The 1,153,433-nt window shown below is 36.3% G+C and overlaps 4 protein-coding genes and 1 pseudogene across 4 annotated transcripts; 2 read left to right on the top strand and 3 right to left on the bottom strand.

Annotated features, from left to right (window-relative positions):
- Positions 1–111,179: 111,179 nt before the first annotated feature.
- On the top strand, positions 111,180–269,585 carry Oseg5 (intraflagellar transport protein Oseg5). Its single transcript, XM_090410923.1, has 18 exons — positions 111,180–111,700; positions 121,099–121,209; positions 127,411–127,479; positions 140,604–140,713; positions 146,658–146,747; positions 152,234–152,371; positions 167,419–167,543; positions 173,266–173,439; positions 187,192–187,266; positions 198,574–198,737; positions 205,469–205,533; positions 210,442–210,580; positions 229,299–229,446; positions 239,761–239,932; positions 241,297–241,386; positions 241,590–241,762; positions 252,297–252,420; positions 265,942–269,585. Exons 1-18 carry the CDS (start codon positions 111,652–111,654, stop codon positions 266,026–266,028), a joined length of 2,103 nt encoding a protein of 700 aa, XP_090267049.1. The 5' UTR covers positions 111,180–111,651; the 3' UTR covers positions 266,029–269,585.
- A 19,812-nt stretch (positions 269,586–289,397) lies between these two features.
- LOC150094951 (actin nucleation-promoting factor WAS-like) lies at positions 289,398–291,098 on the bottom strand (annotated as a pseudogene).
- A 17,800-nt stretch (positions 291,099–308,898) lies between these two features.
- On the top strand, positions 308,899–330,483 carry LOC150094950 (uncharacterized). The gene is made up of 5 exons (XM_090411156.1): positions 308,899–308,961; positions 317,552–317,632; positions 323,055–323,126; positions 329,926–329,994; positions 330,365–330,483. The coding sequence occupies exons 1-5, from the start codon at positions 308,899–308,901 to the stop codon at positions 330,458–330,460; spliced, it is 381 nt and encodes a 126-aa protein (XP_090267282.1). The 3' UTR covers positions 330,461–330,483.
- Positions 330,484–443,548: 113,065 nt separating this feature from the next.
- LOC150094949 (protein FAM43A) lies at positions 443,549–445,050 on the bottom strand. The gene has a single exon (XM_090411353.1). It carries the CDS (start codon positions 444,638–444,640, stop codon positions 443,693–443,695), a length of 948 nt encoding a protein of 315 aa, XP_090267479.1. The 5' UTR covers positions 444,641–445,050; the 3' UTR covers positions 443,549–443,692.
- A 158,523-nt stretch (positions 445,051–603,573) lies between these two features.
- LOC150094948 (guanine nucleotide exchange factor DBS-like) lies at positions 603,574–1,104,539 on the bottom strand. The gene is made up of 27 exons (XM_090411335.1): positions 1,104,309–1,104,539; positions 1,073,281–1,073,364; positions 1,059,733–1,059,847; positions 1,043,262–1,043,352; positions 1,022,080–1,022,193; positions 1,000,658–1,000,774; positions 975,126–975,400; positions 967,235–967,349; positions 959,833–959,952; positions 950,588–950,779; positions 941,477–941,683; positions 931,338–931,559; positions 844,899–845,029; positions 823,012–823,078; positions 804,331–804,446; positions 774,360–774,429; positions 762,778–762,876; positions 751,445–751,537; positions 751,173–751,298; positions 723,778–723,975; positions 685,354–685,455; positions 668,478–668,556; positions 649,030–649,103; positions 643,368–643,375; positions 637,065–637,311; positions 619,989–620,211; positions 603,574–603,689 (listed from the first exon to the last, which is right to left on the bottom strand). The coding sequence occupies exons 2-27, from the start codon at positions 1,073,354–1,073,356 to the stop codon at positions 603,598–603,600; spliced, it is 3,369 nt and encodes a 1,122-aa protein (XP_090267461.1). The 5' UTR covers positions 1,073,357–1,073,364; positions 1,104,309–1,104,539; the 3' UTR covers positions 603,574–603,597.
- Between the last annotated feature and the right edge of the window lie 48,894 nt (positions 1,104,540–1,153,433).

Genomic DNA, 1,153,433 nt, shown 5'->3' with positions numbered 1-1,153,433 from the left:
GCCGATGCTCAGAAAAGTTGTGGACACATTCGTTTTATTGTTAACGAGGATGTTCATATTTCGAAGGACGATTTCAATTATAGCTTTACCTTATCGGTAACACAAGTCTAGGCCATTTAGTTGTAGCACTAACAAGAGGGGAAAAAAAATAGACAAGTGTCAGGCAATAAAATAGTGTCCAAGGTGCATACGCCCATCTATAGTGTACGACCCTATTTTATAGGCGTCGCAGTGCTCCCAAAACACCCGAACAAAAGATAGACTACAACAAACACTGATTCCATGTCCATAAAGTGTGTCATAGATGGGCCTAGCAGTCAGAGAAACAGATGGAGCGGTACATTTCGGTAGAGAGAAAAAAAAAATAATAAAGAACACAGAGGGGTCGATCGTAGGTAGACAAGAAGATTGGGAGGAGGAGGGGGGGGGGGAAAGCAGGAGAAGCCTAAGCTAGAATACATGTGACTTTTATTACATTTGTATTTCCCCATCTCCCAGTGGTCGCTAGAGATGGTCGCTTTTTATTTCCGCACTGCAACATACAACAGTAAAGCAACCATTGAATGATAGTGGACGCTGTCCATTGTTGGCTGTAGGCCAACAAACGCCTCCAGTTCTCCCACGTGTAGCTGGGTGGCTGTAGTGCGCGCGTCTCCACTATTGTGACGTTTCCGTAGTGGCTCATAAACGACAGCAAAGCGTAGAACCTTGTTAGTTTTTCTTGTTGGCTTCGGGCAGTCCGTTTCCTGTGGGTGTGTGGAGAAAGGCCTATGACGGCCGTTTGTCCGTGTGATTTATCTGAAATAATCCCACGATTGTCGTAGCAATGTCCGTCTAATGGGTATATGGTAAAAGAAGAGGATATGCGAGCCCATAAGCAGCTACAAAAGCGTCGCTATCTTCGCCTCTTTCTCTACCCCCCCATCCACAACCTCTCTCCCTCCCCCTTTTCCAAGACCAGAGAAACTACTGCGGTGCTATCTTACCTGAAAAGCAGACGATAAAGCACGTAGCAAGCACAGCCATACACTCCCGACCGTGATGTGTGTGTGTGTGTGTGTAGCTTCCCTCTTATCAGTCCATTTGTGGGACAAAAATTATCTGCTCGCGATTCACGCGTACAGGCGAAAGGCAAGGCAAAAGGCGGGCGATAGGAAAAATCTCGTCGGTCCCCCTCTTGTTCCTCCCCTCCCCCCTTACCATCGCCATGTGAACGGCACACGTTCGTTGATGTGGTAATTTTTGCCATAATTTGTGAAGTCGGAAATGGCCATTCTTTGTTTTTCTCCCACATTTCCCATAGTGTGCTTCGATAAGAGACAATAATTAAACGCGCCATCGGGAACGCACTACGAGAGAGAGCTCGAGCTCCGAATGCCTGCCCGTGTTGTTTTTAATAGGCACATTAACTTCAGTGGGCAGCGGAACTGCTAATTACGGCCCGTACTCGCTACCGTTGACGAGTGAAGTGAGACGCATCGGTAGAAAATAATATCGGGGGAGTTTTTCCATCACGAAAAGCAGACGGTCGAAGACGTGCTAAACGGGGAAAGGGGGGGGGTAAGGGAGGATGTTGGGGGGGTTGAATAAGAGAGAGAGAGGGAATGTTTGTTTATTCGTTCTTTATCGATGCACACACCTCACCTACTTCAAAGCATGCTTCGTCGACTAGAAGACTTGTTGGAGTTTCGGACTGTGAAGTCGGATGTGTCGGCATATTTTTGCAAGTGCTGATATCTCTCTAGGGATATGACGATGCTTAAAATATGACGCGATGAAGGGGGGGGGGGAGGCGTGGAAATTGGAAATCAGTTGGACACGCACTCATTTACTAAAGCACTGCATTGTAGATGGTGTTGCCGAGACAGAGAACAATGAGGCATTGTACGCGCCTGTGTATGTTGACTAACACCGTACTGATTTGGCTAATCGAGTCTCAAATAACCCGGCGATCATCGACTGTTAAGCTGTTACGATGCACTAATGAAAAGACAATCTCTTTGTGTGGGCAGGCCGGCAATCGGTTGGTGGTTGGTTGGTTGGTTGGTTGCAAGGCTTAATTTTTTTTTTTTCTTTGTATTTGATACTTTGTGAAATTGAATTTGATGAGTGATGATCTCTCTCTCTCTCTCTCTCTCTCTCACACACACACGCGCATGCGCGCACCACATTCTTTAGTCAAGTAGGCATATTTGTAATATATTGAAGTCGACGTCCTTTTAATAGTTATTTAATTGAAGAAATAAGAAAAAGTCGCATACAATCAGTACTGTGATCAAGTACACCCCAAAATTCGCAATATTTCAGCACCTTCGTATCTTGCACAGCTTTCCAACAATTGAAATCATCTGAATTTTTTTCCCCAAATAATAATAATAATAATCTTCTATTCTTTCACTACGCGTTATTCCCGCTTCCTATGCAGGGTCCGCGTGTTACTACTAATAATAATAAAAATACTTAAACCATTTTACATTCGTCTAGTAGATTTGGGTTCTTTCTCTTAACTTTACCAAACTGACTCTTAAATATCTCTATTTTCTGGAAGTACAAGTAAGAAACTGTTAAGTGTCTAAATATTATTTTAACTTGTTTATGCTGTAAAATACATGGGAATTACCGATGCTAGATTGGAGTTACTGGTTTAATTTTTTTTTTTCTCTGATTTCAAGTTAAAATTAAAATCTTTGCGAGCCAGTGAATTATTAATGTTTATTTACATTTGAAAGTGAGGAGAAAAAACCCCGTTAAACTATTATTTTATTTTTGAAATTTATAATGCAGAATTTCTGTGCGCGTACAGCGCTAATAGTTGTGACTGTTTCCAAGTGTATTTTGTCAATATAAACGTACTATATAGAAGTTTTCAAAGATTTTGTGGAATTTTCGAAAAATTTCTTAACTATTTAACTATTTTTTAATTATAGATTATGAGTAAAATAGGTTCCTTTATGATTTCCAAGAGAAATAACGTACATTAGTAAACATTGTGAATTCATGACGTCATTTCCGTCTCAAACGATCACAAAAATGTTTATTGATATAAAGCTAACGGATTACAAATGTGTATTACTTATTCATGTAGAAATGTTTTTCAGAAAAATTTGATTAAAATTCGAGATATGGATTGGTTTTTCCTTGAAGTAACCATCCTCTGTCAACATCAAGTGATATTATTATTTTAATTAATTTTTTTATTTTATTTATTTATTTGGGAAAAGCCTAAATTGATCGCTAACAGTGATTTAACGTACTAATCTATTGAATATATAACCGATTATCCGATGATATTACACAAATTCATAAATCTACCCTATGAACGTTGATCAGATATTTACTACAATGAAGCCAATAAATCAAATGAACGAATGGTTTGTTCTGAAAGTTGATTTGATCAAGTATGAGTGATCATCAGAAAAAAAAAAAATCGAATCAGTCTAAAGAATAAAACTTGTCTGGATTGGGTTTTCCTTTGCTTTGTTTCTGTTCTTTTAACATTGTTGTGTTAATTCCGTAATTTTTGACTTTGATTGCAGTTAATGTTCTACTTTAACTTAATGGGGATATTTACAGAAAAGAAAAACTAGATTCAAGGTTTATAAATGTAATTCCTAATTACATTTGAAAATTAATAGGAGAGATAATAAGACTACAAGTTGAATGTTATGACAGTCTACTCTTTGAATAATCAAAATTTTAATTAGTAATTGCCTTTTAAACTCTTCAACTTACAACACTTCGTTGATTTAAGCACATTCCAAGCGGGTATTAGTGGTTATAACTATGACGGTATTGTATTATGTCTGTTGATTGCTGATTGCGTGTATGTGTGCTTCATGCCGATTTGCCTAACTGCACGATGACCCCCCCCACACACACACACACAGAGCAATATGATACCGATTAACTCATCTTTATTTAAAGGCCCTTCTAAAAGTTCTTCGTATCCTAGATGGGTTTCGGTAGGTCTTTTCAATCAAAGGGCATCTTCTACATCGACTATAACGAGCAAGCTACAAATGCATTGGTGACGATTCTTAAAGGAAATGATCAATTTTATTATTTTAAATCACCAGTTTTATCAATTTAAATGATCAATTATAAAAAAAAAAAATAATAAAAATAAAAAAAAACATTTTCATAAAATTTCAAATGCTATTTAAAAAAGGAATCCATTGGTATTTCCAAAAATATTTGATTTAATAATATTATTAGGAAGAATAGTATTGATGTATTACTACATCAATACATAGTACTAGTAATACTTTGTATTACTAGTACTATTATTATCAAGTTAAAAAATCTAAAAATTACTGATGAGAATTTAAGTCCTAAACTTAAATTCTCATCAGTTCGAATTTTTGATTCGAACTGATGAGAATTTAAAACACACACACACACACACATGTAAACGCAGATCCTCTGCGTTTACATGTGTGTGTGTGTGTGTTTTATCTACTGTAAATACAACAGGATTATATGTCAACTCGATCCTTTTAAGTAATGCGTGCACAGTTTTATTTCTGAAATGTAAAACTAAGCGAAATGCAATTAGTCATCTAGAACAGCGTTTCCCAAACTGTGGGCTGCGGCCCCCTTGGAAGCCGTAAGTTTTGTTGGGGGGGGGGGAGACTGTGAAATAATGAAAACAAATTTAAAATGTTTTAAGACTAAGTAGTTTTTTTTTTTTAATCTTAAAAGAAACGTATTTAATTTTTATTATTTATTATTTCTTTTTTGTTATTTTTTTATATTTTAATGGAAAAAATCGCACATTGGTGTTGGTTTACAAATTTTGCTTCTTGCGTATTTCGGCGATTAATGAATATTAATAAATCTATGCTTATTCAAGTTTCATTTCAAAGGTAAGAAGCACAAAAAAGATTACAAATGCAAAATCTTGAATATAAATTGTATTGAATATAAATACAATAAATATTATAATAAAATATGTCTATATTACGATATTTTTCGTGGGGGCCGTGAAATATTTTAATTTTTCCAAAGGGGGTCTTGGCATCCATAAGTTTGGGAAGCACTGATCTAGAAGATCGACCACCGTACACTTCTGTTTGATGCCGACATCAACGCTATACCTTGCCGCTTAGAGAACCATTTGTCTTCCGGTAAACTTACGGTAAAGTCTCTTCGTATTATTATTATTACTCTTACTTTTAGCAAACCATTTTCTTCTCGGAAGAAAAAATAATGTTTGTTAATGAATTATGTAAAATATGTATAAATAAAATTAAGAAGTATTATAAGTTATTAAAAAATAAACGATAATATTAATATATGGCAATATTTAGAGTGTTAATGCTAAAGTAATTCTAACACCTTTATCTTTTTTAATAGTACTTCTTAGTTATGATTCTGGAACTTTTTTTTTCATTATTATATACTTTTAAAAACTATATTGAAATACTAAAACTATTTCACATAACATGACTCACAGCCTTAAAATATAAATCTTTAAACAGATGTGGATTATATGGATTATATATTTATGAACTTGAGTTCATAAACTGTCTTCTATTGACATAGAATAGAAGACAGTTTATGAACTCAAGTAGTAAACAAATACTAGTTGTGTTGGAATTATGCCGGGAGCAGGGGCGGCTCGTGCAGAACTGCAGCACCCCAATTTTTCTCGATATATAAATATATTTATTAATTTATTTATATTTGCTTGTAATATTTAATTTTATCATCAACAATTCTCTTATTTTATATTTATTAATTTATTTATATTTGTTTGTAACAAACATTATTTGTTTGTAATATTTAATTTTATCATCAACAATCCTATACAATTCTCTTATTTTATATAAAAAATAATAAAAATCCATCTTGTAGCACTTACGAGGGCGAAGGACGCTAGCAACACTGTGTTTACCACAGTGTCATATTGCTACGGCACTATGATTAATGCGGCACTGTCTGTCGAGCAGTTCCACTGTTGTTTATATGCAGTTTGCGCCAGTAGTAGAGTGTTCGTAGTGCTTATCGCGTTTCTCCGTCTCTTTAAATATTTGACCATTACAATTAAAGACATAACATTTGTTATAGTAATTTTGAATTATACCAAACTGTATAATTTTATCGATAATAAACGATATTTTTTCATGTTTAATTTTTTTTAATGTTTACCATAATTTTGATATTTTATCCAAACATGTATACACTTCTCTTACTTACAGTGTGTATGTATATTTCGAAAGTTGCAGCACCCTCACGATTTCAAGCCACGAGCCGCCACTGGCCGGGAGTAACTAAGGATTCGGGTTTTTCGCCTGTTTGCGAGGCAAAAATCCTCTTCAGGTGAAAAAGCCCTTATAAAAGTTATTCGCATCCCAGACTCGATTAGAAAGGAATAATTTTTCTTTCGAGGTATTGGATTGCTTTAAAATCGTCTTCAACAGTAGAACTTATTAGTTCCAAGAACGAAAAAATAAATAAATAAATAAATAAAAAAAAGCTAAGTTAACATTTTTTTTTCTCTGTTTTTGTAAACAGAAACCAGATCTTAGGTTCACGTTTTAACAATACTGTGACGTAGATGGCCCTTTTATTTTAGAAGAATGAATGACTGAATAGTCTGGTTAGCAAAGTGGATTGAGTATTCACATTTTCGGTAGAATTCGAACAGGCTATGGATTGGAATCCTATCGCAGACATCGATGTTTAGAATCGTCTCACTATTTCTATGTGTAAACAACTGCGATCCTACCACGTCTTCTAGCACAGAGTTTGTTCTCAAAATCCTCACCATCACCATAGTGGAGTAACGACATTAGATGAATGGAATGGAAGTATATGGGAAGATACGAAGTTAGTTACAAGAAGAAAAGAAATATTTATATACATTTAAACTTGTATTTTTGTAAATGATTTATTATAAATGTACTAAAATATGCACACAAAATGGAAATGTTTTTTTTTTTTACTAATTATCGATTTTTTTTTTATGATTTGTACAATACTTAAGTCTCTTTTGAGTTGTGGCATAAACAACCCTTTCGTGTTAAAAAAAATTAATTTTTTAAATTGTACACAAAAAATATGCATGACTTAATCCTAGTTACAAAATCTTCTTTGCTTATTGTAGTCTTGATTGGTTGAAAAAAGCCATTTGCCACTTCATGCCTCCAGTAAGCAACAACGAATTCTCAGCGTAGTTTTGCAAAGTAAACGGAAACCGGTAAAGAGAGAAAAATGTCTGATGAGTACAGATGTTGTCCACAGTTATTTAGTTCCGTGTTTTGACTAGATACATAATAAGGGTTTTTACTGAAGAATTTAGATATTTCAACAAAGAGCCTCAGTAGCTCAGTCAGTATAGACGAAGCTCTTTGGTCGGAAAGACCTGGGTTCGATCCCCGTCTATGACGTGAAGAATCTTTATCTGGTCTCTTTCGACTAAAGGTGAGTTAGTCGGTCTCATACGGAGGTAGAGAGTTTTTTCTCCCGAAAAACTCTGGTTTTTCGTTCCTTGTAATAATCAAGTTCCAGTGAAAGCTTGCCTTGTTGTAGTTTCCGACGTAGACTACACACGAGGGTTTGTTCCGATTTGGTGATGGATGGGTGGTGGTTATTTCTTGTATGCTTTAGGTAGAAGCCGTAGATAACGGCCTTGGCGCAGATGAAGAGGAAATTGCATATTCTGTGTTTATTCTCTTCTGTATGGACTAAATTCCAGTATAGAAGTGTACTGGAATTCCAGTACAGTACTTGGCTGTGTGTGCGCAGTTACAGTGCTAGAGGACATAGGTGATCATCACTTTGTTTGCGGGTTAGATATGTGTGTTCCAAGGCACCTGAAACCTCGCAGAACAGACACAGATTCGTTTCTCTAAGTTGAAATTTGTAGAGTTTAGAAGGAGTTGGCAAGATGTTATGCCATAATCTCCACTGAATGTCGGAATCTGGTTTGACATACTTCGATTTATATGGAAAACTAGGTAGTATGTGCAGCATTGTAAATGAGAGGGTTAAGGATGAACATACGAAGAGCGAAGTTGGAGACACTGACATGAGAAAGTTTATTTATTTATTTATTCGCATGGAGTTTCCTCCCTTTTCTCCCCTGTCCCTATTGGCGCGAGTTGAGCTCCCTCATGGGGTGGGGGGGTAAGTATTTATGGCTGTAGATCCGTGTGTGTTCACGGGGCCGGTTTGCTTGTTTGCGGGATGAAAAACGCCAGATAAACTGGCGGAAAAAACCCTACTGCCTGCGCCCAAGGCCGGCTAACTTGGCGATGGTTGACGAAGATCCTTCAGCTCCTCACGTCACAGACGGGAATCGAACCTAGGACACTCCTTCCCCAGGCATATGGTTGCGAAGCGCACAGCCACTAGGCTAACCGCACGGACACACGAGGAAGTGGTATATTTTCTTGTAGTTGGGGGGGAAGAATTGGAAGTGAGGTTTCAGATGATGCAAGATGAAAGGTAGGCTCCCCGCAGTTTCTAGAAGGAATACGGATTCCCTGAGGTGTAGCGATATTTATTATAGGCTTCTATAATAGCAGCCTGCATTCCAACACGCGATTTTCTACAAGTTGCTCCTTCTTGATAGGAAAATAGCTACCTTCCGAATAAAAAATTATGACATCAACTTTAAGATTTTATCGGTCTTCTTAAACTTTCTCCTGAGAAGTTTATTATGCATTTGGTCATTTAGTTTTGAGTATGATGAATGTGATATAAGAATGTGTAAACGCAGGCCCTCTTCATTCATGTTTTTATCGGCCAAAAATTTCGTTTCAAGAACTACAAATATGGCTCGAAAAATTTTGTTTTTCAAGAATCGGTTTTAAAAGATATAATTGAATGAATGTTTTACTCGAGAAATATTGAATTTGTTTTCGAAACAACTTCGTTCCAAAAAGATTGGATCTTTATAATTTTCTCAAGCTTAAAAATCACTTAAACATCTGCATGGATTATCATCACCCAAGTTAAACACAAAGTACAATCCCGTATGGTTCAATAGTTGCTAATACACAGCAGTCGAATTTGATGATCACTTTCATGACCGATTAGATTTGGACAAAGATTAGAATTATAATAAAAAAATCCCTGATACTTTACAAACTTTTTAGACCCCGATCTTCCAAGGAGACTTGGAAGATCGCGTATCTGCAATACATTTCTTAACCATAAGATAAGATAATTAATAGATGCGTAAATATATATATTTTTTGGGCTTTAAATTGCACGTGTTCGCCCTGCTAGTTTGCATGGTTGCGTAAACTCCGAGTTTTGGAGGCAAAAAAAAAAAAAAAAAAAAAACTTCCATCTCCACATAACACCCGCTAACTAACCACAATCAAAAAAGTCCTTTCCAGGTCTTTCCAATCAAATGGCTACTAAACCCCAAACTTTCTTATCATGAAGCTTATTTATATTTATGTGTGTGTCTAAAAATAAAAATGACTAAAAATGAAACAGTTCACAGGTGCAAACAAACTCAAGCCAGATGGGTAAAATGATTAAGGAACTCTGTCTAGGAATGTTTACTGAATCTCAAGTCATTTTTTACTTGATCTTTACAAGTCAGTTGGATTCGACTGTTTTGGATGTATGTTTAAGACGATTAACATTATCCCATCAAGTTAAAAAAAAAATTAAAAAGAATAAAAGTATGGATAAAATCATAATCGGGTCCAATGCATTAAAAATCTCAAGATTAAAAAAAAAAAAAATCCTAATAAAGTAAGAAATACCCGAAAACGTAGATTTATAAAATGACCATTACTGATTGTTTAGATTTGAAACAGACTTTTTTTAAATATTTTGTTGCAAGTCGTTGTTTAGAACTTGAATTATTTGATCAGTTGTATTCAGTATTGGATGCTTTAAAAAATGAACACTATACTTGGCAATGTCTTCCTAACTTTTTCTACTTTTGCTATGTTAACAATTACGTCATTTTGTAACAATTCATCCGATGGGAGAAAAGAAAAGACACGAACTATCACGTGCTATTATTTTTTCCCTTTTTAACTTTTTTTTCATGTTTGAATGACCTAACTTGTTTATAAACTGATAATATTCACTTAAAAAAAGATGTACATCACTACAGTTGGAATTAATTTAGAAAAAAGATCTATGCGAGGTCTTTTAATACATTTGGAAGAAGTTAATACATGGAGAGGTAAATGAGCATAAAAGTATATTTATTTACGTAGTAGTTCACGTATTATTGAAGTCATGCAGAAAAAGAGTTGGATTACGTCTTCAATGGGTGTGTTTCTGCGATGGGAAAAACCCGAGTCACAGGAGGAAAAAAAAAACACGCCATCCCTTATGAGAAAAATTAAAAGAAAGAGAGAAATGGCGGGGAAAGAGGTTGAGTTACGTCTGTTAATTGAGTGTGTTCGTTTTCCCGATTTTGTCAGTTTTGGCATAGGGAAAACCCGAGTTGTCGGATAAAAAAAAAAAAAAAAAAATCGCCACCTCCTTATGAAACAAAGGAACACATAGAAAGAAAGAGACCGACAGAAAGATAGACACAGAGAGCCAATCTGTGACGCCTATTTGGGCTTCAAAATCCCCATTTCTCTTATCCAAACGTTGAAATCGCTGAACGTAGACCAACCTGTAGTTTAAGCCACCGGGGACATACTTCTTTTTTTTTCTTTCTTTCTCTCTTCCATCTAAACAACGAGACTCAATACATCTTCTTCTCCTTGTTTTATTCATCCATTGTCTACATCTTTTACATTTCCCTTCAAGAACTGACAGTAACAAAGTGGCGATGGGGAATAAGTTGGGGGGTGAGCGCGATACTTTCCCTGTGTTAAATGTTGTTTCCCGTCATTGCATTTCTGAGAAGAAACGTATTATGAGCCGCCATGATTTATGGCCACTTGTTACACTCAATTGTGCGGCCATCTTGCTGTCCAAAGACCTTATTCTAATTCCGGATGAAAAAAAACCGTAGAACGTAGCAGGGTCATCCGTCATATTAATTCTTCCTTCGTCGGCTATTAGAAGGCCTTGTTCTCTAGCTCGCCACCTCACTTACAAACGCCGTGAATTAGCCATTTGTTTTGTCTACTCCCCATTGTGTCTGAACACTCAATTAACCTGTCCTCCCCTACGCCATTTAATTCCCTTTGTTCTGGTTCACGCTGGGGTCAGCTCGCCGTCATTTGCTTTCGACGCACATGATCCGGCACACTTTAAAGTGGATCGCTACCCCCCCCTTCGCCTTTTCCCCCCGTCTCCCCCTAGTCTCCCTTCACTCCGTTTGCCGCCACTTCGAGTAGGGAGACGACAAACAATTGGATAGGCTGGAGGCACGCGGGTTGAGTTGCCTCATATCTTACACTAATTACTGATTGTTTGGCTCATGGCTCCGCCTTTCACATGGTAATCCGGAGGACACACAGGGTCTATTGTTGGCTCGCGCTCCGGCTCAACAAGGTCGTTTACTGTTACAAGATGACGTGCCTAGCCTCCGTGGCTGAAACCAGTTCTGGTGGTCAGATGGAGAAGCAGGTCAATAGAGAGCACAGAGGGGTGTTGTTCGGAGGCTGATCGTCGGTAGCTCCGACCGGTTTAGCCGAACGGTCTCGACATCTCTCTCTCTCTCTCTCTCTCTCTCCGAAAATTCTTTGTTCCCGTAATTCTTTGTTTCTTCCTGTCATTCTTTTTTTTTTTTTCCCTAGCCCTTTTTTTTACTCTCTCTCTCTCTCTTCTTCTGCCTGAGTTCTATCCTCGGCAGTCTAGAAGATTCTTTATTCTGTCACCCGAATCTGTGAATTAGTCACATGAAAAAAAAAAAAAAAAGAAAGAAAGAAAGCCAGTGTGCCAATTACTAAACATACTTTTGTGTTTCTTTTAGTATTTTTATTTCAATGAATAGTTTAATCCGTTTATTTCAATTTAAATCTGTTTTGGAATGCGAATCATTAGCCAGTGTGCATGAAATTTAGAACAGTTAAACCAAGTCGTTAGAAATGAATTGCAGTTTAAGAAAACAAAATTAAATTAAAACAGAAAGGAGATTCAAAGAATCGTAAGGGGTTCTATGCTAGGATTATGCAGTCTGGTCTATAACTACGATTCTTTTATTTATTGGGTAAAAATATAAGTTTTTCTATTTACGTTCAGTGAATATGCGTTTTTTTTTAAAACACACTAGCCTTTAAACTTTTTTTTAATATTTTTCTTCATTAACTGCATTAGACGCTACGGTTTTGAATTTCTGATAGATAACACTATTCGCAGTCCGAAAAACCACGCGTGTTAAAAAGAAACAATTTTTCTGGGCCTTTTCAAATGAAATTGATTAACCTGTCTGGGGCGGAGGTAGAAGGCAGATTGTCCGAAAATACCTAGGCAATCCCTGACCGTCCACAGACACAATCTCTCATCTTATTACCGTCGTTCTCTCAACATTAATTTTGAACAACTGCAATCACACTTTCGGCATTTTTGGAGATTTTAAGGATATTTCGTACTCAAGGCTTGTTTCGTTTATGACTTTGTATTCCGTGTACTAACTTAAAAAAAAGGAAAAAAATTGTGTGCTGTAATATAGCATAATACTTGATACTTTCAGCCATCGTCTCTAAACTAGGGTTTCTCAAACTGCGTTCCGCGGAAGGTGAATAGGTGTTCGACGAGAAGTTCTGGAATTTGTCATTTTAGTTTTCTAAGCATTTTTCATGAATAAATATTTTATAGTGGAAATATTCTGAGGAGAATAATATTCGTGAATATGTCGAAAAGCTCAGACCCAGAACGCCTAATAACATCTGTTTATCGTTAATTGTCACACATCGAAACCTTTCAACATTTGGGAAGGGAATAAATACCTCTGTTTATGACGGGTCATAAAAATTGCCTACAAGCAGATTATAACAATGGATGGCATATCCTCTGTTCTCAAAACTGAAGGAAATGACTTCTGTGTAGCAAATGTCAGTGACCAAGCGGCATATTTTTAAACATGTTAATTTTCACACATCGAAATCTTTTAACAATTGGGAAAGAGAATACCTCCATTGATGACCGATCATTAAAAATTGCCTGCAAGCCGATTACAACAATGGGCGGCGTATCCTCTGTTCTCAAAACTGAACGAAATAACATCTGCGTTGCAAATATCAGTGACCAATCAGCAAGGAAGTATAAAGAAACTTTTTCCACTGAAATTGAAGATCAAGGTAGTCTGTATCCGGTTCTCAAATCTAGTAATACTGAATACTTTCTTCGCAAGTTCGTTCTGTAGGATGAAAGTTTCGAAACCGTAGTGCTGTGATTTTTTTATAGTAATAGGAATACAGAATTATGCCTATTAACTCCTGTCATTTCCGTTCCCGTTGACTCCTGTCAACGAATTAGTTATCTTTCAAACTACTTTCGATCATTGCTCCCTCTAGTGAATTCCTCTGGAAACCGTCCCCATTCTTGTGACTTTTCTGGTCACAGAATTTGTTTTTTTTTTACATGTCCATGTTCGAATAATGTACGCTCGCTTGACCTTGTCCGTAAAACCCCTTCTACCTGACTTTCTTTCCCATCCCCCCCCCCATTTTTTCTTGTACCAACGTCTTCCATTCACCACCTCGCTTATGTCGCCCGTAAAGAGCCATTGTTTTCTGCTGTCACTTGAATAAAATACGCCCTCTATCCTTCTCTTATTGACACCACAGAGCTGGGACAATTGTTCGCTACACTCTGTAAGTTTCCGTACAGTAACTCAAGACAATACAACATCCTGCTAGATGTTGCTCCTGTCATTCGTACTATTCAGGTCTTCAAGTAAGCTCCGGATCAACGGATGAGATAAAACCAGTGAAACAAGAAGAGTAGCTCCAAGAACTTCCGTAACTAGAAATTATCACTTTCTTTTGTTATGGCCTGTCCAGCAACAGTTTCTTACACAGAACGTGATGGGCGTTTACTTTGTTAATACAAAAAAAAAGAGAGGAAAATAACACCTGTTAGTCAACGCCACCTATTGACGATTCATCAATGATGTTGATAGTAATGATTACAACATATTAGGAGGTATTCAGGTGTTTCGTTACACCGCCTAAAGATGGCGCCACTATAAATCGCCCTCGAGTGTATAGTTATAAGTACATATTACTAATAAGAATGCTGGAATATATATTAGCTTCCTGAAATTTCGTTTTTTTTTTTTTTAAAAAAAAAAAGCTCCGGCGAACTAGCAAACACATTGAGCGTGTAAAAATCTAATTAAACTATGCCATATTTGAACTAGACTACCGGAAGTGCATTATCTTCACCACGTGACCAGGAAATAGTCATATCGAGGGGATAGAAGAGATGACACAACCACACTTACGCACTAGTTCCACAAACTCGCTACAAAACTTAGCCCAACTTCATTAGAAACGACCATAGTCTTTTAGAATAAACACAGGACTTGGAAATTGGAATGTTGTCTTTCGTTTTTATATTCAACTTGTTCCACCCGCTGTTCCGTAGCGTTACTGCTAAAGTAAACTAAAAGGAGCTACGGAGTTTTCCCAACACAAACACCATTTCTTTTCTTTCTAATATTAATTTATGACCAGCTGTGTTCTTGGATATGAAGAGGAGGTTCCGATAGCAACAGCTTTAGAAAACTCTTAGATAGCATGCGCGCGCGCGTGTGTGTGTGTGTGTGATTTGAACAATCCTACATTTGCTGTTCCGTCCGTATGTTTTTAAATGGTAACGATGAGATAGAACCTGTTGGTGATGATAACAAACGAATGTTCAGGATTTAGTTTGAATATTTTCTAAGATTGGCCCTCCTCCTTCTGATCCCTAACTCCAAATTAAGGACAACCACTCATTTACTTGATTGAACAGCTCATAATGCTATTGCTGATCGGGTAGTCTAACAATTGCACGAGTTCACATCCAGTATATAATTGAATGCGTAATTCACAGTTGGTGATAGCAAATCCATAGTTTAACAAGACCAGCATAACAGTCTATCGTCTGTTCATGATGACCAATAGTAGACAGTACAAATCACGTGATTGTTCTTATATGAGTTTGTTTCCTCTTTCTGTTCCTCCTTTTCCAAGAGCATGAAAACGGGTTATAAATTCTACAGATTTATGGGTTTATTTATTTATTTATTTAGTTAGTTTTGTTTTCGGAATGAACACCAAGGGGCGCCAGTAGTCACATCAGAGTACTGTATTTCTAATTAGTGGTATCTCTATTGATTCTTTGATATATTTGTCTCGATGGACTTGGATAGTGTCCGCTCTGTATGCGAGTACAAATACAATACAAACTGAAAAAGAAATTTCTAATTTACTTCTCTAGGGAAAAACGAGTATGAGCAGATAATAGTAGTTACTTCTCCAAAAATCATTTCTACACTATAAGTTCATGTTCATCCCAGGATCGCTGACCTGTTGGCACATAGATTGTAATGCCATTTTCCATCAATGCCATATAAATTGATTTTCTTGTCCGTTCAATTCTTCTTTAAAAAATAACAACAAACACAAATCGAATTCAATCCTACTAAGGTTCTTTCTAACCCCTCCCCCATCATCGTATAAAGCATTCTATATATAAATGAAAAAAAAAGAAACAAAAAAAAAAAAGAAAGCCATGTCTTAGAGTGTGGTTGACATTGTTAGAAGATGAACAGACGTTCCAAGACAACCCATGCGTGTCCACAGAGAACAGAGATATGCGGAAGAAACTGGTGACCATTGAGTCACATCGGACGCTTCGGCAAAATTTTTTTGTTGTTGTTCTTACATAGAGGGACAGGTCACGTTTTCTCCAACACCATACCTCTATTATTCGATATGGGAATTTGCAGATGTGTCGTGCTATAGTAAGCTTCAATTCCACTGAGTTTTTAAGACAACGAGCTGTCTTAACCTGTCTATGTCTATTCTGATGGAACTTCATCATCCCCTTGTCTAAATCAGATGATTAGTAAGACCTTTGTACAATTCTGGTACTGAGATCTCATTACTTGGTATTCTCTTGTCAAGACTCTATTGTTATAACACCTAACATCTGCTTTTTTTTTTGGCACTTCAACTTCCATTTGGGGGCCCCCATCAATGCAATAAAAGTGACAGGTGTAATGTCATGTGACATCTGCTGTATGGTCATACAACCTCTGACGTCATACCAACCTATCTTTTAAATGCAACCATCCACTAACGAATAAAAGTAATAGAACATTAAGCAAGTATGAAGCCTAAGAATACCATCTGTCATTGCTTTTATGGGACATTGTCTTAGGGTTTATCTTTTTCGTTTAGAATACCTATACAGGAGATGTGTAGTTTTTAATTGATGTTAATAGAAGAGTTTAATGAAGTCCTTGTTTTCGTAGTAATCAATGCACTATTGAATTTTCTCTCAACTTCCATTGTAATTCTAATTGTCGTCAAGTTCCTACGATATGTCTTTAAATATTCATTTTCCAACGCGAACCATTTTATTGTCGGTCTATTATTTTATCTCCTTTCATTGTTGATTCTATTAATAATTGTAAACTATACTGTTAAGTACTTTCTATTGTTGCTAATTGTGCAGCATATGATCTGCAAACAATGATAAATACTATTGTTAATTTCCTTCATTGTTTACTGCATTTCTCTGTTGACTATATGACTAACAATAGACGTTGATTTGCACCGTTTATTATTTGAATAGGCAATTGTTTTCGTATGAAGTGACGTATTCATTACAGGGATTAAACGAAAATTAAAGTCGCCTGGCACACCGCCTTCGTTTGGATTCTATTCAAAGTTGCTTCTGCTTCGACTGCCTTTTGATATGGCCCAGTGCGGTCCCTAGATTGGCAAACACACACACACACACACGCACTGTCTTCCAGTGCGGGTCACAGGTGGCGATTATAAAAGATGCTCACAGCACCGTAAACTCGGGTCTAGAAGCAATTAAAGAAATAGATAAGGAAGGATGATATTCTAAACTGCGGTTCGGAGTTTCATTTTTTTTTCTTTCTTTTTTTTTTCTTCTGCTCCTTCTAATATTGGAAAAGCGTAAAGCGAGCAATGAAGATATAGAGTCGACCGAAGGAGATGGGAAGGGGGACAGAAAGATTGCAAGGGGCCAATTTCACAAATAATTGTTTGAAAAAGGTGAATGCTATTTGAAGAACGCATTCAACCATGACCTATTACGAATTTCAACAAATAATAAGGGTGAGGGAAAAAAAGAGTTAATAAAGTCCGTGGACTAAAAGTTTACAAATAGAATTCTGTTCAGCTAAAAACAGAATATTCATGACAGATGACAGATAAGGAATTTAATGATTTAAAAAAAATAATAAAAGAAAAGAAAGGTGAAGAGTAAATCAATTCTGTTATTAGATCTTTTCATGAGTTTCAACATATCACTTCGACAAGCGCAAAGGTCATTGAATATAAATACTTTTTTTTAACAATCTGAATTAGTCTTCATCTACGACAACATAGTCCGAGTACACTCTAAGGAATTTAAATCATTTCTGGAGGTCAATTTTACAACATCTCATATGTGTGTGTGTTAGCAAATCTTGACTTATTCTATTGATGACGTCTAATACGAGTTTTCATTTTTGGAAAAAGGTAAAAGTCGCATGAAGGACTTGCAGGCATTGCACTTTAGGATTTTGATTATCAAACCTACAGAGACAAGACACGTATACCACATCACAAATACCTAATTTCGGTCGGGAAGGTGGGTATTAACGTAAACGAACAGTCCGCTCCGTTGATTTTATCCCACCAATAGATTTGTCCGTCACTTCATATTTACCTCGGAAAAAAACCAACGCTGTTTGAAGAGGACATTAAACCAACTAAGATCTATGCATTTATGAAATGATTCTATGATTAACCACAAAGAAGATATTCGGTTATTTCAAGTAACTGGCTGCCTTCCTTATGGTCAGTGATTTCTAGTTAGTGACTGCTAAACTTAGGTTTTCTTAATCTGGTCGTGGTTCTTTGAGCAGCTAATCAATTGAATGATTAGTTTCGAAAGGATATGATCCGCGTTTTCCGGTATGGTAAATTATGCAGTGAATATACATCCCTACCCCCCCCCCTCTCTCTCTATCTCTCGCCTTGAAAAACCGTACGTCATTGTGACTGATTGACTGATTTTCTCTTTCAGACGTTTTCGACCGTAAGTGACTTTGTAGGCATTGCCCACAAAGTATTCCTGGTGAGATTTGTACAGGGTAGTTCACCATTGCTTTCCCTAACCTCCCCCAATTTTATCCGGGCACAGAACTGGCATATGACTGGGACGTATGCCGGTATGACTGTAATCCATGTGTGTGTTCACTGAGCGTTTTGCCTGTTCCCGGGGGGAGGGGGACGAAAAACCCGAGTTTCCGGGTGGGAAAAAAAACATTTCCTCCGTATGAGACCGGTTAACTCATCCTTAGTGGAAAGAGATCAGATAAAGGTTCCTCACGTCACTGACGGGAATCGAAACCACCCCCCCGACCAAAGGGCTTCGTCTATACTGACTGAAGTAGAAAAAATTCACAGAGAATGTGCAATTTTATTTGGGTTCGAAATACAAACCCATACGAAGGTGTACAATATTTCATGATATAGAAGCTGAAGAACTTGGTTTAATAAATGTACATTTAAAAACTCTAAGTGCAAGAGCAAAAACCATAGAGAGAGCTTACTCGGAACACAAAGCACGGAGTGCCTATATATAATACACTACATGCAAAGAATAATGCCCCACCAAATAATTTGTTCCCTGCCGTAATCGAATGGCAAAATAGCAGAAATGTTCACTGAAATTGAGGAGGGGTACCAATTCATTAATAATTATATAGCAATAAAAGATTTCCTCAAAATGAAACAAAAAACCGAGAGTTTGAAAAAGGTAAAATTAAAAACTGAAAAAGGCATTCAGATTACCTATAAACCCAAAATTAAAAACATTTTATTACAAAGTTCACCACGTTTGCCTACCCACCAGAATATGGTTCACATACAAAGATCTTATATACACTTCAAGTCCCAGCCAAATGCTACTTCTGCCCTGAACCAGAAACACTACATCACATAATGTTATACTGCCCCATACCTCTCCAATATGGAACCCTGTTCAGAAATTCATAAAACACAAAGAACCGGTCACAGAACACACACTATTCTGGCTAAATGACGGAAACATAACATTATAACAATAATTATAACAACAATGTATTCCATGTGGATGTGATAAAATCGATGGAAGAGATACAGGCCCAGATATAATGCAAAAACTCAACAAACAACTAAACGAAATCATAACAGACACGATAAACAGAAAAAAGATAACAAAACACCAATGGCGGAAGAATATTGTACTAATCTAGGATGTATTGTATGATATACTCCCAAAAATGCATCTATATTTATATAAGGAATAGAAAAATTTAAATATGTTAATAGTAATTCTCACGTAAGATATGTTAACAGCATTGTTATAATTTAATATGTAACATATGATACATTGAAAATTACATGTATATCTATGTGTACATACGAAAACAGCCATTGTAAAGATGACAGTCATTTAATCTTTAAATTAATTTACAGATATAAGACTGAACCAATATGTAACTTATGAAATTCTGACAAATATATGTATATGTAATGTATGTATATATATATATATATATATATATATATATATATGAAAAGGTTGTATATATGTAAATAGCAACTTATCTCTTAAGATAAGGAAAAACATTGTATTATTCCAATGTGTAACTTATACTGAATAGCAAAATAACTGCTCAAAAGATTGTAGAGGACTTTAGGTGGAAATAGACATTGAGTTGTTATCATGTTGTAAATGAAACGTCAATGAAAATTGTTAACTGAAATAAGCATGCTATGTACTTATTGTATATATGTAAATAGTTCGTCCGAATGTACACAGATGCTTTTGAGAAAATAAAATAATTTCTGACTGAGCTACGGAGGCTCTACGTTCAGGCGTGGCCAACTTCATTCTATACAAGGGTCAATATATGATGAGTGGTAGCGTCACGGGCCGCACGCTTTTAGACAGAACTTAAATAAAATAAACTCTGCATTTTTTTCAAGGCAATAGTTATATGTATTGAATTACTATATATTTTAAATCATTTTACTACTGGGAGAACAATATAAAATACTCGATTGATTTAAATATAAGTTGTTAAATTAAACTTAATTACATATTTCTGGTTTTTAATACATGTAACACAACTTAATGAGAACACTGTGGGGTTCACGTGCGGCAACAAGTTCATCAAAGTCGATTTCCAACGATGATGACAATATTCGTAACAAATCCTGAAGGTGTTCATCAGTCAGTTGGCTTCTTTGTGATACGATTTCACTTGCAAACAAACAAGGCACTGTGGTTTGTTGTCGTTATTGTTTATAAACAGAAATTAATTTTCCCATTTCTCCTGAAATGACCTCTTTTCTTCCCACATCTTATTTCTTACTCATAAGTACACATAGGCTGAAGTAACTGACCAGCGGACCAAACTGTGAAACTGAGTCACTGAAACTGAAATGTAACCAGAGCAGAGCAAGTGACTTTCAATGATGCGTCACTCTGGAGCGCATACAAATCTACCACTCCCACTACTACAACTCGCACAGAGAAGCAGTAGATTTTATAAATCGAGTAATCTTTTTAAAGCAATTTTGATTCCGTGTTGAGAATATAAATTGTTTAAATTAAGGGGATATTAAATCCCACATTGTTTTAAAACCGAATAAGAAACTCAAAGATTGGAATCAGAGAGTTTCATGCCGAATATAGTAAACTATAAAAGTATCGGCGACTACTAGCGTGAGCTAATGCAAGTAGTCCTAGTACGTAGTACAATCTCGGGCAACTCGCAGCAAAGGTGGTAAAGTTCTGATCGCTATTCTTAGGTATTCTCCATAATGTAAAAACACATTTCCCAGGAAATGTATGCTGTTATTACATTATGATAGGAGGTCACTACCCAGACCGGTTTCAGCCTTTTTTGAGGCTTCATCAGTGAGTAGCTAGACCAAATTAATACCAAAGTGTATAGCGAAAAGAACTTATATACTCTGCTATACGAGTTGTCAAAAAGGTGCACCCATTAAGTTACTTAAATATAAAGAGCCAAGATTGTTTCCCTCATCAGAAATAATGAGTATATCAATCAGAAAACTCTGGGGTCGAAACTAATAGCTAAATTGATAATACATATAATTTAATATAGTTTTTATCCTGCCGGGGGCCAGCTGTTGGCCACCTATGCTCTACGTCATTGTGATTTAAATAAATACAAATTAACAATAAAACAAGCGTATCATCACCTGGTGTTCAAAATCCTACTCAAAAACACGTCCAAGTTGTCTCGTTGTAGAGAGAGAGAGAGAGATAGAGAGAGATTAAATTTTTTAAGCACGTGTTACCTATATATAAAATAAAAATTTATTATTTTTTCATATTTCTTAGCAAGATCTCGACTCTGCTGCGACAATAATCAGCCTGAAACTGTCAAGAATATCAGCAGAATTTAAAGACTTCTTTACATAATGCAGATAAATATATTTAGAAGATATTTATTGTTAGTACCTCAATGAAAGAATGTCGGAGTGGAATGCAAAGAAAGCATTCCTAAAAGAAATATCAAATGATAAAGTTCTTTTGATTCTTTCCTATACGATAAACCATAATTCAATAGATATACCTGTTTGAAATGAAACAAAAATGATTTTTTCTTCAGGCAAGAAAAGAAAGAAAGAAGGATGAAAAATCGTTAGCAACCGCTGAGAATTGAAATAAATCCCTTGATATACCATGAAGTCTCAGGCGTGTACAGCATCTTTCAATTCTACAAGAAATTAGTTAAGAATTAGCACACCAGGTGGCTGTACTTTTCATCGAATGCTGCAGTTACGTGGTATATGTAACTATGGTAACCAATAAAAGTTGTATATGTAATCATAGTAACATTACGAGTTGTATTTTGTGCTGAATATCGAGTTGAATCCTAATATTTTTGCAGAGCTTTTTGAATCCAGGAATGTACCGCTAATAACAAAAGTTTTGACGGTTTAAAAATAAGAATTATTTTTCTGTTCATTTTGTTATACCTCAGAATGTAGTCGAGAACATGACAGTTGTGACACTAGGTGGCGCTAATAAAGATAAAAGTTTTAGATTTTTATTTTCCCATCGAATTTTTAGTATACGCCTTTCTTTCAGTTACTCATAACTGTACTGTGTGTGTGTGTGTGTGTGTGTGTGTGTGTGTGTGTGTGTGTGTGTGTGTGTGTGTGTGTGTGTGTGTGTGTGTGTGTGTGTGTGTGTGTGTGTGTGTGTGCGTGCAGACCAGAGATTGTACAATAAAAACCTAAGTTGGATCAACTGTTACCTCCCTCACACATCCATGCCCTTAGATAAGCAATGGTAGACAGGTAAACAGCGGTAGATGATCTAAATATAAGCTCTGCACGTTGTTTCACTTAAGACCTGGGGTTCACCAGTTTATGACGTGAGGAACCTATATCAGGAGTTTTAAATAGAATGCTGAGTTATCCGGTCTCGTACGGAGGTGGAGGGTTTATCCTCGCGGAGAGTGGGGTTTTTCGTCTCAAAACAGGTTATTATAGAGGTGTTCAAGAGAAAGATTACCGGAATCTATTCTCTCAAACCCGAAGAACGAGCACGCACGCACGCACACACACGCACACACACACACACAGTATTTCAAAAATTATTATACGAAAATTTTCTACGAAACGTTGATAAATGGATAATGGTACGTTCCTTTATCAAAATGGAAAATGGAAATTCATTCCTGTAATGAAATTGAGTATGTTAGTCTCATCCGTAACGGATGATCTAATTCTTCCCAAAGAGGTATGTTTTGGGTTCATACGTAACTCTGTCCCATTTCTATAATTTACGTTGGCACAATCCTACCTTCACGACTTTCCCAACGATCCATTGTCCAATCACGGCGAGCATTACACCACATAAACTAAATCAACGCATTGTTTATGTAATGTTGTGAAGAAATGAACATCTCTTCTCATCATTCGCTTATCCTTTTGCCGTCAGATGAAATGATCTGTCTTGATTCTTTCTTAGGTTTTATGTTTCTCAATCCTATTTTTCGTGAGGTTGGTGAAGGAGATGTATGAGGGAACAGGTCTAGTGTCGGCATGACAGAAGGGTTCCCCATTGTCGTAGGGCTACACCAAGGGTCAGTTCTGAGCCCCTACCTCTTTGATCTGGTCATGGATGTACTAGTGGAGGATGTCAAGAAGGAGGCACCATGGAGCATGCTGTTTGCCGATGACATTGTTCTATGCGAATCATTCCGAGAGAAGCTTGAAAATACCCTGGAAGAGTAGAGAATGGTATTGGAGGAGAGATACATGAAAATTAACCGAGAGAAGACTGAATATATGTCAACGGGGAGTGACGAGGATATGATCATACGACTTCAGGGTGAAAGGCTAATTTTAGGGAAGAAATTCAAGTACCTTGGGTCGGTCGTCGAGAGGAATGGTGACCTGGATGAGGAAATACAGCACCGAATAACATGCGGCTGGATGAACTGGAGGAAGATGAGCGGGGTGATCCTGTGCGACAAGAGAGGGAGTTGTAAGAGGAAAGCTGTATAAGATGGTGGTGAGGCCGGCGATGCTTCATGGCGCGGAGACGTGGCCTATAACCAAGGCACAGGAGAGGAAGATGGAGGTAGCGGAGATGCGGATGTTGAGATGGATGAGTGGTGTGACAAAGAAGGACAGGATAAGGAGTGACTACATCAGAGGGACGGTTAAGGTGGGACCAATTGGCAAGAAGATACAAGAAAGTAGGCTGAGGTGGTTCGGACATGTAGAGAGGAAGGGTGAGGAGTATGTTGGTAAACGAGTGGAGTATATGGAGTTGGAGGGAAGGAGGAAAAGAGGCAAGCCCAAGCTCAGGTGAAGGGATAAGGTGACAGAGGATCTTAGGGAGAAAGGATGGAGTCCGAAGGACGCCCTGGACCGGAGAACTTGGAAGAGGAAGGTTAAAGATCGGTACGCCGACCCCGTTTAACATGGGATAAGGCATGGTGAAAGAAGAAGAAGCAGAAAGCTGACGTCAGACACAGTGGATGGTTATGTTCTAATTGCGTTGTGATTACATGATTGTGCGACTGCAAACCTACGTTAATACCTCGCTGGAGGTCGGTTAACTAAATCACTCCCCATTTCCAGTATTATAGAGTCACCTGGATGCGTCACAAGTACGCAGTATTCGAGAAAAAATTGGAAAGGGAAGAAGTATGAATAACTTGTAACGTATCGTACAGAAACGCATGCGTACGACATGTTCTATAACGTTTCACACTCTCCCCACTCTCCCACACACGCACATTGTCATTTCGAAAAATTAATATTTTATTATTGTTTATGATAATCCCGATCACGAACTACAGTATTAGAAACCTACGTCACATTGTTGCTATGGGTTACCAGATGAAATAATCTGGAAGCTTTGTTCTAGTAACTAAACATTGTTAAGACTGATACACTCGCTGCAATAATCATCATTTATCGATTTATAAAATACGTAGCAACATTAATATAAGCAGTGTGAGAATACCACGGTCTGGCTTACTGGAGGCTTGAAGTGGCATGGGAAAGTAGCATGTTTGGTGTCTAAAGCAAAGGCTTCTAGATTAACTACTCTTAGTTCTCCCGCAGTGCTAAATAGATTTACGACCTTTAATGTGTGAAATTCTTAAAAAAAACTTAAAAAATAAAAAGAAATAGTGAGCGTTTTACTGTAATTGGAGTCAATTACTCCAATTACAGTAACATAACACGCTCCAATAACAGGGAAATAGCGAACAGCGGCATGTTACTAGAGTGACTGGTCACCCCACAAATTATATCTTTTTCATTATGGTAAAGGCACCTTTAAAAAAAAAAAAAATCACCTGCAGCACAAACATTGGTTAGGCCTCTTCTGGAAAATTGCCATCCATCTAAAACCGCACAAAAAGCATCTAAAATATTAACGGAAAGTAGGATGAGCCACTACAGGACTTTTAAAATGATGTAATAATTATCGGCTGACTTTTCCGTAAAATGTCTGCACGTTGCACCGCGATGCGATTGACCTTCCTAAACGCAACATTTGGCGATATTTGGAAAGCGATGAAAGAGCGATAGCACTGCAAATATTAAGAAGTGATGCGGCGAGTCATAAAAACTTACTGATTCAAACAGAACCATCTGAAAGGAAAACAAGATGCATGATATTAGTTTTTTTTTTTGTTGTTGTTTGTTTCTTTGTTTCTTTCTTCAATACAGTGAATTCCTAGTGGCACAATCTTCTTAGTTGAAGATGCACGTGTCGGAATCACGAACACTGAGAAATTAATTTTTTTTTTTTTTTAAATCGCGCTGAGTTAGTCGATCTCAGGCGCAGGATTGAGAGTTTTCCTTTCATAAATAGACTCAGTCTGAAACACACGTGATCGAAATTAAATCACTTGTGGCCTTAAAATAACTGTTTTGGAGCAGTGTATGCTGTGTTGTAGCTGGATTTAAATTAGAAACAAAAAAGAGTCCTATGGAGCAATGATATTAAATATCCATCTGGTTTAAGATGTTTGATCTTGAAGAATGCATGGAATGATGTAAGAAATATATCGCTTTGTAACAAAGAAATTTAGATTATAAGAACGTATCACTGTGGAATCCTAAGCCAGAAATTGCCTTAAAATTTTGGACAATTTTCTGTTCCTTACAATAGACACAATAGTGTGTGTGTGTGTCCCTTCTGTTATAGTTTTGTGTTATTGTAAATTGTATAAACTTTCGTTAATTTACTATACTATACTATACTTTTAAAAAATAATTAGTTAGCAATAAGGGCATTAGTTTCCTAATTTAAAAATGATTTGAAAAGGGTTCTAATTTAAAAATTACCAAATCTACGTGTGAGATTTGAACCAATGAGTTGTAATCTTCAACAATCAATATTGTTTGACTTTCCTGTTTACTTGCCTCGGTTCTTGAACAATACTTTTTTTTTTTTTTACCTCATAGAGGGGAAAAGTGTTGTACCGGTTTTATTTTAATGATCGAATCGGTCATTTTCTCCATTAACCTCGTCAGACTTGTCTACAGAAAATGAAAAGGCTGCTTGTTAAGTAATTCTGATTGATGTCTTGCTAACATTAATATAAAAATTAAACCCCCCCCCAACCCCTTATTGCCGACTATTTTATACAAAAGTACGAAGGAAAAGTTTTCGTCTTCAAACAGGACAAACTGTTTACTCTTCCACATATTCTGTCCAACGTGCTTTTTCATCTAAACACCCCATCGGACAACAAAATTTGTGTTTTGGAACCAAAACTTCAACTGTACGAAATAAACTATATTAATTTATTATAACGATAACAAACGCCATTATAAAACCATATGTAAATAATTGTGGTGGTTATTTATTCAAAAATAATGAACCAATCCTTATTCCTCAGACTGATTGACATTAACAGAACTGAATCCGTCCCCCCCCCAAAAAAAAAGTATTCCTTACGATGCTAAAAGCCTATTTATCATAAGCTCGTCACCATATCTTAGAACTAGTTTATAGTTCCAGAATCACTACTAGAGACATCATTTACCATTAATACCACAACAAATACGAAAAATAAGCTACCGGTTCTAAATTCAGTTAATACAGGCAAGTGCAACAGTTTACCGGGCATCCAGTATAAGCAATGCGGCATCTCCTTCATACTTATTCGGGCAACCAAATACGACTTCCACCGTCAAATAGATCATCTTAGATACCATCGTCAGTACCATTTCTCAATAGCTATTTTATTTTAAAAAATAAAAAGGGTAGCAACGAAATCCTACCGATTGCTATCGTCCGTTCCTTTCTAATACTCCTATTTCATTCATTGTTTCTTCCTTTCCAGTTTTTCGATTATTTCTTTAACTTTTCATCCCACGTCTTTTTTTTTTTTTTTTTTTTCTTCCTCCAAGTTCTTTTTTTCTCCGATTCAAACATGAAAACCTCCTTATTATTGACACTTCCTAAGCAAGCTCACATAGGCAGGCTTTAATACGTACCTACCCGCCTACTTTTTTTTTTTCACACCTACCTGCCCGCACGAGTGTGTGTGCGTACAGTAATATGGGCTGCAGACTGTTCGTGTACACTCGAAGTCTAAGACGATTGCTTTGGAGTATGGGGAGCACGCAGCCATGCACAGGATGCTGTTGGAGGGTGTGTGTGTGTGTGTGTGTGTGTGTGCAGCGACTAACTCGGGCGGAGAGATTGTGTACGAAGTCTATCGTACGTGAAATAGAATAAGGAAAGGGTCGATTGTGTCTTCTCAGCCCTTATGGGACGAAGAGGGGGGGGAGAGAATCTCTAAGTAAACTGGTGAGGGAGTGCAAACCACAAGAAATATTGATAAAAATTTTACTTTAATTTTCACGCCAAAGTGACAGCATTGGCTTATATCGATGAAAAAAAGACTTAGCTACGTTTTTATATACTATGCAATCTGAATTTTTACTTATATCGATAATTTTTTGACTTCGGAAGCTTTCGGAAGAGTTCGGAAAGTAATCGGATCTATCGTATTGGATAAAAAGAAAAAAAAAAAAAAAAAAGAAATTCATGATTTTCATATTTTTAGTTGGTTCTTGATTATCGGATGTTCCTCTCACCGCTTCGGATATTACGGCAAATAAACGAAGGCCTATTCAACAGACGCAGTCAATGGAATGTTCCCGCATTAAGCAAAGTACGTGAACTCAATCCACAGCTGTTTTGTGAATGTCTTTCTGTATACATCACATTTCAAAAATGACAGAAATCCAATGCTACAAAAGCATTCTGAAATCAACACAGAGCGTGAAAATAATCACATGACTTCGATCGCGCACAAGTTTGTTTTTACATTATGACAGATCACACTAAATGTATTGTTGCGTTTCTATAATAGCCATTACATTAAAATCTTGTCTTTTGTTTTCATATTGTTGCTTCTAACAAATGTTGCTCATAACGAAATTCCGATACAAAAGAAAGAAAAAATTAGTTCGAAAACCCAATATTTTTCCTACTTTAATTGCACATTACCACAACATTGAGTCCCTCAAATCGAAAATGTCCTTTTGTTTCCATGCAATCAGTAAACAGAAGAGAATAACCTTAATTGAGCTACTTTGGATTTTTTTTAAAACTTTTGCTCGCGTTATTAACAATAAAACTACAAAAGACAAACTCTTGTTGTGCGTTAAAAACATTACCGTATCTGCTGTTTAACAAAACAACAGAAATCTGCTGGATATGATAGGATTGAAGACTGCCAAATACGCCATAGAACAGTTAAACAAATAAACTCTTTCATCGGATGCATTAATAACTCCGTATGTCATTTAGAAAAGCTATTATATATAGGAAATGACTGCTCTATATTACTTGTTAACTCGCCTTCCTAATATAAAAACAACAGTAGCTGGCTAATATATCAGTGCTCAAAAGCTTTGGTGCTGCTCATAATGGGAAGACTTTTATTATTTGTTTTTTTTTTTTGACGGAAATTTTGGAGAATTTCCGTTAAATGTCCATTCTCTAGGCTGCACGGAATACATATATGAATAAAAATAAAAAAAAAAGAAGTGGTAAACTGTATTAAAAATATTCTTATATTTCAATGCACCACTATTAGATGAAATCGTCTAGTAACCAATAGTCTCAACTTTTATAATTTTAGGGACTTCAATGTTATTTGGGCATCAAAAACACCAACAATATACATGAAATATTTCTTTTGGTAATAAATTATAGATATTTTCATTTCAGTTCTTTAATTTTCGAGTTGTACCACTTGAAAAGACAGATGTAGTTTTACAAGATGGAACCTATGCTAATATATAGTTGTTCGCGTTATAAGCAGCGAGAACCTTATAAGAGTGGATGATCAACCCTACTATAGTATAAGTAACCTTAAATAAATAAATAATTGGTGCAGAATGTCCGTAATTGGGTTAACTCGTTTTGATAATTTGTTGTAAAGTAAAAAAGGAACACCGTATCTTGTTCCATGGTTAAATTACTATTTATTTTATTATTTTTTTTTTCGTCATCAACTTCCAGATGATCTTACAGCTGATCACGATGCTCTTGTCTTAAAATTTTCTAGAGATAATACCGTCTGTGTGCATCATCTGCACAGATTGGAATATAAGTCATTGGATTCCGTAGATTCTCAACAATTTGCTTCCACCAGCAGTATCTTAGTGCTAAATTGCACACAGCAATAACAGAATGACGTATAAAATGTCAAAGGTTTTCTTTTCTTTTATTTTTACAATCTATGTTGTGTTTTTGACTGGTGAAACATGGATCCATCTGTCAGAGGCTTCTTACTTTGTCAAACGAAACTAGATGGTAAATATTCTACGTGTATTTTCCATTTATTTTCCTGATATTGCTTATAAAAACAAAATAGTTAACATCGCCTAGAGCCCTTGTTGATAAGTGACTACAAACAAATAGCCTTTTTAATAAATAGAAGTTCAAATAATTTTGGCAAGGTAGCATACGTCAGAAACCGAGATGGACTACTAGCACTAAACGATTTATGTTACTTTCTTTTGGAATAATAGAATTCTACAAAGTGTATCGAGCTGACAACAGAGCAATTCGTGTAACAATGAATGTTGAAGAGAAGCCAAACTTGGGCTCATTATTCTTTAAACAATAGCCTATCGATTCGATCTCAGATACCAGACCAAACATTTCTCAGATTGACAGTCTCATTCGCCTTTGGTCTCGACGAACATTAAATCATTTCAAAAACTACACAAAATGGCCAATCGAAAGACTTCAGAACCACATCTGCCGATTGATGATGAAATAAATCTACTTACTTAGGAATTCCTAACATCTGTGGCACTAAAACCTAATCCAAGACCTTTTCTTTACAAAGGAGAGGGGGGGTGGGGGGGAATAAAGTTCGGTGACCCTCAAAGGACATGTGATCATTTAATTTTTTGACACCGTAAAAACTAAACGTTGCGGTAAAAGAGAAATAACTATACGAACTATTTAAATTACATCATAAGTTATTAAAATAGAATATATTATGGATCCGTCCATATTATATAGCCAAATATAGAAATAAAATGACACAAGTATCAAAAATTACCAGAGAGCAACCCTGATGACAAAATTATATACTCATAAGCTCCTGGTAAATGTCAAACGTTTAAGCTATGTTTAAGTTTTTTTTTTTTTGCTATTTGGCTATAAAATAGGGATGGATCTGTAATATTCTTTATTTTAATAACTAAATGAACAATGCATGATTTTTAAGAATGTAATAAATCAGTTTGGTTATAAACTAGACTTTTAGTGGCTATCAGAACACTAAATATGCACTTGCGTCATCAATGGGAGGGGGAAGAATAAGTGACAGATTGTTCAGAGTCTTATCCCATATTTCTTATTTTGTGCTTCACTCAATTTCACTACGACTTTGTCTTAGTCAACAACATACAAAACGAAACTATATTTGTATGGAGAGATAACGTGGAAATCATTATTTCTGTATGAAAATTTATTGCGTGAATTAAATTGTTACCAATAATTAATATGACATAAAAATTGTATTTTTATATACAATTTGTATAATCTCAGTTTATTAAACGACGCGAGAGGGCTCAGAACAGAAACATAACTTTGACATTATAATAATAATTAAATCGTTTAGTAGTATTTTCATATATTTAAAAGCACTTATAAAATAGAAGATTGCATAATTTAAATAAAAGTCTTCGTTTATAAATGCTTTTTTTTTTTTAATTTATGAAAATACTACCATGCGATATTATTATTATAATTTCCATCGAAGTTACGTTTCTGTAATGCGCCCTCTAGCGGCTTTTTATAAATGGACATCAAACAAAGATTAAAAATTAAATAATGTAAATACCATCGTCTGCTTTCAATTAATCCTAAAAGTTGTACATTACGTTTAGTTTCCTTGCAAAGTACATTAGTCTATGGAACTCTCAAATCGAAGTTCTTCGTTAGTAGTATTTTCATATATTTAAAAGCACTTATAGAATAGAAGATTGCATAATTTAAATAAAAGTCTTCGTTTATAAATGCTTTTTTTTTTAATATATGAAAATACTACCATGCGATTTTATTATTATAATTTCCATCGAAGTTACGTTTCTGTAATGCGCCCTCTAGCGGCTTTTTATAAACGGACATCAAACAAAGATTAAAAATTAAATAATGTAAATACCATCGTCTGCTTTCAATTAATCCTGAAAGCTGTACATTTACGTTTAGTTTCCTTGCAAAGTACATTAGTCTATGGAACTCATATCGAAGTTCTTAAATGTCGGTTAAAAAAAAAGGGGGGGGGAGAATGACGGCTTTTTTTTTTTTAAATACTCAAATCTTTCCCTTTCTCACCTATTCACTGGTTCATATAATAGGTACAATACAGGCTATTTAGACTGTGTTCCGTGGCATTTTTCCCCTTTCATTACGAATGTTATTACAACAAAAGGGTATTGTCTCTTTTTTTTTTTCCTTTTTTTTTTCTTCCCGGAGGTCGGGGATGCAAAGACAGGCAGCGGTTTAAGTCTTATAAAGCATGAGCTGTCAGCAACGCTAGATGCAGTAGGCTAATTAAAATTTCTCGGAACTGTTTTTAATGATAGAGTGTGGATAGGTTAGGGTGTATTATGAGCTCGTGTGTGGTGAACAAGTTTTACCCGCCAATGAGCTCGAGGTAGTACGACCCCAGTAAAAGTTCCGAAAATAACGCCACCTATTATTTTGACCCTTGTTTGTGTAAAAACGTTTAACTAGGTCTGTATGAATGTGGGAATGGAGAAGCACAGCCATGTTGAATTACCCTGGATGATTTATGAATACCTCTGTAAAGTGCTTTGGCCATTTCATACTTCGTTCTTTCTTGTTAGATTGAAAGAAGGAAGAAAAAATTAAGTCTGGATGCCAAATGCTGTAGGAAAGAGTTTCATGAACCATATTCCACAGAACCCTAGAGTTCCACAGGGGGGGGAGTTCCCCAGAACATACAGAACTTTATAACTCGTATTAGATGTAGATTCTGAAAAAAAAAAACCTCAATCAGTGGGGAAAATACTAATTTTTATTAAATTGACGTATTTCTAGAACAGCTATGTTACTTTTTTATGTGTCATATGTTTTCTTGATGAAAATATTTTGCAGGGCACGAATTCATTGTCCGATAATTTTTAATGAAAACTTTTTATATGGATTCTGAGAAAATAAATATTTTTAGATAGGGTTGTAGTCTCCAAAAATTTTAAGAGACACTGCTATAGGAGGCGCTTCATATCCGATAACTAGCATTGGTTGTCTGTGCCGATATTCATAAGGGAAAATCTATATTGCTATCTCCCTCCACTAAAAACATATTTACATAGGTGGGGGAAGGGAGTACATTGAGTATGGGTTGCTTTTGGCGATGCCACCCCTTCTCCTTCCAACTATAAAGTTCGTTCTGGGTAAGGTCCTGGTTTATTACACTGGGTGGAATATTATGCCATTTCCGAGCCCTCTTTGAACTTACGAATATAGCTATTATGTTCAACATACGACGTATTTGTTAGTTCCGAGAAAATGAAAGGACTACAAGCAAAAATTATGAATAACATCCCACAACAAACATCCAACGATTCTGTACAATGAGTATGCAAGAAAACCAACTGCAGATGCACAATCACTTTGCAGCACATCAACAATATTACAGATCGTATATCTGAAGGGGGTGGGTGGGGGGGTTGAAGCAATCAAAGTAACCTTCACATGAAAAATATTTCTACAAGGTTAAGATCATCCAAGCAACCTCACCACTTCTCCAGAAATTAGATGTGTATTAAAATATTCTGTTCATGTGATTTGTATTACATGGGACATGAATTTGCTGTTTTAAGGATACTTGTGACATAAGACTGAATGATATATGCACGTAAACACAAGAAAGATATTTAATTCGGTCCGGAAATAGCAGACCATCTTCAGTGGCACTACAAGAACAGTTTTAAAAAATACAAGCTAGAATACTAACAATAGATCGTTAAAAATAGAATGCTGATGTTATATCACTAAGTATTAAGTATAAAATAGAATATTTTGAAGTAGAGACATGATTGAAAAAAGAAAAAAATAATAATGAGTAATCTTGATTAGACTTTCTCAGATTTTTCATATAGATATACAGTCATTACGATTCAGGTTGGGGCGATGGAGCAAGGCCTCCACGTTTTCCTTGAACAAACGTTCGAACCTATAACGGGATCTATGTAAGAGGCGGGTCCTGAACCAAAAGTTGCTGTGGTCAGTTTCAATCCCGTGTTGAGCCAATCCAGACTTTTCAGGTTTGTTGTGAAGAATGGAGGATTGATGTTCTTGGATTCTTTTTTCAAGAGAACGTCCAGTCTGTCCAAAATAGGAAAGATCACAGTTGCAAGGAATTTGATAAACTCCAAGAAGAGATAAAGTTGAGCGTTTGTCTTTAGGAGAAGGAAAATGAGAAGACAATTTGTTAATAGGTGAATACGTAGTTGTTAAATCATATTTCTTTAAAATTCTTGCGATAGGTTCTGAAATACCGGAGATATAAGGAATAGGCACTGGACGTATTGAAACTTTGTTGTTTTGTGCAGGATTATAAGAATTGAGAAGATGTTGAGTACTTTTTTTTAGAAAAGCCATTAAGTTTCATGTGTTGTTGGATAGTAGAAAGTTTGTTCAAGGAACAAACTTTCTACTATCCAACAACACATGAAATATATATATATATATATATATATATATATATATATTTCCCCCCCTCCCAATCATGTCTCTACTTCAAAATATTCCGTTTTATACTTAATACTTAGTGATATAACATCACGCGGCGTGTTCTATTTTTAACGATCTATTGTTAGTATTCTAGCTTGTATTTTTTCTTTAAAACTGTTCTTGTAATACCACTGAGGATGGTCTGCTATTTCCAGACCGAAATATTTGGTTAATTAAATATCTTTCTTGTGTTTACCTGCATGTATCATTCATTACATGGGACAAACAGGAGGTTCGAAAGAAATAAGCATGAAAGAACAAACATGTCAATCACGTAGAGATAGAAATATCAATAACTTGGGCTGACATCACATTACGAAAATTAAACGTAATATAGGAAGATCCTATATTTAATTTTATAACTATATTCGCAAGAAGTCCCAGAAATGGCACGATGTTCGAACCTGTGTAATAAACACCAAGACAATATTCTAAAGTAACCTATATAAGAGACCTGAAATTCATAGAACTCTGTTAGGATGGACATTGCTCAGCGTAGATGACATCTTGAAATTAGATGAACTACCATTTAACGATTCCATTCACGTCAAGTTTTATTTTCAGAACAATTCTGCGATCATGTGTTTTTCAGGTTTCAAAAATAGCATATTCCTGATAAAATACACCACAGAGAGTGAGAAGCTAACAGAATAAAAGAAATCTATTATTATTATTATTATTATTATTATTATTATTATTAAGAGAATTCAGCCCACGAGGGGTCGTAAACCCTGGGTACATTATTATTTGGTTAGTATCACACCGGAGGACCAAAATCATATACTAAGTAAATGTATTTGGTCAGAAAGGACGTCATCCAAGTCGACAGTCAATGTGCAAAATGTTTTGCACATTTACTTTAGATATATAAAAATCTACGAGTTGTAAAAGTATATAAAACTTAATTTATATACTTTTATATTAAGAATATAAAATTATGTTATGTTTCTAACATTTGGATCTGTTGTCATGACAACAGGATAACGTATTTCATGACTCTCCACAGCAAAATAAATACAACGACTTGGAAAAGTTGTGATGTAGAAATATAGAATCAAAAAGTATTTTTTAAATAAGAAACATAAAATAACATGGAAAATTAAATATATTTTAAAATTTATTGAAATAATTAGAATATTTTGAAAAATTTAGACTATTCTTTTAAAAAAACTAAATATACCAATAGTAAAATAATTTATTTTTTATATAAGAATTTCCGACAATCAGATTGCCATGATCAGAGCTTTACTAGCTCAATAACACTTTATCCCTACACTGTCCTCTACAGATAACGAGGAAGATGAAAAGCATTCTCGCTTCGCCCCTTTAAGACAGTCCTTATAAGGACTATTGAATGTACAGCTGTTGGCTGGTGCTTAATACGTTCTCAAATTATCACACAAAAAAAAAAGTTATGGTTGATTAGCATGTGGATTGCATAGTTGCCGATATCAATCACATTTTTAATGTTGTGTCGCCTTTGGCACTTCGCCAGGAACTAAATATAATACTGTACTTTGATTTTCTCACCTTCGACTGTTAGCCTTGTCTGCCATATTAAAGTTGTACTTTTTCAGAAAATTACTCCTTCTGTGAATTCTGGGTGGACTTTTAACACAATGCACGAAGTTGTTGATCGTTTGCCAACTGTGCAACTCATATTCTATATGCTCACCTGCTGCCTCTCTCTTCCCCCCCCCCCTATTTTCCATTTAAGGCGTTCTGTGGCTTTCCTTTTCAATCTTCAGGTTCACTCTATAATTTCTCAAGAAAACAATGTCGAAAAAGAGTGAGGTAATGGCACATTCTTTTTGTATCGCAAACACCTGATTACATGGCTGTGGGTCTCTATCAAGGATAGTTTCCTGTCGTAGAGTCCTCTTGCGGCGGTTAGTGGCTCCTCCCAGCAAAATGGTGTGCCGACTTGCTTTTTCTGTTCTTAGTTCCACATCATTTCTGCCACCTGCCTTGCTTCAAACTGTTTTTTTCTCTCTCTCTCTCTCTCTCTCTCTCCTCATACCGTTCAAGCCTAAGGGCGGATATCTACATCTCCCCCTCCATCTAATTTTACATCCGCTAGTTTCTTTCTCAAGACCCGCTATTTCTTAGCACATGATGCGTGGGAGGAGGAGTGGTATGTCTCTCTCTCTCCAAGTAAGCTCCAAGCCATTTTCAACTTCTCTCACCAACTTGCAAGGTTACAGAAAATCTAATGACCCATTTACACTTGGATATAGACTAGCAATGTCAGCCTACTCCTATGGGGAGGAGGCGGAAGGAGTATGCATCAACACATTTTGATTGCGTCTTTGCTAGAATGGTAATGATTAGCTTAATGACAGTTAGCTCAATAATGTGTAGAATTGGGACACTTCAAAGCATGCCTTCTCATAGCCCTGTAATAAAATCTAAAATGGGTATTCCTGTTTTTTTTTTTTTTGTTTTTTTTTGGCTAGTTTGGTAAATAATTTTTAATTTCCAAATTAAGTTGCTTTCTGGATATAACCTTAACCTTTCCGGGAATAGAAAGAAGAATGTATTAAAATCTAGTTCATGTATCAAGATTGGGCGGAATCCATATAATTCATTACTAATTACAGTTGTGTTTCTAAGTCGAACGATTTAATACGAAGAAGTTAACCTTTCGTGATAGTATGTGATGAATTACGAGGGTGGTCTGAAAAGTTCTCGGCCTAACAATAAAAAAACGAATTTATCATTTCAAAATTATTTTTATTTTTCAACATAATCTCCCTTGAGACTAATACATTTATTCCAGTGATGCTCCAGCGCCATTATCCCATCCCTGTAGTGGTTCTCAGTAAGATCTGCAAAATCTTGATTCGAAGAAAAATTCTGACCAGCGAGGAAGAGTTTTAGTTTTGGGAAGAGATAAAAGTTAGAGGGAGCCAAATCTGGGGAATAGGGTGGATGTCCCAACAATTCATAGTGCAGATCCCTTAATTTTCCCATTGCTAAAACACCTTTGTGGGCAGGTGCATTGTCCTGATGAAAGATGATTTTTTTCTTCTGCAAACCGGGTCTTTTTTCACGAATTTTTTCGTCTGGTCTGGTTAAAAGATCGGAAAAATATTCCCCGGTTATTGTTTTACAATTTTCAAGATAATTAATAACAAAATACCCTTTGTAGCATCCCAAAACACCGATGCCATGACCTTTCCTGCTGATGGAACCAACTTTGTCTTCTTTCGCGCTGAACAACCGACTTCTGTTTTGACTGCTGTTTGGATTCTGGTATGTAATGGTGAATCCTAGTCTCATCCATATAATAAATTGACGCACAAAATCAGTTTTATTCTTGTTAAAAAGCTCCAAGCACTTTTCGGAGATTTTCATGCGAGTGCGTTTTTGATCTGCTGTGAGCAAGCGCGGCAAACATCTTGCGCAAAGCTTTTTCATTTGCAATTCTTCATGCAAAATGTATCCTACACTTTCTTTTGAAATGCCTATAGTCTCAGCAATTTCACGCACTTTGACTCGCTGGTCATCCGATACCATATCGTGCACTTGATTAATGATTTCTGGGGTTGTTACACTTTTTTTGGACGTCCTTCACGTGGATCATCTTCAAGGCTGGTACGGCCAGTTTAAACTCGGCAGCCCATTTCTTAATTATCGAAAACGAAGGAGAAGTCTGCCCATAAACTTTTATGAACTTCAAATGAATTTCTTTTGGCGTTAAGCCTTCTTTTACAAAGAATTTTATAACCACACGATACTCAATTTTATCCATTTCAAGAAATACAGACAACACTTTTGCTTCAGACAGCTGTATAAAACAAACTACTTGATAGAATGACTTGCAATTTCACATGGATGCTTATGACAGATGTACGAACTTAGAAAAAAAATATCATGCCAATAGTGTTGCCATTTATGGTCGAGACCGAGAACTTTTCAGGCCACTCTCGTAAATCAGGTACTGGGACACCAAAATAGGCAATTCTTACAGCCTTATAATGAATCTTATTAATAAGATTGCCGAAACACCAAGTCATAAAATCATGAAATCCAGAAATTTCATGTTATCCTTTACTTTACTTTGAAAGTGTCTCCATTATGTATCAAATAATCTGTTGTTTGTAGACCGAAAAGTCAAGAAACACAAGTCGACTCGATTACGTTAAGAATGTATTTGAAACGCCTCTGTAGAGTACGACTTCGGGTTATGCGGAACACGATGTTGTCATGAAAAACTAAATCTCTCTAAGATATAACTCAAAACATTTGTCCACCCTTCCCAGGCATGGAGGGTGGGGGTAAAATAATAGACTACAACACTTATAGGCGATAAACCGTGATATTCTTTATTACCTTAAGTTTCTCTACTCAGATAATGCGATACTTGTCCTTTGATTGGAAAGGCCTGCATTGAAATCACATCCAATAGGACTCGAAGAACATTATATATAAATATTCTGTCAACTGAAGATGTCGGTCTTACGAAAATAATAAGATTTCGTCTAACGAAAATCAAGTTTTACTCCCGTAAAACAAACACGCTCACTTAGCAAACATCAACTCTTTTTCGCCGCCTTAGTTGACTCTATCTAAGAGCTAATGATCTGATAGTTATCCGTGCCCCCCCCCGACAAAAATTATTTGACGCTGATCGACATATTAATATATTCCTAGACCAATGCTGATCCGATAGCGAAAATAGTTTTAGATTTCTCAGATTATAACGTATATATATGCCATACATTCTCAATAATTTTTTCTTTATTATCAATATTCTTATAATTTTCGTTTGTATTTTGCTGTTTTGAGTCAGAATCTTCTTAAGAATGTGAGGAACTGTCAAATGCTTCACTGAAGTAGCCAAAAATTCTAATTTTTCTCCTTCAAAAAGAACAAACTAGCCTTGCCACATTTTATTATACACAGACGAAATTGTTTTAAGCGTGTCATTCTCATTCACTCGACTACAACTGCTTGTAAACAACAATGCAATGTTAAGATGTCCAAGTATTGGATTTAAACAAAAATCAAAACTTTAAAAAAAGAATTTATCATCTTAAAAGTTATCAATTATGCCAAAAAAAAAAAACATTTAGAATGCTTATACTAAACGCCACAGGGTGACACATACATGAAGAGGAGATCTGATTCTATCAACGACTTCTTATTTGAACTATTAATCGTTGTTTGATTCCAACAATCACTTTCTGCCAACATATCTCGCGCAGTTTGTCACTCCCATCACATACCCAGGGACCTCCCAGTAGAAAAGGAAAACCGTCAGATAGCTTCATGCAAAGAGGATAACGCCCAGACGACATCCAATGACCTTTTACGCCAAGGAAACAAACTGAACGTATAGATAGGAATCAAAACATGTCAGCCAAGACTCTAAGCCTGATCTCAAAAAAAAAAAAAAAAAGAAGAATATACAAAAGTCACTATGTCCGCCCTAAGCAAATATGCCTCCGTTCCTGTAAAGACACCGATCCTCCCGAAAACAACCTTACGCAGTGGGAGATCAACACCAGAAAATAAAAAGGGGAGGGGGGGGCGGATTTTTAATAATTATTTTGATATGGTTTAAGACAATGTGTAGAAAAAGCATTAAATGAACGACTGGACTTGCGGAAGAAGGAACTATGGAGGCAGTTATATGTTGTTTGTTGACTGTGTGTTCCTAGGCTGATTTGTCTGTTTCACGAGAGTAAAAATCAGAATTTTCGGGAATAAAATTTTAATATTGGTTGCAGACGTCGAACTTTATTAAAGAATAAATGAATTATTGTGTACTTAAATTTCTGATCAAAGATTATCTGTCATCGAACAAAATGTCCATTTGGAACATCGTTATGTATGTCACTTGCCTAATTTCCATAACTATTTTTAGAACTACTTTTTTTTTTTTTTTTGCAAATAATTCTAAAAACCACCACCAGAGTGAGCTTACTTTTTCCGTTTTGGGGTATTGTAACAAACTTAATCAGTCGCCAAGGGAGAGGGGGGGAAAGAAAGAGTATTAAGTGCGAAGGAGTGGTAAAGTGATTCTTAAGTATGCCCGCAAGTATCGAGAAATTATGCAGATGGCGCAGCATTAGCTCTCAAAACCGGAAGTAGTGTTGCAGTATAATCAGCCTGCTAGCTGTTTGCTCAGGAAATGTGGAAGCTACGTGCACAGAATGTAGAAAACAACTGTCCCGGCAGCCCTTAGAGAAGAAATTAATTTGAATAGTAAGTTATGGGATGTCTTTGTTAGTTGAAGGGCGTCATACTTTATAGATACTTAGGGAAAGATGTGTTAACGAGATATCAGTCGGATCTTTTTGCTGTTGGCACATTAAACTCTTCTCACAGTTATTTGATGGTTTTTTATTTATGTAACACCTTCATACACGAAAACTAATAAAAATTATGTTTCAACATTGACTTTCTCGTGCTGTAATAACCTGACGTGTACCTACCGAATAAAAGACCTTCAGATGACCAATAATGTAAATAATATTTAAAATATTGGTATGGTGAATACTGTTCAGTCAGAATATGCCTCGCACCACTGCCATCTAGCGGACAAATGATCTTTTAAGTAAATTCCGGTTTGCGAATGATTTAAACCATATTTTGGTGTCAATGGCCTGTAAGGATTGGGGATGAAGGATTACTAACATCCTTAATATATATTATAAATTACACACACACACACACACACACACACACACACCATTTCGCAATATACTACACGTATACTGTATATATAATAATTTCGCCATATGCTTAATGATATCTTATTGGGATGTATTTCGAAAGTTAGGGGACCATACGTTTTTGGTACCCATAAATATTCGAAATATGTTATTTTAGTGTCTATTATGCCTCTGTATATAATCAGATCGTTTTGTTTATTTGACTATGACAAGTACAACGTTATCCTTTGATATTTGCCTAGAAACATTCGTTTAGCTTGTGTATATCACGTGACTGTGTAGTCAAAGTATTTCCATTGTCAATAAATATTACTCCATCTAGATAGAAGACGCAATATTTTAGGAAGCTACGGGCGCCGAAACTGTAGTTTATAATCATTTAATGTTATATTGTTTTATAATTTAATTATGTTATGATATATTTTAAAAATAATACGCCATTTTTAATTTAAGTGTGTGTGCTTTCTCATTAAATGGTAAAAACCTGCTAATATTTGAAAAAAAAAAAAGTCTTTTTTTTCCATAATAGATTATTATTTTATTTTATTTTCTCCGTGGTAAAGCTTGCGAGGATGACGGGGAATCCTACAGCGTTTGCGCTATATTCAGAATACGTTATAACGAAGTTATATTGTATCTACAAACAACACCAGGAAATCTACGATAGCACGAGGCTCGGTCGCACCCGTGTGCTACTTCTGGTCACGCTAAGTCAACAGTAAAGTGATATATGGGACTTTGATTGTTAGGGTGGTTGCCGTCGTGACGGGCTGTTTTTCCGTCTTTCGCTAAATATGATGCTCTATACTCCAAAATTGTTAGTTTGTCTAGTGGACTTTATTGACATCCCTAATCCCATATTTCATGTAGGATTTGAACCCGTATATTATAAAAGTACGATTGCCATTAACAATAAAATAAGATTTAGCTATTGATTTTCAATTCAGTACCGTTGAAAATATCTGTATATTTTAAATAAATCCTTATTAGTGTAAAGCGGGTTTATTTGCATAACCTTTTGCGTATACATTAATCTTCTAAGTTAAATTAATTTATTTAGATGTTTTGTTTCTGTAATTCGAGTATTTGCGGTATCTATCATTAGTTCACAAAACTAAGTTTGCTGAAAAATGTGTGATTTAAAAATAAATAAATAAATAAGATAAAATTAATTAATAAAAATTTGTTATTTATAGTACATCCGAGAATTATCATTAAGTTTATTATATACAACTGGTTAATAACGCCTTGCGGTCCAAGCGAGTGGATACTCGCTTGCAAACCAAAAGTTTGTAACTATTTGCATTTGTAACACCGCTATAGCAAAAGCCTTAATACTATTCTAGCTAACAATAAAGTTAACAATCCCCTTCATTATTGAATCAACAATAAAAATTACTCATTTAATAACATTGTTGAATATTCTATGCAATTTCTTTGAATGGTGTACATTTCTCTATTATTTAATTACATTTACCTTCATTGTTGTATCAACAACAAATTAGTGATTCAAAGACATTGTTGAATTGGTGTAGATTTCACTGTGTCGGAGTCTGCTGTTAAAACTAGGTATAAAAATAATGGAAGGTTTTTTTTATATACATTTAGAATTCTCTAGAAAGAGTTTATTTCAAATACAGTATAGCACTTCCAGCCATTCCATATTCTATTCTAAATAGCAACGTTGCGATCTCTTCTAGATAATTAAAGCTACAAATTTAAATCTGATTACAGTACTCCGAATGATAAGAATATCTATTAAGGAAAACCATCATTAAGTTGACGTCATTTATTCCACATTCGCACAACACAAGACTAAATCGTTGGCTTTAGGGACTAACATTTTGGAAAATTATAAAAAAAAACTTTCTGTAACAACATACAGATTCCGATAGGACACAAGTATTCATTTGAAATTTAGGAGGTGTTTTTTTTTTTTTTTATGATAAAGAAAGTTTCTTTTTCCCAAAAACTCGACAACAATCGACATGTATGTGTGTCGTCCCACTCGTGTCAATAATGAAGAGAGAAGTAGGCCAACGTAGTTGTCGTTTGTCGTGTGGAAAAAAAAAAAAAAAAAAAAAAAAAAAAAAAAACGATATAATGAGTCTGTTGGAAGGATGCCATGATCACAGAGAATCACGTTTGTAATCAACCAGTCGGGTTCAGTTTTCAAAATTTGCATCTCTTCCCGCTGTGAACAAGGGGGAAAAAAGCGATTTATAAGAAGGGATGTGGATACAGTATGTTCTGAGAAGCTTATATATATATATAGGTAGATTAATATAGACGAATAGTTTTTTCAAGCCAATCAGCACACGTTTCCTAGAGAAGCCATACTATTTATGCAGTTTATATAGATGGCAACACAAATGATTTAATTAGTCCGACAGTAGCAAATATGTAGACTCTAATTTAAGCATATATCGCAATATATGCTATTAAACAATATCAGATCCAATCGGCTTAAGCTGGCCCTAGCTTCCATTATCAGATTACATTTATTTTATTCATTATTAGATATACCAAGTCATATATCGGTTCGTTAACTACAAAAGCAAAGTTGTTGTTATCGAGGGTTGAGCAACATTAGCCAAGCAACTTGTTTCTGTAGTAGATATGGCTTAAGGAAAATTGATGATGTTATTAGTTGCTTCACCGCTTTCTTTGGGATATTTAAAGGTCCGTTGCGTTTTAAGGCAATTGATCTTCAGACTATTTAGAGAAGGAGTCTGCCGACAAATAGATGTTCTTTTTTAGTTTTTTTTGCAACTGGTCGTCAATGGATTAAGGAGAATTCACTCTCGAAATATCCAAACAGAAACAGCATCTTAAGAGATTGAGTGGTTCGTTTGACGTTAGGATAGAGAGAGAGAGAGAGAGAGAGAGAGAGAGAATGCATTAGCATTTTTCATTTCTCAATTCGTATTTGTATCTGAAGAGATTTCCCAATGAAAACTTGAATATAGAGAATGGGAAAAAATGTTTTTTACTAGAGTTTCGGTGCGCGTAAAGCAGTGTTTCTCAACGTGGGGCGTACGCCCCACAGGGGGGAAATTTGAATATTTGGGGGGGGGCAATTAGAAAATGTACATAGTTATATGTACATATGGCAGGGTTTTTTTCTCCCGAAAACTCGAGTTTTTCATCCCGCATACAGACAAATCGGCCTTTCAGAACACACGCAATTTACAGACAAAAAATACTAGCGGTGGTGATGGTGGTTGTGGGCCGTAGATGGCGTTGATGTAGGTGATTGGTAGTAGAGGCTCTGTCTAGTAGTGGAGACGAAGAGTTGTACGGTAGGTGTCCTCCCGCGATGAGTCTTCGGACTCCTTGGAGGTGTCACAAATAATAATAATAATATTTATATTATACTTTTTCAGAACTTGGCTGACTATTATGCCAGGGGGGGGGGGGCATCAAGATCTTTGAGATGGGGCATGATTCAAAAAAATTGAGAAACACTGGCGTAAAGTGTCGGCTCTGTGTAGTAGTGGAACCATGTTTTGACAATATACATAATATACTCTACCAAGTGGTAAACGCAATGTCTATAGTTGCTATGGAAACATAACGACGCAGTCGTTTTAGTTAAATAAACAAAAAAAACTTTTTTTTATAGAAAGATATGTGTACCACAAGAAATACAATTATGAACGTTTTATTAATTATTAATTTTTCACTTTTTATACTTTCGCTTTGTTCTTGAATAATCACCAAGAAATAAATATGAATATTAACTGAGTTATGGAAATAAAAACACACACGCACACACCTAAGACTGTTGCTATAATCTAAAAAATTGAATATTTTAGAGGTAATTGTATTTTTTTTTTTTTTTTACTCTTTTTCAAATATATAAGAAAGAATCAGATATTTTAAAGATATTTGTAGTCTAGCAAATAAAGTACGTCCAAGCAAACGCTAGAGGTTGGGGGGGGGGGGAGTGACGGAATTGGGATGTTTGGAATTACTACAGCAGAACCTCACGTATGTTCTTCATTTTGCGGGATGTAAAACTCGAGTTTCCTGGAAGGGAAAACACTGCTACCATTGCACGAGACTGGCTAACTTACCTTCGGTTTAAGAAAGCCTTTATAAAAATTCTTCATATCCTATGACGGGATTTGAACTCAGATCTTTCCATCCAAAGGACATCATCATTATAGATCTACGGAAGCTCGGGGAGGGGGGCGCAAGTTCACCATCGATTGATCGTTTTTCCTCCGATCTTACATTCTTTTCACCATAATTATTTGCTAACATAATATGGTAAATGCAATTATCGATTGGATTTATCAGAAATAGTTCGATGACGAAGTCTGCATGTCATCCTAGCTGATTTCAGTTTCAGAAATGCTTTATATTTCGGATGTTATGAAAGAAAGAATTGCACAGTCAAAGTATTGTGTGTGTGTGTGTGTGTGTGTGTGTGTGTGTGTGTGTGTGTGTGTGTGTGTGTGTGTGTGTGTGTGTGTGTGTGTGTGTGTGTGTTATAGCTTAGTGAGGTTACAAATCGGAAGTCCCTAGGAAGATAAAAATAAGCAGCCATTCTAACTTCAAGTTGATTGTCGTTCAACAAAGGACATTGTAAGAAGAAACAGAAGAAAAATTCATTCTTAAAGCAGTTTAGCAAGTTTTAAATGTCTCGTTTGAAAGCACACATTGACCTAAGAATAGCATCAACAGTACTTTACGTGAAGTATAAAAAAAAATCAACAATCCATGGAAAACTTAGTTTGATGGTGACGTCGCTTACGTAAATCCGGCCCACTAACTTGAAGGAAATTTTTCGATAGGCATTTTCCTGTCCGTTCTGAGATAGATAGATAGTTAAAGGACTTTGTTTACAAGAACTTAAAAGCAGAAACTAAAACTCGTAGGTAAGTTGCAGATTTTGCTTTCTGTTTGTGTTTTAGTTGCAGATTTCAAAGCACCTGCAACTATGATGACGTCATCGAAGTGACGTCACAACGTTACAGTCCTTTTAGAGGCTCAGAGCTATAAGTCATTATCTGAAGTGCCCATAATCGTATTCTATTGACCTAATGAAATTTATTCCAAACAGTTTCGAATTCGGGATTGTGTTATACAATCCGGACTCAAACAGGAACAACGGTCGAAAGGGCTTGTTAGTTTGGGGCGTAATACACCCATTAACAGGAAGGACACTTGTCAAAATCCGTGCGGGCAAAATTAATGGCGAACTCTGAATTATCATGTGGGAACGCATGGCAAGACTAATCGATAATATATTCCGGTTTGACAAACACAACGATGATAAGGATGTGTCCAACACACAGTGGGTGCGAACAATGCCTGGATAATCATCAGAGTGCAACTCACCGTGAAGTGCAATGAGAGCAGTTAAACTGACCACCATCCATACGGTTGACACGGCGAACACAATCGCTGTTAACAGAAAACAGCTACTTAAAAGGGGTAATAGCTGTCATAAGTTGCAGCATCCACACAACAGATTGTCTGTAGGAGTTTCTCGCTAGTGAAGTAGCCTTTAACACTCCATCATGAAAGGGAGAAACGGTTTGAATAAGTCAGATTTATGAAAGGGGGTTTAAATGCTAGCATTTAAGCCCCTAACCGAATTTAGGAAAAATGATACACGTGTCTCATTCTTTTCAAATGTTTATTTCACCACGAGGCACGTGTTTTAGTCTATTTCATCACGAAGCACGTGCCCACTCTGCTATTTCAAGTTGACAACAATGTTTTGATAATGACAGAATTCATCAACAGATTTCAACAATTTGAAAAAAAATTGACTGCTTCTGTTTATCGTGAAAAGAACTATTTTAAGAGACACTGTACATTCTTTTCAGGTATATTTCATCTCCATACACGTTTCTGATTATTTTCCGATGTTTATTTCATCAAGAGACACGTGTGCTAAACGCACTTTTAGTATATTTCACCACGTGCCCATTCTGTTTTTCTGCTATTAGTTGTTATTTCAAGCTGACAACAATGGCATCTGCTAGAATAATTACTTTTTTTCCTCCCGTACATTATTCCATACAGTTACCAACAACACTTAAAGAGTTGCCAACAATGGTGCCTGTGGTTATTGTTGTCATCATCTTTAAACTGTAATTACTTTTAGAGTTGGTTTTTCACCATACAAAGAGCTAAACAACAATGTTCCCACCTGCGGGCATTATTGTCAGCTTAACAGAATAATTCACTAAGTATTTGCATAATGATTTGCTTCACTATTCAGAAAACTTCTATACTTTTTTTTTTTTTCAATGTAACTTAAATAGTTCATCGTTCTAATATTTATTATTATTATTTTTAAAGGTGGTCTGAATATGGCATCTATCTGATTGTTTTCTGTGTATCTATAAATGACCAAGCCAGAATGAATAATTTATAACGAATATCAAGTAAACAATATCTCTTTTTTATATATTTTTGTATATAACAAGTCGAGAAAATGGGGTTTTTGCATGCCATTTACATCCACAGATAATTTAAATAGAGTTTAGTATAGCATTAACTCAGAAAATATTAATTTAATTGAATATAAATGTACTCTTTTATTTCTTCTATGGAAAAAAAAAAATGTTATAATCGCGTATAAATAATAATGATCACCACTACAGATACTATCCGATATCAGCATTATTTTTGACAATGAAAATTATCTTTGAAAGGAATCACGATTGACTGAGAGATGCTGAAGACGCATGGGATGCTAATTTACCATAACTTAAATTATAGCCCAACGAATGATGTAGTGTTAATCTTATAGGCTTTATTTAGAAGAGCCCAATAAATATCCTGGGTTTTATTACAAATTTATAGTAATTAATTCTATCGAAAGTGGTGAATAGATGTTCTGACTTATATTTTAATTTTTATAGATTTTAGAATTTATAGTTTTCATCGATTAATGTCAAAAACAGACAATTTCCCTATGTTTATTTCTACATGACAGTTTCTCAAAGTATTTGCTATCGCATGCGGCAAAGAGAATACGCTTCCAAAAGAAAGACAATAATTTGGAGATTTTCTAAATACAGAGTAGTTTCTTAATCTATCATCAGAATTCCATAAACATTATCATAAATGTATGACTAATTATCTTTTTAAATTTACATACAGATAAATATGGGCGAAATATTTACTGCATCCGCTTAATAAATTAACGTCAATCTGCTACGGAAATTTTGAATTATTATTATTTATATAACATTTATATGTTCTTATAAAGAGTGTATTAGATGTAACTAAAATTTTACAGCTAGTGTTCCTTATAAATGAATAATATTATAGGATTATCCTTAGTTTTATAAATTATTTGATAATTTAAATAATTTTTAAGAAATAGAAATAATAACAGCGGCAAAAAATTACATCTAGAAAGCATATGAGACATTATAACAGACTTGAGTATTATACAATTGATTTGGTGGAGTCATTATATAGCAAATATGTGTTTTAAGGTTGAAAATTTTAGTAATTTTCAAATCCTTTTTTTTTTTTTTTTTCAGTTGTAAGTTCATTTGGCGAATATTTCATCATATAAACCATGATCATTAAGTTTTTTGCCTCGCATCTTATACATTTCGGCAATTTTACAATCACGTCTTTCATTCGATAGGTATGATTTATAAATTGAAGAAATTCGATTTTTTTTTTTCGTTATTCTAGACACATCAATCTATTTTCTGGCCATTTAAAGTTAGAAATAGTGACCGTGTGTTGCTACAACGTACTGGCTTTCCAATATTATCGGGCATTCTCCATTTAATTAGCGCCAGCTAACAATGGTATAAGCCAATAATGAAAATCTGATGACTTAACATTTTTCGTTTTATAGTTCATATTCAATTTACGTTGTGACGTCATCGTTTGATGAAATCATACTGGCAATGGTTTAATACCGATTTGTTTTTAGAACGTAATACTGTATTTAGAGTCTATTGTTGCTGGAGTAAAGTGTTAATTACTTTTCATAATACAAAGCAAACAATTTATATGGATAGAACATTAATGGATATGTATATGTGTACATTTTGTGAATGCTTCAGCAAATTTTCGTCAACTGTCCAGTTAAGTGATTTGTGGGCTTTAAAAAAAATCGACGTACCAGAATTATATTCTAGATAATTTTTAATTACACCATTTACACGTTAATTTACATCTGGAAACGCTACTGATTGGCTACAAAACCTGTCTGGCTAACTCTCAGGCAGTAGGACAGTTTGGGGAAGGGGGAAGACATGCTACTACTCCCGACTCGTAGCCAGTGCAGGGTCAAATACAAGACACTAACCAAAAAAAAATTGACTGGACATGTTTGGGCGACTGATTGCAATTGTAGGGAATCTGTCGCGTCAGACTACACCGATATTTACAAGACACACCTGATAACGGCAGGAAGTCACGTGATCTTCTGTACACATCTACACACCACTGGTCCATTACAACAGTCTGAACAGGTGCTAGCTACAAGTAAGGACACAAAGACTTACAGTAGTCCTGGGGTTAACGATCCGGTCCTGTCCATCGGAAGATCTGCTGGTCGGTCCGGGTCCAGCCTCCATGGAATGGCCCCTCCCTCCGCTACTGTCCAGGGGATGCACTTTTGGATCAGGATTTTTTTTTTTTTTTTTTTTTTTGGAAGTCAAGTGAGATGTTAGTGTCCACAGTTCAGTCATACGTCCACACCATTTTCGGCCGCCTTGGGCCTTCCCAAGCAGGAGTAGAGGCCAAGGAGCTGGCTGGCAGGGAGACCTGATGAGGTGGGAGCACTCGACTGTCCGTCTGACTGTTCTCTGGCGCTGGCCGAGGAATAGGGATGACAATCGGTCACTCGCAGGAAAGGGTTGAGGACTAAAGAGCCAGCCGATGACACCGCCGATGCACCGTGACGAGAAGGGTCAGAGGTCGCCACTGCAGCTGACGGCGAGGATGAAAGACCGTAAGTCGAGGGTCCACATCCACACGGCATGAAGTACGGGGACATGGGAAGTGGGAGTCCAGAATAGAGGGAGGCCGCAGCTGCCGCTGCAGCGGCTGGACTGTAGGCGGTGTAAGCAGCGGTCATGGGCCCGGAGCTTGGAGAACCGAACGACTTGAAGGAGTGCAGCACTGAGTCCGCGTGAGTTGACCCGGCCGACAACTTCACGTCTTGGTCCGTGCGATCTTCTGCAGGGGACAAACGGCTGGCGCTGGCTGCAGCAGCTGCCGAACTGGACGCGGGACTGCTGTGGAACATTGAGTCGGTGGCCCCCGGGAAGGGGAGCAGCCCAGGCACGGGGACGGGCAGTCCTGAACTCTGAGGAAAGAAACTGCGGGGGAAGCTGACCCCCAGATAGTCGACAGGAGCGGACATGTAGGGCAGCGGGAAGGGGAAGCGATCCTTTTTCAGCAGCGTCTTCGGCTTCCGGCGTGGCTTATACTTGTAGTCGGGATGCTCTTTCATGTGCAGCGCTCGAAGCCGTTTCGCCTCCTCAATGAACGGCCGCTTCTCCGCCTCGGAAAGGTGCTTCCACTCGGTTCCCAGCCTCTTGCTGATCTCTGAATTGTGCATTTTCGGGTTCTCGAGGGCGATCTTTCTCCGCTGAGCTCGCGACCACACCATGAAGGCGTTCATCGGTCTCTTGACGTGCACCTCGCCCGTGCTGGTGTGTCGCGTCGTCGACAGGTTCATATCGGCCGGTGCGGCCACAGCGCCCAACTCTGCCTCCCTGTTCCCCTCCACTGTGGCGCAGGGCTGGCTGTCCCACCACACGGCCACCCGTCGAAACGCCACTTTGGTGCCGCGCGTGTGTATGCTGTGAACGAACGTTGGAGTTCACGAGGCCCGAACGCCTGGTCCCTTGTGCCGTTTAGCGGTAATTACGTGGAGATGGTGAACTCCGATTTCACCCGCCTCGCCACCTCCTACTCACTGATTGATTCACATCTGCGCAACCTTCTCGGGCCACTTTATTTACCGCAAACACGTGCGCGGTCTACGGCGCGAGGCGGAGAACCCTAATAGGCGTTCGCGAGCCCACCAATCGCAGACACGTTTACATTTTCCGTATGGCAGAGCGTTCAAGGCGTGAATAATATGCTTGGAGGGACCGACTATTGGTCCTGTTTAGTCGCTGTGTTCTCCGCGTGCATTGCTAACACCCTGTGGCGGGCGTGACATACCGGACTCCATTGTCCGCTCAAGAGGAGACGTCAGGAAGCATTCACATACTATTCTGGCATTGAGGCACGGATTTATTTAGGACTTGGAAAGCAACTGTGGCAAGAGCCAACTGACACTCAGCCCCACCTAGCAGCGATCCAGAGAAACTCACCTGTTTTATGTTGTGGAAAAGTGTGGTGACTCCGTCAATGTTTGATATCATTTCGCACTGTTTCATTCTTTCGCTCCTAACCTATCCCATCTTCTTTGCAGCCTTTATTACACTTTCTAATGTCTGATATTCGTTTGACCTCCTAGATTTGCATTTAGAATTGTGTCTATGTCTGTTTTATTTGGTGTCATCGGCTCTCTATTTTGTTGCTCATTCTTTCTTGAATTTTAACTTTTATCACAATTTATTTTTCTCTACTTTTTTCCTTGATGCTCAGAAAAATTTAAATTTTTAATATTTTCATTTATTTTTCAACATTTGTTGATCTCACTGCCATTTTTTTTTATCTAGTATAGTTCCAATTATAATTTTCTACAGAACTTTCTTGTTATTACTTTGTATATAACTTGCCGATATATGAACTTTCAGGAATTATTTAAATTTTCTTTATAGAGTAGATTTCATTATCCTCGCCTCGACAACTTCCTAGTCTGGACTCTATTTGTCTGACTGATAACTCGTCAAGTTATTTCTTAATTTCAATTACACTCATACATAATTTAATTCTAGGACACTCCGTTGATACAAGTAGTTCTGTGCCCCTATATGTCAGGCATGCTATTCTGTCTTGTTGCTATCTACCATTTTAATCCTTATAATTATTATTTTCTTTCCTTAATATTAATTGTTTTCATGATTTTGTTTTGTATGTTAGAAACTATTTTTATATATTAAATTAAAGTTTAAATTTAAAAACTTTCAATTGTTAATGGAATTATTAATTAAATTTTTTGAGTAATAGTTCTAACACCTTTTTATTTTTATTTTAAATAATCTATATAAGTTAGTTTCATTTCATTTCGTTAGTAACAAAAAGTACTGTGTATTATGTATTATTTTTAGACATTCTTTCGAGACGTTCCAGCATCTCAACTTTGGGAATTGTTAACGCTATATTTCAATTATCTTCATTCAGATATTAAGATGGAAAAGTTTTCTTTTTAAGTAACCAAAAGTTTATTCTTAACACACGCACATACCGGAGATAAATAAGATGGAAGAAACGGAATAGACGATAAATTAAAAAAGGAAAGAGGCGATGTGGCTGAAGACGAATAGGCAATAAATAAGAAAAAAAATGGAATAGACAATAGATGATAAGGAAAAGACAATGCAGATGAAGAAGCCAAAGATGATGAGATGAGGTAGGATAGGAATAGACGATAAATTATAACATATAGGCCATAGATGATGATGAAGTGAAAGAAGAACAGATTGTGGAATAATAGAAATATGATGACGATGAAGAAAGAAGTATACCCCGTGAATGAATACGAAGATGACGATGAAGAGGGAGAAGAAATAAAGCAATAAAACAAATGAGTATCCTTTTATTTGCAAGGATTCATTTGGGATTCTTTTCTTCCGGTTAGGATGTGATTTACTATGTAAATAATAAGTCAGTTATTTTGTTAACTTAATGGCGATCTTACGGAGGGTCTAAATAAAAAAACAAACAAACAAAATGCTATAATTACTTGTGAATCGACACCTCCAGATTCTCTTTTCTTTTTTTGATTCTTAACCCACATAATAAGAACAATCAAAACCTGTTTTAGGAACATTATCTCGCTCCAAATTACCCGAACTTTTAGATGCATGTCACAATCATTGTATTCTCCAGCCGGGAAAAAAAAAAAAAAAAAAAAAAAAAAAAAAAAAAAAAAAAATAGATATCGTACAATCACGTGATCTAGCAGTACACTGGAGAAGATGGATGCACCGACTTTATGAAAGGTTTAAGTGAAAAATAAAAAATTAGGCGAAATTATAAATTTCATGACATCTCAAGGAAATTTATTAAAAGACCGAGAAGAAAAATGAGCATCTCTGTAATAAACCCCTCTAGCAAAAAAGGGGGGTGTTTAGTAGAACGAATATGATGGCAGAAAATGCCATGTTGGAATATAATTAAAGGTTTCGTATGCGACCATTCTAGAAGTACCGCGAACTCCCTCAACATCAAACTATTGTGATCTGCATCTCTTTTAGTGTTCAAAATTCTCACGACAGTATGGCCCCGCTCTGCATTTGTTATCGGGGTTCTATTTCCCTTTATTCTGAATCCCTCGTGCAGTTCAATGACAGCTATCCTTATGATGCTTAAACATAAGCAAATAGTTCTTTGGAGAATAAATAGATTTCTGTAAAAAATACATCTGAAATTAAATAAAAAGTATCTTTACTCATCTATTTAATACGAAACAATTAAAGAGAAAACTGCAATAATATCTCCATGGCAACGAGCCTTCTTCGATCAAAGTCTGTATTCAATAATATGTTTGAATAGTTGATCATTATATTTTTTTTTTAATCTTAAAGAAAACTTGAAGTAGTGAAGTATAAAACTCGTGAGTATCAAGCCCTTAGCATGTTTTGAGAACTCTGATATTTTCAGCTAAGAGATATGCAATCTACTCGCGCTACTGAAGCATCTCTGTGATCTTTACATATTGAGTGTGATCTGTATATAGTTGAATGTGCTATAATGAGTAAATATTTCTCATTAATCTGCTCCTCCTCCTCCTTATACGTATATTAGGCCTAGTGGCCTGTTAGGTTCGTATTAGCTGAAAGCATGGGCTATTACGATCTGAAACCGCGACCGCCTCGAGGATAAAGTGGTTAGCCCTAAGCCTTCCGGTGTGTCTATGATAGATGCGTGTGTTCACGGGGCCAGTTTGCCTGCTCTGGGGACGAAAAACCCTAGTTTCCGGGTGAAAAAAAAACAAACAAACCTACTTCTGTATGAGACCGACTAACTCAGCTTTAGTCGACCAAAGGGCTTCGTCTAATTCGGAGACTCTAATTAATTAAGGCTCTCATTAATCTAGTTAAGATCAAAGTCATTTTTATGCTTTAAGCTAATCTTTATTGTTCTTATTATCAAACATTTCTTATAATAAGGTTCCGCCTGTCAATGAAGACCGAGCCAAATTCGAGTAAAACGTCATATTCGAAACTATCCCTGCTGTTTGAAGAAAAATACATAAAACAAAGATTTGTGTCAACAAGTCGATTATTAATTGAAGAGTGAAATAGTGCAGTCAGCAGGTATTACTGTACGAAATGTCTCGTAAATTTGTGAGGTCAGTAGATTTGTCAAGTAAGTAAATTATCTTAGAATAACTTTAGGAATGTTTTTCTTTTTCTTGCTTTTTAATCATATCATGCACTAACTAAAGAGTATAAATGTGATAATATGATCCATTGAAGTCAGCATTTACGGAATTATTATTTCTGGAAAGAAGGGTAAGAATGTTTTACAATAACCTTTCCGTATGGTAAACGTTCCAATCCAGAGATCAAAAGATTTAGATTTAGATTTGCTTTCACTTGGATTTCGGCAAATGCCCAGTTACGTAATATTCATCAGACACAATTGAGTAATATAAAACATGTATATATATATATATATATATATATATATATATATATATATATATATATATATAGAGAGAGAGAGAGAGAGAGAGAGAAATTTTTCCTCCTCAAAAAAGAATGATTTACTATATATTCAGAATATGGTATTTTTTTATAAAGATCGCGAATTAATAAAGAATGGAAAACTTATTTTAATGTAATCGAAATATCTGTGTCTACTAAAAAAAAAAAATAATACAAGCACTTTATGAAATAAAATAGTGCTTTTAAATGATTAAAGTAGTTTTCTATTTTATTATTATTATTAACCTCAGTAGCTCAGTCAGGTCTATCAGTCCCGTGAACACATCAATACTGATTGCAAGGAAGGCAACAGGAAACCACCTTTGCGTCATATCTCTTTAGTAATTAGTTGCAACCCTGTCAAAGAGAGTAGGCCACAGGATTAGGATTATTATTATATTAGTCCTATCTTATTTTCACTACAAGGAAAGTTAATTTACAATTTATGGCATGTAATTCTGCTTTCATCTTCCCTTTCGTGTTGTTAGGCAATCTACGTGGCTTATTAGAAACCTGATACTGCTTATGATGGGAGGGTTAATCGTATCTGTTTATATCTGTAAATAGCGTGTGTTCTTCTGGCCGATTTGACTGTTTTGTGGAATGAAAAATCCGAGTTTCTAAGCGACTCTGAGGAACAGCTTCAAGTATCCCTTGATATTAATAGATGATCTACGTAACGATTCCAAAGATTACATGCATCTATTAAGTATTTTCAGTCAGTTAATGAGAACTATGCTTTATTCAAAAAACACTTGTTGGCTGAGTCAGGGTTAAGTGATAATCAAAAGATGATTATCGCTAAACTTAAAAAAAAAAAAAAACAGTTCGATCCGTTTGAGAAAAGAGTTCTCATGTCTATTGCAATTTGATCGATCTTTACTTAATCATGTCGCGGAACGATTAAAAAAAATATTTTCTATAATATAATTCCTCGATCTGGATCGTCTTCTCTGAAATCCCCTTCAAAACACATTTTTTTAAATGTATTTCTTTTTATTGCATGCTTTGGAACAATAACTCTTCTTTCGTCTTTGCTTTTAATCCCTCATTCCTTCGATCGTAGAGTACTGTAGGCCCAACATACCTTTTGCATTTTCCACTTCTGTAAAAAACTTGAATTCGGTAAAAAAAAAAAGCGATGTCAGTCAGCAAATAATAAAGCCAGTTAAATACCTCTACATATTTTACATTTTATTATGTATTAATTATCAATATTCATTTTTCAAATGGTCTTTATCTCCTTTTTTAGCCTCTCCCCCATATGTTCAGTTTAGTATTAGATTCCTTATTAATACCGTGTGGTAAAAATGTTCAGCGATAAAAATAAGCATTTGAATTAAGCACATAAGCGTAGGTTGGGAAACAGTTAGAAATAAATTAAAATTATATCAAAGACTAAAGTAATTTAAAATTAGAAATAGAAGAAATAAAACTTTAAAATGAGGCTTCCATGGAAGAAAAGAACAGGACCAACAAAAAAAAAAGAGGAGGGGAAAAAAGAGTAAATACAAAAACGGGAAAAAAACAGAAGAGGGGAAAAAACTCTCTCTTTGTTCATATCCTTCATTTGTTTGTTCTTCTACTTTTTTTTTTTATCTTTTCCTCCTCTGAGCTTTTAGTTATTTATTTTTAGCGTCCTGTTATTACACAATAGTGGGAGTGGGGGACGGGGAGGAAGGAAGGATATTGATCCAAATGGAGGATCCCCAGTTCTAGATTCGTTACAAAGGTACGTTTCTATTCCGGTTCCAGATATTTTTTCTCCGATCCTGCTAAATCTTGGTTTCTGATCCTTTAGACCAGCGCTTCCCAAACTGTGGGCCGCGGCCCCTTTGGGGGCCGTAAGTTTTGTTGAGGGGGGGGGCCCGTGAAATAATGAAAACAAATTTAAAATGTTTTAAGACTAAATAGATTTTTTTTAAATCTTAAAAGAAACGTATTTAATTTTTATTATTTATTATTTCTTTTTTGTTATTTTTTATATTTTAATGGGAAAAAATCACACATTGTTGCAGGTTCACAAATTTTGCTTCTTGCGTATTTCGGAGCTTAATGAATATTAATAAATATATGCTTATTCATATAAGTTTCATTTCAAAGGTATTGATAAGAAGCACAAAAAAAAAAAAAAGCTTACAAACGCAAAATCTTGAATATAAATACAATAAATATTATAATAATATATGTCTGTATTACGATTTTTTTTTCGATGGGGGCCTTGAAATATTTTGATTTTTCCAAAGGAGATCTTGGCATCCATGAGTTTGGGAAGCACTGCCTTAGACTAACTCTAATCACCACCCTGAATTCAGGTTTCTTGAATGAGTGCCAATCGTATGTCTCTTCATAGGTTTTAATTTCTAGTACCTTACGATTCCACTTCGTCTTAACTCTGGACTTTCTTATCCATTTTATCTTTCTTTATTTGGTGGGATGGCATTGTTATTACCGAATCATTCTTCCCAATATATCCTTAGCTTTAATTTCTAATTTTATTTTATTTTTTATTTTATTTTTAATTTTATATTCATTCGCTTTTCTATGAAATTTAAATTTTTATTACTTCTAACTTATCCTAGACCCGTCACTTTAAACTTGGTTTTATCACTCAAGACTTTTGCGACACGACTTAGGAAAAAGGCTTAAGAATGACAATATCATCCCAGAATGTTAACGATAATGTAAATTACAAGTCAGGGGATTGAACTGCCCTAAGAAACTCCTCCCTTTTGACCAATACAATGCGTCAAAACGGCACATTAACAGGGCATCCCGTGGTGTTCAAGGGGGAGGGGTCGCTAAATCATCTTATTGAGACAAAAAGCAATCAGACTCAATGAACCACCCCTGGCCTCTCGAGTCGAACTCTCATGTCTTATATTAGACAGAACAAGAAATGTTTGACATTCTATCCTAATGAACATTCTTAAATATTTAAGGAGGTTTTATCTTCTACACTTGACCGCTGCTCCACCCACCGGGATACGCTGGAATGTTTCTAACATCTGTGAAATTCACGGTGGCTTAATTACATTGGCACATTTCGGACACATCTCTTCAGTTAACGTAATGATCCACACGCAAAGGAATGGTGGAGAGGGAACACACCGAGTCGTGTTAAAGATACCGGGTGGTTATCAATTACAAAATAAGGAGCTATCATTTCCTGCTTGCTGTATTACTGGTCGATGGGGAGGAGTTTATGTTAGTCATTAGTTTGTTTATGGACTGCAATATCTGGTATTGTTAAGTTCGTCTCGATATTCAGACGATGAAAAAGATATATATATATGTGTGTGTGTGTGTGTGTGTGTGTGTGTGTGTGTGTGTGTGTGTGTGTGTGTGTGTGTGTGTGTGTGTGTGTGTGTGTATTATTTTTGGAATAAAATTTAATGTTCTTGAATATATATTCTGAAACCTCAGCATATGCTTTCAGAAAAAGATTGAAAGACTACCTCATTGGACTAAATAATGTTGATCTTTATTTTAACTATAACTTATCTATTATGTCCAATTATGATTCTAACATATTACAAGTATGTACCATGTTCTGTGAGCCTTGATAAATACATTTTTAGTAACCAGTATGGCTACGTCTCTTGGTTACACACATAAAAAAAATTGTAAAAATTCACAACTTATTTTAAACATTTTTATAAACTACGAAAACTATCTGATAATGTATTATACTCTACTTGCATATATAAGGAAAATATTCTAATTTGTCTATAATAAAATAACCAGACAAAAATAAATGTAAAAACCAACAGAAAATGTGATAGTAATACTTGAATTGTATATTTATAAATAGGCACGTGATGAGAATAATAAATTTTGTATTGTGTTGTATTATATTATCTTTATTGCGTTTGTTGTAGCATAAGCATCCTACTTAGCCTTAAAATGCACAAGAGAGAGAGAGAGAGCGTGACAGAACACAACAACGCTTAAAAACAATGTATGATTAAAATAGATCATAAAAAAGAGAAAAAATATATATATAAAAAAAGCATCCAGAAATGAGGATAGAAAGAAATTGAGGAAGTCTATTCTACAATCCATACGGACAGATCAATAATCAAATATAGACAGAAAGATTTATAATTTCCTACAACCAATAGAAATCAAAGCTTTTATGAATATAAAAGAGAAAGTGGAGCAGTGGAAAATAGGTAAATAAATAAACAGCGAAGCACGGAAAAGCTTAAAAATAAATAAACAAATAGACTCCTCAGGAGGATGCTAGAGCATCTTCCAGTTCTTATTAAAACGTCTTGAGATAAGCATCAGTGAACACTGTTTATTAGCATCCAGTGTTGCATATTTTCCCATTGATTAATCAGACTGCCGACAAGAGAAGATTTCACGCCCGATTAGTTCTATAAAGCCCACGTTTGAAAGCAATTATCCATTTGTAAACATCCGTCGAATGAAAAGATAAATGTTTTATGAAAATGCAATAAAAATAAAAATTGTCCCGCCTTTCCTCTGGTCGACGCACATCGTTCCTTGCTATCCGACTTGTCTTAATAAGCCTTTCAAGCATCGGCGCAAAAGATATTTAAGCGAAGAGGCGTTATTGTTGACAAAAGAAAACACTAACAAGGCGAACATAGCGAATGGAAAGCAAAAGAAGGAGAGAAGAAGAAGAGAGAGAGAGAGATAGAGAGAGAGAGAGAGAGACAGAGAAAGAAAAAAAAAACTGTCAATTCCTCTTTCCCTTTTCTCTAAGCTCAATTGACATTCCGCAAACAATAGACACCCAGTCTGCAGCTCCAGTGAAAAGGATTGAACAAAACAAAGAGACAAAACTGGGTGTGAAAGAAAAAAAAAAATAAAAAAAGACTCCCATAATAAGAAACAAGAGATTCTCTCGTTCAAGTCTTGTGAAGTTGAAAGTTGTGTTGAATTCACTATCGTTCAGAAATACAAACACTAATCCGCCCATTCAGCAACTACTATGCTAGCAGAAGTGTGAAAGGAAACACCACTATATACAACTTTCTACGCTTCTTCTTTCTGCTCTCATTGTTCTCATCAACATCTGTAGATTCTCCAATAGTAGCCTCATGATATTCTCATCACAGCGAAACGACTTTGCCAGCACGCACGAAAAAGCCTTCACACGACATCCTAAATAGGGATTGTCTCCAGGGAGGGGTCCGTTTACTCGGCGCGAGTCCAGTTCGTACTAATCTGATGTTTGTGTGTATGTGTGTGTGTGTGTGTGTCGTTGTTCTGTCGTAGCTTGTGAACGCGCGCGCGCGTGCTTTGCTTCTTTTTCTCCCATTACCGTGCGAACGTTAGCTCATTGTTAACAACGGCAAAGCAACTATTGCAAGTTTATCCTCTTTTTTTTTTTTTTTTTTTTTTATTTCTTCTCCCTCTGACTTCATCTTGTCGTTCGCTACATTTTGTTCAAAAAACTTAAACTCCTTTTGCTAGCGTTCGAAATAGTGTCAGCCGGTTTCTGAACCTTTGCATCCACCCGACGGTTTTCACCTTCTATCGTTGCTTCAAAAGGCCTGTTGAAAATTTTGATCTTTCCCCCTCGCTTTTAAGGAAACAGATTGCCTTATAGAGGGCGCTGAAAGTCATGTTTATAGTGAGATAACCGGACATTTAATAGCGAAATTGATTACTTTGCTACCGATCGCTTTCTCATGCTAGATGGATGTTTGTGGGGGGGGGGGGGGAGAAGGGAAATCCAAATAAGCATCTTGATTTGACTGCCTTGAGCGATAAACAGAAAAAGAGAGACAGACAGACAGAAAGACTAGATAAAGTAGGAAAGAAAGAACGTAATAAAATAGGGAGAAATGATTGCAAGGGAATGATGAAGATAGAGAGAGAGAGAGAGAAAGAAAGTGTGAAAGAAGGAACGTAATCAAGGGGGGTGACTGTAAGCAAAAGAGAGAGAGAGAGAAACCAAAGATAATCAGCAAAATAATGAGTTAAAATGATCAAATAAAGTGAAAAAAAAGCAGATAAGTAGATTTTATTTTCTGATAGTAATCTGGAAAGAATCAAAGAATAAGTTACCTAATAGAATTTTTCCTCTCTTTTAAAAAATAAATTTTTATAATAATTTAAAAATAAATTTAGTTATTTAAAATTTAATTTGACTATTAACCACATTGAATTTTTAAGTTTTCAGTTCACACCTTTATTAGAATAGTATATAAGTAGATATATAAATTTCAACAAACGATAAAGTTATATTGGAGGTGATTATGTGAAGAGGCAGAATAAAAAGTCCTTTTTAAGACTTCCAGGGGTAACGAATGGCATTGCTGTAGCTTTAACTGAGGCTCGGCTATTGCCCGTTACACAGCCATGACTGGAGCTTTTAGCTCGATAACACTCCATCCACACAGATTCTCTTCATTCAGATGACTGGATAAAGAGTCAAGGACTCAGTCCATCGCCCAGTTCTTTTAAGAACTTTAAAAGTTACATTGGATGAAGTGTGGTCAATCGCCCGTGAGATGCGGTGATTGATTCATTCAATTCAATACCCTTGGAGGGTAATGGATGGCAATGTTGTACCAATGAGGTTTAACTGAGGTTCGGCTGTTGCTGTTACCTCCTTGGGCGCTGAGATTCGAGAGTTTTGAGTTCGCTCTCTTAAGGTTTTGCCTTAAGGGAGCAATTTGAGTCTCCGGTGAAAGCGTTCTCCGGCACGGCCCGCTGAGCGGCTTTGTCGGCGAATGATTTTCTTCGGAATTTGAGCGGTTCTGCTCGGTGGTGGGGGAGCCCGTCACTGAGCGGAAGAACCAACGCTGAGATATGGACGGTCTTTCGCCCACTGTGGAGTGGCCTAGAGATCGTCCGAATTTTTTTGAATTCACCTTTACTTAAACAGTCGGTGATTGATTCATTCAATCCAAATCCAATACTCTTGGAGGGTAATGGATGGCAATGCTGTAGCCAATGAAGTTCTGACTGAGGCTCGGCTATTTCTGTTACCCTCCTGCCATGATCAGAGCTTTAATAGCTCAATAATACCTTATCCCTACACTGTCCTCTACAGATAACGGGGAAGATGAAAAGCATTCTTGCTTCGCCCCTTTAAGCCAATCCTTATAAGGATAAGGACTAATGTTACATTTTATTATGATCAGTCCTTTTTAGGACTTCCAAGGTAACGAATGGCAATGCTGTAGTCAATGAAGTTTTAACTGAGGCCGGTTATTGCCGTTACCCAGCCATAACTAGAGCATTTAGCTCAATAACACCCCATCCACACAGGTTTTCTTCAATCAGATGAAGGGATAAAGAGTCAAGGACTCAGTCCATCGCCCAGTTCTTTTAACAACTAATGTTACATTTTCTTAAATGCTGAAAAGGCTACTGGCATAAAAAAATCTTGCAAAATATATAAACGCTGAGAAAAAAACACGTCCGTCTCTTACGATAACAAAAGCAGAAACGCTTCAATTTGTTGAAATGTATATGAAACGTGGACAGGAAAGAGCAGAGCACAACTGCTTCGATTAACGCAGGAACGCAATTTGTTCCAAGATGGTCGCTGACTTCTGATAGAAGATTGCACCATAAGAAGAAATGTATATACAGTATATAATATTCTAATAAAGGCGTGAACTGAAAAACATTTTCCCCGTGTGGTGGCCGGGATAAGAATAGCTCAACTGCAGTCCATGCATGTCGTACGAGGCGACTAAAATGGGTACCTAGGGAGGATAATGGATGGCAATGCTGTAGCCAATGAAGTTTTAACTGAGGCTCGGCTATTGCCGTTACCTAGCAATGACCAGAGCTTTTAGCTCAATAACACCCCATCCACACATTTTCTTCAATCAGATGAAGGGATAAAGAGTCAAGGACTCAGTCCATCTCCAAAGAAAAAAAAAAAAAAAGATGTTACGTTTGTTGGGAGATTGTAATATGTGACAGTTCGTGTCAGAAAGGAGGAGGAATAAGATTAATATCATCATAATAATAGATGATAGGAGGAGGTTAATGAATATTTTTAGCTTCCGATTTGGCTATATATATTATGGCAGGAGTTTCTCAAGGAGGAACAACACTGTAAATTTTATTACATTGCCTCCTTATGGTGATTTATATCATAACCCAATAGAGGGCAGCATTCGCCAACCAACTAACAGAGGAAATTGGAGCTCACGACTCATACACCACATTTAGACCGGTATTTAAGTATTGTTATGGACGGTACCACCTGTTCTTTTTTTAACCGAAAAAGGAGGTTGGGAAAAACTGCCTACAGTCATACTACAACTGCATCGATCCAGTAGGTATCCTTCACAGCTCTTTGTAAAGAAAATATTTCCATTCTGAGCTCGTTCATCCTTAAAATGCATTTTGCATAATTAGGATATAAAGTGGTTATAGAAGCTGATTAGGAAGCTTAGGATGAAATTTACGAAGGGCAGGTTGTCATAATCCTTACTGAATGTCCATGTCCATGTTACGTCCAGTTATACAATCCTTACTGGGCAGCGACAACGCATTTTCTTTCGCTTCTTCCTACACGTGAACTCGATCGGGGGAGGCGCTTAATAGGAGAGGTCACAGCCTTCCATGTCAAGTGGACATAGCAGCTGCATATGTGTCAGGAAGTCCAGACAAATAGCTCTCGTGAGGGTTTAAGTCCCTCTCAATCCTTTTGTACACGGATTTGAGCATTCGCCTAATCTCTGCTGACCGCTATCCTAATCGGTATAAGCCTCCGTGTGTGCTCCACATTTCCCAATGCTCTGGCCACGTGAGATTCAGGTTGGCACGTGTCATGGACGTGAAAGCGCATTTAATGTATATTTCCCTAACAATGGAACACGTGACATGCACTAAATGACGTAAGACCCCATGTAGAAAGAACTCACACTGGGCCAGTTTTCCTAATACCTTTCCTACTGAACAAACGGTATTGAAACAAGATCAGCACACCAGTTTGGGAACACTTCGCAGAAAAATATTTCCTAAGGGAAACCCTTTTTCTGTTATAGGCAATACGCTATAAGAAACAACAACAATAATAACAATCTTCACCATAAATAACATTCAATATATATTCTAAAAGACATGATTAGTGCCAAAAATCAGCCTATACCATAATCATATGACCCTCTTTTATATAAGATATCTTAGTATCAGTCAAGATACGATGAAAGACGTCTTTCAAATCAATGATAAAATACTCATGTGATATTAACTTAACGTAACACTCTTTGCTTTTCAAGAAACACCCTTAGAATCGAATACAATGAACATCATAAACATATTATTCATTCTGTGTAAATCTTATTGTAATATTATGATTATAAAAAATTAAAGGGGTTGTTATTCTTTCTTAGTATTTTTCTAAATAAAATTCAATTATTTAAAATGATAATTAAATTTTTTACATAATATAAGTTACACTCTTTTTTCTAATAAGAATTAAATATTTTATTTGAATAAATTGAAAAAACTAAAAATAATATGCAAAACGTAATTCGTCTCAAACTACAAGGACAGTTTTTATTTAGATGCAAAAATATATACTTTCTCTCTCTCTCTCTCTCTCTCTCTCTCTCTCTCTCTCTCTCTGTTTCCTTCTGTTGGTGTGTATAAAGAAAATAAATATTTTTAATGGCTTCTTTCCATATCTTTATTTATTTTTTTTTGTTTCATCAATCTAACATGTGACAAGTTTAAGAACTACACCTCGTTAGTGCAATATGTGCTTAGTTGGAAAGTGCCTAGGTCCGAATCCAGTCTTGGACTCGAAGAACCTTTATTATGGAGAATTTTCTACTGACGGGGAGTTATCCGATCTCATCAGATGTTAGAAGCATTTTTCCAGCAGAATGTGAAATCGGCAGAAGAACACGCGTAAAATATAACACACTGCACTCGTAGCTTTACTTGCTTCGATCCCAATGCCAAACAAATAAACAAACTATTTAAGTAATAATCAGTATTATATCTAAATTCATAATAAAATTATAAGCTTTTTTTTTTCTTATGGCAACATATAAAAAATTCTCTTTTCTTTTTAAAATTACTTAACAGTTTATTATTGAGTGTATTATCATTGTTTTTCTCAATTGATGGTTGTATATAAAATTATTGAACGTGTCTGTAATTAGTATTTAATCACAGGACCCTTCCTAAACTAATTTCTACTTTAGTTCGTGTGTTAACTGTTTGTGACTTGGAATTTCTTTGTGTATGTGTTTTCTCTTTTCCTCAACACCAATATATATGCTGTCACACACACATACAACACGTAGCGTTGACACTCCCACCTAAGCCACGCTCTTGGGAGTCATTCTCTTAGGCATAGATCACTTCAGAGCTGCTAGATAAACAATGCATGGTGTCAGTGCTGTGCGTGTGCCATTATAGCTGCCTGTTTTCAGGCCTCAGTTATTTGTTGTGAAAATGTCCTATTGTTTTACGGGCACACTGTTGTTTCCAATCCATTAGCCATGGCTGTCCGCTGTTTCTCCTCTATCCGTCCCATTAGCCGAAGTGCAGCTTCGCTTACTAAAGAGCCTGTTGAACGTTATTTTACCCCCCCCCTTATCTTCCCCAAATAAACGTGCATCTTCAGAAGCTAGTAGTAGACGGAGTTTGTAAGCAATGCAAGTGAACGCTCTCTCTCTCTCTCTCTCTCTCTCTAGTTCGATCGCTTTCTCAGATTGGAGTCGTTCATTTTCCCGGCCAAAGCCGCCTCTTCAATTAAGCTAAATGAGCCAGGACACTGGCAATTGTTGCATCCTTCCCAGAGGTACAATTCATTTCCATACAGGTGCGTATAAAACCCTCGTGCCAAATGACATATAATGACAGGCACAGTACTGACATCCGTCACTCTTTCAAATCGAGAGAGAGATAGTCCATTGCTGAAGAAAGAAGCTATTTATGGGTGGGGATGATGTCTCCTTCCTCCACCCCCCTTTCAATAAATTCCCTTGGAACAAAGGTTGTTTCCATCTTCCTTCTTACTGAGTCTGTCTATTGTGAACTACAGTAGACAGACGGCATGCTATAATAGACCCACCACTCGCCTTTGTATTTATAGTCAAATTCTTCTTACGGTTCTATATTTGGAATTTCAAAGAAACAGCAGGAGTAAATATATGTCTAAGTTATTTTAAAGCTTTTAAAAGAAGATGGGTATTTACTGTTCTAAAATGCTGTTGTGACGTGGCTAGATTTTAGTTAATTGTGTCAACAAAGCTGAAAACAAAAATCTTATTGAATATATCACAGTAATGCCACTGACATATAATGGCTGAATGCATTCATGTGGTTTTGATTTCTATCAATGCCTGACATAGATTGAGTTCTCAAGTAATCTCCATCTTTTTGTTCTAATGCTTCTGCTTCAATTTGAAGATATTCAATTCTTTTTTCCTGGCTTCTGAGATCAATTTCACTGGTTCGGTTTTATCTCTTCTGTAATTGAAGAAAGGAAATATTATGAAATAATTGGAGAGGAAATATTACGAAAGCAGGATATGTGAACTGGAATGTCATGAATCTAATGCGTTATTGCTTGAACAGAAATTAACTCAGTTACAGCAGGAACATGCAGCATTACAAGAAGAGAATATCAGTTTGAAGAAAAAGCTAGAGTCAGTGTCTGATTATTCATCACGCAAGGCTAAAGTGGAAATTCTGTCTAAAGAGCTAGCGAACGTAAAGAGTCAATTAGAAAAACTCAAACAAAGGGAGTTAAATGAAAAAAATTTAAGCACTCACACTTCAAGCAGAAGCAAAATCCAACACTGTGCCTCCTCCGGCAGAAGATCTTGAAATTAGTTCAAAGGTTTATCAGTTGAATTGAGCTTTATTTCAGCAACATAAATTTGAAGAAGAATTAGAGAGCACAAGGCATTTGTACAGGACACTTATTATAAGGACTGAAGAACAGAGGACAGATATAGACGAGTTGCACAGAATTATTCATCATCTGCGTCAGAAGCTAACTGAAACTCAAGATACGCTCAACCAGGAACATAAAAAACCAAACGAAAAGAGTGTATTTCAACAAACATCTCCTACTCGTAGCTCAGCACCAGACGACACAGGCAAATACGTGCAACACATTTCACCCCTTTTGACACCTACACATTTCCTTCAAAGATTCAATTACAGAAGAGATAAAAAACGAACCAGTGAAATTGATCTTAGAAGCCAGAAAAAGAATTGAATATCTTCAAATTGAAGCAGAAGCATTAGAACAAAAATATGGAGATAACTTGAAAACTCAGTCTATGTCAGGCATTGATAGAAATCAAAACCACGTGAATGCATTCAGCCATTATTTGTCAGTGGCAAGTCAGAAATTACATTCACAGTATTTGATCGAACCACAGAAAAAATGATCACCAAAACATGGATGTTTGTTAGATCTTCATATGAAGCAAAATGAATTGCCAAAATTCTTTTATAATAAAAAATTATCGGATGATATGTGACAATCACCAAAAATGTGTATTTCACTACTGCATTCTTTATAGGAATGCCAACCATTGTTATAGAAACTAAACCATAGACAGAGTATGTCATGTGTTGTAGCTAATTTATTTATTGTTAAGTCTTTTTTTTTTTTTTTCAGTAGAATTGAAAATCACTAGGCAGCTATCTCCACCCTTAGTTATCAATAGCTGAGTTCATCTCTACCGATCATTTGTAAACTTACCGTTGGCGAGAGTAGGCAGATGTTTGCTGCCATATCATGTTCCTTATCCTAACTGGTATTATTGTCTGTAATTATGTGAGTACTGTGATTTTGAGTTGCGGGATTAAAAAACTAGGAGAGGTTTCTGGGATGGGAGGGAATGAAAAGTCCCTCACATTGTGATGGTTTATTACTTCTTTTTGTTTTGTCATTTTCTTCTTACAATATTTGAGACTTGCAAAACACACACACATAAGATACTGACAGGAATCCATTATAAAATGATGAAATTGTGTTATTGATGCAGAAACACACACATGCGCACTGACTGCTATATCATCGGATGTATCTGATGTACACAAGCACAATATAATTAGATAGATGCATCAGATTCATCTTAAAAACAGAACTATTTTATTATAATTATTATTCTATTAATAAATTGACAACCGTGGTCTTTAGAATGGATATGGTTTTTAGGATACTTTAAGCCTTCATTAAACACTACAGTTGTTTCTCATCTGGCGATAAAAATAATCTCTCCCCAAAACAAAAATGGGACGATATCTTAGGCAATGTTTTTATACACTAGTTTGGAAAGTTGAAATATTTTATTTATTATTTAATTTTAATAGACTTGATAAGCGATTTATATGAATAAATATAGCTCATTTATTTATTCGACTAATTTAAATAAATAAAGAATTTATTTAAATTAGTCGAAGCCCATGGGAGGACAATAACAATGAAATATATAATTATAGTCAAGAACTTAAACCGAATTCAAATTATAAGCGTTTGGATTTTTTTATTTCTTTTTATTTTTTATTTCTTTTATTTTTATTGAAAAATCAGTAATTAGAGCCTCCGTAGCTCAATCGATTTCAACGATACTCTTTAGTTGGAAAGACCTGGGTTCTAATCCCGGCTAGAAAGCGAAGGACTTTTAAAAAGACTTTTCAATTGAAAGTGAGTGAGTGAGTTAGCCGGTCTCATACTTAGATGAGAGGATCTGTTCCCGAAACTCGAGTTTTTCATCCTTCAAACAGGCAAACCATCCCCATGAACACACAGATCTACAGATAAAAATAATCATCCCCCTAGCGGGACGCAGAAGAGGAATGGCAACCCCGCTACATTTCTCAGAGAGCTCTTTGAACATATCATGAGCAGAAACGGAATAATCTCCAAACTCAACCACTCCTGATATACATGTACTGTACGCCCACAGATGCGAGACCCTTCGACACTTCTGCGCATGTCACAAGAAGAATCCATTCCGATATTAGGGTAATAAATGTGTTTCGTGGGATGAGTGTTTCTTATATGCGTTAAAGTGGTAACTATTTTGCTTGTACAATAGTCGGAAAATTTACGTATAAAGCACATAATTTCGCGTGTTGTTGACAAATTCGTCCATTCTTTATTTCTTTCTTCCCCCTTCAACATGAATTAACTATTCTTGGCACATTGCCAGTCCCGTACAATATGCGTGTTTCTCATTGACATGACAGTCCCCCCTTCCTCTTTATCCCTACAAATTTTTTCTAAAATATACAAGATAAATAGAAGGAGTAATATTTGAACAGACACTGGTAATTCGAATTCGTATCGGACTATCTTAAACTCATAATTCACTAATATTTCAAATAGGAAAGTAACACAATAGAAAAATAACGCAAGTGCAGAACAATTAGGATTTACTATGAAAACTTATCAACTGAAATTGAGTTAGCAGAGGTTTTACTTTTGTCTAGTTAGAGTTTTTTTACAGCACAGACAAATTGGCATAAGAGCATATAGTGAAGACCATCACAATTATCGTGATGTATAATGGACTCACAATAAATGTCCTGAGTGCAGGAGACATAGTCTAATGGTTCTACGACTGGTTTTAGGAGGCTAGTTAAGGTAGAAACAGGATTTAGGGAATGTAAATATCGGGATTCTGGCTAAACAAAAGGCGATCGGACAGCGAACTTGAAACCTAGAGGTGAAAGAGCTTCATACATAAGATTACTATCTCTCGTATGGAATTATGAATTTATGTAATGAATGAAATAAATGGATTTGGATTTTATTCTCTTTATCCATCACGTAAACAGCGCGCGCGCGCTCGCACTTCAAATATAATAAAAGAATTAATTTTCACCTTTAATCTGGATGTGGAATATTTTAGCAATCTATTGTAATACAGTCTCTGATCTCTTTCAAACCATTGCAAAAAAAAAAAAGTGTGACGTCACTGTGACGCAAGATAACACTATTAAGGTCCAATTCAATTATTAACATAATAATTGTTTCCCGCCACCTACGGGATAACACACGTGCTAGGGAATAAATAGTTTCACTTTCCCACGTTGGGGGGACCCCTTTGTCCTCCATCTGGGTCTCGATAACGCAGTTACTAGCACACTTTCATTGCTCCCTCGGGTGTCATAACAGCCCTCTCGATAGTTTCCAAGGCTCGCACTCTCTCTCTCTCTCTCTCTCCGGTGGACACTACAAATCCGTATCTCTTGAATCCCTCATATAGAGACCGATCTTTCTCCCATGGGTCTCTTTACTCATCTGGTCTTTGTTTAGCGGACCAACTGTGAAGGCGCGTGAAATGTGCGATTCGGAGATGGCTAATTAATGCTACAAGTGGAACGAATTATTTGAGCAGTTGGCGCCGACCCCCGTAGATCAAGATCGATTCGTAGAGTCGATCATCTGGACTGCAGTCGAAGTGAAGTGCATTTGCCTATTCCAAACACTGTCATCTCTTCACAGATAAAGAAAAAAAAAAAAAGTGTGGATCATCTTAAGTTCCGTCTTAAGATTTACATTGGAAACACAAGACGATGTAGACAACACAAACCAACTTTAGGAAAACTAAATACTGGGTATTGGCGTTACATGATATTAGAAAGACAACATAAGGAGTTTCATTGACCACGTAAGATGCATCATCTGCACCTTTCTATTTTTCGAGACCAAGAGTGCGTATCCACTACTTCCATCATAGGACAGAAGTAGAGAGGATGCTCCATCTGTCGTCAGCTCAAAACAAAGTTCAATGTGAATATTGTATAAAGAAACTGAACTTTAACGTCACATGAATAAACAACCCAAATGACATCTTCAGTGAAGATATAGACAGAGTATACACTGCTGATATGTAAATTTCAAAAATTAATTAAATCAACGAAAAAATCCGTGTTATAACATGCAAATAACCCGAGATTACATTAATATAATAATTAATTAACTGTATTGAAAAGTAGATTATAACCCCCCTACTTCCTTACTATTTCATTCTCTCTATCGCGAGTTACTACGAGATAAAACTGTTACGTTTTTCGCATACCTGCTGTTTAAGATCTTGCCTTCAAAAAGATAAAAATGCCTTCCTTTAAGGTAAGGACAGACTCCAATCGAACGTTCTTTCTCTTATTTATTTCGTATGGAGTTCTCTCGTTTCTTCCCCCCGTCTCTTAGGATGGGGTAAGCCTTCCTAATGAGGGATTAAGTATGTATTTTTTGACTGTAGATCCACTTGTTCACGGGCCGGTTTGGCTGTTCTGAGGAACCAAAAACCCGAGTTTCCGGGTGAAAAAAAAAAAAAAAAAACCTCTACCTCCGTATGAGACTGGTTAACTCACCTTTAGTCGAAACAGACCAGATAAAAGTTCCTCACGTCACTGACGGGAATCGAACCTAGGTCTTTCCGACCAAAGGGTGTCTTCTATTTCGACTGAGCTACGGAGGCACATTCTTTCTCTTAGATGCATAGATGGTAAATGGGGGGGGGGGTGAAATCTGTCGCCTATGGAGACGCACTTCTTTATTTTTCTTTATTTGAGGACAAGATATTCTTTCTGTCTTTATTTCTTTCTTTTGCATTTTTTCATTTCAGTGTATCTTTTTTTTTTTTTTTTTTTACTTCGTTAAATACCTTTCGTGCTCTTTCTTTCTTTCTCTCTTTCAATCTTTTGTTTCTGTCATTTTTTTTTCTATTTTTCTCTGGGTTTCATTTTCTTCAGATTTTTTTTCTTTCTATTTTTCTTACTTTTTAATCTGTGTGTGTGTGTGTGGAAGAGACGATTATCTACAGAACTAATAAACCCCCACATGTATTTCGTTAATTTTTTATACGCCCCTTAAACCATCTTAGAAAAATCTGAGTATTTAAAAAAAATGCCTAATTTATTCTTTCCAGTCAAATTAAAGTGTTCGATCTTTTAGTTGGAACTATTGGAAAAATACACACAAAAGTAAAATCACAATTTAACGAAACAGTTTTTTAGAGCACGGTTAAAAATGTACTCATATTTTCATCAAAATATGTCATGGCAACTAACAGGTATTGGTTAATCATAGTATTGATCTCAATAAACTTGCCACTCGGTGTATTTATCGCTTCATCGGCAGGTCAATAAAAACGACACACCAATTGCCTCTATCTTAGGAGTTGATAGAAACTACTTATTGCCAAAGCACTCGAAGTTAACTTTACCCTCGTTTCCCCCTAATAAATCGAAGCGTCTTACAGGGAAGACCAGTCGCCTATTTATTCTGGTCGCGGTAAGAAGTTTATTGTTGCTATAACGGAGATGCACAAGGCAAAGTAAGGCTGAAAATTTTCTGCACTAAGGTCCCTTGCGGACTATTGAGCAATATAACTGGACGAGAAACATCTTCGGCTGACTGCCAGAGACAGTGTTTCTTTAGATGTGGGTGTAAGCCAGCATCAGATAAATCACCTTAATATCCCACATTTTGGCTCGGCCTTTAGTAGGGACGGGGGAGAGGGTGGGAAGCAAAAAAAAAAAAAAAAAGTTAGAGGAGGGGAAAAAAGGAACGTCAGGTCGTTGACGAAGTCGTCTGCGAGGTCATTTGCAGGTCTGATTGAGTCTAAAACGTACAGCGACGGGACTGCCGGTTGCTAGGTAACGCCGAGAAGATGGAGAGAAAGGTAGCCCGAAGAATTGCTCAGTCTTTAACACACTCGAAGCCTAGTCCAGTCCCACGAAAAGGAAAGTGTCCTGATTTACATGAAAGAGCCATTTGGGGAACATTAGTATACAAACTGTGGCCTTTGTGTAGTCAACGGGGCCGAGCTTCAATACCGGAGAAAAAGTGACACTGGAACCGCTTAATGGGACCAGGATATTTTTCTGGATTTTCATCGCACTAGAAGCCGTTAATGCGCCCCTGGGTGCCTGTGACGGAGCCCATTAGCGTAAATTGGGACGATGATACCTTTCACCTGATGCCCTATGCAACACCTTCTAGAGTGTCTTCCATATATATGTATATATACAGCTCATCAATGGGAAATTTATGACAAACGTCTCCTTCTCGCTAGGCCTAAGAAAGGCATTGTTGCTGTCGTGATATATTTATTACGAGATATACTATTAAACAGTATATAGTTCTTGCTTTATATTAATCATACCAAACCAGACCACTTAAAATAACAGTAGCATATTCGAATTTAACATTAAAATAAAGTTACGACGGTTTTTATGATTTTTCCAATGTTTACAGCCTAGAAATAAAATTTGTTTTTTTACTTGTTATTCTGACTTTTTTTCTATATTTCGACAGTTTCATATTCATTTTATATATTTATTTTTTATATATTTATTTATTTTATATATTTTTTTTTGTCAGCATTAGTAGCATGTTGATGCCATGATAGGACTATTGATTCATCAGAACATTGTTGATTCATTTTCCTCTATAATTCCAAGCACATTACAGTCAAGGCCGTCAGTAAAACATTGAATAAATATCTTCGGAGATTTATCTTTTCATCGGATGTTTTAAATCGTTTTTCTGGTGGATATTTAATCCAAACTCTCTCCTGTTCGATGATCCATGCTTTTTAGTTATGAAATAATTTATTCTCGCTTTTATCTTTCATACTCCGTCAAATGCATTGTTCATACTTTCACCCTCCGTGTCGAGTCAAGCGTGATCGCTGACACACTACAGAAAGAAAAGGGCCTTAGTTACGGAACAGGACATCTCTGACCCCTGCAAGTTTTCCGTTTCAAAGTCGACGATAGAAAAAAAAAAAAAAAAACACAACTCATATTGTGGAGCGAGCTAATGATGCATGCTGTGATCATTCATCAACACCCCCTCTCTCTTTCCCTCATCTTTGAAAGGAACAAAAAAAAAAAAAAAAATTCGGTGGGGTGTCAAAGATTATCGAGGAGGGAAAGAGAAGTGAGCGTAATGAATGGACATAGGAAGTTGCATAAGAATGTTGGAGAACAAACGTAGGCGACAATCACCCTTTCCTGAACGTTGTTACAGAAAGACAGGGAAGCATTAGCGAGTCTGGCCCCTTAGGGGGGCCCTCGCCTGTTTCTTACTTCCGTAGCACTACTTCTCATTATGTAGCATCACTTGTCCGGCTCGCCACAGGAGGGCGCCATTGTGGCTCACCACAGCATCACGGGAGCAGGGAGAGCGCTGAGCTTGGAAAAAGGAAACATGCTCTTGTGGTAAGAGTCAAGTGTAATGGGAGATAACAGACCAACAAGCACGCAACCAGCTTTCTCCACCCAAGAAGACGGCTTCCTGAATTTTTGGTGTGCGTGTGCGTGTGTGTGTGTGTGTGTGTGTGTGTGTGAGTGAGAGAGAGAGAGAGAGAGAGAGTAAAAGAGAGAGAGAGACGAGCAGGAGGAGGTGGGGGTATCCATTCAGTGTCGACGCTGGTCGGTGAGCGGGGGCCCTATTTGCCCAGCGGGAACGCCAAGCAATGACGGCGATAGGAGAAAGAGATCTCAACGACGCTCAGAGAGTGAATAGAAAGGAAATATAAAAACATTTTTCAACTTTACAAGTTCCCTATAATAGGATCGCTTTCAGCTCAGAGCATCGTTTTTCTCTCAGTCCCCCAGGGGGCTGAGATGGCTGTCAGAGCTATTCATCAGGACCCTTAGAGGCGACGATATACAGTAGCCAATAAAGTAAAGCGATTTTTGAGGACTTTAGGCACAGAGAAGTCCTCATTTCTCTGATAACTACCATCCTTTTCAAAACGCTATCAAAAGAACTGACAGAACCCGACGTTTTGCCGCGCAACTATAAGCCTGTACTTTGTGGTTATCGCGAGCAAAAGCAATTCCCACCGAAAGTTATTGTGAGTCGGACTCTTTATGATATATCTGTGAATGTAAAGATCTTGGGTTTGAGAGTAGCATCAGTCGGTAGCACTGAATCAACACTTCTGTCTCCAGGTACGGATTTGACAGCTGACAATCGCACTTCTCCGTCCTCCTAGCTACAAACTGCGGCGACAAATGTCATTTCTACACTCCTATTTCAGCACTTAGATGTCTTTTGTAACTGCTGCGTTTCCGGTACGCTAGGAAATTGGCACGAGCCCACGTTAGCATGTGTTACAATACTACAAGTCTCGGTTGTTGTTCGTTCGTTTCCATTATCGAGTGTTATTTACACTTCTGACAAGTGAGTTATTATTAGTGATATTGTCCCTAGATGTCGCTAGCTGCACCTATCCATCAATGACCGAGGACAGCAGAAGGAAAGAAAAAAAAAAAAGAAACGAAGTTTTGCAGATAGGAGCTGTAATTTGGGTACATGTCTTAGATGTGATAAATATCTGTCGGGTTCTCTCGAAAGCCTTCAAAGAACTGTTTCGTGTGCGTCTTTTTGTGGGCGGCTCGCCTGCGTTTGTGCGTTTCACTCTAGACGTCTTCAGCGGGTTGTTCAGTGCCCTATTTCGTTTGGGATTTATTGCTTTTAATTCTTAAACCATCTCTTTCTTTCATTCTCTCTCTCTCTCTCTCTCTCTCTCTCTCCCACTCTTTTTTTCTCATTTGAAAAGTCATAATACCCCCCCCAGGACAAACCCCCTCAAATCTATTACTAAGACCCTAGACATCGGCGACAACGTCGATATAAAAAATACACTATTTATAAAAAAATTTGTAAATAGTGGGGGTGTTCATAAGAAGCCAAACTTCTCTGCATGTGCGTTGAGGAAAGGGTGTGAAGGAGGAAAAAAAAAAGAGTAGGAAACTATCTATTCAACTATTTTCACCCTCATAGTTCTAATGTTCAATAAAAGCTGAAAAATCAGAATATTGGTTTACTCAATTTTGACGAGGACTTTTCAAATGAAGGTGGTTGTCACTAGTTACTTTCATACAAAGGTGGTAGGATTTTTTTCCTGTGTGAAAAGTTGCGTTTTAACTAACACAAAACAGACAATCCAGACTTTAAAAAAAAGGCACGCCATGTACACATGTAATAATAACACATGTCATCTCCTTTCACCTAATCCTAAACAACTAGTACAAACCAAACCTGTTGCTGTTCCTGATTGCGACTACGTTCCTAAAGACGAAATATATTGGGTCAAACTTTGGAAATCACTGATGAAATATGAACGAAATAATGCAACACGCATTCAGCATATAGGGATACACTCCTTTAAGTGGTTTAAGCATTTTAAATTTAAGATAACATCAGGACTGATAAGATGACTCATTTACGTTATCCTTCGCTAACATTATATATTAAGAAAGATTCCCTTAATGCTGGCGCTAACTTAACTAGTTCTGTTTCTTTGATCTTCTACATATTACTTAAAGTAAAATTAATTCGGAGGCTGGTGTTTATACAGGAAAGTTATAACACAAAATACATACACAGCGTTTTAAAAGTAAAAGAATGTATTCAGAAAAAAAAAAAAGGTTTTAAAATTTTAAATTAAATTTTTTTTCCAAATAATGCTGAAAAAATATTAAAGGAACTTGGTGTAATATGGAACATCATTTTGATTTTGCTAGATAGAATGAAAATTGTTAAAGAAAAACTAAATCTTTCCATCATAAGATATAACCCAGAATGTTTTTCCTCAATTGCTGTTTACAAATTTCCTTTATGAATTGTGAAAACCAGGCTGAGAATAAAATTCAGTCTTGGCTCGTATTAGATAGCGAGAACGATTAAGGATATGTAGAATACAGTAATCGATATCAAATGTGAAAAACTTACCTGTAAAATGTTTCTAAATACGACAAAAAAAAAAAAAAAAAAACACGAGAAAATGGATGCGACACTTTATAGGCAAGAAACTGTAGCATCCCTCTACACTCTCTTATTTTTATTATTATCAAAGCGAAAATGACATCAACTTTCACCAATAATGCCGTTTTCGCTTTTGATAACAAACATTGCAAGAATTTATTCAAATAATGATAATAAACCATCGACAGATAACCTACCAAAGAACGTAAAAAATACTGTACTTCTACAATGGATTATCGTTTGTCAACGTTTTAATTTTTGGTTTATATATATATTTTTTTATTTAAACATTTGTAATCGAAGTAATCGCATTCTAGTGGGTGACTATTACATCAAACCGCGATTTTTATTCCAATTTGTTACTCTCTCATGGTATTACAGCAAAGTCTGCACTGCGCAAGTCAAATTCAACCATTATTACAGTAACAGTTGGCTGATAAGCAACTCTGTTTCCATGGAAACTATGAAATACATTACGTAATGTTCTGGCACAAAAGCAACAGGTTTAATTGAAAGATGACAAGGTTAGGATAAGGGAGGAGGGGGGGGGCGAATACATATTCAGTGTCATAATTCGTTAATAACACATTAGAATAAGTCGAAAAACCCATACTCTTTCCGAAGTAAGCACATTCTGATGATGATATTTAAGTGTACAAAAGATGAGTTTTATAAATTTTCACTGTACGACTTATTACAGATTTTCTTATTACAGACTTGATCAGAATAAACAGAGTTGCTTTCAACAGTAACTCTTCTCTTTCTCAAATAAGTTGCATTCAAACCATAATTTAAACATAAAATCCCTATCTTCTATTTTTTTTTCGTACATAAACTTGAACGTAAGGGGGGGGAGGCAGAGTATCTGATAGTCTATAAAATTTCATTTGGTGATTTGTGGGGGGGGGGGCTAAAGTTTAAGTGAATCCACAATAACCAGTACTGGTTCATATATATAAATCAGTAATGTGTATTGTATTCAGTCTCTGATCTCTCTTAATGGTGAGAAAGGCCTCATCCTTTTTCTATTTCTCGCATGGTGACCCAAGTCCATTTTGGGATGAGCATATGTTTTGTATAAATAAAGGACATCAAAAACATCCATGCTGAGATTCGAACCCGCAGCCCTTGGGCTGGAGAGCGGATATGATAATCACTCTGTCCAGACCCGAATGAACCAGTACTATTACTGTACAATAGAACATAAGAATTGAACACCAGAAGTTAGAGAATATCGCACTGCGGAGAAGGAACTTGGATAGCGAGTTGCAAAAGAACCATTATAGCGGCATTGAACAATACTGGCTCATAAACAAGCTCAGTTATCTTTATTTACTATTGAAATATCGAAACAAGTAAAAAATAAATAAGACTTCTAAAAGTCCTAAAAAGAACTGGGAGATGGACTGAATGAAGAAAATCTGTGTGGATGGGGTGTTATTGAGCTAAAAGCTCTAGTCATGGCCGGGTAACGACTAATAGCCGAGCCTCAGTTAAGACTTCATTGGCTACAGCATTGCCATCTGTTACCCTGGGTAGGATGTCCTCAACATCCTTCAATAATCCGCTCGATAAACCTCACAAAATTAAAATAATAGTTCTTAAAAGAACTGGGAGATGGACCGAGTCCTTGACTCTTTATCCCGTCATCTGAATGAAGAAAATCTGTGTGGATGGAGTGTTATTGAGCTAAAAGCTCTAGTTATGGCTGGGTAACGGCAATAGCCAAGCCTCAGTTAAAACTTCATTGGCTACAGCATTGCCATTTGTTACCCTGGAAGTCCTAAAAAGGACTTGATCTTCCTCCTTCTAAAATAAAATATAAAATAAAAGTTATAGTCCTTATAAGGACTGGCTTAAAGGGGAGAAGCAAGAATGCTTTTCATATTCCCCGTTATCTGTAGAGGACAGTGTAGGGATAAGGTGTTATGAGCAATTAAAGCTCTGATCATGGCAGGATGGTAACAGCAATAGGCGAGCCTCAGTTAGAACTTCATTCATTGGCTACAGCATTGCCATCCATTACCCTCCAAGAGTATTGGATTGAATGAATCAATCACTGCATCTTAAGTTCTTAAAAGAACTGGGCGATGGACTGAGTCCTTGACTCTTTATCCCGTCATCTGAATGAAGAAAATCTGTGTGGATGGAGTGTTGTTGAGCTAAAAAGCTCTAGTCATGGCTGGGTAACGGCAATAGCCGAGCCTTAGTTAAAACTTCATTGGCTACAGCATTGCCATTTGTTACCCTGGAAGTCCTAAAAATGACTTGATCTTCCTCCTTCTAAAATAAAATATAAAATAAAAGTTATAGTCCTTATAAGGACTGGCTTAAAGGGGAGAAGCAAGAATGCTTTTCATATTCCCCGTTATCTGTAGAGGACAGTGTAGGGATAAGGTGTTATGAGCAATTAAAGCTCTGATCATGGCAGGATGGTAACAGCAATAGGCGAGCCTCAGTTAGAACTTCATTCATTGGCTACAGCATTGCCATCCATTACCCTCCAAGAGTATTGGATTGAATGAATCAATCACTGCATCTTAAGTTCTTAAAAGAACTGGGCGATGGACTGAGTCCTTGACTCTTTATCCCGTCATCTGAATGAAGAAAATCTGTGTGGATGGAGTGTTGTTGAGCTAAAAAGCTCTAGTCATGGCTGGGTAACGGCAATAGCCGAGCCTTAGTTAAAACTTCATTGGCTACAGCATTGCCATTTGTTACCCTGGAAGTCCCAAAAAGGACTGTTACCTTTTCTTTCACCGCATCTTTTGATTAATTTATATTATATATATAATTATGATAATAACTTAAAAAAGGTGTCTATGATTTTTATAAATTTTATTATATAATTATTATATTATTTGTATAAATAAATTTTATATCAAATCTTTTTTTATAGAAATTAAAGTAAAATTTAAAATTTTCCCTATAGGTTTTTTATAGCTGCTGTTCCAATCAAATGACCACCACCATTTCTTTGGTCTCCTCGAATCATGTACTTAACAGAGGCTGCTGATGGCCAATATTCATACACGGTTCAGCTCCAGACTTATTGGGCCAACTTCTTATTCGCTTCCTTCATTCCGTCTTGTAACAGTCTTCCCCATACAATTTTCTCTAATGAATATACTCACCGCCCCTTCACCAGCTCTTCAAGAAACATATTTATAAATGATTCTTTTCTCCCTTAATCATTTGTCCAAACATGACGCTGTTTAGTAGCCAATTTTCTATTCATAAACGTTATTGAAACCAAATAACTCCAATGGGTTTTATTTGGCGTTGGGGGGGGGGAGAGACAGAAGCAAATGACGCTATGAGGACAATATTAGGCCTTTGTTATTTCTTGGAGGAAAAAAATCTATCACTGTATGTCTGAGATCAATAAATATTCTTAAGCTAAATATGTTGTTTGTCCTCGCTTATCATTTATTCACTATTGAAATATCGAAACAAGTAAAAATAAATAAAGTCCTTATAAGGACTGGCTTAAAGGAGCGAAGCAAGAATGCTTTTCATCTTCTCCGTTATCTGTAGAGGACAGTGTAGGGATAAGGTATTATTGAGCTATTAAAGCTCTGATCATAGCAGAAGGGTAACAGCAATAGCGGAGTCTCTCTTAGAACTTCATTGGCTACAGCATTGCCATCCATTACCCTCCAAGGGTATGAATCACCGAATCTCACGGTAGCGTCACAATACCGACAGACGAAAAAAATCTCACGGCCGATTGATTCCTTCCCAATCTCCGGATCACACTAAAAAAATTAGTTTTGATTAATTTATATATATAATTATGATAATAACTTAAATAAGGTGTCTATGATTTTTATAAATTTTATTAAATAATTTTTATATTATTTTTCTATTTATATTATTTTTATAAATAAATATTATATCAAATCTTTTTTATAGGAATAAAAGTAAAATTTAAATTTTTTGGGCAACTTATTTTTCTGTTTAGACGGAATTCGAACCCAGCTGTTTCCAGTCAAATTGCAAGGCCGTAAACGACTTAGTTATAGATCATTTCCTATTACAATTTTCAGAAATAATTATTCATTTTTTATTTTATTATTTTTATTTTTTTGAATGGATCCCATGTAAAAAAGGTTGTAAACTTATCATACATTAGTATTATAAGTGGATTTATTTGTTTTAGATTTAAGAAGAGGCAACTAAGGATTTGACGCCAGTATGTTATGCCTGGAAATGGCACGTGTTCCTTCTTCTGTTTGTTCTTTTGCAGTATAAGAAGCTGGAATGTCCGGAAGGAAAAATCCTGCTAGGCGGGTCAACAGGTCAAATGTAAAAGGATGTTGAACCTATTTCGCTCGTGTTATTGTGGAATCTGACCTTCTAGGCTGACAGTGGCTGAACAGAGTCTGTGATTAGGTGCTGTCAATCAACCAAACTGTACTCTTCTGAACAGTATCACCAATGTTTAGAAAGGTTTTCAGGTGCACCCACCTAACGTGCTGTTCATTTCAATACCATCGAAGGATGGTATTGAAATCAGAGTTCAGGATACTGACCGTAGATGATCTTAAAGGTTGAAATGTTTGAATCACGGAAGGTTTGTCGTATTAGTAGAAGGAATGGATGGCTATTACCAGCAATAAGTATCAATAATATTTGAAGTCGTTTATGTGTGAGGAAAAGAATAGGTGAAATAAAAAAATCCTGAAGAAGGCCTGCATTAGTGGAAAAATCCGCAAAGAGAACGGCCTTCACCATATACAGCGAACAAGAGGAAAGAAAATTAGTAATCCAGTTACGAATGGTGGGTGACAGAGCATAAGATGGCAATTGTCTTCGATTGCAGATCCTATTGAATGCGTTGGAAATGTCCACAGTGTAACAGCACAGATTTCTCTAAACGTTTCTATGACACACGTGTCTGGTAGTGATGATGTAGGCGAGAAAATCTTTTTTTTCCCCTTTGCTAATGAACCTTCGTAACTCAGTCGATATTGAAGGTGCCATTTGCTTGGAAAGAGTCCCGGGTTCGAATCCAGTGTAGGACACACACACACACACACACACACACACACACACACACACACACACACACACACACACACACACACACACACACGAAACAACTGAATCATAAGATTCAGTTGTTGCGTGTGTGTTAATTGATTTCGACGAAATCAATTAACGAAATCATCCATCGTGACATCTTTGTAATCTCCGGTCAATTCCCAATTAGGCATTGACCGAGATAATATTGGCCGAATCCACCGATATATATTCCGTAACACAGTTGCGCGGGATGACACGGCATTTTCCTCTCTTTTGGAAATACCCGAATTCGAAACTTTACCCCCCCCCCCCGTAGGACGCGAGAAACCTTTATAAGGACTTTTCATCTGAAGGCGAGCTACCTCGGTCTCTTATCTTGGGGACGTTTTCACTTCCGGGAGACTTGGAGTTTTACTCCTGGATAAAAAAAAAAAAAAAAGAGGAGGCAAACTTGTGTAACAAAAAGGCTTAGTTACCTTAATTGCTCCGAACGTAATTTGAACTAAACTAAAACGGAAGTTCCCAGACTACTTCCTTAGACCGACTAACTACGACTTGAGTCAAACATCTCTTATAAAGATTCCTTGAATTCGATTTCAGCTCTTTCCAGTTGGAGGGCAAATGGGGCATACTTTGCTACTACCTACAGGAGGCACTGTAAATCTCTGGAAGTTTCACTCCTTCTTTTATTATTATTATTATTATTATTATTATTATTATTATTATTATTATTATTATTATTATTATAGTTGACATTTGAAAATTAAACTGATTTATACAAAATGGTATAATACAAAATCCTATAGGATTTTGAAAAATAGAGTTTTGCTCTCTACTTGTCTTTCTAATTCATCCTTTTCCCGAAATTTTCGATACCAATAAGATTTAATAAAGATTATAAGTTTAAAATCCTACCTCTCCCATCACGTTAGAAGCTTAATACTTTAATCTCAGAAACCTAATACTGTTTACAATAGAACTGTTAATACTACTACTATGGCTGTAAATTGTGTGTGTTCTTATGGTCGGTTTGTCTGTTTTGAGGCATGAAAAAACCCTTCCACTGCTATGAGACCCGCTAACACGCCCTGAGTTGAAACACCGTGATAAAGTTTCTTTGCGGGATTCAAACTTAAACGGGATTCGAACCCGGGTTTTTTTCTATCCAAAGAGCTTCGTCTATACTCACTGAGCTAGGAAGGCTCCTCAGTTTAAAATTATAACGTATCTTTTTTTCTACAAATGGCACGTATTTCGCAACATCTGATAGAGTCCCATTATTAACATTAGCTTTAAAAAAAAAAAAATTATATATATATATATATATATGCGGAGTGAATTTTATCCTTCCCAGAGACAAATTTATATTAAGCGTCTACTAAGTTAGCACAATACACGCAATTGAGAGATAATCATAGTAATGTAATGATCGTAGAACAGATTTGCCAATTTATATGGCATTGGAAATCCACGACAGAAGAAAACTGCCCGCTGGACCAAATAAACATGGCTAATCTGTGGGCAAACATAATTATTGTATAGATGAGCTTGGAGATCGAACTAAAAAAAAAATAGTTTATTACCCTCCTCCTGCTCCTCCTCTTCCTCCTCCCGTCTCATTCTCTTTCTCCAGTGCCCTACTCGATCCAGTATGTACAAAAAAAAAAAGAGTCTACGACAGCCCTCCATATTTACTGCCGACACTGCCTGCGTCCTAATCCGTATATCAGTTGTCACATATCCCATTTCATCTTGTTTCTTTTTGTCCCGCTTTGTTGCTCGCGAAAATAAGCATTCCAGGCGGAGACGCCCCATTTGCCGTGTATACACTTGTAAAACAAGAACACTATCCATCTAGTAAGGATGGGGAGGGAGGGAGGGAAGCACCGCAGAACAGTGGTCCCTGTATCCAACTGCCACGAACAAAAGTTCCGCCAAAATCGTACCATTGTTTGCAATACGAAAAGGCGATTGTGACGTATGCCAAGTGCACGACCATAGCACGCTGACGGAGGAGTAAGGAAGGTGGCCGCACGCCCCGTCGCCCCTTTTGTCTCACGGCAACACAGGAAGTGGAGAACGTCGACAAGCTAACATGATGCCCGGTAACACGAGACAGTAACGGCTGCCAGCGGAGGCAAGTGGCAATGACAGCGACGACCAAGAAGAAGACCTGTACCTCCCGCACGTGCTAGCCTAGCGACCCTTCTACGTAGACGAGTATTCGCCCACTGCGCCGTTTTGTTTGTCCGCCTCCGAGGAGTCCGCCTTAGAAACAAAAGGATGCGGTAATGAGTGCATCTCTCAAGTTGGCCCACCGCGGAGAGACTGGGCCTACGGGCTATTGTAGCTCGGGATGAAGCCTTCTTGTGTCCCTCTGCACAAAGGGACTAATGAAACGCTATATCCTTCGTTCTATTTCGAATATCTGCGCCCCATCGATTACCGACATCGATTGGTTGCAGCAGCGAGTCGCATCGCAGATGAATTCCGAACGTTAATTGAAATGAGGCTTAAAAACCTCCTCTGGAAATGAACATTTCTGCTTGTCGGTTTGTGGACTCTGTTTTTATCCATCTCTCTGTTTTCTTCTTTCTTTTTTTTATCTATTATAATGTTTTTCATTATACTTATCTTTCCACTTTTTACTCGCTGTCCATGAGGGCCCATCTGTCTTTCGTTCTTCATAGCTTTTTTTTTCTTCTGTTTTTTTTTAATTTTATTTTCTGAATTCTTTCTTTCTTTCTTTTCCAGTTTATTCTTTCTTATTTTTTTTTTACTGTTTTTTCCCATTTCCCTCTTTCTTTTGTCTCACTTTGTCCATTTCTTCATTTTTCATTTTTTTTTCTTTCATTTTTTTCATTCATTTATTTTCTTATTTTTTTCTTTTATTTATTTTCCTTCCCTTTCTTTTTTTTTATTCTTCTTTTTTAATATTGTAGTTTTTTTTTCTCTTTTTATATTGTCGTTTTTTTTTTCTCCAACCTTTCTCACCTCCTCTGTGATAAAAAGTAACCGGGTTTTTACTTTCCAAATTTCGGGTTTTCCACATCACAAAACAGACAACCCGATCAGAAGAACACACGCAAGTAACAGACAATACGTTGGCCAAATAGCTTTAGATGTCTCATGTAGTTTCAACCAACCAATCCGACCCTGCGTAGTGTATTCGTACCGATAACAACACCCTTTAGTTGTAAAGAACAGGGTTGCAGTAAAAAAAAAAAAAACAACTAAGGGTTTTTAAACTAAAAGTTATTTTACAGTGCGCATCAAGGCTTTTATCTCTTATAATAAGCGGGATAAAAGTCCTGCCACACTTCTTATTGACTTAATTGCTTTATTATAAGAGATAAAAGCCTTCATGGCCCGTATGAGATTGGCTAACTCACCTTTAGTTGAAAAAAAAAAACTAAAGCTTTTTCTTTTTTTCTTTTTCTTTTTTTCCCCCGCATTTTCATTTTTCCAACTGTTCTTTCTTCTGTTTTTAGATGTACTAACCAATAAAAATTACTAATATTCAGCCACGATTTATAGTTTTAGCGTCATGCAGAAATTTGAAATATAGGAGCTCTCGTATTATGAATTATTCTCTGAGGAAACCCTGTCTACTTTTCTAAATGAAATAAAAAAAATCATAAAATGTCATAGGCGTTCAAAATCCCATGCTCTGATTTTGATCACCTATAATATTTTGAAATTATGAACTAAAATAAAGTACAAAAGATTATAAAAGACATTTATTAAAACAGCACATTCCTTAGGAAAAAAATTAATCTACATTTTATAGATTAATTTTTTAGGGAAAAATTAATCTATAAAATGTAGGGAAAAATTAATTAAATTTTATTTCATATTTTCTTAAATACTTTATTTAAAAAGTTGGTAAAAGTGAAAGAAGAGTATTTTTTTTTTTTTTTGTTCACTTGCATTATTGGAAAAATTTAAGTAATATTGTCCATGATAATCTGCAAACCTCCAAAGGATCTATGAGGATGTCTTATGAATATCACCGACTCATAACAGTTAACTACGCCTGGAGTTTATAATTACAAATTCTGCAAACAACGGAGTAGTTAACTGTCCACATATAGCAGCTGCTTTCACAATTGACGAATTTTGATGAAATGTGGTATTTGGAATCTTTATTAAAATTTATTGTCCCACTTAACTGCAAGGATTTTGTACATTAATATTAAACCACAGCATACGAATCTTACACATTTATTTTTTACATATACGAATTGAATCCCCGCATCCACGAAAGGCTGTTAACCAATAGAACATTACCGCAGTCAGTAGACTAAGGGTTACACGATCGGGAAATCCTGCTCTAGAAGACAAACATGAAACTTATTCAAGTCACCCCAGGTCACCATGGTGATCTCACACCGTGCGGTGAAATTCATCTCCCAACTAAAAACATTTACCAATCCATGAGCCCACCGTGAGATTCGACCAGTCTGTTGGAGAGTGCATACTCTAATAGCTAGACCACCAGATCGAGAATTTTTTTTATCCCATCGAACCAAAAGACACAACCAATCTGATATGGATTTCGATATTAAATATTTTTTGAATGTTTGTCGCATTCGTAAATTAGTAACAAACTTATATGAGAGAAAAAAAATCCTGCTATTATTTTTTTAAAACACACCATTGTTTTGGAATAATTACTAGTTTTAAAGTAATGAAAAAAAATTGCTTAAACATTTAAAATAATTCCCAAATTCATTAAACAAGGAAAACAATTTAAAAAAAAAAATTACCTGCCGATTTCGACGACAAATAGCTTTTTAAAATCAACAGGTTGTAGGTCTTTGCCCCCCTTTATTTTGTTGTGTAGGGTTTCAACGAATGCAGTTGTGGCACAATGAGGCTTCCGGACTCAAAATGGCCGACGTTGTTATTTAGGTACGTGTATGTCGGCTGTCAGTTCGGTTGACTGGAATTATAGGCTTATGGGATACAGGGGCTTGATTTTAGACCCCTCGAAGAAGATTCTGAATAGTTCTATGTTCTATAATACAGATCACGATACCAGAAAGATATTTACGATGGGAAATGAAGTAAGAAACAAACTCTTAGCGGGGGGGGGGGCAGCTTCTCTGGCTTGGCTCTTCTGGTATGTCGGTTTTGGAAGATGAAAAACCCGAACTTCCTGCAAGGAATCTACCACCTCCGTGTGGAGGGGAGAGAAATTTTATTACTCTTCCTCAAAGAAAATAACTGAGAATAGCAAATACGCTTTTCTATCACAGACAACATTAATCTTTCATCTAGTTATGCTACTCACAATCATACATCGCTCTTCCTCCTCCTCCTCCTCATCGTCATCAAATTCCTGATATGTACTCTCAAGTGATGTGCATACAGGACTATATTACGAAATATTTACATCATTGTTAACTTCCTATGGACAATTTTCTTTAAAATTCGTTTGACACTTATTAGCACTGCATTATTGTCACATCTAATATCCAATCTTCTAGGGTACTTCTGTGTGAATCAATCTACCTGGATCTTAATCTTTCACTTGGTCTTTTTCCCCATCTTGACATCATACACTTGTTTTGCTAGCCTTTCCTCTCCCATTCTGTTTAAGTGACCAAACCACCTTAGATTAGCTCTGCTAACGCATTCCTGGATGCTGTCAATATCAAGTTCTTTCCTAATATCCTCGTATTTAATATGATTCTGCCACTGATGCCATCCATTTTCTCCGCTAATCTTTCTCAGAACTCTCATGTCTATGATCTCCAGTCTTTAAGTGTTTTATTTTTAACCGAGCTCTCGGATCCATAACTCAAACTCGTAGTTTGAACAATGTCTCTTATACAAATAGAGTTTGGGCCAATTTCTCTCTTATTCCATGCAAATTTCTTAATTTTACTTCCTATCATACCAGCTTTGTTAATTCTGTTGTCTATTTCCATATTTAATTTGCCATCTTCACTAACAATTGTGCATAAATAGATGAAATATTTGAATTGTTCTATGGGTTGTGCATTCAATTGATTCTTCAATGTTTCTGCCTATTTTCACCGTCATTTTTTTTATTATTTCTGATTTTCACACCAAATTTCCCACAGCAGTTATTCATTTGAGTTAGGAGATCCTGATGCAGATGATGCTATACTTGTTTAGAAATATAGCATCAGCTGCATAAATTAAAGAGCTGAGATTAACGTCTCCAATTTTGATATCAGATTTAATGAGATTTTGCTTCATGAGCTAATCCATATAGATAACGAATAACAATATATTGTTGATTAATTAATAATAATATAATAATGGATTATGTTATATGTAATAATTAACAGATCTCTCCAACAAAATATTACGAACAGGAAAAATGTCTGAAGATTGGAGAATGAGAAAAAATCATACTCGTATATAAAAAAAAAGGGAGAAGAAAAGAGTGTGCAGAAACTATAGACAAATAAAGTGACTAAGTCATAAAGAATAAAGGCATGCTTAGAATTCTATAAACCTGAATTTATTAAAGAATATCGCAGGTAGAAGAAACTGGGCAATGTTTTTTTCGATTGAAAAAGACCTCAGCTAGAGTCCCATCATAATAAGAATAATCTTTTTAAATGCATTTTTTTAAAGATGAGTTAGCCTATCTCGTATGCCAGTTGTAGCGATTTTCTCCAGGAAACTCAAGTTTTTCATAGGAACCAGCTAATTGACCAAAATATCCACGCGGTTAGGCCTAGTGTCAATGCCTTCGCAACCCTATATCTGGGGAAGGAGTGTCCTGGACTCGATTTTCGTCGCCGACATGAGAAGCTTAAAGATCTTTCTCAGCCATAGCCTAAGTTAGCCGGTCTTGGGCTGAGGGTTTTCTCCCCAGTTTATTTTAAATATTTTAACACACAGATATAGGATATATCTGAAGGCATAGGGCTAGTCACTTTATCCTCAGGATGGGTATGACTTAGAAGAGCTCAAATCAGCTCTGTGACAGGCCAGTACGCCTAATATACGTATTAGGGAGAGAAGAAGAAATACTGTTAGTGGACAGTAGATGGCGTTGCGCGTACATGGAAGATTAAGCAGCATAGAAAGCAGGTTTGCACTCTTTGCAGGTGCACGTAATAATAATTCAAAATAGAATAAATAAAACTGATGAGGAAATAACTAACGAGGAGTATGCTTACTTCAGAAGCACAATTCAACCATTGAGTAAATATATTAAACAAGATCTTGATTCTGTAAACAGAAAATTTTTAATCGATTTATTAAATCTGAAAACCAATAGACAGAATAAACAAGTGTTAATAAAATGCTAATACAGAAATCAAAAAGGTCAAATACCCCACAAATCAAATCAGCATTAAGAAACACGTCTTACTGTTTTACTTATACTCCAGAATTTACCTGTTATTACCACTGACGAATACAACCAGACTAATTACAGCTTAGTCTTGATTCCAGACCCCCCCTCCCCATAAAACCTGTTGACGAAATTAAACGAGGTATTGGTGGAGTTTCAACTGACACAAGCAAGATAAAAATAATACAAATAAGCAAGAATTCCTGATTTTTCCTGATTTACGCTCACGCGTAGACCTACATCTTTTACGGTGTAGGCATTCGGAACCGAAATCCTACGGAATAGGTTGGTTACTCCTTATTCCTGGAGGTATCCTATGTCTGTAGAAGAGTGAGTTCAGGGCCAGTTTGCTTAACTGCGGGAGGAAAAACCCCCCTGTGGAGAAAAACCCTCAGCCCAAGACCGGCTAACTTGGCTATGTCTGAGAAAGATTCTAAGCTCCTCGCTTCAGCGATGGGAATTGAACGCAGGACACTCCTTACCCAGATATAGGGTTGCAGAGCGCGTAACCACTCGGCTAACCGCGCGGCTAAGCAAGAATACTGAAACAATAAAAATAGAAATAAATATAAAATATTGACCAAGTTAAGTTTTGCCAGTTTAGGAACACCGTAATTCATTCAGTAACAGCGATGCCCTTTGACTGAAAAGAGCGGCAGAGGATCCAAAGACACCTCATAAGGGATTTTTAACTAAAAGTGAGTAACCTAGTTTTACAGGCAAGGTTTTCCCTTCCGAAAATTTGGATTTTTTTTTTATCCTGAAAATAGGCAAATTATTCAGGAAAACACGTGCAATCTACAGACACAATATATTCTGAGATGCATAAGACTGACCACCTTATCTCACAAAACTAAGGTTTTGGGATGCTTAATAGTTAACTTACCATTTAAAGAAAGAATTGAAGGTTCTCCCTCACCTCATCCCTTTAGAAGGAAAGATATTAAGAAAGGCCTAGAATTAAGTGGATAGAGACCACAAAGGTCAAGTCAAGGTTTTAGATCGAGAGTTAAAAAAAAAAAAAAAAAAAAAAAACGACGATGTAGAGTGTAGAAATGAAGAACTCAATGGAGAAGAGTTCCACTTAGTAATACAAGTAACAATAAAATAATCATACATGTTCGTTTTTTAAACTAAACATAACAAAGCTTTTTTTTTTTAATTTCATTTTATTTTTAGTGAAATATGTATTTAAATTTAATTAGGCTTGAGGTTTCGCGAAAAATTTAAATTCAGTTTTGATAAAAATGTATATTTCGAACTGAAGATGATGGCATTTGCTTCGGGGAGCATTTCCCAAGTGCGCTTTCCAGATTCGACATCGTTTGAAATATCATTGTTAACCATCCAATCTCTCTCAATCTCTCTCCCTCTCTCTCTCATCCAAATCCAATACATTGTTACTCACGGTTTCCATTCTTCTGCGTGGTGCTGTCATCTATCGACGATAGCCAGAACTAAACTGACTTGCTCGTTTCTCTTAAGAGCTATTAGTAGTAGTAGTAGTAGTAGTAGTCTTAAACGTATTTTGTGTTAAAGATATAAATATTGGAATAGAAAAATGTTTAAAAAGTACACAAAAACAACTTGTTAATAGAACAACAATTTTCTCAATGGAAATGAAATCCGCTTAATCATACTACATGTTATAAAGGGCGTGTGTGGCATGAATACGTTCCGGTTGCAAAAGCAAGAATTAAGAACGTCGTGTTCAGAGAGACTGTTAAAAAAACAAAAACAAAGTGAACCCAAAACGGACTCAGGGGGTTGGTTGCAGTTCGGAATTACCTATTGCTTGGCATATCATGAATATAAATTCATAATGCGAATCCTTACGAGGGTAATATTACGAGAGTGAATTGGAAAAACCAAGTTATTATTATCAAAAATGACGGCCTTTAAAAAATAGGATCCAAAATAATAATCTATTCTTAAAATAGATTTTAGAACTAAAAATAGATTTGAACAGGCGAATTCATTTAACTACCTAGGATGTATGATCACATATGAAAATGAAAAAGATATAAACCTAAAATATGCAAAATACTTAAAAATAACAGATGTAATTAACTCTATATTTAAACCAAACCTAATTCAAAAACAAACCAGGCTAAAAGTATACAATACATTAGCCTTACCGGTCTTAATGTATGGAAGCGAAATCTGGACAATAAAACAAAAAGACAAACAAAGATTAACAACAGCAGAAATTATGAAAAAATTAAACCAGGAGTCAGTAATAGAAAAAATTTAAAAATATAAACATAAATGGATGGAACACGTTCAAAGAATGAAAACAGAAAGATTACCAAAACAAGCCTTAAAGTACAAGCCATTAGGAAAAAGAAAACCAGGACGTCCTCTTAAAAGATTCAATGATGACTTCTAAGGCAGGAACAGGCCATGCTAGGCCTAAATCCTTGACAGGCATGATGACGATGAAGTTATTATTATAATTTTTTTAAACTAATTTTCTTAAAATATCTCAAATTAATCGTCTCATTTCAGTTTCATAGAATAGAGAAATGATATTTTTTTAGTATTTCACTATTAAACAAAATAGTCAAAATTAATGTCCGCTATTCTGGATTGTTACTGGGAAATAAGACACAGTTTCTATCATTTTGTAAAAAAAAATCCTTTTGTAAATCCTTTTGAAAAAAAAATTAATCTGTCATCGAAAATGATATATTTTATATAATATATAAATATAAATGATTAAATAAATGATTTTTAAATAAATATTTCCTTTATTTATAATTATTACTTCAGTTTTAAAAATACACCTTTTGTTTATGAATATGATTTTTATAGTACCCTACTTACTAAGACTCCTCGATTCTTTATTTATATCTATGTGCTTAGATATATATCCAGTGCATTAATGTATCCAGCGCATTAATAATATAAAGTATGGTCATTTTTTGGTGTCATTTAAAATTAACGGACTCGAAAGTCCGTTAAAATCGCGAATTTTTTAAAATAAAAATATGCAGTAACATTACATTATACTGCTCTTTTATCAATATTAGCACTGTAATAACAAAAAAAAATGTTTTACACATAATTTTAGATAAGTTAATGTTCGATGTTGAGGCGCTTGGTTTAGGTAATCCTACTTGGAAAAAAACTATCAAGTTTTTTTTGAACTTTTGAATTCTGCTGTTTTTTTTTTTTTTTTTTTTTTTTGTAATTAACTCCCTAAAATTACGAAAATGTGTGTAATAAAACTGCAGCAGAAAGTCACGCCAGGCGACAAAAGAACCAATTACAGTGCGATTGGTGTGATCACGTGCTAATCATTCGCCGAACGTGTTTTATGAGCGGTGACTCGTTTATGTCGGCTAAATTACTAGTGTTTTTCCAACATATGATGGCCTATTCGCCAATGTTAAAAATAATAGGAAATTAATAACAAAAAAACCTGTTAATTTAATTATATGCAAATCTTGGTTAAAAGCATTTTAAAATTAGCGGGATGTTAATTTTCACATGTGACATACGGACCGGAAATTTTGTCCGTTAAATTTTGTTTTGAACCAGTGTGGGAATTGACTGAGCTAGTTAGTTTGTAAGTAAACGCTGCATTTTCTTTGTTTAATACGATATTGTCGGAATGGCACCAATGCGTGGACGAACAATGGCGGTAAAGACCACTTTGTCGGGCGATTTGAATTTGCAGTGGCGCACCCAGAGGAGCCCCCCCCCCCCCCAAAGAAAAAGGAAAAAACACGAGAAAATTTTCCAAAAACCTTTTCCTAATGAATAAAATTCTTTTTTTTTTTATTTATTTATGTTGTGTCGTGTCTTCTATTTCTATACTACTTATGAATTAGCGATCATTGCAGATGCTCAGTCATTGGTCGTATGCGATGCGTAATGTGTATTCTCAAATCGTCTATTCATCTCTCACCCCGCTCCCCCAGATTAATTCCTGAGTGCGCTACTGGTTGAGTGATGGGGGGACTTCAACTATGGATAGCCTGGAAGGAAGAAAGCTCACATGGCAAGAAGGAAATAGAATTTATATTTTTATTAAATATTACCCACTAAGAGATAATTATTTAAAACAACATGTGATGGAGGGGAGTAGGGGTATGAGAGAGTATTGGACCGGGACATAGGATCAGAGGAGCTGTCCATAATCAAGGTGACCACATTGCCTCCACTTGGTGAAAATGACCATGCGGTCTTGACTTGGGAGATTGTAAAACATGAGGAATATTCTATCAAGAAGGGGTATCTGTGGAACTACAAAGCAGGTGATTATGACTAGCTTAGGAAGAAGCTTAAAGCTGCGCTACGGCATAGAACACTGCAGGGTAAGGATGTTAGTAGTGCATGGATATAGATCAACCTTAACTATGCACTTTTTACTGCCACTTCCCTGACAACCTATTGCTTGTATTATCTTTATATATAATGCAGTGGCGGCTCGTACATAAGCACTGCGACAATGCAGTACTCCCAAGGAAAAAATGAAAAAATTAAATTTTGTTCGTGTTTATAAATAATAACAATGCTTATAACATTATATAAATGTAATACATGTTAAAGGTTACAGCTTATATTTCGACATTGATTGAATAGTTAATAATTGGAATTGTTCGATTAACGCTTTAGATTACGAAACAAATGCACTGCGATCTAACGCCCATATCCGTTTGCTCTTGTCATTGCAAGTTACGTCATTCCCAGTTGTAACTGCTCAAACGGCAGTGTATTTTTAGTATGTTTACGCGCCTTATTTCTGTGAGATATGAAACGTTTATTATTGGTGCGTGTGCCTGGTGAACTATTTTTTGTAAATCTTATTTTATTTTGTTAAAATAACATGTAATTATTTATTTATTATAGATACAAGGCTGAATTATGACAAGTGTCACTGTTGAAAATATGAAAATAATTATATTTTTTCAATTATCGTTACACGAAACAAATGCACTGCGATCTAACGCCAACGTTCGTTTGCGCTTGTCATTGCTATTGATACGAAACTTTTATTATTGGTGTTTGTTCGTGGTGAGGATGAAATATTTTTAATAAAGCAATTTTTAATATGTAAATTTATTCATTAATAAATTCGTTACTGATTCGGGAAAAAAAAGTTTTTTTTTTTTTTTTTTTTTTTTTTGTATATACAGCACCCCCACTTAAAATTTTCACCAGCCGCCACTGTTTTGCACAGAATGAATGAAGATAGGAAGAGAACAAGAGATCATCCCTGGAAGCTGTATAAGGAGAGTGTGAATAAGGGGATGAGGAGCAGGTTTTTGCACGGAGAGTGATGAGTGATTGAAATGGTGTGAGTGTGGTGAGCGCAGAGACAGTGAACATATTTAAAGCGCGGTATGATAAACTGTATGTATAACAGTGGACTTTCCACGATGAGTGTTTGACTCCATGGAATTTTTTTTTATATAATAATAATAATAACTCACTGTTTCGTAAAATGTAATACGAGGATTTAGGATCAGCCAACTGTCTATATTCTTCGAGTAGCAAATATGTCTATACTCTTGCCTCAAGGCTTTTAAAATCATTGGTAGCCACAAACTTAGCTCTTGGTGAAAGCTGGGGAAAGGAGGACTGACAGCCTAATGATTTCGAAAAAGTCAGTTAGGACTAAAAGAGTTACTCCTATTCACCTTGGGGAATAAAACAGCGTTAGATCTTGCATGTTATATTTATCTTACTTACTAATATTACTAACTTTTATATATTATCTGTTTTTATGCGAATTCCACCTACGAAAGGTTGTAAACTTATCATACATTGTACATTAGTACAGTGGGTTAAGCTAAAGGTTACACAGTCTTGTTCTAGGGACCAAACGTGTGACTTTTTTCATGCATCAAGTACCAAATCAGCTGGATAGAGACAGAAGGTCCCACACGGAGCAGTGAAATTCATTCCACCTAAAGACAATCAAAAATATTGAAACTCACGATGAGATTCGGACCCAGAGCCTAATAGGACAGCTGTTTATATTCTTTATTAAATTTTATGACTTTTATAGTGCTAACATATCTTTGCGGATCCTTATGCTATTCTACGAAGAACTATTGCCTTCTTATATCCTTTACGTATTATATATAATCTCTGCGGCCGCTAAGCATATTATAAGATAAGATAAAATAAGTGTAATATATAGTTTAAATATATTGAGGTTATCTTTGCGGAGACTTAAATGTCTTATATATTATCACAGTATGAAAATAAACTGACCATGCAAGCTAAAGGTAATCCAAAATTTTATCATCATGCTGCAAGTAAAATAAATAATAATAATAATAAAAATTAATGTGAAAGAATAACTGAGCCTCCATGGCTCAGTCAGTATAGCCGAAGTCTTTTGGTCGGAAAGACCTGGGTTCGTTTCCCGTGAGTGATGTGAGGAATTTATCTGGTTTCTTTCGACGAAAGGTGAGTTAGCCGGTCTCATACGGATTTAGGGATTTTTTCGTCCCCCAGAACAGGAAACACACGCATCTACAGACATAGGACACGCCTGGAATAGGATTGACCGACCTATTCAGTGGGATTTCCCGTTTCGAATCGTAATAGGCCACTAGGAATACGTAAAGGAAGAAGAAGAATAACTTTAGTGCATACAGCACCAGCGTGGCAGAAGCAGATGAGATTGTTCAAATAATAAGCACTCATTTCGTTGAAATCTATCAGTTTGGTGTATGGAGCACAGCGCCACCACCACCACATTGGATGATGAGGGAAAGAGTGAATAAGAATTCGAATAAGGGACATATGGGATATCAGCATGTATGCTAAACGAACGTTCAGCCGAATTGTTTGAGTCTTAGATCAGAAAGATCTCAAACTAATGGCTGGAATGTATGATAATTCCGTTGTAGAGATGGGAGGGTACAAAAACCGATGTGTCTAACTGCCGACATATCAGTATCTCTGGAATGGTGGTAAAGAATTTAGAAAAGCTGGTGAGCTCACATAGAAATGGGTTGACAGACAAACAAGCTTTGCAAAGAACAGCATGGATTTACTAAAGTGAGGTCTTGTCTGAGTAATTTTGCTCATATTTTATAATAATGTTACGGTGAGTTGGATAAAGGGAATGGATATACAGTACTATGACACTGTTGGACTTTGCTAAGGCATTTCATTCGATACTACATGAAATACTAGTTCATAAAGTGGAGAATATGGAATTGAAATAGAAACTATTGACTTGGATAAGCTGGAATGTTTTGAATAAGCTGGAACTTTGGACAAATAAAGTAATGTACACTGGCACATTACATGATGTACGTGTACGTGATGAGATATCTAGTGATATGTTATATTGGTCAGATTTTGCTTGGAGAAATTGATGAGACTAAAGATCTTGGAGTTGTGGTTAGGAAGTTATCATTCAAAGGTGACACACATAACAAAAATTGCAAATACATGTATAACCGGGAGGATAACTGCAATGATAAAACAAACATTGACAGGTTGGGAAAAGGAAGTCATTGTCCCTCTTTACAATTATGGGATTGAGATTATGAGGACAGATTGAGAATATGTGGATTGCAGACCTCAGTAAACAGGTAAAAGGGAAGTGATATGATAGAGGCATATAAACGTTTGAATTGGTGTTATTGATTGATTGGATTTTTCGCTATATGGAAGGTGGGAAGAGGCGACAAGCGGGAATCTGTGGAAGTTGAGTTTATATGTGGTTAAGAAAAGGATAAGAGCTAGATTTTTCTTTCACAGAGCAGTGAATAAGTGGAACAGTGTGTCTGTTGAAATTGGTGAGTGCATCAGCGTTCGTGAGTTTAAGTAAAGAAAAGTCATGGCTCCTTCGATGAGTCCATGATTCCCTAGAAATCTCTGATGATGATGATGATGATGATAGTAATAATATTCTCATCCAGACCTGGAGTTCAAATTTATTCGTACTACGATTTGATACACTTATATGCAAACGCGACTTTTTAAATGTGATACGTCAGAATAATAATAAAAAATATGTAAAAAATAAAACGTAAACAAATTAGTTTGTGTACAAGTTACTGAGTTTGTTTATATCTCACTAATCCATTAACAAACATCAAAATAATACAACATTTTGCTAAAATATAATTTTTTTGGTAGCATATCGAAATGTACACTCGCCACTGTGGTGTGTGTGTGTGTGTGTGTGTGTACACTCACCACTATGTCATGATTAGGCTTGGTTGCAATTCATGACATCAAGGATTGAATTCATGCATTTTATAAGTGCTTTATTTTATAGTTTCAAACGCATTTTTTGCAAGCCATGTCATTGCTTCGACATACTTGGTTCACTTCAAACATGTTCATTATTAAACATGCATACTACACATCTTTTCGACGAACCATGACGAGTGCTGACGAGTGCTATAAGAACGAATGCTCTTCTTTGTCTACTATGAATATAAACACGCAAATTGCTATTATGTGTGATTCAGCTGCTGAACAATTGTCATCATCATCATCGTGCCTATCAAGGATTTAGGCCTAGAGTGGCCTGTTCCGGCCTTAGAAGTCATCGTTGAATCTTTTAAGAGGACGTCCTGGTTTTCTTTTTCCTAATGGCTTGTACTTTAAGGCTTGTTTTGGTAATCTTTCTGTTTTCATTCTTTGAACGTGTTCCATCCATTTATGTTTATATTTTTAAATTTTTTCTATTACTGACTCCTGGTTTAATTTTTTCATAATTTCTTCATTTCGTTTGTGATCAAATAGGGTATACTTTGCAGTTTTTCTCATAAACTTCATTTCTGCTGTTGTTAATCTTCGTTTGTCTTTTTGTTTTATTGTCCAGATTTCGCTTCAATACAATAGGACTAGTAGGGCTAATGTATTGTATACTTTTAGTCTGGTTTGTTTTTGTACCAGGTTTGGTTTAAATATAGAGCTAATTACACCTGCTATTATTAAATATTTTGCAATTTTTAAGTTTATGTCTTTTTCATTTTTATATGTAATCATACAACCTAGGTAGTTAAATGAATTCACCAGTTCTAAAATCTTGTTATCTATTATTTTGCTTCTTACTGGATCTTGTCGTTTAAAGGCCATAGTTTTTGATTTATCTGTTGATATTATCATACCATAATCTTTGGCTATCTCATTTAGATTTAAAATAGCTTTCTGTAAGTTATCTTCAGAATTTGTAATTATTATTTGATCATCGGCAAAAAGGAGAGTGTTTAAGTTCACAGTAGGAGAAAGTTTAACACCTTGATGAGAATTTTAATTCCATTTTATTATTATTTCATTTATAAATATTAAAAAGAGTTGCTGAGAGGGGACATCCCTGTCGGACTCCTTGGTTTATCTCTCTCGTATATGATAGCTCGTGATTTAATCTTATTTGTATTTGATTATTGAACAATTGTATACTTACCTAATTAACTGAGTAAAAATAGGGTAGATTAACTTAAACAAAAATAAGTAAAATATAATAAAATAATAATAATCTAACGCCTTTCATTCCCTTATAGGGAGTAGGCGAGGCCTTTAAACAGTATCTAGCTTTTGGTGACTAAATGGCAGTTCAATCTCCAGCAGTAGTCAATCAGAGAAAGCTGTCCCATGTCTATCACTAATTATACGCTCACCGATGAAGAGACGAGCAAACAAGTGCTGCCATCTCTTGGTACCTAACCCTAACAGGATATGTTACTGTCTGAAATAATGCGGGTTCTACGGTCGATTTTCTTGAGTTTACGGGATGAAAAACCCGAGTTTCCGGGAAAAAAAACCTCTTGGCGTGACAGTGATCGACTAACTCAGGAACCGGTCGAAGAATGGCAAGAAAAAGTCCTCCAGTCAGTTTGTTTTAGCCTAATCCCACCAACATAATACGACATTGGATATCTAATCACGCCAAAGTGAATGACTTTATATTTACATTAAATTGAAACCTATATTCCCATGCACACAATTCCAGCCCTTTCAAATCATTCTGCAAGTACTTCATATCAGCAGCATTCCTGATTACCCTACCTATCTTTGCATCATCTGCAAATAGCTATATGTCACTTGTGAAATCCTTCCCAATATCATTAATATATAGATTGAATAGCAGTGGACCAAGCACCGATCCTTGTGGTACACCACCACTATTTACCTTAAATCTTGCAGATTCACATCCCCGTATACCACTTTTTTGATATCTGTCAGCAGTGGCGCACTCAGGATTTAACCTTGGGGGGGAGGCGAGCACTGAAGATTTAATCTTGGTAAGGCTGAGTTGAGTAGACGATTTGAGAATAGACATTACGCATTGCATTCGACCTATGACTGAGCATCTGCAGTGATCGCCAATACATGATCTCCTCTGACCCGGCTTGGGCAAACGAAGTACCGCTCGGTCAGCCCGAGCACTACTTCGTTCGCCTTGCATTCACAGCGGCTGTGATTCCCGAGAGCTATATGGTATTCCCACCTTATGTGACCGCTTATTCACAAGTAGTATAGAAATAGAAGACACGACACAACATAAATAAAAAAAATAATTTTAATTATTTAATTAAGAAAAGATTTTTGAAAATTTTTCTAGTGTTTTTTGCTTCTGTTTTGGGGGGGTCAAGACCCCCTGGCCAATCTTGGGTGCGCCAATGTATGTCAGTCAGCCATCCTCTTATCCATGCTAATATTCCATCACCTAGACCCATTTCCCCCTATTTATGCAGCAGTCTGCCATGCTGTATTCCATCAAAAGCCTTAGCAAAATCCAGAAGTATCATGATACTTTTGGATTTTGCTAAGTAAATCCCTTGGTAAACCCATGTTGTTCATTGCAAAGTAGACATTCACTGTCAACCCATTTCTGAATGCAAGCCCTAACCAATTTTTACAAAATCTTCACCACTACTCCTGAGATACTAATCGGTCAGATTAGTATCTACCAAATCGGCAGACTTGGATACATCGGTCTTTGCGGCACCCCGTGTGCAATGGAATTACCATACATTCCTTCCATTCCTGTGGAATCTCCCCTGTTCTGAAACTCATATTAAATAGCCTAGTCAAAGGAATGGCCAGTTCAGCTAAACACTCTTTTAGCACATGTGCGCATATTCCATCAGTCCCTATTGCTGAATTCTTATTCAGTTCGTGCAACAGCTCTAATACCTCGGCTTCACACACCTGTGTTTCTTCATCTAGTGATGAGGTAAAAGTGAGCTTAATGTTGCGTACACAGAGTTGATAGCTTTAGCAAAATGGGCACTCATTAATTGAACAACCTCTTCTGCATCTTAACCCTCATGCCATCAGGATTTAGAAGAGTTACTCTCTCATTTTCATTCTTTCTTTTACTTGCAGCATATCGATACAATTCTTGTGGGTTGTCTTTAGCAAGCAGAACCAGTTTCTTTTCATACTCAGACTTTGCTTTCTGTACAACAGTTGTGATTATTCTAGCCTGCTGCTTGTAACGTTCGTAACGGACGTCATCCTTATGCACATGATATTCCTTCCACATCGTCATTTTCTTACGAATCTCTTGCTTAATTAAGATTACACATCCATTTGACTTCTACTCTGTTTATTCTTCGAACTCTCGGGACACATTCTGATATTGCATCATTCAAGTGTTGTTTAAATGCTTCTCATGCACTCTCGATATTCTTTTCATCCAGCAACGATTCCATTCCACTGAACTCAGTACACTCCTCAGTTGGTCATAATTTCCATTTCCAATAGTTTAGCATGTAACCTTTTCTGAATGGAGCATTCATAAACTTAGTCACTTCCCAAGTGAGTGCCGCATGATCACTGTCACGAACCGGAGGAAGAATAGTTACGTCTTTAACTGAAACGTCCTCTGACACTCTTTGCCCTCGAGTTCCTTCTGTCACATGCTGCTTGAGGAAGTTGTCCCACAACATCTCGATAAATGCATTTTCATTCTTCTCATGAGATTCTACTGCTACCAATCAATATTTGGATAATTAAATTATCCCATTATGATTACTCTTTTAGCGCTCATCTTTTCTATATGGTGATACATTTCTTCATCACTAGCAACCGATCCACCAGGCCTAACAACACTCTGCTATGTAATTGATCTTATTAGATTTCACTTCACACAGATGACTTCAAACTCATTGCCACATGAAATATTGTTAGTAGTAGTACTATAATCATACGTCTCAATCTAACTCGATTCAAGTCATCCGAAATCATTAGCAGCATGCCCCCCCTCTCCTATCCTCTCTATCTTTCCTAAAAATACTGTACCCTTGACACTCGACATCAGTTAGAATGTCTGATTCTGATAGCCACGTCTCACTAATGCCTAAAATCTGAGGTCGCAACACATTGACTAAGGCAACAAACTCTACACTTTGTTTCTGATACTCCTGGCATTCGTGTACAGACATAATAATCTACCTGTTTGTTCTTTTGTATTGTCTTGTCTGCAGTCTGCCTGATACAGTTGGACAACTTGCAGATCTCTATTATTCTCTAATGCCTTACACATGTGGACACATGTGTAAGATATTATGATGGGTCCGAACCGGACGAACACAAAGTCGAAATCGTTCTCTCCTCGTCAACATTTCCATGACAAAGCCCATTCCCGTCATTAACATTGTCGCATTTACACTCACATTCACACAATTCCTCCCTTTATAATTTTGCTTTAGGTCTCATACCAGTTATTAGTATACGAGTATATATATACTAGCTTTTTTATATTGTACTGTATTTTATATTTTATACTGGCTATATACTACTTTATATACTGAGTATATACGTGGCCAGTATATACTTTTAATGGCCTCGTAAGTTAAAAGAAAACGTACTGATCAAATGCAAAACTGTTAGGGAAAAAAGTTTTAAGTGAAACACTTTATTGTTGAAGAAGTTTACTATGTACAGGCAGAACGTGGGATGAAACGTAGTTTAATTGAAGGTCGGTCATTCACAAGTGAACTGTTTCCTATAACATCACCGCATTCTTAATATCTGGGAATATATGTATCACTAAAATAATCTAACTGAAGCCAAAACTGAAATAACTGGCCAAATTAGTAGGCGTTCTGAATGTCGAATTCATTACATTCTGTCTGTGCTGAGCGAAATTTCTGTTAATCTTTCTCATCGTTTGGCCAAATTTTGCACATGATACTACTACACCGAAATGGGTCATTCATGTTTTAATGGAGACAATTCCAAATTTTACTTAATTCCGTCCAGCCAGAGTTATTGTTCCATAATGTCTAAACTTTTACCATATTTAGTATACGCAATTTACTTGATTGAAAGGAAAACTCTGATGACTCATATTTTGTGAGGATTCTAAATTTCAAAACACTTGAGCAAATCTTGTTGAGGTCGATCTGAGACTTGTAGAATTATACGGTTGTTGGGGGTATTGAAAAGTTGCATTTGTATGAAAGAGAAATCCTACTGTTTGGATGCTCAGGAATATGTACATGGGATACATTTATGCCAGTAGAAGTTTACAGTTATTGTTTTCCTAAGTAAAGAAATCCTTTTTTGATCAAGTTAACGTAGAATAAGGTCGCACACTGCTGCCATTTCTTCCCTAACACCAATATTGTATATAATTGTCTGAAATGGTGTGAGTTCTATGCCCGATTTTCTTGAGTTTATGAGTTGCAAATCCTTGCTTGTCCATTCCAGAGATCAGCTAACTCGGAACCGATCGAAGAAAGGATTCGAAAAAATACCTCTACTCGGCAAGTAGAATCACACTTAGAAAACAATCTCTCTTTGGGAAGCTTAGCATTATGGATGCAAACGTAATTTCTTACGATTATCTGAATCTTATTTGACGAACGAATGCAACGTGGCGTCACCGCGACAATTCTAGGAAAGTGAAATCTTTTACTGACGTTAAGCATTAGAGTGTCATTAACTTAAGAATAAGCAGCCTAGGGAAAAATAATTAATATTATTATATAGACATCTCCAGGAGTCAAGACACATTAAGGAAGGCAAAATTAATGGGATGTTTCTTGAAAAATAATATTCCTATCAAATTACTAGTGGAGATAAGAAGTAATCCCTACACATGTTGTCACACATGGAAGGTTGTAGGGGAAAATAAGCATAAAGGCACCAAAAGGAGAATGCCCGGGCTGGATGTCTGTGATATTCAGCTGGATATCATCACCAAAATTATTTAGTGATGATAAAAAAATTATTAATTATTTACGATATTTGCTTTGGTGATGAGAGCAGCGGTGCGAGATGTCATTTCGCTCTGGTGAAATAATATCGAATACATTGCTAATGCTGATTCTTTGTCACGGCAATGTGTATTTAGGGCACACGGATTTCTGGGACACTGCTTGAGATTTCCAGGACAGTTGTTCATTTGTGTGCATCAGTGTCCTTCCAAGATGCAAGTTACTCTCACTACCAACACAAATATCTCTGTTTACTTTGGTGATGAGAGTAGTAGTGCAAGACGTTATTTCACCCTGGTTTTGTTTTTATGTCTGGTCTAAATTATCTGCATAGTCTACTATTTGTACTTCAATTATTACCCATTAAGGACGGTGACTTTAGTGCTTACTTCTTTTGTTACTAGTGCTTCCTCATGTTTGTGAACTTATGTTATTTGGTCAAAAGGTTCTGAGGCATGATAATTATATTATTATGACAATGATAATGTTAATGGTGTTTATGTTTATGCTAAAAGATGATTTGCAAATAATCTTATTTTTGCAAGTTTTTGAGAGAAATTTGGAGGTTAGTTACAATGAAAATATCCTGCATCTGAATGTAGTTAGCTGGTTTTTTTTTGTTACACACTCCTTTTTACTGTATGCAAATTCTCTACATTGGTAGTGGTGATATAAGGAGGGTGCTTCTAACAAAGAACATGTTTTAATAATCTACAGTGTAAGGAATATGGACATTAGACTTCGGCCTTCTTCCAATAAGGGTTTCTTTAGGATGATAATATATGCTGGCAGCACTTACTAGCCGCCTTCTTCACTGCGTGCCGATTAATTAGTGATAGCCTTGGGCCAGCTATCTCTGATTGGCAACCAGTGGAGATTGAACTACCCACTCAGTCTCCAAAAGTTAGATAGGGCTTAAGAACGCCTCGCCTACTCCCTATATGGGAACAAAAAGGCGTTAGGTGATTTTTTAATATATAATATATGCTTTCAAAGTAGAGTATTGGGCGTATAGTGCATGGCGACTAATTACAAAATTCCCTTTAATAACTTACTCTAGCTGGATAGTATTTCAGGACAATTTTGTATTAAATTATGAAAAAGCAAATAATCCTCAAGGACTTTTGTTCACAAATTGGGTAGGTTGAACTCTTTTAGTCTTAACTAACTTTTTGAAGATCATTTAGTAGTCAAACTCAAACTTTGCTGGCCAAAAGCTATGAATGGGTTCATAGGCATCAGAGAGAAGAGTTTATGACAGGCAACTGATGCTACATTGTAGTTCCTAACACATTATTATTATTATTATTATCGTTGTTCTTGTTGTTGTCTGAAATAGTGTTACTGCAACAGTCCATTTCTTTGACTTCTGGAGTTAACCTCCGTTCCGGGGGATTAGCGAAAAATCCTATTTGTCTGTACCAGAGATAGACTAACTTCGGACCGGTAGAAGAAAGGTGTAGGAAAACGTTCATGTAGTAGTGACTAGAATATGTTACAGTTCTTCTCCTTTAGCGCTGAAGTGAAAGTGTTCTTAATAATTTTAACACGAAATATCGATTTTATTGTCTTATATATCACTGAAAATCTAACAGTCATATCTATTACTTTAAGCACAAAATCAAATTGTATGTCAATAATTTATTATTATTATTACGTGACAATTCCAAGGATTCAACGTGGGAGGGCACACCACTTCACTACAGCTCACCGTCACCCTTACGTCATCTTCAAAACTACACTACTACGATCAGCACGCCGCGCCATCTACTGCCCACCAGTACAATTGTCAAACTAATTGTATGTGTTTTCATGGACGATATGCCTGTATGTGGGATGAAAAACACGAGTTCTGAGAGAAAAAACTCATATAAACATTCCTTTCGTCACGACATGACTCGAACTCAGTTCTTTTCCAATCGAAGGAAGTCAAGTACCGTCGTTCTTCCAACTGTGCTACGGAGGCTGGTTTGTGACTGCTTTATTAATCACACATTAACATATACAAATAAACACACTCTCTCAAAATGGAATGGATCGCCATGGGAGAAGTAGATCCAACCCTCCCACATATGGGCGAGACCATCACCCAGCAGTGGGAATTTACAGGCTGAATATCACCTTCGTCATCGTCATTAATTATTTCTTATATTAAGATTTGAGGAACCCAAATAATTTGAGAACACTAGTATAACATTGAATTATAACCATCGTTATCAAGAAACAATCAAATTAAAGGAAGAATGCACAAGTGAGTTCGAAATGATTGATGAGAAAAGCGCCTCTGTAGCGCAGTTGGAAGAACGACGGTACATTGCGCCTTTCGATTGGAATTGGCCTAAGTTCGATTCTCGTCGTGACAGGAGGAATCTTTATCTGGACGATTTTCAATCGAAGGTGAGTTAGCTGATCTCATACGGAGGTAGCAGGGTTTTTTCTACCGGAAACTCGGGTTTTTCATCTCGCATACAGACAAATCGGCCCTTCAGAACACACGCAATTTACAGACATAGAATACCAGTTGTGGTGGTGGTGGAGATGATTCGTAGTAGGTTCGATGTAGTGGTTGAGCCAGTTGTAGGTGTGTCCTCCGGGAATGAGTCTTCGGACTCCTTGGAGGTGTCAGTAATAATAATAATAATAAATAATATTGTACTCGAAATAACAGAAAAAGTTGGAAATAGAACATTTGGGACACAGTTTTAAGACGATCGGTACACAAAATGCATTTTTCAGTCCAGACCTGTTTAAGTTAGACTTATCATTCTTTAATATTTCAATGTATTTTTTGATATTAATTGAATTCTGTAAGCACGGTTTCGGTTGGGCTACTATGGGCTACTATAAACTTACTTGAACAAAATTACAACTCAACGCGCATTCCATTGTAACTTTAAATGTACGTGTATACTAAGAATGTTTATGTGGAGTTATCAAAAATAATTTTGTTTAATGTCGAAATGAATTTTTGTGAATCGCCTGAACCTGTTAAGAAAATGGCATTGTATATGTGAAAAAGTCCATTAGATATTCTTGAGTGTTGGTGGTTGTTGATATGTCAGTTACCATGTGATATTTGCAACACGTGTTTGTTATGTATAAACATTTGGTTCATCATGAGATTTAAAACGTATCTTCATAAAGAGCCTAAACATATCCTTTTAGAAAAATATATAAATGTAACATAACCGTTCATTCGATAGCAGCATGTATCTCTAGCTTTCATCGTAACCAAAATTGAGCCCGCGGTATTCTTATGAAGGGTGGAAATAATTGCTCAAGATAACAAGAGGATAAGGGAATTGAGAATGAAAATGTTAGCGCGGCCAAATAAGCTCTGAAGAGATTTCACGGAAACTTACAGCTTGAAACAAAATTTTAAGCATTGTGAATTGGTATAAAATCTGATAAAGGATTACTGTCCTTTCTAGTAGTCTTCTTATATGTCGAGAGAAATAGAAAATTTCCAAGTATGCATTTTTCGCATTTATGTTAGTATATAGAACTTCATCAAAAGTTTCTGAAATAGAAATACAGCATAACAGTAGAAATTTGCATACAGTATATATACAGTAAATATGTTGGTATGATTGTCAGTATCTTATTGGATAATTTAATGTTGATGTTACTGTATGCTGGAAGCCAACTCAGATGTTAAAAGGCTGAACAATAAGCTTATAGACATTGTAAACACAGATAGTTATTAACTAAAATCATGATTTGTCTGTTAATTTCTCCAGTTACAGGGGCATGCCATGAGGAAATTTTTGAGCCCTTTATCTTGACTTATAATGCAAACGCACAGAATATATATGCATAACATCCTCAAAATGTAGTGCCAGTTCACAGAACTCTGAGAAGGGGGGAGGAGAATATTTCTAATATATGCTACTAATGTGCTACAGATTATGCAATCTCACATCTGTGAAAAAGATTAAAAAGTTTAACAGCCATCTAGAAGGGTAAACCTAGACTAATAAGTAATATACTCATAGTGCCAAATGTTGAACAGTAGCTTTGGGGAACTTACCTTATCTCTCTAAAAATGATCACAGATAATTATTGCAAACTCTATTGTTATTTTATTTTTATTTATTATTGACATTTCCATCCATGAAAGATTATAAGCGTATAGTTCATGAGCACTATGGACAGAAACTCACTTCCAGAGATCAGATGTAGAGCTTTTTCAAGCTGATACTCATTGTATTTCTATGGGTATTTCATAGTATATATCCATAGTATCAGCTTGAAAAGTTGAATAGTAGCTTGTGGGAAATGATTTACCCCATCTTTAACACCATCTCTAACCTTAAAAAACGTATCTTTCAGCCCAACTATTTTGAAAACAATGATCACAAAGAATTATTGCAAACAATATATTTTTTTTCTTTCTTTCTTTCTACATATGAAAGGTTATAAACTTATATTATATTAATACTGTTCAGTTAGAGTTATATGATAGTTTTGAATTAGATAATCCAGAAACATTGCTCTACAGATCAAACATATTTTTTTTCAACCTAGTTTCTAATATTTGTCTGTTACTCTTAATATTTGAATCTAAATCATGTATGAATATATTAAACAACAAGGATCCCACTCCTAACAATCTAACTCTTTAAAGATTCTTCACTAAACACTAATTCTGTCATCTATCAGTAAACCCAATTTCTTATCTGTCTCTCAAGGTGATCATCAGGCTTTGCTAAAATCCAAATAAATCACACCATAGTCATTACCTTTTATTTCTCTCATGACTGCATAAAAAAAAAAAAATGATAGCTTTGTCATACTGAATAATGAGACCATGCTGCATTATGCTCAGTAAGTGAAGAATATCCTGGATATTATTATTATTGTTATTATTATGATTCAGGCCTCCATGGAGTCAAAAGACTCATAGCGGGAGGCCTATCCTAGAAAACACAAAGTCTATCATACCACTCATTAATTAGGAATCATATCCTGGATATGATTCCAGATTAAATTTTCTATTTCTGTGTCTGTAACACCAAGAAGGCTCATTGGTCTATAATTCTCCACTTTGTCGATGAATCACCCTTTCAATGCCAGCAAAGGTTGGTTGATTGGTAGAGTCTCTGCTGCTAATGGCTCACTCAAAAAATTAAGCAAATTTGAGCGCATTGAGTAGTTGGAAGGGATTCAATCATTCAATGCTGTTGGCACACTCTCCCTTGATGAGTCTTTGGACTCCTTGGAGGTGTCACATAATAATAATAATTAGATTAACCCTTCAGCTTCTAATTGAAAGAAACTATTCCCAATTTCAACATTTCATTGAAGATGATCAAAAAGTGGACTCATTAACCCTGACATATGTCTGTTTACTACCATAGGAGAGATATCATCCCCACCTAAAACTTTATCGATTGCCAAGTGATTTAAAGGTATCAAAAATTTTGTAATGTATTATGTCATAAGTAAATCTTGTTCCTCAAGCAGTGTTTTTTTTCCCCTAATTGAAAAGTATATTCATATATACACTTGCAAAATACTTATTAAATTTTTATCCAACCATAGCTGAATCATTTAGAATTGTACCTCATGATCTAGTGATGCTTAATTCATTTCTATTATTCTTACTTTTTTTTTTTTTTTTTTTGCATATCTTCAAGTTTTTCAGACTAATCTTAGCATTCCTAGCCAGTTACAATTAAAATATTGATTTTGTTATTGTTATTATTAGTAACATCTGATTTCCATGGAGTCGGATAATAACAAAAAAAAATATTGGTTTATAGTCTAATGATGTTTTTATATGTTATAAAAAAAATAATAAAAACTTAGTCAATGTCCACTTACATTTCATTCAATCACAGTGTTTGAAGTTGTGTAAAATAAAAAATGAGCATAGTTATAAGAAGCAGATTTTTTACTTGAGAGTGGTAGGTTAGTGGAATGCACATAGGAGTGTGTGTGTGTGTGAGTGCAAAGGCAGTTAGACTAAGTTTAAGGCACAGTATGATAGCATAGAAGTGTTCCTGCAGTGAAGTTGAAGGAAAATGTGGTAATTCCCCCCTTTGGTTGAAAAAGGCTTAGATTGTTGAGAATTGTTTTTTTTTTTCAACTGAAATTAAGTTTACTGGCACTGTATGAATGTGGAAGGAGTTTTGCACTTGGAAACTTTGGTTTTTCCACTTGCAAAGCAGGCATACTAATCTGAAAATGTGTGGAAGAGAATAGCAGTCAATCTGTGAAGTGGCCTTATTGATGAGTCCTGGAACTTCATGAATGCAATTTCAGAACTCATCAGTAAGGACACTTCACAGATTGGCTGCTATTCTCTTTCACACATTTTCAGATTAGTATGCCTGCTTTGCAAGAGAAAAAAAAAAGTTTTCCATGGATGCAAAGTAATAAACCTATAGTACATTTGTACTGTTGGTAGGCTAGATAATCCAGAAACCCTACTCTAGAGATCAAATATGATACTTTTATGCCACTTCAAGGCTCTAATTGAATAGTAGTCTCACACTTAGTGATGAAATTCATCTGTAATCTAAATGAAAAAATATGAAAATGTATTTTCTTATTTTTAAGTTATACATACCTAGTTATTTTTAGTTTTCTACAAATAACCAATGTGTTTATCATTTATCTCTTAAGTAAAGTAGAGGATTTATGTATATGAGAGGTTGTATGAAAATAATACCTCCTGTTCCCCCCCCCCCCCCCTCAGAAAATATAATTTACTTAATGGTTCTTGCGTTGATTTATTCTCAATTTTTTGCAAGCATTCTGTTATTTTTTGATAAAGTCTTCGTATTTCTCTGTACACTTTGGCCATTGCTGAGTGTGATACTATATACCAACCCCATAAGAGTGTTTACTCCAGTATCAGAGCTCTTAACCAATTGTTTGTTTCAACTTCTCATATGCAAAATAGCATCATTAGATTGCATCTTTAAGAGGACCAAACAGATGTTAGTCAGAAGGTACCAGTTTGGACTGTGGTCAGGATACACACATACCCTGTCTTAACTGAAAATTCTATGTCTAGCAATCTAACACTGCATAGTTACTCTTTTTTCAATCAGAGGGAATGTGGCTACCTTGGTTACACTGGTGCTATCATCAGATCTGGCACTCACAAACTTGAGTTCCCCTCCATTACATACTGTGTCAAGTAATTATCTCTTAGTTGCTGTATAAACATAACAACTCAAAGATAAAATCAAAAATGAAGAAATATAAGCTAAATGTTGTGTGCAAAATGAACAGGTAAATGGGGAGGCTCAGGGTGGACAGCGTGAGAAAGGTGGATGCTCCATTTTTAGATATTGGAGAAAACATACTTTAAAAGAAATGAAAATGGGCCGGACACATTACAAGACTCAAGGACAACAGATGGGCAAAAGTTATACTGGAGTGGCAGCCGTATGAAGGTAAAAGATCAGCTGGAAGACCTGAAAGAAGATGGTCAGATGATATAAGAAAAACAATTGGAACTATTTGGCACCAACAAGCTCAGGATAGAAACAGATGGAGAGAATTGGGAGACACCTATAGCTAGGAGTGGCTATAAAAATAATTAAAAGAAGAAGCTGTATAAATTTCCTTTCTCCCCCCCCCCCCCCATGACCATTCCTCCTTCCAGTCTATCCAGTTGGATAGATTGTTAACTGCATCCCTGTAACTAAAGTCCCAAATTACTCACCCTACATTTATTGTACTAATTTACTGATGTATGCCATCCACTTTCTCCCTTGTGCTCCCCCCCCCCCACCTCCATCCTACAGCAGCAGCAACTATATGTTTCATCCTGTTAGCCTCCATCTCACACCAGCCTCAGATATATATCCCTCTGCACTTCTGTTCACCTAAATTCCTACTCTTTTTTTGACTTCATTTCTGCTATCATCAGTAAAACCCTCCCTCTCATCCTGTTCTCACTCAGAAAATACTATAAACCTCTGTTAACCAAGTCTTGCTAATGTTCATAACTTTTTGGCTGTGCTGAATTAATCAATGCCAAAATCTCTCCTTCCCTTATTTCAGATACCCCTGGTATTAGGTTCAGTTTTAGAACCTGAGTAGCTACATTCAGTATCATTTGATCAAGCTCTCATTCACTCACCTCAAGGATGTGCACACACACACACACACACACACACACACACACACACACACACACACACACACACACATACACACACACACACACACACACACACACACACACACATACACACACACACACACACACTCTCTCTCTCTCTCTCTCTCTCTCTCTCTCTCTCTTTCTTGCCTGTTTCCTCCAAAGAATTCTAGTTTTCCTGATCTGCACTTCTAAACTCTCACTGAACAACACTTTCTCATGACACCTAACTCTCAATCAATTCAAATGCATATATGAGCCTTATCACCAGAGTTGTCAGATTATCTAATCCTTAGATATTATCTAATCCTCATACAGTGCTTTTGGTATACAATCTTTCATGGATGGACTTGTCACTTAAAAAAAAAAGGGAGGGTTGTTTTGATGGAGACAAGTAAGCTCCTTTTTCAGTTGATAATGGTATAAAACTTACATAATTGAGTCAGCAGGTACAAAATAATGATAGAATGGATTTAAATATTCACTGAACTTATTTTAGGTATGTGAAAGAGAAAGAGCCTAACTCCCTCTGACTTAGTAAATGAGAAAGGACTAGAATTAACATTTACAATATACATCTGATGCGATCATTAGCTAAATAAATTTTGCATGTCATTGCTTTTATGCTCAGAAAGTTATGTATGTTTTCCTTAATATACTTTACATCATGATCTAGTCAGTTGTGTAACATGGTATACAACAGAAGAAGTATTATCTTGTGGAGATGATCATCTTCTTCTTGGCTGGAATTTGGTAACCAATGAAACAACCAAAATAGCTGACTTTCCTGATGGGCTCTTTCCCACAGATATTCACTGGTTTCCTCGCCATGGAGGAGGTGGAATGAAGAAACAGACTGGAGGGGAAATTTTTGTCATTACATCTACTGATGGTAAACAGAAGTTAATAAGATATGTAGTAGTTTATTTCAGTTAATTTTTTTTTTTTAATATTAAAATGAATATTGCATTGAATATTGAGTTTGAAGGACAAAGTGAACTGTATTGGAGCAATGGACTGCATTTGAGTGGTTATGGTGTGAGTCACTTAGAGAGACTGTTGCTTGAACGTAGAGAATGAATCAGATCAAGTGGGAAGTGATGTGGAAGAGCAGGAGAGTATGACAGGAGAGATTGAGGAGGTGGTTATGAATGAGGAAGTAAGTGGCATGAATTTGGAAAATGAGAGAATGGGTGTTCAAGATGAACAGGGAAACGGGGAGGCTCAGGGTGGACAGGGGTTCACAGCGTGAGAAAGGTGGATGCTCCAAGAGGATGTGAGAGCATGTGTAGACAGGAAAGGAATGGGATGACCTGGGATCAAGAGGAAACAGTTGGAATTGAAGAGGGTTCTAAAACGAATAAGAAAAAAAGGGAAATGGCCTCAGTCGAGCATGGAGAGATTACATCGAATGAGTGTTATCAGTGGAACTAGCTGTAAATCCAGTAATTAACTGTTGTGTTTATATACAAATCCTAGAAGTGTAAGAAACAAGACAGATGAAATGGTTGCACTAATTGAGTCTGTTCACCCAAAAATTGTTGGAATAAGTGAGACATGGTTAGATGAGAACGACATCCTGACATGAATAGAGATGGAAGGATATGATGTATTTCATGAGGATAGAAGGGGTAAAAAGGGAGGGGGAGTGCTACTGATGATAGAGAAAAAGTTATGTCCATACAAAGTAGAGATGTAAGAGGGAAATAGTGCCAGTGTTTTGAGGCAGTATGGAGTGAGATAGAGGTGAATTGAATGAAATACTTGGGTTGGATGTTATTATAGACCAGGAAATGTGGATGGTAGTGACTATGAAATGTATAATCAAATTAGCCAAGCAAATAAGAAAAGAGTGATCATTATGGGCAATTTTAACATGTTCGGCTGCCCATGTTACTTCGGCATAGTTTGTTCCCGTATGCCAAGCAATTTCACTTCTTCAAGGTCAGTATGGGTAATTTCGTTGCCGGTGGTAAGTGTCATACGAGTATACTCGTAGCTGGCTTGTGGGGGCTCATATACGAACTATGAGTATACACAATTTTGCTGCTAGCCCCACACGCCAAGCATTTTCACTTCTTCAAGTTCAGTACGGGTAATCTCGTTCCCCCGGCGGTAAGCATCATACGAGTATACTTGTAGCTGGCTTGTGGGGGCTCATATACCAACTATGAGTATATTCGTAGTTGGCAGTGAATGTGTTAATTATGGCAATATAGACTGGAATGATGAGATAGCAACTGGAAGTAAAGAAAATGAGTTTCTTAAGTTTTTGAGGGATAACTACCTCAGATAATATGTAACAGAGGGCACACGAGGATTGAGGATCTTGGATTTGGTCATCTCATCAGAAGATGTAATTATAAATGAAGTGTCAAATCACCCACCAATTAGTGAGAGTGACCATGAGGTGATTACCTGGGTGGTTGCCAGCAGTGTGAGGACCTCTGTAAGAAAAGGGTATATGTGGAACTACAAGGGGTGATTATGAAGAGCTCAGGAGACAGCTTGCAGGTGTAGCATGGAATGAGGAGTTAGCTGGAAAAGAGATCATTGCAGCTTGGGGGATTTTTGAAAACTATCTAGTAGATGCAATGTCTAAATGTATTCCAAGGATGAGAAGGTTAAATAAGGTAGGTAGGTGTGAAATGGATGAATAAAGAGATTAAGCATGCAATACAGAAAAAAAGGGCATTATGGAGGGCATAAGAGAAGTGGAAATAACCAATTCCATGAGGACTACAAAGACCAGGCAAGGCAGGTGACTTGGTTGGTGAGAGTAGCTAAAGAGAGGTATGAACAGCAGTTAGCTAATGAAGCCAAAAAGAATCCTAAGGAGTTCTTTCAATTATGTAGCCAGCAAAAGAAAGAATGATTATGGAAGGATGACATTGATTGGAGAAAATGGTATAAAGACAGCTGTTGCAGAAGGTGTGGTGGAGATACTTAATGAGCAGTTCATAATGGTCTTTCAATCTTGTGAATGTGACTTCATGGAGAGATTGAGAGCAGTTGATGATGGGGGGAAGAGAGACTGACTGTAAGTGAGCAAGAGGTGTATGGGGAGTTGAGCAAACTCTATGTTAATAAGGCTGTGGGACTTGATAATATATCACCATGTATTCTGAAGAATGTGCCAGAGAGTTGACACTGGCCTTGACATATTTTTTTAATATGAGTCTTGGACTGGGTCAAGTTCCTAAGGAGTGGAAGGAGGGCAAGATTGTGCCACTTCATAAAGGAGGTGATAGAACTCAAGCATCAAACTATAGGCCTATCTGTGTGTCAGGTGTTGTAGTTAAGTTGTTGGAGAAGCTTGTAAGAATTAGGATTCAGAATTGGGTTGACAACAATGGTGTTATCTTTCATGGACAGCATGGATTTACTAAAGGGAGGTCATGTTTTAGTAATCTACTTACTTATTACAATAAGGTGACTGCTTCCATGAACAGAGGAGAAGGATACATAGTAATATACTTAGATTTTGCAAAGGCTTTTGATAGATTACCACATGATAAGTTGATAGTCAAACTGCAGTGGATGGGGTTGGATATTAGATTGGTGCATTGGATCGGAGACTGGCTCTCTGATAGGTATCAACAAGTTGTGTATGGGGGAGCGATATCCAGGAAAAGGAAAGTTACTAGTGATGTGCCTCAGGAGTCTGTTTTAGGGCCATTGTTATTTAACTTTATATTAATGATACTGGTGAAGATTTGGATGGAGATATTCAGTTGTTTGCAGATGATGCAAAGTTGGGACGAACCATGAAGAGCAGAGAAGATGTTGTGGCCTTACAAGAAGACTTGAATAAATTGAGTGATTGGGCCCAGGAATGGGGATGTGAGTTCAATGTTGCAAAATGTAAGGTTTTAAAATTTGGAAAACAAAGATGGGATGCAGAATTTATGCTTGGTGAGGATATATTGTCGGAGGTGGAGGAAATAAGAGATCTGGGGGTGATAGTGGATAAGATCTGAAATTTAGGGTACACATAGCCAAAATTATGAAGACAACACAAAAGCTTCTGGGAATGATGCGGAGGACACTGACTTGTAGAAATAGGGAGATTCTTGTTCCATTGTATAAGGCTTTGATTAGACCACACATGGACTATTGTGCCCAGATTTGGTCATCTGGTTTTCAGAAGGATGAAGAGATGTTGGAAAGGGTCCAGAGGCGACTGACTAAGGTTGTTTCTAAACTCTGGAATGTCGAGTATGAAGAAAGATTGAGAAGATGCAACTTGCAGAATCTTATGGACAGGAGGAAGAGGGGGGATAAGATAGAGACCTACAAGTTATTAAGGGGTTGTTATAGGATCAGTGCTGGAGAGGTTATACAGAAAATAGGGGGAAATTAGGGGAGAACCAGTGGTCATCCCTGGAAATTGTATAAAGAGGGTGTGAGTAGGGGAGTGAGAAGCAGGTTTTTTTTTTTTTCATGCAGAGTTGTGAATGATTGGAATGCCTTGCCTGAGAGTATGGTGTCTGCAGAGAATTTGAGTGTGTTTCAAGCACGGTATGATGAGCTGTGTGTTTAATACAAGGACCTCCTAGATGAGTCTTTGACTCCATGGGGGTCTTGGGTAATAATAATAATAATTGACAGTTCTCGTTCAGAGATAATACTTAAAATACTCAGACAACCTTTATCACAGTGCTCTGATTTCATTAGTGGTACTTGCTGTGATACAAAAGGACACTTGCTTTCCAGCATCTCTGAAAATATAATTGAATATTTTTAATTTTGATTTAGGAAATTGGATATGTGATTTAAATTATCTGATATATATAATCTCTGCTTTTTTATTTCTTTTATCTCTTTTTTTATATATATACATATATATATATATATATATATCTAAAATGATTTTTCTGGTGAGTGATCCTATTAGATAGTCTGAATGGCTGTTTCCATGAACAGACTGTGGATTCAAATTTTACATTGCAATAGATGTTTGTAAAACTCTTTTTCAAATAAGCTGATACTTTTGAAAATCAAGGGCTATATATATATAATTAAAAGAAACACATGTATTAACCACAGTGAAAATTATTTAATTGTAAATATTTCATCCTAAGTATCTTAGGATATCATCAGTACAGTAATTTAAAACAATAATAGGAATAACATACAGTTAGGATGCATGATTACAACAGAATCTCATTAAATGTGCATAACGTGTTACAGAAGTAAAAAAAAAAAAAAAAAATATTTACCGCAATTTTGTATGACAATTTCCCATACTTTAGGAATAGTAAGAACGTTGTTGCGGTTTAAGTTTGGTCTGTGTAGTAGGGCTTCAGAACTTTCTTTGTATAAATGTTCATGTAGTTAATACGTGTGTTTCTTTTAATTACGATTGCACCACAGGTTTCGTTATTTAAAAAAAAAAAAATATATATATATATATATATATATATATATATATATATATATATATAATGGTTCACTCCCATTTCTGGACCTTCGACTAACTAAGGAATAAGGAAAATTAAAAGTCTCTATATTTTAAAAGCCTACACATACTGACAGAGATCTACATGTCTCTTCCCATCATTATAGACATCAAAAATTGGATATTATTTCCATACTAGGAGAAAGATCCCACTGACTCATCACTGACAAGGATGAACTAGCCAAAGAAATTCAACATTTAAAAAACACTTTCCTTCAAAATGATTATAATGACCACATCATCTCCAGACCACTCAACCAACATGAGACCAGAGAAATTTCTAATGAAGAAGAAAACAGAAGATTCACATGCTTCCATATATTAGCTCTGTTTCATAAAATTGGCAAAAATACTTAAGGAATATAAAATCAAAGTAGTATATGCCCCCTTTATCAAGGGCTATGGAGAGATTGCCATTCATCTTACTATGGACAGACAGAAAAATTAATTGAACAATGTATTGAAGAACACATCTGAGATATTGAATAGGAGCGAAGCCTCAGCTTTGTCTCCAGATGTTTACTGGCTGTAGTGAGATTGCCAGTCATCTTACTATGGACAGACAGAAAAATCAATTGAACAATGTATTGAAGAACACATCTGAGATATTGAATAGGAGCGAAGCCTCAGCTTTGTCTTCACATGTGGTTTCTTCAGCTGCCACAAGATGCTTTTCAAATGAGACATCGTGTTATGAGATAAACCAGAACTATTACCCATTGCTGTGATAAAATGGAGAGAAAAATCGAGGAGTCTTTGGAAATATCATTAGATCCTAAACATCTAAATATTAAACCCAAGTATCAACTTGGGGTGCTTAAGGGTCAAAGCTGTATAACTGAGAGGAGACCTCCACATAGCCTTTAAAGGAATGCGGAGAACCGACCAGGGCTTCTGACCTAATGTCCAATCCTCACCTTCTCGTGGTGCACCCTGTTGGGTATCTACTTTGATACTGAACGAACGAGGATGGGCTGGCAATTTGGGATTTAGCCGACCAAATTGTATTCTTATTGGTTAAACCAAAATAAAAAATGATGGTACAACATGACAAAATTTCATGCCGGCTGGGGCGTCGCCCGGTTAAACAAGGCCCCCGTTGTTTTCGCCAGGGAACCAGGGCGAACAGCGAAAAGTCAGCTACGGGAACAAATCTGAAAACAAACCCCAACTCAACATCACCAGAGTTAAAGATCGGTACTATCAATGTAAGAAGCCTGAATGGCAAAGAAATGGAGCTAGCTGAGGAATTAGATAAGTACCAGATCGACATAATAGGGGTGACTGAAACAAAAAAGACCAAAACTGGTGAGATCTTTCTGAGCAATAAATACAAAATGTTATATTCAGGCAATAACAATCAAGGAAAAGAAGGAGTAGCCATAGTATTCAACACAAAATACGAGGCTAATCTTCTTGAATGGCAATCAGTCTCAAGTAGAGTAATCTGGGCAAATATGAGAATGGGGAACTGGACAATGAGACTTATTTGTGCCTATGGTCCCACAGAAGGTTCTACTAAGGTAGAAGTGGAGGAATTTTTTGAGGCTTTAGAAAAAGCAACTGACACAATGAAAAACGAAAAGTTGGTCCTTGTTGGGGATCTAAATAGTAGAGTAGGAAATGATTGTGAGACATACAAAAATATTTTGGGAAAATTTGGAGAAAAGAGCAAAGCTAATAATAATGGCAAATATCTGTTGGATTTCTGCTCAGGACATGGACTGGTTATTACTAACACCATGTTCCAACATAAAAATGTGCACAAATTCACATGGAGAGAAGAGGCTAGGAATAAGAAAAGTCTCATTGACTATGTTATTGTTGATAGTTTCTCCCTGATGCAGGACACCAGAGTGTACAGAGGATTTGAAATTGGAAGTGATCACTATTTAGTCTTGAGCAGGATAAAATTGAATTTCATATTGAAAAGAATAACATGTAAGAAAGTTTTAAAGCGAATAAAAGTTGAGCAGCTCTCAGATGTAAACTGTAGACTAAAATACAGAAATATTATTGAAAAGAAAATGAAAGAGTTTGAGAACAGGAATCAAACCTTGGAGATTCAGTGGCAAACTCTGAAGGAAACATTGATTGATTCTGCCAGAAAGGCATGTGGTGAGGTTGTGTGCAAAGATAAAAAAATCAGAACTCCCTGGTGGACACAGGAAGTTAAAGAGGCAGTGAAGGAAAAGAAGAAAGCATATCAAAAGTTCCTGGCAAATAAGTCAGCTTTTACTCTTACAGAATACAGAGACAAATGTAAGAAAGCTAAACAGTGTGTAAAACTAGCTAAACAAAAGTCATGGGAGGACTTTGGCAAGAATATAGAAAATAAATATCAAGAAGGTGGCAAAATATTCTGGAGGTTGTTGAAGAAGCTTAGGAATGGAGGAAAGAGTGCTGTAAAAGGAATTAGAGATGATAAAGGTGAAATGAAAACCGGAGAAAAAGATATCCTTGAAGTATGGAGTAATTACTTTGAAAAACTGCTAAATGAAACAAGCAGTGATGACAGCACAGTGATAAAAAACACTGACCAGGCATGCAGTCAGGAATACATATCCATACTTGAAGTAGAAAAAGCCATCAAAGGCTTGAAATGTGGAAAGGCAGCAGGAGTAGATGATATTCGACCAGAAATGCTGAAGTATGGTGGTATAAGAGTCTTACAGTGGCTGCACTGCATAGTTCAGAAAGCCTGGACAGAGGGACAAATTTCCGATGATTGGAGTAGAGCTCTCATAGTACCCATATATAAAAAGGGAAATAAAACTGAATGTGAGAATTACAGAGGTATTTCCCTACTGAGTGTTCCTGGCAAGATCTATGCAAGTATACTTGAGAAACGGTTGAGAAGAATTGTGGAAGAAAAGCTTGGTGAAGAACAAGCTGGATTCAGGCCAAATAGAGGCTGTCAGGATCAGATCTTCACTTTACGACAAATAGTCGAGAAAGCATGGGAATATAACAAAGATCTGTATTTAAGTTTTGTCGATTTGGAAAAGGCATATGACAAGGTGCCAAGAGAGAAGCTATTCAATACGCTGCAGTTATATGGTGTCAATGGGGCATTATATCAAGCAATACTTAGTCTTTATTTGAGTTGTGAGTCAGCAGTTAGAATTGAAGGTAGTACAGGAAGATGGTTTAATGTTAAATCTGGTGTGAGACAAGGATGTACATTATCCCCTCTGTTATTCATTATCTATATGGATCACATTATGAAGGAATGTGGTATTAAACCTGATATCAAAATTGGAGATGTTAATGTCAGCTCTTTGCTTTATGCGGATGATGTTATACTTCTAAATAAATCCGCTACAAGTCTGCAAGATTCTCTGACTAAATTGAATAGCTGTTGTAATAGATATGGTATGAAGGTCAGCAATAAAAAGACAAAGACAATGAAAATAGGCAGAATCATTGAAAATGTCAATTGTGTTGTGAATGGAGAACCTGTGGAACAAGTAAAACATTTCAGCTACTTAGGCACAATTTTTACTGAAGATGGTAAACTAAATATAGAAATAGACAACAGAATCAGCAAAGCTGGTATCGTGGGAAGTCAATTGAATAAATTCATATGGAATAAGAAAGAAATTAGTTGGAACACTAAATTAGCTGTATACAAGACTGTGTTCAAACCAATTTTAACTTATGGATCTGAGAGCTGGGTCAGAAGTAAAACACTTGACCAAAGACTAGAGACCGCAGATATGAAAGTCCTGAGAAAGATTAGAGGCGTGAACAGATGGCATCAATGGCAATATCATATTAAAAATGAGGATATTAGGAAAGAACTTGACATTGTCAGCATCCAGGAATGCGTTAGCAGAGCTAATCTCAGATGGTATGGTCACTTAAATAGAATGGGAGAGGAAAGATTAGCAAAACAAGTGTTCTCTGCCAGGTTGGCAGGAAAACGACCCAGAGGAAGACCAAGATATAGGTGGATTGATACGGTACAAAGTGCCTTAGACAGTAGAAATATAAGATCTGATAATGTTGGAGTCTTGACAAGTAACAGACTGATTTGGAGGAAAATTGTAGATAGGAAGTTAGTAATGATGTAATTTTTTCATGTAGTACTGTCATATCCTGTACACCCTTTGAGGGTACATGGCAGGAATTTGATGATGATGATGATGATGATGAAGTATCAACTTGTCTGACTACATCCTAGCCTTAATTAGCCAAATGTGCACGTGAATGCATAAACATGCACAATATTCTGAACATTGCAACATACAATTAAAAATATTTTAAAATATTTTGTCTGTAGTTTCATTTGATATGTGCAGGGAATGAAGTTATTCTTTGAGTCATGCAGCAGAACATTTGTCCTGAAGAAAAAAAAATATTGCAGATTTACAAATAATGTTTGGCAAATGTGGAGAAAAGGACAATGCTAATAATAATGATAAAAGCCTATTGTATTTCTGCTCTGTATAAAGCAAATCATTATTAAAATTTTGTAGTATAAAAATATGCATACATTTATTGGAGAAAGCATACAAAAAAAAAAGTCTTATTAGTTAGATTATTGTTGATAGGAATGTCTTCAAACTCATTTAGGATAGAAAATACTGCAGGAAATTTGAAATTGGAAATGATCACCATCCATTCTGAGCAGTATAAAAATGATTATCTTGCTGGAAAGAAAAAGACCAAACAAAGTAACAAAATAAATACCTCTCAGCGTCATAAACAAAAAATAAAATGTTTCATTAAATATTAGTGATCATTTAGATTTTCATTCATTTCATAATTTTATGTATTATTCCTTATTATAGAATTTTTATGATCATTTAATATTTGTATTTTAGGTAAATTTCACTTAGTCGCAAGAAATGGAAGGATAGAGAGAAGTATAGATGCCCATAGGGGTGCTGTTTTATCAGGACGATGGAGTCATGATGGCATGGCTTTAGTAACAGGTATGCTTGTGTTACAAAAAAATTTTAAATAGTAACACTATTGTTTATAAGAATTTATTTCCTTCTGTGTTATGAAATCAAGGAAGATTAAGGAATAACATCATGGAGCAGTGATGTAGACAATTATAAATCTGGAGTGGAGTGAGATGAATTGCTATCACTTGAGATGAAATGCTAGTTCCTTTCTCCCCCCCCCCCTCTCTCTCTCTCTCTCTCTCTCTCCACACACACACACCATAGATGTTGACAAGCAGGGATGTTTATCCCTTATTATATCATTTGATTTTTTTTTTTTTATATTTATATCTGTATCAATATAAATTGGCAGTGATTCCCATTATTAGATATTCATCATATACAATTCATATGTTCATTCTGTCTAGCATTAGAATCATTTTAACTGTTTTTTAATAATCATGACAACAAAGTGAGGTCTAGCAATTTGAAGGATTTTGAAGAGATTGGTTATAACGAACAAATATTAAATATAATATCAATATAATATAATCTAATCTTATATTTTTATTTTTATGAGTATATTAATTTTTATATTATTTTCATTCAGGCATAGATTTGCTCTAAACTAATATTTTGGAGCTAAGGATTTAATATATTAACAGCAAATGCTTAAATTGTATCTGCATTATGAGCTTTAAAAATTGGTTTTCTTTTTGTTTTGTGGATTAGACAGTATTGCCTATTTCAGCTACAGAATGGATCTTTCCATCATCCCTTTGACCTCTCCAGTCTTGGTTTCTTCTAGGATGGTACTGTAGAACTTCTCTTGGTAATCTTTCTTGTGGTATTCTTTCTACACATGACCTTTCCATCCTTTTCTATATTCTTCTTTTTTATAATTTTGTATATGCACATTTCACTTTTTTCTAATATTCATTACTGATATGAATTTTATACATGTCTGATTTTATACATTTTACTGCTTTTAGGAATTTCATTTCTGTAGTTTGTATTTTAATCTGATCTTTTTTGTTTAGAGTTTGTTTCTGATCCATACATTAATGAATCAGAAAAACAATTCATTCTTCTTATTATTCCTTCCCTCCTCTTCTACCTTACAGTGTTGAGGATTTTTTATTCACTTAACCACAACCATATTGAGGATTAGGTGGTCAGCCCTATGCCTTCCGGTGTGTCCTATGTCTGTAGATGCATGTTCATGGGCCAGGTTGCCTGTTCTGGGGGAGCGAAAAACCTGAGTTTCCGGGTGAAAAAAAAAAAAAACCTACCTCCGTATGAGACCAGCTAACTCAACTTGAGTTAAAAGAGACCAGATAAAGGTTCCTCACATCACTGACAGGAATCGAACATAGGTCTTTCCGACCAAAGGGCTTTGTCTATACTGACTGAGCATTAATATGCATATCAAAGCATTAATATGCATCTTATATTTCATTTAGGCAGACAGAGTAGTAAATATGGCCAGATTACTAACATATTGACATATTATAGTACATACTACAAAACTAATCTCTTCTGAAGATGAGAATTACATGAATTTTTAAGAATATCCAGTTAAAATTATGCTAGAATACTTGAGAAGCTAAAAAAAAATTGTGGAAGAGAAACTCGGATAAGAACAAGCTGTGTTCAGGACAAATAGGAATTGTCAAGACTATACTTTTATTCTGTGGTAACTCTCCTGTTTGGCCTAAACCCAGCTTACATACACTGCCTGGAGGCAGTCCATGTATTGGTATGCAGGGTGCACTGTCGAGGCTATGTTGTGGTTTGGAAACTGGATGCTCTCTATATGGGTGACATGTTCTCAAGTCTATTTTCTCCCATTTTATGTTTCCCTTTTCTTTTCTCTTCAATTTTTGTAACTTTTAACATGAAAGTAAGTCAAAATAGGTATAGTATCTTTGCGGTTCAACAAAAAAAAAACCTCCCTCTAAAATCTCAAATAAAAATTTTAACTCAAAAATGACACAGCAAAAAACTTTCAGATTCACTTTACCAACATCTGTAGCATCAACAGTAACCTCATCATCTTCAGTTATCCAAACCAGATGTTCTGTTTCTGACTGAACTTCAGATTTCTACTAAATCAACCACAGCTCATCTTAACTGTTCAAATTATACCCTATATGATTCCATCTTCCATAAGAGAGGCACTTTTGCTTTTGTATGTTCTGCTATTCCTTGCCTAATCTAGAATCTCACCTTTTTGACCTCCTGTGGCTTGAAATTTCTTTGCAACATTTTTTTTTTTTGTTCATCTACTGCCTCTATTATTCTCCCAATTTTGAAAATCATTCTGATCTGTTTGACTTCCTATCTATAAAGCTCAATTTCATACATTCAAAATTTCCAAACAGTGAAGTCATCCTTCTTGGTGATTTCAATGTCCATAATCTTAATTTGCTTCCTTTTTCAAATTTCACTGACCAAGCTGGAAGAGAGGCAAAGATTTTTTGCTGTAAGCAGTGACTTAAAACAGATCATTCATCTCCCTACCTGAATTCTTGACAATCACTCTCATCCAATACTCTAAATTTTTTTCTTAACTAGTTCTCCTTCCAGGTACTCTGTTCAGGTGACTACTCCTCTTGGCAATTTAGACCACAATCTTATCCAAGTTTCATCTCTGGATGAAATGGCTAAAGGAACACCCTTCCTTTAGCCATTCACAACCTCACATGCTCTAGCACTAGCAATGCCAAATGGAAGGATTTATGTGACTTTTACTCCTCTTTTCGATGGCTAGACTATTCTTTATATTCTTCAGATCCAGATACCTGTTGTGATCTTGTTACAGAAATAATCCATATTGGAATAGAAACTTTGATTCCTCATTCTGTTCAAATTCCCCAACCCATATCTAAACCACGGTTCTCCAAAATGTGGTCCAGGACTGTCAAAGAAAAGCAAACAGCCTTTCATAAGTGGCTTGAGACCAAAACATCAACTTCATTCACAATGTGTATAGTTGCCCACAAAACTTGTAAAAACAACCTTTAAAAGGGCAAAGTCAAAATTCAACAGGGATAAATGTAAAAAAACTCGCTGCTTGTGCCACCAGCAGTCCTTCTAGTCCCTCACCAAAACCATCACACACAACTTTTTTCCATCTGTTCTTCCCTCTCTATCTCATCATAACATCATCTAAAGACAAGACCGATGTTTTTGGCTTCATTTTTATCTTCCAATTCCTGCATAGATGACTGTGACAAATTACCAACTTTCTTGTCTAGAACATTGCATCTTGTGCCTCTTGTGACCTTTTGCCAGAAAGACATCAAAATGTTCTTCTTAAACTGTTGAAGATTATAGTCCTTTGGAAATACTTCATTCCATCAACCTCAATTCTGTGGAATTGTCTCCATCATGAAGTATTTTCCAAAGACTGTAATCTTCGACAGTTTAAGGAGACTATGAACAGATTTCTTTATTCCTAACTAATCCTACCCTCACATGGGATCTGTTTACTATAGGCTCTTCTGCCTTTCTTGTGTGGGATAAATATATATGATAAGATACCAAGAGAAAAGCCATTCAAAATGCATGCTGATGTAAATGGGACATTATACAAAACAATATATAACCTATATTTAATTTTCAACCAATAGTTAGAATTGAAGGATGTACAGAAAGATGGTTTGATGTGAAATCAGACATGAGATGAGAGGATACTCTATTTCCTCTGGCATTCATAATCTATACAGATCACATTATGAAGGAAAGTGGCATTAAATCTAATATCAAAATTAGAGCTATTCAACTTAGCTCATTACTTTATGTAGGTTTTTGTTGTTTTGGCTGAAGCAACTAAGACTAAGGTGGTTATATTATTATGCCTGTAAGTTATGTATATTCTTATGGCTAGTTTGCCTATTTCACAGGATGAAAAACTCTGTCATTTCCATATGAGACCAGCTAACTCACTTTAGCTGGAAAGCCCTGATAAAGGTTCTTTGCATCTTAGACTTTATGTATATGCCATACTCTTAAATAAATCCAGTACAAGTCTTCACAACTATTTAATTAAATTATATAAATGTTGTTTTCCCTAATGATTACAACTCTCAAGTTCTTCAAGAAAGACATCAACAAATTTCTTTCTTTTTTCTAACCATTTTTGACCACACACACACATCACTGCCATGTCATAGGTCTTGGAACTTCTTATATGTAGGGCTGATATAAAAACAAATGTAGTAAGAAAATCAGTAATAAAAAGACACACACACACACACACACACACACACACACACACACACACATAAGAAAGTGTATATTAAGCAGAAAAAAAAGCTCTGAAAGTGACGAATGCAACATATACACTGACAGAAGTAAAACATTTTAGAAAACATTATAAATTCCATTAAAAACCAAAACAACCATGTAGCACTAATACAGCAAACAAGAAATCTGGTAAGGAATCTTACTCTAGAAGGATGGGAAATTAAGTGAAGGCATATACTGGAGTAGCAGAAAAACAAGAGAGAAGGAAGTGGCTATTAACAAATATATAGAATTAATTTATTTCTGGAGAAATTTTTATGAGAAATTTGAATACAAAAAAGAATTCAAAATCAGCTATAAAACACTTGCAAAGAAATAAGCCTAAATTTGTGGGAAGAAGAATGGATCAACCACAAAGGAATTTGTATTATCAAATGCTGACTCCATCTGAAAGTAGATGCCATTTCTCTTTCTGGGTATGACTGTGCTACTAACAGGACATGGAAAATTAAGATACTACCTAGTATCTTAATATTCCAGAATATGGAATCTTATTCTGGAATCACCATTCTGCATCTGTCATCCACATGTTCAACAGATTGTCAACCACCTATTCTTTGACTCTCAGTTACTGGACTCCATCCAGATGCTTCTGATACAACACATCAAGACTTGTCCAAAACTATTATTCAAAATTATTTAATTTTGCTAATAGGATCAGTTTTCAAACATTGTAATATAATATAAGCTACTCATAATATTAGGATAATATACGTGTAAATATATTAATATACATGTGTGTGTATATGAGGGGAGGGGGGGTTGAAAAGTTCTGATAAACACCTAGAACAAAAATGATATTAGAGCAACTGATATAGCCATAAGAAAGAACATACTAGTAGCAGAGTTATGAAGGCAATTTATGTTATGTTCTTTTATCCTTGTATGTTCTTTCTTGTAGTTATATCAGTTGCTTTAATATCATTTTTGTTCTAGGTGTTTATTAGAACTTTCCAGACCCCCCAAATATATATATATATGTGTGTGTGTGTGTGTGTGTGTGTGTTTGTGTGTGTTTATAAATGTTAATTAAATTATGCAAATATATTAATACATGTAATATCTGCATTATATGCAACTGGAGCATACAGAAAATAAAATTACCTCTTTCTAGGGCTACTTACTGGGACAAAACACACACACATGCATGCACACACAAAGTAAAAAAAAAAAAAATTACCACTTAGGAGCATTTCATGTTATAATGTGGTGTGCTAGATGATTGTCTATCATGTCGTGGGAATGCATACTCAACCTTTGTAATGATCAAAAGCTAAAACAAGCTACTGCTTACAACTTTCCAAAAATTAAGGCTAAAAAGGCTGCCACCCATTTCCTTTGAGAAATAAAAATCCATTAGAGGATTTTATTTATTTTTTTATTGTGTCCAGGATAGGACACAATAAAAAAATATGTGTGCATACAAACAAACACACACACTCACAAGAAGTGGAGGGAGAAAGGATTGCATTTTATCCACTTTCAGGGAATAGCTAAATTTCTGTTAAGTTTGTGTATATCCCGAGCCTAGCAGATGAAGATGGGATTAATCACCCTGTCAATCCAAAAATTAGGTTTATAAAAAGCTAATGTGGAATGGATTGAATATAAGAATGTGATATGATGTGATATAATATGATGGAATGTTCACTGACATTAGAAAAAAGATCATATTCAAGCAAATATGATTTTCAATATCTTTATATACTGAATAACATCTATTTATAGTTGGAAAAGTATGCTAAACTTATAAAGATATTGAATATCTTTCTCACTCAAAAGAACACTCAATTGTTATTAGGAATTCTGTTTTGTTGAGCCAAAATGCAAATTTTTAGTTTTCTGAAATAATCCTAACTTTCTGAGTAATAATATTCCTTATACTATATCATTATTTGCAAATTGTAATTAATGTATCTCTCTGATGAATTGCAGCTGGCGAAGATGGACAGATAAAAATATGGTCTCGTAGTGGAATGTTAAGATCAACTCTTTCATCAAACAGTAGGTGCCATTTTTGATAAAATTTTTTAGTAATAAATTGTTACAGAGGTTGCTTGAGGGTCAAAACTAGATAACTGGAAGACCTCCACAAAGCATTGTAAGAAATGTGGATAACTGACCAGGGCTTTTGACCTAATAGCCAATCCACATTTCCTCTGGTGCACCCTCTTTGTAGATATCTACCTGGATGGGCTGACAATTTGGAATTTAGCTAACCAAATTGCATTCTTATTAGCTTAAACCAAAATATATAATGATAGTACAATATGGTCCGTGCAGTTAGCCTAGTAGCTATGTACTTCACAACCATATGCCTGTGGAAGGAATGTCCTAGGTTCGATTCCTGTCAATGACGTGAGGAGCTTAAGGATCTTCCTCAGCCATAGCCAAGTTAGCTGGTCTTTGGAATGGATAGCAGGGTCCCCCCCCCCCCCCCCCCCAGTTTATCTAGGGTTTTTCATCCTGCAAGCAGGCAAACCAGCACAAGTGAAATATTGAACAAGTGTCATAAATCATCATTAACAAATTCAAAATTAGCTTCATCAACATAAGAGACATCAATGGAAAAGAAGTGGAATTGGAAGAACTACAGAAGTACCAGTTTGACATAATTGATGTTTTATTGAAACAAAAATAAGTAAGATTCTTCTAAATAACTATTAAAAGATGTTATTTTCAATAAATAATGATGAGGGAAGGGAAGGAATAGCTATAGTATGTTTTGAACATTAAACACGAGGATAAGTTTTTGAATGGCAGGCAATATCAAACAGAGCAAAGCTAATAGCAATGGTAAATGCTTGGTGGATTTCTGTTCAAGATATGGGCTAGTCATTAGTAATACCATGTTCCAGCATAAAGATGTGAAAAAATTCATATAGAGAGAAGACATTATAATTAAGAAATATCATTTCACTCTGTTATTATTGATAGCAATACCATCAAACTGGTTCAGAACACAAGAGTATACAAGGGGATATGAAATGATCACAGTTTAGTTTTGACCAGAGGAAAATTGAATATCATATTGAAAAGAAAAATGTGTAAGAAAGAAACAAAATTGGGCTGCCTTTTAGAGGTGAACAGTAGACTTGAATGTACAAATATTATTCAAGAGAGAATGAAAAAGTTTAAAGATGAGAATCAAACCTTGGAGATTCATTGGCAAACTCTGAAGAAAACATTGATTGAATCAGCCAATGAAACGTGGCAAAGTTGTCTGCAAGAATTGGAAGATCAGAATTCCATGGTGGACTCAGAAAATTACACAGGCAACCATGGAAAAGAAGAAAGAATATCAAAAATTCATAGCAAGTAAATCAGCATATGTTCTGAGATAATACAGAGAAAAATGTATGAAAACAAAGCAATGTGTAAAAACAGCTAAAAAATTCATGAGGAGACTTTGATAAGAATATAGAGCATAATAGAAATTATTATTATTACACAAGACCCCATGGAGTCAAAGGCTCATCTGGGAGGACCTAAATTGTTCTCTAGACTATTGAAAAAGTTCAGAAGTGGAAGAAAGAATACTGTAAAATGAGTTGCTAAAGGTGACATAAAATTTGAAGATAAAGATATTCTACATGTTTGGAATAATTATTTTTGAAAGACTGTTAAATGATACAGGAGGTAACAGAACAGTGGTAAAAAGTCAATAGAAATTCAACTATTAGAATGAACCAATACTTGAAATAGAAATACCCATCAAAATCCTGAAATGTAGAAAGACTGTTGGAATAGATGATATTCAACCAGAATTGAACAGATATGATGGTATAAAAGTTTTGCAGTGGCTGTGTTGCATAAATCACAGCTAGTCAGAAGGTTGAATTTCCGATGATTGCAGTGGAGCTCTCATAGTATTTACTATCTGTAAAAAGGAAAATAAAACTGAATGTAAGAATTACAGAAGAATTCTTCTACTGAGGTTAGATTTATGCAAACATACTTGAGAAGAGACTAAGAAAAATTGTTGAAGAGAAACTTTAAAGAACAAGCTGGGTTCAGGAAATAGAGGTTGTCAGGTCAAATTTTCACTTTAAGACAATCATCATCTTTATCAATTTCATGATATGTACTGCCAATGGGTGTTCAGGTTACTATGACAGCATACATGATTAAGCTTACATTATTATTAATCTCTTATCAATAATTTTCCTCTAAATCAATCTATTACTTGTGAGAACTTCAATATTGTCATATCTAATTTCATGCTTCTAAGGCATTTCTGACTGAATCATTCCACCTGGACCTTGGTCTCTTTCCTGCCATCTTGGCATCAAATACATGTTTTGCTAACTTCATTCTATTTAAGTTGCCATACCACCTTAAATTAGCTCTGCTGACACATTCTTGAATGCTAATAATGTCAAGTTACTTTCTAATATCTTCATTTTTAATATGATTCTGCCATTGATGGCATCAGTTTACTCCTCAATTTTTTCTCAAAACTCTCATATCTGTGGTCTCTAGACTTTGATCAAGTACTTTATTTCTAACCCAACTCTCAGATCCATAACTTAAAACTGGTTTAAAACACTGTCTTATATACTGCTAGTTTGGTATTTTGGCTAATTTCTTTCTTATTCTATATACATTTATTCAGCTGGCTACCCACCATACCATTTTGCTTATTCTGTTGTCTATTTCCAGATTTAACCTGCCACCTTCACTAAAAACTGTGCCTAAATAACTGAAATATTTTACTTGTTCTATAGGACCTCCATTCGGAATGCATCTGAAGTTTTCTATGCTCCTGCCTATTTTCATAGTTTTGGTCTTTTTATTGCAAATGCGGGAGATGAAATGGTTTCACTGATTTAGTTTATTTTCCCAAATCATTGGAATAAGTGAAACATAATTGAATGAAGATAATATTGTGATGAGAATAGAAATAGAAGGATACAGTATTTTTTGTGAGGATAGAAAGAACAAGAAGGATGCAGTATTTTTTGTTAGGATAGAAAGAACAAGAACTGAGGGGGAGTGCTGCTGATGATAGCAGGGGAATTATGTTCACATAAGGTAGACATGAAAGAGGGAAATTGTGACAATGGTTATGAGGCAGTGTGATGTAAAGTGGAGGTTGACAGGAAGACATATTTAGTTGGATGTGGTTATAGGTCAGGGAATGTGGAGAGTGGCGATAAAGAAATGTATAAAGAACTTTAGTTAGTGATCAAGGAAAGGATGATTTTAATTATGGCAGTATAGATTGGAATGAAAAAATAACATTTTGGAATAAGGGAAATGAATTTATAGAATTCTTGAGAGAACTATCTCAAGATAGCATGTAAAGGAGAACATGCAAGGATCGAGTGTTTTAGATCTGATCATTTAATGAAAGGATGTAATTGTGAACAGAGTTTCACACTTTCCTCCAGTTGATGAGAGTGATCATGAAGTGATTACCTGGGTTGCAGCTAGCCATATGCAGACTTCTGTGAGGAAAGAATATATGTGGAATTATAAGGCTGGTGATTATGACAAGCTTAGGAGACAGCTTGGAGCTATAGCATGGAATGAGGAGTTGAACAGTAAGGAAATAAATGTTGCTTGGAAACTGACAAAGAAATACGTAACAGCATCGATGTTTGAATAAGGCAGGTGTAAAATGGATGAATGAGGGGCTTAAGCATGAAATCTGGAAGAAGGTACTTTGGAGGCAGTACAAGATGAATAATGGTAATAATCAGTTACATGAAGAGTATGAAGAACAAGTCAGGAGAGTGACTCAGTTAGTAAGGAAAACAAAGGCAATATGAGCAGAAATTGGCAAATCAGGTGAAGAAAAACTAGAATTTTTTTAGATATACGGGGCAAGTAGAATGATTATGGTAAGATGATGTTGATGGATGAAAATGGTAGGCATTAATATTATTTAATTATAGCTTAAGTCAGGCTTCTTTTTAAAACATCGGAAGTTTTTAGAATGCTTTTTGATTAAAATATTTTGCACATAATCATTCCTGGTCATAATTTCCTTTCTGATAATTTTTTACGAAAATTTTCATAGGGATTTCATGAAAAAGAATAGATTTGTATAGGTGTAGTCCACAGTCTCAGAAAAGTTTAAGAAACACTGCCTGAGACAATTAAAATATCTGGAAGAAAATTGCCAGGGAGATTGTTTAAAAGTCAAAGCTGGGTAACTGGAAGGAGGCCTCCACATCACCTTTTAAGGAATGTGGAGAACTGACAGGCTTCAGACATAATGTCCAATTCTCACCTTCTCATGGCCCACCCCACATTAGTAGGTATCTATCTGGATACTAAATGAATGAGGATTGGCTGGCAGTTTGGGACTTAGCTGACCAATTATTTTCTTATTAGCTTAAACCAAAATCCACAATGATGTAAAACAAGACAGAATTTCATGCTGGCTGGAGTTTTGCCCTGTTAAACAAGGCACCAGTTATTTTCATCATGATGCCAAGAGAGAATGCTGAAAAGTCAGCTACTCGAACAAATCCCAATTCAACATCTGCAGAGTTCAAGATTGGCACCATCAACATAAGAAGCATCATTAGAAAAGAAATGGAACTCGCAGAAGAATTTGATAAGTACCAGATCATTGTGGTTGGCATTACTGTAACAAAAAAGACAAAAACAAATGAGATTCATCAGAGCAACAAATGCAAGATGTTATATTCAAGCAATGATGATAAGGAAAATGAATGAATAGTTATGGTATTCAACAATAAATATGAGGATAACTTGAATGGCATGCAGTATCAAGCAGAGTGATATGGGCATATATATCAGAATAGGGAACTGTATAATGAGACCTCAATTTCTTCTTCAGTTCTGCTAAGGAAGAAATTGAGGAATTTTCCCAGGCACTGGAGAAGACACAACTAAAAAGCAACAGTTGGTGCATGGAGATCTAAACAGCAAAATAGGAAATGATTGCCAGATATACAGAAATGTTTAGGGAAAATTTGGAGAAAAGAGCAAGGCTAATAATAATGGTAAGTGCTTCCTAGATTTCTGTTCAGGTCATGAAATAGTTATTACTGACACCATATTCCAACACAGATATTATCAACATCATCATCAAATTCCTGACATGTATCCTCAAGGAATGTACAGGATATGATAGTACTACATGAAGAATTTACATCATTACTAACTTCCTATCTACAATTTTCCTCCAAATCAGTCTGTTACTTGTCAAGACTCCAATATTATCAGATCTTATATTTCTATCGTCTAAGGCACATTGTACCGTCTCAATCCACCTATATCTCGGTCTTCCTCTGGGTCGTTTTCCTGCCAACCTGGCAGAGAACACTTGTTTTGCTAATCTTTCCTTGCCCATTCTGTTTAAGTGACCATACCACCTGAGATTAGCTCTGCTAATGCATTCCTGGATGCCGACAATGTCAAGTTTTTTCCTAATATCCTCATTTTTAATCTGATATTGCCATTGATGCAATCTGTTCACGCTTCTAATCTTTCTCAGGACTCTCATATCTGCGGTCTCTAGTCTTTGGTCAAGTGTTTTACTTCTGGCCAGCTCTCAGATCCATAAGTTACAACTGGTTTGAAATATATTAGTCTTGTATATTAGTCTTGTAAAATAGTGTTCCGACTAATTTCTCTCTTATTCCATATGAATTTATTCAATTGACTTCCTACCATACCAGCTTTGTTGATTCTATTGTCTATTTCCACATTTCATTAACCATCTTCACTAAACATCGTGTGGTAGTTGAAATGTTTTACTCGTTCCACAGGTTCTCCGTTCACGATGCAGTTGACATTTTCAATGATTCTGCCTATTTTCATTGTCTTTGTCTTTTTATTGCTGACCTTCATACCATATTTATTTCAACAGTTATTTAATTTAGTCAGGGAATCTTGCAGACTTGTAGCGGATTAATTTAGAAGTATAACATCGTCTGCATAAAGAAAAGAGCTGACAATAACTTCTCTAATTCTGATATCATGTTTAATACCACTTTCCTTCATAATGTGATCCATATAGATAATGAATAACAGAGGAATAATGTACATCCTTGTCTCACACCAGATTTAATATTAAACCATCTTCTGTACACCCTTCAATTCTAACTGCCAACTTACAACTCAAATACAGACTAAGTATTGCTTGTTATAATGCCCCATTGACACCATATAACTATAGCATATTGAATAGCTTCTCTCTCGGCACCTTGTCATATGCCTTTTCCAGATCATCATCATCATCAAATTCCTGCCATGTACCCTCAAGGGGTGTACAGGATATGAAAGTACTGCAGGAAAAAAAATTACATCATTACTAACTTCCTATCTATCATTTTCCTCCAAATCAGTCTGTTACTTGTCAAGACTCCAACATTATCAGATCTTATATTTCTATCGTCTAAGGCACTTTGTCCTGTATCAATCCACCTATATCTTGGTCTTCCTCTGGGCCGTTTTCCTGCCAACCTGACAGAGAACACTTGTTTTGCTAATCTTTCCTCACCCATTCTGTTTAAGTGACCATACCACCTGAGATTAGCTCTGCTAATGCATTCCTGGATGCTGGCAATGTCAAGTTTTTTCCTAATATCCTCGTTTTTAATATGATATTGCCATTGATGCCATCTGTTCATGCCTATAATCTTTCTCAAGACTCTCATATCTGCAGTCTCTAGTCTTTGGTCAAGTGTTTTACTTCTGACCCAGCTCTCAGAATCCATAAGTTAAAACTGGTTTGAACACTGTCTTGTATACAGCTAATTTAGTGTTCTGACTTATTCCATATGAATTTATTCAATTGATCTCCCACCATACCAGCTTTGCTGATTCTGTTGTCTATTTCTATATTTAATTTACCATCTTCACTAAAAATCATGCCTAAGTAGCTGAAATGTTTTACTTGTTCCACAGGTTCTCCATTCATAACACAGTTGACATTTTCAGTGATTCTGCCTATTTTCATTGTCTTTGTCTTTTTATTGCTGACCTTCATACCATATCTATTACAACAGTTATTCAATTTAGTCAGAGAATCTTGCAGACTTGTAGAGGATTTATTTAGATGTATAACATCGTCCACATAAAGCAAAGAGCTGACATTAACATCTCCAATTCTGATATCATGTTTAATACCACTTTCCTTCATAATGTGATCTATATAGATAATGAATAACGGAGGGGATAATGTACATCCTTGTCTCACACCAGATTTAACATTAAACCATCTTCCTGTACTACCTTCATTTCTAACTGCTGACTTACAACTCAAATGAAGACTAAGTATTGCTTGATATAATGCCCCATTGACACCATATAACTGCAGCGTATTGAATAGCTTCTCTCTTGGCACCTTGTCATATGCCTTTTCCAAATCGACAAAACTTAAATACAGATCTTTGTTATATTCCCATGCTTTCTCGACTATTTGTCGTAAAGTGAAGATCTGATCCTGACAGCCTCTATTTGGCCTGAATCCAGCTTGTTCTTCACCCAGCTTTTCTTCCACAATTCTTCTCGACTGTTTCTCAAGTATTCTTGCATAGATCTTGCTGGGAACACTCAGTAGGGAAATACCATTTCTGGTCAAATATCATCTACTCCTGCTGCCTTTCCACATTTCAAGCCTTTGATGGCTTTTTCTACTTCAAGTATGGATATGTATTCCTGACTGCATGCCTGGTCAGTGTTTTTTATCACTGTGCCGTCATCACTGCTTGTTTCATTTAGCAGTTTTTCAAAGTAATTACTCCATACTTCAAAGATATCTTTTTCTACCGTTTTCATGTAACCTTTATCATCTCTATCTCCTTTTACAGCACTCTTTCCTCCATTTCTAAGCTTCTTCAACAACCTCCAGAATATCTTACTACCTTCTTGATATTTATTTTCTATTTTCTTGCCAAAGTCCTCCCATGACTTTTGTTAAGCTAGTTTTACACAGTGTTTAGCATTCTTGCATTTGTCTCTGTATTCTTTAAGAGCACAAGCTGACTTATTTGCCAGGAACTTTTGATATGCTTTCTTCTTTTCCTTCATTGCCTCTTTAACTTCCTGTGTCCACCATGGAGTTCTGATTTTTCTATCCTTGCAGACAACTTCACCACATGCCTCCCTAGCTGAATCAATAATGACTTTCTTCGAGGCTTGCCACTGAATCTCCAAGGTTTGATTCCTGTTCTCACACTCTTTCATTTTTTCTTCAATAATCTTTGTGTATTTTAATCTACAGTTCACATCAGAGAGCTGCTGAACTTTTATTCACTTTAAAACTTTCTTACATGCTATTCTTTTCAATATGAAATTCAATTTTATCTTGCTGAAGACTAAATAGCGATTACTTCCAATTTCAAATCCTCTGCACACTCTGGTGTCCTGCACCAGGGAGAAAACATCACTATCAACAATAACATAGTCAATGAGACTTTTCTTATTCCTTGCCTCTTCTTTCCATGTAAATTTGTGCACATTTGGAACATGGTGTTAGTAATAACCAGTCCATGTCCTGAGCAGAAATTCAACAGGTATTTGCCATAATTATTAGCTTTACTCTTTTCTCCAAATTTTCCCAAAATATTTTTGTATGTCTCACAATCATTTCCTACTCTGCTATTTAGATCCCCAACAAAGACCAATTTTTCATTGTGTCAGTTGCTTTTTCTAAAGCCTCAAAAAATTCCTCCACTTCTACCTTAGTAGAACCTTCTGTGGGAACATAGGCACAAATAAGTCTCATTGTCCAATTCCCCATTCTCATATTTGCCCACATTACTCTACTTGAGACTGATTGCCATTCAAGAAGATTAGCCTTGTATTTTGTGTTGAATACTATGGCTACTCCTTCTTTTCCTTGATTCTCATTGCCTGAATATAACATTTGTATTTATTGCTCAGAAAGATCTCACCAGTTTTTGTCTTTTTTTGTTTCAGTCACCCCTATAATGTCGATCTGGTACTTATCTTATTCCTCAGCTAGCTCCATTTCTTTGCCATTCGGGCTTCTTATGTTGATAGTACCGATCTTTAACTCTGGTGATGTTGAGTTGGGGTTTGTTTTCAGATTTGTTCCAGTAGCTGACTTTTCGCTGTTCGCCATGGTTCCCTGACGAAAACAACGGTGGCCTTGTTTAACCGGGTGACACTCCAGCCGGGGCATGAAATTTTGTCATGTTGTACCATCATTTTTTATTTTGGTTTAACCAATAACAATACAATTTGGTCAGCGAAATCCCAAATTTCCAGCCCATCCTCGTTCGTTCAGTATCCAAGTAGATTCCCAACAGGGTGCACCACGAGAAGGTGAGGATTAGAAATTAGGTCAGAAGCCCTAGTCGGTTCTCTGCATTCCTTTTAAAGGCTATGTGGAGGTCTCCTATGCTTTCTCGACTATTTGTCGTAAAGTGAAGATCTGATCCTGACAGCCTCTATTTGGCCTGAATCAAGCTTGTTCTTCACTGAGCTTTTCTTCCGCAATTCTTCTCAACTGTTTCTCTAGTATACTTGCATAGAACTTGTCACGAACACTCAGCAGGGAAATATCTCTGTAATTCTCACATTCAGTTTTATTTCCCTTTTTATATATGGGCACTATTAGAGCTTTACTCCAATCATTGGGAATTCGTCCCTCTGTCCAGGCTTTCTGAACTATGCAGTGCAGCCACTGTAAGACTTTTATACCACCATACTTCAGCATTTCTGGTCGAATATCATATAGTCCTGCTACCTTTCCACATTTCAAGCCTTTGATGGTTTTTTCTACTTCAAGTATGAATATGTATTCCTGACTGCATGCGTGTTGAGATTTTTTTACCACTGTGCTATCACTGCTTGTTTCATTTAGCAATTTTTCGAAGTAATTACTCCATACTTCAAGGATATCTTTTTTTCTGTTTTCATGTCACCTTTATCATCTTTAACTCCTTTTACAGCACTTTTCCTCCATTTCTAAGCTTCTTCTGATGAAGAAGCTTAGAAATCCAGAATATCTTACCATCTTCTTGATATTTATTTTTTATGTTCTTGCCAAAGTCCTCCCATGACTTTTGTTTAGCTAGTTTTACACTGTGTTTCACTTTCTTACATCTGTCTCTGTATTCTTTAAGAGCAAAAGCTGACTTATTCGCTTTAAAACTTTCTTACATGTTATTCTTTTCAATACGAAATTCAACCTTCTCAAGACTAAATAGTGATCGCTTCCAATTTCAAATCCTTTGTACACTCTGGTGTCTTGCACCAGGGAGAAAACATCACTGTCAACAATAACATAATCAGTGAGACTTGCCACAGATATGATTACAGTATTTAAATTAAGGGGATATTAAATCCCGCATTGTTTTAAAACCGAATAAAACATGCCAAATATAGTAAACTATAAAAATATCGGCGAATACTAGCGTGAGCCAATGCAAGTAGTCCTAGTACATAGTACAATACCGGGCAACTCGTTGCAAAGGTGAGTAAAGTTCTGATCGCTATTCTTTGGTATTTTCCATAATGTAAAAACACTTCCTAGGATATGTATGCTGTTATTACATTATGGTAGGAGGTCACCACCCAGACCGGTTTCAGCCTTTTTTGAGGCTTCATCAGTGAGTAGCTAGACCAAATTAATACCAAAGGGTATTAATTTGATAATTATATAAGGATAATAAAAAGGTAATTACTCACCTTTGCAACGAGTTGCCCGGTATTGTACTATGTATCATAACAAGCTTTGCCTATGTAATTATAGATTGTTTATTTCTGGAATTTTCCATTTAATATTTTCGGACTGGGGTTGACTGCGGAGAACTGAAACTGCGGAAAGCAATTCTCTGGGTAGGGGGGGGAGAGACTGTGGTGTTAAGGAGAAGGAAAGCTGTGAAAGTGACGATTTTAATATATACATTGATGGAAGCAAAACTGAAGGAAACGTCGATTGTTCTTTCATTGCATATTACAGACAGTCCATTATACAGGGATACTGCTCTAGGCTGAATCCTCCTCTGTTCTAACAGCCCAGCAGAATAGCTTGCTATAGTTCATTCGCTTATATATCTCCAGGAATCAGAACTCAGCACCTCTCATCAAAAGACAGCAACAATTTGCAGTGACAGTAGAAGCACTATAGATGGCATAAAAAAACAGAACAACAACATAGTGTTAAGAGAACAGACAAGAAATCTGGTTTGGAATCTCACTCTAGAGGGATGGGAAATCAAGTTCTGCTGAGTGAAGGAGCATACTGGGGTAACAGGAAATGAGAGAGCAGATCAGCTGGCTAAAGAAGCAGCTAGAAACAAGTTACAAAAAGTACTTGAAAGCTGCTAAAAAACACTTGCAGAAGAGATAAGTCTAAACATATGGGAAGAATAGAAAACATCAAAAAACAAATCAACAACAAAAGAATTCTTGCCAAGTATCAGAAGCATAAAAAATATGCCATCTCTCTAGATTTTATCAAGCTACTCATGGGATATGGAAAATTAAGACAGTACCTACCCAGATTCCATATCCTGGAATCACCATGCATTTGTAGTCTGTACCTTCAACAGACTGTCGGTCACATACTTTATGACTGTCAGCTACTGAACTTCATTCGGATGCTCCTAATACAACAATCATCACTTCTGGAGTCAAGTGGCCAATGTCAAAACAGAGACTTATCCAGTGGCACACTCAGGATTTAATTTTTTGGCCAAGTTGATTAGATGATTTGAGAATACACACTACGCATCGCATACAACCTGTGATGCTCCTAATACAATACATCATCACTTCTGGAGTCAAGTGGCCAATGTCAAAACAGAGACTTATCCAGTGGCACACTCAGGATTTAATGTTGGAGGAGGGAGGCCAAGTTGATAGATGATTTGAGAATACACACTATACATCCACTTTTGGTGCCAGGTTATTTTGCCCCCTAGGCACAGTTTACATGTGCACCCCTTATTTCATAAACTAAAATGTTTCTAATTGACATTAAACAAAATAAAATTGTCTTTCGGGTTACATTAATAGGGCTTTTTTAATTAATTTGAAAATTCTTTGTTATAATTCATTTACAAAAAAAGTTATAAAATACCGAAATCTAATATTTTAAAATGTTAACGTTTTAAAATATTTATCTTAACTGAATTTTAAATAGCAGTAAGTTCAAATCATTTAGGTAAGGAACAAAAAAGAACCAAGAGTTAAATAGTAAAATAGTGTGATGTGTGAGGGATAAGGAAAAAGAATCGATACCTAAATCATATATCCCTATTTAATTTTGATATTTTAGTAAAGTATGAATAAAGCATAGCTTGAAGTTTTGTGCCCCTTCACGGCTTGCACCCTAGGCGGTTGCCTAGTTTGCCTAAATGGTAGCTCTGGCCCTGTATGCATTGCATACAACCTGTGATTGAGCAGCTGCAATGATACCCGTTATCTCCTCTGGCCTTGCTTGGGCAAATGAAGTAACGCTCAGTCTGCCTGAGCACTACTTTGTTCACCTTATGTTCATAGCTGCCATGATTCCCGAGAGCTATAGGGTATTCCCACCTTATGTGACTGCTAATTCATAAGTAGTATAGAAATAGAAGGCACGACACAACATAAATTTTAATTAGAAAGAGATTTTTGGAAAATTTTCTAGTATTTTTTTACCTTTTTTCTTTGCCAAGGGCCCCTTCCCCGACTTATCCAAAAGTTTTACTTGTAATTAATTAATTTTGCCAATAAGATCAACTTTTAGTCATTTTGTAATGTAACATAAATTACTGATATTGTGTGAATTATATAGTGTAAATATATGTACATGTAAAAATATAAATATGGATGTAAAGGTTGGAATTGTAGATGTAAAAATATAAATATAAATGTTAATCAGCTTGGAAGCTACTTGTAATATATGCTTTGTATGCAATGGAGCATGTAGGAAATAAATTACCTATGCTGGGAGGGTTACTTTTGGGTGCAAAATGCAAAAACACACACACAGAGAGAGAGTTGAATTCTGTCAATGAAAAAATAAAAATGAAAATTCAGTCAATTGTAAATAAAGCACTTAGATATGTATTTATTATATTTGTTTATGAAATGTTAATCATTTAGCTACTTTTAATATGCATTATATTATATATTTATTATTATTTTATTTTATATATTTTTATTTATTTATCAATTTTTTGTAGGTTTTCCAGTATATTCAGTAGCCTGGAGTCCCAATGGTGACCAGGTGTTATACACAGTTGGCTGTCATCTAGTTATTAAACCTCTTCAACCAAATTCAAAACCATTACAGGTATTTGCATCCTTAATAGATACAGCCCCTACTGAGAAAAGAGGTGTCTGCATTTTTTTTTTTTTTTTTTTAATAGGGAAAAAAAACAAACACTTGGTATTATTGGTAGAAAGTTTTGAAAAATTCACTGAACAAATTACTGATTGAGATTTATGTCGGAATTAGAAAAGTTATGTTATATCTTTTATTATTATACTATTTAAAGGATCATTCAGATAAAAACATTCATCTGTTACAGAAAAAAAGTTGTAATCTCACCATTTATTTCTGTTACTTTCATACCATCATCTCGAACTTATTTGCATTTTTACATATTCTTTATCTATAATTCGGATAGCAAAATATTAAATTAAAAGCTACATATGCATATTCACAACAAAGATTTTTATGCACAATGCATTTATTTGTATTATTTTTTAATATAAATCCTTCTCATGAAAGATTGAAGAACCTATAGCAATACCAGCCATATGCTGATAAATTTTATCAGTTTAGTTTTTAACATGATTTTTTTTTAGAAGAGCTAATGGTTATATGGTTGGTAGGGAAAATTTCACGAAGAAAGCTGTTCCACAGAATAGAGACAGTTAGAATGAAGGAGGAAGAGGAGGAGGTTTGGTATATTTGTCAGCCTAGTGATTAACGTATCTACTCTCCAACCCACTGTCTGCAGGTTTGACTCCTACTGTGCGCAGCATGGATGTTTGTTTTTGTCTTTTGGTAAAGATGAATTTCATTGCCCAATGTGAGACCACTGTCCCGCTTATTCTAGATCTGAAGTGGCTTGGAAAAGTTTGTGGTCTCTAGAGTAGGGTTTCCAGATTATGTAAAAAAAAAAATATATATATATATATATATGATATTAATAAAAATAGAAAAAATCATTAGCTGATTCACAGTTCTAGTAGGTTTACAACCTTTCTTGAATGTAGGAGTCACAGAAAGGAAAAAAACAAACAAACATGAATTTGAAACAATGGAAGAATTATGGATGCCAGTCACCAGAGCAGCACCCATGAAATTACCTGTAGAAGAGACATAATCCAGCCAAAAGGCTGCGACTTTGAATCCTGCCATGGACATGGATATTTGTGATGGTCTGTGAAAATACTAGTGGTGGTGGGCGGTAAATGGCTATGGTGTAGTTGCGGTTCGTTGTAGGTAGTGGAGACAGAGAGTTGTAGAGTAGGTGCCCTCCCTCGATGAGCCTTTGGACTCCCTGGAGGTGTCACGTAATAATAATAAAATAAATAAAAAAATATATATATATCATTGATGATGGTTGCATGAATCACTGAAAGAGGGATCATTGACTTCCATCTTGTCTTGACCTCCTTGCCCTTTCCTCCTTGTAGTCTATATCCCCCATAGTTGAAGTCCCCCCCCCCCCATAATAATTTCTCAGCCTGCACTCATTGTGCTCATCTGCCAATGCATGGTATCCATATCTTCCTCTGGATCCCCAGTTCTATAGTAGCAACCAACAATATATTTTGTCCTATTGGCTCTCTATCTCACATTATATAGACTCAAAATAAATCTCCTCCTTCAGATCTAAACTCCTCCTTAACTTCTATTTTTGTATATTGAAGTTCTTCATTTTATTTTATTTTTGTATATTGAAGTTCAGCTATAAAATAGTAATATCCCACCTTCTGTCATATTCTCACTATTCTCTCTGAAAATACAATATCCTTTACACTCTATCTCTATATAATTTTCTGTCACCTAGTTCTCGCTGATGCCAATAATTTTTGGCCAAGTCAAGCCGACCAATGCCCAAACTTTTCTCCTTTATTTCTGATATGTACATGCATTTCATCATTCCCTTTGGCCTACAGCTACTCTTTCATACTGTCATTACCAACTCATTTAGATTTGAAACCAGTGAAATTGCACCCAGCTGTTCATGATTATTTCTACACTCACACTCATTTGTCCCAGAGATAGCTAGATACATGATTATTTGCATTCCCCCCAATACTTCTAATTTCCCTAAATTTGTACTTCCAACCTCTCACTGAACAATACCTTCTTCAAATACTTGTATATACCTGGTGTACTGCATTCAAATGCAGTACATCATGTATATACAAGTCATTTTGTTCATCAAATTCATTCCATACATCTATAAACTGCACACCATTTCTCCTGCACAATCTTATTGACTCATTTGCAATCATGGTCCTTCTCAATTCTGTCCCATCATACTGAGGCAGCATTCTCACAAGCTTTACTTTGTCACTCTTCGTTTTCACTTCTTTCAGCAACTCACAACTCTTTCATATCCTCTCTCATTGCATATTTGTCACCTTTCAAATCATTTGTGCCTACCAAAAAACAATCAACTCTCACTTTTTACTTCTGTATACTAACAGCTTCGCTAACATCCTTGATCTCTGCACCTGGAAAATATACTTTTGTAACTTTCTCATTAAATACACTTCTTATCATCATATCTCTGTACAATACCTTCTCCTTGCTTCCAGTTTCTCACACTTTTATACTTTTCCCATTCACTTTTTCTTTCATCCACCCCCCCCCCCTGCCCTCTTACTATACCACATGCCTGTCATTTCTCCAGTTGCTCAAGCTCACTTTTTGTCTTGTGAACGACTCTGCAGAAGTGCACTAGTTCTCTCTTCACTCACACTTCATCATTCACGTTACATTCAACTACTTCTTTCATGCTTTCATATTTCATACACTATCATTCACTCCTTCTGCTACATTCTTTACAATGCTTTCTCTATCCAACCTTACATTGTTAATATTAACTAATTCTTTGTCTCACTTTTGACAAAACTCACATTTTATGCATGCACTCATGAAACATTTCTGATTTTCTGTCTCTCTCTCTCTCTCCCTACTCTTGCTCTGTACCACAAACCATTAATCAGCAATGAGCATATTGAACACGTCGCAAAATTGCTTATTTTCTTTCTATTTCTCTCTTCACTCACACTTCATCATTCACATTACTTTCAACTACTTCTTTCATGCTTTCATATTTCATACAGTATCATTCACTCCTTCTGCTACATTCTTTACAATGCTTTCTCTATCCAGCCTTACATTGTTAATATTAACTAATTCTTTGTCTCACTTTTGACAAAACTCACATTTTATGCATGTACTCATGAAACATTTCTGATTTTCTCTCTCTCTCTCTCTCTCTCTCTCTCTCCACTCTTGCTCTGTATTGCAAACCATTAATCAGCAATGAGCATATTGAACACGTCACAAAATTGCTTATATTGAAATTATAGATTATTGTTTTATGCGGACGATGTTATACTTCTAAATAAATCCGCTACAAGTCTGCAAGATTCCTTGACTAAATTGAATAACGGTTGTAATAGATATGGCATGAAGGTCAGCAATAAAAAGACAAAGACGATGAAAATAGGCAGAATCGTTGAAAATGTCAACTGCATTGTGAATAGAGAACCTGTGGAACAAGTAAAACATTTCAGCTACTTAGGCACAATTTATAGTGAAGATGGTAAATTAAATATGGAAATAGACAACAGAATCAACAAAGCTGGTATGGTAGGAAGTTAATTGAATAAATTCATATGGAATAAGAGAGAAATTAGTCAGAACACTAAATTAACTGTATACAAGACAGTGTTCAAACCAATTTTAACTTATGGATCTGAGAGCTGGATTAGAAGTAAAACACTTAACCAAAGACTAGAGACCACAGTTATGAGAGTACTGAGAAAGATTATAGGCGTGAACAGATGGCATCAATGGCATATCATATTAAAAATGAAGATATTAGGAAAGAACTTGACATTGTCAGCATCCAGGAATGCATTACCAGAGCTAATCTAAGGTGGTATGGTCACTTAAACAGAATAGGCGAGGAAAGATTAGCAAAGCAAATGTTCTCTGCCAGGTTGGCAGGAAAAAATCGTTGTCAAGGTCTTGGAGAAAGTAGCCAAGGGAAAAATACAGGAATGGATTGATGAAAATGAGATACTGTACGGGGGACAGCATGGCTTTCTGAAGGGTAGATCATGCCTCAGTAACTTGCTCAAGTTTTATAACACAGTGACGGCTGAACTGGATAAGGGTAATGGGTTTACAGTGATACTGCTGGACCTGGCTAAGGCATTTGACAGGATACCACATGGAATTCTAATCCGTAAACTACACCATATGGGAATGGATATAGGGTTGGTGAGATGGATAGGTGGGTGGTTGATGGAGAGATATCAGAGAGTAGTTTATTCAGGAGTAGAGTCCAAAAGACGGCCTGTGACTAGTGGTGTGCCGCAGGGTTCTGTTCTTGGACCACTGCTGTTTAATTTGTTCATTAACGATATAGGGAAGGATCTAAGATGAACTGTTCATTTGTTCGCTGATGATGCAAAGTTGGGTAGGGCAATAGTGAATGCAGAAGATGTCAAAATCTTGCAGGACAACTTGGATAGATTGGAATTCTGGGCTAAGGAGAATGGATGTCAATTTAATGTGACAAAATGTAAGGTTATGCATTTTGGGGTGAAAAGATTAGCAGCAGTATACCACATTGGTGGAACTATACTCCAGGAGATTAATGAGGCCAGGGACTTGGGAGTGTTGGTGGATAGGGAGATGAAGTTTAGGGGCACATTGCAAAAGTAGCTAAATCAGCTCATCGACTCACTTGGTTGTTGAAAAATACTTTGACGAGCAGAGACAAGCAAGTTATTGTACCTCTGTACTGACCCTTGATAAGACCTCATCTCGACTACTGTGCCCAGATTGGGTCACCTAGGTTTCTTCTTGATGGGGAGGAGGTGGAGAGGATCCAGAGGCGAGTGACCAAGTTGATAGCAGGTCTATGGAATGAACCTTATGAGAACAGGTTGAAGAATTGTGGGTTGCAGAAATTAGTTGATAAGCGGAAAAGGGGAGATATGATTGAGACATAGAAATTGCTGAAGAGTTTCTATGGGATTAATTCAGAGGATATTTATGAGATCAGGACTGGTGGTGGGAGAACTAGGGGACACCTATGGAAGCTGGGAGTGTGGTTAGCAAGGGTGTTAGAGCTGGGTTCTTTACTTTTAGAGTGGTAAATGAGATAAGCTGCCAGAGTCTGTTGTGGGTGTGCTATGACAGTGAGTGAGTTCAAGGCAAGGTATGATAGATACTGTGAGAATGTTGTATAGTTGTTTGGACATGATGTTTAGGGCCTCCCTCGATGAGTCTAAGGACTTCCTGGAGTCGCCCGTAATAATAATAATAAAAAAACGACCCAGAGGAAGACCAAGATATAAGTGGATTGATACTGTACAAAGTTCCTTAGGTGATAGAAATATAAGATCTGATAATGTTGGAGTTTTGACAAGTAACAGACTAATTTAGAGGAAAATTGTAGATAGGAAGTTAGTAATCATGTAAATTTTTCATATAGTACTATCATATCCTGTACACCCCTTGAGGGTACGTGTCAGGAATTTGATGATAGAATATTGAACTGCCATTTTGGCAGTCTCGACCCATTTTTTCATATTCATTGGTGCAATGTAGAATGCTGCTTAGATAATCTCACATAATAAGAATCGCACCTAAACATACTAAACTACACAATCTAAAATAGGGAAAATACCACCAATAATGTTTTATTTTAGTAAATAATTTAATATTTACTAAAATAAAAATGTCTATATAACTCATGCAATGTTACTGTTGCTTCAAAGGATAACATTAGCAACCTCGAAATTTGGATTTGGTCTCTCCAAAAATAAAGAGAGAAAAATATTTGTAAATATAGAAATATTTCCACTTATTTGGATTCTAATCCAAATATTTAGTTTTGTTTCTTTAGAATGCTTTTCACATGTTAATTTCTATCATAATAAAAAATGAAAATTGTAAATGCTGTATGAATTATATTATGTAATGTTATATTAATGATTGATTATATACAGATTTTTTTTCTTGCTAGTGGAAAGCACATGAAGGTGTGATATTAAAGGTTTCTTGGAATGCCAACAATAATTTAATATTGTCTGGGGCAGAGGACTGTCGTTACAAAGTTAGTAAGATGCATCTTAATATTTAATGTAATGTATTAATATAGCTGTTATGCTGGTATATCTATATTTATAAAATGATAGAGATATGCAATTATAGAAATATCATTAGTGCGGTTAATCCTGCAGAGGTCATGGTAAAAAAAATTTCAGTGTAGGTCGCGAGTATCTGCAAAATACATTCATTACCAGTATGTGCTAAAATGCGATAAAACTTTAAAAAAATGCTGCAAATATAATACATGATGGTTTATTCATTTTCAGTTACAATCTAGATATTGAACAAAGAAACAAAGAAAAAACAACAACTAAACCAATACTATACTGACATCGGAGTTCACAGTATCTCTCAGATACAGTTTACTAACAAATATCATTTTCACTTTCGCATTCGACTCTATCATTCTCTTCATCGGACTTGAGTAACAAAATCGCTAAATCTCCTCAACATCTGATGGATTATCCAATCGATGTATTTTTCCAGCCATTTTCAATGGTAAACAAATAAATAAAAAAAACTAAACCAATACTATACTGACATCGGAGGTTGTAAATTGACTGCATAAATTGTGTGGAATATCACTCATAATATATATGCATGCATGACTACTCATGACCTTCAAGCTATACACTCGATATGTGTAAGAATATTTATATTAAGCAATATGTTTGTATCTGTCAGATCAGCTGCGACTCTGCAGAGTTAAAAGTAAGTTAAGAATAATCTTATTTCTATATGGGGTGCTTAAGGGTCAAAGCTATATAACTGAGAGGAGACCTCCACATAGCCTTTAAAGGAATGCGGAGAACCAAACAGGCCTTCTGACCTAATGTCCAATCCTCACCTTCTCGTGGTGCACCCTGTTGGGTATCTACTTGGATACTGAACGAACGAGGATGTGCTGGCAATTTGGGATTTAGCCAACCAAATTGTATTTTTATTGGCTTAAACCAATATACAAAATGATGGTACAACATGACAAAATTTCATGCCGACTGGGGTGTCGCCAGGTTAAACAAGGCCCCCGTTGTTTTCGTCAGGGAACCATGGCGAACAGCGAAAAGTCAGCTACTGGAACAAATCTGAAAACAAACCCCAACTCAACATCACCAGAGTTAAAGATCGGTACTATCAACATAAGAAGCCCAAATGACAAAGAAATGGAGCTAGCTGAGGAATTAGATAAGTACCAGATCAACATAATAGCGGTGACTGAAACAAAAAAAAAACCAAAACTGGTGAGATCTTTCTGAGCAATAAATACAAAATGATATATTCAGGCAATGACAATCAAGGAGTAGCCATAGTATTCACCACTAAATGCGAGGCTAATCTTCTTGAATAGCAGGCAGTGTCAAGTAGAGTGATGTGGGCAAATATAAGAATGGTGAACTGGACAATGAGACTTATTTATGCCTATGGTCCCACAGAAGGTTCTACTAAGATAGAAGTGGAGGAATTTTTTGATGCTTTAGAAAAAGCAACTAACAAATGAAAAAGGAAAAGATTGGTCCTTGTTGGGGATATAAATAACAGAGTAGGAAATGATTCTCAGACATACAAAAATATTTTGGGAAAATTTGGAGAAAAGAGTAAAGCTAATAATTATGGCAAATACCTGTTGGATTTCTGCTCAGGACATGAACTGGTTATTATTAACACTATGTTCCGACATAAAAATGTGCACAAATTCGTATGGAGAAAAGAGGCAAGGAATAAGAAAAGTCTCATTGACTATGTTATTGTTGATAGTGATGTTTTCTCCCTGGTGCAGGACACCAGAGTGTACAGAGGATTTGAAATTGGAAGTGATCACTATTTACTCTTGAGCAGGATAAAATTGAATTTATATTGAAAAGAATAACATGTAAGAAAATTTTAAAGAGAATAAAAGTTGAGTACCTCTCAGATGTGAACTATAGACTAAAATACACAAAGATTATTGAAGAAAAAATGAAAGAGTTTGAGAACAGCAACTAAATCTTGACGATTCAGTGGCAAGCCTTGAAGAAAACACTGATTGATTCAGCTAGAAAGGCATGTGGTGAGGTTGTCTGCAAGGATAGAAAAATAAGAACTCCATGGTGGACACAGGAAGTTAAAGAGGTAGTGAAGGAAAAGAAGAAAGCATATCAAAAGTTTCTGGCAAATAAGTCAGCTTTTACTCTTAGAGAATACAGAGACCAATGTAAGAAAGCTAAACAAAAGTCATGGGAGGACTTTGGCAAGAACATAGAAAATAAATATCAAGAAGGTGGTAAGATATTCTGGAGGCTGGTTGTTGAAGAAGCTTAGAAATGGAGGAAAGAGTGCTGTAAAAGAAGTTAGAGATGATAAAAGTTACATGAAAACAGGAGAAAAAAATATCCTTGATGTATGGAGTAATTACTTCGAAAAATTGCTAAATGAAACAAGCAGTGATATCACAGTGTTAAAAAACACTGACCAGGCATGCAGTCAGGAATACATATCCATACTTGAAGTAGAAAAAGCCATCAAAGGCTTGAAATGTGGAAAGGCAACAGAAGTAGATGATATTCGACCAGAAATGCTGAAGTATGGTGGTATAAAAGTCTTACAGTGGCTGCACTGCATAGTTCAGAAAATCTGGACAGAGGGATGAATTCTGGATGATTGGAGTAAAGCTCTGATAGTACCTATATATAAAAAGGGAAATAAAACTGAATGTGAGAATTACAGAAGTATTTCCTTACTGAGTGTTCCTGGCAAGATTTATGCAAGTATACTTGAGAAACAGTTGAGAAAAATTGTGGTAGAAAAGCTTGGTGAAGAACAAGCTTGATTCAGGCGAAATAGAGGCTGTCAGGATCAGATCTTCACTTTACAACAAATAGTTGAGAAAGCATGGGAATATAACAAAGATCTATATTTAAGTTTTGTCGATCTGGAAAAGGCATATGACAAGGAGCCGAGACAGAAGCTATTCAATATGCTACAGTTATATGGTGTCAATGGGGCATTATAACAAGCAATACTTAGTCTGTATTTGAGTTGTAAGTTGGCAGTTAGAATTGAAGGATGTACAGGAAGATGGTTTAATATTAAATCTGGTGTGAGACAAGGATGTACATTATTCCTCTGTTATTCATTATCTATATGGATCACATTATGAAGGAAAGTGGTATTAAACATGATATCAGAATTAGAGTAGTTATTGTCAGTTCTTTTCTTTATGCAGACGATGTTATACTTCTAAATTAATCTGCTACAAGTCTGCAAGATTCCCTGACTAAATTAAATAACTATTGAAATAAATATGGTATGAAGGTCAGCAATAAAAAGACAAAGACAATGAAAATAGGCAGAATCATTGAAAATGTCAACTGCATTGTGAACAGAGAACCTGTGGAACGAGTAAAACATTTCAGCTACCACACGATTTTTAGTGAAGATGATTAATGAAATATGGAAATAGACAATAGAATCAACAAAGCTGGTATGGTAGGAAGTTGACTGAATAAATTCATATGGAATAAGAGAGAAATTAGTCGGAACACTAATTTACACTAATATACAAGACAGTGTTCAAACCAGTTGTAACTTATGGATCTGAGAGCTGGTCAGAAGTAAAACACTTGACCAAAGACTAGAGACTGTAGATATGAGAGTCCTGAGAAAGATTAGAGGCGTGAACAGATGGCATCAATGGCAATATCATATTAAAAAACGATGATATTAGGAAAGAACTTGACATTGTCAGCATCCAGGAGTGCGTTAATAGGGCTAATCTAAGGTGGTATGGTCACTTAAATAGAATGGGCGAGGAAAGATTAACAAAACAAGTGTTCTCTGCCAGGTTGGCTGGAAAACGACCCAGAAGAAGACCAAGATATAGGTGGATTGATATCTTACAAAGTGCCTTAGACAATAGAAATATAAGATCTGATAATGTTGGAGTCTTGACAGGTAAGAGAGTGATTTAGAGAAAAATTGTAGATAGGAAGTTAGTAATGATGTAATTTTTTTCATGTAGTACTATCATATCCTGCAATCCCCATGAGGTTACATGGCAGGAATTTGATGATGATTATTTCTTTATTTTGCTTGTGCATGGGATCAGTTTCTATATATTTTTATTTAATTGCTAAATATTTGAGAGTATCTGACAGAGAGAAATTATAAAGATATTTTTCCTTCTAAATAGGTGCAAAAAAAGCTAAAATAATTACACTAAATATTGTCATCAAATAAACTATTATATGTTAAATTTCAATAAAGCAGTTGTATTTGTTACTGATTAAAGTAAATTTTAATCAGTATCCATTTAATATTTGTGAATTTGAAGAAGTATGTTTTCAACTTTAATTTCTTTTTAAACATGTAGTTAAATTATTAATTGTCAAACTAGAGTGGATGAGGCTGGATATTAGACTAGTGCATTGGATTATGGATTGGCTGTCTGATAGGTATCAACAGGTGTGTATGGGGGAGCAATATCCCAGAAGAGGAAAGTCACTACTGGTGTGCCTCAGGGGTCTGTTTTAGGGCCATTGCTGTTTTGACTTGTATGTTAATAATGTTGGAGAAGATTTGAATGGCGATATTTAGTTGTTTGCAGATGATGCAAAGTTGGGAAGAAACTATGAGGAGTAGAGCAAATGTTGCGGCCTTACAAGAAGACTTGAATAGATTGAATGAATGGGCATGGGAGTGGAGATGCCAGTTCAATGTTGCAAAATGTAAGGTTTTAAAATTTGGAAAGCAAAGATAGAATATAGAATTAACTCTTGGTGGGGATATATTGTTGGAGGTAGAGGAAATAAGAGATCTTGGGATGATGGCGGATAAGGATCAGAAATTTAGAGGGCATATTGCCAAAATTGTGAGGACAACACAATGAATTCTGGGAATGATGCAGAGGACACTGACTTGTAGATGTAAGGCTATTCTGGTTCCATTGTATAAAAAACTTTGATTAAGCCTCATATGGACTACTGTACAACAATTTGGTCATCTGGTTTTCAGAAGGATGAAGAGATGTTGGAAAGGGTCCAGAGGTGACTGTAGTTTCTGACCTCTGGAATGTCGAATATGAGCAAAGATTGAGAACAAACAATTTACAGAGTCTAGTGAATAGGAGGAAGAGGGGAGATATGATAGAGACCTACAAGTTAGTAAGGGGTTGTTTTAGGATTAATGTTGTGGTTTTTCATAAAATGGTGTGAGATGGGTAGAGAACAACAGGTCATCCCTGAAAGCTTTATAAGGAGGGTGTGAGTAGGTTTGTTTGCATGGAGAGTTGTGAATGATTGGAATGCTTGAGAGTGTGTCTGCAGAGAATTTGAATGTATTTAAGGCACAGTATGATGAATTATGTGTGTGTGTGTATGACAAAAGGGACCTCCTAGATGAGTCTGTGACTCCATGGGGTCTTGGGATGATAATAATAATAATAATGTAAACATGCATATTAAATTCATGTCAGAGCTGGCAGCAGTTATTTTAACATCATTGCTTTTCTTATAGATATGGGATAGCTATGGGCGAGTACTTTATGTCAGTGCTGTACACGAATATCCCATCACATCAGTTGCATGGGCTCCTGATGGAGAACTTTTTGCAGTTGGATCTTTTAATACACTTAGGCTTTGTGATAAAGCTGGAGTAAGTTTTTATTATGACATTTCTTCCTTTCTATTTTAAATATGAATTATTAAATTTCAAAAAAATGATATACTGGTAATTCTATTGTTTAGGAATTTTTTTTAAATAATAATAATAATCATATGATGATACACGGCCGTGAGTCCCCTTTATGGGGAGGTGTGGCACCATCTCATCACCCCCAAATTTTATCCGGACTCCGGAACCATCATAGCTGACAAATCAGACCTATGGCTAGATCAGTATTCCTGACTGTAATCCGTGTGTGTCCATGGGGCCGGTTTGCCTGCTTGCGGGATGAAAAACCCTAGATAAACTGGTGGTAAAAACCTGCTGTCTACACCCAAGACCGGCTGACTTGGCTATGGAGGAAGATCCTTAGCTCCTCGTGTTGTCGACGGGAATCAAACCTAGGACACTCCTTCCCCAGGCATATGGTTGCGAAGCGCATAGCCACTAGGCTAACCGCACAGATTTTTTTAAAAAAGAACACTGACAGGTTTCAATGTCTATCACCATCCTGATGACCATTGAAATGGTGGCATCATCAGGATGAATATATATACTATAACTAAAAAAAAAAAAAAAGTTTCATTGCTAGTAGTGATGTACGATAGATAGACAAATCCCTTGTGCATTGGATCATCATAAAAAACTATGAACACTTACAGCAGCTATGTTTTTAAAATATATAAAACAACAAGAAATAGCAGTTTGTTTGTATGCACATATATGCCCTAGTTAGCATAGTGGACAGCAATATGCAGTATCAAATCCCACCATCAACATGGATATTTGAGTAGGTGATAGCTGATTTTCATTATCTAGTGTGAAACAACTACCTTGCTTATTAGTGGCCTGAGATGATTTGAAAAGTACCATGTTTGTCTCTGCAACTGATCAGTTGCAGAGATAATTGATTTACAGTGCAAGCCATTGCTAAGCTGTTATATAGGTGTATACTTGATGCTATGTCATTTACTGTAATAACATTTTGGACATTTTTGAAATGCACATGAAAAATGTTACAGTAAATCATATCATCACTGGAAGTTTATCAACAGTAGCTGTAGAATTTTGATGGCTTGATTTCCACCACGATACCAACCACAAATGAACTAGGTTTAGTTTAGATAGCAGTGGCTTGTCAGCAAGGGTACTTGAGGAGGTATACCATAAGGGTACCATGGTAAACTTTTTAGTTAAAAGCTTAGAATATTTCCTATTTTTTTTACTTATTTTCCTATTTCCAATATATCCTATATTGGAAATAGGAAAATAAATATATAGGACATATCCTATATTGGAAGTATATGACTTCTGTATTACTTCAATCTTGGTATCACTTCTGGGTCTGCCTCCTACTGATAGAATATCAGTGAAGGTCAAAACTTCCTTCCCATAATGCTTATCAAAAGGATCTGTGCTTTGCATTATGAGATACTAAGGCAATTAATATGAAGTCATTAGCCACTATATACAGCTAGCCTAGTCATGAAGATACTTCATGCACAAACTTTGTTTGCTTACACTTGGATTAAACAAGAATATAATTTTTTGGAATCTTGAATTTAATTTATAACCAATGGGGAAAAACTTCAAACTACTGGTAAATGAGTGTAAGTAATCTCAGTATAGAGTAAGAGTTTACTAATCATTTCAGCAAACTCTCTCACTATAACAAAGTATTGTAAAATCTCAGGGGTGCTTAAGGGTCAAAGCTGTATAACTGAGAGGAGACCTCCACATAGCCTTTCAAGGAATGCGGAGAAACGACCAGGGCTTCTAACCTAATGTCCAATCCTCACCTTCTCGTGGTGCACCCTGTTGGGTATCTACTTTGATACTGAACGAACGAGGATGGGCTGGCAATTTGGGATTTAGCCGACCAAATTGTATTCTTATTGGTTAAAATAAAATAAAAAATGATGTACAACATGACAAAATTTCATGCCGGCTGGGGCGTCGCCCGGTTAAACAAGGCCCCCGTTGTTTTCGCCAGGGAACCAGGGCGAACAGCGAAAAGTCAGCTGCTGGAACAAATCTGAAAATAAACCCCAACTCAACATCACCAGAGTTAAAGATCGGTACTATCAACATAAGAAGCCTGAATGGCAAAGAAATGGAGCTAGCTGAGGAATTAGATAAGTACCAGATCGACATAATAGGGGTGACTGAAACAAAAAAGACCAAAACTGGTGAGATCTTTCTGAGCAATAAATACAAAATGTTATATTCAGGCAATGACAATCAAGGAAAAGAAAGGGTAGCCATAGTATTCAACACAAAATACGAGGCTAATCTTCTTGAATGTCAGTCAGTCTCAAGTATAGTAATGTGGGCAAATATGAGAATGGGGAACTGGACAATGAGACTTATTTGTGCATATGGTCCCACAGAAGGTTCTACTAAGATAGAAGTGGAGGAATTTTTTGACGCGTTAGAAAAAGCAACTGACACAATAAAAAAGGAAAAGTTGATCCTTGTTGGTGAACTAAATAGCAGAATAGGAAATGATTGTGAGACATACAAAAATATTTTGGGAAAATTTGGAGAAAAGAGCAAAGCTAATAATAATGGCAAATATCTGGTGGATTTCTGCTCAGGACATGGACTGGTTATTACTAACACCATGTTCCAACATAAAAATGTGCACAAATTCACATGGAGAGAAGAGGCTAGGAATAAGAAAAGTCTCATTGACTATGTTATTGTTGATAGTGATGTTTTCTTCCTGGTGCAGGACACCAGAGTGTACAGAGGATTTGAAATTGGAAGTGATCACTATTTAGTCTTGAGCAGGATAAAATTGAATTTCATATTGAAAAGAATAGCATGTAAGAAAGTTTTAAAGCGAATAAAAGTTTAGCAGCTCTCAGATGTGAACTGTAGACTAAAATACAGAAAGATTATTGAAAAGAAAATGAAAGAGTTTGAGAACAGGAATCAAACCTTGGAGATTCAGTGGCAAACTCTGAAGAAAACATTGACTGATTCTGCCAGAGAGCCATGTGGTGAGGTTGTCTGCAAGGATAAAAAAATCAGAACTCCCTGGTGGACACAGGGAGTTAAAGAGGCAGTGAAGGAAAAGAAGAAAGCATATCAAAAGTTCCTGGCAAATAAGTCAGCTTTTACTCTTACAGAATACAGAGACAAATGTAAGAAAGCTAAACAGTGTGTAAAACTAGCTAAACAAAAGTCATGGGAGGACTTTGGCAAGAATATAGAAAATAAATATCAAGAAGGTGGCAAAATATTCTGGAGGTTGTTGAAGAAGCTTAGGAATGGAGGAAAGAGTGCTGTAAAAGGAGTTAGAGATGATAAAGGTGACATGAAAACGGTAGAAAAAGATATCTTTGAAGTATGGAGTAATTACTTTGAAAAACTGCTAAATGAAACAAGCAGTGATGACGGCACAGTGATAAAAAACACTGACCAGGCATGCAGTCAGGAATACATATCCATACTTGAAGTAGAAAAAGCCATCAAAGGCTTGAAATGTGGAAAGGCAGCAGGAGTAGATGATATTCGACCAGAAATGCTGAAGTATGGTGGTATAAGAGTCTTACAGTGGCTGCACTGCATAGTTCAGAAAGCCTGGACAGAGGGACGAATTCCCGATGATTGGAGTAGAGCTCTCATAGTACCCATATATAAAAAGGGAAATAAAACTGAATGTGAGAATTACAAAGGTATTTCCCTACAAAGTGTTCCTGGCAAGATCTGTGCAAGTATACTTGAGAAACGGTTGAGAAGAATTGTGGAAGAAAAGCTTGGTGAAGAACAAGCTAGATTCAGGCCAAATAGAGGCTGTCAGGATCAGATCTTCACTTTACGACAAATAGTCGAGAAAGCATGGGAATATAACAAAGATCTGTATTTAAGTTTTGTCGATTTGGAAAAGGCATATGACAAGGTGCCAAGAGAGAAGCTATTCAATACGCTGCAGTTATATGGTGTCAATGGAGCATTATATCAAGCAATACTTAGTCTTTATTTGAGTTGTGAGTCAGCAGTTAGAATTGAAGGAAGTACAGGAAGATGGTTTAATGTTAAATCTGGTGTGAGACAATTATGTACATTATCCCCTCTGTTATTCATCATCTATATTGATCACATTATGAAGTAAAGTGGTATTAAACATGATATCAGAATTGGAGATGTTAATGTCAGCTCTTTGCTTTATGTGGACGATGTTATACATCTAAATAAATCCTCTACAAGTCTGCAAGATTCTCTGACTAAATTGAATAACTGTTGTAATAGATATGGTATGAAGGTCAGCAATAAAAAGACAAAGACAATGAAAATAGGCAGAATCACTGAAAATGTCAACTGTGTTATGAATGGAGAACCTGTGGAACAAGTAAAACATTTCAGCTACTTAGGCATGATTTTTAGTGAAGATGGTAAATTAAATATAGAAATAGACAACAGAATCAGCAAAGCTGGTATGGTGGGAGGTCAATTGAATAAATTCATATGGAATAAGAGAGAAATTAGTCGGAACACTAAATTAGCTGTATACAAGACAGTGTTCAAACCAGTTTTAACTTATGGATCTGAGAGCTGGGTCAGAAGTAAAACACTTGACCAAAGACTAGAGACCGCAGATATGAGAGTCCTGAGAAAGATTAGAGGCGTGAACAAATGGCATCAATGGCAATATCATATTAAAAATGAGGATATTAGGAAAGAACTTGAAATTGTCAGCATCCAGGAATGCGTTAGCAGAGCTAATCTCAGGTGGTATGGTCACTTAAATAGAATGGGAGAGGAAAGATTAGCAAAACAGTGTTCTCTGCCAGGTTGGCAGGAAAACGACCCAGAGGAAGACCAAGATATAGGTGGATTGATACAGTACAAAGTGCCTTAGACGATAGAAATATAAGATCTGATAATGTTGGTGTCTTGACAAGTAACAGACTCATTTGGAGGAAAATTGTAGTTAGTAATGATGTAATTTTTTCATGTAGTACTGTCATATCCTGTACACCCCTTGAGGGTACATGGCAAGAATTTGATGATGATGATGATGATGTAAAATCTCAACCAATGTGCCATAGTACCAGCTCTGTTTAAAAGGGACTTTGCTTCTGTTGCAATGATTTCTTCTTTATCCTAATGGTTTAGTATAGTCAGAGTTGAATGCATTAGAATAACCACGTAAAAAAGATAGAAATAGTCTTCATTGTCAAATATATTGACATTCTAATATAATTTAAAAAAGTTATTTTGTAGTTTATTTATTATAATGAATGTTAATGTAATCCAGTAACCCAGAAAGTGTATGTCTTTTACTCTTGTTACACAGAGACTCAATATAAGTATAGAGATATTATATGTGCATTATAGTATCTTATGATCAGTTGAGAACTACGAGGGGGGTCTGAAAAGTTCTCGGCCTAACAATGAAAAAACGAATTTATAATTTCAAAATTATTTTTATTTTTCAACATAATCTCACTTAAGACTAATATATTCATTCTGGTGATGCTCCAGTGTCATTATCCCATCCCTGTAGTGGTTCTCAATAAGATCTGCAAAATACCCCTCTACAGCTGCAATCACCTCTTGATTCAAAGAAAAATGCTGACCAGTGAGATAGAAGTCAGAGAATTGGGATGTGGAAAGAGATAGAAGTCAGAGGGATCCAAATCTGGGGAATAGGGTTGATGTTCCAACAATTCATAGTACAGATCCCTTAATTTTCCCATTGCCAAAACACTTTTGTGGGCAGGTGCATTGACCTGATGAAAGATGATTTTTTTTCTTCTGCAAACCAGGTCTTTTCTCACAAATTTTTTCGTCTAGTCTGGTTAACAGATCGGAATAATATTCCCCGGTTATTGTTTTACCCTTTTCAAGATAATTAATAACAAAATGCCTTTAGTATTCCAAAACACCGATGCCATGACCTTTCCTGCTGATGGAACTGACTTTGTCTTCTTTCGCGTTGAACAACTGGCTTCTGTTTTGACTATTGTTTGGATTCTGGTGTGTAATGGTGAATCCAAGTCTCATCCATAGTAATAAATTGAAGCACAAAATCAGTTTTATTCTTGTTAAAATGCTCCAAGCACTGTACATAGATTTTCATGAAATTGCGTTTTTGATCTGTTGTGCACCCATATTGCACAAAGCTTTTTCATTTGCAATTCTTCATGCAAAATATATCCTACACATTCTTTTTAAATACCTATAGTCTCAGCGATTTCACTCACTTGGACTCGCCATCATCCAATACCATATCGTGCACTTGATCAATGATTTCGGGTATTGTTACAGTTTTTGGATGTCCTTCACATGGATCAGCTTCAAGGCTGGTATGGCTATGTTTAAACTCGGCAGCCCATTTCTTAATTGTCGAAAATGAAGGAGAAGAGAGTGCCCATAAACTTTTATGAACTTCGAATGAATTTCTTTTGGCATTAAATCTTCTTTTACAAAGAAAGAATTTTATAATCTCATGATACTCAATTTTATCCATTTCAAGGGATACAGACAACACTTTTGCTTCAGACAGCTGTATAAAACAAATTACTTGATACAATGACTTGCAATTTCACATGGATGCTTATCGCAGCTGTACCAACTTAGAAAAAAAATCGTGCCTATACTGTTGCCATCTATGGTCGAGGCCAAGAACTTGTCATACCTCCCTCATACATCCTAGAATATATTGAGACTGTGGCTGGTAGTGGCAAGGTAGTTTTAATTTTGTATAAATGTATTAAGATAATCACATGCAATGTTAAAGTGTAGCTATATGCGAATACTTTAAAATTATCATATTTTTGTAGTAAAATATTCTTGTTCTGGCATTTCAGATATAATGAAATGAAATAATGCATATAATAAAAACTGAAGAATTTAATGTGAAGAAAAGTTAATATTTACTGTGACCTTTTAAAAGGGTACTGAAAATTTTAATTTGAAAATGCTCTGGCATAAGATTTATCCGTGAGTCATCACTGGTTAATTCTAGATAGTACAAGAAAGATGAAATTTATTGATATGTAGAAAGACTTAGATATCAGCTAATTATTCATGCTAATTTTTTATTGTAATCACATGTACACACATCACAAAAAAACAAAATAAATATGATAATCTATTCAGATAATCTTCAGATATTTTGTGGATTTCAAACATAAATGCATTATAGTATTTGAGGACAAAAATACTTTTCCTGAAATATAAGGACTACAGTTAAGTAACTGGAAGAACAGCTACTTGATTTTAGGGCTTCTATTCAAATTGTAATAGACAAAAAGAACTAACATTACATCATGGCATCTTCTAAGATTGGATATAAGGCAGTTTACATACATAGATTGGACTGAAGCTGAAGTTAGTTGTAAGATGACAGACACCCAAAATTTTGGGTATCTGTCATCAACGGGTTACAGTGATAGTTGTTCAGGAAGTAATTCATTGCTGATGCTGATTCCAAAAATAGTCTCTTGGATTGGTAATCTGAGTGACACTATTTTTGTAATTTGTAATGGTCCTATACAAAAGCCATTATGGCTTCTGTCTAGGGCTATAGTTTTCTTATATTTTATTCTTGTGAAGAGATATCCAAGGCATGCTTGCTTGTCCTGACTTGTCATAATGATGATATATGTGTGTTTGTGTGTGTGTGTGATATCATCATATATATGTGTGTTTGTGTGTGATATCATCATATATCTGATAGTTATCACACACACACACATACACACACACACACACACACACACACACACATATATATATATATATATATAGAAAGTATTTTACCTTGGGTATAATAAATGTTAAAGATACCAAGCTATTTTAAACCTGGTTTTACTCCATTTCCCAAGTAAGCAAACAGACAAATAAGTCAAGTTTGCGCCTGCACGTAATGCAAGTCTAGCTGACCCTGCAGGTAGTGCAAGACCAAGGTAACTCATGGTAAAAGTAGAATAAGCTCTGATCACTAATCTTAATATTTACCCATAATGCAAAGCACATCTCCTGGAGGAGATGTATGATGCTTTGTATGAAAGGCAAGAGACCATTACCCAGACCAGTTTCGACCTTTATTGAGGTCTCGTCAGTGGGAGCCAGGCTAGAAATATCAAGATTTTAGTAATACAGAGCTTATAAGTATTTTACCAGAACAAGTTACCATAAGGTGTTTTAACCTTATTAAATAAAAATCTCAGGAGGAGATATAAATGTAGAAAGTATTTTACCTTGGGTATAATAAATGTTAAAGATACCAAGCTATTTTAAACCTGGTTTTATATATATATATATATCTGAAAAAAAATATATATATAACAGTCATCCCTCGACATAGATCTGGGTTCTGTTCCATCCGGCAGGACATAAGTCAGTACATTAAATCAACAGAGTTATACGGGTTAGGGACTTAACCGTAATAAGTATACTATTATTTTAACTTTTAAACTTATTATAAAACTGTACTGTGTGTTACTGCCACTATAAAACAGGAGAATAATCACCCAAATTTTCTTCCACAATCTCATCTTCATTACCTTCCATGTGTGAATGATCAGGCTGTGACTCTTCTGGTGTAACCTTTGTTTTTTTTTGATGAAAATGTCCAATGTGTTTTGCTTATTCCTCTTCTGCTTTTCATCTTAAATTTGTTCATAGCAAGCAAATGCATCATGTATTTTCGTTTCTATTATTAAGTAGCATTCAACATTGGGGTCCATGTCTTCAGTCATTTTGAGAACATTGCTAACTCCAAAGAACATTTCTGCAAGACACTGTAAATTGTTTAACTACCTCTTCCTGTTTCTCTTTTCCCTCTTCCTTTTCTCATTTTTCCTCTTCTACAACAGTTGTTCCTCCAGTTCGACCAATTCTTCATTGGTCAACTCTTCAGGGGAACTTTCTGTGAGTTGAATTATGTCGTCATTATTCACTTTGAGATTCAGATTGTTTGCTAGACCCACTATTACAAACTTCCAAAATCATGCACAAATCTTTTTAATGTCTTTTTCCATATGCCACTCATACATTGAGAGGTCATATATTTTAAATAGTATGATAAATATTGTATGTTTTCCAGAATTGAATGAGAGTCTGGTAATTTCCTTCAGTAGCAGAAATGGCTTATGAAAACGTTCTCCATAGATAATAAGCCTTAAACACCGCAAGAACTGCCTGATCCATCAGTTGGATCGATGAAGTAGTGTTTGGAGGGAGAACACGACCTTAAACTCGGTGAAGATCACTGCTATAAAATGTATAAGACGGATGACAGTAACGTATCTTTGAGAGGATGTAACTCAAACTGGCCTATTCATGAGGGAGAATCAATAATAATACACCCTCTGTCCAAAAAGAAACCAAACTTCATCATCATCATCAAATTCCTGCCATGTACCCTCAAGGGGTGTACAGGATATGACAGTACTACATGAAAAAATTACATCATTACTAACTTCCTATCTACAATTTTCCTCCAAATCAGTCTGTTACTTGTCAAGACTCCAACATTATCAGATCTTATATTTCTATCATCTAAGGCACTAGGTACCTTATCAATCCACCTATATCTTGGTCTTCCTCTGGGTCGTTTTCCTGCCAACCTGGCAGAGAACACTTGTTTTGCTAATCTTTCCTCTCCCATTCTATTTAAGTGACCATACCATCTGAGATTAGCTCTGCTAACGCATTCCTGGATGCTGACAATGTCAAGTTCTTTCCTAATATCCTCATTTTTAATATGATATTGCCATTGATGCCATCTGTTCACGCCTCTAATCTTTCTCAGGACTCTCATATCTGCAGTCTCTAGTCTTTGGTCAAGTGTTTTATTTCTGACCCAGCTCTCAGATCCATAAGTTAAAATTGGTTTGAACACAGTCTTGTATACAGCTAATTTAGTGTTCCGACTAATTTCTTTCTTATTCCATATGAATTTATTCAATTGACTTCCCACGATACCAGCTTTGCTGATTCTGTTGTCTATTTCTATATTTAGTTTACCATCTTCAGTAAAAATTGTGCCTAAGTAGCTGAAATGTTTTACTTGTTCCACAGGTTCTCCATTCACAACACAGTTGACATTTTCAATGATTCTGCCTATTTTCATTGTCTTTGTCTTTTTATTGCTGACCTTCATACCATATCTATTACAACAGCTATTCAATTTAGTCAGAGAATCTTGCAGACTTGTAGCGGATTTATTTAGAAGTATAACATCATCTGCATAAAGCAAAGAGCTGACATTAACATCTCCAATTTTGATATCAGGTTTAATACCACATTCCTTCATAATGTGATCCATATAGATAATGAATAACAGAGGGGATAATGTACATACTTGTCTCACACCAGATTTAACATTAAACCATCTTCCTGTACTTCCTTCAATTCTAACTGCTGACTCACAACTCAAATAAAGACTAAGTATTGCTTGATATAATGCCCCATTGACACCATATAACTGCAGCGTATTGAATAGCTTCTCTCTTGGCACCTTGTCATATGCCTTTTCCAAATCGAAAAAACTCAAATACATATCTTTGTTATATTCCCATGCTTTCTCGACTATTTGTCGTAAAGTGAAGATCTGATCCTGACAGCCTCTATTTGGCCTGAATCCAGCTTGTTCTTCACCAAGCTTTTCTTCCACAATTCTTCTCAACCGTTTCTCAAGTATACTTGCGTAGATCTTGCCAGGAACACTCAGTAGGGAAATACCTCTGTAATTCTCACATTCAGTTTTATTTCCCTTTTTATATATGGGTACTATGAGAGTTCTACTCCAATCATCGGGAATTCGTCCCTCTGTCCAGGCTTTCTGAACTATGCAGTGCAGCCACTGTAAGACTCTTATACCACCATACTTCAGCATTTCTGGTCAAATATCATCTACTCCTGCTGCCTTTCCACATTTCAAGCATTTGATGGCTTTTTCTACTTCAAGTATGGATATGTATTCCTGACTGCATGCCTGGTCAGTGTTTTTTATCACTGTGCTGTCATCACTGCTTGTTTCATTTAGCAGTTTTTCAAAGTAATTACTCCATACTTCAAGAATATCTTTTTCTCCTGTTTTCATTTCACCTTTATCATCTCTAATTCCTTTTACAGCACTCTTTCCTCCATTCCTAAGCTTCTTCAACAACCTCCAGAATATTTTGCCACCTTCTTGATATTTATTTTCTATATTCTTGCCAAAGTCCTCCCATGACTTTTGTTTAGCTAGTTTTACACACTGTTTAGCTTTCTTACATTTGTCTCTGTATTCTGTAAGAGTAAAAGCTGACTTATTTGCCAGGAACTTTTGATATGCTTTCTTCTTTTCCTTCACTGCCTCTTTAACTTCCTGTATCCACCAGGGAGTTCTGATTTTTTTATCTTTGCACACAACCTCACCACATGCCTCTCTGGCAGAATCAATCAATGTTTCCTTCAGAGTTTGCCACTGAATCTCCAAGGTTTGATTCCTGTTCTCAAACTCTTTCATTTTCTTTTCAATAATATTTCTGTATTTTAGTCTACAGTTTACATCTGAGAGCTGCTCAACTTTTATTCGCTTTAAAACTTTCTTACATGTTATTCTTTTCAATATGAAATTCAATTTTATCCTGCTCAAGACTAAATAGTGATCACTTCCAATTTCAAATCCTCTGTACACTCTGGTGTCCTGCACCAGGGAGAAAACATCACTATCAACAATAACATAGTCAATGAGACTTTTCTTATTCCTAGCCTCTTCTCTCCATGTGAATTTGTGCACATTTTTATGTTGGAACATGGTGTTAGTAATAACCAGTCCATGTCCTGAGCAGAAATCCAACAGAAACCAAACTTTTGATTGAAAATAAAACACAGGCCAATTATAATTGCAAAGTGACCATCTGTCTGCATCACGATATTCATGCTGAATGCAACGAATTCTTGCTATCGATTGCTTCAAAACTTCGAGATAAAACTTACCATTGACCATTTGGCAAGGCGGAACGAATTCTTTGTGGATAATGCCCTTGGAATCATAGAAATAAATCAGCATTGTCTTTACTTTTGACTTCTCCAAGCGACTCTTTTTCGGATGCCCCTCTTCTGGTGGTCTCCACTCAGCACTCTGGTGCTTTGTTTCAGGCTCATACTCAAAACACCACGTTTCGTCACCAGTAACGATTGTTTCAAGGACGTTTGAATCTTTATAGACAGTTTTAATGAGGTCCTTGCAGTGTTCAATTCGATACATTTTTTGGTCGTCGTTCAACTTGTGGGGAACAAATTGCAAATTCAGTTTACGAAGGTCCAAACTCTTAGTCAAAATGTTGTGCACAGTTTATTTTGGAATCCCCAATTCATTTTCAATCAATCTCACATATGATTTCGGGTTTTCTTTGATGAAATCATGCTCTCTTTGGATGTTAATTTTGCTCAGCTTTTTGTCGTCCTCAAGCGTCTCATGACCACTTTGAAATCGCTTAAACCACTCATAAACTTGAGTATGGGATAAGCATTCATCACCGAATGCTTTTTGAAGCATTTGATGCATTTCGGTAAAACTTTTACCAAGTTTAACACAAAAGTCAATCGCAGCTCTCTGTTTGAAATTCATTTTCTGACCGTTTGTCAAAACACACTGTTGCTCTTGGCACTATAACTCGTCTTCTAATGAAACAAATGTCATAAATAGTTGACACAACACTAATGAAGGTTACCTCTTTCGACAACAAAAAGATACAATAGTTGGTGCCACTAGTTTCTTCTGTTTTTGAAAAGTTTGGTTTCTTTTTGGACAGAGGGTGTAGTACTAGTTCTATTGTAAATAAGTCTTTTTTTACATTACACTATAAGAAGACCTTTTGGTTAAATTCTTTAAACGTTGATATCTTGGATGCCATTGTCCTACTTTGCATTGGTGCTATGCTATGTAACTTACAAAAAAATACTATATTGCTATATTTAAAACAAAACTTTCAACTTAAATCTAATTAACTCCATAATACAATCTAATTCTAATATAATTTTTAACTAATATCGCTATTTTTTTTTAAACTAAACAACTTAGCTTTCAGAGCTCTCCAAACACAGTCCTACCACTATACACCAACTGACAGGCTTTTGCAAAGTCCAGCAATATCACTACTTTTATTCAACAGCTGTCACTATATTATAAAACTTCAGTAGGTTACTGAGGCATGACCTATCCTTCACAAAACTATGTTGCCCCCATACAGTATCCCATTTCTATGTATCCATTCCTGTATTTTGCTCTTGACCAACTTCTCCAGTACTTTGACAACAACTGCTGATATGCTGATTGGTCAGTAATTTGCTACATCACTCTTGGAGCCTCGTTTACGTGGAACTATTTTGCCATCTTTCCACCTCCTTGGGACTAACTGAAAGCCGAGACTTACATTAAACAGTGTGGTCAAAGGCACTGACAGTTCCCTTTCACTTTCACGTAAAACTCGAGCTGGTATACTATCTAATCCCATAGCTATATTCACATCAAGCTTCTGTAATATGCTATCACCTCCATTTAATACCTCAGTTCCCACATAAGTCTTTGCCTCTCTCTCGTTATTGCAGTATTTCCACCTAGATGATATACTCTTGCATAGTGTTCACTTAGTAATTCTACTACTTTGACTGATTCAGTTACCTCCCTACCATCGGCATTCATTAAAATCATTCTGCCATAAACATTCTTCCTTTTAATTGCAATATATCGAAAGGACTGTTTGGGGTTATCTTTGGCTTGCACTGCTAATTTCCTTTTGCCTTCTAGCCTGTGTTTTGTACTGCTCATGTGTCTGCTGATCACCTTTCTCCTTGAATTCCCTCACAAATTTTTCTTTTTTTTGTAGCTCTTGCTTAATGATAATATTCATTCATTTAACTCCCACTTGATATACTCTCATATTTGTTCCAATGATATATCTCTTAATACTGAACTTATTTATTATTATTATTATTAACATCTGACCTCCATGGAGTCAGACTCATCGTGTGAGTCTGCACCAAACTTCTTTTAACCAATAGCTACAACTTCTGTGAAATAGATAATAGTATTTATCTTGCCCAGTCATCACATCTGATAGTTCTCTTCTCCTATATCCAGGTACATCTGAAAAGATAATATCTTTTTCAATGTACCCATACTAAATAAATATAAATTTCAAAATCAGTGATCTTATCTGTTTTCCTAAAGATGAACTCTGTCCTTTAACACATCTGGTAGTGCACTAAGTGTTAACCATGTTTACAACTTAATTTGTGCTGGACATATAGTAAGAACTGTTAGCATCTACCCTGAAAAACATAAAAAATACACATGATATAATTATGGCAAGTCCAAACTAGTAGACCATGCATCCACATCCTTTCATAACAGGATTAAATAGAAGACAACTGTAGTACTACATCAAGGCTGTTACATGTTTAAAAGACAATTTTTGAAGTTAGCATCAGCAATGAAGTACTTGAACCTTAAAAGGTGTAGCTGCATTAATTTGTAAAAAATTTTGGAGATGGAGATGTTAAGGCACTTTCCACTCAGTAGCTTCAGACTAATTTCAATTCAGACCTAGAGGGCATCATGATAAGATGCTGGTTTTTTTTATCTGGTACAATTTTGAATTGTTTCACAGTTATTTGACTGTATTGTCTTTTGTTCTGTGACAAGATTTTTTTTTTCGACTTTGAGGATGCTGGTTTGAAATCCAGCAAAATATCAGCTTAATAAATTATCATTTTCAATTTAAAATTTAAAATTCCAGTTTTTCATCCTGCAAGACAGACATATCTTACAAGAAGATAGGATTATATAACTACCCTTTCATGGTATAGATTAAGTTTCTGAGCCGAGTTATTTTGCTGTGACAGGTATTAAACCTAACATGCAAGTTGAAAGTGAGATTAGATAATGTATGAAGCACAATCAGCTCCACATTGCTACAAAAAAAAACATGGAAAAATGAAAATTGCAGTGTATAACAGTAGTTTATCTTTATTTTAAAAATTAATGCTATGAAATTTTATTTTATTATTATTATTCTTTATTTCAGTGGTGTTATTCTTTAGATAAACCTCAAACTCAAAGCATTTTTAACTTGGCATGGTCTAGTGATGGCACACAAATTGCTGGGGCATGTGGAAATGGCCATGTGATTTTTGCCCATGTTATTGAAAGGTAATTATAAATTTTCATTAGACACTTATGTTTGTTAATTGATTTCTTTCTTTATGGTTTTACTTCAAGTTGCTGAAGATATTTAAAGGAATCTTTTGGCTATAACATTTATTTTAATACTTTACAGATTTCACTATATATATATATATATATATGTCATCATCATCAGCCATTGTTGATCCACTGCTGGATGAAGGCCTTTCCAAGATTACTCCAAAACTCTCTGTCCATGGTTCTCCTTTTCCATGTCACTCCTGCAATCTGATGATATCATCAATCCACCATGATTTAGGTCAGCGTCGTAGTCATTTTTCCTCTCGTGGAATCCAATCCAGTACTTCTTTTGTCCATCACTGATCTTGTCTTCGAGCAATATGCCCAGTGCCCATTGCCACTTCAGATGTTTCACTCTTCCTATGATGTCAGAGACTTTGGTTTGATTTCTTATCCATGTATTCCTTTTGTGATCCAATCTTGTGATACCAAGCATACTTCTTTCCATACTAAATTGTGTTGTTCTTAATTTTGAAATTTCCTTTGCATTCAGTGTCCATGTTTCACAGCCATATGTCAGTATAAGAAGAATATACTGGTTAAAAACTTTTCTCTTCAGGCATAATGGTAGTTGGCTTTTGAATATTGAATGTAATTTTCCAAATGCTTTCCACCCAAGCATTGTGCACCTTTTAATTTCATCCATGATATTTTGTTCCATTGATATCTGTTGTCCTAAGTATATGTAATGATTTACTTGTTTAATTTCCTCATTATTGATTTTTATTATTTCTGGTTGGACATATATATATATATATATATATATATATATATATATATATATATATATATATAAAATACTCCTTTGGTTTCTACAGCATAGTGAGGGTTGACTGTATGTTTTTTCCCTGTAACATAAGATGCTGCTACAAAATAACATTTTTTTCCTCTTTAAATTAGCTTTTGTTACAAAGTGGATTTGTCAGCGTTTCAATCAGAGAATCATATTAACAATTAATCTTAACTCATCAGATGGGAAGGTTAAAATTAGTTTTGTTGAGTAGCTTTTTATTCACCAAGTTCTCAAATTTTAATTGTGCATGTGCAGTTTGAGTGCAAAGTATATAGAGAGATATTTATAGGAAGAAATTATTATAGTTTGGATTTAGTTAATTTTAAAATCTAAATTTTTGTCTACTTGGATACTGTGTATATTTACTGTCAAATACTACATTCCACTTAATTGCATAACACCAAAAACTGTGGTTTAGGAAATTAATTATAGGAGGACAAAATTTTATTACATACCTTCCTTACTTGAATCATCATCACCATCAAATTCGTGATATATACTCTCAAGGGGTGTAAAGGATATGATAGTACTACATGAAAAATTACATCTTTTCTTTTAGTGTTGCACAATGATCAGCAGCATTCATTTTAGAAATTATGGACTTTACAACCTTGTTATAAATAACTATTTTGATTTCCCGACATTTCGACCTTCATATTAAGGTCATCATCTGGAGTATATACAAATATACTCCAGATGATGACCTAGGACAAGCTGACTTACATTTCACACAGTAAGCTAAAAAAACAATGATTTGATCACCGGTTATTCTACTGGCATGACCTCTAGTGAAAAAAAAAAAAAAACTTGTTCATGCATACAGTTCACAATTGAGATTGAAAATAGAAACACACTTCCATTTTTAGATACACTTGTCACAAGTGTTCCTTCTGGCAGTCTTTCCTTCACTGTTTACCAGAAACTGACACATACTGGCCAATATATATATACACACAAACTCCTACCACCACCCAACACAAAAACTGGGTGTCATTAATACTCTAAAAAACAGGACTTTGAAGATCTGCTGCAATGAACGAGCACTGAAAGACGAATTTAAAGTTATCAGCAATACTTTTCTAAAAATGTTTACAGCCAAAACACTATTAACAAAATTCTCTACAAGACCTCAATAAAAAACAAAGATAAACCAGACTCCAGACTACAATAAAACTATAACCATTCCTTACATTAAAAGGGACATCAGATAAAATAAACAGAATACTATGGAAATACAACCCTAAAGCTACCTTTAAATCTCCTGCAAAATTAAAAAGCTTACTCAGCTCATCCAAAGACCCACTCTCTCCACTGGCCCACCCTGGAGTATGCCATATTTATTGCACCTGTAATCTACCATATATAGGGGAAACAGGATGTGCAATTCCTGTCAGACAAAAGGAACATAAACGACACATTAAATATAATAACTGTGGTGAAGCTGGCCTTTCTGATCATGCCCTGAACATTTTACATGGAATTGACTGGAAAAGCACCAGTTGTTTACATCACACCAAAACATGGTATGAACGCAAATTTAAGGAAGCCTGTGAGATTCTTATCACCCACCCCAATCTGAACAATAATGATGGTCTAAAAAATCCCAACCATATGGAAGGTGCATATTCTACCTTCAAAACCTTTCTCCCTAAGAGTTAACTATAAACAGGACTGCAGATAATCCAGAATCCTAAATCTAATATAACAATTATAATGTTAAAAATAGGACATCATTGTTACTGTAAGAAAACTATCTATAAGAAAGAATGTTTCTCTTATGTTATCTTAAATAGAATTTAGCTTTGATGTAGTTTCTAAATAATTAATTTATAATTTTATCTGTATGTTTTTTTTTCTTTTTTTTCACTAGAGGTCATGCCAGTAGAATAACCGGTGATCAAATCATTTTTTTTTTTTAGCTTACTGTGTGAAATGTAACTCGGCTTGTCCTTGTATATACTCCAGATGATGACCTTAATATGAAGATCTAAACGAACGTTGGGAAATTAAAATAGTTATTTATAACACGGTTGTAAAGTCCATAATTTCTAAAATGAAACATTACATCATTACTAGCTTCCTATCTACAATTTTCTTTCAAATCACTCTGTTACTTGTCAAGACTCCAACATTATCAGATCTTATATTTCTAGCTTCTAAGACACTTTTTACTGTATCAATCCACCTATATCTTGGTCTTCCTCTGGGTCTTTTTCCTGCCAACCTGGCAAAGAACACTTGTTTTCCTAATCTTTCCTCTCCCATTCTGTTTAAGTGACCATACCACCTGAGATTAGCTCTGCTAAATCATTCCTGGATGCTGACAACGTGAAGTTCTTTCCTAATATCCTTGTTTTTAATATGATATTACCATTGGTGCCATCTGTTCGTGCCCCTAATCTTTCTCACTACTCTCATATCTGTTGTCTCTAGTCTTTGGTCAAGTGTTTTACTTCTGACCCAGCTCTCAGATCCATAAGTTAAAATTGGCTTGAATACTTTCTTGTATATGGCTAATTTAGTGTTTTGGCTAATTTCTCTCTTATTCCATATAAATTTATTCATTTGACTTCCTACCATACCAGCTTTGTTGATTCTGTTGTCTATTTCCATATTTAATTTACCATGTTCACTAAAAATCGTGTGCCTAAGTATCTGAAATATTTTACTTGTTCTATAGGTTTTCCATTCACAATGCAGTTGATATTTTCAATGTTTCTGCCTATTTTCATTGTCTTTGTCTTTTTAATGCTGGCCTTCATATCATATCTATTACAGCAGTTATTCATGTTAGTCAGGGAATCTTGCAGACTTGTAGCAGATTTATTTAGAAGTATAACATCATCTGCATAAGGCAAAGAGCTGAGATTAACATCTCCAATTTTGATTGAATTTGTCTTTAAATCTCATTTAATTACATTTCATTTGTATATTTGCATTTCCGATTAATACATTTTTAAAAAGTCTTATTTCATGGATTGGTTGTGGAGTCCTTTTAGTGAAGATGGAGTTTCCTGCATGTGAAACATATAAGAAAAAAAATTCCATAGTTTGCCAGATAACACTACTATAATTAAATCTTCACTATCAAGTGTGGGTAAAAATAGAATCTTCTGGATCATTCACGATTTATTTCAAAGTTTAGCTTGTGTTACTGAGAAGTAACTACCTTGTAGAATGTAGTTAACTATGATATCCTTGTGATTTCCATGCCATCAGAATATGATACATTTTAAAGAATAGGGTGTGTGGACATCAGGTTTTCTGCATAATAGGAAACATTTGCCAGAGAAATTTAAAGACACCAAAACTTACTTTTACAGAGGAAACAGTCAACTGAACTCAAACAGTTGATTGAATCTGTTGATGTCGTTAATGATTCTGAATGGTGGGGATGACCATGGATGAGCAAAATGGAGGAAAAAGAATAAACTGGAAATTGGTTTCTCCATTACTACAGCTCATTTGCTGCTTAGGAATTTCTGACTGAAAAGGCATGACTGTTGTTTTACATTTTCTTTACTCCCCTCATCTGACATTCTTTGTCTTATTTTTTTTTTTATTTCATAACTCATATTGGCAGTTAATGGAAGAAGACCTTACTTTGCAGAGTTCAAAACACAGGACTTAAGCAAATACTTTTAAAAGTGGCACAAATGCCATGTTCACTGGAGATTGCAACTTTGATAATGACAAAATGCAATTGATATACAAAGCTGTTTTTTGCGGATTATTATTATTATTGTTAACACCAGTCAAAAGCTTCATTGCCAGTGGTAAACAGTGTTGCAAACAAAGCCCATTAAACCGTGCTTTAAACTCATTCAATGTTCCTGCATTCACCACATTGTCAGGCAACACATTCCACTGACCAACTCCTTATGTCCCTGCTTACACCCTCCTTATACAACTTCCAGGTATGTCCTCTTGTTCTATCCCCTTCCCCAATTCTACAAAACATTTCATCCACATTAACTGAGTAAACAACCCTTTACCAACTTAAATGTCTCAGTTATATCCCCTCTCTTCTTCCTACTCACAAGGCTTTGCAAACTGCATTCCCTTGATCTGTCCTCGTGTCATATATCCAAAAGGCCAGTTACGATCTTAGTCAGTCTTCTCTGGACCCTTCCCAACATATCCTCATCACCATGAAAAACAGGAGACGAAATCTGTGCACAATAATCCATACAAGACCTGATCAAGGTCTTGTACAGTGGAACCAGAACCTCATTATTTCTACAAGTCCCTCTGCATCATTACTATAATTTGATGTGATGTCCTCACAGCTTGTGTCATGTGACATCTGAACTTTAGATCCTTGTTCACCACCACTCCAAGGTCTCCAAAATTTCCCCATCAAGTGTATACTCTACATTCTGTTGTTGCCTACCAAATTTTAGAGCCTTGCACTTTGCAACATTGAATTGACAGTTCCATACTGTTACCCACTCATACAGTCTCTATTCAAGTCCTGTAAGGCCATAACATCTGCTTGATTCCTCATCACTTTCTCCACTTTTGCATCATTTGTGCTCATAAAACTGATACATTTTCTTGATTTCGCTATTAAAATTAGAGGAAGAAGCTCATGTTGAGATTAGGGATAAAATAAATGTCTTATTTCAGTATTCATAGTTGAACCAAAAGCACTCACTCATGCCACATATTATTTATTTCTCATGTATCTCTTTAAAGTATATTTTGCTAATTTGGTGTTAATTTCTGTTAACTCACTGCAGATATTTATATTGTTTGATAACTTTACTTTTTTTTTTTTACCCACTGTTATTAATTTTGTTTTCTTTGTCTTTCTTCCACCAGTTTTTTTTTTATATATACATTGTATATAATGCAGAATTTTTTAACTTACAGGCGAATTGAATGGAAAAACTTTGAAGCAACTGTAAGAGGAAGAAAGACTATTGGTGTCCGTAATGTAACAAATGAGGTATTAGAGAACCTTGATTTCAGGGACAACATAATTAAAGTTTCTTTAGAATACAATCATTTGGTAGTAGTGACTTCAGCACAGTGCTACATTTACAGGTAAAGTTGTTTTCAAAGTTCATGGCAGCTCTGATTTGTGTGTTTTGTATATCTGTAAACAAAACCAAGTAAGGAAATTATTCTATTTAATCATATAAAAGGACAAGAAAAAAAAAAGTTCATTCGTAAGTTCCTTCTTTTATGGTGACATCATTTATTATCACAACAACTAAACCTAAAATTATTTTCTTGCCATATGTATATATACTTTAGGCCTAATTTTGTTCTAGCTTTGCCACTAAAATGGCCCAAATGTAGCAAAAAAAAAAAAAAAAATATATATATATATATATGTATAATTATTTTTTCCATCATCATCAAATTCCTGACATGTACCCTCAAGGGGTGTACAGGATATGATAGTACTACATGAAAAATTTACATCATTACTAACTTCCTATCTACAGTTTTCCTCCAAATCAGTCTGTTACTTGTCAAGACTCCATTATTATCATTATCAGATCTTATATTTCTATCATCTAAGGCACGTTGTACCGTATCCATCAACCTATATCTTGGTCTTCCTCTGGTTTGTTTTCCTGCCAACCTGGCAGAGAACGCTTGTTTTGCTAATCTTTCCTTGCCATTCTGTTTAAGTGACCATACCACCTGAGATTAGCTCTGCTAATGCATTCCTGGATGCTGACAATGTCAAGTTTTTTCCTAATATCCTCGTTTTTAAAATGATATTGCCATTGATGCAATCTGTTCACGCCTCTAATCTTTCTCAGGACTCTCATATCTGCGGTCTCTAGTCTTTGGTCAAGTGTTTTACTTCTGGCCCAGCTCTCAGATCCATAAGTTAAAACTGGTTTGAACACTGTCTTGTATACAGCTAATTTAGTGTTCCGACTAATTTCTCTCTTATTCCATGTGAATTTATTCAATTGACTTCCTACCATACCAGCTTTGTTAATTCTGTTGTCTATTTCCATATTTAATTTACTATCTTCACTAAAAATCGTGCCTAAGTAGCTGAAATGTTTTACTTGTTCCACAAGTTCCCCGTTCACAACACAATTGACATTTTCAACAATTCTACCTATTTTCATTGTCTTTTTAATGCTGACATCCTTATTCGATTTAGTCAGGGAATCTTGCAAACTTATAGCAGATTTATTTAGAAGTATAACATCGTCAGCATTAAGCAAAGAGCTGACATTAACATCTCCAATTCTGATATCATGTTTAATACCACTTTCCTTCCTAATGTGATCCATATAGATAATGAATAACAGAGGGTATAATGTACATGCTTGTCTCACACCAAATTTGACATTAAACCATCTTCCTGCACTTCTTTCAATTCTAAATGCCGACTTACAACTTAAATACAGACTAAGTATTGCATGATATAATTTCCCATTGACACCATATAACTGTAGTGTATTGAATAGCTTCTCTCTTGGCACCTTGTCATATGCCTTTTCCAGATCAACAAAACTTAAATACAGATCATTGTTATATTCCCATGCTTTCTCGACTATTTGTCGTAAAGTGAAGATCTGATCCTGACAGCCTCTATTTGGCCTGAATCCAGCTTGTTCTTCAACAAGCTTTTCTTCCACAATTCTTCTCAACCGTTTCTCAAGTATACTTGCATAAATCTTGCCAGGAACACTCAGTAGGGAAATACCTCTGTAATTCTCACATTCAGTTTTATTTCCCTTTTTATAGGTGTGTACTATTGGAGCTCTACTATAATCTTCGGGAATTCGTCCCTCTGTCCAGGCTTTCTGAACTACGCTGTGCAGCCACTGTAAGACTTTTATACCACCATATTTCAACATTTCTGGTCGAATATCATCTACTGCTGCTGCCTTTCCACATTTCAAGCCTTTGATGGCTTTTTCTACTTCAAGTATGGATATGTATTCCTGACTGTATGTCTGTTGAGTGTTTTTTTACCGCTGTGCTATCACTGCTTGTTTCATTTAGCAATTTTTCAAAGTAATTACTCCATACATCAAGGATATTTTTTCTCCTGTTTTCATGTAACCTTTATCATCTCTAACTCCTTTTACAGCACTGTTTCCTCCATTTCTAAGCTTCAACAACCTCCAGAATATCTTACTACCTTCTTGATATTTATTTTCTATGTTCTTGCCAAAGTCCTCCCATGACTTTTGTTTAGCTAGTTTTACACAGTGTTTAGCTTTCTTACATTTGTCTCTGTATTCTCTAAGAGCAAAAGCTGACTTATTTGCTAGGAACTTTTGATATGCTTTCTTCTTTTCCTTCATTGCCTCTTTAACTTCCTGTGTCCACCATGGAGTTCTGATTTTTCAACCCTGCAGACAACCTCACCACCTGCCTCTCTGAATCAATCAGGGTTTTCTTCAAAGCTTGCCACTGAATCTCCAAGGTTTGGTTCCTGTTCTCAAACTCTTTTATTTTTTCTTCAGTAATCTTTGTGTATTTTAGTCTACAGTTCACATCTGAGAGCTGCTCAAGTTTTATTTGCTTTAAAACTTTCTTACATGTAATTCTTTTGAATACGAAATTCAATTTTATCCTGCTCAAGACCAATTTCAAATTCTCTGTACACTCTGGTGTTCTGCACGAGGGAGAAAACATCACTATCAATTATAATATAGTCATTGAGACTTTTCTTATTCCTTGCCTCTTCTCTCCATGTGAATTTGTGCACATTTTAATGTTGGAACATGGTGTTAGTAATAACCAGTCCATGTCCTGAGCAGAAATCCAACAGGTATTTGCCATTATTATTGGCTTTGCTCTTTTCTCCAAATTTTCCCAAAATATTTTTGTATGTCTGACAATCATTTCCTACTCTGCTATTTAGATGCCCAACAAGGACCAACTTTTCCTTTTTCATTGTGTCAGTTGCTTTTTCTAAAGCATCAAAAAAATTCCTCCACTTCTACCTTAGTAGAGCCGTCTGTTGGACCATAGGCACAAATAAGTTTCATTGTCCAGTTCCCCATTCTGATATTTGCCCAGATTACTCTATTTGAGACTGCCTGCCATTCAAGAAGATTGGCCTCGTATTTAGTGTTGAATACTATGGCTACTCCTTATTTTCCTTGATTGTGATTTCCTGAATATATCATTTTGTATTTATTGCTCAGAAAGATCTCACCAGTTTTGTTTTTTTTTGTTTCAATCACCCCTATTATGTCGATCTGGTACTTATCTAATTCCTCAGCTAGCTCTGTTTCTTTGCCATTCGGGCTTCTTATGTTGATAGTAACGATCTTTAACTCTGGTGATGTTGAGTTGGGGTGTGTTTTCAGATTTGTTCCAGTAGCTGACTTTTCACTGTTTGCCCTTGTTCCTTGGCGAAAACAACGGGGACCTTGTTTAACTGGGTGATGCCCCAGCCGGCAGTCCAATAGAATGAAAATAATTTAGAATATTTATAATATATAATTTATAATTATATATTATAAACCACTGGCCTGGTTGTCCGAGTGGTTAGCATATCTGTTCTCCATCCAAAAGACTGCGGGTTTGAATCCTGCCATGGGCATGGATGTTTGTGATTGTCTGTGAAAATACTTGTGGTGGAGGCATTGGTGTAGTTGGTGGATGTGGAGATCAAGAACTGTAGAGTAGGTGCCCTCCCTCAATGAATCCTTGAATAAGAAAAGCTAGAAGAAAAAAAAACTTTGTTCAAACAGTCTTAAATCAGAGCTGATAGACTACACTAAGGGGATAATGCTTCTGCTCTCCAGCCACTAAGTCATGGGTTTGAATCACATTTTGGGCACAGATATTTGTGAAAGTATTTAGGTGGTAGAGAGCTGTCACTGGTTGGTGTGAGCCAGAACTATCCTGATAATAAGATCTGCTGGCCTGGTTGGATAAGTTGTAAGTGTATCCGCTCTCCAGCCAAAAGGCTGCGGGTTCGAATCCTGCTGTTAGCATTGATGTTTGTGATTGTCTATGAAAATCAAGTGGTGGTGGTTGGCGGTAGATGGTAGTTGTGGTTGGTAGAGACCGAGAGTTGTAGAGTTAAGTATCCCTCCCTTGATGAGTCTTTGGACTCCTTGGAGGTGTCATATAATAATAATAATAAGTAGCTTGAAAAGTGTGAATGGAGTCTCCATAGCTCAGTCAGTATAAACGAAGCCCTTTGGTCGGAAAGACTTGGGTTCGATTCCCATCAGTGACATGAGGAACTTTATCTGGTCTCTTTTGATGAAAAGTGAGTTAACCGGTCACATATGGAGGTAGGGAGTTTTTTAACCTGGAAACTTACTGTATATTCCGGTGTACGAGTCGACCTGGCTTATAAGTCAATATTGGAATTTTTTGAGTTTATTTGAGTTTTTATAGTATACGTGTCGTATAAGTCGACTCAAAAAATTTCTTTTTGGTATTGACCAGTTGACCAATAGTGAACTAAAGTGCAATGGCTCCTTTTAAAAGAATGAAATATGACACGAGTTTTAAGTGCAAAGTGATTAAATTCACAAAAGAAAATACTGTGTTGCTGCACGTCAGTTCGGAGTAAACGAAAAACTAGTTCATGATTGGCGAACTAGTTTTCGTGAAATAAAACCAGATATAGTAATAAAATCTTTTAAAAAATGTGCTATATCTAACAAATTAGATAGCTTGGAAGATGATTTTGTTTACAATGATGATGAAATTGATGCTAAATCTCATGGAGAAAATGAGTACAATTTATATGACAATATACTGGAAAAAATTACAGAACTAGAGTACAATGAACTTTTTATACATTCAGACAGTGAAAATTAAATTTTAATTATGTAGTTACCTACCTATTTTCTTTTGTAAATAAATAATTATATAACATGTAAATAATTTTTTCTGTAAATAAATTTGATATAAGTTGAAATATTTTTACTTATTTACCCTTTTTGTATATTGCTAATAAATTTAACAGAGTATGATACATACTAGTTTTTTCTTGGAAAGCAATCAATTTTTGACCCGGTGTATAAGTCGACCTGAAAAATTGAGTACTTTTTTTCAATGCTGAAAAGTCGACTTATACGCCAGAATATACGGTAGGTCCCTCCCCTAGAAAGACAAACCAGCCCATGAACAGATACATCTACAGACATAGAACACACCGGGAGGCATAGAACTAACCACCTTATCCTCAATATGGTAACAGTTAAGTGAATAGAAATATCTTTGATACTGCAAGGTAAAAGAGGAGGGAAGGAATAAGAAGAAAAGTGTGAATGAGTGGTTTGAAAAGTTCCATGTTTCGTTGTGGGCGGAATCTGCATAAATACACAGACACACATGCAAGTATGATATTAAGTATTGTTATATTAATCTGAGAATTGTCTATTTTTCTGTTAATTTAATAAGAATTATTATGATATCTGTGACAGAGTTATATTATTCAAAAAAACTATTAAGTTCTAGCACTTTTTGTAAAAATTCAGCCGGAGAGTGAGTTAGAGAGAGACAGTTTATAGCATATTTAGATCACATCAGCATATTTATGGCTTATCTACTCTGGACATATAATTTGCTTTGCCATATTTTGCCACAACAGATGTTCTGCTTGAAACTAAAATTGAATCAATTCAACATATTTCAATAGCAATCCTAAATACCAATTTTTTAAAAATTTCTAATATTTCAGTTACTTGTGTTCAGAGTTAGGCAGTGTTGGCTAATAGATTAAATAATGAACAGTAATGGTAGAATCCATAATCGTCATCTCCAATTAGCTGTTAACACCTGTTATTTTCAAGAATATAGGAGAGAAGGCAATAGAATAATAGTTCAAAGTTTGAATGCTAATAGTGGCATGTTCATTTTTAATGATTCTTCCAGTGATGACATTTCTGTTCACTTCCCTAATTTTTCATGGAACTATGTCTGTGGTCTATAGTCTTTGATCACCTGTTTTATTTCTAATCCAACTCTCATCCATAAGTTAAAATTTGTTTGAAGACTGTCTTGTATATTGCTGTTTTAATGTAATTTCTTTCTTAATCCTCATAATCTTATTCAGTGTTATCTATTTCCATTAATTTGGCATCTCATTCTAAAAGTTCTTCTCTTCATAGAATGTAGTTGAAGCTTAATGTCTGCCTTCTTATTTTTGTTATTGTTATATTTTTATTGCTGATTTTCACACCATATTTGTGATAGCAGTTGTTTAAGAGTCAGCTCTTTATATTATGCCAAAAGTAAAGAGCTGAATTTATTATCTCCACTCTAAATAAGAGATATAATACCATGTTCTTTCATAATGTAATCTGTATAGATGACAAATAACTATGGAGATGAGCCTTCAGTGTCCTCTTATTTCTTCTTTAATAATGTCATATCACTTATTTAAAAAGTAAAGTGATTTATAATATGAATTCACTTACTTATCACTCACTGCAATGATTAACCTTTGACACCTTGCAGTACATGTACTCTGCTCACAAACTAAACTGAGAGGTGTTTGCACTATGTGCTTGTTGTACATGTAGGCTGAAAGTTAAAGAGCCATGCGTTGCCGACCCCTACTCTAAGAGCTTCCTTAAAATACTTGACTCGGTACAAAAGACAGCAGTTAGATTGATTAAGGACTTCTCTCACCAATTCATTCTACTTTCTTTCACAGACATTCAGTTTTTGGTGTTTACATTTTCTACAATCACAATCCATGCTCTTTATCAGAATTGGCATCAGTAATTCCCCCACTCCCCTCTAAATTCATGAAAACATGTAACAGTGACTATTTAGCACTCCTTCATAGTTCAGCTGCAAAAGAGTTTAACTATGAAGAAGTGTTAATATTAGAGTTGATATTTATGAACTATCAAGCCCAGTATTAGCAAATGTCTTCTTTCTCTTCAACTTTTTGCCCATTCATTGTGCTAATTCATGATAGGTTGAAAAAATATATCTTGTGTCTAGCTTACTATTAAAAAAAAAAGCTGTATAATGCCCAATTACATCAGTTTGGTAACGATTGTGGGCAGGGATGCATCTGTCCACCTTTTCATTAATTTTTATTAAATTTGATATCTTAATATTTTGACAATGAACTTGAATTTAGAATCTAAAAAAAAAAAAAAAAGGATTACTGTGGTTAGAATAGAAAATACATAGTTTAGAAGATTCAATGAATTAACTACTGAATGAACTTTGACATATATGAAGGCAACACGGTAAGAAACAGTGGCATGGCAAGTGAAATAATAACATAAGAAGTAGATAGGTTTTTCACCCATCCTTCCTTTATAAGAAAAAAAAATGGAGCTAAAGAATGTAATGAAAGCATTGTGACAATTCATGTTAAAGACAATGATAGAATAAAAATGCTTTAAAGTGGAAGATGTGTACTCGAATTGAATTTAAAGTTTTGTCAGTAGAAACATAGACTTAGTCTAACCACCATTACGATGTTGATATAGGGAGAGAAAAAAAAATCCTTCATATTCTTTTCCCATCAATCCATGTCAGCAGCAGCATCTTACTTATATCTGCAATTTTAATTTCACCTGGCTCTGTTTGTGCCAGTAACACAGGGTTTAGTCTTGAACTTATTGTTTAGCTCTATGAACTTAATCAACCTCTGTTGGTAAAGATTTGTAGTGGTATAACATTAAATGAAAAGTATAATTTTGGTTCACTTGACTCTCATTGTGCTCTTTGCAATGGCTGATTACTCACTTTTATATGAAATACACTAGTTTTCACATAAATACAGAAAACCTTGCTTAACGCAATTAATTAATCCATCAATTAATGTGTGCTAAGCAAAATCACGTTAAGTGAATACAATAAACAATAGTAATAATTATAATTCATCCATCAGTTAGCATAAATTTGAAAAAAAAAAATTTAAGCTATATCATCATCATCATCATCAAATTCCTGCCATGTACCCTCAAGGAGTGTACAGGATATGATAGTACTACATGAAAAAATTACATCATTACTAACTTCCTATCTACAATTTTCCTCCAAATCAGTCTGTTACTTGTCAAGACTCCAACATTATCAGATTTTATATTTCTATCGTCTAAGGCACTTTGTACCGTATCAATCCACCTATATCTTGGTCTTCCTCTGGGTTGTTTTCCTGCCAACCTGGCAAAGAACACTCGTTTTGCTAATCTTTCTTCTCCCATTCTATTTAAGTGACCATACCACCTGAGATTAGCTCTGCAAACGCATTCCTGGATGCTGACAATGCCAAGTTCTTTCCTAATATCCTCATTTTTAATATGATATTGCCATTGATGCCATCTGTTCACGCCTCTAATCTTTCTCAGGACTCTCATATCTGCAGTCTCTAGTCTTTGGTCAAGTGTTTTACTTCTAACCAAGCTCTCGGATTCATAAGTTAAAACTGGTTTGAACACTGTATACAGCTAATTTAGTGTTCGGACTAATTTCTCTCTTATTCCATGTGAATTTATTCAATTGACTTCCCATCATACCAGCTTTGCTGATTCTGTTGTCTATTTCTATATTTAATTTACCATCTTCACTAAAAATCGTGCCTAAGTAGCTGAAATGTTTTACTTGTTCCACAGGTTCTCCATTCACAACACAGTTGACATTTTCAATGATTCTGCCTATTTTCATTGTCTTTGTCTTTTTATTGCTGACCTTCATACCATATCTATTACAACAGTTATTCAATTTAGTCAGAGAATTTTTGCAGACTTGTAGCGGATTTATTTAGAAGTATAACATCATCCGCATAGAGCAAAGAGCTGACATTAACATCTCCAATTTTGATATCATGTTTAATACCACTTTCCTTCATAATGTTATCCATATAGATAATGAATAACAGAGGGGATAATGCACATCCTTGTCTCACACCAGATTTAACATTAAACCATCAACCTGTACTTCCTTCAATTCTAACTGCTGATTTACAACTCAAATAAAGACTTAGTATTGCTTGATATAATGCCCCATTGACACCATATAACTGCAGCATATTGAATAGCTTCTCTCTTGGCACCTTGTCATATGCCTTTTCCAAATCGAAAAAACTCAAATACAGATCGTTGTTATATTCCCATGATTTCTCTACTATTTGTCGTAAAGTGAAGATCTGATCCTGACAGCCTGTATTTGACCTGAATCCAGCTTTTCTTCACCCAGCTTTTCTTCACCCAGCTTTTCTTCCACAATTCTTCTCAACTGTTTGAACACTGTTTCTCAAGTATACTTGCATAGATCTTGCCAGGAACACTCAGTAGGGAAATACCTCTGTAATTCTCACATTCAGCTTTATTTCCCTTTTTATATATGGGCACTATGAGAGCTCTACTCCAATCATCGGGAATTCGTCCCTTAGCCCAGGCTTTCTGAACTATGCAGTGCAGCCACTGTAAGACTTTTATACCACCATACTTCAGCATTTCTGGTCGAATATCATCTACTCCTGCTGCCTTTCCACATTTCAAGCCTTTGATGGCTTTTTCTACCTCAAGTATGGATATGTATTCCTGACTGCATGCCTGGTCAGTGTTTTTTACCACTGTGCTGTCATCACTGCTTGTTTCATTTAGCAGTTTTTCAAAGTAATTACTCCATACTTCAACGATATCTTTTTCCCCTGTTTTCATGTCACCTTTATCATCTCTAACTCATTTTACAGCACTCTTTCCTCCATTACCAAGCTTCTTCAACAACCTCCAGAATATTTTGCCACCTTCATGATATTTATTTTCTATATTCTTGCCGAAGTCCTCCCATAACTTTTGTTTAGCTAGTTTTACACAGTGTTTCGCTTTCTTACATTTGTCTCTGTATTCTCTAAGAGCAAAAGCTGAATTATTTGCCAGGAACTTTTGATATGCTTTCTTCTTTTCCTTCACTGCCTCTTTAACTTCCTGTGTCCACCAGGGAGTTCTGATTTTTTTATCCTTGCAGACAACCTCACCACATGGCTCTCTGGCAGAATCAGTCAATGTTTTCTTCAGAGTTTGCCACTGAATCTCCAAGGTTTGATTCCTGTTCTCAAACTCTTTCATTTTTTTTTCAATAATCTTTCTGTATTTCAGTCTACAGTTCACATCTGAGAGCTGCTCAACTTTTATTCACTTTAAAACTTTCTTACATGTTATTCTTTTCAATATGAAATTCAATTTTATCCTGCTCAAGACTAAATAGTGATCACTTCCAATTTCAAATCCTCTGTACACTCTGGTGTCCTGCACCAGGGAGAAAACATCACTATCAACAATAATATAGTCAATGAGACTTTTCTTATTCCTTGCCTCTTCTTTCCATGTAAATTTGTGCACATTTTTATGTTGGAACATGGTGTTAGTAATAACCAGTCCATGTCCTGAGCAGAAATCCAACAGATATTTGCCATTATTATTAGCTTTGCTCTTCTCTCCTTATTTTCCCAAAATATTGTTGTATGTCTCACAATCATTTCCTACTCTGCTATTTAGATCCCCAACAACGACCAACTTTTCCTTTTTCATTGTGTCAGTTGCTTTTTCTAAAGCGTCAAAAAATTCCTCCACTTCTACCTTAGTTACTTTCTGTGGGACCATAGGCACAAATAAGTCTCATTGTCCAGTTCCCCATTCTCATATTTGCCCACATTACTCTACTTGAGACTGACTGCCATTCAAGAAGATTAGCCTCGTATTTTGTGTTGAATACTATGGCTACTCCTTCTTTTCCTTGATTGTCATTGCCTGAATATAACCTTTTGTATTTATTGCTCAGAAAGATCTCACCAGTTTTGGTCTTTTTTGTTTCAGTCACCTCTATTATGTCGATCTGGTACTTATCTGGTACATTTCTTTGCCATTCAGGCCTCTTACGTTGATAGTACCGATCTTTAACTCTGGTGATGTTGAGTTGGGGTTTGTTTTCAGATTTGTTCCAGTAGCTGACTTTTCGCTGTTCGCCCTGGTTCCCTGGCGAAAACAATGGGGGCCTTGTTTAACCGGGCGACGTCCCAGCCGGCATGAAATTTTGTCATGTTGTACCATCAGTTTTTATTTTGGTTTAACCAATAAGAATACAATTTGGTCGGCTAAATCCCAAATTGCCAGCCCATCCTCGTTCATTCAGTATCAAAGTAGATACCCAACAGGGTGCACCACGAGAAGGTGATGATTGGACATTAGTTCAGAAGCCCTGGTCGGTTCTCCACATTCCTTTAAAGGCTATGTGGAGGTCTCCTCTCAGTTATCCAGCTTTGACCCTTAAGCACCCCATTTAAGCTATATTAGAGGATAAAATCATCAAAGTTGATAAAAATCAATTGCTTAAATTTTTATTTAATGTCTAAACATTTGATTGAGCTATTTGTTTTAAACAAAAAAAAAAAAAAAAAAAATTAAGTAAAGATTATTATTTTAATGGCTAATATAGCCTAGTTTTGTTTAGGAGTGCCACAATTTTTACAATGTCATTGGCTCTTTACCCATAAACTTAGGGCCTTACTGAAGTGTTATAAAACTAATATATGAAGAATAAAAAAGGAGGAAAATTTGGACATACTTTTTTTGGATGTTGTTTTCTGTCTCCTTATCCCGGCGATGTAACTTCATCTGCTGTTAAAGGCAGGTTTTTTTTTTTGTGTGAAAGTGGGGGTAAAGTAATGTGGGGGAATTATTTAAAAAAAAAAACATTTTTTTTATATGTATAATATTTTTATTACTAAGGGTGGGTAGAGAGACGGATCTGAAGGTAGAAATTATTTTTTTTTGTGGAAGAGGAGGAATTTAAGGAAAAAAGTCAGGGGTGGGAGTAACAGTATGAACCATTTCGACCCGCGTTATCTTTGGAACTCGTAGCCAAAATGGATGCTATGTCATGCGGCTAGGTGTTTCTTTCTTTGGTGTGCTTGTGTTGTCTCCTATTGGTCAGAGTTTTGACCTAATTTTTATGTTATGGAGCTTCCAACTCTCGGAGATTATGTAGGGTCAGTGGACGTTTATTGAGTTTTTGTCACATTTTATGGCTATCATTTCCGATGTTCTAAGCATTGTTTCGTTGTCTTGTATGTCTAATATTATGGCCTTGTCGATTTGCGGGGTATGTTTTTGTTCAAAGGCATGGACTGCTATTTCAGTTTTTCCTGTACTTTGTATCCTGTTTTTCTTTTTGTTGTTGCATTTGTTTAAATGTTCTGGAATAGGGATGTTACAGTCACGGAAGTGTTCTTTTAGTCTTGCCCACAAAGACCTGATAGTAGAACTTGTGTAGGTGACATCACAGTCTTGTTGGCAAGGAAATTTGTAAACAACATTGTGGTATTCTAATATTTCTTTATGTGTGTGAGATTTTTTAGGTTTTAGAAGTGTTTCCAATTTTTGGTTTGTGGTGAACACAAGCTTAAAGTCAGTATGTTTAAAAAATTTAACAACAACATGTACATCCAAATTTTCGGACTCCCTGTGGGACAAAACATCAGCAGACATTTAGCTGAATTGTTCCTAGAATCACTCCTACTCAACCCTTCCCTCCCTTCCCCTGGCATAACGTTTTATGGCCAATATGTGGACGATATTCTATGCATTGGAGAGCCCATATGCATCACCACCTTACAAGCATCCCTTAATGATTACGGCAACAACAGACTAAAATTCACCATAGAAACTGAACAGGACAAATCCCTAAACAATTTTCAATTTCCTAAACCTGACATTAGTCAGAATAAACAACAAAATAGTCACAAAAATATTCCACAAACCTACACATATCAGAAACTACCTCCATTTTAACTCTTCCCATCCTTATTCAATTAAAAATATCAGTCATCTTAACACAATTCATTAATGCTTACACGTTTTCAACTAATCGTAATTATCTGAACACAGAAATAAAGAAGTTAACACAAATTTTTCAAAATTGGAATTGCCCAACACAACTAATAAATTACGCCAACAAAACAGCAAAAACTAGGCAAAACCACCCGACAACCAAAACAAACTTCCCAACACAAAAAATTATCAAACTGCCATACATCTGAAACACATGCAAAGCCTACAAATACATTTTCAAACACACTGACTATAAGCTCGTGTTCACCACAAACCAAAAATTGGCAACACAGATGCAATTTGAAAAAAATCCAATCCTTTTCACAATTATTATTTGCTGAGCAATGTGTGGAATATTATTTGCTATGTAGTGATTGTCATCAGGAAGTGGGATTTCCTTTTTCATCTTGAAAAAAAAAGTATAGCCCAAACATTTGCAGTTGTCATTATACCACACTGTTGGCTATTGGGGTTTGGTAGCCTAGATGGTTTATCTGGGATTTTCCATTTCCTAGAACCTGCAATTCTGCTTATTAACAAAATTACTTAGCTTAAAATGAGCTTAATCTATCATTATTTTTCCCAAAAAGATTTGACATCAAGTTTTAAGAGCCCATCTCAGTATATAAGGCACACTTCAGCAGCTGCAAAGATGTTTTGAAATCTACAGCTCAGTAGAACATCCTACAGACATTTCTGAAACTTCTTGCATACTTTCATTCACACACACACTCATTTTCCATGGTCTGAATTGCTCAGGGTTTCCCTGTAAATACCCAATAACCGATTGAACCAAATTCATCACATCAGAAAGTTAATTATATGTAGGGCATAGTCATAGTGGAATATAACTATTTCGTTATCTGTGAAATTAGTACTTGCATACTTTTCTTTGCAAATGCGTTTTGCAAACACATTTTTGCACAGTGTTTGCAAAACACATTCCTTAAGGATACTTGAATAGTACTATATCTTTAACCTGATGTGCAGTTTGAATTTGTGATATAAATTGTTGCATTTTTTTTTAATTGTTTAGTACCAAAAATTGGAATACGCCTCAGATATTTGATCTCAAGGAAGGTAATGTCAGTTTAGTTGATCAAGCTGAGAGGTAAGATTATTTTAAGAAAAATATAATGTTGATTTTAGAATTTCAATTTTCAGGTGGAAAAATATGTCAATGAAGTAGTCAAACAGCAAGCAAAAGTATTGAGAGAGAGAAAAAAAAAAAGAACAGGAGGAACAAGATGTGAGATGACAATGTGGGAAGAAACAAGAGGAGAATAAGCATAGAAGAAGCTGAAGCGTAAATGTATTCAGGAGAGAATTAATGAGATTTAAAAATGATTTATTTGATTAGTTGGCTGACTAGAGAACATATCTACTTTTCAACTAATAGGCTGTTGGTTCAAATCCTTTTATAGGCATGGATGCTTATGAAAGTCTTTTGGTGGTAAGATCATTTTCATTGCCCAGTGTGAGAATCCTTAACTCACTCACTTTATAGAAAAATTAAAGTTTAAAAGTTTATCAGTAACAGAGAAGTTGGAAACTTTATGCTCTGTTTTTGACCCAAAAATGAAACAAAAACATGTAATTATATAAAAATATAAATTATTATATTTATATATTAAATAAAAATACCAGGGGTTCTTAAGGGTCAAAGCTGTATAACTGAGAGGAGACCTCCACATAGCCTTTAAAGGAATGCGGAGAACCAACCAGGGCTTCTGACCTAATGTCCAATCCTCAGGTCAGAAGCCCTGGTCGGTTCTCGTGGTGCACCCTGTTGGGTATCTACCTGGATACTGAACAAATGAGGATGGGCTGAAAATTTGGGATTTAGCCGACCAAATTGTATTCTTATTGGCTTAAACCAAAATACAAAATGATGGTACAACATGGCAAAATTTCATGCCGGCTGGGGTGTTGTCCGGTTAAACAAGGCCCCCATTGTTTTCGCCAGGGAACCAGGGCAAACAGTGAAAAGTCAGCTACTGGAACAAACCCTCCCAACTCAATATCACTAGAGTTGAAGATCGGTACTATCAACATAAGAAGCGTGAATGGCAAAGAAATGGAGCTAGCTGAGGAATTAGATAAGTACCAGATCCGCATAATAGGGGTGACTGAAACAAAAAAAGACAAAAACTGGTGAGATGTTTCTGAGCAATAAATACAAAATGTTATACTCAGGCAAGGAAAAGAAGGAGTAGCCATAGTATTCAACACTAAATACGAGGCTAATCTTCTTGAATAGTAGGCAGTCTCAAGTAGAATGATGTGGGCAAATATGAGAATGGGGAACTGGACAATGAGACTTATTTGTGCCTATGGAAGGTTCTTCCCACAGAAGGTTCTAATAAGGTAGAAGTGGAGGAATTTTTTGAGGCTTTAGAGAAAGCAACTGACACTATGATAAAGGAGGCAGTGATCAGAAATGATCAGATCAAGATTTACCATAGTTATTGAATTTAATATGCCATTTATGTTCCTTTTTTTCTGATAGGAATTGTGCATCCTGTTTTACCTATATAGGGCAAATTACAGGTACAATGTATACATTATACTCGAGAGGGGGGCCAGGCAAGGAAGGGATCCTTGGATGGATGAGTTGAGTGAGTTCTATAATTTTGCAAGAGGTTTAAAGGTTGCATTTCTGTAGTATTCTCTTTATTTTATCTGATATTCCTTTAATGTATGGAATGGTTACAGCTTTATTGTAATCTAGTTTATTTTTGTTTTCAAGTGAGGTCTTGTGAAGAATTTTGTTGATAGTATTTTGGCTGTAGCTATTTTTCAGGATGGTATTTCTGATAATTTCTAATTCATCTTTAAGTGCTTGTTCACTGGAGCAAATCTTCAAAGCCCTGTTTTGAAGATTTGCTCCGAAAACAAAAACTAGGTGTTAATGACACCTAGTTTTTGTGTTAGGTGGTGGTAGGAGTTTATGGGTATATATATTGGCCAGTATGTGTGGGCTTCCTGTAAATAGTGAAGAAAGGCTGCCAGAAGGAAGTGTATCTAGAAAAGGTGTATCTAAATGTTCTGACTTTCAATCTCAATTGTGAACTGTATGCATTTGTGTTGTTTGTTTAGGTGGCTGAGGAAAGTGTCTAATACCTGGCAGCCATGGTACCAGATTGTGAAATCATCAACATATCTAAGCCAAACTTTGGGTTTGAAAAAAAAGCTTCCATATAAAAGCAATTGGGGAGGAGGGATAATGGCTAGCCAATGGCTGTGCCCTTCTTTTTGTAGGTACAAAGTGTTTTGCCACACAAAATAGCCAGAACATAGTACATGTGCAACATCTGCTTTGATATTGGGAGGGAATTTGTCCTGTAAAAGAAGAATCGTATTATTGATTGGGACATTTGTGAAGAGGACAGAGATGTCAAAACTAATAAATCACATCACAGTGTGATGTCTTTAATTTTGTTTCCAAAGTGTTGTGCATTTTTAATATAGGAGGAGAATGACCTACCAACTCCTTGAGTGTTGATGCTAGTTTCTTTGCTAAATGATGATTGGAGCTGTCCCTTCAATTATACCTTCAACTATCAACCGGAGTGCTATGTTCTGCTTGTGAATCTTGGGTAAACTGTAAATTTTAGGACATTGTAATCACTAGAGCTGATAAAGGCAGTGTCACTGTTATTTTAAACTGAACAACATATTTAGAGAAAAAAAAATGAATCAATTAGTCTCAAACAACAGCATCTATCAACTTGTTAACTATAACCCAACCAATCAGCTAAAAAAGAAAACAGAAAAATTACTTAAATCATTCACTTCTTGGACCAAGAATACAGTTAAAAAAGTACTTCCACACTATGCTCGTTCCCCCAGACAGCAATAATTTCCAACACATATACAGCAGTAATTAATTTAACATTTTTTTAATTCTGGTTACTTGTTTGTATGTAACCAAATTTGATAATTGTGAAGTTTTGATAACATATACTATGCATAATTAATAATTTCTAGTTTTTTTGTGTATAACTTTTGCTAGTACCTCTGATGATGTATTTAAGTCTGATGACTTATGAAACTTGTAGGGTTATATTTATTTATTTTATTAAACTCATCTAAAAACATGTCTCCCAGAAACTTTCTACTGAACCGTTAAACCACAGAAACTTGTTTCATACTTATTATTTGATAAATAATAAATTTATTATTATTTTCATATGGTATTTCCATGGAGTCTAGAGGCTCATCATGGGAGACCTAAGCTAACTAATTATACACATAAAACCTATCATATTGCTCCTTAAACTCATTCAGTTTCAGGGAACTCTCAACTAATTCTGGTAATGCATTCTGCTCATTTACCAACCTAGTCCACACATCCCTACTAACTACACTCTTACACAACTTTAGTAAATGACTCCCTAGTTCTCTGACTGTCATATATTGAAATAAAATTTTACATCAGTTTTATAAAATATCTTAAAAGTTTCTATCGTGTCCGCTCTCTTCTGCCTGCAAACTTTGGGTTTCAGGGCAGCTCATCCAATAATTTTTGTCCAATCAAAATCTCTTCCATTACTTTTCTCGTCCAGTAGGACATTTTGTTCAATCTTATTCATCCACTGCTATTTGTACAATTGAAAATAATTGGACGAAATGCCCTGAAAGCACCTGTGTTTGAGGGCATTCAAACCCAGGTGCTTTCAGGTCAGGTCAGAGGGATCAAAGAGTGATCAGTAGTATCCGGAAGCGTTGTGTTCATTAACAATCTGATGATATTCCAGTCTTGAATGTAGTCTATTGCAGAATTCTTACTACTTTTTTGTTTGCAGTTAGAAATTTCATCTTCTATGCTTTTACTTAATTCTATTCACTTCTTTCTATTGTCATATTGGAACAGTTTACATGTAGAATCAGAGTGCATGTAGGTAGTTGTCGTGGGCAAATCGATGGGGATGAAATGCAAAATTTGTTGTGGGGCAAGTTTCATGATTGTGAGCAAATGAATAGGGAAAACAGCCTGTGGGCAGATAAATGGGGATATCAGTGGGACGGAACTGACATCCCAATTCATCTACCCACAACGACGTTTATTTGTAATCCCCATCCATCTTCAACTTTTATATTTCATTTTATATTTCACATTGTTATCCCCATTCCTTCTGCCCACACTCATTACGCTCAGCCCACAACTTGTTTGGTGCAATAGCAGGACAAGACAGCCCTTAACGACGTTTATCTTTAATCCCCATTCATCTGCTCACGGCAACTTTTATATTTTATCTGTTACACAGCAACTTGTAGTAGGTTAGTCAGTTGACATCGATGGGACAAATTGAGATTGGACGAAATGTCCAACCAGGCGAGTTGAGATTGGATGAAATGTCCGACTGGACGAGTGTTCCATTGGACAAACTTATAAAAGGACAAAAAATCTTGGACCAACTGCCCTCAAACCAACTTTGTAATCCACACACCTTCAACCTATCCTCATAGGGAGCATTCTGCAGACCTGCTACCAGCTTAGTCACTCATCTCTGATTCTTCTCTGCCACCTCCTGGTCCCCAAGAAATCCAGGTGACCAAATCTGTGCACAGTAGTCAAGATGCAGCTAGCCTTATAAAGAGGGATAATAACTTCCCCTATCTCTACTTGTTAGCATATTTTTCAAAGTCCAAGTAATCCTTTGAGCTATTTTACCACTTTTGTGATATACCCTCTGAACTTCAACTCTCTGTCCCATTATTGTCAAGTCCCTAGCCTTATCAATTTCCTGCAATGCAGTACCATCGATATGTATGTATTGATGGTATGCAGCCTTTTCAACCTAAATTGCATAACCTTACATTTTGCAACATTAAATTGACGATCATTATATTTTGCCCACAATGCCAATTTATTTAAATCATCGTACAGGATATCTACATTACCTTTATTAACTATTGTTCTTACCAGTTTTGCATCATCAGAAAACAACTGAATATCTTCCCCTTAAATCTTTCCCTATATCATTAATATGCATATTAAAGAGTAGTGGCCCTAATACAGAACTCTGAGGTACACCACTACTAGTCACCCTCATTCTCCTAGATTCCACTCCACCATGTACTACTCTCTGGTAAATGAGTATTTAGGCTAAGGTGCTGGTTTACATTCGTGTTGCACTTTAATAGAATAATCTCAACGTCTAAGGCTGGCCAACAGCACCTATGAGTGCACCTATCATAGGACTTTAGTCTTTACTTATATAGTCTTTACTCTTAACTTCGTTTCTTCCACTTGTTGTTTCTTGTGTGTTTTTGTGTGTGGTGTTACACTTTTAGCATTGTATTCCTGATGATGTCTCCTTGACTGAGACAAAATATTGAAATTGATTAAACTTATGTAATTATTTTTCTTTATGCTGTAAATTATTCCATTAAAGTACAACACGAATGAAACTACTCTCTGGTGTCTGTCAGCCATCCCCACTATCCATGCTACTAACTTCATATCCATTCCCATTTGCTCCAACTTTTGTAATAGTTTTCCATATGTTATTCTGTCAAATGGCTTTGCAAAGTCCAGCAGTATCTATTTTCTTTATCTAATTCCGCTGTCACTTTATTATATGATGTGAATAAATTACTAAGACAGCACCTACCCTTCACAAGGCTATGCTGCCTACTATAGAGTATTACATCTCTATCCACACACTGTTGAATTTTACCTTTAACTAACTTTTCCAATACCTTAACAACCACTTCTGCTATATTAATTGGTCTGTAGCTTGCTACCTATGTCTTGGAGCCACTTTTGTGCAATGAAACTACCTTACCCTCTTTCCACTCCCCTGGAACCCTGACAGAGCTAAGACTTAGATTGCACAACTTCATCAGAAGCAATGCCAATTCTCTTGCACATTCATGTACACAGGGCTGACATGCCATCCTATCCCACTGCTGTGTTCACATTGATATTTTTCAATATGCTGAACACTTACTGTTCATCTACCTCAATTTCGATGTGCATCTCTGTCACATCAGCAAGTGCAAAATCTCCACCTAGATGATACACCTTTGCAAAATGATCACTCAACAACTCAACTATTTCTTTTGCCTCTGTCACCTTCCTACCACAAGCATTGTTTAAAGTCATTCTACTGTAAAAATAATCATAATCTACAATTATGAATCTTTTTATAATAATTTCTCTATGTTTAATATATTATTAGTTTTTGTTTCGTAACACGTGTATCGGCATTGCGATGTGCCCATTATTAATATTATTATTGGCAAAGTGAAATGTAAAACATTTGAAATTTTGATGTACTTACTAGATTCTGATAGTTATGTTACTTTCAACTTTTGTAATTTAAAATTATTAGGTGTTGTGTTTTTGAAAAGACATTCTCGTTACGCTGATGGAGACAACATGTCTGCCATTATATTTAACTTCTCACTTGCCATTTACCATGGAGTGCGCTGCTCTCCGAGGAGATTTATGGGTGATTGACAGCTGACAGAGAGAGCATTCCATATCGGGGTAATGAGGAACACAAGAGAGAGCTAATGGAAGTTTAAGAATGCAGACCTGAGAAATTTTGTTCTTAGAAATTTTAAGTTTTATGTGACAGTCAGGAAAACATTAATAAAAGATTCCGAAAAGGAATCGTAGAACTATGAATCTTTAAACTGGAGGAATTAAGGCTGCCAACAAGTATTTAATAAATAAAAGAAAATATTGCAGTCAGCGTTCTAATTGAATGTTATAGGAAACACTGAATGTAAAATTTCATCTTCTGTCTTAAGGACACTGGATTACTATGGAAAAAGCAATTGGTGAAATTTTAAACTGTAAAGTGGCTTAACATGAAGAACCCTACTAGATATGTTATTTATGAAGTAGTAGAAAAAACTTCTTTCCCTGGTACAAAAATTAGTAAATTGTGCATCAAATACACCCTCTGTCCAAAAAAGAAACTGAACTTTTGATAGAAAATAAAACACAGGCCAATTATAATTGAGAGTATTTCAATCAAAATACTCTCCCTCAGCTTCGATACAGCGTTTGGCATGGTGAATTAATTGTTAAATGAATTTTTTATATCGGTCTTTGGGATGCTGTTGAGGGTCGTGGTTACTGCGCCTTGAACATTTTCAGTAGTGTTGTATCGCTTTCATTTCATCGGCATATGAAGTCGGGGTGAGAGAAAGAAGTCACAGGGTGCTAAATCAGGTGAATACAGCGAGTGATCCAACACACAAACTTGGTTTTTGCTCAAAAACTCTCTCACAATGTTCGAACAATGAGATGGTACATTATCATGCAAAAGTGTCTTCATGTTGGAGGCTTAATGGATTTTTTACAACACTCAAAAAGAATTAAAATAGAATTTAATACTTCCTATATTTCGTCCTAGTCACTAGGACATCTACGGGGATTACAAAAACAATTAATGTAACATATACACAAATAACAAACAATACTAAGCCCAACCACGTGGGTGACACTAAAGTCCTATCTAGGTAGAGCGCCCTCTAAGGGCAGTAGTAGGTAGCCTGGAATGTAAGGTGGGAACTCTGGTGATGAGTGTTTCCCAAATCTTCGGAAGCTTAATGCAACTGTATTTATTGAGATTTGGTTGGTTTTAGAGAGCTGCTGCTGCTTCTAAGAAAAGTCTCTCTTTCTTGAATTTGCTGTGGTGGAGCATGGTGGTTTTCTTCCATGATACCCTGTGGGTGGTGTCCAAAACATGGTTGTGTTTGAAGATGTAAGACTTTTGTTCCTCTAGACGGATGGATGCTGATCTGCCTGTCTGTCCAAAGTACGCCAGCTTACAGGAACAGAGTACTTTGTAAACTCCAGGCAGAGAGAGAGAGGAGGGAGCTGATCTTTCGTAGAACGAATAAGGGTAGCAAGTTTGTGGTGGGGCTTATATGCTGTGTGTAGGTTGTACTGTTTTAGTATCTTGGCTATTTTTTCGGATGTGCCACAGATGTAGGGTATGGTGATGGCATTTTTAAAATCTTGTTGACGAGAAGGACAGGAAATGGGGGAGGAGTTGATTATTTTTTTGATACCGTGATCGCTGTAGACATTGGAGAGGAAAGTGTTGTGTATGTGGTTAAGCTCAGTAGTGAGGGCGGTTCCACTGGAACAAAGATTACGGGCTCTCTTGGTAAGAGTTTTAATAATGCCATATTGTTGAGAGGGGGGGGGAGAGTTTGTGAATGTATCTGCCTGTGTGTGTGTGGGTTTTCTGTATACGGTGAAGGTAAGTGTATCATTAGGCAGGCATGTGACTAAGGTGTCTAGGAAGGGTAAACAATTGTTCTTTTCCTTTTCCATAGTGAACTGGATTCTTGGATATAGACTATTGAGATGACTGAGGAAGGAGTCTAACGTGTCTGGGCCATGAGGCCAAATAGAGAACACATCATCTACATATCTTAGCCAGACAGACAGGCAGATCAGCATCCATCCCTCTAGAGGAACACAAGTCTTACATCTTCAAACACAACTATGACCATTCAGGCTTGGCTGACCATGTTTTGGACACCACCCACAGGGTATCATGGAAGAAAACCACCATGCTCTACCACAGCAAATTCAAGAAAGAGAGACTTTTCTTAGAAGCAGCAGCAGCTCTCTAAAACCAACCAAATCTCAATAAATACAGTTACATTAAGCTTCCGAAGATTTGGGAAACACTCATCACCAGAGTTCCCACCTTACATTCCAGGCTACCTACTACTGCCCTTAGAGGGCGCTCTACCTAGATAGGACTTTAGTGTCACCCACATGGTTGGGCTCAGTATTGTTTGTTATTTGTGTATATGTTACATTAATTGTTTTTGTAATCCCCGTAGATGCCCTAGTGACTAGGACGAAGTATAGGAAGTATTAAATTCTATTTTAATTCTTTTTGAGTGTTGTAAAAAATCCATTAAGCCTCCAACATGATGTCCTCACAGCACTTAAGCCTCTACACACGCATGCAAAAGTTACTGGCTGCCTGCACCATGATATTCATGCTGCGCAACGAATTCTCGCTATCAATCCCTTCAAAACTTCTAGATAAAACTCACCATTGATCGTTTGGCCAGGCAGAACGAATTCTTTGTGGATGCCCTTGGAATCGTAAAAGCAAATCACTCAGCATTATCTTTACTTTTGACTTCTCCATACGACTTTTTTTCGGATACCCCTCTTCTGGTGGTCTCCACTCAGCACTCTGGTGCTTTGTTTTGGGCTCATACTCAAAACACCACTTTTCGTCACCAGTAACAATTGTTTCAAGGAAGTTTGAGTTTTTACGAGCGGTTTTAATGAGGTCCTTGCAGTGTTCAATTCGATACATTTTTGGTCATTGGTCAACTTGTGGGGAATAAATCGCAAATTCAATTTATGAAGGCCCAAACTCTCAGTCAAAATGTTGTGCACAGTTGATTTTTGGAATCCCCAATCCGTCTTCAATCAATCTCACGGATGATTTCGGGTTTTCTTTGATGAAATCACGCACTTTTTGGATGTTAACTTTGCTCAGTTCAGTTTTTGGATGGCCCGGCTTTTCTTCGTCCTCAAGCGTCACATGACCACTTTGAAATCGCTTAAACCACTCATAAACTTGAGTATGGGATAAGCATTCATCACCATATGCTTTTTGAAGCATTTGATGCGTTTCGGTAAAACTTTTACCAAGTTTAACACAAAAGTCAATCGCAGCTCTCTGTTTGAAACTCATTTTCCGACCTTCATCAAAACACACTGTCACTCTTGGCACTATAACTTGGCTTCTAATGAAACAAATGTCATAAGCAGTTGACACAACACTAATGAATTTTGCCGATTTTGACAACAAAAAGATACAACCGGTGGCGCCACTAATTTCTTCTATTTTCGAAAAGTTCGGTTTCTTTTGAGACAGAGGGTGTAGAACTGCAAGAGGTAAGAATATTTATACTTTACTGAGATAGGAATAATATTATATGCTGCATGAGGGAGATAAAAAAGGATCTCATGGAAAAGAAGAAACTTTGTGTATTTTCGGAAAGGGCCTAATAAAGAAACTGACTCCGATGAACATTTTTGTTGTTGCTAAAAAAAAGGTGTTTAGTCTGGTAGACATGATTAAGTATATGTCAAACAATTCCAATAATAGAATGAGTCAAAGAATGAATTATTTTTATTTTTGGATAAGAAAATCTCTTAAGGTATATTTATTTTAGAAGGCCTTGGATCCAATTAATTTTGTAGTTATTTATAGTTATTTAAAATGTATATATTATTTTAGTCCACACGGTTAGCCCAGTGGCTATGCATTTCACAACCTGGGCAAGGAGTGTCCTAGGTTCGATTCCCATCGACGATGTGAGGAGAGGAGTGTAAGGATCTTTCTCAGCCTTAGCCAAATTAGCCGGACGTGGACAGCAGAGCCTCCCCCCCCCCTCGTTTATCTGGGGTTTGTCATCTTGCAAGCAGGCAAACCAGCCCCTTGAACACACAGGCTACAGGCAAAAATACCCCCCTCCCCCCAATGGCAGGCTCGGCGACAGGTCGGTTGGGGGTTGTACTAACAAAAGTCGCATCACTGTAACATCGGACCCTGCATTGGAAGTGGGATAAATGCATAGAGGAAGAAGAAAATGTATATATTGTTTTAGTTTCATTAAATATATATAATTTTTATTTTGGTCTTGAGCCAGTGATTTTCTGGATTCTAAAAGAAATAGTTAAAAGTCATTGCACCAATATCGGAATTGAATCCTTATGTAATTAATAAACACTTGGAGTAAAAATAAAAAGCAATCTCTAAACACTACCATAGTCATTTTTCCTCTTACTTGTTGCATAATGAAATAACCCTTTTGGGTTAATTTTGCCTGCTTAGCTAATTTTCTTTCATAATCTGATTTGGCCTTCTTACTATACTAATCACCCTTCTTGTTTGCATTTTGTACTACTCTTGAGTATGCTGATCACCTTTTTCTTTATATCCCCTCCATAGTATTTTCTTTTTTTGCAGCTTTTGCTTTATATCTCTACTCATCCACTTAATCCTCCCACTTTATCTTCCTGGCCTTGGGTATGCAGTCTGATACTGCTTCTCCTAAACAACCTCTGAAAATTTCCCATGCATTGCTGACAAAAATTCCATTGAGGAGGATTTGAACCACCAACCTATGATACAAATATTATCCTACTGCAGTCTACCATTCTGCTAATTGAGCTATCAGCAGAAGATATATTATTTATATTATTATATTGTAATATACATTATTATATTGTGTGTGTATATACATATATATTATTAGTATATCATATATTATTTTATTATAATATATCATTATGTATGACATTTTTATATTTATAATGATAAGAGATGATACATATGAGATTTCGTTATTATACTGAAAATAACTTTTGTAAATTCAGTTATAGCCACTTATTCAATTGCAGATGTTTCCTACTGGTAGATGGAGGCGGATTATACCTTTACACATATGAAGGCCGTCCAGTAAGTTCTCCAAAATGGCCAGGTATGAGGCCAGATGTCTTAAACTCTTTCAACATTAGTCTGAGTAATGATACTGTAGCAGTTAGAGACAAAGCAGATGAAAAAGGTAACCTTTAATCATTCTTTTGTAAAATGTTTTAGCAAAACATTTCTAGTTAACTTAAATAGCAAATTAGTAATATCATTTAATGTAAAGCATTGTGATCTCCGATCTTCAAAAAACTGGAATTGTAGCATTAAACTAAGAGGACTGTTATTACTCTAATAGTTTTCAAACTTTTTAAACAGACACCTTCCCCTCCAAGAATTTTTTTTGTAAAACTTATTCTTGCTCCCCTACACTTTACATAAAATAATATTGACCTATAGTTTTCTTAGCATGTATTTTTTTCTGGTAAAACCATGATGTTCTTACAGTATTTTGATAGTTCACAATTATACTGTTATAATTCTCGTAGAAAGGCTTAGACATTGGTTATACGTGCTTATTAAATAACTTAAGGAATTCACAACATACAAAGGATATAAATTAAATTAAACTTTAATCTATATTTCTAATATTTCGGCAACGTCATGTTGCCATCTTCACAGGAACTTAAAATAAAGACATATGCACGCAGGCACTAAACACAGTAAATGAGGACGAAGCAGGAAGCTATTGTTTCTCCTAAAAGTCCAGTTGGTGCCCCCTAGGGGGCTATGTAGGTATTCTTGGCCATTGGGCTGAAGGCCTTCTGATGTAAGTCTCCCAAATTTGAGTCAGTCTCATGTCATTGAAGGACCATTTGCGCATGGAAATCAATGACTACATTGAAAATAGAATGGAGAGAAATCAGCGTGGAAACTTTGTGAACCCTAGCCTGCAAGAGGTCATGACTTGGGTGAAGAATTCATGGGATAAAATCACTGGCTTGCTAATGCACTATGAGAAGGCTACATGGACAAGAAGTGCTCATTTAAGGAGAGCTCTGTTGCTAGACATGAGAGATTAGGGCCAATGGTTCTACAGGAAATGGAGTTACAAGAAATTCAGGCCGGAATTTGGGGTTTGGAGAGTTATGACGCTGTTCCAGAAGAAGATGACATGACTGTATTTGAATAAATGTAGATTGTTGTACATGAAAAAATGAGGCATCCCCTGAAAATAAGCCCTAATGCTTCTTTTGGAACAAAAATGAATATAAGACCCGGTCTTATTTTTGGGGAAATATGGTAGGAAGACTAGTTTTTCAATTAACTGATTGCTGCAGAGGTCTTCAGACAAACACAAGATTCTCCTTCCAGCTGTATTGTTGGAAAATGGAACCATTTGAAGTCATTCTACATATGATTTGCCTAGCATTATTTCCACCAAATCATTTTGTGCGGGTAGCCAACATTTCTCCCATCAAATGAGACTTTTTACACTTAGCAATTCTGTAAGCAACCTTCTATGATGTAAGTATTTTTTTCTGTTACAGATGTGGGCTTTAAAAAAAGTTTCCTTTTGCTTATTAAGAACCTCTAATTTTCTCTGGAAAAATTCTCTAATTTTTGCCAGTGTTTTGCATGCACACTTTGAATATATCATCTCAATTTATTGGGCTTGATGCCATCAGCAGATGAATTATTTGTGCAAACTAAACACAGTGGTCTTTCTTCATCATCATCAGTAATAATCCTTGTGAATTCCAATGATAAATATTCTGGATAATATTTTTTTCAGACTTTGAACTTGTACTTTCTGTTCCTGTCTTTTTGACTCTTTAAACAGTTGACTGTTCAAACTTTGAAGTTTGAACTTCAGTAGACTTCAAACCAGTTATGTATTTATCCATGGTGAGGGGTTATAATTTCACTCTGAAAACAGAGAAAAAATAGTTAATTTTAAATTAATTTAAATTTAAATGAAATTAATTATAGCCATTCATAAGTAAGTTGTCCTAGGAACATATGACAGTAGAACTGATATATTATAAATTTATGGCATGTTTTTCAAAGTAGTGCATTGTAATGTATTTCTGTTAACAGAATAATTAATGATCTTCCTTCTACCAAACTATAATCCAATGTGAAAAGAATTTCAATACTCTACCAATAAAGGGGCCTCAGAACAAATATCAGAGATTTTTTGTAAATTCAAACTATATGCTTCCTTGAAACCAGCTGGAAACTGTCTTCCTTCCTACCATCTACAAAGGATACGTTACCACCTTTGATCTCACGAGGTGTCTATCAAGTACCCTGTTCTTGTTATCTTTGCTATTTTTTACAGACTGACCATTCTGTCTTGATTAGAATCGAAGAGCATCAGGACAATATTACACATTTGGAATCTGACAGGTCTAGCCTTGCTTCTCATGCTATTACACTAGGCACAGAGTTCTTTGGAACCAGACAAATTTGATCATCTTTTCCTTGAGATGTGAAATGCTACAAAATCATCCAAACCTCAGCTGATCAGACTGTATGTCAATCTCTAAGTTTTCAGAAGTGATCACTATTAATTGTTTATAAGTTTTTTAATTAATAATTATTTTTAATTGTTTTTTATCTATACAATTGTTTGCAGTTATTTCTTTAAACTCTAATAGTGTAATCATGTACTTCAGCCATGACTGAGACACAAGTTGATATACATAGTGTGACCATTAAGTAATGAGACAACAGTTATTGTGTCAAAATTGTCAATTACACAGATTCAAAACAATCTCCCTCCATCTCCACACACTGTTTACATCTGTCATTCAGGTGGTCGAAGGCATAGTGGAAGTCCTGAATGGGAATCCCCTTCAGTCTCTGGGTCATGCCATGTTGAATGTCCTCAATGTCACCAAAATGCCCCCCCCCCCTTTCAAGGCACACTTCATCTTTGGGAAGAGGAAAAAGTCTGCAGGAGCCAAATCTGGTGAATGGGTGGAGGAGGATATTCGATCACACAGATTGACGTCAAAGTCAAAAACTGCTTCACAAGTGCGGGCACATTGCCATGCAACAGAAACCAATTGTTGTTGTTGAACGGTTATTTCCTGATATGTCGCATACAGATATTGCATTACTCCTAAATAATACCGACCATTCACTGTAGTGCCCTCAGGAACATTTTCATTTGTCTGTGCAGAAACTGGCTGTCCACAGTGTGGTTCATCAGACAGCCCCCCATAAATTTTTTTAGCTCTTGGCACACTTCTGGAACAGTTTATCCTAATTTACAGTAAAATTTTATCACCACTTTGCTTCATGATGCAAGTTCTGACATGCTCCACTCACACTCTTACTTTAGTGGTTGTCACACGAAAACTGCTGCATCACCTGACTCAAAAGTTGCACCTTTTGAAGCTGCAATTACAACACACTCTAGCAGCCAAAACTATAAACACATTTGTTACTTTTATTCAAAGAACTGTCCTGTAAAAAATCAATCTCACTACTTAACAGGCACATTGTTTATGCATGATTTATGACTCATTATTGTGATTCATGTTTTGAACTTAGTTAATAGTCTGTCTATCTGATGATGTCCACATAATGTTGGATGAAATATTGGAGTTTTTGAATAAATTTTTATATTTTATGTTACATGTGAAAGTTATTTAAATATGGAAGTTGCCAGTTTTTCTAATATTGAAATAAGTGGATGGAATATAGTACTTGTGGGAGTTGCTTGAAAGTAAACAGTAATATTGACCATTACTTTATGCCCTTAGAAGGATCTCATGCCCCCCTCCCTTCCTCCAGGATACATCCCACAATTGGAAAACCACTGTTCTAAGGAATCGTTTCACCTCCATCAATACTTGCATACTACAGTATATTGAGCTCAATAACCATTTTGTTTCCACAAAGAATTAAAACACTTCTTTGTTGATTCCCTTTCAGTTAACAGGTGTATCCTGATGTGTTTCATTTTTTTTATCCCACATATTTTTTTGTAAACCATGAAAGTAGAGACACTGTCACTAACCAGGAAACATACAGATTGCCCACCTGGTTGGCCAAGTAGTTAGTGTACCCACTCTCCAACCAACAGAATGTGGGTTTGAATTTCTCACCACAGGCATGGATGTTTGTGATTGTCTTAAGTGGGAGATGAATGTCATCATCTGGTATGAGACCACTTCCTTGCTTATTGGAAGCCTGAAGTGGCTTGAAAAAAGAAGATCCGTTTTGCATGAAGCCTTTGGTTTCACATCAGCTTGGAAATTATGCAGACAGAAATGCACCTCTAACTTACACATCACTATTCCTGATCCAACTGCCAGAGTAAATGGTCAGTCTATTTCCACAAATGGAATCTCCATACTGTAATTGTGACAGTGTAACTCATACCATTGACATAACTGAAGCTTTATTGTGGATTTGGAATCTGACTGTTAAACTGCGATTCTTTTTCTGTTTTATGCAGTAGTTCCACTTGCTTATTCTCTTATCACTTTCTATATGTACATCATTTGCTACATAAATAAATACTTTCACTCATGCATCAGCTGTTCACAGGTCCCCTTCGATCATTGTAGTTATGCTACTGGAGGTGAAGTTCTCTGTATTCATTTGTTATCAAGAAATGAATACAGAAAACTAAGTGAAATGAATTCTAAAATTTTAAATGTAACATGCAAAATTTAAGGGTCCAATCCTATATGTATATATATACTAGGGGGCTCTGGCACCTATGGCACCTAACCCTTCCTTGTTCCAAATTGGTAGGCCAGTTCTCCTTGAATTCTGATGACTCAAATTTCGAAGACTCAACACTCAGAGTTTCCCCCTGAGGCTCGAGTCTTCAAAAGGGGCTACTCTGAGTGTCGAGTCTTCGAAATTCGAGTCATCAGAATTCAAGGAGAACTGGCCTACCAGTTTGGAACACGGAAGGGTTAGGCACCAGGGAGCGGAGTCCCCTGGTATATATATATACATATAGGATTGGACCCTTAAATTTTGCATGTTACATTTAACATTTTAGAATTAAGTGAAATGAATTTCACTTAATTCTAAAATTCATTTCACTTGCCCCCCCCCCCCCCCCGAGTTCTGGACTGGTAGGCCGGTTCTCCTTGAATTTTGAAAACTTGAAAGGGGGTCGCTTCCCCCCCCTCCCAGGTTTTCAGAATTCAAAGAGAACTGGCAGGCCAGTTCTCTTTGAATTCTGAAAACTGGAAAGGGGTTCCTCCCCCTGAGTTCTGGACTGGCAGGCCAGTTCTCCTTGAATTCTGATGACTCGAATTGAAAAGTCGAAGGGGGTTCTGGCACCTACATTGCCCAAGCCCCCCCCCCCCCCCCCCCCCCCCCGAGTTCTGGACTGGTAGGCCGATTCTCCTTGAATTCTGATGACTCGAATTTTGAAAAACTCAAAAGGGGGTCCAGTCCAGAACTTGGGGGGGGGAGACACCAGGGGGAGGAACCCCCTTTTCAGTTTTCAAAATTCGAGTCATCAGAATTCAAAGAGAACTGGCCTACCAGTCCAGAACTTGGGGGGGCACTTAATTCTAAAATTCATTTCACTTCCCCCCTGTCCCCTGAGTTCCGGACTGGTTGGCCGGTTCTCTTTGAATTCTGATGACTGGAATTTTGAAAACTGGAAAGGGGGTTCCTCCCCCTGGTGTCTACCCCCCTCTCCCGAATTCTGGACTGGCAGGCTGGTTCTCCTTGAATTCTGATGACTCGAATTTTGAAAAACTCAAAAGGGGGTCAAGTCCAGAACTCGGGGGGGGGGGGGGGGTAGCACCAGGGGGAGGAACCCCTTTCCAGTTTTCAAAATTCGAGTCATCAGAATTCAAAGAGAACCGGCCTACCAGTCTGGAACTTGGGGGGGGGGAAGAAAAATGCAAACGGGGGTTCTGCACCTTTTGTGTGTCCCCCTGTTGCCTACAGCATCCAACCTCCCAAGTTCTGGACTGGTAGGTCGGTTCTCCTTGAATTCTGATGACTCGAATTTTGAAGACTCGACACTCAGGTTATCCTCTGAGTTTCAAAACGTTTCAGATAACTTGACAAAAATCGTTACATGAAAAGGCTTATCATTTTATATATATATAGGGTAGATATATATATATATATATATATATATATATATATATATATATATGCCTGCTAAGTGTTAGTGCCCAACCAATTAGGTAGCTACCAACCTTTATGCAAAACCAGGTTTTTCATACAGGTTGTGACCAACAAAAAAAAATCGGTCAACATGAAATGTTTAAGTAGTCCAAAAATTTTTTGAAATTTCCAATGCATTTTTTCCAGCTTGTAGAACTTAAAAAACGAATAAATGTGCTCCACTTATGCTGTTCTGTCTTTATTTTCAAAATAAATTAATTCAAAATTGGGGAGAGAAAAAAAATAACATTCTGTTTTTAGAAAAGCCTATATAAACGCTTCACTCATTCTTTCTGTATGTTTTTTTTTATTTCATGGAATGAAATAATTAACGAGATTCTTAAGCTAACCTGGAAAATTTGAGTTTAAAAGAAATATCACCATACTGCTACAGTTTTTGTACTCAGCTAGCACTTTATCTCAGTGCATGGAAGCAAGCACATATTCATTCTAAAAAGAGAGAGAAGTTTGCCATCAAACGCCATCCTACTGCCATCACCTCCAAAATAATTGAAAAAAGTCATCAGCAGTCAGTTTCTCCACTACATAGATGCCAACCAGTTAATCATTGACCATCAGTATAGATTCTGTCAGTCTAGATTATGAATGACCTTTTAGTACATCCTGTTTCAATAATTAAGTAACAGATTTTGCCTTAAAACCTTAAACACTTATTAAAAATTAAGCACTTAAAAATTATCAAGATGTACTCTATATGCTGGAAAATTTTGACCTTTATTTCTGTTTGTTTTTCATTTGTAGCAATATATCTTTTTGATGTGCAGTCTGGAAAACTTGTGGGTGATGGGAAACCTTTTATTCATAAAGTAAGTTTAATTATATATATTATAATTTAATTATAAAAAGCTTAAAATCCTTATATTTAATTCTGTGATATTCAGAATTATTGGAGAAAATGAAGTTCACCTGGCATATGGGGATGGTTTGAAAAAATTGGAAGAAAAAAAAAAAGCAAAACTAATAATAATGGTAGGTATTTGCTAGATTTCTGTTCATGATATGGACTAGTCATTATTCACTGTCCCAACATAAAGATGTACACAAGTTCACATGGAGAGAAAATACAAGAAATAGAAAAGCCTTATTGTTAATTGTGATATATACTAGTTAGGATACAAGAGTGTGTAGATGATTTAAAGGCAAACATCATATTAAATCAAAAATAGTCATAGAAGATATAAATAATAGAACAGTTGACATTGTTTAATTATTTAGGTTGCATAATAACATATCTAAAAAAAACAAAGATATCGAGATGAAAAAATAAATAATTTCAGAAAATACAGTAGATCTGGTTAATTGGTTCACCAGTTGATCATGGCAGCTGTTTTATTGGACAAGTCTGGAAGAACAAAAACAAAATGAGAATATAACAAGAGTCTGCTTCATTTAATTGGGCCAGCCATTAACTGCTACCACATTGAGTGTTAGAAAAATTACGTAATCTTCCTTCAAAAATTTAGTATTTAGAAAGAAAAAAAAAATAGTATCTGCAGTGCTGACAAAACAGGGCTATTTCATCATGTCACATTGGGTGGTTCCCTTTGTTATAAACACACTATGTTGTTTGGATTAATGAAAGTAATGGATTGCAGTGTTAGGCTGTCAAATGTCGGGAAGCAATAAAAGAAAGCTGTTATTTATTAGAATAAGTGACAGGCTTCGATGATTTAAAGGGATTAGAATGGACAGTTTACCAGTTTGCATGGCACTGATACCATGCAAACAAAAAATACATAGATGACATCTGAAATTTTTAAGAATTGGCTTATGAGTTGGGCACATAGAATTATAATCTTCTTCTTCTCTTCCGTTTAAGACGGGTTGAGTCTTCTCTTGAGCAGGATATTCCAGTCTTCTCTATTCCTTGCTGTTCGAAAAAGTTCCTTATATGTTCTGCATCCCGAAATGTTCTTTATTAATTTCAGCCAGGTAATTTTTGGTCTTTCAGGTCTTCTTTTTTCCATTGGAAAAGTATTGATTAGGATGTTAGGAAGTCTGTCTGCATCCATGCATACAGTGTGGCCAAACCATTTCAGTTGTTTTCTAATTTTTTCTATTATTGTCTTTTTATACAATAGTTCTTGTCTGACTGTGATGTTTGTTTTCTTTTCTATCCAACTTGTTCTATTTATTTTTCTTAAGCATTTCATTTCAAATGCCAGCAGGAGTTTTTTCTCCTCTCTTTTCTTAACTGTCCATGCTTCTGCTCCATAGATGACTGTTGGTATAATTATTGCTTCATATAATTTGATTTTGGCCTGCTTAGATATCTTGTTTGTTTTCCAGATATTCTGTAATTTTCCCATGGTTGTCCATCCTATCGCTATTCTGTGTTTGATTGTTTTGAGTTCATCTATTGTTTCTGTTAGTTTTGATGCAAGGTATATGAAGTTGTCTACTTGTTCTATTTATTCTCTGTTTAGGGTGGCTGAGATGGTAGTTCCATTCCTCCCTATTTATTGTCATGTCATATGTTTTACAGGTTTCGTTTAGCTTGTTTATCAACTTTTATAGTTCATTTGGGGTTCTTGCAAGAAGGACGAGATCATCTGCATATTTGATATTATTCATGTTTAAACCATTGACATTGATTCCAGGCGCATTGTCTATTGCCTTCTTTACAACTTCTTCTAGATATATGTTGAATAGGCATGGGGATAATGGGCATCCTTGCATTACTCCTTTTTGGATCTCTATGGGTTCTGTTGTGAGTGTGTCCTTTTTAATTATGGCATTTGTCTTAGAGTAATATTTTATCAGAAACTGTATTATATATTTGTCTATTGCTTTTTCTAGTAAAATTTTAAGAAGGATTTCTCTGTTGATGTCGAAAGCTTGTTTAAAGTCCACAAAACAACAATATAGTTCTTTACGGTCTTCCCAGCTGAGCACTGCTAGTTGGTGCAATGTGAAAATTTGGTCTATTGTTGAATAGTTTCCTCGGAAACCAGCTTGTTCTATGCCTATCATTTCTTCATAGGTGTTTTTTAATCTATTTTATATAATTCTTATGAATATTTTATAGGTGTGAGGAAGTAAATTGATTGGTCTGTAATTTCTGCAGTCTCTTTTGTCTCCTTTCTTGTATATTGGGATGATCTTTCCAGTTCTCCAGTCATCTGGGATCTCTCCTGTTTGTAGTATTTTATTGAATAGAGTTGTTAAATATTCTATTAATATGCTGCCTCCATATGACCACAGTTCAGTAGGGATAATATCAATGTCTGGTGCTTTATTGTTTTTCATCTGTTTTATTGCGTATCGAACTTCTTCTTGTAAAAATTTTGGGTCATCATTATTTTCTTCTATTGTTGGCATTGTAGTTTTGTTTCCTTGGTGGAAGATAGTCTTAAAATAGTTTGACCAGATTTTTCTTATATCTTCAATATTCCTGGTTTCAGTCATCTTGTTGTTTATCATTGTTACTACTTTTGCTGAGAATTCCTTTATAATTTCTCTTACAGTATCATGGAAGACTTTTAGGTTGTTTTGTTGGTATGCTTCTTGGCATTTCTTAGCTTTTTCTTCTAACCATTTTTCTTTGGCTTTTTTGCATAGGTTATCAACTTCATTTTTTAGTGTTCTGTATTTTTCTCTTTTCTCTTCATTGTTTTGTTGGTTTACAAGTATCTTGGCTTCCCTTTTCTCTTCTATTGTAGCTATGATTTCTTGGGTTATCCACTGTTTGTTTATTTTGAGTTTGGAACCTAGAGTGTCTTTTGCAATTGATAACACCGTTTCTTTTCCTTCTTCCCAGTATTTTCAGTATATTTTGTGGTCAGTGTCGAAATCAAAACTTCTTAATGTTCGTACATTATTTACTGATCTTTTCCATTGTTTGTTTATGATGATATAGTCTATGCAGTTCTTTATATTACCATCTGGGGATGTCCATATATATTTATTATTAGGGTGTTGATAAGAACAATGTGTTTGTAATCATTAGATCGTTAGCTTTACAGAAGTTTAGTAATTGTTCTCCTCTGTCGTTAAGCTCTCTGTATCCAAATTTCCCCATCACATCTTTCTTGTCTGCTGTGAACTGTCCTATTTTAGCATTAAAATCTCCCATCACTATCATGAGTTCTCTATTTTTGGGATTATCTATTTCCTGTTGTAGTTCTTCATAGAAATTTTCTATTTCTTCCTCTGAATGGTTACTGTCTGGTGTATATATTTGGATTATTTTAATTATTTGACCTTTTTCTTTTGCTTGAAGTTTGGCTGTGATTATTCTAGGAGACACTGGGTTTATTTCCATTACTGAGTGTGTAAGTTTCTTTTCAATTAATAATGCAACTCCTTCTCTGTGTATGTTATCTTTTCTTCCTGAGAAGTATAGTCTGGTAAATCCATGAATCCATCTCCACTCCAATGTGTCTCCGATAAACCTAAAATACTCCATTTCAGTCTTTTAAAATTTTCCTGGACTAATTGCAATTTTCCAGGTCGGTATAGTGATCTTATGTTGAGGGTGGCTACATGTTTCACGTCCTTGGCTGACCACATTGCTGATTTCTCACCTACTCTATGTGGTCTTCGAGTAGGCGCATCGGTTGTCTCGTACACAGTAGCACTATCTCAGTTTGTAGACTTTCTCCTGCTCATGAAAGTTACTGGCATAATAATATAGCCAGCTTGCCATGCCTCTGCTACATCGTTTGGTCCATGGCTCTTTATTCTTTATTCAGAGCAACCCATTTGGGTTTCCACCATCTGCCACCCAGGGGGACATGCCTAGTAGGAGTGTGGTCTTCCCCAAGGGAGACCAAACTCCTACAATGGTAATGAAAAATTTTACTATATCTTTACATTTGCTAAGGAGGTCCATGCAAAAGTTAATCTTTTGCAGGAAATGCAGTTTGCTGCTGATTGTTGGTGAGGAATGAGCAAAAGACCATTCAAAAGTGTTTTTGCTCACTGTGGTTTTAACATTTCAGTCATGGATATGCCAGATATGGCTGATAATGAAAATGACATCCCATTAAACATGAACCGCATCAGAAACTATGAAGAGTTTGCATCCATTGATATTAGGTTTCAGTACTATTCAATAAAATTAAGGAAATGCATTTCCATTATTCTCATTATAGTAATTTTCAAAAATGAAGATAAGATTTTGAAGAGAAAATAGCAGCAAAATATTAGAGAACATTAGAAGAGCAAGAAAGTGATGATCAATGACACTCTTGAGCTTGAATGAGTATCTACTCAGGATGCGAGGAAAATTTATTACTGGATTACAACTCTATTTTGTGCAGAAAGGCAATGCTATATCAGCACTAAATACCTGCACTGATTTTTTTAATTGCAGTTAATCAAAAGAAAAAAAGAAAAAAAGCTACTCTTGATCAATTCCTATAACATTATTAACTGCATGTTAATATATATATACATGAAATTATTTTTCTTGCAAATATTTTATTCTAATTAAAGTTAATTGTTTAAGTTATTAACTTTGCTATGCACTAAACAAAAAACTTGTCTGAACTGGTATTTTTCTAATGTGCATTGACCATTTAAACTCTTGAAGCTTTGTTTAATTGGAGCAGCTGCTTAATTGGAACAAATTATGCTACTCCTGATGTGGCCCGAATCTACTGTATATAACTGGAACTCACTGTATATATATGTAATATTTTTATAATTCTTTATACTCATGATTGAATAATTTAAATTGTTTTAATGAAATCTTCTATGTATTTAATTAGATGGAAGTCATAGAAGTTGCTCTGGATCACTGTGGTCCTGCAAATGAAAGGAAGTTAGCTTTTGTTGACAAAAACTTTGATCTGTATCTTACCACAGTGCGAGGAATTCCAAATAGTGGAATTAGAACTGTCAAATTAGGTAGGTTTTTGTTTTTTGTTATCTGAAATTAAATTGAATTAAATTGAATATACTTAGATTTTATGAAAGATTTTCATAGACTGCCATGCGACAAGCTGTTAAATAAACTGAAAGAAATGGGATTGGAATGAATGAAAGAAATGGGACTAATGAGTTGGATCAGAGAAGTGGCGCACCCAGAGGGGGGGCCAAGGGGCCCCGGCACCCCCCAAAGAAAAGGAAAAAACACTAGAAAAATTTCCAAAAATCTTTTCCTAATTGAAATTCATTTTTTTTTATTTATGTTGTGTGCTACTTATGAATTAGCGATCACTGCAGATGCTCAATTATAGGTCGTATGTGATGTGTAGTGTGTATTCGCAAAACGTCCAATTAACTCACCCCCCCCCAAAGGTTAAATCCTGAGCGCTCGGCCCCCTCCAAGATTAAATCCTGAGTGCGCCACTGGATCAGAGACTGGCTGTCAGATAGATATCAGAAAGTTGCATATGGAGTGCAGTGTCCCAAAGGAGGAAGGTCAACTAGTAGTGTGTAGTAGTGGCCATGGTCATTCAATTTGTATATTAATGATATTGGGATAGGTTTAACTGGTGATATGCAGCTGTTTGCAGATGATGCAAAATTTGGATTGCAATGCAAAGTCAAACAGATGTTATTGCGTTACAGGAGGACTTGAATAGATTGTATGAATGGGCAGGTAAGTGGAACTGTCAGTTCAATGTTTCAAAGTGTAAAGTTTCGAGATTTGGTAAGCAATGAGAATGCAAAGTATACACTTGGTGGGGAAACTAATAGGTAGAGGAGATTAGAGATCTGAGAGTAGTAGAGGACAAGGACATGAAATTCAGTGGTCACGTTGCACAAGTTGTGAAGTCGTCACATCAGATAATGGCAATGATGCAGAGGACCCTTGCATGCAGAAATAAAGAGGTTATGATTATATTGTATGATGTCGTACATTGTGCACAGATTTGGTCACCAGGTTTTCATGATAATGAGGATATATTAGAAAGGGTCCAGAGAAGATTCACAAAGGTGGTCAGTGGGCTTTGCATTGTGGGTATGAAGACAAATTGAAGAATACCAATTGTAAAGCTTTGTGAATAGGAGGAGGAGAGTGGATATGATTGAGACATATAAGATTGAAACTGTTATCAGGTTGATATGGAAGAAATATTTCATAGAATGGGAGGGGGGGGGGTGCAGAACAATAGGCCATCCCTGGAAACTGTATAAGGAGGGTGTGAGCAAAGGAGTGAGAAGAATGAAAGTTCCTTTACATGGAGAGTAGTTGGTGAGTGAAATACATTGCCTTCGTGTGAATGTAGACGCATTGAATCAGTTTAAGATATGGATGGATAAGCTTTATGTATGTACCTCCCATGATGTGTTTCGACTCCGTGGAGGTCAGATGTTAATAATAATAATAATAATCTGGGAATAAGGAAAGGAAATTTCTTGTGCTCTTTAGTGACAACTATCTTAGACAACATGTAACAGAGAGCACACAAGAATCGAGTGTTAAATATGATCACAAAATCTTCATCATGGATGTGATGAAGATTTTGTGATCTTCGCTTGACCACACAAAGGAAGACTTGGTTTCGAGTCTAGTTGCGACTAGAGGAAATTTTTCTAAGTCTTTTTCGACTGGTTCCTGAGTTAGACAATCTCTGGCACGGGCAAGTGGGTTTTTCTCTCAGAAACTCGAGTTTTTTGTCCTGTAAACTCAAGAAAATTGACCGTAGAACGCACACTAAATCATTAGATTTAATCTAAATCATTCAGACATTAAATATATTGTATTAGGATTAGGGACCATGAGATGGTGGCAACTTGTTGAGCAATTCTCTTCACTGCATGCTGCTTTTATCTGCTTTTATAATCATGATGTCTGGGTTATTTTTTAAGGATTTAAGGGCCAATTTTTCTGTTCTGGTTAGTTTGTTAGAGTTTAATATGTATGATGTTTCCATTTGTATTTTGTCAGCTAAATTGGAGGGGAGGGATTTTAGACCTCTTTAAGTAAAGTAATTATTCTAACATGTGTATTGGGTCTCCATAATTAAACAGCAATTTTCCTGTTACAAATTTCATATTTTCTGATTTTTAGTTTTAATGTTAGTACTACAACACAAACTAAGACTTCAGGCATGGGCTATTCATCTATACAAGTTGCAGTGGATTTTGCATACAATAGCAAAATAAGGTGTAAACACCACCGTAGCAAGTCAGACTCTGTTGTCTTTGGCATTATGTTAAAAATAATGTTCTTTGAATTTCATATGGTACCACAGTCTTGATAGAAGTTAATTCTGTGTATATTGCTCTGTTTTGACCACTATGTTGGTAGTATTGGTTGGTTTCCAGTGTTGTTTAGAACAAATATAAGGACAAATATAAGCAAGAACAAAAGAATGAAGTCATTATCCAATTCTATCCTAATTTATGCTCATGCCTAGACCTACACTTTTACCATGTAGATATTTGGAACCGAAATCCTAAAATAGGTTGGTTACTCCTTATTCCAAGAGGTTATTATACAGTAATTTTATTATTATTATTATTATTATTATTATTATTATGTGACACCTCCAAAGAGTCCAAGGACTCATCGAGGGAGGGCACTGTTTAATTCACCAATACACAGAACTTCTACCACCATCACCACCACTGATATTTTTACTTCTAAATCGCTTGTGTTCTCAAGGCTGATTTGCATATATGTAGGATTAAAAACCTGAGTTTCCAGGAGAAATCACCCTGCTACCTCTAGTGATTCTCCTTCAATCGAAAAAAAAACATATAAAGATTCCTCTCATCATAATGTGCTACAGAGGTGCTTCTTGTATGGTATAATACAAGAAGGCATCAATCAATGCCTGCTCTGGCTAGATGAATTTTGATGAAATTCCAAATTAATTAAAAGATGCCAGCTGCTTTTGATTTTAGTTTCAGAAGAAAAACAATTTTAATTTCAGTGCTTATATTTTAGAATTTTGATGACGTTTTGTCCTTAAAATCTGGAGAAAAAGTTGTCAACTTTCACTATAAAAACATTCATAGACTTGTATGGAATGGTTTTATTAAGTGAAAGGTTTATTGTTAATTTTCTTTAGAATAGCATGAATGCTATTCTAAAGAAAAAGAAAAGAATGTTGTTATAGCTTTCTTTTCTTTTTCTTTATTCTTTAGCATTTTTTAAAATGCTGTTCTAAAACTAACGAGTTTGCCAACTGGATAGCACTCTGCTATTCAGCCAGTAGGCTGAGGGTTCAAATCTGCTACAGACTTGGATGTTTGTGCATGTCTTTAAGCAGGAGATGAATTTTATCATCCAGCGTGAAACCAACCTTCTTATTGGAGGCTTGAAATGGCTTTAAAGATGTCATGTTTGATCTGTGGGACATTATTTCTGAATTGTGTATAAGAAAAAAAAATTAGCCCATCCATGATACTAGTGTGCTATAGATTTCAACCCTTTGGGGGGGGGGGGGGGATCACATAGAAATAAATAATATATATTATATATTAGTGGTGGGCAAGTTTTTCAGTAATAAGAGCCACAGAAAATATTATTTTAAAATTGTATTTATAAATAATAAAAAATACAACTATATAGTAGTTCTACTCACCAAAGAAGAATATGTTTAATCTCTACTCATTGAAGGCTTTGATTGAGTCTTCATTTGTGCAGTAAATAGGTTAAAATCTGGTTGGTAGAATGTCAAAGCTGTTCTTAGAAGCTCAGTGAGGTGGCTGTTAGTGAGGATAGCATGACGCTTTGACTTGACAAATTTCATTGCAGAGAAGAGAGATTAACAGCAGTAAGTTGTCCCAAAAATAGAGAATATTTGGAAGCCAGTTTTCTGAAGATTGGGATACTTTGCTTCTGTGATTTGTGACAAAAGTCAGTTACAGATGAGCTTCAAACCCACGTCTTCTTGCAGCTCAATAAGTTCTGTCTCTATTGAAGCAACATCCATGGTAAAAGGTGCAACAACAGGACATCCATCATTGATGACATCAATCACAAAAGGATTCACAAGAAATTGAAAACATAGCTTCAACTTTTTTACTTTCTCAAACCTATTTTCAAAATCAATATAAAGTGGTTATAAGTTTCCTTTGTATTGTTTCAGTTTACTGTCTTTAATTTCAGCATCAGAAAAAGCAGTTATTCTTAATTTTACACTAGGTTGGGAAAGTGTTCAAATTTCTTTGTTGCCAGATCTCTTTGAAAAAGCTTTATTTCATTCTGAAAACTGTAAGCTGATTGGATAAGTTCTGTAATAACTTTGTTCCTCCCTTGAAGTGCCAGATTTAAATATTGGAGGTGTTGTAACATCTGTAAAGAACATCAGATCCTGTACACATCCACGATATTCTAGTTGTGGGTATTTCTTTTTCTTTTTTTTCATGAAAGTTATGATTGATTCAAAAAGAGCAACAAACGTATTCAAAAGATTGGAAGTTGATAGCCATCTTACAATACAGTAGAATGAAAGGTCACTTGGCTTTTCTTCAAGCTCCAGCTCCTCAATAAAATTGAAGAAGTTGAGCTCAGGCCAAAATAGGGTTGTCAGGATCAGATTTTCACCTTAAGACAAATAACTGAGAAATCATAGAAATAAAACAGTGCACCATATTGAAGTTTTTGCTTTTTTATTGTTGATCTGAAAAAGGCACATGAGAAAGTGCCAAGAGTAAAGCTATTCAGAACACTTATATGGTGTTAGTAGAGCAATATATAGCCTACACTGGTTCAAAAGCTAAGGATGAACTACATTTTTACCTGTATATGAAAACATTTTGTCCGCATGGTTAGCCTAGTGGCTGTGCGCTTCGCAACCATATGCCTGGGGAAGGAGTGTCTTAGGTTCGATTCCCGTTAGTGACATGAGGAGCTGAAGGATCTTCCTCGGCCATAGCCAAGTTAGCTGATCTTGGGCATGGACAGTAGGTTTTTCCCCCCAGTTTATCCTGGGGTTTTTTATCCTGCAAAGCAGGCAAACCAGCCTTGAGAATTCAACACTACAGGACATAGGACACGCTGGGGCATAGGGCTGACCACCTTATCCTGTGAACGATTTGAGGTCCGATGATTAATAAATAACCCTCGACACCACAAAGTAAAAGAGGATAAAAAGGAAGATGATGATGAAATTTATGACCCCAAATGCAGACATCAATTTATTGCCAGCATACTAATAAATTGTATTACATAAAAAAATTGTGTTATAGATTTCATACAAATTAAATTACAATACATTTTGGCAAAAGTTACAAACTTCCTAAGGACATAGTTAAGGAATTAATGTACAGTGCTTACAGAAAATTATGCAGAGAGACATTTCAGTGTGGACTATGTCCACTCTGAACTGCAATGCAGCTCTCACAACGTCATACCATGCTTAGCACCAAGTTATTCAGGAATAAAGCCTTGTTTGTTTTCTGGAGGGGATATTTGAGCAACAGTGGGATTTTGATCTGGAGAACATGCTGACCACTCGATTCAGTTACTATTCTCAGTCTCCAGAAGTATCTCCACTGCTCATGTATGATTTGGTGTGGCATTATCATCCATAAAAGTGAATTCTTCACCTACAGCACTATGGAACAATCAAAAAACAGTCATTGAAGAACTTCATTGTAATATCATTCACCAATCATAGTCCCTTTTTCCCACACTCGGTGCATCCATTAAGCATAATGCCTCCCACCACTATGACCCCAGCACCGCCATATCTATCCCTATCCTTTTCAAGAACATTCTCATGATGTTAAGCTGTACCACTTTCACTCCAGATCAAGTGTAATCTAGAATCAGAGGAAAGACTAAATGACTCTCATCTGTAAAGAGTACATTAGCCTTGGCATCTTGTCCAATTTTTATGGAGACAACACCAAAAGCGTAGAACACATTTTCAGAACACTGAAAATGTGTTCTACAATGAGCTGCGGATAAAGAGACACAGACTACAAGCCTTTGGCATAATAGGCCTACTTGTTGCAGGCATCTTGCTACAGTTTATTGAGATATCCATGTACCTGTGCTTGAATGGAGCCAACTTGCAAACTGACCTGCTGTGATGTGTTGATTACATTTTGTTGATAACCAAAAATCTGTCTTCATGCTCTGTGGTAGAGCAAGAGTGATGTCGTAGCAAATGTCTGGTACACATTCCATTGGTCTGAAATGCTGTCCAGAGCCTGTATTCAATGCTATGTGAGATTCAAAACTCTCTGGCAATATCAGTAATTCTGTGACCTTATTCAAGCTTTCCAACAATTCTTTCCTGCATGAACTCATCTAGATCAGCGATTCTTAACTTTTTTTTCCTGTGTCCCCTCCCCTGCTCAGTTTTACACTAGGTTAAAAAAAGGCATAGTTTCTTCTTATTATTATTATTTGTCACCTCCAGGGAGTCCAAAGACTCATAGACTCATCAAGAGAGAGGGCATCTACTCTACAGCTCTGCTTTCACCACTCACAATTCACCAATTGGCCGCAACTACACCAACGGCATCTACCACCGATCGCCACCACTAGTATTTCCACGGACAATCACAAACATCCATGCCCACGGCAGGATTCGAACCCGCAGCCTCTTGACTGGAGAGCAGACACACTAACCACTCAGCCAGCCAGGCTAGGTTAATAACTCAATAAAATATAATATATTATTAGGTAAACCTAAATTACCATCAACATATTTGAACTGATAGTTAATTAAAAATTAATTACTTTGATACAAATTAATTTTTACTCAAAAAAGATGTAAACTTACTGTATTTAATAAGCCAATGATTAATGGCTACCCTGAGCCTAATGAGATTCTGCTAATTTTTCAATATCAGGTTCAATGTTAGACAAACAAAGTCTCAAGTCTCCTCTTTCACTTATTTGCTTAGCTAACAATTGCAACATGATGCTGAATCCTTTTCCAACCAAGTATGAAGAAGGAAAAGCAATGAGCAGTAATTTTATTTCTTGTCAAAGCTGAGGATACTTACCTTGCATGTTTGGCCAGAATCATTCATACCCAAGCTGTTGAAATTGTACTTGAGCTTCAAATAATTTTTTAAGTCAGTAAACTCTGCACACAAATTTAGATGAACAGAAGTGACATCAGAAAGAAATGGATTTATGACCCAATCGGATATTTTAAGCTCATCAAAGTCTTTGAATCTGATCATTAAGTTTTCAATCTAAGAAGATGGAAACAGTAACAATCTAAATCCGTATCTAATATTAAATCATCATATATTATTTGTAGACTTGGGACTGCAGAAAATCATCATCATCATCATCATCAAATTCCTGCCATGTACCCTCAAGGGGTGTACAGGATATGACAGTACTACGTGAAAAAATTACATCATTACTAACTTCCTATCTACAATTTTCCTCCAAATCAGTCTGTTACTTGTCAAGACTCCAACATTATCAGATCTTATATTTCTATCGTCTAAGGCACTTTGTACCATATCAATCCACCTATATCTTGGTCTTCCTCTGGGTCGTTTTCCTGCCAACCTGGCAGAGAACACTTGTTTTGCTAATCTTTCCTCTCCCATTCTATTTAAGTGACCATACCATCTGAGATTAGCTCTGCTAACGCATTCCTGGATGCTGACAATGTCAAGTTCTTTCCTAATATCCTCATTTTTAATATGATATTGCCATTGATGCCATCTGTTCACGCCTCTAATCTTTCTCAGGACTCTCATATCTGCGGTCTCTAGTCTTTGGTCAAATGTTTTACTTCTGACCCAGCTCTCAGATCCATAAGTTAAAATTGGTTTGAACACAGTCTTGTATACAGCTAATTTAGTGTTCCAACTAATTTCTTTCTTATTCCATATGAATTTATTCAATTGACTTCCCACGATACCAGCTTTGCTGATTCTGTTGTCTATTTCTATATTTAGTTTACCATCTTCAGTAAAAATTGTGCCTAAGTAGCTGAAATGTTTTACTTGTTCCACAGGTTCTCCATTCACAACACAGTTGACATTTTCAATGATTCTGCCTATTTTCATTGTCTTTGTCTTTTTATTGCTGACCTTCATACCATATCTATTACAACAGCTATTCAATTTAGTCAGAGAATCTTGCAGACTTGTAGCGGATTTATTTAGAAGTATAACATCATCCGCATAAAGCAAAGAGCTGACATTAACATCTCCAATTTTGATATCAGGTTTAATACCACATTCCTTCATAATGTGATCCATATAGATAATGAATAACAGAGGGGATAATGTACATCCTTGTCTCACACCAGATTTAACATTAAACCATCTTCCTGTACTTCCTTCAATTCTAACTGCTGACTCACAACTCAAATAAAGACTAAGTATTGCTTGATATAATGCCCCATTGACACCATATAACTGCAGCGTATTGAATAGCTTCTCTCTTGGCACCTTGTCTTATGCCTTTTCCAAATTGACAAAACTTAAATACAGATCTTTGTTATATTCCCATGCTTTCTCGACTATTTGTCGTAAAGTGAAGATCTGATCCTGACAGCCTCTATTTGGCCTGAATCCAGCTTGTTCTTCACCAAGCTTTTCTTCCACAATTCTTCTCAACCGTTTCTCAAGTATACTTGCATAGATCTTGCCAGGAACACTCAGTAGGGAAATACCTCTGTAATTCTCACATTCAGTTTTATTTCCCTTTTTATATATGGGTACTATGAGAGCTCTACTCCAATCATCGGGAATTCGTCCCTCTGTCCAGGCTTTCTGAACTATGCAGTGCAGCCACTGTAAGACTCTTATACCACCATACTTCAGCATTTCTGGTCGAATATCATCTACTCCTGCTGCCTTTCCACATTTCAAGCCTTTGATGGCTTTTTCTACTTCAAGTATGGATATGTATTCCTGACTGCATGCCTGGTCAGTGTTTTTTATCACTGTGCTATCATCACTGTTTGTTTCATTTAGCAGTTTTTCAAAGTAATTACTCCATACTTCAAGGATATCTTTTTCTCCTGTTTTCATTTCACCTTTATCATCTCTAATTCCTTTTACAGCACTCTCTCCTCCATTCCTAAGCTTCTTCAACAACCTCCAGAATATTTTGCCACCTTCTTGATATTTATTTTCTATATTCTTGCCAAAGTCCTCCCATGACTTTTGTTTAGCTAGTTTTACACACTGTTTAGCTTTCTTACATTTGTCTCTGTATTCTGTAAGAGTAAAAGCTGACTTATTTGCCAGGAGCCTTTGATATGCTTTCTTCTTTTCCTTCACTGCCTCTTTAACTTCCTGTGTCCACCAGGGAGTTCTGATTTTTTTATCTTTGCACACAACCTCACCACATGCCTCTCTCGCAGAATCAATCAATGTTTCCTTCAGAGTTTGCCACTGAATCTCCAAGGTTTGATTCCTGTTCTCAAACTCTTTCATTTTCTTTTCAATAATATTTCTGTATTTTAGTCTACAGTTTACATCTGAGAGCTGCTCAACTTTTATTCGCTTTAAAACTTTCTTACATGTTATTCTTTTCAATATGAAATTCAATTTTATCCTGCTCAAGACTAAATAGTGATCACTTCCAATTTCAAATCCTCTGTACACTCTGGTGTCCTGCACCAGGGAGAAAACATCACTATCAACAATAACATAGTCAATGAGACTTTTCTTTTTCCTAGCCTCTTCTCTCCATGTGAATTTGTGCACATTTTTATGTTGGAACATGGTGTTAGTAATAATCAGTCCATGTCCTGAGCAGAAATCCAACAGATATTTGGCATTATTATTAGCTTTGCTCTTTTCTCCAAATTTTCCCAAAATATTTTTGTATGTCTCACAATCATTTCCTACTCTACTATTTAGATCCCCAACAAGGACCAACTTTTCCTTTTTCATTGTGTCAGTTGCTTTTTCTAAAGCCTCAAAAAATTCCTCCACTTCTACCTTAGTAGAGCCTTCTGTGGGACCATAGGCACAAATAAGTCTCATTGTCCAGTTCCCCATTCTCATATTTGCCCACATTACTCTACTTGAGACTGACTGCCATTCAAGAAGATTAGCCTCGTATTTTGTGTTGAATACTATGGCTACTCCTTCTTTTCCTTGATTGTTATTGCCTGAATATAACATTTTGTATTTATTGCTCAGAAAGATCTCACCAGTTTTGGTCTTTTTTGTTTCAGTCACCCCTATTATGTCGATCTGGTACTTATCTAATTCCTCAGCTAGCTCCATTTCTTTGCCATTCAGGCTTCTTACGTTGATAGTACCGATCTTTATCTCTGGTGATGTTGAGTTGGGGTTTGTTTTCAGATTTGTTCCAGTAGCTGACTTTTCGCTGTTCGCCCTGGTTCCCTGGCGAAAACAACGGGGGCCTTGTTTAACCGGGCGACGCCCCAGCCGGCATGAAATTTTGTCATGTTGTACCATCATTTTTTATTTTGGTTTAACCAATAAGAATACAATTTGGTCGGCTAAATCCCAAATTGCCAGCCCATCCTCGTTCATTCAGTATCAAAGTAGATACCCAACAGGGTGCACCACGAGAAGGTGAGGATTGGACATTAGGTCAGAAGCCCTGGTCGGTTCTCCGCATTCCTTTAAAGGCTATGTGGAGGTCTCCTCTCAGTTATACAGCTTTGACCCTTAAGCAAAATCTCATCTTGCAATGCTCTCCTTGTAGAATGTTAATTTGCTGATAAAAGCATTTATAATTCCCTTTGCTTTAATAAGATACATGTTGCTTCCCTGCAATTTGATGTTAACCCTCATTTAATTTGGTGAAAATATCAGAACGATGGGATGTCAGCATTTTCCTTTTTTTTTAGAACATTATTAAATGCTTTTATCATTTGTGAGAGGAATGTTTTTAGCATTAAAAAGTCTTTAACAACCTTAAATGTTGTAGAATTTTTTGTGTCAATTTTCAGTTGTTCAGCAAATAGAAACTCTTGACAGTTTCCATTTGAGAGCCATTCTAACTTCAGTGTGAATCAAAAGATGCTCAAATTCCTCTTCATTTTTCATGGCAAAGTTCCCAATTTTATTCACTGCTTTAATAACATCATCCAAAGTCTTTAGTCTTTGTCAAAACATCTTAGTCTACCGCTAAGATGTTTTGCAGCAAAGTGCTGTCTCTGAAGAATGCAATGAATTGTAAAGATATTTGGAACTGTTTCTTTTAAATGTGCTATATCTAGAGGGACGACCAATCATAGCTGGTGCTCCATCAGTTGCAGATGCAATAATATTTGCAAGAGGAATGTTTTTAGCATTAAAAAGGCTTTAATAACCTTAAATATTGTAGAATTTTTTGTCAATTTTCATTTGTTCGGCAAATAGAAACTTTTCAATCATTTCTCCATTAGTATTTATATAACGCACATAGACCATTAACAGAGCTTCGTTGTCACGTAAAGTTGTCTCATTCAGTTGCACAGAAAATTCTATGGTTTTTAAATCGTCACGAAGTTTTTTTTTTTTTTTTTTTTTTTTTTTTTTTTTTTTCAATGTCCTTTGCCATTTAGTCAAATCTTGTTCATACTGAACTATTGCTGAGAGGAACTGACTATGTCATATTACTTTTACCTGAGTCAATCATCATATCTAAAACTTCATTTATGGCCAGTAAGATGAGAATTCTGCCAGTAGTATGTGGCTTTCCACATTTGGCAATCAATGTTGAAATTTTGTAAGACACAACACTTCTCTTGGTGGTTACTTTGTTTTGCAACCAATCCTTTAAGCCCAGGACGATTTTTAAATTTAATCTTTAATTCGCAAAAGTACTCCACATCCTTTTCTACTTTATTTGGGTGCTTTGTTCTTAAATGTTCAATCATTCTTTGAAGGCTTCATTCCTTTGTCTGAGAAAGTTTTTTCCCATATTAAGCACATTGGTAATTACTTATTATTCATAGATGGAATAACTCCATATTTTAAATATTCACTTTAATATTGACCACACTTTCTTTTTTTTTTCACTAATTTTAATGGGCTTCAGTGCAAACCAGGTTGTCAGATAGGCATTAGGAAAAGTAGCAAATAAAGCTTATAAAACTCATGGATTCTGCTAAAAATAGTCCAAATTAATTATTTTCAGTGTAGAAAATTCAAACCAAAAAGTAGCCCAATTACTTAACTTTCAATGTAAAATTTCTAAAAAATGAGTAGTGAATAAATTTGAACAGTATTACTAGACATACAATGTAAATAGGGATGCTAGATTAAATACAGAATTTTTTGCTTTTATTGTATTAATAGTATTCACTGCTCCCTAAAGCTTACTGCCTCCCCCCCCCCCTCAGTGTTCACAACACCCTCAGGAGGATGCTACCTCCCAGGTTAAGAACCATTGATCTAGATGGTATCTTTGAGACATTAAATGATATCTAAGTTTGCAACTTTATTCCTTCATGAAAAGAGCTTCCTTCAAACACAATTTGCTTAGCACAGCCTTTTATCCTGTTGAATGCTACATGACCACTTGCATGTGACTTGAAAATTTAAATGTGTATCTGCTTTCTACTCGAAATCATCAGTTATACAAATTGCCGCAAGATTACAACTGGATTTGCAAATCTTCAGAAATAGTGTTCACTTTTAGGTTTTGGACACTAGCGTATATTTAAGTCGTAAATCAGCAGTTAAAATTAAAGGAGGTGCAGGTAAGATAGTTTATTGTAAAATTAGGTGTGAGACAAGGATGCACACTATATTTACTATTATTCATCATTTGTATGGATCACACTATGAAGAAAAGACATTAAACTTGAAATTACAATTGAAAGTTTTAATCTCAGCTCTTTACTTTAAGCAAATTGTAATAAATGTGGCATAAAAATCAGCAACAGGCAAGAATATTGCAAACATTAGCTGCATCCTGTAGAATAAGTCAAATCTTTCAGTTATTTAAGTACAATGTTTAGTAAAGATAGCAAATTAAATATGGAAATAGACAACAGAATGAGATGTCTTGGTATGGTTGGAGCCATTTGAATAAATTTATATCGAATAAGAGAGAAATTAGTCAAAACACTAAAGTAGCTATATACAAGACCCTGTTTAAAACAGTTTTAACTTATGAATCTGAGAGCTGGGTTAGGAAGAAAATAGTTTATCACAGATTAGAAGTCATAGATACGAGAAGTTTGAAAAAAAAATTAGGACAGTGAAAAGATGACATTAATCGCAGGATTATGGTAAAAATTAAGATATTAGAAAGAATCTTGACATTGTTAAACATTCAGGAATATGTGAGTAGAGATAACCACAGGTGGTATCACATAAACAGAATGAGTATGAAAGATATACATCACATTCATGTTTTGATCAGAGTCTAAGCACATCGTGGCTAGTTGGGCGGTTAAAAAAGAAGACAGAGACCGTGAAGATTATTGAGCTATAATTTTATTACACCCAGTGTACAAAACATATATAATAATATTTTGAATTCAGACCTAGATATATTTCAGATACTTGAGTTTCAAAAGTACAAAACAAGTTTGTAGATGATAAAAATTATGTGTAACTAATATTTATGTCTTAAAAATTATTGAGAACAGACAAGAATTTTATTTGGAGACAGCATTTGGAGATTATTAAAAAGATTTTAATAAAATACAAAGAGAAAAATTATATTGAAAGAAGATGAAACAACAAGAATATCCAGTACATTAAGTAAAAGCTATAAAGTTTGTATAAAGATACACAAGTAAAGCTCCTGTTAGATGATAGGAAGAGAAAATAATAATGAGGTTACGACAGGAATGTTGTTTGTCTCCAGCTTTATGCAGTATATTCATTATGCATGTATATATATATTGATCAAATTAAAAAATATGTATATGTGTAAAAGGAAAACAAATTAAGATATCCAATTAACAAAAAGAACTATTGTCAATATGTGGAGATGGTCATATATGCTACTAGATAAAAAGATTCAGAAAATCAATTTATGAATTTAATATGTCAGCAGTATAGTGTAAAGTTCTCAAAAAGACATTTAAAGGCAAAGATCCTATTAGATCAAGATAGTCATGGAAAATAAAATAATGAACAAATAAGATACAATTTAATTATTTAGTTTGTATAGTGACATTTAAAAAACAAAGATATTGATGGGGGAAAAAAATTTAGAAAATCTCTCGAACAAGGGGTGGGGGGAATTTATTAGCTAAAATAAAAGTATCAAAACTAGACTGTTGGCCAGCAAGCAGGAAACACAGCTGTGCAATAATGCAATAGCTTTAAACATTTGCTCATTTCAAAACTTAAAGAAATGATAAGCATATTCATATAGGGTAGAAGGATATCAACTATCAAGGAATCAGATAAATATAGACTGAAGTCAAAAACAGTGAGAGGAAGATCATTGGCAAAAGAGAAAGGCCTATGAAGGTGGAACAGGCAAAGGACTTTTTCGTGAAAAGAAGGGCAAAATGCAATAAAATAGTCGCATCATCGTGCAAACAAACTTGCTGTGCACATGATGATGGTGATGCCAGCAAGCAGGAAACACAGCTGTACAATAGCTTTAAACATATGCTCATCTCAAAACTTAAAGGAAATGGCTACACTTTGACACTGCTGGACTTTGCAAAGGCATTTGGAATACCACATGGAAGATGATTACATAAGTTGGAGTAGATGGAAATGGATATGAGACTGGTACCATGGTTAGTAGGTGGCTGATAGACAGACATCAGAGGGTTATGTATGGTGGAGTGGAATCAAGGCAAATGAGGGTGACTAACGGAGTGGCCCAGGTCCCTGTGCTAGGACCACTACTCTTTAATTGTATATTAATGATATAGCAGAAGATTTGAAGGGAGGGGGGGACATTCAGTTGTTTGCTGTTGATGCAAAACTAGTGAGGGCGGTTGATAAAGGTGATGTAAATATCTTACAAGTTGAGTTAAATAAATTGGCAGTGTGGGCAAAGACAATAGTTATCAATTTAGTGTTGTATAATGTAAAATGATGGTACTACTTTACAGAAATTGATGAGGCTAGGAATCTGGGGGTAATGATAGATAGAGATTTGAAATTCAGAGGATACATTGCAAGAGTTGGCAAAATAGCTTGCAGGATTATTTGGATGCTGAAGAACACATTGACAAGTAAAGATAGGGAGGTTATTATCCCTCTTTATAAGACTATGATTTGGCCATTTTGACTACTGTGCTCAGATCTGGTCACCTGCATTTCTTGGGGATTGGGAGGTGTTGGAGAGAATTCAGAGATGAGTGACCAAGCTGGTGACAGGTCTGTGGAATATTCCCTATGATGACAGATTGAGAGAGTGTGTGGGTTGCAGAGTTTAGCTGACAGGCAGAGGAGAGGGGATTATGATAGAAACTTATAAGTTACTAAAGGGATATTATAAAATTGACACAAGAAATTTTTCAACACATGGGTAATAGGGGGGAAACCAGGGATCACACTTGGAAGCTGTCTAAGAGTGTGGTTAGTAAGGGTGTGCAAACTAACTTCTTTTCTTTAAGAGTAGTGAATGAGTGGAATGGATTTCCATAGTGGTTGTGAGCACCCCAACAGTTGAATAGGTTTAAGGAGATGTATGACAGGTATTGTGTTAATGAATAGGGTAGGTCTCACAATGAGTCTTTTGACTCCATGGAGTGCCCATATAAATAATAATAATAAGCTGATATACAGAAGGTATGAATTCAGTATACAAAAAATGGTTATGGTTAGTGTATAATATAAGAAAATGAGATTGTAAGAAATTGAGAATCACCTCTATGTTGTTTCATGTAGAAATGAAATGTTCTCCTTTCTTCTTATTCTTATCTCATCTGGTCAAGTCCCCCATTTAGATTTTTTTTGAATCTTTCTACTTTTTTTTTGTCATTTTCTAGAAATTGAAGAATCTGGTATTTTTTAGCTTATAATTCAACTTCTTGGTCTTTCATGGTATTGCTTATTTCAGAAAATGAAACAAACATATGAAATCCTTTAAATGAGTTTATATGAAAGGAAAAAAATTTTTTTTTAAAATTACAGTAATACATTTTAAAAAATAATAACTAATTACTTTTTTTTTTACTTTTATACTGGAGTTACACTGTCTTGGTTTTGTTGTTTTTTAACAAATCCAACACTCTCCTCTATCATATATACTAGAGAGAGAGAAAAACAAACAGTAGCCTTGTATGGTAGTTTTATTGTGAATTCAGTTGAAACTGAATTCACAATAATTTTTTTTTATGTCACTTCCACCCATGAAATGCTATTGTAAACCTATAATACTTTGGGCTACTAAAGGGCTGTCAATGTGCAATATATAGTTTCTCACAGTCAACTCATCCCTGCCATTCCACGGTATAGCCAATTTCTGGTGAGCCCACTGCAAAAGTATACCTTCTCTAGTTGGAGAAAATGGCAAACTAGACCTCTAGGTAGTTGAGGTCTCCTGCCTTGCTTATTAGAGATGTGAAGTAGTTTCAACCATGTTCAGTCACTGGAGCAAGAAATTTGGTTTCTGTTCTCCCCCCCCCCTCCCATATGCAGTGAGAGAGAGATGCTCTCAATGACATGCCAGTCATACTATAGGAAGCCTGGGACTCATCTCCCATGCAGGGGTACAACAGAAAAACAGTTCCATGGGCCAGCCACTTGTTAGTACAGGATCAAACCAGTTGGTAATGAATCTGGAAGCTTTTCAAGCAACTGAAAACAAATCCTGCAGCCACTTATTTTACCAGTTTGTGACTGGAGGAATACCAGGTACAATGGCTGCAAGGAGAATTGTTGAGGCCACATATGGACAGGACCAGGTTTCCTCTGTGAGTAGTATGTTTGCAAGTCTGTCACCTCTCACTGCATACACCATTTCCTTTATATCTCTTCCTCACCATATACAGTGGATCACAGCCTAAAGAAATGCAATTTTACTGTGGATCACAAAAAATAGTTCACAAAATCATAAAATCCAACCAAAAAAATCCATAAGAAACAACAATAATGAAACAAACAAACAAAAAAAAACACCAACATTAATTCTTACCAATTCAAAAAAAAAAAAAAAGTTTCCTCATCTGCTTCACCAATAACCATGGCCTAACAGCAATATAAACAATGTGCAGTCATCTAAACCAGAACTACTATTCTTATTACTCCCCCCCAACTGACAACTTCAACAACTACTGTCCCCCTCAGCTGCCCAAACTACATATTAAACAGTGCTTTCTACCACAAAGGTATCACTTGTGCATCAGAACTGACATACCATACCAGATATTGCAAAACCTTGAATCCCCCACCTGTTTTATCTGCTTTACTCAAAATTTCTCTACCAAACTAACCTGCCCTTTTCATATGCTCTTTCTATCACTCTTCAAACTCCGTTAATGAGTCTGACCTCTTCAACACTCTCTCTCTCTCCAGTAGAAATACTCTAATGCTGAGGACAGCCTTCTTGGGGACTTCAACATATATTGGCTTCTCTTCTCCAGTTTCACCAATCAAGCAGGCAGGGATACTAAGGAGCTTGCCATTAGCAACGATCTATCATAGATCATCAATCTCCCTACCAGAATACATGACTACCTCCCCTCCTGTTTGCCAGTACACTTGATATTTTCCTAACAAGCTCCACTTCCAAGTATACTGTGGATGTCAGTTCTCCTCTTGATAACTCAGATCACAACATCATACAAGTCTCTTTTGCCACAGCGCAGCCTTCACCCACTAGTTCTCATTATTGTGTCCTTTGGCTCCACAAGGGTGCCAAATGGGACAACCTCTGTGACCTCTATTCCTCCTTTCCATGGTCCAAATATTGCTTCACTTCCTGACCCAAACACATGCTCAAACCAAATAACAGACCATCCTCACAGTTTATCATCATCATCATCAAATTCCTGCTATGTACCTTCAAGGAGTGTACAGGATATGAAAGTACTGCATGAAAAATTTACATCTTTACTAACTTCCTATCTACAATTTTCCTCCAAATCAGTCTGTTACCTGTCAAGACTCCAACATTATCAGATCCTACATTTCTATTGTCTAAGGCACTTTTTACCGTATTAATCTACCTATATCTTGGTCTTCCTCTGGGTCTTTTTCTTGCCAACCTGGCAGAGAACACTTGTTTTGCTAATCTTTCCTTGCCCATTCTGTTTAAGTGACCATACTACCTGAGATTAGCTCTGCTAACATATTCCTGGATGCTGACAATGTCAAGTTCTTTCCTAATATCTTCATTTTTAATATGATATTGCCATTGATGCCATCTGTTCACGCCTATAATCTTTCTCAGTACTCTCATAACTGCGGTCTCTAGTCTTTGGTTAAGTGTTTTACTTTTAATCCAGCTCTCAGATCCATAAGTTAAAATTAGTTTGAACACTGTCTTGTATACAGCTAATTTAGTGTTCTGACTAATTTCTCTCTTACTCCATATAAATTTATTCAGTTGACTTCCTACTATACCAGCTTTGTTGATTTAAATAGAATTTAAATTTAAATTCCTCACAGTTTAAATAGAATTAAATAGTTTGAATGTGATTCAAATTAAGAATTCCAAACCAAGGGCATTACTACCATTGAGCCTTGAAGGCTTGTAAAGGAAAATATATATCACTTTGTATTAGTTTATTATCATGTGAAACCTCCTTTTTATTGTTTTAGTAATCTGATTTGTGATATAGATGCATTTACTACATATTTTGAAGATTTTAAATGAATTCTTGTTCTGTAGGAGTAATGATGCAGTCTATTATGTGGGATGATAATACTAATATGCTTGCTGCTCTACAGGATGGAAGACTTTCAGTATGGTATTATCCTGCAGTAGTGTATGTGGATAAAAATTTGTTACAGTATACAGTCATTGACAGAGAATCTGGGTCAGTGTTATTGTTTCTCATTTCTTTTCAGTTTAACCATTTTGTATTTGCACTTATTATGTTTCTGTTTTCACTGTTTAAACTTTTAAATAAAGCAACTGCCAAACGTTTACATTTTTTACACTGATGTTTAGTTATCTGGTATGAAACTTTTGATCTGATCGTCATTAATATAATCGTGACATCTGCAATTTTAGTATATTGTTGTTCTTCTCTCTCTCTCTCTCTCTCAAAAGTTAATATTTGAATTTCAAATATTAACTTTTGAGTGAGTGGAACTATCCAAGAAAGAGTTAAAACAGTAGCTGGTAATTTTTAGCATATTTTCATTAAACTTTCTTTTAGTGTAACTGCCACCCACGAAAGGTTCTAAACTTATAGTACATTAGTACTGTGAATAAGCTAAGAGATATATTATGTTTTTCTATTTATTTATCTTTTTGTATAGTTTTTTGTTTTACTTAATAAAAAAAAATCCTACCTTAGAAACAAAATCTTATCTTGGAACCTTTACAAGCTTTCCAGGTGCCTCCAACAAGCACAGTGGTGGCTCACACTGGGCAATGAAATCCATCTCCCACCTAAAGACATCCAAAAATTTTCTTGCCCATAGTAGATTTCAAATCGGCATCCTGTTGGTTAGAAACCAATTATGTTAATTACTTGATTAATTAGCAGGCAAGCATGCTTATTAATTTAATTTTTCATCTGTTCACACAGGTTCTTCCTAATGAGTTACATCGCATGGTGTCACTTAAAGTGCTTTTCTTCACATGTGACAAGATTAGTTGACATGGATGATGAATTTTGTAGGATGGCCACCAAATAAATAGAACCTTTTTTTTTTTGTCTGTGTGTGTGTGTGTGTGTGTGCATTTATAAAAGTGATAGTCATATCTTCATAATAAACACAACAGTAAAGTAGATCTGAAATAGAATAAGATATGCTGTCTGTCTTGATACTTAGGAATGGAATGGAATGTATAAAAGATTGGAGGGTACCATTGAGCTTGTTGTTTTACAGTTTTGAAGAATTTTTAGAGAACGATCTAAAGTAGTTTCATACAAAAGTAAAAAAATCTTATCAAAACAGATAGCTTGATAAGGGAAAAAAAAAAACCATAACTCAGATAATTTTGATGAAACATCAAATCTATATAATACAGGTAACAGTTTTTTTTTTTCTAATAACTACTCAAACAAACAATTTCTCATGAAAACAAGAAACCACTGAAATTGCCAATTTCACTAATTATTTTAAAAATATGTCTTATCTTTCATCAGTAGAATCCCCTGTATCCATTATTATTATTATATGACATCTGGATTCACTGTGCGAGGGCACACTGCACATCACACAGCCCATTTTCTACGTTATTTAACCCTTCATCTATACATGCTGCATCACTATCCACCATCTACATGCTATGCCATCTACCTCCCCCCCCCCACTAATAGTTTGTTAATTGCATGTGTTCTCCGACCATTATTTTAGCAAGAACTATCATGACATCTGTGAAAGATTTACATTATACAGAAAACTTGATTGAGTAGTGGCGCTTTAGTAAAAATCCAATGAATATGTCAAAGTTATAGCTTGTTTAGGACACAAAGACCAGTTTTGGACTTATGTACTCTAGGCATGTAATTTTATTTTGCTTACACTTGCTGCTATACACAGTTTATTTGAAAAAGTTTGACAAATTTTAATACAGATTCTAGATATCCAACTGGTGTGAAATTATTAATATCAGTTTCAGTACAGTAATGAGGGTATGAAGCGCCTGTGGCAAGTGTCTAACTTGTGCAAAAATGACAAAAATTTTGAAAAATTTAAATGTAACAAGTTAAATTTTACTAAATGCAATATGTTAAATACTTACTATTAACCCCATCAAAATGAGCCGCAGAATTTGTGTGTCTAAAGCAGCTTATTGCTGAAATTTAAAAATACAATATAAAATAGGGAACTTTTATATCTATTTATTTATTTTTATTTTTCGTTTTGCACCGTAAACCTAGTTGTACTCGTGGAAGGCGCCTCTTTTGCCCCACCCTCGTTATGGCTCTGATCAGTTTGAATCATATTGTCAATAAAATGATTTAATTGAAACTAAAATCGAACTACATGGCACCTGATTTTTTTTCTCCTGTTTTCCTGTTTTATTAAATTCCATCCAGTCAGAGAGTTGTTGCATATATGATTTATGCAAATAATAGTCCAGATGTCGATTCATTTGAAACTGAAATTGAACTACATGACACCTTATGTTGTGCATCCTAAATCTTAGATTTTATTCACTTCACTATTGGATTACCTGTATATAGAGGCAAATGTATATGGACTTCACATTAATTGCCTTAATGTCCCATAATGCAACACACATAATCCCATAATACATAGCATTATACATATCCATAAGGATATGTGCATTGCATTATAGAATACTAAGGCAATTGATGCAAAGTTATTAACCTTTATATACAAGTAGCCCAGTCACGAAGTAACTTCATGCGCAAACTTTGTTTGCTTACACTTGGGTAAAGGATGAAATCAAGAATATAATTTCAGCAACTTTAATTTATTGATTTAGCACATTACATTCCCACCACCCTCTGTTTCCCTACACATAATAGTCCAGATGAACAAAAATTGCAATGGTTTAACAAATTTTTGTAAGGATTCAAAATAAAATTTCAATAAAAGTGGAATATTGTCCAAAAGATCAACTGAATTACCATGTAACTGCGGGTGTGTTGGGGTGGGCAAAAGTAGTATCTTAAATAAAAAAGACAGCTTTGTTTTTTTCTGGAGGCTGAAAGAGCTATTGATGAGATGTATTTGTGCCAAGAGAGACTTGGAGGCAAATATCAGTTCAAGGAGAAACATCACTTCCTACCTGATGATTTGTGTATTACTGAGAGAAAGAATAGATAAGCAGAGATTCCTTTTGAGAGAAAAAAATGCAAGGCTACATTTTGGTAGCATTTAGATGACTGGGTTATCCTTGCTTTGTTGAAGGATGATGTGGAGATCAGTGCTTAGAATCTTTGAGCACTGTATTGTTTGTTGCATGTGGGTGTACTATCATCAGCAGAGCTGTGGATGGGATTACTGGCAATTGATAGTAGGTCATGTGTAGGTGAAATAGAGGTTAGGTGATAGAACAGAGTCCTCAGGCACACTCCTTCATTGGTGGATAAGCTTGATGAGCAGGGCCGGCCATCTCGGGTGGGTGCAATGCACCCGGGCTCCACGATCGAGTGGGCACAGTCAGTACACATTTGCGGAAACGTTTTTTTTTCTTCTAATTTTGCTTATAACTAAAGGGATTTCATTGACAGGATTTTATGGGCCCCGGTAATAATAATATCTCTGTGTTTCTCTATTATATTAGTGTTTTGTGTTCAGTAAACGTTATGTTAACCTGTTATATTTCGAATGTGTTTTTTTTGTTTTCCTGTGCCAAAATCATTTGCAGGTAAGAGGTTTTACAATACGTTTATTTCGAATCCTTTAATTTTTACCTTTGAAAAATAATTTAGGGCCCCAAAAGGTTTCTTGCACCTGGGCTCCTTTATGGAGAAGGCCAGCCCTGTTGATGAGCCATCCACCCACCTACCATCCATGACATGCAATGAATTACCATAGAGCAAGCTAGATACTGAATTATAGAGAGTGGAAGATAGACTGAAGGATGGAAATTTACTGAACAGGCCTTCAGTCGAGACAGATCAGATGCTCTGTAAATGGCAAGAGCAACAGCATGTTTCTTTTCTCTAAACCTTTCCATAGCATGTGTCAGGTGAGATTGGCGACGAAGTGTAAAATATTTTCTGTGAATCTAGATTGGTGGAATCCATGCTAGTTGTTGATTAACTGGGCCTCTAGATGGTGGAAGCACAGGTGAGCAAAACTGCATCCAATGAACTTTGAAAGGGCTTAGAAGGTACAGCTTCCTGGACAGGAAGCCAGTTTGCTATTTTCCCTTGTGAAGTCAGATTTGGATTTATTGCTGGTGGTTTTGCATGTATTGCTTATTTCAGTATCGGGTGAGTAGGAAAGTGGATTTTTATTGTGCTATGCTATTCTTATCTGTGCTATGTTTTTTTTTTTTTTTTTTCCAACTGCTTTGGTAGTACAGCCTTTGTTAAACCATGGCTCGGAAAGTGTGTGAGAGTGAGAATTTTGTATGGAATCAGAAGTGAAGGTCTTTATAATTGGCCTTTTATGCAGCTCTAAATCCACTGGCATCCTTCAAATGGAAAACAACAATTTGTTGTAAGGTTTAAAATTTATTTGTCTAGTGGGCCATTATATTTTACAATTAAATTTAATTTGGATATCTGATTTGAGGCTATTAATAATAATAATGATGTGAAGACGTACTGTTATGAAGTTCCTGTAAGATCAGTGATTTTGTTGATTTATTGACTGTTTTCTTAGATTAATTTCTGTAACTTTAGTATATTATTGTAACTTTTTAGTGTTACAACTAATTGATCTACTTATTTTTTTTTATTGAACTAGTGCATTTAGTAACATATTTTAATAGTCTTAAGTATACCAACAAAATTATTATTATTATTATTATTTCGGGTGACTCCAGGAGTCCTTAGACTCATCGAGGGAGGCCCTAAACATCATGTCCACCCAACTATGCGATTACATTCTCACAGTATCTATCATACCTTGTCTTGAACTCGTTCACTGTCATAGCACCCACAACAGACTCTGGCAGCTTATTCCACTCATTTACCACTCTAAAAGTAAAGAACCCAGCTCTAACACCCATGCTAACACACACTCTTGCCCAGCTTCCATAGGTGTCCCCTAGTTCTCCCACCACCAGTCCTGATCTCAAAAATATCCTCTGAATTAATCCTATAGAATCCCTTTAGCAATTTGAATGTCTCAATCATATCTCCCCTTCTCCGCCTATCAACTAGTTTCTGCAACCCACAAATCTTCAACCTGTTCTCATATGGTTCATTCCATATGTTCATTCCATAGACCTGTTATCATCTTAGTCACTCGCCTCTGGATCCTCTCCACCTCCTCCCCATCAAGAAGGAACCGAGGTGGCCAAATCTGGACACAGTAGTCGAGATGAGGTCTTATCAAGGCTCGGTACAGAGGTACAATAACTTGCTTGTCTCTGCTCGTCAAGGTATTTTTCAACAACCAAGTGAGTTGATGAGCTGATTTAGCTACTTTTGCAGTGTGCCTAGTAAACTTCATCTCCCTATCCACCAACACTCCCAAGTCCCTGGCCTCATCAATCTCTTAGAGTACAGTTCCACCAATGTGATATACTGCTGCTAATCTTTTCACCCCCAAATGCATAACCTTACATTTTGTCACATTAAATTGATATCCATTCTCCTTAGTCCAGAACTCCAATCTATCTAAGTCATCCTGCAAGACTTTGACATCTTCTGCATTCACTATTGCCCTACCCAACTTTGCATCATCAGCGAACAAATGAATTGTTCCACTTAGATCCTTCCCTGTATCGTTAATGAACAGATTAAACAGCAGTGGTCCAAGAACAGAACCCTGCAGCACACCACTAGTCACAGGCCGTCTTTTGGACTCTACTCCTGAATAAACTACTCTTTGATATCTCTCCATCAACCAACCACCTATCCACCTCACCAATCCTATATCCATTCCCATATATTGTAGTTTACGGATTAGTATTCCATGTGGTATCCTGTCAAACGCCTTTGCCAGGTCCAGCAGTATCACTGTAAACCAATTTCCCTTATCCAGTTCAGCCGTCACCTTGTTATAAAACTTGAGCACGTTACCAAAGCATGATCTACCCTTCACAAAGCCATGCTGTCCCCTGTACAGTATCTCGTTTTCATCAATCCATTCCTGAATTTTTCCCTTGACTACTTTCTCTAAGACCTAGACAACGACTCCTGATATGCTGATCGGTCGGTAATTTGCAACCGTAGTCTTGGATCCTCCTTTATGCAGTGAAACTATTTTCCCCTCTTTCCACACCTTCTGGACTAAGCCAGACCTGAGACTCAGATTAAACAACATGGTCAATGGCACTGATAATTCTTTAGCCGCTTCACGCAAGACCCGTGCCGGTATACCATCCAATCCCTCAGATGTGTTCACATTAAGGTTCTCTAATAGACTAGTCACCTCCACTTCATTCATCACTCTTCCCGTATAGACTAATGGTTCCTTCATTTTTTCAATGTCACCACCTGGATGATATGCTTTTGCAAAGTGCCCGCTCAGTAACTCCACTATATTGACTGATTCAGTGACCTCCTTACCATCGTCATTCCTTAAAATCATTTTACCGTGTACAGTTTTTTTCTTACTTGCAGCATATTGAAAGAACTGTTTTGGATTCTCTTTTGCTTGCAAAGCTAGTTTCCTTTCATAATCCGCTTTTGCTTTTTTTACCACACTCGTTACCTTTCTGGCCTGCACTTTATACCGTTCGTGTGCCTGCAGGTCACCCCTTTCTTTAAATTCCCTCCACAGTTGTTTCTTTTTTTGCAGCTCAAGCTTAATGGTGTTATTCATCCATTTAACCCCTACTTGTTTTACTATTCGGACCCTGTAAATGCTCTTTGACCACTTCCCATGATCTATCGACGTCCAGCCCTTGCAGTTGTACATGCCATGGCACTGATCCATGGCATTTACAACTCCTAAGCTTGTCATACCTGCCAGCACGGTAATTCCACATATACCCTGTCTTAATCGAAATTTCCACACCTTTAGCCACCTCCCAGGTGATCAATCTCACCAATAGGTGGCAACATGGTCATATTCATTACAGTCAAATTCTCAGATGCTATTACCAGGTCAAGCACTCTCACACCCCTAGTATTTTCAATTACATGCTGTCTCAGATAGTTATCCCTTAATAATTGAATAAAATCCTTTTCCTTCCTCACATGTGTCCTCCTTCCAATCAATGTTACCATAGTTGAAATCCCTCATAATAATTACCCTCCTTCCACTCATTTCATCAATTTCCCTATGCATACTATCTCCACCATCTATTCCATCACCTGGTCTATAGCAGCACCCAACTGTATATTTTGTTCTGCCAGTCTCAATCTCACACCAAATAGCCTCAAATGAGCTCCTTTCACTATCCGATACAACTTCAATTCTCCTTGGTTGCAGTTCATCAGCTATCATCAATAATACCCCTCCCCCCATTTTATTCTCTCTGTCCCTCCTAAACACACTATAACCTACACATTCTATCCCACTAACTATATCTTCTTCCGTCAGCCATGTTTCACTAATGCCAATAACCTGTGGCCAGGAAGAGCCAATCAAGGCCAAAAATTCTTCCTTCTTGTTCCTAATACTCCTGGCATTAGTATACATGAAATGCAGTGATCCCTTAGTCCCACTCCTATATTGATACGTTATTCTAAATGACCCATTCCCGTTTTTTGTCCTTAGTGCTGGCTCGGGTACATTATATACATTCTTCACTCATCTGTCTCACTGATGTCTACATATCCATCCCCCCCCCCCCCCTCCTTGGTAGTTCTAGTTTCCCTGGTTTTGCACATCCATTTTCACTTCATTCAGCAACACTCTTTCCAGTCTCCGCATACCAAGTCCATTCAAATGCAGGCCATCCATCTTGTATAAGTCCTTTCGCCCTTCAAACTCATTCCACACATCCACGAATTCCACACCACACTGTCTGCATAACCTACGCATAATGTCATTTGCAATTATGGCCCTCCTCCTAAACTCTTCTCTGTCATACCGCGGCAACAGACTAACCATTCTAACTCTGTCACTCTTTTCTTTCGCTACCTTTAACAATACTTTCAAGTCCTCTCTCATAAAAAATTTATCACCTTTCAATTCATTCATACCCGCCACAATTATTAATTCTTTCACCCTCTGTTTTTGCACTCTAATACTCTCACTTACATCCTTAAATTTCGCACCCGGTAAGTACGATTTAGTTACACTGCCATCTATCACCCCTCTTAATAACGAGTCACCATACAACACTCTTTCCTTTATTTCAGAAACTCTCTCATTCTTGCACTGTTTTTTTACGTTATCCGAATCACTCTGGAAAGAGTTTTGCAGGTGCTCTAATTGTCGCTGCGCATTTTGTATCACTGCGCGCAACCTAGCGATCTCACTTCCTACAAATAATTCCTCATTATTTTTATCATTTAAACCATTTAAACCATTAATCCAAAATGCAGCACAACAGGGCAGTATGTAAAACACAAGTTACTACTGAAGGGAACATTTGCCTCAATGAGCAGAATTGTTGCAGCAGTGATGTTGATAATATGACTGAGGATAATCTGATGTTGGAAATATCCCAATTAAAGAAATTAGAAAATTGACCTGAGAATTGAAGAAAAAAAAAAGTGGGATAATGTAATATACTTGACAGGATAAGAGAAATAATCATTATAAGAAGATACAGGAAAGCACTGAACTTGGTAATAATAATAATAACAACAAGGTACTTTGATTAAAATCTAAGAAAAATAAAATTTGCACTTGCCGATAGAGTCACTATTTCTATCCTCCCAGGGGCAAAAATTAAAGTATGACAAACATAATAGAAAAATAAAAAGAAAAGTCAAAGAGATGGTGGTTCTTGTTGGAACTAATAATTTAAGTAGCAACAAATATAATATGAGAGAGGATGTGAAAGGTCTGTTTGAAGAAGCAGGAAAGAAATGTGAGAGTAAATATTGTAGGTTTGCTACTCAGATATGGCAGTATCAAGTTAAGAAGGAAGGCTATGATAGCAAATGATTCAATGTGCAGGCTGTGTAGAAAACACGAATGCAAGATTTTAGACGTGTGGAGTGCATTTGATGACAAAAAAAAAAAACTTTTATAAGAGGGATGACCTGCATTTGATTGGATTTGGCATCAGGAGCCTGGAAAAATTACTTATTGGGATGAGACCTAATACGGAGAGTCAGCAAAATTAGATCGCCATGGGATGAATAGCGAGAATTTGTGTGAAAGGTTCAGCAATGGTATGCAAACATAATAAAGATCCAAATGGCATTGAACATGGTTGTGTATCTGGTGAAGGTGGAAATATCCAATTTGGGCTCAGACATTTTGAGTATGTCTGAGGAGGGAAAAGAGAAAGTTTTACAACAAGGCCAAACAGATTGCATATTTAATTATAAGAAAAGTCCAGGTGGCAATTTGTTATGCCTATATACAAATAGATGACAACACAGCATAAAGTTATGCAGTTTGGCATGATGAGATTTCCAATGGCATGTTACATTAGTGGGATTATTCTACAAGAAACTGACGATGGCTAGCGATCTTGCCATAATGATGGATAGGAATTTGAAATTCAAAGGTCACGTAGCAAAAATCTCAAATAATTGTGATGTTGAAGTGAACCTTGACATGTAAGGATAAGGAAGTCACTTTGCCTCTTTATAAGGCCTTGATAAGACTGCATCTGGGTTACAGTGTGCAGATTTGGTCTCCTCAGTTCTAAGGGGATGAAGAAGCTGTGGAAAGGGTGCAAAGAAGACTTACAAAGATGATATTGGGATTATGGAATGTAATTGCGAGGGCACATTGACTACAAATTCTGGTTAACAGGAGAAAGAGGGATGATATGATAGTGGTCTATGTCTTCTGAATGGATGTTATAGGAGATCATCTGATGAAATTTTTCATTATACGGAAGGTGGAAAGAGAATATAGGGCATCCATGGAAGTTAAGTTTGTTTGTGGTTAAGAAAGAGGTAAGAGCTAGATTTGTTTTCTCACAAAGCAGTGATGAGTGCATCTAGTGTGAATGGATTTAAGGGAAGGTACACATTACCCAAACAGCTGGTTTGGTTGATGTGTAACCTCCCTTGAGTCCCTGGAGGTCTCATAATAGTAATAATAATTTAGAGATACTAGTTAAGTTTAAGCAAAAAGAGAGAGAGAGAAAAAAACCTTATCACCTTATAATTGAGTATAATTGTAATTTGTAAAGAGAGGAACATTCCTAATAAATTAATAGGTAATAATTTTCTAATAATTAAGGGAAGGTACACATCACCCAAACAGCTGGTTTGGTTGATGTGTAACCTCCCTTGAGTCCTTGGAGGTCTCATAATAATAATAATAATTTAGAGATACTAGTTAAGTTTAAGCAAAAAGAGAGAGAGAGAGAAAAACCTTAACACCTTATAATTGAGTATAATTGTAATCTGTAAAGTGAGGACCACATTCCTAATAAATTAATAGCTAATAATTTTCTGGGATTCAATTTACACCAATGACTGCTTTTCTTTCTGTAGTGATTTTGGGAAAAACCCACAAATTGTCAGCTTTGTTGGGAATCATGTTAGTATTCGTCGAATTGATGGCTCACTAGTATCAACAGCAGTGTCTCCTTTCCCTTCTGTTCTTCATGGCTATGTTTCTTCTTCTCATTGGGATGATGCAATCAGGCTTTGCAGATTTGTTAAGGTAAATTTTAAAAACAGTAATCTTAATTGCAAATATTTTAATGCTCATTTTATGTAATATTATATTTAATATTAAATATAATATTAAATAAAATAATAGTAAATTTTAAAAAAGTAACAGGCCAATTTTAAAAACAGTAACCTTAATAGCAAATATTTTGATACTATTTTTATATAATATTATATTTAATAAAATATTATTGTTTTATGTAACAAATATTGCATAATATAAATATTATTTGATATTATTTTCATGTTAATGGACAAGTTTAAAACTTAATCACAAATAAGAGTTTATATTCAGGCATGGAATACTCTCTTTTTAATATTATCATAATTTTATCATATAATCTTCTGATGCTTTATCTTATCTCTATAATATAACTTTTTTAACCATCTTCATCGAAAAGTCATGTATCTTCATGATTGGAGAGATTCTGTTGTTATCTGTTGGACAAGCAAACAATTACTCTTATTTGCTTCTACTTAGGCATAAATACGAAAATGCAAATTTGCCATCTATGATGGCTGATTACTTTTTGAGCCTCTATACATCTTTCTGCTTGGGTAAGTGAAAGTAGCTAGTCAAATAGGCAAGTGAAAATATTTAAAGAATAAAATAAAAGTACTAAAAAAAGAATGTTTAACAGGGAGTGGAACCTTCTAATGTGCATACAGTGCTGAAAATCAAAGGATGTGCGTATTTAAGATTTAAAAAGATGAAATATTATACAGTAATACACACACACTGACATACACGCCACTGCAACTCTAAAAAGTTATCTGTGAATGTTATCTGTATACATGCTAAAAGCATCAGTGATAAGAACTGTACATCCCGTCATATTTAGCATCATGAAATATACCCATGGTTCTCTGGCAGAGTGGCTTTGCTTGCATTTTTCTGGGAAAAGGATTTAAGATCATCTATGATTAGAGACCTTTTGGCCTTTTTCCAGGCTGGACTCAGTCAGCAGATCTTAGATGGAAACAGCAAGGTTTTTCTTTGGCTAAATAAGCACAGTCAACTGAAAATATTTTCAGATAAATATACATAGGCTGCTGAAAACTACAGCCACCAAACAGCTGAATACTTACTGGCCACAATTCTAGTTACATAAAAGTGAAAATGAAGAAATTATCTGTTTATTCAACCATTGTATCATTTTTACAGATATAAGTAACACAATATACACACCTACCAAACCATGTACTTGAATTATAAATTTCTGTAGCTTTGAAAAAAAAAAAAAAAAAAAATTATTATTATGAATAAGCAATACATGAGATGAGATGAGAGTCTTATGAATCTTTATTCTGAGTTTTTTCATTTCTGAAATAGTAATTGGTTATAAATACTTGCAGGATGAAGCTCTCTGGGCATGTTTGGCAGCAATGGGCACAGCAGCACGTGAACTGAATACTGCTGAAGTAGCTTATGCAGCAGTTGATGAGGTAAAGAATAAATATATTTATCTTCTTATATCTCAGTAGCATTATTATAAATAACATTAACACATATAAAGTAGCATAATCAAACTTAAATTTCCTTAAATAATTGATTAGCATTGAGTTATTGAAATTTTATCATAAATCTCAGGTATAAATAGTTTCAGAATAAAATTCCTATTCCACTTCTCTTTAATTTGTCATTACAGGCTGACAAAGTTCAGTATATTCAATTTATTAAAAGTTTACCTATAAAAGAATGGCAAAATGCTGAGATGGCATTATTATGTGGAAATTCTAAAGAAGCTGAGGCTATCCTTCTTCAGGCAGGCTTATTATTTCAGGCTATTATGATGAACATCCATCTTTTCAGGTGGGATAGGTGAGTTAATTATACATTTCTTTTACTAGTATTTTATTTCAGTGTAATCAATGATTACAATAGTGTCATCATTGTAAACAAAGTACATAACATGTTATCCCATTCATGTGCTGTCTCCTATCTAGGAGGTTGACTACCATGATGTGACTCATGGTTAACTATGGGCGTAACGACATGTGGTGAGGACCCTATCTCTTCCACCTATTATAACACATTATAATGATGTTATTTAAGGAAATGATAATATACACTATATATTAATTAAAATAACTTGGAAATCATAGTATTTTCACAGTATTTAAGCAAAGTAAAATTGCCATCACCAGAGAACAAGGAACCAATTGATAGGTGCACACAAGGCTGAACAATAAAGGCAAGTCTTAAATAGCCCCCCCCCCCACTGAGCAAGGATGGATGTTCTTGGCTGTTGTGCTGAAGATCCTTAGAACTTCAGCCCAACAACCTCCTTGAATGCATCTGCCTGTGTGTGTGTGTGCGCGCGTAAGTGCATGCACAGTTGTAGTGGTTGCTGTAAACTCAGAATGCCAGTTATCAGGTTGGTATGTAATCAAGTATCTAGGAAAGGCAATACTTTTTTTTTCTCTCAAGATGAATTAGATCTTGAGGTATTGGCTATTAAGATGTGTTAAGAGCCTTCAAGTCCTATGGCCAAATGGAAAACACTTCATCTACCTACTGTTTGACTATGCTATGTCATGTCATATCCCCACGTGACCCAAGGGCACAGAGGTCTGACATATGTCAGTTTACAGGCTGAAGTTAACCTTGTGAGAATGGCCAGTCCTCAGCAGAGTGACAGCAGCATCGAACAATTGTTCCCCTTCCAACTATTAACCACACTCAGACTTGCTTAACTTTTTGCGTGAGTCATTAGTAGCAGAGACTCTACTAATCAACCAACCTTTGCTGGCATGCTATGCTATATAGATGAAGTGTTCTCCAAGTTGGCCAGTCTAAAGTTAAAACTTTTTTTCTTCAAAGATTTCTATGTAATAGTTTGCCAATAGAGAGGAGAAAGTGCAGATCCTATAACTGTCTCCTCTATTTGTTCATAGAATTTTCCTTGCCAAATAAAATAGCTTGAGTTCATGGAGAACTTAAGAAAAGGCTGAGATATCGGTTGGAAATTCTGCTTGGATAAAGTCTAAGGTCCTTAGGAACATTGCCATCTTAATTTTTGTTTTAATGTGGCTTCCACGATATATTTGTAAACCTATAGTACATTCATGCCATGGGCAGCTAATAATTTTTTCTATTTTTTTATTGATTTCATAATTTTTTTGTATTTTTTTACTTATTTTTTACATGGTTCAGAAATCTTGTGCTAGAGACCAAACAGAGCAGGGGGGGGGGGAAAGGTCTCACACCAGGTGATGGAATTCATCTCTTCCACCTAAAGGTAATCACAAATATCCATGCCCACAGCAGGATTGTGGATAGCATTTATTCATCCACATGAAAACTAGCCAAACATTTAGCAAAAGTGCTTACCCAGTATACTGGAACCTACTCGCTTTAAGGCCAATATAGAAAATCTCATATTCTAACACACTGACATAATGGTCAGTTTTGTCATCGCCTCTCTATTCACCAGTGTTTCCCTTAAGAAAACCATAGACCTTATCCAAGCAGAATTTGCTCTTAATATTTCAGCCTTGTTTAAGTTTGCCATAAACTGAGAGTGTTTCTTTTGGCAAGGAATATCCTATAAACAAATAGAGAGAACAGCCATGGGGTCCACTCTCCCCCCCCCCCACACACACACAGAGCAAACTACTTCATGGATACCTTTGAAGAAAATGCCTTAATCCCTGCCCCACACAGACCTACTGTTTGGCTCTGCTATATAGACAACATGGTCTCCATTTGGCCACACAGCTATGAGGCTCTTAACACCCACCAAAAGATCATCTTTATTGCCAGTTCCTCAAGATCCAGTTCACCTTGGAAAAAAGAAGAAAAAGAAACAAACATCCTCCTTTTCCTAGACACCTTGATTACATGCCAGCCTTAAGGGTACTTAGCATACTCAGTTTACTGAAATCCCACACTCATAGATGGATACATTCAGCAGCAGGCATTTCCCCACCTCCCAACAGTATGGGATTATTAAAAGCCTATACAACAGAGTAAAATTGATTAACTCTGTTATATAAAATATAATAAATTTAGTTTAATCCTTTATCCAAGTGTGAGCAAACAAAGTTTTGTACCTGAAAATGTCTTCAGGACTGGGGTAAGGTAGTACAACACCGGGCAACTCGTAGCAAAGGTGGACCAAGCTAACATCACTCCTATCTCAGTATCTCCCATAATGCAAAATACATTTCCTTGTGGATATGTATAAAGTTATGCATTAAGGGAAGGGCCACTACCCAGACTAGTTTCGACTTTTATTGAGATGTCTTCAGTGGGAGCCAGGCCCAGAAGTGGAGATATCAGTCAGAAGCAATAGCGAGGTCATCTTTACCTATAGGAGTTGCCAAAAGGTGTACCACCTTTTTATTAAATTACAGTCCTGAAGATATTTATACTGATGAAAAATAAACTTTCAACATCTGTTCTATAAAGTTGCATTCACAACACTTTCTTAGCCAATAGATGCAATCAGTCCTCACCAGATCTAAAAAAAATATTACAATATCAACACATTCTTTTTCCATCCAGAACAGAGGCTACACCAAATCTATTACCATCCCATATATCTGTGGTACATCTGAAATACTAACAAAAATCCTCAAAAAATACAACCTTGTAATAACTTATATAGACCATATGGCTACAATCCCCATCAAATCCAAAAATAAAAAATAAATAAATCCTAAAACTGTTTTGTTGTCTCCAAAATAGAGACATCAAATCTACCACCATCCACAGCACATCTGCAAAACTAACAAAAATCCTGAAAAAATACATCCTTGTTTCTGCTTACAGACCATGTAAAAAATTGTCATCCCTTATCTGTCCCCCCCACACACACATACACACCACCATCCAAAGAACAGCCCAGTTCCTAAACCTGCCTGGTGCCTTGCAGCTGTAAGCCGTCCTACTAGGGCCAAACAAGTAGGACTACCAACATCAGCATTGATAAACACAAGGATTATATCCTTTTCCACCACTAGAACCATTCAGGACTTACTGTAGTGGAACCTATGGTTCTAGTAGTGGAGACCCAGCACAGGATACAATGGAAAAAGGCTACCTTATTCCATTTAGATATGCAAGGCTTTTCCAGGAATCTGCCTCGGCCTTGAACTGCCTGAAATGTGGGAGGCACTTATCCATAGAACCTCAGAATAATAGTCAGGAACATCCATCCTAGCCCATCAAGAGATACTATTTATGACTTCAGACTTACTTTCGTAATTCTTCTTCTTCAGTCTTATTTACCCAGTGTATTGCTTGCTTGCACATATCAATTTGATTTTTATTCAAATTGTTATCTGATGATAACAATTTGAATTTGCTGAAAATGGAAATATTAATTAAATTAATATATAGTGTACATGGTAATATCCTTAAATAATATCATTATGGATTTACAAAAATAAAGAGCCAAAGGCTTCATTTCAGTGATGCAAAATTATATAAATTAAGTGGATATTAAAAAAAATCTAACATGATTTCAAAGCTGAATACAGAAACTATAAAAGTTATAAAAATTTTGTGCGAAAATTGACCAGAGAGCTTGCGGGAATACACCACTGCCATACCCGAGTTGCCCTGGCCGGACCTAATAGGAAAAGCATGAACACTAAAAGTGCCCATATATTGCCTTCTGTTGGTCCACTTTGATAGGTTTCACTATCATATTTATCATGTATACCCACACTTCACTGTGTAGGCATTCAACACGAAATCCTATGGAATAGGTCGGTTAATCCTTATTCCAGGAGTGTCTTATGTCCGTAGATGGGTATGTGTGTTCACAGGGCCAGTTTGCCTGTTCTGAGGGATTAAAAACTGAGTTTCCAGGTAAACAAAAACCCTCTACCTCTATATGAGACCGGCTAACTCACACATGAAAGAAAGAAAGTGTTCTTAGTAAGAATACATTGCAAGAATACTTAATAAGCATATATTACTGATTACTATACATAAATATAGAAAGTTAAATAAATAAATATATATATATATTATAGTATACAGCTATAATAAAATGTCGATATTTTTTTAATATTGGCATACTGAAATGTATTTTTAATCCCAGATTTTCTAATGCTGATTTGGTTTCAATGTGATATACACCCTCTGTCCAAAAAAGAAACCAAACTTTTGATAGAAAATAAAACACAGGCCAATGATAATTATTCAAATCATTTATTTCAATCAATATACTCTCCCTCAGCTTTGACACAGCATTTGGCACAGTCAATTAATTCGTTAAATGAGTCTTTTATATTGGTTTTTGGGATACTGTTGAGGGTTGTGATTACTGCCGCTTGAACGTTTTCAGCAGTGTGGTATCGCTTTCCTTTCATCGGCAAATGAAGTTGGGGGAAGAGAAAGAAGTCACAGGGTGCTAAATCACATGAATACGGCGAGTGATCCAACACACAAACTTGGTTTTTGCTCAAAAACTGTCTCACAATGTTCGGACGATGAGATGGTGCATTATCGTGCAAAAGTGACCAGCTGCCTGCATCACGATATTCATGCCGTACCCGACGAATTCTCACTATCAATCGCTTCAAAACTTCAAGGTAAAACTCACCGTTGACCGTTTGGCCAGGCAGAACGAATTCTTTGTGGATAATGCCCTTGGAATCGTAGAAACAAATCAGCATTGTCTTTACTTTTGACTTCTCCAAGTGAATTTTTTTCGGATACCCCTCTTCTGGTGGTCTTCACTCTGGCGCTGTGTTTTCATACTCAAAACACATCACCAGTAACAATCGTTTTCAAGGAAGTTTGAGTCCTTATGAATGACGGGATAATGGTGCTGGAGCATCGCTGGAATAAATGTATGTCTTAAGGGAGATTATGTTGAAAAATAAAAATAATTTTGAAATTATGAATTCATTTTTTCATTGTTAGGCCAAGAACTTTTCAGACCACCCTCGTATAACCTTAAAAGGTTAAAAAAGAAATACAAGGTTAAAAAGAAAAAAAAAAAATTACTGTAAGATTTAGAAAAAAAAAGATCATTTGATATGATCATATATTGAAGTTTCCCAGTGATTAATTTCCCTGGTTAAATATATAGTGTATTTAATATAATATATAGTAAATTTAGTATATAAAAAATATACTAAATGCAGTTATCCTGAACTGCATTTAGTATTTTTTTTAATATTGGCATTGCTGATTTGGTTTCAATGTGATATATGTATATATTGATATAAGAATTATAATCATTTTTAGCTCATACAGCTATTATTGGTTGCTTGTGAATTTCCCATAGTTTTTTAGTCATACACTGATTGTGATATAACTATATGAAATATTTATATTTAGCTTTATTTAGTGAATTAAATTTAGTGCTTTTTAATGTGTGTGTTAAATTTAAGGCCAGTTAATATTGCTAAGACTGATCTGAGTTAATTGGACAGCAGGCAAAAACTGTATCAGTTATTGATATGAAATACAAGAATACCTCGATTATCGCGATTCTCGATAAATCGAGAATCGCGATAATCGAGGTAATTTGATACCAAAATTCCAATTATTGCGCTCCCAATTCAAATTATCGTGGCCACAAGATGTAGCCCACTACATATATGCAACCAGTTCCATTCGCCACTCTCCAGGTATCGCTCTCTTATAGCGCTTCGTTTTTATCCAACGGCACCTGCTCACCGGTAACTGTCCGCCTTTGCCTGAAGTACATGTGGATATTTATTTTTCTTCTTATTTACCCCTACAATGAACTAAAAGAAACAAGGATGATATCAAGTCTACAGCTATCAAGAAGAAACGTGGAGTGATCAGCTTAGAAGATAAGTTGCATATGATAAATAAGTATGAAGCAGGCATAACCAAAGCCAAAATTGCAAGAGAGTACAGTCTAAATGAATCAGCTGTTTGCCATATTTTAGACCATGCTGTAAACTATAAGCAACTAGAACAAAGTGCATCGACCTTGTCTGGGTCCCAAACTATGAGAAATAGAAGCCATCTTATGATTGAAATGGAAACGCTATTGTCAGTGTGGATAGAAGATTTTTAACCAAAAGAGAATTCCTCTTAGTCAAATGACTATAAAAACAAAAGCATTGAATTTGTTTGAAACTTTAAAAAGAAAACAATTAGAAAGTGAAAATGATTTGGTGTCAGTAGTGGAAGAAACTTTCTCTGCAAGTTCAGGGTGGTTTGATTGGTTCAAAAAGCGATTGAGCATTCATAGTGTTCGTGTACAAGGTGAACTTGCAAGTGCCGATGAAAAAGCAGCAGCTAGTTTTCCTGGTGAATTGCAACAGATCATTGAAGAAGGAAATTATACTGATGATCAGATATTTAATGTTGACGAAACAGGCTTATTATGGAAAAAAATGCCCACTAAAACATTTTTAGCAAAAAATGAAAAATAACAGCCTGGCTACAAGGTTTTGAAGGAGCATGTAACACTTTTACTATGTGGCAATGCTTCTGGAGATTACAAGATGAAGCCTCTCTTTATTTATCGTTCACAAAATCCTTGCCCACTTAGAAGTTTAGATAAAAATTTTCTCCATGTTCATTGGAGATTCAATAAGAAAAGCTTGTATGACAAAAACTATTTTTGAGGATTGGTTTAAAAAACTGTTTTTGTCCTGCAGCTGAAAAGTATTGCAAGTCATTAAATATTGATTTTAAAATCTTGTTGATATTAGATAATGCACCTAGTCATCCAACAGCACTGAATTATTTGTGCGAAAATGTAAAATTATTTATTTACCACCTAATACCACTTCCATCATCCAGCCAATGGATCAAGGTGTAATCGCATCCTTTAAGGCATATTACCTACGAAGAACTTTTTCACAAGCAATAGAAAAGACTACAAGAGATGAAGCTATGACTTTGACAGAATTCTGGAAGACATTCAATATCAAAAATTGCATTGAGAATGTCAAGGAAGCATGGAGTGAAGTAACGTCTAGCAACCTGAGAGCAGCGTGGCAAAAGATTATTCCTCATTGTGAAAATGATTTTAAAGGATTTGAAAATGAAGTAACCCATGTTATCAATGACATAACTAAGCTTGGCTTCGATCTAGGACTAAAAGAAATTGAAAAGGTGATGTTCAGGACATGCTTCAGTCACATGATAAGGAACTGGATGATGAAGACCTAATTAACCTTGAGAGAGAATGTGCTTACGATGCTCAAATCGATGATAATGAAGAACAAATTGACGTGGCAATGGAGGAATTTACCCTCAAAGAAATGGATGAAATGTTTAGAATTGCAGAAAATTTTAAAGAAAAAATCTTGAATGACGATCCTAATCTCGAGCGATCAATGAAAGTTTGTCAGGAAATTGAAAATTCCGTCCATTGCTACCGAGTTTTATGCGAAGAAAAAAGAAAGAAAAAATTCCACCAGACAACTCTGCACCAATTTTTATCCAAGAAAGAATAATTGTATGTACTCCTTATATATAAATAAAAATTGAAGAATAATCTTGTTTTTTCTAAATGAACCTTCATTTTTTACTTAACACGTTTAACACATTTCTTTTTTACTTCATATATAAAATTTAATTAATAGATTTCAAAAATCCTTGGCAATGAACACCCATTTTACATGCATTATTTATCCCGATTATTGCGGTATTTTTCGTGGCAACAATAACCACGATAATTGAGGTATTCCTGTATATACATAAATTTACTTGCCATTAATTAATCTGATGACAGTTAAAGTGCATAAAAATATTCTTATGAATTCAGAAGTATCCCCCCAAAAAAGAATAATTTATATATAATTGAATTGGTGATACTAAAGATATGAAATAATCAAATTTTAACTTATTTGATAACTGGTATAAGATCTTTTGATTATTCATAGTATGATGTATGAAATTTAAAATGATTAATTTCAACTTTATACCCAGAGATAAAACTATGTATTTTTTTGTTCAGAGTAAGTTCTGTTCAATGCAATTTGAAGCTTTGAACTCTGTAAAAATTATGCACTTTTCCATGGCAACTGATGACTATTCAGATTTAAGCATTTCTTCCTTAATTAAAATAATTACACATTTTTTATTAAGACAGAATTGAATAAAATAATAAACTGAACTTTCAATAGAAAATTTTTTATTTGTTAAATTAATTTATGTACGTCACGTTGTTTCAAGAAATTGATAACATAGACTAGATAGTAATTTAAAAAATAATTAATTATTACTTCCTGTATTTTGCCAAAGTTAATTATTACTTCCTACATTTTGCAAAAGTGAAATTGGCAACTTCAGGGATTAATGCATTGGCTATCAAACATGTGCATTCAGACGTACTTAAGTAACAAAGATGGAAAAACAGGAGAGATACAGGATGACCACCTATTGGCTTTGGTTGCGCTGAATGTCTTGGGATAGTTGGCGAGCTGCAGCAAATTCAATGAAAAACCTCTCAAATTTAAATTTGCTTTGGTGGAGTAAGGTGGCTTTTTTCCAACAGATTTTTTTGCCAGGTGCCCAGGCATGGTTTGCTAATCCTGAGTGGCCATAATGGTGGAAATGGATGTAGTCCTGGTGCTCTGATATATGGATGTTGCCAACCTGCCTTTTTGGCCATAGTATGAATGGTTACAGCTGCACAGTTCCTGGTTCACTCCAGGTAAAACCAGAATCTCCTTACTCGTAGAAATAAGGAGATTCTGGTTCCAACGTATATGGCTCTGATTAGGCCACATATGGACATACAGATCTGGTCACCTGGTTTTCAAAAGAATGAAGAGATGTTTTCTGATCACTGGAATGTTAAATATGAAGAAAGGTTGAGACAATGCAATTTGCAGAGTGTATGGATAGGAGGAAGAGAGGTTATATGATAGAGACATACAAGTTGGTAAGGGGTTGTTATAGGATTAACGTTGAAGAGGTTTTTCATGAAATTATGGGAGATTGGGGGAGAACAAAATATTTTATTTGTCACTTTTATTTCAATTTTGCACATATTAATTTTTCATTTTTAACAATTTAACATCATCAAAAATGTTTGTTGCTTTTAGAAGGCATTTAAAATTGGTACATCTGTTTAAAATGATGTGTCCACTGAGAAATTTGTGTCTCATTGAAATATCACCATACGATTAATATGTATGCTTCAGTTGCTGCCTTACCATCTTTTCACAAAACTTAATGTACATACACTATGTAATTTTTAACTCCCAGACATCATGAAATACAGCATGCTGTAACAATACACTGATTTTTAGTAGTGATGACAAATGACTAATAGCATAGTATGATGTGATCCTGTTTACAGAAGTAATAACTTCTCAAGACACATAGTGCATGAATCATATACTTCCTAGAACAACTTAATGACAATTTAAAAGTGATAGTGCATTATCATTTGAAAAGATGCTGTGCTGTGCTGAGAAGATTAAATAAAAATTATTTACCAGATTTTCTGATAATTTTTTTTTCTTAGCCAATGCAACAGTTTGTGCAGTTACCTCATTTAAAAGAATAAATCATTTGAAACCTTGAAAATAAAAGAATTTGAAACAGAACATATTCTAAATATGTTAGTAGAAGTCAGCAATTTATTGCTTGCATTTGTAAATTCTTGCTTTCGTTTACTCTGTATTCAGTGCTGCTAAGAGCTTCAAAATAAACCTATACAAATGCTAAGAGCTTCAAAATAAACCTATACAAATGCTAAGAGCTTCAAAATAAACCTATACAAATGCTAAGAGAGAGAAACATACATTTAACCTTGGTAGCCAGTTCAGTGAATAAATAATAAATGTAATTAAATTATTATTATTATTCGTGACACCTCCAAGGAGTCTGAAGACTCATCATGGAGAGGACACCTACTGTACAACTCTCCGTCTCCACAACTACACCGAAAACCTCTACTACCAATCACTTACATCAACGCCATCTACTTCCCACTGCCACCACAGCTGCATGAACATAATTAGAATCTTTTATATGCAAAATATAATGGTAGAAAGCTGGTTCCTGACATAGTGTATTTATTTATTTGTTTGTTTGTTTTCCTTCAAGTGTTATGCACATGTACAAAATACCAGAATTCATTGTTCCTTGGATAACATTTCAGCAACTACAAATTTTGAAGATTCCCTCTTCTTTTCTATATAGAACATATAATACTCAGCTGTGGCCTGAGCTACTTTGGCATTAATTCTAAATGAACTTAACATATTTTGAAGTTAATTTGGTTACTGCTATTTTTTTTCCTCTAAAAGTTGCACTAAAATTTTAAAATTCATATCACATAATGTCTGACAATAGAAATCTAACTACTTTTAAACCAAGATTATTTTAGGTGATTCTTGTTTTAATTTTTAAATACAAAAATTGTCACCTTATCATTGTTTATTTATAGAGCTCTTGATCTTGCACTTAAACATAAGTCTCACCTTGATATAGTATTGGGGTACAGGCAGAAATATCTTCAGAACCTTGAAAAAACAGAAACTAATAGAAGATTTATAGAATCTGCTAAAGAGGTAATATTCATTCAGTAAAATATTTAATTAAGACTATAATAATTTTTGTATTGCATGAAAACTCCTAGGGAGTTTTTTATATTGTAGGAGACTCACTCTGCTCACACATTACCACCCATATCTATCAATGAATTTAAGGAAAGGTATGATAGGTTGTGTGTATGTGAACAAAGCAGTACTCCCATGGTGAGTTCTTGAATTTTCTGGAGTTCCTATAAAATTCTTTTATCACTTTGCCTCTATTATATTACCTCTCTTCAGCCTGTTCACTAGAGTTTATAACTAAATTCCTTTGATCTTCCTTATATTCAAAATCTTGGAGTCCTAATATCATCTTGGTTACCCAGCTCTCTATCCTCTCTACTACTTCCTGATCTCTTCAGGAACATGGAGATGAGATCTGAGTACACTACTTTAGATTTGGTCATTACAAGACTGTGTAAGGAGCACCTGATCTCCTATTCTAACATGTCATTAGTGTCTGTCATTTTCAATATTTTCTGTGTTATTTTTAATACCTTTGCAATGTGGCCACAAAAAATTTCATTTCCTCTTCATCATCAATCTATGCCTGCCAAAATTTTTTCAGCCTAAAATACATAATTTTTCATTTGGCAACATTGAACTGTTATCTATTATCATTTGCTCATTGTTTTCAAGTATAAGTCATCTTTCATATAAAAGTCCTTTCACTCATTTGCTATCATAACTCTTCTCTGTTTATGCTTATAATAATCTTGACTCTCCTGTTTTTTTTTTTGCTTCCTATCTTTTATGTTTTCTCTCATTCTGTTCCTTATCACTATTCAAATCATTTATACCGCTGAAATAATTTGTACCTGCTATTAGCTCTCTCTCTCTCTCGCTGCATTCCAACTCCATTAGCAAAATCTTGAATCTTATCTTTCAGAAGACAATTTTGTTACTTTTTTTTTCAAGTACATCCTTAGTCACAGAATTACCATACTATCTTATTTCTCTCCTTCTTACACTCTTTCATATTCTCCTTTATTTTCCCATTACTTCATCCTTTTTCTCATCTCTATTATACCATTCATCACTTATTTTATGTCTTCTCAGGCATATGCTATATTTGGGTATAAAACATAGCATATGATTGTTATTACTTTCTTGCCAATATCCTTATCCATTTCCACTTTATACTTTATTCATATTGCTGAGGTTTTCTTGCACTGATGCTCACATGTTCATGATGTTATCATAACATATACTATTGGAACTTTTTTTTTTCCAGAATTTTTGGCTGTCTCTCTGTCATCATCCAAATGCTACCACCTTTGTTCAGTAATTCTATAATATTTTCATAATTTGTAATTTATTGTTTATTATATTATTTATGATGTTACTTCTTTAATCTATGTATTTCCCCTCTTACTTCATTATTTTCATAATTGCTTGAGTTTGTACAAAATGACTATATGCTCTAATCTCTAACTCACGTATAATACTATTATTTGACTTTAGTCCTTTCGTAATCTACTTAGCTTACTTCCCCCCCCTTTCAATGTCGTAAAGTATACTCTCACACATGCTAGTATCGTAGCGTTGTGTCCCAATTTACGATTCTACTCTAATCTTACAAATTCCATTTATCTATATTCTTCTAACTTCTATGCCCGAGATTTTACCAAAACTTATACCAACATCTAAGTTATTGCTCCCCGTAGTACCCCTAATATTTGTATTTATACTGCGCCTTTTGGGATATTTAGTTTAGGATATTACATACATAAACAAGGAGAAAGAACTCAGATATATCTGAAAGTGTAACTATCGCAGTCGTGACACTTAACTCGATTCTCAACTTAAATTTTCCGCGTGACTAAGTACAATATTTTCAAGTGGTTATCAACTGCACCATTTATGTTGTCATAAATAGGGAGAAAGTCAATCTCGAATATATCTCTTAGTATTTAAATATTATTGCAGTCGTGACTCTTAATCTCTTTCCTCAACGTTAAATTTCCTGCGTGATTAGGTACGATGATTTTAAGCGGTGCATTGGATTAGCAACACCAGACAACTCTTTTATCATTGAACAAAAGGTTTATTAAATTTCTAAACATGGTACAATTCAAATACTAAACTAAAATACTTATAGACTAACATTAAATCATTACAAGCAATATGGCTATTTGTGATTATGCCGCCATACACATTAATTCATAAATTCACCTGATGTGAACAAATTAGATCAATTCACACTATCTGATTTTTCATACTGAAGTAGATTGACAAATTATTCACTGCTAACACATACTTGTGACATTTCAATTATTTTATACATTACATTAGGCATTCAATTCTTAGGATACGTAATTACTTAATTCACACTATTCCATTATACCGTTATTTGCACCAACACACAATTATGTCATTTAAATATCTTGTGCAATATAATAGACATGCAAAAATACCTTAGGACTCTAAATCATTCACAAATCTTTAACACTAGTCAATCTACACACATACACATTCTAACATATACTAAAGTCCTAGTATAACTTCAACAGTTCTGTATTGGAATCACGATACTTTTCACAGACAAATTTCTAGCTAACATAGGTTATGATTTACAGTACCTTTCTTGAGCTCTTCGTATGGGCCTTTATTCTTTTCCAAACGAATCTCTGGTATAACTTCTCGTAACTCTGGAATACTTTAACACACATATATTTACTCTACTATCAGCAACGAGGACATCGATTTCTTTACAGCTTTCTGCTTTGCGTAGTTATCACTAGCATCGAAACGAAGAAGATCCCTCCTTTTCTAGGACTCTATGGCAATTTTTCCTTTGCTTCCTACTCAGGAAAACGGGAATCGAAATCCCACTCACTTTCGTTTCCGTGTTGTGACGAGGAGATATCACCCCTGTCGCCACTCAGGAAAACCCCGTGAACTCCACCGGAACCAAAACCAAACTCCAAGGCCAAAAGCGACTATCCAAAAAAAAAAAGTCCTTTCCAGGGGATTACTAACCCTTTTATAGCTGCTCCCCCTAACGGCACCTTTTCTTACTTCCTTTCTCCTCCTACTTGTTTTTTAATCATCAACCAATTAGGGTGGCGTTTTCTCGCCAAACGTCATTTAATCGGCAAGCCCGTTCTCAATGTTTCAATCCGGGGATCGGCCCTTAGCGATAGCTTTGCTTTTCTTGTGCTAGCCCGACTTAATCCCCTTTCAAACTTTTTCTATGAATTCTACTTAATAACTTAATCTCTCACATAACGTATTTTATGACTCACCCCTTTCAACTTATTTACTTAACTCTCTCATTTTTAATCGTATTACAATATTAATCTATACTTTCCTTTGTTAGCTACTTATTTAGTTAGAATTCCTTATTTTAAGTCATATTACAATATTAATACATTCCTTCCTTTGTCAGCTACTTTAACAACAACCCTTACATTTTATACATATTACTGGATGCAAGAAATTTTCCATTAAATAATTCATTTTTTTATGCAGGGGTTTTAATTTATGATATTTATTCTTCATGTTACACCATGATAGCTGAGAATACTATATTCCTAAGATATCAGGTGTAACAGTAGGCTTAGGAAAAGCCTCTGGCTGGGACTAAATCCTTAAATCTACGTTGCTATAATTCAAATGTATTAATCCTTAAAAATTTATTTTTTGTTAATGACTGTGCCATGGTCATGTAAAAGAATTTTCTATCTTTCCTTTATGTACAAGAGAATATTTTAGCTAAGCACGTACGATAACCCTTAAGTCAATTTTATCTCATGCAACTCCAAATTACTCAGTTGGGACTATTACTTCACTTAGGTCAGACACAGGTATGGTTTGTTTTTATGAGACAGTGCATTGGCTAACAAAGATCAGACAGGCTATTAACAAAACCAAACATGTTTATTTTAGCTTAGACAATTTATATACAAAAGTTATGAGACATGTCACACACCTGATTCTCCACACATTCATTAAAACAACTCACTTAAAGCATTAGACAAAGAGATTATTTATGCTTAACTTATTAGACACGTGGATGGATTTTAGCACACATAACCTTACTCTCATTACAAATAATATAAGGCAAAATTATACTCTACACATTCTAAGCATTATATAACACAAGCATTATTCAAGTCTACAGTATTCTTTTAAGCACATTCAAACTCACGTTCGGCTTTCTGACCTCTTCAACACATTATGCCATTAGTTAAACAGAATCAACATCTATCGTCTGTACACACACACACACACACAATCTAGGCTATTAACATAAACAATCTACTTACAAGCTCACTATATCATGTACAGTCCTGGATCCTAATGGGTTAAAGGTGAATTCCGCTGGTTCCCTTCTTAAACTTGCGATCGGGCACTATCCGACAGTAGTCGCCTGGTGATTTCCTCCCTTGTAACAGTACTGCATTTCTTCAGCAATGTCTGGAACTCATTCGGCTGCGACAAATCAGCACTCACATGGATCGGTACATTCATTGAAGAATTTTACAGAAGGATATCTTGAAATATGGTCTCTGCTGCCAGCAAATTCTCCATGATCTCCAGGACTACTGCTTGTGGGACCCTGACTCTTCCCCTCCTCAAAAAAAGCTTGCTACAGGAACAAAAAAATAAGAGAGACCTCTTTCGCTACTCAATCTCTGCCTTTTATATCATTTGCCATCCCTTGGCCTTCCTTCCAAAACTTCCCGGATTTTCTGAAGGCTCCCTTACGTCACCCATGCTTACATTAGGTTTTGGCAGCAAAACTCATATAATCCGGTGGCCCTTGAGACTGTTGTTGACCTTCAGTTTACTAGCCTAATCCCGTCTGATCTTTTTTAGTTACAATTGCTTGTGGTTCTACATTCAGTTATTCTAACATTATATTACAAAATTTATTACATCACAGTAGGTTATATACACTTTTATTTTTAAGTATTTTATGGCCCATGTAAAATCTACATACGTGAAAAACTTTCTATATTTCGCCACAAGAGATTTTACAGTTCTGTAATAGATTTCACGGTTTGATATGAACACAGATGATTAAGAAAATAACTATTTATTAACTTAAAAGCTAATATTTTGCTGGTATTATATCCAGCATCTTCAGAGCACACAACACAAAGTTTGTTACAAATGCAAAACAACCACAATCCGGTGTAACAGTGGGGCTAGTAAAAGTAATTGCAGCGTGCAACACAAGACTAAAGTCCTAATATGGCGCCATCTAGGTTTAAAAAAAAAAAAATTCAAAGTTTTGAAATAGTAGTCCAAATGATAGTCTTAGAAAGTTTGAAAAAATGAAATAAAATAAAAGTAATAAATATTGATTTGGTCTTAAGATGACTGTCTCCCAAATCTTTGGTAGATTTATACAGCCATACTTGTTAAGGTTTGGAGTATGTTTTAAGGCTTCTGTTGATTCCAGGAACAACCTCTCTGACTTGTAGAAGCTTCTGTGCATTATTTTTGTTTCTTTCCAATTGATCCTGTGTGCAGGGGTATCCAAAGCATGGTCTGCCAGACCCGACTTGCCATAGCGAAAGTGTCGGATATATTTTTTGTGTTCACTGAGGCGGGGTCCACAGTTCTTCCTGTCTGTCCATAGTAGGCTTGATGGCAAGAACAGGGCACTTCATAGACTCCTGGATGTAATAAAGGAGTGCATTTGTCCTTAGGTGAATGGTTGAGAGTTGCTAATTTTACATAAGGTTTAAATACTGTGCGTAGTTGGTGTTTGTTAAGCACCCTAGATATCTTTTCAGATGTGTGCCTTTAATGTATGGGATGGTGATAGTTTTGTTGTAGTCTTCTGTGGTAGATAGAGGGGATTTCTGGGTAGCATTTAGTATGTTATCTATTTTATGGGGATTATAACCTTTGGTTAAGAAGGTGTGTCATAGGTGAGAAAGTTCAGCAGTGAGAGCAATGTCATTGGAACAGATTGCTCTAGCTCTATGGGTTAGTGTTTTTAAGATACCATATTGTTGAGAAGGGTGATGGTGTGATTGTTTGTGTAAGTATCTCATCATATGTGTGAGTTTTCTATAAACCGAAAATGATAAGGAACCTTCTGGAAGACGTGTGATCAGTGTGTCCAGGAAGGGGAGGCAGTCATTTGGCTTCTAGTTCCATTGTAAAGTGGATTTTAGGGTGCTGGCTATTTAGATGCACTAAAAATGTATTCAATGTGTCTGGGCCATGTGGCCAAATAGCAAACACATCATCAACATAGCGTAGCCAGAGACTAGGTTTGAGAGTGGCTGTGTTGATAGCTAATTTTTCCAGATGCTCTATATAGAAATTGGCTAGGGGGGGGAAGGGGCAAACCCATAGCTGTCCCATCTAATTGTTTGTATATTTTCCCTTTCCAAGTAAAATAACCTGCCTGTACTGTGAATTTAAATAGCTGAAATATATCTCGGGAAAATTGTGAATTTAGTAAGTTAAGTGTTTCAATCAGGTACATTAGTGAATAATTATTATTATTATTATTACTCAGACCTCCAAGGAGTCAAAAGACTCATCGAGGGAGGTCCTTCCTAAGACATAAGTCTGTCAAGACTCATCGAGGGGAGGTCCCCCCCTGAGAAACACAAAGTTTATCATACCACTCTTTAAAGTCACTGACCGTTCTCGCTCCCACCACTCCATCAGGCAATGCATTCCACGGCTCAACCACCCTCCACACAAAGAAACCACTCCTTACCCTCTTGCTCACAGTTTCCTTTCGTAACTTCCAGGGATGGCCTCTTGTCATCACTCCTTCCCGCTGATCAACCAAGCGAAAGAACTCCCCAGTGTCAACCCTGTAACCACCTCTCAACAGCTTAAAAGTCTCAATCATATCACCTCTCCTTCTTCTATCCACCAAACTCTGCAGTCCACATTCTCTCAGCCGATCCTCATAACTATCCTTGTACAGTCCTGAAACCATCTTTGTCATCCGTCTTTGTATCCTTTCCACAGTTAATTTATCCCCTTCAAATCCTGGGGACCAAATCTGAGAACAATAGTCCAAGTGTGGTCTGATCAGAGACTTATACAACGGAATGATAACCCTCTTATCTCTGCAGGTCAGTGTCCTTCTCATAATAGCAGCAATCCTCTGTGTTACCTTCACCACCTTTGCAATATGTCCCCTAAACTTCAGGTTTCTATCAATCATCAACCCCAGATCTCTTGTCTCCCCTACCTCCTCCAGTATAACTCCTCCCATAGAGTATGCAGCATCCCATCGATGTTTCCCAAACCTCAAGACCTTACATTTTGCTGCATTAAACTGACATCCCCATTCATTTGCCCATCTATCTAGCTTATTTAAATCCTCTTGCAGGGCTACCACATCTGCGCTATTACTAATAATCCTTCCCAGCTTCGCATCATCCGCAAACAACTGAATATCCCCCTGCAATCCACTGGCTATGTCATTGATATAAAGGTTAAACAATATAGGTCCTAGTACTGAGCCCTGTGGGACCCCACTTGTAACCCTCTGCCTCCTGGAAACTGCTCCACCATACACAACTCTCTGATACCTATCAGACAGCCAATCCTGAATCCAGTTGACCAATCTGACATCCAGACCCATGTGCTGCAACTTAAATATCAGCTTATCATGTGGCACCCTGTCAAATGCCTTCGCCAAGTCTAAGAAAATTGCAGTATATGCCTTTCCCTCATCTAATGCTCTTGTAACTTTATTATAAAAGGCTAGCATATTGCTAAAACAAGAGCATCCTTTCACAAATCCATGTTGATTCTCACAGATAACATTACCCTCATCTGCCCAATGCTGTACACAGTCCCTCACTACTTTCTCCAAGATCTTAACAACTACTGATGACACACAGACTGGCCTATAATTAGACACTTCCAGTCTGTTACCACCCTTATGCAATGGCACTATCTTACCTTCCTTCCATTCCCTGGGCACCTTTGCCAAAGCCAGACTTTCATTGTAAAGCCACGTTAAAGGTATTGTCAATTCGCTAGCACATTCTCTCAAAACTCGTGGCGAAATACCATCCAGTCCCACATCTTTACTGACATCCAGAGTACTCAGTATCTGAAACACACTCTCCTCCTGTACCTCCAGACCTCGTACCAGTCCTATCCCTCTAGCATTAAAACTGACTCCTCTAGGATGAAATACTCCAATAAAGTGTTCATTGAACAATTCCACTATGTCCTCTGCATCAGTCACTCTATTCCCATTTTTATCCCACAATATCATTCTTCCACAGTCATTTCTCCTCCTACTGGCCACATAGCTAAAAAATTCCCTAGGATTTTCTTTGGATCTTAGGGCCAATCTCCTCTCATATTCCAGTTTCGCTTTCCTTACCACACGAGTCACTCTTCTGGCCTGTGTCTTATATTCTTCATGCATCTTATCTTCACCTGTCTCCTTATATCTCTTCCATAGCCTCTTTTTCGCATGCAGTTCCTGTTTAATGTTGTTTGTCATCCACTTTACTCCAAATTGCGCCCTCTTCTTCACTCGTGGTATACAACTTACCATTGCTGATAACAAATATTCTTTCACAATTTCCCACGCACTGGTGATATCCCGGCCGTCCAATTCCTCCCTCCATGAAACTTCCCGAAGTTGACGTCTAAGACTATTATAATCACCTGCCTTATAATTCCACATAAGTTCCCGTCTCTTTGATACTCCTGCATGTCTATTCATTTTCCATGTCAACACCATATGGTCACTCTCTCCAACTGGTGGGAGAGACGTCAACTCAGTTATTATCAACTCTTCTGATGCTATAACCAAATCCAAAATTTTTGAACCTCTTGTTCCCTCTGTTACATGTTGCCTAAGACATTTGTCCCTCAAGAATGCTAGAAATTCCATTCCCCTATTGTTACATGCATCTTCCTCTCTCCAATTTATACTACTGAAGTTAAAATCTCCCATAACAATCATTCTTCTTGCACTTGCCAAACTTAGCTGTCTAAACATCTCCTGGTCCCCATCCTCTGTGCTCCTGGGTCTGTAGCAACACCCCACTAAATATCCTGTCTTGCCTACCTCTACCTCACACCAAATGAGGTGAATATAATGAGGTGATATCAAAACTCACCATTAGGTTTGAACTATTTAAGGTGTGGTTTTCTAAAATACTTTTTAGGTGGGTAGAATTTTTAACAAAAGAGGAAGAATTGTTTGTATAAGTGGTTAGTAATTTGGCTAAATGTTTAGCTAGTTGATATGTAGGACTGTTTATACTATCTACAATAGGATGCAAAGGGATATCTTGTTTATGTATTTTAGGAGCACCATGTTTTAATGTGCACGGTTTGAGTTTTTTGACAATTTCTTTTGGCCAGGAAGTGACTTTGTTCAATAACTTGCACACCTTATTCTTTTGTGAGTTGGTGGGATCTCGATTTATGATTTGATATGTAGACCGGTCTTGGAGCAGTGTATGCATTTTGCTTTCATATTCTGTTGTATCCATTACTACAGTGGCGTTACCTTTATCTGATTTTGTTATTGTAATGTGGTTATTACTGCATAGTTCTTTTAGAGCTATTATTTCTTTATGTGAGATATAATATTTTTGGGAGGCTTAGAATGGATAAGCATATTGGCCACGTCTAACCTAATATTATTGGCTATAGCTGGAGGCAAGTGGTAAATCCCACGTTCAACAGAAGCTATTATTTTGGTTTTAGGCACAATTTTAGGAGTAACGGCAAAATTGTGTTCAAGACTTAATACACTCAACTTTCTAAGACTCATTTGGACTACTATTTCAAAACTTTGAATTTTTTTTTTTTTAACCTAGATGGCGCCATATTAGGACTTTAGTCTTGTGTTGCACGCTGCAATTACTTTTACTAGCCCCACTGTTACACCGGATTGTGGTTGTTTTGCATTTGTAACAAACTTTGTGTTGTGTGCTCTGAAGATGCTGGATATAATACCAGTGAAATATTAGCTTTTAAGTTAATAAATAGTTATTTTCTTAATCATCTGTGTTCATATCAATCCGTGAAATCTATTACAAAAATGTCTGACGAACACATAAGCCTATCCACGCGTATTTTACAGTTCATTCTCATCCAGTGGCACGATTAGATAAAATATGGATGAAGTTGAACTATAAAAGTTTTGTAACTTTGAGTTACAAAAGTAACCAAAACAGTACATCCAATAAGTACTATTCACCCAAAATAGCCACAAAAATGCACACTGCTTAAATATGCCTAAAAATGATGAACAATGATATTCATAATGGAATACCAAAACTGGAAGGGATGGGTTAGACAGAATTATGATAGTTGTCCTAATTGTAAGGAAAGTTGAACACTACCTTTATAGGTTATGCAGAGAATAAATAAGACAGTAAATAAATACAATAAATAAGACAGGATTCAATTTTACTAATGTTGAAATTAACAAGGTTATCCACTCCATCTGCCAATTATTTACCTTGGTAACACTATTCTAATTTCATTATTAAGAAATTTAAAAAATTTCTGCAACCACTGCTGTATCAAATTCATGGTATCCTGTGAAACTATTCTTCAAGCATCAGTTTGACTTTATGGTAATCTATACATAAAAGAATGTTCAGCCTATAGTATATTGGTATTATAAATGGCAGAAACGTTGACATTGAAGAACTGTTGATTGCACTCTTTAGGAAAGTTTTTCGAGCAGCCTCCCTACATGAGAAGGGAGACTGCTTGAAAAGACAACAGCAGAAGGAATGAATGAAGAGAAAGAAAAAATATTCTGTAAGTTTTGAGTTGAACTGGGAAGAGTATTGAATAGTTGTTGCATGTGTTTTAACAAATTTAGAGGAGGATGTGGGCATTACCAATGTCAATTCTGATGAACAGTAACTATGGAGATATTTGTTGGAAATACAAATATCTCCATAGTTACTGTTCATGTGCAGATTTGTGATTTGAATAGAAGTCAGAAGACAACATAATGTTCAGAGGCAAAATAATGCTTTGAGCAAAAGAGAAAACCTAATTTCTTGAAGGCTGAAGAGGCAATATTTTGTAGATTTGAGTATTGTCAAAAGTAAGTACTAGAAGAAAAGATTGGAGGGGGGGTGGACAATAAATAAGAATAAGACAGGATTCAATTTTACTAATGTTGAAATTAACAAGGTTATCCACTTCATCAAAGGGATTGGGAGATTGGAATTTACACTTGTAGAAATTGATATTCTGGAAGTCTTGTTGATCTAGTAATGCAAGGTTTGTGAAATGCAATGGAGTATCATCAGCAAAATTATGAATTGGTCAAGTGGAAAAGATTGTAATATATAGTAAGAAAAAAGAGCAGTGAAAAGCAGAACATTGTGGATTCCAGCACTGGCAACAGAGTCTGAGGATGAAGATCCATCCATCAGTAAGTATAATCTGTTACCGGAGAGAAAGCTGGCAGCCAGTGGTAGAAGTCGGAAGACAAGATCATATGATAAATGTTTATTTAAACAGGCTTTGTTACCAATCCCAGTTAAATGCCTTAGTGATAATCAAAGTTTGGTTGATAGGCAGAAAAGAGTGGGTATGATAGACACAAGTTCATAAAGGAGTTTTATAGAGTATATGCTAAAGAAATTTTTCAGTACATGATTAGGATAGGAGAAAAACAAAAGAGTCAATCCCTGGAAGTTATGTAATAGTGTGGTTAACAAGGGCACGAAGGCTTTGCTTGTACAATGGTGAATGAGTGGAAGGAGTTGCTGGTGGTGGTAGTGGTCACGAGTGCTTTTTGTTAGGGAATGAATTTAAGGAAAGAGATTATTGATATTGCGTGAATAATAGTTAGTGCAGGTTTCCTGTGATGAATCTTAGGAAACCATGGAAGATCCCATGTAATAATAAAGAAATAGAAAAGAAATTATCTTTTATTTGCCCTTAAATCTATTTATCGCAACTTCTTAAATCTTTTTAGTTGGAAAGATCTTGGTTTTGAATCCTGTCTTGATTAACTGACATAATACTTTGGTCTCATACCCTTAGTTTCTTTAGTGATCATTCTGACCAATAACTCATTCCTAACTTTTTGCCAATTCTCCATATACCTTTGTTCTCTATTCCTATTATTCTTAATAACTTCTAGTTTCATTTCAGCCCCTCTGCAATTCTGCATCAACACCAGCCCAATATATGTCTTATAGGAAAAACCTGGTAAATGTTATAAATTCTTTTTCTTGTAATCTAAAATCTAAAAAGAAGAGTTCTGGAATAAATAATAGCTCAAGTTTGTAAAACAGAGGTGTTGATTTCTAATCTTGTTTCTTGTTCATTAGTAATTACAAGAAACATGCAACATAACAGAAATCCATATACATTAAAAATTTAATTAAACTAAATTGATATTAACAATTTAACACGTATAAAACCAACAGTAATAACTTTAATGAATTAAAGGTACAAATATCTGAGGATTAAACTAAATTGAACCAGAGTACCTAATCACATATACAGGGTGTTCGGGATAAATTTGACAGTTTCGTAAGGAAAAAGAAAATCTTCTTTGTATCTATTAAATTTAATGAATTGACAAAAAAACATTACAGGCAGAGTTAATTACAATACTATCAACAAGATTTACTCAAAATAACCACCATTAGCATCGATCACAGCTTCAATTCTGCTTCGGAACCTCGAACAAGCTGATGCTACAGTCTCCCTGGGAAGGGCCGCAAAAACTGTTTTAATTTTATCCATTAACTGGGCTTTTGTATTACTGGAAGTGCGATTGGTGTCTTTTTCAACTGCGCCCCATACAAAATAATCCATGGGGTTAAGGTCTGGGGAGTTTGTAGGCCAAACATTTGGACTGGTGAAGTCGTAGAAATTTTCAGACAACCATTTTTGACTTTTCCCAGAGGTGTGGCAAGGGGCCGAATCCTGCTGCCATACATACGGCCTACCATTGGCTACCCTTGTTATCCAGGGCTTGACTACAGTTAGCAACTCCACGAACAAAGCCCGAATTCCAATGCCAGGGTTCTTCAGCACCTGTTCCTGCAGATTTGCGAGGAATTCTGCTGTACGAACGCAATCAGATCGTCTGCTAGGGATCTTTCTTCTTGCTACATCCTCGTAGTCACCATTGCAAGTCTCTAGTTCATGCCTGATTGTTTTTACTGTATTCAGGGAGCATTGGGCAGCAGTCGTAATATCCTTATTTTGATGGCGGGCACGAATCATCATGATACAAGTTATTCTCTTCCATGATTCAGGTGGGTTCCAGCTATCCATCCTTTCTGACATCTTGTATATGAATGAAGAAGGGTCCAAACTTTTAAATGAAGAGAAGTGTGTGTTAATACATGTAACTTACCGAAAAATATAATTAATTATAAATATGTCAAATTTATCCCGAACACCCTGTATTGCTAAATATGAAAATTAATTAGTATATTAATGAAATTAAAAATCATATTCTATTAAAAATACATTCATTGTGAATTAAATATTGATTTGGTTAATGTTATTTATTTATTAATAATTTCTTTGTAATAGGTGACTGTTGACTGGGATGCAATTAAAGCAAAAATTAATGAAGAATACGGTAAAGCAAATCAAGCCATTCCATTTGCAAGAAGATAGTTTCTTTCTGCCATAAATGAAAGATTATTTTGCTGTTTGATTTTAAGAAGCATTGTTGCACAGTGAGACTTATTTTGATCCCCACTCAGTGTGTAAAAACTACATAGATTTAATGGAGGTCACAGAAACTGTTACATTTGCCACCTGCATGTTATTTATTTTGTTTATTCATTTGTTATGTCATATTAATAGGGCTAGATTAATATAATTTAGAACAATATTTCAGCTCTAAGGTGGAACAAAACCATGGTGAGGTTATTTTATGTAAAAGAAGAACTGGCATTCACTTTTTAAATAGGATTATTATCATTTGATAAACAAAAAAGAATAATGGATGCTCTTAATACTGTTTATTCATATATTTGTCTACATCGTGATGAGTATGTTGTCCTACTGAGTGCATCCATGAAATAAATGAAATGCCTCTTTGAGGTCAGACCAAGTTGCATTTTTTTCTTATGTGAAGTTTTGTTTGCTGAATTTCTTATATATGTGTCACTAAATGCAGTTCTCAGCTTTTAATTCAACATGCATCACAGAATTTATGAATGTTTAACTTTTTCCCATAGTTTTCTTACCTTGCAACAGTGAGATATTGTTTATGAGATGAACAGGTGGGGGTGGGAGTTGGATATGGAAATATGTTATGAAATGGCTGTTATAAATGGAAATATGTGCAATTAGTTTTCTAGTCAATAACTCTTTTCACTTTTTTGTCAAGACAGCATTACTGCATTCAAATGATGTTATACACTTTATACTTCTACCTTTTTATATCAGCAGTTTATTTAAAACATTGTAACTGCACTTTTATAGCATCATAAATTACAAGATATTTTCACTTTCAACTAATGATCATAATTTATTTATTATATTAATTTCAGTTGAAATGTTTACATAAAAAGTCTGGTATATGAATATTAAAAGAAAATTTTATCTTCATATATAACTGCATATATACATACAAGAGGAAGTTTATAAAATTATTAAAAAGTTTGGGGTGATGAAATAGAATTTATTTTTCAACTTAATCTGTAAATATTTTTACACTAGTCCCAAGATTTTATCAAATTCTGGAAACCTTCTCCTTGAAATATGATATGGGTTGCTGTTTAAACCACTGACACATTTTCAATTGCTATTCACCAGTAAGTCAAATGAATAGAAATCACTCAGGGAAAGGTCAGATTGTGGATGCTCAAGCGCCCTTCCCCTCATCCCCAGTCATCAGTGGTCTCTTGAGTTGTATGTATTTTATAGGAGCTTGTATTGCTAGTCAACAGCAGACTGTACATCTTATTAGCCTGCATTGTTTCCTCTGAATTGAGTTCCTATGCTCTTTCAGAGGTATATAATATGATGCAGCATTTCGTCTCTCTCTCTCTGGCTTTTGTTAAGTGCGCAACAATGCTAGGACATTCTTGGAATACAAACAGTTTCCTTGTTAATTGCATAGCCTACTTTTTCTTGGGGGGGGGGGGGGGGGCAATGAAGTTTATGTTTTGCTACTGACAAACAAACCTATTTTGCAAGCAAGTCCTTTGTGGAACATTTTTTGTTTAGATTTCAGTTTACTGAGAACCCATTCAAAATTGGAGGTGAATGTGAATTGGACTGTGCATTTATATTATAGGCTGAACCAATGGAACATTCTGTGACACATGTCCTTAACTATATTTCAAGTTTATTGATTTCACTTAGGTTACAATTGTGCTAGTTCTGATTTCTACTGTAGGTCCTGACCTGACACTTTGAAAAATTTTTAACCCAGTTGTAAACAGCCTTATGATAAATGGTTCTTGCCATATACCAGAAGAATGTGTTTAAAATTTCTATTTAATTCTCCCACATTGTCTAACCCTCCCCACATACACACAGTAGTTTGGACATCGCAGAAAGAAGAAAAGCAACAACACCCAGAAAAAGGTATGTGTAAACTTCTCTTCCTTTATGCTACATATATTTATTGGTAAATATACATCTACAAATGCCCTAAGAATCCGTGAGTAAAAAAGCCAATGACATTTAAACAGGGGCACTCCTAAACAGAAGCAGGCAAAATAGGTGTAAATATAAGAAGCATTTGGAAATATTCTAGGTTAAATTTCATTTGTCTCATATAAAATGCAAAACAGTATAACTGTTCTCTGGTTGTATGCTCTACTTATAGTTGCCATCCTGTAAAGACTAACTATTAACTGACTAGCTATGAATAATTAATAAAGTGTACTAAATAACTGTTCTCTGGTTGTATGCTCTACTTATAGTTGCCATCCTGTAAAGACTAACTATTAACTGACTAGCTATGAATAATTAATAAAGTGTACTAAATGATCATAATCATTTAGTATTTATGTGACTGTTGTTTGTGTAGGACTTGCTGATTCTCCTCTTATAATCTGGTTGTAAGTAGTTTGCACATCATTCATTGTATCATCTTTATTTGTATGAAAAATATCATTTCTTAGTTTTTAAATTACATTCACCGCCCTCTTCCCACTTTTGTTCATTTTATTTTATTTCCATACATTTACCCAGTTAAATTTTTCTAATTTTTCATCAGTTTATTAAGTCACCAAATCCACTGTTTTTTTTTCTTTCTTCTGCTTAATGTAAGTTTATTTAAAATAAATTCAGACTAATTAATCATATTTATTGATGATTGCTGCAGCTAGTCATTTGAGAAAGTAATTGTCTTTTTGCTGTGAGCACATTTTTTGTAATATTTTATTTGCAATAAAATATGCTAATTTTCAAAGCTATAATTTTAACTTTTTTTTTTTAATTAACGGTTTTGATGTTAATTTGCTAATAATTTAAGTTGTTTTGTTTAGGCAAGTTATTTACTCATCTTCCACACAAAATGTTTTAATAGCTGTCATTAGCTTTCAACTGTGAAAGCTAATGACAGCTATTAGTTTTCACAGTTGAAAGCTAATGCATATAACTGTCAACAATTTGAGGAAAAGAATTCTTGAAGTGGCAAGGTGACAAAGCTCATTTGTTCATAATTAAGCAGTTTATCAATGGTTACAGTGTTCTTGATGTGATAAGTTGTATTATTTAATCATTACTAATTTGGAAAAATGAGAAATCAAAATAGTTACTATGCATCTCTTTCACTTTTCACTTATGTGAATATTATGAAATCTTCTGACATATCAAAATACTTTTACAGCACATTAAATAACTTATGGTAATGCACTGAAGGCAAAAAAGTGTTGTCACTTTCCCTCTGCTTATGTGTGTTTAATTTAGAATTAAAAATATCACTGTACAAGTTTGTTTGAACTATTATTCTGATATGACAGCACATCTGCTATCTTCTAAAAAGCTTTTATAAATTAAAAAAAATTAATATTCTAGGTTTTGAATGAAGCAGTGAAAGAAGGGAATAGCTGTATTAATCCTTAAAAATCACAGTTATAAATTAATGTGAATTTTGAGATAAATGTAGCTTAAAGCAAAATAACATTACTTTTACTGGCTAATGTAAATTAAATAAGTAAATTCTTATTACTTTTTATATTATGATAATCATAATTGAAATTTTTTAAGTGAAAAATTAAATAATATTAATACAACAAGAATGTTGTTGTTGTCTTTTTTAAAAAAGCTATTTAATAAGTATTCATGATTTTTTTCAAAAAAAATTAATTAACAATAACAAAACAACAAGTAATACATTTTATATAACCTATTGTAATAAAAAGTGGAATTCTTACAAAGTGTAATAAATATATATAAAAATATTATAGTGATCATGTGCTCTTAGAGGATATAAAGAAAAATGCAGGAAAGCTATGTCTAAAAGTAGTTAAACATATGAGATTATTTTGGGGGAAAAAACATTGATTGATATCATCATCATTAAATTTCTGCTGTGTACTCTCAAGGGATGGACAGGATACTATGTTAGTACTGCATGATTAAGTTTATTATTATTAGCTTCCTGCCAACAATGTTTTTCCATATTTACATGTTACAGTTAACTATCACAAAGCAAACCCATAAAAACCACAAGAATAGTTTGTTTTAATACACAGTTGGCTGTGTTAGCTTTTCTTTGTAATAGTATTTGTGCCATCAGCACTTTGGGACTTTTCAGTAGTTTATTATAATATGCTTTCTGATGTGAGAGTTGACTGTACTTGTCAGGACAGCAAGTGACCTTACCACCTTAGGTAAGTGGTATGGTTGCTTGAATTAAAAACAGAGATCCTAATTAATTTTAAATAGTGATTCTGCCATTGAAGCTAATATCTTCACATCTCTAATTTTATTCAGAACTCTGATAACTATGATTTCTAATCTTTGATTATCTGTTTCATTCCTAACCAGATTCTTAGATTCATAAGATAAAATTGGTTTAAATGCTGATTATTAATTAACTTAAGGAATTCACAACGTACACTAGAATATAAGTTAAATTAAACTTTGCCAAAATATTGGAAATATATATTAATGTCATGTTGCCATCTTCAAAGGAACTCAAAATAAAGACATGCATGCAGGCACTACACACAGTAAATGAGGATGAAGCACTGAAGCTAATGTTTCTCCTAAAAGTCCTGATGGTGCCACCTAGCGGACTGTGTAGCTATTCTTGGCTGTTCGGCTGAAGGTCTCCTGATGTACGTCTCCCAAATTTAGCACAGTCTCATGGAACCAAATTTGTTGAGGTTTGGCATGTTTCTTAAGGCTGAGGCTGATTCCATGAAAAGTCTTTCAAATTTGAACTTGCTACGGTGTATTATTGTGGCTTTCTTCCACCGTATTCTGTGGCATGTGTCCAGAGCATGGTCTGCAAGACCAGAGTGGCTGTATTGGTGAAAACAAATGTAGTCCTTGTGTTCTGATATTCGCTGTCCTGCCTGTTTGGCCAAAGTAGGACAGCTTACAGCTGCAAGGGACCTGGTATACACCAGGTAGGTCTAGGGGAAGTGGTTGGTCTTTAGTTAAGCGGATAAGGGATGCCAATTTTCTATATGGTCTGTAACAAGAGGTCAAGTCATGTTTTTTTTTTTAAGATTTTGGTAATTTTTCCGAGGTGCCTCGGATGTAGGAAATGGTGATGGATTTAGAGTAATCCTTGTGAAGGGGGAGGGTTGTGGTTTACTGGTTTCAATATTTTGGGGAGGGGGGGAATAGCAAAGTGTTGAGGATGTGATTTAGTTCAGTGGTTAGGACACTGTCATTTGAACAGATTAGTTTAGCCCTGTTGTATAGTGTCTTAATAACTCCATATTGTTGTGGGAGGGTGGGGGATTGTTGGTGAATGTATCTGCCTGTGTGGGTGGGTTTTCTATAAACTGAGAAAACCAAGGTTCCATCAGGCTGGTGGGTGACTAGTGTGTCTAGGAAAGGGAGGCTGCTGTTTTCCTCTTTTTCCAGGGTGAACTTGATTCTGGGAAGTTGGTTATTTAAGTGTGTTAAGAAGGAGAACAGTGTATCAGAGCCATGTGGCCAAATAGCGAACACATCATCAATGTAGCGAAGCCATATAGTTGATTTTTGTGGCGCAGAGTTTAAGGCATTCTCTTCAAAAGTCTCCATAAAAAAGTTGGCCAAGGGTGGGGAGAGTGGCGAACCCATGGCTGTCCCCTCTATTTGTTTGTAGAATTTTCCCTGCCAAACAAAATAGCCTGAGTTCATTGTGAACTGAAATAGGGCAGAGATATCGTGAGGAAATTTAGCTTGGATTAGGTCTAAGGTCTCTTTGAGTGGGATATTTGTAAATAAGGAGGAGACATCAAAATTGACCATTATGTCAGTATGTTGGAGTGTAAGGTTTTCTATGCTGGCTTTGAAGTGGGCTGAGTTTTTTATGTGTGATTGTATGTTGCCAGTATAGTGTAAGAGCACTTTGGCCAAATGTTTAGCTAATTTGTATGTGGAGGAATCAATGCCATCCACTATGGGACGTAATGGCACATTTTTCTTTATGTATTTATGTATTCTCTTTTCTCTTGAATATTTCTCCACATCTGGTCTATCATTGCTTGTCAGGAATGTATATAGCAGTATTTGAAGGTAGATAAAAAGATACCTGAAATGTAAAAAAGACATCTGAAAAGTAAAAATAGATGATCTTGCCATAAATACTGTTACAACTTCTGCATACTGCCCACAGAATTGCGTGGGCCTGGTTCCCTAAGTAGCGCTCTGCACAGCCAACATTCGTGTGTTTATCAGTAGAGAGTTGTCTGTATGGATTAAAATGTAGTAGGGAGATTATGAGAACTGTGTAGCAGTAATAGCACTTCACAAGGTTGGAATGCAGCCACCTGTTATTTTCAACACGCTAAAAACATTTGGGATCAGTAAGATGTTTATGTATAGACTATTATAGTGATACAGAAGATGTATCTGACCACTAAAGAACAGGTCGATATGGTGTGTTGGGATTCAACAGCTTGTAAGGGCTGTCAAGGCATGCCTCCACCATAATCCTGTGAGAACGCAGAAAGTGATGTTGCGAGAGATGAACATTTCACAGAGAACGATGTCACGTATACTAACTGATGACCTGGGGTGAGAGCCTATTTTCCTGCTCAACAATGCGTAAACCGCAACTTATGTGGCAGAGGATTATAAAATCAAAGGCACTTCTGATAGTATACGAAAAACAGACACAGAGATATCTTCACAGGTGAGAAATTTTCATTGCAGAATCATTTAACTGCCAAAACAATTCTATATCCCAGATGATCGCACAGCAGTGCCATAGCACCCAGGATTCAGAGAGGTCATCACCTCGTATCAGTGATGGTTTGGTGGAAGTGATGTATCAGGGGATATCCAAGTTGCATTTCTGTGAGAAAGGGGTCAAAACCTCTGCCAAAGTGTATCAAGACACTGTGCTGTGATATGACCCCTGAACAACATCTTATTTCACAGTAGGCAGTGGACCTTCCAACAGGACTCAGCCTTTGCACCCAAGATGAGGACCACACAGTTGGAGGCAAATGTGCATAACCACATATCACCATCTGATTGTCCATCTGGAAGTCCCGATCTGAATATGCATGTCATGCATGTGCTCAGAGCCAGTGCTAGGGTCTTTGCTGCCCACATGCAATGCCTATCTAAGCGCCCCTGTAACGATCTGGGCTTGTGTGGTTCTTTTACAATAATAAAAATTTAAATTATTTGAAATTTCTTAAATAAATTTTGACAGAACAGCCACACGTTGGTTCGCTAAATGTAATGAACTGCGGGTTTTGACTAAGCAGGATAGTTAAAAACCCGAATATTCAAAAAATTCTCAAAAGTTAAAGCAAATTTTGATAAAGCCACTTCACTTTAATCGTTGAATATAATGATACAGGGATTATAGCCTTCTCACCGACCCTAATTGCTAACAAAATTAAAATGAATTTTAATTAAAGTTAAAATTTATTTGAACTAAAGTTTAAAAAATTCTTTCATTTTACAAGTTACTAAATTCTTAGTAACTTGTAAAAATTCTTTAATAATTTTTATAAGTGAAACTATCTTTTAGGAAAATAAAAGAAACTCAAGATAGAGGAGAAAATAAGAAAAGAATTCTGAAATAATTAGAACATTTAACATAAGTATTCAAAAAATAACATCTGTACAGAATAACAGAAAATAAATTAAATTACATAAATATACTTGACATTTTTTTAAATTAAAATTTTAGGGTTTTTGATTACATATTTATAAATTAGAAATAATGGTCTTAACGTCTAATTCGCACATATATCATTTTCAATAGCTATTAACGCCAAACTAACAAGCCTTTTTTATGACATACTTGTTCTTAAGTAGGTTTTAAATTAAAACCTACTTTTAATCAATTTCAACTTGGAAAAGGAGCATACACTGCTTGCTACACTAACAGGTAAGGTTAATAGTATTCTTAAAGCAATTGAAAAGTTAGGGAAAGATAAATTATTGGACAAAATAAAATTAAGAATATCGAAAGGGTTTTTTGAATATTTAAATTATCCTTCCGAAAAATATCCCAGAAAGTACATAACTCGTTATATAATTCTGTTGCATTTACGTCTTTATTGTCACCGTCCTTCAAGAGAATCTCTAAATCATCATAATTTTTTCATAAATCTTCGTTATTAATTTGTAGTAATCTATAAAGAAATTGAAATTATCATAATATGTTTTTAGTTGTTCAAAACGTTCTATTAACGAACACATTGCAATGTCTAGAAGTGTATAAAACACATTCACTGTAAATTTATCTTCTGGCGATTGTGGCGTTTTGTCATGATGCTTGTAGTCAAATTGCCGTGTCTTCTTTCGTTGTCGGACTTTTAGTACCAGTTTTAAATTCTTGTTCTCCGTCCACTTCTTCACTCAGTTCTTTTGCCGTTTTAGAACTTCTTTAAAATTTGTATCTGATCGATACTCTTGTAAGAATATTTTTAAGTTTTCCATAGATTATAAAGCAAGTGTAATGTTCATATTTTTGTCTTGAAGCATTTTACTCACAGGATTTATTCTGTTAAGTAAATCATTCCCAGTTATAAGAGAGCAAATAAATTTGTAGTCATTTTATTTTAGCACATAATGTTTGTGTTTCATGCTGAGTTTCTTTATTAATATCTTCATTATTTAAAATTTCAAAAAGTGCATCTTAAATTTCTCGTAACTGATATTGTAGAGGGCGGATTGCATTAATTTTACTTTCCCATCGCGTATCTGATGGCTGTTTCAATGTTAATTTTTTTACGAACTTTATTGCCCAACGTTTGTAAGAGAATGAAAAGAAATTGTATATTTCTTGAATAATTGCAAAGAAACTAAATGTATCTGCATTCACTTTGGCTGAATCGTTAATGATTATATTTAGAGTATGAGCAGCACATGGCATGTAAAAATTTGCTCGAGGATTTTTGTTTAAAAGCAAATTTTGGAGACCATATTTTCCCCCTTTCATATTTGTTCCATTGTCATACCCTTGACCTCTCATGTCTTCCATGGGAATGTTCCATTTTTCCAGTTGTTCCATTATTGTTGTGCATAAATCACGTCCTGTGTAATCTGATATATTTGCAAAACGTAAAAAGTTTTCCCTGATTTTAACAATTCCATTGTCACAGGAAACAAAGCGAATAACAATGGTCATTTGTTCTGTTTTACTTACATCAGGTGTGCAGTCTAAAATTATGGAATAATATTTAGATTTTCGAATTGATAATAAAATTGTATCCTTGATTGCATTACTTAAAGTTTCCAATATTTCATTTTAACTGTCTTTAATCAAATAGTGTATTTGATTAAAGACAAATATAAAATGATTAAAGACAAATATAAAGACAAATATAATATAAAATGGAATAGCGGCAATTTAAAAAATTGCCGCTATTCCATTCATATAATTTATCAGATGATCTGCAAAAAGCTAATGTTGGCTACCAAGGAATTTTATAATTACAATCAAGCGTTCTAAAACACTCATCCAATGTTTCTTTTCCATTGAGTCTCTCAATCAATAATAGTTTTGTTTTTTAAATTTTTATCAACTTCCTTCCATTTTAAGAAATTTTTCATGTGAGTTAAACTAGTCTAATGTATATGCAAAGTTGTACTTACATTTCTCCAATCGTTATAGCCTTCTACAAGACTACTTGATTCAGTAGGTGCGAAAGGTTTGCAACAAAAGCAAAAAACAGAATTTAAAGTTTCAGAATAAATGAGCCATGTTCTTGGCACGAGGTCACCGTTTTCCATTTTTCAATTATAATACGTGTCGCCAAATTTATGACCATATGTATCTCTGGGATATATTATATTTTTCTTTTGAGCAGGCCCCATTTCAATTAAAACAACTCGTAATTTTTCATCAATATTTCCCCATTCACTGGATCTTCTAAATTTACAGAGATTAACAATGTGTTAGTTTCGTGGCCAACTACAACTAAATCTTCTCCTAACTGTTTTTCACTTAAATCATGGTCTTGTTATCTTGTTCAATAGTTGCAATAGTACTTTCATGTAAACTGGATGATGTGCACGGTTCTTCGACTCTGATTTCTGATGTATCGAGTTGGTTACAATCTGCATCAGAATATTTTAATATTTTAACAAATTCATTAAGAGCCCCAGTTCGTTTCTTAATAACTGCTTCTTTCGCAGCATGACGCATACGATTTTGTGCACCGGATAACTTTTTTTAAAATTTTTGATTCCATTTCTATTTTATACCCACAAGAAATTATTACACAACACGACACAGAGACGAAATAATAGTCCACATTGTGCTACTGTCAGTAGCCTACTGAGATGCGTAGACTGGTTAACTAGCAACAGATGTTTTGTACAAAAATTCGTTTCTGCACATATAAACCGTTCACCATTTCACTTTAGATAGACTGCAGTAGACACAACATTCTTTAGGCAAGCATTTAGCCTGCTCGCGCTATAAAAGTCGAAGAACCGCTTATGCCGGCCCTGCATGTGCCGATAGAGGAAAGGTTTATTCACTGTTGTTTTATGGTTTGACTAGGTAGATAACCAGCCGGCCTGGTTGTCCGAGTGGATAGTGTATCCAGTCTCCAGCCAAAAGGCTGTGGGTTCGAATTCTGCCATGGGCATAGTTGTTTGTGATTGTCTGTGAAAATACCAGTGGTGGTGGTGGGCTGTAGATGGCATTAGTGTAGATGATGTGGTATTGTAAATGGTGGATTGAGTGGTGAAGACAGAGAGTTATAGAGTAGGTGCCTTCCCTCGATGAGTCTTTGGACTCCTTGGAGGTGTCATGTAATAATCTCATCTCATCTCATCTTCCTTTTCCCTCTTTTTACCTTGCGGTGTCGAGGGTTTATTAATCATCGGACCTCAAACCGTTCACAGTAGAAGGTGGTCAGCCCTACCTTGGTGTATCCTATGTCCTGTAGTGTTGAGTTCTCAAGGCTGATGGTATGAAAGTTTAGCAGTGGATAAACTGTATAATCAATCTAGGTTGCTATAGTACAGATCTCATGTTATTAGATTTATACAAAGGGGAAAGAAAACTGAATATAAAAATTATTTAGGAATTTCTATACTAAGTATTTCCAGGAATGATTTATACAAGCATACTTGAGAAGGACACTAAGGAAATATATTGAAGAGAAAATTGAAGGCAAGCTTGATTATATGAAACAGGGATAGACAAGATCAAATTTTTTACCTTACAAGAAATAGTCAAGACATCTCATGAATGTAATAAGAATATCTGTTTAAGTTTTCTTAATCAGAAAATAAGCATGTGATAGGTGCCGAGAAAAAAGCTGGTCAACTCTGTGCAATGCAAGCAGAATCTTCTACAGTATGTATATAGCTGCATAGCTATATACAAGTTTTTAGTGCTCTTGGCAAATTCTTAGCTAAGCAACTTTTATAGCGTGACAGTTTCAATAATTGATAAAATATCCTACCACTGGCACACTTCTGACACAAGTGTGTCCTTGGAAACTGCCTCAGTGTCAAAGCATTCCTATGCCTCAAACAGTGTGGTTTACAGCTTATTCTTACATTACATGTAATCGATATTGGTCAAATTATTAAGGAAAGTGATATTCAACATGATATTGTTGCTTTGGTAAATGCATTGTAGCCTAAAATTGTTGGCTCTCAGATTTAGATTGTTGTAACTGGAATCAAGTCCATAGGATACAGTATTTTTAGGAATGATAGATGAGAGTAGTGGAGTACTACTAATGATATCAGATAACTTGAGTCCAGATAGGATAGAAACACATGAAAGCAGTAATGTTGATAATGTCCCTTTGAGGCTATATGATGTGAAGTAGATGTTAAACATGATGAAATACTGGGTGGGATGTTGCTACAGACCTGGAAGTTCAGTTGCTAGGAATGGAGAAATGCACCACCAAATTACCCTAATGAGTACTAACAGTTAATTATTACCGTGACTTAAATGATCCGAATTTGATTAGGTAGTTGAGAAAACTCATGATAAGAATGAAGTAAAATTTATTGAGCTGTTGCATTACAACTTTCTCAAGCAGCATGTGAAAGAAGCAACTCATGGATAAAGAGTGTTAGATTTCATCATAGCATCAGAAGGTATCTCAATTAAGGATGCTACTATTTTATCACCAGTTGGTGATAGTGATCATGCCGTAGTGGCTTGGGAAGTAGCCAATTATATGGATGTTCCATTTAAGATAGGTTATATGCTGAACTACAAATCTGAAAATTATCATATTATTCAGTACTTCATCAGGAGATATTCAATAATCCTGATATTATTTAGGAGAATAATATCTTTGGTTCCGTGTTATCATGTGTTGAATGGGAAACTTTGAAAACATGCTTAAATAATGTTGTATTTGAATGTGTACTTAGAGTTGGAAGAACAAATAAAATGGGAGTGAAATGATGTGCAGTCTCAATAACCAAGAGATTGATGAGAAGATGATGGCGTGGAAGGAATATCTTGAGAATAATAGTTTGAAGAGTTATGAAATATATAAAGCTCAGGCGAGAAAAGTTAAGATTATTGTAAGGAAAGCTAAGTGTTGGAATATGAAAAGAAAATTGGCTGCACAGACTAAAGAAAACTCATCTTTATATTGTTATGCTGCAAGTAAAAGAAAGACTGAATGCAGTAGATAACTTTACTGAATGCATATATAAGAAACAAAGCATGGAGACAGGTCAGGAAGTAATGGAAATCAGGTTAGTGACGCTTGTAAAATGAAGGATGTTATTTGGTATGGTGACGCTAATAATAAAACATGCTATTGATGGACGAGTTTTCCTGGAGTGAAAATTAAGAATATAATGGAAGCAATTCAAAAACAGAAAAGAAAAGTAAACAAGATCGTAATTATAATAAGCTAATGACTTAACTAGCGATAAGTTCAGTATGACTGAGGATATGAAAGGGTTGTTGGAAGAGGCGAGAGTGAAGAGTGATAAACTGAAAATCGTCAGTATATTACCTTGATATGATAAAAATGAATTAAGAAGGGCTATGATGGCAAATGATTTGATGTGTAGGCTGTGTAAAGAAGAAATAGATGTGAGTTTTTGGATGTGTGGAGTGAGTTTGAGGGAAGTGTGAATTTATATAAGAGGGATGGCCTACATCTGAATTCGTATGGTATCAGGAGTCTTGAAAAACTAATAACTGGTATGAGACCCAACACAGAGAGTCAGGGAAACTAAATTATAAAGGGAGGAATGGTGAGAATGTGAGTGTAAGAGCTACAATGTTATATAACTGTGTTAAGGATGGGAATGGGCTTTATTATGGAAACGTTGATTAGGAGAGAATGATTTCGACTTTGCGTTTGTCTGGTTCAGAACCATCAAACATGTGCAAAGATGTCTACCTGTATAAGGTACTAGAGAAGAATAGAGATCTGCAAGTTATCCAACTGTGTCATGCACACTGCAGACAAGAGTATACAAAAGAGCATGCAGGTAGATTATTATGTCTGTATATGAATGCTAAGAGTACCAGAAACAAAGGGGTAGAGCTTATTGCATTGGGCAATATGTTAGGACATCAGATTGTAGGCATTAGTGAGAGTTGGCTATCAGAATCAGACATATTAACTGGTATCGAGTGTAAAGGGTACATTATTTTTAGGAGGGATTAGGAGGATAGGAGAGGAGGGAGAATGCTGCTAATGATATCTGATGACTTGAATCCAGTTAGAGTTGAGACCTATGAATGTAGTAATACTACTAACAATATTTCACGTGGCAGTGAGTTTGAAGAAATCTAGTGTGAGGTGGAATCTAACAAGATCAATTACATAGTAGGGTGTTGTTACAGACCTGGTAGATCGGTTGCTAGTGATGAAGAAATGCATCACCAAATAGAAAAGATGAGCACAAAAAGAATAATCATAATGGGAGACTTTTATTATCAAAATATTGATTAGATAGCAACAGAGCCAGTCTGAGAGTATCTAATGCCCCTAGACAAAGAAAATTTAGGCGCCCCTATACATTGTCTCTCTCTATATATTTTCTCATACTCACACGTACACATACCCGAAGTCTTAGCGCCCCTAATGATAAAACTGACCCTGGATAGCAGTAGAATCTCATGAGAAGAAAGAAAATAAATTTATTGAGCTGTTGTGGGACAACTTCCTCAAGCAGCATGTGACAGAAGGAACTCAAGGTCAAAGAGTGTTAGATTTGATTATAGTGTCAGAGGGTATTTCAGTTAAAGATGTAACTATTCTGCTGCCCCTCCTGGGTGGTGACAGTGATCATGCAATACTCACTTGATCATAAACTTGGGAAGTTTATGAATGTGTCATTCAGAAAAGGTTACACGTTGAACTGCAAAGCAAGAAATTATGACCAACTGATGAGTATACTGAGTTCAGTGGAATGGGATCGGTTGCTGGATGGGAAGAATATCGACAGTGCATGGGAAGCATTTAAACAATACTTAAATGATGTGATATCAGAATGTGTTGTCCTGAGAGTTTGAAGAATAAATAGGCTAGGAGTCAAATGGATATGTAATCTTATTAAGCAAGAGATTTGTAAGAAAAGGATGATGTGGAAGGAATACCGTGTGCATAAGGATGATGTCCATTATGAAAATTATAAGAAGCAGGCTAGAATAGTCACAACTATTGTATGGAAAGCAAAGTCTGAGTATGAAAAGAAACTGGCTCTACGTGTTAAAAACAACCTACAAGAATTCTATCGATATGCTGCAAGTAAAAGAAAGGATGAATATGAAAGACCAACTCTTCTAAATGCAGATGGCATGCGGATAACAGATGCAGAAGAGGTTCAACTAACTAGTGCCCATTTTGTTAAAATCTATCAACCTGGTGTACTGAACATTGAGCTCAATGCTACCTCTTCACTGGAGGAAGAAACTCAGGTGTATGTGGACTAGGTATTAGAGCTGTTGCACAAACTGAATAAGAATTCAGCAATAGGGATTGATGGGATAGCAGTACATGTGCTAAAAGATTGTTCAGCTGAACTGGATATTCGCATGTAAAGATAAGGATGTCATTTTACCTCTTTACAAGGCCTTGATAATACCTCACTTGGACTATTGTGTGCAGGTCTGGTCTCCTGGTTTCTGTTGTTATTCTGATATAGTGTAGAGAGTGCAAAGGAGAGTGTTAAAAATTATATTAGGATTGTGGAATACTGATTATGAAGACAGATTGAGAATGTGTAGACTGCAGGCACTAGCAAACAGGAGAAAGAGGGTGATATGATTGGGATTTACAAACTTCTGAAAGGGTCATACAGGGTTACAGTTGATAACCTCTGACCAGGCTGTTTAATATGAGTCTCAGAACAGGGAAGATTCTGCAGGAATGGAAAGAATATATGGTAATTCCATTGCACAAGGATGGTGCAGAGACCAATGTATCCAGCTATCGACCAATTAGTATCTCAGGAGTAGTGGTGAAGATTTTAGAAAAATTGGTTAGGGCTTGCATTCAAAAATGGTTTGACAGTGAATCTCTACTTTGCAATGAGCAATATGAGTTTACTAAAGGAAGGTCATGTTTTAGCAACTTGCTCACATTCTATAATAATGTTACCATTAAACTAGACAAGGGGGAATGGACACACCATGATACTTTTGGATTTTGCTAAGGCTTTTGACAGAATTCAGCATTGTAGTCTGCTGCATAAATTGGAGAATATGGATTTGGATTATAGAATATTAGTGTGGATAAGAGGATAGCTGACTGACTGGAGGTCTCTCTTAATAATAATAATATCCTAGTATCAGACCCAGAGGAGGTAGTTCAAATAATGAATGCTTCACCAAGATCTATCAACCTGATGTATGTAACATAGTGTACAGTGCTACGCTACTCACTAAGTTGGATGAAGAGATACAGGTGCATGATAAGGTTTTAGAGCTGTTGCTTAACCTGGATAAGAATTTGGCAATTGAGACAGATGTGATATCAGCACATCTACTAAAGGAATGTTTAGCTGAACTGGCTAGGCCCTTGAAATGTTTGTGTAATTTGAGTCTTAGCTCAGGAAAGATCCCACAGGAATGGAAAGAATGTATGATAATCCCATGGCACAAGGATGGTGCAAAGACTGCTGTGTATAACTATTGACCTATCAGTATCTCTGGAATAATTTAAAGATTTCAGAGAAGTTGGTAAAAACTCACATACAGAAATGGGTGGACAAACAAGATATACATTGCATGGACCAGCATGGATTTACTAAAGAGAGTTCATGTCTGAGCAATTTCTATATGCTATGATACCTTTGGACTTTGCTAAGACATTTAGTAGGATACCATATAAAAGGCTGTTGCATAAACTAAGGAATATGGGACTGAAATATAAACTATTAGCTTCAATAAGCGAGTGACTGATGGAGACCACTATCAGAAAGTGGTATATGAGGGATGTGAATTGCCAGATTTATGGTGACCAGTGGTGTGCCTAGACATCAGTCCTTGGACATTATTATTTAATCTATACATTATTGATATTGGAAAAGGACTGAAAGGAGATCTTTAGTTTTTTGCTGATGATGCAAAGATATGCACAGCAATCAGAGATGCTACTGATATTCAATTTTACAGGATGATATGAATAGGCTGGAAGTGTGGGCAAAGGATAATAGTTGTCAATTCAGTTTAAGTAAATGTAAAGTTGTGCACTTTGGCATGATGCAATATTCAACAGCATATTTTATTGGTGGGATTATGCATGGAGTAACTGATGAGGCCAAAGATCTTGGAGTTATGGTTGATAGAAAGTTGAAGTTTAAAAGGTCATAACAAATATTGCAAATACAACTCAGAGGATAATTGTGATGTTGAAATAAACATGTAAGGATATGGAGGGCATTACACCTCTTTACAAGGCTTTGATACAACTGCACTTGGACTAATGTGTGCTGAGTTGGTCTTCTGGGTTCCAAAGGGATAAATAAGCTGTGGAAAGGCTGCAAAGAAGAGATACAAAATTGATATCGGGATTATGGAATGTAGATTACAAGGATAGATTAAGAGTATGTGGACTGTAGACAGAAGAAAGAGGGGTTATATGATAGAAGTCTATAAACTTTTGAGAGGGCATTATAGGATATCAGTTAGCATTTTTTGTTATACAAAAGATGGGGAGAGGACAAAGGACATCCATGAAAGTTAAGTTTCCACGTACATCCATGCAGTTAAGAAAGGAGCGAGTGCTAGATTTTTCTCTCATAGAACTGTGAGCAGTTTGCTTGTTGAAGTAGTGAGTGCATCTAGTGTGAATGAGTTTCAGAGAACATATAACAGTTGGTGTGGATGATGTGTGGCCTCCCTTGATGAGTTCTTGACTTCCTGGAGAGCTATTAATAATCATCATCATCATACGTATCAAGGATTTAGGCCTAGCATCATTGAATCGTTTAAGAGGACGTCCTGGTTTTCTTTTTCCTAATGGCTTGTACTTTAAGGCTTGTTTTGGTAATCTTTCTGTTTTCATTCTTTGAACGTGTTCCATCCATTTATGTTTATATTTTTTAATTTTTTCTATTACTGGTTCTTGGTTTAATTCTTTCATAATTATCTTTGTTTCTTTTGTGATCAAATAGGGTATACTTTGCAGTTTTTCTCATAAACTTCATTTCTGCTGTTGTTAATCTTTGTTTGTCTTTTTGTTTTATTGTCCAGATTTCGCTTCCATACATTAAGACTGGTAAGGCTAATGTATTGTATACTTTTAGCCTGGTTTGTTTTTGAACTAGGTTTGGTTTAAATATAGAGTTAATTACACCTGTTATTTTTAAATATTTTGCAATTTTTACGTTTATATGTTTTTCATTTTCATATGTGATCATACATCCTAGGTAGTTAAATGAATTCACCTGTTCTAAGATCTTGTTATCTATTACTATTTTAGTTCTTGCTGGATCTTGTCCTTTAAAGGCCATAGTTTTTGATTTTTCTGTTGATATTATCATACCATAAGCTATTAATAATAACATTCAAATAAGAAGTATTAATCTTAGTTCTTTGCTTGCTGTTGATGACATTATCCTTTTAAATAAATCTATTACACATCTTCAAGAATCGTTAGCCAAATTGAATAATTACTGTGACAAATTTACTGTGAACCTTATCAATAAAATTACTAAAATTATTAAAAATAGGCATGGAAACAGAAAGCATGCATTATTACTAATGAACCTATGAAAGAGATTACACAGTTTATTGGGGGAAAAAAATAACAACAAATAAGACTGGTATGGTAAAGAAGCCTGTTTGTAACCTGTAGTACATTAGCACTGCAAGCAGGTAGTAATCCTCCCATTAAGTGATGAAAATTGTTTCAATATAGGCACACAGGACTGTCGCCAGATTAGATCGCATCCTGAGGCAAACAATTAAACATCACCTCTGATGGATTATAAGACAAAAATATAAGAAAATCTCCAATTGCTGTTTTTGTTTTTATTACAAGAGAAACATTAATGTTGATTAATATTTTAATTATTAATATTAATTAAATTCATAATATTAATTAAATGTTTGCTCTGTGGGGATATTGCGCATTAAAACTGTTTATAAGCTCTTCTAAATTTAAATTATAAGCTATGTCTGCCTTTATCGATATAGTTGCTACACCAAACAATCTTTCTTGGGTCATTGCTGTTTGCAAATAATTTTTAATCAGTTTAAGCTTGGAAAAACTTCTTTCCACACTTGCTGTGCTAACAGGAATTGTTAGCTTAGTGACGGCGCCTACTGCAATATGGCTGAATGAGCATCCTTATTAAGCTGTGCCGTGAGGCAGGCTGCCTCTATGCTACACCTTGTCAACAGTACTGTAAGCACATAAGCTGCTACAAGTTGAAAAATTAAACATAGAAACCTGAACTTGCGGGAAATAAATTTATTAGCTGTGAGAATTTCACCATCAAAGGTGTCTTCAGTAGAATCAGTGGAACACAAAGTAAATTACAATAAAATAATTATTTTAAAAAGTGCCACTAGGACAAAGATGGTCAATAAATTCCCAGTTAAAAAAAGATATAAAATTAATCAGGAATTTGCATAAAAATGATATTATAATATTTCCCATAAAGGGGATAACTGAAAGTCATTAGATCTGTTTAAGTTAGGTTAATGCAGAAATGCCTCACTACTCTCTTTGTATAACCACTGTATAAGGAATCTACTTCAATGCAAAAGTTCAGTTTTCTTCTAAAGAAATCCCAATGTTTAGTTGAAATCACATCTTTTGCTAGTCCAGATCATGCCATTATTCTTATTTGATTATTATCTTATTTTTTAAAAAATTGAGACTTTAACTGATGCTGTAATGGCATTTTTAAAAAATGATTCTTTTATCATAATTTATTTTGTGTTTCATTGTTCTTATGGCACTAAGGATGCCTTTGATATTTAGGCAAACATTTTACAGTTAATAAATTTATTTCGTGTAAGTTACAAAGATACAAAGACGGATGACAAAGATGGTTTCAGGACTGTACAAGGATAGTTATGAGGATCAGCTGAGGGAATGTGGACTGCAAAGTTTGGCGGATAGAAGAAGGAGAGATGATATGACTGAGACTTTTAAACTGTTGAGAGGTAGTTACAGGGTTGACACTGGGGAGTTCTTTCGCTTGGTTGAACATCGGGAAGGAGTGATGACAAGAGGCCATCCCTGGAAGTCACGAAAGGAAACTGTGAGCAAGAGGGTGAGGAGTGGTTTCTTTGCATGGAGGGTAGTTGAACTGTGGAATGCATTGCCTGATGGAGTGGTGAGAGCAAGAACGGGCAATGAGTTTAAGGAGTGGTATGATAGACTTTGTGCTTCTTAAGGGGGACCTCCCCTCGATGAATCTTGACAGACTTTATGTTCTTAGGAAGGACCTCCCACGATGAGTCTTTTGACTCCATGGAGGCCTGAATAATAATAATAATAAGTTTAAGTTTCCATCTTTAATTTGTCATTAACAAAGATCATCTACCACCTCAACACATTCAAAAACATTCATGTGCACTATGAGATTGAAACCTTTAGCCATGTAATTGAAAAGTAGTAAAGACGCAGTCCATTTTGTCAACCATGCTAGCAATTTGTACAAACCTCAAAAAAAAAAAAAAAAGTTAGGTAAGAAATACCATTTTATGCAAATCTAAACTAGTTTTAGAAACACTCAAATATGGAGATTTAGCAGTGTTTCATAATTGAATTTGACAGTGATGAAAATTGAAAAGATCATTAACATTTATTACATAAACTTGCTAAACATATTTTTGAGTTAATTATGAATGTGAGAAATTCTGTATATCCCTGTGGAAATGGCATTTGCATCCATATCTGCCAGGCTGCCTGAAGAAAGATCATTATGATTCTAGTCACTGACTTAGAGGAAATTTTTACATTTTCTTGAGTTAAACTGGTTAAACATTTAATACAGTTAAAAGCACAATTTCTAAAATTTTAATTACTGCAACCTGCGGTTCAGTTGATATAATAAGGCTTCCAGTACTTTCTTTGAACAATTGTTTTTATTTGGAAGGACAATGTTTGTCACATGATAAGGCAAAAAAGATTGGAATTTACAATTATCTTAAGAAGAGAAATCTCATCTTGTTCAGGGATTTAGATGTTGTCATAAGTAAGATGCTGAAGAAATGCATTATTTTCTGAAAAAAATTAGATAGATTGAGTTTTACTAATGTTTAAATTAACAAGATGATTATCAGAACTCCATTGAAGAATGGTTTGGAGATCAGAAATTAGGGTTGTAGAAGTTGAGTTGATTTGTGTAGTACAAGGTTTGTTAAATGAGAGGAGTGTAGTGGACTGTCATCAGCAAAAAAGAAGATGAATTCATAATTTGTAAAGTTGAACTGAAGAATATCAATATTTAAAGAAGGGCAATGAAAAAAGTTCAGTGTGATTGATAGCATTACAAAAATAATAAAGACAGTAGATTAATTTCATTGCATAGAACAGATTTTTATTCAAATGATCCAAAATAATCTGAACATATATATATAGTGGCTGCAAGATTGTTTTCTAAACTCACCTATAAACCTTCTAGTTTACATTACTAATAAATTCAGCCTTTTGTACTAATCCAGTGACTGATCTGCTGAATATAAAAAAAATAATTTTAAAGCTGTAACCTCAAAGAGAAGAAATGTTGAGTTTCGGTGATGTCTCATGCAGCTCTGAAAATATAGCTCATCTTGCATGCCAAAGAAATAAGGAAATATTTAACTGAATTTTTTTTTTTTTGTTACTTCTGTCTTTTAAATTAAGTAATGTCACACTTTGCTATAAAACTCATGAACCACAAAGTAATGACTAGGAATAGAGAGATTGGGCCTTTCCTCTGAGATGCCATAGCTTAACTCCCAACTGTATTATTTAACACTAAAGAGCCTCCAACCTGATGGTATTCCGGACACTGCAGTTATGCAGTCTATCTCAAGAAGAATATCTTCAGTTGCCTTTTAGCACAAGGCAAAAGTATACTTAACTGTACATTGACATCAGTGGTGCACCCAGAAAGGGGTAGGGGGTCCTTCCCCCCTCTGGAAAAAGGAAAAAATACTAGAAAATTTTCCAAAAATCTTTTCCTAATTAAAATTCATTTTTTTAAATTTATGTTGTTTCATGTCTTCTATTTCTATACTACTTATGAATTAGCAATCAATGCAGATGCTCAGTCATAGGTCATACGCGATGCATAGTGTGTATTCTCAAATCGTCTACTCAATTTGGGCTCCTGGCCCAAGATTAAATCCTGAGTGCACTACTGATTGACATACTATATATATGTGTAACTTAGAATCTTGATATCTTATTTACTAACCAAACAGAAAAAATAAATAAAAATAAAACTCCTTTATAAAAGTGCAGAGTTGTGAATGATTGGAATGCCTTGCCTGAGAGTGTGGTGTCTGCAAGGAGTTTGGGTGTGTTTAAGACACGGTATGATGAGATGTGTGTGTGATAAAAGGACCTCCCAGATGAATCTTTGACTCCATGAGGGCTTGTTTAATAATAATAATAATAAAATGTTAGTTTGATAGCATTGTCTTGCAAGACTAAAGTTCCTTGGATAATATGCACAGCATTCAAAGAATACTCTATGAAACCAAAACACTCAATCATGAAAATAGTGTGTTTCATGTTATATATACTTGTACAAGCAAAATGCAAATATTTGTCAGACCAAATTATAGATGGTTACCTAACCTAAGTTAGCTGTTCACCTATTCAATGAATTCTGTGCATATGTACACCCATCCCATTGTAATCATTAGGTGTCAAGATATTGAATTGCACAAAACACTGAGTGGGTTTTATGGTATACAAAATATGAGTAAGTGATCTGTGTGCAATGAGAATTTAGGGACACTATCTGTCTAATCGACCTGATGTTAAATGTATCGAGTAGGGTATAATGAATTTAAATAAATTAGAATTGTCAAGAAATATGAGAAAACGAAATGCCCGAGAACTTTGGATACCCATTTTCTAAATGTTAGCATTATTATCAGAAAGGTTTCACGCCTCCTTATATTAGGCGCTAGTGGCCTGTTGCGTTCGAATAAGGCATGGCATATTATGAAACTGCAACTGCCTCGAGGATAAGGTAGTTAGCCCTATGTCTCCCAGTGTGGCCTATGTCTGTAGATGCGTGTCTTCACGAGGCCGGTTTGCCTGTTCTGGAGGACAAAAAACTAGAGTTTCAGTGTAAGAAAGAAGAGAAGAGAAAAAAAAACTACTTTCGTATGAGAGCTGCTAACTCACCTTTAGTCAAAAGAGACTAGATAAAGGTTCCTCACATCTTGGATGGGAATCGAACCCAGGTCTTTCCGACCAAAGGGTTTCGTCTGTACCGACTGAGCTTTTTTTTCTATAATAAAATCATTTCAATACTTAAATTTACATTTTTTCATAAAATACAGTGATGTAAAAAAATGCATATATACAAAATAACTTTAACATCTTTCTTCTGAAGTGGTATTTGACATTGATTAACAAGTGAAATGTAAAATGCTTAATGAAAGCATTTGCTAAACAGTTTTTTTTCTCCTCTTTATTTTTAATAACATTTCACATAAGAATTCATTTCTCTCTTCTGCATGTGGACATAATTCTTGATGCATTCACTGGAAGTATGGATACACATATCTGAATAAAAAATAAAAATTGGTCATTTCTTTCTTTCCATCTATTAACCAACAAGGGAGGTTATGAACATTTATGCAAATGAGTTACAGGAGAAACATATTGGTAATGTCATTTAACATACAACTATTCGAAACAGTTTCCATGGTGCAATAGTATTTGAAAATATGAGCATGCTTAGATATAAAGGAACTGATCTTCCCAGTCTTCCTCATCATCATCACTTCCACTTTCATCTGAATGTTAGAGAACACGTGACCTCTCTTGTAATGCTCTGGCCAGGGCTCCAGCTAATCCCTCAGGTACATTTGTTTGCTTTGAATCATCAGTTACAGGTTTTAATTCAATTCCTTGTTGAATCTGATTCATCAATGCACCTCTACTATCATAAGTATCTATACCATTTTGGTTTGGTTGGTTGGTTGAATTGGAGTAAGAGAAATGCCTTTTCGAATTGATTCCAGTAGAGCTGATGTTGGATCACCTGTCATGTTTCCAGGTGAACCATTAGATAGCAAAGGAGGTGGTGGAGATGGAACACCATTAGAAGGTGGTGGTGCTGGGTGGAGCAAGCCAGGAAATATTTGCTGCTGGTGGCCAAGATGGCGGAGGTCCACGAGTAGGTGGTGGTAGTGGGGCCCCAAGGTTGCGATGTATTCCAGATGTTGGTGCTGGTGACCTGGGAGAAGGAATTGGAGGAGGAGCCCTTGTGTGTGATGTGACTGGAGGGGTACGTGGTGGATGTATTTTGTTTTCTAAAAAAGCATCTAGGCCTCCATACTTGTCAAGGAAGTCAGAAATAAATTTTTTAGTATCAGCATCAGAGAGATCTTCCTGAGAAACTCCAGCTAGCTGAAGAAACTTCTAAAGATTGGCATCTGAACTAGCTTGTTCTGTACAATCCTGTAACTGGATCCCAGCCTACATGTCTAATATGTACAAAATTTGTTGGTAAACTTATATCTTGTTTCCTCAACCTTGCTTTTTCCTGCTTCTTTTGTTTTTGGGTTCTTTCCCATTTTGTGATGAAAAAGATTCTGACTTTGGCTGGTGAACCTGAGAAGGCAAACTAGGTTTAGGTGGTGTGATTGAGTTCTGAGATGCATTCAACAGAATGCATCTCAGAACTCAATTTATCTGTTGTTCCAATTTACGTTGTCCATTTTGATTTCTTTTTTTTTATTTTATCTTCTACAGCAAATTTGAAAGACTGGGCTTCACTGTCATCTGCAAAGTTAAGTCCAGCCTGACAGTTATCTGCTTCAAAAGTGTGAAAAAATGAACATGGTGTTTTGTACTAGAAGCCTTAATAAAGTTCTTGTTCCCAAACATTTTTTTCCTTATCTATATCAGACTCCGATAAATAATGATCTCTGGGGATTATCCTTGACAAAGCATGCTAGACCACAATAGCTTTTATTCCACTGCTGATGACCAGGAGGTTCGGACAAAAACACTTGCGCCACCGCTGTGGCTAAGCTCACGCATTTTCTACCAAGTAGGCTAAACACAAGTTCATTCTCCTCTTGGAACAATAAAGCAGACGGTTTATTTTGGGGCTGAGGTGGTTTCGTTGAAGCTGAATTGGGAAGATGGGATATTCTGATTTCTAAACTTCCATCTACGCTTTCATGAAAAGTAGTAATGGTTTCTTTACTGAGCTATGGAGGCTCATAGGTTTCACTACAATAGTCCAAAGACTCATTGCTAACTCACCTTCAGATGACACAATTTTAATATCAAAAGACAACCGATATATAAAAGCAAAATCAGAAGCATTGTATAAGACAGCTAAAATAAATATGAATAAAACAAAAGCTCTTGAATTGAACAACGAATGCCAGAATGAAATTAAATTTTTCGAACATACAGTAGAAGTAGTTAAGAATTTCACATACTTTCGCAAACTAATGTTGATACTGATAGTGGTATTGGAAAGGACATAGCAAAAAGATTGAAGAAAGCAAATACTACTTTCAAAAGATTGAATAATATATGGAAATCATTCAAATGCCATAATAAAAGCAGAATAAAGGATCAGAGACATAAATGTGTGAATATATGAATCAAATTGGAATTGCTAAAGAAACATGAAGCCAAATTAGAGTTTTCAAAAAATGTTTTTCCATAAAATATTTAAAATATATTTTGTACCAAACATATAACAAATGAGCTATATATATAAACAGATAAGGCAAAAAAAAAAAAAAAAAAAAAAAAAAAAGTATCGCTAGCGAAATAAAAAACACAGATAGAAATGGATTTGATATGTACTAAGAATAGTCAGGCGGGGGGGGGGGGGATTGAAAGGGTAGCTTTGAAATCGTGGTGGAAAAAAGAGGGTAAAAGTTGAGAACTTTGCCAGGTCTAAACCAACTTGGCAAAGAATAACCGAAAAAGAAAGAAAGGTGGCTAGTTGGAAGCCATTACTAATATTGTAATGATATTATAATATACTCAAGATTTACTTTTATAATAATTATTATCTTTATTATATTATATTATATTATATTATATTATATTGTATTATATGTTTAAAAATATTAAGAGCAATTCTTAAATGTCATTTTCTCACACGTTTGGTGCGTGATTATTTCGGCAAAAAGCTAAATTGTAATTACATCTTTTTATTTATCCCCGCAGTGTGGCGCTAATCCAAGAATCAACAGGATTTGTATACAGTAATTAAATTTGAACTTCATAAGTGTAACGATTTCATCACTGAATTACGTACTTTGTAGTCTAGTTTTAGACCATTAAATTGACTTCATTAAACGCGGGAAATGAGTCATACAGCCACCTATCTAAAAACTCAAAAATTTCTTCACGCGCTGAACGTGACTTTCAAATGACAGATTAACGTTATCTCATTAGGGCCGTTACCTTTTTATTTTTATAAGAACAGTACTTTGTAGATGTTTAAAATTAGTAGAAATAAAAACTCTTGCTATATAGAAAACTACAAGTAAGCTTTATTCCATTTTATTTTTAAAGTATTGAAAAATATTTCTGATAAATGGTTACTATGCGCAGCAACTCAGTCCTTTGCAAAGTAAATGAACTGTATCACGTTAATTTTTTATTATCGTCTGCTCATGTAACTATTATGTTCATATTGCAGCCATGACAGCACTCGTGTTTGTAATAATTAAACGATTATAAAAATAAAATAAATACTATAAATATAGACAAATATAAAAGAAATGCATAAATATAAATAGAATTAATACGCTACTATTAACTTTTTACTGTTTCATTGTACTCCATTAATGCTAATTTGAAAAAGTTGATATTTTAGAATATTGTGTTCATATTCGTTAAATAAATAATTCCTGATAGTATACTGGTTGTGTGTGTGTGTGAAGGGATATTATATATAGCCAGAAAAATAAATTAAATTGTACTGTGTTTGTAGGATTACAGTATATTTGATATATAAATAAATATAATGAATCTGCATGGTATTTGCACTGCGAACATTTTGGCGTTGATTCAGCTGACGAGCATTAGAATAAAAACTTATTGGCCGTCCTTCAAAAAGTTGATTGTTATTTGTCGCGCATATACATGTTACAAAAGAGCTAAGCTTAGTGGAACCATACATGTATTTTTGTTTTCCCATGTTGAATCATACATACATGTCTTGTTAGTCGTCAAAACAACTTGCGTGGTCGGCGGAGTGAATGTCTCTGATCTCCAGCCTACACGCTGCAGGTTCAACATCCATGACTCTGTGGCATAGTGTTAGTGAATGCCTTTAGGTAGCAGATGATTTTCATTGTACTTCGTGAAACATCGCTCTTGATTGTTGGAGTCCTGAAGCTACTTGAATAAGCAGTATATTTGGTCTCTAGAGCAGAGCTTTCTGATTATTATTATTATTATTATTATTATTACGTGGAATCTCCATGTAGCCTGAGAACTCATCCAGGAGGGCACTCCACACCACACCACACAGCTATCTACATTGCTTAATCCATTAACCACTTTCATCTACCGCCTGCTTTCTGGCCGATATACAGTATAGGCATATCAGCCTACTTTCTGATCGATATTCCTGTATCTAAGTATATTCCTTCCAGGGATTGTAGAGATAGAGTACCCTGCCGCGATGAATTCTGAGACTACATTGGACGTGGAGGTGTGGGGAAGGGAGGGGGAGCATCACTACTGAATCGGAAAAGTCTGAATCTAAAAAATCTAAGAATTTATAATCTCTCTCTCTCTCTCTCTCTGAGATGGTTAGTTTCTCACGTATTTTGAGAAGCCATTGCTGGCTTGAGAGCCTGAATGAGTAGCATCTCTGCCCTCCAACCAGCAGACTATGGCATGAAGGTTTTCGAAAGTCTTTCGCTTGTAACAATTTTCGTCGCTTGGTGTGAGATCAGACCATCGTCCCGCTGTTGGATGCCTAAAGTGGCATAAAAACATTATTATTATTATTATTATTATTATTATTATTATTATTATTATTCGTGACACCTCCAAGGAGTCCGTAGACTCATCGCGGGAGGACACCTACAATTCTCCGTTTTCACCACCACTACACCGAACCTCTACTACGAATCATCAACATCAACGCCATCTACCGCCTACCACCACCACAACTAGTATTTTTTGTCTGTAAATTGCGTGTGTTTGAAGGGCCGATTTGTCTGTATGCGGGATGGAAAACCCGAGTTTCCGGGAGAAAAAACCCTGCTACCTCCGTATGAGATCGACTAACTCACCTTCGATTGAAAAATTCCATATAAAGTTTCCTCCTCACGAACGAGAATCGAACTTAGGCCGTCCACGTTTGATCTCTAGCATAGGGTTTCCGATTATCTAACCCCTTGTAAACACGCTGCTAAATTTTACATAGGTTACTAATCTATTACTAACATCAAAAACTTACGCTTAGGTCAACTGATATCAGGATACTAATACTAATTCTAATTAGATACAACTGATACTAATTCTGACGGCTAATCCGTATTTGTAGTACTGTATTCTTTTCAATAACGTTTATTGAGTTAAACGTTATAAGAATAATTTCTATTGGTATTGGAATCTTATTTTGTTGTACAGAAATCCCCGAGGTTGGTGAGTTGGCCATTTCTCAAAAAAAAAAAAAACCTTGGAATTTGTTTATATTATATTTTTAATCCCCATTCACAAAAAATAAGGTAATATATTCTAGAGACCACACAGTATTTTTTTTTTTTACTATTTTAGGTCTCCGGTAAACAATGTGTTGGTGATACCTCTCATATAAGAAAATTCTTGATCTTTATAGAAAAGTTTCCCAAATGTTGATATATATATATATATATATATATATATATATACAGGGTGGTTCAAAATTACACGTACAAACTTTGAGGGGAGGTAGAGAACATCAAAATCAACTATATTCACATAGAAAAGCATGACTGGAAACGTCACCCGAAAGTGATAGGTGGCGCTGTTCGTCAGCTGCAGGTGAGCAATCGGGGCTTCCTCATTCAAGCTTTCGACGTCGTACGAAGAACATGCGTCGTTTTACGAACGCTAAGATAGCAGACATGTACCTCGTTTACCACATTATGTATCCAACTACTATTGAACTGTTCAGTTATGCCTAATAAAGTTTTTTACACTACCTGTGTTATTTCTGTATCTTTGTGTCTCGGTTAGTACCTTCCGGTGGCTTTTCCGGTCATGCTTTCCTATGTGAATATGGTTGATTTTGATGTTTTCTACCTCCCCTCAAAGTTTGTACGTGGAATTTTGAACCACCCTGTATATATCAACATAACATTTGAGAAACTTTCCTGTGCGTGCTTATGAATTTCAGTTTACTAGTATGTTTGCATATCGATATATATGTGCAAATTTGGTATCTGGCCTAAATGGATATTTATTCCAAATTAAACAAGGCGACGAATTACTTGCCAGAAGGCTGTGCATCGATCCTATGTGCCTTTCTTAGAAAGACGCATGCAAAATTTCCTTAAAGTTAGATGAGAACCAATTTTCCCTAAATGAGGTTCATACTCGAGAGAGGTAAGACCTATGAGCGCCGTACGTGTGTGTGTGTGTGTGTGTATGTGTGTGTTCTCCAGTTAGCTCGTGAGAGGAAAACACGACATCCGAAATTCCTGGAGAAAAATCCTACTATCCCCGTATGAAACCGACTGTCGACTTCAGTTGAAAATGCTTTTCCTGACGTTATAGCGAGATTCGAATCCAGTTTTTTTATAAAAAAAACCTAATGGGAGATCGGGTTTTTTCTGCCGGCTGTGTGCTATAAAGAAGTATCCTGTACACCTTTGAACTCTATACAGTTTTGAGTTTTCAAATTTGTACGACATACTGAAAAAAAAAAAAAAAAAAAAATCAGGCCATCCGAGAAAGTGAAAAAAGCTCATTGTGCAGTATTTCGTGAAGCGTACGATTTATGGAGAGGAAGTTTTAATTCGAGAGAGCGCTGTCGTTTCTATTCTTCCGCTAAATGCTTAACGCTATTTCACTGCCTCAGATAGACAATTTTTATGTTATGTCATAATGCAAGATGCCTTCTATTTGAAAATCTGGCCGCTCACTTTTTCCTTAATCACTCGTCGACACATCTCATATGGAGGTAGTAAGGTTTCCACTCGGAAATTCATTCTTTTCATCTATCAAACATGCAAACTGATCAGAAGAACACACGCAATTTATAGGCAAAATGCACTGACTTCATAGCCTTAGTTGCTTTAGTCATGTTCAACCCGAAGCAACTAAAGCTATGCGGGTTGTGGGGGGGGGGGGGGAAAGAGCTCAGCTTTCCTTTCTGTAAGCAAAAAAGTTGGCAATCTTGAATGTAATTTATTGTTTTAAGCAAACATTTTAAAAATGTTGGGGAAGAACATATCTTCGAAAAGATTTTATGCCATGAAGTCCATGGTGGAAAGGAGGACTAGTTCTCTGTTATTTCTGTTAAAATATGCCAGAGACATGCAGAAATGGAATCCGTCACAGAATCAGTGGTGTATAGAGAGAGTTGTTTAGTTCGGTTATAGTTTGCGCGACAATGTTACAGCATATTGTTTATTTTTCCGTACTTTCTAATGCAGTATATATAAGATTTCTGCATATAAATCGATATATAAGATTTCTGTAGGCACCGCCTAAAGTTTTTCTTTGTTTAAGAGGACTCTTTATATCATGAAATTCAGAGTCAAAACGAGGTTCGGTTCTCTTTCATTTTTTGAGTTATAAAATTCAGAGGCACACATGCAGAAATCGGAAGCTGTCACAGAATCAGTAATAGCTTCCGATATATCGATAGAGGGGATGTTTAGAGTCAGTTTCTGTCTGTACTAATAGATGCGGTAATTTATTATTATTATTATTATTATTATTATTATTATTATTATTCCGGGAAACTCCAAGGAGTCGACAGACTCATCGAGGGAGGCCCTAACATCATGTCTGGAACAACTATTCAACATTCACACAGTATTTATCATATCTTGCCTTGAACTCATTCACGGTCGTAGCACCCACAACAGACTCTGGAAGCTTATTCCACTCATTCACCACTCTCCAAGTAAAAAACCTAGCTCTAACACCCTTGTCAACCACGCTCTTGCCCAGCTTCGATGCATGGCCCCTAGTCCTCCCACCACCAGTCATATTTTCAAAAATATCTTCTGGATCAATCTTATAAAAACCCTTCAGTAATTTGAATGTCTCAATCATATCACCCCTCCTTCGCCTATCGTCCAATTTCTGCAACCCACAAATCTTCAACCTATTCTCATAAGGTTCATTCCACAGACCTGCTATCATCTTGGTCACTCGTCTCTGGACCCTCTCCACTTCCTCCCCATCACGAAGAAACCCTGGTGCCCATAACTGGGCACAGAAGTCCAGATGGGGTTTTATCAAGGCTCGATACAGAGGAACAACAACTTGTTTGTCTCTGCATGATAAAGTATTTTTCATAAGCCAAGTGATTTGGTGAGCTGTTTTAGTCACTTTTGCAATGTGCCCCCTAAACTTCAACTCCCTATCCACCAGCACTCCCAAATCCCTGGCCTCATCAATCTCCTGGAGTACGGTTCCACCAATGCGATATACTGCTGCTATTCTTTTCACCCCAAAGTGCATAACCTTACACTTTGCCACATTAAACTGACATCCATTTTTCCTAGCCCAGTTCTCCAAACTATCCAAATCATCCTGTAGAATTTTGACATCCTGTGCACTCACAATTGCTCTACCCAACTTTGCATCATCAGCAAACAAGTGAACACTTCCTCTCAAATCCTTTCCAATATCATTGATGAACAAATTGAAAAGCAGTGGTCCAAGAACAGTGCCCTGCGGCACTCCACTGGTCACAAGACGTCTTTTTGACTCCACTCCTGAATAAACCACTCTCTGGTATCTCTCCTTCAACCACCCTCCTATCCATCTTACCAACCCTATATCTATCCCCATCTGCTCCAGTTTACTGATTAGGGTTCCACGTGGTATCCTGTCAAAGGCCTTGGCAAGGTCCAGTAGTATCACTGTAAACCCATTACCCCTATCCAGTTCAGCCGTCACTGTGTTATAAAACGTGAGCAAGTTACTGAGGCATGATCTACCCTTCACAAAACCATGTTGTCCCCCATACAATATCCCATTTTCATCTATCCAATCCTGTATTCTTTTCTTGACTAATTTTTCTAAGACCTTGACAATGATTCCTGATATGCTAATCGGTCGGTAATTTACAACAGCAGTCTTGGAACCATCTTTATGCAGTGGAACTATTTTCCTCTCCTTCCACCCGCTCGGAACTAACCCAGACCCGAGACTCAAATTAAACAAAATGGTCAAGGGTACTGACAATTCTTTAGCTGCTTCTCGTACTACACGAGCTGGTATACCATCCAATCCCACAGATGTATTGACATTGAGGTTATGCAATAGACTACTCACCTCCACTTCATTCACCACAATTCCCGTATAATCTACTGGTTTATTCGTTTCTGCAATGTCACCACCTGGATGATATATTCTTGCAAAGTGCTCACTCAGTAACTCAGCTATCTCAACTGATTCAGTTACCTCCCTACCATCGGCATTCTTTAAAATCATTCTGCCATGTACATTTTCCCTTTTACTTGCTACATATCTAAAAAACTGTTTAGGATTCTCTGTAGCCTGCATGGCCAATGTTCTTTCGTAATCCTTTTTTGCTTTTCTTACCACGCTCGTCACCCTTCTGGCCTGCGCTTTATACCGTTCATGTGCCTGCCGGTCACCTTTCTCCTTAAATTCCCTCCATAGTTGTTTCTTTTTTTGTAGCTCAAGCTTAATGGTGGTATTCATCCATTTAACCCCTACTTGATTTATTATTCGGACTCTAGGTATACAGTCAGCCATTGCTTCATGCAAGCACTTCTTAACTACCTCCCATGCACTATCAACTTCTAGTCCTTGCAGTTGTACATGCCATGGCACTGAGCCAATCAAACTCCTAAGCTTGTCATACTTTCCAGCCCGATAATTCCACATGTACCCTGTCTTAATTGAAAATTCTACACCTTTAGCCACCTCCCAAGTCAAGACCCTATGATCACTCTCACCGATTGATGGCAATGTGGTCATATTTGTTACAGCCAAATCCTCAGATGTAATTACTAGGTCAAGCACTCTCTGACTCCTAGTATTTTCCATTACATGCTGTCGCATATAGTTATCCCTTAATAACCGCATAAAATCCAATTCCTTCCTCCCGTGTGTCCTCTCCTCACTCCAATCAATGCGCCCATAGTTGAAATCTCCCATAATAATCACCCTCCTTCCACTCATTTCTTCTAGTTGTTTGTGCATACTGTCACCACCATCTTTTCCATCACCTCTATAGCAGCACCAAATTGTATATTTAGTTCTGCTAGCCACAATCTCACACCAAATGGCCTCAAATGTGCTCTTTTCTCTATCCTGCAATTCAACTTCTATTCTCCTTGGCTGTAGTTCATCAGCTATCATCAACAATACTCCTCCCCCCATTTTATTCTCTCTGTCATTCCTGAACACACTATACCCATCACATTCAATCCCACTAGCTATATCATCTACAGTCAGCCATGTTTCACTAATACCAATAACCTGTGGTCTGGAAGTGCCAACCATGGCCAAAAACTCTTCCTTGTTGTTCCTAATACTCCTAGTATTAGTGTACATGAATTTAAGACCTCCATTAGCCCCAACCCTACCTTGATGCCTTATATTAACTATCCCACTCTGGTTTGTTGTCCTTATTTGCTCTAGCATATTATATTCATTCTTACATTCAACTGCAAATATATTACAAAATATTGAGGATCATGCATAATTTCAGATGAAACTTGGGGATAGAGATAAATAACATTTCTTTTGGCACAACATAGAGTTTGTCACACTTGTTGAACAATTTGAGGAAATGAACTCGAGGTTACAAAAAAGTCTCTTCGTTTCGATGGTATGGTATAAATCAGAAAAGCCATAGCATGTTTTTTTTCCTAACAAACGCAATTATGCACTTCTCAAAGATTATTGAGATATTTATAAAAACCGATTAAATGGTTACTTAAACTCTATATCCTTATACCTGCCTAATCAACGTTGGAATTTCGTAAAGCAATTTATAGTGGGATGAATAGAGGAATGTATACGGCAGTTATTTTCTTAATATTTCATGGCTTATTCCTTCCGAAGACGTACAGATACCATATTAGAGTTATTATCAATGATTGGTTTAAATCCTATTTAAATAATAGAAAACATTATATCCGGTATAGTAACTTGAACAGTGGAACAGAAATGATAATATATTAGACCCTACACGCTTCAGTAATAGGATCGGATCAATCCTATTTTTAAGATAGCTTAATAATCCGCGTGAATACAACTTGTTTAGTTGGCAAAATGATATCGTTCACGGCACAGCATTAATTTATATTGAGGCGAACCGTGAGGCTTCATGAAATCGCATTAACCCCTGATATGATGAAATAAGTTGTGTAGCAATAATGGTCTTAAAATTGATACACAAATAAAACTGACTAACTATATATAACTATATAGTTAGTTAGTTAGTTTTATTTGTGTTAATTATATATATACCCTATAATATAAAATGATAAGCTTTTTTTGTAACGTTTTTGTGTCATTTTTTGTCAAGTTATTTGAAACATTTTGAAACTCAGGGCTACCCTGAGTGGCGAGTCTTCAAAATTCGAATCATCAGAATTCAAGGAGAACCGGCCTACCAGTCCGGAACTCGGGGAAGGGGGGGGGGACGGAACTCCCCTTTCGAGTCTTCAAAATTCGAGTCATCAGAATTCAAGGAGAATTCTGATGACTCGAATCATCAGAATTCTGGTAGGACTGGTAGGCCGGAACTCGCGGGGTTGGGCGCCGTAAGCGTCAGGGGGAGGATCCCCCCCCTAGTATATATATAATTGACACAAATAAATAAAATATATATATATATATATATATATATAATTCAGTTTATCAGATAAACTAGATCGCAATCTGAATGGAAAATATCATAACTTTATCATTCCCCCCCCCCTTAATTTACAGCTACACTTTTGAATGTCGGGTATTATGATATTTATACCCGACATTCAAAAGTGTAGCTGTAGATTAAGGGGGGGGGAATGATAAAGTATTTGGGCCTCCACATTAACAGCAACCTGAAGGGGAACTCCCATATCTCCTGTTTGACAAATAAGTTGATATTCATTATTAACAGAATAATTATGTTAATTATTACTTAATATAATGATTAATTATGTTAACAGTTATGTGTTCGTGTAGCATTTTTATCACTGCAGTGTGTATCACCTGGGGCGTCGTAATTTGCTTCCCTTAATAAGAATCTAAAACAGAATGCCATTTTCGATTTAATTGCAACATTCACTTGTGAACCACATGCCATTCTGGATATTTTGCCAATACAGAAACTCTGTTTGCATATTTGTATAGTACATGTATGAAATATCATCATAAATTTTTATATACAAAATATCTGTCTTATATAAACTGGATTATGGCCTGCGTTCTGACAGAAACCGTGCTGTTACTTCGTAAAGCAAACAAATATTTTGAATACTAATCCACAAGCAGCTACAATAAAACTGCCTAATGAAATCAATATTCGTACTTCAGTTTTTTTTTTTTTACATTTAGAACAAGGCTAATTACTTCATAAAACTAATTAATGTTGATTTATGTTTTAAACGCATACTATGAAAATTTAGAATTGATTATAGATACAGTCGATTATATTGATTATAGTCGATTATATTGATTAATTGATTATAGTTATAGATACATTATAGATGCCATTCATTTCAATGGAAACATCTCTACTGCGGGAATACAGAGAGGTATAAGACAGGCTGACACAATATCTCCAAAATTATTCACAGCGTGCCTAGAAGAAATATTCAGACTTCTTGATTGGGAAGGGGAAGGTCTGAAGATAAATGGAAGATATTTAAGTCATTTACGTTTTGTAGATGACATGGTTATCTGCAAAACGTAAATAATGGACACTAAAAAAGAAATCATGGACACTGCGCATGACTCATATCCATGAGCTCTAAATTGCTAGCAAATCAGCAGGCCTAAGGATAAACCTAAAGAAGGTCCAAGTTATGTTCAATAGCCATGTCCAACCAGAAATAATAAAAATCAATAATGAGGAAATTAAACAAGTAGATAATTACATATACTTAGGACAACAGATATCAGTGGAACAAAATAAAATGGACGAAATTAAAAGGCGCACGATGCTTGGGTGGAAAGCATTTGGAAAATTACATTCAATATTCAAAAGCCAACTACCATTATGCCTGAAGAGAAACGTTTTTAACCAGTATTCTTATACTGACATATGGCTGTGAAACATGGACACTGAATGCAAAGGAAATTTCAAAATTAAGAACAACACAATTTAGTATGGAAAGAAGTATGCTTGGTATCACAAGATTGGATCACAAAAGGAATACATGGATAAGAAATCAAACCAAAGTCTCTGACATCATAGGAAGAGTGAAACATCTGAAGTGGCAATGGGCTGGGCATATCGCTCGAAGACAAGATCAATGATGGACAAAAGAAGTACTGGATTGGATTCCACGAGAGGAAAAACGAGCACGACGCCGACCTAAATCACGATGGATTCATGATGTCATCAGATTTGCAGCAGTGACATGGAAAAGGAGAGCCATGGACAGAGAGTTTTCGAGTAATCTTGGAAAGGCCTTATCCAGCAGTGGATCGATAATGGCTGATGATGATGATGATGATGATAGATAGTCATTTGATTTTATAGTGATTTTATTAACTTCATTTATATTTTCTTATAAATACAGTTTGGCCTTAGTTACACACACACACACACACACACACACACACACACACACATACACACACACACACACACACACACACACACACACACACACACACACACACGCACGCACGCACGCATGTGCTGTATACTCCTTTACTAGTCTGTTGGTTTTTTCTATTCTTATTTTCTATTCGTCATCTTCTTTTTATTCTTTATCTTATTATTAGTCTCTGTGTTATCATTTGTATAGTACTTGTATTGTATTTTATGTATATTATTATTACTAATTGCCATTACTATAATACTCCATTGCATCACTACAGAGTGGCAAACTAAGGTGTAGTAACTTATTCGAATGCACATCCCACGATATTTCGATTTTTTTTTTTTTTTTTTAATGTGCGTAATGTTTGTTTTTCAGACCATGACTGCATCGGACATAAATGATATCCGATATCATTTATGTCCTTTCGGAGACAAATTTGATATCATCATCGATTCGAATATTTAATATTCAAGACCGTTATTAGGTTATATGTTGTCCCTAGGCAAGCACTATTTTGTCGTGCCTAAATTCGATATATATATAATAATAATAATAATAAATAAATAAAAAAACGAATTTATGGCTGAGATACAATTTTGACAGTTTTTATCGTCCCTCCAAACTTGCAGCTCCCAGGCATTGGCTTAGTGGGTTACCACAGCCTTGTTGATATTTCTAGTACTGTATTTTGTCATATCCCCACGTACCCTCGAGGGTACAGAGGTCTGACATACGTCAGTTTATAGGCCGAAGTTAACCCTGTGAGAATGGCCAGTCCTCAGCAGAGTGCCATCAGCATCGAACGATTGGCTGCCCTTCCAATTACTAACCGCGCTCAGACTTGCTTAACTTGCGTGAGCCATTAGTAGCGGATACTCTACCAATCGATCAATCTTTTGTATATATATATATATATATATATATATACACACACACACACACACATATATATATATATTTAGATTATTAGATTATATATATATATTTATATTTCCTGAATCAGGGAAACATCTTTGTGACATACTGTCATAACCTTTAAAATCCATTAAATAAAGTCATTAGTCATTGATGGTTACAGGGGAATAAAGCAATATATTACAATTGCTGTGGCAGTTTGATATATATATATATATATATATATATAAACCTTATCCTAACTATACTTTCACTCAACTTCCAGTGATGACCTCTTGTTCTTCGCTTCCTGTTTCTGAAAATTTCCCCCCTCACCCATTCTATAAAACCTTTTTAGCAGCTTATATGTTTCTGTCATATCCACTCTCTTCCGTTCTATCAACCAATTTTTGTAACCCACAAATCTTAAATCTCTCCTCGTACGAAGCATTGCACAGACCTGAAACCATCTTGGTCACCCACACTTGAATCCGAGCGTCCAACCAAGAGCATGGTCGGTTTTGACCATGCTCTTGGTTGGAAATACCTAGGTTCGAATTCCGTTTATGAAGCGAAGAATCCTTTATGAGGACTTGCAACTGAAGGTGAGTTAACCGGTTTCATACGAAAGTGGCTAGGTTTTTCCTAATGGAAACTGGGTTTTTCATCCTGCAAAACAGACAAACTGGCCAAAAGGACACATAATTTAGACATTATACACTGGCTTCATAGTCTTACTTGCTTCGGCGTAAAACACTTAATTAGTTTTTGAATTCTCTCAACCACTTTCACATCTCTCCATGAAACCCAGGCGACTCAATCTAAGCAAGTAATCAAGATGTGAATGTACTAGAACTTTATAAAGAGGGATAATGACTTCTTCGCCTCTACTAGTCAGCGTGTTACTAGTCATCGGATTACATTCAAGTAATCGGATTTGCTGTTTTTAATTGAATGGGTCATTTGCATTATTCTGTCTACATGGATGGCGTTTTTGTAAGGCCTCTGTATAAGGTGATCCGGTGTGTCTTGTGGACTGCACAGCGAGTTCACTATATTTTATCTTTAAAATATACCAGTTCACTGCTACATTCATTCCTGTTTTTGCGGCTGACTTAAAGATGAATATCCGACGCACAGCTAATGCTTCAAGATTAGTTAACTCTGATAAGCTTATTTCTAAGTCAATACAGTGTTCTATTTTTATAACAGCCGCTTTATCCAATTTTATTTGCAGCGTGAAAAATTCAAGGGGTGAAGGGAATGGTACTACTAAGACCCCATAGTTCCAAGCCTCTTAATTAAATGTCAAACCTTTGTAATGTATTATGATATTAAATTAAGTGTTTTCAGCCAACTACTAAACGTAATTAGAAAACACAGATTTTACGTAATCAAGACTGCTTATGAAAGTTTCACAGGGGAATAATTTATTTTACTAATCTGACACAGTCTTAAATAAATGACTGTATTAAAGGTTGATTTTCAGAATGAATAAACGGGAATGTATGATCAACCTCTAATAAAGAATAATAAAAACAAGGTTCCTAAAAAATGTGAAGTGATTATAAAGGTTGCTGTGTTTTGTAATTGTAATTGTTAATTCTTCTTTTTCTTCTTAAACTATTATCAATGATCTCACAGCGAACCAAAATGATCCTTTTCTTTTTAGGTTGCGCCGTCGAGGCTTTAGCCTAAATTTCATCCGAATATATATATATATATATATGTAGAAAGTATATACACACATATATATATATATATATATATATGACAGAATGATCATTGACTCGGTTAACATACATAGTTTTATGAAAAATATTGAATGACTAGAACCGAGATTTAATTAAAAAGGTTTTAATATAAACACACTACTAGTTTCGGCCTGTAACAGCCTTCTTCAGGTGACATTATAAAAGAAAAAACACTAAACATTGAGGGTTAAAAGACTATGAACATCATAGACAGTCTTTATACATAATTAGCATTAAAACGTTGTAGTTGTATTTAATACAACTACAACGTTGTATTTACGTAGATATAGATATGTTATGGACCAAGTGGCTAATTATGTATAAAGACTGTCTATGATGTTCATAGTCTTTTAACCCTCAATGTTTAGTGTTTTTTCTTTTATAATGTCACCTGAAGAAGGCTGTTACAGGCCGAAACTAGTAGTGTGTTTATATTAAAACCTTTTTAATTAAATCTCGGTTCTAGTCATTCAATATTTTTCATAAAAAAAAAAATATATATATATATATATATATATTATATTCAGTCGGTATAGACGAAGCCCTTGGTTCGATTCCCATCCAAGACGTGAGGAACCTTTATCCTTTATCTGGTCTCTTTAGACTAAAGGTGAGTAAGCCAGTCTCATACGGAGATGGAGGGTTTCTCCCGGAAATTCGGGTTTTTCTTCCCTAAGACAGGCAAACCGGCCCCTTGAGCACGCATTTCTACAGACAAAAAATAACTCTCACCCCCCCCCCCCTCACGTCAAGCTCTGCGACAAGTCGGTTAGGATCGCGCACGTAAGGTCGCATCATGTAAAAAAAAAAAAAAAAAAACCCGACCCCAAATAGATGGGAAAAGGCGCAAGAGGAAGAAGATTACGTAGATATAGATATGTTATGGACCAAGTGACTAATAGGTTATTATTCATAATTCCCCGCCTTCATGAATAATGACTAAAACGGCCGCTCACCTAATAAATATTGATTAATTTATTGAATTGACCAGGCATTATGAATAAAGCTACATTCGCTTTGGGCAATTTGATTTGAAAAAAGGAAAAAAAAATACACTTTTTTCATTAAAAAAAAAACCCTCCTAACTTAACCTAACCTAAATTACGGTCATCTCCTTTGTAATATTTTTATATTTCGTACTTAGTTCTTTTTCCATGTGGTTTCTGTGTCCATGGCCAATAGCGATATGGCCATCGTGCAATTTCTGAAATATTTCTTCAGTGTGAACGTAATTTTATAATCAAATTGCCATATGTATATTACTATACCCGTATATGATGTTTATATGTTATGGGCCAAGTCACTTTGGTTTTTGACTCTTTCACTTTTTCTATCATTGTCAAATACGCTGATTTTGTAAAAAAAATTGAGCGACCTGGGCAAACTTCCCTTCACATCTTCCAACGAAAAGAAATCCGAAGAATCTCTCCTCCCTCAACCCCTACCGCTTCTAATACAGTACTGCCAAAAAATGTATTATATTATCACTTTGCCCGACCAGATGATAGCCGTATTCATATTGACCCGTCAGTGTGATAAATTCTGATAAACAACGTGAAATTTATTACAGTGCCCGACATGTAAATTATTAAATTTGATTTTTATTTAAATATTAGCATTACTTTTCTATTTAAAAAATCTTTTTTTTTTTAAATTTTAGATTATTTTTTTTTAATATGGCCACTTTAAAGTTGAAGAGCACCATTTACGTCATTGTATACTGTTTTTGTTTCACCAAGGAAAGAATGCTACCGAGGCTACCAAAATCATTTGCTCAACTTATGGAAACGTATTGAAGGTTAACAAATGTCAGCGATGGTTTAGGAGATTTGCAGGAAAAAAAATTGATCTCTCTGATCGTCCTCGATCTGGAAGACCTCTTACTCTAGATGACGATGCCCTTAAGACTCTCGTTGAATCAAGTCCAAAACAAACCATACAAGAATTAGTAGAGAAACTTAATTCATCATGGTCAACTGTCCAAGAGCACTTACATAAGAGTGGCAAAGTTCTTAAACAGGGTGTATGGGTACCGCATGAACTGTCAGAAAACAAAACACAGAGACGGGAGATTTGCAATTCATTGTTGACCAGACAACAAAATGACCCCCTTTTGGAACGAGTCGTAACTGGTGACGAAAAATGGTGCTGTATAAGAATAACAAACGCAAAAAACAGTGGCTTTCTCCAAATCAAACTCCAATTCCAACACCTAAAGATGGACTTCATCCACAAAAGGTTCTGTTGTGCGTTTGGTGGGATATTCATGGAATTATCCATTACGAACTCATGGAACAAGGTAAGACTATCACAGCAGCCATCTACTGTGAACAATTAGAGCGACTACAGCAAGCATTGTTAATCAAACGTCCTGCGCTTGTCAATCGAAAAGGGGTAATTTTGCAGCAAGATAATGCAAAACCAGATTCTGCAAGAATGACTCAAGAAAAAATTAGGCCGTTACGATGGGAACTTCTACCACATCCTCCATATTCGCCGGATATTGCCCCTAGTGACTATCACTTATTCAGGTCCTTAGAACACTGCATAAAAAATAAAACCTTCCGTTCGCAAGATGATGTCCAAAGGAGTTTGATATCATTTTTTGCCTCCAAAGAAAAAACTTTTTTCAAAAAAGGAATTCTACAATTAGTAGATCGTTGGAATAAGGTTATAATTAACGATGGCGATTATAGAATTGAATAATGTTAATTTGTTCTTTAATAAAATTTATATTAAAAATGTAGTTCAAAAAATTGATTACTTTCCGGTCTCCCGTATATATATATATATATATGTGTGTGTGTGTGTGTGTTACCGGCAAAGTGTGAAAAGCAGGCATTCTTTAGAATACGTGACGTTTTTAGGCAATGTATGAAATATCTGTTTTATTTTAATATTTTACACACTTTCCCTAGACATCGTATAGAATACCTAGGCATTATATAGAATGACAAATACTATTTCGGCAAAGTATGAAAAAGACTTTTATTGAAAAGATGCATGCGAAAATGTAAGAAGTACAAAATGTACGATACCGGATTTTTCTATGGAAAGAGAAAAAGACCAGTGCTGAACTACTTGTTGCTACAAGGTAGACTGGAATGACATTTTGAATTGCACTTAACTGCCTTTTTCATACAAAAGCACTTCAAATTTCGGCACTTGGTCTTGCAAGTAATAAGCCGCTGACCGGAGAGCTATTTCATGGTCAGGAATGTTTCCAACTCTCAGTAAGTCTTTGGGACATAAAGTGAATTGTGATCTGGCATAGAGTTGGTTTAAAATTCCTTCAGCAGTTCCAAGTCGGTAAAAACCATCGTCTGTCGCACTCATAACAACCGCCAGCAGATTGTGTGAGTCACCACGCTGGAGAGCGGATACGCTAACCACTCAAAAGGATTAGCATAACCACTAAAAGGGCCGCTAAAAAAGAGCTAACCAAGCCAATGGCAATTTGTGAAAACAATTTTTGAATATACGCATTTCTACCATTTTGTATCGGGGATTCCAAAAAGTTCCTTCCTAAACTTTGAAATCATTCCACTGTGCTACTGATCCATTTTTTTTTTTAATTATAAGAATCGTATTCATTAAGAACTTATTATTATCTAGATTCACATAGGAAGGCTTGCACAATAAGAATTAAATATCTTTTTCAGCCCAGAAGATATTCTTTGCTCCTCCTAAATAGTCATGGTAGTGGTTAAGCGGAAAGATGAAAGCCCAGAGAATGAGGCCCTGTACGAGACAATGCTGGTAAGACTTGAATGTTCTCTCATCTCTATTAAACAGACCTTATTAAACAGGTCACAACAAAGGATGTATTTCTATTGCTCCATTCTCTGATTTTTGTTTCGTGAAGCGTTTTATGGACAATTACATTTTTTGTCGAACTCTTAATTACTTTGTTATTCGGCTGTAGGATTATTTAAATTAGGTAACGAAAATGCATAACAATGAAAAAAAGCTAAGGAAACTAACAACAAAAGTGCTACAAAAAATGGTAATTCAAAAATATACACAGGTCGAAAAGCCTTGGGTTAACTGTGCAAGAAAACATTGAGCAGTTTGTAGCAGATGGCAAACATGATTTTTAATGGGAGCAGCAGGTATAGTGTATAGGCGACTAGAATTCAAGAATAATATTGACTCACGTGCAAAATTAATATGGTTTACCAATTCACTGTTAGTAGGGTTTCCTTTTATTAGCTTTTTTCAGTTATGCTATTTGAGCTTTTTATTACAAGTTGACAACGATGGCTCAGCTTTTTTTTTTTTTTTTTTATTGTTTGCAGCGATTTGTCATTTCAAAAGCGCATTTCATAATAGTTCATCGGATGACTAAAAATCAACATTGGTTTCTTAGAACATTCTTTAGTCGGAAAACAAAGAAAATATTACAACGACAGCAGTGAGAGATTACAGTGGGGAAAAACGGTGTATGTGTGTGTGTGTAAACGCTGTTGTACATAATGGTTATAATATATCTACGATTTTTAGGGTGCTTAATTTGAAAAACACGTTAATTCGGTGTGACCTGTGTCATCTTATCTTAGGAAGAAAAAAACCTTCGTATGAGACCGGCTAAGCCATTTTCAGTGGAAAAACTCGTATAACAATTCTTCACGTCCTAAATGAGATTTAAAGAGGGAATAAAAAAAAAAAGAGGTAATATTTTTAAGTCTGGCTGAGAACGGTTGGAGGTATAATTACAGAGTTGATGCCAAAAACGCCATTTGTCCATAAGCTTCCAAGTGAAATTAAAATGGATAGAGATTGCAAATTTGCACAGATAGAATTGTCTCAGAAAAATGTGGTATCAGCAATATAGTTCGAGGATTCAATGGCACTGGTTTGCAAATGTTTAACTTCGTAAATATCCAGGTTAGCAGTAGGGGTGGCGATATTAACAAGATCCAGATCAAGATAAGATAAGGAATCGTGACGTCATTGGTTGATAAGAAGATGACGTCATTGTGGGTGTGACGTCATGAGATTGGAATGTTAGGAATTTCCCTGGAGGCATATGTTTGTGTGACGTCACGTTATGTGTTTTGTTCGCGTATGGAATTATGGGTGATGGTAGAGATAAGGATTCGTGTTGTGATTGATGGGACACTGAACAAGATCAAGATAAGATAAGGAATCGTGAGGTGGGTGTGTGTTGTTATGAGATGTAGATAAGTGACGTCATTTGTTAGTTGTAAATAAGTGACATTATTGTTTTGAATGGAAAGGAAGATATATTAATTAGAGATAAGGAATCGTGTCGTGATTGGTGGGACACTTCTGACCAGATCAAGATCAAGATAAGATAAGGAATCGTGACGTGGATGTTTGTTATTAAAGAGTTTGGTATGTTTGGAATTTCGCTGGGGCCCTCGTCTGTCAGGGACATCACATAATGTTTTGGTTTGGCTATGGAATTGTGGGCGATGTTTTTGAGATAAGAATCGTGACGTTATGTGTTTGGAAATTCACAGTTTCGAGGTTTTCTGTATAATTTAATTATATGCTATGTCACTCAAACATACAGTTTTTTTTTCTTCTATAGGTGGTAGTGCTAATTTCCAATACATTTTGGGATATTTCTTTCCTGTTAAAGGGTGGGAGTTCTTAGAGAAAGTCGTGATGGCGGCATTGTTTCAAGCTTTTCTGAATAAATTAATTATATACTGGTGTCCCTCAAACACACATACACATTAGACATGAAAAGTCGCTAATGTATCCATGTTGATACTCTAATATGTACCCTATGATTATTCTTATGTAAAAAAAAACTATTCAGTTAGAATTACGCTTACCAAACATACGAGCAGTGATTATTGAAATTACAATTATCAATTGTTATGTTCAATCTAAAAAAAAAAAAAAAAATTAACTTACATTTCTTTCCAGAATGGGAACATCTTGGTACTATCTAGGTTTTCTGAATATTCCAAATTGTTGATTTTTAACATATATTCACAGAACACAAACACAAGCCTGAAAATGCCTTTCACTTTTTCATTATAGGTTACTGTGGCTAACATATATTCACACCACAAAACACACCGAACATAGGAGTTGAAAGATAGTATTTTACTTTTAAAATTCATATTCTAACAGAATAACTGAACAAAATTAATAAATATATAAAATGTATATGAATTTATTTTCCAACACTGTAGATTTCTCATTAAGTCTTATCTTAAAGATATCTCTCTTATCCGGTCGCTAATTTGTTGTACTTGGTGAGAAATCGTGTGTAAAGGTTAGAACTCTTGGTTCCCGGGGGAAATTATTTCTGTAGTAAATTAATGCTTACATTTATTTTTTTAAAAAAAAAAACAATATGACTATTAATTTTACCTTCGATTCCTTGTGCTCTTAACCTATTTCTGTCCAACAATATGGATTTATTTATTTTATTTATTTTTTCTTTAGCATTAGTAATTTTAAGTAACAGATATGAGACAAACGAGGTTTTGAACTCTCCACAGCGTTTTTCTACAGCAATCTTTTTAAGAGTTTTAGTAATGTGTCGTTGGTTTAAAATATCTAATGGCTCTGTAAAATAACCAAATTCTAATGGTATTGTGACTTTTCAGGTGAAATCTTCTCCACTAAAATTCTGGCTATTAATTTAATACCTGATTATTCCTTTTGCTTCCAAGAGTTGACAGTTTCATGAAATATTTGAGGGCTTGCATGAACAAATAAGACTTTTAATTCAATGAATCAAAAAAAAGTCTCTGGTTACTTTGTGGTATAAAATTTCACAAGATAAAAAAATAAAAAATGTTATCGTGTTTCTTAAATTTGTATAACATCAATGACACCCAATTTGTTCATTTAAATTTACACATTTTATTTGAATGAAATATTTACAAATTGTATTTACTGAATCTAACAATACAGAAAATAAATAAATTGAAAAATACATCAAAGGTTCTTCCCATGCTTGTGGAATTGCCATCGTGTGGTTTTTGACAATGTGACTCTAATCTGAAAGTTAATTTTTCATTTGGTGATCGTTGGGAATTTATTACTGTAGTAAAATTAAGGGTTGCATATGTATTTTTTAGAAACCAATACGTATACTTTTGAGAATTACTTGGAAAGAATTACCTGAAAACTCTTTCAGGTAATTCTTTCCAACTACAAGGTGGTTTTGTCAATGCATATCTTACAATAATTCCATCAGAAACACAAATTTCTTTAGGAAATAAATTTGAACTCTTATTCAAAAGAAATTGGCAATCAATTATCCCAATGATAACTGAACATTCGTATTTTTCACCCACTGTCGATTTTTCATAATCGTTTCCTTCATTCTTCTTCTTCTTAGATTACTTCATATGGCACCACAAATAAATAGTTTATTATTATTATTATTATTATTATTATTTCACTGATTATTAGCTCTGATCGTATATTCAATGGTAACTTTCTGTTACAAAATTCTAAACAATTAGAACTTTTTTTACAAAGAAACTTTCAAAGCATTTGTGGCTCACCCATTATTTTTACATTACCAAACACAAAAGACCACAACACAAAACAGCAGCTGCAGTGGATGAACGATTACCTTAAGTCCAAAGTCACTGGAGTCTATGGTATTTTCTTATAGTACTGTTTACACTTACTATGTCCTACCCTGACCGTTCCTTCAAAAATGAACCTTTTGCACAGATGACTCAACAACATGTTTTCACATGCTGCTGGATATACTGTTGGTGTGTTTTTATCTTACTTTGTGTGGGGAAAGGTAAAATTTGTACAAACATTTGTACAACTGGAGAGTACAAACATTTTTTCTGTACCAAACTTTAAGAGATAAAGTCAAGCTTTGGGTTAATTATCTGTTCTCTCTGTAAAACAACCAAATATTAACAGTTTGGATTATCGATTATGTGAATGAATTGTTTTTCAGATAACTCAAATAATGTCATTAGGTAGCATTAGATAATTTCTAAAATAATCAATACATGGATATCAGTTTTCAACACTTTTTTTCCTGTTCCTGGCATTAATTTCACAGTTGTGCTTTTTTTAAAAAATAATTAAATAGAATTGCATTAAGATATAAAGTTGTAGATTTAAATATCAAGTTCTAATCAGAATAACTGAGTAAAAAATTCACTGTGGAAACACACAACAACAAAAGCACACGTCTTTGTTATTTAAGTTTACAAATGCATATTTTATTTTGCTGAAATACTATTTACAAGTATATTCACTGAGAAAAATTCGAAACATGTAATTATCTAAAAATATTTCACAATATTTAGTTTAGACTCTTAACATTTTCCAAAGAGTTCAATGAATAAAATTTTTGTTACTCACTGTTTCTTGGTTACATTACATCAAAATAGCTGGTCATGCAAAAGAGTTTTTAAATCAGATACCATGGTAACCACACTTCCATACATTTGATATTGTGTCAATCTGGAAATGACAACATGCCTCCCTAAACATTCTGTGTATTCTTTTGTCAGCAAATATACACAAACAGTTTTTGTAAAATGTTCGTAAATGTCCCAAAATAAAGAATCTTTATCGAATTGGATAAAATCTTGAAAGTTTAATTTTACCATTGATGAATTTAAATGATTAGGGATAATTTTCCCCATAATACGAATAGATGGTAATTCAGTTTCCAAAAATAGTAAATGATTATCATTTACTATTTTAATCAGTCTCCATGTCTCTGATCCATATTATAATATGACCTTTACATGACTATTACAAATCTTTATTTTGGTTTTATTATAATATTTGGATGATTTCCATATATTATTCAATCTTCTGAAAGTAGCATTTGCTTTTATCAATTCCACCTTCAGTAATAATAGAAGTTCCCAAGTATATGAAAAATATGTAAAATTCTTAACTTCTATGCATGTTGGTTATTTTTAATTTCTTTCTGCATTTGCTGTTCAGTGTAGGAACTTTTGTTTTATTTAAATTAAAATCTAAATTTTTTCAGCTTTTTTACAGTGCTTCTGATTTTGCTTATATATTAATGCCTTTTTTATGATATCACAACTATGTTATCTGTATAATTTAGATCTTCCAGCTGTGATTAGGATTTCGTTCCATAGGATTTCATTTTATTCCTCTCCTTATACCTGTAATTTTTTTTCATAATCCATTATAGTATAATATTTAAATAACGGCTTCATATGTGTAAGAGAAACTAAACAGAATTTATTATTCCCATATAAGGGTGTTCGGGATAAATTTGACAGTTTCGTAAGGAAAAAGAAAATCTTCTTTGTATCTATTAAATTTAATGAATTGACAAAAAAACATTACAGGCAGAGTTAATTACAATACTATCAACAAGATTTACTCAAAATAACCACCATTAGCATCGATCACAGCTTCAATTCTGCTTCGGAACCTCGAACAAGCTGATGCTACAGTCTCCCTGGGAAGGGCCGCAAAAACTGTTTTAATTTTATCCATTAACTGGGCTTTTGTATTACTGGAAGTGCGATTGGTGTCTTTTTCAACTGCGCCCCATACAAAATAATCCATGGTGTTAAGGTCTGGGGAGTTTGGAGGCCAAACATTTGGACTGGTGAAGTCGTAGAAATTTTCAGACAACCATTTTTGACTTTTCCCAGAGGTGTGGCAAGGGGCCGAATCCTGCTGCCATACATACGGCCTACCATTGGCTACCCTTGTTATCCAGGGCTTGACTACAGTTAGCAACTCCACGAACAAAGCCCGAATTCCAATGCCAGCGTTCTTCAACACCTGTTCCTGCAGATTTGCGAGGAATTCTGCTGTACGAACGCAATCAGATCGTCTGCTAGGGATCTTTCTTCTTGCTACATCCTCGTAGTCACCATTGCAAGTCTCTAGTTCATGCCTGATTGTTTTTACTGTATTCAGGGAGCATTGGGCAGCAGTCGTAATATCCTTATTTTGATGGCGGGCACGAATCATCATGATACAAGTTATTCTCTTCCATGATTCAGGTGGGTTCCAGCTATCCATCCTTTCTGACATCTTGTATATGAATGAAGAAGGGTCCAAACTTTTAAATGAAGAGAAGTGTGTGTTAATACATGTAACTTACGGAAAAATATAATTAATTATAAATATGTCAAATTTATCCCGAACACCCTGTATCAAGAGCTTCATTCAGGGAAAAGGCAGAAGAAGTGGCTTCTGCCTTCTCCCTGAATGAAGCTCATGATATATTAAGCGAAATATATCAAAAAAATCAGCTAACGCCTTTTATTTCCGCATAGGGAGTAGGCGAGGCCGTTTTAGCCCTATCTAACTTTTGGAGACTGAGTGGGCAGTTCAATCTCTACTGGTACCCAATCAGAGATAGCTGGCCCAAGGCTATCACTAATTAAGCAGCACGCAGTGAAGAGAGACAACTCAACAAGTGCCGCCATCTCATGGTCCATAACCCTAACACAATATATTTAATGTCTGAAAAACCCGAGTTTCCGGGAGAAAAAACCCGTTTGCCCGTGCCAGAGATCGACTAACTCGGGAACCGGTCGAAAAAAAGGCTTAAAAAAATTTCCTCTAGGCCGACTAGATTCCAAAGCAAGCTTCCTTCGTGCAGTCAAGTGCTGTGATGTGCAAACGCCACATCCATTGAGCTACACAGGCTCAGTATATGGGAATAATAAATTCTTTTAGTTTTCTCTTACACACATGAAGCCATTATTCAAATATGATACTCTCTAACACGCAAATTTCTACTAAACGTCTCCTCATTACAGTAACGAGGGTATGAAGCGCCTGTGGCAAGTGTCTAACTTGCGCCCCTTAACCCAAAAATTACAAAATATTTGAAAAATGTAAATGTAACAAGTTAAATTTTACTAAATGCAATATGTTAAATACTTACTATTAACCCCATCAAAATTAGTTGCGGTGTGTTGCAGAATTTGTGTGTCTAAAGCGGCATATTGCCGAAATTTAAAAATACAATATAAAATAGCAAATTTTTTTATCTATTTATTTATTTTTATTATTTACATTTTTTATGTTTTTCGCCCTAAACCTAGTTGCGCCGTGGTGGGCGCCTTTTTCGCCACGCCCTCGTTACGGCACTGCGTCTCGTAACTCATTTATTATGGTAAAAAGTAGTTCATATATTGCGCAGTCTCATACCAGTTATCTCAAACCATTCTAATGTTGTTTGCTATGCGATAACAACTTTTACTAACATTTCTTTTATTATTCTCGCAGATTTTTCAGAGATTCCGTAGCGTCTAATAATTATCCATAATGTCTCTCTATCAATATTGTCCAAAGTTCTGGAAAATTCTATAAAATTTCGGTATAAGGAGGTTCTAAATTCTATATTTTGCTTAGTGATATTCCTTAAAATAAAAGTGAGATGTACACTACTTCCAGGCATTCAAATACCGACTTGCAAATTCCTTAAAGCCTTTTTTTTTTTAATTTTTTTTTTTTTATTCTATTAGACTAATTCTCCAATTTTTACATTTAGTGAGATTTCCTTTCTTGGGAATTATGCTTATCATTGCTTCTTTCCACTACCTGCATATCTTTTCAGTCTTCAGCACTTTATTAAAGATTACTTACAGTTTATCAGCAACAAGCATTTCTATTACAATATTAGATTACTACGTACCTTTTCACCATTCTTCTTGCATTTGTCATTTCAGTTTTAAATATTGGTTTTAATGTGATATTTAAATCTATAGTTAAAGAAGTTCCTCCATTACTTAACTTCTTATTATGTCAGCTGCATAGTTTTCTACATTTAAAATCTTATTAAAGTGTTTTGTCTTTCAACAACCATTTTTGACCCTTATAGCATTTACTTAATTACTTCTTTCAGATCATGTTATCATTGTTACTTCATATAGTTTTCCAGTGATCCCAATACTTCAGCCTTCTGCGCTTCTTCCCATGCAACTCCATGTAATTCCTCTTATCTTCTCTTGCTGATCTTTTAAGTAACTTGTCTTTCTCTCTATTCCTCAAATGAATTTTTTAAAAAAATTTCTGAGACAGCATTTTTGAACATCATTTTAATTTTATATATTTTTTCTATGACTTTCTAAGTCTTGTTTAATAGCCAGCCTTTGTTCTCTTTTTCCCTGTCTTAGTTCCCAAACAGTTTTTTACCACTTCATTATATACTATCCTAAAATGTTTCTGTCTCCTTTCTCTCGAGAAATACCCATATACATGGGAGCCGGTATAACTATTTTGAATTCGATCGTACAGTTCTTCTAATAATTTGGAATATGTGTTGCCTAATTCTTAAACTTTACTACTTCTAATCTCTGATGAGTTGGACAATAATGATATCAGCTTTTAAATAATTTAATTCCTGGCTTTTTCTCTCTACTAGGACTTAAGCAGCCTCTATGATTTCGCAACGCAATATATAAATAGTGTTCTGGATCATGCTGTGGCTATTGTGGAAAAGAAGGTGAGTTATTTTTTTAACCTTAAACTTAGTATTGTTTGTTTTTGTTTTTTTTGTTTGTTTCTTGTATAATACTGAAGTAACACTGCTTATGCTACTATGATTGTTTGACACTCTCCTAAAGCAGTGGAACTTGGAACAGAATTAGCTTGGTATCATAAGATTGGCGTTCCAAAGAAATATTTCAGAAGGAAGAAATATTTCAACTATAGAAAGCTATGTTGGCTCCAGCGACCATGATAATTAAGAACATGTATCTCATGTTTTTTTATTATTATTATCATTGATTAAACAGATGATAAATGCCTTTCTCTAAGAATTCCTTTGACTAAATGATTAAATCAATTATGCTTGATCCACTTCAACATCTCCGACTGACAGGATGATTACAGTGATGATCTGCCAAAATCTTGTATGTGTGTGTGTGTGTGTGTGTGTCTTCGAGTAGTCAACTGAGGCGTCATGATCATGTGAATCATTTTGTGTTTGCTCAGATCATGATAATTACACTTGAAAGGCTGATGAAATTTATTGAATTGTATTTTCCTCTCTGATGTGCTACCGTCAGTTTAGGTTGCTTCCGGTGTTCCATGTGATTTAGTACTATTTGGTTTAAAAGATCAAAATTTGAGGTCTCAAGACAATTTGCATTAAGTATAATAGGAATATTTGTGGGCATGTTGTAAGATCCAGAAACATGAAATGCTTGTGTTTGGATGAGTAGTAAGAATTTTTTTTTTTTTTTCCTCCACTGATTCTTTTTCTCTGTGTACAGGCTAGTTCCGGACTTTTAGTGGTGTTGGAATTTTTTTTTTTTTTAGTGATTTTCGTTTAGTAATTTTTTTTTTTTTTTCATCCTAGAAGGTATTCAGTTTTGTTCATTGTGACAAATTTAAATTTAGCTGAAATATTTAGATATAATTTCTTAGACTATTTGTGCATCACGAGAAGGGCAAACCCTTCGAGCTTCTCTAGACGCCTATTCCTGATACCTGGGCAGGTGTTCAAGGATTAACTATTGTGAATATTAACGACAATCACTACCATGCGCTTCAAGGATTTAAGCGTCTTGTGCCTAAAGATTTAAGCGTCTTGTGCCTATCGGAAAGTCTCTTCCTTGGACTATCTAGTCAAAGTCGGCGAACTTTTTTGAGAGTGTGTGTGTGAGCCAAAATTGCCGATAGGTGTATAGAAGAAATTTTGAGGACTTGGCCACAGCTTTTATTGTTGCCTACTTTGCAAATACTAATACAGTATACTGAATTTTTTTTTCTTTTCTGAAACCAGTGAAAGTGAAAAGGAGTACATAATTAGCCATAACAATTAAACATAATCCTCATCACCAAATGGTTTTTTTAATTTGAGCAATAATCTTTGAAACTTCCAAACTAGCAACCACTAAATGAACTACATGAACCATTAAATGAACAGCAACCACTGAAACACATTTTTTGAAAACATTTCATTGAATTTATGGTTGTGTGTAACATCGTTAGGTTTCATAACTTTTATAGCAGCATCCTCAATCCTCAAGAGAACTTGAGGATTTCTTGGCACCCACTGTGTACTACGTTTCTATCAGTAAGCTTTTGGCTAGCTTTAGTTTCTTTTGATTTAACCATTAGATAAAAAAATAATTAATTTAAAAAGTTGGATAGCAGCATACGTTGCGTGTAAAGAAAAACGTACATGCCACAGTTTCTCTGGCGCTGACAGTTGGTCCCCTCCCCCCTCTCTTTTTTCGGATGGTTTGGCCAATGTCTACTTTCTTTTAAGATGCTCCATCCGAAAGTGTTTATATTTCTTTATTCCCTTTATTACTGTTTTTTTGTTTAATTCTTTCGTTATTTCTCCATTTCTTTTATGATCAAATAGAATATACTTTGCCGTTTTTTTTTTCTCTTAAATTTCATTTCAGCTGCTATTCATTTCTCTTCTGTAATAGTGTTGTATAGTTAATGTATCATAAATATTTAATATGGTCTGTCTTTTTACCAAATTAAGTTTAAGAACCGAATTTATTATACCTCTTATTTTTAGGTTTTTTTTTTTTTCCCCATATTTATCTCCTTTTTAACTTCACTTGCAAACTGGCATCTCTAAAAAACTCAAAAGAATTAACATATATATCCACAACTTTGTTGTTTATTAATATTTTATTTCTAATTGGATCTTGACCTTTAAAAACCTTTGTTTTTTATTTGTTTTTGTTGACATTATCATTTTGAAATTTTCGGCTATTTTGTTTAGGTTTAGAATAGCTTTCTAAAAAAAAAAAAGTTGTCTTCGGAATCAGTAATTATCAGCTGGCATCTGCGAAAAAAAAATCAATACCTTGATGGTTCTTTGCATTCCATGTTATTATTACTTCATTTAAATATAGATTCATACAGTATACAGACAGGAGATGATATCCTTGTCTAACGCCATTATTTCTCTCCGACTTGATAGTTTAGAGCTTTCGTATTTCATTATCTTCATATATGCATAATAGTCTCGGAACGCAATTCGGCATGCTTTTCTTTATTATGTTAAATAAATAAAATTATTCTTTTTTTTAGCTTACCTAATACTTTTTTCAAACTCAATAGATGCGATATGTATTTCTAGATTGTGCCCTCTTCTTTTTTCTTTGTTATTTATTTTAGATGGAAAGCTGAATCCATATATGAATGCCCTTATCTGAAATCTAGAATAAAGTATTCTGAATGTTTTGTATTTTTTTAAATTTAATATTATGCTGTATATTTGTAGAAGGAATTCAGAATGCTTATACCTCTGTAATGTTCAGGATTCTCTTTATATTGCTGTTTTCCATTCTTTTGATGGGTTTCCTGTTAAATAAACTTCATTTCTGTGTTCACGTCAACAGTATAGTCTCCATACACGTTTCAGATGGGTATGAATTTCTATCGAAAATAAGTCTCTTTCTCTCTCTCTCTCTCTCTCTCTTAATTTCATTCTTGCATATTTATATAATTATGAGCTTATCTTTTCTTGTTGACATTTTTGTTTCTTTAAAAACTACGGGGTGGAGGCGGTGGTAGGAAAGTAATGCCACCTATTTGTTCTTTGAAAATATAATTTATTTAGCTTTGATTGAATTGATTCTCGTTAATAAATAAATAAATAATGAAAACTTTAACGATTGTGTTTTGATTCTGAATTTGTATTTCAAGAAAGACCGAGTATTTCCACAGAGGGTTCAAGTTCATAGGTAAAGTTACGTTTCTTCACTGGTAGCTGATTTTAGTCTACCATTTACAGCAGGTCTCTGGGAGAGAAAAAAGTATCACTTTTGGAGAGTGCCATTTCTGGCTGTGAATGACTGTCGTAATCAAGTGTCCGCAGAATGTTACTGCACGTCCATTTCATAAGCGCCATGAACTTCAGCTGTCGAATAAGTCCATGCTTGATCGTGTTAATGCTACAGACAAGACGTGACAGATTGTGAGTTGCTTCTCTCGCTTAAATATGTAGACTTATCAGCACAAAATTTTAAACGTATCAGCAAATTATTACTCTCCTCAAGATCTTTTTCCAGATGTTAACGTTGGGGTGGGAGGAAGTGAGGCAAACAGTGTGCATATAGTGCGTGAGACAAAACAATTCTTTAATATGAAGATTAATGTTCTTTTATGTGAAATTTCGTGTGGACATATTATCTTCAAAGTGTCTTGCTAATGCTGATCAAAATTGTTTATGTGTATGGTGAATATGTGTTTACTAAGAATGTAAATATACAACGGAGAAGCGTCTCTTCACTGACTTTGAGTGAATTTTTCCAAGAGAGGATCACAGATTTTAGAATATAATATCAGCGATAGTTTATTTTAAAAAATGTAATTATTTGCCATCAGAAATGGTAGGAAATATGAAATTATTTCGAATAGCCACTTAAATTTGGACGATCTTAGTGTAAAAACGAATATTTAACTCAGTTGTAAACGCCACTGGTTAGTTTAGCATGCGTATATATTTACATGGTCCTCAGTCAGCTTTGTTTTGGCCAGAAGTTAAAAATGGGATTTAAGCGAAAAAACCTGACATATTTTGGATCTCCATAAAGAAAGAATATGAATATCTTGAACTTTCTGGAAAGGCTATGTGCAGAAAATGCTCATACCTTCGAGTTCGAATTACATTTGTGAACTTGTTAAGGGATATTACATCCCATATCGTTTCTTAGCCGAATAAGAAACTCAAGGAGTTTCATGCCGAATATAGTAGAAACTATATAAAGTTCGGCGATTCCAAGCGTAAGCAAATACTTGGATACCGCAGCAACTGACCCTAAAGGTAGTGCAAGCTGAGGCAACTCATGTCTAAGGTGGAGCAAGCTCCGATCACTATTCTTGATATTTACCCATAATGTGAACTTAGCTCGTAGGAGCTGTATTTCTGTTCTACATTATGAGAGAAGGTCACTACCCAGACCGGTTTCAACCTTATGTATAGGTGAAGCGGGCTCTAAAAATAAGACGATCCCGAAAGATCGCCCAACTCAGCGTTGTTCCACTCGATGACAAACTCACCCCGTCACCGAGAAGAACTTCTCAGCATTGGCTCTACCCAGTGGCAGGCTCACCCCACCACCAAGCAGAGCCATAATCTCAGCGGTGACCCCACTCAGAGACAGGCAAAAACCTACCTCCAAGTGGAGCCTCTCAAAGCCAGATCCGCTCCGCACCGGTTTCCACCCTCATTGGGGTCTCATCCGTGAGTAGGTAGACCTAGTTAATATCAAGTTTGTAGTGAACAGAACTTACAACCCTTCTATGAATATTGCCGAGAGGTGTCCTAATAAATTATTAGATAGATGAAGAGCCAAAGGCTTCAATTCGGCGACATATGACTTGGTTTCAACCTTTATTGACCTGTCTGTACTAACCGGTCTGGGTAGTGACCTTCTCTCATAATGTAGAACAGAAATACAGCTCCTAGGAGCTAAGTTCACATTATGGGTAAATATCAAGAATAGTGATCGGAGCTTGCTCCACCTTTGACATGAGTTGCCTCAGCTTGCACTACCTTTAGGGTCAGTTGCTGCAGTATCCAGGTATTTGCTTACGCTTGGAATCGCCGAACTTTATATAGTTTCTACTATATTCGGCATGAAACTCCTTGAGTTTCTTATTCGGCTAAGAAACGATATGGGATGTAATATCCCTTAACTTAAACAAGTCATATGTCGCCGAATTGAAGCCTTTGGCTCTTCATATATCTAATAAACATTTGTGAACTATTTTCTCCAAATTAGCTATTTGGAGAAAATGGCTTTACAAATGTAAAACTCCCCATCGAGATAAACCAAACTCAGAGTAGCAGTCTGGGTATCTTCAAATGCTTGAAACTGTTATTGAACTTATTTTTGTGATGTTTCGCTATTTCTGCCTAAAGTGTAATTTGAAATTCACTGTTGCAGGACACCAATGTTAGTGAAGCTTCCTGTTCTGGTGACGTCGATACAGCCATGGATAACGCCAAATGTGAACTGGTAAGTACAAGTCAGTCGTAAATTTGTGTTTTCCTCTGGTAATCTCTTGCGTTTTATGACTAGAATTGCGAAAATCCGATAGAACTCGAACAAACACTTTCTGCAATTGTTGACAGCAGTGTATTCGTTTCTTAGCATTTTGAATTTTTTTTAGTGTGGTTTTTAAAGGTGTTCGTTTCCTATACTCTATCATCAACATCCTTAGATTGCGAGTAAGGATAAGATAAAAGTAAAACTAGTGATTGATTTCCCAGGCTCACTTCTGGCCTCACCATTCGTTAAATATTACAACAACAACAATAAAACATCGTTTAGTAAACATTTCTTTCTTTTGATTTATGATTTGTTGATGTGTTGTAAAATATGAAGCAACGTTTGAAACGCTTAAAAATGGTCTTCGTAAGAATCTTCCTGAACCGAACAGCAGCAGATTTGAGTGGATAACAAAAAAAAAAAATAAATAATAATAATAATAATAAATAAAAAACCTTTCTTTATCAGTGTTCAGACATTGCTAAATAACTTTCATATTCAGAGCAAGAAAAATTTTTTCAGATGGATTCCTGAAAAGCATACGTACAAAATACACTAACGTCATTCTAGCTGAGCGTTAATAAAGTATATTAGACCTTGTTGGACAGAGCATTGAAGTACTTTTCCGTCGTACCTACCAGAGTTTGGAAATTTGGATTTTCTACACTTGTTGATATTAAAACGAAAAGCCGAAACTGCCTTATTGACGTGGAATCACATCTTCGTTTAAACTTGCGAATGTTATAGTCACAAGTTCTATTCCTCGCATTAAATAATAACTGCTTTTTTATTCAAATTAATTTTTTTCTTGCATTTTTTTCAATAAACTGTATTAATTCCATAAGAGTTTTTATATTCTATAGCTGACTTCTTATTATTCCCCCCCCCGCCTCTAGGACGATGGTGTGCCGATGAGGTAGGTCCACAAAAGTGATATGCAGCTATTACTTTGGGAAACACTATTCTAGAGTAAAAAATAAAATGATAAATTCTTGTGCTTTCAAATACGCGCTTTTGTTCTTCTCACATTTCGATGCATTTAGAAATCCCGAATTCATTACAATCAGATATCCTATCGCTCATTCACAGATGCTAACTTTCACTCGGATCAAGACTAAGTTCGTGCGTTTATTTAAGATTTTCTTACAGGTAGCTTAAAAATTACTCTAATCATGCATTGCTCATACCAGTTTTACAACTTCGTTTATACTCCGTCGACGTCAGCTGACAGGTAAATGTCGTTTTCTCCAGGAAAGGAAGAAGGAGCAAGGGAGTGACGTACGTTGCATTTAGGAAAACCTACACAGTTGGTTACCGATACCCGTTTTCGATGTCATTGTATTTATTCCTACACGACTTGAAATACAATCAACGTGTTCTGGTTGAGAATCGAGTAGTTTTATGAGTAGGTCCATAGAGGGTGGTCTGAAAAGTTCTCGGCCTAACACTGAAAAAACGAATTTATAATTTCAAAATTATTTTTATTTTTCAACATAATCTCCCTTGAGACTAATACATTTATTCCAGCGATGCTCTAGCGCCATTTTCCCGTCCCTTTAGTGGTTCTCAGTAAGATCTGCAAAATACCCCCCTTCCTCTACAGCTGCAATCACCTCTTGATTCGAAGAAAAACGCTGACCAGAGGTTTAGTTTTGGGAAGAGATAGAAGTCTGAGGGAGCCAATTCTGGGGAATAGGGTGGATGTTCCAACAATTCATAGTGCAGATCGCTTAATTTTCCCATTGCCAAAACACTTTTGTGGGCAGGTGCATCATCCTGATAAAAGATAATTTTTTTCTTCTGCAAACCGGGTCGTTTCTCACGAATTTTTACGCAAAGCTTTTTCATTTGCAATTCTTCATGCAAAAATACCCTACACGTTCTTTTGAAATGCCTATAGTCTCAGCAATTTCACGCACTTTGACTCGCCAGTCATCCAATACCATATCCTGCACTGATCAATGATTTCTGGTGTTGGACGTTCTTCACGTGGATCATCTTCAAGGCTGGTACGGCCGCGTTTAAACTTGGCAGCCCACGTTTAAACGAAGGAGAAGAGTGCTCATAAACTTTTATGAACTTCGAATGAATTTCTTTTGGCGTTAAACCTTCTTCTACAAAGAATTTTATAACCGCACGATACTCAATTTTATCCATTTCTTCTGACAGCTGTATAAAACAAACTACTTGATAGAATGACTTGCAGTTTCACTTGGATGACAGATGTACCAACTTATAAAAAAAAATCTTGCTGATAGTGTTGCCATCTATGGTCGAGGCCGAGAACTTTTCAGACTACTCTTGTATATAGAGGAGTAACTATTATTCTTGGAAACTGTCTTTTCTGAAGAATTACTGGCATGCCATACGTATGCTAACGTGTTCGCTAAAATTTTTTCGCTCACTCATGAAAATATCAATCTGAATGACTAGTCGGATTGTATTTAAATCATACGTAAACAAATATTGTTCACAGCGTTGCAGGAGGAAATAATTTATTATTTCATAATATTAATAACAGATGAAATTATTTATTTCAATTTTTTTGTATTATCTCTTTTTTAATCAAGAGACGATAAACGAAAGAGTTCATTGCGAAACTAGTTCCTAATAGCAAACAAAAGCACACTCTTTTTTTTTTATAAGCTGCTCAGAATCGTAAGAAAATGCCAAGGGAAGTACAATGTATCACTTTGCTTTCTGTTACGGTATCATTGTTATAAAACAGTGATTTGTACCAATTTCGTTGTATAAAAATGGCCGTCAGCTGAATGAATATATTTACAGCTCGCGATTCATGACATAATTTATAGCCTGGAAATTAAGATTTCAAATTCCCGTTTGTATATTGTTGACAAACGAACATTTTAACTTAAACAGGTGTTTAATTTTTAGCCATGAAATAAATTCAGACAGACGCTGTAAATAATGTATCTTTTCGTGTTAGAAACAAGATCCGGCAAATTGGGCGATTGTAGTTGTTATTGTTTGGGTTAATTCGAGTTTCCTTGTCACAGATTTATTCCCCCACTAGGGTGAGAGAACAGCCCACAATTTTGGAAAACACTGCTCGAGGTTTTATTGAAAAAGAAAGCCAAAAATGCTTCCATCCTGGCGTCAAAAACTAATATACGAAAATATAATAAATATCCTCTGTTATTTTATATTTTTGTTTAAAGACAAACTGTGTAGCAAATCAAGTTTATAATACAGCCTGTTCCAGACAAGCTTTTAGAAACATGCTGAATTCGAAACCTCACCTGTTTTTTGGTAAACAAACAGTGGCTTTTATCAACTGAGCTACTTTTATCAACTGAGGCAGCCATTAATATTATTAAGTAATGCAGTTTTTAAATAATGCAATACTGAGGCACCTCGTACCAAATGTTTGTATTTTAACAAACTCTCGACAACTTTCGAAATGTTTAAAGTTTCAGTGGCAAATATTGTAATATAAAATGAAGAAATTAAATAAAGAAAAGAATGAAGCCGAATTTATTGAGCTAGCGTGACAACTTCCTTAAGTAGCATGTGACCAAAGACACTCGAGGTCAAAGATTATTAGACCTGATTACAGCGTCAGAGGAGGGTCCGATAAAATACGTGACTGTTCTTCCTCCGGTTGGCGACAGTCATCATGCTGTACTTAACTGGGAAGTGGTTAAGCGCATGGTTATTCCATTTAGAGAGGTTACTTGCTGAACTTCAAGCTGGAATTATACGCAACTGAGGAGAATACTAAGTTTGATCCGATGGTATCGGTTCCTTGATGGAAAGGCTATCGGCAGCACATGGGGAAACAGAATTTAAAGAAGTACATCAATGATTGCAGTGTCGGAATGTGTCCCTAGAGTTCGAAGAATAAACAGGAAGTGGGAGTGAAATAGATGTGTATTCTTATAAAACACGATCATTAGGAAAAAGATAATGTGGAAGGAATACCGTGCGCATAAGGATGGTGTCAGATATGAAAATTATAACAACTATTGTACAGAAAGCTAAGTGTGAGTATGAAAAGAAACTAGCTCTACAGCTAAAGACAATCCAAAAAAATTTTACCCTTATGTTACAAGTAAAAGAACGAATGAATGTGAAAGAATGAGACGTTTGTCAATATAGATGGTATGCGGGTGGCAGATCGAGAAGAGATTATTCAACTAATAAGTGCCCTTTACGCTAAAAGTTATCATCCTGGTGGTGTATGGAATATACAGCTCAATAGTCGCTCTGCACTAAAGGAAGAAACTCATGTGTATGAGAAGGGTTACCTAAGGCGTTGCATAAACTGAATATGAATTCGGCAATAGGGACTAATGTTTTTTGAACTAAACTAAACTGAAGTTTTTGGACATATCTGCAGAATGGATAACAGTAGAATGATCAAACATTGATACTAGGTACAGTGAACGGTATAAATAGAAGAGGGTGGCTAAAGCGGAGTGGGTAGATGATGTGGAAAGAGTTTGCAGGATTTGAGTCACCTGGCAATGAACAGAGAGATAGCAAAGAATGGCGAAACAATTGTGACAATTGAAACAGTGGTGACATCAACGGGCATTGGATCCATGGGCAATGATTATGATACTGATGAATAGTGTCTAATGGATTATTAGTACGGATGTTGAAAGTGTGTTCAGCTGAACTGGCTATTCCTTTCACCCAATTGGATAATTTGAGTCTCAGGCACAGGGAAGATTCCACAGAAGTGAAAAAAATGTATATGGGTAGTGCAAAGACTGTGTGCCTAACTGTTGACCTATCAGTATCTCTGGAGCGATGGTGAAAATTTTGGAAAATTTGGTAAGAGATCGCATACAGAAAGGCTTGACAGAGAATATATGTACTTTGCAATAAACAGCGTGGGTTTACTTAGGAAAGGTTATGTCTGAGTAAGTTTTTCACATTTTATAATAATGTGACTGTTGATTTAGACAAGGGGAATTGGCACACCATGATACTTTTGGACTTTGCTACAGCTTTTCACGGAATCCAGTATGTAAGGCTGTTGCATAAGTTGGAGGATATGAAAATGGCTTTGTAATTTGTAAAGTAATTGTTTGGATAAGAGGTTGGTTGGCTGACTGACAGATATTAAAAAAGTGATTTTGGGGGAGTATAAGTCTGCAAGATTTAAGGCGACCATTGCTTTACCCCAGGGATGAGTCCTTGGTCCATTTGTTATTCAGTCTTTACATTAATGATATTGGTAAGTATTTTACAGAAGATACAGCTATTTGCTGATAATGCAAAGATAGGCATGATAATCCGAAATGCAAATGATATGCAGTATTTGAAAAATAACTTGAATAAGCTGGAGTTGTGATGCATGTGAAAATGTCTGTCGGTTCAATTATATTAAGTATAAAGTTATGCACTTAGATGTAATGAGATATCCAATGGAGTATTATATTGGAAGGATTCTGCTAGAAGAAACTGACGAGGCTAGAAATCTTGGAGGACATAGGAAGGAGTCTATATAGCAAAGACTGCGAATAGAATACAACTCAGAGGCTACTTGCAATGCTGAAGCGAATCATTGGCATGCAAGAATAAGGAAGTCATTTTGCCTCCTTACAAGGCTTTGATACGACCTCATCTAGACTACTGTGTGCAGATCATGTCTCCTGTTTTCCAAGGTGATGCAAATACAGTGGAGAAGGTCAAAGGAGAGCGTTAAATATGATATAAGAATGTGGAATGTAGATTATGAGGAGAGAGAGAGAATTTGTGGATCTGCAGACGCTGTCAGGCAGGAGAAAGAGGTGTGATATGATAGAGACCTACGGGATACCAGACGATGGATTTTTTTATTTTATTTTAATGGAGATGGAAAGAGGACGTGAGGACATTCATTGCAGTCAAGAAAGGGATGAGAGCTTGATTTTTCTCTCATAGAGCGGTGCGTGACCGGAATGACTTGCCTTTGGAGTTGTAGGTGAAGATAGTGTGAATGACTTCAAGAGAAGATATGTGGCCTCCCTTGATGAGTCCCTGACTCCCTGGAGGTCTGCTGTAATAAAATAATAATAATAAATAACAATGTATATTTATTATCCTTTCGCTTAATGACTGCTGTAGAACTTATCAGCAAGATATTTTAAATCATTATCGTTTAATTTAATAATTCTCTTATAGAATGAAATATGATTTCAAAATTATATTAGTATATTAAATTATGTTATATTATTCTCATTCTGAATCAACAAAATATTTTCTGTTAATCCTGAAATTAAAGTTTTGACTGCTAAAGGTATTTTGAAAGAGTACCACCCTAAACTGAGTGGATGATATTTTGTCACTAGATTTAAAATCTTGGTGCAGACGTGAACTTGCCTCTGTTTGTCAAGATCGAGTGAGAGAGATAATTTTTTTCGTAATTTAACCCTTTCATTCCCATAACTCAGCCTGGAGAACAACATAACATGGACACTTTGATTTAAAGACCCTTAGGTTCCAGTAACACAAGACTTTTTCAGCCGTAACTTAGTTGTCAAAAAAATGTGTAAGCAAGTACCAGGCAGAATATACTAGCTTCGTAACCTTAGATGAATCATGATCCTATACAATAACATCAGTTTCTTCCTTATCCTCTTAAAGAGCCCTTTTTTAATTTGGATAACATTTGTTGAAAAAAGAAAGGGTAAAATAAGAAAATAATAAAATCTATATCCTCTTAATATTTGGTGTTATTCTCTTCCCAATGATTTTAGCAACACCATTCTTTATTTAATAATATTTAATATGATCTTCTCTTCTTTTCTTCCAGAAGGAGCGCAGTTTCTCTGATGCCAAAGGAAACACTGATATCGCTGGTGAAGGGGACAAAGAAGCTGAAGTAAGTACCATTGTTTCCATTAGAAACAGAAAAGCTTCATTCATAATCGCTTTAGAAGTAGATAAAAGAGACACTCCTTTTCGAGTTCTGTAACTGGATTTCTTGTTCATTAAAATATCTGACAATTTTCTAATTTATTTGTATATGCTGAAAGTTGATGGAGAAACGGTTTCAAATTTCTTACTTGTTACTATTAGCTTTTCGGTGTGATAACCAAGTGTATAAAATTAGGTTGTGTGCTATATTTGCGATATTATCACAGTTTCATTTTTCTATCAGCCCTCTAGATGCTGAATTGATAAAGTTTCAAATCTCCTAAAATATGTCAACAGTGAAAGGAACAAAGTTGAAATGCTGATTTGTTTTTCAGGGAGAATATCCTGTAAGCTGTGATTCGGGAAGTTCCAATGATTCCGTGGTTTCAGAACTGCCTAAAGAACAAGAGTGCACCATTCAACTTGTCTAACCTTGTTTCCTTAAAGTTAGTTAACTTATGCATTTGAATAACTCCATTAAATCAATTTTTTTTTATTATTTTACACTTTATCGCATAAATTTCGTTTAGAAGTTTTGATTGAAATTAAAATGTTCAATTTTGTGAAAGTTATATAGCTTAAAAGTAAATTATTCAACACCTTTTCGGTTTGATTGTTTCTGATTAAGCAAATAGTAGACATTTTATTTAAGAAGGCAAAAGTAAAACTAAATAATAAGGAAATTATAAAACAGTATACACTACATAATAGCATTTTTCTATAGAAACACCATCTACAATAGTTCTACTTGCAGACAATTTTCTTTTGCCCAATTTTGCTACTAAAATAGTTCTATTGAAATGACAAAAAAAAAAAAAAAAAAACATTATTGTATGATACTTCCAAGGACTCGTCGTGGGGGGGGGGACAGCCGACTATACACATCCCACCGTCTGCACCAGCAATACCCAAACTGTGTTCCATGAAAAATCGTAATTTATAATTAAAAAGTAAAATGTTTTAGGTATGATGCTTTCCACAATTATACCTAAATAATAAACGAATTTGTGATTCAAAGCCACAGAAACGCCAATCCTATTAAAATGCAATTATTATTATTTTTTTAAAATCATAATTCTTGTTATTTTGATATATGTATATAACTTTTTAATGTAGAATATAGCTATTTTAATTTTTAACTCACTTTATAATTTTATACGTATTTTTATTTTGTTTTTAAAAAATGTATTTGAGCATTAATTACATGTATTTTTATTTAAAAATCAAATAGCCACAAAAGCATATAAGTTGTTTCAATAATGAAATACTATGAGTAGGCATATTTAAAATAATTATAATACCGGATATAAACTCACGTAATATATTATTAGCTTGGAAATTTCGCCCTATGTATCATAGGCATCTTCAGTACAAGAACACATAATGGCAATTGAACATTCACAGACAATTTTAAAAAGCGCCACCTAAGTGGCTAATGTAAGATAACTAAAAAAAGGTCAATATATTTCCTAACTTATTAAAAAAAAAACTATATATATTTAGAAAAAAATAAAGTTAGGAAAGATAAGCTTATTTAAAAAGTACTATCTGAATACCTTGAGCCTGAACAGACTGGACTTGAGCATGCTACAACACTAGATATAGAGTTCATTGGAACAAGACAAGAGTTCTTCATAAAAGTCGGTTCCTCGAGGAACGGCTTTTTCAAAAATAAGTTAGGAAATTTACTGACTTTTTAGTTATCTTACATTAGCTGTTTTTAGAATTGTCTGTTAATGTTCAATTGCCATTATATGTTTTTGTACTGAAGATGCTTATGATATGTAGACGAAAATTCTACGCTAATATATTACATGAGTCTATATCCGGTATTATAATAGACTCTCCTGTGCATGTCTTGACTGAGGTGGTATCCTCTCAACCAAGAAACGCTCATGAAAGCCCAGCTGATCATGTTGCTTAGTTTTGAGCGATGCAGTCTTTTACCAATGTCACAAACAGAGGCAACTGATATGGTATTTATGCTTATGGCTACATGAAACTGGTAAGTGAAAAGTACAATCACGATTTCCAGAAACAAATGATGAAAATCTTAACATATAAAAGTTCATTACATAAAGGGCACTACCTGCTTTCTAAGTCTTTCCTTTTTTAAAAAAAATAAAGCAAAAGTAACTTTTCATAATCAAGCCAGGGACAATTATCGTCCTGCTGCATCAAGTATGACAAGGCTGCATGTTCTCACAACATAAATGTAGCTGTATCCGAGGTTTAAGTAGAGAGCAGTTGTGTCTTGTGTGAGAAAACTTGATCCATTAGAGGAGGCCTATTTCACATTGTATCATCATCATCTTCTAACATGAGGAGGAGTTCTGCTGATACTATGACGAGGACTATGAGAGTGACTACGAGAATAACGTCTTCGTGGTGAGACGGGACCGTGATCTCCTGTTTCCTCCATAACCACCGCCACCACCACCACCATACCAACTACAGGTATACCAAGTCCAGGCTGGAAAGCCAATTCAAGGCCTCATCCGTCACCTTGTGAATGTTGTGTAGGCCACCACCGTGAAATTGGCGCCTTGGGCAGTCGTGCACAATATGAGTAATCGATTGCAGAACAATCACAATAAGGGTGATCTGACAGCCCCATTTATGTAGAAGGTAGCCACATCTGCCCTGACTAGTTCTGATCCTGTTTATTGATGACCAGATCTTCCTAGGAAGATCATAACCAGTCTGCGGAGCACAGGGATCTTCTACAAGGAAGCCGTTTGTTGGGAGATTGTTGGACCAGTATTCTCTCCATATGTCAGATATTGATTGCAGCGCAACTGAAGAGAGTTCGTCCATGGACCAGAAAGGCTTTCTAGATTTGAGGCGAAGACTAGGTGGGTTTATGAGAGTCTGGTGTAGGGGTAGGAGTGGGTTGCTCATTGCTTTATTAAATTCCTTAATCAAGGCTTGTCTTCTCCGTATGTGTGGTGGAGCAATGTTAGATAGAACAGGCAGCCAGGAGAGAGGGGTGCTTCTCACTGTCCCACTAATTGTGCGCATGGTAGAGTTCAGCTGGATGTCTATAATGTTAGTGTGTGTACTTCTTTCCCAGACAGGGGCACAATATTCTGCTGCAGAGAATGCTAGGGGTAGTGCAGACGACCTTAGGACTTCTGCACCACAACCCCAGGTTGTTCCAGCAAGCCTTGAAATGGTGTTATTTCCGGTTTTAATTTTATATAATAATAACACTTTTTTCGAAGTCCATAAGTTCACCACGTGCCATTGACAGTACACAGGTGCATAGTCGATTCTCTCTCTCTCTCTCTCTCTCTCTCTCTCTCTCTAAATATATATAATATAATATATATTTATCTTGTATTTATTATATAATATAAATATAATATAAATAAATATAAATAATTACAATATATATATATATATATATATATATATATATATATATATATATATATATATATATATATTCACGTCTGAGCTGCTTGTATATAGAGGCTAGACTTCACATCGCTTGTCTTAGTATGTATCCCATAATGCAAAGCACACACCCTTTCGGACGTGTAAAATGCTATGCATAATGGAAGAGCCACTACCCAAAACTGGTTTCGACCTTTATTGAGGTCTCATCAGTGGCAGCCAGACCCTGGAGAGATACCAAGGTTGAAGTAATGCAGAAGTCATATTCCATATACAAGTAGCCAAAATGTGTCACACCTTATTATTAAAATAATCTGGATTAGAGATAGTTGTTGAAAAAAAGATGTTTGCTTCCCTGGGTAAAGGATTAAAACCAAGTATATAATTTCTTGGCATCTTTAATGTATAGTAGAACCAAGGTAAAAAGAAAGAAAAAAAAACGTTCGATATTTTTCTCTCATCCAGAGATTTTTATCATTCAGGGCCGACTATAAGCCCATGAAACTGTTTAGGCCCAAACTTATGTGATAAAGTTAGAAATTGAGATTTTGCTAACAAAAGGCAAGGAAAATTTCTTTATAATTATTATTATTTTTTTTTTTGTAAAAGTATAGTCAATAAATATATGATGAATTTTAATAATTTAATAACATATATTATTGATACCTAATTATCTGGAATTATTCCCCCCCCGCGTTTACGACATCCTTCACTGCAATGCTACTCATTAAACTAGTAATATCGGACCATTAAAAAACCACTATATATATATATATATATATATATATATATATATATATATATATATATATATATATGATATCTGAGTGGATTTAGCTTAAAATTGCTCTCAGAACAGTGCTTCCATTCACTTTCGATTTCATAGCTTGAGATGAAGCAAGATCATTTTTGAAATTTATGATTCTCTAAATGAATCATAATTGTTTTTTTTTCATTCCCCCCCCCCACACACACACCTTGAAAAATTAGTGCACTTAAGAAAGATATTCCTAAAAATGAAATATTCATGACTCATCTTCATACAAGATTATCATTAACTAAACCACAATTCATTGTTGTTATTACAAAGAGTGGGAAAAACAGTGACAGAGCATTGTTTTACAAGTACTTGCAAAACAACTGCTTATCAAAGTGTCTTTGACGTAAATACCGGATATTTATGCAATTATACTTCAGCTAGGCATTGTTATTTACTGTGAAATGTGTCTAGTATGCTGAATTAATGATCCTATCTCTCTTTAAGCTAGAACTGATATCTCACGTCACAGTTGGGTGATCCTTTCTATTTGTTGTTTGTCAAAAAGTTGTTCCTCCACGAATAGAGAAGTTGGATATTTAAAGTTCTTATCGGAATATCTTTCTTAAGTGCACTAATATTTCAAGGTGTGTGTGTGGGGGGGGGGGGAGATGGAGACTTTTCAGTACACTGCATTTCAACGATAATCGATTCTGTCAATCAAAGAAATTTATATTCACAGGTGAAACGAAACAAATATAAGAAACATCGAAGATTAAGGTCTCTTCCTATTTAAAAAAAAAATAATAATAATTAAATAAAACTCGTGCACTAGAATACCAGAATTAACCAGTCACTCTTAACTCGTGGATTATATTAGTGGTGCAGGCCAGAAATAACAAGATGTGAAAATCACGATATTTTTTTATTTCAATCTTACCCAAGAAAGGATGAAAATATATAATACTCTTGATACCTTGTGTTTCCAATTCCGATTCCAAAATGTCTTTAAATCGACTGTCAGAAGTCACTAAAACTGAAGAAATTGTCGCTATACAGAATGCTGCTAAAAAAAAAAATATAGTTCAAATGACTAAAATTTAATATAATAAACACTTATTATTGTTTATATTCTGCTCGTACTTATAAATGTGCTGTTTATTTAATTAAGAAATTATAAACCTCTGCGCTCATGACTATATATTCGAAAGAAATCATGCTTAAGTAAATTTCTACGATCACTCCCGAAGACGATTATATATATTATTACTTGGGAATTGGAGTAAAACCAGGTTTAAAATTGCTTGGTATTTTTGACATTTATTATACCCAAGGTAAAATACTTTCTACATATATACATATATACATATATATATATATATATACATAAAATACTTTCTACATATATATATATATATATATATATATGGTGTGACTGTAATGTTCCTTATTATGGTCAAACTAATAAGTCTATCGAACTTCGTATGGAGGAACATTAAAGAGACGTCTCCTATAAAAGATCACATGCCAGTGCCTTATCCAGCCATATTCTCTTCTCTAACAATCCTCATGATGATTTTCAAGGTCACTCAATTTCCTGGGATAGATCTGAAATTCATCATGGCAGCGGAAAATGTCATGATGAATTTGAAAGAAAGATAGTGGAATCCAGGGAGATCGTCCTTAATCCTGAACATTTAAACAACAATTTAAGCTATAACATCCCTGATAGCCATACTGCTGTTATTCAGTACTGGCGTTCTCGAGAGTCTACTGTCACGCATACAACAAACAATGGCACGTAAAATAGAACAAATTGAATTAATATAATGTTTTTTTATGTCAATTATGTACTGCAATTTATCTGTGCTTCTCAGTTTTTTAGAATCTTCAGTTTTTATTATTGTTTCCTCTTCCTAAAAAGATACCTGATGAAGGCTGTAGAAAGCTGAAACTTGTTGTGTTTTTTATCATTAAAGCTTTTAATTAATTCTCGGATTTTTAGTCATTAAATATCTTTTTCTCTCTCTCTATATATATATATATATATATGTGTGTGTGTGTGTGTGTGTGTGTGTGTGTGTGTGTGTGTGTGTGTGTGCGGTGTGAGCCAACCTCCCCCTTATTGGAGGTCTGAAGTGGCTTGAAAAAAGTTCATTGTTTGGTCTCTATAGCAAGGTTTCCGGATGATATAAAAATAACATAAAATTACAATATATATATATATATATATAGGCCCTAAATACCAAGGTTTTAGTAATACAGAGCCTTATCAATTTTACCTATACAAGTTGCTACAAGGTGTTTTTATTTTGAATAAGAATCTCTGGAAGAGATATAGATGTAAATAAGCTTTTTTTACCTTGTATATTAGGGTTACCAAATAATTTTATAATTTTATAAAATTTTATAAAGCAAACAGTTAAGTTTGCGCCTTGAACTACGTTCAGGCGCAAACTTAATTGTTTACTTACTTGGGATTAGGAGTAAAATAACCAAGTTTATAAAATTACTTGTTAACCCTAATATACATTATTCCCAAGGTAAAATAACTTATTTACATTTATATATCTTCCAGAGATTCTTATTCAAGATAAAAACACCTTGTAGCAACTTGTATAGGTAAAGTTGATAATGCTCTGTATTACTAAAACCTTGGTATTTAGGGTCTAGCTGCTCACTGAGGAGACCTCAAAAAAGGTTGAAACCGGTCTGGGTAGTGACCCCACCCATAATCTATTGCAGTATATATACATCTCTTAGTGAGATGTGCTTTACATTATGGAAAATACTAAGAATAGTGATCAGAGCTTTACAATGAGTTTTCCAGGTGTTGCACCACCTTTATACATGAACTACGTTCAGGCGCAAACTTAACTGTTTGCTTACTTGGGATTAGGAGTAAAATAACCAAGTTTATAAAAAATTACTTGGTAACCCTAATATAAATTATTCCCAAGGTAAAAAACTTTTATATATATATATATATATATATATATATATATATATAAATTAATGAAATTAGAAAATAATCCTTATCCTATCCACCGTACTGATGTACTATAGGTTTATAACCTTTCCTGGGGATGAGAGTTGATATTACTCGCAAAACATTATTTTGCTTACTTGGGATAAGGATTAAAACCAAGTATAAAATTTCTTGGTATCTTTAACGTATAATATACCCAAGGTAAAAAACTTTCCACATCTTTCTCTCATCCAGAGATTTTTATTAATAAGGTCAAGCACATTTTGTCTACTTGTATATGAGATATATACCGGTATATGACTTTTGCATTACATCAACCTTGGTATCTCTCCCGGGTCTGGCTCCCACTGAGGAAAACTCAATAAAAGTCGAAACCGGTCTGTGCAGTGGCCATTCCCATTATGCATTGCATCATACACTCCTGAAAGGGGGTGTGCCTTGCATTACGGGATACGTACTAAGTCAAGTGATATGAAGTCATCAGCCTCTCACGCGCAAAACATTGTTTTGCTTACTTGGAATAAGAATTAAAACCAAGTATAAAATTTCTTGGTATCTTTAACACATATATATATATTATTTAACATGATCAATTTGCGTATCGAGAAGTTTCCTCTATACTGTATATTAATGACCTTGATATCCTAACTAAAATCTATCATGTTTTAAAAAAGATTAATTAATTGAGCTTTAATGCGCATTCACTGAGATATTGATATCAATGGTCATAATATCATTAATAAATTTCGAAAGTCCTAAAATTAAAAAATTAACTCTATTATTTAATTTATTATCTTTTCTATGATTATTTATATATTGATTTCAGCTTTTCATTTTTAATATACATATGTGTATTTGATATTTGTGAATACCTCCCATTCTCCAAAACACACACACACACACACACACACACACACACACACACACACACACACACACACACACACACACACACACACACACACACACACACAACAAAAAAAATGCTGGGCCCATCTTTGACGCTACTTTTATGGAAGAAGCCATTTAGCACTCGCAAAATGGCCTCTTCCATAAAAGGCCGTTTAGTACTCGCAACCTGCCGCCATCACCAAAGCTACCAATAATGTCACAAACATTAAGACTAGCCAACGTTGTTGCGTACATGTAATGTTCGCTAGTGAAGTGGTAGCTGGGACTTCTTTTCTTTGTTTTACTTTTGCGAATACCACTAATAAAAAGTTGTTAAATATACAGAATATATTAATTGTGGATAAGCAGTGGTGTCCACAGCTAACGTCGGGTCTGGTTAAAACAACTTACCGGGTACTCTGAAGTGGGAAAAAAAAAAAAAAAAAGTAGAATTTTGTAATTTATTGTTATTTTCATTTATAAAGGGAAAAAAAACCTTAATCCCGGGCACGTGGAATTTGACCCCGCCCCTTTCTCTTCGCATCGGGACTGGTAAGCCAAGGAATTAATAAGTCGACTGTCCCTTGTTAGAGATCAAACATGATTCTTTGCCATTTCAGATTTCTAATAACCAAACTGTCTCACGCGATAAAAAATCATCATCCACCTAGAGCGTAAACAGCAGAATTAAAATTTAATACTGAAAGTTCAGAAATTAAGCCTCTTTCATTCCATTAGTTTAACGTAGCTGGATTTAGAGAACTGCATTATATTTTTCGTTACCAAGCAATATTTTGGTTACCAAGCTCGTCTGGTTGGCTGAATGGATAGCTCACCTTCTTTCCAACCAACAGTTCACGGCGGGGGGGGGGGGGGGGTGAATCCCATCCAATGGTTTTTAAAAAACCATTTAAATATGTTTTTTTAAAAACCTGAAATGGCTTGAAAAAGTTCCACATTTGATCTCTTGAGCAAGATTTTTGGATAATCTAATCCTTAACCCATCTTAACCTCTCGTAGGTAGGATTGATATTAAATATATATAGAATTATTATATTTCAGTAAAAGTTAATAATGCATTCCAAGCATTTCATTCTCAGCATAAATTGCCTTCCTTCACCTTTCACATTGATAACAGTCCGACGGAAACAGCCTGAGGAAATCTGATATGCAAAAACGAAAAAATAAATAAATCGAAATTTTATTTAAGCAAAAACGAAATGTACTAAACGTCGATCTTATAAGTACAAAAGTCGCTAAATAAAATGATAAGGACATCTAGTGATAAATCGCAAAATTGAAAATATCAAGGGTTAAATAGCAATGAACTTTGCTCCAAAGGATATTTGCTGCTTTGGACCTCTGGTTGGTTGACTAGTAGTTATACTGGGCTATGAAGCTTTTGACCATTCCGCCATTGAGGTGACAAACGGATTCGCATGTTACTATGAAAATATATACAAGCGTATCCAACAATGGCAGATCACTATGAGAGTATAAGTACTCTTCAGTTACTCGTCTTGCATGTATTTCTTACACATAAATTGTTTTAAGGCATTTGAAATTACTTCTATTTCGCAGAGTGAATGAGGTGTTTCCACGGAGTCATTTCAAAGAGGAGGAATCTGAATTGGTTTTGGAAGGCTGCTTCCGTACTATATGTCTTAAGGAGGAGGTGCTTTATCCCACACATCGTGAGGTTGCAGAACATATAGTATTGTAGTGCCATGTGTGGACTTGCGTTAGGAAAGAAGGAACTTACTGATATTCTTCTTGAATAGCTGTGATCGCAGTCATTGGAGAGTGCTTTGCGATGAAAGAAAAGAGGCATGTTCGGTGGGTTTGCAGTTGGACTGTAAAAGACTTTTCGTGTTATATCAGGCTTGGCAGAAAGTGGAGGGAATGATAGGCAGCAGTTCACTGTAGTAACTATGGAATTATCTGTAGGGAAAAAAAAAAAAAGAGGCACAAATAAAGATATGTAAGATAGTGATTGAAGTGAGTGGGAGAGAGAGAGAGAGAGAGAGAGAGAGAGAGAGAGAGAGAGAACATAATCCATTAGCTGCATTAGAGAGCATCATCCCTTAACAAGAGAAAAGAGATTTGTGCTTGATTAGTAGCTGAAACGAGAAAAAGGTAAAGGGTTAGTTTTTCGGAGGAAAAGGATGCCAAGCATTTTTATCGAATGAGGAAACTATTCATGTGATGTTTTTGTGCCATCAAAGCTAGAGGTTTATATCAGTTCAAGAAAAGCTATCTCTTTCCTTGTGATCTGGGTGTTATCAAATATAAAGGAAAGTAAATTAACTATTTTTTTTTTTGTTTTGCGATAAAAATGACAGGACTGTATCTTGCTAGCATTGAAAATAATGGCAAGTTATTCTCAGCCAATTGTAGAATAGTTTGGAGGTTTGCGTTTAAGACATTGGTTATCTTGAATCTTTTATTTATTTTTTTTTATCAATCTCCTATACCAGTGGTGTTCAACCTTTTTTACTACGCGAGCTACTTTTCTATAAAAAGTTATTCAGTGATCTACTCTCTTATATAGATCACGTTCCCCCAACCTGATATCTGATTACGCACAAATAAACAACTAAACATAAACAACTTAAAAAAATACACAACTAAAAACATTATTTGTGTATTTAAAAATTTAATTATCACTTTTAATTATTTTAATACAACAACAAAAAATATATATATATATATTGGAATAAAATATTTAGTTCTCTATTTTTGAAAACCAAAGTTAGAAAAAATAACAGATTGATTACAAACTCTCACAAGTTACAGGAAATGCTGGTTGATTAAAAAAAAAAAAAAAAAAGTTAATGTGAAATTTGGCATTGAAGAAGTGGTCAATCGCAAACAATCATCCAAATGATCATTTGTAATTTTTGGTTTCTTAATTGATTTTTTATGACGGCTATATTTGAAAAAGCGAATTCTGACAAGTATGTCGATCCGAAACACGACAGAATTTTTCGCGCAATACCAGTTAATATTGGGAATTTTTCATGTGCATACTTCCAAATGACTTCATTTTTTATTGATTTTAAATATAAGCTATTCTGAATGTTTATTATCTCAAGTTCTAATTCAGCTTGGTTTATATCAAACGGCCCACTAATTTTATTTGAAATTTCTGTGATGTTCAAGTTTTCTTGAAATGGATTATTGATAAAAGATACAATCATTTCAGTTTTATTAAAATCTTTAAATCTTGAATTTATTTCTTCGTTAATTAATTCTATTTCACGCATAAATTCTTTTAAATCATAGCGAAGCATTTCTTGATTTTGTTCAAAAAATTTTAATAAATATGGGAGATGTCTAAATTCGCGGTCATTTATATTTTTCTTTAATAAAAGTAAGTATTGTTGGAAAGTTTTTATTGAACTTAACATGCCAATTAAATTTTTATCTCTACCTTGTAACTCTAGATTTAAATTGCTTAATTTCGTACAGAAATCTACTAAAAATGATAACCATCTTTTATCACTCAATTGTGGATAAATATCTCCTTTTTCATCAAGAAAAATTTTTATATTGTTAATTAATACAAGAAATCTTTGTAAAAATTGACTTCTGCTGAGCCAGCGAACATTATTGTCCAACAGAAGTTCCCTATCATCATCTACCTGTAATTTAAATAACCGCCGTTGCAGGGCTTTTGCTCGAATAGAATTTACAATTTTAAATGTAATATCCAAAACATCTTTTGTGTTTAATCTTTTACTACACAGTACTTGTTGGTGGATAATACAGTGTACGTTAAACAATCTGGATATTTGTCATCGTTTTTACATAATGAAATTAATCCTGATTTATTACCTATCATTGCAGGAGCACCATCAGTAGTAATAGACACAAGTTTAAAAAGCGGAAGTTTGTGTTGTTTCACAAATTTATCAAATGCCGAAAAAATGTCTTCTTTCCTAATCCTTCCCGCTAATGGTATACTTTTCAAAAGTTCTTCTTTACTTGAATAATCTTGAAATACCATGCGAATAAATACCATTAACTGAGCAATATCAGTGAAGTCGTTTGATTCATCAAATTGTAATGAAAACGCAACACACTGGTGAATGGCTTACATTAACCTGGCCTGGAAACTTTTCTCCGGCAATTGGAACTCTTCCTTTCGGCAATTTGAATCCTTGTCTGTGGCCTAGAAGTAGTCTCTCTCTAGCGACGTCTCGAACCGAGAAGCTCCTTTCTGGAAGCGGGAAACTCCTCTCAAGCAACGTGGATCCGAGCGGTCTCTCTGACGGCGACCCTGGACCTGGCGACCTCCTCTCTCTGACGGCAATTCTGGAACCGGAACCCCTTCTACTTGCTTCAGTCCTTTTTATTAGGCCTCCTCTGAGACCTCGCATGAAGTTTGGCAACCCCCGAAAGAATCGATGTATGAGTCTTTCATCTTAAGTTTCAAGTTCGGTACGCCTCTTGTTCTCCTCCGCTTTCTTTTGATTGTAAGTTGCTGGCCATCGGAAAGTTGTTTGAACTCTTTCTGACTGACTTCGGAGATGTTTAGACTTAGAGCCTACAAGCCTTTCTCATACATATAAGTTTCAATAATAATCTTTCTAATGCCGCCATGTACAGCTTCGGCAACAAAAACATTGCCTTTGTTTTTAACACTCTAACATATTCTTATTAAAGCAGTATATACAGTTAGCTTCAAAAGAGTTATTTACAAAAACAGCTGATACAAACTATACCGAGACAAACAGTTTATTATTTTACAATATTCACATGGGACTTAACCTAAGTAAAAAATCGATGTAATGTGCTTTGGAATATTTAATATTTAAGCTGCAATCGAGTTTTTACACTTTGCTTTTAATCGTATTCACTCGGCTCGCTGTTTGACTTCCACTGATCCAAATTATTTCATTTACCCGGACTTATAAGAAAATTCCTGATTTGACAATTTTAACGAAAAATAAATCAACAATAGCAATACACTTAAAGCGAATTAAAAATAATACAAAATAATGATAAATAAAATATTTGTTTTTAGTTTTAATTAAATTTGTAAGTAAGGAGGAATACACAAGAGATCGACCAAAAATCGCTCCGCGATCGACAGGTTGAACATCCCTGTCCTATACTATAATTATGTTTCACTACCCGTATAGTACATTAGTCCCCTGGGGGTACAAGTTAAAACAGAAGAAACTATTGATAATCTTTTTGAATAAGTTTTCAAGGTGAAATTTTGCAAAAGAGTTTTCAATTAAGATACTAAAACATAGCTAGGAATATTACAAATCAGATATAAAACAATTTTTTCAGTTTCATGAGTAATGTAATTAACCCAGAAAGAATAAAGTTTGGAGATTTCTCCATAAAGCAAAAATCGTTTGGTACCTGAAATTAAAAATCTCAGTCGAGTCCTTTTCAGAACACGACAGTATGTAACAGACCTAAAGAGCTTTCATGTTATTTTGTTACCCACTGTCATATAACATATTGACATAACGCTTATCGAAAATCATAATTTGTTGCTTACTCGAGCAATTAATTTTTTTCTTGCTTTCCACCTTGCGGTTTATTATTATTATTATTTTGTACTATAATGAAAATAGAAACGTAAAATATTTCTCAGAATTCTAGGAACGATTCTGTGTATTGAAAAAAGAAAAAAAAAAAAAAAAAAACATACGCTTATTGCTAATGTTCACTATGCATGTTTTTGTTGTTGTCACCCTCAAACCGAACAGATTTATTAGTTCTCTTATGAAATGATAAAGGAACTTTGTCAATTACTACTACGGTACCCTTAAAAACTGCTAGTTAGAAGAAAAACATATTTCTTCAGTATCTTGGGTGTGAGTAAATGTAAACGTTGCGCACTTGTAGAATTGGGGGAAACGGAACAAAGATTCATTTATGCCTTATAACAATGATTGGAGTAGAAATTGAAATCCTGTTTTGCCTTTAGAATGTTTCTGACAAGCTAAATCGAAATATGTTATGAAAAAGACGGACGTCTCTACTTGATCACGGATATTTAGTATAATATGCTTCTTTATTACTTTCCCTTTTAATGCTAGTGTCCTTGCGCATATCCTTAGTTAAACTATGCTTTTTCACACATGGTTTGATTAGATACTGAAATAAGAATGTTATTTGTTACTTTCCCTATTTGTAGTTTTCCTCAAACACTAACAGGATGATCGAATAATTATAAACCTCGTTGTACCTAATTAAAATACTGCATTACTAGTTTTCATAACCATATGGTTGTTTGCCAGTGGCAGGTTCACCTTTGTAATCACCCGTATTATATCCTGGTGCACGGCGAACGGTCACATCTGTGCATAATGGATAACTAGCTGCCTTCGTTTAATCATTTCGAATTCCGCATTCCACTATTATTCGTTTAACCCCTTCAGCAGCTTTAAAAAAAAATGATCAATGTTTCCTTACGTTTGCCTCATTTCTTTCCTCGTTTCAAGCAGGAAATAAGAATGTTTCCCTGTAACGAAAGATCATCAAGAAAACGAAGTTAACAAGAGCAGTCACATCTTTCCCCTCCAAGTCACAGCTCGTATGTAAAGGGAAGCGTTATGAGAACAGCTGTTTTATTTAATGAGATTGTATGAATTAACATAAAACTTACAAGGAAAATAATGTACTATAATGAACTGTCACTAACCCCGAATAAAAAAAAATAGTAATAAATAACATGCAAAAACAATTGTTTTGTTATATTTGGCAGAATAATGCTACTAGTGTTTATCTAATATTGGCGCTGCTAATTCAAGAAATATCAAAACGGCTTCCAGATATTCAGGTCGTCCAACCAACAAAGAATGCTTTCAGCAGTTTCCTTATCGCAATAAGTTATTTCTACAAAAGGCAATATTACGGCTGGGAAATGCTTGACAAAACCCTTTTATCTTTTAATAATGTAAGAGATCTATTTATCGGTATTAGATTATATACTGTTGGGAATGAATTGAGAATAACTAAAGGTATGCAGCACAACCGGTCTCTGGACTAATAATTTCGTTACTTGTTTTCAACTCGATCATTGTCGGTTCCTGGTATGCACAGTGCCATCCTCATCACCGTTCACACGAATAGAGAATTTTGTTTTTATTGTTTTCGTTAATGGTCAAGCTTGGAGCCTTTCTGTAGAAAAAGGCAAATAACAAGAATTCCGATTCACTTCTTTTACTATTAAACGTGACCAATAGAGTTGAAAAACTAATACTCTATCGAAGAAGGACCAGATTGTATTTCACCAGTCGATTTCTTTATTATTATTATTATTATTAGCATATTTTCGCTACATCTGATTTTACTTTCATATTAGACAGTGCTGTGAAAACTTAAGATTCATATGCAATTTGAGATTTTGTGACTGATTTGTAACATGAGCAATGAGTTCTTTGCTAAAATATCATCTGATTATTGTGTGTGTGTGTGTGTGTGTGGTGCTTCCTTAAAAAGGGCAGGAAACGTTTTCATTTTAAATTCTTCAAATCTTTCTAGCAACGTCCCATATTTGGTATCAAAGTTATTTGAATAATTTAGAAGTTATTATGTTTTTGCTTGATAACTACTCGAACTCAGCTGTGAGCAAAATACAGTTGAGTCTGAGTAGTTATAGTTTTTAGTTTACAGAACTAGAAAGACCGTCTTAATTTAGGTGATAAGGTTGAAAAAGTTCTTGGAGTTATCAGGAAATAACCTTCTTAATAAAATTTTTCCCTTACTAAAACCATTTTTTCGTATCGTTTTATTTCGAGTAACCTCCATCTCTCCACATGTTATTTGTTCTCTATAAACTCCATGAATTAAATGATTTTCTGCGACAGGACGGTTGCCGAACCTGTTAAACATCTTTTGAACAAAATTCCCCGGCATATATATATATATATATATATATATATATATATATATATATATATATATATATATATATATATATATATATATAATCATAGCTTTGCAAAGAATAAAAAAAAATTAATGAATGTTAACAAGAAAGGTGGTACAAACCTCCTGAGGTGGTTCCCAAGTTGAAATTGTCCCTGTAGAACAGGTCTAATTGCCTATTTATCGTTATTTCATATTTGACCGACTGTTTCTTTACTTTGTTTTGTCCTTGTGTGATTATTTTAGAGTGGTATAATAGTTCTTTTCCTCTTTAATAACCCAGGATCCACATTTCTGAGGAAAATTAAGAATAATTAAGAATTGAAACTAATTTGTATTGCATAGACAAGGACAACAGAATTAACATGAATTCAATAATCTAGAGAAATAGCCAGGCAAAAATTAACAAGAACGAGAATTCTACTAACAAGAACGAGAATAATAATTAAAACGAATCTAATTATTGATGTTTAACGTCCATGTTCCTTTTCAGATGCATTTCACAAAATAGCGCTACCTGAACAGATTTTATTGAAATTTGTATTTGGGATCTTTTACTGATTGCAAAGCGATTTCATGATTTCGATTGAACCGTTTTTAGCAGCAAAATTTTAGTGGCAAAGCCGTGAAGATATATGTTGGGAATGAACTCTATATACGTCAAGCTAAAAACGGATCTAGATTTAGTTACTACAATAATGAATTGCGTCCCTAAACACGAATGTCTGCTGCCAAAAGCACCTCCGAAAAAATCATATTTATGATTTTTGATGGTTATTATTGATGGTTACTTTTGCGCCTATTGCGAGCTTCAGTTTTGTAGGAGTGCAAAGATTGGTGTTTTATCACGAGTTGGGAAAGTATAGATATTATGTATAGTTTGGATAGTCCAAGTGAATAATAGTTATGGAGGTTGTCAGTTGTGGTTTTGTTAAAAACAAATAATAATAATAATAAAAAAGCAGTCTTTTACACATAGATAACCTAGTATCATGTGTACACGACACTAGGTTATTCCCCCCCCCTCCCCTAAATTGGAGGAAAATCGAGTATACTGCTATACTCAGTTTTCTCCAAATGCGATCTGGCAGTGTTCTTGACAACAGAATTATTCGCTTGCATCATCAAGTTCGATCCCGTGTAATATCCAGTAGCCTGTCTGCAGAATCCTCTTTACTACTTTCGAATGGGAGAGATTCATGGTCCACATAGTGTGTAGAAGAAGGGGTAACAGAAATCAGATACCCATGTTCTGAAGACCAATTGTAGCATGAAGTGGCAACAACCCCTTCATTCCCCCAATAAGCAAGGCGGTGGTTTTTCATCAGAGCAATGAAAGTCATCTGTGTAAACCTAGTTGGCAATATGTCAACTAGAAAGGATATGCAACTACTTGGGATTCACATTCTATGTTAGATAACCGACAGCGTGGTACATTAAATTAAACAATTACGGTATCAAGCTAAAAAGGTTCATTTTATTGCTTTGCTTGAAAAGAAATAGTCTCACAATATTATGAGGCCAGAAATCATTTTATTATACATTTTCAATTGAATGAGCGTAAATTGAATTTGGGTTACAGTTAGGGGAGTTTGGGGCCAAGGCAATATGGCGAATTCGTTGTCGTGTTTCTTCAACCACCCAGTAGTTGTATGAACCCGATGACAAGGTGCGTTATCCTGTTGAAAGATGGCGCTGTGGTCGGGGTACCTCTGCAGATATGGATGGAGATTGCCGGCTAGCAGGTCCCTGTAGCATTCACCGTTCAGTGTTTCTGGGGTGATAACCAACGGACCTAGGGCGTGCCAGGAAAACGCTCCCCCAGACCATAACATCACCTCCACCAGCCTGTTGACCTCGAACTGCAACCAGGAGATAGGGCGTCATGCTGTTTATGCCAAATGCGAACCTGGTCATCAGCATGATGCAGCAGGAAACGGGACTCATCCCTCCAGATGACCTTCTTTCATCTGTCCAGGGCCCGTTCCTTGGCTCATTCGAAGCGTTCTTTGCGATGCCTGGTCATCATGGGTACCCTTATTGGTCTCTGGCTGTGGAATTCCAGGCGAAACTAGATACAGCGCATGGTGCATGTGGAAATGGGTCGAATTGCCTCCTCCTGTTGTACTGGTGGGTCAGCTGTGTGATTGTTGCACGTGGTTGCTGAGATACCAGTCGTGACACCCAACGCTGACCTCTAGGATCAACTACGTGTGGCTGACCAATGTTAGCCCTTCTGCTGAATTTCTGTTTATGGTTAATCCAGTCCTGGTACACCCTTGATACAGTAGTACCGGAGTAACGAACAATTGGCTTGTGTCGCCACGTTTCCTCATTACTTGCAAACGTTTACTGATTACTCGTATGGACAGAGGTTAGGTGTGTGTCTATTTATAGTAGCGGCACGTGACGTTTATATTACGTGGTACTTCGTTATTGATCAAAATATCTAATGCAAAGCTAACTCAGTGTATATACTGTTAGTGCTAGCAAGGTAGCTAGCTATCAGTGAGACTGCATAAACGTATTAAAATTTATGAACCAGAGGAATACCGTGACAATATGGAAAAAGGGAGTAACTTGGCCCTCTGGATCATGACTTAAAACCTCCTCACTCTTATTCAGAGACACTGTGATGACTGTGCATTTTCACATAAAAACATCATTTCAAAATCATAATTGTACCGTGATGTCACCTGCAGAAATTTGCACCAGTGTTTCGAATCTGTTTTTGTTTACCAAGTACCACGAGACAAATGTTATTTTGCAAATATAAATAAATTAATAAATAACTTCAGTTAGAAATCCGTCATTATAGTTTCTTCAAAATGTTTGTGTCATTCCGTAATTGGGAAGAGATGCACTGCTTTAATTTATGGAGAGGAAGGCGTGATCGCGCCAAATTTTAGCAGGGTAGTTAAAAAAGAAACTGAAAAAAAAAAAAAAAAAAAAGATAATTCATGTAATCTGATCGAGGAGAATGAATAGTATGTGTTCGGGTGAACGGCTCACGAGGTCACAGGAATAGCATATCCTGAACACACTATAGTCAAAAGAGCAGTTTTCCTGTAGTCTGGGGGATAACAGTACTTGTAGAATGATTGTTTTTTTAGCAATGGCTTCTCTGAGAAGAATGCTACAAGTACTGTTATAATGTCATGTGGTTCTGTAAAGGTGTGTTTCTCGTATCTTTTGCTAAGTATGCTTTGTCAGCTCACGGATATTAGTACTAACACAATTAGTTACAAACTTACAAAATACTGTTGTTTCTTACTAGAATCTGGAAAGCTTTAAATACATATATATATATATATATATATATATATATATATATATAAAGACGTGTAACTTTCTCTGTAGTTCCATAAATCATCTCAATTTTATTCAGTTTAGATGGGGAAGGTTTGAAAATGCATTTTGTAAAAACAGGGTAGAGAACAATCTGTAGAACGATATCACAGCAAAAAGAATTAAAAATCTTTAAAAAAGCATATATATTTTTTAAAAAATTGCTGAATATAAACACATTCAGTTATTGGTTTTTATCTTATGATTTCAACATATATAAATATGACATATTTGTGGTAATTATAAATACATTGATATTGTTTGGGGAAATTTTTGGCATCAAGGAGTCGACTGTTAGTTGAAAAGTGAAACAGTGAATCATTAAGTCTACTTTATAAATTACATTGTAAATGAAAACGTTTACAGTAAATAGAATTTCGCTGTTAGAAAGCTTCTCTAAGAAACAGACGTTTTTTTGTGTGGAATTTTTTCTTGACAATTTTGTATAAGACTATTACACTTTTTATATATATAATGTTTGTCAAGTAGCTTTATTTTATCGTCCTACATGTTTCGCCAATTTTTCTATCGGCATCTTCAGGGAATACAAACTAGTAAGCTAAATGAAGGTAACAGACTAGGTTATAACTGATGGTTCTAATTCATACAAAAAATTAGTGTTGTGAGTGACAATGCGCGTGTCTCGCGAACGTGATTTATTCGTTATGGCTCATGATGTAATTGTCATGAAAGTTCATTTCCTTGATGTTTAATGATCTGATTAAAGCTTTCCAAGTTTCTGGTAAAATTAGACCTTGATTCTTGTTTAGGTTTTCAGTTTTACGGGCGACTGTAGCTGCTTCCTTAAAGGTTCTTGAATGGTAGTTATCTTCTATGTATGGCATAAGTCTCTTATCCCACTCAATGTGATGGTTAGTAGAGGCAAAGTGGCAAGAAAGGCCTGAAATGTCTTGTCTGTTGTTTCTGACATATCCTATGTGTTCTTTCTTTATAAATCAATATAAATGAATTAAATACATAGAACTCAACGCCTTTTGATGATTAAAGAGTGAGATAGTAGAAATCAGTTAATAAGGCCTATTGAAAACGCTAAAACTAATTGTATATATTCATTATCATTATTTATGGAAAGATAACAAAGAATACATTATGACTTTCTGCTTATCATTCAGCAGATAATGATGTCAAGAACCCCTGATAGGGGCTTTTGACAAGTTACTAATTGTGTGATATTGATCAGAGACTGTTGGGTGATACGAAAACACACAATATGTGATAACACAGATGGGAATTCATTTCCTAGATCAGTTTCCTAGATATTTAACAATTTACTGCATTTATGAGTATTCCTGTTAGGCATTATACTACGAGATCGTGAGTTTGCAATTTTTATAGGACCCTTAAGTACTTTTGTGATTCTTATTTGATAGGTCTCATCATCTGTCGGATGATGGGACCTATTTTGCTACTTTTAGTAAAATAATTCCATTATTTACTTAGTGTTTGTTATCTAAGATAAAACGTGTATGAAACTGTATCTTTAAGCTATAAAGCCTTATATCAAGTTCACTGCAGTAGTCCTTACAAGTATGTATTCCACAGGGTTAGTAACTACTCAAATTATATGAATCAGTAGAGTCCAATTTGGTTTTGTTGTAACCATGGTTTCGGATTGAATATTATTGATCCTCCCGTTTATTCGATAGAGGTATTCGACAACAAAAACTTGCCAAATTCAAAACTTAGATCAAATTTGTGTAAAAAACAACAACAACAACAGATTTCTATTGTTTTTCTAGTCTTCATCTTCGCGGACACTTCTACAAATCACATCGTTCAACTGATTTCGACCAGATTTGGAATGCTGTCATTTCCCAAAGATTTCAGAACATTCGAAAACTAAAATGGAGAGAGAGAGTTGATGGCGGAATTACTTCCTTCGCAGAAATATCGATACAAGTCTCAGCATAGCACTACCGATTTAAATCAAATTTGGATTGTAAAATATTAACTCCAGGTGAAGTTTGTAATAATTTCACCTGAACTCAAAGGAAATGGATTGTGGGAGGTTTCCTCCTCCTCACACATCTGTGTAGGTAGCATAATACAATTATACAACAGTATACAACTGATTTCAAACGAAATATGAATATAGGTGGTTTTTTTTTTTTTTTTTTTTTTTTTGCACAACCAGACAAATTGGGAAAAGAAATGAGAGAGATGGTATAAAGTAAGATGCCGCAGTCATTTCTTACAGATCACTTCATTCAGCTGATTCCTGATCAGTTATTCATAGACTGGTGACTTCCTTAAAAAGAAGTAATATTTTTTCAAAAAAAAAAAAAAAAACTCGTGTAAAAAAGAGAGCTAGATGCCGGGAATGGACAAAGTTTGTTGTAATTTAGAAGGATGCTTGGTTGATTTGTTGTAATTGTTAAAATGTAAATTCCTCTCTGAAATTTCAGCAACAGCAGTATGACTTGATGTTGCTAATAAAAACATTAATATAAATAAGTAGCATTTAAGTAGCTGTTTTTTAATATCAGCCAATCACCTTATATTCTATATACTCGACTCACTTTTCTTTTTACATATCAAATGTTATTTAAGAAGAATAATACCGTAATATGCAATTTCTTAGTGACTCTTTTTTTAATTATTGATGTCAAAATGAAATTAATTTGTCTAGAAATTTTAAAGGCGTTTTTGCATATATAGTACTGTATATGCAAAAACGATACTAAACAGGAGTAATTATTACTAATCTTTCTGAACGATCATTTTGATCTGTAAGTGACTATCCTCACCATGCGTTCTAAATTTAATTGACACAATGTCAAATATAATTAGACATTCTGTCAAGTAAGTTTCGTTGATGAAGAATGATAACGCATTTATGTGAAGGTAATGTAATAAAAATTCCTTACTAACATTTCAGAAAGGAGTACAATTACCACATATTGCAGGTTAGATGAGTGTAAGTAAAAGCTCTTCCTTAAATGATGTAACACTGCTTTTCAAGTTCTACAGCACACTCTCTCATATATTGTGCGTGTGTGTGTGTGTGTGTGTGTGTGTGTGTGTGTGTGTGCGCGCGCGCGCCCACTTATTGTGGGAAACATAGCGCACAGTGAGCCTATTTCTTAGGCTCACTGTGCGGTGAGCCTAAGAAACAATTATTCTGTTTGTTTATGAATACTTTTAATGGAACTTGTGTACTAGATATATTTACAGAAACTTTCACGACTTACACATGTAAACAGTATAGAATTTGATTCAAAAACTCCGATATATTTAATCCAAGGTAATGTGGATATCATCAGGGAGACAGAAAGACAGTATGATCATCAGGAATCCAATTGTAATTTGCAATAAAAAATCAAATCAATCAATTTAATAAATTATTGCACAATATACAATCTTGGGATGCCACTATTGTTGAGAGGTTACGAATTCATCATGCTGTCTGCCTTGTCTCTATAGTCTACCTAAAATCTACGATGATGGCAACCCACTACGCTGAACAGTGAACTGTATTGACTCTCCCAGTTTCACTCCTGCTATCTTGCAAAACCTTTTTTCTTGTCATCTTCGGAATCATAGCTCATATTAAAACAGCTTTGACTTTAAAGAGAACATTAAAGATCTATATCTGTTTAATAATGAGATTATGGTTTGATGTACTCTCCCTATTTAGCAACATACCGCTACAACAGACTCTTCAGTTTTTGCAATCTGGTTTTCCAGAAGATATTGCTAGTCTTATTTAAATTCACCATCGACCCAGGCTATTTTCATAGTGGAATAAGTTGTTCAAATAAATTGAAGGAGTAGCAATAGCTGACTAGTTTATGGAGCATCTATAAAATCAACTATTGCACGCTATTTTTTCTCAACCTCGTATATATGGTTGCGTTTTGTTGATGATATATTTACAGTCTGGTCCCACACTAAGTCGGAATTACTTCAGTTCCCGAAGAAAATAAACTCTGCACTCCCGTATCAAGTTCACTATTGAACGTGAATTCAATAACCATCTGCCTTTTCTAGAAACCTTAATAATTCGAAATCATACAGGTCGTGTTGACTTTTCAGTTTATCATAAACCAACCTTTACTGGCAGATGCATTCACTCATCCTCACACCATCATTTATCACAGAAGAAAGGATTCCCTTTTTTTCGATGAACTCAATAAAATTAAAAGCAATCTGATGTCTAATGGATATAACAAAACTACCATTCAAAAATATTTTAATAATTATCATCCGTCTACCAGACTACAATTCGATGTGAAAAGAATTTCAATATACCTTACCTTTAAGGTAAGGTACTCGTATATTGAAATTCTAGCAAATACACGGATTCGTCACAAATTCAATGTATACACTTATTTCAAACCAACTCGGAAACTGTCTTCTCTCCTGCTATCTGCACAGGACACATCACTACCCTCCCCCCTCTCCTTACAGGTGTCTATCAAGAACCCAGCTTTTGTCATCTTTGCTACTTTGGACAAACTGGCCTTTCTGCTTGGATTAGAATCCAAGAACATCAAGACTGTATTACTGGAATCCGACAAGTCTGGCCTTGCTTCTCATGCTATTGACAATTAGCACAGTTCTTTGTAAACAGACAAAGATTCTTCATTCCAGCAGGTTCGAATTTTATCGTCTTTTTTTTTTTAAACATGTGAAACGTTACGAAATCGTCCGAACCTTAACCGCTGTGACTGTATGCCAATCTCTGTTTTAGGAAGTAATTACTGTTAATTGTTTATAATGTTTATTATCATCATCATCATTATCGTTTTATATAACATTTTGAATTTCAGTGGAAGCGCTTTATACCAAATTTTATCGAAATCCATTCAGAGCAGACCTACTGTTATAACACGACGAACATCTTTAATTGCTTATGTAAGACTCTCAGTAAGAGAGCTGAATTGTCAAATGACCAAAAATGTGTTCTCTCCCTGGTGTCCTAGGTTCGATTCTCGTCGATGACGTGAGGAGCTTAAGGATCTTTCTCAGCCATAGCCAAGTTAGCCGGTCTTGGGAGTGGACCGAGGGTTTTTCTCCCCAGTTTATCTGCGGTTTTTCATCCCGCAAGCAGGCACACCAACTCCGTGAACACACTGGCTACAGTCATAGGATATAGTACCTGATCCCTCATTAGAAGGGCTCAACCAGTCCTAAGGGGCGGTCGAGGAACGGGGGGGGGACCCCACACGAATAAATAAATAACTGAGAAGAGATGGTTCATGTGTAACCTATGGAAGAAGAAGAAGAGAGAAAAGAATAATAATAAAAAAAAACTGCACTGTTTATTATTCACTACTAATTTATTGAATATCTATTATTATTTCACCAGAAATTTCTTTCCAAATATTATTTCGCAATTGTTTGTGTGTTTTAGAGTCCGGATATTTGTCTCTCTTCTGTTTGACTTGTTTTCTGTCTGCTGCTTATTAAGGAAATTCTTAATGGAACTAATGAAATACGTTCACAGTTCGTAAACAGACTGTATGCCAGACTGTTTATGAACAGGTTAGGAAAAAGACTGGATTTCATCATTTGATAACAATGGTACGTTTGGAAATTATTTCAGTCGACAGATATTCTGCGGAAAACTAAAAAAATTCAAAATATTTTTGAACCTATGAATGTTGCTTAGTTTTCATAGGCTCGGAGAAATGTCGAAATTTCTGCTTTCACGTCACACTTACTGAGAACTTCGGAACACAACAAAAGAACTATCAGGTAACTGTTGATTTTGTTAGTGCTGGGCTTCTGGTTACTGTTGAAAGAACAAATAGAACAGAAATTGCCATTTAGTAAAATGTATCTCAAAAAGAAAAAAAAATCTGACAAATAAAGCAAATAATGAAAAACAGGAAGTTGGTTATAATATTAGAAGGATACATTAGTGATATTATTTTAAATAATTGCTGTTGTTATAATATTGCAGAAATTTCAGAGGGAATTTACATTTTTTTTAATTGTCAAGAGACAATATATTTTTATCCAAGTACACGCTACTTCTTTTTTCTTCTTAATTGAAGTCAACTTCATCATTTTTCAGTACTTGAATCTTTTTTTTACATAGGAAGTATTTTTTTATCCCATGAGATGTCACATTTTTTGGACGAAGTAGATAAAAGAGTCAACAAATAACTAGGTTGAAATTGGCTGAATGAAGTCACCTATAACAGTGTTTTGTTGCATTTTACCTTCTTCCTGCTTTCAGAACTTCTCCTCCCTTCATTTTGTCCGATTGTACCAATGTTTTTAAGGGAGATTAAAAAAGTAACATATGGTGACGTTATTCAGAGTTGAAATCGACTGAATGATAAAACTTTGTAGACAGTGGCGGCTCGTGGCTTGAAATCGTGGGGGGGGGGGGGCTGCAACTTTCGAAATATGCATACACACTGTAAGTACAGTGTATACGTGTTTGGATAAAATATCAAAATTATGATAAAAATTTAAAAAAAAATGAAATATGAAAAAATATTGTTTATTATCGATAAAATTATAGTTTGTTATAATCCCAAATTACTTAAAAATAAAATCTGTTCTTCTTCTTGTTTTGTTGCGAGCGAAAAGGTCAATAACTTTTCCCTTGATGTTTGTGTGACTGTTGAAGAATTTTTTCTCCGTTGAAATCATCGCAAGTGCATTTAACCTATCCTGATTCATAAGTGCTCCTCAGAAATGTTTTTATTCTCTTTAATGTTGAAAAACAGCGTTCAGGCTCTGATGTAGTCACAGGAATTGTCAAGAGAATTTTTATCAATACAGTAATTTCACTAAGAACACAATCTAAATTATTTTCTATTATAAATTTTAGCAAGTCAATTAATTTAAATCATGCATGTCGGGTCTACTGTAGAATACTCAAAGTTCAGTTTCAAGTTTTTCTTTGTTGATCATGGGATATGCTTCAGTGGTCAATTTTATTTCTTCTGTAGGCAATTTATTCTTAAAATTAGCTCATTTATCCTTGTTAAATAAGTAAATAAATAAATAAATAAAATAAGTAAGACAGAGTAAACACCATAAGCACTACGAACACTCTACTACTGGCGCAAACTGCATATAAACAACAGTGGAACTGCGAGACGGACAGTGCCGCATTACGCTAATATCTTCATCTCGCTATGACGTGCATATGCTTGCGCGCGTAGCAATATGACACTGTGGTAAACACAGTGTCATATTGCTGGCATATCCCTTTCATTTTAGTCTCCCATTCTGTTGAAATACTCAGGAGACTTTAAACAAAATTCAAAACAATTATTGCATGTTCCAGATTTGGTTAAAATGATCTTTTTTATGTTTTAAGATCAAACATCATCATTACATTGAAGATTCTTTGTTTGAACTAACAGTTTGTTTCAATTTTATTCCACCTTGTGAAAGCCTTGTGTATTAGCTTACCGATATTATAAATGTCATCATTAGTGTTTTATTTTTATTAGTTTATCAGTAATTTAATATTTTACTACTCTGTCCTTAGTATTAGTATTTTAATACTAATGTGACCATTAGTACAATATTATATATACTGTATATGCTTGTATTACGATCCCCTTATTTGATAACGCGATACTGGAGATTCGCTAAGTTTTCATCAGTCGAAAAATAACAAGTAAAGTTTTGGGTGGCATATCTCAGGACTGTTGTGGAATGCTGTTGCATTCCTCAACAGCATAAGGCACGAGAGTTTCCGATTTCTGTGTTTAATTCCAGTGAATGAGGACATAGAGATGGAACACGTTTAAAAGAACAAAGGTAGCGTGACTGTCAAGTATGCGTGATGATAGAGATATTTTGAATATCCTGTATATTTTCCAGATCATGTAATAAACAGTTGCATATATATCTAATTTTTATTGTGGGATATGTGTTTAGTTAATGATAAAGCAAACATATATGCCAAATCGCTATTTTACTATGTAATAAATTATACAGAAATGCAGAACCCTGTGATAAAAAGATTCCATATAACCAAGATTAATATGTTGACGTATACAACTGCTGTAACCAAAAGAAGGTAAGGAAAACGAGTTCCCCTGAAAAGCTTACTTTTCTTTCATTACAAGCATTCACCCTTTTCGTTAGGATTTAAGAAGGAAATAAAGGGCCAGGGATTAGGTCTTACATCAGGAACCGTGTCATTCCGTGTTCCCCCCCCCCCCCACCTCTTACGAAAAGAGCAATCCCGTCCATTATTCTTCTGTATCATCAAATTGAGCGTTTTCTTGTAGAATTGCGTCATCGATTGCGTAAGAGATGCGTAGGGGATCACCTGTTCATCCGTGTAGGTGTTCGCAGATGTTTTTAACAGTAGCGAAGGTCGCTGTCATTTTGTAAACAATTTCGGATGTAGGAGGCTCTCGTGCCCTAGGACGCTCGATCCTGACTCGTGATCTTTTAAGAATTGAACAAAAGTAAGGACGTTGCACCTACCAAGTGTGCTCGCGCCAGCAATGCAGTGTGTTTGCTCAAGTGAGAAACACCTTCCTTATTTCTGACTTCATAAACCACCTCTGTCAAGTAGTTAGTAGAGCAGGACCTCCGCTTTTGTTCACTGAACGGTTACACATATACAGGAACTGTTCAACTTTGTTTGACAACTGAATGCACGTTATGACCGGAGTTTAAAAATTCAATAAATGTTTACTTATTTATCCATTCGAGGCGATAGCTCTTCAATAAAAGTGAATGCTTTGTAACTTTTGTTTTTCTCATTTTGCTTCTTTTTTTTTCTGGTTCAGAATTCTTGTGAAGGACTGAATTAAAGGATAGGAGTTTTCGGGTATTGTGATCTCATGAAAGAGACTCTCTCTCTCTCTCTCTCTCTCTCTCTCTCTCTCTCTCTCTCTCTCTCTCTCTCTCTTAACAGTCAAAAGCATCCCTGTTGCAGTTATTTATGCAAATATTTTTAAAATTGCTATATCCGTCCTGATTAACATATTCTTAACCTGTCTTGTAGAACAGTGCTTCTTAAACTTTTTAAGAGTGCAGAATCCTACATAAATATTTTTTATCGCGGATTCCATATGAAAATGTTCATAAAAATTATCGGAAGGAATTATAGTAATGAACCGTTACTACAAAACATTTTAATCAGAAAACATGATATTACACATAAGAAAGTAACATAACTGTTCTAGAAATAGGTCAATTTAATAAAAATAAGTCTTTTCCGCATTCACTAAAAGTTTTTATTTTCAGGAATCGCATCTAAAACAAGTTATAAATGTCTGTATCTTCTGGGAGAACCCCTACGCGGAACAAGTTTAAGAAGCACTGTTCTAGAAGATCCAGATTAAACAAGTTTGTTTGTCTTTTTCCTACATAACCACAAGACGAGGAAATCATACACCAATAATGATATAATGTATAAGATTTCTAGGATGGAAACTTTTTCTTTCTTCCCTTTTCTTTCTAGCACTTCCATAGTTCAGTTAGAAGAATTCATGGTTGGTTGGTTTTCATTGTTTTTTAATTATTGCCGCAGCAACTATGCTATGAAGCCAGTGTATTGTCTGTAAATTGCGTGTGTTCTTCTGGCCGGTTTGCCTGTTTTGAGAGGAAAACCCTGCCACCTACGAGAAGACAGGCTAACTCACCTTCAGTTGAAAAAACTTATGAGGGTTATTCGCGTCTTAAACGTGTTTCGAACTCGGGTCTTTCCAACTAAAAGGAATTCCGTTACTGTATGAGCTACGGAACATTCCTTTCCCCTTGGGAACGTCCTAGGTTCGAATGCTGCGGACGCAACGAACATTTATAAGAACTTTTCAACTGCATAGCACACTTTTCCTTCTGGCAACAGTTTTCGATACCTTCCTTTCAAAAGAGACTAACCAGCCATTGAACAATGCACATCACTTATAACTGTATAATGCTCAGTGAATTGACTATGAAATATTTTTTTGCTGCCTTGTTACCATTTTTTTCCTTTGTCATAAATAGTAACTGGTGTTTCTTAACTCGCTTGTCAGAAATTGGTTTAATATCTTTATTTCTTCGTCTTGCTTGCATGTAATACTGATTTTAACATATCAGTATGTTAAATTTTAAAAATAAATAAATAATAATGAATTATGAATAATTAAAAGAAATAATCCTAAATCATTATGGCAACTATAATATTGTGAAACCTTGGTTATACAAGTTTCCGTTATAGCGCTATAGTAACAGATTTTAACGGATTTATGTGACAGGCTAATATAATTTATATACTTTTTCTTTCTTCCCTTATTTGCATTGTTTTGATTTTATTTGCTCAGAAATGCTGATGAGTAATTTCGTCCTTCATTATTTAAATTTCAATCCCTATCTTTTTTTTTTTTTTTTTGCATTCCAGAGCGCTGATTGTCTTAAAATGGACTTACCTGCGATGCTTTCTCTCTCTCTCTCTCTCTCTCTCTCTCTCTGATAACGGTTTTTGTTTACCATTTTTGCTGCCTTCCAGGTAAAGGTAGGCTTATCTCCCACCTAGTGAGAGATAAGCCTACCTTTCAAATAAGAATGTCAAATAAAAATGTGTAGGTGGTGCCTGTTGAGTTTCCGGCGTGTTGAACAGCGCCCAACTCATTAGCATTCATCTCAATATTTCGGCAAATAAACATAACCTGGGTCAGAATCTGTGCGCGCGCGCGCACACACACGCACGGGTATACTTCCTCATCTTGAACCTGGACGAGAGGTCAGATATTTTTTATTTATTTATTTTTGACACACACTTCCTCATGTCAAGAGAAATAGCATGTGTTTTATTCTTTTCTCAACCTACTTGTCTACTGTTGTAATGATATCTTTATTCGTTCGTCTCTCTTACGATTATTAAACAAAAAGTTTATTGAATTATGTAGAATGGATAGCTAAATCATTATGGCAACTGAAATGCAGCCAACATGCTGACGGATACTCGATTGTAATGGATTTTTGTGTCACTCCCAAACACCTGATTGGCCGTAACATATTCGGAAATTGAAGTTCACAACCATTAATGTTCATTGGCAATATAACAATCTAATGTCACTTAAATATGATCGTTTTGTGTTTTCATTGCGCCCTGCTGATATCGATATCGGTAATGCTAGGATAAAAACTGACCTTTATTAAGCCTCCAAAATAAACAGGTACCGTAACAGAGAAATTTCCACAACTTTTATCCTTATGGGAATCCATAAGGATAAATTTTTTTATCCTGATTTCCATGGAGTACTGGGTGAGAGCATAGTAATGAATGTTTAAAACGAGGAGACCCTTAATTTTGACTTATACCCACATTTCAAAGACAATTCGTTATACATTACTTCCGGAAAAAAAAAAAAAAAATTTAAATAGATTTTCCTGCGACCGTAATCTAGGAGACTACTGATAGAGTGTTCATAGTACCACTGTACATAGTTTCTGTAGTATGAACTGTCTTAAATCTTGTATTTTATTAAATCCGCAACCTATAGCACCACAGTGCTATACGGAGGCAGGTGGTAAAGGGAAGGAAGGAAATTAATATGAAAGAAGAGCCCTCTGTTTCTTGAATAGCTGGAGGGAGAAAGCCTGTTCCAGACCAGAGGTTACGTAGATAGAATGAAAAAAAAAAAAAAAAAAAAAAAATATATATATATATATATATATATATATGTTTAATTTAGAAGCTGAACTCTGTATGGGTGCTAATAGCTTCGTATTTTCACAGACTGAGTGGAAAAGAAAACGGAAATCAGAAACAGAACTGCTATGAGAAATGTTTTTATGTGAATTATACAAAATGATGCTGAAAGAACTAAAGAAAAGTAATTAAATAAAAACAGATTATGCATGAATGCTCAGATCACGACTGAAAATTATAAACAAGACGATAAGTGACAAACTTTTTCCCACTTCGATAGCAGTGAACAACGTTTCATTTGTAAACAGCAAAACCTAGCGTATTGGTTCACAGAACCACAGATGGATTTCTTGGATGCATGGATACATACATGCATACACTAGAACCTTTTTCTTCTTGATTTTGCTATTAAAACTGGTTCAGGAGTGAGTTCAAATTTTTATTTTTTTTTTATTAACGCAGTCAATAGCGAAGACGTCCCCTTAAAAGATCTATTTAAGGGACATTATACAAAGGTTTAAATTCCTTTGTATAATGAGAACATTTAATAAGGCCTAGTGAGTTAGCTGTTATAATATATAATTATTTATCTTTTCTATATATAATATAATAATACAATAAAATAGTTTCATTCATTTGCTGTCGAATAAGACAGATGTAGGATGTGACGATATGCTTTTCTTATTAGTGATAAGTACATATTTCTGCTGTCGTTTGAAATATATCAATAAATGTTTCTTTCTTTTTTTTTTAGTTGCTTTGCTACGTTTGTTAATTGCATCTAATTTTTGGCGATAGGTGTATTTATCATCATCGTCATCAATATTTATAATAGCGATAGTCTGTCCATCTATGCCTTCGCTAATTCTCCAATAATACTACGTGTACCTTAAAATGAAGTTTCTTTGTATCCTAACTTGAATATATCGTCTTGATATATCTCTCATATACGAGGTAATGAATCCGATGGATGATTTGCGACTACTGCTCGATCCAGTGCAGCTTTAAAATCTAGAATTGAATTTTAAAACTATTTTTATTAACTTCAATAGATAATTGCAAACCTATCTATTGAGGGCCGTATAGATGGATCTATCGTTTTGTAGCTGATATAAAATAGACTGAAAAGAATCATCCAGAGTAAAAAAGATTGAAATTTAATTTTTAGTACAATATTTAATAAATAAACAGTTTTTTACGTGGAGGTTTTGTAATTAATATGAAACCTATATATATATATATATATTCGTTGTCCTTTACTCTTACTTTTTTAATCCCTTTTTTTTTCTTCCTTAATTTCTCTCTCTTCTTTCTTCGCTTCTTCATGATGATTGTTGAAATCAAAAAACAACATCAACAACAAAAAAGAAAAAAAAAACATCTCGAGGGAAAAGAAGTAACCCAGAAAAAGTTCACTGAGCTTTTTTTTTTCTAGGTTATTTATGAACAAACAAAAAATCGACTGGAAGGAAAATATTTCAAGGACAACTCGATAAAGACTAAACGATAAGACAGCAAAAAAGGATAAATGCACAAATAAATAAAATAAAACTATAAATGTAGGAAGACTAAATGGCGAGAAAAGATCGTGCAAAATAATAGGGCAAAACTGATAGAACAGAAACATGGAGGGGAATAAGTGAAACGCTTGAAAAAGAAATAGATAAGTAATAATAATCATTTTTTAAAAAAACTGTAGGACATAAATGTAATAAGGAAATAAAGTGAATAGAGGGATCACTTGGGGAATGGCGAAATAGAACCAAACTCATAGAAACGTATAAAGAAAATATTGGGACAACATGAGTCACGATATACCAACAGTTACGACCGGAATGCAAATCGTGCTGCATTCGAACTGTGATTTAGATAATATAAGAGGAAACGGCAAAAGGAGGTGTAGAAAACCGATAAATTCCGAAAAAGTTCCCGTAAGAGGAACATGCATTATGATTGATGACTTTTCTTTTTTTCTTAAACGTATGTTTAGGTTAAAGAAAAATGCTTTATAGATTTCCATTTGCTCCAGTTTGGATGTATCTTGCGGTTAGAAATAAAGTTACTCCATCTTTGAAGCAATACATCGAGATCATTTACGAGCTCTGTTATCAGTAAATAGGCTACGTGGAAATAGTCTCATTTTAAGGGTATACATTTCCGCAATTATATATCAAATGGATCTTGCTGATACTCATGCCATTAAAATAATAAAATAAAAAAAAACGAATAGTGTCTGGTGGTATTTATTTATTTTAGTTTATGCGTATATCATATTATGGTGCTAAGCACATCTGCATTTCCGAAAAAGCTTGCAAATATCGGTAAATTTCATACAATGTTGCGTAGAAAATTCTCAATGAGGAAAGAGTTGTTCGCGACCATTAATGGTTATACACCTAAACACTGTAGTACCGTCAGCCTCCTACAAAATTTCGTAATGACAACTTGAATCGGAGCGATTCAACAATTTCATCCCACGGGCGTGATTTCGATCTTTTTCATGCAATCATTTCATAAAAAAGAAAAGAAAAAAAAAGTGACCTTCACATAAACGCCATTTATCCTCCAGGTAACATTCACGCTTCCGGTTCTACGTCATATTCCAAGAAGAAGAAAAAATATATCCCACCTTAACCAACACCTCATCACACAATGACGTTGCAAAACTTCATGGGAACATCCTGTTTATAAGTTCAACAGGAATTAAACCCCCTTCTTTTCGTTAAAAAGAAATTCGAGCGAAGTTAGATAAGAAAGAAAACCAGTTGACAAAAGGACACAAAGAGAGATAACTTAGTCGTGTTGTCGAGAAATACTATGAGTAACTTGAGAAAATATTGAGGAGTATAAAAATCGAAAATCCAGCTAATCATGCTTTAAATAGGAATGTAACAATTATGAACTTTAGCACCAAATATGTACAGAGTTTTCAAGCTAGATTAATGTGTCACTTTCGGGTGAAGTAAATAGAATTTGAACACACACACACACACACACACATAGTGAGGATGTTAGTGGTTGTTGCCCACAATGCATTCCAAATATTTGTTAAGCAACTTCCGGGGATAACAAATGGATGTTTCATTTCCCGGGAACTCTCTTACAAATCCAGGGATATCGTCGGTCAAATACTAAAATTTTACATTTATATATTTATACTTGTTATGTTGTGAAAAGAATCAAAGTACTGTACAGCTATTTTTTATAATGCATTATGATATTAAAATATTTTAGATTTCACTAAATATGAGTATGTTGGAAAAATATTGGGAAATATCTTTTGAATAGACCTATCAATTTGCTTAGTTTACATGATATTCGTTTACTCTGAACGGAAGAACTGGGTCCTAATAAAAGCCTGTGTTTTCTGTTATATTTAGGCTACAGCGATTTATCATATCTTCGAGTTGTTTTGCAGTAACCTTACTCTCAAAAATACGAACATTCGTTCATATTTGGAAGAAGATTTTGAAAAGTAAGACAAACATTTCCATTATTGTATCAGTTTATTTTTATTTAAAAAATTATAATCAAATAAACTGTGTTTATTCATTGTCTGTAAACAGCAAATGGGATTGTACAATGTACAACTCTCATTTTCTGCCCTCTTAACTATGTCTAATACTTCGGTCTAAACTTCAATCTTCTTTGCCGATGTGGTTATAACACAATTGTATACGTCATTGAGCGATCTCGGTTTTGACATCTTATAATTTTTAAAAAATCTATAAGTCAATGAATAAAAATTAAATAATGGTTTTGCTTTTAAGTTGGTTAAAAATAAAATATATAAAATTTAAATAACATGAAGTCGGAAATCTTATTTTATTATATAGGGAGAGTAATACGCGAAAACTAAATTTTAAAAAAAAAAAAAAAAAAAAAATAATCTCAGAATATTTTAGTTTTTCTTGATTTTTTTTTTTTTTTTTTTTTTTTTTTACCTCCCTCATTATTTGTTTTTGATTTCTGGGATTCTTCGAGTTCGAATCGCAATGTACCGAGATTAGGGAGGAAAAATAAAACGTAAATGACAATCGGTATGAGGTTCTTTAAGTTTCTATGAGATTTTGTTCAATGGCGTGAATGCTATGACTTAAATCAGAAAGAATAGGATGAAGAAGTCGAGAAAAGAAAGTGAAATATAACGAATGCATAAAATAATACACAATAAGATCCTGAAAATAAAGAGGGAAAAAAAATTACAGAAGTTTGGTATTGTCTGCGTGTGGTAAAAATTTCATGCTGCACGCAGTAGTATGCAAAAAAAAAAAAAAAAAAAAAATTGCAATTATTGTCGTCATAAAAACGGGAACGATACACGCAATGCATTCAGCAATTATAACGTATTGCGAGTTTCGCCTGCTTTGCTGCACAGAAGTTGAACTGCTGTAGCAAAGTGGGAAGTGGGGGGGGGGGGTATGAAACGGAAGCAATGCCAAAGGAAAGAAAAGGAAAAGATTGAAATGAGTAAGCACAGTGGTGTGTTGCTCTATAGACAGCTAATGGAAATCAGAGCGAGAAACACAGGCCTAAGGAATAGCTAAGAAAGAGGGCAGCTTTAAGTACAGTAATCATAAAAAGGAAAATGATATAAGTCATAAGGGATGGCGGAAGGAATAAGTAAGATGTGAAAAACGTGAGAAAGCCATTTGCAAAAAAAATCATTCGAATTAATATGTAGCACGGGAGTGAGTTGGGTATTCCATTAACCATGGCTTGTGATATATCTTCTTAAATAAATAAATAAATAAATAAAGAAGAAGAATGGAGGATATTAAGAAAATAGAGCCCCTGTAATCATAAAGAGCATTATGGAAACAAATTGTTATTGAGGTTGCACCTGTAAAAGGAAGAATTTTATTACGTTCACAGTGTATATTTAATGTTTCTCATTTTGCCTGTTACTCTTTCGATGAGTTAAATCTGTTCCGCACAACTCACCATCATCAGGCTGTTATGATATCTGCATTACTGATCGGAACATTAAAATATTTTTATTGAAAGAATAAAAACAGAATTTTCTTTTCAGTGATTTCCTGGCGCGCTGTAAATTATATTGCAGATTTATATTGTGTAGAATAGCATTTGCCAAACTTTTTTTTTTCTGAGGACTGATTTTTCTCAATATTTTTCATTTATTTATTTATTTTGCGGTTTATCATACTCGTTATTTAAATATATGTCCGGGCGGTTAGCTTAGTGGCTATGCGCTTCGCAACCATATGTCTGGGGAAGGAGTGTCCTAGGTTCGATTCCTGTCGGCGACGTGAGGAGCTTAAGGATTTTCCTCAGCCATAGCCAAGTTAGCCGGGCTTGGGCGTGGACAGAAGGGTCCCCCCCCCCAGTTTATCTGGGCTTTTTCATCAAGCAAACCGGCCCCCTCAACACAAACAGAGACAGTCAGGAATACTTAAGACAATCCCTCCAGCCATAGGTCTGAATTTTCAGCGATCCCGAGCTCGGATAAAAATACGGGGGATGATTGAGGTGGTGCCGTACTTCCCCCTAAAAGGGGCTCACGGCCGTTGAATCACCATATGGAATGAATTTACATGTATAATAGGCCGCCCACAGTTACACATTTCTATTGTTTTCTTATATTAATTATTTTTAATAGTTTGTAGCTTGCTTTTCCCTATCAACACCCCACATTTTAATATTTATATTAAAAATATAAAATTGCCATATTTTAATATTTATATTTTCTGTGAAGCTTTTATTTTATTTATTTTTTTTTTTAACCAAGAATTGGTCCTGGCTGCGGATCACACTTTGGGAAATGCTGGTGTAGAATAATAAGTATACATCCTGCCATTTTAATAAGGTTACTGACTGTTAATTTCGAAATGAAAGTACCATTATACACACATTTCCGTGCTTGATGTGATGGTATTCGTCGTCATAATTGATTATTTTTCACAATATCATTCCCATATTTATACTGAACTTCCGTTTAAAGATTAGTCTACTTCAATCTTCTGGTTGAAATAGGCTAATCTTTCCGGTTGAAGCATGGATATTTTATATGGATATGGGTATCTTTTATGGATATCTCCTCAAAGGGTTTATAGATACTGCGACAAGAAGCTCAGATTTCCAAAGTATTGAACTGAAAATTATGCCAACAGCAGACAAAATCTAGTTGGCTGAGTTGATAGCATCTCTGCTTCTCAACCTCCAGGCTGTGGATTCAGATCCTACTGTAGAATGGATGTTCGTGAATGCCTTTAGATGATAGACGCTTTTCACTGCCCAGTGGGAGACCCCATCTTACTTATTGGAGACTCAAGGGCTTGAAAAAATACCATGTTTGATCTTGAGAGCACGATTCAGATTTATGAAATCCTTAGCTCAATCATGATACTAATTACAACCTTTTTTTGGGCAGGATCATCATTAAAAAAGGAAATACAGTTTTTGTTGACATGATTTTAAATAAAATAATGCACACGATTTTGTTAATTTTATACAAACGCAGTCTTTCGATTAGGAGACTGTCGGTTTCCCTCCTGGAAACTCAGTTTATAGTTTCTCGTCATTCTTTTACAAAGAAATATTGCACTGCATATAATCAGTTCCTTTTCCTGAGTTAGTTGAATGAGAAACCACTTGGATACCAAGACAACAGAGTGTGGGTGTATTAAATTTTGTTCCCACCTTAATTTACAGCATAAACTGCAGAACGCTACGTTGTTTAAATATTTCTCTTGTCTTGAAAAGTTTCGTGACCGAAGCGGAGATTACTGCCGAACGCAGCAAGTATACATAACTTGTGACGGGTCCTCAGAGAGAGACAATAGCAAACCAGGGAAGAGAAATGATCGTACGAACACAGGTGTCGGTAGATTGCGTTGTTCAACAATACTATAATAACCTCACCGTTGTGTGCCGCAGCACGTCGGGGACACGGGCGAACAACCTTGCTTTAGCTGAGGTCAGTGAACCTCTCTCTCTCTCTCTCTCTCTCTCTCTCTCTCTCTCTCTCTCTCTCTCTCTTGTCCAACCTTCTCTGAATGACCTCCTTACTTACCACAGCAAGGAGTTATATATCGGACAGCTACTGACCGTCTTGCAAAGGGACGTGAAACAGCTCGAGGCCTTCCATACAGTCAGAACACATACCACGTGTTCATTCCGACTAATGACCTCTACTCTGCTCACACAGGTGTTGCCCCGTGTATATACGCACGTGCAACGAGCGACGCTGTCAATTACGAAGCTATTAAGGTGAAGTTCGAGCAAGCTGTGCAGAACACTGTCATAAACGTTTGGAAGTGGGTGGTGGTAGGATGCGGGTTTGGTTTTTAAGTGCTACACATCACACATCTCGTGACAGCATTATATGAGACATCTGTTATCGGCGATTTAGAGAACTCTGTGTTAAGAATACTTCGTAAGAAACTATTTTTTTTTTTTAAAAATGTCTCTTTATTATCCGCTTTCATTTGTCTGTATTATTACAGTAATGAATTATTTAAGACTCATTCACTCTAACAGTAGCAAACTTCGTACTTTCTTGCGTATGCATTTAGATTGAACGGCTTCTTAACAAATAAAAGAAAACTGAACCAATAACTCGTGCAAAGAGACTAGTTGGAAATTTAACACTATATATGGAAATCTGTAATCTTTTCACAAACGTATTTTTAATTAGGATTAGGCCTTAATTTTGAATGTGATACTCACTTCGGAGCAATCAACTGTGGAATTTTTAAATTCGACTAACTGCAGAGCTCAGAAAAGTACAGACTCGGTAAATTCCCTCAGGATATGTTTTGTCTGGCAATCTGGTCCGTTTCGCTAACTAGCCCTTAGCATTTTTGAAGTCTATGATTAAGTTTTGTTCCGAACTAAGGCGAATTCTTTTCGGACACTTCCTCCATCTTGTTAGAGTTGTGGAAGCCTAAAATAACAGACTCGGGTTCTCTGCTTCCATTAACTGCGTATGCTACATGAGCGGAGAGGAAGACGGCTCTGCTCCTTCAACCGTATCGGAGAGACGTTATTATCGATAATTTGAAGGAAGCACACACTCTTCCCCCCCCCCCGCCTCTTTCTCCCCGACACACTCTACGGTTCTTTTTCGTCATCCATAAGATCGCTTTCAGTGTCGTTATCTGCACACACCGTTATTGTCCATCCCACTATATCTTCACCATTGAGTCCAGGGTTAATGGAAAGAGAAGAAGAAAAAAAAATGGCTACGGTAGAATTGCTGTTCACGCGGTCATGTGAAAGGTCAGCTGAGACACTAAGAAATACCCAAATCCCAAGAGCTTCGACCACCTCCGCGATAGAAAATAATCTCATCACTGAACTTTCACGTCAGAATTTGTACTGCCGACTCCATTCCTTTGGAATTTAATTGAAGGTTTCTTTTTCCAAAGCGATCTTTAGGAGGGGGCTGCAGATACCATAGCTAATATCACTAAATAAGTATTGGAGGAAACAAATGCAACTTTAATGCAAATGCGCATCCTCTGTCGGTAACTTAATGGGTCTAGTAATAATGAAACAAAAAAATCGAAAAAGGAAAAAAAAATTTATTATTATTATTTTTTTTTTTAGGTATACGGTCCTTTACAAGCAACTTTTAAATAATGACTGAACTCTTTCACTGAATCTCCACTGTTTATCAAATAGAAGTTCGCTCAATGCTGCTGTTATATTCCTCCTTTTTCTAGAAACTTTTCCACAGACATGGTTCATTGGCACTGTAGTCACTTGCACGACCTGCTTCTGAGGTTGATAAAGTAGTTGAGACACCATTCATTAACAATTCGAAATTAAAACAATTCAATGTTTTCAACTCTGATTATCACTCTGCTTGTTGGAGGCGTGAAGTGTGTCACAAAAACGATCTTCTCTGATCTGCAGGATGTGGTTTGATTATTTATCACGGTTCACCTACATTACTTAAATTCTCTAGTAGGTTTCCATCCCTTCGCGCTGAGAATTGTTATTAAAAAAATAATCATAATAACGTTGAATCCCTTCTAGAACACGATGGTCCTTTATTAGAGCTTTTCAACTGAAGGTGAGTAAGTCGGTCTCATACAGAGGTGGAGGTTTTTTTTTTTTTATCCCGGAAACTTGAGTTTTTCATCCCACAAAACGGCAAACCGATCGGGAAAATACGCACAGCATTCAGACATAAAATAAAACAGAAACTGGGCTTTTCATTTCTTTACCATAAGTCTTTTTAGACTCATTTAATAACAGCGCTTTATACACACACTTTAACTCAGACCAGAAGAATTTGCTAGGTTGTCATGGGAACAGAATAGTTAATCCTGCGCTGCAACTGACAGGCAGATATAATTTTTATATGATTCTCTGTGTTATTCATGCGAGAGTGATCTTAGCCAGCTTAAATCTGCAGTGAAATAACGGCAATAACTAAAAATACTTTTCACGGTGCTGTCGCCTTTATTTATTTATTTTTTTTTTTACGTTAACATACTTAACTATGGAGTAGTCAGTAGCAATTATGCATACGGTATAATACATTACATGGGATTCCTAATTTTAAAATGAAGATCCAGACGACTCTTAGTATTCATGTGTTACAAAAATGCAGCATTTTGAATAAGTTGAGCACTTTGTTGTAAATTTAAGGACTCTCTCTCCCAGCGGATTTACACAAATTAAGCCATGCAATTGGCACTGATCCAGTATTCGGGACTCTCGCTAGTATATCATATTAATGCCATGTGATTACTTGAGAGACGGGAAGAGAAAGAAAAATTCCAATGTACTTACTTCGCTGACAATCAAAAGAAAAAATTAGTTCTGTTCAGATGTATCTAGCAATCCATGACACGCATACCTAAAATAAATGACATTTTGAATTTCAATTGCATTCTTCGAAATCTACACACGTGTTCTTTATAAATTTTTCTTGTCAAATATTCAGCACGGAATTCAGTTGTTCAGTCTAATTGGACGAGAAATTATCTTCCAAAATCACTGTCCTCGTTAATCCTATTTTGAATATAGTAACCAGGTCGTGTGCATTTTAGACGAACCGTTGGAATTCAGGATATGGTTTGCTTCGATTACATAAGTATGCAGCACTGATAAGAAAGCCTCAGTTTGTTTAAAACTAATTATAAAATTAATTAATACAGAGAGAGAGAGAGAGAGAGAGAGAGTAATTCATTTATTAGCTTAAATAATTTCGTGTTGAAGTTGAATATCTCCACCGCAACATACTTCATTAAAATCAGTCAAGTAGCTTATGTTTCGTCGCACTCACTCATAGATATAACTTTTACGAAAAAAACTGTATGAGTAAACAACTCATAAAAATCAGCGACAAAAAAATTCACGTTATCAAGATATACGTGTAGTGATTTCATTAGTGTGACCTAATGAGAGAAAAAAATACGCATATAGAACAGACACCTCAATTACTAATCATACTTGCAAATTTGAACACAAATAACATAATTCGTAATGTATAAATTTTTATTTCGCCCACGCACTTATTCCAAAGAATATTTGCCGCAAATGATGCATTAATAAGATGATATATTGGAGATTTTCCATGACGTTTAGCAAATTTAGAAATTGCTGTATCATTGATGTCGAGATGACACAGCAGGTCTCTTAAGAGGAAGAAGAGGTATAAGTGACATAATATGGAAAATGACATTCAGTTTAGATACGTGTACATCGCTTGTGGGTCCAAAGATGGAGAAATTATAATCTTGTTTATTTAATCTTATTTATAAATTTAATTTTGGAGATAAGACAATGAATGGATGGATGGAGATTTTCATTGTATTGGATCAATTACGGTTAGAGAAAGGGATAAAAATGAGATTCTAGAGGTCCAGATACATCAGTTAATATTAGATAACAAATTAAGTTACTACACTTACCATTAACAAGATTGCCTAAAAACTCTAAAGACATCATAGGTATCGCAAATCTTAGGAAATGCTAATTTTTTAAGGTGAAATATTTCTCCTCTTCAAGGGAATGTAGAAGCAGTAGTTATTACCATGTGTAAAAAATTATCAGTAGGGGAAAAAAATCAAGTCTAGCTGTTAGTGAAATAAAAGTTATCATTTATTTGCTATATTGCTTGAAGGTCTTTCATAAATTAGACAGAAAGCATGGGATTCAGTCTTCGGTCCCAAAAGAAGTAGCTAAACGGTTTTTTTTTTTTTTTTTTTGTTTTTTTAACTTGAGCTGACTTTTCCCCCCTTGTTTTTCCTTGCTTATGCGCATTCTCTCTGCAGAGTGGTAGGAAATAATATGCCATAATCATCTACTGTTGTCATTTTACTTGAGATGCTAGCATCTCAATGATTATTAGGTATTTTAATATTATTTTTCCCAACAGGAAAAAAAATCAAGTGATATATTTATTCATCATCATCATCATCATCATCATCATCATCTCATCCGCTTGGTAACGGGTTGAGTCCACTAAGAAGAAAGGTTCTCCACTTATCGCGATCTTTGGCCATCTCGGTCATAACTCTATAGCTGGGCAGATGGGAATGTTCTTTCAGCAACTTTTATGCAAGTGTCTCTTGGTCTGCCTTTTACTTCCTATACATCCATTCAGAGCTAAATATGGCAGTCTATGAGGGGCCATTCTCTGGATGTGGCCAAACCATCTCAGCTGATGCTTAATGATTGTATCTATTATGTCATCTGGGAAGTTCAGATCTATTCTGACTTGATCATTGGTCTTGTGTTGCATCCAGTGGGTGTTATTAATTTTTCCGAGGCACTTCATTTCAAATGCTTGAAGTTTCCTGATTGGTTGTTGAGTTAATCTCCAGGCTTCTGAAGCGTAGGTAGCCGAGGGGATGATAATTGTTTTATATAATTTTAGTTTTAGACTTGTTGGGATTTTTTTTATTTTTCCATATTTTATTTAGTTTATTCATGCTGGTGCAACCAAGGTTTAACCTATGCTTTACTGTTTCCATGTTGTCGAGGTTACTGGAAATGAGACCACCAAGATACACATATTTATTAACTTGTTCCAACAGGTGATTTTCGATATTTATAGAAATATTTTCTTCTTCTCTACCCGTCTTCATTATTTTTGTTTTATGAAAATTTATTTTCATACCATAGGTTTTACAGGAGTCGTTTAAGATATTAATAGTTTTTCTAACTGTAATTTAGAATAGATATATTTATTACGCATAGTTAATGATACATAGCATGTATAGCGAATACAAGGATCTTGAATTGTTCTTGTCAAGTATTTATAATACAAGTGTTGGGTTTCTGTTAGCTGTGCTATTTCTGTTTTATTAATAAAGATGTCTGTAGATCATGTGAGTTGTACGTATTTATATGTTGTTTGTGAATGCGTGAGTTGACTGAGCACTAATTGTATATCAAAGAAACAAGCAGTGACCTTCTAATAATAATAATAATGGAGAATGAAAAGGAGACGAGTTTTAACGATCTTGTTGACCTTGGGGTTCACGAGGACAATGTAGTTTTGATTCAAACTTAGTACATTTAACAATTTTTAAAGGCCACGATCGTTCTCTCTCTCTCTCTCTCTCTCTCTCACACACACACACACACACAAATTTTCTTTATAATAAACTCCCTCCCGAATCATTGTTTTCTTCTTGTTCTTCTTTCGTTCTTTTATAATTATTATATCCCTTAGTTGTTTCGTAAGCAGGTGGGACTTCAATTACATCCGATGCACGCTAAAGCAATTTTCAATAAAACCGTGTTTGCCTCGCCCAGATAAAGACTACACTCTAACTCAATTAGATTATTGCGAGTAAACAACGGTACTGATCCGGACTGACAAGGTAATTAAAAATGAATGGGAAGAGATTGTTACTTAGCGGTAAGATTGCTAATGTTTATTGATAATCATGTTGCTCAAACAAGTTACTATTCGTTCATTAATGATAGTTGGTAGTAACTAATGCAAATCGTTCTCAAATCTCTTTGATGAAGTTGCCATTTGCGGACTTCTTTTCTTTTCTACTAGATTAAGAGTCTAGACAGTGACTTTCAAGAAAAGTACTGTAGTGAGACACTGATTGCTCTTATTACAAGTGGCATTAAGGCCCAAAATTCGAAGTGCTGTAATCCCGGCTCTAAGTTTAATATTATCGGTCCTCCACTTTTATTCGACGGAGGTATTCAACAGGACACTGAGAATACTTCCCTGAGAATTTCAGCCTAAGTCGGACAAAAATGAAGAGGGGAGAGAGAAGGCTTGCGTCCTTTGCAGAACCTCTATAAGCAGGCCCATCGTAAGCAACCAAAGCAATGCCTACAAGGCAAATTTGGAGGGCTACAAAAAACCGGCTTTGCATCTCAACCATAAAAACACTTTTATGGGTTTTTATAGCGCAAACTTAAAAAAAAATAACTTTACTTATTTTCTTGAATTTAGGGGTGGCAAAATAGTGTTTGCCTAGGGGAAGCATATACCCTAACAACGGCTCTCTCTATAGGGCGCATCATTCAATCCATTATGACCAAATCTGGAATATAGCTGTTTTTAACATTAAGTTTCTTCCTAGAACAACCTCTGCAAGTTACATCTTTCAAGGATTTCGACCAAATTTGGAACATAGTTGATATTTTTATTATGTGTATGTAAATTTGACTCACGAAAAGCGGATGGGATTTACATAAAGCATATGATTCATTAGTATGATAAGTGGACTAAGAGTTGGATACTCTGAAAACTCTGAAAAATTAGAAAAACAAATTAATTTAATTTAACACATAACATGTTTCGTCGGAATGCCGACTTCTTCAGACATGAGAACATTAAAAGCAAACATAATAAACACCTTAAAGAAACACTGTACCACTACAAAAACAGACTATGAACTGGAATTAAGTTTGAACTGCAGCTACAGTCCGGGCTAAAGTTCTATTGTTAGGCATCTGCGAGCGTGTGACTTCACGAGTGCACCAGTATCTGATAGCAGAGCTATGTGAGTCTGGCAAACTATAACTAAGGTTACTGTTTATGTGAGAAGAGTCTAGGATAATTTCTTTGGATTCAACTATGCGGCGTTCTACTTCATCGTGGCATATATGAATGTTTGATGTTGTATTCCAGTCTATTTCGTGTTGGCGGCTTTCATTATTTGTGTTCACTGAGAACAGGAAATGGCTTGAGAGGGGCTTGCCCTGGTTCTACTATAAGCGATGTCTCTCTGATGTTCTTCGAGACGCAGGAAAATGGACTTCTTAGTTTGGCCATAATATGACTTTCCACATTCGCATATGATTTTATATACACCTGGAAACTGAAGATGGTTGTGAGCCAATTTCCTCCTTCAACCAAGGCTCAGTATATCTTCAGAAGTTGTTTAAGTTAGTGTTTCTCAACCTGTGGTCCGTGACGATGGGACAGGTGGTCCCGAGGCAGACTTAAATTAAATAAATAAATATATTTTTTTTAATTATCCAAGCAAAACAAATTAAAATTGAATAAGTAAGTAAAATTACTGAACATAAAATGGATACTTAAAAAACCCTCAACAAATAGCGGCAGAATGACGAGTAATAAAAGATGGGTGAAGTGAACAACAACATGGTTTTATTGCTTCCGCTCTTCCTTGCTGTTTTGTCAGATTTGACGCACACATGTGTTATCCACATTTCAACCAATTTGCTTATTGTTTATTGATTTTTATTATTGAAGGCTTTCCTCCTTCAACCAAGGCTCGGTATATCTTCAGAAGTACTAAGTGATACTTGGGAAAAGTGTGTCGTGAGTTAACCCCAGTATTTATATATTTTTCGGAAACGTTTTTTTAATACTGGAAAAGTGGCTTAGAACTAGGATTTTGAAAAGAAAAGCAAATGAAACAGGTGATGCTAACCTTGTAATACAAGTGTTGTAACGGCGAGTAAATCTCATACTATTAAAGTAGAAGAAACAAGCAGATCAAAGAAAAAATACAGTAGGAAATATAACAGTTCATATTTGGAATTCGGGTTTACTTGGTGTGGAGATGAAAGTGAACAGAAACCTCAACAATGTGTTTTGTGTGTTATGAAGTGTTGTCGAACGAGTGCATGAAACCTGCGAAACTCTGAGGACATTTAGAAAATAAACGTTGTGATGTGAAAAATAAGCCAATTGAATTTTTTCAGCGACGCTCAGGGACATTAAATCATAAGAAAGATATAGTTTCGGCCATGTGCTCCGTTAATAGCAAAGCACTGGAAGCATCCTATCTCTTAAGTTTGCGCATGGAGAAAACAGAGAAACCTCATTCTATCGGGGAAAATTTATTGCTTACAGCTATAAAAGATGCGGTAAAAACTATGTTTGGCAACAAGTTACTAAAAGATGTTGATTTGATTCCTCTTTCAGATGACACTGTCGGTCGCAGAATTAATGATACGGCAGGTGACGTAGAATCTCAGTTAATCGAAAGAGTTAAGAAGAGCCCTTATTATGCGTTACAAATAGATGAGACTACTGATGTTACAGATGATGCGTAGCTAATATGCTACGTAAGATATGCGCAGGATAACAACATTCATGATATTCTGTTTTGTAGAACTTTGGCATCCCGAACAACTGGAAAAGAAATATTTCACACTCTCAATAATTACATAATACACAAAGGGATCCAGTGGGGAAAATGTGTGGGCTTCTGTTCGGATGGATCTGGTTCTCTTAAAGGCAGGCATAGTGGGGTTGTTTCAAAGGTCAAGGAAGTAGCTCCGGATATGAATCGGGTATATTGTTTCATACATAGGGAAGCGTTAGCCTCCAAAGGAATGCCACCAGAATTTAAAACTGTGCTATACAACGCTGTAAGACTAGTTAATTTTATTAAGGCTAGATCGTTAAATAACAGTACTCTGCGATGAGGCAGTGAATATATACAACTTTTGCTTCCTTCTGAAATTCGCTCGCTTTCCAAAGACAAAGTACTAACTCACTCTTTGTTGACGAAACATTGTTATCAACAGCATCCTATCTTTCAGACATTTTTTTCGAAATTAAATGTACTAAATCTCTTCCTTCAGGGAAATTCTTCAACTGTTTTTGATGCCTACAACAAAATAAAGGCATTCGAGAGAAAAAAAAAATGGTGTTATGGATTAGTTATGTAAAAGACAGACAATTTGCACCTTTTTCAACATTAGAATCCTTTTTTAGTGGAAAATTATATTCTTCTTGATTCTAAGTTTCAGGAAAGAGTTTGTGACCACCTCAAAACTCTGAAACAGAATTTTGAAACACATTTTCGAATAACTTTTATTAGAAATTTCTGCTGGTTCGCGATCCATTTCAAGCTTACAGTCACGAGAACGACCTTTCGTTATCGAAAAAAGAACAGTTAATCGAGTTTTCAAGTGACAGCGGGCTTAAAATGGAATCCCGTGATCTTGGTTTGGCTCGATTCTGGATCTCGTCTTCAGTGAGAAGTGAATTTCCTGAATTATCTGAAGAAGCATTGAAAATCGTCATGCAGTTTTCTACAACCTATCTTTGTGAGATTTATCGCTCCTTCAAATAAAAACAAAATACAGAAATCATCTTTGTGTGTGTGTGTGTGTGTGTGTGTGTGTGTGTGTGTGTGTGTGTGTGTGTGTGTGTGTGTGTGTGTGTGTGTGTGTGCCGATTTTCGACTGAAGTTGATCAATATTGAGTCAGATATCCAGCCACTCTGCAATGGCCGAGAAGCTCAACCATCTCATTAAAAGTAAATAGTAATAACATAATTATATCATATTATTTATTTCTTTAATAAAAATTTAAACTTTGTTCAATGATGATACACTTTTAATCGTTTACTTCCAATTTAATTAATCATGTTTCTATATATATTCAAAACATGCTTTTAGTTTTATTATGTTATAAATGGTACAGTTTTTCCCAAATGTTGGTAATCCCCACATAGGTTTTTTTTAAAAAATTACATAAATTAGTGGTCCGTAGAATTGTTTTGGGAATTTTACTGGTCATTGGGTTGAGAAACGCTGGTTTAAGTGATTTAAAAAATGTGAAGATTATCTATACCGTATTCCCAAATAAGGAATATGTCATCCACGTAACAGAGCCAGATTTTAGGTTTAAGTGGAGCAGTAGAGATGGCCTTGTCTTCGAAATCAGAAAAAATGTTGGCTAGTATTGGAGACAGGGGGCTGCCCATTGCTAATCCCTTATTGTGTTTATAATTTTTTTTTCAAACTTAAAGTAGCCTGAATTAACACGATGTGACAACAGAGCAAACATCTTTTTTAAGATCTTGTTACTTAAAATGTTGAGAATCTCTTGAGTTGGAACATGTGTAAAGAGTGCCACCACTACTTCCTACCGCAGAGGCGAATTTACTTCGCATGGAGGCCATATTTGCGATCAACAGCACGAAACCTCCAGTTGACAACGTTTCTCCTGGTGAAAGACTAGCCATTAAAAAACTGACGAAGAACAAAGATGTTATCATCCTCCAAGCTGACAAGGGTAATGCAACTGTCGTCCTAAATAAAAGGACGACATTAAAAATTCAAAGGACTTCGTCTCTAAAATTAAAAATATAAAGCTCAAGAATTCAGATATTATGGCGAGCTTTGATGAACAAAACTCGCCGAGACACCCAGACATCACACAATGTGATGTCTGGGTGGAAGTTGGCTCACAACTATCTTCAATTCCCAGGTGTATATAAAATCATATGTGACTGTGAAAAGTCATATTATGGCCAAACTGAGAAGTCCATCCTCCTGTGTCTCGAAGAACATCAGAGAGACATTGCTTATAGTAGAACCAGAGCAAGTCCCTCTCAAGCCATGTCCTGTTCTCAGTGAACACAAATAATGAAGGCCGCCAACACGAAATAGACTTGAATACAACATCAAACATTCATATATGCCACGATGAAGTAGATCGCATAATTGAATCCAAAGAAATTATCCTAGACTCTTCTCACATGAACAGTAACCTTAGTTATAGTTTGCCAGACTCACATAGCTCTGCTATCAGATACTGGCGCACTCGTGAAGTCACACGCTCGCAGATGCCTAACAATAGAACTTTAGCCCGGACTGTAGCTTCAGTTCAAACTTAATTCCAGTTCATAGTTTGTTATTGTAGTGTACAATGTTTCTTTAAGGTGTTTTTTATGTTTACTTTTAATTCTCAAGTCTGAAGAAGTCGGCATTCCGACGAAACATGTTGTGTGTTGAATTTAATTAATTTGTTTTTCTAATTCTCGGAATTCAGTCAGTAAATAATATGAACATATGTTCATATTATAATATATATATATATAATAATATGAACATATATATATATATATGTGTTCACCTTTGCAATGAGTTGCCCTGGTGTTGTACCATCTTTAGACTTGAACTATGTTTCAGGCGCAAACTTATTTGTTTGCATACTTGGGATTAGGAGTTAAATAACCAAGCTTATTTAACTTGTTTAACTGCTATATATATATATATATATATATATATATATATATATATATAGCGTATAATAGCGCAATACAGGAAAAAAAAACAAAATATAGTAAATGCGAAACAAAACAACACAATACCATATACAACACAGTTAACATTAGAATAAAGCGTTTGTATTTCTATTTGAAACCAAAAAAAAAAAAAAATCGTCTCTGACTTTAAATTTGTTCTTTAACTGGCGCAGAGGTCAAATTTCCAGTAAACTGGCCTGAGGATAGACTTGACAGGAATACGTTTGTTACTCATGGCCTAAATTGCGACGAAGTAAATTCAATTTAAACTGAAATAGTTAATATACGTATAGCAATCATCTCTGACCTGACTTACTTCTGGATTTTTTTTCGTTATATCTGGATCTCTTCAATCTTCCTGCTGAGTACTACCCCCCCCCCCCAGGTGTGTCCATTGTCTAAGTTAATCCCGTCCTTTTTTTAACGTTATTATATCTCATTGAAGTATTTTGCATCACATTCATTACTTTATTGTTAAAGTTACATTTCTTTCACTGTACGCTGCGGCATTTCAAATCACCTTTCAATTGAATTTATTTATTATCAGTAAAAATATAATTTCTTATGTTTTTTTAAACAAGTAAGCAGAGTTTACCGACAGATCGGTAAATCCTGCTTGCTTGTCAGAAACCACCTTTCTCTTACTGAACGCAGAGAGAGAGAGAAGACAGATAATCAGACGGAAATAGTAATGCTAACTTAAGAATAGAGGTTACCGGCCACAAAAACTGACGTCACGGACAGTACTGAATTTCCGCTTGTCTGGATTCCTCTCAGCGGATGTTGAACTGTGGGGAGGGGAAGGCTTATCATCTACTCACATGATTGACTGAAACCCTGCGTTCGCAAACATTTCTACTGATTCTAAAGCGACAACAAATTTGATTCCCCCCATCCATCCCCAAATTCTGCACTCTCAAATGACAGCGACAGAATTACGTCTCCTGCGTGTTAGGGGTGTTTTAAATAGATGCTTTAAAAGAAAAGAAAAAAAAAAAAGCTGCATTTCTGTAGTGGTGAATTCTGCAAATGAAATTTTCAGCTTCCGATAAGCTTAACAACGAATTAAGATTTTTTTTTTTTTCGCTAGAAATTGGCTTCCATCTTTTCTTTATTTATTTGTTTATTTTTGTTTTGTCTCTTGACAGACTGTTTGAAAGCTTTCAAATAGCAATGAGTGCATTGTTCAGCAGGCTTAGTATTTACAGACAAACGAACTTCCTCCTTCAGACTCTCTCTCTTTGAATATTCAGGCTGTTGTTCTTTTAGATGTCAAAGAATGACACCGGTAAACCTGTCCCCTGTAGCTATGCACGAGAAGGCAATTAAAATAATTATTCCGACGCCACACTAGTAAGAACAAGGGATAAAAGAATATTTTTAGAAGTCATAAAAAAAATTGAAGTTCTGGGCGAGAACAATTAAAATAGCCTATAAAATGTGAAGGGGGTACTTTGAAAAATCTCTGATTATGTGCAAGTATTTTACTTCAATGATAGCATATGTATCAGAGAAAAGCATTGAGATGTTTGGAGCAGCTTTGTCGTAATGTGACAACCAAAAAACGTTGTCTGATTCACATAAAAGAAAATATAATCCATCTTGGAAAGTGTATTGACTGCATGATGAGTTTTTCATGTAGTCTTATTAAAGAAAAAAATAGTGGAAGCTAAAAATTAGATCCTGCTCAGGTTGTTTTTTTTTTAAATTTAAATATAGAGTCATTACTCGTCCTAACTACGCAAGCTCTGTAATTCTACAAAAAATATCTAATAAAAATATGCATATATAATTATTTGGACAATAGTATTTTATTTATTTTATAACGCATAGATAACTATCTAACTATGTGGAAGAACACGAATATAGATGTACTTTTTGTCATCTGTAGAGGTGTCTTCGTTCAAATCCGGGTTAACTTGATATAATTAATATAATGGATACGTGTATATAAAAATAGGTGTGTCTTGCCTATGGTAATATGCAATTCCCTTTGGGCGCAAAACAAGTTAGTAATTGGCTAATATCAATATAATAATGAGGTAGGTGTAAATGAAGTCGTTGATTTGTAAGGAGTGAAATAAATGAGTATTAAAATATTCAAAGAAAAACTTTTACGACCATTTCTTACAACATACATTAATAGTTGTCATCTAAACGAAAGGGTTAATTACACAGAAATAAAATATATCCCAAGGAAGTTTAATTACATTCAAACCAAACTGTCAGCAAGGAATTACAATCTACGATTTATATCATCGTATCATCTTAAGTTTCTAACTCTTCAGTATTTTTACAACTACTTTCTTAAGTGGCGCCCGTTTCCTTCCTACATTCCACGCTCCTGATTGTGCATTACTGTTTAGTATCGGAGGTAGAGCTTTCAAATGTAGGACGAATACTTATGGGGCGAAGGGTGTGTCTATTTCTGAAGGCGACAGCGTTGTCAGTAGATAGAGAACATTAACCTCTCTGTCTTTCTCTCTATTTCTTTCCCATACCCCATCCTGGAAAGATAGCAAACAGTTATCCCACATTGATTGGTCGATAATGACAGGGTGTATGTTCCTGAAAAAAAAAAAAAAAAGGATATAATGAACAGATATACAATCATTCAGTGATGATGCAGGAAAGTGTCTAACAAATTATCAACTTAAGTTCACATTAGCGTTAATATTTAATGGGATTAAATTACATGAAATCGTATCGTGTTGTTGTGTTTTACAAGGCACCAAAAGTTCGTTAAACTGGAATATTTATACTGATCACAAAATTAATACATTTGTGGAAATTTTTTTTTTTTTTTTAAAGAAATTATTTAAAATCATGTAGCGACTGTTTACTGCTTGCCGAACTCATTTTGATTGATGTTATTTATTCAGCATATTCTTAAGATATCGGTTGATTTTAATTATTTTTGCCTGATAAACACTGCTACTTCAAACCAAGCGTAAAAATGAACGTAGCGTTTGTCACTTCACGTACAATTTTAAGCAGACGCCTATCAGATAATCTTGAACGTAAATTTCATTTGGAGACATGATGATTAGTTATCATTCTACAAAATATTGGAAAATAAATACAGATACTATTATTAATAAAAATAAATATTATTATTGTTATTATTTTAAGTTTTACATGATTTCTGTTTATTTTTCATATATTTTGCCAATGTATATGTAAAGTAAACGGGTAAAAATCCTTCATACTAACCTATGAATATGAGCAACAAAAATAACGACGTTCATTGCTGCTTTATGAATTTCTTAATCCCAAAGGGCTAGCTCGTATCCTGAAGGAAACGCAGATAATATTATTTATTTATTTATTCGCGTTTTAATTTATTTGGATCTCATTCTATCTTATACTGCTAATATTAAGTTACCACTTGTTATGTGTATTATTAATCCCACTAATTTAATTAGTACAATATGAAACATGTCGCAATAATAGTTGTCACAATAATTATTGTAGGTCTGAAGCAAGAACAGTGCAGTTCCCAAAGGAACAGAAGCACCAGAGCAAACTAGATCGCATCAGTGATCGCGCTTGTCTTTTGCGAAACGTACATAAATTAAAGATAAACACAAATAATGTTGCAAGTATGCGCTAGGCCTTATTTAAAATATCCATTTATTTAATTTCTGATAAATGAAATTATTTTCCTCGAAACAGTTTTTATATGATTATCAAATTGTTCCTGACATCTGTTTGATTTAATTTATAATAACGCCATTCTGATTAGATAGATTTTGATAAAGTTTAGTATTTAAACTTTTTTAATAAAAAAAAAGAAAATTAGCTGAGATTTCACGGAAGGACTTTTTATTTTTTAAATAATTAATTCAGATTTTCCTGGAAGAGGTAGTTTTAAAGCGTCAAATTTGCACAAAATTCTTCACTATCGAAACGTCTTGATCAACTGAACATTTGTCTGTTTAAGAGCGCTATAGCAGCGACTTGGGTTTTGGTATGAGCATGAAAAACACATTTAGAGAAACTTTGCCGAAATATTAGACAGAATTCTAAGAAATCTCAGAACTCAAAATTCTCCAAGAATTCGATTGCGTTTTTGTCCAATAAACAGTTCAACGAATTAATCTAAATTTTCATAACAGTGATAGTAGAATGTAAATAGGTTGGGTTTAAGTGGTTGATTTGCACTTCCATGTATTACTCGTTATAGTCTCAGCACAAAAGGCACAAAGGCCGTGATGGGCTGACTTAAGCAGGCCTCAGCCATGTGAGGAAGCAAGAAAGAGCATAACACTTATCTCACAATTCTATCGATCATTTCCATACATATTATTTCGTATGTCCACGCGGTTAGCCGAGTGGCTATGCGCTTCGCAACCATATGACTGGGAAAGAGTGTCCTAGGTTCGATTCTCGTCGCCGACGTGAGGAGCTTAAGGATCTTTCTCAGACATAGCCAAGTTATCCGGTCTAGGGAGTGGACTGCGTAGCTTTTCTCCCAAGTTTATCTGGAGTTTTTCATCCCGCAAGCAGGCAAACCTGCCCCGTGAACACACAGGCTACAGTCATAGGGCACTCCGGACTCATAGGGCTAGGCCACCTTATCCGCGGGACGGGTACGGTTTAGAAGAGCTAAGGATAGCTCCATAACAGACCACTAAGCCTAATATGTGAAGAGAAGAAGGTTATTTCGTATGTGGTAAAACAAACTTAATAAACAATTATAATTTAATAAAAGGCGTTCTAAATTCCAGTTAAAATTTATTTGTGGTTTAATAAAAATCAAGTCTATACTCAGAGCTATAGTGAATAGCATACACGATAATATACGGCGTATATTCACTGCTATATTTGAATAAATATCATATACGAATTGCTTGTACAAATAAATAAATAAAAGAGAACGCACATACAAACAAGTGCACCCACTCATCTTTATATCCATAATTTTGGACTATAGTCCAGGCTGCATCACAGAAGCCAGTAAGATTTCAGTTTATAAATTCTCGAAGTATAATACGTGACTTACACTACCGTACCAACCCGTTCAAAGAAGGTTGATTTTAAATCTGCTATTTAGATCAGAATAAACACCAAATGATGGCTAATTAAGTTTCCATAATACAGACTCGTGCAGAATAAATCTTATTTCCCTTTGCGCTAGGATTCTGAATCTGCAGGCAGAATTGATAATGACCGAGGAAGGAGAAGGCGGGCGCAGAAAGAAAAATGCGTAGAAAAAAAAATTAGGTTACTAGATTTATTAGTAAGTTCTTTCATTCTACACAAAAGTCCCCCATCATTTACGGTAGGAGAAATGACCTGCTTTGTTATTCATACAGCAGACTGACATTCATGAAAATTAAACAGTTCCACCACAGTGCTGCTGGTGAGAATACAAGGGATTGGAATATTTCATGGATGAAGTTGCCGGAAGGTGCAAGGAATGGAAAATGAATTCTGTTTACTAAGTCTGGCGTTTCACTTCTGAAAGTGTACAATAGGTAGAAAGATTCTTTTATGATGTCTCCTGTAATTATGTGGCATTATAAAATCAAAATGAACTAAAAAGAAATTCTGACAGCGCACAACGTATAATGAAGGACTATTTTGATAACTAAATTATTCTCTAATGTAATGCATATACGTAATTAAAGTCTGCAAAAAAAAAAAAAAAAATAGACAGGAGAAGGCTTACAAAGAGAACGTTTCGTATTGAGATAGAGAAAGGGATCGTATCTTATTAACAGTAAAATGTTCTGATAGATGTGGTATTGATGGTCGATAGATTTATGACTAAAGAAAACTAGGCCGAATATAACTTACATTATAGAGATGGAGAGTTCCATAAAATATCGAAGCCAGAGTGACCGCTCAGAGCTTATAGTTGACCCGCATCGCCAAAAGTGTGGATTTTTAGCGACGATATTTGACGTAAACGTTGCTGGATTACTCTGAAGAAATTTCTCAGTTATTAAAATAATAACATCGTAGGCAATATACGAGGTCAGAAGGGTGTCGAAAACGATCTGCATTACGAAATAATTATTTTTGATATTATCTACTTTTTTTCGCCTCAAGGGCTCACTTTAGTGAGTACGGACATGGGAAACATGAGGTACCTCATGATGACCATGCCTTACTTCACGTCATATCCATCTGTTATATTATCTGTAGACTGGTCCCTCCCCTTTTTTCTTTCCTTCTTTCTTTTCTTCTTGCTCCTTTCCCTCAATGTTATTAGAGTATTCGAGAGCTAGGGTTGAATCTTTCCTATTTTGCTATTTCATCTCATTTTATGTGGAAAGGGCTTCTGTAACCCCACCACTTTCTTCTTGCGATGACTTCACTCCAAAATGCTAATACGGTTGTGCCTTACAACATATCTCAGGCTGCATCGGTTGTCGCGCAGAATAATCAGAGCCGCGTTCAAGGCTTAAGCAGACGGTCCTGTTCGAGAAGTATATTACAGTCTCCATCAAAAGTCAGTGATACTGTGAATGAGCAACACAGAAGATATAAACTTAATCTTGGAAGGGAATTTTACATAGGCACATGGAATGTCCGGGATTTACAGATGGGTACTCTTGAGATTGTCTGTAAAGAGATGGATAGGTATAAAATTGACATCCTGGGAATTACAGAGACCAGATGGAATGGAGAAGGTCACTTCAAAAGACAGGATGGTAAGCTAGTTATTTACTCAGGTGGTGACTCAAAACATCATGGGATAGTTGTGATACTGAAGACAGCTCAGGCAAGAAGCCTTCTTGGTTATAAACCCATTAATGATAGGATACATTCTATTAAGGCTCAGCCTACCAATATATCAATTGTGGTAGTTTATGCACCCCACACGGATAGGCCTGATGAAGAGAGTGAGGAATTCTATGAAAACTTACAAACTGTTTTGGACTGCCTACCAAGGAGAGACATATTTTACATCTTAGGGAATTTAGATGCAAAAGTGGAAAAGAGTATGAGAGTCAGGCCGCAGTGTGGCATGTTTGGTCTAGGTGAACGCAATACCTGTGGCGAAACACTGTTGGAATTTGCCCGTGCTAACAGATTAGTTATTACCAATACCTGTTTCCAGAAACATCCACAATGGACCTATACTTGGACATCTAACATTGATGGGTCACCGCACCAGATTGATTACATCCTGGCTCTCCAGTGGTGGAAGACGAGCATCTCTGATGTGCATTCTTGTCCTAGAGCAGATTGTGGTACAGGCCATCAGCTAGTAAGAGCCAAAGTAAGACTAAGACTCCGAAAACTTCCAGGTCAGGCACATCCCACTAGACTGGATGTTAGAGTAATTCCTAGTGGATTCACAGAAGAAACATCAACTCGGTTGGATGATTTTTGGAGACCAATGAGGAGAACTCACCAGAAATGCTTTGGGAAGACCAAAGACAAAGAAGCAACTTGGTCTTCTTCCAATAAGAAGACCAAGAGACCCATGGATATCAGATTCAACACGGAAACTAATCAAAAGAAGGCGGTTGGAAAAACAAAGAGACACAGGGACTGAAGAATACAAGAGATTGCATAATGAAGTCAGAAGAGCCATCAAGTAGGACAAGGAAAAGTTCTATACTAATGAATGTAAAGAGATAGAGTTCCAGATGAGGAGGCACAATTATAAAAGGATGTTTTATTTAGCTCGTGACTTAAAGCACAAGTTTAAGCCTAAATTGAATGTCATCAAAGACGGGAATGAAGCATTACTAACAGAAGAGTTGGAAATCAAAAACAGACGGAAAGAATACTGTGAAGAACTGTACAGCAGAGTGGATAAAGAAAATGTGGAGTCCTCCACCAAGAAAATTTTGATTTGGAACCTCCTCCACTTAGGCATGAAGTTGAAAGAGCAGTTAGGCAGCTTAACAGCAATAATGCCCCAGGTGCAGATGAAACCCCAGCAGAGTTAATTAAGGCCACAGGGGACGGAGGGATAAGAGTGTTTCATAGATTGATTACAAAGATATAGGAGACAGGATCATGGCCTAGAGGCTGGAAGAAGAAGTGGGTTTTCATACCACTACATAAGAAAGGTGATATGAAGGCGTGCAAGAACTATAGAACTATTAGTTTAATATCCCATGCAAGCAAAATTTATTGAAGATAATGCTAAATAGGATTGAGGCCAAAGTTGAGGCAGAGATGCCCGAGGAACAAGCAGGTTTTAGGAAAGGTAAGGGTACCAGAGATCAGATCCTTTGCCTTAGACAGATTATAGAAAAATATAAAGAATTCGTTTGACTGTGTTGAGCATGTGAAACTGTGAGTTTTCCTCAACACACTATCAGGTTGATAGCCAACTTGTACAGGGAGCAAGAAGCCACGGTAATAACAGGTGTTGGATTGACTGACTGGCTTCATCTTGGAAAAGGAGTTAGGCAAGGATGTTTACTTTCTCTTCACTTGTTTAGTATATATGTGGAGGACATCATGCGTAAAGCATTGGATGCTCAGGACAGGAATTAGGATAGGAGGTAAATTGATCGGTAATCTGAGGTATGCTGATGATACAGTACTTCTTTGTAATGACATGGAAGAACTAGGACTAATTCTTGACAAAGTTAACAAGATCAGTAATAACAGAGGATTTCAACTCAATCCTAGCAAGACAAAGATTATGGTTCTCAAAGGAAATACAAACAGAGAAGCTCTTGGGAAATAAGTGTACCTTAATAGAGAGAAAGAATTGACGAAGTCAGCAAGTTTGAGTACCTGGGATCCATTATTAATGTGAAGAATTGCTGTTCATAAGACGTCAGAAAAATGTTAGGAACGGCTAAAACAACAGCCAGAGACCTATCTGAAATCTAGAAGGATGGATCTATCTCCATGGGAACAAAGTTGAGGATTTTGGATGCAGATGTTTTTCCAACAGCGACTTATGGATGTGAGATTTGGAACCTAAAGAAGTCAGATAAGAAAAGGATACCTGCTTTTGAGATGTGGTGTTACAGAAGGCTGTTGAGGATATCATATACTGAAAGGCGTACAAATGAATGGGTGTTAGAAAAGATCAGTAGAACTTTAAGGCTCCTCATGGATATTGACAGAAGAAAGTTAAAATATTTTGGACACATAAAAAGGATGGAAGGAGGACTTCTCAGAACAGTAATAGAAGGCAAAGTTCCTGGAAAAAGAGGCAGGGGTAGACCATCAATGAGATGGATGGATGGATGGATGGATGGATGGATGGATGGATGGTGTGTGTGTGTGTGTGTGTGTGTGTGTGTGTGTGTGTGTGTGTGTGTGTGTGTGTGTGTGTGTGTGTGTGTGTGTGTGTGTGTGTGTGTGTGTGTGTGTGTGTGTGTGTGTGTGTGTGTGTGTGTGTGTGTGTGTGTGTGTGTGTGTGTGTGTGTGTGTGTGTGTGTGTGTGTGTGTGTGTGTGTGTGTGTGTGTGTGTGTGTGTGTGTGTGTGTGTGTGTGTGTGTGTGTGTGTGTGTGTGTGTGTGTGTGTGTGTGTGTGTGTGTGTGTGTGTGTGTGTGTGTGTGTGTGTGTGTGTGTGTGTGTGTGTGTGTGTGTGTGTGTGTGTGTGTGTGTGTGTGTGTGTGTGTGTGTGTGTGTGTGTGTGTGTGTGTGTGTGTGTGTGTGTGTGTGTGTGTGTGTGTGTGTGTGTGTGTGTGTGTGTGTGTGTGTGTGTGTGTGTGTGTGTGTGTGTGTGTGTGTGTGTGTGTGTGTGTGTGTGTGTGTGTGTGTGTGTGTGTGTGTGTGTGTGTGTGTGTGTGTGTGTGTGTGTGTGTGTGTGTGTGTGTGTGTGTGTGTGTGTGTGTGTGTGTGTGTGTGTGTGTGTGTGTGTGTGTGTGTGTGTGTGTGTGTGTGTGTGTGTGTGTGTGTGTGTGTGTGTGTGTGTGTGTGTGTGTGTGTGTGTGTGTGTGTGTGTGTGTGTGTGTGTGTGTGTGTGTGTGTGTGTGTGTGTGTGTGTGTGTGTGTGTGTGTGTGTGTGTGTGTGTGTGTGTGTGTGTGTGTGTGTGTGTGTGTGTGTGTGTGTGTGTGTGTGTGTGTGTGTGTGTGTGTGTGTGTGTGTGTGTGTGTGTGTGTGTGTGTGTGTGTGTGTGTGTGTGTGTGTGTGTGTGTGTGTGTGTGTGTGTGTGTGTGTGTGTGTGTGTGTGTGTGTGTGTGTGTGTGTGTGTGTGTGTGTGTGTGTGTGTGTGTGTGTGTGTGTGTGTGTGTGTGTGTGTGTGTGTGTGTGTGTGTGTGTGTGTGTGTGTGTGTGTGTGTGTGTGTGTGTGTGTGTGTGTGTGTGTGTGTGTGTGTGTGTGTGTGTGTGTGTGTGTGTGTGTGTGTGTGTGTGTGTGTGTGTGTGTGTGTGTGTGTGTGTGTGTGTGTGTGTGTGTGTGTGTGTGTGTGTGTGTGTGTGTGTGTGTGTGTGTGTGTGTGTGTGTGTGTGTGTGTGTGTGTGTGTGTGTGTGTGTGTGTGTGTGTGTGTGTGTGTGTGTGTGTGTGTGTGTGTGTGTGTGTGTGTGTGTGTGTGTGTGTGTGTGTGTGTGTGTGTGTGTGTGTGTGTGTGTGTGTGTGTGTGTGTGTGTGTGTGTGTGTGTGTGTGTGTGTGTGTGTGTGTGTGTGTGTGTGTGTGTGTGTGTGTGTGTGTGTGTGTGTGTGTGTGTGTGTGTGTGTGTGTGTGTGTGTGTGTGTGTGTGTGTGTGTGTGTGTGTGTGTGTGTGTGTGTGTGTGTGTGTGTGTGTGTGTGTGTGTGTGTGTGTGTGTGTGTGTGTGTGTGTGTGTGTGTGTGTGTGTGTGTGTGTGTGTGTGTGTGTGTGTGTGTGTGTGTGTGTGTGTGTGTGTGTGTGTGTGTGTGTGTGTGTGTGTGTGTGTGTGTGTGTGTGTGTGTGTGTGTGTGTGTGTGTGTGTGTGTGTGTGTGTGTGTGTGTGTGTGTGTGTGTGTGTGTGTGTGTGTGTGTGTGTGTGTGTGTGTGTGTGTGTGTGTGTGTGTGTGTGTGTGTGTGTGTGTGTGTGTGTGTGTGTGTGTGTGTGTGTGTGTGTGTGTGTGTGTGTGTGTGTGTGTGTGTGTGTGTGTGTGTGTGTGTGTGTGTGTGTGTGTGTGTGTGTGTGTGTGTGTGTGTGTGTGTGTGTGTGTGTGTGTGTGTGTGTGTGTGTGTGTGTGTGTGTGTGTGTGTGTGTGTGTGTGTGTGTGTGTGTGTGTGTGTGTGTGTGTGTGTGTGTGTGTGTGTGTGTGTGTGTGTGTGTGTGTGTGTGTGTGTGTGTGTGTGTGTGTGTGTGTGTGTGTGTGTGTGTGTGTGTGTGTGGAGTGACTGATCTTCAGAAGGTTGAGGCTGCCAGAAAAGCAAACGACAGAACTACATAGCAAGGCAAGGCCTGGCATCACCGAGCATCGGAGGGACCATACGGCATCTGTAGATGCCCAGTGAACATATAGATAGATCTACTTTTTTCCCACCCTAGTTAATACTCATTCATGAATCATAACGATCTTGAGGAAAAGGAGTTATTGTTCTGATAATCTAAAATACATTACGTAGCAGATAAGATTTTATTTCATTATTCGTGAAGAATTAAAATAATTTTCTTGTGTTTCTTTTTCTAATGCACCTTATGAATACTTGAATGACATGCATTGACAAAATAATTAGTTGTTGTTATTTCGAATTAGGGTCGAAGAAACTAAGACTATTTAAGACCGGTTTTCCTGTTCTGCGTGATGAAAAATTCCACTTTTCAGGAACTCACCTTCAATTGAAAGAAACCCTTATAAAGGACGTAAAGCATAAAAAAAAAAACTACTAGGATATAATACAAGATTTTTGTTATTTTTTTCTGTCTTAATAAATGTTAGGCGAAATGCTTTATGGAGCTATCTTATACTTGAGTAGGGCATAACTTAATAATTCCGTCTTATCAAGTTAATATTCTAAGTTTCTAGGACAAACTATATTCCAAGATCAAATGAAATTAGAACACGTTTAATAATGAAATGAAAGTTATGTATTTATTCATAGCAAAGAAAAATAAATATATAATGGCATTTTTAAAAATATGCCTTCTTGATAGGCTGAGTGGATAGCTTTGCCGTTTTCCTTCTGTATGTTGCAAGTTTTACGTGCCATTACAGGCATCAATATTTGAAAATGTCCTTAGGCAGTATATGAATTTCATCACCTGACGTGAGAGTACACTACCATGCTTATTAGAGGGGTTAATTGACTTGAACGAGAAAAAAAAAGCACACGTTTTGTCTTTATAGCAGGATTTTTACATCTTGCGGGTGGTATTGCTAATAATTCTTGCTTCTTCAGAAAATGAAGATGTACGTGTAAAATGACGACAGTAGCTTAACTTTGATGGAGTAGGCGCTGAATCTGATAATTATTTTCCAGAATATTCTATGAATAGCCATTTAGACATTATCTAGATAAATTCAAGATATAAACTAAATTATAATATAATTATAATAATATATTATAATTATAATACCATATTACAATTATATAATATAATAGTATAATTATAATATACTAACTAAACCAAAATTATATAATAAACTAAAACTACGAATAGAAATAATGTTTAAGTTATTTGAAGAAGCATTGCAATATCAAATATTAAAACAACACTTTTTATAAAACGTGTTTTAAATAGGAATGGATCTTCATTCTTTCTTGTGGTATTTTTGAGGATGTGAATTATTATCTGTAACATCTATTGTATAGTTTTAGAGATGAGATCCCTGTTCATTTTGATTACTTCTAATAAGAAGATGGGTTTTTCTCACCATCAAATGAATTAAAAATGAAAATCGAAATGAAAGTTGATAAAAAAAAGTACAGAAATGTTAGAAATATCTTGAAATGATACTCTAGAGACCGATCATGGAACTTTTTAACCACATCAGATCTCTAATAAGAGACCCAATGGTCTTACACCGGGCAATAAAATTCATCTCGTACTATAAGACGATCACAAATATCCATGCCTAGCGGGATTCAAACCTACACCCTCATAGTTGGACCAATCAGGTCGGTATAAATTAATTTATGTATAATTAATGCTTTTAAACTGAAAATGAGTATTTGCTTTCTCATACAGAGTTGGACGGGCTTTATCTTCCAATGGTAAAAAATTTTTGCCATCGTAAAAGTTTTTCATCCTACTGGCTGGTTTTTTTCAGCCAGAGAGAGAAGAACTAAGTAAATATACTTTGTCAAAGCCAGAGTCGCTTGGCCCGTAATTCAAAAAACAACAACAACGTATAAGATGAAATATATAATTCAGATAAGTGCATCCTCCTTTTTTTTACTGCTTTCCTTCCTTTTTAAGTACGACAGTGCTTACTGAACTCCACTATTGCTGAAGTTTGGTATTTTTAATTTTAAAAAATAGTAAAGGAAGATTTTTTTGAGTGGGAATGAAATTTTTAGCTACCTCCTTAACCTGATTAAAATTTCTTGTTCTCTCTACTCTGTGTGTACATTACTTCTAAACAAACACATAAGCTATGCATTCCAAATAGTCTTCACATTGGAATAATGCTGTCATTCAGTGTAGCACGCCCAAAGCCTTCCCAAGATCTTTGAGAATAAGTATCTGATTGATAACCATTCTTTTAATTGACTCACTCCACTCTGTCGCATAGATGATTGGTTTTGCCTTTAGGCCTCTTCTATAGATCTCTCCATGCATACCGATCAACGGAGCGGCCATCCCCCCCCCCCCCCCACCACTCTTTCTCAAAAATACTATCTTAAGACACTGCAAACCAATCGAGCTACCTTTTTGCCATCTCCTCTAAAACTAGAACCTACAATACCTCAAGAATAATATCAATAAATTCCTTTCTTTTCCTAATTTGTATCCCACAGAGGTTCTGCAGCTGTTTATGTGCAACACTACTATGAAATTAATTTTAAAGTTAAATAAAATTTCCCAACAAATTATACTTCTCCACGTATGGAAGCACGAAATGTTGTCACTTTTAATCCTAGGAAACAGGAAGAAATCATGTTTCCTAGGATTAAAGTATCCCGAATTCAGAGGAAACGATTTCACCATATCGCAGATATATAATTGGATGATGACATGGTAGCTGTAGGCCATTCCCCTCAGAAAAAAAAAAAAAAGCTTATGAGAGGTACATTGAACAGTGAAAGGATTTACTGGAATCGCTATATACAATCAGATCAGAAAGCTTGTACTTTGAATGAGAGTAACTTGTGTGTGTGCGCTTTAATTTCTATTAATAAACAGTCGTCTTAATTAAAATTATTAAAAGAAATATCCATCAGTATATTTATTTAATTTTTTTCCAAGGGGAAGCTAGTGGTACCGAGTTCAAAACTGTTTCACTTCCACGTGTAAACTTCTTTTCTTTTTTCTTCATTTTTTTTTCTTTTTCCTGTTTTTTTAATTTTATTTTCCATTTTTTGTGTGAACATTATATAGATTTTTGACAAGTTTTACACCTTTCCAGAATGGCATCCTCGTTTCCCTTCATATTCTACAATTATGTTGCAACTGAAAAATATTTTTACCTCCTAAGCAAAAAAAAAAAAAAACGTTTAAAAAGGAGATGCGATCTGATCACGTCTACCTTCTTTGACGAGAAAGAGAGAGAGAGAGAGAGAGAGAGAGAGAGAAATTTCACGGCTGTCTTGGTCTCGTAGAAAAACATTGTCAGCTATCAAGTGATTCTCAAAAGCTCTTCCATCTACCGTTGTCCTGTATTGTTACCATATTTTTTTTTTAGCTTTATTGCTTATTACTATTCTGTTATTATTGTTAATCGCAGTTGGCTGCCTACCAAACAGAATACGTGACGGACGTGAGAGACAGTTCAACCACTCGTGAAAACTCTAAGATAGAAGATTCTTTTATAGTCTCATCTAAAGACTTTAAACAAAAGGTTCAGGAAACGTGAATGTCCACGCGCCAAGTAATATCACTGCTATTCAAAGAAAGCGTTATTCTTTCTTTTGAGATAAGGTCAAATCATCTGCATTCTTTATAACTCTGACATGTGACTCATGCGGTGAATTCAATAACTCATGCGTTACATTCCATTTAAAAGTGATGAGTGAATATCTTAATACCTACGATACAGGGAAAAGGATATATTTCAGTTTAAAAAAGAGATATTCAGGTTTTTATTTCAAAAGACTGCCAAATAGATAATGAAATTAGCAACAATAATTTAGTCACGCTGATATTACCGCAGTCATTAAGTCTATCCGCCAGGTGGCACTGAAAAGGAAGTAATTTTACGTCCACTTTTTTTTTACCATATTAATATTCACGTGTGTGCAAGATATCATTAACAGCGTTATGTCTTCTGGCTTTTATACAATTAATCCTCACCTGTGTAATAAAAAAAATCCTATCGTAACTAATTACTACATGACGAAGTAGGGGGTTACCGAAAACCCCTGTGGTCCAGTAGATTATTAGTAAATTAACTGTCTTTCTCCTACAGAGCTGTGGATCGTTTGTAACCAGAAATTTCACTTTAAGCCTTTTAACATTCTTCAGTGTTGTCTCCAACTGGGTTGGAATATTCTTCAGGCCAACATTAATGATGTAATGGACTAAATTTAGCATCTCCTGCGGCTGCATAATCCTGGAGCCAGTTTTAATTAAAGACATGTGGGTAAATGCAAAGAATGGAATGAGTGGTGCCTGAGGTCGAAGAATTAATAATAGTTCCTCCTTTAAACCCATCCCAGAAGCAGTTGAGATTTTTTTCAAACGACTGATCGGTTCCATTCGTAGAATATGGTGAATTATTTAAAGTTTGTTTTTCTGGACAAAACACGATGTTTTTCTGCTAGAACACGATGATGAAACGCTTCTAACTAGGAAACAAGTGCAGATGCAATAATAAAGTCGTCCCTCTATTTTATGGAGATCTATCACCGAGTAATTAGAAATATAAACAATTGTTTTTATAATGGTTAAACTATTGGACAAAATCGGCTTTCATTCCAGTAAATCGTGATACTGTTAATTGACCTTGACATTGAAGCATATTAAAGAAAAAAATCAAAACGATTCTAAAGGTTAGGTTTAATGTCTTAATCTCAGTTTTCACCATGGGGTTAGTAGAACGCTACTGTCTCCACCTTGGCGATCTCGTTGACAAGGAATGTTTGGTACTTAAAGGATCTTAGGGTGGTCCAAATTGATTTATTACTCAAACTAACCACTGTTCGCTCTGTTTGGCGTGCACGTAAATTTGATGTAGAAGTTCTCACACTGAGTACGAGGTGCGTCTCTTGTTAATCTCGACAGAAGGTATTTTCTTGTAAACCGGTTAGTTTAGGAAAGATTGATTAACGATGCTGTCCAGTAGAAGCAAGGTCCTGTAACAAGCCGGTTTGTTGGGGATAAAGGGAGGGGAACACAGCAGATCATGAAGCAGAAGTGGGACGGCTAACACGTGGAGGGATTAATGTATCGGTCCCCTTCCCACTTCTCCCGTTTTGTAAACTAGCTTTGATCAAGGAAGCGACATTCCTGGCTCGCGAAGTAGTTGATATCTTCGATAGTGCTTTTGTCTCACGGCAGGAGCGCAAGTACCTCCAGAACCAGACAGATACAAGGAAAAAAAGAAGAGAGAATTGTTTAAAATGATGACGTGTTAAAGACAATGATGAAGCTTCTCCATTGGACATCTGGCCTTGCCAATGTAACAAGACCAATGACTCCATAATGAGATGACAACAGGTTCACTTATATACATCGCCAGTCATGGACTCACAGTGTTTTCTTGTTGGAAATATTTCTTCTCAAGAATACTTTCATTATAGAATACAAGATTGTAAACTCGCAGCTGCTCGAAGAAAACTGGAAGTGATTTTTGAAATAATTAACAAAACAAAAATGCATTATTTAAAGAATAAGTTTATAAATAAAATTTAGAAGACATTTGCGATATCAGAAATCAGAAGTTAATTATTGCGTTATGTCTATCTTTAATCTATTATTAGCACAGCATCCAAACAAGGTTAGAGTGGATGACTTGGATAGTAAAAAAAAGAATTGAAGGATGGCTGTGATGCGAAATACAAAAATCATAATATAAAGAGAACCATCCATCCCACCAATTTAATGCCGCTGGTTTGCCATTTTTCTGCTATATCCTTCTAAGGATAAATATCTATGTTTATAGATATGTGTGTGTGTTGACGGGGATGGTTTTCCTGGTGAAAACCCCGTTATTTCTCTATAGACCGGCTAACTCACTTTCAGTTGAAAAGTTCTGATAAAAGTACTCTTGTCACGATGCGAATCGAACTCAGGTCTTTTCCAATAAAAGGACTTCGTCCATACCACTGAGCACAGAGGTATGGACGAAGCTACGGAGGCTTCATAAAGAGAATATTTCAAATACATTTCATATCTGATTATTCAATGCAGACTTTTGTATGATGCAACTCTGTTAAAAGCACTGTTCCCATTTTGGGATTCAATCACTATACATATATAAGGCTTCGCCTATATGCATGTAGCAATTTCGGAAAGTGGAAAATTAATAAAATATTGAGCTAAATGAATTTAGTAATTTAGTTTTACACCAATAATATTTTTATAGAGCAAGGAATACAAGACTTTAAACAGAAGTATATTTTAAGATTTTTCCCGTGTATCCTAGAAAACCTATGAATAAAAGCAAGATTTAAAATATTGTAATATTATCCCAAGATACGCCGTATTGTTTTTCTTTCCTCTCTCTCTCTTATTTTTTTCGTTATTTACAATCTTAAATACTAAGGGGAAAAAACTCTTTTGCAAGATTGAAAAATAAAAATTAGTGCATGCGTTATAAAGTTATGTGGGAATGGTAACGAAAATGCCATTTATAGTATTGGTAGTATATTACTGTATAGTATAGAATTAACATGTGTGTGTGTGTGGGTGGGTGGGTGTGACACACACACACACATGCAGCTGCATACTTGATTTAAAACATATACATTCTACATAACTCAAAGAATTAAATAATGTAGATTGACATCAAAATACGTTTAAATAATATTTAGAAAAAAAAAAAAAGGTGGCTTAACAGGTACAGAATTAAGAATTTAAAATCTTCCATAGGCAGCAGTCAGAAGAGCAACAGTGCACTTAATTAGAAAGACCTAGGCTCGAGCCAGAGGTTCCGCTAGAACATTTTCGCTGTCTTAAATTCCTGCAATTCAATATCGAGCGTCTACTCCAAAAAAAAAAAAAAAAAAAAAAAAAAAAGGAGGGTGTAAAATATGTCTCAGGCCAAGTCCCTTTGGTCTTAGCATTCTGACGAACGCCACTGATTCTAATCCTGTCAAAGATATGAATAACATTTTTCGAATTTTTTTTTCTACTAAACTGAAACAGCTCCTCTTAGACGAAGATAGAAGCTTTTTTTTTTTTTCGTATTTTCCCTCTCCCTGCTATTTTCCCACTTGCGCACTATCTAATCTGTAAACTCCAAATTTAACAGACATAATGTACTCTCCTCGTGGCCTTAGCAATAAATAACGATAGTCTTCGAAATCAAACAGGTCAATTCTATGTATTTTAGAATATAATTTTTTTTTTCAGCAAGTCGAGACTCTTGTTCCAAATATGCCAGAACATAAAAGCCTGACTTAATGTTATTCAATGATTTAAAAATAAAAATAAAACACAAAAGTGTCAATTGGGGAAAAAAATGCTTTCTTAAAAGGAATATAAACAGGTAAATTCAATTACTTACATATTTTACTATATTTACAAATAAGTTAAAAATATTCAAAATACATTAAAAGTACTTATAAATACTCCGTTTCTTCTTCTTCTCGAAATCACCTTCAGATGTCTATCTTTCAAGAAAACATCAGCAGTCCCCCATCATTACTAGCATTCCATTTTCCCTGTTGCTTTATTACCTTGATATCCTGCTGGAACCGTTCATCCTTCTCGTCACTTGCAGTACTTTGTTTATAAAATTAGAAAAAAAAAACTGGCTGTAAGGTATATTTTTCATGTGACTTCTTCCCTCGAAAGATTGTAAACTTGTAATACATTAGAATCTTAGTTCAAGCAGACCTGTTTTCTGTGTTATTGTTATCTTCCCCAAAATCTTACTATCTGTGAATGATTTCCAGACTTTTAGTTCTATTTTAGTGATACTTTTTTTTAAGTCTTTGCCTTTTAATACTTCTCAAATTTGAAGGCTAACAAATTTATCTGAGTTTTTTTTTTTTTTGAAATCTTGCAGTTAGGCACTAGATGATTGAGATCAAAATGTAGTAGAATAACCGAAATTATTTAGAAAATTAGAAAAAAAAAACCTTGCTGATTAATGTAAGGTATATTTTTTATGCGACTTCCACTCTCGAAAGATTGTAAACCTGTAATACATTAGAATCTGAGGTGGGCTACTGATTTTTTTTTTCCTCTGTTATTAATTTTATATAAATTTTCGTATTTTTCGCTTGAACATAATCCGAAAACCCTGCTTTGGAGACAAAATATGGAACTTTCCCCCAGTTGCTTCAGACCTCCAGTAAACGGGACGTTGGTATCACACACCAGGCGATTTAATTCATCTCCCACTCCTAAAAATAATCACAAGCATCCCTGTCCATGGATGGATTCAATTTCGCAGCCGGTTGGTTGTAGTTCGAGTACTCTATCCACTCAACCACCGAGATCAGCAAATATTCCTAATAAATACAAGTAAACAAGATATAAACATTTATTTAAAAATAATAAAACAGAGAGTAAATAATAATTAAAATGTACATAATACTCAAATATAATACATTATTGTACGTCAGCAGTTAAGATCGATAACAAGGAAATATTTTTAAAAAAAATTAATTAATATATATCTCATTAATTAAGGGGGGGATTGTTGGCCCTCGAGGCAGGAATACTGATCTACACACATAAGAGAGAAGGCTCACTGAACACAGCTGTTATCCCTAGTAGTTTTTTTTCTTATTGCTATTAATATTAATGGCGTGTTTATTTAGCCAAATGCTTATGATTCTATCGTATCGTGACTCTCCTATGAAACTGAAAAGTGATACAGCGCGCAAATGTAAGCAAGTATTGATTTTCAGTGACACACTTACAAGGTTATTGAATACCTATACCATTTGAACAGTACTGTTTGTGCATATTATCATACGGAAATACGACTCCATGATTTATGATTGTTCATGCTGGGTTGTATTCTAGATAATATCAAGAAATATATTCGGAATTCCATCTAAGCAAGGATTGTTTTTATTTATTTTATTTTCAGAGAATCAGGCGAGGTCAAAATCCTAAATTCAATCGTAGATTAAGACTTCGTTTCTTTCTTAATATGACAAGATACAAGCTGGTCCTACTTGTTCGTATGATTGCTGGTAGCGAGTGTTCTAAATAAGTAGACGGACGGGCAACTAATGGAAGCCATTAGAAGTCTTCGTGTTCTTGATCACTGTGGAATGTTCAACCTATCCAATCATAGCCTATTCACCAATCTAATCAACTGCACGTTGTTGGGAATTAAAATGATCGCTGTCTTTATGAATGCTGCATCTTTTCTCAAAGGGGAAGTGGGTTGAAAGACTTGTATTTCAGACGTACTTATCTTCCAATTGTGAGTCAACTCAACAAGAAACTATCATTAACGCTTTTGCTCGATGACGTCTTTCATGGCCGCCAGGTGTGTCTACGCTTTATCATCTGTCAAGGGAAGGGGGGGGAGGGGAAAAAGGGAAGAAAAGGCAGGGAACAACTGCTTTAATACTTGAAAATTATTAGCTTTCCTCAGAAGACGTAGGGATTCTCCTCGGCGAAAAGGGAAGGAAGAACTGTTGTTGACCTCCGAACTGAAGAGGTGGAGCAGCGTATTTCCGAACGCCGAGTGCGTGCAACTTTCACGCGCCCTTGAACAGCAGTACAATGAAGTCGGGGTGGCAAGTCTAGCACCTGGGATCCTTTAAACGCGTTCATCTTTGCGTTCAGGGGGCAAAGAGTCATCGTAAGTTGTATCGTCGCACAAAGACGCAGAGACTAGGAATAGCAGGGTGTTGGTTGAATGACCGGCATCTCCTGACTGGGGTCACATGATCACCTGCCCCGCGTTTTGGATGAGAACACATCCGCGAATCATTTTACTACAACAGTGCAGAGTTTGCTATTTCTTGATGGGACAATTCACTTTTGTTGATATGTTTTACTTTTTTCTTTATGTACGATTTTTTTTCTTTCCTCCTTTGAATTAGTGCTTACAGGTTTTGAAGAGGAGCGAACGGAAGTAGAATAGATCGTCTGTATCTTTGTCCAATTCTACTAACCTAATATTCCAGTCAACAAAGTCACGACTCCTTCATAAACCTAAAGGCACCCAACCAAGCCTATTTAGTCCTCCTAGCTAAGCTCGTTAAGCCTAATCCTTTTAAATAGGAAATTTTAACAGTATAATATCACTACAGTTTGAATCGCATTAATGATTGTTAATCTTGCTTTTCAAAACTAATTTTCGGATAGCTTCCAATAAAGATAAAAATCTGATCAAGAAAAAAAAAAAAAGCGCGTTATATGATGGTTTTGTTACTCAGGAGGAATCGCCATTATGTCTTGCATAATTTATTTTTATTTATTTATTTTTGCGCCGAAATATTTGTTCCATCCATCTATTCATCGAACATCAACAAATGCCATGTGGTCACTCAGATGTTCGGTGACGTGCCACACCAGTCCTCGCCAGGTGGTGCTGTTGTGTGCCCTTCTGTAGGCGTCAACTGTTTAAGGATCAGTCATTCAGGTACACGCCATCCATCCATCTCACTTAAGGTAAATCCCCTTCCTCTTTTTCCAGGAACTTTACCTCTTCTTTTACCGTTCTGAGAAGTCCTCCTTCCATCCTTTCAATGTGTTCAAGTATTTCAGCTTTTGGACAGTATCTTTAAGGAGTCTTAAAGTTCTATCGATCTTTTCTAGCACCTATCCATTTGACCGCCTTTCAGTATATGGCATGTACAGCCTTCTGTAACACCCCATCTCAAAAGCAGCTATCCTTTTCTTGTCAGACTTCTTTAAATCGCTGGTGAAAAAACAGCTGCATTCAAAATCCTGAACTTTGTTCCAGTGGAGATAGATCCATCCTTCTAGATTTTCGACAAGTTTCTGACCGTTGTGTCAGCCATTCCTACTCTTCTTCAGAACAGCAATTATTCAAAAGCTTTAGAGTAGGGTGTGAAACATTTTACAATAGGGAGTCTAAATTCTTTATATTTTTCTATGATCTGTCTAAGGCAAAGAATCTAATCTCTGATACTTATTTCATATTTCCCTTCTTATGTACTGGTATGAAAACCGACTTCTTCCAGTCTCTAGGCCATGATCCTGTCTCCCATATCTTTGTAATCAATCTGTGAAACATTCTTATCCCTCCATCCCTTTAAGTCGCCATTATGTCTCGCATGATCTTTTTTAATTTTAATTTTTATTTATTTATTTATTTTTGTTACCGATGTATTTGTTACTATTCTGAAAGGCTGTTTTACGTCACCAAGAAAAAAAAAAAAGATACCAGTCATTTGTCATTGTAGAGTCCTTCAGCCATTCTGAATTTGGGTTTTGCTATTGTTAATTTGAATAGTTTGCATTCAGGAATAACAGTAATTATACCGGGCTGGTCTGAAAAGTTCTTAGCCTTCACCATAGATGGCAATGCTATCGGCAAGATTTTTTTTTTCTAAGTTGGTACATCGGTCATAAGCATCCATGTGAACTTGTAAGTCATTCCATCTAGTAGTTTGTTTTATACGTATTTGTTTTATCAAGTAGTTTGTTGTCTGAAGCCAAAGTGTTGTCTGTATCCCTTGAAATGGATAAAATTGAGTATCGCGCGGTAATAAAATTGTTTGTAAAAGAAGGTTTAACGCCAAAAGAAATTCATTCGAAGTTCATAAAAGGTTATGGGCACTCTTCACCTTCATTTTCAACAAATAAGAAATGGGCTGCCGAGTTTAAACTGGCCGTACCAGCCTTGAAGATGATCCACGTGAAGAACGTCCAAAAAAGTGTAACAACACCAGAAATCATTGATCAGTGCACGATATGGTATTGGATGAACGGCGAGTCAAAGCGTGAAATTTCTGAGACTATAGGCATTTCAAAAGAACGTGTAGGATATATTTTGCATGAAGAATTGCAAATGAAAAAGCTTTGCGCGAGATGGGTGCCGCACTTGCTCACAGAAGATCAAAAGCGCACTCTCATGAAAACCTCTGAACAGTGCTTGGAGCGTTTTAACAAGAATAAAACTGATTTTGTGCGTGGATTTATTACTATGGATGAGACTTGGATTCACCATTACACACCAGAATCCAAACAGCATTCAAAGCAGTGGACAGAAGCAGGTTGTTCAGTGCCAAAGAAGACAAAGTCGGTTCCATCTGCAGGAAAGGTCATGGTATTGGTGTTTTGAGATTCTAAAGGCATTTTGTTCATTAATTATCTTGAAAAGGGTAAAACAATAACCGGGGAATATTATTCCGATCTTTTAACCAGACTACATGAAAAAATTCGTGAAAAAAGACCCGGTTTGCAGAAGAAAAAAATCATCTTTCATCTGGACAATGCACCTGCCCACAAAAATGTTTTGGAAATGCGAAAATTAAAGGATCTCTACGAATTAAGGAATCACTACGAATTGTTGGAACATCCACCTTGTCCCCCAGATTTGGCTCCCTCATACTTCTATCTCTTCCGAAAACTAAAACTCTTTCTCGCTGGTCAGCATTTTTCTTCGAATCAAGAGATGATTGCAGCTGTAAAGGGGTATTTTGCAGATCTTACTGAGAACCACTACAGGGACGGGATAATGGCGCTGGAATAAATGTCTTAAGAAAGATTATGTAAAAATAAAAATAATTTTGAAATTATAAATTCGTTTTTTTTCATTGTTAGGCCGAGAACTTTTCAGACCACCCTCGCATGATTGGAGAAAAGTGAAGATGTATGGTAAAGATGATCTATCGTGATATGGTACAGAAGAAGCGAGCTCCTATAGTCTATTATTTAAACTTTGTTTCAATTTGAGTTCCTGAATGGAAATATATTGAAATGGGTATTGAAATTGTCTTACGTGAAAACCAATATTAAGTTATATGTGAAAAATCGCATCTGTTCTGCCTGAGGTGGAATGTATACGACTCCATGAATTGGAGAGAAAACGTTCATTTGGGCATATTAGTACACTAATGACTTGTCATGGTTATAATCATAGAGATTGCTTCTTTTATTTTTTCCTTCATGGCTCGTACTCCCGACCCACAGTTCAAGGTCAGCAACAAAAGGAAAAAAAAAACTTGTTTTTAATTTCTGTTCACTTTTTGTAGCATGCCATTTGCTTTTTTACTGCAGTAAATGGATAGGAAAAATTCCCATTGTCCTTTAATAACATATTACTTCGGTAGAAATGATTGCAAGCTGTAGTATGGATGGGTTTTAACATATATCATTTTAGCATATAGGTACAACTCCTTTGCTGTTTATTCATTACTGATTTTGACATTTCTCTTTATATAGCCGTTGGCTTTGTTCCGGGAATTCCACTTTTCTCTTAAAACACACACACACACACACACACTTCGTTTCTTACTATAAGCTAACAAAGGTAATTATATAAATATACAGTTATAATTACTTCCATAATGAATTGAAGTAAATTGCAAAACAATCGTCTTGTTTTTTTTGCTACTGCGATATTCTTGCTGTAACAAAGTTTATAAACCTCTCTAGAGGAAGGGGTCATACCAATGACATTCTCTATATCAATTTGGCGCCGGTTAGTGGCCCTTGTTGTCAAATGTGACCTTGAACTTGTAATTATTTAAATAAACACCGAAGAATAGCTCCTATTTATAGAAACGTCGCATCCCTGGGCAATAAGGGTAGAGCCTTGGGTATAAAATGTGTGTAGTCATTATTAGGATGTTGGAATTTTATTTTTTTTTTTTTAATCTTCTACAGTACTAAATATGGAAACGCGCAGCCTGTATAGAAAACTGCTTGTAGTTGAAAAACAATTACACAAATGGTTTAAATATGCATTCTCAGCATTCCAAGAGCCGAATGAAGTATAAAGTTCGCATTGTCACTAATCTGTTCTTTGAACTGCGACCTTGGAATTCACAACCCAACACCTTACTTAGTACAGGTAGTTCTCAGAACATAGATACGCCGCAAAACATCCAGCGTTGTGTTCCATGTTATTGAAACTATTGAAACATGAATATGGTGATCTGCTGGATACGAAGTGGGAGTTAATGCTACAAAAAATCACCGTAGGAACTGAGAGCTGCATAGACAACGTCTTTCTTTTTTTTTTTTTTTTGAGCGAATACCTTGTTTCCTGCATATTTTCTCATGCTTTTTCCAAATACTTATTGGTAATTTCTAATAGGAACTGACGCAATAAATATCAATGTGTGATTATCCTACACCTACAGATTTAATAATACTATAAGTTTGTTTAAACTGACTTTATGAAACATGAAAACAAATTTTGGATTCACTTCTAACAGCACATTTTATTTAAATATAATTTATTTTATATGTATGTCTATATATATATATATATATATATATATATATTATAAATATAAATATGTACAATGCATTTAAACAATAATATACTGCAGTTAGATTATCGCAGCAGCTAATACACGTATGGTTCCAAGCATCGAGAGCTAATTATGTAGCTGTGGAGAATAAGGAAAGAATTTAGTTTCTGCTAATAAATAACCGTGCTTCATTTACAAAGAACATTGTAATAATAATAATAATAAACTCTTAAACGAGAATCATGTGATATTGGAACTAGTAGATTGAAAGCCATTAATATTTTATTTCATTCTGATCGAAATTTAATTTTAAAACACTTTATTAAAGTTTATATTATCTGATTTTAGAGCCAGTTTTTATAAGAAAAACTTTGTTTTCGTTTTTATGTTTTCAGATTCCAGCAGACAAATGTTTTACTCAAATTGGCCGTTTACAGATCGCAGATAAGTACGTAAATATTGGTGAAATGTTCAACATGGTTAAAATATTCGAGTGCTAATTAGATATCTGTTATAATGTCCAAATCTCTTATTAAGAAATCAATTAATACACAAATTTGCTGTGTGTATTACGTGAACGCTATACAGGAGCATTTTCTTGTTATTGGAATTATCTATTATTGTTAATGTTTCATAGAATTTAGCGAGTACTCTATTGATTACACCACCGAGTGAGGTACGTCCACTAGGAAATGAAGCAGTCTTCTGGCACTACAAACATTTCACTGGGTTACTTGATCCTTCAGCATAACCGGAAGTTACCCCTCCTCATCCGTAGCACACCTGAGTGCTTCTCTCTCTCTCTCTCTCTCTCTCTCTCTCTCTCTCTCTTTCTCTCCGTGCACATTGTCCATAGGTACAATAGCGGGGGTCAAGCAAATGCAGCTGCGATTATTTTTACTGAAAGCGGATATCAGTCAGGGAGTGGGCAATGCGCAGATCCTGGCCATGTGCTGTATGTGACGTCTCGGCGAGTTTTCACAGTGAGGAGGGAAAGGTGGGGGAGGGGGATTCACCGAATGAATGACGGAAGTATGTGGCTAATGCCTGAGCAGGATTATTGTTGTGTGCTAATGTCAGCTGTAGACAGGTAACAATGCCGGACTGTACCTGTTTTGTGTTCTTTGTAAGTGCACATCCCCAGCGATATTTGGCGTTAACTGGAATATTTGAGAATGTTTTTGAATACATAGTGTAAGTGCAAAAATAAAAAAAAACGACATAATTTTGGAATCAATTTATTATTAATTTAAACAAAAAAGAAGTATTGTGCTTAGTTTATGATTAACGTGTGCGTGTTAAGAATACACTTGAGATCTGCTATAATCTGGGTCGATGAATGGGATCGCGACAGATGTCTAAATCTAAATCCAATTTTACGCGATGTAAAGGTACACTGCACATTATAGCAACACTTTCGCTGTGTACAAGTTGTGTACAAAATATATTTGTTGTTTTTCAAAAAAAAAAAAAAAAGGCTTTGTCGATCGACTAGCCAAACTAGGCGATTAACCAAATACTTCGTTCGTTTCGGATATGGAGAATTTTATGCTCTTCCAGAAGCAATTTTTTTCTCTTCCTGCAAATCAGATAAACGAACTTAAGAAATAAACAAATAACATCTTATTACCTTAATTGTCTTTTTTTTTTCTCATTCTGAACAGTCCACACAATCTTGTGATTTTTCGATGGATGGACGTTGATTTGAATTTCGTTTCTTGCCACAAGATGGTTTTTAATTGTCGTTGAAATTTATCCATTGTCAATTTGGGACACTGAAATAGTCTCTCCGACATTGTTAGTCTCAATAGTCTCAATAGTAGCAATAGTCTCATGTCAGAAGCTATATTGTTCATAAGTGAACTATCGGCAGGTGCGTGCATAAACTGTAAATTATAAAAAATAAACGACATAAATGGATTATAAATAAAATTGATGTATAAAATCTTTTATACAAAAAAAAAGAGCGTTTTCAAAAGTGTAATATTAACCCGACAAGTATAAAAACAAGTAAGGAAATGATTGCAATCACAAAAAGGTTCATTCTTTTATAATGGCACCATTCATTATCACCAAAATTGCAACTGGAGCTAATTTTAGATCTGTTTTGGAAAAAATGCGTTAAGTGCTGAATCCTCTTGTCTGTGCACACGTATGAAGTTCTCTTGTTACTGTGGTTAGATGGATTTTATTGATGTTTGATATTGGAAATCCATATACAATTATTATTATTAATTTATTAAATAATAATAGTAAGTACGTGGTAAATTTAGTAAGCGTGTGGTAAATTTAGTAGGCGTGTACTAACCACACGCTTACTAAATTTACATGGATGACTTCTAGTTTTCCTCACATTATTCATCTCCAAGAAACCAGATAATCTAAAACCTTATATAAAAAATAATAAAAAAAACAGATAATCCTATGACTATTTTCGTCCCTTTTGCAGTATACCCTCCGAATTTCAACACCCCCAAACATTTCGCCCACATCTACTCCTATAAACCCCCTAAACAACTTATATGTCTCTATCATATCCCCACCCCCGTTATCTTCCGATCAACCAGCTTCTGTAACTCACAAATATTCAATCTCTCCTTATATGGAGCATCACACAGTCCTGCCACCATCTTAGTTACTCTCCTCTGAATCCGCTCCACATCATCCACATCTCCAAGAAACCAGATAATCAAAAACCTTATAAAAATAAATAAATAAATAAATAAATAAATAAATAAATAAAACAGATAATCCTATCACTATTTTCGTCCCTTTTGCAGTATGCCCTCTGAATTTCAACAACCCCAAAATCCCTGGTTTCATCAAGTTCCTGGAGTACAGTTTCATTGATATGGTAAACAGTTGGTGATCTCTTCACTCCAAAATGAATACACAAAATGCTTACACTTTGCTACATTAAACTGACATAATTCTTCTTTGTCCATACTGCTAGACTATTGAAATCATCTTGTAAGATATCAATATCATCCTTATTGACTCTAGCTAATTTTGCATCATCTGCAAAAATGGTGGTTAGCGTACTAACTCTCCAACCAACAAGTCGCGGGTTCGCCCGCCGTGGACAATCACAAACAACGTGGTTGTTTGTGATTGTCTTTAGGAGGAAGATGAATTGCATCACCCGATTTGAGATCTCCGCCCCAGTTTATTGGAGGTCTGAAGTGAATAAATTGCAAAAATTGCAGAAAAAATATATAAAAATGGAAAAATAAATCCATAACTCATCCACGGTACAAAAATGTACTAAAAGCTTTTAATAACCTTTCGTGGGTGGGAGCCACACACACACACGCACGCGCACGCGCACACACACACACACACACACACACACACACGCACGCACGCACGCACGCACACACACACACACACACACACAAAAAAAAAACTGAACATTTCCCTTTAGATCATTTTCATATATCGTTAATAAACATATTAAGTAGTAGTGGCCCAAGTACAGAGCCCTGCATCGAGTCATTTCAATTTTGGTTTCATTCAAATCATTTATAGTGGCCGCATTGGTAAAATATAAAAACTGATGTGCATTGATTAATAAAACCAAAAAAAAAAAAAAAACGATTGACAGGTCAGAAACGCTCTATAACGTTTTGAAACATTTGTTGGATTTTTACAAAAGTGTCACTACTCGATAGTCTTCTTTGAATAACCTTTGTCGTGGGTGTCATAATAGACTCTTGAAAGCAACGGAAATATCGAAAACTCAGTTGTAATAAAATACTATTACGATTTCTGTTATTATTCTTCCATTAGATCTCCTATGGTGTCAATCAACGGCATAAACTCAACGAATTAAGCGTAAATGTGCATGCAGCTACTACCCAGTGTATTCAGGGGTGGATATATTTGTAAGAAGAAAACCGGAGTATCCGGAGGAAATCAAGTCGTGCCCATAATTCTTGACTAACTCAGTCCGGGGGAGAGGGGGGGGGCAGTAGATGAACCAGTCACTTGCAGTTCTTTTTTTATTAATGATTAGTCACCGTTGTGACCAAACCGATACGAGTACCACTTTTATAAGAAATGTTAACCCTCACCTGAATTTAGTTACCCTGGTAGTAATTTTAGTTGTTAAACTAGTTCAAGACTCTTTCGGAGAATTATTATTATTTTTTTTTTGTTATAATTGCAGTTTTGTTATCAAAATGATTTGAAATTATTATTATTTTTTCTATTTTCACTATAATTGGACCATTTTAATGGCAAAATTAGGTTAGGCAAAATTATGTGTATAGTGCATAAAAAAAAAAAAAACACTCTTAAGGTTCCATTGTTACGATAATGACGTCACTATACAAGTATGCGATTATGAAACGCACCTTTTTTTTTATGATCGTTTATGAGTTGTTATATGTGTAATCTGGGCATATGATTTCGTTTTGCCTAACTTTGCCAAAGCAGATGGTCCGAATTTAAGCCGAAATTGAAACGATTTGACAAATTTTAAAAGGTTTTAGACATAATTAAAGAGTATTTTTTTAGTGATGATCCTCGTCCTAGTAGACAATATGTTATTATTATATTTTCAAGGAGTACTAAAAGGAGATTTCTTCTGTTCTTTAATGTCAGTTGAATGTAAGAGAACTTAAAAAAATATGTCTGCTAAAACCGGACAGCGTCTGCTTAAGATAATGTGTTTAGACTTGTAGTAATTATAAAGTAGCGAACAAGTGGAAAACTAAATATGAAAATCAGGGAACGTCTTCTGATTTATCTGGTTTACATTTTTGCTTTTAATTCCCCCCTCCCCCTCCCCGTAAAATATCAAATACAGTCGTTAAAATTTTGTTTCAAACAGTCTGGAAGATGGAGTAATTATCGATGAAATTTTGTGAAGGTGAATCCCTTTTTTTTCTTTTTTTTTTAATGACGTCGATCTTACTTAATCTCCGACAATGTAATTACATCAATTGCACAAACTGATCGTTGATGAACATAGCTCCCTGTGATAACATCTCCGAACATAGCTCCCTGTGATAACATCTCCATGGACATTTTCCATTTCCAACACTGCACTCATGTTTGTCATTGACACTCATTATACGAGGAACATGGTGGTGTCCTAATAATTTATGCAATATAGTGTATAAATGGAATATGAAGTCACGCAGAGATGTGTAACAATATTGTACAGTGATATAAAACGATATCTAGTAGATTAACTTGAAATCAAACTCCAAAGTAGTCTAAAAAGCCTTTATCAGAAAGGCAAAGGAAAGATAAATACCTCTAAACTGTCTGGAAATATAAAATAGTTTTTTTGGGTTATAAAAAGGATATCGTCATATCATGGGGTTTTTATCTAAGGATAACATTAAATGTTTATATTAAATATTTTGATAAATGGTCAGAGATAGTCATTTCCGTATCCATGTTTGAAATCCACCGGCTTTTAAAACTAATTTAAGAAAATTTCTCCATTTTCTTAAATTATTTGAATTAAGGAAATAGATAGGATCAGAATATGACACGTATCATCTTTCTGGAGTTCTTGCAAAAAAAAAAAAAAAAAAAGCTCAGAATATATTTCTTTTGTCCAAACATCCTAAAATTCATCCTATTAATCCTGTTGTTGATATTTAGCTGATATGCTATTACTTTTATCAGTTTAATGTTTCTTACCAAATATTTCATTGTTTCAAAAGGCATCTCATCTCGTGAGAGATGTGATTTTAATAATGGAACAATCGACGTAATAGAATATTTAAAATCAATTGACATAATTGGATATGTTTCAATTCTGGAATGTCGTATGATGGGAATGTAAACACTAAATTCAATTACGTATTGGTTTATTGATTTATAAATCAATGAATCAAACGTGCAAATTTTATCTACATAAATTTATTTATGTAGATAAAATTTGCAAGTTTGATTTCTATGATTTTTAAGTAATGAAGAGGGGAAATGTTCATATGTTTCCCTTTTTTTTGGGGGGGGGGGAGTTAAAGGAATTCGCTTTATTTAAATTTATCTAAATTTAAATAAATTTAATAATTTATTATTTTTTAGATAAAATTTACATGTTTGATTTCAATGATTTTTAAGTAATGAGAAGGGCGGAAATGTTCGTTTTTTTTTTGGGGGGGGAAATCTATTTGTAAGAACAAACAGACTCGTTTCCTCTAAAAAAAAATCGTACTCTCCATATAGTGATGTGTAGTTGACCATCTCCAAAACGATCCATTCAGGCAGTTGCAAATAAAACTTTTAAACTCAAATGGATGTTTCGAAAACGAATATGAAAAAAAAAAAAAAGAAATTCTCTTACAAGAGTGAAAATGTTGGATATTTCAATCGTTTTATGTGCTGAACTTGATAAAGAATGGGGATTCTGTATAAGTAAATAACTGATTCCTTTTGCTGCGGTTTCCACAAAAGAGGAGGTATGTTTTGAAGTTCCTATCCTGATTTACGCTCGCGTGTAGACTCGCACCGTGCAGGCTTTCAAAACCGAAATCCTACAGAATAGATTGGTTAATCCTTATTCCGGAAGTGGATTACGTCTGTAGATGTGTGTTCACGGAGCCGGTTTGCCTGTTCTGAGGGACGAAAAACCCGAGTTTCCGGGGGAAAAACCCTCCACCGGCTAACTCACCATTTGATTGAAAACCTGATAAAGGTTCCTTACGTCATAGAGGGGACACGAATACGGATTCAGATTAGGATTAGGATTAGGATTCAATTAGGATTCAGACAACTCAGGTTATGATTGAAATGCTTATTGCTCTTTCGAATTAAAAGTTAAATCAAAGATTGGCAAGTTTTCCTCGTAGAAAACCTTCCAATCTCCGCCCGAAATAAACTAATTCGGTAATGAATAAAAAAATAAAAATAAAAAACCTAGATTTTTTATAATCGAAAACTGAAGACATCCCCATGTTAAATGGAATCCAGCAGCAACTAACGATACAGGATGCATCTTTTATAAATAAACAGTAGATTACCTACACGAGATAGGATCGCGATGTGAATGATTTTGAATGGGAACCGCAACAAGATCCAACTGACCAGTAACTGTTTACGAAATCATTGTCCTGCCAGGATGGTGTCTGTGGTATACCGAGAATAGTGTCATAAACAGAAAATACTGTCAACGTCGAGCACGTGATCAGTTAACAACCGTGGATGTTCAGTAAAGTCCAATGGGATATACTTAATTAAAAGAACACGCAGTACAATCAGAAATTGTGAGATAGTTTATCAGAATGTGCTGTGTATGAATAATGCTATTAAGGAATGCTTTCCTGGCATTCCTTGGGTCTCTTGATACTGGTACAGCAAGGGCTGAATGGAACAACGTATCTGAACATGATTGCCAGCCAAGTGTTTTACCATTGCATGGATGGATACTTCTAACAGGATATCGCGTCATATCAAAAGATATGGATTCAAGAACACGATAGTAAGGTTACATTCTCTGTTTCATCAAACATCTTTGATTCGCTGCTAAAATTCATAAAGCTAAGGAATATTGCATTCTGACTTTAGTGCACTGATCTTAGAATGTACCCTGGTCAAGTATTGAATTCATTAAGGCAGAAGCTTTATGCTCAGTACTTTTTATTTATTTATTTTTATAATAATCGCTTACTGGAATAACATTAGAACAAATAGGTAGGTACATTTATTTATCTCGACGATTATCGGAAAGATGATGGATAAGGTATTCGGATGAAACAAGATTGTTCGATGCTGTGTTTTGCTTCAACAAAAATTAGGATTTCGCGAGCGGGATGACCAACTTGTTCATCCCATAGCCGTTCAAGTTCACTTCATTTAATATCTTCTACACCAGAATACCTGGGGCGTGTCAAAAATGGTTACAGATAAACGACACGTGGGTGTTTTGCGGTCATCCAGACAGCCCTCCTACTGGGTGTGATTTCACCGCATCGTTCTCTCACCTGATTTAACCTTAATCATGCGTTCAGCCCTCACGTGAGAAGAGCCGAAGTCTTGCTTCATTAACTGAAAATCTTGCTCACGTTTGCTTGTAGGTGGCGCTGTCTTAACAAATCCCCACTGCATTTAGTTTTACATTAATTTAGAAGATTAGAAGTATATTGTTGTCAGTGGAATAATGACAATAGCAATAGTAACAGCGAACATGATTGCGGACACACCTCAGTCATAAAGAATACGACCTCCCCATGTATAAACAATGAAAGAGCCATAAAGATACGCGTGCTGTAAAACTTAAATAAAATAAAATAAAAGTAGAACATACAGTAAACAGCACACATTGGTAAATAAATAAATCCTCCGAAGGAAGTAGACGACATTTTTGTAGTCCCTAACTTATTTTGGAAATCAGTAGACTATTTTCACCTCTCACCATAGCCAAAGTTGAATGTATTTCTGCAGTTGAGATAGATGAGAGCTATAAAACTTAAATAAATAAATCTGCTAATGCCTTTTGTTCCTCCACAGGGAGTAGCGAAGATCATATATAGGTATTGATATAGAATACTTGATAGCAAAGATTTATATAAATTTGATGTAAGGGGCAGCACGGAAGCTAGTTGGAATAAGTCATCACTTGAAAGACAATTCAAAATTCATGAGACAATGATCAGACCTCCTGTATTGTATGAACTATAGACACACTGAAAGTGTTGAGGGATGGGAGCGATATTTTATGTTCTTTTTTTTTTTTTGCTTTATAATAGGAGTTAAAAGCACTGGTTTAATTTCATCTCTGACTGTTATTGCATGAGATGAAGTTAAACCTATAAATAAAGCTTTTTCTCTGGGAAGACATTCTAATTTTTAATCCCATCTCTGAAGAATGAACCATCAAACACACACGCGAGTGCACAAATATTAATTATTCTTAGGAACATTGCTCTCATTTATCTCAACTGCAGAAATACGTTCAACTTTGGCTATAGTGAGAGATGAAATAGTCTATTGATTTCCAAAAAAGTTAGGGACTGCAAGAATGTCGTCTACTTCTTTTGGAGGATTTATTGATTTATCAATCCTCGCTGCTTTTCTGTATATGTTCTTTTATTTTATTTGTAAGCTAGATTTGTTTTCTTTGGTGGGATACGAAAATATGTATAAAACAAATTTATTTAAAAAAAAAAAGACATTTGCGGAATATTATTGAGTCTTGTGTTCTTTCTCTTGGAACTGTCATCATTACAATTCTCATTCCTGGATAATAGGAATTCAAATCTTTGCATATAACTTTACACTGTTCATAACAATACTTGAACAGGAATGAGTTTGTCGGAGTGGGAAACATCAGACTAGTATAGCATTCAAATATCAGAAAAGAGATAGAAAACAGCTGGATCGAGCACAAAAAATGATCAACGAATCGATAAAATACTGAATATCCTGTACATTTTTCAGTTGAATATCCAACTGATAAAAATTTCTTAACCGAAAATACAAATCACAGGAAAACATCAAGACGTTGCTGCAATACTCGGAAGTGCACTCAAGAAATTTCTAAGAACTGGAATAAGAAATGCAGCCAAGGTTTTTTTAAAAGTTTCGCAACGCATCAATATCGACCCAAGGAAGTTCTTCAACCCGACCTGATAGGACACGGGGAGAGAAAAGAGGGGGGGGTAGGGGAAAAAGATATCGGCGGAAGTACAACCGCCGCCAAACTGAAGACGTTCCTCCCTCCTATGTAGGCAGCTGCTACTCCTACGTGTGTATGTTCAGCAACACCTCCAATCTGCACCGACAGAGAGAGAGAGCACAAGCTTCGCTCAAAACAGGAAATCACTTGTTACACACCGGAAGCTCCCGTTTGCGTTCTGGAAACTCATCCAATCTCCTGAAGGTGCTCCTAACGGTCGTTTCATACTCTTCTTGTTGTGGACTGACACAACATGACATAAACAAAGCTACTACCTGTTCGTATAAACATCTTCCCCACCTCCCTTCTTTTCTCTAGCGTTAAGGGTAACCGTCTATTTGTGTTAATCCAAGATATATGTACAAAGGAAAAAATTGTAGTTTCGTATGTTAACCTGCCTAGTCGGTGCACGTGCTAAAATAGCTTCAAAGCTTTTGACCTTACTGTCGTAGCTATTTTCGCACCAACCTTGGGTATCGTTTACTCCCTACCGGTTTTGGAATGCCGTTTGAAGTTCATTTCCCCCCAGCCCTTCCCTTCACTACATGAAGGAGAAGGGGGAAACACACACACACACACAAAAAAAAAAGGAAAAAAAAAAGCCAGTTGTCCCGGTACGAAATTCTCTGTTGTATTTTGTCCCCTCGGGGTAGCTAGTGCACAGCTAAATGGCTCTTCTCCATTTGATTGCTCCCTCTACTGGAACGATTCCAGTAGCCTACTCCACACAGCCAATCAAACAACAATGATAAACGGGTCAACCTGCAGAGGAAGTATCCTCCAATCTTTTTGTTGGATTTCCCGTTTCCTTTACTGTATACCGAATAACAGGCTAACATTTTACCCCCCCCCCCCCTCTCTTCCCGCCTTTTCATCAGTCAAAATTTTGGTCTCTCTCTTGCAAGTCCAGTTCAAACCGATTAAATAAAAAAAATTAAAAAAAGTATAGGAAAATCAATGAATTATCACAGGATGAAATTCGAGCATAAGATAGTCCTATATGTGTACTGTATGCAATTGCATCTCACGGGAATGTGTTAGGAAAGAAAAAAAAAACTGTATTATACTTGGACGTGTCGTATTTTAGTTTTACATTTTTGCAAGTTCCAATCATAGCTTCCTTTTTTTTTCCTGATGATTGGGGTCTCGTAGAGGTTATAAAGGACACCGGAAAAAAAAAAAAGAAATAATGTAAAAAAAGAAAAGCTAACTGAAAACGCTTTCAAAACTGAGGAACAAACGAGTTCAGATTGGGAACCAAAATTATTGTCAGAAAGTAAACAGTTTTCTTATTAATTGAAGCTCATTTTTTATGTAACTCTTGCTCACGAAAACTAGTAAACCTATTGTATTATACAATTTGTACTGTCGCTAGTGATTTTTTTTCCATTTCTATTAATTTTTGCGATTTTTTTTTTTTTTTGTATTTTTCAGCATAGTCCTGAAACCTTATTCTCTTAGCGACCAAACTTGAAACTTTTTCAAACAATTTACGCCTGCATTTAAGCGGTTGAAAAGCTCCATAAGAGTTTTTCAACGGAAGGTGAGTTAGCCACTCTCATATGGGAAGGAGTGGGGGAGGGGGTTTCTTTGCGGGGATGTTTCTCATTCCACGAAATAGGCAAACCGGTCAAAACGCTTCTTATTAATAAACATGACACTGTAACCTCATAGCCATAATTACTCCATCCGTAATTCTAAACAATCCAACCCAACTTTTATCAAGAATTAGGCTTTTTCTCCTTCTACTTTCACTGGTCTTTCTATGCATTTGTCTTTTTCTCCCCCTACCTTTGGTCTTATTTATTCTCTTCGTTTGGTAGTGGACAGCTTTCCTTTCTCTAATTTTTATACGATCTCGTAATCTCATTTCTGTTACTTCTATTTCACACTTTGATCTTTCTTTTTAAATGTCCATGTTTCTGAACTTAAAAAGATAAAGTGAGTTTCGAAGGTGTTTTTTTATTTATTTATTTATTTTTATTATTATTATTCAAAGCCTTTTTATTGTTTCACAAATTTATAATTATTTATTCTTTCATCTGTAAGTTTCTGTCTTTTAGATGATATTATGTAATCCAAATAATTAAATAGTATCATTTGTTATATTATTTGATTTTTTTTAAAAAATCTTTTATGATTTTATTATATAAAAGAATCTTTGCTTTTAAAAGCCATGAGAGTGAGATCTTATGGATTGTATTGTTGGCTTATTTTATTTACTTCTAAACTGATTTTTGTAAAGTAATTTGATCGGTATCTAACTACTAATAAAGCAGATCTTGTTAATAATTAGATACCTTTTTATTGATGGTTTCAATGAGAGAAAGAGATAGCGAATGAAAAAAGAAAAAAAAAAAAGTGATATAAATAATATATCGCTGATATAAATAATGCCCAAGGAATTAGAGATATAAATTTGTCACGACCAAATGTTTCCCCGCATCCCCACCCACGCCCTTTCTTTGTTTGTCACACATTCCAGGCACTGTTTGGAGTAAACAAGGCTCGCGTTATCAATGCTAAGGTGGCGATAAACACAGTGAGAACAAAAATAAGGTATGGAACTTGTTGATATAAATACAATCGGGAGGGGAGACGTGTCTCTGTGGTATTCTGGCCGTAAACATTAGAGATATTGTGTTCATAAATAAATAAAAATAAAAATTATTTTCCGTGTGAGCAATATTTTGTTTACACTTCCTGATAATCTGAACCAAACTATCTTTGAGTAATCTACGAAGGCCACTGAAGACTTGGAAATAGCTTGATTGACATTAAACTGAAAACTGAAATTATTGCCTTGTTAGTTATTATCGATCCTTCTATGAAAGGTATATAAACTAGTACGCGATACTCCTAATATAATACCAATTTATGTATTATATACAATTTATGTATTATATTTCTGGGTGTGTTTCCCAAAATGAAATGCTAGGACATACAAAACAATTCTGATCGTTTTGTCTGCCCTATTTTTTGTCTGCCATATGTCTGCTTTTTTTTTTTTTTTTTTTGCGTATCCATGACTTATTGTCTGTTCCTTGTAAAATAAAATAAAACAAGTCTCTAACGTCTTCTTATTCCCCAGAATAAGATGGAATAAAGGGAGCTTCTTTAACCCTAATTACTTTTGGAAAGCGTCAGGCAGCAGATCTCCAGCAGCAGCAGGGCAAGAGTACGGTAGATATCTGCCGCTATCTGGGGATCCTAAATCCTAATTGGTATAATGCCAAAAGACGGACTTGCATATCTTCTGGCTCTAACAAATTGCCTTTATCTGTTGATCCTAAAAATAGAAACGAAAGTTAATCCACATCGTCATACAGATGAACTTAACACAAGATATTATCCAACTATTATCGTCCGTTTAGCGAATTATGCCAAATAGATTGCATGGTATTATCATAGCACTGCATTGTCAGATATTTGCATCTTCTATCAACTATCAGAGATTACTACGCATTTGTTTATCGTTTACACGAGAATTTCCGGCAACACCGGTAATTCTCGTGTAAATGTGCATGCCCATTTACACGAAATTTCCGGTAACACACATTTCAGGTATGTGTCTTATTGAAGGTGTGCAAAAGGCGACAAGGAAGCAGGAACCACATGCGTATCGTATTGAAGTTGTGCCCGCACCTGAGACATTCTCATTATGAAAAGAATCGCTCTAGAATCGAGATGTGTTGGCAAATATGAGAAAACAAGTGTGACGTAATAATGGACTTTCGGAATTTATTGTATTATTAGGTTACCTTAGATTTATTAGTATCAGTCAACAACATAACGTGACACGTTCAAGCGTGTAACAATGCACAAATATTTCTGATTTCACCAAGAGTGGAAGAATTTAAGTAGATGAGAAAGACAGAGAGAAATGTGTCATCGGGTGCATCTTTTCAGGCTGACTTTTAGCTTGTAGATACATCTTTGTAGATTTTGGGGAGGTGATGAGAAAACTAAAAATTCTACGAGAAAGTACTCAAGAAATTAAGTCTTCAGTTAATTTCATCTAATCATTTTTGATTGAAAATCAAAAATTCTTGATTTTCAATCAAAAAATTTATAATCGTACTGATTAATAACTCATAATATAATAATATATCAATTAATTTAATAAGGGATTTAAAAATAAGACAAGTACCATTGGGGAGGGAAATACATTTCACACGACCTCTACCTCTCTTTGCTCCTACTTCCGGAAAAAGTTTAATTTTGTAAGTTTAATTTTGGCCCCCTGAGATTGTTTAACATTTTAGTTCAAATCTTTATGGGTGGTATGAGGACGATGTCTGCTTTACGATCACCCGTTAACAGTTTCAGAATAGGATGTGGTTTTACGATATCGTTATATATAGGCCAAGTTTATTGGGTTTTGTAAATAGTGCAGGGGGGGGGCGTTTCTGCAAGGAGTGCGAGGAGTACACTGTCCAAGCAGCCAAAATTAAGGAGAGAGGGATACCGTATTCTGAAGTGAAATTAGATGATTATAAGTAAATTAAAAAAGAAAGACTAAATTAGATTAAAAAAAAAAAGATGCAATACAGCTGTTTATTGTCAACAACAAATTATAAATTTCCTAAACAGTAATAGTACAAGAGAGTTTTGCTCACCGAGAGAAACTTACCAAATATTTAATGGCCCAACGAACAAGTGATTCAATTTACCGAGTGGCGCATGTGTATTAATAATCAAAATGGCGCCTTTCGTAGCACAGCGAAAGTGTTGTTTGTGACTTACTCAATTCAACTTTATAATTATTGTGCAGCAGATACACGGACTATGTCGCTCAGGATCCATAGCGATATAGCGTAGTATAAACAGTGGTTGGAAACTGATTCCAACATGATAATCGGACAATGGATGAGGATCAACTGGAAGCAATACGAAAAGCTTTTTAAAGTGTTCCCTGTAAATTCAGTCGACTACTGTACATGTGCATAAAAACTGCTTTCCAGCGATTACAAGATTCGGCTAGTGCAGGAGTTGCAAGCAAATGACAGACCTAACAGAAACATATTCGCACTTGTAATGTTACTGTGGATACAAGACGGTGCATTTCTCAACCACGATATCTTTTCTTATTAGGACATTTTTCGTGTTTCTGCTTTGCAGCTATGGTATAGCAATATAAATGTCCAATATGGGGAAACAGAACTCCACATAATCGAACAGTGACGATGGCGGTTTGGTCGGAACCACAACCTAAATAACTAAAGCTACAAGAACGGTATAATATATCTGTTACTTACAAGTGTTTGCTGGTATGGAAACAACTGAGTTTTCTGAGGTTTTATATACTTTTTGTTCAAACTTCTCATACGATGGTGGGAGAAGTTTGAACTTCTGACTGACTGACTAACTAATCTTTAGCTGAAAGCCTTTATAAATGATTTTCGTGTTTTTAGACGGGATTTGAACCCAGGTCTTTGTAGTCAAAGAGCACTGATCTTCGAACACAGGAGCACAACGCACAAATTGAATCTAATATGTCCCGATTTTGGGTTCAGTGATGGTACATTACTGAATAAATGCCTAAAACAGAGAAAAATTCAAAAAAATTGGAACAATTCACTTCTAATATTAATTTTTTAAAAGGGCAATAAAGAAGAAATTAAAAATACAGACCTATAAGCCTACTCCCCACCATATATAAAGTCTTCACAAAAATTATAATAGAATAAAATCTAAACTAGAGGGAATGCAATCCTGTGAACAAACTGGATTTTGAAAGAATTACAATACTTTGGACCATATTCACACATTAAGACAGCTCATTGAAAAATCAATTGAATACAATAAACCCTATGTCTGGCCTATATAGACTACGAAAAAGCATTTGATTCAGTTAAAACATCTGCAACAGTAAAAGCACTTGAAACCCAGGGAACTGAGAAACCATATATTGAAACACTAAAACATATTTACAATAATGCAACTTCTGTAATTAAATTATATAAAAACAGTGAAAAGTCCCCAATACAAAAAGGCATCCGGCAAGGCGACACCATATCTCCCAAATTATTTACAGCTACTAGAGGAAGTCTTTAGAAGCCTTGATTGGGAAACAAAAAGAATAAACATAAATGGAGAAAGGCTGCATCATCTGAAATTTGCAGATGATATTGTCCTAATAGAAAGGCTAAATCAGCTAAATAAATTCACTGAATAAATGAAGCCTCCAGAGTAATTGGATTAAAAATAAATAGAGAAAAAACAAAAATAATGATGAATAAATACATAAACCAGGGCTGTCCAAAGCACTGTCGAGGGCCGCATGCGGCCCGCGGTGCGTTTTTGTGCGGCCCGCCTGTGGGTTTTGATTTTCACGAGCGAAAAAAATAAAATAAACAATTTGAATCGAATGCGTACTACATATTTTAATTCTATCACTAATCGATAAACGCGCATGCTCTGGCCGCTCACGGAGAACTTGAGCGGTCGATTAGTGTTGTTCGTTTGTTTAGCTATCGAGGTTGTGTCGCTGCTGCTGACCAAATTACTAGATACGCATTATGATGCGGCCCTCGGGTAAATCTTTGTTTTTAAATGCGGCCCTAGGATTACCAAAGGCTGGACAGCCCTGACATAAACCATAGAACTGTAAAAGTTGAAAACCATTAAATAAAACAATTTACTTCATATGTATATTTGGACCGATTGTTATCCTTTGAGGAGCGCCAAAGAAAAGAGATTGAACGAAGAATTCACCTTGGATGGATGGCTTATAGGGAAATGAGAGATATATTCAGAAGTGAAATCCCTTTTGATCAGTGCATACTTCCTGTCCTAATATACGAAGGAGAAACATGGACTTTAAGAAGCCCTAAACAAAAAGCTGAGAACAACACAACATCTCATGGAGAGAAGTATGCTAAAAATAACATTAAGAAATAGGGAGATAGATACCTGGATAAGATCTCAAACAGGTGTCATGGATATTGTAAAATACATTAAACTGGCTAAGTGGAGATGGACTGGCCATATTGCCAGATGCAGTGACGGGAGATAGAATAGAAAAACAACAGCGTGGAGATCAATGGATGGAGCAAGACAAAGAGGAAGACCGAGAAGAAGGTGGAGGGATGAACTGGAACAAATTGCAGGAGTGAGATGGATTGGAGAGGCAGAAAACCGAGTGGTCTGGAAAATCATGGGGGAAACCTTCGTCCAGGTGGACAGAACCAAAAGGTTGAAAAAGAAGAAGAAGAAGAAGAAGAAGATGACGATGGTACATTTTTACAAGGACAGTGACAATGTACCTGAACAGGCTGCAAAATGATGCAGTTCATTTACAACAAAGATGCTTGTTTCATAAAGACAGATCCGAATTGTGAGAACTGTCCAGTTTAATAATCTTCTTAATCCCTCTAGGTTTCTTTTTATGATTGATACATAAAGGACTTCGTGTAGTAAACGCAGATACAGGAGATGGCTGAGGCGTTGGTGAATAATCGCTATTTGTGATTCCGTCAAAATGGACATGAAACAAACCAGTTCATGAGAGCTCGCACTACTGAAATGTGGTTCACTTTCTGCAACTTGAGCAAGTGTATGCAAGTTTATCTGTCGGTGAAGAACCTCATGATTCGGCGTTACTTTATGTAATATATCTTTTTACTTTTGTTAGCAATTCTGCCAGACATCCTGTTTATACAATTAGCATACCATTTCATTAGAAGCATTTCACTGATGTCATGAATTTTTTTTCTCATTTTCAATGATGCTTTGCGCCAGTAATACTAAGATGATCATGAAAACTATATTTTGTCGCTTCAACGAAAATTTACATATTTTGTTTGTTATTACTTCTCTCCCGTTTTTCAAATACTTTTCATATCTAATGTTTCTGCCATTCTTCTTCTTCTTCTTAAAGTCCTCATTTTTTAACTTTAATGCGTTCCATCCGTTTTCCCGTTATTTTTACTTCCCTTGTGAAATCACGTGATCATCTTCTCCCCTAAAAACTAGAAAAAAGTTAGCCTTTGGGCGAATTCTCGCTTAGACATAAAAAAAAAAAAAAAAAAACTCCACAAAGTTATTAAAAGAAATCGGAACTTGTTCGCTGAGAGCTTACCAGCCTTATCCATGTAGAGCTCCAATTTTCATTCTTATCCTCTGAATAAAAAACGCCCAACGACTCCGTAGGTTGGATCGATATCACTATTGTCAGCATTATTATGTAAATGCATTTTATTTTATTTTTTTAATAAAAATTAAGGATTTAAAATTTTGCGGTAAATTTTTAAGATAGATAAGCATAGTAATTCATCGTTCTATTGTCTTGAATTAATAGTGCATTTTAATAATTTAAATTTAATTTGAATATTTCATTATTTTATGTCAGTTTTAATTTCGTCTCGATTTAATTCTAAATAAAAACTATATTCTAATTTTTAAATTGGAAATTCAAATTTTGATCATCTTAGCGTGAAATGTAAAACAGATCTTTCGTTTAGTTTAGAACTAAAAAAAAAAAAAAAGCAATAGAACAACAGGAGACATATATAATTCTTCTTACTAATAGAGATATTTGCTTCTTTACTGTACAGTCAGCATAATGTTAATTTATGTTGATAGCTGTATGATGGTCATCAACCATGAAAAATAGATCTTGCTATGAACTCCAGTTGACTCTTTAGCATCGGACTGTACGGTACTAATTCATATCGTATTCATTAATGTCTAAATATAAACCATAATAATGTAAAACCGAGTTGAAAGCAGTTGTTAAAAATGTCAGCTGTCCAATGGTTACTGCAGATGAAAACCGGTATAGAGGAGTGCTATATCTTTAGAATAAGATGTACACCTCTATTGTTACATGCTAATATTGGTAGGGAAAAAAAGTTTCGCGGTTCATTAGTAATTTATTTCCCCTCCCATCTATTGCAAAGGAGCTGACGTCAGCATCCATCTTTGCAAATCTGTTACATATCATTAGGTCACACTCGAAACAAACAATGTTTTTTGGGGTTGGATGCTGTGGAGGAGGAAGTTGTCACGGCCATCGTGTATAGGGAGGTCGTCCGACAAGTTTCTATAAAATTCTGCGAATTCCTAAGATAACATTATGGTATCATCTTCGTTTTCTTGTTCTTGCCCCTTTTATGCCAATTCAAAATTAGCGATTAGGAATTTAGTAAGAGTGGAACAATTGAAAAAAAAAACAAAAAAACATTATTGATCAACGTAACGATCAGAAAATAAGTGACAGGAACAACTCCCATATGTTTACAACTTTTTTTTATATATTTTTATAAAACAAAGACAATTTCTGACTGTTTTGGGATTACTATAAACAAACAGACAAAAAAAGCTTTCGAAAAACTGGTCACTAAAGTTCCGCCATTACTTTCACTGAATAAAAATTAATTTTTTTCTGCGTGTTGTATGTTATTAGAGTAATAGTGTTGTTTGATTACGGATGTCTTGTCATGTTTCATTTCTTAATGGATTTTTATAACTATTAAAATATTTACTACTTGGTTTAAAGCTAGTTTAAATTATTAAATATTAAAACATAGTAATTAAAATTAGTAGTTTATATAGTTTTACAGTTACCGTACCGTCCAGTAATCTCCAGACTGGAATCTCTGCTTAGGGTGCGTTTGGGTCCAAATTTTTGGTTAATATACCCCCCTCCCCGCAAGTTCTACATCCAGTCATTTTTATCCGATTTTTGGCTCATGCCATGGAAACTATTCTATATAGGTATAATTTATTTTTCTTTCTGTTTTTTTGTCAAATTTCCTTTGTCAATTGTCATTTTTTATTGGCAATTCGTAATATGTGAAAAATCATATAAAATACTTGGAATTTACGTACCGTTGAATTACATAAATTCCATTAGAAGGAAGTTCTATTGAGAAGAATGGTTTATAGAAAAGGCTACAAAGGCTCATTTCAAAAAGTTCTACACACCAACCATGCGTAGCCAATGGATGATGTGATAGTTTCCAACTTCACATTAGTTGTAAGGTAGAAACTCTGACTACATTTTTTTGTTTCTAGTTACATTTTTTGTTTTTTTGTTTCTTGTTCCCAGCATTAAGATCCAAAAATGAAGGAAAAATCTAATTTTAGATTGAACATCGTTGCTTTGACCCTTGTTTTGAATGTTTCATTCGAAGTATCTGGTCTTATGGAAAAGTTTGGGTGGCAGAGCTTTCTAAGCTCTCCAGACTTCGATCTGCATGGGGAACTCTTCACAACCATTGACGACATTTTTGCTGAAGCGACCCGATTTATCAAATACATAAAAATAAAATAATAATAAATAAATAAAAATAGTTTGCTGGCAGGAATATAAGAGTTATCGAAATGTTGGTCAGCAGTCAGAATGAAGGTTATATTGAAGGCTCATAACTATATTTTGTTAAATAAATGCAGAATTTTTGAAATGACCTTCCCATCTAGAGTACTAAAAGATACTACCAGTCCATTAAATTAAAAAAAAAAAAAAAATTCTAATGAGGATCATTGTCACCACTTGAAAGGTACCTTATCCTTTGGGGTTAGGCGGGTCCACTCACTCTTAACGACATCTGAGGCCGAAAACTAATAAGAAATCATTAATCAAATCATATACGATAATTATTCTACCACTGATTGTAAACTCTAATTATTCTGCGAGCAACCCAAATATCACCTAACGAAGTAACTGGTCCTCAGTGCTATAAAAGAAATATTTAAATAATGTTACTAAGGAAAAGGGAAGGACTCAAAATACCGATAATATTTAAATTTTATCCCCAGCCAACGCTGAGTCGCACATCTAGTGCGTTATTAAAAATTATTCTTCACCTACTGGTTTAAATATTGCTCTCAATAATTTCGCTTAATAAAAATTGTTTGCATATATTGTTAACGACATTAACAAACGTCAGAAATATTTCTCTCCTATCTGTGAAAAAGCATGCCTTTCACCCAACACCATTCCTTCCCAAAACAAAGAAAAACGATACGCAATTTAAGATATTCGCCCATCCGGGATTTTGGCGTTTTTTCAAACTCAACCCAAACGTGAAACATTTCAGCTGACACGCAAAATTATATTTCCTGATCACGTCACATGTTGCCATAGTTACAGCTAACTGTTCAGTATATTATGTCGATTTCAAGTTATTTAATAACACGTGTTTTTTGGTTTCCATGGTTGCACATCATTCTGCGTGCATAGTGCAGAGTTTTAGTACGTGAACGTGCCTCTAATATGAGCTGAACAGAAGTTAGTTTTTTTCCATGTTACTAGATTATGAGGTAGCGTGTTCAGGTATTCCACGGGGTTCTAATATGTGGCATCTCAATGGGAAGTCATTAGAGTTTTATCGTCTATCCGGACATTAAAAATATCCCCCCACTTTTTTTTTCCCTTTTAATATTAATGATGCTCGTAAGAAACATGTTGGCCAATATTGCGATCGACTTTATATGTGAGACACGTACGATTTTCCCCACTTTGCAATCTTCTTGCATCTCACTTGGATGTTTAGTTTGAGAATGCAGTTGTGCATTGTAGATAATCTTATGTGACATTTCCAGTCATGACACTTGCAATACGTTGTACTACAGCCTTGACAAACGATAAAATATTAACAGACGTGATTTTTTCGAACTCTACTATTGTAATTGCCCAAAGGTTCTTGTGTCCCCCCCCTCCCGCAGGATCCCTCGACTTTAATGCAAAATAACTATAAAATACTAGTTTAAAACAAGCCACTCTCACTTTAAAAAGAGGCTCAGAATCCCCGTGAAATCAGGAGCGGGCTAACATACAAATTTAAATATGTGTGTGTGCGCGCGCGCGCTTTATGTGAATCCCATCCCTGAACGATTGTAAATCTATAATACATTATCACACATGTTAGTCCAAGGTTCAAGCCACTTCAGACCTCATTCTTACCAGACACGCCGTTTTTTTTTTATCCCTCAAAACGTGCAAACCGGCCATAAGAACACCAGAATTCTTTGACATAATACACTGGCCTCATACCCTTAGGTACTTCAATATATATATATATTTTTTTTTTTTTTTTTTTAAGGAAACACAAATAAATGCGCTCTCCCAAGATGGACTAGGTCACCATCTTGTTACAAAAAAAAAAGTAACAAAAACACTCCCTCGAAGCAAACTCAATAAAAACTTCCGTACCCTCAGCCAAAGGCAATACAGAGATAAGTTACCTGTACATTCCTGCACTTCCTTCTTTTAGTAGTGCCACTGCGGGGTCACGTTTTTTTTTTTTTTGTTTAATTATGTATTTAATTATGGTGGTCTATAAACAGTTAATTCTCAAAATGTTATTTATAGAAAACAGTAATTTATTGACGGATCAGATTTTCAATTGTTTTCTCAAACACCATCTTAAATCACAATGGTAATATCCTAATTCATTTTCGCAAATCCGGTCATTGAACACAATGTTTATTATTATTCTTATTATATTTCGTTCACTGATTTACCTTCCTTGGTTCGTAAGTGGATAGTGTATGTCTCTATTCTCCAACAACAGGCTGTGTTCGAAATGTTTTGGGATCGATTTTCATTGCACTGTGTGAGACCACACTCTTGCTTATCTGATGGTTGGAGTATCTTTTAAAGTAGCGTGTTTGGTGTCCAAAACAGAACTCCCTGATTAAATTAAAGTTTACGACCGTTTGTGGATGGGTTCTGTTTAAAAATAATAATAATAGGAACATATAACAGTTCAGTGTTTTAACCGACTCAACTCAGGCTATGGAGCCAGTGTGTTGTATCTGTTAATTGCGCGTGTGCTTCTGTTGTCTATGTGAGATGAAAAAAGCCCCGCCTCACCGTACGAGCTCGGTTAACTCACTTTCACTTGAAAAGTCGTTAAAAATGTTCTTTTTTTGTTTGGATTCGAATCCAGGACTTTCCAACTAAAAGGCGCATATTCTTGAAAACCAGTACTAAGTACTCGAAGTATATTCTAAAGTACTTTGCCATGCTCTGGTTATCGCCATTCTGTATCTACTTTACATCTACTCGATATTTATATCTCAACGTATACTATTCAGTTTGTGTGTGTGTGAACGTACTAATTATATTAAGAACGTGCTAATTATATTTCCAGGAATACTTGATTCAGAACTTGGCGTTGAACACAAAACTTTCCCACACACACCTGACTAATTTACTTAAGCATTTTTTTCCCCTTCACATGATTTTCCGGCCTACCTGCATTGACAGCCCAATTAATAACACCACATTATGAATAGAACGTGTGATAAAATATCTTCAACAGGTCAACGAAAACAGGGTATCCATTATGACACATCTTTATGGTTCATGCTGCAATTGACCTGACCTATTTCTCTTCATTTTACATATGTTTACAGAATATTACTACAGTCCCTTTTCCCCCCTTAGGGCTATTGTCTTATCGACACCTGTGTTCCTATTTTAAGTTTCAAGGTTTCCCAATTAAAGCGTTCTGACATTCATTCAATCAATTGTATGTAGTTAACAGTATGACTACATCCATTTCTTATACTACCAATAAAAGCAACGCTCGTGTTCATTTCATGGTACCGTTGCCATAGTGGCCATCACATGACTGGCTCTTGTACTTGTATGTCATAGCGCGCGACAGTCATTCCTTTTAACAATAGCAAAGCGAGTGAAATTTACAACGGATTTATAAATTCATTTTTTCTTTTAAATCTTCTGTTAAAATATTAAATTGCAATCTTTGTTAAAATAAATAAACAAATTTAAATACTACTGAATAAATATATACGTTTCTTTATTTTATCTCGTTATTAGTTCAATATTCTCTCCATTATTTTCAATACAATATTTTAAGCAATATTTTAAAACCAGTTAGAAGTAGTTGCAGCCGTCAGAGGCGAATCTCTTCGTTACAATTTCGTTTTATGATACCATATGTTTAATAAAACTATTCATTGAAATAATCCTTCCTTCCTTCCCTATTTCTTACTGATGGACCTGTCTTCCCACGAGCAACGTGGACTAGGTGACCTCGATCTGCCACAGAGTATGGCGGTGACCTCGAATCGCGAGGCAGGTGACACGGCGCACTACACGGCCACCCTTCTTCGTTCAGCCTACAGCACTCTTCCCACATGTCAGACAGAATCCGTGTTCAAGGTTTGGCCACGATACGAAGCTTTGTTACCTCTTCTTCTTGAGCTAGGAAACACCCCTGAGTGGTCTCGCGTGGATTGACTTTATTGTAGGATTTTTTTTCGTAAACTCCCCAGTTATCTCTGTGGCCTTGCATCACGAGGGTCCAAATACCCCTAATATACTCTCACGATAAAATCTGAGTATTTATTTACTGTTACGGACAATTCCCAATTTCCCAGAGACATTATTATGGTTTTAAAAGGGGAAGTTATATTTAAAAAACCCTCGTTTTTTTTTTTTTAATTATTGTAAGATTTTCCGTCTTCAAAAATAATTTTATATTTATTTATGTGTAATTCTTGTTCATTACAACTTAATATATTTAATTATTTGACTTATGTGGTCATTCAAAGAAGTTCGTGATTTTAGAATCCTATGTTTATTTACAGAATTGACCTAATAATGGGGATGCATTAATTTCTGCTCATTCTGTTGTTTTCCTGGCGTCACGCTAAACATTAAAAATCATGAGTTGGCTGCAGTACGACTACGTCAGCTTAAGGACAAAGTACAGTGTACTTTCTAGTTCGCTATGCACGAACATAGCCGTTAATTGATAGTTACAATCAACGACTATGTTTATGTTTGATATGTTAGAAAAGATTATTTTGCTACGAAATGTTGACATCTGTGATGGAAGATATATTTCGATTGCAGCAAGTAGTATCGAAATTTCTGGTAAAAGGACGCTACTTATTGTAGCCTCCACTGATATGGTATTGTATACAATTGAAGTGTCGTACAATATTTAATAATGATGGCTGTAAGTGCTTTGTACAGCGATTGGATTATACTGGCAAAACAAAATGAAAATAAATTAAAATGATATATGAAACAGGAGTATTTTAAACTGTATTTTTAAAATTAAGATTGTACTCTTGAAATATTGCTAAAATAGCTTGAGCATTTGTAATCTGTCGGATCTTTAAGATATACTCTTATTTGCACTAAGAACAATACAACAGTCCCATAGTTAGTTTTAAAAAATTGGCATACATTTATATGAAAACAGTTAAAAATCTTAGTATTAAATTCATATCAAGACTATTCTAAAAATTTATACGTTATGCTGATCAAATAAGTAGTTCATTCAAAACATTGAGAGAATCCTAGCAGTACGTTTCCATGTTTGAACTTCAAATATATACGAAATCTAATTGAAACTCTCTATGTGCATTACAGGTAGTTCATAGACCTATTTATTCTTTGAAAACTAGAGGGCGCTCTACTGTTAGTTATTCATTGTTGACTCTCTTACTTTTTATATCAGCCATTAAAACGTTTATTGTGTTATTTTGGTTCCAGAAAGATAAAAATAACTCTTAGAATCACAGGAAATAGACTTTTATATCTCTGAACAAGTATTAAATGAAGAAAGATGTGCATATGGTTAAGAAAAATAGGCCAAAACGACCTTCTGCTTTTTTATTTATTGCTAAAATATTGCCCTGAGGGGAAAATATTCACTATTCTACAATTCTGACTTTCTTTCTTTTTCTTTCTTTTTTTTTTTCTTTTCACGATTTCTCTTACGAGGAACGCGGTAGGCCTTGGCCCGCTAATATGCTTGTTTGACCTGCGATAGTGTTCGTCAGTGTCAACAGGTTAAATATCACGTAGTCAGAACCTGTCACTAATACCAGTAAGAAAATTAGCAATGAAAAATTTGTTTGCCTCAGAAAACCAGACTCCCTAAGCGGAAACCCCTCTTCCCCCCACATCACGCTCGTGAGGCACACGCACCCCTCCAGAAGTAAATGGAGGTTCGTGAAAAGATACCTGCAGAACTAATTGAGAAACGTTAATAGCCCGGAACAGCACATTTCTTATCCTCAATCATACCTCTAATTCGACACATGTGCAGATGAAATGGGGTTGTAATGTTAGTACTGTTTAACCTCTAATCCCAAGTGAAGGTGAAAGGCACGTCTATGGTCATTGAGACTGGAAGGGATTCTTTAATATTCTGACAGTTACTTTACCAATGCACTTTTTTCCTGTAGTCGTGTCCATGAACCTGTAGACCAATAGTTCGTTTTCCCTTTTGTGTCAAGCAGCTTTTTCTGTGTTTAGGAGTAGCTGATTTTCCAATACGCTCAACGTTTATACATTAGGACTCACATACATTAGAATATAAACTTTGATGGTGGATGTATACATATTTGCAGCTTGGTTGGCCGAGTAGCTTGGTGTATCCGCTCTCCAACCAATAGGCTGTTGATTTCGAAGTCCACTGTCATGGATGTTTGTGACTGTATTTAGGTGGAAGATTGTTTCCGTCGCCTGGTCTCAGATCACCGCCCTGCTTACTGGAAAAAGCTGTAAAAAATTCTGTTTGGTGTCTTTTTAAAGCCGTATTTCTGGACTATGTAAAAAGCCTATAAAAGTATAAAAAATTATAAAATTATGAAGTTTTTAAAAATAGAAAAAAATCCTTAGTCCATTCACAGTACTAATATATTATAGGTTTACAACCTTTTTGGTGTGGGAGAGTCACATAATATACGCATAATACACGCAAACTTAACAAACAGTAAATGATTAGCATGGTGATTACAAATACGGTATTATGTAGGATTTAGATAGTTCAATTTATTTATGAACATCCGCTATTGTTGGCATGTTATCATGTTCTTGTTTGTCTCTTTGGTTGATCATAGCTAGGAAATATTCAAACATTAATACTAGGATTTATATTCAAGTGTACAGGGTTTAAAAACATCTCCACGGATTCCCAGATTTTTCTCTTGTCTTGTCATAAGTGATGTACACGCGACACTTTTCTAGTTTTAAAAGCAAAAATTGTTTTGGGCAAACAAACTTTCGAAATGAGATAGACGAGGTTTTTTTTTTTTGTGTGTGTGTGTGTGTGTGTGTTTATGGTATTGCAGTTTTTCAAGAAATTTCCATCATTCTCTACAGATTTGCCTGTCGCACCGAGAAAGATTTACAAATCATTGGTGTAGGGGTAGAGAAAAGCCAAACATTGGTCTTCTAATATCTTTATTTCTATAAACTAATTTGAATTGTTGTTTTGATCAGTTTTTAAACTAAAAATCACGTGATATATATTTCAATAATCTTTTTTTTTTCTATTAATGTCGAAGCTTCTGGAACAAAAAACTATGTAGACTGAATTAAAAATTAATCAACAAATCGACGTTTCGCCAACTGAAACTAGCCTTATCAAAGGCACTTTATTTAGCCACACACACGGCTAGAATAAGAGTAACAGGAACAAGTCACGTACGTGAAGGATAACAGTAGCACTCTTCATGATGATTGTTGATAGGAAGATTATTATAGAATAAATATTATAGAATACACAAATTCCAATTTAAAACACAGAAGCTGAAGGGTTTCAAGTTCTACAGAACCCAGTTAATTGCAGTGGAACTGATATGATCCCCGGGAAGATTATTATTTATTATTATTATTATTTGACACCTCCAGGGAATCCAAAGGCTCATCTAGGGAGGGCACCTACTCTACAACACTCCGTCTCCATCACTCAATCCACCAACTACAGGAACCGCATCATCTACACCAATGCCATCTATCGCGCACCACCACCACCACCACTAGTATTCCACAGACAATCACACACATCCATGCCCACAGCGGGATTCGAACCCACAGCCTTTTTGCCTGGAGAGCGGATACGCTAACCACTCGGCCAACCAGGCCGGCAAGGCAGTGTGTGTGTGTGTGTGTGTGTGTGTGTGTGTGTGTGTGTGTGTGTGTGTGTGTGTGTGTGTGTGTGTGTGTGTGTGTGTGTGTGTGTGTGTGTGTGTGTGTGTGTGTGTGTGTGTGCGTGCGTGCGTGCGTGCGTGCGTGCGTGCGCGCGCGCGCGCGCCAAAATATGAGGATCACATCATCAGTTCCACTGCAATTAACTGGGTTCTGTAGAACTTGAACCCCTTCTAGGAACAGCTTCGTTTTAAATTGGGATTTGTGTAGTAGTAGCCTGTTTCTCTTCCACCTAATGAAATAGTCTTCATCTAAGGCATGTTGTGTCCACTTTTAGTTTGCTTGTTCCGAATGTACTTTTCATATTCTATTTCTTCTGACTAATGTATTCGTTCTGTCCAAAATATTGTCCTACATTAACATGGGATGATGCTATAGATACCTGAAGAAGGAGAGAGAATCTTCGCGTTCCTTGAGAAGGTAGAAACTTTGTTCAGAGACTAGCAGACTGTTCTAATTCTATGCGTTTTAGAAAAGGTGACTCTATCTGCTGTAGTTTTATGTATGGTAGGGATATGGTGTATGTATAGTCTGGTTGGAGGGGGAAAAGCTCTTTATTTTTTAGCATTTTAATGAGGATTATTCGTTTGGTTGGAAAGATGTAGGCAGATCTTGTTGTGCAGCGCCTGGTCCTGAAGACGAAAGTTGTTATACCCTGGAGAGAAAAGTTTTGAAAATTCCAAGTTTCCAGGCAGGATGGTAGTATGAAGTTGCATGTAAGTATTTATGTGCGTGTGTGAGCGTTTCTGAGCTACAAAATTCTTCATTTTGCCATTCTTAAATTTAGACTGGTCAAAATATCCGAGATAGAATTTTATTTAGAGAGCTTCGAACAACACCGAAGTTGCAACAATGCAGGATATTTCGCAACATCCCGTGTTTCAAAATTAACATCGCGAGACGTGCACGGTGACAGGTGGAATCAATTGTTTAGTAAACTGATCCAAGCCTATTTTTCCTTTGTTGTACCGTGGATGCAACACTTGTGCATTAGAGAGAGGCAGCCACACAAACACATAAAATTAGAACAAACATTGATTTTGAATTTTAAAGACATTTTAAACGTCAAATTCCATGGAAATGCTTGTAGCTTTTCTTTGACTCAAGGGATCTGTTGCACTAGGAATTTTTTCCCTGAAGAGCCATTCTTCAACATCTTCGATATACAGCTCATTGAAAACAGGTTCACAATTGGATTTTAATTGCCTGGTTTCTGCATCACAACAATACACCATTCCTGGTTGACGTGCATTATTGGTTCGAATCCCACCGGGGGCATGGATGATTGCGAATATCTTTAGTTCGAAGATGGATTTCATTGCTCAACATGAAACTACCACGCTACTTATTGTGGAGTCCTGAAATGGTTCTAAAAAGTTCCATTTTCATTCTCTTGAAAACGGCTTCTGGATTATCTAATTCAGACCCTACCTACTCAGTAGAAGAAGAAAAGCCCATTTATTGTACTAAGATACTAGTTTTATAATTTTTTGAGGGTGAGATTCGTGTTTAAAAAAAAAAAAAATGCCAAGCACAGCATCCTCGTGACAGTTACCTGTTACCTCCAGCACCCCCAATTTCACTCGATATATAAATATATTTATTAATTTATTTATATTTGCTTGTAATTAATTTTATCATCAACAATCCTATACAATTATCTTATTTTGTATAAAAAATAATAAAAATCCATCTTGTAGCCCTTAGGAGGGCGAAGGACGCTAGCAGCACTGTGTTTACCACAGTGTCATATTGCTACGCGTGCAAGCATATGCACGTCATAGTGAGATGCGAGTTATTAGCGTAATGCGGCACTGTCCGTCGCGCAGTTCCACTGTTGTTTATATGCAGTTTGCGCCAGTAGTAGAGTGTTCGCAGTGCTTATCGTGTTTACTCCGTCTCTTTAAATATTTGGAGACATTACAATTAAAGACATAACATTTGTTATAGTTTTTATTTTAGAACATTATTGGGGTTATGATAATGAATTTTATTTTTAAGTAATTTTGAATTATACTAAACTGTATAATTTTATCGATAATAAAGAATATTTTTTCATATTTATTTATTGTTTTAATTTTTACCATAATTTTGATATTTTATCCAAACACTGTACTTACAGTGTGTATGTATATTTCGAAAGTTGCAGCATCCTCACAATTTCAAGCCAACGAGCCGCCACTGGCTGAAGGTCATTCTCAAATGGAGCTATTTAAATCACTCTATAATCAGGAGACTCTTTTGATCTCCGTCAAAAGAGTCTCCTGATTTAAAAAAAAAAAAAAAAAAAATCTGATATTTTTGATCATCCTTTTCCTATACAAAAATGTAAATAATGTCTTTATAATGTGAAGTATTTAACTTTTAATTTTAAATAAATTGATAATGAATTTAGATTAATTTTATTCTAAATTATTCAAATATTAATTCTGTTCATTAACTTTTAAGTTTAGTTATTATTATACAAAGGAAGACAATGTTCTCTCCAAATAAAACATTTTCATCCATTTGCTTTTGGTAACAGTGCGTCTAGAATAGGTTGTTACACATTCATTCGCCGTTCACCTTTGTATCCATCGCACATCGCGTTTCAGTGTCACTTCCTGATTCCAATAAGACGTATTTTCTCGTAAAGAAAATCCTAACAAAAGATCTTTTCAAAGACGTTACCAACGCCCTCTATATTAAATACACGTTCGGAAAATAAAGTCCACTATACTAAGAAAGAAAACGGTTTGATCGTACCTGTTGTCGCCTATCGTAGACGATACGGAAGCTATTATAAGAGGTCAGGGACAAAGGTGTAAAGACAGTACACAAAGGATTCACGCTATTTTATTTAAAGTTGACTATTATGAAGGGCTCATTCAAAAGAAACTTTTAGAGTCAATCTATTTTGTATTTATTTTAATAGTTAAACGGATTGGAGGACTTAAAACGTCTTGAACCACACTGATTCCGTTGGATTTGCTCGAAAACATCTTTTGTTTCGTTGATAACACGCTATAAGTAGAGCGAACTCGGCGGACCAGTTGTTAATTGGAAGCACATCCTCTTCCGTAATAGATTCATTGTGATGACAGTCGGAATTGAATCTGTGTAGAATTAATGTCAAAGTAGCAAAGATCCCGAGGATCTTTGTTTGGTCTGTCATTTGGGTGTATGAAGCACAGCCCTTAAAGTTTTGGAATTTATTTTTAACCAATCATAATCATTCAGTGATAACAGTTGAACCCGATCCGATTTCCAAGCAGTTTCACTGCCTAATACAGCATATTCATCGGTCGTTCTATCTGAAAGCAAAAAAAAGGAGGTTGGCACTTCGATTTAGGGATATTATTTAGTTGCTACTTAATTCTTGTTTATGTTGTAACGACTTCCTTTCAATTTAGTTTTCATAATTTCAAAAAAATAATCAGTTGATAACCAACTGATTTTGTTTCGACGACGCCCTTTAGTTGGAAAGTCCGAAGTTTGAATCCCTCGTAAGAAGGCGGAGGTTTTTCTTCCGGAGACTCTGGTTTTTCATCTCGATACACCTATACTATACTATAGGCATGGGACTAACCACCCTATTCTGGAATACAGTTAGGAAATCTAAGAGTGGTTGGAAGTTTATAAGCACGTAAAGTCCTGCTAAAACCATAAGTTTCAGAAGGACGATATTGCAATATTAGGCTGTATAACAACAAGCCTCGCTGAAATTTGAATTTAATTAAAAAGTTGCAATAATAGTGAGTGTTAAAAAAAAATCAGTCCTATACAAACTATTTTAATAAAAAACAATCTTCCAATAGAAAGAATATCCTGTTTGACTTAAGTCGTTCTTTTGTTGGAAAGTAATTAAAATTCAAGCCATTTTACGTACTAAAGGCTGTTGTAGTGAAAAATAAAAATATGGGTATAATTTTGAATAACAGGATTAAAAAAAAACAAAAAAAAACGAGAATAGTAAAATCTTTTTCGCAAAATACTTAAGCAGTTTTTCTTGTTAGGTTTTGAACCAGGTATTTTCACCGAGATACTAGCACCTTAGCACTCTCTCTCCCTCACGGAGGTACTAGAAAGAATCATCATCATTCTAACAGGCACTTAAGCGCCCACGACCTTTCCAAGTATTCTTGGACTTCGCAACCGTAACTCAAGGATAAGGTGGCTAGGCCCCATGCCTCCCGGTATGCCCTATGTCTGTAGATCCATGTGTTCACGGGACCGGTTTGCCTGTTCTGGGAGACGAAAAACCCGAGTTTCCGGGTGACAAAATTCTCTATCTCCGTATGAGACCGACTAACTCACCTTTAGTCGAAAGAGACCAGATAAAGGTTCCTCACGTCATGAACGGGAATCGAACCCAGGTCTTTCCAACCAAATGGCTTCGTCTATAGCGACTGTGGCACGGAGATTCCATCAGAAAGAATACGGAGTTTAAAAAACAGTTGATTTGATAGCGTTAAAAGCAAGTACAAGACATAATTAGGTAATCTGATTTGTAATTGTCACTTTACATTTCATTAAGAGCAAAAAATTTGACTACTTAATGATGTCCATATTAAGAAACACTGCTTTCGTCGTAGATTTTTTTTTTTTTTTCATAAATCTATAAGATTAAATCAGATCAAGGCCAAATGTAGAGTTGGGAAAGTAGAGTATTTGCCTCAGGCGCCATTTTTTTCTTACAAGCACCATTTACAAAAAAATTAATTAAATAGAGGCACCAGAAACATGCCGGAGGTATGAGTGAAGAGGAAATGAAATTATTGTGCAGTAATTCATGAAAGTAGATGATTAATCAATGATAGGAACAGAAATGTTGTCGGATATTACGGATTGTAAATTGTAATGAACTGCCCCTGGGAGGGAGGCATCTCGGCATTACACGTATCAAAAATCTGAAATTGAGTTCCTGGAGGCATAGATTGATTGAAATAGATCTATGCGTATGTTAGCTCATCACAGGGGAAACATAGCCCCCTGGGGGATTCCTAAGTGAGCCTATGGCCATCGAAAAATCTGTTTCCTCACTCCTGTACCGGAAACTACTCATAACATAGAAGTGTGATGAGTAGGAGAGAAATTTAATCATTCTAATATATTCCACTATTGGATTATTTCGTATGTTGGACTTCCCCATAATCTTGTCTTCAATCTCCACCACTATAACATTAAAAACTGTTAATAGAATATTTCAATTTTAACCTCGTTACATGTTTTTTTTTTTTTTTTTAAATAGGATTTTAACACAACGTATTTACACTCCAGAACTTGATATGCTTTAAAGATGATAAATGCAGGAAAAATTGAAATGCAACTCGTATTTTTAATTGTGGCAGTCGGACTGGTTCAGTCGGTTGTCAAGGGTAACGCAATAGCATTTCTACAAGGTTACTCTAGTCAGTTTTCTTTCAATTAAATCTTATATCGTAGACTTTTCTACCCGTACATTTATAGAGAAAAGGAAAACCGCGATCGCAGTTTGGTAGGTGTAGCCCGTGAATTATTAGATTTCACAACCTGTCGATTTAAGTATGTAGAGAACTGTTATCATCCTCAAACATGTATTATTCAGACTAATATCGCATCATCAATGCTTATATTGCCAGGATTTCAATAACCACCACGTGGCTCGCGTATGTTCATTTCATCATGTTCGCGACACAGTTGTTAACAACAATAGCACAGCACGCACTTGATTGTTGATTTCATTTTCATAAACTTCAATGCTTGTAACTTTCCCATAAAACACTACGTTTATGACGTCAGAGAACGAATTTTAAAAGATATTTTTTATTATTTTATTTTTCCAGTCCTGCCGTTTAAATTCCAAGGAAGTACTTGGGTAATGTAAACTGAAGACATCTTGACGAAGTATACTTCATCGTTTCGACACCTTGAGTGATGCGACCTTGGCAGTGAAAGTACCCTATCTGAAGCGGCACGGTCATCTGTTTACATCGTGCGGTAATTTTTTGCCAGTGAGACTACGAAGTTACATTCTGTAAGAAATGTGAACAAGGAAAGTTCCAAAAATCTGTCCTTGGAGCCAATGGATTGATAATCAAAAAAGTCAGTTCTTTTCCTTGCGTGACGATGCATATTGTACCAGTAGAGTTCCTGGAAAATTGCCGTTTTTAATGTAGGCGGACTCACAATGATCATCTACTAATCTGTAAACGTGCTTGAGAGGGGATGAAAACAGTATATGTTTATGATAATTGGTCACAGTATGAAGTAAATGTTATTTGCCAACAATTTCGCTGCACAGACAAATAAGGATTTAACACTCGTGTGCTATCAAGTGCTTTTTTGTGTGGTTCACTGTGTTTCATGTAAATTTTATAAACCAATATGAAATTGCCATTTTTTTCCTTGAAAAAAAAAAAAGTCCACCTGAAATCTACAAACAGTGTAAGACAAATTAATACGATCTGAGACAAATGAAAAAGTATTATTGATTTGAAAATTGCACTGTTAGCCTTAAGCATATTAATATTAGTTTGTGCGAAAGGAAACTGCTCCGAACCCAAACATGGAATGTTTTCTATCCACTTCAGGTCTCCTGTAAGCATGGTAATAGTATCACTCAACTATAATTTATGATTCATTTAATGCCTGTGCTAAACCTATGAACGTTGGTGTTCCAAGTTATAATACATCTCGGGAAAAAGTGGCATATCAGTTTGCTATGATTCAAACAGTAGCATTAAACGTTATTTCTTATTGCGCATGTCTTCAATATCATTTTTGAATGCTTTGTTTTTGAATAAATCACGCACAGTATCATTAACTGAGCTGTGAAAATAAAGCTGTGTATTATCTCAGTGATCGATACTCTATGACCTTCACCATAATCGAAGCGGGGGGGGGGGGGGGGGGCACCGAAAGCGTAAATAGAGCTTCCACATTCCGTATTTATACATCCGGTGTGAAGGAGGGATCCTTATGGTTTCCCGCACAATATTATTTCAATGTACAAAAATATTTTTGTTTTATTTTTTTCTCTCCTTTTATTGCTGTCTTTAAAAATAGGAGGAAAAAATAATCCTTAGCTTAGAAAATAATCACGGTACAAAATGTACTATAGGTTTGCAAATTACCTTTCGTGGGTGGGAACCACACATAAAAAAATATCAGCCAAGTGAAGTTTAAACGATATACGTTTGGGCAATAAAAAAATAAAAATTAAAAAAAATCACTATTTCATATTGTTATTGTGATTCTTTTTTTTTTTTTTTTAAATGCGAATTTATTCGCATTTGAAAAAAAATTATTTATGAAAAAAAAAATGATTAAAAGAATAAAAAAAAATTAAAAAAATGCCTCTTCAAAAGAAAACATTTGAAGAGGAATTTTAATACATTTATGGATAGTTTATTTCTGTATGCTGCTACTTAATATGAGGAGTGGTAGTTTTCTGGTAGAAAGAACCACGAAGGCTGGAACCGTCTCATCTGTTGCCTTTCTCATCAATCATACTCGATTCTTGTCATGACGAGGGGGGAGTCCTTGTATGGGCTTTTTCAGTTGAAGGTGAGTTAGCCGATCTCATACGGTAGTAGCAGGGTTTTTCTCCCGGAAACTCGGGTTTTTCATCCCGCTTACACATAAATCGGCCCTTCAGAACACACGCAATTTACAGTCAAAAATATGGCGTTGATGATAGTAGTGTCGTAGTTGGAGAATTAAGAAGTAGTGGAGAGGATATGATGTATTTAGCGAAGTAGAGTTGTGTGCCCTCCCAAGATGAGTCCTTGGACTCCCTGAAGGTATCACGTAATAATAATAATAATAATATTTATTAGTGTTGATAATGAATATTAGTGTTGGGTCTCTCTCTCACACCTACTGGTTGCTAACGGTGGGTCTATTCTCTGACTTCAGCAAACTCTGTGTCAAATACTATTATGTAGATGAATAGTTTATCGTTTTTCAAAATAGTTTAGCCATCAGTCTTTAGAGATCATTCTTTAAAATATGGTATTCGTTAGCGAGCACACTTGCTTCAGAATTCATCGGATTTTACTTGTCCTATGAAGAGAACCCAATAGTTCGGAACAGTTGTCAGATGAGTGAAATCTTAAAAAAAAAAAAAAAAAAAAAAAAAAAAAAACGCCAAGAAAAAAGTGAAAATATGATACTTCAAGATAGTTTCTTTTAAGTGATGCAATATCAGAACTCGTGAAAAGGTGGAGCAAACTCCACGCTCTGCTTCACTTTCAGAAGAAGCTTTCTCTTTCTTATCGCAAATGCTAGTTTGCCTGCATCGTTCAAGCATGGATATTTCATCTTTCTTCAGAATTATGTCGTCCAAATATATTACCCCTCAGTTAATGATGCATTATTTATACAATTTAAGCATTTTATTTTTTTGTGTTAATAATATTTGCAGCATAGCTAGCATATGCAATAAGAAAAAAAATGTATGATTCTGATGTCGTGTTAAACTATATATTATTTGCTGTGTGATTCAAAAATTAATAAATGGTACATTGTTTACCACACGACACGGGTATTATCTGATCAATGTGTTTTTATAAAATACACAATTTTTCCATTGTTTGTTTGTTCTATTGTTATCACGTGACTAAGAAATGACTTTAACACAATATTAAAATGCAGTGCATTGGCTTGAAAATACATTTTTTTTTTGGTGGTAGGCACGTTTCGTCCTCCAGGGTACATCCTACTTATTAGACGTCCGAAGGGCATGAAGCTCTCTGCTTTGGCATAGCAGAACAATCATAGTAACAATTTAAAAATAACAGTCAAGTTATTTACGAATAAGCTGTCTTAAGGATATAACTTAGATCCCATACATGGGTCATCCATAATAAAAAAATTAAAAATAAATAAATAAAAAGTAGCCATGCAGCTTTCAAACTTTAAAAGATTGCGAGATATTGCTGGTATGCCCGCAACTTTAAGGCCGTGCCTGTTGCGGATAGAATATTTCGTGTTTCTGAGTCAATATATGTGTTGAAAGACTTTGAGACTGGTGTCGAGGTTCAAGAATGGAGAAAAATTAGTGACTGTTTTTGGTTTTGATATCTCATTTATCAGTTCTTCGTGATTGCCTTCAATAAATATTATTAGGACATAACTGAAAATCACCTTAACTATATCGAAAGCATCTGCGCAAGTACAACTCATTTTCTTCTATCGAAAATATTGATCATAGGTCTAATAGCTTCAGGAAATATTCATATACTTAACATTACCATAAAGTATTCTTTTTTTTTATTTATTAATTTCGTTCAGTATTTCGCTCATAACATTAAAAAAAATCTGTGTATTGTAAGAGAAAAAATTGTAATTGCAGTAGATATTGTTTTTGTTATTTCAACCATTTTCACACTAATTTCGTTGGGGAGGGGCATATCGATCTCTCTCTCTCTCTCCACACACACCTTATTTAAACTTCATTTGTAGAAATTATCCAAGAGCCCAACGATGAGTCCTGGGACTCCAGAGAGTAATCACACAATAATAATTTTCATTTGCTATTTCAACGAAAGTAAAATTTTGTTAGAAATTTCATTTTATTATTATTTTATTCTTCTTATTTTTTCCATGGAGCGCAATTTTTGTTCATATGAATGATAACATTCTACACACCACATAAATCCAAGTTATTTTTTGTGTGTCGTGGAAAAGCTTACACAGACTTTTTTTTAATGTGTTGTAGAAAACCTGACTGAGACCAGATGATAAAAAGAATTACTATCTAGTATTAGATAGTTTAAAAACCTAATTCCTGCTGATTCATTTGGATCTTGTGTCGTGCGAGTAGATAGCTAAAATAAATATAAATAAAAACTCGTTACTATACACTTCTTTGTGCCAAATAGTAGTTGGGTCGTACTCGAATATTATTTTTGTGCATTAGGTTACACTAATCAAATAGGATCAGACTAACAAGGTCCAGAATTTTCTTTCACTACCAATTATCAATAGATTTCTCTTTTTTTATCCTAACTTGTCATGTTAATGTGTTATCTAATCACTATACTTAATTCCTAATCTCTTACATACTTTTACCTCCTGGTTTCTATAAAAATATTCACCATATCGTGAGAAAAAATAAAATAAAAATGTTTATGTAGCAAAAAACATGTTTACTACAAAATATATTTTTTTCCCCTGTTTTATTGTGCAAAGGAAGACAGTCATCTCGGTGATAAATCAACTGCTACATGAATACAGAATATCTCCAGTTCCACAGTGGTGATGTAAGGAAAGAGAACCCCCATCTTTCATACCAGAGTACGTAATATACTGTATGTACTTTCTAAATTATTTTTTTTTAGGTTAGTTTCATAATTATGACGCATTTCATGGTCTCAAACTTAGAAAATGATTAGCTGTTCACGTGTGCTATAAAGATTTGTCATTATTACAAAAGCAAAATATTTTCTATCAAGTAATTGATATTTCACGAAATCAAATGTTTATGAAAAGCCTCGAAATATAAGATTTTGTTTTTGGTAAACCAGAGAAACTAATTCTTATAATGGACAAATTAATAACATTTGTGTTTGCCTAACGGTTTCTCTTAAAATTCATGCTGATTCATTTCTACAAGTTAAAAAAAATAAAATAATATTGTTTCAGAGAGAAATTGACATTTTTTTCCACATCACGTTTTCAATAACCAAAAGAATGTAGAGTGTCTCCCATTGTTTAATGTAACAATAGAAAAGCATTCGAGAAACTGACATTTTTATCTAAATGTCACGTTTTTAATCACACGAACACAATTTAAAAAAAAAATCATTGTTCAAAAATTACCATAAACTTGAACAATGATTTTAATTGTTAAACTTCAATGAATTTAGACTGATAATTCTACATTGTTAAACTATGTATAAAATTAACATTTATTAACATCCTTCATGATGCTACGTATTGTTTAAATTACAGCTCGTTACTCAGCAAAAGTAATTAACAGTTTAACGATAAATAATAGTGCTTCTAGATCATGATACAAAAGTGTCAATTGTTGCAACGATTCAGTGTATTAAATCACCGTTAAACTTAAGTCTAGAAATAAAAACACTCTCACCAATGAACGTAGAACTGTACAATTTTATTACAATCTTTGGTGAATGACGTAGACTAAACTCCTGTACATCTGGATTATCGGGGGGTAGATAGAAGGGGTAAACTATATACACTTACAGACTACGGGTGATTTTTTTTTAAAGATGTTTCACATCCTATACACATAATCTTTCTCTTCGGAAAAACCCGATTCATCCGAAACACTGTCTTCTTCGTCGATGCTTTCGTCAATAGAGTTCAAAGTCTTGAGGTGGCACGGATTAGGGAGGTCTTCAACAGAGTCCGAGTCCAGAGAATCACTTTCTTGACTGCTTGGAACGTATTGATCCGATAGAGAGTCCATGTCGTCTGGAACAATATCGGATGAAGATTCGATTTCGGACATCAGCGAACTGCTTAGTAGATCGTCGTCGTATTCCAGCTCATCTTCGTCGTCCTCCTGTTCTTCCATCTCTTCGATAGAAGTGAGTTTTGGAGCGCTTTTGGATCGTTCTAGAGGTGGTCGAAAATTCGTCGTCCCTGTACTGAGCAACAGTTTCCGCCTAGGTATGGAAGGATTGTCGTAGCAACTGTTAGCGAGTGACAATCGTGCTTTTTGTCGACTCAATTTTTCTCTTCGGAACTCTTGCAAAGCCATGGACAGCCTCTGATTCAACTGATTGGACATCGCTTTAGGTTTATCTTCTTTGCTGCAAAGAACCGCATGACATCGGAGTTCTTGCTTCATCCGTCTTCCTTCGTGCCGATAAATCCAACAGAACACACGTGGGTATTGAGGATGAGCCACGCAGTAGGTGATTCTGTTGGCCCAGTATTCTGTAAGCCCATGCTCCTTGGTGATGGCTTTCAATCCCGAGTTGCCCACCGTCAACTTCATGTTGATCTCGTGTTTGACATTCGCACAGTAATTCTTCCACAGGGTGGCCAACGGTTTGTCCACACACCCGTCTCCTTTGGCCCATTGAGTGAGCACGTTTCCCAGGTAGATGACCTTGTACGTAGGGTCATATTCGGTGATTGTCACTGACCTTTTGTTCCAAAATTTGTTCAACCTTAGTTTGACGTTGTTCGATGTGAACGGGATAGCTACGGACATGGTCGGGACACTTAAGCCTAATGCGCGCGCACACGCGCAGCAACAACACGACACCGACAGTTGTTTCGAAAACTCGAGGGCAAATACACAGAACGCCTGCTACTGTTCTGTGCCTTGCACGGCGACCGACGAACACACTAACAAGGAGGGTAAAAAAAAAAAAAAAAAGGAAAAAAAAAACGAGTATTCCGGAGCTTTCAGGTCACACTCGAATGCAGCGAGCGGCGTCACTTTTTGGGTCGTACGTACATTTTCGCTTTTGTCCGTCAGAACTTGCTTACGGAACGTATGCTGACAAACGGAAGATTCACAGTCACCGAAAAGAAGTCGGCAAAATCGCCGAACTCTCTACAAAGTCCCAACAGTAAACATCGTATCCACACGCATCGAAACAACAACCTGTTAGCAAAATGTGCGACTACGAACTATCGCGAGGTGGCTTTTGTTTCCTTTACCTGTACTCCGGGCTGTGACGTCACCATCCGCTCTCGCTTCTGATTGGTCTCCTGTGTTGTGTGTGTGTGTGGTAACGTTAAACACGGCTGCACACGTAATATTTCTTGAAGATGCCACTCGAGGGCGCTAGGATCACTTGCCACTGATCAGCTGCTTTCGGCGTGGATGGAGAGCTGTCAGTGCGTACCACAGGACAGCAATAATTATCCAACCAGCGGTAACCTTCCTGTAGTGTCGAGTCATTTCTGGGTCTGACATCTAACAGAATAGAGCTCGGTTTCGTTTCGGGTACAGTGATCCTCAACTCGAACTGTCGCCTAAGACGACCACTTCTCGTACATAATTTATTCATAGCCGAGCTGCGTGGGGGGGGGGGGAGATTCTCCCAACTTCGTCCTGGATAGCAAGATCCTTTGTTATTATTATTATACAGTAGCTCCACGGAGTCAGGAGACTATATCGTGGAAAAATTCCATCCTGCCCTGACCAGGATGTTATGTTTCTGTTGAACTATTCCAGTAGATGGGATTGTAAAGTATTATACTTGCAGGAAATAAAAGTCTGAGTACTTATTCGCCTGCCATTAAGGATACCGCAGGTTTACTGTATGAGAAAAATAACTTAAAAACCGATTCGACCTTAAGGTTAAATCTGTCAAGGTTAGTTTTTTAGATATCGAAAAAGTAAGTAAATAAACTACATTAAGAAAGGCGATAAAGTATTATCCCGAAGATGTCAGATTACTCCCGCTGAATTCAGTTGTCCGTTTAGGTTAATAAAAAAAATAAAATAAAAAAAATGTAAACTCGATCTTTTGATATAAATATCCACTAAGAATACTACGAATACCACTTATTAGTAAATCATTAAGTATCGCGTGTGCTTGTAAGTTAATCTTGCCATATATGGTGACAAAGAATGATAAAACCAATTGTATAGACAAGTATACTTCACTCTAAAACATAATAAAAAATACGCCCGGATTCCCGGACGGCAATCTTTACGTAAACCAGCATTGTTAATTTCAAGGTTACTAATTTTACCATCTTCGACAATCCTGTATTGAAAATACTTTTTAGTGATTTTTTCTTTCTTTTTATTGTTATTCTTTTTTTTTTTTAATCTCTCCATGTCTTATTTCCTGCTCCTTATTTGTTCATTATATCGTTTCGATCATATTTGAATGAAATATTATTAGAACCGTTGTGGCCTATTGCTGATTGTATGATTTTCTTTGATCTCTTTTTGGTCTTGGAAAACCTCGTGTTTTTCCGACCATGTGAATTTCTGTTGGCTCGTTATCTTGTTGCTGTGTTGATCATTATTACGTTGCTTATTCTCGATGAGCCCTTCATAGCGTTGCCCTTAGGGATTCCACGTAATGTTTATGTAATATCGACCTCTGTTCTGACACCAACAATCACACCAAGTTCAAAATGTGCTATTTGCTAATTAAGCCCTTGTTCGGTATTTGTGTTAGTCTTTTATATGTTACGATAACTACTTGTTTGTAAAGTTATGGAAAGAGCGAATAATATCGAGTCTGTTTTCACTTTTTATTTTTTCTGTCTCCCATCTACGAAAGCTAGTAAACCAATATTACATGAATACCGTACGGCTAAGGAATTTTTTAAATATTTTTATTTATTTTTACATAGTCAGGAAACCCTGCTTTAGAGACCACGCATTTGTCATATTTGTCAAGTGACGTATTATTAATTATATATCTGTTTCAGTCATTTTCCCAATGATCAGTAGCAAGGACTTGACCGCCTTCCTCCATCATCGCAATAATCGAAGACAATCCGAGGGTCTCAGAAATCGATTATCACAGCGCCCACTGGTGTGAAGCGAATTTGAATATCATAACACAGAATGTTGACACTATGATCAAGAATAAACAATCGCTCACACTGTCATTATTAGTACAAGGGAATCCCATTTCCGTACCGAGACTAATATCCATAACAGTTTTGTTTTTCAGCAAGCAAGCTCGTGGTCTATGAAAGAAAGCACTTTGTGTAACGTATCTTGCTGTTGTAATATTTATAAGACTCGGTGAGATTCTTCGCAGGTAGCTCTGTTTTATCTCGCCCTCGATTCACCCCCCACCTTCGTTTATCCTCCTTAACCTCTCCTGTAGTCGTGAAGGTCACAGACTACGAAGCATTTTTAGCTGATGTTATCAACAGCGGAAGATGAGTTCTTGAGTGGTGCCATCTGGCGTATTAAAGCAGCGTAACATTCATTGAGAAAGTTGGCGTTTATTGAGATTTAAATCAAAATAATCGATTGCAAAAAAAAATCGCTGGTTATTATAAATTGTAAATCACTGCGCAGACTCCTTTTTCAAATAAGGATGCAATCCCATTGGATTTCGGTGTTTATCTGACAGAGCTTCGATTGAAGCTTAACGGCGTGTTCCGAATTTATGACTTTCGTGTTCCGCTAAATATTTCAGATTTTAGGCAAAAATATTTTCTTTGCTTCTGCAATCCGAGTACTGTTCGTAATCGTGACCACACACACACACACACACACACACACACACACACACACACACACAATAATCGGTCTCTTTTCTGACTCATCATTACTTGGAGAAGCCTGTTTGCAATTTATTGCATTGACCTTCAAAACGATAGTAAACAAGGTCACTGGAACACCACCGCCATTGTTTAGGGACCATCTGCAACCATAAAAAATTATAGTGTGCGCAATAGATTGAATGTATAGGACACGAACACTTCCTTAATTTGTGTTTTCCTTATTTTACGCACACTGCTTTTAGTTGCTGCTTATTATTATTATTATTTCGGCTAGACGGCACTTCCGTCTGCACTTTTTCTTTTTTCTCCTCCCCTTCTTGAGACATCCTTCCTGTGTGTTGTGTGTGTATGTTCATTGCACGATTAGTAGGTGCTGCTATAGCATCAGTATAAGAGTGAGAAGCTTGATTCCACTAGAATCTAATCTGGTTGGGGAGAAGAAAAAAAAATCAGTTTATGCAACGATTTCCCTGCCTTATTGTTGCTCGTGTTACGAGAATATTTCATCGTGTTCCCAATTGTTGGATAAGTGCATTTGTGCATGCTGTTGTTAACACATGCTAACAATTCAGTTTCATTGTTCATAATATTTCCCTGTCGTTTCATGATAGTCATACTCTAGTTTTATATTATTACAATCAAGTTTTTATTAGAATGCTTCACTGACTTTACCTACTATGCGCGTTATATTTTAAGAGGGTGACGCACACTAACCACTTGCCTGTATCGTACTATGCACATTTAAAGTTGAGTTCCCATGAATCATTCGTAAAAGAACTGTTGTCAAACCGTTACGTTTTATAAACACCAAGAAAGAAGTGGTGAATGTGTACAAAGAGGATCCCATTTATCATCAGGGATTTTTTATTTTATTTTATTTTATTTTATTTTTTTGGTAGGGGAAAGATGCTGTAACTAGACTTTTCTTTTCCATTAGAAAATAATATAATTTATTTATTTTTTCTTGGTTTGCAAAGTCAGTAATAATAAATGACTAAATAAATACACTCATCCTAAAAATTAACGGCTTACACCAGTAATCCGTTACACCACGCAGTTCACATGGTGATGTAGATCATACGAACTGAAGCTGAGGAAGATGAAGCGTATCGTAGACAAGCGCCCGCTCTTGTTCCAGTAAATAAATACATAAATAACGTTTCATTATGTTAATTTCAGTAAGTGCACAAAAATACTATTTTCTATAATTCTGTTTCGTTTTGGCATTTTGTTTGTTTCATCTTTTTGCAACTTAATTTACATTGTTGTAACTCTATGCTAAGTTAAGCTAATTTTTTTTAGCAATGTCTTGCTTAGAAATTAGTCCGCTCCAAGACAAATTTATTTTTCTGTTGCTTTCATGTACCATTTTTCTTGCATTCACGTTTTTTTTTTTAAATTTCTTGTTAAATGCTTGGTATATTTCCGTTACAGAGAAATGGATCTGAAACAGGACACTATATTTAAAAATCATTCGGATTAAAAAAAACATTCATGTTGCTGATATTTTAAACCAAACTGCCTAACGAATTTTATGTATTCTTTCAGTCAGAATAAAGATTAATAATTGCACTTCGCCGGCCTAGTTGGCCGAGTGATTAGCATATTCGCTCTCCACCGAAAAGGCTGCGGGTTCGAATCCCGCCCTCGGTCATGAATGTTTGCGATTGTCTGTGAAAGTACTAGTGGTGGTAGTCAGTGGCAGATGGCGTTGGTATAGATGATAAAGGTAGTTGCGGTTGGTGGAGACGGAGAGTTGTGGAGTAGATACCCTCCCTCGAGATATCCTCGTGATAATTATATAATAAACGTAAGGAATATTGAACAAAAAAGTCATGAAAATTATACTGAAATTGTTGATACTAAAACAGAGAATATAATCAATCCATCCATATTATAGAGCCAAATTTAGAAAGAAATTTAAGTTTAATGGTAAAAATTAAAAATTATACCATTCTTAGACCACATACTGCACTCAATCATGGCTTCAATATATCACGAGAAAATATAGTGCAGCGTCATCAAAGATATGTTGCCATGCTTAACTTCATAAATCAGTGGTGGTTGAACTTTCTTATATGATAGTTGCTTTTCCATAAAAAAAAAAAGTGTTATAATAGATAAAAATGCATTATCTTTTAGTTTAAACAATCGCCCACAAATGTGCCTTTGTGTGCGATACGTTAAAAAAATTTCAAACAATGGTTTATTACCATTCTTTGAAATTTATGATGCAATTGATGTGAAATTTATGACGCAATTGATGTACAAGTAGCCTAATCGCGAAAATATTTCACGCCAAATTTTGTTTGCTTGGATAAAAAAATTAAACAAGATATAATTTTAAATAAGTAATAAAATTTAAATTTTGAAACAATGACAAATGATGGAAGGTTGAAAGTACAATATTTTGTTCTTCGGAATAGTATTGATAAGTGACTAGCAATTATTAATTCTTATTCTTTATGAGATTTTAGTGCATATAATCTGTTGAACGTGCTGTTGAAGTTATATCCTTCGACAGCTAGACTCTCTCTCTCTCTCTCTCTGTGTCCCTTACTTCCTTATCTATTTTCTATAGGGGCGCTAATTATCTTAAGGTGATGCAAGGTGCAAGACATCTTACAGGAATAACACAAAGGACCGGAACAGTTGGGTGAGTTTTAAACGTCTCTGTTTCCTACAAGGTGATTTACAATTTAATCCTGACTGTTAAAATTACCCGAAAACAACACCAATTGAGTGTGTGTGGTTTCCCAAGACTATCAAGAATGAGAAGTATGTTAATGGTGAAGTCGAGGAAGTTGGATGATAACCAGGAAGGGATGTTTACTCGCACGAGGTAATCCCCAGAATGTATGATAAGTCAATTACAGCCCTTCAGCCAGGCAGAAAAATTAGGACAGAGCTAACGAACCCCGGTAATTGGCTGTAGTCTTTTCCCGAACATGGGAAGTGGGGGTCGGGTGTGAGCTACGAAGAGAGCAGGTGTTAAAAAAAGAACTCTAGTTCCGTGTATGAGGTCGTGCCAGTATTGTTTGGGGTGCATTGGCAGGATAAAAAAAAAAACTGGTTACATTTCCAAGAATCAATCAATCCCGACTTTCTTTGAAACGAGAAAAAAATAAAATAAATTCGAAGACTCTATTTGTGTGTGTGTGTGGCATGTAAAGGGACTTCCCTGTGTTAAGAAGATTGCGTTTAATGTCTGCAATTAAAATGTCTAATGTTGAAGTTAGCTATTGTGGGACGTTCTTCAGCTAGGAATGATTAAGTGTGGTTCGCCATAGGTGAATTGCACTCGCTATGGTTAATTTCCCTAGTAAAATACGTTCCCTTCATCTGAGAATGTTTATTGTGCTATTAGAAGATGCCGTTAGTACTATTCAACTCAATTAGGAAGCCACAAAGTGCGGAGTGCTTTTTATTAATGACACATTTCTAAGAACATTAGCGAATTTGATCACTAGCGAGTTGAATGAGGTTTATTAATCATCGAGGATCAGTTATCTTATATGTTCCACTAATCGGGTCTATCTCCATAAATGGAACCAGTCATTATTTATGTTTATTTCGCGGATACGACGTCACCAATACATAAAATGTTCAATGACCCATCTATAATATCACTTGTCGTATGTGAATTGCATAGCTTGATAATATGAAAATAACGGTAAAAGAGATCAACCACCTTGTTGAGTAGGCCCATTGGTTGCCATAACAACATAATTCTTTCATTACAGTTCTTTCAAAAAGGATTAGAATGGGATGAATACCATTCTCCATCTTTGGTCAAGATGCCACTCTCCTAGTAGACGTTCCACTAAATGTCGATAAATGGACACAGATCGAGCGTGTCTGGTGAACAGTGGAAGTCTCGCGCTCTTATTTCCTCAAACTAAGTTGACGCAGCCTTTCATATGACTCCATGAACTATCTAGGTGATACCCAACTCAACTAAATGATTTAGTTGAGCATCGTGTTGATGGTGAACAGCGTAAGCAACACAGGTTTCTCAAGATTGCCAAGTAGTTCTACAAGGTGTGTTAATCCAAACCTGGAAAGAATATCTATGCTATAATATCATCGCTACCATACTTAACAAATGTGATAATACGAGGGTGGTCTGAAACGTTCTCGACCTCGATCATAGATAGCAAAACTAACGGGAAGTTTTTTTTTTTAACAAGAATAAAACTGATTTTGTGCGTCGATTTATTACTATGGATGAGACTTGGATTCACCATTACACACCAGAATCCAAACAACAGTCAAAACAGTGGACAGAAGCCTGTTGTTTAGCGCCAAAGAAGACAAAGTTAGTTCCATCAGCAGGAAATGTCATGGCATCAGTGTTTTGGGATGCTAAAGGCATTTTGTTTGTTAATTATCTTGAAAAGAGTAAAACAATAACCGGGGAATATTATTCCGATCTTTTAACCAGACTAGACGAAAAAATTCGTGAGAAAAGAGTTTGCAGAAGAAAAAAAATCATCTTTCATCAGGACAATACCCCTGCCCAACAAAGGTGTATTGGCAATGGGAAAATTAAGAGATCTGCACTATGAATTGTTGGAACATCCACCCTATTCCCCAGATTTCGCTCCCTCTGACTTCTATCTCTTCTCAAAACTAAAACTCTTCCTCGCTGGTGTCAGCGTTTTTCTTCGAATCAAGAGGTGATTGCAGCTGTAGAGGGGTATTTTGCAGATCTTACTGAGAACCACTACAGGGACGGGATAATGGCGCTGCAGCATCGCTGGAATAAATGTATTAGTCTTAAGGGAGATTATGTTGAAAAATAAAAATAATTTTGAAATTATAAATTCGTGTTTTCATTGTTAGGCCGAGAACGTTTCAGACCGCCCTCGTACACCCCGATAAAGAACATGCCTCTCAGTCGCTAAACAAGTATCTTTGATTTGAAGAGTGCATAATGTGATTCCTCACTCTATACCACAGTTTCTCAATAGTCTGCTATGCACAAGCTTTGCTTGTGTAGTTATGTTTGATATCTATACCTTTTCGGTGAAACCGAGGCTTTGAAGTTCCGTGCGCCATCCATTAATAGACGTTTTGAATTCTTGGTTGTGAAAATTCACTAACTAATACATATTTGGAAGAGTGCACAACTCCTTTAAGCACTTTCCAATTTACATACTCATCCTGACAGTTTCTTGAATTTCATTTCGAAATGTTCTGATGGTGCCTCACTCTTAGAAAGGACTAATGTGGCGGTCTGATAACGGCTTTGCTGAAGTCGGTTAACGAACTCTTCTTCTCGTAATTCAAGGGTAGGAGAAGTCAAAAGATCTTGTAGAAAGAAGGAGCAAATGTGTGTGAGAGAGAGAGAGAGTCTATCTGTTGCACAGTAGTAGTGTTGTTTTCATTTATACAACGAATGATCTAGAAGCGCATATCGTGATGCAATCTATTTCCACACCACTCTATTTTTTTCTTGTAAACACCAACCCTTCAAGGGTAAGAGGATGTTTTGTAATAGTAGCTGCTATGTTAAAAACATTGTAATTATCAGATGTGATTTCTGTTAGGAAATTGACAGGAAAATCCGCATACGAACAGATGACACGTGTGCTTATTTGTCAACAGTCCACGTGGAAAAGTGACAACTTTTCGATTTTAAATTGTGTGTGTGTGTGTGTGTGGCTCACGTGTAATCGACACGCTTCAGTGAACTCGGAACGGCTCAGTAAACAATCCATCAAAACATTAATCCTCACTTTGCACGAGGAGATAGGAGCAATCACTCCATCTAAAGCGCACCGTTAACTACGTCATCATACCTTTCCAACTACGCCGATATTTCTCATTGCATGCTATGGAAGCCGAGGAAGGAATCTTTAAGACGCAAAATCCCAAGCATGAAGAAGAGATAAAAGCTTATCGATAGCCATAAAGTTCACTCAGCTGTCAAAGTTTTCTAAATATTGTGGATCGACCGCTTCTCGCGAGACTAAAACCGCTTTGTCGAATTACTGACAGACACGAAACCAGTTGATAAATTGTAGCTGACGGCAAGAAGGTTTTGACGGATGCAATGCGTGAGTTGCTTCGGCAATCATCCGATGTTTGTGTCAGATATTTTATCAGACTTCAACTCGTGACCATCAAAACATCCTCGCGGGTGACCTCAAGTCTTTGTTTTCGATTTTTCAATATAGTGGAAGTGCTTTTTAACGTTTTTATTTAGCACACGGACCATCCCTCTTCCTATTTCACGTATTATCCCTCTCTCGCTCTCATTAAAAGAAAAATCTCCTGCACAAATACTTGTCTCTCCCCTCTTCTCCTCATTATAAGGTCCAGGCGAGTGCCTTGTCACACTCTGAATAAGAGACAAGAGCCATTGTAACTTTTACTCATAACGATTGCATCTGGGTCGAGAGTATGAAAAAGTAATCAAGCCGATAAGGAACGTGTGTGTGTGGTAGCTAGGTGACCTGTTTTGGCTTCCGGGGAAGGGAAAAAAAAGTGGGGGGAAGGTGGAGGAAAAGGACATTCAAACAGAATAGTTCATTGGATTTGCTATGCAGATGAGAAATAGACACTAATTAAGCAGGAAGGGTAAGAGACTAAAAGATGAAAGAACATTCCTGATGGATGATTGTTTCACATAATAGACCTTGAAATACAATATTGCAAGGTCTCGCTATTGATATTCATTAACAATAGAATCCATCTGGAATGAAAAGCTATTCTGCTGGCATTAAATCTTTGTTGCATTAAAATGATCATTGTGGATTAAAAATTGGAGAATTAAAACTATTTTATAATGAAATGAAGAATTATAGTTTTGTGATGACATGGAGGAGATCTAAATATGTCACTAACAAAAAAAAATATCTTTTTTTTTTATGTTTCATCGAAACTCTGTACATTGGTAAAATACTTAGTATAATCTGTGAATAAATTCATTCTCTCTTGTTCTTTTAATGCATTATTAAAATGTGTCAAAATCTTGATTAGGATTTATTTGAATTTTCAGATTCTTATTCAGTTCATATAGTTTCAAGAGTCTCATCAGAGGTGGCGAATTCTTCCTAAGCCCTGATTTTTTACTGCCACAAAACAAGCAGACTCCAGTCAGTATCTTAGTTCCTTCTGTGATATTTTTATTTTTTTTTCTAAGACACGCCTTGTAAATTCAAAGGGCTAAAATTATTCTCTAGAGGGAGTTGGTGGAAATCTACATATCTCCTCAAGGATATGTAGATTTACACGTGACGAGAGTTGGACACACTTTCGCCATCTTGTGTTCCTTATTCTAATTGGTATATTGTATGAAACAGTGTGAATTCACGGTCGATTGTTCTTGTTGCAAAGATACAATCCCCAATTCGTGGAAAAAAGAATTTGTCTACTCAAAGATCGACTAACTCAGGAATTCTGCTGAGAAAGGCCTAGAAAAATTTCCTTTAGTCGTGACGGATCGAGTCTGCAATGGTTTTACAGACATTATAAAATCAAGATATAAAAGTGACATTTTTTTTAAATTATGGAAAAGTAAATTCCTGTTTTTACGTACTTTTTAGAGGGTTTTATTATGGATACTAGGTTTGCGGGGGGGGGATAGCATCATTTACTTAATTTTTGGACGAGCCTTTATCTGATGACATCCACAAAAATCATTAAAAATCAATTTTTCATCGAACATATTTTCCACCGAAAAACTACGCATTGGTCTGACAAAATTATCTTTCATCAAAAATCACCATCTTTCATAGATAATTTAGATTATCAAAGAAATCATTTACTGGGTTGCTAAGAATATCGTGAAAGCCATTATTAAAGTCTTTCACTTCCCCTGCGCCAAGAATGAGAACATTCTAAGCAGTTCTAATTTCTGCCGACATACTTAAAAGGGAACGACAAGTAGGTTTGCGAGATAATCCCTTATCACCCATTTCATGAAGATCGGGTCACGAGTTCGAATGTTATTAGGGAAGTCTACTTCCTTACGGAAAGTGTGCTAGCATAAAATAACCGAGTTTGATTTATCAGTTAATATGGATCTAAAAGGATCCATATCATTGTAATTTATATTGTAATAAATACAACGTTCTAATTTATATCACTTTAAAAAAATATGAAAAAATAGTGAAGTGGAGGGGAGAAATCAGTAATAATATATAGCTATAGATACTGGTAGAAAGCCCCAAACCCTTACGGATAATATCAAAACAAACAAGGTAACATACAATTTGATAAACATAGCAGCCTATGTAGATTAGGCTTAACTTCCCCTATCGCTAACATTAATTACGTTTATAGGAAACAATTGAATACTTTGCTGTGACGGGCCATGCAGCTTAATACGTTGAAAGGTGAGGATCTCCATTGCAGGGGGGAAAAAAACTGTTTCATCAATTAACATACCTCTCTGCATTTAAACATGTTGTTTAAAGGAAGTTCAATCAGTTTTGTGTGTGTATCTTACTTGGCGCTAACCAATCATTACTTAAATACTTTCCTACCCACGAAGTTCATGTTATATTGTTGGAGTTGTTTACTTAAGCCTTATCGAATGTCAATTCACTTCCATTAATAATTTCGTGCTGTCCTTATTGTTTTGAATGGTAGATAGGAAAGCTTATCTCCCCACTACCACTTCCAGTTACTTGTCGCTCTCTATTCGTGACTAAATAAACACCTTTCACTCTCTTTCTTCACAGAATACAACTACTGTACTTGCGTTCATGTACACCTCCATAATTCAGTTATAAAAGTGCTTTGTATGCTAGCTGTTTACAGGACAAATAAATAGCATCCAAGTCTATTTGGTAGAGCAGAATTTCTTAACCTTTTCCAATCCAAAGCCCTCTTTTGTAAGAAAAAAAAAAAAAAATCTGCCGCCACCTTTATTCAGTTTCTTGTACTAATTTTCGAAAAGAGAGTTACGTACTGTAATTTTAAGTGCTTGTCGCATAGGTTGATAATTTATCAATTTTGAGTTTCAGTAGTTTGTCCGTATTTAACTTTTTTTTGTTTAACATTTTTTATTGGTATTTCATTTATATTTTAAAGTCTGTTTTCACCGACAGATACCGAAGGAGGAAAAATTCAAACCAATCTTAGAATATTCGTATAATTAGGATTCCTTGTAATGTAAGTATACTGCACGCTGTTAACTTGCTTTCTACGATATTTTAATGTTCATTTCTGTGTTAAATGAAATTTAAGATTGTCATATTTCTGCATTACATAACTTGTATTGTTAAATCATCAAAGAGTCCCAAAAATAATCGGTTTTAATTAAATAACAAATATGTATGTCAGAAATATAGCCATTGGCATTTACAAGTTGCGTTAAGTTGGTATGGTAACACCAATTTTTTTTTTTCTTTGAAATATAGTCTATAAATGACATTAACGGATTATGCATGTGAATAGTACCATATCAGTTTAGTTCAACGTAATGCATTCTATACTACAATCTTCACAGTATTGGAAGATGAAAGATCCAGCTTCATAAATCAGATTTATCGAAATATCACTTTAACACTGCATTGAGTGAAGGGGTGGGGTTGGCATTAAAGGCACAGCCCGAATCAAGAAACAGTCGCATGCTATGATTCTCTTTCTCAAGGTTGACATGTAGCGCGACTTGCCATGCCACGGAACCTATGTCTGTTTCTCAAGAATTCAAAGATCGGTGGACTGCAGTATCTGCTAGGGTTATGATCTTGGGGACCAAGTTTTTCTCTCAAAATCAATTTCCGAAGGGGATATTATGGCTGTTTTATTGGGTTTCATAAGGGATGTCTTCAGATATAGTGTACTCACTCTCCAGGGGTCTCTTCAATGTATTTGCTGATTTTTCGGGCATGTTAAATCGTTTTATAACTACTGTGTGACCCCAGATCTTCCAGTTTTTCAACACTTGCTACTGGAAATCAGACCTCTTTGAACTTCCGTAGGTTCTGTACCCCATGTACTGATTGCTACCGAGTTTGGTGAAAATCGTTCATTACTTTGGAGAGGGCGGGGGGGGGTCCAAATAGTTTTGATAACACATTGTACTCGCATGTACATACGGTAAATATTAGGCTTAGCCATCACTTTAGTGACACATGGATCTATTATCATTACATGCTATGTCAAAATATCACATGTTTTCCAAGTGTTTACTATCTGCAACATAATGAACAGCAGGTGGTGGAAGATATTTATAAATAGACATATTATCGTATGTTTTCTTTTTCTGTGCAATGGGTCTGAGAAGATGGGCGGTTTATCGAGTCACAAAATGATAAACTGATTGCATTTACGTCAATGAAAGTTTTTATCAGTGCACTACATGCGATTTTCCTTCCTAACTCGCCGTGTCAAATTCTACATTCTTGACATTACATCACCCAAGTGACAGAATAAAGTAAACAAAAGCAAGCTGAAGAAATGGAAGCGAAAAAAGTGCAGGGAACACATTTCATCTTCCTTCCGGTATCGTTGAAATCTTAATTCGAGAGTCTTTGGGCTCGTCCGTAATTACATAACGTCTCAGGGAAGATTGTTTTGTGAGAGTAGGGAGGAAAGAAACTGATCTGTATTACAAGAGAATATTTTTTTAAAAAAAAAATATATTTCTCACATTTCATGAACACAATAACTAATCTAGTTTACCAATCACTTTCTCTTTTCAAAATTGAACGTGCATTTACAGATGAATATTGCTTCGTTCGTTGATTAAGCATTACAATGATTAGATTGCAGTTTACCAATACTAGGCTTTGATTCTTATGTGCGACTGCGCAAGTTGTTTTTATTTCAAAACAAGACGCACTGAATCAGAATTGAAATTTAAGCTTGATAAAGAATCGAAAGATTTATATTTACGATAAACAACAAAGGGGAATAAACTTACACACAAACTGTTTGAGATTTCGTAATGTTGGAAGTACATGATTCATTCCAAACCTGTGTACTGCTTAAAGGCCACGTGCGTTTTCTAAAATTAACCTCATTGTTCACGAATGAAATAGCATAACCAGAATGAAGTTGTTTTGATGAGCGTGATGCTATCCTTCCGGTGTATTGTATTCATCGAAACATTCCACAGATGATATTAAAATGAATTTCTACAAAATATTTAATATTAACTATTGTTACAAATATAAATCTAATTATAAATAAAACTAAAGCAAGATCTAAAGCCTGAGTAGGATAGGCCGTTTAGCTATAACTAACTTTTGGAAATGGGACCAGCCAACTGGAATCGTAGCCAATCACAGATAGCTGGCCCAAGACTCTCAGTGATTTTAATGGCATCCGGGGGGAAAGGGGAGGGGGATACGGCAGACAACTGCCGCCATGCAATGGTCTCTAATCATAACACTGTATATATTAATGTCTGAAATAGTGTGAATTCTACGATTGAATTTCTTGAGTCATGGGATTAAAAACCCTAGTTTCCGAGAGACTGCCTAACTCAAGAAACCGGTTGAAGAAAGTCTTAGAAAAACGTTCTTCTAGTAGACTACTAAAATCTAACTTAGAACCGACTTCTTTGGGCGACCTAGCGGTTTGGATGCAAACACCATTTTCACGATTCTAATAATAAATATGCAATCTTTTATCATAAACCCACTAACATTATTCACTTTTTAGGCAACTTGTTCGCTGGAGAGGGATTGCCTGTTTTGTTAATTCTTGAGGAGATAGAGGGTTTGGGGAAGGGAGAGACAGAACAGTTTAACATTATATATATATATTTATATACTGCAAAGCTTTAAAATGTTAAAATTTTAAAGAATTTATAATAAAAATTTTTATAATATTTCAAACAAAGTGTCAAAAAAATATTTATCCCCGGTTTGGTCGATTTTGAAATCTTTATCGACCACTGTTGCTAATACATATATTTATATACCTATATCCAGAACTTGAGGTGAGGGCGGGTCTGACTTGCAAATAGTTGTATTTCAAACCTAATGTTATACCTCAATTTGTAGTCGACATTAGGTATAATTTGCGTTAAACTCCATTCTTTGTCGTCTGTTATTTCCCAAGTTTTTGCAATAATTTACTCTCAGACCGGAACTCTCTTCAAGGTCACTTGGAACTCCCACACGTGCGCTTTCAATGACAAAACATACTGGGGACAAAAACCAGTTTGATTTGCTCTTTCACAATTGAATCTTTCTTTTTTTTTTATGAAAAAAGGTTTAAAGGTTACGTTTTCATTTGCAGTATAGCATTTTTGTTTTGTTGATTAAGAGAATGAACGATGCTAGATGATAAACAGAAAGTCCATTATGTGTTAGGGCCAAGGATGGTTTTTTCCCCAAGGACAGCAATTAATGAATAGAATTTTTTTCTAGAAGAAGTTTTTGACCAACCGCTATGTGCCCATGCTTATATTAATGTTTCAAGGGATTAGTTGAAATGGGTTCATGCGCATGACCAAAAGATTACTAAGCTCAACGTTGGGCCTAGTCTACTCTGTAGCAGAATATTGTTCACCAGTATGGCTAAACAGTCCTCATATTAAAAAAATCGACACACAAATAAATGCTGCGATGAGGACAATAACAGGCTGTGTCAAATCCACTCTCTCCTTTACTGGCAACTTTGAGCAACATTGCACCACCGAACCTGCGTAGACAAGATGCTCTCGTAAAAGAGCACAAAAAAAAAAAAAAAAAAAAAAAAAAAAAACAGCAATCCCCTGTTATCAATATATAAAGATCTCCCACATATAAATATAAATCGCCTTAAATCCGACGATCTCTGCTAATACTGGATGAAGAACTAGTAAATAGCAATTTCAACGTTAATTCGAAATGGCTAGAAACTTGGAAAGAAAAATCGCCACTAGACTTAAACGAGTATTATATCCTTCCCAACCAAAATCCGAAAGGGATTGAGCTTCCACGTCATCTATGGAAAAGCCTAAATAGGATACGTACAGGACATGGTATCTGCGCACAAGTGAGGGAGATCACCTACTATTTCTTCTGCAGCTTCTCCCATTTAAGTGGGGTCACTGTTGATGATGAGTCTCCTCCACATCCTCCTGTCTTGAGCTGTGACCACATCCAAGTTCTTCATCCTCAAGTCCTCTTCTACCAGCTCCCTCCATCTCTTCTTTGGCCGCCCACGCTTCCTCCTTCCTTGCAAATCCATCTGCATGACCCTTTTTCCCACATATTCGTCCTCCCTCCTCATCACATGACCAAACCATCTCAACCTTGCTTCCTGTATCTTCGCTATCCGGCACATTGTGAAGGACTGCAGCATAAGAGCCTATCTAGGTGACCTGAGAGACTTTTTTGAGGCAGATCCTTCAGCTCTTGATTGACTATCTGAACTAAACTTAAAATTTTAGTGACTTTTTATACCTAATATTTGTATATGTACACTACCTGTCTCATTTTTATTGTCTGCACAAATATGTATTTATGTATTTTGATGTCATGTGTCTTTTTATTATTATTATGCCATACGCTAAATAAATAAATAATTACTATGAATTACACGAAATTCACGTTAACGCGATTTTATAGAAAAACTGATAACACAAATAGACATGACACTTTCCCCGTTAATTTTTAATGAAGACTCAATAATCAATTTATCCGATATAAATCACTGGAGTTCATAAACAACCAAACTAAATGGCGTTAAAATGAACTGAATTATGTACCTGCATAGCCTCGCAATGGTAAAGTTCATGACTTGACATCAGCAGAAAGATCGTTATAGGTTCGAATTTTGTCATTGATTAGGGGGAAATTTTCAGTCGGTTTTCCTGATTTAATCAATCCTTGGCGCAGGTAAGTAGAATTTCATTTTTCAGAAATTCTAGATTTTAATCTTTCATCTCAAAAAAATCGATCGACTGTATAACTCGCACTATTTCCAGCAGTAATACCAACTAGGATTAGGAACACAAGATGGTGGCAGTTGCGTTCGGTATTGGGAATTCGTCTATACACACCAGTTAGAGATCGCATTAAATGGGAACTGGCTGCGAATTTTATACCCGATTTCCAAAAGTTAGGGATAGGAACGTCGCCTGCTTCTTTGGATAGAAAAGCTATAGACTATAGTTTTCTATAGAGTCTTGTTTTATTGATTAAGAGAATGAACGATGCTAAAAAATTAAAAACGATTAAAAGAACGATTAAAAAAATCCTCTATAGTATAGAGGATTTTTTTTTTTGTATTTTTAATGAAATGTAAGGCATTGAAACCAACATGTAAAAAAACTAACAATTTCAACTATTTTTTGGATGTGAATTACACCCACGAAAGGTTGTAAGCCAGAGGCATAGCTAGGGGAGAGCAGAGGGGGCGGTCCTCCCCGGGAAGAACCTTGAATCTTTTTTTAACTTTTGCAGTTAATTCTAAAATACAGTCTCGAGAACTCAGTTCCAAATCTTGTAATACTACAGCGAATTTTCCTCACAATTGCTGTAAGCGTTGCCAGTTGTGAGAAGAGTTTTTTTAAATTAAAATTGATTAACAATTACCTACATTACTATGAAATAGACTTCACAATGTCATCGACGATTTTGCTAAGAGAAAAGCAAGAAAAATAACATTTTAGAATGTTGAAATTAAAGTTTTACTTCGTAAAATAAGCATAGTGTTTTAATTTATTTCCCTACACGTCGTTTTGACTTTCTGTAATATTTTTGGTGTGTTTTGGGAGGGGCGGAAAACTCAATAATCGTCCCGGGCTGCAAAAGCTCTAGCTACACCACTGTTGTAAGCCTATAGGACATTAGTATTAGCACTGTGGAAAGGTTAAATAATTGAGAAACTCTGCTTTAACCTCCCAAACGGCTAGGACGTCTATAGACGGCCAGCTAAATCTGTCCGTCAGACCAAAGATAAAACTCTTCAAGCCACTTTAGCCTTCAGTAAGCAAGGTAGTCGTTTCCTACCAAGCAATAAAATTCATCTAGTACCTAAAGTCATTCATGTCAACAGAAGGATTCTGTTGCTTTAAGAATAAATACGCTAGGCACTTAGTCAAGCAGACCGGCATAACGTGTCGCTAATTGCACACTAATTAAAATGCCATTAGTGTAGAATAACAGAAAAAAAAACCTGTTAAAAAAAACGCCTAAGAAAAATCATGCAAGGAGAGGTTCTAGAGTTGCAAGAGTTGGAGAACGTAGTTTGTTATAAGGAACTTCATAAAGAGAAGAAAGAGGAAGTACATACGAACAAATTGAGTTAGACAAATTCTGTAAAGATGAGTAAAAAAAAAAAAACAGCAGCGTATTTGAATCAATTGTCAACTTCAGCTGGAAAATTTCTCGGTAAAAAATTTGCTCTTGGTAATTTTTATTAAAACGATTTGTCTATACAAAGATAAAAAAAAATTTATTTTCTCCGATATTTTCATTTTCACGTATAGCATTAAACTATCAAATGAATCGAATCTTCAAAGATTCAAACACACAAGGGGGGGGGGGGAAGCACACACACACACACACACGCTAGAAATGTATTCACCTCAATAAAGGCTACCTACACATCAATATGGGTAGCCTACTTACAGGACGACGTTCCTATCGACAAAAGAAAAGTGTGCTACAGTATCTATGACTGATAAGCTTATCCCTCCTCCTTCTCTTCACAGTTTGACAGATACAACACGATTGATCATTCTGTCTAGTCACGTGTTACATTATTAGTGCTGATGGTGAGGGTCTTAGTCTGTTAATCTTTACAGATGTGCAAAGATTGGCTGTTGGTATGATTCGAATTGCCATCTGAATATTAATTGAAGGCTCAGAGTGCTAACGATAAAAGAAAAAAAAAATGGACTAAGAATTTATTTTTGAAGCAAACATTAGGTTAAGGCCGCCTTCTCCACATATATTCTCAATAATGTTACATGTGTCAATTAAAAATAGGCGAAGGTAATATTATAATCAAGACACTATTAGTACTGACTATAAATTGGCCCATAGTTCGTTGACAAATACAGGTAAACTCCAATATCACCAAATACCGTAGTTCTTATTACTTTTGTGATTAAAAGTGGTCTTTCTGTTAGAAGCGGGAAATAAGAGCATAACATGTAGGTCACTGAAAGATTAGACTGCAATATAGTACTCAGTGTGCAGGATAGAAACAGCTGAGTGAACATTAGTCTTTCTCTTTAAGTAGAAATATAGAACAACATTTCTTTGATGGCGAAAGGAATAGAAAGGACTATTTCACTAAGTACCCCGAGGTAGGATTACGTGTATGACATTGAAACCATGTTATAAACAAATGATTTTAGATATAAAATCGGTGAGCAGACAGGCAGTTTCCATGATGAGCTGTCACTAATAGTTTAACTCAAGGTTATTTGATGTTCTTCAAGGCATTGAGGTGAAGCGTATACAGCAGACAACTGCTGCCATGTTATGATCCTAAACCCTAACACTCATGATTGTTATCTGAAATAGCATGAGTTTTGCGGTCGATTTTTATTAGATGCGAGGGCGGTTTAAAACTCCCAGTTTTCTGGAGGACGCAACTTGTCTGTGCCTGAAGTCGACGTTCCTCTAATCAGAGACAAGAAGAGAACCTATAGCGGACTTTCTTGTGGCAGATTATCATTGTGGAATTAGAAATGCTACCACAAATCTACGCAGATATATGAGATCTGTTCATCGCAACTAAAACTCACCCTTCCGTCATACATCTAGCGAGGATTTTTACTCTAATCAAACGTAACTTGGTTGGAAAAGCTAAAAAGTCTATTCCTTCACTAATCTTCCTTAATTTGTTAGTTCCCTCTGCAGTTGAAGCTCACTCAGTTACCTTACCCACTTTCATTCAGATACAGCTTTTTTCCCTATCCGAAACTAGCCTCACAAACACATAAAGAGACGGACCAGCTGGTTGCATAGACCTGCTTTTGAATCTCATTTTTCAAGTCATTTTCCATTGAACGCTAAATTAACCAGCCTTGGGATAAATCAGAAGAGTGAAACTAGTTTTTCAATTCTTCTTGACGTTTACGGTCAGAGAAATGCACGTTGCATCCATAATAAAAATGCCTAATTGTGCAGATTTATGTTATTGTATTAGGCACGCTAAAAAAAAAAAAAAAAAGTGGCACCAAATTCTTCCATATTGGGAAGACTCGCTGCCAAAAATAATCACCATAAAAAAAAAGAAAACAACTCTCGTACTTGCAAAAACAAAGCTTGGTAGAGTAATAAGCTGTATTTATAACATAGGCTTGTCGGAGTTGGTAATATTAGTGACTTCGAATTTATCAGCGGTGTTGGTGAAAAAAGGTTTAACAGCCAGGAGTTTATTGGAGAACAAACCATGGGTTGCGATGTTTAATTGTTTTGAACTGCGGTCAAAGCAAGGGTTTTTCGTCCGGAAACTCCGATCCTATAAAACAGGAAAACCGGCCAGAGGAACACACGCAATTTATAGCCATACCAGACAATGTAGATAGAATTAACTGCTTTATCATAAGTAGTATCAGGTGCATAAGGTGCCAAGTTACTTGGTCGTAACAGGTCATTGGGCCTAATACGAAATGGAAGATGATGATGACCCATAAATTGAAATAATGAGATATTTCGCGTTGTTCTTGGATCGAAAAAGCATTGAAATACTCTAAGCGTATGCAGTAATCAATTTAATAATTTCATTCGTTGATTAAAGAGTGGAATAGACTTTAAATTTAGCATACATAAATATTCGTTTATGTATGCTAAACGAAAAGTCCTATTTCAAAAATCTTGTAATGTGTAGACGAACTTCGTGTAAAACGGATTCCCATTTTTCATACAAAAGTATTCCATTACCCGAAGTTCCTGTATATATTCCGCGTGAAAAATACGATTAAAAACGAACTTGTTTTTGCGTGTTATAATACGAGCTCAAACACCTTTTTTGTGTTGTTCTTTGGTAGACCTGTTGATGATGATGTAAGGTTTTGATTGTTTGTTCCACATTTCAATGAGTTGTCCTTGGCCTAAGGCACTAACCGAACTCAGTGTTTACTAGTACCACCGTTACATCGCTAGCACTCATTGCCAAATACGGCATTCTAATAAACAGCAAAAAAAAGGCACTTGTAATAATAACGGTACAATGCACTGAGGAATAAAGCAGAACAGTAAACAAGCACCGAATCGAAGATCGAGATAATAAATACTTGATGAGGTTAATACGAGAGATGAGATAAGTATTGCAGCATTCAAATACAATAAATACAGTTTTTTTATTATATTGTTATTATTTTGCAGAAGTCATTTGCCATTGACGTAGTAGGAATGCAATTTTAACGCCATCTGGCCTTATTTGTTGACTGTACGTTATCTGTTGACCCTGACCGCGATAGTTACAATGTGTATAAACATTATGGTCAGGCGTGGGCCCCCTCCAAGGTAAGAATTCTTTCTTTCGGATTACAAACATGTAGACTGATGACCAAAGGATGTTTTTATGTGCGACTGAATAAACGAGTAATTATTAAGGTGTAAAATGAATCTTTCAGTTGCCATTAATAAAAATGAAGAGAACGCAACAGGGGATGGATTCGATTCTTGAAGAAAAAAAAAATGCTTTTGAACGAAAACCAACTTCAAGTTAGTGTTCATGGAAGAAATCCGATATCTAGTGACAGTGAAACTATACTCTTATTAATTGGGTCATGACCTATCATGTTTAGATGCTGTGACCTACAGTCAAACTGCCCCTCGGTTCATTTTCGTTTAAAGTGTACTTGGAGGTGATATCTGACTCAGGGAGCGAAGGTGTAATAAATGTTGATTGCCTCGGATGTTTGTGTCCTCACTCAGTGTGCTTATTTTTGAATTAGGACACTCGTCGATATTTATATGCCTTTAAGAAATGTTTTGTGTAGACGCAAAGGATGTTATCTTTGATAAAAAAAAATTTAAAAAAATGTTTTTTGTTTGATCGTAGTAGATATTTATATTTATTACTCAGGGTAAAATAGCATTTTCCTTTATTTAATATACATTTCACATAAGCTCTAGAGACCAAACGTGGAACATTTTCAAGCCACTTCAGGCCTTCACTAAGCTGGGCAGTGGTGTCACACCGGGTGATGAAAATCATCTCCCATATTAAAGAGGCAATGACAAACACCCGTGCCCATGGCGGGTTCGAATTCGTAACCTGTTTGTTGGAGAGCGGATTCGTTAACATTCAGTCAACCAAGCCGGCAACTTTTTTTACTTAATGCAATTCCTTATATCGCCTTTGTGAAAGGTAGACGACTTATGACGATCGATTGTGGATGAGCTGGGCAAGTTAGAAATCCTGCCTGAAGCTTTTTTTGCACTATTCCTTTAATAAACAAGTTGTCATAACAGGCGATTAAAATCGTTATGTTATTTGGAGTTTTTATTTTATCATTTATTTATTATTATTTTTTCCAAATTTGGAAACAGTTTTACGGGCATCTATGAGAAGGCTTTTAAACACTCAGCCACCGAAATCGGTAGCTTCATAAAATGCTATCGAAAGTGGAATATTATTAAGTTGGTTGTAAATGCCTGGTAGTTAGTTCATAGAGAGAATCGGGGAAAAAAAAAAAAAAAAAAAAAAAAAAACGCCGATGAGTTAACAACAATGAACAGAAAAAAAGAGCGAGATTGGTATTACATCAACACGATGTAATAAATATTATCACATCGTATTGATGTAATAATATTGTAATATCTTCTAAAATGAAGAACATTATGACTTTTTCATCTGAAGGTATTCTTTGGTTTGAAGGTGGCAGGGTTTTTCCTTTTGCAAAACACACAAATCATCCACGCACGCACACACGCAATATAAGATTAATTGCCTGTCGTAACTAACGATAGGATTATAAGACTTGGGCTGTAACAAGCCACCGAGTCTCATACAAAAATAAAGATCAGAAATCACGCACCCAACAGTATTATAAGAAAAACATTGATGATCTAAAAGGATCATTTGTTTGGTTCATTTCGTTTATTTCGTTCGTTCTATCCTAATCGAAGTGCAGTGATAGTAGGTTAAAAATGGATAACTGGGTTAATGAGATCATCAAGGTGTGTTGTTTGTGTGTCATATTCGATGACGTCATGCAGTGTTACAAAAACTATTTTTTATTTGATAATCGCATTTCTGTGAGTCTACGTAATTTTTTTTATTTATGAAAGTAAGATCTCAAGACTTTTTACTTGGCTTCACTTGTTTACATTTGGGTGGTTAGCGAAACACAAATCTCTTAATTCGTAAACTTCCTAAAGAGGGCATCGGCGAGGATTAAAGGCTACACTCCCGTGATCACAATTGGCACATTGACCTCAATTCTGGTCTTCATCCCTCTTTACCATGTGAGGAGTTCTGGAATAGAAACTTCCCCGAAAAAGTAGGTTTCCCTCATTAGGGAACAAGCTTGTTTGCTGTGGTCACCTTTAAGGATATTTACCCTCATCTCTGTAGTGACACGCTTTCACCACTTCATAAGCATCTAAAAAAAAAAAAAAAAAATCTTAATAATAAAATTCCTTAGGGCTTGACCATCTTAAACCTGTGAACGGTTTGAGGTCCGATGATTAATAAACCCTCGTAAAAGAGGATAAAAGGAAGATGATGATAAAATTCCTGAACTAAGCAGTGGCAAGATGTTGCAAGATATGCAAGGTTTAAACCAGTAGATTAGATCATGATATTAAAAAAATTATCAAAATAATTTTTCCTAATACGTATCCTATCTGATATTATTACGTAAAATCACCTGCTTGCATTGTTGAAATCTAAACGCAGACAAAAGCGCGCTCTGCAACAATAAATGCCAATCTCTAAATTGCATTTATTGTTCATTTCGTCTTCTCCCCCCCCCCCCTTTTACGCACTTTTCTTAGAATGCGCATGTCCAATAGAAATTGCTTTTTATCTGGCTTAAAACAGATCATTTAAATTGGACTTTATCATTCAATTCTCCTTATGATCCGCAGATCTTACAGTTGTAACCTTACTGTTCAAACAAATAAAGAAATAAAAGATGTGATGGCAATTCAATTCATAGTCGAGTCATATTTTCTTTGTCTTTCACAAGTTCAATTGCATCACAAAAGATGTCGCAACTCTTTCACAGCCACTATTACAACAATAAATATTCTTACTCCAGGTCATCTACTGATAATACTTATTGTATAGCCCATAAAAAAAAAAAAAAAGTGTTTGTATATTCAAAGAGGTAGGTTAAAGGAACGGTTGATCTCTTGAGAATGTTTCCCGTGAACTTTTTTGACCACAGCGTATATTCTCGAACCAGCTATCTGCACTGCAGCGTTCAAAGTACGTTTATTTAATCCGCAGATGCTGAAACGGAAATAAAATTAAAAAAAAATAATAATGAGGCGACCCTTAATCGGGAGATCAGATTTTTACCTCCAACCACCGTTGTCTGTAGCTAGACAGCCGGTGTCATAAATTATCCTTGAGCGGCACCTGTACGGACCTCATTGAAGGAGGAGCTACGACAAATTATGGAACCTAGGGGGGGAAAAAAGTGTGGCAGACGCTAGGTAGAATGAACATGTGATGAAAGGGTGGCTGCTGGAAAGCGTACACGTGATTTCTTTCAGACAATAAAAAAAAAAAAAAAAAAAAGGTTAAGTTTAAGTCAAGTTGCAGATCACCAGAATGCATTTACGTAAAAGGAGTGAGATAAGAAAAACAACTTCAGATAGGTGAAATACCAGAAGAGTTAATCAACCTTGAATATGAGTGGATGGAATTGAGAGAATTGTTTATCAATGGAAATGCTTCCCCATTCATCCCCCCCCCACCGACTTGATGTATTTATTTCCCTACGGGTGAACATCATCAGATAGCCCAAACTTGATTAATTGGATGGAGACTTCAAAAAAGGAATTTACGGCTTCACATGAAAGATAAAAAAAATCTGTAGTGATTTTTCCAGGGGGGTGTGCAACTTTGGTATTTTCAGTGAGGAAAAAAAAAAATCGGGCTTTTTCCGCAGCATCGCATTTTGCTTTTTCGCGAAAAACTAGTAAACTGGCATCCCATCTGTAATAATAATTGATGTACACTCGGAGGTCCTTCATACAGAGAGGCCTTGCAATAGTTGTAAACACGTCTCAACAAATCAAAATCTAATTTGATGCCTAAATGACAAATGTCTTGCGATCCTTTGATTAAACGCACTTACACTCACCTCTCTCGCTCTGTCATGGCCCATGTTTCTTCTCTTTCTACACTCTAGTGACAAATTACTCCTCACTAGTTTTTTATCATATTTTGTTAACCTTTTATTTTTTTTTTTTTTGCTAGAAAGAAGTTAAAACAATTATGAACAAGTTAAGATAATTAATGTATTTCTGTTCTGTTGAAGAATTCACCTAACTTCGGTTTTATATCGTCTTTATACACGTTTTATTCTTTTGATATTTGTCTTGTTGCTTGGAAAACCGATATCACATTATAAAGATTTTTTTTTTTTTTTTCATTTTAAGAAAGACCACTTTTTGACATTGAATTATGCTATTGCTCTTACTATCCGATATAATGAGTAGCTCCCATATCTCAGTCGATAACGATGTCCTTTAGTTAGAAAAATCTGGGTTCGAATCTCATCTAGGATACAAAGAATCTGTTAAAGGTTTTTCATCGAAAGGTCAGTTAGTTGGTCTTCTATGAGATGTAAGGGTTTTTAATCTCTCGAAACAAGAAAACTGGCCAGAACCAGAAGGACAATTTACAGACATAGTGTGTGTGTGTGGGGGGGGTCATGAAGTTATGCCGCAGTTTCTCATAGCGCTGTAGTCATCAACATGATGGAAAGATCCATTCAACTTGTACGCTTAAAAGCCTTGTACCGGATGATGGTCCATATGGATTCCATTGCTGTCATCCCCAGCGGATCTTCTGACCACGTATCCTGTCGCCAAATGTTTCAGAAAACTTTAGGAAACTTCAGAAAATTAAAAAGTATGGCTCTTGACATTTTCAGTATGAACATTCGGCTGGGTTTGGCATAAAATATTTTTCTTTCGGACCCGTTTGCTTCCCCCCCCCCAATTAATGATGTTTACAATATTTTCAATTTAAATTTACGTGACATTTCTTTATGGGATAGATAACGGTCGATTTAAATACTAAGGAATCTTCCACTCGGTTTTTTTTTCATCCCCCCCCCCGCACAAAACGAATAGAGGTTTGAAAGCACCCAGATATACATAGTATTGTTGTGGTCTGAGTGCGTTAGCCTTTATTCCCACCAACCATCTCTTTCAAGTATGTAGCCGTTATAATTTTAGTTCTGTTATATATTAGGAGTTTGATTGCTATAGAGCTGGTTTGTTCCAATATAATGCCTATTACAGAGTAGTAAAGCAGTGTATATTGGTTTACCTTCACCTGCATCATTTGGATGGAACATTTGCCTGCTTGGTGAAAGGAAAACTCCAGTTGTCCGGAGAAAACCTCCTGCCACCAGAGCCTCATAAGTCGGTTATCGACGATACTCTTTGATTGGGTATCTCCGTTTGAGTCCCGTCTAGGATGTGAAGAAGCGTTAAAACTTTTCAATTAAAAGTGAGATAGCCGGTCTCAGATGGAGGTGGAAGAGATATTTCCTCCAGCACACACATACGCTGGGCCTTCATCTAGCAAAAAAAAAAAAAAAAAAAAAAAAAAAAAATCCAAAAGAACCACACATTTGAGATATAATATTTTGGCTTCATAGTTTTAGTTGCTTCGACCGCAACTCCAAATAGTCTGCCACCGCTCAAAGCTGGCCTAAAAATTCCTCTCTCTCTTCATGGCCAACATTTTAATGGAAGTGTCTTCTGGTGGCAGAATTACAACCACCATCATTAATATACCGAGGATCCTAGTAGGAGATTCAAAAGCTAAAATAACTCAGGTCTAAACCTGGGTTTACTTCTTTAACCGAGTCAGAATTGTTTTACTTTGTGCAGTGTCTTTTTCTTTAAATAAATATATTTGTCTTCTATTTTACATTGATCCACATGATAATGTGGTAATTATCTCTCACCATCAATGGCGCACTCAAGATTTAATCTTGTGGTGGTGGTGGGGGGGGGAGTTGAGTAGACGATTTGAGAATACACACTACGCATCGCATGCGACCTATGACTGAGCATCTGCAATGATCGCTAATTCATAAGTATAAAAATAGAAAACACGACATAAATAAAAAAAATGAATTTTAATTACGAAAGATTTTTGGGAAATTTTGAATACTGAATCAAACCCTCTCGCTATCATTTAGGGTTATAATATAATAGACTCGAGCCTATTTTCACTAAAGATTAACTATCCTTTCTTCAATATTGTCAGGGTTTCGTAATCAAATATTCATTCCTTGTGTTTGCATTCCGATGTGCCCAGTGCGTGTTTTCAATGGCGAGTTTATTACGGTCATCTGTTTATTTAAATATGTAGAATTTTCTAATACGATAAAACGTTTCTTTCCGTATCTGACAGACTGTTGCTTTATAGATGGAGGTGTGAGCTGCTAATCCTCCGTATGATTGGGAGGATTTCAGTCATGTGGTCACAAGGTTAGAGGAGGAGCCGTGATGCGTCCTAATCGTCCTTGCGATGTGCAACTAATGCTTAGATACACTTGATAATGGTTACTAAGTGAAATAACGTTATTTTGGAATCCGTTATCAATGTGGTGTTACCACACCACATTGCTGGATGCTTGCAGTAAGCACTAATAATCAATTACACAACTTTTGTTTGCGCACGTAATTGCATTATTCGAATACAGGGACGCGGAGTTTGAGCAGTCAGCTTCTGTTGTTTATATATGATCTTTTCAGTGCTCTTTATGTATCACGTCAGCTGCATATTTTTAATCTACTGACAACCGAGCACTTTAAATCACTAATATGGCGTATCTTTTGCTAATACTTTCCATTTTCCTTTATAAATAGTAAGAATATTATATACGCTGAAAGAACCCGGATGTCTGAATTTAAAAAAAAAAAAAAAAATTCGGGAGGGGGAGAAGACTATTTTAATAATTTTATTACAATCCTATCATTTAATAAAAGCTGTTTATTTAAATAATTATTTTTATTAGCTTATTACAGCCGCATCACCAAGGTCATATAATAATTCATCAGTACACCTCGGACCAATAATTATACCTCTCCTTTGTTTTTGAAGCACCGTGGATCTAGATACTTAAATATAAATTAAATGGGATAAATGAATTACATTATAAATGATATAGTGCAGATTTTTCATTGCATTTATTAGGATTCAGAACAATATCTGTGATTTCAGAGCCGGTATAGTGATTAACAATAGATTTTCTTTATTAAGCCTACTTGCTGTGCTCTTGGACGCAAGTCCTGCTCCGTTTTTTTTTTTTTTTTTTTTTTTTTTTTTTTTTAAAGGAGAAATAGCTTTTTTTTCCTTTTTTTTTCATCAGGAGAACTATCAAACGTCAAGACAAAGAAAACATTCCTTTAATGTTACATTCTTGAAGAAATGTGTCTACAGGATTGCTAGCATTTATATGTAACAAACGTTTCATGAAAAAGTGGGAGGTAATTGCCTTCACAGAGCATATAATATTCCTTGATATTGGATAAGGAATGTACAGTTTCGTGGTAAATACACCGTCTAAACATTTTTCTTAGGGGTTAAGTCCTGGGGGTGAATTGAACAATTACCCAGAATGAGAAGAATTTTGCAATCTTCCGGTAGAACTACTGATATACAGGACTTCGTGTTTTTCTAACCATTCTAACATCTTGATGGTAATTCAGCCGTTTTTTTTTAGTTTGCGTGGTATATTATGGTAAATTTGATTGAATCCTGTAGGCCTTTTTTCATCCTCTGCTGTTAATGTCTTTAAAAGCACTTGTCGGCTCAGTTGGATGGAAGACATTAAGGGGAAAATAATAATAATAAAAAAAGGAACCTCGAAATAATACACTTCGCATTTATGTTAAATCCTTAACCACTATGCTAATCTTACTGACATGAACAAATAAAATAAAACGAAAATGCTTTCTATTACTGCACCTGTCCCCATTGCGCCGCACGAAGGAATAATTTGAGGAATAGTTTGCTTCCTCTTGGAATTTTCTAGTGCAGTTTTCATCCAAATCCTATTGGCTGAATATAGTTGGAATTTTAACGAATTTCGATTACGTAAACAACATTTGTTTACATAATCGGAAAAAAGAAATAGGCAAAAACAGCTATGACGTCATCGCCTTCATTCCTCAAAACAGACAAACCAGCCGGAGAACACACGCAATTATATACTATACAATATATTAGCCTCATAATTTCGCTTGCCTTGAGTGTAACCCTGAATATTGTTATCCCATTGAATTACCTGAATTGCATACATGTCCGTTTTGATGTCGGCATTTATAGACAAGGATTCAAAAATGGGGAAAAGCATTTCGTAGGAGGGTGTAAACGGACTATTCAAAAGCACATTAATAAACTATGATAACCTCAGAAACAAAAACCTTTTAATAATGACAAATTAAGAAAATCCGGACTGAGTCAACCTACAATGGACTGACTATGTAATCTTGCTGAAATCCTTTAGCTAAGATAGGGGAGGGGGGGGGGACCATAAGGTTTTCTAGGCTTCCCATTTATTGAAAAATGCTCACTCGTTCAAGGATGAATGTACAATAAGTTCACAAATAACCTTTCGTGCATGGAAGCCATATTAAAAAAAAAAAAGTGTGTTTGTATTGGGGGACGTCGTAGATTGTCCGTTCGATTGGGTTGTTTCGAGTTATGCCGAATCGAGGGCTGAGTGGCTAGTGCAGTTTGCCCGTAAAGTGCGTGTGTTCTTCTCGCCGGTTTGCCGGATGAAAAATCCTACCACCTTACCGACTGAACTACGGAGACGTCTATCATTGTCCGTAGCTCAGTCGGTATCGACGACACCGTTTGGTTGGAAAGAAATATCTGTGTTCGAATTCCTTTCAGGATGCAAAGAGCCTTTATAAGGGCTATTTATCGGAAGGTCAGTCGGAAAGCAGTCGGAAAGCCTATTGGAAAATTTAAAATTTTAAATTCATATTTAAAAGTCAGCTGTAAGGCGCCTCCGTAAGGTGGCGCCTTACAGCTGACTAAGTTCGATTCCCATCGTGACGGGAGGAATTTTTATAAGGACTTTTTCAATAGAAGGTGAGTTAGCCGATCTCATACGGAGGTAGCAGAGTTTTTTCTCCTGGAAACTCGGGTTTTTCATCCCGCATACAAACAAATCGGCCCTTCAGAACACGCGCAATTTACAGACAAAAAAATGCTACTTGTGGTGGGAAGTGGATGGCGTTAATGTTGATAATAGGGGTTTGGTGTTAGTGGTGGAGACGGAGAGCTGTACAGTAGGTGTCTTCCCGCGATGAGTCTTCGGACTCCTTGGAGGTGTGACGAATAATAATAATAATAGACGGTAATCGTTGCCAACGTTCCATATCCGATCCCGTTTGTATTGCAACGAATAACTATCATTTCATTGACGATTTCACCTTCCGCTGAAAATCTTAAATTGTACTTTTTTTTTTTGTGTGTGTGTGTGTGTGTGTGTGTGTGTGTGTGTGTGTGTGTGTGTGGAATTAATCACATTTTTCTGTTATTGTTTGGTATTAATATTCCGGTATTAATATTAGCAACCACGGAATTGCTATTTTCACTGGGTGCATATGTTACGCATAAGAAGATCATAATAAAGCGGAAACCATAAACTGAAACGGATGGGTGAAAGAGGGGGATAAGTTAATGTGTTGGGCAACGTGTGAAACGATGCATGCCGCAGACATTGCATCCCGCCCGATCCCTGGAAGTAACGGGGTAAGATAACGCCATGCAAGATAACATTGCTTCTATAAATAACCTACTCGGCTGGCTACAAGCATGGGCACAGCGTTAGTATCAGCATATGACAACGTTCTTAGATCCCTTCCCCCCCCCCCCGGGTTTTCGAACTCCACCAGGACTACTATTGACCGAGGAAAGGGGGTGTGGGAGGGGAGGCCGTCCGTCTGATTGGACATGATTGAATAGTAGTGCAAAGGCATGCGACATCTATTGCCGGAGAGTCGCCCAGCGCACGCGCACACACGCGAGTTCCGAGACTTCGGAACTACACGAAACCATCCAATATGCGCATGTATTGCTGTGAATGCAACCTCAACCACTGTCATTATCATTACGGTGCGCTCCTCCTCCTGAAAATCAGTAATCTCGTGTTTGTACTTATTATTTTCAAATTCAGTTGGACATCCTCCAACTTTCTTCTGCATGACAAGTCCACAGCTCATCAATCATCTTATTGATCGGATGTCACCTTGACTAAAAGGAAAAAAAAAAGTTCCAAGGTTTCAAAAAATCGTCACTTTTTTTCCACCCTTGCACATCCTTTTTTTTATATATATATATATTTCGCTCTTCTTTAACTACGTCCCCCCCCCCCTTCCTTTACTGTTTGGCGGTCCGTAGTCTGATTATAAGCAGCTTTGATGTAGTCAAAATTTTACAAGCCTTCATTATAGAAGTCCAGTATTGTGTAATGCAGGCTCAAACATCGCAAGTTCAACTTTATATTACATAGTTTCAACCGCTGATCACCCGATTACTAAATACGAATAGTAAATTTTACCGTTTCAAACTAAACTAGTAGGAGGGGATAGATTATATCCACAATTGCATAATAACAGTAATAATAATAATTCAATTGAATGATCGCGAATCATCAATGGTTTTGTAAAATATCTGGGCATTGTATCTCCTGTCGTGACGAAATTAAAATGATGATAAACATTCAGCTGCGTTTAGATAACAGAAGGCTTGCGATGCGATGCGTGTGCAATTCCTTTCTGGCTTGTAGTTCGAAATCAGAAACGACGAAGCTTTGGCCCTCTGAGCAACCAAGTGCTGTTCAGGTACTGTAAATTTCTGTGCTCTCTTTTTGCACGCTTTATCAGTTTTCTGCTCCAGTAGCTTCAATCTATTTTCTGTCTCTCGGTTTCTGTTATTCAACTTTTTCCCGTTTTCTACTCATTACTTTCGTTTACCCTTTCTCCTCTTTTAGCGTCGCCACTACTGGGTTCGAAGCCCGTCATATTTACTCGGAACTTTTTTTTAGCCGAAGATGAGATAACCTGTATCATGCGCAGAGGGGGGGGGGCTGATTTTTATTTTTCTTTCCGACTTTTCGTCATGCAAAACAAAAATGGGCCGTAAAACGTACGGAATTAGCTGACCTAAAACACTCGCCTCGTGGCCTTATTACTTCATAATTTCAAGCATTCGTAGCTCTCTCCATCTTTCTAATTCCTTTTATCCTTTCTTCAATGTTATTCTCTTTCCTTTTCCTTGTCTGCTTTCTTTTGGCCTTTTATTTTAATTTTGCTCATGTCTCTTACTCATTTTTTTCTTCTTTCTTTCTTGAGTTTTTTTCCCCTCCTCATTTCCTTTTGTCTCTAAGCGATCTGTAGCTAATCGCTTCAGTTTCTCTTTCTCTCCCTCTCACGTTAATATGTTTTTCACACATCTATTTCTTAACTGATTCTTACCGCGAGCTGCTGTTTCTCCCCCTCCCCCCCGTTCCAGTTCTATATCACATAACTATTTCATTCCCAACACCAGAGATTGATTGCCAGAAGTGGAGCACGACCTTGCCAACTACGGCCTTGTGTGCCAACCTCCCTAATCATCCATTGTCCAGGTGCAAGTGCTGACCACCCTCTGGAGGTCAACCGTCGTCGTTTTTTAATGCCTGTTTTAACAGGCTAACAACCTACCTTGCTTATCGTACAGAGTATTGTTCAGATATTTTAATACTTTACCCAGATTAGTAAGTGAGACACGTCGATCCAGTTGCACTGATTAGGGTCTGCTCGCTAACGAGCCATTCCTTACTCTGAAGGATAAGCAGACTTCATTTTCCCCGTCTGCGATGTTCTTCCCTCCAACCTAATCAGAGTAAAGCGCCAGCTCACGTAAATTATCGATAAAAGTCTAATCTCGTAAAGCGCTCCATTCATCTGACACTCAGCAGTTTTTAAATGAAGCTGAAAGAGATTTGATCTCCTTCTCTTAGTCTGGAAATTACATCCATGTTAAAACAGCTCTGTAAAAAGCGCTTTTTTTATTATACAAAATTGCTTATTTCAAAACTTTAGTTTTTTTTATTTAAAAAAATTAGTAATTGTTAAAAACGATTAGATTGTTGCGCTTTCATTGTCACAAATCATTGTATTGTTGAAAAGAAAAAGATCAACATGCATTGTTTCAAACCACTGGTTTGTTGCTCGATTTTAATTGTTAGCAATGAACAAAAAAAAGTCACGCGTACAAAAAATGTAGATTTCTTGTTTCCCACAACTGAGCAGGAAACGGTGGCGAATTTATTAGCTACAGCTATTGTAGTGTTGTCAGTTTATTTAAAAGTTAACTGATAGCGGTATGTTTGTATCTGTGCAGGTAGCCATTTGCTGGGGAGGTTCGTGCTCCGTATGTTAACAATCAGGACACAGCGTGCTTTCCGGAGAGAGAGAGAGAGACTCACTTCTATTTCCGCATCGGTCTCTACTGAATAATAAAAGGTGACATGTACCTGTAATCGCGTTTACGTTTCCCTAGCAGGGTGACCTACATTCCACTGTTTGTTTCGGTATTTGCCCTTCCAAAGATGTCATCCAAATGTTTTACTTAAAGCGGGACAAATATTTCAGTGGAAAAAAAAAAAAAAAAAAATGAAAATTCCACATCTGTGTTAACTGTAACAAAGATTAATTAAATTCACTAGCGCGTGCAAAAAAGTAAAACTACAAGTTTCTCTATGCGCATGCGTGAAACTACTGTTATTTCAAAAAAAAAAAAAAAAAAAAAAAAAAAAAAAAAAAAGCAAAACAATTTCAAAAATTGGTTAGAATTCTGATCCCGAGCAGAACCAGAGCCATCAAGGACAAATGTTACAGGATATTTTATTCTTTTCTCCGGTGACTTAATCAGATCCTGTAAGAGCTGCTGCTTTTTAAATCTGTGTGACCTTCCGGTATATTTACCGAACAAATGCGATAAATGAAAAATACTTTTTTTTTTTTTCAGCTGTAAATAAAAAAAAAAAAAAAACGGTCAATTTCATTTAAGAACAGGTTTGACTTCATTACCGCCCTCTAGTGATGTCTTCCTAGACACAAACTTAAGTAAATAAATAATACGAGGAGAAGGAATGACGTCATCGTTTCCCACATATTATTCACGTGAAAAACTCGACAGGAACTACTTTGTTTTTCCCGTGTTGTAAATCTATGTAAATCATAGCCGATTTGTTCCAATAGTATACCTTGGAGAACAACGCAATAAGTAGAAAAATAGGTGACCCTCAAATCTAATTCTATATGCAAAAATGAACGAAAGAGGCCAATAAAAAAATAATAAAAAAAATTATTTGCTTTAGTAAACTGTTTATCATTTATGACAATCCTATTTTCCTAGAAATGAATGAACCAAAATTGTCACTATGTTTCCATTGTTGCGTAGTTCACGAGATTTCATTGTTAGAAGTTATGTGAGTCATTATGAATCACTAGCGCGAGAAATTCACGGTCGATTTGTTTTTGTTCATTTCCTTTTGTTTCTTTCTGCTACGAAACAAAAGAAAATTTCTGTTTGGTTTCGTATAGTAGTATTGTTCTGTATTAGGATATTGTTGAATATCATTTTGACACATTTTCGATTATTTTAATTCTTAGAGCGCAGATGACTGTTGTTAATCATTTTAATACAAATATACATAAAATGTGTTTGTTGTTGATAAGACGAATGGGACATCATGCACCCATGTTTTCGGTGCACTTATTATTTTGCTTGCGTAATCAGTCATTCCATGCATGTTTATATTTATTTACTACAATAAATCTGATGATTTTGAGTAAATTAAGTTATGTATGTTGTCTGTCCTATCGGATGATGTAGTTAGCGAGTGTCAGGGTTTAAAGCCGTGTCCTTTTAATATGAAAATCGTTTGAAACATTCATGTTTTAAAGTAAATAAACAGAACACTTACAGAAGAGAAAAACGCAAACAATAATAAGAAAATCTCAGTTTTTTTCCCCACATCCGCGAGAGTTGACTTAACTTCAATCTTTCCTATCATGTGTTGTCATTGTTAGTGCAGCGATGACTTGGCAACAGAAAACACGTTGTGTTCTCTCTGGTTGCATGACCTTTTTTTATTCCTGTTATAAGCGGCCGAGTGTTGTGGGAATTCTTCCCTTAGAAATCCTTAACGAATCGATGCGTTTGAGTTAAAATTCATGAATGCTTCAACTGACTATAGGTGATTATATGTTGAAAGATTAATGACGCAAAAATCAAAACCCAATAACAGTCAGCCGATTCAACTTTTGCTTTGAAATTAGATGATAAACTTGTTGACATTATTATTATTTTCTGTTGAAACCATTTTTATTTGTTGGAAATCATTAGCTTGCATCATTTGAGGAATTTTAGGCTCTAATAACTCATGAGGAAATCCCCCCCCCAAAAAAGTTAAACTTTTTTTGGGGGGGATATGTTAAATATTCTGTATATATATCGTACCAACTTGCTAACTAATCCCAGTGAGCTAAAAGAAAGAATCGGAACGTTCTCTAGATCACATAATAATGTTGTATCACATAGTAATGCTCTGGCGTCCGAGGCAATTTTCTCCCTTTCTTCGCTTTCTCCCCCCCCCTTCTATTTCCCTGCCTGATCGTCTGTGATAAGAGACAGATATATGACAGCGATCCTCGCTGTAAGCCACCTTAGGAACACATTGCTATAAGATCCTTGATGAGTTGCCAGATCTCATAAAAACGCCAAGGAAACAGTTAAAATCTTAAGCCAAAATGCACCAACTAAATACAATAGTGTATGCACTGCCTCATGCTATACTATACAATTAAAACCTCATTAATGGCTAATTGTAAAGGCCACTCATTGTGTGAACTAGTATCTGTTGTGTGTGTGTGTGAGGGGAAAATAGTCTATATCCGATAGAAGTGCTTGTTTAATACGTAAGAACACTTTGACACTTCCTGATAATACCTATTGCACACTACCCCCCCCCCCCCCTTGACACATACCTAGATGAATACAGTATTGTTTCCACGAGTCGATAACAGACTTTGATATTTTAGAGTAGCTGTGAAAAACCTCCAATTAAGCAAGTAATTACTAAGCCGAGTTGTTGTTTTTAATAGGAACAATGGTAACATTAAAGTGCAGCTAATATACGCGATCACTCATTAGTTGCAAACTGCATTCTTTCAACCCCACTAACTGATCTTATTGCGTGTGGTATATAAGAAAGGCATAGCGTGCACAGTAGCTATTAAGTAGAGTTATTTATATGCATGAATTGACGTATTAAATCAATCGCGAAGACATGCTTTCTTACTGGGGGAAAGGAGGGACTATATCTAGGAGAATGTAAATCAACACTTCGCAAAAAAAAAAAAAAAAAAAAAAAAAGGCTTTTTTATATGAATCTCCCATTTGCGAGTGGCCCTTTAATCTATATTACTTACTATGGATGAGCTAAGGGTAATAGCACTACATAATACGGAATAATAGATGAGAGACAGAGATGGAGATAATTATGTTGCTTAGAAATTAACACTGAAATCTAAGATGGAAATATGTCATGTCTAATTATGTACAGTCACGTCAGTTCTCGACTTACGACCACTCGTACTGATGACGGCCGTCCCATTAGCACGTTCATTGAATACCATCTCGCTCTTTCAAATCCATGGGCTAAGATGTTATTGCTGCTACTGAGGGCAAGCCTGTATCAGAGACTTGTAGAATAAACATATCTTGCATATAAACCATGGAGTGAGGCGACAGCACAGTGTACAAATGGTGTTTGAAAGAAGTTGCTGAAAGTACATGTTCATACATTTATAGGTTTTACAAAGACAAAGCCCTTACGAGAGCATTGACGATGACCTTACAAAATAAAATAGATTAATATTACAAAAAATATTACAAAACAGACTTATTTTAGCATTCGGGTATATTAATTGTTAACATATTTATGCTTAATGTAGCGATTTCCGACTTACGATGGGATTGTTGGAACGGAATCCTATCGTAAATCGTGGACTGACTGCGGAGGCATATAATTTGAATACTGCATACAGAGTTTGCTCTCTCTCTCTCTCTCTCTCTTCAAACTTCCTGATGTACCAATTGTGGTTTCTTCTGCTCCACGGAATGTCGGTGCTGCAATAGAATCCAAGGACCACCTCTAAATCTGCGGTGACATTCACCAAATGGAAACTTTTCAATTCCCTTTGGGACGACTCAGCCGCAGGTTTCAACTCGGCAAAATGATTACCTTTCATTGTTTTCATCTTTTTAATAATGGGGAGGGGAAAGTCATTTAAGACGGAATAAAAGAAATCTCCCTCTAAACGTACAATTCGTGGTAACCATAGTAACGATGGCGTCATCGACTCTCGGTTCATTCGATGGCGCAACATACTTCGTTATTATCATTTGATCGCTGTCTAGCTACCGAAACCCGACTGCGGGTACCACACACACACATCACTGAAACAATGGATACATTTATCGATCGTTCCCTCACCCCTTTCCCTTGGTAATCCATTCACAATAGTGCTCGGTGGAAAGACAGCCCTGCTGTCGCAAGACCACGTGGCTAATATACAACCGTCTAACACGAGAGAACCTCTGAGTGCGTTTGCATAACTATCAAGATATCCCGTAGGTTTCTCCTTTAGGATCATGCAAGCGATCTCATTTGGTGATAAAGAAGATGGAAACGCCATTGGTGTATAATATGTTGCACGCGTTTTATTCTTTTTTTTTTTATATCGAAGTAATAAGGTTTAATTTGGTATTTTTTTATGTACAACTAATATTTCCCATCCCCCCCCATCCTAACTAAAGAAAAGAGAAATGGTTAATCAACATTGCAGATTCTTGCAACCAGAGGGCGTTCTGCAAGTCGTGACTATCTTTTCAAGTATTTATTTCTGGCGGCTGTTCAATGTTGGTAAATCCAAAAAAAAAAAAAAAAATCGATGTCTGAAAAGAAAGAAAACTTCGTTTGCTATTCGTTCTCGCCAAGATGGCAAAGTAACGCGCCTTCTCGCATCATTGACTGTTGATGCTCGGTAGCGGATCTTCGTTTTCCTCTGCTCGCTTCCTCTATAACGAGGGAGGAAATAAGCAGTAAGTAGCATTGTCGAGACGGGCCATTCGTTCTTAGGATTGTTTGGACAGGTGTGGCCGCCAAGAGGCTGTTCTGTACTTGTCATTAATGGTCTTTATGACGTCATCACTATTTCCATTTCCTGATCCATTTGAAGGTCACGAAATCCTGGCTTTCTCTCTGAATAAATAAATGAACAGGAAGTAAAAGGATAAAGAAGCGTAGATAGGAAAAGACAATTGCAATTTTTTTTTCATTCTCTTTCTTCTGTTGTACTCATTCCCTTTCTCGCCCAGGTTTCTCTATCACAGTATCTCTCTCGCCCATTCATTCCGACAACCCTTCTTTTTCACGCAGCAACAGATATAGAATGGATTTATTTTAATGCAGAAAAGCTGGAGAATCTAAATCAATAGTGTATTTCCAGTACTTTAGTACCGCAGGTGGGCTAAGGTGTGTATCATCATCATCATCATCATGCATATCAAGGATTTAGGCCTAGCGTGGTCTGTTCCGGCCTTAGAAGTCATCGTTGAATCTCTTAAGAGGACGTCCTGGTTTGCTTTTTCCTAACGGTTTCTAATTTAAGGCTTGTTTGGTAATCTTTCTGTTTTCATTCTTTGAACGTGTTCCATCCATTTATGTTCATATTTTTTAATTTTTTTTCTATTACTAATTCTTGATTTAATTCTTTCATAATTTCTTCGTTTCTTTTGTGATCAAATAGGGTATACTTTGCAGTTTTTCTCATAAACTTCATTTCTGCTGTTGTCAATCTTTGTTTGTCTTTTTGTTTAATTGTCCAGATTTCAATTTCATACAGTAGGACAGAGAAAGGTAATCGAAATGAATCTGTGGAAAAGGTGTGTGTGTGTGTGTGTGTGTGTGTGTGTGTGTAGCAGTGACGCACCCAGGGAGGGGGCCAAGGGACCCTGCCCCCCAAAAGAAAAAGGAAAAAACCACTAGAAAATTTTCCAAAAATCTTTTCCTAATTAAGATTCCTTTTTTTTATTTTTTATTTCTGTTGTGTCGTGTCTTCTATTTCTATGCTACTTATGAATTAGCGGTTACATAAGGTGGGAATACCGTGTAGCTCTCGGGAATCACAGCCACTGTTGAACGCGAGGCGAACGAAGTATTGCTCCGTTGGACCGAGCGCTACTTCGTTTGCCCAAGCCGGGCCAAAGGAGATCATGGGTATTATGTACTGGCGATCACTGCAGATGCTCAGTCATAGGTCGTATGCAATGTTTTTTTTTTTTTTTTTTTGTTATTTCACTGTTCTAAAATAAAGAAGTTTATGGACTACTTCTCTCTCTCTCTCTCTCTCTCTCTCTCTCTCTCACACACACACCTTATTTATGCACTTCAGTAAATAGGAGAAAAAAAAAACGAAAATAGGAATAGTACAGGAAGGGGGAGGGACATATACATCAGACTAAGGTGATTTTTAAGGGTCATGAGCTATGCGAAAATATATTATTTTCTTCACAGAGTCTTTACAAAATATCAAGACGGTGCAACCAATGAAATTATACTGCGCAAAAGTCTTAGGATTCTATAACCTTATCGTGATGATGCTAAAGCGAGAAAGGGACTCAACAAAGGGTAGGGGGGGAAAATAAAATAAAAAAGTGGAGAAAAGACTTAAAGGGGGGGGAGAGAAGATAGAGGAGGCGCAGATAGGATTTTCTTTCCCCTACTTTCTTTTTCCTCTCACTTTATCATGCGAGAGAGAAGAATGCGCGCTCTCTGTGCACACACACAGACGGAGTGAAGCCATTCAAGTAAGCTAGTTAAGACGCTTGTTGGTTATCATCCGTAATCTGACTCGAGGCCAACAGGACTATTATCAGGGTTGTTTACTCCAAATACTAGCGATTACTTTAATCCCTCTAAGACGTTAATGGGATTACAGAAATCCCATTAATGCTTGTACATGTTTAAAAGGAGGCGAGTGATTGGTCATCGTATGGTGAGCTTGTCTAGCAGAAAACCCCTACAACTTTCCTACTCTCCCACGTGACCGCAATCTACTGAGCTGGAAACAAGATAACACTTTAAAAAAATCTCTGAAGGCAGTCTAATAAAAAAAAAAAAAAAAAAAGAAAGAAAAAAGCAAAAGAAAGATCGGATGACCTATAAATTCTCAATCATGCCAGCCCTGTCTCAGTACTTCACAAGAATCGATTTTAGACTGCAAACGGAGAATACATCAAATATTCAAACTGCTTCATCCCGTTCTTCTTTCAAACCCGGAAATGTCAAACATCACTTCCGGTATCCTTTATACTTCCTGGTTATTCTTTAACTCAAATGCATTTCAGAACACGGATTCAAGATATTACATTACAAAGGAAAACTTTTCTGAGCCCAGAAATTTAAAGTCGGAGAACATTAACGAGACATCATGACGCAAGGTGAGAGTGATAAGGGGAGAGGGCTTAACGGTCGGGTCCCAGCGCCACTAATTCCTGCTATAAACACCGAGAGATTTCAACCGAAATAAGCCTCGCCAGCTATCAGTAGCTACACAAATCTAGTCGGCTGCGTACCCCCTTAAGTGAGTAGGGCGGAATCTGCTGATATCTGTAACAAGATCTTAGCTTTCTATCATTATCTGTTCTTATCCCCGGTGACTTAGGGATTTTCAAAAGAGCAGGCGAAAAAGAACGATGCTAATAGAGTTTCTCCTGTTTTCACCACGAGACGTTTCTATCAAAGTAAGATGGCGTGACGTTTATGTTGTTTATTGACTTCAATTTACTGGAAAAGAATAATCAAGCAATGAAGTTTAAAAAGAAAAAAATGAAGTTCACTTTATCGAAAGATTCTGGTTACATACCAAAACCATTAGGAATGAAGCTTATATCATCTCGATATAAAGAAATACGAAATAAAAATGATGAAAAAAAGTTAAGGTGCATTCCAACAATTTTTTTTTTTTTAAGTTCTTAACTTTTTTTCAGGAAGTGTATATTAAAAAGATGGATGCAATACAATCCTTATTTTCCATGCTAGACGTGAGCAAATAGAGAATTTGTCAGACAAAAACGTGCTGATTTTCAAAAATAAATCAATAAAAGACACAAACCAAGACATCTACTAAAACAATTTGCATAAAGGTGTTCATCCCCCCCCCCCCCATATTTATACACCAGAAAACTCTTTCGATTCTGCATTTAGGAATTATGATCTTTTAAGATGAAATAAATCGAGAATCAAATACATGAAGAGGGTAAGGAGATTACTATAAAGAGTATTTTATACTTTATAAAATATCTTCATTTGCTTATATATGGAGCGCCATCGTTGTTAGTATTAGTATATGATCAGCTCTCGGGTGTTCGATCCCAGATGAAGATGGTTGGTTATTTAAGAGTGCTAAAGCAAAGACTATGAGGCAAGTGTATTCTGGCATGTTAGTCGTTCTGTTGTTTTGTTCTTGAGAGAAAGCAGCAAGACATCCACCGGAATTATGTGACGTACGTATTGATAAAATACAAAATTCCAACAGATGGCAGCACAAGTTCGATTTTTCTCAATGTGAGGTTAGCTGGCTTTTCCGCTCCCCCCCTCCCCCTTTGTACAATGGTAACATACCTTCATGTGCAGTCCCCTCTACTTCTGTTTGCACCACATAAGGCGAGGGGATTAAGTCTCTGACAGGTAAAGAAGTTGTGACTTTTCCCACCGCCTACACAATCAACTGAAAATCGCATCGGGCACTGAGGTTAGGAACAATACCAGGTGGAGTTAACTTCGACGGCAAGTCTTCCTGTGTGAATGGCCTCGTAGCTGATGGGCTTCGTGACTCCCGCCCCGTAAACGCTTTAGCGATGATTACATTAACCTTGATAATCCAAGACAGTGAATGGAAGATGCAAACTTCATTATCTGAGCTGCTCTTGTTTTTCTTCTTGTTGTTTTCTTTTCTTTTTCATTTGCATCACTCTCTCTCTCTCTCCCTCCATGGTTCTTTCTTTAGCGACTTATTTGATATCGGGGGAAATGCAGGTATGAAATTTGTTCTTTTGGAATGTTTTTTTTTTTGGGGGGGGAAGGGTGGATGGGGGAGAGGAAGAAGAAGAAATGACGAGTAAAACGCAATACGATAAGATAGTTTATTTGTTGGATGCTTAGCGTCATAAGATGGATATGATATTGCATTTCCGTGTTTCCATGACAACGTAAGTAGTAGTTTGTGATCAAGAATTGAATAGGCAGGCAATCATGGCTCAATGCTAAGATTCTAGTCACTACTTCCACATTTTTCTGCTTTTCAATGCAGTTTACGTCACAGGTATGCTGACTGCGCTTTTAAACACTAAATATGTGATATTTTCGTGCACTAAGTCTAATATTTTAATTTAAAAAAAAAAAAAGAAGTTGTGAGTGACGTAGTCCGTGTGGGAAGCGGTTCTTTGCACTTCGATAAGCTAAGAATTGATATTTTATAAAATGCTATGTAGAATTTCAATTTTTACTTAATTTTTTTTAATATTTGAAATCATTGAGTCCCTATTTCTAGAAGGTTGGTTATTATACATCGGTTACCATGACAACTATTAAATCATAATACCAATCCTTGTTTGACTAGGGAGCATTCAGTGTACATCCATTTCCTTCCTAACTAGCAAACATTTACAATACTTTCATAATTTTTTAAATCTTATCGACTGGGGAACATAACAACCTTATACGATGATTCATCGCTAAATCATCCTAAGTGTCTGCCTCTCAAAAACAGATCAATACTTCATGGATCGATACTACGAATATATGTCGGAGTGGTACTTACACGAACTCAACATCATCTTATGAAAAACGCGGCACTTTTCATATCAAGGTCTCTTCCACAAATGGACCTTCCCCCTTGGATGATATATCAGACGTTAGTGGCGCCCTCTACGATCGTTTCCTTAGCTTCTAATCTTTTCCTATTAGCGTTTCTATTCTGAGAAAAGACTATAAGCATCTATCAACATCCCCGATGTCATATACAATTCAGAGTGGATAAAAAGAAAGTCTGGAATGATCCAGAGTCTCCGAGACAATCGGCAACTTCCAAGACTTTAAGAAAACATGGATTAACATAAACAAAACAGGATGTCAGAATTTCTCATTGTGTAGTGATGTTTCTGTCGTATATCGCTTTGTTTTGTTTGTGCGTGATGAGCCTACGTGTGAGCCAGTTGTCCATCAAGATTATTGTATCCGAATGCCGTTTCTGGCTATGAAAGGTAGGAAGAAACTCATCCGTCTGTAGTTGTTTTACTAGCCCCGATTCCGGGTGGCCTGCATATCGATGCAGCTACAGATACACACACACACACACACACACAGCGCTGTTTGCCCCGAAGGATCGGACACGCTATTATTGACAGACATCGCGATCTGGTGTCAGCCTGGGGACACAAACCACTTCGTGTCTTGCAAGAACTAGCGGGCTCGTTGAAGGTTTCTGTATTACGGACATGCAACTACACTTGAAGAAAGCTACGGGGCGTACACGCTGACCGACAAAATTATGCAGTGGCCTCTTCTGTATTTATAGTTGTGTGCTAGCAGTTACCAGGCACCGATAGTTCATCACCTGACCCCCAAGTAAACGGGAAGGTAAATACAGCCAAGCAAAGTACTGGTCACGTACTTAACGGTAGTTTATACTTCCTCCATTTTGCTTCACTCCTTCATTCTATTTATATATTCATTTCTTTTCTTTCTCTTATTCTTTCTTTCTCTCTCTCTGTTTTTCTATTTTTCCCTCTCTTACCATCATTTCCCACTTTCTATCTCTCATTCCCTATTCTCTCTTCCTTTCTTCTTCTGTTTTTCTAGTTTTTCCTTTCTTACCATAATTCTCCATTCTCTCTCTTTCATGTAAAAAAAAGCGAGTATTATCGCATCCTTTTAAACTCGACCTTTTTAGCAGACGTCTATGAGAAGTTCGTGAACTAAGATGATGCTTCGAGAGAGCAACGTAGCAACATCCGGGTGACAACGAAGCTACTTAGACAATCATATGAAGCTTTTCAGAGGTGATCTGTTTTTAAATAAATAAACTTCAAACAATAAAGAATATTTAATCGATGACATCTTACAGGAAATAATAATAAGAAAAAAGATGGCCACATGCAAACAGTTTTACATCTGGATTGCCTTGCTTCAGATTTCTTTTTGGCTAGTTTATTTTTCTCTGCTCTCTTACACACACACACACAAACAAATATTTACAGAGACACTCGTCTTACAATGGAAATTCTAATTGTTAGCTGTCGATAAGTTTTCATTTTCTTTTATTTATGTTACGTATTCCTTTTGAAATGTATGTATGATTTGTTCTTTTATACTATTACGATGTCGTTGGGCTGGAATCTCGATGTGATTTCTTCCGAACCAGTTTTATTCTCATGCATAGGTGGGAGGGTTTTCATTATTTCAATGTACTACTGTAAACATATGCAGTTTACAGTAGGACATTGGCTTCAAGTTACTTTAGCCATAATTCTTTACAACAATAGCCATTACGTGTAATACATATGTAGTATTAGACATACTTCTCAACCTATGACAATGCACGGGGATGTCAGCAACACAAACGTATAACAAACAACCGAAATAAGTAAAAGAAACAGTTCATAGGGATTTTGAATACATCGCAAAGAACTATAAATCATTGCATCTTGAGAGACATTATTCTATATACGAAGAACGATGGTGCGCACGCAGCCATTATTCATGTTTTGACATGTTCACGAATACACTTTTTCGATAGTTTATTTCCATATGTATCCGTGGATAAAAGAACTGGCATTCACATATTATGCTGATGGAAAATTGTTGTGTGTGTGTGTGGGGGGGGGGGGGTTAGTAATTAACATGAACAGTTTATTACATTGTTTTATGTTTTGAACGTCCATGGATCCTACTACATTAATAGGATATGCATCCATGGATACATATCCCATTAATGTATCTATTCCATGTCAGTACCTGGCCAGATAGCAACAAGTGCTTCATGAACAGAGGAAGCAGCGTAGTGAGACAGCATCCATTATTATCGTAAAGCTATTTTTACGATAGAGAAACAGTCGTAACATGGAGAGGCCTCTAAGCTTTGCAGTAGACTGTCAGTATTTGGCCAAGGTTGGGACGTGTGAATGAAGACCCATTTTAAACATTTTCCACGCTGCCTATTCACATGAACAGCATGGAATGTTTGGAATGGGAGGTGTTTATCTACATGCATTCTTCTCTCGTCCTGTAGTTTCATCCACGAATTTGTAGGGATATCGATCCATTCAACGCTCTCCTGCTCCATCACATCTGTCCATATGCCCTTGGTCTGCTGTTCGGACGACATGTTTACATTCCAAAAGGGTTGAGTTATCAGCATCATGCACAAAGGCGCACTCTAGTGACGTTCTGTCCAACCAGGACATTGTTACAATACTTTCTTACGTTTCTGGTACTTCAGGCGTTGAAAGCGAGTGTGTTATGGCATGTAGCATTCCTCGATGTCTTTAATCACGCGCATGCGTGCCTGAAATTTTGTGTAAACAGAAGAAAGAATACAACTTAAAATCAGATTCGCTTCTCAAAACCCAATAACAGTTATCATAAAGAAAAAAAAATGTTTCTTTCTTTCTTCCTCAACTAAAAGGAAGCGTGTTTAAGTGTGCAGAAAACTAAAGAATCGATATTTGGTGTTCTTCGATCACGAAATTTCCATTCATCATAATGTTCTCTCATGCCCAATCATTAACCGTCATTTGCATTTAAAGTATTTGAAACATTCGTATGGTGAAATAATTCAACAATTGAAACATCACCATGACAACATTCTTCTTGCACTTCTTAACTCAGCTCGTGTGTTTCAGTTTCTGGTCTGTTTGTAAACTTTGCGCATGCTCCGTGTGACGTTTGTTCTGCCTCACCTTAAGAGAATCATGACAGATAAAAGATTGCGTATACAGTTAAACAAAACGAGAAATGTAATCCTTTAATGATCCTCCATTGGAAAGGTGATTGTAGCAGAATTATGAAAGCAAGTGTGTGTGTGTGGGGGGGGGGGGGTGTACATGAAGAAGAGTCGCTATCTGAAGCGTATTAATCCCCCCCCCCTCACCACCACCACCACCATTCCCCGTGGCTGTGTTTTCACAGCTTCAATCAGCCCTTATGTAGCAAACATACGTTTCAAACAGTTCTCCCTCTCTTGTACTTGCATGTTTTTTCTTCTTAATTTTTTTCTAGTATTTTCTTTCTTTTCTCCACCACCTCTCTTCTTCCCTCTATTGTTACTGTGGTGTTTTTTTTTTAATTTCTTAATCGCCCTCTTTCTTGAACTTTCTCGTCTGTCGTGATATGCACCTTGTCAAGTGATTCACAATTGACAAGAGGAGAACCATTTACCTTCTAAATAGTTTTCATGCGTTCAACAGTAGCGTGTGACTACGAAATAAATCTTGCTCTTAGCCGCAGTGCCAGTCGGAGATGCCGTTTGAATATGCGATTCGCACGACAGTCAAGGATGAACTAACAATTGCACCATAGGAAGCAAGACAGTGAAATACGGTATTCATAAATGAAAGGTTAAACGACTAACTGCGGTATTTAATGCGATTCATTTCCTAGGTGGCGCTATGCTATCATTTAAATTCTAATAAGTTAGGTTTTTGGCGGCGAAAGGGTTAAAAAAAAACAAAAAAAAACACCCTGACCTTCATTATTGAACAAAGAATTTTCACTTTGATACAAGCGCCATCTAGCGAATCATTCGACGTACTCAAGTGTGAATTATGAAAGGTACAGGGAAAAGTCTGTACCTGTACCGTTTCTGAATAGTCCTGTTGGCGTTACAACTCGGGTCAGAGCACACATTCTAAGATTCATAGAAAGGTGTGGGGGGGGGGGAATTATGTTCGATTTCATTTCGTTACTCCCAGGAACCAGCAAAAACCGTTAAATTCATACTCACGCAAAAGCATAAACATGCTACGGCATGGTTACCCTGCATGCACCTTACTTCGCCCTCGTCTATTGGCGGCATGATACGATTAGTATGACACAAGAACCCGTCACGGTTTTGCTCTACGGACTTCCCGTGACATGGAAGGTAACGTCTGGAAGATCTTCCACATGATCGTAATATACGAAAGGAAAAACATCGCCCAGGAAATATTCATTTACATTAAAAAAAAAAAAAAATCTACATATTCGAAGAACTCCCCTCCCCGACTCCTCTACGAAGGTTAGACATTAGTTACATCGGCAGTAATTCGAACAAATCAACCACAATCGTCCATTGCAGTTCTATACAGCTGCATGACACTTTAAATATCTAAGCGAGACGATTTACAATTTCCCTTAATTCAAAATAGCATTGAATATGATCGTAGCGTTCGTTGGAACAGTTTGCCACACAGCGTTATTCTCGTTGTTGCTATGCGTACTTGGAATAACTTACACGGTTCAAACAGAATCTAAAAACATGTCTTTTAAGATAAAATGGAGAGAAACGTTTAAAAATCTCGGTTTTTTTAAACATCGTATGCAATGCCTGCTTCGTTAGATTCCAACTGGCTTGACGTTTTTGTGTGTTGGCATTCTTTAATTAGTAAGGTGAGTGGATTGATGAGTGAGATGATAAAGAATTAAAAGGCTAAAGGATTAAAACAATAATATAATTTATTGTCCAGTATAATATACCCTTACGGTTTATGTTAGGTTTCGTGGGTGGAATTTCTCAATAAAATAAAAAGAATCTGTACGTTGATCTTATGACAAATTAAAGAACCGGCGCATATTTGATTGCAGGAACCAACAAATGTTCTTCTCACACAGCACGTGCATCGATTTATCACATGTTTAGAAAAACACAGAGATTACGTTGAAAAACAGCAATTGAAAGTTTACGTATTTGGTCTTTCTAGATTAATGAAAAAAAAAAAAAAAAACCGTCTTGATTTTCATTTATTTCTATATGTGAAAGGGACAGAGAGAAGCTTGGTAAGGAAGCCATTGAATAATAGTTAACTAATCATATTTTTCAACTCCTCCATTTAAGCGATTTATCAATAAGGTGGTTCTGAGAAGTTTATCTCCATTATCAATAATAAGCACGCAACTAATGCATCGGGTGATAGTTTCAAAATGAACTGCAACTCTATTGCTACAGTTGTTTACAGGGGAAAAAAAAAAGCAATAGAATTGATTTCACAGCAACATCGAAAACAAATAATGGAGGGGTCTCCATATTGAATGATTATCACTGACTCGTAACTCAGAAAGCAACAAAACAAAAACTGCTGACTTGAGTTTCTTGCTGGAAGAAGGCTATTAACCCTTAGCAGCTCTCAAACTAAAGATCAAATGAAGTCAAACAAGTCGCTTGCTCAGAAACAATATTTAAAGAAACTTCTCGCAAACGGAGCATATGGCTCGGGGCCATACTTTGGACATCGTGGACATCAAGAGAAAGAAGGGGTACAATTACGGATGGGGGGGGGGAGTACAGAAATACCCTCTCTGAATAAAGCAGAGCTAAAATGTTAACGGCCTGATAGGGTACAGGATAAGATCGGAATGTCTGATTACCTTGCAAATGTCTTTTTACTTTAACTGTTCTGTGACCTGGCGGAAAGCGACTACTGTTTGTGAGGGAGGGACGAAAGGGCAGAAACCTTCACGAAATAACCACCGATAAACATTGCCTGCTGAAAAGGTTAAACGAGGCCCCTGTTGTGGTCGGAAGAGTTCCTGCAAATTGCTTTCGCACGCGATTTTGTGTCGGTTAGTTGCGTTCTTACGAACGTAAACAAGAAACGACCAAAGAGAGAAAGGAGTGGGGTATTCAACTGCTGCCCTGAACCGTGAGCGAGCCGTTCGCAAGAACTGCTCGTTCGTTTCGCAATACAAAGTAGCAATGCATTATGGGAGTTGTTCGTGATTATTGATTTCCTAAAGGTTCATTGTCCCCCTTGAAAAATAACGCAGTCTGTGTTAATCACATGGACGAAAACAACTGATTTTTGGCGTCGTCTTTTTGCTATTTTTGTCTTTTACTTTTCTTCATCCTCCCCCCTCCCTGCTCTCAGCATGTGTAAGTACGGTCGGATATTTTGATCCGAAAGAACCGGGTTCGAATCTCGTGTACTTGTTTGTTTTAGCTTACTTAGAGATAAGCTGGTGTATGCTTTTTGATTGCTTGTTCTCCGTGCGGTTTGGGTGTTTTGTGGGAATTGGACAAGCAGAGCTGAAGTTTCTAAGGCAGTAAAAACTCGCCTGTCTTCACGTAATGATCAGTTAGTTACTACTGACGTGGAAGAATTGTTCCACTTGGAATGTTAGAGCGTTTTATTCTGCTAAACAAACAATCCAGCCAGAGAACACACCCAATTTATTTACAGACATAATACACTATTAGTCTTTGGGATACTTGTATGGGTTCCGCAGAACCTATAGACATTTATAATTTATATTAGATGTTGTTTTTGAAAAAAAAATCATCAGTCACTGGAGAAAAATACCGATTTTTATTAAACTGACTTATTTCTATAAAAGCTATGCTACTTTATTATTATGCGTCGTACGTTTTTTTTTTTTTTAAATATTTTGCAGATAAAGTTCGTTTTCGTAATTCCTTACCGATAATTTTTTAAGAAAATTTTCATAGGTACTCTGTCAAAAAAAAAAAAATAATAAAATAAAAAAAAAAAATGAAATAAATATGGTTCTACAGTCTCAAAAAAAGTTTCAGAAACACCGCTCTAAATAACCCACCAACGATAAGAACTATGTATTAAATTTACAAGGATTCTCAAGACATTTAATATATTATTATTATTATTATTCGTGACACCTCCAAGGAGGCCGAAGACATCGCGGGAGGACACCTACTACACAACTGCCTCCACCACCACTACACCGAACCTCTACTACCAATCATCTCCATCAACACCATCTACCGGTCGCCACCACAACTAGTATTTTTTTTTTTTTGTCTGTAAATTGAGTGTGTTCTGAAGGGCCGATTTATCTGTATGCGGGATGAAAAACCCGAGTTTTCGGGAGAAAAAACCCTGCTACCTCCGTATGAGGTAGCAGGGTTTTATGTTACTAACTATTATAATAACGGAATTAACTCACGCAAATTATTCTTTATTCGTAGACTTTTCACCTGAGTATCACAGGCATCATCAGTACAGGTACAAGGCTAATTAAACAATAACTGTTATATTCACAAAGCGCCACCTAAGTAGCTAAGGTTAAATTTCCTAAATTTATTTAATTATTATTATTATTTATTTTTTAATTGTTTAAATTTAATTATTTAGTTATTTAATTATTAAATAATAATTATTTAAATATTCAATTATAATAATTTAATTATTATTTTTAATAAATATATATATGTGTATACAATTATATGTTAGGAAAGATTTGCTGCTTTATAAAGTACTATCACCTAAACAGATCCGACGTAGACCATCGGATCTGTTTAGGTTAGGGGAGTGAAGTAATGTTTCACATGTTTCTTTGTATAGCCGTTCCATTAGGAACCGACTTTTGTGAATGACTTTTGTCTTCTGGTGTTGATCGCATGTTCTGCAATTCCAGAATGTTCGGGTTCAAGGTACTGGATGTACGACCGGTGTTCTTCTAACCGGACCTGAGCAGATCTTCCTGTTTGTCCGAAATATGATAATCCACACGAGCAGGGAATCTGGTAGACACCTCGATAGCTGAAATGTGGGAGCTTGTTCTCTGGAGACATTAGGAATGTGGAGATTTTTCTGATGGGTCGAAAAGCCACGCAGATATTTATTGGTTTTAGCACCTTAGCTATGCGTTCACTAACCCCGTGTACATGGGGTATAGGTATACGTGTAGGTTCTTCTGTACTTGAAGAGGATGCTGGAGCACGACTACTTAAAGCTCTCTTAATGAAGGACTTCTTATAGCCATTGGATATGAAGGAGGAATTAATATACTGTAATTCTTTTTGCAAAAGTTCTTCTGAAGAACAAAACGAGTTGGCTCTATGAACTAGTGTTTTTATAGTACCTACCTTTTGGCTGGGATGGTGATGTGATTCAGCGTGGATGTACTGGCCTATATGAGTCTCTTTCCTATAGACTGTGAATTGTAGATAACCATCTGGTTGGCGAAGAATCAAGAGGTCTAGAAAGGCTAACTGCTTATTTATTTCTACTTCTAGGGTGAACTGGATCCTTAGATGAAGTGCATTAACTTCAAAAACAATAACTGGTTTTTGAAGGGAAAATAACCGGACTTTATTACAAATTCAAATAATTTGACAATGTCTGGAGGAAATTCTTGGTGTAGTAATTCTGTGCTGTCCGCCAACGGAACATTCGTAAATAGCGAAACAACATCTAGACTAAGCCTAATCTCCGAATCGTCTAAATGCAAATCGGAAATTTTATTTCTGAAGTCCACAGAATTTTTTTATATATGTAGCAGTTCTTCTAGTTGAAGAAGTGAGTAAATTTGACAGTAATTTTGATATTTTGTAAGTGGGACAACCTATACACTCTACAACCGGTCTTGATGGAATTCCTGGCTTATGTACTTTTGGAAAACCATATAATCTCGGTGGGCGCCCGAAGGAGGTCTTTAGTGTTTTCTTTTTATCTTCATCCCATATCGATATTTTTTCTATAAGGGCATTAAGGTTTTTTATTTGACTACCGGTAGGATCTGAAGTGAGGGGCCTGTAAGTCGAATAGTCGCGGAGTAAAAGTGATATTTTTCTCTCGTATTCTCTTCTTGGATTCTGTCTTGGATGACTACAGCCTTCCCTTTGTCAGCTTTCGTAATAATTAGGTTCTTGTTATTTTTTAGCGATTTCAGTGCTTTTTGTTCAGCATACGATAGGTTCGACCGCGGAGGCTTGGCGTTAAAAAGAATTTTTGCACACTCGAATCTTGTTCTGTTAGCTGTTTTTTTGGCGTAAGGATCGAATACCTCTATCTATACTATGGAAAAAGTCTATTATGGGTACTTTATTCGGAACAATTGCAAAATTGTGCCCTTTTGACAGAACGAAACGTTCGCTGTCTGTCAGTGGGTGGCCTGATACGTTGATCACTACTCTATCTGTATCAATGACAGTATTACTAGATTTGGGGTGGCTCACCAGTGAATCAAATTTTCGTTTCAATCTATCGCGGGAAGTTAAAAACCTTTCGGTATGACATCGATGAAATGCGCAAAACGGTGTTAAAATTTTCAGTCTCTAATACCGGTTCTATAGCGTTGTTTCGCTATTTACGAATGTTCCGTTGGAGGACAGCATAAAATTACTACACCAAGAATTTCCTCCAGACATTGTCAAATTATTTGAATTTGTAATAAAGTCCGGTTATTTTCCCTTCAAAACCAGTTATACCAACAAATGGAAGGGACAGCAATGGGTAATCCAATATCTCCTGCTATTGCCAACTACTTCATGAAGCATTTCGAACAGCGTATCTTTGACAATATTACACCCAGACTTAACATTTGGTTCAGATATGTGGACGACATTTTTTCCATATGGAAGGGCACCTCAGTGATAATGCACTTCATCAAAGGATCCAGTTCACCCTAGAAGTAAATAAGCAGTTAGCCGTTCTAGACCTCTTGATTCTTCACCAACCAGATGGTTATCTACAATTCACAGTCTATAGGAAAGAGACGCATACAGGCCAGTACATCCACACTGAATCACATCACCATCCCAGCCAAAAGGTAGGTACTATAAAAACACTAGTTCATAGAGCCAACTCGTTTTGTTCTTCAGAAGAACTTTTACAAAAAGAATTACAGTATATTAATTCCTCCTTCATATCCAATGGCTATAAGAAGTCCTTCATTAAGAGAGCTTTAAGTAGTCGTGCTCCAGCATCCTCTTCAAGTACAGAAGAACCTACACGTATACCTATACCCCATGTACATGGGATTAGTGAATGCATAGCTAAGGTGCTAAAACCAGTAAATATCTGCGTGGCTTTTCGACCCATCAGAAAAATCTCCACATTCCTAATGTCTCCAAAGGACAAGCTCCCACATCTCAGCTATCGAGGTGTCTACCAGATTCCCTGCTCATGTGGATTATCATATTTCGGACAAACAGGAAGATCTGCTCAGGTCCGGTTAGAAGAACACCGGTCGTACATCCAGTACCTTGAACCCGAACATTCTGGAATTGCCGAACATGCCATCAACACCAGACATAGAGTTAAGTGGAACAAGACAAAAGTCATTCACAAAAGTCGGTTCCTAATGGAACGGCTATAGAAAGAAACATGTGAAACATTACTTTACTCCTCTAACCTAAACAGATCCGATGGTCTACGTCTTTCTCCCTTGTGGGAGATAGTACTTTATAAAGCAGAATATCTTTCCTAACATATAATTGTATACACATATATATATATATATATATTTATTTTTTAAAAAAAATAAATTATTATAATTGAATATTTAAATAATTATTATTTAATAATTAAATAACTAAATAATTAAATTTAAGTAAATAAAAATAATAATTAAATTAATTTAGGAAATTTAACCTTACCTAGATGGCGCTTTGTGAATATAACAGTTATTGTTTAATTAGCCTTGTACCTGTACTGATGATGCCTGTGATACTCAGGTGAAAATTCTACGAATAAAGAATAATTTACGTGAGTTAATTCCGTTATTATAATAGTTAGTAATATGTCTACTCACGGTATTTCCTTACCGAGGTTTATATATATGTATATATATATATATATATATATATATATATATATATATATTTTTTTTTTTTTTTTTTTCTTATTTCAGTGTTTCGCGAGTGAACTAAGGGAGATAAGAGTGTATTCCTCCTCTGATAACGCCATGATCATCAGCAACTCCGAACTAAATATATCTGCGCTCTTTAACAAAATACTAGTTATGCGTCCCCCCTGAAATTTTTGTGTAAGGATGAAAGATTAATTATACGTCTCCTCTAATGCCTCTTACTTTATTTTTTCTTTAGAGATCATTTCTTCACAACCAGTACATTAACACTCCAAATTAACAAACTGTTTATTATTATTATTATTATTTTTTTTTTTACTGCAATGTTTTGATTACAGTCAGGTCAAGAGCCTAAAATTTATATACATTGCATGATAGAATAAATGAGATGAGGTATTCTGTGAAGTCAAATGCATATTTATACCGTTCCAGCATAACCTTAACCACAACACACTGATGGATATCAGAAATCCGTTTGTTCTACACGCCCTTGAGGAGCCGGTACCTCCTTAGCGTTTGTTTCACCTTCGTTGTAATTAAAGGCGGGTCTACAGAAACGAGCTTGAGTGGTGGCGATGCTCCAGAAGCTATGTCAAGGTCACCGTAATGTTTATCCATCTCTTAAAGGATGTTGGGTGTTGTATCCAAGTTACATAACGAACAGTTTATTAAGTGGCATGACGGGTAATGGCTAAAACAAAGTAGCCATGTATACACTATTCTCAAGTCAGTGTTAATGTTTTTATTATTATTATTATTATTATTATTATTATCATAAAGAAACACTAAGAATATTGTAAAAAGGAGATAATATCGTCAGTATCGTTTACGTTCATTTTTAGGTTAGGTTACCGCATTTAGTATGGCGCCATCAAAGCTAAGCCTAATTGATGGTGGCGAAATACGATCTCCGAGCTTTTACACCTTTTAGGAATTCCATGAGTGAATGTCACAGTAAAATCATTTCGTGTGTTCTTTTGGCTACTTTGCGGGATGAAAAACAACCAATACAGATTGATCTACAGAGGTCTCGAAAATGTTATTACAGATGATGGATATACTGTATGTCTTCATCCCTGGGGATGTGACTATATCTGATTAGAGTAACTGTAATTATTTTGTTATTTTCTTTAAAAAAAAAAACTGTCTTTATGACTAACACCATAGTAAACATCATCAGTAACATACAGTACTGTTATGTTTTCGGCACGGGAACATGCCGCAAATATTTGTCTTATTTAATATATTGTGTATAGGAGAGGGATGCAGTCTACAGACGATTTTAATTCTGTCTGTGAGCATGTCTAGACATTGTTTAAAACTTCTGTGTTAAGGTAAAAGTGCCCACGTACACATTAGCATTCAAGGCCACCAACTGTAAGTAACTACAGTATTTAATTTTCACAAATTGTGGGGGAGAGACTGAAGTGGCTTGTGTACTCTTAGAGTAGCGTTTACATGATTATTTAGCTCTGGGAATGGCTAACACAGTCCACGACGGTGCTAATGTACTATATGCTTACAACCTTTCGTTGATGGGAGTCACATGTGTGTGTGTGTGTGTGTGTTGTTGTCAGTGGCGGCTCGTGGCTTGAAATAGTGGGGGGGGGGGGGTGCTGCAACTTTCGAAATATGCATACACACTGTAAGTACTGTGTATACGTGTTTGGATAAAATATCAAAATTATGGTAAAAATTAAAAAAAATAAATAAACATGAAAAAATATTGTTTATTATCGATAAAATTATACCGTTTGGTATAATTCAAAATTACTTAAAAATAAAATCCATTCCTTTAATTACAATTAAAGGAATGGATTTACAATTTTTAGACATTACAATTAAATCCTTTAATTGTAATGTCCAAATATTTAAAAAGACGGAGTAAACACAATAAGCACTACGAACACTTTGCTACTGGCGCAAACTGCATATAAACAATAGTGGAACTGCGCGACGGACAGTGCCGCATTACGCTAATAGCTCGCATCTCACTATGACGTGTGCATATATGCTTGCGCTCGTAGCAATATGACACTGTGCTGCTAGCGTCCTTCGCCCCCCTAAGTGCTACAAGATGGATTTTTATTATTTTTTATACAAAATAAGATAATTGTATCGGATTGCTGATGATAAAATTAAATATTACAAGCAAATATAAATAAATTAATAAATATATTTATATATCGAGAAAAAACTGGGGGTGCTGCAGTTCCCCAGTGCCTATGCACGAGCCGCCCCTGGTTGTTGTATAAGAAATGCACACATTCTCGGTCGTAGCAAATACAGTGTCCAGTTGGGTTTCGAAGTTTCGTGAGGTCCTAATTTAAATTTAATTAGATAGCTCAAATATATGCTGTTAAGCACTGCTACTAAAAATTAACTCTTATTTATTGATATATTTATAAATAAATGTTCTTTCTTTCTTTCTTTTTTTTTTGTTATTGTCGTTCAACAAAAATCTTCCAGAATTCAATCAAATTTTGAATTTCTTGCCTCTAGTTCCGATGAGATCCAATTGGCTTGACGTTGGCAAGTATATATAAATATAACACGACATCGTACAGAGGCTGTAAAATCTACAGCATATCAGTACTAATAGGTAAACAAGTGTGAGACCAGAAGAAAGAAATGACGTCTTGATTTGTTGCTTTAACAGTCAATAGTTGTTGTCCTTAGAGAAATCTGTCTGTTAGGAAAGCTATCAAAGAATAGCGGTAGAAGAGGCTACGGATCAAGAAAGTTACGGATGTTAAGTCAGCCTAAAAATCAAAACGAGAAATCTTATCTCGCCTGAAGATTTGAGTATTATCAAAGTAAAAAGGAATGAAGTGAGATATTTCTTGCGAGAAATAAGACAGGACTGTGTTTTAATAGCATCGAAGTTTGAAATGATTGTCCCCATCTCATTACGGAATGGCAAAGAGATTGGTGTTTAAGACATTGGTTATTGAAGATCTTGAAACTTGGGGATGTTTCAGAGCACCACAGGATCTATATCTATACGGCCTGCTAAACTATAATGCTTATCAAATGAAAAAAAACGTCCTATCATCAACAAACTATGCGATGACCTAAACTCCTATTCGAATTTTAGATCAGTGGGTGGGTGGGGAGAGAGATCGTTTATCTGTCGAAAGAAATGTAGAGCCCTGGGACATTTTTACGTTGGCTGAGAAATCTGAAAAAAAGATGTCCACTGTGAGATATAAAAAAAGCGCTAGACTGGAAATTGCCAATCTAACCGCAAAGGACTGAAAGCAATCGTAAAATATTAGTTTGGTAAGTCGGCTTCTATGTCAAATCTTATCACAGTCACTGGTGGAAATGTCAAGAAGCAACCATATGGATTTCGGCAAACGTTTCAATGGCTTGTATCCAAAAGGGTAATGATGGATGGCAAGGAGATCCTCTGAGGATAGAGATTGCTTTGATCATCTATGCAGTAGAGGAAATACCAATCCATCAACGAACCGCAACTACACCAACTCCCTCTATCGGCCGCCACCACTATTGTCTTGTTACCAAGAAGAGAATTGACCTTTACAGATAAACTTATTATTTAGGAGAATTGGTTCAGAAAAGGTCAAGGGTGTTGGGAGAATGGTAAAGATTATCTGATATTCCGGTGGAGTAGATGAATAATTTCTGATTGCTGACAGCAAATATCTTAGCATTTCTTCTAGGTGACCAGTGAAAATTGAAAAGAAGGCCGGTTTGAATTACGTTCATTAAAGTTCATAAGGAAGATGATCTCGCTGTTTTAGTCATTTTATTACATGGCATCAAGCACCAGAGATTAACAATCGAAGTGCTCAAAGTGATTATCAGAATTTGAAGAGCGATGGAAACGACAAATGAATGTAAGATGTATGTCTGTGTACACTTGTGCCTGGAAAGAGACAGAGTAGCGGCTTGGTGAAGGGGGAGGAACTGTCTAGACCACGTTATATCAGGAAGAGTGGATGCACTCCATATGGGTGACATGTCTAAGAGTTCTCCTCTCACTGCATGTTCCTGTGCTCTTTTTTATTCATCTTTGAAATACTAATAACAGTAAAATGAAATAGATATGTCAATGCTGTTAGAATTAAAAAAAAAAAAAACTCCTCAATCCCCTCCCTCAATTTTTTTTAAAAAAAACTTAAACCCTATCAAATTCCTGGTATGTACCTTCAAGGAATGTACGGAATAATATGACTATCACGTGATTAAGTTTGCTTTTTATTTTATGCAGATTGGATAAGTCGAAGGTCACCAATTTTATGGTTCAGTGCCAATTTCCTAGATAATGTGATCCACATAAATAATGAATAACAGTGGAGATCGTGTGCACCATTTTTTTACACTTGATTTTACATCGAACTATCTTCCTGTACTTCCTTCAGTTCAACAAGATCAAGGTGAACTGATGCAGTTAGTAGTACCGTCGAATACAGAAATAGGACTATATTAGAAACCTGACAAATAACTGAATAATTTGGAGGAAAATTGTTGATAGAAAGCTAGTCATAACGGAAACTTTTAATCATGTAATTCTCTCCTAGTATCCTTTCCATCTGCTGACGATGCATATCAGCAATTGTTGATAATGACGATATAAGAATGACTCTTGGAATGTTTGGAGCGCATTTTGTATAGCAGGTTCTATTAATTAGCTGTCTTATTCCCATTTTATTTTTTCTTTTTAGTGCTTAACGCTTCGCGTGACTTAATTGGCAATTTTTTTAATTGTCAGAACGGTGCTCTAGTGAACAAGTCTTCGTTATTTTGCGGTGCTCACAATGTTCAAAGGAAGCAGAGCAAAACAGTTGCTATGCCAATATGTTTTTCCTGTAGTTAGTTGACTTGGTTATTAAATACACACGTGTTTATAACCTGGAGGCTTTGAGCTATAAATACGGCACTCTTGGAAATTGAACTCAATTTATAGCTGTGGGAAATGCTTCATTACATTTCATACTGGAGTGTATTTGAAACATTCAGTGTTGTGGCACTGCAGCTTTCGATTGCTGAAGAGAACGTACACTAAGTTGGTGTACGTTCAACTTATCCAATCTGCATAAAGAGAACGTACTTTTATTTCAGACACTTGAGAGCTAAACTCAAATGTTTTCATCGATATTTTTTTGCGTTATAATTGATGTTTTCATTAACTCCAAGTTTTCTCAATGTTTTCTCCATCCTTGTATTTAAATTTCGAAGATAACTAACAGAACAGTAAAACTCAGGCTTACATGTAAAATGCTGTTGATATGGTGGCGCCATCTGATACTGAAAAGAGGAAAGTAGTTTGATTTAGTAACAGATATGGGATATAGGAACTTAAAAGGATAGCAAATTAAATAGGAACACTCTGATAGGCATGACCACAAGAAAACCATCTCAGAAAGTCCTTTTTTGAGATGGTTATTTATTTTTAGGTGAAAAAGTTGATTTGAAGAGGGAAGAACATTATAAACAATTATCATCATTAGATCTCATGGAGTCCAGACACTCATCGTGGGAAGTTCCACTGACACACGCACAGTTCATCATACCGTGTTTTCAATAGTCACCGTCTCCACACACTCAAGCAACGCATTCCAATCACTCACCACTCTCCATGCAAAAAACCTTCCTTCCCCCTCTTTATGCAGCTTCCAGGGATGGCCTCCTATCCTTCCAACCCCATCTGTCTCCAACACTTTATGAAAACCTTTTCCATATTGATCTGCTAATAACCCCTTACCAGTCTGTACGTGGATGGTCTGAAAAGTTCTCTGCCTAACAATGAAAAAACGAATTTATAATTTCAAAATTATTCTTACTTTTCAACATAATCTCCCTTAAGACTAATACATTTATTCCAGCGATGCTGCAGCGCCATTATCCCGTCCCTGTAGTGGTTCTCAGTAAGATCTGCAAAATACCCCTCTACAGTTGCAATTACCTCTTGATTCGAAGAAAAATGCTGACCAGCGAGGAAGAGTTTTAGTTTTGAGAAGAGATACAAGTCAGAGGGAGCGAAATCTGGGGAATAGGGTGGATGTTCCAACAATTCATAGTGCAGATCCCTTAATTTTCCTATTGCCAAAACACCTTTGTGGGCAGGTGCATTGTTCTGATGAAAGACGATTTTTTTTTCTTCTGCAAACCGCGTTTTTTCTCACGAATGTTTTCGTCTAGTCTGGTTAAAAGATTGACCAGACTAGACAAAATGCCTTTAGTATCCCAAAATGGATACTAAAGGCATTTTGAATGTCCTTGTCTTCTTTGGCGCTGAACAAATTCTGTCACTGTTCAAAACAGTGGCCTCTGTCTACTGTTTTGACTGCTGTTTGGATTCTGGTGTGTAATGGTGAATCCAAGTCTCATCCATAGTAATAAATCGACGCACAAAATCAGTTTTATTTTTGTTAAAACGCTCCAAGCACTGTTCAGAGATTTTCATGCGAGTGCGTTTTTGATCTGCGCGGCACCCATCTTGCGCAAAGCCTTTTCATTTGCAATTCTTCATGCAAAATGTATCCTACACGTTCTTTTGAAACTTTGACTCGTCGGTCATCCAATACCATATCGTGCACTGATCAATGATTGCTGTTGCACTTTTTTGGACTTTGAATGAATTTCTTTTGGCGTTAAACCTTCTTTTGCAAAGAATTTTATAACCACACGATACTCAATTTTATCCGTTTCAAGAGTTACAGACAACACTTTTGCTTCAGACAGCTGTATAAAACAAACTACTTGATAGAATGACTTGCAATTTCACATCGATGCTTATGACAGATCTATCAACTTAGAATAAAAAAACAATCTTGCTGATAGTGTGGCCATTTATGGTTGAGGCCGAGAAGCTTTCAGACCACCCACGTATGTCTGAATGATATACTCCCCTCCCGTTTCTTCTTCTATGTACTCGACTCTGCAAATTGCATTCCTTCAATCTATCCTCATACTCAACACAATCCAGTGACCATCAATAAACAGAGGTATTTTGGGACAATACAATAAATACTCATCGAAACTCAGTCATTTTTAGCTTTCCTCAGATCCCCTTCACCCACAAAAAAAAAGTCCGCTTTATCCTAACACTGAATTAGATTCAAAGATGGGGCAGGTCATTATATAAAAAAAGGTGGGTGATACTTGATCTATACTCATTATTTATTTAATTTTACAGCATTTAAGAATTTAATTGAAGAAAGACGGTTTGCAAAATATTGAATTTAAAAAAATGCATCAGTCTAGATCCCCGGGCCTCACTAATAAAATATACTGATCTTCCTAATTGGCCTTTCCTTATATCGCACCTGGTGATATTTGCACATGTCTGAATCCGGTTCTTCTTCGTGGGATGCAAAGGTCAGCAACGTACCATAAGTTTTTAGGGAGAGAGAGATAGGCGGAACGGGTATGAACCCTAAAAATGTTTGGAATGGTAATTTTTGATGCTACAAATCTCAAATTTGTTGCTATTAGAAGTATTATAATATAATAATAATATAATAATATCTGGTTTTGAGTTCTTAAGAATTCGAATTGTTAAGAATTAAAAACCCGATAAAAGGTGCGAGTTGGTTCTCTGTATTCTTTATCTCGAAACTGCCTAATTTGCAGATTGTATAATAAAAAGAAGTGAGAAATTATTTTTTTATTTCGTAGATTATTTTATTAAATAAAATTAGAAGCAAGTAAATTTTTAAAATAAATAATAACAAAATTGCTGGCAGGCATTCGTCTGCTTATGGGACGCTTATTTGATAATTTCAAAGCTTGAATCATATCTTTTTTGCTTGTTTTAGAATTTATTATTATTATTTTGATTTGATTGTATTATTTCAAAGCAGCTGTTGGCATTCTGGTGGTAGTTCATTTTATTTCTTTATTCATAGAAATTCGCGTAATAATTTGTATTTCTAACTTGTTCAACCTAGGTTACAAAAATAGTCATTGAGTAAGTAGAATATTGTACATTTTGGGAGAGAATAAGACGCGAAGAACTTTTATAAGAAGTATGAATTGAAGATGAGATTGCTGGTCTCATACGTGGGATGTTTTGTTATCCCTCAGAACAGACAAACCAGCCAGAAGAATACACGCGATTAACGTACATAAAACACCCATCCTTAGTTACTTCGACGATAACTCCAAATATCCCAAATAGCATTTGTTGTCAGCAGGTTTGCTAATAATTGTGTGTAGTATTTATACCATGAGACTATTCACAAGCTTATACAAAGGGTTCATGGGGATCCAGAATTCAACAACGATGAAATGGATCAAAATATTAGGTACTCATTTTCTTGCACTGATCTTTTTAGTCGTTCTTTTTTTTTATGTGAATCCCATTCACTAGAAGTCGTAAGCCTATTCGCATTTAGTACCGGATGGGGTAAGGGTTAAATAATCCGGAAACTGCTCTAGGGAACAAAAACATGGAACTCCATCCACTTCAAACCTCCAACTAGTAGGATGGTGGATTGAGTTGGATTTCGTTTTTCAGAATTACGGCTGAAGCTATGAGGCTAGTAAATTGCGTAAATTTAAATTCCTTAAATGGCTAGTAAATTTATTTTACTAGATGAAGAACTTGAGTTTCTTGGAGGAAACATCCTGTCACCCATATGTGATTGCGCAACACAGGGTGATTGTTTCACATTGGGCGATGGAATTTATTCAATGGCATGAAAGGCATCAGTTATTAATATATTGTTAGATAATAGTAGAAAAAGTTTCTTTAAAGAAAGACATGCTTCATCCATTCGAAAAGTTAAACAACTCCATCATCATTACTTTGAACTTGAAGAATCAGATCTGCAAATATTTAGAGCTTCAGATGCACGCTTCTTCAGAACTCTACAGTCACCGGTATGATCTGCAGTTTCAGCTTCTTGGTCTTCACCTCTCGTTGCACAATTGCTTTATGTTTATTAGTTTCCTTTGTACCGTATTGTACTACCACCTTCTTGCATAGGCACTTCATAAAGCTTTCGATACCACTCCTTAACGGAGTTCTTAGATGGTGCGTTTTTTCAAATTTTGTTCAACTCCGTGTCTGCAGGAAAACATCATGGATTTTATTACAGCGTTGCAACAGAAATAACACTGCATAACACTGAACTTTGCTATCGATCCTTCCCCACAACAAAATTTTTCTTAGCCTCTGCGATTAAAAGAAGAAATGCTGCTTTAGTAAAAACTTTTTGTTGTTTTCCAAGTGCCTCTGTAGCATCATCGCGCAGACATCTCTACATTTATTTTCGTTTGGAATGACTTGGGTTTGAATTCTGATTAGGAAGCGACACGAGACACTTTTTATGAAACTTTTCAATCGAAGGTAAGTTAGCCGATTTCAAAAGGAAGTGGCAAAAAGCCTTTTCCTCAGAAACACTCGAGTATCTACGAAAAACAGACAAACCAGACCGGAGAGCACACAGCAGTGGCAGACCCATGGGGGGAGGGAGAGGGGAACTGAACCCCCAAAAGAAAAAGGAAAAAACACTAGAATATTTTCCAAAAATCTTTTCCTAATCAAAATCCTTTTTTTTTTTTTTAAAATTTATGTTGTGTTGTGTCGTGTCTACTATTTCTATACTACTTATGAATTAGCGGTCACATAATATGGGAATACCCTATAGTTCTTGGAAATGACGGCCACTGTGAACGCAAGGCGAACGAAGTAGTGTTCGTGAGGACTGAGCGCTACTTCGTTTGTCCGAGCAGGGCCACAGGAAATCACGGGCATAATTCTTTTGAAAAAGAATATAATTTTTTATTTTATTTATATTGTGTCGTGTCTTCTATTTCTATACTATTGTATAATAGTATAGAAATAGAAATCTGTCGCAGAATCATACTTGCGATTCAAGCCGATGCTTTCTACAATTGGATGTTATGACAATATACTCAGATACCCAGCATATTTATAATAATTTTAAATTGTTATATCAAATTAAATATTTATATTATATTAAATCTTTTAACATAAAATCTCCAAAAGAATTCAAATATAATTGAAATTTAAATATATACTAATCTCTTTGGTACTGTAAAGAATTGCTTATGTGCAAATAATACGACACTTTCCTAATAATCAAGATGCACCTAGTGTCAAAACTCTGAATTAATCGCATTTATACAACGTTGCCTGATAATTTTAAGGTCTGTACGTTAATTTTGATTTTAAAAGCAAATATTTTTAATTCTAGTAACTGTTAATAGTTTTAGTCTTTTGTTCAGGTTTGTGCTGAAAATTGGGAAGGATGATTTTTCATTTTTCTTTTTATTTATATTTTCTTTTAAACCTTTTTATCACCAAACGAATTCTTAACGTTGTCTTCTGCGTGCGCAACGATGTCAAAAGTAAGATAATGAAGAACTAAGATTCACTAAACTAGCAATAACGGTAAAAGTGACGCACTAAAGAGTTTACTTGGCATTATTCAGGGTAGCACGACACGTTTGAAGGACAAAGGTCATTTATGAGTCTTTTTAAACCGACTGTTTTAACCGCACTTCACGAATTCCTGACAACGCACTTAAGGAAATAGGTTTGATTTAAATGGCACGCATAGTGTCATTTTCGTGCCGATTTAGTTGTTTATGATTTTGTTTAAAGCATGTCTCGTTAACCGCGGCCTTGCTCTCAAGAACTTGTTGCGACATAAAAGACCAGTAATAAAAGCTATTTGCTTGCACAAGTTTCATTTATACAGTTAAACTGAAACCGTTAGTTAAAATTAATTTTCTTATTAACATAATTAGTAAATTAATGGCTATAATATCTTTCGGATTTAGATTTTTCATTTATTTCTTATTAAAACAAGTTTCAATTAACACACAATGCACGCATACTCTCTTTATAATCTAAAGATTAGCATGACTTTCAGCCTTGCTAGTTTTGATTCCTGGTAATATTTTTCTTACGTGATGATTAATTAGGCTGGCCTTAAGATGATTGGGTCGTTTGGACCCAATCTTGCTATGTCACGAAGCAAGATTTGCTAAATGATAAAATTTTGGAAGAACGAAACAAGTATGAAAAATGTATTTATAATTAATTGTTTAATAGTATATTTCCAATAGCTAATTATTTCAAATTAGGAGACTCCAACCAAATGATCTCAGTTGGGCCCTCGCATTTGCTACTGCTGGGATAGACATGTTTTCAATATCATCGCTTAAGAATAAACTAAAAAGCAACATTGGCTCTGTTAAAATAACATATAGCTATTTTAGAAGAGGATAGCTTTTCTAAGTACGGCTTAGAAGAGCTATCCTTAGTCTTCTAAGCCGTACCCGTCCCGAGGATAAGGTGGCTAGCCCTATGCTTCCCGGTGTGTCCTATGACTGTAGCCTGTGTGTTCACGGGGCCAGTTTGCCTGCTTGCAGGATGGAAAAACCCCAGATAAACTGGGGAGAAAAACCCTACTGTCCATGCCCAAGACCGGCTAACTTGACTATGGCTGAGAAAGATCTTTAAGCTCCTCACGTCGGCGAGGGGAAATCGAGCCTAGGAGACCCCTTTCCCAGGTATATGGTTGCGAAGCGCATAGCCACTCGGCTAACCGCGCGGACAGCTATCTGTATGTGATCCCTAAACTGCGTTATAAAATAAATTAAACGCAAAAGCTTTGACAGTAAGGGTGGTCACCTTACTGTCATTGTAAGGTGACCACCCTTACTGTCTTTTATTGTATTTTCCTGGCAGATATATAAATATAGGGGCAAGAAAAATTGATTGAAAAATAAGATAAGCAATACTCCGAAATTCTTAAAGAACAACAGAGGAAAAGTATGAATAATAACATAAATTTATGATGAGCAAAGTAATAACTTACTAATATTTAACACCAGTAACAGAAATCATTATAAATAATTTATTTCATAAAGTTAGATATACAGAAGATAGACCATAAGGCCGCAAGTGAAGTGACCGATTAGAGAAACTTTTTCTAGGCATTTTCCTTTTTACTCTAGAATTCAAATACCCTCTCTACGAGGGTATTTAAACGCACAAAGTAAACCATAGAAACACACACACACACACACACACAAAGCTCTTTCAACTCAAGGCTTCCAGTCTTCATCCTTTGTCATCATTGGGTAGCCATTTACACAGACTTTTATAGACTCGCGGAAACGAGAGTACAGTTGACAACTACACTCATCTAATTTCCTAATCATAACATGATATTATGTGAAATTGGATGTTATACAGTTTTTTTTTTTTAGATTATTTTGAGGGATCATCTGAATAATGGCCTAGAAAAAGTTCATTTCCATTCGGCAACTGGAATCGAACCTTACTTCCGTCGATCTAATGTCATCATGGAAATTAATCCACGAGCATAAGTTACGTGTATTTGTCTATACGAGGGAAAGTCAATAAGTTACAAACAAAAGCAGAACAATTGAACTAGAAGGGAATGGTTTTCCGTATACACAATCATGGATGATGCTAGTACATGTAGCAACTGCACATGTACATGTTTTGTAGCTGTTTTCAGCAGTCTAAAATGGCGACCGTGCTCGAGGAGTGTATAAATAAAGAGATGTATCCTGTTTATGGAGAGAAGTGTTGTCATGTGCAGCAGTTCACAACTGAATCCAGAAACAGGGCCATTCGCCATGAAGTCCGATCTGGTCATCTTGTTGAGATTGCAACAGAAGCCACTGGGGAAACACATGATCCGAGATGGCAGGTGAGCGACGATAGAGAGTGCAATAGATCGTTGTCATGATCTAGTGTACAGCATAATGCATGATCATTTAAATTTTCGGAAAGTGTGCTCACGATGGGTGTCCATAGAACTGGACCGAATGTGTGTGGTCTTGCAACATCTTTTCCACTTACAGATGAAGAAGACATATTAAAGAGGGTTTTTTACAGGGGTGAATTGTCTCAACACTACCAGTCTGAATCAATATCTGGAAAGCTTATACTTACGGTCTTTTGGGATGCCCAGGGAGTACTACTGGTCCATTTTCGGAAGCGTGGTAAAAATATGAACCACATCATACCGTGAAATCTTATTGTAGCATTGTTCCAGCAGCTGTATGAGGTTTCGCATTATCATGCAGGGGAGAATTCAAGAACTTCACTGGAAATTCCTTCAACATCTAATCCCGACTTCGTTCCAAGCGGTTTTCACCTATTTGGCCCGTTGGAACAGCACCTTGGTGGCAATTATTTTGTTGATGTAGGCAGTTTAAAATGAAGTGTTTTGTTGTCTAAGACAGCGCTTCCCAAACTGTGGGCCGAGGTCCCCTTGAGGGCCGGTACGAAATAATGAAAAGAAATTTAAAATGTTTTAAGACTAAGTTGATTTTTTTTTATCTTAAAAGAAACATATTTAATTTTTATTTATTATTTATTTTTTATTATTTTATAAAAAAATAACAAAAAATAAATAATAAATAATTTTTAATGGAAAAAAATCACACATTGGTGGGGTTCACAAATTTTGCTTCCTGCGTATTTCGGCGCTTAATGAATATTAGTAAATATATGCTTCTTAGATTTCAAAGCAGAAATCTAAGAATTGCAGTTTCAAATATTTCACCTGATATTGACTTTTTGTGTAGCAATATCGAAACCCATCCATCACATTAAATTGTTATTAAACTTATTTTATGTTTTTAATTCTTTCTTTATTACTAATCGTTTTACGTTTCATGTGCTTGTACTGCCAATGTACAATAACAATATATCTACTTATATAAAAATATGAGATAATGTGCCATGTCAAATATGTATGTAAGATGCTAAAAATGTAATATTTGCATTTGATTTTTGCAATATTTGCTATGTATGTTTTGTATTGAATATAAATCCAATAAATATTATAATAATATATGTCTATATTACGATTTTTTTTTCGATGGGGCCGTGAAATATTGCAATTTTTCCAAAGGGGGCCCTGGCATCCAGAAATTTCGGAAGCACTGGTCTAAGACAGTAAACAAAAGAATTCTATGCTGCTGGTTTTGACAATTTGTAAATATTGAAGGGACATGTCGAGAAATGTTTTTTCTGAAGTTTGTATTCATTTGTTTTATATTTTAAATAACGGTCTGCAACTTACTAATTTTCCGGTGTGTGTGTGTGTACACGAGGGAAAAATCAGTAAGTCACAAATGGTTATATATATATAATATGATTTTTTTTAAAAAATATTCTTTTAAATTGCGATTCTGTACATAGAGTTCTTTTCATGTGCCATGAAAAACATTAATGGATTATCCTTCTATACATAAAATTAATTTTATTTAAACCACTTGTTATAACTTTCTTCATGTGTGTGTTGGGAGGGGTTCAAGATTTTTGGATTTATTTCTAATTTGTAAAGTTATAAATTTAGGTTTTATTTCATTATTTATTTGTTTTTATGGATCTATGCTGTAGACTGTGAAGCACAGGACTCTTGATATGAACGTATTGATTCAAATTCGGTTAAAGACGAAATGAATTTTCCTAGGATTTTTTGGCCTCCCTTTTTCATTATTCCCTGGGTTTGCAATCTCCTGAAATTGGATTGCTACAATAATATACAGTATATTACTGAACTGACGGATCATGAACTTTTTTTTTTTCCAGTATGAATAGCGAGCGGGTAATGATCAGATTAATTTTGTAGCAAGTCTAAAGCTAAAATAAATTATGCTAGACAAATTATATTATTGTTTTTATCCTTGATCCAAGCGTAAGCAAACAAAATTTGCCCGTAAAAGGATCTTCATGATAGGCTACTAGTATACAAAGCTGTCAGATGAAACATTTATGAAACTGTCAGTCCATCTCATCTGATTGAACAGAACGAATTAAAGGGTCTTGTAGACATTTGAATGTATCTAAACGATCTGGATTTATTAACAATCTGAACTACTTGTTCAGATTGTTAATATGCATCGCGTCTTCCTGTAGTTATTAAATACGGGAACGAAAATATTTAAAAATAAAAGCAAAACCTGGATTTCTATTTTGTGACAAACAATATAATTTGTTATTGATATGATATAACATGGACCTTTTTTAGAGTAACGAATAAACTCATTACAAAAATAAAACAAAATCAAAATAAATAATCGTGGTTTATGGACTTTTTCAAAACGAACTTAAAAGCAGATTTCTTTGCGCAGAGTAAATGAAAGTAATAAGGTACACGACTACTATTGGAGTTTTTGTGGTAATTAAAAAACAATTGTGTTATGTTAAGTGTACGAGAATATTTTTTACAAAAGTTGCTACTATTTTTTATTTTTTGATATGGATGGACAGTATCAGAATATTATCTGAAGTAGTCCTCGAAAAAAAAATTTCAAAACGAAGAGAGAATAGAAATCTCAGCTTCAATATCCCCCCCTTCCCTTATTGATCTCAAGAAAACAATTCTGCCGCCATTGCTCTGTTATTAAAACATTGGCAAAAATAGACTGATTTGCATTCCATTATTTAACGAGATTTCCAAAATTTTCTTAAGTCTTGTTCGGCCTCAAATTAGATAAGCATCGAAAGTCGACGAATTCGAAAATTACCTTGCTAAAATGAAACCAGAAGCTTGAAAGTCGTTCAGAGATATTAATGAAGATTATCTGGATAACAGTAAACTTAAAGCAGCTCTTTTTAAATTTCATTAACGTTTACGTAACATAGCACAATAATGAAGGGGCCAGAAAGTTATTTATTTTCACTTTTTTCTCCTGAAAACTTGGGTCCAGTGAGTTATGATAATGGTTTCACCAGAATACAGGAACAGTGTCAGAGAAAACTGAATGCTAATATGCAGGGCCTTCGTACGTCACTTTTTTCATTCGTGTGGGGGTTCTCCCCCATCCTCTACCATCCCTTAGGACTGGTTGAGCCATCCTAATGAGGGATTAAGTATATATTTTATGACCGAAGATCCGTATGTGTTCTTGGGCCGGTTTGCCTGTTCTGAGGGACGAAAAACACGAGTTTCCGGTGAAAAAACCCCTCTACCACCGTATGAGATCGACTAACTCCTCTTTAGTCGAAAGAGACCAGTAAAGGTTCCTCATATCAGGGACGGGAATCGAACCCAGGTCTTTCCGTCTAAAGGGCTTCGTATATACCGACTGAGCTAAGGAGACTAGTTGTAACCCATTAAGCGAGTTGGGAAGACTGCAAAAACTGGCAAAATTATATTCGATCATATATTTTCTTCAATTGGAGGGACTTAAAAATATAGTGGTTGTCTAGGGGCGGCATAAACCCTAACAACGATACTGTTGAAATGATGGGAGACTTAGTTTCTTCATAAAGGAAATAGCTGAAGAAACTAAATACACTAGTTTCCATAAATTAAGGAACAAAGAAAAAAAATCACGATAAGCCAAAATGAATGTTTATGCAATTCATTGCAAAGCAGTATAATATGAGATGCGAAAGAAACATCCACAAAATTTGCAAATGAATAGTGAAATTCAGTAACAAATTGGATACATGAGGATCCTGGTCAAAATGGGATTGTCAAAGTGCCTCAATAAGGAATGTGGTCACCCCGCACAGCAATACAGCACTCACGACGATGTTTTTATATTGTTTACAATATAAAACAGTTGGTAATAACAGAGCAACAGTTGGTAATAACAACTGTTGCTTCTGCAAAGCTCTCTTAAGTCGCTCAAGGTTTTGGGAAGTGGAATTGAGGGCAGCAATACATCTATCTAGAGCATTCCAGACTGCTCAATAAGATTAAGGTCAGGAGACCTAGATGGCCAGACAAGAGCTATGCTTGGTGAGATTGAGCATTATCGTCTTGTAGGATAACCGTCTCTCTCTCCTATTACATCTGCATATGGACGAACATAGGGGTACAGGACCACATCTCTATAAATTGCAGCATTCATGGCTCCGCTAGGACACATATACAGGTCGGTGGGTCTGCCCAACGAGATTCCTCCCCAAACTATCGCACTAACTCCACCCTAATTGTCCCTTTTACGGATATTAGAGGAATGATAACATGCCTCTGGTTGTATCCAGATCAGCGCATGCTTGGCATCACTTTGTAGAGAGAACCAGGGACACATTTTCACTTGGTTTTTCATCCTGTAATCTTAAGAAAATAGATAGTATTACTCGCACTTTTTCAGACAATAATATATGGTGTTATGGACAACGAGATGACACAGTTGTTTGCTGTACTCTTCTCTCTGGCTGCTAATTAAAGTCTTGGGCCAGTATTCTGCGATTGGCCAAGGGTGGAGGCTAGCTGCTCGCTAGTCTTCAAAATGACCTCGCCTACTACATATAAGGGAAACGAAAGGCGTTAGCGGGTTTATTTTATATAATATGCACTCGTATAATGCTCTTTTATACAACTAATATGTTGCAGTTAGATAATTACAGCAGTTGCTACATAACAAGGTCCGAAGAGTGAGCAGTCATATACAGCAGCAAACGATAAGAAGGGATGGAAAGAATTTCAAGTTTTGGGGTGAGAGATATGAAAAATCGATTTAATATGTTAAATGACAAGAATATTTTCAAGGTGCATTGCGATAAGGACTCTTTTAAAGTCGTTCATAAAAGTTGATTTTATTTAGAGCGCGGTTCCAATTTAAATTAAAAATATTTCATTAAAGCTTTATGGTGGCAATTGTATAACACAGGCTACAGAGAAATAATTATTAGTTAGGATTAGGATCATTCCATCTTTTCTGGCACGCTGATGATGTTGGTGGAAGCTGGACACAAAGTTGCCTATCGATTTTCAAAAATAGTTAAAAACGAAAGAGTGCTGGCTATTCCGTTTGTGGAATGTGAAAGGGCCTCATAAGAGCTATTTCATTTTTTATATTCTATAGTTTCTGATTCTGGAGCCCGTCTAAACGGTTTTCTGATAGTCATAGAACAGTAGCGGTGCGCAGTTTGAGTTTTCAGCGAATAACATCTGTCTAAAGAAAATTATTTGTACAATAAAGGAAAAAGGTAATCGAAATTCTTATTGAAGCGAAAGTATAAATTTAAGAATGATTATTTTTAATGTAAATATTCTTATTTGAATATCAACTGTGTACATCCTTATCTGAATATTAGCCACTTAATCAGGATCGTTTAAAATAATTCCGTCACTGCCACTGCTAAATGCCTTTTATTGCATAAGGATTGATGCAATCTTTCTAATATATATCTATCTGTCTGCCATGAAGCGGATATCAGACGGAATGTGTAAGCGCACTAATAAAACGATCATGGGATAAAAGAAAATCTTTAAGCAGCTTAGTTGCTGTCATCTGCTATTTACAGAAGAACGTATTTATTATAGTTACGTTAGTACTTAGCTTGAAATGGAATACTTTGTACAGAGATTTCGGAATACGTTTTCTTCTCTTTCTTATCCCCCCCTCCCCTTTCGTTAAGAGCCAAAAGTAATTGATGCTGCTAACATTTAATGAAACGTAATATGTCACCTTGATTAGCAATAATGATTTTTATAATGATTTTAATAATCATCATTAGTAATGGCATATGTTGATAATGCACATTCAAATTAATTCAATAGAGCATTGATGTTTAGTTTCGGATTTTTTTTTTTTTTTTTTTTTGCTATATTTGCTAATCTTTAGCTTAGCAAGATAATTTGTTAAATAGATAATGAACTGAAATATTAAATTCGTCAGTTAAATTTCAGTGCTATCTTTTCATTCTCCTCCTTTCTATATCCAGTGCATTTAACACAGTGGTGCAATATTGTTAGAAAGCAAAAGCAGAAATGCTGCTGACTTAGTGATTTATGTAATTTATCATTTCCAGTGGATTTATAAAAATTGTTTTGTTTGTTTATTTTGTAAATAGTTTTTAATATGATGAGTCTCTTACTCCCTGAATGTCTCTCTTAATAATAATATATTGAAGATGGGTTTTGTTTAGTTCAGGGCTATTGTCCTGATGCCATTTATTCCCCTATCAGGAGTAGGCAAGGCACAGAGCAGTGGTATGATTATCACATCACAAAATCCTGTGGTGGGTGTATGTGACAAGATGCCTGTAGAAGTTGACAATAGAAAAGTCAGCCTTTTTCCTCAAGAACCATATTAATTTTAAAAAACAAAAACAATCATTCACCAATATTCAGTATAAGAATAAATAATAAAACATTCTGAATTTCTAAAAAGAAAAAAAAAAGAAAAAAAGCAGCTAGCTTATACTGTAGTATACAAAATAGAGTGCTCCAGAAAGAATTTGCTGAATTGAGACCAAAACGTTTATATCATCATGGATGCAATTTCTAGCTGGTATGAAAATATGGTAGTTATTATATATATAAAACAAGTATTTCAATATAATCATAGCATTTACTCTTTAGTTGAAACTCAATTATTTTAAGAAATGAACATAAATGGAACATTTTTTAAGTTAAGGGATATTACATCCCATATTGTTTCATAGCCGAATAAGAAACTCAGAGTTTCATGCTGAATATAGAAACTATATAAATAAAGTTTGGCGAGTCCAAGCGTAAGCAAATACCTGGATAGTGCAACACCGAGGCAACTCATAGTAAGGGTGGAGCAAGCTCCGTTCACTATTCTTGGTATTTACCCATAATGTGAAACCCAGCTCCTAGGAGCTGTATTGCTGTTCTACATTATGAGAGAAGGTCATTACCCAGACCGGTTTCAACCTTTATTGAGGTCTCATCAGTGAGTAGGTAGACCTAGTTAATACCAAGTTTGTAGCAAACAGAACTTACATACCCTACTATAAGAATTGTCAAGAAGGTGTCCTAATAAATTACTAATAAATGAATTTCACATTATGGGTAAATACCAAGAATAGTGAACGGAGCTTGTTCCACCCTTACTATGAGTTGCCTCAGTATTGCACTACCAAATGGGTTAGGTGTTGCATTATCCAGGTATTTGCTTACGTTTGGACTCACCGAACCTTATATAGTTTCTATATTCGGCATGAAACTCTTTGAGTTTCTTATTCGGCTATAAAACAATATGGGATGTAATATTCCTTAACTTAAATAATTTCATGTCACTGAATTGAAGCCTTTGGCTCTTCATATAATTAGTAATTTATTAGGACACCTTCTTGGCAATTCTTATAGTAGGGTATGTAAGTTCTGTTTGCTACAAACTTGGTATTAACCAGGTCTACCTACTCACTGATGAGACCTTAATAAAGGTTGAAACCGGTCTGGGTAGTGACCTTCTCTCATAATGTAGAACAGCAATGCAGCTCCTAGGAGATGGGTTTCACATTATAGGTAAATACCAAGAATAGTGAATGGGGCTTGCTCCACCCTTACTATGAGTTGCCTCAGTGTTGCACTACCAAATGGGTTAGGTGTTGCACTATCCAGGTATTTGCTTATACTTGGACTCGCCGAACTTTATTTATATAGTTTCTATATTCGGCATGAAACTCTTTGAGTTTCTTATTCGGCTACGAAACAATATGGGATGTAATATTCCTTAACGTAAATAATTTCACATCATCGAATTGAAGCCTTTGTGTCTTCATATAATTAGTAATAAATGGAACAGTTATAATAGTTGCTGAAAAATGTTTTTCCTTCTACTTAGACTATAGACTATATATTGTCCTGTTTGCAAAATTTTATTATCATCAGAACTGCACAGAGTCCAAAGGCTCATCATGAAGGTCCCACCGTCACACATACAGCTCATCTAACTACATCTTAAATGCATTCACTATATTCACACTGCAATTCATTCCAATTGGCCACCACTCTCATAAAAAAAAAAAAAAAAAATTCTTCAACTCTCCTTCTGCTCACACCCCCTTTATACAAATCTCAGGGATAGCTTCTTGTCCCTGTTTGCTTCCTATTATTCTGTGAAAAACCTCATTCACATTGATCTGGTAATAATATCTTATGGTAATAATATCTTACCAGTTTATATTGCTCAAACACATCCCCTTTCCTCTTCCTGTCTACCAGATTCAATGTCTTCATATTGAATAACATGATAATTCATACTGTACGAAAGAAGACACAGAGAGGAAAGATAGTGTGTGTGTGTTGCCTGGGTATGATAATGTTGAGCTGAGCAGAAGAGCGGTGATATTGAATGGCATAATAGTGAGAATGTGTCAGAAGAGAGGATTCAAATATGTGAATGCTTGGAGTGCGTTTGAGAGCAGAGAGGAATTGTATGCGAGAGACTGCCTGCATTTGAATGAGTAAGGATGTAGGCATCTGGAGAGATTGCTGTTCTGAACGAGTCAGTGTGGATGGTAGCAGGGGTGGCCTTTTGTGGGAATGGGTACTTGGGAGAAGGGGGACGACATCACGTAATGCTGAGCCTAGTGGAGTCTAGAGGGGATAATGCTGGGTATAGAAAAATGGCATTTTTATGCTTTATACCAATGCCAGGAGTATTTGGAATAAGGGAGAGGAATTGGTGGCACTGCTAGCATCAGCCTGGCCAAAGATTATTGGGATCACAGAGACGTGATTGACAGAAGAGGATATAATAACAGGAATAGAAGTTTCTGGGTACAGCATTTTTTGGCAGGATAGGAAAGGAAAGCGTGGTGGTGGTGGAGTACTGCTTATGATAAGTGATGACCTATGTCCTCTAAGAGTAGAGGCTTTGGAAGGTTGTGACACTAATGATTTTGAAAGCATATGGTGTGAGGTGGAGGTGAGCAAGACAGGATATTTAGTGGGGTGTTGCTACAGACCAAGGAGCACAGAGGGTGGGGACCAGGAGATGTTGAAACAGTTGAGCATAGCAAGTGCAAGAAGAACAATTGTTATGGGAGATTTTATATATACTGCTGTAGTTAAAATAGAAAGGAAGATGCATGTAGCAATAAGGGAATGGATTTTCTAGAATTCTTGAGGACAGATGTCTTAGGCAACTTATAACAGAGGGAACAAGAGGTTCAAGAGTTTTAGATTTGGTTATAGCATCAGAAGAGCTGATAATAACTGAGATGACATCTCTCCCACGAGTTGGAGAGAGTTACCATATGGTTTTGACTTGGAAAATGAATAGACATGCAGGAGTATCAAAGAGACGGGAACGTATGTGGAATTATAAAGCAGGTGATTATAATAGTCTTAGACGTCAACTTGGGGAAGTTTTGTGGAGGGAGGAATTGGAAGGCCGGGATATCATTAGTGCTGGGGAAATTGTGAAGGAATATTTGTTAGCAGCAATGGTAAGCTGTATTCCATGAGTGAAGAAAAGGCCACAATTTGGAGTAAAGTGGATGACAAACAATATTAAACAGGAGCCACATGCAAAAAAGAGGCTATGGAAGAGATATAAGGAGACAGGTGAAGAGAAGATGCATGAAGAATATAAGACACAGGCCAGAAGAGACTAGTATGGTAAGGAAGGGGAAACTGGAATATGAGAAAAGATTGGCCTTTAGATTCAAGGAAAATCCTATGGAATTTTTTAGCTATGTGGCCAGTAGGAGGAGAAATGACGGTGGAAGAATGACATTGTGGGATAAAAATGGGAATAGAGTGATTGATGCAGAGGACATAGTGGTATTGTTCAATGACATTTTATTGGAGTATTTCATCCTGGAGGAGTCAATTTGAATACTAGAGGGATAGAGCAGGTTCAAGGTTTAGAGGTGCAGGAGGAGAGTGTGTTCCACATACTGAGTACTCTGGATGTTAGTAAAGCTGTCGGACTGGATGGTATTTCACCACGAGTTTTGAGAGAATGTGCTAAGGAACTGACAGTGCCCTTCTCCTTGCTTTTCAATGAAAGTCTGGCTGTGGGAAAGGTGCCCATGGAATGGAAGGAAGTTAAGATAGTGCCATTGCATAAGGGTGGTAGCAGACTGGAAGTGTCTAATTATAGGCCAGTTTGTGTGTCATCAGTAGTTAGTAAGATCTTGGAATAAGTAGTGAGGGATCATATACAGCATTGGGAAGATGAGGGTAATGTTATCAGTGAGAGTCAACATAGATTTGTGAATGGGGGCTCTTGTTTTAGCAATGTGCTAGCCTTTTATGATAAAGTTACAAAAGCATTAGATGAGGGAAAGGCATATACTGCTATTTTCCTAGACTTAGCAAAGGCATTTGACAGGGTGCCACATGATAAGCTGATATTCATATTGCAGCACATGGGTCTGGATGTCAGATTGGTCAACTGGATTCAGGATTGGCTGTCCGATAGGTATCAGAGTTGTGTATGGTGGAGCAATATCAAAGAGGCAGAAGGTTACAAGTAGGGTCCCACAGGGCTCAGTACTGGGACCTATATTGTTTAACCTTTATATCAATAACATTGTCCGTGGATTGCAAGGGGATATTCGGTTGTTTGCAGATGATGCGAAGCTGGGAAGGGTTATTAGCAATAGTGCAGATGTGGTAGCCCTGCAAGAGGATTTGAATAAGCTAGATAGATGGGCAAATGAATGGGAATGTCAGTTTAATGCAGCAAAATGTAAGGTCTTGAGGTTTGGGAAATATCGATGGGATGCTGCATACTCTATGGGAGGAGTTATACTGGAGGAAGTAGGGGAGACAAGAGATCTGGGATTGATGATTGATAAGAAACCTGAAATTTAGGGGATATATTGCAAAGGTGGTGAAGGTAACACAGAGGATTGCTGCAATAATGAGAAGGATACTGACCTGCAGAGATAAAAGGGTTATCATTCCGTTGTATAAGACTCTGATCAGACCACACTTAGGCTATTGTTCTCAGATCTGGTCCCCAGGATTTGAAGGGGATAAATTAACTGTGGAAAGGGTACAAAGGCAGATAACAAAGATAGTGTTGGGACTGTACAATGTTAGTTATGAGGATCGGCTGAGGAGTGTGGACTGCAGAGTTTGGTGGATAGAAGAAGGAGGGGTGATATGATTAAGACTTTTAAACTGCTGACAGGTGGTTACAGAGTTCACATTGGGAGTTCTTTCGCTTGGTTGAACAGCGGGAAGGAGTCATGACAAGGGGCCATTCCTGGACGTTATGAAAGGAAACTGTGAGAAAGAGGGTGAGGAGTGGTTTCTTTGCATGGAGGGTGGTTGAACCATGGAATGCATTGCCTGATGGAGTGGTGAGAGCGAGAACGGTCAATGCATTTAAGGAGTGGTATGATAGATTTTGTGTTTCCTAGGAGGGACCTCCCTCGATGAATCTTGATAGACTTGTGTTTCTTAGAAAGGACCTCCCACGATGAGTCTTTTGACTCCATGGAGGCCTGAATAATAATAATATCCCACATTATGGAGACCTTCAGAAGGAACAGAATCCAGGCGATGGCAGGTGGCTGATGGTGTACTGCAGGGCTCTGTGCTTGGACCACTGCTGTTGAATTTGTACATAAGTGATATAGAAAATAATTTGAAGTTAGATATTCAGTTGTTTTTCTGATGATGCAAAGTTGGTCCTAATAGATAACAGGATAATCAATGCGATGCAAAGAGCTTGCAGGATGATTTGAATAGGCTAACAGTACGAGCAAAACATAATGGATGTCAATTTAATGTGAAAAAATGTAAAATTATGCATTTTGGGATATCAAGATGGTGAGTGGTCTGTGGAATTCTCCCTATGAGAATAGCTTGAGAGTTTATGGATTGCAAAAGTTAGTCGACTAACAAAAAAGGGGGGATATGATAGAAACATTTAAGATGGTTACTGAAAGGAATTTATAGGATTGATCCCAAGAACTCAACATATTCATTATTTTTATTCCCTGATGCTATTTCTTCATGCAGTCAATATTACCTTAATTGAAATCACCCATAATAATCCTCCATTTCCTCATTAAACCAGTTCACTTAAGTCATTTCATTGTCTCCATCCTTCACTTTCCCTAGTTTATAGCAACATCCAACTATATATCTCATTCTATCAGCCTGTGCCTCACATCTTGAAAACTATTGCCACTATTTCCTCATTATATCTCAACCTTGTGTAGACTATTTTCCCCTACTGTCATCAGCACCACCTCCCATTCTTTTTTTTTCCCTTTTTTTTCCCCTCCTTTCCTATCCTCATGAAAAATATCATCTCACTCAACTACTCTCCATGCATTCCATGCCATCTCATCCCTTTGGTAACAATCTCATAATTGTTCATCACCGTTTCCACAATCCATGCTGCTTACACTGAGCCTCCCTGACCACATTATCTTCTCTACATTTCTCTGTCTAGCTCACATTCCTTTTCTCACATTCTCATTTCTTCCACTATTCTCTCTCCTCTCCATTTACACATATTTAGTCCGATGTGTTCCACTCTCATTCATGCTCACATCACTTCTGACTTCCTCTGATTGCTTGTTCTTGTCACATTCCTCTTAGCAATAGACTCCATTTAAATGGATTCACACAGAATCCATTTAAATGGAGTCCATATCTTTTATAAAATTTCATTTGTCCCTCAAATGCATTCCGTACTGTAACAAACACTGCAGTTTATTCTTCGCACAGTATACTCTTCTAGCATACCATTCAAGATTTTTGCTTGCCTTCTCAAATCGTCATTTTAGACAATTTTAGATGATCAGGAGATTATTGAAGAGAGTGAAAAGCAACTCTCCTCAATAATCAACTGATATCCATCCTTGTGTTCAGATATAACACCAAGTGATTAATTTTCCTTGGATGTTGCTGTACATCAATCAAAGCTTTATTAGGGAGAAAGCTTTTTTGATTACAAGCTTTAATAGCTGTTGGGTGCAACTTTTGTCCATCGGTGCTTCCTTCTCTATCTCACTGTAACAGTAGCATTGTAACATCACCTAAAGATAAGGCTGATGTCTTGGCTTCATTCTTCTCTTCCAACTCCTACTTCCAACTTCCTACATAGATACCATGGTAAATTATCTCCTTCCTTGATAAAACATTGCATCTCATGCCTCATGTGACCTGCTAGAAAGACATCAGAAGAATCTTGAATAACTTGGATACTACAAAGGCAGCTGGTCCTGATGGAATTCTACCCATTGTGCTCAAGAATGTGCTCTTGAACTAACACTTGTTCTCTGTCATCTATTCACTAAACTGTGCTCAGCTAGTAGCCATCCTTCAGCATGAAAGAAAGCTCATATACAACCAATTTCCAAAAAAGGAGATAAATGTTTACCATCAAGCTATCAACTTATTGCTCTTACATCAGTTTGGTTTAAAGTAATGGAGAAGGTTATCAACAGTTAGCTTCTTCAACACCTTGAGAAGTGCTATCTAATTAGTATCCACCATTATGAATTTTGCCACTCCAGATTCACAGGAGATCTCCTAGCCTACGCCACTCACATTTGGAGCCATTCGGTGGAAAGGTTTGGAGAGACCTGTGCTGTTACTCTTGATGTGTCCAAGGCTTCTGATAGGGTCTGGCATCGAGGGCTTCTCAACAAGTTACTATCATTTGGACTGCCTTTGTCCTTGTGTAAATGGATTGCCAGTTTTCTCTCAGATCAATCCCTACATGTAATGGTGGATGGGCTTCTTTCCTGTCAATGCTGGTGTTCCTTTGAGCTCTGTCATTTCACCTACCCTCTTTCTGATTTATTTAAACACCTACTTTCATTGACTGGAAACCATATTCATAGCTTTGCTGATGATAGCACCCTCTGCTCATCCTACTCATATGACAGGCCTTCGAGTGCTCAATATCTAATGTTTCATGATTTTCACAGTATCCATGACTGGGGTGAAAGCACCTATTCAACTTCAATGTTTTCAAAACACAGTTTTGTTTGCTTTCCTGTAAAAAAAAAAAAAAAAAAAAAAAAAAAAAAAAAAAAAAAAAAAAAGATCTCAGATCTTCTCCACTTACTTTTGATAATGCTAATCTCAACAGTCAAGACCAGATCTCTCTTATCAGACTGACTCTTACTCCATTCCTGTCACAATTATCACTTCTATAGCATCATCAGCTTAAAATTTTGGCATCTTTTTCCAGTCAAGACAATACTATTCTGTTGAATAGTTACTTATTCTGTACAAATTCACCAACATTGGAATACTGCTCTCATATATGAGTTGGTGCACCTAAGACCTCTCTAAAATTTTTTAAGGCAGTTCAGAAAAGGGCAGTATGATTGATAAATAACACTTATCTTACAGAGGCTTTTCAGCTACTATCCCATAGAAGATCAATTTCTGCATTTTGTCTCTTCTACAGATATTTCCATGGCTATTGTTCAGCAGAACTAGCATCCATTATGCCTTATATTTCTTCTAGATGTACAGGAACTCATACTATAGCCTTAGCATCCTTTTTACAGTCAAACCGCATACTCACAGAACCAGGTACTCCCAGTCATCTTTCATTCCTTCCACCTCAATTCTGTGGAACAGTCTCACGAAGCATCTCCAAATGACTACAATTTTCAACATTTCAAGAAGAATAACAACAGATTACTGACTTCTTGACCCCACCCTCACATTGCATCTATTTGCTATAAGATGTTCTGCATTTTGCGTACAGGAAAAAAAAAATCACTCTTACTTTTAGTATTCTCGCACAGTAGCTGTTGTGAAGCTGATAGATGCAGGAGAGGTTGTTCAACTAATGAATGCCCATCTGGTGTATGACACAGCTCACTGCTACTTCTTCACTGAATGAAGAAACTCAGGTATATGAGGAGGAGCTGTTGCACAAACTGAATAAGAATTCAGCAATATGGATTGACGGGATATCAGCATGGGTGCTAAAAGAGTGTTCAGCTGAATTGACTATTCCTTTAACTAGGCTATATAATTTGAGTCTCAGAACAGAGAAGATTCCGTAGGAGTGGAAAGAATGTATGGTAATTCCATTGCACAAGGGTGGTGCAAAGACCGATATATCCAACTATTGACCAATCAGTATCTCAGGAGTGGTGGTGAAGATTTTGGAAAAGTTGGTTAGGGCTTGCATTCAGAAATGGGTTGACAGAGAATCTCTACTTTGCAATGAACGGTATGGGCTTATTAAGGGAAGGTTATGTTTTAGCAACTTGCTCGCATTCTGTAATAATGTTACCATTGAACTAGACAAGGGGAATGGATACACCATGATACTTTTGTATTTTACTAATGCTTTTGACAATACAGCATGGAAGACTGTTGCATAAATTGGAGAATATTGGTTTGGATTGTAAAATATCAGTATAGATAAGAGGATGGCTGACTGACAGATATCAAAAAGTGGTATATATACAGGGATGTGAGTCTGCAAAATTTAAGGTAATCAGTGGCATAACATAAGGAAGTACTTGGTCCACTGTTTATTCAATCTGTACAGTAATGATATTAGGAAGGATTTGACATGTGACATCCAGCTATTTGCTGATGATGCAAAGATGGGTAGGATAATCAAGAATGCAGCTGATATGCAGTACTTGCAGAATGATTTGAAGAGGCTGGAATTGTGGGCATGGGAAAATGAATGTCAGTAAAAGTAAAGTCATGCATTTCAGCATGATTAGATATCCAATATTGTATTATATTGGTGGGATTATGATAGAAGAAACTGACCAGGCTAGGAATCTTTGAGTGTTAGTGGATAGGAAGTTGAAGTTCAGGGGCCATGCAGCACAGATTGCAAATACAACTTAAAAGATAATTGCAATGTTGAACTGAATGTTTACATGTAAAGATAGGGATGTCATTTTTGCCTCTTTACAAGACCTTGATAAGACCTCGCGTGGACTATTGCACAGGTCTGGTCTCCTGGTTACCATTGTGATTCTGATATATTGGAGTGCAAAGAAGAGTGTTAAAAATAATATCACGATTGTGGAGTACTGATTATGAAGACAGATTGAGAATTTGCAGGTGGTAGCAAAGAGAAAAAAGAGGGGGTGATATGATTGAGACTTACAAACTTATGAAAGGGTCATATAGGATTTCAGTTGATGGAATTTAATTTTATAGCAGGTGGGAAAAGGGCAAAAGGACATCCTTGGAAGCTGAAAATGAATGCTGCTAAGAAGGGGATGAGATTTAGATTTTTCTCTTATAGAGTTGCAGTTGATTGGAATGGATTGCTATTGGATGTTGTGTGTGCAAGCAGCGTGAATGAATTCAAGAACAAGTATGATAACTGGTGCGTGTAGTATGTGGCCTTTCTTGATGAATTCCTGACTCTCTGGAGGTCTCTCTTAATGATAATGATAATAAACAAAATGAATGTCAGCATACTACCATTCAAAACTTAGTTGGCATCTTATCAATAAAAGTATGCAGTTAAACATGGTTAACCCCATAAAACTCAATAGAACATTGTTGACAGTTTCCTAGAATGTTTATAGAACTAGACTAAGTACTTAATTAGACCACAATCCATGCATCTCCAGCTGCATTGTGGTCACTAATGACCAAATCATGAAATGACATATTTTTCTAATTGTTCATAATCAGAAATGATATTACAGATGCTTTTTCTGAAAAGAACTTCAGAATAAAGGAGATGTATCCAGAATAAAGGAGATGAATTGGTGGCGTTGATTGCATCAGCCTGGCCAATGATTACTGGGATTTCTGAGATGTGGCTGACAGAAAATGATATAATAACAAGGAAGTCGCAGGGTACAGTATTTTTCGGCTAGGAATAGGAAGGGAAAACATGGTGGTGGAGTACTGCTTATGATAAGTGGTGACTTATGTCCTCTAAGAGTGGAGGCTTTGGAAATCAATGACACTAATGATTTTGAAAGCATATGGTGTGAGGTAGAGGTGGGTAAAACTATTTAGTGTTATGTTGCTACAAGCCAAGGAGCACAGAGGGTGGGGAGCAGGAGATGTTTAGGCAGTTGAGCTTGGCAAGTGCAAGAAGGATGATTGTTTTGGGAGATTTTGACTACAGCAGTATAAGTTGGGAAGAGGAAAATGCATGTAGTAATAAGGGAATGGAATTTCTAGAATTCTTGAGGGACAGATGTCTTAGGCAACATGTAATAGAGGGAACAAGAGGTTCAATAGGTTTGGATTTGGTCATAGCATCAGAAGAGCTAATAATAACTGAGATGACATCTCTCCCCCCCCTGGTGGAGAGAGGGACTATGTGGTTTTTACTTGGAAGATGAATAGACATGCAGGAGTATCAAAGAAAAGGGAACATATGTGGAATTATAAGACAGGTGATTATAATAGTCTTAGGTATCAACTTGGGGCAGTTCCATGGAGGGCAGAATTGGAAGGCCAGGATATAATTAGTGAATGGGAAATTATGAAGGAATATTTGTTGGCAGCAATAGTAAGCTGCATTCCACGAGTGAAGAAGAGGACACAATTTGGTGTTAAGTGGATGACAAACAATATCAAACAGGAACTGCAATGAAAAAGAGGTTATGGAAGAGATATAAGGAGAGGTGTGGAGAGCATATGCATAAAGAATATAAGACTCAGGGCAGGAGAGTGACTAATATGGTAAGGAAGGTGAAACTGGAATATGAGAAGAGAATGGCACTAAGATCCAAAGATAATCCTAGGGAATTTTTTAGCTGTGTGGCCATTAGGAGGAGAAATGATTGTGGAAGAATGATGCGGGATAAAAATTGGAATAGAGTGACTGATACAGACGAAGTGGAACTGATAGTGGAGTTGTTCAATAAACACTTTATTGGAGTATATCCTGGAGAAGTAGGTTTTAATTCAAGAGGGATACGGCGGGTTTGAGATTTAGAGGAGAGAGTGTGTTCCAAATACTGAGTACCCTGGATGTCAGTAAAGCTGTGGGACTGGATGATATTTCACCATAGGTTTTGAGAGAATGTGCTAAAGAACTGACAGCTCCGTTGACCTGGCTTTTCAAATGAAAGTCTAGTTCAGGGAAAGGTACCCAAGGAATGAAGGAAGGTAAGATAGTGCCATATACAGCATTAAGCAGATGAGGGTAATGTTATCTGTGAGAGCCAACACGAATTTTTTAAGGGGTGCTCTTGCTTTAGTAATATGATTGCTTTTTATAATAAAGTGACAAGAGCTGTTGATGAGGGAAGGGCATATACTGCCATTTTTTTTGGATTTTGCAAATTTGACAGGGTGCCACATGATAAGCTGATATTTAAGCTGCAGCACATGGGGTTTAGATATTGGATTAGTCAACTGGATTCAGGATTGGCTGTCTGATAGGTTGTGTATGGTGAGAGTTGTGTATAGTGGGGCAGTATCAAGGAGGCAGAAGGTTACAAGTGGGGACCCACAGGGCTCAGTTCTGAGACCTGTATTGTTTAACCTTTATATCAATGACATTGTCAATGGATTGCAGGGGGATATTCAATTGTTTGCAAATAATGTGAAGCTGGGAAGGGTTATTAGTAATAGTGCAGATGCAGCAGCCCTGCACGAGGATCCGAATAAACTAGACAGATGGGCAAATGAATAGAGATATCGGTTTAATGCAGAAAATGTAAAGTCTTAAAGTTTGGGATACATCGATGGGAGGCTGCATACTCGATTGGAGGAGCTGTACTGGAGGAAGTAGGGGAGACAAGAGATCTGGGGATGATGATCGATAGAAAATTGAAATTCAGAGGGAATATTGCAAAGGTGGTGAAGGTAACCCATAGGATTGCTGCAATGCTGAGAAGGACACTGACCTGCAGAGATAAAAAAGTTATCATTCCATTGTATAAGACCCTGATCAGACCACAACTTAGACTATTGTTCTCAAATTTGGTTCCCAGGATTTGAAGAGAATAAATTAACTGTGGAAAGGGTACAGAGGCAAATAACAAAGATGGTTTCAGGATTTTACAATGTTAGTTATGAGGATCACCTGAGAGAATGTGGACTGCAGAGTTTGGTAGATAGAAGAAGGAGAGGTGATGTGATTGAACTTTTAAACTGTTCAGAGGTAGTAACAGGATTGACACTGGGGAGTTCTTTCACTTAGTGGAACAGCGAGAAGAAGCGATGACAAGGGGCCATCCCTGGAAGTTGCAAAAAGAATATGTTGTGAGCAAGAGGTGAGTAGTGGTTTCTTTGTATGGAAGGTGGTTGAACTGTGGAATGCATTGCCTGATAGAGTGGTGAGAGCAAGAACGGTCAGTTAGTTCAAAGAGTGATATTATAGACTTTGTGTTTCCTAGGAAGGACCTCCCATGATGAGTCTTTTGACTCCATGGAGGTCTGAATAATAATAAGAAGGAGAACTCAAGGAATCAACTCTTGGCATAACCCTTGTAGGAGACAGCCAACATAGAGTAATTTATAGTATGAATAAGTAGCAAGAATGTGCTATTATTAAGGACATTCCTTACTACACCCACTGTATACTACTTAATCCACCATCTACATCTATATGCTATGATATTTACCATCCACTAATACACTACTACAATCCACTATCTCTCATGTCTGTTAACTGTTTGTGTTTATCTGGCCTATTTTTATTATTATTATTATTATTCCTGACACCTCCAAGGAGTCCGAAGACTCATCGCGGGAGGATACCTACAACTGTCTCGACCACTACATCGAACTTCTACTACGAATCATCTCCATCAACGCCATCTATCGCCCACCACAACTAGTCTTTTTTTTGTCTGTAAATTGCATGTGTTCTGAAGGGCCGATTTGTCTGTATGCGGGATGAAAAACCCGAGTTTCAGGGAGAAAAAACCCTGCTACCTCCGTATTAGATAGGCTAACTCACCTTCAATTGAAATCGTCCAGATAAAGATTCCTCCCGTCGCGACGAGAATCGAACTTAGGCCTATTCCAATCGAAGGGTGCAATGTACCGTCGTTCTTCCAATTGCGCTACAGAGGCGACTTACTTGCATATATGAAGGATGAAAACCCAGGCTTCAAGGAGCAAAAATCCTGTTATTTCTGTATGAAGCTTGCTATTTTTATTTTTTGTAACTTTGCACTGCATTGAGCCACTGAACTAAGAAATTTAGAGAGTGTCTTAGGATGCCAAATTACTTTTTTCTCATACAGCAGGAAACAAAGGCAGCTCTACTAAGATTATTATTCAAAATGCAGAGCTAAGAGTCTTTTTGGCAAAAATGAAGGTGATGTTTTCATCATCTACATTGATTAACCTAATGATGTTGACTGCAAATGTGTTTTGGGCTGAAGGGCAACATATAATCTCCACAAGTTGATTCTATCTTCCTTCAGCATGTGCCCTATTTCTGTGAACAGGGCTTTGAAAATTATTACCATCATAAAAGCATACCATCCTTAGGTGCACAAAATGCTGTTTGAATCCATAATGAGTGGTCAGTGAAAGTGAAATAGACTACTACCTTGCTTCTTGAAGGACTGAAGTGGCTATTGATATGTTTGGTCTCTAGAACAAGGTTCTATTCCTATCCTGTTACATGTTATTCCTATTACTGTTACATGCAGTTGTGAACACATGTTTGAAGGACATGTCAGACATATTGTAGGAATGCAGAACCTTCCCAATAGGTACAATGCAGTTACTCAAGTTGACTACTACATAGCATATACGGGACTGAAATTCATGACAGTGTATCACAGGCTCTTCTAACCAACTAGCAAATTGTTCTCCTGCCACCTTGTATGGCATGCATGGACAGGAGACCAGAGGCTTCCTGTATATGTTTGAAAGAGAGACATGTTTCCAAATCTTTTACCCCTACCATGTTTCTACTGAACACTAACCATGAAAAATCATCATTTCCTGATATGTACCTTCAAGGGTACAAGATACTGTGATGCTACTTCTACTACATAATTCAGTTTGTTGGCCAGAACTTGTAATAATATAGTTTTCTTTCAGATTATTTGTTATTAGTTAGGTACTAATAACTTCATTCTAAGGTACTAATAACTTCATCAAACTATCTAAATCTTGTACCTTCTGGATCTTTTTTCCTGCCATCCTGGCATCACATCACCATACCAGCTTGGTTTATTCTGTTATCTCTTACCATATTTAATTTGCCGTTTTCACTAAAAATTGTGTTCAAAATCATAATAATAACTGAAATATTTGGTTCTCCATTGATGTGGATTCAATCTACTGAATATCCACTGTACCAATTTTTTACAGCAGTGTATTCAATGTAGATAAACTTTTCTGAAGACTTGTGTAACATCATCTGCAATAAAGAACTGAGCTTACTATTTCCAATTTTGATATAAGAGTTTCATATCACTTTCATATTTTGCTTAAACTTGATTACAAATTTGTTGTTTTTGGCCCTTAGAGTAGTAACCGGCAGAGGAAAGATGGCGGCAGCATTGCCAGTGCATGATTTTAACTTAGACTTCAGTCGTTTCGTGAAGTGCGAGGTGTGCTATATGTATTCTTTTGATTACATAGATAGTTTGTGGATGTTTGGGACTGATAGAAGGAGGGTGTGTGTGCAAAGTGTGAGCTGAACGAGGAATTGATGAGTGCCAATATGAATTTGATGACAGAAAGTGTTAGTAGCGAGTGTGTTGCTGGAAGAATGACTCATTCGGAAGAGAAGCATGGTGTGAAATAAAGGCAAAAAATTGTTAAGAAAGCATTGAAAAAGTAAATGAGTGATTTGAAAACCATAATGGATGGTAAAAAGGACAAAAGTGAGGCGAATGTGGTGGAAGGAAACAAAATTGAGAGAACGAAAGAAACTGGAAATAGCATGACAAAAGAATCGAAAGTGGGAAAAATGGAAAGAATGAATGAAAGCAAAAGTGAATGCATGGACTGAAGGTAAACTCAAAAGGATGAATTAGAGTGAAAGTGTGAAGCAGGAGTCGAGAGTTCGAAAATCAGAAAGATTGAATGATAGAGAGAATGTGGTGCGAGATTCGAAAGATGAATTGGGTTGGATGAGGCAAGAGATGAAATGGATGCGGAGTGAAATTAAGAAAATTTGGGTTAAAACGATTATAATAAATCAAGTAGGTACGAAAGAGTTAAGGAAAAACAAGCAAGTGGGGTTGTATGGCGACTCTATTATTAAAGGTGTGCTGGATGAGAGGATGCACAAGGTATGTTTTCCAGGCGGTAAAATGAGTAGAGTGATTGAGTCATTGGATATGAGGAGGGAGCGAGCGAAGCAGTTGATGGTTTTAATAGGTACAAATGACTTGACAGAGGACAAAGAGCACGTCAGAATGGATATCAGGAGGCTGCTTAGACGGATAAAAGAGAATAGTGTGACAGGAAGGGTAGTAAGCATCTCACCACAGTAAGGTATGACTGTGGTGAGATGAGGCAGAGAGCAAAGATTATGAATAGTATGTTGGCTGAAATGTGTAAGGAGAAGGGATTACAATTTGTTAATGTGTGGAATGAGTTTGAAGGACGAAGCAAACTGTATGGGAGCGATGGACTGCATTTGAGTGGTTATGGTGTGAGTCATTTGGAGAGATTGTTGTTGGAGGTTAGAGAATTGAGTATAGAGAATGGATCAGATCAAGTGGGAAATGATGTGGAAGAGCAGGAGAGATTGAAGAGGTGGTTATAAATGAGGAAGTAAGTGGCATGAGTATGGAAAATGAGAGAATGGGTGAGAAAGAAGAACAGGGAAACGGGAAGGCTCAGGTGGACAGGGGTACACAGCGTGAGAAAGGTAGATGCTCCAAGAGAATGTGAGAGCATGTGTAGACAGGAATGGAATGGGATGACCTGGGATCAAGAGGAAACAGTTGGAATTGAAAAGGGTTCTAAAATGAATAAGCAGAAAGGGAAATGGCCTCCAGTCGAGCATGGAGAGATCACATCGAATGATTGTTATTAGTGGAATTAGTTGTAAATCCAGGAATGAGCTGTTGTGTTTATATACAAATGCTAGAAGTGTAAGAAACAAGGCAGATGAAATAGTTGCACTAATTTAGTCTGTTCAACCAAAAATTGTTGGAATAAGTGGGACATGGTTAGATGAGGATGATATCCTGACAGGAATAGAGATGAAATGATATGATGTGTTTCATGAGGATAGAAGGGGTAAAAAGGGAGGGGGAGTGCTATTGATGATAGAGAAAGAGTTATTCCCATACAAAGTAGAGATGCAAGAGAGAAATAGTGCCAGTGGTTTTGAGGCAGTATGGTGTGAGATAGAGGTGAATGGAATGAAATACTTGGTTGGATGTTGTTATAGACCAGGAAATGTGGATGGTATTGATAATGAAATGTATAATCAAATTTACGAAGCAAATAAGAAAAGAGTGATCATTATGGGCAATTTTAATTATGGCAATATAGACTGGAATGATGAGATAGCAACTGGAAGTAAAGAAAATGAGTTTCTTGAGTTTTTGAGGGATAACTACCTCAAAAGGTAGTTATCAGACAGTATGTGACAGAGGGCACACAAGGATTGAGGATCTTGGATTTGGTCATCTCATCAGAGGATGTAATTATAAATGAAGTGTCAAATCACCCACCAGTTGGTGAGAGTGACCATGAGGTGATTACCTGGGTGGTTGCCAGCAGTGTGAGGACCTCTGTAAGAAAAGGGTATATGTGGAACTTCAAGGGGGATGATTATGAAGAGCTCAGGAGACAGCTTGCAGGTGTCGCATGGAATGAGGAGTTAGCTGGAAAAAAGATCAATGCAGCTTGGGGGATTTTCAAAAACTATCTAGTAGATGCAATGGTTAAATGTATTCCAAGGGTGAGAAGGTTACATAAGGTAGATGTGGAATGGATGAATAAAGAGATTAAGCATGCAATACAGAAAAAAAGGACATTATGGAGGCAGCATAAGAGAAGTGGAAATAACCAATCCCATGAGGGCTACAAAGACTAGGCAAGGTGGGTGACTTGGTTGGTGAGGGTAGCTAAAGAGAGGTATGAACAGCAGTTAGCTAATGAAGCCAAAAAGAATCCTAAGGAGTTTTTTCGATATGTAGCCAGCAAAAGAAAAAATGATTATGGAAGGATGACATTGATTGGAAAAAATGGTATAAAAACAGCGTTGCAGAAGGTGTGGTGGAGAGTCTTGCACTCGGTCAAGTTCCTAAGGAGGGCAAGATTGTGCCACTTCATACAGGAGGTGATAGAACTCAAGCATCAAACCATAGGCTTATGTGTGTATCAGGTGTTGTAGTTAAGTTGTTGGAGAAGCTTGTGAGAACTAGGATCCAGAATTGGGTTGACAACAATGGTATTATCTTTGATGGACATCATGGATTTGCAAAAGGGAGATCATGTTTTGTAATCTACTTACAATAAGGTGACTGCTTCCATGGACAGAGGAGAAGGATACACAGTAATATACTTAGATTTTGCAAAGATTTTGCGTAGATTACTACATGATAAGTTGATAGTCAAACTGGAGTTGATGGGGTTGGATATTAGATTGGTGCATTGGATTGGAGACTGGCTATCTGAAAGGTATCAACAGTTGTGTATGGGGGAACAATATCCAGGAAAAGGAAAGTTACTAGTGGTGTGACTCAGGGGTCCGTTTTATGGCCATTGCTATTTAACTTGTATATTAATGATATTGGTGAAGATTTGGATGGAGATATTCAGTTGTTTGCAGATGATGCAAAGTTTAGACGAAACCATGAATAGTAGAGAGGATGTTATGGCCTTACAAGAAGACTTGAATAAATTGAGTGATTGGGCACAGGAATGGGGATGTGAGTTCAATGTTGCAAAATGTAAGGTTTTAAAATTTGGAAAACAAAATTGGGATGCAGAATTTATGCTTGGTGAGAATATATTGTCGGAGGTAGAGGAAATAAGTGATCTGGGGGTGATAGTGGATAAGGATAGGAAATAATTTAGGGGACACAGCCAAAATTGTGAAGACAACACAAAGGCTTCTGGGAATGATGTAGAGGACATTGACTTGTAGAAGTAGGGAGATTCTTGTTCCATTGTATAAGGCTTTGATTAGGCCACACATGGACTGTTGTGCCCAGATTTGGTCACCTGGTTTTCAGAAGGATGAAGAGATGAAGCGGGTCCAGAGGCGACTGACTAAGGTAGTTTCTGACTTCTGGAATGTCGAGTATGAGGAAAGATTGAGAAGATGCAACTTGCAGAGTCTGGTGGACAGGAGGAGGAGTGGAGATATGATAGAGACCTACAAGTTATTAAGGGGTTGTTATAGGATGAATGCTGGAGAGGTTCTACAGAAAATAGTGAGAGATCAAGGGAGAACCAGAGGTCATCCCTGGAAACTGTATAAAGAGGGTGTGAGTAGGGGAGTGAGAGGGAGGTTTTTTCGTGCAGAGTTGTGAATGATTGTAATGCCTTGCCTGAACGTGTGGTGTCTGAAGAGAATTTGAGTGTGTTTAAAACATGGTATGATGAGCTATGTGTTTGATAAAAGGACCTCCTAGATGAGTCTTTGACTCCAGGGGGACTTGGGTGATAATAATAATAATAATGGTACAGGTAATGAAGTGGAGGTAGTGTTGCACCCTTGACTTATACCTGACAGTACATGAAACCATCTTTCTTTATATGCTCTTATTTTAACTGCTGAATTAACAGCATAAATATTGCTATGTATAATGTTTCATCTCCACCAATGTCCCCCTCTAAGCTGCACATGTGTTGCATGCACATCAGTCAAAAAAGGGAGTGCACATGCCAAGTAACTGACCTTACAAAATTTTTGCTTTTGGAGTTTCTGATTTACATTAAATAATTTTTGAACATACTTTAAAATTGAATTATATGAAAAATTATATTTTCCACTTAATTTATTTAGTACTTTCTTCAATGTCTCCACTCCAGTATTACTCTAACCCATTCCAACTTAATAATACACTTTTTAATTAGTTACTTTTAGAATGCACTATGGGGCTGACACTGACATCAGCTAGTTGCAGGGGAATATCTGTTTAGAGTGTCTATTGTTTAAACAGTACAATCACTTGAACTCATGCAAACATTAATGGATTTTTGTAGCTACATAGATTTATACAAATAAATTTAGTGCTTACAATTTTACAGTTTAATAGCTCGATGAAAAAAAGGCAACACTAATATGAGAAATATTACATTAGCAGTTTAGTTAAGTAGCTGAAAGAGTACATATTTATGCTCTTATTATAGAAATATATAGTATTCAGTGTACAAGATTTTTTAACAAAGATGTCATCACAAATTTTAGTTGTATCAAATTAAGAGTTTGTGGCTCACGACTTTTGCTGTTGTGAGCACAGGCTACCACACACATCGAGTCTGAGACTGGAAATTTGAACACAAAATGTTTTCTTTCACACATAGGTCAGAAAACTTAAAGGGGGACATTGATCTCCAGCATATAATTGTAGAATTTTGAACAGCTTTTTTACTCTTGGTATTTTATCATATGCTTTTTCCAACTCTACAAAACTTAAATAAGATCACCTTGTTATATATTTTTATGTAACTCATATTCCACAAAAAGGTTGTAAACCTATCAAGTTACAACCTAAAGGTTGGCTTCTTAACCATTATTATTGCACCCTTCATGCAGTTGGCAGATTCATCATTGGAGGTTCATTCAATTGACAACATATTTATCACACTGAATCTTAAAATCCTTAACACTCCTTGCATTCTGGTAATGCATTCTATTCACCGACAGTTTTCCATGTAAAAAAATCTACTCCTCACACCCCTCTTCACTACACTCTTAGATAACTTCCAGGAATGACTTGGTTTTTTCCCCTCTCGCCTTCAACTCTGGATTAATCTGATAAAATCTTCTCTAACTTAAACATCTCTATCATATTATGTCTTTTCCTCCTATCCACTAAACCAGTGTTTCTCAACATGGGGCGTATGCCCCACAGGTGGGCAATTAGAAAATGATGTTGCATTCATCACCTCATCACCGATATACTTAAAACATTCACCATTGTCAGCAAGGGGGGGGGGGGGGGGGCATCAAAATTTTTGAGGCGTTGAGGTGGGGCATGATCCAAAAAACGTTGAGAAATACTGCACTGAACTCTGCAATCCATATTTCTTCAACCTTTCTCCATAACCAGCATTCCAAAGTCCTGATATTGTCTTAGTCAGTTGTCTTTGGACCCTCTCCAATGTTTCCACATCACATTGAAAACCAGGTGACTAGATTTGAGCACAATAGGCCAAGTGTAGTCTGACCAGTGTTTTATACAGTGGCACAACCACTTCCTTATCCCTACATGCTAGAGCACTTCTTATCATAGCAACACTATGATGTGCAGCATTTGTAACACTAGCAATATGCTTATAAATATCAGTTAGAAATCTATTCAAATCTTCCTGAAGGGAAGTTGAAAGTTTAAACTTTCAACTGAAGGCACAGATGAAGGCACAGAGGTGGAGAGATTCCACCTCTGTGCCTGGCTCCCACTGAAGAGACCTCAATAAAGGTCGAAACTAGTCTGGGTAGTGCCCTTTCCTTAATGCATAACATTATACATATCCGCAAGGAGATGTGTTTTGCATTATGGGAGATACTGAGGAGTGATAGTAGCTTGCTCCACTTTGCTACGAGTTACCCGGTGTTGTATTACCTTACCCCAGTCCTGAAGATATTTTCAGGTGCAAACTTTGTTTGCTCACACTTGGATAAAGGATTAAACTAAATTTATTATATTCCTGAAGGGAAGATCAGCAGTGCGACTTATAATTCTCCCTAGCTTTGCATCATCAACCAACAGCTGAAGATCTCCAGTCAGTCCACATGATATATCATTTATGAACAAGTTAAGCAGTATGGGCCCAAGAACAGAACCCTAGGGCATGCCACTGGTTACCATCCGTTTTTTGAGACACTGCTCCATCATATACACAACCTGCTGGTATCATTCAGAGAGCCAATCTCCAATCCATCTAACCAATATACCATCCTCTGCAGCTTTACATCAACTTATCATGTGGTAATCTATCAAATGCTTTTGCAAAGTCCAAGAATGATTATCCCTTATCTAGCACACTTGTTATCTATCAAGTAAACTGCTAAAACAGGACCTACCCTTTACAAATCCATGCTAACCATCATAAAGAATGAAATATCTATCAACACAATCCTGTATTCTATTCCTAACCAATCTCTCTAACACCTTAACCATAACTGCAGTTATACAGACTGGTCTATAATTGGAAACTTCTGTCCTAGAACCATGCTTGTGGAGTGGTACTATTTTGCCTTCTTTCCACTCCTTAGGAACCCTACCCACTTCAAGACTTGCATTTAATAACCAGGTCAAGGGCACAGCCAACTGTGGTGCATATTCTTTATGAATATGTGGTGATATGTCATCCATTCCCAAAGCCTTATTAACATCTAAGCCAATCACCTCTGATTCTTTCACTTCCTATTCTCCTAATACTTGCCTCCCTTTCATATATTGCACCACATCATTTACACCAGTAAGATATACGATGAGAAAGTGCTTGTTCAATAATTCCACTATATCTTTGCAATTGTTATTCTGCTGCCATGACTATCCACTAGTGTTAACTTGCCATAATTATTCCTTCTCTTGCAGAAAAATTTCCTTGAGTTAACCTTGGCCTGACCAGCTAATCTCCTCTCATATTGCACCTTTTCTTTCTTTACCATGCTCATTTTTCTAGCCTGTACTTTATACTTTTCATGGATCCAGTCATCACTAACTGTCTTGTATCTCCTTGATAGCATTTTCATCATTTATTGATATGGCATCATTGATATTCTACAGTAGACAAGTAGATATAGTATCGGGGTGCCATTCACTCCATAAGATTTGAGTACAGTCCATGCTGCTTTCTAATTTATGCTGTCAAATGAATTCTGAAAGTCAACAAACAGGCATGAATAGTTATATTTTACATAGTACTTTCTCCACAATTAATACTGTATTTGGTGCACAGGACTCTTATCTCTTCTGAATACTGCTTGCTCATTTTCTAAATTTTCTTCCATTAGTTTCCTTATTCTTTCTGTTAATATTATCATAAATACTTTTCTGAAATGAATCATTAGAGCAGTTGTTTTTTTCTTCCTTATTTTTGTAAATGGGTTTGAGTTGATCTTGGCCATTAATTTGGTGCTTACTCTTCATCCCATACAATGTTACACTATCAGCATAGTTCATCTGTCATCATCTCACCACCACGCTTCAGCATCTCCCAGGTGATCTCATCATTGCAACTTTTCTTCAGATGCTTTACTTTCATTCCACCTTGTCCTCCTCCTCTGTGTGCTCTTGATGATGATGTTTTCTCTAATTAATCAGTTAACCTCTTTTGGACCTCAACTCTTTTCTGTGTCTTATATAACTTGGGGTGGTGTCTTCTCTGTCTCTTTCCTGTTTCTTCTCTGTTCATCCTTTTTATTTTTTTATGGTTCTCTGCTCCATTTTTTGTTGTTTTTGATCATCTTGTATACTCCTCTTGTTCTGTGTTCATCATAGTATTTATTAATATCCTCATATTGTTCTAGAACTACTTTGATTTGTCCCTTCTGCCTTCTTTACTTCATTGCATTTTGCTTTATACTGTTCATTTTCACAGAACTTTTTCTCCTAATTTTTTTTAGAGAATATGTTTAGATTACTAAGTACTTTGGATGTCAATCAGGCAATGGGACTGGATGAGCTTTCACCTGCTTTAAGAGAATGTGTATAGGAAAGAAATTACAGCCCTGCTGATTTGGCCTTTCAATGAGATTCTGGCTATGGGAAAGATGCTAATAAAGGTGATAATAGAATGGAAGTGTCAAACTATAGACCAGTTTGTTGGAAGTTTTTCCACTTGGTTATACTATAAATTAAGGATACCAAGAAATTATATACTTGGTTTAATCCTTTATCCAAATGTAAGCAAACAAAGTTTGCACCTGAAGTATTTTCAGGACTGGGGCAACTCGTATATAGAAGCTAATGACTTCACATCACTTGCCTTAGTATCCCATAATGCAAAGCACATATACTTGCAGATATGTATAATGCATTATGAGAAGGGTCACTACCCAGACCAGTTTTGACCTTTATTAATCAGTTAACTTCAACCACCTCAGTATCACCTCTGAGTCTGGCTCCCACTGATGAGACCTCAATAAAAGTCGAAACTGGTCTGAGTAGTGACTTTCTCATAATGAAGAGCATTATACATGTCTGCAAGGATGTGTGCTTTGCATTATGGGATACTGAGGCAAGTGATGTGAAGTCATTAGCTTCTATATATGAGTTGCCCCAGTCCTGAAAATACTTCAGGAGCAAACTTTGTTTGCTTAAGCTTGGATAAAGGATTAAACCGAGTGTATAATTTATTGGTATCTTTAATTTATAGACCACTTTGTATTTCTTTAGTAGATGTGAAGATTTTGGTGAGAGATCATATAGAACATTGGGCAGATGAAGAGTAATGTTATCTATTAATGTCAGCCTGGATTTGTTAAGGGACACTCACGTTTTAATAATAGGCTGCATTTTATAATAAAGTAACGGGAGTAGTTTATGCGGGAAAGGCATATACTGCCATTTTTATTTGATTTTACAAAGACATTTGATAGGGTTCCACAATGATAATCTGATATTTAAGTTACAGCATATGGATTAGATATCAGGTGGGTGAATTGGATTGGAGATTGGCTGTCTGATAGATACCATAGAGTTGTGTATGAAGGAGCCGTGTCAAGGGAGTAGAAGGTCACACAATTGGGGGTTCCACAGGGTTCAGGTACTGGGATCCCTACTGTTTAACCTTTATGTTAATATTGTTAGTGGATTACAGGAGGTATTTAGTTATCTATATATGATGTAAAGCTGGGAAGGGCTATTAGTAATATGGTGGCCATTCCAAAGGATTTGAATAAGCTGGACAGATGGGCAAATGAAGGGATGTTAATTTAATGCAACTAAATGAAAGATCTTGAAATTTGAGATCCACTGTTGGGAGGCTGCATACCCCATTGGTGGAACTATTATTGTTATTATTATTATGAGAGACCTCCAGGAAGTCCAGAACTCATTGAGTGAGGCCATACTATTTACACCAGCTGTCATACCTGTTCTTGAATTCATTCACGCTACTTACACACACAACGTCCAATGGCAGTTCATTCCAATCATGCACCACTCTATGAGAGAAAAATCTTGCCCTCACTATACCTTCTTGATTCATTCAAGAAGGTATAGTGAGGCATTCATTCTCAGCTTCCAAGGATTCCCTCTTGTCCTTTCCACACCTCCATAAAATTAAAAATTCCATCTACTGAAATACTGTATAACTCTTTCAGAAGTTTGTAAGTCTCAATCATATCACCTCTTTCTTCTGTTTGCTAATGTCTACAAATTCTCAATCTGTCTTTGTAAATCAGTAAACCACAATCCTGATATCATTTTTGACACTGTCCTTTGCACTCTCTCCACTGTATCAGAATTACCATGGAAACCAGGAGACCAGACCTGTACGCAATAGTCCAAGTGAGGTCTTATAAATGCCTTGTAAAGAGGCAAAATGACTTCCTTATTTTTACATGTCAAGGTTCATTTTAGCATTTCAATTATTTTTGAGTTGTATTTGCAATCTTTGTTACATGGCCCCCTGAACTTCAACTTCCTATCTATTAACACTCCAAGATCCCTAGCCTGGTTAGTTTCTTCTAGCATAATCCCACCAAATAACACAACATTGGATATCTAATCAGGCCAAAGTGCATGACTTGATATACTAATATCAAGTCATGCACTAATATATTAATAAAGACAATATATTAATGCTTCATTTACTGACATTGAACTGACACCCATTTTCCCATGCCCACAATTCCAGCCTATTCAAATCATTCTGCATATCAGCAGTCATTAATAATTACCCTACCTATCTTTGCATCATCAGCAAATAACTGGATGTCACATGTCAAATCCTTCCTAATGTCATTAATGTACAGATTGAATAACAGTGGACCAAGTACTGATCCTTGTGGTACACCACTGGTTACCTTAAAGTTTGCAGACTGACATCCTGTGTATACCAATTTTTGATATTTGTCAGTCAGCCATCCTCTTATCCATACTAATATTTTATAATCCAAACCCATATTCTCCTATTTATGCAACAGTCTTCCATGCTGTATTCTGCCTTAGTAAAATCTAAAATTATCATGGTGTATCCATTCCCCTTGCCAGTTCAGCGGTAACATCAGGGGCAAATATTCTGGGTGTGCGGTGCTCATCCACGAAATATCAGTATCATCGATATTATATTTTTGCATTTATTCTCATTAAAGACTCCCCCTATTGTTTGTAGACTTCGAGCGATTCCTAAAATTGAACACAATATACTAATGCTTCATTGTCCTCTTCACGAGGATAATAAAGCATTTCGAGCCTTTCGAAAAAATGTAAAGAGGGTGCAGCGGGTCAAATTCTTAGCTTTCTAATATTTTTAAACAGCTGAGAAGGTGGGGCTGGGTGAGCTAAAATTTTGAGCTCACTCAGCACCTAATGTCTGTGATTGGTTATTGTGTCAACCAATCCAATTGAACGTTGTCACTTGTCATGAGTTGAGCGCTTTTGGTATCCGATGTATATTACAAACAGTTGTTACGCATGTTTTCTGGAACTGAAAATTTGAAAGTGGATGTTAGGAGAAAAATGCTAATTGTTTTTTCTTTTGCTTGTGCAGTATAGCATCTGTTGAGGTTGCAAAATTTTTTTAACGGTATATAGAGACATTTTTATTCTAGTCTTCGGAAACAACAGACAGTAAGAATATCTATTCCTGAATAAAAATGAATATTTTGTGTATTATAAGACGTTGTTGATCTACAACAAAATATCAGCATATGTGAGATTGATAAGACAGAAGAACTGCTGATACTAAAAAAAAAAAAAACTGATGAATGTAGGATTCTCGAAAGTGTGGATAACGATCGGATGTTATGTATAATGAGTCTCAGTAAACAAAAGAAATTTCATGGAAAATGGAGCAAGATATACACAAACCAGAGAGATACACATAACATGGGCAACAAATTTTACGAGATGATTTGCTGCTCCATCAAACGATATTTATTCCTGCCATTCTCTGTCTCGTAATTTTTTGTTAATTATGCCATCATAAATTCTTATTCATATCTAGACTTTATAGGATCGTGCTAATAATAACAGCAACTTATAGGACACACATATCACCAATGTTAATTATTAATAATTCGTTTACCATTAATGAAAGTATTTCTACTCACATTTATTCTTTCTTTTCATTTCCTATTCTAACATGTCTTATAAATGATGGTTCACATATTTTCATCTTTGAGTATTTCAAATATACCAACTATAGCATTCTCCTTCATTGTTTTCTAATAAATCTTAAAGCAAACAGATTGTTCTCCCACTCTACGCAGAAGTATTCAAAGTTATCCTGCAATTAATTGCATTGGATCAATTAAGATGAGCATTGATGTGCAATGCACTCTCAAAACTTTCATAGATCGATAAAAATGCAATCATACGGTCATGGTTGTCTGCAGAGGGAGGGGGACAAGTGAGGAACTTCCCTCCTGGCTTGAGTAAAAAATTCCACAAATTATAATCGTAAAAGTGATTGAAATATGTAACCTTAAACCCTCGACCATGGAAAGTTTTGTCTGTCTTAAAATTTTATTATGAGTTGGCCTGTTTCGGCCCACGCGGGGTAGCTATAGAATACGTGTTTTATTGCAGCAATAAAACACGTGTTCCTGTTTTTGGTTCATCTTTTTCTGATTTGTGAACAGTGAGACCAGTTCGTTTGTCCTCTGTGTCTAGTGAGTCACTGAGTGAAGTGTAAATTGTAAATTTATAGTGAAACAAATTTAAACAGAAAAATGCATTTTTAAAAGGTATGTGTATGTAATTTAATATTATTTTACTTGTTAGTTTTATGATTTTTTTTGCTTTTAAACTGAAGTAATTTAATTTAGGATTTTGGGATTAATTAATTAGTTGATATTTTTAATAAAAGATGCCGGTCAATTTTTTAATATATGAAATTGTGCTAAAAACTGTATTAATTCTGAATATTTTTTTTTTCCCCAAGAATTAAAGATCATTAAAATCGATGTAAAATGAAAATAATGTACTGTATTTATAGTTTACATCGATAAAAATGCTAAAAGACGTTTATTGATGTAATTATTTAATTAAATCAATAATTATAAAAATTTATTGATGTAATTATTTGTCTCCCAGCTTTGCCCCTCCTCCCCGGAAAATTTTCTGCGGACGCCCGCCCATGCATACGGTCAAATTGACGTGAAGTTTGTAGCACGTGTTGCATAACCCACATGACAGCACACCCAACCAAAATGAGCACGCGATGCCACTGGGTAACATTATTATAAAATCTGACGTTGCTAAAACATGACTTTCCCTTAGTAAACCCATTCTGTTCCTTGCAAAGTAGAGATTCTCTGTCAACCCATTTCTGAATGCAAGCCCTAACCAACTTTTCCAAAATCTTCACCACCACTCCTGTGACACTGATTGGTCGATAGTTGGATACATTGATCTTTGCTCCACCTTGTGCAATAGGATTACTATACATTCTTTTCACTCCTGTGTAATCTCTCCTGTTCTGAGCATCAAATTATGGGTGAACACTTTGAGCATTTGTGCTGATATCCCATCAGTTCCTATTGCAGAATTTTTATTCAGTTTGTGCGACAGCTCTATTATTTCTTTCTCATACATGAGTTTCCTCATGTTGCATATACTAGAAGTGGTGAGGCAAGGTATCTTAGGGGTAGCAATTGATAGGTTTGAAGTTAAGATGACATACTACTAAGGTGGTGAAAAAACAACACAAACAAGAAAAAAATAATAGTGAAAATTAAACCAAAAAACATGAAAACAAATGTGCAGACTAAAAAAAAAAGCTTTTGCATTCACCTCGGTATCACACAAAGCTCGTTGCACTGTGCCTTCATTCACTGTTTCTACACCAACACTTTCAGGCAGTGCATTCCTCTTTGCCAGCCACCCTCCAAGCAGGAAACCTTCTCTGCTTTACTTCTCTGCATGCACACACCTTATACAGCTATCAGAGATTGCTTATTGGTTTATTCTTGTTTTTTTACCCCCTCCCCCATTCTGCAAAAAAAATCATTTCCACATTTATTATTATTAACAGCTGACCCCATGGAGTCAGAGACTCGTCGTGGGAGGTACACACCAAGCATATCCAACTGTGCCGTAAACTGATTCACCGTGTCTATATTCACAACATACTCAGGCAATGCATTCAATTCACCAGCCACTCTCTATGTAAAGAATCTACTTCTCACTCCCCTGCTCACACCCTCCTATACAGTTTCAGAGATGGCCTCTTGTTCTGCCACCCCTTCTCCCATTCTATGAAAAATCTTTCATGTCAACCTAATAACAACCCATGACTAAAGCCGATCACCAACAAACTGAATGACATTACGAAGTGCCGCAGCTGTGAAACCGAAGTCAAAGAAAGGAAAAAAGGTATATTGTGCAATTTCTGTTGCAACTGGCTACATATTTCCTATGTGAAAATAAATGAATCTGTGCACAAACTTTGTACCGATCTAAACCAGCCCTACTTCTGTACGACGTGCCTCCCTTCTGTAAAACAAATACTAAACCTAGGCAAAAGAGTCAATAACCTTGAGCAACTGCTTAATACCATGATCGATACCTTCGCCTCCAAAATCGGAAAGTTGGAAACAAAGCTTGAGACGCTCAACGACCAGCGTCCGACCGCAAGTGCGCCCGTGCCTGCTAACGAACTAATCACATCATCAGTACACGAGTCGCTCAAGGCCGAAAATAGGAAACTCAACACTGTTATCCTGAACTTTCCTACAGAAAACGGTACATCCTTAAAAGAAGATGTCGGCAAACTTGCAGGAGAATGCAATTTCGATCCCAGAAATATCGTCAAATGCCATCGTATCGGACCTATTAACAAAAGAAAGGATGGAACAAACTTTCCACATCTCGTGAAAGTGACCTGCGACTCACCAATAAACACAATAAAATTTATAACAGTAATAAACAACAAGCTAAAGGACGCATGCCCCCAGTCGCGCATACGTGCTCGACCTGATTCAACCTTTGCCCAGAGTGAACAAAGATGCCAACACCAAAGACAACTAGAAGAAAAACACCAAAATGGAGACAACAGTTGGGTAATAGACTACAAACAATCCAAACTAGTACAAAAACCAAGTGACGCCACTAGCAGCCACGAAGGACACCAGTATGCAGGCACTGCATAGGAAACATGCAAGACCCTTGGGATCAAATCCATGCCTAACAGAACCTTGCATATCCACTTCACATCCGTGGCCTCAACTCCAACCTTAATAGCATCCACTACCATCTACAGTCCACCAAACCCCACCTACTCTTTTTAACAGAAATTCAAATCTCTCCTTCCCCCAGCACTATTCATCTCAACCTTCCTAACTATACACTGTTTAACTCCTTTCGACCCAAGGGTGGCATCTGTGCATATATCCACTCTGACATACCCTGCCAGAGAGCAACCAACTTAGAATCGCCTGACTTTGACCTTCTTTGGCTGAAGATATCCTTCCTCCACTCAGACAAATTCATCTGCTGTCTCTATCGCTCTCCTAATACCACCAATCATTCTGAACTCTTCCATTTCCTCTCCTTAAAAGTTGATTTTCTGCAGTCCCACTCTCCCAACAGCGAAATCATCCTCCTGGGTGACTTCAACATCCATAACACCAATTAGCTTTCCTCTTCCAGTTATACAGATCCTGCAGGCAGAGATGCTGAAACATTTGCAGTCACTAATGACCTCACACAAATTGTTCAAAAACTGACCAGAATACCAGATAACCTAAACCACTCCCCAAATACCCTAGATCTCTTCCTTACTAATGTAGTGAGCTCCCTGGGCAATTCTGACAACTTAGTGCTTATCTCCTCCCCATGCAACAACGCTTACACAGTCTTACACAGTAGTTTGGCATTATAACAGTGCCAAATGGGACAGTCTCTGAGACTACTATGCTTCATTCCCATGGTTAGACTATTGTTTCCTGCCTTCCAGTCCAAACATATGCACTGAATGCATCACCAAAAGTGATCCTCACTGGCATGAAAACATATATTCCCCACACTACTCAGACCTGCCATCCCCTAACTAAACCGTGGTTCTCCAAAAAATGTGCCAAGGCTGTATAAACAAAAAATAATACCATAACTGGCTCAAATCAAGAACCCCATCCTCATTCAATACCTATACTGAAGCCCGAAACAAATGCAAGAAAATTATCAATACTTCCAAAACAGAATTTGAACGGGCCAAAAGCAGGAAGCTTGCAGCCTGTCCAAACGGCAGCCATGCCTTTTGGTCTCTTGCCAAGGCAATTGGCCATAACTTTCGCCCTACACTATTCCACCTCTGTCATACCCAGATGGGTCAATAGCAACATTACCCATAGAAAAAGCTAATCTCCTGGCATCACACTTTGCCTCCAATCCTGGCCCTGACGGCATTCCCCCAATTATCCTGAAGGTCTGTGCATCGGAACCGACTCCTATCCTATGTCACCTGTACACACTCTCTTACTCCACTGGTATATCCCCAAACCTGGAAATTGGCTTATATTCAACCCATTCCTAAAAAGGGTGACAAATCACTACCATCTAATTACCATCCTATCTCACTCACTTCAGTCCTATTTAAACTAATGGAGAAAATCATCAACTCTCAACTCCTAATTTACCTGAAGGTACCTGACTATTAAGCGACCACCAGTACGAATTCCGTCAAAGCCATTCAACAGGAGATCTACTCTCATACATCACCCATCACTGGATAAACGCCATGGAGAAATTCGGTGAATCCCAAGTAGTTGCACTCGATATCTCCAAAGCCTTTGACTGAGACTGGCACAAAGGCTTACTAAGCAAACTCCCATCATTTGGACTGCCTCAGGACTTCTGCAGATGGATTGCCAGCTTCCTGTCTAGATGCACACTATGTGTGATGGTAGACGGCTCCCTATCCTCTCACCATCCAACAAATGCTGGGGGTCCCACAAGGTTCAGTTCTTTCACCGACCCTCTTCCTTCTATATATCATTGACCTACTTCAGTTGACCTCTAACCCAATACACAGTTTTGCAGATAACAGTACATTACATTCCTCCCTTTCATTTGACAAACCCTACTCTACACAACTCACCTCAACCCACAGAACATCAACCACCACTGCCCTTAATTCTGACCTCCAAGCCATCCGCCAATGGGTCTCAGATAACCTCGTCAACTTCAATGCTAGTAAAACCCAGTTCTGTCTTATTTCTCACAAAAAAGAACCATTTTCCCCCAGCATTGTTTTCGATAACACTCAAATCCTCAGACAAGATGAAATTTCTCTTCTCGGAATTACCTTGACATCAAGCCTCTCCTGGCATAAACACATCACAACCATTGCATCCTCAGCTTCCAAAAAACTAAGCTTCCTCTTCCACTCAAGATGCTACTTCACCTGTAAACAGCTGTTAACACTATACAAGTCACAAATCCTCCCAGCTTTTTGAGGGAGCTTTTTTGGATCTGCTCTCACATCTGGAGAGGGGATCCAAAAAAGCTCCCTCAAAAAGTTTTAAAACCACTGCATATTTTTGTAATATATTATTATTATTATTATTATTATTATTATTACCACCCCAAGACCTCATGGAGTCAAAGATTCATCTGGGAGGTCCTTTTATCACACACACACAGCTCATCATACCGTGTTTTAAACACATTCAAACTCTTTGCAGACACCACATTCTCAGGCAAGGCATTCCAATCATTCACAACTCTGCACGAAAAAAACCTGCCTCTCACTCCCCTACTCACACCCTCTTTATACAATTTCCAGGGATGACCTCTGGTTCTCCCCTGATCTCCCACTATTCGCTGTAGAACTTCTCCACCACTGATCCTATAACAACCCCTTACCAACTTGTAGGTCTCTATCATATCTCCCCTCTTCCTCCTGTCCACCAGACTCTGCAAATTACATCTCAATCTTTCCTCATATGCAACATTCCAGAGGCCACAAATTACCTTAGTCAATCTCCTTTGGACCCTTTCCAACATCTCTTCATACTTCTGAAAACCCGGTGACCAAATCTGGGCACAATAGTCCATGTGTGGCCTAATCAAAGCCTTATACAACGGAACAAGAATCTCCCTACTTCTACATGTCAGTGTCCTCCTCATCATTCCAAGAAGCCTTTGTGTTGTCTTCACAATTTTGGCGATGTGTCCCCTAAATTTTAGATCCTTATCCACTATCACCCCCAGATCTCTTATTTCCTCTACCTCCAACAATATATTCTCACCAAGCATAAATTCTGCATCCCATCTTTGTTTTCCAAATTTTAAAACCTTACATTTTGCAACATTGAACTCACATCCCCATTTGCTTGCCCAATCACTCAATCTATTCAAGTCTTCTGGTAAGGCCACAACATCCTCTCTACTCTTCATGGTTTCATCCAAACTTTGCATCATCTGCAAACAACTAAATATCTCTATCCAAATCTTCACCAATATCATTAATATACAAGTTAAATAGTAATGGCCCTAAAACAGATCCCTGAGGCACTCCACTAGTGACTTTCCTTTTCCTGGATATTGTTCCCCCATACACAACTTGTTGATACCTATCAGATAGCCAGTCTCCAACCCAATGCACCAATCTAATATCCAACCCCATCTGCTCTAGTTTGACTGCCAACCTATCATGAGGTACTCTATCAAAAGCCTTTGCGAAATCCAAGTATATTACTGTGTATCCTTTTCCTCTGTCCAAGGAAGCAGTCACTTTATTGTAATAAGTAAGTAGATTACTAAAACATGACCTCCCTTTAGCAAATCCATGCTGTCCATCAAAGATAATACCATTGTTATCAACCCAACTCTGGATCCTAGATCTCGCAAGCTTCTCCAACAACTTAACACAACGCCTGACACACAGATAGGCCTATAGTTTGATGCTTGAGTTCAATCACCTCCTTTATGAAGTGGCACAATCTTGCCTTTCTTCCACTCCTTAGGAACTTGACCGAGTGCAAGACTCATATTAAAAAAATATGTCAAGGCAGGCGTCAACTCCGTGGCACATTCTTTCAGAATACGTGGTGATATATTATCAAGTCCCACAGATTTATTAACATCTAGTTTACACAACTCTCCATACACTTCTTGCTCACCTACAGTCAGTCTCTCCTCCCCATCATCAACTGCTCTCAATCCCTCTATGAAGTCACATTCACAAGATTGAAAGATCTTTATGAACTGCTCATTAAGTATCTCCACCACATATTCTGCATCAGCTGTCTTTATACTATTTTCTCCAATCAATGTCATCCTTCAATAATTATTCTTTCTTTTGCTGGCTACGTATCGAAAGAATTCCTTAGGATTCTTTTTGGCTTCATTAGCCAACTGCTATTCATACCTCTCTTTAGCTACCCTCACCAACCAAGTCACCCTCCTTGCTTGGTCTTTGTAGACCTCATTGAATTGGTTATTTCCACTTCTCTTATGCTGCCTCCCCAATGCCCTTTTTCTCTGTATCGCATGCTTAATCTCTTTATTCATCCATCTCACACTCACCTTATTTAACCTTCTCACCCTTGGAATACATTTAGACATTGCATCTACTAAACAGTTTTTGAAAATCCTCCAAGCTGCATTGATCTCTTTTCCAGCTAACTCCTCATTCCATGCTACACCCTCAAGCTGTCTCCTGAGCTCTTCATAATCACCCCCCCCCTTGTAGTTCCACATATATCCTTTTCTCACAGAGGTCCTCGCACTGCTGGCAACCACCCAGGTAATCACCTCATGGTTGCTCTCACCAATTAGTGGATGATTTGACACCTCATTTACAATTACATTCTCTGATGAGATGACCAAATATATTACTCCTTCCTTTTTATCTAATGGATATAAGAATTCCTTCATCAAAAGAGCAATGAGTAGTTTGTCATCCTCTTCAAATACAGAAGAAATAATGTGCATTCTTATCCCTTATATAAAAGGCATTAGCGAACGTATAACAAAAGTTTTAAAACCACTGAATATTTTTGTTGCCTTTCGACCATTCAGTAAAATCTCCACCTTTCTCACTTCTCCTAAGGACAAGCTTCCACATCTTAATTATCCAGTTGTTTACCAGATTCCTTGCTCTTGTGGATTATCTTATTTTGGACAAACAGCAAGATTTCCTCTATTCGGCTAGAAGAACACCAGTCTTATATTCAATACCTTGAACCTGAACAGTCTGGACTTGCAGAACATGCCATCATCACTAGCCATAGTTCATTGGAAAAAGACAAGAGTCCTTCACAAAAGTCGGTTCCTCATGGAACGGCTTTATAAAGAAACATGTGAAACTTTACTTCACTCGCCTAACTTAAACAGATCTGATGGTTTATGTCTATCCCCTTTATGGGAGATAGTACTTTATAATTCAGCTAATCTTTCCTAACTTTTTATTGTATATATAATTTTTTTTTTTTTTGGAATTGTCAGTTATTGTTTAATTTGAGCTTAAAATGTACTGAAGATGCCTGTGACACACAGGCGAAAATTATACTAGTAAATAATCTTTTTACATGAGTTTTTCCATTATTAATTTTGTATTTATATGGCTGCTCACGGTTTGCCATTATTAAAACTTAATAATGATAATTATTATTATCTGGACCCTTTTCAGTATATCTTCATACTATGAAAACAATCAGATATGCACACAGTAATCTATATGTGCCCTCATCAAGGCCTTATGAAATGGAACCATAACCTCTTCTACTATATCTTCCTAAGTTTACTAAGTCTTGATAATGCCTGTAATTTTTGTCAAGTTGAACTAACCCATGTCAAAAAATCCTTCTCCTTATTTCTGATGCTTCTGGCATTAATATCTTATTATTATTATTATTATTATTATTATTATTATCCAGGCCTCCATGGAGTCAAAAGACTCATCGTGGGAGGTCATTAATATATGAATTGTTATTTCCTTGGGCCTCATAGATGACCTTGCATCTTTTAATGATTATCCCATTTGGATTTGAGATATGAGAAATTACATTCGACATCCTTTATTCATTTCTATCTCACTTAAGTAGTGGACAATTTGTCAGAAATTGTCTGCTACCTAAAAACTTTAACAAAGATTGCTACACTGGAATTCCTAATTCCTACTCTCAGCCTGTTTGGTTTGACACCGTCCATTCAGCCAGCCAGGCTAGCAGTGTGTGTGTGTGTGTACGCATGCATGCATGCATGCACGCACACACACAGAGTCAAGAAGGGGGTTTAAACACAATTTTATTTATTTATTTTTTGTTATAATAAAAAAAAAATGTCCTGTCATAGAACAGGCCATTTCTGTGGCATGTTCTATGACAGCTGTTAATGTTTCTGGCTACAGTGCCTTAATTTCTGTACAGATATTCTCCTTCAGCTATTGGATTGTCTGGAGCTTGTTCACATACACCTTTTCCTTCAGGTAACCCTATAGGGGAAAAAAAAAAGTCTGGAGCTATTAGATCTGGAGAATGTGATGGCCAATTAATTGTGAATCTTCACATAATTATTGCAGATAATCTTAAAATTGTGCAATTTTGGTTCATTGTTGGGTTGTGAAATTTTTCCATGATTCATTTCCCAAATGTTCCTTAGAATATCAGAAAAAAATAAAATGAAAAAAATAATAATCAAAACAGTTATTCACATTTTAAACCTCTTCTTGACTTATGTATAGGCTACCCTGTGTAATGTTATTCTTCATTTGGTTATTATTATTATTATTAAACAAGACCTCATGGAGTCAAAGACTCATCTAGGAGGTCCTTTTATCTCACACACATCTCATCATACCGGGTCTTAAACACATTCAAACTCCTTGCAGACACCACACTCTCAGGCAAGGCATTCCAATCATTCACAACTCTGCACGAAAAAAACCTGCCTCTCACTCCCCTACTCACACCCTCTTTATACAGTTTCCAGGGATGACCTCTGGTTCTCCCCTGATCTCCCACTATTCGCTGTAGAACTTCTCCACCACTGATCCTATAACAACCCCTTACCAACTTGTAGGTCTCTATCATATCTCCTCTCTTCCTTCTCTCCACTAGACTCTGCAAATTACATCTTTTCAATCTTTCCTCATACTCGACATTCCAGAGGTCAGAAACTACCTTAGTCAGTCGCCTTTGGACCCTTTCCAACATCTCTTCATCCTTCTGAAAACCAGGTGACCAAATCTGGGCACAATAATCCATGTGTGGCCTAATCAAAGCCTTATACAATGGAACAAGAATCTCCCTATTTCTACACGTCAGTGTCCTCCTCATCATTCCCAGAAGTCTTTGTGTTGTCTTCACAATTTTGGCGATGTGTCCCCTAAATTTTAGATCCTTATCCACTATCACTCCCAGATCTCTTATTTCCTCTAGTTCCAACAATATATTCTCACCAAGCATAAATTCTGCATGCCATCTTTGTTTTCCAAATTTTAAAACCTTACATTTTGCAACATTGAACTCACATCCCCATTTGCTTGCCCAATCACTCAATTTATTCAAGTCTTCTTGCAAGGCCACAACATCTTCACTACTCTTTATGGTTCGTCCCAACTTTGCATCATCTGCAAACAACTGAATATCTCCATCCAAATCTTCGCCAATATCATTAATATACAAGTTAAATAGTAATGGCCCTAAAACAGATCCCTGAGGCACTCGACTAGTGACTTTCCTTTTCCTGGATATCGCACCCCCATACACAACTTGTTGATACCTATCAGATAGCCAGTCTCCAATCCAATGCACTAATCTAATATCCAACCCCATCTGCTCTAGTTTGACTGTCAACTTATCATGAGGTACTCTATCAAAAGCTTTTGCAAAATCCAAGTATATTACTGTGTATCCTTCTCCTCTGTCCAAGGAAGCAATCACTTTATTGTAATAAGTAAGTAGATTACTAAAACACGACCTCCCCTTAGCAAATCCATGCTCTCCATCAAAGATTATACCATTGTTGTCATCCCAACTCTGGATCCTAGTTCTCACAAGCTTCTCCAACAACTTAACCACAACACCTGACACACAGATAGGACTATAGTTTGATGCTTGAGTTCGATCACCTCCTTTATGAAGTGGCACAATCTTGCCCTCCTTCCACTCTTTAGGGACTTGACCAAGTGCAAGACTCGTATTAAAAAAATATGTCAAGGCAGGTGTCAACTCTCTGGCACATTCCTTCAGAATACGTGGTGATATATTATCAAGTCCCACAGCCTTATTTACATCTAGTTTACTCAACTCCCCAAACACCTCTTGCTCACTTACAGTCAGTCTCTCCTCCCCATCATCAACTGCTCTTAATCTCTCCATGAAGTCACATTCACAAGATTGAAAGATCTTTATGAACTGCTCATTAAGTATCTCCACCACACATTCTGCAACAGCTGTCTTTATACCATTTCCTCCAATCAATGTCATCCTTCCATAATCATTCTTTCTTTTGCTGGCTACATATCGAAAGAACTCCCTAGGATTCTTTTTAGCTTCATTAGCTAACTGCTGTTCATACCTCTCTTTAGCTACTCTCACCAACCAAGTCACTCTCCTTGTCTGGTTGTAGAACTCATGAAATTGGTTACTTCCACTTCTCTTATGCTGCCTCCACAATGCCCTTTTTCTCTGTATTGCATGCTTAATCTCTTTATTCATCCATCTCACACCTAACTTATTTAACCTTCTCACCCGTGGTATACATTTAGACATTGCATCTACTAAACAGTTTTTGAAAATCCCCCAAGCTGCACTGATCTCTTTTCCAGCTAACTCCTCATTCCATGCTACACCCTTAAGCTGTCTCCTGAGCTCTTCATAATCACCCCCCCCCCCCCCTTGTAGTTCCACATATACCCTTTTTTTCACAGGGGTCCTTGCACTGCTGGCAACCACCCAAGTAATCACCTCATGGTCACTTTCACCAATTGGTGGATGATTTGATACCTCATTGATAATTACATCCTCTGATGAGATGACCAAATCCAAGACCCTTAATCCTCTTGTGCCCTCTGTTACATACTGTCTGAGGTAGTTATCCCTCAAAAACTCAAGAAACTCATTTTCTTTACTTCCAGTTGCTATCTCTTCATTCCAGTCTATATTGCCATAATTAAAATCACCCATAATGATAACTCTTTTCTTATTTGCTTGGCTTATTTGACTATACATTTCACTATCACCACCATCCACATTACCAGGTCTATAACAACATCCCACCAAGTATATGATTCTATTCACCTCTATCTCACACCATACTGCCTCAAAACCACTGGCCCCATTTCCCTCTTGCATCTCTACCTTGTATGGACATAACTCTTTCTCTATCATCAATAGCACTCCCCCTCCCTTTTTACCCCTTCTATCCTCACGAAACACATCATACCCTTCCATCTCTATTCCTATCAGGATGTCATCCTCATCTAACTATGTTTCACTTATTCCAACAATTTTTGGGTGAACAGACTCAATTAGTGCAACCATTTCATCTGCCTTGTTTCTTACACTTCTAGCATTTGTATACAAACACAACAGCTCATTTCTGGATCTACAGCTAGTTCCACTGATACCACTCACTCGATGTGATCTCTCCATGCTGGACTGGGGCCATTTCCCTTTCTGCTTCTTCATTTTAGAACCCTTTGCAATTCCATCTGTTTCCTTTTGATCCCTGATCATCCCATTACTTTCCTGCCTACACATTCTCTCACCTCCTCTTGGAGCATCCACCTTTCTCACGCTGTGTGTCCCTGTCCACCCTGAGCCTCCCCGTTTCCCTGTTCCTCTTGCACACCCATTCTCTCATTTTCTATACTCATACCACTCACTTCCACATTCATTTCCACTCCTTCAATCTCTCCTGTCTTACTCTCCTGCTCTTCCACATCACTCCCCTCTCGATCTGATTCATTCTCTCTATTCACTTCTCTACCTTCCAGCAGCAGTCTCTCCAAGCGACTCACACCATAACCACTCAAATGCAGTCCATCGCTCCCATACAGCTCACTTCGTCCCTCAAACTCATTCCACACATTAACAAACTGTACTCCCATCTCCTCACACATTTCAGCCAGAATATCATTCATAATCCTTGCTCTCCGCCTCATTTCACCACAATCATACCTAGGCAACACACTGACCACCCTTCCTATTACACTATTCTCCTTTATCTTTCCAAGCAGTCTCCTGACATTCATTTTGACATGCTCTTTGTTCTCTCTCAAATCATTCGTACCAATTAATACAATTAACTCTTTTGCTCGTTCCCGCCTCATATTCAATGCCTCAATCACTCTACTCATTTTACCGCCTGGAAAACATACCTTGTGCATTTTATCCTCTAGCACACCTTTAATAATGGAGTCGCCATACAACGCCACTCGCTCATCTTTTGTTAACTCTTTCATGCCATCATGATTTATTTTAATAGTTTTGACCTGAATTCTCTTAATTTCATTCCGCATCCATTTCATTTCTTGCTTCATCCAATCCAATTCACCTTCTGAACCTCGCGACACATTCACTCTATCATTAAATCTTTCTAACTTTCTAACTCTCGACCCCCTCTTCTCACTTTCCCTCTCATTCATCCTGCTTTGTTTCCGTACTTTCGGTCCAACATACGTCCAACTTTCACTATCATTCTTCTCACTTTCACTCTCACATATCTTTCTTTGTTTCCGTAATTTCGGACTAACATGCATCCAACTTTCGCTATCATTCTTCTCACTTTTACTGTCATTCATCTTTCTTTGGTTCAGTACTTTCGTTCCAACATGCGTCCAACTTTCGCCATCAGTCATTCTTTTTTCGCTATCATTCATTCTTTCGATTTTTTTTACTTGCGATTTCTGCACCACGCCATTTCTACTTTCATTCGTTCTCTCAATTTCGTTTCTTTCCACCTCACTTTCGTCCCTTTTAACATCCGTTACGGTTGTCAAATCGCTCTTTTTCTTTTTTCCTGATTTTTTAACATTTTTTCGCCTGTCTTCCTCGCCATCCTTCTCTTTCAAACGTGCACTCGCGACACAATCGGTACTAGCACTTTCTGTCATCAACTTCATATTCGCATTCATCAATTCCTCGTTCAGGTCACATTTCGCACACACCCTTCTTACATCCGCACTAAACATCCACAAATCATTTATGTAATCGAAGGAATACATATAACAGACTTCACACTTAACGAACCGACTGAAATCCAAATTAAAATCATGGAATGACAATGCCGCCGCCATTTTTTTTTTTTTCTCTGCAGGTTACTAGGTCTAATATTAACGTTTTCGTATTTAGTTTAAGCAAGGAAAAAAAACCCCACACTAATAATATCGGTAGCGTACAACGTTTACAGCTGCTCTTACTTAAACAATTACGCATATATACTTAATTATTCCTAGTAAAACTTATCTGAATCAGGAGCTCTTCAAAACACGTTCGTAGCGCTTGACCGACTAGAAATATATGCATTATTTGCACAGTGGTGGTGAGAGTGTAATTTTTGTATTGTACATATTGGAGAAGGAAAATGGATGATTTCCATGGTTTAGAACAGAAATGAATTGTGTGGGGAAAAAAAAAACATACTAATATGAGAAAAACTTTGATTTTGTCAATAGAACATAGCTGGTTTCAAATGAGTGGTTGAAGAATTCAAGTGCATAAACAAATGAACTAGGACTCATTCTGAAGTTAGGCAGTGCTATGCATATTTGTTGGCTGACATGTCACCCCTCTTTCAGAAATACATGATTACCTGTTACATTTAGCTAGGAAAATTATTTTTGAGGTAGCCTGGGAAAGACTATCAAGGCAGATAAAAATGATATCAGGGCTGTAGCCTGAGGACATGCAGATTGCAGAGTTTGGTCAATAGAAGATGAGGAGGAGGCGACATGATCGAGGCATTTAAACTGCTAAGAAGTATTTACATGGTTGACACTGAGGAGATTTTTCATAAAGTAAAACAAGGGAAGGAACGAGCACAAGGAGCCATCCCCAGAAGTTGCAGAAGTAAGTGACAGTCACCTTCTTCCGCAACAAGCAGTCATTGTGTTGTCACAAGACTCCTACGATGAGTCTTGTGACTTCATGGCTGCCCTGAATAGTAATAATGGTAAAAATAAAATGTAAATAGTAAGATTATACTGAATAATTAAATGAAAATGGATGTTTTTTTTTTTACATGATTGCACAAATCCTGAATACATTTTTAGTTGTTTATTATAATAAAAATAGGATTCAGTCAATTTTGTGTGTGCATATTTCCTTTCCTCCCAGTAGTAGAGTCATCGTCGTCCGGTAGCATCCTCTAGCAAGAGGGTTGCAGCAGATGAGCAGCTCTTCTCCATTTCTCTCTGTCTGTCGCTTCCATCATTCTTAAACCAGTCCATTCCACGATGTCATTAAACCACTCTCTAGGTGGTCTTCCACGTCTTCTCTTCCCCTCAACTTTCCCTTGTAATATAGTTCTTGTCAGGTGTCCCGAAGAACCTCTCAGAAGATGTCCTGCAAATCTAGTCTTTCTTTGCATAATATTCTTTAACAGTGTTCTTTCCATCCCAACTTGTCTTAAAACTTCTTGATTTGATATTCTTTCTGTATAGCTAATCTTTTCCATCTTTCTATAACACCACATTTCCAATGCATTAATTCTTTCCATATCTCTCTTTCTTAGTGTCCATGACTCACTTCCATAACTTGCAATACTCCAAACTGTTGCTTTAACTATTCCAATTCTAACGCCTATTTTAGTGTTCTTGTTTATTAAAATTCTCTTCATTTCCATAAATGCCGATTTAGCTTTGCCTATTCTATTTCTAATGTCCAAATTTTGAAGTTCCTTTCTCTGAGATCCAGATACCTAAATATTGAAATCTTTCCACTTCTTCTAAAATCTTTCCTCCACATCTTATTTTTACATTATCTCCTATTTTTCTACCCATTATCATTATCTTGGTCTTTTTTGTGTTAATTCTTAGTCCATACTCTTTACAAGAGTTTTCAATTCTTTGAATAATTTGTTGTAACCCATTTTCACTTTCTGCCATCACTACTACATCATCCGCATATCTTAAGTTATTAATGATTCTAATTATTATTAGTAGTAGAGTACAGAACAAATAGTGGATCATATAACTTTCAGTCTGTTGGATGTCACGTGATTTAACCTTAATCATACCACTGGTTAATAAAGTCAACCTGTATAAAAGCACATGTTTGTGTAGTTATAGTTAACAATAAGAACTCAGAGCACCACTAGATGAATATTTTAATAGGACTCATCAGAAGAAATGTCACAGTGCTGCCAAGAAAAGTGGTAATTGCCAGTCACAAGAAGTAGAAACATGTAAATGTCTCCAAAGGTTTCTTACTGAATACTTTGAGGGAAACCTTGTTAATATGCAAGACAGATAAACCTTTTATGCTTTTTCTTTCAAATTTTTACAAAAGCTGGTTGGTTTGAAAGAACCTGAGCTAAGATAGTATTTATATACAGGAAAAGGATTAAAGCTACATCATCTACTGACCAGCTGTAGAAATTCAAGATTTGTACTTTATTTATTTTCATCATTGAAACAAAGTCATACAAATTTAAAAAAAAAAAAAAAAACATTTTGTGAGTAATATTCCCACAAGGGAACGTACCAAATGTGCTAGAAGCTGAATGGTGACAATAATAATCATACAGTTATGTACATTTTAGTGGCTGAGTTACTTTGTACATAATGAAGTCAGCCTAAAATGGCATAAATTTCAAATTTTAGCTGAGTATACAACTGGTGGTGAAACAGCCATGCAGCAATTTTTTTTCTTTTTCCTCCCCCCTTAACTGCAGGCAGTTTCCAGCCATTACCTAACAAGCAAATATTATATCACTAGTTTTAACCTCTTTAGTATAGTAGCCAACAAATTATCAGCTGCCAAGTAAAAAACATAATAACTACCCTATATATTTTTGAAAACAAATATTAATATACTGCATATCACAGTACTTAATTTGAGTTTGGAGAAAATTTATATAGAAACAGCCAACATTTCTTTCTTCCTTACAAATACTCAGAGAATCTTCTATATATTTAGTTGACAAATATAAATGTTAACAATCCCTGCCAATTTTCTTTTGTAAACAATGCTATAAAATACACGTAATGTCTTTCTTTGTTCAGAAAAAGATATTCTCTTGAAACTCAAATACTGCACAGTAGGCTTTGAAACTTAAAATGACAACAGCAACAATCTACATTTAATAACACATTTCATGAAATATTATATACAAGATTACTTTATAGTTGACTGTTAACCCATTATTCACAATATAGGTGCTTCTTACATGTATGTATAGGAATGAGTAAAGCTAAATACTCCATACTAATGCAGATAAACCAATATATCATTCAAGAACCAAACCATACTGTTTACGTTACAAAATATATATGTACACTGTAATTAATTCTATAGCTAACACAATGGGCTATATAAAGAAAGTTCAACCCATTCAGTCAACCATTTTAACACAATGATGAAGACAATAAGATGCACTCTGAAATGGATAAATATTCCAATATGGCCAGACACATTTCTGATTAAATGAACAATGAAGACTAAACTCTTTTTTGTACTTTTTTTTTTAAGGTTTCAACTGCTACTTAACACCATTAAATAACCATGTAGATTAACATGAACAACCAAGGAACAATTACAAAATTAGTGCTTTATAGGCTATTTCAGAGATGCTGAATACAATTTTGCATTGGTACAAAGACTATATTAAGGCAGTTTGCAAGCCACTGATAACAAGGCTTTTATAAAATTTAATTTTGACCCTTCCATATCGTGATTTTTCTTTCTGCAGTGTGATGCCAGTTTTCCATTGATCAAACACTGCAATCTTCTAGTTATCACTAAATAACTATTTGCAAGAAATTTCACTGCTTTAGCAGCCAGCAGCAGATTCAAAAAAAAGCCACTCTAAACAGAGTAAATGTCACATACAGTAAACGTCTAACAGTTGTACGTATCATTACTAAATCGAAATATTATCAACTAGTATAGGATTATTCACAACATGCATACATCTATTTAGAATATAACAGAGGAAAGGGAACACGAAACTCTAAAGACCTTTATGGTGTTTTCATATTATTATATATATATGAATACATGCAGAGGATAAAAAAGTTAGTGTTAATGAATTTTTTCAAACCAGGGGATAAGCTACTGTAGGTGTAATGTATTCTACAAAATATAATTCTTCTATTATTTCTTTAGCTACAGAAGGAAGAGGAGAGGAAAATCTGTTTAGGAAATGCAGTGGCGTTGCTAGAGCTTTTGCCGCCCCTCTCAATACACACCAAAAATACTATAAAAAGTCAAACCGACGTATAGGGTAAGGTTCAAAGTGCTGCCTGGGGCAGACTGCCCCCCCCCCCCTCTAGCTACGCCACTGGGGAAATGTTTAGAATAACATGAACATGCGACAATCTGAAAGAAAGGGGAAAATTTTTTTTGGAATAACTACATCACGAGTTCACAACAAAAATGGCTTTTCAATACTTTTCAAGCTGCTGGCACAGAGGTAAAACCAGCATAACTGGATAGCTTTCTTCATTACCATTATACAGTATATAAAATTTTATGATGAACAAATTTAATATATTTAGATTTTAGCAAAGCATTTCTATCATTTAAATAATTATCATAATTAATAAAATCACATCACAATATCATTGAGAAGTTTAACATTAATAAACCGAGTAGTTTCGCAGCACTTTATTTTGAAAAAAAATTCATGAATATAATTTTTCAAAATACTGTGCTGTGAAACTACTCAGTTTATTATTGTCGTTTTATAGAAATCTGAAATCAGTAAATCAAAATGATATTTCTTCACAAGTCAGATTAATGACTTAAAATTGCTTATGTTATTTTTATGCATTCACACTTTCAAAGCCAGCAAACATTACAGGAAGTTGTTGTTGTTCAAATAGCTGGATAAGTACCTGACTGAAGAAAGAATTATAGTTTTGAGCCTGCTGAAACTTTTAGACTCTTGTGTTTTGGCTCTTATATTCTTCAAGGTTTGCTCCATTTTGCTAATGTATTTTAGTACTTCTAAATTTGAATAAGTTGTACCAAATAAAGAACAATATATAGATATAAAAGTTGTGTTAGAACAGAAATGTAAGAAAATATGACAGATGTCAATATCTTGTATCACAGATTTGTATACATAGTATAACAAATGAACTTCCATTTTTGAGATGGAAGAGACTATTATATTTGTATTATGTATTTTGTTAAAATTTAAAATTCACACTCACACATAACTATGAACCCTAACAGACCATTTCAGTTTTTTTTTTCTTTTTTGAGCACTTTAAGTAGGAATCTGTGCAATGAGACAAATACATACAAAACCCATCATTTTGAGTGCAATAGGAAATTATCTCTATGGCTTAACTCCAAATTTGTAGCATAATTTCTATCATAGCACTAATCAATAAATTGCTAAAAACTATTAGTCATTAATTATTATATATATATTCTGTGAAATTATATATCTAGAAGAGCATTTGGAATCTATAACAATTTCTATTTTTATAACATCTTATCAGATCTCTCTGGCATGGAATTTATTTTTGTTAAAATAGTGAAATTTAATTTAGATAATTGTGAAGTTTAACATAGCTATCCATTCAGTTAAGTGTGAAATAAACTAATGTTATGTATAACGATGTATTGTTAGTGATGCAAACAGTCAATTTTCAGAAGACAAGTGCTAGTTTGTCTTCTGAAAGATTTTTATTTTTTCACTTAGGAAGAAAATAATATAGTTTTTAAAAAACTGCATTCAACATTCACTATAACAAACTCATAAAGACCACAATAATAGTTTGTTTTTGGTAGGCCATTTGCTAGCAAATTCTCCTCAACTGCATCTTTTCTATGGAAATTTAGTCAAGACTTTTTTTTTATAGTTTGTTATAGTGAGTATGTTTAAGCACATCCCAAGTGTGTATATGTTTGGTAACTAGAATCCTACTAACAAATGATTGTAAACTTAGAGTACCTTGGATAGTTAATATGGAAACTTTGCTCTAGAAACCAAGCATTGAACTTTTTCAGGCTTCCAATAAGCAAGATGGTGTCTCACACCACACAATAAACTTCATCTGCCACCCAAACACATTTGCACATATTCATGGCTGAAGTGGCATATGAATCTGTGGTTTGAAGAGTGGAAGTGCTATCTCCTTGGTCAACCAGGCTGGCTGATATTCTTGTTTCATCCATATTATATGCACCAGGCATATCAAATGAAGTATATGCTTAAAATAGCAACTTCACACCCATACGTTTTGTATGCTACCAGTAATTGACTTACTACAAGTTACCCTAATTACCCACTATGATGGAAAGCATATACTGCCAAGCAAACAGGACATGTTAGTGATCTGCATAGGATTTTCTAAGGTGGGTTTTCCTAAGGATTCAGGGGATTGATTTTATTTTTTAATGTTGCTCCTACCCGTGAAAGGTTATTTGCAAAATTATAGTACATTTTGTACTGTGGGTGGGCTAAGGATTTTTTCCCTATTTTAATCAATTATATATATATATATATATATATATATATATATATATTTGTAGTTTAAATTTATTTTTTACATAGTCTGGAAACCTTGCTCTAGAGCCCAAACATGCTTTTTCAAGCCACTTCAGGCCTCCAATACTGATTTTTCTAAAAGTGGTGGAAGATTAACTTTCTTTAAATTTCTTTTTTTCTGTTATTTTTTATTGCCAGGTTATGAATTAGAAACCACTTTCAATACAATAATAATATCTATTAATATCAGTAATGATTATTATTTTGGTACTGATCTTTTGGCACAATAGTATAATTCCCCTTAAAATAGTGACCTGTTGATATTCTCCAGTAATAAGAGCACATATCTGTAATATTTCTTGCATCTCTCCTACCTATGCTAAGGCATATATGTATTGCTTTTCATTAGAGTACTTAAGAGTTATCATTCAGAAAGTCAAGTCCTTCTTAGGACCATAATCAGTGGGAGGAACTAAATCCTTGAAGATACTTTGAGTTAATTTAATAGTTGAATTGAAATCACCTTGCAGTATATTTTCTTTACAAAAAGGAAGATAGTATAATACCATATTTTAACTTGATTAAGAATAAGTATGAAAGTTTTTATTGTATTGTTTTATTATCTGTGCATCCTAATGGAATCCATAAGACTTATCAAAGGAGGCTCACACTAACCATTATTCACACAATGTGTAGCATACTTCTCCTTAAAACTCATTATCAGCCTGGTTGGCTGAGTGGATGGTGCTTCTGCTCTCCAGTCTCTGGGCCAGATTGGGATATGTTAGAGGCAATAAGTTCAAATCTCACAGCAGGCCTGGATGTTTTGAGAATGTCTTCAGGTAGTAGACAAAGTTCATTACAGGTGGATGACCACAACTCTCCTTAATGGAGGGCCTCAAGTTGCTTGGAAGAGTTCTATGTTTGGCCTTTAGAGTAAAGTTTCTAGATGTTGTTCCTATGCTACTATGATAGGTTTACAACCTTTCTGGGTGGGATTCACATAAAAAAAAAATTCATGAAGAATATATATTCAACAACTCCCTTTTGTATCCACTTATTGGGTTCATCACTCTCTAACAACAACAAAAAAAAAGTCATCACATTCTTGCTCTGGATTTCTAGAAATGACACCTTGTTTTTTTTCCCCTTCTGCCATATATAAAAAAAATTGCATCTATGGCTCTCATATAAAATCTCCTTAGCAACTCATATGTTTCCATCAGAGGCTCTACCAGTCGACCAACCTTTGCCGGCAAAGGTTGGTCGATTGGTAGAGCCTCTGCTACTAATGGCTCAGTTAAGTAAGTTTGAGTGCAGTTAGTAGTTGGAACGGGACCAATCGTTCAATGCTGTTGGCACACTCTCCCTCGATGAGCTTTTGGACTCCCTGGAGGTGTTAAATAATAATATCAATCTGTTCTGTTTATTAACTAAATTTTTCAATCCACAGAGTTCAAAGAGAAGGATATGGGAAATAAACTTGTGCATGGATAGGAGAGTGACACTGACAGGTATCAGAAAGTAATCGATGAAGGTACTTAATCTAAGAGGAGAAAGGTGACTAGTACTTAGGCCACGATACCAAGTTGGGATGAGTGATAAGGGACATATCTGATTTGGAACAAAGCAGGTTGACTTGAACATGATGTAAGGGCAACTAAGTGAAAATTTAATGAGTATCAGGTTAATTTTCTAAATATGTATTATAGATGAAGAACATTGCAGTCGGAGTATCATATTAATGAAATTTTCTGCAAGTAATCATTGAAGTTAGAAACTTTGGGGATACAGTGGAGAGTGAGTTAAAGTTTAGGGCTGCATTGCTAAAATTGGCTATCATTGCATTGGATAACTACACTGTTGAAGAGAACACTACCTCGTAAAAAAAAAAGAAAGTTATTTTCCCACTTGACAAGGCTTTGATAAGATCACATTTGGACTACAGTACACAGCTAGGTTCCAAAGAGATGGAAAAATCCTAAAGCGGGTGACCAAACTGATATTTGGTCTATTAAATTGTGCAAATGAGGAGACACATTGTGGGAATTTTGTCTTCAGAGTTTGAGGAATAGACACAAATTAGTAAGGGGAAACTTACAGTATTGGATACAAGTGGGATTTTATAGCATATGGTAGATTCTTTTCATGCTGAGTGGTGAGTGTGTGGAATGGGTTACTGTTAGATGTTGAGTGTATCTTTGGTGAGTTGTGCAATGAAAGATGTGATAAAAATGGCTCTTCCACAATAACTTCTTGGACTTCCTTGAGGAACATATATAATAATAATAATCAGTCTTCCTTTTACTCAGTATATAGCAAAATAATTCTCTGGGAATTTCTTTGGTTACTTGGCTAATTTCCTCTGATAATCTGATTTTACCTTCCTTATTATTGCATGAGCACCTCCATTGGGAGACCCAAACTATCTGTACCGTATCTACTATATCTTTTCCTAAATCCATTAACAGACAAAGCACTCACAACTGACTCACAACACATTCCATTCATTCACCAGTGTTCACGCAAAAAATCTGGTCTTCATGCCCTTGCTAACTACACTCTTACCCAATTTCCAGGTATAACCTCTTGTCCTGCCCCCCCTCTAGCCAAGTACTGAAATATTTCCTCTGTATTAGTCCTATAAAATCCTTTAAGTAACTTAATTGTTTCTATCATATCACCTCTTTTTTTCTTATCAACCAATTGCAACCCACAAACCTTCAATCTATCCTCATAGGTAGCATTCTACAGACCACTTGCCATCTTGGTCACTTGCTTCTGGATCCTTTCCACCACTTCCTCATCCCCAAGAAACTCAGGTGACTAGACCTGAGCACAGCAATCCAGATGCGGTCATATCAAGACTTTATAAAGAGTAGTGAAAAAGAGGAATATCAAGCCTGTCATTCTCCTAGATTGTTCCACACACTTCTCCTCATATATTTATTCCATAGTTTTACTCTTCCTAACTCTGGGAATGTAGTCCAATACTGCCTTTCTCAAATACCTCTTGACTGTTTAGGCACTGCTGACTTCTGATGCTATTGTCCTTATTTTGTAGTTTTCCATTTCCTTCTTAACTTAGTAGGTAGATAAGCATGTGAAAATGAATATTTTCACAAAACCTATCGAAGGATTTGATTGGGCCCTGTTATCCTAATTACCTACTGAGTAGGTAATTAGGATAACAGGACCCAAGAAAATTCTCTGATAGGTTTGCTTATTACTGAATATACTATCAAGAGATTAAGCATTCTTCAACTTTAGATTCCCTACATCATGCACCGTGTCAGGTAATTATTTCTCAGTAACTCTCTCTCTCTCTACACACACACACACACACACACACACACACACACACACACACACACACACACACACACACACACACACACACACACACACACACACACACACACACGGTGTCTGGGCTAGAAGTATCCAAAAATAACAGCTTATAATGTGAGAACCGCTCATTATATTTTCTCAAACTAAAGCTCACTTGATGCATAGTTGCACATGTGCAAAAATGGCATAAGAACATCCATTTCCTGGACTTTGGATTGAAAGAGAAGGCCCAACTTCCTGGGTGTCTATAAAACTCCATTGAACTTTTTTGCATGGGGCTTTATTAACCCTGCGGAGGTCGCACTCGAACAAATTGCAGCGTAGGTTGCGTGTATCTGAGAGATACACTCATTACTATTACGTGCTAAAATGCAATAAAACTTAGAAAAAAAAACACTGCAAATATAATACATAATGGTTTATTTATTTTCAGTTACAATCTAGAAATTATTGAACAAAGAAACAAAGAAAAAACAACTAAACCAATACTATACTGACATCGGAGTTTGCGGTATCTCTCAGATACAATTTACTATCAAATATCACTTTCGGACTCGGGTAACATTCGCTGAATCTCTTCAACATCTGATGGATTATCCAATCGATATATTTTTACAGCCATTTTCAACGGTAAATAAAAAAACAACAACTAAACCAATACTATACTGACATCGGAGGTCACGGTATCTCTCAGATACAGTTTACTGTCAAATATCACAAACCTTTACATAACACGTGTTAAACCAAACTGACAGCGAAAAACAGTGTGGAATATCACTCGTAACATACGCATGCACAGCTAGTCATGGCCTTCAAGCTATATGCTGAATTGTGTAAGAATATTTATATTAAACAATTTGCATGTATCTGTCAGATTAGGTGTGACCTCCACAGGGTTAAAGACTGTGTGTACTACCAGAGAAAAGTTTGAGATTTGGACAATTTGAAACAGTGTATTGTTGCAGCAGCTGCTCTAATAACACTTCAGATGCTGGAAACACTTGGCAAGAGCTCGAGTAAAAAAGATGCCCACATTAAACTTTACTAATCTTCATAAAAATCTGAATAATTACTCTGTATAATAACAAAATATTTTAATAAAACTTACAGATGCTGAGATATGTGTGTGTATTTTTGGATACCTCTAGCCTGGACACCCTGTGTGTGTGTGTATACACACAGTCCACGAGGTTAGCCGAGTGGCTTTGTGCTCCTTGCAACCATATACCTAGGGAAGGAGTGTCCTAGGTTTGATTCCCGTCGATGACGTGAGGAGCTTAAGGATCTTCCTCAGCCATAGCCAAGTTAGCCAGTTCTTGGACGATGACAGCAGGGTTTTTTCCACCAGTTTATCTGGGTTTTTCATCCAGCAAGCAGGCAAACCAGACCTGTGAACATACAGGCTATAGTCATAAAAATACGGCAAGGATGGCAACAGGAAACCACCTTGTGTCACTATCTCCCTAGTAATCAGCTGCAACCCTCTCAAGAGAGGAAGCTACAGGATCAGATCAAATAAACACACACACACACACACACACACATAAAAAAAAATTTTTTTTTTGTTCCATTACTCAACAATTGCAGCTCTTCAACATTTCTCTTTAAACCCCTTCAAAACCTATTCCAATACAACTGCTCAAAATAAAAACATACTATGAAGCAGAATGCAGATGTGGATGAAATGATAGTGGTAGTGATTGATACAATCGTTGAAGGCAGCCTAACATGTGAAATGTTAGGGATAGTGCATCAGAAGAGCAAAAGGATAGCATTTTTAGGTTTGATTGTTTTGAATTGAGGAGAAGAATAGAGATTATGGAAATGAAAATATAGTCAGATTGTAAGAAAGGCTTGGAAAGAGAGAGAGAAAGAGTGTGTATGTGTGTGTGTTTGGAAGAAGAGGTCTTCTTGTTGTCAGAAGTTTAACAGTTTTACCAAATAGAAAGAAATGAAACTAAGTGATAGTCTCTTAAAAAAGAAAGGGGTGGGGTAGGGTAGGGTAGAAAATACTTTTCCTCTATTATACTATTTGAATATGAATGCATTTTTTTTTGCAGTTGGGGAGAACAATAATTAGAAAAATGAAATGATTCCAAAAGCTAACTGTCTAAGAAACAGTTAAGTTGACATAGGTGATTCACATTCTGGTAACTGCATTCTGCATAATGTAATTCTGTATAATCCACAGCATTACCAGAAAAGATACATGCTTTACTTTATGGGATACTACAGCAATTAACGTGACGTCATTAGTCTTTATATATACACAATAGCCACATTGTGAAGAAACTTCACATGCAAACACTGTTACACTTAAATAAAGGATTAAACAAGAATATAATTTCTTGGTATTTTTAATTTAATTTATAACCAAGTGAAAAAATCTTTTTACAATTATGTTGAATTATAATCCAAACAGACTGTAGTGCAAATTTGGTTGCATCAGACCACCCAGAGTCTGGAGGAGAAGACCCTCATAGTGCAGCGAAGTTCTGTCATACTGACCAAGGCCACTATGTAGCCTGCTATCCAGAAGTTCCCAGACTGGCTGAAAATAATGTCCCGATGGTATTGTTTCATTACGAGTTAATCTGTTGAATGTCACAGTTATAGCTTGTACGGATTCTGTGGTTTAATTGCCTGTAAAGCAATTAAACCACAGTAGTAGTCCTTCCAATAGTAGTTGTAAAGCACAAATTATTTCTTTGTGCTTTGCAGGACTACTATTGGACTACTGTGCACAGATTTTGTCGCTTGGCAGCTGACCAAGATGTTACCGGGTTTGGAATGCTTCCTAAGACTGAAGGTTTGTGGGTTGCAAAATTTGGTTGGCAGGTGGAAAAAGAGGAGATATGATAGAAACATATGTTACTAAGAGTTCTTATAGGATAGATCAGTGTTTCTCAACCTTTTTTGGATCATGCCCCACATCAACGTCTCAAAGATTTTGATGCCCCCCCCCTAGCATAACAGTCAGCCAAATTCTGATAAAGTATAATATAAATATGTATAAATATGTGCATGTACATTTTCTAATTTCCCCCCAAAATATTCAAATTGCCCCCTTGTGGGACATATGCACCATGTTGAGAAACACTGGGATAGATTATTATTATTGTTCCGGGAAACTCCAAGGAGTCGACAGACTCATCGAGGGAGGCCCTAACATGTCAAGAACAACTATTCAACATTCACACAGTATCTATCATACCTTAACTTGAACTCATTCACGGTCGTAGCACCCACAACAGACTCTGGAAGCTTATTCCACTCATTTACCACTCTCCAAGTAAAGAACCTAGCTCTAACACCCTTGTCAACCACGCTCTTGCCCAGCTTCCATGCATGGCCCCTAGTCCTCCCACCACCAGTCATATTTTCAAAAATATCTTCTGGATCAATCTTATAAAAACCCTTCAGTAATTTGAATGTCTCAATCATATCACCCCTCCTTCGCCTATCGTCCAATTTCTGCAACCCACAAATCTTCAACCTATTCTCATAAGGTTCATTCCACAGACCTGCTATCATCTTGGTCACTTGTCTCTGGACCCTCTCCACTTCCTCCCCATCACGAAGAAACCCTGGTGCCCATAGCTGGGCACAGAAGTCCAGATGGGGTCTTATCAAGGCTCGATACAGAGGAACAACAACTTGTTCGTCTCTGCATGTTAAAGTATTTTTCATAAGCCAAGTGATTTGGTGAGCTGTTTTAGTTACTTTTGCAATGTGCCCCCTAAACTTCAATTCCCTATCCACCAACACTCCCAAATCCCTGGCCTCATCAATCTCCTGGAGTATGGTTCCACCAATGCAATATACTGCTGCTATTCTTTTCACCCCAAAGTGCATAACCTTACACTTTGCCACATTAAATTGACATCCATTTTTCCTAGCCCAGTCCTCCAAACTATCCAAATCATCCTGTAAAATTTTGACATTCTGTGCACTCACAATTGCTCTACCCAACTTTGCATCATCAGCAAACAAGTGAACACTTCCTCTCAGATCCTTTCCAATATCATTGATGAACAAATTGAAAAGCAGTGGTCCAAGAACAGAGCCCTGTGGCACTCCACTAGTCACAAGACGTCTTTTAGACTCCACTCCTGAATAAACCACTCTTTGATATCTCTCCTTCAACCACCCTAAGATAGATGCAGAAGAAATTTTTCGTTGCATGATTAGATGGAAGAAAGTAAGAGGAACATAGTTAGCCATTTTTTTTTTTTCTTGGAGAATGGTGAATTCAGTAGATTAGGTTGTCAGAGGCAGTGAGTGAATGAGCCTTTGCTTTGTTAGTGAATGAATTTATGAAGAGGTATGATAAGCATTATTAGTGTGAGCTGACTATGATAAATTTTTAGACTGTTGTGATGCTTATGTGATAATAATAATAATCTGTGTTTTTGGAATGTACTTGCCTGCTGGTTCTAAAATCATAGTTACTTGGAGGGAAAAACCTTCCAACTTTGTACGAGACCAGCTAACCCATCCATCTTTCAGTCGAAAATCTCTAGGTAAATTTGTCAGCATTACTAGTATTCAACTCCAGATACTTTTAATTATTATTATTATTATTCAGGCCTCCATGGAGTCAAAAGACTCATCATGGGAGGTCCTTCCTAAGAAACACAAAGTCTATCAAGACTCATCGAGGGGAGGTCCCCCCCCCCCTAAGAAACACAAAGTCTCTCATACCACTCCTTGAATTCATTGACCATTCTCGCTCTCACCACTCCATCAGGCAATGCATTCCATGGTTCAACCACCCTCCATGCAAAGAAACCACTCCTCACCCTCTTGCTCACAGTTTCCTTGTCATCACTCCTTCCTGCTGTTCAACCAAGCAAAAGAACTTCCCAGTGTCAACCCTGTAACCACCTCTCAACAGTTTAAAAGTCTCAATTATATCACCTCTCCTTCTTCTATCCACCAAACTCTGCAGTCCACATTCCCTCGGGCAGTCCTCGTAACTAACATTGTACAGTCCCAACACTATCTTTGTTATCTGCCTTTGTACCCTTTCCACAGTTAATTTATCCCCTTCAAATCCTGGGGACCAAATCTGAGAACAATAGTCCAAGTGTAGTCTGATCAGAGTCTTATACAATGGAATGATAACTGTTTTATCTCTGCAAGTCAGTGTCCTTCTCATTATTGCAGCAATCCTCTGCAATATGTCCACTAAATTTCAGGTTTCTATCAATCATCAACCCCAGATCTCTTGTCTCCCCTACTTCCTCCATTATAACTCCTCCCATTGAGTATGCAGTGTCCCAAACCTCAAGACCTTACATTTTGCTGCATTAAACCGATTCCCCTATTCATTTGTCCAAATATCTAGCTTATTCAAATCCTCTTGCAGGACTACCACATCTTCACTGTTACTAATAATCCTTCCCAGCTTTGCATCATCTGCAAACAACTGAATATCCCCATGCAATCCACTGACAATGTCATTGATATAAAGGTTAAACAATATAGGTTCCAGTACTGAGCCCTGTGGGACCCTACTTGTAACCCTCTGCATCCTTAAAACTGCCCCACCATACACAACTCTCTGATACCTATCGGACAGCCAATCCTGAATCCAGTTGACCAATGTGACATCCAGACCCATGTGCTGCAACTTAAATATCAGCTTATCATGTGGCACCCTGTCAAATGCCTTCGCTAAGTCTAAGAAAATGGCAGTATATGCCTTTCCCTCATCTAATGCTCTTGTAACTTTATTATAAAAGGCTAGCATATTGCTAAAACAAGAGCACCTCTTCACAAATCCATGTTGACCCTCACAGATAACATTACCCTCATCTGCCCAATGCTGTATACGGTCCTTCACTACTTTCTCCAAGATCTTACTAACTACTGATTACACACAAACTGGTGTATAATTAGACACTTCCAGTCTGCTACCACCCTTATGCAATGGCACTATTCTCGTAGACAGGCTTATACGTTGATTATGCATTTCTAAATCACTTAGGGAATTGAACAACGTAGATCCGAATATAAATTAAATTATACTTTAATAAATATCTCTGATATTTCGGCAACGTCATGTTGCCATTTTCAAAAGGAACTTACAAAAAAAGGCACATGCATGCAGGCACTACACAGTAACTGAGAATGAAGATATGAAGCTATCGTTCTCCTAGAAGTCCTGATGGTGCCCTCTAGCGGGCTAAGTAGGTGTTCTTGGCCATTGGTTGAAGGTCTGCTGATGTAAGCTTTCTTCCACCGTATGGTGGAAGAAAGCTACAGTAATACACCGTAGCAAATACAAATTCGAAAGACTATTTATGGAATCAGCCTCAGCCCTAAGAAACTCCCCAAACCTCAACAAATTTGGTTGTATGTGACTGCCCCAAATTTGGGGGGCATACATCAGCAGACCTTCAACCCAACAGCCAAGAACACCTACTTAGCCCACTAAAATCATGAGGACAACACAAAGGCTTCTGGGAATAATGCGGAGGACACTGACGTGTAGAAGTAGGGAGATTCTTGTTCCTTTGTATAAGGCTTTGATTAGGCCACACATGGATTATTGTGCCCATATTTGGTCACCTGGTTTTCAGAAGGATGAAGAGATGTTGGAAAGGGTCCAAAGGCGATTGACTAAGGTAGTTTCTGACCTCTGGAATGTCAAGTATGAGGAAAGACTGAGAAGATGTAATTTGCAGAGTCTGGTGGACAGGAGGAAGAGGGGAGATATGATAGAGATCTACAAGTTGGTAAGGGGTTGTTATAGGATCAATGCTGGAGAAGTTCTACTGAAAATAGTGGGAGATCGGGGGAGAACCAGTGGTCATCCCTGGAAACTCTATAAAGAGGGTGTGAGTAGAGGAGTGAGAAGCAGGTTTTTTTCGTGCAGAGTTGTAAATGATTGGAATGCCTTGCCTGAGAATGTGGTGTTTGCAGGGAGTTTGAATGTGTTCGAGGCACGGTATGATGAGCTGTGTGTGTGATAAAAGGACCTCCCAGATGAGTCTTTGACTCCATGAGGTCTTGGGGTAATAATAATAATAGATATATGCAAGCATATTACTATTAAAATGAATAAGCTCAAAACTTTTGCTATATTGATATAGTTAGAGTGAGTCCGTTACATCTTCTGTTGAGATTTAAAATACACACTGAGTACTGTTGTTCCATATAGTATTGTACATGTTACCTTATATTCAGATAACCTGTAGATACTAATATTCATATTTAATTCAACTATTTGTCAAATATTTGTCTTTCATATATCACTCTTTCTTTTTGTCTTCACTAATATCAATCTTAAAAAATCTTATATGGCCTCAATAGCACAACTGGAAAGTTGTGCTACTGAGGCTGTATAAGATTTTTCTCTCTGACTCCATGGAGGTTGGATATTAATAATATCAAGAGAGAAATCTTTATATGTACTTTTTTTTTTCCATTTAAGGCGAGTTAACTGATTTCCTATGAAGGTAGCAGAGTTTTTCTTCATCCCACAAAAACTGGCCAGAGAATACTTACAATTTATAGACTGAAATACAATCAATGGTGGTAGCTGGAATAGAGTGTAGATGGTGGATTATGTAGTGTATTGGTGGATGGTATGGTATGGATTATTTAGCATGTAGGTGAAGCGTTTCCCTGCAATAATTCTTTGAACTCCATGGAGGTATCATGTGATGATTATAATAATAATATCTGTTCTCCAACTAACAAGCTATGGGTTCAAGTTTCACTGTAGACATGAATGTTTTGTGGATGCCTTCAGGTAGTGGATGAATTTCATTGCCCAGTATGAGACTACCATTGCATGCACACACACACACACGTATCTATACTAACTTACGTTGTGCTCTTCGATCTCTCTCTCTCTCTTTGACAAAATGAAAACAATCGAATCACATACATTATGGCAAAGGCATATGTGCATGTCTGAATATTGAAGTTCTACTGCATTAACAGTTACTTGCTCCTCGTGCTGAGAAGTGCATATAGTGTTAATGATTTGCTTGATCAATTGCTTATAACTTATCATATATACAACATGCATTCATCGGTGTGAATGATTTTCTTTCACACTATGATATCAGTAATAATCAAAATATCTTAGATGAAACTGTTTTTATATATATATATATATATATACAGAGTGGCTCGTAAGTCATGGAACATGCCATAGAAAGGGCCTGTCTTTGTGAAGCGACTGCATAAGCTTTGTAATATCACTAGATTTTTTTATTAGTTATGAAAAATCACATCACCTAAATGCTTTCTATTTCCAGCTTCACTAAGACGGCTCTTTCTATGGAATATTCCATAACTTATGGGCTACTCTCTGTGTGTGTGTGTTATGTGTGTAAATAGATAGATTATGGTATTATATCAACAATGATTTTGTAACTAAGTTCAAAACGGTCTAGAATTTAAAAATGAAACTTGTTTTTTTCAAGCACATTGGGTTCTTTATCATAAGTATGTCAAAACCTAAGGTTAGCTAAGTATTGTTAATGTAAAAAAAAAAAATGAAAAAATGTTTAAAAAAATTGTTATTTTTTAAAATGAACATAAACTGCCAAAATTTGAGTATTTTTATATTTTACTGTATTTTACAATAAGAAAATTAAAAGAAAAGGGTTGATATGTACAAATTTAAAAGTGCTATAATAAATTTAGTTTAATCCTTTATCCAAGTGTGAGCAAACAAAGTTTGCGCCTGAAAGTATCTTCAGGACTAGGGTAATGTGGTACAACACCAGGGCAACTCCTTGCAAAGGTGGAGCAAGCTAACATCACTCCTATCTCAGTATCTCCCATAATGCAAAACACATCTCCTTGCAGATATGTCTAATGTTATGCATTAAGGATAGGAGCCACTACCCAGACTAGTTTCGACCTTTATTGAGGTCTCTTCAGTGGGAGCCAGGCCCTGAAGAGACCTCAATAAAGGTCGAAACTAGTCTGGGTGGTAGCCCTACCCTTAATGCATAACATTAGACATATTTGCAAGGAGATGTGTTTTGCATTATGGGAGATACTGAGATAGGAGTGATTTTAGCTTGCTCCACCTTTGCAAGGAGTTTCCCTGGTGTTGTACCACCTTACTCTCGTCCTGAAGATACTTTCAGGCGCAAAGTTTGTTTGCTCACACTTGGATAAAGGATTAAACTAAATTTATTATATTCTAACTAAGTGAAAAATAAACTTTCAATAAAAGTGCTATGTTTCTCTTCAAGGAACTTTGTCAATCTTTCTGAAGAAACCAGTATAGTAGATTTTAAGTTTGGCTCTCAAAAGAATCAGCTAATGCTTTTTTGTTCCTGTATTGGGAGTAGGCGAGGCCGTTTTAGCCCTATCTAACTTTTGGAGACTGAGTGGGCAGTTCAATCTCCACTGGTAGCAAATCAGAGATAACTGGCCCAAGGCTATCACTAATTAATCGGTACGCAGAGAAGAAGGCAGCTAACAAGTGGCACCATCTTGTGGTTCCTAACACAATATTTTTTTTTTTATGTCTGAAAATAGTGTGGGTTCGTTGGACGATTTTCTTGAGTTTACGGGACAAAAAAACCTGCTAGCCCATGCCAGAGATCGACTAACTCAGGAACCAGTCGAGAAAAGGCTTAGAAAATGTTCCTCTAGTCAGTGACTAGATTCAAATGTTTTTCGTCATGCGGTCAAGCACTGTAGAGTGCAAACACCACTTCTACTGAGCTACACAGGCTCGTTAAGTTTGGCTACAATGTCAAAATTTTTTTTCATAGAATATTCAGATACATTAGATAAACAGAAGAAACAATCTGTTACATGATTTTTTGGTATCAGAATCACTGGAATCATCGGACAGTGAGTTGCGTGGTGTGGAGTACCCTCTTGCTATGAGTCCTTAGAGGTCTCATTGCATGTAATAATAATGTCTTTTTTTTTAAATCTAGCTCTCTTATATGTCACTGCTTAACACTTAACTATATGTATAATAAAAGCAGTGTGTCCTTTTACAGCCTCTTTTAAAAGTGACATAAAATAAACAAAACAAGAATTTCATAGATGTCTAACTGACTGGGTTTCCATTGCATTATTCTTGATACAAGGCATGTTTTCAATCTTTTAAGAATGTGGCTGTTAAACAGATATTAAATAACTTGGTGGATAGAAGACCAAAGGGGGAGGGGAAACTGGAGAGATTGGATTGATACTGGATAGATTTTTCATATAGTAGAACAGGGGAAGGAACAAGGATAAGAGACCATCCCTGGAAGTTGCAAAAGGAAATAATAAGTAAGAGGGTATGAAGTGGGTTTTTTGAATGGAGAGAGTGGTAGGAGCATGAATTGTCCTTACCACTCTTTATCTGCTCCACTTATGAGTTGGCCTGGTTGGTCAATTGTATAGCATACCCACTCTCCAACTAGCAGCTTGTGGATTCGAATCCCACCTCAGGCATTGATGTTTGTGAAAGCCTGTTTTCGATGAGCTTGTATAGTTCTTTGAGTTTATAAGCTTGTCTTAAAAAAAAATGCATTGCTTGAGAGGGTATTAAGGGCACAAATCATGAGCTTAAGGAGTGATATGATTAAACTTCTTCCTCCCACAACGAGTACATGCATATGACTTATTGTGGGAATTCAACAACTCCATGGAGGTCAGGAAAATAATAAAAGAACACTGTATATGATGGAGCAGCATCATGGAGAAGAAGGCAGGTGTTAAAATGGCATGCCACAGGTCCTATACTTATATTGATGCTGTTTATTTTATATGACACTGGGAATGATTTTTTTTGGGAGGGGAGTATCCAACTGATGATGCCAAACTGGGGAAGACAGTAATTAAGGTGAGGGCAGAGATCCTGCAAGATGATTTAAATAGAATGGTTGGGTGTGCAAAGGATAATAATTACCAGTTCAATGTGGCAAGTTATGCACTTTGGAGTGCAAACATTACCAGCTGTGTATTACATTGAAGGAAATGTATTGCAAAAAACTGATTAGGCTGGGGATTTAGGAGTTATGGTAGATAGGAATTAAAGTGCCAAGGACGTACTGCAGAAAGTGGCAAAATAGTTCAAATGATCACTTAGGATGTTGAAGAGCATACTAATGTGGATAAGGAAGTTGGTAATTCACTTAAGTTTATGACTGTATCTGGACTGCTGTGCACTGACTTGGTGGCCTGGATTTCTTGGAAAAGAAACCCAGGCAACCAAATCGGAGATGAGGAAAAGGTAGATGAGAAGATCCCAAAGTGATCGACAAAGATGTAACAGGTCTGTGGAATTCTTTGAAGATAAATTGCTATATTAATCACTGTATGATTAATATAGCAATCTGTTACATGATTAATATAGGGATTTTATGATTTTATATAGGGATTTTATAGGACAGATACAAAAGAAATTTTACAATATATGGCAAGAGGAAAAAAAAAAAAAAAACAAGGGGGGGGATCATCCCTAGAAGTTATATGAGAGCATCTTAGAACATGAAGGCTAGATTTTTTTTTTTTTTTTGCTTGGAGCAAAACAAGTGGAATAAATTGCTAGAGATTGGATTGTTTGTTTGTATTTTGTCAGGGAATAATATAAAGTGTTATAGGCATCATGTAAATGATTAGAGTTTCTCATTATGAATCTTAAGACTGCAAAGTTATCCATGTTATAATAATAAAGCCACACTTGCATTAATTTTCAAACTATCACTACATACCTTGGGCATCAATAACAGCTATTGATGAGCAGTTAAGTGACAAAAATATAAAAATATTTGAATTACAATGGTAATCAATTTAAGATATTTCATAATCTATGAAATCTGTAAGAGAGAAAAAATAATCTTTATTTGATAGGATTTTTGGATTGCATGTTTAGTTCAGCTTCTTGAAAAACATTAGCATGTTTTAATTTGCAACTCCTTTTATCTGATATATTACTGATTGCATCACATAACCCACTATGGGAAGCCCATTCTGTTATTGCACTTCTTCCCTTCAATTAATTTAGTCAGTTATTGTATAAAATTTTATAATGAAGTATTATACAACATCGTATTAACTATCCAGAAAGTGCCTAATCTTGTAGTAACTTTGATAATACTAGATCAGCGGAATAATATATTATAGGTTTGATTCTAGTCACCAATCATGGGTATTTTTTCAAGGTTTTTTTTTTTTTAGCTGATTCCTGAATAATTTGACCTTTGGCACTCAGCTGGATTTTTTCCCTCTAGAAACTTGAAACTCTATAATTAGAAAAATCAACCACAAAATTCAAGATTTTAATCAGTATTATTATTTTAATCATCAGACCACCATAGATTCAAAAGATTCATCACAGGAGATCCACACTTTCTCCTCCAAAAAGTCATCAAACCATGCCTTAAAACTATTCAGGAATCAGCTTTAAAACTATTCAGAAGGGTTTGAACTCCCTTCCCCTGTTCAAACCCTTCTTATACAGCTTCTAGGGATTGCATCGTGCTCTACTCTTGTCTCCTCCTTATTGTTTATGAGGTTGAAACATTTTTTGAGCACTACAGATTTGATAACATCAAGGTCATTAAACAAAATTTGATAAAGATACTTTTGAATAAAGTGTGCTGTTATTGCATTAGGGAGAGTACTTTGAAGGAGATACTAAACTCCAGTTCATGAAAGTGGGTTTAATGGTATGATTCTGAAAGTCAGCAGCAATTGTCATTAGTGAAAGGGTCTGGCGACCAAAACCAAAGAACACTGCAAATGTTGTCATTAAACAAAATTTGATAAAGATACTTTTGAATAAAGTGTGCTGTTATTGCATTAGGGAGAGTACTTTGAAGGAGATACTAAACTCCAGTTCATGAAAGTGGGTTTAATGGTATGATTCTGAAAGTCAGCAGCAATTGTCATTAGTGAAAGGGTCTGGCGACCAAAACCAAAGAACACTGCAAATGTTGTCTGGATACTTTAACATACCTTATATATAGTAATCTTATTAGTATCAGACATCCATGAATGAGAGGTTCTCACTGTCACAAGCATAATGCTCACCAAACTGTGCCTTAAACCCATTCATCATTTCTGCACTCATCACACCACTCTCAGACAAAGCATCCTGCTCACCAGCCACCTTCCATATAAAACAGAGAATACTTGCTCTACTTGCTCAAAAATAACATTCAGCTATTAAAAGAAGGCATCTTATAAAAATAATATAAGAAATTCTATATACAGTATTAATATAATACAAAACTAAGCCATTTTTGGGGGAAAAAAAAAACTGGAAAATTTACCCAAGCATAACTGGAAAAATTATACTGGTCTCTTAATCATTATAGCATCTTGTAAATTACATGTAATATATAAGATTAATTCCAAGTGGTTGCACTAGATATCTCCAAGGCTTTCAACCAGGTCTGGCACAAGGGCCTATTAAGTATGCTTCCATCATTTGCTCTGTCCAGTGACTTCTACAAGTGGGTCGCCAGTTTTATCACTGGATACATATTGCATGTGATGGTTGATGGTCCCCTGTCTTCTAACAATGCAACTAATGCTGTGGTTCCACAAGGTTCTGTCCTCTCACTCACCCTGTTTCTTCTATACATCAATGACCTACTCCAGTTAACCACCAATCTAATCTTTGATTAGGCTTGGATAACCTTGTCAATTTCAACTCCTGCAAAACACAGTTCTTCCTTATTTCCGACAAAAAAAGAACCATATTATCTCAGACTTACCTTTGCAAAAATCAAAAATCTCCAGGCAAGAGATCTCTCTTCTTGGGGTTACTTAACATCAAGACTCTCTTGGCATAAATACATTACAACAATTGCCTCCTTGACATTCAAAAAATTAGGATTCCTCTTTTGTCCAAGGCATTACTTTACCCAAATAGCTATTAACTTTGTACAAATCCACCTATCCATCGAGTACCGCTCACACATTTGGGGAAGTGCCCCTAAGAGCTCGTTAAAAATACTCGATGCAATACAGAAGAGAGCAGTCAGATTGATTAACGACTCATCTCATACCAACTCATTTCAACCACTCTTGCACGGTGTCTTGTATCTACTGCATGCATCTTCTATAAATATTTCCTTAATAAATGTTCAAAAGAACTATCATCAATTCTCCCCCTCCCTCTCTACTAAATTTATTGAAACATGTGCAGCTATCACCCAACATCCCTTCATAGTTAAACTCCATACTCATAGAACAAGTTTCTTTTCCTTCTCCTTCCTACTGCTACTGCATCCTGGAACAGCTTTCCCTCCTATGTGTGCAATGGAGGGAAGGAATACAGTGCATAGGCCCTTCAAATTCAATGTGAACAAGTTCCATGTTTCTCAATTCTCTTTCCATAACAGAATGTACCTAGTATTATAGGTTGACCAACCAACCTCTTGTGTATAGGCCCAACATAAAAAAAAAAAAAAAAAAAATTAACATAAAGCCTGTCATAGCATATTTTAAAGACAAATATCATTGAGGTATGTTCCTACCCTCTAAAGAAATTGAATAATACTGTAATGTTATTATATAACTGAGTTTTTTATGAAGATATGTTGTGTGATTGTGAGAGAGATATTTACAAGGATTCATTCATTCATTTGGCAAGAATAAATTTTCATAAATCAATACAATTTCATTATTAGATATCTGAAGAGCCAAAGGCTTCAATTCGGCGACATATGACTTGTTTAAGTTAAGGGATATTACATCCCATATCGTTTCTTAGCCGAATAAGAAACTCAAAGAGTTTCATGCTGAATATAGTAGAAACTATATAAAGTTCAGCGATTCCAAGCGTAAGCAAATACCTGGATACTGCAGCAACTGACCCTTAAGGTAGTGCAAGCTCCGATCACTATTCTTGATATTTACCCATAATGTGAACTTAGCTCCTAGGAGCTGTATTACTGTTCTACATTATGAGAGAAGGTCACTACCCAGACCGGTTTCAACCTTTATTGAGGTCTCATCAGTGAGTAGGTAGACCTAGTTAATATCAAGTTTGTAGCGAACAGAACTTACAACCCTTCTATGAGTATTGCCGAGAGGTGTCCTAATAAATTATTAGATATATGAAGAGCCAAAGGCTTCAATTTGGCGACATATGACTTGTTTAAGTTAAGGGATATTACATCCCATATCGTTTCTTAGTCGAATAAGAAACTCAAAGAGTTTCATGCCGAATATAGTAGAAACTATATAAAGATCCAGGTATTTGCTTACGCTTGGAATCGCCGAACTTTATATAGTTTCTACTATATTCGGCATGAAACTCTTTGAGTTTCTTATTCGACTAAGAAACGATATGGGATGTAATATCCCTTAACTTAAACAAGTCATATGTCGCCGAATTGAAGCCTTTGGCTCTTCATATATCTAATAATTTATTAGGACACCTCTCGGCAATACTCATAGAAGGGTTGTAAGTTCTGTTCGCTACAAACTTGATATTAACTAGGTCTACCTACTCACTGATGAGACCTCAATAAAGGTTGAAACCGGTCTGGGTAGTGACCTTCTCTCATAATGTAGAACAGTAATACAGCTCCTAGGAGCTAAGTTCACATTATGGGTAAATATCGAGAATAGTGATCAGAGCTTGCTCCACCTTTGACATGAGTTGCCTCAGCTTGCACTACCTTAAGGGTCAGTTGCTGCAGTATCCAGGTATTTGCTTATGCTTGGAATCACTGAACTTTATATAGTTTCTACTATATTCGGCATGAAACTCTTTGAGTTTCTTATTCGGCTAAGAAACGATATGGGATGTAATATCCCTTAACTTAAACAATACAATTTCAGTTCAGTTATGCACGAAGTTAGTTAGATAATGTAAATGATTCTCCCTGCTAAAGAAACGTACATGGCATTATTTGCATATGCAACAAATGCTACAAATTCTAAAAATTGCTTATTGCTAAATTATATCATCTGTGTATGAGTCAAATTATCCCAATTAACACTTCCACTGCTGGACAGAGATATCATGCTCATTTGTATAGTGGATTATTATTATTGAGATCTGGCTTCCATTAATCAAAGGATTCATTGTGCGAGGTCTTACAAAAAAATCATCAAACCATGTTAAACTCGTTCACAGTTTCTGCATGCACTACACCATCAGGCAATGCATTCCACTTACCAGTTACTTTCCATGCAAAGAACATGTTTCTCATTCTCCTGCTCACACCCTCATTATACAGCTTCCAGGAATGGCCTCTAGTTCTACCCTTTCCTTCTTCTGCTCTATGAAAATTCTCCTCCAAATCAATTTGGTAACAATGCCTCAACAACTTATGTCTCAATCATATTCCCCCCATCTTCTTCTTCCTTTATTCACAAGGCTTTGCAAGTTTCATTCTCTCAATCTCTCTTCATATCTTACATTCCATAGAGACACTGATTTGATAACCCTCTCTGGAACATCTCCAATACCCCCCCCACCCCAAAAAAACAAGGTAACAAAGTCTATGCACAGCAGTCCATATGTGGCCTGATCAAAGCATCACACAAGGAAACCATAACCTGTTTGCTTCTGCATGTCAATGCCATCCTCATTATTACCATGATACATTGTGATGTTCTTACAATTTTAGCAATGTCATCACTAAACTTCAAGTTTCTGTCCACTCACTCCCAGATGTCTCATCTTTTCCACCTCCATCAAAATTTTTTCATTAATTGTATACTCTGAACCCAACCTTGTCTACCAAATTTCAAGATCAAGCACATTGCAACATTAAAACTGAAAGCTCCACTTATTTGTCCACTCAAATAGTTAATTCAGATCCTCCTGTAAGCCATAATGTCTGTTCTACTTCTCATAGCTCTTCTCAACTTTGTATCATTGGAAAACAGCTGCACATCTCCAGTTAAGCCAGTCCAAATGTCATTAACATAAAGTCAAACAATAATAGTCTCAAAACAGATCTGTGGTACTCCTCCATACACAACTTGCTGATACATGTCTGACTGCCAATCAGCTATCCAACTTACTACTCTGTTATCTAATCCCATCTGTTTCAATTTAGCTACTAGCTTGTCATGTGGCAAGTCTACCAGAGGCCTTTGAAAAATTGAAGTACACCACTGTATATGCATCTGTTTTATCGAGTGAATTTGTCCCCTTGTAATACATAAGCAGATTGCTAAAAGATGACTCCCTCTAACAAACCCATGCTGACTATCATGAAGAATGCTACTATAATCAACCTATTTCTGAATCCTAACTAGTCCTCACCAACTTCTCTAACACCTTAATATATTATTTTATGTATACAGCAATCCCTCGATTAATGCGTTCTTTAAAACAGGCATTAATTGAAAACACACTAATCAAATATAATAACCTAAGGGAAAATGCATAATTCATTCCTCAGATTTCTTTTTTGACCCTTAATTTTTTTTTATATAAGAATTAAGGTATGTCTCAGGGCCTAGTTAAAGGAAAAACCATGAAGCTGAAAGACAATAAAATATATTCAGAATATAAATTTATTATTCTGCTTCTTAACAAAGAATTGAGCTAACATAGTTTGGTGGGCATGCTGCATCTTTTTTTCATACAACATGGTATGGCCCTATTGCCTCTTCTGCAAATTTTACCGGTTCTCTCTTCACCAGGGTCAGTCTCTAAGCATTGCTGCTTAAAAACTTCAATTGTATGAAAACTATTTTCAAATTGTTTCTGTGAAACCTCTTTGGGCTTGTCAGTGATTAAATTTTCTTCATATTCTTCAGGATCTTATCTTCCCACTGTGCATCTAAATTTAGCAGGTTCAGAATCACTCAACTTCTCAGAATGAGATTTAATTAACTTAGATTCATTTGAAAAGCCTCTAAAATCATTTGCACAATGTGGAAGAATGTGCATCCAAATAGCTCGCATATTGCTAGCAGTGATTTCATTCAACTTTGCGACTTTATAAACAGGCTGAGATTTCTCTGATTTGGCTAGAAAAGTCTTGGAAGGCATTTGCTTCATCGACATTAAATATTTGTTGATCACAATAGTCCCCTTCTTACACAATTTTCTTCAAAATCTCTGGATATCTACTTACTGCACTTGCAGCTTTGCCTGTGATTAGAACATTATGTAGGCTATTTCTCTTTTTGAAACACTCAAATCATCCAGCACTAACGTTGAATTCTTCTTTTCCATCATTGATAGCCCTTTCTTTCCAGGTTACAAAGAGACAATGCTTTTGATTTAATAAGGCCAGTATATAGCAGGATCCATTTTTGGTTATAATCTTCGATTCATGTAAAAAGAAGTCTCTCTAATTCAATCATTATATACTTTGATTTCGAGTGCATGCATGAACTTGAAGTAGCCTTACCTTTCTCTTTGTATTCAGCAGTTGATTCACCCATTTTTGTGTTCTTGTCCTATCTTTGCTATGGATTCGCCTTGTTCATTTTTCTTTATTATTTCAAGTTTTTCTTCCAATCAGATTACTTTTAGAATCATTTTCACACTTCTGTTTTTTTTCTCACTGATTCTTTTACTCATGATTAAAGGTTAGGAAAATAATTTAAAATAAAAAAGTACGGAAAAACGTGATATGATCAGCAAAATGCTATGTAATTAGCAGATGACATGAATTTTGGCAGTAAATTTGGAACATAGCGTACGTGAAAATAGTGTAGTATGTCATTAAAAAATAACTTTGTAAAATGTTTCAAATCGTTAACTAAATTATTTCATCCTGGTGAGTGATTTTTTAAAATAGTTAGCCATAAAAAATGTATAGATCAAAAATTTTTAAAATCTGTAACATTTATTTTTAAGATGTATATAGACGCACTAATTGAATTTGGGTATCGAAAAAAAATGACGCACTAATCGAGGGGGGCGTGCATTAATTGAGGGATTGCTGTATATAATATACAGTTATATATTTATTAATTATTTTTAATATTAATTATAATTTAATTTAAAATAACTTAAAATAGATATAAATAATATATATTATTTTGGGTAATTCTTGTATTCTTAGTTATATCTTCATATTTATTATAAAAAACAGTAATAGGTGCCTTTGTGATGGTGATAATGATATTCAGCCTGTAGAACTCCTCTTACTGGGTATGGGCTTCTTCTCCCACGGTGTCCCCCATATGTTTGTACTTACAAATGTGAACGACTGAGACAATCACAAACATCTATGCCTATGGTGGGATTTGAACCTGCAGCCTATTGGCAACCAAGCTGGTATAGCCCTGAGGAAATGGTTTTTGCTCCCATAGTGCTAGACCAGAAAAAAGTTACAAGCTCAGTTCTAGTTCCTGTAGTTGCCAGCTACAGGAACGTTTTCTAAGCCTCTTTTTTTTTTAGCGCACAAGTTCCCAGGTTAGTTGATCTTTGGCACAGGCAAGTAGGGTTTCCCCTCCTGTAATCCCAAACTTTTAACCCTGCTACTCAAAAAATCAACAAGTATAGAACTCATACTATTTCAGACAGTAATATATATACACACACACTTGCAATCAGACAATTATATATATATATATATATATAATATAAAATAATAATAATAATATATATATACTCACTATTCTTAGAGTTTAGAATGATGATACAACAACAGTTGTGTGCAATATACTCTCTCTCTCTCCTGATGCCTTTTGAATCATTGATAGCCTTGGGCTTATCTATCAGCGATATCTAAGAGCAGAGGCTTGCTGTTTGTTGATTATCCAACAGTTAGGGCTAAAGAGTTCCATGTAATCTTTTTTTTTTTTTTTTTTTTTTATGGAGAATAAAAGGCATTTGAGAAGAGGAAAATAGAAATAATGTATTAAAAATATTTTTCATGAAGAAAAGTTCAAGTTCCCATAGGCATGCATAATGTTATTCTTAACTTTTAAGTGTTTTCATATTTTTAGCTTATCTTTATAAAATAAAACAGTTCAGCAGTTATATTCCTTTAATTTAGAAAAAATAAATAAATAAAAATTTTAAAAAATTAAAACAAAAATGTCATTTATCTAAATGTCTGTTACTTGCTAGCAGCCTTCAGATTATGGAAACACATTGTTGACATAATTGGGATGAACAAGACAGAAAATTAAAACAAATGAGATCCCTGTGCCCATTTTTTTTAATCTTCTTTGTCTTCTTCATGGGAAAAAAACTATATGAATGTTGCATTCATTTGAAAAATGACTATAAGATGACTTATTCGGGCAATATGGATCTGGGAAAGGAAGGGGTGGCTATTGTAGTTAACACTAAAAACGAACTTCTTCAATGGAAGGCATTTTCACGTGGAGTCAGTTGAACAAATTGGATGTTCATTGTAACAGTTATGCTTATGCTCCCATTAAAGGTTTGAGTACTGTTGAAAAAGTAAAGAAACTCTGAGTGAATATAAAGAGTAACTGATATAAAAAGTAAAGCACTGATCCATGCTGGAATCAGTAAAATTCAAAGTTGAATCCCAGACATACAAAAATGTTGAGGGAGAATTGGAGCAGAGGGAAGTTAAATTAAATTATTGTTGATATCTTCATATTGGTCCAGGATACAACAACTTAGAAAGGATTTGAATTTAAAGAATCAAGATCTATTTCTGAGCTGGCTAAAAATAAGTTTCATAATGAATAGGAAAACTTTAAAAAAACAATCAGAATTAAACAGCTTTGAACATTTAAACTTCAGACTGAAATATACACACCAGGAAAAATAGAGAGTTTGAAAATAACAACAACCAAACATTGGAGATTGAGTGCAAAACCCGAACAAGACATTGATAGAGTTAGAGAGACATGTAATCTGAAGTTGGCTGTAAAAGCAGAATTCTTCCTCCTCCCCCTCCAGAAAAAGAAATTATATAAGGAAATTACAAATATCAATGTGAATACAGCAGCATGATAATATGAGATATCTGCACATATATCTCTTAGCTCATCAATAGTAATTATTGTACTATATAGGTTTCAACATTTTGTGGATTGGATTGTCATTAAAAAAAAGTGTGAGACAACTAGCAGTGACTGTGATCAGGGCATGCATGCGGGCGCCGCTACGAAGGGGATGCCGCCGCCTCCGCTAGGGCACCGTTCATAAGTTCATTTTTAAGAAACAAAATTTTTATCATGAAAACAAAAAATTCTTAGAATGATCAATATTAAAATAAACAAGGCCGGATACACCGACTGGTGTATACCAGGTCCCTTGCAGTTGTAATCTGTCTTACTTTGGCCAAACAGGCAGGACAGCGAATATCAGAATTTCTGAACACAAGGACTACATCCGGTTTCACAAGTACAGCCATTCTGGTCTTGCGGACCATGCTCTGGATACACGCCACAGAATACGGTGGAAGAAAGCTACAGTAATACACCGTAGCAAATACAAATCCGAAAGACTATTTATGGAATCAGCCTCAGCCCTAAGAAATTCTACAAACCTCAACAAATTTGGTTGTATGCGACTGCCCCAAATTTGGGAGGCTTACATCAGCAGACCTTCAGCCCAACGGCCAAGAACACCTACTTAGCCCGCTAGAGGGCACCATCAGGACTTTTAGGAGAACAATAGCTTCATCTCTTCATTCCCAGTTACTGTGTTTGTAGTGCCTACGTGCACGTGCTTTTTATGTAAGTTCCTTTAGAAGATGGCAATGTGACATTGCCGAAATATTGGAAAATATTTATTAAAGTATAATTTAATTTATATCCTTAACTACGTTGTTCAATTCCTTAAGTGTTTTAATAACACCGAATAAAAATTTAAAAAAATTGTATATTGCCTCCTCTTTGATCAGCCGGCTGTTTACAATTTTGCAGTGAGAGCAGGCTAAATGCTTGCCTACAGAATGTTGTGTCTACTGCAGTCTATCTAAAGTGAAATGGTGAACGGTTTTTATGTGCAGAAACGAATTTTCGTACAAAACATTTGTTGCTAGTTAACTAGTCATATGGTACGCATCTCAGTAGGCTACTGACAGTAGCGCAGTGTGGACTATTATTTCATCTCTGTGTCGTGTTGTGTAATAATTTCTTGTGGGTATAAAATAGAAATGGAATCAAAAATTTAAAAAAAGTTATCCGGTGCACAAAATCGTAAGCATCATGCTGCAAAAGAAGCAGATGTTAAGAAACAAACTGGGGCTCTTAATAAATTTGTTAAAATATTAAAATATTCTGATGCAGATTGTAACCAACTTGATACATCAGAAATCAGAGTTGAAGAACCGTGCATATCATCCAGTTTGCATGAAAGTACTATTGCAACTATTGAACAAGATAACAAGATGCATGATTTAAGTGAAAAACAGTTAGGAGAAGATTTAGTTGTAGTTGACCACGAAACTAACACATTGTTAGTCTCTGTAAATTTAGAAGATTCAGGTGAATGGGGAAATATTGATGAAAAATTATGAGCTTTTTTAATTGAACTGGGACCTGTTCAAAAGAAAAATATAATATATCCCAGAGATACATATGGTCATAAATTTGGCGACACGTATTATAATAGAGAAATGGAAAACGGTGAGCTCATGCCAAGAACATGGGTCATTTATTCCAAAACTTTAAATTCTGTTTTTTTGCTTTTGTTGCAAACCTTTTGCACCTACCGAATCAAGTAGTCTTGTAGAAGGTTATAACGATTGGAGAAATGTAAGTACAACTTTGCAAAGACATGAGACTAGTTTAACTTACATGAAAAATTTCTTAAAATGGAAGGAACTTGATAAAAATTTAAAAAACAAAACTACTATTGATTGCCAGACTCAAAGCATGTATGAAATGGAAAAGAAACATTGGATGAGTATTTTAGAACGCTTGATGGAAATTATAAAATTCCTTGGTAGCCAACATTAGCTTTTCGCAGATCATCTGATAAATTTTATGAAAGGAATAACAGCAATTTTTTAAAATTAGTAGAACTGTTTGCAAAGTTTGATTCCGTTATGGAAAATCATGTTGAAAGGGCCCTACAACGAAACAATAGAGTACACTATTTGAGTAAAGATGGTCAAAATGAAATATTGGAAACTAAGTAATGCAATCACGGATACAATTTTATTATTAATTTGAAAATCTAAATATTATTCCATAATTTTAGACTACAAACCTGATGTAAGTAAAACAGAACAAATGACCATTATTATTTCTTTGTTTCCTGTGACAATGGAATTGTCAAGATCAGGGAAAACTTTTTAGGTTTTGCAGATATATCAGATTCCACAGGACGTGGTTTATGTGTAACAATAGTGGAACAACTGGAAAAATGGAACATTCCCATTGAAGACATGCGAAGTCAAGGATATGACAATAGGGCAAATATGAAAGGGAAAAAATATGGGCTCCAAAATTTGCTTTTAAACAAAAATCCTCGAGCTTTTTTGCATGCCATGTGCTGCTCATACTCTAAATTTAATCCTTAATGATGAGCCAAAGTGAATGCAGATACAATTAGTTTCTTTGCAATTATTCAAGAAATATACGATTTCTTTTAATTCTCTTACAAACGTTGGGCAATCGTTTTAAAGTTCGTAAAAAAATTAACATTGAAACAGCCATCAGAAACACGATGGGAAAGTAAAATTAATGCAATCCGCCCTCTACGATATCAGTTAGGAGAAATTTACGATGCACTTTTTGAAATTTTAAATAATTAAAATTTTAATAAAGAAACTCAGCATGAAGCACAAACATTATGTGCTAAAATAAAGGACTACAAATTTATTTGCTCTCTTATAACTGGGCATGATAATTTCCAAAAATGCATTCGGATCACCGTGCAAGCCTAAAAGAAAGGAATGGGCATGATTTACTTAACAGAATAAACACTGTGAATAAAATGCTTCAAGACAAAAAATATGAACATTACACTTTCTTTAGAATCTATCGAAAACTTAAAAATATTCTTAGAAGAGTATTGATCAGATACAAATTTTAAAGAAGTTCTGAAAGCGGCAAAAGAACTGAGTGAAGAGGTGGATGGAGAACAAGAATTTAAAACTGGTATGGAAGTTCTACAACGAAAGAAGATACGACAATTTGACTACGAGCATCATGACGAAACGCCACAATCGCGGAAGATAAATTTAGAGTGAATGTGTTTTATACACGTCTAGACGTTGCAATGTGTTCGTTAATAGAACGTTTTGAACAACTATAAATATATTATGATAATTTCAATTTCTTGTATAGATTATTACAAATTAATAACGAAGATTTATGAAAAAATTGTGACAATTTAGAGATTCTCTTGAAGGAGACAGCGACAATAAAGACGTAAATGCAATAGAACTATATGACGAGTTATGTACTTTCTGGGATATTTTTTGGAAGGATAATTTAAATATTCAAAATCCTTTCGGTATTCTTAATTTTATTGTGTCCAATAATTTATCTCTCCCTAACTTTTCAATTGCTTTAAGAATACTATTAACTTTACCTGTTAGTGTAGCGAGCAGTGAACGTTCCTTTTCCAAGTTGAAATTGTTTAAAACCTACTTAAGAACAAGTATGTCACAAAAAAGCTTGTTAGTTTGGAGTTAATAGCTATTGAAAATGATATATGTGCGGAATTAGACGTTAAGACCATTATTTCTAATTTTATGAATATGCAATCAAAAACACTAAAATTTTAATTTAAAAAATTGTCAAGTATATTTATGTAATTTAATTTATTGTCTGTTATTCTGTAAAGATGTTATTTTTTGAATACTTATATTAAATGTTCTAATTATTTCTGAATTCTTTTCTTATTTTCTCATCTATCTTGAGTTTCTTTTATTTTCCTAAAAGATAGTTCCACTTATAAAAATTATTAAAAAATTTTTACAAGTTACTAAGAATTTAGTAACTTGTAAAATGCAAGAATTTTTTAAACTTTAGTTCAAATAAATTTCAACTTTAATTAAAATTCATTTTAATTTTGTTAGCGATTCGGGTTGGTGAGAAGGATATAATCCTTATATCATTATATTCAACGATTAAAGTGAAGTGGCTTTATCAATAACTTTTGAGAATTTTTTGAATATTCGGGTTTTTAACGATTTTCCTGCCTAGTCAACACCCGCAGTTCGTTACATTTAGCGAACCAAACATGTGGCTGTTCTGTCAAAATTTATTGTAGAAATTTCAAAGAATTAAAATTTTTATTATCGTAAAAGAACCACACACGCCCGGATCGTTGCGGGGTGCTTAGATAGACATTGCATGTGGGTGGCAAAGACCCTAGCACCGGCTCTGACTGTGATCATTATTTATGTCAGAACTGGCAGGGTCCCAAGAGAGTAGAAAGAGGGCAAGAGAATTTCATTAGGGGCCCTACCCCATATGTGAGAGCAGTATTCAATAGCTGGCCAGATTTATGATTTGTATAAGGTTAACACTGTTCAAGGATGAAGTAATGTCTTGAGTGAAAGAGAGATCCTAGTTTTTTTTGAAGCTGAGGATGCAATGGTCGTGATGTGTTTATACCAGGAGAGGCTTGATATCAGGGTAATTCCAAGAAGAGAAATCTAATTGAATGGAAATTTGGGTATTGTCAAAAATAATACTGGGAAAAAATTGTTCTTTTTTATGAGAAATAAGACAGAACTGGGTTTTATTAGTATTAAAATTGATGAGGTTATATGAACCCGATTGGAGAATGGCTTGGAGATCAGAATTGAGGGCAGTGGTGGTAGATGTTCTGTAGGTTGAGATGAGTTATGTAGAGTAAGGTTTAACAAATGAAAGGGAGGAGTGCAGTGTGCTGTCATCTGCAAAACTGTGTATAAAGTTGATTTAGTCATTTAAGTAGGTCATTGATATATAACAGAAAGAAGGTTGGTGAGAGAACAGAACTTTGTGGAACCCCGGCATTAGTTGAATGGTGAGAGGATAAGGAACCATCCACTAAACACCTAGTGTGCATCTAGACAGAAAGCTGGCAATCGAACTACAGAAGTCCTGAGACAGACCAAACGATGGTAGTTTGCTTAGTAAGCCTTTGTGCCAGACCCTGTCAAATGCTTTGGAGATATAAAGTGCAACCACTTCAGATTCACCAAACTTCCCCATGGCATTTGTCAAGAGATGGGTGACATGCAAGCAGATCTGTTGATCAGCAGTGATGGAATGAATCCATACTGGCAGTCGTTTATTAGATGGGTGGCTTCAAGGTAGTGTAGGAGTTGGGAATTGATGATTTTTTCCATTACTTTAGACAGGACTGAGGTGAGTGAGATAGGGCAGTAGCTGGTAATTGGCTTATTTAAGCATGACTGTTCCCTTAACTGACTCTTACTGGTTCTCACAAATATGAACTATCCATCCAAATTTTAAAAAATGATTAAGATTAAATTTATAATGACCTTAAATTGTAATTAATAATTATCATTTAAGAAATGGTTTGTACAGTAAGTAGTTTTATCATCTTTCCATAATACTGATTTCCTTGACTTTGACTCTCATTAGCAAATGCTATTATAACAAACTTACTGAATGTAACAAATTACCTAAACTCCTAAGCATTACAGGCACAGCAATTTTCTAAAGGAAATTCACTATAAGCAAAACTATCTACTATTGGCTTTCTAAGTCAAGTATAATTTATTATTATTATTATTATTACTTAACACCTCCAGGGAGTCCAAAGACTCATCGAGGAAGGGCACCTACTCTACAACTTTCTGTCTCCACCACTCAAATCCACCAACTACATCAACGCCATCTGCTGCCCATCACCACCACACTAGTATTTCCACAGACAATCACAAACATCCATACCCACGGCAGGATTCAAACCTGCAGCTTTTTGGCTGGAGAGTGGATACGCTAACCACTGGCCAACCAGGCTGGCAATTTTTATTTCACTAACCCTTGAAACCACTGTTACCTCTGCAATACCTTCACTGTTATCTCCTGCACCAATTACTTTATTTATCATCAGCTCCATCCAAGAAATAATTCTTCTACAATAATTTCTTTTCCTACTGGCCACAAAGGAAACATGTTTGTTGAATACTTTGTCTTTACTTTCTCCTTAATAAGGTAAGGCTCAGTAACTTGGTTTCACAGAAACCTAATTAATGTCTTGATAGGTAATTTAATCCTTTCAGTATTATTACTATTATTATTTCGGGCAATTCCAAGGAGTCGACAGACTCATTGAGGGAGGCCCTAACATCTTGTCAAGAACAACTATTCGACATTCACGCAGTATCTATCATACCTCGCCTTGAACTCATTCATAGTCATAGCACCCAAACAGACTCTGGCAGCTTATTCCACTCATTCACCACTCTCCAAGTAAAAAATCTAGCTCTAACACCCTTGCTAACCACATTCTTGCCCAGCTTCCATGTATGGTCCCTAGTCCTATTCTCAAAAATATCTTCTGAATTAATCTTATAGAAACCCTTCAGTAATCTGAATGTCTCAATCATATCACCCCTTTTCCACCTATCAACCAATTTTTGCAACCCACAAATCTTCAACCTGTTCTCATAAGTTTCGTTCCATAGACCTGCTATCATCTTGGTCACTCATCTCTGGATCCTCTCCACCTCCTCCCCATCCCCATATGCTGCAGTTTACTGATTAGAATTCCATGTGGTATCCTATGAAAGGCCTTAGCAAGGTCCAGTAGAATCACTGTAAATCCATTACCCCTATCCAGTTTAGCCGTCACTGTGTTATAAAACGTGAGCAAGTTACTGAGGCATGATCTACCCTTCACAAAACCATGTTGTCCCCATACAGTATCCCATTTTCATCTATCCAATCCTGTATTTTCCTTTTGACTAATTTCTCCAAGACCTTGACAATGATTCCTGATATGCTAATCGGTTGGCAATTTACAACAGCAGTCTTGGAACCTCCTTTATGTAGTGGAACTATTTTCTCCTCTTTCCACCCCATTGGGACTAACCCAGACCCAAGACTCAAATTAAACAAAATGATCAAGGGCACTGACAATTCTTTAGCCGCTTCACGTACGACACGAGCTAGTATACCATCCAATCCCACAGATGTATTGACATTGAGGTTTTGTAATAGACTACTCACCTCCACTTCATTCACCACATAATTTCCATATAAACTATTGGTTCATTCATTCCTGCAATGTCACCACCTGGATGATATATTCTTGCAAAGTGCTCGCTCAGTAATTCAACTATATCAACTGATTCAGTTACCTCCCTACCATCGGCATTCTTTAAAATCATTCTGCCATATACATTTTTTCTTTTACTTGCAACATATCGAAAAAACTGTTTGGGATTCTCTTTAGCCTGCATGGCTAATGTTCTTTCATAATCCGTTTTTGCTTTTCTTACCACACTCATTACCCTTCTGGCCTGTGCTTTATACCGTTCATGTGCCTGTCGGTCACCTTTCTTCTTAAATTCCCTCCGTAGTTGTTTCTTTTTTTGCAGCTCAAGCTTAATGGTGTTATTCATCCATTTAACCCCTACTTGATTTATTATTCAGACTCTAGGTATACAGTCAGCCATTGCCTCATGCAAACACTTCCTAACCGCCTCCCTTGCACTATCAACATCTAGCCCTTGCAGTTTTACATGCCATGGCACTGAACCAATCAAACTGCTAAGCTTGTCATACTTACCTTCCCGATAATTGTAAATTCCACACTTTTAGCCACCTCCCAAGTCAAGACCCTATGATTACTCTCACCAATTGGTGGCAATGTGGTCATATTCGTTACAGCCAAATTCTCAGATGCAATTACTAGGTCAAGCACTCTCTGACCCCTAGTATTTTCCATTACATGCTGTCGCAGATAGTTATCATCCCCTTAATAATCGCATAAATCCAATTCCTTCCTTCCATGTGGCCTTTCCTCCTTCCAATCAATGTTACCATAGTTGAAATCACCCATAATAATTACCCTGCTTCCACTCATTTCTTCTATTTGCTTATGCATACTATCTCCACCATCTATTCCATCACCCGGTCTATAGCAGCACCCAACTGTATATTTTGTTCTGCTAGTTTCAATCTCACACCAAATAGGCTCAAATGTACTCTTTTCTCTATCCTGCAGTTCCACTTCTATTCTCCTTGGCTGTAGCTCATCAGCTATCATCAATAACACTCCTTCCCCCATTTTATTCTCCCTGTCATTCCTGAACACACCATATCCCTTACATTCAATCCCACTAGCTATATCATCTTCTGTCAGCCATATTTCACTAATGCCAATAACCTGTGGCCTGGAAGTTCCAACCAAGGCCAAAAATTCTTCCTTCTTGTTCCTAATACTTCTGGCATTAGTATACATGAATTGCAGAAGCCCATTTGTCCCATCCCTATTTTGATGCCTTATACTAACTATCCCATTCTGATTCATAGTCTTTCATACTCGCTTGGGCATATTACACACATTCATACACTGAACTGTCTCCCTAAAGTCTGCATATCTACTTCCCCCCTCCCTTAATAACTCCAGTTTCCCTGATTCTGCACATCCACTTCCACTACATTCGACAACACCTTTTCAACTCTCCGTACACCAAATCCATTCAAATGTAAACCATCCATCTTATATAAATCCTTTCGCCCATCGAACTCACTCCACAAATTCCACACCACTCATCCTGTATAATTCAAGCATAAAGTCATTTGCAATTATGGCCCTCCTTCTATACTCCTCACTGTCATACCGCGGCAATAGACTCACCATCCTAACTCTCTCACTCTTCTCTTTTGCTACCTCAAGCAATTCCTTCACATCTTCACTCATAGCCATTTTGTCTCCTTTCAAATCATTTGTACCTGCTACCACTATCAATTCTTTCACCCGCTGCTTTTGCATTCTAATTGACTCGCTTACATCCTTAACTTTCGCACCAGGTTGGTACGATTTTGTTAAACTCTCAACTAACACACCTCTTACTAAGGAATCTCCATACAACACTCACTCTTTCATTTTGTTTGCACTCACTAGCATACTCTTATTTTTTCTATCATACATTATAGTATAGTATATCATTCAGTATAGCTGGCTTTGCTTTCAATTATGTGTATTCTCGGGTCAGTTCTGTTTTTTGTGATGAAACTAGATTTTCTAAAGCAAAAAACCTTTTCACCTTCATATGAAGCAGGCTAGCTAACCATCAGTTAAAAACCCCTTATAAAGGTTCTTCACCTTAGACAGAATTAAAAACAAAATCTTACCAATTAAAGAACATCATTGATCCCAGCTAAGGCACAAGTCAGAAATCTCCCAAATGTAATGATTATTACTGTCCAGAAACTGATCTAGAGAAAAATATGGAAATTTTTCAAGCTATTTCTGGCTTCCAATAAATAGGGTTGTGGTCGCACACTGGGTGATGAAATTGATCTACCGCCTAACTAGTATTTTACATACTTGCTTCTTTTATGCCTCTGACCTCAGTAATTGGAGGTGAAATATTGGCCATAAAGCACTTCTTTTCCTGTTGTTGCAATGTAGTAATCTATAAAACTTTCCAATAAAGGCAACATGTTAACCAACACATAAATCTAAATACCAGTATGTGTGTATGTGGTTAATTATTTTTGTATATTTGTAGTTCTTTTTGTGTATTTCTGTACATTAAGATACTGAAAAATAAAATTATAGTAAATTTGTGTAGACCATATTAAGTCAACTTGGTTAATTTTTCATGCGAGTTAATCAGCAGAGTCTAACGAAGCACTCTGTTGAGTTAGAATTTAAAAATTAACTTGTAACTGCTAATACACAATGATTTCAGTAGTAGTTAAAATATCCTTTTTGAATATACAGCATTTAACAAATAATAATTCATGATATGCCTCAGGGTTCTGTTTTAGGGTTTTTGCTGTTTAACCTGCATGTTAATGATATTGGGGAAGATTTGGATGGGGATATTCAGTTGTTTGCAGATAATGCAAAGTTTGGATGAACTATGAGGAGTAGAGCAGATGTTCTAGCCTTACAAGAAGACTTGAGTAGATTGAATGAATGGGCATGGGAGTGAGGATGTGAGTTCAATGTTGCAAAAATAAGGTTTTAAAATTTGGGGAAAAAGATGAGATGTAGAATTTATGCTTGGTGTGGATATGTTGTTGGAGGTGGATGAAATAAGAGATCATGGGGTGACAGTGGATAAGGATCTAAAATTTAGGGGACACATTGCCAAAAATTGAGATAACAGCACAACAAAATCTTGGAATGATGTGGAGGATGCTGCCTTGTAGAAGTAAGGAGATTCTTGTTTCATTGTATAAGACTCTGATTAGGCCACATATGAACTACTGTGCACAGATTTGGTCACCTGGTTTTCAAAAGGATGAAGAGATGTTGGAGAGGTTGAGAAGATGCAGTTTACAGTCTAGTGAATAGGAGGAAGAGGGGTGATATGATAGATATGTACAAGTTGGAAAGGGATTATTATAGGATCAATGTTGAAGAGGCATTTTTCATAAAATGGTGGGAGATCAGGGGAGAACAAGAGGTCATCCCTGGAGGCATAAGGACGGTGTGAATGTGAACAAGGGAGTGAGAAGCAGGTTTTTTGCATACAGAGTTGTAAATGATTGGAATACCTTTCCTTGAGAGGGTGGTGTCTGCAGTGAATTTGAATGTGTTTAAGGCAGGGTTATGATAAGCTGTCTTGACAAAAGGACCTCCTAGATGAGTCTTTGACTCCATAGGTTCTTAGGATAATAATAATAATTTATTTATGAGGATTTCTTATTGCACTACAGACTACTGTAATAATATTATAATCATGTAAATGGTAAAATATGTTCTTTCCTTCTCTCTTTCACCCCCAGGAATTTCTGTTACTTCGGCTTTTCTGAATCCAACACTTTATGAAACCAAAACTTTTTTGTTGTATTTCATTTCATGTAAATTTTTATCTCCTATGTTTATCAGTTTATTCTTTCTGAAGAATCACTAGTGTTCTGAAATCCTGCATAAATATATGCACTCGCTCATCTGAATCTGAAATTTCAGTTTGCCCATTTTATTTATTTTTCTAGTAAACAAGCAAAATATTTAATGAGTGAATAATTGAGTGTGAACATAAATAATGATAAAAGAACATAAATTCTAATATAATTTACATTTTTGAATAACACACTGTAGAATTCCATTTCCAAATGAATTTTTCAAGGGTTTGTCTATTCACAGGAAGGTGCTCTGGATGCCACAGCTCCTTCCTTTTTAAAAGAGAGAGAAAAAAATGATTATTATTCAGAACAGAAACTATTACATTAAAATACTACTGCCAAAAATTCTGATGTTCATTCTCCTACTTCCATTCCCTTAAGTGATTCTAGGATCCATTATTAATTCAGTGTATGTATGGAATACATGAAGTATGAGTAGATCAAATAAATAAATAAATAAAAACTGATCCTCCCCTAACACACACACACACACACACACACACACACACACACACACACACACACACACACACACACACACACACACACACACACACACACAGATATTCATATTTCAACCATATAACTTTTTTAAAACAATAAAGCAGAATAAAAGAACTTGATCATTTTATGAAAATAAGAATAAAAGATAAAAAATGATGCTATAGAAAAAAAATTGAAATATTATTGACATCTAGCATAATAATCTTGGAAAAGAATCTTAAATATTTGTACAATACCCTAATAACTTGTTAGATATATATTTTATGGCAGGAGTAAGCAGTAGCAAAAAAAATCCAGGAATGTATGAAATTTTGCTTTAATAAAGAGATTTGAGCTTAACTCAGCTTTAATACTGTCAACATTCAACCACAAAAAAAAACTCTTTATGTAGCTTTGTTTTATTTATTGAAATAAAGTATCTTATGCGAAAGCTATAATTATCAGCCATTTTTAAATGCTTGCTGATTAGTCTAATATAAGAAGCTGAAATTGCTCTTTACCTAAGATTTTCTCTGCACTATGAGTCCTATGATTTCTATAGTAGTAGTAGTTTTGAAACTTATGAAACTTCACAGGAAATTTAATTAATTAAGAATAATGTCATACTTAATTGCAACGCAATTAAATGCATTATTCAAGTGATTATAGTGATCAAAATTTTATAAGTTTCATAATAGCAGAAAAAAAATTACCAAACAAGTTGAATCCTAGCGATATTCAACTCCTCCTCCTCTTCAGTTACTTAAATATAACTGAAGCACTTCTGATGGCAATATCCACTGCTGTTAGCTAATTGCTATGCTGAGTAAGTGATCTCTAGGTGCATTTACTATATTTAAATGGTAAAAATTTGTTTTTATTGAAATACCAAATGCTTTTTGATATCTGCAGAAAATGTTCACAATCATTACATGCTGTTTTTTGGGGGTAAAATTACCCCTGCCTAAAGAGGACTGTCCACAATCTACACAAGGTTAGAAAAGTCATGACTAATACTTCCATAAACTCCTTATTGATAAAATCCTTAGAAAAAAAGTAAAGTCTGATAAACATATGACTGAACCACATACTAAGTGATAACTGTTGAAAGACAGTAATCAAATTCCTTTATGATTTAAAGCATTTTAAAAAACCGTATAAAATACTAGAAAAAGGAGATCAACAATCATCAAAAATAGTTATTTTCTCTACAGATATCAGAACATTGTACTGAAGAAGTATCCCATATTTTACTCATGTACTGAAATAATTAATCCAGAAAATAAACTTTGTTAAATTCACAGTATTTTTAACAACAAATAAACAGAATAGTATCTCTATGATTCATTAAACAGTTTAAAACTGTTTGAACGTACTACACACATTACAAGATAGTTTTCTGTCTAAAATCAGTTCCAAATTCTAGCAGTTCCATTTAATATCTATAACAGAAAATTTATTTTCTAATTACCAAGTATTGCTAAACTTTGTTCTTGTCATTTTTGCATCTAGTAATACACAGTTATAATTACTAAAATTACTCTTCTTCTTTTTTTTTTTTTTAAATCATAACTGCCAACACAGGCATAATTGCAACTTTTGTAAAGAAGATAAGAGGAACAAAAATAGTCATCAGTGAAATACATTAAAATTGGCCAATGTGCAATATATTAATATAGAAAAACACACAATATTAAGAAAGTGAATTTACAGACTAATGTAGAGAAGCTTTGAACTTCAACAAGCTTACATTAAAAAATCGTTATTTAACAGAAGTATCTTTGAGCATGGCATTCATATACTTAAGAATTTAAATCTTGGCACATTTGCAGCCTACGATAATTTGACTAATCTTAATTAGGAAAGAAAATAGCTCTCTCTCTAATAAACAGTCTCTCTAAACCAAGAATATTTCCATGCATGATAAAGATACAATATGTATCTGTCTATATATATTGAATATTATATGACACCTTACACATCTAAGAACTAAAAAATACTATGAAATTGCATTTTCAAAGTGTCAGAGGTTTAACACTGTGTGATTTAATACAAATGGGCTTGTTTGATTTAATTCAAATTACCACAGGGACTGGTATTCTGAGTAATCTTTATAAATATTTTTTGCCTTGCAAAAATTATAATTTATTTTTGAATATTTTTTATAAAGTAATAAATATTATTTCCAGATAACAGTATTGGAGAGAGACTTCAATGAGAACAGATTTCTCAAATGATTAATCTGTTTAGATTAATATTAATCTCTGTGGTAATTTGTACACAGTATATTGCTCAACATGTATAATTGTTTTGTACAGGTGAGAAAAATCTCATACTTAATTAAAAATTCAAAAAATTATGATTTAAAGGATACCAAATCTCTTTCACTTGTCCAAGAAAAAATGAGAGAAAACTGAATCTGTCTGAGATAACCTCTTCCTCAGGCATTATCTTATATATAAAAAAATGTACTTTGGTCTAAGAAAAAAAAGAAATGCATATGTTTTACTTAGACCAGTTTTGTTGCATATATTCCAGGACTAAAGGTAATCCAAACACAGTATAACAAAAGAGTTCTTGTGAGTAGTATTGTGTTTTTATGAATGCATGATTTTCAGTTCTCATCCACTACATGTTAATTTTACGGTACATGTAGTCATACTGAATTCATAACTTTTATGATGAGTAAGAACATAATGAAGTAATATGGCCGGAAGCCAAGGAAATGAATCATTTAAGCTGCTGTGCCCTCTAAACTTGCACTGCTAATGTTGCTGGCCACACTGGTCTTGCTTGGAGCATGTTGCAGACAGCCAGGAATGGAATCTAAATGGAAAAGGAGGAGATATTTTAATATTTGCATTTTTATAAAATATAAGTATCAAAAATGTTTATATTAAAAAAATCCTTTATATTATTTAAAAAATATCAAATTACCAAATTATTTTTCAAAATGCAGTCGTACTTAATTGTAAGGTAGTTTATATTTACAGTTGGGTGTTCAGTAAAGTAATATGCCTATTGAAATCAGCAGCTATATTGCTTCAGTTCAAGAACATTCTGATCCATAAGAGGGAAAAAAAATTATTAAACTCACTAATATTGCACTACTTTTCTAACCAGTATCATCATCAGAGCACAATTATAACTGTGACACACAGCACTAATGCCTTTGGGTGGAATAGCCACAAAACTAATTCAGAGAAGTCAAGCTATCAGATCTTAAAATGATAATCTTCCAGATCTTTGGTCAATTAATACAACCATACTTACTGATAGTAGGAGAGTGCTTCATAACTAATGCTGATTCTCAAAATAGTCTCTCAGACCTATAATGACTTCTATGTAATAAAGATGCTTTCCTCCATCTGATCCTCTGTGAATGAGTATCCAGAGCATGGTCTGCTAATTCTGACTTGCCATACAGGTGATTGTATATGTAATTATTGTGTTCCTCAGGGTGGATGTTAACCGATTTACTAGTATGTCCAAAGCAGGCCAAACTGCAGACACAAGGAACTTTATACATTCTGGGATGTTCAAGAGAATGCACTTAATCTTTAGGAGAAAGTATGAAGGTAGCTAGCAAGTGACATGGAGATCATATTTGCAGAGAACTTTGGCTATTTTTTCTGATATATCCTTAACGTGTGGGATTAGAATGGTTTTGCAGTGCTCCTGTGTGTTGATGATGCAGTCCTTAAAACTGAGCTCAGAGACCTTTATAGCAAATGTCTACAACCCATATAAAATATATGAAATACTGCATACATCTTAGCCATTTGCTAAAAAGGTGCTATAAATGTCTCTGAGCCCAGTTTTAAGGACTGCATCATTTGAACAAATAGCCTTGGCTCAGTGAGTAAGTGTTTTGAGGATACCATACTGTTGGGAAGGGTGGTGGTGTGATTATGTAAATACTGTCTTGTAAGAGTAAGTTTTCTTTAAATGGAAAATGATAATGAGCCATTAGGAAGTCATGTCACTAGTGTATCTAAAAAGTGAAGACAATTGTTACTTTCTTTTTTATGGTGAAGTTTATTTTAGGGTGTTGGCTGTTAAGATGAGCCAAAAATGTATCTAATGTTTCTGGACCATGGGGCTAAAGAGCAAACACATCATCAACATAGTGCAGGCAGACTATCAGTTTAAATGTGGCTGTGTTGAGTGTTTGGTTTTCAAAATGTTCCATATAGGAGAAAGATGGGAACCCATAGCAGTCCGATCCAGATGTTTGTATATTTTTCCTTTCCATAGGAAATAATCTGCATATACGGTGAATCTGAATAATTCAATTATGTCAGGAGGGAAAGGTAGCTTAATGAGGTTAAGGGTCTATGTCAGTGTTTCTCAGCCTTTTTTCGATCATGCCCCACCTCAGTGTCTCAAAGATTTTGATGCCCCCCCCCACCTCTAGCAAAATAGTCAGCCAAGTTTTGAAAAAGTATAATATAAATATGTACATGTACATTTTCTAATTGCCCCCCCCCCCCTGTGAGAAACACTGGTCTATGTCAAAAGTACATTAGTGAAGAGTGAAGTAATATTGAAACTGGCTGTGATGTCAGAATCTGTCACTTAATGTTTTCAAAGTGCAGATAGTTTTTAATAGATAAGGGAGAGTATCCAATAAAGAAGGAAATTGATGTGGATAAATGTTTGGCCAGTTTGTGGTTGGAGCATTCCCCCCTTCATCCTATAGTAGGATGAAGGGGGAATAATAGGTTTGTGAATTTTAGGGGTCTTGTATATCCGTGGTGGTTTGGCAAGACAGGGTTTCAGTTTTTTGGTAATTTCTTTGCACCAAGATGTATTTTTTTTTAATAGGCGTTGCTAGTTTTGCAAGTGAACGTAGTGGTAAATTTCAGTGTATAGTGTTGCTTTTTATTGCAAATTGTGCTGCATTTTTTTCATTTTGGATACAAGTGTACTTCAGTAGTGGTGATGTTGAAATTTTTTGTTCTTTATATTGTGTTTTTCTACTTGTTTGTTTGTACTGCTTCAGCTTCTGAAGATGGCGAGCATAAAGAAACGTTGGGACCATCGTAGAAGAGCTTAGGCAGGAGTTAGTAAAAATGAAAAGCAAAATGAAACATCTGGAAGAGGATATTAAACATCTAAAGGAGAGATTGGCTGATGATAATGAGAAGGAAGGAAGTTAATATTATGAAGAAAGAATCGAAGGATAGTCATATATCAGTGTATGGGGATTCAATCATTGGAGGTGTGATTACTAATAAAGTGTACAAAACATGCTTTCCTGGTGGAACAATGATACATCAGTTATTTGCTTCATCACCAGGCATCAAAATTAGTGGTAGTCATGAGCACAAATGACTTAGTTGGAGAGAAAAAGAATGTTAATAGAAACTTGAGGAAGTTGTTGCAGCAGGTAAAGAAGAATAGTGTTGTTGGGAAAGTCATAGGCATCTTGCCCAGTTTTGACAACAGTGAATTGAGAAGGAGAGCAAAGATAATGAATAGTAAGATGGCTGAGTTATGTTTGTGTGAGGCAAAGAGGGTTCAGTTTTAAATCTGTGGAGTGAATTTGAAGGGAAGTTGGAATGGTTTAAAATTGATAGATTACATTTGAATGAGTTTGGTGTTGGGCATTTAGAAAGGCTATTGTTTTCTGAGAAGGCACAGAGTCAAGAAGTTAGTGTAGTAAATGATCAGAGTCTACTTGTGAAGCAGGATAGCACAAATAAATGGATTGTATGACAGGAGGAAGATGGATATGAGGTTGAAGATGTGGTTGCAGCACATGATGATGGAATGCATAAAAGTGAGGATGAGACAAGTAGGAATGAAAACCAGAGTCAGAATCAGAGAAACAGGAGTGGTCAGACCTCTCTGACCACTCCTGTAGTTATACAGACAGAAGTCGTCAGTCTGTATAACTACAGTTGTGGTCCAAGTGTTGGAGAGATTGGCAAGGAATAGAATACAGGAATGGGTTGATGAAAATAGCATTCTTTATGATGGTCAGAATGGATTTATAAAGGGTAGGTCCTGTTTTAGTAATTCACTTGCATTTTATAATAAGGTAACAAGTGGTGTCAGATAAGGGAGAATCATATACAGTGATATTTTTGGACTTTGCAAAAGTGTTTGATAAATTACCACATGATAAGTTGGTGTACAAGCTGCAGAGGATAAAAATAGATAGTGTATTGATTAGATGGATCAGAGATTGGTTCTCTTAAAGATACCAGCAGGTTGTGTATGATGGAGCAGTGTCTCAAAAAAGGAGGGTAACAAGTGGTGTGTGACAGGGTTCTGTTCTTGGGCCCCTGCTGTTTAACTTCTTTGTAAACGATTTATGATGTAGACTGACTGGGGATCTTTAGTTGTTTGATGATGATGCAAAGTTGGGAAGAATTATAAGTAGCAATGCTGATGTTAATTCCCTTCAGGAAGATTTGAATAGATTTTTTACTTGGACAAAAGAATGGGGATGTAGTTTTAATATCAATAAGCAAGGTGTTGCATTTTGGGGTGCAGAAATATAAGACTGTGTTCTATATCGATGGTGTGTATTGCAAGAAGTGGATAAGATTAGAGATTTGGGAGTATTGGTTGACATTAGACTGAAGTTTTGAGTGCATGCTGCTAGTGTTGAAAAGGCTGCACATCATAATGTGCAGCCTTTAGGTGTAAGGATAAGAGGTAGGGATAAGGGAGTGGTTGTGCCACTGTATAAGGCACTGGTCAGGCCACACTTGGACTATTGTGCTCAGATCTGATCACCTGGTTTTCAATGTGATGTGAGACATTGGAGAGGGTCCAGAAGCGAGTGACTAAGATAATATCAGGAGGCAGGAGTTTGGAATGCTGGCTATGGAGAGAGTTTGGTGGATAGAAAGAAGAGAGGTGATATGATAGACATTTAAGTGACAAGATTTTATCAGATTAATCCAGAGGGGATTATAAAAAGAGTAGAAGGTGAGAGGGGAAGAACCAGAGGTCATTCCTGAAAGTTATGTAAAAGTGTGGTGAAGAGCAGTATGAGGAGTAGATTTTTTACATGGAGAATTGTCAGTGAATGGAACTTTTAAGGATTTTAAGATTCTTCTTCTTCTTTTCAGCCATTTTCTGTCCACTGCTGGACGAAGGCCTCCTCTTATAGATTATATATGATAAATATGTTGTCAGTTAAATGAACCTCCCACAATGAGTCTGTCGACTCCATGGAGGGTGTAATAATAATACCTCTATAATTTTTAGGGTCATCTCTATTACCTTTTTTTAAAGATAGGGATCACTATTGTTTTTTTTCCATTCTATTGGTGGGTTACTTGTTGAACAGATTTTATTTAAAAATAATAGGAGGCTTTCTTTGAATCTCATTCCAGCATATTTATGTAATTCTGATCCTAACTTATCTTCTCCAGGTGATTTTCCATTTCTTGTTCCTTTCAGGCTGATTTCTAATTCTTCTTAGTTATTTCCTTTTCATTAAATGTTTGCCAGTTATCTTTTTTAAAATACAGTAGAATCCGCTTATTGTGATCATGGACAATATTATCAGTTGGATATTGTTATCAAACTCAGTCGGTCCTAAAATATACCATTTAAAATAATCCATCTATTATAATCAAAATTCTGGCTATTGTTATCAAAATCCTCAAATATTTAGCCTTTTGCATCTTCGAATTAAGAACTTGAAGGGTTAATCAGGAGAAAATTTGCCAAAGAACATTTGTTGAAATCTGACTTTTATGTTATGTTACATGTTTCAAAATCTTATATCCATTGGGTCCTATTTTATATACATCATGTTCTAAATTAGAAACAAATTTGTTCCATAATTCTCTGTCTTTTTCTGACTTCTCTTTTAGCTATGGGTTTTATTTTATTATAGTAGAATAATATTAAAAGAAGATTCTATCCATAAATCTTGTATCTTCCAGGCAAATATAGGTGGGTTAGTTCTTATAATCTTAATCTTCTTATACTGTAATCTTAATCTTTTTTTAAATCTTAATTTTCCCTAAATCTTAAATCTTCGAGGCAAATGCAGGCGGGTTTAAATACAGTCGAATTGTGATTTTTTGAGTTTATTTTCATGCTCGCTTTCAGTAAGTGAAGTGCTTGTTAAAACATCCCTTAGTATTATGGCAGAAGCAAGTAAAAAACAGAAAGATTTATCTTTTCAAGAAAATCAAAGAATTTTAGAGTGCTATGATAAGTTGCCTAAAATGAGTCAGCATAGTGCAGCTGTAGGTTTAAAAATTTCACGACCACTCTTGTGTAAGATCTTAAACAGATCAAACATTGAAACTTCAGTTCTTATAATGAGAACATGAATCGGAAATAAGTCAGATCTGGTAAGGATACTCAAATTGAATCAGCATTAAAAATTTGGTTTAATAATGTTCATGAAAAGAATGCTTTGATTAATGGGCCTTTGATGTGCCAAAAAGCAGAACTTGTAAAAATAATGGGCAAAGAAAATTTCACCGCAACGATAGATGGTTTAACAGGTGAAAAAAGTAAGAGAATATTGTGTACTAATTAAATTAAGGGGATATTAGATCTCACATTGTTTTAAAACTGAATTATTCAGTTTTAAAACAATGTGGGATCTAATATCCCCTTAATTTAATTAATGTTTATATCGCCGAAATGAAGCCTGTCGGCTCTTTATATTTAAGTGTACAAGCATATTCATGGTGAAGAAAAAAGTGCTGGTTTTTTTATCAGCTGGTGTGTGGATTAAGACTGAGTGGCCAAAAATTATTGCTGAATATTCTCTCGAGGATATTTAAAATGCAGATGAAACAGGACTCTATTTTCGTGCAATGTCTGAGCATATTTATTTATTTAAAAATGAAAATACTAAAGAATTTAAATCTTCAAAAGAGCAAGTGACAGTTCTTTGTTGTGCTAATATGAAAGGTGAGAAATGAGAGCTCCTAGTGATTGGAAAAAGTAAAAATCCTCGGTGTTTTAAAGGTGTCAAAAGTTTGCCTGTTGACTACTGTTCTAGTGTAAATGCTTGGATGACTAATGCCATTTTCAACAATTGGTTAGTTAAATGGGATCTTAAATTAAAGTGTAAAATCATGTTGTTAGTAGACAACTGCACTACACACACAAAATTTATCATTAAAGAACATCAAAGTAATCTTCGTGCCTTCAAACACCACATTAACTCAACCATGTAACCAAGCTTTTAAAGGTTATTATCGCAGGGAAGTTTGTGCGAGAATTATAGCTGAACTTGATATAAAAGACCCAATTGCAAAAAAAAAAAGATTTCCTTTCTTGATACATTGCATTTGGTAGCAATGTCATGGAAGCAAGTCTCTGAGAAGACTATTGAAAACTGCTTCTAAAAAAGGTGGATTTTTTAAAACAAACTCTGAAACTCAAACCCCAGATGGTATGTCAAAAGAAGAATTTGAAAATTGGTTGGATATTGATAACAACACTGATGTGGCGACTACAATGACAGTGTCAGAAATATGTCAAGCTGCTTCCAATGAGAACTTTAAACTGGTAGAAGAAAGTGAACCTAATACAAGTATAGAAGAACAAATTTTAGAAGCTTCTCCAACTGATGCCCAGATGCAAGAAGCTCTATGAATACTTCGTCGTGTCATACAACATACAGCAACAAACTTCGAAAGGCATTATGAGTATGAGCAATTTATTCATGAACGAACTATATTCAAACACATGACAGACAACACTAGATAAGTTTTTAAAATAAATTTTATGTTGTTACTTATTAAAAAAGTTGTTTATAACAATAAATTAAATTAAATAATGTTCATACAAAAAATTAAAATAAACGATACAAATTTTTATATCCTTTGCTTAATGTTATCAGTGGTTATTGTTATTGAAAAGTGACTGTCTCAAAGTGGTCTCAACAAGCAGTGTCCACTGTGTTCATCTGTCCACAATTCTGTGGACAGATAAACATAGTATACAGTATAGAAATTCTTCTAATTTCAATTCAGTGTTTAATTTTACACTTTCTTTAATATCCGTACTTAAATGTTTCAAAATCTTATATCCATTGGGTCTTATTTTATATACATCATGTTCTAAATTAGAAACAAATTTGTTCCATAATTCTCTGTCTTTTTCTGACTTCTCTTTTAGCTATGGGTTTTATTTTTTTATATTCTATTTCATCTTCTAATCTTTTACTGCTTAACCATTTATGATATGCTTCTTTTTTCATTTCTTTGATTGTATATTAAACTCCTCAACCTCTTTTTCACATGGAACTGCATGTGAAAAAGAGGCTATGGAAGAGATATAAGGAGACAGGTGAAGAGCAGATGCATGAAGAATATAAGACACAGGCCAGGAGAGTGACTAGTATGGTAAGGTAGCCAAAACTGGAATATGAGAAGAGATTGGCCCTAAGATCCAAAGAAAATCCTAGGGAATTTTTTAGCTATGTGGCCAGTAGGAGTAGGAGAAATGATTGTGGAAGAATGACATTGTGGGATAAAAATGGGAATATAGTGACTGATGCAGAGGACATAGTGGAATTGTTCAATGAACATTTTATTGGAGTATTTCATCCTGGAGGAGTAAATTTTAATACTAGAGGTATAGGGCAGGTTCGAGGTTTAGAGGTGCAGGAGGAGAGCATGTTCCAAATACTGAGTACTCTGGATGTCAGTAAAGTTGTGGGACTGGATGGTATTTTGCCACAAATTTTGAGAGAATGTGCTAAAGAACTGACAGCTCCTTGACATGGCTTTTCAATGAAAGTCTGGCTATGGGAAAGGTGCCCAGGGAATGGAAGGAAGATAAGATAGTGCCATTGCATAAGGATGTTAGCAGACTGGAAGTGTCTAATTATAGGCCAGTTTGTGTGTCATCAGTAGTTGTTAAGATCTTGGAGAAATTAGTCAGGGACCGTATACAACATTGGGCAGATGAGGGTAATGTTATCTGTGAGAGAGTCACCATGGATTTTTGAAGGGGTGCTCTTGTTTTAGTAATATGCTAGCCTTTTATAATAAAATTACAAGAGCAGTAGATGGGGGAAAGGCATATACTGCCATTTTCTTGGATTTAGCGAAGGCATTTGACAGGGTTCCACATGATAAGCTGATGTTTAAGTTGCAGCACATGGGTTTGGATGTCAGGTTGGTCAACTGGATTCAGGATTGGCTGTCTGATAGGTATCAGAGAGTTGTGTATGGTGGAGCAGTTTCAAGGAGGCAGAAGGTTACAAGTGGGGTCCCACAGAGCTCAGTACTTGGATCTCTATTGTTTAACCTTTATATCAATGACACTGTCAGTGGACTGCAGGGGGATATTCTGTGGTTTGCGGATGATGTGAAGCTCGGAAGGGTTATAAGTAATAGTGCAGATGTGGTAGTCCTGCAGGAGGATTTGAATAAACTAGACAGATGGGAAAATGAAAGGGGGTGCCGGTTTAATGCAGCAAAATGTAAGGTCTTGAGATTTGGGACACTGCATACTCTATTGGAGGAGCCATACTGGAGGAAGTAGGGGAGACAAGAGATCTGGGGTTGATGATTGATGGAAACTTGAAATTCAGGAGACATATTGCAAAGGTAGTGAAGGTAACACAGAGGATTGCTGCAATAATTAGAAGGGTGCTGACCTGCAGAGATAAGAGTTATCATTCTGTTGTATAAGACCCTGATCAGACCACACTTAGACTATTGTTCTCAGATTTTGTCCCCAGGATTTGAAGGGGATAAATTAACTGTGGAAAGGGTACAAAGGCAGATAACAAAGATGGTTTCAGGACTGTACAGTGATAGTTATGAGGATTGGCCGAGGGAATGTGGACTGCAGAGTTTGGTGGATAGAAGAAGGAGAGGTGATATGATTGAGACTTTTAAACTGTTGAGAGGTGGTTACAGGATTGACACTGGGGAGTTCTTTTGCTTGGTTGAACAACGGGAAGGAGTGATGACAAGAGGTCATCCCAGGAAGTTACGAAAGGAAACCGTGAGTAATAGGGTGAGGAGTGGTTTCTTTGCATGGAGGGTGGTTGAACCATGGAATGCATTGCCTGATGGAGTGGTGAGAGCGAGAACGGTCAATGAGTTCAAGGAGTGGTATGATAGACTTTGTGTTTTATAGGAAGGACCTCCTGTGATGAGTTTTTTGAATCCTTGGAGGCCTAAATAATAATAATCTCATACATTCAGTTTTTTCTTTTTATTGAATTTTTTGGTCTTTCCTAAGCTTTTATTTACTGCTGTATTTAGTATTGTTTTTATATTAAGCCGTTTTATTTTATCTAAATATTGGTTAATTCTCTGTTCATATAGACACCTGTATATTTGTGTCATTTAATAATCTAGTTTTATAAACAAATGTTTTAAATTTTCTTCTGTTCTTGTTATTTGTAGCCATTTAGGTGGTATTCTTAATTTTATTTTAATGAAGAAGTGGTCACTACTTATTTCATGTCCTTTGTGAACTCTAACATCTAAAGAGAACGTTGGTGTCTTTTCATTTATGATGAAGTAATCTAAAATTGATTTCCATCCTCTTGCTGCTCAAGTAATTTAAAATATTACTGCCTGAAAAATGTAACCAAACATAAATAACACATAACACTCAATCTAAAAATTACACAATATTGTCACACATTCAATATAAAATTAACTTATCTTGCTGCAGGTCATCTAGTTACTGAGTTATTTTACAAATAAAATATTTTATAAATAAAGTTCTAAAATAAAAATTGAAGCTGACATTGATATATATATATATATATATATATATATAAAATAAGTTTAATGACTATTACCGAGAGAAAAGATGGCAAGATATATTTAACAATATACTACTAGTTTACTAGTTTCGTTACAAGAACATCATCAGGTATCATACTCAAAGAAGTATATAAAAAACTACAGAGACTTAACATTGTACTAACAGAACAAGTGAAAAACAGTAGCATGTTTGAAAAAATGCAAGTATGAGTTCCATACAAACGAATACTACGCGCTGTCGCGAGTGCGCCAGTACTGAACAGAAGCAACGTGTGCGTCCGAGAGATTGTAACTTAGGCTATTATTGATATGAGATTCCTCTCATATCAATAACAGCCTAAGTTACAATCTCTCGGACGCACACGTTGCTTCTGTTCAGTACTGGCGCACTCGCGACAGCGCGTAGTATTCGTTTGTATGGAACTCATACTTGCATTTTTTCAAACATGCTACTGTTTTTCACTTGTTCTGTTAGTACAATGTTAAGTCTCTGTAGTTTTTTATATACTTCTTTGAGTATGATACCTGATGATGTTCTTGTAACGAAACTAGTAAACTAGTAGTATATTGTTAAATATATCTTGCCATCTTTTCTCTCGGTAATAGTCATTAAACTTATTTTATAATATTCCAACCGAGTTAAAATGAATTGTCAAAATATATATATATATATATATACACACAAGGGGGGGGGGTCTGGTTAGTTGTGATAAACACCTAGAACAAAAATTATATTAACCATGCTACCGGCCAAGATGTCTATAGACATCAAGGTTTATCATGGATGCGAAATGCATATTAAAATTGTAATACCATTGATGTTACAATCAAATATATGATGGATACAAAGCATATGAGGATGTGTATTTGTATCCATAATGGCAGGTAGGGTGGTTAAAGCAACTGATATCACCACAAGAAAGAACATATGAGAATATAAGAACATAAGTTACCTTCATAACTCTTCTACTAGTATGTTCTTTCTTGTGGTAATATCAGTTGCTTTAATATCATTTTGTTCTAGGTGTTTATCAGGACTTTCCAACCCCCCCCCCCCCCCTTCCACACTGAACAGAAAATATCTGTTCAGTGTGGAAGGGACATGGCATATGGTCAAGCAAGTTCCTGCCTAATTTAGAACAGACATGAGATATGTCCTGGTGTATATATGTTACTGCCCAATCTTAGAAAAATTAGTTTTAATAAAACAAGGTTCTTGGTTGAAATAAGCCAAGAAATTGGTTTTGATAAATCTATAAGATGAAATAATTTAATAATTAATCAAAGAAATATCAAACTCAATAAATTGAAAGTTAATAATTTTTCTACCTCACCCCCATACAGTGATATATGAAATATGTCTATAAAATATATACAGCAATCTCTCAATTATCTGACTCTCAAATGAGTTGGCATATCAAACAACTCTTTGTTCAACACTATGTAAATGTACATTCAGTTAACTGTACTTTCCGCAAACTGACCAGTCATCTGATTTCTCATAACATATCATGTGAACTGATTGAGGGTCTTCAGTTGTTTGCTGATGATGCAATGTTGGGGAGAATTATAAGTAGCACTGCTGATATTAATTCCCTTCAGGAAGATTTGAATAGACTTTTGACTTGTACAAAAGAGTGGGATTCTAGTTTTAATATTAAGAAGTGCAAGGTGTTGTATTTTTTTAAATACACCTGGACCTCACTGGATAGAGAAATACAAAATTGTATAGATTATATCCTAATTAGAAATAAATGGAAAACCTCAATCAAAAACGTAAGAACACTCAAAAGCCTAGTCTGGATACAGACCATGAACTCCTCTTTGCAACAATTAAGATAAAATTCAAAGTCAACTATAAAAGAAATAGAATTGATAAACTCCACATGGAAAAGTTAAAACATAACCAAATAAGATTAGACTACATTATTAATATTGAAGAAATAAATAGGCCTCAAACAGATGAAACCGAAAACCTTTGGAAAACAGGAAAAGAAATATTAATATTTAAATTAATAAATATTATAAATTCCTAAAGTTTGCCTCGGCAAGGCAAACTTTAGGAATTTATAAGAAACCCCAATAATAAATGGATAACATCTGAAATATTAGAAAAAATGTGAAGAAAAAAGAAAACTAAAAACAAAAATAAACAGACATACCTCAGAAGAAAACAAGAAGAAATACAACTCAAAAATGAAATTGGTAAACTCTGCAGACAGGCTAAAGAAAACTGGCTTAATAAAAAAGCAGAAAAATGCAATGAGTCATATAAACACCATAATTCAAAAATATTACATAACACAGAGAAATTACAAAAAACTTTTCACCACTACCTCTAACAATGCTCAACCATCAAGGCAAGGAAACAGGAAATCCAAATGCAATAAAAGCAATTTGGATGGAACACTACCAAGAAATCTTTAAGAAGGAAAGCAATAACTACCTAATAACAAAGCCCCACACTAAGTCAAGACATGATGCCTTAATGATCCTAATAATCCTTCCATCAGAAGTGGAGAATGCTCTAAAGCAATTGAAACCTCTGACTAAGCACCAGGGATAGACCAAATTCCATCAGAACTCTGGACAGAAGGAAAGCAAACAACTTTAAAATTCCTTACCACATTTTTCAACAAAATCATTAAATCAGGAGAAATACCAGAAGATTGGAGAACAGGAATTATCATACCAATTTACAAGAAAGGCGATAAGAAAAATTGTAAAAACTACAGACCAATCATTACTCAGCCATGCTCACAAAATATTTACAAGAGTCTTACAGAACAGAATAAAGATCACATATGAGATTATTCTTAGTGAAGAACAGGTAGGCTTCAGAAAGAATCGCTCCACATTGAATCAGATCTTCATAATACAAAGACTAGTAGAATTATACTGGGAACATAACAAAAATATCTATTACTGTTTTATAGATTTTAAACAGGCATTCACTTAAATAAACAGAATAACCTTATTAAGAATATTAAAACAGAAACAAATCAATGAATATACCCTAAACTTCTTATAAAAATATTATAGTCTCACAGAAGCAATAATTAAATTCAATAGTATAACAACAGATAAACGTCAATAAAGGAGGAGTCCAAGGATGTCCCATCTCCACATACCTTTTTAGCATCTACCTAGAGCAGTGCTTCCCAAACTGTGGGCCGTAGGTTTTGTTGAGGGGGACCATGAAATAATGAAAACAAATTTAAAATGTTTTAAGACTAAGTAGATTTTTTTATTTTAAAAGAAACGTATTTAACTTTTATTATTTCTTTTTTGTTATTTTTTATATTTTAATGGAAAAATTCACGCATTGGTGTTGGTTCACAAACTTTGCTTCCTTCGTATTTCAGCGCTTAATGAATATTAGTAAATATTGCTTATTGATATGTTTCATTTCAAATCAGTGGTTAATTGTATTTACTTCGAATGCTCTCCAGGGAAGCTCCAAATCTTCCTGTCCCTTTCATCACATGTTCGTAATCAGGGACTGTTGATATTGACTTTATATACATATCAAAACTCGTTTTATATTATCACTGTCATCCAAGCTAGTTTTCTGTCATTTCTGTCACCAATAAAAGTTTCGCATATACTTCACACATGAAAAAAAGCTTAAACAAGTTCATGTGGGGAGATAGTAACTCCCTTGCAGTGGTAAACAATCCCCCTCTCTAACAGCCACTATACTGCAGAGGCAATAAAAACAAGTACTTTTATTATGCTAGTGAATAAGGTATGAGGAGTCTGTGTAATATATTTCTCAACAAATAGTGCAATTAGAGACAACTGGGATAAAAACACACTAATTAATGAATCGCATGTCCCCTCATACAGAAATTATGCTGTATATATAGATAGAAACAAAACCATATGTTGCATGGGCAAACACAGTATCTAACTAAAAACTATTGTTATTAATTAGATGTGTGTGAGTTTGATTTCCCAAGGCAGTAAAAAAATTCAACCGAACATGTTAAAATTCATAAGTGTTAAAACTAAGTAATAATATATATATAATGAATGTTATGGCAGTTTCACATATGGAATTCGGTTGAAGAGAGTTAGCATTTCAACTCAATTGTCAGCTATGCTTTTATCTTTTGATTGCACGATCTTTTGTTAATACCGCACCAATCATATGCACGTTTTAATAACCTGCCTTTGCTGTCTGTTTCACGTTAGGCTTAATTACCATAAAGGGAGAAAAGTCACAAAAGAGAAAAATGTTCCTGGTCCGGGGATTCCCTTATTCATGTAATATTCACTAATTTCATGTTATCAGTCTGTGGTTGTATCGGTAAGTGGTGATATTATTCGATGTGTTCTACATTAAAAAATTTAACCCTGAGATGGATAAGTGGCTGATAAAAAATAAAAAAAAAATCCCGCGAACAATCAGAAGAAGCAGAAACAGACTCAAAAAAAGGACAGTATTTCATATTTTACCAGAACAGCCTGCATCGTCTTCAGAACCAAACGGTAAGAGGTAAAAAATGTAATATATGCATTTGATTTTTTGCAATATTCGCTGTGTATGTTTTGTATTGAATATAAATACAATAAATATTATAATATTATAATAATATATCTCTCTATTACGATTTTTTTTCGAGGGGGGGGGGGTGAAATATTTTAATTTTGCAAAGGGGGCCCTGACATCCAGAAGTTTGGGAAGCACTGACCTAGAGGATATGGTTAACCAAGCCTTGGAAGGAGGAAAAAGGGGTCAACCTAAAATGGTTATAATCTTAATAACATAAAATAATAGCAGACACAAAAGAAAAAAACCTAATAACCAAACTAAACAATACCGCTAAAGAATACAGCATGACTATAAATACAGACAAAACAAAAATATTGATAATTGGAAAAAACAAAGAAAAATTAAACTTCTCTTTGAATGGATCAACAATTGAACAGGTAAAACAATTCAACTATTTAGGAACAGTAATAACAGAACACCTAGATACCATGACCACTATTAAACATGGAATATCGACTGCATGGTCACCATTTAATAAGCTAGGTAAAATATGGAAAAATAATAAAATCTCCAAATCTCTAAAAATAAAATTATATAATGCAATTATAATACCCACTGTGCTATATGCTTCAGAAACTTGAACACTCAAGAAGACAGAGATACTAAAACTGGAGGCTTTTGAGATGAAATGTCTCAGAAAAATAAATAAAACAAAATGGACAGAAAAGAAAACAAATGAAACTGTAAGACAAGACCTAAAATATACAGACTCATTAATAGAAAATATCAAAAGAAGACAACTTCAATGGTACGGACATGTCGAAAGAATGCCATCAAAAAGACTACCCAATCTTGCTCTGTATTCAAGATTAAAAGAAATAAAGACAGACCAAGAATTAAATGCATAACATCAATAAAAGTCAACTCTGGATTACAAATATATAGACAGCTCACCAGCCATGCAAGAAACCGAAATCCCTGGAGGTTGTTGTGGAAAAACAGAGGATTCAATCCGTCTCTGATGGAAGAGGACAGTAAATAAGTAAGTTGTATTTTGGAGTGAGAAATATAAGGCTATGTACTAAATGGCGATGCTGTGCTGCAAGAAGTGGATGAGATTTGAAATTTGGGAGTGACAGTAGACCGAGGTCTAGAGGGCATATTGCTAGCGTTCTAAATGCTGAACATCGAAGTGCTGCTATGATAAGGACTCTAACGTATAGGGATAAGGAAGTGGTTGTGCCACTGTATAAAACACTGGTCAGACCACACTTAGACTATTGTGCTCAAATTTGATCAACTGGTTTTCCGTATGATGTGGAAACAATGGAGAGGATCCAGAGACAAACGACTAAGACAATATCAGGACTTTGGAATGCTAACTATAAAGAGAGGTTGAAGAAATGTGGATTGCAGAGTTTTGGTGCATAGGAGGAAAAGAGGTGATATGATAGAGACATTTAAGTTAGTGAGAGGATGTTATTGGATTAATTCAGATGGGATTATAAAAAGAGTAGAAGGCAGGATGAGAAAAACCAGAGGCCATCCCTAGACGTTATGTAGGAATGTGGTGAAGAGGGGTATGAGGAGTACTAATAATACCTAAAATTATTAGGTATTATTAGTACTCCTAAAATTATTAAAATCCCTAACATTCCTAACCTAAGGAATGTTAGAGATTTTAAGATTTGGTATGATAAATATGTTATCAGTTGAATGAACCTCCCACTATGAGTCTGCTGACTCTATGGAGGATTCAATAGTAATAATAATGGATAACTGAGAGATTACTGTATTAAATTAATTTTAAAACTAAATATTTCATACAAAAACTAAAATTATAGCCAGACAGTAAGCAGTTCATTGAGGAATCAATTTAAAAAATCTTTATACCTTGACTGCTAACTGAAGGTGAAGAATGAGAACCACATTTTCCATTTGGTGGGCCAAGGTAGGAAGCTGGCACCCATCCACGGCAGGCAGTATCTAAAACCCGCACATACCACCATCCTGCACATCCTACCTTTACCACTTCAATAACCTCTCCCTCTTTCAAAGAAGCTTCTCCAACATCAACAGCTTCATAATCCCCAAGTGCCATGTAGCGACTACCAACCTGTACAGCAGTAAAATATTTAAATTGTGAATTAATTGAACTTTAAGCCACCAAGATTCTAAAATGAGAAATAAATTATAATTTTATAAGTTAAGCTTAACTCTTTTCTTTCCTTAGCAGCTAATAAATGGTAGCATTTGTAGCATACATATGTATATATATATATATAGCTGGATATCGAGGCATCTAATTAATGTGGCTGTTTTTCTTATTGAGTAAAATTTCTTGTATATTAATATCATTATCATTATTACTAGTTGAGCCAAGTTTACTGTCTAATCACAGTACTGACATTAGTGAATTGTACATTGATCTTGTCATTTTAAATGAGTGAATAGAATAAGTAGAAAAATCTGAAGAAAATGTTCATTGATTGATCAGCCAAGAAATCATGTGGTGAATTAAGTTTAACCCTTTTCTATATGCAAAGAAAGAAAATAGAATTTCCTATATCCACCATGATGGTGGTGGATTTAGGAAGTTAAGGAGGCAGTCCACAAGAAGACATCACATTTCCTATCTAGTAAATACACCTAATAGAAAGGCTCTGGGAAGATAAATATCATGAAAATGGCAAAATGTTTTGAAGGAACTACAAAAAGAACCAAAGATGATAAAGATGTTATAAAAACTGAGGATAAGAATATTCTATATGTCTGGAGTAAATATTTTATAAAAATATTAAACAAATTGAACAGTGACAGAAAATGGAATCATTGTGAGAGATCCACAATCTCATGCAAAAAAGATCATTGAGTAACTTAAACCCTTTCACAATTTTCACACTAACCACACTCTCAGGTAACACATTCCACTCACCATGAAAAGAACTTATTCCTCACTCCCTTGCTCACAACCTCCTCATCATGCAGCTTCCAGAGATGGCCTCTTGTGTTACCATTGTAGCACAAGAGCTTTCTATTCACAAGAAGCCTCTGCAATTTGCATTCTCTCAATTTGTCTTTATATCCCACATTTCAGAGATCTGACGCTGACTTAGAAAATATTCTCCGGATCCTCTCTAAGATATCCTCATCCACTTGAAAATCAGGCAACCAGATATACATATAGTAGTCCAATGCAACTCAAGGCCTCATACAAGAGAACCATAACCTTTTGGCTTCTGCAATGTGATCTACAAACTTTAAGCCTCTCTCTCTCTGCCACCATTACCAGATCTCTCCTCTGATCTTTCCATCCCTTCAAAATTTCCCCATTTATTGTATATTTTATATCTCACCCTTGCTTATCTAAAACTTTCAAGACCCTTACAACCTCTGAAACATTAGAAACCAGTAGCTCCACTCACACAGTCTTCAGATCTTCCTGTAAGGCCACATTTGTTCTACTCATAGTAGAACAGATGTGGCCTTACAGGAATTTTGCATCATCTGCAAACAGTGACATATCTCCAGTTAAGCCTGACATACTAGCTAAACAGTAACGGTTTCCAAACAAAACCCTGTCGCATGCTGCTGTTGACTTCCTCTTTTGGGATACCACTTCCTCAAACATAACTCACTGATACCTAAATGACAGCCAGTCACCTTTCGAATTCGCTAGTCTCTTATTGAATCCCATCTGTTCCAATTTAGTTATCAGCTTGCTGTGTGGCAATCTGCCAGAGGCCTTTGAAAAATCCAAGTACAGTATATCACAGTATATATGCATCTCCTTTATATATACAGGGTGTCCGGGATAAATTTGACATATTTATAATTAATTATATTTTTCCGTAAGTTACATGTATTAACACACACTTCTCTTCATTTAAAAGTTTGGACCCTTCTTCATTCATATACAAGATGTCAGAAAGGATGGATAGCTGGAACCCACCTGAATCATGGAAGAGAATAACTTGTATCATGATGATTCGTGCCCGCCATCAAAATAAGGATATTACGATTGCTGCCCAATGCTCCCTGAATACAGTAAAAACAATCAGGCATGAACTAGAGACTTGCAATGGTGACTACGAGGATGTAGCAAGAAGAAAGATCCCTAGCAGACGATCTGATTGCGTTCGTACAGCAGAATTCCTCGCAAATCTGCAGGAACAGGTGTTGAAGAACCCTGGCATTGGAATTCGGGCTTTGTTCGTGGAGTTGCTAACTGTAGTCAAGCCCTGGATAACAAGGGTAGCCAATGGTAGGCCGTATGTATGGCAGCAGGATTCGGCCCCTTGCCACACCTCTGGGAAAAGTCAAAAATGGTTGTCTGAAAATTTCTACGACTTCACCAGTCCAAATGTTTGGCCTCCAAACTCCCCAGACCTTAACCCCATGGATTATTTTGTATGCGGCGCAGTTGAAAAAGACACCAATCGCACTTCCAGTAATACAAAAGCCCAGTTAATGGATAAAATTAAAACAGTTTTTGCGGCCCTTCCCAGGGAGACTGTAGCATCAGCTTGTTCGAGGTTCCGAAGCAGAATTGAAGCTGTGATCGATGCTAATGGTGGTTATTTTGAGTAAATCTTGTTGATAGTATTGTAATTAACTCTGCCTGTAATGTTTTTTTGTCAATTCATTAAATTTAATAGATACAAAGAAGATTTTCTTTTTCCTTACGAAACTGTCAAATTTATCCCGAACACCCTGTATATATGCATCTCCTTTATTTGTTGCCTTGTCATTGTACATAAACAGATTGCTAAAGCATGACTTTGTGTTAACAAATCCATTCTAATTAGAATAAGGGAACAAATTATAGACCAGTCTGAAGTTCAGGTTAAAATGCCGGAGAAGGTAGATTCATGATACAGTTTAATGGAATACACAAAGAGAAATAATAATTATTAGTAGTATTGCATGAACACCTCCATGGACTTCTGAGGCTCATCGTCGAAGATTCAAACTATCAACACTATCTATCATGCCTCTCCTTTTAACCATTAACAGACATAGCACTCACAAATGACTTGGGCAACTTGTTCCATTCATTCGCCACTCTCCAAGCAAAAAATCTAGTCCTCATGCTCTTGCTAACCACACTCTTATCCAATTTCCAGGGATGACCTCTTATTCTGCCCTCTCTAGCCAAGTGATAAAACATTTCCCCTGCATCAGTCTTATAAAAGCCTTTCCTTCCTTCCTTCCTCCTTATACGTATATTAGGCCCTAGTGGCCCATTACATTTGTATTAGGTGTGGACTATTATGATTTGAAACTGTGACCACCTCAAGGATAAAGCGGTTAGCCCTATGCCTCCCGATGTGTCCTGTCTGTAGATGCATGTGTTCATGGGGCCAGTTTGCCTGTTTTGGGCGATGAAAAACTCAAGTTTCCGTGTGAACCCCCCCACCCACCTCCGTTTGAGAGCTAACTCACCTTTAGTTGAAAGAGACCAGATAAAGGTTCCTCACATCTTGGATGGAAATCGAACCCAGATCTTTCTGACCAGAGGGATTCATCTATACTGACTGAGCTACAGAAGCTCATAAAAACCTTCAAGTAACTTAAATGTTTCTATCATATCCCCCCCCGTTTTCTTTACACATATCAACCAACTTTTGCAATCCACAAACCCTCAATCTATCTTGATAGTGAGCATTCCATAGACCACTCACCAACTTGGTCACTTGCTTCTGGATCCTCTCTACCACTTCTCATCTCCAAGAAGCCCAGATGACCAGACCTGAGCACAGCAGTCCAGATGTGGCTGTATTAAGACTTTGTGAAGAGGAACGATACCTCCCTTATCTCTGTTTGTTAGTGTGTTCTTCAATAACCAAGTAATCCTATGAGCTACAATGGCTAATTTAGAAATATGTCCTTAAAACTTCTGCTCTTTATCTACCACTATCCCCCAAATCCCTGACTTTATCAATTTCCTGGAATACAGCTCCCTCAATCTGATACACAGCTTGTAATCTTTGTATCACAAATTGCATAACTTTACACTTTTCCACATTAAATTGACGTTCATTATGTTTCGCCCATGTTGCGTGCCTATTTAAATCATCCTGCAACATCTCTACATCACTTTGTTCATTTATATTTTAACAGTATAGATGTGAACACAGATTGGTAAGAAAATAACTATTTATTAACTTAAATGCTAATATTTTGCTGGTATTATATCCAGCATCTTGAGAGCATACAAACAAAGTTTGTTACAGTAGCAAGACAACTGCAATCTGGTGTAACAGTGGGACTAGTATGAGTAATTGTAGCATGTAACACAAAGACTGAAGTCCTAATTAGGCGCTATCTAAGTTTAAAAACAAAACAAAACAGATATTAATTTGGTCTTAGGATGACTGTCTCCCAAATCTTTGGTAGATTTATACAGCCATTTTTGTTGAGGTTTGGAGTATGTTTCAGGGCTTCTGTTGATTCCAGGAACAACCTCTCTGACTTGTAAAAGTTTCTGTGCAGTACTTTTGTTTTTTTCCAATTGATCCTGTGTGCAGGGGTATCCAAAGCATGGTCTGCCAGACCCGACTTGCCGTAGCGAAAGTGCGGAATATATTTTTTTGTGTTCACCGAGGCAGATGTCCACAGTTCTTCCTGTTTGTCCATAATAGGCTCGATGACATGAATAGGGCACCTCATAGACTCCTGGATGCGATAAAGGAGAGAATCTGTCCTTAGGTGGATAAGGGAAATGGGTTTACAGTGATACTGCTGGACCTGGCAAAGGCGTTTGACAGGATACCACATGGAATTCTAATCTGTAAACTACAACATATGGGAATGGATATAGGGTTGGTGAGATGGATAGCTGGGTGGTTGATGGAGAGATATCAAAGAGTAGTTTATTCAGGAGTAGAGTCCAAAAGACGGCCTGTGACTAGTGGTGTGCCACAGGGTTCTGTTCTTGGACCACTGCTGTTTAATTTGTTCATTAACGATATAGGGAAGGGTCTAAGTGGGACAGTTCATTTGTTCGCTGATGATGCAAAGTTGGGTAGGGCGATAGTGAACACAGAAGATGTCAAAGTCTTGCAGGATGACTTAGATAGATTGGAGTTCTGGACTAAGGAGAATGGATGTCAATTTAATGTGACAAAATGTAAGGTTATGCATTTCGGAGTGAAAAGATTAGCAGCAGTATACCACATTGGTGGAACTGTACTCCAAGAGATTGATGAGGCCAAGGACTTGGGAGTATTGGTGGATAGGGAGATGAAGTTTAGGGGGCACATTGCGAAAGTAGCTAAATCAGCTCATCAACTCACTTGGTTGTTGAAAAATACCTTGACGAACAGAGACAAGCAAGTTATTGTACCTCTGTACCGAGCCCTGATAAGACCTCATCTCGACTACTGTGCCCAGATTCGGTCACCTCGGTTCCTTCTTGATGGGGAGGAGGTTGAGAGGATCCAGAGGCGAGTGACTAAGATGATAGCAGGTCTATGGAATGAACCATATGAGAACAGGTTGAAGATTTGTGGGTTGCAGAAACTAGTTGATAGGCGGAAAAGGGGAGATATGATTGAGACATTCAAATTGCTAAAAGGATTCTATAGGATTAATTCAGATGATATTTTTGAGATCAGAACTGGTGGTGGGAGAACTAGGGGACAACCATGGAAGCTGGGCAAGAGCGTGGTTAGCAGGGGTGTTAGAGCTGAGTTCTTTACTTTTAGAGTGGTAAATGAGTGGAATAAGCTGCCAGAGTCTGTTGTGGGTGCTATGACAGTGAGCAAGTTCAAGGCAAGGTATGATAGATACTGTGAGAATGTTGAACAGTTGTGTGCACATGATGTTTAGGGCTTCCCTCGATGAGTCTAAGGACTCCTGGAGTAGCCCGTAGTAATAATAATAATAATAGGTGAATGGATGAGAGTTGCCAATTTCACATAATTTTTAAATACAGTGCATAGTTGGTGTTTGTTAAGCATCCTAGATATCTTTTTAGATGTGCCTTTAATGGATAGGATGGTGAGAGTTTTGTTGTAGTCTTCTGTGGTAGATAGTGTGTGTGGGGGGGATTTTTGGGGAGCATTTAGTATTTTATCTATCTTATGGGGATTATAGCCATTAGTCAGGAAGGTGTGATGCAGGTGAGAGCAATGTCATTGGAACAAATTGCTCTAGCTCTATGGGTTAGTGTTTTTAAGATACCATATTGTTAAGAAGGATGATGGTGTGATTGTTTGTGTAAATATCTCATCATATGTGTGGGTTTTCTCTAAACCGAGAATGATAAGGAATGTTCTGGAAGACGTGTGATAAGTGTGTCCAGGAAGGGTAGACGGTCATTGGCTTCTAGTTCCATTGTAAAGTGGATTTTAGGGTGTTTGCTATTTAGATGCACTAAAAATGTATTCAATGTGTCTGGGCCATGTGGCCAAATAGCAAACTTATCATCAACATAGCGTAGCCAGAAACTAGGTTTGAGAGCGGCTGTGTTGATAGCTAGCTTTTCCAGATGTTCTATGTAGAAGTTGGCTAAGGGGGAGGGAGGGGGGATCCCATAGCTGTCCCATCTAATTGTTTATATATTTTCCCTTTCCATGTAAAATAACCTGCCTGTCCTGTGAATTTAAATAGCTAAAATATATCAGCTTCACATATCAGCTATCCCCCTTCACAAAACCATGTTGCCCCAATAAAATATCATATTCCTGTCCACATAGCCATGAATTCTGTCTTCTCTTTCATTATCCTGATGTGTATCTTCAAGGGGTGTTTAGGCTATTATGACAGCTGCATGATTACATTTACACTGTTATTAATCTCTTATCAACAATTTTCCTCCAAATTAGTCTATTACTTGTCAGCACTAAAGTATTGTCATATCTAATATTTTGTTTTTCTATGGCATTTCTGACTAAATCAATCCACCTAGACATTAGTGTCCTCTGGGTCTTGTTTCCTACCATCTTGGCATCAAACACTTGTTTTGCTAACCCTTCTTCTTCTGCTTAAGTAGCCATGTCACCTTAGATTAGCTCTGTTCACAGATTGTTGAATGCTAACAATGTCAAGTTCCTTTCATTTTCATTTTATTTCTAATGCAACTTTCTCTTCTCGGTAACTTAAAACTCGTTTGAACACTGTCTTGTGTACTGCTAGTATAGTCCAACCACAGAAGCAAGAGCTGTTGTTGGCAGACTGCCAAGAAGAGTCAATTCATGTTGAAGGCCATTGAAATAAGGAAATGTCAAATTGGCCACCAACATGTGAAATCATGTGCTTTAGATGTAAAATTTTCCAACTGTTATACAAGCAAAATAGTTACCACTTTAAAAACTACAATGATCATAAAAGAGAAGTTAATTTTCCGACGTGTAATAATAATACGGATTGATTACCCTATTATCGGAACGGATTCTCCTTCTTTTGACATGCCGAAGTGTTGAACGGTCTCTTATCTGTGGGCATACTATATAGTGTTTGGACTAATTTCTCTCTTATATAATATACCTTTATTCACCTGGCTCTCCACTATACCAGCTCTGCTTATTCTGTTGTCTATTTCCAAATTTGACATTTTCATTAAAAACTGTGTCTAAATAACTGAAATATTGAAATTTTGCTTTTTCTATAGGCTCTCCATTGAGAATGCAGCTAAAGTTTTTTTATGTTCCTACCTATTTTCATATTTTTGGTCTTTATATTGCTTATTTTCATGCCAAATTTGTTACAGCTGTTATTTAATTTAGTTAGAAAATCCTGGAGACTTGCACTGGATGTGTTTAAGAGCACAACATCTGCATAAAGTAAACAGCTCAGTGAGTGTGATATCTCCAATTCTAATATTAGGTTTAATGTCCCATTCTTTCATAATGTGTTCCATATAGATGATGAATAAGAGTGGAGATAATGTGCATCCTTGTCTTACACTTGATTTTATATCAAACAATTGTCCTGTATTTCCTACAATTCTAACTGCTGAACAGACAATTTAAATATAAACTATATACTGTTCTGTACAATGTTCCATTTACTCCATATAACTGTCGTGTTTAGAAAAGCTTTTCTATATGCACCTTGTCATATGCTTTTTTCCAGTTTTACAAAACTTAAGTACATATCCTTTTTATACTTCCACGATTTCTCAACTATTTGTCATAAAGTCTTGTAAAGTGATTTTGACAACCTCTGTTTGGCCTTAATCCAGATTGTTCTTGAAGTTTTTCCTCCACAATTTTTCTTAGCCTCTTCTTAAGTATATTGCATGTATATTTTATTTATTATTATTACCCCAAGATCTCATGGAGTCAAAGACTCATCTGGGTGGTCCTTTTATCACACACACACACATCTCATCATACCGAGCCTTAAACACACTCAAACTCCTTGCAGATACCACACTCTCAGGCAAGGCATTCCAATCATTCACAACTCTGCACGAAAAAAACCTGCCTCTCACTCCCCTACTCACATCCTCTTTATACAGTTTCCAGGGATGACCTCTGGTTCTCCCCTGATCTCCCACTATTCTCTGTAGAACTTCTCCACCATTGATCTTATAACAACCCCTTACCAACTAGGTCTCTATCATATCTCCCCTTCTTCCTTCTCTCCACCAGACTCTCCAAATTACATCTTCTCAATCTTTCCTCATACTCAACATTCCAGAGGTCAGAAACTACCTTAGTCAGTCGCCTTTGGACCCTTTCCAACATCTCTTCATCCTTCCGAAAACCTGGTGACCAAATCTGGGCAGAATAGTCCATGTGTGGCCTAATCAAAGCCTTATACAATGGAACAAGAATCTCCCTACTTCTACACATCAGTGTCCTCCACATCATTCCCAGAAGCCTTTGTGTTGTCTTCACAATTTTAGCAATGTGTCCCCTAAATTTTAGATCCTTATCCACTATCACCCCCAGATCTCTTATTTCCTCTACCTCCAACAATATATTCTCATCAAGCATAAATTCTGCATCCCGTCTTTGTTTTCCAAATTTTAAAACCTTATATTTTGCAACATTGAACTCACATCCCCATTTCCTTGCCCAATCACTCAATTTATTCAACTCTTCTTGCAAAGCCACAACATCTTCACTACTCTTTATGGTTCGTCCCAACTTTGCATCATCTGCAAACAACTGAATATCTCCATTCAAATCGTCGCCAATATCATTAACATACATATTAAATAGTAATGGCCCTAAAATAGACTCCTGAGGCACTCCACTAGTGACTTTCCTTTTCCTGGATATCGCTCCCCCATACACAACTTGTTGATACCTATCAGATAGCCATTCTCCAATCCAATGCACTAATCTAATATCCAACCCCATCTGCTCTAGTTTGACTGTCAACTTATCACGAGGTACTCTATCAAAAGCTTTTGCGAAATCCAAGTATATTATTGTGTATCCTTCTCCTCTGTCCAAGGAAGCAGTCGCTTTATTGTAATAAGTAAGTAGATTACTAACCTGCCTTTAGCAAATCCATGCTGTCCATCAAAGATTATACCATTGTTGTCTACCCAACTCTGGATCCTAGTTCTCACAAGCTTCTCCAACAACTTAACCACAACACCTGACACACAGATAGGCCTATAGTTTGATGCTTGAGTTCGATAACCTGCTTTATGAAGTATCTTAAAACATATACCAGAGAAATGTTTCTGTAATTGTCACATTCAGCTGCTTTATTCCATTTTTTATAGATTGGAACCATGAGAACTCTACTCCAGTCATCCAGAATTTGAACTTCTGACCATGACTTGAAATTTTTCAGGAAATGACAACATATACTAAAATATTAATTAAAAAACTTTAATCAATACCTTCCTATATTTCGGCAATGTTACATTGCCATCTTCTGGAAGCATAAAAGACCACTAAAGACCAGCCACTTCTTCTAGACCTACTTGGAGTATACCAGGTCCTTTGCAGTTGTAAACTGTCCAAGTACGGCCAAAAACAGGTAGGACAGCTAATATCAGGATATCTGAACACAAAGACTACATCCGGTTTCACTAATACAGCCACTCAGGACTTGCTGACCATGTTCTAGATACCCACCAGAATATGCTGGAAGAAAACCACTTTACTATACTGCAGCAAATATAAGTATGAAAGATTATTCTTGGAATCAGCTTCAACAAATTTTGGGTGCATGAGACTGCCCAAAATTTGGGAAGCTTGCATCCTAAGAACATCAGCCAAGATAACCCAATTGAGCCTGCTGGGGGGCACCTTTAGGACTCTAGGACCAACTTCAGTTGCCTTCATCAGCCTCATTTGCTCGTTGTTAGTGCCTGCATGCACATATCATAGTTTTATGTTCCCATTGCAAAGATGGCAATATAACATTGCCGAAATATAGGAAGGTATTGATTAAAGTTTTTTAATTAATATATTAGTATACTTTGTCATTTACTGAAAAATTTAAAGTTGTGTAATCAACGTATAAGTTTATCTACAAGAACTTCTGACCAGACCCTCTGAATTATGCAGTGGTGTGAGTACAAAACTTTTATACTTCCATATTTAAGCATTTCTGGTCGAATATCATCTACTAGAGCTGCCTTTCCATATTTCAAGCTTTGATGATTTTTTTAATACCTCATGTATTGAAATAATGTACTCCTGTTTGTATTCCCTCTTGAAAAATTTCTACTGCTGTTCTGTCATTGTCAGTTTCTTTTAACAGAGTTTCAAAGTATCTACTCCAGGCATCTAGGCAGTACAGTCGACAGGTGTAGTATAGAGGCAGCCTGCCTTCATGGCACTGCTTAATTAAGGGCACTCATTCAGCCATATTGCAATATTAGGTTGGCACCGTATTAGGGCAACAAGATATTTTACAACATCTGATGTAGATGAAATAGATTTACTTGAAGAATTAAAAATTCTCTCAAAAATAATACAAGAGAAAAGTGGTCCTTGCCAAATTTTATCATATATATATATATAACTAAAATCTTGTAGAAATTTATCCCAATGTAACCACGCCCTAAATATATTATTAACAATTCCTGTTAGTGTAGCAAGTGCAGAAAGAAGTTTTTCCAAGCTTAAACTGATTAAAAATTATTTGTGAACAGCAATGACCCAAGAAAGATTGGTTGGTCTAGAAAGATTGATTGTGTCTGACTGACTGCCAAAGCAATCAATCAGACACACTTTTGAGTACATGGACAATGTGAGAATGGATATCAGGAGATTATTGAGGAAAGTGAAAGACAGCAATATGGTAGGAAGGATAGTTTGTGTTGCCCAAGTATGACAATGATGAGTTGCACTGTAGAGCAAAGATCTTGAATGGAATGCTAGCAGATATGTGTGAAGAGAAAGGAGTGCAGTTTGTGAATGTGTGGGATGAGTTTAAGATATAAATGGAACTGTATATGAGGAATGGACTGCAGTGAATGATGTAAAAAAGGTATCATTGAAAATCAGAGATGTGAATGAGCAGGAGAGTGGACTAGATGATACTGATGTGGTTGTCAATAGAAAGGAGAATGCGAGTACAGGAATGCTAGTTGGACAGGGAAATGGGATGGACCAAGGAGGTCAGGGAGATATGGTGTAAGGAGAGTTGATTCTGAAAGTAATAATGAATGCATGTATGTGGATGGTCACATAGGAATAGAACAGCCTGAAATGCATGCAGGGTTAAGTCTTGGGCAGGGACATATATGAGGCAGAAGTTGAGCACACAGGAGCAGGTGAGGAGAAGTCACAGATGGAGGGTGGCATGAGTAGGACTGGTTATAGACCAAGAATGAATTATTATTCTTATTTATGAATGCATGGCGTATCAGAAAAAAGGGAAAAAAATTGGTGCATTGATTGAATTTATATGCCCCAAAATAGTAGGAATAAGTTAAACATAATTTGATGAGAATATCTTGAGGGGAATAGAAATGGAGGGATATGATGTTTGTGAAGATAATAAAGGCAAGAAAGGGGTGGGTGGGAGTGCTGATGATAGCAGGGGAATTATGCCTGCATACAATTGAGATACAAGGGGGGAGGGGAGAAAGTCACAGTGATTTTGAAGCAGTATGGTATGAAGTGGAGTGGAGGTCAGAATGAGATATTTGGTGGGAGTATTGCTATAGACCATGAAATGTGGAAGGTGGAGACAAAGAAATGTATAGGCAATGTGGCTTAGTGAGCAAGCGAAGAGCGATCATTAACCCCCCCCCCCCCCCCAACTGGCCATGACGTCTATAGGCGTCCAGATAAATCTAGATAGAATTCTATAACACCCATTGAATAACATGGATAAGAAGTGCAATTTGGTCTCACTATTTCATCCGCCTTGCCGGTAGGGAGGTTAAAGGTGATTTCAATTATGCCTATATTGATTGGAATAAATGAAGAGATAGTGTTAAAGAATATGGAGAATGAATGTCGTGAGTTCTTCATACACAACAATCTTAGACAGTATGTAATAGGCACATGAGGGTTAAAAGTCTTACATCTGGTTATATCATCAGATGATGTGATTGTGAATTGTGTCTAATCTTCCCCCAGGTTGATGAGAGTGATCACCTGGGTTATAGCCAGTCATATGAGAACTTCTGTGAAGAAAGGACATGTGGAACTACAAGGTTGGTGATTATAAAAAGCTTAGGAGACAACTGAGAGCTATAACATGAGGTAGAATGAGTAAAGTGACTGAGGCATTGGATATGAGAAGTAAGCGAGCAAAAGAGTTGGTAGTTGTAATAGGTACAAATGACTTGACTGCTAACAAAGAACATGTCAGATTGGATATCAGGAGGTTGCTTAGACAGATAAAAGAGAATAGTGTGATAGGAAAGTATGTTGCCTAGGTATATGACAGTGGTGAGATGAGGTGGAGAGCAAGGATTATGAACAAGATTTTAGCAGAAATGTGTACAGAGAAAGGAGTGCAGTTTGTTAATGTGTGGAATAAGTTTGAAGGATGAAGTGAACTCTATAAGAGTGATGGAAATTTGAGTGGTTTTGGTGTGAGTCACTTGGAGAGATTGCTGCTGGAAGGTAGAGAATGAGTGCAGATAATGAATCTGATCAAGTGGGAAGGATGTGGAAGAGTGAGGCAGGAGAGATTGAAGAGGTGGTTATGAACGAAGAAGTGAGCGGCATGAGTATAGAAAATGAGAGAATGGGTTTGCAAGATGGACAGAGAAACGAGGTGGCTCAGGGTGGACAGGGGAACACAGCGTGAGAAAAGTGGATGCTACAAGAGGCTGTGAATGCATATGACCTGAGATAAAGAGAAAACAGTTGGATTTGAAGAGGGTTCTAAAATGAGAAAGGGAAAAATCACATTGAATCAGTGGTATCAGTGGAACTAGCTATAGATCCAGGAATGAGCTGCTGTGTTTGTATACAAATGCTAGAAGTGTAAGAAACAAGGCAAATGAAATGGTTGCATTAATTGAGTGTGTTCACCCAAAAATTATTGGAATAAGTGAGACATGGTTGGATGAGGATGATATCCTGACAGGAAAAGAGATGGAAGGGGATGTGTGTTTCGTGAGGATAAAAAGGAAGGGGGCATGCTATTGATGATAGAGAAAGAGTTATGGCCATACAAAGTAGAGATGCAAGAGGGAAATAGTGCCAGTGGTTTTGAAGCAGTATGGTGTGAGATAGAAGTGAATAGAATGAAATACTTGGTTGGATGGTGTTATAGATCTGCTAATGTGGATGGTAGTGACTACGAAATGTATAATCAAATTAGCCAAGCAAATAAGAAAAGGGTGATCATTATGGATGATTTTAATTATGGCAATATAGACTGGGAAGATGAGATAGCAACTAGAAGTAAAGAAAATGAGTTTCTTGAGTTTTTGAGGGACAATTACCTCAGACTGTATGTAACAGAGGGCACACGAGGGTTAAGGGTCTTGGATTTGATCATCTCATCAGAGGATGTTATTATAAATGATGTGTCAAATCATCCTCCAATTGGTGAGAGCGACCATGAAGTGATTACCTGGGTGGTTGCCAGTAGTGTGAGGACCTCTGTGAGAAAAGAGTATATGTGGAACTACAAGGGTGGTGATTATGAAGAGCTCAGGAGACAGCTTGCAGGTGTAGCATGGAATGTGGGGTTAGCTGAAAAAGAGATCAATGTAGCTTGGGGGAATATTCAGTGGTCAGAAGGTTAAATAAGGTAGGTGTGAAATGGATGAAGAAGATATGAAGCATGCGATACAGAGAAAAAGGGCATTATGGAGGCAGCATAAGAGAAATGGTAATAACCAATTCCATGAGGATTACAAAGCCAGGTGACTTGGTTGGTAAGGGTAGCAAAAGTGAGATATGAGAAGCAGTTAGCTAATGAAGCCCAAAAAAATCCTAAGGAGTCATGATACGTAGCCAGCAAAAAATAAGAATGATTAAGGAAGGATGACATTGATTGGAGAAAATGGTATAAGGACAACTCTTGCAGAAGATATAGTAGAGATACTTAATGAGCAGTTCATGAAGGTCTTTCATTCTTGTGAATGTGACTTCATGGAGAGATTGAGAGCAGTTGATGATCGGGAGGAGGGACTGACTAAGTGAACAAGAGGTGTATGGGAAGTTGAGAAAACTTGATGTTAATGGATGCAACTGGTGATAAAAATGCCATCACCATACCTTACATCTGTGGCACATCTGAAAAAATAGCCAAGATACTAAAACAGTACAATCTACACACAGCATATAAGCCCCACCGCAAACTGGCTACCCTTATCCGTTCTACGAAAGATCAGCTCCCTCCTCTCTCTCTGCCTGGAGTTTACAAAGTACCCTGTTCCTGTAAGCTGGCGTACTTTGGACAGACAGGCAGATCAGCATCCATCCGTCTAGAGGAACACAAGTCTTACATCTTCAAACACAACTATGGCCATTCAGGCTTGGCTGACCATGTTTTGGACACCACCCACAGAGTATCATGGAAGAAAACCACCATGCTCCACCACAGCAAATTCAAGAAAGAGAGACTTTTCTTAGAAGCAGCAGCAGCTCTCAAAAACCAACCAAATCTCAATAAATATGGTTGCATTAAGCTTCTGAAGATTTGGGAAACACTCATCACCAGAGTTCCCACCTTACATTCCAGGCCACCTACTACTGCCCTTAGAGGGCGCTCTACCTAGATAGGACTTTAGTGTCACCCACGTGGTTGGGCTTAGTATTGTTTGTTATTTGTGCATATGTTACATTAATTGTTTTTGTAATCCCCGTAGATGTCCTAGTGACTAGGACGAAATATAGGAAGTATTAAATTCTATTTTAATTCTTTTTGAGTGTTGTAAAAAATCCATTAAGCCTCCAACATGATGCAGGGGTCTGTATTGGACCATTGTTTTTTCAGTTAGCATATTTAATGACATTGGAATGGGTTTAACTGGTGATATGTGACTGTATGCTGATAATGCAAAATTGAGGGAGAACAATGCAGAGTCAGGAAGATGTTTTGGCCTTACAGGATGACTTGAATGGATTGTATGAGTGAGAAAGAATATCTAACTGTCAGTTCAATGTTGTAAAGTGTAAGGTTTAGAAATTTATAAGCATTGATGGGATGCAAAGTATACACTTGGTTGGGAAACATTAAATGAGATAGAGGAGATGAGAGATCTGGGAATAGTGGTGGACAAAGACCTGAGATTCAGGGGCCACATTGCATAAGTTATCAAGTTATCACATTGGATAATGGCAATGATGCAGAGGAGCTTGACATGCAAAAATAAAGAAATGACGATTCCATTGTATAAGGCCTTGATCATCATATGGATTATTGTGCACAAATTTGGTTGCCGGGTTTTCATGGTAATGAGGTTATTATTATTATGTGACACCCCAAGGGAGTCCAAGGGAAGGGACTCATTGAGGGAGGGTACCTTCTCTACAACTCTGTCTCCACCACTTGATCCACCAACTACAGCAAACCAGAATTACCATCATCATCTACATCAACATCATCTACCACCCACCACCACTGGTATTTTCACAGCCACTCACAAACATCCATGCTCACAGCGGGATTCAAACCTGCAGCCTTTTGGCTGGAGAGCAGATACGCTAACCACTTGGCCAACCAGGCTGGCATATGTTGGATAGGGTCCAGAGAAGATTCACAAAAGTGGTCAGTGGTCATTGGAATGTGGAGTATGGAAACAGATTGAGAGAAGAATGTAAGTTGCAAAGTCTTGTGAATAGGAGGAGGGGGAGGGAGGGATATGATTGAGACATAAGTTAGTCAAAGGTTGTTATCAGATTAACATGGAAGAAATTTTTCATAGAATGGTAGGGGGGGGGGTAGAACAAGAGGTCATCCCTGGAGGGTGTGAGCAGAGGAGAGGATTCTTTACATGGGGAGTGGATTGCCTGAGTATATTGTGAATGTAGGCACAGTGAATTAGTTTAAGGCACGGTTGGATGAGCTTTGTGCGTGATAGTGTGTACCTATCACGACGAGTCTCTGACTCCATGGAGGTCATATGTTAATAATAATAAAAAAGAAACTTAAAATTTCTTGCTCAGTATGATGAAAATTGTATCAATAATTAATCTTTACTACTTTTCAATAAAATATTTTGTTTGGCTTCTCAAAAAATATATATATTAATTTCTTGGCAGTCTATGAAATGGGCCTTCACCATTCATCTTTCATTTATCTTCTATGAATGTACAAGATAAATAAAAGTGAAGAGTAGTAGAATAAAGCTTTCACCCAGTAGGGTATAAAATAATATACACATAATGATGTATTCACTAGGTAACTAACTGTCCACTTAACAAGAGCATGAATATTTATTATGAAACAGAATTAACTTTCTGTTTGCAAATTTTGTATGTCAGAAGTTGCTTTGAAGTACTAGTAACTTATTCCACAATATGATGGAAATGCCAAGACTAGTATATCTTGGCAGTTTTCATCAAATTAGTATACACAACGCCAATATAAATATTTTAAAAAAATAATGCAAGCTGAAATACTTACTTCACTAATTGGTGCAAATACATCCCCCTCATCATCCTCATCTTCTGTTTGTGAAAAGTCATCTGCACTTGACCACCCATCATCATGATTATCAGGATAAGATCCTCCATTTTTCTCATTGCCACAGTATGGCAAAGAGGCAAGTGTGGCTCGACGACCAAGTTCTCCTGATTTAGAATTCGGAGAATTATTTTTATATGAGGTAGGTCCATTATGCCAACTAAGGCTACTTCTAGAATTACGTGACCTAAAAGTAAAAAAAAAATAATAATAATAATTGCTGCATTATAAATCAAAATTATGCAAATAGTGATATTCGTACTATCATGACCAGTTGGAAAGACCTGGGTTCCAATCCCGTCTAGGATGTGAAGACCCATTATCAGGGTTTTTTAATTGCAGGTGACTTAGCTGGCCTGGTAGGAAGGTGGCAGGGTGTTTCCTCCCAAAAACTCAGATTTTCATTCCTGCAAAGTAGGCAAACTAGCCATTAAAATGTACACAATTAACTGGCCTCATAGTTTGAGTTGCTTTGGCTGTAAATTCAAATAAACTCTACTATCATCATCTAATTTCTATGAAATGAAGATTTAAAGAAAGGAGGTCACTTTAACCATCCTAATGTTCACTATGTTTGGCATAATCCAATGGATTAATGCAATAATGAGGAAGATATTCACATGCAGAAGCAAAGATGTTATGGTTCCCTTGTACAAGACTCGTATAAGGCGGATTTGGTCACCTGGTTTTCAAGGGGATAAGGATGTTTGCAGAGGGTCCAAAGCAGGTTTACTAAGTGAGTGTCAGATCTATGGAATATTAGATATGAGGAGAGATTGAGGGAATGCAACTTGCAGAGCCTTGTGAATAGAAGAAGAGGAGATATGATTGAGACATATCTCCTCCACTAATAGTCACATATTAGTGAGGGATTGTTACCAGATTAATAGGGAGCAGATTTTTCATAGAGTAAAGGGAGGAAAGAGTAGAACTAGAAGACTTTCCTGGAAGCTGTATAACGAGGATGTGAGAAGCAGGTTCTTTGTTCAGAGAGTGGAATGCATTGCCTGAAAGTGTGGTGAGTGCTGAAACTGTGAATGGGCATAGTTTGATGATCTTTTGCACAAAAGAGAGAGTATGAGCCTTTTGTGATGAGTTCTTTAACTCCATGGAAGTCAGATTTAATAATAACAACAACAACATCTAACATTGGCTGATACAGATTTAAGACAAAACTTCATTAAGTATCTGTTTTTCACTCACTCCTCACACTTTATGCAGAAAATCTATTTCTTAGTGTCCTTTTTTTTCTCAACACATCTTTATGCAGTTTCCAGGGATGGCATTTGTTCTTGATTCCCCCCCCCCCCCCTTTAATTCATCTTTCTCTTTACCATTTGATAAACTGTGTCTCAATTAAATCACCTCTTTACTTCCTAAGTAAGTGCTCATCACTAATAAGGCTATAAATCACAATTCCTCAATCTTTTCTAGTTTTTTTCCATTGCAGTTCATTTTGATATTTGAACTTAGCAACACAGAGTTGGTCCCCATACTAATCCAAAATGAACTGGCTATCCAAGTCTTTTCAAATCCACTAATCATTAATTTTATCAAATTAATCTGGTAATCCCTTCACCATGATTTATATCTGTATTCATTATCTTTCCACTCCTTTGGAACTTGGCCCAGTGCAAGACTCATGTTAAAAAGATATGTCAAAGCTGCTATTAAATCTCCGAATCATCATCGTCAATTCACGTGGCGAAATGTCATCAAGTCCAACAGCCTTCTTAACATCAAATTTATTCAATACCTCTTGCTCACTTCCCCTTCAACAGTTCCTTCTCTTCCCTTCCCATTGCATTCAAGGTCTGCACATGATGCCGCATTCAGAAGAATGAAATATCTTTATGAATTGCTCAGTAAATACCTCAACTATATCATCTGCATTCTACCATTTTCACCAATCAGAGTTATTCTTCCCTAATCATTCTTTCTTCTATTGGCTACATATCAAAAAAAACAAACAAAAAAAAAAACCACTGAGATTCTTATTTTAGTCTCATTGGCTAACTGCTGTGTATACTGTACTTTGATACCGTTATTGAGCAAGTCACCATCATCACCTGCTCTTCATACTTATGCAACTGGTTGTTACCACTCATCTGGTACTGCTTCCATATCTTCTTCTAGGTTATATGTCTTATTCCTTCATTCATCCATTTCACTTTTGCTGTATTTTACTTCTTGGCCTTTGGAATACATTCTGATATTGTCTCCACAAATAGTTCTTGAGTAACGCCTAAACAGCATTGGTACCTTTCCATCCAGTTTCTCATTACGTGATATTGCTGCAAGTTGTCTCCTGAGCTTTTCATAATCACCTAGGCAACACACTATCTTCCCTCTCTCAGTCTTCTTCCATACAACCTCAAGCATGAACCTCAGATCTCTTGCCACCCGATTCGCACTGCCTCTCAAGTCTTTCATACCCACCATCACAATCATCTCATTCATTCTTTCACCTCGCTTAATTGCCATAGTAACATTATCTATCTTTCTTCCAGGTAAACAAATCTCTTGTATCCTATCTTGTACACCATGGATCATCGAGTCTATATACATCACCCCTGTTACCACTTTATTTCTTCTTTGCTCACCTGCATCTCTCCATCCATGGTTCTTGCACTGTCAAAAAAAAAAAAACTTCCAACATTGCCTTTCTCTCTTTCACTGGTTCTATTCTTTTCTCTACTATCATTTCCATAACTCTGTCTCACTCCTACTCTGATTTGCTTCATATTCATTGTTTCCAGTCTCCTAATCTCTTCTTTCATGCTTCTCAACTTGTTTCTGATACAGTCCGCTTCTTCTTTCAGCACATCTCTCTCTCTGGAAGCTATCTACTCCTGTTCAACATTCATCCCCCCCCCCCCCCGATCAATGCCAGCTTCAAAAACTTCATGATGTTTCAAACCTACTACACTCCCTAATTTTATATTTTCATTTACATGCCACTCGTTTTTTTCATCCTTGGTTGCTACTCTCTCTCTCTCGGTCAGTATTCACCTGTTTCTGACGTAATGCTGCTGAGGTCTGTTATGCTAATTTCTAAATCACAAAGTTGTTCCCATTTTCTACATTTTCCATAGACATGCACCCAGCGATCTCTCACCTGCCACATTTCTAACCGCCAAGATGTATACATACCACAAACTCCCATAGTATGCTGTGCAAAATGTAGTCCTTAAATGAGGCAGACCTGGTGATATGTCACTGGCATACTGAGTTGCGGTTGCCATGATTATTTAAACACTGCACAAAGAATACTACAAACTATAGTGAAATATTACAGTTAAGTATAAATACCCCAAATGCAAACTACCAACAGACTATACATTCTATCTAGTTCAGATTCCCTGTAATTTAAAGTGCAATTAGAAAAACTGAAATAACAATGAAACTTTTTTTTTTTTTTTTGCTGCTGTCCCATAACACATCTGACTATAACCTCATCTGCTGGATTTGTAAAACATGAAGTCCTGTTAAAAAACCCATGCAGACAATCACAAAGAATACTGATGTTATCAACCCACTTCTGTATCCTAGCTCCTGCCAACTTCTCCAATACCTTAATCAGAACTGCAGATACACAGATCAGCAAGACTTGAAAAATTTTGTGCTGGCTCACTAATTAGGAAAATATCTCTTATCAGATGTTAACCTGGATATACTCTACCATGATCACTAATATATCGTAATCGCATGTTTATTTCTGGATTTGTCAATTCTAATCCTGTATAATTAACAGTTCAAGCAGATATATTAATTTTATGTATTTGCATGTTTATCAGTCTGTGAAAGACACAGTGAAAACTCTAGAAAACAATCAAAAATCATTTAGGTTAAAATCAATATGATGAAATTTTGGGGAAAAAATACTTCGCAACTTTCCAAATTTTAATATTTACTCTTAATAGACAAATTCTGCATATCTGTTTTAAGTTGCTGTGTAATAGCTACCTTATGAGAGACAGGAAAACTGACCACTCTTATAAGAGAAAATGAAGCATGCATAATCCTATACTCTCAATGGCGATATTCTATTACAACGAAATTTTGATAATCAACAAAAAAAAAAAAAGGTATTGTAATGATCATTATGTGTTGTATGAAAATTTCTAAATTTCTAGGGGAATGATCTATACTGTATTAATATGATTTGAAGACAAAACATGAAACAGAATCAGAAACGTGTAAATAAAACTGACGATTAAACCAAACCTCATCAACTAAAAATTTTCACTCATCATGGAGCAGTAGTACACAAGCACGTTTTCAAACCTTCAGATCAGCTTATATAACTGGTAATTAGCTTACGGAATTAACGATATATAAAGAATATTAATTAAAGGCAACTTTAATGAATAACTTCAATATTTCAGCAACGTCGCATTGCCATCTTCAGGAACATAAAAATATGGTATGTGCAAGCAAGCACTAACAAAAGCAAATGAGGAAGAAGGCAAGAAACTAATATTGTTCTTAAAGTCCTCATGGTGCCCTCTGGTGGGCTAATTGGGTTGTCTTGGCCATTGGGCTGAAGTTCTCATAATGTAAGTCTCCCAAATTTGGGGTAGTTTCATGCACCCAAATTTGTTGAGGTTTGGAACCTTTTTTTAGAGCTGCTGATGATTCCTTGAATAATCTTTCATACTTAAACTTGCTGCAGTGTATTATTTTAGTTTTCTTCCAACGAATTCTATGGTGGGTATCTAGGGTATGGTCTGCCAGCCCAGAGTGGCTGTACCCGGTGAAACTGGATGTAGTCTTTGTGTTCTGAAATCCTGATATTTGCTGTCCTGCCTGTTTGGCCAAAGTAGGACAATTTGCAGCTGCAAGGGACCTGGTATACACCAGGTATATGGTATATAGGGGAAGTGGTTGGTCTTTGGTAGAGCGGATAAGGGATGCCAACTTTTTATATGGTTTATAACAAAGTCAGGTCATATTTTTTGACGATATTGGTTATTTTCACAGAGGTGCCCTGGATGTAGGGGATGGTGATAGATTTGGTGTAATCTTTATTGTGGAGGGGGGGGGTTGTGGGTTACTGGTTTTAGTATGTTTTGGGGGTTATAGCCATTGGCTAAGAAAGTGTTGAGGATGTGGTTTAGTTCACTGGTTAGGGCATCATCATCTGAGCAGATTAATTTTGCCCTGTTATATAGTGTTTTGATAACCCCGTATTGTTGTAAGGAGGGGGGGGGGGGAATTGCTGGTGAATGTATCTGCCTGTATGGGTGGGTTTTCTGTAAACAGAGAAAACCAAAGATCCATCAAGCTGGCAAGTGATTAAAGTGTCTAGGAAGGGGAGGGTCTTCTTTTCCTCTTTTTCTAAGGTGAACTGGACTCTGGGGTGTTGGTTGTTTAAATGTGTTAGGAAGGAGTGGAGTGTATCTGAGCCATGTGGCTAAATAGCAAACACATCATCCACGTATTGAAGCCAAATAGTGGTTTTTTGTGGGACGGAGTTTAAGGCTTTCTCTTCAAAGGTCTCCATAAAGAAATTGGCCAAGGGTGGGGAAAGTGGTGAACCCATGGATGTCCTTTCTATCTGTTTGTAGACTTTTCCTTGCCAAACGAAATAGCCTGAGTTCATTGTGAACTGCAATAGGGCTGAGATATCAGGAGGAAATTTGGCTTGGATGAGCTCTAGGGTTTCTTTGAGTGGGACATTAATGAATAGGGAGGAGACATCAAAACTGACCATTATGTCAGTGTATTGGAGTGAGAGGTTTTCTATACTGGCTTTAAAGTGGGCTGAGTTTTTTATGTGTGATGGTGTGTTGCCAGTATAATGTGTGAGCGTTTTGGCTAATTTATATGTGGAGGGAATCAATGCTATCCACTATGGGACGTAATGGCACATTTTGTTTATGTATTTTTGGGAGTCCATATAATCGAGGGTGTCTAGAGTTATAAGGCTTTAGTTTGTTAGTGACTTCCACAGGCCAAGAAGTGACTTTCTTAAGGAGTCTGTGGAGAGTTCTAATCTGAGAGCTGGTAGGATTATATTCAATAGGGAGGTAGGTAGTACAGTCTAGTACTAAAGCATTAAGCTTACCTTTGTAGTCCTTTTGATTGAGCACCACAGTGGCGTTTCCCTTATCTGCTTTGGTGATTACTATTTTTTTTGTTTTTCTTCATTTCTAGTAGCTGCATATTCGTCTTTGGATAAGTTCGTTTTTGGAGGTTTTGCTTTGGTGAGAACACCGGCTACATCCAGTCTTACCTGACTTACCTGACTCCTTATATGTGTTTACTCACCAAGATGTCATCTTTTCCCATTACTTCTACACTTGAGCTTCTTGTGATTTCACACTGATGAGGATAAAATACCCTGATCAAGTGCTCATCAAATATCTCAAATATGTTCTCTGCAGCTGTTATCAATTTACCATTTTTATTCAATAACATCATCTTGCCATAATGATTCTTCTTTCTACTTCCCACACATTGAAAAAAAAAACTTTGTAGGATTTTTTAGCCTGATTTGCTAATTTCTACTCATACTTCACTTTTCGTGTCCTTACCAGTTGATTCACCTTCCCTGTCTGCTCTTTATACTCTTTGTGTAACTGATTATTACCATTATTTATATTGTGCTGCCTCCACAATGCCTTCTTGCAGATTTCATGTTGAACCCTTCATTCATCCATTTGACCTTTGGAATGCATTCACACATACTGATGCTTTGAAATACCTCTTTGTAAATGCCGAAGCAGCATTTATCTCCTTTCCACTTAACTCATCATTGCTCCCACTTGTTTCCTAATCTTTTCATCACCAACCAGTCTTCCATATTTACATTTCCATCCATATTCCCACTCCTATAGCAACATCCAACTAAATATCTCTTCCTGCAAACCTCATTTCTCAAAACACACTACCTCAAAACCTTTGCTACTATTTCCATCTTGCATCTACACTTTACATTGATATAATTCCCCTGCTACTGTCAGCAGTAACAGGGGAATGTCTCTTCTTGTTTTTTCTATCCTTGCAAAGAACATAATATATCCTTCCATTTCTATTCTCCTCATGATATCATCCTCATTCAACCATGTTTCACTTGATCCAACAAATTTTGGGTGAATAAACTCAGTCATTGAAATCATTTCATCTCCCTTATTTTTGATGTGCTGCTGCCATTCATAAATAAACACAGCAGTTCACTTTTAGGTTTATTACCAGTCCCACCCATGCCATCTGTTGGTTGTGATTTCCCTGCACATGCCCATGCCACATTGCCTTTATCCCCACTTAACATATATCCTCAGGCTCAACTACCCCATCCCCAACATTCCAGGCCATCTCATTCCTATGCTGATCATCCTAATGCACATATTCACTCCTACTACTTCTGATGTACACTCTCTTTATGTCTCTCTGTTCACTCGAACTCTCTCCATTTTCCTGTCACTCTTGCATTCCTTTTCTCTCATCATCTATTATCTCTCACACTACTGCTATTTCCATTAACAGGAGCTTCAGTTTCATCTCTTTTTTTATTCTCCTGACTTTTCAACTTCATTGCTTACTTCCTCAGATCTCTTGATTGCATCACTCATTACGCTTCCTTGCAACAGTCTCTCCAGCTGACTCCAAGCAAAGCCATTCAACTGTAGTCTTTCACTATTGTACAAATTCATTCTTCCCTCAAATACATACCACACATCTATAAACTGCACTTCCTTCTCATGCAGCTCTGCTAGCATGTCATTCATGATTCTTGCTCTCCATATCAACTCATCATTGTCATACCTTGGTAACACCCTAAACACCTTTCCTCCCACACTGTTATCTTTCACTCTCCTCAATAACCTCCTGATATCTATCCTTACATTCTCCTTATGTCCAACCAAATCATTTATTTCTACAACCACCAATTCTCTTGTTTCTTTACTTCTCATATCAATGATGCTGGGGGATAATTATAAGGATGTAGGCAGATAAAGATGGCTACTTATTCAGCATTTATAAAAAAAGGTATAATTTTACAATTTGGAAGGCAGAGATGGAATGCTATTAATTTATTTGGTAATGATGAACTGATGGAGACAGAAGAGATATAGAATCTATAAGTAACAATGGACAAGGACCTGAAATGCAAAGGATACATTTAGTAAAGTTGTGGAGACAAAAGCAAATAAGTGTAGTCAACAAGGAAGATAAGTTTATGGTTTCTGTATGAAGCCTTGATCAGTTTCATATCTGGACTCTGCATAAACTTTCTTTGTGATTGTCTGCACGGGTTTGTTAACAGGACTTCATATTTTACAAATCTGCAGCAGACGCGGTTATAGTCAGATGTGTTATGGGATAGCAGGAAAAAAAAAAAAAGTTTCATTGTTATTTAAGTTTTCTAATTTCACTTTAAATTACAAGGAATCTAAACTAAATGGAATGTATAGTCTGTGGGTAATTTGCATTTGGGATATTTATACTTAGCCATAATATTTCACTATATTTTGTAATATTTTTTGTGCAGTGTTTAAATAATCGTGGCAACCGCAACTCAGTATGCCAGTGACATATCACCAGGTCTGCCTCATTTAAGGACTACATTTTGCACAGAATACTATGGGAGTTTGTGGTATGTATACATCTTGGCAGTTAGAAATGTGGCAGGTGAGAGATCACTGGGTGCATGTCTATGGAAAATGTAGAAAATGGGAAGAACTTTGTGATTTAGAAATTAGCATAACAGACCTCAGCAGCATTACATCAGAAACAGGTGAATACTGACTGAGATAGAGAGATGAGTAGCATGACCAAGGATGAAAAAAACGAGTGGCATGTAAATGAAAATATAAAATTAGGGAGTGTAGTAGGTTTGAAACATTGTGAAGTTTTTGAAGCTGGCATTGATTGGGGGGGGGGGGAGGGGGATGAATGTTGAACAAGAGTAGATAGCTTCCAGAGAGAGAGAGATGTGCTGAAAGAAGAAGCAGAATGTATCAGGAACAAGTTGAGAAGCATGAAAGAAGAGATTAGGAGACTGGAAACAATGAATATGAAGCAAATCAGAGTAGGAGTGAGACAGAGTTATGGAAATGATAGTAGAGAAAAGAATAGGAGAACCAGTGAAAGAGAGAAAGGCAATGTTGGAAATTTTTTTTTTTTTTGACAGTGCAGGAACCAGAGTTTGAGAGATGACAGGACTGCAGGTATGGGGAAACAAAGAAAGTGTTAGAGGAGAGCGAGAGAGAGAGAGAGAGAGAGAGAGAGAGAGAGAGAGAGAGAGAGAGAGAGAGAGATGCAGGTGAATAAGGAAGAAATAGAGTGGTAAGAGGTGTGATGTATGTAGACTCGATGATCCATGGTGTATAAGATAGGATGCAAGAGATTTGTTTGCCTGGAAGAAAGATAGATAATGTGACTATGGCAATTAAGCAAGGTGAAAGGGTGAATGAGATGATTGTGATGGTGGGTATGAAAGACTTGAGAGGCAGTGTGAATCGGGTGGCAAGAGATCTGAGGTTCATGCTTGAGGTTGTATGGAAGAAGATTGAGAGAGGGAAGATAGTGTGTTGCCTAGGGGATTATGAAAAGCTCAGGAGACAACGTGTAGCAATATCACGTAATGAGAAACTGGATGGAAAGGTACCAATGCTGCTTGGGCGTTACTCAAGAACTATTTGTGGAGACAATATCAGAATGATTTCCAAAGGTCAAGAAGTAAAATTCAGCAAAAGTGAAATGGATGAATGAAGGAATAAGGCATACAACCTAGAAGAAGAAGAAGATATGGAAGCAGTACCAGATGAATGGTAACAACCAGCTGCATGAGTATGAAGAGCAGGTGATGATGGTGACTTGCTCAATAACGGTATCAAAGTACAGTATACATAGCAGTTGGCCAATGAGACTAAAATAAGAATCTCAGTAGAATAATAAGAATCTAGCCAATAGAAGAAAGAATGATTAGGGAAGAATGACAATGATTGGTGAAAATAGCAGAATGATAACCACTGCAGAGGATATAGTTGAGGTATTTACTGAGCAATTCATAAAGATATTTCATTCTTCTGAATGCGACATCATGTGCAGACCTTGAATGCAATGGGAACGGAAAAGAAGGAACTCCGGAGATTTAATAGCAGCTTTGACATATCTTTTTAACACGAGTCTTTCACTGGACCAAGTTCCAAAGGAGTGGAAAGAGGACAAAATTGTTCCACTTCATAAATAAGATAAGACCAAGATGTTTCAAATTATAGGCTAGTCTGTGTGTCTGGAGTTGTGGTTAAAGTTCTAGAAGGGTTAGTTAGGATCAAGATTCAGAATTGTTTTGAAAACAGCAAAAATGTTCTTTGATGGTCAGCATTGGCTTGCTAAAGGAAGATTGCGATTTAGCAATCCGTTTACTTATTATAATAGGTGACAAATGTATTGGATCATGTATTGGCAAATGTAATGCATACTGAGTGGTACATTTAGATTTGCCTTTTATAATTTGCCACATGATAAGCTGGTAATTAAATTGGAATAGTTGAGGCTAGATAGTAGATTAGTACACTGGATTGAATACTGGATGTCTGAAAAATATCAGCAAGTTGTCTATGGAGGAGTAATATCCCAGAACCGAAAAGTCATTTGTGGTGTTCCCTAAGGGTCTGTTTTGGGACTGTTGCTGTTTAACTTGCATGTTAATGATACTTGAGAGAGGTCTGAGTGGTGATATGCAGGTGTTTGCAGATGATGCAAAGTTAAGGAGTAGATGCTGTGGCTTTGCAAGAGGACTTGAATGCACTGGCTGAATAAGCAGATGAGTGGGTGATCAGTTCAATATTGAAAAGTGTGAGGTTTTGAAAATTGGGCAGCAGAGATGGAATGTAGAATACACAATTGGTGGAATCTTGGATAAGGTGTCAACCATAATCACTCACAGAGATCTGTGAGTGATTGTGGGTAATACCTTATCCAAGCTAAAACTGTGAGAATAGCACAGATTATGACAATGATACAGAGGACACTGACGTGTAGAAGTAAGGATATTATGGTTGCATTGTAGAAGGCTTTGATCAGGCCACACTTTGACAGTGGGACCTCCCACAATGAGTCTTTTGACTCCATATAGGTGTGATGATGATGATGATAATAATAATTTGTCTCAGTAGATGTACAAGTGAACTACGCTTGTTACTTTTGGTTTATTCATTCATTTTGTATGGTGATTCAATGGCTGTGAGCCCCTTTTTTACGGGGAGGCAAGGCACCACCTCAATCCCCCCTATTTTTATCCAGGCTCGGGACCGGCATAGCTGACAATTCAGACCTATGGCTGGAGGGATTGTCTCAGGTATTCCTGACTGTATTCGTGTGTGTGTGTGTTCATGGGGCCGGTTTGCCTGCTTGCAGGATGAAAAACCCCAGATAAACTGTTAGATGGCTATGGCTGAGGAAGATCCTTAAGCTCCTCACATCATCAACAGCAATCGAACCTAGGACACTCCTTCCCCAGGCATACGGAAGGAATGTAGAATGTGTATTCTACATTCCATCTCTGCTGCCCAATTTTCAAAACCTCACACTTGCGAAGTGCATAGCCACTAGGCTAACTGCGCAGACATTACTTTTGGTATAACTGCCTTAGTAAACAGCCATACAGTATTTTTCTGAATGCTTTTGAAAAAATCCAGAAATTCTGCCATATGTATGCACTTGGCCAGAACAGTTCCTGTCTTATAAAGTATGAGGAAAATACTAACAAAGATTACTTTGGATATAAACTGAATACAAAATAAGTTAAATAATAACTATTCAACTAATTTTATAAAACCATTGATTTTATTCTAGCACAATAGCAAAGATTAGAAAAACCCTGTCATTATATATATATATATATATATTTATATTAAAAAAAAAGCATTTATTCTCACCTGTGTACTATCACAGGAGGTTGTAGGCAAATTCCATTAATCATGCTCAATTTTTGAATCTTATCAGAATGCTGCTTGATACTTTCATCTAAAGAAAAGTAAACTTGTAACTGCATGTTATATATATATATATATATATATATATATATATACATATACACACACATATCACATATATATATTTTTAAATATTTAATTTTTATCCACTTCTATATTCCTTCAGATCACATTTAGTCAGAAAAATATGTCTAGAAAAATACAAAGAGATTTGTTCTGTTATCAAATTTATTCATATTTTAATCCAATATGGATACCTCAAGTTTAGCATACAGCAAAATCTTATTAATTTTGAATGTTTCTGAATGATTAACATGACTACCCTTAAATGAATAGACATGTCCAGAGCATTTAAATTAATTATATTATAAAATAAATAATGTAGCTATTGTAATATAATTCAAATGCCTATTCTTTAATTATTATTATTATTAGCAGACCCTCCCGAGTCATTAGACCCATTGCCAGAAGTTCTATTCAGTCTCCCACAAAACTGTCATGCTATGTGTCATTCGTTTACATTCTTCAGAATACAATACAGCAAGGCATTCTGTTTTACATTTTTTAAACAAAATGAAAAGTTATTCTGTTTAAAAAATGCCTTCTTTCCCCAAAACGCTTACATGCAATTTTCAGGGATCGTCGCTTATTTTTCTTCTCCTCTAACCCCACTGGATGTATTCTTTCTATATCATTATTATTATTAATGTCAGTCATCCAATGTGTCCGTAATCATCACATTCTCATGCAATGCATTCCATTCACCAGTCACTCTTGATGCAAAGAACATTTTCCTCACATCCTCTATATACAGTTTCCAGAGATGGCTTCTTGTTCTTCTGCACCACTCTCCCATTCTATGAAAAATTTCTTCCAAGTTAGCCCAGTAAGAATTCCAGACTAACTTAGACATCTCAATCATATCCCCTCTCTTTCCTCATCCTATTCACAAGGCTTTGCAAATTGCATTCCTTCAATATGTCTTCATACCCCACATTACAAAGACCAGTTACCACCTTAGTCAATATTCTCTTTACCCCTTCTAATATATCCTCATCACAATGAAAATAGGGTGATAAATTTGTGCCCAATAATCCATATGAGGTCTGATCATAGCCTCATACAATGTAACCATAACCTGCTTTATTTCTGCATGTCAAGATACTCTGCATCACTGCCATAACCTGTTGAGATAACTTCACAACTTGTGAACTTCAGATCTGAAGAATCTTCAGATCTTCAGAACTGCCCATCACCACTCCCAGATCTGTTGTCTCCTCAGCCTCCTGAAATTTTCTTTTAAATTTCCTCACCAAGTGTATATTTTACATCCCATCATTGCCTACCAAATTTCAGAACATTACACTTGGAAGATTGAACTGATAGTTCCACTCAATTGCCCACTTATAGAATTTATGAGTGGGCAATGCTACACCATTTGCTTGATTCCTCATTGTTCTTCCCAATTTTGCATTGCCTGCAAACATTTGCATATTTTCATTCAAACTGGTCCCAATATCATTATATACAAGTTGAACAATAACAACATCCCTAAAATACTACTAGTGACAATCCTATTTCAGTATACTGTACCCTCATGCACAATTTGTGATAACTATCTGACAGCCAGTCACCTATTTAACTCACTAGTCTGTTATCCAATACCATCCATCTGAATTTATTTATAGTTTGTCATGTGGCAGCCTATTAAAAGCCTTTGCAAAATTTAAGTCATCATTATCAGCCATTGTCAGTTCACTGCTGGATGAAGGCTTTTCCAAGATTACTCCAAAATTGTCTGTCCATGGCTCTCCTTTCCCATGTCACTCCTGCAAATTTGATGATATCAATCCACTGTGATTTAGGTCGGTATCTTTCTCTCGTGGTCATTTTTTCTCTCGTGGAATCCAATCCAGTACTTCTTTTGTCCATCGTGATCTTGTCTTCAAGCAATATGCCCAGTCCATTGCCACTTCAGATGTTTCACTCTTCCTATGATGTCAGGGAATTTGGTTTGATTTCTTATTCTGGTATTCTTTTGTGATACCAAGCATACTAATTTGTGTTGTTCTTAATTTTTGAATTTCCTTTGCATTTAGTGTCCATGTTTCACAGTCATATATCAGTATAGGAAGAATACATTGGTTAAAAACTTTTCTCTTCAGGCATAATGTTAGTTGGCCTTTGAATATTGAATGTAATTTTCCAAGTGTTTTCCACCCGAGCATCATGCGTCTTTTAATTTCGTCCATGGTATTTTGTTCTATTGATATCTGTTGTCCTAAGTATATGTAATGATCTACTTGTTTAATTTCCTCATTATTGATTTTTATTATTTCTGGTTTGGATATAGTTATTGAACATAACTTGGGTCTTCTTTAGGTTTATCTTTAGGCCAGCTGTTTTGCTAGTAATTTGGAGTTCATAGATTCATGTAATTCATGAATCTGTAATTCATGTACAGTTGAAGTAAAGATAACTATGTCTGCAAAGCATAAATGGCTTAAATATCTTCCATTTATCTTCAGACCTTTCCCTTTTCAATCAAGAAGTTTGAATATTTCTTTTAGGCACACTGTGAATAATTTTGGAGATATTGTCACCCTGTTTTATACCTCTCTGTATTTCCACAGTAGAGATGGTTCCATTGAAATGAAATGTTGCTGTGGCATTGGTGTATGCTGATTTGATGGTTCTGACATATGGTTTCTCCGCTTGTTGGTTTCGTAATGCTTTAAGTATTGCACAAGTTTTTACTGAATCAAAGGCTTTCTCATAATCAATAAAACCAAGACATAATGGTAACTGATATTCATTACACCATTCAATAATCTGTTGTACAACTTGAATATGGTCCATTGTACCAAAGCCACTTCGAAAGCCTGCCTGTTCTTTTGGTTGTGCTAGGTCTAGAGTCATACAAAGCAATCCATCCTCACCTGCAGCTTTTCTGTTTTGCAAACTTTGGATGCTCCACATAACTTCTTCTGGTAGAATTTGTGGTACTTCAGCTATTTCATAGTTGTCTTCTTCTAATCTAATTTGATTAAGAGAAAAAACCTTTCAATCATAAGACTGAAAATTAAATAATCCCATGATAGAAATAATTCTACACTACCAGCAAATACTATATTTGAACTACTATAAAAATGTGGCCATGATACAACCAAAAGTAATCCCATAATCAGGACCAGCTCTACCAATGGTGCAACATGTGTATTTGCATGAGGTGCCAAGTTTTTTTTGGTGGCAATATTGGCTTACACTATACAAAAAATAAATTATAAAAAGTCATTTACTTCTTCTCTGTTGAAACCAAACTTCAGGATGTCGTTAGTTAAATTTTTACATAATAAAACTTCATTGTACTGTATATTTTAAAAAAAATCATAATCATTTAAAATAATGTAGTATTATGCTGCATTTAATATTGCACTCTCAGTGTTAATATCAGGCGACGTGACAATAGCAGAACACCTTCTATCTTGCATTTATTTCTGATTCCATTGTTTGCTGTGAGTTGACTTTGGCCTGAGGTTAAATCTCATTTAACCAATGAGACGAAACGATCATTATGAGATAATTGGTTAAGAGTAAACCAATTAAAGAAATAGAATTAAAATACATAAATGCAGTTGTGCAGTAATTGTTAATAATACGTTTTTTGATACAGTTATTAGGATTTGGCTTTTAAAATAATTTTGACATTCCAATATGTCTGATAAAAGAAAAAATTATCAGGCACAGAATATTGCAAAAGAAAATCGGAATTCAGAAACAAAGCAGGGCTTTGCATAAATATCTAAAAACTGAAACAGCTAATATAGTAAGAGAAAATAAGTTAAAGGACCAAAACTTCTGAATGGCAAGTACTTTTAATTGCGATCCCAGTAATATCAATATTAGTAACAATTAGGGTGAAAACAAAACTGATCTAACATCTTCCTCTTCAAAAAAAAAGTGATGAACTTGAAATGAACATTAATCCAGCAAGATGGAATCCCTTTTTAGGTGATGATGATGAAAAACTGGAAATTGCAATGAAAGGTCGGCCGGTGAGATCAAAAAATTCCATAAAATTATTGATTTTTCAAATAAACTAATTTTTAATAATTGCCACTTTGTTATGATTTAATAAAAATTCACAGCAGGTGCATTTACTATGTGTTTGGTGAGTATACTCATCTTCACTTGTTTTTAGTTACCCATGCAAAAAAAAAAAAAAAAAAAAAATGTGATATTCAGAAACAAAGCAGGACTTTACATAAATATCTAAAAATATCATTTTTTGTTTTTTTGCTGGTCTGGTTGGCTGAATGGTTAGTGTATCTACTCTCCAGCCAAAAGGCTGCAGGTTTGAATTCTGCTGTGGCATGGATATTTTGTCTGTGGAAATACTAGTGGTGGTGGGCGGTAGATGGCATTGGTGTAGTTGTGGTTAGTTGTAGTTGGTGGATTGAGTGGTGAAGACAGAGATGAGTCTTTGGACTCCCTGGAGGTGTCATGTGATAATAATAATAATGTAGATGCACATTTTCAGAACAAAAGTCCACTGTTAAAGGGTTAATTGTCTCTCTCTTTCTGTAAAAAATATATACTTTATGATCATTTTTCATTAGCTAATACTATTTTGAATTTATGATCAGACATGTTGAAGCCTAGCTTAACATCATGGCTTTTAAGATGTCATTAAGAGTTTTTTTAGGGGGAAGGGGCATCAAAATATGCTATTGCATGGGGTGACTAAATTCCCAGGGCTGGCTCTGCCCATAATGCAAATATCAATTGCACTACCAGCAAATCTTAATATTTATTTAAAAAAACCAGTACTGGTGGGGGAAAAACCACCACTAGCACCAGTAAAATAAAATCAAAATGAAAAACAAAGGAAAGAAAACCGAAGCACTTATCTTGCCGAAATAATTTCTGTCCACCTAATAAGAATTTTAGAAAACTATAACCTTAAAAAATTCAGACATAACGGTGAGTTTTGATATCACATCACTATTCACAAATGTACCGTTAATTGAAACCTTTGATTTATTAAAGTCACACTTTTCCCCAGATATATTTCAGCTGTTTAAATTCACAGTACATGCAGGTTTATTTTACATGGAAAGAGAAAATATACAAACAATTAGATGGGACAGCAATGTCCCCACCCCCAGCCAATTTCTACATAGAACACTTGGAAAAGCTAGCTATCAGTACAGCCACTCTCAAACCAGTGCTTTGGCTGCACAATGTTGATGATGTGTTTGCTATTTGGCCACATAGTCCAGACACACTGGATGAATTCTTAGTGCATTTAAATAGCCAACACCTCAAAATTCACTTTACAATGGAACTGGAAGCTAATGACTGTCTGCCCTTCCTGGATACACTAATCACATACCTTCCAGATGGTTCCTTATCTTTTTTTTTGGTTTATATAAAACCCACACATACAGGGAGATGTTTGCACAAACAGTCACACCATCACCCATTTCAACAGTATGGTATCCTCAAAACACTAACCCACAGAGCTAGAGTGATTTGTTCAAATGACAATGCTCTCACTGCTGAACTCACTCACTCACAAAATACCTTCTTAGCTAATGGCTATAATCCCCATAGGATATAAAAAATACTAAATGCTCCCCAGAACCCTCTTCCACACACACACACACACACACACACACACACACACACACTGTCTACCACAGAAGACTATAGAAAAACTGTCACCATCCCATACGTTCAAGGCACATCTGAAAAGATATCTAGATTGCTTAATAAACATCAGCTATGCACCGTATTTAAACCTTATGTCAAATTGACAACCCTCATCCGTTCACCCAAGTACAGAATCTCTTCTTTAGCACATCCAAGAAGTGCCCTGTTCGTGTGATCAAGCTTACTATGGATAGACAGGAAGAATTGTGGACAACTACCTCAGTGAACATAAAAAATACATCCAGCACTGTCGTTATGGCAAGTCGGGTCTAGCGGATCATGCCTTAGATACCTCTGCACACAGGATCAGTTGGAAAAAACAAAAGTGCTACACAGAAGTCGTTATAAGTCAGAGAGATTGTTTTTGGAATCAACAGAAGCTTTGAAACATACTCTAAACCTCAATAAGTATGGCTGTATAAACTTACCAAAAATTTGGGAGACAGTCATTTTAAGACCTAATTAATACCTGCTTTTTCTCTCCGTTTTTTTTTTCAACATAGATGGCATGCCTGGTTAGAACTTTAGTCTTTGTGTTATCCTTGTAATTGTTGAAACTAGTCCCATTGTTATACTAGATTGTTGCTGTTTTGCATACTGTGACAAACTGTTTTTGTGCTCTGAAGATGCCGAATATAATATAATACCAACAAAATATCCGCAAATAAGTTAATAAATAGTAATTATTTTCTTATTAGTCTGTGTTCTCATCAATACTGTTAAAAATAAATTAGCAAAATTTCATGTTCTTGTGGCAAGTATACATTGGTCAAACTGAAATAAGTTTTGAAATCTATATAAAAAAAGAAAACCCAAGCGACATAAAAATTTAGCATAGATAAAAGTGGCCTCAGTTGACACATCTCAAAGCATCATGAAATTAAATCAAATGCCTTGATGTACCTTACCTGGATGACAATCATAGGTTATGGACATTTAAGAAATCCTCTGAAGTAATATAGTTATATGGCATTTTAAACAGGAATCATGCTTCATACTTCATGACATTTGGAAGTCTCTTATATGACTATGCAACTTATCAGACCTCTGTGACATCAGTAACCATCTAAAATCCTTGCACAATAATGAACGGCTTGTGCTTCATATGTCAAATGACTCATGTGACCTGTTATTATTAAACTTGTACAATTACAAAAAAAAGCTGCTGCTGCTGCTATGAATTCTCAGAACTTTTTTTTGTATATTCTCTAGTACGTTAATCATCTTGATAAAGCTGTCAGACAGTAGACAGTAAAACATGTACAAGTTGTTTAGTTATATATTCAATAAGTGGGTGGTAGATGGTGTTGATGGAGATGATTAGTAGTAGAGGTGCGGTGTAGTGGTTGAGATAGTTGTAGGTGTCCTCCCCCGATGAGTCTTCGGACTCCTTGGAGGTGTCAGGAATAATAATAATAATAATAAAAGTAAAATCGTGTGGTTATATAGGTATTATTACTTTTTGTAGCAAAGATTATTTTTATCATTAAAGAATTTCTCTTCTTAGCATTTTAGTAAGTTATATTTTAAAGTCCTGAAGAAAAGATTAAGGACGACTCAAATAGAAAATTATTGGATGAGATCCAGTCCAGTACAGATTAGAGCAGAAAGAAGTATCAGGAACACATCTTTACTATAAGATAACTGAATGAAAAAAAACAATTAATTTGATGAGAGAAATGCATTTTTGTTTCTTATAACTTGAGAAAATTTTGATAAGGTCCATGAAAAACCCTTGTGAAGAGAGAGGTATTCCAAAAGATATATTTGAGGAATACAGAGCTTCTGCAAGTGCTGTATGTACTTATTTACTTTACTTATGGATGATCCCATTAATAAGATAAGACTGCAAGCTAAAATCTAGAAAATTTAAAAAAAGGAAATTGGCAGAACTAGGTTTTAGAGATGGTAGTTTAATTGCCAGATCAGAAGACACTCATCAGTAAAATTTAAATGTTTGGAATGAAAAGATGAAAAAATGAGAGATGCAAACAAGTATTAGTAAAATTAAGATACCACAATGTCAAAGGCAGAAATTGTCTAGAGTCAATAAATACTATAGACAAATTCACACCATAAAAATGCATTACTTAAGAAAGTGGTGAAAAACATGAAGAGGCAAAGTAAGAAATCAAGCAATCAGGAAAAAAATTGGGATGAAGTCTATGCAAATATGATTTGTGGAAGCTCAACTCAGGTAGTATGAACACCTCAATGGGCTGTACATGAATAGAATGATATGTAAATTGTGGAAAGCAAGATGCAAAGGAACCATATTAAGAGGATGATTCCAGATAATATTACAAAATAACATGAAGAATCTTCGGACTATTGTGCTCAAATCTGGTCACTTGGTTTTCAATGTGATGTGGAGATATTGGAGAGGATCCAGAGGCAAGTGACTAAAACAATGCCAGAACTTGGGAATGCTGGCTATGAAGAGAAAGAGGTTGAACAGATTGGATTACAGAGTTTAGTGGATAGGAGGAAGACAGGTGATATGATAGAGACATTTAAGTTAGTGAGAGGATTTTATCAGATTAATCCAGAGGGGATTATAAAAAGAGTAGAAGGTTGAGAGAGGAAGAACCAGAGGTCATTCCTGGAAGTTATATAAATGTGAAGAGAGGTGTGAGGAGTAGATTTTTTTACATGGAGAATTATTAGTGAATGGAACGCATTACCAGAATGTGTTGTTAATGCAAGGAGTGTTAAGGATTATAAGATTCTATATGATAAATATGTTGTCAGTTGAATGAGCTTCCCATGATGAGTCTGCCGTTCCATGGAAGGTGTAATAATACAAGGGTGGCCTGAAAAGATCTTGGCCTAACAATGAAAAACAAATTTATAATTTCAAAATTATTTTTATTTTTCAACATAATTCCCTTAAGACTAATACATTTATTCCAGTGATGCTCCAGCGCCATTATCCCTGTAGTGGTTCTCAGTAAGATCTGAAAAATACCCCTCTAGAGCTGCAATCACCTCTTGATTTGAAGAAAACTGCTGACCAGTGAGGAAGAGTTTTAGTTTTGGGAAGAGATAGAAGTCAGAGGAAGCCAAATCTGGGGAGGTGGGCAGGTGCATTGTCCTGATGAAAGATGATTTTTTTATTCTGCAAACCGGGTCTTTTCTCATGAATTTTTTCATCCAGTCTGGTTAAAAAATTGGAATAATATTCCCCGGTTATTGTTTTACCCTTTTCAAGATAATTAATAAACAAAATGCCGTTAGCATCCTGAAACACCAATGCTATGACCTTTCCTGCAGATGGAACTGACTTTGTCTTCTTTGGTGCCGAACAACCGGCTTCTGTCTACTATTTTGACTGCTGTTTGGATTCTTGTGTGTAACAGTGTATCCAAGTCTCATCCATAGTAACAAATCGACGCACAAAATCAGTTTTATTCTTGTTAAAATGCTCCAAGCACTGTTCAGAGATTTTCATGCGAGTGCGTTTTTGATCTGTTATGAGCAAACGCAGCACCCATCTTGCGCTAAGCTTTTTCATTTGCAATTCTTCATGCAAAATATATCCTACACGCTGTTTTGAAATGCCTATAGTCTCAGCAATTTCACGCACTTTGATTCAGCGGTCATCCAATACCATATCGTGCACTTGATCAATGATTTCTGGTGTTGTTACACCTTTTGGACATCCTTCATGTGGATCATCCTGGATCATTCAAGGCTGGTACGGCCGTTTAAACTTGGCAGCCCATTTCTTATTTGTTCAAAATGAAGGAGAAGAGTGACCATGAACTTTTGTGAACTTCGAATGAATTTCTTTTGGCTCTAAACCTTCTTTTATACAAAGAATTTTATAACTGCACGAAACTCAATTTTATCCATTTCAAGGGATACAGACAACAGTTTTGCTTCAGACAGCTGTATAAAACAAACTACTTTATAGAATGACTTGCAATTTCACACGGATACTTATTACAGATGTACCAACTTAGAAAAAAAAAACTTGCTGATAGTGTTGAAATCTATGGTCGAGGTGGAGAACTATTCAGATAACTTCTCATTCGAATAATCATAAAAATAAAGAGGACCAGACGGAACACAGAACCAACTAAGTAGGACAAAACTAGAAGTCCAGTGGCAGCAGAATTAAGAAATTTTGATCTGAGAAAGAACAACTTATTCTGGATTATTATTATTAATATATGACACCTCCAGGGAGTCCCAAGACTCATTGAGGGAGGGAGGGCACCTTCTCCACAACTCTCCATCTCTGCCACTCAATCCACCAACTACAACTATTTTCATCATCTACCAATGCCATCTACTGCTGACCACCACCACTAGTATTTTAACAGACAATCACAAACATCAATGCCCACGGCATAATTCAAACCTGCAGCCTTTTGGCTGGAGATCAGATACACTAATCACTCAGCCAACCAGGCTGGCATAAGTTTTTTTTTTTTTTTTTTTTTGTTGAGTTTTAGATTATTATTATTATTATTACCCCAAGACCTCATGGAGTCAAAGACTCATCTGGGAGGTCCTTTTATCACATACACAGCTCATCATACTGTGCCTTGAACACATTCAAACTGATTGCAGACACCACACTCTCAGGCAAGGCATTCCAATCATTCACAACTCTGCACGAAAAAAACCTACCCCTCACACCCTCTTTATACAGTTTCCAGGATGACCTCTGGTTTTCCCCTGATCTCCCACTATTTTCTGTAGAACTTCTCCAGCACTGATCCTATAACAACCCCTTACCAACTTGTAGGTCTCTATCATATCTCCCCTCTTCCTCCTCTCCACCAGACTCTCCAAATTACATCTTCTCAATCTTTCCTCATACTCGACATTCCAGAGGTCAGAAACTAGTCCATGTGTGGCCTAATCAAAGCCTTATACAACGGAACAAGAATCTCACTACTTCTACACGTCAGTGTCCTCTGCATCATTTCTAGAAGCCTTTGTGTTGTCTTCACAATTTTGGCAATGTGTCCCCTAAATTTTAGATCCTTATCCACTATCAACCCCAGATCTCTTATTTCCTCTACATCCAACAATATATTCTCACCAAGCATAAATTCTGCATCCTATCTTTGTTTTCCAAATTTTAAAACCTTACATTTTGCAACATTGAACTCACATCTCCATTTCTGTGTCCAATCACTCAATTTATTCAAGTCTTCTTGCAAGGCCACAACATCTTCACTACACTTCATGGTTTGTCCCAACTTTGCATCATCTGCAAATAACTGAATATCTCCATCCAAATCTTCACCTATATCGTTAATATACAAGTTAAACAGTAATGGCCCCAAAATAGACCCTTGAGGCACTCCACTAGTGACATTGCTTTTCCTGGATATTGCTCCCCCGTACGCAACTTGTTGATACCTATCAGATAGCCAGTCTTCAATCCAATGCACTAATCTAATATCCAACCCCATCTGCTCTAGTTTGACTATCAATTTATCATGAGGTACTCTATCAAATGCCTTTGCAAAATCTAAGTATATTACTGTGTATCATTCTCCTCTGTCCAAGAAAGTAGTCACTTTATTGTAATAAGTAAGTAGATTACTAAAACATGACCTCCCTTTAGCAAATCCATGCTGTCCATCAAAGATAATACCATTGTTGTCAACCCAACTCTGGATCCTAGTTCTCACAACCTTCTCCAACAACTTAACTACAACACCTGACACACAGATAGGTCTATAGTTTGATGCTTGAGCTCGATCACCTCCTTTATGAAATGGCATAATCTTGCCCTCCTACCACTCCTTAGGGACTTGACTGAGTGCAAGACTTGTATTAAAAAAATATGTCAAGACCGGTGTCTCCCTTGCGCATTCATTCAGAATAAGTGGTGATATATTATCAAGTCCCACAGCCCTATTAACATCTAGTTTACTCAACTCCCCATACACCTTTTGCTCACTTACAGTCAGTCTCTCCTCCCCCTCATGTACTGCTTTCAATCTCTTCATGAAGTCACATTCACAAAATTGAAAGACCTTTATGAATTGCTCATTAAGTATCTCCACCACACATTCTGCAACAGCTGTCTTTATACCATTTTCTCCTATCAATGTCATCCTTCCATAATCATTCTTTCTTTTGCTGGCTACATATCGAATACATATAGGATTCTTTTTGGCTTCATTAGCTAACTGCTTTTTGGCTTCATTAGCTACCCTCACCAATCAAATCGCCCTCCTTGCTTCGTCTTTGTAGACCTCATGGAATTGGTTATTTCCACATCTCTTATGCTGCCTCCACAATGCCCTCTTTCTCTGTATCACATGCTTAATCTCTTTATTCATCCGTCTCACACCTACCTTATTTAACCTTCTCACTCTTGGAATACACTTAGACATTGCATCTACTAGATAGTTTTTGAATATCCCCAAGCTGCATTGATCTCTTTTCCAGCTAACTCCTCATTCCATGCTACACCTTCAAGCTGTCTCCTGAGCTATTCATAATCACCCCCCCCCTTGTAGTTCCGCATATACCCTTTTCCCACAAAGGTCCTCACACTGCTAGCAACCACCCAGGTAATCACCTCATGGTCACTCTCACCAATTGGTGGATGATTTGACACCTCATTTATAATTACATCCTCTGATAAGATGACCAAATCCAAGACCCTCAATCCTCGCGTGCCCTCTGTTACATACTGTCTGAGGTAGTTATCCCTCAGAAACTCATTTTCTTTACTTCCAGTTGCTAACTCATCATTCCAGTCTATATTGCCATAATTAAAATCACCCATAATGATCACCCTTTTCTTATTTGCTTGACTAATTTGATTATACATTTCATCATCACAACATCCAACCAGGTATTTGATTCCATTCACCTCTATCTCACAGTAAACTGCCTCAAAACCACCTCTTCCATCTCTACTTTGTATGGACATTACCATCAATAGCACTCCCCCTCCCTTTTTATCCTCACGAAACACATCATACCCTTCCATCTTTATCCTGTCAGGATGTCATCCTCTTCCAACTATGTCTCACTTATTCCGACAATCTTTAGGTGAACAGACACAATTAATGCAACCATTTCATCTGCCTTGTTTCTTATACTTCTAGCATTTGTATACAAACTGCTCAGTTCTGGATCTACAGTTGGTTCCATTGATACCACTCACTCGATGTGATCTCTCTCCATGCTCGACTGGGGCCATTTCCCTTTCTGCTTATTCATTTTAAAACCCTTTTCAATTCCAACTGGTTCCTCTTGATGCGAGGTCATCCCATTTCTTTCCTGTCTATACATGCTCTCACTTCCTCTCGGAGCATCGACGTTTCTCATGCTGTATGCCCTTGTCCACCTTGAGCCTTACCGTTTTCCTGCTCCTCTTGCACACCCATTCTCTCATTTTCTATACTCATACCACTCACTTCCTCATTCATAACCACCTCTTCAATCTCTCCTGCTCTTCCACATCACTTCTCCCTTGATCTGATTCATTCTGTCTCTCACTCTACTCACTTCTCTACCTTCCAGCAGCAGTCTCTCCAAGCAACTCATACCATAACCACTCAAATGCAGTCCATCGCTCCCATACAGTTCACTTCTTCCTTTAAACTCATTCCACACATTAACAAACTGTACTCCCATCTCCTCACACATTTCAGCCAGCATATCATTCATAATCCTTGCTCTCCGCCTCATCTCACGACAGTCATACTTAGGCAACACACTGACTACCCTTCCTGTCACACTATTCTCTTTTATCCTACTAAGCAGCTTATGCATAATAGGAAATGATATTCTTGACTTCATCTTTATTTTATCTAAGCATATGTAAACAAAAGTTTGCATATGAAATATCTGCACAACTAGGCTATTGCAGGGCCGGCAGAAGCTGGCATGCGGGCGCCGCTACGAAGGGGGCGCCGAGGCACGGGTTATAAGTTCATTTTTAAGAAACAAAATTTTTATTATAAAAATAAAAAATTCTTAGAATGATCAATATTAAAATAAATAACGCCGGATACACCAAATAAAAATTAAAAAAAAATTGTATATTGCCAGCTGTTTACAATTTTGCAGCGGAGCAGGCTAAATGCTTGCCTCCAGAATCTAAAGTGAAACGGTGAACGGTTTTTATGCGCAGAAATGAATTTTCGTACAAAACATTTGTTGTTACGTAACCAGTCATATGGTACTATAAAAACTCGATTGTAGCTTAAATGTTCCAAGCACATTACATTCAATTGTTTACTTAGGTTAAGTCCCATGTGAATATTGTAAAAATAAACTTTGTTTGTCTCTGTATAGTTTGTTTTAGATGTTATTGTAAATAACACTCTGGAAGTTAACTGTATATACTGCTTTAATAAGAATATGTTAGAGTGTTAAAAACAAAGGCAATGTTTATATTGCCAAAGCTGCATATAATAGATCTACATGGTGGCATTAGAAAGATTGTTATTAAAATTTGTTTGTATGAGAAAGGCTTGCAGGCTCTAAGTGTAAACATCTGCTAAGTCAGTCAGAAAGGTTCAAACAACTTTCCGATGGCCGGCAACTTACAATTAAAAGAAAGCGGAGGAGAACAAAAGGCGTGCCGAACTTGAAACTTAAGATGAAAGAATCATAATGATTCTTTGGGGGTTGCCAAACTTCATGCAAGGTCTCAGAGGAGGTATAATAAAAAGGGACTGAAGCAAACAGAAGGGCTGCACAGATCCAGAGATTGCTGCAGAAGTAGAGGGGGGCCGGTTCCAGAGACGTCCATAGAGAGACAGGAGAGGCTTCCCGGTTCCAGACATTGCTAAAGCTGCCAAGTCCCAGACGTTGCCGAAGAGAGACAGAGCTGCTCGGTTCCAGACATCATCAGAGAGCATCCCAAATCCAGACGTTGGTTGAGAGAGGAGTTTTCCGCTTCCAGAAAGGAGCTTCTCAGTTCGAGACATTGCTAGAGAGAAACAACTCCTAGGCCATAGACAGGGCTTTCAAATTGGCGAAAGGAGAAGTCCCAAACGCCATAGAAGAGAAAAGTTTCCAGTCCAGAGGGATCCTGATTGACAGGTGACAACAGTTTCATTTTTCTTGGAGGCGGCAATTAAAGCTACTTGAGACGGCAGTCGTCCAAGCATTTTCGGTGCAAACCCAAGTAGAGGAGAAAAGGTGAGGCAAATTTCCCGAAGTACCTTCGCTTGTAAGTTTTTCTTTTTGCCGTGGAAGAATAACAGTTTTCCGGAACTGTGCGAGTCCTGCTACATTTCCAATTGATATAGCTGAAGCCAAAATTCCAGATGAAAATCTGAGATGAAAGATTGCCATAGAACTTTTAGTGAAAGACTTTTGACTAATTGTGAGATACAGAGCCTTTGTAAGTTCAAAACTTACAAATATATAATTCCTCTTATAGTTGCATTAGAAAGACTTTTAAGATATATGTTTAATGTTTAGTAAGGTTAAGAAGTGTCCTTAAGAGAATCAATTGGCATGTTAGAAGTTGATATCAAATTTGTAAATATAACTTAACAGAGAGATTTAGGTAACCTCTTTGCGAGCAAGCTTGGAGTTTAATAAGTAAAATTTGTAAACTGCGAGTAGATAACGTTTTGTGTTAAAGAAAGTATTTTAAAGTTGAAGAAAAAAGGTTCTAAATTTTGCTAAAGAATTTTTATAGAAGGATAGAGAAAGCAATCTCCCTAATGTTTAAATTCATGTACATTTCATAGTAATGTAAATAAATGTTATTTGACTTTCTTGTAAACATAGCATGTAATAATATAAACAGGAGAGATTCTGAGAGAAAGTGCACACAGCTACATTAGAATAACGGAAAATAAAGTATAAAGTAAAGAAAAAAGACATCACAAGTAATTAATAGAAATTACAAGTATACAAAGTTAAAATAATAATAAAATTTTACAATGTCGCAGTAATGACAGGATAGCAACAGTAGATTTATAACAGTACGCATCTCAATAGGCTACTGACAGTATTTCAGTGCGGACTATTGTTTCGTCACTGTGTCGTGTTGTTTAATAATTTCTTGTGGGTATAAAATAGAAATGGAATCAAAAATTAAAAAAAGTTATCTAGTGCACGCTGCAAAAGAAGCAGATATTAAGAAACAAACTGGGGCTCTTAATAAATTTGTTAAAATATTAAAATATTCTGATGCAGAATATAACGAACTTGATACATCAGTAATCAGAGTTGACGAACCGTGCACATCATCCAGTTTGAATGAAAGTACTATTACAACTGTTGAACAAGATAACAAGACACAGGATTAAGTGAAACAGTTAGAAGATTTAGTTGTAGTTGACCACGAAACTAACACATTGTTAGTCTCTGTAAATTTAGAAGATCCAGGTGAATGGGGAAATATTGATGAAAAATTACTAGTTGTTTTAATTGAAATGGGGCCTGATCAAAAGAAAAATATAATATATCCCAGAGATACATATGGTCGTAAATTTGGCAAAACGTATTATAATAGAAAAATGGAAAACGGGGAGCTCGTGCCAAGAACATGGCTCATTTATTCCGAAACTTTAAATTCTTTAAATTCAAACTTTTCGCACCTACTGAATCAAGTAGTGTTGTAGAAGGTTATAACGATTGGAGAAATGTAAGTAGAACTTTGCATAGACATGAGACTAGTTTAGCTCACATGAAAAATTTCTTAAAATGGAAGGAACTTGATAAAAATTTAAAAAACAAACTACTATTGATTGCCAGACTCAAAGCATGTAAGAAATGGAAAAGAAACATTGGATGAGTGTTTTAGAACGCTTGATTGAAATTATAAAATTCCTTAGTAGCCAAAATTTAGCTTTTCGCAGATCATCTGATAAATTATATGACAGGAATAACGGCAATTTTTTAAAATTAGTCGAACTGTTTGCAAAGTTTGATCCCGTTATGGAAAATCATGTTGAAAGGGTCCTACAAGGAAACAATAGAGTACACTATTTGAGTAAAGACAGTCAAAATGAAATATTGGAAACTTTAAGTAATGCAATCAGGGATACAATTTTATTATCAATTCGAAAATCTAAATATTATTCCATAATTTTAGACTGCACACCTGATGTAAGTAAAACAGGTCATATGACCATTATTATTTGCTTTGTGACAATGGAATTGTCAAGATCAGGGAAAACTTTAGGTTTTGCAGATATATCAGATTCCACAGGACGTGGTTTATGTGCAACAATAATGGAACAACTGGAAAAATGGAACATTCCCATTGAAGACATGCGAGGTCAAGGGTATGACAATGGGGCAAATATGAAAGGGAAAAAATAGGGGCTCCAAAATTTTCTTTTGAACAAAAATCCTCGAGCTTTTTATGCGCCATGTGCTGTTCATACTCTAAATTTAATCATTAACGATGCAGCCAAAGTGAATGCAGATACAATTAGTTTCTTTGCAATATTCAATAAATATATAATTTCTTTTCATTATCTTACAAATGTTGGGCAATCCTTTTAAAGTTCGTAAAAAAATTTAACATTGAAACAGCCATCAGAAACGCGATGGGAAATTAAAATTAATGCAATCCGCCCTCTATGATATCAGTTAGGAGAAATTTACGATGCACTTTTTGAAATTTTAAATAATTAAAATTTTAATAAAGAAACTCAGCATGAAGCACAAACATTATGTGCTAAAATAAAGGACTACAAATTTATTTGCTCTCTTATAACTTGGCATGATTTACTTAACAGAATAAAGCCTGTGAGTAAAATGCTTGAAGACAAAAATATGAATATTACACTTGCTTTAGAATCTATCAAAAACTTAAAAATATTCTTACAAGAGTATCGATCAGATACAAATTTTAAAGAAGTTCTAAAAATGGCAAAAGAACTGTGCGAAGAGGTGGATGGATAACAAGAATTTAAAACTGGTACGGAAGTTCGACGACGAAAGAAGACACGACAATGACCACGAGCATCACGATGAAACGCCACAATATAAATTTAGAGTGAATGTGTTTTATACACTTCTAGACGTTGCAATGTGTTCGTTAATAGAACGTATTGAACAACTAAAAACATATTATGATAATTTCAATTTATTGTATAGATTACTACAAATTAATAACGAATTGTGACAATTTAGAGATTCTCTTGATGGACGGTGACAATAAAGACATAAATGGAATAGAACTATATGAGTTATGTGCTTTCCGGGATATTTTTCGAAAGGATAATTTAAATATTCAAAACCCTTTCGATATTCTTAATTTTATTGTGTCCAATCTTTCCCTAACTTTTCAATTGCTTTAAGAATACTATTAACCTTACCTGTTAGTGTAGCGAGCGGTGAATGCACCTTTTCGAAGTTGAAATTGATTAAAACCTACTTAAAAACAAGCATGTCACAAAAAAAAAAAGGCCTGTTAGTTTGGCGTTAATAGCTATTGAAAATGATGTATGTGGGAAATTAGATGTTAAGACCATTATTTCTAATTTGGTGAATATGAAATCAAGAACCCTAAAATTTTAATAAAAAAATTTCAAGTATATTTATGTAATTTAATTTATTTTTTGTTATTCTGTAAAGATTTTATTTTTTGAATACTTATATTAATATTAATAAAATGTTCTAATTATTATTTCTGAATTCTTTTCTTATTTTCTCATCTATCTTGAGTTTCTTTTATTTTCCTAAAAGAAAGTTCCACTTATAAAAATTATTAAAAAATTTTTACAACTTACTAAGAATTTAGTATAATGCAAGAATTTTTTAAATTTAGTTCAAATAAATTTTAACTTTAATTAAAATTCATTTTAATTTTGTTAGCGATTCGGGTCAGTGAGAAGGCTATAATCCCTGTATCATTATATTTAGGGATTAAAGTGAAGTGGCTTTATCAAAATTTGCTTTAACTTTTGAGAATTTTTTGAATATTCGGGTTTTTAACAATCATCCTGCTTAGTCAACACCCGCGGTTTGTTACATTTAGCGAACCAACGTGTGGCTGTTCTGTCAAAATTTGTTGAAGGAATTTCAAATAATTTAAATTTTTATTATCGTAAAAGAACCACACACGCCCGTATCGTTACAGAGGCGCTTAGATAGACATTGCATGCAGGCAGCAAAGACCCTACGCCGGCTCTGGCTACTTGTATATATAGGCTGACTTCATATCAAGGGAGTGTGCTGTGCATGATGCATAGCACACTCCCTTTTCAAGTATGCATAATACTATGCATTATGGTGAGTAACTAGCCAGATTGGTTTCATTCATTATTGAAGTGTCATCAGTGGTGACTGTGTTAGTCAACACAACATTTTCTGTGCTCTAAATGATGACCACTGTAGTATGTCAAATCATTAAATTTTGACTTAAAGTTATTATTCTTAAAACACACAAAGCCTCATAAACTTCTACAGTATGAGCTTTGTGTGTTTTAATAATAAGTTTAAGTCAAAATTTAATGTTTTGACATACTACAGTGGTCATCTTTTAGAGTACAGAAAATGTTGTGTTGACTAACACAGTCACCACTGATGACACCTCAATAACGAATGAAACCAATCTGGCTAGTTCATAATAAATTAGATTTAAACAGTACTTTACACAATGAATTAATCAGACAATGGTTAAATAACAGTAAGGAAAAGCTTGATTATTTCACAACTTTATGCTGAGCTTACACAAACTGAGAAATTAATATTAGACAGATGAGTCGGACAGAGGTATTCTTACCTTTTAAGTGTTCAAACTGTTGTAGCAATACCCTTTTTATCTCCTTAACCCACACATCCTTCACTTCAATTGATGGAGCCTATAGTGTTTAAAAGGGTGGCTGATGGATATTTTGTTTTGTCAGTAACTTAAAAGTTCAACTTTATAGTAAATAAACTGTATATAAAGTACAGGTAATATATAAATTTTGATTCAGCAGTAACCATTGATTTATATGCTTTTCACCTGTCATAAATAAATTTTAACATACTCAAAAATGCAGTAACAGAAAGTAGTTGGGCAATGGAAACTTATTGTTATACTATTTCATTATTATTAATCTGAACCTTCATGAAATCATAAGACTCATCATGGGAGGCCAACACAAAATCTATCGTACGCCCCTTAAACTCATCCACTGTTTGCACTATCACCATGGAGGGGACTAGAGGTGGGAGAGTATTGGACTTGGGTCATATGATCATATGAGCTATCCATAACCAAGGAGACAACATTGTCTCCATTTAGTGAAAGTGACCATGCAATCTTGACTTGGGAGATGGTAAAACATGAAGAATATTCTATCAAGAAGGGGTATTTGTGAAACTACAAGGCAGGTGATTATGACATGCTTAGGAAGAAGCTTAAATCTGTACCATGGCATAAAACATTGCAGGGTAAGGATTTTAGTAGTGCATGTGATATAGTTAAGGGTCATTTAGAGGAAGCTGTATTAAATTGTATACCTAGGATAAGGAGAGTTCATCTGGTAGGAGTTAGATGGATGAGTAATATCATTAAGCATGAGTTGTAGAAGAAGAAAATGCTGTGGAAGATATATAAAGAGAAAGGTGACCATCATGACAAGGAAGGCAAAATCAGATTATGAGAAGAATCTAGCCAACAAGATCAAAGAAATTCCAAAGAGTTCTTTTCCATTATGTGGCAAGGGCAAGTAAGAGAAAGAATGATTATGGAAGATTACCTTAATGAGTGCTGATGGTCACAAGGAGACAGAAGCAGATAAAATAGTTGAGTTACTGACTGACCATTTTGAAGAGTATATCGTCCTAGTGAGGTTACTGCTTTAACCTATGTGACAGACACTAATGTGGGAACAGAGGTGGATGAATTGAAGGTTCTTAGGATATTGCAGAATCTTAATATAAATACAGTTGCGGGATTAGATGGGATATCATCTTGGGTTTTGCGAGAATGTGCAAGGGAACTGGCAATGCCTCTGACTAAGATGTTTAAGTCTCAGCTCTGGTAGAGTTCCAAGGGAGTGGAAAGAGGGCAAAATAATTCCCTTACATAAGGGAGGTTCTAATACTGCAGTAGCAAATTATAGACCAAATCAGTGGTATTCATGGTCAGTGGTAAAAGTAATTGAAAAATCGGTCAAAAAGATAATTTAAGAATGAGTGAATAAAAATATTATATACTGTATGAAGGGCAACATGGCTTTATGAAGAGTCAGTCGTGCCTTAGTAATTTACTGTCTTTTTATAATAGAGTAATAGCAGAGTTCGATAAAAGAAATGGCTACACAATGATTCTGCTGGATTTCGCAAAGGCATTTGACAGAATAACACATGGAACTCTATTATGCAAATTAGAACAAATGGGATGGATATGACACTGGTTAAGAGGGTGACCGCTGGACAAGAGTAGAATTGAGACAAAAACAGGTGACTAGTGGTGTGCTGCAAGGCTAGGTGCTGGGACCATTCTGTTTAAGTTGTACATAAATGATACAAGAAATAACATGAAAAGAAATATTCAGTTGTTTGCTGATGATGCAAAATTATGGAGTAATAGTTAATCAAGGCGATGTGGAGAGTCTGCAGGAGCAATTTAAATAGACTGTCGGCATAGGCAAAAGATAAATGTCAAGTTGTGCATTTTGGAATAAATAGGCTACAAGTGTATCACATTGATGGCACTGTAGGCCAGGAAATATATGAAGCTAGAGATTTAGGGTAGGAGTAGACAGATAGTTAAAGTTTAGAGAACATATTGCTAAGGTAGCCCATAAAATTAATTGGGTATTGAAGAACACATTAACATGTAGAGATCAGGAAGTTGTTATTCCTCTTTATAAGGCCTTGATACGTCCACATCTGGATTACTTTGCTCAAGTCTGTCCCCCTGGGTTTCTTGGGGATGAGGAAGCGATGGAGAGGATTCAGAAGCGACTGACTAAGAATGTTCCCCATGAGGAGAGATTGAAGGTGTGTGGATTGTAAAAGTTGGTTGATAGGAGAAAAAGAGGGGATATAAGTTGCTTAAAGGGTTTTATAGGATAGATGCAGGGGAACTGTTTCAGTACTTCGCTAGAGGGACCAGAACAAGTGGTCATCCCTGGAAGTTAAATAAAGGTGTGGTTAGTAGAATTGCGAGGACTAGAATTTTTGCTTAGAGAGCTGTGAATGAGTGAAATGAGTTGCCAGAGAGTTTTGAGAGGCATGATAGGTTGCAGGGATAAATTGGGTCTCTCGAGATGAGTCTTTGAACTCCATGGAGGTGCCCACATAAAAATAATAATAATGGTAATTTATTTATTCGTGTGGGGTTTCATCCATTCCTCAACTGTCCTTTAGGACTGCTTAAGCCTTCCTAATGAGGGATTAAGTATGTATTTTTATGACTGTAGATCCGCATATGTTCACGGGGCCAGTTTATCTGTTCTGAGGGACTAAAAGCCCGAGTTTCTGGGTTACCCCCCATCCTCTCTATCTCCATATGAGACCGGCTAACTCACCTTTAGTTGAAAGAGAGCAGATAATTTTCTCAGGTAACGCATTACATGCTCCTATTACTCTCCACACACACACACAAATTACATATTAATCTTATTTGAGGGTTTTAGATTTTTTTTCATAAGCTAAATGTTGACCACTATTTTAAATATTTGAAATAGCAAATCAGTTTTTCTAGTCATTTTTAATTATTGTTATTAAACAAGAGGAATGTTTGCTTAATAATTCTTAATAAAACTTTAATAATTAATTAATTTAATTTCATTATAAATTAATTTGTGAGATTGAGTGGTGGAGAAACACCTAGCAGATGGTATGACACAGAAGAGAAAGAAAGAGGAGATGCCAGATAAAAGAAAGCAGAGTATGGATGAGAAAATGTGAGAATAAGGATTGAATTTTGTGGGTGATTCATTGATAACTGTAGTGCCTGAGAAAAGTGTGACAAAATCATGTTTCCTGGTGCCAAAATAGATGTTAGTGATGGTTAAAGGATGTAGAGAATGAGGTTAAAAGAGACGTTTATTTTAGCTATACAAATCATTTAGTAGATGACAAGTGCAGCATGCGAGAAGATATGAAACAGTTGCTAGTGTATGCAGAAAAAAAGTATGAGAAAGTAAAAGCTGTCTATTACCACAATATGATAGAGGTGAGCTGAGATGGAGAGCTATGATTGCAAATGAATCACTGTGCAGATTATGCAGGAGAAATGGGAGTGAGTTTAATGGAAGGAAGGGTGGGTTTAGGATCAGGAGCCTTGAGAAGGTGTTGTTCAGTGCGAGTTCAGAAGTGCAGAGTCAGGGAAACTAGGATGTTTTTTTTTTTTTTTTTTTTCTTTTGGGAAGGGGATATGCAGGTAAGCATAGCTCCTGGCAACCTAGAAGTTATTAAGTGGAAGAGTGATTACATGATGCCAAATCTAGCACCCAAAGTTCTTCACTTTAGTGGACTAAACAACAAAAGGTGTAGGAGAGATTATAGAATACAGAGGGGGGGGGGGGTAATGCAGTTTATGTATACTAATGTCAGAAGTATTCGAAATAAGGATGAGGAGTTTTTGGCATAGGTATGACAATTTGGTATTAGTGAAATCAAAGTTATAGGTATTAGTGAGACTTGGTTGAACAAGGATAATATAGTCATAGGAACAGAATACAAAGGATATAGTATCTTCAGAGAGGACAGAAGGAACAGGATGAGAGAAGGCAGGGAGGTGTTTTGCTAATGACAGCAGAGGAATTGAAGCAAAAACAGCAGAAATAAACCTGGAGGACAGTTCATTTGAGACTGTCTAGTGTGAGATATAATCCAACAGGATGAAATATGTAATTGGTTGCTGCTATAATCCTGGTAGGGGGGGGTATAAAGGAGAATGTAGATGACATGCATTGGCAGATTACACGAGTATCGGCTGAGTGATTATTAGATTTCCATTAGGGGATATATATATATACAGGGTGTTCGGGATAAATTTGACATATTTATAATTAATTATATTTTTCCGTAAGTTACATGTATTAACACACACTTCTCTTCATTTAAAAGTTTGGACCCTTCTTCATTCATATACAAGATGTCAGAAAGGATGGATAGCTGGAACCCACCTGAATCATAGAAGAGAATAACTTGTATCATGATGATTCGTGCCCGCCATCAAAATAAGGATATTACGACTGCTGCCCAATGCTCCCTGAATACAGTAAAAACAATCAGGCATGAACTAGAGACTTGCAATGGTGACTACGAGGATGTAGCAAGAAGAAAGATCCCTAGCAGACGATCTGATTGCGTTCGTACAGCAGAATTCCTCGCAAATCTGCAGGAACAGGTGTTGAAGAACCCTGGCATTGGAATTCGGGCTTTGTTCGTGGAGTTGCTAACTGTAGTCAAGCCCTGGATAACAAGGGTAGCCAATGGTAGGCCGTATGTATGGCAGCAGGATTCGGCCCCTTGCCACACCTCTGGGAAAAGTCAAAAATGGTTGTCTGAAAATTTCTACGACTTCACCAGTCCAAATGTTTGGCCTCCAAACTCCCCAGACCTTAACCCCATGGATTATTTTGTATGGGGCGCAGTTGAAAAAGACACCAATCGCACTTCCAGTAATACAAAAGCCCAGTTAATGGATAAAATTAAAACAGTTTTTGCGGCCCTTCCCAGGGAGACTGTAGCATCAGCTTGTTCGAGGTTCCGAAGCAGAATTGAAGCTGTGATCGATGCTAATGGTGGTTATTTTGAGTAAATCTTGTTGATAGTATTGTAATTAACTCTGCCTGTAATGTTTTTTTGTCAATTCATTAAATTTAATAGATACAAAGAAGATTTTCTTTTTCCTTACGAAACTGTCAAATTTATCCCGAACACCCTGTATATATGTTAAATATTGTTTAATGACTGAATTCCGAGATAATAGAGAAACAAGTAAATTTAATATAATCACACAACTAGTTTCGTCGGAATGCTGACTTCGTCAGGTGTGATAACATAAAAAGCAAATAAAAGACCGTAAAAAACATTGCACCATTACAACAACAGAGCATTAAAAACTGTGGTTATGTTTGAATTAGAGTTCAAGCTACAGTTCTGTCGTTATGTACATGCGAGCATATTATTATTATTATTATTATTATTATTCAGGCCTCCACGGAGTCAAAAGACTCATCGTGGGAGGTCCTTCCTAAGAACATAAAGTCTGTCAAGACTCATCGAGGGGAGGTTCCCCCTAAGAAACACAAAGTCTATCATACCACTTCTTAAACTCACTGACCATTCTCGCCCTCACCACTCTATCAGGCAATGCATTCCACGGCTCAACCACCCTACATGCAAAGAAACCACTCCTCACCCTCTTGCTCACAGTTTCCTTTCGTAACTTCCAGGGTTGGCCTCTTGTCATCACTCCTTCCCGCTGTTCAACCAAGTGAAAGAACTCCCCAGTGTCAACCCTGTAACCACCTCTCAACAGTTTAAAAGTCTCAATCATATTACCTCTCCTTCTTCTATCCGCCAAACTCTGCAGTCTACATTCCCTCAGCCGATTCTCATAACTATCCTTGTACAGTCCTGAGACCATCTTTGTCATCCGTCTTTGTATCTTTTCCACGGTTAATTTATCCCCTTCAAATCCTGGGGACCAAATCTGAGAACAATAATCCAAGTGTGGTCTGATCAGAGACTTATACAACGGAATGATAACCCTCTTATCTCTGCAGGTCAGTGTCCTTCTCATAATTGCAGCAATCCTCTGTGTTACCTTCACCACCTTTGCAATATGTCCCCTAAACTTCAGGTTTCTATCAATCATCAACCCCAGATCTCTTGTATCCCCAACTTCCTCCAGTATAATTCCTCCCATAGAGAATGCAGCATCCCATCGATGTTTCCCAAACCTCAAGACCTTACATTTTGCTGCATTAAACTGACACCCCATTCATTTGCTCATCTATCTAGCTTATTCAAATCCTCTTCAGGGCTACCACATCTGCACTATTACTAATAATCCTTCCCAGCTTCGCATCATCTGCAAACAACTGAATATCCCCTTGCAATCCACTGGCAATGTCATTGATATAAAGGTTAAACAATATAGATCCTAGTACTGAGCCCTGTGGGACCCCACTTGTAACCTTCTGTCTCCTTGAAACTGCTCCACCATACACAACTCTCTGATGCCTATCAGACAGCCAATCCTGAATCCAGTTGACCAATCTGACATCCAGACACATGTGTTGCAACATAAATATCAGCTTATATTGTGGCACCCTGTCAAATGCCTTTGCTAAGTCTAAGAAAATTGCAGTATATGCCTTTCCCTCATCTAATGTTCTTGTAACGTTATTATAAAAGGCTATCATATTGCTAAAACAAGAGTGCCCTTTCACAAATCCATGTTGACTCTCACAGATAACATTACCCTCATCTGCCCAGTGCTGTATACGGTCCCTCACTACTTTCTCCAAGATCTTAACAACTACTGATGACACACAGACTGGACTATAATTAGACACTTCCAGTCTGTTACCACCCTTATGCAATGCCACTATCTTGCCTTCCTTCCATTCCCTGGGCACCTTTGCCGAAGCCAGACTTTCATTGAAAAGCCAGGTTAAAGGCACTGTCAGTTCCCTAGCACATTCTCTCAAAACTCGTGGTGAAATACCATCCAGTCCCAAAGCTTTATTGACATCCAGAGTTCTCGGTATCTGAAACACACTCTCCTCCTGTACCTCTAAACCTTGAACCTGTCCTATCCCTCTAGCATTAAAACTGACTCCTCCAGGATGAAATACTCCAATAAAGTGTTCATTGAACAATTCCACTATGTCCTCTACATCAGTCACTCTATTCCCATTTTTATTCCACAATATCATTCTTCCACAGTCATTTCTCCTCCTACTGGCCACATAGCTAAAAAATTCCCTAGGATTTTCTTTGGATCTTAGGGCCAATCTCCTCCCATATTCCAGTTTCACTTTCCTTATCACACTAGTCACTCTTCTGGCCTGTGTCTTATATTCTTCACGCATCCTCTCTTCACCTGTCTCCTTATATCTCTTCCATAGCCTCTTTTTCACATGCAATTCCTGTTTAATATTGTTTGTCATCCACTTTACTCCAAATTGTGTCCTCTTCTTCACTCGTGGTATACAACTTACCATTGCTGCTAACAAATATTCTTTCACAATTTCCCACACACTAACGATATCCCGGCCTTCCAATTCCTCCCTCCAGGAAACTTCCCGAAGTTGACGTCTAAGACTATTATAATCACCTGCATTTTAATTCCACATAAGTTCCCGTCTCTTTGATACTCCTACATGTCTATTCATTTTCCAAGTCAAAACCATATGGTCACTCTCTCCAACTGCTGGGAGAGATGTCATCTCAGTTATTATCAACTCTTCTGATGCTATAACCAAATCTAAAACTCTTGAACCTCTTGTTCCCTCTGTTACATGTTGCCTAAGACATTTGTCCCTCAAGAATTCTAGAAATTCCATTCCACTATTGCTACATGCATCTTCCTCTCTCCAATTTATACTACTGTAGTTAAAATCTCCCATAACAATCATTCTTCTTGCATTTGCCAAACTTAGCTGTCTAAATATCTCCTGCTGTCCCCATCCTCCGTGCTCCTGGGTCTGTAGCAACACCCCACTAAATATCCTGTCTTGTCTACCTCTACCTCACACCATATGCTCTCAAAATCATTTGTCTCACTTCCTTCCAAAGCCTCCACTCTTAGAGGACATAGGTCATCACTTATCATAAGCAGTACCCCACCACCATGCTTTTCCCTCCTATCCTGACGAAAAATGCTATACACAGCGACTTCTATTCCTGTTATTATATCCCTTCTGTCAACCACGTCTCAGTGATCCCAATAATTTTTGGCCAGCCTGATGCTATCTGCGCCTCCAATTCCTCTCCCTTATTCCGAATACTCCTGGCATTAGTATAAAGCATATAAATGCCACTGTTTCTATACCCAGCATTATCCCTTCTAGACTCCACTGGGCTCAGTGTTACCTGACATCGTCTCCCTTCTCCCAAGTATCCATTTCCACAAGAGGCCATCCCTGGGACACACTGACTCGTTCAGAACAACAATCTCTCCAGATGCCTACGTCCTTCCTCATTCAAATATAAATGGTCTCTCACATACAATTCCTCTCTTTCCTCAAACGCAATATACAGGGTGTTCGGGATAAATTTGACAGTTTCGTAAGGAAAAAGAAAATCTTCTTTGTATCTATTAAATTTAATGAATTGACAAAAAAACATTACAGGCAGAGTTAATTACAATACTATCAACAAGATTTACTCAAAATAACCACCATTAGCATCGATCACAGCTTCAATTCTGCTTCGGAACCTCGAACAAGCTGATGCTACAGTCTCCCTGGGAAGGGCCGCAAAAACTGTTTTAATTTTATCCATTAACTGGGCTTTTGTATTACTGGAAGTGCGATTGGTGTCTTTTTCAACTGCGCCCCATACAAAATAATCCATGGGGTTAAGGTCTGGGGAGTTTGGAGGCCAAACACTTGGACTGGTGAAGTCGTAGAAATTTTCAGACAACCATTTTTGACTTTTCCCAGAGGTGTGGCAAGGGGCCGAATCCTGCTGCCATACATACGGCCTACCATTGGCTACCCTTGTTATCCAGGGCTTGACTACAGTTAGCAACTCCACGAACAAAGCCCGAATTCCAATGCCAGGGTTCTTCAACACCTGTTCCTGCAGATTTGCGAGGAATTCTGCTGTACGAACGCAATCAGATCGTCTGCTAGGGATCTTTCTTCTTGCTACATCCTCGTAGTCACCATTGCAAGTCTCTAGTTCATGCCTGATTGTTTTTACTGTATTCAGGGAGCATTGGGCAGCAGTCGTAATATCCTTATTTTGATGGCGGGCACGAATCATCATGATACAAGTTATTCTCTTCCATGATTCAGGTGGGTTCCAGCTATCCATCCTTTCTGACATCTTGTATATGAATGAAGAAGGGTCCAAACTTTTAAATGAAGAGAAGTGTGTGTTAATACATGTAACTTACGGAAAAATATAATTAATTATAAATATGTCAAATTTATCCCGAACACCCTGTAACTTCACAAGTTTTCCAGTACCAAATAGCAGAGCTATGTGAGTCTGGCACACTATAACTGAGATTTCTGTTCATGTGGGAAGAGTCAAGGATTATTTCTTTTGATTCCAGGATATGACGTTCAAAAGTCACGCCGACATGGTTTACGTTGATCGAAAACAGCGACATGGGCTGAGGGTTAATAAACTACTATAGCACCATCATCAAAACACTGTCAAAGCTTTTATTAACCCCAGAGCTTACATCTCCTTATATTATATCAATTTTCTCTCCCCCCTAAACTGGCAAGAATTTTGAAGAAGTTCAATATCAAAACGTGTTTCTCCACTCTACCTAAACTCCAGTCAATTCTAAGCCACCCCAAAGAAAATCATCACCATCTTCAGTTTCCAGGTGTTTACAGAATAATATGCGATTGTGGGAAACTATATTACGGCCAAACTGAAAAGTCCATCTATCTACGTCTCGAAAAACATCAGAGAGACATCTCACACAATAGAGCCAGTGCCCTCTCCAGCCACGTCTTGTTCTCACTTAACTCCAATGATGAAGGCCACCATAAATGTTACGATGAATTAGAACGTCGTATCCTGGAATCAAAAGAAATAATGCTTGACTCTTCCCACATGAACAGCAATCTCAGTTATAGTCTGCCAGACTCACAAAGCTCTGCTATTTGGTACTGGCGAACTCGTGAAGTTATACGCTCGCATGTACATAACAATAGAACTGTAGCTCGGACTCCAGTTCAAACATAACTACAGTTTTTAATGCTCTGTTGTTGTAATGGTGCAATGTTTTTTACGGTCTTTTATTTGCTTTTTATATTATCACACCTGATGAAGTCGGCATTCCGACAAAACTAGTTGTGTGGTTATATTAAATTTATTTTTTTCTTTCTCTGTTATCTCAGAATTCAGTCATTAAATAATATTTAACATGTCTAGAAACCGAGTCAATCTGCTTACCAATATATATATATATATACGAGATTACAAAGTAGGTGATTATGACAAGCTAAGTTAGCTTTCGGCAATTATGCCATAAGAATTTGGAGAGGTGGTCAAGAGGTGTTTGAAGAAAGCAGTCTCAGACTTGTATATACACAGTCAGAAGAAAAATCTAGTTAGGAGTTAGATGGATGAATAGCATCATTAAGCAGCAGTTGCAGCAAAGAAAAAGTTGTGAAGTACAAAGAAAAGGGTGATCAGCATACAAGGCACAGGCAAAAAGGGCAAAGCTAATTATGAAAGAAAGCTACTTGATGAGGCCAAAAGAAATCCTAAAGAGTTCTTTGGCTATGTAGCAAGTAAAGAGAGGAATGACTATGGAAGAATGACTTGTGCTGATGGTGGGGAGATAACAGAAGCAAATCAAATAGTTGAATTACTGAGTGAGCATTTTACACCATCACCACCATCCAGCTGGTGATAGGGCAGTACTAGATGTGACAGTGACTGATGGGAGAATAGAAGTTGAAGAAATGGAGATGCTCAGAATATCGCAGAACCTCAATGCGAACACATCCATGGCATATCGACCCATGTATTATGAGAATGTGCAAGGGAATTATCAGCTCATCGTACAAAGTTGTTTAATTTAAGCCTCATTACTGAGCAGGTACCAATGGAGTGGAAAGAGGGCAAAATGGTCTCTCTCTCTATATAAAGGAGTCTCCAAGACAGAAGTAGCAAATTATAGGTGAATCAGCATCTCGGGAGTGGTGGTTAAGATACTGGAGAAATTGGTGACAGGCGGAATTCAGGACCAGGTAGATAGGAATATGATACTTTATAAGGGACAACATGGTGTTGTGAAGGTAGGTCTTGCCTTAGTAAGTTGCTTATTTTTTATAATAAAGTGACAATGGAGTTGAATCAGAGAAATGGCTACTCGGTGATACTGCTAGACTTTGCAAAGGCATTTCACAGGTTTCCACAGAATTTTGTTGCATAAATTGGAGCAAATAGGGATAGATATGAGGGTGATTTGAATTAGATGGACAGATATCACAGAGTGGTTTATGGATGAATTAAATCCAGGAGAAGGCAAGTGTTGTTTAATTTGTACATCAACGATACAGGAAATTATCTGATGAGAAATATTCAGTTGTTTGCTAATGATGCAAAACTGGGAAAAGTGGTGGTAACTGAAGGTGACGTAGAGATCCTGCAGGAAGACATAAACAGAGTAGCTGTATGGGCAAAGGTAAATGGCTGCCAGTTTAACATGGCCAAGTATAAGATGGGAAGAAGAGAGCACAAGTTATGTACTATATTGATGATTCTGAACTACAGGAAACTTATGAGGCCAGAGACTTGGGAATGATTGTAGACAGGAAGTTTTTAAATTTAGAGGCTATATTGCAAAGGTAGCAAAAAAAAAAAGCATATCAGATTACGTTGTCAAAGAACATACTAAGAAGGGATAAAGAGGTATTGTTCCCCTCTACAAGGCTTTAATAAGGCAGCACACACACACATCTAGACTAATGTGTGCAGATCTTGACACCTGGATTCTCTGAGGATGAAGAAATGGCAGAGAAATTTCAGAGGAGAGTGACAAAGATTGTGGCAGGTCTAGGATGTTCCCTATGAGAATAGATTGAAGGATCTGTTAAAAAACTAGCTGATAGGCAGAAAAGAGAAGACATGATAGAAGCATATATGTCATTAAAGAGGTGTTACAAGAATGACAGACATTTTTCAGTATATGGCAAGAAGGGAGAGAATGAAGAGTCTCCCATTGAAATTGTGTAAAAGTGTGGTTAGCAAGAGTATTAGGACTAGGTTTATTGCTTGGAGTTTGGTGAGTGGGTGGAATGGGTTGCATGAGATGGTTGCTTCATCAGTGAATGAGTTTAAGGAGAGGTATGATAGGTATTGTGTGAATAATGGCTCATTCCATGAAGATACCTGTATAATAATAATAGTTATAAATTGCTTATGGCTTATAATTCCTCTGCATAATCAAAAGTTTTTTTTTAAATTTTAGTTAAATTGATAATTTTGATAAATCTAACACTTAATAACACATTTGGTTAGTCAAAAATATTAAAAAAAGCTAAAATTAAATGTGATTTAAAATGTTCCATAAAAGTAATTTAAGCTTGAAGTTTTTAGGAATTTGATAATTATGTACATGATGATTAAACTTGATGAGAAATTATATTCTTGTTTACTCCTTTATCTGAGTATTTATTTTGTGTGGGGTTCCCCCCCCTTTCCTCAACTGTCTATTAGGACTGGTTGAGCCTGCCTAATGAGGAATTAATTATGCATTTTATGACTGTAGATCCATGTGCATTCACGGGCCAGTTTGCCTGTTCTGAGGGATGAAAAATCCGAGTTTCCAGGTGAAAAAACCCTCTACCTCCATATGAGACTGGCTAACTCACCTTTAGTTGAAAGAGACCAGATAAAGGTTCCTCACGTCATGGACAGGAATCAAATCCAGGGCTTTCTGACCAAAGGGCTTTGTCTATACCAACTGAGCTACTGAGGCTCCTTTATCTGAGTGTAAGCAAACAAGGTGTCTGGTTTCCACTGACAAGACCTCAGTAAAAGTTGAAACCAGTCTGGGTTGTGAAATATCTTCACAACTAGGCTACTTGTATACAGAGGCTAACGACTTCACATTAATTGCCTTAGTATTCCATAATGCAAAGCACACACATCCTTAGACATGTATAATACTATGCATTATAGGAAGGATCACTACCCATTGGTTTCAACCTTTACTGAGGTCTTGTTAGTGGAAACCAGACACCCAGAAGAGATACCAAAGTTGAATTAATGCAGACGTTACATGTTATGTACATGATGTAATAACCACAAAAATTAATGTACTTAAAATTAATTATACTTTCCAGTATTTCACCAAACTTTGTGTTATCATCAGGGGTATAATAAACTTGTGTGTGTAAATTAACATTTCTCTAACCATATTGTGCCTGCATGCACTTATTTATATAGAAGCTAAATGTTCCTCTGATGAATATTATGAGGGAAGCAAGCAAGGATGAATGACAAATGATTGATAGCATGAAAAGAAAAAAAGATGGATGAGAATAATGAATTGTAAATGGTTAGAGAAGAAAACTCACTCTTCAACCAACAGGTTGTGAGTTCAAATCACACCATGGATGTTTGTAAAACTCCTGTTCTGAACGAGTTTGCATAGTTCTTAACTTTATAAGGCAAAAGAGAGAGAGAGAGAGAGAAGAAAGAGCAAAAGGAGTGTAAGGAGAGTTTTGTATTAAGACCCCATGATAAGAGGAATGCTTGAACAGAGTATAATGATATTGTGTTTTCAAAGGACAAAGATTAAGGATATGAGTGATGATGTTAGGATGCAGAGAAGGAAAGTGAAAGAGATGATTATACTGGCAGGTTACAAGTAGTGTGCTAGAAGATATGAAGGAGTTGCTGGTACCATCATCATAAATTTCCTGATATGTACCCTTAACCTTTTTCTCCAAATTAGTCTACTACTTGTCAGCACTCCAATATTGTTATATCTAACATTTCAGTCTTCGAAGCATATTTCACTATATCAATCCACCTATGCACCATGATCTTCCTCTGGATTTTCTTCCTCATTTGCAATATGATATTGTCATAGATGCCATCTCTCCCTTAATTTTTCTCAAAACTCTCATTTCTGTGGTTTCCAGTCTATGAACAAGTGCTTTATTTTTAAGCCAACTTTGAGATCCATAACTTAAAACTGGTCTGTCTTGCATACAGCTAGTTTAGTTTTTTGGATAATTTCTCTCATATTCCATATAAACTTATTCAGCTGACTTCCTACCATACTGGGATTATTATTATTATTACCCCAAGACTTCATGGAGTCAAAGACTCATCTGGGAGGTCCTTTTATCACACACACATCTCATCATGCCGAGCCTTAAACACACTCAAACTCCTTGCAGACACCACACTCTCAGGCAAAGCATTCCAATCATTCACAACTCTGCACGAAAAAACCTGCCTCTCACTCCCCTACTCACACCCTCTTTATACAGTTTCCAGGGATGACCTCTGGTTCTCCCCTGATCTCCCACTATTCTCTGTAGAACTTCTCCACCATTGATCTTATAACTACCCCTTACCAACTTGTAGGTCTCTATCATATCTCCCCTCTTCCTCCTCTCCACCAGACTTTCCAAATTACATCTTCTCAATCTTTCCTCATACTCAACATTCCAGAGGTCAGAAACTACCTTAGTCAGTCGCCTTTGGACCTTTTCCAACATCTCTTCATCCTGCTGAAAACCCGGTGACCAAATCTGGGCACAATAGTCCATGTGTGGCCTAATCAAAGCCTTATACAACGGAACAAGAATCTCACTACTGCTACACGTCAGTGTCCTCCGTATCATTCCCAGAAGCCTTTGTATTGCCTTCAGAATTTTGGCAATGTGTCCCCTAAATTTTAGATCCTTATCCACTATCACGCCCAGATCTCTTATTTCCTCTACCTCCAACAATATATTCTCATCAAGCATAAATTCTGCATCCCGTCTTTGTTTTCCAAATTTTAAAACCTTACATTTTGCAACATTGAACTCACTTCCCCATTTCCGTGCCCAATCACTCAATTTATTCAAGTCTTCTTGCAAGGCCACAACATCTTCACTACTCTTTATGGTTTGTCCCAACTTTGCATCATCTGCAAACAACTGAATATCTCCATCCAAATCTTTGCCAATATCATCAATATACAAGTTAAATAGTAATGGCCCCAAAACAGACCCCTGAGGCACTCCACTAGTGACTTTCCTTTTCCTGGATATCGCATCCCCCCCCCCCCCCATACACAACTTGTTGATACCTAACAGATAGCCAGTCTCCAATCCAATGCACTAATCTAATATCCAACCCCATCTGCTCTAGTTTGACTGTCAACTTATCATGAGGTACTCTATCAAAAGCTTTTGCGAAATCCAAGTATATTACTGTGTATCCTTCTTCTCTGTTCAAGGAAGCAGTCACTTTATTGTAATAAGTAAATAGATTACTAAAACATGACCTCCCTTTAGCAAATCCATGCTATCCATCAAAGATTATACCATTGTTGTCTACCCAACTCTGGATCCTAGTTCTCACAAGCTTCTCCAACAACTTAACCACAACACCTGACACACAGATAGGCCTATAGTTTGATGCTTGAGTTCGATCACCTCCTTTATGAAGTGGCACAATCTTGCCCTCTTTTTACTCCTTAGGAACTTGACCAAGTACAAGACTCGTATTAAAAAAATATGTCAAGGCAGGTGTCAACTCTCTGGCACTTTCCTTCAGAATATGCAGTGATATATTATCAAATCCCACAGCCTTATTTACATCTAGTTTACTCAACTCCCCAAACACCTCTTGCTCACTTACAGTCAGTCTCTCCTCCCCATCAACAACTGCTCTCAATCTCTCCATGAAGTCACATTCAGAAGACTGAAAGATCTTTATGAACTACTCATTAAGTATCTCCACCACACATTCTGCTACAGCTGTCTTTATATCATTTTCTCCAATTTCTATTCATTAATAAACATAGCATTTCACTTTTAAAAATAAAAAAAAAGGTTAACAAAGGTTTCCCTCTGCTAGTTATCCTTGAGATTCATTGAGTCAATGAGTACTGCAACCTCAGCTTTCTTCTTTCATACTCCTCCTTCAAGGAGTATGCAAACAAACAAACAAACAAACAAACACAGCAGTTTGTGTAAAATCTCATAAGTCACAATCATGCCATTATTATGTAGTACAGAAGGATAATAAGAGAAGACTGGCATGATATCACCAACCTTCCTTTACTATATTTCTGTACTTCTTCAGATGTGGCCAATCCCAATTTGCTCAAAGTGATGCCATTCTCATTCTAGTTACTAAAGATCTGTCTGACTGCTTGCTTTTTCCTCACTCTCATGCATTCTGTTACTGTATCCTACCATAATCATTCTCTCACCATTATCCTCACCTGTCCTTTCAGAAGAACTTATTATGCTTCTCAACCTTTTGCTCATTCTTACTGACTATCTTTTTTATTCCAATTAATTATACAGCAATTGCTTGAAATGTCTAATATCATTTAAAGTTTTTCTTTTTTTTCAAATGTGTTCCGATATCTTCACAAATTGAATGTTTTTTGCCTTTTGCATAATTCGGGCAACATGCTATTTATCATCCTTGTTTTCTCCTTCTCAATTGTTTTTAATATTTAGGTAGCTAGCTTACCATTTTCCCAACTACATTATTATCATCCTTTGTCTCCTGCAACAACTTCCTCATATCCTTTTCAATAGTCTTTCATTCCTATGAGAATGCTTTTAGTAAGGCAACAATATGATCATCAAAGTATGAGACCAGCTATAGCTACTATCAAGCAGAAAGTATTCAATGAATGTATTGCTTGTTGAGAGGGGGTACATTGTTCACTAATATTATACTGGGGTTTCACAGTAAACAAGAAAATATGTTTCATCAATAAAGGAATAGTGATTCATAACTAAGCAACTGACCTGAATAATAAAAACTTGGGATCTTCCATGAAGCCATAGCTCAAACTTTTTCCTGTCTCCCCTGTAACCCTTAACATTCTCTGTTAATCCAATCTGTGAGGTCTGGTTAAAAATTAATTTGGTCAGAATTTGGATTGTTACATACATGATATTTTAAATATAATATTTAGTTTTTATTAATTGAGTAAAAGATATATTAATGCAATTTTTTTTTTACTGTGAGCAGGAGCATATAAAATAGCTAAAATTTTGAACATGAACAGGAGTTTGGTCAGATTAGCAACTGAAATTACATACCAAAAAATTGCAAGATCCCCCATTCCCCGACAATTTCTCGTGGATATAACATTTTTCAAGTTGAATTCTTTACTACTAATACATTAACAAAGAATATATATATTAAGGCTTAGGTTTTAATAGTTATTCTTAATTATTTTATTTGATATTGACTGACCATACCACAAGAAATTAATATGATTTATTAAACTACTGTTTTGCTAAATTTCAAACCAGTATCCATTGAGCAGGAAAGCAAAACACTTTGATAGAACACAAGGCATTAATTATTTTATTATTATTTCTCGAGCATGAATCTCCATAGAGTCAAACACTCATTGTAGGAAACCTATTCAACCTTAGTTCACACAATATCTGTTACTTATTTTATTTTTGCTACGTAATTTTGTCTTATCGTAATAATTAGTACTCAAGAAAAGCTGGATTTTACCAGCTACAGAAAAAATAAAAAGGAAATTAATTTATGCGGAGTGGAACAGTGGTTTTTAATCTAAGGGTGGTGAAATGTGTTTAGCGTTTTGCACAAAAATATTGTCAGCCTGGTTGGCTGAGTGGTTAGTGTATCTGCTCTCCAGCCAAAAGGCTGCAGGTTCAAATCCCGCCGTGGGCATGAATGTTTGTGATTGTCGTTGTCTATGAAAATTCTAGTGGTGGTGGTGGTGGTTGGCAGTAGATGCCGTTGTAGTTGGTGAACTGAATGGTGGAGAGACAGAGTTGTAGAGTAGATGCCCTTCCTCGATGTGTCTTTGGACTCCCTGGAGGCATCACGTAATAATAATAATACCTATCCTTCAAATCAGTCATCAGTGAAGCACTCACAACCACTTTTGTCAACCCATTCACCTCCAATCAAAATATCTAGTCCTGACACTCTTGCTAACCACACTCTTATACAATTTCTGGGGATAATACCTCTTGTTCTCTTCCTTCCTGCCATGTACTGAAAAAACTCTTCAGTGGCAATCCAGTGAAACTCCTTTAATAAATTGTAGGCTTCTATCAATATTTTCTTCAGGGTCTACCACTGAGTCTTCAGGGTTTGGTTCTTGTTTCAAAACTATTCCACTATTTCCTGAATAATATTTGTATGTTTGAGTCTATAGTTTACTTATGAAAGCTGATCCACTTTGATTCTGTTTAAAACTTCTTAGACACTTTTCTTTTTAATATGATATTCAGTTTCATCCTGCTCAAAACTAAATATTGATCATTCTATTTGCATTTTATTACAAATTCCCTGTATATTCTTGCATCCTTTAACCCATGTGAAGATATTGCTATATCAGCGATATCAACAATCAAGGAAACTATTATTTCCCTTGTCTTCTTTCCAAGTGAATTTGTGCACACCTATATATGTTGAAACATGATGTTAGTAATGCTCCATGTCCTGAAAAAAAACTTCAGTGTCAATCCTATGAAACTCTTTAATAACTTATAGACTGAGTGGTAAACTCAGCCTACCACTGAGTCTTCAAGGTTTGGTTCTTGTTTTCAAAATGATTCAATTTTTCCTACTACTTACCATTATTATTATTATTTTATTATTATCTGACCTCCATGGAGTTAGAGACTCATCGTGGGCAGTGCACACAATGCTCATCCAACTGTGCTTTCAACTGATTCAGTATGTCTACGTTCACAACACATGCAGGCAATGCATTCCAATCACCAACCACTCTCCGTGCAAAGAACCTTCTCCTCACTCCTCTGCTCACACCCTCCTTATATAGTTTCCAGTGATGGCCACTTGTTCTACCCCCCCTCTCCCATTCTATGAAAAATCTCTTCCATGTCAGCTTGATAACAACAACTGACTAGCTTATATGTCTCGATCACATACCCCACCCCCCCTTCTTCCTCCTATTCATGAAGTTTTGCAACTTACATTCTCTCAATTTGTCCCCATACTCCACATTCCAAAGACCACTGACAACCTTTGTAAATCTTCTCTAGATCCTTTCCAACATATCCTCATCACCATGAAAACCCAGCAACCAAATCTGTGCAAAATTCTCATATGCTATATGAGACCTTTTTATGTTGAGCCCATACATGAGAGGTTGGTTGATCAACCTATAGTACATTAGTACTATACATAGGTAGCGTGTTCGGAAAGGAGGAACTTGTTTATATTTGATGTAAAAGACTGTATATTGCAGGGGTGTTCAACCGGTTGATCGTGGAGCGATTTTTAGTTGATCTCTTGTGTATTCCTCCTTACTTATAAACTTAATTAAAACTGAAAACATAATATTTTATTTATAATTATTTTGTATTATTTTTAATTCGCTTTAAGTGTATTGCTGTTATTTATTTTTCATTAAAATTGTCAAATCAGTAATTTTCTTATAAGTCTGGGTAAATGAATTAATTTGGATCAGTGGAAGTCAAACAGCGAGCCGAGTGAATACAATTATAAGCAAATTGTAAAAACTCGATTGTAGCTTAAATATTAAATATTCCAAAGCACATTACATTCGATTGTTTACTTAGGTTAAGTCCCATGTGAATATTGTAAAAAAATTAACTTTGTTTGTCTCGGAATAGTTTGTATTAGATGTTTTTGTAAATAACTCTTTTGAAGCTAACTGTATATACTGCTTTAATAAGAATATGTTAGAGTGTTAAAAACAAAGGCAATGTTTTTGTCGCCAAAGCTGTACATGGCAGCATTAGAAAGATTGTTATTGAAACTTGTATATATGAGAAAGGCTTGCAGGCTCTAAGTGTAAACATCTCCGAAGTCAGTCAGAAAGAGTTCAAACAACTTTCCGATGGCCGGCAACTTACAATCAAAAGAAAGCAGAGAAGAACAAAAGGCGTGCCGAACTTGAAACTTAAGATGAAAGACTCATACCGATTCTTTGGGAGTTGCCAAACTTCATGCGAGGTCTCAGAGGAGGCCTAATAAAAAGGGACTGAAGCAAGCAGATGGGGTCCCGGTTCCAGAATTGCTGTCAGAGAGGAGGCCGTCCAGTCCAGAGTCGCTGTCAGAGAGACTGCCCGGATCTACGTTGCTTGAGAGAGGAGTTTCCTGCTTCCAGAAAGAAGCTTCTCAGTTCGAGAAACTCCTTTCTGGAAGGGAGCTTCTCAGTTCGAGACGTTCTAGAGAGAGAGAGAGAGAGAGAGAGAGACTACTTCTAGGCAGCAGACAAGGTTTCAAATTGCTGAAAGAAAGAGTTCCAATTGCCAGAGAAAAGTTTCCAGGCCAGGTTAATATCAGACATTCACCAGTATGTTGCGTTTTTATTACAATTTGATGAATCAAACGACTTCACTAATATTGCTCAGTTAATGGTATTTATTCACATGGTATTTCAAGTTTATTCAAGTAAAGAAGAACTTTTGAAAATTATACCATTATTGGGAAAGACTAGGGGAGAAGAAATTTTTTCGGCATTTGATGAATTTGTGAAACAACACAAACTTCCGCTTTTTAAACTTGTGTCTATTACTACTGATGGTGCTCCTGCAATGATAGGTAATAAATCAGGCTTCATTTCATTATGTAAAAACGATGGCAAATATCCAGATTTTTTAACGTACCACTGTATTATTCACCAACAAGTACTGTGTAGTAAAAGATTAAACACAAAAGATGTTTTGGATATTACATAAAATTGTAAATTCTGTTCGAGGAAAATCCCTGCAACGGTGGTTATTTAAATTACAGGCAGATGATGATAGGGCACTTCTGTTGTACAATAATGTTTGCTGGCTCAGCAGAAGTCAATTTTCAGAAAGATTTCTTATATTAATTAACAAGATAAAAATTTTTTATGATGAAAAAGGAGATATTTATCCACAATTGAGTGATAAAAGATGGTTGTTACACTTATCATTTTTAGTAGATTTCTGTATGAAATTAAGAATTTAAATTTAGAGTTACAAGGCAGAGATAAAAATTTAATTGACATGTTAAGTTCAATAAAAACTTTCCAACAATACTTACTTTTATTAAAGAAAAATATAAATGACCGCGAATTTAGACATCTCCCATATTTATTAAAATTTTTTGAACAAAATCAAGAAATGCTTCGCTATGATTTAAAAGAATTTATTCGTGAAATAGAATTAGTTGAGGAAGAAATAAATTCAAGATTTAAAGATTGTAATAAAACTGAGATGATTGTATCTTTTATCAATAATCCATTTCAAGAAAACTTGAACATCACAGAAATTTCAAATAAAATTAGTGGGCTGTTTGATATAAACCAAGCTGAAGTAGAACTTGAGATAATAAACATTCAGAATAGTTTACATTTAAAATCAATAAAGAATGAAGTCATTTGGAAGTATGCACATGAAAAATTCCCAATATTAACTGATATTGCGTGAAAAATTCTGTCGTGTTTCGGATCGACATACTTGTCAGAATCCGCTTTTTCAAATATGAACATCATAAAAAATCAATTAAGAAACCAAATTACAAATGATCATTTGGATGCTTGTCTGCGATCGGCCACTTCTTCATATCAACTTGACTATGAAAATATTGCGAAGTGCAAACAACGCCAAATTTCACATTAACTTTTTTTTTTTTTTTTTTTTTAATCAACCAGCATTTCCTGTAACTTGTGAGTTTGTAATCAATCTATATATATATTTTTTTTATTGTATTAAAATAATTAAAAGTGATAAATAAATTTGTAAATACACAAATAAAGTTTTTAGTTGTGTATTTTTTTTTAGTTATTTAATTGTGTGTAATCAAATATCAGGTTGGGGGAACGTGATCTATATAAGAGAGTAGATCACCGAATAACTTATATATAAGAGAGTAGATCGCCGAATAACTTATTATAGAAAAGTAGCTTGCGTAGTAAAAAAGGTTGAACACCACTGGTATATTGTATACCTTAGGAAACACAACAGGGGAAGACTGTTCCACAATACAGCAGTTGCAGGGATGAAGGAGGAGACAAAGAAACCTGTTCTGTGGGTTTCAAGGTGCACTGTGAAGGGATGTTGAGCAGCAACTGCACATGTTCCAATGGGCTTAGTACTAAATGGGGGAATTATTGATGCTATTTCAGATAAACATTTCCCATGGAAATATTTGTAGAATACACATAGTGCAGAAACCAATTGTCTGTGCAAAAGTAAGGAGAGTGAGTTGGTAAGAGATGGGTCATTAATAAGTCTAATTGCTCTCCTCTGTATTGAGTCAAGCATTTTGAGGGAGTTTTTAGGGCCTCACTCCATATGTGAGAACAGCATTCAATAGCTGGGTGGATTTGCAATTTGTATAAAGTTAACAGCTATTCAGGGATTAAGTAAAGTCTTGAGTGACAGAGAAATCCTAGTTTTTTTAGAAGCTGAGGAGGCAGTGGTTGTGACATGTTTATGCTGGGATAGTCTTGATGTCAGGGTAAGTCCAAGAAGAGAAATCTCAAACTTTGGAAATTTGTATGTTGTCAACAATAATACTGGAAGAAAATGGTTCTTTTTTATGAGAGATAAGACAAAACTAAGTTTTATTAGCATTGAAGTTGATGAGGTAATCTGAACCCCATTGGAGGCTTGGAGATCAGAATTGAGGGAAGTGGTGGGTTGATGTTCTGTAGGTTGAAGTGAGTTGTGTAGAGTGAGGTTTATCAAATGAAAGGGAGGAGTGCAATGTGCTATCATCTGCAAAACTGTATATTGGGTTGGAGGTCAACTGAAGTAGGTCATTGATATATAGCAGGAAGAGGGTTGGTGAGAGGACAGAACCTTGTGGAACCCCAGCATTAGCTGAATGGTGGGAAGAAAAGGAAAGGAACCATCTACCACCGCACATGGCATGCATCCAGACAGAAAGCTGGCAATCCAACTACAGAAGTCTTGAGACAGACCAAATGATTGTAGTTTGCTGAGTAAGCCTTTATGCCAGACCAGATCAAAAGCTTTGGAGATATCAAGTGCACCTACTTGAGATTTGCCAAACTTCTCCATTGCATTTGTCCAGACATGGGTGACATATGTGAGCAGATCTCCCGTTAATCGGCAGTGACAGAATCTATACTGGCAGTCATTTATTAGGTGGGTGCCTTCAAGGTAGTGTAAAAGTTGGTAATTGATGATTTTTTTTTCCATCACTTTAGACAGGACTGAGGTGAGCTAGATAGGGTAGTAGTTGGATGGCAGTGACTTATCACCCTTCTTGGGAAAGGGTTGAATATAGGCCAATTTCCAGGCTGTGGAATAGATACCAACCAGTGGAGTAAGAGAGTATATATATATATAGGCAACATAGGATACGAGTCAGTTCTGGTGCACAAATCTTTTGGAGAACCAGGGTTTAGTTAGGGAATGGCAGTTTAGCATAGTGTGGGGGATGTATGTTTCCATGCTGTGAGGATTATTTTGGTGATAAGTTCAGTGCACATGTTTCGGTTGGAAGGCTGGAAGTAGTCCAACCATGGGAATGAGGCATAGAAGTTGCAGAGGTGTCCCACTTCGCACTGTTATAATGCTGATTATGGTCAGACTTACCTAGATTCACTGTGTATTTGGAAGGGTCGTTGGTGAAGAAGAGATCTAGGGTGTTTGGAGAGTGGTTTTGGTTATCTGGTATTCTGAACAAGTTGTGTAACGTTGTTAGTGATAGCAAATGTTTCAGCATCTCTGCCTGCAAGATCTGTACAACTGGAGGAGGAAAGCCAGTTGGTGTTGTGAACATTAAAATCATCCTAGGAGGATGATTTTGCTGTTGGAAAAGTGGGACTGGAGAAAATAAATTTTTAAGGAGAGGAAATTAAAGAGCTCAGAGTGGTTGGTTGCATTAGGGGAGCGATAGAGACAGCAAATGAATTTGATTGAGTGGGGAGTGATATTTTCAAACAAAGAAAGTCAAAGTTGGGCGATTCTAGGTTGCGTGCTCTCTGACAAGGTATGTATGTGCAGATGCCACCCTTGGGTTGAAAGGAGTCAAAGAGTATGTAGTTTGGAATGTTGAGATGAATAGTGGTGGGGGGCAGGTTAGATTAGATTTGAGTTTCTGCCAGAAAGAGTACTACCATAATACCATTCAGTAACATAAAGTAAAAAGAAAACAACAGGCATTTACCAGATATGTCCACCACTTAATTAAAAAGAAAATGTCACAAGCAATACAAGAAAAGAAGAAAAAAGAAATACAAAGTAAAACATAGAGAAGAAAAGCAAAAACAATCCACATCAGAAGATGCACTAACAATATCATCACCATCTAAAAGACTCTCCACACAATAAACAACAGCAAGAAGAGAAGAAATACAACCAATACCATCCAGATCAATGACAGTAACAACAGAGCCAAAAAGAAGAATACCAGTAAAATATTTTGTCATCTGCTTAGTGCATTGTCATGTTGTTGATGTTACTAGATGTGACATAACTAGGTCACACAGTTTTGATTTTCTCAGTTCTTCTGGTGGGAAGGATGTTGGTTACCCACAATGATAATACATAAGGATATTCATAACATATACCAAATAATAATAATCAGAAACAAAGTTTTAATTAATACTTCCAATATTTCAGCAAAGCCTAACTGCCTTCATCAGGAAACAATGATCAAACTGATATATGTATGTGCAGATGAACAAAGGTAAGTCTCAAGTCCTAAATAGTACTCCTAGTGGGCTGCAGTTCTCAGGATGAGTGCTTCCCAGATCTGAAACAGTTTTATATAAAACTTTTAAAAGTTTTATATGAAACCACATTTATTGAGGTTTGGGTAGTTCTTTAAGGCTCAGGCAGATTTCAGGAAAAGCCTTTGGAATTTAAATTTGCTCCTGTGAAGTAAAGTGGCTTTTTTTTCTATTGTATTTTGATGGATGTTTCCAAGGTATAGTCAGCAAGCCCTGAGTGACTGTAGTGGTGGAACCAGACATAGTACTTATGTTCTGGAATTCTGATGTTGGCTGTTCTGCCTCTTTGGATATAATAAAACAGCTTACAACTGCATGGAACCTGTGTCAGATCCAGGGACTGTAGCTGGTCTTTGAGGGAGCAAATAAAGGATGCAATTTTTTATATGGTGTGCAAGTGGTTAAAGTTTTATCTTTCTAGAATTTTTGTCAGTTTTTTTTGTACCTTGAATATCTGATTTGGTTTAATTTGTACATTAACAAAGAATCTGAGAGGAACTATTCAGTTGTTTGCTGATTATGCAAAATTGGGGAGAGCAATAGTTAATATAGATGATGTTAACATTTTTCAGGATGATTTGGATAGATTGGCAGGCTGGTCAAAGGAGAATGGATATCTGGGTGTGCATTTTGGGATGAAAGATTACCAGCTGTGTACGACATTGATGAAAATGTACTCAAGAAAACTGATGATGCCAGTGGTTTGGGTGGGTAGGGAGTTAAAGTTAGAGGGCATATCACAAAAGTGGCTAAAACAACTCACCATATTACTCGGTTACTGAAGAAAACCCTGATGAGCTGAGACAAGCAGGTTATTATACCTCTTTATAGAGCCTTGGTAAAACTCCCTCTTGATTAATACTTAATCACTTGGAAAGGCTTATGTGTTCGTCACACATGGTGGTTGGATTTTCACGGCATAGATGCAAACACAGATTGATAAGAAAATAACTATTTATTAACTTAAATGCTAATATTTTGCTGGTATTATATCCAGCATCTTCAGAGCATACAAACAAAGTTTGTTACAGTTGCGAGACAACCGCAATCCGGTATAACAGTGGGACTAGTATGAGTAACTGTAGCATGCAACACAAAGACTAAAGTTCTAATTAGGTGCCATCTAAGTTTAAAAAAAACAAACAAAAAAAAAAAAGATATTAATTTGGTCTTAGGATCACTGTTTCCTAAATCTTTGGTAGATTTATGTTTCAGGGCTTCTGCTGATTCCAGGAACAACCTGTCTGACTTGTAAAAGCTTCTGTGCAGTACTTTTGTTTTCTTCCAAATGATCCTGTGTGCAGGGGTATCAAAAGCATGGTCTGCCAGACCCAACCTGCCATAGCAAGAGTGCCAGATATATTTTTTGTGTGGCACTGAAATTTACAAGGTTGTCGTTATCCCACTGGGATATAGCTAGGAGATCTGAGTTTAGGTTCCTCGTCATGATTAGATCTTGAGGATTGTAATACTTAAGCACTACAAGGTTTGTTGAATGAAAAGGAGGAATGGAGTGTACTATCATCAGCAAAGCTATGGATAGGGTTGGAAGTCTGTGAGAACAGGTCATTTATATACAAAAGGAAGATATTGGGTAAAAGAACAGAATCCTAGGGTACGCCTGCATTTGTGGGGAAATCTGAGAAAAATCGTCTACCACTGACCTTCAGAGATAAAAGGGTTATCATTCTGTTGTATAAGTCTCTGATCAGACCACAATTGGACTATTGTTTTCAGATTTGGTCCCCAGGATTTTAAGGGGATAAATTAACTGTGGAAAGGGTACAAAGATGGTTTCAGGACTGTACAATTTTGGTTATGAAGATTGGCTGAGGGAATGTGGACTGCAGAGTTTGGTGGATAGAAGAAGGAGAGGTGATATGATTGAGACTTTTAAACTGTTGAGAGGTGGTTACAGGGTTGACACCGGGGAGTTCTTTCGCTTGATTAAACAGCAGGAAGGAATGATGACAAGAGGCCATCCCTGGAAGTTACGAAAGGAAACTGTGAGCAAGAGGGTAAGGAGTGGTTTCTTTGCATGGACGGTGGTTGAACCATGGAATGCATTGTCTCATGGAGTGGTGAGAGCGAGAATGGTCAATGAGTTTAAGAACTGATATGATAGACTTTGTGTTTCTTAGGGGGGGGGGGAGACTTCCCCTTGATGAGTCTTGACAGACTTTATGTTCTTAGGAAGGACCTCCCACGATGAGTCTTTTGACTCCATGGAGGCCTGAATAATAATAATAATAATAATAATAATAATAATAATAATAATAATGGCATGTAGTCAGGACCAGTGAGAAAGTTGGCAATCCAGTTGCAGAGTGAGGAAGGTAGATCATAGGATGGCAGTTTGTTACGTAGGTCCCCTGTGCCAAACCTGATCAAATGCCTTTGAAATGTGAAATGTTGAGGTCAACCACGTGAGTTTCTCCAAATTTTTCCATGTCTTGAGTCAAGTCCAGAGGTGGATGGTGAAAGCAAGAAGATTAGATGTAGATTGTGAGTAACAGAATCCATACTCGTGGTCACTGATTAGTTGGTATGACTGTATTTGATTCAAGAGTTGGTTGTTGATGACCTTCTCATTAATTTTAGATAGAACAGAAGTGAGAGCAATTGGATAGTAGTTTGTGGTTGACTTTTATCTGAACCTGTTTCCATATTGTAGGGTAGATTGAAGAGGCAATACAGGATAGGTGTTAGTTCTGGGGAAAATTTTTTTAACACAATAGGTGGGATACCATCCCACCACACAAACTAGATGCCTTGTTTGTGTTCAGGTCATTAAGAATTTGGATTTTTTTTTTTTTTTTGTCAGAAGATTATTGGAGACATGAAGGGACCGTTCTTGATGTAGTGGAGGTAACTTTGTCCAGGTCTTCAAGCATGTATTGGAAGAAAAAAGAGATGCCAGTAAGTCGGTCTTGTCTTTATTGGAGGTAACTATAGTACCATCAGGATGTGAGAGTGGTGGAAATCTGGGCAGGCAGAAGTTTTACTAAATAGCCTTAGCCAGGGACCAGAAGGGGTGGCTGCCATTTGGGCAGGAGATGAGTTTGCAGCATTTGGCCCTTTCAAAGTCCGACTTGGACTTGGTGATGATTCTTTTGCAACTGTTGCAAGCTGCAGTATAGAGAGAGCAGGCAGCTGGAGTTTTGTTCTTGAGCCATTCATAGTCTGAATGGCTCAAGGAAGAGGTTTTTTTCTTTTATAGCATTGGCACACTTTTTTGAATGAGTTGAATAGGTTGCCAGAGTCTGTTCTGGGCACCATGACTGTGAATGAGTTCAAAGCAAAGTACGATAGTTACTGCACGAATGTTGGATAGTGCTTGTCATTATGTTTAGGGCCTCCCTTGATGAATCTAAGGACTCCATGGAGTAGCCTATAATAATAATAATACAGTCATCCTTCGACTTATGTCTGTTCAAGTTACGTCCCTTCGAAGATATGTCCTTGATCCCATAATGGAATAAATAACATTTTTGACTATACTTTCAAACAAGATGCATGCAAGCGTAAAGTAAAAAGTTTTTATTTAACAACAATGCATCATGCAACAATACAGTGGCAACAGCGCATTCAGTGGCAACCTCCCTCGCAATCGGCACGTGGCTTCAACAGTTCCTCTGTTGATTTTGTGTTTGAAAAATATGTTATTTGTGTATTTATCATTAAATATTTTGTGCAACATGGCCCCTACATGCCCAATTAAAAAATCTAGTGAAGAATTACAGAAAAAGAGGTGAGCAATTGATCTTAAAATGAAGTTGCAAGTTCAACGATAGTGACGAAGCAACGACAAGGTCCTATCAATGATTGGAAAAGTTACTTCCATCATGCATGAACCAAAAGCGCATGCCTCTTAGTACTATGACCATAACAGCTAAGACACTAAGTCTCTTCAACATGTTGAAGGAGAAAGCAGGACCTGATTACAACTACGAATTCAACGCTTGTTCCGGTTAGTTCATGAGATTCAAGCAGCGTTTTACGCTGCATAATATCAAAATAATGATGAATCTGCAAGTTCAGATGAGAAGGCTGCCAAGGAGTTTGTGGAGAAATTGGATAAAATAATTACGGAGCAAAATTATTTGCCACAGCAAATATTTAATATGGATGAGATCTCCTTGTTTCAGAAAAAAATGCCTGAGCAGACAATTCATCCTCAAAAAGCTAAAATCTATGCCTGGTTTCAAAGCTCTTAAAGACCATGTTATGATTCTGTTAGGGGGCAATGTGGCTGGATATAAACTGAAACCATTTGTGATATGGCACAGTGAGAATCCACGAGCCTTCAAAAACATTAAGAATCATACTCTTCCAGTTCATTAGTGGAGATATAAGAAGGTGTGGATGACTCAAAAATTGTTTGCGGATGCCTTAATCAACTGTTACGAGTGAAATGGAAAGCTATTGTGTGAAAAAAATGTAGAATTTAAAATTTTATTAATTTTAGATAATGCTCCAGGTCGTCCATCTTATATCGGCGATCTTCACCAAGTTCAAGATCATGTTTACCCTCCAAACACTACTTCATTGATCCAACCGATGGATCAGGGAGTTCTAGTAGTTTAAGGTTTATTATCTATGGAGAATTTTTTCACAAGACATTTCTGCTACTGAAGGAAATGACCAGACTCTCATGCAATTCTGGAAAGCATTTAATATTATTTCTGGGAAAACTCCCATGTTACTCCTCTTAATAAACTATTATAATTACGACTATTTTGCCGAGAAATTTACACATACCTTTTTCTGGGTGTTGCGGCTTTTCTTCTTTCTGCGATGTCCAAAAACTACTGAGTATGTGGAGGGGGGGGTAGGCAATTTGGGAGAATTAAATTAGAAAAACCTGGGTTTTTTTCCAGTAATATATATATATAAACATATATATTATATTATATAGGGTGGGGAAAAGGTGAAAGGGTTGATTTTTTATATAGGGAGGGGGAAAGGGGGTTGACGGGGTGCGGTCGGTTTCGACTATTCTTGGTCGTCATCTGAACACATTGGGAAAGAAGAAAAGCCGCAACACCCAGAAAAAGAGGTATGTGTAAATTTCTCTTCTTTATGCTACATATACTTTTTGGTAAATTTACATCTACAATGCCCTAATAATCCATAAGTAAATAGCCAATGACATTTAAACAGGGGCACTCCTAAACTGAAGCAGGCAAAATAGCCGTAATTATAATAAGCATTTAATATTTATCATGCTATTAAAAATATTGCTGTGGCTTGGGACGAAGTGATCTCTCAATGTGAGAGTGGCATATGGAAAAAGACATTAAAAAGGTTTGTGCACGATTTTGGAAGTTTTGACGAAATAAATACCTTTGTAAATTGAGTGAAGAAATAGTGGGCCTAGCAAACAATCTAAATCTCGATGACGACATAGTTCGACTCATAGGAAGTATCCCTGAAGAGTTAACCAACTAAGAATTGGAGGAACAACGTATTACAGAAGAGGAAGAATGAGAAAAGGAAGAGGAAAAAGAAAAGCAAGGAGAGGTAGTTAAACAATTCACAGTGAAAGATCTTGCAGAAATGTTCTCTGCAGATAGCGATGTTCTCAAAATGGTTGAAGACATGGACCCAATGTTGAACACTACTAATTAGTAGAAAGGAAAGTACATGATGCATTTGCTTGCTATAAACAAATTTATGATGAAAAGAAAAAGAGGAATAAGCAAAGCACATTGGAAATTTTCATCAGGAAAAAACAAAGATTACACCAGAAGAGCTGCAGCCTGGTCCTTCGCATAGGGAAGGTAATGAAGAAGTAATTGTGGAGGAAGATTTCGATGATTATTCTCCTGTTTTATAGTGGTAGTAATGCACAGCACAGTTTTATAATAGGTTTAAAAATTAATATGACAGTATACTTGTTAAGTCCCTAATCCCTACCTATAACTCTGTTGATTTAATGTATTGACTTATGTACTGCCTGATGGGAAGAAACCCCAATGTAATTTATATTACAGTCGAGGGATGACTGTAATATTAATGCTATATGGGATGGTAATAGATTTAGTATAATCTCTGTTCTTAATGGGGAGGGTAAAGTTTAGGGTTTAATATTCTTTGGATTTGGTGGCGATTGTAGCCATTGGCTAAGAAGGTGTTGTGAATGTGTTTAAGTTCAGAGCTAACCAGTTATTATTATTTTGTGACACCTCCAAGGAGTTCAAATACTCATCAAGGAAGGGCACCTTCTCTACAACTCTTTGTGTCTGCCACTTCCACCAACTACACCAAACTGCCACTAATGTCACTTTAAAAAGGTTATCTCCTGGCATGTGGAAATTATGAATAAATTTAAACCTCCCCCACCCCGCTTCTCCCATGATATATGGACTACCTAAAATCCACAAATAGAATGTGCCATTAACCTTATTATGGATGGCATTAATTCAATCACATACAAACTAGCCAAACACTTAGCTAAATTGCTCACCCAACATACTTAGAAACACCTCTTCACACATAAAAAAACCCTGCCTGCTTTAAGGTCACTATAAAAAATCTAACAGAAAAAACTTTAGGTAGAATATATGCAGGTGGTCTGAAAAGTTCTTAGACTAACAATGAAAAAATGAATTGATAATTTCAAAATTATTTTTATTTTTCAACATAATCTCCCTTAAGACTAATGCATTTATTCCAGTGCCATTATCCAGTCCCTGTAATGGTTTTCAGTGAGATCTGTAAAATACCCCTCTACAGCTGCAATCACTTCTTGATTTGAAGAAAAACGCTGACCAGTGAGGAAGAGATAGAAGTCAGAGGGAGCCAAATCTAGGGAATAGGGTGGATGTTCCAACAATTCATCGTGCAGATCCCTTAATTTTTCCATTGCCAAAACACTTTTATGGGCAGGTGCATTGTCCTGATGAAAGATGATTTTTTCTTCTGCAGACCAGGTCTTTTCTCATGAATTTTTTCGTCTAGTCTGGTTAAAAGATGGGAATAATATTCTCCGGTTATCGTTTTACCCTTTTCAAGATAATTAATAAACGAAATGCCTTTAGCATCTCAAAACACCAATACCCTGACCTCTCATGTTGATGGAACGACTCTGTCTTCTTTGGTGCTGAACAACCGGCTTCTGTCCACTGTTTTGACTGCTGGTGTGTAATGATTCTGGTGAGTAATGGTGAATCCAAGTCTCATCCATAGTAATAAATCGACACACAAAATCAGTTTTATTCTTGTTAAAATGCTCCAAGCACTATTCAGAGATTTTCATGCAAGTGCGTTTTTGATCTGCTGTGAGCAAGGGTGGCACTCATTCTGTGCAAAGCTTTTTCATATGCAATTCTTCATTCAAAATATATCCTACACATTCTTTTGAGACTATAGTCTCAGCAATTTCACACACTTTGACTTGCCTGTCATCCAATACCATATCATGCCCTTGATCAATGATTTCTGGTGTTTTTACACTTTTTGGATGTCCTTCACATGGATCATCTTCAAGGCTAGTATGGCCACGTTTAAACTCTGCAGACATTTTCTTAATTGTTGAAATTTATTATTATTATTATTATTATTATTATTATTATTATTCAGGCCTCCATGGAGTCAAAAGACTCATCGTGGGAGGTCCTTCCTCAGAACATAAAGTCTGTTAAGACTCATCGAGGGGAGGCCCCCCCCCCCTAAGAAACACAAAGTCTATCATACCGTTCTTTAAACTCATTGACCGTCCTCGCTCCAACCACTCCATCAGGCAAAGAAACCACTACTTACAATCTTGCTCACAGTTTCCTTTCGTAACTTCCAGGGATGGCCTCTTGTCATCACTCCTTCCTGCTGTTCAACCAAGCGAAAGAACTCCTCAGTGTCAGCCCTGTGATCCCCTCTCAACAGTTTAAATGTCTCAATCATATCACCTCTCCTTCTTCTATCCGCCAAACTCTGCAGTCCACATTCCCTCAGCTGATCCTCATAACCAAAACTGTACAGTCCTGAAACCATCTTTGTCATCCGTCTTTGTACCCTTTCCACAGTTAATTTATCCCCTTCAAATCCTGGGGACCAAATCTGAAAACAATAGTCCAATTGTGGTCTGATCAGAGACTTATACAACGGAATGATAACCGTCTTATCTCTGCAGGTCAGTGTCCTTCTCATAATTGCAGCAATCCTCTGTGTTACCTTCACCACCTTTGCAATATGTCCCCTAAACTTCAGGTTTCTATCGATCATCAACACCAGATCTCTTGTATCCCCTACTTCCTGCAGTATAACTCCTCCCATAGAGTATGCAGCATCCCATCGATGTTTTCCAAACCTCAAGACATTACATTTTGCTGCATTAAACTAACACCCCCATTCATTTCCCATCTATCTAGCTTATTTAAATCCTCTTGCAGGGCTACTGCATCTGCACTATTACTAATAATCCTTCCCAGCTTTGCATCATCCGCAAACAACTGAATATCCCCTTGCAAGCCACTGGTAATGTCATTGATATAAAGGTTAAACAATATAGGTCTATATTGTTTAACCAGATCTCTTTTGAGCACCCTTTCACAAATCCATGTTGACTCTCACAGATTACATTACCCTCATCTGCCCAATGCTGTATACGGTCCCTCACTACTTTCTTCAAGATCTTAACAACTACTGATGACACACAAACTGGCCTATAATTAGACACTTCCAGTCTGTTACCACCCTTATGCAATGGCACTATCTTACCTTCCTTCCATTCCCTGGGCACCTTTGCCGAAGCCAGACTTTCATTGAAAAGCCAGGTTAAAGGAACTGTCAGTTCCCTAGCACATTCTCTCAAAACTCGTGGTGAAATACCATCCAGTCCCAAAACTTTACTGACATCCAGAGTACTCAGTATCTGAAACACACTCTCCTCCTGAACCTCTAAACCTTGAACCAGCCCTATACCTCTAGCATTAAAACTGACTCCTCTAGGATGAAATACTCCAATAAAGTGTTCATTGAACAATTCCACTATGTCCTCTGCATTAGTCACTCTATTCCCATTTTTATCCCACAATATCATTCTTCCACAGTCATTTCTCCTCCTACTGGCCACATAGCTAAAAAATTCCCTAGGATTTTCTTTGGATCTTAGGGCCAATCTCCTCTCATATTCCAGTTTCGCTTTCCTTACCACACTAGTCACTCTTCTGGCCTGTGTCTTATATTTTTCATGCATCTTATCTTCTCCTGTCTCCTTATATCTCTTCCATAGCCTCTTTTTTGCATGCAATTCCTGTTTAATATTGTTTGTCATCCACTTTACTCCAAATTGTGTCCTTTTCTTCACTTGTGGTATACAACTTACCATTGCTGCTAACAAATATTCTTTCACAATTTCCCACGCACTAATGATATCCCAGCTTCCAATTCCTCCCTCCATGAAACTTCCCAAAGTTGATGTCTAAGACTATTATAATCACCTGCATTATAATTCCACATAAGTTCCTTTCTCTTTGATACTCCTGTCTATTCATTTTCCAAGTCAAAACCTTATGGTCACTTTCTCCAACTGGTAGGTGAGATGTCATCTCAGTTATTATCAGCTCTTCTGATGCTATAACCAAATCTAAAACTCTTGAACATCTTGTTACCTCTGTTATATGTTGCCTAAGACATTTGTCCCTCAAGAATTCTAGAAAATCCATTCCCTTATTGCTACATGCATCTACCTTTCTCCAATCTATACTGCTGTAGTTAAAATCTCCCATAACAGTCGTTCTTCTTGCACTTGCTACGCTCAACTATCTCAACATCTCTTGGTCCCCACCCTCTGTGCTCCTTGGTCTGTAGCAACACCCCACTAAATATCCTGTTTTGCTCACCTCCACCTCACACCATATGCTTTCAAAATCATTAGTGTCACAGCCTTCCAAAGCCTCCACTCTTAGAGGACATAAGTCATCATTTATCATAAGCAGTACCCCACCACCACGCTTTTCCCTCCTATCCTGACGAAAAATGCTATACCCAGCGACTTCTATTCCTGTTGTTATGTCTCCTTCTGTCAACCACGTCTCAGTGATCCCAATAATTTTTGGCCAGGCTGATGCTATCTGTGTCACCAATTCCTCTTCCTTATTCCGGATACCCCTGGCATTAGTATAAAGCATATAAATGTCATTGTTTCTATACCCAGCATTATCCCTTCTAGATTCCACTGGGCTCAGTGTTACCTGACATCGTCTCCCTTCTCCCAAGTATCCATTCCCACAAGAGGCCACCCCTGCTATCATCCTCCCTGGGACACACTGACTCGTCCAGAACAGCAATCTCTCCAGATGCCTACGTCCTTCCTCATTCAAATGTAAGTGGTCTCTCGCATACAATTCCTCTCTTTCCTCAAACACACTCCAACCATCCACATATACCAGTCCTCTCTTGTCACACATTCTTGCTATTATGCCATTCAATATCACCGCTCTTCTGCTCAGCTCATCATCATATCTAGGCAACACGCACACTATTTTTCCTCTCTCTGTCTTCTTCTGTACAGCCTCAAGCAAAAATCTCATATCTCTCGCTGCCCGACTTACATTACCACTCAAGTCATTTGTTCTTACTATCACAATCATCTCATTCACCCTTTCATCTCTCTTAATTGCCACAGCCACCCTTTCTATTGTTCCTCCTGGCAAACACTCCTCATGCATCCTATCTTGAACACCATGGATCATTGAGTCGCCATACATTATACCTCTTACCATTACCTCTCTCCTATTGTTTCCATTCTCTCCTCTTCTTTCATTCCCATAGGTCTCTCTCATTCCCTCTCCTCTACAATGAAGGAGAAGAGTGACCATGAACTTTTATGAACTTTGAATGAATTTCTTTTGGTTCTAAACACTTTTGCTTCAAGCTGATAAAACAAACTAATTGATATATATATATATATATATATATGAGAAGATGAGGATTCTGATCATATGTTTCTTTTCTTTCTTTTTGCTGGGTTGCCAAAGAACACCGGCAAAAAACAATAACAAATAAAAAAACAGATATTCAGAATCCTTATCTTTTCTTTTTATGTCATCTTTATCATTTATTTCTATCCTTTTACTTGTGTTTGCTTCCTTTTTCAAACCTCCAGAATATTTATTCGGTTCCCATTGGCATGAATATTTGCTGATGTCCTCAAATATCAGATGACTTTCATTTCATAATGTGAAATCATCACCCTGCTAATTGAAAGCTTTAAAAAAGTTTCAAGCGTAGTCTTTAGAGCAGGGTTTCCTGATTATCTAAACATTAGCTCATCCATGGTACAGATAATAATAATAATAATAATAATAATAATAATAATAATAATAATAGTAATTATTATTATTCATAGCTTACTTTAGTTGTATAACAACACCAAACAAACTAAATCATAAAAAGATGTACATTAACTGGCTTGTATTTTGCTGGATTTTAAACCAGCCTCTTCAGAGCACAAAACAACATATTACAGTTTACAAGCAACAATTTCACTTCACAGTAGAAAAGTAATCTAATAACTGTTTGCCCTTTCTTGACACATTAGTCACCCTCCTTTCAGATGGCACACTATCTTTTTTTCATTTATAGAAAGCCCACATACACACAGGAAGATATCTGCATAAACAATCACATCATCCAGCCCAACACTATGGTATTCTAAAAACACTTACACACAGAGCTAGGACTATCAGTACTAATGATGTAGCTCTTTCCACAGAACTTAAACATCTTTGCCATACTTTCCTGGCCAGTGACTACAGCCCCTACAAAATAGATAATATACTGCATTGCCATACTTTGATCTACTTTCCCCTCCAGAAACACACAAAAACAAAATACCACTATTCCCTATGTCTAAGGTGTATCTGAAAAGATAGCCAAAGTGCTAATAACATATGACCTTCAAACCACATTAAATTCACAACTGTGATCTGCTCTCCTTAGGATAAACTCCATCTCCTAGCATATCCTGCTGGAGTATGGACAGACAGGACAGACAGACAAGAAGATCTGCTAACATCTGCCTTGAAGAACATAAGAAATACATTTGCTACCATTATTATGACAAGTCCAGAATGGCAGACCATGCTTTGGACACCCCCCCCTTCACACAGGACTACTAGAAGTTGTTACAGGTCAGATAGATTATTTTTAGAGTCAGCAATGGTATTCTCCTAACCTGAACAAGTATGGTTGCATTACTTGGTAAAAATTTGGGTGACTATTATCTTACAATCAACTCCTACACAACTGTAGTACTTAATTTCTACAACATTAGAGGGTGCCAAATTAGGACTTTAGATGTTGGAAGTTTTTTCCCCACTTGGTTATGCTATAAATTAAAGACACCAAGAAATTATATACTTGGTTTAATCCTTTATTCAAGTATAAGCAAACGAAGTTTGCGCCTGAAATATTTTCAGGACTAGGGCAACTTGCATATAGAAGCTAATGACTTCACATCACTTGCCTTAGTATAACCAAGTGGAAAAACTTCCAACAACTATCTCTAATCCAGAGTATTTTAACAATAAGGTGTGACACCTTTTGGCTACTCATATATGAAAATGTGACATCTGCATTACTTCAACCTCAGTATCACCTGGGGGTCTGGCTCACACTGAATGAGCCTTCAATAAAGGTCAAAACCAGTCTGGATAGTGACTCTTCCTATAAAGCACATATCCTTACAGACATTATTCATGTCTGTAAGGTGCTTTGCATTATGGGATACTAAGACAAGTGATGTGAAGTCATTAGCTTCTATATATGAGTTGCCCCTGAAAATACTCCAGGTGCAAACTTTGTTTGCTTACACTTGGATAAAGGATTAAACCAACTATATAATTTCTTGGTATCTTTAATTTAAAGGACTTTAGATCTTTTGTATGTTACAATTTGAATTGTTTCACTTACTTATTATTGCATGCAAACTGTAATATGTTGTTTTGTGATGCTGGTTTGAAATCCAGCAAAATATAAGCCGCTAATAAAGATCTTTTTATAATTTAGTTCATTTGGTGTTGTAACACAGCATAATATAAGTGATGTAAAACACATAAAATAAGTGATGAATTATCAAATGTGCCTTATTCATTCACCATGTCAGGACTCACCACCCTTTCAGACAATGCATTGCAATCATCTGCCACTCTTCATGCAAAAACCCTACGATCCTCATCTACATGCCCTCCTGAAACAGCTTTGAACAATGGCCTCTTGTTCTTCCTGTCTTCCTCCATTATGAAAAAAATCTCTTCCACATTAATCTGTTAATAATCCTTTACCAACATATATATCGCAATAGTCATATCTCCCCCTTCTTTTTTCAAAAAATGTTTCTCCAGTCTCTCTTCACACCCAATTCTTATTAATATCTTCATTCTTCTAAAAACCAGGTAGGTAATTAAATCTGTGCACAGTAATCCATATATAGCTTGATCAAGACTTTATACAATGGAACCAAAACCCCCTTACTTCCACGTGTCAGTATCATCTGCATCTTTACCATAATCCATTGCGGTAGTCTTCACAATTTTAGCAATGTCTTCCCTAAATTTTAGATCCATAACAAACCATCACCACTAGATCCCTATAATCTCCTCTATCTCTAGTAATATATTACACAAATTGTATACCCTGCATCAATATTTGCTTTATAAATTGAAAAAAAAATTACACTTTTCAACCCTCGAACTGAATGTGCACTTCCTTGCCTACTCACGAAACCTTTTCCAGTATCACTAACATTCAAGATGAACAACAATCTCATAGTTTCCTATCTCCAATTCAGTGCACTAATCTGTTATCAAACCTGATCTGTCCCAATTTATTATTATTATTATTATTACGGGTATCTCCATGGAGTCAGTAGACTCATCGCGGGAGACCCAAACTAGCAAAACAATATCTGTCATATCTCTTCTTGAATTCATTTACAGGTGAAGAGCTCACAACAAAGTCAGGCAATGAATTCCACTCATTCACCACCCTCCAGGCAAAAAACCTTGTTCTGACACCTTTGTTAACCACACTCTTCTTTAATTTCCAGAGATGACCTCTTGTTCTTCCATCACTATCACACAGCTGAAACATTTAATGACCAAATTGTCATGTGACAATCTACCAAAGGCGTTTGCAAAATATAAATATATATTTTGCATATATAAATAATTACAAATATTTTGCATCTTTATATAAGAAATATATTTGATGATGATGATGATATTTTACATATATAAATCACCCATTATAAATGCTAAAATGCTAACACCCTTGGGTAAAACCATGCTGTCTAAAAGAGAATACTGCTGTTATCAACCTGATTCTGGAATTTGGCTCTCACAACTCCGGAAATAGAGACTACAACTGGCTTGTTATTCAAAGCCTTGGTCTCACCTCCTTTATGAAGTGGAACACTTTTGCCCTCTTTGTGCTCCTTTGGAACTTAGTTCATTATAAGATTTGTGTTAAATGTCAAGACAGTTATCTTACCAAGATTTCCTCAAAACATGTGGTGATATGTCATGAAGTTTGATTGCTTTATAATAGCATCAAGCTTACTCAATTCTCCATATAGCTCCTCTTCACTCACCATCAGTGCCTCCTCCTTTCTCACTGCACTAAAGCTTGGCATAATGTTACATTCATGAGAATGAAATATCTTTATGAATTGCTAATTTAATACTGCATAATCATTTTTTCTTCTGTTGACTAAATATCAATAGCACTCTCTGAGATTGTTTTGGCTTAATTAGCTAACAGCTGTTTATAAATGTACTTCTATTATCCTCATCATGAAAGGTCAAATGCTTATTCATCCATTTCATGCCTACGTTATTTAACAAATCCCCATCAGCAGAGTTCAAGATTGAAACAATCAATAAAGAGCATCAATGGAAAATAAATGGAACTAGTAGAAGAACTGGATAAATACTAGACTGACATGATAGCCATTACCAAAATAAAAAAGGCAAAAACAGGTGAGGTTTTTCTCAGCAACAAATTATTAACATCAGACCTCATAAAGATGGACATCAGACCTTACAAAATGTAAAAAGTGGTCCTTGATGGAGATCTAAACAGCAGAGTAAGAAATGAATCTCACCAGGCATATAGGAATGTTTTGGAAAAATTTGGAGAAAAGGGCACAGCTAATAACAATAGTATGTATTTGCTGGATTTCTGCTCAGGACACTGACTAGTCATTGCTAATACCATGTTCCAACATAAAGATGTGCACAAGTAAATGTGGAGAGAGGACACAAGAAAATAAGAAAAGCTTCATTGACTATGTCATTATTAATAGTGATATATTCATGCTGGTTCAAGATGTAAGAGTATACATAGGATTTGAAATTAGAAGTCACCATTACTTGGTGCTAAGCAGGATAAAAATGGATATTACATTTAAAAGAACTGTAGGTAAGAACGTTTTAAACAGAATTAAAGTTGAGCAGCTTTTACAGGTAAACTGTAGACTCGACTATATAAACATTATTGAAGAAAATCTGAAGCAGTTTGAAAACAAGAACCAAACCTTGCAGTATTGGTTGACAACTGTGAAGAAGAGATTGATTGATTCAGCTAGGGAGATATGTGGTGAAGTTGTCTGTAAGGATACAAAAATAAGAATCCCCATGGTGGACAAGAGGTTAGAGAAACAGTTTTGGAAAAGAAGAAGAAAGCATACCAAAAGTTCCTAGCATATAAGTTGGCAGATGCCCTAAAAGAATACAGAGAAATATGTAAGAGAGCTAAACAAAAGTCATGGAAATACTTTGGTAAGAATATAGAAAATAAATATCAGGAAGGTTGCAAAATGTTCTGGAGGATATTGAGGAATCTTAGAAATGGAAGAAAGTGTAGTGTAAAAGGAATGAAAGATGATAAAGGTGAACTGAAAACTGAGGTAAGGATATCCTAGATGTCTGGAGCAATTACTTTGAAAGACTCTTAAATGAAACCAGCAGTGGCAGAACCATATTAGAAAATTTTCAAGAGGAATACAAAGAGAAGTACATATCAATATTTGAGGTAGAAAAAATCAACAAAAACTTGAAATACAGAAAGGTTTGCTGGAGTAGATGATATTTGTCCAGAAATTCTTACGTCTGTAGGTATAAAAGAGTTTTGCAGTGGCTACACTGCATAAATCGGAGGGGCTTGGTCAGAAGGTTGAATTCCAGATAATTGGAATAGTGCACTAATCTGTAAAGAAGGGAATAAATTTGAATGTAAGAATTACAGATGAATTTCTCTACTAAGTGTTCCTTTTCAAGCATACTTGAAAAGAGCTGAGAAAAATTGTGGAAGAGAAAGTGGGAGAAGAACAAGCTAGGTTCATTCTAAATTGAGGTCATCAACATCAGATTTTCACTTCACAACAAATAGTTGAGAAATCATGGGAATGTGACAAGGTCTGTACTTAAGTTTTGTAGACCTAGAAAACGTATATGACCAGGTGTCCAGAGAAAAAGCTTTTCAAAACACTACAGTTATATGGAGTCAATGGAGCATTATATGAAGCACTACACAGTCTATATTAAAGTCATAAGTCAGCACTTAGAACTGAAGGAAATACAGGAAGATGGTTTGATGTAAAATCAGGAGTAAGACAAGAATGCACATTATCTCCACTCTTGTTTATCATCTATATGGACTTTCTTTCATATTTCACAATATGAAAGAAAGTGGTATTAGGATTGGAGATGTCAAATTCAGTGCTTTGCTTTATGCAGATGATGTTGTACTCCTAAACATATCTAGTGGAAGTCTCTAGGACGAAACTGAATAACAGCTGTAAGAAATTTGATATGGAAATCAGCAATAAAAAGACCAAAACTATGAAAATAGACAGAAACATTGAATACATGAACTACATTCTGAATGGACAGCCTATAAAACAAGTAAAATATTTCCACTATCTAGGCCAAGTTTTTAGTAAAGATGGCAAGTTATATTTGGAAATAGGCAACAGAATAAGCAAAGCAGTATAGTTGGTACTACCAGCTGAATAAATGTATATGGAATAAAAATACAGAAATTAGTAAAAATACTAAATTAGCAGTCTAGGAAGTTGGTCATAACTTAAAACTGGTTTTAAGTTGGTCATAACTTAAATAACATAACTTAAAATAAGGCACTTGTTCAAAGACTAAAGACTACAGTTATGAGGGTTCTGAGAAAAAATAGGGAAACGAACAGATGGAATCAATAGCAAAATCATATTAAAAATGAAGATATTGGAAAGGAACTTGACATTGTAAGCATTATGGTATGGTCATTTAAATAGAAAGGATGAGGAAAGGTTAGCAAAATAGCTGTTTGATGCCAAGATGGCAGGAATGGGACCCCAGAGTAACATCAAGGTCTAGGTGGATTGATTCAGTCAGAAGTGCCTTAGAAGCACAAAATGTTAGATACGAAAATATTGGAGTGCTGATAAGTAATTTGGAGGAAAATTGTGGATACGAGAGTAATAATAATGTAAACTAATCAGGTAGTGCTGTCATAGCACTACCTAAGTTAGGTGGTAAAAGTATTCGAAAATTTTGTCAAAAAGAGTATTCAAGAATGAGTAGTGGTACGAAAGAAGACACAGAGAGGAACGATAGTGTGTGTGTGTTGCCTAGGTATGATAATCACGAGCTGAGTAGAATAATAATATTGAATGACATAACAGCTAGAATGTGTGACAAGAGAGGACTGGAATATTGGGATGCTTGGAGTGCATTTGAGGACAGAGAGGAATTGTATGCGAGAGACCGCTTACATCTGAATGAGGAAGGACATAAGCATCTGAAGAAATTGCTGTTCTGAACGAGTCAGTGTGTCCCAGGGAGGATGATAGCAGGGGTGGCCTCTTGTGGGAATGGATACTTGGGAGAAAGGAGACGATGTCAGGTAACACTGAGCCCAGTGGAGTCTAGAAGGGATAATGCTGGGTATAGAAACAATGGCATTTATATGCTTTATACTAATGCCAGGAGTATCCGGAATAAGGGAGAGGAATTGGTGGCACAGACAGCATCAGCCTGGCCAAAAATTATTGGGATCACTGAGTCGTGGTTGACAGAAGGGGACATAACAACAGGAATAGAAGTCGCTGGGTATAGTAATTTTCGTCAGGATAGCGTGGTGGTGGGGTACTGCTTATGATAAGTGATGACCTATGTCCTCTAAGAGTGGAGGCTTTGGAAGGCTGTGACACTAATGATTTTGAAAGCATATGGTGTGAGGTGGAGATGAGCAAGACAGGATATTTAGTGGGGTGTTGCTACAGACCAAGGAGCACAGAGGGTGGGGACCGGAGATGTTGAGACAGTTTAGTTTGGCAAGTGCAAGAAGAATGATTGTTATGGGAGATTTTAACTACAGTAGTATAAATTGGAGAAAGGAAGATGCATATAGCAATAAGGGAATGGAATTTCTAGAATTCTTGAGGGACAAATGTCTTAGGCAACATGTAACAGATGGAACAAGAGTTTTGGATTTGGTTATAGCATCAGAAGAGCTGATAATAACTGAGATGACATCTCTCCCAGCAGATGGAGAGAGTGACCATATGGTTTTGATTTGGAAAATGAAGAGACATGCAAGAGTATCAAAGAGATGGGAATGTATGTGGAATTATAAGGCAGGTGATTATAATAGTCTAAGACTTAAACTTGGGGAAGTTTCATGGACGGAGGACTTGGAAGGCTGGGATATCATTAGTGCATGGGAAATTATGAAAGAATGTTTGTTAGCAGCAATAGTAAGTTGTATACCACGAATGAACAAGAGGACACGATTTAGAGTAAACTAGATGACAAGCAATATTAAACAGGAATTGCATGCGAAAAAGAGGCTATGGAAGAGATATAAGGAGACAGCTGAAGAGTATAGTTGCATGAAGAGTGACTAGTATGGTAAGAAAGATGAAACTGGAATATGAAAGGAGATTGGCCCTAAGATCCAAAAAAATCGTAGGGAATTTTTTAGATATTATTATTATTTGACACCTCCAGGGAGTCCAAAGACTCATCGAGGGAGGGCACCTGCTCTACAGCTCTATCTCCACCACTCAATCCACCAACTCACTACAACTACACCAACGCCATCTACCGCTGACCATCGCCACTAGTATTTTCACAAACAGTCACAAACATCCATGCCCACGGAAGGATTTGAACCCGCAGCCTTTTGGCTAGAGAGTGGATACACTAACCACTCGGCCAGTCAGGGAAGAAGATTATGAATTCATAGAGGGGAAAATGGCCAGTAGGAGGAGAAATGACTGTGTAAGAATGATATTGTGGGATAAAAATGGGAATAGGGTGACTGATGCAGAGGACATAGTGAAATTGTTCGATGAACACTTTATCGGAGTATTTCATCCTGGAGGAGCCAGTTTTAATGCTAGACGGATTGGGTAGGTTTGAGATTTAGAGGTACAGGAGGAGAGTGTGTTTCAAATACTGAGTACTCTGAATGTCAGTAAAGCTGTGGGACTGGATGGTATTTCACCATGAGTTTTGAGAGAATGTTCTAGGGAACTGACAGTGCCTTTGACCTGGCTTTTCAATGAAAGTCTGGCTGCAGGAAAGTCATCCATGGAATGGAAGGAAGGTAAGATAGTGCCATTGCATAAGGGCGGTAGCAGACTGAAAGTGTCTAATTATAGGCCAGTTTGTGTGTCATGAGTAGTTAGCAAGATCTTGGAGAAAGTAGTGAAGGATACAGCATTGGGAGGATAATGTTATCTGTGAGAGTCAACATGGATTTGTGAAGGGACGCTCTTGTTTTAGCAATATGCTAGTGTTTTACGATTAAGTTACAAAAGCATTAGATGAGGGAAGGGCATATACTGCAATTTTCTTAGACTTAGTGAAGGCATTTGACAGGGTGCCACATGATAAGCTGATGTTTAAGTTGCAGCACATGGGTCTGGATTATCAGATTGGTGAAATGGATTCAGGATTGGCTGTCCGATAGGTATCAGAGAGTTGTGTATATTGGGCAGTTTCAAGGAAGCAGAGGATTACAAGTGGGATCCCATAGGGCTCAATACTGGGACCTATATCATTTAACCTTTATATCAATGACATTGTCAGTGGATTGCAAGGGGATATTCTGTTGTTTGTAGATGATGCGAAGCTGGGAAGGATTATCAGTAATAGTGAAGATGCGGCAGCCCTGCAAGAGGATTTGAATAAGCTAGATAGGTGGGTAAAGGAATGTCGATGTCAGTTTAATGCAGCAAAATATAAGGTCTTGAGGTTTGGGAAACATCGATGGGACACTGCGTACTCTATGGTAGGAGTTATACTGGAGGAAGTAGGGGAGACAAGAGATCTGGGGTTGATGATTGATAGAAACCTGAAGTTTAGGGGACATATTGCAAAGGTGGTGAAGGTAACACAGAGGATTGCAGCAATTATGAGAAGGACACTGACCTGCAGAGATAAGAGGGTTATCATTCCATTGTATAAGTCTCTGATCAGATCACACTTGGACTATTGTTCTCAGATTTGGTCCCTAGGATTTGAAGGGCATAAATTAACTGTGGAAAGGGTACAAAAGTGGATAACAATGATGGTTTCAGGACTGTACAATGATAGTTATGAGGATTGGCTGAGGGAATGTGGACTGCAGAGTTTGGTGGATAGAAGAAAGAGAGGTGATATGATTGAGACTTTTAAACTGTTGAGAGGTGGTTACAGGGTTGACACTGGGGAGTTCTTTCGCTTGGTTGAACAGCAGGAAGGAGTGATGACAAGAAGCCATCCCTGGAAGTTACGAAAGGAAACTGTGAACAAGAGGGTAAGGAGTGGTTTCTTTGCATACAGGGTGGTTGAACCATGGAATGCATTGTCTCATGGAGTGGTGAGAGCGAGAACGGTCAATGAGTTTAAGGACTGATATGATAGACTTTGTGTTTCTTAGGGGGGGGGGGACCTCTCCTCGATGAGTCTTAATAGACTTTGTGTTTCTTAGGAAGGACCTCCCATGATGAGTCTTTTGACTCCATGGAGGTCTGAATAATAATAATAATAATAGAAATATGATACTGTACGAGGGTCAACATGGCTTTGTGAAGGGTCGGTCATGACTTAGTAATTACTAACATTTTACAATAGAGTAACAGCTGAGTTGGATAAAGAAAATGGCTACATGATGAATTTGCAAAGGCATTTGACAGAATACTGCATAGAACTCTGTTACGCAAATTAGAACAAATGAGGATGGACATGAATTTGGTTAAATGGATAAGTGGGTGGCTGCCGGACAGATATAAAAAAGTGATATATGGAGGGGGCAGAATTGAGGCAAAAACATGTGATTAGTGATGTGCTTCAAGGTTCAGTGCTGGGACCAGTCTGTTTAATTTGTACATAAATGATAAAGGAAATAACATGGAAGGAAATATTCAGTTGTTTGATGATGCAAAATTAGTAATAGTAGATTAATAGCTAATTAAGGTGATGTGGAGAGCTTGCAGGACAATTTAAATAGGCTGTCAGTATGGGCAAAAGATAATGGATATCAATTTAATGTTGAGAAATATAAAGTTATGCATTTTGGAAAAAATAGATTACAAGCTGTGTATCATATCGATGCTACTGTACTTCAGGAACTAGATGAAGCTAGAGAGTTAAAGTTTAGAGGACATATTGCAAAGGTAGCCTATAAGATTACTTGGCTATTGAAGAACACATTAACATGTAGAGATAAGGAAGATGCTATTCCTCTTTATAAGGCCTTGTTACATCCACATCTGGAGTAATTTCTTAAGTCTGGTCCCTCTGGGTTTCTTGGGAACGAGAATGCAGTGGAGAAGAATCAGAGGCAAGTGACCAAGGGATCATCCAGGGTTCATCCCTAGATGATCCCTTGTTCTAGAATGTTGAATGAAGGTGTTGTTATCAGGAGTGTGAGGACTAGATTTTTTGCTTGGAGTGTTGTGAATGAGTGGAATGGGTTGTCAGAGTCAGTTGTGAGTGCTTTGTCTGCTAATGGGTTCAAGGAGAGGTATGATAGATTGGGTCTCCTGCAATGAGTCTTTGGACTCCATGGAGGTGCCTGTATAATAATAATAATAATAATAATAATAATAATAGCCTGAACACCCCCCCCCCCCCTTGAGAGTACATATGAGGAAATTGACGATGATGATGATATCAGACCTCATTGTGATAAGCACATACCATCACACACACAAAACTTATCAAACTTAAACTCATTTAATGTTCTGCATTCACAACACACTCAGGCAATTCATTTCACTTGCCAACTACTCTCCATGCAAATAACCTCCTCACTCCTTTACTTGCACCCTCCTTATAGTTTCCAGGAATGGCTTCTTGTACTTTTCCCCTATTCTATGAATAATTTATTCCATGTTAACATGGTGACAACTTATGAACAACTTATACATCAAAATCATATCTCCCCTCCTCCTAACATATTCTCAACATCATGAAAACTAGGTGACCAAATCTGTGCATAATAATCCATTTAAGGCTTGATTAAGGCCTTATGCAATGGAATCATAACCTCTTCATTTCTCCATGCCAAAGCTCTGCATCATTGTCACTATCCAATGTGATGACTTCACAACTTGTGCAATATGGCCCCTGGATTTCAGATCCTTATACAGCACAACCACTGCCTGCTCTTTCATCGTCTCTACCTCCTTCCAAGTTTCCTTGCCGAGTGTATACTTTGCATTCCATCGGTGCTTACCAAATTTCAAAACTTTACACTTTGCAACATTAAACTGACAGTTCCACTTACCTGCCTGTTCATGCAATCCATTCAAGTCCTCCTGTAAGATCAGATCTGTTTGACTCCACATTATTCTCCCCAATTTTGCATCATCTGCAAACATTTGCATACCTCCAGTTAAACCTGTTCCAATATCATTCATATACAAGTTGAAGAACAATGCCCCCCCCCCCCCAATTCAGACTGATGGAGCACACCAATAGGGACTTTCCTCTTTTTGGATACTGTGCCCCCATATACAACTTTCTGACAACCAGTCACAGATCTAACTCACTCTGTTATCCAATCCTATCTGTTTCAATTTATTTAATAGCCTGTCATGTGGTAGTCTATTAAAAGCTTTTGCAAAATCTAAGTATACCACAATATGCACCTCCCTTTTCCAATAATACATTTGTCACTTTGTTATAGTACATAAGTAAGCTGATATAATCATAATTTACCTTTTAGAAACCTGTGCTGACAATCACAGAGAATACTGCTGTTATCAATCCATTTCTGTATTCTAGTTCTGACTAATCTCTTCAATACCTGAACCACAACTCCAGATATACAGATGGGCCTATAATTTGTAATCACAATATTATCACCACCACCTTTATGCAGTGGAACAATTTTACCTTCTTTCCACTCTCTTGAGACCTGTGATACAGTAAGACTCTTTAAACAAGTATTCCAATACTATTGCCAACTCCCTGGAACATTGACATCAGTCTTATTTAATTCCATGTATACCTCTTGCTTGTTCACAGTTAAGCCATCCTCTCTTATTTGCTCTACGCTTATGCTTCTCATGATTTCACCCTGATGAGGATGAAAAACCCTTACAAATTGTTCACTGAATGCATCAACTATGTCGTAGCAGTTACTATTCCACTATCTTCATCTATTAACATCACTTACCATAATCATTCTTCTTTCTTCTTGCCACATATCTGAAAAAATCTCTAGGGTTTTTTAAGCCTTATTTGCTAATTTCTGCTCATGCTGCACTTTTGCTGTCCTTATCAACTGAGTCTATTTCCTGGCGAGGCTTTTTATACTCCTCATGCAATTGATTATCATCATTATTCATCTTGTTCTGCTTCCACAGTATCCTCTTCAAGATTTCATGCTTAATCCCTTCATTCATCATTTGACACTTATATTATTCAATCTTTTTACCTTCAGAATACATTTCCACATACTGATGTTGTTAATATTTTTTGGTCAGTTCCCATACAGCATTTATCTCCTGCCCACTTAATTCCTCATTATATGTTACAGCTCCAAACCATATCCTAAGCTTGTTATAATCACCAACCTTGTAGTTCCACATATATCCTTTCCTCATAGAAGTCTTAATATGGCTGGCCACCATCAAGGTGATCACCACATGATCACTCTTATAAACTGGGGGGGGGATGTGATGCCCCACATATAGTTACCTCCTCTGATGAAATGATCAGATCTAAGAATCTTGATTCTCATCCTCCCCCCCCCCTTACATACTACTAAGGGAGGGTACTCTTCCTTTGTTCACTAATCCAGATTACTTATGCATTTCTTCATCGTCACTTTCCATGTTCTAGCCTATAGGCACATCCGACTGAATTCTTCCATCAATCTCCACCTCACCATGCACACTTAAAAAAAACCATTGCCACTATTTTCCTCTCCCATTTTCACCTAACATGGATGTAATTCCCCTGCTATAATCAACAGTACTCTCCATTCCTTCTTGTCCTTTCTCTCCTCGTAAAAAACGTTGTTCCATTACATTTCTATTCCAATCAGGATATGATCCTCCAACTATGTTTCACTCATTCCAACAAAATTTTGGGTAAATAAACTGAATCAGCAAACCATTTCATCTCCTGTATTTCTGATGCTTTTGGTATCTGTAAATAAATGCAGCAATTCACTTTCAAGTCTATTATCAGTTCTATCCATGCCACTTGTTGGTTGTGATTTCCCTATGCCCAACCATTCCTAATTACCTTTATCACTCCTCTCTTTCTCCTTAGACTCAACTACACCACTCACATCCAAGGCCATCTGATTCATATGCTGACCATCCTCATACACACATTCACTAATACTTCCAACATCCACTCTCCTTACTATCATGTCTTCCTGTCCACTCTTGACTCTCCCTTTTCCTCTCCATCTTGCATTTTTGCTCTCTCATCATTATCTCTCACATTACTACTATCTCGTTTACAGCCACTTTAGTCTCACCAATTACTCTTACTTACTTTATCCTCTTGAATCAATCATTGCTCTCCTTTGCCAACAGTCTCTCTCTCTCTCTCTCTCTAGCTGACTCACATCAAGTTCATTTAAATGCAATTCGTCACTTTTGTACAAATCCATCATTCCATCAAATGCATTCTACATATTTATGAACTCTATTCCCTCCTTCTCACACAGCTCTGCAACATACCATTCATGATCCCTGGTTTTGAAACTCATTGCTATCATACCTCAGCAACATGCTGACCATCCTCATACACACATTCACTAATACTTCCAACATCCACTAATACCTTTCAAACCACACTTATGCTCTCCTGAACAACCTTTTGATATCCATCCTCACATTCTCATTATGTACATTAAGTCATCTGTCCAAACATAAGGTGCTGCTTATCTGCTTCTCATATATAACACATCCTGCTAATTTTCCCTCCTCAAAAGCACATTTTATGGAATCTCTTATTTCCCACACTGTAATAATGAAATCTCCATACATCCCTATAATAAATTTAGTTTAATCCTTTATCCAAGTGTGAGCAAAGAAAGTTTGCGCCTGAAAGTATCTTCAGGACTGGAGTAAGGTGGTACAACACTGGGCAACTCGTTGCAAAGGTGGAGCAAGCTAACATCACTCCTATCTCAGTATCTCCCATAATGCAAAACACATCTCCTTGCGGATATGTATAATGTTATCCATTAAGGGAAGGGCCACTACCCAGACTAGTTTCGACCTTTATTGAGGTCTCTTCAGTGGGAGCCAGGCCCAAGTGGAGATACCAGGACGCAGGATGCAGGACATATATGGCGCAGCTTTCAGAGGGTGAAGCTTGACGCTTTTCATATTCCCTGTTGTCTGTTTTGGGAGCAGTGATGGGAGAGATATTGAGAGTGATGGGAGAGAGGGTGAGCTATTTTAGCTCGCCCTGAGTGGGCAGAAGTGGTTATTCATTGTTGAGTGTTAGGATGGCTTTCGGTCTTTTATGTTTCCAGTGGTCATTACCATCATAGTTTCCGGCTTGCTGTATTAGTTGGTTTGGATGCGTAGATGTCTTCATAAAGAATTTTTCTGCTAGGGAGCGTAGTAGTGGAGAGATGTAGGGGATATTTATGTCCTGGTGGATCTGGGCGTTCGTGATGAACCACAGGGCGTCCAGTATCATTCGCAGGCACTTGTTCATTGATGTAGTCTTTGTAGCTTGAGGATGTTTGTCTTGGAGGTATGGCTCCAGGCTGGGGAGGCGTATATAACTGTGGGACGGTTATATACTTGTACAGTAGCATATTGTTTCTTGAGTTTAGTTTGCTGTGTCTGTTGATCAAGGGGTATAGCTGGGCGATAACTTTTGAAGCTTTGGTGCATGTGCTCTTGATGTGGCTGTTGAAGCATAATTGCTTATCGAGAAGTATTCCGAGGTATTTTGCTTCAGTTTTCCAGGGAATTTTAGAGTTGAACAGGGTGATGTCTCCTTTGGGGGATGCTCGTCTTCTTGTGAAGAGTATCGTTTTTCTTTTCTGGGGGTTTAATTGTAGTCACCAGTCTTCAGGATGATTCAGATTCAGGATGGTGTTTTTTAGTTTTTTGGTAACAAGACGTGGTTGGCGAGATCTGGCTAGAATAGCTGTGTCATCTGCATAAAAGGCAATGGTGGATGTGAGAGGATTTTGAGGGATGTCTGCCATACAGATGTTGAACAGGATTGGGGCTAGCAGTGATCCTTGAGGAACTCCAGCGAGGATTTTCCATTGGGTTGAGACTGTTTCATTGATTTTGACTTGCATCTTCCTGTTGGAGAGGTATGATTTGATCAGGTGTATCATGTTTAGTGGAAGGTTAGCGATGATAAGTTTGTAGAGGAGGCCTTGGTGCCAGATGTTATCGAAGGCCTTTGAGATGTCTAGGAAGATGGCTCCTGTGTGTTGATTCCAATTAAATCCTGTGGTGATGTATTCTACCAGTCTATTGATCAGTTGGGTGGTGCTGTGATTTTGACGGAAGCCAAATTGTTCTTGTGGAATGATGTTTAGTTGGTTGACATGATCTTGGAGTCTGATGAGGATGATTTTCTCAGCTATTTTCCCTAAATTGGATAGCAGGCTGATGGGATGGTAATTTTCAGGTAGGTGTGGGTCTTTGCATGGTTTGTGAATTGGGATGATGTCAGCTATTTTCCATGACTGGGGGAAGTGCTGCCATTTGAGGATGGAGTTTATGATGTTTGCCAGATGTGCTATGCTTTGCATGGTAGTGCCTTGATAACTTGGTTAGTGATGCTGTCAGGACCTGGGGATTTTTTGATCTTGAGATGGTTGATGATGCTGATTATTTCAGTAGGTGAGGTAGGCATTATAGGGCTTGGATTGACATCGGGACGATTTACTGTGAACCTGACTTTACGAAGGATCTTGTATACATGGCTGATGTTTTGGTTCTCATATGCAGGACTGCATTGTTTCTCTAGGTTTCTTGCTATGGCTTCGGCTTTGTCAGCATCTGTGTATGCAAGGTGCTGTTCTGCTTGCAGAGGGGGGGGGATTTGTGCTTGTTCCTGAGGTTGTTTAGGAATTTCCATATGGAATGATCTGCTGTGGAGATGGAGGTGAGCTTGTTGTCCCATTGTTGGTTCCTGTGGTTCTGGAGAGCTTCTCGGACAGATTTGTTTAATCTGTTGAGGGCTGTTTTGTCCTGGGGAGCACAAGTGTTGTGATATCTTTTTCTTTGTCTGTTTTTTTCCCTTATTAAGTCCATGATTTCTTCCGGGAGACGATTTTGTTTATGGGTAATCGTGGATACTGTTGGCTGCTGTTATGGCTTTATTGATTTGATTGGTGAGGTTCTTCATTGCCGTGTCTATTTCTTCCTTGGCTTTTATATGGGGAACCGGACCAATGTGTTCTGGTAGCACTTTCCTAAGTTTCTCCCAGACAATGGAGGTTTGGGGGAGAGGTGACTGGTCTTTGTTCCCTAAGTGAAGTAGGATTGGGTTGTGGTCTGATGATAATTCGTTCAGTGCTTGAATGCTGTGCTGGTATTTGATGTTGTGTAGGATGGCGATGTCCAGGATGTCGGCTGTGCCAGTTGGGCTGTGGTGGGTTGGTTCAGTGGGTCCTGTTATGACAGCGTTGTTTAATCCTGTGCAGCTGAAGAGGATACGGCCATTTTTATTTGTGGTTCTGCTGTTCCAGGAGGGATGTTTCGAGTTTAAGTCCCCAGCGACGATGATGGATTCATTTGTGCATAGTATAGATCCAAGTCAGAAAATAGCAGGGTCTTAGCGGGGGAGTTGTAAGCAGCGTAGATTTTAAGTCTTCCAGTTGAGTTTGTGTGGACTTCAACACCAGTGAGTTCTAGGTTGGAGGTGGGGGGGGGGGTGAGTTCCTGATAAATATGGCTGTACCACCACCTCTGTAGTCCAGTCGGTCATTTCTATATAGTGTGTAGCCTCTCAGTTTTGGATTGTCTGCAGGTCTTAGATGAGTTTCATTAATTAGGATGATGTCAGGGTTGTATCTGTGAGAGAATTCTTGAAGCTCCAGTGTCTTGTTTTTTAGGCCATTGGCGTTCCAAGTGGCGATCTGTAGTGAGTCTGGGAGTAATCTAGTTTTATTCATTAACAAGCATTGATAATATGGTTTGAGTTTCTTTTAGAAATCTTTTTGGGGAGTTTGGTGAAGGGTTTGACTTACTGAAGTCTTGAAGCATGTTTGCCAACGAGGCTGTGATGACTGTTGTCATGTTTGGAAGAATTTAGTCCTGCTGGATATCTTTGGATGAGCGGTCTACTTCGCCGTATGTCCTGCTTCGACGGTGGCTTTCCAGACTGTTGGTATTTTCCATTTGTGAGAGCTGGTATTTTGTTGTCTTTTGTTGGGTGTCAGGCAACTGGGGAGCCGTCAACTCTGGTGCCTGTGGGCAGGGTTGAGAGATCTGTTTCCTTGTTGTCTGTTTTATTCTTAGGGTAGTAACTGCAGCCTCTGTAGTCTGCCGGGTGGGGGCCCCCCGCAGTTCACGCATTTGGCTGGTGAGTTCCTGGGTTTTGAGCAAGTTGCTGTGGGGTGGTTTTGCCCACATTTGAGGCATTTGTAGTCTGCTCTGCAGAGTTTCTGTGCATGTCCGTACTTCTGACATCTGTAGCACTGGCCTGACGAGGCTCTTTTCTTTAGTGGTTCTGTTGTGATTTTCAGACCACAGATCGTTGTTATGTTGTACATGTTCTTGTGTGTTTTGGGTATCTCAATGAGTACTAGGGGCATTGGACTCTTGTCAGCCCATAGCATTCTGCTAACCTTGACAGGTGGGAGATCGTGGAGGCAAAGGTCTTCAGCAATTTCATCTGTGCAGATGTTTTCTGTTACTCCCCTGAGAACAACTTTTAGGTTTTTCTCCGACTTCAGTGAGTAAGTATGATATTTAATATTTGACTCATCCATGGTTTTTGTGAGGAGTCTATAGTCGCCTACTGTGGAGATACCAGGCATAAATATTAGCAAGATCATCTCTACCTATAGGGTTGCAAAACAGTGTGCCACCTTTTTATTAAATTACTCTGGATTTAGAGAAAGATGTTGAAAGTTTATTTTTCACTTGGTTAGATTATAATAAATTTAGTTTAACCCTTTATCCAAGTGGTACAACATTGGGCGAGCGCCCGGTGTTGTACCACCTTACCCCAGTCCTGAAGATACTTTCAGGCACAAACTTTGTTTGCTCACACTTGGATAAAGGATTAAACTAAATTTATTATAATCTAACCAAGTGAAAAATAAACTTTCAACATCTATACATCCCTATTCTCAAGTCAATTTTTACCTCTTTTTCTCTATTTTCCTACATCCTAACCTTTTGCATTCTTTCATTCTAATCCACCAAACATTTTGTCACTGCGCATATTTTTCATCTTACTTCTCATTCTGATAAACTCATTTTTTAAGTCTTGTAATGACAAACACTATCTACCAGTCTGTCATTCCTACTTTCCTTTGCATCCATGGTGTCACTCAATTTTGTTTCATCACCTATATTTTTTTGCTCCATCATTCAATTTCACATTTTACCGATAACTCATAGTTGAACAGAATATTACACTTTCAACACATCCATCCCTCTGTCTCATATCCTATTTAGTCTCTCTGCAAACACATTCTGTCATGTATACATGTTGAACTCATCATAAAATATTAAAAGAATTGCCTACATTTAATTTAATGTCTTTATTTGTAAAATTTTTGGCTAAGTGTCATAGCCATTGTCAATACAATTATATTATATAAGAATGCATTGTTAATGCAAGGAGTGTTAAGGATTTTAAGATTCTATATGATAAATATGTTGTCAGTTGAATGAACCTCCCACGATGAGTCTGTCAACTCCATGGAGGGTATAATTATAATAATAATTCCATGGAGTTTTATTATTAATATTAAAAAAAATAATACATTTTTGAAGAATATAGCCATAAGTGATTAAGATAATGATACTTGTTTATTAAAGAATATGACAAACCTTTAAAGCATTTTTAAAGGCATAACTGGGATTATCATCTCTTCCATATTTCTTGGTGAGAAGAACAAGTTGTTCATATAAGAAAATGTACCGTTGTCTTGGCTTGAAACGCAGCTCACGAATTCTTTCTTTTTTCCTTTCCATCCAAACACTAAAGGCTCCTTGAAGCAATAAGCGTCCATAGTCTGCTAAACTGCCCTGCATATGATACAACGAAGTGTATGAATAAAAATGAACAAAATTTATATCTGTATACTATATTATCATATATAAATTAAAACGTGTGTGTATGTATGTATGTGTGTATATATATATATGTGAATATTAATATAGTTTAAATGACTATAACACTGAGAATAAAAAAGAATAAGGTTTAATCGTGAGACACTACTAGTTTCGTTGAAAAAATCAACTTCAGGTGTCAAATACAAAGAATTATATAAAAAATAATAGAAATATTATAAAATAACAACAACAGACCTAATATAAAAAACTGTGGTACTACAGTTTTTTATATTAGATTAATTGTGAGGCACTAATAGTTTCATTGAAAAAATCAACTTCTTCAGGTGTCAAATACAAAGAATTATATAAAAATAACAGAAACATTATAAAATAACAACAACAGATCTAATATAAAAAACTGTAGTACCACAGTTGTTATTTTATAATATTTCTGTTATTTTTTATATAATTCTTTGTATTTGACACCTGAAGAAGTTGATTTTTTCAACGAAACTAGTATAAATGATATAGGAAACGGCTTAAAGGGAGATATTCAGTTGTTTGCTGATTTGTTGTGTAGTGCAATAAAAAATCAAGCTGATGTTGAAAGTTTGCAGGAGGATTTAAATAAGCTGGTAAAATGGGCAAAAGAAAATGGATGTCAGTTCAATGTGGAAAAGTGTAAAGTCTTGCATTTTGGGATTAAAAGATTACCAGCTGTGTACTACATAGATGGAAAGGTACTCCAAGAGATTGATGAGGCTAGGGACTTAGGGGTATTGGTAGATAAGGAGATGAAGTTCAGAGGACACATTGCTAAGGTGTCCAAGATTGCACATAGGATTACTTGGTTGTTGAGGAACACACTGACATCCAGAGATAAAGAGGTTATTATTCCCCTTTATAAAGCATTGATACTTCCACATTTGGATTACTGTGCTCAGGTCTGGTCACCTGGATTCCTTGGAGATGAGGAGGCTGTGGAGAGGGTTCAGAGAAGAGTGACCAAGTTGGTGAGTGATATAAAAAATGCTCCCTACATTGATAGATTGAGAGCTTGTGGATTGCAGAGATTGGTTGATAGGCGAAGAAGAGGGGATATGATAGAAACATTCAAATTACTAAAAGGTTTTTATAGGATTGATGCAGGGGAAATGTTTCAGCTGTGTGATAGTGATGGAAGAACAAGAGGTCATCTCTGGAAATTAAAGAAGAGTGTGGTTAACAAAGGTGTCAGAACAAGGTTTTTTGCCTGGAGGGTGGTGAATGAGTGGAATTCATTGCCTGACTTTGTTGTGAGCTCTTCATCTGTAAATGAATTCAAGAAGAGATATGACAGATATTGTTTTGCTAGTTTGGGTCTCCCGCGATGAGTCTACTGACTCCATGGAGATACCCGTAATAATAATAATAATAATAATAATAATGTCTCACGATTAAACCTCATCATCATCATCATGCATATCAAGGATTTAGGCCTAGCATGGCCTGTTCCGGCCTTAGAAGTCATCATTGAATCGTTTAAGAGGATGTCCTGGTTTTCTTTTTTCTAATAGCTTGTACTTTAAGGCTTGTTTTGGTAATCTTTCTGTTTTCATTCTTTGAACGTGTTCCATCCATTTATGTTTATATTTTTTAATTTTTTTCTATTACTGGTTCTTGGTTTAATTCTTTCATAATTTCTTCATTTCTTTTGTGATCAAATAGGGTATACTTTGCAGTTTTTCTCATAAACTTCATTTCTGCTGTTGTTAATCTTTGTTTGTCTTTTTGTTTTATTGTCCAGATTTCGCTTCCATACATTAAGACTGGTAGGGCTAATGTATTGTATACTTTTAGTCTGGTTTGTTTTTGAACTAGGTTTGGTTTAAATATAGAGTTAATTACACCTGTTATTTTTAAATATTTTACAATTTTTACATTTATATCTTTTTCATTTTCATATATGATCGTACACCCTAGGTAATTAAATGAATTCACCTGTTCTAAGATCTTGTTATCTATTACTATTTTAGTTCTTGCTGGATCTTGTCCTTTAAAGGCCATAGTTTTTGATTTTTCTGTTGATATTATCATACCATATCATATCATCTTTGGATATCTCATTTAGATCTAAAATAGCTTTCTGTAGTTTATCTTCGGAATTTGTAATTATTATTTGGTTGTCGGCAAAGATGAGAGTGTTTAAGTTTACTGTAGAAGAAAGTTTAATTCCTTGATGTAAATTTTTATTCCATTTTATTATTATTATTTCATTTAAGTAGATATTAAAAAGAGTTGCTGAGAGGGGACATCCCTGTTGGACCCCTTGGTTTATCTCTCTCGTATATGATAGCTCGTGATTTAATCTTATTTGTATTTGATTATTTTCATACATACTTGTGATAGCCTTTAGGATGTTATTTGGTATTTGTCTTTCTTTTAATATGTTAAATAATATGTTTCTTTTAACTTTGTCAAATGCTTTTTCAAAGTCATTAAATGCAATATGTGTTTCTAAATTGTATTCTCTTCTTTTCTCTATTATTAATTTTAGGCAAAAGGCTGGGTCTATACATGATCGTCCTTTTCTAATTCCATTCTGTACTTCTAAAATAAAGTTTTCGGAATATATCATTAGTTTGCTATTTAAGATTCTGCTATATATTTTGTAACAGGAATTTAGTATACTGATACCTCTATAGTTTTTAGGGTCATCTCTATTACCTTTCTTAAAGATAAGAATCACAATTGCTTTTTTCCATTCTATTGGGGGGGGGGGGATACTAGTTGAATAAATTTTATTTAAAAATAATAAGAGTCTTTCTTTGAATCTAGTTCCTGCATATTTATACAGTTCTGAACCTAGTTTATCTTCTCCAGGTGATTTTCAATTTCTTGTTTCTTTCAGGCTGATTTTTAATTCTTCTTTAGTTATTTCCTTTTCATGTTCGTTAATTGTTTGCCAGTTGTCTTTTTTGAAATATTTGTCTGTCCACAATTCTGTGTAGTAATTTAGAAATTCTTCTAATTTCAATTCAGTGTTTAATTTTATGTTTTCTTTGGTATCTGCATTTAAGTGTTTCAAAATTTTATATACATTGGGTCTTATTTTATATAAATCATGTTCTAAATTAGAAACAAATTTGTTCCATGATTCTCTATGTCTTTTTCTGACTTCTCTTTAAGCTATGGCTCTTATTCTTTTATATTCTATTTCATCTTCTAATCTTTTACTGCTTAACCATTTGTAATAGCCTTCTTTTTTCTTTTTGATTATTTCTTTCATTGTATCATCCCAGATCTTTAGTTTTTTCCTTTTATTGAATTTTTTGGTCTTTCCTAAGCTTTCATTTGCTGCTGCATTTAGTATCGTTTTTATATTAAGCCATTCTATTTCTTCAATCTAGACAAAATAAAATTTCTTCAAATTTTATTTTGTCTAGATATTGGTTAATTTTTTGTTCATATAACCATTGTACATTTGTGTCATTCAATAGTCTAATTTTATAAACAAATGTTTCTAGCTTCGCCGTAGCACGTGGCGGTGAATTTGAGCTGTGCAGAAGAAAGTGATTTTTAATCGGTGAATAGTCCGTTTTTTTCCCGTTTTTATACGTTTTTGAGTGCTGAATTGTTTCTCTGAATACGAGTGTACTTCAGTGGTTGTTTTTCGGAAGTTAGTTGCTGTCGCGATATAATATATGTTGGTACCGTCAGAATCGAACGCGTAACGGTGGAAGACAAAACGAAGCTAAGTTACTTTGTATTTAGTTATATTTCATTTTATTTAATTATATTAGTACTTAAATGTTCTGATGTTTGTACTTTTTTCCCCTCTTATTTATTAATTGAATAATTATTAAGGATTACGCTACTCGGCAGTAAGGAATGATGGTGGATTCAGCAGCAGTCGCAAGTGACGTAACGCCAAGTCCTCCGCCATTTAAGAACTCGATTATTAGCAATATCATAAGGGACTTTGTGGCATGCAGTACTTGCGGCTTGTATGCTTCTAAGGAATTACATATGTGGTTTGTTAAAGAGAGTGGAGAGCGTATGTGCGCAAAATGCAGGCAGTTGGAGGAAATAACTACATTAGATATATCGATATCCGACTTTGTTGCTCCAGGAACGGAGAATGAATGTAGGAAGACGAGTAGTATGATAGGAGAGAATGAGAAAATAATGGTTGATAGTGTGGAAGGTGTGAGTGACTGTGGAAGTTTAGGAGATGGTTTTGTTTGGGAGAGTGAATTTAGATTAAGAGTGACTGACCTGCAGCGGGAGATAGATGAGTTGAAAGAGGAGGTGGAATGTCTAGTGAATGAGAGCAGAAGTATGAAAGATAAGATTAGGAGAATGGAAGAGATGAATGCAAGGCGAATCAGAGTAGGAGAGAGAGAGAATTTAAGGAGTATGAGTGAGAGGTATGGGGGTGCTAGAAGAGGAGAGATTGGAAACAGTAGAAGAGAAGGAATGAGAGAGAGGTATGGGAATGCTAGCAGATGAGAGGATGAAAACAGTAGGAGAGACGGAATGAGAGAGAGATATGGAAGTGCTAGAAGAGGAGAGAATGGAAACGGTAGGAGAGATGGAATGAGAGAGAGGTATGGGAATGCTAGAAGACGAGCGGATGGAAACAGTAGTAGGAGAGACAGAATGAGAGAGGGATATGGAAGTGCTAGAAGTGGAGAAAATGGAAACAGTAGGAGAGAGGGAATGAGAGAGATGTATGGGAGTGCTAGAAGAGGAGAGAATGGAAACAGTAGAAGAGAGAGGTATGGGAATGAAAGAAGAGGAGAGAATGGAAACAATAGGAGCGATGGAATGGTAAGAGGTATAATGTATGGTGACTCAATGATCCGTGGTGTTCAGGATAAAATGCGTGAGGAGTGTTTGCCAGGAGGAACAATAGAAAGGGTGGCTATGGCAATTAAGAGAAGTGAAAGGGTGGATGAGATGATTGTGATGGTAGGAACGAATGACTTGAGTGGTAATGTAAGTCGGGCAGTGAGAGATATGAGATTTTTGCTTGAGACTGTACGGAAGAAGACAGAGAGAGGAAAAATAGTGTGCGTGTTGCCTAGGTATGATAATGATGAGCTGAGCAGAAGAGCGGTGATATTGAATGGCATAATAGCGAGAATGTGTGACAAGAGAGGACTGGTATATGTGGATGCTTGGAGTGCGTTTGAGGAAAGAGAGGAGTTGTTTGCGAGAGACCGTTTGCATTTGAATGAGGAAGGACGTAGGAATCTGGAGGGATTGCTATTCTGAACGAGTCAGTGTGTCCCAGGGAGGATGATAGCAGGGGTGGCCTCTTGTGGGAATGGATACTTGGGAGAAGGGAGACAATGTCAGGTAAGACTGAGCCCAGTGGAGTCTAGAAGGGATAATGCTGGTTATAGAAACAATGGCATTTATATGCTGTATACTAATGCCAGGAGTATCCGGAATAAGGGAGAGGAATTGGTGGCGCAGATAGCATCAGCCTGGCCAAAAATTATTGCGATCACTGAGACGTGGTTGACAGAAGGGGATATAACAACAGGAATAGAAGTCACTGGGTATAGCATTTTTCGCCAGGATAGGAGGGGAAAGCGTGGTGGTGGGGTGCTGCTTATGATAAGTGATGACCTATGTCCTCTAAGAGTGGAGAATTTGGAAGGTAGTGAGACAAATGATTTTGAGAGCGTATGGTGTGAGGTAGAGGTAGGCAAGACAGGATATTTAGTGGGGTGTTGCTACAGACCCAGGAGCACAGAGGATGGGGACCAGGAGATGTTTAGACAGCTAAGTTTGGCAAGTGCAAGAAGAATGATTGTTATGGGAGATTTTAACTTCAGTAGTATAAATTGGAGAGAGGAAGATGCATGTAACAATAGGGGAATGGAATTTCTAGAATTCTTGAGGGACAAATGTCTTAGGCAACATGTAACAGAGGGAACAAGAGGTTCAAAAATTTTGGATTTGGTTATAGCATCAGAAGAGTTGATAATAACTGAGTTGACGTCTCTCCCACCAGTTGGAGAGAGTGACCATATGGTTTTGACTTGGAAAATGAATAGACATGCAGGAGTATCAAAGAGACGGGAACTTATGTGGAATTATAAGGCAGGTGATTATAATAGTCTTAGACGTCAACTTCGGGAAGTTTCATGGAGGGAGGAATTGGAAGGCCGGGATATCACCAGTGCGTGGGAAATTGTGAAAGAATATTTGTTATCAGCAATGGTAAGTTGTATACCACGAGTGAAGAAGAGGGCGCAATTTGGAGTAAAGTGGATGACAAACAATATTAAACAGGAATTGCATGCGAAAAAGAGGCTATGGAAGAGATATAAGGAGACAGGTGAAGAGATGCATGAGGAATATAAGACACAGGCCAGAAGAGTGACTCGTGTGGTAAGGAAAGCGAAACTGGAATATGAGAGGAGATTGGCCCTAAGATCCAAAGAAAATCCTAGGGAATTTTTTAGCTATATGGCCAGTAGGAGGAGAAATGACTGTGTGGAAGAATGATATTGTGGGATAAAAATGGGAATAGAGTGACTGATGCAGAGGACATAGTGGAATTGTTCAATGAACACTTTATTGGAGTATTTCATCCTAGAGGAGTCAGTTTTAATGCTAGAGGGATAGGACTGGTACGAGGTCTGGAGGTACAGGAGGAGAGTGTGTTTCAGATACTGAGTACTCTGGATGTCAGTAAAGCTGTGGGACTGGATGGTATTTCTCCACGAGTTTTGAGAGAATGTGCTAGGGAATTGACAATACCTTTAACGTGGCTTTTCAATGAAAGTCTGGCTTTGGCAAAGGTGCCCAGGGAATGGAAGGAAGGTAAGATAGTGCCATTGCATAAGGGTGGTAACAGACTGGAAGTGTCTAATTATAGGCCAGTCTGTGTGTCATCAGTAGTTGTTAAGATCTTGGAGAAAGTAGTGAGGGACCGTGTACAGCATTGGGCAGATGAGGGTAATGTTATCTGTGAGAATCAACATGGATTTGTGAAAGGACGCTCTTGTTTTAGCAATATGCTAGCCTTTTATAATAAAGTTACAAGAGCATTAGATGAGGGAAAGGCATATACTGCAATTTTCTTAGACTTGGCGAAGGCATTTGACAGGGTGCCACATGATAAGCTGATATTTAAGTTGCAGCACATGGGTCTGGATGTCAGATTGGTCAACTGGATTCAGGATTGGCTGTCTGATAGGTATCAGAGAGTTGTGTATGGTGGAGCAGTTTCCAGGAGGCAGAGGGTTACAAGTGGGGTCCCACAGGGCTCAGTACTAGGACCTATATTGTTTAACCTTTATATCAATGACATAGCCAGTGGATTGCAGGGGGATATTCAGTTGTTTGCGGATGATGCGAAGCTTGGAAGGATTATTAGTAATAGTGCAGATGTGGTAGCCCTGCAAGAGGATTTAAATAAGCTAGATAGATGGGCAAATGAATGGGGGTGTCAGTTTAATGCAGCAAAATGTAAGGTCTTGAGGTTTGGGAAACATCGATGGGATGCTGCATACTCTATGGGAGGAGTTATACTGGAGGAAGTAGGGGAGACAAGAGATCTGGGGTTGATGATTGATAGAAACCTGAAGTTTAGGGGACATATTGCAAAGGTGGTGAAGGTAACACAGAGGATTGCTGCTATTATGAGGACACTGACCTGCAGAGATAAGAGGGTTATCATTCCGTTGTATAAGTCTCTGATCAGACCACACTTGGACTATTGTTCTCAGATTTGGTCCCCAGGATTTGAAGGGGATAAATTAACTGTGGAAAGGATACAAAGACGGATGACAAAGATGGTTTCAGGACTGTACAAGGATAGTTATGAGGATCGGCTGAGAGAATGTGGACTGCAGAGTTTGGTGGATAGAAGAAGGAGAGGTGATATGATTGAGACTTTTAAACTGTTGAGAGGTGGTTACAGGGTTGACACTGGGGAGTTCTTTCGCTTGGTTGATCAGCGGGAAGGAGTGATGACAAGAGGCCATCCCTGGAAGTTACGAAAGGAAACTGTGAGCAAGAGGGTAAGGAGTGGTTTCTTTGTGTGGAGGGTGGTTGAGCCGTGGAATGCATTGCCTGATGGAGTGGTGGGAGCGAGAACGGTCAGTGGGTTTAAGGAGTGGTATGATAAACTTTGTGTTTCTCAGGGGGGGGACTTCCCCTCGATGAGTCTTGACAGACTTTATGTCTTAGAAAGGACCTCCCTCGATGAGTCTTTTGACTCCTTGGAGGCCTGAATAATAATAATAATAATAATAATAATAATAATAATTTTTCTTTCTGTTCTTGTTACTTGTAGCCATTTAGATGATAATCTTAATTTTATTTTAACAAGGAAGTAGTCACTGCTTATTTCATATCCTCTGTGAACTCTAACATCTAGTTAAAAGTTTGATGTCATTTCATTTAGTATAAAGTAATCTAATATTGATTTCCATCCTCTTGCTGCCCGAGTATATTTATGTATGTCTTTATGTTTATAGAAGGAATTCATTATTTTTAGGTTATTATAAACTACAAAGTGAATCAATTTTTTGCCATTCCTGTTTAGAGTATATTCTCCATGTATTCCTATATTATTATTAATTTTCATGTTTCCAATTCTTGCATTTAAGTCTCCTGCTAAAATTACGTAATCATTTTTATTTATTTTATTATATATGTTTTGTAGCTGATTATAAAAATCAATATTATCTTGTTCTCTTCCCTCTTCTGGAGCATATAAACCAATTATTGTTAAATAGCCTCTATCTATTTTTATTCTAGCGTCTATTATTCTTTCATTCCATAATTTATAATGTTTTAACTGTTTTGAAAGGGAGTTATGAATCCAAATCATGACTCCTGCTTGTGCTCTTTGGTCTCTGTTGACTCCACTGTATATCACATTAAAAATTTTGGTTCTCATAGTTCCTTTTAATTTCTTTTTTGTTTCAGTGATTACTGCTATTTTAAAATTTCTTTCATTTAATAACTGGTCTAATTCTATTTTTTATATGCTATTCCTCTTACATTCCAGTTTACTATGTGTATTATATTTTGTCGTTTCCATTTTTGTTTTACCTTTTCCATTCCATGGTCGTTTCCCATAGATTCAATCCGATTATCTTTTTCTGTCAGCTTACAAGTGGAATTATGTTCTCTATGTCAGGAGACTAGCCTGACAATGGAATAGTTCAGTGGTATTAGTCGAATTTAAACCCATAGGAGGAATACGGTATATTGAAGGGGGAAAGAGTAGATTATAGAAGAATTATAGTAAGGTTTATAGAGAGGGCATAGTTGTAAGGCCAGAGATGAAAAGACCCCATGGTCCTCGAGTACTCTAATAGCATAAGGATCATAAAATAAGAAGAGTTGGCTGATAAGGCCTTATAGGAAAGATTAAAGTAAGTGGATCTTCCTCAAAGTAGAAGAAGGAGAGGATAGATCCAGCTAGGGGTCCATGGGAGTGCCGCTTCCCTTACAATCAAGATGATTGCCCCTTATAGCCCTGTTGGTCCACGAGTCCTTATTCAGTATATTCAGACCATCCCACCATATACACGCACGTGCACACACACACACACACACACACACACACATGGTGGGCTCCCCTATCCGCCAACCAGGGGATGCGCTCTCTAGGTGTTACAGGGTCCCCCGAGAGACGCGATTAAACCTTATTCTTTTTTATTCTTGGTGTTATATATGAACTCCGATATATATATATATATATATATATATCGATGTTTTCAAATATTTCTAGATATGTACGTTATAATTACAGTAAAACTTTAGTATCACATCTCCTGGATATAGCTGATTTTAAATTAAGCCATATATGTTCAAATCATTACATTTTCTGAGGCACTTCTGAAAAAGTCCTATGTTGTTCTTGGTATAACAGAAATATACACAATTTAATACCAGTTTTGTTATAATGGCACTTTTCTAATGCTCTGGTGTGACAAACTTTGTGTGATTCATTAACCCTCTTGATAAAAATTAAAAAATAAAAATAATTACTATTATTATGATTCAGGATCTCTATGGAATCACAAGACTCATCATAAGAAACAGGAGGCTTACCCTATAAAAAAGCTAATACTTCTGATTTTCATACAATTGATAAAATTCATTTTAAAAAGTCTTCTTAGTTGAATTAAGTGGATCAAATACAAAGTTAATTTTACATTTATTAGAAGAGAGAGATAAAAATGTAAGGGCACCAATGATATATATATATATATATATATATAATTGAAATTATAATTAATTATTATTTATAATTGAAATTTTATAAATATATATATAGACAGGAAGAGAAATACATGGATATATATAATCTTCTAGGAATAAGGAGGGAGAGAGAGCATACTATTAATGATAGCAGAGGAATTATGCCTGCTCAAACAGGAAATAGAAGATGGCAGTATATATGTGATTTTTTAAGTTCAATATGATGGCTTTGAGTTTTTTTAATGTATTTTTTTTAATGTTTATCCCACACCTGCTCTAGAGACCAAACATGGAACTTATCAAGCCACTTTTCAGGTTTCTAAGTGCAATGGTAGTTTTGCAGAATGTGATGAAAATTATCTATCACCTAACCTAGATCCAAATATCAATGAGGGAGCAGGGGGATAACCTCGCAGACTGTTGTTGGTTGGAGACTTGATAGCATCTATTCTCCAACTAGGTTATATGTTGTTATAGGTCAGGGGTGGGTAACCTTTTTAGTATCAAGTCCGAAAATTGCTAATTTAAAAACTTCCGCAGGCGACTGGCAAATTTTAACTCTTATATATAGCGTATGTAGTGTGCTGATGTACATACGCTTACATCAGCAAAGGGGCAAATTGAAATAGACTCGTGGGAGAAATTTTGCCCGTGGGTGAGAGGTTCCCCACCCCTGTTATAGGTCCAGGAATACAGATGATTACAAAATTTTAGACAAATTGGTTGGGAAAGTAAATAGAGGAGAATTGATCATCTTGAGGATTTTAATCATGGGAATATGGATTAGAAGGAGGTGCTAGTGTATGGAAGCAAAGAATAAATTTCTAGTTTGAGGAATAACTATCTTAGGAGGCATTTGGTTGATGTTATTCAAGCTTCTAAAATATTGGATTTGATCACGGTATCAGAGGATGCTGATTGTAAGTAAGATATTAATTTTTTTCCCAACTATATAAATAAGTAGAACGGATTAAACTTATAGATTTTTAAACTAAGAGGGTGGTCTGAAAAGTTCTCGGCCTAACAATGAAAAAACTAATTTATAATTTCAAAATTATTTTTATTTTTTCACCATAATCTCCCTTAAGACTAATACATTTATTCCAGTGATGCTCGAGTGCCATTATCCAATCCCTGTAGTGGTTCTCAGTAAGATCTGAAAAATACCCCTCTACAGCTGCAATCACCTCTTGATTTGAAGAAAAACGCTGACCAGTGAGGAAGAGTTTTAATTTTGGGAAGAGATAGACGTCAGAAGGAACCAAATTTGGGGAATAGGGTGAATGTTCCAACACTTCATAGTGCAGATCCCTTAATTTTCTCATTGCCAAAACACCTTTGTGGGCAGGTGCATTGTCCTGATGAAAGATGATTTTTTTCCTTCTGCAAACCAGGTCTTTTCTCACTAATTTTTTTGTCTAGTCTGGTTAAAAGATCGAAATAATATTGCCTGGTTACCCTTTTCAAGATACTTAATAAACAAAATGCCTTTAGCATCCCAAAACACTGATGCCATGACCTTTCCTGCTGATGGAACTGACTTTGTCTTCTTTGGCACTGAACAACCTGCTTCTGTCCACTGTTTTGATTCTGGTGTGTAATGGTGAATCCAAGTCTCATCCACAGTAATAAATCGATGCACAAAATCAGTTTTATTCTTGTTAAAATGCTCCAAGCACTGTTCAAAGATTTTCATGTGAGTATGTTTTTGATCTGCTGTGAGCAAGTGCAGCACCCATCTTGTGCAAAGCATTTTCATTTGCAATTCTTCATGCAAAATATATCCTACACATTATTTTGAAATGCCTATAGTCTCAGCATTTTCATGCACTTTGACTCACCGGTCATCCAATACCATATTGTGCACTTGATCAATGATTTCTGGTGTTGTTACATTTTTTGGACGTCCTTCACTGGATCATCTTCAAGGCTGGTATGGCCACATTTAAACTCAGCAGCCCATTTCTTATTTGTTGAAAATGAAGGAGAAGAGTGCCATAAACTTTTATGAACTTCGAATGAATTTCTTTTGGCATTAAACCTTCTTTTACAAAGAATTTTATAACTCTAAGTACTCAATTTTATCCATTTCAAGAGATACAGACAACACTTTTGCTTCAGACAGCTGTATAAAACAAACTGCTTATGGAATGACTTGCAATTTCACATGTTTATGACAGATGTACCAACTTTGGAAAAAAAAATCTTGCTGATAGTGTTGCCATCTATGGTCGAAGTGTGAACTTTTCAGATCACCCTCATATTTCTCTGCATGTTTTGATGCCTTTCATTGTCTGACAGCATCATCTTTCAGAACATTTACAAGGAACATACAGAAAAGATCTAAAACACTTCAAACAGCCATTATTTACAAATTGAAAGATAATGAATAGTCAGTCATATTAATAGCCACATTATGTCTTTATATTGTTGTGTAAAACTTGTAGGTGATTGCTGGCACAACAGAGGTTTTTGAATGTTACATTCACAAATTGAGGACTTCTAAATGTCATGAAGGGTATATGACATCTGAAATGTGTTTAATGTGCTATGTGAGTGAATTATATTAGCTTAAGCTGTCAAGGACCACAGGTGTTTGATTCTTGGTGTCTGCATTTCTGGTATTGTTTTTTTCATGTTTTTGGATTGTTTTTTTGTTTTGTTTTGTTTATATTGGGATGGTGATCAGTTCACTGAATTTAAATGATCAGCTGAGTTCTTGAACCAATCGCCACTCCAACACAAACAGCAAAACATCCAAAAACATGAAAAAAAAATTCAGAAAACCAGGTACCAAGAACCAAAAACCTCTGGCCTGTAGCTCTTGAGCTAACCTAATGTACATCCACCTTCAATACCTCAAAAAACATACCCACTCTACTCTCCCCCATCACAAATGGCCACCTTGCTTGCCATCTCAAACAGCCATCCTGCCCTCCTTTTTTTTTAAAAAAAAAAACAGACCCTCCTACCCTGCTGCTAGCTAAAAAACACACATCTACTCATCGTACCTCCACCTCAAAAGCACATACAGGGTGTTCGGGATAAATTTGACATATTTATAATTAATTATATTTTTCCGTAAGTTACATGTATTAACACACACTTCTCTTCATTTAAAAGTTTGGACCCTTCTTCATTCATATACAAGATGTCAGAAAGGATGGATAGCTGGAACCCACCTGAATCATGGAAGAGAATAACTTGTATCATGATGATTCGTGCCCGCCATCAAAATAAGGATATTACGACTGCTGCCCAATGCTCCCTGAATACAGTAAAAACAATCAGGCATGAACTAGAGACTTGCAATGGTGACTACGAGGATGTAGCAAGAAGAAAGATCCCTAGCAGACGATCTGATTGCGTTCGTACAGCAGAATTCCTCGCAAATCTGCAGGAACAGGTGTTGAAGAACCTTGGCATTGGAATTCGGGCTTTGTTCGTGGAGTTGCTAACTGTAGTCAAGCCCTGGATAACAAGGGTAGCCAATGGTAGGCCGTATGTATGGCAGCAGGATTCGGCCCCTTGCCACACCTCTGGGAAAAGTCAAAAATGGTTGTCTGAAAATTTCTACGACTTCACCAGTCCAAATGTTTGGCCTCCAAACTCCCCAGACCTTAACCCCATGGATTATTTTGTATGGGGCGCAGTTGAAAAAGACACCAATCGCACTTCCAGTAATACAAAAGCCCAGTTAATGGATAAAATTAAAACAGTTTTTGCGGCCCTTCCCGGGGAGACTGTAGCATCAGCTTGTTCGAGGTTCCGAAGCAGAATTGAAGCTGTGATCGATGCTAATGGTGGTTATTTTGAGTAAATCTTGTTGATAGTATTGTAATTAACTCTACCTGTAATGTTTTTTTGTCAATTCATTAAATTTAATAGATACAAAGAAGATTTTCTTTTTCCTTACGAAACTGTCAAATTTATCCCGAACACCCTGTATCTGTCTAGCCTTCACCTCTAAAAGCACACTACCATACATGCCTGCAGCACAAAATATCTTCAATATTATTTTTTATTTATGTTTGTGTGCATTTTTTTTAATTATGTTGGATTACTTTTATTATCGGTTTAAATGTGTGGTAGTTGCCATTTTTTTTTTTTTTTTTTTTACTTGTTTTGTTTCTGATTTTTGAAATTTGATATATTTTTGATTGTTGTGTAATGGTTACTAATTTTCTGCATGGTGGCACATTGGTTTCCAATCTTCCGTGTGGCACGGGTCAATCACTCGAATGATGTCACTTCTGGTGATGTTGCTAATGTATTGCCCATATGGTCAACTGGTTTTGCTCTTGATTATCAGAGAAAGGGGCTGTCATCATATACTTTTACCAGATTGTGATCAAAGTTACCAATCAAGAAGAGCAGTCACCTCAACAATGTATTTGGGAGGAGAACTGGTTCAGAAAAGATTCAGTGTTGGATTAGTGAAGAAGAAAGTCAGGAATTCTGGTTGAGGGATGACTGATTTGCTTTGGATTACTGTTTACAGCATATAGCTCTACTTCTCTTCCAGCTTCATCAGTGAAGTTGGAGAACAAGAGCCTGTTTAGAGCTTTGGATATTAAAATTACCATGGAAGATGTCTTTGTTAGGGAATTTGTATTGCAGGAAATCAAGCTTTAATGATAAGAAGTCAAAGAGGTCAGTATCATTTTCAGAATTGGAGGCACACTACAGATAGCAGATGAATGATATACAATGAGAGAAGGAAATCTTACAACACAGATGGTTAAAAAAAGGGGCATTCAAAATTAGGCATCCTCTCGCAAGGAATATCAGATCAAACAAAAGCATAGATATCCAACTACTTTTGTGGTGTCCAAATTATATGGATAGGATTTAAGTCAGTGAGAGAAGGGCATTTATGCATGAGTAGTAACATCACCCAGACAAGGCTGACCTGCTGTCTCATTCCTTTGCAACTCCTGCAGAGGAATGAGGTAGCAGGTCAGCCTTGTTTGGGTGATGTTATAGTACCATCTAAATTTGAGGCAGGTAGAAACATATATGGGCCAAAACTGCACCCATTGGTGACAGCAAGTACCAGAAGGCACAACTGCTATTTGAATAGGAAGAGAGTTATCTACATTTGACCTATCTGAAATCATATTTGGATTTTGTTGATGGGTTTTTGTAATGTTGCAAGCTGCAGAGTGGGCTAGGTGTGCAGCTGGAATTTTGGTCTTGAGTCATGTGATATGTTGAATTTTTTCTTGGACTACCTTGGCACACTTGTAGAAATCAAGGCCTGGATAATGGTGGAATGTGAGGAATGGGGGGGGGGTGAAGGTTCCTGTAATTTGATCTGAGCAAATGTGTGAATCAGGACAACAGAAACAGTAATCAGACTATAGAAAGGAGAAATAGAAGTTGAGGTCATCCTATTTAGCACCTTTCTAATGCCAAAGGATATGAGTGGGAATGGCTGTATGCAAGAAAGGAGTTAAGAAAAATCAGGGGTATTAGCAGAATGGTGAGGATTTTTTGCTATGCTGGTAGGTAGATGGATTATCTGCATTAGGTTGTTGCTAATAATAAATACGCAAATATTCCTACCAACTTGATCAGGGGAATTGAAGATGGAACGTCTCCATTTCTTCCAGCATGGATAGATGAAATTATACTTGAGTTGTAAAGATAATTGAAAAATGAAGAACCACGTTTTTTAGAGCCATAGATATTTTCAAAGCATGAAAAGACAATGGGATTTTATGTACATGTTTGGTGTCTAGGAACAGAACTCCTAATCCATAGGCAGCCTGTGGTTTTTATTTATTTTTATTATCCCACAAGAAAAGGCAGAAGAGCTTATAGCAAATAGATGTCGTATGAGGGAAGAGTCAGGAGTATAGTAATATGTTGATATTCTTCTTGAACTGTTGAAGATGCTTTGGATATGCTTCAAGAGAGAGAGAGACTGTTCCACAGAACTGAGGTGGAAGGAATGAAAGATGACTGGGAATAGCAGGTTTGATGAGTATGCAGTTTAAATATCAAAGGATGCTGAGCAGCCATAGTATGAGTTCTTGTAGATCTAGCAGAAATATGAGGTAGAATAGATGCTGGTTCTGCTGAACAATGGCAATGGAAATATCCTTAAAAGAGAAAAAATGCAGAAATTGATCTTCTATGGGATAGTGGCTGAACAGGGTCCGTAAGAGAAGTGTCATTTATTATTATTATTATTATTATTATTATTATTATCCAGGCCTCCATGGAGTCAAAAGACTCATCGTGGAATGAGTCTTTTATCAACAACAAAGACTCATTTATCAACTAGACTGCTCTTTTCTGAACAGCATCAAGAATTTTTTTGGCAGTTTTAGGTGCACCATCCCATACATCAGAGCAGTATTCCAATGTTGGTTGAATCTGGGATTTATACAGAGTAAGTAACTGTTTGGCAGAGAAGTACCTTCTTGACTAATAAAGAATGCCAAGTTTTTTGGAAGCTGTTACTGCTATAAAAATGATATGATTGTGGCAGGAAAGGTTTGAAGTAAGAGTCATTCCAAGAAGAGAGATATGGGCTTGACAGTTGAGCTGAGCATTATAAAAAGTAAATGGAGAAGATCTGAGGTCTTTTTTTTATGGGAAAAGAGGCAAAACTGTGTTTTGGAAGCATTGAAGTTGACCAGACTTTCACCACAATCAATTATACTGTGGAGATCACTGTTCAGGGCACTTATTATAGATGATCTTGAAGCTTCATATGTTTGAGCACTACAAGGATTGTCATATGAGTGAGTGAGTGGAGTGTGTTATTATCAGCAAAACTATGAGTAGGGTTTGCAGTCAATGAGAGCAGGTGGATGAAATGACAGAGCCCTGAGAGACACTTGCATTGATAAGAAAGTATGAGAGAATACCATCCACCATTATATGTAGGATAGACTGAGAGAAAACGGGTAATCCATTTATGCAAGGGCAAAGGCAGTCCAAATGATGGTAACTTGTTGAGAAGCCCCCTTGATGCCAGATCATATCAAAAGCCATGGCATGGCACAAGTTTCTTCGAACCTTTCCATAGAATGGGTCCAAATGTGAGTGACGTAGGCCAGGAAATCAATTTCGAATCTAGAGTGGTGAAATCCATACTGGTGGTCACTAATCAGACAGCAGTTCCCAAAGTGAGAAGTTAACTGTTGATCACCTTCTCCATTACTAGAGACTGTATACTAGCTTTCTTCCATGCTGAAGGGTGGATGCCAGATGAGTACAGTTTAGTGAATAGATGATAGAGAACAGGCGTTAGTTCAGGATCACATCTCAAATGCAATGGATGGAATTCCATTGGGATTGGCTGCCTTTGTAGTATACAATTTCTTCAAGATTCTTCTGATATCTTTCTGGCAGAAGATCACAGGAGTAATGAGATGCAATATTCTAGGCAACAGAGGAGGAATTTACCATGTTCATCTATGTAGGTGTTGGAAGAGAAGAATGAAGTCAAGACATCAGCCTTGTCTTTAGGTGATATTACAATGATACTATCAGGATGAGATAGAGAAGGTAGATAGATGGACAAAAGTTGCACCCGACTTTTGTCCATGTTCTTTGGTGAGGGACCAGAAGGCAAAACTGCCAGTGGCACAAGCAGCGAGTTTTCTACATTTATCTTTGTCGAATTAAGACTTTGCCCTTTTATTGGTGGTTTTACAAGTGTTGCAGGCAATTGTGTAGGCCAAGTTATCCAGTCTTGGGCATGGACTGCAGGGTTTTTTCCCAGTTTATCTGGGTTTTTCATCCCACAAGCAGTCAAACCGGTTTTGAACTCAATGCTTCTACAGACATAGGATACATTGGGAGGCACAGGGCTAACCACCTTATCCTTGTGTACGGTTGTGGTTAAGTGAATAGAAAACCCTCGACACCGCAAGGTAAAAAGGAAGAAGATGATACATTCAGTTCCATTAAACTAATATCCCCATTCATTTACCAATCTGTCCAGCTTATTTAAATCCCCCTGAAGGACCACCACATTGGCACCATTACTAATAACCATTCCCAACTTCACATTATCTGCACAACTGAATATTCCCCTGAAATCCACTAACAATGTCATTAACATAAAGGTTAAACAGTAGAGGTCCCAGTACTGAGCCTTGTGGAACTTCATGTGACCTTTTGCATCCTTAACACCATTCTTTTGTACACACTCTCTAATATCTATCAGATAGCTAATTTCCAGTCCAGTTCACTAACCTGATATCTGAACCCAAATGCTGTAACTTAAATATCAGCTTACCCTGTGGCACAGTAGCACTATCTTATCTGACTTCCACTCCTTGCTTAGCTTTTGTGGAGTGAGATTCTCATTGAAAAGCAAAGTCATTGAAGTTATCAGTTCCTTAGCACATTTTATTAAAACATGTAGTGAAATCCCATCCGGTTACACTGCCTTATTAACTTCTAGTTACAGAAGTTCTAGTACTTAGTATTTGAAACACATTTTCCTTATTATTACCCAAGCCCATGGAATCAAAGACTCATCTGGGAGGTCCTTTTATGAACTTCAAAACCTTGAACTCTCCCCATCCCTCTAATAATAAAAGTCACTTTTCCAAGATGATATACTCCAATAAAGTGATCATTAAACAACTCCACTATGTCTTCTGTATTAGTTACTTGACTCCTATTTTTTATTTAGAATAAAAAATAGGAGTCAAGTAACTAATAAATAAAACCATGTCTTTCAGAACCTCCAAATGCACTCCAGTTGCTTCTTTAACTCCATCCACCCATCTAATTCTTGGTCTTCCTCTTCTCCTGCTTCCATCAACTTTAGCAAGCATCATCATCATCATCTTGTCCAGACTGTCATTTGCTTGCATAATATGTCCGAAGTATGACAATTTTTTCTTGATGATCATAGCTTCAAGGGAGCAATCTGGCTTTATTCTGTCTATCACTGATTTATTGGTTTGCTTTGCAGTCCATGGTATTCTTAGTAAGCGTCTCCAAACCCATAATTCAAATGCATCTATCTTCCTTCTTTCACTCTTTCTCAGGATCCAACTTTCACATCCATACAGCACCACAGGGAATACCATTGCTTTCACGATTCTGATTTTTGTTGTGAGACTGATATCTCTATCTTTAAAGATCTTGCTTAAATTTGTCATTGCTTTTTTCCCGAGTAATAATCCTCTTCTAACTTCTTCGGTACAATAACCATCTTTATCAATTCGGGATCCTAGGAACACAAAATTGTTAACTGCTTCCATTTTCTTCTCATCTACTTCAAAATCATTAAGTTCACATGTTGCTATAACTTTTGTCTTTTTGAGATTAAGTTTAAGACCATATTTAGCACTTTCTTCTTTAACTTTCATAATAAGTTCCTTCAAATCTTCTTTGCATTCTGTTAGCAAGGTGGTATCATCTGCATACCTCAAATTATTAATATTTTTTCCACCAATTTTAATTCCAACTGGAGACTCCTCCAGCCTTGCCATTCTTAAAATGTATTCGCTGTACAAGTTAAACAAGTACGGAGATAAAGTACATCCTTGTCACACCCCTTTACCTATTGTGAAATACTCAGTTTCTCCACGATCTGTTCAGACAGTAGCTTCTTGTTCGTAATAAAGATTCCTCAGAAGGATAATGAAATGCTCTGGGACTCCCATTATTCTTAACACATTCCACAGTTTCATATGATCTACAGAATCAAAAACCTTGCTATAATCAAGGAAACAAAGGTAGACATTCTCGTGATATTCCTGTGCTCTTTCTATTATCCATCTCACATTGCCGATTTGATCTCTTGTTCCTCTGCCTTTTCAAATCTTGCCTGTTCATCTGGCATTTCTCTCTTCATGAATGGTTCCAGTCTTTTCTGAATGATCTTAAGTAAGACTTTACTTGCATGAGAAATCAGCTATAGGTCTGTAATTTTTGCACTCTCTTGCATCGCCTTTCTTCAATAAAGGTATATAAACTGATTTTTTCCATTCCCTAGGCCATGTAGTTGTGATCCAAATTTGCTGACATAGAGCTGTTAAAATTTTAACTGCCTCTTCTCCCAGGGCTTTGAGCAGCTCAATGGGTATTCCATCTCCTCCTGGTGCTTTCTTACTGGACAGCTGTTGCAGTGCCCACCTCACTTCACTCTCCAGTGGTACTCTGGCTCCTGTGTATAATCCTGCTCTTCAAATTTCTCAGTAATTTTGGAGTCCTTTCTGTAAAGGGCTTCTATATACTCTTTCCATCTTTCTTTGATGTCTGCAGCTTCTGTAAGATATCCTTTCTGTTTACTTTTCAATACTGTCGCCTCGGCACTAAACTTCCCTGTTAGTTCTCTGATCATTTTGAAAAGATCTCTTGTTTTTCCTCACTCTCACTTACACACAAGGAAAAAATGTGAGTGGTTTGCTCTGTTATCAGTTCTCATACAAAAACATTATACTTCCTATGATAACCATCAATTTGGTCCATTAAATCATGATTATCTAAAACAAAATTCACTTCTATTTTGAAAATAAAGTTGTCATTAATTATATTTTTAAATCAGAAGAATGTCACCTAATCAGCTCCATACTAATATTTGCAACTTGAAAAATAGCCAAACAGTGCCCACTAGTTACCCATCACTTGAAACTTAAAGGATATTAGAGTTCCTGCCCAGGGGCGAATACCGGTCTTGAAAATCACGCTTGCTCTTGTTATCATTCAGGGAATGAGAGGTGCAATTGAAGTCCGATTAGCAGAATAATGAATTACTGACCATTTGAAAACTATGTACAGGTAACCCTCATATAACGCGGATGTTAGGTTCCACAGAAATGCCGTGTTATATAAATCGCGTTATGCGAGTCTCAGATCACATGAAAAAAGTAGGGTTATGTTCCGAAATCGTTTTTTTTTTAAATTATATAAACAACAATGACATATCCAACAAATAATATATTTTTATTTAATTCAGGTAATTCATGTAAATTAAGAAAACATAAACTATGAAACAAATACATAGTATAAAAATTACAAATTGTACTTAAACTTCATTGCACATAATGCATAAATGTTTTAGGCAAAATAAAATAGTGCATATTTTAATCTTTCATAGCACGAGGATTTGAGGATTGGTTAATAAACACTGGTTTTGTCATGTAATCATCTGATGCATTACTACAAAACAGTAGAGTAATTCTATCTTTGGAAACTATGAATCCAGGAGCTGATCTTTCATTTTTTGAAATATAGGTGCGTTTTTGCACTTTTTTTTCCAATATAACCCGGATTCATCCGCATTGAACATTTCATCATGGTCTACGCTATAAATGTTTATAAACTTTGAGAGTTTTTTGTTTAATAAGATTTCCATCCATAGGAATTTTCTTTTGAGCTGCAATATTCTAGCGAAATCATTTGAGATTTCTCCATTTTTCCATTAGAATATCGCGTACACGAGCAACGTGCTTTGCACTTATCATTGACCAAGCAATAAACACTTTCTCAAATTTTATGTTCATTTTGTTTGATTGTTCGAATTGTTGATTCATTTAAATTCAAAGTCACTGCAAAAACTCCTGGTTTTTCTCCATTTTCCAACCGATCCAAGATTTTGAATATTTTTCTTCGAAAGAAATTAATTTTGTTTTCAATGTTGGTTTTTTTCCTTTTGTTGCAGTTTGTGGCAATTACTATAAAAATAATTTTTTACACAAAAAGCAAGCATTACATATTGCATGTAACTCACCAGAAAATAAAGTGCTCAGCTTGAGATGAACACAGTTATGATTTTTAATGCACTTTCCAGGCAGAAACGAGGACAACTTTCAACAATAATAAATTTAGTTTAATCCTTTATCTAAGTGCAAGCAAACAGTTTGTGCCTGAAAATATTTTTGGGACTGAGGTAAGGTGGTGCAATAACAGGCAACTCCGAGCAAAGGTGGACCAAGCTCTCATCACTCCTTGTCTCAGTATCTCCCATAATGCAAAGCACATTTTCTTGCAGACATGTATACTGCTATGCATTAAGGAAAAGGGCCACTACCCAGACTGGTTTACTTTTATTGAGGTGTATTTAAATAAAGACCTCTCTAAAAATTAGACGATCCTGAAAGATCGCCCAACTCAGCTTTATTCCACTCAGTGACAAACTCACCCCATCACCAAGAAGAACTTCTCAGCGTTGGCTCTACCCAGTGTCAGGCTCACCCCACCACCAGACAGAGCCATAATCTCAGCAGTGACTCTACTCAGAGACAGGCAAAAACTTACCCCAAGCAGAGCCTCTCATATATATCCAGCATGAGAGGCAGACCCAAACGTGGAGATACTAAGGCAGAAACAATAGGAGAGGTCATATTTACCTATACGAGTTGCCAACAGGTGTACCACCTTATTATTGAATTACTCTGGATTTAGAGAAAGATGTTGGAAGTTTATTTTTTTATTATTATTTTTTTTTTTTGCACTTGGTTAGACTATAATAAATTTAGTTTAAACCTTTATCCAACTGTAAGCAAACAAAGTTTGCACCTGAAAATATCTTCAGGACTGAGGTAAGGTGGTGCAACACCAGGTAACTCCGAGCAAAGGTGGACCAAGCTCTCATCACTCCTTGTCTGAGTATCTCCTATAATGCAAAGCACATCTCCTTACAGACATGTATACTGCTATGCATTAAGGGAAGGGCCACTACCCACACTGGTATTCAACCTTTATTTTGACCTTTACTGGTTTCGTCAGTGGGAGGCAGATCCAAACGTGGAGATACTAAGGCAGAAGCAATAGGAGAGGTCATATGCTTTGCATTATGGGAGATACTGAGACAAGGATTGATGAGAGCTTGGTCCACCTTTGCTCGGAGTTGCACCACCTTACCTCAGTCCTGAAGATATTTTCAGGCACAAACTTTGTTTGCTTACACTTGGATAAAGGATTAAACTAAATTTATTATAGTTTAACCAAGTGCAAAATAAACTTCCAACATCTTTCTCTAAATCCAGAGTAATTCAATTATAAGGTGGTACACCTGTTGGCAACTCGTATAGGTAAATATGACCTCTCCTATTACTTCTGCCTTAGTATCTCCATGTTTGGGTCTGCCTCCCACTGATGAGACCTCAATAAAGGTCGAAACCGGTCTGGGTAGTGGCCCTTCCCTTAATGCATAACATTATACATATCTGCAAGGAGATGTGTTTTGCATTATGGGAGATTATTATTATTAAACAAGACCTCATGGAGTCAAAGACTCATCTGGGAGGTCCTTTTATCACACACACACATCTCATCATACCATGTCTTAAACACACTCAAACTCCTTGCAGATACCACTCTCTCAGGCAAGACATTCCAATCATTCACAACTCTCCATGAAAAAAACCTGCCTCTCACATCCCTACTCGCACCCTTTATACAGTTTCCAGGGATGACCTCTGGTTCTCCCCTGATCTCCCACTATTCTCTGTAGAACTTCTCCACCATTGATCTTATAACAACCCCTTACCAACTTGTAGGTCTCTATCATATCTCCCCTCTTCCTCGTGTCCACCAGACTCTGCAAATTACATCTTCTCAATCTTTCCTCATACTCGACATTCCAGATGTCAGGAAACTACCTTAGTCAGTCTCCTTTGGACCCTTTCCAACATCTCTTCATCCTTCTGAAAACCCAGTGACCAAATCTGGGCACAATAGTCCATGTGTGGCCTAATCAAAGCCTTATACAATGGAAAAAGAATCTCCCTACTTCTACACGTCAGTGTCCTCCACATCATTCCCAGAAGCCTTTGTGTTGTCTTCACAATTTTTGTTATTTGTGCACTAAATGTCAGATCCTTATCCACTATAACCCCCAGATCTCTTATTTCCTCTACTTCCAACAATATATTCTCACCAAGCATAAATTCTGCATCCCATCATTGTTTTCCAAATTTTAAAACCTTACATTTTGCAACATTGAACTCACATCCCCAATCTCTCAATTTATTCGTCTTCTTGCAAGGCCACAACATCTTCACTACTCTTTATGGTTCATCCTAACTTTGCATCATCTGCAAACAACTGAATATCTCCATCAAAATCTTCACCAATATCATTAATATACAAGTTAAATAGTAATGGCCCTAAAACAGAACTCTGAGGCACTCCACTAGTGACTTTCCTTTTCCTGGATATTGCACTCCCATACACAACTTACTGATACCTATCAGATAGCCAGTCTCCAATCCAATGCACTAATCTAATATCCAACCCCATCTGCTCTAGTTTGACTGTCAACTTATCATGAGGTACTCTATCCAAAGCTTTTGCGAAATCCAAGTATATTACTGTGTATCCTTCTCCTCTGTTCCAAGGAAGCAGTCACTTTATTGTAATAAGTAAGTAGATTACTAAAACATGACCTCCCTTTAGCAAATCCATGCTGTCCATCAAAGATTATACCATTGTTGTCAACCCAACTCTGGATCCTAGTTCTCACAAGCTTCTCCAACAACTTAACCACAACACCTGACACAGAGATAGGCCTATAGTTTGATGCTTGAGTTCTATCACCTCCTTTATGAAGTGGCACAATCTTGCCCTCCTTCCACTCTTTAGGAACTTGACCAAGTGCAAGACTCGTATTAAAAAAATATGTCAAGGCAGGTGTCAACTCTCTGGCACATTCCTTCAGAATACGTGGTGATATATTATCAAGTCCTACAGCCTTATTTATATCTAGTTTACTCAACTCCCCAAACACCTCTTGCTCACTTACAGTCAGTCTCTCCTCCCCATCATCAACTGCTCTCAATCTCTCCATGAAGTCACATTCACAAGATCTTTATGAACTGCTCATTAAGTATCTCCACCACACATTCTGCAACAGCTGTCTTTATACCATTTCCTCCAATCAATGTCATCCTTCCATAATCATTGTTTCTTTTGCTGGCTACATATCGAAAGAACTCCCTACGATTCTTTTTGGCTTCATTAGCTAACTGCCGTTCATACCTCTCTTTAGCTACTCTCACCAACCAAGTCACTCTCCTTGTCTGGTATTTGTAGACCTCATGAAATTGGTTACTTCCACTTCTCTTATGCTGCCTCCACAATGCCCTTTTTCTCTGTATCGCATGCTTAATCTCTTTATTCATCCATCTCACACCTACCTTATTTAACCTTCTCACCCGTGGTATACATTTAGACATTGCATCTACTAAATAGTTTTTGAAAATCCCCCAAGCTGCATTGATCTCTTTTCCAGCTAACTCCTCATTCCATGCTACACCTGCAAGCTGTCTCCTGAGCTCTTCATAATCAACCCCCTTTTAGTTCCACATATACCCTTTTTTTCACAGGGGTCCTTGCACTGCTGGTAACCACTCAGGTAATCACCTCATGGTCACTTTCACCAATTGGTGGATGATTTGACACCTCATTTATAATTACATCCTCCGATGAGATGACCAAATCCAAGACCCTTAATCCTCGTGTGACCTCTGTTACATACTGTCTGAGGTAGTTATCCCTCAAAAACTCAAGAAACTCATTTTCTTTACTTCCAGTTGCTTTCTCTTCATTCTGGTTGAGATACTGAGACAAGAAGTGATGAGAGCTTGGTCCACTTTTGCTCGGAGTTGCTGGTGTTGCACCACCTTACCTCAGTCCTGAAGATATTTTCAGGTGCAAACTTTGTTTGCTTACACTTGGATAAAGGATTAAACTAAATTTATTATAGTCTAACCAAGTGCAAAATAATCTTCCAAAAAAATGTTCAAGAATAAACGTTTTATATGGTAAACAATTGAGGTACATGCATGCTATAGGGTATTTCCCCTAATATAAATTCGCTACTCATAATTACATGAAGGGATACGGGCAGACACAAATTTAATGAAGATAAAATTTGATTTTTAAGTTACGCGGTGAAAAACATATGAAAAGATAAAGGGTTACTACAATTTGTAGACCATGTTTTTATCGGAACTGTGTTGTATAAATACTGCATTCAACAAGGGTTACTACAATTTTAGAACTGCGTTATATCGAAACCATGTTGTATAAGGGTTACCTGTATTTAGAAATTTATGTACATTTATTTTACAAATGTATTCTATCTTTTTCAGTTTAGCTACTTGAATACAAATTGTACCCTATAGTTTTTTTTTTATGAACTGGTCAATAGCATCATCATAAAAAGTTGGTTGTAACTTAATTTTCGGAAGCAACACGCACACTTGTAAAGGCTGGCTGAAGCTCATTGGCTAGAGCTACTTTGACTGCATATGGCCCGTGTTCAAGCAACAGGGTGAGATGATGTAGCGGGAGCGGAAATGGCTATGTGCATGCATGAAATCACAGTGCCGAAGTGAGAACCTGGATGCTCCCACAACCAAGGAAGCCAAGGTAGCTTGATTAGCGTCAGCCTTCGATACACAATGCAAAGCTCAATTACTGCCATGCAAGCTTAAAACATCTTCTGTCTACAAAAATAAAAGCCTAAATGGAATGCATTTATTAACAAATAAATATTACTTCTTTCTCAATTAATGAGCTTGCACAGCAAACATAGCAAGCATGGAGAATTCGCCACTGCTCCTGCCAAACAACAGGAACTTGCATAAGATTCCGTACAAAATAAACTAACAGATGAATAAAGCAAACCAACTAAACTGACCTGATGCTTCTAGCTGTCCATCACCTTTTCACCTCGTCACATGACATTCACGTATATCATATAGCTTCAAGAATAATCACTTGCATCAATATACAAATAAAATTTTAATTCGAGTACACAGTTTTACTCTGGAACTATAAAGTTTCAGAGACATTATACTCTGAGAATGTTTAATAAAATGATAGGGACATAATAAAATATTTCTTTATAACAGAAGTTATTTAAAAATAAAATTACATAATATTAATATCACTCTGAAAGAAATTTTACAGTGATTCTGCTGTTCAGATTCTTAAAAGACAGATGAAATTATACTTACATGAAAACCTGTAATAGCAATTTGGTGCATACTATCATTTACATATTTCAGTACTTCCAACATAGTATCTACTGCTTCCTGTAACTCTTCTTGTATTGGACCATCTTCAGAGTACTTAAGTAAATCCTGGGAGGCATATACAATAAATGTTTTACAACATATATAATCAGAAATAAATTTCAATTATTAATGAAATACAGATTCAGATGTTTCAAAATTTGAAAATACATCACTCAAAAAAAGATAGTACCTAATCTCTCAGCAACACTTACTTTAAGCAGCAGCTGGTATTTGGTTATCCTTTGGACAGGTTTTAGTAAATAAGCTCCTAGTGGTAATTTGTGGCCAAGATTTTTTTGACATTCCTGGAATGAGGGATTATTAAAAAAATCACTAGTTTCTATTACATCTTTAAATAGTTTAGGTATTTATGCAAACAACTATATACAGCTTGATGAAGATAATACCCAATGAAATGAAAATAAGAAGAAAGAGGAATTATATATATATATATATATATATATATATATATATATATATATATATATATAATTGTGTGTATGTGTGTGTGTGTGTGTGTGTATATATATATATATATATATATATATTTCTTGATGAAGAAGAAAACCCACAATGAATGAAGATAATACCTAACCCCAGTGAGGGAAAATTCTTTTATGTGAGTGCAAATTTGACATAATTAGCAATGATTTATAATAAAGATTTGAAATAGGTTAAATCTCACATATTTTTAGTATTAACATTATTTCTAGGCTTTTGTGAAATTGCAAAAATCAATACAGGAGGCACAGCTCTCAACAGACCATAACATAAATCATACCTCACCTAGAACACATACAATGTTCGTGCACCCACCTGCTCTGTCAATGCATTCCACTCATTCTTCGATCTTTATTTCTTCGTTCACATGACCCTTCTTTTACAGCTCCTGGAAATGGCCTCTCCCACCACCTGTTATCCTAGACAGTAATGTCCCCATATCTATTTGATTGGCTCATATCAACTTATATCCTAATTGCATCATTCATTCTTTCACATCCTATCTGATTCTGCAGAGCAGTGTGTCCACTTAATTCAACATTCCACAGTCCTGAGATAGTCTTAGTCACTTGATTGTAGACTTTCTCTAAGATTTCCTTATTACGGAAATATCCAGATGAACATACTGCACACAAAAATTCCAGACATTGACTGTCCAGTGCTTTATACAGTGGTGCTATCATCTCCTTAATCCCTGTTTTTCAGTGTCATTTGCATTATGGTAATTTATGGGTAGCCTTACAAATTTGCAATATGTCCCTAAATTTCAAATCACTATTTATCAAAGATCCCGTGCTTCCTCTGCTTCCTGGAGCAGATTTCCATCAATGGAATAAGTTCCATATCCTCTTAACAAACAAAGTGCATGAATTTATATTTGGCAATACTGCATGAATATCATCATCTTCCTAAAGCATTAATATATAAGACTCTGATCAGACCACTTAGACTATTGTTCTCAGATCTGGTCCCCAGGATTTGAAGGGGATAAATTAACTGTGGAAAGGGTACAAAGGCAGATAACAAAGATGGTGTCAGGACTGTACAATGTTAGTTATGAGGATCGGCTCAGGGAGTGTGGACTGCAGAGTGGTGGATAGAAGAAGGAGAGGTGATATGATTGAGACTTTTAAACTGTTGAGAGGTGGTTACAGGGTTGACACTGGGGAGTTCTTTCACTTGGTTGAACAGCAGGAAGGAGTCATGACAAGGGGAAATCCCTGGAAGTTACGAAAGGAAACTGTGAGATTGCTTAAAATGCTATTAAACCATTACACAAATTTACAAGTGAGAAAAAAAAAAGGCAGGATTTGCTATACGATTAAATTTGCTATACACTTGTGGTCTAGAATTTAATGTGTTGTATGACCAGGATAAGCCTGCAAGGATAAGTTGGTAATTGTGCATTGGATCAGGATTCTGGAATGTCGGTTATTACAGTACTCTCCTTATTCTTCCCAATTTTGCACCATCTGCAAAGAACTGAAGATCACCAGTCAATCCACATGAAATATCATTAACAAATAAGTTAAATATAGCAGTGGCCCCAAGAACAGATCTCTGGAGCATATCATTTGTTGCCTTTTTTTTTTTTTTTTTTTTGAGATGGCACTTTCTCATACATAACTTGTTGGTATCATTCTGAGAGCCAGTCTCTAATCTAGCAGCTGACCAATCTATTATACATTTACACTCTGTGCATGTTGTACACCAGTGTATCATGAACTAATTGTACAAGAAAAATAGCAGCCAAGGCTTCCTTATTCACTGATCTTAACATGAAGAATTTCGTGTGATGTTGTGTGTTTGTTCGTACTCGCTGTCAAGAGTGAATGGTTTATGGCAGGGTTTCTCAAACTGTGTTCCGCAGAAGGTGAATAGGTGTTCCGCGAGAAGTTCTGAAATTTGTCATTTTAGTTTTCTAAGCATTTTTCATGAATAAATATTTTATAGTAAAATATTCTGAGGAGAATAATATTCGTGAATATGTCGAAAAGCTCAGACCCAGAACACCTAATAACATCTGTGTATCATTAATTTTCACACATCGAAACCTTTCAACATTTGGGAGAGGGAATTCTGCTGTTTATGACGGGTCATAAAAATTGCCTGCAAGCCCATTACAACAATTGGTGTCATATCTTCTGTTCTCAAAACTGAAGGAAATGACATCTGTGTAGCAAATGTCAGTGACCAAGCAGCATATTTTTAAACATGGAAGTATTCATGAATTATCGTTGATTTTCACACATTGAAATCTTTCAACAATCGGGAAAGAGAATGCCGCTGTTTATGACCCAATCATAAAAATTGCCTGCAAGCCGATTACAACAATGGGCAGCGTGTTCTCAAAACTGAACGAAATAACAACTAATAACAACTGTGTTGCAAATATCAGTGACCAATCAGCAAGGAAGTATAAAGAAAATTTTTCCAATGAAATTGAAGATCAAGGTAGTCTGTATCCGGTTCTCAATTCTAGTAATACTGAATACTTTCTTCGCAGGTTCGTATTGCAGTGTGTAAGTGCTTGTTCTGAAACCGAGTGCCGTGATATTTTTAAAAGTAATAGGAATACAGAGTTAAAATCTGATATGAATAAGAGACAAGGCACTTTGTTTAATTTTGGTATTAAGCAATCTCTTATTGAAGGTGTTTGTGACGGAACAGATAGTAAGTCATCCACCTGAAGCCTATAAAGATCTCCAGGATGTACAAAAGGAGGGGAAAACTACCAGCACACAGGAGAAAAAGTCTGCATTCACTCGTAAGTACTTATAATAATATTATAAATATATTTCGTGATCAGAATGGGATATGTAAATGAAAATCAGCAGAAATTAATTTAATGATGTTTGCCTGAATAAACTACGACATGCTACAACATTTCATTAGTCCAGTGATTGATAACGAATTTAAATGTAATTTATATTTGTTAACATGCCACACCGAATACATAAGTGTCCTAATAATCTTTATGATTATGCCATAATTAATTATTAATACTTATGTTAATGTATGAACTTTAAAAAAATTTGGAAAGGTATTTACGAGTAAATTTGTTGGGACTGGGCCCTCGGAAAAAAAAACCAGCTAACGTCTTTTTATTCCCGTATATAGGGAGTAGGTGAGGCGACTTTTAAAAAAAAGAATTCTTCTTACTCTTTTAACTAATTTTATAATTAATATCTGATTTATTTCAAACTGTTTAATTTTTGTTACTGAACATTTTATCAAATCATTCTTTATTACAATTGCTTTTACATTATTTGATACGGTTTAGTACTTTTCTTACAAGTATTGTTATAATTCATATTTACTTTTGTGTGTTGCAGTCTTTTTTTACTATTTTGCATTATTCATTTACTTTTATATTATTCGACATTTCTTATTTATAATCTTATTGTTTTTCATACTAAAGTTACCTTTACAACACAATTCTATTTGTTTTTATTATAGCTCTGACAAATATTGGAATTTGAATATTATTGAAAAAATACCTATGGATTCTTGTTTAAAGACAGGAACTTTAACACGAGGAGGAGCAAGTACTTCTGCTGACACATCTACTCATATGATTGAAGAAGATATGGAATTGCAAACTGTGGTTTCTTCAACAGCTAATATTAAAGAACAAGAGTCATCTAAGAACAGACCAAAACGGAAGTACCATGAAAGTTATTTAAATTATGTATTTACGTGTATTGGCAATACACATGCTCCTGATGTTTTATGTAATAAAATACTAGTAAACAGTTCTTTGGCTCCAGCTAAATTTTGTAGGCACTTAGAAACGAACCACACTGATTACAAAGGAAAAGATATACATTTTTTCAAGAGACGACGTGACTTGCTAGAAAAATCTAAACTTCAAATGGCTACAATTGCTATAACTGAAAATGCAACAGAAGCGTCTTTTTGCGTGAGTTACCGCATTGCACTTTATGTTGATGCTCATACAATTGGTGAGACACTCATTAAGCTTCGTGTGAAAGACATTGTATCATGCATGTTAAATGAGCAGGTTGCTAAAAAAATAGATGCAGTACAATTATCAAATGATACTGTTTCATGCCGCATCAAAGATCTTTATGCTGACATAGAAAAAGAGCTAATTCATTGACTTAGACTGCAGTGAATATTCATTGCAAATGGACGAATCTACAGATGTCACAGGACTCGCTGTATTACTAGTGTTTGTTCGTTACATATTTGATAAACGTATTGAAGAAGGTTTACTCATGTGCGAATATCTACAAGAAAAAACTACCGGAGAAGATATATTCAACTGTATTAATAATTATTAATACAGTTGAATATATCTTCTCCGGTAGTTTTACAAAACAGGAAATCGGTTGGGAGAAGTGTATTGATATTTGTACAGATGGTGCTCAAGCAATGGTAGGAAAGATGAAGGGAATTGTAACACGTATCCTGCAAGTAGCTACAAGAGCCACCAAAAGTCATTGTGTGTTACATAGACAAGCACAAGTAACAAAAAGAATTCGTACATATTTAAAAACTATTTTGGATGAAGCCGAAAAAATGATCAACTATGCAAAATCTCGACCACTTCAATCCAGATTATTTAAAATTTTGTGCGATGAAATGGGTAGTGCACATAATGCACTTTTATTACATACTAAAGTGTGATGGCTATCCAGAGGAAAAGCATTATCGAGGCTTTTTGAACTTCGTAGTGAGTTAATGGTCTTCTTGATGTCACATAATTTAGGACAAAATTTTATTGAATTATTAAGAAATTCTTCATGGTTGATGGGTCTTGTGTATCTGGCAGATATTTTTACAAAGTGCAATGAAATTAACTTATCATTACAAGGAAAGAATATTACAATTTTTAATACAAGAGATAAAATTGCATCTTTTGATAGGAAGTTACAATTCTGGATTTCTATAGTTGAACAGAATAATTTTGATTGTTTTCCCACCTTGCATGAATTTTTGACTGAAATAAATTCTAAAGTAAATGAAGAAGTATCTAACGTAATTTTAGAACACTTGCATGACTTGCAATCAACCCTTTTGCAATATTTTCCAAAATCCAATGAGGAAAATTCCTGGGTTCTGAATCCATTTACAGTGACAGCTAAGCCAGCAGGCTTCAGCGCAAGTGACTATGAAAATCTAATTGACTTAATTAGTGACTCTGATCTAAGACAAAAATACAAGGAACTGCCAATAAATGATTTCTGGACAAGCGTGTCGAAACTGGCTATTTTTGTTTTACTTCCTTTTAAAACTGAACAGCTTCGCCCTGTTAAGAGAACAAATTACCGCGACGCGCGTTCTCCTTGCCGATGAAAACAAAACCTTACGGGTGCTAGAGGAAGAGCTTTCTAATACACTTGGCCTTGATCTATGGTCTATACTTCATGACATCTCATGCGCATCGGCAAGAAAGGAATTCGAAAAAATACGTAGTCGGCACGTGAAAAAATACGAAAACCTGACAAAGACTTCTACTTCTATACCCCAGCCACCACTCAACACTGTAGTCAACCTCTCGTCGGCAGTTTTAAAGCCTGAAGCACTCACCGCACTTTCACGTGGTCACAATTTCGCCCTAGCTCCTAAAAGGATACCTGCTGAAGAAATCATGATCCAAATAGAGCGTGGAATTCGCAACCTGCCTAACCATATCACCAACAACGTGAGACTGGATGTAGTCGGTGTTCTCACTAAAGCCAAACCTCCAAAATCCAACTTATCCAAAAACGAATATACAGCCCTACAAGAATTGAAAAACAACAAAAAAATAGTAATCACCAAAGCTGATAAGGGAAGCGCCACTGTGGTACTCAATCAAAAAGACTACAAAGGTAAGCTAAATTCTTTAGTACGAGACCGTACTACTTACCTCCCCATTGAATATAATCCAACCAGCTCTCAGATTAGAACTATCCACAGACTCCTTAAGAAAGTCACTTCTTGTCCTGTGGAAGTCACCAACAAACTTAAACCTTATAACTCTAGACCCCCCCCTGATTATATGGACTCCCAAAAATACATAAGCAAAATGTGCCATTGCATCCCATAGTGGATGGCATTGATTCCCCCACATATAAATTAGCCAAACATTTAGCCAAAACGCTCACACACTACACTGGCAACACACCATCACACATAAAAAACTCGGCCCACTTTAAAGCCAGTATAGAAAACCTCACACTCCAACACACTGACATAATGGTCAGTTTTGACGTCTCCTCCCTATTCACTAATGTCCCACTCAAAGAAACCCTTCAGCTCATCCAAGCCAAGTTTCCTCCCGATATCTCAGCCCTATTTCAGCTCACAATGAACTCAGGCTATTTCGTTTGGCAAGGAAAGTTCTACAAACAGATAGAGGGGACAGCCATGGGTTCACCGCTTTCCCCACCCTTGGCCAATTTCTTTATGGAGACATTTGAAGAGAAAGCCTTAAACTCTGCCCCACAAAAATCCACTATTTGGCTTCGTTATGTGGTGTTAAATTGTGAATGAAACTATGTTGTGTAATTTAATTTTTTTCATTCACATTTAACATTGTTTATTATATATTAATCATAATTTGTATAAGAATTATTTATTGTTCCTTAATTAAGGATTACTATTTAAATATTTATTCTAAACTTAACCTACTATTAATTTATTAAATAATAATATGTGTAGAAATTTATGATAACTAAAATATATACAGGGTGTTCGGGATAAATTTGACATATTTATAATTAATTATATTTTTCCGTAAGTTACATGTATTAACACACACTTCTCTTCATTTAAAAGTTTGGACCCTTCTTCATTCATATACAAGATGTCAGAAAGGATGGATAGCTGGAACCCACCTGAATCATGGAAGAGAATAACTTGTATCATGATGATTCGTGCCCGCCATCAAAATAAGGATATTACGACTGCTGCCCAATGCTCCCTGAATACAGTAAAAACAATCAGGAATGAACTAGAGACTTGCAATGGTGACTACGAGGATGTAGCAAGAAGAAAGATCCCTAGCAGACGATCTGATTGCGTTCGTACAGCAGAATTCCTCGCAAATCTGCAGGAACAGGTGTTGAAGAACCCTGGCATTGGAATTCGGGCTTTGTTCGTGGAGTTGCTAACTGTAGTCAAGCCCTGGATAACAAGGGTAGCCAATGGTAGGCCGTATGTATGGCAGCAGGATTCGGCCCCTTGCCACACCTCTGGGAAAAGTCAAAAATGGTTGTCTGAAAATTTCTACGACTTCACCAGTCCAAATGTTTGGCCTCCAAACTCCCCAGACCTTAACCCCATGGATTATTTTGTATGGGGCGCAGTTGAAAAAGACACCAATCGCACTTCCAGTAATACAAAAGCCCAGTTAATGGATAAAATTAAAACAGTTTTTGCGGCCCTTCCCAGGGAGACTGTAGCATCAGCTTGTTAGAGGTTCCGAAGCAGAATTGAAGCTGTGATCGATGCTAATGGTGGTTATTTTGAGTAAATCTTGTTGATAGTATTGTAATTAACTCTGCCTGTAATGTTTTTTTGTCAATTCATTAAATTTAATAGATACAAAGAAGATTTTCTTTTTCCTTACGAAACTGTCAAATTTATCCCGAACACCCTGTATATGTAAAGTAACGAAAGGTGTATTATAAATAATTGTATACGTAATGAAAGAGCTGATCAAGTAGCTCAAATATTCTATTTATTCTTATTTGTGAAAAATTAACATTATGTAATCACTTATGTAGTAGTAGAGCATTGTATTACATTAGCGAAATGTTTGCGTTCATTTGTTGTCATGGAGACGCATGAAATAAACAAGCACGAGTTGAAGAGAGCGTGACCTTCGGACTGAAAGGAGAAGAAAAATAATAGAAGATTTTTAATTAGAGAGAAGGGAGGAAGTTTTTGCGGAGCGGAAAGGAAGGTAGGATACAAGCAAAGGAAGTGGAAGAAAATTATAAGTTCTCTAGGGCAGAAATTCATGAGAATAGTGTTTAGAAGTGAGCCAAAACATAGTGAACCATATACTTAGCTGTAAGTGAAATCAGCTGTGTTGTAAAGGAAGATTAATGCCATAACCGGATGAATAAAGAACTGGACATTCAATGTAAAAATTCTGATTAGTTCCAGTTAGTCTAGGATTACGTCTTAATTCTATGTTGCCCTGAGAAGAATTATATTGAAATTAACTAGTTTGAGAAAAGTAAACAAAGAAAGATATCAGTGCCTTATTGATATGTTTTTTTTAGAGTAGTGAAGTGCAATTAACAGTAGTTCAGTTAAATCGTTGGAGAATTTTTATTAATGTGTTCCGCTAACGTAAATAAGTTAATTCATAAGTGTGCTCACAATTAACTGATGTATTGAAGATTGTATCTGGTAAGAGTAGTCATACTTGTTTGTTTATTCTAACATTAACATATCTTCGAAGTTCAAAGTCCGAAATAAGATTGCTTGGAATATTGTCTACCTTGATTAGTGCTTCCTGTGAATATTAAACATTAAGTACAGCTGATAGATATGTGGAGACTGATTAAATAAGAAGTTTCATTTTATTAACTTGAGTTAAGAAAGCTTGTGATTTTGAAACTGTGAATTGTATGTGAAAGTTTAGAACATTGAATTGGCATGAGTGACTTAGCAAGATGTACTAAGTTGATTGTATTGTTTCGTTTTAAAGCAGAATTCTTGTATTTGTTATATATATCATATATTAAATGTTTTATTTTGTTAATCTAAATACTGTGTTTGCCTGAATTCCTTTTTATTGCACCGTTCATAAAAAAATTTGAATCTTGCGGGTGCCCCAAGTAGAATAATGAATAACTCGGCCTAATGAGAAGACTGCTAACTTAATTAAGAATTGATCCTACTATTTTATATAGACTAATCTAAAAATAGGGTGGCGCAGTATAATTATAAATTTCCCTACTTTTGGATCGGTGATCAATTTGCAATTAGTTGTTTTATTTATAAGAGTGACTTGAAACAAGATGGTAAATTAGAACACAACATGAAAATAGAACGTCACGACAGTGGATGATGTGTTTGCTATTTGGCCACATGGCTCAGACACACTCCACTCCTTCCTAACACACTTAAACAACCAACATCCCAGAGTCCAGTTCACCTTAGAAAAAGAGGAAAACAACACCCTCCCCTTCCTAGACACTTTAATCACCCGCCAGCTTGATGGATCTTTGGTTTTCTCTGTTTACAGAAAACCCACCCACACTGGCAGATACATTCACCAGCATCCCCCCCACCCCTCACAACAATATGGGGTGATAAAAACACTATATAACAGGGCAAAATTAATCTGCTCAGATGACAAGGCCCTGACTATTGAACTAAACCACATCCTCAACACTTTTTTAGCCAATCTCAACACTTTCTTAGCTATAACCCCCAAAAAATCCAAAAAATACTAAAACCTGTAAACCACAACCCCCCCCCCCCTCCACAATAAAGATTACACCAAGTCTATCACCATCCCCTACATCCAGGGCACCTCTGAAAAAATAATCCTCAAAAAAATGAAAAATCCTCAAAAAATATGACCTTACTTCCTGTTACAGACCATATAAAAAGTTGGCATCCCTTATCCACTCTACCAAAGACCAACCACTTCCCTTAGACCTACCTGGTATATACCAGGTCCCTTGCAGCTGCAAATTGTCCTACTTTGGCCAAACAGGCAGAACAACAAATATCAGGATTTCAGAACACCAAGACTACATCCGGTTTCACCAGTACAGCCACTCTGGGCTGGCAGACCATGCCTTAGATACCCACCATAAAATTCGTTGGAAGAAAACAAAAATAATCCATCGCAGCAAGTTTAAATACGAAAGATTATTCAAAGAATCTTCAGCAGCTCTAAAAAACATTCCTAACCTCAACAAATTTGGGTGCATGAAACTGCCCCAAATTTGGGAGACTTTCATTATGAGAACTTCAGCCCAACTGCCAAGACTACTAAATTAGCCCACAAGAGGGCACCATTAGGACTTTAGGAACAATATTAGTTTCTTGCTTTCTTCCTCATTTGCTTTGTGTTAGTTCCTGAGTGCACATACCATATCTTTATGTTCCTGAAGATGGCAATGTGACATTGCCGAAATATAGAAGTTATTCATTAAAGTTACCTTTAATTAATATACTTTATATGCGTTGTTAATTCTGTAAACTAATTACCAGTTAAGCAACCTTATGGGCAACTCGTAGTAAAGGTGGAGTAAGCTCCAGATCACTTTCCTTAGTATTTTCCATAATGTAAAGCACATCTCCTAGAGGACATGATGGTAAATATTGAATCCAACATTATTTCATAGCCGAATATAGAAACTACAAGAGTTTCGTGTCGAATATATAGAAACTAAAAGTTTCGGCAGATGCAAGCATAAGCAACCTTATGGGCAACTCGTAGTAAAGGTGGAGTAAGCTCCAAATCACTTTCCTTAGTATTTTCCATAATACAAAGCACATCTCCTAGAGAACATGTATGATAAATAAGCCTTTGGCTCTCTATTTCAGTAATACATGATGGTTTATTTATTTTCAATTACAAGCTAGAAATTATTGAAAAAAGAATGAAAAAAAAACAACAACTAAACCATACTATACTGACATCAGAGGTCGCAGTATCTCTCATATACAATTTACTGTCAAATATCATATTTCCTTTACATAACATGTGTTAAACCAAACTGACAGCAAAAAACAGTGCGGAATATCACTCGTAACATATGAATGCACAGCTACGCATGACCTCCAAGCTCTACACTGAATTGTGTAAGAATATTTATATTAAACATTGTGCATGTATCCGTCAGATCAGCTGCGAGCTCCACAGGGTTAAAGGCGCATTAATCAAAACTCTTGCCACGTATATCATGGAATTGCCGCATTAATCAAATCTGCATTAAGCAAGGGATACCTGTGTGTGTGTATATATATATATATAAATATAAATTTCAACAGATCAAATAATATGTACCATAAATTCAATTCCATTTATAATTTAAAAGAAATTGTAATCATTACTAACTTTAAAAAATGGGTTGTCATCCCCACACTGTCTACGTAAGGCCTCCGATTTGGGCTTGTTCAGACAGTAAGTAGTGTACAATTTGTGGAAGGCTTCTCTCTAGTTAAAAAGTAATAATAATAATAATATATATATAATATTTTGCAATTCATTCTTATTTACTCAGAAAATATTTAAAAAGGGTTAACAATAGCTGGATAAAAATCCTTCAACTTGTTTTCAAGATGAGGCAAACTAATATAGCCCAGAATCAAGTCAACAGATTTTTTATTCAGCCTTCTAATCTTATAAAATTCACATAACATTGTTATGTGAATATATAAGTTATTCACATAGCTTATAAAATTAACAAAAACACAGTTTCACTATTACCCAAATATCTGGCATTGTAAGGATTACTGGTATAAAAATAACATAAAATGCAGTGAAAATAGCTGTACAGTGATATACATATAAACAGTTGTTAACAGTATGAACATTGTAAAGCAATTATGTTGTTGTAACATTAGCAAGATAAGTCATGTTGCTAATGTTATGTTTGCTATCAGCTTGCTTGCATTCTTTTTAGAATAGATGAAGTCTCAAGTATGATAACATCTCAACCAACTTCCACATGTCATTTTAAATCGAGTCCTGATTTCTATCAAGGATTCCATGTGAGCAAATAACTTCACTAGTTTCCTTAAAAATTATGTGATAAGAAAATTTTCTAAATGTGCCATAAATATGACTTCTCATTTCTTTTATGGGTGACATCACTAGTATTCACCATCCCTAATCTCATAATTTTTCTGTGTATGATTAGTACTTTTGGAATATAGTACTTTTAAAATGAGCCGTTTATCATTACGAGACCTTGGAAGGCCGAACAGATTTTGATTGTCTTATTAGCCTTAGAATTTCTACAGTTACTAAGGGGGATAATTACCTGAAACAGCATGTGTTGAAGGGGGACCAGGAATTTGAGCATATTAAATCTATAGAATTATTATTGCATTTATAACTACAAAGCAATTCTACCTCCAACTGCCAAAAGCGACCATAAGGTCTTGTCCTGGTAGGTTGTTCAACATATGGAATCATCAGTCAAGACAGGATTTATGTGGAACTACAAAGCTGGCAATTATGAGAAATTTAGGAGGAGGCAACTTAGAGCAGTGCCATGGCATAAGAAGCTACATGGAATGAATCTCATTAGTGCAGGGGAAGCAGTCAGGAACTGTTTGAGTGAGGCAGTATCAGACTGCATACCCAGGGTTAGGAGGATAAACCAAATAAAGATTAAATGGATGAGTAGCAATATAAAGCAGGAGCTGCACAAAAAGGAAGCATTATGGAAGGAATATAAACAAAAATGTGATCAACATGTTCATGAGCAATATAAAGTGCAAGCAAAGAAGGGTAACAAGTATAAGGAAGGTTAAAGCAGACTTCAAGAGAAAATTAGCTAAGCAGACCAAAGTAAATCCAAAAGAGTTTTTTGTTACGTAGAAAGTAAGAGAAAGTATGATTATGGAAAGATAACTTTACTCAATGCTGATGGTAGGAAAGACACAGAAGGCAGAAGAAATAGTTCAGTTACTAAGAGATCACTTTGAAAGAGTTAATTTATTTTAATGGTATTAATGAGACCACAGATGGATAAGAAAATAATAACTATTTATTAACTTATTGCTGATATTTTGCTAGTATTATATCCAGCATTTTCAGAGTACAAAAACAGTTTGTTACATTATACGTGAAACAACAATCTAGTATATTATTATTATTATTATTATTATTATTATTCAGGCCTCCAAGGAGTCAAAAGACTCATCGAGGGAGGTCCTTTCTAAGACATAAAGTCTGTCAAGACTCATCGAGGGGAAGTCCCCCCCTGAGAAACACAAAGTTTATCATACCACTCCTTAAACCCACTGACCGTTCTCGCTCCCACCACTCCATCAGGCAATGCATTCCACGGCTCAACCACCCTCCACACAAAGAAACCACTCCTTACCCTCTTGCTCACAGTTTCCTTTCGTAACTTCCAGGGATGGCCTCTTGTCATCACTCCTTCCCGCTGATCAACCAAGCGAAAGAACTCCCCAGTGTCAACCCTGTAACCACCTCTCAACAGTTTAAAAGTCTCAATCATATCACCTCTCCTTCTTCTATCCACCAAACTCTGCAGTCCACATTCTCTCAGCCGATCCTCATAACTATCCTTGTACAGTCCTGAAACCATCTTTGTCATCCGTCTTTGTATCCTTTCCACAGTTAATTTATCCCCTTCAAATCCTGGGGACCAAATCTGAGAACAATAGTCCAAGTGTGGTCTGATCAGAGACTTATACAACGGAATGATAACCCTCTTATCTCTGCAGGTCAGTGTCCTTCTCATAATAGCAGCAATCCTCTGTGTTACCTTCACCACCTTTGCAATATGTCCCCTAAACTTCAGGTTTCTATCAATCATCAACCCCAGATCTCTTGTCTCCCCTACTTCCTCCAGTATAACTCCTCCTATAGAGTATGCAGCATCCCATCGATGTTTCCCAAACCTCAAGACCTTACATTTTGCTGCATTAAACTGACACCCCCATTCATTTGCCCATCTATCTAGCTTATTTAAATCCTCTTGCAGGGCTACCACATCTGCACTATTACTAATAATCCTTCCAAGCTTCGCATCATCTGCAAACAACTGAATATCCCCCTGCAATCCACTGGCTATGTCATTGATATAAAGGTTAAACAATATAGGTCCTAGTACTGAGCCCTGTGGGACCCCACTTGTAACCCTCTGCCTCCTGGAAACTGCTCCACCATACACAACTCTCTGATACCTATCAGACAGCCAATCCTGAATCCAGTTGACCAATCTGACATCCAGACCCATGTGCTGCAACTTAAATATCAGCTTATCATGTGGCACCCTGTCAAATGCCTTCGCCAAGTCTAAGAAAATTGCAGTATATGCCTTTCCCTCATCTAATGCTCTTGTAACTTTATTATAAAAGGCTAGCATATTGCTAAAACAAGAGCGTCCTTTCACAAATCCATGTTGATTCTCACAGATAACATTACCCTCATCTGCCCAATGCTGTACACGGTCCCTCACTACTTTCTCCAAGATCTTAACAACTACTGATGACACACAGACTGGCCTATAATTAGACACTTCCAGTCTGTTACCACCCTTATGCAATGGCACTATCTTACCTTCCTTCCATTCCCTGGGCACCTTTGCCAAAGCCAGACTTTCATTGAAAAGCCACGTTAAAGGTATTGTCAATTCCCTAGCACATTCTCTCAAAACTCGTGGCGAAATACCATCCAGTCCCACAGCTTTACTGACATCCAGAGTACTCAGTATCTGAAACACACTCTCCTCCTGTACCTCCAGACCTCGTACCAGTCCTATCCCTCTAGCATTAAAACTGACTCCTCTAGGATGAAATACTCCAATAAAGTGTTCATTGAACAATTCCACTATGTCCTCTGCATCAGTCACTCTATTCCCATTTTTATCCCACAATATCATTCTTCCACAGTCATTTCTCCTCCTACTGGCCACATAGCTAAAAAATTCCCTAGGATTTTCTTTGGATCTTAGGGCCAATCTCATCTCATATTCCAGTTTCGCTTTCCTTACCACACGAGTCACTCTTCTGGCCTGTGTCTTATATTCCTCATGCATCTCTTCACCTGTCTCCTTATATCTCTTCCATAGCCTCTTTTTCGCATGCAATTCCTGTTTAATATTGTTTGTCATCCACTTTACTCCAAATTGCGCCCTCTTCTTCACTCGTGGTATACAACTTACCATTGCTGATAACAAATATTCTTTCACAATTTCCCACGCACTGGTGATATCCCGGCCTTCCAATTCCTCCCTCCATGAAACTTCCCGAAGTTGACGTCTAAGACTATTATAATCACCTGCCTTATAATTCCACATAAGTTCCCGTCTCTTTGATACTCCTGCATGTCTATTCATTTTCCAAGTCAAAACCATATGGTCACTCTCTCCAACTGGTGGGATAATTTGCTTGCATAGTGAAGAATTTTTTTTTGGAGAACAAAAACAAGTGTTGGAGTAATTACTTATAATTCAAAAATAATACTCAACCTCTTAATTATAAGTAAAGTAATTACTTCACCATGTGTATAACAATGGGACTAGTTTAAACAATTGCAATGGACAACACAAACACTAAAGTTATAATTAGGCACCATCTATGTTGAAAAAAAATGCCGGATACAAGCAAAATATCAGCAATAAGTTAATAAATAGTTATTATTTTCATATCAGTCTGTGTTCTCATTAATACCGTTAAAAATAAATTAACATGTATGGCGAACACAAGAATTTCCAAGACTTTCAACTTTGAAAGAGTATATCATCCAGATAGTGACTCTGCAGTTACTGATGTGAGAATTCCCCAAGCAGCATTTCTTTCTTTCTTTCTTTTTTCAACTCCTCATTCCATACTATAGCTTCAAGCTTTCTTTTAAGCTTCTCGTAATCACCAGTCTTGTAATTCCACATATATCCTTTCCTCACAGAAGTCTTCATATGGCTAGCCACAACCCATGTGATCCCTTCATGATTACTCTCACCAACTGGAGGAATGTGCAAAATCCCACTTACAATCACATGGAACAATTTTTCCCATCTTTTATTCCTACAGGACTTGTTCTGTAGGAATAAAAGGTGGGAAAAACTTGTTAAACAGGTGCACCAAAGGTGCTGTTAATTCTCTCAAATTCCTTCATGATGCACAGAGATATATTGTCAAGTCCTACTGCCTCATTAACATCAAGTTTACGTAATTCCTCATATACAAGAGTGGTCTGAAAAGTTCTCGGATTAACAATGAAAAAACAAATTTATAATTTCAAAATTATTTTTATTTTTCAACATCATCTCCTTTAAGACTAATACATTTATTTCAGTGATGCTTCAACGCCATTATCCTGTCCCTGTAGTGGTTCTCAGTAAGATCTGCAAAATACCCCTCTACAGCTGCAATCACCTCTTGATTTGAAGAAAAACGCTGACCAGTGAGGAAGAGTTTTAATTCTGGGAAGAGATAGAAGTCAGAGAGAGCCAAATTTGGGGAATAGGGTGAATGTTCCAACAATTCATAGTGCAGATCCCTTAATTTTCTTATTGCCAAAACACCTTTGTGGGCAGGTACATTGTCCTGATGAAAGATGATTTTTTTTTTCTTCTGCAAACCTGGTCTTTTCTCATGAATTTTTTCATCTAGTCTGGTTAAAAGATCGGAAGAATATTCCCCGGTTACTGTTTTACCCTTTTCAAGATAATTAATAAACAAAATGCCTTTGGTATCCCAAAACATCGATGCCATGACCTTGTCTTCTTTGGCACTGAACGACCAGTTTCTGTCCACTGTTTTGACTGCTGTTTGGATTCTGATGTGTAATGGTGAATCCAAGTCTCATCCATAGTAATAAATCGACGCACAAAATCACAAAAGCACCGTTCAGAGATTTTCATGTACGTGCGTTTTTGATCTGCATGGCACCCATCTTGCGCAAAGCTTTTTCATTTGCAATTCTTCATGCAAAATGAAGAATTGCAAATGAACACATTTGCAATTCTTCAAATTTCAAAAGAAAAAGAATTTCAAAAGAACGCATAGGATAGGCGTTCTTTTGAAATCATCACACATAATCTCTTAGATATCCTAGATATCATCACACATAATCTCTTCATTCATTCATTTTACTCATATCTTGTTTAGTCTTTTCACCTTTGGAATACACTCAGACATTGAGGCTATTAAAACAGCTCTTGATAAATGCTCAAGAAGCATCTGTTTCATTTTCACTCAACTCCTCTCTCCATGTTAGAGCTCCTAAGTTTTTCATAAACACCAGTGTTATAGTTCCACATATATTCCTTTTTCAGAGAAGTTCTCATATGGCTGGCTACAACCCTGGTAATCACTTTATAGTCACTCTCATTAACAGGGGGGAAGCATGCATTCATCATTGCTTTCAGAATCCAGTCTTTTTACATTGTCTCCCTGACCTTCCTGGCTCACCCTTGTCTCCATGTCCAATTTTCATTCCTGTTTTCACATTCCTATCTGTATTTACAATCACACCAATCTCATCTGGTATACTCTCCTGGTTTACATCATCTCCGACTTCCACTGATATGTTGCTTGCATCATTGCAAACAACATCATCATCATTACACTCCTTCCAGCAGCATCCTTTCCAGATGACTCACTCTCCAAAACCATTCAGATGTAGTCCATCACACTGATACAGTTTCATTCATTCCTTTCATTCCACACATGCACAACTGCACTCCTTTTGCTTACACATTTCCGTTAACATTCTATTTAAGATCTTTGCTCTTTCCCGCAGCTAATCATTATCATACCTGGGCAATACACAAACTACTCTTTCTACTGCATTGTCTTTCACTCTCTGTATAATCTCCTTATATCCATCCTCACATTCTCCCTATGCCTATCCAAATCATTTGTTACAGCCACAACCACTAACTTCCTTGCTTACCTGTGCCAGTGCCTCAATCACCCCCATTTCTCCTCCCTCCTGGAAAAAAAGACCACGTGCATCCTCTCATCCACTACACCTTTTATAATAGAATCTCTAGAGTAGCACTATACTTAGTGCTACTCTTGAGTCATTTGCTACTTCTTTTTCTCCACTATCTTTCTTCATTTTATTCTTTTACACTCTTTGTTCATATCCACCATCCATCTAATTTTACTTTGTATACACACACCTCATCTCAATTTCATTCTTCAATTCTTTCATTCCAGCAGTCATTTTTCACTATTTCTCTATCAGTCAAGCTTTGTTCCATTCTCACAGTCATGCCAACTGTTACTCCATCAAGTCAGGCTCACTTCTGTTTCTACATTTACACTTGCTTTTTCAATCATTTCCATATTCACTCTCACATTCTCTGCACTCATATTCTCACACTCATTCTTCTGGCTATCATTCTCAGTCTTGCACCCATCACTGCCTTTTGTCTGGTATTCTTCAATTCCCACTCACAACTTTCACTGAAATTCACAGTCCATTGATGCATCATACATCATACATGACACATCGCCAAAATTGTGAAGACAACACAAAGACTTCTGGGAATGATGAGGAGGACACTGACGTGTAGAAGTAGGGAGATTCTTGTTCCATTGTATAAGGCTTTGATTAGGCCACACATGGACTATTGTGCCCAGATTTGGTCACCTGGTTTTCAGAAGGATGAAGAGATGTTGGAAAGGGTCCAAAGGCGACTGACTAAGGTAGTTTCTGACCTCTGGAATGTCGAGTATGAGGAAAGATTGAAAAGATGTAATTTGCAGAGTCTAGTGGAGAGAAGGAAGAGGGGAGATATGATAGAGACCTACAAGTTGGTAAGGGGTTGTTATAGGATCAATGGTGGAGAAGTTCTACAGAGAATAGTGGGAAATCAGGGGAGAACCAGAGGTCATACCTGGAAACTGTATAAAGAGGGTGTGAGTAGGGGAGTGAGAGGCAGGTTTTTTTCGTGCAGAGTTGTGAATGATTGGAATGCCTTGCCTGAGAGTGTGGTGTCTGCAAGGAGTTTGAATGTGTTTAAGACCCGGTATGATGAGATGTGTGGGAGATAAAAGGACCTCCTAGAAGAGTCTTTGACTCCATGAGGTCTTGTTTAATAATAATAATAATAATAATAATAATATACTTTCTGCAGACCCTCACTCCCTCTCGTTTAATCTCTCAACAAACACATCTGCCCAATTCACTCACACATCACACTCCTGACAACAAACCAATTTAGTAAAATCCACATATATTCTACACACATTTATGCACATACATATTTATATTCAGGACAAAGAGTAAGAAGAATTAAATACTTTGGTCAGTGTTAGAAGAAGATGGAGATATTAAAGGAGAAGTGAGCTGCAGCATGCAGACCAGATGGAATCTGGATGGAGGAAAATGTCATGTGTACTTTGTCATAAAAATGTTGTTAGCAAGTCTGAAATGTGAAGTTTTTAATACCATGGTGAGACTAGTAATGCTGTATGGTAGTTAAACTTGAAAGAAGGCATAGAGTATAAATTAAATGTGACAGAAATGAAAATTTGCAGATTAATGTGTAGTGTTACTAGAAAATACAAACTTGGGAATGAGATTATAATAGCACTTTAATCAAAGTGCTGGAAACCCCAAACAAGACCTAAGAAACAAGATTGCACCGAGCAGGACATGTATTAAAGACAGATGAATATTATGTTGAACATAGAGTTATGAAGATGGAGTCATTTGGACAGGCATAAAAAGCAAACCTAAGTTGAGATTGAAGGGCTTTATAAGTATATACGTACATTAAATGTAAATAATAGGAAGCCCTGAATGATTTCAATGTTAATATCACAGATTTTGGTAGTGGCAGAGTGCACTGGAAATGAGTAAGTGCTGACTAAGAGATATAATAGTGTGATTGAAAGGGAAGAAGGTGTACAAGTATGACTGGGAATTTAGCACTTCTGATGAACAGTGTTGATTATGTTGGTGAATGTCAAGTGAAGGTTAGGATGCTTGGAGAGAGAGAGTGAAAGGCCTGAAGACTGAGTTGAAGAGGGTGAAGGAAGAAATTAGAAGATTTGAGATGTTAACTGATGCCCTTAGAACAATAGTAGAATTTATCAAACGTCATTAGAATGAGAGAAAAAGATGAAAGATTGGAAAACTAGGGAATGAGGAGATGAAGTTGATAGAGTACAGGAACAAAGGATCGAGGGAGACAAGAGGAAACAAGAAAAGAGAGAGTGAGTGAAGGATACCAGTAAGGCAGGAATAAACAGGGCTGTGTTGAATGATGATTCAGTGATTTGCAGTGTGCAGAGTAGAATGGTAGTCTATTAAAAGATAAAATTGCAATTCAGTTGAATAGAAAAATTCAACACTGAGAAGAGTAGAGGAATTTTTTGGGGGGGGGAGGGGAGGCAGAGAGGATTGTCCAACACTGAACAGAAAACGGATAATGAAAAAGAAGAAGAAATAACCAACAGTGAGATCATTTCCCTTTTCTTGGGAATTTGTCTCATCTAGCCACTCTGTCTCATGTCCTTTGGCAATACAGTGGCACCCAATGGAATGACCTTCAATTTCCGCTCCTCCTTTCCACGATCTTATTAATGCTTCCATTCTCTTGATCCAAATAACTGAACACATTTCACATATCACAAGTGGCTCAATGCAAAAACTCTAGCTTTTCTTCAACAGTGCAGCTTTTGAAAGATCAACAAATCCAATCCCTACTCTGAAGGGGCCAGAGGCAGAAACTTGTTTCTCCCACTCAAGAAGTCAAGCATTTTTGTTCTCTCACTAAGACAATCTGGTACAACCTTTGCTCTCCCATGCTGTGTTTGTGCCATTGTAACAGCAGCCAAAGATAAAAGTGTCCTCTTCCATTACTCTTCTATTCTAACATCAGTACAGATGACAAGGCAGTTACCTCCCACTATACCAGCCATAGCCTCTGGTCTTTTGCCAAAAAGACATCAGAAGAACGCTGACTAGCTTGGATTATCAAGTATTCTATGCAGTACAGGGGTGGCAAACCCATGGCACATATGACCAAAGAGGCATGTACAAATTTTTTGTACATGGCACATGGAATTCAGAGCATCCAAAAAAAAAAAAAAAAAGAAGTCAAAATTCAAAAAAACATCACTACAGAATCCATCTTGAGTTGTAACCTCATACCATTCTCTCTCTTTTTCTCTTTGACAAGCATGTAGTGCTGTAACATTATTCAGTAAACTGTATTCATGCAGTAATTTGTTTGAAGTTGGAGCAGTGAGATGTATTGGCAAAACTGTGTGATTGCATTCTATTATGAAGGATTTAATTTTAATACCTTTATTAACACATCTTTGAATTGATGTCTTATTTCTATATTTTTTTTCGTTATGCTTTTATAAAGCAAAATGTGTATGAAAAAAATAATGGCGGTCATAAACAACTACATTTCTACTACCTTGAGTCCCGCCAATTAATCACTGACTAATAATACAGACTTCATCACTCTTGATCTATAGTGAGTTAAGGGATCTGCTGGAAAGGTTTGGAGAACCTTGTGTGTGTGTTGCTCTTAACTTCATCAAGACATTTGATTGGGTTTGGCTTAGAGGCCTACTTAGCTACAATCTTATGGTCTGTTATTCTCTCTCTCTTTACCATCATTTGCCATTCCTCTATGGTCATTCACCACGTCATGGTGGATGGCTTCCAACCTTCATATTTTCTCTCCAAAGCATGAAATCCCAGGGTTCTGGAGTTTCACCCATGCACTTCTTTCTCCTAATGATCATGATTGATATCCATAATTTTACTGACAGTATGTTCCAATCATTTTTTTCACTTGACAAACCATATAAATCATGTAAACTTATGTTCTGAAACATTACAAGCTCCTCAAGAATCAATATCTTACACATAATCTCCTTGTTTTTTCTCAAGTGGGGGTGAGAAGAACACTGTTGTGAATTTTAGAAGTACCAAAACAAAACTGTCTTATTTTAGCCTCCAAAAATTTTGGTCTCATTTTCTGCTCAAGGCACTACTACTCATATAAAACTGTTTAATACTATATAAATCCCAAATCCATCCAAATGTAGAATACTGCTCTCATATTTGGGATGATATAACAAATACCTCATGAAAATGCTTGTTACTGTCCATAATAATGAATCTAGTTAATAAATGACATTTTTTTTTTTCATAGACTCACTTCTGCCTTATGTGCTTTCTACAAGTATTTTCATAGGTTGTGCTGATCATCAAACTGATCACATCATTGCTCCTTTTTTTTCCCTTAGTCCAGTACAAAAAATATAAGCAGCTTCTGAGTCAACATCTAACTTCTCATTCACCTCTTTTTTTCTTTCTTTTTTTTTTAAAGAAAGAAAGAAAGAAAGAGCTTAGGTTGAAATTGTTGGGAAACACATGGGGAAAGGCTGTTCCAGAGGACAGAGGTAGATGGAATAAATGAGGAAGAGGAGAAGCAGGTACAATGAGTTTGCAGTCATACTGTAAAGGGATGTTGGACAGATGCTGCTCTTGTTTTAACAGGCCTAACAGCAAGTGGAGGAATGATGTTTGCCAGTTCACTGGAGAAGTGACCATGGAAGTACCAGTAAAAGAGACACAGAGCTGAAATATTGCTCCTGTGAGATAGAGATTGAAGTGAGCCTATAAAGGAAGGTTCATCTATGAGCCAAATTGCTCTCTTCTGGACAGCATCAAGAATTTTTAATGAGGTTTTAGGTGCACCATCCAAAATGTGTGAACAGTATTCTAAGTGGAGTGAACAAGTGCAGTGACTTGTAAACTCATGTTGAGGGAAGGCGAGCTAAGATCCCTTTTGTGAGAGAATTTCATCTTTCATTCCATCCATCTCTGCTCTTTGTTTTCTCTGAGGATTATTGAGCTCAAGAAAAACATCAATAGTGCCTTCTCAACTTCAAAATTTATTGTTTTGGTTCAGTTTTAAATTACAAATTTTTACCAGAAAATTCATACCTTACCCTGTTTACAAAGCAGAGCCCTACTTGTTCAGGTGTACTGCTATAGGCTTGGAGGTCTCTAAGGAAGACGCTATACAAAGAAAAAAAAATCTTGTGCATTAAAAAAGGTAATAATAAATGCAAATTGAAAAATTCAGTCTATGTACATAAACTGGCATACCTTTGAAACTGAAACTATTGTTTCAGTTTCAAAGGTATGGATAATGATAAATCTAACCTAAAGATGCAACAGGTTTTTGATGAATAATCATATTTGATAGATTGCATGACTTACAAATACAACATACACACACACACATGAGATGCAAAATCTATTTAAATATTAAAATTTTCATAGTTATACTATGGAGACTTATCCAAGGTATTTATGAGAAAGGTACTTTTTTTTTAAATTCAGTATTGTTTTTCCATTCTATTTACATACTAGTCAGTTGATGTTTAAAAATGAGGAAATGCTCTTGAACAAGTATCTGTAGCATGTAAAGGATGCTACAGATCATCTCCTCCACCTCCTTCAAAATTTTTTCACCAATTTTATACTTTGCATTCTTCCCTGCCAAATTTCAAAACATTACACTTTGCTACACTTAACTGGAAGCTCTACTCACTTTCCCACAGTCATACAGTCTATTCTGATCTTTCCTGAAGAGCTCAAACATCTACTCGACTCATCAACACAAATTTGCATCATCAGCAAACAGCTGCATATCTCCAATTAAACCTGTCCCAATATCATTAATATACAGGTAATCAATAATGGTTCCAAAACAAATCCTATGGCACACCATAGTGACTTTTCTCTTATGGGATATCTACTCCCCAGATACACAACTTTCTGATGCCTATCTTACTCAATAATCTAGTATCTAATTTCATTCATTCCCATTTAGTTACCCATCCTTTGGCAATCTATCAAAGGCCTTTGCAAAATTTAAGTGTACAATGTATGTGCATCACTTTTGTCTAATGCATTTCTCACTATATTATAGTACACTGGACAAGGGAGATGCACAATACACTGATATCCTTGCAAAGGACTATGATTGGTCATGTTCAAGAAAAACATCAATAGTGCCTTCTCAACTTCAAAATTTATTGTTTTGGTTCAGTTTTAAATTACAAATTTTTACCAGAAAATTCATACCTTACCCTGTTTACAAAGCAGTTTAATTGATAAATTACAAAGCCCTGTTTAAGTGATAAAACATGACCTCCCTTTAACAACCTATACTGGCCATTCACAGAGACAGTGCTGCTCAACTATCACCAACCTTTCCAATACCTTAACCACAACTTCAAGTAGTTTGGGTTGGTGCATATAGTTTATAGCATCAGTTTTATCAAATGAGTTCAAAGAGGGTAAACCATCAGTATATCAGTAAATCAAACATCTATATCGAATGGGTGGAAAGTAAAATTGTTCCACTTCACTTTCATAAAGTGAAAGAATTCTACTTTCTTTTCACTCACTTGATATACTTTCCCTGTTGCAAGAGTCTTGTTAAACAGATACACCAAGGCTACCATTTACTCTCTACAATATTCTCTTAAGACAAGTGGTAATGTCATCAAGTTTTACTGTCTTATTAACATCAAGTTTTACTTAATTCTGCACATATACCTCTTGCTCACTCACTAGCAGTCCATTCTCTCCCATTCCCTCTAAACTCAAGCTTCTCATGATGTCATACTGATGAGGATGAATTACCCTAATGAATTGCTCACTGAATACTTATTCTCTTCTGCAGCTACATCTGTTATTTTCATCCATTAACATCATCTTACCATAATCATTTTTTTTATTTACTTGCCACATATCAAAAAGAACTCTCTAAAAACGTTTTTGGAGTGAATGCCTAATTTCTGCTCATGCTACAGTTTTGCTGTTCCAAACCACCCCAAGTCACATTTCTAGCCTGCTTTTTGTCTCTTCATGCAACTGATTATTATCATTATTTAAATTGTACTGCCTCCACAGTGCCTTCTTTCTCTAGCTGCATGCTTAATCTCTTCATTTATCCATTTGACACCTACCTTATTCAGTCTTTTGGTGAAGCTTATTCAGTATTTTGAAATAAATTCACATACACTGATTGTGTTAAATAGCTATTAATCAGTGTCCCAAGCAGCATTTATCTCCTTTCTGCTTAACTCCTCATTCCATGTCATAATTCATAGCTGCCTCCTAAGCTTTTCATAGTCACCTGCTCTGTATTCTCACAAAAGTCCTCATATTGCTGGCTACCATCCAAGAGATCACCTTATAATCACTCTCAAACTAGTGGAAGATGTAACATCCCATTTGATCATATTCTCTGATGATTGATCAGATTTAAGACTAGACTCTCTTGTGATCTCCTTTACACACTGCCTAAGATAGTTGTCAGGAACTCAAGAAATTGGAGTGTCGAGTATGAGGAAAGATTGAGAAGATGTAATTTGCAGAGTCTGGTGGACAGGAGGAACAGGGGAGATATGATAGAGACCTACAAATTGGTAAGGGGTTGTTATAGGATCAATGCTGGAGAAGTTCTACAGAAAATAGTGGGAGATTGGGGGAGAACCAGAGGTCATCCCTCGAAACTGTATAAAGAGAGTGTGAGTAGGGGAGTGAGGGGCAGGTTTTTTTTGTCCAGAGTTGTGAATGCCTTGCCTGAGAGTGTGGTGTCTGCAAGGAGTTTGAATGTGTTCAAGGCACGGTATGATGAGCTGTGTGTGTGATAAAAGGACCTCCCAGATGAGTCTTTGACTCCATGAGGTATTTATCCATAATGATCACTCTTCTCTTGCTCACTAACCTGAGTTGTCTGTACATTTCTTCATCACAACCCCCCCCCCCCCTACATATATTCTCTGGCTTATAGCAACATTTGACTAAATATTCCATCCTTCCATTTCATACCACATGCAGCAGATTTCTACTTTATGATCACCTGTTTTTTTGACTCTCCAATTTTATGACCAGTATAACTTCTATTATGACTGTATGGAATGCTGAGCCACAGAAGGAAGGCAATCATGATGCCCATATCCATAGTAGATTGTCAAGAAATTGAGACCACACAGCACAACTGAGAATAAATTTTCAACTAGTATGAGTGATTTCTAGTTCAAATTGAACCACATGTAACAACTTTTTTGCTCAAAAATAAAGCAGATTTCTTGAAATATAGCACTCTTGAAAAATCTTCCATTGATCTTAAACTTCATAGACTTCTCCAAAAGCTTTCGATTCATTCAATAGACAAAGGATGTTCACAATTCTCAGTTATTATAGCATATCCTTGAAAATAATCAAATCAATAGCAGAACTATAACTATCAAGCTGGGGTAATGGTTAATGGAGAGATGACTAAGAGCTTCCCTATTTCCACTGGAAATCTTCAGGGAGACTCTCTGGCACTATATCTTTTCATTATTATCCTTATGTATTCAGACTCACAGGAAATGAGTATGGAATAACTCTTGAATATTCAGCAGGACAAATTTACATAAGCAGTCTCTATTTTGCAGATGATGTTGTACTGATTGATTCTAACATTCTGCCCAAAAGACTGCAGAAAACCACTTAGATAAATTATGTAAAAATGCAGCAGTGATCAGATTGGTGGTCAACAGCAGTAAAACTAAAGTCTCAAAGAACAGAATAGAAGGAAATATTAGGCTAAATGACCACATTCTTACATTCTTAAAGTAAAGGATTTTCAGTACCTTAGTTCCTACATCGATACTGTAATTGACATAGTGAAAAGAAAACACAAAGCTCTTCATTTCCATAAAAATCTAACTAATATCTGGAAATCCAATCTCATCATCACAAATACCAAAATTTGTCTATAGAAAACCACCAGTCAGGCCATATTTACATATGGTGCTCAGACATGAAACATCGCTTCTCAATGAGCAGTTAACATCATCAGTAGCTTTAGGACAACATGCCTTCAAACAATACTAGGATATACATGGCAAGATCACATTCCTAATACTGTCATTCTTGAAGAAAACCAGCTAAGACCCCTAACAGAAACAATTTAAAAAAATCAACTGAGATGGTTGGGACACATCCACCTTCACCTACATTCAGTGTTCTTGCTCTGTATAGGCCAACTAATGGACGGATGGACGGACGGACACACACACACACATACACACACACGCGCGCACACACACACACACAGGAAGAGGAAGACTAAGGAAACAGTTTTGGTAATACATAAGAAAACTTCTTTTTTGAAGAAGGGGCTCATGAACCATCTAACATTTACCATTTGGCACAAAAACAGAGCAACCTGGTTCACTTTCATCTAATAGCTTTTAACTCCATGAGTTTTTCCTACATGAATAAATGATGAGTGATTTCTAATGACTGAATCAACATGGTTTATTTTTTCCCCAATAATTAAGTTTCTTGACGATATATTGTATATATATTTGCATTAAAAAATTGTCATATGAGTTGCTGCAGGCAAATCACTTCATAAATGTATTAGAGGGTATTAGAGGGGTATCAGCTTTAGCAAATTCTTCTAATTTGCCTTACTCTTCATTTATTATTAGTTTAATTTAAAATGATTTGTGGTACTGTGTACATTTTTTTTTGTTCTCATAAATATGCACAAAGAGGAAAACTGAATTTGAGAATCCAAAATATGGTATGAATAACCTAACCTTATCTATAAGTTTACATTATAAAGACTAAGATTCAGCTTTGGAAAAAGTGATTTCAAAATCTAAGAAATTTGGAAAGTGATGATTCAAATTTTGAATGATGCTCAAAGATCTTTATCATGGTCACGAATGTCTTGTCATCCTATAGGAAATTGATCGAATTGAAAAGAAATTACATGTAGATTATTATTATTTTTTATTTAAGAAGCTCTAAAACTGTAAATCCCATAACATTTTTAATATATTAGGGTTTAATTATAATGGTTCACTTGACAATGGATTTCCAGGAACCAATTAGGTCACAAGAGGGGAGTGAGTTGTTACTATTTTCCCTTTGAATCTCTGCTTTGTGCACTCATAATTCAACTGCACTTTTGCTACCTTCTTGTCCTTCCTATCCTCACAAAAAACACTGTTATCTCTCCATTTCTATTCCCACCAGGATATCAATTTATTTTTCACTTATTAAACAATTTTTCAGTGAAAAAACTTGATCATTAAAACAATTGCATCTTCCTTAATGTAAAGAAATGCAGCAATTCATTTTTAGGTCTATAACAAGTCTTATCCATGCCATTACTCAGCTATGATTTCTCCACACTGGCCCATTCCCATTTTCCTTTATTACGATTTACCTCATAATTATTCTCTGAATCAACTGTCTTCGTACATCCTAATCATGTTGAAGTTCAAAGGAAAAAAAAAAAAAAGACCTGTCTATTTACACAGGCAAATTAGAAAGAAGGCAAACATGGACAGAGTATGAAGGTGGGATCTTATAATCCTAATTGACATCTTCTATGGGTGCTGTGATGGATAACACTCTCCTATATTTTAGGTAGAGTGAGGCAGCTAAATCTGTTCAGATTTTATGAATGCTGTGGCACATTCTAGAAATAATTTCTTTGATTTATATTTGTTCCTGTATAAAAGGGAAGTTTTCCCCTATTGGATTCAGTGATTTATATCCATGGCATGGTCTGCTATTCCAGATCAGGTGTAGTGCCTGCACCACACTTCTCATTCACTCCTTGTTTCCTGCTCTCATTTAATGATACCACACAGTTAGAATGTCTGTCCTGGGAATTCCCTGATATATAATTCCCAGGAAATTTAATCTTTTGTTGTATCTCAAATCCTGACAAAAACAACTCAAGATTTGAAACCTTTCATACATTTAAATTAATAAACCTGAAACAGAAAAGTGTCTAATTTATTATAATTTTTAATTTTAGTAAAATGAGTATTGTATCTGTATCATATAGATTATAAACAGATAAAATTTTATTGCAAATTAATGAAACTATTCAATGACTGCAATAAATATAATATGGTACTATCATTATATGACATATGACTATAAATCAAGTGTGCAACAAAACAGTCACACTTAGTAGACATTTCTGTTACACTTATCTGCTCTGAGTTGGTTTTTCACAACATTACTCCTCTTATCAGATAGCTCATTAGTTAAATGAATGCCAAACAAACAAACAAAAAAATCACTACAGTAGCCAACAGATTTTTATGTTGCAATTTATAGTGAAGTTATCATTTTTATTTTTAAATTTGAATCACATTTGATAACTTATTGGTAAGGTAAAAATTATTTTATAATATTAATTTTTCTTAATTTTATAATGTTAATATGTAAATATAGAGGATTTTATAGATCCTTCCATATTTTATAGTCAAATATAGAAAGAAACTTTAAAAAGTATGAAATTTACCAGAAAGCTTATGAGAATACAACCTTTGGCATTGGAGTTGCCTTGGTTTCCATTACTTAAAAGCCACGAGCTCTGCTTGGAGCCCATATCATCACTTTTATTAGTGCTTCAGTTAGATTTCACTGGCCTGGCAGCTGTTTCAAACTGATGGTTCTCATAAGCGACCTAAAGAGAGCAAAAATCCTGTCAATATGGTAGCAATTTTATGTCAAAAACTTAAACTGAAGCTCTATACTTCAGTAATTGTTTATGCACATGTCGAAAATTAACTTATGATGAATTTATCTCTCTGACATAGAGCTGCTAAGGTATTCAGAGGACTTTTGCTCTCTTTAGGTTTCTGCCTGGTCTGTGATGAGAACTACAAGCAACACTTCAAAGAAGCTGCTAGGCTAGTGAAACCTAACTGATGCGCTAATAAAAGGCAAACATGGGCTCATGAGCAGAGTTTGTGTCTTTTAAGTAGTGAAAACCAAGGCAACTTCAATTCCAAAGGTTATTATTATTTTAACACCAGACTTCCATGTAGTCAAAAGACTCACTGCAGAAGATGAACACTGTTGCACACAAAGCCCATCAAACCATGCTTTAAATTCATTCAATATATATGCATTCATCATAATGTCAGGCAACACATTTCACTCACCAACAACTCTCTATGCAAAGAAATTGTTCCCTATGCACCTGCTCATGTCCTCATTATACAGCTTCTGGGTAAGTCCCATTGTTCTACCTCCTTCTCCCATTCTAAGAAAAATTTCTTCTACATTAACCTGGTAACAACCCTTTGCCAACTTAAATGTCTCAATCATATCTCCTCTCTTCCTCTTATTCACAAGGCTTTGTAAACTGCATTCCCTCAATCTTTTCTCATATCCCACATCTCAATGACCAGTTACAATCTTAGATGGTTGTCTCTGGACCCTTTCCAATATATCCTCATCACTGCGAAAACCAGAGAACCAAATCTGTGTACAATAATCCATATGAGGCCTGAACAAGGACTTATATGGGTGTGCCATATATACAGCATGCCTCCATAGCGCAATTGGAAGAATGATGGTATGTTATGCCATTCGATTGGAAAAGGTCTAAGTTCAATTCTTGTTGTGATGGGAGGATTTATATGGGTTTTTTCAATTGAAGGTGAGTTAGCAGATTTCATATGGAGGTAGCAGGGTTTTTTCTCTTGGAAACTTGGGTTTTTCATCCCACATACAGACAAAATATACTAGTGATGGTGGTGGCCAGTAGATAGCATTGGTGTAGATGATGATAGTAGTGGTTGGTTTAATTGGTGAATTAAGTGGTGGAGATGGAGAGTTGTAGAATAGGTGCCCTCTCTTAATGAATCTTTGGACTCCTTGGAGGTGTCACAAAATAATAATAATAATAATAATTATACGATGGAACCAGAACTTCTTTATTTCTACAAGTTAAGGTCCTCTGCATCATTGCCATAATCTGATGTGATATCTTGTGCAAGGTGACTTCTGAACTTCAGATCCTTGTTCACCACCACTCCAAGGTCTTTTACAGTATCTCCTCAACTTTCTCCAAAATAGGTAACATTGTTACCTACCAAATTTCATAATCTTACACTTTGCAACATTGAATTAACAGTTCCATACTGTTTCCCACTCATATAATCTAGTCAAGTCCTCCTCTAAGGCCACAACATTTGCTTGATTTCTCATCTCTCTCCCCAAAGTTTTGCATAATCTGCAAACAGTTGTATATCACCATTTAAACCCATCCCAATATCATTAATAGACAAATAAAATAACAATGGTCCTAAAACTAATCTGTGCAGCAAACCACTAGTGACTTTCCTCTTTCAAGATCGTGCTCCTCCCAACACACGCACACATAACTTGCTGATACTAGCCTGATAACCAGTCACCTATCCTCACTAGTCTATCATCCATTCCCATCTGCTTCACATTAGTGACCACCTTGGCAATCCATCAAAAGCCTTTGCAAAATCTAATAAAAGCTAATCTTTATAAAAGCCTTTGCAACATCTAATATATGCATCTCTCTTGTCCAATACATACTGTGTTGTAGTATAAAAGCAAGTTTGCAAAATGCAACCTCCCTTTGACAAGCACAAAGAATACCACTGTTATCAACCCACTTTTGGGTTGATAACAGTGGTATTCTCATATACTCTGCTAAAGCCTTTTGATTTTCTCTCCAAACCATGAAAATCCCAGGGTTCTGGAGTTTCATCCATGCACTTCCTCCTACATATAAATGGAGACTTTCTCTTACTGATCACAATTGATATCCATAATTTTATTGACAGTATGTTCCAGTCATCTTTTTCATTTGACAAACCATATAAATCTTGTAAACTCATGTTCTGAAACATTGCAAGCTCCTCTGGTGATATACAACGGTTTGCAGATTATGCAAAACTTTGGGGAGAGAGAGATGAGAAATCAAGCAAATGTTGTGGCCTTAGAGGAGGACTTGACTAGATTATGAGTGGGCATCAGTATAGAACTGTTAATTCAATGTTGCAAAGTGTAAGATTATGAAATTTGGTAGGTAACAATGTTACCTATTTTGGAGAAAGTTTGGAGAAAGTTGAGAAAATACTGTAAAAGACCTTGGAGTGGTGGTGGACAAGGATCTGAAGTTCAGAGGTCATCTTGCACAAGATATCATATCAGATTATGGAAATGATGAAGAGGACCTTAACTTGTAGAAATAAAGAAGTTCTGGTGCCATCGTATAATTATTATTATTATTATTATTAATTCACCCACCAATGCCATCTACTGCCCACTACCACCATCACTAGTATTTTTTGTCTGTAAATTGTGTGTTCTGAAGGCTGATTTGTCTGTATGTGGAATGAAAAACTCAAGTTTTCAAGAAAAAAAAACCCAGCCATCTCCATATGAGATCTGCTAACTCACCTTAAATTGAAAAAAACCTATATAAAAATTCCTCCCATCATAACGAGAATCGAACTTAGACCTTTTCCAATCGAATGCTGCAACATACCATCATTCTTCCAGTTGCGCTACGGTTTTATACTTCAATAATTATAATTGTAATATTTTCACTTTAGCTTCAAAATGAAAATAAAACAATCCAATGTTTGGAAACATTTTAAGAAATGTAAATATGAAGAAGCACCAGTGCAGTTATTGTTCAAAGCAGATTTCATATAAGGAATTGAAGTGGACTGATAAGACATTTAGAACATATGCATAAATCACATTTTAAAGGAAGGGCTGATAAAAATATGAAACCTTCAAGTAGTTCAAAAGTATATTAAGGCTGATCAATCAATTTTAAAATTTTGTAAAACAGTAAAATTAAGTGAGATCATATCTAGACTGGCTGCCAAGGATGAAATCTCAATTTGAACAATTTCCAATAGTTCTTTTATATATGCACATCAATATCAAAGTAGAATTATGTGTTACAAAAGACCCATTCAGATATCTTAAGGTTAATTTAGGACGTCTATGAACATAAAACAAGATCAAATATCAAAAGTTAAGGAATTACAAGAATTGGATCACCATTTTAGGTCTAACTTTGGATGAGTGGATCAGTATTGGAAATAAAATATATTTCAGTATTGTTCATTCAGAAGATGCAAAAAATTTTAATTTAGGATTAGTTCATATACATGGAAAAAATATTCAGCTGTTGATGTTCAGAATCTCTAAATGAAAGAATTTGGGATAATTTTGAAAAAACACAATATGGTATAACAACAGATGGATGCAGAAATTTGGATGTGAAAGCTTAGTTAAAAATCTACTCTGCATTATTTGTTCAATGTTGATGTATTATTTAAAAAACAACAAAAACATTTAAATATTTATAATATATTTTTTACAGATTTAAATCTAAAATAAGAATTAACAATGAACCATCCTTGAATAATTATACCATTAACCATATTTGATTTTTATTCTGCACAACGATGTAATGACATCGTTCTTACTGCCATTTTGCTTCCATACCACTTTGCTCACTATCAGCTGATCCTCTCCCATTCCCTCTATACTCAATCTTCTTATGTCACACTTATAAAGATGAAGTCTGTTATATTTTTCATGTAATTTTTAGTGAGCTAAAACTTCATGAAAAACATAACTAATAATCTACAGAGCTCCACAAACACTATACTATCAGGCTCAAATATAAATGAAATTATACCAAAACACAAACAGTATTGCTAATTCTTACACAAAATAGCACAACACTTATATTTACTTGAAATGTTCTCCAAGTCTTCCTCTCAGAGAGGATTACATGATTATGTAAATGTTTATTTTATAGAAACCTTGTGTTGTAAATTATTTCAAAAGCATAAAACAACCAGAATATCAATCTCAATGTTCATAATTGTAGAACTGATCTAGATTTGGTGATATTTTACAGGAATACACTAAAAAACTAATCTGACAACAGCAAGCACCTCCAAGAACAGTGTCTCACTGTTCTGGAAGCACTATAAAGGTGTCTCTTAAAACTCACAGGATAATACAAGAAAAGGATGAATAATATTTATTAAAAAAGCTATATATTTTGATCTGAAATATTACAGATCATCATCAGTGGTAATAGGTAATAGAATACAAAGCAGAACTAGAACAGCAGACTAATTTTAAATGACGCATGATATTATACATAAAACAGTGCAAAGCAAAAAACTGAGGAAACATAGGAATATTGGCTATTACTTAATTCTATTATTAATAATTAAAAAAACTTTAATTATATATAATTAGAATAAGACTTTCTCATATTTTTGAAAGTGATAGTCATTCTGAATCAAGTTCAGATAATGGAGTGACCTGTTTCAAACCATAGGATATTGTGGGCAGTATCTACTCCATGTTATACAAGGCCAGATTTCTCGGGTTTTCCATTGATGATGTAGGACTGGAGTTCTTTACATTATTCATCCTTTTCTTGTATTATTATGTGAATTTTAAGAAATGTTATGGTACAAGTATCAAAGCAATAAATACTCTAAAGGTGATACAGAAGCCTTTTTTTGAAAAATAACAGAAAAATATGGTGTAGTTCTCATATGAAGCACTGTGAAATTTTTCAAGACAACTAAAAATATAATATTACTAAAATGTAGGGAGAATATTAAAAAAAAAAAAAAAAGAAATTAAAATGCTCTATGATAATGCTTTTTATTTATTTATTTATTTTAACCAAATTCTCAAGAGCGAAATATCTGACAGCTCATATAACCACTAGCAATAAAAATAGTATTCCAGAGAAATAAAAAAATATATGCTTCACAATTAAGGTATTGTACTTAAAACAATAAACCATCATTCCCAATAAAAGTATTGTAATTAAGTAAAAACTGTGCAGAATACCAAGTTATACTAAATTAGTCACTTGGCCTGGTTGGCAGTGTGGTTAGCATATCTACTCCAACTAACAGGCTGCGTGTTTCAATCTTGAGATGGATGTTTGTGATTGTACTTAGGTAGGAGATAAATTTAATTATGCTGTGTAAGAACACCACTCCACTTACTGGAGGTCTGAAGTGGCTTTATTAAAAAGTTCTGTGTTCAGTCTCTAGATCAGAATTTCCAGATTCTACAGAAATAAAAAAATACTGAAAATAAATAATTTATATAAAATTAATAAAGAACAGAAAAAATCCTTAGCACACTCATGGTACTAAAGTATTACAGGTTCTCAATCTTTTGTGGGTCGGGAGTTACATAAAAAAACAAAAATAAATTCAAATACTTGTCTAGGGCCTCACTGAATTTATGGTATTGGCTGCTATGATACCTACCAGAAGTTTATTCCATTAGTTTATTACTCTTTCACTAAAAGAATATTTTCTTAAGTCTAATCTCCTTGTGACCAGTATGTGATTCCTGGGAAAATTTTAAAATATCCTTATAATTTACCTTATTCATTTCCTTACTAATTTTGTAAATTTCAATTGAATGCTGGAAAAGCAAGTCTTTCTGTATAAGAATAACCATGGCCATTTCTGATTTGAAACAGTATTTTAAAAATAAGGCCTAATTATTGTTTTACACAGGGGCCTTGTTTAACCAGGGAAATTTAATATGAAATTCAATTTTATTCTGCTCAAGATTAAATAGTGATCACTTAATTTCAAATCCTCTGTACACTCTGGTGTCCTGCACAAGGGAGAAAAAAACATCACTATCAACAATAACATAGTCAATGAGGCTTTTCTTATTTCTTGCCTCTTCTCTCCATGTGAATTTGTGCACATTTTTATGTTGGAACATGGTGTTAGTAATAACCAGTCCATGTCCTGAGCAGAAATCCAACAGATATTTTCCATTATTATTAGCTTTGCTCTTTTCTCCAAATTTTCCAAATATTTTTGTATGTCTCACAATCATTTCCTGCTCTGCTATTTAGATCCTCAACAAGGACCAACTTTTCATTTTTCATTGTGTCAGTTGCTTTTTCTAAAGCCTCAAAAAGTTCCTCCACTTCTACCTTAGTAGAATCTTCTGTGGGACCATAGGCACAAATAAGTCTCATTGTCCAGTTCCCCATTCTCATATTTGCCCACATTACTCTACTTGAGACTGACTGCCATTTAAGAAGATTAGCTTCGTATTTTGTGTCGAATACTATGGCTACTCCTTCTTTTCCTTGATTGTCATTGCCTGAATATAACATTTTGTATTTATTGCTCAGAAAGATCTCACCAGTTTTGGTCTTTTTTGTTTCAGTCACTCCTATTATGTCGATCTGGTACTTATCTAATTCCTCAGCTAGCTCCATTTCTTTGCCATTCAGGCTTCTTACGTTGATAGTACCGATCTCTAACTCTGGTGATGTTGAGTTGGGGTTTGTTTTCATATTTGTTCCAGTAGCTGACTTTTCGCTGTTTGCCCTGGTTTCACTGGCGAAAACAACGGGGGCCTTGTTTAACCAGGCGACGCCCCAGCCGGCATGAAATTTTGTCATGTTGTACCATCATTTTTTTATTTTGGTTTAACCAATAAGAATACAATTTGGTCGGCTAAATCCTAAATTGCCAGCCCATCCTCGTCCGTTCAGTATCCAAGTAGCTATCTACTTTTCTAGTAGGTATAAATATGTAATAAATATTGCATATTTATACCTACTAGAAAAGTTCCTGAAAAATTAATGAAAGAATCTTGTTTACAGTTTTGGATGCCTTACTATACACTAGTGTAAAAGAAATTTCATTTTAGAATGTACCATTTGTTCCTAGCTCTATACCTGGTGGTAGCAAAAATTCAATAGTAGTCTGTTATTTGAGTTTATTTATCCTTACCCAAATAGTATGCTAACATTGGATTTTTGCAATCCAAATGTAGGAATTTACATTTAAAATTAAACAGCTCAAAATTTAAGCTGATCAATGTTAATTTCCATTTCTTAAACCAACAAAATATCCAATTTAAGTCTGTCTGAAGCAGTAGTCTTTGCTCTTTATTATTAATACTTTTCTTACTTGGATGTTATGAATAAATTTAGACATTAAACTTTTAATTTCATGATCAATATCACTGATAAATATGCAGAACATGAAGAGGTTAATTCAAGACTTGTATCTCACCAATTCACTGTCTTTCACACAGATATTAATCCAGCTTACATTTTCTACAAATATTTCCATGGAAGTTGGAAGAAGTAGTGAATATATATGGGGATGAGGAGCATAGAAATGGAATAGATTGGAGTGTGAGTGAGGTAGTTGTGACTGAGCGAACATATGAGATAAGCAGTGATAAAGGTGATTAGGCACGGACAGAACAGAACACATTTTGGATGAACTAATTTTTTTGATCTGTTCAAAAAGTCCTTCAGTATAATTGGCATTGTCAACCTGCTTCTATAACATAAATTACAATTGCTTCTATAACTTTGGAGTGAGTGAACTGGAGAAACTGTTGGTGGATGGAAGTGCAGTGGGTGATGCAAGTGAGAGATCAGAAGAGATGAAGTGAAAGATCAGGAGAGTGTTACAGAAAAAACTAAAGTGCTTAGGACTAAAAAAAAGTAGAAGTGTGAAAGATTAACAGAGAATAACTATGGGGGGGGACTCAGTTGGATAGGGAGACCAGCACTGGAAAAGGTAGTAAATATGTATCGGGATGATCAGCATAGAAATGGAATAGATCAGGATGTGAGTGGGGTAGTTGTGACTGAGTGGATATATGTGTTATATAGTGATCAAGGTGATTGGGGAGCCTCTGTAGCTCAGTCGGTATAGACAAAGCCCTTTGGTTGGAAAGACCTGGGTTAGATTCCTGTCAATGATGTGAGGAAAACCTTTATCTGGTCTCTTTCGATGAAAGGCGAGTTAGCTGGTTTCATATGGAGGTGGGGGTTCACCCAGAAACCTGGGTTTTGCATCCCCAGAACAGGCAAGCTGGCTTCTTGAACACACACACACACACACACACACATCTACAGACATAGGACACCCCACGAAGCATAAGGCTTAACCACCTTATCCTCAAGTACGTTGCGGTTACAAGAATGCATACCTCGACACTGTAATGGGTAGAAGAGGGGAGGATTAAGAAAGAAAGTTCTGTGTTCGGTCTCTAGATCAGAATTTCCAGATTCTACAGAAATAAAAAAATACTGAACAAAAAAAGGCTTAACCACCTTATCCTCAAGTACATTGCAGTTACAAGAATACATACCTCAACGCTGTAATGGGTAGAAGAGGGGAGGATTAAGAAAGAAAGTGATGAAAGTGATTGGGCAGGTGTGATGGTTTAGGTATATAACCTTGAGTTTGGACAGGTTATACACCTAAAAGTGAACTGCTGTTTATTTTTTATTTATTTTTATATCTGGTCCACACAACTATTTACCTCATCACAAGATCTATAGCATACTAGTGCCATGTGTGAGCAAGAGGAATAAAAGAAAGGAGGAGTCTGCTCACATTTTGTTTGAACAGCTGAAGGTTGTAATCTTTGGAGAAGGCAGTTCCAAAGGACAGAAGTAGATGGAATAAAAGAGGAGGCAGTGCAGTTGGTTCAGTGAGTTTCAAGATGGGCTGTAAAAGGGTGTTGGTTAGCAGTGGCTCTTAATGATTTTGGAGGAGAGAAGAAGAATAATAGTGGCCAATTCAGCAGACCACTGTCCATGAAGTATCTGTAGAAGAGGTACAAGGCAGAAACTGAATGTCTATGAGAGAGAGAGAGAGGGAGATTGATATGGATCCATGAGAAATACTCATTACTTAGCCAGATTGCCCTCTTCTGGATAGAATCAAGCAATCTTAGAGAGGATTTTGGTGCACCACCCCAAATGGGAGCAATATTCCATGGCTGGGCAGATTTGAGCTTTGTACAGAGTTAGTAGGTGTGAAGTACTATCTTGTGCAGCTGCAGAAGCTATACTTGAAAGAGGGTTGTGCCATGAAAGATCATATGTGCAAGTCAGTCCAAGAAGAGAAATCTGATCATGTTTGGATATCTCAGTATTACTGAAGTTAATGGAGAGGGATGAAAGCTCTTTCTTGCAAGAGATCAGACAGAACTGAGTTTTGGTGGCAATGAAGTTTACAAGGTTGTCCTTGTCCCACTGGGATATAGCTAGGAGATCTGAGTTCAAGTCCCTGGTCAAGTTAGATCTTGAGGATTCTAATACCTGAGTTTTACAAGGTTTGTTGAATGAAAAGGAGGAATGGAGTGTACCTTCATAGGCAAACTATGGATAGGAAGATTGGAAGTCTGTGAGAGCAAATCATTTATATACAAAAGGAAGAGAGTAGGTGAAAGAACAGAACCCTGGGGTACTTCTGCATTGATGGGGAATTCTGAGGAGAGTAAGCCATCCACCATGACATGTAGTGAGCAACCAATGAGAAAGTTGGTGATCCAATTGCAGAGTAGCTAAGGCAGACTGCAGAATGGCAGTTTGTTAAGTACACCCTGTGCTAAACTAATCAAATGCCTTTGAAATGTTGAATGCAACTACATGAGTTTCTCCAAAATTTTACATGGCTTAAATCCATAGTTGAGTGATGAAAGCAAGAAGATCAGCTGTAGATCCAAAGTGGCAGAATCCATACTGCTGGTCACTGATTAGTTGGTATGTCTCTAGATGGTTCAAGAGTTGGTTGTTGATGACCTTCTCCATAATTTTTGAGAGAACAGAAGTAAGAGCAAGTGGATGGTAGTTCATTGGTTGACTTTTATCACTTTTCTTTGGGATGGGCTGGAAGTGGACCTGTTTCCATATTGTTGGGAAGATGGCAGTTGAGTAGGATAGATTGAAGAGGCAATACAGGATAGGTATTAGTTCTGGGGCACAATTTTTTAACACAATTGGTGGAATAACATCAGTACAAGATGCCTTGTTTGTGTTCAGGTTGTTAAGGATTCTTCAGATTTCTTTTTGTCAGAAGACATCATTTATATTATTGTTCAGGTCACGAATATTGGTGAAGTGGATGTGAAAACTTTTTTTTTGGTAAGAATTAGTGTTGGTGGGTTGTTTGGTTGTATTTCCATTGCCTTTTATGTTGTTTTTTGGTTGGATTTTTGATGTTTTTGTAGTTTTTTTTAAAACTATTTTGTGTGGGAGAAAAAGTTTTGAGATCTTCAGTAAAAACGCATTTCTTTCAGTTGTGGTTCATTCACTGTTTGATGAAGAAGAGATAAAAAGGAAGTTGGGCATGCAGTGAGAGGTGACAGACTTGCCAACATACCTCTCACACACAGAGAGGAGCAGGTCTCCTGTTTATAAGTGGCTTCGACAGTTCCCCCCTGCAGCCAGAGTATTTGGTCTCTCTCAAGTCATGAACTTGCAAAATATGTGATTGCAGGATTTTTTGCTAGCTGATCAGGAAGTCTCCATGTTCATTGCTACCTGATCCAGTCCTGTGTACCAACCAGCCTGCAGAACTGTTTTACTGATGCCCCCTCATTTGAGAGTACTAGGTTCCCTAGAGCCCCAGGAGTATCAGACACAAGAGAGAGGAAATGGTTTCACTGACTGAATTTATTCTCCCCAAAATCATTGGAACATGACAAACATCGCTGAACGAAGCTGATATCCTAGCCGGAATAGTAATGGAAGGGTACAGTGTTTTTCGCAAGAATAGAAAGGCCAACAAGGAAGGAGGAGTGTTGCTGATGATAGCAGAGGAATTATGTCCACATAAGGTAGATATGAAAGAGTGAAATAGTGGAAATGGTTAGGCAGTGTGGTGAGAGGTCAAGGTTGACAGGAAGACATATTTAGTTGAATATTGCTATAGGCCAGGGAATTTGTAGGGTGGTGATGAAGATATGTATAACAACTTGGGTTAGTAAACAAGTGAAGGTGATTATTATGGGAGATTTTAATTATGGCAGTGCAGATTGTAATGAAGAGATATTATTTGGGAATAAGGAAAATGAATTTCTGGACTTTTTGAGAGACAACTGTCTGAGGCAGTATATAAAGGATGGCAACCAAGGATCAAGAGTTTTAGAGCTGATCATTTCATCAGAGGATGTAATTGTGAGTGGAGTTTCGTACTTCCCTCCAGTTGCTGAGAGTGATCATAAAGTGATCACATGGGTTGTGGCTAGCTATATGAAGACTTCTCTGTGGAAAGGGTATATATGGAAGTACAAGGCTGGTTATTATGATAAGTTTAGGAAACAGCTTGGACCTATAACATGGAATGAGGAGTTGAGGGGTAAGGAAATAAATACTGCTTAGGAACTGACAAAGAAATACATTACAGCATCAATGTGTGAATGCATTCCGAAGGTCAAAAGGATTGAATAAAGGTACGTGTAAAATGGATGAATTATGCATGAAATCTGGAAGAAGGAAGCACTTTGGAGGCAGCACAAGATGAATAATGGTAATAATCAGATGCAGAAAGAGTATAAAAGGGAGGCCAGGAGAGTGACTCAATTGGTAAGGACAACAAAAGTGCAGTACGAGCAGAAATTAACAAATTAGGCCAAGAGAAGCCCTTATAAGTTATTTCAAAAGCAGCAAGTAGAAATACAGAATGATTATGGTAAGATGATGTTAACAGGTGAAAAAGGGAGACTAGTAACTGCTGCAGAGGACATAGTAGAAGTATTCAGTGAGAAGTTCATCAATGTGTTTCATCCTCAGCATGAAATCGGAAGTTGAAATATAGAGAATGAAATGAGAGAAGACAGCAGTTAGCAAGCAAGACATATATGAGGAGTTGAGTAAGCTAGATGTCAATAGGACTGATGACACATTACACATCTTAAGGGAATGTTCCAGGAGTTAGCATCAGCCTTCACCTACCTGATTAACAAAAGTCTTGCAATAGCATGAATCCAAAAGGAATAGAAGAAAGCAAAAATTTTTAAACTTCACAAAAATGGTGATAAGGTTAAGACAAGAAATTATAGACAATTTGTATATCTGGAGTTATAGTTAAGGTATTGGAGAAGTTGATGAGAGATAGGATACAAAAGTGGATTGATAACAGTGGTATTCTTTGTTAGCAGGGGTGTGTTAAATGGAGGTCATCTTTTACCAACTTGTTATTTACCATAATAAGGTGACAAATGTCTTTGACAAGGGAGATGCATATACAGTGTTATACCTAGATTTTGCAAAAGCTTTTGATGGACTGCCAAATGACAAGCTGTTAAATAAACTGAAATTAACGGATTGGATAACAGACTAGTGATTTGGATCAGTGACTGGCTGTTGGATTAGTATCAGAAAGTTGTATATCATCATCATCATCATCATCAAATTCCTGCCATGTACCCTCAAGGGGTGTACAGGATATGATAGTACTACATGAAAAAAATTACATCATTATTAATTTCCTCCAAATCAGTCTGTTACTTGTCAAGACTCCAACATTATCAGATGTTATATTTCTATCGTCTAAAGCACTTTGTACCGTATCAATCCACCTATATCTTGGTCTTCCTCTGGGTCATTTTGCTGACAACCTGGCAGAGAACACTTGTTTTGCTAATCTTTCCTCGCCCATTCTGTTTAAGTGACCATACTACCTGAGATTAGTTCTGCTAATGCGTTCCTGGATGCTGACAATGTCAAGTTCTTTCCTAATATCCTCGTTTTTAATATGATAGTGCCATTGATGCCATCTGTTCACGCCTATAATCTTTCTCAGGACTCTCATATCTGTGGTCTCTAGTCTTTGGTCAAGTGTTTTAGTTCTGACCCAGCTCTCAGATCCATAAGTTAAAACTGGTTTGAACACTGTCTTGTATACAGCTAATTTAGTGTTCCGACTAATTTCTCTCTTATTCCATATGAATTTATTCAATTGATTTCCCACCATACCAGCTTTGCTGATTCTGTTGTCTCTTTCTATATTTAATTTACCATCTTCAGTAAAAATCGTGCCTAAATAGCTGAAATGTTTTACTTGTTCCACAGGTTCTCCATTCACAACACAGTTGACATTTTCAATGATTCTGCCTATTTTCATTGTCTTTGTCTTTTTATTGCTGACCTTCATACCATATCTATTACAACAGCAATTGAATTTAGTCAGAGAATCTTGCAGACTTGTAGCAAATTTATTTAGAAGTATAACATCATCCGCATAAAGCAAAGAGCTGACATTAACATCTCCAATTTTGATATCATGTTTAATACCACTTTCCTTCATAATGTGATCCATATAGATAATGAATAACCAGAGGGGATAATGTACATCCTTGTCTCACACCAGATTTAACATTAAACCATCTTCCTGTACTTCCTTCAATTCTAACTGCTGACTTACAACTCAAATAAAGACTAAGTATTGCTTGATATAATGCCCCATTGACACCATATAACTGCAGCGTATTGAATAGCTTCTCTCTTGGCACCTTGTCATGTGTCTCTTCCGGATCTACAAAACTTAAATACAGATCTTTGTTATATTCCCATGATTTCTCAACAGTTTGTCGTAAAGTGAAAATCTGATCCTGACAGCCTCTATTTGGCCTGAATCCAGCTTGTTCTTCACCAAGCTTTTCTTCTACAATTCTTCTCAACCGTTTCTCAAGTATACTTGCATAGATCTTGCCAGTAACACTCAGTAGGGAAATACCTCTGTAATTCTCACATTCAGTTTTATTTCCCTTTTTATATATGGGTACTATGAGAGCTCTACTCCAATCATCAGGAATTCGTCCCTCTGTCCAGGCTTCCTGAACTATGCTGTGCAGCCACTGTAAGACTCTTATACCACCATACTTCAGCATTTCTGGTCGAATATCATCTACTCCTGCTGCCTTTCCATATTTCAAGCCTTTGATGTATGGATATGTATTCCTGATTTCAAGCCTTCAAGTATGGATATGTATTCCTGACAGCATGCCTGGTCAGTGTTTTTTACCACTGTGCTATCATAACTGCTTGTTTCATTTAGCAGTTTTTCAAAGTAATTACTCCATACTTCAAGGATATCTTTTTCTCCCATTTTCATGTCACCTTTATCATCTCTAATTCCTTTTACGGCACTCTTTCTTCCATTTGTAAGCTTCTTCAACAACCTCCAGAATATTTTGCCACCTTCTTGATATTTATTTTCTATATTCTTGCCAAAGTCCTCCCATGACTTTTGTTTAGCTAGTTTTACACAGTGTTTAGCATTCTTGCATTTGTCTCTATATTCTCTAAGAGCACAAGCTGACTTATTTGACAGGAACTTTTGATATGCTTTCTTCTTTTCCTTCACTGCCTCTTAAACTTCCTGTGTCCACCAGGGAGTTCTGATTTTTTTATCCTTACAGACACCCTCACCACATGCCTCTCTGGCAGAATCAATCAATGTTTTCTTCAGAGTTTGCCACTGAATATCCAAGGTTTGATTCCTGTTCTCAAACTCTTTCATTTTTTCTTTAATAATCTTTGTGTATTTTAGTCTACAGTTCACATCTGAGAGCTGCTCAACTTTTAATCACTTTAAAACTTTCTTACATGTTATTCTTTTCAATATGAAATTCAATTTTATCCTGCTCAAGATTAAATAGTGATCACTTCCAATTTCAAATCCTCTGTACACTCTGGTGTCCTGCACCAGGGAGAAAACATCACTATCAACAATAACATAGTCAATGAGACTTTTCTTATTCCTAGCCTCTTCTCTCCATGTGAATTTGTGCACATTTTTATGTTGGAACATGGTGTTAGTAATAACCAGTCCATGTCCTGAGCAGAAATCCAACAGATATTTGCCATTATTATTAGCTTTGCTCTTTTCTCCAAATTTTCCCAAAATATTTTTGAATGTCTCACAATCATTTCCTACTCTGCTATTTATATCCCCAACAAGGACCTACTTTTCATTTTTTATTGTGTCAGTTGCTTTTTCTAAAGCCTCAAAAAATTCCTCCACTTCTACCTTAGTAGAACCTTCTGTGGGACCATAGGCACAAATAAGTCTCATTGTCCAGTTCCCCATTCTCATATTTGCCCACATTACTCTACTTGAGACTGACTGCCATTTAAGAAGATTAGCTTCGTATTTTGTGTCGAATACTATGGCTACTCCTTCTTTTCCTTGATTGTCATTGCCTGAATATAACATTTTGTATTTATTGCTCAGAAAGATCTCACCAGTTTTGGTCTTTTTTGTTTCAGTCACTCCTATTATGTCGATCTGGTACTTATCTAATTCCTCAGCTAGCTCCATTTCTTTGCCATTCAGGCTTCTTACGTTGATAGTACCGATCTCTAACTCTGGTGATGTTGAGTTGGGGTTTGTTTTCATATTTGTTCCAGTAGCTGACTTTTCGCTGTTTGCCCTGGTTTCACTGGCGAAAACAACGGGGGCCTTGTTTAACCGGGCAATGCCCCAGCCGGCATGAAATTTTGTCATGTTGTACCATCATTTTTTTATTTTGGTTTAACCAATAAGAATACAATTTGGTCAGCTAAATCCCAAATTGCCAGCCCATCCTCATCTGTTCAGTATCCAAGTAGATACCCAACAGGGTGCACCAAGAGTAGGTGAGGATTGGACATTAGGTCAGAAGCCTGGTCAGTTCTCTGCATTCCTTTAAAGGCTATGTGGAGGTCTCTTCTCAGTTATACAGCTTTGACCCTTAAGCACCCCGAAAGTTGTATATGAGGGTATAATATCCCGAAAGATATTGTACCCCCACTATTGTTATGCTGCAGCAGCCTGTATTGGGGCTATCGTTGTTCAATTTGTATATTAATGATATTTGGATGGGTTTAACTGATGATATACAATTGTTTGCAGATGATGCAAAACTGGAGAGAGTGATGGGGAATCAAGAACACATTGTTGCCTTAGAAGAGAGCTTGGATAGATTGTATCAGTATGAAATGTTCAGTTCAATGTTGCCAAGTGTAAGGTTCGGAAATTTGGTAGGCAACAATGGGATGCAAAGTATACACTTGGCAGTGAAATTTTGAAGGAAGTTGAGGGGATAACAGACCTTGGAGTAGTGGTGGACAGGGATCTGAAGTTCAGAGGTCACACTGTGCAAGTTGTGAGACATTAGATCAGATTATGGCGATGATGTTGAGGACCTCAACTTGTAGAAACAAAAATTTTCTGGTTCCATTGTATAAGGCCTTGTATGGATTATTGTGCACAGATTTGGTTCCCTGGTTTTCATCGTGATGAGGATATATCAGAAATGGTCCAAAGAAGACTGACTAAGGTTGCAACTGGTTTTTGGGATATGAGGACAGATCGAGAGAATGCACTTTGCCAAATCTTGTGAATAAGAGGAAGGGAGGTGATATGATTGAGATGATTAACTTGGTAAAATTGTGACCAGGTTAATATGGAAGATATTTTGCTTAGAATGAGAGAAGGAAGTAGAAGAAGAGGACATATTTGGAGCTGTATGAAGGGTATGAGCACAAGCATAAGGAGCAGGTTCTTTGCATGGAGAGTGGTTGGCGAGTGGAATGTGTTACCTGACATTGTTGTGAATGCAGATACACTGAATGAGTTTAAAACACTGCTTCATTGGCTTTGTGTAAGACAGTGCTCACCTCCCATGATGTTTTTGACACCATGAAGATCTGGTGTAATGATAATAACAACAAACCATTCCAATTAATATTGAATTGTTAAGTTTAATATTACACTAAACAGATTCAAAAAGAGAGGTATTGAAAGGTATTTAGTAGTTTGACTGTGGGAAGATTTTTCATATGGCAGAAGGAGAAAAAGGAATAGAGACAAGGAAATCCCTCGGCAAGGGTTCATTTGAGGTGTATTGTGAGATAGAAGCCAATAGTACCATATATTGTTGGTTGCTGGTATATACCAAGGGGTACACAGGACGATGTAGATGCCATGTATTGGCAGATTAGCACAATGAGTGAATGAATTACAATAGTTGCACATCGTTAACAGTCACACATTTAAACTATTACATTATTTATTTATTATTACATTAATCAGTACATTATTATATTTAAATTTTTTTATAACTCCATGAAATGGATTATAAAAAAATTACTTTTAAGCACACTGTGATTGAGTATGCAAAAAAGAATGCCAATAAGGCAGCAGAGTTGCACTTTGGGCTTCCGCCTACAGAAAAATGGTACAAACTTGGAGGAAACAAGAGCATCAATTAATAGAAGCAAATTCTAAAAAACACAATCTCCACAGAAAACTGATAAAATGGCCAGAAATTGAAAATAAATTAAAAACTTGGATAATGGATCAAAGATGTTTCGGTTACTGCTTATCTACAAAAATGATTATTCAACGAGCAAAATTATTTCAACAGAAAGAAATATTGATTTTACAGGGTTACCATTATGGTGCATTAGATTTATGAAGAGAAATGATTTATGCATAAGTACAAAAACGAAAATATCACAAAAAATTGCCTCATGAATTCGAAAAAAAAAATTATTGAGTTTCACAGATTCATCATAAATGCTAGAAAACAAGCCAATTTCGAACTTTCACAAATAGCTAATATTGATGAAGTGCCCTCAAACAAGACTGTTGACTACAAGGTAAAAAAAATATCATTGTTAAAACTTCTAGTCATGAAAAAACCAAACCCACTATACTGTTATTTTGTCGTGCTGTGCAGATGGAATGAAATTGCCACCTTTTTTAATTTTTAAAAGAAAAACAATGCTCGAAGAAAAACTTCACAAAGGAGTATTCATCCAAAAGAATAGATGGATTAGGAAGGGTTGAAATTATAAAGAAGATGTGGTCCGGGTGTCCTGGCAGTTTACATCAGAAACCTGGTATGGGATCAGTTTAGATGCCATAAAACTTAAACTGTTAAGAATGAACTTTGCAAAAACCATTTAAAGGATTTATGAGGGAAAAATGGGTAATTTGGATGCAATCTCCAAATTTTAAGGAAACATCTAGAGGTAGGAGAAAGAAGGCAACAATTTTGCAGATGTGAAATGGGTAAACAGTTCATGGAATGAAGTGAAATCCGAAATTATTATAAAATCTTTTCAAAAGTGTGGCATTGTTAATTCTCTTGACAGTACGGAGGATGACTTATTATTTCATGACAGCAATGACTCGGTTTCTGATGAAGAATCAAATTCAGAAGATTTTGAGAGTGAAGATGAATAAAGATTTGAAAAGAAGATTAATAAAATTTATAAAAATGATTTTGTTTATATTATATTATATATATATATATATATATATATATATATATATATATATATCTTATAATATGTTAGATTTTTTAATGATTAGATGATTTTTTTAAGAATAATTGTTTTTTTTAATCTAATAAATGGATAATACATGTATTAAAATTTTAAATAAAAAAAATATTTACACGAAAAAATTTATGCATAATTTGCACATCATGCTGTGAACAATATTTTTTTTCCAAAAAATTCAACATGAAAAATGTGATGCATCTTATAAGGCAAAAAATATGATCATCACATTTATAACTATTGCCCTCACCAGTTTAGCATTATCAGCAAAAGATTGGATATTCCACCTCAAATCATCCCTGATATTATTAATGCACAAATGGCACATTAACATTGGTCATCATGTGGGCTTTAAATGTGTGCTGATATTCTCTAAATTGTAGATTAAGTATTACTGTGAGATATTTGAGTTTAGAATGCAGTGTTTGGATCAATTTCTTAGGCAATATTATTTTTATGGCTATTAGGCTATTTTTGTTTAGGAGTACTCCTTTTTTTATAATGTCATTGGCTTTTTACTCAAATTTTAGGGAATTACTTATGTTTTATATGGACAGATATATGAAGAATATATAGGAAGAAAAAACCGGACATACCTTTGTGGGATGTTGCTGGCTGTTTTCTTTTTCAGTTGCAATATAACATATGCCGATATATATTCATTGTTGAAGGAAGTTGTTGAAGTTTGGGATGGGGTGAACATAGAAATTTTTGGGGAAGGAGAAGGATGTTATGGGATAAGGGTGGGAGAACGGGGTGTGAGCTGTTTTGACAGTGCGTTGTCTTCAGAGCTTGTGGGAGAAGTGGAGGCTATGTCACACTAGCTTGGTGTTTCTGTCTTTGGTGTAACTGTGTTGTATTTTACTGGTCGGAGTCGTGATCTAATTTTTATATTATAGAGCTTCCAACTCAGAAATTATGTAGGGCTGGTGGACGTTTATTGAGTTTTTGTCACGTTTTATAGCTATCATTTCTGATATTCTAAGCATTGTTTCATTTTCCTGTATATCTGCTATTATGGCCTTGTCAAGTTGTGGGGTTCAAGGGCATGGACAGCTATTCCTGTTTTTCCTTTATTTTGTATTGTTTTTCTTTTGGTTGTTGCATTATTCTTTAAACAATAAATATTTAAACAATAAAAAATGCAACATATAAACTTTTAAATGGGTATTATTATAGGATATTGTGTGATGAATTTTTTTGTTATATATGGAAGATGGAGAGAGAAAGAGAGAGAGCAATGGAACATCCATGGAAGTTAAGTTTGTTCAGATTCAAAAAAGGGGTGTGAGCTAGGTTTTTCTCTCACAGAGCAGTGGGTGAATAGAATAGTTTGCCCTTTAGAGGGGGTAATGAATGCATCTAGTGTGAATGAATTTAAGGGAAGGCATGACAGCTGGTTTGGATGATTTATAGTCTCTCTTGATAAGTCCTTGACTCCCTAAAAGTTTTAGATAATAATAAAAGAGTTTCTTGAGGTTTTGAGGGACAACTATCCCTCAAAAGTATGTAACAGAGGACACACAAGGATTGAGGATCTTGGATTTGATCATCTCATCAGAAGATGCGATTAGGTGTCAAATCTCCTTCCAGTGAGAGTGACCATGAATTGATTAACTGGGTGGTTGCCAACCATGTGATTACTTCTGTGAGGAAAGAGTATATGTGGCACTATAATTCTGGTGATTATGAGCAGCTCAGGAGACAGATTGCTGCTGTAGCATGGAATGAGGAGTTGGTGGAGAGGAGATCAGTGCTGGTGGGTGCTATTCAAGAACTATCTAGTAAACTCAACTCTAAATATATTCCAAAGGTCAGAAGATTAAATAAGATAGTTGAAATGGATGAACAAAGAGATTAAGCATGCAATACAGAGAAAAAAGGCATTATGGAGGCAACATAAGAGGGGTGGTAATAAACAATTCCATGAGGAATACAAGAAGGGTGAATCAGTTGGTAAGGGCAGCAAAAGTTCAGTATGAGCAGTTAGCTAACAAAGCCAAAAAAAAAAAAAAAAAATCCTAGGGAGTTCTTTTGATATGCAGCCATTAAAAAAATGATTATGGTAGGATGACACTGATTGGAGAAAATAGTATAAGGACAAGTGCAAAAGAGGATATAGTTGAGATATTTAATGAGCAGTTCATAAAGGTCTTTCATCCTTGTGAATGTGACATCGGGGAGAGTTTGAGAGCGGTGGATGAGGAGAAGATGAGACAGACTGTGAGTGAATAAGATGTATATGGGGAATTAATCAAACTTGATATAAATAAGGCTGTGGGACTTGATGATATATCATCACATATTTTGAAGGAATTTGGAAGTTGGCATCTGCTTTGATGTATTTGTTTAACATAACTCTTACACTGAGTCAAATTCCAAAAAGGTGGAAGGAAGGCAAGATTGTACCACTTCATAAAGAAGATGACAGAATACAAGCATAAAATTATAGGTCAGATGTTGTGGTTAAAGTGTTAGAGAGGCTGGTGAGAATCAGGATTCAGAATTGGATTGACAACAATGGTATTATCTTTGATGAACAGCACAGATTTACTAAAGGGAGGTCATGATTTAGTAATCTATTTACTTATTACAATAAGGTGACAGCAGCATTGGACATGGGAAATGAATACACAGTAGTACACTTAGACTTTGCAAAGGCTTTTGATAGATGCATGATAAGCTGATAGTCAAACTAGAGTGGATGGGGTGGGACATTAGGCTATTGTATTGGATTGGAGATTGGCTGTCTGATAGGTATCAACAAGTTATGTATGGAGGAGCAATATCCCATAAGAGGAAAGTCACCATATGTTAATGATGCAAAGTTGGGACGAATTATGAAGAGTTTAGCAGATGTTGTGATCTTACAAGAAGACTTGAACAGATGGAGTGAATGGGCACATGAGTGGGGATTACAGTTCGATGTTGCAAAATGTAAGATTTTAAAATTTATTAAACAAAGATGGGATGTAAAATTTACTCTTGGTAAGAATATATTGTTGGAGGTGGAGGAAATAAGAGATCTTGAGGTGATAGTGGATAAGGATCTAAAATTTAGAGGATATAACTGCCAAAATTGTGAGGACAACACAACGAATTCCGGGAATGATGCGGAAGACACCAGACTTGCAGAAGTATGGAGATTCTGGTTCTATTGTATAAGGCTCTAATTAGGCCACATATGGACTGCTGTGCACAGATTTGGTAACCTGGTTTTCAAAAGAATGAAGAGATGTTGGAGAGGATCCAGAAGCGATTAACTAAAGTAGTTTTTGATCTTTGGAATGTTTAATATGAAGAAAGGTTGAGAAGATGTAATTTGCAGTGTCTAGTGGATAGGAGGAAAATGGGTGATATGATAGAGCCGTACAAATTGGTAATTGGTTATTATAGGATTAACGTTGAAGAGCTTTTTCATAAAATAGTAGGAGATTGGGGAGAATAAAAGGTCATCCCTGGAATCTGTATAAGTAGGGTGTGAGCAAGGGAGTGAGAAGAAAGTTTTTTGCATGGAGAGTTGGGAATAATTGTAACACACTGCCTGAGAGCATGGTGTCTGCAGAAAATTTGAATATGTATATGACAAAACAGAACTCCTAGATGAGTCTGTGACTCCATGGAGTCTTAGGATAATAATAATAAGAAGAATTGCAGGAGGACACTCAATAGAATGTACTGCCTCTTCTATGCTCAATACATTTAAGTTTACACAATCCATTCATTTACGTCATATCACTCACTTTCCCTTTTTCTCACTACATTAAAAAAAAAAAAAAAACTCTGGTAGGGTTTCTTTTCACCAGCTCAGCTCTCAGCTCATTTACTTTTATTATCTGATTTTGTCTTTTTTTACCATGCTGCTTACCCTTGCCTCTACTTCATATTACTTGTGAGCTTGATGATTACATTTCTCTTTATATTTCTTTGACAACATCTTTTTTAACAGCTCCTGGTTAATGATGCTACTCATCCAATTAATTCTCACCTGATTTATTCTCCTGGCCCTGAGCATGCAGAAGGATACTGCCTCAAACACCACTTGACCATTTCTCATGCAGTGCTAATGTTCTTCCCTGAAGTTTCTTGGCATGGAACTGCTCCAACTGCTGTTGGCTTATACATACTCATGCATTCCATATATGTACATATATCTTATGTCTGTATGTCATGTCTCTCCTCATACATGATATACCCACTGCTCAAAGTCATTAAAGTCCTACTGACTCAACATGTCTGTTCACTTTGTGCGAACATGTGTTTTCATGTCTCTACTTAAGAACTACAGTTTCTTTCTTCTGATCCTTCACTTCCTCTCATACTGACAAATAGTTTCTCCAGATATCTAATTTCAAAATCCTTTAAGTTCAAGCCATCTGGCATGTATATGTAAATCCTTTTGTGCATGCAAATTATTCCATACACTATTCCTCCTCCTGTGCAACCAGTGCATTGGCCTATTTCTTATCATTGGGCTTCTCGACTTGCTCATAGTATACTACTGCAGTTTTACATATTCAAATTCTTGTTCTTCTTTTGTCTTCTTCCAGCAGTTCTTTAATATCCTCTCTTTTGCTTTTTCTCTCTCTGTGTGTCTATTCTGCTGCATCCTACATTTTAGTTATTGGGAGAATATTGTGTCCACTGCTCATACATTCCATATGGTTAGTTATCACTGTTTTATCAAATACACACATAATTGTGGAATCATTATACCATGCTATTTCTTTTCACATGCATTTTATATACACTCATACCTAATCCTTCTTTCTTATTTCCATCATATGACTCACCAACATTTCTACATTTCCTCCAGCTCTTGCTTGCCTGGTATAAGACGACAGTGTCATTTGCAACACTGGTAATGTGATTTACATGATAAGACTTAAAATTACATAGGAAAAAGTACTCACTTGCTGTGGAACTCATAAATATCCTCCATGTTCCCAAACAGGATATCAGTCTTGCCATATAAGGAAGAAGGCACTAAATCTTTCATTGCTGGACTGTCCATCTCTTGCTTGTAACCCTGGGACAATTTTGAGATAGTTTTATAATATACAAATGAATTCAATGTAATTTTAAATTACACTGAACAGTACACTAAAATTAAATACCAGTATTTGCAGTAAATCTTACCTATTATCTTCCAGCCAAAATGAGAAAGAATGTACATAATGTATTTACTGATATAAATATAATTTTAATAATTGTACAAAGAAAAAAAAAAGTCAAATAATGAAATCAATGAGAATGAGAGAACAGGATGTGACACTCTGCAAAATTTGGAATTAGAAACAATAATTCTTTTCTATTATGTAATAAGGAAAAAATGTGTGTTCCTTTAGGTATGTAATAAATATCACACCTAAATGAATAGGGTGTGGTTCTTATACATGATGTATAAGGATTTCAATAACAGTAAGAGATATGATATCAACAATTACTTGAAACAATACTCTATAACTATTTTGCAATTGACATCCTTGTTAAACTGCTATAATCAGCTGATGTATACCAACAGGCACCATTTTGTCAATGTTATTCCATATGAAATTAGAATCTACAGAGACAATCACATAAGGTATTTCAATTAAAATTGCTCTTAATTTATTTTTGATATTTGATTAGGCCACATATGGACTATTGTGCCCAGATTTCGTCACCTGGTTTTCAAAAGGACGAAGAGATGTTGGAAAGGGTCCAGAGGCGACTGACTAAGGTAGTTTCTAACCTCTGGAATGTCGAATATGAGGAAAGATTCAGAAGACGCAACTTGCAGAGTCTGGTGGGGAAGAGGAAGAGGGGGAGATATGATAGAGACCTACAAGTTAGTAAGGGGTTGTTATAAGATCAATCCTGGAGAGGATCTACAGAAAATAATGGGAGATCAGGGGAGAACCAGAGGTCATCCCTGGAAACTGTATAAAGAGGGTGTGAGTAGGGGAGTGAGAAGAAGATTTTTTTCATACAGAGTTGTGAATGATTGGAATGCCTTGCCTGAGAGTGTGGTGTCTGCAGAAAATTTGAGTGTGTTTAAAGCACGGTATGATGAACTGTGTGTATGATAAAAGGACCTCCCAGATGAGTCTGACTCCATGGATCTTGGGTAGTGGTAATGATATACTCAATGTGCAAAATTTTTGCACTGCATTAAACTGCAGGGAAGTCAAAACAGATAAGCAAGAAGGTGAAAATACAGTACTGGACAAGATTAGTGAAATGTAGCAAAATTTTTGCAGTGTATTCAATTGCAGGAATGTCCAAGCAGATCGGCAATAAACACTTTTTTCAAGAGGCTGAAAATATGGTACTGGACAAGATTACTGAATGACATTGCATTATGAGAAATGACATCTCATAATACAAATCCTCAAAAATCCATTATAGCAGTATGCTCTATCACCAGCACTGATCACAAGAATCTTGACAGAGATCTGCAAATATATTTCAAATGGAAGTAAAATTGCATTTACAAAAATGCAACTGAAGTAAATAGTACAGTATACAGTTTCAGCTACATGGAATTAGGCTAATTTTCCTAGCAAGTAATCAAGTGATATTAGAATGTTATTAGCAGCTGCACAAAGAAGGCTTTATCTCCTTTCTCCACAGCATTGGGTGGGCAATTTGGGTGACTGTTATCTTAACTCAATTCTCTGGACAATTACACTATGTATGGTTTTTGGCCACCACATGCAGCAGATCTCTGAGTTACCTTCACAACTTTTGCGAAATGTTCTTGACCTACAAATTTCTATCTATAATCACCACAAGATCCCTTACTTCCTCCAGTATAACTCTACCAAGTGAGTATGAAGCATCCCATCGGTGGATCCCAAATTTCATAACCTTACATTTATTGGCATTAAACTTATACCCCCAATCATTTGCCCACATTTCCAGCTTATTCAATCCTTTTGAACAACCAAAACATCAATAGTATTACAGTAATACTATTTGATAATCTATCATAATCCAAACCTTCAATTATCAGAACAGCAAGTTCTGATAACCGAAGTATAATTATCCAGTGCTCTAATAGAAGTCAGTTGCCATGCAAGGGTTAGTTAACTGAAGGATCAGTCTTTTAAAGATTGGATAAATGGTAGATTACTGTACTAATAAACCTTCCAAGCTTCACATTATCTACAAACAACTGAATATCTTCCTGTAGACCAGTGACAGTATTACTGATAAAGATTTACAGTAATGGTCACAGTCCTGAATCATGTGGAATCCCACCTGTAACCTTCCTACTCCTTGATACTGATCTCCATGTATATAATTCTCTATCAGAAAGTGAGTTTCCAATCTAGTCCACTAATCTAATATCCAGACTCACATATTACAATGTAAATACTAACTGGCACCCTTTCAAATGCCTTCGAAAATATATAAAAAAAACATAGTACATGCCTTATCTTTATCTATGCTCTTGCTACTCTAAATAACAACCAGATATTACTAAAACAAGTGTGCTCCTTAACAAATCCACACTGTTCTCCTTACATGATATTGCTCTCTTTGCCTAATTCTGTATATGAGCTCTTCCCAATTTTTCCAAAATCTCAACCCCCAGAAGAAATACAAATTAGTCTATAGTTTGATACCTCCATTCTACCACCACTCTTATGCATTGACACTATTCACTATTCTTCCACTCTTCAGGAACTTGTCCCATTGCAAGACTTTCATTAAACATTCAAGTTAACAGCATGATCATTTCCTTAGCAAATTCCCTTAAGACATGTGGTGAAATCCTCTCTAATCTCCTTACCTTATCAGCATATAGAGTGCCTCCAGATTTGGAATACATCCTCTTCATTAATTTCTAATGCTTTACCACTCCTTATCCCTCTAGGAATAAAGTCTACTTTACCAGTACGGGATGCCCTAATAAAGTGATGGTTACCATCTCCATCCAGTAAAATAATCTGTCCACAATCATTTTTATTCCTAAAAATACATATTCTTGGAATTCTCCCTGGCTTGTAGTGTTAGTCTCCTCTCAAATTCAAAATTTTATCTTCTTATTATACTAATCACCTCACTAGGCTGAGCCATATAATCCTCATGCACCCGTTCTCTACCTCTGTGTATTTATGTGCCTTTCATAATCTCTTTTTCATATGCAATTCCTGTTTAATTTATCTAGTTATCCATTTGACTCCAAATCATCTTATCTTTATTCAAGATATACAATATGCCACTGCCGTCAACAATTTTTTCTTCAATATGCTCCATGCACTGACTGCTTTTCCTACAAATTCTTTCCTTCACTGTACTGCTCCAAAGTTTCCAAGTCTATTATGGTTGTCTGCCTTAGAGTTCCACATAAATTCGTTCTGCATTGATACTTATGCAGGTCTGTTCATCCTTCAAGTCAGGCCTATATAGTCACTTTCACCATCTGGGGACAAGTATGACATCTCAATCACTATCAGATCCTCTGATGCTATGACCAAGTCCAAAATTCTTGATCCTTGTGTTCCCTCCACGACATGCTACCTAAGACAGTTGTCCCTTGAGAAGTCCAAAAACTCAGTTTCCTTAATACTGTATGCTGCTTCCTTTGCCCAGTTTATATTGCTGTAGATGAAGTCCCCCATATTTTCCTAGACATTTCCTGCTCATCATCATGTTTCCTTGTCTATAGTTGCATCCTACTAAATATTTTTTTATTCTTCTTCTTCTTATTATTATTACTCAGGCCTCCATCGAGTCAAAAGACTCATCGTGGGAGGTCCTTTCTAAGAACATAAAGTCTGTCAAGACTCATCGAGGGGAGGTCCCCCCCCTAAGAAACACAAAGTCTATCATACAACTCCTTAAACTCATTGACCATTCTTGCTTTCACCAATCCATCAGGCAATGCATTCCACAGTTCAACCACCCTCCACGCAAAGAAACCACCCCTCACCCTCTTGCTCACAGTTTCCTTTCGTAACTTCCAGGGATGGCCTCTTGTCATCACTCCTTCCCACTGTTCAACCAAGAGAAAGAACTCCCCAGTGTCAACCCTGTAACCACCTCTCAACAGTTTAAAAGTCTCAATCATATCACCTCTCCTTCTTCTATCCACCAAACTCTGCAGTCCACATTCCCTCAGCTGATCCTCATAACTATCCTTGTACAGTCCTGAAACCATCTTTGTCATCTGTCTTTGTATCCTTTCCACAGTTAATTTATCCCCTTCAAATCCTGGGGACCAAATCTGAGAACAATAGTTCAAGTGTGGTCTGATCAGAGACTTATACAACGGAATGATAACACTCCTATCTCTGCAGGTCAGTGTCCTTCTCATAATTGCAGCAATCCTCTGTGTTACCTTCACCACTTTTGCAATATGTCCCCTACACTTCAGGTTTCCATCAATCATCATCCCCAGATTTCTTGTCTCCCCTACTTCCTCCAGTATAACTCGTCCCATAGAGTATGCAGCATCCCATCGATGTTTCCCAAACCTCAAGACCTTACATTTTGCTGCATTAAACTGACATCCCCATTCATTTTCCCATCTGTCTAGCTTATTCAAATCCTTTTGCAGGGCTACCACATCTGCACGATTACTAATAATCCTTCCCAGCTTCGTATCATCCGCAAACAACAGAATATCCACTTGCAATCCACTGACAATGTCATTGATATAAAGGTTAAACAATATAGGTCCTAGTACTGAGCCCTGTGGGACCCCATGTGTAACCCTCTGCTTCCTTGAAACTGCCCCAACATACACAACTCTGATACCTATCAGACAGCCAATCCTGAATCCAGTTGACCAATCTGACATCCAGACCCAAGTGCTGCAACTTAAATATCAGATTGTCATGTGGCACCCTGTCAAATGCTTTCGCTAAGTCTAAGAAAATTGCAATATATGCTTTCCCTCATCTAATGCTCTTGTAACTTTATTATAAAAGGCTAGCATATTGCTAAAACAAGAACGCCCTTTCACAAATCCATGTTGACTCTCACAGATAACATTACCCTCATCTGCCCAATGCTGTATATGGTCCCTCACTACTTTCTCCAAGATCTTAACAAATACTGATGACACACAGACTGGCTTATAATTAGACACTTCCAGTCTGTTACTACACTTATGCAATGGCACTATCTAATCTTCCTTCCATTCCTTGGGCACCTTTGCCGAAGCCAGACTTTCACTAAGAAGCCACGTTAAAGGCACTGTCGGTTCCATAGCACATTCTCTCAAAACTCGTGGTGAAATACCATCCAGTCCCAAAGCTTTACTGACATCCAGAGTACTCAGTATCTGAAACAAACTCTCCTCCTGTACCTCTAAACCTCGAACCAGCCCTATCCCTCTAGCATTAAAACTGACTCCTCTAGGATGAAATACTCCAATAAAGTGTTCATTGAACAATTCCACTATGTCTTCTGCATCAGTCACTCTATTCCCATTTTTATCCCACAAGGTCATTCTTACACAATCATTTCTCCTCCTACTGGCCACATAGCTAAAAAATTCCGTAGGATTTTCTTTGGATCTTATGGCCAATCTCCTCTCATATTCCAGTTTCGCTTTCCTTACCACACTAGTCACTCTTCTGGCCTGTGTCTTATATTCTTCATGCATCCTCTCTTCACCTGTCTCCTTATATCTCTTCCATAGCCTCTTTTTCGCATGCAATTCCTGTTTAATATTGTTTGTCATCCATTTTACTCCAAATTGTGTCCTCTTCTTCACTCATGGTATACAACTTACCATTGCCGCTAAGAAATATTCTTTCACAATTTCCCACGCACTAATGACATCCCAGCCTTCCAATTCCTCCATCCATGAAACTTCCCAAAGTTGACGTCTAAGACTATTATAATCACCTGCATTTTAATTCCACATAAGTTCCCATCTCTTTGATACTCCTGCATTTCTATTCATTTTCCAAGTCAAAACCATATGGTTACTCTCTCCAACTGGTGGGAGAGATGTCAACTCAGTTATTATCAACTCTTCTGATGCTATAACCAAATCTAAAACTCTTGAACCTCTTGTTCCCTCTGTTACATGTTGCCTAAAACATTTGTCCCTCAAGAATTCGAGAAATTCCATTCCCCTATTGCTACATGCATCTTCCTCTCTCCAATTTATAAAACTGTATTTAAAATCTCCCATAACTATCATTCTTCTTGCACTTGCCAAACTTGTTGTTTAAATATCTCCTGGTCCCCATCCTCTGTACTCCTGGATCTGTATCAACCCCCCCCCCCCCACTAAATATCCTGTCTTGCCTACCTCTACCTCACAGCATATGCTCTCAAAATCATTAGTGCCACTGCCTTCCAAAGTCTCCACTCTTAGAGGACATAGGTTGTCACTTATCATAAGCAGTACTCCACCACCACGCTTTCCCTTCCTTTATATCCCCTTCTGTCAAATGTCTCAGTGATCCCAATAATTTTTGGCCAGGCTGATGCTATCTGCACCACCAATTCCTCTCCCTTATTCCAGATACTCCTGGTATTAGTATAAAGCATATAAATGCCATTGTTTCTATACCCAGCATTATCCCCTCTAGACTCCACTGGGCTCAGTGTTAGCTAATGTCGTCCCCCTTCTTCCAAGTACCCATTCCCACAGGAGGCCACCCCTGCTATCATCCTCCCTGGGACACACTGACTCATTCAGAACAGCAATCTCTCCAGATGCCTACGTCCTTCCTCATTCAAATGTAAGCGGTCTCTCACATACCATTCCTCTCTTTCCTCAAACGCACTTCAAGCATCCACATATACCAGTCCTCTCTTGTCACACATTCTCGCTATTATGCCATTCAATATCACCGCTCTTCTGCTCAGCTCATCATTATCATACCTAGGCAACACGCACACTATTTTTCCTCTCTCTGTCTTCTTCCATACAGCCTCAAGCAAAAATCTCATATCTCTCACTGCCCGACTTACATTACCACTCAAGTCATTTGTTCCTACCATCACAATCATCTCATCCACTCTTTCACTTCTCTTAATTGCCATAGCCACCCTTTCTATTGTTCCTCCTGGCAAACACTCCTCACGCATCCTATCTTGAACACTATGGATCATTGAGTTGCCATACATTATACCTCTTACCATTCCCTCTCTCCTATTGTTTCCATTCACTCTTCTTTTTTCATTCGAATAGGTCTCTCTCTCATTCCCTTTCCTCTACTGCTATTCTCTCTTCTAGCATCCCCATACCTTTCTCTCCTACTGTTTCCATTCTCCCCTCTTCTAGCACTCCCATACATCTCTCTCATTCCCTCTCTCCTACTGTTTCCATCCTCTCGTCTTCTAGCATTCCCATACCTCTCTCTCATTCCATCTCTCCTACTGTTTCCATTCTCTCCTCTTCTAGCACCTCCATATCTCTCTCTCATTCCATCTCTCCTACTGTTTCCATCCTCTCGTCTTCTAGCATTCCCATACCCCTCTCTCATTCCGTCTCTTCTACTGTTTCCATTCTCTCCTCTTCTAGCACCGACATCCCTTTCACTCATTCCCTCTCTTCTGTTTCCTTTCTCTCCTCTTCTAACACTCCTAAAACTCTCTCCCTCCCTTATTCTGATTCGGCTTGCATTTATATCTTCCATTCTCCTAATCTTATCTTTCATGCTTCTGCTCTCATTCACAAGACATTCCACCTCCTCTTTCAGCTCATCTATCTCCCTGTGCAGGTCAGTCACTCTTAATCTAAATTCACTGTCCCAAACAAAACCATCTCCTTAACTTTTACAGTCACTCATGCCTTCCACACTATCAGCTATTATTTTCTCATTCATATATATATTTTTTTCATTCTCTCCTATCACACTACTTGTCTTCCTACATTCATTCCCCGTTCCTGGAGCAACAATGTCGGATATTGATATTTCGAATGCACTTATTTCCTCCCACTGCCTGCATTTTGTGCACATATGCTCTCTGCTCTCTTTCACAAGCCACATATCCAATTCCCGAGACGCATACATGCCGCAAGTACTGAATGCCACAAAGTCCCTTATGAACTTCTGTCTCACGCCATATACTCCTTTGCCCAGTTTATATTGTTGTAGATGAAGTCCCCCTAAACATTTCCTGCTCATCATCTGTTTCCTTGTATATAGTTTCATCCTACTAAATATCTTATCTTATAAACTTCTGTCTCACACCATATACTCTCAAAGCCATTAATGTCATTTCCTTTCTGATTCTCTACTCTGAGAAAGCACAATTCATCTCTTAATGTAAAACTCCACTACCCAATTTACCTTTCCAATCCTTCCAAAATATGCTACATCCCCTTTGATTTCTATCCATATCAAAGCATCTTCTCAGTTAACCAAATTTCACTGATACCAGTAATCTTTGGAGAGATTGAGTCACTCAATACCACAAACTCATTCCCTTTATTCCTAATGTTCCTGGTATTTGTATACAGAAAAACCAGTGCAATGTCAATATTCATATAGCTATTGAAAGTTTATTTTTTGCTTGGTTAGAATATAATAAATTTAGTTTAATCCTTTATCCAAGTGTGAGCAAATTAAATTTGCACCTGAAAGTATCTTTAGGACTGGGGTAAGGTGGTACAACACCAGGGAGACTTCTTGCAAAGGTGGAGCAAGCTACCAACACTCCTATCTCAGTATTTCCCATAATGCAAAACACATCTCCCTGCAGATATGTCTAATGTTATGCATTAAGGGAAGGGCCACTACCCAGACTAGTTTCGACCTTTATTGAGGTCTCTTCAGTGGGAGCCAGGCCCAAGTGGAGATACCAGTCAGAAGCATTAGCAAGGTCATCTCTACCTATAGGAGTTGCCAATTGGTGTGCCACCTTTTTAATAAATTACTCTGGATTTAGAGGAAGATGTTGAAAGTTTATTTTCCACTTGGTTAAATTTAGTTTAATCCTTTATCCAAGTGTGAGCAAATAAAGTTTGCACCTGAAAGTATCTTCAGGACTGGGGTAAGGTGGTACAACACCAAGGTGACTCCTTGCAAAGGTGGAGCAAGCTACCAACTGATTCTCTACCCTGAGAAGGCACAATTCATCTCTTAATGTAAAACTCCACTACCTAATTTACCTTTCCAATCCTTCCAAAATATGCTACACCCCCTTTGATTTCTATCCATATCAAAACATCTTCTCAATTAACCAAATTTCACTGATACCAGTAATCTTTGGAGAGACTGAGTCACTCAATACCAAAAACTCATTCCCTTTATTCCTAATGTTCCTGGTATTTGTATACTGAAAACTACCAGTCCTGAAGATACTTTCAGGTGCAAACTTTATTTGCTCACACTTGGATAAAGGATTAAACTAAATTTATTACATATAGCTATTATTATCCCTTATATCTTGGTTTTGCAATTAGTATACACCCTCTAATTTCTCAAGCCAGCATCCCCAAAAGGCAGTCCCTGCTATGTTCCACCTTTAAAATTCTAGTTTCCCAACATGCTTGCTTGCCCAATAATAGCCTCTCCAAATGCCTGCATGCTTCTATGTTCAAATGTAATTCATCTCTTGCATACAGCTCTCTTCTATCCACAGATATAATTCACATATTCCAGACCTCTCTTTGAACACATTCTCACTATCATCTCATTCATTATTGCTGATCTTCTCCTCCACTCTTCATATTGAGGCAACACGCTTATTGTTTTCCTCTCATACATTTCTTCTGCGCTATTCCTAACATCTCAAATCTCTTGCTAATTGATTCACACTATCTCTCACGTCATTTGTACCAAATACCCATCACCACACATTCTATCATTTCCCTCAGGCAGGTACTCCTCTGGCAGTCTGCTCTGCACACACCCTGAATCATCAAATGAAACATGACATGACACTGCAAACAGTTTCATTCATTCTTCTCCCACTGGAATCCCTAACCCTTTCTGCTTTGACGCTCTCCTACTCCTACCCTTTCTTCTAATCTCTCTCTCTCTATCCCTTACTCCCACACTTGACTCTCAAATTTACTCTCCTTCCCTGTTTCTCACTAACCACAGATACCTTATTCTAATACAAGCCACAGCATAAATATACCTTGACATCACCAAACAATGAAATTAAAACTGTATAGATTACATAATCGTCAATAAAAAATGGAAACATTCATTCCAAAATGTCAAAACATTAAAAAAGATTCACATGAACTATCAGCCAAACTAAAAATCAATCTTAAAAGGAATAGAACAAACCACCAAAAACAAAGGAAAATAGACATCTCAAAATTCAAAAATAGCCTAACCAGATCTAACTACCAGATAACATATGGGAATGGATATAAGGTTGGTGAGATGGATAGGAGGGTGGTTGATGGAGAGATACCAGAGAGTAGTTTACTCAGGAGTAGAGTCCAAAATACGGCCTGTGACTAGTGGTGTGCCACAGGGTTCTGTTCTTGGACCACTGCTGTTTAATTTGTTCATTAATAATATAGGGAAGGATCTGAAAGGAACAGTTCATTTGTTCGCTGATGATGCTAAGTTGGGTAGGGCAATAGTGAATGCAGAAGATGTCAAAATTTTGCAGGATGATTTGGTTAGATTGGAGGTATGGGCTAAGGAGAATGGATGTCAATTCAATGTGGCAAAATGTAAGGTTATGCATTCTGAGGTGAAAAGATTAACAGCAGTATATCCCATTGGTGGAGCTGTACTCCAGGAGATTGATGAGGCCAGGGACTTGGGAGTATTGGTGGATAGGGAGTTGAAGTTTAGGGGGCACATCGCAAAATTGGCTAAAACAACTCATCAAATCACTTGGATGCTGAAGAATACTTTGACGAGCAGAGATAAGCAAGTTATTTCCTCTGTATCTAGCCTCGAAAGACCCCATCTTGGTTACTGTGTCCAGATATGGTCACCTAGGTTTCTTCTTGATGGGAGAAGGTTGAGAGGATCCAGAGGCAAGTGACCAAGATGATAGCAGGTCTATGGAATGAACCTTATGAAACCAGGTTGAAGATTTGTGGGTTGCAGAAATTGGTTGATAGGCAGAAAAGAGGAGATATGATTGAGCCATTCAAATTGCTGAAGGGTTTCTATAGGCAGAACCAGCGCTAGGGTCTTTGCCGCCCACTGCAATTTCTATCTAAGTGCCCCTGTAACGATCCAGGCGTGTGTGGTTCTTTTATGATAATAAAAATTTAAATTATTTGAAATTTCTTCAATAAATTTTGACAGCATAGCCACATGTTGGTTCACTAAATGTAATGAACCGGGGGTGTTGATTAGTGCTGTCTTCACAATTTTGGCGATGTGTCCCCTAAATTTTAGATCCTTATCCACTATCACTCCCAGATCTCTTATTTCCTCTACTTCCAACAATATATTCTCACCAAGCATAAACTCTGCATCCCATCTTTGTTTTCCAAATTTTAAAACCTTACATTTTGCAACATTGAACTCACATCCCCATTTGCTTGCCCAATCACTCAATTTATTCAAGTCTTCTTGCAAGGCCACAACATCTTCACTACTCTTTATGGTTCGTCCCAACTTTGCATCATCTGCAAACAACTGAATATCTCCATCCAAATCTTCGCCAATATCATTAATATACAAGTTAAATAGTAATGGCCCTAAAATAGATCCCTGAGGCACTCCACTAGTGACTTTCCTTTTTCTGGATATTGCACCCCCATACACAACTTGTTGATACCTATCAGATAGCCAGTCTCCAATCCAATGCACTAATCTAATATCCAACTCAACTCCCCATCTGCTCTAGTTTGACTGTCAACTTATCATGAGGTACTCTATCCAAAGCTTTTGCAAAATCCAAGTATATTACTGTGTATCCTTCTCCTCTGTCCAAGGAAACAGTCACTTTATTGTAATACGTAAGTAGATTACTAAAACATGACCTCCCTTTAGCAAATCCATGCTGTCCATCAAAGATTATACCATTGTTGTCAACCCAACTCTGGATCCTAGTTCTCACAAGCTTCTCCAACAATTTAACCACAACACCTGACACACAGATAGGCCTATAGTTTGATGCTTGAGTTCGATCACCTCCTTTATGAAGTGGCACAGTCTTGCCCTCCTTCCACTCTTTAGGGACTTGACCAAGTGCAATACTCGTATTAAAAAAATATGTCAAGGCAGGTGTCAACTCTCTGGCACATTGCTTCAGAATACGCAGTGATATATTATCAAGTCCCACAGCCTTATTTACATCTAGTTTACTCAACTCCCCAAACACCTCTTGATCACTTACAGTCAGTCTCTCCTCCCCATCATCAACTGCTCTTAATCTCTCCATGAAGTCACATTCACAAGATTGAAAGATCTTTATGAACTGCTCATTAAGTATCTCCAGCACACATTCTGCAACAGCTGTCTTTATACCATTTCCTCCAATCAATGTCATCCTTCCATAATCATTCTTTCTTTTGCTGGCTACATATCGAAAGAACTCCCTAGGATTCTTTTTAGCTTCATTAGCTAACTGCTGTTCATACCTCTCTTTAGCTACTCTCACCAACCAAGTCACTCTCCTTGCCTGGTCTTTGTAGAACTCATGAAATTGTTTACTTCCACTTCTCTTATGCTGCCTCCACAATGCCCTTTTTCTCTGTATTGCATGCTTAATCTCTTTATTCATCCATCTCAAACTTGAAATTTTTTAATAATTTTTATAATTTTTATAACTATCTTTTAGGAAAATAAAAGAAACTCAAGATAGATGAGAAAATAAGAAAAGAATTCAGAAATAATTAGAACATTTAATATAAGTATTCAGAAAATAAATTAAATTACATAAATATACTTGAAATTTTTTTAATTAACGTTTTAGAGTTTTTGATTTCATATTCAGGGCATAGAGATGCTTGTCTTCCACCGCTGGAGAGCCAGGATGTAATCAACCTGGTGCCTTGACCTATCAATGTTAGATGTCCAAGTATAGGTCCGTCGTGGATGTTTCTGGAAGCAGGTATTGGTAATAACTAATCTCTTAGCACGGGCAAATTCCAACAGTCTTTCGCCACAGGTTTTATGTACATCCAGATGAAAGGGGAACTTCTCAGAACAGTAATAGAAGGTAAAGTTCCTGGGAAAAGAGGCAGGGGTAGACCATCAATGAGATGGATGAATGGCGTGTGTGGAGTGACTGATCTTCAGAGAGTTGTGGCCGCCAGAAAAGCAAACACCAGGACTACATGGCAAGGCCTGGTGTGGCACATCACCGAGCATCGGAGTGACCATACGGCATCTGTAGATGCCCAGTGAAGTGAAGAAGAAGATTTCATATTCACAAAATTAGAAATAATAGTCTTTACATCTAATTCCACACATTTATCATTTTCAATAGCTATTAACGCCAAACTAACAAGCCTTTTTTGTGACATACTTGTTCTTAAGTAGGTTTTAATCAATTTCAACTTGGAAAAGGAACGTTCACCGCTTGCTACACTAACAGTTAAGGTTAATAGTATTCTTACAGCAATTGAAAAGTTAGGAAAAGATAAATTATTGGACACAATAAAATTAAGAATACCGAAAGGGTTTTGAATATTTAAATTATCCTTCCGAAAAATATCCCGGAAAGCACATGACTTGTCATATAGTTCCATTGCATTTACATCTTTATTGTCGCAAACCATCAAGAGAATCTCTAAATCGTCACAATTTTTTCGTAAATCTTCGTTATTAATTTGTAGTAATCTATACAATAAATTGAAATTATCATAATATGTTTTTAGTTGTTCAAAACGTTCTATTAACGAACACATTGCAACGTCTATAAGTGTATAAAACACATTCACTCTAAATTTATCTTCTGGCGATTGTGGCATTTCGTCATGATGCTCTTAGTCAAATTTTCGTGTCTTCTTTTGTTGTCGAACTTCGGTACCAGTTTTAAATTCTTGTTCTCCATCCACCTCTTCACTCGGTTCTTTTGCCGTTTTTAGAACTTCTTTAAAATTTGTATCTGATCGACACTCTTGTAAGAATATTTTTAAGTTTTCGATAGATTCTAAAGCAAGTGTAATGTTCATATTTTTGTCTTGAAGCATTTTACTCACAGGCTTTATTCTGTTAAGTAAATCATGCCAAATTATAAAAGAGCAAATAAATTTGTAGTCCTTTATTTTAGCCCATAATGTTTGTGCTTCATGCTGAGTTTCATTACTAAAATTTTCATTATTTAAAATTTCAAAATGTGCATCATAAATTTCTCCTAACTGATATCATAGAGGGAGGATTGCATTAATTTTACTTTCCCATCGCGTTTCTGATGACTATCTCAATGTTAATTTTTTTACAAACTTTAAAAGAATTGCCCAACGTTTGTAAGAGAATGAAAAGAAATGTATATTTCTTGAATAATTGCAAAGAAACTATTTGTATCTGCATTCACTTTGGCTGCAATATTAATGATTAAATTTAGAGTATGAGCAGCACATGGCACGTAAAAAGCTCGAGGATTTTTGTTTAAAAGCAAATTTTGGAGCCCATATTTTTTTCTTTCATATTTTCCCCATTGTCATAATCTTGATTTCGCATGTCTTCAATGGGAATGTTCCATTTTTGCAGTTGTTCCATTATTGTTGCACATAAACCTCGTCCTGTGGAATCTGATATATATCTGCAAAACCAAAAACGTTTTCCCTGATCTTGACAATTCCATTGTCACAGGAAAAAAAGCGAATAATAATAATGATCATTTGTTCTGTTTTACTTGCATCAGGTATGCAATCTAAAATTATGGAATAATATACAAATTTCCGAATTGAAAATAAAATTGTATCCCTGATTGCATTACTTAAAGTTTCCAATATTTCATTTTGACTGTCTTTACTGAAATAATGTACTCTATTGTTCCATTGTAGGGCCCTTTCAACGTGATTTTCATAACGGGATCAAACTTTGCAAAGAGTACAACTAATTTTAAAAAATTGCCGTTATTCCTTTCATATAATTTATCAGATGATCTGCGAAAAGCTAAATATTGGCTACCAAGGAATTTTATAATTTCAATCAAGCATTCTAAAACACTCGTCTAATGTTTCTTTTCCATATCATACATGCTGTTTGTCTGAAAATCAATAGTAGTTTTGTTTTTTAAATTTTTATCAAGTTCCTTCCATTTTAAGAAACTTTTCATGTGAGTTAAACTAGTCTCATGTCTAAGCAAAGTTGTACTTACATTTCTCCAATTGTTATAACCTTCTACAAGACTACTTGTTTCAGTAGGTGTAAAAAGTTTGCAACAAAAGCAAAAAACAGAATTTCAAGTTTCGGAATTAATGAGCCATATTATTAGCACTAGCTCCTGGTTTTTCATTTTTCTATTATAATACGTTTCGTCAAATTTAAGACCATATGTATCTCTGGGATATATTATATTTCGCTTTTGGACAGGCCCCATTTCAATTAAAACAACTGGTAATTTCTCATCAATATTTCTCCATTCAATTAGATCTAAATTTAAAGAGATTAACAATATGTTAGTTTTGTGGTCAATAACAACAACAACTAAATCTTCTAACTGTTTTCCACTTAAATCATGCGTCTTGTTATCTTGTTCAATAGTTGCAATAGTACTTTCATGAAAACTGGATGATGTACATGATGATTCCCTTGCCACCCCCACTTCACACCATACTGCTCAAAATCACTGTTACTACTTGCATCTCTACTTTGGGTAGTAATTTGTCTGCCTTTCAGGAAAAGCTACATATCCTTCCATCCATTTATTCCCGATCATTATATGCGACTCCTCTGCCCAGTAATTCTTTTTTTACTTTTCCTCAGTACAAAGCCATAGCAGAACAAAGAATGGTAATATTTCTACCTCTATCACTATAGTCTCTTCACAATGGAAAAGTAGAAATTCTCTTTCCCCCAGTTATTTTTTTTATTCTTGAGTCCACTTTAATCTCTTTTATTATACTCTATTATGCTGTTAGCTAATATGAACAATGTCTCGCTATCCCTGTTGCAAACTATTCTAATTTATTTAGTGTAATTACTGTGCAATAATATTTATTTGTTACACAAATCAATCCTGGGATTACCTTAGACCCCTAATAATAGGATACTATGGAAATATAACTGATATTTCATGACTTATTTTTCATGGTATTAACAACACCACACACACTTTTTTCACAAAGATGTTTTATTAATGCTTATATTTCACTGATTTTCAACTCAGCATCATCAGAGCACAACACACTTGTATATGCAACAGTGAGTGAGTGAAACAATATAATTGCAAAAGACAAAAGATGTAAAGTCCTATTTTTGGCACCCTCTAACGAAAAAAAAAAAAAGTAGCTATCCAGGAGTTTTTCTTAGGATAACCGTCTCCCAGATTTTTGGCAAATTAATGCAACCATATTTGTTAAGGTTGGGAGAATTCTTCAAAGCCATTGCTGACTCAAAAAATAATCTTTCAGATCTATAACAACTCCTAAATAGCACATTCTTTTTTCTCCATCTAATCCTGTGTGAAGGAGTGTCCAAAGCATGGTCTGCCAGTCCCGACTTGCCATAGTAATAGTAGCGAATGTATCTTTCATGTTCTTCCAGGCGGATGTTCGCTGATCTTCCTGTTTGCCCATAATAAGCCAAGTCACAGTCACACGGAACTTCAAACACTCCTGGGTGTGCTAAAGGGTGAAGTTTATCCTTAGGCGAGCGGATCAGAGTTGCCAGCTTAACACGAAGTTTGAAAGTGGTGCGAAGGCCATGTTTCAACAATACTTTGGCTATCTTTTCCGATGTGCTTCTGATATAGGGAATAGAAATGATCATGTTGTATTCTTGTGTATTAGGGGAGGGCCGAGTAATGGGCCTATGTCATATTTTATCTATTTTGTAGGGATTGTAGCCGTTGGCTAAGAACGTATAGCGCAGGTATTGGAGTTCAGTGGTCAGAGCTGTATCGTTAGAACAAATGGTTCTGGCTCTGTGTGTAAGTGTTTTTAAAATGCCGTACTGTTGGACTGGATGATGATGTGATTGTTTATGTAGGTATCTTCCTGTATGTGTAGGCTTTCTGTAAATAGAAAAGGATAGTGATCCATCTGAAAGGCGGGTGACTAATGTGTCAAGAAACGATAAACAGTTATTTGATTCTTTTTCTACTGTGAAGTGAATTTTGGGGTGTTGGCTGTTTAGGTAGTTGACAAAAGCATCCAAAGTGTCTTGTCCATGGGACCAGATATCAAACACATCATCTACATAGCGTAACCACACTTGTGGCTTGTATGTAGCTGTTGTAAGTACTTTGTTTTCAAAGTGTTCCATGTAAAATTTCCATAATAGGCCGAGTCACAGACTTGTGACTGTGACTTGGCCAATTATGGGCAAACAGGAAGATCAGTGAACATTTGCCTGGAAGAACATAAAAGATACATTCGCTACTATTACTATGGCAAGTCGGGACTGGCAGACCACACTTTGGACACTTCTTCACACAGGATTAGATGGAGGAAAATTAATGTGCTATTTAGGAGTCATTATAGAGCTGAAAGATTATTTTTTGAGTCAGCAATGGCTTTGAAGAATTCTCCCAACCTTAACAAATATGATTGCATTAATTTGCGAAAAATCTGGGAGACAGTTATCCTAAGAAAAACTCCTGGATAGCTGCTTTTTTTTTTTTTTCGTTAGAGGGTGCCAAAAATAGGACTTTACATCTTTTGTCTTTTGCAATTATATTGTTTCACTCACTCACTGTTGCATATACAAGTGTGTTGTGCTCTGATGATGCTGAGTTGAAAATCAGCGAAATATAAGCGTTAATAAAACATCTTTGGTTCACTCACTCACTGTCGCATATACAAGTGTGTTGTGCTCTGATGATGCTGAGTTGAAAATCAGCAAAATATAAGCGTTAATAAAACATCTTTGTGAAAAAAGAGTGTGTGGTGTTGTTAATACCGTGAAAAAATAAGTCATGAATAACCATCGACACCTAAGCTTATCTGTTAGATAACTGATATTTGTTTTCTACTTGTAAATGAATCCTTTATTGTTTATTGTAATTAGTCCTCTTCCATAACAGGACCTAATAAAGAGATTTCAATGGCACTTGTTGGATAATAAAGTTTATTAGATGCATATATTCACAAGAATATAATAATATAACATAGTAATAAAATTATTATATTTTTGTGAATATGTGTCTGATAGGACCTAATAACACTAGGCAAGTTTTCTATCTGTTTAATATAATCATTTATTTTTTGTCTGATCTAAATCAGGCAAAAGTGAAACAAAGATGTTTTATTATAGTATTAAATTAAAACCTGGTCTAGTATTTCAGTGTATATTATTATTATCATCATTGTATAACACCACCGTATATCATGGACTCTTGGGACTCATTGCAGGATACCTCGCTACACTACACAATTCACTATCTATATCACATAATCCACCATGTGTATATGTTCTTGAAAATGGCCTCAGTGAGAGATTGAAACATGGATAATTTAATAGTGAGAATTAAATGAAAGATTTTAATTGCACATAATTATGGTCCTTAGAATAGAATCTAAATTCTAATATTGCAAAATTGTTAAAAAAGAAAGAAAATAATTCAAAATATTCATAAGAAAATTTTACCTGAATTATGCTATCCAATTCTGATACATAAGCCTTTTCTGTTTCTATCAATTCTGTCATTACATGACTAAAAATAAATATATATATATATATGTGTGTGTGTTATTGTATAAAACATAATGTATGAAGCATTATAACATCAAAATAAATACTGAGTATATAAAATAAAGGACACATTTTTGAAAGAATCAGAAGAAAAAAGTGAAAACACACATACATAAAATTCAAAAAATGTAAATGACTGAATATATTTGAATAAAGACCATGATTATTTAGATTGATTCATTTGGATGGTTTATTTATGATAATGTAACATGAATTAATATTTGCTTATTTAAAAAGCATATTGTATCCTGAAAAGTCTTCAACCAAGAACAATATTGAAGAAAACTTATTTTTAATAAAAGAAAGTCTCATTCAACTTAATCCAAAATGAAGGCATTGATTCTACATGTAATATTTTGATTATAAGAGGTAAATCAAAATTAGCAATTCTTTTTTTAATGCAGTTCTCTACAACAGTCAAAATAAAGTATATTATCCTCATTAATATAGAATAAATGCCAGGTTAGATAATAATAAGTAAACCTTATTATTTCTTATTATTAAACCTTATTATTAAGAGAACAAATAAATTTTTAGTCTTTCATTTTAGCACATAATGTTTGTGCTTCATGCTGAGTTTCTTTATTAAAATTTTCATTATTTAAAATTTCAAAAAGTGCATCGTAAATATCTCCTAACTGATATTGTAGAGGGCGGATTGCATTAATTTTACTTTCCCATTGCATTTCTGATGGCTGTTTCAATGTTAAGTTTTTTATGAACTTTAAAAGGATTGCCCAACGTTTGTAAGAGAATGAAAAGAAATTACATATTTCTTGAATAATTGCAAAGAAACTAATTGTATCTGCATTCACTTTGGCTGCAATATTAATGATTAAATTTAGAGTATGAGCAGCACATGGCACGTAAAAAGCTAGAGGATTTTTGTTCAAAAGCAAATTTTGAAGCCCATATTTTTTCCCTTTCATATTTTCCCCAATGTCATATCCTTGACCTCGCATGTCTTCAATGGGAATATTCCATTTTTCCAGTTGTTCCACTATTGTTACACATAAACCATGTCCTGTGGAATCTGATATATCTGCAAAACCTAAAAAGTTTTCCCTGATCTTGACAATTCCATTGTCACAGGAAACAAAGGGAATAATAATGGTCATTTGTTCTGTTTTACTTGCATCAAGTGTGCAGTCTAAAATTATGGAATAATATTTAGATTTTCGAATTGATAATAAAATTGTATCCCTGATTGCATTACTTAAAGTTTCCAATATTTCATTTTAACTGTCGTTAATCAAATAGTGTACTCTATTGTTTCCTTGTAGGGCCCTTTCAACATGATTGTGTATAACGGGATCAAACGTCGCAAACAGTTTGACTAATTTTAAAAAATTGCCATTATTCCTTTTATATAATTTATCAGATGATCTGCGAAAAGCTAAATTTTGGCTACCAAGGAATTTTATAATTTCAATCAAGTGTTCTAAAACACTCGTCCAATGTTTCTTTTCCATTTCATACATACTTTGAGTCTGGCAATCAATAGTAGTTTTGTTTTTTAAATTTTTATCAAGTTCCTTCTATTTTAAGAAATTTTTCATGTGAGCTAAACTAGTCTCATGTCTATGCAAAGTTGTACTTACATTTCTCCAATCGTTATAACCTTCTACAAGACTACTTGTTTCAGTAGGTGTAAAAAGTTTGCAACAAAAGCAAAAAACAGAATTTCAAGTTTCGGAATTAATGAGCCATATTATTAGCACTAGCTCCTGGTTTTTCATTTTTCTATTATAATACGTTTCGCCAAATTTAAGACCATATGTATCTCTGGGATATATTATATTTTTCTTTTGAACAGGCCCCATTTCAATTAAAACAACTCGTAATTTTTCATCAATATTTCCCCATTTACCTGGATCTTCTAAATTTACAGAGACTAACAATGTGTTAGTTTCGTGTTCAACTACAACTAAATCTTCTCCAAACTGTTTTTCACTTAAATCCTGTATCTTGTTATCTTGTTCAACAGTTATAATAGTACTTTCATTCAAACTGGATGATGTGCACAGTTTGTCAACTCTGATTTCTGATGTATCAAGTTCGTTATATTCTGCATCAGAATATTTTAATATTTTAACAAATTTATTAAGAGCCCCAGTTTGTTTCTTAACATCTGCTTCTTTCGCAGCATGACGCTTACGATTTTGTGCACCGGATAACTTTTTTTTACAATTTTTGATTCTATTTCTATTTTATACCCACAAGAAATTATTACACAACATGACACAGAGACGAAATAATAGTCCGCACTACGCTACTGTCAGTAACCTAATGAGATGTGTACTGTTATAAATCTACTGTTGCTATCCTGTCATTACTGCGGCATTGTAAAATTTTATTATTATTTTAACTTTGTATACTTGTAATTTCTATTAATTACTTGTGATGTCTTTTTTCTTTATTTTATACTTTATTCTCCATTATTCTAATGTAGCTGTGCGCGCTTTCTCTCTCTCAGAATCTCTCTTGTTTATATTATTACGTGCTATGTTTACAAGAAAGTCAAATAACATTTATTTACATTACTATGAAATGTACAAGAATTTAAACATTAGGGAGATTGCTTTCTCTATCCTTCTATAAAAACTCTAGCAAAATTTAGAACTTTTTTCTTCAACTTTAAAATACTTTCTTTAACACAAAACCTTATCTACTCTCAGTTTACAAATTTTACTTATTAAACTCCAGGCTTACTCGCAAAGACTTTACCTAAATCTCTCTGTTAAGTTATCTTTACAAATTTGATATCAACTTCTAACATGCCAATCGATTCTCTTAAGGACACTTCTTAACCTTATTAAACATTAAACATATATCTTAAAAGTCTTTTCTTTCTAATACAACTATAAGAATAATTATATAAAAGTTTTGAACTTACAAAGGCTCTGTATATTACAATTAGTCAAAAGTCTTTCACTAAAAGTTCTATGGCAATTCTTTCATCTCAGATCTTCATCTGGAATTTTGGCTTCAGCTATATCAACTGGGAATGTAGCGGGACTCATACAGTTCCGGAAAAATGTTATTCTCCCACGGCGAAAAGAAAAATTTACGAAGGAAGGTACTTCAGGAAATTTGCCTCGCCTTTTCTCCTCTACTTGGGCTCGCCAAAAATGCCTGGACGACTGCCGTCTCAAGTAGCTTGAATTGCCACCTCCAAGAAAAATGAAACTGTTGTCAACTGTCAATCAGGATCCCTCTGGAATGGAAACTTTTCTCTTCTATGACATTTGGGACTTCTCCTTTCGGCAATTTGAAAGCCCTGTCTATGGCCTAGACGTTATTTCTCTCTAGCGACGTCTCAAACAGAGAAGCTCCTTTCTGAAAGCGGAAAACTTCTCTCTCAACCAACGTCTGGATCTGGATGCTCTCTGACGATGTCTGGAACCGAGCAGCTCTGTCTGTCTTCGGCAATGTCTGGGACCGGGCAGCTTTAGCAATGTGTGGAACTGAGCTGCCTCCTCTTTGACAGCGTCTGGAACCAGGCAACCTCTCCTGTCTGTCTGTGGACGTCTCTGGAACCGGACCCCCTCTACTTCTGCAACAATCTCTGGATCCGTGCAGCCCCTTCTGTTTGCTTCAGTCCCTTTTTATTATACCTCCTCTGAGACCTTGCATGAAATTTGGCAACCCCCAAAGAATCATTATGAGTCTTTCAGCTTTAGTTTCAAGTTCGGCATGGTTTTTGTTCTCCTCCGCTTTCTTTTAATTGTAAGTTGCTGGCCATCGGAAAGTTGTTTGAACCTTTCTGACTGACTTAGCAGATGTTTACACTTAGAGCCTGCAAGCCTTTCTCATACAAACAAATTTTAATAACAATCTTTCTAATGCCGGCATGTAGATCTATTACATGCAGCTTCGGCAATATGAACATAGCCTTTGTTTTTAACACTCTAACATATTCTTATTAAAGCAGTATATACAGTTAACTTCCAGAGTGTTATTTACAATAACATCTAAAACAAACTATACAGAGACAAACAAAGTTTATTTTTACAATATTCACATGGGACTTAACCTAAGTAAACAATCGAATGTAATGTGCTTTGGAATATTTAAGCTACAATCGAGTTTTTACAGTACCATGTGACTGGTTACGTAGCTACAAATGTTTCGTAAGAAAATTCGTTTCTGCGCATAAAAACCGTTCACCGTTTCACTTTAGATTCTGGAGGCAAGCATTTAGCCCTGCTCTCACTGCAAAATTGTAAACAGCTGGCAATATACAATTTTTTAAAATTTTTTATTCGGTGTATCCAGCCTTATTTATTTTAATATTGATCATTCTAAGAATTTTTTGTTTTTATGATAAAAATTTTGTTTCTTAAAAATGAACTTATGACCCGTGGCCTGGCGCCCCCTTCGTAGCAGCACCCGCATGCACTGCATGCCCACCTCCGCTGGCCCTGGCTGTATCTCACTGTTAAATTCCTCCCATTATCATTATTAGTAGGAACTGATCCCTGGGGTACACCACTGATCACATTAACTCTTGTAGACTCACATCCCTCTTACATAACATTTTGATATCTGTCAGTCAGCCATCCTTTTATCCTACCTAATAACTTACAATCAAATCCCATATCCTCCAAGCTATAACAAAGTCCAAAAGTACCACAGTATATCCATTCCCCTTATCGAACTCAACAGTGACATCATTATCAGCTGTGAACAAGTTACTCAAACATGACCTTTCCTTAGTAAGGTATCCGGAGAGTTCATCGAAAAACAGTTAATTGAAAGACAATTCATTGAACTACAATTCGTCGAAAATGCAATTCATAGAAAAAAATTCACCGAAAATTTTAACTTTTTGAAAATGTTATGATAAAAGTGTTCCATTTAGAACAAAAATTTAACCATGCAGAGTGAGATAGCAATACTACTTTAATAGGGGATAATTATAGAACAATATGATTTCTTATTGCCTTTCTTGTCCGATAACTGTTTCATGTCTGTTCATGGGACTGATTTGCTTGTTTCCGGGAGGAAAAGCCCAGCCTATGCAGGCTCCATTATTTTTATTGTTACCATTATTATTATTGTTACTAGTAGTAATATGCGACTTCAATACAGCAATTATTATGGGATGAATTTTACTCAGATTCGCTATTTGAAACTTTTACAAGAAAATGTCAAATCTTTCCAGTTTTCAGTTCAGCTATGTTCGGGGCAACAAAGAAATAGTGTGTTGAAAATTATGTATTACAATAATTATCTGACTTAGAAGAATTAGTACAAGCTGTCGGTACAAGAAGCTGTCTGCACGGTTCAGTTTTTATTCTAAATGGATAACTTTTATCATAACATTTTCGAAAAAAAAAGTTTCAAAATGATATTAGTAATTCTGCTTTGGCTGGATCAATTTAATGAAATTTTAGTTAAAATTTTCGGTGAATTGTTTATTTTAATTTTTTTATTGAATTGCATTTTCGACGAATTGTTGTTCGCTGAATTACCCTTTTGATGAATTGTCTTTCGATTAACTGTTTTTCGATGAATTTTCATGTAACCCCTTAGTAAACCAATGTTGTTTGTTACAATTATAAATTCTGTCAACCCATTTCTGTATGTGATCTCTTACCCTTTTCCAAAATCTAATAGACAAGCTTAGGTGCAGAATGTTATTCATAACTTATTTTTAGGTGCAGAATGTTTATTCATAACTTATTATTAACATCTGATCTCCATGGAGTCAGAGACTCATCGTAGAAGGTACACACTATTGTACACAATGTTCATTCAAACATGCTTTAAACTGATTCATTGTGTGTACATTCACAACATACTCAGGCAATGCATTAGCCACACCAACCACTCTCCATGCAAAGAACCAACTCCTCACTCCTCTGCTCATACCTTACTTATACAGTTTCCTGTTCTACCCCCCAAACTCTTGTTCTACCCCCCTCTCCCATTCTATGAAAAATCTCTTACATGTCAACCCAATAACAACCCCTGACTACTTTATATGTCTCAACTTACATTCTCTGAAATTTACATTCTCTCAATCTGTATATTCCACATTCCAAAGACCACTGACCACCTTGGTGAATCTTCCCTAGACCCTTTCCAACATATCCTCATCACCATGAAACCCAGCGACCAAATCTGTGCACAATAATCCATATGAGGCCTCATCAAGGCCTTATACAATAACATCATAACCTCTCTATTTATGCCTGTCAGCATCCTCCACATCATTGGAATTATCCGATATGACATCTTCACAAGTTGTGCAATGTGACACCTGAATTTCAGGTCCTTGTCCACCGTCACTCCTAGATCTCTCATTTCCTCTACTTCCATTAAAGTTTCCCCACCAGAATTGTATTCTTTGCATCCCATCATTGCTTATGAAATCTCAAAACCTTGCACTTGGCAACATTGAACTGATGGTTCCACTCACCTACCCATTTATGCAATCTATTCAATTAGTATTAATTTCATTACTATGTAGGATTATCTACATAGTAATGTAGATAATCCTCTTGTAAGGCCATAACATTCACTTGACTTTGCATTGCTCGTCATAGTTTTGCATCATCTGCATATCACTTAAACCCATCCCAATATCATTAACATACAAATTGAACAACAGTGGTCAAAAAACTGACCCCTTGCAGTAACTCCACTAGTGACGTTTTTCTTTTCGAATGCTGTACCCTCATATACAACTTTCTGATAGCTATCTGACAGCCAGTCACTGATCCAACTCAAAAGTCTTTTATCCAATCTCACCTGTTTCAATTGATTTAAGAGAGTGTCATGTGAGAGTCTATCAAAAGCCTTTGCAAAATCTAAGTACAGCATTGTATATGCATCTCTCCTGTCCAATGTATTTGTCACCTTCTTATAGTATATAAGTAAGTTAATGAAACATGATCTCCCCTTAACAAACACATGCTGATAACAGAGAATACTGCTGTTATGAACCCATTTCTGTACCCTACTTTTCACCAATCCTTCCAATACCTTCACCACAACTCCAGATATATAGACTGGCTTATACTTTGAAGCTACAGTCAGTGGCGTAGCTAGAGCTTTTGCCGCCCAGGGCGATCCCTGAGTTTGCCACCCCTCTCAATACACACCAAAAATACTACAAAAAGTGAAAATGATGTATAGGGAAATAAATTAAAATATTATGTTTATTTTTGAAATAAAACTTTAATTTCAACATTCTAAAATGTTATTTTTCTTCCTTTTCTGTTATCAAAATCGTCGATGATATCGGCGAAGTCTATTTCATAGTAATGTAAGTAATTCTTAATCAATTTTATTTAGAAAAACACCTCTCACAACTAGCAACACTTACAGTAATTGTGAGGAAAATTTGCAGTAGTATTACAATATTTGGAACCGAGTTCTAGAGACTGTATTTTAGAATTAAATGCAAAAGTTCAAAAAAGGTTCAAAGTGCCGCCCGGTGCAGACTGTCCCCCCCCCTTAGCTACGCCACTGGCTACAGCCTAATCACCTTTATGCATTGGAACTATTTTATCTTCCTTCCATTCCCTTGAAACCTGTACTGTTCTAAGACAGAACAGATTCCAATAAAACAGGCATCCCAATGTTACTGCCAATTCCCTGGAACAATTCCCTTAGGATGTGTGGTGATATATCATCGAATCTTTATTGACATCAAGGTTAATTATTTCCTCAAATACCTCCTGTTCACTCACAATTAAGCTATTCTCTGCTTTGTCCTCTACACTCAAGTTCCTCATGATTCCACCCTCAGGATGGAATCATGAGGAACAGGATGAAACAACCTTATAAATTGATCACTGAATATCTCAACAATGATATTAGATTAGTGCATTGGATTGGAGACTGGCTATCTGATAGGTATCAACAAGTTGTGTATGGGGGGTGCAATATCCAGGAAAAGGAAAGTCACTAGTGGAGTGCTTCAGGGGTCTGTTTTGGGGCCATTACTATTTAACTTGTATATTGATGATATTGGCGAAGATCTGGATGGAGATATTCAGTTGTTTGCAGATGATGCAAAGTTGGGATGAACCATGAAGAGTAGTGAAGATGTTGTGGCCTTACAAGAAGACTTCAATAAATTGAGTGATTGGGCACAAAAATGGGGATACGAGTTCAATGTTGCAAAATGCAAGGTTTTAAAATTTGGAAAACAAAGATGGGATGCAGAATTTATGCTTGGTGAGGATATATTGTCGAAGGTGGAAGAAATAAGAGATCTGGGGGTTATAGTGGATAAGGATCTGAAATTTAGTGCACACATAACAAAAATTGTGAAGACAACACAAAGGCTTCTGGGAATGATGTGGAGGACACTGATGTGTAGAAGTAGGGAGATTCTTGTTCCATTGTATAAGGCTTTGATTAGGCCACACATTGTGCCTAGATTTGGTCACCTGGTTTTCAGAAGGATGAAGAGATGTTGGAAAGGGTCCAAAGGCGACTGACTAAGGTAGTTTCTGACCTCTAGAATGTCGAGTATCTGGAAAGATTGAGAAGATGTAATTTGCAGAGTCTGGTGTACTGAAGAGATATGATAGAGACCTAAAAGTTGGTAAGGGATTGTTATAGGATCAATGGTGGAGAAGTTCTACAGAGAATAGTGGGACAGGGGAGAACCAGAGGTCATCCCTGGAAACTGTATAAAGAGGGTGTGAGTAGGGGAGTGAGAGGCAGGTTTTTTTCATGCAGAGTTGTGAGTGATTGGAATGTCTTGCCTGAGAGTGTGGTGTCTGCAAGGAGTTTGAAGACACGGTATGATGAGATGTGTGTGAGATAAAAGGACCTCCTAGATGAGTCTTTGACTCCATGAGGTCTTGTTTAATTACAAAATTGTAATAATAATTACAATAATAATGTCTTCTGCACCAGTTACCATTCTACCACTTCCATCAGTTAACTTCATCTTACCATAATCATTCTTCCTTCTACTTGCCACATATTTAAAAAACTGTTCAGGATTTTCTTTGCCTGATTTGCCAATTTCTGCTCATACTTCACTTTTGTTTTCTTTACTAACTGAGTCACTCTCCTGGCTTGTTCTTTATATGCTTCATGTAAACTGATTATTACCATTATTCATCTTGTACTGCCTCAAAAGTACCTTCTCCCAGATTTCATGCTTAAGTTCCTCATTCATCCATTTTACAACTTTATTCAGCCTTCTGGCCTTCAGAATATATTTATATATTGATGCTGTTATGCATTTCTTTGTCAGTTTCCAAGCGACATTTATTTCCCTACCGCTCAACTCCTCGTTCCATGTTATAGCTCCTAGCTGCCTCCTAAGCTTTTCGTAATCACCAGCCTTATGATTCCACATATATCCTTTCCGCACAAAAGTCTGCATATTTTTAGCCACAACACAGGTGATTACTTCATGATTACTTTCACCACCTGGAGGAAAGTGTGAAACCCCTCTCACAATTACATCTTCTAATGAAATGATCAGATCTAGAACTCGATCCTCGCGTGCCCTCCTTTATGTGCTGCGTTTTTCCTTTTTCTTCTTTGTACCATATGAAAAATCTTCCCATCGTCAAACTGCTAAATACCTTTCAATACCTCTCTTATAGAATCTGTTCAGTCTAATATTATTATTATTCCTGATACCTCCAAGGAGTCCGAAGACTCATCGTGGGAGAACACCTACAACTGTCTCTACACCTAACCTCTACTACGAATCATCTCCATCAACGCCATCTACCATCCACCTCCAACACCACCACAACTAGTAATTTTTGTCTGTAAATTGCGTGTGTTCTGAAGGGCCGATTTGTATGTATGCGGGATGAAAAACCCGAGTTTCCGGGTTTAATATTAATATTAAACCACACTTAATATTAAACTTGACAATTTAATATTGTCAAGTTTAATATCTGTATTAATATCTTAATTATTATTATTAGCCAGATAGGGCTAATAATAATAATAATAATAATAATAATAAATATTATTATTATATTATTATTAGGGCTAATAATAATATTAAAGGGCCTCACATTCTCTCACATGCTCTCATAGTACCCATCTATATAAAGGGAAATAAAACTGAATGCCAGAATTACCAAGGAATTTTAGTATTGAATATTCCTAGTAAGATTTATGCAAGCATACTTGAGAAAAGGATAAGAAAAATTGTGGAAAGGAAACCTGAAGAAGAACAAGCTGAGTTCAGGTCAGAGGTTTCAGGATGGGATTTTCACTTTAAGACAAACAGTTGAGAAATTCATCCATTTTACTATTTGAGTTTTGTAAATGTGGAAAAGGCATATGACAAAGATAGTTTGTTGAGTTATATGTCAGCAGTTAGAATTGAAGGAGACAGCACAGGGATATGGTTTGATGTTAAATCAGGTGTCAGACTCCCTCATGGTACATATATGCTTACAATATATGCACCATGAGGTTGTACCATATACCATAAAAAAAAGACAAAATGAACATTATTTCCACTGTTATTCATCATCATCCATATGGATCACATTATGAAGGAAAGCAGTATTGCACCTGATATCAAAACTGGAGATGTTAATCTTAGCTTTTACTTTATGCAGAAGATATTAAGCTCTTAAGTAAATCCAGTACAAGTCCGCAGGATTCCATAACTAAACTGAATAACTGCTGTAATAAATTTAATATGAAAATTGGGAATAAAGAGATAATGATTATGAAAACAGGATGGAACATTGAAAACATCAACTGCATCCTTAATGAAGAATGTATAGAACAAGTAAAATTTAATCTATTTAAGCATGATTCTGAAGATAGTAAACTAAATATGGAAATAAACAACAGAATTAGCAAATCTGGTATAATAGGAAGTAATCTGAAGCAATTATTTGTAATAAGAGAGAAATTAGTCAAGACATTAAATCACTATATACAAGACAGTTTCCAAACCAATTTTAACTCATGGATCTGAGGTTGGATTAGAAATAAAACACTTGATCAAATAATAATGGAGTTCATGAATATGAGAATTCTGAGAAAGATCAGGGAAGTGAAGAAATGGATGAAATAACAAATCATATTAAAAATAAGGCTATTGAAAGGAACCTGAGTTGAATTCAAGCAGGAATACAGGCAATGAATAGACATAATAAACTATTCTCAGAGCCGTAGTTGTTTTGGCAGTACTTCCAAACAGTAACTTTAAAACTTTTAGCTGATAATTTTAATTTCCAGTTTTATTCTTTCACTAATCAGTATTTGACAGTATCTGTTAAGATGTCTGATTACCATTTTCCTTCAATGGCTGAATCTATCTCATATTCATTATTCATATCTCCAAGGATGGCTAGGAAGAAATCTTTTTAAAGTGAATTTGTCCCACCCCTACTTGATGCGTTATACTAACTATCCCATTCTGATTTCTTGTCCTTCATACTGGCTCAGGCACATTATAAACATTCTTACACTCAACTGCTTCACTGATGTCGGCATATCCACTTTCTCCCCTCCTTAATAGTTCTAGTTTCCCTGATTTTGCACATCCACTCTCATTTCACTCAGCAACACTTTTTCCAGTCTTCGCACATCAAATCCATTGAAATGTAAGCCATCCATCCTGTACAAATCCTTTCGCCCATCAAACTCACTCCACACATCCACAAACTCCACACCACACCGTCTGCATAACCTGCACATAAAGTCATTTGCAATTATGGCCCTCCTTCTAAACTCTTCTCTGTTATACCATGGCAACAGACTCACTATCCTAACTCTGTCACTCTTTTCTTTCGCTACCTCTAATAATTCCTATTGAAATAAATAAATAAATATTGAAAGCGATGTTTTTTTGTGTGTGTGTGTGTGTGTGTGTGTGTGTGTGTGTGTGTGTGTGTGTGTGTGTGTGTGTGTGTGTGTGTGTGTGTGTGTGTGTGTGTAATTCGTGTGGTGTTGTGGTGCAAATTTGTTGTCGCTGTTTTGTATCTCTAACTGTGATTGTATCCATCATGGCAACTTCCAGAGCTAATGTGCCATTGTCTCTCCCCCCACACACATAATTTAAAGACTACATTAATTGTAGTAAGTCAAAGAATTTGTACCGTACAATGTGCATCACACGTGCACATCTTGTAGTTTAAAAATATGGCAAGTGAGGAACAGGAATGTGTATATGTGTATTAGATGTAGGCAGTGGGAAGCACTGGATGACTTAAGTACTACTGTCTTGGACATTAACAGCAGAGATAGTACGTTGGAAACGAGTGAATGCCAACTTAAGATACAAGTATCATGTTAGAAGGTGAAGAGAATGTGAAAGAAGTGCTGATAGATTTGACCTTGGATAGTGTGGCAGAGAAAGATGTTTTTGATAAATCTCTTGCTGAGTGGATAAAGGCAACTAATTTTTCATATGGCTTGAAGGAGGTCTGTCTGTCATACCTATTTTTTTAGAATATATAAATTTTTTTCCTGAGGTGTAAAAAGATATAATATGCAGATCCCCCCCCCCTTCAAGCCATACCAAAAATTAGCTATCCTTATCCACTTGCCAAAAAAAATCCTCCATTATCTAGATCATCCTGCTTGAATCTACAGCATCCCTAGCTTCTGCTAACTTTCATGCTTTGAACAAGCAGGAAGTACAACTAATCCCTCTCTGAACACAAAAACTATATCTGTTACCTGCACTGCAGCTGTTCTAGCGTAGCAGACCATAGACACGATGGAAGTTAAAATTGGCACGGCTACTGAACAGGTTAGCCTTCTTAAAGAGGTGCCGAGACCAATTTAATACCGAACTGTGTAAAAATCAAAAACAAGTTCCACTCAGCAAAAGCCCAATGCATTTATAAACGAGCAAGTGTAGCGCTATTACGAGAACAGATTAATGCCACTTGTCTGGAATTAGCAAAATCAAATTCAACCATCAACGCACTACATGAATTACTATATAATATTTTGAATACGGAACTATGGGAGATCCTAGACATCACCAACGCAACAGCTAAAAAAGAATTCAACATAATCAAAAACCGGCACCAAAATAAGTTTGAAAATCTCCAACAACACAGCACTATACAACGGCCGCAATTACAACAAGATCGCGTCGTTGTGAATTTATCATCGCTCACCTTAAGCAAAGAAGCCACTAGTGCTTTAAGTCGAGGGCACAATTTTGCTGTGACTCCAAAACAAGTTCCAAAAGCCGAAATAATGGCGTCCATCGAAGGGGGGGGAATATACGACCTGCCTCCAGCAATAGCCAATAACATACGTTTAGATGTGGCCAACATCCTAAGCAAGTCTAAGCCTCCCAAAAATAATATCCCTCATAAGGAAATCATTGCTGTAAAAGAGCTACAGAATAATAGCCAGATTATCATAACAAAAGCAGACAAAGGGAATGCAACCGTGGTGATGGACACAACAGAATATGAAAACAAAATGCACACACTTTTACAAGATCAGTCAACATACAAAATTATAGATCACAATCCCACCAACACACAAAAGAATAAGGTACTTAAATTATTGAAAAAAGTCACTTCCTAGTCCAAAGACACAGTAAACAAACTCAAGTCCCTCCATGTTAAAACACCCAGAATTTATGGAGCACCAAAAATTCAGAAATAAGGTACACCCTTACGCCCTATTGTGGATAGTATAAATAGTCTCACATACAAACTGGCTAGACATTTAGCTAAGCTACTAGTCACTCTCACAAACAATTCTCCCTCCTTTGTCAAAAATTCAGCCCACCTAAAAAGCATCTTACAACACCATAACCTAAAAAGCTCAGATGTAATGGTGAGCTTTGATATCACCGCACTATTCACAAATGTACCACTAATAGAAACCCTCAATCTACTGAAGTCACCCCCCCCCTGATATATTTGAACTATTCAAATTCACAATACATGCAGGATATTTCACATGGAAAGGGAAAATATACAAACAAATAGATGGGACAGCCATGGGCTCCGCCCCCTTAGCGAACTTCTACATAGAACACCTGAAAAAACTAGCTATCAATACAGCAACTCTCAAACCAACACTTTGGCTATGCTATGTTGATGATGTGCTTGCTATTTGGCCACATGGCCCATAGACATTGGAAACATTCTTAGCACATTTAAATAGCCAACATCCAAAAATCCACTTTACGATGGAACTGGAAGCTAATAACTGTCTGCCCTTCCTGGATACACTTATCACACGTCTTCCAGATGGTTCCTTATCTTTTCAGTTTTTAGAAAACCCACACATACAGGGAGATATTTACAAAAAAAATCACACCATCACCCTTCTCAACAGTATGGCATTTTAAAAACGCTAACCCACAGAGCGAGAGCAATCTGTTCCAATGACAATGCTCTTGCTGCTGAACTGGCTCACTTATGCCACACCTACTTGGCCAATAGCTATAATCCCCATAAGATAAGCAAAATACTGAACGCTCCTAAGAAATCCCTCCCACTATCCACCACAGAGAACTACAACAAAACAGTCACCATCCCATACATTAAAGTCACATCCGAAAAGATTTATAGAATTCTTAATAAACATGAACTACGCACCGTATTCAGACCGTGTGTCAAATTAGCAACCCTTATCTGCTCATCCAAGGACAGCATTCCTCCTTTATCACATTCAGGAGTCTATGAAGTACCTTGCTCGTGTAATCAAGCCTACTACGGTCAAACAGGAAGGACTGTGAACATCAGTGAACATAAAAGATACATCTGGCATTATCACTATGGCAAGTCGGGCCTAGCAGACCATGCTCTGGATACCCCTGCACACAGGATCAACTGGAAGAACACAAAAGTACTACACAGAAGCCCTGAAACACAATCCAAATCTCAACAAATATGGCTGTATAAATTTGTCTAAAATCTGGGAGACAGTCACCTTAAGACAAAACTAGTACCAATTTTTTTCTCTGTTTAGGACTCTAGTCTTATGTGATGCTGCAATTTTTTTTTTTTTTTTTTTTTTTCAGATAGAGGATGCCAAAATCAGGACTTTAGTCTTTGTGTTGCTGCTACAATTTTGTTTAACTAGTCCATTGATTACACCATGTTGTTATAGTCTGGCGTATTGTGACAAACTGTGTTTTTGTGCTCTGAAGATGCTGGTTATAACACCAGCGAAATATCAGCAATAAGTTAATAAATAATTATTTACTTATTATTCTGTGTTCTAATATATACCATTAAAAAATAAACAACATGTATGACGAAAACATAAGTCTGTCTACACGTTTAGAGGATACACTAGTTAGGACTGTAGGATCCCACCTTTCATACTCAGTCTGTGTTTGCTGTCGTACTAGTGTGCATATGATTAGTTGCAATTCTTTGTGCTCATGAAGATGTCTTGGTGACCAAGGTGAAATATTGACTTAATAGTTTATTAGCTAAATAAATTTAACATTTCTATGAACATATAGTATTGCATATGAGATTAGTGGATAAGATTGCAAACTAGCTTTCTAATTACTTAAATTAAGGGGATATTAAATCCCGCATAGTTTTAAAACCGAATAAGAAACTCAAAGATCGGAATCAGAGATCTTTGAGTTTCTTATTCGGTTTTAAAACTATTATTATTATTATTATTATTATTAAACAAGACCTCATGGAGTCAAAGACTCATCTAGGAGGTCCTTTTATCTCACACACATCTCATCATACCGGGTCTTAAACACATTCAAACTCCTTGCAGACACCACACTCTCAGGCAAGGCATTCCAATCATTCACAACTCTGCACGAAAAAAACCTGCCTCTCACTCCCCTACTCACACCCTCTTTATACAGTTTCCAGGGATGACCTCTGGTTCTCCCCTGATCTCCCACTATTCGCTGTAGAACTTCTCCACCATTGATCCTATAGCAACCCCTTACCAACTTGTAGGTCTCTATCATATCTCCCCTCTTCCTTCTCTCCACTAGTCTCTGCAAATTACATCTTTTCAATCTTTCCTCATACTCGACATTCCAGAGGTCAGAAACTACCTTAGTCAGTCGCCTTTGGACCCTTTCCAACATCTCCTCACCCTTCTGAAAACCAGGTGACCAAATCTGGGCACAATAGTCCATGTGTGGCCTAATCAAAGCCTTATACAATGGAACAAGAATCTCCCTACTTCTACACGTCAGTGTCCTCCTCATCATTCCCAGAAGTCTTTGTGTTGTCTTCACAATTTTGGCGATGTGACCCCTAAATTTTAGATCCTTATCCACTATCACTCCCAGATCTCTTATTTCCTCTACTTCCAACAATATATTCTTACCAAGCATAAATTCTGCATCCCATCTTTGTTTTCCAAATTTTAAAACCTTACATTTTGCAACATTGAACTCACACCCCCATTTGCTTGCCCAATCACTCAATTTATTCAAGTCTTCTTGCAAGGCCACAACATCTTCACTACTCTTTATGGTTCTTCCCAACTTTGCATCATCTGCAAACAACTGAATATCTCCATCCAAATCTTCGCCAATATCATTAATATACAAGTTAAATAGTAATGGCCCTAAAACAGATCCCTGAGGCACTCCACTAGTGACTTTCCTTTTCCTGGATATTGCACCCCCATACACAACTTGTTGATACCTATCAGATAGCCAGTCTCCAATCCAATGCACTAATCTAATATCCAACTCCATCTGCTCTAGTTTGACTGTCAACTTATCATGAGGCACTCTATCAAAAGCTTTTGCGAAATCCAAGTATATTACTGTGTATCCTTCTCCTCTGTCCAAGGAAGCAGTCACTTTATTGTAATAAGTAAGTAGATTACTAAAACACGACCTCCCTTTAGCAAATCCATGCTGTCCATCAAAGATTATACCATTGTTGTCAACCCAACTCTGGATTCTAGCTCTCACAAGCTTTTCCAACAACTTAACCACAACACCCGACACACAGATAGGCTTATAGTTTGATGCTTGAGTTCGATCACCTCCTTTATGAAGTGGCACAATCTTGCCCTCCTTCCACTCTTTAGGGACTTGACCAAGTGCAAGACTCGTATTAAAAAAATATGTCAAGGCAGGTGTCAACTCTCTGGCACATTCCTTCAGAATACGCGGTGATATATTATCAAGTCCCACAGCCTTATTTACATCTAGTTTACTCAACTCCCCAAACACCTCTTGCTCACTTACAGTCAGTCTCTCCTCCCCATCATCAACTGCTCTTAATCTCTCCATGAAGTCACATTCACAAGATTGAAAGATCTTTATGAACTGCTCATTAAGTATCTCCACCACACATTCTGCAACAGCTGTCTTTATACCATTTCCTCCAATCAATGTCATCCTTCCATAATCATTCTTTCTTTTGCTGGCTACATATCGAAAGAACTCCCTAGGATTCTTTTTAGCTTCATTAGCTAACTGCTGTTCATACCTCTCTTTAGCTACTCTCACCTCACCACAACCACTTCTCTTATGCTGCCTCCACAATGCCCTTTTTCTCTGTATTGCATGCTTAATCTCTTTATTCATCCATCTCACACCTAACTTATTTAACCTTCTCACCCGTGGTATACATTTAGACATTGCATCCACTAAATATTTTTTGAAAATCCCCCAAGCTGCATTGATCTCTTTTCCAGCTAAATCCTCATTCCATGCTACACCTGCAAGCTGTCTCCTGAGCTCTTCATAATCACCCCCCTTGTAGTTCCACATATACCCTTTTTTCACAGGGGTCCTTGCACTGCAGGCAACCACCCAAGTAATCACCTCATGGTCACTTTCACCAATTGGTGGATGATTTGATACCTCATTGATAATTACATCCTCCGATGAGATGACCAAATCCAAGACCCTTAATCCTCTTGTGCCCTCTGTTACATACTGTCTGAGGTAGTTATCCCTCAAAAACTCAAGAAACTCATTTTCTTTACTTCCAGTTGCTATCTCTTCATTCCAGTCTATATTGCCATAATTAAAATCACCCATAATGATCACCCTTTTCTTATTTGCTTGGCTTATTTGACTATACATTTCACTATCACCACCATCCACATTACCAGGTCTATAACAACATCCCACCAAGTATTTGATTCTATTCACCTCTATCTCACACCATACTGCCTCAAAACCACTGGCCCCATTTCCCCCTTGCATCTCTACCTTGTATGGACATAACTCTTTCTCTATCATCAATAGCACTCCCCCTCCCTTTTTACCCCTTCTATCCTCACGAAACACATCATACCTTTCCATCTCTATTCCTGTCAGGAATAGAGATGGATTTAATATGCGGGATTTAATATCCCCTTAATTTAAGTAATGTTTTCATTATGCGGGATTTAAGTAATGTTTTCATTATGCATATACTATGCGGGATTTAATATCCCCTTAATTTAAGTAATGTTTTCATTGCTGAAATGAAGCTTATTAGCTCTTTATACTTAAGTAACTTAATGGTTGCACCTGTTTAGAAAACTCGTTCGCAGAGTACATAAGTTCTTTTCGCTATACACTTTGGTATTAGGTCTAGCTACTCACTGATGAAGCCTCAGAAAAGGCTGAAACCGGTCTGGGTAGTGACCTCCCTCCATAATGTAATAACAGCATACATTTCCTAGGAAATGTGTTTTTACATTATGGAAAATACCTAAGAATAGCGATCTGAACTTCCTCCACTTCTGCTACGAGTTGCCCGGTACTGTACTACGTACTAGGATCACTTGCATTGGCTAACGCTAGTGTCGCCGATACTTTATAGTTTACTATAATCGGCAAGAAACTCTCTGATTCCGATCTTTGAGTTTCTTATTCGGTTTTAAAACTATGCGGGATTTAATATCCCCTTAATTTAAGTAATGTTTTCATTGCCGAAATGAAGCTTATTAGCTCTTTATACTTATGTAGCTTTCTAATAGATATCAGAGAGTTGTATATGGAGAAGCAGTATCATATCATATCATATCACAGAGTAAGAATATTACAAGCAAAGTTCCACAGGGTTCAGTATTCGAACCATTACTATTCAATATTTATGTTAATGACATTGTGACCAGACTACAGGAAAATGGTCAGTTGTTTGCAGATGATGTTAAGAATTAAACTTGGGAGGGTTATTGTAATAGAACTTAAGTTTTGGTTCTTCAAGAGGATTTGAAACAGCTGAAAAATCAGTGAGTAAGTGAATAAGGATATTAGTTTAATGCAGCTATGGGATCTATGGCAGGGTGCTTCATACTCATTTGGTAGAGTGCTACCAGAAGAAGTGAAGGAAGCAAAGGATCTTGGGATGATTGTAGACAGAGTTGAAGTTTGGAGGACCTATTATAGAGGTTGAGAAGACAACTCACAGAATTGCTGCAATATTGAGGACGATGTTGACTAGCAGAGATAAAAGGGTGGTGGTTCCATTGTATAAAGCTTTCATCAGTCCACATCTGGATTAGTGTGTTCAGATCTGGTCACCAGGAGTTGAAGTGGATGAAGTAACCTTGGAGAGAGGGGCAGAGATGGATAATAAAAATAATATCTGTACTGTATAATGTTGGTTACAAGGATAGACTAAAGGCATGCAAACTACAGAATCTGATGGACTGATGAAGGTAGAGACATTTAAAGTGTTGAAAGGTATTTACTAGACTGACACTGGGGAAATTTTTTTAGCAGAACTAGAGGAAGGAACAAGGGAATGGGACCAATTCTGTAAGTTATAAAAAGTAATAGTAGTGGTAGTAAGCAAGTGAGTAAGAAGTAAATTTTTGCATGGAGACTAGTAAGAGCATGGGATGCAATGCCTGAGAGGGTGGTGAAAGTACAAACTGTGGATGAATTTAACGAGTGGTATATCAAACTCTGTGGACCCTCTTCACCCCCTCCCCAAAGCGTCTTAACTCCATGGAGATCAGGAATAATAATAATAATGAATGTTAATGCAGAGCATGTACACTCAATGGACAAAACATTAGAGATAGGGATGATGGGAAGTTGACACTTGCATCCCTTGCACCAAAGGAACATGTCCAAACCGAATGCAGATGGAAAATAGGCAGACACCGGGGCTTCCCAATAGAGTATCACAATTGATGAACATGAGTAAATGTAACGATCTTAGTGATTTTGATCATGGATGTATTATCAGCACAAGACAGAGGGGGGTTTCTATCACCCAAGCAGTAAGAACCCTAGGGTTCTCAAGGGCAACCGTATCGAGAGTCTACTACAAGTATACGAGTGCCCAGTGAGCATGTGGTGGCCAACCACGCACTATTGATGGCATCAGGTCAATGTAGACTGTCCAGGTTCATACAGATCAACTGCAGGGCAACAGTGGCATAAATCACACCCAGTTTCAATGTTAGAGGTCCAAGCAGTATCAGCGAGTGAACAGTATGCTCTACCCTCCATACCATGGGCTATAGGAGCAGATGTCCTAATCATGTACCACTGTTGACAGCTCATCATTGGGCATTGCGCTCACCTGGTGTTGGGACCATCAAAACTAGACCTCTGCAGAGTGGACTAGAGTTGTGTGGTCTGATAAATCCTGTTATCAGTTGTAATGAGCTGATGGAAAGGTGCAGGTGTAGCATCAGTGTGGCCTCATATAACGAATGTTATATGGGCAATAGCCCTGTCGTGCCAGGTCGGCTCTGTGATAGTTTGGGGGGAGCCTTCCTCACATAACAGATTAAGTCCTTTAATGTGTCTGCCTTAAATGCTGCAAGCTACCAGAATGTGATAGCTGATCCCCTGTGGACAAATTTAACGAGTGGTATATCAAACTCTGTGGACCCTCATACACTTTCATGGTCTTTGTGCATCCTGCAACCGATGATCTGTTTAAGCAGGGCAGTGTGCCACCCTACCAGGCCACAACCACACTGGCATGGCTAAAAGAACAATGGTCTGTTTCAGCAGGGACCTTGGGACCATTGGATGGTCCCAAGGTCCCTGGATTTAAATCTGATCGAATCTCTCTGGGATGCCATAGAGCAAGACATGAGATCCATGTATCCGGGACCAACTCTAATACACAGTTGTGGACAATGCTGCAATGACCTCTGGCACCTGGTGGAGTCAATGCCTTGGATAGTACAGGCTGTTATTTGCGCTACAGGAGGAACGATGTGCTATTAGATAGGTATCTGTAATGTTTTGTCCATTGAGTGTATATTGCTGTATCTTATGAAAAGAACCACTTCCCAACCAGTTTTGACCTTTACTGTAGTCTCATTACCAGGAGCTAGGCCTCTGGATAGGTAGGAGACAAGCAGAGGAGCCAGGCCTATACTTGTCAAGAAATCTAATTTCTTGACAAGTATAATGTAAATTTCCAGCCTAGTGCAAAAATTTGTTACTACTGTCAGATGCATTTATCACTATAGAGCAGTATTTTCATATTGTATTCAAATAATACAAAAATGAAACGCAAAGACTTCTTTGTGCTGTTAGGAGTTTTTCTCCTCGCTGACTGCTATATCATAAGAGCAAACTTTCTGTTAAGGATTATTGAAATTGCATTTTAAAAATATTTTACGAAATAATTTAAACATTTTGAGCAAAGAATTTCTAACAATTTTTTTAATTATTTTTTTTTGGAAATAATAATTGGAAATAATATTCATAAATCATTTATGAATAGAATTATGTTTCTGCTGAATTTGGAGAAATTATACATTTGAACATGATCAATGACCTCAAGAAAATTATTACTTAAAAAGAAAAAAAATATTTGCAATCATGAGCCTATTTTTTCTCAAACATAATTAAAAATGACCAGATATATATGCTATAAATAGTCATATATGATAAAGCAAGAAATTAGTCTTCTAACCTTCGTTTGTTCTGTAGCATCTCCTGACAACTTCTGGGTGAGGGAGAACGAGACTCACAGCCTCCATCTGGAACGCCAAGAAAATAACCAAGTTCTTTGTTTGGATCCCCCAACCGCACCTCTATCTGCATCTGTGTGGCAAACAACATTTATTAAGAATGAATTACTGATATACTGTAACTGTATCATGTGAAACCTTTTGCAATAGTGCCAGGAATTATTGCTACTGATGACCTTAGAAAGTTAGTTATTACTGAGAATCCGTTGTGATTCTCTGGATTTCCAACAGTAAGGCCAGATTTATGCACAAGCTAGACAAACTACGGTTAAGGGGCTCACATTATAAGGAGTCTCCACTTCAGTATAGATAACCTAAAATTTACTCACAAGAGGAGCTTCTTCAAAGCTACACCTTAGAGGCCACAATAACCTTAAATCCAGTTCCACAGTCAAGTCACAAATTTGTGTCTGAGTTAGCTTAACAGAGCAAAACAGGTGTTTATTATAGCAGATTTCAACTATAGTAATATAGATTAGATAGAGGAAATAACATAGTAACAAGAAAACTCAATTTCTGGAGTTCTTGAGGAATAATAAGGAATATTATTCCTTATATAATATAATAATAGGAATATAATAATATTCCTATTATTATATTCCTATTATAGAATTCTTATTAGAGTTTTGGATTTGGTTATAGCATCAACTCAGTTATTATCAACTTTTCATCAAAAAAGTTGATAATAACTGAGACGCCATTTCTCCCACCAGTTGGAGAGAGTGACCATATGGTTTTGACTTGGAAAATGAATAGACATGCAGGAGTATCAAAGGGACGGGAACGTATGTGGAATTATAAGGCAGGTGATTATAATAGTCTAAGACGTCAACTTGGGGAAGTTTCATGGAGGGAGGAATTGGAAGAGCGGGATATCATTATTGCATGGGAAATTATGAAAAAATATTTGTTAGCAGCAATGGTAAGTTGTATACCACGAATGAACAATTTGGATTAAAGTGGATGACAAACAATATTAAACAGGAATTGCATGTGAAAAAGAGGCTATGGAAGAGATATAAGGAGACAGGTAAAGAGAAGAGGCATGAAGAGTATAAAACACAGGCCAGAAGAGTGACTAGTATGGTAAGAAAAATGAAACTGGAATATGAGAGGAGATTGGTCCTAAGATCCAAAGAAAATCCTAGAGAATTTTTTAGCTATGTGGCCAGTAGGAGGAGAAATGACTGTGGAAGAATGATATTGTGGGATAAATTGTTGAATGGAATTGTTCAATGAACACTTTATTGGAGTATTTCATCCTGGAGGAGTCAGTTTTAATGTTAGAGGGATTGGGCAGTTTCGAGGTTTAGAGGTACAGGAGAGAAGTGTGTGTTTCAAATATTGAGTACTCTGGATGTCAATAAAGCTGTAGGACTGGATGGTATTTCACCATGAGTTTTGAGAGAATGTTCTAGGGAACGGACAGTGTCTTTGACCTGGCTTTTCAATGAAAGTCTGGCTGCGGGAAAGGTGCCCAATGAATTATTATTATTATTATTACCACGGGCTACTCCAGGAGTCCTTAGACTCATCGAGGAAGGCCCTAAACATCATGTTCACACAGCTGTTCAACATTCTCACAGTATCTATCATACCTTGCCTTGAACTCGCTCACTGTCATAGCACCCACAACGACTCTGGCAGCTTATTCCACTCATTTACCACTCTAAAAGTAAAGAACCCAGCTCTAACACCCCTGCTAACCTTGCTCTTGCCCAGCTTCCATGGGTGTCCCCTAGTTCTCCCACCACCAGTCCTGATCTCAAAAATATCATCTGAATTAATCCTATAGAATCCTTTTAGCAATTTGAATGTCTCAATCATATCTCCCCTTTTCCGCCTATCAACTAGTTTCTGCAACCCACAAATCTTCAACCTGTTCTCATATGGTTCATTCCATAGACCTGCTATCATCTTAGTCACTCGCCTCTGGATCCTCTCAACCTCCTCCCCATCAAGAAGGAACCGAGGTGACCAAATCTGGGCACAGTAGTCGAGATGAGGTCTTATCAGGGCTCGGTACAGAGGTACAATAACTTGTTTTTCTCTGTTCGTCAAGGTATTTTTCAACAACCAAGTGAGTTGATGAGCTGATTTAGCTACTTTCGCAATGTGCCCCCTAAACTTCATCTCCCTATCCACCAACACTCCCAAGTCCCTGGCCTCATCAATCTCTTGGAGTATAGTTCCACCAATGTGGTATACTGCTGCTAATCTTTTCACTCCGAAATGCATAACCTTACATTTTGTCACATTAAATTGACATCCATTCTCCTTAGTCCAGAACTCCAATCTATCTAAGTCATCTTGCAAGACTTTGACATCTTCTGCATTCAATATCGCCCTACCCAACTTTGCATCATCAGCGAACAAATGAACTGTCCCACTTAGACCCTTCCCTATATCGTTAATGAACAGATTAAACAGCAGTGGTCCAAGAACACTTTTCCTTTTAGAATCCTTTTAGCAATTTGAATGTCTCAATCATATCTCCCCTTTTCCGCCTATCAACTAGTTTCTGCAACCCACACTCGCCTCTGGATCCTCTCAACCTCCTCCCCATCAAGAAGGAACTGAGGTGACCAAATCTGGGCACAGTAGTCGAGATGAGGTCTTATCAGGGCTCGGTACAGAGGTACAATAACTTGTTTTTCTCTCTGCTCGTCAAGGTATTTTTCAACAACCAAGTGAGTTGATGAGCTGATTTAGCTACTTTCGCAATGTGCCCCCTAAACTTCATATCCCTATCCACCAACACTCCCAAGTCCCTGGCCTCATCAATCTCTTGGAGTACAGTTCCACCAATGTGGTATACTGCTGCTAATCTTTTCACTCCGAAATGCATAACCTTACATTTTGTCACATTAAATTGACATCCATTCTCCTTAGTCCAGAACTCCAATCTATCTAAGTCATCTTGCAAGACTTTGACATCTTCTGCATTCACTATCGCCCTACCCAACTTTGCATCATCAGCGAACAAATGAACTGTCCCACTTAGACCCTTCCCTATATCGTTAATGAACAGATTAAACAGCAGTGGTCCAAGAACAGAACCCTGTGGCACACCACTAGTCACAGGCCGTTTTTTGGACTCTACTCCTGAATAAACTACTCTTTGATATCTCTCCATCAACCACCCAGCTATCCATCTCACCAACCCTATATCCATTCCCATATGTTGTAGTTTACAGATTAGAATTCCATGTGGTATCCTGTCAAACGCCTTTGCCACGTCCAGCAGTATCACTGTAAACCCATTTCCCTTATCCAGTTCAGCCGTCACCTTGTTATAAAACTTGAGCAAGTTACTGAGGCATGATCTACCCTTCACAAAGCCATGCTGTCCTCTGTACAGTATCTCATTTTCATCAATCCATTCCTGTATTTTTCCCTTGACTACTTTGTCCAAGTCCTTGTGACCTGAACGAGGAATTGATGAATGCGAATATGAAGTTGATGACAGAAAGTGCTAGTACCGATTGTGTCGTGAGTGCACGTTTGAAAGAGAATGGCGAGAAAGACAGGCGAAAAAATGTTAAAAAATCAGGAAAAAAGAAAAAGAGCGATTTGACAACCGTAACGGATGTTAAAAGGGACGAAAGTGAGGCGGAAAGAAACGAAATTGAGAGAACGAATGAAAGTAGAAATGGCGTGGTGCAGAAACTGCAAGTAAAAAAAATCGAAAGAATGAATGATAGCGAAAAAAGAATGACTGATGGCGAAAGTTGGACGCATGTTGGAACGAAAGTACTAAACCAAAGAAAGATGAATGACAGTAAAAGTGAAAAGAATGATAGCGAAAGTTGGACGCATGTTAGTCCGAAAGTACGGAAACAAAGAAAGATATGTGAGAGTGAAAGTGAGAAGAATGACAGTGAAAGTTGGACGTATGTTGGACCGAAAGTACGGAAACAAAGAAGGATGAATGAGAGGGAAAGTGAGAAGAGAGGGTCGAGAGTTAGAAAGTTAGAAAGATTTAATGATAGAGTGAATGTGTCGCGAGGTTCAGAAGGTGAATTGGATTGGATGAAGCAAGAAATGAAATGGATGCGGAATGAAATTAAGAGAATGCAGGTCAAAACTATTAAAATAAATCATGATGGCATGAAAGAGTTAACAAAAGATGAGCGAGTGGCGTTGTATGGCGACTCCATTATTAAAGGTGTGCTAGAGGATAAAATGCACAAGGTATGTTTTCCAGGCGGTAAAATGAGTAGAGTGATTGAGGCATTGAACATGAGGCGGGAACGAGCAAAAGAGTTAATTGTATTAATTGGAACAAATGATTTGAGAGAGAACAAAGAGCATGTCAAAATGAATGTCAGGAGACTGCTTGGAAAGATAAAGGAGAATAGTGTGACAGGAAGGGTGGTCAGTGTGTTGCCTAGGTATGATTGTGGTGAAATGAGGCGGAGAGCAAGGATTATGAATGATATTCTGGCTGAAATGTGTGAGGAGATGGGAGTACAGTTTGTTAATGTGTGGAATGAGTTTGAGGGACGAAGTGAGCTGTATGGGAGCGATGGACTGCATTTGAGTGGTTATGGTGTGAGTCGCTTGGAGAGACTGCTGCTGGAAGGTAGAGAAGTGAATAGAGAGAATGAATCAGATCAAGAGGGGAGTGATGTGGAAGAGCAGGAGAGTAAGACAGGAGAGATTGAAGGAGTGGAAATGAATGTGGAAGTGAGTGGTATGAGTATAGATAATGAGAGAATGGGTGTGCAAGAGGAGCAGGGAAACGGGGAGGCTCAGGGTGGACAGGGATACACAGCGTGAGAAAGGTGGATGCTCCAAGAGGAGGTGAGAGAATGTGTAGGCAGGAAAGTAATGGGATGATCAGGGATCAAAAGGAAACAGATGGAATTGCAAAGGGTTCTAAAATGAAGAAGCAGAAAGGGAAATGGCCCCAGTCCAGCATGGAGAGATCACATCGAGTGAGTGGTATCAGTGGAACTAGCTGTAGATCCAGAAATGAGTTGTTGTGTTTGTATACCAATGCTAGAAGTATAAGAAACAAGGCGGATGAAATGGTTGCACTAATTGCGTCTGTGCACCCAGAGATTGTCGGAATAAGTGAGACATGGTTAGATGAGGATGACATCCTGACAGGAATAGAGATGGAAAGGTATGATGTGTTTCGTGAGGATAGAAGGGGTAAAAAGGGAGGGGGAGTGCTATTGATGATAGAGAAAGAGTTATGTCCATACAAGGTAGAGATGCAAGGGGGAAATGGGGCCAGTGGTTTTGAGGCAGTATGGTGTGAGATAGAGGTGAATAGAATCAAATACTTGGTGGGATGTTGTTATAGACCTGGTAATGTGGATGGTGGTGATAGTGAAATGTATAGTCAAATAAGCCAAGCAAATAAGAAAAGGGTGATCATTATGGGTGATTTTAATTATGGCAATATAGACTGGAATGAAGAGATAGCAACTGGAAGTAAAGAAAATGAGTTTCTTGAGTTTTTGAGGGATAACTACCTCAGACAGTATGTAACAGAGGGCACAAGAGGATTAAGGGTCTTGGATTTGGTCATCTCATCGGAGGATGTAATTATCAATGAGGTATCAAATCATCCACCAATTGGTGAAAGTGACCATGAGGTGATTACTTGGGTGGTTGCCAGCAGTGCAAGGACCCCTGTGAAAAAAGGGTATATGTGGAACTACAAGGGGGGTGATTATGAAGAGCTCAGGAGACAGCTTGCAGGTGTAGCATGGAATGAGGAGTTAGCTGGAAAAGAGATCAATGCAGCTTGGGGGATTTTCAAAAAATATTTAGTGGATGCAATGTCTAAATGTATACCACGGGTGAGAAGGTTAAATAAGTTAGGTGTGAGATGGATGAATAAAGAGATTAAGCATGCAATACAGAGAAAAAGGGCATTGTGGAGGCAGCATAAGAGAAGTGGAAGTAACCAATTTCATGAGTTCTACAAAGACCAGGCAAGGAGAGTGACTTGGTTGGTGAGAGTAGCTAAAGAGAGGTATGAACAGCAGTTAGCTAATGAACCTAAAAAGAATCCTAGGAAGTTCTTTCGATATGTAGCCAGCAAAAGAAAGAATGATTATGGAAGGATGACATTGATTGGAGGAAATGGTATAAAGACAGCTGTTGCAGAATGTGTGGTGGAGATACTTAATGAGCAGTTCATAAAGATCTTTCAATCTTGTGAATGTGACTTCATGGAGAGATTAAGAGCAGTTGATGATGGGGAGGAGAGACTGACTGTAAGTGAGCAAGAGGTGTTTGGGGAGTTGAGTAAACTAGATGTAAATAAGGCTGTGGGACTTGATAATATATCACCGCGTATTCTGAAGGAATGTGCCAGAGAGTTGACACCTGCCTTGACATATTTTTTTAATACGAGTCTTGCACTTGGTCAAGTCCCTAAAGAGTGGAAGGAGGGCAAGATTGTGCCACTTCATAAAGGAGGTGATCGAACTCAAGCATCAAATTATAGGCCTATCTGTGTGTCGGGTGTTGTGGTTAAGTTGTTGGAGAAGCTTGTGAGAGCTAGAATCCAGAGTTGGGTTGACAACAATGGTATAATCTTTGATGGACAGCATGGATTTGCTAAAGGGAGGTCGTGTTTTAGTAATCTACTTACTTATTACAATAAAGTGACTGCTTCCTTGGACAGAGGAGAAGGATACACAGTAATATACTTGGATTTCGCAAAAGCTTTTGATAGAGTGCCTCATGATAAGTTGACAGTCAAACTAGAGCAGATGGGGTTGGATATTAGATTAGTGCATTGGATTGGAGACTGGCTATCTGATAGGTATCAACAAGTTGTGTATGGGGGTGCAATATCCAGGAAAAGGAAAGTCACTAGTGGAGTGCCTCAGGGATCTGTTTTAGGGCCATTACTATTTAACTTGTATATTAATGATATTGGCGAAGATTTGGATGGAGATATTCAGTTGTTTGCAGATGATGCAAAGTTGGGAAGAACCATAAAGAGTAGTGAAGATGTTGTGGCCTTGCAAGAAGACTTGAATAAATTGAGTGATTGGGCAAGCAAATGGGGGTGTGAGTTCAATGTTGCAAAATGTAAGGTTTTAAAATTTGGAAAACAAAGATGGGATGCAGAATTTATGCTTGGTAAGAATATATTGTTGGAAGTAGAGGAAATAAGAGATCTGGGAGTGATAGTGGATAAGGATCTAAAATTTAGGGGTCACATCGCCAAAATTGTGAAGACAACACAAAGACTTCTGGGAATGATGAGGAGGACACTGACGTGTAGAAGTAGGGAGATTCTTGTTCCATTGTATAAGGCTTTGATTAGGCCACACATGGACTATTGTGCCCAGATTTGGTCACCTGGTTTTCAGAAGGATGAGGAGATGTTGGAAAGGGTCCAAAGGCGACTGACTAAGGTAGTTTCTTACCTCTGGAATGTCGAGTATGAGGAAAGATTGAAAAGATGTAATTTGCAGAGTCTGGTGGAGAGAAGGAAGAGGGGAGATATGATAGAGACCTACAAGTTGGTAAGGGGTTGCTATAGGATCAATGGTGGAGAAGTTCTACAGCGAATAGTGGGAGATCAGGGGAGAACCAGAGGTCATCCCTGGAAACTGTATAAAGAGGGTGTGAGTAGGGGAGTGAGAGGCAGGTTTTTTTCGTGCAGAGTTGTGAATGATTGGAATGCCTTGCCTGAGAGTGTGGTGTCTGCAAGGAGTTTGAATGTGTTTAAGACCCGGTATGATGAGATGTGTGTGAGATAAAAGGACCTCCTAGATGAGTCTTTGACTCCATGAGGTCTTGTTTAATAATAATAATAATAATAATAATAATAATAAGACCTTGACAACGACTCCTGATATACTGATCGGTCGGTAATTTGCAACCATAGTGTTGGATCCTCCTTTATGCAGTGAAACTATTTTCCCCTCTTTCCACACCTTCGGGACTAAGCCATGGAAGGAAAGTAAGATAGTGCCATTGCATAAGGGCGGTAGCAGACTGGAAGTCTAATTATAGGCCAGTTTGTGTGTCATCAGTAGTTAATAAGATCTTGGAGGACCGTATACAGTTGGGCAGATAAGGATATTGTTATCTGTGAGAGTCAACATGGATTTGTGAAGGAACGCACTTGTTTTAGCAATATGCTAGCCTTTTATGATAAAGTTACAAGAGCATTAGATGAGGGAAAGGCATATACTGTCATTTTCCTAGACTTAGCAAAAGCATCTGGCAGGGTGCCACATGATAAGCTGATATTTAAGTTGCAGCATATGGGTCTGGATGTCAGGTTGGTCAACTGGATTCAGGATTGGCTGTCCGATAGGTATCAGAGTTGTGTATGTTGGGGCAGTTTCAAGGAAGCAGAGGGTTACAAGTGGGGTCCCACAGGGCTCAGTACTGGGACCTATATTGTTTAACCTTCATATCAATGACATTGTCAGTGGATTGCAAGGGGATATTCAGTTGTTTGCAGATGATGCAAAGCTGGGAAGGATTATTAGTAATAGTGCAGATGCGGCAGCCCTGCAAGAGGATTTGAATAAACTGGACAGATGAACAAATGAATGGGGGGTGCCAGTTTAATGCAGCAAAATGAAAAGTCATGAAGTTTGGGATACATCGATGGGAGGAAGCATACTTAGTTGGAGGAGCTGTACTGGAGGAAGTAGAGGAGACGAGAGATCTGGGGTTGATGATTGATAGCAACCTGAAATTTAGGGGACATATTGCAAAGGTGGTGAAGGTAACACAGAGGATTGCTGCAATAATGAGAAGGATACTGACCTGCAGAGATAAAAAGGTTATCATTTCGTTGTATAAGACTCTGATCAGACCACACTTAGACTATTGTTCTCAGATTTGGTTCCCAGGATTTGAAGGGGATAAATTAACTCTGGAAAGGGTACAAAGGCGAATAACAAAGATAGTTTCAGGACTGTACAATGATAGTTATGAGGATCGGCTGAGGGAATGTGGACTGTAGAGTTTGGTGGATAGAAGGAGAGGTGATATGATTGAGACTTTTAAACTGCTGGTTACAGGGTTGACACCGGGGAGTTCTTTCACTTGGTTGAACAGCGGGAAGGAGTGATAACAAGGGCTATCCCTGGAAGTTATGAAAGGAAACTGTGAGCAAGAGGGTGAGGAGTAGTTTCTTTGCATGGAGGGTGGTTGAACCATGGAATGCATTGCCTGATGGAGTGGTGAGAGCAAGAACGGTCAATGAGTTTAAGGAGTGGCTTGATATACTTTGTGTTTCTTAGGGGGGACCTCCCCTTGATGAGGCTTGATAGACTGTGTTTCTTAGGAAGGACCTCCCACGATGAGTCTTTTGACTCCATGGAGGCCTGAATAATAATAATAATAATTATTATTATTATTTTAGGCATGTGGAGGATCAAGGATCAAGAAGTTTTGGATTTGATCATAATGTCAGGAGATTTACTTGTAAATGAAATATCAATCTTATTCCCAGTTGATGAGAATGATCTCATTGTACTGACTAAGGGAAATGCACAAGCAGTTTAGAGAAGAAAGAAATTTATATGGAATAATAAAGCAGGTGTATAGCAGAAATATATTGACGCTTAAGCTAATTATAGGCATCAAATTGAGGCAACAATGGATGTAAGAACTTAAAGAGAGAGAGAGAGAGGAACATCAAAGGTGCTTGAGAACTGGTAAGCACTGACAAATAGCATACCTATAGGGAGAAAGAGAAATAGATTTGGAGTGGAATGGGAAAACATCCTTACTATATTCTAAGTGGCAGAGGGTGCACTGAGGAACTTGAGTGTTACTGTCTCAGGCTTTAACAGCAGAGGTAGTTCATCAGAAACAGGTGAATACTGCATTTTTGAGATGAGTAGCATGTTAGAAGCTCAAAAAAACATCAAAGAGATTTCTATGATTTAATCTTGGACAATATGAAAGAGGGTGATCTTTTGACAAATGGCTGCGAGTGTGGGAGTGCATGTTAGGTGAAAGTAGGATGTGTAGAGCAAGGAGAACTGCTGAGAAGGAAATGGAAGGCATTAAAACTGAGATGAGCAGGGAGAATGAGGAAATTAAGAGATTAAAGTGGTTGGTTAGTTCAAGGAAAATGAGAGAAAGTATCACAAAAGGGCATGAGAGAGCAAGGTAGAGAAGAAGGTGAGATAATTGAAGAGATAGGAAATTGAAGAAGGTAAGAAAGTGTAGAAGAATATATATATATAGAGAGAGAGATGAGAAGAAGGGAGGGTGGAAAAGAGAGAAAAAGAAAATCGAAGTATGGAAATGGAAAATGGAATATACGCAAGTGGCATAACGCCAAGTCCTCCGCCATTTAAGAACTCAATTATTAGCAATATCATAAGGGACTTTGTGGCATGCAGTACTTGCGGCATGTATGAGTCTTGGGAATTATATATGTGGCTTGTTAAAGAGAGTGGAGAGCGTATGTGCGCAAAATACAGGCAGTTGGAGGAAATAAGTACATTAGATATATTGATATCCGACTTTGTTGCTCCAGAAACGGGGAATGAATGTAGGAAGACAAGTAGTGTGATAGGAGAGAATGAGAAAATAATAGTTGATAGTGTGGAAGGTGTGAGTGACTGTGAAAGTTTACGAGATGGTTTTGTTTGGGAGAGTGAATTTAGATTAAGAGTGACTGACCTGCAGAGGAAGATAGATGAGTTGAAAGAGGAGGTGGAATGTCTTGTGAATGAGAGCAGAAGTATGAAAGATAAGATTAGGAGAATGAAAGAGATAAATGCAAGGTGAATCAGAGTAGGAGAGAGAGAATTTAGGGAGTATGAGTGAGAGGTATGGGGGTGCTAGAAGAGGAGAGAATGGAAACAGTAGAAGAGAGGGAATGAGAGAGAGGTATGGGAATGCTAGCAGACGAGAAAATGGAAACAGTAGGAGAGATGGAATGAGAGAGAGGTATGGGAATGCTAGAAGACGAGAGGATGGAAACAGTAGTAGGAGAAACAGAATGAGAGAGGGATATGAAAGTGCTAGAAGTGGAGAAAATGGAAACAGTAGGAGAGAGGGAATGAGAGAGATGTATGGGAGTGCTAGAAGAGGAGAGAATGGAAACAGTAGAAGAGAGAGGTATGGGAATGAAAGAAGAGGAGAGAATGGAAATAATAGGAGCGAGGGAATGGTAAGAGGTATAATGTATGGCGACTCAATGATCCGTGGTGTTCAAGATAGGATGCGTGAGGGGTGTTTGCCAGGAGGAACAATAGAAAGGGTGGCTATGGCAATTAAGAGAGGTGAAAGGGTGGATGAGATGATTGTGATGGTAGGAACAAATGATTTGAGTGGTAATGTAAGTCGGGCAGCGAGAAATATGAGATTTTTGCTTGAGGCTGTACGGAAGAAGACAGAGAGAGGAAAAATAGTGTATGTGTTGCCTAGGTATGATAATGATGAACTGAGCAGAAGAGCAGTGATATTGAATGGCATAATAGCGAGAATGTGTGACAAGAGAGTACTGGTATATGTGGATGCTTGGAGTGCGTTTGAGGAAAGAGAGGAATTGTATGCGAGAGACAGCTTACATTTGAATGAGGAAGGACGTAGGCATCTGGAGAGATTGCTGTTCTGAACGAGTCAGTGTGTCCCAGGGAGGATGATAGCAGGGGTGGCCTCTTGTGGGAATGGATACTTGGGAGAAGGGAGACAATGTCAGGTAACACTGAGCCCAGTGGAGTCTAGAAGGGATAATGCTGGGTATAGAAACAATGGCATTTATATGCTTTATACTAATGCCAGGAGTATCCGGAATAAGGGAGAGGAATTGGTGGCACAGATAGCATCAGCCTGGCCAAATATTATTGGGATCACTGAGATGTCGTTGACAGAAGGGGATATAACAACAGGAATAGAAGTCGCTGGGTATAGTATTATTCGTCAGGATAGGAGGGGAAAGCATGGTGGTGGGGTACTGCTTATGATAAGTGATGACCTATGTCCTCTAAGAGTGGAGAATTTGGAAGGAAGTGAGACAAATGATTTTGAGAGCATATGGTGTGAGGTAGAGGTAGGCAAGACAGGATATTTAGTGGGGTGTTGCTACAGACCCAGGAGCACAGAGGATGGGGACCAGGAGATGTTTAGACAGCTATGTTTGGCAAGTGCAAGAAGAATAATTGTTGTGGGAGATTTTAACTTCAGTAGTATAAATTGGAGAGAGGAAGATGCATGTAGCAATAGGGGAATGGAATTTCTAGAATTCTTGAGGGACAAATGTCTTAGGCAACATGTAACAGAGGGAACAAGAGGTTCGAAAGTTTTGGATTTGGTTATAGCATCAGAAGAGTTGATAATAACTGAGTTGAAGTCTCTCCCACCAGTTGGAGAGAGTGACCATATGGTGTTGACTTGGAAAATGAATAGACATGCAGGAGTATCAAAGAGACGGGAACTTATGTGGAATTATAAGGCAGGTGATTATAATAGTCTTAGACGTCAACTTCGGGAAGTTTCATGGAGGGAGGAATTGGAAGGCCGGGATATCACTGGTGTGTGGAAGAACATTTGTTATCAGCAATGGTAAGTTGTATACCATGAGTGAAGAAGAGGACGCAATTTGGAGTAAAGTGGATGACAAACAATATTAAACAGGAATTGCATGTGAAAAAGAGGCTATGGAAGAGATATAAGGAGACAGGTAAAGAGATGCATGAGGAATATAAGACACAGGCCAGAAGAGTGACTAGTGTGGTAAGCAAAGCGAAACTGGAATATGAGAGGAGATTGGCCCTAAGATCCAAAGAAAATCCTAGGGAATTTTTTAGCTATGTGGCCAGTAGGAGGAGAAATGACTGTGGAAGAATGATATTGTGGGATAAAAATGGGAATAGAGTGACTGATGCAGAAGACATAGTGGAAATGTTCAATGAACACTTTATTGGAGTATTTCATCCTAGAGGAGTCAGTTTTAATGCTAGAGGGATAGGACTGGTTTGAGGTCTGGAGGTACAGGAGGAGAGTGTGTTTCAGATACTGACTACTCTGGATGTCCCTAAAGCTGTGGGACTGGATGGTATTTCACCACGAGTTTTGAGAGAATGTGCTAGGGAATTGACAGTGCCTTTAACATGGCTTTTCAATGAAAGTCTGGCTTTGGCAAAGGTGCCCAGGGAATGGAAGTAAGGTAAGATAGTGCCATTGCATAAGGGTGGTAACATACTGGAAGTGTCTAATAATAGGCCAGTCTGTGTGTCATCAGTAGTTGTTAAGATCTTGGAGAAAGTAGTGAGGGACCGTATACAGCATTGAGCAGATGAGGGTAATGTTATCTGTGAGAATCAACATGGATTTGTGAAAGGGCGCTCTTGGTTTAGCAATAGGCTAGCCTTTTATAATAAAGTTAGAAGAACATTAGATGAGGGAAAGGCATATACTGCAATTTTCTTAGACTTGCCGAAGGCATCTGACAGGGTGCCACATGATAAGCTGATATTTAAGTTACAGCACATGGGTCTGGATGTCAGATTGGTCAACTGGATTCAGGATTGGCTGTCTGATTGGTATCAGAGAGTTGTGTATGGTGGAACAGTTTCCAGGAGGCAGAGGGTTACAAGTGGGGGTCCCACAGGGCTCAGTACTAGGACCTATATTGTTTAACCTTTATATCAATGACATAGCCAGTGGATTGCAGGGGGATATTCAGTTGTTTACGGATGATGCGAAGCTGGGAAGGATTATTAGTAATAGTGCAGATGTGGTAGCCCTGCAAGAGGATTTAAATAAGCTAGATAGATGGGCAAATGAATGGGGGTGTTAGTTTAATGCAGCAAAATGTAAGGTCTTGAGGTTTGGGAAACATCGATGGGATGCTGCATACTCTATGGGAGGAGTTATACTGGAGGAAGTAGGGGAGACAAGAGATCTGGGGTTGATGATTGATGGAAACCTGAAGTTTAGGGGACATATTGCAAAGGTGGTGAAGGTAACACAGAGGATTGCTGCTATTATGAGAAGGACACTGACCTGCAGAGATAAGAGGGTTATCATTCCGTTGTATAAGTCTCTGATCAGACCACACTTGAAATATTGTTCTCAGATTTGGTCCCCAGGATTTGAAGGGGATAAATTAACTGTGGAAAGGATACAAAGAAGGTTGACAAAGATGGTTTCAGGACTGTACAAGGATAGTTATGAGGATCGGCTGAGAGAATGTGGACTTCAGAGTTTGGTGGATAGAAGAAGGAGAGGTGATATGATTGAGACTTTTAAACTGTTGAGAGGTGGTTACAGGGTTGACACTGGGGAGTTCTTTCTCTTGGTTGAACAGCGGGAAGGAGTGATGACAAGAGGCCATCCCTGGAAGTTACGAAAGGAAACTGTGAGCAAGAGGGTAAGGAGTGGTTTCTTTGTGTGGAGGGTGGTTGAGCCGTGGAATGCATTGCCTGATGGAGCGGTGGGAGCGAGAATGGTCAGTGAGTTTAAAGAGTGGTATGATAGACTTTGTGTTTCTCAGGGGGGGACCTCCCCTCGATGAGTCTTGACAGACTTAATGTCTTAGGAAGGGCCTCCCTCGATGAGTCTTTTGACTCCTTGGAGGCCTGAATAATAATAATAATAATAATAATAATAATAATAATAATAATAAAAGTAGAAAAAGAGGTCAGGAATGTCAGTGAGAGAAAAATGAATGATGCTGTGAGAATGTGATGTATAGAGATTTGATGACTTTCTTACCTTTACCAGAGTGTGCAGAGTGGAGTGATAGTGGAGCACTTGCCTGGATAATCAATACAGAATGTAGCAATGGCAATGAAGCAAGGTGAAAAATGTGAAAGAAACGACAGTGAAGATTGGTATGAATGGCCAGAAAGATAGTGTAAATCATGTAGCAAGAGATTTGTGATTGATGTTAGGTATTATGAGAAAGAAATTTATAAGAAGAAGATAGTGAATATTTGTCTCAATATGATAATGTAGAGCAAAGGAGAGGAGTAGTGATATTTAAGTGGCAACATAATGGTTTGGATTTCAGATTAGTGGATTGGATTGGCAACTCACCTCTTAATAGATTTTTTATTGATATCAGACTTGTATATGGCATCAGATATATATATATATCAGAGTTGTATATTGTAAAATGTATATGGCAGAATGATTTTAAAGAATGCCAGTGGTAGGGAGGTAACTGAATCAGTCAAAATAGTGGAATTACTAAGCAAACATTTTGCAAGGGTATATCATCCAGGTGATGACATTGCAGGAATGAGGGAACCAATAGCTTATAACGGAATTGAGGTGAATGAAATGGAGATGAATAGTATATTACAAAACCTTAATGTGAATACATCTGTTGGATTGGATGGTATACCAGCTCGAGTTTTACGTGAAGCGGCAAAGGAATTGTCAGTGCCCTTGACCACATTGTTTAATTTAAGTCTCAGCTCTGGGTTAGTCTGCCCCGAGGGGATGGAAAGAGGAGAAAATAGTTCTAGAAAAGAGCAAAATACATGAATGGATAGATGGAAATGGGATACTGTATGGGGGGGGGGGCAGCATGATTTTTGAAGGGTAGATAATGCCTCTAACTTGCTCATGTTTTATTACAGTGACAGCTGAACTGGATAAGGGTAATGGGTTTACAGTGATATTGTGGACTTTGCTAAGACCGTTGACAGTATACCACATAAAATTCTAATCAATAAACTGCAGCACATGGGGATGGATATAGGATTGGTGAGATGGATAGGAGGGTGATCGATGGAGAGATATCAGAGAGTAGTTTATTCAGGGGTAGAGTCCAAAAGAAAGCTGTGACTAGTGGTGTGCCGCAGGGTTCTGTTCTTGGACCACTGCTATTTAATTTGTTCATTAACGATACAGAAAAGGATCTGAGAGGAACTGTTCATTTATTTGCTGATGATGCAAAGTTGGGTAGAGCAATACCGAATACACATGATATCAAAATTCTGCAGGATGATTTCAATAGATTGGCAGACTGGGCTAAGGAGAATGGATGCCAGTTTAATGTGGCAAAGTGTAAGGTTATGCCTTTTGGGGTGAAAAGATTAGCAGCAGTATACCACATTGGTGGAACTGTACTCCAGGAAATTGAAAAAGCCAGAGATTTAGGAGTGTTGGTGGATAGGCAGTTGAAGTTTAGGGGCACATAGCAAAAGTGGCTAAATCAGCTCATCAGATCACTTGGTTACTGAAGAATATTTTGATGAGCAGAGACAGGCGGGTTATTGTTCCTCTTTATTGAGCCTTGATAAGACCCCCATCTTGACTACTGTACCCAGATCTGGGCACCAGGGTTTCTTCTTGATGAGGAGGAGGTAGAGAGGATCCACAAGCGAGTGACTAAGATGGTAGCTGGTCTATGGAATGAGCCTTATGAGAACAGGTTGAAGATCTGTGGGTTACAGAAATTAGTTGATAGGTGGAAAAGGAGTGATATGATTGAGACATTCAAATTACTGTGGGGGAGGGGGTTACAAGATTAATTCAGAGGAAATTTTTCACAACAGGTCTGGTGGTGGGAGAACTAGGGCCATCCATGGAAACCTGAGAAAGAGTGTAGTTAGCATAGGTGTTACAACTAGGTTTTTTACTTGGAGAGTGGTGAATGAATAAGTGGAATAAACTGCCAGAGTCTGTTGTGGGTGCCATGACTGTGAATGAGTTCAAAGCAAAGTATGATAGATACTGTGCAAATGATGAATAGTTCTTGACATGATGTTTAGGGCCTCCCTCGATGAGTCTAAGGACTCCTTGGAGTTGCCCATAATAATAATAATGATAATATGGAGGAGCAGTGTCAGGAAGCAGGAAAGTTACAAGTAGAGTTCCACAGGGTTCAGTCAAATCTTTATGTCAATGATACTCTCACCTGACTACAGAGAGAGAGAGATATTCAATTGTTTGCAGATGATTTGAAGCTTGGGAGGGTTATTATTTTATTTTATTATTATACTTTGATGAGCAGAGACAAGAAGTTATTGTACCTCTGTACCGAGCCTTGATAAGACCTCATCTCGACTACTGTGCTCAGATTTGGTCACCTAGGTTTCTTCTTGATGGGGCAGAGGTGGAGAGGATCCAGAGGCAAGTGACCAAGATGATAGCAGGTCTATGGAATGAACCTTATGAGAACAGGCTGAAGATTTGTGGGTTGCAGAAATTAGTTGATAGGCGGAAAAGGGGAGATATGATGATTGAGACATTCAAATTGCTAAAGGGTTTCTATAGGATTAATTCAGAGGATATTTTTGAGATTAGGACTGGTGGTGGGAGAACTAGGGGACACCTATGGAAGCTGGGAAAGAGTGTGGTTAGCAAGAATGTTAGAGCTGGGTTCTTTACTTTTAGAGTGGTAAATGAGTGGAATAAGCTGCCAGAGTCTGTTGTGGGTGCTATGACGGTGAGTAAGTTCAAGGCAAGGTATGATAGATACTGTGAGAATGTCATATAGTGGTGTGGACATGATGTTTAGGGCCTCCCTCGATGAGTCTAAGGACTCCTTGGAGTCGCCCGTAATAATAATAATAATTATAATAGTGCTCATGTTTAAGTTTTTCAAGAGGATTTGAATAAGCTGGAAAGGTTTGTAAAGTAACCAATTTTTCAGTTTATGAAGCTAAATATAAAGTTTTGAAATTTGGGATCCATAGAATGGGATGCTTAATACTCACTTCGTGAAGTTATACATGAAGTTATTCTGAAGGAAGCAAGGGATCTTGTTGTAATTATACTGACATTTGAAGTTCAGAGTTCCTATCACAGAATTGCTGCAATATTGAGGAGGATGTTGACAAGAAGGGATAAAAGGGTTGCATTGTATAAAGCTCTGATTGGACCACACTTGGATCAGTGTGCTAATCAGCTCATATCTGGATTAGTTTGCTCAAGGATTTCAAGAGGTTAAAGTAATCCTTCAGAAAGGAGCAGAAATGGATAACAAACATATCTATCAGGACTGTATAATGTCAGTTATGAGGACAGACTGAAGGCATGCAAACTACAGAGTTTGGTGAATAGGAATGAAGGAGGGATATGATTAAAAGATTTGAGGTGTTGAAAGGAATTTAGTGTATTAACAAAGGATAGATTTTTCATGTGGTAGAAATAGAGAAAAGAACAAGGACAAAGAAACAGCATGAAGGGAAGAGGTTTTTTACATGGAGAGCGGTTGGAGCATGGAATGCATTGCCCGAGAGGGTAGTGATAGTGCAAACAGTGGATAAGTTATTATTATTAAACCCAAACCTCCACAGAGTCTAAAGACTCATCACAGGAAGCAAACACTGTTACAAACAAAGCCCTTTAAACCGTGCTTTAAACTGATTCAATACATCTGCAATGTCAGGCAATGCATTCCCCTCATCAACCACTCTCCGTGCAAAATCCTACTCCTTATGTCCCTGTTCACATCCTCCTTATAAAACTTGCAGATATGTCCCCTTGTTCTATCCCGTTCCCCATTCTATGAAAAATTCAGTCCACATCAACCTGATAACAACCTGTACCAACTTAAATGTCTCAATCACATCCCCCCTCTCATCCTCCTATTCACAAGGTTTTTGCAAACTGAATTCCCTCAATCTGTGCCCATATCTCACATCCCAAAGAACAGTTACAAACTTAGTCAGTCTTTGGACCCTTTCCAACAATCCTCACCAGGAAAAAAGCCAGGGGGGCAGTCTGTGCATAATAATCAATCCAAGCAATGATCAAGGCCTTGTGCAATGGAACCAGAACCTCTTTATTTCTACAAGTCAAGGTCCTCTACATCCTTGCCATAATCTGATCTAATGTCTCATAACTTGAGCAATATAACCACAGAACTTCAGATCACTGTCCACCACCACTCTAAAGTTGTCACTTATCTCCTCAACTTCCTCCAGAATTTCCCTGCCAAGTGTGTACTTTGAATCCTATTGTTGCCTATCAAATTTCAGAACCTTACATTTGGCAACATTGAATTGAAAGTTTAATACTGATACCCACTGATATAATTTATCCAAGCCCTCTTGTAAAGCTACAATGTGTGTTTGATTCCCCATCACTTTCTCCAGTTTTGCATCATCTGCAAACAGCTGCATATCACCAGTTAAACCAATCCCAATATCAGTAATATACAGATTAGATAACAATGGTCCCATAACTGAGGTCACTTGTGCACACCACTAGTGAACTTTCTCTTTCGAGATAGTGTGACCTACATGCACAGCTTGCTGATATCCAACTAATAGCCATTCATCTTTCCAACTCACTAGTCTATCGTCCCATACTATCTGCTTCAGTTTAGTGATCAACTTGTAATGTGGCAATCTATCAAAAGCCTTTGCAAAATCTAAGTGTACTACTGTATATGCATCTCTCTTTTATCCAATACATTCATCACTTTGATATACAAGGTCCAACACAAAAAAACGAGACTAACCCTATAGCTTGGGAATGGAGAGTGGGAGGGGGAGAGACAAAGAGATGGTTATAGAGCATGTTCTAACCAATCACTGTAAGGCTCAATTCCATCGCTTTACTCAGTACAAGTGGACGCACCTTCAACTATAGATGTTTTCTTACCATCGGTCGGAAAATGTTGGAGTGCAAGAGTATTCAACATCAAGTTTACTTTTAGATATATTGTCTAGAATTTTTGAGAAACTAAACTGAGGAAAATAATTAATTTTTCACGAATCAGACTTGAAAATGTGTTTCTTTAAAATAAAAGATAGATAAATAACCTAATTCATTTGAAGATCTGAGCAGTGTTAGATATTTTGCTAGTACCTTAAGAAATCATTTTCAGTGATATTTCAATATGTAATGAAACTAGTTTCTAGTTTTTAGTATTCAGAATTACTGGACAGGAATGCTTAAGGGTCAAAGCTGTATAACTAAGAGGAGACCTCCACATAGTCTTTAAAAGAATGCGGAGAACCGATCAGGGCTTGTAACCTAATGTCCAATCCTCACCTTCTCATGGTGCACCCTGTCAGGTATCTACCTGGATACTGAACAAACGAGGATTGGCTGGCAATTCAGAATTTAGCCAACCAAATTGTATTCTTATTGGTTTAAACCAAAATATAAAATGATGGTACAACATGACAGAATTTCATGCTGGATGGGGCGTCGTTCACTTGAACAAGGTTGTTTTCACCAGGGAACCAGGGCAAACAGCGAAATATCAGCTACTGGAACAAATCCTAAAACACACCCCAACTCACCATCACCAGAGTTCAAGATTGGTACTATCAACATAAGAAGCCTGAATGGCAAAGAAATGGAGCTAGCTGAGGAATTAGATAAGTACCAGATTGACATAATAGGGGTGACTGAAACAAAAAAGACAAAAACTGGTGAAATCTTTCTGAGCAATAAATACAAAATGTTATATTCGGGCAATGACAATCAAGGAAAAAAAAGTAGGAGCCATAGTATTCAATACTAAATACGAGGCTAATCTTCTTGAATGGTAGACAGTCTCAAGTAGTGATGTGGGCAAATATCAAAATGGGGAACTGGACAATGAGACTTATTTGAGCCTATGGTCCCACAGAAGGTAGAAGTGGAGGAATTTTTTTTTTTGAGGCTTTAGAGAAAGCAACTGACACAATGAAAAATGAAAAGTTGGTCCTTGTTGGGGACCTAAATAGGAGAATGGAAATGATTGTCAGACATACAAAAATATTTTAGGGAAAATTTGGAGAAAAGAGCAAAGCTAATAATAATGGCAAATACCTGTTGGATTTCTGCTCAGGACATGGGCTGGTTATCACTAACACAATGTTCCAACATAAAATGTGCACAAATTCACATGGAGAGAAGAGGAAAGAATAAAAAAAAAAGTCTCATTGACTATGTTATTGTTGATAGTGATGTTTTCTCCCTGGTGCAGGACAACAGAGTGTACTGAGAATTTGAAATCGGAAATGATCACTATTTAGTCTTGAGCAGGATAAAATTGAATTTCATATTGAAAAGAATAACATGTAAGAAAGTTTTAAAGCAAATAAAAGTTGAGCAGCTCTCAGATAAGAACTGTAGACTAAAAATACACAAACATTACTAAAGAAAAAAATGAAAGAGTTTGAGAACAGGAACCAAACCTTGGAGATTCAGTGACAAGCCCTGAAGAAAACATTGATTGATTCAGCCAGAGAGGCATGTGGTGAGGTTGTCTGCAAGGATAGAAAAATCAGAACTCCATGGTGGACACAGGAAGTTAAGGAGGCAATGAAGGAAGCATATCAAAAGTTCCTGGCAAATAAGTCAGCTTGTGCTTTTAGAGAATACAGAGACAAATGTAAGAAAGCTAAACAATGCGTAAAACTAGCTAAACAAAAGTCATGAGAAGACTTTGGTAAGAATATAGAAAATAAATATCAAGAAGGTGGCAAGATATTCTGGAGGTTGTTGTTGAAGAAGCTCAGAAATGGATTAAAGAGTGCTGTAAAAGGAATTAGAGAAGATAAAGGTGACATGTAAACTGGAGAAAAAGGATATCCTTGAAGTATGGAGTAATTACTTGGAAAAACTGCTAAATGAAACAAGCAGTGATAACACAGTGGTAAAAAAACACTCAACAGGCATGCAGTAAGAGTAGATGATATTCGACCAGAAATGTTCAACTATGGATGGAGGTATAAAAGTCTTACAGTGGCTGCATTGCATAGTTCAGAAGGCCCCGGCAGAAGGACGTATTCCGGATGATTGGAGTAGAGCTCTCATAGTACCCATATATAAAAAGGGAAATAAAACTGAATGTGAGAATTACAGAGGTATTTCTCTATTGAGTGTTCCTGGTAACATTTATGCAAGTATACTTGAGAAGCGCTCGAGAAGGATTGTGAAAGAAAAGCTTGGTGAAGAACATGCTGGATTCAGGCCAAATAGATGCTGTCAGGATCAGATTTCCACTTTACGACAAATAGTTGAGAAATCATGGGAATATAACAAAGATCTGTATTTAAGCTTTGTAGATCTGGAAAAGGCATATGACAAGGCCAAGAGAGAAGCTATTCGAAACGCTACAGTTATATGGTGTCAATGGGGCATTATATCAAGCAATACTTAGTCTTTATTTGAGTTTTAAGTCAGCAGTTAGAATTGAAGGAAGTATAGGAATGTTGTTTAATGTTAAATCTAGTGTGAGACAAAGATATACATTATCCCCTCTGTTATTCATTATCTATATGGATCACATTATGAAGGAAAGTGGAATTAAACCTGATATTACAATTGGAGATGGTAATCTCAGCTCTTTGCTTTATGCGGATGATGTTATACTTCTAAATAAATCTGCTACATGTCTGCAAGATTCCATGACTAAATTGAATAACTGTTGTAATAGATATGGTATGAAGGTTAACAATAACAAGACAAAGACAATGGAAATAGGTAGAATTGTTGAAAATGTCAACTGTGTTGTGAATGGAGAACCTGTGGAACAAGTAAAACATTTCAGCTATTTAGGCACGATTTTTACTGAAGATGGTAAATTAAATATGGAAACAGTCAACAGAATCAATAAAGCTGGTACGGTAGGAAGTCATCTGAATAAATTTATATGGAATAAGAGATAAATTAGTCAAAACACTAAATTAGCTGATAACAAGATAGTGTTCAAACCAATTTTAACTTATGGATGTGAGAGCTGAGTCAGAAATAGAGCACGGTCAAAGACTAGAGACCACAGATATGAGAGTCCTGAGAAAGATTAGAGGCATGAACAGATGGCATCAATGGCAATATCATATTAAAAACAAAAATATTAGGAAAGAACTTGACACTGTTAGCATCCAGGAATGTGTTAGCAGAGCTAATCTTTAGTGGTATGGTCACTTAAACAGAATGGATGAGGAACGTTTAGCAAAACAAGTGTTCTCTGCCAGGTTGGCAGGAAAAAGACCCAGAGGAAGACCAAGATATAGGTGGATTGATATGGTAAAAAGTGCCTTAGAAGATAGAAATATAAGATCTGATAATGTTGGAGTCTTGACAGGTAACAGACTGATTTGGAGGAAAATTGTACATAGGAAGTTAGTAATGATGTAAATTTTTCATGTAGTACTATCATATCCTGTACACCCCCCCTCAAGGGTACATGGCAGGAATTTAAGGATGATGATGAATTATTGGACATTGACCGTACACAACATCAATGTCCAATGCTTTTACATTATTATTATTATCATCATCATCATCATCCTAAGATCCCAAGAATCACAGACTCATCAAGGATGTCCCTTTTGTCATACACACAGCTCATCATACCTTAAACACATTCAAATTCTCTGTAGACACCATTCCCTCAGGTATGCCTATATCATATCACCCCTCTTCTTCCTATCCACTAGACTCTGCAAATTGCATCATCTTAACCTTTCTTCATATTCAACATTCCAGAGATCAGAAACTAGTTATATCTGAAGTATAAATATATTTATATCTGAGATTTGGCAGCTCCCCAACAACAAAAAACTTTAACCAATCAAAATACCTTAACAGCATTGACACAGCCTACATAATGTGCACTACGAAATTTTATTCTTTTATTCTGATGATGGCTTTCCCAAAACTGTCTTGCTTCACTCTGTAAATCAATTTCATCTTTCATCATATATCTTTATATTTTTATGTTTTATGATTAGTGCCTTACCTTCTTATCTGTACATAAGCATTCTTTGCATTATAGCAGTAATTTTTATGGAAACCCTTACAACTTTTAATGTTCCCCCTGAACTTCAGTTCTCTATCCGCCAAGATCCCCAAGATACCTTGCTTCCTCCGCCTTTTGAAGCAAAGTTTCTTTATTATAGCAAACCCCATTCCATCTTCTCTGGCAAAGTGCACAACTTTATACTTAGCAAAACTGAAATGACATTCCCCATTCTTCAGTCCAAAGCACTAACCTATTCAAATTCAGTTGTAACCACACATCAAAACAAACTTCCTGACATCGCTCTTCCTAATTTACCATCATAAGCAAAGAACTAAATATCTCCTTTCACACTGTGAACTATATATAAGTTAAACAACAGTGATCCCAGAACAGAACCCCGTGACGCCCTACTCAACACCTTCCTTTCTCGGGGCACTGCACCTCCATACACAACTTGCTGGCTCCTATTAGTCAACTAGCCTTGTAACCAAGCTACCAAATGATTATCCATCCCCATCCTGCTGAATTTCAACTGTGGTTTATCATGCAGCACTTAATCAAATTCCAAATAAATAAATCTTTATGCATCTCTCTCTCTCTCATCCAATACACCAGTCATCCTATTATAAAATGTAACCAAGTTATGATCTCTTACTTAAAACACCTGTATTGCTGTCTTGAAAGATTTCCATTCTCATCAATCCAGATTTGTAATATTCCATCTCTATCTAGCCTCTCAAACACCTTCACCACTACACTCGATATACACACTGGCCTGAGTTTGATGCTACTGACTCAAATTATCCCTTATGCAGTGGCACTATTTTTTCCTTCCTTCCACTTTTCTGGGACTGTTCCTGTTGCCAGACTTCAGTTGAATAATCAAATCACGGGCACTAAGAGCTCTTTCACATTGCAGTTTAGCCCCATAGCCATATTAACATTGATTACTTAACATTCAAAACTCTTTAAATTCTGAAACCATCAATCTTCTATCCTACTTCCTATTGCTATCTAACACTAGCTTCCCCACACACACATGAAATACACTAATAAAATATTTACTGAACATTTCCACTATATATCGAACAGTGTTCCAATGTTCCAACTGTGACTCATGTTTCATCTCCAGCAATGAAGCAGTCTTCTATATTCACCATTTCTTCTATTAAAAATGTATAGCATTATCTCTCTCTACTGAATTCTATATAGTTTTGCTTTACTGCTTCAGCCAATCTCTTTTTATGGCAATTTCTCTTTTCTTACTACATCTGTCACAGCCATAGCCTCAACCTTATACTCCTAATGCTGGTAAGGAGTACGCTGTTCTTCATATTTCCTCCATTAAATTATCAGTCACTCTTTCTGCAATATGACACATCTCTCATTGTGAAGCTTTCACCTGGAACCATTCCCATGTCAAAACCACATGATCGCACTCCTCAATTGGTGGCATCATGATGATATCTTCTATTATTGCTGTATGAGATGTTATTATTAAATCTAACACTCGAGTCCCATGTATTGCTTCAGCTACATGCTGCATAAGATAATTGTCCCTAAGTAGCTCAAGAAATGCGATCTCCTTACTTGCACATCATTCGCACTCAAGGGCTCGCTTTAGTAAGTACAGGGGTGGTACACCTTTACTTAATTAGATGTAATATGAGATGTATCTTACGTTATCTGTAGACTGGAAATAGCAAAGATTCACCCCTAGCCCTCGAATACTCTAATAGCATTGGTGGGAAGGAGCATTCGAAGGCTAGGGGTGAATCTTTCCTATTTCATTTTGTCTTATGCAGTGGGAGTCTGCATTCTCTCCTAAGTTTTTGCCTCACCTAATAGGCCGAAGCCCCAACCTACCTGGCCAACACTGGATGAACTGGGACCAAAACCTCCTGGATATGTGGAAAGGACCTTTGCAACACTACCACCTTATTTATTTTTTGCAGTGACTTCACTCCAAAATACTAATATGGTTGTGCCTTATAATACCTCATGCTGCATCAGCTGTTGTGCAGAATAATCAGAGCTGCATTCATATTACATTCTACAAACAAGTCAGTGATATTGCAAATGAGTAATACAGAGGGTATAGGATTAATCTTAGAGGTGAACTTTATACAGGCACATGGAATGTACAGGGTCTACAGATGGGTACTCTTGATATTATCTGGAAAGTGATGGAGTCGTATAAAATTGACATCCCAGGAATTACAGAGACCAGAGGGAATGGAGAAGGTCACTTCAAAAGACAGGATGGTAAGCAAAGAAAATGATAAGTGGTTGGAGAAACAAAGAGAAACAAGGACTGAAGAAAATAAGAGATTACATAGAGAAGTCAGAAAAGCCATCAGGCAGGACAAGAGAAATTTTTATGCTGATAAATGTGAAGAGGTAGAGTTCCAAATGAGGAGGTACAACTATAAAATTATGTTTCATTTAGTTTGTGACCTATTATTAGATTTGTATTAGACTTGAGGCTCATCCTAGCAAGGTGTCAGCTGTGGCAGTTTATGCATCCCACATAGATAGGACTGATGAAAAGAGTGAAGAATTTTATGAAAACCTAAAGACTGTTTTGGGCTACCTACTAAGGAGAGATGTACTTTTCATCTTAGGAGACGTTAATGCAAAAGTATGAAAGTTAGGCCTGAGTGTGGCATGTTTGGTCTGGGTGAATGCAACCTGTTGTGAAAGATTGGAATTTGCCCATGCTAACAGATTAGTTATTACCAACACCTGCTTCCAGAAACATCCATGACAAACCTATACTTGGACATTAATACTGATAGGTCAAGGCACTAGATTGATTATATCCTGGCTCTCCAATGGTAGAAGAGAAGCATCTCTGATGTGCATACTTGTCCTGGAGCAGGCAGACCATCAGCCAGTAAGAGTGTAAGACTAAGACTTTGAAACCTAACAAATCAGGTCTGTCCCACCAGACTGTACGTCAGAATATTCCCTGGTGCTTTCACAGAATAAACATCAACTCGATTGGATGATCTTTTGGAGACTAGTGAGGGGAACTCACCTGAAATGTTTTGGGAAGGAGTCAAAGTTATAATACAGGATATAGCGAGAAGTATCTAGGCCCAATTAGAAGACCAAGAAACCATTGATTATCATATTTAACATGGAATCTAATTGAAAGAATGTGGTTCGGGAAACAAAAAGACACAGGGACCGAAGAATATAAAAGATTACATAGTGAAGTCAGAAGAGCTATCAGGCTCTTCTGACTTCACTATGAACTTCTAAGGAAAATTTTTATACTAATAATGAATGTGAAGAGGTAGAGTTCCAGATGAGGATGCACATATTTATGTTTTGCTTAGTTTGTGACCTAAAGCACAAGTTTAAGCCCAAATTGAATATCATAAAGGACAGGAATGGAGCAGTACTAACAGAAGAACTGGAAATCAAAAACAAATCAAAGAATACTGTGAGAAGCTGTACATCAGAGAGGATAATGAAAATTTGGAGGAGCCCTCTCACAAGGAAAATTTCAATTTTGAACCTTCTCCTCTTAGGCATGATGCTAAAAGAGCAGTTAAACAGCTTAACAACAACAACAATAAAAGGCTCTGGGTGCAGATGGAATCCAAGAAGAGGTAACTAAGGCCACAGGGAATGGATGGATAAGAATTTCAAAGGTTGATTACAAGAATATGGAATACAGGATCATGACCTAGAGACTGGTAGAAGTTGGTTTTCATACCACTATTTAGACTCCCTATGGTGATGTGTTTCATAGAATACTCTAAAGCTTTTGACTGTGTTCAACATGTGAAACTGTGAGAAGTAATGAAAATGGGTTTTCCTCAACATATTATAAGCTTGTTAGCTAACTTGAACAGTGAGAAAAACCACATTAAAAACCACTGTTGGATTAACTGATTGGCATCAGGTTGGAAAGAGAGTTAGGTAAAGATGCCTACTTTCTCCTCATCTGTTTAGTATCTATGCTGACATCATCATGCATGTAGTGTTGGATGACCTTAAGACAGGAATTAGGACAGGTGGTAGATTGATTCAGTAATCTGAGGTATAATGACAAGGAAGAACTAGGACAAATCCTTAATAAAGTTAATGAGATCAGTAAGAACAGAGGACTTCAGCTGAATCCTAGCAAGACAAAGACTATGGTTCTCAAAGGAAACACAGACAAGGAAGCTCCTGAGAAACAAGTGCACTTAAATGGAGAAATAATTCAGGAATCAGCAAGTTCGAGTACTTGAGATCCATTATTAATGTAAAGATCAATGTCCACAGGAACAAAGTTAAGGAATCTGGATGTAGCTGTCTTTCCAACTATGACTTATGGATATTCTTTTTTTCAAGAATAGCTGCTTTTGAGATGAGATGATACAGAAGGCTGTTGAGGATATCATATAGTGAAAGGCAGGCAAACAGATATGTGCTAGAAAGGATTGATAGAACTTCAACCAAGATAGACTGATGGTGTGTCTGGAGTGACTGATTTCACAGAGTTGAAGTCTCCAGAAAAGGACCATCTGGCGAGGACTGGTGTAATTACTGAGTGATCATACAGCATCTGATAATGTCCTGTGATATGGATGGATGAAGTTAGTGCTTCTATAGTCCAAATGGGAGACAGAGGTAGAACAAGAGGCCATCTATAGAAGCTGTGTAAGGAGCAGGTCATTTATATGGAGAATAGTTAGTGAATGGAATGCATTCTCTGAGAGTAATTAATGCTGGCATATTTAATGATTTTTAAAGCATGGTTTGATTTGTTTTAGTAGGAGAGAGCTGTAACATCTCATCTTCTATAATTCATTATTATCATCATCCTGCTGCTCACCAGTCTCATCTGTCTGAACATTTCATAATTATCTCTCTCTGCATACTCTAGCCTATTGCAACATCCCACTAAAGATCTAAAATTTGTGGTAACTTCAACCTCACACCAAATGGCCTCAAAGCAATTATCATTATTGCTTTCTTCAAGTTTCACACACTGAGAGAACATAAATGTTCTGAAATCACCAGTAATACCCCATCTCCTCTTTTATCTTTTTTGTTTATATAAAACCACTATAACCACCACTTTCTATTCCAGTGAATATGGCATCCTCTGTTAACAATATCCCACTGACACCAATGATTTCAGAATTGACTAACTATATCAAGGCCACAAACTCTGCATCCTTATTCCTATACTCCTTCCATTGGTGTGTATAAGCATAGTAGCTTTCCCCTTTCCTTCCCAAAATTCCTTATCCCATCATTCAAATAATTTGATTATGTTGGTCCTGCTGAGGCCATCCGTGCATCCCTATTTTGTCTCTTCTGTCCCTTATTTCACACCAGTTCTAGTATCTCACTCACAGTCCCACCATCTAGTTTTTGTTTCCCTGACTGGCTTCACACTCTTCTTGTCAACAATCTATCCAGCTTCACACTACCATCCTCACTCAAATGCAGACCATCTTCAGCAAACAGCTCTCTCCTACTAAGGCAAATTAAATCATGCTTTAAAAATCATTAAATATGACAGCATTCATTACTCTCAGAGAATGCATTCCATTCACCAACTATTCTCCATATAAATGACCTGCTCCTTACTCCCTTGCTCACACCCTCCTTATACAGCTTCCATAAACTTATATATCTCTTCCCTGTATTCCTCAAGGCTCTGAATATTGCTTTCCTCAATCAGTCTTCATACTCCATATTCCAAAAACCAGATAACCTCCCTTAAGCATCTTCTCTGGACTCCTAATTTTATATATATATATATATATATATATATCCTCATTTCCCATGAAAACTTTCAAATCTCTTTCCGCAAGTCAAGACCCTTTGCATTACTGCCATAATCCAATGTGATCTCTAAACTTTAGACCCCTGTCTACCACCACTCCCAGATTTCTAAATTTCTTTACAAAGTGTACACGTTACATCCCAACCTTGTCTACTAAATTTCAGTCTAACACTTTGCAACAGTAAACTCATTCAAAGAATACATTCAAATATCCTTCTGTAAGGCAACATCTGCTTGACTCCTCATTATTCTCCCCAATTTTGAAATCATCTACCAACAGTTTCATATCTCAGTCCTCAACAGCAGTTACATATCTACAGTTAAACCCATCCCAATATCATTAATATACAAGTTAAACAACAATGTCCCCAAAACAGATCCCATGGCACTTTAATAGTGACTCTGCTTTTGGGATACTATGCCCTCATACACAATTTGCTGATACTTATCTGACAGCCAATCATCTATAAAACTCAGTAATCTGTTATCTAATCCCCACCCATTCCAACTTAGTTATCAACTTGTGTTTTTGCAAAATATCAGTATACTGCTATATATGCACCTCCCTTATTCAATTCATTCCGTTACCTTGTTCTAGTACAATGTCCCCAACCTGCTTTTAACAAACTTATGTCGAACATCACAAGGAATGTTATAATTGCTCCTGTCATTTGTAAACAAACATTGCCATTCACTTTTAGTGATCTGCAACAATCCTACCCATGTCACTTCTCAGTTACAATTTCTATACATCTGTCCATGCTCAAACATCTTTATGACCACTTATTATCTCTTATCTATAGAGGCGGGGTGCTTAAGGGTCAAAGCTGTATAACTGAGAAGAGACCTCCACATAGCCTTTAAAGGAATGCAGAGAACCGACCAGGGCTTCTGACCTAATGTCCAATCCTCACCTTCTTGTGGTGCACCCTATTGGGTATCTACTTGGATACTGAACAGACGAGGATGGGCTGGCAATTTGGGATTTAGCCGACCAAATTGTATTCTTATTGGTTAAACCAAAATATAGAATGATGGTACAACATGACAAAATTTCATGCCAGCTGAGGCGTTGCCCGGTTAAACAAGGCCCCTGTTGTTTTCGCCAGGGAACCAGGGCGAACAGCCAGCGAAAAGTCAGCTACTGGAACAAATTTGAAAATAAACCCCAACTCAACATCACCAGAGTTAAAGATCGGTACTATCAACGTAAGAAGCCTGAATGGCAAAGAAATGGAGCTAGCTGAGGAATTAGATAAGTACCAGATTGACACAATAGGGGTGACTGAAACAAAAAAGACCAAAAGTGGTGAGATCTTTCTGAGCAATAAATACAAAATGTTATATTCAGGCAATGACAATCAAGGAAAAGAAGGAGTAGCCATAGTATTCAACACAAAATACGAGGCTAATCTTCTTAAATGGCAGTCAGTCTCAAGTAGAGTAATGTGGGCAAATATGAGAATGGGGAACTGGACAATGAGACTTATTTGTGCCTATGGTCCCACAGAAGGTTCTACTAAGGTAGAAGTGGAGGAATTTTTTGAGGCTTTAGAAAAAGCAACTGACACAATGAAAAATGAAAAGTTGGTCCTTGTTGGGGATCTAAATAGCAGAGTAGGAAATGATTGTGAGACATACAAAAAGATTTTGGGAAAATTTGGAGAAAAGAGCAAAGCTAATAATAATGGCAAATATCTGTTGGATTTCTGCTCAGGACATGGACTGGTTATTACTAACACCATGTTCCAACATAAAAATGTGCACAAATTCACATGGAGAGAAGAGGCTAGGAATAAGAAAAGTCTCATTGACTATGTTATTGTTGATAGTGATGTTTTCTCCCTGGTGCAGGACACCAGAGTGTACAGAGGATTTGAAATTGGAAGTGATCACTATTTAGTCTTGAGTAGGATAAAATTGAATTTCATATTGAAAAGAATAACATGTAAGAAAGTTTTAAAGCGAATAAAAGTTGAGCAGCTCTCAAATGTGAACTGTAGGCTAAAATACACAAAGATTATTGAAGAAAAAATGAAAGAGTTTGAGAACAGGAATCAAACCTTGGAGATTCAGTGGCAAACTCTGAAGAAAACATTGATTGATTCTGCCAGAGAGGCATGTGGTGAGGTTATCTGTAAGGATAAAAAAATCAGAACTCCCTGGTGGACACAGGAAGTTAAAGAGGCAGTGAAGGAAAAGAAGAAAGCATACCAAAAGTTCCTGTCAAATAAGTCAGCTTGTGTTCTTAGAGAATATAGAGACAAATGCAAGAATGCTAAACACTGTGTAAAATTAGCTAAGCAAAAGTCATGGGAGGACTTTGGCAAGAATATAGAAAATAAATATCAAGGTGGCAAAATATTCTGGAGGTTGTTGACGAAGCTTAAGAATGGAGGAAAAAGTGCTGTAAAAGGAATTAGAGATGATAAAGGTGACATGAAAATGGGAGAAAAAGATATCCTTGAAGTAATGGAGTAATTACTTTGAATAACTGCTAAATGAAACAAGCAGTGATGACAGCACAGTGGTAAAAAACACTGACCAGGCATGCAGTCAGGAATACATATCCATACTAGAAGTAGAAAAAGCCATCAAAGGCTTGAAATGTGGAAAGGCAGCGCAGGAGTAGATGATATTCAACCAGAAATGCTGAAGTATGGTGGTATAAGAGTCTTACAGTGGCTGCACTGCATAGTTCAGAAAGCCTGGACAGAGGGACGAATTCCCGATGATTGGAGTAGAGCTCTCATAGTACCCATATATAAAAAGGGAAATAAAACTGCATGTGAGAATTACAGAGGTATTTCCCTACTGAGTGTTTCTGGCAAGATCTATGCAAGTATAATCGAGAAACGGTTGAGAAGAATTGTGGAAGAAAAGCTTGGTGAAGAACAAGCTGGATTCAGGCTAAATAGAGGCTGTCATGATCAGATCTTCACTTTACGACAAATAGTCGAGAAAGCATGGGAATATAACAAAGATCTGTATTTAAGTTTTGTCGATCTGGAAAAGGCATATGACAAGGTGCCAAGAGAGAAGCTATTCAATACGCTGCAGTTATATGGTGTCAATGGGACATTATATCAAGCAATACTTAGTCTTTATTTGAGTTGTAAGTCAGTAGTTAGAATTGAAGGAAGTACAGGAAGATGGTTTAATGTTAAATCTGGTGTGAGACAAGGATGTACATTATCCCCTCTGTTATTCATTATCTATATGGATCACATTATGAAGGAAAGTGGTATTAAACATGATATCAAAATTGGAGATGTTAATGTCAGCTCTTTGCTTTATGCGGATGATGCTATACTTCTAAATAAATCTGCTACAAGTCTGCAAGATTCTCTGACTAAATTGAATAGCTGTTGTAATAGATATCGTATGAAGGTCAGCAATAAAAAGACAAAGACAATGAAAATAGGCAGAATCATTGAAAATGTCGACTGTGTTGTGAATGGAGAACCTGTGGAACAAGTAAAACATTTCAGCTATTTAGGCACGATTTTTACTGAAGATGGTAAATTAAATATAGAAATAGACAACAGAATCAGCAAAGCTGGTATGGTGGGAAGTCAATTGAATAAATTCATATGGAATAAGAGAGAAATTAGTCGGAACACTAAATTAGCTGTATACAAGACAGTGTTCAAACCAGTTTTAACTTATGGATCTGAGAGCTGGGTCAGAAGTAAAACACTTGACCAAAGACTAGAGACCACAGATATGAGAGTCCTGAGAAAGATTATAGGCGTGAACAGATGGCATCAATGGCAATATCATATTAAAAACGAGGATATTAGGAAAGAACTTGACATTGTCAGCATCCAGGAATGCGTTAGCAGAGCTAATCTCAGGTGGTATGGCCACTTAAACAGAATGGGCGAGGAAAGATTAGCAAAACAAGTGTTCTCTGCCAGGTTGGCAGCAAAACGACCCAGAGGAAGACCAAGATATAGGTGGATTGATACGGTACAAAGTGCTTTAGACGATAGAAATATAAGATCTGATAATGTTGGAGTCTTGACAAGTAACAGACTGATTTGGAGGAAAATTGTAGATAGGAAATTAATAATGATGTAATTTTTTCATGTAGTACTATCATATCCTGTACACTCCTTGAGGGTACATGGCAGGAATTTGATAATGATGATGATGATGATCTATAGAGGCATAGGAATGTTATGGCATTGGGACAATTGCCAAGGGTACTAGTGTCAGAAGGGCACTAGTGATAAGATATTTTACCAATTATCGAAATTGTCACACTAAAAAAAAAGGCATGTAATTACAAATTTGCTAAAGGCACCAGAAACCTAGCTACACTAGTGTATATATGTATATTTCCTCAGCCTCAACTACTTCTCTCAGATTCCAGGCCATCCCATTCCTATGCTGACCATTCCCATACTCACATCACTACTGATTCCAGCATCTGCTCTCCTCATGTAATATCTTCCTTTGTCCATCTTGATCTTTCCATCCATCTTGCATTCCTGTTCTCTCACTCACTCTCATCACAAACATTTCAGCTTCACCCACTCATATCACTTCTGAATCCTCTGATATCTTATTCAGATCACTCATTACACTTCCTTCTTGCAATAGCCTCTCCAGCTGATTCATACCAAATCGATTTAAATGTAGTTCATCACATTTGTACAATTCCACCTTTCCCTTTTGTCCATATGGACTATTGTGCTCAGGTGGAGAAAATCCAGAGATGAATGACGAAAATAATATCAGAACTCTATGCTAATTATAGAGAGAGGCTGAGGGAATGTAAATTGCAGAGTTTGATAAGTGGAAAGGAAGTGATATGACAGAGATATTTTAATTAGTGAGGGAATTTTATTAGATTAACACATTTGGTAATTATAAAAATAGTGGAAGGTGAGAAATAAAGAACTAAAGGCCATCTCTGGAAATTGTGCAAAGCTGTGGCAAAGAAAGGTGGGAAGAGTAGATTTTTTACATGAAGTTTTATATGGTCAGCAGAATTTAAGGAATTTAAGATTCAATATGATAAATATGTTGTTAGTTAAGTGGGCCTCAACAATGAGTTAGTTGACTCAATGGAGGTTGATGTAATAATAACAACAATAATATTTTTTTAAAAATATTAAAATTTGAATATTTTAGTTTCAGATGATTACTTTCCAAAAATGGAATATAGGTATACAATCTAGATGAGCAATTCTGATTTGGATGTGACATGATGGTTCATAATTCCAGGAAGAGCCAACTGAATTTCAATTCAACTCAATTCAATTCAACCCAGCAAACTCTAACTATTCTCAGTGGCATGAGAAGGAAAGACAGATTAATGAGATTTCATGTACTTGATGCAATCTTGGTCTCCTTGAGTTCTAATCTCAGCAGAGATTAGAACTCAATGACCAGTCTGTCCAAAATAAGAGAGATGACAAGAATAAAATACTTGATGTATACCAGGTAAGAATAGAGGAGGTAATAATTTGTCCTTGTTGGTGGTTAGAAAGAAACTTAGCAGAAAAGCAGTAGTATGTGGGAGTCAATACAATCAAATATCAGATGTACGGTAACGACACACCGTGCTGATGAATGCTTCAGAGCATAATCATACATCATAAATAACTCTTTGATATCAATCAGACAACCAATTTCCAATCTAATACACTAATCTCACATTTCAAAATCAGTATTCTCTGGCCTAACAGCATCCTATCAGATATACTAACCTGTTTATTTCAACAAAATCTGTTCATGCACTATCAACTTCAACACTTTGTGGACACAAATCTCTGCAATCATCAACAGCACTAACAACCAAAGGATATAGTGGAATTATTGAACAAGCACTTTATCAGCATATACCATACTGGTGTAAATGATATATATATATAGAGAGAGAGAGAGAGAAGAGAGACAAGTATTAGGAGAGTTGAAAGTGAAAGAAACAGAGGTATATCAGATGTTGATTGGGTTAGATGTGAATAAGGCTGTGGGAATGGATGATATATCACCACGTATTCTTAAGGAATGTGCACCACAGTTGGTTATGCCCTTGACCCAGTTGTTTAATGAAAGTCTTGCAGTGGGTAGGGTTGAAAGAAGGGGTGGAAAGGGGTGGAAAGAAGGCAAAATAGTACCACTCCACAAGCATGGGTCTGAGACAGAAGTCACCAACTATTGGCCAGTCTGTATAACTGCAGTTGTGGTCAAGGTGTTGGAGAGATTGTTAAGGAATAGAATACAGGATTGGGTTGATGGACATAGCATTCTTTATGATGGTCAGCATGGATTTATAAAGAGTGGTTTCAGCAATTTACTTGCATTTCATTATTATTATTATTATTACATCACACCTCCAGGGAGTCCAAAGACTCATCGAGGGAGGGCATCTACTCTACAACTCTTCGTCTCACTACTCCACAGCCTTCATCATCTAACACCAACGGCATCTATTGCCGAATACCACCACTAGCACTTTCAAGGACAATCACAACATCCATGCCCATGGCGGGATTTGAACCTGCAGCCTTTTGGCTGGAGAGCGGATACGCTAGCCAACCAGGCCGGCCAATTACCCTATCATGAAATGATAGGGTAATGAGTGTATTAGATAAGGGAGAATAATATACGGTGATATTCTTGGACTTTGAAAAAGCATTTCATAGACCACCACATAAGAAGTTGGTGTAAAAGTTACAGAGGATGGGAATAGATAGTATATTGGTCAGATGGATCAAAGATTGGCTCTCTGAACAATACCATCAGGTTGTGATGGCGCTCTGAACAATACCATCATCGAAAAGCAAGAAAAATAACATTTCAAAATGTTGGAATTAAAGTTTTACTTCAAAAATAAACAGTGTTTTAATTTCTTTCCCTATGTGTCATTTAGACTTTTTGTAGTATTTTTGATGTGTATTGAGAGGGGCGGCAAACTCAGGGACTGCCCCGGTGGCAAAAGCTCTAGTTACACTACTGCTTGGGCCCATACTGTTTAACTTGTTTGTAAACTATATATCATGTGGACTGACGGGGGGATCATCAATTGTTTGCTGATGATGCAAAGTTGGGAAGAATTATAAGTAGCATTGTTAGTGTTAATTCCCTTCAGGAAGATCTGAATAGACTTTTTACTTGGACAAAGGAGTGGGGTTGTAGTTTTAATATCAATAAGTGCAAGGTGTTGTTTTGGAGTGCAGAAATATAAGACTGTGTACTATGTTGATGGTGCTGTACTGCAGGAAGTGGTTGAGATTAAAGATTTGGGAGTGATGGTTTACAGTAGACTGAAGTTTAGAGGGCATATTGCTAGTGTTGCAAAGGCCTGACTAGTGCCTTACACAGTGGCACAACCACTTCCTTATCCCTACAAGGCATAGTAGCACTACGATGTGCAGTAATAAGGAAGTGGTTGTGCCACTGTATAAGGCACTGGTCAGGCCACACTTGGACTAATGTGCTCAGATCTGGTCACCTGGTTTTCAATGTGATGTGAAGACATTGGAGAGGGTCCAGAGGTGAATGACTAAGATAATGTCAGGACTTTGGAATGCTGGCTATGGAGAGTGGTTGAAGAAATGTGGATTGCAGAGGTTGGTGGATAGGAGGAAGAAAGGTGATATGATAGAGACATTTAAGTTAGTGAGAGAATTTTATCAGATTAATCTAGAGAGGATTATAAAAAGAGTAGAAGGTGAGAGGGGAAAAAAGGGAGGTCATTCTCGGAAGTTATGTAAAAGTGTGAAGGTGGGGTATGAGGAGTAGATTTTTTACATGAAGAATTGTCAGTGAATGGAATGCATTACCAGAATGTGTTGTTAATGCAAAGAGTGTTAAGGATTTTGAGATTCTATATGATAAATGTTGTCAGTTGAATGAACCTCCCACAATGAGTCTGCCGACTCCATGGAGGGCATAATAATAATCTGATATCTAAACACATACTAGGCAATTTAAATATGAAGTTATCATGTGGCACCCTATAAAAAAGGCAGTGGATACTTTTCTCTCATTAGCCACTGTTTATTTACTATAAACGGGACCTAACCCAATTGCAGACCTTTACATATAATATTATCCTAATATGTCCAATTTTTTATATATGTTCTTACTAATTTCTTCAAAATCTTAACAAGCACTGAAGAACTACAAACTGGTTTATAATTTTAGAGTTCTTCACTTGGTTACATTATATTAGAGAAGAAATTATATTTTTGTTTTAATCTTTCATCCAAGTATAAGGAAACACATTTTGCACATGAGGTATATTTACAACTAGTCTATTTGTATATAGAAACTCTTGACTTCACATCATTTATGACTTCAATATCCCATAATTCAAAAATACGCTTTTCATATTGAAGTACAGAAGAAGGATCTCTAGTCATAATAATTTCAACTTTTACTGAGATGAAACAGTAAAGGGATGTTCATCATAGGCTTAGAGTAGTATATGCACAAGAGCCTGATAGCATTAGGAGAAAGAAAAGACAGATGCATAGTAAGAGAGAGAGAAAAGGCTTCAGCTCCTTTATATCATTGCATACTCAAAAGATATCTTTTTGACCATTATTATGCAGTTGAACAACCAAACAGAGATGGCTGGTACCAAGCAGTTAGTCTTTTCTAAGTTAATCACCTTGGATTGTATTTTGCTGTCTGGAATTGCTCTTCAGTCATCTCTTCAGCTGACTATAAGACCAGTCAGCTAAGAGGATGAAACAGCAAGGAAATCCTTTCATAATAAGAATAAACAGAAATTTATCTCTCCTGAAGTATAATGTGAATGGTCTGCATCACCTCACCAAAAAAGTTGGTTTTGCTTTCTAAATATAAAAATCAATATATTGAATAATAGAAATTCCTTAAGAGTGTTGTAAAGCAGTTGTGTCATATGTTGATTTTCAAATCCATGTTTTTTCTAACTTTCTCTAAATTATATTTTAACTCATTAATTATAAATATCTAAAATACATAACTTATTTTGTTGTTGTTGTTGTTAGTTGGGGAAATTGCAAAAAAAAACTTGTTTTGCTATGAGCAATGGAATACACAACACATTACACAGTCTATTTCAATATGTTATCACTGATATTAAAGTAGCTCTCCATTTGATGGCATTTTACTGAAAAGCAGTAAAATGCCATCAAATGATGGCATTTGATGACACACACATACACACACACACACACTCTCTCTCTCTTTCTTCAAGCAAGATCTCTCCTGTTTGGGAACCCTTCAGGCTTCATTTAAGTTATTAAATAGTGTCACTGTTAGTGCCCAGCTGTGGAAGCTCATGGCAGAAGAGGTTAAATATTTCCCTGACATACTGGATAGAATATCAGTGCTAGAATATTGTAAGAGTCTCAGGATTAAGCAAAGAATAATGCAGTATTCAAGAACAATTCCAGATCTTGGGCATTCCAGAACAATTCCATTGTAATTATTTATTCCAAAATAGTGGGAGATGAAAATCTAGGTAGTGCCATAGAACATCTGCACATGTGATATTTTATGAATTTTTGAAAATACAACAATTTGATGCTGAAAGACTGAAGTCTCCATGCTTCTATGATAGATAAAAAAAAATTCATTTTTAACTTCTTTGTATCAGCTGGTTGTACATGTTTACTATATAACTGCACAGGTTTATTATATAGTCAGGGGGTTGTATATTATATCATCATAAGGATATAAGGAGGTTGTTGAGGAGAGTGAAAGATAAGATAATAATGTAGTTGGAAGGGTAATTGGTGTGTTGCCTAGGTATGATAACAGTGAGTTGAAATGGAGAGCAGGGATCATGAATGGTATGTTTCACAAAAGCTGTGTGAGCAGAAGTAAATGGATGTGCGGAAGGATGGAAATGTACAAAAGTAACTGGCTGCATTTCAATGGATTTGGTATGTGTCAGAGAGACTATTGCTACAAGGAGGAACAATGAGTGATGTGAGCAAGAGATCAAAGGAAGTTAAAAGATGAAGCAAAAGATCAGGCGAGAGGAACTGGTGAAACTGAAGTGATTATAAATGAGAACAGTAGTATTGTAGGTGATAATGATAGAATGAGAATGCAAGATACTTATATATACTTATATCAGTCCTGTCTCTCCCTTAGAAGAAAAATCTTGCTTCACTCTCTCATACTTTTGATAATATTTATTATTATTATTATTATTATTCAGGCCTCCATGGAGTCAAAAGACTCATCGTGAGAGGTCCTTTCTAAGAAACACAAGTCTATCAAGACTCATCAAGGGAGGTCCCTCCTAGGAAACACAAAGTCTATCATACCACTCCTTAAATGCATTGACCATTCTCGCTCTCACCACTCCATCAGGCAATGCATTCCATGGTTCAACCACCTCCATGCAAAGAAACCACTCTTCACCCTCTTTCTCACAGTTCCCTTTCATAACTTCCACGGATGGCCCCTTGTCATGACTCCTTCCTGCTGTTCGACCAAGTGAAAAAACTCCCCAGTGTCAACCCTGTAACCACCTCTCAATAGTTTAAAAGTCTCAATCATATCACCCCTCATTCTTCTATCCACCAAACTCTGCAGTCCACACACCCTCAGCCGATCCACATAATTAACACTGTACAGTCCTGACCATCTTTGTTATCTGCCTTTGTACCCTTTTCACAGTTAATTAATCCCCTTCAAATGCTGAAGACCAGATCTGAGAACAATAGTCCAAATGTGGTCTGATCAGGGTCTTATACAATGGAATGATAACTGTTTTATCTCTGCAGATCAGTGTCCTTCTCATTATTGCAGCAATCCTCTGTGTTACCTTCACCACCTTTGCAATATGTCCCCTAAATTTCAGGTTTCTATCAATCATCAACTCCAGAGCTCGTGTCTCTCCTACTTCCTCCAGTTTAACCCCTCCCATAGAGTATGCAGCATTCCAAACCTCAAGACTTCACATTTTGCTGCATTAAACTGACACACCCATTCATTTGCCAATCTATCTAGCTTATTCAAATCCTCTTGCAGGGCCACCATATCTGCACTATTACTAATAACCCTTCCCAGCTTCGCATCATCCGCAAACAACCAAATATTCCCTTGCAATCCATGTCATTGTTATAAAGGTTAAACAATATAGGTCCCAGTACTGAGGCCTGTACCCACTTTTAACCTTCTGCCCCTTTGATATTGCTCCACCATACACAACTCTCTGATACCTATCGGACAGCCAATCCTGAATCCAGTTGACCAATCTGACATCCAGATCCATATGCTGCAACTTGAATATCAACTTATCATGTGACACCCTGTCAAATGTTTTTGCTAAGTCTAGGAAAATAGCAGTATATGCCTTTCTCTCATCTAATGCTCTAGTAACTTTATCATAAAAGGCTAGCATATTGCTAAAACAAGAGCGCCCCTTCACAAATCCATGTTGACTCTCACTGATAACATTACCCTCATCTGCCCAATGCTGTATATGGTCCGTCACTACTTTCTCCAAGATCTTACTAACTACTGATGACACACAAACTGGCCTATAATTAGACACTTCCAGTCTGCTACCGCCCTTATGCAATGGCACTATCTTACCTTCCTTCCATTCCATGGGCACCTTTCCCGCAGCCACCAGTAATGATCACGTTTCTATTCTTGGCTGACTTTCATGTCTAATCTTTCCTGGTAGAAACACATCACATCCATAACTTACTTATTCAAAAAAATTTGTTATTATTATTATTATAACAATAATATTTTTGACTACAAACAGCTGTTACAGCTGTGTGTACTCAAAAAAGTTGTTATCAAGAAGGTCTATATAGGAACTATAAGGTAGGTGATTATCAGAAGCCCCGTAGTCAACTAGCATCATTGCATTGCATTGATGAATTGTGTAGAAAAGATACTGACCATGTATGGGAAATGATAAGGCAGTATCTAATGAAAGCAATGCATAACTGCATACCAAGAGTTAAGCAAATAAACAGAGTAGGAGTGAGATGGATGAACAGTGAAATCAAGTAAGTAGTGTTAGAAAAGATGTTCTTATGGAGGAAGTACAAGATAGTTTGCAGTGAACAGATGCATGAAGAATATAAAGTGTGGTCAGAAAATTGACAAACATCGTTAAAAAAGAAAAAGTAGAATATGATAGGAGACTGGCCAGTCAGGTCAAAGCTAATCCAATGGAATTTTTCTGCTATGTGGCAAGTAAGAGGAAAATAATTATGGCAAGTTGATGCTGGTGAATAGTTATGGTAACAGAGTAACCATAGCAAATGATAAAGTGGAAATATTTAATGAACACTTCATCAGCATATATCATAGTGGCATGAATGATGCTATGCAACATGTAGAAGAGAGGCAAGAATTAGGAGAATTATAGGTGAAGGAATCAGAGGTTTATCAAGTGCTGCTCAGGTTAGATATTAATAAGCCTGTGGGAAAAGATGACATATCACCGCATATTTTTAAAGAATGTGCAAAAGTGTTAGCCATGACTTTGTCCTGATCATTTAATGAAAGTCTTGTCTTGCAGGTGGAGAAGGTTCCCAAGGAGTGGAAAGAGGGCATAATAATAACCCTCTACAAACAAGCATGGTTTGAGAACAGAAATTTCCAATTATAGATCAGTCTGTATACAAGGGTGGTCTGAAAAGTTCTTGGCCTAACAATGAAAAAAAAGAATTTATAATTTCCAAAATCATTTTTATTTTTCAACATAATCTCCCTTAAGACTCATACATTTATCCCAGTGATGCTCCAGCGGCATTATCCTGTCCCTGTAGTGGTTCTCAGTAAGATCTGCAAAATACCACTCTACAGCTGCAATCACCTCTTGATTTGAAGAATAACGCTGACCAGTGAGGAAGAGTTTTAGTTTTGGGAAGAGATAGAAGTCAGAGGGAGCCAAATCTGGGAAGCAGGGTGGATGTTCCAACAAATTCATAGTGCAGATCCCTTAATTTTCCTATTGCCAAAACATCTTGGTGGGCATGTGCATTGTCCTGATGAAAGATGATTTTTCTCTTCTGCAAACCAGGTCTTTTCTCACAAATTTTTTCATCTAGTCTAGTTAAAAGATTGGAATAATATTCCCCAGTTATGGTTTTATGCTTTTCGAGATAATTAATAAACAAAATGCATCCCTTTAGCATCCCAAAACACCAATGCCATGACCTTTCCTGCTGATGGAACCGACTTTTCTTCTTTGGCGCTGAACAACCGGTTTCTGTCCACTGTTTTGATTGCTGTTTGCATTCTGGTGTGTAATGGTGAATCCAAGTCTCATCCATAGTAAAATATCGATGCACAAAATCAGTTTTATTCTTGTTAAAATGCTCCAAGCACTATTCAGAGATTTTCGTGTGAGTGCGTTTTTGATCTGCTGTGAGCAAGCGCGCCACCCATCTTGTGCAAAGCTTTTTCATTTGCAATTCTTCATGCAAAATATATCCTACACGTTCTTTTGAAATGCCTATAGTCTCAGCAATTTCATGCACTTTGACTCATAGTCATCCAATACCATATCGTGCACTCGATCAATGATTTCTGGTGTTGTTACACTTTCTGGATGTTTTTCACGTGGATCATCTTCAAGGCTGGTATGGCCATGTTTAAACTTGGGCCCATTTCTTAATTGCCAAAAACGAAGGAGAAGAGCGCCCATAAACTTTATGAACTTTGAATGAATTTCGTTTTTGGCATTAAACCTTCTTTTACAATGAATTTTGTAACTGCATGATACTCAATTTTATCCATTTCAAGGGATACAAACAACACTTTTGCTTCAGACAGCTGTATAAAACAAACTACTTGATAGAATGACTTGTAATTTCACATGGATGATTATGACAGATATACCAACTTTGAAAAAAAAAATATTGCTGATAGTGTTGCCATCTATGGTCGAGGCTGAGAACTTTTAAGACCACCCTCATATATGCAGCTGTGATCAAAGTGTTGGAAAAATTGGTTAGAAATAGAATACAGGATTGGGTTGATGAAGATAAGATTCTCTATGATGATAAGCATCTGTTTGTGATAGGTAGGTCTTGTTTTAGCAATCTGCTTATGTTTTATGATAAGGTTATGAATGTGTTGTTCAGTGATATTCTTGGACTTTGCGAAAGAAGTTGATAGATTACAACATGATAAGTGGGTGTACAAGCTGCAAATGATAGGAATAGATAGTATATTCGAGATTGACTCTCTGAATGATACCAGCAACTTGTGTATGATGGAGACGTGTCCCCAAAAAGGAAGGTGAACAGTAGCATGTCTCAGGGTTCTGTTGTTGGATCTCTACTGTTTAATTTGTTTGTTAATGTTATTTCATGGAGATTGACTGGGAATATTCAAATGTTTGCAGATGATGCAAAGTTAGGTAGAATTATCAGGAGTAGTTTTGATGTTAATTCTCTACAGGAAAATTTGAATTGACTTTTGGCTTGGACAAATGAGTAAGGTTACAGTTTTAATGTTAATAAATGCAAGGTGTTACACTTTGGGATAAAGAGATATATGGCTACATACTGTATTGGTGGAGCTGTACTTTAGGAAGTGGATGAGATCTTGGAGTGATGGTGGACAGTGGACTGAAGTTCCAAGGCCACATTTCATGTGTTGCAAAGAGTGCACATCGTATAGTTGCTATGATAAAAAGTACTGTACATAGACATGTAGGGATAAGGAGATGGTGGTGCCTCTATATAAGGCATTGGTTAGACTACATATGGACTACAGTGCTCAGATTTGTTCACCTAGTTTTCATTGTGATGTGGAAATACTAGAGAAGGTCCAAAGATGAATAACCAAAGGGGGGGATAGGGGATATCAGGATTTTGGAGTGTTGGTTATCAAGAGTGTGAGAGCATATGCATTTCAGAGGTTGGTGGATAGGAAGAATAGAGATATGATACAGATCTTCAAGTTAATTAAGGGATTCTATCAGATTAATACAGAAGAAATTATAAAAAGAGTGGATGTTAAGATGGAAAGAATGAGACAACATTCATGAAAGTTGTATAAAGATGTGGTGAAGAAAGCTATAAGGAGTAGATTTTTTATGTGGAGAGTTGCTAGTGAGTGGAATGCATTGCCTAAGTAGCTATAAGGAGTAGATTTTTTATGTGGAGAGTTGCTAGTGAGTGGAATGCATTGCTTAAGTGTGTTCTGAGTAGGTAGTGTAAATAACTTCAAAGCTCGTTATGATAGACATGTTGCTGGTTGAGTGGGTCTCCCACAATGAGTCTGTTGACTCCATGGAGGTTATAAAATAATAATAATAATAAAAGATGGATAAATCAACGGGAGGGATCATGGAGACACGGCATAAGTAGAGTGGATGTTGGAAGTAGTTGTAGTGAATGTGTGTGTATAAGGATGGTCAGTATGGGAATGGGATGGTCTTGAATGTAGGGATGTAGTTGAGTCAGGGATAGTAAGGTAAGAGGTGATAAAGGTAATTAAAAATGGTTAATTGTGGGGAAATTACAACCTACAAGTGGCATGAACAGGACTCATTCATCATTTATTTATAAAATTACAATTATAAATAGGGTAACTAATCGAAACCAATAAGTAGTCTGTGTATACTAAGGTAGGACTTGGAGGTTCTTATGATGTGAAGGAAAACCAGCTTCTTTGTCATATGCTAATTGATGGATCTCTGATGCAGAGAGTTGGGGGAAACAGGGAGAATATTGCTGATGTATTCCCAATATTGAGTTTGGGCTCTGCCTCTTTTTCTTTTCCAATCTGTAGGGGCATATAGGACCAGAGAATCAAAAGGTGCAGAGAGTGGCCAAACCATTTTATTTGGTTTCTTTGAACAGTGCTAACTAAAAGATCTTGCTGGATTTCATCTAATATAGTAGAGTTGGGAATGTGGCCTTGCCAGGAGTAATCCAGGATATTTCTTACACAAGTAGTTCCAAATCTATTTTTAATATTGGTTACTGCTTTTGTTGAGGTGTTCCAGGTCTGGGAGCCACATAGAAAGATACTCTAGCTGCTACATTTGTAAAGATGAATCTTCGTCTCCCTTGAGATGAGGCTCGACTTCCATACTATATTAAGACTTCTATTATTAGGACTCATTATAGACCTAAAAGTGAATTGCTGTGTTTATTTACAAACACCAGGTGCATCAGATATATGAGGGTGGTCTGAAACATTCTCGGCCTCAACCATAGATGGCATCACCATTGGCACAATTTTTTTTTCTAAGTTGGTACATCTGTCATGAGCATCCATGTGAAATTGCAAGTCATTCTATAAGGTAGTTTTTTTATACAGCTGTCTGAAGCAAAAGTGTTGTCTGTATCCCTTGAAATGGATAAAATTGAGTATCTTGCAGTTATAAAATTCTTTGCTATGGATGAGGCTTGGATTCACTATTACACACTGGAATCCAAATAGCAGTCAAAACAGTGGACAGAAGCCGGTTGTTCAGCGCCAAAGAAGACAAAGTCAGTTCTATCAGAGAAAAGGTCATGGCATCAGTATTTTGGGATGCTAAAGGCATTTTGTTTATTAATTATCTTGAAAAGGGTAAAACCGTAACTGGGGAATATTATTCCAATCTTTTAACCAGACTAGATGAAAACAATCATGAGAAAAGACCTGGTTTGCAGAAGAAAAAAATCATCTTTCATTAGGACAATGCACCTGTCCACAAAGGTGTTTTGGCAATGGGAAATTTAAGGGATCTGCACTATGAATTGTTGGAACATTCACCCTGTTCCCCAGATTTGGCTCCCTCTGACTTCTATCTCTTCCTAAAGCTAAAACTCTTCCTTGCTGGTCAGCTTTTTTCTTCGAATCAAGAGGTGATTGCAGCTGTAGAGGGGTATTTTGCAGATCTTACTGAGAACCACTACAGTGATGGGAAAATGGTGCTGGAGCATCGCTGGAATAAATGTATTAGTCTTGAGGGAGACTATGTTGAAAAATAAAAATAATTTTGAAATTATAAATTCGTTTTTTCATCGTTAGGCTGAGAACTTTTCAGACCACCCTCGTAAAAGACATGAAATTGTTTCGTTGATTGAGTTTATTTGCCTGAATATTATTGGAATAAGTAAAACATGGAATGTTTCACTTATTCTAATATAATATGTGACAGGAATAGACATGGAAGGGTTTTCATGAAGATAGAAAGGAAAAAAAAAAAAGACAGGGGTGTTATTCATTGATAGCAGGAGAATTGTGTCCACACAAAGTGTAGTTATGAGATGTAAATAGTATCACTGGTTAAAAAGAAGAGATATTTAGTCAGTTGCTGCTATAGGCCAGGGAATCCAGAAGGTAGTAATGAAGAAGCATAAGTAACTTCAGTTAGCGAAGAAATCAAGAGTGATTATTATGGGTGATTTTAATTAAGGAAGAATAAACTGGAATGAAGAGATAGAATTTGGAAATAAGGAAAATGAATTTCTTGAGAGACAACTATCTTAATTAGTATGTCAAGGAAGGCACATGAGGATCAAGAGTTTTAGATCTGATAATTTCATCAGATGATTTGAGTGTAAGTGGGGTTTTGCACTTTCCTCCAGTAGGCAAAAGTGATCATAAAGTGATCACCTGGCCTGTGGCTAGCCATATGAAGACTTTCCTCATAGGAGGAAAGGATATATGTGAAATTACAAGGCTGGTGATTATGAAAAGCTTAAGAGAGCTATAACATGCTGGGAGCTATAACATGATATGAGGTGTTAAGCAGCAAGGAGATAAATGCTGCGTGGGAATTGACTAAAAGATATTTAATAACATCGATGTGTAAATAAATAAAGTAGGCAAATAAATACTGAATAAACTAGGTGTCAAAAGGATGAATAAAAGGATTAAGCATGAAATTTGGAAGAAGAGGATACTGTGGAGGTAGCAAGATGAATAATAGTAGCAATCAATAAACAGCAGTCCAAGAAGGTGAATCATTTGGTAAGAACAACCACAATATGAGCAGAAATTAACAAATCAGGCCAAGAAAAATTCTAAAGAGTTTTTTTTTAGATATGTGATATGTAGAAGGAAGAATGATTATAGTAAGATCATATTAATGGATGAAAACAGTAGAATGGTAATTGCTGCAGAAGACATCATTGAAGTCTTCAGCAAACAATTTATAAACCTGCTTCATCCTCAATAGGGTGAAATCATGACATATTCAAGTGTAGAGGACATAGGTGAGCATGGCTGAGTGAGCAGAAAGTACAGGAGGACATAAATAATCTTGATGTGAATAAGGTGATAGAATTTCATGATACATCACTATGTCTTAAGGAAATGTTCCAAAGAATTGGCAGTGGCAATAGCATAATGTTTAATAAGAGTCTTACAAAAGCACAGTTTCCAAGAGAGTAGAAAGAAGGTAGAATCGATCCACTGCATAAAGGTGGTGATAAGGCTGTGGCTTCAAATTAGAGGCCAATCTGATTATCTGAAGTTGTGGTTAAGGTGCTGGAGAGATTGGTGAGAACTAGGATACAGAAATGGGTTGACAGCAGCAGTATTCTCTGTGGTTGTCAGCATGAGTTTGTTAAAGGGTAAACATCAGTGTCAGCTCGTGAGTTTGTTAAAGAGTAAACATCAGTGGTGAGGGCTGTATAGATATAAATTAAATGGTAGAATTAAATAGAAAAAAGAAAAACCACACAATATTTATCTATGATAATGACAATGCTAATTTGTGTTGTGCTTGTGTAGTAACAATGTATCTTGGGCTGCAATGCTACCAGCCCAAACTGCACGTAAATTACGTTATCCCCACTAGGTAGTGGTTTGGTGCAGTTTGCATTGAATGCACTCCAGCGTTGAGTATACTAGCCAGTACTGATACTAGCCCTAGTGGTACTGTATTACAAACAAGAAAATAACGGTTTTTAGATAAATATATAAAAATTTAAGAACAGTGATCATAAAACAGGAACTTTAATTTTATGCTGGAGGGGCTGCAGCCCTGCAGTCCTTATGGACGACCTACCACTGGTGAACATGTCTTACCAACTTACTTATGTACTATAACTAGGTGACAGAAGTCTTGGCTAAGTAGAGTGGTATACAGCAATCCCTCGATTAGTGCGCCTAATGCGTTCTTTAAAACAGGCGCATTAATCAAAAACGCACTAATCGAGTATAATAACCTATGGAAAAAAGTATAATTCATTCCTCAAATTTCTGTTTTTTAACCCTTGATTTTTTTTTATAAAAGAATTAGGGTATGTCTCAGGGCTTAGTTAAAGGAAAACTATTAAGCTGAAAGACAATAAAACATATTCGAAATATAAATCTATTATTCTGGCGGGCATTCTGTTTCTTTTTTTCATACAACTGCTTCTTCTGCAAATTTTCCTGCTTCTCTCTTCACAAGGGCAAGTCTCTAGGCATTGCTATTTAAAAGTTTCAGTTTCACGAAAAATATTTTAAATTTGTTTCTGTGAAATCTCTTTGGGCTTGTCAGTGATTAAATTTTCTTCATATTCTTCAGGATCTTCCTGTTGTGCATCTAAATTTAGCAAGTCAGAATCACTCAGTTTCTCAGAATGAGATTTAATTAACTTAGATTCATTTGAAAAGCCTCTAAAAATAATTGGCACAATGTGGAAGAATGTGCTTCCAAATGGATCGCATATTGCTAGCAGTAATTTCATTCGACTTTGCAACTTTATAACTAGGCTGGATTTCTCTGATTTAGCCAGAAAAGTCTTGTAAGGCATTGGCTTCCAAAAAAAGGCCAGTTTCATCGACATTAAATATTTGTTGGTCACAATAGTCCCCTTCTTATACAGTTTTCTTCAAATCTCTGGATAATTTGCAGCCACCTCCTTATTGGCACTTGCAGCTTCGCTGTGATTAGAATATTATGTAGGCTATTTCTCAAACCACTCAGCACTAACGTGGAATTCTTCTTTTCCATCATTGATAGTCCTTTCTTCTAGGTTGCAAAGAGACTTAATGCTTTTGATTTAATAAGGTCAGTTCTTAGCAGGATCGTTTTTGGTTACAATCTTCGATCCGTGTACAAAGAAGTCTCTCTAATTCAATCATTATAATACTTTGTATTCAGCAGCTTTGCTTAAAATTGCTCTTATAGTTGATTCACCCATTTTTGTGTTCTTGTCTTATTTTTGCTCTGGACTCGCCTTGTTCATTTTCTTTATTATTTCAAGTTTTTCTTCCAATGAGATTACTTTTCGAATCATTTTCACTTTCACTTTTTTGCTCACTAATTTTTTTACTCATGATGAAAGATTGGAAAAATACTTTAAAATAAAAAAAAAAAAAATGTAAGGAAAATAATTGCAAAGATGTAGGAGATATGATCAGGAAAATGTTATGTAGTTAGCAGACGACATAAATTTCGGCGGTAAAAATTTGGAACATAGTATACATAGCGTACATGGAAGTAATGTAGTTGCCATCAAAAATAACTTTGTAAAATGTTTTAAATTAGTAACTAAATTATTTCATTCTGGTGAGTGATTTTTTAAAATAGTTAGCCATAAAAAATGTATAGATTGAAAATTTTTTAAATCTTTAAGATGTATATAGGCGCACTAATCGAATTTTAGAGGCACACTAATCGAATTTGGGTATTTAAAAAAAATGACGCACTAATCGGGGGCGGGTTAATCGAGGGATTACTGTACCTAGATTTTGCAAAGGCTTTTGACAAACTGCCACATGACATGCTGTTAAATAAATTGAAACAGATATGACTGGATAACAAACTAGTGAGTTGGATCTGTGACTGGCTGTCAAACAGGTAACAGAAAGTTGTATACAGGGGGGGTGCAATGTCCTTAGTGGAGTGCCACACGGGTCTCTATTGGGACTATTGTTCAATTTGTATATTAATGATACTAGGATGGGTTTAACTGATGATATGCAACTGTTTGCAGATGATGCAAAATTGGGAGAGCAATATAGTGTGGAGCAGATGTTATGGCCTTACAGAAGGATTTGAATAAATATATATATATATATATATATATATATATATATATATATATATATATATATATATATATATTTGCATGAGTAGGCAACAGTATGTAACTGTCAGTTCAATGCTGCAAAGTGTAGTAGGGTTTTGCAGATTGGTGAACAATGGGATGCAGAGTATATACACTTGGTGGGGAAACATTAAAGAAAACGGAGAAGATGAGAGATATGGAAGTAGTGGTGGTGGTGGATACGGACCTGAAATTCAGGAGCTACACTGCACAAGTTGTGTAGTCATCACACACCAGATAATGGCAATGATGTCTAGTACCCTGAGATGCAGAAATAAAGAGGTTATGATTCCAATGTGTAAGGCCTTGATCAATGCCAGAAATGGATTATTATTCACAGATTTGGTCACCTAGTTTTCATGATGATGAAGATATGTTAGAAAGGATTCAGATTTTGGAAAGGATTTTGGACTGTGGAGTATGAAGGCAGTTTGAAAGAATATAAATTGCAAAGCCTCATGAATAGGAGAAGCAGGAGCAGGATGGATGTGATTGAGACATATAAGTTAGTCAGAGGTTGTTATCAGATTAACATGGAAGAAATTTTTCACGGAATGGGAGTGGGGTAAAACAAGAGGCTATCCCTGGAAACTATATGAGGGTGTGAGTAGAGGAGTGAGGAGCAGGTTATTTGAATGGAGAGTGGAATGCATTGCCTCAATGTGTTGCGAATGCAGACACTGAATCAGTTTAAAGTATGGCGGACGAGCTCTGTGTGTGGGGTAGTGTGTACCTCCTAGTATTAGTCTGTGACTCCATGGGAGTCAGATGTTAATAATGATAATAACTGTTTTATTCAGGTTCTTATCTGTAATCTATCTTCTGGTTCATATCTTTAACATGAACAATGTACAGATGAGCAAGGAAAATTATCGTTTTAAATACTATGGTTTTTAATACTAGTGTGTACCTCCTAGTATTAGTCTGTGACTCCATGGGCATCAGATGTTAATAATGATAATAACTGTTTTATTCAGGTTCTTATCTGTAATCTATCTTCTGGTTCATATCTTTAATATGAACAATGTACAGATGAGCAAGGAAAATTATGGTTTTAAATGGAATGGTTTTAGAAGAAAAGGAAAGTGGTCCAATTTAGTCTTCAAAAAGTTTTGATGCTTCTGTATATGAGTTCTTGAATTGCTAGTAGTGGGTAGGTGGAAAAACCAAAAGTCCAAATGAATACCATCAAAATCCCATCTTCCAAAAATTTTCAATTTCATCTTATCAGCATTGGCAGTTACTCAGCTGACTCTACTGAATTTTTCCTAAATACCAAAAAAACTGTGCCTATTACATTATTTATGTATGCTAATACTTTAGTTCCTTCACAGATGTGTGACCTGTTATCACTTGCATAGCATACATATCGTCAGCTTTCTGCAAAAAAAGGTTCTAGAACCAATGCAAAGACCTTGCTTGCTCTGTTTGGAATTTTGACCAGGTCTGCTAGGAACTGATTAGAAGACAGGTACTTGCATTTTCAAATGTTCCTTTAATGATGGATAGCAGCCTTTTGCCCACCCCACTAAACTGGTGGATGACAAAAAGGGATGCCAGACATTATCAAATGCTTGAATAAGATTTACTGAGAATACAGCCATTGAATGTTTTTTATGTTAACAAGATAGGGTAGATTACATCGCTGGGGAAGATTAAACTCTAATTATTAGCTGGAATCACATATCTGTGTGCTTTTAGTTATGTAAACTGCTTGGAAAGAAGTCAAGAGACACCATAGTGTGAGGGAAAAAAGCCATGGCATCCACCTTAATAAGATGTAGAAGGACCTCCTTTCGCTGCAATAACTGCAGTAATCCTAAGGGGCATACTTCCCACAAGCATATGACAGCAATCAATGGGAATTTTGGAACATTCTTCCTGTAGACATGTAATGAGGTCCTGGACTGTTGTGAAACAGATATTCCTTGACCTCACCGAATGCTCCAGTTCATTCCACAGATATTCAATAGGGTTGAAATCAGGGCTTTGTGGAGGCCAGTCAAGTGTAGTGTAATGATGTTCATCTCCACAAACCACACAGCAGGACATGGTGCACTGTTGTGTTGTGCTGCAAGAGAAAATGATCAGATAATAGAAATGCAAAGCAGGAAGCATTGCATTATCCAGGATGTTCAGATATCTCTCAGAGTGCAATGCTCGTGGCAACACAAACAGAGGCCTGAGGCCAAACCAGAATAAAAGCACCATACCATTATACTGCCACCTCCAAATTTCATAGTTCAGGTTATGTAGTTTGGTAAGAGATGTTCACCAGGCATCTGCCACACCACACCCATCCATCTACTTGGTAGAGAGTGTAGCATGATTTGTTGTTCCATAACACAGATTAACAAGCTTCCACGTTTCACAATACATGCTCTTTGCACCACTGAAAACAATTCTGCATGTCAGTTTGGGTAATGTAGGGCTTGCACACTGCGATCCCACCTTGAAAACCCACAGTGTGAATCTCAAGTTCTGAATTTCTTTTTGTGAAGGTTCATGTTCCAGTCAATGCTTGGAACTCCACAGAATAGATGGATGGGTGTAGCAAATTCTCGTGAACATCTCATACCATTCAACATGTCAGCATACGAATGCCAGTTTTTGCATATCCTTCATAGTACCTTATGGTCATGTTCGGTGAGTCTGGTGGGGCATCCACTGCAGGTAGTACTTCCATCTCAGTATGGTATCACTGATTGTTGATCTGAGATGACCCAATTTGTCAATAAATTGCTGAACAGATAGGCTGCAACATGGCTTCCTATCACAACACCTTTTCAAAGTTCATCCCTTCTTGCAGTCATTTCACCCGGATACAGTTGCATTGACTTGTAAGCGTCATATTTTTCCAATTTATTCCTCCTTCATCCCTGCAACTGCTATATTGTGGAACAGTCTTCCCCCTGTTGTGTTTCCTAAAGAATACAATATACAGTCTTTTAAATCAAATATAAACAAGTTCCTCCTTCCCCCACCCAGTACTACCATTATACGGTACTAATGTACTATATATGTTGATCAACCAACCAACCACAGATGCATGGGCTCAATAAAAGAAAAAAAAAAACATGGCACAATGCACCATGCCCATGGGAATGTCCACTGACTTCTTTTCAAGCAGTGCATCTCATTCCTGCTTTAAGCTTATTTTTGATAATACAAAAATAATCTTGTAGTCAGTATCAGATAGAGAAATAGGCTTTCAGTTGTTGATTAAAGAATGATCTCCTTTAAGTTTTGGGATAAAAATGGTATGTGCTGTAAATTCACTTCATATATGACTAGAGAGACAGAGAGAGCAAATGAAAGAGAACAATAATGTGAAGAATAAAATCCCAAGCCTCACTGTGAAGTCCTATCTTTAGATTTTCTAGTCCTGGGGATTTCCTTGTTAGGCATTCTTTATAAGCTGTAGTAACTTCAGCTGCTGTAAGGGGGATCTACTGGGCTGGTCATGGATATGAATAGGAAATGTATTAACATTCTGTAACTGTAATTTTCTATGGGCTATTGTCTTCAAAATTCATAGTGTTCCTAAAAGGAGTCAAGAATGATTTGTGTAGTGGACATATCTTTGCCATCCATGAGAGTCCTTTCTTCACAGAATTTAGTGAAATATATTTTGTAGAATGCAGATGAAGGGTATATCCGCTAAACATTATATTCTTATATTCGTTTATTTTAACAGTATCAATTACAACACAAAATGATAAGAAAATAATTGATATTTATTAACTTATTTGCTGATATTATATCCAGCATCTTCAGAGCACAAGAACAGTTTGCCACAGTACACAAAATAACAACAATTTGGTATAACAGTGCAACTAGTTTTAAAAAAAAATGTAATGGCCAACATAAGGAACTAAAGTCCTAATTGATATCATCTATGTTGGAAAAAGAGATAAAAACAAGGATGAATTAAAACGTGTGGAAAGGCTTATGTGTTCATTGTACATGTTGATTAATTTTAACAGCATAGATGAGAACACAGACTTATAAGAAAATAACTATTTATTAACTGCTGATATTTCACTGGTATTCTATCTAGCATCTTTAGAGCACAAAAACAGTTTTTCACAGTACATGAGACAACAACAATCCTGTATAACAATGGGATTAGTTTCAGTAATTGTAACATACAGCACAAAGACTAAAGTTCCTAATTAGGCACCATCTACATTGAAGAACAACAACAACAAAAAAAAACAGAAAGAGAGAGAGAAAGTAGGTATTAATTAGGTCTTAAGATGACTGTCTCCCAAATCTTTGGCAAATTTATACAGCCATACTTGTTGAGGAGTATGTTTCAAGCCTTCTGTTGATTCCAAGAACAATCTCTCTCTCTCTCTCTCTCTGACATGTAAAAGCTTCTGTGCAGCACTTTTGTTTTTTTCCAATTGATCCTGTGTGCAGGGTATCCAAGGCATGGTCTGCTAGCCCCGATTTGACATAGCGATAGTGCTGGATGTATTTTTTATGTTCACTGAGGCGGATGTCCACAGTTCTTCCTGTCTGTCCATAGTAAGCTCGATCACATGAACAGGGTATGTCATAGATGCCTGGATGTGATAAAGAAGAGATTGTGCCCTTGGGTAAACAGATAAGAGTTGCCAATTTGACATATGGTTTAAATACAGTGTATAGTTGATGTTTATTAAGCAGTATTCTAGCTATCTTTTCAAATGTGCCTCAAATGTATGGGATGGTGAGTTTTGTTGTAGTCTTCTGTAGTAGACAGTGGAGCTGATTTCTTAAGTCTTTGCATTGTACGTTACAAGTTGTTCAAACTAGTCCCATTGTTATACCGGATTGTTGTTGTCTCACATACTGCAACAAACTGTTTTTGTGCTCTGAAGATGCTGGATAAAATACCACCAAAATATCAGCAATAAGTTAATAAATAGTTATTTTCTTATAAGTCTTATAAGTTAAAATTAATCAACATGGATTAATTCAATCTTAAAATAACCGTCTCCCAGATTTTTGGTAAATTTATACAGCCGAACTTGTTGAGGTTTAGAGTATGTTTTAAAGCTGCTGTTGATTCCAAAAACAATCTCTCACTTATGACTTCTGTGTCGCACTTTTGTTTTCTTCCATTTGATCTTGTGTGATGAAGGGGTATCCCAGGCATGAAAAATACATTCGGCACTATTGTTATGGCAAGTCGAGTATAGCAGACCATGGCTTCAATTCGTGGAGGAATCATTGTCTAACTGTTCTGTTGGATGGAGTATATACAACTTATTGCACACCTGTAGTATTTCTAACCCACTGTTAAGATTCACCCTTCCCATCTGCATCCCTTTGGATACTATGGAAGATCCAAGAAGGGAGCAAATAAAAGAATCCCCATTCAGATCTGTTAGGCCTTCCAAAGCTCCAATAAACAGGATCTGGTACCTGTCTGTTTTTTTTTTTTTTTTTAATCTTTGTATCTACAGAATTCTATCTTGGAGAAACAGCAACCTGATATTATTAGATGAATCTGATGAGATCTTCAATTTGTGAAGGAGCAATTGTGCATCCTGCTTCCAATACATTTTCCTCATCTTTTTTGCAATTGCTAACCATTATTTCAGTTTCACGACTGCTATAGATGGTATTCATACCCGGAAAACTTTGCATTAGTGTACTTTATTTTTTTTTAATCGTCTCTCTCTCTTTTCTTTTATCAGTATGAGACAGTTCCTCATAGTCCACAAACTTTACAGAGTCTGAGAATTCTTGATTTAATGATCCATAACCTTCAACCATTATTAAGGCTCATTAGTAGGAGCTGTACCCAGCAATATACTGATGTTAAATCAATACAGAATTGTCTGTGCGGTTAGAGTTTCGCAACCGTATACCTGGGGAAGGAGTGTCCTAGGTTCGATTCCTGTTGGCGACAAGAGGAGATTAAGGATCTTCCTCAGCCATAGCCAAGTTAGCCAGTCTTGGGCATGGACAGCAGGGTTTTTCTCCCTAGATTAGCTGGGATTTTTCATCCTGCAAACAGGCAAACCTGCCCTATGAACACACATGGATACCGTCAGGAATACCTAAGATAATCCCTCCAGCCATAGGTCTGAATTGTCAGCTATGTCGGTCCCAAGCCCAGATAAAAATAGGGGGATTGAGGTGGTGCCATACCTCCCTGTAATAGGGGCTCACGGCTGTTGAATCACCATACGAAATAAATAAAATAAAATACAGAAGTCATATATTTTCCATATTAAAATGCCATATCATTATATTGAAACACTGTAGATCAGAGATAGTTGTAGATTTTTTTCATTTCGTTACAAAGTAAATTACAACAGACAAGAAACTACATATATTTTTTAATCCTCTATATGTGAAGTTAACAGCCTCTCCATATATAAACAGACTAGTTGTGAAGATACTTCATGTGCAAATTTTTTTTGCTTATACTTAGGTAAAATATTAAAACAAGAATATAATTTTGTATCTATTATAATTTACTTAGTCTATAATTTGATGTCCCATTCTACAATCATCATCCTCTTTATGCAATAGTATTATTTTAGCTTCCTTCCACTCATCTTTTATTAAACAGCCAGATCAATAGTACTTAACACATATCCTTAGAACAAGTGGCAAAACTTCTTCCAGTCCAGCAACCTTGCCGTGATCTAGAATATTATTTGTGCACTAATATTAAATACACCTCTAAACCTTTAATTCTCCCCATCCTTCTAGGAATAAAACCTGATTTGCTGGAAATATATTAATTGGATAATGAGGTTGTAATTAAAAGAGATTGATGGAATTTGGGAACTAGTTAAGATACATCTGACCAGTGGTGCACCCAGGTAGGGGGCTAAGGGGCCCTGGCCCCCCCCAAAAGAAAAAGGAAAAAGCACTGGAAAATTTTCCAAAAATCTTTTCCTAATTAAAATTCATTTTTTTAAATTTATGTTGTATCTTCTATTTCTATACTACTTATGAATTGGTGGTCACATAAGGTGAGATTACCCTATAGCTCTTGGGAATCACGGCTGCTGTGAACGCAAGGTGAACGACGTAGTGCTAGGGCGGACTGAGCGCTACTTCATTTGTCCGAGGCAGACCAGAGGAGATCACGGATCTCATGTATTGGCGATCATTGCAGATGCTCAGTCATAGCTCGTATGCAATGTAGTTTGCATTCTCAAATCGTCTACTCAACTCAGTCCCCCCAAGATTAAATCATGAGTGCCCCCCCTCTAATATTTTAATAATTATTAATTATTAAAACTCCTGTTTTAATAATTAATAATAATTTATTAATTATTAAAACAGGAGTAAAATGATTGAAATGAAATTAGGCAAGTAATGTTGAAAAGTAAATTGTTATTTAGGAAGCATAAGATAGCAAGCAATGACCACATACATCAGGGATATAACATACAAGGCTAAAAAAAGTAACAAGTGTGGGATTAAAAAAAAAAGCAAAAAAAAAAAAAAAAACATTTGAAAAGAGACTGCCAGTCAGACAAAAGAGAATGATAGCGTTCATCTTGTAAATGTCTAGTAAGAGAAGAGAAAGAATTCTTATGTAAGGGAGAAACTGGTGGATGGTGATAGTGTTGAAGTGACTGCTGCAGGGTCTGTAATTTGATATAATGAAATGATTTAAGAGCACTTTTCAATATATTTCTTAGATGTTAATAAGGCTGTGGGAGTCATTATTATTATTTTGTTACACCTCCAGGGAGTCCAAAGACTCATCGAGGGAGAGCATTTACTCTACAACTCTCTATCTCCATCACTCACAATCTACCAATTACAACAACATCATCTACCACCCACCACCACCACCACTCGTATTTTCACAGACAATCACAAACATCCAAGCCCACGGCGGGATTCGAACCCGCAGCCTTTTGGCTGAAGAGTAGATACGCTAACCACTCAGCCAATTGTTGTTCTATTCTCATGGCAATGAGGGTTTTCGCCCAACTGTTGTTTCCAGACAACATCTGTCTTCATGGATGCACTTTTTTTGAATCATGATGCCAGTTGGGTGGAAACCCTTACTGGCATGAGAATAGAACAAGTGTAAAGTCATGTTGCCTGAGAGCAGTACTGCCAAATAAAAGGTTAATGATAGCCTTGAAGTATGAATCATCCAAAGGAATGGAAGAAAGGCAAAATAACAGCACTGCAGAAAGGCACAGTTCAATTCTTGTCATATTTCCATTTATAGACAACCAGTCTTGTATATCTGTAGATGCAGTTACAATTATGAAAAAGCTGATAAGGACTAAAATACAGGATTAATTTTTATGATAATATATCTATCTATAAGAGGCTGCACTAGCATGTGTAGTACATTAGTACTGTGAATAGGCAAAAGGTGAGGAGAAAAAAATTCAGTTGAATTTTGGAATATTTATGAGGAATGGACATAAATGAGATATCTTGCTTTCACAATCTGATTGCATTTTATGAAAAGCTACAATTATGCTGGAGCCTCTGTAGCTTAGATGGTATATAGACAAACCCCTTGATTGGAAAGACACAGGTGTGAATACTGTCAATAATGTGAAGAGCCTTTATCACAGGTCATTTCATCAAATGGTGAGTTAGCCAGCCTCATATGGAGGTGTGTATGTGTGTGTGTGGGGGGGGGGGTAGATCTTCCTCTAGAAACTTGTTTTTTTTTTTTTGTCCCTCAAAACAGGTAAGCTGGCCATGTGAACACATAGATTTACAAGCATAAATACTTGCCTTTGGGGAATGCAGCAGAGTGGCATGCCAGCTACATTAATTGACCATGATCTCCTAATCATAGGAGCCTACTCGCCATAAGGGATAGCTGGGTTGAGAAGAAGATGACTGCAGTGGATAAGGAAGACTCATATATGGTGATATCTTTGGACTTGGTGGAAGCATTAAATAAATTGCTGAATGGTAATTATCTCTGCTCTCCTTCTCAATTCACTATTCTCATATCTGTCCAACATGCTAACAACTTTTCCAACAACACTATTATTCTTTACCTGCTGCAACAATTTTCTCAAGTCCCTATCGACATTATTTTTTTCCCCAATTAAGTCATTTGTGCCCACAACTACCACTAATTTTGAAGTCCAGTCTTTCCTTTTCTGCAACACATCACAGTTATTTGTTTCATTGTTTCACCAGGAAAGTGTTTTGTGCACTTTATTTGTCATCACTCCTCTAGTGATGGCATCCCCATGCAATGATATATGACCATCGGAAGTTTTTTTACACTTGGTTAGACTATAATAAATTTTGCGTCTGAAGTATCTTCAGGACTGAGACAACTCGTGGTAAAGGTGGACCAAGCTCTCATCACTCCTAATCTCGGTATCTCCCATAATGCAAAGCACATCTCCTTGCAGACATGTATAATGCTATGCATTAAGGGAAGGGCCACTACCCAGACCGGTTTCGACCTTTATTGAGGTCTCGTTGGTGGGAGCCAGACCCAGAAGCAACAGAGAAGTCATATTTACCTATATTGAGTTGCCAAAAGGGTACCACCTTATTATTAAATTACTCTTGATTTAGAGAAAGATGTTGGAAGTTTTTTCCCACTTGGTTAGACCAGCTATGGGTCTGGCTCCCACTGATGAGACCTCAATAAAGGTCGAAACCAGTCTGGGTAGTGGCCCTTCCCTTAATGCAAGGAGATGTGCTTTGCATTATGGGAGATACTGAGACAAGGAGTGATGAGAGCTTGGTCCACCTTTACCACGAGTTGCTTCAGTCCTGAAGATACTTCAGGTGCAAACTTTGTTTGCTTACACTTGGATAAAGGATTAAACTAAATTTATTATATATGACCATCCTTTGATTCTTTCTTTGTAATACTAACTTCCTCCTTCTCATCAGCCAATCTCTTTTTTTAGATGTTTAATATCCTCTCCCAGATGTTTCATTTCACTTTTCATTTTCAATAACTCTTACCTAAGCTACTCTACTATGGTTCTGACCCTTGCTCCCATTTCTAATCGCTCTAATCTATCGAAACCACTTTTCACATATGTCAATGCTTTCTTTCTTTTAGTTTACCTAAACAGTCTATAAATCTTTCACATTTTTCGGTGCATACACATAGCAATTTTAGTAATGCATCCACTGCAAAAAATCCAAAATCAGAGCTCAATCTTCATACTGAAGCTTTCCATGCCACCGACATGCATTTATGGATGCCATTTTTAGAAGCAGAAGCAGTGAAAAAAAAAAACAAGTAGTAAAACACATTAGAAACAACAAAAAATTCCACCAAACACTACTGAAGGACACTTGTATACAAACTGAAAAAAATGCAGCACAATTTGCGATAAAATGTCAGACTAAACACTAATCATAGGACTCTACTCGTCACTAATTAAAAACATTTTTTTTTAGCACAGCTCAAATCTTCTGCTACGTTCACTTGCTATTTTATTTATGTACTACAACAAGGTGACAAATTATTGGACCAGGAAGATACATACACAGACATAGGAATATACCTTGATATTTCAAAGGCCTTGGATAGATTGCTACATGGAAAGCTAGCGACTAATATGAAATAGATAGGGTGGATAATAAATTAGATTTTGATATGATTGGCTGTCATAGAGGTATCAGGAGGTTGTGTGTGAAGCAATGGTTTCCCAAAAAAAAGGAATTACACTAGTAGTTTGTTCACATGGGTCTGTTTTTGGCTCATTATTTTTTAACTTGTTTGTTAATGATACTGGGACAGGCTTAACTGAAGATGTAGCTATTTATAGATGATGCAAAGTTGGGAAGAACTATGAGCAGTGGAGAAGATATTGTGAATCTTCAGAAGGATCCGAATAGACTGTGTAAGTGGACATTCCAGTTAAATGCTACAAAGTTAAGGTCTTAAAATTAGGTGAGGATGAGATGTAGAGTATACAATTAATGAAGAATTAAACTTGACAAGAAATTATATTCTTGTCAAGTGTAAACAAACAAAGTCTGAACATGAAGTATCCTCATGAGTAGGCTACTTGTATAAGGATGCTAATGACTTCACATTAATTGCCTTATTCAATAATAAAAAGTGCATATCACATCCTTTCAGACATATATAATGCTAAGCATTATGGGAAGGATCACTATCCAGACTGGTTTCGACCTTTATTGAGCAGGAATCTTATCAGCAGGAGCCAGACCAAGAAGAGATATCAAGGTTGAAGTAATGCCACAGTCATATATTTCCCACATACAAGTAGTGAAAAGGTGTATCACCTTATTGTTAAAATACTTTATATCAAAGATAATTGTTAAAAGTTTCAACAACTATCTCTGATCCATAGTTTTAATAAGAAATGGAACAAAGAAATGGTAAGAGTTGTTTTAAATGTAATGTGGTGCAAAATTTGCACCAAAGAATTAATGTAGTCAGAATTAATATAAGAAGTTAGATTTCTTTTCAAACACATTACCAAAACTTTATTAACTTGGAGATTCTTGCTAAGATTTCTTCAGTCACTTTATCATAAAGATACATATGCAAATCTCACATTAAGATTGTTAGAGGATAGTAACTATATAACAGATGCATGATGCTTAAATAAGCTCACAGAAATTGTTTATACTATGAAAGATTATTTAAAGAGTTGATTTGAGTTCCTGAATTACACCAATTTCAAAAAAAAAAAAAAAAAAGAAAAGAAAAGAAAGACTGCAGGCACATTTCCAATTTCTGAGAGACTGTTCTTTATGATATGTTCTGTTCTCATTAAATACCATTCTAGTTATCTCCAATATATGTCCTAATAATTTTATTTAATAATTGAATAAATTTATTAGGGAACTGTTCTTCTGTTATCAAGTTATTGCCTTCTATCAGGTTTGTTATGCAATTTGCTTTGTTTTGCAAGTAGTGCTTTAAAAATGTCCAAATAATTTTAAAAAAGCTTACTCAGAAGATATGCAAATTATTTGCTGTTATAAAGTATTATTATACAATTTTTAAGCTTCAAAAGATAGAATGCATGCATGTCTGATAGACATTTTCTTATGCTTAACTGATTTAAAATTGTACTGAAAACTTAATACTGAAGTATACTTTATCACTTCGACTTATTTTCCACAGAGTTATAGAAATCCATTTATCGAGTGAAACATAGATATGCTGATGAATTTTAATCTCCCATAAAGAGTAAAAATTTGACAATATATTAGTAATGATAAATGTGTGAAACTAGAAATTTAGGTTCCATAATACTTTCTTTATTTGAAATCATGGTACAATCTTTAAGATGAGATGTATTATTTTGTTACACTAGCTTGTACTGTTCCTGTTATTTGGATCATTTTATTACTATTAACAGACTTTCATGGAATGATCACTCATCTAACATACTGTATTTTATGTTCATTCACACTCTTCACATTCACTAGACTTTCTGGCAATGTATTCCACTTGCTCTCCATATAAAAAATCTGTTCTCACTTCTTTGCTAACCACTGTTATATACAGCCTCAAAAAAGACAGCATCTCGTTCGCTCTTTTTTTCTTCTCCCCTCCCTTCTTCCTCTCTCTATGAATAATACTTCCACATTATAATGGAAACATTTCCCACCAACTTAAATGCAATTTATCATATATTTTATTTCCACATATCCACCAAGCTCTGAAATTCTATTCCTGATAATTCCAGTGTAATCTAATGAAGAATGGTATAGTGATACAACTGCTTATCTACATTTCAGTGTCCTTATCAATGCAGACAAGTTGCATGGTCATTTTATACTGTATATAAGCAATATCATATACAAGCAGATATAAGCAAAATTGGAACCGTTGTATGGTATGGTGCAAAAAAAAAAAAAAAACATGCTGAACTTCAACACCCATTTACTCCATAACAATCATTGTTGTTATTCAATACTTTTTTTGTGCCATACTGTATAAAACAGCTGAAAAGGTTAGTTTGAAATAAATATGATTAAAACAAAAGTTCTTAAATTGAATAGTAAATCCCACAAAGAAATTAAAATCGATCAACATGTGCAACTTAACTTCTTCCATGTAGTAGAAGAAGTTAAGAATTTTACATACTTCAAAAGTTGACACTGAAGGTGGAACCCAACAGGGATAATAATGCAAAGATAAATTAATGCAAATACATACTTTCAGAAAATTGAATAATATATGGAAATCATCCAAATATAACAAAACCAAAATAAAGGTAGAAAAAGGAGATATTAAAAGATCCATCTTTATTTCATAGCCAAAGAAAAAAAATGGAAACTTTGCAAGTTTTTGAAAATTGACCAGAGAGCTTATGAGAATACAATCCTCGACATCAGAGTTGCCTTAGCTAGTACTACTTAAAAGACATGGGCCTTAAAATAAAAAAACGTTCAAAGTTTCTATTTTTGATTTAGCTATGAAATTAGAATATTTAACATTGCTGAAGTAAAGCCTTTGTCTCTTTTTGATTATACCAAAATGAAGATCATCGACAGCAATGTTAAGGTCATAGTCGCCCTGGTTGGCTGAGGGGTTAGCATATCTGCTCACTAGCTAAAAGGCTGCGGATTCAAATCCCACCACGGGCATGGATGTTTGTGATTGTCTGTGAAAATGCTGGTGGTGGTGGACAGTACATGGTGTTGGTATAGTTGACATGGTTCGCTGTAGTTGGTGGATGAGTGGTGGAGAAGGAGAGTTGTAGAGTGGTGTATGATGGATTAATTATTCCAAGAATTTGGAGATTCCATCTTCAAATAAGGTAAATGATTAACAAACATTTATATTTATCTTACTTTTGTATAGTTTAGTCTCATGTAGCTTGTATCCTGTACATATGTATGTTTTCCTAATGATGATTTCAATACAGAGGTTGAAACATTGAATGCTACTTTCTTAATGATTAGTAAAGTAATTATTCTAACATGTGTTGTGTCTCCGTAAGGAGAAACATGTTTCCTTTCCACAATTTATAATGAATTTTTAATAGTTAGAAAATATAAATGGAAATCCAACACAGAATATCCATATATGCTAAAAAACATGTGGAAGTAATCAAGAACAACATTGAATCATAGTGTAGAACAGCATTTCTCAAACTTTTTCTACAATGGAACACTTCACAAATCCTGAAATTTTAACGGAACACATTGGTCAGAGTCGAGTATCATTGGTCTTGCATTCAATATAAAGCTAAGTGCAGACTATCACCATATGCTGTATGTGATACAGCAGGCTCTATTGCATCGCAAAAATGTGACAGCGCACATTACAGGCATGCTGGATTGCAGCGCAACACATTGACCTTGATTGTGACCACATGTTTTCTAGAATAGATACCTCCATACTTCACTCATGCTTGGAGGTGTCGACAACTGCAGGAGGCTGTCAGCCAGTGGCTGAGTCAAGGCCAGCATGCTGACTTTAATAGCACAATCCACACACAAAGTGAGGAGCACCTGATTTTCAAACATGTTTGAACTTGTCACAGCATTTAAAACCATTCCAGGCTCATATTAATTTTGATAATTTTTCACAGAACACTTATTCACTTTTGTTTGGGAAACGCTGGTGTAAATACAGAGGTTTTTTGTGCCATATTCTATAAAACAGCTGAAAAGGTTAGTTTGAAATAAATATGATTAAAACAAAATTTCTTAAATTTTGAAGAACTTTTGTTTGATTTTGAAGCTATTTGACATTTTGAAGATTTTGAAGCTATTTGACATAGTGTAAAATTATTACACCATGTCAAAAAATTTTTCTTTAATCAAACATAATCTTGACATTATCATTTATTCAATCATAGCTACACACTGAGCACAGTAAATTTTTTCTTGCAGTACAAAAGTAACATTCATTTAAAAAAAAGGAAATAAAATGCTGAATTTATAAGAAAGAAAGAAAAGAAAGCAAACTCATAATGAATGCATGAAATAATTTAGCATCAATAATTTGAATTGACACAATAACTTGTCTTGAAAATAACTTGAAGAACATGCACACAATGAAAAGAAAGAGTGTCACGACAAGAAATAGTGGTGTATTTAAATGGCGTTACGAAAAGTGTTTTTTCCCCCTAAATTATATTGTGTACATTTGTATAATAGTGATTCTGTGTGATAGCCAGACTGGATATAATCATTGTACTGTGGTATTGTCATTCTAAAAGTATTCACTGTGATTGTTATCTTGATTAATAATGAAGTGCTTGTTAACATTACAAAAATGGTGGCAGTGGCAGCAAAGAAGCATACACCAAAAGCGCAGAAGGTCTCAACTTGGAGATCAAGTTTTTCCCTAGACTTTTTGCAGCGGATGCGATGCTACAATTGTTTCATGCATGTGTCCAAAAACATTAAAGATTTATGGAATGTTAGATGGAATGATAAAAAGGAACATATTATATTATAGTATGTGAGAAATGTGATGAAAGGCTAGGACATTCCAAAAATGAAAACGGCAGTACCAGGAATAATCAGGAAATGGATGGGAGTGCTTGCAACATTAATAATAGAATTGAAGTGGAAGAGCTTAGGCAAGAGTTACTGAAAATGAAGAGTCAAGTTAAATGTATGGAGGAGGAAACTGAATGTTTAAAGAAGAGCATAACTGGCGTAAATGACAAGAAAGTTAATAAGAAGAAGCAAATATCTAAGGATGATAGAGTTGCTTTATATGATGACTCAATCATTAAAGGTGTGATAAAAGATAAAGTGTACAAGAGATGTTTTACAGGTGGTACAATAAAATGAATATCAGATGCATTGCATAAAAAGAAGGAAATTGGAGAGGGTCAGAATTACTGGTAATGGCAAGCACGAATGACCTGAATAGTAAGACAAAGAATGTGGAAAGGTGGGTGATTAATAAGATTAATATGTACTGTTTAATAAGAGTGCATAGGGTCTACGAAATTAGTACCACTAAGAGTCCGAGAAAGGTTGAGAAGCAGGTTATGGAAGGATGTGAAGAGGAGAGATATAAAGGTGAGGAAGTGATTAAACAAAGCAAAGTAATGTAGTGCAAAATGGTAGGGAGGTAGGGACCATAAGAATATAAATGAAATTCAAAGTCAGGGTCAGGGAATTGGGGATGATCAGAATTATTATTATTATTATTATTATTATTATTACGGGTATCTCCATGGAGTCAGTAGACTCATCGCGGGAGACCCAAATTAGCAAAACAATATCTGTCATATCTCTTCTTGAATTCATTTACAGACGAAGATCTCACAACTAAGTCAGGCAATGAATTCCACTCATTCACCACCCTCCAGGCAAAAAACCTTGCTCTGACACCTTTGCTAACCACACTCTTCTTTAATTTCCAGAGATGACCTCTTGTTCTTCCATCACTATCACACAGCTGAAACATTTCCCCTGCATCAATCCTATAAAAACCTTTTAGTAATTTGAATGTTTCTATCATATCCCCTCTTCTTCGCCTATCAACCAATCTCTGCAATCCACAAGCTCTCAATCTATCAATGTAGGGAGCATTTTTTATATCACTCACCAACTTGGTCACTCTTCTCTGAACCCTCTCCACAGCCTCCTCATCTCCAAGGAATCCAGGTGACCAGACCTGAGCACAGTAATCCAAATGTGGAAGTATCAATGCTTTATAAAGGGGAATAATAACCTCTTTATCTCTGGATGTCAGTGTGTTCCTCAACAACCAAGTAATCCTATGTGCAATCTTGGACACCTTAGCAATGTGTCCTCTGAACTTCATCTCCCTATCTACCAATACCCCTAAGTTCCTGGCCTCATCAATCTCTTGGAGTACCTTTCCATCGATGTAGTACACAGCTGGTAATCTTTTAATCCCAAAATGCATGACTTTACACTTTTCCACATTGAACTGACATCCATTTTCTTTTGCCCATTTTACCAGCTTATTTAAATCCTCCTGCAAACTTTCAACATCAGCTTGATTTTTTATTGCACTACACAACTTTGCATCATCAGCAAACAACTGAATATCTCCCTTTAAGCCGTTTCCTATATCATTTATATACAAATTAAACAACATTGGCCCAAGCACAGAGCCCCGAGGCACACCACTGGTCACCTGCCTCATTCTGGACTCGGCTCCTCCATACACCACCTTATGGTATCTCTCCCTGAGCCATTCTCCTATCCATATCACCAATTTAATATCCATTCCCATCTGCTCCAATTTGCGTAACAGTGTTCTATGGGGTATCCTGTCAAAAGCTTTAGCAAAATCCAGAAGTACCACTGTGTAGCCAGTTCCTTTGTCCAACTCTGATGTTATTCTATTATGAATAGTTAATAGATTGCTAAGGCAGGATCTACCTTTAACAAAACCATGTTGGCCTCTATAGAGTATCATATCCTGATCCACCCATTCTTGAATTTTGTCTTTAACCAACTTTTCCAATACTTTTACCACTACTCCTGAGATGGTGATTGGTCTGTAATTCAATACCGCAGTTTTAGAGCCACCCTTATGCAAAGGAACCACTTTGCCTAACTTCCACTCCCTAGGGACCATACCAGAGTTCAAACTTAAATTAAATATCCAGGTAAGAGGGGTTGACAATTCATTTGCACATTCACGCAACACCCGAGCTGATATTCCATCTAAGCCTACCGCAGTGTTTGCATTTAAGTTTTGCAATATATTTAATACCTCTGATTCTTTAGCTTCAATTCTCACATTAGGTATTGCTATAGGTATAGAGATATCCCCACTTGGGTGATAGACTTTTGAGAAGTGATCACTCAGTAACTCGACTATTACATCTGATTTTGTCACCTCAATACCATCAGCACCCACTAAGGTTATCCTTCTGAAGTCATTCTTCCTCTTACTTGCCACATAGCGGAAGAACTCTTTGGGATTACCCTTGATCTCTTTGGCTAAGGTCTTCTCATAATCTGATTTAGCTTTTCTTACTATGCTGGTAACCTTCCTAGCTTGAGCCTTGTACTGCTCATGGGTGTCCTGATCGCCCTTCTCCTTGTAAATTCTCCATAACATTTTCTTTTTTTGCAGTTCAAGCTTGATACTACTGCTCATCCATCTAATGCCTGCCTTGTTTGACCTCCTGACCATGGGGACACAATCTGATATTGCTTTCCTCAGATACCCACTGATTTTATCCCAAGCACTGCTAACATCTTTCCCTTGCAATATGTTCTGCCATGGGATGGCTGCAAGCTCACTCCGAAGCTTGTTATAATTGCCTAACCTGTAGTTCCGTACATACCCCTTCTTAATAGAAAAATCCACAGATTTTGCAACCTCTGAAGTCAATACCACATGATTGCTTTCACCAACTGGAGGTAACGAGGACACCTTACTTATGCATATAACCTCTGAACCAATAACCAGGTCCAACACTCTCACACCACGAGTCCCTTCAGTTACGTGCTGTTTCAAGTAATTATCTCGTAGAAGATGTATGAACTCCATTTCCTTTTTGCTACGTGATATTTCCTCCTTCCAATTGATATCACCATAATTAAAATCCCCCATAATAATCACTAAGCCTTCACTCATTGCACTAAGTTGCTGATGCATGAATTCAATATCTCCCCCCGTACTCCCTGGCCTATAGCAGCATCCAACTGTATATTTGGTTGCGTTGGTCCCTATTTCGCACCAGACTGCCTCAAATGAACTCTCATTCACATGTCTATCATCATGATATACTACTTTCTTTGGCTGCAACACATCAGCTATCATCAACAGTACTCCTCCTCCTGTTCTATCTTCTCTATCCTCCCTGAAAATACTGTACCCATCACATTCAATTCCAGTGACCACATCTTCTGCTGACAGCCAAGTTTCACTAATGCCTACAACTTTTGGTGAGATTTCACTGACTAATGCCAAAAATTCTTCTCTCTTATTTCGAATGCTTCTAGCATTGGTATACAAAAATTGCAGATTCCCTCTAGATCTTGTACCGGCTTTAGAACTGATATATAAGTCACTAACTACCGTAGTCCTATGCCGATTTTTATCCCCTCTCTTCTGCAATTTATTCTGCCTATAAGGATCAATAAATACACAATCAGTGCTAAAGTTTCTCTCTCTTACACTCAACCTTTTCAATATTAGTTTCCCTGCCCAATAACTTCAACCTGTTCAGAAAACAATAACTTCTTCAATTGCTTATGTCCTTCCATGTTAAGATGCAGTCCATCTCTAGCATACAACTGCCTTTTTCCTTCAAACACACTCCAAACATCAACAAACTCCAGACCTCTTTTTCTGCACATTCTTGCAATCATATCATTCATTATCATTGCTCGTCTACTTAACTCGTAATTGTCAAAACGAGGCAGCACACACACTATTCTCCCATTGACACTTTTCCTCTTCACAATATCTAATAATGTTCTTAAATCTTTTCCGACCCGATTTATACTACCTCTCAGGTCATTCGTACCCACCATAACTATCATCTTGTCTGTTTCATGCCCTCTCTTTGTTGCTAAAGCCACTCTTTCTATTGTCCCATCAGCCAAGCACTCCTCATGCATACCACTCTCCATACCCTTAATCATAGAATCACCATATATTTTACCACTCTTAACTTCATTCAAGTCCACACTCATGGACTCATTCTCTACACTATTCAGCATGACTCTCCCAGCTTCATTACTCAACTCTCTATTACTTACCCCCCCCCACTCTCACTACATCTCATTTCTTCTAGGCCACTTATGGTTTTATTATGTTGACTCCCAATCACTCCCATACTATTTATTACTGAATCATTCACCAAAGACTCACCCATATGTAATCCTGTTCTAGTTACTTCAGCTAAAGTAATCTCTATAGTCCTAATTTCTCTGTTTAACACATTAAACTCAACTTTAAATTCCAGTATCTCCTTACCGATTACTTCCACTTCCTCATGAAGAAGATGAAGGTCATTTTTCATTTTCATAAACTCCCGCCGAAGTTCTTCCGCTACAGTCCCGATGTCAGCTTCCATTCCTAAACGCTCCAGCCTATCCCGACACTTCTCACATACGTCGACATTTTCTTTCTTTTCATTTTGCCAGACCGACCACAGATCCTTCACATTTTTCGGTGCATACATGTAGCAGTTTCCGCAACGCATCCATTGCGAAAAATCTAACGCTGAGCCAGCCTTTCGTGTAGTAGTAGAAGTCCTGCGCGCCGCTGACGTACGTTTCTTGTTGGACGCCATCTTTACACGTTGATATAGTGAAACAAACGGCAGTGAAAACACAATATATACAACACAGTTCTAAACAATAATACCACTGAAGGACACTTGTTTCTAACCGATGCACAATTGCAGCACAATTTGTGACAAAAAGCCACACTATATTTAACTTTAAAAACACGTTTTCTAGACTAGCTAAACTCGACCGCCACATTTACCAAGGACACTAGTGCCACAGAATGAAGAGAGAAGTGAAATATAGCAGAGAGTGAGAGAGAGAATAACCAGTAATTATATTGATGAGATGGCCTCAAAGAGTGGAGAATTGTTATGCTTGTACGCTAATGTATGGAGTATCAGAAATAAAGGGGCTGAGTTTATAGCATTGATTGAATCAGTATGCCCAAAGTTAATTGATATATGTGAAACTTGGTTGAGTGAAGATGATAACTGTCAGGACATGAAATGGTAGCATATAGAATTTTCCAAAAGGATAGGAACATCAAGAGAGGAGGGGGGGGAAGTATTGTTAATAGTAGCAGAGTATTTGTGTCCTTCAAGAGTCGAAGTGGAAAATATTAGTACTATATTAGTGTGAAGAGTTTGAAGCTATTTGGTGTGAAGTTGTGATCAGTAATATATCTAATAGGATGCTGTTATAGGCCAGGGAATGTGGAGATTGTGAAATGTTTACACAAATTAGTTGAGAAAGTAAAAAGAAGATGATCCTAATGGGAGATTTTAATTATAGGAATGTGGATTGCAAAGAAGAGATAGTGTAGAGTAATAAAGAGAGTGAATCTGTTGAGTTTCTGCAGGATAACTATTTAAAGAAGCACATGATGGAAGCAAGATGATGTTTATCGGTGTTAGATTTGGTGATATCCTCACAGGATATGGTTGTGAATGGGGTATCAACACTGCCACCTGTTGGTGAAAATGATCATGAGGTATTGGTTTGGAGGGTAGTCAAACAGGAAAAGTAGTTATCAAAGAAGACCTATATGTGGAACTATAAGGTCGGTGATTATCAGAAGCTCCGTAGTCAAATAGCATCATTACATTGGGTTGATGAATTGTGTAGAAAAGATGCTGACAGTGCATGGGAAATGATAAAGCAGCATCTAACACCAGCAATGCACATCTGCATATCAAGAGTTAAGCTAAATAGAGTAGGAGGAGATGGATGAATGAACAATGAAATCAAGTAAGCAATGTTAGAAAAGTTGTTATGGAGGAATTATAAGATAGCTTGCAGTGAACAGATGCATGAAGAATATAAAGTGCAGACCAGGAAAGTGACAAGCATGGTCATTTTCCTGAAAAAAAAAGAGTAGAATATGAGAAGAGATTGGCCAATCAGGTCAAAGCTAATCAAAGGGAATTTTTCTAATATGTTGCAAGCAAGAGGAAAAATAATTATGGCAAGTTGATGCTGGTGGATAACTATGGTAGCAGAGTAACCATAGCAAATGATATAGTGAAATTTATTTAATGAACACGTGAATGATGCTATGCAACATGTAGAAGGGAGATAAGAATTAGGAGAATTAAATGTGAAAGAATCAGAGGCGTATCAAGTGTTGCTTGGATTAGATGTTGATAAGGACATATCATCACATATTTTTAAAGAATGTGCAAAAGAGTTAGCCATGCCTCGTCCTCATTATTTAATGAGAGTCTTACAATGAGTAAGGTTCCTAAAGTGTGGAAAGAAGGCAAAATAATACCTCTCCACAATCGTGGATCGAGAACAGAAGTTTCCAATTATAGACTGGCCTGTATATTGCAGTTGCGATCAAAGTGCTGGAAAAATTGGTTAGATATAGAATACAGGATTGAGTTGATGAATATAAGATTCTTTATGATGGTCAGCATGAGTTTGTGATAATCAGGTCTTGTTTTAGATCTGCTTATGTTTTATGATAAGGTGACGAATGTGTTGGATAAGGGAGAATCACATACAGTGATATTCTTGGGATTTGCAAAAGCACTAGATAGATTACCACATGATAAGTTGCTATACAAGCTGCAAAAAACAGGAATTGAAGAATGGCTTTCTGAACGATACCAGCAAGTTGTGTGCGATGGAATGTATCTCAGAAAAGGAAGGAAACCAGTGGCATGCCTCAGAGCTCTGTTCTTGGACCTCTACTGTTTAACTTGTTTTTGTTAATGATATTTCATGTGGATATTTCAAATGTTTGCAGATGATGCAAAGTTAGGTAGAATTATCAGGATTAGTGCTGATGTTAATTCTCTACAGGAAGATTTGAATCGATTTTTAGCTTGGATAAATGAGTGGGGTCGCAATTTTAATGTTAATAAATGCAAGGTGTTACACGTTGAGATACAGAGATATAAAACTACATACTGTGTTGGTGCAGTTGCACTTCAGGAAGTGGATGAGATGTAGATGTTTCATCTGCATTTACACTAGAGAGGGTCCAAAGATGAATAACCAAAGTGATATTAGGACTCTGGAGTCATGGTTAGAGCATTTGAGAGAATGTGGATTACAGAGGCTGGTGGATAGGAGGAAAACAGGAGATATGATAGAGACTTGAAGTCTGTTAAGGGATTCTATCAGATTAATACAGAAAAAATTATAAAAAGAGTGGATGTTAGAATGGGAAGAACAAGAAGTCATCCCTGGAATTGTATACCAATGCAGTGAAGACGGTGTGGACTAGATTTTTTACATGGAGAGTTGTTAGTGAATAAACTGCCTAAGTGCGTTGTGAGTGCAGTAGTGTAAATAACTTCAAAACTCATTATGATAGACATGTTGCTGGTTGAGTGGGCCTCCCACAATGAGTCTGTTGACTCCATGAAGGTTACCAAATAATAATAATAACAATTTACAGGTAAAAAATAAAATACTATTCTTATTCTTCAGCCGATCCATCCCTTAGGAGTGGTAGTCTCTTAATTAGGAGTCACAGGAAATTAAAGCAGCCGGCATACCACTCCTCTGCTAGCATAAATTATTTGTCCTTAGGAAATGTGTGTTTGTGGGACTGGTTTGTCTGTTTTGAGGAAAAATCCAAGTTTCTGGGAGGAAAAAACCCTCCACCTCCATATGAGATCAGCTACCTCACCATCTGAATGAAAAAACGGCAAAGGTTCCTCATGTCATAGACAGGATTCAAATCCAGGTCTTTCCACAAAAAAAGGACTTGTCCATACCAACTCAGCTACAGAAACTCATGTGTGGAATAGAATGTTCTCTGGAAATGAGTCTTTAGAATAAAAGATGCCAAAACACATTGGAGAATATTATTATTATTATTATTATTATTTGACACCTCCAGGGAGTCCAAAGACTCATCAAGGGAGAGTGTGCCAACAGCATCGAACGATTGGCCCCTTCCAACTACATTATTATTATTATGTGACATCTACAAGGAGTCCAAAGATTCAGCGAAGGAGGACACCCACTCCATAACCGTCTGTCTCCATCACTAACTACAGCAAACTACATTATCTATACCAATGCCATCTACTCCCCCACTACCACCACCACTAATATTTTCGCAGAAAATCACAAACATCCATGACCATGGTAGGATTTGAACCCGCAGCCTTTTGGCTGGAGAGCGGATAAGCTAACCACTCAGCCAACCAGGCCAACATATTTGTAAACTGCAATCCAAATGTTGAATATTTCCATAAAGTTATGCAAACTGTTAATATAGGATGGTTGTACTTGTTTTGTCTGCATAAATATGGAAAATTTTGAGCATTATTTTGAAACCAAATGTAGCTCAGAGACAATCCCAGCTCAAAGCATATGGTTCTGAAATGTGGATCAATTGGGAAGGGGGGGGGGGATGAAGAGAAAGAAAATGAAATATATAAGCTATACAGCAGGATATTTTATTAGACCATAAAGGACAAACATATATTATGAAAAGAACTTTAAGCAGAATAAAAGCTAACACAAATACACAAAATTGGATTACTTCAGAATAACAATAGAATAGTAAGCTTAATCTCACAGGACAGATGAAACTTGTACAGAAAAAATGACTGTGCAAATAAAAATAATAATAACACTCAGTTATTATCAAACTAATTCACAATTCAATAATGAAATATGAAGCAAAACTGGTAATTAATTTACGGAATTGACAACGCATATAAAGTAAATAAATTAAAGATAACTTTAATGAATCACTTCTATATTTCGGCAATGTCACATTGCCATCTTCGGGAACATAAAGATATGGTATGTGCACTAAGGAACTAACAAAGCAAATGAGGAAGAAAATAAGAACTAATTTTGTTCCTAAAGTCCTAATGGTGCCCTCTTGCGGGCTAATTTGGTAGTCTTGGCAGTTGGGCTGAAGTTCTCAAAATGAAAGTCTCCCAAATTTGGGGCAGTTTCATGCACTCAAATTTGTTGAGGTTAGGAACGTTTTTTAGAGCTGCTGAAGATTCTTTGAATAGTCTTTCGTATTTAAACTTGCTGCGATGGATTATTTTTGTCTTCTTCCAAAGAATTTTATGGCGGGTATCTAAGTCATGGTCTGCCAGTCCAGAGCGGCTGTCCTGGTGAAACCGGATGTAGTCTTGGTGTTCTGAAATCCTGATATTTGTTGTTCTGCCTGTTTGGCCAAAGTAGGACAATTTGCAGCTGCAAGGGACCTGGTATACACCAGGTAGGTCTAGGGGAAGTGGTTGGTCTTTGGTAGAGCGGATAAGGGATGCCAACTTTTTATATGGTCTGTAACAGGAAGTAAGGTCATATTTTTTGAGGATATTAGTTATTTTTTCAGAGGTGCCCAGGATGTAGGGGATAGTGATAGACTTGGTGTAGTCTTTATTGTGGAGGGGGGGAGGGGGGTTGTGGTTTACAGGTTTTAGTATTTTTTGGATTTTTTTTGGGGTTGTAGCCATTGGCTAAGAAAGTGTTGAGGATGTGGTTTAGTTCCATAGTCAGGTACTTGTCATCTGAGCAGATTAATTTTGCCCTGTTATATAGTGTTTTTATCACCCCATATTGTTGTGGGGGGGGGGGGATTGCTGGTGAATGTATCTGCCAGTGTGGGTGGGTTTTCTGTAAACAGAGAAAACCAAAGATCCATCAAGCTGGCAGGTGATTAAAGTGTCTAGGAAGGGGAGGGTGTTGTTTTCCTCTTTTTCTAAGGTGAACTGGACTCTGGGATGTTGGTTGTTTAAGTATGTTAGGAAGGAGTGGAGTGTATCTGAGCTATGTGGCCAAATAGCAAACACATCATCCACATAACGAAGCCAAATAGTGGGTTTTTGTGGGGCGGAGTTTAAGGCTTTCTCTTCAAATGTCTCCATAAAGAAATTGGCCAAGGGTGGGGAAAGTGGTGAACCCATGGCTGTCCCCTTTATCTGTTTGTAGAACTTTCCTTGCCAAACGAAATAGCCTGAGTTCATTGTGAACTGAAATAGGGCTGAGATATCGGGAGGAAACTTGGCTTGGATGAGCTCAAAGGTTTCTTTGAGCTCATCCAAGATAAAAACACTATATAACAGGGCAAAATTAATCTGCTCAGATGACAAGGACCTGACTATGGAACTAAACCACATCCTCAACACTTTCTTAGCCAATGGCTACAACCCCAAAAAAAATCCAAAAAATACTAAAACCTGTAAACCACAACCCCCCTCCCCCCCCCTCCACAATAAAGACTACACCAAGTCTATCACTATCCCCTACATCCAGGGCACCTCTGAAAAAATAACTAATATCCTCAAAAAATATGACCTTACTTCCTGTTACAGACCATATAAAAAGTTGGCATCCCTTATCCGCTCTACCAAAGACCAACCACTTCCCCTAGACCTACCTGGTGTATACCAGGTCCCTTGCAGCTGCAAATTGTCCTACTTTGGCCAAACAGGCAGAACAACAAATATCAGGATTTCAGAACACCAAGACTACATCCGGTTTCACCAGGACAGCCGCTCTGGACTGGCAGACCATGCCTTAGATACCCGCCATAAAATTCGTTGGAAGAAGACAAAAATAATCCATCGCAGCAAGTTTAAATACGAAAGACTATTCAAAGAATCTTCAGCAGCTCTAAAAAACGTTCCTAACCTCAACAAATTTGGGTGCATGAAACTGCCCCAAATTTGGGAGACTTTCATTTTGAGAACTTCAGCCCAACTGCCAAGACTACCAAATTAGCCCGCAAGAGGGCACCATTAGGACTTTAGGAACAAAATTAGTTCTTATTTTCTTCCTCATTTGCTTTGTTAGTTCCTTAGTGCACATACCATATCTTTATGTTCCCGAAGATGGCAATGTGACATTGCCGAAATATAGAAGTGATTCATTAAAGTTATCTTTAATTTATTTACTTTATATGCGTTGTCAATTCCGTAAATTAATTACCAGTTATGTCTAACCAACGTATAAGTCTTACTACTAGAAATATGAAGCAATCTCATTTCCACTAGGAATAAGACCAATTGTTTCAAGCAGTTTTTCATACCTTTTTGTAATGCAGTGAAACATTGATGCACTTTTTTCTTTTTCAAAAAGAAACCTTCAAAATACATATCTGAAGGATAATCACACAAACACACTTTAGGTACAACAAAAGATATGCAGATAGTGCACAACAATTAACAGTATACATGATATAGCAAAACACACACACGCAAATGTTGTTTCAACAAAAGAATGTTTAAAAAGAATTAACTGTTTGTGAATGAAAGCTGTTTTTGCAGTGTTATATAAAAGCATCTGAATCACTTAAGACATCTTTGTATTCCTCATCTTTTGACAAACGCAAATTACTTTATTCTTATAATTAATTTACACTGAAAATATAAAGTTTTAAGATTATAATCTGTAACAAATTATATAAAGCCTTTATGAATATAATTGATTCAAGAGTTTTAATAAGATTTTATGAACTCTATTTAATTCTGTGACTGTTTGGCATATTAAAAAGGACTACAAATGATAGTAATTTACAAATGATAAAAAAATACAAATGATAGTAATTTATATCTACAGCAATAATGAATTTCACTACAAGCATTTCTATAACACAGTCAAAAAGACAATGCAAAATCTTGCCTTTCGGTTCAAAAGCCTTTGGTTCCAATTCCATTTAGAACACAACAACCGGCTTTTCAACTGTAGTGAGTGAGTAAGTTTGTATGCAAGTTTGGATTGGAAATTGATAAAACTTAAGCTTCTAAGCCTAACCACATTTCATAAGCTAAGGACTGTTGAAAGATATTCAATCATACTTAGTTTACTTACTACTGGTACCAAGGGGCTTTAGGATAGTTTGTATGTATGTTTTTTGGTGCTCCTTAGGAATGCAAGTGTCAATAAATATGCCCTTCCCTAAATCATTACTCCACTGCCATCACCTTGCGCTGTTATTTAAGTATGATGGAGCCATGATTTCACTGTGTTTCATAATACCCTTATCTTTCCATCCACATTAAATAATAGGAATTAAGGTTCATCACTCCACATAACCTTTCTCTAGTCTCCCAGTATTTCAGTGCTGATGTTCTTTCATCTATCTTAGCCACAGCTGCTTATTTTTGGACAAGTGTAGTATTCTCAATGATCTTCAGCTATTATACTCTACTTTGGAGAGTGTTTGACAAATGGTGCACACAATCATTTTACCACTTGTAGCACATCAGTTGGACTTCACAATTCCGAATGTATATTCTCTGTCTGTCTGTCCGTCTCTTGCAGAGATCAAACGTTTCTGGGAAAGTACCTAATACCGACGTAGTGTTTCTGTTTATTGTATCTTGTTCTCAGTATATATCCAAGACATTCGTACTGGTTCATCTAGCTTCTACTATAATCTTCCATTCAAAGTTGCTGAAACACACACACACACACACACACACACACACACACACACACACACACACACACACACACACACACACCTCAATACAAATTCTCCCATAGACAATCTACCACCTATTTATAGTCAGTACCTACTAACACGTATAATTAGTTACATGTTACTAGTGGATGTATCTCATATTTCGGTGAATGAGTTGTATATATAATTTTTTATTATAATAAAAATATGAAAGTACCCATATTTTGTCTTGCTTTGCTTAATCTGATATTCTAGACTCTGAGTACATATTCTAAGTTAAAAAATGTGCATGCATCTAGTTTAGCTCCAAATATATAATACTGGGAATAGGAACCTGTTCTTAGAAAGAGAGAGAGACAGTTATACTGTTAACAGTTTTGACTCATAAATACTTGTAATATAGCAATAGATCCAATAATTATATATATATATATATGCATGATTCTCAAGTGAAGCTAGTAGAGTAGTCTACAAAAAACACAACTTTTTTTCAACAAAAAACAATATATGACTAATCTCAAAATTAATGTCATTAGATCAGAAAGTATCTATAACAGCAAAGCATTTAATCGAATATTTATTACCTAAAAAGAAGAAATGCCAAAATGTATATCACAGCTGGGCAGGTTCTCTTTCAAGACTTATTATTACTTATATTTGTATTATCTTAAATGTTTAAGTACTATTTAAGTCCAGTAGTAAAAAGTATTTAGAGCACATATTAATCCTTCAAGTACTTCATATGTACCAATTTTGAACTGAATTATTTCTGGTGGTTTGTTCAATAACTTGATACTGAATAAAATAAGACTAAAATTAAATTTTAAAATTAAAAGCTCATAGATCAATATTTTCAAAAGAGACTATCATATGACTAGCCAATCAGGTCTCCTGATGTTAATCCTATTGAGGCATGTCTGGGATGCTCTAGGTAGATGGATTGCTGCTCTTAACTCCCCCTCCCTCTCCAAAACCTTGGAGAACTTACAAGAGCTTTGCAGGAGCAATGGTCGTTATTATTGTTAATACCATCTGAGTGTTGGATGCTATCATAAAAGCAGTATGAAACATCACATCACTGTGAGTGCTGTACTGTTGTTGGGTGAGGATAATACTCCTTATTGAAGCACTTTAACAATGTCATTTTGAAATCTTGTTTTTGACCATTGTTTTCATGTACCTATTTGTTACTGAATTAAACTATTCATTTACAGTTTCTGTAGATGTATCTTTCACATCCACTGCTTTTTACTGAATTGCATAAAAATTCATCATACAGTTTTTGATTATCAAGATTTTTTTCTTTGTTCCTTAATTTATGGAAATCTGTGTAGAAATACATTTTTAGAATATTCTCCCAGATAGATATTCTGCACAATGGGGGACGATATCCAGGAAAAGGAAAGTCACTAGTGGAGTGCCTCAGAGGTCTGTTTTAGGGCCATTACTATTTAACTTGTATATTGATGATATTGGCAAAGATTTGGATGGAGATATTCAGTTGTTTGCAGATGATGCAAAGTTGGGACGAACCATGAAGAGTAGTGAAGATGTTGTGGCCTTACAAGAAGACTTCAATAAATTGAGTGATTGGGCACGAAAATGGGGATGCGAGTTCAATGTTGCAAAATGTAAGGTTTTAAAATTTGGAAAACAAAGATGGGATGCAGAATTTATGCTTGGTGAGGATATATTGTTAGAGGTGGAAGAAATAAGAGATCTGGGGGTTATAGTGGATAAGGATCTGACATTTAGTGCACAAATAACAAAAATTGTGAAGACAACACAAAGGCTACTGGGAATGATCTGGAGGACACTGACATGTAGAAGTAGGGAGATTCTTGTTCTGTTATATAAGGCTTTGATTAGGCCACACATTGTGCCTAGATTTGGTCACCTGGTTTTCAGAAGGATGAAGAGATGTTGGAAAGGGTCCAAAGGCGACTGACTAAGGTAGTTTCTGACCTCTGGAATGTTGAGTATCAGGAAAGATTGAGAAGATGTAATTTGCAGAGTGTGGTGTACTGAAGGAAGAGGGGGGGGGGGAGATATGATAGAGACCTAAAAGTTGGTAAAGAATTGTTATAGGATCAATGCTTGAGAAGTTCTACAGAAAATAGTGGGAGATTGGGGGAGAACCAGAGGTCATCCCTGGAAACTGTATAAAGAGGGTGGTGAGTAGGGGAGTGAGAGGCAGGTTTTTTCGTGCAGAGTTGTGAATGACTGGAATGCCTTGCCTGAGAGTGTGGTGTCTACAAGGAGTTTGAATGTGTTCAAGGCATGGTATGATGAGCTATGTGTGTGATAAAAGGACCTCCCAGATGAGTTCTTGACTCCATGAGGTCTTGGGGTAATAATAATAATAATCATAATAATAATAATAAAATTCTTCAAAAATTGGGAAATGAGACAGGTACAGGGTGTTCGGGATAAATTTGACAGTTTCGTAAGGAAAAAGAAAATCTTCTTTGTATCTATTAAATTTAATGAATTGACAAAAAAACATTACAGGCAGAGTTAATTACAATACTATCAACAAGATTTACTCAAAATAACCACCATTAGCATCGATCCCAGCTTCAATTCTGCTTCGGAACCTCGAATAAGCTGATGCTACAGTCTCCCTGGGAAGGGCCGCAAAAACTGTTTTAATTTTATCCATTAACTGGACTTTTGTATTACTGGAAGTGCGATTGGTGTCTTTTTCAACTGCGCCGCATACAAAATAATCCATGGGGTTAAGGTCTGGGGAGTTTGGAGGCCAAACATTTGGACTGGTGAAGTCGTAGAAATTTTCAGACAACCATTTTTGACTTTTCCCAGAGGTGTGGCAAGGGGCCGAATCCTGCTGCCATACATACGGCCTACCATTGGCTACCCTTGTTATCCAGGGCTTGACTACAGTTAGCAACTCCAAGAACAAAGCCCGAATTCCAATGCCAGGGTTCTTCAACACCTGTTCCTGCAGATTTGCGAGGAATTCTGCTGTACGAACGCAATCAGATCGTCTGCTAGGGATCTTTCTTCTTGCTACATCCTCGTAGTCACCATTGCAAGTCTCTAGTTCATGCCTGATTGTTTTTACTGTATTCAGGGAGCATTGGGCAGCAGTCGTAATATCCTTATTTTGATGGCGGGCACGAATCATCATGATACAAGTTATTCTCTTCCATGATTCAGGTGGGTTCCAGCTATCCATCCTTTCTGACATCTTGTATATGAATGAAGAAGGGTCCAAACTTTTAAATGAAGAGAAGTGTGTGTTAATACACACATATTACTACAATTAATACTACAATGATATGTAGCCAGCAAAAGAAAGAATGATTATGGAAGGATGACATTGATTGGAGGAAATGGTATAAAGACAGCTGTTGCAGAATGTGTGGTGGAGATACTGAATGAGCAGTTCATAAAGATCTTTCAATCTTGTGAATGTGACTTCATGGAGAGATTAAGAGCAGTTGATGATGGGGAGGAGAGACTGACTGTAAGTGAGCAAGAGGTGTTTGGGGAGTTGAGTAAACTAGATGTAAATAAGGCTGTGGGACTTGATAATATATCACCGCGTATTCTGAAGGAATGTGCCAGAGAGTTGACACCTGCCTTGACATATTTTTTTAATACGAGTCTTGCACTTGGTCAAGTCCCTAAAGAGTGGAAGGAGGGCAAGATTGTGCCACTTCATAAAGGAGGTGATCGAACTCAAGCATCAAACTATAGGCCTATCTGTGTGTCAGGTGTTGTGGTTAAGTTGTTGGAGAAGCTTGTGAGAACTAGGATCCAGAGTTGGGTTGACAACAACGGTATAATCTTTGATGGACAGCATGGATTTGCTAAAGGGAGGTCGTGTTTTAGTAATCTACTTACTTATTACAATAAAGTGACTGCTTCCTTGGACAGAGGAGAAGGATACACAGTAATATACTTGGATTTCGCAAAAGCTTTTGATAGAGTGCCTCATGATAAGTTGACAGTCAAACTAGAGCAGATGGGGTTGGATATTAGATTAGTGCATTGGATTGGAGACTGGCTATCTGATAGGTATCAACAAGTTGTGTATGGGGGTGCAATATCCAGGAAAAGGAAAGTCACTAGTGGAGTGCCTCAGGGATCTGTTTTAGGGCCATTACTATTTAACTTGTATATTAATGATATTGGCGAAGATTTGGATGGAGATATTCAGTTGTTTGCAGATGATGCAAAGTTGGGACGAACCATAAAGAGTAGTGAAGATGTTGTGGCTTTGCAAGAAGACTTGAATAAATTGAGTGATTGGGCAAGCAAATGGGGATGTGAGTTCAATGTTGCAAAATGTAAGGTTTTAAAATTTGGAAAACAAAGATGGGATGCAGAATTTATGCTTGGTGAAAATATATTGTTGGAAGTAGAGGAAATAAGAGATCTGGGAGTGATAGTGGATAAGGATCTAAAATTTAGGGGTCACATCGCCAAAATTGTGAAGACAACACAAAGACTTCTGGGAATGATGAGGAGGACACTGACATGTAGAAGTAGGGAGATTCTTGTTCCATTGTATAAGGCTTTGATTAGGCCACACATGGACTATTGTGCCCAGATTTGGTCACCTGGTTTTCAGAAGGATGAAGAGATGTTGGAAAGGGTCCAAAGGCGACTGACTAAGGTAGTTTCTGACCTCTGGAATGTCGAGTATGAGGAAAGATTGAAAAGATGTAATTTGCAGAGTCTAGTGGAGAGAAGGAAGAGGGGAGATATGATAGAGACCTACAAGTTGGTAAGGGGTTGCTATAGGATCAATGGTGGAGAAGTTCTACAGCGAATAGTGGGAGATCAGGGGAGAACCAGAGGTCATCCCTGGAAACTGTATAAAGAGGGTGTGAGTAGGGGAGTGAGAGGCAGGTTTTTTTCGTGCAGAGTTGTGAATGATTGGAATGCCTTGCCTGAGAGTGTGGTGTCTGCAGGGAGTTTGAATGTGTTTAAGACCCGGTATGATGAGATGTGTGTGAGATAAAAGGACCTCCTAGATGAGTCTTTGACTCCATGAGGTCTTGTTTAATAATAATAATAATATAATAATAATACATGTAACTTACGGAAAAATATAATTAATTATAAATATGTCAAATTTATCCCGAACACCCTGTATAATACAAATTTCACACCTAGATATTTTTCCCCATCATTAATTTCTTTCTCAAAAACAGGGAAATAAAACTCTGACAATATATATGGCACATATATATTTTCAAAGTTTTATGTTTTAGATATGTTTATGTTTTAGATTATTATTATTATTATTACCCAAGACCCCATGGAGTGAAAGACTCATCTAGGAAGTTTGATAAATGAAAGATATGCTTCTATCTAACAGATAAGCTTAGGTGATGGTTATTCATGACTTATTTTTCACGGTATTAACAACACCACAAACACTTTTATCAAGAAAGATGTTTTATTAACGTTTATATTTCACTGATTTTCAACTCAGCATCATCAGAGCACAACACACATGTAAACGCGACAGTGAGTGAGTGAAACAATATAATTGCAAAAGACAAAAGATCTAAAGTCCTATTTTTTGGTGCCCTCTAATGAAAAAAAAAAAAAAAAAAAACAGCAGTTATCCACGAGTTTTTCTTAGGATAACTGTCTCCCAAATTTTTGGCAAATTAATGCAACCATATTTGTTAAGGTTGGGAGAATTCTGCAAAGCCATTGCTGACTCAAAAAATAATCTTTCAGATCTATAACGACTCCTAAATAGCACATTCATTTTCCTCCATCTAATCCTGTGTGAAGAAGTGTCCAAAGCATGGTCTGCCAGTCCCAACATGCTATAGTAATAGTAGCGAATGTATCTTTTCTTCCAGGCGGATGTTCACTGATCTTCCTGTTTGACCATAATAGGCCAAGTCACAGTCACACAGAACTTCATACACTCTTGGGTGTGCTAAAGAGTGAAGTTTATCCTTAGGTGAGCGGATCAGAGTTGCCAGCGTGACGTGAGGTTTGAAAGTGGTGCGAAGGCCATGTTTCAACAATACTTTGGCTATCTTTTCTGATGTACCTCTGATATAGGGAATAGAAATGGTCATGTTGTATTCTTGTGTATTAGGGGAGGCCAGAGTAATGGGCCTATGTAGTATTTTATCTATTTTGTAGGGATTGTAGCCATTGGCTAAGAACGTATGGCGCAGGTATTGGAGTTCAGTGGTCAGAGCTGTATCGTTAGAACAAATGGCTCTGGCTCTGTGTGTAAGTGTTTTTAAAATGCTGTACTGTTGGACTGGATGATGATGTGATTGTTTATGTAGGTATCTTCCTGTGTGTGTAGGCTTTTTGTAAATAGAAAAAAGATAGTGATCCATCTGAAAGGCGAGTGACTAATGTGTCAAGAAATGGTAAACAGTTATTTGATTCTTTTTCTATTGTGAAGTGAATTTTGGGGTGTTGGCTGTTTAGGTAGGTGACAAAAGCATCCAAAGTGTCTTGTCCATGGGGCCAGATGGCAAACACATCATCTACATAGCGTAACCACACTTGTGGCTTGTATGTAGCTGTGGTAAGTACTTTGTTTTCAAAGTGTTCCATGTAAAAATTTGCTAACGGGGGAGAGAGGGGGGAACCCATAGCAGTACCATTAATTTGTTTGTAGAATTCCCCCCCCCCCATGTAAAGTAACTTGCATTCATGGTAAATTGAAATAATTCAAAAATATCTGGGGGAAATTTAGACTTGATTAAATCAAGAGTGTCTATAAGTGGTACATTGGTAATTAAGGAGGTGACATCGAAACTAACCATTATGTCTGAATGCGCCATACGTTCTTAGCCAACGGCTACAATCCCTACAAAATAGATAAAATACGACATAGGCCCATTACTCGGCCCTCCCCTAATACACAAGAATACAACATGATCATTTCTATTCCCTATATCAGGAGCACATCGGAAAAGATAGCCAAAGTATTGTTGAAACACGGCCTTCGCACCACTTTCAAACCTCATGTCAAGCTGGCAACTCTGATCCGCTCACCTAAGGATAAACTTCACCCTTTAGCACACTCAGGAGTGTATGAAGTTCCGTGTGACTGTGACTTGGCCTATTATTGGCAAACAGGAAGATCAGTGAATATCCGCCTGGAAGAACATGAAAGATACATTCGCTACTATTACTATAGCAAGTTGGGACTGGCAGACCACGCTTTGGACACTCCTTCACACAGGATTAGATGGAGGAAAATGAATGTGCTATTTAGGAGTCGTTATAGATCTGAAAGATTATTTTTTGAGTCAGCAATGGCTTTGCAGAATTCTCCCAACCTTAACAAATATGGTTGCATTAATTTGCCAAAAATTTGGGAGACAGTTATCCTAAGAAAAACTTCTGGATAACTGCTGTTTTTTTTTGTTTTTTTTTCTCACTAGAGGGCGCCAAAAATAGGACTTTAGATCTTTTGTCTTTTGCAATTATATTGTTTCACTCACTCACAGTCGCGTTTTGTCGTGTGTTGTGCTCTGATGATGCTGAGTTGAAAATCAGCGAAATATAAACGTTAATAAAACATCTTTGTTGATAAAAGTGTTTGTGGTGTTGTTAATACCATGAAAAATAAGTCAGGAAAGATATGCTTTTCTAAAAATTATTATAAAAATCATGCAGAACATAAAAAATATTAAATTATGAAACTTGAACTAGCATTTTTAATTGTATAACAAATATGCAGTAGTGGTCTTAGTTATTATCTTACAAATTCCTCAGACTGATCTTAATATAAGGATATTTCAAAGAACAATAGGTTAAAAAAACATGCATACAGAGATAAATAACAATCAAAATAACAGAAATATATAAGCACTGCATTTTAAAATATGCATAATTAAGATATAAAAATTAATCTTAAATTTCAGAATTCATAACAAAAGGTTTTACTAATATAGTAAAAGTTATATAACTATTATTACAAAGAACTATAACAGTGCCAATTAATCAATTAACCTTAGGCACAGTCTTGGCTTTATATATGGACTTTCGTTTTCCATCAGGAGATGTTGAGGCACGATGGAAGGTGGACTGTGTTCCACCAGAAGGCGTGCTAATTGGCACAGCAGGCTCAGGAACAACAGCCTGGACAGGCCAGTTTGGTCTGGATACTAGCCTCAGAAGACTACTTTGTCGTTTCTCACACATCATCTTTACATCCTCAATTCGTTTTAACACCTAAGATGAAATATATGTAAAGTATATATATATTAGGTATGGACATAAATGTACAAATACCCTGATTTTTTTACAGAACACTTTTAATAAAAATGAAATCTGGTTACTCATGCAGACAGGAGACAAAGTACAATGGATGGCAACTTTATTAAAGATACCCACCCAAATGGAAAGCTAGTCTACTGGTAACCATCAAAGCAGTCCTTGATATATTAAACCACAAATTTTATGAAATTCCAGAAATATTAAAGAGGTATCATAACTTAGAGAGATATAATGAAATTTTTGTAGCTTTGAGATTTGTCGATAGTGAGTCCCTGTTCCAAAAATGCGAATGAGATTTAGTGACTTTGAGATGGGGGGGGGGGGGGAAACACCAATCCATTAAAGTAATGTCACTATTATATTCCTATCACAGTTTCCACACAACATGTCCTGTGACATGGCACATCATCTTGCTGGAAATTTCTATCACATGTAGGGTAAATGAATGGATATTCTTGTTTGAGAGTGCCAAGAAAACATGCCTTGTACTGTTATGACCCAGCATAATGGATCCAAGCCATCATGTTTTTGCCATACACCCTTGTCTTTTCATCTGCAGGAAATAATAGGAACTCACCACTTCATGCAATGTCTCTCCACTCTTCTGGTGTATAATAATAATGTTACTTGCTCCCATCTTAGTTGTAGCTGCTTGTTTCATTAGACGGTCATGGTATCCAAAACTTTTTTAAAACTTACTTTTTTAAGTAAGTTTTAAAAAAGTATCCTCCTGGCTGCTGGACATTACAAAATATTTCAAACCTTTCACGTTTTCATCCCCCCTCTGAATATACAGTTTACCAAAAATCCACAAATCTAATTACCCCCAAAAAAAACCTAATTAGGTTTTTTTTGGGGGGGGGGGGTAATTAGAAGGCACTACCATGGATAGAAGGCACTACCATGGATTCCCCACTCTCATCACCCCCCCCTTGCCAATTTTTACATGGAACATTATGAAAAACAAACCATAGACTCAGCCTCTCTTAAACTTTCTATCTGGCTAAGATATGTAGATGATGTTCTCTATTTGGCCTCATGGCCCAGACACTCTTAAAAAACGTTAGACTCCTTCCTCAGTCTCAAAAGGAAAATAACAATAGTTTACCCTTCCTAGACACCTTAGTAACACGTCTTCCTAATGGTAACATTTCCTTCACTGTCCTTTCTTGATGTATTCCTTCACTGTACATAGAAAATCCACTCACACAAGCAGATATATAATAATTCTTTTATCTCTGCAGGTCAGCGACCATCTCATTATTGCAGCAATCCTATGTGTTATCTTCACCACCTTTGCAATATGTCCCTTGCATTTCAGGTTTCTATCCCCTACTTCGTCCAGTATAGCTGCTCCAATAGAGTATGCATGTCCCATCGATGTATCCCAAACCTCAAGACCTTACATTTTGCTGCATTAAACCGGCACCCCAGCTTATTCAAATCCCCTTCAGGACTACCACAGCTGCACTATTACTAATAACCCTTCCCAGCTTCACATCATCTGCAACAACTGAATATTCCCCTGCAATCCACTGACAATGTCAATGATATAAATCCATGGACAGGTAAGTGGAACTGTCAGTTCAATGTTGCCAAGTGTAAGGTTTGAGTTTTGGTAAGCAACGATGGGATGCAAAGTATACACTTGGTGGGGAAACTTTAACGGAAGTAGAGGAGATGAGAGATCTAGGAGTGATGGTGGACAAGGACCTGAAATTCAGGAGCCACATTGCACAAGTTGTGAAGACATCACATCAAATAATGGCAATGATGGAGAACACTGACATGCAGAAATAGAGAGGTTATGATCAGGCCTCATATGGATTATTGTGCATAGATTTGGTCGCCGGGTTTTCATGGTGATGAGGATATGTTGGACAGATTGAGAGAACGTAAGTTGCAGAACCTCGTGAATAGGAGGAAGAGGGGGGGGGTATCACTGAGACTTATAAGCTGGTCAGGGCTTGTTATCAGGTAGAGATTTTTCACAGAATGGGAAAGGGGAGTAGAACAAGAGGCCATTGCTGAAAACTGTATAAGAAGGGTGTGAGCAAGGGAGTGAGAGGCAGCTTCTTTGCATGAGGGGTGGGTGGTGAGTGGAATGCAATGCCTGAGTGTGTTGTGGATGTTGACACATTGAATCAATTTTAGGCACATTTGATGAGCATTGTATGCAGTAATGAGTACCTCTCACAATGAGTCTCTGACTCCATGGTGGTCAAATGTTAATAATAATAATAATAAAGGTTAAACAATATAGGTACAATACTGAGCCCTGTGGAATCCCACTTGTAACCTTCTGCCTCCTTGAAACTGCTCCACGATACCCAACTCTCTGATACCTAACAGACAGCCAATCTTGAATCCAGTTGACTAAACATCCAAACCCATGTACTGCAACTTAAATATCAGCTAATCATGTGGCACCCTGTCAAATGCCTTTGCTAAATCCAAGAAAATGGCAATATATGCCTGTCCCTCATCTACTGCTCTTGTAACTTTATTATAAAATAAAGTGCGTTTGAGAGCAGACAGGAACTGTATGCGAGAGACCGCTTGCATTTGAATGAGGAAATGTAGGAATCTGGAGAGATTGCTGTTCTGAATGCCAGTGTGTCCCAGTGTGGATGGTAGAAGGGGTGGCCTCTTGTGGGAATGGGTACTTGGGAGAAGGGGGATGACATCAGGTAACGCTGAGCCCAGTGAAGTCTAGAGAGGATAATGCTGAGTATAGAAACAATGGCATTTTTATGCTATATACTAATGCCAGGAGTATTCAGAATAAGTGAGAGGAATTGGTGGCACTGATAGCATCAGCCTGGCCAAAGATTATTGGGATCACTGAGACGTGGTTGACAGAAGAGGATATAATAACAGGAATAGAAGTAGCAGGGTAAAGCATTATTTGGCAGGATAGGAAGGGAAAGCGTGGTGGTGGAGTATCGCTTAAGATAAGTGATGACTTATGTCCTCTAAGAGTGGAAACTTTGGAAGGCTGTAACACCATTGATTTGAAAGCATATGGTGTGACGTGGAGGTGGGCAAGACAGGATATTTAGTGGGGTGTTGCTACAGACCAAGGAGCACAGATTCTTTCTTATGTATCTGAAACATGATATGCACAGACTAGCATTTGCAATGTGTTTCACTCCTCCGTAGTACAAAAACATGAAAAAATAAGAGCATCTGTTCCATAATGATTAACATTATGGACATAAGTTCCATAATGTCAGCCTCTTTCTCCCTCTCAATTCAAATTATCGATTCGCTTATCTGCTTTACTAAAGACCTGTTCCCCTTCCTCAGCCAGAAGCCTACCATATCTCATGCCATCTGTTGTAAACTAACACATGAAAGATTTGTGCAACCACAATATATTAACACCAGAACTATATCCATTTCATATTAGAAATAAAAGATGAAATTTCCAACCTGGTATTTCCACTAACCATACACAACATGGAATTAAACTAAGATTCTGCACAAAGCTGCTGTAAATAGCAGAGACTGTCAATTAATCAGTAGCAGAAACAACAACCTGAATACACCCTAACATGAACTTCATTTCTTGCCAGTATATTTCAAAGATTTGGGAAAAACTTCTTAAGACCAACATATATCTGATGTCTTGTTGTGCCAAGCAGTAATATTCTCTATTCAGCTATAAGTACATCTTAGGTATGAATATCCAACTGTTAAATGCTTTCTCTCTCTCTCTCTCTCTCGAGTGAAATTTAAAACTTTAATTTTAAATCAATGATTTACACATCGTCATTATTCTTATACAAAATTTTGCTCTGTCTATCAGAATTACAAACAAAGAACATCCACCAAAGAATATTAATAATCTGATTTCGAGTCTTGTGTTACCGATATTTGAACAATAAACAAATCAGTTTTACCTATTTTCTGTTATAGCATTTACCTTAGGATTAAGCAAGTGATTCCTTTTAATGATTCTTTTCACATTCTTACTAATCAAATCTCTTATAACTAACACAGTTTACTGCATGGGTCTTCATGTGCAACATTGTTTAGCATGTGCTTTTCGTTTGCTAAGTGGCCCTGTTACCTTCTTAACTGTATAAACTTTCCCTCATATATTAATAATTTATACTAACAATGTTCGCTATAAGTTAGTGAAGCATCTATTGGGTTGGCAAATAAGTTCGGTTTTTCAGAGTGGAATGAAACACAGTTTATTTAATATATATAATACATACTAGTCAGTTATATATTGACCCTCTTTATCAATGACCTCTTACCATCTGTCCACCAACTTCATTATGCCGTGTTCACAAAAACTCATGAAGTTTACTGGTGAAAAACTGATCCAGGTGTCTTTTGACAGCCTCCTCATTAGCGAAGGTTTTCCCATTCAGAGAATTCTGCAACGATCGGAATAAGTGGTAATCGGAAGATGCCAGGTCCAATGAATATGGAGGATGCAGCAAAACATCCCAGCCAAGACGTAACAATATACTCCGGGTTATTAACGATGTGTGGGGTCTGGTGTTGTCATGGTGAAAGACAACTCCTTTCCGATTTGCCAATTCAAGATGTGCTAATTTGTGCTAATTGCACAGGCCAGTCACGTTAACTGTGAGCAGACAGTTGAATCAATCTTTCTGCCTGACAGTAACACCTCGTAGTGGACAACACCTCTATAATCCCACCATGCAGAAAGCATGATCTTCTTTGGGTGCAATCCCACTTTCAAAGTTGTTTGCAGCGGTTCGCTTTTGTGTCCCCATGATCTTTTATGTACCATGTTATCGTACATGACCCATTTTTCATCTTCCATAATCATCAGCTTCAAAATTGGGTCATTTTTTTGCGACATCACAGCAAATCACAGATGGATATGCAAGCAGTCATATTGGCCTCAGTCAATTCATGCGGCACCCAAACATTGAGTTTTGAAACATATCCCAGCTTGTGCAAATGGTTTTCAACACTTGTATGGGATATGTTCAGTACTGCAGCAATCTCCCGCACTGTTTGTGACAGATTTTTGTTGATGATTTATATATTTAACTGTGTCCTTAAATCCATCAGTTTTTTTCCTTGTATGCTAATATGACATTTTAAGATGTTTCACACAATGCTTTAATACTTCAACACAGGCTTTGCTTTTTTCCAGCCAGAGTAGCTATACATATAACAAAACTGCTCTCTGATTAGCATTTATCTTGGATTTTGATAAAACCAGAGATACCTAAAATTCAATGTTTATTTTTAATGCTCCTCAGATAATTTATGTTTTTGTTTTGAAATGATCAAACTACAATGTAATACTACATCCTATTTCTTTATAGCTTATACCTCATGTAATGATTTACTGTGCTTAGTATTATTGTTACTTTGAAAAATATCAAGCATTTATAAGTGTTTTAAGTATTGGTAACTTGCAATGTTACTGATATGCAAAATAAACAGGAAAATACTATTCTTTGAGGCTTACTTTGTGCTTAGTATTATTGTTACTTTGAAAAATATCAAGCATTTATAAGTGTTTTAAGTATTGGTAACTTGCAATGCTACTGATATGCAAAATAAACAGGAAAATACTTTTCTTTGAGGCTTACACGGTGATCAGAATACATTTTGTAAAATTATGGAGACAACTACCATGTTTGAGTAAAACTTTAGTTTAATATAAACCAAAATTCACACTTGACATTTTGACCTTTATATCAAGGTCATCTTCTGGAGCATATACAGTGATACCTCAGCTAATGAAGATAATTCATTCCGGAATCATATTCGTTAGCCGAAACGTGATTTCCCGTAGATTTCTATAGAAAATCGTTTAATTCGTTCTGGATGCTGCCTACTATTTAAAGATAAGTTTTATAAAATAGTAAAAAGCACACTATAAATTCTGGCTTTGCTGAAGATCATCTCTTGAGGCATAGTGTCACCAGTCATTTGACACTCATTTATCCAGATCATCAGAAGCTTTTTCATTTCTTCATTCACAGAACTTCTTTGGGATTGAGAGGCCAAGGTCTTCACACCAGCTGAAACTGAAGCTGCCACAATCTCCTCCTCCTTCTTCAAAATTGTAGCTATTGATGATGATGCTAAGCCATGTTCGACTGCTAAATCCACAATTCCGACTCCTCTTTCATATGCTGAAATTATTTCTTTCTTCTGCTGAATTGTGAGAACTTTCTGCCTCCCTTGGGTTTGTCGCTTACTTATTTTGGACCCATTGTCAAGAAAAGTTTTTCACTTCTTAAATTTTTTTCTGAAAAATATAAAAGAAATATGACATATAACATATTATTTATTTAATTAGATAAGAATAGAATTTACTAATTATAAATTAATTCCCCATAGTAGAATTTAGCCAAGTAAAGAATAAATGCTATCACACTTACCTCTCGCATTGACAGCCACACGGAGCGTGCACGGTACCGACACTGGTATGAGGCGTCTCACTTCTCGCTGTCTCGAACGTAAACAACCCAGTCGAGTTGGTGGGTCTCCCCAATGTGATGTGATGTAGTCAGCTCATTTCTTTGTCACACACATACAGATGGAAAAGATAAGCTCCTGGAATGGCCCGACCGTTCATGTTTGCTGTTTTATGTTAGCACGCGCATCCAATAAAACATTCATTAGCCAAGTAAGAAAAACAGTGAAAAAAATCTTCGTTAGCCAAAAAATTTGTGTTAGCAGGGTCACTCATTAGCCGAAGTATCACTGTATACTATATACAGAGAAACAAGCTGCACTACAGTCTACGTGGTTTGCTAAAGTTACTGACCAACCGTTACAATTATTGCCCTGACCACTGGTGAAAAAATAAACAAAATAAATAAACTTTATAAACAAAATTAACACATTCGCTACAACGCTCCTCAGGCATAGTTTGTTCCCACACGCCAAGCCCTTTTCGCGTCTTCATCACTACGAGTAATCTCGTAGCCGGCTTATCAGACAGAATTTTGTTTCATACGCCAACTATGAGTAATCTTGTATTGATGAGTCAGTGGTGTTGTGGTGTGATAGACTGGCGTTTTGGCAATACATAAAAAACAAAAAAACATAAATATGGCATGAAATTCTATGAACTATGCGAATCGAATGGATTGGTGATAAAAATAAAAATTTATACAGGAAAATCAGAATCCTCTTTAGCGAAAATGGGTCATGCATATGATATTGTATTCCACTTGATGGAAGAATATTTAGACAGGGGTTATGTATTGCATAATGGACAATTTTTATAATCGTACGTGTGTGGAACGCTAATAAATAATAGGAAAAACAATCCACCAGATGTTATTCAGAAGAAACTAAAGAAAGGGGAATTTGTCTGGCAAAGAAGAGGTCCTGTTGTAGTCAGCAAATTGAAGGACAAGAGGGAAGTTCTTTCCATTTCAAATATGCACAAATTTGAAATGGTTGAAATGCAAAATCGGAATGGTAAATTTCATTAAAACCAAACATCATTAGGGATTATAATTTGGGGATGTCAGGCACCGATCTTTTCTGATCAAATGCTTTCTTACTATTCCACCTTACGAAAGACAATTAGATGGCCACAGAAATTGGCAATATGCATTTTTGAGGTATACATTCAAAATTTCAAAATGCACATAAATTTTATAACATGATTATTGGAAATGCAATGACTGTATTAAAATTTAGAGATCAATTTATCTCAGTTTTTGTTGGAATGGATGAGCTTACAGCATCAGAGAATATCAGGAGGAATTGGGATTTTCATTATTTGGAAATTTTACCACCAAGAGAAAAAAAGAATCACCCAACAAAGCCATGCCATGTGTGTACACGAAACAAACGAACATGCAAAACACGTTATTATTGTCCTGTTTGCCAGGAAAACCACCATTGTGCATGGAAAATTGTTTTAAAATGTACCATTCTTAATTTGAATAAATTGTTTTTATATTTTATTGATTGGTTTTTATTTTCATTGATTTTATTAGTTTTAAATTGATTTACAAATTACGTGTTATACTACAGATTAACTCGCGCTTGGCATAGGAGGTTGGTAATCGACATACAAGTATATTCATAGTTGACTTCTGAGGCACGTATATAATATACAATATTTTAGTTGAAATTATTTCCCTTCTACCAAGCCCCTAGATGTGCTTTCCGCTTTATTCAGAATCCAAGGGTCCAAATTAAGGTAAATTTATTAAGGGTTACCTCGTGTTTGACATAGGAGGTCGGTAAATCGACATACAAGTATACTCGTAGTTGGCTTGTGAAGCTCATATACAAACTACGAGTATACTCGTAGTTGGCAGCAAACATGTTAAAAACATAACACTTGACAAAGATTATCTATTAGTCAGTTTCAACGTTTCTGCCCTTTTCACAAATGTCCCAATCAATGATACAATTCTTCTCCTACAGAAAAAATTTCCACCCGACATTATGGCCCTCTTTGTCCACTTACTACATTCCGGTTACTTCATGTGCCAAAATAAATTTTACCTACAAAAAGAAAGTATGGCCATGGGCTCACCACTCCCCAATTGCTAACTTCTATATGGAGGCTTTTGAGCAAAGTGCTCTTGATTCTTTCACTCTAAAACCTACAGTGTGGCTTAGATACGTTGACGATGTGTTCGTTATCTGGTCACATGGGCGACAAATATTAAACACATTCCTTAGCCACCTGAACAAACAACATGAACGCATACAATTTACTATCGAAATTGATAATCAGAACTCGCTCCCATTCCTGGATACATTGGTCACACGTCTTCCTTCAGACAGTCTATCCTTCACAGTCTACAGCAAACCCACACACACTGGCTAATACATATACGCTAATTCATACTACCACGCATCACAAAAATATGGAGTCATTAACACCCTTAAACACAGAGCTACAACAATTTGCTCTAAAACAATTTGCAAGCTCTTAAACAAGAACTAAAAATCATCAGCAACACATTTATAAATAATGGCTATAACAAAAATACTATTAATAAAGTTCTTCATAAAACATCATCAAAAAAGAATCTAGATTACAGTAAAACCATAGCCATCCCATACATTAAAGGGTTATCAGAAAAAATCAACAGAATCCCACACCATTATAATCTCAATGCCATCTTTAAACCACCAACAAAACTTAAAAACATATTCAACTCCAAGGATCCTCTCCTCCCATTAGCACATCCTGGAGTCTATTGCACCAACTGTACTTGTAACTTACCATACACTGTTGAAACCGGACATACAATCCCCATACGTAAGAAAGAACACATAAAACACATTAATAACAATTTTGGTGAAGCAGGCCTCTCAGATCAAGCTCTGATAAACCACCCAAATATCAACAATAATGGTGGCATGAAAATTCCAAGAATCTGGATGGCACATATTCAACCTACTTAATATTTAGTATCTAGCATACTTCAGGAATCTAGGCAACCTTCAGCTAGTATATTGAAAACCATTCCATACTAACTGGTTGGAATTTATATACATAATCATGTTGTTAATATATATATATATATATATATATATATATATATATATAGGTTTTTTTTCCCCACCAGGGGTCAGGCCAATAATTGTTGTAATGGTTGGTCAGTAACTTTAGCAAACCATGTAGATTGTAGTGCAGCTTGTTTCTCTGTATATAGTATATATGCTCCAGAAGATGACCTTGATATAAAGGTCGAAACATCGAGTGTGGATTTTGGTTTATATTAAACTAAAGTTTTACTCAAACATGGTAGTTGTCTCCATAATTTTCCAAAATGTAAACAGGAAAATACCATTATACATTATATGAATACAAATACAATATGTATTTCTATGATTTCATCCCTGTAATTATGAGTGGAAACCACCACAGAGTTACCTACTTGCTGCACCAATGCCCTAGATTCTGGCGTGATGGCATTCTTAAAGATAGCATGGAATTCACGGGGATCACTGAGGCGGAATTCACTAGAACTCTTAAGAAAGTCATCAAGTTCACGTAAGGCAGATTCTGAGAAGGATGGAGAAGAATACTTTTCAATCTGCTGACTCGCCAACAAATTTACTCCCCGAGTGCACCACTTGTTGGCCTAAGAAATAAAATGTATATCTAAATTTAACTTTTACATTTTCTATATTGATTCATTATATGCTTTTGTAGTGGACCAAAATTATACAACAAAAAACACTATGAGATACAATGAAACCAATAATTGAGTATATCGTTTTGATCTCTGAATATGACTTATTATAAATATACTAATGATAGCCTTCTATATAATTATGTCCATCATAAAGAGAAATTCTCTTTATGATAGACATAAAGATTGAGTACTAAATGCCTTTTAAATTTAAACTGAAATGCTTTCCTTCAGAAATAATTATTTGCCATTAAATTGTTAAATTACTGGATGAATTATAATTCAACTAATAAGTTAAATAAGAAAATAAATAACACTAATGTTCCAGGCCTGTGTAGCTCAGCGGCATTCAGGAGAATGCCGCTGAGCAACACAGCGTATAGGGTGGCTTAGCACAGAAGCATTCTCCTGAATGCCTCTGTGCTAAGCCACCCAAAGATAGGCTTATGTTCAAACATGGTAGTTGTCTCCATAATTTTCCATGAAGGTGCCAATTGGAAGGACTTTTTCTAAGCCTATATTTGACTGGTTCCCAAGTTAGTCAATCTCTGGCATGGGCAAGTAGTTTTTCTCCTAGAAACTCAGGATTTTCGTCCCATAAACTGAGGAAAATTGACCGTAGAACCCATTTCAGACAGTAACATATCCTATTAGGGTTAGGTACCAAGAAATGGCAGCACTTATTTGCCTGTCTCTTCATTGGTTGCTGCTTATAATTAGTGATAGTCATGGACCAGCTATCTCTGATTGGTGAAGATTTAACTGCTCACTCAGTCTCCAAAGGCTAGATAGCATTAAAAGGACTCACATACTCCCTGTAAGGGAATAGAAACTGTTACTGATTTTTTTTTAATGTTTCTGGCAAGTAAATCAGCATGTGCTCTGAGAGAATACAGAGAAAAATGTATAAAAGCAAAACACTGTAAAACCAGCTAAAGAAAAAGTCACAGAAAAACCGTGGCAAGGGCAAATAAATATTAGGAAAGTGGTAAAATTTTCTAGAAGCTACTGAAAATAGAAATGGTGAAAAGAGTACTGTGAAAGGAATCAGAGATGATAAAGGGGACATGAAAACTGAAGATAGTGCTTTCTAGATGTCTGTAGTAATTATTTTTGAAGCAGTGATAGCATGGTGGTAGAAAGCATTCAAGAGGAATATAATTAGGAGTACATATCAATATGGGAGGTAAAAATAGCCATCAAAAACCTGAAATGTGGTAATTGGAGTAGATGATATTCAACTAGAAAGAAATGCTCGAATATGGAGGTATAAAAGTTTTACAGAGGCAGGCCTTCTGAACTAGGCAGTGTAAAACAGTATAATTCAGAAGGCCTAGTCAGAGAACAGAATTCCAGATGACTGGATTAGAGTTCATACTACCCATCTATAAAAAGGAGAAACAAAACCGAATGTGAGAATTACAGAAGGGTTTTCCTCCTGAGTGTTTCTGATAAGATTTATTGAGCATACTCGAGAAAAGGCTAATAAAAATTGTGGAAGGGAAGCTTGAAGAAGAACAAGCTGGATGTAGGCTAAATATATGTTGTCAGGAACAGATTTTCACTATGGGAAAAATAACAAGGATCTCTATCTAAGTTTTGTAGATCTGAAAAAGCCATAACAAAATTCCAAGAGAAAAGCCTTAGTGGGAGATCTGAAGACTCAACTGCCAGTTGAAGAAAAGGCAAGCTTATTGCATTTCATTCTTATGAAACCCACCCTGGAAATAACTTTTTTTATACTTGTTTTGTGTAGTGTAAGCTGAAAGAGTAGCTGGTGTTTTTGATTTAAGTGCCTGAACATATGCTGCATTTTTATCATGGACTGAAGATTTTTAGAGAATCAGGACTTGGATGGGGGGGGTCAGGGGTTTCTAGTGGAGTAGAAAATTAAGGCTCTCGTTCCAGTGAGGATTATTTTGGTTATTGGTTTGGTGCAGATGTTTGGATCAGTCAAAAAGCGGTATAAAAATTTCAGAGGTCATCCCAATGGGCACAACTGTAGTGCCATTGGATAAAAGCCTGAGATTAGCCAGAAGGAGAACATGATTCAAATAGGAGGAGAACATGAAGAAAAGGAGACATGGATAAGACTGTGGTCAGAGTCACCAAAAGGAGAGCAGAAATCAGAATTTGGAAGGAGAGCAGAGAATCTCTCCTTCCAAAAACAGCATATTTAGAAAGAGAGATAGTTAAGAAATAGTTCACAATGTTGGATGAATGATGAAGACTGTCTGGTATTCTGGTTGGCAGGTTAACTATTTGCAATAGATCATGACTGATGGCAAATGATTGACTTTCCTTCTGGTTTCATCTGTGAAGTTAGAGAAGAGGAGCGTGTTTGTGTTATGGATGTTGAAGTCTCCTAGGAAGACAATCTTACAATTTGGGTAATTAGATTGTATAAAATCAACTTTTAGTGATAAGTAATCAGAGAAGACAACATTGTCATTAGAAACTAGAGGAGTGGTAAAGGCAGCAAATGAAGGCTATAACATGATATTTTAATTTAGCCAGAGCAGAATGAAATGTGGGAATTCCAGGTTGGATAGCCTTTGAAAAGGGATATCAGTTTTTCACAAACGCATAAATTCATCTCTCTTTTTGCAGAATGCATCATGCCTGATGTAGTCGGGATAGTTGAGGTGGACCGTAGTCATGGAGAATGCCAAATGAGGTTCAGATTAGGAATAGCAGATTGGTTTTTGATGTCTGTAAATGACAGTGGTGTATATCATTAATGTTTGTATGATACCTCAAATGTTAGTGAAATGGATGTAGATGAAAATGTTAGACATGTAACCACTGCAGATAATACAGCTGATGCCATGCTGTAACCAATTTGGCATTTCACAAACCATTTCATCCTTGTCAGTGTGATATATCATACAAAGCTTGAATAAATGAGTGGAGTAGGACTAGTGTGAGTGAGCAGGAGGTATGTGAAGAATTAAATACAGTCAATGTTAATAAGGCAACAGGACTTAATGACATGTCACAGCATATTTTAATGGAAGGTTTCAAGGAGCTGATGACAGTCTTAGCATGCTTGCAATGAGAGGGGATAAAAAAAGGGAGAGGAGGAATGCCAGGACTAAAGTTTCAAATTACAGGCTAGTCCATGTATCTGGAGTTATGATTAAAGTGTCAGAGAGGTTGATGAGAGCTAAGATCTAAAACTGCACTGATAACAGTAAGATTCTCTATAAGTATTTTTTTAAGCAGTGATGTTTTAGTAATCTACTTATATATTACAACAGTGTTTAAATTATGAAGGAGAGAACTTCATAACAGATTAATGAGCTGAATAGGATATTCACTATCTGACAGGCAGAATCTAAGTAGGAAAGTCACTAGCAGTGAGCCATCTGTGCAGGAAGGTGGGGGGGGGGGGAACTGTTTTAGAGCCATTATTGTTTAACTTATATGCTAATGATATTTGGAGAGGTTTAAATGAAAAAATATGTAATTGTTTCAGATGTAGCAGAAAATGTCAAGTTGGTGAGAACTATGAAGAGCAAATTGGATATTGTGGATCTAAATGATTTGAGGAGATTGGCAGTGGGGGCATTGAATTGTTAACCCATATGAATGGGTTAACAATTCAATGTTGCAATATATAACTTTTTCAATTTGGAGGGAAGGATGGGATGCCGTATATACTGTAGGTGGAAATATCTTGAAAGAGGTGGAGAAGATAACCATGGTTGAAAAATTATATGATCAGCATAGTGAATTTTAATGATCAATAATATGGTTTGGTTCATCTGATGGAATTTGTCACCTCCCAATTTAATATAAAAAATGTAGGTTGCACTTTTTTAGGAATTCTTAATCCTTATCTTGGAAATCATCCAGGGATTCTTATTTTTACAGCTCTTCAATTTCATAAGCTTCTGGCAACACAAATAAAGCTCTTTTTGTGTGTGTGTAAATGAGAGTTCTTGGTTTTTAAAATGGACTTCACACTGCATAAACTCAGGATCATGAAGAGAAGGTATAGTCCATTCAGTGTAAAGTAGAAAGATGCATATTACATATGATTTCCATGGAGGTACACTGACCTATTATGAGATTAATTTTAACTCTGTATATATCTACCAAACCTTGCCTCAAAACAATCCACCACCTCAACGCAATCAATGGCAATGAATAGCAATGAATTATCTTCATATTACCCATGCAATCAGGAAATCAGTTGAGAATCCATGAGAAATAATTTTCTCCCAGATTCTCTCACAACTTCCACAAAAGTCATCCTCATTATAGTGTCCTATTTTAAATAAGAAAAAAATAGTCCTGTGCAGTAGTCACCCCTAACAATCATGTAATACCATGAGCATATCTGTGCACACCTGCTCCTCCACCTTACATGCCAGTTTAATGAAGCTTGGCAATCCATACTGATTATATGGAATGTTCCATGGTCCTGATATTGTTTTAGTGACCTGTCTCTGTGCTTTTTCCTTCTGCCATCTCCTCCTCATCACTCTGAAAACTACCAGAACTGAGCACAGTGATCTGAATGTGCTGAGATTTCACAAACAAAACTTGCTCACTAGTAGCTAATTCTGAACTATAAACATAGTAGTGATACATAAATAACCTTCCTAACATCCAGTAAGCTTAATCTCATTAATGAACTAAACTAACTACCCTAAAATAGAATAAAAAATAGCAGAATAGTTCAGCATGCAATTTAAAATAAGAAAATACCTATCCTTGTTAATTATAAACAGAAATATTGATACAACTAAAAAGAGACTATGTGAAACAGTCTACGTCTTGCTTATTTTTTAAGTAGCAACCATTGATAGTCAACTTTGAATACCTGCAGGTATTCAGGAATCTGAAGAAAAGTCCATTGGAAAAGAAAATACCCATTTACAGAATTTCAGTGAGTTCAATAACTGTTTACTACCAATATTAGCAAACTCACTATAGGATGAAAAACACGAACAAAAGATGTATTCTTTGACATATTAATTGGTTTACACATCTCTAATGACGATATTTGATTCAGTGAGGTAACCATAGGTTATTTCATAACTATTCACCTTCTACATTGGTATTGCTATATAGATATAACTTCCCTAAGAACCCACAAGTTCTCATATGGATGTCTGAATTAGGTACCAGAGCCTCCATAGCTCAGTCAGTTTTGATGATGCCTTCCAGATGGAAAGATCTGGTTCAAATCTCACCAGGATGCAAAGAACCACCTTGATCAGGACTTTTCAGCTGAAGGCGAATGAGATGGTCTCATATGGGGAAGGGGGAGTTGATCCTGGAAACTTGGAATTTTTTATCCCTCCAAACAAGCAAACCAAGAAGAACACACACAATTAACATACAAAATATACTACAGGTATAACCACCCTAGCCTAGAATAATGATATAGAAAATCCAAAGACTTGGAAGGTTACTGACCTATAATGGCCTACCAAAACCACACAAAGAAGAAGAAGAAATATATATATATATATACCTTTGAAACATTCCTTACTATTTACAAATGTAAATGCAAACTTCACTGATTAAATTTCACTCTCCAGTTGCATATTTATGACCTTATATTCCTTCACCTTCACAGTTTCACGTTCATTCAGTCTATTCACATCTCCAAGCTCCTCAAACAAATAGTATCTTCTTTAGGCAAACATAATAATGCTCTCATTTTTTTAACAAAAATCTTCTACAGAGACAGCCTAATGAATCCAGCATGCTATAATAAACAAATCTAATAAATTCAACATTACTTTAAATTGAAAAAATCACTCGCACCACACTGCAACAAAATTCAAATCAAAAACTGAATGCAGAAGTGTAATGATCAGTGTGAGAATGTATATGCAGGTTTTAGTTGCTAGAAGTAAAATTTGAAATGCAGAAATTGTTAATTTAAAACACCATTAGTAACATATGCAAGTACGGTGGTACCTTGAGATACAAGTTTAATTCATTCCATCACCGAGCTCGTAAGTCAAAATGCTTGTATCTCAAATCAATTTTCCCCATTGAAATTAATTAAAATGAGATTAATTTGTACCAGCCCCCAAACAAAATAAAACCAAATACTGTACATACATATATGTAAAAGAGAATCTAAAGAAATAAACAGATGTTGGCACAGCCGATCAGCGTATTGTATTAATTTTTTCTTTCACTTCACTTTTGCTTAACTTAATTTTCTTCTTCAGTAGTTTTTTTTTTCTTTTTTGCCACGCTTTCATCACTTTCATCCGCAGGGCATTTCAATAGAAACCTTTCCAAGGAGCTTTGTTTCTTCCTCCCTTTTAGAATGTTTCTGAAATGAGTTAGGTAAGTGTCATTAAATAGCGTTGCTGCTGCACAACCAGTTGTAACTTTTTCAGGGTGTTTCTTTGCAACAAAGTCCAAAACTTTTTCCCACATTGCCAACACGTTCTTTATCTTACTTGAAGAGATAACCTCCTCTGCCTTTGCGGTTGTACCAATCTCCTGCAGAACCTCCGTATGTTGCTGCGTGTGTAGTTCCGTCAACTCCTCCGTCGTCAGTTCCTCGGAATGTGCGGCGACAAGGTCTTCGATGCCTCCCTCATCCACCTCCAGGCCCATGGACTTTCAGAGGGACACAATCTCCTCCAGCACTTCCTGTTCAGGTCTAAATCCTTCAAAGTCCCTTTCAGCCACACCTTTTTCCATGCAGAGGTCAAGGTCCTTTTTGTTACACCCTGCCAAGCAATATCAATAATTTTGAGGCATATGACAATGTTGTAGTGGTTCCTTCCAGAACTCTCGAAGGGTGAAGTTTGTGCTCTCTGTAACCTCAAAGCAGCATCGGAACATGTGATTGGTAAAAAGTTTCTTGAAATTGGAAATCACCTGTTGGTCCATGGGCTGTAGGATAGGGGTGGTATTGGGTGGAAAGTAGAGAACCTTTATAAAGCTGAACTCCTCGAGGATGTCGTCCTCAAGGTTTGGTGGGTGGGCAGGAGCATTGTCATGCACAGGAAGGGCTTGCAGGGGTAAGTCATTGACCTCGAGGTATTCCTTAATGGCAGGACCAAAGACCAAGTTGACCCACTGCACAAAAAACTGCCTGGTGACCCACGCCTTTGGGTTTGCCCTCCACATAACCTGTAGTTTTTCTTTTAAAACCTTATGTGTCTTGAAGGCTCTGGGGTTTTCTGAGTGGTATACGAGCAGCGGCTTGAACTTGCAGTCACCACTCGCATTTGCACACAGTGCGAGGGTCAACCTATCCTTCATGGGCTTGTGACCTGGCATCTTCTTTTCTTCTGCCGTTATGTAAGTTTTGCTTGGCATCTTCTTCCAGAAGAGCCCTGTCTTGTCACAGTTGAAAACTTGTTGGGGGGGGGGGGGTGTCCTTTGGCTTCGATCAATTCAGCAAAGGTTTTTACAAATTCCTCAGCTGCCTTAGAATCAGAGCTCGCTGCCTCACCATGCCTGACAATGGAGTGAATGCCGGTCCTTTTTCAGAAATTTTTGAACCCCCACGACTGGCTTTGAACTGCTCTTGTGAAGCCTCCTGTGCTGAAGTATCTGGGGTCTGCTGCAGTAAATCTGTGTAAATGGCTCATGCCTTCTTGCAAATTATAGTCTCTGTCACAGTGTCTCCTGCGAGCTGCTTCCTTGTCAACCAAAAAATCAGCAGGTTTTCCATCTTTTCATGGACAGAGTTGCGTAGCTTTGAAATAATTTTAACGCCGTTAGCTGGAGTTATAGTCTTCATCGAGTCCTTCTGCTTCAGAATAGTATATATCGTAGAAGTAGTGCGATCGTACTGCGTTCCCAAGTCTATTACTCTTATGCCTTGCTCACGTTTATCTATTATCTCATGCTTTAATTCCATGGTTATCACCTTTTTCCTTTTCTCATTTACATCTTTGGACTCATGGTTATAAGAAAAAAATTAGCTAAATAACTGTACATACAAAAAAAACAAAATTAAAACTCAACACGACAGATATGCTTCTGCGGTGAGGTAAACATGCGAACTGAACGACGTGCAAGACTCGGGAAAAATGAGCAGAGTGGTGGTTGTGACGTCACCGAAGCAGGTTCGTATCTCAAATTCTGGCTCGTAACTCAAGGCAAAAAATCGACCTAGTGATGGCTCGTATCTCAAAAAACTCGTATGTTGGGGCACTCGTATCTCAAGGTACCACTGTATAATAAAAATGGCAGTAAAAATAAAATCGTTGTGGAGACTAAATTTCACAGGTAAAGTGGACATATAGATAATATGAATATGACTAAAAAAAGAGCTGACTAAGAACAGTGGTAACCTCAGTAAATTATCTGACTTACAAGGTAAGCTACAAGATTTGATTTCTTTTTCTTAAAAATGCCATGACTTCAAGATTATTATTATTATTATTGCATGGGGAATTCCATGGTGTCCTAAAAGTCATAACGGGAGAACTAAACTGTCAACACAATATCTATCACACCTCTCCTTGAAACCATTAACAGACAAAGCACTGACAACTGACTCAGTTGTCAGTGCTTTCAGTTCATATTCAGGTCAGCTGTCAGTTAATATTTGGTATGATAAATATGTTGTCAGTTGAATGAACCTTCCATGATGAGGCTGCCGACTCCGTGGAGGATGCAATAATAATAATAATTAGATATTAACCTCTTTTTAAAAAATTCAGAAAAGCTTGCATCAGTATGTTTTAAGGACACAAAATACATAACTGAATTCTTTTTAAGTGACAGAAATGGGAAAAAAAAATTAGATGTGCTTTGATATTACTGTATTCCATCTAGATATGATAAGTAACAGATGTTTTGTTAGCATCACTGTTATTATTACATTAAGCCCCTTAACAAAACCATACTTACCTTGTCTATTCGCTCTTGTAAATCTCTATTCTTCTTCAGAATTTCTATGCGAAAAGCTACTTGTTGTCGAATATCTGCAACTATCCTTTCCAGTTCAATACATTTTGGAGCTATAGAATCCACGGCATAGTTATTGGCAGAAATCAGTTTTTCTCCTTCCTCTCTCAACATGTCGGCTTTATCTAAATCATCCTAAATCAAGTTACATTTTTTAAAAAATTATGAAATAAGTTTAAGAATATGTTTAGTTTTCAGCATGATTTTTACATTATCAATATATTTCACCCATGAGTTTTGGGTATTTCATATATTTCCTAAATTTTTTTTTATTATTCATTGCATATACTATACCTTTTAAAGTATTTTGGTCATAACACCATATAAGAAAAATAAATTATGTAAATTTATTAAGCTGCTAATATTTCATTGGACTTAAACATTTTCAGAGTTCAAAAGCACTTGTACAGAACACAAAGCAAGATAATTCAAAATTGTAACAGGTTAAAATAAAGAGAGAGAACTATAGTTCAAACAGGCATCTTCTAGAATGAAAAGCCCAAAGGGCTATTTTTTTTCTGGCGAGGTTGTTATAAGTTAAGGGGATAAAAATCCCTTCTTGTTTTTCAGCCAGTAAGCGAAACTAAGATCGAACACTACGATCTGTAACGTTTCAAGCCGACGAACTGTCAGCGTATCCAAGCGTAAGTGACCACTTGGTAGTGCCACACCACGGCAACTCGTTGCAAAGGTGAAGCAAGCTTCCTCACTGTTCTTGATATTTTCTCATAATGTAAAATACAGCTCTTAAGAGATGTAGTACTGTTTTACATTATGAGGAGAGGTCACTACTCACTGATGAGACCTCAAAAAAGGTTGAAACCGGTCTGGGTAGTGACCTCTCCTCATAATGTAAAACAGTACTACATCTCTTAAGAGCTGTATTTTACATTATGAGAAAATATCAAGAACAGTGAGGAAGCTTGCTTCACCTTTGCAACGAGTTGCCGTGGTGTGGCACTACCAAGTGGTCACTTACGCTTGGATACGCTGACAGTTCGTCGGCTTGAAACGTTACAGATCGTAGTGTTCGATCTTAGTTTCGCTTACTGGCTGAAAAACAAGAAGGGATTTTTATCCCCTTAACTTATAGGCATCTTCTAGGTTTGAATATAATAAGTAACTATAGAATAATAATCTCCGAAATTATGAGCAGGTTAATTCAACCTTACTTGCTGATATTAGATGGGGCGTCTTTGATAAAGCTGACTAATCTTGCATGAAGGGGGGGAGGGATGTCCATTGCACATCCAAGATATTAACTCATTTCCAATGGGATTGGAAGTGAATGAACTTCAGGTGTTCAGAGGGCTGAGTAATCTATATAGTATTTACTTGATACTGTATCCACTCCAATAAAGTTTTGCCAGTACAAAGGTAGTCAGTAGAATCACTGAAGCAAAGATTATTTTTATTTTTTTGATATATTTTTGAAGAATTATATGCATTTCACTGAAAATTTATTTAATTAGTGACACTAAGACTGAATGTGTATTAATTATTGAAGTTGTTAGTAGGTTTTGTAGTGAATTTTGTAACATTTATGACAGTTAACAAAGGTAAAAACAGAAGTAAGAACTAAAACAACGAGTATGTTGAGTGGTATGAATTTTACTAAGATAGTTCAATGCAAAGAGAATAATATGTATGCATGGAAGAATGTGGCAGATGTCTTTGTTGAGAGATTACACAAGAGAAGAGAGAGTGATGGTCTGCAGAAAGTGTGATATATTAATGGAATGCAGTGATTTGAATGAAAGTCAGGAACAATAAGGAAGAATACTGGATGAAGGTAAAAGGCAGTGATGGATGTAAGGCTGAGAATTATAGCCAGAAGAGTGAGCATAAGAATATGAGTGCAGAGAATGTGACCACAAACACAGAAATAACTGAAAAAGAAAGAGTGTGCATAAATGCAGATGTAAGCCAAACTGGCATAGCAAAAGAGATGCCGTGACTGCAAGAGTGGAAGAAAGCCTGACTCACAGAACAAAAGTGAAAACAATTGCTGGAATGCAAGAACTGAATGATCAAGATGAGAAATGAGATAAGTTGTGTATATAAAATGAAATTAGATGCATGGTGGATATGAACAGAAGAGAGTAAAATAATAAAATGAAAGATAATAGAGAGAAAGAAGTAGTGAACGACTCAAGAATAGAACTATATGGGGATTCTATCATAAAAGGTGTGGTGGATGAGAGGATGCATAAGGTCTGTTTTCCACGATGGAGGATGAACAGGGTGATTGAAGGGCTGGATATGAGAAGTAACACATGAAGAAGTTAGTGGTGGTAGGAATGGATGATTTAGTTGAATATAGGGAGAATGTGAGGTGGATATCAGGAGATTATTCAGGAGAATGAATGAATGAATGACAGTGTGGCAGAAAGAGTAGTTTGTGTGTTGTAACAATGATGTGTTACAGCATAGAGCAAAGATCTTTAATGGGATATTAGCGAAAACATGTATCAGAATGGAGTGCAGTTTGTGAATGAGATGAACTGTATAAGAGTGATGGACTACATCTGAATGGTTTGAGAGTGAGTCAATTGGAAAGGCTCCTGCTAGGAGAAAGTGTAATGAGTGATGCATACAACATATCAGTCAGAGATGATGTAAATGAGCAGGAGAGAGGACCAGGTAAGACCGGTATGATTGTCAATGCAGATGAGAATGTGAAAATAAGAATGCAAGATGGAGAGGGAAATTTATTATTATCATTATTATTATCAACATATTACCTCCATGGAGTCAGAGACTCATTGTGGGAGATATACTATTTCATACAATGCTCATCCAACTGTACTTTAAACTGATTCACAACACACTCAGGCAATGCATTTCACTTGCCAACTGCTCTCCATGCAAAAAACCTTCTCTTCACTCCTCTGCTCACACCCTTCTTAAACGTTTTCAGTGCTGGCCTCTTGTTTGATCTCTCCCCCTCCCATTCTAAGAAAAATCTCTTCAACATCAACCTGATAACAACCTCTACCTTATATGTTTAAATTTGTAATTCTCATTCTTTTTGTCTAATCACACTGTATAATTCTCAGGGATAATTACATAATGATACCACTTCCTCATCCTTAAGTAATTCTGGCAACCAAATCTGCATGCAGTAGTCCAAATGTGGCCTTATTAAAGCCTTATAAAGAGGAACAATAACTTCCTATCTCTGCTTGTCAGTGTATTCTTCAACATCCAAGTAATCTGATAAGCTATTCTGACCACCTTTGCAATAAATGCCTCCTAAACTTCAACCCATGTCTCCAATTATCCCTAATTCCCTGGTCTCATCAATGTAGTACACAGCTTGTGATCCTCATCTCAAATTATATGTGTGTATATGTACATACGTCAACTGCATAAGAGTTCACAAAACCTTAACACGACAATGCTGTGTGTGTGTGTGTGTGTGTGTAGGCAAGGGGTTAGGAAGAAAGAAGGAATTTCTTAACATCTTTTGTTAAGGACTTGCATTTGTTGGAGAAATTGGTGGGGAGGGCTGAAAGAGGATGTAAAGCTAGTTCGATAAGTCTGAAGCTGAACTATATATATGGATATTGACCAATGGCTGCTTATGTTCTTACTGGATTAGAAAAAAGTAGAGGAATGGTGGTGGCCAACTTGTGAAGTAGTACCTATGAAAATACCAACTAGATAAATTCCCTTCCCTAGATAAATTAATATCTTTTAATAAATAACATTTTTTTTTTCGAATGAATACATTATAGATGTGATGTGTTTCTGCAGAAAAGGCTAGACATGAAAGTCAACCAAGAACAGAAACATGATCATGATTGGTGACAAAATATTAGCAAAAGTATAAGAGAGTGAAGCAAGATTTTTGTTCCCAAGAGAGAGAGAGACAGGACTGTGTACAAGTATAGGGAACTTTTTATTATTTGTCATAATATTCACTAAACATTAATCAAAACTGACTAGTTTCACTAACACCTATTTAGGGGTTCCATTATGGCCTTTTTTAGGGAAGAAATGAAAAGAGCAGTTGATATCAAAACTAAATAATCAGAAGAGCACAATTCAATGTAAATTAAATATGACTATAATGACATGTGACACATCAACTGTCTCAATAGAGTTAGTAGACAACTGTTGGAGAAGTTCAAGTCTGATATGTTGAAAGATCTGATTAGTGATTTCCAGATATTATTTAGAATAAACCCTTAGTTTCTGTTCAAGGAGCCATGTGAGTGAATTACTGTCATGGATTCTTTGGTTTGTCTACAAAAAAAGTTTTCTTCTAAATAGGGCATGGTGGATGTAACCTAGTCAACAGTGCGATATGTAATCAAAGTGTGGTGGGATAAGTCCAGGCTTTTTTTCCCCTTTGGTGCTTCACATTGTTTACATGTTCTTTTTTTCTCATCTTGTCAAATCTTTGGCAGACTATACATAAACAAGACCATAGGGACATGGTATCCTACAAACACCTGGATACTAGTAGAAGGAAATACTGTCCTTCAGAGATCTAAGGAGGATACGAATGGTTTGGATTAGTTTGAAAGCTACTCAGATGTTGTGTTCTTTGATAAGGACAGCAATCTTGATAGACACATTAGCAATATATGGGGTGGAAACTGAATTCCTATACTGGATATTCTGGTTCTGAAGAGGAGGAGGAGGATTATCTGAAAATACTATTTTGTTGACTGTGTTTTTTGAGTATCCATTAAGAACCATCAAGATAGAAAGGATTTGAAGTTCCTCTTTGAGTTTGTCTTCTTTAGTTATGATAGAAGTGTCCTGTTTCTTAATTGTGAAGGAGAGACAAAGACATCCTTTGAGAAGGATGATGATGGGATGAAGCATGAAGATAGTATCTTCATGAATAGGCTTGTATGAGAAGGCTTGCAGTAAACCTCTAAAAAACACCAATACCTGGTTTCTTTGCAATTAGAACATTCAGAAAAATTTACCTGTCTTCTCTAACTCGAATGTAAAATCCAGATTAGGGTGGAACAAATTAAGAGAAAGGAGAAACTGCTACAAGACAAAAAAAGGCATGGTTCTAGAATGTGAAAATGTCATATACATACTGCCATGGATAGATGGTAGTAGGTTTGAGCCTAGAAATGTCTCAGAGTTTTCCATTAATGGATTAGCAGATGGGGAAAGATAAGGGATTACCCATAACCAATCCAAACTGCTGTCGCTGTAAAATCCATTCTTCCACCGAAAAAAAGTATGGACATTATATCAAGCAACAGATAGACCAGATTTGAGTTGTAAGTCAGCAATTAGAACTGAAGAAGGTACAAGAAACTGGTTTAGTGTAAAATCAAGGGCAAGACAAAGATGTTCAACAATCACCACTGTTATTCATCATCCATATGTGAATCACATTAGGAGCAAAAGTGACATTGGATATGATATCAAAATTGGAGATAATAATTTCAGGTCTTTATTTCATGCAGATGATATACTCTTAAATAAATCTAGTACAAATCTGCAGAATTCTTTAGCTAAATTGAAGAAATGCTGTAACAAATTTACTATGTAAATCAGCAATAAACACACACACACACACACACACACACCATGAAAATAGACAGGAATATTGAAAAATCTGCTGCATCCTGAATGGAGAACCTATAGAACAAGTAAAACATTTCATCTATTTAGTCACAAATTTTAGTTAAGATGGCAAGTCAAGTTAAATACAGAAATAGACAACAGAATAAGCAAAGCTAGTATTCTAGAGAGTCAAGTGAATAAATTTATATGGAATAAGAGGTTAGCCAGTCTCAGAGCTGGCAAGGATTTTCTTCATGAAAACTAGGGTTTTTTTTTTCATCCTGCAAACTGGTCAGTTTGGGATGAAAAACACATACAATTTACAGCCATAGCAGGAATAATGGAAGGAATGCAGTATAAGGAAAGAAAGCCATTGAAGAAAAACAAATTTGCAAAACCTCTGAACGGGAGGAGGAGGAGGAGAGGGGGATATGATTGAGATATATAAGTTGGTCAGGGGCTGTTACCAGGTTAACATGGAAGAAGTTTTTCATAGAATGGGAAGGAGGTAGAACAAGAGGCCATCCCTGGAAACTGCATAAGGAAGATATAAGCAAAGGAGTGAGGAGCAGGTTCTCTGCATGGAAAGCAGTTTGTGAATGGAATGCATTGCCAGGCAATGCTGATAGTGTGGTGAATTCAGACATTCTGAAATGAGTTTAGGGTATGATTTGATGTGCAATAGCATGTACCTCTCATATTGAGAGAGTTTTGGGTGCCTTAGAGGTTTAGCATTAATAATAATAATAATAATAAAGTATTTGATGCATGGATACTAGGAAAACACCCCGAGGAATACCAAGATCTAGGTTGATTGATGAATTAAATGTGCCATAAAAGATCAAAATAAAAGATCTGATAGTTTTGGGGTTCTAACAGATAATGAACTAATATGGAAGAAACTATCCAATAGGAAGTTAGTAATAATGCAAACTGTTCATGTAATAAGAAATATTATTCTCCTTATAATATTAAGAAATCTATAAATTTAACTCTCGGTGATGAAACCTCAGTAAATGTCGAAAATAGTGTAGGTAGTGACCATTCCAATGATGCATAACAATATATGCATCCAAAAGGAAGTGTGTGTGTGTGTGTGTGTGTGTGTGTGTGTGTGTGTGTGTGTGTGTGTGTGTGTGCGTGCGCGCGTGCGTGCGTGCGTGCGTGCGTGCGTGCTGTGTATTAAGGGATACTATGATACTGGATGTGAAGTCATCTGCCTCCATTTCACATGAAGTTATTTCACAGCTCATGCTTGAATGAAGGATAATAATAGAACTATAATTTCCTGTTAGGTATAATTTATAATTATTATTATTATTATTATGCAGGCCTCCATGGAGTCAAAAGACTCATCGTGGGAGGTCCTTCCTAAGAAACACAAAGTCTTTCAAACCACATATTGACTGTTCTTGCTCTCACCTGCAATCCATTGACAATGTCATTAATATAAAGGTTAAACAATACAGGTCCCAGTACTGAACCCTATGGGACCCCACTTGTAACCTTCTGCCTCCTTGACATCGCTCCACCATACACAACTCTCTGATATCTATTAGACAGCCAATCCTGAATCCACTTGACCAACTTGACATCCAAACCATGTACTGCAACTTAAATATCAGCTTATCATGTGGCACCCTGTCAAATGCCTTTGCTAAATCCAAGAAAATGGCAGTATATGCCTTTCCCTCATCAACTGCTCTTGTCACTTTATTATAAAAGGCAATCATATTACTAAAGCAAGAGCACCCCTTAAAAAATCCATGTTGGCTCTCACAGATAACATTACCCTCATCTGCCCAATGCTGTATATGGTCTCACTAATTTCTCCAAGATCTTTACCACTACTGATGAAACAAAAACTGGCCTATAGTTAGACACATACGGTCTACTACTGTCCTTATGCAATGACACTATCTTACCTTCCTTCCATTCTTTGGGTACCTTTCCCTGAACCAGACTTTCATTGAAAAGCCAGGTCAATGGAGCTGTCAGTTCTTTAGCACATTCTCTCAAAACCTGTGGTGAAACACCATGCAGTCCTACAGCTTTACTGACATCCAGAGTATTTGGTATTTGGCATTCAGTATTTGGAACACACTCTCCTCTTGCACCTCTAAACTTTGAACCTGCCCTATCCCTTTAGTATTAAAACTTACTTCTCCAAGATGAAATACTCCAGTAAAGTGTTCATTGAATAACTTCACTATGTTCTCTGCATCAGTCACTCTATTCCCATTTTTATCACACAATGTCATTCTTCCACAATCATTTTTCCTCTTACTAGCCACATAGCTAAAAAATTCCCTAGGATTTTCTTATAATAACAACAAATTTCCATCTGTTCCTTTAGTGTGAGTATGAAACATGTGAAAGTACAGCTAAACTACTATTATTATTATTAGCATCTGACCTCCATGGAGTCAGAGACTCATCGTCGGAGGTACACACTATCACATACAATGCTCATCCAACCATGCCTTAAACTGATTTAATGTATATACATTCTCAACACACTCATGCAATGCATTCCACTCACTGACCACTCTCCATGCAAAGAACCTGCTCCTCACTCCATGTGCCATTTCACTGTATGTTATGGCATATAGGACTTGGATATCTTCTGAGTGTATGTCATAACATACCATACAGCAATCATGTTTAATTTTTGTTGTGACCTGAAGGATTTTTTTCATTACTTATTGATCTTTCCAAGGCTTCACCAAACACTATTGCCTTCTTGCTTATGGGATAACTATTAAACCCATAAACGTTACATTGCACAGCAAGAGAAGAAGAATCAATTTATCCCTCATGAAAGCAAATAAATAAGTATCTCTTGCTGAACTCAATAAAATTTTGTGATTACTTTTGCTTATTAAACAGTTTTATGTAGAATTTCGTAAAGGTGATAAATAAGACAGGCAATGTATCTTACCTTCCTATTTCCTATTTAAAGCTGGTGTTTTTCTAGTGATGTAAGCAAAGTTTTATTTGTCAGAAGTTGTAAATTGCTGAATTAACTAGTAAACAACTTTTTAAATCTGTGGAAATTTTTTATAAGAGTTATGAAGAGGATAAGTACAAAGCACTGATCCAATTTTGCTGAAAAATTGCAAAAGTTGATGTGTTAAAATGTTTGAGTAACTTGCTCACATTTTATAATAATATTAAGGTTGAGTTAGACAAAGGGAATGGATACACCATGATACTTTTGTACTTTTCTAAAATTTGGTTAAACTAAAAAGGATCAAACATGGAAGGCTGTTGCATTATTTTCACATAATGAAGAACTGAATGGAGATCTCTTTATGAAACAAATGGTGTACAGTTCATAAAAGCTAAATAGGTACAAATCAGATTTCTGATCCTAAATTAATTGAATTAATTCATTAAGTTTATGTTACAATTTTAATTTCTATATCTTCTAAACAATCTTAAATTTTCTATATCGTTAATATAGAAAACTATATTCCATAAATAAAGTTTAACAACAAAATTTCAGCAGATTAACTCTGAAACAAAGATTATGACGTGTAAAGCTATGATCTGCTCTATTAAGAATATGCTACTTTTTTTCATCGTTACATGCAGTCTTATGATTATTACTGATTTCTTGCAATATAATGTAAGAGATTTACCTCTGTTTGATCTCGAAACCTTTCTAAGTCCTTTAAGAGATTCTCTACTTCACTTATCGACTCTCCTGTTTCAGGTATTTCTGAAAGTTCTCTAATACTACTTGCAAGTGCTATCTGGAGCTAAAAATTAAAAGAGAAGTTATGTTTTATAAATTATTAAAAGTTTACATGTATGCTTAAACTTTTGCTTTTGGCAAAAATGTCTATGAAACTATGACATTAACTAAAATAAGATAATAACAAAAAAATTCAAGAATAATTCAGGAATTTTTCAGCCAACGTATTACACTTATATACTGCATATAGAAATATCTGTATATGTGTGTGTGTGTGTGTCTACACACACACACACACACACACACACATATGCAGTCTAAACTAATTTGTAAAAGAACTCCTCCTTCTCAATAGCATAATGATAGCTTGATTTAGGTTTAGATCTAATGCTGCCATTATCAGATTTCTATCTCTCAATACATATCACTATAACTTTTAATGTTGACTCCCAGGTAATCAAAATTATTTTAAGAATGTATCAGAATCTATTCAATTTGACTGAATAGAATGGTTCTTAAAATACACAGAAATTTAGTATTTTTCCTAGTTTATGACAAGACCAATAAGTTTGATTGGACTAAAGAAGTTTCTGGTTTCTGGAATGTAGAGTATGAAGGCAGATTGAGAGAATGCAAATTGAAGAGTGTAGTAGATAGAAGGATGGGGGGGGGGACATGACTGAGACATATAAGTCTGTAAAGGGATATTATCAAATTAAAGAGGGTCATTTTTTCATAGAATCGGTGGAGACAAAGGGGGGGGGGGGAGATCAAGAGGCCATTCCTGGAAGCGGTATAAGGAGGGCGTGATCAAAGGGGGTGAGTAGTCTCCCCCCCATGGAGAGTTGAGGGTGGTTGGAATCACAGTATGATGAACTGTGTGTGTGTGCTTGTAATGGAGGACCCTCCCAAGATAATTTGTTGACTCCCTGGAGGTCTGATGATAAATAATAATAATAATCCCTAGCAATTGTTTTAAGTGTATAGTATTTGTTATTTTCTGGAATACTGTGCCAAAATTAATTGCAGAACTTTATTTTTATGATAACTATTGATACCAGCAACATGGTAAGCAATGCAATATCATTTCAATAAATACAAAGAACCAATTTTTTTTTTTTTTTTTTTTTTTTTTTTTTTTTTTTTTTTTTTAGAAAAAACAACACTGAAGCAGAATACCTCTCAAATGGACCCATACATCATAACAAAAACACAGCACTAATCTCTCAAAGGGACCTACACCTGATACAAGGTTACTCCTCCTCCTCTCACCTTTATTTGCAAAATCAAAACACGGTTTAGTTAAGAATATGGTCATATTCATAACTAAACAGGTATTAAAAACAGACATAAAAATACTTATAATCCAATATATATTATTGGTCAAAAAAAAGTATGTGAGAATCAACCAATAAGTAATTGGCATTAAGTATATTATTTTCAGACTGCAAAAATAATAGAAAATAATTAAAATAAATAAAATGATTATAATTTTACAAATAAAATAGAAAATACTTTTAATTAGATTAAAATATATTAAATTATATAAAATCAAAATAATAAGTTTTAGATTTTCACCTGGTTATCTTAAGACAACACAAACAGTTGTGATTAATAAAGAGTAACTCCAACAAAAAAAAAGAGCAATTTCTAAAAGAAATATAATAAAACTGAAATAGTAATAATGAGTAAATTCAAGTGAAGAAACACTGCAAGGCCCAAAGTCCTAAATTGCACCACCTAGTGCATGTGGTTGGATGCTCTTGGTCTCTGGGCTTCTGAAGTTTATGTCCAATGCAAACTAAAGCTGTGTGAGTCCAGTATATTATGCCTGTTAATAATTTTAATAATTGTGTGTGTTCCTCTGGCTAGTTTCTTCTGGGAGGAAAAGACAGTTTGGAGATGAGTGCTTTTTCCAAATGTGAGACAGTTCTGTCCATCCAAACTTATTGAGATTTGGATGTATTTTCAAGCCAGAGGTAGATTCAAGAGTCTTTTGTATTTGCTTCTGTGTAGCAAGATGATTATTATTTAGCAGAATACAAGTAAGAAAGACTTCCTGAAACTGCCTCTGCCTTGAACAGCTACCCTAACAACAATAAATTTGGATGAATAAAATTGCCTCACATCTCTAACATTTGAAAATTCTCATCCTTAGACTGTTAGCCTAATATCCAAGAGTGCCCAATCAAGCCATAGGTTGCACAGTCACTTACTCAAACATGCATGTATCTTCACTGGTGCTATTAATAATTTAATGTTCATTAAATTATTAGTATTAAGAAGTTCACTGGTCCTCCATAGAGTCAAAAAACTCATTAAAAGAGGCCCAACTCGTATATCTCATGATACACCATACCATGAAAACATTTGGTGTCAAAGCACTCACCACCTACTTTGCCAGAAAATTCCACTCTTTCACCACACAAAAACATTTTCATTTTCTGACTGACATTACTCTTATACAGTTTGCAATGATGACATCTTGTTCTATAACTACCTATTACCCTATGCAATATCTCTTCTATATCAATCTGAGAGGCTCCTCTCACCAAATTGTATGTCTCAATCATATCATTCTTTTTCTCTTAATTGTCAAGTTCTGCATATCCCTTCATTCTCAATATTCCAGAGTTCTGAAATAGCCTTAATTACTTGCCTCTACATTCAATCTCTCTCTCTCTCTGATATTTCTTTGTCACTCAAGTAATCATCACCTGACTTATCTGACTATTGTTTAATACACCATTTAATATCAAGTTTCAAGCCTTTCGTTGGAGTTACTCACCCATTCAGGTATATTTTAATGTCAGAAGATACATCATACAGCACAAATTTTGTTTGCATATATTGGATAAGAATTAAGACAAGAATTCTTAACTGCTTCCTATCAATATTTTCAAAGTTAAAGTCATCCATCATTATCTCCTGCTTGTCACTCATCACTCTCAGCAAAGACTCTGAGAGACTGCCACATTACAAGCTAGTAGTTAAATTGAAACAGATGGGATTAGATAAACTAATAAGTTGGATAGCTGATAAGCTGTCAGACAGGTTGTGTATAGAGGAGTAGTATCCCAAAAGATGAAGTTCACTGGTTGAGTGTCACAGGGATCTGTTTTGTGACAATTATTGTTCAACTCATACATTAATGACATTATGACCAGCTTAACTGTGCAGCTGTTTGCTGTTGATGCAAAGTTGGGAAGAACTATGAGAAGTACAGCACGTTGTGGCCTTTCAGGAGGATCTGAATAGACCTATGTGAGTGAGCAAATGAGTGCAGCTACAAGTTTAATGTTGCAAAGTGGAATGGCTTGAAATTTGTTAGGCAAGGTTGGAATGCAGAATATAGAATTAATGGAGAAATTTTGAAGGCGGTAGAGAAGATGAGAGATCTGGGAATGATGGTGGAGAGAGACTTGAAGTTTAGCAGTGACATTACTAAAATTGTAAGAACATCTCAATTGATTATGGCAATAATGAGGAGGACATTGACATGTAGAAGCAAATGGGTTATGGTTCCCTTATATAAGGCTTTGATCCACATATGGACTACTATGCACAGATTTGGTCGCCTCATTTTAGGAGAAGAGTAATGTATTGGAGATGGTTCATAGAAGGTTCAGTAAGTCAGTATCAGATTTATGGAATGTCAGATGTGAGGAGAGATTGAGGAAATGCAACTTACAGAGCCTTTTGAATAGAAGAAGAGGGGATATGATTGAGATAAGTTGGTGAGGGGTTGTTACCAGATTAATGATTAATGTGGAGGAGATTTTTCATAGAATAGAGGGAGGATAGAACTAGAGGCTATTCCTGGAAGCTGTATAAAGAGGATAAGCAGATTCTTTGCCTAGAAATTGGTGAGTGGAATACATTGCTTGAAAGTGCGGTGAGTGCAGAAACTTTGAATGAGTTTAAAGCACAGTTCGATGATATTTTTGCATGCAAGAATATATACCTCCCATGATGAGTCCTTTGACTTTATGTAGGTCAGATGTTAATAATAATACAAATAATAATAATTTTACCTTTAAAGTATTAATTTGCATTAAATACTTATCAATCTTTTCATTCAATTTTTTCATGTTTCAAAAAGTTTTTTTATTATTTTTTTATTATTTCATTTCTGCCCAAATAATGAAAAAAAATGATGGCAACGTATAATTTGTTAATGGCTATACACAGTGATTCCATACCTCAAAAACTAATGAAAAGATTAAATAAAACAGGATCCAGAACATTTGCATTTCTGAGCTACATTCTTTGTAGCCAGATGAAGAATAGTGATAAACTAAAATGCAGACGGAGCACAAATTCCAAGAAATAAGCATAAATCCTTTGGTAACTGCAAAAGAAACAATGTAGGATGAAAACATATCTCATGCCAACAGCCTCACTCACTCACTCACTTGAAAGTTTTCCTGGCAGTGTTGATGGCAGTGTGGATTTGTTTTTCATGCACTGCCATGTGTTTTAAGAATTCACTGTTTTGCCAAACAGGCTTACAGGTACTGTTCAGCAAAATATATGGTCCTATTAATCTGTATCCCAAGATATCTCTCCTTAAGCTGAAGGAGAATTGCTGCTGGTGTCTTGAACAATAACTTCATGTGGATTTGGATTAGTCCATATGTGATTATTGTGTTAATTGAAAATACTGTCTCAAATAAACATCATTTCATCTGTGAAAGCTCATTTGTGACAAACAAACTGGCTAGTTTGTTTACCAAGAAGAAAAACTCTGCTGCTTAAATAGATTGACAAAGTAACCTTCAGTTGAAAAGTCTTTATAAGGATTTTCACATCACAAATGAGATTCAAACGTAGATCTTTCATCATTATTACATAAGCACCTCCATGGAGTCCCAAGACCCATCATGGGTTCACATCAACCATTATTAACATAATGGTTATCATACTTCTCCTTAAATGTGTTCACAGAACAAAGCACTCATGACTGCCTCTGGCAACTTTTCCTTCCATTCATTCATCACTCTCTGTGCAAAAAATCTAGTCCTTAGTGCACTTTTACAGATCTGAACAAGGCTCCAGGGTTGAACCCTTGTTCTCTAAATTGATGCTAAAGATTTTTCTTTAGCATCTACTGTATAAAACCTCTTTAGTAAGTTATGTTTCTAACATATCCCTCTTTTCTGCCTGTCAGATAAACTTTATAACTCACAAACCTTTGGTCTATCTTCATAGGAGCACCCCACAAATCAGTCACCATTTTGGTAACTTGCCTCTGAATCCTCTCTATTTTAGGGAGATGTGGAAGTGGTAGGATTGAGAGGTGAGCAACCAAAATGGTGAGTGGGCAACCAAATCTGTGCATGATAGTCCAGATATGGTCATATCAAAGACTTAATAAATTTTATTTCTATTTTATTTGTCACCTCCGGGGAGCCCAAAGACTCATCGAGGGAGGGCATCTACTCTACAACTCTGCTTCCACCACTCACAACCCACCAACTAATGCCATCTACTGCCAACCATCACCACCACTAGTATTTCCACAGACAATCACAAACATCCGTGCCCACGTGGGATTCGAATCCACAGCCTCTTGACTTTAGAGCGGACATGCTAACCACTCGGCCAGCTAGGCTGTCATAAAGAGGAATAATAACTGCCTACTTCTCAGTGAGTCTCTTAATATCCGAGTTAATCCTTTGAGCTATTTTATCCATTTATTATTATTATTATTGCACCCTCCATGAAGTCGGCAGATTCATCGTGGGAAGTTCATTCAACTGACAACATATTTATCATATCAGCTCTTAAAATCCTTAACACTACATGCATTAACAACACATTCTGGTAATGCATTCCATTCACTGATAATTTTCCATGTAAAAAAATCTACTTCTCACACCACTCTTACCCACACTCTTACATAACTTCCAGGGATGATCTCTGGTTTTTCCCCTCTCACCTTCTATTCTTTTTATAATCTCATTTGGATTAATCTGATAAAATCCTCTCACTAACTTAAACATCTCTATCATATCACCTCTTTTCCTCGTATTCACTAAACTCTTCTACTCTCTGTCCACCATAATAACTAAATCTCTAATCTCATCACACAGTCTGTAGTTTTTCATCACAAAGTGTATAACTTTACACTTTTACACATTAAATTGACAACCCTTTTGCTCCAACTACCAACTGCACTATGGTACTGTACTGTCCCCATTTTGGCTACTCCTTTTTTATTAGTCAGAAACTTTCTAGATGATCTATCAACATACCTGAAAGCAGTGGTGTAGCTAGAGCAAACATCAGATACCGTCCCTCACACACACACACACCAAAAATGCTACAAAAAGTCAAAACGACGTATAGGGTAAGGTTCAAAGTGCCACCTGGGGCGGACCACCCCCTCTGCTCTCCCCCTAGCTATGCCACTGCCTGAAGGTAAGATATTAGTATGAACTGCATTTTCTTTAGTTTTTACAGTTCACTCTTTCCATCCTTTCACAAAACTATATATTCTAGATGTATCTGCTATATTGTTAATTGCATATGATTTGAAAGAGGACACATACAATACTTAATTAGTGAAAGGAAACGGGGAGGGAGCAAGTGATTGGATCAGTGTTTTAATCAGCAATGTTATACAAAGGGTGAAAGATGGTTGTTTAGATTATGCCAAAAGTGACTAAGACTGTGAGACAAGTTATATCTGAATTCTGTTCTTTGGCTAGTTTGCACACAGTGCAAGATAAAAAACAAGTCTTTTCAACAAAAGGATGCTAGCGTCACTATAGAGTTGCTAAGAAAGGGTAATGAAAATCAGAAAATGAATATCATGTAATCTGCTATAAACACCATCTCATTCAACTTATGGAGTTTTTGAATCATATGGTTCAGAAAGAGCAGTAACAGGGTACTGTAATAGTTTCTTCCTGTCATGGAAAATGCATCTTGAAAAGACCATATATATTTACTATTGCTGTAAGCATAATGAAGTGCTTTTATAACTAGACCTCTTATTAACTTTTGCATATTAACTGTAAACTCATTCCTAATCTAAACTACATGCTTCTTTTCTGTACTTAGAAATAGAGACCATTACTAATATATTAAGTTCTGTTTGCACAGTTAAATTAAACTACTATTAAAGAAGGAAATAAAGAATCTAATATCAAGGAACTTCCTCTTCCACTCACATATTAATGCTCAGACAGAACCATACTTTTGTTTTTTCATTCAGCAAATAAGTACTATAAATTGACTGAAATATTCCATAATGAGTTTTCATTGTATATAAGAGACTCAATATTTTAAAATGTGCATTAAACTATTCTATGGAATAAAATGCATTAACAGACAGGCACCTCTTTAAATTCTTGTTCAAATTTACGTAGTTCAAGGCACTGACTGAGGCGTCTTTCATGCTCTGTCCAGAAATTGTCAAAGCCTTTTTCAGTTTCACCAAGCTGTAACAGGAGCCTGTAATAAACAAAATATAATCAATAAACATTAAAACTGGTCTACTCTTAAAACAGAAAAAAGAAAATGTTCTCAGGGTAATCTTTAAATAACCACTGGGTAAAATACATATATGTTATAAAAATATATTATCTACCTCTCAAAAAAAGAGATGATTAGTTGTAGGCCTGTTCATGCCCCTAATCTTTCTCAGTGCTTGAATTACAGCTGTTTAACTTCATCACCATCATCATCAAATTCCTGTCTTGTACCCTCAAGGGGTATACAGGATATAATAGTACTACATGAAAAACTTTCATCATTACTAACTTCCTATCTACAATTTTCCTACAAATCAGTCTGTTACCTGTCAAGACTCCAACATTATCAGATCTTATATTTCTATCTTCTAAGGAACTTTTTACTGTATCAATCCACCTATATCTTGGTCTTGCTCTGTGTCTTTTTCCTGCCAACCTCACAGAGAACACTTTTTTGCTAATCTTTCCTTTCGTATTCTGTTTAAGTGACCATACTACCTGAGATTAGCTTTGCTAAGGCATTCCTGGATGTTGACCATGTCAAGTTCTTTAATAATATCCTCGTTTTTAATATGATATTGCCATTGATGCCCTAATCTTTCTCAGGCCTCTAGTCTTTAGTATTTGGTCAAGTGTTTTACTTCTGACCCAGTTCTCAGATCCATAAGTTAAAATTGGTTTGAAAACTGTCTTGTATACAGCTATTTAGTGTTTTGACTAATTTTTCTCTTATTCTATTTTATATATAAATTTATTCAATTGACTTCCTACCATACCAGCTTTGTTGATTCTGTTGTCGATTTCCATATTTAATTTACCACCTTCACTAAAAATCATGTCTAAGTAGATGAAATGTTTTACTTGTTCTATAGATTCTCCATTCACAATGCAGTTGATATTTTCAATGCTTCTGCCTACTTTCATTGTTTAACTTATTATTATTATTATTCAGACCTCCATGGAGTCAAAAGACTCATCGCAGGGGATCCTTCCTAGGAAACACTGAGTCTATCAAGACTCATCGTGGGAGGTCCCTCCTAGGAAACACAAAGTCTATCATACCACTCATTAAACTCATTGTCCATTCTCACTTTCATCACTCTATCAGGCAATGCATTCCATGGTTCAACCACCCTCCATGCAAAGAAACCACTCCTCACCCTCTTGCTCACAGCTACCTTTAGAACTTCCATGGATGGCCCCTTGTCATCACTCCTTTCCGCTGTTCAACCAAGTGAACTCCCCAGTGTCAATCCTGTAACCACCTCTCAACAGTTTAAAAGTCTCAATCATATCACCTCTCTTTCTTCTATCCACCAAACTCTGCATTCTACATTCCCTCAGCTGAACCTCATAAATAATATTGTACAGTCCTGAAATCATCTTTGTTATCTGCCTTTATACCCTTTCCACAGTTAATTTATCCCCTTCAAATCCTGGGGACCAAATCTGAGAACAATAGTCTAAGCGTGGTCTGATCAGGGTCTTATACAATGGAATGATAACTCTTTTATCTCTGCAGGTCAGCGTCCTTCTCATTATTGCAGCAATCCTCTGTGTTACCTTCACCACCTTTGCAATATGTCTCCTGAATTTCAGGTTTCTATCCATCATCAACTCCAGATCTTGTCTCCCCTACTTTCTCCAGTATAGCTCCTCCAATAGAGTATGCAGCATCCTATCGATGTGTCCCAAACCTCAAGACCTTACATTTTTGCTGCATTAAACTGACACCTCCATTCATTTACCCATGTGTCTAGCTTATTTAAATCCTCTTGCAGGGCTACCACATCTGCACTATTACTAATAACCCTTCCCAGCTTCACATTATCTGCAAACAACTGAATACCCCCCCCCCCACAATCCACTGACAATTTCATTGATATAAAGGTTAAACAATACAGTGGTGCCTTGGTTAACGATGGTAATCCATTCCAGGATTACCACTGTTAACGAAAACTGTCATTATCCAAGTCGCGATTCCCCATAAAATTTAACTGAAAATTGATTCATTTGTTCTGGCTCCTCCCCACAACCATAGTACATATTAAAAATGCAGATAAAACTGATTTAAAATGTCATAAAAATATGGTAAATATCATTTATTTATTATACAGTATATGTATTTGCTACAAAAAAATTAACATTAATAAAATGAATTGTTAATGAAAATACATTTTAATTATCAATCTTCAACAGAAGGACAATTGGGCTCACTTCGGAGTTTTCTGACAAATGGACCTGTAAAAACATGTCTAGGGTTGTTTGCTTCTGCCTCTTTTTTTAAAATGTTTCTGAAAAACTGCATGGACTTTTGCAGTTTTTTTGAACAGTTAAATTCGAAATCTGCAATTTTTGACTTAGTGCATTTTGCTTGTAAGGTGACGATATTAGATACAGCACTTACCATAACATACACTGATTAGCAGCTTATAGATACAACGATTATTATACAGATGAGATTTGATTTTGCCTTTTGATGGCGAACGAACAGTGAAACGCACCCACCGATTTATTGTCTATATGAGCCAACACATAAAAAATAAATGCTTAAATACTCATTTTCATCATAAAATGCATTTACGATGAAAAAACCACAAATTTTAAAATAAAGTACAGTACACTACAAGAAACGAAACAATAAACGGAAAACGTAAACAGCTGGCTATGATAGGTCAAACATATCTGAGCTTCACAGCTATGCCGCGTGGCTGTTCTCTATTCAACAATGTCCTCCCACGCGTGGCTGAGTGTGATCAGAAAATCCAGTTTTTTAGATCGAATAGAGGTTCACATAATCGAGAGTTGTTAACCAAAGCCTGTGTCGTTAACCAAGAGATTTTTTTCTTACAGCCACTCGTCGTTAACCAAGTACGTCGTTATCTGAGGCCGTTATTAACCAAGGCACCACTGTATAGGTCCCAGTACTGAGCCCTGTGGGACCCCACTTGTAACTTTCTTCCTCCTTGACAAGGCCCCACCATACACAACTCTATGATACCTATTAGACAACCAATCCTGAATCCAGTTTACCAACCTGACATCCAAACCCATGTGCTGCTACTTAAATATCAGCTTATCATGTGGCACCCTGTCAAATGCCTTTGCTAAATCCAAGAAAATGGCAGTATATGCCTTCCCTCATCAGCTGCTCTTGTCACTTTATTATAAAAGGCAATCATATTACTAAAGCAAGAGCACCCCTTAAAAAATCCATGTTGGCTCTCACAGATAACATTACCCTCATCTGCCCAGTGCTGTATACAGTCCCTCACTAATATTTCCAAGATCTTAACAACTACTGATGACACAAACTGGCCTGTAATTAGACACCTCCAGTCTGCTACTGCCCTTATGAAACGGCACTATCTTACCTTCCTTCCATTCCCTGGTTACCTTTCCAGTAGCCAAACATTCAATGAAAAGCCAGGTCAAAGAAGCTGTCAGTTATTTAGCACATTCTCTCAAAACTCATGGTGAAATAACATCCAGTCCCACAGCTTTACTGACATCCAGAGTACTCAGTATTTGGAACATGCTCTCCTCCTGCACTTCTAAACCTCAAACCTGCCCTATCCCTGTAGTATTAAAATTTACTCCTCCAGGATGAAATACTCCAATAAAGTGTTCACTGAAATTCCACTATGTCCTCTGCAATCAGTCACTCTATTCCCATTTTTATCCCACAATGTCATTCTTCCACAATCATTTCTCCTCCTACTGGCCACATAGCTAAAAAATTCCCTGGGATTTTCTGTGGATGTTAGGGCCAATCTCTTCTCATATTCTAGTTTCGCCTTCCTTACCATACTAGTTACTCTCCTAGCCTGTGTCTTATATTGCATCTGCTCTTCACCTGGTCTCCTTATATCTCTTCCATAGCCTCTTTTTCACATGCATTTCCTGTTTAGTATTGTTTGTCATCCACTTTGCACCAAATTGTGTCCTCTTCTTCACTTGTGGAATACAGCTTACTATTGCTGCTAACAAATATTCCTTCACAATTTCCCAAGTGCTAATGATATCCCAGCCTTCCAATTGCTTCCTCCATGAAACTTCCCCAAGTTTATATCTAAGACTATTATAATCACCTGCCTTATAATTCCACATACGTTCCCGTCTCTTTGATACTCCTGCACGTCTATTTATCTTTCAAGTCAAAACCACATGGTCACTCTCTCCAACTAGTGGGAGAGATGTCATCTCAGTTATTATCAACTCCTCTGATACTATGACTAAATCCAAATCCATTATATATATATATTATTTATATATATTAATGACTTATATACATTAATGCTGTGTGACTAGTTTGCAAAACAAGAGTGAGAGAAAGATATTTAGTTTAGTGTTACTAAAAGATTTTACACTTGAAGGACAGACATGAAAACACTATGTATTTCATTAATGGAGCTGTACCGATAAAACAGCTAGCAGTTCATGAGATCTAGATGGACAAGAGACTGGAATTCAGAGAAAGAGACACTGCAAAGTGAAAACAGATTTGACTTCACTCCCTTGTCTTCTATTTAGATTCCATACATTATTTATCAATTTTTAAACGTAAATTGTAATATTAATGAGTGTAAAAGTAATAGTGTAAAACCTTTTACTCTTTCATCATTAAAGGATGATTACTACCATGATGAGAAATACTCTGAGATAAGCGATTCTTTCAATGAATAAGACTTTAATTTCAGATCTGGATTAACTGACACAAAGTGACTAGTGACCAAAATTCAACTTGCTGTCAATTCTTGTCTTAAGATGAATATTACTGAACTTCATCTTTGAAAAATTAATAAGGTAAGCAAGTTTTAGTACTGGTTTAGAGATAGTTTGTATTTATTGAAGTTTTTTTTTTTTAATTTACTCATTTAATATAAGGAACTGTTACCATTTTGTGATATAAAGGTGCTATATTAGTTTGTTTACAATCAGGTGCAGGGTTTAACAGTCTTTGTATTTTTTTTATTAGTATAACCATTATTGGTGAAATTATTATTATTATTATTACATAACATCTCTAGGGAGTCCAAAGACTCATCGAGGGAGAGCACCTACTCTACAACTCTCTGTCTCCACTACTCAATCCACTAGCTACAATGAACTGCAACTACCATCCTCATCTACACCAACGTCATCTACCGCCCATCATCACCACTAATATTTTCACAGACAATCACAAACATCCATGCCCATGGCAAGATTCGAACCCACAGCCTTTTGGCTGGAGAGCAGACACGCTGACCACTCGGCCAACCAGGCCGGCAAATGCTGATGACAAATTATGATGATGACGATGATGCTGATGATAGCATATGAATTGCAGCCAAAAAGAATAGCAGATAGGCAGGAGAAATCAAGGTCAGTAAGATAAAATACACAGTTCGTTGTTATTATAGGCCAGGGAGTTCACAGATGATCTGGAAGATATGCATCAGCAAATTAGTACAATAAGTACAGGTTTAGTGATTATTGTGGGTTATGTGGATAAGAGGGTGGCTGCTGGACAGATATCAGAAAGTGGTATATGGAGTGGGCAGAATCAAGGGGAAAACAGGTGACTAGTGGTGTGATGCAAGGTTTAGTGCTAGGACCATTGCTGCATAATTTGTACATAAATGTATAGGAAATAACCTGAAAGGAAATATTCAGTTGTTTGCTAATGATATGAAATTAGGTAGAGTAATTTTCTGGATTAGAGATAGATGGTGGTTTCTCCACTTTGTTATACTATAAATTAAAGATGCCAAGAAATTATATTCTTGGTTTAATCATTTATCCAAATGTAAACAAACAAAGTTTGCACCTGAAGTAATTTCAGGACCATCTATCTCTAATCCAGAATATTTTAATAATAAGGTGTGACACCTTTTGGCTACTCATATATGGAAATATGACTTCTGCATTACTTCAACCTTGGTATCACTTCTGGGTCTGGCTCCCATTGATGAGACCTTAATAAAGGTCGAAACCAATATGGATAGTGACCCTTCCCATAATGCATAGCATCATACATGTCTGTAAGGATATGTGCTTTGCACTATACTAAGGCAAGTGATGTGAAGTCATTAGGTTCTATATACGAATTGCTCAGTCTTATAATTACTTCAGGAGCAAACTTTGTTTGCTTACACTTGGATAAAGGATTAAATTAAGAATATAATTTCTTGGCATCTTTAATTTAGAGAGGAAAGAACAAGAGACCATTCCTGGAAGCTGTATAAGAGAATGTAGTAAAAAAGGAGTAAAGAGATTTTTATATGGAGAGTAGAGGATGGGCTGAATGCATTGCTAAAGTGTGTTATGAATGTGAAGGATATGAATGTGTTTAAGGTGCCACAAGATGGATATTGCAAGTTGATAGGACCCTGTAATGAGTCTACTGATAATTTATGGCAGTCTGTAAATAATAATAATAATAAGCATAATAATAATTATTATTATATGAAGGAAAGTCAGTAAGTTGCAAACAAAAGCAAAACAAATGAATTGGTTTAGACTGGGCTGCTAACTAGTGATGCACACAGTAAAAACCAATTTATTTGACTACATGTTTGTAGCTATTTTCAAGTCTAAAATGATGACTGTGCTTGAGGAGTGCACAACTGTCGAACAGCATGCTGTTGTGTTTCTTGGAAGAAGGACTTTCTGCAAAGGATATTTTTAAAGAGATGTATCCTGTTCATAGTGAGAAGTGATCGGCACAAGCAGCAATTCACAACTGAGTACAGAAATTTTTGCAGGGATACTTGACACTTCATGATGAAGACCAATCTGTTTGCCTTGCTGAGGTTGCAACAGAAGCTGCTATGAGGCAGATGGAACAGAAGATCTGAGATAACAGGTGGATAATGATAACTTAGCAAGTACAATAATTCTTCCTGATAGTCTAGTCTACATCATAATCATTTAAATTTTCGAAAAGTGTGCACATGGTTAGTGTCCAGAGAACTGAGCTCTCACCTCAAAATGAACTATATGGATATCTGGTTGTGCAACATCTTTTTCACTATGCAGATGAAGGAGAAGACATGTTGAAGAAGATTTTTACAAGGATGAATTATGGGTTCACCACTACCCATCCAAATCAAAGCATGCTTCCATGCAGATATCCCGCTTCAGTGGCATGCAAGAAGTTCCAGGTTACAGCATCATTAAAAAAAGCTTATGCTTACACCTTTTGGGATTTCCATGGAATACTTCCTGTTTTCAGAAACATGGTAAAAATGCGAATGCCACATAATATTGTGAAATTTTATTGAAGACATGGCATGAAATTCACCAAAAACATCCAGACTTACTGATAAAAGGAGTGTTGCTCCTGTATGGCAGTGTGAAATCTCATACAGCTACCGAAACCATTAAGAGAATTCAAGAACTTAGTCAGAAACCTTCAACATCCACCTTGCAAGCCCTGACCTTTGAGCAACAACTTTCACCTGTTTTGACCTGCTGAAGCAGCACCTTGGAAGCAAACATTTACTTTGTCGATGATCAGGAGGTTGAAAAAGAGGTGCAGAGTTGGCTAAGGCAACAGACAAAAGAATTCTATGCTGGTTTGGAAGGACTGATAAACCAATGGAACAAGTACGTAAATGTTGAAAGGGCTTATGTAGAGAAATAAATGTTTTTCTGAAGTTTGCATTTCCCTTGTTTTATAATTTTTTATAATCAATGGTAACTTACTTACTGACTTTCCCTCATAATAAACAATTACTGCAGCCCTACTTTCTGCACTGCCATTTCTTACCTCTCAACTGAACTGACATTGATAAGCCTATCTGGACAATTTTCTTTATCAACAAAATTAGCAGAAGGCCTTCGAATACAAGTCAGCAGAGATTCCCCATGTTTAGCTGCACTACGAATATCATCCTTCAGCTCCTGGTATTCTCCTCCCTGGTCCTGGAGTAAACATAAAGTAGATGCCACATCATTTGGCAGTTCTGTTTCTTGTAACCGTTGTGTCATTTCTCTGAGTGCTGCAGAGATCTCTTGCAAATTGCAAGAAAACTTTTCTACTGCCTGAAACAAATAACAGATCACAAATTGAGAATTGCAATTAAAAGTTACCATAAAACAAAAAATAGTATTCACTTTATCTGATGATCAAACTTAAAGTTTGATTTGAACACAATTTTGGCATTTTTATTTTTTTAACACGTCATAAAATTAAAACTGAAAAAATTTAATGAGAACAAATAATAATCATGGAACTTGGGCTGGGTGATATTCAAAGGGTGGAGGAGGATTAAATCTTCACTGATTTTTTTTAGCTTCTTGATATTTTACAAGAATTTTTTTTGGCTTCTTGATACAGCTTCTGTGAATGCAGAACTATAAACAAGGACTTAGTGATTGAATGACCTACTTTAAATTACCCAACACTAGGCATGATTACAATTATTAAAAGCAGAGGTTCTAGAAGGAGAGTTGCTTGTCATTAAGACCCTTATGAAATCAGTTCAAAAGAGATATTCTTCCTTCTAACAAAATGCATAACAAACTTGTTATCAAACTGACCAAGATTTTACTAGGACCCTGATGTGTACTTCATCTGAGCTGATTCACTGAATTCATACATTAAACGAATTGTTCTCTCTGTGTTTGGATTATAGATAATCCAAACACATTTTAGCAGATCCAATTTTTGGCAAGAAAACAATTCACTGAATGCAATGTTCATCCAGGAGACCACAGAATCCATACTATGTTTGGATTATTTGGGTGGAATATTTCAATAAACTTTACCAAGTTGGTCAAAGTAATGAGGATTTTAAAGCACAGTTTCCCTAAGAGGAAGTTTGGCTGACAATCTAGTAACAGCTATCTAAAACAAATCAGCCTTTGAATGTGATGTCAATAGTGTTGAACTTTTTTTCCCCCAAAAGTCCAATGCAGCATTCTTGCCTTTGCAGAGATGTTTCAGACTGCTTAATCATTCTGAATGTTTTTTTTTGATGTTTAGAATCACTACAGTTTACACTTCAGAACATACAAGTTCTTTAAAAAATACAACTTTTTTAAAATTTAGTATGTAATATACGTGGAATAGAGTTGCCTGTGTAACTCTGTGGAAATGTCATTTATAACCATAGTAGTAGACCACTCAAAGAAAGACTGGTAGATGTGATTCTAGTTGCTGACTAGAGGAACCTTTTGAGGCCTTTCTTTGGCCAGTTTTCAAGTTAGTCGATCTAGAAACAGGTAAATCAGCAGAAAAATAACTTGAAGAATATCAGGATTATACTCACAGCCCAGAGAAGTTAACTTTTCATGACTAATACCATTCAATCTAGACAATATGTGGCCAAGGAAGATGTTCTTGTGGACATCTTCCTCCACTTGTGGGGAAAGATGTCCTATGTAGGGAAAGATGGACATCTTCCTCCACTTTCTTTTTTGAGAGACTATTCAAGGAGAGCTGTGACACTTTATTACATTGATCCAGTTTCAAGAGAAATGATTATTTATGTTCATCAGATTTCTGGGAAGTAATAATTATTAACACTCCATAAATATTAGTTTCTTTTTTTCTTTATTTTTAATATATTTATGTTTTACTAAGCAAAGAACTCTAAACAATGCTGTGGCATGCATATAAGTTTGTCTAATTTTAAGTGCAACTGAAGTGCATTAATTCCATGTTATTAACAACAGCCAAGACACTTAGCTGAAATATCGTTAGCTTTAATAATCAATCTTGTATTATGTAGTTGATTCCATTTCAATATTTTCTAATGTCTCAACACTGTGTGCCATCAGAGGAAAATAATCTAAATGTATATTTTTATTTCTCTATACTATATACCAGAAACAAACAATAAACAAACACTGATTGATATTTCTTACAGAAGGAAGGAATAATCAGGATGTTTAGAAGAGGCAAAACTGAAGAGCAAGAAAGTGAAGATTGTAAATTTCCTACCACGCTATGATAGAAACAAACTGAGGAGGAGGGGGGTTGCTAACTAATGAGTCTATATGTAGGTTGTGCAGAAAGAATGATCTAGGAGTTGTGAATCTGTGGTCTGTATTTGATGGTAAGAAGGATTTGTACATTGCTGATGGACTGCATCTAAATGGTTTTTGGTTTTAGGTGACGAGAGAGAGAGAGAGAGAGAGCTTTGTTTACCAAGCATGCAGCAGCTCAAATTCAGGAAAACTTAAGCAATTAGGGTGGAAGCACATGAGTTTGTGTGAAGACACCCATGAGGTGTGAGAATGACCAAGTGCAGAAACTGGTCTCTCAAGCAAAAATATTGAATAGGGTAGTCAATTCAGGAAGCAAAGGTGGGTGGAGGCCTAAAGGGATGCTGCAGTTTCTTATATACTAATGCCAGAAGTATCAGGAACAAGAGAGTAGGAGTTTCTGGCATTGGTTAGAGCAACCTCATCAAAAGTTTTAGCTATTAGTGAGACTTGGCTAACAGCAAATGATGTAGTTACAGGAATACAATAGAATGTGAAGGGTTTAGTATTTTCAGGGAAGATAGAGAAGATAGGTTGGTGGGGGGGGTACTGCTGATGATAGGTGGATGAACTGCAGCCAAAAAAAGGAATAGTAGATAGGCAGGAGGATGGCTGTTCATTTGAAGTAGTCTGATGTGAGATTAAGGCCAGAAAAACAAAATATACAGTTGGTTGTTGCTATAGGCCAGGGAGTTCCACAGATGATTTGGAAGGCATGCATTAATCTTTAGAGGCACCTGTGGCATAATAAATTAATAATGGAACACATATAGACCACAGTAATAACTTTAATTAAATAAAGGTACAAATATTTCATACTGAAAGTAACAATACATCCTCAATGTAGAACAAACAGTTAAAGGAATGGAATACAAGGTACAGAATAGCTGGTGGATCACCAAATAAATTGTTGCCACTTGTCAGAAGATTAATTACTAAAATATTATTAAATAATTCTTTAAAGATAATTATTTCATTGATGGTTGCATAAAATAACAGTCTCCCAAACTTTTGGGAGGGAGAGAGAGAGAGACAGTCATTTCAATTTAAATTCAGCCAATGTAAAAGGGCTTCACAACTTTCTTTAAAAAAGCGTTTATATTTAAACCTGCATCTGTGTAGAAGACAAGCTTTATCCCACTGGATATTATGATTAGTGTCAATGCTATGTTGTGCTGGACCAGACTTATGAGGTTTCATGTATTCGATGTAATATTGATGTTCCTTCATTCTTTTTTTTCCCCACAGAATGGCCTGTTTGTCCAAAATATGACAAATCGCATTCACATGGTATCTGGTAAACACCAGCCAATAATAGAGGTGACAGTTTGTCTTTTGCAGATGGCAACAAGTGAGAAATTTTGTTGATAGGAAAATATGTGGGAATAAGATGATACATCTTCAAAATTCTGCCTATAGGTTCTGAGATGCCTGAAACATAAGGGATTAGAACTCTGCAGTCTGTTGAAGAATCCTGAGGTGTTGGAACATAGGAGTCAATTATCTGTTGAGTAAAAGTAGGTTTTCGATAGACACTTGTAGACAAAGTACCAGAGGATGTGCGTGTAAGGAGGATGTCCAAGAATGGTAAACTACCAGACTTTTCTTTTTTCCATGGTGAACTGAATGCGTGGGTGAAGGCTATTTATCTGTTGTAGAAATGTGGTAAACCTACTTTTACTGACAGATACATTCATCAAAAGTCTGCTCATCACACCTCTCAAAAAATTGGCATTATCAAATCTTTAATTAATAGAGCACATAAAGTGTGCTCCTCTCCATCAAGCTTAGAACAAGAACTTTTCACTATAAAAAAAAAGTTAATAGAAGCTAATGGTTACAACCCTAATCAAATCCAACAGATAATTGACTCCTATGTTCCAACACCTCAGGGTTCTTCAACAGACTGCAGAGTTTCCGTCCTTACATTTCAGGCATCTCAGAATCTATAGGCAGAATTTTGAAGAAGTATCATCTTATTCCCACATATTTTCCTATCAACAAAATTTCTCACTTGTTGCCATCTACAAAAGATAAACTGTCACCTCTATCATTGGCTGGTGTTTATCAGATACCATGTGAATGCAATTTGTCATATTTTGGACAAACAGGCCGTTCTGTGGAAAAAAAAAAAAAGAATGAAGGAACATCAATATTACATCGAATACATGAAACCTCATAAGTCTGGTCTAGCACAACATAGCATTGACACTAATCATAATATCCAGTGGGATAAAGCTTGTCTTCTCCACAGATGCAGGTTTAAATATAAATGCTTTTTTAAAGAAAGTTGTGAAGCCCTTTTACATCGGCCGAATTTAAATCAAAATGACTGTCTCTCTCTCCCAAAAGTTTGGGAGACTCTTATTTTCTGTAACCATCAATGAAATAATTATCTTTAAAGAATTATTTAATAATATTTTAGTAATTAATCTTCTGGCACGTGGCAATTTATTTGGTGATCCACCGACTATTCTGTACTTTGTATTCCATTCCTTTAACTGTTTGTTCTACAAGGATGTACTGTTACTTTCAGTACAAAATATTTGTACCTTTATTTAATTAAAGTTATTACTGTGGTCTATACGCGTTCCATTATTAACTGAAGATATGCATTTACAAATTAGTACAATGAGTACAGGTCGAGTGATTATTATGGGGTACTTCAACTATGGAGAAATACACTGGATGGAAGAAAGATCACATAGCAAGAAGGAAATAGAATTTACACACCTAGTGAGAGACAATTATTTGAGGTAGCACGTGATGGAGGGGGGGGGGCACTAAGGGTGGGAGAGTACTGGACCTGGTCATAGGATCAGAAGAGCTATCCCAAAGTGACCACATTGCCTCTGATTGGTTAAAGTGACCATCCGGTCTTGATTTGGGATTTTGTACAACATGAAGAATATTCTGTCAATTAGGGCTATATATGGAATTACAAGGCAGGTATTTATGACAAGCTTAGGAAGAAGCTTAAATCTGTGCCAGGGTAAGGAAGTTAGTGGTGCATGGGAGATATGTAAGGGCACCTGGAGGAAGCAATATTAAATGAGCTGCAGAAGAAGAAAATGCTGTGCAAGGTAAATAAAGAGAAAGGTGACCAGCAAACTCATGAACAGTACAAGGCTCATTCAAGAAAGCTGACCAGCATAGCAATGATGGCAAAAATCAGAGTATGAGAGAATTCCAGCTGAACAGACCAAAGGAAATCCCAAAGAGTTTTTTTGTTATGTGGCAAGTAAGAGGAAAAATGACTATGGAAGATTAACCTTGATGACTGATGATGGTCATGTGGTGACAAAAGCAGATAAATTAGTTGAGTTAATGAGTGACCACTTTGCAAGGGGTATACTCATCCTGGTGAGTTTACTGCTTTTACAGAGGTGGATGAATTCGAGGTTCTTAGAATATTGCAGAATCTCAATGAAAATACAGTGTTGGTTTAGATGGGATATCAGCTCAGGTGTTGTGAGAATGTGCAAGGGAACTGTCAATGCCTCTGACTAGGCTCTTTAATTTAAGTCCCAGCTCTGGTATAGTTCCAAGGGAGTAGAAAGAAGGAAAAATAATTCCCTTGAATAAAGGAGGTTCTAAAACTGCAGTAGCAAATTATAGATCAATCAGTATCTCAGGAGGTGGTAAAAGTACAAAAATTGGTCGAAAAGAGAATTCAGAAATGGGTGGATAAAAATATGATACTGTATGAGGATCAACATGGCTTTGTGAAGGGTTGGTCATGACTTAGTAATTATTATTATTATTATTACCCAAGACCCCATGGAGTCAAAGACTCATCCAGGAGGTCCTTTTATCAAACACACAGCTCATCATACTGTGCTTTAAACGCACTCAAATTCTTTGCAGACAACACATTCTAAGGCAAGGCATTCCAATCATTCACAACTCTGCATGAAAAAAACCTGCTTCTCACTCCCCTACTCACAACTGCTTTATACAGTTTCCAGGCATGACCTCTGGTTCTCCATTGATCTCTCACTATTTTCTGTAGAACCTCTCCAGCATTGATCCTATAACAACCCCTTAATAGCTTATAGGTTTCTATCATATCTCCCCTCCTCCTCCTGTCCACCAGACTCTGCAAGTTGCATCTTCTCAATCTTTCCTCATACTCGACATTCCAGAGGTTAGAAACTACCTTAGTCAGTTGCCTCTGGACACTCTCCAACATCTCTTCATCCTTCTGAAAACCAGGTGACCAAATCTGGGCACAATAGTCCATATGTGGCCTAATCAAAGCCTTATAACAATGGAACAAGAATCTCCCTACTTGTACAAGTCAGTGTCCTCCGAATGATTCCCAGAAGCCTTTGTGTTGTCTTCACAATTTTGGCTATGTGTCCCTAAATTTCAGATCCTTATCCAATATCATCCCCAAATATCGTAGTCTCTTATTTTCTCCACCTCCAACAATATTTGCAACATTGAACTCACATCCCCCATTCCCAATCACTCAATTTATTCAAGTCTTCTTGTAAGGCCACAACATCCTCCCTAATCTTCATGGTTTGTCCCAACTTTGCATCATCTGCAAACAGTGAATATCTCCATCCAAATCTTCACCAATATCATTAATATACAAGTTAAACAGCAATTGCCTTAAAACAGACTCCTGAGACACACCGCTAGTAACTTTCCTTTTCATGGATATCGCTCCCCCATACACAACTTGTTGATATCTATCAGATAACCAGTCTCCAACCCAATCTAATATCCAACCTCATCCACTCCAGTTTGACTATCAACTTATCATGCGGTAATCTACCAAAAGCCTTTGCAAAATCTAAGTACATTACTGTGTATCCTTCTCCTCTGTCCATGGAAGCAGTCACCCTTCTTGTAATAAGTAAGTAGATTATTAAAACATGACCTCCCTTTAGCAAATCCATGCTGTCCATCAAAGATAATCCCATTGTAGTGAACTCAATTTTGGATAATAGTTCTCACAAGCTTCTCCAAAAACTTGATTATAACACCTGACATACAGATAGACCTATAGTTGGCTGCTTGAGTTCTATCACCTCCTTTATGAAGTGGCACAATCTTGCCCTCCTTAAGAACTTGATCCAGTGCAAGACTCATTAAAAAAATATGTCAAGGCTGTCGTCAACTCCCTGGCACATTCCTTCAGAATACGTGGTAATATATTATCAAGTCCCACAGTCTTATTTATATCTAGTTTGCTCACTCCCCATACACCTCTTGCTCACTTACAGTCAGTCTCTCTTCCCCATCATCAACTGCTCTCAATCTCTCCATGAAATCACATTCACAAGATTGAAAGACCTTTATAAACTGCTCATTAAGTATCTTCACCACACCTTCTGCAACAGCTGTCTTTATAACATTTTCTCTGATCAATGTCATCCTTCCATAATCATTGTTTCTTTTGCTGGCTACATATCGAAATAACTCCTTAGGATTGTTTTTGGCTTCATTAGCTAACTGTTGTTCATAACTTTAGCTATCTCTTTAGCTACCCTCACCAACCAAGTCACTTCGCTTTGCCTGGTCTTTGTAGTCCTCATGGAATTGGTTATTTCCACTTCTCTTATGCTGCCTCCATAATGCCCTTTTTCTTTGTATCGCATGCTTAATCTCTTAATTCATCCATTTCACACCTAGCCTATTTAACCTTCTCACCCTTGGAAAACATTTAGACATTGCTTCTACTAGATAGTTCTTGAATATTCTCCAAGCTGCATTGATCTCTTTTCCAACTAACTCCTCATTCCATGCTACACCTGCAAGTAGTCGCCTGAGCTCTTCATAATCACCACCCTTGTAGCTTCACATATACCCTTTTCCCACAGAGTCACACTGCTGGCAACCACCCAGGTAATCACTTTATGATCACTCTCACCAACTGGAGGGTGATTTGACACCTCATTTATAATTACATCCTCTGATGAGATGACCCAAATCCAAGACCCTCAATCCTTGTGTGCCCTCTGTTACATACTGTCTGAAGTATTTATCCCTCAAAAACTCAAGAAACTCATTTTCTTTATTTCCAGTTGTTATCTCATCATTCCATTCTATATTGCCATAATTAAAATCGCCCATAATGATCACTCTTTTCTTCTTTGCTTGGCTAATTTGATTATACATTTCATAGTCACTACCATCCACATTACCTGGTCTATAACAACATCTCAACCAAGTATTTCATTCCATTCACTTCTATCTCACACCATACTGCCTTGAAACCACTAGCACTATTTCCCTCTTGCATCATCTCTACTTTGTATGGACATAACTCTTTCTCTATCATCAATAGCACTCCTTCTCCCATTTTACCCCTTCTATCCTCACGAAACATGTCATATCCTTCCATCTCTATTCTTGTCAGGATGTCATCCTCATCTAACCATGTCTCACTTATTCCAACAATTTTTGGGTGAACAGACTCAATTAGTGCAACCATTTCATCTGCCTTGTTTCTTACACTTCTAGCATTTGTATATAAATACAACAGCTCATTCCTCGATCTATGGCTAGTTCCACTGATAACACTCATTCGATGTGATCTCTCCATGCTCGACTGGGGCTATTTCCCTTTCTGCTTATTCATTTTAGAACCCTCTTCAATTCCAACTGTTTTCTCTTGATCCCAGGTCATCCCATTCCTTTCCTGTCTACACATGCTCTCACATCCTCTTGGAGTATCTACCTTTCTCACGCTGTGTACTCCTGTCTACCCTGAGCCTCCCCATTTCCCTGTTCATCTTGCACACCCATTCTCTCATTTCCATACTCATGCCACTTACTTCCTCATTTATAACCCACCTCTTCAATCTCTCCTGTACAACTTTCCCAACAGGAGTGTCGTACTCTCCTACTCTTCCACATCACTTCCCACTTGATCTGATCCATTCTCTATACTCACTTCTCTACCTTCCGGCAACAGTCTTTCCAAATGACTGTTGCTGGAAGGTAGAGAAGTTCACTTTGTCCTTCAAACTCATTCCACACATTAACAAATTGTACTCCCCTCTCCTCACACATTTCAGCCAACATATCATTCATAATGGACTTTTTCAATTGAGGGTGAGTTAGCCGATCTCATATGGAGGTAGCAGGGTTTTTTCTCCCAGAAACTCGAGTTTTTCATCCCGCATATAGACAAATCGGCCCTTCAGAACACACATAATTTACAGACAAAAAATACTAGTTGTGGTAGGCAGTAGATGGCGCTGATGTAGATGATTGGTAGTAGAGGATCGGTGTAGTGGTAGAGATGAAGAGTTGTACAATAGGTGTCTTCCCGTGATGAGTCTGCAGACTCCTTGGAGGTGTCATGAATAATAATAATAATAATCCTTGCTCTGTGCCTCATTTCACCACAGTCATACCTAGACAACACGCTTACTACCCTTCCTGTCACACTATTCTCTTTTATCTGGCTAAGCAGCCTCCTGATATTCATTCTGACGTGCTCTTTGTCCTCTGTCAAGTCATTCATACCTATTAAAACCATCAACTCCTTCACTTGCTCCCTCCTCATATCCGATACCTCAATCACTCTACTCATTTTATTGCCTAATTTACTATCTTTTTTTTATAATAGAGTAACAGCAGAGTTGGATAAAGGAAATGGCTACACAATGATTCTGCTGGATTTTGCAAAGGCATTTGACAGAATACTGCATGGAACTCTGTTATGCAAATTAGAATAAATGGGGATGGATATGACACTGGTTAAGTCGATAAGAGGGTGGCTTCTGAACAGTTATCAAAAAGTGGTATATGGAGGGGTAGAATCAAGACAAAAACAATTGACTAGTGGGATGCCACAAGGTTCAGTGCTGAGACCATTACTGTTATTTTGTACATAAATGATACAGAAAATAAACTGAAAGGAAATTCAGTTGTTTGCTGATGATGTGAAATTATGTAGAGTAATATTTGATCAAGGTGATGTGGAGAGCTTGCAGGATGATTTAAATAAGCTGTTAGTATGGGCCAAAGATAATGGGTATCAATCAATTCAATCGGGAGAAATGTAAACAACCAAATGTAAATACCACCAACCACTCTGACTCTTTAATTTCCTCTCCTTAAAAACTGATTTTCTCCAGTCCCACTTCCCTAACAGCGAAATCATCCTCCTAGGAGATTTTAATGTCCACAACACCAACTGGCTTTCCTCCTCCAGTTATACAGATCTAGCAGGCAGAGATGCTGAAACATTTGCCATCACAACGACCTTAAACAAATTGTTAACATGCCAAACAGAATACCTGATAACCCTAACTACTTCTCTTCCTTGCCAGTGGCCTTTCCAAATACATAGTGAATGTAGTGGGTCCCTAGGTAATTCCGATAACAATTTAGTGCTCGTGTCTCCCCCCCCCCCCCACAATGCAACAACATTTACACACAGCCACTCCCACATAAGTGGTTTAGCCAATCCCCACAAGTGGGACAGCCTCTGTGACTTCTGTTCCTCATCCCATATTTGGACTATTGTTTCTGGCTTCCAACCCAAAAAATGTGCACCGATTGTATCAGCAAAGTAATTATACATTCACTACATTCCCCACTCTACACTGAAGTGCCATCCCCTAACTAAACCCTGGTTCTCCAAAAGATGTGCCAAGGCCGTACAAATAAAAAATCAGCAAACTACAATTGGCTTACATCAAGAATTCTATCCTCCTTTAGTGATTATACTCCAGCCCGAAATAGCTGCAAGAAAACTATCAGTGCTTCCAAAACAGAGTTTGAAAGAGCAAAAAACAGGAAACCTGGAGCCTGTCCAAGCAGCAACCAAACCTTTCGGTCTCATGCCAAAGCAATTGGTTTTAACTTTTGTGCAACCTTATTCGCACTCCTAATGATACCCAGATGGCTCTAATGCATCATCATCATCCAGAGAAAAAGCCAATCTCTTAGTTCCACATTTTGCCTTTAATGCATGCATAACTGAACATGGTAAATGTCCCCCAACCATTTCAGATGCCCAATATACAATGCCCCTATATCCTTTCTCCAGAAGAGATCAGAAAAATATTGCCCAAATTAGGCACAAGAAATTCTCCTGGCCCTGATGCATTCCTACGATTATCCTGAAGGTTTGTGCACCAGAACTGACTCCTATCCTATGCCTCCTATATATATACTATCTTACTCCACTGGTATCTATCCCACAGCTTGAAAATTGGCCTATGTTCAACCCATTCCCAAGAAGGTTGACAAGTCGCTGCCATCAAACTACAACCCCATCTTGCTCACCTTACGCCTATCTAAAGTAATGGGAAAAAACCATCAATTCCCAACTCCTACACTACCTTGAAGGCACCCAGCTAATAAACGACCACCAGTATGGATTCCGTTGCTGTAGATTAACAGGAGATCTACTCACACATATTACCCATCTCTGGACAAATGCTATGGAGAAGTTTGGCAAATCTCGAGTGGTTGCACTTGATATCTCCAAAGGGAGATATGACTGAGATATATAAGCTAGTCAGGGGTTGTTATTGGGTCAACATGGAAGAGATTTTTCATAGAATGGGAGGGAGGGAGGGGTAGAACAAGAGGCCATTGCTGGAAACTGTATAAGGAGGGTGTGAGCAGAGGAGTGAAGAGTAGGTTCTTTGCATGGAGAGTGGTTGGTGAGTGGAATGCATTGCTTGAGTGTGTTGTGGGTGGAGACACATTGAATCAGTTTAAAGCACAGTTCGATGAGCAGCATTGTGTGCAATAGTGTGCACCTCCCACAATGAGTCTCTGACTCCATGGAGGTCAAATATTAATAATAATAATAATAATATAGAGGAAGGCAATTAGATTCATTAATAACCCATCTCTCACCAACTCACCCTTCCCACTCTCGTGCAGGAGTTTGGTTTGTACAATATATATATTCTATAAATATTTTCATGCAAATGTTCATCCTAAATAGCATTAATAATTCCCCCACTCCCAACTCGGTACTCAGTCCATTGTACAAGTGCAATAGTGTGTGCAGCTGCCACCCAACATCCCTTCACAGTACACCTTGAAACCTACAGAACAAGTTTCTTTTTCTTCTCCTTCATCCCTACTAAATATATATCGTGAAACAGTTTTCCCCCTTATGTGTTTCCAAAAGAATATATATACAAGCTTTTAAATCAAATGTAAACAAGTTTCTCCTTTCCCAACCCACTACCCATACTAATGTACTATAGGTTGATTAAGCAACCTCTCGTGTATGGCTCAACATAAAAAGTGAGAATGACCTTCGCAACTACCTCTCATCCAGAATATTTAATAATAAAGTGATACACCTTTTTTATATTTGTATAGGGAAAATATATAATTTCTGCATTAATTGAACCTTGGTATCTTCCTAGGTCTGGCTCCAAATGATGAGACCTCAATATAGGTTGAAAATGGTGTGGAAGTGATCCTTCCCATAATGTTTTTCCATTATGGGATACTAAGGAAATTGATGAAGTTAACAGTCTCTAAATACAAGTAAATCAAAGATGAAATTACTCTGTGCTTACGTTACACTTTCGTATAAGATTCAAAAAATATATTGCTATTATTATTATTAAAAGACCTACACGGAGTCACAAGACTCATCCTAGACCATACAAAGTCTATCATACCACTCCTTAAACTCATTCATCATTCGTGCTCCCACCAGCTTATTAGGCAATACATTCCATCATTCTGATCTTCCCTATGCAAAGAAACTACTCCTCACCTCTTGCTCATGATTTCCTTTCACAACTTCCAGGAATGGCCCCTTGTTCTCACTCCTTCTCCTTGTTCTACCATACGAAAGAACTCCCCAGTGTCAACCCTATAACTACCTCTCAACAGTTAAATGTCTCAATCATATCACCTCTCCTTCTATCTACAAAACTTTGCAATCCATTCCCTCAGTCTATCCTCGTAACTAAACACTGTACAGTCCTTCCTGATATAATTTGTTATCTACTTCTGCACTTTTTCCAAGGTTAATTTATCCCCTTTAAATCCTGCTGACAAAATCTGAGCACAATAGTCCAGTCTAGCATAATAGTGTGGTCTGATCAGAGGAAGCTCCTCTATCTCTGCTGCTAAATGTCTTTCTCAGTATTGAAGCAATCTGTAGGTTGCCTTCACCAAACTTGAACTTCAAGTTTCTATCAATCATCAATATCGATGGTAGGCTGCATACTCCAACAGAGTATGCAGCCTACCATCGATGTATCTCAAACTTCAAGACTTCACATTTAGTTGTGAAGTCTTTATTTAGTCCAGCTTATTCAAATCCTTCCGAAGGGTACTACATTCACACTATCACTAATAACCTTGATCATTTTCACATCATCTGCAGACAACTGAATATCCTCCTGTAATCCACTGAAAAAATGTCAATGATATAAAGGTTAAACAGTACGGGTCCTAGCACTGAGCTCTGTGAAACCCCCACCTGTCAAATGCCTTTGGAAAAGAAAAAGAAAATGGCAGTATATGCCTTTCCCTCATCAACTGTTCTTGTTATTTTATTATAAAAGGAAATCAGATTACTAAAACATGAGTGCCCCCTTAACAAATCCATGCTGACTCTCACAAATGACATTACTCATAATGTCTCACTAATGTCATAATGAGTAATGTCATTACTCATTATGATATTAATGAGAGATCTATAATGATCTCTCACTAATTTCTCTAAAATCTTCACATCTACTGAAGAAATACAAACTGGTCTATAGTTTGACACTTTTATGACACTATCTTACCTTCCTTCCACTTCTTGGGCATCTTTCCCATAGTCAGACTTTCATTGAAAAGCTAAATCAATGGAGCTTCCGTTCTTTAGCATATTCCCTCAAAATTCCATCCAGTTCCTTTGCTTTATTGACATCCAGAGTACTCAGTATTTGAAATACATTCTACGCTTGCATTTCTATACTTCGAACCTCCCTATCCCTCTAGTAGTACCTACTTCTCCAGGATGAAATACTCCAATAAAGTGATCATTAAACAATTCCACTATCTGTGCTGAATTAGTCACTTTCTCCCATCTTTGTTTAACAATGTCATTCTTCTACAATCATTCCTTGTCCTACTGGCCACATAACAGAATTCCTTTAGATTTGCCTTGGATCTCAGGGCTAATCTCTTCTCACGTACAAGTTTTGCCTTCATTACCATACTAGTCACTCTCTTAACTATAAATTCACATGTATGCCACAGCAATTAAATTTTTAATAATATGTAAATATTTCATCTTAAGTATCATAAGACATCATCAGTACAGCTATAAACAACAATAGGAATTATATTCAAAAAAACACATTAGTGCACATGCATACATTGGAATACTTCTATGTGTACAGCAGCATGTTTAAGGACTAAATACTATTGGGCTGTAATTAAATTAAATTAAATTAAACTGATAAATTTATTTCATACAGTTCAGGATAACAATTTCCCAAACTTTTGAGATAGTGAGACTGTCATTACAGTTACGATTGGGTATGTGTCGTAAGGATTCAGCACTTTCTTTATACAAATGCTCATGTTTATGTATGGATCAATGTAGTAGCTTGGTGTGTTGCCATTGGATCCTGTGGTTGGCACTTTCAACTCCATGTTGTGCGAGACCAGATTTGTGAGGTTTGATAAGATGGATGTGGTCTTGATGTTCAGAGATTCGTTTATTAACAGATCTTCCTGTTTGCCCACAGTAAAACAAGTTACAAGGACTATAGGGTGAAAATGTATAGGTAACTTGGCATAGTAAGCACGTGAAGGGTAATCATTATTAGTGATTTCAATTACAGCAATATTCATTGGAATAAAGAGATAACTTAAGGAAATAAGATGAATGAATTTCTTGAGTTCTTGAAGAACAACAACGTTAAGAAATATGCAACAGAGGGCACACGAAAGTTAAGAGTCTTAGATCTGGTTATGTCATTGGAGGATGTGATTGTGAATGGAGTGCCTTATTTTCTTCCAGTTGGTTAGAGCTCCATAAAGTAATCACCTGGGTAACCAGTCATATGAGAACTTTTGTGAAGAAGGGATATATGTGGAACTGCAAGGCTGGTGATTATGAAAAGATTAGAAGACAATTGAGAACTATAGCATGGAAAGATGAGTTGAGTGAGAAGGACATGGATGCTGCTTGGGCATTAACCAAGAGCTATTTAACAGTAACAATGTCTGAGCATATTCCAAAGGTGAAAAGGCTAAATAAGGTAGGAGTAAAATGGATGGATGATGAGATTCAGCATGAAATCTGGAAGAAGAAGGTACTGTGCAGGTAACACAAGATGAATGTTGATAAAGACAGCAAAAGTGCAGTATGAGAAGAAATTAGCCAATCAAGATAAGAAAAATCCTAGTGAGTTCAGCATGTGGCAAGTAGAAGAAAAAATGACTTCAGGATGATGCTAGTTGATGACATTGGCCAATGTAGAGGATATAGCTGAAGTACTCAGTTATCAGTATATTTCATCCTCATGAAGGCAACATCATGAGAAGATGAAGTGTAGAGGAGCGACTGATGGTGAATGAGCAAGGGGTATATGAAGAAATAAGTAAACTTACTATTAATAAGGTAGTAAGACTTGACAATATATTGCAGTGTGTCTTGAAGGAATGCTCTATTGAATTAATGGCACCTTTGGCACACCTGTTTCACATGAGACTTGCAACATGGTGAGTCCCAAAGTAATGGAAGGCAGGAAAAATTGTTCGTTTCACAAAGGGACAGATAAGACTGTCCCTTATCTACAAGGGGCTACAAATTATAGACTGCTCTATGGGTCTGGAGTTGTTAAGGTGTTACAGAAGTTGGTAACAATTAGGATTTTGAAATGATTTCATAATAGCAATATTTTTTATGATGGACAGAATGGGTTTGTTAGGGAGAGTAATGCTTTAGCAATCTGTTTACGTATTACAACAAGATAACAAATTCACTGGATAAAGCAGATGCATACACAGTGGTGTACTTTGATTTTTTCAAAGGCCTTTGATAGACATATCAAATACATATCAAGCTGGTAGCTAAACTGAAATAGATAGCATTAGATTACACACTGGTGACTTGGCTAGGCATCAACAGGTTGTGTATGGAAGAATGGTATCCCAAACAAGGAAGGTCAATAGTGGAGTGCCACAGGGATCTTTTTTTTATCATTATTGATTAACTTGTATGTTAATGGAATTGGGGCAGGCTTAACTGGAAATATGTAGCTGTTTGTCCATGATGCAATTTTGGGAAGAACTATGAGAAGTGCAGCAGATGTCATGGCCTTGCAGGAGGATCTCAATTGACTTTGAGAGAAAAGTAAGTGGGGCTATTAGCGTAATCTCAAAGTGAAAGGTCTTGATACTGTAGGCAAGGTTGGGATGCAAAGTATACAATTAATGGGGAAATTCTGAAGGAAGTGGAAGAAATGAGAGATCTGGTAGTAAGTGATGGTGGACAGAGACTTGGAGTTCAGTGGTCACATTGAGATGAGAGAACCAGGAGTGATGGTGAACAGAGACTTGAAGTCAGGGTCACATTCAGATGAGAGAACTGGAAGTGATGGTGGACAGAGACTTGGACTTCAGGGGTCACACTGCTAAAATGTAAGAACGTTCCAACCAATTATGACAATAATTAAGAGGACATTGACATGCAAAAGCAAAGAGATTATGGTTCCCTTGTATAAGGCTCCAATCAGGCCACATATGGACTATTATGCACAGATTTGGTTGCCTGGTTTTCAATAGGATGACAATGCATTGACAGGGTCTAGAGAAGGTTTAATAAGTCAGTGTCAGGTCTATGGAATGTTAGATACAAGTAATTGTGAATAGAAAAAGGAGAGAGGATATGTTGAGACATATAAATTGGTGAGGGGTTGAGGAGGAGACTTTTTATAGAGTCTTTATTTCATAGAGTTTGTATTTTTAACGTGGAGGAGACTTTTTATAGAGCAGAGTAATGGAAGACAAGAGTGAAACAAGAGACCTTTCCCTGGAAGCTGTATGAGGAGGTTGTGAGCAGACCAAAGACAAAGGATATCATGAGAAGTGCATTCTTTGCATGAAGAATGATTGGTGAGTGGAATGCATGACCTGAAAGTGTGGCGAGTGCAGAAACTGTGAATAAGTTTAAGGGATTGTTCAATGATATTTTTGTATTAGAGAATATGAACCTTCCACAATGAGTGCTTTGACTCCATGGAAGTCAGATTTAATAACAATAATGATAATGACAGAAGAAATAGGGGAGGAGAGTAGGGTGGGATACTACTAATGATATCAAATGAATCGAGTCCAGTAACAGTAGAAATTAATGAAGCCAATAACAGTAATAATTTCTATGTAGCAAAATCATGTGTATATAGTAAGTTTGAGACTATGTGAAATGGAGGTTAATGGAATGAAACAGGTGGTGGGAGGAAGTGTTGCTACAGTCCTAGCTGTCCATTTGCTAGGGATTATGAAATACATTGCCAAGTTATCCTGATGAGTACTAAACAAGTAATCATTATGGCCGACTTAAATTATCCAAACATTGATTTTTCTCATGATAAGGATGAAGAATTTATTGAGCTTCTGCAAGACAACTTTATTAAATAGTATGTGAAGGTCAAAGAGTGTTGATTTGATTATAGCATCAGAAGGAGTCCAAGTTGAAGCTGTGACTGTTTTTCCACCAGTGTGTGACACTGTTCGGACAATAATGATCCAGGAAGTTAAGTATATGAATATTTCATTTAGGAAGGATTATATGCTGAACTACAAAGTTAGAAATTATGACAATCTCAAGATGATACTATGTTCATTCCCATGATATCCGTTACTAAATGGAAAGGATATCAGCGGTGCATAGGAAGATTTGAAAAGATGCTTAAATGAAGCAATATCTGAATGTGTCTTCAGTGTTCAAAAACACTGTGGGTGCAAAATGGATGTGCACCTTGTTAAGCAAGAGAGCCATTAAAAAGAAGATGATCATCTCATCTTCTTTTTACCCCCCTTTACCTTGCAGTATCGAGGGTTTATTAATCATTGGACCTCAAACCGTTCACAGGATAAGGTGGTCAGCCCTACACCCCCGGTGTATCCTATGTCCTGTAGTGTTCAGTTCTTAAGGCCGGTTTTCCTGCTTTGCAGGATGAAAAACCACAGGATAAACTGGGGAAAAAATCCTACTGTCCATGCCCAAGACTGGCTAACTTGGCTATGGCTGAGGAAGATCCTTCAGCTCCTCAGGTCACCAACAGGAATCGAACCCAGGACACTCCTTCCCCAGGCATATGGTTGCAAAGTGCACAGCCACTAGGCTAACCGTGTAAACAAGAAGATCATATTGTATGGAAAGAGTATAAAAGAAATTGGCTGTGAAGGCTAAAGGCAATCCAAACAGAATTTTATTGTTATGCTGCAAGAGAAAATAAGAATGAATGTGGAAGAATAACTTTACTGAATGCAAATTATATGCTTATGTCAGAATTTTTTTCAGTTGTGATTGTTCAAATAATGAGTGCTCACTTTTGCTAAGATCTATCAACCTGGTATATGCAACATGGCACACAGCTACCAGGTTTGGATCTTCAGATAGAGGTACACAAGATGGAAATTCTACAGTTGTTGCATAACCTGTATAAGAATTCAGAAATAGAGACAGATGGGAATGTCAGCATGTTTGCTAAAGAAATGTTCAGCTGAACTGGTTAGACCCTTAACCTTGGAATTTCAGTCCCAGCTCAGGAATGATCTCATAGAAATGGAAAGGATGTACAACAGTCTCTTTGTCCAAGGATGGTGCAAAAACTGATGTGCCTAACTACCGACCTCTCAGTATCTTTGGAGTGGTGAAGATTTTAAGAAGTTGGTAAGAACTTGCATACAAAAATGAATTGACAATTAATGTCAATAATGTCAGTTTATAATATGAGATGTTATGACTGAGTTAGATAAAGGGAATAGATATGTACATTGGACTTTGCTCTCTGCAGATGTCAAATAAAAAGTTGTTGCATAAACTGAAGGATGCAGGATTGGAATATAAACTATAGCTGAAAGATAGGTATAAGAAATGGGGGATGTGAACCTGACAGATTCCAGGCAATCAGGGATGCTACTGATATGCAGCATTTACAGAATAATGTGAACAGGCTAGAAGAATGGGCAAATGATAATAGCTATTCAGTTCAATGTTAGTAAGTGTAAAGTTATGCACTTTGGTGTGATGTGAGTTATGGTGGATAGGACTCTTGGAGTTATGGCAGAGAGGAAGTTGAAAAGTCCAAGGTCACTTAGCAAAAATTACAAATACAACTTTGAAGATAATTGCAATGCTGAAACAGACCTTGATATGCAAGGATAAGGAAGTCATTTTGCCTCTTTACAAAGCCTTGATATGGGACTGTGCACAGATTTGGTCACCTGAGTTCTGAAGAGATGAAAAAGTCGAGAGGTTCAAAGAAGAGGTACAATACTGATATCAGGATTGTGGAATGTAGATTATGAGGACAGACTGGTAGTATATAGAATACAGGTATAGGTAAATAGGAGAAAGAGAAGTGATACGATGGCAGGGTGATTAGATCTACTGGACTGGTTGGCTAAGTGGTTAGCATACCTGCTCTCTAACCAACAGGCTACAGATGTGAATCCCACCACAAGCATGGATGTTTGTCATTGTCTTTAGGTTGAAGATGAATTTCATTGCCTGGTGTGAGATCACCACCCTGCAGTTGTGGATTAAGTTGGCCTGAGTCCCCAGCCAACTTAAAAACAAAGTGAGATTTGAATCCCACCACAAGCATGGATATTTGTCATTGTCTTTAGGTGGAAGATGAATTTCATTGCCTGGTGTGAGACCACCACCCTGCAGTTGTGGATTAAGTTGGCTGGAGTCCCCAGCCAACTTTAAAACAAAGTGAGATTTGAATCCCACCACAAGCATGGATATTTGTCATTGTCTTTAGGTGGAAGATGAATTTCATTGCCTGGTGTGAGACCACCACCCTGCAGTTGTGGATTAAGTTGGCTGGAGTCCCCTAATGGCAAAGTTTATGGAGCCTCTAAAAAGTGTTTATATATATATATATGCTACAAAGAGAACTAGGGCTTCACTATAACAATTAAACACTAAAAGAAAATTAAAACACACGTAATATTCGATTTAATATTTTCATTTCAAAACATTGCAATAATTTTTTTTTATATCATCAGGTTTAAAATATATAAAAAAATTAGATAAATAAAATTACAATAAAATAATAAAATATTTTAAGAAAAAAAAAGAAATATATTTGAGTTGGAGTAAAAAGTTAAATAAATTTTTCCCTAAATTTTTCTCAGCAAATTCATCAATTATTTTTGAAGTATCGATGTCATTTAATACTTCTTGTTCCATATGCAATAGCGCCATACTGTTTAACCTTTCTTCTGACATCATACTTGGTAGTTTTTTACCCTTTTTGATACAGAGAAAGATCTTTCTATTAATGAATTGGAAATAGGAATAGTCAAAAAAATTTTTTAATTATTTCTACATTTGGAAAACTTGATGCTCAAGGCCCACTTCGAACTCTGGGTCCCTGGCTGCCAGATCTGATACCTGGTTGATCAGCCTCTGCTTCCCTGCTTATTGGAGGCCTGAAGTGGCATGCAAAAAAAGGTCCATGCTTGGTCTCTAGAGCAGGGTTTTTGGTCTATATAACAAATAAATAAATAAAAATATAAAATTTCCAAAAAATAGAAAGAAATATATCCTCAGTCCACCAAGAGATAAATGTGCTGTAGGTTTATTGAAAAACCTTTAGTGGATAGAAGCTACATATAAAAAAGATAGAGGCCTAAAAACTTTTGAAAGAGTATTATAGGATACCAGTTGATGAAAGTTTTTTTGTTATATGGAAAGTGGGAAAGAAGGGGAAATCTGTGGAAATTTTGTTTGTATGCAATTAAGAAAAGAGTGAGAGCTAGATTTTTCTCTTATAGTGCAGTGAGTGGAACAGTTTGTCTGCTGAAGTGGGTGAGTATATATAGTGTGAATTAGTTTAAGAGAAGGTATTAAACAGCTGGTGTGGATAATGTATGGCTTCCCACAATGAGTCTATAACTCTCTGATAATGATAATAATAATAATAATAATAATAATATGAATAATCAATGGATATTCAAGAACTGTCTAGTAGAAGCAATGTCTAAATGTATTCCAAGGACTAGGAAGATTAAATATGGTAGGGGCGAAATGGATGAATGAAGAGATTAAGCATGCGATACAGAGGAAAAAGGCATTATGGAGGCAGCATAAGAGAAGTGGTAATAATCAATTCCATGAAGATTACAAAGAATAGGCAAGGAGGGTGACTTGGTTGGTAAGGGTAGCAAAAGTGAAGTATGAGCAGCAGTTAGCTAATGAAGCCAAAAAGAATCCTAGGGAGTTCTTTCAACTTGAATCAGCTGCTGTGGAAGATATAGTGGAGATACTTAATGAGCAATTCATAAAGGTCTTTCATTCTTGTGAATCTAACATCATGGAGTTTGAGAGCAGTTGATGACGATGAGGAGGTATTGACTATAAGTGAGCAAGAGGTATATGGGGGAATTGAGCAAACTTGATGTTAATAAGGCTGTGGGATTCGATAATATATCACCACATATTTTGAAGGAATGTGCCAGGGAGTTGACACTGCCTTGAAAAAACTTTTAATATGAGTCTTGCACTGGGTCGAGTTCCAAAGGAGTGAAAAGAGTGCAAAATTGTATCACTTCATTAGGGAGTTGATAGAACTCAAGCATCAAATTATTGGCCTATCTGTGTGTCAGATGTTGTGATTAACATGTTGGAGAGGCTACTGAGAACCATGATCCAGAATTGGGTTGAAAACAATGGTATTATCTTTCAGGGACAGCATGGATTTGCTAAAGGGAGGTCATGTTTCAGTAATCTACTTATTACAATAAGATAATAACTTCACTGGATAGAGGAGAGGGATACACAGTATTAAACTTAGATTTTGAAAAGGCTTTTGATAGATTACCACATGGTAAGTTGACAGTCAAACTAGAGTGGATCGGGTTGGATATTAGACTATTGCATTGGATTGGAGATTGGCTATTTGATAGGTATCAGCAAGTTGTTGATGATGCAAGATGATGTAAAAGTTGGGATCAAGTATGAGAGTAGAGAAGATGTTGTGGCCTTACAAGAAGACTTGAATAGATTGAATGAATGTGGGCACAGGAATGGGGATGCCAGTTCAATGTTGCAAAATGTAAGGTTTTAAAATTTGGGAAACAAAGATGGGATGTAGAATTTATGGTTGGTGGGGATATATTGTTGAAGGTGGAGGAAATAAGAAATCTTGGGGTAATAGTGGATAAGAATTTGAAATATAGGGGACACACTGCCAAATTTGTGAGGAGAATACAACAAATTCTGGGAATGATGTGGAGGACACTGACTTGTAGAAGTAAGGATATTCTTGTTCCATTGAATAAGGCTCTGATTAGTTCACACATGGACTACTGTGCACAGATTTGGTCACCTGGTTTTCAAAAGTATGAGAAGATGTTGGAATGGGTCCAGAGGTGACTGACTAAGATAGTTTCTGACCTGTGGAATGTCGAATATGAGGAAAGGTTGAGAAGATGAAATTTACAGAGTCTAGTGGATAGAAGGAAGAGGGTGTGATATGATAGAGATGTACAAGTTGGTAAGGGGTTGTTATAGGATCAATGTTGAAGAAGTTTTTACAGAAAACAGTGGAAAATGGGGGGAGAAACAGAGGTCATCCCTGGAATCTGTATAAAGAGGGTGTGAGCAGGGGAGTGAGAAGGAAGTGAGGTTTTTTTGCATGCAGAGTTGTGAATGATTGGAATGCCTTGCCTGAGAAGGTGATGCCTGCAGGGAATTTGAGTGTGTGTTTAAGGAGTGGTATGATGAGATGTGTGTATGACAAAAGGACCTCCTAGATGAGTCTTTTACTCCATGGGCTCTTGGGATAATAATAATAAGAATAATAAAGACCTTGTAGTACTGAAATGGACTTGGAATCAGGTGTCTGGGATAAAACACACACACACACACACACACACACACACACACACACACACACATATATATATATATATATGGGGGGGGGGGACAGATGTGTGGCCATTTTTGAGGCAAGTAAGTCTGGAATGAACAAAGGATACAGAAATATAGTTTCTCTGTTCTCAAATTTGAATGGGATAGTTATTCGTAATCAAAAATACCTGTTACCCAAGTCTTTCTATTGAAAATCATGCTATGCATTGTTCATTTTCACTTGGCCCAAAATTACAGGCACTGGTGCAACTTGTTTGATAGAAGAAGAAGATATATTAAAGGAAACAGAATATAAGGGATTCTGTATTTTCAGGGACTTGGACTAAAAAAGAACTACTGTTGATGACATTGGGAGATCTGCAACCAACAAGAGGCACAGGATCCATAGGATACACTTTCTTGGCTTTAATTTATAGTATAAACAAGTGGAAAAACTTCCAACAACTATCTGTAATCCGGAGTATTTTAATAATAAGGTGAGACACCTTTTGGCAACTCATATATGAAAATATGACTTCTGTATTACTTCAGATCATATTTTATGATTTATTATTGATAAGATTACGATTCTTAGTTTTGGTTTTGATCAGTACAGACATGTTTCTCAGTGCTCGGTTAGTGGTGGGTGTGGATTTTTTGATGCAGATGATAGTAAAAATGTTATAAAAATATTAACATATGATCAAAATAATCGCACATCTGTGGAATGTGTCCTATGAGGATAGAGCAAAAGTTTGTAAGTTACAAAATTTAGCTGATGGGCAGAAGGGTGGGAGGGAAGAATAGGACAAATAGAAACATATAAGTTACTAAGTGAGCTTTAGAGGATAGATGCAGATGAAAAATTTTAAAACATGATAGAAAGAGAGAGAACTAGTAGTTAAGTCTGGTGAATAGGAAAGCATGTAGTGAGTGAATGGAATAAGATGCTGGAGACAGTTGTGAGTAAATGAGTTTAGGAGAGGTAGGATGGGTATTGTGTGAATAATAGTTAGTGTGGGCTTCTTGTGATGAAGCCCACATGTAAATTGGAGTAAATAGGATTTGCTCTTAATATATTCTGTCAAATGCATTTGTGAAGTCCAGCAGTACAATGCTGTTGGCATTTCATTCATCCAACTCAACTGTACACTCCGTATTCTCAGAATTCTCAACTGTATATTCAGAGTATTCTTAATGTACTCTGTACTCCACAGATAAAATAAAGACATACAGATGTAAATCTGTATGCCTTTGTAAATCTGTGTCTCTCATCATATTCTTATTTTTATCCATACAGTGATGCACAAATAAAAATAATATGTAATCCCATACAACTGACATGGGTGATTTTACCTCACCCTGCTCTGCATTCAACTGGTCTTGTGGTTAATTGTAACGAACCATATTTTAACTCAAATATCTGGAAGTGAGGCCTAATTAATCATCATCAGCAGTGCAACATTTCTGAATTAGTAGAATCACTCAAAAAATTTTCCCCTACCCATCTCTCCCATCCATGGCTATTTTCTTCCAGAAATAATTTCAATGTTTGCATTTACTCTTAAAATTTATTAAAAAATATAAAAAGGAGAACCAGAGGATAATACAAGTAAACAATTTTGAAAGTTGCAAAAATCATATCATGCTGATTAATTTGCAGATTAAAACTTAACAATTGTTTAAAAATCTGATCAAACATAAAATGGACTTGGTAAAAATTAACAAACTGAGCAAATACTTGGTTCCATTAAAAATATGATGTTTATTTTCAGCTTTTTCATTATATTTTTGCAAAATGAAAGTAGGACACTTAGTGCTCCAGTGCAGTGTTAAAGAGAGACAACAAATAAATGACCATTTAAGGGTTAAAATATTTTAATATACTTTATTAAAACCTGATTATAATACCTGTTTACATTATTCTAAAATAACATGGTTTTCTTATAATTACAAAATTAACTGAAGAAAGTTAAGTAAAAAAAAGTTTTCCATTTTATCACTCATAAGTTAATACAAATATCTTATACCAATACATTTTCAATTAAACAGACAGCATTGAGTATATTTGAATATGATTTCTGATAACATAAACATGATTGGTAGGAGATGAAGTTAAGAATAATCAAATGATCACAGGGGAAAATAAATTTGCTGTTTATGACAATAATTAAACAATTTTCAAATATTAACAACAATAACACTAAATAAAATAAATAACTGCTTTATGCAACATCACAATAAGTATACTATCTTACCATTCGCTGCTCAATCCATTCATCATGATTATATGGAACATTACCACCTAAATCTTCTGTTAGCTGCCTTGCATCAATGTGCTCATGCAGTTCCTCAACACTTGTACATATCACTAGCTATAATTTTGAAAGGTACAATTAAAAAATATACTCTGATACAAATTAATAAAAACTTTGCTATAACTTTATAATAATAATAATTATTATTATACAGGGTATCTCCATGGAGTTAAAAAAAACTCATCATGGAAGACCCATGCCAATCATTAGCACAATACCTATCGTACCTCTCCTTAAACTCATTCACCTGTTGGGCCACTCACAACTATCTCTGATAATTCATTCAGCTCATTTACCATTCTCTAAGCAAAAAAAACTAGTCTGAACACCCTTACTGACCACACTTTTACACAACTTCCAGGGGTGACCCCTTGTTCTCTCCCTACTCATCATGTGTTGAAAAATTTCTTTTGGGTAAATTTTATAGAATCCCTTTAGTTACTTTTAAGTTTCTATCCTCCTAGCCTGTTAACTAAACTCTGCAACCCACAAAGTTTCAATCTATCCTCATAGGGAGCATTCTACAGACCTTGTCACCAGCTTGGTGACTTATTTCTGAATCCTCTCCACCTGCTCCTGACCCACCAAGAAACCCAGGTGACTGTGACTGAATATATTCACAAGTAGTCAATATGTAGTCAAATCATTCTTATAAAGCTCTCCCTATTTTTACTTGTAAATATGTTCTTCGACATCCAAATAATGCTTTCAGGTATGTTTTCAACTTTTTGTAATATGAATATTAATTCATTTACTAACTTGCTACCAACAATTTTCCTGCAAATTAATCTGTTATCTATCATCGTCATCATCAAATTCCTGCCATGTACCCTCAAGGGGTGTACAGGATATGATAGTACTACATGAAAAATTTACATCATTACTAACTTCCTATCTACAATTTTCCTCCAAATCAGTCTGTTACTTGTCAAGACTCCAACATTACCAGATCTTATATTTCTATCTTCTAAGGCACTTTTTACCATATCAATCCACCTATATCTTGGTCTTCCTCTGGGTCTTTTTCCTGCCAACCTGGCAGAGAACACTTGTTTTGCTAAACGTTCCTCATCCATTCTGTTTAAGTGACCAAACCACCTGAGATTAGCTCTACTAATGCATTCCTGGATGCTGACAATGTCAAGTTCTTTCCTAATATTCTCATTTTTAATATGATATTGCCATTGATGCCATCTGCTCACACCGCTAATCTTTCTCAGGACTCTCATATCTGCAGTCTCTAGTCTTTGGTCAAATGTTTTACTTCGGACCCAGCTCTCAGATCCATAAGTTAAAACTGGTTTGAACATTGTCTTGTATACAGCTAATTTAGTGTTTTCTGACTAATTTCTCTCTTATTCCATATGAATTTATTCAATTGACTTCCTACCATACCAGCTTTGTTGATTCTGTTGTCTATTTCCATATTTAATTTACCATCTTCACTAAAAATCGTGCCTAAGTAGCTGAAATGTTTTACTTGTTCCACAGGTTATCCATTCACAACACAGTTGACATTTTCAACAATTCTGAATATTTTCATTGTTTTTGTCTTTTTATTGCTGACCTTCATACCATATCTATTACAACAGTTATTCAATTTATATCAGAGAATCTTGCAGACTTGTAGTGGATTTATTTAAAAGTATAACATCGTCCGCATAAAGAAAAGAGCATACATTAACATTTCCAATTTTGATATCATGTTTAATACCACTTTCCTTCATAATGTGATCCATATGGATAATGAATAACAGAGGGAATAATGTACATCCTTGTCTCACACTAGTTTTAACATTAAACCATCTTCCTGTACTTCCTTCAATTCTAACTGCTGACTTACAACTCAAATAAAGACTAAGTATTGCTTGATATAATGTCCCATTGACACCATATAACTGTAGTGTATTGAATAGCTTCTCTCTTGGCACCTTGTAAATCAACAAAACTTAAATACAGATCTTTGTTATATTCCCATGATTTCTCCACTATTTGTCGTAAAATGAAGATCTGATCCTGACAGCCTTTATTTGACCTGAATCCAGCTTGTTCTTCACCAAACTTTTCTTCCACAATTCTTCTCAACTGTTTCTCAAGTATACTTACATATATCTTACCAGGAACACTCTGTAATTCTCACATTCAGTTTTATTTCCCTTTTTATATATGGGTACTATGAGAGCTCTACTCCAATCGTCTGGAATTCGTCCCTCTGTCCAGGCATTCTGAACTATTCAGTGCAGCCACTGTAAGACTTTTATACCACCATACTTAGTAGAACTGTCTGTAGGACCATAGGCACAAATAAGTCTCATTGTCCAGTTCCCCATTCTGATATTTGCCCAAATCACTCTACTTGACACTGTCTGCCATTCAAGATGAGCCTCGTATTTTGTGTTGAATACTATGGCTACTCCTTCTTTTCCTTGATTGTCATTGCCCGAATATAACATTTTGTATTTATTGCTTAGAAATATCTCACCAGTTTTTGTCTTTTTTGTTTCAGTCACCCCTATTATGTCAATCTGGCTTCTTATGTTGATAGTACCATTCAGGCTTCTTATGTTGATAGTACCGATCTTTAACTCTGGCGATGTTGAGTTGGGGTGTGTTTTCAGATTTGTTCCAGTAGCTGACTTTTTGCTGTTCGCCCTGGTTCCCTGGCGAAAACAACGGGGACCTTGTTTAACCGGGCGACGCCCCAGCCGGCATGAAATTTTGTCATGTTGTACCCTCATTTTGTATTTTGGTTTAACCAATAGGAATACAATTTGTTCGACTAAATCCCAAATTGCCAGCCCTTCCTCGTTCGTTCAGTATCCAGATAGATACCCAACAGGGTGCACCACGAGAAGGTGAGGATTGGACATTAGGTCAGAAGCCCTGGTCGGTTCTCCACATTCCTTTAAAGGCTATGTGGAGGTCTCCTCTCAGTTATACAGCTTTGATCCTTAAGCACCCCCTGTTATCTGTCAAGACTCCAATATTATCAGATCTTATATTTCTGTCTTCTAAAGCAACTCTTGCTGTACTATCCACCAAAGCCTTGATCTTTTTTCATTGTCCTGGCAAAACACTTTTGCTAATCTTTCCTCTCCCATTCTGCTTAAGAGACCATACCACCTGAGATTTTTTTTGCTGACACATTCCCGAATGCTAACAACATCAAGGTCTTTTCTAATATCCTCATTTTTAATATGATACTACCAGTGATGCCATTTGTCCTCTCCTAATCTCTCTCAGAACTCTCATATCTATTGTCTTTAGTCTTCAATCAAGTGATATTTCTAACCCAGCTCTTAGTCATAAGTCAAAATTGGTTTGAATACTGTCATGTATAAAGCCAGTTTACTGCTTTGACTAATTTCTCTCTAATTCCACATAAATTTATTTAATTGACTTCTTACCATACCAATTTTGCTAATTCTTTTGTCTATTTCTATATTTAATTTGCCATCTTCACTAAAAATGAAGCCTAAATAGCTGAAATGTTTTACTTCCTCTATGGATTCTCCATTCAGGATACAGATGATGTTTTCAATGCTTCTGACTATTTCCATTTTTTTTTGTCTTTTTTATTGTTGATCTTCATACCATATTTGTTACAGAAGTTTTTAATTTTTTTTTCTTCAGGGAATCCTGCAGACTTCTACTGAATTTATTTAGGAGCATCATCAACATAAAGTAACGAGCTGAGATTAACATGTTCAATTTTGATATTAGGTTTAACACAACTTTACTTCATAACATGGTCCAAAAAGATGATGAATAACAGTAGAGATAACGTGCGCCCTTGTCTCACACCTGATTTAATGTCAGACCATTTTCCTGTACCTTGTTACGTCACCACTCCGCGGAATATTTGTTCTGAGCATTGTATATGGCCTATTAGCATGCTTTCCTGTGACCTGGGATCCAAAGCTCCCTCGGATCACAGACTCTAACAAATTTCTTTGTTCTGCGCCATTAGAGTCACCCCTTGAATGTTGTAGGCCCTTCCTGAATCCGACGTTTATCTTGTTTGACCCAAGTAAGGTAGAACAGTACACGGATTCAGGGATTTTGCAGTCGTGCCCTCTCCTAGCCTTACTAAATTTATTTAGATACTCTTCCCCTTTTATCATAGTTCGTGTGTTGGTGAGTGGCAATGTCATTCTCAAACACAATTCAGTGACCAGGATTTAACAAGAAACACAAAGTTTAATTTTAACAAGATTAGGATACATAGAACATAAATCATTTAATCAGTTAATTGTTATTTCAAAATTTAAACACTCTACATGGTAATACATGACAATTTCAAACAGGACAAAATTGCTATTTTCTAAAAATGTTATAGATATAAGCATATATTATTAATTATCTGAACATGGATCTCTGGAGAGATCACTAAAGTGACACATATATGCATGATGTGAAGATCACATGACATGGGTCTTCGGACTACTAGTCCAAGGTCTCTATAAGTTCCAATACTGACAAATAGTCTCGGCTTCCTTTGCTAATGAAAGATCTTAGCTGCTTCCCCCTTCAACATTTAGCATATTTTAGATATAGCAAAGTTTTACATTACCATTTGATGCAGCATATAGTCACACTTCGTCACCACGTGTGAGTCACGTGCAAACCCTGGTTGGACTTTACTCACTCTGTGATACAAGGCTCCCTTTTGGATCAATGCGCACTGGAACTTTGCTGTCAGTGGGAATTTTTCGGCATGCATCTCCAGGACTTATGAACCCTTCTAGAAGGACATCATGGTTGAGGTTCCACTTGGCCCCGAGCTTCTTTGTCGGTCTGCACTTAGAGGTTTTCGTCAGACTTCATCCGACCGTCCGCACTGGCACCCCTTTGTTCTACAGCCGATGCTTCCTGTCCTCCATGCTTCAATCACATTCCTTCTTTTTCCCTCCTTCCTGCTTCATGTTCCCTCCACTCTCCCACTTTTTTTTCGACCACCAACTCCTATTGTACTGAAGCTTTCAGTCATGGTCGTTTCAATGAAGTTGCACTTGAACGCGTGAGAGAGTTCCTCCCAGAGAATTGTCTATGTGTATCTCTTTTCGCGAACCTTGCTTGTAAGGATCACTAATGAATTTGCCAAGGTCATGACCTCAGGGCCCTTAGTCACCACTGAAGTATGCACTGTCTCACACAGCCTATTCTTGGGTTGGTTGTCAAATATGTCACCTCACTACAAATTCATATATCCCTTTCTTTGACATATCACATACAACATAACCTATAGTGTTTGTCCCTCTTTGGGTAAACAGATATGCACTCATTTAATATTTACATGATACACTTTACTCCCCCCCTTTCTTTTTATTTATAGTACAATTTGCACCAGCAGTACAGGTATCTTTTGATTTAAGCTCTGTTCTTGTTGGATCCTGAATGAAAGTCTGTCTAGTAATGGCAGGCCTCATTCACAATCCAACAATCTCCTTCAATTCTTAATTGCTGATTTTCAATTCAAACACATGTCTGATATAATTTCCCATTTACACCATATAACTACAGTACTTTGAAATGCTTTTCTCTTGTTACCTTGTCATGTCCCTTTTTCAGATCTCCAAACTCAAGAAAAGATCCTTGTTCTATTTCCCATGATTTCTCAACTGATGACCTCTATTTGGCTTGAATCCTGCTTGTTCTTCTCCAAGTTTCCTTTCTACAAGGGAAACTTGGAGTTTCTGATATATATAAATCTTACTAGGAACACTCAGTAGAGAAATTCTTCTGTAATTCTCGGATTCTTGGTGTTATTTATATCAAAAAACATTATTATGAATCAACAACAACACCTAAGCCTTTCTATACATATTCACATTTAATTTGATCCCATTTTATAGATGGGTACTATAAGACCTCTACTCCAATCATCTGGAATCATTCAACTTCCAAACAGATCTTCTGAATTATGCAGTGTAGTTACTATAAAAATTTTATATCTCCGTATCTGAGCACTTCTGGTTGAATTTTGTCCATGCACCCTTTCCTCCTTCAAATTTATATTCTCATAGTTGTAGTCCCCAATGCAAATTGCTCAGCCTGCACTCATTATGCTAATTTGAAAAATGAGAAATTTGTGCCCAAGGAATAGCATGAAGTTTATATGTGTATAGAGTGAATTTGACAGATGAAAAGACTTGTATATGCCTGTTACATCCCTGCATTTGAACGGTTTTGAAGTTAGATGTTTGGAGAGAGTGTTGTCCCGTGAGAGGTTGGAAGTGCAAATTCACAGAAACTAGAGATACTGGGGGAGGGCTGAATAGAGCATGCATCTATCCACCCCTGGGACAAATGGTGAGTGCAGAAATGACAGCAATACAGCTGGATGCAATTTCCCAGGTTTTGAATCTGAATGGGTTGATAACAGTGGCGGCTCATCCATAAGGGCTGCAGGGCTGCATTGAATGCAGCTCCAGCATTGAGTATACTAGACAGTACTACTTGCTAGTATAGTGCACTACTATACTGCGCTAGTGTACTGCAGCCCTTATGGAGGAGCTGTCACTGGCTGATAATGACATTACAGAAGGGTAATGTCATTACCCCAGTATCTCTAGTATCAGAAATAAAGGAAAGGAGATTTTGGCAATCGTCAGCTCAACTTGGCCGAAAGTTATTGGCATCAGTAAGACCTGCTTGACAGAATATGATATAGTTACAGGGATAGAATGTCAGAGATATTGTACTTTCAGAGAGGATAGAGGGGAAGTGACAGGAGGAGGGATATTACTAGCTGAAGGACTTCAACTAACAAATATAGAAGTTAAGGATAATTTTAGATTTGAAGGAGATGGTTAATTTCAGTTAGCCTCTAATGAACCATCTCCTTCAGATCTAAAATCATCCTTAACTTCTAAGTTTGTTGGCTGAAATCCTTCAGCTAGTAATATCCCTCCTCCTCCTCACTTTCCTCTATCCTCTCTGAAAGTACAATCTCTCTAACATTCTATCCCTATAACTATATGATATTCTTGCAGGCGAAGACTTCTGTGGCTAATTTGTTCAAAAGATATATTTCGGTGATTACACCACATTTTTTTTATTATTCAGTTATATAAAAAACACTGAAATAATTTTACTATAAAAAACCAAAAATATGGCTACGCTATGTGGACGATATTTTCATCATATTCAGTGGAACAACAGATGAACTTATCAATTTCAAAGATTATCTCAACAATTTGCACAACACCATAAAATTCACTTTAGAACAAGAAAAAAATAAAAAACTTCCTTTTCTGGATATTCTATTAGAAGTTAATGAAGAAAGTAAACTCTCCTTCTCAGTATATAGGAAGCCAACAAACACTGGAAGATTTCTAAATGCAACCTCACACCACCATCCTTCACAAAAAATAAGCTTAATTAAAACTCTTCGAGACAGAGCATACAATATTTCCAGCACACAAGAAAGATGTAATGAAGAACTAAAATACTTAACACAAATCCTCCAACAGAATGGATATGAAACAAAAACCGTCAAGAGAATCCTTAAAATGCCTCCAGCTAACAACACAATAAAACAGGATTACAAAAACGCAATCTTGCTTCCTTATATCAAAAATGTTACAGACAAGCTAGCCAAATTAACGAACAAACACAACATAAAAGTAGGCCTTCCTTCCTATGGAAAAAATCTCAAGATTCCTACATCCACCAAAACCACCTCATCATCCTCTTAAAAAATCAGGAGTCTACAAAATCCATTGCTCTTGCGGGATTTGCTACGTAGGACAGACAGGAAGATCTGGAGACATACGCATGGCTGAACACCAAAAAGACGTACAATACAAAAGAGAACAAAAAACGGGTCTTGCTTTCCATACCACTTCCACTGGACACGATGTACTCTGGCAAAAAACGACGATATCATACATAGAAAACAACAGTTATATAAGAAAATTTAAAGAAGCTGCTAATATGCTAAAAAACCCAACCCAATGCAATAAAAATCAAGGTTTAATTCTCCATCAAGTGTGGTCAGCTCTAATAAAAAATCTACCTCAATCTGAGCTCGGACTATATGAACGAGAACAAAAACACGTTACATCGTTCAGTATTGTTCAACGTCAATAACGTTATATATCTGCATCCTGTTATTTGAGTTTTATGAATAGCCAGACGGTTATGATTTGTATTTATTAATTCTCTTGTTAAAACTTTAAGTTATACTATTTACCCCCTGAAGATGTAAATCCTACGATTTACGAAACTTGTCAGGAACTATTATTTCAGTGTTTTATATAACTGAATAATAAAAAAAAATGTGGTGTAATCACCGAAATATATCTTTTATATGATATTCTATCAACCTGGTCTTGCCGATGCCTATAACTTTTGGCCAAGCTCAGCTGACCGTTGCCAAAATCTCCTCTCTTTTATTTCTGATACTTATGGCATTCATGTACATGTATGTGTATTTCAACATTCCCTTGGTCCTACAGTGACTCTTCTGTAATGTCATTATCATTATAATAAAAAAAATGTGGTGTAATCACCAAAATATATCTTTTATGTGATATTCTGTCAACCAGGTCTTGCCGATGCCTATAACTTTTGGCCAAGTTGAGCTGACCGTTGCCAAAATCTCCTCTCCTTTATTTCTGATACTTATAGCATTCATGTACATGTATGTGTATTTCAACATTCCCTTGGTCCTACAGAGTGACTCTTCTGTAATGTCATTATCAACACTTTAAAAATTCAAAACCTGGGAAACTGCATCCAGCTGTACTGCTGTCATTTCTGCACTCACAATTTGTTCCAGAGGTGGCTAGACACATGCTCAATTGCAGCCCCCCCCCCCCAGTATCTCTAGTTTCTGTGAATTTGCACTTCCAACCTCTCACAGGACAACACTTTCTCCAAACATCTAATACCAAAACCATTCCACTGCAGGAATGTATCAGGCATATACAAGTCCTTTCATTAATCAAATTCACTCCATACACATAAAAACTGCATGCTATTCCTCTGGCACAATTTTTTCATTGCCTCATCAGCAATCATGGACCTTCTCCATTCTGTCCTATCATACTATCGAGTCAGCAGACTCACAATGTTTACTTTCTTAGTCTTCCTTTTCACTTTTTTAACAACTTTTTCATATCCTCTGTCATTGCGTACTTCTCACCTTTAAATCAATTTTTGCCTACCCAAACAACTCTTTCACTTGTTCCTCCCACAAATTAACACTTTACTAACATCTTTGATCTTTGTGTCCATGAAACATGCTTCATCACTTTCTCATTAAGTATACTTGCTATCATCAAATTTCTATACAATTTAATATATCAATTTGCTAAAAAGAATGGTTAAGGTGATTTTACCAGAACTTAAATGTCATAATTAATCTTAATTTTAAATTTAAATTAAACTTTTTTAGCTTTTTTCATTTCATGAGAAATCAAAGGAAAAGAGACCAACAATGCTTGGGAGTTAGTGTGAGATAATCTGATGATGGCAATATCAGTATTACTGGAGATAGAAGGATTACACTAGATATGAAATGGATGAATAATGAAATTAGACAGGAACTGGAAGAAGATTGGTTGATTGATTATTATTATTATACTAAGACCCCATGGAGTCACAGATCATCTAGAAGGTCCTTTTTGTAATACACGCAGTTCATTTATCATGCCGTAAACACATTCAAATTCTCTGCAGACACCACGCTCTCAGGCAATGCGTTCCAATCATTCACAACTTTCCATGCTTTCATTTCATTTCTGACAGGAAAAACTCTTCCACCCTGTGATGAAATAAGTATAAGCAGGAGGATACTTAACAGTCACATGAGAAGTACAAGAGTAGATCCAGATTTAAGTTTTACAAGGATCAACTGATTATGGGGACTGGTGAGAACTTAGGAGGATGATTGCCAAATATTTATTAGTTTTTTAGCATTTCTTGTTTTATTAATATAACTTATTTCAAATTCGTTTTTTTTATCATAACTCTCAAAAATATACACAAAAATATATATTATATCTTACCAAAAGTTAAGGAACAAATGCAGCTAAAAAAAAAAAAAACTTGGGTAGGTAATAACATGGGGATTTCCAATTGCTTACAGATTCTGAGTATCAATATAAGATGTGTTCATGTTTCTTTAAACACATGTTCCTCATATAATTTTTCTTGTTATTGAAAACCCTGGTGAGTTAATATCTAGAATATATAAACTTAATTTTTTTACAAAGCCCTATCAATGAAAATATGATAGCAGAAATTAATGAAGACAAAAAAGCAAAACAGAGACAGAAGAAAATTTAAAAAAATTATAATCTCAAATGTTCACTAGTTACCATAGATGATAAACCAATAGTGACCCAGGAAACGTTGTAATATAACAATATGACTAATAATTGAGTTGATGGCGCTAGAGTCGCCGTAGCACGTGGCAGGGAATTTGAGCTGTGCTGAAGAAAGTGCTTATTAATTAGTGAATAGTCCGTGTTTTCTACATTTTTGTAGCACTAAGTTATTTTCTGGAATATGAGTGTCCATCAGTGGTTGTTTTTTTTTGAAGTTAGTTGTCGCGATATTGTGTATTTTGGTTACCGAGAAAACAGGGTCAGAATAGTATACATAACGGTGGAAGACAAGACAAAGGATAAGTTTTCGTTATTTAGTTATTTCATTTTATTTATATCTAGTATACTTAAATGTTCCTCTGTTTGAAATTGATTGTACTTATTTAGCATTTATTTTTTTGACACTAATTAGCGACACTATATTAAATAATGGCGGTAGCAGTAGTTAAAATTACAACTGGCATATCACCAAGTCCCCCCCCCCCATTTAAGGACTTCATTTTGCACGATATCATAAAGGATTTTGTAGCATGTGGGACTTGCAAAATGTATGCATCCTGGCGATTGTATATGCAGCAGGAAAAAGAAGGGGGAAAATGTATATGCGCAAAATGCAGGCAACGGGAGGAATTTGGTGATTTAGAAATGACCATAACTGACCTCGTTGAGTTAGAAATGGGAGATTCTATACGTAGAGAGATGACGGGTATGATAGAGGGCGAGAGAAGTATGAATAAAATAATAAGAGTGAGGAGTATGGAAAGGTTGAATGATTCTGAAGTTTTAGGAGATAGTCTCAATTGGGAGTATGAATGGCAAACAAGAATGGCTGACTTACAGAGAGAGAGAGATAGAGCTGAAAGAGCAGGTGGAATGTCTGGGGAATGAGATGAGAAGTGTGAAAGATGGAATTAAGTGAATGGAAGAGACGAATGCAAGGCGAATCAGAGGAGGAGCGAGAGAGAGTTATGGGAATGAGAGAAGAGGAGAGAATAGGAACAACAGTAGAGGAGAGGGATTGAGAGAGAGTTATGGGAATGGTAGAAAAAGAGAGAATGGGAACTGTAGAAGAGAGGGAATGAGAGAGAGTTGTATGAATGATAGAAGAGGTGAGAATAGGATAGATAGAAGAGAGGGAATGAGCATCAGATATACGAATGATAGAAGAGGAAAGAATGGAAACAGCAGGAGAGAAGGAATGAGAGGAATGCAAGGGAACATGGGGACTAGAGATAGAGTAATGTCAGGAAGGCAGGTAAGTAGGGGAGCACAGAGAGAGAAACTGTTACAAGAGAGAGAGAGAGTGAGGGATGCATGTGAGCAATCGAGGAATATGGTAGTAAGAGGTGTAATGCATGGGAACTCAATGATCCGTGGTGTTCAAGGTAGGATGCATGAGGAGTGTTTGCCAGGAGGAATGATAGAAAGTGTGGCTCTGGCAATTAAGAGAGGTGAAAGGGTGAATGAGATGATTGTGATGGTGGGAACAAATAACTTGAGTGGTGGTGTAAATAAGGCAGTGAGAGATATGAGATTCTTGCTTGAGGCTGTACAAAAGAAGACACAGAGAGGAAAGATAGTGTGCATGTTGCCTAGGTATGATAATGTCGAGCTGAGCAGAATAGCGGTGATATTGAATAGCATAATAGCGAGAATGGATCAGAAGAGAGGATTCGAATATGTGGATGCTTGGAGTGCGTTTGAGAGCAGAGAGGAACTGTATGCGAGAGACCACCTGCATTTGAATGAGGAAGGACGCAGGCATCTGGAGAGATTGCTGTTCTGAATGAGTCAGTGTGTCCCAGTGTGGATGGTAGCAGGGGTGGCATCTTGTGGGAATGGGTACTTGGGAGAAGGGGGACAACATCAGGTAACACTTAGTCCAGTGGAGTCTACAGGAGATAATACTGGGTATAGAAACAATGGCATTTTTATGCTTTATACCAATGCCAGGAGTATTCGGAATAAGGGAGAGGAATTGGTGGCACTGATAGCATCAGCCTGGCCAAAGATTATTGGGATCACAGAGACATGGTAGACAGAAGAGGATATAATAACAGGAAAAGAAGTAGCTGGGTACAGCATTTTTTGGCAGGATAGGAAGGGAAAGCGTGGTGGTGGAGTACTGCTTATGATAAGTGACGACCTATGTCCTCTAAGAGTGGAGGCTTTGGAAGGCTGTGACACTAATGATTTTGAAAGCATATGGTGTGATGTGGAGGTGGGCAAGACAGAATATTTAGTGGGGTGCTGCTACAGACCAAGGAGCACAGAGAGTGGGTACCAGGAGATGTTCAGTCAGTTGAGCGTGGCAAGTGCAAGAAGAATGATTGTTATGGGAGATCTTAACTACAGCAGTATAGATTGGGGAAAGGAAGATGCATGTAGCAATAAGGGAATGGAATTTCTAGAATTCTTGAGGGACAAATGTCTTAGGCAACATGTAATAGAGGTAATAAGAGGTTCAAGAGTTTTGGATGTGGTTATAACATCAGATGAGCTGATAATAAATGAGATGACAAATCTCCCACCAGTTGGAGAGAGAGTGACCATATGGTTTTGACTTGGAAAATGAATAGACATGCAGGAGTATCACAGAGACGGGAACGTATGTGGAATTATAAAGAAGGTGATTATAATAGTCTTAGACATCAACTTGGGGAAGTTTTGTGGAGGGAGGAATTGGGAGGCTGGGATATCATTAGTGCTGGGGAAATTGTGAAGAAATATTTGTTAGCAGCGATGATAAGCTGTATTCCACGAGTGAAGAAGAGTACACAATTTGGAGTAAAGTGGATGACAAACAATATTAAACAGGAATTGTGAAAAAGAGGCTATGGAAGAGATATAAGGAGACCAGAGACCAGGGACCAGGTGAAGCGCAGATGCATGAAGAATATAAGACACAGGCTAGGAGAGTGATTAGTATGGTAAGGAAGGCGAAACTAGAATATGAGAAGAGATTGGCCCTACGATCCACAGAAAATCCTAGGGAATTTTTTAGCTATGTGGCCAGTAGGAGGAGAAATGATTGTGGAAGAATGACATTGTGGGATAAAAATGGGAATAGAGTGACTGATGCAGAGGACATAGTGGAATTGTTCAATGAACATTTTATTGGAGTATTTCATCCTGGAGGAGTCAATTTGAATACTAGAGGGATAGAGCAGGTTCAAGGTTTAGAGGTGCAGGAGGAGAGTGTGTTCCATATATTGAGTACTCTGGATGTTAGTAAAGCTGTGGGACTGGAATGTATTTCAGCATGAGTTTTGAGAGGAAGTGCTAAGGAACTGACAGCCCTTGACCTGGCTTTTCAATGAAAGTCTGGCTGCGGGAAAGGTGCCCATGGAACGGAAGGAAGGTAAGATAGTGCCATTGCATAAGGGAAGTAGCAGACTGGAAGTGTCTAATTATAGACCAGTTTGTATGTCATCAGTAGTTGTTAAGATCTTGGAGAAAGTAGTAAGGGACCATATACAGCATTGGGCAGATGAGGGTAATGTTATCAGTGAGAGTCAACATGGATTTGTGAAGGGGCACTCTTGTTTTAGCAACATGCTAGCCTTTTATGATAAAGTTACAAGAGCATTAGATGAGGGAAAGGCATATACTGCCATTTTCCTAGACTTAGCAAAGGCATTTGACAGGGTGCAACATCATAAGCTGATATTCAAGTTGCAGCACATGGGTCTGGATGTCAGATTGGTCAACTGGATTCAGGATTGGCTGTCCGATAGGTATCAGAGAGTTGTGTATAGTGGAGCAATATCAAAGAGGCAGAAGGTTGCAAGTGGGATTCCACAGGGCTCAGTACTGGGACCTATATTGTTTAACCTTTATATCAATGACACTATCCATGGATTGCAAGGGGATATTCAGTTGTTTGCAGATGATGCGAAGCTGGGAAGGGTTATTAGTAATAGTGCAGATGTGGTAGCCCTGCAAGAGGATTTGAATGAGCTAGATAGATGGGCAAATGAATGGGGGTTTAAGTTTAATGCAGCAAAATGTAAGGTCTCGAGGTTTGGTAAACGTCGATGGGACGCTGCATATTCTATGGGAGGAGTTATACTGGAGGAAGTAGGGGAGACAAGAGATCTGGGGTTGATGAATGATAGAAACCTGAAATTTAGGGGACATATTGCAAAGGTGGTGAAGGTAACGCAGAGGATTGCTGAAATAATTATTATTATTATTTGACACCTCCAGGGAATTCGAAGACTCATCGAGGGAGAGTGTGCCAACAGCATCGAACGATTGGTCCCCTTCCAACTACTAACCGTGTTCAAACTTACTTAACTGAGCCATTAGTAGCACAGGCTCTACCGATCGACCAACCTTTGCCGAGAAGGACACTGACCTGCAGAGATAAAAGGGTTATCATTCCGTTGTATAAGACTCTGATCAGACCCACTTAGATTATTGTTCTGAGATCTGGTCTCAGATCTCAGAACCAGGATTTGAAGGGGATAAAGTAACTGTGGAAAAGGTACAAGGGCGGATAACAAAGATGGTGTCGGGACTGTACAATGTTAGTTATGAGGATTGGCTGAGGGAGTGTGGACTGCAGAATTTGATGAATAGAAGAAGGAGGTGTGATATGATTGAGACTTTTAAACTGTCGAGAGGTGGTTACAGGGTTGACACTGGTGAGTTCTTTCACTTGGTTGAACAGCAGGAAGGAAGTCATGACAAGAGGCCATCCCTGGAAGTTACGAAAGGAAACTGTGAGAAAGAGGGTGAGGAGTGGTTTCTTTGCATGGAGGATGGTTGAACCATGGAATGCATTGCCTGATGGAGTGGTGAGAGTGAGAATGGTCAATGCATTTAAGGAGTGCTATGATAGACTTTGTTTCCTAGGAGGGACCTCCCTCAATGAGTCTTGATAGACTTGTGTTTACTAGAAAGGACCTCCCACGATGAGTCTTTTGACTCCATCGAGGCCTGAATAATAATAATAATAATAATAATAATAATAATATACGAAAGGATTAACAGAATTTATTTTTGTATGGAACAGCTGGGGTTGAAATTGCTAGTGATCAAAATCAAAATTATAACTATAGAATCCATATTCCTCTTGGTAATGAAAAGAACAAAAAGACAAAATATCAATAGTGTTTGAATGCTGAATTGTGATTTAATGATTACATCAGAGAAGAGATTATGCATAATATTTTATGTATTATGGTGTTCTTTCTGTTATGCTACATTTGGAAGAATAACATAATAAGCTAGAAGGTAGCAGTGGTAGCTTTATAACTTTACCCTTGTGCGGATTATGTAGTGAGCAGTAGATGGTGTTATATGATTATGTAGATGAAGTAATCGATGTAGTGCTGTCTTCTCCAATGAGTCTGGGGATTCTAGGAGGCATCATGTGGTAATAGTAATTGCTGTGCTGGTCCCACCAGATAGCATCATTCCAAGTACCAGAACTGCAAGCCACAGGCAAGACCTAGACTTTGTTGAGAAGCAAGCCAAGCTTGTCAGTGTGCAAGCCAGCAGAGACTGGCTTTGCTCTTTGAGTATGCCCTGCCAACTATTAGTGACCTATATATTAGAACACAGAATAATTATTTATTGACTTATTGCTGATATTTCGCTGGTGTTATAACCAGCATCTTCAGACCACAAAAACACAGTTTGTCACAATACGCGAGACTATAACAACATGGTGTAATCAACAGACTAGTTGATTTTGTGACAAACTGTGTTTTTGTGATCTGAAGATGCTGGTTATAACACCAGCAAAATATCAGCAATAAGTCAATAAATAATTATTTACATATTATTCTGTGTTATAATATATACCGTCAAAAAATAAACAACACGTACGACGAACACATAAGTCTTTCTACACATTTAAGGATGCTTCACGGAGACAATATCATACGCAAGACACGACAATATGGTAAGTGGAAGTTAAAATTGGCACGGCAACTGAACAGGTTAGCCTTCTTAAAGAGGTGCCAAGACACCAATTTAATACCGAACTGTGTAAAAATCAAAAACAAGTTCCACTCGGCCAAAGCCCAACGCATTTATAAATGAGCGAGTGTAGTGCTTTTACTAGAACAGATTAACGCCACTCATCTGGAGTTAGCAAAATCAAATTCAACCATCAACGTGCTACGTGAATTACTATATAATATTATGAATACAGAACTATGGGAGATCCTAGACAACATCACCGAGGCAACGGCTAAAAAAGAATTTAACATAGTCAAAAACCGGCACCAAAAAAAGTTTGAAAATCTCCAACAACGCAGTGCTATACAACGACTGCAATTACAACAAGATCGTGTCGTCGTGAATTTATCATCGCTCACCTTAAGCAAAGAAACCACTAGTGCTTTAAGTCAAGGGCACAATTCTGCCATGACTGTGAAACAAGTTCCAAAAGCCAAAATAATGGTGTCCATCGAATGGGGAATATACGACCTGCCTCCAACAATAGCCAATAACATACATTTAGATATGGCTAACATCCTAATCAGGTCTAAGCCTCCTAAAAATAATATCCCTCATAAGGAAATCATTGCTGTAAAAGAGCTACAGAATAAAAGCCAGATTATCATAACAAAAGCACACAAAAGGAATGCGACCGTGGTGATGGACACAACAGAATATGAAAACAAAATGCACACACTTTTACAAGATCACTCAACATACAAAATTATAGTTCGCAATCCCACCAACACATAAAAGAATAAGGCACGTAAATTATTGAAAAAAAGTCACTTCCTGGTCCAAAGACACAGTAAACAAACTCAAGCCCTTCCATGTTAAAACACCTAGGATTTATGGAGCACCAAAAATTCAGAAATAAGGTACACCCTTATGCCCTATTGTGGATAGTATAAACAGTCTCACATACAAACTGGCTAGACATTTAGCTAAGCTACTAGCCACTCTCACAAAATTTTCCCTCCTTTGTCAAAAATTCAGCCCGCCTAAAAAGCATCTTACAGCACCATAACCTAAAAAGCTCAGATGTAATGGTGAGCTTTGATATCACCTCCCTATTCACAAATGTACCACTAATAGAAACCCTCAATCTACTGAAGTCACACTTCCCCTCTGATATATATGAACTATTCAAATTCACAACACATGCAGGATATATCACATGGAAAGGGAAAATATACAAACAAATAGATGGGACAACCATGGGATGCCCCCCCCCCCTTTAGCCAACTTCTACATATAACACCTAGAAAAACTAGCTATCAATACAGCCACTCTCAAACCAACACTTTGGCTACGCTATGTTGACGATGTGCTTGCTATTTGGCCACATGGCCCATAGACATTGGAAACATTCTTAGCACATTTAAATAGCCAACATCCAAAAAATCCACTTTACAATGGAACTGGAAGCTAATAACTGTCTGCCCCTGGATACACTTATCACACATCTTCCAGATGGTTCCTTATCATTTTCAGTTTTTAGAAAACCCACACATACAGGGAGATATTTACACAAACAATTACACCATCACCTTTCTCAACAGTATGGTATTTTAAAAACGCTAACCCACAGAGCGAGAGCAACTTGTTCCAATGACAATGCTCTTACTGCTGAACTGGCTTACTTACGCAACACCTTCTTAGCCAACGGCTATAATCCCCATAAGATAAACAAAATACTAAATGCTCCTAAGAAATCACTCCTGCTATCCACCACAGAGAACTACAACAAACCAGTCACTATCCCATACATTAAAGGCACATCCAAAAAGATTTATAGAATTCTTAATAAACATGAACTACGCACCGTATTGAGACCGTGTGTCAAATTAGCAACTCTAATCCGTTCACCCAAGGACAGCATTCCTCCTTTATCACATCCAGGAGTCTACGAAGTACCCTGTTCATGTAATCAAGCCTACTACGGTCAAACAGGAAGAACTGTGAACATCCGCATCAGTAAACATAAAAGATACATCCGGCATTATCACTATGGCAAGTCGAACCTAGCAGACCATGCTCTGGATACCCCTGAAACAGACTCCAAATCTCAACAAATATGGCTGTATAAATTTGTCTAAAATCTGGGACACAGTCATCTTAAGAAAAAACTAGTACCAGCTTTTTTTTTTTTCTCTCTCTTTTTTAGGACTCTAGTCTTGTGTGTTGTCAGTTGCTTTTTCTAAAGCCTCAAAAAATTCTTCCACTTCTACCTTAGTAGAACCTTCTGTGGGACCATAGGCACAAATAAGTCTCATTGTCCAGTTCCCCATTCTCATATTTGCCCACATTACTCTACTTGAGACTGCCTGCCATTCAAGAAGATTAGCCTCGTATTTTGTGTTGAATACTATGGCCACTCCTTCTTTTCCTTGGTTGTCATTGCCTGAATATAACATTTTGTATTTATTGCTCAGAAAGATCTCACCAGTTTTGGTCTTTTTTGTTTCAGTCACCCCTATTATGTCGATCTGGTACTTATCTAATTCCTCAGCTAGCTCCATTTCTTTGCCATTCAGGCTTCTTACGTTGATAGTACCGATCTTTAACTCTGGTGATGTTGAGTTGGGGTTTATTTTCAGATTTGTTCCAGTAGCTGACTTTTTGCTGTTCGCCCTGGTTCCCTGGCGAAAACAACGGGGGCCTTGTTTAACCGGGCGACGCCCCAGCCGGCATGAAATTTTGTCGTGTTGTACCATCATTCTATATTTTGGTTTAACCAATAAGAATACAATTTGGTCAGCTAAATCCCAAATTGCCTGCCCATCCTCATCTGTTCAGTATCCAAGTAGATACCCAACAGGGTGCACCACGAGAAGGTGAGGATTGGACATTAGGTCAGAAGCCCTGGTCGGTTCTCCGCATTCCTTTAAAGGCTATGTGGAGGTCTCCTCTCAGTTATACAGCTTTGACCCTTAAGCACCCCGCACCCCATGGAATAAGAGAGAAATTAGTCGGAACACTAAATTAGCTGTATACAAGACAGTGTTCAAACCAGTTTTAACTTATGGATCTGTGAGCTGGGTCAGAAGTAAAACACTTGACCAAAGACTAGAGACCACAGATATGAGAGTCCTGAGAAAGATTATAGGCGTGAACAGATGGCATCAATGGCAATATCATATTAAAAACGAGGATATTAGGAAAGAACTTGACATTGTCAGCATCCAGGAATGCGTTAGCAAAGCTAATCTCAGGTGGTATGGTCACTTAAACAGAATGGGCGAGGAAAGATTAGCAAAACAAGTGTTCTCTGCCAGGTTGGCAGCAAAACGACCCAGAGGAAGACCAAGATATAGGTGGATTGATACGGTACAAAGTGCTTTAGACGATAGAAATATAAGATCTGATAATGTTGGAATCTTGACAAGTAACAGACTGATTTGGAGGAAAATTGTAGATAGGAAATTAATAATGATGTATTTTTTTTTCATGTAGTACTATCATATCCTGTACACCCCTTGAGGGTACATGGCAGGAATTTGATGATGATGATGAGTCTTGTGTGGTAGCTGCATCTTTTTTTTTCATCTTTTTTTTTTTTTTCAGATAGAGGGCACCAAATTAGGACTTTAGTCTTTGTGTTGCTGCTACAATTTTGTTTAATTAGTCCATTGATTACACCATGTTGTTATAGTCTCGCGTATTGTGACAAACTGTGTTTTTGTGCCCTGAAGATGCTGGTTATAACACCAGCGAAATATCAGCAATAAGTTAATGAATAATTATTTACTTATTATTCTGTGTTCTAATATATATACCTTCAAAAAATGAACAACATGTATGACGAACACATAAGTCTTTCTACATGTCAGTGACCTACAAAGATCACCTTGATATCTCTAAACCTGGATTGCTCCAGGATCTGGGTCTCCAAAAATCTCTATACTACCCCCCACCCACTCTATCCAGTGACAGGCAAAGCTGTCAGTATACAGGAGTCACACCAAGTCAGTGATAAGCTGGGAGAAATAAGCTATACATCTTAGGTGTCCTCTGGACACAACAACAACCACAAAAAAAAAACATTGAAGTAGTGGGAGTTAACTCAGTGGCAGATGTCACATTTCCATTTAAAGAAAAATGACATATATCACATTATTACTATCTCCAGATCAGAGGTAGTTGTAGCAAGATTTCTTTGCTGGAAAGGAAAGTCAATTATATTTTTGTTTTCATCATTACTTGACCCATGTGTGAGCAAGCAAACACGTTAGCAAAATAGGGCATATACAGTAGCCTAGTCATAAAGGAAGGTTTTTCATGGGCAGACTTATTTACTCACATATGGGTAAAATGAGGAATATAATTTCTTGTCAAATATAACTTACCTCCCTCCTAGGAAAAAGAAAAAATTGCTAAACACATCTAAATCATTTACTCCAGTATAGAGCCAAAAGGCTTTGATCTGGCATATGTTATTAAAATGAAGGATATTTCTAATGGATCCATATATATTTTATAACCAAATATAGAAAGACACTTATGTTTTGAAAATTACCAAAACTATTTCAAAATGTTTAAGTTTCTTTCTATATTTGGTTATAAAATATGGATGAATCAATATCCTTCATTTTCATATATACAATAACAAAATATCTAATGTACTTCTCCTTGAACACATTCACTGTAGATCAGCCCAATCCTAGTTTATTCCACTCACTCACTCATATAGTTCCTAACCATACCCTTACTCAGTTTCATGGGGGGGGGGGGTGAACCTGAGTTCTCCCTCCATCTATTATGAACTGCAAAATTTCCTTCTTATGTATACTGTAAGATCATCATTCTTTCAGAGATTTTAGACCTAGTGATCTATTCTTGTATTATTACACCCTTTCCTTGAATGTCATTGATTTTTATGTCCTTCCCCAATTTGGTGTATCAGAGTATCTGCTTGCATAATCTTGAACTGTTCATTCTTTCAATATGTTCAATCCATTTCATTTTGCATTTGAATATTTTATCTGAGTCTATTTTTAGTTCTTTACATATTATAATAAACTGAGTTAGTAGCCATTTAACCCTGAACTCAAATTCTTAAACACTTACCCTGAACTTGAATTCTTCTTTGAAAAATTTGTTACTAACTTCAGAAATTGCCTTCTGAAAGAATCCTAAAGGCCTCAGGACAAAAACTACCTGAATTAGACCTGGAAAATATCCCTAACAAAGAAAAAATATCTTTTCTATATATTAACTATCTCATTTACAAGTAAATCATATTAATTGTATAATTTATAGTCATGCAAATTTTAGTATCAATATCGGTAAAAAATAAAAAAGTAAATTTAAATCTTTAAAGAATTACATTTAAATCTGACATAATGTTTTTATTTTTATTCTATACAGGAGCTCTTACTAATGGAGACATCAAACTGTAGATGCCTCCATTAGTAAGAGCTCCTGTCCTCCATCCTACTACCACCCTTATGGCACCATTTAGTTCTCCTTCCACTGCTTAAGGAACTTATCCATTGCAAGACTTTCCTTACACAAGCAGGTTAATGACACTATTAGTTCCTCAGCATATTCCCTTAAAGCATATAGCAAAATATATCCAGCTCCACTGCCTCAGTATTTCAAAATACATCTTGAATGAAAGAAGATTAAAGAAATATACCAAATTTAATGAAAATAGGATCCCAAGCCTTATGCAATTATAAATTATTCCATAACTAGAACTCTGGGTAATTTCAGGTAATTACAGGAAAATTGGCCATGAGAACACGTGCAATTTACAGACAAAAATACTATTTGTGATGGTGGTGAGCAGTAGATGGTGTTGATAGGAGGATTATGTGGGGAAGACTGCAAGTTATATTTAGTGTGTGTGTGTGTGTGTCCTCCCTTGATGACACCTTAGATTCTCTGTAGATGTCATATAATAATAATTTTGAATTATAAGACATTTGTTTTTCTAATAATAATATGATTCTCTAAGCAGTTTGAAATAATTTGCAGTAATATTCCTTTATGTTTCTATTACTTTGTTATGTATAACATGTTGAATCTACTAAAGGAAAACATTAAAACTAGATAAACCTTTACTAACTTTCTACCTCTAATTAGTTCCCTATCAGAACTACCCAAAGGAACTTTCCTTTGGGTAGTTCTGAATTTTCCTGTACAATTTCAAGTACTACTATAAAGCTCTATGCCATTTGTACTTGATGCAAATGTCACGAAATCTTGTTTACCAGGATCAAAGAGTAAATAAGTGAGACTGTTAGACTACAAAGAAAGAAAGTGAGAGTTGATAGTTCTGGTAGGAATAAAATCTGAAAGGTGACAAGTAATTATTAATATTAGTAGTATTAGTATGGGCAACTCCAAGGAGTCCTTAGACTCATCAAGGGAGGCCCTAGCATTATGTCAAGAACAACTATTCAACATTCACACAGTATCTATCATACTTCGTCTTGAACTCATTTACAGTCATGGCACCCACAACAGACTCTGGCAGCTTATTCCACTCATTCACCACTCTCCAAGTAAAAAACCTAGCTCTAACACCCTTGCTAACCACACTCTTGTCCAGCTTCCATGAATGGCCCCTAGTCCTCCCACCTCCAGTCCTATTCTCAAAAATATCTTCTGAATTAATCTTATAGAAATCCTTCAGTAATTTGAATGTCTCAATCATATTACCCCTTTTCTGCCTATCAACCAATTTCTGCAACCCACAAATCTTCAACCTGTTCTCATAAGGTTCATTCCATAGACCTGTTATCATCTTGGTCACTCGTCTCTGGATCATCTCCACCTCCTCCCCATCAAGAAGAAACCCTGGTGCTCAAATTTGGGCACAGTAGTCTAGGTGGGGTCTTATCAAGGCTCGATACAGAGGAATAATAACCTGTCTGTCTCTGCTCGTCAAAGTATTTTTCAGCAACCAAGTGATTTGATGAGCTGATTTAGCCACTTTTTCAATGTGCCGCCTTCCACATTTGGATTACTGTGCTCAGGTCTGGTCACCTGGATTCCTTGGAGATGAGGAGGTTGTGGAGATGGTTCAGAGGAGAGTGACTAAGTTGGTGAGTGATGTAAAAAATGCTCTCTACATTGATAGATTGAGAGCTTGTGGATTCAGAGGTTGGTTGATAGGCAGAGAAGAGGAGGATATGATAGAAACATTTAAATTACTAGAAGGTTTTTATAAGACTGATGCAGGGGCAATATTTCAGCTGTGTGATAGTGATGGAAGAATAAGAGGTCATCCCTGGAAATTAAGGAAAAGTGTGGTTAACAAGGGTGTAAGAACGAGGCTTTTCGCCTGGAGGGTGGTGAATGAGTGGAATGCATTGCCTGACTCAGTTGTGAGTTCTTCGTCTGTAAATGAATTCAAGAAGAGATATGATAGATATTGTTTTGATAGCTTGGGTCTCCTGCGATGTGTCTACTGACTCCATGGAGATACCCGTAATAATAATAATAATAATAATAAAATATACCAATATCTTACACTTCATAACCATGTTATTTTAACTAAATGTTAATGGCATTGCAATTTTAATAGGCACTTCTCATCCAAGTCTTGGTTGATGCAAATATAAACCATGCAGAATTGGCTGGCTAAAAAATTATGATGTGAGAAAACACTGCAACAGACAGTGATTATTAAAAGAAACATCAAGAATAAGGGGAGAAGATTTTCCCATTGGTCACTTCAACATGGCCAAAAAATCATTAATATTTGTGAGACAGAAGATACGATCAGAACATATGGCAAGGCTATTGGTGTAAGATAGAGAAAAAGCAGAACAAAATATACATCAGTTGTTATATGCTTGTGGATGCAAAAGAAACTGTAAATGCAATGCATCAGCAAATTAACTCAATGAAAATATGGTGAGTAATCATTATGTCAGACTTTAGATATGGAAATATACTCTGGTACATGGGGAGAGAGGAAATTCAAGTTATGCAGCAAGTGAGGAATGACAGCACATAATGAAGAAGATCCATGATTTGAGAGTGCAAAATCTGGAGAAAATATCAGAGATTTTGCTAAGAGCCAAAGCCATTGTGACTTCAATTATCAGGTTCAAATCACAGTCTTAACCTGGAAGAAAGCTAAGCATATAGATGTCTCAATTAAGAAGAGGTATAAGTGTGTAGACTTATAGAACAGGTCAATGTGACAAGCTTTTAAGTATGGTTGGAAAGTGGTGTCATTTCATCAGAAAAAGCAAAAAAAAAAAAAAAAAAAAGCATTATACACTGTATAAGGGGAACATGATCAAAGGAGTAAGTAACAAATTTTCTACATGGAGAGTGGGTCGTGAGTGAAATGCACAGCCTGATAATATGGATACACTAATAAGTTTAAAGCACTGTTTGATGATGTACGTACCTCACTAATAACTAATATTATGAATTATTATTAATAATAATAATGCTGGGATATTGTGGAAAAGCAATATTAAAGTGCATTCCTACAGCTGAAGGAAAAATCATGTGAGAATCAAACGAATGATTAGAGTCAGTAATCAGAACCAACATACATCCAGTCCAACCACTGTGTTTACGTGATATGTTTCAATATGCTGAGCGCCTCTTGTTTATTATTTTCCTTACCTCCATGGGGTACAAGACTCATCATGGGAGGTCAACACAAAGTTATCATACCACTCCTTAAACTTATCCACTATCTGCATGTTCACTACCCTCTCAGGTAATGCATTCTGTGCTCCAACCACTCTCCATGCAAAAAACCCACTTCTTGCCATTTTACTCAACACTCCCTTTTGCAACTTTCAGGGTCCTTGTCCTTGCTCCTTCCCCTCATTCTACCATATGAACACTTCGCAACCATATGCCTGGGGAAAGGGTGTCTTAGGTTCGATTCCGATCAACGACGCGAGAAGCTTAAGGATCCTCCTCAGCCATAACCAAGTTAGCCGGTCTTGGGCATGGACAGCAGGGTTTCCCCCCAGTTTATCGGGGGTTTTTCTTCCCGCAAGCAGGCAAACCGGCCCCATGAACACACACGGATACAGTCAGGAATACTTAAGACAATCCCTCCAGCCATAAGTCTGAATTGTCATCTATGCTGGTCCCGAGTCCGGATAAAAATAGGGGGGGGGGATTGAGGTGGCGCCATACCTCCCCGTAAAAGGGGCTCACGGCCGTTGAATCACCATATGAAATGAATGAACCATATGAAAAATCTCATCAGTATTAACACGATAATAACTCTTCAACATGGCCAAAAATCATTAATATTTGTGAGACAGAAGATACAATCAGAACATATGGCAAGGCTATTGGTGTAAGATAGAAAATATGCAGACTGAAGAGTTTTGTGTCTGTCCTCATAATCAACTTTATGCAGTCCAGATATCATTTTTGTTATCCATCTCTGCATCCTCTCCAAGGTTACTTCATTCTCTTCAAATGCCAGTGACCAGATCTGAGTACAGAAACCAAAATGTAGTCTGATCAAAGTTTTATACAATGGGACAGCACACTTTTATCTCTCATGGTCAACGTTCTCCTCAACATTCCCACAATTCTCTGAGAGTCTTTACAACCTTTGCAATATGTCCTTGGAACTTCAAATCTCTATCCACAATCACTGCAAGATCACTTGCTTCCTCCACTTCTTCCAGTATAACTCCACAAGTGAGTGTAAAATTTTTGTTGTTGTTCTTTTATGTTCTCTCTTCTGTTCTCTCTCTCTCTTGCTTTTTGCTGTTTACTTATTTAGTTTTTTTTTATGAGTGTTGGATTCTGATTATGTAGATATTAGAGTAATTATTATTTGCTTCAGAATCCAACATGATCTTCCATCACAAAGGCTACATTTGTAAATATTATTTAATGTAAATAACTTAAATTATAATTCGATATCATGTAATTACCTTAATTATATCTAATATTTAATTGTTTAATCAAAGATATGTGTTAATAGTAATAAGATTCTGTATTAAATATTATTAAGCTATTTTATTTATTGTTATGTCAATATTATAAGAACTTGTATTTGTAATTTAACTACGCATTTATTGAAATGCAAATATTCTATTTATTCTTGTTTGTGAAAGTTTAACATTATGTAATAACTGAATGTAGTGGTATAACCTTATGTAACGTTAGCGAAAATGTTTACGTTTATTTGTTGTCGTGGAAACGTGTGAAATAAACGAGCGCGAGTGGAACAGAGCGAGGGCTGGAAAAAGAATAATAAAAAAATATAAGAGGTAACAAGAGAGAGTTGGAACGGAATTTTGGAACTAAAAGGTAGCAAGGAGATAAACTAGAGAAGTAGAAGTAAATAAAAGGTTCTTAAGGGTAGGAGTTGAGTGGATATTTTTTTATAAGTGAGCAAGGACGAAACGAGCTTTATAGTTAGCTGAAAGTATAATCAGCAGTAATAATGAAAAGGAAATTAATACTACAATCGGATAAAATAAAAAGCTGGATGTTTAAGGAAGAATTCTGAATGAACCCGGCTATTCTAGAATTGTGGCTTATTTCCGATTTGCCCTAAAAGGAACCTCACGGTGTTTAATTAGTTTATGAGTGGTAACGACGATAGTTGACATACCCTGTAATTGAAGTCTAGAATTCTGAAGTGCGTTTGATAGTGCTTTAAGTATAACCGTGGATAAGTCTTGTAGATGTGTTTTTATTAAGTAAGATAAATAAGTTCCAAAGGTTTGCTCACAACATGATTGATGTATTAGGAACTATTTCCAGTAAGGTTTATCATAGTGTATTATTTCTATGCTTGAAGAATTGTGTGTTAATTACGCTATGCTTAACGCTACTTTAACTGTGGAAACTCTTTGTGAATGAGAGTTGGAGATAAGAATTGTTTGAAAGATATTTTCAGCTATTAGTGCTTGTAATATTTTGAACTTATAGCATGACTGAGAATTGTGTGAAAACTGACTAGATTGGATGTTCCATTATATTAATTTAAGTGTAGAAACTTTGTAACCCAGAAGCTGAGAAAGTACATATGAAGACTTGGAAGATTGTGCTATTGAGATTATCTAAACTTAATGTTTGACTTGTTTCTAGTATATAGAAATTAGAAGTAAAATTTATGTATGTGTTATATGACCTATATTAAATGTTTCATTTGTTAATCTAACTATTGTATTTGCCTGAATTTCTTTTTACTGCACCGTTCACAAAAATTCGAGTCTAGCGGGAATCCCAGAAAGAAAGTAAATACTTCGGCCTGAATGAATGAAAAGACTGCTAACTAACTTTGAATTGATCGTACTATTTCATATAGACTTATCTAAGGATAGAGTGGCACAGTATAATAGAAATTTCTCTACCCTTGGATTAGTGATCAATTTACAATTAGTTGTGTTTTATTTTATGAAAGTGTCTTGTAACAAGATGGCGGATTCAAACACAACATGAAGAAAACAACATCACAACAATGAGTGAGTGGCTATCAATTTTATCTTGAGCTAGCCTTATCACTCTAAGCTACATGTAGATATCTCTGATACCATGAGAATTCTGGAAATTTATTTTTATTTAATGACTGTGCCACCAGGATATACTACGTTCAATTAAGAACCTGAGTCGTGGCTATTCTTCGAATTCTTTGCTCACAGGTTCGTAAATTTTTTTAGAGACAGTGCATTGTGTAAAGATCAGGCAGTATTCCACATTAACAAAACAAAATATATTTATTTAAGTCAATAGCAATTATACAAGATAGTATTCTACTATATTAATCTTCCTTTAATTGCATCCTATGCTACAAGTTATAATATTGCAACATATAATATACATTTTCAACCATGCACATAAAGCAATCATGTTTAAAACTAGAGTTACGAGTTTTACAATTCTAATCGCAAACTTGCAATAATTTGCTCAATCATACAATAAATCTCCGATTCTAGGCTTCTTAATCTGGGACAATGAAAATTTCTAACTTAGCAATGTCTTATGGACTCTCAGCCAATCCTCTACAAACTCAATAAAAATATGATAAAATCTACTCACAGTTCCTTTTCTGCACACTTAGTTATATCAGTCCCTATATCTTTACCGGTTCCATAGACTGCTCTTCTCTCCTAACACTCTGCCCTTTCATATACAGTCACATAGTCGTCGTCGTTCGGTGGCTTACTCCCGGGTCATGAAGCACACTGTCGCCGGCATTTCCCGGTCGATTGCAGGTGTCCAGTGTCCAGTGCATGATGCAGGCTCATTTACTCACAGTGCATACTGGTACATCACTCTGCTCCTTCGGTGCTTCTCCTGCCCACAGGCCATGTTCTCCGACTTCAAACAGACCGACGATCTGCAGCAAGAAAATGGCATTCCCTTGATCGTCTTTTCTTTCTTCGAAGGCTTCCTATATAAAACTCTGAGAGTCCCTGGACTAAGGGTTGGAAACCCCCGAATATTCCCGCACAAACGGTTTTGACCTTTATCAATGGTGGTGGGAATTCAAAATTTTGGATGACCTTCATGTTATTCACTCTCAAATCGCACTGGCAACACATCGTAATCCTGTTAACTGAAAATGGAGCTGTTTCAGTACTACACCGCTTTTTATGACATTGCCTTTGAATTATACATCTGGCTAAGATAGAAAACAACCTAAAGCACTTTTCTTGTTTACAATCCCTGAACAATTTAATGTTATTCTCTTTAAGTTCACTACCCACATGGGTTTTTACAAAAAATAAGAATGCAACTCCAAATAATAGTACACAATATACATTTTATTAACAAGATTTGTGACATCTCTAAAAGTCAATGCAAAAGGAAAGAATATCTTCAACTGCATTGAATTTTACAGCAAGTATGAAGCATCCTATCTGTAGATCCCAAATTTTAAAACTTTACATTTAGTCGCAACTGATATTCCCAATTGTTTGTCCACTTTTCCAGCCTATTCAAATCCTCTGGAACAGCCAAAACATCACCACTATTACTAATAACCCTTGCAAACTTCACATCATCTACAAACAACTGAACATCTCTCTGTAGTTCTGTGACAATATCACTGACATAAACATTGAACAACAATGGTCCCAGTACTGAACATTGCAGAACTCTACTTGTAACCTTTCTACTCCCTGATATCTACCAGAAAGCCTCTGATATCACCAATCCAATCCACTAACCTGATATCCAAACCCATATGTTGCAACTTAAAAATCAATTTGTCATATCCTGTCAAGTTCTTCTGAAAAAAAAAAAACTGTATGCCATATGCTTATCTATTACTCTTGTTTATTCTATTGTAAAAAGTTACCAGATTACTAAAACAAGAGTGTCCTTTAACAAATACATGTTGGCCTGCATAAACAATACTGCATCATCTGCCCAATTCTGTATACAAGCTATGACCAACTTCTGTAAACTAAACTCTATAAACAGGCCTATAGTTTAATACCTCCATTCTACTGCCACTCTCATGCAATGGTACTATCTTACCCTCCTTCCATTCACCAAGAACCTGTCCCATTGCAAGGCTTTCGTTTAAACAGCCAAGTCAATGGCATCAGATCCATAGTACATTCCCAGAAAACACATGGTGAAATTCCATCTAGATCCCTGTCTTATTAACATTCAGTGTACTCAGTACTTGGAATACATCTTCCTTCACTTCTAACACTTCATCACTCATTATCCCTCTAGGAAAACAGCTCAACTATGTCATCTGCTTTGGTTACCTGATTCCCATTTCCATCCAGCACGGTAATCTTGTCCACTATCATTTTCCTCCTACTTGCCACATAAAAAAAAAACTATTCATCTTCCTTAGGATTCTCCTTGGATTGAAGCACCAGTCTCCTCTCATATTCTAATTTTTCTCTCCTTACAATACTAGTCATTCCTGAACTCTATAATTTTCATGCAACTGTTCTCAACTTCTCCCTTTATATGTCTTCCAAAATCTCTTTTTCTTATGCAATTTGCCTTTTATTTCTCATCACCCATTTGATTCCAAATTGCTTTATCTTATTATTGTTATCCCAAGACCCCATGGAGTCAAAGACTCATCTAGGAGGTCCTTTTGTCATACACACAGCTCATCATATCATGCCTTAAACACACTCAAATTCTCTGCAGACACTACATTTTTAGGCATTCCAATCATACACGACTCTACATACAAAAAAACCTGCTTCTCACTCCCCTGCTCATACTCTCCTTATACAGTTTCAAGGGATGTCCTCTGGTTCTCCCCTGATCTCTCACTGTGCTGTAAATTGCATCTTCTCAACCTTTCCTCATATTCGACATTCCAGAGACCAGAATCTACCTTAGTAAGTCATCTCTGGATCCTTTCCAACATCTCTTTATCCTTTTGAAAACCAGGTGACCAAATCTGTGCACAGATGTCCATGTGTGGCCTAATCAAAGCCTTATACAATGGAACAAGAATCTCCTTACTTCTACAAGTCAGTGTCCTCCACATCATTCCCAGAATTCGTTGTGTTGTCTTCACAATTTTGGCAGTATGTCCCCTATATTTCAGATCAAAATTATTACACTATTATCAAAATCGATCAAAATTAGAAGGGATAGGTGGTTTGGACATATACTTCGACATAATGGACTTGTGAAAAGAATAACTGAAGGAAAAATAGAGGGGAAAAGAAGAAGAGGCAGACCAAGGACAAGCTTTCTTGACCAAGTCAAAGACAGCACGGGTTTGAGGAGTTACAAGGAGGTTAAGAAGAAAGCCAATGACAGAGCAGAATGGAGGAAATTGCTGCTGAGCTACCAGTCCCAAGACTGATGCAACTGATGATGATGATCCACTATTACCCCAAGATCTCTTATTTCCTCCACCTCCAACAATATATCCCACCAAGCATAAATTCTACATCCCATCTTTGTTTCCCAAATTTTAAAACCTTACATTTTGCAACATTTAACTAGCATCCACATTCCTGTGTCCATATTCACTCAATCTATTCAAATCTTCTTGTAAAGTCAGAACATCTTCTCTACTCTTCATAGTTCATCCCAACTTTGCATCATCTGCAAACAACTGAATATCCTCCTCCAAATCTTTGCCAATATCATTAACATACATACAAACATATGTTATCTTCTTCACACAAGGTAAACAATCTGCCATTACTGTCAACAACTTTTTCTTCTTAAGTATCTCCCATGCACTAATGGTCCCCTGATCCTTCAAATTCTTTAATCCAATGTACTCCTGCAAGACAGTATCTAAGTCTATGATAGTTGCCTGCCTTATAATTTCACATAATTTTTTTCTGTTTTGATACCTCCACATGCCTATTCATCTTCCAAGTCAGGACTACATGGTCACTCTCACAAATGGGGCAGGTATGACATCTGTCACAATCAGATCCTATGACCAAGTCCAAAACTCTTGATCCTCATGTTCCCTCCACCACATGCTGCCTAAGACAGTTGTCCTTCAAGAAATCCAAAAATTCAGTTCCCTTATCCTGCAAGCTATCTCCTTTGCCCAGTTTATATAGGTATAGTTGAAGTCCCCCATAATGATCCCTTGCTTTGCACTTGCCAAATTAATCTGCTAAACATTTTCGGCTCATTACCAGTTATATCCCTGGTCTGCAGTAACATCCTACTAAATATCTTTGTCTTATAAACATTACTTCTATTATATGTGAGTATATCTCACACGATATACTCTCAAATCCATTAGTGTTACCTCCACTGTGATTCTCCACCCTGAGAGGAAACAATTCATCTCTTATCATGAGCAACACTCCACTATGTTTACCTTCCCCATCCTACCAAAATGTGCTATATCCTTCAATTTCTATTGCTATTATAATATCCTCCTCAGTTAACCAAGTTTCACTGATGTAAACAATCTTTGGAGTGGCTGAGTCGATTAATGCCCCAAACTCATTCCCTTTATTTCTAATGCTCCAGCATTTGTATACAGAAAAACCAGTGCAGTGCCACTATTTTATAGCCATTATTACTCCCTTCATACTTCACCTGGCTCTATAATGTAGTGTACACCCTCTCAATTCTCAAGCTGCTCTCCCCACATGAGGCTGTCCCTGCAACATTCCACCTGTACAATTCTAGTTTCTCTGCCCCGATGCACTGACTTGCCCAGAAAACTAGTCTCTCCAAATGCCCGCACCATTCTGCATTCAAATGTGATCTATCTCTTGTATATAATTCTCTTCTATCCTCAAACATACTCCACACATCCACATATACTAGGCCTCTCTTTTTCTACACATTTAGCTATCATCTCATTTTTTAGTCTCATAGTCAGGCAACATGCTCGCTATCTTTCCTCAGACATATTTCTGCTGCACTATCTCTATCATCAACCTCAAATTTCATGCTACACAATTCACACTACCAGTCAGGTCATTTGTCATAACCATTATTATAAACTCCTCCAAATGTTTGCCCACTTCACTGCCGGTGTCACACACTCTATTGTTCCACCAGGCAGGCGCTCTGCACTACACTGCACACCCCAAATCATCGAATCTCCATATGTAGTGCTCCAAACAGATTCATTCATCCTTCTCTCACTGGCATCCTTGACATTCATAACTTTCAATCTCTCTCTCTCTCTCTCCCTTGCTTCCACATTCTCTCGACTTTCTGCAATTTCCTCTATTCCACTGTCTCTCTCTCTCATTCTTTTGCCTTCCCCTCTCTCTCTCTCCCTTGATCTCTCTCTGATGCCTTGCTTCTACTCCCCCCCCCCACAGACACATACACAAAATCATGGCCATCAGACAAACCATTTCCGTCTGCTACACTGCCCAAGGTTAAATCTATGTGTTACATCTTCAATATTCTCCTCACCCTTCAACACACTACTGATATCCACAAACTGAATTTTATCCATTTCCCAAGCACTATCTCTATCCAGTAGTAGTCAAGGTGATTCTTATTTAATTCTTCAAGCAAATGAGAATCAGAGGATCAGATCATCAGGACCACATAAAATTTTTGGAATTCAAAAAGTCCAGTAGAATTAAATTCTATCATCCGTTTCTTGAAACTTGTGAAACAAATTTAAAACATTATCTGAATCTTAACTGTCCCAGCTGCATGCCTGTCTCAAAGTTTTCAGAAGTAATAATGATTAACTATTTATATTTTTTCATATTTATTTTGTAATAATGACTAAGTCATGTAACTTTGTTTTTGTGAATTGCAAAAGCTATTTATTGTTTCCCTTCAAATGCTAATAGGACATTCTCCTGATAATTCAGCTTGATTGAGACACAAGCAAGTAAGTGCATGTTACATGACTTACATCTTGTGATTCGCATTTTGAATTTTGTGAACTGATCTCTTCTTGATGATTTTCTTGTAACACAGAATGAAGTATATTGGAGTTTAATAAATTTTAATAAATTCTATTTTTCTGTATATGTGTCAGTCATTATAAAAACATAATAAATTTTCTTCCAAATTCATCTGTTTCGACCACAGACAACATAATGGAGGAGACTTGTACTTTGAGACTATGCTGGACCTGGTGAGAGCATCTGAGAACTTGTCAGTAACTAAGATGGCTACATCACCTCTGAATGAGGAAAGTGATCAACAGTTTGGACCTGGGAGATTGCCAGACATGTACCTATGTAGAATTTTCAGGTGAGAGAGGCATGTGTGGAATTACAGAACAAACGATTACGACAAATTGTCATTCGAGCAGTGACATGCATAACAAGCTGGAGGAGAAAATGTGGAGGAAAAAAGATCTTTAGTAGTGCATTGGAAATGGTTCAAGGAGTATTTGAAGAAAGCAGTATCAGACTGCATACCCAGAGTGAGTCAGGAGGATAAATATTGTAGACATTAGATGAATAAGTAGCATTATTAAGTAGGAGTTGAAAAAATAAAATCTTTTGGAGGGTATATAATGAGAAAGGTGATCAGCGAGATCATGAGCAGTACAAAGTGCAGTCTAGAAGGATAACCAGTATGGTAATGAGGGTGAAAGCAGATTATGATAGGTAGTGAGCTGAGCAGGTCAAAGGAAATACCAAGGAGTTCTTTTGCTATGGTGACTAAAAGGAAGAGTAACTAAAGAAGGATAACCTTAATGAGTCTTTATGGCAGGGAAGTAACAGAAGCAAACAAAATAGTTGAGTTACATCTTGCACCAAGTTTCTGATGTCAACAATCTTTGAAGAGGCTGAGTCAATCAGTACCCTAAACTCATTCCCTTTATTTCTAATGCTCCTAGCATTTGTATAGAGAAAAACCAGTGCAGTGCTGCTATTTTGTAGCCATTATTACTCCCTTCATTCTGCATATCTGGCAATATGCAGTACCAGATGTGACACCAACTGATGTGAGAATAGAGATAGATAAAATGGAGGTGGTTAGGATAGTGCAGAACCTTATTGTAAATATAGTCATCGAATTAGATGGAATATCAGCCTATATATTATGAGAATGATCACGGAAATTAGCAGCTCCTCTGACCAAGCTGTTTAATTTAGCTCTTGGTTCTGGGAAGATTCCAAAGTAGTGAAAAGAGGGAAAAATTTCCATTGCATAAGGGGTGGGGGGGGGGCTATGAAAACCCAAGGTAGAAAATTACAGGCCATATATCTCTTAGAAGTGATAGTGAAGATAATGAAGAATTTATAAAAGGCAGAATTTAGGAAGGGGTGAGCAAGAATATGATACTCTATGGTGACAGCATGGTTTTGATTACCATGATACTATGATACTGCTAGACTTAGCAGAAGCATTCAACAGGATGCTACATGGAACTTGTTACATAAATTAGAGCAAATAGGGATAGATATAAAACTGGTGATACAGATAAGATGGTGGCTGATGGGCAGATATCAAAGAGTAACATGTAGGGGAATTGAATCCTGGAGAAGGTAGTGACCAGCAATGTACTGCTGGGCTCTTGGGCCATTGCTATTTAATTTGTAGTGCATGAATGATATAGGAAATTATTTAAAGAAATATATCCAGCTGTTTGCTGACCATGCAAAACTGGGAAGAACTACTGTCAATGTCATATTTCCAGATCTGTCAATGCAGATCTAGAGATATGCAATAGGTTGGAGGTATATGCAAAGGATAATAGCTGCCAGTTTAATGTGGTAAAAGTGTTAAGTAATGTACTTTAGAAAGAACAGATCACAAGCTGCTTACTACACTACAGGAAATTGGCGAGGCCTGGAATTTGGGTGGTGATTCTGAACATAGAGTTGAAGTTTAGAGGGCATGTTGCAATGGTAGCTAAAGCAGCTCATCAGGTTATTTGAATATTGAAGAACACACTGACAAGCAGAGATAAGGAGATTGTTATTCTTATAAGGTTTAATACGCCACATCTGAATATGGATTCAGTGGGGGGGGGGGATGACTATATATAGGCTATATATTCCAAATACTCTATCATGATAATTCCTTGGGAATCCCAAAAAAACAGTGGCCATCCCCACTGACATAACAGTCTTCGCTTTTTTTTGGTACTTTTTAACTGGGCATTGGCCACTATTTTGACTGCTGCTTGAACTCAGGTGTGTAGTAGTGGATCCAAGTTTCATCTACAGTCACGAATCGATGCAAAAAATCCCACGAATTGTGATTAAACATCGCCTAATACTATGTTAAAACACTCATTCTCTTGAGTTGCCTACAATCTCATGCACTTTCACTCGGCAGTCTTCCATAACGATACCATAGTGACCTCAGTCAAGCATTTGGAGCACGCTTCATGTTTGATGGACTTATGACCCTGTTTAAACTCATTTATGCAAAAATAAATAGTCTTTAATGCTGGTGCAGAGTCCCCATGAACTGCATCTAACTCGGCTTTGATCTGCATGGCAGTCCAATTCTTCAAATAAAAGTGTTTTATCACTGCAGGAAACTTGTTTTTTCTCCATCTTTACGAAAAATGCGAACATGGTCATTTTAGATGTTTGCCAAATGAGAACTACACATCACAAGTGGCTAAAATTTTGCCAGGGATCATGAAAAAGATGATATGTGCCGACACTGGTATGAATGAACGAATTGCGCCGCTGTCTATGGGAAATTTACCAAACTTTTCAAACAACCCTCGTACCATGCTGTTATATGCGCAAATAGGCTTGTGTTCGTCAGACATGTTGCAATAGATTTCCTGGTATGATATGAACACAGATGGATAATAAAATAACTATTTATTAACTTAGAAGCTAATATTTCGCTGGTATTATATCCAGCATCTTCAGAGCACACAACACAAAGTTTGTTACAAAAACAAGACAATCACAATCCGGTGTAACAGTGGGGCTAGTATAAGTAATTGCAGCATGCAACACAAGACTCAAGTCCTAATATGGCATCATCTAGGTAAAAAAAAGAAAAACGTTTTGAAATAGTAGTCCAAATGATAGTCTTAGAAAGTTTTAAAAAATAAAATAAAATAAAAGTAATAAATATTAATTTGGTCTTAGGATGACTGTCTCCCAAATCTTTGATACATTTATACAGCCATACTTGTTAAGGTTTGGAGTATGTTTTAAGGCTTCTGTTGATTCCAGGAACAACCTCTCTGACTTGTAGAAGCTTCTGTGCATTACTTTTGTTTCTTTCCAAATTGATCCTGTGTGCAGGGGTATCCAAAGCATGGTCTGCCAGACCCGACTTGCCATAGTGAAAGTATCCGATATATTTTTTGTGTTCACTGAGGCAGATGTCCACAGTTCTTCCTGTCTGTCCGTAGTAGGCTTGATGGCAAGAACAGGGCACTTCATAGACTCCTGGATGTGATAAAAGAGTACATTTGTCCTTAGGTGAACGGATGAGAGTTGCTAATTTTACATAAAGTTTGAATACTGTGCGTAGTTGGTGTTTGTTAAGCACCCTAGATATCTTTTCAGATGTACCTTTAATGTATGGAATGGTGATAGTTTTGTTGTAGTCTTTTGTGGTAGATAGAGGGGATTTCTGGGTAGCATTTAGTATGTTATCTATCTTATGGGGATTATAACCATTGGTTAAGAAGGTGTGACATAGGTGAGAAAGTTCAGCAGTGAGAGCAATGTCATTGGAACACTACCGCTACCGCTCACCTAAGGACAAATGCACTCCTTTATTACATCCAGGAGTCTATGAAGTGCCCTGTTCTTGCCATCAAGCCTACTACGGACAGACAGGAAGAACTGTGGATATCTGCCTCAGTGAACACAAAAAATATATCCGACACTTTCGCTATGGCAAGTTGGGTCTGGCAGACCATGCTTTGGATACCCCTGCACACAGGATCAATTTGGAAAGAAACAAAAGTAATGCACAGAAGCTTCTACAAGTCAGAGAGGTTGTTCCTGGAATCAACAGAAGCCTTAAAACATACTCCAAACCTTAACAAGTATGGCTGTATAAATGTACCAAAGATTTGGGAGACAGTCATCCTAAGACCAAATTAATATTTATTACTTTTATTTTATTTTATTTTTTAAAACTTTCTAGGACTATCATTTGGACTACTATTTCAAAACTTTTTTTTTTTTAAACTTAGATGGTGCCATATTAGTACTTTAGTCTTGTGTTGCATGTTGCAATTACTTATACTAGCCCCACTGTTACACCAGATTGTGGTTGTCTTGCTTTTGTAACAAACTTTGTGTTGTGTGCTCTGAAGATGCTGGATATAATACCAGCGAAATATTAGCTTCTAAGTTAATAAATAGTTATTTTCTTATCCATCTGTGTTCATATCATACCGTGAAATCTATTGCACCATGCTGTTATCTTTCACTCTTCTTAACAGCCTCCTGAAATCTATCCTGATGCTCTCCTTGTTGCCAACCAAATCATTTATGCCAACTATCGCTACCAACTCTTTTGCTCACTTACTCCACTTATCCAATTCTCCAATCACCCTGCTCATTATACCTCCCAGAAAACAAACCTTGTGTGCCTTTTCACTCCCCACACCTCTAATCGTTAAATTCCTATACAGGGCTACTCTCGTATCATTCAATATCTCTTTCAAATGGCCATCTTTCATTCCATTCTTCCTCATATTTCCCTGCAAATCTATAATTCTCTTCAGTTCATTTCTGATACACATAATCAAAAATCTTTAATTACTTTCTCACTGCCATTTATGCCAATCACATTTTCAGTACCTTGCACATCAGCTGTCTTACTGCTCCCTGCTGGTAACTTACAGCCAGTTGCACCCATTGTCTTATCACATATGTTTTCCATGTTCTTGTCTATTTTCATATGTTGTCTTTCTATCACTGATTTTTATGTCAAATTCATTATAATAGATTTTCCATGTATATTCTGATGACTTCTACTCTATTTATTTTGGAGTATTACATCATCTTCATAAAGACATATTGAGGTTAATATCTCTAATTCTGATATCATGTTCATATTACATTCCTTCAAAATGTGAGTCACATAGATGATAAATAACAGTTGACATACCATACACTCTACAGGATTTGATATAAAATGTTCAATAATTTACCTGATTTTACAACAAACTATCTTCCTGTACATCCTTAAATTTTAACTGTTGACTTAAAACTTAATTATAGGCAATATATTGCTCTGTTTTATAGGTCATATATTGCTCTGTTATATAGCCTATGGATTACTCTGTATAATATTCCAATTATACCATATAATTGTAGTGCTCTGAAAAGCTTTTCTCTTGACATCCTATATCTTTCTCCTGATCTACAAAAATTATTATTATTATTATTACGTGACACCTCCAAGGAGTCTAAAGACTCATCAAGAGAGGGCACCTACTCTACAACTCTCCATCTCCACCAACTACAGCGAACTGTAACTACCATCATCATCTACATCAACACCATCTTCTGTCCACCACCACTAGTATTTTCACAGACAATCACAAATATCCATGCCTATGGTGGGATTCAAACCCACAGCCTTTTCACTGGAGAGTGGATATGCTAACCACTAGGTTAGCATATCCACTCTCCATGTGGATATGCTAACCTAGTGGTTAGCTAACCACTAGGTTAGCTAACCATTTTCTCCTCCTGGGAACTCGAGTTTTTCATCCTGCAAAGCAGATATGCTGGATAGGACATGCAATTTACGCAGAAATATTCTAATGGGAATAAGGCTAACAATCTTAAAATCCTGGGGGGGGGGGGACTATGAGAAGTCATAGCATAACCAAGTGGATATGCTAACCACTAGGTTAGCATATCCACTTGTAATATTCCCATGATTTTCTTGACTATTTGTAAGAAAATAAAAATCTGGTCCAAACAATCTCTACTTGGCCTGAACCCTGTCTTTTTGTCCAGTTCTTCTTAGCTTCTCAAGTATGTTTGCATAAATCTTATCCAGGAACACTCAATAGAAAAATTTCTGTAATTCTCATATTCAATTTTATTCTACTTTTTTATTGTAATGACAATGCCCACTGGTTGAAAAGATCTGGATCTGAATCTCATTAAGGATGCAAAGAGCAATATATGATTTTCAATTAAAAGTAAGTTAGCCAGTCTCATATGGGGGGGGTGACAAATTTTCTCCTCCTGGGAACTCGAGTTTTTCATCCTGCAAAGCAGATATGCTGGATAGGACATGCAATTTACGCAGAAATATTCTAATGGGAATAAGGCTAACAATCTTAAAATCCTGGGGGGGGGGAACTATGAGAAGTCAATTCCAGTCATCCAGAATCCAACTTTTGATCAGGCTTTCTGAATTATGTACTGTTCACTATAAAATTTTTATACCTCCATATCTGAGCATTCCTGATTGAATATAAGCTATTTCAGCTGTCTTTCCATATTTCAGGTTTCTGAGAGACTTTTCTGTCTCACATACTATCATAATCTAGATTACATTCCACTTGAATATTTTAATTACACACTGTTATCACTGCTTTAACAACAGCCCTTCAAAGTACTTGCTCAAGACACAAAATATATTCATTTATCTCTGATTCTTTCCACCATTTCTAAGCTTTTTTGATAGCCTCTAAAACATTTTGCCACCATACTGCTATTTATCTTTTATATTCTTACTACATGACTTTTGTTTAGCTACTTTTACACATAGCTCAGCTTGCTTACATTGTTCCCCTGTGTTCTTCAAGTGAACCTGCAGACTTACTTACCATTAACCTTCAAATATGATTCCTTCTTTTTTAGGCTTGCCTCTTAAATTTCTTAAGTCACCCAAGAAGTTCTGACTTTTCTATCCCTGAAAACAACTTTTTGCTATATGTCTTGCTGGCTAATTAACATTTTATTCCAATTTTGCCAACAGTTCTAAGATTCTAAGATTTTTTTTTTTAACTCTTTCATTTTTTGCTCCAATAATATTTACATGTTTGAGTCTGCAGTTCACCCATGAAAGCTACTTGACTGATTCTTATTAAAACTTTGTGCTTATTTTTCTTTTCAATATGATACTCATTTTTATCATGCTTGAGATTTGAAATAGGAAGTGATCATCACTTCCTATTTCAAATCTCTTGTATACTTTTGTATCCTGAACCAGTGAATATATAACTATCAATCATAGCATAATAAATAGGACTTTTCTACTTTCTTATTGTTCTCTCCATGTGTATTTATGCACATCTTTATGTTGGAACAGTATGATAGTAAATGATGAGTCAATGTCCAGAACAGAAATCCAGCAGATACTTACCATTATTATCAGCAAAGCTGATAATAATACCAATAATGGATAACTTTTGATGTACATACTAAATTCCAAATTTTAATGCAATATATAATTCAACAGAAGTGGATTAAATTGCTCTCTGTGTTTTAAGCCAATATGTAATATAATTGGTTAGTGAAGTCCCAAATTGCATCCCTGTTTTGTTTAGGTGGATATCTAATAATGGAAGTGCCAGGAGAAACAGAAGATGAAAGATTAGGTCAGTCAGAAGCTCTGATCAGTTCTCCAAATTCCTAGGTGAGGATGCCATTTTCTAATTTAGCTTTACCCATTAAATGATTCCACATAAATTTCAATAGTGAACTTAAATACTATTGAAACTAAATTTCACTAAATTATGACTGCCAGGAGCCTCCAGTTCATTAAACTATATCAGGACAGGGAGGTATCATTATTATTATTTTAAATCATTTTGCCAAAACAATTATAAAAGGGGTAAAGACTCTTTCATCACTTTCCAAGTTGTAATAGGGCCATGCCAAAAAAAATTGCTGCTTTGTACTGTGCGTGCATAGTTGGCCAAATCAACATTGGAACTGTTTGCATACAATACACTTTGAAACTGTTGAATTTTCAATTATCAAGATTTCTGTTATTTTTATAATAATTATCATAATGTCTCTGGGAAAGACATATTATTCAAAGAACTACTGACTGCTGGTGGATCTGTAAAAATCTAATAATAATAATAATTATTATTATTATTATTACGTAACACCTCCAGGGAGTCCAATAACTCATCGAGGGAGGGCACTCTACAACTCTGTCTCTACTGCTCAATCCATGAACTACCATTATACCATCATCATATAACCCAGCACCATACACCACCCATCATCATCACTAGTATTTTCACACACAATCACAAATATCCATGCCCACGGTGGGATTCGAACCCACAGCCTTTTGGCTGGAGAGAAGATACGCTGACCACTCGGCCAACCAGGCTGGCATATTTTATTTTATTATTATATATTATTATATTTTATTCAATTTGACCCACTTTTGGCTAATGATGTACACTAGACATATAATTTTGCACCACGTGGACAACTTTTTGTGAACATGCTAAATCCCAAATTTTATTAAATTATAATCCAATCAGGGCATAGTTATTGCAATATAGAATTTCAGTGAATTTCCCCACTGTGCTGCTGCAAGAAAGGGATATCTTCACCATGCCACAGATATAGATCACCAGATATGGAAAAAAATCTCTCTCCTATACAAATAAACAGATTTAAATCAGAGAGACTATTTCTATATTCTGCCAGAATGCTACAACATTCCCCAAATTTAAACAAATTCAGCAATCACAGAGAGTGCCCATTACGAGCCCACCTTTTACAATCAGCCTGTGTTTGCCTTCCTAATAGTATACCTGTGTGTGTGTGTGTGTGTACATGTTCAATATATCTCTTTGTGCCCATGAAGATGTTTTAGTGACCAAGGCAAAATACAGGCTTAGTAATCCAATTAGCTAAATAAATTCAGTTAATTAGTTATTAGTTTTAAATGTCTGCTTTTTTCCACTGAACAATATGAATAATAATCAGCATTCATACTAGAATATAACTTACTGATATTTTCAAAAGAACCGTTTTTACAGCACTCCATTTGTCATTCCTTCTATCTACCACCAGCACAAACCCTAAATCTGCATCATGTAATCTGTTAAATAAAATAATAAATAAATAAATAAATAGCAACAATAATAAAATTGTATGTTTGAAATTTCACATTCAAGCTTCAAATAAATAATACATACAATGTCATTTTTCTCTGTTAATAAGTAATGTAATAGAAAACTTTTTTTTCTGATATATTTTAATAAGAACACACAAGAAAAACTAAAATGCCTCTATAATCATGAAAAAAATGAACATGCCAGCCAATGAAAGAAAGTCACATAAATATCTTTTTAAAAAATTTAGATAATTAAAAAAATTGCAATATTATAAACACAATAATCTTTGCTGATTCTCTCTGACTCAACATTATCTGACTATGAATTAATAATAAAAGACATTAGACTGTAAGAGAGATAGTGAAAGTGATTTATCAGCAAAATAAGAGTTACTTTAAATCTTTCCCTATCATTAATATACAAATTAATATACCAATAAGGGAATAGAATTTCTAGAATTCTTGAGGAACAAATGTTTTAGGCAACACGTAATAGAGGGAACAAGAGGTTCAAGATTTTGGATTTGGTTATAGCATCAGAAGAGTTGATAATAACTGAGATGACATCTCTCCCACCAGCTGGAGAGAGTGACCATTTGGTTTTGACTTGGAAAATGAACAGACATGCAGGAATATCAGAGAGATGGGAACGTATGTCGAATTATAAGGCAGGTGATTATAATAGTCTAAGACGTCAACTTGGGGAAGTTTCATGGAGGAAGGAATTGGAAGGCCGGGATATCATTAGTGCATGGGAAATTGTGAAAAAATCTTTGCTAGCAGCAATGGTAAGTTGTATACCACGAGTGAAGAAGAGGACACAATTTGGAGTAAAGTGGATGACAAACAATATTAAGCAGGAATTGTGAAAAAGAGGCTATGGAAGAGATATAAGGAGACCAGAGACCAGGGACCAGGTGAAGCGCAGATGCATGAAGAATATAAGACATAGGCCAGAAGAGTGACTAGTATGGTAAGGAAGGTGAAACTGGAATATGAGAGGAGATTGGCCCTAAGATCCAAAGAAAATCCTAGGGAATTTTTTAGCTATGTGGCCAGCAGGAAGAAAAATGCCTGTGGAAGAATGATATTGCGAGATAAAAATGGGAATAGAATGACTGATGCAGAGGACATAGTGGAATTGTTCAATGAACACTTTATTGGAGTATTTCATCCTGGAGGAGTCAGTTTTAATACAAGAGGGATAGAGCAGGTTCGAGGTTTAGAGGTGCAGGAGGAGAGTGTGTGTTCCACATATTGAGTACTCTGGATGTCAGTAAAGCTGTAGGACTGGATGGTATTTCACCACGAGTTTTGAGAGAATGTGATAGGGAACTGACAGTGCCTTTGACCTAGGTTTTCAATGAAAGTCTGGCTGCAGGAAAGGTGCTCATGGAATGGAAGGAAGATAAGATAGTGCCATTGCATAAGGGTGGTAGCAGACTGGAAATGTCTAATTATAGGCCAGTTTGCGTGTCATCAGTGGTTGTTAAGATCTTAGAGAAAGTAGTGAGGGACCGTATACAGCATTGGGCAGATGAGGGTGGTGTTATTGGTGAGAGTCAACATGGATTTGTGAAGGGGCGCTCTTGTTTGAGCAATATGCTAGCCTTTTATAATAAAGTTACAAGAGCATTAGATGAGGGAAAGGCATATACTACCATTTTCTTAGCCTTAGCGAAAGCATTTGACAGAGTGCCACATGATAAGCTGATATTTAAGTTGCAGCACATGGGTCTGAATGTCAGATTGGTCAACTTGATTCAGGATTGGCTATCCGATAGGTATCAGAGAGTTGTGAATGGTGGGACAGTTTCAAAGAGGTAAAGGGTTATAAGTTGGGTCCCATAGAGCTTAGTAGTGGGACCTATATTGTTTAACCTTTATATCAATGACAGTGTTAGTGGATTGCAAGGGGATATTCAGTTGTTTGCAGATGATGCGAAGCAGGGAAGGATTATTAGTAATAGTGTAGATGTGGTAGCCCTGCAAAGAATTTGAATAAGCTAGATAGATGGGCAAATGAATGGGGTGTCAGTTTAATGCAGCAAAATGTAAGGTCTTGAGGTTTGGGACACATCAATGGGACGCTGCATACTCTATGGGAGGAGTTATACTGGAGGAAGTAGGGGAGAAGAGATCTTGGTTTGATGATTGATAGAAACCTGAAATTTAGGGGACATATTGCAAAGGTGGTGAAGGTAACACAGAGGATTGCTGCAATAATGAGAAGGACACTGACCTGCAGAGATAAAAGAGTTATCATGTTGATGAATGATGTGGAAGTGGATGTACAGACTCAGGGAAATTAGATTTATTAAGAGGGGGGGAGTAGTTATGCAGACTTTAGGGGGGGGCAGTTAAGTGTATGAATGAGTATATTATGCCCGGGCGAGTACGACGGACAACAAATCAGAATGGGATAGTTAGTACAAGGCATCAAAGTAGGGATGGGACAAGGGGTCTTCTGCGATTCATGTACACTAATGCCAGGAGTATTAGGAACAAGAAGGAAGAGTTTTTGGCCATGGTTGGCACTTCCAGGCCACAGGTTGTCGGTATTAGTGAAACATGGCTGACAGAAGATGATAAAGCTAGTGGGATTGAATGCGATGGGTATAGCGTGTTCAGGAGTGACAGGATGAATAAAAAGGGGGGAGGAGTGTTATTGATGATAGCTGATGAGCTTCAGCCAAGGAGTATAGAAGTTGAACTGCAGGATGGGGAAAAAAGCACATTTGAGGCTGTTTGGTGTGAGATAGAATCTAGCAGAATAAAATATACAATTGGGTGCTGCTATAGACCGGGTGATGGAGTGGATGGTGAGGATAGTATGCATAAGCAAATAGAAGAAATGAGTGGAAGGAGGGTAATTATTATGGGAAATTTCAATTATGGTAACATTGACTGGAAAGAGGAGAGGGCACATATGAGAAAGGAATTGGATTTTATGCAGTTATTAAGGGACAACTATCTACGGCAACATGCATTGGAAAATACCAGGGGGCAGAGAGTGCTGGACCTAGTAATTGCAACTGAGAATGTAGCTGTAACGAACATGACCATGTTGCCACCAATTGGTGAGAGTGACCATAAGGTCATGACTTGGGAGATGGCTAAAGGAGTCGAATTTACAATTAAGACAGGGTACATGTGGAATTACCGGGCTGGTAAGTATGACAAGCTTAGGTGTGTTCTTGGCTCAATGCCATGGCATGTAAAACTGCAAGGGCTAGATGTTGATAGTGTATGGGAGGTGGTTAAGAACTGTTTGCAGGAGGCAATGGTTGACTGTATACCAAGAGTCCGAATAATAAATCAAGTAGGGGTTAAATGGATGAATAACACTATTAAGCTTGAGCTGCAAAAAAAGAAACAATTGTGGAGGGAATTTAAGGAGAAGGGTGACCATCAGGTGCAGGAACAGTATAAAGCTCAGGCCAGGATGGTAACAAGGGTGGTAAGAAAAGCAAAAGCAGATTACGAAAGGAAATTGGCCATGCAGGCTAAAGAGAATTCCAAACAGTTTTTTCAATATGTTGCAAGTAAAAGGAAAAATGCTCATGGTAGAATGATCTTAAAAAATGCTGAGGGTAGGGGGGTAACCGAATCAGTCGATGTTGTGGAATTACTGAGCGAGCACTTTGCAAGAGTATATCATCCAGGTGGTGACTTTGCAGAAATGGAAGAACCAACAGCTTATACTGGAATTGTGATGAATGAAGTAGAGGTAACTAATCTATTACAGAACCTCAATGTCAATACATCTGTGGGATTGGATGGTATACCAGCTCGTGTCGTACGTGAAGCGGCCAAAGAATTGTCAGTGCCCTTGACCATTTTGTTTAATTTGAGCCTCAGGACTGGATCAGTCCCAAGGGGGTGGAAAGAGGGGAAAATAGTTCCACTGCATAAAGGTGGTTCCAAGGCTGCTGTTGAAAATTACCGGCCAATCAGCATATCAGGAATCATTATCAAGGTCTTAGAGAAAATAGGCAAGAGAAAAATACAAGATTGGATAGAAGAAAATGGGATACTGTATCGGGGACAGCATGGTTTTGTGAAGGGTAGGTCATGCCTCAGTAACTTGCTCACGTATTATAACACAGTGACGGCTGAACTGGATAAGGGTAATGGGTTTACAGTGATTCTACTGGACCTTGCTAAGGCCTTTGACAGGATACCACATGGAATTCTAATCAGTAAATTGCAGCATATGGGAATGGACATAGGGTTGGTGAGATGGATAGGAGGGTCATTGACGGAGAGATATCAGAGAGTGGTTTACTCAGGAGTAGAGTCCACAAGACTGCCTGTGACTAGTGGTGTGCCACAAGGATCTGTTCTTGGACCACTGCTGTTTAATTTGTTCATAAATGATATAGCAAAGGATCTGAGAGGAACAGTTCATTTGTTTGCGGATGATGCGAAGTTGGGTAGGGCAATAGTGAATGCAGATGACGTCAAAATTTTGCAGGATGATTTGGATAGATTGGAGGTCTGGGCTAGGGAGAATGGATGTCAATTTAATGTGGCAAAATGTAAGGTTATGCATTTTGGGGTGAAAAGATTGGAGGCGGTTTACTGCATTGGTGGAACCGTGCTCCAGGAAATTGATGAGGCACGAGATTTAGGAGTGTTGGTGGATAAGGAATTGATATTTAGGGGACACATTGCAAAAGTGGCCAAATCAGCTCATCAAATCACTTGGTTGCTGAAGAATACGTTGACAAGCAGAGACAAGCAGGTTATTGTTCCTCTGTATTGAACCTTGATAAGACCCTATCTCGACTACTGTGCTCAGATTTGGTCACCTAGGTTTCTTCTTGATGGGGAGGAGGTGGAGAGGATCCAGAGGCGAGTGACCAAGATGATAGCAGGTCTGTGGAATGAACCGTATGAGAACAGGTTGAGGATTTGTGGGTTGCAAAAATTGGTTGATAGGCGTAGGAGGGGAGATATGATTGAGACATTCAAATTACTGAAGGGTTTCTATAAAATTAATTCAGAAGATATTTTTGAGAACACGGCTGGTTGTGGGAGGACTAGGGGACATCCATGGAAACTGGGCAAAAGTGTGGTTAGTAAAGGTGTTAGAGCTGGGTTCTTTACTTTTAGAGTAGTGAATGAGTGGAATGTGCTCCCTGAGTCTGTGGTGGATGCTGTGACAGTGAATGAGTTTAAGACGAGGTATGATAGATACTGTATGAATGTCGAATAGTTGTGATGAATATGATTTGGGGCCTCCCTCGATGAGTCTAATGACTTCCTGGAGTTGCCCGTAATAATAGTAATAATAGTAATAATAATCATTCTGTTGTATAAGACTCTGATCAGACCACACTTAGACTATTGTTCTCAAATTTCGTCCCCAGGATTTGAAGGGGATAAATTAACTGTGAAAAGGGTACAAAGGCGGATAACAAAGATGGTTTCAGGACTGTACCATGTTAGTCATGAAGATCAGCTGAGGGAATGTGGACTGCAGAGTTTGGTGGATAGAAGAAGGAAAAGTGATATGATTGAGACTTTTACTATGTTGAGAGGTGGTTACAGGGTTGACACTGGGGAGTTCTTTCGCTTGGTTGAACAGCGGGAAGGAGTGATGACAAAAGGCCATCCCTGGAGTTACAAAAGGAAACTGTTTGCAAGAAGGTGAGTAGTGGTTTCTTTGCATGGAGGATAGTTGAACCATGGAATGCATTGCCTGATGGAATGGCGAGAGTGAGAACGGTCAATGAGTTTAAGTAGTGGTATGATAGACTTTGTGTTTCTTAGGGGGAGGGGAAGCTCCCCTCGATGAGTCTTGATAGACTTTGTGTTTCTTAGGAAGGACCTCCCACGATGAGTCTTTTGACTCCATGGAGGCCTGAATAACAATAATAAAACTAATAGAACCCTAATAATAATAATAAAAATAATAGAACCCTAAGACACTCTGCTAGTCGCTCTCATTCTTCTATATTCCACTCTACCATATGCTACTGTCCAGAGTATCTATCTGTCAGCCATCCTTCCTATACATGTTACCAGCTGAATATTCACACCCATTTACTCCAACTTTTGTAATAGTTTTCCATGCAGTATTCTGAAATGCCTTTGCAAAGTCCAGCAGTATCATGGTGTAGTCATTTCCTATATCTAACTGTGCTGTCACTTTATTATAAAATGTGATTAAATTATAAGATATGTAAACCATAGAGTACTATAATTCTATCTATATGGATTTTATCTTTAACCAACTTTTCTGAAACTTTAACCACTAGGCCTGAGTTATTAGACTATAATTTGCTACTTCTGTGTCTTGAAGCCACCGCTATGTAACGGAACCATCTCACCATCTTTTTGCACTCTTGGGCCTTGCCAGGGCAGAGCCTTATATTGAACAACTGCAGAGGCACTGCCAGTTCTATCATTCACATAGCATACTGCTGAGTTTACGCTGATATTTTTCAATATGCTGAGCACCTGCTGTTCATCTACGTTAATTCTGACATCAGTCATTGTCACATCAGGGGATATTCATTTGTTTCCTAATGAAACAAAACTGGGGAGAGGAATAAAAGTGATGTATACATGTTGCTGGTATAAATTGGAGGAATATGATGCTCTCAAGTCAATGCAACTGTGTCCAGGTAAAATGGCTGCAAGAAGGGAACTGACAGACTTTGAAACAGGCATTGTGATAAGATGCCATGTTGCAGCCCTATCTGTTTGGAAAATTGTTGACAAATTGGGCCATTCTAGGTCAACAATCAGTGATACTATACTGAGATGGAAGTGCATGGAGTCAACTACAAGTGTCTACTGACAATAGATGACCCACCACACTCAACGAATGTGACAATAGGCTGACATTCGTTGGCAGACAAATTGAATGTGGAGTTCCAAACCTTGACTGGAACATGAATTTGCGCAAAAATATTCAGAACGGAGGCTCAAAACATGGGTTTCCATGGTAGCACAGCAATATGCAACCCCCACATTATCCGAACCAACATGTAGCGTCATCTTCAGTGGTGCAAAGAGCATGTACACTGGGACACAGAAGCTTGTAAAGCTGTGTTATAGAGTGACAAATCATACTACAAATACCTCTACTGAGTAGATGGATAGAGGTCGGTGTGGCAGATGACCAGTGAATGTCTCTTACCAGAGTGCAGAGTTGCATCACAATCCGCTAACTTTCTTTTCCCAATAAATTTGTCATCGTTAAATCTGATATATGATCTATTGTTAAATGTCTCACCCTTGTAAATATATATTCATTAAACTCAAACTTCTTTCAGCTTCAACAGTACTAATTGCAATAGTGCTAACTATCTTTTTAGCTTTTTGAATACTCATAAAGATTGAACCATTGTTTGATTCTATACTATTATCTATAAAATCACAAAAATCATTCAAATCAATTTCCTATTTTCAAATTTTCCTTGAATTGTACAATTTTTTTTCATCAGTTATCCATGGTGAAGTCAGTTCTTTATAAGGCCAAGTAGATTGTTCTAATAAACTGAATTTAAGTGACTACCAAAAAAAAAAAAAATATAAATTAGAATACAAGAGGAGACTAGCACTGCAATCCAAGGAAATCCTAAGGAGTCTTTTCCTATGTAGCAAGTAGGAGGAAAAATGACAGTGGATGGATTACACTGATGCCTGGAGATAGTAATCATGTGACCAATGCAGATGATTTAGTAGAGCTATTTAATGATCACTTTATCAGAATGTTCAAACCTAGTACAGCAAGCTTAATTCTTAGAGGTATAAGGAGTGGTTAAGTGTTAGAAGTGAATGAACAGGATGTGTTCCGAATACTGAGTATGCTAAATGTCAGTAAAGCAGGGCACTAGATGGAATTTCACCATGTGTTTTAAGGGAATGTTCTGTGGAACTGAGTGTGCCATTAACTTGGCTGTTTAATAAGTCTTGCAATTTAGAGTGAAAAGAGGGTAAGATAGTGCCACTGCTTATATAAAAGGTGGTGGTGGTATAATTATTACTATTATTTTACAGCATACCTCCAGACACTCATCGCAGGAGACCCAAATCAACCATCATACACACAAATCCTATCATACCTCTACTTGAATCCATTCACCATCAGGGAACTCGAACTCAGAACCTATCTGGTAATCCATTCCACTCACTCATCACTCTGCATGCAAAAAATCTGGTGCACACAAACACCCCCTACTAACCACACTCTTATACAACTTCCACAAATGGCCCCTAGTTCTCTGATTATTTGTCATATATTGAAAAATTTCACTTGCATCAATTTTATAAAACCCCTTTAATATCTTAAAAGTTTCTATCATGTCTCCTCTTTTCCATCTATAAACTAACTTTGTAACCCACAAACCTTCAACCTATCCTCATATTCCACAAACCTGTCATCATCTTGGTCACTCATCTCTGAATCCTTTCAACCACCTCCAAGTCCCCAAAAAACCCAGGTGATCAAATCATAGCCTTATAAAGGGAGGATAATAGCTCTCTTATCAACATTGAAGTAATTCAGTGAGCTATTTTACCATCTTTTGCAATATGTGCTCTGAACTTCAACTCTTTGTCCACCATTATCCCCAAGTCCCTAGCCTCATCAACTTCCTTGAAACCAATACCATCAATATGATACACTAAATGCAACTTTTTCAACCTGAAGTGCATAACCTTACATTTGGGAACATTAAAGTGATAATCATTATCCTTTGCACACAATACCAAATTATTTAAATCGTCCTGCAAGATAGATATCTACTACATCATCTTTATCAACTATTGTTTTCCCCAGTTTTACATCATCAGCAAACAACTGTATATCCCCTCTTAAATCTTTCCCTATGTTATTGATATACAAATTGAAGAGTAGTGGCCCTAGTACTGAACCCTGAGGTACACTACTAGTCACCATCATTCTCCTAGACTTCACTCCACCATATACTATTCTTTGGTGTCTTTCCATCAGCCACCCCACCAACCCCATCCATGTTACTAATCTCATATCCATTTCCATCCTCTGCAGTTTTTGTAATAGTTTTCCATGTGGTATTCTGTCAAATGCCTTGGCAAAGTCAAGCAGTATGATGGTGTAGTCTTTATGCAATTCTGCTGTCACTTTATTATAAAATGTGAATAAGTTACTAATACACGACTGACCCTTTACAAAGCCATGCTACCCACTATAAAGTATCACATCCCTATTCACCCACTGTTGTATTTTACCTTTCACCAACTTTTCCAATACTTTAACAACCACTCCTGATATATTAATTGGTCTGTAATTTGCTACCTCTGATTTGGAACCACCTTTCCAAAGACATTTACAGGATGCTTCATCTTCTTCTTCATCATCTTTTCCAAACATTTCAGACTCATGACCAATCAAATATCCTTAGTTTTTCTATGATCTTAATTTAATAAAACAATGGTCATTTTATACTCACCCCTCTAAGTGTTTTCTATAGATGCTCTGCCTCTGCATTATATGTTCTCTATAGATATTTTTGGAGATGCTTTTCCACTTAACTGGCCACTACTATTCCTTTACTTTCCTCTATTTATGTACTAACACAACCAATTGCTATTGCTCGACATCCATAGATCTTTCAGCATACTCATCCCAGTGAAAATAATTTCTGTTATAAGATCAGAGAAGATGCTAGGATAGAAAGATATCACAAGCAATAATCAGACAATGAAAATAAGACAAAGTTCCTAAAAGTAATCCCGATTGGCACTGTTGTGGGCCACATGATATGAGGCTGAATGACTGAGAGAAAGCCAACTGGTAACAAAGGAGACATGGAAAAGGTTATGATCAGACTTGCCAAGAGGAGATCTAACATCAATGTCGTATTTGGAGGGAGAGCTGGTTAAGAAAAGATCCAAGGTGTTGAAAGAATGAAGAGGATTATCCGGAATTTTGGTAAGTTGGTGGACAATTTGTGTTAAATCACTGCTAATAGCAAATGGTTTGGCTTCTTTACTAGCATGTTTTGTGAATATGAAGATGGGAAACCAGTCAGAATTGTGGACATCAAAATTACTGAAAAATTTTGCTGTTGGGATAGTTAGACTGAGTGTGATCAGCCTTCAGAGACAGGTAGTTAAAGAGGTCAGTGACGTCATTGGGGGTTTGGAGAATGGTAGAGGTAGCAAATGAAAGTAAAGTGAGGTAAGGAGACCTTGAGCCAAAGCAGATCATATAAGGGAGTTCAAGGTCTGATAACTTTTGGCATGGGATATCATGCTAAAAGGTTATTGATGATGTGCACCACTGTAGTGCACATCATTGTTTTTGAAATCAAGATCCCTGATACTGAAGCCAATCTGAAAGTTTGTGTGTTTTTTTAACTGCGAGGAATTCTGGGATTCTGTTTGTGTTTTGGAGTGGGTTTTTTTTTTCAATTTTTGTAGTGATTTTTATGTTTTTAGAGATTTTTTGGTGTATTCTTTGTGAGATATCATTCTAACTGAAGTGACTCCAGGATTTTTTGTATTGTATCATGGTCTTGAATAAAAATGTGAGATTAAAGGGTATGGGATGCAGCAGGGTGAGGGTCTCAAGGGTCATCACTTCCTCACAAGGAGTAACCAGACATCAATCCAAGCACAGCCTGGAACTGAAGTCAGAGCACTCCACAGGCCTCTCACCATCTTGGTGACTTGCCTCTGGGTTACCTCCAGTCTTATCAGACTATGGCAATCCATTCCACTCCTTCAAAACTCTCCTCATTTATTGCTCATTCACAGTGCTTTGTTGGTCAATATGTTTAAAGAAAGTTACAACAGTTATTATGTGGATAGTGTGAGTCTCCTATGGTGAGCCTTCAGACTCGGTGGAGGTTCTATGTAATAATAATAACTAATTTTACTGTAGTAAGTCACCTGTAATATATACAGTGGATTCTCGTTAATTGGCTGCATTGGGAATGGCATAATTGGATCCAGTTAAGTGGCTACCCTAATTAAATGAAGTTGCACATCGTGAGTTTAAAAGGTGTGTATATACATAAGACAAAATACAAGCTTAGACAAGTTTTTTTGTTTATTGTGTAGCAAAATTACTGACTTATAGATAACCTGAAATAATTGGCTTTAATTAAAGTAAAATATTTGCCATAAAATAATTTCATTTATATATGTATTAAACACACATAAAGTTTTTAACAGTTAATGATGTTGTAAGAATTGATTGTAAATAGTCTGCGGGTTTTTTTTTTGAATAACTGCAATTAAACAAAATCAATGCAGGTTGGTGCAGCTATAATATTGTCTTCCTGAATCAAATTCAGTTGTAATCCAGTAATGTGTTTTCTAGGGTCCTGGGTAGTCACTCATTCCAACTCAGGAGTGTCATTCTCATCACTTTCTTTTTCTTCTGACGTCTTTTGATGTTTTGCTTTAATTTCCTCATCAAAATCTTCATTTTCACTACAGTGAAAATGAAGATTGAAGAAGAGCATCAATGGATGCAAACATCTCATAGTTTCTGATGATTCAAGTCGTCTAATGGAATGTCATTTTCACTATTGGCTATATCCATGATTAAATGCTTAAAACAACAGTGAGAAAAACAGTTTTGAATGGTCTTGCTGCTTATTCCTCATCAACTTCCCTATTGCTACTTCTCTTGCATCCTGATGATACTATGGTAACCTCACCCAAGGAAAAGTCTCTTGGCATCAGTTTTTCCTCCAACTCCTGCCTAGATGACCAAAGCAAATTACCTACTGTACTTCCACAAACTGCCTGCTGCATGCCTCCTCTGAATTTCGCCAAAAGGACACCAGGAAACTCCCCATTAATCTTGATGCTAATAAAGCTCTTGGTCCAGATAATATTTCTCCAGTTGTGCTCAAGACTTGTATTTCAGAAATGACACCTATCCTGTATCACAAATATATATATATATATATATATATAGGTGATATCATACAAATATCATCAATACTATCATATTCTACTGGTCTACCCAACAGCATGGACGCAAGCCTACATCCAGCCTGTACTCAAAAAGGGAAGACAAAAGTTAGTCATCAACTACTGATCCATTGCGCTATCTTACTACAGTAAACCCTCGATTTAACGAAATTCGGATTAACAGGTTATTTTTTGTTATTAATTTCCTGTTATTTTTAACAAATTTTGGCAAATAGGCCATCATATGTTAGAAAAACACTGTAGTAATTTAGCTGACATAAATGAGTCACCGCTCATAAAACACGTTCGCTGAATGATTAGGAAGTGATCACGCTAATCGCACTGTAATTGGTTCTTTTGTTGCATGCAGTTTTATTACACACATTTTCATAATTTCAGGGAGTTAATTATAAAAAAACAGCAGAATTCAAAAGTTCAAAAAAAAAAACGTCATAGTTTTTCAAAGCAGGATTACCTAAACCACGCGCATCAACATTGAACATTAACTTCACATTAACTTATCTAAAAATGTGAAAATTGTGTTAAAAATTGTGTGTAAAACAACTTTTTTGTTATTACAGTGCTAATATTGATAAAATTGCAGTATAATGTTACAGATATTTTTATTTTAAAGAAATTCGCGATTTAATGGACACCCCTTAGCCCCTATTAGTCCGTTAAAATCAAGATAATTGATAACCTTCCCCCATGACTTTTGAAAGTCATGGGGGAAGGTTATCAACAACCAGCTTTTTCATTACTTGGAGGCTTATCAGTTCATTAGCGATCACCAATTTGAATTCTATAGCAGACCCACTAGCTAATCTCACTCACCTTTGGACACAGGCCATGGAGAGATTTGGAGAAACTCGACGCTCTCAATATTTCAAAAGCATTTGACTGTGTCTGGCACCCAGTCCTCCTTAATAAGCTGTCATCTTATGGCCTCCCTTTTGCACTCAGTAATTGGATTGCCAACTTCCTCACGGTCGTTCATTGTGTGTTCAAATCCTATTCACAACTTTGCAAATGACAGCACTCTTCATTCTTCTTCATCATTCAATAAACCCTGCAGTACCCAAATGTCAGATACCTCGAGATCTTCAAAAACCAATAACTTCAACACTGACCTCGTCAACATCAAATGGGGTGAAGACAACTTAGTAAATTTCAATGCCAAAAAAAACTCAAGTCTGCCTTATTATCTGCAAGAAAAATCCTACGTCATTCCCTCTCATTTTTGATAATCTTCCAATTTCCTTTCAAGATCAATTTTCTCTTCTTGAGTTGACTGTCATATCCTGTTTATCCTTGCACAAATATATTACTTAGGTAGCCTCCTTGGCCTCTAAAAAGCTTGATGTTCTTTTCTGTTCTAAACATTACTTCTCTTCCTTGCAATTCCTAATACTTTATAAGCCTGAGATCCAACCAACTTTCGAGTACTGTTCCCACATTTAAGGTGGAGCAGCCAAGACCTCCCTAAGAATTCTTGAAGATATTCAGAAAAGAGCAATCTGCTTAATAGATGACCCATCCCTCACAGACTCTTTTCAGTCACTTTATCACAGGTACTCTGTTTCTGTTTCAAAGCTTGATGTTCTTTTCTGTTCTAAACATTACTTCTCTTCCTTGCAATTCCTAATACTTTATAAGCCTGAGATCCAACCAACTTTCGAGTACTGTTCCCACATTTAAGGTGGAGCAGCCAAGACCTACCTAAGAATTCTTGAAGATATTCAGAAAAGAGCAATCTGCTTAATAGATGACCCATCCCTCACAGACTCTTTTCAGTCACTTTATCACAGGTACTCTGTTTCAGTGCTGTGCCTTTTCTATAGGTACTTTCATGGACATTCTCCTCTGAATTGGTTGCTACCATTCCTCCACTTTACTAAAACCATTTAAGCACTCAACTCCTAATACTTTATAAGTCTCACATATTTATATTTTGAATCTGTGTGGTGTGATGTTGAAATAAACAGGCTAGTATATCTTATCGGATGTTGTCATAGGCCAAGGAATGCACAGAATACTGATTGTGAAATGTTTAGGCAAATTAGTGGGGCAAGTAAAAACAAGGTAATCCTGATAGGTGACTTCAATTACAGGAATACAGAATGGAAGGAGTAGACAGTATACTGGAACGAGGAGAGTGAGTTTGTTGAATTTCTGAGAGAGATAAATATCTTAAGCAGCATGTGACTGAAGCAACTAAAGGCTTTAATGTTTTGGATTTCGTGATAACTTCACAAGATGTAGTTGTTAATGAGATGTTGACACTGCTGCCGATTGGTGAAAGTAATCATAAGGTACTTGTGCGATGAAACAAGAAAAGGTTACTCCCAATGAATACACATGGAAGTATAAAGTCGATGATTATAGGAAGCTCTATAGTCTGGTAGCATCAGTAGATTGGCTAGATGAGCTGAATGGAAAAGACATTGACAATGCATGTAAACTCAGAAGGCAGTATCTGATGTATAATTGTATAACTATATAGGGATGACCTATATAGTTATATATAGTTAAATATAGAACTGCATACAAAGGGTTAAGCAAGTAAATAGAGTAGGAGTGAAATGGACAAACAGTGAAACTAAGCAAGCAGTGCTGGAAAAAGAAAATGCTATGGAGGAGGTGATTAAATCCATGAAGAATATAAAGTGCAGGCTAGAAATACGAGAGGAAATTAGCTGGTCAGACCAAGGTTAACTCAAGGGAATTGTTCTGCTATATGGCAAGCAATCAAAAGAATAATTATGGCAGGTTAACACTGGTGGATAGTCATGGCAGCAGAATAACAGTTGCAATGGATATAGTGGGATTATTGAACAAGCACTTCATACCGATGTAAATAATGCCATGCAATATATAGAAGAGAGACAAATATTAGAATTGGAAGTAAAAGAATCAGAGGTGAATCAGAGGTGTATCAGGTGTTGGTTAGGCTAACTGTTAATAAGGCTGTGGGAATGGATGATATATCACCACTTATTCTTAAGGAATGTGCACCACAGTTGGCTATGTCCTTAACCTGGTTATTTAATGAAAGTCTTGCAGTGGGCAGGGTTCCTAAGGAGTGGAAAGAAGGTAAAATAGTACCACTCCACAAGCAATTCTAGGACAGAAGTTTCTAATTCTAGACCAGTCTGTATAACTGCAGTTCTGATTGGTTAGGAATAGAATACAGGATTGTTGATGGATAAACCATTCTTTATGATGGTCAGCATGGATTTGTAAAGAGTAGGTCCTTTTTTAGCAATTTACTTGCAATTTATGATAGGGTAATGAGTGTGTTAGAAAAGGGAGAATAACACAGTGATATTCTTGGACTTTCAAAAAACATTTGATAGATTAGCACATGATAAGCTGGTGTAAAAGCTACAGAGGTGGGAGTAGATAGTATATTGGTTAGATGAATCAAAGATTATCTAACCAACACTGAGCGATATACCAGCAGGTTGTGTATGATACAGCAGTGTCTCAAAAAAAAAAAGGGGGGGGATAACCAGTGGCATGCTCCAGGGTTCTGTTCTTAGGCCCTTGCTGTTTAACTTGTTTGTAAATGATATATTATGTGGACAGACCGGGAATCTTAAGATGTTTTCTGATGATGCAAAGTTGGGAAGAATTATAAGTAGCACTGCTGATGTTAATTCCCTTCAGAAAGATTTGAATAGACTTTTCACTTAGACAAATGCAGGGCTGTAGTTTTAATATTAATTAGTACAAAGTGTTGCATTTTGGAGTGCAGATATATCAGAAATATTGACTGTGCTATACTGCAGGAAGTGGATGAGATTAGAGATTTGGGAGTGATGGTTGACAGTAGACTGAAGTTTAGAGGGCACATTGATAGTGTTGCAAAGGCTTCACATCGTAGTGCTGCTATGCTAAGAAGTACTCTAACATGTAGAGATAAAGAAGTGATTATGCCACTGTAGAAAGCACTAGTCAGACCACACTTGGACAATTGTGCTCAAATCTGGTCAACTGGTTTTCAGTGTGATGTGGAGACACTTTAGAGGGTCCAAAAGCGAGTGACTAAGACAATATCAACACTTCAGAATGCTGGCTTGGAGAGATGTTGAAGAAGGGTGGACTGCAGAGTTTAATGGATAGAAGGTAGAGAAGTGATATGATAGAGACATTTAAGTTAGTGAGAGGATTTTATTGGATTAATCCAGATGAGATTATAAACAGAGTAGAACACAAGATGAGAAAAACCAGAGGCCATCCCTAGAAGTTATGTAGGAATGTGGTGAAGAGGGGTATGAGGAGTAGATTTTTTTACATGGAGAATTGTCAATGAATTGAACGCATTACCAGTATGTGTTGTTAATGAAAGGAGTGTTAAGGATTTTCAGATTTGGTATGATAAATGTATTCAAATAAATTTATTTTAAAAATTAAACTTGTAAATATGATACTTACGTAGGCACAGTGGTGAGATAAAGCATTAACTTGCGATAATCTTCATCTGACAAACTATAGAAGGTACCTATATCAGGAAAAGTAATAATAGGATATCCTTCTGCTGTCCTACCACCTACAAAAATTACAAAAATAATAAAGAAACTTGACTGTTTCAAATTCAAAAATTAAATATATATATAACACATAAAATATTTATCAAAAGCAAAAGTTTAATGAGAGGTAGGGAGAAAATCTCAAAATTCAAAAATACTTAACATTTTATTATTATTATTATATCATATTTTTAGTATATTATTGAATTATTTCTGGGAATACATAGTTGCCACACTTACCACAGGAGGTTCTTCCCCACTGTATGCGATAATTACCTATCATATTTGCTTTGAACTTTTCATGTTAGCACAATCATTACCTATTCTGCAATGCATTTTGCACACCATCAATCTCCATGCAAAAAATATGCTTCCCACTCCTAACATCAAGTTGCTGACAATACCTTATCTCCTACATGTATCTAAAGTCTTTCTATGCAATTTATCTCAATCATATTATCTCTCCTGTTCTTCCTACCTGGAAAGTCAACAGAGAAATGCTATTGACTTTAACATTTCTCTATTTGCTAGATATTGTTGTCTTGTTACATTGATTGAGTCAATATGCCCAAAGATAATTGGAATAAGTGAAACATGGTTGTCAGATGATGTGATGTCAAGAATAGAAATAGAAGGATAAATAATTTTCCAGAAGGACAAAAATGTGAAAAGAGGAGGTGTGTGTGTGTGGGGGGGGGGTGCTGTTAATGATTGCATAGGAATTGGAATTGTGTAAGCAAAGTGTGACAGTTGATAGTGCACGTATCAGTGCAGTGTGAAGTTGAAATAAACAGGTTAGAGTATCTGATAGGATGCTGTTATAGGCCAGAGAATGCAGAGAATACTGATTGTCAAATGTTTAGGCAAATTAGTTGGGCTTGTAAAAAGAAGGTGATCCTGATGAGAGACTTTAATTACAGGAATATAGACTGGAAGAAGGAGATAGTGTATGGGAACAAGGAGAGTAAGTTTGTGGAATTTCTGACAGATAAATATCTTAAGCAGCATGTAATTGAATCAATCAGAGGCTTTAATGTTTTGGATTTGGTGATAACTTCACAAGATGTAGTTGTTAAAGAGGTGTTGATATTGCTGCCAGTTGGTGAGAATGATCATGAGGTACTTGCTTGCCAATCTATCCAAATCATCCTGCAAAATTCTGACATTATCTGTATTAACTATTGCTCTGCCCTACTATGCATCATCGGCAAATAACTGAACAGTTCCTCTTAGATCGTTTCCTATATCGTTAATCAACAAATTAAACAGGAGCCTCCGTAGTTCCTTTGTCTATACTCAGTCAGTATAGACAAAGCCTTTTGGTCGGAAAGACTTGGGTTCGATTTCCATCTATGACATGAGGAACCTTTATCTGGTCTCTTTTGACTAAAGGTGTGTTAGCCGGTCTTATCTTATACAAATTAGAGGGTTTTTCCCTCCTGGAAACTAGAGTTTTTCATTTCTCAGAAGAGACAAACCGGCCCTGTGAACACACACACACACACACACACACACACACACACACACACACACACACACACACACACACACACACACACACAAATTGAAGGTCACAACCTCAATCAGTCCTAAGGGATGGAGAAGGAAAATTTGGGGGACCCCACATGACAATGACAACAACAAATTAAACAGAGTAGTGGTCCAAGAACAGAACTCTGCAGCACGACATTGGTCACAGGCCTTCTTTTGGACTCTACTGAATAAACTACTCTCTGATAGCTCTTCATCAACCACCCTCATATCCATCTTACCAACCCTATCCAACCTATCCTTCACAAAACTATGTTGCCATTTATACAGTATCCCATTTCCATCTACCCATTCCTGTATTTTGCCCTTGACCAACTTCTCCAATATTTTGACATCAACTCCTGATATGCTGATTGGTTGGTAATTTGCTACATTAGTCTTGGAGCCTCCTTTATGCAATGGAACTATTTTCTCCTCTTTCCATCCCCTTGGGACCAACCCAGAGCTGAGATTTAGATTTAACAATATGGTCAGGGGCATTGATAATTCCGTCACCACTTCACATAAAACTTGAGCTGGTATACCATCCAATCATATAGCTGTATTCACATTAAGGTTCTGTTATATGCTATGCACCTCCATTTCATTTACCTGAGTTCCTTTGGCTCTCTGATTCCTGCAGTATCACCACCTGGATGATATGCTCTTGCAAAGCATCCACTTAGTAATTCTGCTATGTCGACTGATTCAGTTACCTTCCTACCATCAGCATTCCTTAAAATCATTCTGCCATATACATTCTTTCTTTTGCTAGCATATCAAAAGAGTTGTTTGGGATTCTCTTTTGCCTGCATTGCTAACTTCCTTTCATAATCTGCTTTTGCCTTTCTTACCACACTAGTTACCCTTATAGCCTGTGCCTTGTACTGTTCATGTGCCTGCTGGTCACCTTTCTCCTTAAATTCCCTCCAGAACTGTTTCTCTTTTTGTAGTTCCAGCTCGATGATGATATTAATTCATTTAACTCCCACTTAATTTACTCTCCTGACTCTAGTGCAGTCTGCCATTACCCTTGCAGTTTTACATACCATGTCACCAATCCAAGCTATCTACTAAGCTTGTCGTACTTACCAGCCCTGTAATTCCAGATATACCCCGTCTTAACTGAAAATTCTGCACATCTGGCTACCTAATAGGTGAAGACCATATGATCACTCTCGCCAATTGGTGGCAATGTGGTCATATTCGTTATAGTCAAATTCATTTGACTATAACGAATATGACCACATTGCCACCATTTCTCAGATGCAATTACTAGATTGAGCACTCTTGAAACCCTAGTATATTCAATTACATGCTGTCTCAAGCAATTATCCCTTAGTATCCGCATAAAATCCATTTCATTCCTCCCATGTGTCCTCTACTCCTTTCAATCTACGTTCCCATAGTTAAAATCCACCCCCATAAGAATTACCTGTCCTCCATTCACTGAGTCTATTTGCCGATGCATACTATCTCCATCATCTTTTCCATCTCCTGGTCTATAGCAGCATCCAAATGTATATTTTGTTCTGTTGGCTTCACTCTCACACCAGATAGCCTCAAATGTGCTATTTTCACTGGTCTGCAGTTGAACTTCTACTCTCTTTGGTTGCAGTTCATTGGCTATCATCAATAACACTTGTCCCCCATTCTTTTCTCTCTATCCTTCCTGAACATGCTATCCCACTAACTATATCATCTTCTGTTAGCCATGTCTCACTAATGCCAATAATCTTTGGCCAGGATGAGCCAACCGATGCCAAAAATTCCTCCTCTTGTTCCGAATGCTCTTGACATTAGCGTACATAAAGTGCAAAAGCCCCTTAGGCCCACTGCTATCCTGATGCTTTATACCAACTATCCCATTCTGGTTTTTTACCAGTGGTACTAACTTAGGCATATTATACATATTCTTACACTCAACTGCCTCACTGATGTCTACATATCCACTCAACAGCTTACCCCCCCCCACACACACACACTCACCCAAAGCTTTAGTTTCCCTAATCCTGCACATCCACTTTCACTTCATTCAGTAACACTTTTTCCAGTCGCTGGACACCAAATCCATTCAGATGCAGCATGTTGCAAGCAGAGGTATATACTGGAATGCTATTGATAATAAGAGCCTCTGTAGCTCAATCGTTATAGATGAAGCCCTTTTGTCAAAGACCTGGTTTCGATTCCCGTCAGTGATGTGAGGTACTTTTATCTGGTCTCTTTCAATGAAGGGTGAGTTAGCTGTCTTATACAGAGGTAGGGCATTTTTTCACTGGGAAACTGGTTTTTCGTTCCTCAGAAGAGGCAAAACTAGCCCATTGAACACACACACATTTACAGACATAGGTCCCACCAGGAAGCAACCACCTTATCCACGAGATAGTTATGGTTGCAAGAACAAGAAACCTTGACATTGTAAAAGGTAGAAGAGGAGGATTAGAAAAGAAAGAAAGCTATTGATAATAGAAAAAGAGTTATATCCATATAAGGTAGAGACACAAAGAGGAAATAATGGCAGTGGTTTTGAGGAAGTATGGTGTGAGATAGAGGTGAACATAATGAAAGATTTAGTCAGATGTTGTACAGACCTGGTAATGTAGAGAGTAGTGGCCATGAAATGTATAAGCAAATTAGCTAAGCAAATAAGAAAAGGGTGATCATTATGTGTGATTTTAATTATGGCAATATAGATTGGGATGACAAGATAGCAACTGAAAGTAAAGAAAATTAATTTTTCATGTTTTTGAGGGACAACTACCTCAGATAGTATGTAACAAGCAAGGATTGAGAGTCTTAGATTTGATAATCCCATGAGAACATGTCATTATAAATAAGGTGTCAAATTTCCCTCCAGCTGGTGAGAGTGACCATGAAGTAATTATTTGGGTGGTTGCCAGCAACCACCCAAATAATTACTTCATGGTGAGGATTACTGCAAGGAGAGGGTATTATAATAATAATACCCTCTCCTTGCAGTAGAGAGGAGAGAGTATTATTATTATTATTATTATTATTACTTGACACCTCCCCATGGAGTCCAAGGACTCATCGAGGAAGGACACCTACTCTACAACTCTGTCTCCACCACTCAATCCACCAACTACAGTGAGCCGCAACTACACCAACACTACTATTTTCACAGACAATCACAAACACCATGCCCACGGTGGGATTCGAACCCACAGCCTTTTGACTGGAGAGCGGATATGCTAACCACTCGGCCAATCAGGCCGTATATGTGGATTATTGTATATATGGTGTATATGTGGAACTTCAGGCTTGGTGATGAGAAACTCAGGAGACAGCTTGCAGCTGTAGCATGAAATGAGTTAGGTGGAAAGGAGATCAATGCTGCTTGGGTGATATTCAAGAACTAACTAGTAGAAGCAATGTCTAAATATATTCCACATTAAGCATGTGGAAAAATGTAAACTGACACCCATTATCTTTTGCCCATACTGACAGCCTATTTAAATTATTCTGCAAGCTCTTCATATCACCTTGATTCACTATTACTATCCCTGCATTTTGGGATAAATAGATTACAAGCTATGTACCACATTGATGGAACTCAACTCCAGGAACTAGAGAAAGCTAGTGATTTAAGGTGGTAGTGATTTAGAGGACATATTGCTAAGATTACTTGGCTGTTGAAGAACACACTAGTAAGTAGAGATAAGGGAATTGTTATTCCTCTTTATAAGGCCTTGATATGTCCACATCTCGATTACTCTGCTCAGGTTCTCCTGGGTTTCTTGGGGATAAGGAAGTGGTGGGGATTCAGAGGCGAGTGACCAAGATCATGCATTATCTGTGGAATGTTCTCTATGAGAATAGATTGAGCGTGTATGGATTGTAGAAGTTGGTTGATAGGCAAAAAAAAAAAAAGAGGGGATATGGTAGAAACATTTAAGTTACTTAAAGGGTTTTATAGGATTGATGCAGAGGAAATGTTTCAGCACTTCGTTAAAGGAGACAAAACAAGAGATCATCTCTGGAAGTTGTGTAAAAGTGTGGCTAGTAGGGGTGTGAGGACTAGATTTTCACTTTGAGAGTTGTGAATGAATAGAATAGGTTGCTAGAGTCAGTCAGTAATGCACTCAGGATTTAATCTTGGAGGGGCTGAGTACTCAAGATTTAATCTTCGGGGGGGGGGCAAGTTAAGTATATGATTTGAGAATACACATTACGCATTGCATACGAGCTATGACTGAGCATCTGCAGTGATCGCCAATACATGATACCCATGATCTCCTTTAGCCCAGCTCGGGCAAACGAAGTAGTGCTCGGTCCGATGGAGCAATACTTCGTTCGCCTCGTGTTCAACAGTGGCCGTGATTCCCGAGAGTTGTAAGGTATTCCCACCTTATGTGATGGCTAATTCATAAGTAGTACAGAAATAAAAGACACGACACAATATAAATTTAAAAAAAAAAAATCATTATAATTAGGAAAAGATTTTTGGAAATTTTTCTTGTGTTTTTTCCTTTTTCTTTTGGGGGAGGGGGGAAGGGCCCCTTGTCCCCCTCACTGGGTGCACCACTAGAGTCAGTTATTAACATTTTGTATGTTATGGATTCAAGGAGAGGTACAATAGGTTGTGAATAGTTTGGGCCTCTCATGATGGGTCTTTGGACTCCATGGAGGTGCTTGTACAATAATAATAATAATATTTTAGCTAGTACGAATGATTCTAATAACTGAATAAATGCGATTTATTTGTTATTCAATAACTGTTTAATAAGTAAAAATATTCTGTGGCATAATAAACATTTGCATTTTTTTTAAAAGAAGAAATCATTGCTGTGATTCACTGTGCCAGATAAAGGCAGTTAGGAAATTAGCTAAATGATCAAAGAGTTTTAATGAAAATTCAGCACTTGGACCATAAAAAGCCTTAGAGATGCCTAGAGTAAACTTATCAAATCAATTCCAAGAAAGTTTGAAAGAAACTGTACTCAGTTTTTTAAATGAAAACTTTGAAGGTTTTGAATCTTCTTTGGAAAAGGCAATGACTGTTAGCAAATAGACAAGATAACAAACAGGCTGGTTCTACAAGTCTCTACTGAGGATGTAAATGAATTGCTCAAGTACATGAAAAGGAACATATCATTGAATGGACTTATCAAAGTGGCAGAGTAAGTAACTACTGAAGAAGATGATATTATAAAATCTAATCCTACCTCTGCCTTTACATCACAAGGACTTAACAGAACCTTTTGAAAAAACTGACTCTGAAAAATTTGGAAACTGATGATCCAATGTTGAATAAAACAGGGGTCGAAGGGTTTAGCCAAGATCAGGTTGCCTTTAATGACACAGCAAAAATAAAAAAAAAAAAATCTTAGTGCAGAAGAAACTACATGTGTATTTTTATTTTAAGAACCTCCAATTGGAGGCCTGAAGTGGTTTGAAAAAGTTCCATGTTTGGTTTCTAGAGCACTGTTTCCAGACTATGTAAAAATAAATAAATAAATGAAAAATACAAAAACATATATAAAAATTGATTAAAAAAAAATCCTTAGCTCACCCACATTACAAAATGTACTATAGGTTTACAAAATAACCTTTCATGGGTGGGAGCAACTTAAAAATAATAATAAATAAATAAATAAAAAAGAAAATTGGGTAGAATTTTCACTTTTTTGCTTGAAAGCATATGCCATAAGATGGAGGTGAGCAGGACAGGATTTAGTGGGTGTTGCTATAAGCCATGGAACATAGAGGATGAAGAGCAGGAAATTTTTTAGGCAGTTGAGCTTGATGAGTGCAAAAGGAATGATTGTTACGAGAGATTTTAACTATAGCAGTATAAACTGGGAAGAGGAAACTGCATGTAGGAGCAAGGGAATGGAATTTCTGAAATTCTTGGCAGATAAATGTTTTAAGCAACTTGCAGTAGGAGGAACAGGAGGTTCAAGAGTTTTGGATTTGGTCATAACATCAGAAGATGTGAATGTAACTAAGATGACATCTCTGCCCCCAATTAGAGAGAGTGACCATGTGGTTTTGGAAGATGAATAGAAAGAGAAGGGAATGTGTATGTAGAATTATAAGGCAAGTGATTATAATAATTCACAGAAATCAGCTTGGGGCAGTTGCATGGATGGAGCAATTGAAAGAGTGAGATGTCATCGGTGCTTGAGAAGTGGTGAAAAAATATTTATTAGCAGCAATGCAAGATGTATATAACGAGTGAAAAAGAGAACAAAAATTGGTGTTAAGTGGATGACAAACAATATTCAATGGGAACTGCAGCTAAAAAGGAGGTTATGGAAGAGATATAAGGAGAGGGGGTGAGGAGCAAATGAATGAAGAATATAGGACTTAGACCAGGAGCGTGACCAGTATGATAAAGACGGCAGATCTGGAATATGAGAAGAGACTGGTCCTGAGATCCAAAGAAAATCCTAAGGAATTCTTTCGCTATGTGGCCAGTAGGAAGAGGAATGATTGTGGAAGAATGACATCGTTGGATAAAAATTAGAGTAGTGTGACTGGAGGCAAAGGATATAGCTATTCAATGAACACTTTATTGTGATATTTTATCCTGGGGATGTGGGTTTTAATACCAGAGGGATGGGATAGGTTTGAGGTTTAGAAGTGCAAGAAGAGAGTGTGCTTGAAATATTGGGTACTCTGGATGACAACAAAGCAATGCGACTGGATGGTATTTCACAGTGGGTTTTAAGAGAATGTGCTAAAGAACGGACAACTCCACTGACATGGAGAGATTTCAATAAGAGTTTGGCCACTAGAAAGGAGCCCAAGAAATGAAAGGAGGATAAGATAGTGCCATTGCATAAGGGTGGTAGTAGATTGAAGTATCAAACTATAGATCAGTTTGTATCTCATCAGCAGTTGTTAAGATTTTGAGAAATTAGTGAGGGACCATATACAGCTTTGGGCAGATGAGGATAATGTTATTATTATTATTATTACCCAAGACCACATGGAATCAAAGACTCATCTGGGAGGTCCTTTTATCATACACACAGCTCATCATACCGTGCTTTAAATAAACTCAAATTTTCTGCAGACAACACACTCTCAGGCAAGGCATTCCAATCATACACAATTCTGCATGAAAAAAACCTGCTTCTCACTCCTCTACTCACGCCCTCTTTCTGTAGAACCTCTCAAGCATTGATCCTTAACAACCCCTTACTAACACGTAGGTCTCTATCATATCTCCCCTCTTCCTTCTGTCCATCAGACTTTGCAAGTTTCATCTTCTCAATCTTTCCTCATACTTGACATTCCAGAGGTTAGAAACTATCTAGTCAGTCGCCTTTGAACCCTTTCCAACATCTCTTCATCCTTCTGAAAACCAGGTGACCAAATCAGGGCACAATAGTCCATGTGTGGCCTAATCAAAGCCTTATACAATGGAACAAGAATCTCCCTACTTCTATACGTCAGTGTCCTCTGCATCATTCCCAGAAGCCTTTGTGTTGTCTTCACAATTTTGGCTATGTGTCCGCTAAATTTCAGATCCTTATCCACTATCATCCCCAGATCTTTTATTTCCTCCACCTCCGACAATATATCCTCACCAAGCATTAATTGTGCGTCCAATCTTTGTTTTCCAAATTTTAAAACCTTACATTTTGGAACATTGAATTCACATCCCCATGCCCAATCACTCAATTTATTCAAGTCTTCTTGTAAGGCCACAACAATCTTCTCTATTCTTCAAGGTTCGTCCCAACTCTGGAACTGCAAACAACTGAATATCTCCATCCAAATCTTTACCAATATCATTAATATACAGGTTAAACAGTAATGACCCTAAAACAGACCCCGAGGCACACCACTAGTGACTTTTCTTTTCCTGGATATTGCTCCCCCCCCCCCTATCAGATAGCCAGTCTCCAATCCAATGCACCAATCTAATATCCAACCCCATCTGCTCTAGTTTGAACTATCAACTTATCATGTGGTAATCTATCAAAAGCCTTTGCAAAATCTAAGTATATTACTGTGTATCCTTCTCCTCTTTAATAAGTAAGTAGATTACTAAAACATGACATCCCTTTAGCAAATCCATGCTGTCCATCAAAGATAATACCATTGTTGTCAACTCAATTCTTGGATAATAGTTTTCACAAGCTTCTCCAACAACTTAATTAACACCTGACATACAGATAAGCCTATAGTTTGATGCTTGAGTTCTATCACCTCCTTTATGAAGTGGCACAATCTTGCTCTCCTTCCACTCCTTAGGAACTTGACCCAGTGCAAGACTTGTATTAAAAAAATATGTCAAGGCAGGCGTCAACTCTCTGGCACATTCTTCAGAATACGTTGTGATATATTATCAAGCCCCACAGCCTTATTTACATCTATTTTGCTCAACTCCCCATACACCTCTTGCTCACTTACAGTCATTCTCTCCTCCCCATCATTAACTGCTCTCAATTTCTCCATGAAGTCACATTCACAAGATTGAGAGACTTTATGAACTGCTCATTAAGTATTTCAAAAACTGCCTTTATACTATTTTCTCCGATCAATGTCATCCTTCCATAATCATTCTTTCTCTTGCTGGCTGCATGTCGAAAGAACTCCTTAGGATTCTTTTTGGCTTCATTAGCTAACTGCTGTTCATACCTCCCTTTAGCTACCCTCACCAACCAAGTAACCTGCCTTGTCTGGTCTTTGTAGTCCTCGTGGAATTGGTTATTTCCACATTTCTTATGCTGCCTCTATAATGCCCTTTTTCTCTGTATCGCATGCTTAATATCTTTATTCATCCATTTCACACCTACCTCATTTAACCTTCTCAACCTTGGAATACATTTAGACATTGCATCTACTAGATGGTTTTTGAAAATCCCCCAAGCTGCATTGATCTCTTTTCCAGCTAACCCCTCATTCCATGCTACACCCGCAAGCTCTTTCCTGAGCTCTTCATGATCACCCCCCCCACACACACACACACCTATAGTTCTACATATACCCTTTTCTTACAGAGGTCCTCACACTGCTGGCAACCACCCAGGTAATCACCTCATTGTCACTCCCACCAATTGATGGGTGATTTGACACCTCATTTATAATTAAATCCTCTGATGAGATGACCAAATCCAAGACCCTCAATCCTTGTGTGCCCTCTGTTACATACTGTCTGAGGTAGTTATCCCTCAAAAATTCAAGAAACTCATTTTCTTTACTTCCACTTACTATTTTATCATTCCAGTCTATATTGTCATAATTAAAATCGCCCATAATGATCACTCTTTTCTTATTTGCTTGGCTAATTTGATTATACATTTCATAGTCACTACCATCCACATTACCTGGTCTATAACAACATCCAACCAAGTATTTCATTCCATTCACCTCTATCTCACACCACACTGCCTCAAAGCCACTGGCAATATTTCCCTCTTGCATCTCTACTTTGTATGGACATAACTCTTTCTCTATCATCAATAGCACTTCCCCTCGCTTTTTTATTATTATTTAGGCCTACATGGAGTCAAAAGACTCATCGCAGGAGTTCCTTCCTAGGAAACACAAAGTCTATGAAGACTCATCGTGGGAGGTCCATTCTAGGAAACACAAAGTCTATCATATCAGTCCTTCTATCCTCACGAAACACATCATACCCTTCCATCTCTATTCCTATCAGGATGTCATCCTCATCTAACTATGTTTCACTTATTCCAACAATTTTTGGGTGAACAGACTCAATTAGTGCAACCATTTCATCTGCCTTGTTTCTTACACTTCTAGCATTTGTATACAAACACAACAGCTCATTCCTGGATCTACAGCTAGTTCCACTGATACTACTCATTCGATGTGATCTCTCTATGCTCGAGTGAGGCCATTTCCCTTTCTGCTTATTCATTTTAGAACCCTCTTCAATTCAAACTGTTTCCTCTTGATCCCAGGTCATCGCATTCTTTTCCTGTCTGCACATGCTCTCACATCCTCTTGGAGTATCCACCTTTCTCACGCTGTGTACTCCTGTTCATCCTGAGCCTCCCCGTTTCCCTGTTCCTCTTGTACATCCATTCTCTCATTTTCCATACTCATGCCACTCACTCCCTCATTCATAACCACCTCTTCAATCTCTCCTGCTCTTCCACATCACTTCCCACTTGATCTGATTCATTCTCTGTACTCACTTCTCTACCTTCCAGCAGCAGTCTCTCCAAGTGACTCACACCATAATCACTCAAATGCAGTCCATCTCTCTCCCTCTCTCTCTTATATAGTTCACTATCTGTGAGAGTCGTGATGGATTTGTTAAGGGGTGTTCTTCTTTCAATAATCTCACTGCCTTTTATAATAAAGTGACAAGAGATACAGGGGAGATGTTTCTGCACTTGTCTAGAGGGACCAGAACAAGGAATCAACCCTGTAACTTGAATAAAGGTGTGGTTAGGAGGAGTGTGGGGACTAGATTTTTTGCTTGGAGAGTTGTGAATGAGTGGAATGGATTGCCAGTCAGTTGTGAGTGCTTTGTCTGTTAATGGGTTCAAGGAGAAGTATGATAGATTGTATCTCCCATGATGAGTCTTTGAACTCCATGGAGGTGCCTGTATTATAATAACAATAATACTGTAGGAAAAATAATTTAACTTTTGTAGCACACCTGTCTGATAATGCTGCAGGTCATCCTGATTCTGTTGAGGACTTGAATTAAATGTGAAAATTTACTCTTTTTTTTTAACCAAACAACTTCATTAATCCACCTAATGAATGGAGTTATTTCAACTTTTAAAGCCTATTATCATACATAGACTTTCAGACAGGCTATTGACACTACAACTGAAGATTCAGCCTTTAGCTGAATTTTGGAAGAAATATGACAGAGCATGCAATTGAAAATATTCAAGCATCATGGCAGGAAGTAACAATGAGTAATATGCATGCAGTATGGCAGAAACATTTACTGCACTATGCAAATAACTTTGCAGGATCCGAATCAAACATAAATGGAGTTATAGAAGAAATAGCTGACTGTGAGAATGTTGACAATGCTGCCATACAGGAGACTAGATATGCAGCCAAAGAAAGTTAGTAAAGTCAAACTTCTTGATGATGATGATAATAATAATAATCCCTCCATCTTTTATCTCCCAAACTCTATAGATTGCATGCTCTTAATCTATTCCTTATAGCCAATTTTCCACAATTATTTTTTTACTTGCCTTTTTACTATCAGGTAAAAGGGCTAGTTGCAGATCTGGTTGCTAGTTTTGAAGAGCCACGTTTCAACATAAAACTGTCTTCGAATTCTTCCATCTGGTGATCTTAAGGTTCAAAAGCTTATTCTTAGCCACAATAAATTGGATCACACCACACTCATTTCACATCTTTTAACTTATTTAAAACCTCCTCAAGAGCCACTATTGTCATCATTACCTATAATCCATGTTAGCTTACATTCTCTGCAAATAACTGAATATCTCCCAGCAGTCCACAGACAATATCTTATAGCTTGTAAGTTAAGCTTTTTGATTCCCATTGTATATGCTTTAGGAAATTTTCCATAAAGTTTATTCTCTATGAAAAATTTAACTGAAAAATAGCTTTAAGTAATTATCACGAATAAACATCAGAGATGCTGCAAGTAATGTATATTGTACTGCAGATACACTGCACTTCAAATTATGTTATTTAAATATTACCTTGCATCCCTTAATAAAGAATAATGTCATCTAAGAAAAGTATTCTTACAGTTCCGAGAAAATAAAAACAAAAAAATAAAATAAACAAAAATCAGCAACAAAAACACATTTTTAAAAACTTTATGTCGTTTGTAAGGTTCAAGTAGAATTATAACTGCATTGTTTATCTACTAAATACTGCTTTGCTTGAAAAAGCAAAACCTCTAAGATAATGACAGTAAGGTATACAAGAAAACAAAATAAAAAATAAAATAAAATAAAAAACCTCTCACCTGTGATGATGGCATATCTAGTATGCAAAAGATCTGCAACATCCCTCACTGTTAGGTGATAGCCAGCTTCTTCCATTGCCTCATCTGAAAAATAAATGAAAGCAATTCTGAATATATTATTTTTCTCAAAAAAAAAAAATAATAAATAAATAATAATTATAGAATATACATCCATAAAATAAGTAAATAAATTAATATTTGTCAAAAATACTCTGTTCATTATTTTCAGTTAAAGACACAAAAATTATTATTATTATTATCATCCCAAGACCATATGGAGTCAAAGACTCATTTAGGAGGTCCTTTTGTCATACACACAGCTTCTCATACTGTGCCTTAAACACACTCAAATTCTCTGCAGACACCACATTCTCAGGCAAGGCATTCCAATTATGCACAACTCTGCAAGCAAAAAAAACCTGCTTCCCCCCCCCTGCACCCACTCACACACATTCCTCATGCAGCTTCCAGGGATGACCTCTGGTTCTCCCCTGATCTCCCACCATTTTCTGTAAAAACTTCTTCAACATTGATCCTATAACAACCCCTTACCAACTTGTACATCTCTACCATATCCCACCCTCTTCCTTCTATCCACTAGATTCTGTAAATTTCATCTTCTCAACCTTTCCTCATATTTGACATTCCACAGGTCAGAAACTATCTTAGTCAGTCACCTCTGGACCCATTCCAACATTTTCTCATGCTTTTGAAAACCAGGTGACCAAATCTGTGCACAGTAGTCCATGTGTGAACTAATCAGAGCCTTATTCAATGGAACAAGAATATCCTTACTTCTACAAGTCAGTGTCCTCCACATCATTCCCAGAATTCTTTGCATTGTCCTCAGAATTTTGGCAATGTGCCCCTTAAATTTCAGATCCTTATCCACTATCACCTCCAGATTCCTTATTTCCTCCACCTCTAACAATATACCCCCAACAAGCATAAATTCTACATCCCATTTGTTTCCCAAATTTTAAAAGTTTACATTTTGCAACATTCAAGTCACATCTCCATTTCCGTGCCCATTCACTCAATTTATTCAAGTCTTCTTCTTGTAAGGCCACACCTTCAAGGTCAACATCTTCTCTACTCTTCATGGTTCATCCCAACTTTGCATCATCTGCAACCACTGAATATCCTAATCCAAATCTTCCAATATCATTAACATATGAGTTAAACAGCAATGGCCTTAAAACAGACCCTTGAGGCACACTACGAGTGAGTTTCCTCTTCTTGGATATTGCTCCCCCATACACAACTTGCTGATACCTATCAGATAGCCAGTCTCTGATTCAATGCACTAATCTAATATACAACTCCATCCGTTCTAGTTTGACCATCAACTTATCATGTGGTAATCCATCAAAAGACTTTGTGAAATTTAAGTATATTATTGTGTATTCCTCTCCTCTGGTCAAGGAAGCAATCACCTTATTGTAATAAGTAAGCAGATTAAAACATGACCTCCCTTTAGCAAATCCATGCTGTCCATCAAAGATAATACCACTGTTGTCAACCTAATTCTGGATGATAGTTCTCACCAGCTTCTCCAACAACTTAACCACAACATCTGACACACAAATAGACCTATAATTTAATGCCTGAGTTCTATCACCTCCCTTATGAAGCAGCACAATCTTGTCCTCCTTTCACTCCTTTGAAACTCGACCAGTGCAAGACATATTAAAAAAAATATCAAGGCAGATGTCAACTCCCCGGAACAATCCTTCAGAATACGTGGTGATATATTATCAAGTCCAACAGCCTTACTAACATCAAGTTTGCTGAATTCCTCATACACCTCTTGCTCACTTACAGTCAGTCTCTCCTTCCCTTCATTAACTGCTCTCAATCTCTCCATGATGTCACATTCACAAGAATGAAAGACCTTTATGAACTGCTCATTAAGTATCTCAACTATATCTTCCACAGTAGTTGTCTTTATACCATTTTCTCCAATCAATATCACCTTTCCGTAATCATTCTTTCTTTTGCTGGCTACATATCGAAAGAACTTCCTAGGATTATTTCTGGCTTCATTAGCTAACAGCTGTTCATACTTTACTTTTGCTACTCTTACCAACCAAATCACCCTCCTTGCCTGGTCTTTATAATCCTTATGGAATTGGTTATTACCACTTCTCTTATGCTGCTCCATAATGCCTTTTTTCTCTGTATCACATGCTTAATCTCTTCATTCATCAATTTAAGACCTACCTTATTTAACCTTCTGACCCTTCAAAATACATTTAGACACTGCTTCTACTAGATAGTTCTTGAATATTCTCCAAGCTGCATTGATCTCTTTTCCAGCTAACTCCTCATTCCATGCTACACCTGCAAGCTGTCTCCTGAGCTCTTCATAATCACCATCTTTGTAGTTCCACATATACCCTTTTCTCACAGAGGTCCTCACACTGCTGGCAGCCACCCAGGTAATCACTTCATGGTCACTCTTACCAACTGGAGGGTGATTTGACACCTCATTTATAATTACATCCTCTGATGAGATGATCAAATCCAATACCCTCAATCCTCGTGTGCCCTTTGTTACATACTGTTTGAGATAGTTACACCTCAAAAACTCAACTCATTTTCTTTACTTCCAGTTGCTATCTCATTGTCCCAGTCTATATTGCCCATAATAATCATCCTTTTCTTGTTTGCTTGGTTAATTTGATTATACATTTCATAGTCGCTACCATCCACATTACCAGGTCTATAACAACATCCAACCAAGTATTTCATTCCATTCACTTCTATCGCACACCATACTGCCTCAAAACCACTGGCACTATTTCCCTTCTTGCATCTCTCCTTTGTATGGACTTTATTCTTTTTCTATCATAAATAGCCCTCCCCTTCCCTTTTTATCCTTTCTATCCTCACAAAACACATCATAATCTTCCATCTATATTCCTGTCAGGATTTGTCCTCATCTAACCATGTCGCACTTATTCCAACAATTTTTGGGTAAACAGACTCAATTAATGCAACCATTTCATTTGCCTTGTTTCTTACACTTCTAGCATTTATATACAAACACAGCAGCTCATTCTTGGCTCTATAGCTAATTCTGCTGACACCATTTATTTGATGTCTTCTGCATGCTTAACTCGAGCCATTTCTTTTTCTCCTTATCTGTCTTCAAACCTTTTTCAGATCCTACTGTTTTCCCTTGATCCCAGGTCATCCACTTCCCTTTTTGTCTATACATGCATTCACATCCTCTTGGAGCATCTACCTTTCTCACGCTGGGTTCCTCTGTCCACCCTGAGCCTCCCCATTTCCCGGTCTGTCTTGCACACCTGTTATCTCATTCTCTGTACTCATGCCACTCACTTCTTCATTCACAATGACCTCTTCAATCTCTCCTGTCTTACTCTCTCATTCTTCCACATCACTTAGCACTTTATCAGATTCATTCTCTGCACTCATTTCTCTACCTTCCAGCAGCAGTCTCTCCAAGTGACTCACACCAAAACCACTCAAATGCAGCCCATCGCTCACTTCATCCTTCAAACTCATTCCCCACATTAACAAATTGCACTCCTTTCTCCTCACACATTTCCACTAACATATCATTCATTAAATTAATACATAACTTGATCAATTATAAGATTTAAATAATGCATATAGGGATAGATGATAATCACTATAAGAAAATTTGGGTAAAATAATGTGGTTAATTATTATGAACAGGAAAATTCTCATAGACAGGCTTATACGTTGGTTATGCATTTCTAAATCACTTAAGGAACTGAACAACATAGATCCGAATATAAACTAACCAACACTCCAGAATCAAGTTCACCCTGGAAAAAGAGGAAAACAACAGCCTCCCTTTCCTAGATACACTAGTCACCCGCCAGCCTGATGGAACCTTGGTTTTCTCAGTTTATAGAAAACCCACCCATACAGGCAGATACATTCACCAACAATTCCCCCCCCCTCACAACAATATGGAGTGGTGAAAATACTATACAACAGGGCTAAACTAATCTGTTCTAATGACATGGCCCTAAACACTGAACTAAATCACATCCTCAACACTTTCTCAGCCAATGGCTACCCCCCCCCAAAAAAAAAAATCCAAAAAATATTAAACCTACAAACCACAGCCCCCCCCCTCCACAAAAAAAGATTATTCTAAATCCATCGCCATTCCCTAGGTCCAAGGCACCTCGGATAAAATTACCAAAATTTTAAAAAAACATGACCTCACCTCCTGTTACAGGCCTTACAGAAAATTGGTATCCCTTATCTGCTCCACCAAAGATCAACCACTTCCCCTAGACCTACCTGGTGTATACCAGGTCTCTTGCAGTTGTAAACTGTCTTACTTTGGCCAAACAGGCAAGACAGTGAATATCAGAATTTCTGAACAAAAGGACTACATCCGGTTTCACAAGCACAGCCATTCTGGTCTTGCAGACCATGCTCTGGATACGCGCCACAGAATAGGGTGGAAGAAAGCTACAGTAATATACTGTAGCAAATAAAAATTCGAAAGACTATTTATGGAATCAGCCTCAGCCCTAAGAAACTCTCCAAACTTCAACAAATTTGGTTGTATGCGACTGCCCCAAATTTGGGAGGCATACATCAGCAGACCTTCAGCCCAACAGCCAAGAACACCTACTTAGCCTGCTAGAGGGCACTATAAGGACTTCTAGGAGAACAATAGCTTCATCTCTTCATTCTCAGTTACTGTGTTGTAGTGCCTGCGTGCACGTGCCTTTTTGTAAGTTCCTTTTGAAAATGGCAATGTGACGTTGCCGAAATATCGGAAATATTTATTAAAGTGTAATTTAATTTATATTCGTATCTATGTTGTTCAATTCCTTAAGAGATTTAGAAATTAACAGGAAAATGTTGGTAAAATAAATTGACTGAATGATTAAGAACAGACCAGAATCATAGAGAAGAGACCAGAGGAGAGGAAGGAGATTAATAAAAGTAGAAAATGCATACGGTATATCAATTATCATGACATCTGGATGAGAAAATAGTAATGGGACTTTTGTAGATGAAATATCACCATGTGGTAAAAGAAAGAGAAGGATAGGCATCTTGATCTTACCCTTTAATTATCATCATACCACCATGGAGCCAAAAGACTCATTGTAGCAGTTTTCACTGTCACACACAAAAAAGGTCATCAAACTGTGCCTTAAACAGACCTCACTACACTCTCAGGCAATGCATGCCAATATAATTTCTTGTGGAGTACAATTGTCAAGCTTAATCAGTTCATCCATCCATTTCCCACCCATCTTACTTACCTGGTAGTTGATTGGAGCTAAACACATTCAATCAACTACCAATCAACTATTCAATCCATGCTTGTATAGCTCTAAGCTGTCTCCAAAGCCTTCTATAATCACTAGCCTTGCAGGTCCATATATATCCTTTCCTCACAGAAGACCTCATATGGCTAGCCACCATCCAGGTGATCACCTTGTGGTCATTCCCACCAACTTGAAGGGAGATTTATTATATCCATTTACAATATCATCTGAAAATGGTCAAATCCAAGCTTAAATCCTCATATACCCCTACCCTTAGTGCCTTAGATAGTTAGCCCTTCATCCACTTAACAAATTCATTTTTTGTCCTCAGATGCCATCTCTTCATTACAATCTAATCTATATATCTTTTTTTTTTCCAGCCTGTAACTTTTCCCCATTGCTGGGGTAAAGGCCTCTCCTGTTGAGGGAGGGTAAGGTCTACTTCTCCCATGGTAACCCACTCCATCTTGGGAGAGTGTTTATTCACTTGTATGAATGAACGTATGAAGGTGGAAGACAATCACAAACATCCATGCCTAGGTGGGATTCAAACCCACAACCTCTTGGCTGGAGAGTGGATACGCTAACCACTTGGCCAACCAAGCCAGCTCTATGTATCTATATAACCATAATTTCAGTCATTTAATTCCTACTAAAATTAGAAAAATATCACCACTACTTTATATGAAGATCAAAATAAATTTTTTGCTACCAGGCCAGTGATAGAATTTTAGCATGTGTGCTCTTAGTGGAATTGTGCTGAAGCAGGTGATTTTAATTTTAATCAGGATATTAAATGCAGCGAATGCACTTTTGCACTAATCTTTTTGTCTATTGAGTAGCAATAATACACTTGAATACCAGCCTGGTTGACCGAGTGGTTAGTGTATCTGCTCTCCAGCTGAGAGGCTGCAATCCTGCGTAGGCATGGATGTTTGTGATTGTCCACTCTCCCAATATGGACTGGGTCACTATGGGAGTAGTAGACCCAAAAAACTCCCTCAATGGGAGAGACCTTCACCCTGCAGTGGGTAAAAATATAGGCTGTCAATTTTTTTTTTTTCAATATACTGTGAACATGCTAGCATATGTTGGTTGAACATTTCCTAACTTTTTGAAGAGCCATATCTGTTCCTCCATTTCCATTTCTCAGAACAGTTTAGGAAAATAAATTAAATAAATGTAATTTTTTATTCCACATAAGAATATGAAAATTAAATTACAATATGCATGGGTTTTTTTCCTCTCTCCCTCTTTCTACCTTTCCATTCAGAATTCTACAGAGTATTTTATAAAAAAGAATGCTCTAAGTATTTTGTATGGTAACCTCAGCTGTGACTGGTACATATTAAAATTAGGAACTTGTTACAAACACATCAGTACAACAAATACTATTATTGGTCTACAGAGACATTTCTAATTGGTTACAATCACTTCAATCATTTCTGAATCTGCACTGAGTTTTTGCATTAACAGGTATATATGAGATCTGAAAAAGTTTCTTTGGAATTTTACTAAACTGCAAGTTCCAAATCAGAAACCAGAGGTGTTTGTGCTCCACAGAGAAGAAAGCAGTGTGAAAGTGACAGACTAATATTTATCCATTAAGAATTGATAAATATATATTAAAAATAGATAAACAGGAAATATGTGATGCATCAGAAAGAAAAGGTTAAGAATCAGTAATCTACAGTTAGTTCTTGGCAATTGCAAATGCCTGGTTCAGTATCAGGAAAGCAGCAAATAATATTCCAATTCATAGAAACAAAAGTTTACCAAGCCAGTTAAAGAAAGTGTGTGTGTGTGTTCATTCGTTCGTTCGTTTGTTTGTTCTCTAAACAGAAAAGAAAAAACAAAGAGCCTTCTTGATAAAAAGAAAGCTAGGGTCAACCTCTTAATCCATCTTATGGCATGCTTGGAATTTTCTGCTCTCATATTTGCACATTCAGGAGTCTGTGCAATTGGTTACTGAGTGCTAATGTCTGATATAATACTCTGCATGAGACATTTCAAGAAAAGTGATAACTGACTTTGCTGATTATTTCTATCAGTTATGGAAATTGGAAAAAATAACTAAATAAAAATAAATTATTTAACACTTTTCCAGACTCAAAGGAAACTAAACGTACTTTTTCTTTTTTGAAATCAGCAGGCAGCCAGTTCTCAACCGCACCATGATAGAGGTTGAGTACATTCTCATGGCATGATAGATAAAAGGTAATGTCCTAAACGTAACTAGTATGTATTTGTTTGTACTCGTGTATTCTATGGTTGTTTTTGTTGAGCTGCTGGATAAAAACTTTTTTTTTTTCAGAAAAAACTGTTGAACAGCATCAAAGGTCAACTGTAGAATCAGGTGCAAAAAAATTTACAGAAAGAAAATGGTCTATTTGGTGACTAGAAATAGACCTATAAAATCTACCTTCTTCTTTAGGTCCTAGCACCCATGATGCTAGCACTAAAGAAGAAGAAGAAGGAGACTATTATGAGGCTACTTTGAAAGAAAGTTCTCTAATTTTGATGTTACATGTACAGTCAAGATAAAGAGTTATTATTACTGTTCAATTTGTAGTGCAAATTAATTATACTAGTAAAATAATGACAATAATAAGAAGAATAGTGTGTCTCTGTTGAGCAGTAAAGAAACAAATTAGACTAGTTCTGTAAAATTAATGAATGACATCTGTATGAAGCAAGTATTGTTGGATCTAATTAATTCTGTAGATTAAATAGGTCAGATAAAGGATAGAGAAAAAATTTAAATAGGCCTAAAAACAACTGAGAGGTGATTCCAAAATCCCATGCTATGATCAGGAACACACACACACAAAACAGGTACTTCTCCAGGTACTCAACATTTGTTCAGCAAAACAGGCTAACCTGCTAAAGAACACATGCAGTACAAACACACATACACACACACTGCTTGGAAAGAAGTCAATGCCCCCCCCCCCCCATGAACAAGGTAAATGGTGCCATGTAACGAGCCATGTTTGTAGCCCGTATAAACTAGAGGAATATGATTTCACGCAATGTGTCTGTGTGAAATGGCTGCAAGAAAGGAACTGATGGAATTTGAAAGAGGTGTTGAAGAGGTGAAGAAGGGGAACTGATGAAATTTGAAGACCTATCTGTTTGGCAAATTGTTAAAACCTGGCCCATTCCAGGTCAACAGTCAGTGATACCATACTGAGATGGAAGCACAGGGAGTCAACTGCAAGTGCTACCTGCAGTGGATAACCTGTCACACTCACCGAACATAACCGTAGGGTGATACAAAGGATAATATGTAAAAACCACCATTTCCGCTGACACACTGAATGCAGTTCTAGAACACAAATTTGCACAAAAACATTCAGAACTAAGGCTCACAACATGGATTTCCATGGAAGAACAACAATATGCAAGCCCCACAATACCTGAACACAACACCTTGGTTCATGTCATCTTCAGTGGTGCAAAAGAGCATGTATGGGATGTGGAAGTTTGGAAAGTTGTGTTATGGAGCAACAAATCATGCTACACCCATTACTGAGCAGATGGACAGTGTGGGTGTGGCAGGTGCCTGGTGAATGTCTCTGGTAAGAGACGTTCACCATGTCAAAATAATTGTGGTATGCCTGAGTTAAGGAATTACTGTCACTTGTCTACAGAACCATTTCATGGTTCTGTAGGTTCTGTAGAATCACGGGTGTTATATCCTGTGTCCGTGGCAGTTCAATTTTTGATGAAAGTAGACCATACTTGATGTAACATTAGGCCTTGATTTTTATTGCATTGTGTAGGGATCCTAAGCATTTACAAGGCTTCTTTAAATTTTCAAGATGATTTTCTTTAAGAAGGCGAACTCAACAGACCTGATTATTTGTCACACACATAAATTCACCATGAGAAACATGATTATAACTAAATTGCATTCAGAGAAACAACTTGATCAAAATGAAGAGACAAAACTTTCTTGTAATTCACGATAACAATTATTAAATTATGCAGAAAATTTATCAGGCGTTCACAATAATATGATCATACTGACCTTGCTATTGCTTCTGCCTGGTATCTCTACTTCTGGGCCTGGCTCCCACTGAAGAGACCTCAATAAAGGTCAAAACTAGTCTGGGTAGTGGCCCTTCCCTTAATGCATAGCATTATACATATCCGCAAGAAGATGTGTTTTGCATTATGAGATACTGAGATAGGAGTGATATTAGCTTGGTCCACCTTTGCTACGAGTTGCCTGGTGTTGTACTACCTTACCTGAAGATATTTTCAGGTGCAATTTTCAGGAGGTATGATTATAATATGATCATACCTCGACACTTTAATAAAAGATTGCAGTTTTAATGCCAGACTCATTTAAAACCGGTGACAAACGCGATTTCCTAAAAGTGTGTCAAAAAAAAAAAACGTATGTAACAAAGTCAATGAAACAAACTGGAACCAAAGATTTCTTGCTTTATTTTAGTACCAATATTTTATAAGATATCTGACTAACGAACCACTGAAACCACTCCCTGGGGCTAAGTTTGGTAAACAAGGCCATGCTTTGTATTCATTATGCTCGTCGATTTTCCATGGTTTCATTGTTCTGAAGCTAAGTCATGATATATCGTTTTGGTCTGGACCTATGATTTTATTTTATCACTATGTTCTTTTATAACACCTTCGTATTTAGGCTGTATATAAACCCAAAGGTCAAGTTTAGTTGGCTAGAGCTGATCGGCACTTTATACTATCGAAATGACGAAACATCCGAATTATTAAAAAGCGCTGACTGTAATAGCTACCCTCCAACAGATTTACTGCAGAGGGAACATTATAATTGAATAGTACTTTTAACTTGGACTTAATATCATCTTCATAAACAGAATGGACTACTAACTCCAGCTTCTTAATCTCACCCCAGCAGTTAAGATAATATTTTGTTATAGTCTTAATTTAATGACATCGCCAACTTATATATACTCATGGAAAGGGTAAGAGAAAACGTTTTAATACAACTAATTTTTATAACAAAAAAAACTACCAAAAATTTTTCGCTTGATTATTTAAATTGATTATTACCAAACGGAATTTAAAAAAACATCCTGCAGAAGCATTGATTTTTTAACGATTATGAATCTGGTATTATTATTATTCGTGACACCTCCAAGGAGTCCAAAGACTCATCGCGGGAGGACACCTACTGTACAACTCTCCTTCTCCACTACTACACAGAACCTCTACTACCAATCACCTACATCAACACCATCTACTGCCCACAACCACCACCACAGCTAGTATTTTTTTGCCTGTAAATTGCGTGTGTTCTGAAGGGCCAATATGTCTGTATGTTGGATGAAAAACCCTAGTTTCCAAGAGGAAAAACCCTGCTGCCTCCGTATGAGATCGGCTAACTCACCTTCAATTGAAAAAGTCCATATAAAGATTCCTCTCGTCATGACGAGAATCGAACTTAAGGTATGCATAGCATCGCATCGTATGTCGGATCTGGCTCAGAGGTGGGAGAAGAAAAGCATTTTTTTCAAGCTGGACATTAACGATCGAAACTACTTGAAGATTTAACGCACCATGGGAACTATGGTGGCATCGATATGACAATCTCAAACCAAGAAAGGTTTTAAATTGATTGTTGTTGATGAGATAAGCTTAGACGATGCGATAATCCTGCTCTAGAGACCAAAGATATAATTTTTTTCAAGCTTCAACTTCAATCTCCAACCACCAGGAGGAGGAGTAGCACATTGAGAAATGAAAATCATGTAGGTTGTAAATAGTATTCATGAACATCAATGTCATAGTGGGATGCGAACTCACAAGGGGAGAGCAAGCATGTGTTATCCATTCTGGCAATAATTAGGATAACAGAATATAGCAAAATCAAGGGCGCATTTTGAATCATAATTAAATATATATGATCATGAGGATGCTTCCAGTTTATTAGCATATATATCCAATCATTCACCGAATCTACTGCCTCGTAAGACACGGTATCATATGTGCGATCTATGCGACATAAAGCTGGTAGATACCGAATATATGGGGGGGGGGGGGGGAAGTAGAGTTAGCGAAAATTATAAAACATAAAATTCAACATGACTGTAGGCCAATAGCCTAACCCAGTGTTTCTCAACATGGGGCGTACCCCCCCCTCCCAACAGAGGGGCAATTTGAATATTTTGGGGGACAATTTGAAAATGTACATGTACATATTTATACATATTTAGATTATACTTTTTCAGAACTTGGCTGACTATTATGTTAGAGGGGCGGGCATCAAAATCTTTGAGACGTTGAGGTTGGGCATCAAGATCTTTGAGACGTTGAGGTGGGACATGATCCAAAAAACGTTGAGAAACACTGGCCTAACCTGACTCTCAGAGCAATATGATCGTCGGCACTACACGTCGGTGAAAATATAAAAGAAAGTAATACTTTGTTGGGTCACGCACTTGTGCCTACAGTGTACCAAAAAATAATTCAAAAGCGATAAAGCATCCAGCCAACAATAGTTCTGTGATTAAGTGTGAAACCGTGCAAATGGATGTTGACCAAAAGCGGTTAATATTTTTACAGGTTTAGAAGAAGAAGAAAGGTGGAAGAATGATAACAGCCAGGTCAGCGGAACAGCACCCATGAAAACATCTACGCAATAGGCAAAAACGTGATGGACTGAGCGTGTGAGAGATGGATCATCCATTGAAAAGACTGTCCTCTTCTGGACAACATCAGGAATTTGAGGGGGTTTATGGTGCACTGCCAATGGGAGAATAGTATTTTTAAGGGTGGGTGGATTAGGGATATTTCTTGCGGGAAAGAAGATAGGATCGTATTTCCTAGGTACTGAAAGCAGTGGGGGAAAAGAGAAACAACAACACAGAAAAATGCAGAAATAAGCTCAAGTAGATCAAACATGAGAACATAAGTATAAGGAAACAAAATAAAATAAAATAAAGAATGAAAGGAAACATGGTGGATAACAACAGCACAGAGCTGGAATTTGATACAAAATTGAAACCCCTTCAACACAAGAGCACCGGAACAGATGGAATCTCAAATGAATTATTAAAAGTTGGAATAGATAGCTTTCTTGACAAACTAGAAACTTCCGAACAGAATTCCCATCACGGAAGTTGATTATCGAACTACAAGAAAATTAACATCTCTAATGATCCCAATCCCCGATACCAGTTTATGATCATCAGCTAACCAGCATATTTCCAAAATACAATACTACTGAAAAGTCAATAATAGAAAGGATACTGCTGTTGAAAGGCATATAAAAACAAATCAATTCGGTTTGTCCAAAACAAAGGATCTATAGGTATAATACCATCATATCTGAAGAAAACTTTTTAATATATTAAAGTCGGAACTGAAGAAAAAATAAGAGATATTAAAAACCACTACCCAAAACAAAACGCAACGGGCCTCATTAGGCGTTGGAACTACGGTGTGTAAATATCAGGAAATTTGACAGGAGGTGCCTGTTATCAGCAGTACCCTAACATGCGGGTATCATGAAGAAAACTTCTCTAAGGAAAAGAGAACGGGTGTGAATGTCGATGGAATTAAGATAAAGGCTACAAGAGTTGTAGATGACAAGGTCATCACTCCCAAAGCAAAATGACTTGCACATAATGACCTATAATCTACACAGAACAGCAAACGTATGTGGAATGATAAATAAATACCATGAAAGACAAATTAACCAAAATGTATGGTAATAACCAAAATATCAAAGAACTTAGGTCTAATTACTGAAAACAATAAAATTTAACAAGTTCTGAAATTCAGATATTTGGAAAGTCGAATCAGAGACAATGACAAGCACTCAGAAGAAATGAAACCAAGTATAGCCATTAGTAAATTAGCATTCGTAAGCAAAGCTGACTCATTGAAACAAATATAAATAAATCCTAGGAAGAGAATACTAAACTCCTACGCATGATTGCATTATGCTTCAGAAACCTGGAACACTGACCAAACGTCACCCGATTTTGACGGCATAACAGATCGAATGGACACTGTACCCTCTCTTCAACAAACAGGTTGGGTTTGACACTACCACCGTGCTTCTTAGAGGCCTTAAATACAGTAGTTAAATACAGACGACATAAAATGACGTTTGGTCTCCACAGCAGAATTCCCGGATTATCTAGCCCTCAGTCCACCAATGATACTGGATAAGATTCACATTTTTTTTAATAACCATGATAAAGACTGAAAACTTTCAAGATGTGGTGTGACAATAGTTATTAATACATAATTTTACAAAGAGCAGAAGAAAAGAGAAAAATTCTCAATGATATTCAGATGAAAAGAATGATATAGGACATAACCTAAAAAAACATAACTGTTTGGTCTTCACTATAATCGAGGAGCAGAAAATGAAAGAAGACCACGAAGAAGAGCATTTTTTCACCCAAGTGAAAGAAAATACAAGAAGGGCGACCTATTCAGAGACAAACACCAAGCAAATGACAAAAACTGCCTTGGATAAGATGATAGATGCTTATTAAAGAAAAGTTAAATCCTTCCTGTACTGAATTTTGCTTGGGATGTAAAAAAAATGAAAAATACCTAGTTACTTCTGCTTGATGACACGCGCGCGCGCGCGCGCGCACACGCACACGCACACACACACACACACATATGCACAAAAAAAAAGATGATTGCTTGTCTATTGTAAATGTTCCGGAGATCAACCTGAGCAAGTGGTTCCGGCGAGAGCGAAAAAAAAAAAAAAAAAAAACTTTCTGTTAATACATAATGGGACTTGTGTGCACACAAATATGTACGAAAAGCACTAAAAAAAATCCTACCAAATATAGAACGATGGATGCAAATCACAGTTTATCTTCTGAGAAAACAAGACAAAAATTGAAAAATAGACCAACCACGTGAGGTCGTTTCCAGATAATAAATCAATAGCTGTCACCACTTTCGCAGTCGACAAGAGATTGAGTCTAGCTACTACCAGTATGGTTAAACATACATTTACAGTATTCCCAGATAACTGTTTTCTTCTCTGCTTCACTGTGTAAACAATGATATAAGTCTGTCAGAAGCCTTGTATCACTGTGTACATAGTATTCGGGTTTCTCATCACCAACTCAAGTCGCGTTCTCGTTGGTATTAGTATTTACGAAAGGCCAACTTGAATTTTCCTATATGACAGTTATTAGTAGCTAACATACTTAAAGCATTTTATTAAATATATTAAAGTATTGGCTCATATAGCGCGCTAAAATATCACTAAAAGAAACGATTTGTTGCATTTAGCGATATTTCATACCAACCATTTTTTAAAAAAACCTACATGTGATCTACATGGAAACACAAACAAAATGGGTTAATTTCAACAGTATTTACTAATTTTAATTCATTTTAGTTGTTTAAAATTATAACAGTACGCATATGATTACAATGAACTAGTTGTTTTAAGGATACTTGCGACATAAGACTGAATGATATAATCACGTAATCACAAGAAAGATATTTATTTAACCAAATATTTCGGTCTGGAAATAGCAGACCATCGTCGGTGGTATTACAAGAACAGTTTAAAAAAAAAATATACAAGCTAGAATACTAACAATAGATCGTTGAAATTAGAACATGCCGCGTGATGTTATATCACTAAGTATGAAACGAAATATTTTGAAGTAGAAACATGATTGAATTTGCTATAAAAAAAAAAAAAAAAAAAAAAAAAAAAAAAAAAAAAATTAATGAGTAATCTTGATTAGGCTTTCCCAGATTTTTGATATAGATATGCAGTCATTACGATTCAGGTTGGGATGATGGAGCAAGGCCTCCACGCTTTCCTTGAACAAACGTTCGAACCTATAACGGGATCTATGTAAGAGGCGCGTTTTGGACCAAAGGATGCTGTGGTCAGTTTCAATCCCGTGTTGAGCCAAACCAGACTTTTCAGGTTTATTGTGAAGAATGGATGATTGATGTTCTTGGATTCTTTTTTCAAGAGAACGTCCAGTCTGTCCAAAGTAAGAGAGATCACAGTTGCAAGGAATTTGATAAACTCCAGGAAGAGATAAAGTTGAGCGTTTGTCTTTAGGAGAAGGAAAATGAGAAGACAATTTGTTAATAGGAGAATACGTAGCTGTTAAATCATATTTCTTCAAAATTCTTGCGATAGGTTCTGAAATACCGGAGATATAAGGAATAGGTACTCGACGTATTGAATCTTTGTTGTTTTGTGGAGGATTATAAGATGTAAGAAGACGTTGAATACTTTTTTCAGAAAAGCCATTGAGTTTCATGTGTTGCTGGATAGTAGAAACAGGAATTATAAAATGTCTCATCAAAAGAGCCAAAACTAATTGTTCTACTTTTGATTATCTACAGAAAGAACTTTCTACTATCCAGCAACACATGAAACTCAATGGCTTTTCTGAAAAAAGTATTCAACGTCTTCTTACATCTTATAATCCTCCACAAAACAACAAAGATTCAATACGTCGAGTACCTATTCCTTATATCTCCGGTATTTCAGAACCTATCGCAAGAATTTTGAAGAAATATGATTTAACAGCTACGTATTCTCCTATTAACAAATTGTCTTCTCATTTTCCTTCTCCTAAAGACAAACGCTCAACTTTATCTCTTCCTGGAGTTTATCAAATTCCTTGCAACTGTGATCTCTCTTACTTTGGACAGACTGGACGTTCTCTTGAAAAAAGAATCCAAGAACATCAATCATCCATTCTTCACAATAAACCTGAAAAGTCTGGTTTGGCTCAACACGGGATTGAAACTGACCACAGCATCCTTTGGTCCAAAACGCGCCTCTTACATAGATCCCGTTATAGGTTCGAACGTTTGTTCAAGGAAAGCGTGGAGGCCTTGCTCCATCATCCCAACCTGAATCGTAATGACTGCATATCTATATCAAAAATCTGGGAAAGCCTAATCAAGATTACTCATTAATTTTTTTTTTTTTTTTTTTTTTTTTTTTTTTTTTTTTTATAGCAAATTCAATCATGTTTCTACTTCAAAATATTTCGTTTCATACTTAGTGATATAACATCACGCGGCATGTTCTAATTTCAACGATCTATTGTTAGTATTCTAGCTTGTATATTTTTTTTTTAAACTGTTCTTGTAATACCACCGACGATGGTCTGCTATTTCCAGACCGAAATATTTGGTTAAATAAATATCTTTCTTGTGATTACGTGATTATATCATTCTACAATGAACTACATTTTCCTCATTTTCGATACACCTATAGATCGGGGCATGTATTTATTTTCTTATAAATTTTATTCTTATGCAGCTATAGCATCGACATTTAATTAACAAAAAGTGAAATTAACTAACGAGAGAAGGGAGAATAAAACCTTTCGATTTAAGTTTCAAGGATTTTTATAAATCCTTTGCTTCATTCATCGTCCAATAGTAAATACGGCTCTATCTTCTCTGTTTTAGAGGTTAGAGTGGCAATGAATGCAACCCCCCCTTTCACACACACACACACACACACACACACACACACACACACACACACACACACACACACACACACACACACACACACACACACACACACACAGACACCTGATAAGCATCTAAACTATCCTCCAATGGAGATGGAAATGAAATCGTCATTTTATTTATTTTGCTTAAAAAAATAAAAAATTAAAAAAAGATGACATCAGTCATGTTCATGAAATGCAAAGGATTTGAATAATTTGAAATTGAATGTTCAAAAGCAAGGAATTAAATAAAGAAAACTATTAATGCTTTAGGAAATGCTGAGAAACCACCTGCGTGACATCTCGCGGATAACAGTATTACTAACAACACCAATGGGCCGCTCCATAGCGCATTCGAAAGAACGACAATGTGCGATTGAACAAGACCGAGATTCTGATCCAAGTATCTTTCAATCGCTCATCGTGACACGCGAAATATTTGTAATACTTGGTTCATTTAAAGGTGAGTAATATACTTGGATATCACACAAAATGCCAGAATTTTGCGTCCTGGAAACAAACAAACAAAATGGCCTGTGAATCCATACTAAATGAACAAGAAATTACCAGAATTTCTTGTTCATTTAATTACCAGAAAGCACAACGGACTTGGAAATGCAGTGAACTAATTAGGTAGTCTGAGGAGCTAGGACCTGTTAGGAACTGCTACAGCTGGAACCGAGAGAGGTCTAAGGAATACAGTCAACGAACCAATCAACTAGCCATGGAGATTTCGCAGAAACACTCGACATTCTAAAGGCAGATGAATTACTGGAATATTCATTAAGTGCATCATTTCAGTAGAGTGAAGTGGATGAAACGATTACGATATAATTTCAGGATAACTACCACATAAAGGAGAATGAAATTTCAACGTTATAACAGATTGTATCCCGTCATGACAAAGAACCACCTAGGCACTGAAGAGTTTTTTCAATCGCTTATTTTTTCTTTTTTAAATATAATCAAAAGGCGGATATTTTATGATAGCAAAGACCTATACAGTTTTGGAGATCTGCTTATCTGTTATTTATTTCGAAAACAACTCCTGTTCGAATTTGTAGGCCTTTGTAATCATTGTATTATGCTCTTATTTCTCAATCTGTCGTAATCCGCTGATCAGGTATGTCAGTCTCATGGAGGTGAGAGAAAAACTTGAAAATTCGTTTTTCTCTCTCTCTCTCTCTCTCTTCCATAAAAGAGGTAACAGTCAGCGAAAGAATTAGATAATCTGGTCCTCGTAACGTAAGTTGCTTCAGATGAAATTCCAAACAATTCCTATCCCTACTCCACGAAAATGTGCTATGACTTGGCCGAGAATGGCTAAGGACTTAAGACATGCATGGAATCACCAGTCCTCTTTACTTACTAGACTCTTAAAAGGAAACGTTTTCAAGATGATGCGGATATAGAACTAAATATGCTATTTCCAAAAAAATACTGCCAGAAATGCATTAAATAACAATCGCTGGAATTGTGATATACAAATGCAATACAGTAATTAGGAGGTTAACTAAAAGTAATTTCCCGACCTACAAAATCAGGAATATTTTTGATCGGCTCTCTTAACGCATTGTATAATTTTCAATCCTGTTGATTAAAATGATATAGCTGATAATTTACTGAGGACTTTTTTTATCACTTGTTAGATAATACTATTTTGACTTGTTTGTCAGCATTAAATGTACTCTACAAAAAAATTATACGATCGTAGATCCTCGCTTATGATTGACTGATTCGTTGAAATGAGAATGTCAAGCTGCCACCTTCTTTCCAATAGGTGGCGTCAAGAGATGCCAAATACCCTGCATGTTTGTAATTTGATACTGTTAGTAGTTTCCGTATAAATAATTCAAGACATTTTAAATCTGCTTTATTCTGAGTGGAAAAAGTTTTAAAAACAATACCTCGAGGAAGTCAAGAACTCATCGAGAGAGGAGGGCCCTTGAAGGTGTAATTCTTTGGTATGTATCATATCTCTCCTTCAAACCATTCATCGAAGACGCAATCATAATATCCACATTCACTCAACACACGCCATGGAAAGAATCTGGATCTTCCATGCTTCCTGGCCACATCCATATTCAGATTCTGGTAATGTCCTCGAGTTCCACTCCCCTCTTGCCATGAGTGCAAAATGTCCTTTGTACTCGTATGTATGCTATGATATTCCGTCACTGACTTGTATGTTTCTCTAGTATCTCCACTCCTACTTTCACTCTAATTTTTGATAAGGAAGACACAATAAAAATCTAACTATGATTCCACTGTTTCCTTATCCTCATGGAACTCAAGTGACCATATCTGAGCACAGCAGTTAAGAAGTGTCTTACCTTACGCCTTAATGTGCCCTCCAAATTATAACTCACTATCCACCAATAATTCCAGGTCTCTCGCTTCATCAACTATTTGCAGAAAACTCCAAAAATTGATATAATACCTAGTATGCAATGGCTTCAGTCCAATGCATAACACTGCATCACCCGCATATAATTGAATGTTTCTCCTCCATACTACCAGGATTGGTCCAAGAGTAGAACCCTGTGGTACACCATTAGTCACCCTCATTCTCATAGACTCAGTTCCTGTACATCAGTCTTTGATATCTTGTCAGATAACTACTCTCCAATCCACAGTCACAAGTTTGTTTTGCATACCCATCAATTTGAGTTTGTATACCAAACTCCTGTGTGGAATGCATTTATAACAATACTGAAATATGTTTAGGCAAACTTTAGGACACAATTTCGAAATGTAAACAAGTTTAATAAGTCAAAATATTTATAACAGCATGAACTCTTGTCAGCATTGCAACCGGAAATGACGAGGTTAATCAATATAAATCAAGATAGTGTTTTTCCCCCATAAATGAATGTTTTGATTCGGAAATTATTGAACGTGTTTTCTGAAAAGCAAATAAATTTCTCCCAGAATATCAGAAATCATCCAGTGATTTATCCCATCAATAAATCAAAGGAACCATCTTTATCGAAAGAATTAATGACTTTATCTCGCTTTCTTTCTTATCCTCTTCGCTACAGAAACAGTTCCAGAAAGAAAAATTAATGAGTCACACATTGATAAGAAAATATCCTCCAAGTAAGCCTGACACAGCAAGAATTACTTCAATGCATCATATACACACTGTGTTTCTCAACTGAACAAATATAGCATTGTAAAGTGACCCAATAGCCAAACAAATGATTTGTTATTCGCATTAAATAGCGACTTTGTTCCAAAGATAAATTAATCTACGTTCTATTCTCATATTCAGGAACCCTTCGAAAGTCTGTTTAACGAAAGCCCATTGCAACTGAACTATGCACTTATATAATTTGTAGCTATGTATACGTTTAATTTTAGGACTTTTTTTTTAATAAAATCTTTGAGCTATTTTAGTTTCTTCTGAGATACGTCTTACATAAAACAGTACATGTACTTGAAGCCAAACTCACCAATCCACTCTTACAAAGAAATTAGCAATGTAAAAACCGGAAGCGGAACGCATAACAAAAATCTTTTCTTCTTCCTTTCACGAATCTAGGCCAGATGGCCTGTTACGGTCTCGACCCAGAGTTTCTTCACTTCAGTCGGCGTCTATTTCTTCATCCTTCTGGTCTGTAATGTATCGTCTTCCTGGGTAATTTTTCACTCGTGTTTGGTTCGATTCTTTTAACGTCCTCATTCCTTTCTTGTCCAGGCTTCACTTCCATATAATAACTATGCTGATTCAATAAAATATTTTTGCTAATATTTTGTGAAAAAATATACATTCATAGTCTGCTTGTGTGTGTAAGAGAGAGAAATTAATGCTGGTATTTTTATTTTGTTTGTTTCGTTTATTATTCAGTTTATTCTAGATGTTTTATTTATTTTGTTAGACGCCGGAAATCTGGAGATCAATTTTTTCTTTATTATTATTAGTTTGATACAGGGACACAATTTTATTTTATAATTATTGTTGACTTGTTCAATTATTTTACTGTTTTTATAACTTATAAATATTTATAAATTTTATAAATATTTTAGTAAGGATGGGCTTTTCCTTTGAATGCCGTGATTTTAGGGGGGGGGGGATCAGAAAAACTGGCATATTGTTTGGTTTTATTAATATACTTTATATACAGCTTTTTCTATTACTCTCAGATCTTATCCTCTTCACTTGGTCATCTGCAGAAGAGTAAGGAATATAAAATAAAATCTTGTCAAAAGCTTTTCATAATCTATGAAAATTATCTTCCTTTCTCAATTAGTATTTTAAGAATGCATGTAGGATCCATGGAGGAGTTTCCTTTTCTTTTCAAGAACAGAGTTGATTATATTCTGTTCTTCGATATTTTTGCACATATTTTATAATATTTAATAATCTTATTCCTCTTCAGCTTTATTAAAAATTAGTCCATTTTTAAAAAATTAGAATCACAGTTTCATGGCTCATCACGGTATTTTACCTAGTGCTTTTAACAGCAATGATATATTTTCTTTATGAATTTTCTTTGGTTAAATTTATATCCTGCATATTTTATAAGTTCTATTGGGAATTTTGTTTTCTTCTGATTATTTTCCATTTCTTTCGATGCTTCACTCTTTTAATTCTGATTATTTCCTTGCCAGAGTTTATAAATAATAATCTATCCATTGTTGGTGGTCTACCTCTCCAATAACGAATTTTTTTTTTTTTTGTTTGTTGTAATAAATTTATTTTATGTGAGTGCTCATTATCATTTGATTTTCTTTTCTTTACACAATATAGCCGTTTTGTAATATTTCCTATTACTAAATGATGACCTGAATCAATATTGTAACCTCTGTAAAACCGTCAATCATTTATTATATTTCCAGTTTATTATTAAAATCACGCAGCTAATTACTTACTTTTGATCTGTAGCAACCTAGGTAAATTTACGAGCATCTTGATGTCTAAAAAAAGATATTCATTATTTTTAAGTTGTAAAATGCAGAACCTTTTAATCATTTTACTATTTTCCTAAAAAAATTTTATCCACAGTCTGCCATAACAGATTGTATTGATTCAATGTGTACTTTCACATTAAGTCATCTGCTATTAATTTAAAATCATTTAGGTTTATGTTATCTAATATCTTTTTAATAATTTATAAAATTCACTTTCGACTACGACATATGTTCTTATAATTGTCAGATAGCCTCGTTTTGTTTCTGATAATATTCATATCCTTGTTTCTGATCATCTTTCATTTCAGTAATACCAAAAATAAATAAAAATCACAAACATACCACGATCCAGGTATGGGAGGCAATGAACTTAAGGACATTGTTTCCTCTCTATGCAACCATCCAGCCCCCGATGACTAAACGATCTATGTTCCAAGGCGATCAAAAAGATATTGTACTTCTACTATACCAACCCTGGATAAGCAGCCTACTCTTGTTCAAAAAAAATATGGGCGACCGGCGAAGGGCTGGTAGCTTTAAACAGGGTTACACCCTTCGTGTAACCCTGTTACATGAAATACAAATTCAAGTAAATAACATCCTCGTGCATTTTGTAAAACAAGGAATAAACAAATTTGCAAAATCAAAAACTAAATGAGGCCATTAATGAAGTATCATAATATGCACCAAAATATAGCGTCTATTAAAAAAAAAAAAAAAAATCAGTGATTGCTTTCTGAACAGTTTTTTTTTTCTCCCTTCCTGTGCTATTAAAACAATTATGAGTTTCAACTTCTCTCACAGAAACATGAAACTTGTTTTTCATTCACAATAGTGATAAGGAAGAGCATAGATTTTCAGCATTTACCCAATCTTTATTTCTTCATGTGTTTACCTGCATTCGAATATTAGAGCCCTGACTAATGCAGCAGTCAGGACTCTAATATTTAGTATTCACTTCCTTATGTAGGTACAAGGTTTATGTGATACGCAGTCAGCATTCGCTAAGTCATCCAAATTAAAAACACAAAATCTTTAGGATTTATGACAAAGTAGGTTTTTTTTATACCATTTAGAGAGAGGCAATAAATCCCTGAGAATACATCTCCAGTATAAACGTTCTTAATTCCTTCTTCACTAATCACATTAGAGAAGCATGTTTTGTATCCTATACAATAATTATCTTAATTTGAAAAGGTTTCGACTTCGATGAGGTTGCAACTTTGGCATTATTCCGGTTGGGAGTTGCAAAATTCCAGTGCAACTGAGTATGAAAAAGGTGGAGACCTGTCGTCGTCGTTATGCTAGAAATCAGACACTGTGAAAAAAATGCATACTATTGACCATTGATTCAAATTTCTAGTAGTGACGTTAATCCCTCTAGCTCAGTGTTTCTCAACCTGTGGTTCGCGACGATGGGACAGATGGTCCACAGGCAGACTTAAATTAATTAAATAAATATATATTTTTTAATTATCTAAACAAAATAAATTAAAATTGAATAAGTAAGTAAAAATTATTGAAATCAAATGGAGCCTTAAAAAAACCAACAAATAGCGTCAGAATGTTCAAAGGAGAAGTGATAAAACTATACTGTTTTTCAATTCACCCCTCTTTTATTATTCGTCATTCTGCAGCTAAATTTGTAGCTGCAGAATTTGTAACCTTCCCTTGCTGTTTTGTCAGATTTGAAGTGAACATGTGTTATTCACATTTCAACCAATTGCTTGTTGTGTATTGATTTTTATTATTGAAGGTTTCCTTCAACCGAGGCTCAGTATATCTTCAGAAGTGCTAAGTGATACTTGAACAAAGTTTGTTGTGAGTATTTATATATTTATATTAAGTATAGTCTCTATGAAAAATTCCCATGTTACTCCTCTTAAACACTATCATTATAATTACGGCTATTATAGCCTGTTTTTGTTTAGGAGTGTCCTTTATTTAAATACATTGGCTATCAATACTCAAGAGGGGTATATATATTTAGGGCATTATTGGTCAGTATAGGACTGTCACACGACCGAAACGGTTCCACACCCCGTTAACTCTGCCCCAGTTGCCACATAAGTATACCCTTCCTCCCCACGAAAAATGCGCCTTAATTCAAAATAATATATATATATATATATATTATTAATATTAACCAGGGTTATCCAAACTTATTTTCCAGCGTCAAAACACACGCTCCCTCCCTCTTCTCTCCCCCCCCGTTTCTAAACAACCTTCAGCGAGATCATGGAAGTGGAAGACATCGTAGAATCAAAAAAGGTATGTACCAAAATTTTTCCACCTCTTTTATTCTACCTTAATTGCCTTCTATACTGACCAATAATGCCCTAAATATATATACCCCTCTTGAGTATTGATAGCCAATGTATTTAAATAAGGGACACTCCTAAACAAAAACAGGCTATAATAGCCGTAATTATAATAATATATTTATATATTTTTCGTAAACGTTTTTTTAATAATGGAAAAGTGGCTTAGAACTAGGACTTTGAAAAGATATGCAAATGAAACAGGTAATGCTAACCCTAATGTTAATGCACGTGTTGTAACCGCCAGTAAATCTGATACTATTAAAGTAGAAGAAACAAGCAGTTCAAAGAAAAAATACAGTAGGAAATATAACAGTTCATATTTGGAATTCGGGTTTACTTGGTATGGAGATGAAAGTGAACAGAAACCTCAATGTGTTTTGTGTTATCGAACGAGTGCATGAAACTTGCGAAACTCCGACGACATTTAGAAACTAAACATTGTGATGTGAAAAATAAGCCAATTGAATTTTTTCAGCGACGCTCAGGGACATTAAATCATGGGAAAGATATAATTTCAGCCATGGGTTCCATTAATAGCAAAGCACTGGAAGCATCCTATCTCTTAAGTTTGCGCATAGCGAAAACAGGGAAACCTCATTCTACCGGAGAAAATTTACTACTTCCAGCTATAAAAGATGTGGTAAAAACTATGTTTGGCAACAAGTTACTAAAAGATGTTGATTTGATTCCTCTTTCAAATGACACTGTCGGTCGCAGAATTAATGATATGCAGGTGACATCGAATCTCAGTTAATCGAAAGAGTTAAGAGTCCTTATTATGCGTTACAAATAGACGAGACTACTGATGTTACAAATGATGCGCAGTTAATATGCTACATAAGATATGCGCATGATAACAACATTCATGATGGTATTCTGTTTTGTAGAACTTTGTCATCCCGAACAACTGGAGAAGAAATATGTCACACTCACAATAATTACATAATACACAAAGGGATCCAGTGGGAAAAATGTATAGGCTTCTGTTCGGATGGAGTTCGCGCTCTTACAGCAGGCATAGTGGGGTTGTTTCTAAGGTCGAAGAAGTAGCTCCGGATATGAATTGGGTGCATTGTTCCATACATAGGGAAGCGTTAGCCTCCAAAGGAATGCCACCAGAATTTAAAACTGTGCTATACAACGCTGTCAAGCTAGTTAATTTTATTAAAGCTCGACCGTTAAATAACATTATTTTCAGTACTCTGCGATGAAATGGGCAGTGAATATATACACAACTTTTGCTTCATTCTTTTTTCATTCATTTCCAGGGGAAAAGTACTAACAAGGTCATTTCAATTAAGGCAAGAAGTTTTATTATTTGTAAATGAACGTAATTCTGATTTTGCATCACTCCTTGTTGACGAAGCATGGTTATCAACACTATTATATTTCAGGCATTTTTTCGAAATTAAATGAACTAAATATCTTCCTTCAGGGAAATTTTTTAACTGTTCTTGATGCCTAAACAAAATAAAGGCATTCGAGGAAAAACTGGTTTTATGGATTAATTATGTAAAAGACAGACAATTTGCACCTTTTCCAACATTGGAAACCTTTTTAGTGGAAAATAATATTTTTGTTCATTCTGAGTTTGTGGAAAGGGTTTATGACCACCTCAAAAATTTGAAACGGAATTTTGAAACATATTTTCCGAATAACTTTTATAAGAAATTTCTGTGGGTTCGCGATTCATTTCAGGCTTGCAGTCACGAGAACGATCCTTCGTTATCGAAAAAGGAACAGTTAATTGAGCTTTCAAGTGACAGTGGCCTTAAATGCAATTCCGTGATCTTGGTTTTGCTCGATTTTTGGATCTCGTCTTTGGATCTCATCACTCAGTTGCTGTTTTATAGACAGTAAGGCAAGATTTCATAAACGCCAAAAAAGGTGCCGCCAGGGGCGGATCTCCCCCAGCTACGCCTCTGTCACTTAGTGGTCCACAGAATTGTTTTAGGCATTTTAATGGTCTTTGGGCTTAGAAAGGTTGAGAAACGCTGCTCTAGCTTCATCGTATTAAATCATGCTATATTTGAATGCAGGGAAGCCGAATCAAGGAAGACATAACCATCGACAATTAAAATGTTACCGTGGGTAGGATCGGGAAAAACAAAGTAATGATGTAGTATTTCCCCTCCAACTTCATCAAAAGTCTTAATAGCTAGGCAAAGGTACGTTTTCTAATGGGCCTAACGAATTTCATCAACACACACACGTACTGTACGAATAAACAGTCAATAAAAATCTGTTCAAGGAAAACCTAGCAAAATGTAGGAAATAAATTTTAAAAAAGTTGTGAAACGTGCACATGTATCTCCAGTTGTTTTCACAACGCCATCTTGATAGCAATGCTGATGATTTTAAATGGCGTGTGTTAATCACATTTATATTTGAAGAGAAACTGAAAGCGATATACTTCAAAGGAACTTACCTGCGCAGTCGTGAAGAACTTCTGAGCGATAGGTGTTTTGTTTGAATAGAAGTATCACAGTGGGCGCGAGGGTATCAAAAAGTATTAGCAACGGTTAAAATAAATGTGATTAAAGTAGAGTTTTAAGAGTAGTGTGAGTATGGTAGAAACAGAAAGTAAATATCTTCCTAGATACAACCTAGTGAACCCATAATCAAGTTGTACTCAGTACACTATTCAACGATACAGACCCTGAAATTCTTCAAACGGAAAATGGGGAATGAAGGATATCTAAATCGGCAACGAAACAAAATAGCTCACGTAAGATCGTTGACAACCTGGCTATAACAATCCAGGCTACAACAAGCTAAGGAAGGTAATCAGTCAGGTTATATCCTAGTTACAAGGGATTAAACATATCATTAAAAAAATGCAATAATTCCCAACTTCACACTAAGTGCTATTCTGTTCGAATATACTGTATCTATATTTCATTTTAAGTGTTAGGCTCAATGGTTTTGTCACGGCCAAGTAACTGATTTCAAAGAAAACTAATTAATGATCTGGCAGGAGGGTTTTATTCGTATCTGAATAGTCTACTAAGTATACTGATTGTGTGCATTCTCAGATCGGTTTGACTGTATCTCTAAGCATGGCTAATTCACCTTCAGTTCAAAATCCCTTATAAAGTTTCTTCGCATCCTAGATGGAATTCGAATCTAGACCCTTTCCAAACTAAGTACATAATCTATACGGACTGCAGCCTCTCCTTTGCATATCATAAAGAAAAGCAAAAATAAAAGATTAAATTGCTTCATCTTCGACTTGTTAACTTAATACCGCACTATACGTCCAGAGCTCAATGACGCAACTACTCAGATTACGTTTCCATGGTAAATCATGGAAACATCCATGACATCCAATTTCCTACTGGGAGAAAAAAGTGAAAGCGCACTTGTTGTTTTAATGTATATCCTTTGCTATAATATATAAGACTGCGTCTATATTGGAATATTACTTGCATAGGTACGAGTATATAACGAGAAAACAAAATTGCCCATTCGTTTACATGGCATTTTTCAAAAGCAGCAACAACAAAGCGATGCCGTTAATTGCATCTTTTATTTTTTATCTATGGTCAGTAGATTGAAAGCTTTGAAAATATCAATGCATTCCTCGTGATTTATTGCTTACAGATATGCACTAGCTTTTAAAATATGCACTAAATCTTACAAATGCATGTCCAACATACATTAAAATGATTACTGATCAATTTAATTTACCCTCAAGTACATGTGCTTCAAAAATTAGCAGTCGAGAACTAGCAGACATGTAAACACAGTGGTGGCCAAATCCAATGGCTTCCAGCGTTAACATTTGGAACACATAATGAATGGGCACAAAAATAAATGAAATGAATAAAAGGGTAGGTGGGGGGGGGGAGTTATTGTTCCTTTTTACTTTTAAATATGGACCGATTTGATAAGTTAAAAATTATTTGTAATTTTAATTTTTATCAATTTTAATATTTCATTTTAGTTTCAAAATGAAAATATATCAATTCAAGTTAAAAAACACTTCAAGAAATGTAAAAATGAGGAAGCAACTCGATGCAATTATTGTCCAAAGCAAATTTCATGTAAGGGATCGAACATTTGTGGACTGATGAAGCATCCAGAACGTATAAGGAAAATACTGAAACTTCAAGAAGAATTAAGGCTGATTTGTCAATTTTAAACTTTTTGTAAAACAAGAAAATTAAGTGAAATTGTATGCAGACTGTCCGCCGAAGGAGAATCTCAATTCGAACTGTTCAATGATTCTTTCATACGCGATTCAATTTCAAAGCAGAATTATGAATAACTAAAGAAACAATAAGATATCTTAGTTAATTTTTTACTTCTATGGACATAACAAAGAACAGAAAACGTCAAAAATTAAAGAATTATATAGAATCGAATAACCGTTTTAGCGTTAACCTTGGATGAGTTGGACCAGTATTCGAAATAAAAAGATATTTCACAGTATTGTGAGATGACATCATTTTTTTAAAAAAAACTTAGGATTAGTTCGTATACTCGGAAAAATGTTCATCAATTGATATTATTCAAAATATTGTGAACTCACGAATGCATGAATTTGGAATAATTCTGAGAGGGGAAAAAAAAACGTATTGTGCCTATAATGATAGATGGAAGAGTGATGCCGAAATTTGGATGTGAAAGCTTGGTTGAAAGATGATTAAAAATAACTTTTACGAAAGAAGCAGATATAAGCTTACTAAATTCTATGTGGTAAGACAGCAGCAGCCAGTCAACGATATTAAAAGTCGACTTCAAATAATATTATCTTATTGTTTATTTTGAAAATAGAATAAGGTTATCGCTGACTGCCAAATACAAATAAACTCGGCATTTTGAGGTGTTAGATGATATTAATGAAACGGTAGGAGACCATCGCTATTTATAGGAAGTCTGAAGTAACCTGAAAAAAAAAAAAGTTCATGTTTTCTCTCTAAAGCAGTTGGATTATCTGACTCTTAGACCACCCACTGTACTAATATATGAAAAGTTTACAATCCTTCGTAGGCGAAATCCACATAAAAAAATTATTACAAAGCCTGACTAAATAATCATAAATTATTTGATCATATCATGTTTTGGTTATTAATTATAAATAAATAAATTAAAACGAATAAAGAAATAAACACTAGTTCCCATTTCGCACCGGAAATGGTAAGACGGTTGGATTCTTTTTCCTAAAAGAATAAACAAAATATGTCATCATACGATGTTATTAGTACAGTTATGGTGCTTCTGAAATCGAAAGAATTATTTATGTGGCAAACATTTTTTTTTTTTTAAATGTTATTAACAAAGAAACTGGTCTGTCATAATGACTGATTCGGCGAGAATACAGAAGGCAACGATGATTGGCGCCCTCAAAAAAAAAAAAGGGAAAATATATATATCTTAAATTACATACAAAAATGGAATGAACTATGAAATGGCATTAGGATGAATAAAATGGAAGTAATTATGTCACATGTAAGAACACGAGATTACAAAGCAAGGAGAACTGCCTTAGAAAGTTTTATATAATTACGCCAATGCAAGATCAAACAGTGGTATACTTAAAATAACTGAAAGGTGCATACTAGAAATGATAAATAAGATTACAAAGAACATAAATATTATTCATATCAAAAGAACGTAAAAAAATAATCTCATGGCGCAAGTATAGGAATGAAAGTAATACGACTAGTTAATTTGAAAGAGATACATATGACAGTTACTGAACAGGGACAGCTAAATGACATGTTTTAATGAAGAACAAATAGAAGAAGTAATGGAAAGCGATACAGAACTAGGAAACGACTGTGAAAAGGAAATGTTAGATCAGAATTGTGTTACCGTTGTCAGATTAAAGAATTATTAAAGAAGATATGCGTACGAGCGATTAATAATGCAATTACAAGAGTCTCGTATCCCTTACCGGACTAACAGTATGGTAGTTACACCATAACAAGAAAACAAAGCCGTCATTATTATTATGGATAGGTTGCAATCCAACAGTGTCCTTAATATGGCATCACTGCGAGAAAGATCGGTGCATCAAAATGATGGGCACCACATATATCACTGTCGTTTTAGCAAGTTTCATCGTTGTAGTAAATTTGCTATTGTTGAATAACATTACGAAGTTTATTTTAAACTACACTCACTCCCTTGGGAAAATCATACCGTACGGTTCCTAGCCAGAGGGGGGAAATCGGCAGTGACACAGTTATGAATTGAACCAATGTATAATCTCATTACGCTCATAAAAGTTTGAAATATATATATATATATATATGTTAAAGAAACCAAGCTATTTTAAACCTGGTTTTTAATCCATTTCCCAAGTAAGCAAAACCAGGTTTAAAATAGCTTAGTATCTTTAACATACATTATACCCAAGGTAAAAAACTTTCTACACACACACACACACACACACACATATATATATATATATATATATATATATATATATGATTAGATAATAAGGTTACACTGCTCTTCGAAACCAAAAATGGAACTCTTTCAACCCTTCAGGCTTCCAATAAGCAATGAGATGGTCTTACTGTCCATGCCACAATGATATATAACTTCCAGCGTGCAAATCACGTTATTTGTCCTAATTAAGACTATACTACTAAACGGTGTCATTTGGTTCATGATTTAAGTAGGGTATTTATTTGCCTGCAATGATAACTGGTTGCACTGCATAATATTAAATGCAGGAGAGCTTAGTTGGAAGTAAAAGTATGCAGATATGCTAAGTCAAAAGTGCACAATACCGTAGCTTTTTAGACACGGGTGAAAGAAACTAAAATAGACAGTGGTGGCGCCTTAATGGCTGAGTCTTAAATCAGTATTAAATAACCTTGACGGAATTCGTTTTGAATTACAGCCTGTTTTTTTATTTATTGCCGAGCTGTATATTACGTTCCCGACTTGACACTAGAACTCGGTTAGTAACGTCATGATCCACGAACAAGATAAAGACAAAATGTCAGGTGTTTTTTAAGAATAGAAAGTAACATTACCTGTTGGCTTCCTTGGGACCCGTCTAGTGAAGTTTCAAGGCACGCTCCACCTAGCAAACCAACCAACGACAGAGCCGTTAAGCACCTGTTGTACGCTATTCTAACTCCCGCACCCTAGCCACGTCATAAACGCCATGAGAGGGGAAGCCATCTGTGGTCCCTCTTTGCTGGTAAGGTCATGACTTGGGTTCGTCTGTGACTCATTCGCGTCACCAAAATCACCGAAGGGGTTTAAACAGAGACTGTTGGCGTAAATAGCGAAGGTGTGACACATCAACAATTGTATCGCAAGCACCGTTTTTCAACACGTGTCAACGGATAGACACAAACCACTTCGTAACACGTGTGGGCTTGTGTACAGGAAGTGAAGAGGGCCGGTTGATTGTATACCGAGGTAACAGGTAGAGATTACCGCATGATAACGCAATAATGGAAAACTGACAAAAGTGCTAGCCAGCTGTAGCTGATTAAACTATTAGAAGAATGCATACTAACACTCGTTTAATCGGTTATATCAAGCGCTACCGAAGATGATAAGAACACACACAAAAAGATAAAATAAAGTTGACAGGTTATCCGAAATGAAGTTTGTGTTTGATACCAGTAAATAGTCTGATAGAGAAAATTATCGTATTCGATCTTATCCTGTTTCCATAATGTTATAAAGAAGATAAAGCGTATTGAAAACCGTCATTATATTTCTGAAATTATCACAAATGAATCATCCAATTTATGAACACATTTTTTTTTTGTTTGCACTTTTTCGAGATATTCGTTGAATTCGACAAATGTTCACTATTAGTAGTCTCACTGGAGGATTTCTACAGTTCGGTGCCTAGGTACGAAATAAGAAAAACAAAACAAAAATAAATAAATGCCTAGTTTAGGTATAGGCCACATCAACTTAAACTGTCAGTGGAACAAAAGCCTCGGGAGATAGTAACGTTAATATTTTGGTCACATGACTATCTGTAGCGACTCCGTTTTGAGTGCGAAGAACTTAACCTACTGGAATCTAAGAAGATTGTTCTTATGTCATTATTAGCTAAACCCTTTATATATATCAGGCAAAATGTATTCTTTTAATAATTTTGAAACTCAGACAGTGACATCTACCAAACGCAAATGATTAAAAATACTACTACCGTAAAAGCATAATACAGTTTACAATATTTCTCACGAGTAGTGAGAGAAAAATTACAGATATTTATTTTTTAACATGACTAAAAACTGAATGTTTTCGGTTTCATTAAAAAATAAACGCAACACATATTATACATCAGTGGCGTAGCGTGCCCATTTCAGTTGGGTAGGCTGTCGTGTGGCTTATATCACGTCAATTTGACCGTGTGATTGCATTTTTACCGATGTATGAAAGTTTTAAGAGTGCATAGCGCATCAACACTCATCTTCATTTGTCCAATGCAATTAATGGTAGGATAACTTTGAATAGGTTAATTTATCAATTAATTGCCAAATCTGCGTAAAGTGGGGGGGGCAATATGTTTGTTTTAAGATATATTATAAAACAATAATGAAGGCGAATGCTATATTTGAATTACTCAAAGGTGTAAATCTAATAGTAAATTTGGAAGTGGATGACGAGGCTTACCTCCGACTACAATCATACAATTCGCAGAAACTCAGGAAGAAAACGGGACATTCAGTACATTGTCAACACTATTTTCCCATTGTAAATATGGACAAAAAAAGTTATAAAATTTACAAAATAAATTATATATTGAAAACTTGTCTATATCGCTGTCTTAACACCCTGCGGAGGTCGCAGCTGATCTGACAGATGCATGCAAATTGTTTATACAAATATTCTTACACATATCCAGTGTATTGCTTGGAGGTCATGAGTAGCTGTGCATGCATATATTACGAGTGATATTTGTTTTATGATATTACCTGTTCATGCAGTCAGTTTTGGTTTAGCACGTGTTATGTCAAGATTTGTGATATTTCATAGTAAATTGTATCTGAGAGATACCGCGACCTCCGATGTCAGTATAGTATTGGTTTAGTTGTTTTTTTTATTTATCGAAAATGGCTGGAAAAATATATCGATTGGATAATCCATCAGATGTTGAAGAGATTCAGCGATTTTATTACTCGAGTCGGATGATGAGAATGATAGTCGAATGTGAAAGTGAAAGTGATATTTGATAGTAAATTGTATCTGAGAGATACCGCTAACTCCGATGTCAGTATAGTATTAGTTTAGTTTTTTCTTTGTTTCTTTGTTCAATATTTTCTAGATTGTAACTGAAAATAAATAACCCATCATGTATTATATTTGCAGTGTTTTTTTTCTCTAAGTTTTATCGCATTTTAGCACATAATAGTAATGAATGTATCTCTCAGCTACACGCGACCTACGCTTCATTTTTTTCGAGTGCGACCTCGGCAGGGTTAAACACGTCAGTTCACACTTCACACAAGCAAAACAGATGAAAAAACTCAGAAAACAAAAATAGCAACTCATGACAAATGACAACCTTCAGTTGGATTGGTTAACAGAATAACCAATCACAGCCATTGATTTCTGGGTGCTACTGTCTCAGCGCACACCCTGCCTCGTCTTCTGGGTGGTTTAAAATCACTGGAACGCTAAGAATTTGACCCGCCGCGCCATCTGTACGTTTGTTCAAAGGGCTCAAAGGTGTCCGTATTTGTGACTACACACCCGGTCTATTAACGAGAATGTGATGTAATGTTTACATTACGACAAGTGTCCTCTTCGTGAAGTATTAGTATATTGTGTTTAATTGGGCGAAGAGCCAGGAAACAATTAGGAGCGTCTTTAACAGGAATAAATGCAAATATATAATATCGGTGATATTGTTATTCAGTGGGTATGCACATCTAGCACACCCTGAATACACACCCCTGATATTCACACACACACACACACACACACACACACTACTTGCTAAGTTAGCAAGACATACTAAGTGTTATATGATTGTTCATTATTTCTTACTGAGGTCTGTCAACGAAGCTGTAGACTCGGAACTCAAACTTAAGTGTTGATGAGGTATTGAGTATTAAGGTAATGATGAAGATAATGAGGTATTGTGGACAGATTAAAATAAAAGTCGTGAGGCGTTCATGTATCTTGAAAATGAAAAGTGTATGCCAATATTGTTGTTACTGTGAGAGAAATCAAGCGTTAGAGTAAAACGTGTATATATGTGTGTATATATATATATATATATATATATATATTATTTAATTTTCTAAGATCATTGTTGTTCTTGTTTCTGTTTAAATTCACATAAGCAAGCAATACCTTTCCAAAATATCACAGCGGGCAATTTGTTAAAAAGAAAAAAAAAAAATTAAAATCTCAGAAAATAATTAAAGAAATAATTTGCTGATGGCGTGTGCAGGGTTTTTTTTTCCAGTTTATCTGGGGTGTTTCCTCCCGCAAAAGCAGGCAAACCGGCCCTGAACACATGCTTCTACAGACATAGGATACCTCCAGAAATAAGGAGTAACCAACCTATTCCGTAGGATTTCGGTTGCGAATGCCTACACCGTAAAAGGTATGGGTCTACTCGTGAGCATAAATCAGGATCAGGAATTTGCTGATGGTTTCGGAAGTCCTGAATTTCAAAGAATGAGAAATGAAAAAGAGGTATAGTAACCATAATTTCTTTGATAACGCATTCTTAAAATATATACACCTTGGTTTTTTTTTTCAGATAGTTTTAATTTAGGTATTATATATATACATATTCAAGAAAAGAATAACAGTCCTCTAATTGTAAAAACAATACCCTTTTGGTCACCTGAAATAAAACATTGAACGAAAATTTTTTTTTACAAATTTTCATCAAATATTTGCTGCGAAATTTACGTTAATCGACTACCTTGATGTCTGTTTTCCAGCTTAAATCTATGTAATCGTATGAAAGATGATTCTCTCAGATCATCAGACATATACGAACCATTAGGATTCATGAGAGTGTTGGCGCCATTGTTACCCATCAGGAAATCCATTCGGACGAATGATATTGTTATAGACGGAGAGAATGTGAGTGCGCGCAATAACATGAAAGAAACGATAGAATGGATCACGCAAAGACATCAAGCGATTCAACGAAAGTAAGAATATTTCGTCTAGAATTATTTGTCGCTTTGCCTTCGCCCATGATAACAGTGACAGGCTGTTCACAATTATTCTGTAACATACAACACTCTATTTTCTGAAATCTTCAGTAATGTAAATTTTTAATTCATTTACATCTATCAAAGACCTCATTTCGATATTTCTAGCATGTATCCGAAAATATGGAAATCTGTTATGTGGTGTAATCCGTCTATTAAATACATTATATTTAATAAGATTTTTATTAAAAAATTCAAATTCTCTAATGCCTTCTAAGAGGATTTTAATTTTTTAATGTTCTTTAATGTCACACATTAATATATTTTAAAATATTTTTTAAAAAGTTTAATTTCCAAATTTTTTTAAAGTTTAATATAAAATTAATTTTTTTTTAAAAATTGAAATTATTTAAAATGATAATTTACAATTATTTTAATTAAAACTGAAATAATAAATTAAAATCATGAATTTATAATTTCATAAAAATTAAATAATGGTGATAACTACGCATTCATTTATACGGTCAACAGTTCACATCTTAATGCAAGATGTTTACATCAAATCGTAAACCATTTGCATATAACAATACTGATAAGCTAATATGCAACTGCAGAACAGCAAAATGCTATCCTCTTTCGTCCTTGAAAATGTAATTTACCAGTATTTACTAATAAACAACTAAATTTTAAAAATAAAATAAAACGTCCTTTATTGGATTATAAATAACAGTCGCCGAATTATGTTATACATAAAAAACTTTCCCCGAATTAAGCTACAACATGACAGCCCATTGCTTTATGGCAACATCTATGTGCAACAGCTGATACCATATAAGCATGACGTCAAATTCGTCCCAAACAAAATGAGAGTGAGAGATGAGGAGAAAAAGAAAACTAAACTGTAAACATGGCGATATATTTCATGCTGAGGTTAATTATGCATTGCTGCATGGAAAATGTGGCACCATTCAATCATTTTCCCGTCCAGCAATATGCTCACAATGTTCTTACATACACTCTTTAACAAAATTCCCTGAGTTGTTTTTCGAAATTTTGTTCTCATAGAAATCATAGCTGGATTACGATAAGCTGATCTCTTAGGATGTTTGGCTTAAGAAGTCCCATGTAATAAAAAAAAAAAAAAAATACGAATCTAAGCTTATTTTTGAATCCATCCAATTTGTGACATCAATAGTAATAGGATGTCACAAAGCTGGCTTAAACATAAACCAGCTTTAGCAGTCCATCCATCCATGCAGTTATTCAAAAACAGTAATGTCTCACATCAGCGATCAAAACTATACAGGAGAGAGGGATAAAGAGAGAGATTACTCTAACTTTCTCTACATATTGAGTAAGGGAATGAGGGAAGAAATTCTGTAAATCAGAAAAGTATCTTATTTTTACTATGGAAATCTTTTCTTCAAAGCATTGCCAGTGAATCTGAAATAATGTCCATGTTTTAACGAATGGCTGCATATACAATTTGAAAACAGTGCTTGGTTGACAGAGCATGCCGATGGAATGTGTGTGTGTGCGCGCGCGCGCGCCCAGCACCAGCTTTTATAGACACATACTGTATACTGGGAAGCGAACACTGATCCATACAAATGAAAGGAAACGCGGATCTGAAATCATGTGATATCCCTCCGGCATATGCGAGCGTAAAACGCCCAATTGCATTTGTGAAATTTATTTTTCGAATGTGTGCACGACGAGAAACAAGTTCCAAGGGAAGGCCATCCCAGGGATTCTCTAAAGAATGACATTTTAATGGTTAAAAGAATATTTTTTTTTGGTCTGCAGAATAAAATATATCAAATAAAACAAAAGATAAAACTAAAGAATTTCTAAAAAAAAAATCTTCGGACAATAGTGAAATCCCTAGCGCGAGACAGCACTTTTCACAGAGATTACAACATGCTCGGCTATTATGTTTGTCGTCATGTGGTAACAAAACACTGTTAGACTTGGCACTTTACTTTCACCTTTCCGATTGGCTAGGGTTATGTCTGGTTGAGTACCAATGCGTGATTTTATTATAATATCAGCAAAACATGAATTTAAGAATGTGGATAATTTAAAATCAAAGAAAATTCAAATTAAGTTAATTAAAAAATTAAACAGGAATTCAAATATAGCTTAGTGTCGGTTATCAATACGTCTTTCTATCAAGACAACATATGCTTGTTTAAGCTTATGTACTGGCTATGCGTGTTAAACGGCTGCAACCCTCGGATAAATACTTCAGAAAATGAAAACAGCCAATATTTATCATTTTTCTAATTACCAGACTCCAAAATGGGTCCGTCTTATTCTACCAGAAAACCCACACATACTAACAAATATCTGGATGGCATAAAAAAAAAAACTTTAACACACCGAGTTAGAACTATTTGTTCAAATAATAACATACTTCAAAATAAATTTTAAAAAATTACAATATAATCCTGTTCACTCATAATGGGTACAATCCTAAAATTTTCTTCTTTTAAGAAAGAAAAATACTATCAAACTCGATTCTAATAACAGGCAAAATAATAGAGAACAATTAGATCACTCCAAAGCAGCTGCTCTGTAAAGTGCTTGTAAACTCATATTTAAACTAGCCTTCTGCCAGAAATGTATAGGATACGCTGCCAATGTAAGCTCCTTATTATAGACAGTTTGATAGATCTGCAACTAAACAAACAGAAGCACACCAAAGCTATATATAATTATGAATCTATACGGACAGTCTATTAGCGGACATGTGCTCGAACCTTTAACGCAATTAGGAGAAAAGCTCCTAATTGCGTTCCAAAAGTGATTATTCTAGGAGTCTGCTTAAGCTTTATAAAACATTTCCAATAGAATAAATTTGGAATTAAAAAAACTTCCAGATATCTCGGAGACTCATCCTCCATTTTTGTTGTTGAAATTAAAAAAAAAATTATGCCACTCTATGAACACACAGTAGACAAAGTTCAAATATTCGAATTTAAATAGTTGAATATTGACTTGAAATTCATTCAGCGTTTTTGTTCTTATTCGATTTATTTTCTTAAGTTACTGTAGGAGAAATATTGGGTTAAAATATTGATTTTTTTTTTAATTTGTGTTGTTAATAAGCCATTAAATGCTTTCATTAACATGAAAAGATGTTACTTGATTTTGAAAAAAAAAAAAAAAAAAAAAATATATATATATATATATATATATATATATATATATGTGTGTGTGTGTGTGTGTAAATATGCGCAGTTACAGGATATGTAAATATATAATTATTTCAAAAATAATTTCGGAATAATTAATATTATAACAGTAATGTTCATAACGCGTAGTAGAAGAAGAGAAGAGTAATGTTCATTCCTAATGACACCTGAGACCTAGCTGTGAGCAACGACCTCTCATAAAGTTACTTCTTTTTTCTCCCACAAAAGAACAAGCTTTGGAACGCATAAAATATCGTTATTTGTTTAACTTCCAAATAAGTGCAATTTACAGGGATCCTGCATATTTTCATTCAATTTCGATCCCTAGAATCACTCATCTAACGTTTCAATCCCTCACACACACACACACACACTGTTGAAAGCATAGTCGGTATAACGGGCACAAGATGTACCTCGTTTGGAACTCGTGTCCCACTTAGCTATTCACTACTTACCTATTTTGTTCCTGATCTCATGTAACTTACTGCCATGCGAACATGGACACATTACGTCACATCAGTCCTAAATCAACAAATGACCCAAACTTGATTGCAGAAAATATAAATCTGCCAATAAAATGTGAAGGTAAAAAAAATAAACAAATAAAGCAGAAGATTAAAAAATATATTATTTCTAACGAAACCTTTTTTTTTTTTTTCGTTAATTTCGAATACACTGCATTCTGCAAGGGGATATTGTCTATAAGTTATTTAACGCTTTTCGGGGAAAGAAGGAAGGGAAGTGAGATATCACGTGTGGCTGAAGGTCGTCGTTGTTCCTGCAAGTAACTAACCTTCTCGGTCGAATATGTTCATTTTCATTTTAATGCATCTTCTGATTGCTTTGGCCTGGATAAGTTTTCATAAGAAGCATATGTTTACGAAATATTGGAATGAAAAAGAATACATGTTCATTCATACGGAAAGGATTTTTAAAGAGGTGTGTTAAATTTAAAATTACAAGGAATGAAATTATTCGGAATATGTATTAAACCTACTCAAATAAATTTATTATTTTAATAATATTTAACTAAATTTACTCTTTTAATAAAAATTGAGAATGTTAACTCTGAGGCGTGCATTTTGACAATGGAATTACAGATGATGGAAAACGCAAGAGACATCAGCTTTGTTTCTTTAATGTTTTATAAATCTGAGGTTTTTTCCTCCCTTCGCTTATGAGTTCCGAAGCATTTCTTAAATGGTCCAAAATCAGAGTACCAGAAGCATGGCTAGACATTTGCTTTTGCTGAAACAAGAAGTTCTGTAAACGAATCTCAAATCCCTTGTGAAAATTCTATTAAAGAAAATATGATGAATGTTTAATGGTTCGTCTGTTGTCTTCTGGAAGCCTGGCCTGTGGCGTTTTCCGCATCAGCAGGTGTAAGAACAAGAAGACGGGCTCTGTCCTAATGAGGACATCTTCGTCACACGACAAACACCATGACGTCGCAATATCTCATTGCTAATTTAGATGCGGGACAAGTGATTAAATTTTAAAAGATGCCGGAAGAAATACATTAAAGAAAAAGACAAAGGAAATCGTTTCGTTCAGAACACCGGAAGAAAAAAAAAAAAGACGGACAGAGAGAGAAAACACAATAGGAAAGCCTAGAGTCAATCGATAACCATAAAGTATCTCTTAATGCTAACGTGACGTTTATTTTTTTTTTCGTATTTGACTTTGTCGTTAAAAAAAACAGTGCAGGATCTCCAGAATGTGGCTTTTCTTAACGCACACACATATGCCGTTTTGATTTCCGCTTTGGCTAATTCGGTTCTGAATTTTTCTGTATCAAATGCAATTAGAGGAAACATGCACAGCTAACGTAAGATAAATGTGTTTATAAAATAGAAGTCTTAGAGGAGAGGGTGGGTCTGCTCTACTGCTGCATCGATCCAATCCTAGTTATGGATTTGTGACAGTATACTTGACAACTTCCAAGATTGGAAGATTCCCCAACTTCAAATTTGAAAAACTGGATTTTTTTTTTCTGTCGAAGGTTTTTTTTTTTTTTAATGTGAATTTCGCCCATGAAAGGTTGCAAACCGATAATAGATATTCACCTAACGAAATTCACAAACATTCCATATCCATTGCGGAATTCGAATATACAATTGTAGAGTAAGTAAGTAAGTATGCTATCTACTTTGACCAAACCAAGCCAGCAATTATATGGAAGTCTACAATATTTAGGAAGAATTTGTCATGACGTTCTTCGCTAAATTCATTTATTTCACAGCAATTAAGTGCTAATTTATTTTTGCAAAATAAGACGGTGGTGACAGTTCTATAAAACCGATTTATAATATAATATAATGTCAGGATTGCATTTGGAGATAGATAAAAAATATGTAATCGCATATTTCTGATTCGATTTCATCCAAGGATATTTTACAGGAGGAGGGAAGGCAAGTTACAAATATTTATACGTTTTTTGTCATTCATTGTTTTAATAATTTTTTTTTTCAATTTTACTTATAACATTTATTCAGAAGTTTTAGTAGCTCTCTCTATCTCTCTCTCGCCCTATATATAGGTTTCATTTTTTCATTTTTTTTTTTTTTATGGAAGCAGGAACTTTCACAAGTATTGGTAATTATCGACAATTTAATAACAAGGAGCTATGCTTTTGGTAAAAATAGAAAAAAAAATATGCTCATAGAAATAGTGGAAGAAATGGCCAAAATTCGAAGCCTCCTACATAAAGACAGCTGTCAAGAGTGAAAGAAGTCCTTAGACGTCCTTGCCCTCGAGCCACCTAGCGCGCTCTGGAATTCCCTCTAATCGTTGCTCAAGAACATCCTTGACAGTAATGCCGACGCAACGTTAGCATTATTATCCCCTCGTCAAATATATACAGCCACGAGCTTTAGGAAAACTGTTAATGGCACTTAAGTAAAAATGGATTTACTTAAAAGGAATTTGACATTTGTGTTCAATTTCAGTTTGCAGGATAATATTTCAAATTCATAATTGGAATGTGAATTCCAATACATGCACACCTATATTGTACTCACATTCCAGTTATAAATTTACAATATTAAACGCCAGTGTACTTCACTATATAAATTTGAGTTTGATGTTCTTATTTCAAACTTATCTATAGTGCATGGTCCGTTAATGTTCTAGCTAGAAAAGAACATTTAATCACAATTCTGCGCTTGTCAAGCTATGTCGCTTAATTTTACAGAACTGGTTCAAAGTTTTTTTTCTTTTTCAATGAAAATATTAAGTCCATTATAAAACAATCCCAACATTACTTTTTCGTTTCTTCTTGACATTTGGCTCTAGATGAGTCTATAAATGCTTTCACAGGACACGCGAAAACGTTCATTGTCTCCATTCCAATGCCTCAGGCCCTTCATATCGCGAGGACAAACCTCGCCATTCTGGGTTCTGCGGTACAGCAGTTCTGATACTGCCTTCTTGGTGCTTTAAATCGATGCACATTTAATTTGAAATCTTTAGCATTTTAGAGAAAAGTAACTAATTGCAGAAAACCATTTTTACTGTTCTGGTTTCTCTTGAACTGAAGTGTTTTTTTGGGGAAAAGCATTTTGCTTTCCCATTTTATCGTGGTGTCCTTCTTCTTATTATCGCCATAATTATTATTCTTGCTCTTTTTTTTGTCCATTATATTATCTTTGCTACTTTATTACCATTAGTATTCTTCCAGTTACTTTTTAATTTCCCTGCTGACAGATCTTGCCGTATTCCTACCACACGACCACACATTTGAAAAATCATCTTCTTAATCACTTCCCAGTTTCAGATAAAACTACTTCTCTTGTGACATCAAGTACCAAGAGTTTCTTCAGACATTAATTCACAAGCGTTGAGTGGCCACTCATTTAGCCCTCCACGCTCTCATTGCGTTAGTTATGAGCCTTAGTGTCGAGAACGAATGAATGTATGTTGGAGTTAGTAACGGAAGCCGAGAAGGCGATCGATGTGGTGACTGGATGAGCTTCAGGAAGGTGAAGTATGCTAGTGGGTTAGAGAGGCTTATTGACTTATTGATTTTGAAACAGATTCCGCATGGGCTGGCGCGGAGATGTGTCGCTGGAAAGTTCGTGCACTAAAAGGACCCCAAGTAGCCGAAGGCGAAAACGTTTACTGAGAATTACGGATATATTTATACGATTCTCAGACATCATACAAGGGCCGAATTTAACTGGCGAAAAGCCATTCAGCTTTAGTGTAAAAAATGTTCCGATTTAAAACATCTGTATTAACTGTGAAGGGTTGTACATGTGTTCAAAGTCTATAGCCCTCAGAATACCAAGATAAGAGTAATTCAATTCTTTTTGTTTCGTGATAAAAAACGAAGAAACAGATGGGAAGATTAGTGTGCAGAAGGCCGAACAGTAAATGAGAGAAAAAGTTCAATAAGAAGAAAGAGAAACAACGGGAAAAGATAGATTACTCAACGATAAACCAAAAGAAAGTAGAATGGAAAAGAAATGGGACAAAAATGCAACACACACACACACACACACACACACACACATACACACACAGTGCATGCATACCCATAAGAGAGAGAGAGGGAGAGACTGTCAGAAGTAAATAATTCGACAAAGGATTGCTTCTTCGTTCAGAGTTTGCGTCGTCTCTTTGTTTGTACAACATCAAGATACTGGCTGCCACATCTCTCGTACTAGAATCGATTATGTCCTCCGAACAAGTTTTTTTTTTCTTTTTTTTATATCGTATTTTCAACTCACACTTTCTCTCCATAAAATTTATAACGAATCGAAGTAAGTAATCTGATCCTAAGCTATTCTTGACACTATTACTTCTTATGAAGGAAGTAAGTGGCGCTTTGATATTCAGAAATCACTTTTAAAAAACCATTATGACCGATACACATTTCTTCTTCACAGATTAACCCGGTTTCAAACTCTCAGTAGTAGCACCTTTTGAAACGGTCTTTTCTTTTCTTTAAAATTTTTCATTTGTTTTTATTTAAAATTTCCAATGTTAAATGACTGCCGTGACTTAAACGCAGATGTTACTGGGAGCTCTTGCCAAATGCAGTCGACTATTGGTGCCAAAAATACTAATGTACACCGCATGAAACATAAAAACACTCATTGTCTAATGCAGACAAAAAAAAAAAAAAAAGTTATGCACATAACATTTTCGTCCTAATTTAAAAAATGGTAATTAAAATTAAACATAGATCACAGAGTTAACATAATCTAAATTAAATTGAAAATTAATAAGGTGCGAAAGATCAAGTTACTTGACTAAAGAATGAGTAAATAAATGTAAATTAAAATTGCCAAGGATGATGATAATTGACGTTAAGAGTTCTTACGAACTGCATCATACATTCTTTGGATTAAGAACAGTTAATAAAGCCATAATTAGATATAATATAAAGAACAAATGTAAAGTTTTCATAATTAATTCTACCAAAGAATTTACTGGGGCAGATTAAATTTTTTTTTAACCTAAAATCACTTTTAAGATTCAGGCAACCAGAATCTCAAGTTACCTGAATTAAAAACAATAAGAAAAAAATATTAAAGCATATTGGGTATTATATTAGTATATTAAGTATTATAGCACAACATATTAGAAGCTTCCCCGCTTGTCCGACCAGTTTTCACCAACTTTCCCTTACCGTATGCCTTCGGCTCAATCAAGTTTGACTCAGAATATTTAGTCATTTCTACCTTCTAAAAATATACAACCGGGTATGTCTTTTTTAATTACTCCCTTAATATAAATTAAAATTTTATATTAATCATTTAACTTAGCCTCTGGTTTGACAAGTGATATAGCTTCATTAATAAGCTCTGCTATTTTTTTTTTAAATTATTATCTACTGTTAGAATATATGAACTGTAGATATTTTTATAGTTAAACCAATTTCTCTTGAACGTACGATGTCTGGTACAGAATCGTTAGCTTTTTTATATACCTTATCGTCTATTAAATAAATCACAGACTGAACATAATCTAAATTAAATTTAGAGCAGGCTTGGTTTCCCGAGTGGTTAGCGTAATCCACTCTCCAACCAACAGGTTGCGGATTCGACTCCCAACGGATGTTTTTGATATCTGTAGGTAGAATGTGTTTCATCGCCCGGTTTGACACCATACCCCGCTTATTAGAGGTCTGAAGTGGCTCGAAAAAGTTCCATGTTTCGTATTATATATTTTCTTACAAAATCCGGAAACCTTAAAACAGGGTTTTCGGATTTTCTAAAAAAATATATAATATATATAAAACTGATAAAAACAAACAAAAAATCTTTAGCTAACCCATACTAATGTATTATAACTTTACACCCTTTCGTGGATGGGAGTCATAAAAATAAATTCACTAACGCCTTTTAATCCCCAGAGTATAGGCAGAGATGCTCGAGCCTTAACTTTCTGAAGATAAGTGGACATCCGGTCTCTACCTTTTAGCCTTCACTGATAGTGTGGTCAAGCTATCAGTGAACCAAGACTTAAATGAGAGCGAGAGAGTAAGGCAGACAACTGCTGCCATCTTGTGGCCCCAAACCCTAACACTCGTATTATTTTCTTAATAGTGTGAGCTTTACGGTCGATGTTTTGGGGAAGGCAGGATTAAAAAACAGGCATTTTCAACATGACTAAAACCTACTTATCTCCCAAACACCAACGGAATCGGTCGATAAAAGGCCTGGGAATAAGTTTTTTCTAATCGGCGATACTAGAATCGAACCTATAATAGTCTTCCTGCAGGCAGCCTAGCGTTATGAAAACCTGCCATTTCCACCGAGTTACACGAATACCAAAGAAAAAGCAAGAAGTTGAAGTTGGCAGCAGTTTAGAAGCAGCTACTTTGATGGCATTATTTTTAATAATTAGTTCCTGATTCCTTACATTAATGCACCAATTTTACAGAGGAATTTACATCCTCAATAATTAAAATACTAATATCAATCAAGATATTAGTAAATTACAGCCGGCTTCCTTCTTTCTCAGTAGGTGGCCAACTTGCCCCCTCTCCCAATATAAGGAAGATAGACTGGTTCAAATCTGTTGAACGATGCGACATGCAGCGGTGTAAGAAAAGAGTAAAATATTTTGCCTTCCTTTACAACAACGTCTCAATTTTGGTTCAATTGTTGTCAACCACATTCAAAATAAAGTACGAAATAGCTGTAGTTGACAACAATATCAGAGGAAAATGCAACCCATCCTCCCTACGCAAAGCCTTTTTATTTGTCTGAATGGGCTGAATTTTCTCTGGGAAATTCATCTCAATCACTCTAAGCAAAATAGGAAAAACATATATTCCAAATTTAAAAACGATTGAATGATGCAACGTGTAAAGGTGTTTGCGTTTAAAGTCACCCTCCCTATCAGTCCGATTGGACTGAAATTCTCAATGGACAATCAGCAATGTAAGAAACAAATATATTTCAAAAGGTTGTCGGAATTTGTTAAGGGATGCAATAATTAGAACTGTCTTCCGAAGAGGAGGGCGAAAAGAAAACCATATATTTTAATTTATTTTCGCCATTTTCAAAGTGGTTTAGTTCTGTTTATTCATTAAGTGGAATTACAGTTTAAATTTGGTAGGATTGGTCCTGATCATTTCTCTGTCAGAACTAAAATGATGGATATTCTTCCCAGAAAGAAGTTACATTAAATAGAAGTTTGACTACGATTCTTGTAATGTTGTTGTTATCTTGTTCAACTAAGTTGTATGTTGCATGATTTTTTAAGATTTTGGTATGCTTAATCAGTGTTTAAATTGTATCTAATCTTATGTTGCTGATACATATTCAGCAGTGTCGGTTTAATTCTAAATTATTAAAATTTTCGTGTGGTGGGGGACTAAAAGTGTCTGCAATGTACTAGAAAAAAATATGCGATTTTTATGTTTGTTTTGCACTATGTAAATAAACGCATTAAATTAATTCTAATAATTAATTCTGAAATAATATTTCAGAAAGTTTAAATTTGGTGTGCTTATAGGGAATATACTAAAACCTAAAGGGGGAAAATAATCTGAAATACTCAAACATTTGAAACCGGCGGATCTAATATATAGCTTTTAAAAACCGAATACTTTATACTTTTTGTGGTTTTTTTTTCTTTTTCATTTGGAGAAGAGAGTGGCTAGACTAAGTTTATACGTCTAAGAATTGAAGTTTAAACATTTTAGAAAGACCTCTTTATTGCTTTTTTTTATAACAACCTATTTGTCTGTCTGTATTATTCAAGTTTTTGGACACCTCCTGGGCCAACAGTAAGAAAAATATATATATAATTATGATAAACAAACGAATGACTCACCAGCCATCCGTATTTGCTCGCGAACTGGCAATAAAATTATTTTCTTCGTCAGCAGCATTTTTTATCACATTAATATAGCATGATCTTTTTAGAGGAGTTTTGAAACATAAATTTCACCATCTAGTTGAAGATTCAAGTTACAAAATAGGCGTGCTTGACTCTGTTCAAATGCATCATTACTCCTGTGTATTTTTGTGATTTTTTTTTTTTTTTAAGTGACGAAAAGCGAAAGGAGAAAATTCTGTAATATTCTCCATTATCTCTGAAAACCCAAGGCAAAATAACAGATTACAGTAAAGATTTATGTCATGCCAGAGAATGGTAAGGCATGCGGGAGTAAAAGACAGTTACTCTTTTCACAACTTACAGCAACAACTTTCGTGGCTAATGAGCCTCTTAAGATGGTAACGTAAAACTATATTTGAGTAGGAACAAATTACTGTAGTTTCTCAGCCCTGAATTATAATTTTTAGAAATCTGTACAGAAAACATTCCATACAAAACTAGGTTTTCAAGATTTAATGTACTTATTTTGAGGAAAAAAAAAAAAAAAACAGAACAAAACAATTTTATTAAAAAGCAATGAAATTTAGCCACTGATATAATTTATATTTATTTTTCGATTTACTATATTATCTATAATAGCCTCCCGTTTCACGACTAGTCTTTTAAATTTTCTTTAAAAACAAAAGCAAAAACTGGTTATTTTGACGAGGAATAAATTGACGTTCTCTTTCCGATTATTCTTTATTTTTGTACTATTTTGTACTCATATTTTTACCGGTATCTAATCGTATAGCAGTGGACAAGGGAAGACTTCCCATTGTAAGTCGCTTTTTTTTTTTTTTTTGAGTCAAACGTGCTAGAACAAACATAATGGAAGAGAGAACATGGAGTCTACTGACCAGTGGCAGAGACGATACTAACTTGTTTTAATCGATCCAGCTGCTGACCGCATAAGTTAGAATTTTCTGTTGATGACGATTCAGATTTAATCACTCTTCGCATTTCTCGTCAAATTCCGAGCATTGTCTTCAGCAGTGGAGCTTCACGTTTTATGCTGAAAACTCGTGTTTATTCGAAAATTTGGTCATTGCTTTTTCCGTTTAATTAGTGCGCCGATGTCGACGTAACCGCTCCATTTTTTTTTCTTTTTTTTTTTTTTCAGAAATAGTTTGCATGTTTGGCGGGTGAGAAAAGAAGCAATGCTAAAACGCCAATTTTCGTTGGAGAATTTTAGCATACAAAAGACCCTGTTTAAAGTCTTGGCAAGTTTCTGAGGTGTTCGTAGTGCCTCATGGGAGACATTCACTTCATTGCTATTTTACGAGTGTGGTGTTCAGGGTCGGACTTAACAAATGCTCCAAAGCATCGATGTCGATTGCCAGCAGTTCCAAAACGTTCTGGAATCTCTATTGAAATATCCAGAATGGATGTTCAGAATGGAAATATCATCGCTGATATTTGCAAATATCCAGAACATTTCCATAAACTTCCCAAATAGACTTTATGGCTAAAACAGCGTTGTTTTATTTTTTATTCTCCCCTCCCCCCCTCTTTTTTTAACCATATATTATAGACTAAATGCAGTCAATGTTTAAACAAAAATAGATGGCGCTGGCTGGAACAATAATAAAGTCCACAAATAATTCGCGTACGAAGAGATGGATAAATCGAATTGCCTGTTCTTATTCATGTTGAGAAGTAAAATGTATCATTTTTTATTTTTATTTGCTTTTTCTTTAGAATTCAGTAGTGTACTTGAAAATTACTACAAATCTTGCTGCCTCTCTACTTACAAAAAATAAAAAATAATAAAATAAATAAAAATCCACAAACCACCTGTGCCCTTTCAAAACAAATATCATTAAAAAAACGAAAAAAATATGTAAATGAGAATGGAAACTTTTTTTCGTTTTCCCACTAAACAAATAATTTATTTGTTTATGAAGATAGTTTTTAAAATGAATAAAGATTTGGTCCACCTGCAACTTTCTCAAAAGCAATATCCTATTTGTATTCAGATGATCGGATAACGAAGAACACCTTCACATTAATCAAAATCATATTTAAATATTTTCAGGTTTACTGCATATATGCCTTTACTGATGTAACGATATGATAATACGTATAAATTCTATTACTACATTCTTTGAAAATTTCGTTTGCTTCTTGTTCAATGTGTCTTAAGATAATCATGTATCTAATAAACATGTATCTGATAAACAATATCTTAAATTTAGAAAAAATATATACACTGTGAACTACGACAGATGTTGATCGAAAGACGCTGTTGCCATTAAAAAAAAAAAAAAGGTATTGAATACTACATAACTGTGTTAAATATTAATAGAGAAATTTTAAAAGTTAAAATTTTGTGTAGTTAGCAGAACAAATGCAACTTGCTAAAAGGCACGCGCTGTATTCAACACATAAAGCACGTGTTGCTTAGTAAGCATGGTGTTGTAATTATCGAGTAGGAGACCAGTAATGTGTTGCAGTGAATTACATATTACGTTATTTTTATTTCGAACTACCTGGAAATTCTTGCAATCTTTTATGCGTTGCTAAACACGTATTTAGAATAAACGCTACTATATTTCCTTAACAGCTGTTATATATGTACATGTATATGGAAACATGTACAGCCAAACATGCGGAATTATTATTAGACCTCACTAAAGATTTTATATTTAAGACTGTAATATACTTACAAGAAGCAAATTAAATTAAAAATCTTTACTTTAATTTTAAAAAAAAAACCTTATAAATTATTTTAAAAGGAAAATTTCACCACATTATATTTATTGTTGATTTACAAACTTACGAATTAAGAAATAATGAATTTCAATAACCCTACAGTAAGGTCCATCAATAGGACCAAAATTATGGAAACTTTTAAAGGAATTATTAATAATAAACAGTAAATCAAATAAATGCAATTTCTTTGATTTACTGTTTCATCGTCCCAAAACAGGGGCGATGATATGAAAAGCATGGTTGGCTACTGTATGGAAACCTAAAAAGTGTCTAGTATGTATAACCGGATTTTTGTCCCAGAAACAAAGTTTATTTTATTTTATTTATTTTTCTGTCGGTACAGCAGAGCATGTAGTCAATATTTAATAGAGAAGCCATGGCCACGAAATAATTCATGATTTGGTTGAAATTATAAGCATACATATAAGTGGGTACTAAAATTTTTATAACTGTAATACTTTACTTTAAAAAAATAATAACGATATCAAAAATACGGATTATAATCATATACTCAAAAGGAGGAATATTCAGAGGCAGTTAAACAGTTTATGGTCAATGGGGCTCAGCCCTCGAAAATATACATATCGGGGAAAGCGTAGTAAAAAAAAAAAAAAAAATCAGCTAATGTTTTTAACAATAAACTATAAATCGATTATAAAGTGTTTTGAAAAAATATAATAAAAAGTAAAAATTATAATGTTATAATGTTATTAAAATATTTCGCTGAACTTCCGAAACTGTTCTGCGGAACAAACTTAAAATATCACTGCCCTATTTAGCAATATCCGCGTCTGAATGACTGAATATTGTATACACGAAACATTATTTAAAATTTTTTTTTTTCTTGACAGAGAAATTTGCTGTCCCAAAAATTTAAAAGGCGAGATTTATTTCTTTCCTTTAATTTATTTATTATTTAAACAGGGGGGGGGGAGTATTATTATACTTCATTACAAAACGAGGTCAAAGAGAACAGTGCATGATCCAAGAGATTTTAGAATGGTAAAAGATAGAAGCAAAACTTAAAAAACAATTATAAAGAAATTCGACTTCGTATCGTATGTGTAGTATTTGGAAAGAAATCATGCAACGTTGAAAAAGAAGCATGAGCTGGAATGGAAGACATTATCAACATTTTTGGAGAAATCACTAACGACCTTGAGTTTACACAGCGCTAACATATAACTTTCTCCAAATGCAAAATAATATTCATTACATAATTTGGACTAATGCAGAACGCTTGGAAATCGTGGTGTATATTCCCCATGCACGCACACACACGGAGGAGGGGTTCCATTTTTTTTTTTTTAATAAAACTTCTTTGTAAAACTAAGAAAAAAAAAAAGGAAACTAGAAAGAAAAGCTATTGAAATTCATATTATTTCTTTATTAATTATATACATGGCAATGTATTAGTATGAATTAATAACATAACTTTTAAGTAATGTGTAATTACTAGCTATCATCTTATTGGCCCAACATACGCAGAGAAATATAGTTGACTCTCTCCCTCTTGTTAACAGGTGGCGCTACTGGCCATTCACTGTTTTGAAATATGATACGATTGTCAACTTGTAGATCTCGCAAGTCTACACTCAGGCACTAGAATCGCCTAGTCGTCCTACATAGGTCCGATATTGATCTCTTTTAACAACACACTACGGTATTCTATCTAGTCAGCGTGTATTAACTATTTCCCCAAGAAATCCATAAAACCGGTCGCAGAAATTAACAGATTTCCGTCTCAGTTTCATGTGACTCTTCTCATTACTTAGTACCATTGAAACAAAACTGAGAAATGAGCAGTTCCCATCGCAAAATATCCTTCCCAGTAAAAATCGTTGTTTAAGTCAGTAAATAACGCAACTGCTACAAGTAGATCCCAAACCAAACTTAGATTACAGGAAAATCAAAATGTAAGCAAACGTTTTGCAACTGGATTGTAAAAAAGAAAATATACTTCACAATGTAAAGTTCCACTCAGTAGCGCACTCAGGGTTTAATCTTGAGGAAGGGGGGGCGAGCTGAGTAGACTATTTGAGAATACACACTACGCATCGCATACGGCCTATGACTGAGCATCTGCAATGATCGCTAATTCATAAGTAGTATAGAAATAGAAGACACGACACAACATAAATAAATAAAAAATGAATTTTATTAATTAGGAAAAGATTTTTGGAAAATTTCTAGTGTTTTTTCCTTTTTCTTTAGGGGGCAAGAGCCCCTTGGCCCCACCCTGGGTGCGTCACTGGTTCCACTACAAAACAATATCGCTGTCCGATCTGTTCAAGAAACAATGACGCGACATTTTCTGTAGTGTAGTGTATTATGCTTGTGTTTGGTATAACCCTGCCTGTTAATATGAAATAACACGAAAACGGATGGGCCAATTTTGATAAAATTTAATATCAGAAATATACACATAATATAGGTACAGTTATTGTATTCAAGTCGTTAAAGAATCAATTATACAGGAACTTTGTGGTCAGCAAGGTTATTTTTACAATAATCATCGAGGTGATATATTATGTTCTTCTCAATACTGAAATTTTACCTAAGCTTATTAAAGCTGTTTAATTCTGAAGTCAATCTTAAAATTCTACAAAATAACTTTGTTCACTTACTCATGGGATATATGTCGCAGTTGTTCAAACTCGACTTCCAATAAGAGAGTCAAAAGCCTCCTATAGCAGGCAATCAACTTTTTTTCTTTTGGGAAAGAAAAATGTTTGGAAAGTACTCGAAAAATACTTTCGAAGCTGACTGACCAGTTTATTTGATGCATCTGTATAGTTCACGGAATCCAATTCTTCCTAACAGACAGTGCTACATGTCCGTTTCAGGCTATATAAAGCAAGTAGGCAAATACTGAGGGATAACGTAGAAGAGGTGTGTGTGTGTGTGTGTAATGTCAGAAACGATAATGGCCTACAGTCGTAGCCTCAGTCACCGAGCACAGTATGATAATCAGCGCCAAACATGCCGGTGCAAGTATCAAAAATTATCGTTCTGCTGGTGTGTATACATTCAGTTGAGTCTGAGTGCTGAGAACGGTCCAACAAACGAACAATATTCAGCAACGCAGTCCTGTGACTAAATTCGTATTGTTAATGTGAGAGGCCGACAAAGGTTTAAAGGAACTGTTCAGGCTAACACTTTACAGTTGCTCAAACAGCAACTCAATACCACAGTGATACGCACACAAGAATATGTGAATATGCAAAAGCGGACAATCTCACCAAATTACACTTCAAATTACGTCTGGCTAAACAAGTCACGGATGCTACACAGGAACATCAATACTAGAGTTGTTGTTTTGTTTTTTTTTTAAAAAAAAAAGTCGCTTGCTCCATACAATTCCAGTTTCGGCTGTTTCGAAAACATGCATGATTGTGGAGTAAGTCATTCACTTCGTATGGTGATTCAACAGCCGTAAGCCCCTTTTAAGGGGAGGTACGGTACCACCTCAAACTCTCCCCCCCCCCCATTTTTATCCGGGCTCGGGACCGGCATAGCTGACAATTCAGACCTATGGCTGGAGGGATTGTCTAAAGTATTCCTGACTGTATCCGTGTGTGTTCACGGGACCGGTTTGCCTGCTTGCGGGATGAAAAACCCCAGAATAAACTGGGGAAAAAACCCTGCTGTCCACTCCCAAGACCGGCTAACTTGGCTATAGCTGAGGAAGATCCTTAAGCTCCTCACGTCGTCGACGAGAATCGAACCTAGGACAGTGGAGTAAGTAGTATTAATCAATGGCTCCATTTTTCAGGTAGCAAACGTTGCAAACGTTACTACAATCAATGTAATGATTTAGCTCTACCAATAATTTGTGATTATTGGTAGAGTAACTCTACCAATAATCACAAACAGTTGATGACTGAATGTTACTTGTTACTTGAATATTGTTGCCACTCGGGCGCAGCTCTTTATACGAGCAGTTTATCTAGCAACGGTTACCTCCAGCGCGAGTATATGTCATATTACAAGGCACAAATGGTTAAAAGAGTGTTCCAGGTTGAGGGGGACCTTCTCATATTTCCCTCGCCTGCGTAGTCAATTAATCTTAATCCAAATGAGCATTTGTAAGAAAAGGCAGAACAAGTTGTTCGCGATAGGTATCTACCAGTATGAGTCTGCATAGGCCAGCATCTACTCAGAATATTTTCGGCTTTCGTGGAGTTGATGGCTTTCTGAGATGGGAGTGAGGGAGAAGAACTGCGATTTGCTACTAAGTGAGGTATCTGGTTATTCTGGGTATAGAAACAGTCATTTTCTGGCCTACAATAAATGCTAGGCGAGTTATAAATGCTTAGCGAATACATATAATGCCAATAAAGACGATAAATAATACTCAGAGCTGGGAACGACTTACAGAATTTCTACTCTTTTTCTCCATAAAGCAGCACTTCTTTTACAGAGTTTTAAATCTAAGAAGAAATCTAAGTTAGGCAATCTCTCATCTAAAATTTCTAAAACACATTAGTCTCTACTTTACGCAATTGCTTATTCTGAGAAAACTTCACACAACATCTTGTCCTGCTCATCTCGCATGCCTTCATAAATGTATACAGCATCCCCAGGACATCAGCAGAGTGTTCATCCTTCAAGTTAAGGGTACAGAAAAAACCTAACCTTTCAACTATAAGTCAGGAATGACCGCTAATATTTGGTGAATTTCTCTAAACGAACTCGCTCAGTAATTCTCATCTTGCTCTGAAGGTGTTAGACTCAATGGTCTGTCAAGGCCAAGTAACTTGGCTTTATAGAAAATTAATTAATGCTTTGGTAAGATGATTAAGCTTATTTGCATAGTGTACTACTGTCTTTCTATACATATACACTCATGAGCCAAAACATTATGACCACCTACTTAGTAGCGTGTTGGGTCTCCTGTGGTATTCTGCACCAACTAGACAGAATAACATCCCAAAGATCAGTGAGGCACTGGTGTGGACCGGTGGATACTGAGTTCCACAAGATTCCTCAAATGCTCGATGGGATTCAAATATTATTTCAAATATTATTCAAATATTCAATTATTTCAAATGAAATAATTTCCAGGTAAGAATTAGCGGTCAAGATTTCATATCAATGGGCATAAAAGGATCCGATGATGTCCATGAGAATAATCACCATACCAGGATACCGCCACCATAAGTCTGTTTCCGGCCAACCGTTCAGTAAGTTTTGCAGGAAACAGGCTGGTTAGTCAAAATGGTTTAGCTCATGAGTGTATAATTCAGTTCCGGCAAAGTACATTTTTAATAAAAAATTGTATTCAGATCTTACAAAACGTTATTAAGATAACTGAATTAAAACGGAAAATTTGCAGTGGACAGTTTCCTTTATGGAGAAATGATACAAAGTAACTTCATTCAGGGCGGACGAAATTCAAGATGTTGATATTAATGAATATTTCTACTATTCTAATATATGATTTGTAGATTCACTTCAAATTTAGCTTGAGTTAACCATACAAAAATTTAAATTAAATTACCATAAATTAAATGCTACAAATGAAAATGAATACACTTGTGGTACTTATATCAAGGACTGCAGACAGTTGAAATCATTCATTATCAGAAAAAAAATTAACCTAAACTGAGGCTTATATACTGGAAATCGAGAAACGTATTCCGGTGAGCATCGTAAATATCTGATTTATAAAGATTTCATTTCTAAATTTTATTTTAATTCTGTAAATAGTCCGATTCAAATAAATCCTTTTAAGTATTAGAAATGATTCCTATCTCCCTATATCTACACTGGTTTTGTTTCATCGGAAGGTAACCGTCTATTTAAATAAATTAGTCCTTAGATAGATATGCAGTCACTTGACTTGGTTTAGTTTGAATTATGGCCGAATTAACATAAGGCTGAGAGTTGAAAAACCTTTAGGAAGGTGATTATTCTTCGAGTCCTAGACGAGATTCAGGTCTTTCCAACAGAAAAACATCGTGAAAGACGAAAAGGCTACATCTGAGGGGGGGGGGGGTAGAACTACGGGAAACAAAATATTAAAATATATATAAAATATATAAAGGCTTCTACCCTTACTCAAACATTAAAAAGGTTGGTTAAGTCAGGAAATTAAATATAATTATCTGACTCTTGTTAAAATCAGAAACAGTTAACAAGATCGACTAGCATTTGAGAATATTAATGACAGTCAGTTGCACACAAATGATATATAAGTGTTGTAAGGAATCAATATTATGAATTTTCATTGAAAACTATATTGCCGATAGTTCGCCATTTACCGAATAGAGACTGCCAAAAATAAGATGGAAACTGCCATCAATTTTTTTTTCTGACGACGATAATCTCAGATGCAGCAACTTCCATTGATTTAATATCGATTTAGCCGTTCTTGTAAATGCTGTTGCAAAATTCCTGGAGTGTTGCTCACTAATGAGTAAGTACAGCTTTTTTTAGAATTAAAAACGATAGGCGGTGCTTATCATATATCCTACCTAACGAGTGCAATTTTCTATTCCTAGAAAAACGTCAATCAATTTATATCTTTCACTAGGAATCAAAACTACACACGGCTAATTTTGTTTACTTTTACTAGAAAATCAGACAGGAAATTCTCTAGGAATGAGTTCGAGGAAATGGTCGAAATATCAGTCTGTGACCTTTTGTCTGTGCTTCCAGCCGGTGGGTGCATTATACGAGTAGCTGTCAATCTCGTTGCTAAGGTTTTCAAATTGGGTTATTCAGGATAGTAAGTGATACTCAATCACTGCTTTCCTTCTGGTAATTTTCAAAACAGCAGCAAAACTTTATAAAATTTTATGAATAACAATTTAACTAACCAATCTCCATGTAGCAGTGACTTGCAAAAAACACGTAATGCACCCAAAGTGCTAATGCTATTTCCCTTGAATGTAAATTTATCTAGAATGTAATCTATTTCCCAAATAAAAATGATGGCTACGGTAATGCATTAATGTGGTCTGTTTATTGTGAGAAACTGGAAATAAACTGGTTAAGCTTTACCTAAGTAAATAAAAACAATAAATATGATCTCTGATCCTACCAGATTCCACAGAAATATCAATGAAGCACGCAACGAACAAACATGAAACGTATCTGAAGAAAGGAAATTATCCAAGGATAGAATATTTCATTTATTCGTTTAATTCATACAACTGAAAACAAATCGAGATTTGTCGATTTATTTCAAAACTAAATTCTGTGAAAATCCATCCAGTCGGAGCAGTCCTGATGCATACAATCAGAAGGGAGAAAGTGATATTAATAGGTACTTGCACACTGTGTGAAACAAGCCTGAAAACTGTTAAATTACTCTGCATAATTTTTTTCTATTCACATTTCAGCATGACAATGTACACAAGCAAGATCTTTGCATAGAAGTTACAAGGAGTAAGAGCTAAGTCGAAGAAAGAGCGATACAAATGAACTACTCTTGATAATGTGATAGGGTTGGATTTTATTTCTGTTTTGAGTTGTTTACTACTTCTGAAAGGCATTTCAGAATTTCCAATGATTTTATTTTTTTATTATGATTTTCAAAAAGATCGTGTTATAGGCGAAAGCTCCAAAGAAGAAAAACAATAGTTCTTATTCTCTGAGCTCTGCAGAACAACTAGTTCTTGTTCTTTTGGCATTTTATATAAGCTTCGATGGCCTTTATAGTTCTCATTGGACAATGGCCAGGCACCATATATTTCTCTTTTTTTTTGGCAAGCAATCCATACTTTTTTATTCAATCACATATATTGGCATCGGTTCAAAAATTATCTTAGTCATTTATGACAGAATAAACTTAGCAAAAAGGAACAGGACGTAAAATTTAATTCTTTTACACAATTTTATTGGGATAATGTAATGGACAACAGAACAAAGTTTGCAGATATTATGAGAAAAAAAAGCAGTATTTTAAGTTTCAACAACTCTCATCGAATGAAAATATTGTCACTTACTGCGAACATCTTGCAAGTATTATTTAAAATGCATTCCGTTATTATAATATGTAGATCAAAATCTTTCGTACCTCCATGAATATTACATAAAAGGTTATTCGTAATTTTTAAATATCCTGATGTAAATTATAAGAGTACATCCATGGCGCAGTCGTTTGGACGAAACGATAACTTTTTCCAGGATATTCGAGCTTTTCATAACGCAAAACAGGAAAACCGAGCGGAAAACACACGCGATTAACGGACATGATATATTGGCTCCATAATAGCTTAGTTGCTTCGGTAGTGATTTCAATCAAAGAGCATGTGTGTGTGTGTGTGTGTGTGTGTGTTCTTATAAGTATGAATCGCCATGCTAATACTTGACATATAAAGAGGATAAACATTTTTGTATTTTTCACTTATGTATATGGATATTCACTGATTCATGATTAACTCGCATAAATCCTTTATAAAGCGAGTATAAAGAAATGCTTAACAGAGATTTTTTTATTATTATTATTTGGCCACATACATGTGTTAAACGAAACAAATTCGATTTTCAGTTTGATCTGAGAGTACCGGATTTATTCATCAAATTTAAGACTGAAAGTACAATATAAGAGTTCTTTTTTAATCTTTTCTCAAGCTCTTTGATCCCACATTTTCATTCGCTTTGTCAGTTCATGGGTGTTCAGCATCGAACAGGATCAATAGATGTTACTCCATATTTCAACTTGGAAACTAACTTCATATCTTTTTATATGAATTCAACCCATAAGTGAACTAAGGGTTAGATAATCATTTAATAAGGCGCCTTTTCATACGAGTTCCTTGATCCCACAATCTGCGATATTTCATTCAGTTTTTCCCGATTTGATAAGGGTTGCGCTTTCTTTGAAGTTCGCCATTTTTTTAGAAGCGGGAAATCAAAACTAAACTTGGAAATTTATTAATTCATCCTTTCGATAGCCTATAGTATAACTTGGAGGAGGGGGGGGGGGGGAAGGAGGAAATGGCGAATAACCTAGATTCTATTCTGCCTACACTTTAGCTGAGTGAGCTTTGAACGAACTGCAGTAGGCTCATCAGCCAGTCAATCGGGAAATTCTGCTCATATGTTGTAGTTCATACTGCACATAAAGAGTATTTCTGTATTACGCTGTTCTTTCTTGCAAACAAACAAAAAAAAAGAGTTGTGATTATCAAAAGTTATAAACGTTACTAAGAAAATAGCTGATATAATGCGAAGAACACGGATAAAGTAGAGACTGTAAAAAGCACTGATCAGGTCATATTTATATGTCTGTGGGAAGATATCATCTGGATTTTGGGCGACATGAAAACATAAAAAAAAAAAAAAAACTCTGCGGCAAGTGACTAAGACTGTCTCTGGAGAATATAAAATGATGAGTACGAGAACAGAGGAATGTGCTTCGCAGAGCTTAGCAGACAGGAAGCGAAGGGGCGAAATGATTGAGACATAGTGTGAGTAGCTTATTAAATAGGTACAAGCGATTATTACATAGAGTAATGGATGGTGGAAGAACGATGGATTAACCATGGAAGCTGTGAAAGGGTCATGTCAGTAAGGAAGTGAAAAGATTTTTCGAATGTTAGCGAATATGTAGAATGCATTGCTGAAGTGGGTAGTTAATGCATCAACTCTAAATGTTGGTCTGTAAAAAATTTGGCCTCGCGCGATGAGTCTCGTCACATTGGAGGCATCAAAAAATAATACTAATGCTGTAATACTACAATAAGCAAATCTGACATATCAATATGGTATTTTCATGAATGGGATTATCATAAAAGTACAAAATACATTCTGTACAGGATAGACAAAAATAAGAGATACAAACGTTTCAAGCTTCAGGACAATCTGCAAATTAGTGTGTTGAACACTGATCGTCATGTCATCTTTCAATGGATGGTGACGGCCTAGTCATGTTCAGTGCTTCCAAAAAACAATCGGTCTTATGAAATTAACTTGGTTTTATTGGTCTTAAACAATTAAAAATATATAAAGAACACCAACTAGTTTTATCACAAGATATGAGTGGCATCTTCAGGGTAAAGATGACGAGAGAAATGCAAATTATAAAAAACCGAGAAAAACCTTTATAATATTAAGCTATCTGATCAGTGATTTCCAGATATCATTTAAGAAAAGTTCTTGGTTTTGATTGAGGGAACCATGTTAATTAATGATGGTGGTAGATTCTTTAATCCGATGTGTGAAAACGTTTTCTTCAATATATGATATAAAGGCTTTGTCCCATTCGATATCATAATATACGTTAGAAGAGTAGTAAGCCAGCCCTGATTTCTCCCATACCGTTAAGATATTCCTTAGATATCGATTCTAACAGGCATCTGATCGATGTATGAAAGAACAAAAGAACAGAGAATTCTGTGGACCTCAGATGTTTGTAAAAAGGGTTACTCTCTTTTAGAGAACGAAGAAGATTGAGTACAGTAAGAATAAGTTTAAGGTCACTCCGATGTTATAAATTTTAAGGAGGCTGCGATTTTAATGGAAGATTGCCGATGTAAATGACTGAAGAGTCTCTATAATGAATGCAAGATTTGGCTGTGGATTTTTGGACAGTTCTTCTTGAATGGCCGTTGAGGAGGAACTGAGTAAGTAGAAAATCTGCAGTTCCTTTTTCTGTCTATCTTCCAACACATATCATGATAACGAATGGGACAAAGCCTTTATGTCATATATTGAAGAAAAACTTTCTCATTCATCGGATTAAAGAATCTACCAACATCATTCATTTACATGTTTCTAAGATGGAGATTACATGTTTTTGAAGGTATGAAGGATGCCTCGTTTTGCAATAGTAAACGTCTTACTTATATAATTACGTAAACGTCTAAGGAGAAACATCTAATGAAGATAAGTTACTGTTCATGAGAAAAGAATGATCGCTCATTAGACATTTACAGAAAGCCTTTCAATTATACCAAAACTAAATTGGTCTATAAATTCGAAATAGTTTTGTTGGTAAATAATACCTAAAATGAGACGTCGAGAAATGGAAAGAAAAAAAGGCTAAATTACGAAAATAGAAAGGCAGCTACAAAGAGAAAAGAAAGAGAAACTCAGGTGCCAACGAATGATATTCTGACACACACACACACACACACACACACACACACACACACACACACACACACACACACACACACACACACACACCACAACAAAAGATAACATTACGGAAGAACAGACCAGGAAGCAAATGTAACAAGGAGAAGAATGAATGAATGAAAGTACAGAAAAATTAGTAAAATTAGGGGGAAAAAACTTCGAAAATGAGAAAGTTAGTGCAAAAGCATGTTTACTAAGTACTATAGCAGACAGTAATACACCCTGCTCGGAAAGAAGTCAACGGACACCCACGTGGGCAAGGTGCACCATGCCACATAACGAGTCACGTGTTTGTAGATGGCATAAATTAGAGGAATATGCTGATTCCAAGTTACTGCAACTACCAGGTGAAATGGCTGCGATAAGAAAACTGACCGAATTTGAAAGAGGCGTTGTTGCAGGCCTATGTGTTCGGCAAATTGCTGACAAATTGGGATCTCTCAGGTCAACAATCAGTGATACCATAATGAAATGGAAGCGCAGGTAGTCAACTGCAAGTACTACCTGCATTGGACGACCCACCACACTCTCACCAAATATGACTGTAGGGTGTTACGAAGGATAATAAGCAAAAATGCCGTTCGTTGACCGACACGTTAAATGCGGAGTTCCGGGCATCGACTGGAACTCGAATCTGCACAGAAACATTCAGAAACGAGGCTCACAACATGGGTTTCCATTGTAGGTGCAAAAAGCGTGTAAAGCTGTGTTATGGAGCGAAGAATCATGCTACACCCTCTACCGAGTAGATGGGCGGGTGTGGGTGTAGAGGATGCCCGGCGAACATCTGTTACCAGAGTGCGTAACAGAGTTGGTAGTGATCTGGTTGGTATGGTCCTGTTTTTCCTGGTTTGGCCTCGGAACTCTGTTTGTGGTACCACGAACAATGAACTCCGAGAAGTACCTGAACATTCTGGACAATGCAATGCTTCCTACTTTGTTTCTTACTTGCTACGTAAGTAACCATTGTTTCTTTCAGAAAGACAATGCACAGTAGCTGCTGCTGTGACTGCGTGGTTTGTGGACATGAAAGAGCGTCACCACAGGTGATTGGCCTCCACAGAGCCTGATCTCAACCCTATCGAACATCTGTGGTATGAACTGGAGCGTCATCGGGTGAGATCAAGAGACGCCTTCCACACACAACATTCCAGGACCTCATCACATGCCTACAGGCATGATGAAGTCATTGATTGCTATCGTACTCTTGTGGTAAGTATGCCCCGCAGGATTGCTGCAATCATCGCAGCGAAAGGAGGTCCATCTTATTAAGGCGGGCATTATGTCTGTTTGTTCCTCACACTATAGTTATCCGTTGACTTCTTTCCAAGCAGTGCATATCAATGTTCATGCAAATTTTGAATCTGCAATTAACACTGTATTTTAAGTCGAATTTAATTATTTTCTTTGGTATTCTCTGGCGTATCTATTCTTATTCGGTCTTATCTGTTCTTCTATCGGTCTTATTTTCTTTGGTAAACTTTAGCGTATCTATTCAAGGCTTTAAAGAATATAATAAATACATTTGCCTTTTCATGTCAGTAATTTACAGGTAATATAACATCATATATAAATCTGCTTTATTACGAGAGCTTCGTCTATCGTTTATGTATTCAAGATCTTTAAACATATAAAAAAGTCATTTTCTCTCAATCATCGTCTTTTTTTTTTATCTATTGGTTCATTATAGCTGCGTTATATTTCTTTTAAAAGTAAAAAAAAAAAAAAAATAGATGTTGAATTCTATTTTATTAAGGTACTCTTCTTTTTCTTTAATATCGTACAATGTATCTAATCAAAGTCTATAAAGATATAATTACCGTATTTATTTTCTGTTATTATTTATTATTGTTTTTTTATATTTGCGTAACATTTTTTATAAATGGGTCATGATGTAAAAATTAAAATGTTGTACATATTCACAACATGTACATGCACAACTCTACATGCGAAACAGCTTCTCGGAAAATGAAAGACAATCTGGATAGAATGCTGAGCTCACGTGAAACTCAAAAGGGAAGATGCAGACGATGCGAATGTCATTGTATTCCTGGCAATTTATGTCAATGCAAGAAAGTTATGTCCATCCGCATGTGTGTGGTAGTGTCGGAAATAATTTATCGCATGTGCCGGAATTATTAATATAAATTATAAATCGTTTATGCATTATAGGTGAAAACAGCATCCCTTAGAATTTTCATTAACACTAACTGGCTTTTTTTTTTTTTAATGCGATGTCTGATCTCATGCTTTTTCGTTTTGTTAGGGTTATTCATCGCTGAACTTATTTTTAATAATAGCAAAGGATTAAATATTATTTTAATTCGTGAAGAATAAACTTCCACCTCTTTTAACACCAGCAGATGAGATGATAAGAGCATGACCCTATGTAACTGATTTTAGAAGTTGATGGGATTGTTTCTGATATCGTCGAATGCAAATTGCCTTTTATATTGCTCAATAGATCAAAGCTAAATTGAGATTCAGACAGCTTAAGTTTCTCATTTTCTGCGTAAAAAGGAGAGCGAAATATGATGGTATACGTAATAACCCTAAAAAATCTATTTACGTAAGTTTTCCTTGGTCAAATAGGCCTGGCACATCTTCAAAATTGAAGGTGTGTTAGCCGGTCTTTATCAAGACTTTTCATTTGAAGTTTCGATAAGGATATTTCTCGTCCTAGACTAGATTCTAACAGGTGTTTCTAACCGAATGGCATAATTAATTAAATAACTGGATTTAATTGTTGAATTTTAATTTTTAAACTTCGGTTGGATATAACAACAGACATTTTAAAAATGCATTGTAATGAGTTTTTAGGTGGATTCTATTGACAATGCTCTTCTTTATTCTGTATAAATGCAAAGACGCTAATACGTTTTGCATATTATATTATACTTAATACTACAGTCATTAATGCATAGGTATTACATGGCAATCAACAGCAAGGTTGATTTAGTGTAAAAAAATAATAATTAATAAATATTTGAGATTTGAACTGTATTTGGTAGCGAATCTGTTATTTATTTACAACACAGACCACATTACTATACACAATTTCCTCATTCAAATTACGTATTTATTCTGGATAGACTTTATTTTATTAACGCATTTTAATTATCATTCATTAAGTATTTCAATACTAAAATACGAATTTCAGTTTTGTTGGCATACTGACAAATATTGTCTCGCACGCCGCACATTTGCCAACACTACTGACGAATTTTGACGTGCAAAAACACTATATACTGCATGCATACACACACACACACACACACACACATATATATATATATATATATATATATATATATATCAAATGCATGAACGGTTTGAAACTAAAACTAGTGAATAAGCTAAGAGTTAGGTAAACTCAGGAATCTTCTGAAGACCAGACATTGTTATTTTCTTGGCATTTTAGGCTTACAACAGAGCAATGCAAATCATCTACTACCTATATCAACTTTTCTAGTTTTTTATAGCACGGATGTCTAATGTAGGACCAGTGGAACAGACACAGTTAGCTAACGATTTCTATTTCTATCCGTCGAAAATACATCGAAAAAGAATGTGAATGTTTTAAAAACATTCGCATTCATATAAAATCAAACCATTAAAAACCGCACGCATTAGAACACCTATATGCATTACCCAGTCGCTGCATTGCTTGTTATTTCTATTTTAGTCCTAATTAAGGTGTAATTATTTCATTTTTCTCGCATAACTGAACAAAAGGATGATCCTTTACAATCGTAGAAAGAAGAGAACAAGAGATCAGTTTACTCCGAATTACTACATCATTTTGTAGCCCAAATATAAAAATAAATAACAATAAATAAAAATAATAATTTTCATAATTTTTTCCACTAACATGATTAGATTGATTTGCCACTTGGTTGCATTAATTTAAATCTTTCAACGGTTTAAATTTATTTTCATTGAATGGAACTATAATCTGAACGTCTCATTGATAGGTGAGAATGTAAAGCTTCTTTGTCTGAAAAAGTTGAACGCTATCGATCTGGATTTGGCAATAACTTCCGTGACAACTGTAAATATCAAAAGTTACGTACTGTACATAACTTTATAGATAAAGAAGACAGATGCGACTTCTTTAAAGCCGTTTACGAACTTGAAAAGTAGATAAATGCCTTTTCGTCCTATTAACAGGCATTTTTTGCTGTGGAATGTTACAGAAACATAGTTATCTGTAACATTATACCACAACAAAATTGCTATACGGAGCAGATCTGTAATCATATTGGACTGTGACATCAAGATACGTTTAAGTGAGTTCAGCCTGATACACCAGTATGCCAATTCAGTTAATTAACTTAACACGGAAAAACAAAGTGCTCTAATAATAAAATTATGGTTGATATTATTATTATTACTTGACGCCTCCAGGGAGTCCAAAGACTCATCGAGGGAGGGTACTTACTCTACAACTCTGTCTCCACCACTCACTCAATCCACCAACTACAACTACCATCATCATCTACACCAACGCCATCTACCCTCCACCAATAGTATTTTCACAGACAATCACATTCACAATATACTTCCAACTGATGTTTAGATTGGATTTTTAACAGAACAGTAGCCACAGGCGCTCTTCGACTAGACTGGTTCCATTCGTGAAATCAAAGAATCTTCACAATTCTCATATCTTTTTGATAAATTCTAAAATTTGACCGTGTATTAGTATGCTCCAGATGGTTTAATTTTATAATATTATAGTTTTCTCATTTGATTTGCAGCATAACTATTATTTTTATATCTATTTTTTATATTTCAACATGTTTTAATAATTTCCTTTCTCCTAACAGAATAGGCATGACGCGCATGAAAACTATAGATCTATACTTTTTTTACTTTATTTTGAGGTATTAAAAAATAAGCAACTTAAATAAGATCCAGAAAGTTCGTTGGAAGTCATCGTTATCATTATAATTTAGCGATATGCGTAAGACTCACATTATAGCATGCAATCACTGAAACCAACACTGATTAAATTGGATTACTAGCTTTTATTTTTATAGTCTGCTATACCCGTAAACAACGTATATCGAACCGGTTTGTCTGTTTTGCGAGAGGAAAAAAAAAAATCCTCACACTTCCCTATAAGATCGGTTAACTAGTCGGATAATGGAAGGGAAAAAAAAAAAGAAAAAAAAACTCTTAAAAAGTTTTTTCACGTCATGACAAGATTTAATTTGATGTTCAGGTGAATAAATGAGAAGTTAGTTTCGCGTGAGAGGCATGGAAACACGATTGATGTGCTGTAAAATGACCAGTTTGTGCTGGATAAATCCACGAAGTTCCTCGAACCTTATATATAAAATACGGTAGCGGAAAAGATACCGGAAAAGAATTTCTTCACTTTCATTTTGTGTTAAGACTCTTAACACAATGTGTGGATGATTCACCTCTTAACGTAAGAGGTGAATCATCCATGCATTCATTGTTAATGAATCATGGTATGAAACAAATGGAAAGTTAGTGAAGAAGGATTTAAAAATGGAGTAGCAAATAAGCATTTTATTTCTTTATGTTATGAAAGAAAATATATCATGGGTACTATGAGGGTAAACTAAGAAAATTTTGAGCATTTAAATGGCAAAATAAAATAAGCAATTATAAAAATCCCTTTGATCGAATAGTAATGGAGAAAATCATTAAACTGCTAAGCTTCAATGCATCGATGAATAATCAGAGGCACTGTGCAATTGTTAATATTCATTGATGGAACTGAGAGTACTTTCGTCATTTATGAAAAACGAATTGGTTTATGCAATTTGAAGCACTACCAAGGGCGAGGATTTGCATCAGAAAATAAAGAACCACTTCTTTCTTTGGAATTGAATTAGAGAAAAAGAGTAGTCGAAAACAAATACGGTAATATGGTTTTATGATTCGGTAGTAGGATGGTTGAATGGAGGAAAAGTATTGAAAAGATCTGCCCATTTACTACTTAAAATAGACATTTTTATGACAAAACAGTAAAAACTGTTTTTGTTTTATTTTTATCAGAACTACCCAGAATTATTGACAACATAACACATTTAATACTTTAGCCTGCTTACAGTACTATAATCCAAAAACTCTGTTCTCGAGACAAAATATGGAACTTTTTAATCAACTTCAGACTTTCGATAAGTGAAGTGGTAGTATAACGAGTGATGAAAATCATCTACCATGTAAATGGAATTCGAATTCATAGACTGAATAAAAAACAGATACGCGATCTAGTCATCCAACAAAGCCGTAAAGTTATCCAATGATAAATGAATTCTAGACCTCTTTTTGTATTCGACACAACATACCCTAACGAGTTTAGTATAAAATTTCAAGGTTTGGTTTGGAAGCATTTAATGCCAAAGTAACTGATTATTGTATTCTTTAGAACGCTGGCCTTTTTTGCGGATAAAAAAACCCAAATTTCCAGAAGTATAAAACGGGTTTTTCATCCACACTTGTCACCTTCATATGAAAATATCTAACTCATCTTCGGTTTCAAAGTTCTTGTGATTCTTTCTTCCTTCCTAGACAGACAGGATTCAAACTCGGATATTTCAAGTCTAAGGGCAAATGTCACATCGTCATTGCTGAACATGAACTACAAAATGATTATACTCTGAATGCTTTCACACCCTGGAAAATCTCTCTCAATGTTATAATGGTTTTCTGAAAACTTCTACATTCAATTTAAAAGTTGATAAATACAAATGAATAGGACTGAGTAGGATTAAGTAGATTGGAATTGCAAAAGAATCAAAAAAGGCTATGAACGTATTATGTCTGTTAATGGCATCTGTTCTGGCAGGTTTGCCCGTTTTGTGGGATGAAAAACTAAAGTTTTTCCGGAAGGAAAAATTCGATTTAGAAATCCGACCTCACAAATCCCGATAAACAGTTAAAATTTATATAATTAATTTTAATATCTATATATGTTTATCGAAAGCGTTACATCTATTCCTTTAGGCCCAAAAGTTTAAGAAAACTTAAATAATAGATAATAAATATTCACACTTGTACATACGCTATCTACCAATACTTGTCCGGACACTCCAGTTATTTGAAGTTATGGAACATTCCAGGATTTTAATAACATAGAATTTTACAGATAGTACAGTGCCATTTACACAGATAGTAGGAAGCAGAATTTCATCGTAACAGTTGCTAACAGGTGGTATGGCAACACGACGTGAATCAGTGACCTCCAGAGAGGTGTCATCGTGGGCTGTCACATTAGTGGCATGTCCATACCTGCCATGAAGGTATGGACATGAAGGCAGCTCAGTACCCTGATATGCTGGATAATCAGGTGCTGCCTAAACTGTGGAGTTTTAATGGAACGAACCCGTGTTACTATCAAGACGACAATGCACCATGCCATAAAGCTGCAGCTGTTATGGAATGGTATGAAGAAATGGGTGTTAAATGACTGCCCTGGCCTGCGCCGAGTCCTGACCTCGAACACCTGTGGGACGAATTGGAGCAGTGATTGAGGTCGAGAGCAGCACGTCCTCGATCTGTTGCTGAACTTAGTGCTGCTTTGATGGAGGAATGGAGACAAATTCCACCTGTCTGCCGCACATTGGTGGAAAGCCTCCCTCATAGGGGGGGGGGGGGTGCAAGAGATGATCAAAGCCAAAGGTGGACATACCCGATATTAGGGTTCGCCTGCTGGTATCAATTGTAAATTGCTAACGTGTCTAGACAATTATTGGTAGATAGTGTACATTTACAAATGTACATAAAAACAATTGCGAACAGATAGTCGGATCTCCAGTTGCGAATGTGATGATGTGACAGGCAAACATAAAAAAGAGTAGCAATTTCTTAATAGAGGAAAGCATTCAAGTAGGTCAAAAAAAAAAAACTGAAATAAAAAGTTGACTGCAACTAGGTTCGAAATCACCAGTGCAAAAACTTGACTATACCAGTACACTAACGTAGGCGCTGCTGCTGCATCGTCATCTAACTTCTTTCCCAAACCCAGTATCAAGTGCACAATAAGCATAATCTACCGAGAGAATTGTATGCTCTTAAGTTAAAAATTAACAATGAGACAACCTACAATTCGATGGCCGGATAATCTCTAATAGTACATTTCAAGAAAGTCGAAAAATGTAACAGAAACCAGTAGGAGAAATCTGATCAATTAAAGCACATTAGCCACAAGGTCTCGGACTAGAGAGAGAGAGAGATGTTAAATACACGAAATGTTTTGTAATAACACATGACCAACTGTTAACGTGCTTTTAGAATTATACAATTATAAAAAGAAGGGGGGAACAAGTCCATTCCTGTTTCATTGTATCCAGGTTAGATCTAAAGTGAAGAGATTTGCTTGGCCAGCAAATATGTAAAACTAATTCAATTTTGCTAAAACTAATTTAGCCGGAGTTTATCTGCCTTGTGGCACACAAAAATGTATGACGTAATCCATTAGTTAAATGTCATCAGCTGCAAACTCCCTTATTCTAGCCACGCTATAACGGAAATGCAAAACAGAAAGTGAACAGCTGTTAATTCGCCTAGCTGAACAGCCAACCAAAGAGCTGTTTCAATGTTTTAATTAGACTAGCGTTTATTCACTGTCTTCTGCAGTATTATTAACTTCGAGACACTGTCACTCCAAAAAGGAGGCTGATTTCTTTATTTATTGCTTTATGCTAGTTGTCTTTCTCTTTTTCTGTTTTTTAACATTTGAAAAATGACGCATTCACTAAATGCTATAAAATGAATTTCACAAAATCTGAATTGTACCTGTATTACAACTCTTGAATTCAATTGTATTATTCACCCACGCGAAGCCACAGGAATTACAGTTCCCTGGTGCAGTATGGTCAGGAATGACAAGACACAGGAAGAGAAGCCCTATTGACTTTTTTTTTTAAATAGCTGCTGGAGGTTGTTATATCTTTCAGATATAACAACCATAATTCTTGCTTGCTTGTGTGTGTTTGAGAGAGAGAGAGAGAGAGAGAACGTAATATGTACAGTCCATGCTAAACTAAAGACGTGTGTGTGTGTGTGTGTGTGGTTAACCATATACGACATCAAACCACTTGCAGATGATATTGGGAAACTAATCCATATCTATTCAATATCAGTTTCAAGTAAAATTGAAAGCTTTGAGGATGTTTGCTACTAAGCAAATCTCCAAAGTGTTATAATGACATTCTAACATAAATATTGTGAACAGATGATATAGCTAGCATTAGATTGCTATATCATAAACATGTTAGAGCTGTGTAATTTAACAGTGTATGTCATTTATATAAATTGTTCATAATTGTAAATACAGCACCATTCCTGTTAAATTATTATTTTTATTATATTTGATTAATATATCTTAATGTTTTAATTCCTCATAAGTAAAAATTTTAATTAAATATGAATTATAAATCCAATATAAACAATTTAATTAAAAAATTCTAATCATTATAGAAAATGAGGAATGCAATACTTTAGTGCTGAACTTTATAAAAGGAAATACTGGAATAGTACTTCAGAATACTACACGAACGCGCATATTTTTAGTGTTTTATCAATCGTAGATTATATGATTAATAAATATACTAAAAATGGACAAACTATTAAGAATAGCAAATCTGGGATTTGCAGCTACCAGATCGTTTAACACATTTTAAACAACTTTTATTTATTCACTTTAAAGTTGAAATTGATGAACGCGATTATTCGATATTCTTATTATTCTCCGCAAACTAAAAACTTCAGCAGTAATTACACTACTATCCAAACTACATAAAAAGTCATGACCTTCAAAACTACACACTCATTGCAATTTACTAAGCATCTCAAAATTTCTCAGAAAAAAAAAATAATATGCATCAGATTACAAAACATGCAGAAATACGATACGGCATACGCAGATATCGAAAAATCACAACCAATTTTACTAAAAGGCATAAACAAAAGCTTTCGATTAAAAAAAAAAAAATTCCTATCCTTATACTTCAGATTTAACCAAGGTATGTAAGGTTCAAAAATTAAATACCATCGGACAAATTATATTCCATTCTTATGGGGGAGATTAATATCTCCCCCCCCCATAAAAAACACTCTGCCTCCCAAGGGAGAAAGCTCTTCTCTTTATTTCGTATGATGATACAACGACCGTGAGTCCCTGGCCCTTCTCGGATTTATGCTCATATACTAATACTGCAGCCATCTGCCAAAAATTAGAAACATTGCGCAGAAGAATTATTTTCTATGCATCGGACACACAATATACCCAATGATTAACCGATCCTTTAACGGTTACAATATCTTTGAGGAAGATGGGATTATACCGCCACAATTTTCATAATACTACTGTCACAATATTATGCAATATTAAATCATTCTTAACGATTATTCCGAAACGTATTTCTTGAGGTCGACATAATTTTTCTTCGGGCTACAAATTTTATATATATATATATTTTTTTTGTTTCGTTCGGTTGCGTTTTTTTATTTTATTTATTCACTTTACTTTTATTTCTCATTTAACTTATGTCATCATAATTTTGCTGTATTTGTTTTATTTCCTATACGCCAGGGTTCTCAACCAATGGTACGCGTACCACTGGTAGTACGTGAGCCACTGCCTTACTGGTACATCTAATATCTTGAATTAAATATAGTGGTACGCCACTGGAAAAGGTTGAGAACCCCTGCTATACGCTATTCTCTTCATAGCTTTCCTTTTTCTTTTATTCTATGTTTATAACTGCAATACATTTCTCGGGTATTTTTAAAGTTGAGTCTTAAAATGCTGAAACGAACATCAATTTTAAGTTTATGAATAAAAAGCATTAAAATAATTATTGTTATATTACGATTGTTATTTGCTACATCAGATAATTACTGTATTAAACGATAGCGATTTCTAATTGTAAACAATACTTTGAAAAATTATATTTTTGTATATGATTATTATTAAATCCAAAACATTAACGAACTTTATTGTATCGTCTGTCAAGAAGGTACTGTTTCATAAAAAGAACACCGGACTGATTTTGTTTAGTTCCGTAGGGAAATATTCCAGTCTCTGTCACTCTCCATTTCTTTCTCAGTACAGTCTCTTAAAACTTAGCATCTTCCTTTTCCCAAGAGAAGCACACGTCTTATTTAAGTAAGAGATTCTTTTAATGGTTGTAAAATGTTACGACAGTTGCTGCCTAGTTTATTTCTTAAATAATCGCGGCATACAATATTACAATGTTTAAGAATTGGGTGGTTTGGAATACAAAAAAAAATATTATGAAACTATTAAAATACTACATAAACATAAAAGTATAAGGTCAACTAACGAATTCAGATCACGTTTTTATTCAAATAAACTAAACCAAATAGACGACGTTTAGGAAAAGAACATGCATTGTACAGGACAGGCAATGTAATGATCACACCTGTTTATGTTTTCAAAATCATAAATTATTATTAAGTTATTATACACAGGAATTGCGCAAGTACATTTAAATTATTAAATGTACTTGCGCAATGATGTTTTCTGACAACTGGATTTGTCTAAAACCGACACATTACACGCACACAGTGTGTATATACTCGTATATAAGGAAGAATTTTTACTAATCATTGATGGCTTTGTACATTTCCACGATTCCTTCTCTGAGTTACCGATGGACGAAGAGCTGGTTCTTGAAGAGATCCCATAAGAAATAATTCACAAAAATTTAAAAGAATTTAAATCAGCACTCTAACAATCGTTTCATATGACAATATCACACACTGGCTGCTTACTTCAATTACGATTCATTAATCCCGCCGGAAAATAAACAGTGAAACGAAACAATATCTGAATATGCTGACAAAAGACTTAGTGGAACACTATCCCCCCCATGGAAATGAGAAGTGACTTCACGATTGTTTTAGAATTTCTTCAATGATACATTTCAAGAACACGTGATTTCACACGGTTATCCTCAAGGGCATCAGCGAGAATATTCATGGCCGCCTTGCAGCCTTGATTTAAATCCTTGCGATTATTTCTTAAGAGGATTTCTCAAGAATCGAGTTTTTGCTCGTCGGCCAAAACATGCAACTCAGAGAAAGAATTGTGGAAACGTACGACATAATAATGAGGCACTTTGATGCAAAGCTATCACCAATCTGTGATGTGTTACATGTGGCACTTTTTTTTTTTTTTTTTTGTCTTTGATAGATATAAATGTTAGAAAATATCACTAATAGAGTACATTTAATACATTGGTCAGCTATTCCGGTTCCGGAGCCCGGATAAAATTTTGGGGGACTAAGATGGTGCCGTACCTCGCCGTAAAGAGGGCTCACGGCCGTGTATCATCATACGATTATTATTATTATTATTAATACATTGGTAATTTTGAAACATTAAACAAATATGTCAATTTTGTGGATCATCTATTATGACTATGTAAACACACACACACACACACACACACACACACACACACACACACACACACACACACACACACACACACACAAACTAGCAAGCGAGAAAGTAGACAGGATTGAGGGGCGGATTATGAGACGTGTTTACCCGCAGATATTTAATGAAACCCGATTTTTTTTCTGAAAATTTAAGTATTTGCTTTTATTTCCATTACAAATATTATGAGTTCATAGAAAAGGAGGTTTACAAAAAGAGGTTTACTTCGGGTTTTTATTCTGATTTCAAAATCCAAAATGAAGTTCACATAGCTATTGAAGAAAGACTTCTTGTAATTTATAGCTCTTACAAAGCTGTTGGAGCAATTTCAAGACAGAAAAATCCTTACAGAAAATGCAATGATCAGAGCCAATCTGAGACGACGTTGTTCTTACTGTTTGGAATTACGCATCGGCATCTAGAGCCATTATACGAGTGTATTATGTTAGTCAACAGCATGTGTTTTACAGTAGGTTTGTGTTTTGTTGGGGAAGGATGTAGAACCAGGTTTTTGTCAGGAAATTCGAGTTCCTCTCCCTCGTTCCCACTTCATGAGTCCGGTTAACTCGCATTCAGCTAAAATGTATCGTTCTTCCAACTACTTTACGAAGATATACAATCTGCGAAGAATACGAATTTTCGTTCTCACCACGAGAGGGACACTCAGAAGCAGAATCCAGCAAGAGTAGAAGTCATTTACGAAGAAGACCGAGAAAAAGTGAAGATCGGTTGATATCTGTACCTGAAAGAAAGAAGTTAATCCCCCCCCAATTGACTTTCGGTCTCCGATAGTCAAGTTTCTATTACCATTAAAAGAATTCAATAAAACGTATCATCGAAAAAATCCCATTAATATAGAATTCCCAAAAACCAATTCTGGGATCATCAAGAAGCAGAATTCGCTATTATCACAATAATGATCGTACAGCAGTATTAGATCAGATTAACAAGCCCATCTAATGGTATCTTACGCAAAATGAGTAAGAAACTATTAGATGGGCTTGTTAATCTCTATCCTTGCCTCATCTGCAAATAAAAATTTGATACTTATAATCTTAACTAATATTTAAGATGCTCCATAACCTCGTACTAACTCCCATGATGCTGGATTAGGTTCGATTCTACTTGATAACTAAAGAAACGGTTTTTTTTTTTTTTGGCACAGTAAGTAGTATTTGTTTTCAATCGAAGGCAATTATCTCTAAAAAAAAAAGGCACGGATTTTTAACCACGCAATTCAGAAAATCGATCTATAGAGCCCTCGTGATATTTATACGACAACACTAATTAGGATTACGTATACAAGATGGCAGTTCTGTGTGCTAAATTCTCGTCATCTTCTCATCTAGAATAGTGGTATAAATTAACTTAACTGTCGGAGATGGCGAAGAGTGCAGAACTGCTACATACCATAAAAAAAAAGGACAATGTTCTTTCTCCCTTCGGGGAATAAAAAAGCATTAGAGGATTAGAAGGAGACTACTAATATTTATCGAATATCTCTGTTTAGGTTTAAATAACATCCATTTTAGAAGCAAAATAATTCGAAATTATATAAACTAGTAATTTTCTTTATTTGCATTAGATTACATTTAGTTAAATATGGTGTCTGACATGTTCACCACATTTTAGTCATCTCAAATTTAAACTTAAATTAGCCAAAGACTATTCGAAGTGATGCAAATAATATGTTACAAATGACGATGAATAAACTACTGACAGCACATAAGCCAAAAACGGATTTAGATCATTGACGTCGCTCCTCTATCTAATTAAATTTAAGAAAAATTATTTCATGCATGTAACAGTTCGTCAGAGGTAGGGAATTATTATTATTATTATTATTATTATTATTATTACGGGCAACTCCAAGGAGTCCTTAGACCGATCGAGGGAGGCCCTAACATCATGTCAAGAACAACTATTCAATATTCACACAGTATCTATCTATCATACTTCGCCTTGAACTCATTCACAGTCACCCACAACAGACTCTGGCAGCTTATTCCACTCATTGTAGCAAAAAAACCTAGCTCTAACACCCTTGCTAACCACTCTCTTGCCCAGTTTCCATAGATGGTCCCTAGTCCTCCCACCAGCAGCCCCTGTTCTCAAAAATATCGTCTGAATTAATCCTATAGAAACCCTTCAGTAATTTGAATGTCTCAATCATTTCCTCCTATCAACCAATTTCTGCAACCCACAAATCTTCAACCTGTTCTCATAAGGTTCATTCCATAGACCTGCTATCATCTTGATCACTCGTCTCTGGATCCTCTCCACCTCCTCCCCATCCAGAAGAAACCCTAGAGCCCATATCTGGGCACAGTAGTCTAGATGGGGTCTTATCAACGCTCGATACAGAGGAACAATAACTTGCTTGTCTCTGCTCGTCAAAGTATTCTTCAGCAACCAAGTGATTTGATGAGCTGATTTGGCCACTTTTCAAATGTGACCCCTAAACTTCAACTCCCTATCCACCAACACTCCCAAATCCCTGGCCTCGTCAATCTCCTGGAGTACAGTTCCATCAATGTGGTATACTGCTGATAACCTTTTCACCCCAAAATGCATAACCTTACATTTTGCCACATTAAATTGACATTCATTCTCCTTATCAGTCCTCTAAACTATCCAAATCATCCTGCAAAATTTTGACATCCTGTGCGTTCACTATTGCTCTACCCAACTTTGTATATTACATGCATGTAATATGCAAAGTTGGGTAGAGCTTGCACAAGCAAACAATAATGCTGTTTCAGCGTGTGAAAATCTAAACTGGAGTCATGTAGCAAACCAATGAGATTTGCTACGCTATGTGAGGCTTGCATCGTTTGAACGTTTTTTTTTTCTCTTCCTGAACGAAATTTCATTTTGTTTAGGAAGTGGAAAAAAAACCTCAAACGATGAACTGTTAACATGAAAAGAGTAAATTATGAATGTAAAAAGTCATTATTTTAAATTTAAACTTACATTTTTTCTTTTTACTTGTTTTGGGAGAAAATTTTGGGAGGTTAGTTCACTTTTACATAATACCATTCAATGAAGGATAAGAAAAGGAAGCCCTACGTGCTCCCATCATTGCTTCCACCCCACCCCAAAGAAAAACAAAACAATTGGACTATAATGCATCACGTTATATTGTATTATAGTCCAATTGTTTTGTTCAGTTCATTTCCATTTTTTTTAAATCCGATTTGTTTTTTCTTAGAATAATTTAAAGAAGTATGCTAATGTTTTTATAGTTATACTGTGAAATAACCACAATATAACTACAAAAAAGTATTTATTTATTTATTAACAATCAATGTGTTATGTACAACATTCCTGTATAGAAGCCATTTATTTATTGCAGCCTTTTTTTTTACTTATAGACTGCAGACAATTAATGTAGTTTGTAATATAATTTTGTTTTGTTTTTGAATCATTTTGCCAAAGTCCACTAACTGTTTAAACTAAAATTTGGATATAACTCGATAATTTTCTGCAGGCATCTTTATATCAAATTTAATTACATATTTACTTCGTCCATATTCAGGGAGGAATTATTATTTCGCCCTATTTCTAATTTAAATGAAACTTGAGATGGTGCTACATCTTTTGGTAAAGATGTCAAATAAAATCTGAACAAAATCCGTTCATCCAAAGCGGAGTTATTTGTTTAACGGTCAGTCTGTCCCAGTAGACAAGGCAACAAACCTAATACACGCATTTTGCGAACGGTACGACGTCTGTATACCGTTCGCATAATGCAAAACGTATTGTTGTTTATGGTGTGTGACATAATAGTAAATAGCATAAAACACCTGGTTTTATTACAAGCTTTAGATATCGCATGGCATCTTTCTTAGGATGTAGGATTCGTAAAGAACTATAAAATAACCATGATATCCCGCAAGACCATTGCGGATAGCATGGGTTTGCCTACCTTTTTATCATATTCATCACAACAGTTTCTGGCATCAAATGTATTCTTCTCATGTAATCAAAAATCAAATTATTTCTTTTTTGAAAGAAAGGTGTACCTTTTATATTGGCGAATATCACAAATAGTAACTGTTACAAAAATAATTAAATTACATTCATAATTTAATATAACATTGATTCCTTAATAAAATTTTTATTAACTTCTTTTTAATTTTTTTATTCAGAATAACACACACACACACCCACACACACGCGCGCGCGCGCAAATGGATATCATTTGCTACAATAGAAGTACTAATTCGCCACATGTGGCTGAGGATAGAGTGACCACGAGCCTCCATGCATCCTATCAAAATTTTTAGCAAAACGTCTACATAGGCATGTCGACATCAAATATCAAGCATTCCATCCACTTTGCAACACTAATTAAAGTTCGTGCAGTAAAAAGTACAGACATCCGTGTTCGTTTAGATGACTTGCAATAGCTAATTAATCAACAATTTCAAAAAAAAAAAAAAAAAAAAAATCCAACTCTTCGCCTACCCACTGCACACAAAATAGTTACTTTCTTAACAGCAAAAAACTTCACAAACAAATGAGGACTCGGGAATAGGTTCTTCTCTCCCCTTCCCTTCTGTCACCATCAATTTTTCCATGCAGTCATATAACCAAAATGTTCGACAACCTGGTCAATAAAATAATAAAACTCAATTAAAAGCTATAATACAATTCTCATAGCTTTAATTGTTTCAGCCGTAATAGGCAAAAATCAATACAGTCAAATACCAAACACATCTGATCTGAGAACACGAAACAGAGAAAATACAAATAAGTTTACGATATATGAACAACTAACATCGAAGAAGACCTATTACTGACAAAAAAAAAAAAAAAATGGAAATATACAAATAATCATCTGAAGAAAATTACTCATATCTTACATCCAATCGCGTCAATGCAGATCTAAAAAACTAGACAGCAGTCCTATTACTCAAGACAAAGATTTTTTCAATATGAAAAGCTCACAAAAGAACTGCAATTTCTAAAAGAAACGACCCATCAAAATGCTTACTCTATAAAAGACATAGAAGAACTACTCAGAAAATCGAACTACAAGACAGCACAACTACACAAGAGGCTACATAAACTCACCTTTTATCAGTAAATTTCGCAGAAATTTGCACATATCTCTTCTGCAGCTTTAAAATTAGACCCAACTGCAATCCCTATTACACAGTAAGAACTCTCTCTACTCATCGAAACGCAACTCAAGGAAATATACCGCAATATACAGCACCCTTTGCAAGCATCCTTTATCTAAAACAAACTGAACTGCCAAAGAAGAGCGGAAGAACCAAATACAATAGAGAATATAAAAGAATGAATATTGCTTCAATCTTCCAACATATTCAGACGATTTGATGTTTATGAAGACCAGCGCACAATCCAGCAACTAGAAACACTGCAGCTATATAGATGTTATTCAGAGATATGCAGACGCATACTAGAAGAAAATAAAAATCCAACAACTACGATGAATATAAACTCTCATAAGTTTATCAGGCAAAACAGTTATATCAGATATGGACTATGAAATACAAGAGATAGAGCAACAAGAAGCCTCTGAAAAAGCGTTTAGAACTCATTCAAACAAGCGTAGCAAAAGAGACAGTTGCACTTTACATACATAGTCATATGATTTTTGAGTCGTGTTTGCTTTTATAGTTCTTGTACGAGCTTCACAACCGAAGGATGCCAAGTGGCACCCGAAACGTCATGTAATAAAATCAGATATTCCATTTTTTATGCTTTTTCACACTTACTATCCTGAAAATTTTTTTCAGTAGCTGAAAGAATAGGATAATAAAAAGGAATAATAAAATTACAAACAAATAAACTTGTGCCCCGCAATGGGGGGGAGAATAGAGAAATTCTGGTATTCGGGAATAAGCTGAATACTTGCAGCTGTTATCATTATCAATATTCACGGTAGCAACCCTTTAATCCAAGAACTCTAAAGAGTCAACCAGTCTTATTACAAGAATCATTAGGGCCTTCAGTTCAACCCGTTGTCTAAGTTGAATATTATTGATTTTGCACTTTTATTCGACAGAACACAGTTACCAAATTTTAAGCAATTAATCACAAACTAGAGCAGTTGAAAATTAGTAAATAAGTGATCTTGGATAATAAAAAAAATACTGGTTTCGTATATAGTGGTATCATTAGTTATTATACAACTGTATATAAACATAAAAATAATATAACAATATAAAATAACAAACATTAAAATAATAGAAATATTACGCCCAAAATTTCATTCATTCAATTCCAATCAGCCAGAGAGAAATTATTATTATCATTTCGAATAATTGCACTTCTAATAAAACGAAATCTCAAAGTACGTCGTAACAGCGAGGAAAAAAATCAGCCATCAAGCAATCATGAAATTCAGAGTGGGGAAAAAAAATGCACCTACATGTCTTAAACCTAATTCTGAAAATCACTGCGCTGTAGATTTATGTACAAGACCAGTTCTTATTGTTCAGTTTACAACGCAAACTTCATATTGTTCTGAACTGAAATTTTCGACTGTCGCCATCGATATTTTGGTCGTCTTCACGAAAAATATCATGATGTCTGTAACAAATTTACAGTATTTAAAGAGAATTCAATGATGGTACATCTGAGAAAAAATAATAATAAACGGCACGTGTGTTGAAGTATAATTCATAAAACCTGAAATCATTAAGAATCATTGAAAATGTCAACTGTGTTGTGAATGGAGAACCTGTGGAACAAGTAAAACATTTCAGCTACTTAGGCACAATTTTTACTGAAGATGGTAAACTAAATATAGAAATAGACAACAGAATCAGCAAAGCTGGTATCGTGGGAAGTCAATTGAATAAATTCATATGGAATAAGAAAGAAATTAGTCGGAACACTAAATTAGCTGTATACAAGACTGTGTTCAAACCAATTTTAACTTATGAATCTGAGAGCTGGGTCAGAAGTAAAACACTTGACCAAAGACTAGAGACCGCAGATATGAGAGTCCTGAGAAAGATTAGAGGCGTGAACAGATGGCATCAATGGCAATATCATATTAAAAATGAGGATATTAGGAAAGAACTTGACATTGTCAGCATCCAGGAATGCGTTAGCAGAGCTAATCTCAGATGGTATGGTCACTTAAATAGAATGGGAGAGGAAAGATTAGCAAAACAAGTGTTCTCTGCCAGGTTGGCAGGAAAACGACCCAGAGGAAGACCAAGATATAGGTGG

Source organism: Typopeltis vanoorti, chromosome 21 (assembly GCF_054136105.1).
Source record: "Typopeltis vanoorti isolate ZY-2024b chromosome 21, IOZ_Tvanoo_1.0, whole genome shotgun sequence".
Classification (NCBI taxonomy): Eukaryota; Metazoa; Arthropoda; class Arachnida; order Uropygi; family Thelyphonidae; genus Typopeltis; species Typopeltis vanoorti.
Note: the sequence above shows the minus strand (reverse complement) of the source record. Positions and strands in the feature narration are given on the sequence as shown.

Excerpts from the sequence above, each read along its gene's own strand:
- Oseg5 (XM_090410923.1), top strand. The coding sequence starts at position 111,652 with ATGAAGAAACAGACTGGAGGGGAAATTTTTGTCATTACATCTACTGAT. Across the intron at positions 239,933-241,296 it reads GGCTTTGCAGATTTGTTAAG|GATGAAGCTCTCTGGGCATG; the intron begins GTAAATTTTAAA and ends AAATACTTGCAG. Across the intron at positions 252,421-265,941 it reads TTATAGAATCTGCTAAAGAG|GTGACTGTTGACTGGGATGC; the intron begins GTAATATTCATT and ends TCTTTGTAATAG.
- LOC150094950 (XM_090411156.1), top strand. The coding sequence starts at position 308,899 with ATGGTAGTGGTTAAGCGGAAAGATGAAAGCCCAGAGAATGAGGCCCTG. Across the intron at positions 308,962-317,551 it reads CCCTGTACGAGACAATGCTG|GACTTAAGCAGCCTCTATGA; the intron begins GTAAGACTTGAA and ends TCTCTCTACTAG. Across the intron at positions 317,633-323,054 it reads TGGCTATTGTGGAAAAGAAG|GACACCAATGTTAGTGAAGC; the intron begins GTGAGTTATTTT and ends TCACTGTTGCAG.
- LOC150094949 (XM_090411353.1), bottom strand. The coding sequence starts at position 444,640 with ATGTCCGTAGCTATCCCGTTCACATCGAACAACGTCAAACTAAGGTTG.
- LOC150094948 (XM_090411335.1), bottom strand. The coding sequence starts at position 1,073,356 with ATGGAAGAAGCTGGCTATCACCTAACAGTGAGGGATGTTGCAGATCTT. Across the intron at positions 1,000,775-1,022,079 it reads AAGAAGAATTCAAGTTCAGG|CTAGTGATATGTACAAGTGT; the intron begins GTAAGTGTTTAA and ends TCAAAATTATAG. Across the intron at positions 967,350-975,125 it reads AATGTCAGTTCAGTTGAGAG|GCTCCTGTTACAGCTTGGTG; the intron begins GTAAGAAATGGC and ends TGTTTATTACAG.